Below are 1,106,734 nucleotides of genomic sequence, written 5' to 3'. Positions count from 1 at the left end.
AGAACAGCTGAGGCTGCAATGGGTGAGAGGGTAAGAAAACCTTGGGACAACGAGGGGCAGTTTACTGGTTCTTTAATGGTAGTGGTGATAAAGTAGCTCTGCAAGAATATGACAGTAATATGGAAACAGTGGTAAACCACTTCATCTCAATTTAAAAAACGTAAAAAATAGATGTCATAAAATCAGAAGACTTGTCACCCTTTGATCTGTGCGAAAGCCAAGATCGTAATCTACAGATGACTGGTCGTTACAACCATGCCTGGACAGTACGCATCCTGGGACCAACAACAAAGCTCTAGCTGAGGTTTTGGTCTACGATCTGTACAACAAAAAAGATCTCTAATGCCAGAGATCTGACTGAGACAATCTCAACTGAATGGGTCTTCTGGAAACATAACAAAAGACTATATTCCTGGCTCCATCCTAGGAGCAGTGCAATGACCATGACCACCAACTACAGAAGACGGATTAAAATGACACAGAAGGAACAGAACTCCTAGAACCACAAAGAAAAGCTTCATCATAAGCTCCACTCCTTGACCTGTGCAGCTACCAAGATCTCTAGATAAAGAGCTCTGATTTTATCGCCCATGACGAAGCAGAAATCTTCCATACACCAGAAAAGCACCGAGAGAAGAGTAAATGAACAGACAAGGAGTCTATAGTTAATCTCATGACTATTCTTCAAGGGTGGAAAGACTCTGTATCTCCTAGACCAAGGGAATTCCCTCTCCAATGTCCCCAATTTTTACTATGCCTATGCAGGAAAACAAACAAACAAACAAACAAAAAACCGGGGGGGGGGCACAAAATAGTTTTTCTATCTATTTATCTATTTATTTATTTATATATTTTGACTTCTTTGTTTTGGTATAAGTATTATAGTTGATGGCTCCAATCTTATTTTATGTTATTTTATCTTCCTCTTTCTTTTTGCGCTCTGGCATGGTTTTATTTCAGGACCGAGACTATTAAGTGGTGCTTGCCTTTAGTGCTGTAGTGCTCACTGGATATTTTATTCGATATTTCTTTTTGTGTTGTTCTGGTATTTCAATTCCTTTTTTCCTGTCCTCTCTCAAACTGAGGTTGAGAGCCTCTAGAAGGACTACACCCATTTTCCACTTATTTGATTTTACCCCACTTTATTGCTTTTTCTTTCTTCAAACAAAACCACATAACTTGAACTATCTAGTTCTGCCTCTCAAATAGAGGGGGAAATAAAGGTGTGTACCAGGACCAACCAGATATATGATCACTAAGTAGTAAGCTAGACAAGAGGGGACTACTTATTCTAGGAACCCCGGGGGGGGGGGGTGAGGCTGGAGGATATAGGATGCAGGATAGGAACGAAGGTGGAGGGAGGGCAAAGTTGGTGATGGGAATTCCCCTGATTTAATGTTAATATGTACCTAAAATACTACTGTGAAAGATATGTAAGCCAATATGGTCCAAATAAAAATTATAAAAAATTAAAAAAAAATAAATGTCATACTCTTGGGCAGAGATCCTTGTTCTAAGGGGCCTGCTTAATTGTCCTTGGCTGAGGACTGCACTTGGAATAACATTACTTTAGTTGATTGCTTATAAGAATGAAAAAGGAGCTTGAGCTGGATATCATGAGTTCAGTACACTGTACCAACTGAAGGATATGTTCTTCTACAGGAGAGCTCAGTGGAGATGTGGTCTTCATCAATGTCTTTCCAGAGGTTTGTTACAAAAATCCAGAAATACTAGCAAAGTTTAACCAATTGCTTATGAATATGTACATAATTCTTCACCTTTGGTTTGATACAAACACATAAAACTTTCTAGGAAGATTGAGGGGATAAACATCCATGACAGTGTTGATTTTGGCTTTAGTCTGCTAGTAACTAAAAATAGATAGGCATATGTTACCCTTCCCCCAACTTCCTGCCTATCTCACCAGAAAAGGGAGACCCTCCCACACCTGGGAGGAATCTGTGGTTAGTAATTCGAGTGGTCTGGGGGAGGGGTGAAAGAAAAACATCAGGAAGAAAGAAGCAGGTAGAGAGAGATGAGAGACAGCATGTATGCAGAGGAGCAAGAAACTGGTTAGCTTAGAAGCCATGTGAAATATGCACATGGCGGGTAGGGCCTTTATAAAGCTGGATATCTCCTAAAACTTCATCTGACCTGCTGTAGATAATTTCTTCACTGCTATCCCGAACCTACAGACACTCCAGGCCAGTAGAGGCTGCAGGCGAAGGCCGGGAGTGAAAGGTGTCACCATCCATCCACCATGCACTCCTAGAATTAAATAAGTAATATTTAATACAACAGTCATATATAATTAATATATTATATATAGATCAAAAACATTTGTAACATACTTGTAGTAGTGGCCGAGTGGTTAAGGCGATGGACTAGAAAACATTTGTAACATGCATGACTATGGCTAAACTGCATGTATTAACTTTTGCAGCAAATTATATCACTAATGTTGCGTTAACACTGCCTGAAGAAGAGCCAGAGAGATTGTGTATCTATTCAGGTGCTTGCCTTGTGTGCTTGTGTCATACCTTGCATGACCTGGGTTCAAAAGGCACCACACTTATTTTCTCCAAACATTACCAGTGATCACTACCAGTGAGCACCCCCAAGGGACTCCCTACCACCCCACCCCCACACACACACACTAACTGTGAAGGAGAGATGGAGACTACTTGGGCCATAAGAGAGGGAAGGAAGAATAAATATGTCATTAAAGAACTTGAGTAACAAAGGATAGAAAGTAGAACTCAGGGTTTCATGGCATGAAAACAGGAGAGAAAAAAAATGCAATGAATAGAACGGTCTGAAATCTAATGACTTTATAGTGGAATAATTAGAATTGTCTTGAAACCTCATCCCTGAATATTATGTTAGATTATGGAAGGAGGGGACTAAAGGAGTGATACATAGAAGAAGTGGTAATTTTTGATAGTTTCTTTGATTATTGTTATAAATCAGGTAGGACAAATCCACACTTATATGAGGATATTCCCATAGATATATAGTAGTATGTGTATTTGTAACAGAGTACTCCATGGCACTCATCAAATATCAAATCCAAAAATATCATCAGTCTTTCTTCCCATTCCCGAGGGTTTCTATCTTCTAGCACCAAAAAACTAGTAACTAGTTCTCTAAACTCGAAAATCACTAGAGTGTCATGGCTGGGAATCTAAATGTAAGATGACGAAAGGAAATCCTTTCTAGAAAAGCACATGGGCAAAGCAGGGAACATTTTGTTTTGATTGCAGTTCAAACAAATCCCATCGTCAAAGTCATGAATAATGAATGTCAAGAAGGCGGAATCTTGGGTCACTGAATTGTAAAGTCCATATGTTTTAAATGTATTGATTAGTCATTTTTCTGCTTTCAGTGAATGTGAATGTGAAAAGTTCCCCTCTATAATCTCTCTTACCACTATTTATTATATTGTCCTGTATTAAAAAGGGGGAAATAAAAAGGAGAGAGGAAGAAAAGGAAGAAAGAAAACAGAAAGTGCACAAAAATGTAAACTCTCACTACTATCTACTGATAGATCAGTAGAAAAGTACATCACTGAAACACTCAGGACTACCTTGGCAGAAAGACCAGCTGGGTCCAGAGAGTTGACAATCTGTCTTACCCTATATAATAATTTGGAAAGGAAGGATAAAAATAAATTCAGACATGAAGACAATAATTACTAGAAACTGGGACATTATTTTTACACGCTCATTTCTAGAATTTCCCTTTTTTTTTAGTCAGGAAACTCTCAATTATTTTTTTGCTCATCACTTGGGAAAAGATAATTGCATAAGTCTACCCAGTGAAATAACAATGTAAGTTCACCCACTTTAGCAATTACCCAGGAGGTCACAGATTATCTTCATATTCCACCAGAAAGGCAAAAGAGGTTTTGAGAATTCATTTAAGAATGGGGTAGGAATAAATGTAAAACCCTTCACTTCTTTTTTATATTTTCTCCTTTCCATACAAAAGGTGCTTAAATAATCCAAACGGCCTGTTGATTAAATAGCACATCTTATCCAAAACTCATCTAAAAGTAAAACTTATATTCAATTCATTCATGAAAATCTCTACCTATTTATTTGACCCCAATGGCAATATTATGACTGTAAGAACATCTAGTTTTGAGGCAATAATTAAATTTAATGATTCTCTAGCTCTACTCTTCTTTCTTTCTCCTATCTACCCTAATTACAAAGTCTATTCTCTGAACAGAAATGAGATGATTGACAGCTACTATAAAGATTATCAAAATTCTGAGTTGATGACTGTTGACATATATTATGCATATAACATAAATAAGCCTGCTGTTCAATGTTTACATTTTTGTGTGTCAAACTAAATAACAAAAAATTAAAATATAATAATTAAAATCAACATAAATAAAAACATGCAGTGAAATAAACAAATAATGAGTTAACTTTCTATAGTTAGAGAGATAGTTCTTTCAGATAAAGCTTGATTAGTTAAATAAAATAAAGATAAAAAATCTGAAAAGGATCATAAAAGAAGATCAAAGAGAGCAGTCAGAGCCCCGTTCTCATTATCAGTGAAATAAATATTCTTTTTTGCATTCTGTGAAGCTGAAACTGCTGCTGAAATGTCCTCATATATTCTGTCAATGTCAGGATGCAAACATCACTAAACAAACCTTGTGTCAGAATGTCACATGGTGATTATTTATGCTTCTTGACAACACCAATGAATGACAGGACTGCCTCTATGACTGCAAAAGTTTGCATACCAATTGTTAAAGGTAATAGAGATGACAGAAAATATAGTCACCAGAGTACATTTAAACTGGGCCACTTATTAGGCAAGTTATTAATATAGCTGATGCTTATATTACTATGTTTCCCTAAAAACGACAAATATGGACTAAAATTTAATGAAACAGTTAATAAATAGCATTCAATCAATGATTTTGATAGTCAAACTGGTAGAGTAGTGACATTTCTTTATCTTGTTCAGAGGAGACTACAATTAATAAGAAAGTTTTGATAACACAGAACAAACCCAAATGACATAAGTATAAAATTCTTGAGAAAAATGTACTAGTGGGTACAAAAACATGTATAATAAAGATGTTTTCTTAAACATATCAATACGATTTATAAGGTAAGAACAGATCTATTAGTATCTTAAATAATAATGATTATGAGGTAGCATTTTATTGAGATAATATTAAAAATTATTTTAGTACAGATAATATTCCACCAGCATTCTAAGCTATTTATATTATTTGTACATTTGATCTTTAGACACAGTTCAAGGTTACCTAAATTACTATGGCTTTTATATTTTGACTAAGATCTCTAATGCTGTCTCTGATTTGATTTGCATTTCCAGACTGTGTAAGTTAAAAACTTCTCTGTGGTTGAATTTTTCATTGTTAAGGAAGGAATAAGAGAGTCCATCTCTGAGAGGTAGTTTGATGTGAGAATTAAATGAGAAAATCTACAAAAAGCCTAGAACCTAATGGCTGGCACTAAATATGTTCAAGGTCAATTAGAAACGAATGCAATAAAAAGTTAATGAAGAACAAAATTTACATTTTCTATTAAAATTTTAATTTGCTGTTAGCCTATAGGTGATTCTATAGTCACAGAAGTGAACTAAAATTAAAGGAGCCTCTAAATTCAGAAGATTTCTATATTTATATTTCCTTGAAACATAGGTTCATAATTCTGTTTCGCAATTCTACAGAAATTTGTTTTCTTTTATTCTCTTTATGCTCTCATTTTCCTGTTACTCTGTCAACTTGATACAAATTAATTGATATCAGATGTCAGTACTCACAAAATAAGGGATGCCCTACTGCCTGCTTTATGTCATGATACTAACCTAAGTAAGACTGCACTTAAGGAAAATATAATACTAATGGCATTTATTTGACTCAGTTTAATAGTATAACACACTCTAGAAAATAACCTCTACTAATCTTGCAAGGTAATCACTCATCTCACAGTGAAATAGGAAACCTCCATTTTCCCTTACCATCTGACTATAGCAGATATATATATCTCCATATAGCAAACTCCATTTTAATTTTTTGTTTTTGTTTTGGGGCCACACCAGCAATTACTCTTGGTTTTGAACTTAATATTGACTCCTAGTGGACTCAGAGAACAATTCATGGGATCAATACTGGGTCAGGTGGGTACAAGGCCAGTGCCCTCCTTATTATGCCCTCCTGTACTATTATTCTGGCCCTTAAAGCTCCACTTGAGCTTTTTTGATTCCATATTTTTAATAATCTTGCAAATTCCTGGGCTCTCTCTAAGAATGGGAAGTTAATAATTTTCCAAGATTACAGATTCTCCCCTAGACATTCTGCTCATCAGAGATGAAGAGATAATGAGCAATACTTAGGCAAATGGTCAGGTAGAGAACCTAAAAGGTCCCAAACTAACCTGGCCACTGTAATATCCTCTCATTCTCTGTGACATTCATGTTTCTTGATAAGTAACACAAAAAAGTTTTTTTATTATAAAGGGGAGGGGTTCACACCTTATTCTATACTAAGTTTCTCTCCTTTTGATGATTTTCTTACTTTCCAAAAGAGCATTTACATTTTTTCTGCTCTGAGTCTGATCTTTATTACTCAATATTTTCATCTTAGAAAATATTTAATAATCTGAATACAATGAATGAGCACAGAGGCTTGCCTTCACCCTTCTGCATTAGTAGCCATTGTTGGTCTACTTGTCTCTCTATGAAGTCAATCTTGCCAAAATCACTCAAGAAGAGACTTCCACTGCTTGTAAAATACCATAACTCCTCAAATCCATGAATTATTTTTCCTTGATTAAAAAAACATTAAAAGGGGCCGGGCGGTGGCACTAGAGGTAAGGTGCCTGCCTTGCCTGTGCTAGCCTTGGATGGACCGTGGTTCGATCCCCCAGCATCCCATATGGTCCCCCAAGCCAGGAGCGACTTCTGAGTGCATAGCCAGGAGTAACCCCTGAGCGTCACCGGGTGTGGCCCAAAAACAAAAACAAAAACAAAAAAAAAACATTAAACTTGTATTCATCATTTGATTGCTGCGTATCTGAAGTTACTTTACATTGGCTCTGCTATTTGTGATCAAACAGGAACTTTGTGAAACAAATGGGAAAATGGGGGAGAAACCAGTTATTGTACCACCAATCTATCTTCTACCATCACACTCCAAATTACTTGTCATTTCATAAATAAACTGCTGTTAATTGGCTTCTAAACGGCCCAACATAAATGATTTCTGACTCAAACCTTATGGGAAAGAGTATAGTCATTTCTCAATAAAATAAGAATTAAGTTGCCACATAACCCAACAAGTTCACTTTGAAATACCTACACTCAGGTCACAAAAACCTTAATTCAAAAGGATATAAGCATACCATGATTTGCTGCAGCTCTTAGTACAATAAATAAGATACGAAATTAACCTAGGTGTCCAAGGATAGAAGTCAATTATGGAGATGTAGAATAACATGAAATACTATAGAATACTATGGAATACAATGAAATACTATGCAGTGGCAAGAAGTCATGAAATCAAACAATTCACTGCAACTTGGATGGATCTGGCGGATATCATTAAATGAAGTGACAAAAGAAGGACAAATACAGGATGTCTATATACCACTTTTATGTATAAGGGAATACAAAGAGATAAAGGGGAATACTCCTTTTATCCTTGATACCTGAGTACAGGAAAGAAGTACAAGAAAGAGAAATCTAGGAGGGGTGTAAGAGGCAGTTTTCAAGGGCTTCAGAGATTATGGGTGGTATAGAGTGATGGTATAGCTATATATCCAACAACAGAGACAATAGCACTGACAACAGAAAATCTACAACAAACAAACTTAAAACTTTAAAATGTGCCTGTCAAGGGGGCAGGCTTAGTTTTACACAGTGGCAATATCATAGTCTATAGCCAACAATGTTTATTCAAGGAGTGATTTTATTGAGTGGAGGATGAGAGGGAACCTTGGAATACTGATGGAGGGGTTTTGACACTGTTAGGATCTATATAAAAACACCTTACACCTAAAACTCAACTATGAATAACTTTGTAAATAATGGTGACTTAATAAAATAAATGTTTAAATTGTTTTTTCAGCAGGTCAACAAAAAGAGAGCCTTACCCATTCTCAAAAGCAACAAAACAAACACTAGGAAAAGCAAGACCTCCCTGAAGTTTTTCCTGCTGTAAAATGGCATAAGGTTTCTCCACAAGTTCTTAGAAAATGAAAGGTACTTCTGAAACTTAAAATATGGACTGCTCCAAGGCGAGACACCAAGAATTACCTATTGGGGGAGGAAAAGCACAGCTAAAACAGGAGAATCACTTGTTAGTCCTGAAACAAAGAGAAAGGATGTAAGAGCTGTTGGTACTTATATGTCAGAGTTGTGCGTCTGAGAGAAGAACCCAAGCTAGGACAGTTGTCAAAAACTCTGAATGTTCATTAGATTTTTTGGTTGGTTTTGAATTCAAACTTTGAAGTGTCCAGATAATATAAAAATACTCGCACTCAGATGGATGTGAAGCATACTTATAGAAATATACTTCTAATCTCATATGAAATGAAAAAACAAAGAGACACAGGAAAAAATACCCCTAACAAAAGGAAAATTTGTTAAGAGTTTCTAACCTAGAATCAGTTGCTTTGGATAAGGCCATAGTATTCAAATAAATATGGAATAGTGCTGTATGAGTCTAATATTCCAGTCCTTACTTTATATACTCATTTTATTTATTTAAAATATTTAAGAATATTTTTATTTTTATAAAAATATTTTATTTTTATTAAATTTTTAAAAATTTATTTAAAAACATTTCCCTAAAGCAAGAGGGTTAAGGCTGCTATACTACATTAACATTCATTTCATAGTGCTTTATATGGGCTATGAAAAATAATGGAAAAAGAACAGTTTGAAATTTAGAGATAAGGGTGGGCCAGGTTACTAAAATCACTGTGCAAATTAACAATTCAGAAACACTTGCAGAGAATTTCAAACAATGACTTAGAAACTGAACCCACCTATCATAATAATGCACATTTAAATCAGTGTTATTTAAAGGCAAAAATAGCTGCACTCTAAAAAGTGTCACTGATACCTCAATTCTATATGTCTTTCAAACAGTATGAAAAGCTATAACTTCAGGTAAGCCTCAAATAAAAGAAAAAAATTGCAGTAGTGACAAAAAATATATACATGCAATCTCCTGAGAAACATCTTTCTATACACAGCCTAGTGTAAGTGAATTTCATTTTCTAAAGCATATACACTTATAGGTAATATATTTTTTCCATGCAACCATTGTAATGAAAGTATGAGAATAAAACATTTTGTACTTAAATTGCTTTTTCCAGAATCACATGATTGACTGGACTAACATCAGTTCAGTGTTCCTGTAACCCATATCCATAAACATGTTTTAGAGCTATTAGTGAATAATAATAATGTATTATTATATTGAATAGTAATAATATATGAGCCAATCTGAGTTCTATCCCCAGCAACCCATTTGTCCCCTGAGCCCTCATACCAAAAATAAATGAAAAAAAAAATGGCAATGCAAGAGAATATAAAAGAAGAGATAAAAATAGAACTAACCTCTTGAAGATGACTTGTGGTATAGAAACTTGTCACAGACTGATTAGTCCTGACACTAAAGAATCTTCTAGGGTCTCTTGTAATGGACAGAATTTGGCTGTGGGAGACAGAGGCCAAGGAGTCAAGTTCGGTTCAAACTCTGTTCCATTTACTCAAAGCAAAAAATTAAATATGTATACTCAATTTCTTGACAAGTAATAATTTTCAGACAAAACTAATTTACCAAAAAGGCACAGGGGAAAGTTGTTCAAGGCATATTCTGATACAGGGCAGTTTTGCTTTTGATGCCACTTTCTGCTATCTTAGGTCCCTAGGCAGCAAGGTCGGTTAATATAGTTTTATTCTTATTCCAGCTTATGCATTTTGAACTGGGGCTTGAAATATTAACCCTTGATATGACTGTATGTAGCCTAACAACAAAGCAGATTTGAGAGTAATATTCTGTAAGACTAAATAGAAAATATTTGAAACTATGCAAATGTTCTTAAGAAGGTGTGTTTATAAACCTGATTAATCTTTGAGAGGGACTCTAAGAAAAGTGAGTAATGATTACTCTGTAAGACTAGATAAAGAATATTTGAATCCAATCAAATGTTATATCCGAGTAATTTTTAAAATGTCAGCTGAAGTTATGTCTCAATTAATATTTATACTACATTCCTTTTTTTCCAGAATGACTCATGGATAGGCAACCATAGTTTTTCAGGAACCTAATGCCTGAGTTATAGGTTATTCTCCAAGCCTTCATTCTTACAGGTGCTACTTTTCACCCGCCCATTCTGCAAGTACAGGCAGCTTTGAAAAAGTTTCTGCAATAGTTGAGAGCTTTTGAACCCCCCCCCTTTTTTAGGTAGTTAAGGTCTTTTCAAATTTGGTGCCTTCCTGGCCTCAGGTAGAATTTTCTTCTCTTTATTATACAGAATTTCTATTACGCAAGGTGGAAGTAATGAAGGGAAAAGAAAAATAAACCAATGTTATTTGAACAACTTGAGATTTACACATCAACAATAAGTACTGATTAAACAATAAATAATAAACAACTGAATACCATAGGTTTCCTCTCAAAATGAGTGTAGAAGTTGCTTTAATTGAAAGAGAAAGTATGGGAAAAGAGATTAAGAATATACAATAGAATTATGCCATGCTTACTTTTGAAGTTTTAAGAAAATAACTGCCTACTCCTATGGATATACACAAGTATATACCAAATCAAAATCATGATACAAAATTGGCTAATGCACACCTATATTCACTGCAGCGCTATTTACAATAGCCAGAATCTGGAAATAACAAAGATGCCCAACAACAGATGAGTAGCTAAAAAGTTGTGGCACATATGCAGCCATCAGGAAAATGAAGTCATGAAATTTTCCTATACATGGATATGGAAATATTATGCTGAGTTAAATAAGTCAGAGGGAGAGAAATAGACACAGAATAGTGTCAATCAACTGTAAGATTTAAGAAAAATAAAAGACATTATTGTAATAATACCCAGAGACAACAGAGAATAGGGCTGGAAGGACCGGCCCACAATTTACAATATGAAGCTTACCACAATGAGTGGTGAGTGAAGTTAGAGAAATAACTACACTAATAACTATAATGACAATGATAGTTAGTGAAATAGAATGCCTGTCTTGAATACAGGCAGGGGAAAGGGGAAAAAGAGGATGAGAGCATTGGTGTTGGGAATATTGCACTGGTGAAGGTTTTTTTTTTAATAACTAAAACCCAACTACAAACATGTTTGTAATCATCATGCTTAAATAAAGATATTATTATTAAAATTATAAATAAAATACAAAAGTGTATACAAAACAAAAATAGCTAAATTTCATAGCTAGCCATAAACTTCTTGTATTAAAATTTTCTTCTTTCTCTACTTACTCTCAAAAAAAAAAACACTTGGCAATAACCCTAGACTCAATAATGCATAGGTTGATAATTTCCAGCTCTATTGTATCAACACTAATTTTTACTATTTTTGCTTTCAATAGGGTATGTTAGTGTAGTACCTTTAACAATTATGTTAAGATTTTTGTACAGTTATATCAGACCATGGGTTCAAACCTGAAAATGATACCAACTTTTCCAAGAGTGCTACTTTTTCTCCAACAGATTATTTTGGAAACTAAATATTAAACTTATACTTTTTTGTTCTTCTATTCATCCTCATATTCAATTTATTAAATTCACTTATTTTTCTTTCCTTTTAAAAAATTATTTAAGCACCATGGTTGCAAGCATGTACGTAATTGGGTTTCAGTCATAAAATGTACACCCCCTTCACCAGTGCAACTTTTCCACTATCAATGTCCCTCAATTATTTTCCTCTTATCATTTTTTCTCAGAGTATCTATCAATTCTAGCTTGTCTTATCAAGTTATACAGCAAATGTTTAAGTTCATAAATTCAAAATCACTCATCATATTTTACTATCTTTCCATCTGGTCTTTCTCTCACCTTTATCTTTTTGCTATAATTTTTTCTTCAGTCAGAAGTCGCTCCTGGCAGGCTCGGAGAACCAGAGGGGACATCGGGATTCGAATCGCGATCTGTCTTGGGTCAACTTCCTGCAAGGCAGCCACCATTCCTAGTAACCTATTTCCACTCTAAATTTTTTCACCATATTTTTTTCAGGTGACTTCTGAAAAATTTTCTTGATTTTAATTAATTTATTAATATTTTATTTATGGCATACACCCAGATGTACTCAGAGTTTGCTCCTAACTCTATGCTCAGAAATCACTGTTGGCCAGCTTGAAAAACATATGGCATGCCAGGGATTGAACCGAGGTCAACTCTGAGCAAAGCAAGCAATCTTGTGTATAATAGTAGACAAGTACCATAGTATAGTATTATAGACACTCTACTATAGTAATAGTCCTATATAGTTTTTTAAAAACAAAAAATTCAAGGGCTGGAGAGATGGCACAGTGGTAGGGCATTTGCCTTGCAAGCAGCTGATCCAGGATGGATGGTGGTTCAAATCCTGGCATCCCATATGGCTCCCTTGCCTTCCTCTGAGCACAGAGCCTGGAGTTACCTCTGAGCACCGCCTGATGTGACCCAAAACTAAAACAAGACAAAGCAAAATAAATTAAATTTAGAATATACTGCAACTAGGTGAAAACAAGTTAAGGCAATTTTACGTTTTCAATGCCATTCCAAATGAGTAGTGTGGGTGATGGCTTATTGCGCACAGCAAAAATAACAATAAGTTAAAAGATTGCTCTATTCTTGTTTGGATTTTATCCCTAACCTTTATGAGACTGTTGGAACAAGGCACTGTTAGGTATCAGAGCAATGATAATTAAAAAGATATATGGATCATCATTTTACATGTGTTAAATAAAGTCCAAGAAAATAATAATGGTGATTATATTATTATTACATCATAAAAGTTAATATCTCAAATTTTATAGATTTAGTAAAAGACCACTTTTTATATTTCCATGATAAAAGAGAAGTTTTATTGTGACTAATATATATAAATGACCAAAAAATTTCTTTCATACAAGTTTTTTTTATAATTGTGTAAAAATCATCCCAAAATTGTTTTATTGTTTTTGAACTTCACCAGGCAGTACTCAAGACTGACTTCTAGCTCAGCACTCAAAGACCAAACATGGTGGCTTGGGGGATTATAGGTAGCACCAGAGATTGAAGCCCTGTCAGCTGAATACTTTATTTCTGCAGAATTTAAGTAACACACATTAGACTCATAATAAACTCACATTAAAGCAGCTTGGCTATTCAATCTGCACTGTGATAATATTAACTTAATCATAGCTCCTGTAGCCTTTCCCACAAAATATACATAGGTAACTGTGTTACTCAGAAACCATAGAAAGGTTTCTATAGTCTTCTATACTAAGAAACCATAAAAACGTTTCTAAAGGACAACTGGAGTCATAGACATTTATGAACTATTATATTAATAACTTTCCTGAAATTATTAAGCATGTAAGTACACTTGAAGTGGGAGTGGCCAAATATACCAAAAAGGAACCTGCCACTGATGCCTGCTGCACTCCTGATCCTAGTTCTCCCAACTGGTTTTCCCAAATAGGTGTTTTCATCCTCCCAATTCGCATTTAGAGAGCTAGCCTCTAGAAAGATGAATTTGATACCAAATCATTTATAATTTCACCAAGAAAGATTTTAAATAACAGAAGTGGACCTGATAGCGGAGCCTGAATATACATTGCCTGAAGAGCAGAGGCCTTCCCCACTGAGCAGAGCGCAGCACCTCAACAGAGGTGAGTGAACTTGCCCTGAATGGTGGAACCAAGGAGCCTACTTCTTCTAGTCAATGAACCCAGCACAACACATAGAAAACACCACACTACAAGTGTGACAATGGGAAATAATGCAGGCCTCCAGCATGATTACAGAAAGAAGATGGCAGCTCTGAATCTGTGAAAAGTACCAACCACCTATTTAGACTATCAGAGAAGAACTCTAGAGAAGAAATATGGAATATCCTCATAGAACTCAAAGAAAGCATGGAACAAACTGATGAAACAAAAAATAAGAATTAAGAAGGAGCCTACCTAATGACACAGCTTATAAAATTAAAAAATGATTAACAAAATGGGACTATCTTAAACTGAGAAGCTTCTGCTCTTCAAAGGAAATAGTAACTAGGGTACAAGGTCACCCACAGAAAGGGAGAAACTATTTACCCCATACCTATAAGATAAGGGGCTAATATCTTATACAAAGTACTGACAAAACTTAACAAGACAAAACATCTAACCCAATTAAAAAATGGGAAGAAGAAATACAGATGGCTAATAGGCACATAAAAAATGCTCCCTACTTTTATAATTATCACAATAATCAGAGATGTAAATCAAAACAACAGTGAGATATCATCTCATGCCACACTAATGGCACACATTACAAAGACCAAGAACAACCAGTGCTGGTGGGGATGCGGGGGAAAAGGAACTCTCATTCACTACTGGTGGAAATGCTGTCTAGCCCAAACTTTCTGGAAAACATTATGGGTATTCCTCAAAAAACTGAAAATTAGGGGCCAGAGAGATAGCACAGTGGTAAGGCATTTGCCTCATATGTGGCCAACACAGTACGGACACCGATTTAAAATCCGGCATCCCATATGGTCCCCTGAGCCTGCCAGGAGCGATTTCTGAGCACAGAGCAAGGATTAACCCCTGAGCACTGTCAGGTGTGATCCCAAAACCAAAATAAATAAATACATAAGTAAATGAAAATAAAATAAATAAAAAGCATGTAAACTAATAAAAGAAATTAAAAGCTCTCTACACTCAAAACTTAAAAGGTAACATAAGCCAAAACAAAGACATCCTTTGCTTATGAGTTGAAACAGTAAATGTTACTAAAGTACCCATCTTTCCTAAAGTAGTTTAAATATTTAACACAATATTTTAAAAATATTAATAGAATTAAGGAAACAATAAAATATTCTAAAATTCTCTTGGAACCACAGAAGACTAAACAGTCAAAGAAATCCTGAAAAAATATAAGTATAAATATGGAAGCATCATTATCCTAGAATTATAATAATACAGGCATAATTAAAGTATGGTTATAAAAAACATACACAGAGATTAATGAAATAGAATAAAAGTTTCAGAAATAAATATACATACATATGAACATCAAATTTTTGCTTAAGGAACCAAGATCATACAGTGGAGAAAAAAAAAATGTCTCCCAAACAAATGGTTAGGGAAATATGATTAGGTAATGGATAGATCTATTAGCAATTAAGATATTTGTCTTGTATGTGGCCTAACTCTATTTGATACCCAGAACTGCAAAGGGATGTGCCAGAAATGATCCTTAAGCACAGAGCCAGGAGTAAATCCTGAGCAGTGCCAGGTATAACTCCAAATATCAAGTAAACAAAAAAGACAAAAAGTGAAGGAAAGAAGTACTGGTCATATGCAAAACAAAACAAACAAACAACCCAAAACCTAGATCAGCATTGGGTTTGAAAAATTAAAAGGAATTTAAGGTAATTCCTTTGCATATATAGCTGACTTTGGTTCAATTCCCACTACCTTACACGTTTTCTCCAGTAACTGTTAGGAGTGATCTCTAAGAACAGAGTAAAGAGTAAGACATGAATAGAGGTGAGTATAAAAAAACAAAAAGTGGGGCTGGAGCCTTGGCGCATACGATAGGATCCCCCCGGAGTCCCAGATGGTCCCCCAAGCCAGGAGCGATTTCTGGGCACATAGCCAGGAGTGACCCCTGAGCATCACCGGGTGTAGCCCCAAAACAAAAACAAACAAAAAAACAAACAAAATACAACAAAGAAAGAAAAAATCAAACAGACAAAAATGCAAAGAAGCTGCAGGTACTCAATGGAATACTAATCTACTATTAAAAAAAAAAACTGGTGCTGTTGGAGACAAAATGAATAGATCTTAATATTTTTACTCCAAGTAAAATAAAAACTTAAAAACTTGATACACTTATTAATACATGGGATATGAATAACTGAAAAAATAAAACAACCCCCTTGCTAATTCCCAGTCTCAGTGAAACCTATGACAATTACTAAAAAGAAAAAAGGTCATGAACGAGAGGAAAGAAGTCTTTTGGTATTGGTTGTTGGTATTGAAATTTTGGAGGATGTTAAGGAATTACACACATCATAGAAATATAAAACATTATTAAACTAATTATCTGTATCTTTAAAAGCAAACTACACTTAAATACTTGTAGAAAATATCTAACAAAATTTTTCTAGAATTTACCAATAGTCCATCTCTAAAAATAATTTTAGTTTCTGAACAAAGTGGACTTTTTATTTAATAGCTTTGCAATTCTTATGTCTGTGATGGCAAATTGTAAATGCAAAATACACCTGATGAAAGATAGTCTGATATAAGGTCCTTTTTTTTTCCAAATAAAATTTGACCGATTTTTGATATAGAAATAATATAAACAAAAAGAAACAATATTAGTATTATTTCAAAAAATATTTCTAATCATAAGAACCATATATATATATTTCAAGGTCAAATGTGTAAGTATGTTTGGTGTAAATCATTGTCAATTAACAAAAGAGCAATTTATATTTAATATAATAAAAAAGTCAGTCAAGAGACAAGAGAAATCTGCCTTAGAAATAACAAATGTTTAGCATGCATTTTTACCACTTGAGTTACATCTTTGAAAATAACAAAATAATAGATAATAACTTTGCTTAGAGCCCAGGAATTCACTATAACTACTCCAGGATTCCCTGTGGAGAGACCTAATCAGGCTGTCATTCAGCCAAGACTCACAGGTTATTAGCTCACAGGGATATTAGCTGACAGCTCATCTCCTTGGCTGGAAGCATAGTGGCTGCCAGAAGTCTATGACATAGCAGTTGTTCAACATTTTTAGTATCCCTCCTGGACCTACCAAAAGACATTACTGGCTAAAATCAGAAAGAATAGTTATGCCTTATCAAAGAGATATGGTTAATCCAAAATGATACACAGTATGAAAGCATTTCTGTTTGCCTTTGAAAGTATTTTTGGACTAACATTTGAATGTGTGTCTGATGTACTGAGAAATTACTTCAAAGAGATTAATGAAGCCATACTGTGAGGACCTGACACAGGAGAACTGGGAAATTATCCAACTTTCTCTTCATTCCACTTCCTTGCTGAACTCCTCTTTGAGACCATCTTTTGGTTACCATAAGGAAAAGCTAAAATGTCTTTTGGAATATATTTCATACTTATACAATGAGAGTTTGAATATCAGATTCTTCTTACAGTAGTAAATGTATATTAAAATATCTATATATGTCAATTACATCTTGATAGTTCATTTTTCTTTCATTATTTTTATGTAGTGTCCTCTTTACTTTCAGGAAAATTGACTCCCCCAAGCTATGTTATTATCTGGTCAATCTCCAAGCTGAAGGCTTGGGGAAGGTGACCTTAATTCACCACATCAAGTCCTTTTATAATAGTCACAGGGTTCAAACCTGAATATTTATTCAAAGCTGTCAAGTAACAGTAAACCTCAGAATGTCATAATGTGATTATTTCCTATAAAAGATTTCACAAATTGATGTAAGGCTTCCATGTGATACATCCATTTTAATAGTCATCATGATCAAAACTTAATATGTGAAGATGGACAATTGAAAGATACATAGCTGCATCCATTATCGATATCTAAAAATTAAATCTGAATTTTTCCCTTCCCCTTCCAATAATACATATAATTAAATAATTTTTTACTGAGGCTTTGTGATATTTTTAATTTAAATTCTTTCTAATTAAAACTATAAGTCAGCGAAGAGGCTATTAAGCTTATTAAGAACTGTCAATTATATTACAATATAAATATTATATTACATATATTTATATAATTATATATTATAAAAGTATATTTATATTACAATATATTATAAATGTATTACAATATAAATATTGTAACTTGATATCGAAGATAATTCTACCATGACATTAACAAGTTAATACACAGACACGTCTCTTCTTTTTCTCTTGCACACACACAACCACTTTACTTCTCATTACCACCTGTACCAATCTATATTAATTGATATACTTTAATTCAGTTGAACTGTATGTTTTCAAAGAAAATATAACAAAAATTAATGATAGTATTATCAAATAAGTTAAGTTTTACTTGATCCTGGTAGTGAGAAAATAAGACTATAAAGTATAGTGGGTGGTTAGCTTAAAGAATAGATTAAGGTTTTGTATTTATAGAAATGGAGAGTCTGAAAAGAACTAAACAGCACAAGAGAAAACTATGGAATAAATTCAAGAATAATTAGGAATTTTTGGAACAGAGTTCTTGAAGAATAGGAAACTAATTTCAATGAGAAAACATAAGTAATCACAGATAATAATTTTCTAGAGCTGAGTACAGGTACCCAGATTCAAGAAATTCAAAGGGTTCCAGCAAAAATTAAACCCAAATAGTAAAACTTCAAGACACATTATAATCAGAATGACAAAATTCAATGACATAATATTGAAAGCAGCAAGATTACAAAATAAACTTACATAAAAAGAAACCTCAGTGAGATTTCTAGTAAAAGATACCTTACAAGCCAAAAGATAAGGTAAGATGTAGTAAAGATAAACAAAATAAAAAATAAGAAATTCAACAAAATGAACACCTCACCAAGAATATCCAGCAAGATTTCATTCAGAGTTGAATGAATGATGCAAAGTTTCTGTAGAGGTAACAGATGAGGGAGTTCATAGCCTTGAAATCAATTTTCAAGAAATCTTATAGAAGGATCTTTCAAAATCAAAACAAAGTTCTCAGAACTTTGCTGTTGAGTTTGGCATTTGCTCACAGTGCAAATGGCTGGACTCTACTAAATTAAGAAAAGTTTGTTTATTTCTTAAAATTTCTTTTAAATTTTAAAATGACAATGAATTAAGTTTTTATTTATATTGAATGTTCTCTGCTTATTTGAACATTTTTATATTTATAAAAATTTTATTATAATATTTTAATTACTAATGTAAATACTTAAGCATTATCTATAATAAAATATTTTCTAACCTAAGGCCAGTTTTATACTTTGTGGATGAGACACACTTTGAAAAATATAAATTACTTGATTTAAAAACTGTTTCACATAGTTGACATAGTTGATCATAATATATATTTGTTTCCAGGTATATGGAAGAGAAATTATGTACAAAGAAAAATAGAGAAAAAAGGAGAAAACAATGAGAATTCAGCACTAAAACATGTGTGAAAGTTATTGTATTTCCAATAAGGTCAATAAGTCATTGTCAGAAGATTTATTTGCTTCTTGATCATTTTGTTATTTCTTTTGTTTCTGAATATTAAGTTACCAGATTCACATTGGCCTCTAAATTGGTGTGTTGCTACAGAGATGTTTTAAAAAAATTGGAGTTGTCACGTGGCCTAGAAATCTCAACCACTATTGCTTGTACTGTGAAATTTGAAGCATGTTTTTGGCTGCCAGGGCTTCCTGAAGTATGATAAAATGGAGTGAAAATGCTTGGAACTCACTCCACAAAAGTCCTTGTGACATCAGCCCAAAACAGCCATACCTGTTTTGCTTAGATTGGTGTCTCTTCAGAGAGCCATTGATGAATGGTGAAGCAGACCCATTGATGAAGCAGTGGTGTGAGTGCTGGATGAAGCAGATGTGGCTTCAGCAGGGCAGGAACTTATCCCAAGATTGCCAGCTTTTAACTGTGTTGTTAGTGTACCTATAATTTTACACGACTTGATTTACATCTCTTTTGAGAAAAGAGTGAGGATATAGAGCTAACCAAATGCAAACATGATGATTGCCGACATACCATTTTACTGTATAGGCAAATTCACATTTTATTTTAAAATTTTAAACACTTTTTACTCTTGCTAAATTGTATATTAATTGTATATATTTTATATAAAATATTTAATGTATAGGCATATAATTGTTCATACCATTAATCTAAAAATATATATGCCCATAAAAGGAAAACATCATTTTTAAAAATTATGTTCAATATTATTTGTTTATAATCTTGTGGAATTTTAGGGATTTAGCTTTATTCATCTATATTTGTGTAGGCATTACTGTCTCTGCAATTAAAAAATTGTTCTCATATAAAGATATAAATAAACATAGTAAGGAAGCAACAGAGTCAAAAGCATATGAAATGAAGGGGTAGACCCCTCCTACATATTATCCCTCCTCCCCCTGTGAGAAATCCTTCTGTCCTCTCATACCCCAACCCTGACCTCAAATTCAACAAGACATTATGTGTGACAAAAAAGTCCCCTGCATTACACCCCCACAAGAAAATCTCAAACGACTTTCCTTTATGTGTTTAAAATCTCTATAACATTTTTCTTTAATTCTTTTTTAAATTTAATTTTATTTATGTATTTCTTCTATTATATGCATACATATAATTTACTTTTTCTTTTTTATATATTTCTTCTTTTTTTTTTTCCCTTCTCTTCAACTTAGCCAGATTTGGTTCTGCTAGGTACAAAAACCTACAAGAAAAAGTCTTGCCTGGGATAAAAGCTCACGTCAAAACCAAGGCACAGAGAAGGTGCTGACTGTCATTCTTACCTTCACTTCCACTAGCAATATAATATGGTACCATCTCCTTTTTGCATAGGCACTCTAAATAAGGGGAAATCTTATACACAGAAACAAACTCTTATCAACTAGGGATAAGAACCCATAGATTTTATAATACAGGGAGGCCTCCCACCTTGAGCATATGCTATGTAGACCCAACTTATTCTCCATGTGATTGGACAGCGACTGTCCAACCCAGAACCCCAGGTCCCAGCAACAGAATCAGGGACCAAATTCCTCTCTAGGAAATTTTCAATACCACTCTGGCACCAACTTGTAATAGTTATGATATGCCACCCTGACATGAGGAAATGACAACAACTTGAACTGAGGACCCTATCTCATCACATACAGGTCTGATGCAATCAGGAGACATGAAAACCTTTGCACTATGCAAAAACCAAAATCTCTAACTACAGAAGACTGACCTTGACAAACATAGTCTGGGCAGATCCTATCAAGGGACAAATGAGAAAGATCCTAGCTGAATATTTGTACAAAAATCAAGATCTCTAACTCCAAAGGTCTGACTTTGACAACCACAACTGAGCATAACTTCAGCAACCATACTACCATACTAAAAGACTATTATAGGCTCTGTTCTAGGATCTAAGCAAAAACCAAGACCACTGAATATGGAAGACTGATTACAACAACAGGGATGAAATAGAACTTCTAGAACCATAAAAAATAAATAAATAAATAAATAAATAAATAAATAAATAAATAAATAAATAAATAAATAAATAAATAAATAAATAAATAAATAAATAAATAAAGCTCTCTCCTAGCCTTCATCCTATGATCTATGCAAATAACAAGATTTCTAGCTATAGAGGCGTGATGTCATCATCCACAACTGACCGGAAAGTTCTCTGGCACCACAGAAAGAAATTGGGGTGTGGAAATGAGAGGGTATGGAGTCTTTAGTTATTCCCACGGCAGTATGCTTTAAAGGTGGAGAAACCCTGTATCACTTAGGCCAAGGGAATTCCCTTTCTAATTTCCCCAATAATTACTGTGCTTATGCAAAAAAAAAAAAAAAAGGAAGAAGAAGAAACACAAACTTTTTTTTAGCTGGTTTGGGTTTTTTTTCCTTTCTTCCAACTGTTTTTATTTTATTTATTTTTATTTGTTTTGTTTTGTTTTGTTCTGTTCTGTTTTTTGTTGTTGTTGTTCTTTTATTTGTTGCTGTTCTTTTTGAACTTTTGTTATTATTGCCTTATTGTTTTGTGTTTTTGTTTATTTTTTATTTTTATTTTGTTTGCTTTGCTTTGTTTTGTTACCCTTCTGTTTTCTTTTTTCCTTTCTCCTTCTAAAGGGAAATTTATAATACCTAGATGGACTCCCCCTAGTTCCTTTTTTATTACTGTTTCTCTTTCTCTATTTTCTTTTGTTTTTGTTTTCTTCTCCTTTATCTTTCCGTATATCTCCAACAGAACCACTTTACTGGAATTATCTTGTTCAGCCTCATAATATGAGGGGGGAAAATGGATGTACCTTGGCCAGACAGTCGGATGAACATTTAGTGGAAATAAAAAATGATCAAACTTGAACACCAAACCCATAGTCAAAGACAACAGAAACGGTACCCAATTTACAACAAGCTGTACAAGTTGGAAACAAATACTCTAGCATTATGGGGAATAAAGTAGGGAGTAATGGGATGTATGCTGAGAACAGTGGTGGAGGAAAGACAACACTAGTGGTAGGAATGCCTCTTATTCATTGTCACTATGTGCCTTGAATATTTCTGTGAAATAATTTTAATTCACTTTGACCACAATAAAAGAAAAAGAAAACAAGAAACAGCAAGCAAAAAAGAAAGAAAGAAAAAGAAAGGAAGGAAGAAAAGAAAGAAAGGAAGGAAGGAAGGAAGGAAGGAAGGAAGGAAGGAAGGAAGGAAGGAAGGAAGAAAGAAAGAAAGAAAGAAAGAAAGAAAGAAAGAAAGAAAGAAAGAAAGAAAGAGAGAGAGAGAGAGAGAGAGAGAGAGAGAGAAAGAAAGAAAGGAAGGAAGGAAGGAAGGGAAGGAAGGAAGGAAGGAAGGAAGGAAGGAAGGAGGAAGGAAGGAAGAAAGAAGGAAGGAAGAAGAGAAAGAAAGAAAGAGAAAGAAAGAAAGAAAGAAAGAAAGAAAGAAAGAAAGAAAAAAGAAAAAAGAAAGAAAGAAAAAAGAAAGAAAAAGAAAGAAAGAAAGAAAGAAGAAAGAAAAAAGAAAGAAAAAGAAAGAAAGAAAGAAAGAAAAAAGAAAGAAAGAAAGAAAGAAAGAAAGAAAGAAAGAAAGAAAGAAAGAAAGAAAGAAAGAAAGAAAGAAAGAAAGAGAAAGAAAAGAAACAAAGGGGCTAGACAACAGTGCATCAGGTAAGTCATTATAAGGACCCCAGGTGTTTGCCTAAAATTATCAGGAGTTATCCCTGAAAGCAGAACAAGAAGTAAGCCCTGAGCACTTGTGGATGTGGACCCCAAACAAAACAAAACAATAAAAGCATGGGATATGAATATCTTTTTCTACAGAACTGACCTTACCTTGGGGTGTAGTGTGGCTAGAAAGTGTTCTTGGAACACTGATGGAAGGAATGGGCACTTTGGTGACTGGTGTAGTATTGGAACAATGTAAGCAAGAAGGGTATATGATTAATAGTATTGAAATTGGTGACTTAATACAATTGTTAAAAATAAATATTAAAGAATAAGTAAAATTAAATGTTTTAGATACAATAACTATATATTTTTATTAAAAGAAAGAATTAGTATTCACACAAAAAGATTATTAAAAGTAGTACCTCAAGTATGAACTTTGTGTGTGTTTATATAGGTCTAATCCAGGGCTTCAACTATGCAAGACAAGTAAGTACTCTAGCACTGAGCTACATCCATATGCCAGATGCTAAAAACTAAGATTTAAACATTTAGATATATCTCACATCGGTGAGAATGGTACATATCAAAAATAGTAAAAAATATCTGTGCTGTTGGGGATGTGGTGTAAAAGCAACTGTGATCCACTGCTGGAGGGAATTTTATCTGACTCAACCCCTCTGGAAAATAGTATGGAGAGTCCTCAATAAACTTATAATTGAGCTCCATATGACCCAACAATTACATTTTTGTTTATCTATTTCAAGGACTTAAAAATATTTACTCAATAAGATGCATGCAAATCATTATTTATTGCTGCAATGAGTTCAATAGAGAAGATGAATCAACCTACGTTTATAATGATAGATGAGAGGATTATGAAGATGTGATACATATACACATGCTATGCAGCTGCAAAGAGTGATAAAATAATGCAATTTTCTGCAACTTGGTTGGAACTGGAAGTTATGTTGAGTGAAGTACGCCAGAAAAAGAGAAACACAGGATGGTTTGACTTATATGTCTGTGATATATAAAATAATTGAACAAGGAAATGTAATATATTAAAGAGGAGGTGCCAAGATCACACCTGACCCCAGAGCCAAGGGAGGAAAAGGACATACATGAAATTAAGGCAGAAAGAAAAAAGAGGGGATTGGGAAGTAATGGAGGAAATAGGAGTCTAGTCTTTGTTATATTGGGGATGTGGGAGGTTAGTATAGCTATATATCCAAAGCACAGACTTATAAAAAAAGACTCAACTGAAAACATTAGATCTAAACTGAAGCTATAGAATTTTAATGTACCTGTCAAGGTGCAAGCAGAATTTGGGGGAGTTAGGTTTGGGGGGTGTAGGGTGACTGAATATGGGGAGCATTGCTGATGATAGTTGTCACTAGTGGTTGGTTTGCCATTGAAATATTATATGCCCAAAACTTCACTATTAATAACTTTATAAACAACTGTTCTTTAATTAAATATTTTTGTTGCACCCCACACCATTATTTGGCCTAGGCCTGGTTTATTTCACAGCAAAGCACTACTTTGTCTGCCACTTCAGGCTCTGTTCCCAGTGCATACTTTGGAAGAAGGTCAGCAAGCAGCTCAATGACAGAATGAGGGCTGTCAGCTGGATGTGCTAGCTGGTAGACCATTAAACCACAGAAAAACATGTTTGTTAATTCCAAGCCCCTTTCCCCTCTTGTTCACTTCCTTCTTTTACCCTGTATAATCTATGAGCCTGCTCAATAAAGTTGGAACTGCTCTGACAGAACCCCCTGGCCATATCTGAGTGCTTGTTGGCACTGTGACAAGACTTCTCTCCTCCCCTCAACCCTATGCAGGATTCTCACCTGTGAAGGTAGTTTGCTAAGGAGGCTTTGGTCCCCTGAGGTTAAGTGGTACCTGCTGGATGGCCCACTCAGTCCACTACCAGGAACCCAGGAAGACCTGATAATTTTTAACAAAACTAAGATTCATAGTCATAACCATGATATCTAATTTAATATTTTGAAATATTCTGAAGAGATATGTTCTTTATAAAAATTGTGTTATCTCATATAGAAAAATGACAATGTTTTTATTATAGATAAAACCAAAGGCAAAAATATAAGAGGAATTAGTAGACAACAAAGTTAATAAAGCTTTGTAATTGTTTATAATATTATAGTAACTATAAATACATAGTGTCTTTCTTCATTAATTTTGTTACAACAGGTTTTATGTTTTTACATTCAGAAGTTGCATAAAATAAAATTTACTGAGAAAAATATTTTCAATATCATTGACTATCTGCTGAGAAGTACTTAGGCATCAGTAAAGACAGTGTCATGATCAAAAGTTGTGTTGGTCTTGTCAATTTTATGACTAGGACATAAGTTTATCTAAGAATCTTGAAAGTGCTTCATTAGTCTTGAACTGTAGTTAGAGCAAGTGTAGAAAAGTTATCTCAAAAAGTATTCATTGTACATACTGTGGCTGAATAAAGGCTTTTGTTGGCACTGTGCTTTCTGCTAAGTTATCTGGAACCAACTAGCAGTCATAGCAGCTACTGGGAAACAGGAACTAAGACACAGTGAAAAGAAAGTAATTTCAGCCACAGCAGGTAGAATGAAAGATATAAAAAATATTTTTAGGAAAAACCACTAACAAATCAAAAGTTGGTATTTGGTATGAAACTTTCTAAAGGGAAAAGTTGCAAATGCCCTTTAACAGAATAAAGGAAAAAAAATGGTATTCTAGTACAGTCCTAATTCCTTTAACTGAACAAAAAAATTTGATGCCATATTTTATCTATTGCATACTTATTTACTATTTGAATATATATTGCAATAAAAAGAACAATATTTATGGTGAGTTTTTGGGGTTTTTTTGGTTTGTTTTGTTTTGGTTTTGTTTTTGGGCTACACCCAGTGGTGCTCAGGGGTTACTCCTGGCTGTCTGCTCAGAAATAGCTCCTGGCAGGCACTGGGGACCATATGGGACACCGGGATTCGAACCAACCACCTTTGGTCCTGGATCGGCTGCTTGCAAGGCAAACGCCACTGTGCTCTCTCTCCGGGCGCAGGTTTTTTTTTTTTAAATGATATACTTTGTAGTGCTCAGGTCTTACTCCTTGCTCTGCACTGAGAGATCACTCTTGGCAGGAATGTAGGGGGAGGTAGGAAACATGATAATCATCTGGGGTCTGCCAGAGATAAAACTTTAGCCGGCTATATGCAAAGAAAAATTTTACTTGCTTTATTATCCGTTAGATACTAGTGAATTTTTTTAAGTATGAGGAAACAAGTGAAAAGTTACTTTTCATAATTCTAGTCATAAACTTATAATAAAGAAATAAAGTGAGCTAGAGACATATAGTACAAGGGACAAGGAGCTTTCCTTGCACCAGGTCTACTTGGACTTGATCTCCCACAACCCATATGGTCCTCAGAGCAAACCTTGGATACCTCCAGGTGTGGCATAAAATAAATAAATAAAAACCACTAGATGTTTGCTGAAATAAATAATCACACTATATTAATAGACTAAACTATGAACATAACATCTCATAATGATTCTTCAAATCTGTTAAACATTTGAAGTCAGAATTAAACAAATTTGTTCAAGTTATTTATTCACTTATTTAGCTATATTTTAGAGCATTTACTTTGTGTCCAGTGTAATGATAAGTCCTTGACCTCAATATTAACTGAAGCATAATCTCAACATGTTTTTAGTTAGCATTACAGATACTATTATAACATTCAGATAAAACAGATATGGTAACCTGATAACACATAGAGCTTTGCTCATACAAGTGGAGTGGGTGATGGATGATCCCATGTTGCATATTGATAATGAATCTTCGTAAAATTTATTAAGCCCTTACAATGTACCAAATAATGGCTTCTTTTTGGCTATTTTTATCAGTAAGCAATCCAAGAGAATATCTATAATTACAAAAATGTGTGTTTTCTAGCATTAATTGAAATATTATAGATAATTACACACAACCCAGTCTCAAGGGGAATAGGGAAGCGGGTTTGGAAACGGCTGCTGCAGGAAATAATCCAAACCAAGATGGAGAAGGAAATAAGTTTGGAGATCCTTCCACCATTTTGGGAAAGCAAGATCCACAGGAACTGCAGTCTTTATTAGGAAGAATGGGACTACCCCATGGAAGGAGAACAGGTTGGAATAGAGACACAATTCAGAGGTTCTTCCTACCCAGGTAAGATAAATATATGTAAAGAAGCCATTTTTGATTAGGGTGAAGGCCAGTTAGTCCAACAAATTATTTTTTATATTTTATTTACACACCTTGATTACATACATGATTGTGTTTGGGTTTTAGTCATGTAAAGAACACCACCCATCACCAGTGCAACATTCCCATCACCAATGTCCCAAGTCCCCTCCTCCCCACCAAACCCCTGCCTGTACTCTAGACAGGCTTTCTATTTCCCTCATATATTCTCACTATTAGGATAGTTCAAAATGCAGTTATTTCTCTAACAAACATCCCTGTTTGTGGTGAGCTTCATGAGGTGAGCGTGACATACAGACTTAAACTACAGAGGATACTCATCGAACACACTCAAGCAAACTCACATTCCCTTGCTATTCTCTCCTCTCTTCTCACTACTTTCTCTTTTTATCATTTCTTCTCCAGTCTTCTCTCTACTTTTTTTTCTTTCCTCTTTTCCCTTCCTTTCCAATGTATTTTCTCGTTTCTCCCTTCCTACCCCTACCATATACCTTCCCCTTTCCCCCGTTTGGAAATCCAAATACCCACTCATCCCTCATTCCCATCCATACTTCCCACTGTATTAACACTCTTCACCCTCAGTCCTTAATCTATTTAAAAAAAAAAAAGAATGTCTTTCATTTTTCTTAAAACCCATAGATGAGTGAGACCATTCTGCATTTTTCTCCCTCTCTCTGACTTATTTCACTCAGCATAATAGATTCCATGTACATCCATGTATAGGAAAATTTCATGACTTCATCTCTCCTGACAGCTGCATACTATTACATTGTGTATATGTACCACAGTTTCTTTAGCCATTCATCTGTTGAAGGGCATCTTGGTTGTTTCCAGAGTCTTGCTATGGTAAAAAGTACTGCAATGAATATAGGTGTAAGGAAGGGATTTTTCTATTGTTGTTTTTTTTTTGTGTGTGTGTTCCTAGGGTATATTCCTAGGAGTGGTATAGCTGGGTCATATGGGAGCGCAATTTCCGGTTTTTGGAGGAATCTCCATATCGCTTTCCATAAAGGTTGAACTAGACGGCATTCCTACCAGCAGTGGGTAAGAGATCCTTTTCTCCACATCCCCGCCAACACTGTTTGGTCTCATTCTTTGTGATGTGTGCCAATCTCTGTGGTGTGAGGTGGTACCTCATAGTTGTTTTGATTTACATCTCCCTGATGATTAGTGATGTGGAGCATTTTCTCATGTGTCTTTTGGCCATTAGTATTTCTTCTTTGTCAAAGTGTTCGTCCATTACTTCTCCCCATTTTTTGATGGGATTAGATGTTTTTTTCTTGTAAAGTTCTGTCAGTGCCTTGGATATTTTTGAGACTAGCCTCTTTTCTGATGGGTATTGGGTGAATAGTTTCTCCCACTCAGTGGTGTCTCTTGTATTCTGGGCGCTATTTCCTTTGAGGTGCAGAAGCTTCTCAGCTTAATATATTCCCATCTGTTAATCTCTGCTTTCACTTGCTTGGAGAGTGCAGTTTCCTCCTTGAAGATGCCTGTAGTCTCAATGTCCTGGAGTGTTTTGCCTATGTGTTCTATATATCTTATGGTTTTGGGTCTGATATCGAGGTCTTTAATCCATTTGGATTTTACCTTCATTCATGACTTTAGCTGGGGGTCTAAGTTCAATTTTTTGCAAGTGGCTATCCAGTTGTGCCAACACCACTTGTTGAAGAGGCTTTCTTTGCTCCAGTTAGGATTTCTTGCTCCTTTATCAAAAATTAGGTGACTGTATGTCTGGGGAACATTCTCTGAGAATTCAAGTCTATTCCATTGATCTGAGGGCCTGTCTTTATTCCAATTCCATGCTGTTTTAATAACTATTGCTTTGTAGTACAGTTTAAAATTGGGGAAAGTAATTCCTTCCATATTCCTTTTCCCAATGATTGCTTTAGTTATTCTAGGGTGCTTATTATTCCAAATGAAGTTCAAAAGTGCCTGAACAACTTTGAAGAATGTCATGGGTATCTTTAGTGGAATCACATTAAATCTATACAATGCTTTGGGGAGTATTGTCATTTTGAGGATGTTAATCCTGCCAATCCATGAGCAGGGTATGTGCTTCCATTTTCGTGTGTCCTCTCTTATTTCTTGGAGCAGAGTTTTATAGTTTTCTTTGTATAGATCCTTCACGTTTTTATTCAAGTTGATTCCAAGATATTTGAGTTTGTGTGGCACTATTGTGAATGGGTTTGCTTTCTTAATGCCCATTTCTTCCTTATTACTATTGGTGTCTAGAAAGGCCATTGATTTTTGTGTGTTAATTTTGTAGCCTACCACCTTGCAATATGAGTCTATTGTTTCTAGAAGCTTTTTGGTAGAGTCTTTAGGGTTTTCTAAGCAGAGTATCATGTCATCTGCAAAGAGCAAGAGCTTGACTTCTTCCTTTCCTATCTGGATTCCCTTGATACCTTTTTCACCTAATCACTATAGCGAGTACTTCCAGTGCTATGTTGAATAGGAGTGGTGAGAGAGGACAGCCTTGTCTTGTGCCAGAATTTAGAGGAAAGGCTTTCAGTTTTCTCCATTGAGAATAATATTTGCCACTGGCTTGTGGTAGATAGCCTTAACTATATTAAGCAAGGTTCCTTTCATTCCCATCTTGCTGAGAGTTTTGATCAAGAATGGGTGTTGAATCTTATCAAATGCTTTCTCTGTATCTATTGATATGATCATGTGGATTTTATTTTTCTTGTTGTTGATTTTGTGTATTATGTTGATAGATTACGGATGTTAAACCATTCTTGCATTTCTGGGGTGAAACCTACTTGATCATAGTGGATGATCTTCTTAATGAGGCATTGAATCCTATTTGCCAGGATGTTGTTGAGGATCTTTGCATCTGTGTTCATCAGTGATATTGGTCTGTATTTTTCTTTTATTCATAGCAACTCTTTCTGTTTGGGGTATCAAGGTGATGTTGGCTACATAAAAGCTATTTGAAAGTGTTCCTTTTTTTTAGATTTCATGAAAGAGTCTTGCCAGGATTGGTAGTAGTTCCTCTTGGAACGTTTAAAAGAAATCATTAGTGAATCCATCTGGGCCTGCGCTTTTGTTTTTGAGCAGGTATTTGATCACCGTTTTAATTTCATCAATAGTGATGGGGTGTTTAGATATGCTAATCCTCTTCATTCAACCATGGAAGACGATAAGACCCCAAGAATTTATCCATTTCCTCCAGGTTCTCATTTTTAGTGGCATAGAGTTTCTCAAAGTAGTTTCTGGTTACCCTTTGAATCTCTGCCATATCAGTAGTGATCTCTCCTTTTCCATTCCTAATAGGAGTTATCAAGTTTCTCTCTAACTTTCTTTGTTAGTTTTGTCAGTGGTCTATCAATCTTGTTTATTTTTTTGAAGAACCAACTTCTGCTTTCGTTGATCTTTCAGATTGTTTTTTGGGTTTCCACTTCATTGATTTCTGCTCTCAGCTTTGTTATTTTCTTCTGTCTCCTTATTTTTGGGTCCTTTTGTTGAGCACTTTCTAATTCTATGAGCTGCATCATTAAGGTATTCAGGTAAGCCACTTTTCCTTCCTGATGTGTGCTTGCAAAGCTATCAATTTTTCTCTCAGTACTGCTTTTGCTGTGTCCCATAAGTTCTGATAGTTTGTGTCTTTATTCTCATTTGTTTCCAGGAAAGTTTTTATTTCCTCTTTGATTTCATCTCAGACCCACTGGTTATTCAGTATGAGGCTGTTTAACTTCCAGGTGTTAAAGTTTTTCTTCTGTGTCCCTTTGGAATTCACATATAATTTCAGGGCCTTATGGTCAGCGAAGGTAGCCTGCAAAATTTCTATCTTCCTGATATTATGGAGGTATGTTTTATGTGCCAGCATGTAGTCTATCCTGGAGAATGTCCCATGTACATTGGAGAAGAATGTGTATCCAGGTTTCTGAGGATGGAGTGTTTTATATATATATATATATATATATATATATATATACTGGGCCTTTTTCTTTCATTTCTCTTATCAGGTCTAGTTTATTTCTTCATACTGTACATACCCCTTTATTAATACAAAATGTCCATCTTTGTCCCTTACAACTTTCCTGAGTATAAAGTTTGCATCATCTGATATCCAACCTTTTTATGGTGTTGTTTGCTTGGATAATTTTCCTCCAGCCTTTTATTTTGAGTGTATGTTTGTTCTGACTATTCAGGTGCATTTCTTGTAGGCAGCTTTGATCACCCAAACCTGCTTGTAAGGACAGGGGTCACCAGTTATTCGTGGGTCATGAAGAGGACTTAACCTGTAAAAGAATTGGGGAGGGGAACAGACAGGAATCAAGACAAGATTCTGATCAAGAGCCGTTTATTGCAAAGTTCACAGAGCTTATATAGTAACAAGCCACAAAGAGGCAGGGGGGTGGGCCTGTGGAATGAAATGTGTACATGCCAGATAACATGAAGGCATTTACCATTAAAATATTTACAATTACCCAATGTTCTTACTAAACATAAAGTTAAACCTAGATCTTAACTCATGCTTGAAAGGTCAACAGGAACAAGGCTGGCAACATAGTTTAGCAAACCTCCTCAGGCATCCTGTTTGGTAGCACAATTTGTGCTAACTTAGTCTTGTGGTTTACTCATTTCCTAAGTCCCGGGCAGGGGGCCTCTAGGGCAGGTATACCAGGAAGTTGTGCAAAGCAGCAGCAGAAGCAGACCAAGGGTGTGGGGCTGTCAGGTCCCTGACAGTTCCCCCTCTACTCTAGACTGCAAAAGAGAAAAAGGGTGGCAAAGCCTGTCTTTGGTTGTTGCTGCAGACAGAGAGCAAACTTATTCATCATTGGCAGAACCACAGCCTGGGTCTTTCTGAGAGGCCCGTGCAGGCAAATCTCTGGAAGCCCTCTATTTGCAGCTCAGTTTCATCAATTTGGTCCTGCTCTGAAGAATTCAGCTTAGAATAGTGCACAGTCACTTGCTTGGCACTGATAGAATCAACCTGCTGCTTAATAAAGTTGGTCAGCTTACGAAACGCCCATGGGCCAGAGAAAATTAGCAAAAGAAGGCCAATTACAGGTCCCAAAATACTGGGCAACAAGGTGGAGAGCCATGGGGAGGTTGCAAACCAGTTTTTGTACAAGGCTTACTCTTTGCCTAAACCTCTTTTTGTCTCTTCCAAGCTCTTTAGTACTCTGCGTATGCTGTTTTTTACCAGACCCAGTTTATCTTTAAAAATACAACATTTCTTATGGAGGGCAGCACACAATCCCCCTTCTTTCAAAAACAATAGATCCAAACCCCGCCTATTTTGCAACACAACTTCAGCAAGAGAGCCCACAGTTTGTTGGATATAGTCAAGTCCCATTTTCAACTCTTCTACATCCCAAACAACCATTTGTGTTAAGGCAGATATTTGGCCCTGAGTATGCACTAGGGAGTAGATTCCAGTTCCGGTGCCGGCAGCAGAAAGCCCAAGAAGAACTGCAAGGGTGACGGCTGTTAGGGGCTCTCTTTTTTGCCTGGAATAATCATAAGGGTTAAGGGCAGCCTGAAAAACAGATTCTGTATAAACTTGCAGATTTGGTAAAAGCATAACCAAAGCACAGTAATCGCGGGATTCAAGAAAAAGGTCAGTAATAATATGAGTGGAAAGACCAGTAGAGTAAGCAAAAAAGGTTGAATCAGGAGACTGTAAAAAGAGAGAGGTTTGTGTAACCACAATAGTATCATTACAAATAGGTTCAAGGGGGAGTGGGGGGAGCATATGAGGACCAAGAAAGCATGTTCCCAATCCCACCACCTGTCCCACAGTAATCTTGTGTGAATCAAGATCGTCTTGCCATCGTAGGTCTTCTAATTTGTTGGTGGTTGTGGGCACACTGAAGGTGGAAATGCCTTCATAGTTGGGCGGTTGGAAGGAATAGCATATCCAGCAGTTTTCATAGTCAGGGTCAGTTATAGTGGCAGCAGAAGCATTCATCATGTCCAAAATAAGCTGTGCTGTGGACGCAGGTCCAGCAGGTATAACCGGTCTAAAATATGTTGTGGGAGTAATTCTGTGGGTGGGGCTGGTGTAGGAGGAGGAAAAGGTGCCGGGGGAAGGGTAAAAGGCAGTCCATTTGGACGGTGCAAAATGAGATTGGGTCCCAGAACTGCTCCTGCAGGAGATGGCGGCTGCTTAACAAGTTGTAAAGAAAAAAGCATGCTGGGGTCTGTGCCAGAAATATACAATAGAAGTCCCATTCCAGGACAGATGTTCAGTGATGGGCTTTACCCTTTTTAGTCAATGTAATAATAATATGGTTGCACCATTGCTCTCTTTGCCAAGTGCTACACAACCCGTCTCTGGCTCCTTTTCTGACTTTGATAAAGTCAGTGGAGGAGGAGGGATTCCAATAGGAATCCCCCGTGGATTCACAGCCCTAGGTGGCACAAAAATAGGAGTCCCTTCCACCACATATGTGGTTGTACTCACGGGCACAGTGGGTGCTGGGACAAACATAAAAATTATTTTTTTGAAGTCTATTGAGGGCATTGCCACATCTTGCCCACTTAGAAGGAATAACAGGGCGTCCCTGGGATCCTGCAGTGTATCTGCCTTTACTGTAGCCATTGGCAAGGGTTTGAGGCAGCTTAGATGGGGGCCAATAAGTGTCTGGCATCTGCCAATCTTTGGAGGCTCCGAGGGCCAGGTGGCAAAGATCTGTAAGCAAAATCAAATCCGTGGGAGGCTTGTGGGAGATTCTGGTTTGGGTGGCTACAACATCTCCAGCCTGGTTTTTTAATAGCCATGTATAATTAAAAAGTTGGTAAAAGCCAGACACGTGGGCAGTAATAAAAAAAGAGGAGCCCAAAAGGGGGCTTAAAATTCAAAAAGAGAAGGAAAAGAGTTATTATCAGCACAGTCTTCAAGCAGCTTTGCATTTTCATGGTCAGCATCTGAAAGAGAAAGAACATCGCTCTCAGGGATATCTTCCCTGGGTGGGTTATAAAGCTTAACTAGTCTTTCTGGCAACCATTGGGACTCATTTGTTGAGCGAATGTGGACACAGGCATGTTCTTTTCCCCAAATTAGCACAGGATCAGGACCACACCATTTGCCTGTGGCCACATCCTTCCAGAGAACGAATTAGAAGTCATTTTGCGTGAATGGGTGCCAGAGTCGGTGGACTGTGGACCGGCCTTGCAATCCAATGTTAAAAAAATTAAGAACAAAAAGGGCATGACTTTAAAGCAGCCAAGGACGGCCGCAGCGAGTGAACGCAAGTTCTTCTGCCAAACTTAATTTTTTGAGCATATTTTTAAGTATTTGATTGGCTCTTTCCACAATACCCTGCCCTTGTGGAATTCTGTTTTATGGATGATATTTATTTTTGAGCAGAAATTAGAAAACTTTTTACTGGTGTATCCGGGGCCATTGTCTGTTTTTAGAATGGCAGGAATGGGGAGAACTGAAAAGCTTGCAAGCATGTGGGCAATAACATCTTTAGAAGCCTCTCCAGTTTGTAATGAGACCTGATTTAACTGGGTCATTGTTAGCATCAGAAATAATGTTGCTTAAGAGACCCCAATAAGAAAAGATGATTTTTTGCTGTGCCTCACTACCATATTTGTCAAAGTATGCAGACAATTCCCTACCCAATTTGTCCCAAGTACTCACATTTTTTGGGGACGTGTTAAGATAAACTAGGGACACACGTCCTTAATAAAAACAAAAAATCTAGCTAAATCCTTTTTCTTAATTCTGATATGTCTGTCCTGTAATGTTGTCTTGACTTCTTTTAAGAAAGTCACCTTCTTAGAAAATTGGGCCCCCATTCTGGAAGGCTATGGGATGGCAGATTTAAGTCGACTTATTAGGCTAACCTCTCTGCACCATAGTCTTCAAAATAAAGACTGACCTGATGTCTGCCGAGCAGGCTCTCGAGACGCGCTCTGTGTCAATGCCGTCCAGTTAAAATCCATGCTTCGAGCCCCACATTGGGCGCCACCTGCAACCACCCAAACCTGCCAGCAGGGATGGGAATCGCCAGTTATTCATGGGTCATGAAGAGGACTTAACCTGTAAAAGAATTGGGGAGGGGAACAGACAGGAATCAAGACAAGATTCTGATCAAGAGCCCTTTATTGCAAAGTTCACAGAGCTTATATAGTAACAAGCCACAAAGAGGCAGGGGGGTGGGCCTGTGGAAAGAAATGTGTACGTGCCAGATAACATGAAGGCATTTACCATTAAAACATTTACAATTACCCAATGTTCTTACTAAATATAAAGTTAAACCTAGATCTTAACTCATGCTTGAAAGGTCAACAGGAACAAGGCTGGCAACACAGTTTAGCAAACCTCCTCAGGCATCCTGTTTGGTAGCACAATTTGTACTAACTTAGTCTTGTGGTTTACTCATTTCCTAAGTCCCAGGCAGGGGGCCTCTAGGGCAGGTATACCAGGAAGTTGTGCAAAGCAGCAGCAGAAGCAGACCAAGGGTGTGGGGCTGTCAGGTCCCTGAGAGGCAGCAGAAGGTTGGATTGAGTTTTTTGATCCATTTAGCGCCTCTGTATCTCTTAACTGGTGCATTTAGTCCATTGACATTTAGAGAAAGAATTGTCCTGGGATTTAATGCCATCTTTATATCGAAATTTGGTGTGCCTTTTGGTCAGTCTTGTCTTAAATTAGGTCTTTCAGTTTTTCTCTTAAGACTGGTTTTGAGTCTGTAAAGTTTCTGAGCTATTGTTTGTCTGTGAAACCATGTATTTTTCTGTCAAACCTGAAAGTGAGTTTTGCTGGGTACAGTATTCTAGGCGAAGCATTCATTTTATTGAGTTTTGTCACTATGTCCCACCACTGCTTCTGGCCTTGAGTGTTTCTGGTGAAAGGTTTGCTGTAAATCTCAAGGATGTTAACCTTGAATGTAATTTCTTTTGTTGATCTTGCTGCTTTCAGAATTCTGTCTCTATCTGCGGGATTCGTCATTGTGACTAGGATGTGTCTTGGGGTATTTTTTCTGGGGTCTCTTTTAGTTGGTACTCTTCGGGCATGCAGGATTTGATCACATATATTCTTTAGCTCTGGAAGTTTCTCTTTAATGACCGTTGATTGACCATTGATTCTTCCTGGAAATTTTCTTCCTGGGTCTCTCGGACTTCAATGATTCTTAAGTGTTTCTTTTAAGTTTATCATAGATTTCTATTTTCATATGTTCCCATTCTTTGACTAATTTTTCCATTGTTTGTTTATTTGCTTTAAGTTTTTTTTTTCCAATCTCTCCCGCTGTTTTATTTATTTATCTCATCTTCCACAGCACCAATTCTATTCTCAGCTTCTGTTACCCCATTGGAGAGCTTATCCATTTTGTCATTCAATTCATTTACTGAGTTTTTCAGGCCTGTTATTTGACCTGTTATTTCGATTTGGATTTTTGTGATTTCTGTCTTCATATTTTCTTGGTTCTTGTAAGTGTTCTGTTCAACTTGATCCATGGTTTCTTTGAGTTCGTTGAGTATCTTCCATATTGCTAGTCTAAAGTCCATATCTGAGAGGTTGATTAGTTGGTTGGTCATTATCTGGTCATCAGAATTGTCATCTTCATTCTCTATGTCTGATGCTGGCCTGTGTTGTTTCCCCATTGTCACACTTGTATTGTGGGTTTTTCTATGTGTTGTGGTAGTATTCATTGGCTAAATGATGTGCTCAGCCACGGTTCTCTGGCTCTGCCCTTTCTGGGTGGGTTGACTTGCCTCCAAGGAAGGGGAGCTCTCTGTGGATGAAGCCTCACACAGGATCAAATCTTAGGCCCGAGCACGCAGCAAAGAAGACAGTCCGGGGAGAAATGCTGGGCTTCAGTGGTCCAGTTCAGTTCTTAGTGTGATTTTTTTCTTTTTGTTGCAGTGGCGTTCTTTCCTTAGAAAGAGTGCACAGCTGCATAGTGAAGCAGAGCCCACTCTCAAGAGGTTTAGGATACAGGACAGGAGACAAACACACAGGCAGCACTCACAGTTTCTCACAGTTGGGTCCCACTTTGCCGGTGTAGATTTTCCCAGCCTGATGTCACAAAACAGGGAACCTGCCTTCTGTGAAGTACTGCTTATAGCCAGTTTTCACTTTAGAAAGCAGTTCCTTGGCACTTCAGCCCCTTGAATGAGCCTCTGGGAGAGCGAATTTTCTGGGCCCTTTTCGGCCCACTTCCAAGAGCGTCAGGAGACAAGAGAGGAGAAAAACACACACAGGTAGCACTCACAGTTTCTCAGTCCAACAAATTATAATTAACAACATATTTTGGACATATGTAAATTTAAACTATACAATGTGATCACTTGATATGTATATGTGTGTATCAAATATAATCACAATAATGAGTTATATAACACATCTATTTTTTCACATAATTATAATTTATTTCTGTAGTGAGAACATTTAGGAACTACTGTCTTAGCAACTCATATATATTTTAAGTTTCAACGCAGAATATTTGATGGAGGTTTTTAAGTTGTTTTCTTGGATCTTTTTGTTGGTCAGAGGAATACTATAAAATAGTGTTAAGGGCCGGAGAGATAGCATGGAGGTAAGGCGTTTGCCTTTCATGCAGAAGGTCATCAGTTCGAATCCCGGTGTCCCATATGGTCCCCCGTGCCTGCCAGGAGTAATTTCTGAGCATGGAGCCAGGAGTATCCCCTGAGCACTGCCGGGTGTGACCCAAAAACCACACACCCTAAAAAAATAGTGTTAAAATAGCATTATTGTCACTGCACATAACATGGATGTCTCCATTTTCAAGGGAGGCACACTCTAGATGTGGCTTTTGGCTTTCCTGGTGCAGTGCCTTATTTTCCTCCCAAGAAATATTTCAGCCAGAAGGCCCGTTGGAGAAGTCAATCATAACCCCTGCATGGATTACTGGCTATATTTCTGACATGGCTGTGACATTATAATTCTCTTTTCCTTTTATTTGATTTTGTCTCCTTTGCTAACTACAGAAATTTGTCCTTAGTTATCCTGCAGTCATAAAGAAATTCCAGTACCAAAGAAAACTGCTAGAAGTTCTCTACTGGCTAAGTATATTTGCATCTCAAAGCCAAGCCAGATACCTCTCTTTCTGTCAGCCTATTTGCTTCCTAAGGCCAAGTCAAAACATATCATCTTCAAGAGAATGGTCCTCTCTCCCTGTCTTTGAGCACCACAGCAAAATGATTTGCCTCAGGTACTTTCCCTGTCACTTTGAATACCTGCTTACAAACAGGTTTGGCCAGTGTAGAATAAGGCTATTTTACTAGGTTTAATTCTGTACTCCTTTCTTTAGTTTATCTCTTTCTATTACCAGATCATAGGAATCTAGCTAGAATACTATTTCCCTCAGATTAAGGATATCTGTTATCAGGAGAAAACCTGGATTTCCTGCTATCCCTTAATTTACATCAGTAATGACTCCTAGGCCCAGGAACTACTTTGATATGTAAGAAATTAGCCTTCTTTTTATCCTCTGCCCTTTGTTTCCCTGAAAATACCTTGCATACCACAGTTGTGCTTAAAATGTCATCAGCTGAAAAGTAAAGTTTGTCTCTGATCTCATAGACATGGGTCCCCATACAATGCATTTTGTGTGGTCTCAATTATTTCATATTTCATATTTGTCCGCTCGTGTACCCGATTTCTTCTCATGAAGGTTTTCTGACCCCACTAAGGTTTTGCTTAGAGACACAAGACATCTGCAGCACATTAGCATTAGGACAAAGAAAACTTACTGTAAAATATTAAATAACAGTATTAATGAATGCAAAAAGTGAACTTATTTTTAGAGAAATAAAGTTAAATACTTTTATTTTTAACAACTAGTTGAAATATTAGAAAACAACTTAACAAAAAAAACAAGTAAATTAAACTTTGTGAGAACCTAAAACTTGAATGAAGTATTGGATGAAGAATAATTTTTTAAAGCTTCGAGTATATTTCACTCTTTTGCATGAAATATTACAACAAAATTACTGATGAACTGAACATTGGCTACCTGGAGGAAAATGTAAGCTTTGACAACCAAATCAGCTGGTTGTAAAAAAAAAAACAAAACATTTTTTTTTGCAAGTGCCCTACACTTTGTACTATCTCCTCAGCCCCAGGCTTTTTTTTCTTTCATATGGCCTTTGCTTTCTTCTCTGAACCATAGCCAAGAACTTCTGCAAAGTTGAAATTATTTTCTTAATCATGTTTGTGTATCTAGATAGGTAGTTCTGTATTGAGTTTTTAAAACATACAAAATTTATTCTTGCTATTGATCATATTACCAAGAAAAATATGGATATACTAGAGAGTAGGGGGCTGGAGCGGTAGTACAGTGGTGCGACGTTTGCCTTGCACACAGCTGATTCAGTACAGATCTGGGTTCAATCCTCAGCATTCTATATAGTCCCCCGAACCTGAGTATAGAACTAGGAGTAATCAACCCCTGAGCACCACCTGGTGTGGCCCAAAAACAAACAAAAAAGAGAGAATAGAATCATACTATATTTTTTGCTCTCATATTACATTTTTTTCTTAGAGAAAAGGACAGAAAAAGTAATACCCAATGAAACCAAAAATAGCATTGATTACAATTTTTTTAGGATTTAGGTATCCAGGCCAATTATATATATATTAAAATAGAATAGTAACTACTATTTTGAACAATTTACATAATTATTAGTTAAATAAATTAATGTTTATTACATCTTTAATTAAAATTTCTAAAAGAGTATAGAAAGAGGGTTTTTATTCTATTTCTTTTTTTCTTTATTATTTTTTCAATAATTTTTATTATGGCCAAAGTGAATTACGAATCTTTCACAGTAATATTTAAGGTACATAGTGACAATAAATCAGGGCCATTCTCATCACCAGTGTTGTCCTCCCTCCACCCCTGTTCCCAGCATGCATCTCATATCTCTCTCCTTTGCCCCCCAGAATGCTAGTGTAACTAGTCCCATCTTATGCAGCTTTTTATAGATTGGGTATTGATTCTGTTGTTGTTACCTTTGGGTTTGGTATTGAGTCTGATAAGTTTTATTTTAAACAGAAACAAAAAACAACCCTCCAACTAGGTGAATAGTCATATTTGGAGATTTATAAACCAGGAAAGTAGAAGTCATGAAGAACCAAAATTTTAGACTTCCATTATTATTTTGTTTTCGGTACATTTTCTTTAGCTCAAAGCATCCCCGTTTCCTGCAGGTTAAATGTTTGTCTTCATGCACATTTTGCATATTAGAGTTACAGGGGTTTTTTTTTTTTTTGGATCAATATAGATTCTTTCCAGTCCACCTCAGTTCTACAGTTGAAGTAGACACTGACACTACCAGTGGTAAACCATCAAACAAACAAAAATAAAAACCAGCTATCTCCAGTAAAATATCCATAGATAAGTAGTAATGAAGTTCACTTAAAAAAAAAAAAAACTACAAAAACCCTCTTTAGGTCTACTGTGGTGTTGTACAAATGTCTCTGTGAAGTTGATCCTGAACCGCATGGCAGAAGGAACTCTATAAAGCTATTTGATCCTGGAGATCCTGTAGAGCAATTATTTGGGGATTTTACTTGAGCCTGAAAGCTTCAGAGACACCACTACAACAGAGGTGGCTAAGGACAGCAAAAAGAGAGGTACCATATCCCCCTCCCGTGATTAGTGACCGCTTAATCACACTTGACTCTGAGCCCTCACTGAGTGCTCAGGTTAAAGGAGATAATTCCTATCAATACTGTGTTGCTCTTTGGGCACTCCTAAACCCAACTCCTAAATCCAGTGTCTATCCTATTCCCCAACTCCTTTACTGTTAACCCCTTCAGATATCCAAGTTCCTCTTTTGTTCCTATATAAGCATTGTTGGAAAGGAATAAACTGTCTCTGGTCATCAGCCTGGGTCCAGTGCTATCCCTGTCATAAACTGGGAGGAACATCCTCAGTTCCAGAACACACTGCAAGGAGAAAGTTGACCCTTGTTGGGCCAACAGGGTCAGTACACTGTGTAGACTTGAAATTTCACATTGAATGATTTATCTATTATGTCACATTCTGGTCTACTTTGTTGTTCTGTTTTTTTTTTTCTTTCTTTTGGTTTTGGCTTTTACAATAGTATTACATTAGCAGAGTAGACTTCAATGTTTTTTTTTTCCTTCCCTTTTCTTTTGTATTGTTGTTTGTTTTAGGACCACAGCAGCAGTATTTGGTAACTATACTCAGCTCTTGGAAGTCACAACTTGCAGTGCTGTGAGGACCAGGTGTTGTCAAGGATTGATCTCTGGTTGATTCCCTCAACTCCTTCCAACAGCACAACAATCACTATGTCATAGGAAAAAGAGAAAATGTGTGGAAATAGAATTTTCAACCTATTCTGATTAAAGCAGAGTCAGAAATCCATAAAACTTAACTATCCTAGCAAAATTGGTATCAGTTTCTTATAGAATGTCATGATTCCAGTGAAAGTTTAGCATTTTATTTTCTGAAAAAACCACAAAACTAGGCAATATAACTTAATTAGGGGCAACAGAGTAAGGTGTCTTTTGAAGCTAGCACTAATTGGTCTTTTCTGAATCTTTTTCTGTGGATGTTAATCCCCCCCCACTCCTAAGTGGCTCAACTGTAGCTACAGAAAATATAATTTACTTATTTCCCCAGCAGTCTGCTTTTCCTATAATCATTTTATCAAAAATCTCAGTTGTGCACCAAAACATATGGTTGCCTATCTCCAAAAATTTCCAAGTCCATTTTTCATCTATAGATTTATGTGGAATTACATAATATATCTTGAACAAATAAATGTTTCAAAAGAGCCTAGTTATTTTTAAATGCCTAGGTAGTACTAGAGTACTAAGAAATTAGTAGCTACCAATTCACTGACTGATTTGAAAATTACCTACTTCATTATAAGTCATTTCCAGATGTTCATTAGTTGTTGCTTATTCAAAGAATAGTCTATATAGGTTTTGGTATATTTTTAGGATTACTAGTTTAAACTTATACTGTAATTAGGAGATGCAGATGAGCAACCATCTGCAGTTATTTCTCCTCCTCTCAAGGACTTTTAGATCAAACTGAGTCATAATTCACTGATGAGTTTTCCCTGGGTTAAAGCTTTCCAGCACTGTAGATGACAATAATTATGGTGCTGAAAATATATTTCTTTGGACTGGAAACTGCCCTTTTTGTTCTTTCGTGCTTCCAAAATAAATATCTTGGGTGATATTAACAAGCCCTTTAGGTCAACGTTATTAGTTATATTATAAATGGACTCATTGATAAATAATTTACATTTAGATCACAATTGGAGATTAAAATAAAAAAACTCAAGTATCTCATAACTCTAAAAGATATATATATATATATATATATTTATCTAAAAGGAACCTCATCACACATTTTTATTTTTCAATACAAGGAGCAATCCTAGCTTAGTTGTGGTATATTTGATTTATGATTGTATTGAGAAAATATTTTAATATAATGTTCTATAGCAAAGAGATCTTCTGGAAGTTCTCCAGATATTACTGCTTTTGACTAGCATCACAAATAGAACATTGAAATTCTGTCTGTGAATGTTACTAATAAAAATGCAATTTTGAGATTTTTTTTTAAACAAGGGAATTTCTGGTAATTGAGAGGGGGAGGATACTTGTAGCAGTACTGGCCAGAAACCACTCTAGTGAAGCTTAGGCCAGAAGTATGGCCTGGTTAGTTCAGGGCTCTATCCACCTATGCTCAGGAATCACCAAGATCATACCCGACTGTTATTGGGAAACCATATCATACCAGGGATCAAACTCAGGACCTCACATTTGCTAGGAATGTGATCTAGAACTCAAGCCATCTTCTAAATCTAGGCCCACAGGGAAGTTGTTTTTTAAACTGTTTTCTGCTGTTCTTATATATTATGCATCCATAAATATATGACTATAATATTTGTTATTAAAATAAATTTTGTTTGGGAATTTTTCTTTGGAGGTAGTGGGACACAACTAATAGTGCTCAAGGAAACATACTGTGCTGTCCTACTGCATGCAAAACTTGTGTTCCAACCTTTGATATATCACCCTGGTACTTAGGATGGTTTTTGACAAAGAACAAATTAACAAGCTTTTGGATATTTATTCATAGACTATGAAACTGACATATACAGTTTTAAAGCTACATAACTCAGCACACATTTTATTGTATGTCTAAAATGGAAAGGCATCTGGGTATTCATTATAGAATCACCAGCATCCCAACTTAGGGTGTGTAATTCCTTTCTTTGACTTCATAGCATTCTCTCCTCCCTCTGAAAAAACTGTGTTATGCCACTTGAGCTCATTTACTTTCCTCTTCCTTTTAAGAAATTCTCTCTGTGACCAAAAATAATAAACTAGCCAGAGATTTAGTGAGTATGTTTAGAGTCTAGGAAAAATTATGCAACATGGCTTTTAAAGCTCTGAATTTTAACTAGAGTAAGTGAAAAGCCATAAAAATGTTCCACTCTGCTAAGCAGAATTAAAGCTAGTGCCCAGATACAGTTTAAAGCAATGTTTTGGGAAGAATATTAATAGAAAAAAATTTGATGGAGATTTATCATCCTCTCTTCTCTCAAGCATTTTCCATGTTTTCTCATTTTTTTTCATCTTAAAATCAATAATTTTTTTTAATTTTGATCATAGTGGCTTACATGTTGTTGACAATGATATTTTAGGTACATATTTACATAAAATCAGGGGAGATTCCCATCACCAAATTGTCCTCCCTACACCTCCGTTTTTGTCCTACCACCCATATCCTCTTCCCTCACCCCCAGGGTAGCTGGGATATGTGGTATCCTCTGTATCTAGCCTACTGCATAGTAGTCTTGCACCTGTTTGGTCCTGGTGTCTCCCTTGTTTCCCCCTCTAATTGGGGAGGCAGGACTAGCTAGTTCAAGTTACGTGGTTTTGTTTGAAGGAGAGAAAAGTAATAAACTGGGGTAAAAGTCTAATACGCCGAAAATAAGCGGAATTCTTCCAGAGGCTCTCAACATCGGTTTGAGAAATGAAGGAGAGAAAAAAGGTGAAATATTCCACCAGTACAAAAAGAAGTGTCAAATATCCCGTGAGGACTCCAACAATAAACACAAGCACCAAAAAAAAAAAAAAAAAAAAAAAACACAAAAACAAACACAAAACAAAACAAGCAAACAAACAAACAAAAAAATGCCATGGTCTTGATATAGGAAACATGGCATAGCATACAAAGGAAGTACAGAAAGGAAGAGAAAGAATAAGTATAACTGGGGACAACTTCAATTATCACACCCAAACAGAGAAATTGACCAAAAATAGATAGGTAAATAAAAATAATAATAATAAATGAAAATAAAATAATATATATAAAAAAATAATAATGTTTTGTGCTTTTTGTTTTTTTCCCTCCTGCCCAGGCACAGTAAATATTGGGGTCATTCAAAAAGGAATTCACTTGGCCTAAGAGATATGGGGTTTCTCTGCCCTTGGAGTGTATTGTCATGGGATCAACTATAGACTCTGTTCAGGATCATTTACTCTCCCGGTGGTGCTTTTGTGGTGTTTGTAAGATCTCTGCTCTGTCCTGGGTGATACTATCAGGCCTCTGTGTCTAGGGATCTCAGTATCTGCACAGATCCTGCGGTGGGAGTTATGATGAAGTCAGTCTTTGTGGTTCTAGAAGTTCTGTTCCATCAGTGTCATTTTAATTCATCTTCTGTGGTTGGTGATCTTGGTCTTTGCACTGAAGCTAGGATGGCACCTAGGACATTGTCTTTCTTTGTGCTTCCAGAAGCCCCATTCCATTACAATGGTCTCTGCCAGACCTTTGAAACTGGGGATCATGTTCATTGTGCAGATCGTAGTTCAAACCCTAGGTTAGGGCTTTTTTTATTGGTCCCAGGCTGTATACAGACTGGTCATGGTTCTAGCAGCAGTCATCTGTAACTTGAAATCTTGGCTTTTGGGCCTTCCAAAGGGTGACAAGTCTTCTGATTTTGTCTTGTCGTTAGCTAGAAAGGTAGGATAACCTTCACTTAGGTCAAGTTGTTCCCATTTTCTTCGTTGTCAGCATATCATATTAGAGCTGGCATTTGTTGGTGACCTCGCAGTATTGCTGCTGTCCCGGATGGGATTTGTTTCCTGTAGCAGTTGTGAAGAACTGTGCCGTTCCTGTGTCTGGGATCCAGGGTTCAAGGCTGGATTGATGGTATCTAAACACCTGAGGTCTAAGTTAATTCCACATGACATATTTTCAAGGTAGGAGATATCCCTCTATTGTAAACAACTATGAGTTCCTATCTCTAATAGATAAGAGCTCTCTTTTTTTAATATATATATATATATATATATATATATATATATATATATATATATTTATGTAAGAATTCCCCTTTATTTTAGTGTGCCTTTGCAGGGGGAAATGGTGCTACCTTATATTGTTGGTGCATTTGGGGGTGGTCAAAAGGGGAAAACAGAAACAGGTTACATACCCAAAAAAAGATGAAAAAATAATAAATAGAAAAAAATAGGTATCAAAAATGTATATGCTTACATATGTATATGTAGGCCAGATTTTTTTTTAAATGAAGTAGCAAAGTATTTAAAGGGCCAAAGTGATGCATATGACTATCTTACATTTGGGGAAAAGCAGGTAAAGAGGTGGTGTGATACAGTTCTTATGCTTGTGTTGGAAATACAGGTTTTCCCATTGTCTTTTGGGTTTTTCTTGAGGTGTGTAGGTCCCCAGGCATTTTTCCATCCCATCCCCAGATCTTCTTCAGAGTGGCAAAAGATTTGTGGCAGGGAGGTCCTGGAAGGGTTCTTGCATTGAGGATACTTTTAGACCTAAGTCCGGTTTCAGGTAACAGTCCACGTTAGGGGGAGTTGGTGGGGAGGGCCGCGCAGCATGGATCCGCAGGGGAGTTGGCTACCTTTTCATGCAGGAGACGAGGTGTGGGTTTGACTGGGTGTCCTCTCGACTGGGTGCTGGGTAGTGGTTCGTTGGGGTAGGAGGTCAATCTTGATGCCTAATAGATTAAGGACTGAGGGTGGAGAGTTTTAATATGGCGGGAGGTCTGTATGGGATTGAGGGGTGAAGGGATAGTTGGATTTCCAAAGGGGGAAAAGGGGTAGGTATATGGAAGGGGTAGGAAGGGAGAAAAGAGAAAATACTTTAGAAAGAAAGGGAGAAGAGAAAAGGAAAAAAGTAAAGAGAAGAGTAGAAAAGAGAGAGAAAAAGAAAAAAAAGAAGAGAAAAAAAAAGAAGATAAAAAATAAAAAAGAAAGTAGTGAGAAGAGAGGAGAGAATAGCAGAGGAATGCTAGTTTGCTTGAATGTGTTCACAGAATAGAGCATGTAGTTTAAGTCTGTACGTCTCAGTTACTGCTTCGGTGGTCTGACTGGTCACGTGCTTCAGTTCCTAAAAGAAGGTGTAACCTAGAGATAAAGTGTATGTTAAAGAGTTTTCTCGGGGCCATCTCATAGTGCAAGCTAGGTATGGTATCTCGTGTGGTATCCCGCCCGCGCTGCCATCTTAGTTTATCCGCCATTTGTATTCAAGGATGCCTGTGGATATAAAAGCTGAGAGGTTATTTTAAATATTATAAGATAAAGACATTAAAATGTAGTGTTATGGGATGATTCCATTGCAGACAGTGATTTCCCGTGGTGTTCTTTACCTGTGTTCCTGAATACTATCTCTAAGTTATTGTTGTGGGCCTTTGTCGTGGAAGGTTGATTACATACCTGTTCTCTCTACGGTGCAGTTTTTGGTGTTGCTGCTTTCTTTGTGGAATAATGTGCAGTCAAGAGTTTGCGTTGTTCCTTTTTCAAGTACTTTGGGGACTGCTCCTGAGTATATGTTGAGTATTGCAGTGTTTAGAGTTTCTACCCTGTTAAACCGTGTTATTTGATTGTTGAGTATCAGTTGTGTATAAGATGTGTGTTCTGGGTGCTTCAGAATAGTGCTACCATTCTGTGTTTCTCTTTTGTCTTCTGACTTACTTTGTTTAATATAATATGATCTAGGTCCATCCATGTTGCTGCAAAGTCTGTGATTGTATCATTTCTGACTGCCATGTAATATTCCATTGTGTATATATACCACATCTTAATGATCCATTCATCTGTTGTTGGACATCGAGGTTGGTTCCAAGACTTGGCTATTACACTGAGTGCTGCGATAAATAGTGGGGTGCACATATATTTTGGAATGAATGTCCTTCCCACTTGGGGGTATATACCTAGGAGAGCAATTGCTGGGTCAAATGGCAGCTCAATTCTGAGTTCTTTGAGTACTCTCCAGACTGTTCTCCATAGGTGTTGGACAAGGGGGCATTCCCACCAGCAGTGTATGAGAGTTCCTTTCATACCGCATCCCCGCCAACAGAGATTGTTCCCATTATTTTTGATGTGAGCCATCCTCACTGGTGTGAGGTGGTATCTCATTGTTGTCTTGATTTGGATTTCTCTGATGATGAGTGAAGGTGAGCATGTTTTCATGTGTTTGGTGGCCATCCTTTTGTCTTCCTCAGAGAAGTGTCTATTCATTTCATCTCCACATTTTTTTATGGCTTTATTTGGTTTTGGGGGGCTCAGCTTTCTGAGTGCTTTGTATGTTCTAGATATTAGCCCTTTATCTGATATGTCGAGTGAAAAGATTTTTTCCCATTCTGTTAACTGTCTTCTTGCGTTAAGTAGGGTTTCTTTCGCCATGCAGAAGCTTTTTAGTTTGATGTAGTCCCATTTGTTTATGTTTGTTGCTAAAGTTCTTGCCAATGGTGCTCCATTCTCGAAGACCTTTTTGATATATAGGTCTTCGAGTGTTCTGCCTATTTTATTCTCAATAAACTTTATAGATTCGGGTTTGATTTCAAGGTCTTTGATCCATTTTGAGTTGACTTTTGTATAAGGGGTGAGGTATGGGTTGATCTTCACTTTTGTACATGTGGTTTTCCAGTTGTACCAACACCATTTCTTGAATAGACTTTCTTTGTTCCATTTCAGGTTCTTGCCTCTTTTATCAAATATTAGTTGGCTGTATATCTGGGGGTTTATGTCAGGGAATTCTGTTCTGACCCACTGGTCTGAGGTCCTGTCTCTGTTCCAGTACCATGCTGTTTTGATTACTATGGCTTTATAGTATAGTTTCAAGTTAGGTAAGGAGATGCCACCCAGCTTCTTGTTTTTCAGTATTTGTTTGGCTATCCTGGGTCTTTTGTGGTTCCAGATGAATTTTGTGATTGATTGTTCTATTTCTTTAAAGAATGGTGTCTGAATTTGGATAGGGATTGCATTAAATCTATATAGAAGTTTGGGTAGGATAGTCATTTTGACTATGTTAATTCTACCTATCCATGAGCATGGGATGTTCTTCCATTTCTTTAGATCTTCTTCAATTTCTTTCTGAAGTGTTTTGAAGTTTTCCTGGTATAGGTCTTTCACTTCCCTTGTAAGGTTGATTCCTAGGTACCTGATATTTTTTGATACTATTTTAAATGGAATTGTATTTTTAATCTCTCTCTCCTTGACTTCGTGATTTGTATATAGAAACGCTACTGTCTTCTGTGTGTTGACTTTGTATCCAGCCACTTTGCTGTATTGGTTAATTGTTTCTAGGAGTTTTACTGTGGACTGTTTAGGGTTTTTAATGTAAATCATCATATCGTCTGCAAATAGAGATAGTTTGTGTTCCTCTTTCCCAATTTGGAGTCCTTTGATTCCCTTCTCTTGTCGGATTGCTATTGCTAGGACTTCTAAGGTTATATTGAATAAGAGTGGAGAGAGTGGACAGCCTTGCCTAGTTCCTGACCTTAGTGGGAATGCTTCTAGTTTCTCACCATTAAGTATAATGTTGGCTGTTGGCTTTTCATAGATAGCTGTAACTATCTTGAAGAAGGTTCCTTCTAAGCCTATTTTAATGAGTGTCTTTAACATGAAAGGGTGTTGGATTTTGTCAAATGCCTTCTCTGCATTGATTGATACGATCATGTGGTTTTTATCTTTCTTGTTGTTGATGTGATGTATAATGTTGATTGATTTGCGTATGTTGAACCAACCTTGCATTCCTGGTATAAATCCCACCTGGTCATGATGTATTATCTTTTTGATAAAGTGCTGGATTCGGTTTGCTAAGATTTTGTTGAGTATCTTTGCGTCTATGTTCATTAGTGAGATTGGTCTGTAGTTTTCTTTCTTGGTGATGTCTTTGCCATCTTTGGGAATGAGTGTGATATTTGACTCTTAGAAGGAGTTAGGGAGGATTCCTGTTTTTTCTATGGTTTGGAAGAGCCTATGGAAAAGTGGTAGTAAGTCTTCTTGGAAAGCTTGATAGAATTCACCTGTAAATCCATCTGGACCTGGGCTTTTGTTCTTAGGGAGTTTTTTAATTACATCTTCAATTTCCTCTGAGGTGATTGGTCTGTTTAGGCTTTCTAGATCTTCTGTTTCCAGTCTTGGAAGAGGGTTTTTTCCCAAGAATCTGTCGATTTCTTCTGGGTTCTCTAGCCTAGTGGAGTATAGTTGTTCATAATATGATCTCATGATATGTTGTATTTCTTGGGGTTCTGTTGTAATCTCTCCCCTTTCATTAGTGATCCTATTGATTTGGGTGTTTTCCCTTTTTTTTTTTTTGGTGAGTTTTGCCAGCGGTTTGTCTATCTTGTTTATTTTTTCAAAAAACCAACTTCTGGTCTCATTGATTTTTTGTATTGTTTTCTTGGTTTCTATGTTGTTTATTTCTGCTCTGGTTTTTATTATTTCTTGCCGTCTGGTTGTGGTTGGATTTCTCTGTTGCTGTTGTTCCAATTCTTTGAGGTGATCTTTTAAGCTGTTGGTTTTGTTATTTTCCTGTTTCTTGACATAGGCCTGTATTGCTATGAGTTTCCCCCTTATTACTGCTTTTGCTGTGTCCCACAGATTTTGACATGTTGTCTCTTCGTTGTCATTTGTCTCAAGGAATCTTTTTATTTCTTCCTTGAGTTGTTCTTTGATCCAGCTGTTGTTGAGCAGCATGTTGTTTAATTTTCCAGGTATTAGTTTTTCTCCATTGCTTCTTCTTGACGTCAATTTTGAGTTCTGTTGCATAGTGATCTGAAAGGGTACTTCTAATGATCCTTACCTTTGTGGTCTTATATAGGTTGGCTTTATATCCTAACACATGGTCTATTCTGGAGAAGGTTCCATGTGGGCTTGAGAAGAATGTGTATTCTGCTTTCTGGGGATGTAGGGCTCTATATAAGTCTATTAGCCCCAAGTCTTCTAATTTTTCATTTAGAGCTCTTATTTCTTTGCTATTTTCCTGTTTGGTGTATCTGTCCAGTGGTGATAGTGGAGTATTGAGGTCCCCTACTACTATCACATTTCCCTTCATGTGTTTCTCCAGGTTTACGAGCAGTTGCCTCACATATGTTGCTGACTCTACATTAGGTGCATAGATATTGACCAGGGTTAGTGTTTCTTGATCTAATGTTCCCCTGATCAGTAAGTAGTGGCCCTCTTTGTCTCTGATCACTTTCTTGATGTTGAATGCAATTTGGTCTGATATAAGAATGGCTGTCCCTACTCTTTTTTGTTTTCTATTGGCCTGAATAATTACTTTCCATCCTTTTATTCTAAGCCTGTGCTTATCCTGTAGTTGTAGGTGTGTTTCTTGCAGACAGCAGAAGTCTGGTTTATTTTTCCTAATCCAGTTCTCTACTATGTGTCTTTTAATTGGGGAGTTTAGTCCATTAACATTTAGGGAGATTATTGAGAGAGATGACTGTTGTGCAGTTGTGTTGTGTAGGGTGGTTTTTGTTACAATCGGGGGTTTGGATTGTGTAATTCATCTCTGAGCAGGTCATTTAGGATTGGTTTAGTTTGCACAAATAGTTCAAGCTCGTTCTTGTTTGAGAATGGTTTTAGTCTATCCTCCCATATGAATGATAATTTTGCTGGGTATTGGACCCTAGGTTGGAAGTTTCTTTCATTCAGTCATTTAAATATGTCATTCCACTGTCGTCTTGCTTGAATTATTTCGAATGGGAGATCTGGTTTGATTCTTATGTCCCTACCTTTGTACTTGAGATTTTTTTTCTCTCTTATTGCTTTAAGGAGTTCCTCTTTCTCTTTATTTTTTGCCATTTGGATTACTATATGTCTTGGAGTTCTTTTATTAGGGTCTATTTTATTAGGGACTCTTTTCACTTCCTGGATTGGCATTGAGGTTTCTTTCCAGAGGGAGGGGAAGTTCTCCGCTATTATCTCTCTGACTACTTGTTCTTCCCCTTTCCCTATTTCCTCGCCTTCTGGTATACCCACAATTCTTAGATTGTTTCTTTTGTCCTTGTTCATTAGATACTGGACTTTTCCTTCCAGTGCTTTGCCTTTTATTTCTTTGTTGGTTTCTTGATCATTTTTTGTTTGCAGTTTTTCTTCGAGTTCTTCAATGTGTCTCTCCAACTCTGTGTTTCTGCTTGTAAGGCTTGTTACTTTGTCTTTTAATTCCTTCATTTCTTTTTGTATGAACTCTCTCATGTTCTTTAACATTTCTTCTTCAATTTGGCTGATTCGTTCCTCCATAGATTTCTTATACTCGGTAGCTAAGGTTTCTTTCATTTGTTGTATTAATTCTTGCATTTCCTTCCTCATTGCTGCTTTTAGGTCACCTTCCCATGGATCTGTGCGTTTTGGCGGACTTGGAAACTTGATAGGGTCTGTCTCTGTATTTTCAGATGTTAGGGTTCTCTTTGATTTACCCATATTTCTTTGCGTCTATTGGTATGCTTTGGAGTACACCCACGTGGAATGGTCCTAGGGGAATGCACTCTTTCTGGGCACTGGTGCGGGGGGTCGTGGATGCGGGGATCCCTATGCCCCAGGTGGAGTGGCCTCTGGGCGCTGCACTCACTTTAGGGAGAAGCACGCAGACTGTGGGGCACAGAGGTCTCTGAATGCCCACCTTTTTATTTTTTTCCCAATTTTATGGGTTCTTGATTATTTAAGAAATTTTGGTGTTAGGTCTGAACTGGCTATACCTATAAGTTGTGTTAAGCTATATTCGCGCGAACGCTATCGGGCTGCGTCTTTGGACGGTGTCTCCCTAGCTGGGGAGAGCTTCAGGAAGTCGCCGGGGGCGGGGCCGAGCTGCTCGCGCAGGCAGCGTGTTTGGGCGGGGTCTCCCTACCTGAGGAATACTGAAGGATGTCCCCAGGGGCAGAGCCAAACTGCTCGTGTGGGCTGAGTCTTTGGACGGTGTCTCCCTAGCTGGGGAGAGCTTCAGGAAGTCGCCGGGGGCGGGGCCGAGCTGCTCGCGCAGGCAGCGTGTTTGGGCGGGGTCTCCCTACCTGAGGAATACTGAAGGATGTCCCCAGGGGCAGAGCCAGACTGCTCGCGCGGGCTGCGTCTTTGGACCTCTCATTTCTTTTTTATAGTCTTTTTTTTTTTTTTTTTTTTTGATTACACCCTGCAGCGCTCATGAGCTACTCCTGGCTCTATGCTCAGAAATTGCTCCTGGCAAGCTCAGGGAACCATATGGGATGCCGGGATTCAAACCACTGACCTCTTGCATGTCAGGCAAACATTTTACCTCCATGCTATCTCTCCGGCCCCTTTATAGTCTTTTGTATTATCTTATGGATTAGGGGTAGTATGTTAGACTATTAGACTATTATTATTAATAATAATACTATCATTAGACTATTAAACTCTTATAGAAGTATAAAGGGTTGCCTTGATCTTAAAGTTAGAAGGATAACAAAGAAAAAACTACTAAACAAACCTATGGAAACGTGAATTAGAATAAAAACATGTGAATAAAGAAAAAAATCATATGTTATGGGAAAGGTGTGAAAAACACTGGTAAAGTATAAGTAAGTTAAGGGAAATTTACGCATTTTTGGGAAATGTGCTGAATCAACTTTACTCACTAAATGCACATTAGTGCATAAATAACTAAAAATATCTAAGAATGTAACAAATATTTATTTGCTCAATTTTTGTTAAACAGGTGATCACTTTTATATCTTGACAGAAAATTTAAAAGCATTACTTGGAATTAATATATATTTTCTAGGACATATACATATGTATGTAACTACAAATAAATTATATGACTAAAATAATTTCCCCAGGTTGGATACCTGATTTGATCCCAGTCATGGTATAAACACCCAAGTACCGCTGGGTATATGCCAAAAACCAATCAATCAATAAATAAAACATACGAATCATAGATTCTTGACAAGCATGGGTTACTAGACACCAGGAAGATAGTCCAGTGGTTGGAGCACAACACTGCTTGGTCCCTAAGCATTGCTGCATAGAGCTTTAGTTACTCCTGGAACCACTGAACCCACTAGACCAGAACATTGAATGTCTAGCCCACAGCTGGAACCAACATCACCTGAGTGAGTTAGGAGTTCCTGAACACCAATTAGAATGACCTCTTCCTCTCCCAAACAGTGAGTTGTAAATTAAAATATTCTTTTTCTGCCAGAAAAAAATATGCTCTACTACTGCAACCACTATATTTTCTAGAATAAGTACTTTAAGTTCAAATAATAGTATGTTTTTACTATGTTTAAAAATAAACACTAGGTAAAAGATGAAAAAATATTGTGGGAAAATGCTTCAGCTACCTTTATGCCCACCATTTGTAACTCAGTAATCTTTGGATATGTGTATAATAGTGTTTTCAAAAGAAACTTGCCAGCAAGATAACTATGATTAGTAAACTGTTTTCTACAGCTCAGAGCTTTCCAAAAGTTCTCCTGCTGGGATAACATTTGCAAGGTTAGTGTACCAAAAGGCACTTTATCTTTCAAAAACCCAGAAAATAATATACATTTACTTTCACAAGTTCAAAAATAGAAATGATCGTGAATATTAGAAGCTAATAACATATATCTCTAAATGAATAATATAGTTAATGAATAATAAAAATGTATTTAAAAACGTCACTCTGAACCGACAGCTATAGTAGAGTGGGTAGGGCATTTGTCTTGTAAGCAGCAGATCTGAGTTTGATCTCCTGCATCCCCTGTGATCTCCAAAGCAGGCCAAAAGTTAATTTCTGAACTCAGAGCCAGGAGTAATTTCTGAGCATTGCCAGGTGTGGCCCAGAAGCTAAGAACTAAAAACAAACAAATAAAAATACTTTAGAAATAATTTAAAAACAAGGTAAGACTAGACTTTTTTTGTATGTTTTGTTTTTGTTTTGTTGTTGGACCATACTTATTTGATGCTCAGGGTTTACTCCTGGCAGTGCGCTCAGAAACCACCCCTGGCTTGGGGGGACCATATGAAACGCCAGGATGCCACGGAACCGTGGTCTGTCTGAGGTTACTGCTTGCAAGGCAGATGCCTTACCTCTAGCACCATCTCTCCACCCCCAAGACTAGACTTTTAAATAAAAAATATGAAACAATAATAATACTGTTAGAAAAATTTTATAACAAATGTTATGATTGGAAATGGGTACATAAATATTTTACTATCTAATAAAGTTGCTTCAAGAATGACGCTATTTCCCTTTATTCTGTTGTAAAAATGAGAGACAATTTTATCTACTTTTTAAAAAATGATGATAATATTATTGTATTAATGAAGCTTGATCATAAATGTGATTGACTACATCATTATATTACATTATAGTTTATTATAGGTCATGTACTAATGGTAGCATTTTAGGGTGATTACCTTATTTAATTCTTTTAACCCATTTATAGGTAGGGTCATTTAGTCAAGAATAGTTTAAAAAATGCTAATATATAGGTAGAAGATTCCCTAGATTTTCACACAATATTTTTTGAAAATATTCAAAACTTAATATAGGGTTATAAGGAAAATTACAAATATTTATTAGGAGGGACAATGAATTTCTGATATTATCTATGGTTTATTTACTATTTAAACTATCTTAAGAAGTTGAAATAAAAACTTTCATGTATGGCTTTCTGGTTATTAAAAAGAACTTGGTGATAATCTGAATTTATTTTTAAGACTTTCCAATCTAACATTTAAAAAATAGTTACTTTGGTTTTTCTAGAAATGTTTGCAGGACTAGCTTTGAAACAAGTTAGTAGAATAAGGTATGATTCTTTGCTGCAAGAGTAAGTATTTTTAAAAGGATAAGAGGTACTAGATTAAGTTCTTCAAGTGGTAACAATTGTAGGTTGATTTGTGTTTTTACTATGGCCTTAAAAATGACTAAGACAAAAATCTCTTCAGCTGCTTCATTGTAATAATATTCTAGAATTTGCAAGAGAGTCAACATTGACTTCACTATAATTAAAAGATATTATGGAGATTATAACATTATTTTCTTTTGATTTCATTAGAATATACTGAAAAGTCTAAACACCAAAACTATTGAACTATTGCAATTCTTTCTAGTTAGTTGGTTAATTAAAGATTATGAAAGAATCTGAAGTCAAATAAGTTCCTTCTAGCAATAGACCTTGAGAAAGGTAGTTATGTAAACATGTTTTAGGAAATATGAGTTCAGAAAATTGTTTTTAAAAATTGGAGAGAAGGCCACCCCCAAATCCACCAGCAATATAATATAGCACCACTTCTTCCTACAAAAACATATTAAACAAAGGGGAAATTTTATGTGTAAAAACTAGCTCTTATCTACTAGGGATAAGAACTCATACTTGTTTACAACACAGGAACATCTCCCACCCTGAACGTATGTCATGTGGAATCAACCTAGACTCCAGGGAACTAGACACCGACCATTCAGCCTTGACTCCTGGACCCCAGACATAGAAACGACAGAGTTCTACACAATAGCTCCAGGAGCCCAAGTCTCTCCAGGGCATGCATAATGCTGCTCTGACATCAATATGTGCCAGTGCTAAATTGATAACCTGACAACGAGGAAATGGGAACAACTTAATCTAAGAGCAAGTTGTCCTTCCTCATCAGCCAACGATAAGACAAAATCAGAAAACGTGTCACCCTTTGATCTGTGCAAAAGCCAAGATTGCTATATACAGATGACTGGATGTTACAACCAGGACTGGACAGTACACATCCAGGGACCAACAACAACAACAACAGCATCAAAAAGCTCTAGCCTAGCTTTTGGTCTACAACTTGTTCAACAAACAAGAGCTCCAATTCCAGAGGTCTGACTGAGACAACTGCAATTGAACGCATCTTCCGGAAACATAACGAAAGACTTTATCCCAGGCTCCATCCTAGGAGCAACATAATGACCAAGACCACCAACTACAGAAGATGGATTAAAACGACACTGAAGAAGCAGAACTCCTACAATCACAAAGAAAGACTTCATCATAAGCTCCATTCCTTGAGCTGCACAGTCACCAAGATCTCTAGATATGGAGGTCTGATTTTACCATCCACGACGAAGCAGAGGTCTTCCATACACCAGGAAAACACTGAGGGGAGAGTAAATGATCATGCAAGGAGTCTATAGTTAATCCCATGACAGTACACTTCAGGGGGAGGAAAAATGCTGTATCTCCTAGGCCAAGGGAATTCCCTCTATAATAACCCCAATAGTTACTGTGCCTATGCAGGGGGGAAAGGAAAAAAAAGCACAAAACAATCATTTTCGCACATATTTACTTATCGATTGATTAATTTTTTTGACGTCTTTATATTAGTGTAGAGATTGAAGTTGATGTCTCCAATATTATTTTATTTTATTTTATCTTTCTCTTTCTTTTTGCACTCTGGCATGAGCTGATTTCAGAACCGAAACTGTTGTGCGGTGCTTGTCTTTATTGCTGTGGAGCTCACTGGATATTTAATTTGATATTTCTTTCTGTATTGTGGTGGTGTTTCAATTGCATTTTTCACATCCTCTCAACATATTTGACTTCTTTTTTTCCCCTCTTATTTTGTACCCCAATCTATTGCTTTTCTTTCCTTCAAACAAAGCCACATAACTCGATTTATCTAGCTTCGCTTCTTAAATAGAGGGGGAGACAGGGGAGGGTACCAGGACCAAACAGATATATGATCACTAATAATGAGCCGGACAAAGAGGGGACCACCTACTCTAGCAGTCCGGGGGTGATTGTGGGGTATATGGGTTGCAGAAGGGGAACTGGGATGGGGGGAGGACAAATTTAGTGATGGGTATTCCCCTGATTCAATGTTGATATGTACCTAAAATACTACTGTGAAAGATATGTAAGCCATTATGATCAAAATAAAAATTAAAAAAAATTTGGAGAGAAGGGAGGAGAAAAAAAACTAATAAACTGCATGACTGAGTCAATGATCTCTGAGAACAACTGAAGTTCAAGCCTCTTAGAGAAATTTAATCCTTGAAAACATTAGGCAGTTGATCTAAAAATAAATATATGTGACTAAGTTCAGGTGCTTCCAGAAACTCTAGGCAGCAAACATTTTAAGATTTAGCATACGTATAATCACTGATATTAACATTATTGATAATTAGTAATAACAAATTGATTTTTACTTAACAATCTTACTTTATTTAAAATAATTAGCTGGAAGTAATTATTGTTAACTTCTGGAAATTGGTAATTAGTTTGAATTGCAGAGCATCAGCATGAGAGTGCAAGTTAGAAATGAAATGAACAAAGTTCAATAAATCATTTAATAAATGTAAATGATTCTGTCAAGCTGAAGGTAAATGAATTGTTTCTGTACTCCAACTGAATTAAAAAAGAACAACCAATGTGTAGTTCAATAATATTCACTCTATTACACCAATTTTCATGCTATTACTTGTTTTCTTACTCCTTTTCTAATTTGAAACACAAAAATTTTATTAAATACTTTTTAAAATAAAGCTTAAAATAAAACTTTAAGAAGTACAACAATTTCAAAGAAATATATAATGAAGCATCCCAATGTATCAATGAAATGTCAATGCTATGGAGAGATTTTCCTATGGAGGTAATTTAATAATCACTTATAAATGGGAAATTTCAGAAATAAACATGTATGCTAGCATGTGATATGATTATTTTATAAATAATGGTGCTAGTATATGTAGCTATTGACCTATCTTCATGAAAATATAAAAGAAATAGTCAACTTGTGTCACTTCTGAAGTATATTTAGTACACATACTTTGACTAAACAATTCAATATCTAGGAATTTACCAAAAAAAAATTTAGATAAAGCCAAAAGGAGGAGCCAGAGTGATAGCACAGATATAGGGTGTTTGCCTTGCACTCTGCCTACCCAGGATGGACCCAGGAATGATCCCGGGCATCCCACATGGTCTCCCAAGCCTGTATCTGAGGGTAAAGCCAGGAATAATCCCTGAGAACCACCGGATGTGGCCCAAAAACCAAAAACCAAAAACCAAAAAATTGCCAATAGACATAGGAGGTCCAGCACAAAGTAGCAAGCTCACCAGAGAGCAGTGAGTGTAGCTAGAGTAGAAAAAGGTCTACTACGACAATAATAGATGGAACTGGTCATTCTGGGCAAGAACTCAGGACTGAAAGTTGGAGAAACTAACAGACAAGGCACTTATTCACTAACAATTGTGCAAACCATTGTTAAATAGGAGAACAAGAGAAACAGAGAGAGACATTAGTTATGGGAAGGGTGCACTGGTAAAGGATGCTGTACATTGTATGACTAAAACTCAACAATGGATAATTTTGTAACCACAGTGCTTAAATAAAGCAATTAATTTATATATAATTTATATTCAAATTATATATGTCAATATACTTACATGTACATATAATCTCACATACAAAGTGTCATAAATGCAACAACACTGATGCATGTTGTATAACACTTAAATGTAGGATGATAAATTCTATAGCACTAAGATAATAGAAATAGCATTAATTTGTTAAACAGTGTAATAATAAATGAATTTCTAAGCAACAATTAAACAACGTAATGTAAGGAAACTTATTTCTAGTATATAACAGTATTTATACTTGATATATATAAATACATATGCAAAATATATGTTTTTATTACTCCCATCACACTGGGGAGAAAGTAGAAGCTTATTAAGAATAAGAAACATGTTCAAAGAAATTAAATAACTGGTGGGAGTTGGAGTTAAACTTTATTTTTGGCCTTCTCTGGAAATATTTTTGCCACTAGAGTCTCAGTTTGACTCTATATTAATTAGCACTCGCTCTTCTTTTTATATCAAATGATCTTAAATTTGCATGATAAATTTATGGCAAAACTATACACAACAGTGCCTTGGGAATCTTTTCCTGAGAGACGAGACATGATGGGGAAATGTACTCTGTAGCTACTTAGTACTGATTTTTACTTTAATAACCCAAATTTTTCTCATTATGCTTTTCCTAACACTGAAATTAGATATTCATTGCTCACTATTATACTTCAGTAACTATCAATTTATTTTGATCTTCCAGAGAACTATTTAAATTTTTCATGTTTTCCAATATTGATGACTTTAGCTCAATATCAATACTTTTATGTATATTTAAAATCCACTTCCAAAAATTAATACTTACCTTAGTTTCTGTTTTCTACTTGGCACACTAAAAATAACTTATGAACGTGCATAACTCATGAGCATGTTGTAATACTGACTCCACTTGACTTTCAGATAATAGTAAGCTCTCTAGAATTGCTATCTTTTAATACATACATTACCGTTATTTTAAAGGTTATTGAAGGCTGCAACAGTAGTATAGTGGGTGGAGCCCTTGCCTTACTGAAAACTTGGGTTCAATCCCTGGCATCCCATATGGTTCTTCAAGCCCTGTCAAGAAAAATCTTTGAGCTTAGTCAGGTGTAAGCCCTGAGTATTGCCAGGTGTATCATGCCCAGAAAATAAACTAAAACATTATTAAATTAGTGGTATTGTTATTATTATGAAATTATAAATCATATAAACTATACCTTATAAACATAGTATGTGATACTATGAATATAAACATTAGGTTAGATAGCTAATATGAACTGAGATCATTTTAAGACTAAATGATGAGTATTGTGAAGTTGGCTCAAATATATCATCTCTTGACTTTGATACAATGATATATGTGTTTTACTAGTATATCAAAAACTAATTACTAAAATACTGCATTTGTCATACTTTTGTATGAAGTTAGTTTTTATAATAACTATATAAAATTATTTATTTTAAGTCGCTTCCTTTAATCAAGTTATGCTTATAAATCAAATTGCATGGTACTCAATTCTCTTCTGCATTTGAACAACACATTTGATTTATTTCCTTGTCATCTTTGCATTTCTAACTTCTATTCTTATTTTTCTTCTGTTCCTTCCCCTTGTGTGGTTCTGTGATGTTTCTGTAATGACTGAAAATCATACACAATTGGTTATAATACTCACACATTTGGATATGTTGCTATAGACCACACTGTTTGTCTGCTTATTTTTGTGTTTTTGGCCACACTAGACTTTGCTCAGAATTTATTTCTGGCTCTGTGCTCAAGGATCACTACTGGAGGAGTTCTGGGAACTCTATGTGGTGTAAGGTATCAAACTCAGTTCAGCTCTATGCAAAGTAAGAGTTATAGCAATTGTACCATGTTCCAGGTCCCTTGTCACATATTTTCTTTGTAACCCCAAAGATCCCAAACACCAAAGCCTAAATTTGTGATACAGAGCTGGGGATCAAATTTACCACCTCAATCACCTCATGCTTGCAAAGCAGATACTTACTACTTGCAATCCCATAGCTCTTCTAACCTTACATTTCATCTATATTATGTCTTTTGGTAAAACAAAACAAAACAAAATTAAAAAAAAATTCCATAGAAACAAACAAAAACTGATGATCTGTTATGTGATAAAATGATAGGATTTTCCAACTTTCTATTATTAAAATTTCAACTATAAAATAATTATGCTTATAGTATACACCCAGATTCCCAAAAAGTAGCTTGTAAAGCTGCAAGCAAGATAAATTAATAACTTTGATTATGTGACATTTCTTACAGGTTTAATAAAAGTGACAAACATGTGGTAGAACAAATTTTAACTAGGATATAAAAATGAGGCCAGAGGAGAATATTGAGAGTTCAAGTGGTAGAGTTTATACTAGTACTTTGAGGTCTTGGGTTTGTTTGATCCATCACTACCAGGTTCCTCTCCTCTCGAAAAATGGAAGGTTTTAGACCACAAAATTAATGTGTCACAAAATTAATGGAATAAAGGTCAAATATTTAAAATACATGTAGCAATATATGTTAGTTCTTTTACATTTATTTGGGCAACATATTTGTGTTCAACTTATTGAGTAAAGCATTTGCTAATTTTTGAACCACCCCTTATTTAATGGGTAAATGAAATAAAAAAAGTATTAAAAGAATTACATTTCAGATAATGACTTGGCTCAAAAGATAGGAATATAAATCAAGTGCAATCAATTACCTAAACAATGTCCCTATTTTATAAACAATTTCTCTAAAATATTTCACAAAAATTGGTTTTGTCACAGGCATCATAATCACAGACATTTCTTTGTATACTAAGTTCTCTAAAGCAGTGCTTCTCAAATAGTGGGGCACGCATGAGGCTCCCTAAAGGGAGGCACGTTTGACCTCGTCAAACACTGTCATAACAAGCTAAGCCCCATGTTTATGTCTCTGTATGTCTCTGGAGTTGAGAGTTGCTGTGTCCTGCTTCAAACCCCACTTCAAAAAGCTATGCATTGCAAAACATGCTCATTGTAACCATTGATCCAGATATCATCTCTGATTAAAAAAATCAGCTCAAATTATTTTATATAAGACTGTTTTGCAGGCTAAAGGTTATTTTTAATAAAAATACTATTTACAGTCACTCAGGGGGGGCACAAAAATGTTTTCTTCTTCTTCCTAGGGGGGCATGACAGAAAATAATTGAGAAGCACTGCTCTAAACTCAATTACATTAGTTCAAACTGACAGAATGAAAACGGTAAGTCTTGCAAGGGTTAAAAATCAGGCAGTCCTTATCTTCACAAGGAGAAGGACCTGTCATGATTGAGGATACCAGATAAGGGTTGGAGTTTGAAAACAAAAACAGGACATACCATAAGTCATAGCAGGATATCTGCCCATACCATAAGTCATAAGGACTGACCAACAACCTGTTTGCAGGATTAATAGAGAATTTACAACCTAACTAAGAACACATCAGCACATGCCCTTTACAGCCCCTATACTCTTTCCCACCATTTGCAGCTGTATAATGATCTGTGGAAACTGTCAGAACTTGCTTGGGAGTGTTCTCCCCAACCCCAATAAAAACCTCTGTTGGTCAAATATGTCTCTGTCTCTGACTCTTCTATTCCACCATCTTTCAAAAATATCTAAGTTTTTTGGAAAATATCTTTTTTTTCTCTTTTTTTCTATAGGTAAGTTCAAGATTTCTGGTTTGCTTTGGCTTTAACAATACTATATATACAGTTTTTCAGCAGTACCAGCTAGACCAAATTTATATTGTTTATGTTGCAGATAGGAGATGTGATTTCATCATGGAAGGAACAGAGTTCCTTGGGTGGCCTATATGAAGTGGAGAGAGAGAGAGAGAGAGAGAGAGAGAGAGAGAGAGAGAGAGAGAGAGAGAGAGAGAGAGAGAGAGAGAGAGAGAGAGAGAGAGAGAGAGAGAGAGAGGTAGTAGCCTTGAGAAAATACTCTGTCTCTCTGTCTCTCTTTTCATCTTGGTCACCCTACTTAGTGAATGGTGCATGGGGAAATCTAGGACTGATGAGAGTTCACCTGTCTCACCCCACCTGAGAAATGATCAGAAAATATGATTTGATGGGAAGCCTTGGACTCAGGCTGGACCAAGGAGGAAAGTATCTGTACGATCCTGTAGGAAAGTTCTCTGTAGGAGAGGAAAATCTGTCCTAAATCTTAGCCAGGCTTGTTGAGGCTACGCCTTTCCTTACAGAAAATAATTTCAGGGGGAAACAGAGAAATAAAGGGAGGGAAGGGGAGTATTAGATATAAAGCTACATGGTATGTGGAGAACACAGGGTTTTCTAAAGTGAAAAACATCTAAATGCATCCCAGCAAAGGTGTATTTAAAAAGTCCACATCTCATGCATTTAGGCAAAGAGGAACCTTTTCCTTTGCTCAGTTGGTTTATATACTTTCCCCAAATTGCCCTGCCCCCACCCCATCTGTTGTTAGGGTAGCTGCCAAAGGGAACAGTTTGGAGCAGTTGATGATCTTCTTTTAATATTCTTTGGAAGACATTTGCTTTCAAGGTAGAGCCTTTCCTCTAGCCAACTCTTCTGAGGAGACTTATCAGGCCTGGAATTCTACAATTCATTGGTTTTCTAGGCTACTGAAGTGGTACTTTTGTCTCAAAGACAATCATGCCTTAAGGCTGGTTTAGGTCTCAAACAAAGTTTTCTGCAACATATTATCCAAAATCCTCCACTACCTTCCTTTCATTTTCTCTGCAGTGATAAACTTTAATACCTGCAATTTTGTTTTAAGCCTCTGGAGCAGTAGAATTGAGAAAGATACATGTGAATCAAGGCCATTTTTATTGTCAAATATCTCAGGCATTTTTATTGTCATATATGTCAGATATCCTCTGAGTTTGGTGTGTCCCCCAACAAAAAATAAAATGAATATGGTCCTAAAGAAAGGGAATCATGAGTGTGGTATGTCACAAACTTGGCCTAGTTGGATTACCTGGATTACCTAGGATCTATCAGATAATCTGGGTGATGAAGACCAGAAGATAATAATCTTCAGCATCCTTTGGTGGCCCACATTCTTGAAGCAAAATTATAAATATGCTCAAACCCTTCTTGTTAAAAAAAAGGCATAAAAGGAGAATAACTTCTACCTTTCTCTGGAATCCCTCTTTAGGAGATCTCTCCCATAGTCTGGGAACTTCCTTGCTTTCCTTTTCCTTTCCTTGTTAGGAGTTAAGATTTAGAATTAACTCTACCTACCATACTTTCCGGCTTATAAGACAACTTTTGAAATGGAAAAAAGTCAACTGAAAATCAGGGGTAGTCTTATCCGCCGAGAATACCCCCGAAAAACGTTTTAATATGCCGCTAAACAAAAATATATGGATATTGCCACAAAACGAATTTTCCAACTTGATCCTGCACCAATCACTGCAAGGCTGCTTGGACTGCCTCTCTAACTCAGCCAATCCAAGCAGAGTTTTTATGCATGCAAATTAGACAATGTTCTGTAAAAAGCCTGCTCAGATTGGCCAGAGTCAGAGAGGAAGTCTATTACAGTATAATTTTGAACTTTGCTTGCTGTGATTGGCTCATTGTGGTACATACAGTTGCAGCACAGGAACGTTCTATCATATACAGCAAATATAGGCCTAAACCTATGTTTTAACTGTAAAATTAGGGGGTCGTCTTATACGCCAGAAAATACAGTAAATGTTGAAGTTAGAAAATGCAGATATTTGGAGATAACACTGCTTTGGCTTCTGTACTCTGCTTGCTTGAGGAAGTTAACTACTGTAATCTTGGCTTTGCTGTTAACATAAGTACTGAAGTTTTAGGGTATAAAGACTAGGTATGAAAAGAAATACATTCATATAAGGTTAAACAGCAGTTGACAAATGGCCAGATGACAACTGCATCCTGAGTCTGCAGCAATGGATGAGATGCCTAATCACTCTTCACTGAGCTGACAGCCCACCGTAACCATTTATCTGATGCTACATTTGAACTACAACCAATCCTAGTCCAGTCTTGTACTAAGGACCAATAATTTTAAAGATCAACTTCTCAGAGACAAGAATCTCCAACCTAGACTGAGCCCTAAGTATCCTTTAAATTTGGCCGGGGTGCTTCCTTACATGCAGAAGGATGGTAGTTCGAATCCCAGCATCCTATTTGGTTTCCTGAGCCTGCCAAGAACCTCAGCCTCCCCAAACACTGCCAGGCATGACCAAAAAAAAAAAAAAAACCACAAAAACAAACAAAACAAACAAAACAAACAAACAAACAAACAAACAAAAATTTGGCCCGTGAACCATTCTCGGGTCCTCATCCTTAGGAGATGTTGGATCCCAGATTACTAGAATAAATTCCCTCGTATTTACATTATTGACTGTTTCTCTGATGGTCTTTTGGGTGGCGGATCCTGAGGTCAGAATTTAATACTTTACCTTAAAATCTTTTCTGAATTAAGCCACTCAATCTTCAGTCTCTTGCTTTCAATCTTGACTGCTTGAGAATAAGAACCTGAGTATCAATGTCTGATACACCAGTTTGGAATTTGTCCTTATAATTTACTTACTTAAACACGATATCCTCCAGTTCCATCCAAGTGTTGGTGAGTTGCATGATTTTTATCACCCCTTGCAGTTAGTTGTACACCTTTATTATTTATGCCTCTGTCTTGGACTTCTGGGTTGTTTTCATATTCTAACAGTTATGCTAAGGGATGCAATAAGTGAAAGCATACATATATCCTTTTTGACACATAAATATTTATAACTGGATCTTGAACCATGGAAACAGTTTAGGCTTGGTAATCACAATGTCTTTTGAAAAAAAATTAAGTTTGGGAACAGAGAAGTATCAAAGAATTTGTCTAAAGGCAACTGAGTTACAATTTAGGAAACAGCATGGGACTCAGCTAGAAGCTTTTAAGATATTAAATTCAAAATCAGAACTACATCAACAGGAAATCCTAATTTTGCAGGCAGAGATATAGGGAGCCCTCTAGTAATAAGTATTGGGAAAAATACTGTCTGGAATCTAAATTTGCCCAAAGGCTAGAATGCTTTGAGATACAAAGACCCCTCTGAGGAACCAGAAAACCTTTTCCTGGCTCAGGGCAAGGCTGAACTCCCTTAGGGAGAAGCTCTACCTCTGTAACAAAAGCCAAGCTAAGAATAGAAAAAAAGGACCTTCAATAGCTCAAAGCTCATTCCCATGGCAACGATGCTAGCAACAGACTTTGGGGGCAGTTTACTGAAAGTGTCTATAAACTAACTTGTTGAAGAAAAGGTTTTTTCCCAAATCTCTGCCTAAGATGTGTATACTTCAGGCTGAATAAACCCATTCTGGTGAAGTGGCTTGGCTGTGATGTGAGTACTTTGTTACTTTGGGTTGTTTTTCTCCACACCAAAAAAGCTCGTATTATCTCTTTAGCTGAAACCTTTAAGTTCGAGAACATAAGGCAGCCATCCTAAATAATTTCATTTTGTTTATTTTTAAACTTTAAATGCATGCTTTTCGTTTTTCTTATTTTGGTAGTGAAGCAGGCAAGTAGGCCCATAGGGAAGGGCTCCCCCAAACAATGAGTTATTGAGATGCAATAAATCCAAGAGAAAGGAATTGGAGAAATTATTTCATCATTGATAACAGTTTTACCTGGTATCAGTACAGACCCAAAGAATACTAGACTTCCTACAAGGAGACCAAAGATGGAAAGGAATATCAAAGTAGAGCATCAACTACCCCAACCCTTCCTTTGAAAACCATCCTATCAATAGGACTCTTACCTTTGGTAGAAAGCCCTACATGGGGCAGGATGGGGGAAACATTATAAAATTCAACTTAAAACAAAGGAGGTGCACACATGTGGACATAGTACTCAAGAACATTTCACCTGCATCTCTCCTCTTGAGATGTAGACTTTCCTACTTCTATGCTGGGCCTCTGGAGAGGCTGAAATTCTCGCTTCAATGAGTTTCTTGTTACTCTCTTTATCCTTTTCCTCTCCTTCCTCATTACCTCCAAATAAAAGTTTTTGCTTCACTGCTTGTCTCTTCCTAAAATTCTTTTCTATGAGGAAAGGTAATGAACCCAAAAGACTTGGGCATGGTCTAGGATTGACTTTGCTTCCCTTGCCAGAGCAAGGCCAACAGTCCTAGATCCCCCCAGTCACTTTCCCAGAGTGGAGAAGGGTAGAGGGGAAGCTGTAGATTCCCTTCTTGAGGCTGCTGCCCTATTCTTCCCACTGCACATAAATAGCCCTGGGGTCCTCCACCGGCATTGTTTTACAGCAGGGGTCTCAAACTAGCACCCCGGGGGCTATTTGCGGCCCTCCGTACAACATTTTGTGGCCTGCCGCTGGCCTTCAAATATCTCAGTATTTGCGATTATTCGCTTACTGAATAATAGCAATAAAAATCGCATTAGTGCCACTATAATCAAAATAAAAATTATATTAAAAAATCGCATTAGTAAGAAAAAATCACATTAAACATTTGCATACCCCAAGCAGTTCTGTTCGAGGTATGCAAATGTTTAATGCGATTTTTTTCTTACTAATGCAATTTTTTATTGTGAATATTTGGTAAGTGAATAATCACGAATACTTTGCGCCTAGTGCAGACATCATTTCCGCTGCTCCTGCCCGCTGTCCCTTGCATTATCGAGGCCTAAGTGAGAGAAGGGAGAGAAGTTTATTACAGAATTAGATTTTGGTCATACCTTCATCATGACTTCATCAAAGCCTGCAGTGAAGAGAAAGATTGGTGACGAGCACAGACAATTTCAGGAAAAGTGGGAGATGCAGTATTTCTTTGTTGAGCACAGGGGCATCCTTACATGTCTTGTTTTCTCAGAGAAAGTTGCAGTGCACAAGGAATACAACTTGAAACACCATTATTCAACTAAACATGCTGAGGAATGTGCAAAATATCAAGGAAATGAGAGAGCCAAGTGGGCTGCCAGTCTTAAAGCATGTCTAATGAGGCAACAAGATTTCTTCAAGAAAGCAACCAAAGAGAATGTTGCATCAGTTGAAGCTAGTACCATGGTTAGTATGATGATTGCTAAGGCAGGGAAACCATTCACAGAAGGAGAGTTTGTTTAAAAAAGAATGCATGTTATAGGCTGCAAGTATTATCTGTCCAGAAAAGAAAGGTCAGTTTAGCAAAATCAGCTTTTTTGCCAACACTGTGGCAGAGCACATTTCTGACATGTCAAGTGATATTTATCATCAATTGTGTGAGAAAGCCAATGTTTTGATGCATACTCAGTTGCTCTTGACGAGGGCACAGATAAAACAGACACTGCGCAGTTCACAATTTATGTCTGTGGTGTTGATTGCAATTTTGAATTGAGAGGGGAGCAGTTCACAATAATTCCAATGCATGGCCAGACCATTGCTAATGAGATATTTTGGCATCTGTATGATGCCATTGAGAATGCAGGTTTGCCATGGAAGAGGTTTGATGGAATAATAACCAATGGAGCGCCATCAATGATAGGGAGGAAAAATGAACTGGTGGCACTTGTTCAAAAAAAAAAACTTGAAGAGGAGGGTGTAGAGAAAGCCATTGCTCTTCACTGCATTATCCATCAGCAAGCCCTTTGCAGTAAATGCCTGCCTTGTGACAATGTGATGTCTGTTGTTGTGAAATGCATCAACCAAATCAGATCCAGGGGCTTATAGCATAGGAGGTCCCGTGCTCTTTTAGAGGAAATGGAATCAGAATATGGAGATGTGCCCTATTTCACTGAGGTACGTTGGCTCAGCAGGGGAAATGTCCTGAAAACATTTTTGAGTTGAGAGAAGAAGTGAAAGCCTTCATGGAGAAGGTTGGGAATGCTGTTTCTGAGTTGAGTGATCAAAATGGCTCATGGACTTAGCTTTTCTTGTTGACATCACACATAAGCTGAATGTATTAAATAAGATGTTACAAGGTCAGGGGCAGCTTATCAGTGCTGCCTATGACAACGTGAGAGCATTCTCCACAAAACTTGTGTTATAGAAATCCCAGCTCTCTCAAACAAACCTTTGCCATTTCCCAGCATGCAAGGAACTTGTGGATGCAGGCATACCATTCAGTGGGGAGAAATATACTGATGCTATTTTTAAGCTAGAGAAGGAATTTGATCACAGATTTGCAGACTTCAAATAGCACAGAGCCACTTTCCACATTTTTGTGGACCCCTTTTCCTTTGTTGTACAAGATGCCCCTCCTGTGCTTCAAATGGAGCTCATTGACCTGCAATGCAACTCTGATCTCAAAGCCAAGTTCAGGGATATTAGTGGAAAAGTAGACATGCATGGGGAATTTTTGAGAGAATTGCTCCCCAGCTTCCCTGAGCTTTCTTGAATTTCAAGCACACCATGTGCCTTTTTGGGAGCACATATTTGTGTGGAAAGTTATTCTCCACATTGAACTTGTCAAAGTACAGGTCTACACTTAATGATGATCATCTTCAAGCCATACTGAGGGTCTCAACTGCTTCCTCTCTAAAGCCACATGTGGTTCAGATTTGTGAGAAGAAGCGCTGTCAAGTCTCTGGCAGCAAGGAATAGGCAAAAGATACCATGTTCAGAAGAACTGTTCATGATCTTCACTCAATGTTCTATTCATGTTCAGAAGAAATAATTAAAACTGTTAATAATGACATTTGAGGACATTTTTTGTGAAATCCCTTATGCAGCCCTGCCTCACCCTGACTTTGTCTCCTGCGGCCCCTAGGTAAATTGAGTTTGAGATCTCTGTTTTTTTTTAATATAATTTTTATTTTGATCATAGTGGCTTACATATTGTTGACAATAATATTTTAGGTACATATTTACATAAAATCAGGGGGGGATTCCCATCACCAATATGTCCTCCCTACACCTCCATTTTCATCCTACCTCCCATATCCTCTTTCCTCACCCCCGGGGCTGCTAGAATATGTGGTCCCCTCTGTACCTAGCCTACTACTTAGTAGTCTTGCACCTGTTTGGTCTAGGTGCCTCCCATATTTTCCCCTCTAACTGGGAGGCAGGACAAGCTAGTTCAAGTTACGTGGTTTTGTTTAAAGAAGAGAAAAGTAATAAACTGGGGTAAAATTCTAATACGCCAATAATGGGCGGAATTCTTCTAGAGGCTCTCATCATCGGTTTGAGAGATGAAAGAGAAAAAGAAGGTGAAACACTCCACCAGTACACAAAGAAGTGTCAAATATCCAGTGAGGACTCCAACAATAACGATAAGCACCACAAAAAAAAAAAAAAGAGCCATGGTCTTGAGATAAGAAACATGGCAGAGCACATAAAGAAAGAAAAAAAGAGAAAAAATAAGTATAAACTTCAATAACCAGACCAAAACAAAGAAATCGACCAAAAATAGATAGGTAAATAATAATAATAATAATAATAATAATAATAATAAATGAAGATAAAAAATAATATATAAAAATAAACAATGTTTTGTGCTTTTTGCTTTTTTTCCCTCCTGTCCTGGCACAGTAAATATTGGGGTCATTCGAAAAGGAATTCACTTGGCCTAAGAGATATGGGGTTTCTCCACCCTTGGAGTATATTGTCATGGGATTAACTGTAGACTCTGTTCAGGATCATTTACTCTCCCGGTGGTGCTTTCATCGTGTTTGGAAGACTTCTGCTTCGTCCTGGGTGATAATATTAGACCTCTGTATCTAGAGATCTCAGTATCTGCACAGATCCAGGAGTGGGACTTATGATAAAGTCTTTCTTTGGGTTCTAGAGTTCTGTTCCCTCAATGTCATTTCAATCCATCTTCTGTGGTTGGTGGTCTTGGTCTTTGCACTGAACCTAGGATGGCACCTAGGATAGCGTCTTTCTTTGTGTTTCCAGAAGCCCCATTCCCAGGGTTTGAACTACGACCTGCACAACAACCATGATCCCCAGTTCCAAAGGTCTGGCAGAGACCTCTGTTTTACAGAGTTACTCATGAAGTTGTTTCGGCATTGAGTGTTCCAGCATTACCACCTCGCACTACTGTCCGCAATGCCTCTCCCTAAGACTGCTGCTCCCTTAGAAGGAGCAGGTAAAAAGAAGGTAAAAAATATTTTACTTGATATTGCTTGTTACAATACATATCTATAAAAGTGTTACTAAAGTAATTGCCTGAAGATTTACTGAACATATTCTTGCTATTTGAGCCATTTTTGTTACATTTACACTCATTGAGCTTAGTGGGTTTCTACACAATTTTCGCATCTGATTTTTCTTCTTTTACACTGGTTATCAGCTCTGAGAAGTTTGGAGTTGTGTGGCCTTGAAATTCAGGAGCTTTGGAGAGATGGGAGCTGGGTGTGGCTTAAATAATTTCATTCCTCAGCAAGCCAGCTAAAGAAGCAGGAAGCAGGATTAAGAACATTTTTTCCCCACTGGTTTGTTAGAGAAGGACCAGGTGACTGTTGGGGAAGTGGTTTGGTGTCAGATTCATGGAAGAAGGGCTTCCCCCGCTTTCCCTCCTCAGTGAGGACATTACCTCTGAGTCCACATTCCACATTCTTATTGATTCCTGCCACAAAACCTGGGGCTTCCACATCTAAGCATTGACTTCTGCCCTTTAAGTCCCAACTTCCTTATCTATGTAGATTTTGTGAAGCCTGAAGTAGAAGAGTCTCCATTTTGTCAACACAAAGTTAAGTTTTTATTTAAGACTAATAAGGCTAAGTTTCCATTTAAGGGCGAAGTTTCTATCCCAACAATAATGATGCAGAAAGAGTAATTTTATTTTTCTTTCTCCTCCTTCTCTCTTTTTCTTACAAGCAGACAACTTCATTTGTTTCTAGCAATCAGTTGGTGTAGTAGAAACAGCATGAGTAGAATAAAGCTGAAAATTTTTGTGACCAGAATTGTGAAAAAATTATAATTTTAGAGAATATATCTTCTTATTAAACTAATTTAAATCAGATTTTTTGTTTACTGCATCTGAGATGCTCACATACAAAATCTTTTCTGATATTTTTTCTTTTTATTCTAACTGTTGAAAAACTCAGGTCAGAACAGATCATTCTGATGACAGTCATCTTGTTTCTCTTGATCTACCTGCCTCCTTGGTGAATTTCATCCATTTCCATGGCTCTAATGACTATGTGTTGATAAACTCAAATCAGACATCACAATTGAATACCAAAGCCTTATTTCCAAATGTCATTAGTCATCCATTTATGAGTCACCCCAAAATTTCTAATTAGCACTGCATTGTTAAAATTTTTATTTATGATAGTACATCCTTGTCTTTCGATTATTTATTCAATAAATAAATAATTATTTATTATTTGCTTACATAGAGATATCAAGGTTTCATTCCTAATTTATCTCCTAGTTGTTATCTAGTCAGCTATATGTTTTTGTGTTTTCTATTTTCTATATCCTTGAATTTATTTTCTTCTTTTCACTCATGTAACTCTGTAGGCCAAATTCTTATCATCTCACATATGGAGTACTGTAAGCTCCTCTTGTTTGAACTCCAGCCATGAATTTCTCCCCCTTCCATCTTTCTCAAGATACAAATGTCAGTTATCTTTCCTGATTTACTCTTTTACCTAACTGGAAAATCAAACTTCTCAGCACTATAACCACAGCTCTTTAAGAAAAGACCCAACCCATCTCTCTGGGTTTATTGTTTTCTGCTCTTGACGTTTTCACACATTTCTAGGCTCCTTTCAATTATTATTATTATTATTTTGCTTTTCTCCAAACAGCCAATGTGTTTTTTCTTGAATCTTTGTAGTTATATAAATTTCCTCTGTTTCAAATACTATGGTCCTATTTCTCAGCTCTGTAACTTCTTTCAAAATGAATCTTAGTAGTGCTTTCAGCTCTCAAAAAGATTTTTGTCTTTCCTTGTTTTATATTCAAATCATGTATTATACATAAATGTTCATATTGCATTGAGAACATGGTGTTATATAGCTTTCTGTAATTTATAGTTTTTTTTGGGGGGGCACACCTAGTGATGCTCAGGGGTTACTCCTGGCTATTCGCTCAGAAATTGTTCCTAGCTTGGAGACCATATGGGATGCTGGGGGATTGAACTGCAGTCTGTCCAAGGTTAGCGTGTGTAAAGCAAACACTCTACCACTTGTGACACTGCTTCACACTTGTAATTTATAGTTTTATACTCTAGATCTATTCTCCATTGGCTCTTTTTATTTTATTTTATTTGTTTGTTTTTGAGCTACAACTGATGATGTTCCAGTTAATTCTGACTTGTACTCAGGAATCATTCCTGGCAATGCTACAGGAATCACATGAGATGCTGAGGGTTGGCTGCATGCAAAGCAAATGACCTACCAGCATACTATCTCTCTGGACCCTGAACTGGTAATTTTTGGGAGGTGCTCAAGACTTACTCATGACTCACTTCTCAGAGATCACACCTGGCAATGCTCAAGAGACCATACTGGGTGCCAAGTATTGAACCAAGGTGGGCTGCATGCAAAACACTCTCATTACTACATTATTGTTCCAGTCTTGACTATTGATTGTTCTTTTATAAAGAAAGAGAACATGATTTCTCTGAGAAAATATCAGGCTGGGTGATCACGATGTGAACCTTTCAATAGTCAATAGAAGGAAAAAGCTGCAGGATCTCACAGAGATCAACACTGTAAAATGTGGTTTTGTATTAATTGAAGTTTATGCTAATTGAACTCACAGTATCTTCGCTCTCTCACCTAAAAATTCCACTTCATCTTCTATGACAAATAATTTAGCAAATCTACTCCCAGTTTAAAAAAAATACATAAGGCCTTCCAATGCTTACCACACACAGGCTGTGTTCTTTACACTGACTATATAGAAAGAGGAGGTACAAGTAAATGCACCCCATATACACCTCAACCCAGGCCCTTTGCCTGGTCTGTATTGTGAATGGGGGGACAAAATAATTGCAAATTGAGCTCCTATATGACTCATCTATACCACTCCTAGGAATATATCCCAGGAACACACACACACACACACACACACACACACACACACACATCCCTTCCTCACACCTATATTCATTCCAGTACTATTTACAATACCTAGAATCTGGAAACACAAAGATGTCCTTCAACTGATGAATGACTAAAGAAACTGTTACATATACACAGTGGAATTTTATGCAGTTGTCAGAAGAGATGAAGTCATAAAATTTTCCTGTACACACACAATTTTTTTTCCTATACGTGACTGGACATGGAAACTATTATGCTGAGAGAAATAAGTCAGAGGGAGAGAAGTAGATGCAGAATGCCTCACTCATCCATGGGTTTTAAGAAAAATAAAAGATGTTGTAATAATGCCCAGAGACAATAGAGATGAGGGCTGGAAGGACTTGCCCATAATACGAAGCTCACCACTAAGAGTGGTGAGTGCATTTAGAGAAATAACTGCACTGACAACTATCATAACAATGTCAATGCATGAGAGAAGTATAATGCCTGTCTCAAATACAGGCATCGGGGGTGGGGGTGGGGTGGGGATGTGGCACATTGGTGACAGGAATGCAGCACTGGTAAAGGAGAGTGTTCTCTTTATGATTGAAACCCAACTACAATCTTGTTTGTAATCATGGTGCTTAAATAAAGATATTTAAAAAAACGTTCAGAATAAACACAGGAAAAAATACATAGTTATATCTAGAATTCTCTTATTTTACTGAATAGTCATCACTGATTTTCAAGTGTTTTTTTTTAAATTGGGGTGCAGAAGCTGGAGAAATAGTATAGTGGATAGGGTACTTGGCTTTTCTAGGTTCAATACCTAGGTTCAATGACTTAAGTTTCATATATGGTCCTTAAAGCTAATAATTATGTGAAATTTTATTACTATTGCTTTAAAACAGAGCAATGATCAGATGAAATACAGTAATGAGAAAGTAAAGATGGAGTTGAAGAATTAATACAGTAGCTAAGGTGTTTAGCTTGCACACAGCCTACCAAGGCTTGAACCATATCACCTCATGGTCCTCATGTACCCAATAAATATGATCTCACTGCAGAGTCAAGAGTAAGTTCTGGGATCCAAATATGACTCTAAAACTAAAAATAAATATAATTCTAATTTTATTTTTAAATAAATAATACACATAGGATACAAACTTTAGAAGTGAAAAATTTATTATTGTCATAACTATAGAATTTGATATGCTTTAGGGTCTGAGTGATAATACAGTGGGTAGGAAATTTGCCTTGTATGCTGCTGATCTGGGGTTAGTCTCTCACACCCTGTATGGTTTCCCAAGCACCATCAGGAATGATCTCTGAGTAGAGAGCCAGGAGTTAGCCTGAACATCAATGGGTAAGACTCAAAGCCAAAGAAATAAGTAAAATAAAATATAATATGATGTAGAACAAGAGACATGAAATGATATAATGTCTTTATCTTTCACTACTGATAGCTATATTTGAAAGCTTATTGTTGCTGTTGTGTTCTTTGTGCATAGCAAAATCATTTTAATGTAAAAAGGACTGTTTTGCCAGAGCAGGATATTTGAAGCCAAACTTATCTTGACCCAAACACAGATCACCCCTCAGAAACCTTTATAAAGAGCAGTTTACCATATGGGCTCTAAAACCTGTGGGAACCAATGATATTCAACTTCTAAGCTTGCTAATAGAGTGTCTGGTCTTCAGCCAAATATTACATGCTGCATTTCTAAGTAGCTTTACAATGGTGCTAAATTTGTTATGTAGCTGTGCCCTTTCTTTCATTAAGGTCTTGGTACATGAAACAGGAAGCATTGTATATGGCTTCTGAGAATGTAATTTCTGAATTTCATGAAGACATGACACATTCATGAATATGTCAAATTTAAATGGAAATGAAACCCAAATTGTTTTTATAGCACATTAGTGAATAAAAGAGATATTCCCAATAAATATACACTGGGATAAAATGAAAGATTGCCATCATTTTTCTGTTTTATATAGATGTTGCTACTGGAAGATGTGACAGACACCAATGAAGAAGTAGGAGTCCCCAGAGGGTTTATATGATGTGGGGAGAGGAGAAAATGGAGCAGTCTAGAAAAGGACACCTACTGCTCCCCTCTCTATCCACCCTCTGTCAGCTGGGGAAGTGCCAAGGAAATCTAGAACTGGTGAGAATATCAGATGAGCTTCTGCATAGTAAAGTCCTTAGATCTAACCAGCCCTACAAGGCTGTCTTCAAACCACACTTAGTTTCCACTTGTTCCGCACTGAATGAAAAATGATATTTCTGTGATCTCTTTGTCCAAAGCCATGAAACCCAGGCTGGAATGAATAATTATTTTTATAGGAAGGAAAGTTAGTCCTAAATCTTATTCAGACTTTTTAGGACAGTAAGTTTTCCTTACAAAAGAGAATTTGAGGAAGAAATGAGTAGTGAAGATAGGTTTATTTGGAAATTAAAGGGAAGGAATGAGAAAAGTAGATATAAAGATAGTTGATCTTCCAATGGGCTTTTCCAGAGTGAAAAAAGTCAAGTACATTTCCCAAGCAGGAAACTGTAGGTTATTTCTTCATTTTGGGAAAATGTGTCCTTAAAGTAAGAAAGTCCAAATCACAGGTAGATGTGGAAAAAGGTAATGCTTCCTCTGCCAAGTTAGTTTATGTACATTTTTGCTAAAGTAAACTAATCTCTAAGGCTCCCCCTCTCCACTGCTTTTGATGTTCTTTGCATGACCTTTGTTCCAGAGGTGGAATTTATAGGGGATCAGTATCCTTTCCTCTCATGAGACATCTCTGGATCTGGTCTCAAATACTGCATCTCAGTGATTTTCCAAGTTTCTAAGAAAGGTATTTTTAGTGGAGGTTCTATTGAAAGTACTGTGAAGTACTATGGGAAGCATGTCTATCACTCTGTGGATCAGGTTTGATCCCTGGCACCCCATGATTCCCTTAGCTCCCACCCCAACATGAGCAATCACTTAGTACTGTGAGTGTGACCCTAAAACATAAACAAAATGGCCTTTTTTTGAGTCTTTTTGTTCATAAGCCTTCATGCCTTCAGGCTGGTTTAAATTTCAGACATTTTTTTTTTTAACATAGACTACCAGACCTCTATCTTTGGAAAAGCCACATATTAAACTTGTTTAGTAGATAGTTGGGAAAATCTAAACAAGATAGTTTGGGGCTTTTAATAATATCTTTAATAATAATAATAGTAATAATAATTTCTTGAAAATACTGTGCCAAGTACAAATTATGTGCATTGATTCATTAATGATCTTAATCATCACAAGTTATATTGGGGGGGGGGTCACACCTGGCCGCGCTAAGATATTACTCCTGGTTCTATGTTCAGAAGTCGCTCCTGGCAGGCTCAGGGGACCATAAGGGATTCAGGGATTCAAACCACCAACCTTCTGCATGCAAAGCAAATGCTTTACCTCCATGCTATCTCTCTGGCCCCCATCACAAGTTATCTTTTGAAGTAAGATCTTGTCAGTAGACCATAGGTCAGTTATAGTGTAAATATAAAACTTATTTTGGCCTTTTATATTGCCATTTGCAAGGTCCATTATCAAATCCTGAATACTAGGAATCATTTACGTGTAAATTATCTTTATCTAACTTCTGTTAATTGAACAGAATTAAATAACAGAATTGTGTATTTTTTTTTGTTTTTTTTGGGGGGGGGCCACACCCGGCGGTGCTCAGGGGCTACTCCTGGCTGTCTGCTCAGAAATAGCTCCTGGCAGGCACGGGGGACCATATGGGACACCGGGATTCGAACCAACCACCTTTGGTTCTGGATCGGCTGCTTGCAAGGCAAACACCGCTGTACTATCTCTCCGGGCCCAGAATTGTGTATTTTAAAACAAGGCAGATTATACACACACACACACACACACACACACACACACACACACACACACACACACACACACACACACACAAAGGAGGGAAGGCCTGGATGTTTTAAGCAGTTCATTTGAATACATCTAAGAAATAGGAAGCTTATTCAAAGCTATTTTGAAGTCCAATAGAAATTCAACTCACAGAGTAAGTCTGGGTCAAGTGGAGATAGACTCACTTTATGAATATGATAGCAAATAGCAGCTCTTAGAGAAGAGAGATGAAGGAACTTCAGTCACCAGAAAGTGAGTCTGCAATCACTTAAGGACCAATAAATTGCCTATTAATAATTATAATAAACAGATTTTAAAGACTAATCTTGTATAATATGTGTATCTATATGTGTATATAGTATAATATATTTGTTGGGGGGGCACATCTAGCAATGCTCAAGTCTTATTTCTGAGTCTGCACTCAGAGGGTACTCTTGGTGGTTCTTGGGGAACATATGGGATGCCAGGGATAGAACACTGGTCAACTGTGTGCAAGGCAAGCCCCTTACCTGCTGTATTATCTCTCTAGCCCCTTAAATAATATTTTATTCATGTTGACTGGTGAACAAACTCTGAAAAAAGAATTCAAGAATTCAATTCAGCTTAGGCATGAAGAGTTACTGTTTTAGTCACTTGACTTTGAAGACATCTTTCTTAGGCCTTAGGTCGTAATAAATAATACATTACTGGTATTGAAACCAGTAGTTTAAACATTATTAACATGGGTTAAAAAGAAATAAAATGGTAGATTATTGCTTGATGTCCTCAAAATCAATAAAAAGGACAAGGCTGCCATAGCTTTTGGCCTACAAACATGATGGCTGAATACCAGCAGGACTGCTATGGTGCAGGCTTAGCCTGAAAAGGGGGTGCAGTCCTGGCAGCCACTGTTGAGAAAAGGCCAGTTGTGCCCTAGGTTAGCACTTGGCAGGATAGCAACAATAATCTTATTAAACATTAATGCATAATGAGAACTAGCAATGCCAAGTACATAAAAAAATTGTGTGTCTTTGCCCCATGCAAAAAAACAAGAATTGCTGGCACACACCCTACTTACCCTAAACTGTTGGAAGAATTTATAATAATATTTTTCCAAACTGGTAGAATCAACAATAATATTTTAAGTCAGTTACTAAGTAATGTGTAGGCTATGAAGACATTTAGTTTTATTCATCTCTGCCCTGTTTTTACAATAGTTTTTATTAATAGTTTTTAATTAATGTTTTTACAATAGTTTCTTATTATTAATGCTTAGCATTAATAGGCAATGGGCTTGTATTTTGTTGATTAATACTTGACTAGCAAGAATCATATTCAAGAGGAAAGAGTAAGCATTTTTCTTATTTCTGTTTATGGTAAATAAAATTGATGAAAAGAATTTATAAAATACATACAATGTTTTAGATGGCTGTTTAATGATACATAATGTTGATCATAATTCTTTGGCTGGAAACCATGTTACACTTGATCTACCCAACTTTCTACTATTGATCACTATTTGCTTAAATATGTAGCAGAACTCCCAGCAAATTGGGCTCACTTCTGACTACTCTTGAGTTGTCTAGTTTCTGAGTACCCACTCTTCACTGACTCCTCTCTTCCACGGTTCTAACGAATAATCTGAAGCCTTTCTCAGTGCTGCCCTATTCAGCTAGCCTGCGACAGAGGGCCTTAATATTTATAAGTGGTAGATAAAAAGATGAGAGTAGAAGGGCAAAAAATATAAGGTAAGGATGAGAGTGAGAATGAAAAAAAAATCAAAACACAGGGGCAGAATAAAATTTACATTACAAAAGTAGAATAGGACTGGAGTTATAATACCATGGGTGGAGTTTGACAAAACCCCCATAGGTGTGATACCTGAGCATATAGCCAAGAGTTAGCTCTGAGCACAGCTGAATTCTTGACAGAGAATATAAAAGACATGGAATTTTGAGAAGTGAGAAGTAAATTAAATGATATTTGCTTCCAAGTGATTCATAAAAGAAGGGAACTTTGTAACAGTATATGACATAAAATAGAAAAAATCTGGCAATAAGAAAAGGACAAAATATTTTATAATAATTACTATCAACTGATAGTAATTATCATTTGACTGGACATATTATGATAATTTAATATATCTTAATTTCAAAAGTAGAAAACAAAATCCACAAAACATATAGGTTCAAAGTACATGTCATCACTTCGGAAATGAGTATCATCGAAATGAATGTTTATTCAGAGATTGCTATATGCAAAGTAACAGTTATCACTATTACGTTATTCTTTTTCACTTGGTGCTCTGTTCACACATGAGTTTTTATTGTTATATTAATTTTTTGTGAGAGTCTCATTTCTATATAGTATTCTAGTGAAGCCCCTAAAACCTAAATTAATGAAAAGGGGGTATAGCAAACAATATTTAGGAATTGTTTCACTAATACTTTAGAAATAATTTTAAAACAGTTTCTCAAAGAAAATGACAAATATTTTTCTCTTTACCTCAGCTTTGCCAGATATTTCCCCTTTGAAGTTTAACATTTTGAAATACCTTTATATTCTGTCATCTTTTTAATATCTAGAACACATTAAAACAAATTATGAACAGATATAAAAAAATAATAATTATATCAATTGAAATCATATACCATTTGAGAGCATAAAATATAACATCAGGAACATGTGTAACATAAAAATGAGGAAAATCTATAGATCCAGTTTAAAAGACATTTATATTTTTGCTATGTTTAAATTTTTACTTAGGTAAGTTATCAGACATGGAAAGTTTTGTGTTTTTTTTATTTACTTTGCTTTTATAATTTTGTTACTGTAGATTTTAAATATAATTCCTTGACTTGGAGAAGAAAAAGTTATTTATTTATTTATTTATTTTTAATTATTTTTTGGGGGCACACATGTTGATGTTCAGAGGTTATTTCTGGCTATATCCTCAGAAATTGTTCCTGGCTTGGGGTACCATATGGAAGGTGCCACCACTCTGGCCCTGTTTATTTTTTTAAGAGAAATCTTTTAATTTTCTTTACTACGTTTTAGGACTAAGTAGTCAATTACATTTAGGAAAATATATTATTTGTAATACACTAAAATTATCTATAGCCAAAAATTTTATCATTATACAAAGTAATTCTTACAAAAGAGAATAAAGAAAGGAAGAAAAGAAAAGCAAAAAAAGAAAATAGAAGATAGAAGGGAGCACATTACTTGACCTTAAATTATACTCTAAAGTTATAGTCAAAGTAGTCTGATACTTTGACTCTCAAAACAATGGAATAGAGGGGCATAGAGTGATAGCACAGCAGTAGGGTGTTTGCCTTGCAGGTTGCCAATCTGGTATGGACCTGGGTTCGATCCTAGGCATCCCATATAGTCTCCTGAGCCTGCCAGGAATGATTTCTGAATGCAGAGCTAGGAGTAACACCTGAGCCCCATTGGTGTGTCCCCTAAACAAAAACAAACGAAAAGAACAATGGAATAGAATTGCAAGACCTGTGCTTAAAACTTCAGATAAATGAACAGTATAAACGAACAATTTATGATAAGAGAACTAGGTGCATGAAATGAGCAAGAAAACCTCTTCCACAAATTGTGTAGGTAAATATAATTAGGCACATGCAAAAATATTAAACTAGAATGCTATCTCAGACCATAAATAGGTTGATTTAAAATAGTTTCAAACTTTAATATTACAACCGAACTGATAAAATACATAAGTGTATTTTATACAAAAACGTAGACAAAATTTACTATGCTAACTGAGTTTAAAATAGCTTACAATAGTTTGCAATGAAAATAAACAAAGCAAACAAAAATAAAAGCAAAAATAAACAAATGGTGACATATAAATTAAAGTTTCACACTACTTGTTTGGTTAAAATTTGTAGCGTCTCATGTCTAATCTAAAGTATACTTATTTTACCCAGAAGGTTTTGCTCACTTTTTTTTTTTGGATGATTTCCCACAAATCAGTAAAAATTGCAATTAATTTTACTTAGTAATACTGCTCATTGAATTACTCATTAATTGCAAATGTCAAAAATGGGAGATTAATAATTTTAATATCAAATCTTGTTCTGTTTTGAAATTCAAATTTAATGGAGAATATAAAATTGTGGATCAAATCAGATATTAATGCATTATTCAAAACTTGTCTGAGATAGGAAAAAATTCTATACATAAAATCTTATGTCCTAAGTATATTTTATGTTACTTGAGGTTGCTCATAAGGAACATGACATAAAAGATTTGTGAGAATGGTAGCTTTTATCAAAACCTTTGTACTCCAGAATCCATTTCATCATCAATTTACATGGTTATGGGTTTTATTTATTTTTTTTTGTTGTTGTTGTTGTTTTGTTTTTTGGCTCACTCTTGGCTGATTTTGGGGGTTACTCCTGGTTCTGTGCTCAGAAATCACTGCTGACTGGGGGACCATAAAGGATACTGGAGATCAAAACCGGGTCCATCCTGGGTCAGTTGAGTGCAAGGCAAATGCTCTACTGCTGTGCTACCATTCCGGCCTTAGTACATGGCTATGTTTTACTTATCAGTTCTATTGTGCTCAATGGATGTAAATTTGGAGAACATTAAATATGTAAATATTTATATTTAAGAAATACTTAAAGAAAGATAACACTTTAAAACTGATTCTCTTATAAAATAAGCATATGTTAACTCAATAAAAATGTTAGTTTAGTGCTATTTTTTTCCCAAAATTAACAAAAAGATCTTATATAAGAGAAGAGAAAGGGAAAAGGGCAGAAAGTCTATAATAGTATGAAAGAGGATCTCCTAGCAGGATTCCTAGGTTTTAAACTGTTGGTTTTTTTTTTAATTTATAAAGAAGAAAAGACTATAAAAATAAAAGGTATAACTAGATGATTCAATAAATTTTAATACTACTAATAAATTATTATCAAATTGACATTTTTAGATTTATTTGAAAAAATGCTTAGCAAAATTCTGCATTTTGAAAGTGGCAAATGGGTAGGTATTTTTACCACACATAACAGAACATGACATTAAATTTTAATATTTACTGAAAAATGTTGTTGAGCATTCTCATGAATTAATTGTCTTGGCTCATTTTTATGTGATGAAAATTACAGTGCTTGTAATAAAGCAAAATATTTTCACTCATCTTGTTGGCCTGAGGAATAAAAACGGTGGGGGATACTAAAGAGAATAAAAGAGAGTGACAAATAGATCAGTGACGTTTAATTCACTGTAACACTCAAGCTACTTCACATCAAACTAGAAAAAAAACACAACATTTTCATAAATAAAGTGGACTGAAAGTTTAGCTTGTTTTTTTTTTTGTGGACAGCAATCTGCTATTTCCCCTAATAAGATTTCTTATAAAACTCTGACAAAATATAACTTTCATCTGAACCCTTTGATATATGGAATCTATATTATGTGTATACTTTTATTATATAGAATTTATAGTATATGTAATAAATTCAGTTTGTTGAAATATGCAACTATGACTAAGAAGTAAAGTTTCTCATATAAATTACTTCACATTTTTCTAGTCTCCACTCCCTTAATGACATTCCAAGTGAACAATTTGAGGAACATTGCCACTGTAGTACAGAAGCTATTCTCGTTTTTAAATACTATATTTAATAGCTTGATATGATAATGAATCAAATGGGCATAGTTTCTTTATAGTGCTTACCATATATATGACTAATAAATAGATATGTCAGATATATAAGACAAACAAAATATTTAGAACATTTACAAAAGTGTTTTAGTAAAAATACTAGATTGATGTAGCAAGGAGTTTGAAAGGACTCACACCTGTTTAGTATTCCTGAAGTCACATCAGGTCACAACACTAGTAGAAATAAGATGACACAGAGCAAATAACCTGTACAGAGGAAGGTAATATTAAAAAATACTTCAAACCCATGAAAATATTATATATCTAAAATATATCATATAATATATAACATTATATATCTGAAAGAATATCTGATATTCTGTATGTCTTTATTGAAAAGAAAGAAAAGGGAAAGAAACTGTACTATCACTCTGGCCCTAATAATGGAAACTATCGACACTGTAACTAACCTACTCACTCAGAGATGACATATGACCTGTTCATCAAATGTCATAATACTCACTGTGCATCTATAAAAAATGAGGGGAGCTAGATACCAACAGACACTGACATCTTGTTGTTAATATGTCCTGATCCATGACTGTTGGGAGCTGTTTCTCAGACTCCACAAGACCATGTCGCAGGCTGAAGCTGTGCTCTAGATTTTGTCACCCTCCCCCACTACTTCAAAAGACTTAAAGAGGATATCTATATTCCTTTGTATATTCTTTTAGATATATTTCCTTAATAGGTAGACTTCTTGTTTATTTCCTTATGTAGATGTAGTTTTTCCTATCCCTTTTTGGGATTTGTTTAGTAGTAAATTCTAGTAGATAGGTTTCTTTTGGGTTCTAAGTTCATGTTAGAACCAGTCATAGGGATTGTTTCGCTTGTTATTTTTACCCAATATGAAACAGTAGTATCATGTGATATTGTTCCTTTTTGCATAGGCACAATAAAATAAGGGGATATTATGAATATCTGTCTTATCTAAAATCGTGTTAAATCTTATCCAATATGGATAGGAACTCATAATTTTTTAAATTTATTTTTGTTTTTTGGGCCACACACGCAGTGCTCTTGGGTTACTCCTGGCTCTATGTTCAAATGTCACACCTGCAGACTCAGGGGAACATATGGGATGCTGGGAATTAAATTGGGGTCCACCCAGGGTTGGCTGTGTGCAAGGCAAAGGCCCTACAGTTGTGCTATTGCTCCTGCCCTGTAGCTCATAAATTTTAAAATGCGGGGTGGGTGGGCTTTCACCCTAAACATTTGTCACAGTGACTTGACTAAAGCTTTAGTCAATTGGATATTGACTGTTCACCCCTGAACCTTGGATCCCATATTTGGAACCAGAATGGTTTTCTGCACCAACATCAGGAATCAAACTTCTACCAGGGAAATCCCTAATTCTGAACTGGCACTGACTTACTCCGGAGAGGGTTCATATGGCACCTTGATGACTTATAAACAGCAAAAACTTGCTTTCAGGGCAGGTTTCCCTGCATAGCCACCTAACAATGAGATGAAACCTGAAAATGCTCTGTGATACCCTGACTTAGATATAGGATCTGTGAAAAAAAACAAGATCTCTAATTACAGAAACCTTATTTGACAACCATGATTGAAAACTTTTACTGGGATCATAAAGAAAGACTTTGAGGTTAGACAACTTAGTTACTCGAAGCCTGTGGTTGGTTTTATAGCTGGATGCTTTATGGTTAGGGTCTCCCCATTTTTAGCCCAAAGGTTTTTCCTTTCTACTTTCCCCAACTTTTGCTATGCCTATACAAAATGCTAACCCCCTTTTCTGTTTCTTTTTATTATATTTTTATCTTTTAAAAGGCACTGACCACCTGCCTTTTACATAGAACCTTGGAATACAGATTACTTTGATTTACCTCATATTTCTGCATTTTTCTATAAAATTAAGAAGAAAGGAAAAAAAGAACAGATGGGAGTCAGGGGCCAAGAGGTCTTATATTTATTGGTGGAGAATAAAAGAACAGAACTAAATATCCAAGCTAAAGTAACAGCAATAGAATCAAGAGACCTAAACTTTAACAATATAAACTTAAATAGGTCTGTTATACTGGCAGGGTAGGGGGCAAATGATGGTTTAGGATGTACTCTGGGATCATTGGTAGAGGGAGGTTGACACTGGTGGTGGAAATGGCCCTGATCCACTGTATGCCTGAAATCCAACTATGAAGGACATTGTAGATCAAAATGGTTTAAATAAAATAAATAAATAAATTAAAAACCATATCTGCATTGGAATATATAAGCAACAACTTAGGAAATAGAGTTGAGTGGTTACACAATGATATTTTCAAACATTTAAAAAACCTATTAAGCATAATTTTATTGACTACTCATTCCTAATATTGTTATATCAATTGATGGAAAAATAAATTCAAGGACTCAAATAACCAGCTCAAATGTCATATAAATGACCTGAATGCTTTTATGTATGCAACATCTTCTACTGTTATAGGACTTAGATCACTAAATATTAAATGCAGACTTTCATGCTAAGCCTGAGTTACAGTGCAAGTTAAACTTTCATAATGTCAGGATACCTACTTTTTGTTTTTTTGTCTCTTTCTTTGTCTCTTTTTATATCCAGTGGTGCTCAGGTCTTCTGGGTCTATAATTAGGTGATATCTTCTAGTTTAGCTCAGGTACTAGCAGAGATCAAAGCCTGTCACTCCCATACAAGACAAGAGCTGTATTATCTTACAGGCCCATGTGTCTAGATTTTGTTGTTGTTGTTGTTGTTTGTTTGTTTGGGGGCTAAACCAAACACTGCTCAGGGGTTTCTTCTGAAACTACATGTAAAAATTACTCCTGGTGGTGTCATGAGATCATATGGTATGCTGGAGTTCAAATTCAGTTTGACTACATGCAGGGCTAATACCCCTACCCCTAGACTATTGATTCAGATTCTCATGTGTCTATTTTTGGTGGTAGGTGACACACCAAGTTGTGTTCACAGCTTACTCCTGACTTTTGAATGTAGAGATCAATCTTAGGGGCTCATGGGACCATATAGAATGCCAGAGATTGAACCCAGGTGAGATACATGCAAAGTAAGTACCCTACCAAGTGTACAAGCTCTCTGACCCCATGTGTCTACTTTAAGGTGCTGGCTTGATTGAAAAAGAATGTGAACTTCAATTTGGAAAAGGAATATGCAAAGAAAAAAAAACACACCCTCTGGTGTAACTAGGACCAATGAGCTTCTAGTTTTTTTTTATTATTATTTTGGGGGAGCCAAGACCGGTTCAGTGTATATTTCTGACTGAATTCAGACTGAATCCATATGTGATTGGGCTGAGGGAACCAAATGAAGTGCTGGGGATGGATCTGTGCAGATCTGTGCAAAGGAAATGTCTTTCAACACTCTCTGTGGAAGTGGCTCTTGCAGAGACAATGGTGAACTGAAATGCTTGTAGTAGGAGGGATTCTGAGCAGCATACTTGGTTTTTTATTAACCTTAGCTGGAGAAATTATGATATACTTAATGTACTCATGGATTGGATCAGTGATTTATCTGAATAGTCACACACTTGGAAATAAGGTGATTGGATATTTGTATCAAGTAAATTTGGGCAAAAGATATGAAATGTGTGTGTTCCATATCAATGCTCATAAAATTATAGTAACTTTATCAAAGGAAGAGTTCAATAATCAAAAACAAAGGATCCTAGTCTGTAGATATGCTGTGAATATTAGTCAGTTTTTTTCCCCAGTCACAGCATCATCAACCAATGGTTGGCAGGGAATGAAGTTATATTTGAACATAGCAACATAAACTTTCATTCACTAGAACAGTCTGGCTATGACCACTGCTGAGTGCCCAAGTGTCAGTAGAAGAGACCAAAAGTGAATTATTGAATGAAACCATTCCCCAGATGATCAGCCAAGTACTGGGTGGCAGGTTGATTACATTGGACCACTTTCATCACAGAAGGAATAGAATTTTGTTCTTAGTAGATTCGGTTCTTACTCTGAACACATATTTTCCTTTCTTCATGTAATGTTTTTGACAAAACTGGTATTATATACAGTATTACATACTGTATTATATACAGTGGTCTCTATTTATTATCATAATATAGTGCATGATCAATAACTAACTTGACAGAAAAAAATAGGGTCAATGTGTCTATTTGGGAATTTAGTGATCTTTTGATAGTATAGTAAAATGGTTGTTTCAAGGCTAGCAGACAGTACTTCACAAAACAGGGGTTTTATCTGAACTGACTAAGCACATAAAATATTGTTCTGTTTCTCCCATGAATAAAATTTATTATTGTAGGGATCAAGAGGTAGAATGGAAAAAGCACTACTCACTATCACTTAGCATGTCACTCACTACCACAATTTTTGCTTCCTCTTCCCAGGACTTTATGCTCTGCTAGGCTAGATATTTTAGTGCCAGAGGGATAAATGTTTTTATCAGAAGATAAAAAATGACTCAATTGAACTAGAAGCTAAGAAGATATGACTGTCATCCTAAGCCACTTTGGATTTTTTAGTACTCTCAAATAACAAGTGAAAAAAAGGTGTAGTGTTAACAATAGTGACTGGGCTAATTGATCCTGACTACCTACAGAAAAATATACTACTTCTCCACAGTGCAGTTAAAAAAGAGAAGATAACACCAGTAATTTCTAGAGCATCTTTTAGTATTTTCACATGCCTTTGAATTAAGGTCAGCAGAAAATTGTTTCAACCCAATCAAGATAAGATTAGTAATTACCGGGGTGGAGAGGTGGCACTAGAGGTAAGGTGTCTGCCTTACAAGCGCTAGCCAAGGAAGGACCCCGGTTCGACACCCCCCCCCCTCCGGCATCCCATATGGTACCCCCAAGCCAGGGACAATTTCTGAGTGCTTAGACAGGAGTAACCCCTGAACATCAAAAGGGTGTGGCCCAAAACAAACAAAAACAAACAAACAAACAAACAAAAAAAGATTAGTTACCCACACCACTTCAAGATCTGAAGGCTTGGTATGCCCATAACAAACCGTGATGAGCAGAGAGCCTTCTTAAAGACAAAGAAAAAACTTACTAAAAGCAAACTTTATAAAAGTCATACTAGATAATAAAAACTACTTATACACATCTGGTTTACAACTGCATTATCAGTTACAAACTTGCAATTACCATGAGTATGTTTTTATTATATTTTTATGACTATATTTGTGTGTATCTCTGTTTAATTTAGTATACAGAGTAAGGTATGTTACAGGATTTATGATACAGGATACAAAAAGAGTAATATTACTGAATGACTAACTTTTTCAGATGATATAGAAGTTACTTAGTACATATTTTTATTGTATTTGAAATGTTTATGTGATTGAAGGTAGACTTATTACTTGATAATGTTTTCATTTGAAATAAAGGGTAGTAAGGAGATATGCATGGATTGCAAATGAACAGCTTTCAATGATCAAGTTACTACATTACTGGTTGCCCAGTAATAATAATATAATAATAACTATATATATTATATACAGATCATTTTCCACTGCACTGTGCCAGTCTCAACCCCACCCATATAAAAAGTTTTGTGATTGGAGCAGCTCTTGTGAATATAATAATTGAAGGGTGTCCATAAGAAATAATCAGGAAAATTTTAGTGTGGATGTTTATTGCTCAAAGGTCTAAGAGAGCATTTAGCACACTAGGGTCACATAATGAGGTCAGATGTAGGAGATGGGAGCCTTTAGGCGTACATTGAATAAGTCAATTTAAAGCAAAAGAATGAGGATTTATATTATGTGAGGAAAAAACAGGCAACACTACTGGTGAGTTATTAAAATTATTCTAGATTTACAAAGCAAAATAAACTGGGGATGAGAGGGCGAACAGAGTATAGGTATTTATTTTATTGAGGCTTGTGTTCATTTGAGATAGCCAGTTAAATTTTTTTTTATTGAAATCATCGTGAATTACAAGTCCCTCATAATTGTATTTAGGCATATAGTCACCATAAATTAGGGCCATTCCCATGACCAGTGTTGACCTCCCTCCACTAGAGTTCCCAGAATACAACCCATACTCCCACACTTAGCCCCCTGTTTGAGTAGTGTAACAGATCTATTTTATCCTTAGCTTGTTATAGTTTGGGTCTCTTGATTCAATTTTATTGACTCTGGCTTGGGTATTTAGCTCTGACCTGAGACCACTTGACTCATGGGTCTTTGAAATAGTCATTTTTAAAATGACTGTTGTGAAATAAAATTCCTTATTTTGTAATTTACATTACAAAAGGAAAAGGAACTGTGAAGGCTTGTCCTTCAACCAGGTACATGACATCATTCCACCTAGGTGGAATTTGCACGACCAACTCATTTATTTTGAAACTAACTCTCCTAGTATCTAGCATGGGCATAACACATTGTGGGATTTTTCAGGTCTTCATTATCTCTGAGCCAATGCTTTAGCTTGGTGCTTTTGTTTCTCTTATGCACACTTACTGAAATACCATAAATTCCAAATATAGCAACTGTGTGATCATACTATTGATGACTTTGTAAGAAAGTGGTAAATTAGAATTGATTAATTTAAACAAATAAATTAATTTACAAGTTTTTTCTACTGGAAGCCATAATTAACACTAAACTCACAGAAAGAACTGAGAAAATAAAGTTTGAAAAGTAACTATATATTAAAATAAAGCCTTTAAGCTTTTTGGGTCCAGAGTGATATCATAGTGGATAGGGCATTTGCTTTACATGTGACCTTCCTGGTTTTGATCCCTGATGTTGAATATGGTCCCGTTAGCCTGCCATGAGTAATTTCTAAATTTACAATTAGGAATAACCCCTGAGCACTGCCAGGTGTGGCCCAAAATCAATCAAACAAACAACCTTTAAAATTTTGCTTTGAAGAATAAAATTATTTTAAAGCAAATATAGCAGATAGGGCCATAATATTTTGACATTAGGATTTGTAAAATATTACTTGATGATACAAACTGCAGTACTACATTGTTATAGTAATTGCAATTGCAAGTTTATACAAACTCAAATAAATAACAAATTGATGCATAATTAAATATTCATATATGCCATATACAATTAATCTATCTCAAAAAGTGAAATAAATATTAACATAAATTTTATTTAATATCATTAATATATATTTGATATCATTTTTCTCTATAAACCTAAGGTAATGTTTATGAAATTTAAATATTGTGGGACATATAAAACTTGTCTTGCTTAATTTTTCCCAAGGAAAAAAAGTAAGTATTTAACTCAACAAATAATTTTTAGTTACTTTTAATAAACCAAACATATGTTGAAGTATCTAAAAATAATTAAATCATATTAAGACCTCATGAATTTTCAGGTTAGATAGTCTACAGTTAATGCCAATAAAAACCTTTTTCCAAAATGTAGGTTTGGAAAGACAAGAGAGAAATAACCAAGACAAATAAACTGTGAGGAAGAGGCATTTAAATATTTCCTTCTGAAATACAAAACTTAATATGAACAAACTGTATGACATTAAGTTAGAGAATCTGGAATAAATGGCTAAATTCTTAGACTCATACAGCTTCCCAAATTTGAATCAAGAGGAAGTAGGAAACCTGAACAAACCAAGGCAATTAAAATGACACTTTAAAATATATACTTGATGTAGAAACAGTAAGATGTAAGGAATTTGCCTAGAATGTTGCTGATCCTAATTCAAATCCTGAGCACCACATATGATTCCCCAAGAGCCATGAGGGCAACTTCTAAGTACAGATTGAAGAGTAACCCCTGAGTACTGCTGGCTATGACACCAATTTCCCTCCTCCCCGATAAATTAAAAATAGATCAATGTCATCTTTAAATAAAAGAGTCCTAAAGAACAAAAGCCCAAATCCAGACAAGTTCACAAATGAACTCTACTAAACTTTCAAATATGTACTTTCCATAGGCCTGTCAGAGTTCTTCAATTCTTACACAGTATTATATAACTTGTATGAAGCCAATGCCAGTCTACAACCAAAAGCTGGTCTGCACCAGCTTATTATGTAAAAAGAAAATTATCCTCTGAAGAACATTGATACAAATTTTAACAAACCTTAGCAAACTGAGATGCCCACAGCCACATCCATGCCATATTCATTCATGGGCTAACTAGACCTATTTTATTCTTAAAAGAGATTTTTATTTATTTCAAGGTATCTAGGTATATAGAGAAAAGAATGTGCACCAAGTTTTGGCAATTAGTTTGATTTAGCTCTGATTTTTGCTGTAAATGGTCTTTCATTTTAAGATATATTATTTTGTTGAATAATTTGATCATAAATGGACCATACATCTTGTCAAAGTGTTTTCTAAACAAATTTATATGATCAGATTAATATTCTCTTTTATTTTTATATAGTGTATTACATTAATTGATGCATTAGAACCTACCCTTGAATCATTGAAATGAAATCCATACATATATATGGCATATATATATATATAAAGAGAGAGAGAGAGAAAGAGAGAGAGAGAGAAAGAGAGAGAGAGAGAGTACAGGCCTAACAACTGAAAAGTGAAGTAATCTCAGAAGGAGGAGCAGGTCAAATTATTACCATGCAGAAGCTTTGGCAACTGCACCCAGAATCATCAGTCACCACTTTGCTAAAGGCCTAACTTCACCACTTTACGACTGATCAGTCATCTAACTGATAAAACTAGGTATGGTGGTTTTTAGACTGACATCACCAGGACTTCATCAAAGTGAGTAGGGTACCTCCCAGCCTTTCTGTTCTTCTGGAAGTTCAGGCAGTGGTGCTCATAATCCACAGTCACTGTAATATTAGTCACTGTAATATTAGCCACAGATCCTGGAACTCCTTGAGAATATATAGTTGCACATGCAGCATGCAGCATGATACACTTCAAAATTTTTCAGTACTGTCACTCTAAAAGGAACACACCAAATTACATGTCAAAGTAGCATAAAAATATCACCTAAGATCAACAAACAAAACCAATAATAAAATGATCATCTAATAACAAATAGCTTACAAAAACCTTCAGACAATGACTTAAGAATCCCATTGTTAGATATAATTTCACAAATTTTCTTTTGATGTCATTTAAAAAATAACTTAAATACCACTTAGCTGTATAGAAATCAATATAATGTAGATTATTTCATGCCTGCCAAGGAGGCAGGCTTGGAGGTAGATAGAAATTTAGGGACAGTGGTAGAGGGAAATTTACATTGGTGGTAGGATAGGTATTGAAATATGGAGTAGCAAAAAAAATGTATTATGAGCAAATATGTAAAACACAATGTTTAAATAAAATATTTTAAAAATTATTAGTAAATTGAATATATCCAAAGCTATCAAACACCATAATCAAGTGGGTTTCATTTCAGGAATGCAAGGGTGGTTCTAATGCATCAATTAATGTAATATACTGTATCAAAATTAAAGAGAGAATTAATGTAATTTTATAAATTTATTTAGAGAAAACTTTTGACAAAATGCATGATCCATTCATGATCAAATTAATCAACAAAAAATACACTTTAAAATAGTAATGACCATTTACAACTAAATAATACAACAGAAATAATGGCAAAACTTTGTGGGCCTTATTTTCTCTGAGATCAGATACAAAACAAGCAATCTCTTTATTTCACCATTATTCAATATAATATTAAAGGTCCTTAGCATAGCAATCAAGCAAGAGAAACAATCAAAGGAACAAATTGAAAATAAGTTAAAGTATTGCAATTTGAGATAATATTATATTATACATAAAAGACTCAAATATTCCACAAAATGCACTGAGAAACAGTGAATACATTAAAGTCTTATCCTACAAAGTCAATACACAGAAATGTTGCATTTCTATATAAAAACAGCTAACTAGAAAAATAATTTAAAAACATTCCCATTTAAATACATCAACTGCGATGCTTTTAAAATTCCATTAACTGGGAATAAGCTTAACAAAGAATGTTTAAGGTTTATAAATTAGAAACTGTCAACTTTGAAAATAATAGCAGAGAATAGCAGGAATATGAAACATATTTCAACTTTCACAAATTATAAGATTTGTCATTATCAAAATGGCCAACCTAACCCATATAGTATTATTTAGTAGAAATTATTGAAATTATTATTTAACTTTCCTTCAAAATTTTAAGATATTATCCAATAATTTGAAAAAAATTCTAGTTTGTATGGCATCATAAAATTATCTCAATAGAATATATATATTATGTATCTGTATACATATACATTTAAAAAATAACCTGAGGTTCTACATTTATCTTACTTTGAATTATATAGCAAATCTATAGTAACTGAAGTTGCATGGAATTGGAATGAAGATTGACTTGTGGCTAATAAAAAAGAATTGAGAGCTCAGAGACAAATCATCAGATGTAAAGATCTATGAATCGATGCTTGTACTTAATGCTTGCACTAAAGTTTATTCATAGTAAAGAAAAGACTGTGAGGGAACTGGAATCCATAAAGTATACTGGAGAAAATATGGGCAGAATTTTCAATGCTGTTTTCAATGATTCAACTATTTTGACAAAGATAAGAAAAAGCAAAGTAAACAGACAGAACTACATTAAAATAAAAGTTTCTACATGGCAAAAGAAACAGGTTAAAATGAAGGACGCTCTATGGGATGCAATATTATTTTTACCCCATCAAGAACACAACGACAGCAAACAATAATATCAAAAAATGTGGGGGTAATGTAAACAAACACATTCCTGAAAAATGGCATATAATGGTCAGCAAATAAAATGTTGATTGTCAGCATCATCAGAAAATGCAAACTGAAATAACAATGCGATATTACCTCATACAATTGAAAATGGCATAAAAAAGACTGATAGAATTTTAGTGAAAATAAAACCCTTCCCCTTGTTGAGAATGTACACATTATAACCTTTATCAAAATCAGTTTGAAAATTTATCCCTTTTTGCTACACCCTGCAGTGGTCATCACTTACTCCTAGTTTTGCTCTCAGGAATCACACTTAGTGGACTTGGGAGTCATCTTGAAATTCAACTTGGGTTTACTACATGCAAATCAAGTGACTTACCTGCTATACTATTGTTCTGGTCCTGGAAATTTCTCTAAAAAAGAAAATAAGCTTTCATGTAATGCAGTGATTCATAACCCCAAAACACAAAAATATTAGTTCAAAAAATAAATGAACACCTATTTTCTTTGCATTACTTAAGTGTAGTATTACATTTATCTACAATGTGGATGGACCTGAATGCTATCATGTTAGTATAAGGAGAAAGACAAATGCCAGGTGATCTCACTCATCTATTGTATACAGAAAAACAAAACAAAGGACCAGGTGTACTGTATGATGAAAATATCTTTGAATTACAAAACAGAATATCAAGGTGGAGAGGAGTTGAGGTGGATAGGAAGAAGAGACAAAGGTGAGGTAACATGAGAACAGCTTGTAGAGTTTTGAGCACTCTGGTGGTATTGAGATGCAGGAAAAATAGTTGTATATATTAAAACTATAAATATTAGTACCATTATAATAATAAAATATGAACTCCTGAAAGTAGCATGTAAATTCTTAGTGTGATCTGCTATTTCTTTGGATGAGGAGGAGAGTGTGCATGTGTTTTAGTTTGTGTATGTAAATATATATCCCCATATGCAAGGCTTGTGAGAGTGAGAATATTCTTTCATGAATCTAAAGTATAAAGAAAAGATAAAACTGTAGACTAGACTTTACTATCAATATTTCCCATTTCTTGATACACTCCTGAGAGTCACCTTTACAAATTACAGCATTTGCATAATGCAAAGAATTCATGAAGCTCTGGGGCTTGACAGATTCATCTAAAAGAGGAACCAATTCACCTTTTATAGCTGAGAGTTTTGTTTCACAAAGAGTAATTCAGAGGAGAAAAAGACAGTATGAGCTAATAGTTATTAAAAACTAAAAAGAAGAAAGCTCATACTCATAATTATTGTATTCATATTATACTCATAATAGCACATACTCAGAAAGACACCTGAAAACAATGTATGCAGATGCCACTTTGCAGTGTGCTCTAAGAGGAAAGGGAAGAAGATAGAAGTGCTTTTCCAAAGCCATGGTTAAAATGAATACAAAGATGAATAACTCTAATAATATTTGTAAATGAGGAACTCAATAAAAGAATATTCTTATACTCTAGAGTTCTGATGTTTTCTTAAATTTTAAATATAAATTTAGCTAAATTTCTTCTATTAAAAGTTACTCCATCTGCTAGAATCCTTTTTTAAATATACAGCAGTGAATAGCTTGAAAGCTTCTTCACAGAAATGAATAATTCTATAGCAACAACATCCCTTTGACATGCATACATGTGTTTGGAGGATGAGGTCATAAATAAAATAAAATGCAGTGGACAGGTGAAATGCATGTCATATAGTTGATTTTCAGGGATGAATGTCATATGAAAAATGGAGAGAAGAAAAAGAAGAGACTGTGGAACATGAAGATTTTAATATTGGTCATCTCGGATCACATAGATTTCTGAATATGCCTTCTGAAAGTCTAACAGAGTGATGTTGATCTGAAAGATAAGCAAGAGAAATGAATGCAGTGATGATTCCTTTAGTAGAAGTGAGGAAATAAATTATGTTCCACTGCAGGCTTATAATCAAAGAGAGCCAAAGCAAAACTACATTAAAAAGAAAACCCAGTCTACCTTGACTGCCTACCTTTGATGTCATTTTATATGTTTAATAAATAAAGAAAATGGGACTGGGGCTTGAGAGATAGTACAATGGGTAGAGCACTTGCATGCAGCCAACCCAAATTTCATTCCCAGCACCCTATATGGAGCCCCAAGCCTGCCAGGAATGATCCCAGAATGCACAGCAATGAGCAAGTTCTGAGCACTGCTGAGTGTTGCACAGAAACAAAAAGAAAAGAAAAGAAAATTTAACTTGAACAAAATTCTGCATTAAGTTATTGTATTTCTTCTAACACTTAGATTCTAGTGGAAGAAAAATTGTTTACTTAAATGTAGAGGTCAGTGCTTGAGTTTGGTTTAGCTCAGTGGTAGAGCGCATGTTTTTTATATCCTTGGGGTTCTATCCCTGGAACTGCAAAAATGTCAATATTTTATTTAAAGTTTATTCCTATGCTTTTTTTGATAAGTTCTTCACCTTTACATTTTAATTCTCTGCTACTTAATATTGGTTAACATGCTGGGTGGCCTCCAAAATTAAATACCTCTTATTTCATCTTCCTGTGTAACTCTCTTTACTTTTTTATTTACACCAACTTCAAAGATTGCTAAACACCAAAGACACCAATGCTTTTCCTCAGAGTCATGGTAAATACTTTCAAGCACTCAATAAATGTGAATTTTTATTAAGATACTACTGACTTTTAAAAAATAGAAATCTGGGGCTGGAGCAGTGGCAAGGAGCGGTAGCCTAGGACGAACCACACACTGTTCAATCTCCCAGCTTCCCATATGGTCCCTCAAACCAGGAGCAATTTCTGAGTGCCGAACCAAGGGTAACCCCTGAGGGTCACCGGGTGTTCCCCCCCACAAAGTAATCCCTTCATAGGCATTAGCTGATTTAATACTGAACAAATATACAATCTAGTAAATGTTATAGTTCTATTTTTTAAGGTGAGAAATATGGGTATTTTTATTGGAAAGCTAGTATGTGGTGTTAAGGAACCTGCCATGCTTGGAGCAGACCCCAGTTTTAATCCTCATTACCCTCTGATTCTTCGAGCAATACCAGGAGTAGTTCTGGAGCACTGCCAGGTGTGGATCAAATGTCCTCTTCCTCCTTAAAAAAAATAAAGAAATAAAAGTGTTAAAGATAAAACCAGTTGTATAATGCCACACAGCTAATATAAAACAGTGAAGAATAGAGTTTGACTCAAGTAGAGTGTGATCTCAGTCTTTATGCTCTTAGTCTTCATATACACTACTTGCTGCTCTCTAGCCCACATAATGATGTCTATGGGCTATGATGATACAGTGGCTTTATTATTTTGTAAAAATGTTTATTTTTCCAGAAGAATCTTTAATACTTGAGTAAAGAGAATTGATCATGAAAAGATTTCTGATTCAGATAAATTTTCCAAGTTTCTTAAATTCTTTCCCCCAAAAAATAACTATCTTTTTGATTTTTTACAAGCATTTTTGTTTGAGCTTCTGATCTGTTTTTGACAGGCATAACATCCTGTTGAAGCCGGATCTTCTATTACTTTACAGAGACCAATATTCAGGTATCTAGGTTATTGAGGATTTTCGAGGTGACACTTTACTCCCTCTGCTGGACTGTGAAGGATACAGAGACAGCATCTTCAATACTAAAGTCTGACATAAAATTTAACTCTGTTTATAATTATTGGTACAACAAGATACTTAACTTTTGTAATTATTGATAGGCAAGGAGAGAAAAATAATTACAAAGAACTGAAAGATATAAAACTATGATGATCTATCATAAGTGAGCATAATAAAGGTTTCCAAAAAGATCTACCCCTGATACAGATGTCCCTTCTATGGCTAGGGTTTGGGCCCCTTAGCCCAAAAACTGTTATTGTAATTAGGCCCACTTGTGCTTAGGGTACCAGGGGAACCAGGGTTTTGCTCAAGGTGGTGGGTTTTGCTCAAGGTGGTGCTCATGTGATTCATGCAGTGCTTGGAATCAAATTCGGGACCTTGTTCCTGCCAAACATACAGTCTTCTCATTTGAGCCATATCTTTGACCCTGTGATTTAGGTCAAGTAAGCATCCCTAACTTAAATTTCTGCTCTGTATGAACCACTCTTAGTGACACATACTTTATTGTTCTGGAAGCCTTTTTGTAATTTAGGAACATATGTATGTGAAAAACATACACAAATAATATCTGACAGTGAGGAATAGAGCTTAACTCAATTTGAGTGTGACCTCAAGTTTTAAGTGGAGGCAATTTACAGCCAAGAATTTAAGTTTACTATAATTTTAATTTTACTATCATTAGAGATAATTCTGAATTGTGCTTAGTATAAAATATTGTAATTTTAGCTGTTGATTTACTTCAAACCTTAAAGACAAGTTAGGCTTACATCAATCTAAATAACAGGGCAAGAGAGTTTCTGGTTGTTAATCTTACTCAGTTACTCATTTATTCTTTCCTTAGATAATTATACAGTTCTGATGATGTGAGAGACTCCAAGTGTGTACAGTGTTGATTATTTTTTAAATTTTATTATTATTTTAAATTGTATTGTTCCCAAATAAATCTTGAGACAAGAGAGTTAGAATGTAAGAAGTTTTGTTGGAGAATGATTTTAGCAAGTACCCATACATTTATAGAAGTGAAATGGGGAGGGCCAGAAAGATAGCATGGAGGTAAGGCATTTGCCTTGCATGCAGAAGGATGATGGTTCGAATCCCAGCACCCCATATGGTCCCCCAAGCCTGCCAGGAGCAATTTCTGAGCATAGAGCCAGGAATAACCCCTGAGCACTGCCGGGTGTGACCCAAAAACAAACAAACAAACAAACAAAAAGAAGTGAAACAGGGAAGGGCTGGAGTATGTTATTGTATATTGTCAAATCAGCTAGTGCTGTGGTTAGCTAGAAATTCACAGTGTTGGTGAATTTTTAAGAGTAGTGTAGAGAATGTGTCTTTTAATTATTCCAGCTGTAACAATTTGGAAATGCTATATTCTTTGTTTACATGTTTTTAAATCATCAGTGCAGGGTTGAATCAGTCAATGGAGTCAGTGGAGAGGAGTAATCAATCACTTCTATGTGAAATGCAGGTGAGCACAGCAGCACTCCTTCCAGGGTACTTGCAGACGAAGAGATGTAAAGATTATTATACTAAAAGAGGATGCAAGCCAAGCTAGTTATATTTTTGACAAAGACAACGAATATTCCAAATGTCTAGCACAGAATAAGGGACCTTGGAGAATTAAAAGTCTGTTGAAAGATAACCCCTACTATGGGATTGGTCAGATTGTCCCTAATTAAATGGAAAAGGAAGAAATGCTCTGCATCATGAGAAAATGAGATAAAGATAGTTGAGATAGATGTTTGTCATTAGAATTGTAAATATTTAAATAAATAAATAGCACAGGCCTTATATAATGACATATTTTAAGGCAATTAATCCTTAGGAGTAGGAAGAGTGTTCATGAGATATGTTCTGAGAATTGGAAAGAGAGATAATTAAGGACATTATTTTTTTTTTAAATTTTATCTCCTGGTAAAGAAAGGGCACAGAAAAAATTATTATAAAAATTAATTAACTAGCAAGCATAATATGGGAAATATATTGGAACATATGTGTAGAAACAGTTATTTACAGAAGAGAAAATAATGGATGAACTTCTTCAATTCCTTAATACATCAATGTTGTCACTTGTTCAGATGGTTTGTACAGTAAGATTTTGCCATAAATCAGCACTGAGACCAGTAACATATCAATCCACATCAGATCACCCTCCCTTAAGTTTACAATTATGAAAGTAACATTTATGAATCTCCGTTTAAGCAAATTTTTTTTCATCCTCCATGCAATACTATATTTTCTTACTTTGATATAATTCTTAGCTGAGAACCAGAAAGTAATATATTGGGAGACATTTTTTTTTGTTTCTTTTAAGATAACTTACTGAGTATCCTATACTCATTTTTTCTTTATATATTTAAGATATGAGTCATCGTAAATTTACTTCTATATTTGTAAAGAGACTTTATCACTGATGATACTGTCTATGGTAATCTTCAATGTTCATTCTGAACTCACATAAAATTTTATTTATTTATTTATTTATTTATTTATTTTTGGTCATGTCGACAGTGCCCAGGGTAACTCTTTTCTCTGCACTCTGGAATTATTTATGGTGCTCAGGGGACCATATGGAATGCCTGGGATCAAACTCAGGTCAGCGCATGCAAGACAAGTGCTTTATTCACTGTACTATGGCTCCAGCCCCCATAAAAATTCTTATTCAACTAAATATGTGAAATGAATTTTTCTTGTATAACAAAATTCTGTAAATTGTTTTTATCAATATTATTCTGGCTAAAAGAATTTTGGAGCTGTAGCTGGAACGATAGGTAGAGCATTTGTCTATGAGGCCAACCCAGATTTTGAGCCCAGGCATCCCATATAGTCCTCCAAGTCCTATCAGGACTGATCCCTGAGCACAAAGCCAGGAATAAGCCTAGCTTATTTACATTCTATTTTATACAAATAGGAGTTTGTATGGACTTAGATGTTCTTTCTACAAAAACACTCTATTATTACTCTTATCTTCTAAATATGTAAAATAATATGCAAAGATAGAAGGAGACATGATTTATTAACATATGAATTTATGCCTAGTAACTATAACAATATGCCAGTTCTCATTATAAAAGTTCTAATGTAGACCATTACTTCTTTCATATCATTAACCATATTTGTAATGTAATATGACATCTCATTCTTATGTACTTTTAAACAATAGTTTCCATGTCTGGACATGACAAGTGTTTTTGTAAAGATAAAGTTATATAAATATATATATACATATATATATATATATATATATATATATATATATATATATATATATATATATATATATATATATATATATATATATATATATATATATATATATATATATATATATATAAAACACCTCTCCAGGGACAATATTACAAACCACAGTGCTAGAAAGAAAAATGGAAGAGAGGCAGCCTCTTAATGGATTCCAGTGCCATCCCTGATTACCTACCCTTTTGGGCTATCCAGGTTTGTGCTTGGAAAACTATAGGGATCCTCACATCTTAATTTCTTCCTCAAATGCAAATGGGACTGCCTTGATTGGTCTTTTCTCAGCCCCCCTCTGAGTCCCAGGGCTGCCATTGCTAATCTTTTGTCCTGTGGGGACAGTTAGGCCTGTGTCTGGGAGGGAACAAGGAATTACCATCCTAATCCACTCCACCAAGTGTGAATGGGGACTCCTTTCCAGTTCTCCCTCAACCTCCTTCTGGGTTCTAGTGCCATTACTAAAACTCCTCTCCAGTTTCCATCAACCCTTTTTTCCCCAAAATGTACGGACACTATTGTGACTGAAGTCATTTCAAATTATATCAGGATATAACTCAAGCCATATTTCATACAAACAATTCAATATATCATTTTCTTAAACACCTGATACTGCAGTATTCCAAACCACTAAACACAAAGATCAATGGGGAAGCTTAGGGAGACACCTACATTGGGGATATGGAGAGAAATCCTGGCAAATCTCCAACTCCACCCAAAATCCTGAACCTTATATTCGAGGACCTAAACTCAACACTTAATGGTTTAGTAATGGAAATCAAGGAGTAACTAGCCTGAAAAATTAAAATAATCTATAGATGAACAATTAAAACAACTCAAAGTATTCTTTCAGAATATGAGAGGATCCATATAAATGGAGCTGAGGAACTACTAAAAAAGCACATGTTAGCAAGCCATGATAGTAGAATTACACAGGTGGAGAATAGCATAGACAAACTTGAAGACAAATTACAACCCAACAGCGATAAAGAAGTCAAAAAAAAAAAAGGAGAAACAAAACACTAGAACAAAATGTAAAATACATAATGAACAAAGACAAGAGAAATAATCTCTATATTATAGGAATACTGAAGGTGAATAATATGGAAAGGGGAAGAACAAGTAGTGAGGGAGATAATAACAAAGAACTTCCCCACCCTTGGGAAAGAGGTTTCTCTACAAATACAAGAAGCAACAAGAGTGCCAAACAAAATATAACCTAACAGAACAACACCAAGACATTTAGTAATCCACATGGCAAAAAATAAAGAGTGAGATGATGCTTTAAAGCAGCAAGAAAGAAGAAAAACCTCGATTATAAAGGAAAAATCATAAGAATCAAACCAGATCTTCCATTTTAAACAATCTAGGCAAAAAAAAAAAAAAAAGAGTGGAATGACATATTCAAACTATTGAATGAAAGAAACATTCAACCTAGAGTACACTACCTAGCAAAACTCTAATTTACAATGATGATTGGTCAAGAAGATGAAAGGTTTTCCATCTTGCCAGCTTTATATTGTTTTAAGCTTTCTGACCCATTCTATCTGGGTCAGCTTTTCAACTAAAACCCATGGTTCAGTCCTCAGTGTTTGTCAATGTGTGTGCTTGAGGGCGTGTGTTGTCCATCTCAATGTTTGGTATAATATCTGTCTAAATATACATAATGTCTGTCTATGTTGTATATTGTCCTTCACCCTATTATATATAACCCCTTCTCCCCCCTCCACTTACCAGCTTACAAATCATTTTCTATCCCTTCACTCTCACCTCATATCTGTGTTCTCCTCCCCCCCAACCATTTAACTCTTGTTACTCTCAATTCTTACCTCCTTGGGAACTGGAACATACCCCCCACCACAGCCAGCTGCCAACTACCTCCAAAGTGGAAATACAGATTCTCAGACCACTTTGCCTCAGCCCGAGAAGAAGCTGCCACTGCTGCTGCTGATTTGCTCTTGGCAGCCCCTTCCCGCTCCTTTCCCTTCACTACCAGATTTGGCTTCTGAGAACCCCCAGCTTAAGGATATTTCCTGATACATGACTGCTAAGAGTCATTTTCAGACTCCTTAACACCATGTCATAGGCTGAAGCTGTACTCCACATTTTATTCTCCCAAGACTACATAAAAAAAACTTAAAGGGACATGTATATTTCCTTCAAATATTTCTTTAGATGAATTTCCTTAATAAGTATAATTCTTATTGTCTATCTTCTTATGTAGCAATAGTTTTCCCCATTCCTTTTTTGGATCTATTTAGTAGGAAATTCTAGTAGATAAGTTCTCTTCTGCTCCGAGTTCATGTTAGAACCAGGATATTGGGATTGTTTCACTTGTTATTTTTCCTCCATATGCACCAGTAGTACCATGTGGTATTGTTCTTTTTGCATAGACACATTAAAATGGAAAAATCTTACGTGTGGAAACAAGCTCATATATAATAGGCATAGGAACACATAAATTTTATACTGCAGTGGGGCCTTACATCCTGAACATTTGTCATAGTGATTAGGTTTAGTTTTCAGATGATCAGACATTGGCAATTCACCCCTGAACCTTGGATCCATCTATGAAATTAGCACAATTTTCTACACCAGCACCAAGAATCAGTCTTCTACCAGGGTTAGCCCTAATGCTGCACTGAAATCTACTTATTCCGTAGTGGCTTCATATGATACCCTGATGACTTAGTAATAGCATTAACTTGCTTTCAGGCCAGGGCACCCAGCATTGCCACCTAATGGTGAGATTAAACCAGAAGATCTCAGGTGATCCTGTCTTTGACATAGGATCCGTACAAATACCAGGACCTCTAATTATAGAAATCTGACCATGACAGCAGTGAATATGAAGAACTTTTACTGGGATCACAGATAAAGTCTTTGGGCTTAGACAACTTAGTATGCCTGGAGCCTGCAATTGGTCTTATGCCAGGATTTTTCATGAGTAAGATCTTCCTGTTTTTAGGCCAAATATTTTTCCTCTCTATTTCCCTCATATTTTGCTGTGCCTAAGCAACAACAACAAAACCTGCCACACACACTTTTTTTAATTGGATTTTTAAATTTTCTTTTAAAAAATCTTTTAAATTATGGCTCCTGCCTTTTTCATAGAACCTTGGGACACAGATTATTTTACAACATATTCCTGTATTTTTCTATTAAACTAAGAAGAAAGGATCAAAGAAATGCTGAGGGCCAGGGGATAAGTAGTCTTGGATGCATTGGCAGGGAAATAAATAAATAAATAAAAACAAAACTAAATATCCAAGACAAAGTCAACCATAATAGAATCAAGGAACCTAAATTTTAACAATCTAAACTTAAAGGGGCCTGTTATACTGGCAGGCCAGTGGGCAAAGTCTGGTGGTATAGGATGCACTCTGGGGCCATTGGTAGATGGAGGTTGACACTGATGATGGGAAGGGCCCTGACTCATTGTTTATCTCAAATTCAACTATGAAGAATTCTGTTGATCACAATTGTTTCAATAAAATAAAATTTAAAAAAATTCAAGAGAGGGAAAGAGAAGAAAAATGTCTGCCATGGAGGCAGGCAGGGGAAGGACAGAAAACAAACTGGGGATATTGGTGGTGGCAAATATTCACTGGTGAAGGATTGGGTGTTGGATATTGTATAACAAAGATGATGAACAACTCTGCAATTGTATCTCACAAATATTAAATTATATTTATTTAAAAGTGCATTTATTCTTTGTGACTTTTTTGTAAAACAATATTGTTTTACACATTGGTGTTTCTATTTTGTGCATCTGTTGTAACTGAACCATGCATTGTCATTCTTGCTGAAAATATAATATAATTACCGAAGTAAGGTTTCTTCAAAGAGAAAAATACCGGTAGCTACATGTAATAATTTTCTCCTTTCCAGGCTAACTTGAGTTTTTTCCATCTTTTCACTGACAATAATAGCAATTTCACAGGTCATAGGTAGCCCAAAGAAGCATCCATTAAGGTACTTGCAGTCATAATTGGGCAAAGATGCCCGAGGAGAATGCTACCTGCTATTACAGTCAAAATCCTGTTAACAAGGTAGACTCATCCTGAGAGTAAGGCTACAGTGAAAGCGACATCTCAGTATGGGTCGCCCACCTAATTACAATTACCACTCACACTGAAAAGTCTAAGGACATATCTAACATGGATTCTTTACATGATAGTAGTTGTTCAACAGCATGATTTTGAGCTTCCATACCAGAATCTCTAAGAATAGTTTTAAAGTCTAACAAGAAGAAATTTTGTATGTGACAATCAGAAATCTGCCTCTATCAGCAAGCAGCTTAAGCATATTAATAATGAAATTGATGACTACTTACTCTAGTTATATCAATATATTCTGGGGCTAATATGGGAAAATGACTTTTACTTACTTCTCAAGTAAAATTCTCACAGTAAATAAAGATTGTACATAATAAATGCTTATTGCTCATGGCAAATAGTCATAATTATGAAAAATTTTAAAGCCCAGATCTCATATCATAAGTTAATTCTTTCTGTGTTTGAAACATAAGACTTTAAAAGGTTCTATAAATATTGTACTTATAATGACTCTGTTAAAATATAATCAATATTTTAAAAGTATGACCAAACTTCTATATTCTTTAAGTTAGAGCTAGTATTTTAACAAGTGATCAAGCTGCCCTTTACACCAAAAAATATTATGGAAATTTTGGTAACTGATTTATCAGAAAGCTAGCCAGAAAATTCTGCTAACCTGATTAACATAGTTATGAATAAACATATCCTTTATTTGTGAGTTCCTGGATGACTAATCCTGTCATTTGCTATTTATAAAGACATGTAAAAGGAAAATGACCAGGTTTTATTTAACCTCATTTTCTTATGAGATTGTGAATCATATATGGTCAAACCAGACTAAAACCAGACTAAAAACCAGGCTGCAGGTATAATAGGAGATAGAAATTCATAAATAATTGGGGGATAAAATCCAAAAAAAGAGATATTTAAAAAACATAGTGGTCTCAAACTCCTGCAATCATGTTAAGAGTAAATTATTTTATTACTAAATATTTTAAGTTAGACTGGAATAAGTTTTGATTCAGTAGAGCTGAACAAAAATTTTAATCATTTTCTCAGCCAAGAGCTATGAATTATGATTTAAATTTTTGAAAGAACGTGAGAAAGAAAATTAATTAAATTTATTGATCAAATTTAGTAAACTTTTTAATATTTTGCAACTAAATCAATTTTAGGTCTTCATAATTTTTCTCAAATAACCACTTACCAATGTCAGATTTAACATGTCAAATTGCATAGGTTTGAAATATCAGTTTCAGAATATATATGTTATTACATAACTTTTCTCAAGAAATTATACAAATGAAATGCAACAAATAATTTTTATTTATTTATTTTTTTGGTTTTTGGGCCACATCCAGTGATCCTCAGAGGTTACTCCTGGCTCTGTGCTCAGAAATCACTCCTAGCTTGATATGCAATGCCAGGGATCAAACCACAGTCCATCCTAGGTCAGCCCCATGCAAGGCAAATGTCCTACTATTGTGCTATTGCTCTGGCCCCAATAAATAACATTTGAAAATATTTATTGTTTAAATAATACACATTCATTGATTTTTTTATCTATGTCCAGTATCTAAAACATTGTTATTTTCTAGAGACAATCAGTGATTTTAGGAAACATTTACTTGATTATCTCATTTAAATTAATTTGTATTTACATTTGGAAGACTAATATTTAAATCTAAATTTTTATATTTGCATAATGCTTAGAAATATTCGTTCATATACTGTTTGTTGTTGGTTTTTAGGCCACACTCAATGACACTCAGGGGTTACTCCTAGCTCTGTGTTCAGAAATTACTCCTGGTAGGCCAGAGGACCAGATGGAATGCTGGGGGTTCAAACCCAGGCCAACTGTGTGCAAAGCAAATACCCTACCTGATGTGTTATTACTCTGGCCCCTCATTTACAGTTTTTATATAATCAAAACTTAAATGTTTATGAGATTGTCTAGAGTTACAAAGCAAGCCCTAGTATAGGTGGTTCAAACTGTTTAAAGACCATGTGCTTAATGGAGAGTAACGTTGATACAATACTAGCTACTATTAAAAGTTAAGAATACACTTATAGATAAATATATAATATTCTGTTGTGCACTTTTGGTCTTAGCCTATTTTTATTAAACTAATGGATGGTGTGAGTTCTTTATTTTTATTTTTATTTTTTGGATTTTGGGTCATACCCGGCAACGCTCAGGGGTTACTCTTGGCTCTATGCTCAGAAATCGCCCCTGGCAGGCACAGGGGACCATATAAGATGCCGGGATTCAAACCACCACCCTTCTGCATGAAAGGCAAACGCCTTATCTCCATGCTATTTCTCCGACCCCTCTAGCCTATTTTTAAATCTGGAAAAATTACAGAACTCTTACAAAAGCTTTCTACAAATGACATTATGGTCTGCATAGACAATTTTTAAAAGCTCTCCACTGTCTTACTTATGGTTCCCAGAGAACAAATTACATCTTTATCCTTTCTCTATAATACATTTCATTTATGAATATAGAAATGAATAATAAGTACAGAAATGACAGACACTATGGAATTCCAGAACTAAAAGTTGATAGGTTTTGTGATGATTATTCTGAATAATTTTTAAGTTAAAGTAACTAAAATGTTCTGAGAAATTAAATAATTTGTCTTTGTACATTTACTATGCAATGGTCATTAGTCAATTTCCTTTTGCTTCATAGCACTTTAATTTTATATTGATAAAATATGCTGCTTTTTTGGTCATCTTGGAAGAATGAATATCTGACATCATGAATATAGGAAAAGTCACATCTTCCTTCTGCTGGACCAACTACCTCTGAGTCCCACAAGTCATAATTCGTATCAATTTTATTTGAGGAACTGAGTACTGTACATCTGAGGTCAAATTGTATTAGAAGGTAATTTATTCCAAAGACATAAAAATGCAAGAAGTATATTACTATGTCTTGTGTTTTATATCTGCAGCTGTACCAGCTTTGAATCAATTTATGTTGTCTTTCTAGTCCTTGAGAACTACCATTGGTTTCATTCGATTCTCCATAGTCTCCTATCCCGAAATTTCTTCTAATTGGCAAAAATGTGCTTCTTTTACTTACAGTTGTGAATCCTGGCATGTGTATTTTGTTAATCCCAATATTTCTAATCAACAAGGAATTTTAGTAAGCCCAGATCTCAATTTTTAAATTCTGTATGTACCCTTTTCACTACAGATTACCGCTTGCCCAATCAAAACCACCTAAACTCTTACAGACTAAACTTTTGATGTCCAATGTCCCAGAAATGAATAATTTGTGATATGTTTCTACCCAGATTTTTATCAAAGCAGTAATTATTCTAAAAATAATATATAAATTCATATATAAAGGATACATTTTGGAGAATATTCTTTTTCTACTTTGTTTACATTGGGTGAGGAATAATCAGTAACCAAAATCAATTTTGGGAGATTTTTGGATCATGCCCAGAAATGCTCAGGAGTTATTCCTGGCCTTTGCACTCAGGTATTACTCCTGGGTTCTCAGAGTACCATATGGGATACTAGATAGAGCCTATGTCAGCAGGGTGCAAGGCAAGTGCTCTATTCATTTCTCTGGACACCAAAAACAATTTTTGTAGGAAAAATAATTTTTATTGATTCAGAACACAATAGTCATATTAAAGATGGCTTAAAAAATGGATTAGAGAGGCCGGAGTGATGGAGCAGCAGTAGGGCTTTTGCCTTGCACAGGATGGACCTCAGTTTGATCTCCAGCGTCCCTTATGGTACCCCAAGCCAGAAGTGCATAACCAGGAGTAACTCCTAAGCATCACCAGGTGTGGCTCAAAATCCCCCTTCCCCCCCAAAAATGGGGGGGATATCCTTTTAAATACTTAACCATAAAAATTGGAATTCTCCATTTTTTTTTATCTAAGACCAAGGGTTAGTTTTTGTTCTTTATTATTTTCTTTTGCTTCTCTATATTCCACAGGAGATAGAGTCAAATAGCCAGTTTCTTGAAAAATATATAATATCACGGGCAAGAGAGAGAGAATACAACAGATAATGAGTTGCACTTGCCTTGCACCTGGTTTTATTTGCCATGCATATGGCTGACCGACAGTAGTTAAATCTCTGGCACCCATACAGTAACTGAGCACTACCGTGAGTGATTCCTGAGTTAAGAATCCGGTATACCACTTGCGCACAGTGGGTTTGGGCCTCCTGCTGCTAAATAATAAAAAATATATACAGTAATGTCTAATAAACAACACTTATAATCTCTATAATATGTAATTTTATAAAAATATTAAATTATTTTTCCTATAAGCCACTCTTTAATCATTAGGAGAATTGCAAATAAAATGAACACTTTGGTTGTTTGTATTTAAGAAATATATTAGACATTTAATTTTCTATAGAAATAAGATAGAAAATAATAAGTCTATTGGAAACTATTATACAAATAACAGTTTATTTACCTGAAAAAGACCATATATTTATAAATAAAGCATATTTATATATTAATAATAAATATTCATAATTATACATATATAATGGAAGATTTGTATATTTATAAATGAGAAAATAGAGGATCAGACTGATGAAATAGCTTGCATGGATGATAGAACTTGTTAGAGTTTTCTTGTGACTCTAGAGTTAATGTTGGCACTATCACACTATATATGATTGACAAGGAAAAAAACTTTTGTCTTTCATCATTAAACTGTTTATTCCTCAAGCAATATGTATCCAACTTTATACAATCATCTAATTCACAATTATGTGTTGTTATATATTCAAATGCTATTTATTTGGTTCATACTTTCAGATACTTAGGACTTAGAAATGTGTTAGCCTATTGAACAGCAAAGTTAGGTTACAAAATGTAGCATGGACATGTGTGTCAGTAAGAAAAAGTAGCATGTTTAAAAAGCAATGCTGAAGTAAAGTAAAATAGAAAAACACTCCACAAAAAATAAAAACATATTAGACAAGTATAAGAGAGAATAATGTGGGTTTTTATTTGACAGGTAGAGGAAATGCTCAATGAGAAGCATTAAAAGAGAAATGATATGAATCCTTCACTCTAGTTTTTATAAAAACAAATGCCACTTTTGTTCAGACCAAAGAAGCAGGCTTCTTTGTGGGGAAGAGGGCAGGAGGTCAAACTAAAATTGTGAAAAATAAAACGGTGTGGAAGAACTTTTGATACCTCTGCTAGGTTTTAATAACAAATCATTTGTCAAGGTCCTGTAAAGTAACTATTCTTTCTGGGCCAGAATAATAGTACAGCAGGTAGAGTGCTAGCCTTTCATAGAGTAGAACTGGGTTTGATCCTTAACATCTCCTATGGTCCCCTGAACTCCTTCAGGAATGGTCCCTCATGACAGAATTGAGTAGTTTTTCATTATTTCTAGGGCTGCATCTGTGAGATGAAGCGCATGACTGTCCCATCCCTCCCTCCCTTCTTCCTTTCCTTCCCTCCTTCTTTCCTTCCTTCCTTCCTCCTCCCTTCCTCCCTCCCTCCTTACATCTCTCCCTTCCTCCCTTCCACTCTCCCTCCTTCCCTTCTCCTTTCTTCCCTCTCCCTCCTTCCCTTCTCCTTCCTTCCTTCCTTCCCTCCTTCCTTTCTGACTTCCCTCCTTCCTTCCCTCCTTCCCTCCTTCCTTCCTTCCTTCCTTCCTTCCTTCCTTCCTTCCTTCCTTCCTTCCTTCCTTCCTTCCTTCCTTCCTTCCTTCCTATTATTCCATGGATGCCTATGATTGTAACAGAAATCTGACCAAGAACCATAAATCATGGATAGATTAGAGGGAGATTCAAGTTTATTTATACATGTAGACTCCTCAAATGGGTGAGAACCAAATGCAGTCACATAGATATTATATAGATTAGATACAGGATAAAGTGTTTCTATGGAAACAATTTTTCATCAAATATACACAGCAGTTTCTAACATACCAATGCTTTGTACAATCAATGATGAATACATTTGGTTTCAAGTTCTATAAGGACATTTACTAATTTCTTCTGTGACTCCATCCTGCTGCTACTCTAGCAACCATATACATCAGGTTCTTCGTTTTGGTTATAGATATTTTTATTAGATAACTATGAGATACAAAGTTAAAAAGTTGTTGATAGTTGAGTTTCAGTCACATAATATTCATCATCCTTCCCTTCTCCAGGGTTCATTTCCTGCCACCAATCTCCCCAGTTACCTTTCTGTTTCTCACTGCCTACCTCCAGCCTGACTTTCTGGAAGACACTTGTCTTCTCTGTCCCCAACTTCCCCCACTCTTTTTCCCTTTTAGGCACCATGGTTTGCAATACTGTTACTGAAGGCAAATAATACATACCGTTTTATCACTCATTTCTTTTAGTTCCCAGTTCTTGTGCAAAGTGTAAGTTCAACTATTATTATAATAATGATCCATTCTCTGACCTAGCTGCATATAAGTCTATGATTTATAGCCTATTAATCTTTTCCTATATTCTACAATGGATTATTCAGAGAATTTGCCTCCGATTCTCTGGGTCTGCTCCTAATTTTCACACTATGTGATCATGAGCTCAAATTTTCAGTGCCTCACATGCCAAGATTATGGTGTCAGCTCTGCTATTAGAACCTGACAGCAATGCTGTCTGCAATCTGGGGTCTTGCAAGTGATTTCTTACTACACTTTAGTCAGTTGTGTGAAAGCCCCATAACTGTGTGTGATTGACAGCAAGCACTGGAACTAAAAGTTAACCAAGTGCTAAGACCAAAAATATGATCCCTGGTGTAAATGTGGGTGTATACTGCAAATCTCCACACACCCAATTTAATACTACAACCATCTATTTGAGAATCTCAGAAATGCCAACCCAGGTAAGAGTACCACAGCTAAAGGAAAGAAACATTGTTGTGTACCACAGCCAAGCAGGCAAGACCCATGACTTGATGTGGATTTACACACATTTACCAGTAAACAGTAAAGGTAGAAATGTGCAAGGACCATAGCCAGAAGTGGGGATAACATTTGATCATAACAACAGTCATAGAAGTGATAAACTCAGAATCATTTTTTAAAGATATAAACTTCCTGATGTCAAGAAGATGTTTACATGTCTTGTCTCAGCATTCTTGTCCAAGTGAAGGACATAGTATATACCAGAAACAGTCATGAATTTACCTTTCCAAACAATTCCCAGAATTTGAAGCATCCTAATTGAGAGCTGCATAGTTATGAAGGAAATAGATTTTACCTTATAGTTCTTGATAAAATTATGACTACTCTTAAGTTCTTTAAAGTAGTATTTATTTAGGAGCTAAATTATAGTACAGTGAGTAAGGTGCTTGCCTTGCATGTTGCCAACCGAGGTTCTATTCTGGTACCCACAAACACCAAACACCTTCAGAAGAGACTTTGGTCAAGCAAGCATCTTTACAAGAAACTCCTGAGCTCAGAGTCCGTAGTAGTCCTGAGTACAGCAGGGAATGCAGAGCCAGGAGTAATCTCTCAGCACTTCTGAATGTGGACCCTCAAACCAGCAAAATAAAACTAATTATATTTAATTTTGGTATCTTAACAAAAGCTCTGTCAAGACCAATGTTATCTCCAAAATGGATTTTTAGTGGGTATGGTAAATTATGAGTACCTTGTCTTAAATACTTTTTACCTTTAATGTGGAAATAATATAAACATAAAAATGTAAAAATAAGTACATTAATTTTGTTAATTTTTTCAGAGAAAATGGAAGCCATTAGGACTGGAGTGATAGTATAGTAGGTAGGGTGCTTGCTTTGCACAGAACCTACATGGGTTCATTTCCCAACATTCCATATAGGACCTCAAGCCCTCCAGGACTGGTCCTTGAAAGCAGTGCCCTGAGCTCTGCAGTATTTGGTCCAAACACACACAGCCCTCAAAAGAAAACGGAACCCATAAATAAGTCTTTTTTATACTGTTATTCCTTTAGCTGTTGTCATAAATATCCATCTAATGAGTTCCCTCCCAGACAAGCCTAATTTAAACAGTAGACAACTTTTCAAATTATGTCTTTACAGTAAGGAAGAATTTCTGGCAGGAAGTTATGCAAGTGAGTTCTCCCCAAGATCTCCATATTTTACAATAGTTTCATGTATCTCATTAAGGCATGCTGAATGATAACAATTAAACAATATCCTTAATTTTCCATAATGTAATGGACTCGAATCAAAGGTAAAAGGTTAAAAAAATCATAGTTTAAACTAAAAATTAAAAAAAATCACTATTACTTTTCTTTTTAAAGATGTTAATTTATATTGTAAGAACATAATTAGGTTGCTAAATTACTTGAATAAAGCCTTTGTTGCTGTGTCTTGTGGAAAGCAGATGTATATCAGCAGTTTTAAATTGGCTATGTTTTATTTTTTTTTTTAGAAAGAGGAGGATAGCTATTATTGGAGATAATTTAAATGAAAACACAAAGGAGAGCTTGCCGTTGGGATAGCAGGTACTTCAAGGAAGGTGCATAAAGTTCCAGGGCCAAGACTTGAGCAAGAAAGTAAGCTTCAGGGGACCAAAGTGACATGTTGAGGAATTAAGTATTTTTTCTATGAAATCAAGTAAATTTTATTTATTGCATAAGAGTCATTTGGATATACTGCACACTTATTTTTACATCATGCTGCTTAATAAGGATAACAGAATAAATGTTTTGGGTCACATACATTTTTCAGGGTGAACATGGGAGTTTTAAAGAAAAAGCAAATAGAAGGGCAGGAGGGATAGCACAGGAGATAGGGAATTTGCCTTGCACAAGACTTACTCAGGATCAATCCCTGGCAAACCTATATGGTGCCTCAAGCATGCTAGGAGTAATTTCTAAACATGGACCAGGACTAACCTGCTAGTGCCGCTGGGTGTGCCCCACAATAAAATAAGCAAATAGGATGGAAATTTTTTGCCACAGTAATGATATTTGACTATCATGACAAATAAAGGTAATAAAAGATAAAATTCACTTGAAAGTATAGTCAACTTCATTATTTACAGTAAATCAATTCAACTAAGAAGCCTCTCTGTTGCTTTTAATGCTTTGGGATGGGGGGGGTGGTCAATGGGTGCAAACTGAAATTCTGCCTTAAAAGCCCAAGTCTAAGAGAATAAACTAAGGCTAACTAATTGCCAACAACTAAGTAGACCTTGACAAATAAAATAAAGCAAACTTTTAAGCTCCTGTCAACTTAATTATTTCCTTGCTTCTGTTTTGTTTTTGCTTTTACACCATAAAAGTCTTTGCTATAGTTCTTTAGTTGAGAGCTCCTAATCACCAGTTAACTCTGCTATGCTGAATAAAAATTTTTAAATAAATTTCTTTTTCATATGCCTCAGTTGATCTCTTCACTAGTTAAATTTTCAAAAAATTATAGAATTCTAATATTCTTGGAGTTGATAAAGGAAAATGGCAACTTAACAATTTTAAGGTATGTAAAGCAAATCATTATTAATAACTAATTAAATTTGAGAGAATTAAATAAAAAACTTAAAAAATAATTACAAACAATATTCTTAACAAATTTGTGCTATAGTAAAACTGAAGGACTATGATAGTAATATTTGGTCAAATTTTTTCATTTTTAATTGGGTTTATTATAGAGAATAAGTTGATAAAAATAAATAAGTCAGCTTTTTAATTCAGTAAATATAAAATAGATAATTTACAAAAACAGGTGGCTTACAAAGCAGGTTAAAAAAGTCACTTATTTTTATTTGTTTGTTTGTTTGTTTAGGGGTCACACCAGGCAGTACTCAGGGCATATTACTGGTTCTGTACATAGGTATCACTCTTAGTCAGGCCAGGGGTACCATACTGGGTGCTGGGGATCAAACTCATGTTGACTTTGTGCAAGTGAAGCACTCTACCCATTAAACTATCTCTTTAGCCCTTTTACCCCTTAATTTTATTTTGACTTAAGCTTTATAATTTTTCTAGATTTGTCAGTTGACCATTTATGGGAATAGAGTTGCTCTTTTCTGACTCACATTAACAAGTGAGGTGGCAGTAAAACTCTTCATGAGAGCTATTTATGCAAGTTCTACACATAGGAGAAGTTAGATAGCATGAGTCTCCACCTACTCAATGAATGTGGTATGTTGTTCATAGAAAACTATCAAGACTTCAGGAAGTCTGACTAAAAGTAATCTCTTTTCAAACGGAATGAAAATTTTAAAACTTGACCATTCCAATCTAGTCTTGTCATAATTTACAGTGATATCTATGTTATTATCTACAAATGAGTGTTCAATAAAAATAATCAAAGAGATAAATGTTCAATAAAAATAGCCAAGACACCTTTGTGAATAAAAATATAGTTTTCTGATTATTATGATTCCCATCAATATACCTACAATATACATATTTTATATCTAGTTCTAAATAGTATGCTTAGTGGAGACTTAATATTGAGGAAAGAGAAAAACGAATGAAAATGTGAGTGAACAATCAGGTGTTTGAAAGTCATTGTCTTTTGTCATAAAAACAGAATTATTTTAGCTTTAAGTAGTCACTAAAAATGATGTCTAATGTAAATTAGCAATTAGCTTAGCTATATCACAACATGCTTTCCAAGTCAGTGTCGTTTTCCTGTTGTTACTAATATTATCTTTGACCTAATATTCCATTCCTGCAATTTGCATGTCTACAATTTTTTCTTACTTTTTTCCTTAGATAAAAATTGCTTAAGAAATTAGTCTCCTTCTTAGTATGGTAATATCCTATGTATCACAGCATGATAAATTTTAGAATTGCAATATGCTCACAAAGGAAATTGTGCTATTGAAATTCACTTCAATTTAAACTAGCTTAGTTAAATATCAAATTTTCAGTCAATGGAGAAAAATGACTATCTATGGGTAATGATCATTTCTTTAATGCTTTAGGAAAGATACCAAATCACTGTTCAAACATACTAACAAATTTCATATTGACAGTTATATAATAAAAATAGTTTTATTAGGCTTTTACCATTTGCAGTATTTACTTAATTATATTATATCTCAGTAAATCTTCTGCACCTGCTAAATTCTCAATAGTTAGCATGTGTTTGCATATGTATTTATTTAATTTGCAGGGGATTACTAAAAAAATCTAACATCATTTGCATGCTGGATTTCAGGAAACAATTCACTGAAAAAATGGAAATGGACTTCAAGTAGACTAGCATTAGTTTTTCTAGAAATATAAGGGTTCTTTATGAAAATCAAGAGGTAAATATGAAAGCATGTTATAGCCCACCCCCCCACTTAAAAGTGAGTGAGCAAAACAGAGTATTAATTAATGCATTGCCTGGGTTTTTTGATTGCAAGTCTGCACCTATATAAGCAGCCACAAAATAAATGGATATAGCATGCAGAAACAGACGTTATTTTATTTTATTACTAATTTTATATTGTTTTTGTTTTATGCTGTACTCAGGTCATTTTTCTGGCTCTGTACTCAAATACCACTTCTGGTTGGGACTTGGGAATCATAATTAGTCCGAGGGATCAATGCTGAGTTGACCAGATGCAAGGCATGCACCCTACTCACTGAACTATTACTCTTGTTCCTATTATCAAGAATTTTAATACTTCCTTCTTTATTATTAAAGACATTCTTTGTTCCACTTAATTAAAATCACTGTGAATTTTATTACTGATGCTATCCATATATTTTTCTCATTTCTCACTTCTTTGAATGCAGATGTCATTCAAAGCAACCAGGAAGAAGTGAATATATTTGTAAGGATGAAATATACTTTTCTTCTACTCTTCTAACTTTACAGTGGAGTCTCTTGTAATAAAATACAGATTAAAAAACCTTGCACACATTTAATAAAAATTTTATGTGACATAGGCACTTTTACAAAGAAGTAAAAACTCAAAGAGATGATTGAAACCTGTGTTCTTATGCTCAGCTCTCTAACACCAGGAAATCACTAAACGATATCACACACACACACACACACACACACACACACACACACACACACACACACACATCATAAAAAAGTAGTAAGCCCAGGAAATTTAACAAAGCTATTCACTCATCTTGGTCTCTGAATGTCTTTGTCTTATAAAATAGGAATGGTCCTTTACTCTGGGCAATTGCTAGACAACACTCATTTGATACTGATTTTTTTCTTTCATTTTTTATTGAGTTATTATAAGTTAAAATATTTAAAATGTCACCTTCTACACCTCTGTTTGTGTATAGCTGCACTGCTATACCACCAAAGAAACATCCAGTGCCTCTAGACATTCTAAATAAACCCCATCTCAAGCGGCTTTCCCTCTAATAATGATCATGTTCTGACAGACTAAAGAACACCCCACTTTTTTACTTGATTAGTGATTTATATTCACATTCAAGTAAAACTATGACACTTGCCTTTTAATTCTTGACATTGTACATAACATAAACAACTCAAGTTCCATCCATGTCATCCCAAATGGTACAATTTTAAATTTCTTAATGGCGACGTGGTATTCTACTAAGCATATGTTCCAACACTTTTTTATTCAGTTATTTGATGAAAATTTAGATTGACTCTATAGTTTGGTCATTATAAATAATACTATAAATATAGGAGTGAAAATATGTTTTAGGATAAGTGCTTCCATATTCCTCATATTAAAGTTTATGAGTTGCATTGCTAGACCAAATGGTGTTTTCTTTTTTTTTTAATAAAAGAAATTTCTGTACAGTTTTCTATAGAAGGTGTACCAAATTACATTCAGCTCTTCCAGTATAGAGGAGTTTCTTTTTGTTGCATACATTTTTGTTTTCATAGCATTTGTTATCTTCAAGCTCTTACTTTTGAGGGTTATTTATTTATTTATTTTTGGTTTGTTCATTCTGCTTTTCTTCTTTCTTTCTTTCTTTCTTTCTTTCTTTCTTTCTTTCTTTCTTTCTTTCTTTCTTTCTCTCTCTCTCTTTCTTTCCTTCCTTCCTTCCTTCCATCCTTCCTTCCTTCCTTCCTTCCTTCCTTCCTTCCTTCCTTCCTTCCTTCCTTCCTTCCTTCCTTCATTCATTCTTACTTTCTTTCTTACTTACATTCTTACTATCTTTCTTTCTTGCTGTCTTTCTTTCATTGTTTATTTTTCGTTCCTTCCTTCCTTCCTTCTTTCTCTTTCTTTCTTTCTTTCTTTCTTTCTTTCTTTCTTTCTTTCTTTCTTTCTTTCTTTCTTTCTTTCTTTCTTTCTTTCTTTCTTTCTTTCTTTCTTTCTTTCTTTCTTTCTTTCTTTCTTTCTTTCTTCCTTCCTTCCTTCCTTCCTTCTTTCTCTTTCTTTCTTTCTTTCTTTCTTTCTTTCTTTCTTTCTTTCTTTCTTTCTTTCTTTCTTTCCTTCTTTCCTTCCTTCCTTCTTCCTTCCTTCCTTCCTTCCTTCTCTTCTTTCTTTCTTTCTTTCTTTCTTTCTTTCTTTCTTTCTTTCTTTCTTTCTTTCTTTCTTTTCTTTCTTTCTTTCTTTCTCTCTCTCTTTCTTTCTTTCTTTCTTTCTTTCTCTCTCTCTTTCTTTCTTTCTTTCTTTCCTTCTTTAGTTCGTTCCTTCCTTCTTTCTTTCTTTCTTTCTTTCTTTTCTTTCTTTCTTTATTTCTCTCTCTCTTTCTTTCTTTCTTTCCTTCTTTACTTCCTTCCTTCCTTCCTTCCTTCCTTCCTTCTTTCTCTTTCTTTCTTTCTTTCTTTCTTTCTTTCTTTCCTTCTTTCCTTCCTTCCTTCCTTCCTTCCTTCCTTCCGTCCTTCCTTCCTTCCTTCCTTCCTTCCTTCCTTCCTTTCTTTCTTTCTTTCTTTCTTTCTTTCTTTCTTTCTTTCTTTCTTTCTTTCTTTCTTTCTTTCTTTCTTCTTTCTTTCTTTCTTTCTTTCTTCTTTCTTTCTTTCTTTCTTTCTTTCTTTCTTTCTTTCTTTCTTTCTTTCTTTCTTTCTTTCTTTCTTTCTTTCTTTCTTTCTTTCTTTCTTCTTTCCTTTCTTTTCTTTTCTTTCTTTTTTTTTGCCACACACGGTGGTGCTCACATGACTCTGAGTACATGATCACTTCTGACTGGACTCGGGAGACTATATGGGATACAAGGGTTCAACCTGGGTTGGCAAGGAGGAGGAGAAGGGCAAAGTGCTCTACTATTTCTTCAGCTCACAGACAATCTCTGATTATTCTAAGACTCTCATTTCTGTGAACTGGGACTCCATTGGAGTTTTAATTTGACTGCCCTATTAAAAAACAATGTTTTATCATCTTTTTTATGTCTCTGGGGTTATCTGTATGTTTTATTTGGACAAATGTCTATTCAGGTTTCATCTATTTTTTATAGTATTACTTGCTTTTATCTTAAGTTACATTGAGATATTTTCAACATAATTTAGGTAATAGCCTGAATTGTATAACGTGTTTTATAGGAATATCAAAAGTTCATTTTGCATATTTCATCTCTTAATCCTTCTAAAAATATTCAGTAGGCCAAGATATTATATTTGGGGGTAGAATGTTCTGAACCGCAGTCCATAAACTATTTTTTTGCATTAAGAATTAAGTAAAAGGGGGCTGGGATGAGTGATCCTACAATAGGCAGGGTATGTTTTATATTTAGCACCTATATATGTCCCCTAATCCCCATCAGGAGTGATCTCAGAGCAGAGCCAGGAGCAAGCCTTGAGCACCATCAAGTGTGGTTCAAACCACACCTCCAATCTCCCCTGTTTCAGAGGAATAATAATTAAGTAAAGACTGGAAGAGATAGCTTAAATGGCTGAAGTATGGAGGCTTGGGTTCAATCCCTAGTATGATATAGTCCCCCAACCATTACATGAACTCTCTCCTGAGAATTAAACTAGGAGTAGCTCTCAATATCACTAGGTATAAAATTTTCTTCTCTTATAAAATAAAGTGTTATGTTGGAGGTTCAGACATCTGTGGAGGATCCCTGCATGTGACGACATCATGACACCCCAGATCCTAAACTTCCTGTCCTGTCTCATGTATGTAGTAGGATTGGGCTGTGGTCATACCTGAGGCAGGAAGATGGTAGCTGTAGAGAATTCAAAAAAGTAGCTGGAGGCCATTAATTTATGACTCTAGCTCTTTATGAAAAGCTGCTAGTACATGCTGGGTTACAAGTAGATGCTTAGGATGGTCCAACAAAACCAGACATCTTCATCATCATCTGCCTGGAGTTAAGAAAATCTGAAATTAATCACTACTATACCATGTTAGCCAAGACCAGTATCCAGCACTTTAGTGACAATAACACTGAATTGGACATGATCTGAGAAATTAGACTAGGGAATGAACACTGATTATGGGTCCCCGTGATTCTGTTATTGGAAATGTGCCAGAACACACTGGTGTGAAGTAAATCACACAATTTTCTGTAATAAAATCAAAGCTTATTAACAAAAAAAAAAAAAAAAGAAACCCCAAAATACCCAAAAGAATAAAACACCACAACTAAAAAAAGATACAAAAAAGACTCAGACATGTAGTCTGGAGTTGGAATGACATAGGGAGATAAACAATAATCATCCAAGGCTAAACTTGCTGACGGTAATCTCACATCATTCTAATTTATAAGGAGATGATGGAGAAAACCAACTGACACTGAGAAAGAGGTAATCTTGCTACCATGGTTTATTCCTTTCTATTCTAAGAAGCCTATTCTCCTAAAATTTAGCCCTAGAGAATTTGCAGACCAGAGGGTTTCCAAAATTCTTGGGCAAATTTTCACCAAAAGTTTTACTCTCAATCTTGGTCTCTTCAGTGACCAAATAGGGGGAAATGTGTGGGCCAGTAAACCTATAAAATGAATTGTTTCACTTTGATGGCAAGACTGTGATTTTCCCTCTGCCAGTTAATTATGTCATTCAAGCAAATAGGCTTTAGTTTCAGTGTTCTCATAATGATTTCGCTCTCTTGTATTTTAATGCCTTGTGCAAACTTGGAAGAATTGGAGGTTAAACTCAGGAATGCTCAAAGAGAGTTGTATTTTGCTTTTAGGAGAAGGTACAGAATCAAGCTCTTAGAAAGTAATGAAAAGAGAGGTAAGAATAATCTTAGGTAAAGATTCCAGTGAAATTTATGTCTCCATATTTCTCTCACTGATAATTCTAGAAGATTAGCTATCTGATCATAGGGAAAGCTATATCATTCAGAGAAGTCCTGTGCCAATTCCGTAAAATAATTCATCTAAAGCATGGCAAATATTACAGGTTAACTATGTGCAATTTTTTCCTTCACTTCCAGATATACAAAATTCCCTTAATATTTTGCTTTATTTTCTAAACTTCAAATTCTAATTATTAATTTAGAAAGAACAAATGGATCTCATTGGCTTTTTATCACATAAGATCTTACACTATTAGTCATATAAGTTCTTCAGGTTAAAATATGTATTTGATATATTTAATAGCCACCTTTAAGATTATTAAAATTAATAAATACCATAAGAATACATCTCTATATTTTGAAACAGATTTTATTTTACTTATGAGGACAGATGGAATTTGTACTTGAAAGACATCGTATTATTTTTTATTTTCAGTAGCAAACTGCTAATTAATTTTAACAACCCTGAGGAATTTAATAAACTTAAATTAATTAAAGTACATAGTGATTCTGATTACTAATGAAATAAAATTTATAAGAAGGCTTGTTTTACACAATTTTTAATAAAGGGGACATGCAAACTGGTGCCTTTTGTTTCTCAGTTTCTTGAAAATCTGTTTAGCTTATTCCCATGTATTGCAAGAGCAAAAAAACCAATTACAATTTTCTAAAACATACAACAAAACAAAAAGAAGTACCAAGAACTATATCTTTAGAAATATTCCATTGAATGAAGAGTAATTGTAAAAGTCTTTAAGAAATAGTTCAAATCACCATATGTACACTTAAATATGGGGGATAAGAACTCAGACATTTTACAATAAAGGGCACCTCCCACCTTGAACAAAGAACTGATGGCTATCCCTGGTCTTTTGTAATTCCACGTGAACTTTATAATTAATTGTTTAAGTCCTTAAAGAGTGATGTCTGAATTTGATTAAGGATTGCATTGAATCTATATAGAAGTTAGCTAAGATGGTCATTCTGGTGATATTGATTCTTCCAACCTATGACCATAGGATATGCCTCCAATTCCTTAGGCACTCTTCAGTTTCTTTCAGAGGTGTTTAGAAGTTTTTGTAATATAGGTCTTTCACCTCTCTTGTTAGGTTGATCCCTAGGTAGTTTATACTTCTAGATACTACTTTAATCAGGATGGTATTTGATCTATTTCTCCTCTTATTCATTATTTGTATAAAAATGCTACTATCTTTTGTGTATTGACATTGCTGATGGCCAATTTGCTATATTGGTTCATTCTTTCTAGAAGCTTTTTTATGGACTCTAGAGGTTTTGATCTATATCATCATATCACCTGAAAACAGAGATAGTTTGATTTTCTGTCTCCCTATTTGAATTCTTTAATACCCTTCTTTTGTCCAATTGCTATTGGTAGGACTTATAATAGTATGTTGAATAAAAGTGAAGACATGCACAGCCTTTCCTAGTGCCTGACCTTAGTGGAAATGCTTTCAGTTTTTCTCCATTAACTATAATGTTGTCGTTTGACTTTGTATAAATTTCTGTAACTAACTTGAGAGAGATATTTTTCACCCCTATTTTTCTGAGTGCTTTCATCATGAATGGGTCTTGGATTTTTTTCAAATACCTTTTCTGCATCAATATGATCATGTGGTTTTTGTCTTTCTTTTTGTTGATGCGATATATAATCTTGATTGATTTCCATATGATGAACCATCTTACATTCCTGGGATGAAACCCACTTGGTCATGATGCATCTTCTTCTTGATGTGTTATTGGATTCCGTTTGCTAAATTTTGTTAAGGATTTTTGAACCCATTATTTAGTGAGATTGGTCTGTAGTTTTCTTTCTTGGTGGTACCTTTGTCAGTTTTAGGAATTAGGGTGATATTACCTTCATGAAAGAAATTAGGGAGGATTCCTGTTTCTTCAATGCTTTTGGTAGCTTCTAAGGATCAATAGTTGTAATTTTTATCTGAATGTTTTATAGAATACACTTGTAAAACCATCTGGTCCTGGACTTCTATTCTTGATGAGTTTCTTAATTATTGTTTCATTTCCCTTAGATGTTATTGGCCTGTAAACAGGCTTTCTATTTTCTCTTTATTAATTATCGGGAGATGATTTTTTTCCCATGAATCTGTCTATTTCTGCTTGGTTCTCTAACTTAAGTTAACACAGTTGTTCTTATTAAGCCCTCATGTTGTCTTGGATTTATTGAGGTTCTGTTATGATCTCTCCCCTTTCATTGTGATCCATTTTATTTGAGTGTTTTTCCTTTTATTCTTGTGAATCTTGTTCACTGTTAGTCAATTTTGTTTATTCTTTCCAAAAAAAAAAAAACCTGGTCCCATTGATTCTTTGTATTATTTTCTTTGTTCTATATTTTTTCATTTCTGCTATATATTTTATTATTTCTTTTCTTCTGCTTGTGTTTGGGTCCCTTTGCTGCTGGTTTTCCAGGTGTTTGAGGTGTGTTGAATTTGTCATTTTCTTCTTTCTTAATGTAGGCCTGTATAGTTATGATTTCTCCATAATTGCTATTTTTGCTGTGTCCCATAGATTTTTGCAATTTGTTTCTTCATTATCATTGTCATTCATCTCGGGAATCTTTTTATTTCTTTCCTGTTTTCCTCTTAAATTTAGCTGTTGTTGAGCAACATGTTGTTTAGTCTCCAGGTGTTAGATTTTCTCCACATCTTCTTTTAGTCAATATTGATCTCTGCTGTGTTGTGGTCTGATAGGTGCTTGGTATAAATCTTATATTTGTGACTTCATGTAATATATATATATATATATATATATATATATATATATATATGTGTGTGTGTGTGTGTCTTATTGCATGATCCAGCCTAGAGAAGATTCCATGAGCACTTGAGAACAATGTGTATTCCACTTTCTGATCATGGACAGCCCTGTATAAGTCAATTAGTCCTAGTTCCTCTAGTTTCTAATTTAGGGTTCTTATAGCTTTGCTAGTGTTCTGCCCAGTGTATCTGTCTAGTGGTGATAATGGTAAATTGAAATCTCCCACCAGTATTACATTTTCCTTCCATATCTTCCTCTAGGTTTGCTTGCAAAAGCCTTACATATTTTTCTGGCTTTACATTTGGTGCATAAATGTTTATCAGAGTTAGTACTTCTTGGTCTAATATTCCCCTGACCAATAAGTAGTGTCCCTTTTTGTCTTTGCTTACTTTCTTGAGGTTGAATGCAATTTGATCTGATGTAAGTCTAGCTGTACCAGCTTCCCCCCACAGTGGCTTGTATAACTTTTTTCTGTCCTTTTATTCCAAGCTTGTGTCTATCTTGAGCTTTCAAGCTACCTGTGTTACCTGCAGGCAGCAGATATCCAGGTTTTGTTTTTTGTTTTTACCTGATCCAACTTCTACTTTGTGCTTTTTAATAAGAGAGTATAGTCCATTGACATTTAAGGAAATTATTGACAGAGAGGGTTATTGTAACATATTGTGTAGTGTTACAATTGGGTGTTTGGTTTGTGTGATTAATCTCTGAGTAGTTCATTTAGAGTCAGTTTGATTAGTGTATATATTGAGAGTTCTTTTTGTCTGAGGATATTTTTTATCCTCCTTCTTTTGTAAATGAGAGTTTGCTAGTAGTGGACTCTAGGTTGGAAGTTTGTTTCATTCAGTAGTTTAAATATGTTATTCCATTTTATTCTTACCTCGATTGTTTCAAATGAAAGATCTGGTTTGATTCTTATGTTCCTTTCTTTGGACTTGAGGTTTATTTTGCTCCCTTATTGCTTTTAAGAGGTCATCTCACTCTTTGCTTTTTTGTCATTTGGATTATGATAAGTCTTGTTGTTCTGTTTAGCTCTATTTTGTTTAGTTCTCTTTTTGCCTCTTGGATTTGTACAGCAGTCTCTTTCCAGAGTGTGGAAAATTTCTCTGCTATTATTTCCTTTACTAGTTGTTCTTTCCCTTTCACTTTTTGGACTTTTATGTTGTAGGTGGCTTGCATTTTGTCTTTGAATTCATCTATATGATTCTTGATGTGTGTAATTCTGTTACTATGGCTTGCTAGCATGTTTTTTTTAGTTACCTTAGTTCCATTTGTAGGGATTCTCTCTCCTGATGGAGTTCTTCTTTGAATTGGTTGAATTATCTATCGAGTTCTTAATTTTTTAGGCAGTGATTCCTTGAATTCCATTGCTAAGATATTAAATGCTGATTTTTAGGTCCTCGTCATAAGGCTCATTCGCTTTGGAGGACTTGGAATTTTTGCTAGGATTTCTCTCCATATCCTCACCTGCTGGTGTCTTCTTTAGTTTCCCCATTGTTCTTTGCATTGTTTGACTGGAGGGCCCAAGTCTCAGGGTGTTTAAAAAAAGTGGTTTGTTTAATTGTATAGAGGTGGTTGGAAGTATGTCTGTTTTGGGGTTTATTTATTCTAGGTAGGCGAGGTTACCCAAGCAGGATAGAAATATTGTAAACTCTTTTGTTGGGTTGTTCGTCTATTTTGGGGTCTGTATATTTTCTAAGAGAAAGAAACATTAGGCCCAATCTGACTAGAACCATTTGGTATAAGGTGAAGTGTCTGTGAGGTTTGTGGGTCATCGGGACTATGTGCTATTCCCACAAACCTTTCCTGTGCAGAAAAGGGGCTTTGGTGTCAGCTGCTTGGAAGTAAGAAGGTGGAAGATTGGAGGACAGGCTATTTTAACTGCAGTCCTAACTTGGAGGTCCCTGTGCCCCACAAACAAGCTAGGGACTGTGAGGTTAGTTTGTGGGGGGATTTGGGCTGTTCCCACAGACCTTTCTTTCATGTGCAGGCACAGGGCTTTGGAATGGGCTGCTGGGAGGAAATGTCTTGTTCTTTGATTGATCTTTTTTATAAAACAATTAATTTCTAAAATGGGTGTTATTAACACACTTGTTAACCTTCCTCTTTTGCTATGGTATTTCTAAAATCTCTGCTCCTCAAAAATTATTTGGATTATAACAATGTCAGACATGTAAAATATATTTTAGCAGATGTGTTTTCTTTCATTGTGCCAGGAAAAAAAGGTCACTTGGTATCTGCTAATCTCACTATAATCAAAGTTATCACTGGGTAAATAGATTTTTTTTTATTTTCCATGAGGAGTTTGGCTACAGTTTGGCTTTATAAGCTTAGAATATAAAGTGAGTGTTCAAATACCAATTCAAGGTCACTTGGTATTATAACCAATCTTCCAGAAAAAGAAAATAAAATTAAAAGAAACTTAAAAATAACTCAGAATATTTTACAGTTGCCCTCAGTACCCTCAAAATTTTTCTTTCCACAGCTTATAATATTACTTTTTGTTTTCTTCACTTTCAATATTTATATGAAGGAAAAGGTAGAGTAAATGATTAAGAGAGATTAAAATCTTTACTTCAACAAAGCAAAACTATGTAAATTTTTGTATAGAAATGTAAAATGTATTTAAATACATTCTAATAATAACAAAGTGAGAAAGCTAAATTTTTAGTTTATTTTATATATCCAAATATGCTTAACCCATGGATTAATTTTTTAGTTCATATGTAGTTGGACGTGTGTGTATATATATTGGTCATATCTTCATAGATTAATATTATTATGGCTTATTTATTTATTTCTTTTTTAAGGTTTTTTTAGGGGGTCATATCTGGAGGTGCTCAGGGGTTACTCCTACCTCTGTGCTCAGAAATAGCTCCTGGTAGGCTCAGGGGACCATATGGGAAGCCGAGAATTGAACCACTGTCAAACATAAGTTGGCTGCATGCATGGCAAACAGGATAGTAATGTTGTCTCTCAGGCCTCATACTTTTTTTCTTTTTAACAAGTTTTTTGAGTCTTATTTCTCTGTGTTTACTCCTGGTTCTGTGCTCATGTACCATTCCACGTGGGGCTTGCAGGAATATTTAGGAAGTCTGGATTAAACCAGATGGGCTATATACCCCAAGATTTATTTATTGTTTATTTAAACTTGTAAGTGAAAAGGTATATGCCTTTTGAGGATTCAGTACTCAAGTTGATGAATATTCTGCCATCTTGAACATCTTGTCCTTTAAATTCCACTTGGAAATCAATACCCAACCATTGAATAGAGCAAGAAAGCATATCAGATCAAATGAATGCTTTTTATAGTCACACAAAGACACAAAGACATTACTTACATTCCCATTACTGATTAAAAGTCATTCATATACCACATTTGGCATATCCCAGAAAGTCATTCAAGGAGAAAACAAAGAACAGGATGATAATTTTAGTCATTGGTTTGCCAGCTTGTTTTCTAAATAGCTATTTCAATTCTTTTATATCCCCTAGATAATATTATAATTTAAATGTGCTCATTTATTATTTAGGGGAGATGGTTTGGACCATACCAGGCTATGTGCTCAGGCACAACTCCTGCCTTAATCAAGGGATTATAAATTGTTCCTGTAATTAAATAAGTTTACTACAAAAATGTCAGAACTTTTACTCCTTTCATATATTTCATGGTTTAAAGTTCTTATTTTCAACTCTTTTCAAGTTCTGTACCCTGTTGAACTGCGTGATTTACCTCTGAAGTATGTTACAGATTTCCTCAAAACATCCTACTCACTGCTTCCATTTGTATTAGGAGCTTTATTGGTCATATGTAAGGTATCTTATTAATCCTCTCATAAGTCCTCTCATAAGTTCTCTCATAAGGATTTGCTTCAGCTAAATATTAAGTTGACTTATTTCATAAATAAGAGTTTATGTAAGTATAAATAAATAAGTTATAAATAAGTGAGATTATTAAAATAAATTAGTCATATTTGTAGATAAAATATACAGTATATATTATAATCCACATACTAATGTAAAAGTTTTTGAACTAAAAGGTATATATTGTGGCCAGAGAGATAATACAAGGGTTAAGTTTCTTGTATGTGTCTGACCCCAGTTTGATCCATGAAATAATACCACATGCACCACCAGGAGTGACCCCTAAACACAGGGTAGGAGTGAACACAGAACACTGTTCCCAAAAAATAGCAAAAGAAAACTATTCACCTTAATTTGAAAGCAGTTCTTATTTATGGCAGTAGGGACATATCCATTCAAATTATATCCAAAACCATTTCTCCATTACCTTGTTGTGACATAAAAAAAATCTACCTCACCAAGCTTCTTATTTGTTACAAAGGAATACATATATGAATATTTCATATAATGGAAATTTAAGGACATGGAATGAGGTTTGGGAAGATGCATTTCATATATATGTACGTGTGTAGAGATATATGTATATATGTATTTTAACTCACATTTCCAACTTGAACAATATAACTTCTAATTTCTCCTATTCACAGATACCTCTTTTTAACAATTTTTAGCACCCTGTATATCCAAACCTACAATCATGTAAAATAATTCATTGTTCCTTAAATCACTCACATAATCACGATTAGATGATGCATGATTAGTCATTGTTATAGGGAAGGAAAATATATCTAAATAAATATTTATAAGTGATAGTCAAGATGTAATCCTTCTGATGAAATTCATTTTTTACAAAACATTATAAAATAATTATTTTAGTGTTGATAATCTCTTTTGGATATAACACAATTAAAAGTATTGAACTATAAATATTATAATTCATTCATCTGTGTTCTTAAGTTATTATGTTTCTATATAAAATACTTTATTTTCAGATGCCTTAAGGGATAAAACATAACAATCTTTCATATGTATGGTATTATTTAACTGTAATAAAAGTCCCTTAAAGTACATATATAATTGTCATATAAAAGATGAAAAATCTAGGTCTGGAATGATAGTATAATTAGTAAGGTGTGATTGCCTTTCACATGGCCAAACCAAACTACCAGGCCTCATATGATTCTCCAATCCCTCCAAGGATGTTCCTCACACTCAGAGTTAGGAGTATGCCCTGAGCACGGCTGGGTTTGCTTAACATATCCATTTCTAATATCTCAACATTGCATCAAAAAAATCCAAAATCCAAATCAACAAACAACAAAGGCAAACCAAAAAAAGATGAGGAATCTAAAACTTAGAAAGCATAGTGATTTTATATATGTTTTGCTGTGCTTATGAATGAAAACTAAATTTTGCCCCTAAAGTCTCTGAATTTAATTTCTTCTTTACCTTTTATATTGGGTGACTTCGTGCTAGTTACAAAAATCATCTTAGTTTCCTCATCTATAATATGTTGTGCTGAAAATAATGATTTGAACCTTTCTTTTCTTTTTGTTTTTGGGCCACACCCAATGACGCTCAGGTGTTACTCCTGACTGTGTGTTCAAAAATCGCTCCTGACTTGGAGGACCATATGGGACACCAGGGGATTGAATTGAGGACCGTTCTAGGTGAGCCTCTCTGGCCTCTCAAACATTTCTTAAAAGTTTATTATAGGGGGTGGAGTGATAACACAATGGTAGGGATGTATGCCTTGCATACAGTTGACAAGGACGGACCTGGGTTCAATCCCAGGCATCCCATATGGTCTCCTGAAACTGTAGGAAGCGATTTCTGAGCACAAAGCCAGGAGAAACCCCTGAGTGCCGCCGGATGTGCCCCCCACAAATGTTTATTATGACAAAAAATGAGCTTAAGTGTTTGCAGAGTTCTTGGTATATAGAATATACAATATAAATGTTGAATATTATTATTACAAAATATATAAGTGAGGCTTTTAAACTTAAATATAAGCCCTTTATGCCAAATTTAGATTATGGAAAAAAATGCCTAGATTCCATTTCTGCTTCCACCATGTAGAAACTGTATGAATTGAAAAAATTAAATCTGCCCCGATAAGAAAAAGAAAGTGTAATAGTAATGTCAGGTGAATATTTTCCTTTATAGGTAGAAAAATACATGTATATACTACAGATTGTGATATTTAATCAATATTATACAGTAACTATATATAAAAACAGTATAGTAGATGATAGTTATATTTCAGCTTTTGTACAAGAATTTTTATGTCTTGAAAACCTAATTCACACAGTCATTGCTGTCTCATTTATTTCTTAAAGCAATCCATAAGGCATCATCTTCATTTTACAGATGAGGAACCAAGGCAGATAAAGGTTAGACATTTTACCCAAATTTATAAATCTAAGTGATGTCAGAATGAGAATCTGGACAATTTGGTACCAGACATAGTACATTCTGCTGCCTGTGAACATTTCCACATTTAGAGGCAGAATGAAGCAGTTCTTAAAGTAATTACTTACGAAAAGAAAAAAAAAAAAGAACATACATCTTGTATCTATTCTAGTAACCTAGAAATTAAGATTGCCTACAAATGTTTCCTCCTACTCAAAATATCAGAATCAATATACCAAATATTCCCCAAATTGAGCAAGATTCATAGTATCTAAAAATTCCAGGGGAACAGAAACAAGTGTTAATTGCTATGGGTATGCAAATCTTCATAATTGAAATACTTGTGATATAGGAATACCATAAAAGGAAACAAGTCCAAGTGAGAGGAGGAGTAAGAGGATGAGCTAGCATGCCCCAACAAAACATTTCATCCTCAAAATATGGAACTAGAAATATTTACTGGTCTGAAAAGACAATAGTTTAGTAATACTTTTCTACTGCCAAATGCTTAAGATAGAAAAAATGTCTCTCAAATTTATTATCACTGTACTGACAGTCTGTGGTTTGTAATTTTCCCATTTAAAATTTATAACATATAGTAAAAGAAACCCCTAAGCAAAATGATGATTCGAATAATTATGACTTTAGCATTTTAAGGCACTTGGTAGAAGTAAACATAAATCAGGGCCTGAGTGGTGGTGCAAGCGGTAGGGCATCTGCTTTACATGTGCTAACCTAGGATGAACCTTGGTTTGACCCCCCAGCGTCCCTTATGGTCCCCCAAGCCAGAAGTGATTTCTGAGCCTATAGCCAGGAGTAACTCCTGAGTTATTAGATGTGGCCCAAAAAACAAAACAAAAAAAATGTAAACATAAATCATGCCTTTAAAAAATTTACCCACAATATAGAACTCATTATTTTTATGGTGCTAAACCATGTTAAGGTACTTTCACACACACAGACAAAATTACAAAATAAGTACCAAGTGAACATTGTTAACAACAATATGTAGCAAAAACAATGCACAAAATTAACATAGAATTCTGTACACTTTTAAATAGTAAATTGTACAAAATAAGAATATTAAAAAGAAAGGTTGAGAGCCTATTAAGCAAATTAAACTGATGATACATATTAATTAATAAGAAAAATAAAAACGTGGTCAAGTAACCTGATACAATTTAAAAAATATAGGTATATTTGGAGGAATATTAAATAGAGATTCAAGAAATAAAAGCAATCATTAAAGCCAAAATCAAACATTTGTAAAAACAAAACATCTAGTGAAATATAACTAAAATAATATTGCTGTGTGTTTTTAAGAAACTTGCATTGTCATACCAATATATTTACTACTTAAGAATAAATGGTTTATTTAAAGTCCATTTCAAGTTGACGCATAAAGCAAGCATTCTCTGTTAGTTTATGATAACTCTAACTTTTTACTAATTTATTTTTCAAGTTGACCCAAAACTGTAGCTTATTTTAGCATTACAAGTGATCAATTTGATTTCTATGCTATTAGAATTAGAATTTGCATACTTTTGAAGACTATTAATAAAAATCATACTTTATGAGTAAAATATAAGAATATTTTATTCACTGTTTTACATATAGTAGAATATTACTGTTCTAAATGTATATTTTTAAAAATTAGATCAATAAGAAATATATGTCTAAAGATAACACGCATGTCACTTCAAAATAGTATCTTGTCAACAAATAAAAAATAATTATTGTGCAAACTATTTATTTATGAAAAACATAAAGAAGTAATTGGTAAAGTATATAACACAAACCAAAATGTGACACATTGTGACCAGGAAATTTTCTTTCCTGAAATTTTATATTACAAAAGAGAAAATATAAAGATTTAAAATCAAGTTTCAACGTAAGATATTGGATAATAAAAGAATGCTTAAAGTATAAACTAAGAAAGACAAGCCAAATAAGTAGAAATTTGTTTTAAATCTCAAGATAAATGAAAAGCAGATCCAAAATTGTCATATAAACAGGTAACAACCTTAGCAATTGAAAAGGAAATATTTTGTGCTAAAACAAAGATGAAGAAGAAAGTTTCCTTCCAAAATTAGCAGAACTGATAAAGAATTATAGAAGACCTTAACATATTTATAAATATATATCAGTAAATAATCTCCATTTCCATTCACTAACCCACCCTACCACCACCCCCAATTCAGAACCTTCCCACAAAATATGACTTCACTAACATTCAAAGAGTAAGCAAATTCATCTTAATTAAGCTCTTTCAGAAAATAGACTTCTAAAATTCTCTAAAAAGATTCAAATTCAGGGGGGAAAATGGCAATAATGACTCAAGTTCAATATTATGAAAATAGTAAGATAAGAAACCTAAGGAAGGGGCCAGACTGATAGCAAAGTGGTAGGGCGTTTGCCTTGCACGTGGCTGATCCAGGATGGACCTGGGTTTGATCATTCAATATTTCTGAGGGGACTTGAGAAAAAAAAAGCTAAAAGTGAAGGTTTATGTTGGATTCCTTTTTTGTTTTGTTTTTGTTTGTTCTGAGTACATAGCCAGGAGTAACCCCTGAGCATCAATGGGTGTGGCTCAAAAACTAAAAAAAAAAGAAAAAAAGAAAAGAAAGAGAGAAACTTAGGGATAAAAGCAATGGCATAGAGGGCCTTGTAGTACATGGCCAATCCTGCTTCGATCCCTGACTTTCTATACTGTCTCCTGAGCACAGCTATGAGTGATCTCTGCTCTCATAGCCAAGAGTAAGCCCTGACCATCACTGGGGTAGTTTAAAAACTAAACCAAAAAAACAAACAACAGCAAAATCCTAAGCAGGTTCATGGATAATTTGTATTTTTAGCACTAATGCCAAGACTACTTAACAGGGAAGCTTTGATTATGAATTAATCACATTGATATAATAAAAAAACAAATAGAAATTGCAGAAATAACTTTATAAAAGAAAGCATTCATTCAAAATAAATATAATTAGTAGACTAGTAACCAACACAGGATAAGAAGATTTTTATTTGCTTGTTTTGCGGACAATGCTCAGGGCTTTCTCTTGGCTCTGAGTTTAGAGATTACTCCTAGTGGACTCAGGAGACTATATAGGTTCCTTGAGGTTGAACCAGAAGTAGGCCACATGCAAGGCAAATGCCACTGTACTATTGCTTCAGCCCCAGAGGCATTTTTTAATAAGGAATATTTCTGACAGAGTTCTATGCACATGGCCAGCAGAGCTTGGGAATCACTGGGGCCTCAGTGGCTTAGGGGCTGTGAAGGCTATACCGAACACTGCTTTGGGGCTTGCAGTACTGGGGCCTGAATTCATGACCTTATATGCCAGGCATCTGCTCTGTCACTTGAATTACTTCCTTGGCCCTATAAAAATGCATTTTAATTTTATTTCTTAAAATATTTTTATGAAATAGCAAGCTCTTCAAACTCTCCTCTTTACCCTACATTTTTTAGATTCTTGAGCATTCCAGAGCCAATTGACTACCAATGTTTAATGAATTCTGAGTTGTGTTTTTAAAATAATTTTATTCTGACAAAAGTGAATTACAAATCTTTCACAGTAATATTTGAGGTACATAGTGACATTGAATCAGGGGCATTCCCACCATCAGTGTTGTCCTCCCTTCATCCCTGTTCTCAGCATGCATCTCATATCCCCCTCCTTAGCCCCCTGGGCTGTTAGAATAAGTGGTCCCCTCTGTGTCTAGCTTGTTGTGGATTGCGTATCGATTCTGTTGTTGTTGGCCTTGGATTTGGTGTTAAAGTTTGATCATTTTTAACTTTTTACTCAATGTTCACATGCCTGCTTAGTCTTGGTACCATCCATTATTTCCCCCTCAATTTATGAGGCAGATCAAGATGATTCATGTTATTTGGGGTTTTTTTTTGAAGGATAGAAGAGGGGGGCAAAAATCAAACAAACAAAAAACCCAGAGGAGTCCATCTAGAGGTTATGAATATTTATTTAAGAGAAAAGGGGGAAAAAGGAAGAAAACATAACAACCCCTCCAAAAACAGGCAGACAAGAAAACAAAAACACAATAACAACAAAAGAAAAAACAAGCAACAACAACAAAATAAACATTAAAAAACAAACAACAACAACAACAAAAAAAAAAGCACCACAGCAATAAAGACAACAACCAAACAATAATCACAATCCCAAAATAAAAACAAACTAAAAAAAAAATTGTAGGGCCTAGATAGCACAGCGGCGTTTGCCTTGCAAGCAGCCGATCCAGGACCAAAGGTGGTTGGTTCGAATCCCGGTGTCCCATATGGTCCCCCGTGCCTGCCAGGAGCTATTTCTGAGCAGACAGCCAGGAGTAACCCCTGAACAACGCTGGGTGTGGCCCCCCCCAAAAAATTGTGCTTTAGTTTTCTTTCACTGACTTGGTAAAAGATGTGACACATTCTAAAGACACTCAAATCTTTGAGGCATTTAATAGATCTGCAGTAGAATTTATGTCAAGCAAAAACCAAATGGTTAATATGTTATTTATTAGTGCATCATTATTATTACAATATATGATTAGTACACATAATAATCATAATAATAGTGTTTACATTTGTAATCAATAACCAATAACATATTATTATGTATTATAATACATGATTATATATTACATACTACATATAGCAATGTGATACACATATTGCATGTAATAATTTATCTACATGTAACAATCATAATGATCTATGGTTGTTGCATGTATTACATGTAATATATGATTATATTACCTTATCATCTATAATATATGTAAGGCTTTCACAGCCAGAATTCATAATAAGCTACTTTTTTGTTTGTTTATTTGTTTGTTTTGGGCCACACTTGGTGACACTCAGGGGTTACTCCTGGCTATGTACTCAGAAATCTCTCCTGGCTTGGGGGATCATATGGGACACTGAGGGATCAAACTGTGGTCTATCCTAGGCTAGGGCTGGCAAGACAGATGCCTTACCCCTCTGCTCCACCACTCCGACCCCATAATAATCTACTTCTAACTCAAAAGGAAACTACACTACACTATCCATTGACAAATTAATAGGAAAATGACAATAACAAATATAACAGAGGTATAAATAGAAAACTTTTCTGAGTATGAATTAATCACACAAAAATGACATTCAAATATTTAGAGGCAAAGAACAATGAAAATGCAATTTAGTGCAACATGATGGACTTGGAAGTTACCAAGTCTAGTGAAAGACAGACTAACACAGAAGGTCTCCTTTATTTTATTTGTGGTATATAGAAAAACTGAATGAGGAGTGCAATGTAGTAAAGGGAGAAGGTCTATATCATCCTTGAATCCAAAGTTCAGGGAGGAGGAGTACAGACAAGGAAATAAATCAAAGGGAGAAGTAAGAAGATAAGAAAGGAAAGTAAAGGGGAGTAGGAGATATCAAGGGTCTGGGGTAGATTAGTAATGAGGTGAGTGGTACAGCTATATGTTAAAACAACAGAGTTAACAATGCTGAAAACAAGAAATTCCAAATTATAACTAAAAAATTTTAAATGAACCTATCAAGGTGTTGGGGGATAGAAGGAAGTTTGGGAACATGGGTGGGAGGAAGTTGACACTAGTGGTAGAATTGGTGGCAGAACATTAATGTTTAAAATTTAACTACTAATAATTTTGTAAATAACATTTTGTTAATACAATTTTAAAAGAAAGGTATTCAACCTCAAGACTAAATGTAAATATACAAAATGAAACCATAAGTACTTATAATCTTATGTCTATCTGTCTGATAATGTCAATGGTGGCAAGAAGGTGGGGCAACAGGAACTCATAAATGACTGATTGACTCAGCCACTTCAAAGAGCAATCTGAAAATAGTTCACAAAATTGAAAGAGCCTATAACTGCCTCTTAAGCTCAAGTACTATGTCTGCTATGAGCCCTTTCCTGACTCTCCAACCAGCCTCAGGCAAATCTCTTATATTTATTTTAAATTATATAACTTTCTGGAGAGTTAACTTTCTAACTTTAAGTATTATTAAAGTAGCAGTAGACATTATTTTCCTCAGGCTTTCCAGAATCCTAGCATACTTTTCCTTTTGGGGAAATACAAAAAGTTTGCCAGAGGTTTTCTTATCTGGGGAAATAGCTGCTTTACTTTCTTACAAATTTGCTAGGGGCGAAGGCAATTAACTTTTCATACCTGTGTGCTCAACATATACTAGAAATTCTAGTTCAAAGTTCACACTCAAAAGGAATGGTTTAATTTTAAATTATTGAGTGGTTCAGGGAAAAATTTATGCTGCTGGCCAGAGTGATAGTATGCAAGTAGCACATTTGACTTGTATGTAGCCAAACCCACGTTCTATCCCAGACATCCCAAATGGTCCTCCAAACACCACCAGGAGTAATTCCTCAAGTTAGAGCCAGGAATACCTGGTGTCCTTTAGCACTGCCAGCTGTGACCCAAAACAAATATTTTTCATTCTATTGTAAGAAGTTCATTAAAACATTACTTAATATGGTGGATATTCCTTATTATTTTTTTTAGTTTTAAGGACACCCTACTGGCCACAAGTAGTGGAGGGCATCAAATCCAGTCTCATGCATGTGAAGCATAGCCTTTTCAGTGATCTCACCAACCACTGGGTCTGTTCTTTGGGGAGGGCATTTTTAAAAGCAGAAATTGGGCCAGGAACAATAGCGCAGTGGTAGGGTGTTTGACTTGCATGTGGCTGACCCAGGATGGACCTCGGTTCTATCCCCAATGTCCCATATGGTACCCTAAGCCAGGAAGAATGTCTGAGTGCCCAACAGTAGTGGCCCAAACCCCCCCCCCCAAATAAATAAAAGCAGAACTTATTCAATGTGGAAGATTCAGCCTATTTAATACACCTTGCGATTTCTTCTTAATGTATATGTAAGTTTTTAAGAATTTTTTGTAACAAAAACATATTGAGGAAGTCAAGGTAACTAGTAGGCACTATTGCTACTTAGATCTCACAAAAATACATTTAATTCAGAAATGAAACTTGGAAACAATGCAAAAATCCCCTTATAAATACTGTTTTTCCATTTTATAAACATTTATGATCTAGGGTTTCTGTGTTCAAATACCTATCGAACTTCTGAGTGAAGTAAGAACTGATAACTCTTTGAATTGGAAGTCATAATGGTTTTATGAAACCAGGGAACTTTACTTTATGTATGCATGCATGCATACATGTATTATTCTATTTTTGCAGAAAGTACTTTATTATGCATTCAGGGAGTTCAATATAGTTTCACCTTTTATGTAGCTGGGTAAGACATTGATGATGACATGTTCTTATGAGTTTTAACTTTTTTAATTTTAAATTTTGCTTAGTGTGTGTGTGTGTGTGTGTGTGTGTGTGTGTGTGTGTGTGTGTGTGTGTGTGTGCACGTGCGTGCATGCATATGTTGGGGGAGAGGAAGTTCTTCAGAAATGGTGCTCAAGAGACCCAGGGGCATAATGAGCAAATATTGACCAACTGGGTAGGCAGTTTAATGAAAGAGTTTAAAGTTCTGCTCAACCTCTACAGAGCCTGCTCAGCCTGCAGGACAATACCACCTGCTGCTTAGGAGCCTCAAGGGTCACACATGGAAGTGTTAGGTGCATCATGTAGTGCTGGAGCTCAAACTGGGATTAGAAACAGCATGTGCCTTAACCCCTCCAGGTTTTTAATCAAATATGCTTCTGGAGATTAACCAAAACAGATCAAAACGACTTGTTTTTAATTTCCTGTGGGGACAACTTGCTGGCATGGGCAATGCTGAATTGCCATCTTGCTTCTTTCTCATCTTTTTGAGTTTGTCCCTTTGAGCCACACTGCATTTGCTGCTAGATATGCAATTAGGCTTCTCTGCCTGCCTCCCCTTCAATCTTTCTCTCCTTATTAAGCTAGTAGAAAAAATGTTAAGCCCCTAGGCATCTGCATCTATTAATAGGAAGGGAAGATTAACTGTCACCATTGCATAGATTCATGATTAGTAGATGTTAGCTGAGTTCTCTTTTACTTCTTTTAAGTAACAAGAAAGCTATGGGCATCATTACAACATCATAAAATGGCTCTGCAGTAGGTGCTCCGTCTGGTCTCTGATGGGAGATTGTTGTTGGCACACAATATTGGATTGTCCATCCACAGGATTAGAACATAGAAATCAATCAGACTCAGTTCAAGACTTTCATTTTACAGAAAAAATAATAAAGGTCTCTTGGCCTGTCAGAATGTTTGCAAGTAATTAATGACAAGGCAAAGCTAGTAGATTATCTAGGCCTCCTCTTCTAATGCATCACACTGAAAGTGTAATATTGCTTATTATTTCAGACCTAAAACTTAACATTTTATATAAGTCAAATATTTAAAAAGTCAGTTTTCAACTGAAATCAGGATATATGAATTTATGAATTTAATATGAATTCATATTTGTTAGATGTAGAAAGTTTTTCTTATAATGTATATTAATCTGTTTATCTTTCATTTTAACCTGCTATTGTATTTTTGCATTAAAGCTTGTTTATAATTCTTTATCCTTTTGTAAGTTTACTTTTCCATAAAAAATAACATTTTTTGTGCAGAAATAAATAAATAAAAAGTCATTTTTTTCTTGGATACTAGAAAAATTTAGACAAAACTAAAGATTTCTAGAAAATCCATTGTAAAATCATGACTTGTATGTCTGAAAAGAGGCAATCCAAGACACTACACTTTTGATGTTGAAGTTGTTCAGAGCAGTCCTCTCCAAGATTCTCAAATCTGAACAGAACTACTGAGAGTTTCTCTTCTCTGGCATGCAGAGTTCTCTGAGCTGAAGTCAATTGTATACAGGATACTAAAATTTTTTTCTAAAAACTTCTGCCCTTGCTTTGTTTGAAGAAGTGATTCTCATTTCCATAATTATTTAGAAGAATGAAAGTGGGTATTTCAAGGGGCAGAGCCATAGTACAGCAGATATGGACTTGCCTTACATTTGATCTCTGGTTTTATTTCCAGTGCTCCATATAGTCCTCCAAGGCCTCTGGGATTGATTCCCTAGCACTGAACCAGGAGTAAACCCTAAGCACCACTGGACAATTTTTTTTGTTTGTTTGTTTTGCGGCCACATCTGGCAGTGCTCAGAAGTTACTTCTGGATCAGTGCTCAGAAGTCACTCTTAGCAGGCTTGAAGACGATATGGATTGGTTGTTGGGGATGGAACCTTGGTCAGACAACAAGGCATACTATTACTATTACCATAGTAAGCCAATACAAAGTTACCTCTGTCTAAACGCCGTGGTTCAAAATTTAACATTTTTTTGAGGGAGGGGGGAATTTGTGTCATCCTTAGAGTAAAATGTTGCTTTTTAAAATAAATTCGGCTTAGCTAGAGATAGCATTCAACACATAGAGGATAATTTAGTAAATAGACAAAAAGATATAGAGCAGAGTGAGAGCTGGTACAAAAATTGGTTTTCTACCACTCCATGGATAACAACAGTGCTCCCAGCCGTTTTGGGGCCCTTCATTGGCTTTATGTTGCTAGTTTCCGTTGGTCCTTGGGCTTTTCGCAAACTCACCACCTTCGTAAAGAATCAAGTGGATGAAGCAACCAGAAAGGACTCAAAGGTTCTATACCAACAACTATGCACCTCAGAAGACCAGCTGACACCTGACATCTCCCCTCCTGCCAACTCTCCGCCACTTAAGTTTGAAGTTATGGAGGAGCTGGTGCATAGACCTCAATATGTGCCTTGCCAAGCTTTGGAAACGACTGAATCAAGGGTAGCAGATGCGGTGACTGGAAGCCCCACACCTCTTCACCCAGTGTGGCCAGTCCACCGAGGCACGTCTGTCCCTTCTATATTGTATACTAAACAGGGGGAGATGTGGGAGATCGAGCACCCCACATATCAAAGGAACTCTGAATGAATTTTCCACCGCCTGTCTGATTCAAGCCACAAAAGTTTGCATAGCCCCGAACCAACAGAAAACTCTGCAAATAAATTTAGCTCAGCACAAAGAATCTGGCTTAACCAGATGCCTTAACCTTTCCATGGAACCTGTTTTTGTAACTGCTCTCAAGCATGTAGTTATAGATATGTTTTTGTAAAGTTTAAATTATGATCCTTATTGCTTGCACAAAAGATAGATCTAAATGGAAAATAGGCTAAACAAATAATTGTATTTGCGTAAATATCAATTAGCTATTTGTTTAAGAATTTGCTTCCCCTCCCCCCATCCTGCCAGGTTCCTCTTTATCCTTCCAGCCATCAAAATGTGTTTATGCTCCCATTGGTTAAAATTGTTGTACTTGTACAAATCTGATTGGTTTATGTTTCAATCCTATGTTACTAAAATAGGCCCTGGATTGAGCTATTATGAAAGGGGCCCTTGGGCTACTGTGAAGGTAAGAAGTGCTCAGGCCATGGGGGTATTGTTGGAAAGATGTGTGCAGAAATAATGTTAACCGTATATTAACTTCTGATCCTCAATAAAAATAAGCTATTATAAAATTTTAAAAAAAAAGGAAAAAAAAAAAAAACAAAGTTACCTCTGTCACAGTTCACTTTACACACTCAACCCTATTTATTTCTTATTCCCACCTTGATCAGGTAACCTCAGCTCTGGTGTCAGAAGCCAAAGTTTCATTTTCATTTAACTTTGTGCCTTTGCTTTGGTTATCTCTCACATTACTGAAATCACCTGATATTTGTATTTTTTATTCTGACTTATGTAGTATGACCCTTAAAGTTTCAGCAAATTGTCAAGTTTCATTTTTTACTTTAATTTAATTTAGTTTAGTTTAATTTAAAGTTGTGTTCTCTCTCTATCTCACTCACTCACTCATGTGTCTATACCTCTATATCACACATCCTCTTCATGTCCTTAGGCTTTTATATTCTTTTCATATCTTAGTTTCTGTAAATAAAACTGCAATAAACATAGGTGTCCATATAACTTTTCTGATTAGTGTTTTCTGATTAGTGTTTAGTTCAGCAGAGAGATTCAAGTAGTAGAATTACTGGACCATATGGTACATCTACTTTTGACATTTTGACACACCACCATAATGTTTTCCATGGAGGTAAAACCATTTTTGCTACCCCAATCAACACTGTTTTATGGGGCCAGATACAGGGCATTTGACTTGCACACAGCCAGCCCGGGTTCTATCCTGGCATCCCACATGGTCCCATGAACCCACCAGGAGTTATTTCTAAATGCAGAGCCAGGAGTAGCCAGGGATAAGCCCTGAGAACCTTCCGGCATTGCCCCCAAAAAACAAAACAAAACAAAACAAAAAGCTCTGAATGTTTCTATTACTTTGCACTCTTGTCAGTAATTGTAGTATCTGATCCTCTTGATAAAAACCATATTCAGGTCAGAAGTAATACAGAAAAAACACTTATCTTGCTCACAGCCAACCTGGGTTTGATCTCTGACACCCTTAGTAATCACCCAATAGTGATTTCTAAGTGCAGAGCCATGAATGAACCCTAAGCACCACTGGGAATGGTCCTCAAATAAAAAGACCATTCTCATAGATGTGAAGTGATTATCAGTGTCCTCTTGGTTTTTCATTTACTTGATAATAAGTTGCAAGAAGTTTCTTTCTCATAATGCTACTGACTTTATGGATATTTTCTCTGATAAAGTATCTATATTCAACTATTCTCTGCATTTTTTGGATGGGTTTATTTTCTTGTTGCTGAGTCTCGTGAGTTCCTTAGATATTTACCCTCTGTAAGACGGTTCTATAGATATTTACCCTCTGTAAGATATGGGATGTATGATTGTTTTCTGTCAGTCAGGAGAATGTCTTTTAATTTTAAATGTAGTTTCTTTTCTCAATACAGAAGCTTTATAGTTGGTATATTTGATGTTAACCCACTTTTTGCTTTTGCTTTTCTTTTATATTTTTATTTAAGCACCTTGATTACAGACATGATTGCAGTTGGGTTTCAGTCATATAAAGAACGTCTCCCTTTACCAGCACAACATTACCATCACCAATGCTCCCATTTTTCTCCTCCCACTCGCCTGTATTTGAGACAGGCATTCTACTTCCCTCATTCATTCACATTATTATGATAGTTGTCAGTGTAGTGATTTCTCTAACTTCACTCACCACTCTTTGTGGTGAGCCTCATCTCTATTATCTCTGGGCATTATTATAAAATTGTTTTTTATTTTTCTTAAAACCCATTGATGAGTGAGACTATTCTGTGTCTATCTCTCTCCCTATGACTTATTTCACTCAAAATAATAGATTCCATGTACATCCATGTATAGGAAAATTTCATAACTTCATCTCTCCTGACAGCTGCATAATATTCCATTGTGTATATGTACCATAGTTTCTTTAGCCATTCATCTGTTGAAGGGCATCTTGGTTGTTTCCAGAGTTTGGGTATTGTAAATAGTGCTGCAATGAATATAGGTGTTAGGAAGGGATTTTTGTATTGTATTTTTGTGTTCCTAGATATATTCCTAGGAATAGTATAGCTGGATCATATGGGAGTTTAATTTCCAGGTTTTTTTTTTTTTTTTTTAGGAATCTCCATATTGTTTTGCATAAAGGCTGGACTAGACAACATTCCCACAAGCAGTGAATGAGATTTCCTTTCTCTCCACATCCCGGCCAGCACAGTTTCTTCTTGTTCTTTGTGATGTGTGCCAGTCTCTGTGGCATGATATGGTCCCTCATTGCTGTACTTATGTTTTTGTTTCCCTTGCCATTTGTGTCAAATCCTCAAAGATGTCACTTAAGTCAATATTGAGAGGTGGCTAGCCTTTCTTTTCATTTATATATTGTATAGGTTAAGATCTAATATCCAAGGCTTAATCAATTTTGAGTTGGATTTTGTACATAATGTACAGTAATGATCACATTGGTTTTTGCATGTGAGCTGTCTATTTTTCTCTGCCATTAGTTGAATAGATTCTCCTTTCTCTATTTTATGCTCTTGGCTTTTTGCTGTAAATTAATCACTTTACTGTAACTTTGAGTACATATATTATGGCTTATTTCTGAGTACTTAATTCTATTTTCATAGAATACTGTTATTAAAATTTTTAAATTAAAAGTGCTAGAGTCTAATTAGAAAACAGCTCTCAGCTCATTTAAATGCTAAAGGTAACTAAAAGTTACACTAAATGGAAAGATAGATTCATTTTGTTTTACAAAATGTATATGTATATATAGTTTTACATATGTATATATATATTGCTCTTGAGCTTTATAAGTATTCTCTATACCTTGAATATTAGTCCTTTTTTTACATGTAAGGCATACACATATTTTTGCTCATTCAATGGTTACCTTTTATGTCAATTATATTTCTTTTTCAGGGAATAAACTTAATTTTATTTAGAGTTTTACTTTGTTATGATTTCTTTGACAATGAAGAAAATTTAGTGAAGACATTTCTGAGACTAATATTATGGAAATTTCTGCCTTAGTATTCTATAAATCTGATGGAGTCAGGACTAATCTTAAGGTATTTAATACCTTTTTGAATTAATTTTTATATATAGTGTAAGATAGCAGTAAAGCTTAAAAATTTTTTTGCTTGTAGCAGTCTAGTTTTTATAACATTATTTGTTGAATAAAATGTCTTTCTCTACTTGATACTATTTCTTTGTTGCTTTATAAGAAAGTTTAATGTCATAAAATGCGATGTCTCATGATTTTATTTCTTTTTCCAAGTGCTGCTTTGCTTATTTGTAGAGTTTTATGGTTTCATAAAAATTTAACATTATTTATTCTAAATTCTTAAAGACAGTCACTGGACCTTTAATAGGATTGTGCCTGTTCTGATTCTGAATAATATTTTGAAAAGGTTGGTTATTGACAATGTTAATTTTCTCAATTCATGAATATAAAATATTTTACTATTTCCTGGTGTTTTGCTTCTATTTTTTAAAAATAATGATGTAACTTTTTGATATATGACTTTTCATCCTTTGGAAAGTGAAAGATTAGCTATTTTACATTTTAGGAAACTATTATAAAAGGAGGGCTTTTAAATTTTTTTTCCATTTATTGTTTGCATATAGTAAGGCATTGTAACCCATTTTCTGTGTATTGATTTTGTAACCTGGTACTTTACTATTTTGGTTTACTGTTTATAATATGTTTTGGTGAGTTCTTAGAATCTTCTAAATATATTATCATGTTATTATGAAATAGTTATAGTTTAACTTCTCTTTCTAGTAGAATGCCTCATGAAATATTTTAGCTACTTTTAACCACATTTAGCAAGGGAATAATAATTTCTCTTGTTTAATAAACCATTCCATCCTTTTCTTTTGGAAACCTTATAGCAATGCTCTTTGTTCTTCTCTTTTAGCATATTTTAGCTTAATATAAATATTCCATGGATGGATTATAAGTCATTCCAAATGAATAGTAATTAAGGTGGTCCTCCTAGCTGTGGCATCCACGTAGCTATTTTCCTCATTTACCTCATATCTTCTTTTTGATGACCCCTGCAGTATGTAAATATTTAATTTTTTCTCCATTCTTTATTGGATAATATTTTCTTTTCTTCCATCTATTTCCATGAGCATATAAGACTGACAAAGCATATTTACAATCAATATGATGTTTTTCTAAAAGTTAGCTCTCTTTAAACCAATTTATAGACTTGAGTGAGAGCAACTATTTTCATCTTTTGAGTTTAAGTTCTCCACTGACCAAGCTATGACTTCTATATGTGATTCACCTTCAATAAAAATAGTAATAATTTCATATTTTACATCAGATTTACACAGACTTGACCAATGTTATGAAATTAGCTTAGTGAAGTGGTAAGTTGGCTCTCTACTTTTCCATAAAACATAGAACAAACAGGAGTCTATGTCTTTCCTTTTTTTTCCCCTAGGACTTTTTTTTTTTTTTTTGATGCTGAGAGCAGAACCCAGGGTGTGGTCAAAGAAATGTACATGTTTTATTCTCTATCGCAGTACTTGTTAATAACTTTTCTGCAAATGATTCTGAACAAAATATTAGCATAATTCCATAACAGGAAAAGGCACTAAAATACACACAAGGAAATGGATTGCACATAATACATTAGACAGGAAAGTTCACTCCACATTGTGAACTAATTAGAACATTTGGATCTTGAACAGTTTTATCCTTAGAATTCTATTTACTAGAAAACAGAATACAAATGGTCAAAAGGCACATGAAAAAAATGCTTTATATTTCTTTCTTCTGTACCACTCAGGCATTCCAAGGTAGTATGACATAATACCCAGCTCAAACACTGATGCATACTGACTTAGGTTTTAGAGCCATGATTCTGCAAAAATCACTGTCATTGTCACTGGGTCTTGGAGACAAAAGGGTTCTATCTTGCTGGCTAGCTGACTGTATCTCTTTTCATTGGACTTAGATGCATGTTTATTTTGCTTAAAGATAAGCCTGCGTTTTTGGCTTCAGATCTCTCTTAAAAATCTGTCAAAAACGTACTGGAATGGTGGAGATATTAAAAGAAAACTCACTAGTAGTGAAATTTTCTCAGAGGAGCCTAGGTTACCTGCACAGCAGATTCTCCTGGCTTGTCTCTTTTCTCATAAAAACCTTTGCTGCTCTTCTGTCTAACTTGCCACTTTTGTTTCTGGTGGCAGACTTCACTCCCTATGGAAGTACAGTTTCCTCAGTTGTTTTTGTGAAATGGGAAAGAGAGAAGCAGCAGACTCTAAAAAGGAAGCTACCACTTCCCTCTCTACCCACCTTGTTTACCAAAGGAAATGCCTAAAGAAAACTAGGATTGACAAGTCTGTAATAAGCACTTGTATAGTACAGAGCTGAAGTAAGACTCAAGAGAACCATAATGCGTCATCAAATTGCTTCTACTTGTTCTACCACTTGGATTTCTAGAGTCTACTTCTTTTGCCCAGTGTGGAAAATGACCCCCACCATCTGATTTCTCAAGGAGCAAGATAACCAAGGCTATAAGGAGAAATTGCTTTTGCAGGAAAGGAAAATGACTCTTAAATTTTATTCAGGCTTTAAACTCTCCTCAAAGAACAAAATTTCAGTGGCTAGAGAGAATATAGCAGGCAAAGCATTTACCTTTCATGTGGTCAATGCATGTTAAATTCCTGGCACCCCATATGATTCACCAGAGTGATTTTTGAGAGCAGAACCAGGAGTAAATCCTGAACATTGCTGAGAGAAGACCCCCCTGAAAAAAAACCCAAAAATTTTGGAAAAGATGAAGCAAAATAAGTTTATTTGGGAAATAAAGTGAGGTGTGTGTGCAGAGAAGAGAAAGAGGACCATAAAGAGAAAAATGTATGAGAGAGAGAGAGTGAGATAGAAAAAGAGAGAGATCACATGGGTTTCAGTTTCTTCAGACTGGAAAAAGCAAGTACACATTCTAAGTGATGATATTTGTGATTTTTTTTGTCATTTATAAAATTTAAATATTGGGATATGTTACCTTATACCCAATTTTTAAATTTGTTTTTAATATCCAATGCTGAATATCATCAAATACTTTCTCTATATCTATTAGTTGATTTCAAGTTTCACTTTTGTTGATATTAACTGATTTGTATTTTTAATATATTCCCATCCCTGGAATAAATACCACTTTTCATGAAATATTACCCTAACAATGAATTATTGGGTTGTTTTCTCCTACTATTTTATTAAGAATTTTTCTGTGTTCCTCAAGGGTGTTTGTAGTTTCATTATTTTGTTCTATGTCTATGTCTCTGCTTTAAGTAGCAGTATCATGTTAAACTCATAAAAAGTGTGAAGGTTTTTCTTCAGGTTGTTGAAAAGCATAGCCAAAGTTTGTAATAAAAATTAATAAATAATAAATAATCAATGAAGGAATTTCTAAAGCTATACTCTTCAATAATTTTTCAGTAAGTATAAAATACTATTTATTTTGTGCCACTCCCAATGGTGCTCAGAATTTACTCCTGGCTTTGCCCTCAGAAATTACTCCTGGCTAGGGGCTGGAGAGGTGGCACAGGTGGTAGGGCATTTGCTTGCATATGCTAGCCTAGGATGGACCTTGGTTCGATCCCCTGGCATCCCATATGGTCCCCCAAGTCAGGGGTGATTTTTGAGTGTATAGCCATGAGTAACCCTTGAGTATCACCAGGTGTGTCCAAAAACCAAAATAAATAAATAAATAAATAAATAAATAAATAAATAAATAAGACAAGAAATTACTCCTGGCAAGCTCTGGATGCTGACTTTGGATGCGTGCAACAAATGCATTACCAGCTATGTTCTCTCCAGCCCGTTGATACTCTTGATACTTGGTGCCTTGGTAATATTATAATGTTATATAATATATTTAATATAGTAATAATAAATTTAATAATATATTTATATAATAATTACATATATCCACTCCAGCTCTTGAAACCTTTTAGTTTTTAAAATCTATTTGATCTGATATGTATATGATATTCTTTTTCTTTTATATGATGATTTTCCAATAATTTGTTTTAAGTCTATACTTTCATTACAGTCAAATAGGTCGTCTCTTAGATATTTTTTTTTTCTGATTCATCCTGCTACACTGTTTTTTGACTGATTGGTGAGTACACACCATGACATTAAGTTAATTACTGTTGGAACTCTGATGGAACGCTGAAGCCTGGCACATCTCTCTGGACTATCTGTCTTCTATGCGGCATCTGTGGGCCTGATTTCCTGTGTGTGTGGCTTCATCTGTGGATAGCTAACCTTCCTGGAGCAGAGTTTTTCCGCCCAAAGAGGGAGGAGCGCGGCTGCGCAGCGAAAGCCAATGAATACAACCACAACACGTAAAAAAAAAACCCACAATACAAGTGTGACAATGGGGGAACAACGCAGGACAGTGTCAGACATAGAGAATAAAGATGGCAACTCTGATGACCGGAACATACTCAACCAACTAGTCAGTCTCTCAGATAAAGAGTTTAGAGTCGCGATATGGAAGATGTTCACAGAACTCAAAGAAAGTATAGAAGAGAGCACTAATAAGAATCTTGTCTAATGTACATGGGACATTCTCCAGGATAGACTACATGCTAGCACATAAAACATACCTCCATAATATCAAGAGGATAGAAATTTTGCAGGCTGCCTTTGCTGACAACAAGGCCCTGAAAAATTATGTGAACTACAAAGGGACACAGAAGAAAAACTTTAATACCTGAAAGTTAAACAGCCTAATACTGAATAATCAGTGGGTCCGAGATGAAATAAAAGAGGAAATCAAAACCTTCCTAGAAACAAATGACTATGGAGACACAAACTATCAGAACCTATAGGACACAGCAAAAGTGGCACTGAGAGGAAAATGTGTCGCTTTACAAGCACACATCAGGAAAGAAGAAGGGGCATAGTTGAATAGCTTAATGATGCAGCTCATAGAATTAGAAAGTGCTGAACAAAAGGACCCAAAAATAGGGTGACAGAAGGAAATAACAAAGCTGAGAGCAGAAATCAATGAAGTGGAAACACAAAAACAACCCGAAAGATCAACGAAAGCAGAAATTGGTTCTTTGAAAAAATAAACAAGATTGATAGACCACTGGCAAACCTAACAAAGAAAGAGAGAGAAACTTGATAACTCGTATTAGGAATGAAAAAGGAGAGATAACTACTGATATGACAAAGATTCAAAGGGTAATCAGAAACTACTTTGAGAAACTCTATGCCACTAAAAATGAGAACCTGGAAGAAATGGATAAATTCTTGGCCTCTTATAATCTTCCACGGTTGAAGGAAGAGGATGTAGCATATCTAAACACACCCATCACTATTGAGAAAATTAAGACAGTAATTAAATGTCTGCCCAAAACAAAAGCCAGGCCCAGATGCATTCACTAATAAATTCTTTCAAACCTTTCAAGAGGAACTACTACCAATCCTGGCAAGAGTTTCATGAAATCGAAAAAACAGAAACACTTCCAAATAGTTTTTAGGAAGCCAATATCACCTTGATACCTAACCAGACAGAGATGCTACAAAAAAAGAAAATTACAGACCAATATCGTTGATGATCACAGATGCAAAATTCCTCAACAAAATCATGGCAAATAGGATTCAATGCCTCATTAAGAAGATCATCCACTACGATCAAGAAAGTTTCATCCCAGGAATGCAAGGCTGGTTTAACCTCCATAAATCTATCAACATAATACACAACATCAACAACAAGAAAAATAGAAATCACATGATCATATCAATAGATGCAGAGAAAGCATTTGATAAGTTCCAACACCCAATCTTGATCAAAACTCTCAGCAAGATGGGAATGGAAGGAACCTCTCTCAATATAGTTAAGGCCATCTACCACAAGCAGAGGCAAATACTGTCCTCAATGGAGAAAAACTGAAAGCCTTTCCTCTAAATTCTGGCACAAGACAAGACTGTCCTCTCTCACCACTCCTATTCAACATAGCACTGGAAGTACTTGCTATAGCGATTAGGCAAGAAAAAGATATCAAGGAAATCCAGATAGGAAAGGAAGAAGTCAAGCTCTCACTGTTTGAAGATGACATGATACTCTACCTAGAAAACTCTAAAGTCTCTACAAAAAGGCTTCAAGAAACAATAGACTCATATAGCAAGGTGGCAGGCCACAAAATTAACACACAAATATCAATGGCCTTTCTATACACCAATAGTAATAAGTAAGAAATGGACATTAAGAAAACAACCCGATTCACAATAGTGCCACACAAACTCAAATATCTTGGAATCAACTTGACTAAAAATGTGAAGGAACTATACAAAGAAAACTATAAAACTCTGCTCCAAGAAATAAGAGAGGACACACAGAAATGGAAGCACATACCCTGCTCATGGATTGGCAGGATTAACATCATTAAAATGGCAATACTCCCCAAAGCATTGTACAGATTTAATGTGATCCCTATACCCAAGACATTCTTCAAAGAAATGGATCAGGCACTTTTGAAATTCATATGGAACAATAAACACCCTAGAATAGCTAAAGCAATCATTGGAAAAAAGAATATGGGAGGAATTACTTTCCCCAACGTTAAGCAATAGTTATCAAAAAAGCATGGTATTGGAATAAAGACAGGCCCTCAGATTAGTGGAATAAGCTTGAATACTCAGAGAATGTTCCCCAGACATACAATCACCTAGTTTTTGATAAAGGAGCAAGAAGTTCTAAATGGAACAAAGAAAGGTTCTTCAACAAGTGGTGTTGGCACAACTGGCTAGCCACTTGCAAAATATTGAACTTAGACCCCTAGTTAACATCATGTATGAAGGTAAAATCTAAATAGATGAAAGGCCACGATATCAGACCCAAAACTATAAGATATATAGAACAACACATAGGCAAAAGACTCCAGGACATTGAGACTACAGACATCTTCAAGGAGGAAACTGCACTCTCTAAGCAAATGAAAGCAGAGATTAACAGATGGGAATATATAAAGCTGAGAAGCTTCTGCACATCAAAGGAAATAGCGCACAGGATACAAAAGCCACCCACTGAGTGGGAGAAACTATTCAACTAATACTCATCAGAAAAGGGGTTAATCTCCAAAATATACAAGGCACGGACAGAACTTTATAGGAAAAAAACATCTAATCCCATCCAAAAATGGGGAGAAGAAATGGACAGTCACTTTGAGAAAGAAAATGGCCAAAAGACAGATGAAATAATGCTCCACATCACTAATCATCAGAGAGATACAAATCAAAACAACTATGAGGTACCACCTCACACCCCAGAGATTGGCACACATCACAAAGAATGAGAACAAGCAGTGTTGGCAGGGATGTGGAGAGAAAGAAACTCTTTATCCACTGCTGGTGGGAATGCCATCTAGTTCAACCTTTATGGAAAGTGATATGGGGATTCCTCCAATAACCGGAAATCAAGCTCTCATATGATCCAGTATACCACTTCTAGGAATATACCCTAGAAACATAAAAATACAATACAAAAATCCCTTCCTTACACCTATATTCATTGCAGCACTATATACCATAGCAAGACTCTGGAAACAACCAAGATACCCTTCAACAGATGAATGGCTAAAGAATCTGTGGTACATATACACACTGGAATATTATGCAGCTTTCACGAGAGATGAAGTTATGAAATTTTCCTATACATGGATGTACATGGAATCTATTATGCTGAGGAAATATGTCAGAGAGACAGAAAAAAAAACACAGAATGGTCTCACTCATCTATGGGTTTTAAGAAAAATGAAAGATATTCTTGCAATAATTATTTTTAGACACAAAAGAGAGAAGGGCTGGAAATTACAGTTCACCTCATGAAGCTCACCACAAAGAGTGATGATTTTAGTTAGTGAAATAAGTACATTTTGAACTATCCTAATAATAAGAATGTATGAGGGAAATAGAAAGCCTGTCTAAAGTAGAGGTGGGGGTTGGGTGGGGAGGAGGGAGATCTGGGACACTGGTGATGGGAATGTTGCGTTGGTGATGGTGGTTTTCTTTACATGACTGAAACCCAAACACAATCATGTAGGTAATCAATGTTTTTAAATAAAAAATATATAAAAAGGTAATTACTGTAATAAAAGTACTTTTAGAAATTTTATGTCGATTCTGATCATTGAATTTTTTCTGATCAGTTTTTTCTTACTCTCTAATATTATACTTTGACATCTACCATTGGTATAATTATGGGGTTGCAGTTTTCTCTTTGTATTTGCTTCTTCTTTGCATTTGTTCCATATTCCCATTTGCTTTATTTAGGCTTTACAAGAGGTTTACTTCTAAGGTTTTAAGCTTCTATTGTTCAATTTAAGTTAAAAGCATTCATCTTGGAATTTGTTCTAAATGTCTCAATATTAATTCTTTCTGTCATTTTCTTTTGTTTGGATAATGCCACTACAAAAAGTATATTTTATTTGTTTGTTTGTTTTAATGAAGATTCTTTATCCCCTCTTGCAAGGCCAGGTTTAGTGGTGTTGAATACTTTTAACTGTTGCTTTCCTGAAAAAAAAGTTATTAAGACTGCAAATTATGCTTTTATTTGGCATTTTTTGTATTTAGCATATTGAATATATCAACTCATCTCTGCTAACCTTAAGGATTTCTGTAAATAAATTTTATAGGTGCATGGACATTACTTATGTATAATATGTTCGTATTTGTCTTCATAATTTTAAGATTCTTGTCTTTGATATTTTCTATTTAAAATCGTAATGTGTGGCTATGTATTCATATGGATTTACTTTTTATGGATGTCATTGAACTTCCTAAATTTGATATTTGTTTCTTCCTCCTATTTGGAGGAAATACTCAGCCTTTATTTCTTCATATAAATTGTGGATTTTTTCCTCTTTAATCTCTCTCGTCTCTTTCTACAAGCCCTAACATGAATATTAAGAAATGTCTCTTATATTATGCTAAATTTTCAACAAATGTATGATGCCGATCTTTTCACAGGCTTTCTACTTCTAGCTGATATATTGTTCATGAGCCTTTGTTCTATATTTTATCTTTTGGTTACTGTCTTCATAATCTGTACAATATATTAAGTTCTTCTGTATTTTAGTTGATTTTTTATAAATTAATCTAAAGTTTTGTATACTGCACATGTTTGCGTGTGTGTGTATGTGTAAAATCAGAGAGAGAGAGATATTACAGCAGTACAGGCTCCATTGTTCTGCCATCTTGAATTTGTGCTATTTTACTTCTTGGTTCAGCTTTAGAAGAGTAAGATTTTCCTTCTGTTTGATGGCTCTATTTTCAATGCTCTATTTTTATTTTTTTTAATTAAGTGTTTTTAAGATTAGTACTGAGATTGTATTTTTCTTACAAAAAGATATATTTTAAAACAGATTTATGAAACTAAAAGTTTGTGTTTTAATAAACAGTTTAGGTTTTTAGGTAGAGACCTCTGATGAAACGATAGGGAATCTGATCAATGTGGAACTATATGCAAGGAGAAGAATAATTAGGAAAGCAATCCTGAGAAGTTGGTGCACATCAGATCTAATTTAGCAAGGGAAAATTTGAAACATGGTGTAAAATGTTTCATCTTTGCTTCAGAGGTAAAATTCTGTACTCTGGAGAAACCTGTTTATGAGACCCCTTTCATACTATGAGAAAATTTCCTGACCTTTCCCCTTCTTTCTATGTTCTTAAATAAAATCTTTGCTGAATTTAAACAGAAGGGGATGCTGCACTTTGGCAAACTGAAGGATGAGAGGTAGAAAAAGAGGGTCTTGATATTGCAGGTTACAGAATTCAGTGCCAATGAGTCTCTTCATTATCAAGGAATAGTGAAACCATCCATCCATAAACCCAGTCCCAGAAGCAGACTAAGATGGCATTGTGAAACCCTCCTCTGGCTGATCGCCACCTGTTCTCCATTAATTATTATTGATCAAGTCAGATTTTTTATCTTCCTTTTTCTACCTGTTGTAATCACAGGAACAAGGGGATCCAACACTAAAGACTTAGTGCCACCTGCAGGCAAATAAGAGAAGCTAAATCACAGGTATAATAAAAAAAATTCCTGTCAATCTCAAAGATAAGATGGCATTCCCCTCTCCCAATCTTTTCTATTTTCCAACAACTCTCAAGTCTTCAGAGGAGAAACTTCTTAAAGTTTCTGAATTGGAAGCTGCAACAAAGGAAGAGTATTTATAACAAAATATAATGACTTTAGAAATCTTTATTTGTTTGTTGTTTGAAAGGAGATTCTTGGAGATATGTGCTCAGTGCTTATTTCTCAGGGTCATTCCTGGTGGTGCTCATGGAACTGCATAAAGTGCTAGAGTCTGAGTCTGGGTTGTTTATATAATAAAAATGTCTTAATATATGTACTAATTATCCAAATGTAGGGATTTTTAACCAAACAAAATAAGAAGTGTTCATCAAAGGCATTGAAAAAATTAAATCATTGCAAACAATGATTCTGAGTATGAAAAATAGACTGAATAAAATTCAGTAAAACTTGAAATCAAGTAGAATCAACCTCATAATATAAAGAGTATCAGAAAAGGCCAGAGAGATAGCACAGTGGTAGGGTATTTGCCTTGCATGCAGCAGATCCAGGATGGATGGTGGTTTGAATCCCGGCATCCCATTTGGTCCCCCGAGCCTACTAGGAGAGATTTTTGAGTACAGAGCAGGAGTAACTCCTGAGCGCTGCCGGTGTGGCCCCAAAACCAAAAAACTAAAATATAAAATAGAGTATCAGAAATCAAATATAAATTTCATCAATGAAAACTATAAACATATATTGAAATAAATGAAGAACATATATGGCAAATATTTGACTCCATTGGAAAGATAAACACAGTATAAGATGTACTAGAAGGCTGCCTCAAACTTATTAGGTGAATAAGGACAAAGATTAGGAGGAGCTATATAAAAAAATGAGATGTGTCAAGACAATATGCATTATTTGGCTTATGTGCAGCAAATAGAAATATTGACTAAAATAATGTATTTGATCATCTTTTTATTGAATTTTATTGCTTTACTTAAACATCATGTGATCCTATTTAATTTATATATTTTTTGTGATTTTTTGGGTCACATCCGGCAGTGCTCAGGAGTTACTCCTGGCTCCATGCTCAGAAATTGCTCCTGGCAGGCACAGGGGACCATATGGGACATCGGGATTCAAACTGATGACCTTCTGCATGAACGGCAAACGCCTTACCTCCATGCTATCTCTCAGGCCCCTAAATTTATATTTTGAATAGCTTTACTTTTGTGATGCAATTTTTTCCCATTTGTGACCATTCCGATTCTGGAGATTGCAGTTAATAGCCAGCAAATCAGTTATTTGTTGATTCCACATGTACTGAAATTCTCCATTCTAAGATATTTCTTTCTATTTAAACAGGATTATGGAAGTAATTATTATTTTCTCTTCCCTCATTTGTTCTCTTATTTAGGGTTTGGTTATGATAATAATCTTGTAGATGTCTAGATTGAGTGGTTAACATCTCATTCAAAATTTAGTTCTGATATTAAGATTGATGCCTTCCAATATATAAGATGGGTGTTGTAAGAGAATTATTACTCTTTGATGGAGGCTTTTTGAGGGGAGTAGGGTAACACCCCATGTGTTCAAGTGACTTGAAAGAGCAGGTGAGAAAACTGGCACGGCTTGTATGTTTCTTAGGACTTGGCCTTGGGTGAGGCTTATGAAATTTGAGCTTCCTGCTAAAACCAAAAGAGGTAGCACACAATTTTCCTCCCAGATTTGCCTAACAGCTATAAGCTTTCAATATAAACAAAATGAAGATAACTCCTTATCTGCTACCCTTCTCAAGGAGGCCTTCTCTGATCCTTATTTCTTCACCAAATTTTTATTTAGGGACTAAAATCTGAATTTAAAGGCTAAAATGGCCTCACTTTCAAGCATCAGGACACAAGTTGAGTTTCTATTATCACCTAAATACACCATGAACATCTAAGACTCCTGTTGTTTGAAAAATACCCTACCCCATTCAAGATATCACAACAGAGTGTGTCATATCTGAAGTGTTTATGGCCACAACTAAGATAGATGGTAACCCCTGGTCAGTATATGTGTGATCACCATGACAACCTTCCATGAGCACTGAAACTAGAACATCTGCCAGCGCCACAGGAAACATATTTTCAACCACTCGCAAGCATGTGTTAAGGCACCACAATTATATATTCAATATAAAAAACATTGAAAGAGTCAATGATATAAAGCAAGTAATTAAAGAGATATTCTCAAAAGACTTCTATCATATTTCTTTTTTTGTTTGTTTGTTTTTTGTTTTGGGGCCACACCCGTTTGACGCTCAGGGGTTACTCCTGGCTATGCGCTCAGAAATCGCTCCTGGCTTGGGGGACCATATGGGATGCTGGGAGGTCAAACCTCGGTCCGTCCTACACTAGCACTTGCAAGGCAGACACCTTACCTCTAGCACCACCTTCCCAGCCCCATCATATTTCTCAGCAGAAACTCTATAGGCCAAGAGATAATAAAATGACATTGAAAAGACTCAAAACTAAACCTACCATCTAAAGATACTACATCATTTAAGACGCTCTACTGGTTAGAAGGAAGAAGTAAAGGCGTTCCCAAACAAAAGCTGAAAAAATTTATCAACACTAGGCTCCCCACCATAAGAAATATTGAGAAAATGCTATTTGAATTTAAAAGTATGCAAAATAATTTAAGAAGAATTTAAATGGAAGAAGAAAAGTAAAATAACTAACAGTAGCAAAAATTCACACATATATAAAAACCCTTGATTCAATTCAATTCAATTCACCCAATTCAAAAGGCTGAGGTCAAAGGATTAAAAAAATAAAAACTAAACTACATGCTGCTTGAAGATGTTCACTTAAGCTAAAAGACAAATAATGGATTTAATGAAAGGATGAAAACTGGTACTCAAAACAAATAAATAATTTTTTAAAAAGGCAGTGGATACGATTTCAGGGAGGGACTTCAGAGCATAAAAACCGGCTAACCTTTGCAAAAGCTGGCTCCCTGTGTGTGACACCAGGCGGGGAAAATCCGCGAAAGTACACCGGCCCAGTGGGGATCAGCTGTGAAAGACTGTGAGTGTGACCTGTCTATGTCTGTCTACTGTCCTCTTGCGTGAAACTCTTGCGAGTGGGGCAAAAAGAGGCTCAGAGGAGCACGGCCGCTCCGCTTCGCTACGCGGCCGTGCACTCTTTCTAAGGAAAGAACTCCATTGCAACAAGAAGGAAAAATCACACTAAGAACGGCGCTATATCACAGAAGCAAACATTTCTCTCTGGACTGTCTTCTCTGTTGCATGCTCGGGCCTAAGATTTGACCCAGTGTGAGGCTTCATCCACGGAGGACTCCCCTCCCTTAGAGGCAAGTCAGCCCATCCAGAAAGGGAGGAGCCAGAGGAGTGTGCTGCCTACATCATATAGACAATGAATACCACCACAACACGTAGAAAAACCCACAATACAAGTGTGACAATGGGGAAACAACGCAGGCCAGCATCAGACATAGAGAATGAAGATGACAATTCTGAGGACCAGATAATGACTGAACAACTAATCAACCTCTCAGATAAGGACTTTAGACTAGCAATATGGAAGGTGCTCAACAGACTCCAAGAAACCATGGATCGAGTTGAACAGAACACTAATAAGAACCAAGAAAATATGAAGGCAGAAATGACAAAACTCCAAACTGAAATAACATGTTAACTAACAGGACTGAAAAAGTCAGTAAACGAAGTGAATGACAAAATGGATAAGCTCTGGGACAGGGTATCAGAAGCTGAGAATAGACTTGGTGCTGTGGAAGATGAGATACATAACAATTCCATACAGCAGGAGAGATTGGACAAAAAACTTAAAGCAAATGAGCAGACAATGGAAAAATTAGTCAAAGAATGGGAACAGACGAAAATAGAAGTCTATGATAAGATCAACAGAAACAACTTAAGAATCATTGGAGTCCCAGAGACCCAGGAAGAAAATTTCCAGGAAGAATCAATGGTCAAGAACATCATTAAAGAGAAACTTCCAGAGCTAAAGAATATATGTGATCAAATCCTGCATGCCCGAAGAGTACCAACCAAAAGAGACCCCAGAAAAACCACCCCAAGACACATCCTAGTCACAATGACAAATCCCACAGATAGAGACAGAATTCTGAAAACAGCAAGATCAAAAGGGGAAATCACGTTCAAGCAAGCTTCCCTGAGATTTACAGCAGACCTGTCACCAGAAACGCTCAATGCCAGAAAGCAGTGGTGGGATATTGTGACAAGACTGAATGAAATGAATGCTTCACCCAGAATACTATACCCAGCAAAACTCACTTTCCGGTTTGATGGAATAATACATGGTTTCACAGACAAAAAACAGCTCAGAAACTTCACAGACACAAAACCAGTCTTAAGAGAAAAACTGAAAGACCTAATCTAAGACAAGACTACCCAAAAGACACACCAAATTTTGAAATAAAGATGGCGTTAAATCCCAGGACAATTCTTTCTCTCAACGTCAATGGACTAAATGCACCAGTTAAGAGACACAGAGTGGCTAAATAGATCAAAAAACTCAATTCAACCTTCTGCTGCCTACAAGAAACGCACCTGAATAGTCAGAACAAACATAGACTCAAAATAAAAGGCTGGAGAAAAGTTATCCAAGCAAACAACACCCATAAAAAAGCTGGAGTGGCCATACTAATATCAGATAATGCAAACTTTATACTCAGGAAGGTTGTAAGGGACAAAGACGGACATTTCATATTAATCAAGGGGTACGTAGAGCAGGAAGAATTCACTCTCCTAAACATATATGCACCGAATGAGGGGCCAGCAAAATATTTAATACAACTGTTGACAAATCTGAAAAATAATATCAACAACAACACAATAATTGTGGGGGACCTTAACACGGCTTTGTCAACACTGGACAGGTCAACCAGACTGAAACCCAACAAGAATATACTAGACCTGAGGAGAGAAATGGAAGAAAGAGGCCTAGTGGATATATATAGGACACTCCATCCCCAGAAACCTGGATACACATTCTTCTCCAATGTACATGGGACATTCTCCAGGATAGACTACATGCTGGCACATAAAACATACCTCCATAAGATCAAGAGGATAGAAATTTTGCAGACTACCTTCGCTGACCACAAGGCTCTGAAATTATTTGTGAACTCCAAAGGGACTCAGAAGAAACACTTTAACACCTGGAAGTTAAACAGCCTCATGCTCAATAACCAGTGGGTCCGAGATGAAATCAAGGAGGAAATAAAAAGGTTCCTGGAAACAAATGACAATAAAGACACAAACTCTCAGAACTTATGGGACACTGCAAAAGCAGTACTGAGAGGAAAATTTATAGCTTTGCAAGCACACATCAGGAAGGAAGAAGGAGCTTACCTGAGTAGCTTAATGACACAGCTAATAGAACTAGAAAATGCTCAACAAAAGGACCCAAGAATAGGAAGACAGAAGGAAATAACAAAGCTGAGAGCAGAAATCAACGAAGTGGAAACTCAAAAAACAATCCGAAAGATCAACGAAAGCAGAAGTTGGTTCTTTGAAAAAATAAACAAGATTGATAGACCACTGGCAAACCTAACAAAGAAAGAGAGAGAGAGAAACTTGATAACTCGTATCAGGAATGAAAAAGGAGAGATCACTACTGATATGACAGAGATTCAAAGGGTAATCAGAAACTACTTTGAAAAACTCTACGCCACTAAAAATGAGAACCTGGAAGAAATGGATAAATTCTTGGACTCTTATAATCTTCCACGGTTGAAGGAAGAGGATGTAGCATATCTAAACACCCCCATCACCATTGATGAAATTAAAACAGTAATCAAATGTCTGCCGAAAAACAAAAGCCCAGGTCCAGATGGATTCACTAATGAATTCTATCAAACTTTCCAAGAGGAACTACTGCCAATCTTGGCAAGACTCTTTCATGAAATTGAACAAACAGAAACACTTCCAAATAGCTTTTATGAAGCCAACATCACCTTGATACCTAAACCAGACAGAGACGCTACCAAAAAAGAAAATTACAGACCAATATCACTGATGAATGCAGATGCAAAGATCCTCAACAAAATCCTGGCAAATAGGATTCAATGCCTCGTTAAGAAGATCATCCACTACGATCAAGTAGGTTTCATCCCAGGAATGCAAGGCTGGTTTAACATCCGTAAATCTATCAACATAATACACAACATCAATAACAAGAAAAATAAAAACCACATGATCATATCAATAGATGCAGAGAAAGCATTTGATAAGGTCCAACACCCATTCTTGATCAAAACTCTCAGCAAGATGGGAATGGAGGGAAACTTTCTCAATATAGTGAAGGCCATCTACCACAAGCCAGTGGCAAATATTATCCTCAATGGAGAAAAACTGAAAGCCTTCCCTCTAAATTCTGGCACAAGACAAGGCTGTCCTCTCTCACCACTCCTATTCAACATAGCACTGGAAGTACTTGCTATAGCGATTAGGCAAGAAAAGGATATCAAGGGAATCCAGATAGGAAAGGAAGAAGTCAAGCTCTCACTGTTTGCAGATGACATGATACTCTACTTAGAAAACCCTAAAGACTCTATCAAAAAGCTTCTAGAAACAATAGACTCATATAGCAAGGTGGCAGGCTACAAAATTAACACACAAAAATCAATGGCCTTTCTATATACCAATAGTAATAAGGTTGAAATGGACATTAAGAAAACAACCCCATTCACAATAGTACCACACAAACTCAAATATCTTGGAATCAACTTGACTAAATATGTGAAGGACCTATACAAAGAAAACTATAAAACTCTGCTCCAAGAAATAAGAGAGGACACACGGAAATGGAAACACATACCCTGCTCATGGATTGGCAGGATTAACATCATCAAAATGTCAATACTCCCCAAGGCATTATACAGATTTAATGCCATCCCTCTAAAGATACCCATGACATTCTTCAAAGAAGTGGATCAGACACTTTTGAAATTCATTTGGAACAATAAACACCCTCGAATAGCTAAAGCAATCATTGGGAAAAAGAATATGGGAGGAATTACTTTTCCCAACTTTAAACTGTACTACAAAGCAACAGTTATCAAAACAGCATGGTATTAGAATAAGGATAGGTCCTCAGATCAGTGGAATAGGCTTGAATACTCAGAAAATGTTCCCCAGAGATACAACCATCTAATTTTTGATAAAGGAGCAGGAAATCCTAAATGGAGCAGGGAAAGCCTCTTCAACAAGTGGTGTTGGCACAATTGGATAGCCACTTGCAAAAAATTAAACTTAGACCCCCAGCTAACATCATGTACAAAGGTAAAATCCAAATGGATTAAAGACCTCGATATCAGCCCCAAAACCATAAGATATATAGAACAGCACATAGGCAAAACACTACAGGACATTACAGGCATCTTCAAGGAGGAAACTGCACTCTCCAAGCAAGTGAAAGCAGAGATTAACAGATGGGAATATATTAAGCTGAGAAGCTTCTGCACCTCAAAGGAAATAGTGCCCAGGATACAAGAGCCACCCACTGAGTGGGAGAAACTATTCACCCAATACCCATCAGATAAGGGGCTAATCTCCAAAATATACAAGGCACTGACAGAACTTTACAAGAAAAAAACATCTAACCCCATCAAAAAATGGGGAGAAGAAATGAACAGACACTTTGACAAAGAAGAAATACAAATGGCCAAAAGACACATGAAAAAATGTTCCACATCACTAATCATCAGGGAGATGCAAATCAAAACAACGATGAGATACCACCTCACACCCCAGAGAATGGCACACATCACAAAGAATGAGAATAAACAGTGTTGGCGGGGATGTGGAGAGAAAGGAACTCTTATCCACTGCTGGTGGGAATGCTGTCTAGTTCAACCTTTATGGAAAGCGATATGGAGATTCCTCCAAAAACTGGAAATCGAGCTCCCATACGATCCAGCTATACCACTCCTAGGAATATACCCTAGGAACACAAAAATACAATACAAAAACCCCTTCCTTACACCTATATTCATTGCAGCTCTATTTACCATAGCAAGACTCTGGAAACAACCAAGATGCCCTTCAACAGACAAATGGCTAAAGAAACTGTGGTACATATACACAATGGAATATTATGCAGCTGTCAGGAGAGATGAAGTCATGAAATTTTCCTATACATGGATGTACATGGAATCTATTATGCTGAGTGAAATAAGTCAGAGAGAGAGAGAAAAACGCAGAATGGTCTCACTCATCTATGGGTTTTAAGAAAAATGAAAGACACCCTTGTAATAATAATTTTCAGACACAAAAGAGAAAAGAGCTGGAAGTTCCAGCTCACCTCAGGAAGCTCACCACAAAGAGTGATGAGTTTAGTTAGAGAAATAACTACATTTTGAACTGTCCTAATATTGAGAATGTATGAGGGAAATGTAGAGCCTGTTTAGGGTACAGGCGGGGGTTGGGTGGGGAGGAGGGGGATTTGGGACTTGGGTGATGGGAATGTTGCACTGGTGATGGGTGGTGTTCCTTTTATGACTGAAACCCAAACACAATCATGTATGTAATCAAGGTGTTTAAATAAAAAAAAAATAAAGTCAGATTTACGTACAAAAAAAAATAAATAAAAAAATATAAAATTCAGCTAACTGAAAAAAAAAAAAAAGGCAGTGGATACTAAACTTAGATACAAAAAATTTAAACTTTGATACAAGAGATTTTAGGCATAAATTATAGCAGTAGAAAGGATGATAAACAAAAGTAGTATGATGATTTAACATACATAATATATTATTAAGATATTGTGCCTAGCAGAGTTGCTCCAAAGTATACCAAAAACCTAACATTCCACTTAGTACAATGGACAGATCATCCAAATAAGAAGCCATCAAGAAAAAAGTCCTTACATGACAAACTAAGTGATATGAACTTAATATTTATGAAGAATGCAATCTAAAGCACTGGAATGCATATAGTTTTCATATACTTGTGAATCATTCTCAATAACTGACCAAAAACTGGGACACAAATGAGTCTCAATAAATTTATAAAAACTGAAATAAGAATATTTTTAGTTATGGGCCAAGAAATAAACCAAAGAAATAATAGAGGATAAAAACATGCTGCTGAACATTGGGTAAATGAAAAAATCAGAGTGGTTCAATTACTTTTGTAGAACTAGATTCTTATTTCTACAAAAAAGACATGTTACCAAAACATAGTTTTCTTTCCATTTTTACTTTATCAAAGGACTTACTTTAATAAATGTGGAAGTAATCTTGCATAAACAAAATAGATTTTTTTTTAAATTTGAGATATCCTATTTTTTTATTTCTTGGTTTTTGGGTCACACACAGAAGTGCTTAGGGGTTACTCCCGGCTCTACGCTCAGAAATTGCTTCTGGCAGGCTTGGGGGACCATGTGGGATGCTGGGATTCAAACTACCGCCCTTCTGCATGTAAGGTGAATGTCCTACCTCCATGCTATCTCTCGGACCTCGAGATATCCTATTATTAACTGAAAAGTTCTGGAGATTGGCTAAGAAAAAATCAGGTAACTTTAAAAAAGATAAAAGGGCTAGAGAGATAATACAGCAGATAGGGCAATTCCCTTAAATGCAGCCTATCTGGATTCAATCCCTGGCATCCTGGGACTTCTAAATCACAGCAGGAGTGATCTCTGAATGTAGAGCCAAGAGTAAGCCCTGAGAACTTATGTGCAAAACAACCAACCAAACAAACAAAAAACCCAAGAGGCCAGAGCACTAGCACAGCAGGTAGGAATTTGCCTTGCAAATAGCTGAATGGGATTTGACACCCCAGCATCCAAATATGGTTCCCCAAGCCTGCCAGGAGTGATTTCTGAGCAAAAAGCCAGGAGTAACCACTGTCACTGGGTGTGATCCAAAAACTAACCAACCAAACAAACAAATAAATAAAACCCATCAATCCTAGAGAGTGATGGAAACAAAAATAATAATCAAATATTTAAGGACAGAGAAAAAGCAAGACGAGAAGATTTATAGGAATACCGCCTTTAAGCAAATAAGAAGTATTACTCATAAAAATTATTTTTCTTATCCTAAAGAAATTATAAAGCAAGTAAGATAGCAGTCAGTAGATGTAGGAAAATAATAATAAAGCAAAAAATAACAAAATTAAGATTAAAACACATTATAATCAAAAGAAAGAATGCAATAACAGCTACATGGAAACATAAAATGTCATAGGAGAGTACTATCAACAATTAATACATGGCAACAAATTGGACAACCCAACATAAATGGAGACATTCATAGAAACATAACATTCCAAAACTGAAATAGAATAAGACTGAAATAGAAAACTCAAAGAGAGTCATCACAAGTACAGAAATCAAAACAGTAATCAAGTTTCCAAAAACAAAAAACCTAGGACCAGATGGCTTCACTAGCAAATTCTACCAAACTTTCAAATAAACTTTTATTTTATAAATTAAAAATGCGGTAAAACGTCTACATTCTATAAAGTCAACACTATCCTGATTCTGAAATCAGTTAAGAACACCATAAAATTAGAACAAATTAGGCCCTTCTCCCACTGCCATTATCAGAAGCCCCCTCCCCTCTGGAAGGGTAAACTGGGCATGACCACATGCAAACGACACCTCCCCCAATCAGCCTCCAGCTGCTGCCAGTCAGAAACCCCCTCCCTCTGGCAAGAGCAAGCCTAGCACAACCCCCATAAGCCCTGGTGACCCCAACTTTGCAGACCCTATTTTTTAGTGGGACTGGGATGCAGGGACCCAAAAGCCGGACAGAGTGTAAACGGCCCCTTACCCCACTCAGCCTCCAGCCGCCTGTCAGAAGCCTATCTTCCTGATTTGGAAGAGATCCAAGGATCTGTATCTACACACTCTGAACATAGTCCTGCTGCACCACAAACCCTGCTGAAATGTCAGCTATACCAGATAATCCTAGGCAGACCAGGCCCAACTTCTTTCTCCCTTAGAAAATATATAGCCCCAAAACAAAGGGAAAAAGCCAACACACTACCATATTTGGGTAACCTTGAGTACCTAGATTAAATAAGCCCTAAAACAGATCCAACCACATCCTGCTGAATTAAACAGACCTTTTTTAAAAAAAAAAAAATTCACCTTGAAACTCCAGCACCCAAACCCAACTATGCAAAGAACAATGTGGAAACTAAGGAAGACACCAGAAGCTGAAGACATGGAAAGAAATCCTAGCAGATTTCCAAGTCCTCCAAAAAGCACAAACTTCATAGATGAGGACCTAAAATTAGCATTTAATGTCTTAGCAATGGATTTCAAAGAATCACTAAAGAAATTAAGGAATAAATAGATGAATAATTTATCCAACTCAAAGAAGAACTCTATCAGAATATGAGAAAGTCCATACACATAAAAATAAGGGAACTAAAAACTATGCTAGCAAGCCACAGTAGCAGAACTACACATATAAAGAATCACATAGATGAACTTGAAGACAAGATGGAAGCCAGCAACAACAAAGAAGTCAATTAAAAAAAAATGAGAGACAAAAAAACATTAGAAGAAAATGTAAGGTACTGAAAGATAAAAAAAATAATAACTTATGACGTATAAGAATACCAGGAGGGGAGGAACAAGGGAAGAACAAGTAGTGAGGGAAATAATAGAGAATTTCCCCACTCTCTGGAGACACCAGTACAACTGCAAGAGAAGAAAAGAGTTCTGAATTAAATAGACCCTAACATATCAACACCAAGACATAGAGTAATACAAATGGCAAAAACAATGAGAAAGATACATTCTTCAAAGTTATAAGGAAGAAAAAAAACTTCAAGTACAATGAAAAGAACATAAGAATCAAACCAAATCTTCTATTTGAAGCAATTCATGCAAGAAAAGAGTCGAATGACATATTTAAATTACTGAATGGAAGAAACTTCCAATCTAGAGTCCACTACCTGGCAAAACTCTCATTTACATGGGAGGGAGGACTAAAATCATTCACAGACAAAAAGAACTTACAATATTTATGCTAACCAAACTGACTCTAAATGAACTACTCAGATTAATTACACAACCCAAACACCCAATTGTAACAACAGCAACAATATAGCAGCACAATAACCCTCTCTGTCAATAAACCCCTTAAATGTCAATGAACTAAATTCCTCCACTAAAAGACACAGAGTAGAGAGTTGAATCAGAAAACAAACACCAGATATCTGCTGCCTGTAAGAAATACACCTAAAAATGGGGCCTGCGCGGTGGCGCTAAAAGTAACGTGTCTGCTTTGCCAGCTCTAGCCTAGAACGGACCGCGGTTTGATCCCCCGGCATCCCATATGGTCCCCCAAGCCAGGAGTGACATCTGATCGCATAGCCAGGAGTAACCCCTGAGCGTCACCGGGTGTGGCCCAAAAACAAAACAAAACAAAACAAAAGCAAACAAACATAAAAAAAAGAAATGCACCTAAAAGATCAAGATAGACAAAGGTTTAGAATAAAAAAAATTAATTATTCAAGAACTGGAAAAAAATCTGGGACAACCATACTTATATCAGACCAAATTGCATTCAACATCAAAAAAGTGCTCATAGAAAAATATGGTCACTACTTTTAAATCAGGGGAACAATAGATCAAGAAGTACTAACTCAGGGCTGGAGCTGTAGTGCAACAATAGGGCATTTGCCTTACACAAGAATGACCCAGGACAGACCTCAGTTAGCCCCCTAAATCAGGAGCAATTTCTGAGCGCATAGCCAAGGAGTAACCCCTGAGCATCACCAGGTGTAGCTCAAACACCAAAAAAAAAGTACTAACTTTTATCAATATTTATGCACCAAATGTAGAGCAAGCAAATAATGTAAGGCTTTTGATTAAAAAAAAAAAAGCAACCTGTAAAAACATATGGACAGAAATGTGATAGTACTTGGAAATTTCAACTAACCATTATCTCCACTAGACAGATCCCCTAGGCAGAACATTAGCAAACATAAGAGCCCTAAAAGAAATACTAGAAGAACTAGGAGAAAGGAATTTATACAGGAACCTCCATCCTCAGAAAGTAGAACACACATTATTCTTAAGTGCATGTGGAACCTTTTCTTGAATAGACCCCTTCTTAGGACTCAAATGTAACTTACATAAAATCACAAATATAAGAATTATACCAAGCCACACTATCAGATCACAAGCAACAGAGCTCAAGATTGACCGTAAAAAGAAGATATGGAGAAAATCTAACACCTGGAGACTAAACAACATACTGTTAAACTGGATCAGAGAGAAAATCAAAAAAGAAATAAAAAAATGTCTTAAGAGGAATGACAATGAAGAAAAATTGGCAAAATCAAAGGGACACAATAAAAACATTAATTAGGGAGAAACTCATAGCAATACAGGCCTCTATTAGGACATAGGAAATTATAAAATCAACAGCTTAAAGGAACACCATAAATATCTGGAAAACCAGCAGCAAACAAACCCAGAGAAGAAATAAATAACACAGAAACAAAGGAAATAAATCAAAGAATCAATGAGACAAGGATCTGGTTTTTCAAAAGAAACAAAATAGACAAACCACTGGAAAGAATCACAGAGAAAAAAAAAAAAAAGGGAAAACACCCAAATAAATCAGAGCACAAATGAAAGGAGAGAGATTACAACAGAACCTCAACAAATCCAAGACATCATGAGAGCTTATTTTGAATAATTGTGCTAAGTTAAGTTAGAGAACCCAGAAGAAATGGACAGATTACTGAAAAAAATATCATTTCCTGAGACATAATAAGGAGTAGTGGAAAGCCTAAACAGGCCAATCACATCTAAGGAAACTGAAACAGTAATTAAGAAACTCCCCAAGAATAAAATACCAGGACCAGATGGTTTTACAGTTGAATTCTACCAAACATTCAGAAAAGATTTACTACCATTGATCCTCAGGCTCTTCCAAAACATTGCAAAAACGGAAACAGCTGTTTAGATTGAACAGGTGTTCGGTCAACCTCTCACTACAAAGGCCTATACTAATGTTCTAATGTTTTTATCCACAGAATCAGATGCAAAATATGATTAGATGCCAAGGACTTCTGCTGCAATGCTTACTATCAGTATGGTGTGGTCCTCAAACTATGGCCTGCGGGCCACATATTGTATTTGTATCTGTTTTGTTTCTTCATTGTAAAATAAGATATATGCAGTGTGCATAAGAATTTGTTCATAAGTTTTGTTTTTACTATAATCAGACCCTCCAATGGTCTGAGGGACAGTGAACTGGCCCCTGTTTATATTGTTTAGTACTCTAGACATAAAAATTATGTTTAGCCTAAAATGCTCCATGCACAAGTTAAGCCCAAATGCTTCATTTAGCAAAGTTCACTCATGCCATTGATAAAGTGCCTAGAAATTAGAAAACTTTTCCCCTCTGATATGCTAGCCAATTTATTTATTTATTTTTCTTTACCTTTTTCCTCTTAATTTTAAATATCTACCTATTTTTTTCAATATTTCTTACATGCTCTGACCCATCCCATAAGGGTCAGGCCTCCAACTACAATCTGTGAATAGATCTCTAATGTCTTTCTATAAGTGGGCATGAGTTTGTATGCAGTGGAATCCTCTATGTTTGCTTAAACCACATTGCAAATAATTCATGCCTATATTTTATATATCCTCTGTTATATATTATCCCTCCTCTTCCCACCTGTTATGAACTCTTTCTATCCTCTCATCCTCTCAATCTTGATCAGTTATCTCTCCCTATTTAACTCTCTTTCCACGCAGTTCTTAACTCATTGGGAACTAAGGCCATCTCCCCAGCACCCGGCTCCCAAAGCAAAAAGACACCCTGCCAGGCTTCCATCTCTCACCCTGGCAAGAAGCTTCAACCACCACTCTTGTAACTCATTTTTTGCAGCTCTTTTCTTCCCACCTCCCCATACTATCAAATTCTGCTCCAGAGGGACTCCCAACTTGAGGACACTACCTGATCCTTTATTGCTGCAAACCATTTCCAGACTCAATAAGACCATGGTGTAGGATGAAAATGTACCCTGGATCTCAATCCACTAAGACTATCATGACAGTATGCTTCAAGGGTGGAGAAACCTCGTATCACCTAGGCCAAGGGAATTTCCTTTCTAATTTCCTCAATACTTACTGTGCCTATGCAAAACAAAACAAAAAGCCTTGCCACATCAGCCCCCACTTCTTTTCTTCTTTTAAATTTATATTTATAGCTTCTAGACCGGGGTTCCAGCCCACTTTCGTTTTGTTTTTAACAGAACCATAGATAATGAATCATCTTCTTCTGCATCATATTTCTTTGTCTTCCTAAAATTGGAAAAAAAAGAAAGGTGAATGGTACCAGGGGCAAAGCAGTCTCATGAGCACTGAGTAGAAATAAAAAATGACCAGACCTAAATACCTAACTCAAAGTTAATGACAATAGAATCAGAGACCCAAATTACAACAAGCCATACACGAAAGGAACCTGTTACAATAGCAGTCCAGGGGGCTAAGGGTGGAGGTATGGAATGCATGCTGGGAACTATGGAGGAGGGAGGTAAACACTGGTGGTGGGAATTGCCCTAATTCACTGTCACTATGTACCTTAAATATAACTGTGAAAGACTTGTAATTCACACCATTCTCAATAAAAATTATAAAACAAAGAAAAAAATAGAAAAATTTAAAATGGTATTTCTTCACAAATTTGGGTGTCATTCTTGTGCAGGGGCCATGCTAATCTTCTCTGTATCGTTCCAATTTTAGTATATGTGCTACCAAAGCGAGCACGAAAAATTTAAAATGGTATTTCTGATGAGCACAAATACAAAAATATTCAAAATACTAAGAGAATCATATTCCAATCAAATGATTTGTTTCATAAATATAAGGATTCATCTTATGTAATTTAAATCAATGAATGTGATATAACCTTTTAATAAAAAGGAAAAACTTAAGTGATTATTTTAATAGACATATAGCAAGCATTTAGCAAAATGATAAAGAATGTTAGCGATTATACAACTCCTAGACTAGATATTGAGATAATGTATCTCAACTTCTGAAGCTATATATATCAAAATTATATTCAATATAATAACTAATGGCAAGAAATAAGAACAAACAAGAGAAAAAGCAAACAATCCAGACTTTTCCTTTAAAATTAGGAACAAGGGCTCTAGAGAAAGTGTAGTGGGCAGTGTGCTTGCCTTGCTTGTGGCAAGTTGGAACCCTGGCAGTCCATATGGTCCTTTAAATCTAATAAGGAGTGATCCCTAATCACAAGACCTGGAGTAAATACTGAGCACCACTTAGTATAGCCTCAAAACAAACAACAAATAATCCATTAAAAATAAAATAAAATTAGGAATAAGACAAGGATGTGCAAACATGCTTTGAAAATATTTCTTTTTTTATTTTTATTTTGACCAAAGTGGATTACACATCTTTCACAGTAATATTTTAGGTACATAGTGACATTAAATCAGGGGCATTCCCACCACAATGTTGTCCTCCCTTCACCCGTGCTCCCAGCATACATTCCATAGTCCCCTCTTTTACTCCCCGGGCTGCTACTATAAGTGGTCCCCTCTGTGTCTAGCGTGTTATAAATTGGGTATAGATTCTGTTGTTGTGGGCTCTGGATTTGTTGTCTAAGTCTGATCAATTTTTTTTATTTCTACTCAATGTTCATATGACTGCTTGGTCTTGATACCCTCCATTATTTCCCCCTCCATTTGAAATTCTGACAAGAAAAGAACCTAAATGATCTTCAAATTGGAAAGGAAGAAGTTAAACTATAACTATATGCAGATGCCATAATAAAAACAGAAATGTCAAGAACTGCAGTAAATGTTTATTATAAACAATAATTAATAGGGGAACTAAAAAATATTTTCAAAATCGCTCTAGTATCAAAATAATCAGAAAAACTGGAAATTAGGAAATTCATTTGTGATAGAATCCAAAACATTAAAGTGAGCTATCAACACAGAATGGTTTCTCTTATATATGGAATAGGAAGAAACATAGTAGAGAATAGTGAATTTTCAAAGGCAACAGAAATTGATAATCTGTACATTAATAAGAATTTTACTTAGAGGAAGAGGAAAGCAACAGAGAACTGGAATATAATCGAGGTACTGTGGCAATGGTGAAAGGAAGCAGATACTTCTGGTGAAGGTTGAGGTACTGGTATGTTTTACGTGGGGAACGCTAACATTAACAGTTTTGTAAACCATGGTTCCTAAAATAAAATTAAATTTAGAGATTAAAACCAAAGAAATCAGAAAGATAGATAGTACAATGGGTAGGACACTTGTCATGTATAGGGCTGACCCAGGTTCTATCCCTGATGCTCCATCTGGTCCTCTGATCACTGCCAGGTGTCATCCTTCAGTGTAGAGCCAGGAATTAGCTTTGAGCACAACTGAGAGTAATTTAAATATGTACATATACATACATACATACAAACAGATTTGAATAGGCATGTGGGCAAATGTTCATGTCTTTTTATTAAGAAATATGAAGCAAAACAACAATGAAATATTACCTCACACTTGTGATAAGAGTATTATTCAAAATATAAGAAACTGATTTAGAGAAGATGTGAAAAGAATCTTTACATTTACTCTAATTAAGAGCCTTTATGGAAAATAGTATGGAGATTTCTCAAATAAAAATTTAAAAATATCTATAAAATATAAAGTTCTAGCTTTTGGGTATTTACCAAAATTAAAGACACAAATTATTAGAGACATATTTATGTCAATATTAATTACACTATTATTTACAGAACTCAAGACATGGAAAGAACCCAAGTGTTCAAAGACAGATAAATGCACAAATAATAGATAGTATATGTAAGGATCCGAAGATCAATTAATACAGAGAATCTTTCAATGGAGACCCAATGTTTGGGAAATGCTAAGACCAACACCCTGTACCTTTAATCTCTTTTTACATATAAAGTATATTTTATTATATTCTATATTTATATATATTTATAATTATATTTATATCATAAATATATAATAGATTATAAATGCAATCATTAGTTCCCTGATTATAGCTACATCTTACTGCCATATTGTTAACATCTTAGATATACATTTACATAATTAGAGAACTAACACTGATATATAAATTATTGTTATTTGTTTTTGTTTTTTGGGGGGGCCCATACAAGCTGTGCTCAAGACTTATTTTTGGGCTTTATGTTAAGAAATTACTCCTAGCAGACTTTGGGGATTATATTAGATACTGAGGATCAAACCCAGGTTCTTTTTAGCAAGCACTATACCCACTGTACTATTGCTCTAGCTTCTGATATACATTAACTAAAGTTCACACTTTATTTAAATTTACTTAACTTTTACCTAATATCCTTTTTTTAGTTCCATATTTTCACAGTACTACATAAAATTTTGTCATGTAGCATCTTTAGGGTTTTTTGTTTTGTGAACATTTTATCAGTCTCTTTGTCTTTTGATCACTGAATATTTTGAAGACTATTGACCAGATATTTTTGTTTAATTGTCTCTCAATTATAATTTATCTAAATTTTGTTAATGATTAATTTGAGAACATAATTTTGGAGAAGAAAGATGAAAATGTCACTAACATGATATCAAAGGTACAAACTATGAAGAATTTTTAAGATGTAATTTTCATCAAAGTTGAGCAAATTTTTCTTTATTCCTAATTTGTGGATATTAATTATAAAAATAGATTTTGAAATTTATCTATTTTTTGACTCAGTTGACATGATCACACAATTTCCCTCCATTTTCTGTTGATCTAAGATTATAATAATACCTGATATTAAAATGATTAACCAGTCTTACACTGGTCATATATAACATATAGAATATAGTTTACCTCATACTTTGCTGGAATTTACTTCTTAATTTTTTTCTAGTACTGTTGATGATCTTTTTCCACCTGTGTTCTTAAAATGTAGTTAGTTGCTTTGGTTTGTTTTTTAAGTTTCAGCAATATTTGAAGAAAGTAAGTTTAAAGTTAGGCTCTCCAGTGTTCAAGCAGTGAAGTGGTAAAATAATTTTCTATGACAGTGAGACTATTTAAGTGAGAGTAAAGTGAGTTTATTAAAAGTGATCCACTGTTCATACTGATGCTGTTGAGAGATTTCCTAATCATAGTCTTGAAGAATATTTTATTTCATGTCTCTAGCTTGCTTTGGAGGGAACTCTTTGCTTCTTATAAATTAGTTAATTCTGGGAAATGAATGAGTAAGATATCTATTCTAGAAAGTTGTGAGTTGTATGTAAAATGTTCTGAGTCAATCAAGTGAAGAGAGTGAGATGCATATAAATTAACTTGAGCCTATTCCTAAGAATAAAGTGGCTAGGCCAATTCCAGCAGAACTGTCCTGGACATAGAGCACTATGTTAGCCAGGACAGCACAATTGACTGTGCCAGCATTATTAAGCACTTAGATATAAAAAAAAGTTAAGCACTTTTTCAGGTTGCTTAAGCAAAATAACTTCAATGTTTTTGCCTAGTTTGGGTAATAGGGGAATTCACTTAGTCAATTAAGATGTTTTCTCTGCTTTTGTTTTCTGGAAGAGATTTCAAATTGGTATCATTTATTCCTTAAATGAATGATAGAATTCATCAGTGAAACTATAAGGTCTTACTGTTTTCTGGTTGAAAAAATTATAAGAGCTTAATAAAAGTAGTTGGGTTGTGGATTCTATATGAGTTGGTGTTTTCATATAAAGAGAAAGATTACTGCCAAATGTCTTATGATTTCGAGGACATGGTGAACATTGACAGGGTCAGTTCCTGCAAAGTGAGAACGTTCTCAGCTCTGTCAACATATCACAAGACAGAAATAAGAGGCATAATTAATACATGACTTCAGAATCTGGCTTCACATGCCCAAACGATCATCTGTGTCTCCAGATTTCAGGGTGGCAGCTTTCCTGTGACCATAGTTAGCTAATGGAGCCAAGAAAAGTTACTGATTATCATTTTGTTCAAGGAAAAGAAGCTTTGTGTTGCAAGGAAAGAAGCAACGACTTCTAAGATCATTATATGTCTTCAGAAGTGAAATCTGAAGTAGCCAATCTATTTTTAATAGTTCTAGATTTAGTCTTCTGACAAGTTTAAAATACTTGCAGTAGCTTCCAGATTGAATGGAATTACCCCGAAAGTTTTGCTTTATGAAAATTTGTATTCATTCTAGGAGTAGGATGGCAGACAGTTCATTCATACAGTAGTCATGTACTTTCATTTTTATTTAAATTCAATATAGAACAGATATAACTTGTTGACTCAAGATTTGTTGATAATTTCCAGAACAATATTTTAAAATATTAAAATTTTAAATATTAAATTTAAAAATAATATTTTAAAATAAACTAGTTTTTATTTATTTTAATTATCTGAGAATAACTCACAAAACTATAGTTTCATGTCATTTATTGACAAAAACACTGAATCTGGGAATTAAAAGATTTGTTATTGAGTTTTATTGTTAATTTTTTGTTAAATATCTTTGTCATTGAGACATTTTAGTTACTCATAAATGTTAGGCTTCTGAAGTAGGATGATACCACACAACTAGAATAAAGCATAATACTTTAATCTGTCTGCCAACAAGACGCCCCCAACCTAGCCAGTCAGGGTCATCCCTGGAAGATGAGCCCCACCCAAGGTCATAAAGAAGATTATATAGAGAAAGGATATAGGGAGGTTCCAGCTTTCTGATGATCCTTAAAATGAATAAAAATTATTAATTAATAAAAAAAAGCTTTTAAAGCACACACACACACACACACACACACACACACACACAAAATGATTGGCTCTTGTCTAGGCCCTGATAGGTTAACTGATATAGCAAAGTAGTTTGGGGTGGGGTCTATGGAAATAGGTTTGTGAAGACCAAACATGTGGCTTAGATAATGTAGTTTTTACAAAATGGCATCTCTCTATGCATCCCTCCTTGTTCAGAATTCAGGTACCAACAATGAACATCCTTAAGAAAAGTTAATTCTCAATTTTTTTGCTATGTGAATTTGTATATTATTATGTATCTTTCCAAACCGCATTGTAATTAGAAACATGAAATAATATGTTAAACTTTTAAATTTAGGTCACAAAGCATTTTAGTATGTTTAAAAATTACTATAAAATGTAGAAAAGTACAATTGAAAAATAATTCATGTACATACCCCAAAATGTAGGGTTTATAATAGTAGGTACAGAACCTATTATTCTGGCATAAAGAAATTGAAGCCTCAGATTATGTATATTTTAAACATATACTAATGGGCTGAACAAGTAGAAGACTGATGGAAATGAGACATAGCTTCTGTAGTGAGGAATACTTCTTTGCCTTAGCTCAATGACAAACTCGTCAAGACTTATTAGAGACAATGAGATTAAATGAAGATACATGATCAAATGGAGGATGGCAAAATTAACGAAAGTGAAGGGTGTGTGTGTGTGTGGTGTGTGTGTGTGTGTGTGTGTGTGTGTGTGTGTGTGTGTGTGTGTGTGTGTGGTATTTCATTTTAGCAAGATAGAGTCTAAACAGTCACTGTGTTACAGTTTGCTCTGACTGGTGACTAGTGAGGTCAAATATGATACCCAGAACATATTATGATCTGCTGGTTAGACCAATAGTGAACTTACACAGCTACTCAACAATAAACTTTTTCTTTGGCAGTAAATTCAATCCAAATAAGACTACAGAGAGCTATGAGTATTGGCCATGCTTTGGGAAGTAAGAGTGGCAGGGAAACATTAATGTCCAATAAAACCTGTATTTCAAGTATAAAATAAAGTATAGATATTACAGCAAAAAAAATTTCTAAATTGTCTTTCTCTTACCCCACACAACTTTGTTTCTATTTTTAAACATTAGAGTAGCAAAGATTTATCTTACTCATCATTTGTATCTAAGTTTTATGGAAACACAGACATATTTTGCTAAGAGAAGAATGATATGACTTTCTTGGGTCTATATATCTTAGGGAAGTATGAACAGAATTTTTTTGAACATCTGTATGTCGAATATTGTGTACTAATATATATTACAAGGAAGTAGATTTGTCAGACTAATTTGGATTTGGAATTTTGGTTCCATAAGCTGTGTGACTTTAGTCATATGTTTATATTTGCAGTACCTCAATATTTTCCTCTTATTGTTATAAGTTAGGAAGAACAAAACAATAAACTTTAAAGAGCTTTAGATCTTTGGTCCAAATTAAAAAAGGACTGTAGCTACTCTTATAAATGTTTATAAAGGCAAAGTATTGATAATGTTTAAATATTTGCATGTCAGAAGTTCCTAGAACTATGCCAATTAATTTCCTCAACCATTTTACAGAAAACAAAAATGAAATGGAGAAGAATGAATATGTCCAAGTAACAAATTATTTTATATTTGAGGTAGATGTTTGTGGTTTTAAGTTCCTTCCACTGTATTATAATATAAAATACTAATATATCAGAAATCTTTTATGACATATTATATAATTCATGTCATACATATTTTTATTTTCATTTTTATTTATCCTAAAATATTAAGTTTATTTCTGTTTTAAAGCCCAGAATTTTCAATTTGAAGTAAAGTGATGATTCAACTCTCAATCACATTTTTCTCATTGTGATAAAAGTTCAGATGAATTTTATATTGTGAGAAACAGTAAAAAGGTTAGCAATTTCTAGTTTGGTTTAATATTCAGGCCTTCTGTAGACTAATTACTATGTAAACTAAAAGATAATTATACACAAATTTGCAAATAGCAAATCAATAGTTTGATATAACATAAGTATTATAAATACATTTTTTAAATAATAATTTTCATAAAATGCTAAAACTATTAAATGTGTGATTCTTTTATCTTACTGTTGCAGTAAATATCATGAAGAATTATGAAAATCAATGAAAACTATAAGGAAAATATGGATTTGGTAAATAAAATTCACTAGAAAAATCATCTACATTCTAAGTTCAATGGAAAACTAGAAAATGAAAGTATTAAAAAATAATCATTATATCTAGGTCCTTGTCCTTGGAGAAAGAAGTTGATTTTTTAATGAACTAATTTCAACATTTTTTTTGAAATGTCCTTTTTTTTTTTTTTTTTTTTTTTTTGCGGTTTTTGGGTCACACCCAGCAGTGCTCAGGGGTTATTCCTGGCTCCATGCTCAGAAATTGCTCCTGGCAGGCACGGGGGACCATATGGGACGCTGGGATTCGAACCGATGACCTTCTGCATGAAAGGCAAGCGCCTTACCTCCATGCTATCTCTCCAGCCCCTTGAAATGTCCTTTTATTTGAAGATATAACTTGCATTTGAGGTCCAAATGTGTTCTGCTATAGGCTATGGCTTGCTAGCAGACAGATATGGCAGCCGACAAGCCCATTTTTCTGACAGGCATAAGCAGTCTTGACAACTTTCTCTCTGTCCCCAGAATGCTCAGTTCTTTGCTACAAGACTTTGAAGTTCTCTTGACGGATTAACTCTCCCCAGGTCTGTTGCTATGGTCCATCTATTCTGTTAATTACTAGGCTGTGAAGTTGGTCTGCTAAAGACTCTGACCTATGTTTGCACCCTAAAGTTTCTTTTCTCCCAACACCAAATTATAAGTACAGGACTGAAAATTTGAATACACACTGGTTTCCTGGTAATATTCTTTTTTTTTTTTTTAAGCTTTCTTTATTGAGTTGATAAAGCTCTCCAAAAATTAGGCATGTGCACCAGCCCTGAGCATCCCCTGGGAATATTCTAAGCGAAAGAAGTTTCATTTCTTTTCTACTTAGCTTCTTTCAACCAAGTAGGTCTCTGTTTTTGTCCATCTGGGTGCTTTCCTTTAAACCTTGTGGCAGAGGCTTTGCTCATTCAGGTTTCAGGTATGTATCTTTACAAATTGTTCCATTTTGTCCTTGATCTTCCCTAATTTCCCCCTTTTAAGCAAAACTTACCATTTGAGTTGTTAGTTTTTAGTCTGAATTTAATGTTCATCTAGTATTGATCTCACTTTCAATACTTTTTTTGTTTTGTTTTTGTTTTTGTTTTTTGGGCCACACCCGGTAACGCTCAGGGGTTACTCCTGGCTATGCGCTCAGAAGTCGCTCCTGGCTTGGGGGACCATATGGGACACCGGGGATCGAACCATGGTCCGTCCAAGGCTAGCGCAGGCAAGGCAGGCACCTTACCTTTAGCGCCACCGCCCGGCCCCATGTTTTAAATGTTCTTTGGAGGGCCAGAGTGATAATGCAACAGGGAAGGCTCTTGAGTTGCGTGCAGCAGTCCCAGGTTTTTTTTTTTGTTTTTTTGTTTTGGTTTTTGGGCCACACCCGTTTGACGCTCCAATGCTTTTTTTAATTTAAACACCTTGATTACATACATGATTGTGTTTGGGTTTCAGTCATATAAAGAACACCACCCATCACCAGTGCAACATTCTCATCACCAATGTCCCAAATCTCCCTCCTCCCCACCCGACCCCCGCCTGTACTCTAAACAGGCTCTCCATTTCCCTCATACATTCTCATTATTAGGACAGTTCAAAATGTAGTTATTTCTCTAACAAAACTCATCCCTCTTTGTGGTGAGCTTCCTGAGGTGAGCTGGAACTTCCAGCTCTTTTCTCTTTTGTGTCTGAAAATTATTATTGCAAGAATGTCTTTCATTTTTCTTAAAACCTATAGATGAGTGAGACCATTCTGTGTTTTTCTCTCTCTCTGACTTATTTCACTCAGCATAATAGATTCCATGTACATCCATGTATAGGAAAAATTCATGAGTTCATCTCTCTTGACAGCTGCATAATATTTCATTGTGTATATGTACCACAGTTTCTTTAGCCATTCGTCTGTTGAAGGGCATCTGGGTTGTTTCCAGAGTCTTGCTATGGTAAATAGTGCTGCAATGAATATAGGTGTAAGGAAGGGGTTTTTGTATTGTATTTTTGTGTTCCTAGGGTATATTCCTAGGAGTGGTATAGCTGGATCGTATGGGAGCTCGATTTCCAGTTTTTCGAGGAATCTCCATATCGCTTTCCATAAAGGTTGAACTAGACGGCATTCCCACCAGCAGTGGATAAGAGTTCCTTTCTCTCCACATCCCCGCTAACACTGTTTATTCTCATTCTTTGAGATGTGTGCCATTCTCTGTGGTGTGAGGTGGTACCTCATTGTTGTTTTGATTTGCATCTCCCTGATGATTAGTGATGTGGAGCATTTTTTCATGTGTATTTTGGTCATTTGTATTTCTTCTTTGTCAAAGTGTCTGTTCATTTCTTCTCCCCATTTTTTGATGGGATTAGATGCTTTTACAGAGACTGGGTAAATTTTCAACATTCATTATTCTGAATTTTTATTTTTGTCTCCAAATATTTTTCACTTTTTTTTTTTTTTTGCTTTTTTAGGCCACAGCTGGTGATGCTCAGGGGTTACCCATGGCTATGCGCCCAGAAATTGCCCCTTTTCAATTACCATGGGACACTGGTAATTGAACCATGGTGCACCCTAGGTTAGCGCATGCAAGGCAAACGCAGTACCGCTTGCACCACTGCTCCAGCTCCTATTTTTCACATTTTCATCAGTGTTTCAATTCACCCTGATAATATTCTCATTATTAAATGCACATGTATGAGTAATTACCTGTTTTAAGCTGTTCAGTTATTTTTCACAATTGAACTCTTATTACTCTGATCAGGAGGTAGTTGCATTCATTAAAATTTAAGTATTAAAATCATCTACAAAAGTCTTATTGATTACTTATCATGTTTCTGAGATTATAGTAGTTGAACATTGTGTAATGTCACTGAATTCTCATGACCTACAAAACTTCTGATTATTGAACTCAGCACATATTGCTCTTGACACTCATGAGTTTACTTGGTGCTGCCACCAAATATCCAAGGCTTCATCACTTCCAGATCCTTTTGAACTTGGCAAACAGATGCCCCAGAGAAATCATGCATAGATCTAACTGGTTGTTACTTAGTTCTACTCTATGCTGGTGTCCCTAAACACTTGCAACAGCATCCTGGTCTTATTCAACCTTCTGTACACTTTGATAAATGTCAGATGTCACACAGTTAACGAAGTTATTTGCTGTTTCCTGAGTGTATGCTCAGCTGCCAGCTAGAGACGTGGTCTCAGCTTATCCTAAGTCCCATTTCAACATGGGTAACTCAGTGACTGGTCATGTCTGCATGATAATGACTTTTATATATTCATTAATTTTGGGTCACACCCAGCCACAATCAGGGGTTACTCCTGGCTTTGTGCTCAGAAGTATTTCCTGGCAGGCATGGGGGACCATATGGGATGGCAGGATTCAAAATATCTTCCATCCTGGATCGCTGCTTGCAAGGCAAATGCCCTACAGCTGTGCTATCTCTCTGGCCCTGCATGATAATGAGTTTAAGCAGCAGACAGATACACATATCTATGAATAATCTGTTACTTTTGATCACTGTCTTTTTAAACTGTACTACAAGTAGATCACTATCAGTGCAGTATGGCATTAAAGTTAAAACAGGCACACCAAATAGTGAAAAAGCATTCAAAATCCAGAATTAAATTCTTACATATATGGACAATTAAGTCATGATAAAGAAGTTTTACCTTGCATAAAATGGAGCAAGGAATGTTTTTATCAATGGATTTTGTTGGGAAAAAGAATGAAATAACTATCTCATAAAGAACATAAAAATTAACTCAAAAAGACAAAAGACTTTGATTTGATACTTAAAGATTGTAAAATACCATCATGAAAAAAAAAAATTCCCATGATATTGTGTTCTGTAATGATGGGAGGTTTAACTCCAATGGAAAAAGAAATAAAACTAAAAATAAACAAATTGATTATGCCAAATTAAAGTATTCTTTTAAGAGAAATAATTCGACTGAAATGAAAGACATCCTGTTGAATGGGAAAAAACATTCTCATGCCGTATATCTGACAAGTGACTTATCCAGGAATTCACAAATATGAACAACAACAACAAAAAAACAAAGAGCCTTTTAAAAATGGACAGAAGAGTTGAGCAGACACTTAATCAAAGAAAACATAAAGATAGCCAACATAGCTATTTTGTCTCATGTTCTAAGCAAAGAGGCTAAAATTGCTGCTCAGAACTGTTTTAACTCAACCTATTTCACCCTCTTCTTTTTTCTTTTTTTTGGGGGTGGGGGGTTGGGTTGGTGGGGCAGGGGCATACTGGCATTACTCTCTGCTAACTTCTGGCTCTGTACTCAATAACTCTTGGTGGTGTTCAGAGGACCATGTAGTGTTTTGGATAAAACTTATGTTGGCTGCTTGCCATTCAAGCACCTTATTGCTCTGTACAATCTCTTCAACCCTTATTTTCTGTAATTCTCTTATGTCTTTAAGTTCTATTGTGTTTCACAATGTATTCATTTAGGCTGAGAAACAGAAATGTGCTTCAGGTATTTCAGAAAGTGTAGTTAATAGAGGAATTGGTTATACACGTGTCAGAGAGGTTAGAGAGTGAAAGAGATAGTAATTTTATTCAGAGCCCATCTTTCAGGCCCATCACAATAAATGAGCAGGCAGCTAAGAGGTCACATGCTGATACTATAGAAGCCTCAAACCTTCTTTGTCTAAAGTGCTGACCCTTACAAGTACAGCTCTAGTCCATAGTCATTGCCTTCAGCAATTTGCTCATTGAGAGTATAGTTATAAAATGGAATCCTATTTATTTTATTATTGCAAGTGTCTCACTTCAACAGAATCTAATTAGCAAACAGATGTCAGTTCACAATATATAATTTTAGGTTTCTATCCCATAGGCAGAGTGATGAGATTAAACTTAAATACTTGACATATTTACATATGGAGAAATAAACAATTACATTAGAATATTTAGTCGTATTAACATCTATACACATATTAAATAATATTGAAAGGGTGACATGGTCATCAGAAGTGCTGAGTCATCAGGCACTGAGCAATGTTCTGATGCATACTCCTAGAAATGTGTTGCTGTAGATGAACTCCTAGTTGCTTTCATGATCTTTTATTTTACATTAAAATAATTTTAGTTATTAATACCAGCAAACAAACCATGAACAAATGTGTCTCCAATAGCACTCATTCAACAGATGAGATACTTTATCACTGTTAGATATGGAGCTGCTCCAGGCACAAATAGAACCTGTAATACAAGCTACTCTGGTTAATTCTATTTAAGTCTTCAGTTAGAACACATTAATTGGAAATTGCATTTTGAACCAAGAGCATGCATTTTTAAGACACAGACAAGTTCTAAAGAACATCAATACTTGTTTATTGTGCACTTATATCTCAAATTTATGTATATACAAATAGACCAATTAAAGAAATCTTTAAAGTATATGGATTATTTGGGTGAAGGAGTATCCAGTGTGCATATATTATGTGCAATTAATAAATATATACACATATGTTAAAATATGTAATAAATTATAGATGTATGTATATATGTATACATTCATAGTAAACAAACAAACATACATTCTTATCTAACTACTTAAAGTTTTCAATTCAAGGGTGTATAATGATAGTTACATTTTCTGCATTTCCTTGGCGTTCTGGAATAACTTGGACCTTCAGATATTTTTTCTAAGTTTGATTAAATTTTTTTAAGAATTTTCATTGGTTTGCAATATTATGGAATTTTCTGGCTTAGTTTCATAGGTTATGTACTATTCACCATAAACAACATAAACATTAATAAATCTAAAGTGCCATTTCAACCTAAAACCGCTCTACTCACTCAATCGTCCCACAACTAATGCCCCATCTCCCTGCTCCCCTACTCCCTGCCTGTATTCAAAACAGGCATTCTATTTCTCTCACTCATTACCATTGTTTTGACACTTGATAGTGTAATAATTTCTCTAACTTCACTCACAATTTTTTGCAGTAAGATTCATATCGTGGTCCAGTCCTTTCAGTCCCCATCTCTTTTGTCTCTGGATATTATTACATACTGTCTTTTATTTTTCTTAAATCCTGTAGATGAGTGAGACTATTCTGGTCTATCTCTCCTCTCTGACTTATTTCATAATAGTTTCCATGTCCATCCATTGTTACAGGCTAACTTTGGTCCACCAGATCTTGTGGACTGGCTCTTGGGACCCAAATACATTAGAAGGTTTCTTTTGATTCTTCTTTGAGGAGAGTGAATATACGATGATGTAATATGAAGAAAATGAGACTATACAGTAAATGTATGGGGAAACATGTTCTGACAAGCATGCTATACATTTAATTTTCAAGCTAGGAGTATTTGAGGGGTAAAAGCCTGTCATAGGTATTAGAAGGATGTTTACAATTACAAAGCAGAGCTTAACAATAAAACAATACATCAGGCTATGGGTGTAAGCAGTCAGTTATGAGTTACATAAGAAAAGGCCACAACTCAAGGCAACTCTTTGCAAACTAACTTCATATGCAAAATAAGGGATTAGTGAGAAGTAAAAAAAAAATCTAGGAGTTCTATCTTCACTGGGATGGGGTTCTATTATTTTAGAGGTCAAGGGAAAAAAAGAACTAAATCCACTAAGGTGAAGTTCTCATTTTCTGGGAAAAGTCAATAGCCCAGAATCTGCATTCTGGCTATGCTCTTGCATCCCAGAAGCTGAGGCTGCAAGGGCATTTTGAAGAAAGAGAAAAAAAATTGTCTTTGATTTGGTGATAATTGTTATCCAGGTAAAGGGGTTTTAATCAAGGCTATATTTACCTGTGAATATCCGAAGAAGGGAGAATTAATTTTAAGGCCAAATAAAATAAGGAAATATAATGTCAGTACCATGACATGAATTTTAGAAATATCTCTCTGAAATTTCCTCAACTCTCTACGCAGAGATAAAGTTTCTGCAGCTGGCCTTTTGATGGAATTTCATGGGGTTATCAAGTTATCTGTGCCAGGAAAATTCATCTGGCAGGGCTACTGAATTACCCCTTTAATTGGAGATAAGAAATTATTATCAATGGCATAGTCAATCCCTGTATAGAAAAATTGCATGACTTCATTTTTCCTGACGTCTACATAGTATTCCATTGTATATATGTACCAAGTTTCTTTAGCCACTCATCTGTTGTAAGACATCTGGATTGTTTCCAGATTCTGGCTATTGTAAATTGTGATGCAATGAACATAGAAGTACAGAGGGAAATTTTGTATTGTGTTTTTATGTTTTTAGGATAGGTCTGTAGGAGTGGTATAGCTGTATCGTATGGATGCACAATTTCCAGATTTTTGAGGTTCTCCATATTGTTTTCCATAAAGGTTAGACTAAAAGGCATTACCACCAGCCATAAAGGAAAGTGTCTTTCTCTCCACATCTCCACTATGCTGATTGTTCTTGTTTTGTTTTTGTTTTTGCCTCTTTTTTTTTTTGGTGATGATACCAGTTACTGTGGCATGAGATGGTACCACATTGTTGTTTTGATTTGCATCTTCCTGATGATTAGTGATGTAGAGCATTTTTATGTGCCTTTTTTCCATTTGTATTTCTCTTTAAGGAAGTGTCTGTTCATTTCTTCTCCCCATTTTTGATGGGGTTAGATTTTTTTGTTATGTTCTGTCAGTACCTTGTATATGTAAGATATTATAATGCCCCTTATCAGATGAATATTGGGTGAATAGTTTCTCCCATTCCGTGGGTGGCCTTTGTAACCTAGTGACTATTTGCTTTGAGGTTCAAACACTTTTCATCTTAATATACTCCCATATGTTCATCTCTACTTCCACTTGTTTAGACAGTGATGTTTTCTCCTTGAAGATGCCTTTAGTCTCAGTGTCAGGGAGTGCTTTACCTACATGTTCTTAAAAATACGTAGTGGTTCTGGGTCTGATAGCTATTCCTATCTGTGGGATTCGTCATTGTGATAAGGACGTGTCATTGTGTCTAGGATAATTTTCTTTGGATATTTTTTAGTTGGTATTTTTTGGGCCTGCAAGATTTGGTTGCATGCAGTCTTTAGCCCTAGGAGTTTCTCGGTAATAATGTCCTTCACTCTTGCTGTTTTCATTTTTAAAGGTACATCTTTATGCATAAACTTGGAAAGCATTCAATAGCATATGTGAATAAAAATAACTCTCATTACCTATGAATAAATGTATTTTTAAATCTACATACAAATGTAGACATTAAGTAAGATATGACTAGATGAGTTAATATTGTAGTGATTCACAGAAAGAGATGTTAGTGACATTACATATGGGAAGCAAATGAGAATAAATAAGTAAAGTAGAAGAAAGAAACCATTTTAAGCCAACAAAGTACATTTTAAAGAATAAATGTAACAAAGAAGTGAAATAAAACAGAAAAACAGAGGTAAGTGCTTACTGAGAACTTTGATGTCATCTGCAAATTGCCTGCTTCCTGTGTCCATATCATAGAAAACAACGTAATTTGCTTGTATTTCTGGGTAAATCAGGCACTTTGGCCTGATATCTCTGGAAATGCACTAGAGGAACTCCATTTAAACCAATTAAAGTGCCTGCTAGAGAAAATTTATCCAATCTTTTTCAAATAAATGGGAAGATAGCAGCTGCATCTACTTTACTCTTTACTTAAAATATATACTGTAAAGAGGGACCAGAGTGATAGTAAAGTAGTAGGATATTTGTGTTGCTGTAGTTGTATCTCCAGCACCACTTATCATTCCTCAAGCCCCTCCAGGAGTGATCCCTGAGTGGAGAGACAGAAGAAAGCCTTGAGAACACCAAGTGTGAGCAGAAAATCATATATATATATATAATAATGTATGTTAAATAATGTGTGTATCTATGTATAAGAATCGTATTTTTTATGAGTGTGGCCCACACTAGGTTCAATCCTAGGACAGATAAAAATAACAGTCCCCTTTAATCATTTCCTTGTGAAATATAAAATATCAGAACTTTATCTCTGCCTATTAAATATAAAGCATTGTCAAATGCCCCTCTCCCTTCCTTCTGTTGAGGAGAACTGGTTACTATAACAACCACTGCAGCAGTATTATTCACACACAAACAAAACCTATGATTTCAAACTGACAAATGTTTCTGTGCTCTCAGTATTATCAGATACTTTAGAAGTGGACAGAAAGGTAGTAAGGAGAGAAAATGAAAAGGATTTAAAATTAGGCATTAATCCAGAAAAGCTAGTGTAAACAAAAGAGAAGACAGGTAACCTAACTGCTAGAGCAGCATCTATTATTGCTTAAGGCCAAACTGTTCTCTTAGCCGGGGATGGCTGCATGACAGTTATTCAGAGCTAACAACTTCAGCCACAACTCTCCAACTAATTTGGAGGCTGTGTGTGAAAAGGCATAGCCAACTACTGGTACGAAATAGAGTGATACAAATTTGTTTTCAGGGGCCGGGCGGTGGCGCTAAAGGTAAGGTGCGCCTGCCTTGCCTGCGCTAGCCTTGGACAGACCGCGGTTCGATCCCCCGGTGTCCCATATGGTCCCCCAAGCCAGGAGCAACTTCTGAGCGCATAGCCAGGAGTAACCCCTGAGCGTTACCGGGTGTGGCCCCAAAACAGAAACAAAACAAAACAAAACAAATTTGTTTTCATAAATGCCCCCTAACACCACAATAATGACCACCAGGAGAGGTTAGGACTATGAATCAAAAAAGATATAAAAATCAATTCTTTTTTTTTTTTTTGGTTTTTGGGACACACCCGGCAGCGCCCAGGGGTTACTCCTGGCTTCATGCTCAGAAATCGCTCCTGGCAGGCTCGGGGGACCATATGGGACGCCGGGATTCGAACCAATGACCTTCTGCATGAAAGGCAAACGCCTTACCCTCCATGCTATCTCTCCGGCCCCCAATTCTTAATCATAAATTTAAATGACCACCTGTCTATGATTTGCTAATAAGCATTTTTTTATTGTTTTCTAATGCTGTCCTTTCTTTGAAAACAACAAATTTTACATCTGAGGCTGAACAATATCCTTTTAACATGTTTCAATAAACATATGTGAATAAAAATCTGAGTAAGTATTGGGATCCAGAGGAAGAGTGCTGTAATTTCTTCTACATATGCAGAGCGTGATCCCATCAGTTTTGTTCTCTGTGCTTTCTGTGAATTCTGGTCCAGAAAGCAATTTGCAAATGTTCCATAGCTAAGTGTGTGTGTGTGTGTGTGTGTGTGTGTGTGTGTGTGTGTGTGTGTGTGTGTGTGTGTGTGTGTGTGTGTGTGTGTGTGAGGACCATCCAAAATGCTGAAATCCCCAGGTAGCTCTGCTGCAAAAGTTGAGGGAACATTATAACTAGGATGTGTGATCCAACCCCCTTTCTGACCATAACGTTTTATGTGAGTAGCAAACTAAAGAAATACAAACCTTGACTGGATGTAACAACCTGATGTGGAAGCCCAGGTGAGCTTCACAATTAAAATGGGGCAATAACCAAAGCAAGTTTTGTTTGGCTATTATAACTGCAATGAAATGAGGGGAAAAATGGGAAAAGTAGGGTTATTTTTTTAAAAGATTAAAACATTTATCCCAATATAGATAACCTATTCTAGTTCTGTTTTATTTTTTTTCCAGTGTGGGAGAGTTTGAGTCATACCCAGTGGTTCTCAAGGGTTGCTCCTGACCCTTGCACTCAGGAATTAGGTGGTACTGTGGAGTCCATCTGAGATGCCAGAGATTGAAACAATGTCAACTGCTTGCAAAGCAAAGTCCTACCCTATGTATCACTGGTGCTCCAGTTGACCTTTGTCAAAAGAATTTTGACATTGTAAGAAATACATCTCTAAACCCCAAAATAAATTATTTTGTTTAAACTATATTGTAATATGAATTCCATTTAAATGTCAATTTCATCTTATGCTACTAAATATATTTCCTTCTGCATAAGTGTGTAGTAACCTAAAACAGTTTAAATCTATTTAATGGAGCTTTTTTTTATAACTATGAGAAAGTAAGTATAAAAATGACAATCTCTTATTTTAGACTGACTTATCAAAAGTAATCAACATAACTTGTTTAAAAATGCTTGTTAAACTGTTAAAGAGAAATAAAGTTCTATGAACACCTTATCTTGACGGGTAGTATATATTTAGTTTTAAACTGTGATTGTATTTGTAAAGATAACTTAGCTATCTCCAGATATTTGCACAAGGAAACCATAGTAAGTACTAACTAAAGAGATTATGTTCTTGTAAACACTTTAGAGACTAAAACTCCTAAATGACTGTTCTATTTGATAAAATCTATAATACCAGAAAATTATGATAGAACATCATAGATATAGTTCAGTAGAATTAGGAGTACAGTTTGCTTTTGTTTGATCAAATAATACTTATGGTTAGTTTATAAATCACCTACTACATTAACAAAGACAGAGACTATAGAAAACTGGAAAGATTTGTATGACTACCCTATAGAGCATCAGTTTCAACATCAAAAAAACAGATTATTCTGTCACTGTAGAAATAAATGTTTGTAATTATGGTGCTTAAATAAAGATTTTATTAAAGAAAAATATTCACCAATAAGGTAATTTTATATATGCAAAAAAATTCTAAACTAACTGAATATAGAGAATTTGTATTTTCACATCAAAATCCAGTCCAAATTAGAGTCATCCTCACAGTCCCCAGCTCTACCACATGAACAATGAAAGTTCCCATATGGATTGTAAACAGTGGGACACCCTCAAGAAAAGAGAACCCCTTAGCAAAGCAACAAGCTCTGACAAGAGATTTCAAATTATTAGAACTTTACTCTGATTAAAAAAAAAGGGAAATTAAACCAAATATCCAGTATCCCAATTCTACAATCTTATATTTAGAAGTTTGAAATAGGAAACAAAACCATAGGATAATACAAGGGAAATGGGCATCATCTTGATAACCTCTTAGAACCCCCCCAAAATGCATCTTCTAAAACAAATGTTGCCTGGAGCTAAAACCTGAGTGAAGGGGAGGAAAGATTCTAAAAACTATATGCCTCTTATGGTCAGGTGCATTTTATATAGTGAAAAATATGGTAGCTCGAATAAACTATAAGTATTTCAGTTAGTTTAGTGATTTATTTCACACAATTATATACAAAAATTTCAATCAGTATATGTTAAAATAAATTAAAATTTGGAATAAGAAAGAAAAATAGTTCTATGGTTTTCGGGGGGATGAGCAATATTATAGCAGGTAGAGAACTTGCCTTGCATACAGAGCTGACCCGAGTTTAATCACCAGAATCTTTATGACTCGCTGAGCACTACTAGTAGTGATTCTTGAGTGCAAAGTTAGTAGTAAGCCTTGAACATTGCTGAGTGTGGTTATAAAAAACATATACGCATGGCACCCATTAAAATCACTGTGCAAACCACAGTGTCAGAGAGAGAGAAAGAGAAAAGTAAAATGGCTGCCTCAGAAGCAGGTGAGGGAGGGTATATGGGAGTGAAGAAGGCATCAGGGAGAGTGAGAGGAAACTGGAGACATTGGTGGTGGGAAATACACACTGGTATACTTTGTTGTATATTGTATGACTGTAACTCAATCATGAACAACTTTATCTGTGGAAAAAACTGTATTATGAACAACCTTGTAATTAAAACTAGGCCCAGAGCAGTGTTGAACGTGACACAATGAACCCCTCAAATATATATTTATGCAAATTTCCTAATCCTTTAGTAGACCATGAAAAATATAAACTAAATTCACATTCAAATTGCCCTAATACTTATCTCTGTCCATTTATTAAAATTTTATTTTCTATTATTTTTGAACATATGACTCCAATAATTAAGTTTATAGTTACTCTTCAAACTTATTTGATTTTCTCTCTGCTCATTTAATTCTTGCTGAATACTCTTCCATTATTAACACCCAATTGATGCTCAAAGACTAGCTGAAATTCTTTTTCTGTATGAGTTAGCCTTAATCATTTACCTCTTAATCAAATCTTTATATCAAATTTTTTGTTATACTTTGACTTATATTACAGATTACTATATAGTGCTTGAAACATCTATGAATGTGTCTCCTTTCTTTGAGCAATTACATTAAAGCAATAGAGAATTGAATAAAATTACATAACTTTGGTAATTCTACGTTAGTAGTTCTACTATAAAATCTAGAAGATGCATATTTTCTTGAATACAATAATAATCAATATATGCATGGAACATCAAATTATTTTTTATAGAAAATTATATGTAGACATAGTTAAGTCTAAGCTGTATCACCTATTAATTTTAGAGCTCAATATATACACTCATATAAGTATACATATATTATTATTTTATATATATAAATTTTTATAAATTAAATTTTATACATTATTTTTATAGAAAATTATATATAGACATAGTTAAGTCTAAGCTGTATCACCTATTAACTTTAGAGCTTAATATATATATATATATATATATATATATATATATATATATATATATATATATATATATATACTTATATATGTATCCATATATGTGTGTGTTCTGGAGCACACTTAGCTGTGCTCAGGGCTTAGACCTGGCTGTGAACTCAGGAACCACTCACTTCTGATTGTGCTCAGGGGACCATATGAATACAAGAGATTGAAACTGGGTCAACTGCATGGTAGGCAAGCACCTTGTATGCTGTACTATCCTCAGCTCACTAAAATATAAGATTTTTAGGACAGTTGAATAAAGATATTACAAAGGTTAATTTTGCATCAGAATCCTAGTATTGGTTCAATATTATTGTTTAAAAAAGTGAAGACTAGAAATGTAGTGAAGAACAAATAGTAAATAGAGGGGCAAGGATATTTCTGCTTATGAACTATACCTCTGGCTTTATCAACAAATAAGTATAAATATGTAAGGAAACACTGTTTGGTATTTACACTTTGATCTTTCACTACGAGACAAATGAAATTTGGTTTATTTGAGAACTGACAAGGGTTCCTTACAAATATCAAAACACAGCAGGAACATAAACTCAAATAATTTTATATTTAATAGTCACCAACAGTTGTAATTATTAAAGCAGCATTTCCCAACAATATTTATAGCACACCCAGTGGACTCTCAGGATATTCAAATGGAGGCAAGAGTAAGGGGCAAACTATTATGAGAAATGGGCCCCAGGAAGAAAACAAGGATACCAAGTCATGTTTGATATATAATAGGAAATTTTATTACAAAAGGTGGAGAAACAGTGTATTACAGGAAAACACTGTATTCTATTTGTTTTACTAATAGTAAAGCTAAAAGCTCTCCTACTTTCTGAGATACTGGTAGACTGATGTTGACTGGTTAAATCAAACTTCCTTAGATAAAGACAGACATGGCCAAAGGAGGTGTAATAGTTACAAGGGTTATAAGCACAAGCTTATTGTCTTCAATGTAACTGAGCATTTCAAGTTGAAACTTGTTACCAATTAACCATGCAGAATTAAGCAGAATATATAAAAGAACAGAAAAAATTTTAGGCACTTTTTCTTTTTAATAGGCCTGATCTTTTAAAGGTTGAATACTGTGACAGGCTGTGCCACCAGGCAATCTGAAAGAAATAGAAGAGCAAAATCTAAAAATATAAAGTACAATTTGTAATGTAAAAAGAGAGTAAGACATAATTTGACTTATAAGATCCTAAATACAAATGCCTCTCAATAACCTTTAATCTCTAATCCTTGCCAAAAAAAAAAAATCCTCTTCAATCATCTGTTCCCTCCCTACCATTTTGCACTCTTCATGCTTGCATTGAATCATTTTGTCATGATTTAACCACATTAGTCTCATTTTAAGGAAAAGCAAATACTCACTTCCAAGTATTTTATATAACTTGCTATCTCATTTTCATGAAAGTCCATGATAATGATGAATTAACATACTGCAGAGGCTAACTCAGAATTAAAAAGACCTTTATATCTTTTCTTTCTTCTTTTTTTGTTTTTTGCTTTTTTTGACCACCCAACCATGCTCAGGGGTAACTTCTGGGTTTGTTCTTAGGAATCCTTCCTGGTGGTGTTCAGGGGGCTATATAAAATGCTGGGGATTGAACAGCAGTCAGTCAGCCGTGGTTAAGACAAACACACCCTACCAGCTGTACTATCTCCAGTACCAGATCTTTAAATCTTACTGTTCTGTTGAAAATCAGTTGTAAAATTTTGCTCAAATGACTATTTATTTATTTATTGAAACAACAATTGGTAGTGCTCAGGAGCTCTCTTTGCTCTGTGCTCTGAGGCACTTCTAGAAACCATCTGAGGTGCAAGGAATCAAACTGGGTGGTCACATGCAAGACAAGTGCCTTAACCTCCTGTACTACCTTTACAGCTCCTAAATCATAACTATATGTTATGGGAATCATATGTGGGATGGAACAGGATAGGGCACATATAAGTTAAATGCCTTACTTTCCCTGCTGTATTATCTCCTTGGCTCCTTTTTCAGAACCTTGGGGTCATCAAGACTGCTTCTTTTAAAACCTCAACAAGTTAATTCACAGCCAAATATATTTATTCTTCCCATTCCCTGAAATATTTGAAACCAGCTCCATAAATATTATGCAATGACAGAACTGAGGCCACCCACACTAAGATAACATGCCTTAGATAATTGTTCAAAAAAGAATTTGACAAAAAACATAAGGTGATATAACATAACCCAGGGGGAAAAACACCAATAGACAGTTTCAGAATTAGATAAAATGCCAGAAACAAACTGATTTGTTCCTGATATGTGTGAGATGAGACTAACAGACCCAAACAACAGCATTTCCACAACTTCCTTTTTTCCCTTTTTCCTTTTTTTTTTTTTTGTTTAAGATTCTACTTTATCTTTATAAGGGTGATATTATGGGTTTAAGTAAAAGCAAAATGAGTGTTGGAAAGAATGTGGAAAGGTTTGAACCCTTATTCTTTTTTGGGGGGAGGGAGAAATTTTTATTTTTATTTTTACCACAGTGTATTAAAAATCTTTTAAAGTAATATTTTAGGTACATAGTGACATTGAAACAGGGGCATTTCCACCACCAATATTGTCCTCCTTCCAATCCTGTTCCCAGCATGCATCCTATATTCCCCTTCTTTGCTCTCCAGGCTGCTAGTATAAGGGGTTCCCTCTGTGTCTAGTTTGTTGTAGATTGGGTATTGATTCTGTTGCCATTGGCTTTGGATTTGGTGTTTAAGTCTGATCATTTTTTATTTCTACTTGATTTTCATATGACTGTTTGGATGCAAAAGTCCTCTTGGATTACAGGACCTTCCCCCACTCTTGTGGATTTAGTGCTGGATAATAAAGAGATAACAGTTCTCCCTTGCAGGGGTGGGGGCACAAAGAGTGCACATGGCAGAGAGAGAGGCCATGAAGCAAAAAGGCAGGCTGACTTTTATCCTAAATGCTTGGAGTATTATTTCTTTCTTAGATATAAGGGATTTCCTAACGGGTTAGAAACATAGCTTATGGGGTGATCTCACACTCATGTATTTTTATCTCATAACCTTTGGATTTTTATTTTACAATTGGTGTTCGAACAGCGACACAGGATCCAGGGACTTGAGAAGACCACAATGATGGTGAGTGACCTGACTTTCTGGTGGATAATCACCCTGACAGCCCCCTCGAGCTGGATTGAATGAGCAGTGCCTTTCATTGGAACATTGGTACACATGGCTCCTGTTCTGAATAGCTTCGTGTTGCTTTGGTCCATCTACCTGTTTTTCTCACTTTGGACTTTATGTGCCAGGCTCCCTAGAGATTCTCCTGCACACACGCCACAAAAAGGGAAGGGTGCCTATCCAGTGGTGGCGAACTCTCAATCTAAAAGCCTTCTCGGGGCTGATAATTTATAGTTTATAACTGACACTAAACCAGAGCGACAACCATATCCAACCAAGGATGCTGAGCCAGCTACTGTCTCTGCAGACTCAGTCTAAAAATGGCTCAACCAGGGATACACCTGGTCCCCAAGAATTGAGTCAGGTGGACAACCCAATTTCTGGGAATTATTTAATGTCAGAATGGTTATAGATTTATCAACAGAAATGATACCAAACAAGATGTCTCTGTCCACTGGACAGCTATTAAAAGAAGCATTCCCAGGAAGCTTTTGTGTAGCATTAGAGATATGGAATTTGATGTCGTGAAAAGAGAGGGGTCCAAGAGCTGCTAATGTATGTGGACCTGGAGGAATGCCAGTGAAAGGGAGCAGATATAGTTCCAATTATCATAGGTTCTACAGATGCATTCCCCAGCCTCATTCAGGTACCCCACCACTTATGGTGGCAGAGGTCCCCTCAGGTGGGACAGAAGTAGGCAGTGAAAGGGAGACAGCTGAAGACTCTGGGCAACATCTCAGATGTCAACGTCTACTGTCTTTCCTCTACCCTCCTATTTTGCCAGAACCACGGCTTCCCTACCTGCATCAGCTTTTCGAGGAGACCCCATCAGCCACCACAGAAGATGGAGAAGATGAAGGATCTAAGCCAGCTGAAGCCCAGCAGAGGAGAATTTACTTTCAGAACCTCTTGTAACTTTCTCTTAGGTTAATCCCTTGTTGCTATTTTCATTGGTCACTATATTGTTGATTAAATTGTGTTTTATCTGCATGGAACTTTTTTGTTTTGTTTTATGCCCCACTGCAAACAGAAAATTTTGTATCCAATTTTAGTGCTTTAATACTAGTTTGCACATTTCCGGGGAAATGCATTATGTTATTAGAGTTTTAAAAGTTCTCAGATATCCCAGGGAATGCTTTATTTTACATATATAAAGTTTTAAGATATGGTAAGGACATATTGTCTATGACTGCCATGTTTTATTTCTAATCTACTTTTTCCATCATTGGCAGAAAAAATTAATTCTTTCTCTTTTTCTTCTTTCTTCACTCCCTCTATTCTTCCTCTGTCTTTCTCTTCCTGCCTGACTTCCTTTTCCTTTCATCATTTTTATATTAAATTTCTCTCTCTCTTTTCAGTTCTGAGGATAAAAACCAGGACCTCATATGTACATGTCACAAACTCTATTATTGAGCCACAAGCCATATCAGACAACCTCTTACATGAAATTATTTCTTAAAATCTTTTAAAATGTACACATGCCAGAGTGCCATTTTGAAAAAGGGAACTTTTTTGAAAGGAGGCCACATCCAGCTGTGCTCAATGACTATACCCATTTCAGGTTCAGGATCACTTCTGTAATTATTTCAAATTAAATCTGGCTCCGGTAATGTACCCTTCATGCAAACCATGCATGCCAGTACATTGTCTATCTTACTGATTCCTCTACCCCAGGAATTTTTAAACTTGTAGCCTTCACTTTTAATATTAATGTTTGAGATTTTGACATTGACCATCCTAGCTTCATTCTTTATTAGGATTTTAAGTATTATCCTGTAGTTGTTTTGACATATATTTGAGCCTTTTACTTCTTTTGTAACATTTAATTTCACATTCAATCATAAACCTCTATTTTAATTTTATTATAAGGTAGTTATTGATAACATGGTCTTTGCTCCTTTGCTCCTTATTTTTCAAGAATATTTTCAGGAATGTAATTTTGATCAATTAATTAAAATCACCCCTTTCACCAAGAATTTTTAAATTTTTACTCTATTCTTTTCCTTTGACTTTAGTATATTTTAATTGGCATCCTGACTTTAGTATTTATTTCTTCTCCTTTGTAGAATGAATTGACCTCATCAAACATTTCATCTTTTCCTTTATATTCTTCAGCCTCTTTGCAATTAGGGTAGGGTCACATGACTAATTCTGGCTAATGGACTGTGATATAAATGGTATGTGTCATTTCTGAGCAAATGCATAGAATATTTGGGACTGAATTCTCCAGTACTTTTTCTTGATAGAAGACTACACATGTTACTGCAGGTGTAGCTACAAAATTGTGAACTCCCTTTGCCTTGTACCACAAACAGTGCAATAGGACACATCTCTAAAATGGCTGAACATACAGTGAGAAAAAAATAAATATTTATGTAGTAACTCACATAGATCCTCTAGTTTGAACATGAAAACTACAATCTTCAAGGCTTGTCAAATGATTCTTAGTAAGGGACTAAATTTTTCAACAGGACTGATGATTTTATTCTTTTTTTTTTTTAATTTTTTATTTAAACAAATTTCCGCGTGTCCTATCTTATTTCTTGGAGCAGAGTTTTATAGTTTTCTTTGTATATGTCCTTCACATTTTTAGTCAAGTTGATTCCAAGATATTTGAGTTTGTGTGGCACTATTGTGAATGGGGTTGTTTTCTTAATGTCCATTTCTTCCTTATTACTATTGGTGTATAGAAAGGCCATTGATTTTTGTGTGTTAATTTTTGTAGCCTGCCACCTTGCTATATGAGTCTATTGTTTCTAGAAGCTTTTTCGTAGAGACTTTAGGGTTTTCTAGGTAGAGTATCATGTCATCTGCAAACAGCGAGAGCTTGACTTCTTCTTTTCCTCTCTGGATTCCCTTGATATCTTTTTCTTGCCTAATCACTATAGTGTGAACTTCCAGTGCTATGTTGAATAGGAGTGGTGAGAGAGGACAGCCTTGTCTTGTGCCAGAATTTAGAGGAAAGGCTTTCAGTTTTTCTCCATTGAGGACAATATTTGCTTCTGGCTTGTGGTCCAACACCCATTCTTGATCAAAATTCTCAGCAAGATGGGGATGATTCTATTCTTAATAAATGTGTAGATTTGTATATATGCTGTAATAAGTAAACATTTTTAAATATAGCAATTATTGTATTTACATTTTCCTAACTTAATTGGTTACAAAAATTGTAATGGAGTAAAAATAAAATATTATGTTTCAAAAGTATGTAATCTAACAACGAGATTTCTAAAGGAGAAGTAAATGTGTTCTATTAACAGTAGCAGTAAAAACTAAAAATAAGATGTAAATTAAATTTAATTTAATTAGATGTAAATTAAACTAAAATTGGTAAAAAGATTTCTAATTTGAAAACCATAAGACATTCATGAAGAAAATACAAATAAATAGAATATAAATTAGAAAAGTTAATCTTGCTAATTTTTGTAGTACCAAAAATTATATTTAAATTTAATAAAATTCCTATCAAGATTTCAATAGCATTTTTTTTACAGAGCTAGAAAATGAATTCCTAAAACTTATATAATACAGCAAAAGATTTCCAATTTACAAAGAAATCCTGAGGAAGTACAAATGGTGCATTTTCCATACTTTCTAATTTCAAGCTATGTTATAAAGCTGTATTAATCATAATAGCATGGTGCCAGCAATAGAACAGACCAATAAAACAGTAAAGAGATAAAAGAAATAAGTGTAATTGTATATAGTCACTTAATATTTCACAAAGGAGCCATGTAGACTTACTGTAGAAAAGACAATATATTTAATAAACAGTGCTGGGAAAGCTGGATATTTGCATATAAAAGAACAAACTTGACCACTTGTCCTATACCTCTCAAAAATAACCTAACTCAAATAGAATACTTAAATAGAATTCTTTTAGCATTGAAGTTGTTTCCAATCCTGGGTCACATCTAAAGTCACGTTTTCCTCTAGCTGCTCTGAGACAGTGAGCATTATAGTATGCGTGTTAATACAGACTTATGAGATTACTGTGAGTGAACCCAGAATTATTTAACTTAGAACTTTGGAGGATTTCTTATCAGCCTGACAGAATTAGTCTCAGAACATTTCTACGACTCTGAAATTTCTTCTTCCCAACGTTCCTCTCTTTTTTTTCCATCACAGATGACAATATTCTCAGTTTCCCCTTGTATATTCTTTAGTCATTTCTCCAGCAACACATCTTGTAATTCTAATCCTATCTTGGTTATCTGCCTCTTTTAAGATATAACTTAATGTGAGCAGTTTGTTGATCAGAAGAAACTGAAACACAGTTGATCACTTTGTATTTACTTTAGACCTCAGATCATGCAATTAGATCCTATTAAAAACATATTATAAAATGTTCAATTATTCATAACAATTTTGAGCATTTAAAAAACATAGGAGAAAAATACCTTTAGTCAGACTCGACTCTCTTTTCTTTAATAAAAAAGCTTACTTTGAAACAAAATACCACATTTTAATAAAAATGGAAAGATTCACCTGAGTACAATGAACAATTAACACTCCTTTGAAAGCCTGTAGTTTGATAGTAAAATAACCCTTAAAAAACAAATTAATATGACAATGATTGTATCTTTTAAGACATCTTTATTTTATCATGGAGAAAATGAACATGAAAATATAATGAATAATATTTAGAGGTTAACTTCAGATTTGACTATTCTCTTCTTCATCTCTTCATTACTAGTAATACATCTGCCAGGAATTAGTCCTGAAAATATTTAGCATTATCTAGGTTTGTAGAAAAGTGGCATGTGGGAATAACAAAGATGCTGCAAAGAAGAAAAAAAAAAGTTAAAGATCTAATTATAGACTCAGTGAGAATTAGAATAGTTCCTGGAAAGGAAAAAGGGAAATTTAATGTGAGCCAGGCTTTTCACACTGGCAATCTAATTTTATTCTTTAAAAAAAGAAAAAAAAAAAAGAAAAAGTCAGCAAAATAGGGAACTCTTTCCTAATATAACTTGATGCTTAGAGAGCTTGAGAATTTGGAGCACCTAGTTTCTGTATAAGGCAGACCAAGAATTCTATATCACATCTGTCTAATTGGTTTAAACATGATAACTTACTGGAATTCAGGAATGAGAAATAAAATGTGAAGCCAGAGACTAGGAAAAAAGAAAAATAGTCAGCAAGTAGAAGGTCCACTGAAACCTTCTAGATTGTAAATGCATTGAGTAGGAAATCTCATTTGCAAGTATATGAAGCTACAATAAAACCTTTACAAACACTTTGGAATTCAAACAAAAATAACCTTTCTTTTCTATTTATTTTCTAATTTTGGCTTGTGATAAGTAAAAATAATTTTTTGATTCACCCAAATAGAATTAAATAAGCCAATGAGCAAAATAGAATATATAATTTGGTAATAGTAATTGTATTATTGATTGAGTGGTATTATGCCAGTAAATGCTATGTAAATTAAATTTTAGCTAGAGAATGTAGAGTAGATACCAGTGCACAATTCCTGCCACCAAAGTCTCCAGGTTTCATCCCACCAACTCTTGCCTGCCTCTACAGAAGTCATTCTCTCTCTCTTTCTCTCTCTCTTTCCTCTCATTTCTCTTCTCTCCTCTCTCTTTTTTTCTCTTTTTTAAAAACAAGCTAGGATTACTAAGAAATCTTCCAAGGTTTAGAACACAGGTTATATGAGGTTATAATCCAAAGGTGGGAATAGAGAATAGAAGTGATACTGGTACTTAGATTTATTTTATAAATAAATGCTTAGCTAAATGCTTAGCTAGATTTCTGAGTATGGATTTGAAAAAATAAGAAGCACATAATTAAAGTAAATTCTCAGTTTTGTTTATGACTAACATTAGTGAATGGTGACAGAAAATGGAAATTATTTTCTATTGCACGATGAATTAAATTTTGATAAACATGGATTTATAATCTCATTTCTCTTAGGTATTTTTATAACCTTATCTTCCAACTCAAAAATTCCTTTTTGAAAATACTGTCCTTCAAAGCTGTTAACAATGGTCTATATTTAGTATCATCTGCAGATTAATTAATGTATATCTAGCTTCTTTGGGGGATGATATGTGTGAAAGATGTTAATTTTGAGGTCTCACACAGATTTCTTTAGGAATCCTCTTGATAGCTCCCTTTATTCATGGAGAATAATCATTACAGTCTAACTTTTTATCTCTGTTAGCTTTTAATCCATAGATCTGTTTCAAAGGAATATTGACAGGCCTTTTCTGAGAGAAAATGAGACTGTTTAATTTCTTAGTAACTATTTTGCAATAACCTCTTTAAAATGCATTAAATAGATGACACTAATACCCCAGACACAGTGAATATTTTTATGTCACGTTTTTAACGTTGTCCTTATGTTCAATAACTGTACTTTAATTGCAATTTCAATTCTCTTCTGATAGAAAAGACAAGGATTCCAAGATTGTTGTGAAAGTACAGAATAAACAGAAGTCTGCAAACAGGCATTGCCCTTTAACTCTTTCTTATAATGCTACACTAGATCCTGAGGAGATAGATTTGTCTTTGTGTAACACCAATATTGAATATTTCAAAGCATCACATTTTCACTGAGCTGAGTTTGTTGAGAGTAATAATACATGATAGATTGCCACTTAGTTTTGAGCAATGATACTGGCATTACCTACGGAAAGAAGACTTTTGAGAACGAATGTAATTAGTGATGCTCTTTATTAAATATTTATATGTCTTAGTGTTATCTTCTGTAAATAAGTAGTTTTTCCAGAATGAAAATAAATTAAAAAAAATAATTACATTATTAAGGTCAAAGATTAGTTTTACATCCCAAACTCATTAAAAATACAAAATCATACAGTAGTTGTTTTTCCTTTAAAACCAAATACCAAGGACCAAGAGTTGGGACAGTGGCTAAGGACCTTACCTTGTATTTATGACCTCAGTTTGAATCAAACACTGCATATATGTATATTGATGAGTACTGTACTGTAGGAAAGACTCCAAAATACAATGCTAGGAGTAATCTCTAATTACTACTGAGTGTACCTTGCAAGTACCTTTCCCAAAATAACTAAAAATAAAGTACAATCAAGTATGTATCTTTAAAATTTTTGCAATTTATGTCATACTTATATTTTCAGTTTTTTTCGTAGACTGTTAAACATAAAAAGTCCTCTGCACATTTCTTAAATTTTTTTCTAGTGTTCTTTATTCTTCTAAGATATTCCATTGTAAATCATGGGGATATTAATGCCACTGCAGCGGATTCTAATTTTTGATATACAAATCTTTAATTTTTTATTAAACTAATACCTAAGTATTACTTTTACAAGGTGACTATAAATAATTTTGTCATCTTTATTTTATTTAATTGCTATTAATTTATTTATATTTTATGTAATTATTTCTTATTTACTTCTGTAAACCTCTCAGTCATGGCTTTTTTAATGTCACCTATGATATGATTGCTTGTGTCTTTATTTTTACAGGGTTTTTATGTTTTACAGGATTATTTTTAAGCCCCTTTGTTTTCCTTGGGAACCTAATTGTGTTTTTTTTTAGTTACATTTTTTTTTGATATGGTTAATATAATTTCAGCGTTCCTTTTATGGTTGATTTCTAAAGTTTTACAGAATTGTGATCTGAAAAGGTACTCATATGATCAACCTTTACAGATTTACTGACAAATTTTTAGTGCTCCAATTTATGGTATATCCTTGAGAATGTTCCACAAATATCTAAAAGAATATATATTCAACTTTTGGAGGGATAAAGATACCTGGAAATGTTTTCTACGACCAAATACTTTAATTTCTCAGTTAAGGTTGATGTTTTTTGGTTAATATTTTCCTGTTGATCTGTCGTTTTGTGGGCATTGGTAATGAAAATGTTGCACTGGTGAAGGAGGATGGTGTTCTTTTTATGATTGAAACCCAACTACAAACATGTTTGTAGTCATGGTGATTAAAGAAAGATACTATTAAAAAATAAAATAAAGATCACTTCTAAAAAAATGAGCTTTAATATCCTTTACTACTATTGTGTTGCTATTGCTAACTTCTCTTTAGGTCTATTATCATTTCTTTACATAACTTAATGTTTCTTTGCATCATGCATATTAGCAATAAATATTAAGTCCTGTTGATGAATTGGTACCATTCTACCATATCAATATATCTGTATTGTCTGTTAAAGACTACCATTTGCCATTATGAATCATTTTCCATCTTTTCCTTTGAACCTGCTTAATATTGAAACTCCAGTGGGTCTTCTCTAAAGAGAAGAAAATAGGCTTTTATTTTCTAATCCAACATGTAGTTCTATAATTTTATGGTTGATGGGTTTGGGCCATAATAATTTTTTCAGGGGGAAAACTTTTGGAACATAGTTTGTAGTGCTCAGAGCTTACTCAGGGATCACTCCTAAAGATCTCAGTGGATCCTGAGTTGCAATCCAACCAATATGTGGTTCTGAGATAGCTGTACCCAGATTAACTGAGTACAAAGCAGGTATCCCTACTAATTGTACTATCACATTGTCACTAGGCCACAAAATTTAGTGATTTGAGATTAATTAAATTGTCATTATTTTCTATGTAATTTCTGGTTATTTCAATTTGTTATTTGCTTCTCTTATTCTTTCTCTTTGTACTTTGAAATATGCCTTTCATGCAGTAACTGAAATCCATTTGCCTCTGTTTTTGGATAATTTTTATTGTAAGTGCTTTTGTTTGGAGTTTCTATCTAGGCTTGTTAGCTATTTTAAATTAACTCAAGTTAATCTTGAGTTTTTCCTAAGTTCCTTTTTTTTTTTTTTTGGTTTTTAGTTTTTGTTTTTTGGGTCACACTCGGCAGCGCTCAGGGGTTGTTACTCCTGGCTCCATGCTCAAAAATTGCTCCTGGCAGGCTCAGGGGACCATATGGGATGCCGGGATTTGAGCCAGTGACCTTCTGCATGAAAGGCATGCTATCTCTCTGGTCTCTAATTTTTCCTAAGTCCCTTTTTAAGTGTTCCTAATTACTTTACTTCTTTCCTACATTTTACATTGTTCGACATCTTGTTACTTCCCAGTGGGGATTCTTTTTATTTTATAGGTATCTCTTGAATGTTTTTTTGCTTGTCTTTTTTTTCTTATTATAGATCCAAGTAACTAGCACACGTGAGAGACCTATTCTATACCACTAAGGCACATCCTGACCCTCCTCAAGGTTCTTGTTGTTATTGTCCACTTATTAAGATAATACACTCATTGCTTACTCAAACATTTGAGTAGGAACAAAATAAATATGTTTATAATAAGCCAATAAACTCTGAAACATTTATTATTTATGTTGATAGATATTCCAAAGAGTATAAATGATGGGTAAGAGAATGCCTCCATATCAGTATTTAGCATGAGATTGCTAATCAGATTGAAAAAAATTTCAAGATTTTGTTACATAAATAATTGTTATATTTATAGTGATTAACTTTAAAATTAATTTTAGACAGATATAAAACATCTATAGATACTCACTGACAAGTTCATTTTCATTTATCATTTACTTTAGTTTCACAGGTTTAAATGCATCAGATGAAATTAAGGCTTTATTCTAAAGCTGTTTAATACCAGTTCAGATCAATGCTAGTAAAATATCCAAGCATGATAATCTTAGAAAATTGAATAACAAATAAAGTGTGGTATGTAGTAAAAGTATTGGATTATCTAAACTTCAAAGATATATAAGGCTTGGGGCCAGAGTGATAGCGCAGTGGTAGGATGTTTGCCTTTCACGGGCTGATCCAGGACGGACCTTGGTTTGATCCCTGGTGTCCCAAGCCAGGAACAATTTTGAGTGTATAGCCAGGAGTAATCTCTGAGCATCACTGAAGTGCCGTCCCCAAAGAAAGCTACAAGGCTCTCAAGCTTTCTATTGTAGACAAAACTCGATTTGTAATTAAATAATAATGCTAAATCGAAAGTCACATGACTGTAACAAAGACCACTTGAGTACCCTTAAAGCATTGAATGCCTCCTGCACAATTTTAAATAATTTTAAGCTGTGGGAACAAAATTTGGTATTAAAATGCCTTGCAGCTATGTTAAATAGCTAGAGTAACAGTTGACAGTTTCTGAAGGCTATCGCCTGGAAGGTTGATGAGTCTTCAACCCATCCTGAATTCTAAGTAGTTATTTTTAGCTTCAATATTATCACACAGTAATGTCCTCAAAGGGAAAGTGTTCCAAACTGATGTGATGTTTCTATTGCTGAACTGAGAGAGATTAAAGTGCACTCAGCAATTTCACATGATTCTTTAGAGTAGAATACATTGATAAGGAATGGCAATCAAAGTTAAATTAAATTTAAAAGTCATGCTAGTGAGCTTTTCTATGAATAACAGATCATTGAAGCAAGGAAAAAACTTTCGAGGTTTATAAGTTTCTAAACCTTATAATTAAATTGATAATTAGATATTTTGTAGATACAAAGAGCAATTTGAGATCTCTTGACTTTATTTGTGTGTGTTTAATCTATTATTAATAGATTAATATATTAATTTATTTAATCCTTAAAAGAAACCCTTTTACATCCATGGAAAATTTTTTTCTATTGACCTCATATTTAATATGCTCAATTCAATACTTACTGGGTATGATTCCAAAGTATTAAATTAGGATTGACAAAAACAAAACAAAACAATTAGAAGATCTTCATCACTCTCCAGTGGATCACAGACCAACAGATTGAAGAAACACTTGCACACACATATTATTTTCAAACAAGAGAAATCTCTGACAAGCATCACTTTAAACTATTACATGTGGTAAAACATAAATTATGGTTGTGTACAAAATTCTAAAATGAGTTATTTCTTCTTGATAACTTCTACAAGCAGTTCATAAAACTTGGTTTAAGGGGGTTGTTTGATTCAATTTTTTTTTGGGGGGGGAACACATATGATGATACTCAGGGTCTAATCCTAGCTCTATGCTCAAGAGTCAGTGGCAGCAATTCTGTGAACAAATACAGTGCTGGGGATCAAACCTGGAGTTTCCATCATGTAAAGCATGCTCTCAACACATTGAGCTTTCTCTTCAGCTTAAGCATAATAACTGAAATACACATTTAACTGAAATACATATTAGTTAACCAATTGTGAATTAGAAAGAAAATTAAATATGGGTCATAGAGATATTACAGCAGTTGAAGTGCTTGCTCTGCTTGGGACCTGGTTTAAATTCAATCCTCACCACCTTTCTTAGAGCATAGAAGGGATGTTCACAAGAATCTCTGAGCACTGAGCCATCATTATGACCTAAGCACTGACAAAAAAGTGAGTGGGATCTAAAAAGGAGGGGGAGAAAAAAGAAAAGATAAAAGAAGAGGAAGGAAGGAAGGAAGGGAGGGAGGGAGGGAGAATTGAAGGAAGGGAGGGAAGAAGTGAAAAGAGAAGATGGGAGGGAGGAATGGAGAGAGGGAAGAAGGAAATGGAGGGGGAGGAGGAAGGAAGGTAGGAAGGAAGGGAGGGATGAAGGGAGAAAAGGAGAAAGGAAGGGTGGGAGGGAGGGAAGGAAGAAAGAAGGGAGGGAGAAAAGTGGAAAGGGAAGGAAGGAGGAAGGAAGGGAGGAAGAGGGGGGTAGGAAAATGATAGAAACCGAAAGAAAGTAAGAATAAAGGGGCAATAGTTCATAATATTTCTTTTTATGAGAAAAATAAATACAATAGTATCCCAAGACATTTTGCTTACATGTTATTTTCCAATATTGGGCATGTCTTTGTCTAAAGGTGGAAACACTTGTTTCACACATTTTTAATTAGTCATAGTTTATTTCATAAGTCTGTGGAGGACCTGCTTTTTTCTGAATATGTAACTGCTCAAATAAAACTAAGGATAGAAAGTAGAAAAAAAGAGTAAAGCCATTAGTCAACATTTTCTGTCATGCATGTTCATGGAAGTAAAGACTCACATAATTAATACCATCTTCAAAATGGAATTATTACAACACCATGAAGTCTATAACATCCTTTCCATTTACATAAATATTGCAGGGTCAGGGAAGGTAAAATTTTAGATGGTAGGGGCCGGGCGGTGGCGCTAAAGGTAAGGTGCCTGCCTTGCCTGCGCTAGCCTTGGACGGACCGCGGTTCGATCCCCCGGTGTCATATGGTCCCCCAAGCCAGGAGCAACTTCTGAGCACATAGCCAGGAGTAACCCCTGAGCATTACCGGGTGTGGCCCAAAAACCAAAAAAAAAAAAAAAATTTTAGATGGTAAGGAATATCCTTATGACTTAGTCAGGTTTTAGAAAGTGATATCATGGAAGAATACCCACAATATATAAATCTTCGTTACCTCAGTATTTGTTAATTGACGTCCACTTTAAAAATCTAATTTAAGTGGAATAGTTACGGTTATTTTCTTCAATTTCTCTTTTTCAAATATAATGTTTCTAAGATTAATTTATTGTATAGGATATGACAGGATTGCATTCTCTTTTAATAAAAATATTAATTTTATTTTTATACATTTTCTAATAAGTTTGATTTTTGGTCAGGCAAAATGAGTTCTAAAGATCATGCACTATTGTTTCTAAAATAGTGACATATTATCACTTAAAATTTGTTAAGATTATTTATTTTGGTTTTTGGTCCACACCCTGGCTTGGGGGACCATTTGGGACTCTGGGAGATCAAACCATGGTCCATTCTAGGTTAGCCACATGCAAGGCAAATGCCCTACCACTTGTGCCTTTGCTCCAGCCCCTGTTAAGACTGTTAAGATTATTTTTATGCTATGTCTTTGACATCATCTTTGTGTATAGAGTTGCATTGTTCTTTTGTCTATTTGTTATACATTCAGAAAATAATTTTACTTCATATGGATTGCTACTTATAACCAATTTAGTTTCTACTATAATTTTAAGATTATAAAATAGCTACAGAGACTGAATGGAGTGTTAGAGAAATGAGATGTAACTATAGTCTGGGATTAATCTTTTACTCCAACAAAAAAAAAACATTCATGGAGACTTGCCATCTTGTTAATTATAGTTCTCTCTCTAAACTGCCTTTCTTTGTCTGATTGTATAATCTAATTATTTCTGTGGTTATCTCCTGTTCCATCCTGTAAGCTTCCTATTGAGATAGGTAGGCAAGTGTGGAATGGAAAGGCCTAGCAGGATTTTCATGAGGCCATAAGACTCAGACATAACAAAGTGATATCCACAATATGAATTCAGTAACATAACAGTACTGAGGCCCACAGTGCCTTGAAGGAAAAAGGAAAGGGGGGAAGCATTTGCCTTTAACACTGTTGATACAAATCCCATATGGTCCCTGAGCCTGAGCACTGCCAGGAGGAATATCTTAGTGCAGAGGTAGGAGAAATCCCTGATCATCCCCATGTGTGTCCTCAAAAACAAAACAAAAAGAAAAAACCCAGAAAAAGTAAAAAAGGCAAAAGTGCTGGCATAGAGGCTGGCCAGAACATTGAAGTAAAATTGAAGATATTAGTAGATGGAAGGGGATGTTGGTAAAGGGGACATTGGTATTCTGAAGCTCAACAATGAATAACTTTGTAAAATAATAACTCATTTTGATTATATAAATAGAATTAATTTTTTAGAAGGAGATGATTTGAGTTTGTGTTACTTTATTATTCCAAATATATGAAGGACAAACATTAGATTCTTTTTAGTCTTGCTTCCTGAGACCTGAAAATGATGCAAATAATCAGATCTGATCAATGATTCTGATGATGTGAATCCAGACATAGAGTCTAGACCCCTTCTATGACAGAACTTATAAATCAGAAAAGATAAATGCTATGAAAGAGGATTAGCAAAGCTTGAAAATCACTTCCCTTGGCAACACCAATGACTCTTTACTGCAGCAAGTCAAAGCACATTGAGGGAACAACTGTATCCAACCTTTTCCCCAAATAATTCGTAAGTGGGCTCTCAGATACATTACTATTTCCTATTCCTTTACAAATCAAATTTATGTTTCTGTATTTTTCTTTACTTGAAATTCTATTCTGTGAAAACAGACAACTAACCTATGCTGGGCAGGGGCCAACTTTAAAGTTTCCTTTTCTGTGAAGAGAGAACCTTCACTTTTTATCTGAGAATCTTGCTCTCCAGAAAATTTGAGTCAGATAAATCAGCTTCTATGCCATCAAGTAGGTCTCAGGTGCAGCTTGACGACCGACATCTTATGGCTGAAAGACTTTAATGTCCATGCTTTACAGGAGCTCATGAAGATTTTTTTGAATACTGATTTCCCTGATATTTCACTAATAAGGACAGTGTGGACCAAGTAAGAAGGTGCAGTCCTATTATTATTATTGTGACCAGCTCCTTCTGTACTGTGGCTCTCATATATACCTCATTAACAACACTATAATTTATTAATGTTGAACTCTTCTTTTCCTCTTCATTTTTTATTCTCTTTTCTTAAATTAAATTAAATTTATTTCTATCATTTAAAGCATGTTCTCAACACATTGAGCTTTCTCTTCAGCTTAAGCATAATGCTTTCAACTGCAATACATTTTAGTTAACCAATTGTGAATTAGATAGAAAATGAAATATGCATGATAGAAATAGTACAGAAGTTGAAGTGCTTGCTCTGCTTGGGACCTGGTTTAAATTCAAAATTGTTATTTCACTCCATGGTGTTACTTTTAATACTTTGTCCAGTAATGGAGTTGTGAGTATGAGAGATATGATGAATATAGTCTTCATGTGACCACATAGGTAGTCCCATAATTTAGGAGATCTGGAACCAAATCTGCTGAGATGGTGGAAGTCAGGTGTGGAGGTGTGGGGACATAGCTAGAAGGAATTGGAATCTGCTTTCAGTCCCAAAACAGCCCCAGGGACATTAGTTGAAAGGTTAACTGCATCTGGAAAGTTGAAGAAGAAAGAGTCTGAGATGTGGAGATGTTGAGTACTAGTTTTCATTTTTTCAGGAATCTTCATAGAAATTTCTAGAGTGTGGCCATTTCTCTTCCCATCAATAGTGAATGAGTGAGAATTTTCCTTTTATCCACATTACGCATCAACAAGCCTGGCAGGTTTGGGGTACCATATGAGATGCAAGAACCAAGCCAGGGTCTGTCCAGGTGCCATGTACAGGGCAAATGACCTACCACTGTGCTATCTCTATGGTGCCCTTAACTTGAGATTCAGTTTTTTTTTTGTTTGTTTGTTTGTCTTTTTGGTTTTGGGGCCACACCCAGAGGCTCTCTGGTTGTTCTTGAATATGCTCTTAGAAATCACTCCTGGAGAGACTTCCAGCGAGTGCAGACAGTAGGGGACCTTCCCTCACCTCCGCCCCTCACCTATTGCGTCCCTGAGGCTTCTGGAGCGTGCAGACGGTAGGGAACGTTCCCCCACCTCCGTCCCTCCCCCGATCACGTCCCTGATCGCAACTCGAGGCTTTTGATGGCTGCTGATGTAGGGGATTTTCCGCAGCCTCCACCCCTCCCCTGATCAGAACTCAGGCTTCTGGCACATGCTGGCATAGGGGACCTTCGCCCACTTCCGCCCCTCCCCCATCACGTCCGTTAAGGCTTCCGGAACCTGCTGACGTAGGGAACCTTCCCCCCTCTCCACCCTTACCCCATCACATCCCTGAGGCTTCCGGGGCTGGCAGTCAGTAGGGGACCTTCCTCTATCTCCGCTCCTGCCCCACTGCGTGTAGGCACCCCTAGGAGGGATAGAGTCTACAGACGGGAGGGGTTTCCATCAGAGGCCTGGAGGGGGTGGAGTTCCACTGACTAGAGGAACAGTGGATTTACTGTAAATTTACTAGAGTAAAAATTACTAGAGTAAATCTCTAGGAGGACTAGAGAGCCAGGCTCAACAGCACCCTCCATCATTGTAGCCAGGAGTGGTACTGCACTGGCTGGCAACAAGAGGGGGCAACTAATCAGGCTCTGCAAGAGGGCACTCTAGAGGCCAAATCTCAACCAGCCCACCCAACAATCCCACCCAGAGCTGCAATCCAGAGAAGGGACCCAACCCCACACCACAGGGAGCAAAAGCAGGCAGAAATCAGAAGGCATGTTCTCCAAGCCACACTAATAAATGCAAAAATACATGGGTAGACTGAGCAGGACCCTAACAACTGGAGTTACTGAGAGAAGCCCTAGTAAGTTCCCAAGTCCACCGAAATGCACAGATCCAAGAGATGAAGATTTAAAAGCAGCCACTAGAAAGGAAATGCAAGCCATGGTAAAGTAAATGAGAGAATCACTAGCCACCGAGTACAAGAAATCCATAGAGGAGCAAATTAGCCAAATTAAAGAAGATCTGATACAAAACATGAGAGACTCCATACAAAAGGAATTAAAGGAATTAAAAGACAAAGTTAAAAGCTATACGAGCAGAATCACAGAGTTGGAGAAGCACATAGAAGTACTGGAAGGAAAAGTGCAAACCAAAAACGACCAGGAAACCTGCAAGGAAATAAGAGGCAAAGTACTGGAAGGAAAAGTCCAGTACTTAATGAACAAAGACAGAAGAAATAATCTAAGAATTGTAGGTATACCACAAGGGGAGGAAACAGGGAATGGGAAGAACAAGTAGATAGGGAAATAATAACAGAAAACTTCCCCACCCTTTGGAAAAAGGACTCCATGCAAATCCAGGAAGTGAAAAAAGTCCCCAAGAAAATAGACCCTAATAAACCAAAACCAAGACATATAGTAATCCAAATGGAAAGAGAGAGAGAGAGAGAGAGAGAGAGAGAGAGAGAGAGAGAGAGAGAAAGAGAGATGAACTTACAGTAATAAAGGAAAAGAAAACCCTCAAGTACAAAGGAAGGGACATAAGAATTAAGCCAGATCTCCCATTTGAAACAATTCAAGCAAGAAGACAGTGGAATGAAATATTTAAACAACTGAATGAAAGAAATTTTCAGCGTAGGGTACAATACCTAGCAAAACTATTATTTATATGGGATGGTAGCCTAAAAACATTCTCAAACAAAAATTATCTTTCAGTATTTGTGTAAACAAAACCGATTCTAAATGACCTACTCAGAGACTAACTATAAAATCCAAACCCCCGATTGTAACAACAACCACCCTACACAACACAACTGCACAATAGCCCACTCTGTCAATAATCTCCCTAAATGTTAATGGACTAAACTCTCTCATTAAAAGACATATAGTAGAGAACTGGATTATAAAACATAAACTGGACTTCTGCTGCCTGCAAGAAACACACCTACAAGTACAGGACAGGCATAGGCTTAGAATAAAAGGATGGAAATCAATCTATCAGGTCAATGGAAAACAAAAAAGAGCAGGGACAGCCATTCTTATATCAGACCAAATTTTATTCAAGCTCAAGATAGTGATCAGAGACAAAGAGGGTCATTACATACTAATCAGGGTAATACTAGATCAAGAGTTACTAACCCTGATCAATATTTATGCACCTAATGTAGAGTCAGCAAAATATGTGAGGCAGTTGCTCACATACCTGGAGAAACACATGAAGGGAAATGTGATAATAGCAGGAGATCTCAATACTCCACTGTCACCACTGGAAAGATCCAGCAGACAGAAAAATAGCAAAGAAATAAGAGCCACAAATGAAAAATTAGAAGATCTAGGGTTAATAGACTTATATAGGGCCCTCCACCCCCAGAAAACAAGAATACACATTCTTCTCAAGCCCTCATGGAACCTTCTGCAGAATAGACCATGTCTTAGGATACAAATTTAACCTATGTAAGACTACAAGTGTAAGGAATATTAGAAGCACCCTATCAGATCACTATGCAACTGAGGTCAAAATTGACTGCAAGAAGAAGCAATGGAGAAGAACTAGTAGCTGAAGATTAAACAACATGCTGCTCAATGACAGCTGGATCAAAGAGCAACTCAAGGAAGAAATAAAAAGATTCCTTGAGACAAATAATAATGAAGAGACAACTTGTCAAAATTTGTGGGGCACAGCAAAAGCAGTAATTAGGGGGAAACTCAAAGCAATACAGGCCTATATCAAGAAAGAGGAAAATGACCAAATCAACTGTTTAAAGGATCATCTCAAGGAATTGGAACAACAGCAGCAAAGAAATCCAACCACAACCAGAAGGCAAGAAATAATAAAAACCAGAGCAAAAATAAACAACATAGAAACTAAGAAAACAATACAAAAAAAACAATGAGACCAGGAGTTGATTTTTCAAAAAAATAAACAAGATAGACAAACCACTGGCAAAACTCACCAAAAAAAAGGAGGGAAAACACCCAAATTAGTAGGATCACAAATGAAAGGGGAGGGATTACAACAGAACCCCAAGAAATACAACATATCATATGATCATATTATGAACAACTATACTCAGTTAGAATGGAGAACCCAGTAGAAATCGACAGAATCCTGGAAAAATACCATCTTCCAAGACTTGAAAAGTAAGATCTAGAAAGCCTAAAGAGACCAATCACTTCAGAGGAATATGAAGATGTAACTAAGAAACTCCCTAAGAATAAAAGTCCAGGCCCAGATGGATTTACAGGTGAATTCTATCAAACATTCCAAGAAGACTTACTACCACATTTTCACAGGCTCTTCCAAACCATTGAAAAAAACAGGAATCCTTCCCAACTCCTTTTATGAGGCTAATTTCACACTCATTCCCAAAGATGGCAAAGACACCACCAAGAAAGAAAACTACAGACCAAATCACTAATGAACATAGATGCAAAGATACTCAACAAAATCTTAGCAAACCAAATTCAGCACTTCATCAAAAAGATCATACACCATGACCAAGTGGGTTTTATCCCAGGAATGCAAGGTTGGTTCAATATACACAAATCAATCAACATCATACATCCATCAACAACAAGAAAGACAAAAACCACATGGTCATATCAATCGATACACAGAAGGCATTTGAAAAAATCCAACACCCTTTCATGTTGCAGACACTCAGTAAAATAGAATTAGAAAGAAACTTCCTCAAGATAGTTACAGCTATCTATGAAAAGCCCACAGCCAACATTATCCTTAATGGCGAAAAACTAGAAGCATTTCCATTAAGGTCAGGAACTAGGCAATTCTGTCCACTCTCCACACTCTTATTCAATATAATCTTAGAAGTCCTAGCAAGAGCAATCCGGCAAGAGAAGGGAATCAAAGGAATCCAAATTGGGAAAGAGGAACTCAAACTATCTCTTTTTTCAGATGATATGATGATATACATTGAAAACCCTAAAGAGTCCACAGTAAAACTCCTAGAAACAATTAACCAATACAGCAAAGTGGCTGGCTACAAAGTCAATACACAAAAGACAGTAGCGTTTCTCTATACAAATAACATATTAGAAAGAGAGAGTTTAGACAGACAATTCCATTTAAAATAGTATCAAAAAATAATAGGTACCTAGGAATCAACATTACAAGGGAAGTGAAGGACATATACCAGTGAAACTTCAAAACACTTTAGAAATAAATTGAAGAGGATCTAAGGAAATGGAAGAACATCCCATGCTCATGAGTAGGTAAAATCAACAAAGACAAAATGACTATCCTACCCAAAATACTATATAGATTTAATGCAATCCCTATCCAAATTGAGACATCATTCTTTAAAGAATTAGAGCAATCAATCACAAAATTCATCTGGAACCACAAAAGACTCAGGATAGCCAAAGAATTTTGAAAAACAAGAAGCTGGTGGCATCTCTTTACCTAACCTGAAACTATACTATAAAGCCATAATGATCAAAACAGCATGGTACTGGAACAAAGACAGGACCTCAGAACAATGGGTCAGAATAGAAATTCCTGACATAAACCCCCAGTAATATAGCCAACTAATATTTGACAAAAGAGCCAAGAACTTGAAATGGAACAAAGAAAGTCTCTTCAACAAATGGTGTTGGTACAACTGGAAAACCACATGTAAGAAACTGAAAAGTGATGCATATCTCACTCCTTATACAAAAGTCAACTCAAAATGGATCCGAACCCTTGAATTCAGACCTGAATCTATAAAGTTTCTTGAGAATAAAATAGGCAGAACACTCGAAGACCTATATATCAAAAAGGTCTTCGAGGATGGAGCACCAATGGCAAGAATTTTAGCATCAAAATAAACAAATGGAACTACATCAAACTAAAAAGCTTCTGCATGGCAAAAGAAACCCTACTTAACAAAAGAAGACAGTTAACTGAATGGGAAAAATCTTTGTACTTAACATGTTAGATAAAGTGCTGATACCTAGGATATACAAAGCACTCAGAAAGCTTAGCCATTGTGAGTACTGCCTGTGTGTGTCTGTCTCCTGTCCTATCTCGTGAAACTCTTGGGAGTGGGCTGAAAAGAAGCTCCACAAAACTCGCTCTCCCAGAAGCTCATTCTAGGGCGGGAACGCCAAGGAACTGCTTCATAATGTGAAAACCGGCTATAAGCAGTACTTTGCAGAAGCCAGGTCCCCTGTTTGTGACGTCAGGCTGGGAAAATCTATGAAACTACCCCTGGCCAGTGGGGCCCGACTCTGAAAAATTGTGAGTGCTGCCTGTGTGTGTCTGTCTCCTGTCCTGTCACGTGAAACTCTTTGGAGTGGGCCGAAAAGAGGCTCTAGCAGAGCACTTTGGCTCCGCATCGCTACATGGCTGTGCACTCTATCTAAGGAAAGAACACCATCACAACAAGAAGAAAAAATCACACTAAGAACTGTGCTGGATCATTGAAGCCCAGCATTTCTCTACGGACTGTCCTCTCTGCTGCATGCTCAAGCCTAAGATTTGAACCTGTGAGAGGCTTCATCCATGGAGGACTCCCCTCTCTTGGAGGCAAGTCGACCCACCCAGAAACGGTGGAGCCAGAAGAGTGTGGCTGCCTACATCATTTAGACAATAAATACCACCACAACACATAGAAAAACCCACAATACAAGTGTGACAATGGGGAAACAACACAGGACAGCATCAGATATAGAGAATGAAGATGACAATTCTGATGAACAGATAATGACCAACCAACTAATCAACCTCTCAGATAAGGACTTTAGACAAGCAATATGGAAGATGCTCAAAGAACTCAACGAAATCAAGGATTGAGTTGACAGAACACTAACAAGAACCAAAAAAATATGAAGAAAGAAATCACAAAACTCCAAACTGAAATAACATGTCAACTAACAGGCCTGAAAAACTCAGTAAATGAAGTGAATGACAAAATGGATAAGCTCTGGGACAGGGTATCAGAAGCTGAGAATAGACTTGGTGCTGTGAAAGATGAGATAAATAACAATTCCATACAGCGGAAGAGATTGGGAAAAAAACTTAAAGCAAATGAACAGACAATGGAAAAATTAGTCAAAGAATGGGAACAGATGAAAATAGAAGGGATAAGAACTTATACTTTTACAACACAGGGACATCTCCCACCCTGAATGTATATCATGTGGAACCAACTTAGACTCCAGGGAAATAGGCACCGACCGTCCAGCCTTGACTCTTGGATCCCAGACATAGAAACGACAGAGTTCTCCACAACAGCTCTAGGAACCAAATCCCCTCCAGGGCATTCATAATGCTGCTCTGACACCAACATACGCCAGTTCTAAATTGATAACCTGACAACGAGGAAATGGGAACAACTAGACCTAAGAGCAAGTTATCCTTCCTCACCAACCAACAATAAGACAAAATCAGAAGACATGTCAACTTTGATTTGTGCAAAAACCAAGATTGTTATATTCAGATGACTGGTTGTTACAACCAGGACTAGACAGTACTCATCCTGGGACCAACAACAACAACAACAACAACAAAAAGCTCTAATCTAGCTTTTGGTCTACAATCTGTTCAACAAACAAGATCTCCAATTCCAGATGTCTGACTGAGACAACCACAAGTGAACGGGTCTTCCAGAAACATAACAAAAGACTCTATCACAGACTCCATCCTAGAAACAACATAATGACCAAGAAAACCAACTACAGAAGATGAATTAAAATGACACTGAAGAAGCAGAACTGCTAGAACCACAAAGAAAGCCTTCATCATAAGATTCATTCCTTAAGCTGCACAATCACCAAGATCTCTAGATACAGAGGCCTGATTTTACCATCCATGACAAAGCAGAAGTCTTCCATATACCACGAAAGCACCGAGGGGAGAGTAAGTGATCATGCACGGAGTCTATAGTTAATCCCATGATAGTATACTTCAGGGATGGAGAAACTCTGATTCTCCTAGGACAAGGGAATTCCCTCTATAATATCCCCAATAGTTACTGTGCCTATGCAGGGGGGGGGGGGAAAGAAAAAAAAAGAAAAAGCACAAAATAATCATTTTTCCACATATATATTTATTGATTGTTTTTTTTTGACGTCCTTATTTTGGTGTAGATATTGAAGTTGATGTCTCCCTTTTATTTTATATTATTTTATTTTATTTTATTTCTCTTTCTTTTTGCACTCAGGCATGATTTAATTTCAGAACTGAAACTATTGTGTAGTGCTTCTTTTTATTACTCTAGGGCTCACTGGATATTTAATTTGACATTTATTTTTGTATTGTTATGGTATTTCAATTACCTTTTTCATGTCCTCTCTCTGAGGTTGATAGCCACTAGAAGGACTCTGCCCATTTTCAGCATATTTTAATTTTTTAAAATTTTTTTCTTATTCTTTACCCCATTCTATTGCTTTTCTTTCCCTCAAACAAATCCACATAACTCTATTTATCTAGCTTAGTCTCTCAAATAGAGGGAGAAACAAGGGAGGGCACCAGGACCAAACAGATGTATGATCACTGATAGTAAGCTAGACAAAGAGGGGACCACCTACTCCAGCAGCCCGGGGGGGTGATGGTGGGAGATATGGGTTGCAGAAAGGGAACGGGGAAGGGGGAAGGACAAATTTGGTAATGGGTATTACCCTGATTCAATGTTAGTATGTACCTAAAATACTAATGTGAAAGATATGTAAGCCACTATGATCAAAATAAAAAAAAAAAGAAATCACTCCTGGTAGGCTTGGGGGACCATATGAGATACTATAGATGGAACCTGGGTTGCAAGGCAAATGCCCTAAACCCCTTCCCCCTTGCTATTGCTCTGGACCTAAACTGAGATGTTTGTTATGCAAAACCTCTATAATTTAATGGTTTGATTTAGTCCCATTGGTTTATTTTTGTTTTTATTGTCTTTGAAGTCAATCATTATAAACACCTTGGATATCAATTTCCCAAAGAGTTCTGTTTATGTTTCCCTCAATGTATTTAGTGGATTTTGGTCTAATCTCAAATTCATTATTCACTTTGAGTTCACATTTTTTCATTTCATTTTTTTTTAAGATTTAGGGAGTATATTTTTGTGATCAGAGCTTAATCTGGCTCTGTAACCAGGTATCATTCTTGGTTGGTTCAGGGGACTACATGACATGTCAGGGAATAAATCCAAATAAGTCATGTGCAAGGCAAGCTCCCTAGCACCTGTACTGTTGCTCTGGCCTCATTAGTTCACTTTTATGAATAGTATGAAATGTGGTTCCAGTTTTATGTTTTCAGATATGGTTATACAATTTTCTCAGCATCATTTGTTAAAGAGATTTCTCTGTTCCATGTCACGTAACCAGCTCTGTTGGTTTAGATTAATTGTCCATAAATCTATGGGTTTATCTATGGAATTTTAATTCTCTTCCATCTGAAAAGTATATTTACTCCAGTTCTTCAGATTTGATTACTAGCTTTGTGTTGTTTCTTAATGACATACTAAACCAGGGCTTACTCCTGTCTCTTTATTCAGAGATCATTCCTGACAGGTCTCAGGAGGATTATAAAGGTAGTGGGAATCGAACCCAAGTAACCTTTTGTAAGGCAGCACCCTGCCATCTATCTCTGAAACTGTCTAGATTTATAGTAAAATAATAGTTATGAAATTCAGTACCACTCATTTTTCTTTCATTTGATCTATTCTTCCTTCCTTTCCTCCCTTCCTTTCTTCCTTCCATCCTTCCTTTCTTCTTTAGCCATTAGGGAAATTTTACAATTCTATACAAGTTTTAGTTGTTTGTTCTAAGTCTTTGAAAAAAATTGAAATTTTGAAGGGGATTCTATTGACTCTATATGATGCTTTGCACAGAGTGGACATGTTGACAATGTTAATTCTTCCAATTCATGAATAAGGAATATTTTTTTCTATTTTGTGGTGTTCTTTTCTATGTTCTTTATAATAACTTAAGTTTTCATTTTATGTCTTTAATAGCATTTAAAAAAATTGATTCCTAGATATCAGGTGCTGTTGGATACTATTTTGAATAGGGTTGCCTTATAAAAATTTCTTCTTCTATATCATTATTTGCAAACAGATACTAGAGAATTGTGTATTTGTATTATCTCTTGCTACCTACTGTATTGATTTTGTTTCTAAGAGTTTTTTTTGTGTGTGTGGCATCTTTAGGGTTTTCTATGTATATTATGTCATCAGCAAATAGTAATAGTTTAACTTATTTTCCAGTTTCAATTACTTTGATTTCTTTATTTTGCGCTGATTTCTGTAGCAGGTCTTTGAGAAATACATTAAATTACAGTGGGAAACTGAACAACCTGTGTCTATGTCTGATCTCTGTGGAAACCACGCTGTTGTCTTTCTCCATTCGATTTGATATTGACTATCTATTAGCTATAGATTGTCATCACTATAACTGAATATGTGCCTATCTACTTTCTAATTTTGATGTGTTTAATAATGAATCTGACATTAAATTTTGTCAAAAGCCATTTTATATCAATTAATATAATCATATGATATTTATCTTTTATTTTTTGAATATGATGGATTATACAAAGTGAGTTACATATATTGAATCATTCTTGCATCCCTGGGATTAAATCCATATGATATTTATATTATTGAATTCTGGTCATTAAGATTTTGTTGAGGCCTGTAATTTCTCTTTTGGTAATATCTCTACATAATTTTTTAGGATAATGTTGATATGACAGAAGTGATTAAGAATAATTCCCACTTCTCTGATATTTTGGAAGAGCTTTAGAATTATGCATACTAGCTCTTTGAAGTTTTTATAGAAATCATTAGCAAATTGCTAGTTTACACAGGGGATTTTTGTTTGGGGTGAGATTTTTAACTATAGACTCAGACTCCTTACTCAGGACTTACCTTTTCAGATGTTCTACTTCTTCCTGACACCATTTGGGAGACTATGCTCCAAAGGACTCATTCAATTTTTTTTTAAGATTATGTAGCTTAGTCACCATTATTAAAAGCAACCATTTATGATCTTTTGTATTTCTAAGATGCCTGTTTCAATTTTCCTCTTTCATCTCTGATCTCATTTGAGTTTTTTCTTGATCTCATTTATTTAGGATTTCTCTCTTTTTCTTCATGAAACTAACTCAGGGTTTACAAAACATGCATGAAGCACACAGAGCTTTTCTCTCCTCAGCAAAAGTGTGCAGGCTTTTGAGTCAATTTAAGGGAACTCACCAACTTTAAATGGTTCTGTGAATGGTTGAATGTCAGGCATGCTTGAGCCCTTGTTCCCCTTGGCAGTCAGACACAGACTACTGAGCTAAACCTAGGCACTCTTAAGTCTTTAACTTAATGTTAAAGTTTCATTGAATCCCACTAAGTCTTCATAACCATATGTCTCATATAGAAAAAGTTGTGCTCTGGTCATTTTACTGAACTTTTCCTTCAGTATCTACTTTGTATTTGCCACGAGACAAAGAAACCTCAAATGGAGAAATGAACAGAAACTTTGATAAAAAAAGAAATGCAAATGGCCAAAAGGCACAAGAAAAAATGCTCCTCATCACTAATCATCAAGGAGATGCAAATCAAAACAACAATGAGATACTATCTCACACCACAGAGATTGGCACACATCACAAAGAATGAGAACAAGCACTGCTGGCGGGGATGTGGAGAGAAAGGAACTCTTATCCACTGCTGATGGAAATGCTGTCTAGTCCAACTTTTATGTAAAGCAATATGGAGATTCTTCCAAAAACTGGAAAATGAGCTCCTATTTGACCCATCTATACCACTCCTAGGGCTATACCCTAGAAACACAAGAATACAATACAAAAACCCCTTCCTCACTATTGCAGCACTATTCACAATAGCCAGACTCTGGAAACAACCAAGATGCCCTTCAACAGATGAATGGCTAAAGTTATAGAAATAACTACACTGAGAACTACCATAACTTGTAAATGAACGAGGGAACTGGAAAGCCTGTCTAGAGTACAGGTGGGGGTGGGGTGGGATGGAGGGAGATTTGGGACATTGGTGGTGGAAATGTTACATTGGTGAAGGGAGGTGTTCATTACATGACTGAAACCTAATCACAATCATATTTGTAATCAAGATTTTCAAATAAAGATATTATAAAAAAGAAAACTCTGAGGAAGTTATTGGAGGACAGATAACAAGGAATTATACAAATAAACAAGTGAGGGTTAGGGTTGGAGAGATAGCATGAAGGTAAGGCATTTGCCCTTCATGCAGAAGGTTGCTGGTTCGAATTCCAGCATCCCATATGGTCCCCTGAACCTGCCAGGAGCGATTTCTGAGTATAGAGCCAGGAGTAACCCCTGAGCACAGCCAGGTGTGACCCACCCCCCCAAAAAAAAAAAACAAAAAATAAGTGAGGATTAATTATCAGAATCTTCTTGTTTTAAATTACACCTGGTAGGGAGTAGGACTTACTCCTGGCTCTGTACTCAAAGATTACTCCTGTTAGATATCAGGGGACCATGTGGGATGACAGAGATGAAACCTAGGTCAACTATGTGCAAGGCAAGTTTCCTATTCACTGTATATCTTTCTGGCCCCTAGGGTAATAATAATTGTGATTAAGCACAGTTGAATCCTAAAAGTTTTAAACAAAGAACTCTGGCAAGAGATGTACTTCCACCATTAGTCACAGTTGAATCTTGGTAATCACATGTAATGTGAAATATCAGACTTATAATAATAATAAGAAATAGATAGCATAATCTTAGGAAATTTGTTTATTACCAAAGCCAACAAAAAGCACATTATATGTTTTTCTTTTCCTCTACTTAAGTCTATCAGTTACTCACACTTGTCACTTTTTTGCATATTGCTTCTAAACTGTTCGAAGTGATTTCTCAAAGAATATATATTACTATTACTCATTTATTATCTGGTCAAGATAGATAATAACTTGCAAGTAAAATTTAAAATTTTAGACTTAGTTTTATTAATATTTTAAATATGTCATTGTCAATTAGAGACAACACAAATAGAAAAGATGGAGATATAACTTTGGAGATTTAATTGGTAAAGTTTTTTTTCCTTCATTTGTGTGACTATTTTACTCTGTGATTCTCAGTCTACTAAATATTTCCAGTGATATTGACAGAGGATTATGTTAATACTTGCTCTTTTCCTAGCTTTAAGAATAGAATAAATTAATATTGAATACTTTGAGTCAATAAATTTTTTTAAGGGAGAGGGTAGGTTATACAGACTGAAGCTTGAGGGCTTCTAGTTTTCTGTTTTGGGAATTAGCAGTCTGGGATTAAATCAGAGTTTGTAACTTGCAGGTGAATTAATACTTGCATAATATCTCCAGTATCTGATAACAATAACAAAACTTTTTATATTCTATTTTTTACTTTTTGAAAAGTGGTCATATCCATTGGTGTCCAGAAGACACTTCCAATACTACTTTTTTGTCTATGCAATGCCAGAAATTAAACTTAGGGTTCAAGTATGCAACATATATTCTTCAAATCTTTGAGCCATCTCATCAAGCCCCCTTTCCTGCTACATTCACCTATAATTGATTTGTGTGGCATGAATCTTGATGATAAGGAGATTAGCACCACCAATAGAAGTTTATATAGCATTTATTGCAACCTTTCTCAATGAAGCACATACTTAGACACAGTTACACTGAATAGAAAAGGATTTTGAACATGTGATTGGAATTGAACTGCTCTAGAGACAGAGTGATTAGGATTGCAAGTAGAATTTTTTTTTGTATATTCCCTATTTTTTCTTTATTTTCCTTTTCAGCCCTATTTTCTTGGCTCCCACATAGCCACTTATATAATAGCCTTACTGTCACAATGATACATGCAAAAACAGGCTAGAGCCAAAGTGGAGCCTAGCAAGGAAGGCACTTACCAAGCATAGGTTTGGTCCCTGAGCACAAAGCCAGGAGTAATTAATAAACAGTACCAGGTGTGTCTCCCCCCCCCCCACCAAAAAAAAAAATCCCAAAACCTAAATATCTAAGGCTTGAAAAACTGACTTGTCGAGGTACATCTAATATTCAATGTATATTTTATCCTGAATGCCTTTTTAATCACAAATGTGTAACTATATATTGAAGCCTTAAAATTAATATAATGTATTACAAAGTAAATTTTCAGTGCTTTCTCTATTTTAAACTGTTTACAGACTAAGTGATTTACACCAGAAAACTTCATGGGCAATATTTTTCAGTGCCATTACTTTCTCAGATATCATGGAGAAATTTAAATAAGACAGCAATATTCCTACAACATGGCAACCAGGTTGGCTTAGCAACTCCCTAAAGTTATTCATATCATTCTTCAATCAGAATAGCTTCACTGTCTCCCAAGATAGTCAATACACAACTGCCTTTAAACAAGGAGAAAATTAATTAATAGCATCATCTTTTCTAACACCTCTTTGTGTGAAACCATAGACAATTTCTAGAAAGAAATAGAAATAGACCAAAGCCATCTCCCTGATTGTTTAAAATTTTACTCAAGGGCCTTTGAAATAAGCTTCAACTTGTTTGGAGGAAAATGAATAATCCCCTGGAACATTCAGCTTTTGGGATTGCAATTTCTTCATTTTTCTTTTAAAAAGACTATTTCTCATTCTTGTGCACATTGAAAATTTCGGTTTTAAAATATAAAACACCAAACACAAAGTTGTTTTAAAGAAAAATACTTTTCTAATTTGACTTTAAACAATTCACTGCACTTATTAAAATGTGAAGAATTTATTATAAGATAATATACTTTAACTTTCTTCAGTTAACATGAAATTAGAGAATAAAATTAGTCATTTAATTAAACATATCAAATCAGGAAGCAGTGTAGTGGTAGCATTTTGATGGTTTATGTTGGTTTATAAACCAATAAATTTGTGTATTAAATGTGATACACTTCCACCAGCAAACTTATGTGATACAGCTAATGTAATAGTTGTCTATGCTGACTGCTTTAAGGAAGTGCTTTTACTTATTGTACACTATCCTCTACTATGGGTTTTCAGGGTAAAAAGTAAAACATATATGGTGCTTTGCATGCTGGCGTTCCAGGTTTAATTTGCAGCACCCGTGATCCTTGCAAATACCAAAAAGAGTGCACAGATCCTGGAGGCACTTCTGAGCATCTGCATGTTTCCACTCCCCTCAATAACACCCACAAACAAAAATGGCACAAAAATGATATGAATTCTGTGTCTATCTCTCTCCCTCTGACTTATTTCATTCAGCATAATAGATTCCATGTACATCCATGTATAGGAAAATTTCATGACTTCATCTTTCCTGATGGTTGCATAATATTCCACTGTGTATATGTACCACAGTTTCTTTAGCCATTCCTTTGTTGAAGGGCATTTTGGTTGTTTCCAGAGACTGGCTATTGTAAATAGCACAGCAATGAATATAGGTGTTTGGAATGGATTTTTGTATTGTACTTTTTTTGTTCCTAGGGTATATCCGTAGGAGTGGTATAGCTGGATCATATGGGAACTCAATTTCCAGATTTTGGAGGAATCTCTATATCGCTTTCCATAAAGGTTTGACTAGACTGCATTCCCACCAGCAATGAATAAGAGTTCCTTTCTCTGCACATTTCCGCCAGCACTGCTTGTTCTTATTCTTTGTAATGTGCGCCAATCTCTGTGGCATGAGATGGTACCTCATACTTGTTTTGATTTGCATCTCCCTGATGAGCACAGAATAGTCTCACTCATCTATGGGTTTTAAGAAAAATAAAAGACATTTTTGCAATAGTCCTGAGAGACAAAGAGAGGAGGGCTGGAGGGTCCAGCTTACGACATGAAGCTCACCACAAAGAGTGATGAGTTCAGTTAGAGAAATAACTACACTGAGAACTATCATAACAATGTGAATGAGTGACAGAAGTAGAAAACCTGTCTAGAGTACAGGTAGGGGTGGGGTGGGGAGGAGGGAGATTTGGGACATTGGTCACGGTAATGTAGCACTGGTGAAGGGGGGTGTTCTTTACAGGACTGAAACCCAACTTCAATCATCTTTGTAATCAAGGTGTTTAAATAAAGATATTAATAATAATATAAAGGAAAGTGCTGTGCCATATGCTTTCTCTCAGCTCTTTTGTCCTTTGTAATGGTATCTTTTGCAGTCAGAAAGGTTTACGTTTTTATTTTTTGTTGTTTTGTATACTATCTAAAATATTTGCCTATGCTTAAGATCACAAAGATTTTATCCTGTGTTTTAGTGTAAGGGGCCAAGTTATTTTTATTTTAACAATGTTTTATTTTGTTTTAAACATGTGGTTGTCCCATTTCTCTACCTTTGTATAAAATTGTAATTGGCAATGGGGGAGGGAAGTGAACATTGGTGGAAGGTGTGGTTTTGGAATGCTTTTTGCATGAAATCCTATTATTGACTATTGTGAATCATGATAATTTAAATTTAAAAATGTTAATAAAACAAAAATTTTGTAAAAAAATGACATGAATTTTTCAAATCTCATTTACATTTCTTGCAGTTTTTGTGATATTGAACAAGTCAACAGTCAGTACACTTAATAGTCAACCTGTCTGAATTTCATTTGAACGTCTATAATAGAAAGGCAAATATTATATTACTTATTGTAACATTAGATAATGTGTCTCACAGGACGAGGACCCTTACTATGCATTTACTTGTATCTGTTACAATACTTAAACACAATAATTTTTTTCTCAAAATGATCAGTAGTATTTCTAATCATTCATTATTAGTGTCATCCCAAAGCAATGTCAATTGACACAATTGGCACATATTCCATCTACATATTAACCATATAAACATCATCATCCAATAGCTTTTATTTATAAGGTTTACACATATTTTAATTTTATCCAAGATGTGTGAAATATCAGATACTTTATCTTTGATACTTTCCTTTCTCAATTTAGTGGTCTGCGAATTACAGTAAGTTGCTCCATTCACTCTGTATCTGCCCAGGAAAAGGTTTTCTATATCACTAAATTTCAAATAGTTATTATTGCATTTTGATGGGTGTACTTCTGAACTGTCTAACTGAAAATTAATCAATAATTTATTCAACAAAAATTGAGATGATTATTAAATTTCATTATACTTGTAAGGAATCTACATAGATGTTTGTTTTCCAAAACAAAGGCAAAACTGGAATTCACAATCTAAGCAAAGGAGTAAAATACAGGTGTGGAACTTTAAAGAAAAAGGATGCAGTTTCTATAAAATAAGTAGATTGAAACTATTATCAAAATGATTAGATGTTTTGTTATTAAATATTACTGTGTCACATATATCATTTTTGATAGGTTATTTCTGGTCATCATCTTAATTCAAGGGTAAGACTCCAAATTTGTTTTTGGTAGTTAGAGAAATGAAAAAGATTCTCCTGAGATTACATGACCTCAAATGACCTCAGTTTAAAATAATCCTGCATGCCAAAGAACCATATCTAGGTGTCTTTTCTGAACATCTTGGGAAGATGTAACCTTCAAGGATTTACTCAGTATATTGATCAAATCACAGAGAGTAAATCCACTATGAAAGCCTTAAGAAAGACTCATTTTACAAAGATTAAGGGATCAACCTCAATGATCCATTGTAAAAAAAAAACTTCTGCAATTATTAAGGGCTAATAGTAGTCAGAAACTGCAGATGATCGCCACTTTTTAAAAATTATTATACACTGTCTTTCAAAGACACATTTAAAAATGAGTCTTCTAAATCAACAAGCTTTATTTAAAATATTAATTACATGAATTTTTAGAACATGGAAATATTATTAATCCAACAATTTTAATCTACTCTAATGTACTAATATGAACAACATCTATTTTGTGATAAAAATAATGCAGAAGATTCAATAATATGTATCTAGATGTAAATATTTTTATTTCTATTTTTAATTAAGAGATAAACAAGGCTAAGGAAATAAGAGAAATAAAACTATTGCAAAGTTTGTTGCTGTTGCTTTAAATCAGGAAAATTCATTTTTCCATCAACTTTTGATTTAACACTGAGGGAAAAAGACTTTAATATAGCATTCCATGTTCTACAAGATCTTACTGTCTATTAATCTTGTTGACACACTTAGTTAATATGGTAGAAGTTTCTTATAGCAGGTGTATAATAGATTTTAAAAAATTCTCTAAATCTTTTTCATTGTCAGTTCAGTGATAAACAAGAAGAAAAAATGGTTAAGATGTTCTTTTGATAGTTAAACAAAGAACTGTTAATTCTACGCTTGATTTTTTCCCATAATGAAATATCTCAAGAAGTAAATGTCTTTAGAAAAACACTTTAGATTTACCTTTATGTAATATTGGAAGATGGGATTCTTTGTCCTCTATGGTTTCCAGACATCAATACATTGATATATATTGATATACATATTGATATATAGGAATATGTTATATATAGTATACATCAGGGATATATAATATAGTGCACAGTATATTCATGTATGCTATATATTATGTATCCCTGATATATACTATGTATTATATAATATAATAAATATATTATCTGTATTTCAAAACAATAAATAAATAAATAAAATGTTTCCCTTTGTCCACTCATCATATATTCTATTTAAGAGGATGTTAAACAAAAGTTTAAATCTAACATATACATGAGCTTGAAATTCTGAGATTGTTTTTCAATTGATAATTAAAATCTAATTTTGTTTTCTGTACATCTCCCTTTCTTTTCTTTTTCCATGGGTAACAAGCAAAATGTGTGTAATATATTTACTAGACTCACAAATTTCACTTGCATAGATATTATCTTATATTCCATTAACAAAACAAATGAATTAAAATTCTATCAGTAATATTTTCTTTTTTCTTTTACTTTATTTTATGTGGAGGTATTGTAGGGACCACACTGGGCAATATTTAGGGGCTACTCCTGGTTCTGTGCTCAAGGAGTCCAATGTAGTGTTGATAAACTTTATACAAAGCAAGCACTTTATCCTCTGTGCTATCTCTCAGATACCAATGTTATTTATTTCTTATTTGGTTGGAACATACTCTGTAAGTTTGAAATTATTAATAAAAATATTAAAAATTATGTCCATAATCCTTAAGTACATAACCTTTAATGACATAATTAGCATAATTATCAGATCTTTCAGAAAATAATTGACCAAGAACACTGTTTCCAGAATCAGAGGACCTATAATAAACTTTAAACTATCATATTTATTGACTGCTTGGTTTTTATAAATTAACTAGAATCTCAATGTTTTGCTTTCATCATTATAATAGTTTCCTCATAGAGTTGTAAACAGCTTTAAAAGGATCATCTATAATAATAACTTTACAACAGTGTCTGGTTTATATTAAATTGTTACCTATATTTATTCCATATTGCATTTGTTACTGAATCAAAGGATTAGTTTCTCCCTACTTAAAAGGTAATATCTCAACAATACCCCCTAAAGAAACCCCCAAAATAAACATCCAACAATCTAGGGCCAGAGGGATACTTGCTTTGCATGTGACCAACCCCGATTCAAACCCCAGTACTGCATATAGTTCCCTGCGGACTGCCAGAAATAATCATTGAGCACAAAGACAGGAGTAAATCCTGAGCAAAGCCAGGTGAAACCCAAACCATACCCAACACACCCTACCTCCCACAAAACCAAAACAAACCTCCTAACTCATAGATGGAGGGTAGGGGGTTATGTAGTGTTAAATGGGAATTTTTTAATAAAAATATGAATAGTTGTCAACAGGGAGAGAACTGTTCTAGTAGTGTAGCCATCTGGCTGACATTAATGGTTGAATGGGCTAATAGTGGTCTATTTTATGTAAAAATATAATAAAAGCATATTAAAAATAATTTATTTCCAGAGAACTACATCAGCCTTCAAGACTCACTAAAGGGCCTGATGTTTGTTTTATCTCAGAAATTTGTTACTAGACCTAGTTAACATTAAAGATAAAATGTGTGAGAATATTCCTTAGTATTAAAGACAGGGAAAACGTCAAGGGTGAATGAAAAGTTTTAAGAAGCATATATGTCTTTAATGATCACTGGCATACTTACAGACCAAGACCTCTGATGTCATAAAAAGTTTTACTTTCAGAAATGTTATAATGTACTACAGTCTGGGGACTTGTGGACAAAGTAATTGTACATGGGTTCTTTTTTTATTTTTCTTAATGTTCTTTGACTGTAAGTTCAAAATTTAGGCATCAGCAAGGGGATTTCTTCTGAGAACTCTGTTTATGGGTGATTGTCCTTCCACTGTAACTTTACCTTGTCCTCTTTCTTTGCATCATTGTTCTCATAATTAAAAATAAAAAAAAAGTTTTAATTGCATATAGGTGAATAAGAAGTTGTTGTGGGAAAAATCCAGATCCACCCCCAAATTAATTGCACACACTTGACCTAAATCTACCTGCCCTAACTTTTTCTTTCCCCCTTTTCTTGTGCATTTAAAAATGAATAAAATAAAAAGAGAACAGGAAGCAATACAAATCAAAAAGGAAAGGAATGATCCATTGAATACTCTCCCCACATTAAAAGCAATTATGTGTACTATAAAAGAGAGTGTCATTGCCTGACATTTTACTGCTTTACTACATTCAAATTTGAAAATAAGAGTAATTTCTACTGTCAATTATGACTTAAACAACTTTTTATGTTTGTTTTATTTTTGGGTCACACCTGGCAGTGTTCAAAGATTACTCCTTACTCTGCACTCAGGAATCATTCCTGGCATTGTTTGGGGGTCTAAATGTGGTGTCAGCGATTGAACCTGTTTCGTTGCATACAAGACTGTACTGTCTTTCCAGCTGCGACATAAACTATCATAGGTAAAAATTTCCAGCTCTCTGGTCCCTATGTTTTTAGGGGAAAAAAAAGTAAGGTTGAAGGAAATTATCTCAATTATTTCATTTTTCTCTATTTCATTCCTTTCTATTACTATTACTATTCCTTACTATGTTGCCTCTTTAGTACATTCCTTAGAATATATTAGTATTGGTGAGAGACTTGGAGGTCAGAGAGGCAGCAGCCTCAAAAGAGAGTTGGTATTACCCTTTCACTTGACCCAATTCATCTGATAATCAGGGAATTTCCTGGGAGAAAGGACAGTTTGGGACTGGTAAACAATTAGCCATGAGCACATACCTGATATTGTGTCTAAGATCCCGTAAACCCAAAAGGTAGCCATCATACTGCAGGTAAGGCCCACGAGATCTGCATGCACCATGGAAACTGGTTCCTCCACCCAAGTGTTCTGGGAGCTCTGGCATTGGTAAAGGACAAGTGCCAGCTCTTCAGAAGAAAAGAAGAGAAAATTAAGACCTGACCACCGAATTTCAAAAACGGCTTTTATAGATTAAAATTTCAGGAGTAGACAAATAATAAAATGAAGACAATTTTCTTAAAAGATAAAAAATAAAATGTGTTCAAGAGAAAAAAAGCCCTCTCTAGAGAAAGAGAATCCCAACAGATTTTTAGAAAGGGTTTTATATATAGATTTTCACCAAATTGCTCAGACCTGGAGACTTCTACAGAGAGAAATGTGTAAGAGTGTAGTCAAAGGAGAAATATTTTGAACTTTTTAATGGTTTGCTTACATACTTATATAAGACCGTTTATCCCTGATGAAGTTTCCTTATACTGAATGAGTTCAGCCTTCTTTGAGCTAGTGCTGGCAACTTTCAAAGACTTTTCTTAGATCTCAGTCACTGCATCCAGGGACACTAGCACCTTCTTTTTATTGAGTGCCTTCTTATTGAGAAGGTACCTTTTTATATTGCATACCTTCTTTTATTGCGATTGTCGTGGATGCTTTGTTGAAGTTAGAGATGAGGAAGGTCGCCTCTAGAAAACAGTGCATCTATGTCAGCTCAAATCACCTCAGCCCCCCAGCGAAAAGCCTAGTGTGGTTCGAAACTGGTAAATTCCGCTCTGAGAACCTATGTATCAGGGATGTTCACATCTCACATCTCTCCAGTCCCACAGTGCTGAAGTCAAGCATTTGCTGAAATCCATTGTTTCTGCATGGAACAGGCACTGGTTCTAAACTCCCTTGTTCTCAAGGAGGGTAAACTCAGTCTAGAGCCGGGAACTGCAGTTTGCTGGAAAGGTAAAGACAGTTCTAACTTTGGCAAAAAATTGGAGTTTTAGGAATATATAATCTTCCCTTGCAGAAAACAGTTTCAAGAGGAAGTGAAATAAAGAAGCAAGGTAGTTTTTATTAAAAGAAACTTAGAGAGATGTGAGGGAGCAAACATGGGCTACTAGTGTGGAAATGTCAGAGAACAGCTTTTGGGAGGTTATATTCTATTTTCATAAATAATTGGCTTGGACTTCTCTGAATACATGAAAGTTAATCTGAGTTTTGTCATAGAAAAAGCTTTGCATTCTTGATACATTTTTGTAAGACAATCTTTAGATTCTGCTGTAGCTTCTCCATTTTGTGGTGATTACTCTTCTTAGAAAGGTGTTGAATATTTCTCCATCTTTGAAAAGCTAAAAATTTGCATTTTAAAAGAATGTGGCTTTCAACTTTTGGACTACCTCACTCTTCATCAATTTCTTCTAAAGCTTTATTTTTTCCCCAAAGCTCATTACAAGAACCCCCACTATTTGTTCTAACTAGATCTTACCTTTGGTTTTATTACTTCCTAAACTTCATTGCCAAAGTGCTTTTATACAGCTACCTGTCTGCTTATTACTTTGCAGTGATTATTCTTAGTGCACAATTTACTAAGCAAAAAAAACTTGTTTTTGTCAATAATCAAACCTTATCAGTAAGTTTTGTCATAAAGTACAAACATTAAATATTACCAACTATCTTGCTCACTACTAAATAGCCATCCTTAGGAGATGAAAACATAGTAAATTGAACTATTATGGTTATTTTAATTAACAGCATCTTTATTATTGTTTTGGGGTAAAGGGCTGCCACAAGTGTTCAGGAGACTGGGGGCCATTCTTAGTAATTTTTAATCAACTCAACTGACTATTAAATGCTAGGGCCCAAAGACAGTGTACTGCTCTAGCCCTGATATTCAAGGAATTGCCTGGCTTACCATAAAATTGCTTAAAAGTTTCCAGGGCTACACTTGGTAATGCTCATTTGACCCTGTGGTGCTGGGGACGAATGACGTAGGGGTTAGCCACATGTAAAACTTGTGCTTTATTCTCTATAATTTTGAAAAACATTGCTTATAAAGAACTTGTACAAGGAATATAATGGTTAAATGGAAATTGCCTAGAACACTCTTGGCCCCAGATATAGTGAGAAGGAAATAGAGTGGAAATGGAGAAAGATAGATGTAAAATAAAGAACAGGGGTCTGTATATTCAGATACATTGATGATGTTAAAGAAAAACAACTAAATATCCAAACCATAAATTCAAAATCACTAAAATCATGAAACCGAATTTTTTTGGGGGGGGTCACACCTGGCAGTGCTCAGGGGTTACTCCTGGCTCTATGCTCAGAAATCACCCGTGGCAGGCATGGGGGATCATATGGGATGCCGGGGTTCTAACCACCGTCCTTCTTTATGAAACAAATTTTTTTGGGGGGGTCACACCTGGCAGTGCTCAGGGGTTACTCCTGGCTCTATGCTCAGAAATCACCCATGGCAGGCATGGGGGATCATATGGGATGCCGGGGTTCTAACCACCGTCCTTCTTTATGAAACGCAAACGCCTTATCTCCATTCTATCTCTCTGGCCCTGGAAACCCAAATTTTAACTTAAAAATGTGCCTGTTAATTTGGCAGGCTGACAGGGAGAGAAGTGGGATGGGTTCTGGGAAGACTGGTAGAGGAAGGTTGACAGTGGATTGGTGCTGAAACAATGTATATCTAAAACTCAACTATGAATAGCTTTGTAAATCACATACTTAAAAATCTTTAAAATATGTTATTGTGATTAATTAGGGATGGTGAGAGTGACCACACTCATGATCAAATCAACATTGGGGAATTCTACATTGTTTCTGTAAAATTTTTGCACTTCTACATTTTTTGTAATTCTTCCTAAATTTTCTTTAAGATATTTTGCTCACAACAGATTTGCTCGGGGGTGGGCGGCAGTGGAGTGATAGTGCATTTTAAAAGAATTTGCATTTTAGTGCAGTGACAGAATGTTTGCCTTGCATGTGCCTGATCCAGGACAGGCCTAGGTTCAATCCCCAGCTTCCCATATGGTCCCCTGATTCTGCCAAAAGCAAGCACAACCACAAAGCCAGGAGTAACCCCTGAGCACCACCAGGGGTGTCCCCCTCCAAAATAATCTAAACAAAACTAAAAAAGATTTGCTCAGGGATTTTTCCTGTCTCTGCAGTTAGGAAGTACTCCTGTCACTGTTCAGGGTGCCAGGGATTGAACCAGGGTTGGGGTGTTTGCAAGGCATATTGTACTATTAACTGTACTACTACAGATTTAGGCTTTCTTCTTAATTATTATTTATGTAGGGCATGAATTGTTATATTTGTAGAAATATGCAAAACATTTTGGGGTAAGTGTTTAGAGAATGTCAGCATGCATTCTAGTGAACACTGTCACTTTCAGATATGTTGTTTCCTTCTGGAAGGAAAACATCTCTGCAGAAAATGAGCTCTGTCTTAATGTTACATACCTGAAGCTTTATTGTGTTTTTTACCTATCAGTTTGAAATAAAGTGTCATAACATTTCTCATTATTCTCTTAGTTTTAAAAAGATTCAAAATGACCTTTAGAATAATTTTGAAAAATATTCCCCGGATGCAATCTTTAGGGAAAAAAATAAAGCCCTGAGCATTCAGGCAGAGTATGTTACTGTTTACCAGTCATTAATATACCCTGTGTATCTACAACAGGAAGTGAAAACTTAGAAGATCCATTTGCCAAACGTCTTCATGGTAAAAACTGAATTCCACTGGTGGATATATTTGTTGCCTAAGATAACATCCCCTGACAGCTCTAATGCAGCTCTCTAGTTTTGCAGCAGCTCTCTTCCTCCTGTGAGTTGCTGGACCTCTTAGGGCTTGTTTAGAAATTCTAATTTCTAGCTTCTAGAATCATTCATCCCAGAACTACTGCCAAGCCATTAAGAACAATGTTTTCAGATGGGCAGAACAAAGAAGGCAAGTTTTAAATACAAGTTATACTAATAAAGGAAAACATCAGAACTTTTTTTGAGGGGGGACCTGTCAATGCTCAGGGGTTACTCCTGGCTCTACACTTAAGGGTTACTTATTGTATTTCTGGAGGGACCATGTGGAATACTGGATCAAACCTGAGTTAGCCACTTGCAAGGTAAATATCCTACTCATTGTATTCTTGCACTTGCCCCAGCAGGATGCTTTTGAAGAAGGTAGTCAGTAAGGCTGCTTGGCAAGGAATTTTGGAAAGAAAAAAGAAAGCAGAAACCATAAAATCCATATATGATCTGAAAAGGAATTTTCTTGCCCTGCTCTAGTTCTAAACTCAACTGCCAAATGACTCAGACCCAGAATGAAAACCAGCCTAAGAAACTAACTTAAAATCATCCCAGCCCAACCTAAACTCAATGGCAATACCGGCTACTTCCTTTGAAGAGAGAAAATTAATCAGAAAATAAGAACTGGTAAGACTCATTTTTTTCAATTTTTATTTTGATCATAGTGGCTTACATATCTTTCACAGTAGTATTTTAGGTACATATTAACTGGTAAGACTCTTAATGCAAGTCACCATAACTAAAATCTCCTTATCCTTGAAAACAGTCCCCTAGCAACAGTAATCAATTCAAGCTGAAGCAATTTAAGTGGAAAGCCTAGATATGTTTCCCAAAACATCTCAGGACACTCCACTCTGTATGTGCTTCTTCTAGATGTTTCTTATGGCTTATTTAAGGCAGCTTGCAGGATCTCATTATCAGTGCTCAAAAAATTTTACCAGTCCCAATCTCCTGAGGCTCGTTTCACTATTTTCTTTTGAGAAAAATAGATTTGCCAAGAACCTGTGCTGATCTTGACTCTTGAAAATTTGACTTAAGTCATCACTTATCAAGGAAATTGGAAACTTTAAATTGTAGTTAAATGTTTCTCTAATGCATTGAACCTTGCAATTATGCACAGTTTTAAACCTGCAATTCTAAACTCATGAGATGAAAGTTACTCATTTATTTACAATGACAGAGATATACACACTAATCAATGAAAGGCAAGAAGAAGTGTTTAAAAGAAGAAATTAGAGCTATAATCCCACCCCAAAACACAGCCACTATGTTGGAACTGGGCCAGCTGCATAAACCTAGTCTTTTCTCAAATGAGATGTAAGCCAAGCTGTGAACGATCATGGGTACACCAGCCCACACAGCAGAAAGCTGCTAATCTCTGGATCTCCCACCCTCCCAAAGCCACACCTGCAGCTTCCAGCCCACACAATCATAGTTTTCCTGATGGCCCTGTCTCATCACAGACCCTCTCTGGTTCCCTTTAGGGACACCAATCTAATCAAACTTTAGGTATACCATTTATTTTGGCTGATATCACCCAGGCTTTTTTTGGAGCGAGTATGGGACCCTCCCTTCATATTTTCCTTCTTCCAGGAGGACTGGCAGCTGAGTACATGCCCCTATAAATCATAATATCAGTATTATTTCTTTGAATCTTTGGTTATCTTCGGTTGTTTAATGTATCATCCCCATAAAACACACCAACTTAACAGAATGAAAAGCTACCAAGAGCTTACTAAATCTTCTGCCATTGTATTAATGACTTCATTGGAGATAACAATCCTTTCCACAAATGTTCCTGCTATTCTACTTTTTCTTTGTTCATGTTTTTGTTTTTTAAATTTCTTTCTTCTCTTTTTTAATTTTGTCCCAATAACTTTGATTTCTCTTATCTGGAAACAAATGTATTATGTCAACTATGTGATGCATTTTATTTAAATAAATTGAAAACATTTTTAATATATTTTTATTTAAACACCTTGATCACATACATGATTGTGTTGTTTGGGTTTCAGTCATGTAAAGAACACCACCCATCACCAGTGCAATATTCCCATCACCAATGTCCCAAGTCTCGCTGCTCTCCAGCCAACTCCCGCCTGTACTCTAGACAGGCTTTCTAACTATCCTAATAATGAGAATGTATGAAGGAAATTAAATAAATTTAAAACATTCTTAAAAAAGAAAAATATCAAAATCTGAACAGAGGGCCTTCAAAAAAAGAATAAAAATTATGCACTTGAAAAATTAAGAAAGTTTACTAATAGGGTTTTGTACTGTTTAGTTTTTGAAAAGAAAAAGAGAAAAATTTTTTTTTTATCTGTAGTAAAGAGGAGAAAAATTCTGCCTCAATTTTGATAAACAGTTGTTGTAATGGTAGGAACTTTAATATGAATCAATAGGGAAAAGATGGAGGTGTGACCTTTTCTCCTAGAAGCAAAAAGTCCATTTGTCATACACATTTCTGCTTGGCCAATCCTGAGGCAGGTGATAAAGGAAGATAAGATATTGAGAACTTTAGGAATTTTTGTGTCCCAGAATTTAGCAATCTTTCCTGTCAATTGTGTTGTAAAATATTTAATTATAGACATTATATTTGGTTGTTAAATTAAGTATGCCAAGATTCATCAATAATTTCTCCCCCCCCCGCCCTCATCAATAATTTCTAAGATGTCATCCATATCTTAAATCTCTATCAAATTTACCTCTGAAGTTAACCTTAAAAATATCAGTATATATATATATATATATATTAAGGTAGAAATATTTTAATTAGATATAAGTAAATTGTGACATTTCAATATTAACATTCTTCTAGAACTTAGCTTTTAAAAAAACCAAGATCTTTAGTAGCAATTTGGTGATGACTCTAAAAGTTCACTGAATAAAGTAGAATCTATATTTTATTCCTTCTCATTATTGATTCTAATTAATTGTTGACTTGCAAATTCCTTAACAGACCAACAGTTTATACTGTTTTGTTGTTTGTTTTACTTTTATTTTAAGAACCAAATTTTAATTAATGTTAGAGTTTCTGTTCAGTGCAGCTATTATTTTTTTTTATAGTCAAGACATTTTGCCAATGCCAGTGGTTCTTTCCTTTATGTGATGGATTTCTTCTTTTTATGCACAACAGTTTATTTAAGGTTAAATCAGAATAATTTTTGCCTTAGCCTTTCAGTGAGATATTTATGTAAAGAAACTAGGTTTACTTCACTGAAAATTAAATTTACACATGATAGTATGAATGATTTTTGCTTTGAGAAATGTATTGCATGCAGAGATGAGAAATATGGTTTTAGAAAAACAAATTATAAATTATTTTGAATATTAAAGTTGTACCAAATAAAAAAAACTTTGCTAAACTTTTGTTTTATATCGCTACATTGACTGTATTATTAACTAAATAGCATAAGTTGTTTTACAACTCTACAGTATTTGAAGTTGTGCATAGATAAAAAGTAAAAACAAAACCTGACCTCCAAATGACCCAGAGCTCAAGGGGGATCAAATTCAACCATCTGTGTTACCAAGAAGCTAGTAACTTGATTCTGAAGCTAATCAGCAGAGCCTGTTCCAAATTGAGAGACCTATAGCAAAAATGATCTGTCACTCACAAAACTCATCCGTTTTATCCACATCAGTCACTCTTAACCTCCAGTTCCAAGAAAGGGATGGCCGATTTGAGTATTCCTTGCTGTGTCCTTGTCATTGAACTTGAAATAAAGTCTTTACTTTTTTTAAAAACTAATGTCATAAAACTGGCTTCTATCTTTATTAGAGAGTTAATCATTGCCTAGTAACAATATTTGCCATTCACATTAAAATATTTTAATGACTTGAGTTTTAAATTTGTATGTTTTATTTTTCTAAAAGTTTAGAAACAAGAGAACTTATATTTGCTTTATCTTACAAAAACATATCTATGTAACAATACCATGTAGTATTTTTCCGTTCTTTAAACAAGGAATGTTCATTATTTTATTACTTCTAAAATATATTCCTTTAAAAAATTAAGAATGTAATGACAGATTATTTCTGCTAATACTATAAATAGCCAGTAAATCTCTAAGTATCAATATAATTTTTCTCATCTTGAGCACATAGTGTTTATATTAAATTATCAACACTATTTGACTTTATTGTATAAAAATAGTAAGTTTTTTTTCACAGTGTTGATTTTGTCACTCTTTCCATCCACAATAGTTGGATAGAGTAACTCATAATAAATTTTATGACACCACCTTGTATTCTGGGCTTCTTGGCTGGCATTAGAATTAGTAGTATTCCAAGATTATCTCCTTTGTGAATAGTCCTTTTGGGAGGACCAGGAAAAGGAAGGTAGCCTTTTTGTTAATCATTCTGATATGTGAAATTTTTATTCATATTACCATCTGGCCTCATGCTTTTGACATTTATCAAATATCTGGAGATGAGTTAGAGAGTTCTTTTTAAGCCATGGGTACAATGAACACCAATAAGTCTGTCTTTATCTTTATTTGAAGATAACATTTGAGGAATAGCAACTTTTAAATCTTCTGGTTTATAATAAAGCTAAGTATGGCAAGTCAATAATAAGTCCAAAATTCTATTATTGGAACTTGTTAAAAAGATCTAAATAAAAAACATTCTTATGGAGCAAGTTTCTCTTCAATACTCTTTTTCAAAGGAAATTTGAAAGCAATGAAGCAAGTACTAGGCATACTCTGTCCATCTAGGAGCTTTTGGATGAAAAATGATTTATCTGCCTCTTACCCAAGGAACAAGGACCAGAATCTCACTATGCAGCACACTGGTTACTTTCAGTACCATATAGTTTATAAAATAACTACCCAGTATTATTTAAAGTGAACCTTATAATAGCTACTTCTAATTAATTTTTAGTTATTATTGTCCCATCAATATTATGTGTAACCTATATATGAATGCATTCATTTTTTTTCATTTTGGGACACTATTTTATTTGTTTGTTTTTAAATTAGTTCTTATTTTAATTTATGAATAGAGTTGACATGATTTCAAAGCTAAAAATACAAACCAAAATACTTTTAGTTTCCAACTTCATATTCTATTCTTCTTAGTGTTCCTTTTCCCCCCAAGTTAATTGTTTTCATTTTTAATATATTATTCTACTTTTTTCTGCAAAATGGTAGCAATCTTTTCCTGAATCTTTTAGGATTTGATCAGGAAAAACCTCAGGCTCCAAAACCAGAACCTGAAGACATGTGGATCTGAAAGCAAACATCAATGCAGGAAATAGTCCAAACAGTGAAAGGGGTAAAAACAGGTTCAGGAATTCCAACACACAAGTCTTCTGCTCCTAAGAAGGAAGGTATCTTATTTGAGGAAGACTGGATAATGAGTGCACTGTCTTACCGAGACCTGGGATTTAAATTAGCAAGGACCAGTCCACATCCTAGGTTGGAGTAGGAAGGGACCCAGTAATCCAACACCAGATCACTCCCTGAGGTGAAGAACAAATACTGAATAGGGAGGGACCCAGTAATCTAAGAATAGATCACTCCCTGGGGTGGACAATGAATGCTGAGTAATGTAGGACCCAGTAGTTCAACATATAACTACCTTTTGGGGAAGGAATTGTAAATTATAAAGCCAGGAGAGCTAGTTAAGCTATGCAATCTAGTACCCCAAATATGCACTGAGCTAGATGTTTTAGGATCAGCAGTTGGGAAGAAATGACAGAAGAAAGCATATTCAAACCAAAAACTGTATAAATCACTTGAACCATATGTCTCTCATCTGAAGTTGCAATGATAATTTCAAAATGCCAAACTTCTTACTTTGATGATTTGAATAAACCATAATAAATCTGGAAGACTTTCTGCAATTATAAAATTCTACATGACCATAGAAGAATTAAAGAGGAACTCCAAGATTTAGAGTGTTGCCTAAAGAGTAGGTTAACTATGCAGATCTACCACAAGTATAACATAAGTTCATTTCCCAACCTCACACCAACGTGATTGCAACAAAAAACTCAATTAAAAATCCTATGCAAATTTTGCGTATGGTCAGCCCTATAGTGAAATTATGCAAGGAAGAGAATACTGGATGTATTGCCAACTGTGTTATGTAATACAAAGGTACATTGTTCATCCTTTGCCAACATTTCATTATAAAAAATATGTATATTTAATTTCTGAAATTTGCTTTATTTTTTTAATTATAAGTCTTTCACAGTTATATTTTAGATACATAGTGACAGTGAATTAGAGAAATTCCTGTACCAGTGTTGACCTCCCGCTGCCACTGTTCACAGTATTCATCCCATACATCCATTCTTAGCCCCCTGGACTGCTAGTGTAACAGGTCCTCTTTGTGTATAACTTGTTGTAGTTTGGGTCTCTTGATTTTATCGTCATTGACTTTGAATTGGAATTGGATATTTAGGTCTGATCAGTTTTTATTTCCACTCAATGCTCATGAGACTGCTTTGCCTCTGGTACTATCCATTTTTTTCTCAATTTGTAGGAAGACATAGAAATATGATGCAGAACAAGATGATTCGTGGCCTATTATGTTGCTGTTAAAAAACAAAAAGCAAAAAAAAAAAAAGCAGGTGGGATCCCTTGTCTAGAAGCTATGAATATTAATTTAAAAGTAGAAAAAAAAGAAAAAGAGAAGACAATATGGGGGACTGTGTGGCAAGTTTTATAGTTGTTGTTTCTGTTTGTTTGTTTTTTGCATAAGCACAGTAAGTATTGGGGAAATTAGAAAGGAAATTCCCTTGACCTAAGAGATACAGAGTATCTCCACTGTTGAAGCATACTGTAATTAAACCAACTACAAGCTCCAGGGTATAGCAAAGAGAAGTGATCAAATCAAGAAGAGAAGAAAAACAAAGCCTTTACTGTCTTTTATACTACAAAGAAATCTTCAACAACAGAAATACCTATTTAGATCAAACAGATGTTCAATCAACCTCTCACTACAAAGGCATATCTATAATAATGTCTTAATGTTTTTATCCACAGAATCAGGTGCAGAATATGGGTGTCAGGTATCCAGCTGCAGTGCTCACTTTCAGTGTTTTAGTGCCTTAATTTTTTATGTATAAAATAATTCTTCAACTTTTTTGTTTATAGAGGTTCTTGGAGATATGGTTTGGACACCCTAATTTCGCAATTCGGTGTTCTAACATATTAGACTCCATATCATTATGACAATGTCTTGATAAAATACTCCAATTTACCCATTTCTTTCTTTCTTTCTTTCTTCTTCTTTCTTCTTTTCTTTCTTTTTCTTTCTTTCTTCTTTTCTTTCTTTCTTTCTTTCTTTTTCTTCTTTCTTTCTTTCTTTCTTTCTTTCTTTCTTTCTTTCTTTCTTTTTCTTCTTTCTTTCTTCTTTCTTTCTTTCTTTCTTTCTTTTCTTCTTTCTTCTTTCTTTCTTTCTTCTTTCTTTCTTCTTTCTTTCTTTCTTCTTTCTTTCTTTCTTTCTTTCTTCTCTTTCTTTCTTTCTTTCTTTCTTCTTCTCTTCTCTCTTTCTTTCTTTCTTTCTTTTTTTTGTTTTTGGTTTTTGGGTCACATCAGGCAGCACTCAGGGGTTACTCTTGGCTCTACACTTAGAAATTGCTCCTGGCAGGCTTGAGGGACCATATGAGATGCCGGGATTCAAACCAATGTCTTTCTGTGTGCTTCTGTGTCCTTACCTCCATGCTATCTCTCTGGCCCCTACCCATATTCTTTTGAGTATATCTTCTACTATGACCTAAAGCTTCTGACCATAGAGACCACTGAAATAGGCAACTGTGCACCATAGACTTATGTTACAGGTCCTATTCATTGAGTATGTTTTTGCAAATTACTATTACTCCCTTCTCTTTTTTTATTTGTTTCTTTTCTCCCTTTTTCTGCTTTTTCAATTCAAACTATATTACTATTATATCATAATATATATATATATATATATATATATATAATCACAAATAACACCTTCAAAATACAATAAGGAAAGCTTACTTTCATCTATTAGTCCATGATTCTTAGTAACATTCTTTGAAAGAGGCTTAGGTATTATTTTTGGAAAAGAGTCCTTCTAATAAAAACTTCAAGATTGGGACAGTCCCCTGAGTAAAACAAGTTTAATTTAGTTAAAACAATGACTGCTGTTAAAGCATATTCTGAAGTAGTATATTTTCTGCTGCAATGGAATAGATTGCTGACTCTGATGCTAATCATTAAAGATGCTAGTAAGCTGGAGTGACAGATTAGTGTGTAGAATACTTGCCTTGCATACTGTTGACCTTAGTTCAGTCCCTAACAACCCATATGGTTGCCTGAGCCCATCATGAGTGATCCTTTAGAGTGGAGCAAAGAGAGACTTTTAAGTATCACTGGGTGTAGCCCTAAAATAAAAATAAGCAGAAGGTATTTTCTGATAGTTTATCAATCCATACCCACAACTATTAAACCATTTATAACATAGCACTACTAGAAGCATAAAGTTACTTCTTCCACTCTATTTATGGAGGTGATAAAAGTCTTCCAAATGTTAGAGTTAGTAGTATAAATATATAATAAACTTCATAAAATAATTGTAGCAGTATTATAATGACCTTTTTAGGTATTGGAGAAAAAACACTTTGCACAATTCCTAAAAAATGAAACTGTTATTTTCTAAAGCTGATTCTTTACTCTTTCAATAAGAATTTTTTTTTTTATTTGTTTGTTTGTTTGTTTTGGGTTTTGGACCACAACCGGTGACACTCAGGAGTTACTCCTGGCTATGCACTCCAAAATCACTCCTGGTGTGGGGGCCAATATGGGACACCGGGGGATTGAACCGAGGTCCGTCCTAGGCTTTTAAGGGCAAGGCAGACTCCTTACCGCTTGCATCACTGCTCAGGGTCCATTTTTCTTTATTTTGTTTTTTTTTTCCTTCTCCCTCTCCTCCCTTAGGCCCCATTTTTCAATAAGGTTATTTTAATCTCAATTATCTGTGGTATAAAGAATAACTGAATAAAAAAATGTAATGTTCTAAAGAGGAAATGTCAAGATAAACTTTGACCTCAGAGCCTAAGGAGAAGGACAGAGAAGAGAAAAAAAAAATCAAGGTGGGAAGGAAGAAGACGAGAAAGGGAAGTAATATTATATTGGTGCTATATATCCAAAGCACAGATGTAACAATGCTTAAAATATAAGATTTAAGCTGCAACCACCAAACTTTGTAATGTGCTTGAAAGGCAGCTGGTGGGAAGGTAGGAGTGAGAGGTGGTGATGATATATGGAGTATGGGAACACTATTGATGGGAGTTGGCACTGGTGGTTCATTAGCAAGGTACTTGCCTTGCATGAAGCTGACCTTCATTTGATCTTTGACACTCCATGTTTCTCATATGCCCGCAGCTGTGACTCCAGAGCAAGGACTGAGAGCAGCTCGTAAGCACCTCCACTTTAGGCCCATTAGTCCTTCCCACACCATAGAAAAGAAACAATCCTTTCCCATACATTAACACATTTTGGTATTTTATATTATAACAACTATTTTTTTCACTTAAAAATAAAATAGAAAGGAAGTTATTTTCCACCCACTAGATAAATAGTGCATCTAATATTACTCAATGATTTAAAGCACCTAATGTTAACATTTTCCAAACTTGACATTCCATGCTAGATCTCTTTTATGAAGTATATTATAAACATACAGACACACAGAATAGACTAAGCACATACATGGTTATCTGGTTTGGGGGTTAATATGTTTCATAAATTCAGCTGTCTAAGATTATAACCTCTTCCTTATTGTTGTCCAGTTTGATAAATAGAATCAAAATTTGTTTTATGATGGAATGTTTGTAATTGTCTTTTGGTTCCTTTTTTTAAAGTGTTAATATTTCATGGCACAGATACATATAAATACTATTTATAAGGTACACGAGTCAAGGTAGGAGTCTGTATGGATATTTTAGCAGCAAAAGGTATCTTTATTTTAAACACTAAATGATATCAATATCTTAGCATAACTTTAATTCAGCATACACTTTTAAAAATCTAGGAGACTTAGAGGTCGGAGCAATGGTGCAGAGGTAGGGTGTTTGCCTTGCACATGTCTGACCCAGGATGGACCTGGGTTCTATCCCCAGAGTCCCATATGGTCCCCCACTGCCAGGAGCGATTTCTGAGAGCATAGCCAAGAGTAACCTCTGAGTGTCACCAGGTGTGACTCAAAATTAAAAAAATAAAATCTAGGAGATTTAAAGTACATGATAACAAGGTGGAGAAAGGAGCTTTGAAAACTCCTATCAATCAAATAAAAACTTTAATTAGAACTCTCATCTTAAAAAAACATTATTCATCATTATTACATTTTTTATAATTAAGGTACGAGTTCTTATTTTATGCCATTTATCAATATCTTTTCCTTTTATTGTTTTATTTTTGGGCCTTGCCTGGTCATGCCCAAGGTTTTACTTCTGGCTTTATGCTAAAGTATTACTGGATTATACTAGGCAATATTTATAGAGCCATATGTGGTGCTGGGGATTAAATTGGGTTCAGGCATATTTGAGGCAAGTGCCTTGATTTCTGTACCTTTTCTCTCTGGTCTTTCTTTTATTTTATGCTTTATTTAAGTAATATATCAATATAATGAAAACTTAAAGAGACACCTCTCTTCATATAATCACATTCTTAGAGAGATTTTCATACTGCAATGCTATTGCAGTGTTTCTTATTCAGCTTGACTGGCGGATAAGTAAAATCCTGTTCATGTGAAAGTTCTCACCAGAAATCAGAATCAGCAGGGGGAACAATGACCAAAATATCATTATGCATTTTTAAAATTTTCTTGCAAGAAGTTCTGATTCATATAAGAGCCAGTACATGAATTAGGGTATACACGCCTTGGATGTAGCGATCCCATTTCCACTCCTGTCACCACATGATCTCACAGCAGTCATTGAGTACCTGACTGTCTCTCTAGCATTACTAAAGTAGTTGCAGGGACTGAGTGTCACCACATCCTTTGACCCATGCTCAACCGTTGGCCTTGTAGGACAAGAATCACTGAAATCACCACCAGGTCTCCTGAGCACCACTTGGAAGACCCCTAAAGTAAAATATAAAGTAGTTCTATTTTATGATCACCATCAGTATTTATAGAAAGAAAGAAACTAAAAGATAATGTGGCAGAGAAAATATTTGAATAAAAAATAATTTGAGTCAAATTTATGGTTTTGGGAGATACGAGAATTTGAAGTTACAGGCATAAATAATATATCATAAATAAAATGTAAAAAGAAAAGAAATAAAATGACCAATATCTCAAGAATCTCTGGATTTTTAATTTTTGTGAGTTGTCTTCAAAGGAAACCCCAAAGCTTTACTTGGGTTTACTGTCAAAAGAATGTGTTGAAACCTCCACTATCTCAGAATGTGACCTTATTTGCATTCATTTTTTCAGGTGTGGTAGTATAGTTATAATAATGTCATTAATGTATGCCCCAAACCTATATATAAAAAACCAACTCAAATAAAAACAAGATAAAAGAAACTTGCATGCAGATAGGCAAGGTTATACAGAAGGAAATGTAAACATCGAAAGTAGTCATGTGACTGGAATGATGCAGCTGTATAAATCAGAGATCACTAGGATTGCTTGCAAACACAAGAATCTGGCAGATGCAGAGAATTTTCTCACAGAACCTTTGCTTGGACCCTTCAAACACCTGACTTTTGATTTATAATTTCCAGCACTGTGAATGAATACATTTCTATTTTCTAAACCATCCACCTTTAGGTACTTTGTTACAATTAGCCCCATGACTCCAGTACAAAAATATAGTTAAGACAGCTTGAGGTATAATGTAGATCTTAGAAAAGAAAGGGGTGGATTAACTCCAAGAGGAAATATTTATAGCAAGCACCACTGTTCTCACTTTTGTCCTACTCAGAGAAAAATGGGAAAACTCCTTGAAGCCTTATTTTCTGAATAAAATTTAGGAGAATTCTATTCATATACTCAAATCAAAGCTCCAAACCTTTTCTATGAAACTGAAGGGGGCATAATAGCAAAACAATTTTTTTTTAGATGCTGGTTCGTTTTTATTTTTCAAATGAGAATAGGGTACAAACACATGTAAACACTCAAGAAAGGATTTTATTCAATATAAGTGTTCAGTTATAATTATGACATTTAGGTCTACCAATAGTTTTATAACAATAAGAAGCTTGACTTTAAATCCTTAGAGGGAAAATGAGTCATAGAAATGTGCATATGAAAGATTCTCTTTGATATTGTTATTACCAGAAATGACTTTCATTAGGTCATTGAAATATCCATTCAAAAGAGACAGTTGTCAGAGAATGGGGAATACAAATTAAATAAATGGAAGGGTAAGCTATTGACAATGTCAACATCTAAGGGGGACAAAAGCAGGGTCTCAGGTAGAGGGGAGTAAAAGGCCACTGAAGAAGAAAGTTAATAAACTAAAAAGTAAGAGAGATCAGCTTCTTTACTGTATGGTCTCTAATTGCTGCTATAAAATTTTACCACAATCTAATGAGAAAATGTATAAATAAAACTAATGCAGTATCAGGTGTTTTTCCATGAATACTTAAATATTACATTACTACAATATTGCATATACTCCATTATGCTAAAAATTACAGTTAACCAATTTGCAGAGTGCACAAGAAAAAAGGGCAAAAAAGATGGTGATGATTCATTTTCAAAAGACCATCTTAATTTATAGAAAATATAATAGAAACAAATATTGAATCACCATTTGTATATATAAAACCAATAATATGTTATATGTCATTTTGATATCAATGAAATTATTTTGATTTTCATAAAAATATTTGCTCAATATTTAATAATTCTCAAATATAAATTTTATTTTAACTCTTCTAATTATATATGTTGTCAGTCATTATTTTAACTTATTAGTAGCTATATCCTTCATTTTATTCATTTTACTTTCCTATTGTATATTCTACTTTAGAGAATCTATTTCATGAGAGGCAATAATATAGTATGTTCCATAGTCAAGGAATAAGAGAGTAAGGCCTTGGCTATGAATAGATGAAATTACAATATAATTACTGTATCTTATACACGATTTAATACTTTCTATTTCAATCAATTACTTATTGAAAACTTATAATTTAATTCATGTTATATAACTGAAAATATATCTATATTGTGGGGGACAGATTGGTAGCTTAGGGACAGTAATGCATATTTTGCTTGCAATAAGCCCAGGTATGATTCAGGCATCATATGGTCTCCAGAGAACTGATAGGATATATTCCACAAATGGATAGAAAAAACTAATTACTGTTGTGAAGGCTTTTAACATATATAACTAGCGTTTCAAACATACTATTATTTTAAAAGAATCACGTGTTGTTCATTTTTTACTTATATTTTATAATGAAACAGGTTTGCCTAGGTCATATAATAGATTAGCCAGTATAATTTTATTTGCATATGCTTCAAACCCAACCCAACTAGTTTAACTAAGATAGAAATTTATTGATGTATTAGACAAAAAAGGAAAAGGTGAAGTTAGGACTGAACTTATTGATACTTAGGTCTAGAAGCCTAAATTGTGTAACTATCATTATCATTTTTTGTTTTTGTTTTAGTTTTTGTTTTTGTTTGTTTGTTTTTGGGTCACACCAGACATCGCTCAGTTACTCCTGGTTCTATGCTCAGAAATCGCCCCTGGCAGGCACATGGGACCATATGGGATGCCGGGATTCGAACCACCGTCCTTCTGTAGGGAAAGCAAACACCTTACCTCCATGCTATCTCTCCGGCCCATCATTATCATTTTCTAATTGTTTTTGATTTCCTTTACTCCTCCCTCCCTCCCTCCTTCCTTCCTTCCTTCCTTCTCCTCCCTTCCTTCCTCCCTACCTCCTTTCCTTTCTTCTACCCTCTCTCCCTCCCTCCCTCCCTCCCTTCCTCTCTTCCTTCCTTCCTTCCTTCCTTCCTTCCTTCCTTCCTTCCTTCCTTCCTTCCTTCCTTCCTTCCTTCCTTCCTTCCTTCCTTCCTTCCTTCCTTTCTCCCTTTTTTTCTTCCTTTCCTTTTTTTCCCTTGTTTTTGTGGGCAATCAGGGTTTACTCTTGGGTCTTCACTTAAGAACCATTCATTCCTGGCAGGGCTTGGGAAATAATATGTGGCGAGAGGCCACGTATAAGGCAAGTACTCTAACCATTGTACTATTGCTCTAGCTCTAGAAAATTTAAGCTTTCCTTTTGTTGATCCTAGTTGAAATGAAAATATTTGCTACCAGCTCCATCTAGAACATTTGTATAAGCATGATCATATTAAAATGCATACATAGCTGACCTACTGTTATCACAGTTCTGTCTGGAAGAATCACTCAGGTCAGTGATTCATTCTAGATTATGTCCTCATTTCTATCGTGTGGTTTTGGAACTTTTTTCTTTTTTCTGTTTGTTTTTGGGCCATACCTGTTGGCTCTTGGGGTTACTCTTGGCTCTGCTCTTAGAAATGACTCCTAGCAGGTTTGAGGGACCATATGGATGCCAGGAATTGAACCCAGGTTGGCCACATGCAAGGTAAATGCCCTGCCCACTGTATAAATGCTCTGGTACCTGGAGTTAGAATTTCTAGACAGAAGGAGGTAAGGATGAGTGGATGTTATATTGCCATGAAAGTAATACCAGAAAACCAGAAATACCAGAAAATTGTTTTTAATTTTTTATTATGGGGTTACATCTGGTTGATGCTCAGGAGTTACTCCCAGCTGTGCACTCAGGAATTATTCCCTGTGATTCTTAGGAGACTATGTCTTCTGGGGATCAAATCCAGTCCAGCTGCATGCCAGGCAAGTGCCCTACCTGCTGTGCTATCACTACAGCCTCCCAATATGGCACTTCTTAATATCACAATTGTTAGTTGGTTAATGTCTTTAAATTTCATTGCTATTTTTCTCATATTCTAAATTATTTAAAAACAAATTTATTATAACTATAAAGTTTAAAATTAAAATTAAATTAAATTCTGCTCTGGGGAAAAATTATGTACATTTTCCACTGATTATGCAGCTATGACATAGAAGAAAGATTTCTTATATTGGAACAGTACTACTGTATGACTTCTAGTTAAAATAGACAGAAAGCCATAAGTATTTGTCTATATGATAGTTAATTTAGGAATCTAGTTAAGCATCTTTTCTCCATCTTTAGGAAATAATCTAGTTACAAAGCATTAGTCAGATGTTAATTTTATCTTGTGTATTGTGTCTCAATATTTGTAATTTTAAAATTATTTAACCAAAAAATATGAACATATAACACATATGTATTAATGATAATGCATCAAATTTACATTCTGTGCTCTCAGATTAGCTGATTACAATCTTTAGTAAATTTAAGGTCTGAATCTGTCCAGAACAGACGAAAGAAAAAATGACAGAGTAGAGAGCTGACACTACTGATTCTAAGGCCCAAAATAATAGAATAACACCTCTTTATTCTAAATCAGGGGTCTCAAACTCGTGGCCTGTGGGCCGTTTGCGGCCCTCCATACAAAATTTGGTGGCCCTGCCCTAGAGGAATATTTTTTTGTTTTGTTTTGTTTTAGTTGTTTGGGTCACACCCCCCAATGTTCAAGGCTTACTACTGACTTTGCCTCCTGCGGCCCCCAGGAAAATTGAGTTTGAGACCCCTGTTCTAAATGATCACCCTAAACAATGCACACTCTCATTTTTAAATTAAATTAAAATTTTAATTTAAAAATTTGTAATTTCTAAGTTTATTTTACATTGAAGTACTGTTTCTATATCCTTAGGAATGAGTAAGTAGAATGAACAGTTTTCTGAAATAGACCTTGCATCTAAATAGCAACAAATTACTTTAAATATAGTTAGCATATGTTAGAAAGTATTATTTTATGATTCAAGCAAAAATAGTGAATTGCATCTATGACTGCCTTATTATAACACTGCTTTATCCTATTAAAATATTATGCTTCTATTAAAGAAGAGATGCTCATTTAAGTAATATCTCACTTAATTCTTTTAATGCTTTCTATTTGTGGATTTGTCTTGAGCACAAAAGCATCCATTTCCTTAAAATGGTCAGTAATTTTTCAATGAAGAAAGACAGTACAATCCTTTAAGTAAGAGAGCATTTAAAAGCAAATAAGAGGTTAAAATGTACCTACAAAACCAGAAAGATATTAAGTCTTTTACCTCTACCTTCTCTAATTCCAAGGATAAAATAGGATACATCAGTAGAGGGGAAAATGATGGAAATGTTATTGTCTTTTTTTTTTGGGGGGGGTCACACCCAGAGGCGATCAAAGGTTACTCCTGGCTCTCACTCCTGGCAGGCACGGGGACCATATGGGATGCCGGGATTCGAACCTACATCTTCTGCATGCAAGACAAACTCCCTACTTCTATGCTATCTCTCCGGCCCCCAGATAGTCTTTATGCATGACCACAGTGGTGGATTTTCTCACTCTTTCATATCTATGTCCAAGGGCTGGGGGACTGGCAGAGATGGAGGGAGGAAAGAAAGAGGCAATAATTGAAACAAGCATTACACCCCCAAAACCATATAATATAATATATTTACAGAAAATGAATGCTATGGAGCACAAGGAGAACAGAATTATGAATTGTTATATTTGGAGGAAAGATACAAGGAATACTAGTGTTAAAAGGTGTAGAAGATTTTATTGAAAATGTGCATGTAACAAAGGTAAAATGATTAGCTTGTGGCAATAGAATGTGTAAACCAAAATCATTCATGATTTATTTAAAGAAATAGGAAGAAAATTAAGATGAAGCAAACAAGGGGCCACACCGGAGGGAAGAAATTTGGAAAGTTAACAGAACCCTTGTAAGGACATAGCTTTTTACTCCACAAAAATAGAAAGTTATTTTTGGAGGGGTTTGAGCAGTGGAGAGATATATCTAGGTTACACTTTATAAATTCATTCTGCTTCTCTGTTGAAAATAGACTCTGGAGAAGGCAAGAAATTCCCTTATAAGATACTGTGGTAGTTCACTTAGTAGCTCAGACAGCTAGATGTTCCAAGGTGCTCAAATTCAGGCAATTATGCAGAGAGGAAATAAACTTATATCAATTTCCTAGACAATTAAACAAAGATGCTTAGTGAGCAGTTAGATCTCAAAGATGCATGACATTGGGCAAGTTATTTGATGTGAACAGCATCATCTAAGAGGCACTAACAATCATGGTTCTGGAGTCATCAAGGAATCAGAATAAATATCGATGACTGAAGATTGCACAAAGAAGTCTCCAATATTAGAAGATGAGATAAATATGGAAAGTCTTTAACATGGAAAACTGGGGGAGAAACAAAGTAGATTAGAAGAAGGAAGACATTTCCCTTTTAAAGATTCTTTGTTTGAATTCTAATACTACAAACTTATTTTCAAAAGCTACTATTTGAGAAAAATGAATTCACAAATCATTTTGACCTGTATAATTGGAGAACTTTGAGGCACTTTTATATATGTTAGTAAATGCCTCATTATACTGTAAAGGTCAAAATCTTGTTCACTGTTCACAGAGATCAAACTGTGCCCTCAAGATGCTCATAAAAGCATGAGTGCTATCAGTATTTGTGAGGGTTTATTTTGACCTTAATGTCTTAGGCAGATTTAGTCTCTTCCTTATATCCATTTGCACATAGTAAATGAATGGTGCTTGCTATACCAAGTTCATGGGTCCTGGTAATAGAGAAAATGGCAAAACAGATGTTTTCATGTTTCTTTTACTTTTCACTGCACAAAACTGGTGAAGAGATTATCCAGCATAAATTAAATCAACTCTATAAGGGCAAATCTTTCTGATGGAAACTGAGATTAGTAATTAATATATTCCCTCATGTGAAAAAATGACCATGATGTCAGAAAAGAGTGAATTATCAGAAAAGGCCAGCAAAAAGTTCTTCAGCTGGGGAGTAGGTAAGAATTGAGTTTACATTTTGCTTCTCCCAGGTGTGGAAGAGTAGCAAAACATGAACAAATTTAAGTCTCCCCAAACATGATATAGGGGAAAGTTGCTTTTCTAAGTTAAACATAGTGCTTGCTTGGCATCTGAAGTGCAAAACTGTACTCCTAGATAGCAGTTATGGAAAATAAACTTTAAGAAAGCAGGTGGGAAGGGCCGGAGCGGTGGCTCAAGTGGTAGGGCACCTGCCTTGCATGTGCTAGCCTAGGAGAGACCACAGTTTGATCCCCTGGTGTCCCTTATGGACCCCCAAGCCAGGAGTTATTTCTGAGTGCATAGCCAGGAGTAACCCCTGAGTATCACTGGATGTGTCCCTAAAACAAAAAAAAAAAAAAAAAAGAAAAAGAAAGGTAGGAAATGAAACTTACCTGATTGTAAGAAATCAAAGGACATAGGACATGTTAGAAACAAAATATAGTCAATATTTATTTTACTGGTAGTCATAGACAAAGTTTGGGAAAACCAGGGTGGTATTTGTGAGGCTTACAAATCAATAAATCTATAAATCATTTAATTATTTTAGATGAGTTTGTTTTAGAATAAAATGAAGAAAATAGATATTAGAATCCTTTCTTTTTTTCCTCTCTGCTTTCTTTTTCCTTCCCCCACCTTTGGTTTTGTACAACATTGGCTTACTCCTTTCTCTGCACTGAGAGATCACTTTTGATGCTGTAGATTACATCGGTTACTTGTATCAGCCATGAGTAAGGCAATTACCCTGCTCACTAGACTATGCTTCCACCTCACTTTCTTCTTTATTTTAACACAGGGAATAAGATTCCTTTTTATTTTCTTCTAATTTTGATTTTAGTTGGGATTACTGCTCATTTGGTTCTTAGAATCAGTGAACCACAGACAGGCTGTTGCCTTGTTCACCCATTCATCCTATTCACGACAGATTGAGATAACCTGCTGCAGAATCCAAGGCATGAATCAGAGTTTGTTGAAACTAATTTTTGTCGTGTAATAAGAAATTTTTAACTCTTATATTTCAGTATATTTGTATAAAATAGTAAGATTTATATCTTAAACTGTTCTAGAAAAGCATGCATTAGATTATTTAAAAATTTACTTTAATGTTGCTTTCTTTTGTATGTTGGTATCAAAATGCTTGGATGATTTTATTTTATTGTTGCTAAAGATTTTCATAGGCACTTAATTTACTTAAGTAATTTAAAAAATGTAATGAAAGCACATAGTGCTGAAATTGTTTTTGTGAAATACAATTTTTTTTTTGTATTTTGGGTCACGCCCAGCAGTGCTCAGGGGTTACTCCTTGGTCTATGGTCAGAAATTGCTCCTGGCAGGCTCATGGGACTAGATGGGATGCCGGAATTCAAACACTATCCTTCTGCATTCAAGGTAAATGTCCTACCTCCATGTCCTACCTCCATATATAAGAGGAAAAATAATGGCATACTTCAATTTTACAAAAATGTATAAATAAATTTTATAGCAAAAACTGATACCATTTGGTAATGCTTACAATGTAAGAAAATGTAAGATTCTTAATGAAAAAAGACAAGAGAAATAATCTCCTAATTTTAGAAATACCAGAAGGGGAAGAATATGGGAAATAGAAAGAAAACAAGTAGTGGGGAAATAATAAAAGAGAATTCCCCCACCCTTGGGAAAGTGGTTTCACTACAAATCTAAGAGTGACAAACAAAATATACCAAATAACAAAAATGATAAAATAAAATAAAGAGATGTACTCTTTAAAGCAGTAAGGGAGAAGAAAATCCTCAAGTATAATGGAAAAAATAGCATAAGAATTAAACCAGATCTTCCATTTGAAACAATTCAGGAAAGAAAAGAATAGAATGACATACTGATAATACTGAATGACAGAAACTTTCAACTTAGAGTCCAATACCCAGCAAGACTCTAATTTAGATGGGAGAGAGGATTAAAAACATTCTTGGACAAAAAAGAACCACAATATTTCCTTTAACAAACCAACCCTAAATGAATTACTCAAAGAGAAATTACAGAAACCAAATCCCCAATTGTAAATGGAACAACAGTTTTCTGTCAACAGTTTTCTTAAATGTTAATGCTCTAAACTCTCCCCTAAAATAACACAGAGTAGTGGACTGGATCAGGAAACAAAACCCAGACATCTGCTGCCTGCAAGAAACACACTTAAAAGTTCAGTCTGACTCATTTTATTTCTTTTTTTTTTCCTTAAATTTATTTATTTTTTTTAAATGTTGGTCCTATATATACAATTGCGAGCACATACATTTTTATTTATTCCTTTTTTTTTTTATCATTTTTGGGTATGTGACCTGTGTCTGTTATCCCCTCTGTCCACCCCCAACTACACCGACAATACAATGTAGCATCACTTCCCCCTGCAAAGACACACTAAATAAAGGGGAAATCTTACATATAAAAAAAGAGCTCTTTTCACTTTTGTGTCTGGAAATTATTATTGCAAGAATGTCTTTCATTTCTCTTAAAACCCATAGATGAGTGAGACCATTCTGCGTTTTTCTCTCTCTCTCTGACTTATTTCACTCAGCATAATAGATTCCGTATACATCCATGTATAGGAAAATTTCATGACTTCATCTCTCCTGACAGCTGCTGGATGTTCCAGCTCACCATAGGAAGCTCACCACAAAGAGTGATGAGTTTAGTTAGAGAAATAACTACATTTTGAATTTTCCTTATAATGAGAATGTATGAGGGAAATGGAGAGCCTGTTTAGAGTACAGGCGGGGGTTGGGTGGGTAGGAGGGAGACTTGGACATTGGTGATGGGAATGTTGCACTGGTGATGGGTGGTGTTCTTTACATGACTGAAACCCAAAAACAATCATGTATGTAATCAAGGTGTTTAAATAAAAAAATAAAAATTAAAAAAAAAAAGAGCTCTTATCTACTAGAGATAGGAACTCATAGTTGTTTACAATACAGGGATATCTACTACCTTGAAAATATGTCATGTGGAATCAACTTAGACCTCAGATGATTAGATACCATTCATCCAGCCTTGAACCCTGGATCCCAGACATAGAATCGGCACAGCTCTTCACAACAGCTGCAGGAAACAAACTCCATCCGGGACAGCCTTAATACTGCGGGGTCAACAACAAGGGCCAGCTCTAACATGATATCCTGACAACGAGGAAAATGTGAACAACTTGACCTTAGAGCAGATTAGCCTACCTTACCAGCTAACGACAAGACAAAACCAGAAGACTCGGCACCCTTTGGTAGGTCCAAAAGCCAAGATCGTGACTTACAGATGACTGGCTACTAGAACCACGACCAGACAGTATACATCTTGGGACCAATAAAAAAGCCCTAGTTTAGGGTTTGAACTATGACTTGCACAATAATCATGATCCCCAGTCCCAAAGGTCTGACAGAGACAACTGCAACAGAATGGGGCTTCTGGAAGCACAAAGAAAGACGCTATCCTAGGTGCCATACTAGGTTCAGTGCAAAAACGAAGGTCACCAACCACAGAAGATGAATTAAAACGACACTGAGGTAACAGAACCTCTAGAACCACAAAGACTGACTTCATCATAAGTCCCACCTCAGGATCTGTGCAGATACTGAGATCTCTAAACACAGAGCTCTGAGTGTATCACCTTGGACAGAGCAGAAGTCTTCCACACACCAAAAAACACCACCGGGAGAATAAATGATCCTGAGCAAAGTCTAGAGCTGATCCCATGACAGTATACCCCAAGGACGGAGAAACCCCATATTTCTTAGGCCAAGTGAATTCCTTTTCGAATGACCCCAATATTTACTGTGCCAGGGCAGGAGGGGAAAAAACAAAAATACAAAAAGCATAAATCCTTGGTTATTTCATATATATATATATATATATATATATATATATATATATGTATATACATATATATATTTTTTACCTTCATTTATTATTGTTATTATTATTTTTATTTACCTATTTTGGTCGACTTCTCTGTTTGGGTGTGATTATTGAAATCGTTGTCCCCAATTATACTTATTTTTTTCTCTTCTTTTCTTTTCTTTCGTTATGTGCTATGCCATGTTTCTTATTTCAAGACCATGCGTGTTTTTGGTTTGTTTGTTTGTTTGTTTGTTTTGCTTTGTTTTTCGTCTGTATTTTGTGGTGCTTATCTATATAGCTGGAGTCCTCACTGGATAATTGACACTTTTTTTGGTACTGGTGGAGTGTTTCACCTTCTTTTTCTCCTTCATCTCCCAAATCGATGATGAGAGCCTCTAGAAGGATTCCACCCATTTTTGGAGTATTAGACTCTTACCCCAGTTTATTTATCTTCTCTTTTTCAGGCAAAACCACGCAACTTGAACTAGCTAGTCCTGCCTACAGTTAGAGGGGGAGATAAGGGAGGCATCAAGACCAAACAGGTGCAAGACTACTAAGTAGTGGGTTGGATACAGATGGGACCACATATTCTAGCCGCCCTGGGGGTGAGGGAAGAGGAAATGGGAGGTAGGACAAAAAACGGAGGTGTAGGGAGGACAATTTGGTGATGGGAATCCCCCCCTGATTTTCTGTAAATATGTACCTAAAATGTTATTGTCAACAATATGTAAGACACTATGAGCAAAATAAAAATTATATAAAAAAAAAGAAAGAAAAAAAAGTTCAGTCTGAGAGTAAAAGAATAAAAACAATTATACAAGCCACTGGAAAACAAAAAAATCTGGGACAGACCAAACTGCATTCAACCTCAAGAAAGTACTCAGAGACAAAGATGGACACTACTTATTGATCAGGAGAATTTTAGACCAAGAAGTATTAAAGCTGATTAACATCTATGCACCAAATGTAGAGCCAGAAAAATATGTAAGGCTTTTGCTCACAAACTTAGAAAAACATATGGACAGAAATGTAATAGTAGTGGGTGCTGCAGACGTCTCACATCCCTAAGCAAAAATCTTAGTGGGGTCATAAAACTTCACGGAAGAAAGCGGGTACCTGATGCGGATGAATATGAAATATGAAAATAATTGAGACCACACAAAATGCATTGTATGGGGACCCACATCTACGAGACGAGAGACAAATTTTACTGTTCAACTGATGACATTTTAAGCACAACTCTGGTATGCAAGGTGTCTTCAGGTAAAACAAAGGACAGAGGATCGTTAGGAGGGACAACACAATGGTACTGGACCCTAGAATCTACATATCAAATAACTACCCATGTAGGTGAGAGAGCCCTGCTAGAGGTAAGGGGAAACATGAGCTGAAGATGGTAAGCAAAAAACAGGTCTTTCAAGAAACAGGAGGAAATAGACAGGTTTTGGAAGAAATGTATTTGCAGTGGCTGGAAAATGGATTTTTGGGTGGACAGAAATAATTGTTTACCATCATGGAAATAGACTCAGAAAAACAAGTTGCTGGCGCCAGGTTATACTCGAAGTAAGAGTTACAAATAAACTAGTCAGCGGGGAACTTTTGGCGGGCTTTGGTACTGAAATTTCTTTGTGACTGCAGGATAGCTAAAGCTGAATTTCTGTAGTAGAAAATGAGACAAAAATCAAATTAAAGGAAAAAGAGAAAATGTAATGTCACAGCCATGTCAGAAATATAGCCAGTAATCCTCACAAGGGTCAATGATTGACTTTTCCAACAGCTCTTCTGGCAGATATCTCTTGGGAGGAAAAATTAGGCACTGCACCAGGAAAGCCAAAAGCCACATCTGGTGCGTGCTTCTCTAATAAATAGAGTCATGCATGCTGCATGCCTCTACAAGTGGGAGATTTCAGTACCCCATTATCACCACTAGACAGATTTACTAGGAACACTAACAAAGACATAAGAGGTAAATGCGAAGCAAGAAGAATTAGGACTAATGGATGTATACAGGGCATTTTATCCTCAAAAGGCAAAAAATAAAAAACATTTTTTCTCGAGCACACATGAAACTTTCTCCAGAATAGACCACATTCTATGATACAAGTCTAACCACATAAAGTCACAAGTATAAAAATTATACCAGACTACAATGCCACAGAGATCAAAATTGACTGTAAAAAGAAGATGATGTAGAAAAAAGCTAACAGCTGGAGACTAAAAAATATGCTGCTCAACAACAGCTGGATCAAGAGAAATAAAAGAAGAAATAAAATGATTCTTTGAAACCAATGACAATGAAAAAACAAATTGCCAATATCATCGAGACACAGTAAAAACAGTAATTACAGGGAAACTCATAGCAATCCAAGCCTACATTCAGAAAGAAGAAAATGACAAAATCAACAATCTAAAAGGGGCCCTAAATACCTTAAACATCTGGAAACCCAATAGCAAAATAACCCTTATACAAGCACAAATAATAACAATGAGAGCAGAAATTAACACTATAGAAACAAAGAAAACAATAAAAAGAATTAATGAGACCAGAAACTGGTTTTTTGAAAGAATAAACAAAATATACAAAGCACTAGAAAAACTCGCAAGGAAAAAAAGGAAAAACACTCAAATTAATAGAATCAGAAATGAAAGGTGAGCGATTACAACAGAACCCAAAGAAATCCCAAGATATTATAGGAGCTTATTATGAACAACTGTATCCAGTTAAGCTAGAGAACCTAGAAGAAATCGACAGATTTCTGGAAAAATATCATCTCCTGATACTTAATGAGAAGAGAATAGAAAGCTTATACAGGCCAATCACAAGAAAGAAAATTAAAAGAGTTATTAGGAAACTTCTCAAGAACAAAAGCCCCGGTCCAGATGAATTTACAGGTGATATTTTATTAAGCAATCAGAGAAGAGTTACTACCATTGATCTTTAGACTTCCAAAATATTGAAAAGATGGGAATCCTCCCTAAAACCATCTATGAAGCTAATATCATGCTCATTCCCAAAGCTATATATATATATATATATATATATATATATATATACACATATATATACATATATATATATAAAGATACCACTAAGAAAGAAAAGTACAGACCAATCTTACTAAAAAACATGAATGCAAAAATCCTTACAAAATATTATCAAACAGAATCCAAAAACACATAAAAAATATTATTCACCATGACCAAGAGGGAATCATCACAGGGATGCAATGATGGCTCAATATATGCAAATAATCAATATAATATGTCACATCAATAAAGGAAGAAAAACACATAATTATATCAATTGATGCAGAAAAAGATTTTGACAAAATTCAACATACATTCATGATGAAAGCCCTTAACAAAATAGGTATAAATGGAAACTTCTTCAAGATAGTAATGGCTATCTATAAAAATCTCACAGTCAACATTATTATTAATGGTGAAAATAAAAGTATTTCCACTAAGATGGCATGACGCAAGGATATCCACTATCTTCACTCTTATTCAACATAGCTTCAGTGTCCTAGCAATAGCATCAGATAAGAGAAGAAAAATCAAAGGGATTCAAATTGGAAAAGAGGAAGTCAAAATATATCTATTTGCAAATAGAAGACAATATACATTGAGTCCACAGAAAAGTTTCTAGAAATAATAAACCAATACAGTAGCCAGCTACAAAGTTAATACACAAAAGACAGTTGCATACAATTACATAAATAATGAGTCAGAAGAGAAAGTGATCAAAGAGACCATCCCATTTAAAATAGGGTCCAAAACTATCAAGTACCTAAGAATCAACCTAAAAAGAGAGGTGAGAGAACTATATAAAGAAAACTTCAGAGAGCATAAAAACCGGCTATCCTTTGCAAAAGCTGGCTCCCTGTGTGTGACACCAGGCGGGGAAAATCCGCGAAAGTACACCGGCCCAGTGGGGCTCAGCTGTGAAAGACTGTGAGTGTGACCTGTCTATGTCTGTCTACTGTCCTCTTGCGTGAAACTCTTGCGAGTGGGGCAAAAAGAGCCTCCAGAAACCTCGCTCGCCCAGACGCCATTTTCAGGGAGGGACTTCAGAGCATAAAAGCCGGCTATCCTTTGCAAAAGCTGGCTCCCTGTGTGTGACACCAGGCGGGGAAAATCCGCGAAAGTACACCGGCCCAGTGGGGCTCAGCTGTGAAAGACTGTGAGTGTGACCTGTCTATGTCTGTCTACTGTCCTCTTGCGTGAAACTCTTGCGAGTGGGGCAAAAAGAGCCTCCAGAAACCTCGCTCGCCCAGACGCCATTTTCAGGGAGGGACTTCAGAGCATAAAAGCCGGCTATCCTTTGCAAAAGCTGGCTCCCTGTGTGTGACACCAGGCGGGGAAAATCCGCGAAAGTACACCGGCCCAGTGGGGCTCAGCTGTGAAAGACTGTGAGTGTGACCTGTCTATGTCTGTCTACTGTCCTCTTGCGTGAAACTCTTGCGAGTGGGGCAAAAAAGAGGCTCAGAGGAGCACGGCCGCTCCGCTTCGCTACGCGGCCGTGCACTCTTTCTAAGGAAAGAACTCCATTGCAACAAGAAGGAAAAAATCACACTAAGAACGGCGCTATATCACAGAAGCAAACATTTCTCTCTGGACTGTCTTCTCTGTTACATGCTCGGGCCTAAGATTTGACCCAGTGTGAGGCTTCATCCACGGAGGACTCCCCTCCCTTAGAGGCAAGTCAGCCCATCCAGAAAGGGAGGAGCCAGAGGAGTGTGCTGCCTACATCATATAGACAATGAATACCACTACAACACGTAGAAAAACCCACAATACAAATGTGACAATGGGGAAACAGCGCAGGCCAGCATCAGACATAGAGAATGAAGATGACAATTCTGAGGACCAGATAATGACTGAACAACTAATCAACCTCTCAGATAAGGACTTTAGACTAGCAATATGGAAGGTGCTCAACAGACTCCAAGAAACCATGGATCGAGTTGAACAGAACACTAATAAGAACCAAGAAAATATGAAGGCAGAAATGACAAAACTCCAAACTGAAATAACATGTCAACTAACAGGCCTGAAAAACTCAGTAAACGAAGTGAATGACAAAATGGATAAGCTCTGGGACAGGGTATCAGAAGCTGAGAATAGACTTGGTGCTGTGGAAGATGAGATACATAACAATTCCATACAGCAGGAGAGATTGGACAAAAAACTTAAAGCAAATGAGCAGACAATGGAAAAATTATTCAAAGAATGGGAACAGACGAAAATAGAAGTCTATGATAAGATCAACAGAAACAACTTAAGAATCATTGGAGTCCCAGAGACCCAGGAAGAAAATTTCCAGGAAGAATCAATGGTCAAGAACATCATTAAAGAGAAACTCCCAGAGCTAAAGAATATATGTGATCAAATCCTGCATGCCCGAAGAGTACCAACAAAAGAGACCCCAGAAAAACCACCCCAAGACACATCCTAGTCACAATGACAAATCCCACAGATAGAGACAGAATTCTGAAAACAGCAAGATCAAAAGGGGAAATCATGTTCAAGCAAGCTTCCCTGAGATTTACAGCAGACCTGTCACCAGAAACGCTCAATGCCAGAAAGCAGTGGTGGGATATTGTGACAAGATTGAATGAAATGAATGCTTCACCCAGAATACTATACCCAGCAAACTCACTTTCCGGTTTGATGGAAGAATACATGGTTTCACAGACAAAAAACAGCTCAGAAACTTCACAGACACAAAACCAGTCTTAAGAGAAAACTGAAAGACCTAATCTAAGACAAGACTACCCAAAAGACACACCAAATTTTGAAATAAAGATGGCGTTAAATCCCAGGACAATTCTTTCTCTCAACGTCAATGGACTAAATGCACCAGTTAAGAGACACAGAGTGGCTAAATGGATCAAAAAACTCAATCCAACCTTCTGCTGCCTACAAGAAACGCACCTGAATAGTCAGAACAAACATAGACTCAAAATAAAAGGCTGGAGAAAAGTTATCCAAGCAAACAACACCCATAAAAAAGCTGGAGTGGCCATACTAATATCAGATAATGCAAACTTTATACTCAGGAAGGTTGTAAGGGACAAGACGGACATTTTATATTAATCAAGGGGTACGTAGAGCAGGAAGAATTCACTCTCCTAAACATATATGCACCGAATGAGGGGCCAGCAAAATATTTAATACAACTGCTGACAAATCTGAAAAATAATATCAACAACAACACAATAATTGTGGGGGACCTAAACACGGCTTTGTCAACACTGGACAGGTCAACCAGACTGAAACCCAACAAGAATATACTAGACCTGAGGAGAGAAATGGAAGAAAGAGGCCTAGTGGATATATATAGGACACTCCATCCCCGAAACCTGGATACACATTCTTCTCCAATGTACATGGGACATTCTCCAGGATAGACTACATGCTGGCACATAAAACATACCTCCATAAGATCAAGAGGATAGAAATTTGCAGACTACCTTCGCTGACCACAAGGCTCTGAAATTATTTGTGAACTCCAAAAGGGACTCAGAAGAAACACTTTAACACCTGGAAGTTAAACAGCCTCATGCTCAATAACCAGTGGGTCCGAGATGAAATCAAGGAGGAAATCAAAAGGTTCCTGGAAACAAATGACAATAAAGACACAAACTCTCAGAACTTATGGGACACAGCAAAAGCAGTACTGAGAGGAAAATTTATAGCTTTGCAAGCACACATCAGGAAGGAAGAAGGAGCTTACCTGAGTAGCTTAATGACACAGCTAATAGAACTAGAAAATGCTCAACAAAAGGACCCAAGAACAGGAAGACAGAAGGAAATAACAAAGCTGAGAGCAGAAATCAACGAAGTGGAAACTCAAAAAACAATCCGAAAGATCAACGAAAGCAGAAGTTGGTTCTTTGAAAAAATAAACAAGATTGATAGACCACTGGCAAACCTAACAAAGAAAGAGAGAGAGAGAAACTTGATAACTCGTCTCAGGAATGAAAAAGGAGAGATCACTACTGATATGACAGAGATTCAAAGGGTAATCAGAAACTACTTTGAAAAACTCTACGCCACTAAAAATGAGAACCTGGAAGAAATGGATAAATTCTTGGACTCTTATAATCTTCCACGGTTGAAGGAAGAGGATGTAGCATATCTAAACACCCCCATCACCATTGATGAAATTAAAACAGTAATCAAATGTCTGCCGAAAAACAAAAGCCCAGGTCCAGATGGATTCACTAATGAATTCTATCAAACTTTCCAAGAGGAACTACTGCCAATCTTGGCAAGACTCTTTCATGAAATTGAACAAACAGAAACACTTCCAAATAGCTTTTATGAAGCCAACATCACCTTGATACCTAAACCAGACAGAGACGCTACCAAAAAAGAAAATTACAGACCAATATCACTGATGAATGCAGATGCAAAGATCCTCAACAAAATCCTGGCAAATAGGATTCAATGCCTCATTAAGAAGATCATCCACTACGATCAAGTAGGTTTCATCCCAGGAATGCAAGGCTGGTTTAACATCCGTAAATCTATCAACATAATACACAACATCATTAACAAGAAAAATAAAAAACCACATGATCATATCAATAGATGCAGAGAAGCATTTGATAAGGTCCAACACCCATTCTTGATCAAACTCTCAGCAAGATGGGAATGGAGGGAACCTTTCTCAATATAGTGAAGGCCATCTACCACAAGCCAGTGGCAAATATTATCCTCAATGGAGAAAAACTGAAAGCCTTCCCTCTAAATTCTGGCACAAGACAAGGCTGTCCTCTCTCACCACTCCTATTCAACATAGCACTGTAAGTACTTGCTATAGCGATTAGGCAAGAAAAGGATATCAAGGGAATCCAGATAGGAAAGGAAGAAGTCAAGCTCTCACGGTTTGCAGATGACATGATACTCTACTTAGAAAACCCTAAAGACTCTATCAAAAAGCTTCTAGAAACAATAGACTCATATAGCAAGGTGGCAGGCTACAAAATTAACACACAAAAATCAATGGCCTTTCTATACACCAACAGTAATAAAGAAGTAATGGACATTAAGAAAACAACCCCATTCACAATAGTACCACACAAACTCAAATATCTTGGAATCAACTTGACTAAATATGTGAAGGACCTATACAAAGAAAACTATAAAACTCTGCTCCAAGAAATAAGAGAGGACACACGGAAATGGAAACACATACCCTGCTCATGGATTGGCAGGATTAACATCATCAAAATGTCAATACTCCCCAAGGCATTATACAGATTTAATGCCATCCCTCTAAAGATACCCATGACATTCTTCAAAGAAGTGGATCAGACACTTTTGAAATTCATTTGGAACAATAAACACCCTCGAATAGCTAAAGCAATCATTGGGAAAAAAAATATGGGAGGAATTACTTTTCCCAACTTTAAACTGTACTACAAAGCAACAGTTATCAAAACAGCATGGTATTGGAATAAGGATAGGTCCTCAGATCAGTGGAATAGGCTTGAATACTCAGAAAATGTTCCCCAGAGATACAACCATCTAATTTTTGATAAAGGAGCAGGAAATCCTAAATGGAGCAGGGAAAGCCTCTTCAACAAGTGGTGTTGGCACAATTGGATAGCCACTTGCAAAAAATTAAACTTAGACCCCCAGCTAACATCATGTACAAAGGTAAAATCCAATGGATTAAAGACCTCGATATCAGCCCCAAAACCATAAGATATATAGAACAGCACATAGGCAAAACACTACAGGACATTACAGGCATCTTCAAGGAGGAAACTGCACTCTCCAAGCAAGTGAAAAGCAGAGATTAACAGATGGGAATATATTAAGCTGAGAAGCTTCTGCACCTCAAAGGAAATAGTGCCCAGGATACAAGAGCCACCCACTGAGTGGGAGAAACTATTCACCCAATACCCATCAGATAAGGGGCTAATCTCCAAAATATACAAGGCACTGACAGAACTTTACAAGAAAAAAACATCTAACCCCATCAAAAAATGGGGAGAAGAAATGAACAGACACTTTGACAAAGAAGAAATACGCATGGCCAAAAGACACATGAAAAAATGTTCCACATCACTAATCATCAGGGAGATGCAAATCAAAACAACGATGAGATACCACCTCACACCCCAGAGAATGGCACACATCACAAAGAATGAGAATAAACAGTGTTGGCGGGGATGTGGAGAGAAAGGAACTCTTATCCACTGCTGGTGGGAATGCTGTCTAGTTCAACCTTTATGGAAAGCGATATGGAGATTCCTCCAAAAACTGGAAATCGAGCTCCCATACGATCCAGCTATACCACTCCTAGGAATATACCCTAGGAACACAAAATACAATACAAAAAACCCTTCCTTACACCTATATTCATTGCAGCTCTATTTACCATAGCAAGACTCTGGAAACAACCAAGATGCCCTTCAACAGATGAATGGCTAAAGAAACTGTGGTACATATACACAATGGAATATTATGCAGCTGTCAGGAGAGATGAAGTCATGAAATTTTCCTATACATGGATGTACATGGAATCTATTATGCTGAGTGAAATAAGTCAGAGAGAGAGAGAAAAACGCAGAATGGTCTCACTCATCTATGGGTTTTAAGAAAAATGAAAGACACCCTTGTAATAATAATTTTCAGACACAAAAGAGAAAAGAGCTGGAAGTTCCAGCTCACCTCAGGAAGCTCACCACAAAGAGTGATGAGTTTAGTTAGAGAAATAACTACATTTTGAACTGTCCTAATATTGAGAATGTATGAGGGAAATGTAGAGCCTGTTTAGGGTACAGGCGGGGGTTGGGTGGGGAGGAGGGTGATTTGGGACTTGGGTGATGGGAATGTTGCACTGGTGATGGGTGGTGTTCCTTTTATGACTGAAACCCAAACACAATCATGTATGTAATCAAGGTGTTTAAATAAAAAAAAAATTAAAAAAAAAAAAAAAAAAAGAAAAGGTAACAGATGAGTAATAAATGAATGAATGCTGGAAAAAAAAAAAAAAAAAAAGAATACTTCAAAACTCTCAGTATGAAATTGAAGAAAATGAAAGAATATTCCATACTCATGAAATGGAAGAGTAAATATCATAAAAATTACCATTTTACCTAAACTGCTATGCAGATTCAATGCAATCCCTATTCAAATTCAGACAGCCTTCATCAAGGACTTGGAACAATCAATTGTAAAATTCATGTGGAAACATAAAAGACCTAGGGTAGCCAAATAAATACAGACAAACAAGAAACTGGAAGGTATTGCAAGTCAGCCCCTGAAGATGTTAACTGATGGAGGGATGATAAGGTCTTTCCCCTCCAGCTCGGCATCTGCCACCCTGTCCAGCCGACGGTTCTGAGGTGAAACGGCGGATAAACAGCTCACAGACAGTCAGGCTTGTGGAAATATTAGCTTTATTCTGTGGACAAGACTGAAGTCCAAAGACTCTTGCCTTCCACAGACCCTTGTTTTTATCCCCCAGAATCAGGTACCACCCAATGGTGGGATCAGATACCAACCAATGGTGGAAGCAGAATCAGGTACCATCCTAGGGTGGGGACAGAACGCCAGGTGACACCCTAGGGTAGGGCACAATCACCAATCAGGGTAAGGTCAGTAACATAATAATCCCCTAAAATACTTACATACACAACAGAAGGCATCTCGTTACCTAATTTGAAGCTTTACTACAAAGACATAGTGATCAAAACAGCATGATTTTGGAACAAAGACAGATTTTTAGACCAATATGTCAGAGTAGAATATCCTGTGACAAACCCCCAAGTATATGGTGAACTCTTTGAAAAAAGGTAACCAAGAATTTGAAATGTATCAAAGACAGTCTCTTTAACAAACAGTATTGGAAAAATTGGATAACTGTGTATAATAAATTAAAGACATATTTATATCTTCCACCTTGCACAAAAGTCAATTCAAAGTAGATTGAAGATCTTGAGATTAGAACCAATTCCATAAAGTTCATTGAGAAAACCTTAGACAGAACACGCCAAGACTTGGACTACAAAAAATAATCTTTGATGATAGATTGCCAATTGCAAGAGTTATATCATAAAACTTAAATAAATAAATGGGACTACATCAAACTAAAAAGTTTCTGTATGTCAAAAGAAACATGAGAAGGCAACTAATTTGAAGGTCATTTTTGCATTCAACACATCAGAGAAAGGGTTGATTTCTAGAATATACAAAGTGCTCACAAATTTTAACTCCACAAAACTCAAAATTGGAGAGAATATGAACAGGCACTTCTCTGAGGAAGACCAACAGATGGCCAACAGACACATGAAAAAATGTTCATCATCCCATATCCTTAGGGAAGACCAATTCAAGACAATTATGAGATATCATCTTATATCAGTGAGGATGGCACATATCAAAAATACTGGGAACAATCTCTGTTGGCGAGGATGTGGTGAGAAAGAAACTCTCCTCCATTGCTGGTGGGAATGCTGGGAATGCTGCTTGGTCCAATCCCTATGAAAACCAGTATGGAAGGTTCTCACTAAAATTGAGCAATCCATTTTTTTGGTATCTATCCCCATGCCAAGAAAACCTTTGATTCAAAATAATGTAGGCAAGCCATTATTAACTGCAGCACTCAGTACAATAACTAAGACTTGGAATCAAACTAGATGCCCCAAGACAAGAGGATCATGAAGATGTGGTACATATATACAATGAAATACTATATAGCTGGAAGGAATGATATCATCATGCAATTTGCATCAACCTGAATGGAACTTGAAGATAATATGATAAATGAAGTAAGCTAGAAAAAGAATAAATACAGAATAATATCACTTATAATTGGTATTTAGAATAGCTGCATGAAGCAACACAGTGGTTTAATTGGTAGCTGTCCTGAACACCATTAGTCCCAGGGTATAGTGAGGAGAAGAGAAGCAACTGAGTGGAAGAGAAGAAACACAAAAGCTAGTAATCTCTTCTATATTTCAAAGAGACCTTCCGCAATGGAGAAAATGATCTAGCTTGAGTAGTGTCCAATCAACTGCTCTTTATAGATATCTATAATAATGTTCTAATTATTATTATTATTATTTTTTGGTTTTTGGGCCACACCCTGTAATGCTCAGGGGTTACTCCTGACTATGCACTCAGAAGTTGCTCCTGGCTTGGGGGACCATATGGGACACCGGGGGATCGAACCGCGGTCCGTCCAAGGCTAGCGCAGGCAAGGCAGGAACCTTACCTCTTGCACCACCGCCCAGCCCCTGTTCTAATTATTTTATCCATAGAAACAAGTGCAGAATGCATTTGGAAGCCATGGACTCACACTACAATACATGCTACAAGAAGTTTAATGTTTTAATTTTATTACGTCTTTAATAATTCCTTTTGTCTACAGTGGTATTTGGAAATATAGGTTGATGGCCTAGTTCCACATTGCAATGCTATACTATATTCAACTCAGAAAACAGTGCACATTAAGATAATGTTTTGATAAAACTTCTAATATATTTGTTTTCTACTTGATTATGCATGCTAATATAATCTAATGTTTATGTCCACAGATAGCAATGAAATATGCAACAGCATGCCATAAACTTCTGCTACAGCTGATTCATTGAGTATGCTATTGTAATTGATTTTTAATTTCAGGTAGTTTACCATTATACCATAAGGTTCATGATTTGTTAGCTTCTAAGAAATAAACTTGGATGCTCAAGACTCTCTAGATGATTAAATTTCTCTTAGAGTGTTCATTGCCTTATCTCTTAGTTTTCTAGGCTTGAAAATTTTTATTGTTTTTAAGAATGCTCTATACACAATCTTAACCCATGAAGTATTTCTTCAGTAAAGTTTACCCTCACCAATGATGATTGGCCTAAAAAATGAAAAACCTTTACTTGCCGGCTTTATATGGCTTTATATTTTTTTAAGCATTCTTACCCTTTCACCTGAGTCAACTTTGCAATTATAACCCTGGATTGATCCCCAGTGTCTATGTGTGTGCTTTAGTGTATGTGTTGGCCACCTCTAAGTTTATCTGTAATATGTCTGTGTATGTTGTATATTGTGTTTTCTCCTGTTATACGTAAACCCCTCCCCTCACTTACCACCTTACAATTCCCTTTCCCATAACTCTCTCACCCCCAACTAGTTATTTCCTCCCATTTAACACTTCCCCGCCCCCTTAGTTCTTAACTCCTCAGAAAGTGGAACATTGTCCCCACTCAGTCAGCTATCAACCAGCTCCCAAAGCGAAAAGGCAGATTCCCATCCAGTCTTGCCTCAACCTGAGGAGAAGCAGCCACAGATACTGCTGCTAATTTGATCTTAGAGACCCCTTTTCCTCCACCTCCCTTCACTAAACTATTCAGATTTGGTTTTTGAGAATTTCCCAGCTTGAGGACATTTCCTGATATGTGGCTGCTGGGAGCCATTTTTCAGATCCGCAAGTTCTATCACAGACTGAAGCTGTGCTCTGGATTTTACCCCCACTCCCCAGACTATTTCAAAAGACTTAGAGAGGACATGTATAGTGTATATCTTCTAGATGTGTTTCCTTAATAGCTATAACTCTTTTATCTCCTTATGTATTGCAGTTTTCCTCATACCTTTTTTTTTTGGATCTCTGTAATATTAAATTCTAGTAGGTAAGTTTTTCTAGTATACTGAGTTCAAGTTAGAACCAGGTTTTAGAAATTGTTTAGCTTGTTATTTTTACCCCCATATGTAGTAGTACCATGTGGCATCGTCCCTTTTTCCTTTGTGTGTGATTTCTTTTATTTTATTTGGGTCACACAGGGTGATGCTCAGGGGTTACTCTTGGCTATGTGCTCAGAAATCTCTCCTGACTTGGGGGACTATATGGGTTTCCAGGGTATCGAACCATGGTCCCTCCTAGGTTAGTGCCTGCAAAGCAAATGCCCTATCACTTGCTCTACCACTCCAGCCCCACCAGCACAGTTTTCTACACCAGCACGAGAAATCGGACTTCTACCAGGGAAGGCCCTAATGTTTTTCTGGCATCAACTTGCTCTAGATTAGGTTCATATGCCACTCTGAAGACTTGGTAATAGAAACAACCTGCTTTCAGGTCAGCATTCTTTGCCTTATCACCTAATAGTGAGATAAAACCATAAGATGCTACATGCTACCCTGAATTTGACATGCTGTTATTGATATTATTTTTCAGATTTTTTCAAGGATTGTATTAAAAAAAAAGGCAATATGAATCCACAGAGAACAGAGATTTCTTAACTATTTACCAAATAGGGAGGATGGTTTATTCTTGACATTATCTCCAAAGAGTCCATTTATGAGCTCCATTTAGGACTTCAAACAAGCAAGTTGGCAGAGCTCTAAAAACCAAAGCATTTCACTGATAGCAATGGAACAAATGAGACATTGGAAAAGGAAAATTATCAGGTGTTGAGAAGTTACTAATGCCCTAGATCAAAAACCCAAGACCAGTGAGAGCAAAAGCTCAGGATCTGCTTAAAAACTAAGATCTGTTACTACAGAAACCTGACCACAATAACCGTGATTGTGAAGGGCTTTTACTGGGACCACAGAAAAAGACTTTGGGGTTAGACAACTTAGTATGCCTGGAGCCTGTAGTTGCTCTTATGCCAGGATGCTTCTTTGGTAAGGTCTCCCTGTTTTTAGACCAAAGGTTTTTCCCATCTATTTTCCCCATATTTTGCTGTGCCTGTGCATCATCATCATCATCATCATCATCATCAACAACAACAACAACAAAATTCCCTGCTACATGCACACATTTTTATTGTAATTTTTATTTAATTTTTTATGTGGGGCTCTTACCTCTTTCATAGAACCTTGGGACATGGATTACTTTACTTTGCCACATATTCCGCATTTTTCTATAAAACTAAGAGGAAAGGATCAAAGAATATCTGAGGGCTAGGGCCCTTAGATCTTAATCCTAGTGGTCTTGGATGCATTGGAGGGGAAATAAATCAGGACAGAACTAAATACCCAAGCCAAAGACAATGGTAATAGAATTGAGGGACCTAAACTTTTTTTTAATATATCTTTTTTATATATTTTATTTAAACACCTTGATTACATACATGATTGTGTTTGGGTTTCAGTCATGTAAAGAACACCACCCATCACCAGTGATTCCCATCACCAATGTCCCAAATCTCCTTCCTCCCCACTCAACCCCCGCTTGTACTCTGGACAGGCTTTCTATAGCCCTCATATGTTCTCATTATTAGGATAGTTCAAAATGTAGTTATTTCTCTAACTAAACTCATCCCTGTTTGTGGTGAGCTTCATGAGGTGAGCTGTAACTTCCAGCCCTTCTCTCTTTTGTGTCTGAAAATTATTATTGCAAGAATGTCTTTCATTTTTCTTAAAACCCATAGATGAGTGAGACCATTCTGCGTTTTTCTCACTCTCTGACTTATTTCATTCAGCATAATAGATTCCATGTACATCCATGTATAGGAAAATTTTATGACTTCATCTTTCCTGACAGCTGCATAATATTCCATTGTGTATATGTACCACAGTTTCTTTAGCCATTCGTCTGTTGAAGGGCATCTCGGTTGTTTCCAGAGTCTTGCTATGGTAAATAGTGCTGCAATGAGTATAGGTGTAAGGAAGGGGTTTTTGTATTGTGTTTTTGTGTTCCTAGGGTATATTCCTAGGAATGGTAGAGCTGAATCGTATGGGAGCTCAATTTCCAGTTTTTGGAGGAATCTCCATATTGCTTTCCATAAAGGTTGAACTAGACAGTATTCCCACCAACAGTAGATAAGAGTTCCTTTCTCTCCATATCCCCACCAACACTGTTTATTCTCATTCTTTGTGATGTGTGCCAATCTCTGGGATGTGAGGTGGTACCTCATAGTTGTTTTGATTTGCATCTCCCTGATGATTAGTGATGTGGAGCATTTTTTCATGTGTATTTTGGCCATTTGTATTTCTTCTTTGTCAAAGTGTCTGTCCATTTCTTCTCCCCATTTTTTGATGGGATTAGATTTTTTTTTCCTTGTAAAGTTCTGTCAGTGCCTTGTATATTTTGGAGATTAGCCCCTTATCTGATGAGTATTGGGTGAATAGTTTCTCCCACTCAGTGGGTGGCTCTTGTATCCTGGGCACTATTTCCTTTGAGGTGCAGAAGCTTCTCAGTTTAATATATTCCCATCTGTTAATCTCTGCATTCACTTGCTTGGAGAGTGCAGTTTCCTCCTTGAAGATGCCTGTAGTCTCAATGTCCTGGAGTGTTTTGCCTATGTGTTGTTCTATATATCTTATGGTTTTGGGTCTGATAGCGAGGTCTTTAATCCATTTGGATTTTACCTTCATACATGATGTTAACTGGGGGTCTAAGTTCAATTTTTTTTTTAACATTCTCTAAGTATTCAAGTCTATTCCACTAATCTGAGGGCCTGTCTTTATTCCAATACCATGCTGTTTTGATAACTATTGCTTTATAGTAAAGTTTGAAGTTGGGGAAAGTAATGGGACCTAAACTTTAACAATATAAACTTCCTGTTATCCTGGAAGGCAAGGGGAAATTTGTGGTGGTATAGGATGCACTCTGGGTCCAATGGTGGATGGAGATTGTAAATGGTGGTGGGAAGTAACCTGACTTATTGTATATCTGAAATTGAACTATTAAGGATTCTAGATCACAATTATTTCAATAAAATAAAATTTATAAAATAAAAAAGTGAACAATAAAATCATTATATAGAGAGAACTTTAATAATCTGATAGCTCCTTGAAGATGCCTTTACTCTCAATGTCATATAGTATTTTACCTATCGTTTTCTATATACCTTATAGTTTCAGGCCTGATATCAAGGTCTTTAATCCATTTTGATTTGATTTTTAAGCATGGTGTTAGATGGGGGTCTGAGTTCTCTTTTTTGCAAGTGGCTAACTAGTTGTGCCAACACCACTTGTTGAAGAAGCTTTCCTTTCTCAATTTTGGATTTCTTACCCCTTTATCAAAGATTAGTTGATTGCATGTCTGGAGAATATACTTTGAATACTCAAGTCTATTCCACTGACTGAGGATCTGTCTTTATTCCAATACTATGCTTTTTGATAACTATTGCTTTGTAATACAGTTTAAAATTGGGAAAAAGCAATGCCTCCCATATTCCTTTTTCCAAGGATTGCTTTAGCTATTCATGGGTATTTATTGTTTCAAGTGATTTTCAGGAGTGTTTGATTCATTTCTTTTAAAAATGTCATGGGTATCTTTAGAAGGATTGCATTAAATCTGTACAATGCGTTGGGGAGTTTTGCTATTTTAATGATATTAATCCTGCCAATCCATGAGCAGTGTATGTGTCTCCATTTTCTTCTGTCCTCTCTTATTTCCTGAAGCAGGCTTTTGTAGTTTGCTTTGTATACGTCCTTCACGTCTTTAGTTAAGTGACCCCAAGATATTTGTGTTTGTGGTGCACTAATGTGAATGGGATTGTTTTCTTAATGTTCATTTCTTCTCTATCATTATTAGTGTATAGGAAGACCATTGACTTTTGCGTGTTAATTTTGCAGCCTGCCACTTTGCTATATGAATCTAAGTTTCTAGAAGCTTTTTGACAGAGTCCTTAAGGTTTTCTAAATATATTATCATGTCATCTGCAGTGAGAGCTTGACTTCTTTCTTTCGTATCTGGATAGACTATTATGGAATATTATGCAGTCGTCAGAAGAGATGAAGTCATGAAATTTTCCTATACGTGGATGTACATGGAATCTATTATGTTGAGTGAAATAAGTCAGAGGAAGAGAGATAGACACAAAATAGTCTCACTCATCTATGGGTTTTAAGAAAAATTAAAGGCATTACTGTAATAAGGCCCAGAGACAATATTAACCCTGGAAGGGCTGGAAGGACCAGCTCACAATTTGAAGCTCACCACAAGGAGTTGTGAACTCTGTTAGGGAAATAACTACACTAACAATTATCATGACAATGTTAAAGAATGAGAGAAGTAGAATGACTGTTGAGAACACAGGCAGGGGTGGGGAAGGAGGGGGGACATTGGTGGTGAGAATGCTGCACTGGTGCAGGGGGGTATTCTGTTTATAACTGAAACCCAACTACAAACATGCTTGTAATCATGGTGCTTAAATAAAGATCTATATCAAAAATAATCTGATAGCTCATCCTCATTTTATTCTTCTTCATTATAAACAGAATATTAGGTATTTTTTCTACCTTGCTAAAGACAAATTAAAATGTAACAAGATAGCGATGATATAAATATTATAGAAATGGTCTTTATCTTAAAAGACAGTTAACGAAAAAGTTGCCTTGGGGTGGAGCGATAGCACAGTGATAGGGTGTTTGCCTTGCACATGGCTGACCCAAGACGGACCTGGGTTTGATTCTCATATCCTATATAGACCCCATAGCCAGGAGTGATTTCTGAGAGCATTGCCAGAAGTAACCCCTGAGCATCATCAGTCATCAGTGTGACCCCAAAACAAAAGCAACAAACAAAAAAGAGTTGCCTTATCTGACTAGTATTTCAGAGGAATTCATGTAAACAAATATAAATAAAACTGTCTTTAGAATTTATTGAACAAAACAAAACAAAAATCGGACAAAAATTTACATGAACTACTAAAACACATTGCTGGTTTTCTTTCAATATCTTAAATTCATACATTGTCTAGTATTCTGGAGTAGGTTAAATATGATGTAATAACACCAGATGTGATCATGTGCTGAACAGAGAACATATGATATAATTGGGAAAGTGGGGTGGGAAATAAAAAGCAACAAAAGATTGAATTAAGAAACACAAACTACCTTTAACACTTAATTAAATTTTTTAAATAAACTGGACATTTATTTAAGTTACAGAGATATTGCACTATAGAAATAGCTTGTAGATACATGAAAATCTGTTAAAATCTTTTATAAGATTCTGCATATTTTTTAAAATTAGCATTATATGACTTCAGGATGCATATGTGTCACCTCTACTGAGACTAGACTTACCATTTATTTATAAATAAATTACCAGTAAAATGGTTGTGTTAAAATAAAAAATCATTTTTTGATTGATAGATACAATCAATGTTGAGGATTCGAGTTGTTGAGACTTGCTAAATTAATTTTTACTATGCTTATAAATATCTCCCTCAAAATATAAACAAATAAAGGGTAAAAACTTTATTGTTATTTTACGGTTGTAGTTTTCTCTATTTCACATTTTCTCTTTACTTTTTTTGTTTTATTTGTTAGGTTGCTTCTAAATACAATGTAAAATTGAAATTATATGATAACCAGGTGAAGTTATTATTTCATCTCTGTTGATTACCGCAGAACTCTCTGAATCTACAAAGTCTAATACCTACCTAATTTTCATAGTTTTAGATGGCCTGATGTGCTCTGCCAGCTGTAGGTCATGGTGCTTTTATTTTTATTTCTGTTTAGTAGGGGGAGAAGGTTGGGGACCACAACTGGTGGTATTCAGGGGTCATTAGTAGTTCTGTATTCATGGCTACCTCATGTAGTGCTTGAAAATTATATGTGGTACTGGGGAGACAAATCAGGATCTTCAGGATGCCAGGCATGTGCCTTAACCCCTATACTATCTCACTGGTCCAATGGGGCTTTAACTTAACCATAATTTAAAGCAAAGGGAAGTGAAGAAGTGCTCTGTTAGATATTGCTGAAGAGGCTTTATTTTCCAAAAATGTATTTGCCTCACAATGCTGGGGTATTCTGTAATCATTTCATTGTATTAATTTCTTTATTTTTGCTGCCAGGTATTTACTTATTATCTATGGTGTTATTTTATAGAACTAATCTTATTTAATTCTAAAAATATTAATAAGTCATATTTCTAAAAATAAATGTACTTGTCACAAAATAGTTATGATTTTTCAAATTATTGTACACTTTTTATATTTTTTGTGTTTTCTAATTGAATATAATATTAAGATATGTTAACAGTGAAGAGTCCTGACACTATGTTTACATTGATATGCTATCTGGGCAAGTCACATCACATATATGGAATTCTTTCTTTACAATAACTACAACACAAATCATCTGTTCAGTTCTTTCAATGTTTCTATAATTATGTTTTACTTACAGGCTTCTACTTAGAAAATAAATTTAGAAATAACTTATAAAAACATAAAAATAGAAATGCTTTTAGAGAATGATGTCTCACATTTAGAAGTAAAAATCTTATATCTCTGGGTGGCAATCAAATAAACCTTTAGCACTGCTAGGGAGGGGATTATTATACAGTATCAATTTACTGTGTTATATCTTTTACATATTTTACTTATTACACAAAATAAACATTTGAAGTTCAGAAACATTTGAACAACAGAAAATAGGATTTCAAAAAATAAATCTTAAGTGATTTTATCTTGAGTAGAATCTCTGAAACTGTTATCAAACCTGCCAGGATTATTCCATCATGAGCCATTTGTCTTTTGGTGTTGATAGCATTTAATTATTATGGACTTAACAATTAATGTGTGTTCTGGGGATGGAGCTAAACATTAGTGTCAAGTCTCTTATTAACCATTACTTGGGAATAAAATTATATTACTATTTTAGAGTTGAGATATTATTAAATATGCTAAATATTAAGATGTTTAATTTGAACTGTGGTCACTATGAATACTTACGTGCTCTCAAACTGTCAGCCATAAAGTAAGAATCGGGTTTAACTAAAAAAAAATAATTTGTATCTTCTTGAACTAAATTATATAATGAAGCAGCATGCTCATAAAGTGAAATATTTCATTTCCATAAAGTAGGATATTTTACTATAAAGGAAAAAAATATAGTTCATACTTTAGAATGAAGACTATTAGAAGGAAAATAATCATTTAAAGATAGTTCTATGACTCCTGACTAAATATATTACTAAGCTTTATTTTAAATTTTAAAGCACTATGAAAAAAAGATATGGTACAGAAGCACTGAGCAAATGTAGCACACGTTTTTCCAGTTCTTTAAGATACATTTAAAGACAATTTACTATTTGCCAAGAACTATCCAAGATACTGGGGATACCACAGTGAACAAAACCGGCCATGTTCTGGCCTCATGAGGCTTATAGACGAGGGTATGAAGTGGAAAAGGTGACAGATGGTAAATGGAAGGGCAGACAAAAAATAATTAGTAAATTCATAGTTTGTCAGAGCATGTACAGGAAATGGCGAGATTGGCTTACCTGAATGATGATGTAAGTGAAGATAAAAGAGTGAGAGGATTCTGTGGCGCAGAAGAAAGTAAACATTCAGGCAGAAACTTTCTAAGTACCCATAGTAGAGGAAGTGTGGAACTATTGTGGTAATTAAGAGATGCAGTCAGAAACACACATGAGTATAAGAGTGCCTGTGAGGGTGTGAATCTGGGTGTCTCTTGGTGTACTGACCTGTGCAGAGGGTGTCATTCATGAGGATTAATCTAAGAATATAACTGCGCCAGTAAGTTTGATTAGGGAGACATGGAAGTTATTGGAGTTATGAGAATTGGCATAACTACATTTATATTTATGTAATCACTCTTACAGTATACTTTTGCTATGTCAAGAAATTCCAAATATTTAAAATACTTCTGGGAAGGGGGCTGGAGCAATAGTACAGTGGTAAGATGTTTGCCTTGCACACAGCTGACCACAGATGAATCCACGTTCGATTCCCAACATCCCATACAGTCCCCCCAGCTTTCCAGGAGTGATTTCTGAGTGCAGAGCCAGGAGTAACCCATGAGCGCTGCTGGGTGAGGCCCCAAAACAAACAAAGTAAAAAATACTATTGAAAATAATAGACTTTCAGGGGTCATTTATATAGTTTTTTAAAATATTGCTGAAATTCAGCTTTGATGAAGTGGTTGTATTTTGAAAAAATTATCATTGATTAGATTCTATATAACATGCATTTTGATGAACTAGTTCACAATAGTAAGAATGATTTCATATTTAAGTTTTTGTATTTAAAGAAGGGTGACTTGTAAGGACATTTTTTCCTGTTTAAATCAGGGCAAGAAGTGGGCAGACAGATAGTAAATGTAAGATTGGTAAGTAGGGTCCCATGAGGACACTAGCAATTCAAGGCAGTGGCTTAATGGTTTTGGGAAGTCATACTTCCTTCAAAGTTTTCTCTGATTATGAATTCTTTCCTGAGAAATAATAAATGAACTTACAGTAAATATTTTGCCTATAATTTTAAGAGTTAATGGGTTACTAGAGATTTCAAGGAGAGAATATCTTAACAAACCTTTAAATGCTTCAAACACTACATAATTTTCTTTCAAGATGCATTTGAAGAAGCCAAATGGTTTTTCTGGGAAAAAAATTTACAAGTTTTTTTGACGTTCATAAAGTATTCTTCTTTTAATTTTTGAGAAGTCTCTGTGTATCTGTGTCCATGCCAGTGTTTCTGTGTGATTGTGCACACATACTGATACAACTGAGAGTAAAGAAATGAAAAGAGAACAAGAAAGAAAAAGAAAGAAGCAGATGCAGACTCACAGGTGATCACACTGATCATCACATTATTTTCTATTAGAATATTTATCATGAGAGATAAGGACCAAACACTTGGCATCTTAGGTTACAGGAAATGCTATTTTTCTCTCTTTCTCCTCAAATTTACCCTAGTTTCTAAGTGTACTTTTAATAAATAATTATACATTTGGAGCAATTTATTGTCATTGAAATGGTGTCAAATTCTGAAATTTTTTTTATCACAAATCTCACCGATAGATTTTTCTTCTGTTTCTGACTTTGTTACTGTGAATCAAACACACGAGTTTTAAACTGAAATTAGTTGAAATACAATGTGTGTTTCTTAGAACTATAACTTGGTGCAAGTGGTATCATATTGTTTAGTAAAAATATAAGTTAAGTGAATTGAGAAGGTTCCGAGTTATGAAAACTTCAGGTATTATAGTATATCAATGAATACATGGTAGTATTGGAATATTTTTCAAAAATAAAATTGAATATGCAAAAATAACCTAAATAAAATCTTTGAATGCAAAAGCATTACAATTAAGTTAATAATTCATCTTTTACCTAAAATTCTCTGCAACTTCTGTGACAAGTCATTTTCTAGAATGAAAAAAGGACTTTCTAGTTTATGTGAGACAAAAGGTTAAAGACTGAATTTTGTATATCAATTCTAGGACTAAGGTAACCATTGACCTGTACTAACAGTGACTGAGACTCAAACATGACATCTGTTAAAGTGATTAACTGTAGCAATTTTATTTTTATCTTGCTATCCTCAATGCCTAGCAAGTTTTTTTTAGGTTTAAAGTATACATAATTTAATTTTCAAAATACTCCTCTTCTTTCTTTATTCAAGTATGATGCTTTTATAAGGAGAAGTCAGTATCAAATTTAATTTTTTTCTTGTATAAAACTGAGAACTTATTTTTGATGACAAATTCACTGCTAAGGCATAGTTCAATATGTGGCCCTAATGATACAAAAATCCAATATGTTACTATGAAGTTTCAATAGAAAGAGTAAGCTTATAAAGCAGTCATAATATTTAATAATGAAGACATTTTATAAGGCATTACATTGTCCTTATTTGAATTACTATAAGAAAAATGAAAATAAAACACAACTATACCTATGAGATGAGGACAATAGAGTTTTTAAGCAAATATTTTTTTTCAAATTGTCCTGATATTAAATAATAGTTTGCTGTTATTTATCTTTTATGTGCTTCTTTGATCAGACAAATTTGGAAGGGAAATAAGCAAATATTTTTGAAAACTAATTATAAATATCTGTTTTTTAGAATTCTAAAAGGATTTTAAACATTTCTTTCTTAAATTTAGCAAAATTAATGCTTCCCCCTAATTGAAATAATGAAAAAAAACAGAAGTGTAGAAATTTCCTTGACCAAAGAGAAATGGTCTTCAGGCCCCCAAAGTCATGTTCCTTAGCAGCCATTGTTGTGATCTGTTTCCACTACAGTCCTGCATAGTAGGCACCATTTTGTCTTCTTCAGAGGGTTCATCAAGACACTGGTTACTGTTCACATGCCTCAAGGTGAGTCTCTATAAAAGATAGCCAAGAGTTAGTGAAACCTGTTTCAGCTATGTCTTCAGTAACATGTCCAAAATCACTTTACAATCAATATTTTTCTTTTTAGTATAAACACTGTGCTCTCTAAGAGATTACAGAATTGATTATGAAACAATTTTCACTATTTTATGTTTGGAGCATTGTCTAGCATTTTTTATTTGCAGATGGTTAAAGAAATTGGCTGACATTCATTGTACATTGCCAAGATTTTAGGTTCTTTTGTAAAGAAAAAAGGCCATTTTTGAACTATGAGTTCATTTGAGGGATACAAATATTAGCAATCTCTGACAAAAGCTTGCTTTTCTCAGGCATATGTTATCCAGTAACCGTTTAGTAAACATGCAAAGAGATGTCACAGCTGTGACCCAAATGAACAAAACTGTTCCTATGCTTAAAAAAAATAAAGGAAAAGCAAAAGTGGTAGCAATATATGAGTTCATGAAAATTTCACCACAGAATTCATTTTCATAGAAAAAAATTTATCTTACTTCAACATGCTTGCCTTTAGTGGTCTGAGTTTAAAAACTTAAAAATATATTAATTTAGATAAAATATAATGAATAAAAACAGAAATCTTGTTTCCAGGCATGGCATCTATAGTTTAGTCTCTTCATAATAGCAATATTCATTAACAATCATCCTCTTAATACCTAAATGCCTAAATAAAATCTCAATCATTGCATCCTATTAACTAGTCATTTTATGCTTTCTTTCTCTGAATTCATATTTAAGTCTTCATACTTTATTCAGTTTAATTTATGCACACTTATTGAATATATACATGTACATGTACACAAATACTATTTTGATAGATTTATGGGAAATACCTAAGGCCGTACTTGATAAAACACTCTTCAAACTGAAATACTAAAATGTATGGGAGGTGATTTGTTTCTATATTTTGACAGAAAAAAGAGAAACATACTATACATTTTTTGTTGTAAATAAACTGAAGTTAAAGACAAACATTTATTTGGTTTCCAAAACTACATTAAAAGTTGGATGTAAAACTTTTGGTTGGGGGGCATCAACAGACATGATCGAGATGTACTGCTTGAAAAATTATTTGGATAAGGAATGCAAACACCCTGGCCTGCATCATTTTGAGAAAAGATGGAAGATGCATAAATAGACAACAAACAAGCAGGATATTAACAACAAGAGCAAAGCTATTAGATATTCTAGTCATGTTGAGATTAAAGTCTTTTTCATTATTAAAGTCTTCTTAAAAAACAAATGGAACCAACAATAAGATAGAGAAGGGAAGAAATTGCCAAAGAAAGGCAAGAAAAGGGCTAATGTTCATAAATGATGCTAGAAATTATGTTGTTGGCTATAAACAATAACCAAAATTTAAAAACAAATATAAAACAAAACCAAAAAGGTGCTAGAAGAGAGATGCTAGGTTAAAACCAATTTTTGTTTCATAATTTAAATCTTTTCTGTATATACATTCTTTTTGAGTGAGATGGGTAGGGAATTCGCCATCAGAACTCAGGGCCACTTCCTGCAGTGTTACTTCAGTATCACTTAGTGATACTAAGCCCATTGTTTACTGTTGTGATTCTTGAGCCCAATAGTGGGTGCTGGAGGTCTCAAAAGCTGCATTAGAATATGTTGGGTGGTGGATATAGTTTGAAGATATCTGTTAAACATTGTAAAAAGGATGTATATGTATTTATATCACTTTGAATATGGATTATAAACAAAATCATTTAAAATATTAGTAATTAAAAAATCTTCCTTCCATTTTCAACAGTGATCAGGGTCTATTGCCAGCTCCGTGCTCAATGCTACTTGAGGAATCACGTGGTGGTGAATGTTGTTCTCCTACATGAAAAATATGTGTTCAGCTCATACTTTTGTCTCTCTGATCCTTCATATATATTTCCCTTGAAGCATTTAGTAACAGTCTGAAGTAACTGCTTTAAGAATAAAAACCAAACGCCAAGCCCTCCATTTAAAATGTGATGCAGTAGAAATACTAAAAGACTTATATGTATATGAGTTACTGCTCCTCTACTTACAACAGTGAAGACTTGTTCAAACTGTCAACTCATTCTGCTAAATTAGATTCATTCTCAGAGCTTACTTCTCACTTCCCTTTGCTGTTGCTATTTCGGCTGTGATGATTGGGTCTCTGACAATCCCATGTGTTTGCTCTGCTTGTACTCTTCATTGAGCTGTTGGCTGGGGACTGCACACTTTGGTTGTGGGAGTTGCATGTGGCCCCACTGGTATTCTCACTCTTTAATTTGATGCTCAGACACATTCTGGTTGTAGGGGCCACAGAGGGTCACACATTTAATTTCTGATACTCATGTGCTTAAGAGTCACATATAGAAGATCACATAATTGACCTGAGTGCTCAATGCTCAGACATATTTTAGTCAAGTACTCGCTGGAAGCCTGATGATTTAGTTATGGTACTTGTACACACATGTTCGTGATGCCCTAATCACCAAAAACTATTGTAGCACTGAGGGTCTTGAGAATCTGAGATGCCAGGAAGGACTTTGATGATCATATGTGAGTAGCACGATGGATAAATTCTTAACTTCATACTTGTAAAGCAGGCAGTCTGGCACTGAGTCATTCCCAAAACTCTCATTGTCAGATATTTTTAAACATTGAGAAGATATTCACAAATTATCCAAGAGTTAAAGAAAAGGTATAATTGAAATAAGTATTTCTTATAATAATCATGCCACTTAACCAACCATGAAGAAATTCTTAGAACTAATTTGCTTCGTAAACTTACTAAAAATTACATTTTGGTAAACACTTTTAAATACATATGCATGAAAGTTTTAGGTTTCATTAATAAATATGGCAAATATATAAATATCCACATAAAATATCTAAATGAATGCTAACAAATTGAATAATTTAAAAAGTTCCAAAATAATCATATCTTGTCTATATTTTTTTATAGCAAAGTAAAAATTTATTTAATTTTGAGCTCTAAAGCAAAATCTATTGTCATATAGAAATAACTATAGTTAGCTTAATAAGGGTTCATGTCATAATATTTTTCAAAATATTTCTCTACGTAAATATCTGAAATAAAGATAAAACTGGAAACTTCCTAATAACAATAATCTAAAAACTATTTCATCTCTGTGTATTCTAATCATTGAGCTAAGAAATAAAACAAATTTTTTGAGAAAATAGTAGTTTTTTAACTCTGTTTTCAAGAAGTAGTTCACATATCTAAACAGCATAGCAAAGACATTAAAATAAATTTAATAAAAATCTGTACCACAAGCCTTCAAAATAATTAAAGAATATAATCAGTAGAATTTTCAAAAACACTTCAAAAATTTCCATTTATGTATAGTTTCTTAGTAGCCATATTTGCAAAAGGCCATCATTGCATGTTTCCACTGAGGGATGTTGAAAGACATCAGCAACTTTGCTTCCTGAGAAACAGGACTGGGTGATTATATGGGTCTGTTTGACAAAAAAAATAATGAATAATGACAAAATTAAGTACAAAAGCAGTAATCAATCAATCATTCTTGGCAACATACTATTTCTACTGGATAAGAATAAAAGGCTCAAGTCACAATAATTGTATCCAAGGAGCTGTGAGCTGCGTCTTTTTTTTACTGACTTTTACATCTATATTTTGTAGAAGTAAATGAAGATAAAACTGAGAATACAAAATATGTGATTGAAATCAAATGATGATGTATTTTGGGAAAATTATTTTGATGATAAAGATGTAGTTCAATATTCATTATATTAATACAACTATTTTAGTGCTGAATGAGTTATTTAGCAAATGGGTATTCAAAATAGTTTCTCAAGTCAATAACTTAAATTGAAAACAGGAGTTTTCATTGCTTTTGTTACTTCAATTATATGCCATACATTTTTGTTGTTGGGCCATGCACAGTGGGGTACTCAGGTAACCTCTAGGGATCAAACCCAAGTCAATTTTGTGCAAAGACAGTGCCCTACCCAATTTCTCTGGCCCTAGGCTTTAAATTCCACTGAGAACCAGGAACCATTTCAGAATAAATTAATACATGGAAAAATTTCCAAACATTATTTTTAATTAATTTAATTTTCTTCTATTTCTTTTTAATGTTTTGTTTCTTATCCCCTCAGGACTTAAATTTCTGGGACTGTGGCCACCATAATGCTTAATACCAGATTACTAAAGGCACCTTATAATTTTATTGATTCATACTTTTAGTGAAAGTGCAATGAGGAAAACAAATTTGGACAATATTAAATGACATTTCTTGTCAGCTTAATGGATACAAACCACTGGAATTACCTTTTCAAAGACATATTTTCTACAATAAATTGGGATAAGAAAATAACACAAAATTTTCTTTTTAAAATGCATCGACTTCTTATATAGTTTGATTTATTAAGGAAATTTTAAAAACTGTTTCAGTGTGTACGCATGTATGTGTGTGTTGCTAAGGAATAAATATATAAGTGATCTATCATTAGATTATAACCTAGCTCTGTTTTTCATACATTTTAAACCAAAGCTAAATTTTCCATCTGTATTCTAAAGTTTTAGGTTCACTAAGCCTCTATCCTTCATAATTCTTTATCTTCAGCTATTTTCTTTTTTAAAGATTATTCAGTTAATGTCACATTAACTATTATTATTATAACCTATCATTATCACAATAGTCCAAGTGCTTTAGAATTTTACATGATGTAAAAAAGAAAAAAACTGATTTTCTTTGCTCTCTAACCAAAAACATAACTCAATTCCACTAATTCTTAAGAGATGTAATTCCAGAACATAATCCATTTTTTCTTTAAAAATACCTTGTCTTGGGGGATAGAATGAGAGCGCAGTGGGTAAGTATTTGCCTTGCACATGCCCAACCCTGGTTCTATCTCTGTCATCCCATATGGTTCCCTGAGCACCACCAGGAAGAATTCCTGAGTGCAGAGTCAGAAATAATACCTGAGCAGTGTCAGGTGTAATCCCAGAAACAAAAGCATAGCAAAACAGAGCAAACAAAAAATACCTTGTCATATTTTCCTCTGAAGTATGATCACAAAAAAGGCAACACATTTTTATTCTAGAGATTTCTAAAAATTCAGAAACCAGGTAAATATTATAAGTCATATAACCTTGTTGAAATAAAAAGGGTTTTATTAAAATACTAAAAAAAGTTTGCAATTTTATTTGCTTAAATGTTTTTGCTAACTATATTCCTTACATGTTATTCATTCATGATTTGCATATTTCATATTAGCTGTACATTATTTTTCTTTCTAGTATTCTTTGTTAATCATATCTGACCATTTACTTTTAGCTTGGATAATATTATACAAAGCTGTCTTGCAGCCTACTTCTAAATATCTTTCTTAGAATTTTATTAACCTGTGAATAAGAAATGGTGTTACTTGGATCCTAATCTATTATTAGTTTTATTTCTAATATGGTAATGAGTAATTGCCAAATTCTGACAGTATTTTCTAAGATTTGTAAAAATTATATAGAATAAGGGGTCAGAGAGATAGCATGGAGGTAAGGCATTTGCCTTTCATGCAGGAGGTCATTGGTTCGAATCCCGGAGTCCCATATGGTCCCCCGTGCCTGCCAGGAGCAATTTCTGAGCATGGAGCTAGGAATAACCCCTGAGCACTGCCGGGTGTGAGCCAAAAACCACAAAAAAATAATATAGAATGAAATATAATCATTTAAATATATATACAATATCAATGGTTTTATTAGGAATGCTACACAGATAAATGACTATCTTGCCTGTTACTTATTACTTACCTTGAAATTATATTCCAATTTACCTGTCTCTCATAAAAGTAAATAAAAAAGGTGGGATTAAGTAAAGTCTAAATAGAAACTTCTGTGATTTCTTTAAATACCTTTCAACATATTTACCTGTTAAAAAGAATACCTTATTTTGTGGCTCGAGGGAATATTTGATACAGATGGTTATCAACTTTAGAACAAGTATTATCTTAGTCAACTTGCTCAGTCACATGAAAAACAAGATATATTTTTAGCATTTTATTCCTTCTTTGTGTTTCAAAGTGTTTGTTAAGCATAAGTGATCTGATCTAAAATTAGATATTCACACTGTATGCAGCTGTCTGCATTTTAAAAAAGAAATGTGATTATGTATACTTATTACAAGAAAAATCTAAATTTTCAATTGATTGGAACACAATTATAATATCCAAATAGAGTATAGAATCCATGATTCAAATAGAATATAGATGCTAATTTTCATAAAAAAGTTAAGGTAAAAATCACTTTTTTAATTTATTTTTATTTTTCATTTTATAAAATTTTATTGAAACATTGTGATATACAAAGTCCTTTGTAGTTGGGTTTTAGACACTCAATGAATCAGGGCCAATCCCACCACCAGTGTCTACTTCTCTCTACCAATGTTCCCCAAGGGCATCTGGATCATATGGGAGCTCAATTTCAGTTCTGCCTTTTTATTAATATCTTTATTTAAACACCTTGATTACAAATATGATTGTAGTTGGGTTTCAGTCACTGGTGAAGGGGGGCTGTTCTTTAAATGACTGAAAGTTCTGTCCTTTTTTAACACTACCAATGCAACTGAGACAGCTTGGCCCCTGCCCCCATCCTTGCATTTTTCCTCTTCCACTCAGTTTCTTTCTTTCTCCTCTCTATATACTCTGGGGCCAAGGGTAATTGAGACAACTTCACACAGTTAGACCACTTCACTTCTTCATGCAGTTATTCTAAATACCACACATAAATACCAGATATCAGTCTGTATTTATTCTTCTTCTTGCTTTCTTCATTTAACATACTATCTTCCAATTCTATCCATGTAGCTGCAAATTGCATGATTGCATCATTCCTTATAACTATGTAATATGTGGTACATATATACAATGAAATACTATATAGCTGTATTTTTTAAAAACATAGTGTTGAAACTGCATATTTTCCCTCTTGTTGAACTCAGTTGCAATGGACTTTTATAAAACTAACATCATCAATAAAATTCAAGATAATGTAGACCTGGTAGATATGTTATTGTCTTGCTAAGGTGCCCAGGTTATCTCTATGTTAAGCTTATTATATTATACTCTGAAAAAATTACTTTTATTTAAATTAAAAAGCTTTAGATGAAACATATGATATGTACATAATATAAGACTAATAACTCTTTGATATAGAAATAAGAACAAACCAAGCTTAATAATATATGAAAATGGTCAAGCTTAAAAGTCAACAACACTAATTTGAAAATAATGAATCACATTACAAACTGTTACAAGCCAACTACATGGTTATATTATTTATTTATTGCCCATATTTTATTTGCTTGGTTGGTTGAATTTTGGCCACATTCAGCAGAGCTTAGGGATTGACAGTGTACTCAGAAATTACTCTTGGTAGGCTTGGGAACTATACGGATGCTGGAAGTGTTTGGGCCATGCACAAGGCAAATGCCCTACCCACTGTGCAATTGCTCTGGCCTATCAATGTGATTAACTTCACTCAAATAAGAGGAGAAACAATTGGTAAAAATTTTAATTAGAATTTGTATATCTAAAGATCATAATGAAAGTTTTTTTTTATAATGAAAGTTTTTTATTACCACCTGCTTATCTAGATAATATTTATTACAGGGTAACTTTATTACAAAATACTATTTGCTAAGAAAAATGTTTATGTGAATAAAATTACATTAATATAATTTACATAATCATACCAATATTTAATAATATTAAGTATTAAATATTAATATTTAATAATTTATTTCATGTATAAGACTATAAATTTAATATTTCAGATCATCATAATTGTAATCATAAAATTGTATCTAAATTTTAATTACTTCAACTGGTAGGAAGTTTGTAGTAGAAAGATTGCTTTAGTTACAGAAACCTGGATTCTGATTATGGAAGCATTTATAAACTCTTGAATTTTCATTTCCTAATGTAGAGACTACATATGAAAATCCTATTATCTATGGGACTGTTGAAAAAAATCTCATGATAAAATGGGTACAACTATGGAAACTTAAAATTTTATTCTCTTCTCTCTTTCACTTACCTAACAAACAAACCAAAATATATGTATATACTCCATGTTAGCAGTTTCATGTTTCTTTTTTTTTTTTTTTTTTTTTTTTTTTTTTGGTTTTTGGGCCACACCCGTTTGACGCTCAGGGGTTACTCCTGGCTATGTGCTCAGAAATCGCCCCTGGCTTGGGGGGACCATATGGGACGCCGGGGGATCGAACCGCGGTCCTTCCTTGGCTAGCGCTTGCAAGGCAGACACCTTACCTCCAGCGCCACCTACCCGGCCCCAGCAGTTTCATGTTTTCTCTGGAGATTTCAACTATCCTGCTCTATATATAGTTTGCTTGTTTAAGACTGTAAAGACTTTGAGAGAGAAGGTGATGGAATATATCATCTATTCACATTGTGAGAAACACAATAAAAGTGATAACTAGCTTTCTTTGATTACTTTATTAGACCCTTAATCCTGCCTCTGCCACTGGCTTAGTTTCCACTTGATGGAGGTTGAAAGAAGAGCACTGAAAGGAACATTCAGCTCGGTAATTCTGTGAACTCCACCAAATTTATTTTGCTTTGAAACTGCAGCACCTCAGAGATTTCTTAGACAAGAATAATTTTGCCCTTGTTACCAAAAGCGCAGAATTTGAAATGTGTGTGTGTGAGAGAGAGAGAGAGAAGAGAGAAACACACACAGAGAAAGAGAAACAAACACACACACAATGAGAGAGAGAGTGACAGAGAGAGAGAGCGACAGAGAGAGAGAGAGAGAGAGAGAGAGAGAGAGAGAGAGAGAGAGAGAGAGAGAGAGAGAGAGAGAGAGAGAATATATTTAATTGAAGCAGCAGCTAGCAGCACTTGCCTGCCTTCCACAGGTTAGACTATGAGAATAGAGTCACCTAGGAATTAATTAGCTGTCTATGCCATTGCAGCATTTTCCCCTTGGGCTCTCTTTCCCTCCCATACTTCTACTTCTACTAGAATCTTGTCTTTTGCCAAAGTATATTTTTATGCATTTCCAAAAATAAAGATATTTTTCAAGAGTGTATAAAAAGAATAAGGGCGATAAGTGGATATTTAGACGTATCTTTTTCAAACTTTGATGTGATATAAAGGACTAGGAAATTTACTGAACTGTGGAATAATTTATTTTGTCTGGAATGGTATGCTCATTCCTTTTTATTTTCTGTTTTAGGGCCATACCCAGAATTTCTCAGGCTTTATGAATGGGGGTTTCTTTCGATGTTGCTCTGGATTGTTCTGGACAACACTGGGGATCGAACCTAAACTTTCTACATGTAAAGCTTGAGTTCAACTCATTGGGTTCTCTCTCCAAGCCTCTATTCCTAATTTCTAACAATTTTCTAGGTATTATTACTAACCTTACACTTTGGGTAGCACTGATTGGAGCTGTCTACAAACTATTTGGCCAATTCCCAAAATTAATTCTCTATTTAAAGGCTAAACTATTCAGAGTAAATTCTTTTTTTTTGTTTGTTTTTGTTTTTGCTTTTTAGGCCACACCTGGTAACTCTCAGGGGTTACTCCTGGCTCTTCGCTCAGAAATCGCTTCTGATTTGGGGTACCATTTAAGTTGCTGGGGGATCAAACCGAGGTCCGTCCTAGATTAGCACACTCAAGGCAGATGCCTTACCACTTGCACCACCACTCCAGTCCCTATTCAGCCAATTCTTATAAAAAATATGATTAAAACAAAACAAAACAAAAAAATAAAGTATAATTATTACATAAAATACAAATAATTATTTTATTTATTTTTTCTATGATTCATACATTGTTTTAGTTTGGAAAATTCTACACACGGATTTAAAAATGTTAAAATTAGACAAGTTGAACAAAATGATTTATTTTTAAAACTATAAACATATTAAATAACAATAAATTACAGTGGTCTAAATATAAACAATAATGTTTTATTAAAATTTTTTAATATTATAGGATATCACAAACTTTGTTTTAGAAATACACGCAAAACACAAAATTTCACAATACTCTAAAATAGTGTCAATAAAACTATTTGTCATTCAAAATAGCAACTTTACAGAACCATATTTTTGTCTTAGATGACTCTACACACTTTCATTCTTTTCAGAATCCTTTAATATTTAATAATGGTGCCCTCTGGTAAAAATTTAAATGCAAAGATATACCTAATTACCAACACTGGTGAATGGATTAAATGATTAACATAGAAATTTTTGTCCCCTAAAATCTTTAGGTTAGTGTAGAAGTTAAAGTGGCATTTATAATTCAACATTCATCTTGTTTTGTTTGTTTTGGGGCTTTATATTTGATAAACATTAACAGTGCTCAGGACTTGCTTTGGGCTCTGCACTCAGAGATCACTTCTTGGGGCACAGGAAATAGGTAGGCTGAGGGGGATAAACCCTGGTTGCCCACATATAAGGCATTGTGGCCTATCTGATTCACCTTCATATAAAAATAATATATTTTTATTATTTATTGGTAAATATATGCTCTTTTATTATTTATAAAACAAGTGCAGTAACATTTGAGAACCACCAGGTGTGGCCAGAAAACAAAACAAACAAAAAGAATTTAACGCCTAGTCAGGTTATAATCCTTATATCACACCTAAAAAACTAAAACATAAAAATTAGCATTAATAATTTACATAGTAATACATATTAATCATTTACCAACTTTTTCTAAAAAAGGAGCCTAGTAAATTATTTATAGTTTTAAAAATGATACATTCTTTGCTCATTATTTGAAATTAATTTATCACTAGTGTTATGAATTTGGTAAGAATTAAATTTACATCATTACTTTATCTTATTAAGTCACCAACCATTTAATAATGTGGAAAATGGAACCAGGATGACCAATCCTTATGCTAAGCAAAGAGAACTGAAAGAAATAAAGCTATTTCAAGGCAAATTTTCTACAGCAGAGAAAATATTTCATTTTTATTAGCTCCACCTGATGGTTGGTCTATTTCTTACACACTAACTGGCTATAAATCCCTGTTAGAAATTATATTGTTTTCTTTTCCTTTTTCTCTATGAGATAGAAGTGCAATACAGTAAAAATTGCTACACTGACTGTATGTGCAATTTGTTCATTTAATTTGTAAAACATTTTTAAGAGATCATTCATGCAGATCTTGTCAGCTTTTTTCCTTTAAGTTGAAATGCATCAATTCCACAAAATACAATGTACGTTTTTAGAATTTAAAAACATTGTGCAATTTTTGTTTGGATATCTTCAAACATACATACCTCTTAAATAAATTACATTGTCCCTTGACAAATGGTATTGAGCACATGCCTAGTGATCCTAAATTGTAAGCACAAAAATTGATTTTTATTATCCTTGAACTTGTTTTATACTAATGTAATAATAATGTCTAGTAACACATTTTACTCCATTAAATATCAGTGTAAATGACATCCTACTCTGCTATCAAGAGATAAGTACATGAGTGCATGACAATACACTTTTTAAATTAAGGAAAAAGAACAACTAAGAATTTCAGTGTTTGAAAAAATTAACTGAGATTAAGTAGTAAAGATCAGTAATTTAAGCAAAATACTATACCTCAGCATCATATTCCCATAACTGATTTCCTCTCATATGGTGGCATTTCAACATGATTACAGGTCCATTGAGTCTAGAAACATCCAAGCACAAGTCATCTGTTCGAATTTCTTTGTCAGCAGTATATGAAAATACCTGAAAACATTAAAAATAGAAAATATAGAAAAATACTTATCTGTGGGAATTTTTTTTGTTGTGGGGCTAAACCCATTGCTGCTCTGGAATTATTCCTGACTCAGAGCTCAGAAATTCCTCCTGGAAGGATTTGGGGACCATATAAAATGCCAGGGATGTAACCTGGGTCAACTGCATGCAAAGCGAATACCCTACCCACTGTTATATCACTTCAGCCCCAGAAATTTTTATATTTGATAAATTTGTGCTTTTTACTGATCGTTGCTCTTCTGTGACTCCATCTCTCTGAAAGCCTTTTCTCAGCTGCAGGATCAACTCGGAGTCATCTACTTCATAGCATTTTGGTGAAAACTCAGTTTAACAAATTAAGTTGTTATTATTTGTCTTTACTACACCTGCCCTATACTTATTTTGTAAAGCTCCTAACAGGTTTGAACTAATTAAATTCATAAACTGCATGAGACACAGTAAAGAACAGTCCTTATTACTATTGCATTGTAATCCAACTCCCAGTTATAAAATGATATTTTTCATAAACATTTTATATTTTCCTTACTACAAGCACACCACACAAAGTTAATTAAATAAGAGTGGCTTTTAAGGACTGTAGATATTACCTTCTCTCAAGATCTTATTAAATAAAGGTAGGCTTTTTAATATATTCTTTTAATTCTCAACAGGTTCATTAATTCCAAGTGTTATTTAATAGTCTCCCTTTTTTGTTACTTCTGTGAATAATTGAACTATAAAACTTATTATTAAAATTTTAGTAGCATTATCAAGTGAATAATTATAAAAATCTTTATTATCTGTTAGTTATGATAGTCCAATGGCTATTTTCCCCTTGCAGAAGAAATTTCAGTGTCATTTCCCTCCCCAAAATAGTCTAGTGGAAGCTGAGGTAGTAATTTTTACAAGTCAATTATACACTTAAAATAATACTCTGAAAATAGAACAAGTCAATCTTGAAATGTGTTGTCTTTATAGTACTTCTACATGTGATGTCTAAGAAAATTACAGGAAGTCGTTAGGAGTAAGTTGCAAAGACAATGATAGGATTTATGTACCCTCTTAAGTTATTATCTTAAAAGAAAATTCTTCTCAAAGTCATAATATATTCTATTCAATAATATAAAAACCTCAAGAGGCCGAAGAGATAGCACAGCGGCGTTTGCCTTGCAAGCAGCCAACCCAGGACCTAAGGTGGTTGGTTCGAATTTCGGCGTCCCACACGGTCCCCAGTGCCTGCCAGGAGCTATTTCTGAGCAGTTAGCCAGGAGTAACCCCTGAGCGCCGCCAGGTGTGGCCCAAAAACAAAAACAAAAATAATATAAAAACCTCAGGGTGTATAAAGATCATTTCATTGAACTATAGGAAGTACAAGTATAGATTTTATATGCAGAATTCAGAAAAACATTTAACACTTTTAATTAAAAAGAAAAATAACCAAAAGAATAAATGAAATACCAATACATGTATTTGTATTTTTCATAAACAATGTTAATATTTCTTAATAATTACCAACACACTTACTCATATATAAAAACATAATGCTTATCTCAGTATGCTGCACAAGGCACTCTCAGCTTGGTAATTGGGATACCTAGAAAATACCCGCTGAACCTGATGTGAAATCTTTAGAAACTGTGTCTTAAGATAAAATACTTGAGGCACCGGAGCAATAACACCATTGTAGTGTGTTTGCCTTGCACACGACTGACACAGAATTGATCTTTGGCGTCCCTGAGCTGGGAACCATTTCTGAGCTCATAGCCAGGAGTAACTCCTGAGTGTCACTGGGTGTGCCCCTCCCAAAAAGATAAAAATACTTGAATACATAAATCATGTATACAAATAAAACATTTTACTTATACCATTCTATATGTGACTGTATAAAATAGATTCCTATATTAGAGAAGTCTGTGTTTGAGGATGCATGTTATCTTCTTTACCCTTATCCTCTGCTTCTCCTGCACCTGCTTTTTCTTTAGTTAGCATCATTTGCCACTGCTGCTCCTTTACCAGAAAGCAAGAGGTGGATGGAGTAGGGAGGATGCAGATGGGTAAGACACTCGAAAACTTTTTTTTAAAAAAGTAGTATTTTAATTTTTTATTATTTTTTATAAATTGTATTATAACATCATGATTTACCAAGTGGTTGACAGTATAATCATTTCAGGCATTAAATGTACACAGAACTGTTTTGACTGTGGGAACTACCTGTGGAAAGCACATAGAAAACAGAAGAAACTTGGGCAAAAGTTATTTCTAGTTGCTCTCAGAGGTATGTGTGTATCTAAGATCAACAAGAAAAAGTCAGATGGACCTATAGAAAACCAGAAGGCTTAGTTTCTTTTCATTGTATTTAATTTTATTGTTATGGCAAAATGGCCTCCAAAGCTATATTCATCGGGTCCAAAATGCCCTATAGCAATACTAGGCCAACCAGGCTCAGCAGTTCAATGTTAGAATCAGAATATGAACAGTTACTTTGACCACATAGTGTTGGGTCTAGATCCAGACTTGAAGGCCTCAAGTCTCCACCCAGGCTTGGGGAACCAGGGCAAACTGCATGTAAGAAACACCGCTTAGCTCCTTAATTCTTCTCTGACACCGACCTCTACTTAAAACCTGAAGGCCAAGGTCATGTAGTTTCAGTGTTAAATCACAGATTCAGTCATTATACTCCTTAGTATATATCCCCTAAACACTACATGTACACTTATGCTAATTGTAACATTATTCACAATGGTGAAGAACTGGTAGCAGAGGCCTAAGAACATATAGCTAGATAAAGAAATTGTGGTACTTATACTCAGTATTACTTGGTTATTAAAAATATGAACCTTCGGGGGCTGGAGAAATAACATGGAGGTATTGCATTTGCCTTGCATGCAAAGGACAGTGGTTTGATCCCGGCATCCCATATGGTCCCCTGAGCCTGCCAGGAGTGATTTCTGAGGGTAGAGCCAGGAGTAACCGTAACCCCTGAGTGCTGCCGGGTGTGACCCAAATCAAAACAACAACAAAAATATGAATCTTGCATTTTGCTACAACTTAGATGGAACAAAAAAGGTATCATGTGAAGTAAAATAAGTCAAAAGGAGAAGTAGCAAAATAAGTCACGAGGACAAATAGCAAATGTTCTCATTCATATATGAAATATAAAAGTAACTAAGGAATGGGACTGGAGTGGTGGCGCAAGTAGTAAGGCAGTCTGCCTTACCTAGCTTAGGACGGACTATGGTTTGATCTCCCGATGTCCCCCAAGCCAGGAGTGGTTTCTGAGTGCAGAGCCAAAAGTAACCCCTGAGAGTCACCAGGTGTTGCCCCAAAACCAAAAAAACAAAAAACCAAAACAAAACAAAACAAAAAAAAACAAAAGAAATAAACATTAGTCAATGAAAACAAACCCTTAGACTTTTTCTACATAACTACTTTTGTACAGTAGAGTTGGGATTGCAGGGTGGTGGGAATAAGAGGATTGGTGAGAAGGAACTTAGGGATAGTGGTAGAGAAATACTGCCATTTTGGTGGTAGTCAAACTCTAACTACTAACTCTATACTAACTAAATTCATCCTAATAATGAGAATGTATGAGGGAAATAGAAAGCCTGTCTAGAGTACAAGCGGGGGTTGGGTGGGGAGGAGGGAGATTTGGGACATTGGTGATGGCAATGTTGCACCGGTGATGGGTGGAGTTCTTCACATGACTGAAACCCAAACACAATCATGTATGTAATCAAGGTGTTTAAATAATATATATATATATATACATATAAATTGTATCATGTCTAAAATCTTAATGATGGATAGTAATTTAAAACCTAAACTCATTTGAAAACTGAAAGCAATGTTTTCTCAGATCTGTAGTGCTAGCAACGATATAAGAACTTAGATTAATCACTGCAAATTGAAAAGCAAGAAAACCCCTATTTTGTCACTGAAACCAGGCTGTGCCTTCTCCAGCAAAGAACTCACCGGGTACCAGGCGCCCTCTGCTGGCAGTCTTGCCACAAGGCTTCTCTATTTAAAAATACGTTTGATTCAGCTATGATCTACACAGTTCTAATTACACACCAAAGTCATGCATTGGATTTAACAACCCCCAACTGTTTCAAAAGACATAAACTGGACACATATGTCTTTTGAATACTTTATGTGTATTTTTTTTGACAGTTATAACTCTTTCTAAATATTCTTTTACCGTGACTATTCTACCCACTTTTTATCTTGTCTTCTCTTTGTGAGCTGTTCAATAAGGAATTTCGGTGGAAGAATCCCTCAATTTAATGCTTATGATTGAACCATGTCATGGGGATTGTTGGACTTGTTCTTATGGCCCCCATATGCGCCAATAACGCCACGTGGCACTGTTCCTTATTTGCATAGGCACATTAAAATGGGAAAATACTATACATACAAATAAATTCTTATCTAATAGAGATTGGAACACACAAATCTCGTAGTGCAATGGGACCTTACACCCTGAACATGGATATAATGACCTGGCACAGGCTTCAGAAGAATGGGCATCCTCCATTCACCCCTGAACCAGGGAAGCTATCTACGAAATATCCAAGGTTTTTCATAACAACACCTGGAAGCAATCCTCTACCAGGGAAGACCCTACCACTGCTCTGACATCGACCTGCTCAAAAGAGACTTTCTTTAACACTAAGAAGACTTGACAACAACAACGACCTGCTTACAGGACAGGGCTCTCTGCATTGCCCTTTAATTGTGAGGTGAAATGAGAGGACACTCCACACCATCCTGACTGCAATGTAGGATATGCAAATTCCAAGATCTTTAATACAGAAACATGATACCAACAACAGAGACTGTGTGAAAAATAAAAGTGTAATGGCACTACAGACAATGACTTGGATTGAACAAACTAGTTTGCCTGGAGCCTAGAGTTGGTCTTATGCCAGGAAACTTCAGGGGTAGGGTCTCCTTGTATTTAGGCCAAGACATTTCCTTTCCATGTCCCTCATATTTTGGTGGGCCTATGCAAACAATAATTGCCACTCTAACACCGTTTTTACTGTACTCCTTTGACTCTAATCCTAAAGAAAAACAATCCACTTAAACTTTTGAGGTTAACTTAAAGTAATATGCATGTGCATGGAAATGTAAAAAAGTACTTTGCCTTCAATGTTTAAGGAGTTACATAAGTTTTATGACTTTAGATTGCTTTGTGTGCTGCTAAGAAATATTACGTACTACAATCTGTGGACTTGAGGGACAAAGTAATTGTACATGAGTTCTGTTTTATTTTTCTTAATGTTCTTTGGCTGAAAGTTCAAAGTTAAGATATCAGCAATGGGACTACTGAGAATTCTATTTATGGGTAATTGTCCTTCCACTGTAACTTTACCTTGTCCTCAGTCTTTGCATCTTTGTTCTCATAATTAAAGATAAAAAAATAATAAAAAATACGTTTGATTCAGTTATGACATATATTGGAAATTCTCTAAATTTCTATTTTAATTTATAAAATAATTTCTAGGCTCATTTCGATTAGAAAATAATTTCTATAAAAGTTCATATTTGAAAGGACTCTATAGTAGGTTCATTTTATGCCAGTTGCTTCATTTTTCAGGCTATCTGAAGAGATAGAAGGCAACTAAGTTATGAGATTAATCCAATTTGCATTCTTCCATTTGACAGTTCTGCATCTTATACCCTCATTTCAGTAATTTTGGCGCTTTGCTCAGTCTAGGAACTATTTTAAGTATTTGAAATTAAGCAAATTTGAAAAATCTATAACAACGGATCATTTAGAAGGATATAGTATAGAAAAATCATAACGTTTCCTCTTTGATATGTTTAAATAGTTAAGTATATTAGTTCTTAAATAACAAAAAATTGTTTGGTACAAAAAATTACATCTTTAGTAATGAAATTTTTTATTAAAAAATGTCCTTACTGTCACAGCATTCTAAGTTAGTTTAAGAAAAAAAAGATAGACTTGAATTCACCAGTGGAATTGTTAAGCAAAGAAACATTTGCTCCAAGAATTGATTTTTTTTATTAATTTATTTTAGGCTTCATTTATATCCTGCCGACTTAGAGATTTAAATAAAGTAAGGTAAGGAGATATAGGTAGCTGTGTATTCATAAGTGTTACATGTTATATGATACCATACCTTTTATAATTTAATTTTCTAACATCTATTATTAAAAGAAGGAAGTGGGCATGTGCAGCAGAACTCTGGATAATTCTTTAATTCATTGATAATTCATTGATAGGGCCATAGTGATAGTGCAGCGGGAGGGTATTTGCCTTGCACATGTTCAATCCAGGACGAACTTTGTTCGATCCCCCCAGTGTCCCATATGGTCCCCCAAGCCATATAGCCAGAGTAACCCCTGAATGTCACCAGGTGTGGCCCCCCAAAAACAAAAACAAAAACAAAAACATCAACAACTTCTCAATACAAAGGCCTATAATAAGGTTCTAATATTTTTATCCACAGAATCAGATGCAGAATGTGATTGGAAGCCAGAGACTCACACTACAGTGCTCACTACCAGTATGTTTTAGTGCTTTTAGTTTCATTATGTATAAAATAACTCTTCAAGTTTTTGTCCACATAAGTTCTTGGAGATATAGGTTGGACACCCAAACTTTGCAATTCAGTGCTCTATCATATTAACTACAAATACAGTGCTCAGTATAGCAATATCTTGACAAAATACTGCAATTTAACCATTTACTTTTGATTATGTCTGCTACCATGATCTAATGCTTATGTCCATAGAGACCACTAAAATAGGAAACTGCACACTATTGACTTTTACAGGCTATGTTCAGTGAGTATGTTTTTCCCAATTTACATTATCTTTTTTTTTTTACTCTTTATGTCTCCTTTTTTCTTTTTTTTCAATTCAAGCTATGTTACTATTATATCATAATGCCACTCTGTTGGTTTCCTATTAGGAAAGGAATCTAGATGCATAAGACATGGTTGATGATAGTATATAGGGTATACTCCGCTTACAGTTCTCACTACATATTGCTTAGTACTCTAGATGTGGAAATTATGTTTATCCTAAAATTCTCCATGCACAAGCCAACCCCGAAAGTTTTATTCAGCAAAGTCATCCCCACCATTGATGAAGTGCCTAGAAATTAGAAAACCTTTTTCCTCTGAGGTACCTACCCATTTATTTACATTATTATTATTATTACTATTACTATTATTATTATTTAAGCTCTCTGACCCATCCCATAAGGGTCAGGCCTCCAACTACAACCTATGAATAGATCTCTAATGTTTGTTTATAAGTGGGTGTGAGTGTATATGTAGACTCCTCTACATTTGCCTAATCTGTATTGTAAATAATTCCTGCCTATATTGTATATAACCCCAGTATATATTATCCTTGCTCCTCCCTCCCCATTCACCACTTTCCAAAACTCTTTCTATCCTCTCACCCCACTCAATCTTGGTCTGTTATCTCTCCTAATTTAGCACTCCTTTCTCTCAGTTCTTTACTCCTCAGGAACCGGGACCTGCCCACTGCCCCAGTAAGATGCCACCCAACTCCAAAAGTGAAAGGACACCCTCTCAGAACCCCATCTCTCACCCTGGCAAGAAGCTGTAGGCACCGCTCCTGCTGACTCATTTTATGTGGCCCTTTTTCTCCCCCCCCCAATATAGATTGTTGATTGTTAACGGATTCGGCTCCAGTGGGATCCCAGCTCGAGGACACTATCTGATCCTTCACTGCTGAAAACCGTTTCTCAGACTCAATAAGACCACGGTGTGGGAGAGAAATTAATCTTCACTTGTCCAAATCACAGACCAAAGTGGTGTCTCGGAAACAACACCCTCCCTCTTGACTATTTCTAAAACATAAAAGGGATGCATCTATCTCCTTTGTATATCTCACATGTATTCCCTTAACATCTATAACTCTTTTCGAACATCCTCATATAGTGACAATTTTGCCCACTGGCTTTGTTATTTGATTGTTTTATTTTCCCCCTTTGAGATCTGTTTTATAAGCAATACTGGTAGAAGAGTATCTCTGTATAGATTTCATGCTTGAACCAAGTTACGGGGAATGTTGGACTTCATTCGTCAGCCCCCAGATGCACCAACAATATCTTGTGGCATTGCTTCTCTTTTGCATAGGCACATTAAAATGGGTAAATAATACATATGCAAACAAGTTCTTATCTAATAGAGATGGGAACACAAATTTGGTAATGTAATTAGGCCTTTTACCCTGAACATTGGCATAATGATTTGGCTTAGGCCTCAGAAGAATGGGCATCATTCACATACACCTGAAAACAATGGATACCATCTATGGAAACAACCACAATTGTCTATAACATTACCAGGATCCAAGCCTCTACCAGGGAAGACCTACCACTGCTTTGGCATTGACTTACTCCAAAGAGTGCTCCCAACACCCAGACGACTCAGCAACAGTCTGCATGCAAGGCAGATCGCTCCGCATTTGATAGTATGCTGAAACTAGAGGATGCTCCACATCAGCCTGACATTGATGAAAGAAATGCACAGAATCCAGAGTCTTTAAATATAAGAATCTAATACCAACAATAGCTAAAGTGTGAAAAAGCTTCACCGGGACCACAGAAATGACTCGGGTTGGACAGACTCGTATGTCTGGTACCCAGAGTCGGTCTTATGCCAATAAACTTCTGGGGTGAGGCCTTTTTGTAATCAGGTCAAGGATTTTTTTCCATTTTCCCCATTTTTCTGGACCTATGCAAACAACGGCGATTGCCACTATCACACCTTTACTATATTTTTTTACTCTTATTCTTTAAGGAAAAAGAATACAATTTACTGAACTTAAATAACTGTAGTAGAATGTCTGTCTTGAATACAGGCAGGGCATGGGAAGGGTGCAGGGGGTAATGTTACATTGGTGAAGGGGGGGTGTTCTGTTTATGACTGTAACCCAACTATGATCGTGTTACTTAAATAAAAAATATATCAAAAATAAACCCTTGATCTTATTCCCCCAAGACTATCTCAATTGACTTAATGTGGATATCTATATAGACTATCTCAATAGACTGTAGTAAAAGGCAAAATATTTATGCGAACTATCTCATTAGACTTAATGTGGATATCTATATTTTCTTTGTATGTTATACATCTTACTGCATTTATTTCCAAATGTAAAGGTAGCAGTCTTCATCACTTTTTTTTATTTTAACTTTTGCTTGTTTAGGTTCTGCTTAGTAAGAAATTCTAGTAGAAAAGTTTTGCTTGGGATAAGAAATCATCAGGTCAAAACCAGGGCACAGAGAATGTATACTTCTTATTTTTACCCCCAAATGAACTAATAATATAATAAGGCTTATTTCCTTTTTACATAGGCACACTAAATGGGGAAACCTTTTGTACTGAAAGAAGTTCTTATCTAATAAGGATAAAAACCCATACATTTTATAATGCAGGGGCACCTGCAACCCTGAACATTTGTCATGAGAACTTGACTCAGACCACACATCGACTGTCCAACTCCGAATCCTGATTTCAACCTTAGAACTGGCACAGTTCCCTGCACCAGCACCAGAAATCAACCCGACCCCCTTTGGGAAAGCCCTAATACAGCTCTGACACCAACTTTCATCAGGGTAGCTTCATATGACACTCAGACAATGAGGAAACAGCAACAACTTGATCTAAGGGTAGGATGTTCTACTTCATCACCTAACAGTGAGATGAAATCAGCAGCCCCTCTGTCTTGGGATCTATGCAAATGCTAATATCACTAATTATAAAAGACTGACTACAACAGCAGTGACTGAGCAAAACTTTTTATGGGACTATAAAGAAAGACTCTATTCTAAGCTTTGTCCCAGGATCTGTGCAAAAACCAAGATCTCTTATTGCAGAGGACTGACTTTGACAATTGAAACTGAGCAGAACTTTTCCTGGCACCATAAAGAAAGACCTTGCAGTTTAATAACTAATATGTCCAGAGCCTATAGTCAGTCTCATGACAGTATGCTTCAAGGGTAGAGACACCCTGTATCTCTTAGACCAAGGTAATTTTCTTTCCTATTTCCCCAATGTTTACTGCACCTATGCAAATAAAACAAGACAAAATAAAAACAAACTTGCCACATCTACCTCTCTATTTTTTCAATTTCTTTCTTTTCTCTTAATTTTATTTATATTTATAGCTTCTAAATAGGGACTCCTTCCTTTATTTTTTTTTTACAGAACCATAGAACATGAATCATCTTGTTCTGCCTCATATTTTTCCCCACCCCCTTCTGCCTCATATTTTTTATGTGTTTCTACAAATTGAGAAAAAAAGGGTGGATGGAACTAAGGGGTCAAGTGGTCTCAGGAGAATTGAATGAAAATAAAAATGGTCAGAACTAAATACCTAAACCAAAGTCAAAGACAATAGAATCAAGAGACCCAAACTATAACATGCTATACACAAAAGGACCTGTTACAGTAGCAGTCAAGTAACTAAGGGTGGAGGTATAAGATGCATGCTGGGAACTAGGGTAGAGAGCAATCAACACTGGTGGTGGGAATGGCCCTAATTCACTGTCACTATGTACCTGAAATACATCTGTGGAAGACTTGTAATTCACATTGGTCTCAATAAAAATAAAAACAAAACATTGGTGCAAGACAAAATATAGTCTCTCTAGGACTCTGTGGATTTTCTAAGAGTTCTATTACTGGGTTCTATGTACCTGTGTCTTATTGTTACTCCAATATTGCAAAGACATGAACAGAAAGTTTAATGGGAGTATTTCAACTCTCTCTATTTAAGTGAGGGTGGGTATGTATTGACATGGAAGGATGTCCTGTTAAAGGTTTGTTCACATGTCATCTGAGATTCTGGAAAAGTCACCCCTAATCTCTGAACTGAAATAACCTGATTTGGAAACAAATGATAATTTTGTTTTGTTTTGTTTTGGGGCCATACTCAGTGATGCTCAGGAGTTACTCCTGGCTATGCACTCAGAAATTGCTCCTGGCTTGGGGGACCATATGAGACGCCAGGAGGATCGAACCTTGGTCCGTCCTAGGTTAGTGCATGCAAGGAAAATTCCCTACTGCTTGCACCACCGCTTTGGCCCCAATAATGATTATTTTATATCAAAGATTATTTGGTATTTATGTGGAAGTTTGTAATTTTTTGTGACCAGAAATATTCCACTGGAGATCATTCTTGTTTGTATCAATTAGCTCATAATAAATGGGTCTTGCTTTACATCAGTTTACTTAGTTATAGCTTCCAAGTACCTAATGAAGAAATTGCATTGCATATTCAATATTCCTAGTCTGTCTTATTATATCACATATTCAATATTCCTATCTTGTCAAATTCTATGAAGCCTTAACTCTATCTCCTTTTGCTGCAAAATGTAACTAAATCATACCCCTCAGCAGCCTCCCTGTCTGCTCATTGGCCAAATCCTCAGCCTAATTTTATTCTCAAAAGAAATACAAATCAAACTATGAAATATCATAGGTAAATTTGCCTCAAAGATGAAACTCAGGATTCTTGAGAGGAAGAGTAGGCCAAGTCTTTACACTGTAGAAGCTCTGCAGTTGCACCCACAATATACAATTACTAATTACCTGTCTCTGGCCAAACTTCACCACTTTAGCAAAACTCCAGGTTTGCCAATATTTGGGCTTAGGTCTCCAGGACTTTGTCAGAGTGAGTATGGTCAGCCTCCTACTACTTTTCCAGATTTCCTGGCACCTGTAACCATGCCCCACAGCCACTGCCATGTCAATTACAGAATTTGGTATTCCCACACTGTGTGATCATGTATGATGCTCACAACACCACAATATTTTTTTGGAAACTGACACCCTAGTAAGAAATCACCAAATTAAATGTCAAATTAGCATAGAAACTACTCAAGGTTACCAAACAAAACCAATGGCAAGTAGGTCAATGAGTCACAAACAGATTAGTATATCTTCAGATAATGATTTATTGACCCCTTGAGAAATATAGTAATTTTCACAAAGTTTATTTTGTTGTAGGTTTCCCATAATTTCATTGCTATTTATGTGTAAAAAAGCAATGTAAAGCAAATTATTCCATGTCTGCCAATGGGGTAGGTTTGGGGTAGGTGGTAATCCTGGGACAACTGTGGATGATATATTACACTGGTGGTGAGATTGGTATTGGAATGTGGTATGGAAGAAACAAATGTATTATGAGCAACTATGTAAATCACAATATTTAAATAATGTAACAAAATTTAAAAAATACTTGAAGTTTTGTCAAAAATCTTGCCTTTTTGGACCCGGAGAGATAGCACAGCGGCGTTTGCCTTGCAAGCAGCCAATCCAGGACCAAAGGTGGTTGGTTCGAATCCCGCTGTCCCATATGGTCCCCCGTGCCTGCCAGGAGCTATTTCTGAGCAGACAGCCAGGAGTAATCCCTGAGCAACGCCGGGTGTGGCCCAAAAACAAAAAAAAAAAAAACAAAAAAACAAAAAAAAAAAACTTGCCTTTTTTATCTGGAAAATGTGTTCCTAGCTTCCTGGTCTATTTCAGAACTCTATTTTATATAAAATCCAAACACAATGCTGCTGCAAGTAAAAATTCAGGATTATTATCTTTGTATGACCATGAATATTTTACATTTAAATATATTTATTTACATTTAATAAATACATATATGCTTGTTTTACATTATTTAGAAAAAATTTTCTGCCTCAATTATGACCCTATAAATCTATCTTAAACACTATGAACAATTTCAGGATAAGAGTACGTGTCCAATAATTACTTATTGAACTGCAATAGAAACAATTTATCTTCCTAGTTCCCTGGTCCACTTAGTGGAAACAGAGCAAGAAAATAAGATAATGTAATGAGAATATTCTAAAGTAATAACAAAATATGAGTAATATTTTATTTACTTTTGTTTTTGTTTTTGTTTCTTTGGGTCACACCCAGCAGCGCTCAGGGGATTCCTGGCTCTAAGCTCAAAAATCGCTCCTGTCAGGCTTGGGGGACCATATGGGATACCAGGATTTGAATCAATGATCTTCTGCATGAAAGGCAAATGGCTTACCTCCATGCTATCTCTCCGGCCCCATTTCATTTACTTTTTACTACTTTGTTAATCCTTTCTATTTTAAACCTAATGTTAACATTTATGTACATTTAATACTTAATTCTATCTAAAGCATATTAAAGAAAATCTAAAACATAAAACATAAAAATATATAAATATTTATAATACATTTACATATATATAATACATCACTATTTCATTTATAAAAAAAACAAATAAAAAAGTCAAGCCCATTGGAAGACAATACACATTGAATAGCTTCAATGTGTAGATGTTGGGGCTGGAGAGATAGCAAAGCAGCAGGGCATTTGCCTTGTAAGCAGCTAACCCAGGACTGATGGTAGTTCGAATCTTGGCATCCCATATGGTCCCCCAAGCTACGCAGGAGCATCCCCTGAGGGACACCGGATGTGACCCAAAAACAGAAAAAAGAAGAAAAAGAAAGAAAGAAAAGGAAAGGAAGGAAGGAAGGAAGGAAGGAAGGAAGGAAGGAAGGAAGGAAGGAAGGAAGGAAGGAAGGAAGGAAGGAAGGAAGGAAGGAAGGAAGGAAGGAAGGAAGGAAGGAAGGAAGATAGAAGGGAAAGAAGAAGGGAAGAGAGGAGGAAGGGAGGGAGGGAGGGAAGGAGGGAAGGAAGGAAGGAGAAAGATGTATAGATGTTGCCTTTTATGTTGCTGTGAGAGAATAATTTGATTGACGCAAGATTTCTGACCCCATCTAAATTCCTTTGGTGCGAATGAGACAGGGAAGTCATCTGATATTTCCATTATGTCACATATGGACTAGACTTAGCAGACAGGTAAAGAAACTCTACTGGCCTTGATGAAATAAACTTCCTTGTTTTAGAAAGGTTCACAATGCAGGAAACTGAGGGAAGCCCCAGCTGCTGAAAGCAAACTTTGACAGAGGCAGAAAAATCATTAAGAAAAAACAAAAACAGAATCTAAGTTCTTCAAAAGCAAAATACCCAATTCTGTCGCTAATAAGAAGCTTAAAAAAGGACCCTCAAACTGCGGTAAAACTAAAGCTCTTGTCAATACCTTGATTTCGATCTGCTAAGGCCCTAAGCAGAGAAGCTAGACATAATGAGCTTATATTTTGATCTATGCAAATGTGTGGTAATAAGAAATCATTTTGTAGTAAGTCACTAAATGTGTAGCAATTATACAACAACAACAACAAAAATAAAAACAATGCAGTAACTACTAGAATAAAATAAAGCATGCAAAAACTAGTATTTTTAGAATGTGAAATAATTATATTTCAGGTTCTCTATCACTTATTCGTTCACTCAACTATTTTTTCAATGATATTTTTGAGAATGTTGAGTGTTTTAGGCTTTATGCAAACTATAAACATCCTTGTTTATAAACAAGGTTTATAAACCTTTGAATCTAATTAAAAACATCCAACTAAATGCCTACATTTCTGTAAGAGTTTCCTCCATTTTTCTAACCTACTTGGATTCTTCTTTAGTGTAATATGTAAAAAAGTTAACTTTCTTGCTATGTTTTTCATTTCTACCTTTCCTGTTATATCATTCTCTAAAAATTCAGCCTTTAAAGAATTTGACTTCACAAATAGAAGTTACAAAAGAAAAAAAGTTAATTCTTAAATTGTTAATTATGAACAATACAGTGTAACTTTCCCTTTACTGCTCTCTCATTGGTTGGTACCACCAGTTAGAAGGATATCTGATCTCTAAACTATGAACGTAAGAAAATTACAGTGCAGTGATATATAAAAATCACCTATTATTTAAATAATGTATTTTATTTAGAGTTTATTACCTACAAATTAACAGTAAAAATTCTGTTTCATTCTAGATAAAATATATATAGATGTCAAATATGACCTTTAAATTTGATATACAAACATATAACTAGATAACTAGTTATATGTAACTAGATGCTTACATTTCCCCACTTTTTTTATTTCTACGTTTTTGGCTTTGTGGTCTGGGATAATATTCTATTTCTATTTTTTGTGATTTTGTAGATGTCCAAGTTGTGTCCCAGCATGTATTTTATCCTGGAAAATATCTCTTTTGCAGTGGAGTAAATGCATATTCATTTCATAGGTGATAAAGGGGCCTAATTATGTCTATTAGATCTAGTTCTGCTCCGGGATAGCCCTTGTTGGGGCTCCTGGGCCCTTGTGGGGTGCCAGGTATGAAATACAATGTGTAATGCAAGTGCCTTACCTATCCAGCTATCACTCAGTTATCACTCCAGCTACTGACTCCTCCCTTTGAAAGGTTTGAATATGTGGAACTTCAGAAGGAGATAAAAAAAAAAAACAAAGCTTAAAGGACTAAAGATCTATAAATCATTCACAAAAGTAAACATTAAAAGAACTCCAACATGGGGCCTAAGAGGTAGCACAGCAGTAGGGCGTTTGCCTTACACGCAGCTGACCCAGGACGGACCTCAGTTCGATCCCCAGGCATCCCATATGGTCGCCTGAGTCAGTAGCTATTTCTGAGCGCATAGCCAGGAGTAAGCCCTAAGAGTCACCACGTGTGGCCCCAAAACTAAAACTAAAACAAACAAATAAAGCCCACAACACCTCCCACAACCACCACCTTCCAAACCAAAAAAAAAAAAAAAAAAACACAACCAAAAAACTCCAACAATCTCATTCAAAATTGAGGGGAGGAGATGAACAGACATGTCCATAAAGAAGGTGTTCTTTTAAGTTTAAGCTTTTTTATTCTTCTATAGAAAGATTGTATAGTCATTTTTTGAGAGGAGGGCTGTAAAGAGAAGTGATTCTCTTTCCACACTGAGTTAAAGGATGCACAACTATACTCATCGTAGAATCTGCCAAACTTCTCCATTATAAAGTCGTTGCGACTTTTTCTATACTCTTAAAATTACACAATGATCATAGATTGTAAGATGACACCCAGCTATTAATCCAAAACAAAAGCATTCTCCCTGGATTTTATTTTATAACAGATCAAACTGCAAGGAACATGTGGGGAGAGCTAAATTTATTTTCTGAAATGAGGAATTATGAAATCATAATTTTACTGTATAGAAGATCTCAGAATCATGTCTCTAGAAACTTGCTTAAAATTAGGGTCAAGCCTTCATGTTAGATTTGTATGTAGCACATAAAAATTTCTATGTGAAAATAAATCTAACACAGCCATTTATTTTGCTCGCTAAATGAAGAAAAATTCTAGATCTCTTTAGTAAGGTGAATTGTAATGTGACTAATTCTGTCACCTACGAGTGAGTAGTATTTTTGTCTACAATGTGTAAACTATGACTTGAACACTGAGAATCATGAACCATAGCATGCTTTTGATTATTGCATGGTGTTACAACAATCATAAAATATACCTATGATTTTGTTAGGTATGGCTTTGTTGTTGAATAATAAAAATTGGGCTTTATAAAGTTTTTTTCATAACCAAGCCAGGTACATACATCTTACTTCTTTTAAATAAATAAAAGTCCCTAAATCCATTTAGATATTAACAACTCAGCCTGGGATATAAAGATATTTTTTTGTTGGGGCTGAAAGATAGCACAGTGGGCAGGGTGCTTGTGTTTCATTTGGCTAACCATGATTCAACATCCCATATGGTTTCCCAAATCCCCATAGGATTAATTTTTGAGCACAGACAGGCTAGAACACCCCACAAAGAAAAGTAGACCAACTTATATCAGACTGTTTCCATAGTAACCCACTGAATCTTTTTTGTATTTTCATGGAAAGGAAGTAGCTTCTTGCTCTGTATTGTCAACTCCTTTGATAAGAGAATAAAAGAAGTTAAATGACAAAAATATTCCAATGATCTATGGTCTCTTTCTGATTTTGCTTAACTTATATTTGTGGACTAAAGAACAAAAATAAAAAGCCTTTTTAATTTTAGATATATTTGCTATGCCATTAATTTTTTCAGAGGGGTCACATTCAGTGGTTTAAAGGGGTTCCTCCCAGCTCTGTGCTGTCAGTCCCACTAGTTCTCTGAAAACCATATTTAAACATGTGCTCAGCCCTTTGAGCATTCTCTTTGGCTCCTGCCTTAACATTTTTAATTACAAAGGGGCATGACCAAGAATTTTCTTGATTGTGCCAGAATTATAAGTGAGTTATAAACTATCTTTTGACAACCTTTTGCAGTCTGAAATAACTTTTTCCTATTCTCTCATTTGCTTAACATTTGTACTATATATTTAATCTTAGCTTTCTACTAATTAAACTTAACTGTTTTAATGTTGTATATGAAAATATTTCCATAAGATTATTCTTTGCCTCTTGTCTCACCAGTCTTGTCTTCCAGTTGGGGGCTCTGTTGAGAGCCAAATAAATAGTTTGGGAGCGAAGTGTTCAGGGTCTTTTGGCTGGCTGGCTCACGGTGTGTTTTGAAGCTAACAGCAGGCTAACAAAGGACTCTCTTCGCCCACCCTTTTACCCCTTAACCCTCCTGTCTGTGTGGATTATTTGCTGCGGATAAATATTACCAAGATATCCCCCCAAAAGGGGACAACGGGATGGGAATCAATTTCTCATTCTGGGAGCTCTTTGCGGATACACAAACAACCAACAAAGGAGTAAATGGGACCCAACAAATGGGACATTCTTTTTTATTTGGGAGATTATCCCCAATGTACTTGCATATCCAATAACTAAAAAGCGACAACTTTATGAAGTCCTTCAAACTGACTCTTGTCCTGATCTGGCCCTTTTCAAGTAATGACTCATATATGGCAGCACAAACTATTTTTGTCTCAAGATTGATTTATAATCTCATTCAATTTGAGTACAACCACTGTGTCAATTTATTTTGATTTCATTTGTTAACAGTAGAAGCAGATTTCAACAACTATAAATGTATTTATCTAATAGAGATAAATAAGAAACATAGTGATAAATAATAGAAAAAGATCTATATAAACAATGATATAATAATAAAAATAGAAAAATAAGACCCATTTAAATATGTGCCAATGGCATTTTATTACTTTTTCTCTGTATAGATAGACATTTTTGTCTTAATGCTTTTCATTTTGTCTAACTACTTTTATTTTTAATTTTCTGTTGTTTGGGGGCCACTTAAGGTTGGTTCTCAGTGGTTGCTCTGAGGATGGTGTTCAGGGGTTGCTCCAGAGAATTTTTAACCTATGTGGTGGTGCCAGGGATTAAACCTGCAGGGTACATGGAAAATAGGGTTCCTTTAAAGCGTTTTCCTAAAAAAATGAAATAAAATAAAGTAAAATAAAGAGGTAGCAGTGAAGCAATACTAGAGCAGTTTCCTTACATAGTCCGTAACCCTGCCAGAGTGACCCCTCAGCACAGAGCCAGGTGTAAGCCCTGAGCACCACTGGTTTGTGGGTCACAAACAAACCAAAAAAAAAAAATGAAGAAAAGATAAAAAGAGAGAGAGAAAGGGAGTCAAGTTTCAAATTAGTTTTTCAATAGTGCTTAAAAATAGGATAAGCCTGTAAAAACTTTATGGAACTAGAATACTATTAACTTTCTACTTTGATAAAATGTGTGCTCCTTTCCTTTATAATTGAATTAAAAATATTGGATATTGGATCACATTAATAAATTATGAAATTTTATGTAAATTTTACTAAGGAGTTTAGAATATCACCTAAAATTTAAGTCTAATAAGAAATTTATATCTTGAGAAAATAGGTTAATATAATGATATACTTTAGTTAACCTATTAGTCAAGAAAGTGGATATATCATTTCCATGGGCAGAACTGACATACATTGATAGTGTCATCACTTTCCAAGATGCCTTTATAGAGGCAGTTTTAACCCTTCAAGTTCTGTCTTTGTCAGATTTGTTGCTTCTACAGAATTTTCATATACTTAAATTTCTTCATTCCTTCTCTTCCTTTGTTTTTTAATTTGAGACTTCATTTCTTCTTTCCTTTCAAAAATATTTAATAATAGTTTGGTTAACATGGTGACACTATTGTTAAAGTTAATGGTATTATGTGCAAAGTTATTGCATCTCACTACCAGCATATTGGCCATGAACCTCCACCACTATTCTATGCCACTTCTGGTCCAAGTGACACCCCACTCTATTCTTCACTATTCATTAATAAGTTTTGTTATACATGACCAAGGGTGTGATTGTTTGATACAGAATATTCCTTTGCTATCACATATCAGAAATATAGATGTGTACCATCTCTAAACATAGTATGACTGAAGCTTTATTGCTAATTTATTTTCATATTGATAACATAATAAATCATATAATCAATTTGACCATATGAGTAGAAAATTTAAAAACTGTAGCACACTTAAGTTAGTACAGATTTCTGAAAAGTAATTTTCAATGCTTTAGGTTACAAGTTTAATGCTTTCTGATACAGTTTAACATAAAATATTTAAAATTAGAAGTGCTTTCTAGGGCCGGGCGGTGGCGCTGGAGGTAAGGTGCCTGCCTTGCCTGCGCTAGCTTAGGACGAACCGCGGTTCGATCCCCCGGCGTCCCATATGGTCCCCCAAGAAGCCAGGAGCAACTTCTGAGCGCATAGCCAGGAGTAACCCCTGAGAGTCACAGGGTGTGGCCCAAAAACCAAAAAAAAAAAAAAAAAAAAAAGAAGTGCTTTCTAGGTTGACTACTAGAGATAATTTTCCCCCTAGCTTTTGGAAAAAATGTCATAGCAATGATGTGCATGACTATAATTATGCATGAATATATCCCATCATAATATACAATACAGAAAAACAAATCTAAGAAACATGTAATACTGTTGCTTACTTTAAGTAACTGTAAAATAATAATCTCAACTCCAAATAACTTCTGACAGGGAAATGAAAGAATTGAGCACAGTAGATTTGCCTTTTGTTTTTCATGCCAAAAAATGTTTTGGCTAGAGAAAGTGGCAGAATCTAATATTAAATTTAAATGTCTTTAAGGACTCCTCTATGGATATAGAATGAATACATATAGAATGGATATTTATTCATTGAAATGGTCAATATACTTAATAGTTTAAGAACTCACATTTATATTATATTTTGAATATTTAATTAATATAGTATATCGTTTGTCAATAATATGATTGGCCTCAATGAGACTAAATTAGCAAAAAGAATATGCACATAATATAAAATCACGTCCCTCAAACCAAAATATTTCTATGATTAAAACATTGTCTATAGGAGCCAGAGTCATAGCACAATGGTAGGGCATCTGCCTTGCATATGTGACTGACTCAGGACAGATGCAGGTTAGATCCTTGGCATCCCATATGGTCCACTGAGCCAGTAGCAATTTCTGAGCAGAGTCATGAGAAACCCCTGATCACTGAGGGTGTGCCCCCCAATAAAACAAACATTGTGTACATATCACTTCATTTCTTGAAGTAGCAAGATGAAAAACATAATTCTAACTCTGAGAAAGGTTTGATATCTTCCACTCCCTGTGGATGCTGAAACAAATTACCTCAAACTTGATTGTTTCAAATAACATAAATTCATAATTGTCTCACAGTTAAAAAACATAACTTTATTATTCACTCTCAGTGGTAGTGGCCTGGCCATAAATTCGAAATTAATTTCGTAGTATTAAAATCAAGGTACCAGCAAGGTGGCCTTTTTTTGGAGGTCTTCGAAGAACATCAGTTCCTTGACTTTTCTTGCTTCTGGGAACTGTCTGTTGCTTTTATTTGTAGACATGTTTCTCCTATTGCTACCTGCACAACCACATGGTTTCTGTTCCATCTGTCTAATCTCTTTTCCTCATTTTAAGGGGATGTTTTTTTCTTTATGGCCACCTAACTGTGTTCAGACTACTCCTGGGTCTATGTTTAGATATCATTCCTGACTTTGCTTGGAGACCAAAACTATGTGCCAGGAATCGAACCCTGGTCTGCTTCATATAAGGCAAGAGCCCTACACATTAAGCTATCTTTCTAGTCCTCTTTTTTCTCTTTTATGGTGTAGTTAAAATTAGGAACAATTGTCTAGGATTATATTACTTTTCAATGTCCTCAATCAAGCCCATCTGCAAAGTTGCAAAATTCTGATTTTCACTTTCACAGGTTCCAGGCACTCTTCTCTTCCTTACCCTCTCAGCCTACTACTACAGACCTAATTTAGCGTTTCCCTAAAATAAAATACTATCTGCAGAAGTTTTTCTTTATGTTCTTTATCCAAAATATTTAAATTATTTATATTTTAAGAAAGATTCTGAAGAATTTTGAAACATTTGCCTGGATTTGTTGTATGCTCATTGTTTTCTTTAGTACTGATTGCTGTGGGGAATGGAAAAACAGAATTGATAAATCATTTCCTTTCAATAGAGACTTAGAATTTTTTTCTAATAAATGTGACAAGTAAATAGTTTAAGTTGAATACCATTGTAGTGGCATGAATAAGAGATATTGAGAGATAATATATGTGTAATTTTAGACAGAGAAAAATATAACATGATAAATATAAACTATGAACTTATATTAATTTACAAAATATAAATGTGTCGAAATCAAAGCAAGTGACTATAAGAAATGGCAAAGTTGGGTCCAGAGTGGTGGCACAGCAGTAGGGCATTTGCCTAACACAGTGGGTAGGGTATTTGCCTTGCACAAAACCGATCCAGGTTTTATCCCAAGCATCCCATATACTTCTCTGAGCCTGCCAGGAGTAATTTCTGGGTGCAAGCCAGTAACCCCTGAAGGCTGCTAGGTGTGGTCCTGAAACCCCCAACTGCCCCCCTCAAAAAAAAAACAAGGAAAGGGGCTAGAATATGTAGGTCTTTAATTAGTACAGGATATTACTTTGTCTTATAATAATGGGGGACTCTTTCCATTTGTTTCCATTTCCAGCTGACTTTTGAAGAAATGGTCATTTATTACTGAATGAGGATGGAGTGAGAGTAAGGACAGGCTGAACTATTGGGACACTAAATTAAAAAAAGAAGATGGTAGTTGAACTGTAGTGATAGCACAGCGGGAGGTTGCCTTGCATGCTGCTGCCAAGGACGAACCCGGGTTTGAATCCCAGTAGCACAATTGGTCCTTTTAAGCCTGCTAGGAGCGATTTCTGAGTGCAGAGCCAGGAGTAATCCCTGAGCACCTATGGGTATGGTTCCCCCCCGCCCCCCCAAAAAAACCCTCACAAAACCCATCAGCAATAACAAATATAAAACCATGGTAGCTAATCAAATGTAAAGCAAATAAAACCCAATAGTGGAAAGTATAATTCTTAGTGGAGAAAAAAAATAGATAAAAAAAAATAAAAATAATTCACAGGATTTAGTGCCAGTTTGGGGAGAGAGTAGTTTAAAAAAAAGAGAGAAGAGAATGTAATAAATGAATAAAAGTTAGAAGGAAAAAAAGGCTTTGCATGGAAGACACTCTTATTTTGAGATTATATTTGGTCATTAAAATATAGAAATGAGTATACATCTTTGAAATTTCCTTATAGATAAATTCTAAGAAATTAATATATTAGGGAAATTTTATGCAAAGACCTATAAAACTTAAACTTATACTCAAGAATATTTTATGGACTTGGAAGATGTCACATTAGCTGAAAGCAACTAGTTAAAATTGGAGATGAGATTTTAATCCCAGTGCGACGGCATTTTCTAGGGGAATCCAGTGATCCCCAGTAAGGTAAAAAAATAAGAAAAAAATGAGGGGGAGATAAAGGAGGCATCAAGACCAAACAGGTGCAAGACTACTAGGTAGTGGGTTGGATACAGAGGGAACCACATATTCTAGCCGCCCTGGGGGTGAGGGAAAAGGAAATGGGAGGTAGGACAAAAATGGAGGTGTAGGGAGGACAATTTGGTGATGGGAATCCCCCCTGATTTTATGTGAATATGTACCTAAAATGTTATTGTCAACAATATGTAAGACACTATGATCAAAATAAAAATTATATTAAAAATAATAAAAAAATGAATAACATGGGAAAAAATGACTCATTGACTTATACATGTTTCTAGTTGCTAAGAGACAGGTCCTGTGATAGTATCTCCTGCTTAGTTTTACTTTATAGAAAATTATCTCTTGAGCTCATGGAATTGATGAACTTCATCATCCTTTCAGGAAATTGACCAATGTAAAATGTTTGTCTTCTATAGGCATTTTCTCCTATTAGCATCATATACTAATATTGGAGTATATATATGTATACTAGACGAAAATGAATGTTTGAGCAAGGTTACAAACCTAAATGCATTTTAATCTTTTTGATAGTTCTCCTAGTCATGCATAATGAGATTGAAAGACCCTTAAAATGATTCCTATTTTTATAAAAGTTATAATAACTGTTCTGTTTAGCTTGCATGCATTCAAGTCATTTAAACATTTAATGAATGGTACATATTCTTTCTTTCCTCATAGACGATTTCATTTCACTTGCAAATTTACTTTGTGAAATCCCTGGTGAATTTAATTTCATTGTGCAAGCTACTAAATGGGGAGCAAATTAGTGTAGAAGTGGCTTCTAAGTAATTATTACACTTATAAAAATGCAAACTTTAAGATTAAAATATATTTGTTGAATGAATATATTCATTACAATCTGTGAGTACATTAGCATACATACTAAAATAATTAAGTTTTCTCTAGGGGCAGTATAATGAGAAGAAAAAGTAGTTGTTTTCTCTCAAAATATATAACACACCTGTCATAATATTGGATTCTTCATAAGAATAAATAATCACATTTTAGAGAATTAAGGGATATTTATATGAAATTGTATAAGAGCTATTACCAATACTTTTTTATCTTGCCAAGGCCAGAGTCTTAACTTTCCTAAAAGCTTACATCCTTGAAAAATGGCTCTGAATCATTTATAACAAAAAAATTACAAGAATATTTTCATGTGGCATCTAGTTCTTTTAAAATGAGTGGCCCAGGGATAAAGAAAATTACAAATACATTTGCTAAAATATCAGCATTTTCCCATAATTTTATTTGTTGTCTATAGAGGTCAGAATAACGTATGGGGGCCATAATCCCAATTTTTGGACTAAAGATATATTTCAATTCAAAAGGAATTAAATACTATTCAATTTTTAATTATGATGATAGTATCAAAGAAAATTATATATTATAATTTGTATACAATTATACTGTGTATGAATTTATAAAATTAATGTCAGTTTAGGAAAATATGCCCAATCAAATTAATATTAATTATTGGTGCTGAATAGTACAGTAGGTAATGTACTTGAGATGCATGTAGCTAAACTGAATTCAATTGACACCACATGTGATTTATCATGCCTCACCAGGAATGATCCCTGAGTACAAAGCTAGGAAAAACTTATTACAGCTGATGTGGCCTACCATATCGTTATTAATTTTGATATTGGCTTCTTTAAAATATATCATTTGAAAGTATGCTATTAAAATAATATTGTTTTTCTAAATCTAAAAGAAAAAATGACAGTCACTGATTTAAATACGAAAACTAAAAATCTGTGTTAAAACACATGGCAAAAATGATCAAGTCAGAAGTTTCTTTGCAATATGTGTAACAATATAATCTTTATATAAAAAGTATTTTTATATTCAAGAGAAAGAAAACTTTTCTAAATTCCAGAAAATATTACAAGAAGAAATATGGCTAGGAGTTACTAAATATTGATGAAACTTTACAAAATACTTAAGTGTAATATGAAAATACTTTACATTAGATTAGTTGTAGTTTTCATACTAAGCAAAAAATGAGAAGCAAACAAAATAGTCAGGACTGGCCTCTGCAACCTTGATTCCTAGAGGGGTATAGTGAAGGAATAAATATAAATGCAATGAATATAAGCTTGGTGTGCAGTCATCAATTTTACTAACTAGATAAAAACTTTATACATTCACTGATTTTATTCATCTCTCAAGGTTGCCATTAAATTTAGGAGTAAAATTATATTGTAACACTGTGGGATTTATAGACTATTGTGATACTCAAGGAAAATAATACATATTACATTTCAGTGCTTCTTTCCTATTTAACTATCAGTCCTATTTGAGTATTTAAAAGGGCAATTAATCATCATATATTAAATGTTATAATGTTGTATAATCTTTGATCTGGCAAATTGAATTCTAGATATCTTTTCTAAAGATATAAATATAGATGCTCACCAGTTTATAACTACAATGGTATTCATGAGCTTAAACTAACAATGAAAAATGTAGATGATACTGCAATTAAACAAAAGAATATGATTGAATTTTAGTTTATCTGTTGAAATGTGCTCAGAATAACAACTTCAGAACAAGTTGTCAGCCAATAGTATAAAAGATGCTAAATTATTTAAGTTTTAAAATGGTAAGTCTTAAGTTGTGAATGGAGTAGTGTGTGTTCAATTGAACTTTAGAGACATGGAAATACAGCATAGCAAGCATAAAATGGAAAATTATAAAATTGTCCATAGTATAAGGGACTCTGGCTCACCAAATGAAACTAAACTGGAAATCCAGATGGGGTTAAATTATGGGGACTTTATACATAATATTAATAGACTTTGAACTTAATTTATTGGGCTGTAGAGTATTGTAGAGGATTTTTATCTAATACAACATGAACAATGTAGTCATAGAAACAGGTTTTATTTGAATGAAGTTAAAAGAAGATATAAGCTAAGACATAGATTGAGTACCTGGTTATAAGAACCCTTAGGGTAGATGTTAACAAACATTTTTAAAATAGACAATGAAATTTGTCACTAATAGCATGGAGGTAGGGTGTTTGCCTTGCATGCTGAAGGACGGTGGTTCGAATTTCGGCATCCCATATAATCCCCTGAGCCTACCAGGAGTGTTGAGCCAGGAGTAACCCCTGAGCTCTGCCAGGTATGACCCAAAAACAAACAAAAAAAAATTCAAATGTATGTTTCAAATCTGGATGACGGAATGAAAGGGAAAAGACAACTGATATGAATACAAATGAGTTGGTATACTTGTAGAAATTGACAATAGTTAACCATTGACAATAATTCACAACAAATTCAATGCTCAGGAAAGAGCTAGGGAATGAATATATATTTATATATATATTTAAATTTGAGTAATTGTTTTACAGGGGACTTTGAGATGCTTCCAAAAATTACTCACCTGTTTGGAAGTATAGAAAAGACAATAACTTTTCATAATGTACTAAATCTCCTTCTTCAATTTGTAAATTTGGGGGTGTTTGGGCCACACCCAGTGCTGCTCCGGGGTTACTCCTGGCTATGAGCTCAGAAATCGCTCCTGGCTTGGGGGACCATATGAGACACCAGGGGTTGAACCGTGGTCTGTCCAAGGCTAGCACAGGCAAAGCAGACGCCTTACCGATTGTGCCACCGCTCCAGCCCCTAATTTGTAAAATTTTTATATTAAAATTCTAATCAAATTATTTAATATTCTTTCTTTAGGAGATATTCAGTGATTAACTTGATAATACTAATGAAATGAAAGCATTTCAGACTGAATTATAAATAAACTCTATATTTGTCATTTTAAGATAGAAAACTTTGCTACTGAAGTTTTTTAGAAAAAACACTTCAAGATAATTAAATGTTGAATTAAAAAATTATTCACTACAAATCAAAACAATTATGAGGTACCATCTCAACCACAGAGATTGGCGCACAGACAAAGAATGAGAACAAGCTGTGTTGGTGGAGATGTGGAGAGAAAGGAACTCTTATTTACTGCTGGTGGGAATGCCATCTAGTTCAACCCTGAAAGCGATATGGAGATTCCTCCAGAAATTGGAAAATAAGCTCCATACATTCCAGCTATACCACTCCTAGGAATATACCCTAGGAACACAGAAATACAATACAAAACTTCATTCTTTATACCTATATTCATTGCAGCACTATTTACCATAGCCAGACTCTGGAAACAACCAAGATGCCCTTCAACAGATAAATGGCTAAAGAAATTGTGGTATATATACACAATGGAATATTATTCAGCTGTCAGGAGAGATGAAGTCACAACATTTTCTATACATAGATGTACATGTTTTAAAAAAATAAAAGAGATTTTTGCAATAATTCTCATAGACAAAAGAGAGGAGGGCTGGAAGGTTCAGCTCATAACATGAAGTTCACCACAGAGTGATGAGTGCAGTTAGAGAAATAACTACATTGAGAACTATAACAAAGTGAATGAATTAGGGAAGTAAAAAGTATGTTTAGAGTGCATGCAGGGATGGGATGGGGAAGAGGGAGATTTGGGACATTTGTTGATGGGAATGTTGCACTGGTGAAGGAAGGTGTTCTTTACATGACTAAAACCCAAGTACAATCATATTTGTAATCAAGATGTTTAAATAAATATATAAATAAAAAAGAAAGTATCTGCATGTATTTTTACCTACAAAAATTGTTTGTATATAGAACCACATAAGTTGAATAATTTTGCTCTGTCCCATAAATTAAAGGGGAAATAATGGAGGGTACCAAGACCAAACAGTTATAGAAATAAAAAAAAAATGACCAGATTTAAACACCAAATCCAAAGCCAATGACAACAGAATTAATACCCAATCTACAATAAGCTAGACTCAGAGGGGACCATTTATAATAGCAGCCTGGGGGTCAATGGATGGGTTATGGGATGCATGTTGAGAACAGGGATAAAGGTAGGACAACATTGGTGGTGGGAATGCCTGTAACTTAATGACACTGTGTACCTAAAATATTACTGTGAAAAATTTGTAATCCACGTTTGTCAAAAGTAAAATTATTTAAAAAAATATTCACTAGCTGTAATATTTTTAGAGTTTTTTGTTTGCTTGTTTGGAATACATTTCATGGAGCTCATGGCTAACTCCTGGCTCTATGCTCAGGGGTAAGTCTTGGTGCTCAAGGTTCTATAGAGAATGCTGGAAGTTAAACCTGTGTTGGCAAGGCAAGATCCCTACCTGTTATACTATCATTCTGGCCCTTATTTTTACAGTATTCTTATCACAAAAACATTCCATCTATTTTTTCATCTATTTACTTGACTAGTGCATAGCATGTACCTACCATATCTCAATGACCGTGTCTGGTACTAGATAAAAAGAGAAAATATATACTGGGCACTTGAGTGCTTAAAAAATATACTTTCGAGAGTCACTGCCAGCATGGGTTCAGCAGGCCTCTGCCATGCCAAAGGCCTTCTTAACCAGGCCTGGGGGGGCAGGACTTGGGTGACCCCAGCACCCCTCTACCGCCTTGCTCTGGATCTCCAGGGCTTCCCCTGGGCCACATGCCTGGGCAAGCCAGCAAGGAGGGTCCCTTGGAGGAGCTTAAAGGTTACACTTGGCTTTCCCCCATTCCCCACTCATCTACTTAGGAAGGGTTGGGGTGGGGACTTTGAACTTCCAGCCTGCCAGCTCTTGAAGGTCTCTCTTCTTCCTGGGAGCCAGGAGTCTCTGCCAGCATGAGGTTAGGCATGCCTTTGCCATGCCAAAGGCCTTCAAAACCAACCTAGGGGAAGTGTGGGACTTGGGTGACCCCAGCACCCCTCTACTGCCTTGCTCCTGACCTCCAGGGCTTCCCCTGGGCCATATGCTTGGGAAAGCCAGTGAGGTGGGTCCCTTGGAGGAGCTTGAGGGTTATCCTAGGCTCTCCCCCATTCCCCACCCAGCTACATAGGGAGGGTTGGAGGGGGGAATTTGAACTTCCAGCCTCCCAGCTCTTGAAGGTCTCTATTCTTCCTGGGAGCCAGTAGTCTCTTTCAGCATGGGGTTTGGCAGGCCTCTGCCATGCCAAAGGCCTTCTTAACCAGGCCTGGGGGGGATGCGAGACCTGGGTGACCCTACACCCCTCTACCGCCTTGCTCGGATCTCTAGGGTTTCCCCTGGGCCACATGCCTGGGCAAGCCAGCGAGGTGAGTCCCTTGGAGGAGCTTAAAAGTTACCCTAGGCTTTTCCCCATTCCCCACCCGGCTCCTTAGGGAGGGTTGGGGTGGGGACTTTGAATTTCCAGCCTGCCAGCTCTTGAAGGTCTCTCTCCTTCCTGGGAGCTGGGAGTCTCTGCCAGCATGGGGTTTGGCAGGCCTCTGCCATGCCAAAGGCCTTCTTAACCAGGCCTAGGGTGGGTGCGGGACTTGGGTGACCCCAGCACCCCTCTACTGCTTTGCTCCAGATCTCCAGGGCTTCCCCTGGCCACATGCCTGGGCAAGCCAGTGAGGTGGGTCCCTTTGAGGAGCTTGAAGGTTACCCTAGGCTTAACTTGTGGGTGCTGAGAGTTGCTCGGTTGCACTAAAGTAGTCACTGGTAATTTCTTACCAGTCTATATGTTCAGAACCGCGCCCCCACGTGCTTCAAGGTACATTAATAGTACTCCCTATCCTTGATTTATGTTTTTGTGTATGAGGAATGTCCATTTTCTACTCTGCCTGTTCATACACCCTTACAAAATCTCATTTTTCTCTTTAACTCTCTCACCCCCTATCATCATTACTTCACATTTACCTTTTTTAACTTCAGTACTGCAGAGTTCTAAGTCACAGACCAAAGTGGTGCACTGGAGTTACACCCCCCCGAACTATTTCAAAAGGAATAAAATGGACACGTTTGTCTTTTCAACATTTTATGTGTGTTTTCTTTTACAGCTATAGCTCTCGCTGAATATTTTCTTATACAGTGACGATTTTCCCCATTTTTTAAAATCTTTTCTCTCTTTGTGAACTGTTCAATAGAGAATTTGGTGAAAGAGTCCCTGAGTTTAATTCTTATGTTTGAACCAAGTCACGGGTATTTTTGGACGTGTTCTTACACCGATAACGCCACATGGCTTTATTTCTTGTTTGCATAGGCACTTTAAAACAGGAAAATACTATACATACAAATAAGTTCTTATCTAATAGAGATGTAAACACACAAATCTTGTAGTGCAATGGGACCTTACACCCTGAACATTGACATAATGACCTGGCACAGGCCTCAGAAAAACGGGCATTCTCCATTCACCCCTGATCTAGGGAAGCCATCTATGAAACATCCAAGGTTGTCTATAACATCACCTGGAAGCAATCCTCTACCAGAGAAGACCCTACCGCTGCTCTGACATTGATATACTCAAAAGAGACTTCCCTTAACACTGAGAAGACTTAACAACAACAACGACCTGCTTACTGGACAGGGCTTACTGCATTGCCCTTTAATTGTGAGGTGAAACAAGAGGATGCTCCACACCAGCCTGACTTTAATGTAGGACATGTAGATTCCAGGATCATTAATACAGAAACCTGATGCCAACAATAGAGACTGCATGACAAATAAAGCTGTATTGGCACTACAGACAATGACTTGGATTGAACAAACTAGTTTGCCTGGAGCCTAGAGTTGGTCTTATGCCAGAAAACTTCAGGGGTAGGGTCTCCTTGTATTTAGGCCTAGGCTTTTCCTTTTCCCCCATATTTTGGTGGGCCTATGCAAACAATACTTGCCACTCTAACACCGTTTTTACTGTGCTCCTTTGACTCTAAACCTTAAAAAAAAACGCTGAAACTTTTGATGTTAACTTAAACTAATATGCATGTGCATGAAAATGTAAAAAAATACAATGCCTTCAATGTTTAAGGAGTCATATAAATTTCATGGCCTTATATTGCTTTGTGTACTACTAAGAAAAGTTTTAATGTACTAAAATCTGGGGACCTTGGACAAATAATTGTACATGAGTTTTTTTTTTTTATTTTTCTTAATGTTCTTTGACTGTAAGTTTAAAATTTAGCCGTCAGCAAGGTGATTTCTTCTGAGAACTCTGTTTATGGGTGATTGTCCTCCCACTGTAACTTTACCTTGTCCTCTTTCTTTGCATCATTGTTCTCATAATTAAAAATAAAAATTAAAAAATATATATACTTTCAGGGGCCAGAGTGATAGCACAGCAATAGGGTAGGAAAAGATCAGCTTCTTTCTGATATTTCTTAGAACTTAAATCAGAAATAAAGCCTACCAATATCTTATGCAAAGATAAATATTTAAGATATAAATGTCCACAAATAAAAAGAAATTTCTTTGAGATAATTTAAAACAATATTAGTATTATTATGATTTTTTTTGAAAAGCAAAGGAGCTAAATTAGAGCATTGGTTATTTAAAAAAATTAGAAACTAATTAACCATAAAAATAGATTCAGTTTCTATGGAAACAAGAAAGAATGCATTAAAAACAGTGAAGGTAGCTTCAAAAATAAAATTCTAAAATAATTATTTTTGAAAATAATTATAAATTTAACATTTTCCTAATGTTAATTATTCTAAAAGTAATAAAAGAATAAATTATAATAAGATTCAATGTGGTAATTTAATTTTTATAAAATATTTCTTTGAAAACAAGAGAACATATTTTATTAATGATTTTAACAATCATGGCAGTCTTATCTTGCTGCTGGTATTATTCAGTGAATGAACATTTTTTATTCTACTTTAGAAGAAAAATTATAAAAATTTGGATAATAAATGAATGAAATTAAATTATGGAGAATGATCAATGGCAATACAACAACATATACTATTGTATGCATATATTACTAAAAATAAGACTTGTTTTATACATTTTGTGAATATTGAGAAAATAAGGAAATATATCATTTTATAGATGATAAAATGACAAAGCTCAAAAAATTAAGCAACTTATTATATAAGTCACCCAATTAATTAAGTCAATTATGATATAAAATAATATTTTATTTTTAGTACTTCTAATTTTTCCACTTTATAATGGAGAAAGTTGCTTTTAAATCCATTCATAAGTAGTTGCATCATTTGGTTATTTTTATATCTTAGCTATTGTACTAAGTGTGACAATGAATATAGGTGTGCATAAACCTTTAAAAATTAATGTTTTGAGTTTAGTGTTATATGCCAAGAAAGTATATATCTGGGTCATATGGTAGTTCTATTCCTGTTTCTTTGAAAAATCTTCATATAACTTTTTCATTTCTTTAAATTATTTTTCAATTTTTTAATAATATATTTAAGCACAATGATTACAAACATGTTTGTAGTTGGGTTTCAGTCATAAAAAAGAACACCACCTTTTTTTGTTGTTCTTTTTTTTTAAACAAAGCCATATAACATGAACTATCTAATTCCACCTCTCAAATAGAGGGAGAAATAAGGGAGGATACCAGGACCAAACAGATATATGATCAATAAGTAGTAAACTGGACACAGAGAGGACCACCTGTTCTGGTGGCCGGGGGGGGGGGGGGAGGGTGTGTGTGTGAGGGTGGGGGATATGTGAGACAGGATGGGAATGGGGGTGGAAGGAAGACAAACTTGGTGATGGGAATTCCCCTGATTCAATGTTAATAAGTACCTAAAATATTATTGTGAAAGATATGTAAACCAATATGGTCAAAATTAAAATTATATATTAAAAAAAAGAACACTACTTTTCACCAATGCAACATTCCCACAGTCATTGCCTCCAACCCCCCTTCCCCATCCCCTGCCTTTCTTTGAGACATGCATTGTATTTCTCTATCATTGTCTTGGTAGTTGTTATTGTTGTTATTTCTCTAACTGAACTTACCACTCTTTGTGATAAGCTTCTTATCATGGGCTGGTTCTTCTTGTCTTCATCTCTATTGTTTCTGAGTTCTATTATTATTATACTGACTTCTATTTTTCTTAGACCCCATATATGAGTGAGATTATTCTATGTTTATCTCTCTCCCTTTGACTTATTTCTTGTAACATAATAGTTTCTTTATCCATCCATGTTAAGCAAATTTAGTAACTTCATTTTTTCTAACAGCTACATAGTATTCCATTATACCACAGTTTCTTTAGCTACTCACTCACTGTTGTTGGGTATTTGGTATGTTTCCAGATTCTGGCTATTATAAATAGTGCTGCTATAAGCATATAGGTGGAAAGGAAATTATTGTATTGTGTTTTTGTGGTCCTAGGATATAACTCTAGGAGTGGTATTGCTTAACCATGTGGGAGCTCAATGTCCAGTTTTTTAAGAAATATTCACATTATTTTTAAAAAAGACTAGACTGGATGGTATTTTCACCAGCAGTGAAAGAGTGTTCCTTTCTCACAACACCCATGTCAGCAATGGTTGTTCTTGTTCTTTGTGATGTGTACCTGTCTCTGTGGTGTGAGATGATATCTCATTGTTTTGATTTGCATCTCCCTGATGATTACTGCTATGGGAGCACGATAGAAATTCATATACCTGGGAGTCAACTTAACTAAAGTGAAGGAAATATACAAAGAAAACTATAAATCATTGCTTCAAGAAATATGAGGACATATTTATCTGATATATCAGATAAAGGGCTGATATCTAGAACATACAAAGCGCTCAGAAACCTGAGTCCTTCAAAACCAAACGAAGCCATAAAAAAATGGGGAGACGAAATGAATAGACATTTCTCTGAGGAAGAGAGAAGGATGGCCAACAAACACATGAAAACATGCTCACCTTCACTCATCATCAGGGAGATCCAAATCAAGACAACAATGAGATACCACCTCACACCAGTGAGGTTGGCTCACATCAAAAATAATGGGAACAACCTTTGTTGGAGAGGATGTGGTATGAAAGGAACTCTCATTCATTGCTGGTGGGAATGCCCCTTGGTCCAACATCTATGGAGAAAAGTCTGGAGAGTGCTCAAAGAACTCAGAATTGAGCTGCCATTTGACCCAGCAATTGCTCTCCTAGGCATATATCCCCAAGATGGAAGGACATTCATTCCAAAATACATATGCACCCCACTATTTATTGCAGCACTCAGTATAATAGCCAAATCTTGGAACCAACCTCGATGTCCAACAACAGATGAATGGATCATTAAGATGTGGTACATATATACAATGGAATATTACATGGCAGTTAGAAATGATACAATCACAGACTTTGCAGCAACGTGGATGGACCTAGATCATGTTATGTTAAACGAAGTAAGTCAGAAGACAAAAGAAAAACACAGAATGGTAGCACTATTCTGAAACACCTAGAATACATAAAAAACAAAAAAAGGACATTGAAGAAGCATAACTGCTAGAACCACAAAGAAAGACTCCATAAACTCCATTCCCTGATCTGCACAGCCACCAAGATCTCTAGAAACAGGTCTGATTTTACCATCCAAGATAAAGTAGAAGTCTTCCACATACCACGAAAGCAGCAAGAGGAGAATAAATGATCTATTTTTTTGACGTCTTTATTTTGGTGTGGAGATTACGGTTGATGTCTCCAATATTATTTTATTTTATTTTGTTTTGTCTTTCTCTTTCTTTTTTGCACTTGAGTATGATTTGGTTTCAGAACCGAGATTATTGTGTGGTGCCTGCTTTATTGTTGTGGTGCTTATCGGTTATTTAATTCGATATTTTTTTTTGTGTGTGTGTATTGTTGTGGTATTTTAATTACTTTTTTCACATCCTCTCTCAAACTGAGGTTGGAAGCCTCTAGACAGGACTCTGCCTATTTTCAGTATATTTGATTTTTGATTGAGAAGAGGACATATTAGGTGATGGGTATTCCCCTGATTTAATGTGAATATGTACCCAAAATACTACAGTGAAAGATATGTAAGCCATTATGGAAAAAAAATTGTGTTTTTAATCAGAAACTTTCTTTGACTTACATGTATTATTATATTAATTATATTATATGTTATGTTATGTCACTATATTATGTTATATTAGTTTACCTTATTAGGTTAATCAATTTTGTCCTTTAAATGAATTCTTACTTAAAAAAAAAAACAACTTTAGTTTGCCCTGAAGAAAAAAAAATAAATAAAAGATAAAATAAGGCCTCCCAATTCTTACCACAGGCTGTGTTCTTTACACTGGCTGTATAGAAAGAGGAGGTACAGTAAAGGCACCCCATATACACCTCAACACAGGCCCCTTGCCGGGTATGTATTGTGAATTGGGGGACAAAAAAAAAAAAAAAAAAAAAAAAAAAAAAAAAAGAAATATGAGGACACATGAACTGGTGAAATATAACCTGCTCATGGATTGGGAGGATCAACATTATTAAAATGTCAATACTCCCAAGGCCTTGTACAGATTTAATGCAATTTCTTTAAGGATACCCTTGATATTCTTAAAAGAAGTAGACCAAACATTTCTGAAATTCATTTGGAACAATACATAAATAGCTAGAACAACCCTTAGGATAAAGAAGATGGGAGGCATTACTTTCCCCAACATTACATTGTACTACAAAGCAATTATCATTAAAATAGCATGGTACTGGAATAAAGAGAAACCCAGAGACCACTGGAATACATTTGAGTATTCAGATAATGACCCTTAGACATAAAAATAATTAATATTTGACAAAGGGTCAGGAGACACAAAATGGAGCAAGGAAAGCCTCTTCAACAAGTGGTGTTTGACAACTGGTCTGCCATATGCAAAAAAAGTGAACACAGACACTTACCTAATACTATGCACAAAGGCCAAATCAAATGGATTAAAGACCTTCAGATCAGACATGAAATGATAAGTTATATAGTAGAAAATGTAGGCAAAACTTTCCATGACATTGAAACTAAAGGCATATTCTAGGAGGAAACATCACTGTCCAAACAAGTGGATGCAGAGATAAGTAAAATGGGATTACATTAAACTGAGATGCTTCTACACTTCAAAGGAAACAGTGACTAGGCTAAAAATATCATCCAAAATATGGGAGAAACTATTCACACAAACGCCCATCAGATAAGGGGCTAATATCTAATATATACAAGGTACTGACAAATTTAAGAAGAAAAAGATATCTAATCCCATCAAAAAATGTGAAGAATAAATGAACAGGCATTTCCTCAAAGGAGAATACAGATGGCTAAAAGTCACATTAAAAAATGCTCCATATATGGGGCTGGCGAGGTGGCGCTAGAGGTAAGGTAAAGTGTGTCTGCTTTGCAAGTGCTAGCCAAGGAAAGATCGACCGCGGTTTGATCCCCCGGCATCTCATATGGTCCCCCCAAGCCAGGGGCAATTTTTGAGTGCTTAGCCAGGAGTAACCCCTGAGCATCAAACGGGTGTGGCTCAAAAAAAAACAACAACAAAAAAATAAAATGCTCCACATATTACTTTTTATGGAGGTTGAACAGTTTCACCAACAGTGCATGAAATTTCCTTTTTCACCACAACCCCACCAAAAATGGCTATTTCCAGACATGTTAATACGTTAGATACAAGTTTTGTTGTTCTCAAAAGGGTAATTATAAATTCCTGGTTGAATACAGCACTGCCTGAATACAGACTCTCATGTTAGGACCTCACAAAACTCAATAACAACATACACATAATGGGCAAAAAAAAACCAAGTAGAAACTCCACAAAAAATAATGGATGTCATGAGAGATATGCCCATTATCCTAATTTTCAGAGAAATGTAAATAAAAATAATGATATATAAACACACTCTTATGAGACTATCCTATCAAAAAAGTCAGAAATAATAAGTCTGATGGCAGTTGAAGAATTATAAAACAATCATTGTTTATAATATTATAATTTTTCTAGCCTCTATGGACTAAAGTATGATTTCTTACAAATTAAAAAGATTTAAAAATTTAAAAAAATTTAAAAGATAGGGCACAACAGTAGGGTGTTTGTCTTGCCTGTGGCTGATTCAGGTCTGACTCCAGTTAGATCCCCTGCATCCATATGTGCCCCAGAGCCAGGAGTGATTTGGAATAAATTAATTAAACTACTTCTTAGATAAGATGCTTATAAATCATGTCAGATGTAGGATACATGCTTTCACAAAAATATCTACCCAAAATGAAGTTTTTTTAAAAAAGAAATTTACCTGATTTCCTCCCATGCCATGACAGTTGAATATACCCACTTTTTCATTTTCTTTACGGCCCATGTTGTCTAAACACTGATTGGCTTCAACATTTCTTATCTAAAGGAAGCAAATTTAAAAATAAATAGGACAGTCATATCAGTCAGAAAGTATTCAATATTAACAAATTATATATTGATAACAAAGTAATCCATGCAAAGTTCTCCAAGAACACATAGTTTTAAATATTTTTGTCGGGGCCGGAGAGATGGCATGGAGGTAAGGCGTTTACCTTTCATGCAGAAGGTCATCGGTTCGAATCCCGGCGTCCCATATGGTCCCCCGGGCCTGCCAGGAGCAGTTTCTGAGCACAGAGCCAGGAAAAACCCCTGAGCACAGCCGGGTGTGACCCAAAAATCACAAAAAAAAAAAAAAAAAAAATATTTTTGTCATAATTTAGGTTTGAATAATTTTTCTTTTTTTATAGAAGTAAATTTGAACAACGTTGGCATTAACACTAGCATCTAAGAAAAGATACTTGTTTATAGCATAGTACCAGGAAAGAAGAAACTACATGACAAAGGAAATCTTTCTCAAATTCTTTTAAACTTAAGATGGTTTCTTAATTCCATTCAAAATTCAATATATTTTGGAGATTCTATACTCCAATATGAAAAGGAATATAAGTAAACTGATTATTCAAAATTGATTTTTAGATTGCTTCATTACTATATTTCCAGTCAGTATATTGATACTAATAAATGACATTATTTATTTATGTAACTTAAACCATTTCATGCATGTTTATTCATTCAGAATGCCAAACTTAATGGAAAATGTTGACTCTAAGGCAAGTTATTATAAAGCTAATTGGTGATTTCACACTAAAATGCAATAAAAACACCATTAAATTGACAAATACAAAGATTTCTGGTTTATAATAAAACACTGTATCAGTACTTTTGTTTGTTTGTTTGTTTTGGGTTCTGTGCTCAGCAGTCACTTCTGGCAGGCTCGGGGGATCATATGAGATGTCAGGGATTGAACTGGGTCAATCCTGGGTTGTTGAGTGCAAGGCAAATGCCCTACCACTGTGATATCACTCCGGCCCAAACACTGCATCAGTCTTAATAAAGTTAATTCATATTTATAATGTATTATAAAAGACATTAATGGAGATTAAAGATGCTAAAATTACTAAATTGAGCATAAAAATATCTATTTAAACAAAGAAGAAAAGCCATTCTAAAGGATGAAGTATTTTATATATATTCCTTGTGTTAAGGTCCAAGTCAGCAATAGGGAATAGTGAGGACTAGAATCCATACTTTTTTTTTGATGTTTTACCATTTATTTATAAATTTTATCAGTATATAAACATCTATAATTAAGTCTTTATTTGCTCATTTGATCCACACATTAGAAGTAAAAATCCATTTTTTATTAAATATATTTTTTTATTTAAGTAACATGATCATATTTGGGTTACAGTCATAACCAGAACACCCCCGTTCACCAGTGCAACATTACCCCCTCTCCCCTTCCCATCCCCTACCTGTATTCGAGACAGGCATTCTACTACAGTAATTTCTTTTTAAGTTCAGTAAGTTGTATTCTTTTTCCTTAAAGAATAAGAGTAAAATAAATATAGTAAAGGTGTGATAGTGGCAATCGCCAATGTTTGCATAGGTCCAGAAAAATGGAGAAAATGGAAAAAAAAGTTCTTGACCTGATTACAAAAATGCCTCACCCCAGAAGTTTATTGGCATAAGACAGACTCTGGGTTCCAGGCATACCAGTCAATCCAAACCCAGTCATTCTCAAGGTCCCGGTGAAACTTTTGCACTTTAGCTATAGTTGGTATCAGACTCTTATATTTAAAGACTCTGGATTCTGTGCATTTCTTTCATCGATGTCAGGCTGATGTGGAGCATCCTCTAGTTTAAGCATATCATTAAATGAAGATGGGCCCCCCCATGCCAGGCGGGCTTTCATGGCTGGCCCTGGCAACTCGGGCCCTGGGGGGCGGGCGGAGGAGGGAAACTCCTCCCATTCAATTTTCAAACTGGAGAGGGAATTCATACTTTTTAAGAGTGGAAAAAACAAAAGAAAAAAAAAAGAGTGGGAAGAACTGAGCTAAGTGGTCAGTCTTGTTTTAATGGGTTGATACTTGCATCAAGGAATTTGAATAGGAAGACATTAGAAAGGACAAAACATACTAATATATGAGGAAAAGAAATGTTACAAATAGCACAATGATACACAATTCCATAGTCCTGTGTTTAGGGCTGAAATGTACTGGATTTAATTAGGTAGGTTGAGGGTCTAAAAGAGACTGAGTTTTATAGGTTTAGTCTATAGTTTTTATTTCTTTTTGTTTTAGATCTTATAGCTTAATAGGAAAGTGGTAGGCAGTAATTGACAAAGGACAATTACTGTTCGTTGCTCTTCTTACGGTAACAGACGAATCAATATAAACATAAATTGAAGTATTTTTACATATTTTTAAAAAACTTCACAAAGGCAGAAATTTTGAGAAACAATTCTTTAATTATTATTTGTCATTCTAAAAGTTTAGAATCACATAATACTATAATTATGTAATAATAATTAGTTATTTAAATTATAAACAATAATAAATACAAGAATAGTCTCTTGCAAAATGACTAAATTATTAGTTCATACAACCTCATTTAAAGGATTTCTTCAGGGTGAATTGTATGTAACTTGACATTAATTTATGATCACAAGGACAGAATCATGAGTAAGGTTTTTTCCTTTTACTTGACAACATTCAGTAACACTTATAAGGGACATAAGCTAGGTGCTTGTCTGTCATTCTGCTCTGGTTCATTAAGAACAGCCTTTAAGATAAATAGTTTACAAAATACCTTGTCCCCATTAACAGCATAATAGTTATTTCCCTTATAATATATGTATATATGTGTATATATGTATATGTATATGTGTACATGTACATATGGATGCACACTTTAGTTAATACATTCTGTAATAAATTTATTCATTCCTTTGTTCCTTCAACACATTACTGAGAATTAAACCTCAAGTATTATTTTAAGGTGTTAGAGACAAAGTGAACAAAGTAAACAACACTTTCCTCCTTTGAGCTTTTTTAATTGTTGATTTTTTTGGGTCACACTTGGTGGTCTCAGGGATTACTCTGACTGAGAAAAAAAAACAAACCTCAAAAATCACTCCTGGCAGGAGGTGACCATATGGAATGCCAGTGATAGAGCCTGGGGCAGTCCCAGTCACATGAAAGGCAATCATCTACCTCTGTCCTATCACTCTGGCCTAAGCTTAATTTTAGAAGTTAAAGATTCAATACAAAAATATATTTGTACTGAGTCAGAAGATATAGAATGGTGATGGAATTATTGACAATATTAGAGAAAAATATAAATAAAAACATTTATAAAGTACAGTAAGTGAAGAGAAAGTATGGAATGAGTAGGGTTTTATATCAAGGATTTAGAAAGGTCACTTTGAAGATACTTTATTAAAATAGGTAAACAGACATTTTCAACTATGGAAATGAATTCAAACAAGGTAAAAGCAAATGAATGCTCCCTGCAGCTGAGAAATAGAGAAAAATAATGGGCTAGTAAAGTTAACCAGGTCACAGGGAATTGGGTGGGGGGAGAGTAGATTACAGAAGTATCCAAGACTAAATAGTGCAACATAAAAATTGTAGCTTTCTGACTGCTGTGTGAAGACAGATTAAAAGTAGGAAAACAAGTAAAAAGTCTTTCATAATTATGTCAGAAAGACATGATGGATACTTGAATTAATAGGCAGTATAAAGGTCAAATTCAGATTGTTTTTAAAATAAAGCCAGTAAGCAATTGAATTGGATATTTAATATGATAATAAAAAGGAGATTAATAAGTAGTCCAAGGCTATAGACTGAGCAAATGGATAATGTTTCCATTTAATATGAATAAATTTCTGAGTTACTGAATTATCATTATAAATAATCATACTGATGTCTTTATACTTGTAATTTTGAAATTATTAGCTCACAATGTTTCCTTGAATATCTTTAAAATGTCACTTTGTTTACTTCAAGCACAACTCCTTTTTTAGAAATCTCTAACTGAAAACTATACTAATATATATTCCTATTCTTTCCAGTTCAATAGATAGATATTTTATCTGTATCATTTTCTAAGTATATGGTATTCTTTTACAATATGTTTCAAATATATTTTCAGGATATTTTCTTTTAATATTATCAGTGTATATTTTGTTTCATTTCATTAATTTTTATCATTAGAAAATACTATTTTGGATTCTACTGTTCCTTCTCCATACATCACTTTTTATGAAATAAGATTGTCTTTAATTTCAAGAATGTCTTTTCCCTTTAAAAATATTTTTTAGACATTTTTTCCTGGGATTATTGGTGTGTGTATTCTTTCAATTTTTGTTTTCCTTGATGAAATGTTTTTTTTTTTATTTCTTTTTGGCTTTGTGGCCATTCCCAAAGGTGCTTACTGCTTACTCATGCCTCTGTGCTCAAGGTTTACTCCTAAAGGTGTTGGGGGCCCATATATGGTGCTGGGGATTGAACTCAAGTAGCTGAGTTTAATTTCTCTGGCCCTAAAATGACTTAAACAGTTTTCTAATTCTCTTCTGTAGATCCAAAGATTTTCTGCTTTAGTTATATTGTTCTTTCTACAGTTCTATATTTTGTCACTATAGAAATTATTTCAGCTTGTTTTTAAATATTGGGTCATATTTTTTCTCTGCCTATATGAATCAACTTCTGAGATACATATAGTGCTTATATGGAGGTCATTCTACTCCCTATTCTGTTACATTATTAGAGTATTCATGACTATTTTCTTTTTGTTTTGAATAAAATAAATTTTCCTTGTCTTTGAAGTGGGAAGCTTTCATCAGAAAACACATTTCTTTCATCCCCCCTTCTCCCCACAACATGCTTGTTTTACCTATAATCTAGTAATTTTTATACCTGGTTGCCATGCTCAGGCTTTACCATTTAATTAATAGACAGTGTGATACAGATATGGTTTTAAAATCTTGCCAAATGACTAATATGTAGCAAAGTTTGGCAGCCATTCTTTAGAAAATTAGTATCTTTATGTTACTGATATTATAATTACTTTTATTTTGGATAATATTCTTTTCCATTCTGTTTGGCCTTGCCTTTCTTTGATTGCAAGTAGATGTGAGGTGGGGTGGAAATGTACTTTTGGGAAATAATTAGCCTGGAAGTAGCACAAAGATATGAAGATCACACTCCTTTGAAATGCAAATTCTGAACTCTTTGGAGAAGTAGAAGCTGAACCTCCATCTAGATACTTGCACTAGGCCCTACTCAAAGAAGGGTTGGGCCTCTCAGAAAAGAAGAATCTAAAGGTCTTCTTCTGAATAAAAAAACTATCAAGAGTCAAGAGTCCTAGGTTTACCCTCTGTCAATACCCACCTGGATCAATTTTTATGTTTGCTGTAAACTCCAGGCCAAGACAACGTGGAGAAATTGAATCTAACTTCCTCTCAGAAACCATTATCCACTTTTCCCTACTCTCGAAACTTCTGTTATCTTTTATTGGGTTACACCTTATTTTACTCTACAGCAATCCCTAGTTTCTTTGTATCTGTGTGGTTATAACTTGTTTTCATCCAAAACAAAGATTTTCTTATATGTATACCTGGACGGGACAAGCTCAGGATAGCTGCCCCACTTTGACGTGATCTCCATGCTCAATAAAAAAATGGTAGTTCTGGCAGGAGGCAGGCCCATAATAGGTAGAAGATGGCAAGACTACAAGTGATTCACCCTCAGCCTGGTTTGGATTATTTCTTGTGTGACCCTGATTCAGACTCGTTCACATGGATTTGGAGATACAGTGCATGGGGTGATTTTACATTCTTGTAAGCTCATATCTATTTTCCCTCATATCTCTCTACATTTCTTTTTCCTTTACAAATCTTTATTTAAGCAGCCTGATTACAAACATATTCGTAGTTGAGTTTCAGTCATAAACAGAATACCCCCCCCACCAGTGCAACCTTCCCACCACCAATACCCCCAACTCCCCATCCCTGCCTGCAGGTACTCTACTTCTCTTATTCTTTAACACTGACATTCTAGTTGTTAGCGTAGTTATTTCCCTAACAGCATTCATCATTCTTTGTGGTGAGCTTCAAATTGTGAGCCAGTCCTTCTGGCCCTCACAGCCCTTACCTCTATTGTCTCTGGGCCTTATTACAGTAATGTCTTTAATTTTTCTTAAAACCTCTAGATGAGTGATACTATTCTGTGTCTATCTCTCTCTGACACTCCCTCTGACTTAATTCACTCAGCATAACAGATTCCATGTACATCCATGTATAGAAAAACTTCATAACTTCATCTTTCCTGATGGCTGCATAATAATCCATTGTGTATATGTACCACAGTTTCTTTAGCCATTCTTCTGTTGAAGGGCATCCTGATTGTTTCCAGAGCCTGGCTATTGTAAATAGTCTGCATTGAATATAGGTGTGAGGAAGGGATTTTTGTATTCTATTTTTGTGTTCCTAGGGTATATTCCTAGGAGTGGTATAGCTGGATCTAATAGGAGCTCAATTTCCAGTTTTTGGAAATATCTCCATGTTGTTTTACATAATGACTGGATTAGACAGCATTTCCACCAGCAGTGAATAAAAGGTCCTTTCTCTCCACATTCCTGAAAGCACTGATTGTTCTTGTTCTTTGTGATGCATGCCAGTCTCTGTGGTGTGAGATGGTACCTCATTGTAGTTTTGATTTGCATCTCCCTGATGATTTGTGATGTGGAGCATTTTTTCATGTGTCTTTTAGCCATTTGCATTTATTCTTTGAGAAAATGTCTGTTCATTTCTTCTCCCCATTTTTGATGGGGTTATATTTTTTTTATTAATTTCTATCAGCATCTTGTATAATTTTTATATTAGTTCCTGTGTGTAGTTTCTCCCAGTCTGTGGGTTGTTCTTGTATTTTGGGCCCTATTTCCTTTGAGGTGTAGAAGCTTCTCAACTTAATATAGTCCCATCTGTTTATCTCTGCTTCCACTTGTTTGGAGAGCACTGTTTCTTCCTCGAAGATGCCTTTAGTCTTAATGTCAAGGAGTGTTTTACCTACGTGTTGTTCTACATATCTTGTGGTTTTAGGCCTGATATTAAGGTTTTTAATCTATCTGGATTTGATCTTTGTACATAATGTTAGATGGGGGTATGACTTCACTTTTTTGCAAGTGGCTAACCAGTTCTGCCACCAACACAGTTGTCTTCAACAACTTGTTGAAGAGGGTTTCCTTGCTCCATTTTGGATTTTTGCCTTTTTATCAAAGATTAGTTGATTGTATGTCTAGGGAACATTCTCTGAATACTCAAGTCTATTCCACTGGTCTGAGGATCTGTTTTTATTCCAATACTATGCTGTTTTGATAACTATTGCTTTGTAGTACAGTTTAAAATTGGGGAAAGTAATGCCTCCCATATTCTTTTTTCCAAGTATTTCTTTAGCTATTCGTGGGTGTTTATTGTTCCAAGTGAATATCAAAAGTGTTTGATCCACTTCTTTGAAAAAATGTCATAGATATATTTAGAGGCATTTAATTAAATCTGACATTGGTTTGGGGAATATTGCCATTTTAATGATATTAATTATGCCAATCTATGAGCAGGGGATGTGTATCCATTTCCTTCTTTCCTTTCTTATTTCTTTTTTTTTATTTCCTTTCTTATTTCTTGAAGTAGGCTTTTGTAGTTTTCTTTGTATAGGTCCTTTATCTCTTAAGTTGACCCCAAGATATTTGAGTTTGTGGGGCACTAGTGTGAATGAGATTGTTTTTTTATTGTCCATTTCTTCTCTATCATTATTAGTGTATAAGGAGGCCATTGACTTTTGCATGTTAATTTTGTAGCCTGCCACTTTGCTATATGAATCTATTGTTTCTAGAAGCTTTTTGGTAGAGAATCTAGGGTTTTCTAAATATATTATCATATCTACAAACACTGAGAGCTTGACTTCTTCCTTTCCTATTTGCATGACCTTGACATCTTTTTCTTGCCTAATCGCTATTTTATCCTGAAATTATTTTCTGTAAGGGAAGTTCAGAGATGTAGAAAGCCTGTGCTGAGATGAGGACTGACTTTCCATTTTCTACAAAAGCAAATAATTTCATGATTCAGCCTAAGTCCATAATTCCTGGAAACTCTGGTGACAGAACCAGGTGAACTTCTTGGCTAGACAGAGAACAAGTGGACTTCTGGAACAGATTGACAGTTGCCGAACAGGGCTGGTTGGATTTGGTCATGGATGCATAAAGCTGATTACAGCAAATTTGATTAGTCTTGACCCACATCAGGCATTTTCCCTGGTGGTTGAGGTGAGTCCAGCAGGGAGTTGAAAACACTTCTGGAGGCTACCTTCCTTACTCCACAATTTACCCAGCCACCAGCAACAATACATATAATTTGATATTTTCTGTGAAATACTTTTATTTACAGATTTTTTTATTCCTTGAAAATAGTTGTATGGACAAAGTTAAGTGTATCTTTTTCACTTAGCATTTTTATATCTGAAATCAATGAAACTTTTCTTAATGTTTTACTCATTCACAGCATTATTGCTAATGTTCTCACCAAGTATGTAGTTGGTTCATTAGTTCCCTCTACTGGTAAAATCAAGAAAGAATAAGAACTGCCGATTTTATTTATTTATTTATTTATTTACTAATTGTTTTTATCTTTTTATCTTTAAGTATAAAACATAGCAATTATAATTATTGAGTTTGAATCACATGTATTTATGAAATTTGAAATAATCTTTTTACAATTTTTTATTTTATTGATTTATCTTTTGTTGTTGTTAAATACCTTTAAGTACCATGATTACAAACAAGTTTGTGGTTGGGTTTTAGTGATAAACAAAGAACACTCCCTTCACCAGTGCAAGATTCCCAGCATCAATACCCAAAATCTCTCCTCCCTCCACCCCTTGCCTGTATTTGAGACAGGCATTCTATTTCTCTCACTCACTATCATTGTCATGATACTGCCAATTTTGAACCAAAACCAAAACCACTCTCCCAATGCTTCCCCGAAAAGTATGTTACAGCTCCTCAACACCTAACCATTATATTTTAAAACCAATATATAAAATTTATTCTAAAGTTGAGTCCAAACTTACACTAGTTTCTTTTTGTGACTTTATTCCAATCCTTAGCCTTCAATTGCATGTTAAATTATTCATCATCATTATTTTACATATGCCAGCTTCATTTGATTTCTCTTAACAGCATAAAGAAGGAAATAGGCACATATTCGATGAATATAAGAGTTTGAGTTTAATATTTAACTGCATTATGTTTTACCAATGTGTGAATAAATCAGATGAATAAGTGCAAAATTTTCATATCTAACAAACTCAATCTGATTTAGTTTTTGTATAGCAGTATTTAAAACACCTTTAATTGACAGTATAAGATTTACACGTTATTAGTATATGTTACTTTAGCTTGCTGCAAAATAGCTTGTCAAAGGAAAGAGACAAATACAAAGACAAAAAATGTACAAGAAATAATAAATTATTTAATGCTGGTGCTGGCTCAGTTCCATCTGAGTCTCCTGTAAAAGCTGAACAGCTGGTGCAAGTTTCAGAATTTTGGAGGACAGTGTGATAGTATAAGGGTTCAGAGTCAAAGGACGAGATCATGCAACTGAAATGAAGCACCGCAAAGCTTTACTTTGTCAACTAACAAGCTACAAATTGACCTGCCAGGGTCTCCTCTCTCAGGGGTGAGGGTCACAAACCAAGTTATATAGGGCTAGAAGCCGGAAGCCTTGACCTTTAAATTGATTGGCTATTGTCTAGAGTGTTTCTTCATGTCCTTTTATGGCTAGATATCTAGGGTGGTATATTGTGGCTTATAGGGCCTTGGGGTCTGCATTTTAGCCTTTAGGGGCCGAAGCGGTGGCACAAACGGTAGAGCGTTTGCCTTGCCTAGGATGGACCACGGTTTGATCCTCTGGTGTCCCATATGGGCCTCTAAGCCAGGAGCGATTTCTGAGTGAATAGCCAGGAGTAACCCTTGAGCGTCATTAGGTGTGGCCCAAAAAAACAGAACATAGAAAACAGCCTTTAAACAGAAACTTAGCATTGTTAGCCTTAAATGGAAACTTAGCATTATTTCGAAAATAATGAAGTCCCTTCTGCTCTAGTCTTCATAATAGTACAGCGGGGCTTTTGCCTTGCATGTGGCTGAAGCTGGTACTCCTATATGGTCTTCTAGCACTAACAAGAGTGATCCCTGAATTCAAAGCTAGGAGTAAGAGCTGAGCATCTCCCCTGTGCCCCCAATACAAACAAACAAACAAAAACAACCCAAATTAAACTAAAACAGAACAAAATGAAAATCAGGGTTCAGATAACATTTACAAAGTGTCCTTGCCCATGCTGGGAAATGGTCTGCATTAGGGACTTGCTACAGAGGACAGAATTATACATGACAAGGTGCTATACTATAAAACATGTCAACATGATATAGTACATAGATATGGTAATAGAAGAACCAGAAACAGGGCTCTAAAAGTTGTAATGAGCAAAAAAGCTGGGGACAAGGTGGGGGTAGAGCAGGGAGGGTGTTTACCTTGCACTTAAGAAACCCCAGTTCAATCCCTGGCATCTCTGAGCCTATCAGAAGTTATATCTGAGCACAGAGCCAGGATTAACTCTTGAGTTTTATTGATGCTGGCCTAAAAACAAGAAAACCAACCAAACAAACAAACATAAAAGGCAGAACAAGAACTAGACCTTTCTTAGCAGGAGTTAGACTTGCCATCATTAAAATGAGAAAAAGCTTTATAATTCAGGTGCTGCAATCAGGCTTCCCTTCACAAATGCTTTCTACAAAATGGTAAAGAACATAAAACCAAAAACACTTTATGTATTTGGAGAATTACAAATAATGAAATTCTGGTAGTGTTGTGTATGTAAATATTTTAGGGGACTATTATGTTACTGACCCTAACCTGATTGGTGATTGTGCCCTACCCTAGGGTGTGACCTGGCATTCTGCCCCCACCCTAGGGTAGTACCTGATTCTGCTTCCACCATTGGTTGGTATCTGATCCCACCATTGAGTGGTACCTGATTCTAGGGGATAAAAACAAGGGTCTGTGGAAGGCGAGAGGCTTTTTGCTAGAACTGAGGCTGAGTCTTTGGACTTCAGTCTTGTCCACCAAATAAAGCTAATATTTCCACAAGCCTGACTGTCTGCGAGCTGTTTACCCGCTGTTTCACCTCAGAACCATCGGCTAGACAGGGTGGCAGACACGTGCTCCGAGCTGAAGGGGAAAGACCTCATCTTCCATCCCTCCATCAGTCAACCTCTTCAGGGACTGACTTGCAACATGGTAGAATTCAGTAAATATCAAATTGGCATGTAGCTTGCTGCACTTACTTGTGTCAAAACCTACTTGTGTCTATTTGAGCAATAAAATTCAAGTTGATTCTTCTGGCAATTAGCAGCAGTGGAAGTAGTAATTTTTTAGGTAATAAAATTGCTAATTTTGTTTACAGGACAGCATGTTGAGTCTAGTATTCTTTTTTTTTTAGGTTTTTGGGCCACACCCAGCGATGCTCAGGGGTTACTCCTGGCTGTCTGCTCAGAAATAGCTCCTGGCAGGCACGGGGGACCATATGGGACACCGGGATTCGAACCAACCACCTTTGGTCCTGGATCGGCTGCTTGCAAGGCAAACTCCGCTGTGCTATCTCTTGGGGCCCGAGTCTAGTATTCTTAAAGGTTGCAAGGCATTTTGCAACTATGCTGCTTCTCCTTTTCCCTCGAAAACAGAGGAAGACTCTGGGCGTAGGAAAAACAAAATAGATGGACATGAAGCCTGGTCGTTTGGAAACTATGACAGTCTTACAGGGAAAACCCACTTCATTATATTCTTTGGGTGTTGATTGGGCCAAGACAGAACCTTTTGTATTTTTAAGTCCTCAAAATCCCATTTCAACACTACTATTCAGTAGAGATGGCTCAACAGAGCAGAGGACGTTTTTGTTTTTCTTTTTGTTTTTTTGATCTAGCCTTTTACCATCCTAAAATCACAACCTGAAGAACTTCCTCTTCCATGTTCTGTACCTTCCACAACTGCACCTATTTACCCTTATAACAATGGATGCATTTTCTTAAAAAAAAAAAAAAACTACTAGAATATGAATAGAATAAGTGGTTCCATTAACGCTACAGGACATAAAACCAAGTGCCCACTTACAATTTTCCAGGCTTGTTCTCCAGATGGTGCTAACTAGATGGTGCTAACTTCTCAACCATATTTTTCTGTCAATTTGGTTTTTGTTTTGGATCACACCATGCAGTGCTGGAGGGATAATAAGCCCTGAACCATATACAATGACAGAATTGGCTAATACAGGGCAAATGCCTTAATCCTGGACAATCTCTAATTTCAAGTTGATTTCACACCAATATTATGCTTCTCTTTGCTATTCAGATGTTCCTGTGCATTTTGCGAGGACAAATTTAACATCTGATAAAGTAACATTCTGTCTGTACATATGAAATTTTTTTTTACCTTAGGATGAAAATTGGCTATAATAGTCAAGAATTTTGGAAATAAAATTTACAGAGAGAATGCCGTTCCTTGTGCCAGTCATCTGAAATGAAAGTCTCTTATTAGTTATCTTATTCACAGTCAAGAAGGCTATGAAGCTAGAAATATACTTTCTGATTACTCACAGAAGAAAAACTGAGCATTTTAATTCTGCGTATATTTGAGCATTTTAATTTTACGTATATGCCCTGAAGCCTAAAAGCATTAAAGATGTCTGTTTTCAGTTGCTCACATTTCCACTTCAACAATATTTAAGAAATAAAATTCTAATATTTACAGAGACCTTAATTGACGACTAAGGTTAAAGAAGACAGCAAGGAAATGGAAGTGTTGTGATCAAGCAAACAATACCAACAGGCAATACAAAATGCATAGATATTAAAACATCTTCAAAGCAAGTATCAAAACTCAAGTTAAGTCATTGGGTTCCTAAAATCTGATTCTTTGTAATGCCCTCTGGTATTACTGTACTTGGTTCAATGGAACTCACAATACGCTTCCTTTCTCCTTTCCCCCTCCAGGCCCATGCCAGCACTGGCTTGTGATGGGCCAGTTTTGGGGATCATTATTATTGCAAAATGCAATTTAGCAATTTTATCATTGAATTAACCTTTATGTTCACAAAATCAATCCTTTCATGATAACTATATGCAAGCTAGAGGGCTAACTTGCATGAGAGAATTTAACCTTGTAAAGAGTTTGATTTCCTTATTCAATTATGATAGGCTTGCTGTGTTTAAAAGACATACGCTTCATTAAGCTACTTAAAGGTTTTAGTTCAAACCAATTACAGAGCTTTTAATTTCCCATTGAAAATTGTATATAATTCATGAACTGGGAAAAGTAATATTTTAATTACCTGAGTATGATATAAGCATAAGGTATAATTATCTGATATCAATGACTACAGATAATTATTTTGGTGATATGCATCAAAAGAGAAAGTGAATGCCACTTTTTATATTCCTTCATTTTCTAATAGTTATGAATATTATAAAAAGAAATTGATAGAGAAATGTTTATATGCAGTATTTACTACTGTGATAAACTAAAATATTAAAAAGATAGGCTTTGAATAAAGTGAAAGTTAAAGAAATTGTATTATTGAATTTACAGTTGAAATTTATTTATAATGGTAGCTTGGATATTAATACAACTTAGGTTCTAACTATTTGCAAGGTACATCCTATAAATATTAAATATTTTAAATCTTTTTAAAATAATGGCTAGCTAATAATAGGCAATAATAGAGAACCCTTGATAAATAAATACTGTCCACTAACAGTATATTCTAAACTCATCAAAGTGTCTTCATTTAATTTATGCATACCATACATGATTATTCAAAATTGAATTGGAAATATTGCTTGGTGAATTTGTCCTGTTTCTATGGAAACAGATGCTAGCTTACATCTTTTTAAGGTTTTAAAGTAGACAATCCTGGTACATTAATATCCCAGAAATTTTAAGATGATATAATCTTGGATTTTTAAATTGATAATGTTTTGTAATAGCAGTTCATACTCTGCCTTATGTAACCACCTTTTATTTCTTTTGTGTGTGTGTGTGTGTGTGTGTGTGTGTGTGTGTGTGTGTGTGTGTGTGGTTTTTGGGTCACACCTGGCAGTGCTCAGGGGTTATTCCTGACTCCATGTTCAAAAATTGCTCCTGGCAGGCACGAGGGACCATATGGGACACCGGGATTCGAACCGATGACCTTCTGCATGAAAGGCAAACGCCTTACCTCCATGCTATTGCTCCAGCCCAGACCACCTTTTATTTCTAATTAATTTCTTAGATCTTTGTTTTTTTCTCTTGCCATTCACTTGCCATTAAGAATAGGAGTTTTCTGGTTTTGCTTTTACTACTTCACATATAATATAGTCCCATCTCCTAATATAGCTCCAGCTCTTATGTACTAAAGACATTCTGAATAAATAAAACTAAATAAGCTATTTTATTCTTCTAGTTATAAAAAATGTGAGCTTTCCCGTGAGACTAACATACAATTTTAATCCTGAACTTAACAATGAGCAAGGTCAGAATATAAAATCAACCAGGTGGGAATTCAAAGATAGATATGTGTATAATTAAGGTATGATATATATTCACAGCAGAATATTGTAAAGCTGCAAGGAATAAAGAAAATATTCAATTTCCTATCATTTGGATAGAACTAGAGTATATTCAGCTAAGGTAAATAAGGCAGAAGAAGGATGAATACTGGATGATCTCAAGTATCTTTAGTATCTTACATGGAATAGAACAAAGGGGCACGGTATCAAAGCAGGAATATGTTTTTCTTTTCTTTTCTTGGGTCACACTCTATGGCTCTCAGGGGTTACTCCTGGCTATGAGCTCAGAAACTGCTCCTAGCTAGGGGGATCATCTGGGATGCCGGGAATCGAATCTGGGTTTGTTCCAGATAGTCTGGATGCAAGCAAACGCCCTACCTGTGCTATCACTCCAGCCCCCAATATCAGGGATGTGTTAACCTTAGTTTATAATAAATGAATAGGAAAATTTAGAAAATCAAAAAATTAGGAAAGAAATGAAGAAATTAGGGAAAATTGGGAAAAATTAGGAAATAAATCACTTGAGGAGCTGAGTAAGAAGAAATAAGTGAGAGGTAATAGAGAGGGTATCAGGATCATCAGGCACATTAGTGGTGGAGAGGTGAGTATATGTGTACATTCAAACCACAAGGCTAACAACACCAAGGTATGAAATTCAACATATAATAAACACATTTTTAAAATGTGCCTATTAAAATGTAGATTATGTATATGAAGGAACCTGGTGGTATTGTTGATGAAGTTGACATAGATAGTGAAACACTAAAGTGTTTTTCTAATAACTTTGTAAATTAAAGTGCATAACAAATATATATATAGCAACTCTATTACCCATAGTCAATCGTATAGATGCTCTACATAGTCATTTCTATGTGAAATTTTTGATAACTTGAAAATCAATGACTTATCTGAAGTTAAACATATACTTGTTATGGAATATTGTCCACATCTGATAAGAGTTAGAAATCAATAAATGGTAGCTATAATAATCAGAATAACTATAAATACTAATTACTTGCCAGGCATTGCCATGCCATGGTAAATGCTAAATAATAATATGTTTATTGTCTTATTGGTTTTGAAGCCATACCTGGTAGTACCTGATATGTATTCCTAGGTCTGTGCTCAGAATTCCTTGCTGGTGTTGTCAGGGATAAAACTGTACTTCTTGCATGCAAAGCATGAACTCAGCCTGTTGAGTTATCTCTGCAACTCTGCACTATATATATAGACACACATATGTATATACATGCATGTGTGTATACATATATGTACATATATTCATATATGTACATATATGTATATACACATATACAGAAACACATATATCTATATCTCTATATATGTATACATATATGTCTGTATATATGTATATACACATATATACATATATATATACAGACACACACATATATCTATATATATGTATAGCCATACTTGGTAGTGTTTAGGGTTTATTATTGGCTTTAAAGTCAAGGATCACTCCTGGAGGGATTGAGGTATTATATGAGATGCCAGGGATCAAATCCAGGTTAGTTGCCTGCAAAGCAAGCATCCTACCTACTGAACTATTGCTTCAGCCACATGTATTTTTAATTAATCACTATACCACAGCACTATGATTTTTTGTTGTTTTCAAGTAATAAAAGGATAGCTAGTGGTACTCAAGGTTACTGTTTAAACCTCCTCTTCTTGTCTCCAGGTCAGTGGATTTTTCATACAATATACCCTTTCTTCTGGGTATGAAAAAAGCAAAAAGGTTCTCCCTCAAATTTAAAAAGAATATATAAATTAATGTACAGTCATCTGACCATTACAGACCATATCTCACTTAAATTCAGAAGGTTATACAAAAGGAATTTTCACACACACACACTTGTCTGCTTTAATTTCTTCAAGAAATCATTTCTTCCTTGATCTTATATAGAAAACCCTAAACTTGGGTTTTTAATTGGAAGCAAATATCTTGGTCCTAAGTTTTTCTCAGAAGATACTTGGTGGCCTAAGAGAATTTGCAAAATTGTATGCATGGGGGCCAGAGAGATAGCACAGCAGTAGGGCATTTGCCTTGCATGCCGCTGACCTGGGACAGACTCAGGTTCAATTCCTGACAATCCATATGGTCCCTTGAGCCTGCCAGGAGGGATTTCTGAGTGCAGAGCCAGAAGTAACCCCCGAATACTGCTGGATGTGACCTTCCTTCCCCTTCCTTTCTTCCTTTCTCTTTCTTCTTTTCTCTCTTCTCTTTTTCTCATTCTCTCTTACCTTTTCTTGTTCTCTCTTTTCTCTTTCTTTCTTTCTTTCTTTCTTTCTTTCTTTCTTTCTTTCTTTCTTTCTTTCTTTCTTTCTTTCTTTCTTTCTTTCTTTCTTTCTTTCTTTCTTTCTTTCTTTTTCTTTCTTTCTTTCCTCCCCTTCTTTTCTTCCAACCATTATTTCTTCTTTCTCTCTCTTCTCTTTTTCTCTCTTTTCTGTCTTTCTTTCTTTTTCTTTCTTCTTTATCTCTCCTCTTTCTTTTCTTTCTTACCTTTCTTCTTTTTTTGCCTTTATTCTCTCTTTCTGGTCACTTGTAAAAAAAATTCCTCTTTAAAAAAAAAAACAGATTGACAGCTATCTCTTTGAAGTCACTACTGACTAGCTCTTCCTTGGAAGAAATGCTTTTTTCTCTGGGCTTTGGAGAGAGGTACTGGGGTGTTTTGGGTTCTGAGGAGGTGTCTTCTGTCTCTGCACATTCCTCGGGAAGAAACACTATTATTTTCTGAAGATGTTAGAATGCACAATCGCTCCTGAAATATTTTTTTCTTTGGGAGTTTTATTTCTGCTGTCTTCCTATAATCTCAATGGGTCATCCAGTCTTGCCTCTGGACATCAAGATTTTTACCTGGAATTTCTCCATTCTCACTTCAGGACAATTGCTCCTCAAAATGTTCTCTAAACCTTTACCCTAAAATACTTATGGACTCTTCAGAGAAGCAATGTTTTAACGAAGCAATACTTCAGTTCTTTGTCAGATAAGAGGGCCTTTTGGTCTTTCTCTTTGCTCGGCCAGTGGAGGTGGAATAGGAAAAGATGTCCATAGTTTGTTTTTTTTTGGGGGGGGCACACCCAGTGATGTTCAGGAGTTACTCCTGGCTATGTGCTCAGAAATTGCTCCTAGCTCAGGGGACCATACTGGATCCCAGGGATCAAACCCAGGTCTGTTCTGGATCAGCTGAGTACAAGGCAAAGAAAGACCTTACAGCTGTGCAACTGCTCTGACCCCACAGTTTTAAGGTGTGTTATTCCTCGTCTTCCAGGCTATGGGAACTTGGTTCCTTGGTAAATTGGTTTTTGATTCACAAACTTATTCCCTATTAAGTGTTATCGAATTGGAACAAAAAACTCTTAAAGGAATATATCTGAGCAACTAAACATGCATGCTTCTATGATTATGAGGGAGTCAATGTAGATTTCTAAAGATAATAAGTATTTTTTGAGAAGATAAAAAATTTTGTTGAAAAGTAGAGGATAAAGGCAAAGAAACTCCTTTCTAAAGATAATACGTATTTTTTGAGAGGTAGAAAAGTAGAGGATAAAGGCAAAGTAACTCCTTATGTTGGAGGAACTTAGCATTGGAATAAGTTAAATAATATTTTGCAAAGAATGACACTGATCAATGGGATTTTGTGAACCCATGGAGAATTTAGTAAAATTTTTATTTTCACCTTACATGAATATATAGGCCATTATACAGAGGCTGTTATGTGTGATATTATAATAGTCTGAATATAATATATAAAATATAGTCATTATTAAGCAGCCATTAATCAACTTTATACATTTAAATGAAGTTAATAATTCCATTTGCTTTACATTGGAAAATGTACATGAGAAACCACCATTAACTTTATTTAAAATAATAAAACCTTAAAAAATAAAAAATATTTACAAATTAAACATTTAGGGGCTGAAACGGTTGCTCAGCTGTAAGTCATTCGCCTTGAACACATCTGACCTAGGACAGATGAGTTTGATCCCATGGTGTCCCATATGGTCCCCAAGCCAAAGAAATTTTGGGGGTGGTTTGGGCCACACTTGGTGACACTCAGGGCTTACTCCTGGCTCTGTGCGCAGAAATTGCTCCTGGCTTGGGGGACCATATGGGATGCCAAGGGATCCTAGGTCAGCTGCATGCAAGGCAAAAGCCCTACCGCTGCGCCACCACTAGGAACAATTTCTGAGCGCATGGCCAGGAGTAACCCCTGAGCATAACAGGGTGTAATCAAAAACCAAAAAAAGAAGAAAAGAAAGAAAAGAAAAAGAAAAGTATTTTACTTGCATTAACATGCAATGGGTCACCACATTTTTAAAGATTATTTTTTAGGTCACATACCCCCTCAATGCTTAGTATCTGAGGCCACCCCAGAGATGTGGGCCCAACAATTGTGGGACTGACTATTGGGTGCTCATGTTGCATGCTGAGATCCAGGTACTTTGTGAATTTGTGATGAGGCCAAACTAAGGACCTCACTTATGCTAAACAATTTGCTTCTACTATTTGAGCCCGTATTGCTAGGCTCTGACATTTTTAATGAACAAACAGAAAAATGTTTTAACGCTCTCAGTTTTAGTTTCAATGCAGTATTAATAGTTATAACCCACATTTTAAAAAGTTCTGGGATTCAAGTTTCAGAACTGTGGATTGAAAATAAGAAATTCTATTTATTCAATCTTACTCCTGCCTTTTACTGTTATAAATCTCTATGATAAAGACTTTAATAGTCCTGGTAAAATATGAGAAGTCATTTAAAACAGATCTAGTTTAAAACCCTTAAAGCATTTTATTCAGAACATGAAAAATGTGGGCTCCTTGGAATTCGCTCCATTTGCAAAATATATTTATAACTTAGCTAAAATAAATAATTCATACCTCACCAAGTGAGTAATAACGCCTCGGGATCTGGGAGTCTGGATAGATGTTTTCTAGGTACCAAGAAAAGGGTTTACACTTCAGATTTTCTCTTAATGTTTTTCTGACTGATACATCTCCATAATCCACTTTGACAACACCTGAAATGTTTCACAGAAATACACAAATCAGTTTGCGCTACTTTAATTTTAATACATTTTCACTCTGCTTACTTTGCTATCAGTTTTTTTGGCCTATAATTAAATTTCCATAAAATTTAATTTCATATACAGCTGCCACTACACTGATTTTCTTCTTACTAGCATTCAATTAGTATATTAAATAGATTAAACAACAACAACAGACAGTTCCTCTACTGGGTATGCTTTTAAATGCAAATATTTACCATCAAATTCTTGTAATACCTAATTGAGTAATCAATCAATGAAGTATAAATGAATATTTGACATATAATCAAAGCTTGAGTGAGCTGTGGAGTAATGTGGCTTTTTAATAAAAAATTAATAACATTAATATTTCTGTGAATATAGTTTCCTTCTTTGTTATTTCAGACACCTGTAGATATAATAAAAAGTTAATACAAATAGGAGCCTCAATATACATAACAAATCTGTATTCTGACTTTCCTTTCTTCTTCTTATTCTTTCAGTTATAATAAATCAAATTTTTGGTAGTAGGGTGTTTGCCTTGCATGAGGCAGACCTAGGACGGACCTGGATTTGATTTCCAGCATTCTATATGGTCCCTAAGCCTGCCAGGAATAATTTTTGAGAGCAGAGCCAGGAGTAAACCTTGAGTGCTGATGGGTATGCACCCCCCAAAATCAACAAACAACAAAACAAAACAAAGATTAAAAAAATAAAAAATCTTTGAAGCCGGAGTGGTGGCACAAGCAGTAGGGCATTTGCCTTGCATGCATCTAACCTAGGACAGACGGGTTTGATGTACCAGCGTCCCATATGGTCCACCAAGCCAGGAGCAATTTCTGAGCTCATAGCCAGGAATAACCCCTGGGCATCACTAGGTATGGCCCCCAAATCCAAAACAAACAAACAAACAAACCCCACTTTTTGTGCCTGAGCAATAGATAGCACAGTAGTAGGGCATTTGTCTTGCACACAGACAACCTGGAACAGACCTGAGTTCAATCTCTGGTATCCCATATGCTCCCCCCAGCCTAGCCTCCCAGGAGTTATTTCTGAGCATAGAGCCAGGAGTAACTCCTGAGTGTTTTGGGTTGGCCCCAATACAAAACAAAACAACAACACAACAACAACAAAATCAGATATTTGTGTGGTGGAAGTGGTGATGGTGATGGCAATCAAACCCAGGACATTACACATGCAAGGTAACTGTTCTACTAAAGAGCTATATTTCTGGCCCAGGATATTTTGTAATTTATTTCTACTCCTCCCAATTTATGAGTTTGTAAAATTTCCCTAAATTAACTGCTATTCTTTGGGTATATGAGCTAATTAACTTATAAAATAAAATGGAAAAAATTCACATATATGTATTAAATTTGTTTAGTTTTATTTCTATAGTAAGAGATACAATTATAATATTTTATTCTGAACCATAGATCTATAACTACAGAAACCTGAAAGCAACCACTGTGATAATGAAGAGCTGTTTCTGGGACCACAGAGAATGACTAAGGGGATTGACAACAAAGTATGTCTGGAGCCTGAAGTTGGCCTTATGTCAAAATTCTTCAGGAGTAAGGTCTCCTGGTTTTAGAACCAAAGGGTTTTCCTTCCAATTTCTTCCATATTGTGCAGTACCTATGTAAACAACAATAACTGCCACAAACACATATCAGTTTTTTAGTGTATCTCATATCTTAAAAAAAAAATAAAAAGAGCATTCTGGGCTAGCATGGTGGCGCTAGAGGTAAGGTGTCTGCCTTGCCAGCGCTAGCCTAGGACTGACGGAGGTTCGATCCCCCCCGCCTCCCATATGGTCCCCCAAGCAAAGGAGCGACTTCTGAAAACATAGCCAGGAGTAACCCCTGAGTATTACCAGGTGTGGCCCAAAAACAAAACAAAAACAAAACAAAACAAAATAAAGAGCATTCAAAACCCTCTGTTAATGTATTAATGATTTTATTGGTGATACAACAATTTTCACGAATATGAACTCTCCTTTTTATCCAATTTCTTTTTTTTTAGATTTCCTAATTTCTTTCTTTTTTTAATAACTTCCTTTCTGTCATTCTGAAACAAATGTATTATGATCAGTTATGTCAACTATGTCTTGCATTTTCTTTCTTTTTTTATTAAGTTCAATTTTCTTTTTATTAATAATTTTTATTTTGACAAAAGTGGATTACAATTCATTCACAGTAGTATTTTAGGCACATAGTGACATTGAATCAGGGGCATTCTCACCACCAATATTGTCCTCACTCCACCCCTGTTCTGAGAATGCATTCCATATCATCCCTCCTTTGCCCTCTAGGCTGATACATTTTCTTTAAATAAATAAATTTATTATTAATAAAATGATTAATAATATACAAGGTGTTATGTTTTGATTTTGAGTTTTTACTCACCAGTATGAAAATATTTGAAATCATTTATTATTTCTTAAAAAACTATGAGTAATAGTAACACAACATAAAAAAGACATAACATTAAAAATTGACATAATACCATTAGATCCCGGCAATTCTGAAACAACTGAAGTAATATTATTTTATGGACTTTATGTTCTAAAATATACTATGACTATTGCACATGTACTTTCTTACTAGATCTACATACTTTGCTATTCACTGTTTGAAGGATAAAATAACTGACAGAAGACTGAATAATTAAGTGGCTACTAAAAAGCTTATATCAAAATATCAGGAAGAAAAATAGAAGTTATCATTCATCTACTAAAAGAGTCCATTTTGGGGGGGGTTCTTCTTTTTTTTTATTTAAACACCTTGATTACATACATGATAGTGTTTGGGTTTCAGTCATGTAAAGAACACCACCCATCACCAGTGCAACATTCCCATCACTAATGTCCCAAATCTCCCTCCTCCCCACCCCGACCCCTGCCTGTACTCTAGACAGGCTTTCCATTTCTCTCATACATTCTCATTATTAGGACAGTCTAACTAAACTCATCACTCTTTGTGGTGAGCTTCCTGAGGTGAGCTGTAACTTCCAGCTCCTTTCACTTTTGTGTCTGAAAATTTTAATTGCAAGAATATCTTTCATTTTTCTTAAAACCCATAGATGAGTGAGACCATTCTGCATTTTTCTCTCTCTCTCTGATTTATTTCACTCAGCATAATAGATTCCGTGTACATCCATGTATAGGAAAATTTCATGACTTCATCTCTCCTGACAGCTGCATAATATTCCAGTGTGTATATGTACCACAGTTTCTTTAGCCATTCGTCTGTTGAAGGGCATCTTGGTTGTTTCCAGAGTCTTGCTATGGTAAATAGTGCTGCAATGAGTATAGGTGTAAGGAAGGGGTTTTTGTATTGTATTTTTGTGTTCCTAGGGTATATTCCTAGGAGTGGTATAGCTGGATCATATGGGAGCTCGATTTCCAGTTTTTCGAGGAATCTCCATATCACTTTCCATAAAGGTTGAACCAGACGGCATTCCCACCAGCAGTGGATAAGAGTTCCTTTCTCTCCACATCCCCACCAACACTGTTTATTCTCATTCTTTGTGATGTGTGCCATTCTCTGTGGTGTGAGGTGGTATCTCATCGTTGTTTTGATTTGCATCTCCCTGATGATTAGTGATGTGGACCATTTTTCATGTGTCTTTTGGCCATTTGTATTTCTTCTTTGTCAAAGTGTCTGTTCATTTCTTCTCCCCATTTTTTGATGGGATTAGATGTTTTTTTCTTGTAAAGTTCTGTCAGAGCCTTGTATATTTTGGAGAGTAGCCCCTTATCTGATGGGTATTGGGTGAATAGTTTCTCCCACTCAGTGGTTGGCTCTTGTATCCTGGGCACTATTTCCTTTGAGGTGCAGAAGCTTCTCAGTTTAATATATTCCCATCTGTTAATCTCTGCTTTCACTTGCTTGGAGAGCGCAGTTTCCTCCTTGAAGATGCCTGTAGTCTCAATATCCTGGAGTGTTTTGCCTATGTGTTGTTCTATATTTCTTATGGTTTTGTGTCTGATAAAAGACTCCATTTTATAACAGACTCTCCTCGTTCATAAAACTAAATAAAATTTAAAAAAACCTAAAGAATTGACCCAGGTCACGGTGTGTGGTGTCTATTTCTCCCCAGGTAGTGCTACAAAGCACTGTATTTATCACTTCTTGAAACATGGCATCCACTTGGAAAGTTTCCCCAGTCCTGACAGCTTGATGTGACTCAAGATCTTGAACAAACATGATTTCAAAGAAATAATTCAATGGCATTGACATAATTGAGGCTTTTTTTTCCCTGATGCCAATGTATAATTGACGGAAATATTTTCAGAAAATGCTATACTACTTGTGTCCTACTCAAGCTTAATTCTGTAGGATATTAGGTTTAACTATTCAGTTCTCTGACAAATATCATCTTGAACTGTCTTTGAAATGTTGTTCAATGCAATCTTACTATTGCTATTGAAAAGAAGATAATTGTATTGTTTTTGCTCCTGCCTGAGAATGCAAAATTTGGCTTTTGTTTCTTTTGGTGATAACAAGCCAATTATACTTTTAATAATTAATAAACAGGCATCTAAATGAGTAATTTTAAAAAACACACCCTAATATTGTTTGAGAAACTCTCCTTTGTTTCTTTTAGCAAAATCAAGAAAGTACTCAGATGAATATTTGGAACTTGGAGGAAACTCTCAAGGATAATAATGTTGTAATGAAGTCTACAATATCAATCATATTGATAGCATTGAGCATGACTGTGGTTAGAAATAAACATATATGCCAGACCAGGTGCACTGAAAATCAATTCACAAGATTCTTTTTCCAACTCTAAAGAAGTTGCTTGATTCACTTAGTTAGCTATACTAAAAAATTATGTGTGTTATCTTAAAGAAGTTCCTTAAAAAGATCCAAAATTATTTTTTTGTTTGTTTTGGACCTCACTTGTCCATTTTCACAGGTTAATCCTGGTGGTAAGTGGGGTACCATATAGGGTGCTGGGGATAGAATCCATTTGACCAGATGCAAGACAAGTACAGTACCTGCTGTACTATCACTCTGGCCCCAACACAAATAATTTTAAGTAAGAAAAAACTAGAACATTATATTTTACTTGAAAACCAATTTTTAATTTATTTTTATTTTTTAATTTTTCAAAAATCAACAAATATTTTTATTTAAGCACCATGGTTACAAGGTTGTTTACAATACAGTTGTTTCCCCCAAAAGATAAAGTTCATGATTGAATTATTTTTATCAACATTTTTTTAAAAGTTAGACATCATGGTTCAAGATTGACCATAATACAGGTTTGGGTTTTTTTCCCCCTTCACATTAATTCTTATCAAGTTACTTGCCTTTGGGCATTCAAGAACTTGTGTTCAGTAATAGATTCACATCCCTGGCTTCTCAGAGTTATCTGCTTGGAGGCTTCTGTTTCCAGGGTGTGATAATTTGGTCAAAAGTTTGGGGCTTTAACTGCAGGTTTACCTAAGAATAAAATAATTAGGTCTCTTGGTCAATGAGGCAGAATGCAATCCAACCACATGTAATTCACCCTCAGCCTGGTTTGGATGATTTCCGGTGGCAACCCCTGCTCCAGATCCGCTTTTCCAAGGAGGGGTCATGGTGTGTGGTGTCTTTACACCTGGAGCCCAAGCAGGAATCTGAGAAGGACCTTGGCAATAATGGCAGTCCCACCAAAAACTTCTGGATTCCATTACACTACATCAAAAGCAGAATTCTTATAAATGAAGAAACCAAGCCACAGATTCCTGCTGAGCCAAATAAGGAACCATTCAAGCCAAAGTGTTCCTACTCTTCCCAGATATAACAAAGGCTATTCAAGAGGAATAAAAAGGAAAACAGTGGGAACATCAAAAGTAATCAAGATAGCAAGCCAACATGTCACCCTAAAGCGAGATTACAAGGTTTAGAAGTAATCAAATTAAAAATTTCAGTTCTGTTTTGGGGAAAACTGGTCCAGCTCTCTGGACTTCATAATTTAGGAAACACTTGTTACAAGAACTCGATATTACAGTGCTTATGTAACAGTCCATGTTTGCCTGATTATTCCTACTGAGATCATTACCAGGATGATATTAATAGGTCAAATCCATTGGGACATAAAGTTAAAGTGACAAAAGAATTTGGCCTAATTATCCAAGCCCTGTAGGATTTAAAATAGCAGTCCAAAAGACTTTAAGATAGCCATTGGGAAGATCAATGGCAACTTTCAGAACAGTCTTTAAGCCAACAAGATTCACATGAACTACTTCTATTTCTGATGAATGGTGTCCATGAAGACCTGAATAAAGCAAATAATCAGAAAAGACATAAAGAGGAAAATAATGATCATCTCAATGACTTGAAAGCTGCAGAGAATGCTTACTGGAGAACACAAGAGCTGAAATGAGTCTATTATAGTTATGCTTTTTCAGGGTCAGTACAAATCTACAGTCCAGTGCCTCACCTGTCACAAAAAAAGTCTTGGACATTTGAGACTTTTATGCATCTATCTTTACCAATGGCATCCACACGTAAATGTATATTACAGGATTGCTTCAGATTATTTACCAAAGAAGAAAAGTTGACAGATAATAACAGGCTTTATTTGGATCAGTGCAGAGCTCAGTGGGATTCTCTAAAAAGGATAAAAATTGGAAGTTATCACCTGAGCTTTTACTACCGCTGAAATGCTGAAATGCTTTTCTTATGAGGGCAGGCAGGAGCAAAAATTACAGACATATGTAGACTTCCCATTGACTTGTTACAGTCTGCTATTGATTTAAAGAACAATATAAAAAATGTAAGTTATGGGGCCGGGCGGTGGCGCTGGAGGTAAGGTGCCTGCCTTACCTGCGCTAGCCTAGGAGACGGACCGCGGTTCGATCCCCCGGCGTCCCATATGGTCCCCCAAGCCAGGAGCGACTTCTGAGCGCATAGCCAGGAGTAACCCCTGAGCGTTACCGGGTGTGGCCCAAAAACCAAAAAAAAAAAAAATGTAAGTTATTTTCTGTTTCGAAACAATATGGTGACTGAACAGAGGCCATTTTACTGCCTATTGTAAAAATGCAGCTATATAATGCTGGTTTGAGTTGGTTGATTATAAGTTTTAAATATTCCCACCTCTTCTGTGAAATTCTCAGATTTTTATCCTATTTTATATTTCAATATGATCAAGAGAAATGGATATAGCTGCATAAGTCAAATCAAGTTATCAACTAATTTCCTTTTAAAGATGTCTACCATAATATTCTAATGTTTATGTCCACAGAAATCTACGAAAAGTAATTTGAATACTACAGATTACAATTTCAGTGCTCATTATAAGAAAGCTTTTAGCAATATATTTTTAATTTAAACATGTCTGCAAAGATATTCTAATGCTTTTGTTTATTAAATTCCAGAGGAAAGGAACTTATATATTATGGACATGTGCTACAGTGCTCAGTGTTTTATCTTTTACATTTATTGAGATCAAAGTGAATTACAAGTCTTTCACAGGTACATAGTGACAGTGAAATAGGGCCATTCTCACCACCACTGTTGACTTCACTCTACCAGAGTTCCATCATGCATTCCATACTTCCACCTTAGCCCCCTGGACTGCTAGTGTAACAGTCTCTTTTTTTGTACTGCTTATTGTAGTTTGGTATTCTTGATTCTACTGTTGTTGACTTTGATTTGGTTATTTTTGTCTGACCTTTTTTTATTTCCACTCAATACTCCTGAGAACACTCGGCCTTTGGGTCCCATCCACCTTTTTGTCTTTTCTCGATTTGTAGGAAGACATAAGAATATGAGGCAGAACAAGATGATTTATGTTATATGGTTTTGTAAAAATGGCAAAAGCTCCTATATAGAAACTATAAATATAAATAAAATTAAAAAAGAAAATATATATAAGGGAGGGGTAGATGAGGCAATTATTTTTTCATAGGCACATTAAACATTGAAAAAATTAGAAAGGACATTCCCTTGGCTTAAGAGGTACAAGGTGTATCTACCTTGAAGCATACTGTCGTGAGACCTACTTCAGGTTCCAGACATATTAGTTGTGAAACCCCAAGGTCTTTCTTTATGGTCCCAGTAAAAATTCTACTCAGACGTGGTTGTCAAAGTCAATCTTCAGTAACTAGACAGCTTGGTTTTTGCACAGAGCCTAGGACAAACCTAGTAGAGAGTCTTTCTTTATGGTACCAAAAAAAGTTCTGTCAGTCATAGTTGTTGTAGTCAGTCTTCTGTAATTAGAGATCTTGATTTTTGCATAGATCCTAGGATGAAGGGTCTTCTGATTTCATCTCATTGTTAGGTAAAGAGGCATGGTAACCAGCCCTTAGATCAAGTTGTAACTGTTTCCTCATCGTCAGGGTTTTGGATGAACCTCCCCTGGAGCAATTTGGTGCCAAAATGGTACTAGGGCCTCCCCCAGAGGGGAGTTAAATTCCTGGTAGTAGTGCAGATAACTGTGCCAGATCTGAGATTAGACTATGAGTTCAGAGTTGAATGGTAGATGTTCGATCACATGAAGTCTAAGTCAAGTCCCCTGACAAATGTTCAGGGTAGATGGTGCCTCTACATAAAAAAATTATGGGTTCTTATCCCTGTTAAATAAGAACTTCTTTTTACACATAAGATTTCCCCCTTTTAGTGAGCCTATGCAAAAATATATTGATGCCATATTATATTATTGATGCATTTGGGGGCAAAAATATACAATATCTGTTCCCTGGTTTTGTTTGACCTGAGCTCTTATCACAACTAAGACTTTTCTGCTAGAATTTCTAACCAAGCAGAACCAAAACAGCAGAAAATAAAAAAAGTAAATAAATAAAATAAAAAAATAGGAGGGGTGGAGGCGGCTACCTTTACATATAAAAATAAGCACTAAGTTATAACTATTTTTTGGCAGCGCTCAGTGGTTACTCAGACTCTACACTCAGAAATCGCTCCTAGCAGGCTCAGGGGACCATATGGGATACCGGGATTAGAATCACCTTCCTTCTGCATGCAAGGCAAAAGCACTGTCTCCATGTTATCTCTCTGGCCCCTTAATAGTTATAACTATTAAGGAGATAAACATACAAAGAAAATCAGATATTCCCATTAAGACTTTTAAGATAGTCTGATGGGGGATAAGATCCAGGGCACATTATCATCCTGCACTATAATCTTGTGATGTATGAGAAATGGTTTACAGCACTCAGGGATCAGATAGTGTCCTTCAGCTGGGGTCCCTCTGGAGCTGAATCTGGTAGCAAGCAACAATCCACATTGAGGGGAGGTTGGAGAAAAGGGTCCACATAGTCAGCAGGAGAGATGGCTACAGCTTCTTGCTGGTGCTAGAAGTGAGGGGCTGAGAGGGTGTCCTTTCACTTTTCGAGCTAGATGGTAGTTTACTGGGGCAGGAGAAGGTTCCAGAGTTAAGAACTAAGAGTAAAGAGGGTTTAATAGGGAGACATAATTGATTAGGGTTGAAGGGCTGAAAGGATAAAAGGAGTTTTGTAGGGTGATGAAGAACGGGGAGGAGGAATAATATATAACAGGGGCTATAAAAAATACAGATACTCCTCACTTAACGACCAAGTTCTCTTTGGTCATTAAGCAAATTGGTCATTAAGTGAAGAACTGGATGTACTGTATACAGTAATACAGTATATGCATAGTACTGGACAATACAGTATTCTGAATAAGTAAAATAATGAGAAAGATCAAACTGAAAACTTCTACTTGTTTTAATTTGCATAGGTCGTGTAATTTACACACAGTACTGCAATGTATTACAGAACATAAAGTTAGTAAAGTAGGGACATTAAAGCACCAAAAACCACAGTGCTGTACTGTAGAGTGTACAAGATAAAAAAAGGATATTTAAAATAAAATAAAATCGTGGTGAAGAAATGGTCATAAGTGTGAGCAGTCACTAAACTGGTAGGTCGTTAAATAAAAAGTATCTGTATAGGCAGGGAGTATGTACAATACGAATTAGACAAACATAGAGGAGTTCTACATACACAATCAAACCCACTTATAGACATTAGAGATCTATTTGTAGGTTGTAGTTGAAGGCCTGACCCTTATGGGATGTCAGAGTGCTTAAAAATAATGGGGCCGGCATATCAGAGGGGAAGGTTTTCCAATTTCTAGGCTCTTCATCAATGGTGGGGGTGAACATTGCTAAATGAAGCTTTCTGGGTTAGCTTGTGCATAGAGCGTTTTATAATAAACATAAGTTTCAAGCCTACAATTCTAAGCAATTTGGTAGCGAGCACTTTAAAGGAGTCTACCCCCTATAGTATTGTTCACCGTGTCTTTTGCACTGAGTTGCTTTCCTGAAAGTAAACTGACAGCATAGGCATTATGATACAATAGTAAAGTAACTTGAATTGAGAAGAGGAAAAGAAAGAAAATAGTAATTTGCAAAAAACATACTCAATGATCAGGGCCTGTAACAGAAGTGTATGGTGTGCATTTACCTATTTCAGTGGTCTATATGGACATAAGCATTAAATCATAGTAGTAGACATAATTAAAAGGGAGATGGTTAAATTGGAGTATTTTGTCAAGACATTGTCATAATGAGCACTGTATTTGGAGTCTAATATGATAGAGCACTGAATTTGAAATTAGGTCATTCACCCTATAAATTACCATGATGGACAAAGAAGTTATAGAATTATTTTATACATAATACATAAGGCACTAAAACATACTGATAGTGAGCACTGCAGTGGGAGTGTTTGGCTTTCAATCATATTCTGCATCTGTTTCTGTGGTAAAAACGTTAGAACACTACCACAGAGGATCTTGAAGATATACATTGGACACTCTATTCAGTTCTCTGTCATATTAGACTCCAATAACAGGGCTCATTATGAGAATGTCTTGACAGAATACTTCAATTTACCTATTTCCTTTTGATTGTGTCTGCTATATTATGACCTAAAGCAGATGACCATAGAGACCACTGAAATAGGCAACTGTTCACCATAGACTATTGTTACAGGCCCAATTCATTGAGTATATTTTTTGTTTTTTTCTTTGTTTTTTTTTTTTTGTTTGTTTGTTTGTTTTTGGTTTTTGAGTCACACCTGGCGGAGCTCAGGGGTTACTCCTGGCTCTATGCTCAGAAATCAGTCCTGGCGTCTTTTGGCCATTTGTATTTCTTTTTTATCAAAGTGTCTGTTCATTTCTTCTCCCCATTTTTTGATGGGATTAGATTTTTTTTTTGTAAAGTTCTGTCAGTGCCCTGTATATTTTGGATATTAGCCCCTTATCTGAAGGATGTTGGGTGAATAGTTTCTCCCACTCAGTGGGTGACTCTTGTATCCTGGTCGTCACTAATCATCAGAGAGATGTAAATCAAAACAACGATGAGATACCACCTCACACCACAGAGATTGGCACACATCACAAAGAATGAGAACAATCAGTGCCGGCGGGGATGTGGAGAGAAAGGAACTCTTATCCACTGCTGGTGGGAATGCCGTCTAGTACAGCCTCTATGGAAAGCGATATGGAGGTTTCTTCAAAATCTGGAAATTGAGCTCCCATTCGACCCAGCTGTTCCACTCCTAGGGATATACCCTAGGAACACAAGAATACAATACAAAAACCCCTTCCTCACACCTATATTTATTGCAGCACTATTCACAATAGCCAGGCTCTGGAAACAACCAAGATGCCCTTCAACAGACGAATGGCTAAAGAAACTGTGGTACATATACACAATGGAATATTATGCAGCCGTCAGGAGAGATGAAGTCATGAAATTTTCCTATACATGGATGTACATGGAATCTATCATGCTCAGTGAAATAAGTCAGAGGGAGAGAGAGAGACGCAGAATAGTCTCACTCATCTATGGGTTTTAAGAAAAATAAAAGTCATTTTTGTAACAATTCTCAGAGACAATGAGAGGAGAGCTGGAACACCAGCTCACTCCATGAAGCTCACCACAAAGAGTAGTGAGCACAGTTATAGAAATAACTATACTGAGAACTCCCATAATCAAGTGAATGAATGAGGGAACTGGAAAGCCTGTCTGGAGTACAGGTGGGGGTGGGGTGGGATGGAGGGAGATTTGGGACTTTGGTGGCGGGAATGTTGCACTGGTGAAGAGGGGTGTTCTTTATATGACTGAAACCTTATCACAATCATTTATGTAATCAAGATATTCAAATAAAGAGAAAAAAAATGCTTTTAAACATTTTGAAAAAAAAAAAAAAAAAGAAATCAGTCCTGGCAGTCTCGGGGGACCATATGGATGCTGGGATTCAAACCACCGTCCTTCTGCACGCAAGGCAAATGCCCACCTCCATGCTATCTCTCCGGCCCCTCATGAGTATTATTTTTTTGCAAATTACTATTATACTTTCTTTTTCTTTTCTCTTTTTTTTCTTCTTTTTCAATTCAAGCTATGCTACTATTATATCATAATGCCCACACTGCCAATTTCCTTTCAGAAAAAAAACCTCAATGCACAAGACATGTTGAATGATACTATAGAGGGTAGACTCTTTTTATAGTGTTCACTACCATATTGCTTAGTACTCTAGATATGAAAATTATATTTAATATTAAATGTTCTATGCACTTTCCCCAAAAGTTTCCTTTAACAAAGTTCACCCACCACCACTGATGAAGTGCTTAGAAATTGTAAAACCTTTCCCCTCTGACATGCCTGCCTCATTTTAAATTTTTCCTATTTTTAATTTTACTTTTAATCAATTTTTATCTCTTTATTGTGTAAATTAATTTATTTTTCTTTTATTTTTTTTCTGGTTTTTGGGTCACACCCGGCAGCGCTCAGGGTTTACTCCTGGCTCTATGCTCAGATATTGCTCCTGGCAGGCTTGGGGGACCATATGGGATACAGGATTCAAACCACCATTGTTCTGCATCTAAGACAAATGCCTTACCGCTGTGCTAACTTTCCGGCCCCAATTAATTTATTTTTCAAGTGCTCTGAACCATCCAATAAAGGTTAGGCCTCCAACTATAATCTATGAATAGATCTCTATTGTCTTTTTATATGTGGGCATTAGTGTGCATGCAGTGGACTCCTCTATGTTTGCCTGATCTGTAATGTCTATATTGTGTATAGACCCTATCATATATTATCCCCTCTCACCCATTCACCACATTACAAAACTCCTTCCATCTGTCCTCTCACCACTCAATTCAGATCTGTTATCTCTCCCTATTTAATCCTCTTTATCCTCAGTTCTTAATTCTTTAGGAACCAATCGGTCTCCTTGCCTCAGTAAGCTGCCACCAGGCTCCCAAAACAAAAGGAAACCCTCTCAGCCTTCCCCCCCCCCCCCCCCCATTTCTTTCCCTGGCAAGAGCTACAGCCACCACACTTGCTGACTCATTCTATGCAGCTCTTTTCCTCCAACCCCCCTCAATGTTTACTGTTGCTTGATACCAGATTCAGCTCCAGAGTAACACCCAGCTAGAGGACACTACTTGATCCTTTACTGCTGAAAACCATTTCTATCACTCAATGAGATCCCAGTGTGGGAAGAAATAGTGCCCTGGGTCTTATCTGCCCTGGGTCTTATCTGCCCCCAAGACTATCTCAAAAGACTTAATGGGGATATCTATATTCTCTTTGTATGTTTGTTTCCTTAATAGTTATAACTCTTAGTGTTTTTATTACCAAATGTAGAGGTAACCTCCTCCTCTCTATTAATGTTTTTTTGCTTGTTTGGGTTTGCTTTGTAAGAACTTCTAGTAGAAAAGTCTTATTTAGGAATAAGAAAATAAAAAAGAAAAGTCTTATTTAGGCTAAAAGGTTAGGTTAAAATCAGGGCACAGAGATTGTATAATTTGTCATTTTTACCTCTAAATGCACAATAAAATAATATATTATTCATTTTTGTATAGACACACTAAAATGAGGAACTATTGTTATAGTGATGAAATATTTTGTATAGAAAGAAGTTCTTTTTTTTTGTTTGTTTGTTTGTTTTCTTTGTTTTTGTTTTTGTTTTTGGGTCACACCCAGCCATGCTCAGGGGTTACTCCTGGCTGTCTGCTCAGAAATAGCACCTGGCAGGCACGTGGGACCATATGGGACACCGGGATTCGAACCAACCACCTTTGGTCCTGGATTGGCTGCTTGCAAGGCAAACACCGCTGTGCTCTCTCCGGGCCCAGAAAGAAGTTCTTATCTAATAGGGATAAGAATCCATAAATTTGACAATGCAGGGGCGACTTCCACCCTGAACATTTGTCATGGGGACTCGACCTAGACTTTATGTAATCGAGCAACAACCTTCCAACCCCCAACCTTGGAACTGGCAGTTTCCTGCAGCAGCACTAGCAATCAAACTCCTCCTGGAGGAGTCCCTGACACTGCTCTGGCACCAACTTGCATCAGGGTAGGTTCATATAACACCATGATGATGAGGAAACAGCAACAACTTGATCTAAGAGCAGGTTGCAGTACCTTCTCACCTAACAGGTAAGATGAAACCAGAAGACCCTTCATCCTAGGATCTGTGTAACAACCAAGAATACTAATTACAGAAGACTGACTACAACAACCTCCACTGAGAAGACTTTTACTGGGACATAAGATTTTGTCCTAGGTTCTGTGCAAATACAAAGATCTCTAATTACAAAAGACCAACTTTGCCAACCACGACTGAGCAGAAGTTTTTTCTAGCACTATAAAGAAAGACTTTGGGGTTTGACAAATAACATGTCTGGAGCCTGTAGTCAGTCTCATGACAGTTTTGTTCAAGGGTGGAGACACCTTGTATTTCTTAGGCCAAGGGAATTTTTTTCTAATTTTACCAATACTTACTGTACCTATGAAAAACAAACAACAACCTTTGCAACATCAGTTGCCCCCTTTTTTCTTTTCTTTTTTCTTTTTCTAATTTATCTTTATAGCTTCTAGACAGGGGTTCACCCTGCTTTTTTTAAAAAAAAAAATAGAGCCATACAACATGAATCGTCTTGTTCTACTTCATATTTCTATGTCTTCCTACAAATTGAGAATAAAAAAAATGTAGATTGTGCCAGGGCAAAGCAGTCTCGTGAGCAGAGTGGAAATAAAAATGATCAGACCTAAATACTCAACCCAAAGTCAACAATAATAGAATCAAAAGACCCAAATTACAACAAGCTGTATACGAAAAGGACCTGTTACACTAGCAGTCAGGGGGCTAAGAATGGAGGTATGGGATACATGCTGGAACTCTGGTAGAGGAAGGGCAATACTGGTGGTGGGAACTGCCCTAAATTACTGTCATTATGTACCTTAAACATAACTGTGAAAGACTTGTAATTCACATTGGTCTCAATCAAAATTATTAAGAAACAAAACAATAAAAAAATTCCATTCAAAACATGTGAAAAAAACAAAACAAGATTAGCACAATATTATAGGCCTTTGTAGTGAGAGGTTGATTGGGTACCTGTTCAATCTCAAGAGCTGACTCTGTGTGTTTCTTTCACTTGATTTGTTTCATTCTCCTTGCTATACCTGGTCACCTGGTGTTCAGGGTATATCTACCATTTAGACCATGTGTGTCTTCATGGAGTTTTTTTAAATACCACATATAAGTGATATTATTCTGTATTTATCCTTCTTCTTATGGCTTACTTCATTTAACATATTTTCTAGTTCCATTCATGTTGCTGCACATTGCATGATTGTGATGATTGTGTCATTTCTTACTGCTATGTAGTATTCCATTGAGGATATGTACCACATCATGATCCACTCATCTGTTGTTGGACATCTAGATTGATTCCAAGTCTTAGCTATTATACTGAGTGTTGCAATAAATGGTAGTGTGTGTCTATCTCTCTCCCTCTGCCTTATTTCACTCAGCATGATAGATTCCATATACATCCATGTATAAAAAAATTTCATGACTTCATCTCTCCTGATGGTTGCATTGACGCAGAATACTCTCACTCATCTATAGGTTTTAAGAAAAATTAAAGACATTTTTGCAATAATTCTCAGAGACAAAAGAGAGGAGGGCTGGAAGGTCCAGCTCACGATATCAACCTCACCACAAAGAGTGATGAGTGCAGTTAGAGAAATAACTACACTGAGAACTATCATAAAAATGTGAATGTGGGGCCGGGCGGTGGCGCTAAAGGTAAGGTGCCTGCTTTGCCTGCGCTAGCGTTGGATGGGCCGCGGTTCGATCCCCCGGTGTCCCATATGGTCCCCCAAGCCAGGAGCAACTTCTGAGCGCATAGCCAGGAGTAACCCCTGAGCATTACCGGGTGTGGCCCAAAAACCAAAAAAAAAAAAAAAAGTGAATGAATGAAGTAGAAAGCCTGTCTGGAAAGTAGGTGGGAGTGGGGAGGAGAGGAGGAAAATTTGGGACATTGGTGGTGAGAATGTTGCACTGGTGAAGGGGGTGTTTTCTAATGATTATAACCCAACTATAGTCATATTTGTAATCAAGGTGTTTAAATAAAAATATTAATTAAAAATAGTACTGTGCATATGTACTTTTGGATGAATGCCTTTCTTTTCTGGGAATAGTTATCCAAGAGAGGTATTTCTGAGTCATATAGTAGCTTAAATTTGAGTTTACTGAGAACCCTCCATACTGTTTTCCATAGGGATTGAACCAGGCAGCATTACAACCAGCAGTGGATGAAAGTTCCTCTTACCACATGCCTGCCAACAGAAATTGTTCCCATTATTTTTGATATGTGCCATACTCACTTTTGTGGATGGTACCTCATTGTTATCTTGATTTGGATTTTCCTAATGATATATAATGATGAACAGGTTTTCATGGGTCTGTTGTCCATCTCTTGAACTTCCTCAGAGAATTGTCTGCTTATTTTGTCTCCAGATTTTTTGATTTGGAAACCAGTATTTTATGTGGCATATAACAAAACAATACTCTTTAAACTAATATAATCCGTGCATGTTTTTATTTGTTTGCTTTATTTTGCCACATCTGGAAGTACTCAGGGTTTACTCTTAGGTCTGTGCTCAAAGATTAGTTCTGCCAGGGCTCAGGAACTCTCTGAGGTACTTAGGATACCATGTCTCCCTCCCAGTTTGCCATCTTAACAGGTACCTTTTTAAGTTTGGTTGTTAAAGTTTGGGTTTATGATATTAGTGATTTTGACTCCATGATTAGGATATTTATTTTTGTTCTTCCTTAACACTACTCATGTACCTGAATCCCTGTGGCTCCATCCTCCCATTCTTCCTGTGTAACCTGAGCTCATCTATAAGACCCCGCCCATTTCAGGGAGGGATCTTGGAAAGGGTAGACAAGGCTTTGACCGGAGAGGATTAATTCTTTTGGTCTTTGCCAGCAAGGTCAGAGAGAAGATGGCTAAAAGGAGTTAAGATGCAGGGCAAGACGATTTCCAGCTGCCAGAGACTGGATTTCATCAGCATTCCTGCCGGTGATCATGCCTGCTTCAGAGCTGCCTGAGACTGGATTTCATCAGCGTTCCTGCCGGCCATCCTGCCTGCTTCAAGGGTGGGTCGGAACATACACACACTGATTCCTGCTGGTTTCTTCCAGGAGGCAGAAGGGTGCAGAAGCCATCTTGGGTCATGCTGTTTTCAGCTGACTGAGACTGGATTTCATCAGCATTCCTGCCAGTGATCCTGCCTGCTTCAGAGGTGAATGTTAATATTCTGGGTGACCCTGGAGACCACAGTGAAGGTTTTTGAGGCTTCAAGCTCTTTCAACTTTGTCAATAAGAAGATGGGAAGCCCCAACCATCTGAGGGGATTACCCATTTTAGACAAGGATTAAAGATCTAAAGGATTTCTGGGAACTCAGATGCCAGCACTCCTATCTGCTTGTCTTCTGTGTTGTGCTGCATTTTCGGCCTGATTTCATCCTGTGTGTGGTTCATCTGTGGACGGAGCCTTCCCTGGAGGTGAGTTTACATGCCCAGAAAGGGAGGAGCCAGAGGAGCGTGGCCGCTCTGTTTCGCTTGCCGGCTGTGCACATCATTTAGCCAATAAATACAACCACAACATGTAGAAAAACCTACAATACAAGTGTGACAATGGGGAATCAACGCAGGCCAGTGCCTGACATAGAGAATGACGATGGCAACTCTGATGACTTGAACATGACCAACCAACTAGTCAATCTCTCAGATAAGGAATTTAGAATAGCAATATGGAAGATGTTCAAAGAACTCAAAGAAAGTATAGAAGAGAACACTAATAAGAATCAAGAGACTATGAATATAGAAATCAGAAAACTCCAAACTGAAATTTCAAGTCAAATATCAGGTCTGAAAAACTCAGTAGATGAATTAAAGAAAAACATGATTGAGCTTTTCCATGGGTTAACAGCAGGTGAAGATAGAATTAGTACACTGGAAGATGAGATAAATAACAATTCCATACAGCAGAAGAAATTAGAAAAAAGCCTCAAAGCAAATGATCAAACAATGGAAAAATTACTCAAAGAATGGGAACAGATTAAAATAGAAGTCTGCGATAAGCTCAACAGAAACAACTTAAGAATCATTGGAGTCCCAGAGACCCAGAAGAAAATCTCCAGGAAGAATCAGAACATCATTAAAGAGAAACTACCAGAGCTAAAGAATACATGCGATCAAATTCTGCACGCCTGAAGAGTACCAACTAAAAGAGACCCCAGAAAAAACACCCCAAGACACATCCTAGTCACAATGACGAATCACACAGATAGAGACAGAATTCTGAAAGCAGTAAGGTCAAAAAGAGAAATTACATTCAAGGAACATCCTTGAGATTTACTGCAGACCTGTCACCAGAAACACTCAAGGCCAGAAGGCAGTGGTGGGACATAGTGAAAAAACACAATGAAATAAATGCTTCGACTAGAATACTGCACCCAGCAAAACTCACTTTCAGGTTTGAAGGAACAATACAGGGTTTCACAGACAAACAACAGCTTAGAAATTTTACAGACTCAAAATCATTCTTAAAAGAAAAACTGAAATGCCTATTTTAAGACAAGACTGTCCAACAAACACACCAAACTTCGATATAAAGATGGCACCAACTCCCAGGACAATTCTTTCTCTCAATATCAATGGACTAAATGCACCAGTTAAGAGACACAGAGTGGCTAAATGGATCAAAAAAACTCAATCCAACCTTCTGCTGTCTACAAGAAACGCACCTGAATAGTCAGAACAAAAATAGGCTCAAAATAAAAGGCTTGAGGAAAATCATCCAAGCAAACAACACCCATACAAAAGCTGGAGTGGCCATACTAATATCAGATGATGCAAACTTTATACTTAGGAAAGTTGTAAGGGACAAAGATGGACATTTTGTATTAACCAAGGAATATGTACAGCAGGAAGAAATCACTCTCCTAAACATATATGCACTGAATGAGGGGCCAGCAAAATATTTAATACAATTGTTGACAAATCTAAAAAATAATATTAATAACAACATAATAATTGTAGGAGACCTCAACATGGCATTGTAAACACTTGACAGGTCAAGCAGACTGAAACCCAACAAGAATATACTAGATATGAAAAGAAAAATGGAAGAAAGAGGCCTAGTAGATATATGCAGAACACTCCACCCCAAGAAGCCTGGATATACATTCTTCTCTAATGTACATGGGACATTCTCCAGGATAGACTACATGCTAGCACATAAAACATACCTCCATAATATCAAGAGGATAGAAATTTTGCAGGCTACCTTTGCTGACCAAAAGGCCCTGAAATTATATGTGAACTACAAAGGGACACAGAAGAAAAACTTTAATACCTGGAAGTTAAATAGCCTAATACTGAATAACCAGTGGGTTCAAGATGAAATCAAAAAGGAAAACAAAGGACAATGGAGACGCAAATTATCAAAACTTATGGGACAAAGCAAAAGTGGTACTGAGAGGAAAATTTATAGCTTTGCAAGCACACATCAGGAAAGAAGAAGGGGCATACCTGAATAGCTTAATGATGCAACTCATAGAATTAGAAAGTACTCAAGAAAGGGACCCAGAAATAGGGAGACAGAAGGAAATAACAAAGCTGAGAGCAGAAATAAATGAAGTGGAAACCGGAAAAACAATCCAAAGGATTAAGAAGTTGGTTCTTTGGAAAAAAAAAACAAGATTGATAGACCACTGGCAAAACTAACAAAGAAACAGAGAGAGAAACTTGATAATTCGTATTAGGATTGAAAAAGGAGAGATCACTACTGATATGCTAGAGATCCAAAGGGTAATCAGAAACTACTTTGAGAAACTCTATGCCACTAAAAATGAAAACCTGGAAGAAATGGATAAATTTTTGGACTCTTATAATCATCCACGGTTGAATGAAGAAGATGTAGCATATATAAATACACCCATCACTATTGAGGAAATTAAGACAGTAATCAAATATCTGCCCAAAAACAAAAGCCCAGGCCCAGATGAATTTACTAATGAATTCTTTCAAACCTTTCAAGAGGAACTACTACCAATCCTGGCAAGACTCTTTCATGAAATTGAAAAAACAGGAAAACTTCCAAATAGCTTTTATGAAGCCAACATCAACTTGATACCTAAACCAGACAGAGATACTACCAAAAAGGAGATTAAAGACCAATATCGCTGATGAATACAGATGCAAAGATCCTCAACAAAATCCTGCAAACAGGATTAAATGCCTCATTAAGAAGATCATCCACTACGATCAAGTAGGTTTCATTCCAGGAATGCAAAGCTGGTTTAACATCCGTAAATTTATCAACATAATACACAACATCAACAACAAGAAAAATAGAAATCACATGATCATATCAATAGATGCAGGGAAAGCATTTGATAAGGTCCAACACCCATTCTTGATCAAAACTCTACAGCAAGATGGGAATGAAAGGAACCTTTCTCAATATAGTTAAGGCCATCTACCACAAGCCATAGGAAATATTGTCCTCAATGGAGAAAAACTGAAAGCCTTTCCTCTAAATTCTGACACAAGACAGGGCTGTCCTTTCTCACCACTCCTATTCAACATAGCAGTGGAAGTACTTGTTATAGTGATTAGGCAAGAAAAAGATATCAAGGGAATCCAGATAGGAAAGGAAAAAGTTAGGCTCTCGCTGTTTGCAGATAACATAATACTCTACTTAGAAAACCCTAAAGTCTCTACAAAAAAGCTTCTAGAAACAATAGACTCATATAGCAAGTGGGCAGGCTACAAAATTAACACACAAAAATATATGGCCTTTCTATACACCAATAGTAATAAGGAAGAAATGGACATTAAGAAAACAACCCCATTCACAAGAGTGCCACACAAACTCAAATATTTTGAAATCAACTTGACTAAAAATGTGAAGGAACTATACAAAGAAAATTATAAAACTCTGCTCCAAGAAATAAGAGAGGACACGCAGAAATAAAAGCATATACCCTGCTCATGGATTGGCAGGATTAACATCATTAAAATGGCAATACTCCCCAAAGCATTGTACAGATTTAATGTGATCCCTCTAAAGATACCCATGACATTCTTCAAAGAAGTGTATCAGGTACTTTTGAAATTCATTTGGAACAATAAACACCCTAGAATAGCTAAAGATATCATTGGGAAAAAGAATATGAGAGGAATTACTTTCCCCAACTTTAAACTTTACTACAAAGCAATAGTTATCAAAACAGCATGGTATTGAAATAAAGACAGGCCCTCAGATCAGTGGAATAGGCTTGAATACTCAGAGAATGTTCCCCAGACATACAATCACCTACTTTTTGATAAAGGAGCAAGAAATCCTAAATGGAGCAAAGAAAGCCTCTTCAACAAGTGGTGTTGGCACAACTGGCTAGCCACTTGCAAAAAATTAAACTTAGACCCCCAGCTAACATCATGTACAAAGGTTAAATTCAAATGGATGAAAGACTTCAATATCAGTCCCAAAACCATAAGATATATAGAACAACACATAGGTAAAACACTCCAGAACATTGAAACTAAAGGCATCTTCAAGGAGGAAATTGCACTCTCCAAGCAAGTGAAAGCAGAGGTTAACAGATGGGAATATATTAAACTGAGAAGCTTCTGCACCTCAAAAGAAATAGCGCCCAGAATACAAGAGTTCCCCCACTGAGTGGGAGAAACTATTCACCCAATACCCATCAGAAAGGGGCTAATCTCCAAAATATACAAGGCACTGACAGAACTTTACAAGAAAAAAACATCTAATCCCATCAAAAAATGGGGAGAAGAAATGGACAGACACTTTGACAAAGAAGAAATACAAATGGCCAAAAGACACATGAAAAAAATGCTCCACATCACTAATCATCAGGGAGATGCAAATCAAAACAACTATGAGGTACCACCTCACACCCCAAAGAATGGCACACATCACAAAGAATGAGAATAAACAGTGTTGGCAGGGATGCGGAGAGAAAGGGACTCTTATCCACTGCTGGTGGAATACCATCTAGTTCAACCTTTATGGAAAGCAATATGGAGATTCCTTCAAAAACTGGAAATCGAGCTCCCATATGACCCAGCTATACCACTCCTAGAAATATACCCTAGGAACTCAAAAATACTATACAAAAATCCCTTCCTTACACCTATATTCATTGCAGCACTATTTACCATAGCAAGACTCTGGAAGCAGCCAAGATACCCTTCAACAGATGAATGGCTAAAGAAACTGTGGTACATATACACTATGGAATATTATGCAGCTGTCAGGAGAGATGAAGTCATGAAATTTTCCTATACATGGATGTACATGGAATCTACTATGCTGAGTGAAATAAGTCAGAGAGAGAGAGAAAGATGCAGAATGGTCTCACTCATCTATGGGTTTTAAGAAAAGTGAAAGACATTCTTGCAATAATAACTTTCAGACAGAAAAGAAAAAAAGAGGTGGAAGTTACAGCTCATCTCATGAAGCTCACCACAAACAGGGATGAGTTTAGTTAGAGAAATAACTACGTTTTGAACTATCCTAATAATGAGAATGTACGAAGGATATAGAAAGCCTGTCTAGAGTACAGGCGGGGGTTGGGTGGGGAGGAGGGAGATTTGGACATTGGTGATGGGAATGTTGCACTGGTGATGTTCTTTACATGACTAAAACCCAAACACAATCATGTATGTAATAAAGTTGTTTATATAAAAAAGTAAAAGATGCAGAGCAAGCAAAGAATGGAATGCATAAATGGTTGAGATTGACCACACGTGTTGTGGACAGGGTATTAATAAAACTGATACTTCCTGATGCCAGTTTGTGGATGAGTTTGATTCTGCCATTCACCTAAACCTGGGACCTGCCAACTGAATGGGGGTTGCGGAGCCACGTGGCCTGAAATGGCAGAGAAAGCTCCCTCCATTTGTCCCATCACTATTCACCTCCATCCATCTATCTTCCAGCTCCATCCTTAACTATTTAATTTAACAACTGATGCCCTTATGAGGATCTGAATCCTGGACCCAAGGAAAAAGCAAATATGGTGAGATTTCTGCTTTTCAGTTTGATTTTGGCTCTTTTTGAATGGACTGAGCCCAAAACCCTGGGCCACATGCAATGATTTTCAAAGATGGCCAACACCCCATCTGGGGGCTCAAAGGCCATTAAAACAAAAGTAATGGAAGCTTGCATCACCTCAATCCCAGGCCCAGGCTCAGGACTGAAACTTTGTTATAATAAACAAAAACCTAGGCCTCCTCAAAGACTGATTAAAAGCCTAGATTGGAAACGGAGGATGAAAAAGACTGTATTTAAAGTGGACTGGTTTTCTGAGAACAACCTTCGGCTTGAATTTGGATTTCGACTTTGAAAATTTCGGACTGGACTTTTAGTTTAAATCACTTAGAACTCTGAACATCCAAAAGCCCCCTGCAAAAAAGCTGTGGCCGATGTTTCCATTGGTATAATGTTTTACAATGTATTTTAATGTATTGAGCCTGTTTTTAAAATGTATGTTCTGCATCTTTTGCTGTAGTACTTGTGTTTAGGAAAGTTTATAGAAATGAAAATTTCCCCCAAGAAATAGTTTATAAAATCCCCTTGACCCCTCTTCCCCATTATATCACATCTGTCTTTTTCCACTTCCACAGTATTTCTTTCCTTGCATCAATATACTCTAGGACAATAGGCAATCCCCATTTAACCCATTGTATTCCTAATATAGTTATACTAAATATCATATACAAGTTATATCATGGTATATTTCAGTTTCTTTCATATATAAGTATATATATTATATATATATATATATATATATAGAAAGAGAGAGAAAAAGAGAGAGAGATAGAGTATATCTTCACAATACACTCATCTGTGGTTGGACATCTAGGTTAATCCTAACTTTAGCTACTGAGTGCTTCAATGAATAGTGGTGTCCATATATCTATTTGAATGAATGCTTTCTGTCTTGGGTACCCAAAAGTGGAATTGTTCAGTTATATGGTATTTTGATCTTGAATTGACTGAGAACTCTATATACAGTTTTTCATAGGGCTTGAACCAAACAACATTCTCACAAACAGTAGATGAGAGTTCCTTTTTCAATCACATCCCTGCTGTTACAGATTGTTTTTTATATGTGCTATTCTCACTGGTGTAAAATGTCACCTTGGTTTGGATTTTAAAAGAAGTAAAGTGAACTGGATGCTCTTACAACAGGACTTCTCAGGACTTTTTGTATCTATACTGCATTCTGAGAGCCAAAGGTTCAGAATTTTATTTCACATGTGTCTGGGTGTCAAACATAGAGTGCCCAAGTACTTCCTGGCTCTATGCTTGAGGTTATGCTTGGGAAGGACCATTGCAAAATGGGATTAGACTCATGAACTGAGTACCCACCATGAATGCATGGGGCTGCAGATTGTTTCCAATATCTTCCAACATTAGCACATGTGATCTCAGCTTGGGGCCTCAACAAGTGTGAGATTTCCACTTTATAGTGTTCAAATTTGTTACAGCACAATATCAAGAGTATGACCCACAAACAAGCACTACAGAAATTTATAACCATAAATGAGTACTGCCATCTAATTTCACTAAATTCTGGAGCCTGGTATGTGAAGTTAAACATCATCAACAGAACAAAGGAAAAGAAGAGAGGAAGGGAAGAGGCATGTTGTCTGTGTTTCTATATTTGTTTTATGTGTTAGAATTACTTTTTCTATTTTAGGTGTTTTAGACTTACTTAGAATATTTTTAGTCTTGATTAAGTATAATTTTATGTATTTATATATGAATATAAAAATTAATTAGTATAGATATGATGAATGTAAAAATTTCTCTAAAGCATTACTGAGTTTTATTAACAAAGGAATTATGAACAACATATTTTAATATTGATTAAAAGCATTTTTCTAGTCTGTATTTGGTCAGCACTTTTTATCTTCAAAGCCAATAAGGAAATTATAATTATGTTTTTGAATTATGAGTTATTAAGAAAACCTAATATAGTACAGGGATACTATTGTTAATTGGTTGTCATGCTTATTTATTTAGGTGATATCTAGCACATTAAGAAAAATTTGTTATAGGGCCCGGAGAGATAGCACAGCGGCGTTTGCCTTGCAAGCAGCCAATCCAGGACCAAAGGTGGTTGGTTCGAATCCCGGTGTCCCATATGGTCCCCCGTGCCTGCCAGGAGCTATTTCTGAGCAGACAGCCAGGAGTAACCCCTGAGCACCGCCGGGTGTGACCCAAAAACCAAAAAAAAAAAAAAAAGAAAGAAAAAAAAGAAAAATTTGTTATAGAAAAATATGTTATGGAAAAATTTTAATTCAAACAGGAAATACTAAGTATAAAGTCAACACTTGTTTATTTTTTTTACAAATAAGATGCAATTCTAGGATTGTATTTTTTCAATGGGAATGACACTTCTATTAAATACAAAAGATATTTTATTTAAATGGCAATGCTGTAGTTTGCTAAATATGTGTATATATGAATAACACTGATAAAATAGCGTTTTATTTAGACTAGTTCACACTGCCTGGTTTGAATCTGGATTATGATATTGGACAATATCATAAAATATTAAGCCTCAGTTTTGTATTAAATGAACATAAGATAATACCTTTATTAGTATTTATCTGAATATTAAAATAACCTATAAAACAATGTTCATGATGTGCAGTAAGTACTCACCATATATTAACTATAATATTTCTCTTTTTAGTGAAATATGGATTTCAAGAGACATATCAGTTTGCAGATCTGGAATAATATAGTCCCTCACTGAGACTGTTGCATATCTGTTGTATATTATATGAATGTAGTGGGAAATCAACAACTTAGTTTTGACCCAGATGTCCTTTAAGTGAGAAACACAGTATAGATAACTTTCAATATGTCCCAGAACTTGTTCTCTTATGAGTTTCTTTTAAGGTCTCAGTCCAAGCATTTTGAAACTCAAGGTGCTAATAAAATGAAGCTGAGGCTCCATACATATCTCCTCTTGACATACATACTCCACCGTTGTGCACTGAGATGTTTTGAACACATAGAGCATAGATAAAAAGCAAACATTCTGCAGTGATTACCTTTCCTTTAGAATTCATTACTAAGCATAGGTTTGTACATTAAAAAAACAAACAAAAAACCTGAGATATTAATTTCTGATTTTAATGAAAACAGGCAAAAATTTTTTTCACCAGTATTGTCAACCAGCTCCCCACTTTTGCCTGAACTATTATAAATAAATGATCTAAAAAAGCCTTTAATCACTCCTGGGACACTGCACAGCTTTCAATAAGACTGTTTGTTTATTGAGTAAGCTTTTGAAAATTATTGTTAGCTTTTCTTTCTCTTTTTTCTTTTCTTTCTCTTTCTCTTTTTCTTTCAATTCAAACTACGTTACTATTTTATCACAATATCCATGTTGTCACTTTACTTTCAGGAAAGAAACCTTGATGCACAAGACATGGTGTATGATACTACACTTATACTGCTCACTACCATAGTGCTTATTCTAGATGTGAAAATTATGACTATCCTAAAATGCTTCATGCATAATATAACCCTAAAAGCTCTATTTAGCAAAGTTCACTCCCACCATTGATTAAGTGCTTAGAAAATAGAAAATATTTCCCCTTGATGTGCAAACCCCATTCTTTAAAGCATTCTGACCCATCCTATAAAGGTCAGTTCTCCAACTACAACTTACAAGTAAGTTTCCAATATCTGTCTACAAGTAGGTGTGAGGGAGTGTGTGGTGGACTCTTCTACGTATGACTAATCTGCATTGTACATAATTCCTCCATATATCGTATATAGTCCCTGTTATTTATTGTCCCTTCCCCCCATTCATCACCTTACAAAACACCTTCTATCCTCTCACTCCCTCAACCCTAATATGATATCTCTCTCTAGTGAACTCTCGTTAGCTCAGTTCTTAAATCCTCGGGAACTGGGTCCTTCTCCCTCCCCAACAAGCTGCCACGTGGCTTCTCTGCTCCTCGTCTATTGCACCAGCAAGAAACTGCAGCTACAGACCCTACTGACACATTCTATGTGGTCCCTTTCTCCAACTTACCCTCAACTGTGGATTGTTTCTTGCTACCTGATTCAGCTCTAGAGGGATCCCCAGTTCAAGGACACTACCTGATCCCTGACTGCTACAAAGCATTTCTCAGATTCCACAAGACCATGGAATGGGATGAAAATGTGCTCTGTATTTTATCCCCCCATCAGACTATCTCAAAAGACTTAAAAGGGATCTATGCTTTCTTTGGATGTTTCTGTAGATGCATTTAATTAATACTTTTTTCTTTCTTTCTTTCTTTCTTTCTTTCTTTCTTTCTTTCTTTCTTTCTTTCTTTCTTTCTTTCTTTCTTTCTTTCTTTCTTTCTTTCTTTCTTTCCTTCTTTCTTTCTTTCTTTCTTTCTTTCTTTCTTTCTTTCTTCTTTCTTTCCTCTCTCTCTTCCTTCCTTCCTTCCTTTCTTCTTCCTTCCTTCCTTCCTTCCTTCCTTCCTTCCTTCCTTCCTTCCTTCCTTCCTTCCTTCCTTCTTTCTTTCTTTCTTTCTTTCTTTCTTTCTTTCTTTCTTTCTTTCTTTCTTTCTTTCTTTCTTTCTTTCTTACTTTCTTTCTTTTTTTGGTTTTTGGGTCACACCTCTGCAGTGCTCAGGGGTTGCTGAGAAATCACTCCTGGCAGGCTCGGGGAACCATATGAGATGTTGGGATTTGAACCATTGTCCTTCTGTATACAAGGCAAATGCCCTACCTCCATGCTCTCTCTGGCCCTTAATTAATACTTATTACTCTTAGTATCTATCTCCATATGTAGAAGTAGAAATAGCCTCTCTCATCCTCCCTTTTTAAATCTACTTAGTCATAAATTCATGTAGAAAACTCTTACTTGAGATATGTACTCAGGCCAAAACCATGGCATAGAGACTGAATAGCTTGTTATTTTTAACCCAAATGCACCAGTAATATAATATGGCATTGTTCCTTTTTGCATAGGCACACTAAAATAGGGGATCTTATATATAGAAGGAAGTTCTTACCTAATTAGAGATAAAAACTCATAAATATTATAGAGCAGAGGCACCTCCCATTTTGAACATTAGTCATGGGGACTATAGTTATGCTTCAATAAATCAGACATGAACAGTCCACCCAAACCCCAGATCCCAACATTAGAACTGGCACAGTTTCCTGCACTAGGACCAGGAATCAAATTCTCCTGGGGAAGCCCTAATACTACTCTGGCACCAACTTGCTCCAGGGTAGGTTCATATGATATCCTGAAGATGAGAAAGCAACAACTCGATCTAAGGGCAGGTTGCCCTACTTAATGTTGAAATGAAATTAGAAAATGCTCCATCATAAAATCTGCGCAAAAACTAAGATCTATAATTACAGAGACTATGACAACCACCACTGAGCAGAACTTTTCCTGGGACCGTAAAGAAGACTTTACCCTAGGCTTTATCCTAAGATCTGTGCAAAAACCAAAATTTCTAATTAGAGAAGACTAACTTTGACAAACACAACTGAACAGAACTTCTTCTCCTGGAACCATAAAGAAATACCTTGGGATAGGACAACCAACATGCCCAGAGCTTGTAGTCAGTCTTATGACAGTATGCTTCAGGGGTGGAATCACCCTATATCTCTAAGGTCAAGGAACTTTTCTTTCTAATTTTCCCAATGTTAAAAAGTCCATGTATAAAAATCTTGCTAAGCCTGCCCCCCATTTTTAAAAATTTAGATCTTCTAGGGACCGGGGCGGTGCCACTAGAGGTAAGGCATATGCCTTGCAGGTGCTAGCCTAGGATGGACTGCAGTTCGATCCTCCGGTGTCCCATATGGTTCCTCCAAGCCAGGAGCTATTTTTGAGTACATAGCCAGGAGTAACCCCTGAGCATCAATGGGTATAGCCCCAAAACAAAACAAAATAAAACAAAATTTATATCTTCTAGATAGGGCCTTCCACCTTTTTCATAGAACCTTAGAACTTGAATCATTATGTTCATCTCATATTTCTATCTCTTTCTACACATAGAGAAAAGAAAGAAAAAAAAGTGGATGGGATCCAGGGGCCCAGTGGTCTATAGAGCATTGAGTAAAACACAGAAAGGTCAGATCTAAATACCCAAGCCAAAGTCAACAAAATTAGAATCAAGAGACTCAAACTATTACAAGTTAAACATAAAATAGATCTGTTACATTATTAGTCCAAGCAGCTAAGGGTAGAGTTATGGGATGCATACTGGGAATTATGGTGGAGGGAGGTCGACACTGGTGTTGGTAATGGCCCTAATTCACTGTCATTATATGAAGTACATCTGTCAAAGACTGAAATTCTCAATGGTCTCAAAAAATTAAAAAAATATTTTTTAAACAGAATACACTTAAAAACATTTAAGATATTTCAAAGAATTTCTCACTTTTTTTCTGCATTATTTTCTATGGCAGATAAACTAAAGTGGCTCTAAAGTTTCCCCTTTTGTTAGTAGTTATAGACTTTTATCTCAGTGGGCAGAATTTGTGAGTACACTAACCAGTAAATATAAGGGAAGTAAGAATTTGTCACCAGTGTGATGTGATATAAAAGTATAAATTCATCTTGTTAGCATTTCTTAATAGACTCTTCCTTATTGCTTTTAGTTGCCATATTTTATTTATTTATTTTAAATAGTATCTTTATGTAAGCACCATGGTTACAAACATGTTTGTAGTTGGGTTTCAGTCATAAAAAAACACTGCCCCTTCACCAGTGCAACATTCCCACCACCAATAACATATTTCAAGTTGCCCTTATGTCTGACAGAGGGGTCCACTGGCAAGCGAGGAACTGGTTTTCAGTTTGACGATCTGAAGCGTAGTAAATTTTGACAATAATTTTACAAACTTTAGCTCATTCTACAAACTACTTGTGAAAACTAAAGAATAGAAATGAGTTTTAATTATTTTATAAAGTGATTATGAGGAAAAAGTGTATTCATGCACACAAAGTTATTGGCAGAGAGTTAGAGCTCAATGTTTTAATCTATTTTTATGCACAAATTAAAAATGCCTTGTATTTCATTGTAGGAGGTTGAATGTAAGTGCATTGTGTGAGAGAATTTTCTTCAGAGAACTGACACTTCTTTTTCTGAATAGGAAACTGAAAATGAAAGGTAAATGGATTTGAATTGGATTATCTAATTGAACTTAAGAGTAATCCATGATGAGACGCCACAAGAAGTATGTTTGGATAATAGCAGCTAAAAATGGGCTATATTTCCAGCTGGTGATCTGATTTCAGCCTCTTCTCCACAAGGTTTGACTGTTAAACCACTAATTTTTTTCATGATGACCTTCTTGGCTACTCTACTTAAAAAGACATGGTTACTTTACCCACTATCCTTTAATACTTGGCAAATGTTTAGCTGGCAATATAATTAAACCTTAGCACCAATTATTTATCTTTTCAAAATATGCTTATAAACCACAAGGTAAAGTCTTAAAATATGGATTTTCATCTACTTCATAATATTCTGTCAGTATTTCCTGAAATGACTGACACTATTTCATGGGAACACTAGAAAACTCTAGGATTGGCAGCAGCTTTGGGTACAGTGGGCAGTGTTTTTCTATTTAATGACTTAAAGAAGCTCCATTTCTAGGGGTTCTAAGTGATTTCTTTCCTGAAAAGGCCAAATTAATTTGGGAACCTCTGTTTTGAACCCTAGTCCTAGAAGAATGCTTAAAGGCACTTAGAAAATAATCAATGAATGATAATGTATGATTAATAAATGAGATATAAAGAATATTTGCCATCCTCCCACCAAATAGTGCTAAAACTTGCTTGCACAGACGGACAGTACAGGCTAGATAATTCCATAGTCAGCCTGCTATTCAAATTCAGTGGTGCTTGAGTCTCAAGTGTGTCCTTTAGTGAACTTAGTGTGCCCTTTAGATAGCCCTTTGGTCTTTTCAGGCCCCTTTAACCATCATTTTTGAGGCCAGATTAAATTTTATGTAAATTTTTATTCTTTTTGAAATAATTTAAGGTAAATTATTAAGACTAAAGTAATTCTAATTCTTCTTCTTTTTTTTTTTTGTTTTGGTTTTGGGGCCACACCTGGTGATGCTCAGTGGTTACTCCTGGCTATGTGCTCAGAAGTCGCCTCTGGCTTGGGGGACCATATGGGACGCTGGGGGATCGAACGACGGATGGTCCTAGACTAGCGCTGGCAAAGCAGACACCTTACCTCTAGCGCCACCATGCCGGCCCAAAACTAAAGTAATTCTTTTTGTTGTTTTTGGGCCACAGTTCCTGATGCTCAGAGCTTACTCTTGGCTCTTCACTCAGGATTTAATCTTGAGGAGTTCAGAGAACATATTGGATCACGGGTTCAAGCCTAGGTTGGCAGCATGTAAGGCAAATAACATATCTGTTATACCATAACTCCAGCACCCACAAAGTAATAGTTTTATTGCTAAATTCAAAGAATATAGATTTTTTTGTTAGTTGAGAAAGGGCAAAGAAAATATTAATTTCATTCTTATACTCTCCTTCCAAGAAAATTTCTAGTATAAAAATAAAATACAAATTTCCATTTGAATTGGCATACTTAATACATTTGTGAAAAATATTGCTCACAAGAAGAGACAATAAAAATACTCAAATTGAAAAATTATTTTTGTTTTGTTTTTGACGGGAGCACAAGTATATAAATAAGACAATATAGAAAATCCAATATAGAAATCCAGAGAGTTACAGTATTCTTATATTTATGTTTGAATTTGAATGATAAAAATTCATTACTTTTAAATATTTTATTATATTTGACAGATAATTTCCCAAATTATCTGTAGACAACACATACTGTCTTTTCTGGTATATTTTAATTTGCTATAAGAATATTTTAAGAATGATTTTGACATAAATTGTAAAAATCTAAACAGAGCTCAATGGAATACAGTCACCTAAAATTTATCTATATCCTATTAATTGACTTTAATAAAAGACTTAAAATATTTAGCTTTGTATTGTTTTCCTTTTGGTTTTATATACTTTCTTGTATGAAAGAGTTTTTTAATTTATTTTTAATATTTTACTGAGGCAGTGCTATTTATAAAGTTACTCATAGTTGAACTACAAGCATATAGTTTTGCCAAACACCAATCATATCACCAGTCTCACTTTTCTCCATCAATTTTCCTTTCCACCCTCCAGTCTGCTGTCTTGATGTAAAAGGCACATTTTAAATTTTATTGTAGCTTGGATCTTATACTTTTAGTTCTGGTGGTTCTGTGTTTCAAACAGACTAAACCTCAACTCTGTGCTGATTAAAATTTCTCGTTTACTTTTTACTGACTTGATGAAAGATTATTAAAAATATAATTATGATTTACTCAGCATATACTTAGTGTATGTATGTGTGATTTGTGTATATAGTATACACATCCAGCGTCATCTAAAATATAACTCCAAAGATCCCTATTATTATAAACAAAACTATAAAACATATATACAAACTATTAAAACATATAAAACTCAAAACAGGGCACTCTATTATTAGCAAAGTATGACACTCTGAGGAGTATTTACTCATGAACAGTAAGATGATTAAAAAGAAAAAAAAACCCAAGTACATAAAGAAGACAAAATCCTTTTTCAATTAACTATTTTGACATTCCTGTCAAGATTTTTTAAAACTTTTATTTACGTGGGTTTTTTAATGGGTGGTCATGCCTAGTGGTGCTTAGGGTTTACTCCCGAATCTTTGCTCAGAAATCACTCCTGGAGGTTCTCAGAGAACCATATATTATGGTACAGGGAATTGAACACATGGAAGTCACATGCAAGGCAATCACCTTATCCACTGTAGGCTATCTGCAGTGGAATAAATAAAATAATATAAAATAAATATAATGAAATAAAATAAAATAAATATATAAATAGTTAATATGTTGCATTTTTAGCAATTGAATGTTTTTGTTAAGCACCTAACTGATCCATCACTTTTCCAAGTGAATAGAAAGGCAAATTATATACACCTTTTGAATTACTATATGACATAATGATGACTTTATATTTTTGTAAACCCTAAGCAAATTATTTTCTCAACAATTGTTTATGACAAAACTACCAAAATAAAATGCAATTTATAAATCATGAAGCCTATGAGTGGAGCTGCCAGGTTATGCATTGCACCACTGAAAGAATAATAATGTGCATTTCCTTATTCTTTACTCCTGAAAAATCCAGTAGATGGAAACCTTTCCCTTTGAAAACTCAAACTGCTTCAAAAGCCTGCTGCTGGATTTGCTATTCCTGAAGAAAGCATAGCTGGAAATTGCAGGGGAGGGGGGGGACAATAAAACAAAACCCCTTGCTCTCCTAAAAGCATATCAGAAAGACCACAATTTACTTGCCTTGTGGTTTGAAAATTGCATTATCGAAGTCTAGTTGTTTTGACCCCCATGAGGTAAATGGGAAAGGGAAGAATAAATAAATTGATTGATTCCTGAAACTAGGCTCTTGGTGACTGCACCATTTTGTTTGTCTTCCTGCATTAATGTCCACATTTTTATTGCCCTTTCTCAGTGATCAATTCCCTAGGCTAATGGTTCCATCTATTTTCTTACATTACAGTTCTTAGGAGCAAGCTTCTCAGGAACAGAGAAAGACATTGCTGAGCCTGAGTTGAGCAAAGAGTTTCTCCCAAAGAATGACCTAGCTGTTCCTCTTCATTTTGTGCAGGCCTCTATCTTTTTATCTTGTTTGTTTTTGGGCCACACCATGCGGTGCTGTATTCCAGTGATCATGCAGCTCTGGAGAATGAACCTGGGTCTAATGCATGTAAAAGATAATCATCAACCCATTGAACTTTCTCACCATCCCTCTCTATCATCTTTAAAGCTACTTACATTTGCTTTCTTGCTTCAGTCCTGAATACTCTCAGAGAACTCCTAAGGTTTGTCACTATATTTAATTATTTAATAAAAAATTATTTCAGGCTGGATAGTTAAGATGAATTAGCTCAACATTAGTTTATTAATCTCTCTTACTCTTTGAAATATATAAAAGCCTAGAATGATAGTTAAAAAAAACATTCAAAATAAGAATACTTTATTTATGTATTTATTTATATTTATTTATTTTTGTTTTGGGGGACCAAACCCGGCAGCGCTCAGAGGTTATTCCTGGCTCTGTGCTAAGAAATCCTTCCTGGCAGGCAGGGGGACCATATGTGATGTCGGGATTCAAACCACCATTTGTCCTGGGTCAGCTGCTTGCAAGGCAAATATTTTACCGCTGTGCTATCTCTCCGGCCCTGAATAAGAACATTTTTTTTTATTTCTTTTCTTTTCTTTTCTTTTCTTTTCTTTTCTTTTCTTTTCTTTTCTTTTCTTTTCTCTTCTCTTCTCTTCTCTTCTCTTCTCCTCTCCCCTCCTCCCCTCCTCCCCTCCCCTCCCCTCCCCTCCCCTCCCCTCCCCTCCCCTCCCCTCCTCTCCTCTCCTATCTCTCTCTCTCTCTTTTATTTTGGGCCACACCCAGTGACGCTCAGGGGTTATGCCTGGCTATGTGCTCAGAAATCGTTCCTGGCTTGGGGGACCAAATGGGACAATAGGAGATTGAATTGAAGGAGCTGCAGTCTGTCCTAGCTCAGCTGCGTGCAAGGCAAACGCCTTACCGCTGTGCTACCGCACCTTCTTTTGTATATTTTTTAAAACACTGTGCTAACAAACAGGATTATAGTTTTGTTTCAGTCATACAAAGATCATGAACATTTTAATGTAACAGTGTAAAGTGAGTTTTTTTTCAGTTCCAATCTCAATATGAATAAAAAATTTTGGCCCAAACTTCTTAAATTCTCAAAGTGGTTGTCGATTTTTGCCCCTCAGATAATTATAATTTGAACTGAAAAGGCTATTACACACAGAGTAATATCTGTGTGTAACTAGGATACTTGATATCAATTGAAGTCATACAAGGTGTATAGCACTCCCAACTTTCCACTGAGTCATACTGAAATTTGCTCCCAAATTTCCACTCTTTTCTTGTAATTTCATTCTGAAATGTATAGTTAAATTTTAAGTTAGAGTCTTATCTCTGGTTCTAGCTCCTAACAGCTCTATGTTCTCATTAGTTTTCTTCATAATAAGCAAAAGTCATCAGCTCAGATTTCATTGAAAAGTTATTACACCAACTCTCATATGTGTTTAAAAATGAAAAAGGCAATATACTTAAGACTTAAAAAGCTACAGCTAAAAACACTTCTTTAGTTGAAAAGTATATAAGAATTATCTTTTCTTTACTGAGATATGGAGAAAATATTTTCTGAATATGGAATAACTACACATCTAATTAGATTAAAGCAATATGGTTAAATAATATCCCAATTTTCAAAAAAGAAAATTATCTCTCAGTCACAGTCCCGATTTTGAAATGGCTAAGAATTGATACTCTGTTATAGGGGGTGAAGTCTCTGGGCAGATCTGTCTCAAGGAAGAAGTCACAAAAACTTTCAAGAAGCGTTTATTCCACTCTGTAGAAGCCAGTGCTATTTTTCTTTTGAATTTCCCCTTTGTTTCTCTCTCTCGCTCTCTCTCTCTCTCTCTCTCTCTCTCTCTCTCTCTCTCTCTCTCTCTCTCTCTCTCATTCTCTCCCTCTCTCACACACACACAAACACACACACGTATCTCTAAGTACATTTATTAAATAAAAAGAGTTACTTAGCTAAACTAAGGCTGTAAAGTAATACCCATTTTTGAACCTAAATTCAAAAAGTCTCACAACACAATGTAAAATATGGCATTTAAATGCATAAAATCTGTCTCCGGTTATATTTATTATTCCTCACACTCCATTTAAATTTTTTTGAGGATCTTTTAAACAGTTCTGCTACACTTATAAACTACTGTTACAAGGCCAAGGCAAGACATACCTATGATAGAAAAGCTTTTGTCATCTTTCTGTGTTTTGTGCCTTGCTTCTTTTGTAAACTTCTGCTCTCTAAAAAATTATTTAGCCCCAGCCCTGTTGAAGCCACACCTACAGCTTCAGCCTCCATCACCCAGAATCAATGTTTCCCAATGGCCCTGCCTCATCACTCACCTTTATGATTCCCTTTGAGGACATCAATCTGACAAGAACTTAAGGTACAACAGTTTGGTGACTGATATCATCAGGGTGATTGTGACTTTCCCACAATTTTCTTTCTTCCATGAGGCCTGGCAGCTGAATACTGAGTACTGAGTACTGTCATAGTATCAGTAATAGTGCTTTGAATCTTCGGATAACTTCATTGGTTTAATCCTGTCATCCCTATACCAATTTAACAAAATAGACAGCTAACAAGAGCTTACTAAATCTACCATTGTATTAGTGATTCATTGGAAAAACAATAATATTACTAATGTGCTTGCTACTATATTTTTCTTTATTTTCTTCTTTGTAATTTTCTTTCTTCTCTTCTTTTTATTTTTTCTTTCTTTTTTTTCCAATAATAATTTTAAGTTATATAGAAACATGGGGACAGACGATGGTGCAAGCAGTAGGGTGTTTGCCTTGCAAGCTGCTGACCTGTGACGGACCTCGGTTTGATCCCCCGGCATCCCTTATGGTCTCCCCCAAGCCAGGAGCAATTTCTAAGCGCTTAGTCAGGAGTAACATCAGAGTATCACTGGGTATGGCCAAAAAAAAACCACAACAGAACAAAACAAAACAAAACAAAAGTTATATGGAAACATATGTATTATGATCACGATATCAACTATGTGATGCATTTTCTTTTCTTTTTTAGTTTGGTTTTTGGTCCACACCCGGCAATGCTCAGGGGTTAGTCCAGACTCTGCACTCAGAAATCACTCCTGGCTTGGAGGACTATATGGGATGCCAGGAATCTAACCTGTATCTGTCCTGGGTGCAAGGTAAACAATCTACTGCTGTGCTGCCACTCCAGCTCCATGTGATGCATTTTCTTTAAATAAATTAAAAATAAATAAATTAAAAGGTATTTTTTAATTTATGCTGTAGAATAATATGCAGTTATTTAAAAACAGTGAAACTTTTTTTGGGGGGGGCACACCCGGTGATGCTCAGGGGTTACTCCTGACTATGTGCTCAAAAATTGCCCCTGGCTTGGGGAACAATATGGGATGTCAGGGGATTGAACCATGGTCCATCTTAGGTCAGCCTGTGCAAGACAAACGTCCTACCACTTCCGCCGCTGCTCAGGCCCCAAGAGTAGAACTTTTTATATAAAATCTTAGAAAATAAAGAGGTTCATGGTTTTGTTTTTATTTGCTCTATTCTTTTTGCCTTTGTGATCTTTAACAAGCAATGTAAATTTACAAACACTGCTTTTCTTCTTAACCAGTTAGGGACCTGGATCACATGTTTATAAAGTTGCTGATCAGGAACATGGGCAGTCAGAATACAAATGAATGAAATAAAATTTGGTATTTTGAGATTCAAATATTAATTAAATTTCCTAGTATATATAACATATAAATTCAAGATTTTGGTAACATTCCTATTTTTATTTCGATTACTAAGACAGCTAAGTTCAATTTCTTTTCATTACTTTTAATTAGGCTTCTGCATATATTATGCTCCAGTAAGTGCTAAAGTCTTGTTATAAACTGAGGAATTATTTTTGCACATTATTAGTATTTCACTATGTTTCCATTGACTTTGCACTTAATTAGTAAAATGTTTTGACTTTTAAAAGCAACATTTAATTTGCACTTAACTTAGTTCTTAGAAGTAATGTATTTCAAATGCATATTATGAACGAAGTACTATATTTAACTTTTTTCTTTAGGGCCCACACCCAGTAATGTTCAGGAATCACTCTTGGAGTGCTCGGGAGACTAAAAGTGGAATCAGATATTGAACCAGGGTTGTCTGCATTCAAGAAAGTGCCTTATCTACTGCTCCATTTTATAGCCCCAATAACCTATTTTTTTTTTTATTTTTTTTATTTTTTTTGTGGTTTTTGGGTCACACCCGGCAGTGCTCAGGGGTTATTCCTGGCTCCAGGCTCAGAAATTGCTCCTGGCAGGCACGGGAGACCATATATGGGACGCCGGGATTCGAACCGATGACCTCCTGCATGAGAGGCAAACGCCTTACCTCCATGCTATCTCTCCGGCCCCCAATAACCTATTTTAGGCCCATATTGATGCTTAATGAAAGTCAAAGTACATCCTTCTCTTATTTCCATATACATTCTAAAGATATTAATGAAGTTTATAATATTTTTATCTCGAGATCACCTACAAAAAGTATGATTTGAAAATATATAGTTAGGGACCAGAGTGATAGTATAGAGGGATTTGCCTTATATATTTACCTTATACAAGACTGACACCAGGTTCTACCCTTAGCGTTCCATGTTTTGCCAAATATATATATGTAAATATATATTTATACATACATATATTTATATCTTATGTTGTTTAATGTTTACTATCTTTTCTATATACATAAAATTATAGTTTATAAATTAAAATATCAATGAAAGGTAAAGTTTAAAACATTAGCAAAAAGCAAAGTAAAATGATTCTCACTTTATTTTTCAGTAGCAGCATTCCCACAACTCAGACAAAATTAAATTTAATCACATATATTTTTCAATATTTTTAAATTTATTTTTAATTTTTGGGGAAGAAGTAAATGTGTGTGTGTGTGTGTGTGTGTGTGTGTGTGTGTGTGTGTGTGTGTGTGTGTGTGTGTGAGGGATATGTCCTCCAAAGAGACATGCCAGAGACCTAAGCTTCCTAAAGATAATTCTTGGCTAATTGGGCAAGAGGTCACTAGGACCTGAGATGGATGCATTCTTGCTCTGGATCTGGATTGCCTGGACCACTTTGGCAGTGCTCAGGATCCTCCAGGGATGCACTATGCAAGGTTCAGGTACCATGTGGTCCTAGTCATTGGACCGGGCTCACATAGTCCCTGTGAACACAAAACATTTGCCTTTACCCTTGTATTATCTCTCTGGCCTTCAGTATTTATCTTCTAGTATTTTTATCTAGCTAAAAAATGTAATTTTTAAATATTTTGCTAGACACTAATCTGATATTTTAAGCAATTCAGAATAAAATAATAAATATTTTAATAGATACATGGTAAAATATTTGATTCAACATTTTAAGAACCATTAGTTACTCAGTCCCCAGTTAGTGATTGTCAGATCTAATCCTTGTACAATATCATAAATGACACTGGGATAAATGTACTTGTGTAAAACTGTTTGCATGAATTTGATAATAACCTGTGAGACTCTTTCTTAACAGTAATCAAGGGACTAAACTTTTTTACTGCCTAGTTGCTAAGGAAAAATTACAAACAAACAAATAAATAAGCCATGCAGAGCGAATGTAAATTAATTTATACCTTAGCACCTTAAGGATCATTAATCCCAGAAATGTCTAATCTTCTTTCCAACTAGACATCTTCAAGTAAACATCACAATAAAATCTACCTCAATTTCATAACTTTTAGAATTTTGAATTAAACTATTTGCTATGTCAAAATGTAAGTAACTCTATAAGTTATATTACTTGTTTTTATAAAGACATTGAGCTTTCTAATATATGCAGTTGTCTGAACTATTCATTAATGAAAAAATTGTCCATGTTTTCCAATCTTGATGAAAGCATTTTACCTGACTAGCATTAATAATACATTATTGCGGGTCAGAGAAATAGCACAGTGGTAAGGCATTTGCCTTAGACACAAAAGGATAATGATTTGAATCCCAGCGTCCAATATGGTCCCCCGAGCTTGCCAGGAGCGATTTCTGAGCATAAAGCCAGGAGTAACCCCTGAGCACTGCAGGGTGTGACCCAAAAATTAAAAAAATATAATAATACATTATTGCTTATGATTTTAGGCAATACATTTACATTTACCCTTATGTTTTTGTCTCAGGTCCTTTTTTTTTTATTTGCAGCTTTTTATTTTTTATTTTATTTTTTTATCTTATAACATCTTTATTGAAGCATCATGATTACAAACATGTTTGTAGTTGGGTTTTTAGTTATAAAAAAAGAACACCCCCTTCAGCAGTGCAAAATTCTCACCACTAAGACCCCCCTCTCCCTCCTTCTCCACCCCCTATTTGTTGTACTTGTTTCTTAAAGTGCTTATTCAGCATTCCTACACTTTGAAAGACACTGTACCTATTTAAGTATAGCACTGGCGAATTAATCTGGTCATATTTGCCCAGGTTCATAATCATAATGATTTCAAAAGAGTAATGTTTTTATATGTTAGATTTAAATAATCTGTTCAGAATTTTATCAATATTAAATACATAAAATATAGATGCATTAAAATTGTTTTAGTAAGCACATTTTTAAATTTAAAAGACAATTTTCATTGCTGTACTCTGCTCAGGGTCAAACTTCAGACAAAATAAATTGAATTCTTTGAGCAGTGAAAAATAAAAAGTCCTTCCCTTGCTAACAGATCTAATACCTGAAATTATAGTTTCTTTTCCCTCTGATCTCTTCAATATCTTTCCACCAGCTACTTACCTTTCTCCTTAATCATTAATTTCTTTTTCTTATTTTCATAAGTACATGAAAAATAAGCTCTAACATTTTATATAAAACATAACCAAATTATAACATATGACAACAAAAATATTTTTCTTACATTGATACTTCTGTGATCTCATTCTCTTTCTCTCACACATACACAATTTTTGGAAGTATTTATCAATAAAAGTGATTATTAGTGCAGGCAATCCTTCATATGAGACAATTCCCAATGAAGAGTACTTACTGTCATTTTTATATTTCTTTCTCCTCTTAAATGGAATCTTGCCTGGATTAAGATGGGGAGAATCTATGGGTTTTATGAAAAATGAAAGACATTTTTGCAACAATCCTCAAAGAGTCAAAGAGAGGAGGGCTGTAACTTCCAACTCATTTCATGATGCTCACCACAAAGAGTGGTGAGTGCAGTTAGAGAAATAACTACACTGAGAACTATCATAACCATGTGAATTAATGAGGGAAATGGAAAGCCTGTCTAGAGTACAGGTGGGGGTAAAGTGGGGTGGAGGGAGATTTGGGACATTGGTGGTGGGAATGTTGCACTGGTGAAGGGGGGTGTTCTTTACATGACTGAAACCTAATCACAATCATGTTTGTAATCAAGGTGTTTAAATAAAGTTATTATTTAAAAAATGATGGGTAAAATGTGGGGCTGGAGAGATAGCATGGAGATAAGGCATTTGCCTTGCATGCAGAAGGTCAGGGGTTCGAATCTGGCATCCCATATGGTCTCCTGAGCTGGCCAGGAGCGATTTCTGAGCATAGATTCAGGAGTAACCCCTGAGCGCTGTCAGGTGTGGCTCAAAATCAACCAAACAAACAAACAAAAAAGATGGGGAGAATGCTCATTAGGTCAGATTGCTTAATATAATGACTAAAATTACTTCACGAGTTCAAAACACTAACAAGCTATTGTCCCTTCTCTGATCAGAGATACCAGTTTAATTTGAAATTAGACTGGTGTGAGATATGATATAATTTGTGGAGTTTCACAGGTTTTCTCAATGAGTCCAGTGCTACAAAGCATAGATCTAAGACCCTGTTTTCATTTCTCTACTTCCTGGTATATCTTTAGTGACTGTAAGCTGGCTCCCATCACGTCACTGTACTAAATCTTTCTAAGCTAGGCCATCATCATCATACTACCAGGTATAACCATCCTTATTTTTTTTTTTTACATTTTCAGAAGTATTTATTTCATTGGTTTTTTTTTTTTTTTTTCATCCCACTAAACCACCCACTAAACACCTGACTCACCTGGTTTTTCTTTCAATCTCAACAGGTATCCTAGATCCTCAAGATTCACCCTTTAATACTCACTTTCTAAAGACTATCATGATTTTGAGGTACTCCCCCACAAACACCCAGTCAAGTGACTTCTGTAAAAGGAAACAAATTCCATTATCTGAGGAATACTGAAAAGGGACTGCATAAGGATTGGCAAATATCTGTGAACATGCAACAATTAAACAAGGTTTCTTCTTTAGGAATCTGAGGAATACTGAAAAGGGACTGCATAAGGATTGGCAAATATCTGTGAACATGCAACAATTAAACAAGGTTTCTTCTTTAGGAATGGATCCCAAGCAGAGGCCAGCGTTTCCAGGAGTTACTTCCGGTGATATCAGACAACCAGCCTAGTAATTGATTTCTGCTCAGAGACTACTGTCCTAGGGAACTCCAGGGTAACCAAAGCAGAGATAGTGGGCCTTCAGGACTGCAGCAAAATATTTTAGAGAGACTAAGAGGTGTTTTACTAGAAACCAGATTTGATATATGCAAAGTATGTATAAATTTTAGTGATAATTTTATTTTCTTATGAAAACTGAAGTTCATAAAGTTTACATGTAAATGACAAAATTTTATTTCATTTCTATAAAATTGACTAATTTTGATAGTTTGATTTCAAACTTAGACTTGGCTTTGCAGTCTAACTATATTTTCCTTCTTTTCATTAACTAGATATATATTATATATCCTGGTCTCTATACATCTCAAGAGTAAATTCTTTCCAATATGCTCCCACTACAGATCAATTTCTTGGCAGATCTCCTTAATTTTACTTGATGACTTTCACACAATAACTATGTTCAAAAATCTTAATTTTGAATATGACATACTTAAAAATTAATGCTGGCTTGGGACAGATTGAATTTATTTAATCAATTCAACTTGCTGAGTTTTATATTTATTAGTTCAAAAGGCAGAAGAACTCAATTGATTTACCCAGTTTCCTACAAAGTTTTCATTGTTTTTATTGCATTCTTGTTTTTAGAAAACTTATCTAGCATGACTTATGTTTAAGTTTATGTATGTAGGACAGGCACAGTGCTGATGATTAAATTCTGTCACATAAATAATGTGAACTTTATAAATTTATGTGCATGTATATAATCCGTTGGCACACACATTTTTATATATATGGATTATAGTATGTGTCTATGTAATGTGATATTCTCTATATGTTTTAGTCAATTACAACATTTTGAGAATGTATTTTAAAAGAAAGTAAAACTTATTTTGGCTTAAGAAAGTATTAATTTAGTTTATCCTAGGTAACAGACATTGTTTTAAGTAGTAAGGAAGAATAAAAGTAAAGCATTGTAATATACTTGCACTATGCTATTAAATCTTTCCTAATGGTTTGATAGAAATCACTGTTAAATGATGCATGTACACCCAATTCAGAAAATATTTAATGTATTATTAATTATGATTAATTACAGGAACACATCAGACAACTTTAGTACTCATCAATGATTATTATTTCTTAAGTACCCTTGCTGAAAAGATAAAAGCATTGGTTTGTCAATAGCACGGACTTTACACTAATGGACATAGGGTTAGATCTCTTCACAAAGTTGAAACTAAGTTTATTTTTCTCAAGAGATATACTGACTGCTTTTTGTATGAAACCTTTTTAGAAGATTTGACAATAAAAAAGATTCACTTTCTAAAGAGATAGTTCCTTATGTGTAGTAAGACTGGCTAGCCAGTTAATTGATCTGATTTCATTTATTCGCATTTAACAGGAGAGAATGCAGACAATGTAATGCTAATCCTATGGCTGTTTCTACTCTGAAAAAAAAAATAAGAGAAACATTTCCTTGCTTTTGTCAAAATGTTCAGTACTAATCCATTTACAGGATGATCTTATCACCACACCTCACAATATTTTACTAACTAAATGTAGTTCTTCATAAGCTTGAGCTAAAATGTATCGAGCAAAATTACATTTAAGGAATATTTTACATATTAGATGTAACTATTATTATAATTCACATACTTAATATATATAACATTGGTTTTATGCATGCACTTATTAAAATGTAGAAATTGACAGGGGAGAAAAGAAATTGAAGGGCAAAGGAAGAAGATGAAGAGAAGTTATTGGGGATAAGGGGACAAGGACCTCAAGTGCATCAATAATGTATTGTAGTAGGGCTGGAGAGATGGTGCTGCAATGGACGTTTGCCTTGCATGTGGCCAACCTGGAGGGACCTGGTTCGATTCCTGGCATCCCATGTGGGCCTCCAGCCTGCCAGGATGATTTCTTAGTGCAGAGCCAGGAGTTACCTGAGTGTTGCTGGTTGTGGCCCAGAAACCAATCAATCAATCAATAAAACAAAGTAAAAAAAAATAATGTGGTGTAGTGGTATAGCTATTTAAATAATCAGCTACATAAAAATCAGTAACGGAAAATAGGAGATATAAACTACAACCAACAAACCTTATAAATGAGCTGTCAAAGTGGCAAGCTGGAGAGGAGGAAGGGAACTTAGGAACACTGGTGAACAAAAGTTCATACTAGTGGTGGGATTGGTGCTAGAACGTTCTTCTAAAATTCAACTATCAATAACTTTATAAATAAGTTACTTGATAAATTAAAAATTAAAGACATAATAATGGAAATATAATTAAGATTTTATATTATATATTTTAAAAAACTTTTCTATGACTACTTTTAAAAACATAAAGTTGAGATAGCTTTGTTGTAATATAAATGGCATGTTTGAATATGTTTTTTTGTTTGTTTTTGTTTTTGTTTTATTTTGTTTTTTTGGGCCACACCCGTTTGATGCTCAGGGGTTACTCCTGGTTAAGTGCTCAGAAATTACCCTGGCTTGGGGGGACCATATGGGACGCCGGGGGATCGAACTGCAGTCCTTCCTTGGTTAGCGCTCGCAAGGCAGACACCATACCTCTAGCGCCACCTCGCCGGCCCCTTGAACATATGTTGAAATGTTCTTATTTTTGTTTTTTTTTACTATCAGGAATTTATAAACAGAACAACTCACTTAATTTTTCTTTTTTCTTTTTTGATAGTCATAGTTACTGTTTTTAAATTGAAGTTATAATTGGTAATGTTTTATATAAAACTATTTTTAAACACAAAATTATTAGTCTAAGGTAAGAAAAGTTTATTCTTATATATCCATTCAGTTTAAGATTCTATAGAGTTTGGATGATGGTGGTTAATGAATAGATTAATTAATAAATGAAGCCTAAATGAAATGAATGACTTAGTCTATTTAAAAATATAATCAGACCAGAGAGATAGCACTATAGGTAAGGCATTTGCCTTGCATGCGGCTGACCCAGGTTTGATCCCTGGCATGGTCCATGGACCATGGCAATGGTCCCCTGAGCATTGCCAGGAGAAATTCCTAAGTGCAGAGGCAGGAGTAATCCTTGAGCACCGCCAAGTATGGCCCCTCAAATATCAACACCCTCCCAAATAGCATGATAAAATAATTTGAAGGGAATTCTATTTCTTATGAGGCATTGAATTAATTATGTAGGAGGTACTAAACTAGCAGATAAATATTTTTAGAAAATAATGAAAACAAGAATTTACATAAGAGACATAACAAAATTTGTGACAGAAAAATAATTAAACATTAACTTATTCTAAAACACACAAAAAGCATTGCAATTTGTTACTATCTGATTTAATTGGGCCCAAAGTAGTCTTTCTAAAGAAATCATTTTGCAAACTTTCTAATTATTATCATGCTGTTCTCATTTCAGGATAATTTTTTCTAGAAATAATAAGTTCTTTGACTCTCTAAGACTACTCTTCCATAATCATAACATTTTGCTGATTTCCCACAGGACGAGTAATACAAAACAATAAGGTAAAATTTGTAAAGTTAGATTTATGGTCTTCATGCTAACACAGAGCCTGCATTGTTATGTGCCCCAAACTGAGGTCAACTAAAAATTAAGTTTCTAATTTAAATTCATGTGAAAAAAAAAACATAAGGATAAATTTTAAATTGATTTTTTAGTCCTCAGTGCAATATGACTTGTCTACAAATTATCTAGTGTGATTTGAATCCCATGAGGATAAAAACCAATTGCTATATATAATTTTCATTGTATAATTTTCAATATCTAATATGTGTGATTTTTAGCTTATATATTTGTAGCTCAAGGATGATACATTTAAATGCATTTTATATCTGAAAATAAATATTACAAGGCAAATGATATGAGACTGTTTTACTTTTTATTCCTCTCCTCAGTTAGTTTCATCTGATGACTATAAAGGGATTAAAACTTTATGCTGAGCCACAGAGCTCTTTTGAATTCTTTGTAGATGGGATAAAGATGAGATAAAGCACTTCGGTGAAATTTTCAGATGAATAAAGACATTGACTTAAAAAACACAATTACATAAGCATGATGTGAAAGGCACAGGTCTAGAGAGTCAATTTAACACAATATTTAACACAAGTCTTTGTCTTTAATATTTATTCTAAAAGAATTTTACATAAAAACTCCCTACAGACAGAATTTTCCCACATTTAAATTTCAGGCTATTGACATAACCATTTTATTTTATCAGGCTGCTCTTTGCTTTTTAAAATACTTGATAGTGTGGTTTCATTTTCTTTCATTACTATCATGGGTCAGAGGTTGTAGAAGAGTAATTGCAACAAAACAGAATATTTCAAGAAAAGGTCTAACAATTAGGAGATGGATTGATGGAGATAACTATGGTTGGCAGAATCCTTATTAGTTTTATAACAGAAAATCATAGAATAAATAATCAAAACATTTATTTGTCTAAAAGGATAAAACAAATAGCACAGATGAAATTCAAACCATCTCCCTGAAAAGGTGAGAGAGAAGTCTGATTAAATATAAGACATCACAGGCGGACAGGAATGATAAAACACTTATGCTTCAAACAGGGTGAACGGGTTGAATAGGAATGCTATTTGGTTTGCCAATCATTTTTTGCTTCTTTATTTTTGAAACAACTAAGGCATGATAGTACTAACTAGAGATACAAATAAAACAAAAGTACAAATTTGTTAGCAAATTCCAGAGATCAGCAGTATTCGAAAAAAAAAATACCTGCATTGATTTATACCTAGAAAAAAGTTACTGGGTCAAAATAAATCAGAGAGATAGACGCTGAAAAGTCTCCTTCATCTATGGGTTTTAAGAAAAATAAAAGAAAATTTTACAATAATTCCCAGAGACAAAAGAGAGGAGGGCTGGCAGGTCTAGCTTACAATATGAAGCTCACCACAAAGAGTGATGAGTGCAGTTAGAGAAATAACTACACTGAGAACTATCCTAACAATGAGAATGAATGAGGGAAGTAGAAAGCCTGTCTTGAGTACAGGCGGGGGTGGAGTGGGGAGGAGGGAGATTTGGGACATTGGTGATGGGAATATTGTACTGGTGAAGGGGGGTATTCTTTACATGACTGAAATCCAACCACAATTGTATTTGTAATCAAGGTGTTTACATATAGATATTAATTTAAAAATAATGAATAGTGGACAAGGACTCTTTAAAATCTGTGTAGTGACAATGGAATCTTATAAAAACTAAGAATTTTGTTATTTAAATTTGTTGTATTAAAAATTCAATGTATTTGATATTTTCAAGACATTAAAAGATGATCTAATTCAAGAAATTCAAAATTTGCTTATATTAAATCAAGATATATCCGACATTCATAAAAAAAATAAGGGAGGAAGGATGAAATATCTTCTTTGACAAATGACATAAAAGTCAATTGACAACTTGTAAAAGAAACATTAAAAGCAGTTCACAGGGGCCCGGAGAGATAGCAGAGCTGCGTTTGCCTTGCAAGCAACCGATCCAGGACCTAAGGTGGTTGGTTCGAATCCCGGTGTCCCATATGGTCCTCCCCGGGCCTGCCAGGAGCTATTTCTGAGCAGACAGCCAGGAGTGACCCCTGAGCACCGCCGGTTGTGGCCCCAAAACCAAAAACCAAAAACCAAAAATCAAAAGCAGTTCACAGGGGCTGGTGAGGTGGCGCCAGCTAGAGGTAAGGTGTCTGCCTTGCAAGCGCTAGCCAAGGAAGGATCGCGGTTGGATCCCCTGGTGTCCCATATGGTCCCCCCAAGCCAGGGGCAATTTCTGAGCGCTTAGCCAGGAGTAACCCCTGAGCATCAAACGGGCATGGCGCAAAAAAAAAAAATCAAAAAAAAAAAAAAAAGAAAAAGAAAAAAGCATTTCACACATAGGAACAGTTACCTTTTGTTCTAGAGAAATCACCTCAAACTTAGTGTCTAAAAGCAATTATTAGTTCTCAGCTTTGCAGATCAGCATTGTCACTGGATTTAATTTAAAAAAAATAATTTTGGCTCAACGTTGTTGTTGTTGTTGTTGTTGTTGTTGTTGTTTTAACATTTACTAAGTACTGCTAAGATACTAGGAACATCTAGTTTAAGATGGTTTTGATTGGGAGTGCTCGAAGGAAGTATAATACTTTTTCACATGATCTCTTACTCCACGAATGGCTAAAACCCTACACCTCTTCTTTGTACCCTGACCTACAAGATATACCCTGCCATTTCTGGAAGGGGTCTTGGAGAGGTTAGATAAGGCCATTGACGGGAAGGGCAGGAAAATTTACCTGGATGGAGGTCAGAGGAGAGATGGCTGAATGGAATCTAAGACGCAGGGCAAGCTAAGAATGGCATGTGCTTAAATAGGTTTATGATATAGGCCACACACATGATGGCCAGGGCAAATAAAGATGTTATCTCCCTGGAAGCCTGCCTATGAGTGAATTGCCTTCTTGCCGCCACCTGAACTTGAAGACCCGCCGGTTAATGGGGAATGGAGCCTCGTGACCGGTACCTGAGGACCAAGGCCTCCATCTCCGTCCCATTCAAAGGACCACTTTATTATTTTAATCAACAGGGACTAGTGTAAAAATTTGAATTTCTTGGACTTAAATGTATAAACAAGAATAAATAAGTTATTTGAGGTGTTTAGCCTGAGATACATACAGGCAAAAAAATCAAACTCAAGAGACCTCTCTCTTTATTCCTTATGAAAATAAGTTTACATAACCCACTTTCCCAAATTATGCACTATATTTCATTTATATTTATTTATTTATTGACTTTGGGTCACACCCAGTGATACTCAGGAGTTACTCCTGGTTCTGCACTCAGAAATCACTCTTGGCAGGCTTGAGGGACCATATGAGATGCTGGGAATCAAACCTGAGTTTGCCCTGGGTTGGCTGCATGTAAGGCAAATGCCTTCTGCTGTGCTATCTCTCCAGCCCCCATTTATCTTATCTTTTAAAATCCAATAGTCTTTCTGTATATTTTTGTGATACACCAATCTTCTAACATATGATCCAACTTATGTGCCAACTCAAAAGTCTCAAGCCCATTGAATAAATAAATACCTTATTTTATTCTTTGAATTTTTGGTGTACTGTAATTAAAAGCTTATGTAAGTTCTATATTACCTGATCATTTTTATGAATCCATCACGAAATATGAGTTTATTTAAAGCAGGAGCTCAATTTATGTTTAGCTAAGTTCCTAGTGAATGTATACTAATATATATAAAATATTATTATACTATAATATATATATTATATAATATATATATTATATAATATTATATATTATTATATATACTAATATATATAAAATATTATTTTTATTCCTGGCTAAGCTCTCAGAAATTGCCCCTGGCTTGGGGGAACCTTATGGGATGCCGGGGATTCAAACTGCTGTTCTTCCTTGGCTAACGCTTGCAAGGCAGACACCTTACCTCTAGCGCCACCTCACTGGCCCACAATATTATATATAATATATAAGTATGTATATTAGTAATATTTATATATAATAATACTAATATATTCTAAGTAACTAAATACATATATGTACTTGTTACATCGAACCAGTTTTTGAATAGTGGCATTTATAGAAATAGATATTTTGGGAGGATGTGTATCGATATGCAGGCATGATTTTACAAATCTGTGTCACTCTTAAAAAGAATGTCAGTGTTGAAACATAAGTACTAGCTATCTGATAAGCATTTACAATAGAAAATCAAAAAAGGTCATTGTAGAATGTGTTTCACTTTTCATCTAAGGCAGTACCTGCACTAGGACAAAATCTAACCTGCTCTGACACTTTTCTTTCATACAAGGCTTTCCTTAACTGCTAAGATCTAGAAGTTGGAAGTTTTTTCCTTAATATCCAAAAACAATTTTTGTCTAAAAGAAAATAAGTCTCAATAGAGAGTCAATGACTTAAATACAGGTGATCATTTTATTTACATGACATCAACAGCAATATATAAGGACATAAATGTTAATGATCTTCCCTAAACTAGAATCATCCAGTCAAAACTTATATTCAGAGTGTGTTATTATCAAAGAACCATAACATATGTATATATGAATATTTGCAAGAATATTGCAAGAGTGCTTCCTTTGAGGATACACTGATACAGTATTGTATAGCTTAAAGAAATAGGACCATTTTTATACTTTTTGCAACGTTTATTCCCCAGAATTCCTTGATATTTACTAAAATTTAACTTCATTTTCAGAGACAAAGTATGGTCCTTTCATGTGATATTCATATCAATTCTCATTAAATCACAAGTTTCCTTTGCAATGCTTATTGAGATCATGTCAGTCCACATCAACAGATTGCCATAGACAACATCCTATCATCTTAGATTTAAGGAAATGGCCATTCTAATTTATAATCTATTTTGCTGGGAAGCATCAATCTAATTCACATTGATTTTTAGTAAACCTTTGCATACCCATCTGCTCCATTTTAAACTGGGCCTGTATAAATCAATATATCCCTTGTATCAACATGTACCAATAGGTCAGAAAAATCATTATTTACTGCTCAGTAATTGTGTTTACAATTCAAAGAAAATATAATGGCATGTGTGAGGCTGTTTTAGAAGAACAAGAAGTGACTCACAAATTACAAGCTGATTGTCTTCTTTTATAGTCTTTCAAATGAGATAGAAAATCTAAAGATTTTATCAGGACAGTAAGGAGACGGTCATAAATGTCACTTCTATCTAGTTTTACGTATCAAGTCTGAGGGACTGACAGCACTTCCATCATATTTTAATCCTAGGACCACTCCAGGTAGAAAAGCACAGTTTCAGACAAAAGGACAATCTACTTTGCCCACTGAGCTTTAAGCCCTCACTTTAATTATCCCTCTTGTCTGGGCCTGTGTTGGAATATCTGTTCTTCCTACTATATTATCACTTGAACTTATCCCACTGATTCTCTGTTGTCATGATCACCCAACAAAGTCTAGTTGCAACTCCGTTGGAACTTTCATCTTCTGTACAACTAGCTACCTAGATATTATTTTAGCTCCACTTAGAGAGGCAGTCAAGCAGTGACAGAAATAGAGATAAAAGAAATACCATGTTGTTCTGATTCTTCGCATTTTAGCTGAAACCCTATGGGCAGCAGGGCAGATAAGCTTGCATTCCTGCTGCATAGTATCAATGAACAGATGGGATGCGATAAAATTGCCCATCAAAATTTGTTTTGTCCTATATTATTATAGTGATTCAGGCAAGGGATGTCAACTGAAATAAAGAATGACCAAAAATAGGTGTTTTTTAGTGAATTTCAGTGACAAAAAAATTCACACATTTCTTTCATTGGAGAGACTCTTGTAGATTAAAAAGATAAAGGAAACATTTTGAAAGTATCTAACTAGTGAATTTAATTGCATAAAATAGAAAGGATGCAAATACATTAAGGGCCATGTTCAAAGACCATGCACACCTATAAATAAAATCAACACCTCTCTCAATTTTGGGGGGAGGGGGCACACCTGGTGATGCTCAGGGGTTACTCCTGGCTCTGCACTCAGAAATCACTCCTGGCTTGGGGATCATAAGGGACACTAGGGGATAGAACCACACTGTGTGTCCTTGGTCAGCCCCATGCGAGGCAAATGCCCTACTGCTGCACCACCACTCCAACACCACATATCTCTCAATTTTTAATGATATTTTTTAATTCCTAGAAAATAAAAAAGAAAAGGAACCAGAACAGAACTGATTAAGATACTAACTTACAATGTTATGTAACTTTATCAGTGTTTACAATAATTAACTACATCATATGAAAACACTGAACCAAGTTGTTTGGAGCCTTATATTATCTTAATATATAAAGGCCTATAGAATTTTACCAAAAAGGATAAAGGTTTATGAATATGTTTCGAATTAGTTCAAATATGTGATATCCATTTGTTGATCTTTAGCAAAACAAAGCATATAGAGATATATATATACATACATACATATATATATATGTGATATAGGGCTAGATAGATATTATAGAAGTTTGGGAACTTGTCTTGCACATGGCCCACCCTGGTTTGATCACCAGCTCTGTATCATGCTCCAAACACCACCAAAAAATTCTCTAAGTGCAGATCTCTAAGTGCCTGGAGCATATTTGGATGTGTCTCCCAAACCAAATCAAAACAGATCAAACATTCAGTAAAACATAACCAACTCTGGGTTCACATAATGCATGAAAAAGAAGAGATTTAATTACCAAAATTCACTCAAACTAAAGTACACCTGAAAAAATGACAGCTTTTGGGGCCAGAGCCATAGTGGGTAGGATGTCTACCTTGCATGTGGCCAATTTAGGTTTGATCCCTGAATCCTTTATAGTCTCCTGTGCACTGCCAGAAGTAATTCCTGATTGCAGATCTAGATGTCATCCCTAAGCATGACCACATGTGGCCCCAAAGCAAATAAAAACAAAAAACAAACCCCCATCTTCCAAATCAGATGGCTTCTAAGATGAGTGATTTTTAAAAGAAATAAGATGAAAGAAAAATAATATCAAAGATATCTGGATTACTCTTTCATGGTAACAGAATATTCTCTTTGGAGAGCACATTTAAAGCAACATTTAATTTGTATTGGGGAAAAATAAATTAAAGTGAATTCAAGAATTCAAGCATAGCATAACAATGTAAAATATATATTAATTCTAAAAGAAAAAATTCTAAAGAAATATTAATGAGTAGGAAATAGTCTCTTAAAACAAACATTTGCTTATATAAGTTTATATATCAGTAGAGGATTCTCAGAACAATGACTATATTAAAGGAGAAAAATAATAATATTCATGATTTCATTTCTATTAATTTTGCATTATCTACTTATTAAATCTAGTATTTAGTAGAATAATTGATATATAAATAATATAACTTTCTAACACTGCTACATCCATATATCATATATGACAGAATTATAGGGCTGTTCAAGAGTATTATGAACAGCAATTTCTTGACTAAAACATTTTTTTAGCCACAATCATCTTCACTCTCCTGGAGTGCTCTGGGGACCATATAGAGTGCTGGGTACTGAACCTAAGTAGGTCCTATGCAAGGCAAATGCCCTCCCCTCTGAACTACTGCCCCCACCTTAATAAATTCTTCTAGGGCAATAATTTTGTTACAACTGAGAGCACAAAGGACAATGTTTTTAGTAGCTTGTTATTCTTTGAAAAATATTATGAAGATATGTTATGGAGAATATGGAAGTAAAGTCTATATCTATTGTCCAACAAGCATAACGTCTCTGATCACTTAGTACTAGTGACCAAACTTAGCTAAGAAGATTTTGTTTCTTAAATATCGACAATCATCTATTTCCTATATTGAACATGGAGCCACATAAAAAAATTAGGATTATACCTCATATCTAAAGGAAAATATTTCAGATCTTATTTCATTTTCCTAATATAATCAATGCATAAGTGTAAAAAATTTTAAATTTTTACTTAAATATATAAATACTCATGTAGCTAAGAACAGTTATTTTGAAAAGGTATTCATGCACATAAAAATTTTTGGGCCAGTTCCTACTGTGTTAATTGGTTGAATTTTAATATTGTCTTTTTGTCATAAGATTATATAATCACCTATTCTATAATTAATATATTTCAAATCTAAGTTTTTACACGTTATATAGAAGATTGTTTTAAAATGCTTTTTCATAAACATTAACTGCACCTTGATTCATATTTCAAGAAAACACAAATGACTACAAACTAAATATGTATCAATTAATTAGACAATTGATAAATATTAATGTATGAAATATTCAGGTAAATCTAATATAGATAAAATAAATATATGTATGTATGTATATATATATATATATATAAAACATTCCAGAACCACATACCCCCAACAAAACAAATACCTCCCAGAACCCTGTTCTCAATGCAAAATTATTTGGGGAAACTGACAGATTAAAAAAAGTGAATTTTTTTGTTGTGAATATAATGTATTATATGTTTTAAAGTGCCTTGAATTACATAATAGTGAATCAGGTGAAAAATTCCTAGAATGTAAAGGTATTTTAGATATTATACATTAATTTTACCTCAAAATGATTCAAATACTGATTTTTGTTGGCTCTATTTAAGTATTTAGTGCATTTTAAGTATTAAATACATAAGAGTATTTTTTTTTTTTTTGGTTTTTGGGCCACACCTGGCGGTACTCAGGGGTTACTCCTGGCAGGCACGGGGGACCATATGGGACACCGGGATTCGAACCAACCACCTTAGGTCCTGGATCGGCTGATTGCAAGTCAAATGCCACTGTGCTATCTCTCCAGGCCCAAGAGTATTTTTTTAAAGTTTAATCATATATGGAAAATATACTGATATGTACAATTTGATTTAAAATTTGTTCAAAGATGATTAGTAAATAAAAGAGTTTGGAAGAACTTTTTGTAGATCCATTGAGTCTCCTAGAGATTAAATTCTATAATATTCCTTTCATTTTATACTCCAGATATTTCACTTTATATTCCAGATATTTGTGGGGATTAATCCTGATTTGCCCACCTTTCTCACCCCATTCCCACACCACTTTGCCCTGAGTAGTTTGGAAGGAATTTTTAGGGCTCTAGTGTGCTCCAGAGAATTTGTGTACCTCAAACCTCAAACTATCACTATTCCAGTAAAATTATAAAGAGAAACCTAGACATGCCAAAGGATCATTCAGGATCTTACACCCTACACACTCCTATACATTCAGCAGCAACCTAAAGAATACCATCTGAACTAAACTAATCTAGCCTGATCCTTTTTAATGGTGAACATAACATTCAAGACAATGGGAAACCAAAAGAACACAAGAGAGGTCAAGAGAGGAAAACAAAAATCCAGTGATGACTAGTGACATCAGACCTCTGTAAACTGCCTGAAGAAACCTTTATGATAACAATCACAATCAATGTTCACTGATCTTAAAATGAAAAGAATCAATAAACTTGAAGAGACCTTGATGAAAATAAATGAAATAATTTGAACAGAAACTTCAGAACTTAAGAAAGTAGTAGTAAGTCTTATAAGCAATATAGATGAAGCCGAACATCGAACAGTGAATACTTAAAGTAGTCAACTAATCCCGAAAGTGAGAAGAAAAAACAAGAAGTGAATGAGACAAAATAAAGAGAAGATAAGGGAAATTACTGACAATTCCACAAAGTCTCATTGAAATATAAATCAATACTGTATGTCAGGCTACAGAATTTATATATAAATATCTATGGAATTCCTGTACACATAATAAACTAGCAAAATAATAAACCAGAAGAAAATATTAAAAATACTATATCTTTCAAAATAGCCATCAATGATTAGGAATAAATCTAATATGAAGGTGAAATACATACAATAAAAACTATAACTACTAAAAGAAATAGAAGAGAACACCAGGAAATCAAAAGATATTTCTTCTCCATAGATTGGAAAAATCAACATTATCAATTTGACCATGGAAATCAGATAGATTCAAAAAATATCCATTAATATTCTGATTATTTTTTTCAAAGACTTGGAACAAACTTTACTAAAATCATTATGGAAGGTTAAAACTCCATGAATAAAAAAAGTTAAAAAAAACTTTCTGAATAGCCAAAATAATGTTATTGGAAAAAAGTAAGATAGAATGAAATACATTTTCTAACTGAACTATAATGCACAACTATCTATAATAATGAAAAATGAATGTTATTGGAATAGAGCTATAACTGCAGCCCATTGGAACAGAAGTGAGAGTCCTGAGTTAAGGTCTTAGATTTTTCCATTACAAAGAATATATATATATATATATATATATATATATATATATATATATATATATATAAAGTATTGCAAAGAAAGTTTCTTCAACAAGTGGTTTTGGGAAAATTATACAATATTTAATAAATATATTTGAACTTTACCCCACATCATTCACAAAAGTAAACTCAAAGTGAATTAAAGACCTTGAGATTAAATCAGAATCCACAAAATATATTAAAGAAAATATTATCTGAACTTTCCAGGAAATAGATCAGAGTTATCTTCAATAAGTTGGCCATAGAGACAATGACAGCAAAAACAAATATAAACAATGGGACTGCATAAAATTTAACTTTTTTTACAGCAAAAAAACACTCAAGCTATAATAAAGACACCTCACACATGTAAAAAAAATTTGCACATAATACATCAGATAAAGGCTAAATCATTCACAAAACTCAACCACAAAAATGTCCAATAAAAACATCCAAAAATGGAGCAAGGCTATGAACACTTTCTACAAGAAGACATATAGATGGGATACAGACATATAAAAATACTCATTGTCATTCCCTGTTCTCATAGGGAAATGAAAACCAGTCAAAATTGAGATACCTTATGTCAGTGAGAATGACACATAACAAAAAAAATCTGAAAATATAGGACAGAGAGAATAGAGTGGGTAGGACAGTTGCCTTACACATTGCTGTCCTGGGTTCAATCCCAAACACCCTATATGGTCCCTGTGACCCACCAAGAGTAATCCATGAGTACAAAACTAAGTGGCTCTGAACACAGCTGGCCATGACCTCCAAAAAAGTTAAATTAAATTAAGTTAAATTAAAAGCCTAGAAACATACAGTATTGACTGGATTTTCACGGAAAATAGAAATCCTTATCTATTCTTGGTGGGAATGTTCTGTTTCAGTTTCTATGGAAAGCCATATGGAGATGTCTCCCAAAACTAGGAATAGAACTGAAATACTGCCCAGCAATACCACTTCTTGGCATCTATCCTCCAAGCAAAATATTAATTCAAAATCACTTAGCCTGGATATGGAAACAATAGCCAAGACATGGAAATAATTCAAATGTTCAGTCATAAATGAATTGATGAAGAAGTTGCGCATATACACAATGGAATAATATACAGCTCAAGAAGAAGCATAATTGTGAAATTTGCTGTATATTTATGTAACTAGATGATATCATGTTAAGTGAAGTCAATTAGAAGAAAAGGGATAAATATATAATGTTCTGACAAACAGGAAATAAAGATTCTAAGACAAGGTAACAACAGAGGGCCAAAGGCAAAACAGTGAGAGAATAGATTCTCACAACTGAGTTAGGGGGTGGGGGGACTACAAAGTACTTGGGTGAGGTGAATAACACGGGTAATGGGTGTTTTTGGAACTAAGTAGGAATTCATCATTAACAATATCATTAACAATATTGCAAATCTCAGAACTTCAATCAACAAGAAAAAATGATAATAATGTGAATAATTGTGCTACAATAAAATTTTAGTGACTAAAGTAATTATATAATTGTCCTCTGTAATGTTCTTACAACTTGACTAAATGTTTAAGAATTTAAACAAATTTGGGCCCGGAGAGATAGCACAGTGCCGTTTGCCTTGCAAGCAGCCAATCTAAGACCAAAGGTGGTTGGTTCAAATCCCGGTGTCCCATATGGTCCCCTGTGCCTGCCAGGAGCTATTTCTGAGCAGACAGCCAGGAGTAACCCCTGAGCAACACCGGGTGTGCTCCCCCCCCCAAAAAAAAAAGAATTTAAACAAATTTATAAGAAACATATCAGTTTACATAATGATAGAATAATTGATGGCATTACTGTGAAAATATTAAAATATATAGACAATATGTTCCCACAAAATAAAGTGTTTTACAGACAAAATGATTTTGGCGCAGACTCATTAGACTAGGGTTGTTTATGATGCAGATTAAAAACTTATTTTTTTTTTTAAACAGCCTATACCCCAATAGATATCACTTGAATTATGTTTTTCCCTCAAAAGTCTTAGATTAAGGGCCAGAGATATGGTGGAGTGGTTATGGCATTTGCCTTAAATTCATTGGCAACCCAAGTTTGCTCCTTGCCACCATGGTCCTTAACCCTGTCAGGAAAGATCCCTTAGCATCAGAAGAAAAAGCTAAGCATGTGTAGACAAAGACAAAAGTGGTCTAGCAGGAATCACCTAATGGGTTTTACAAAATATAGTTGATCAGTATTTTTATATGAATCTTTGTTTTATATGTATTTATTATTTTTCCATTCATCTTTCATGAGAACTTCAGTGAAAGGATGTTCAAACAATAATTATCTTTTTATTTTATTTTAAATGCATTGAACTTAATTAAAACATAATTTCAAGATACTGTGTACTTAGAAAAAATGAATCTTTTGAGACACATAAGAATTTTTAAGTGGTTCAAGAAATATTCATAAAACATATTTTTAAATATTAAAAGTCTTGTAAGTGCCCAAGGCACAATGTCTTATTAATATACTTGTTTTATCTATTTTCAGAAGATTAATATTCTAGATAATGCGATTTAGCTAGTTTCATATAAGAGGATAGCTCAGAATGAATTTCAGAAATCTTTTCATTAGAATTCTTATTTTAAAAAAGAAAAGGTTTAAAACTAATTTATATAATAAAAGATTTGCAAAAAAAACCTTTTATTAAATAGTACCTATTTAGTAATTTAATTAATATAATTTTTTACCAATTAAATCAATAAAAATTTAATAAGTAGCTACTAGTTGCCAGGAACTTTATTCAGAGAAATAAAATGGTTAATATTATTTTATATTTGCACCAAAAAATAACAGACCTTCTCATACTGAACACATGACAGAAGCACAATAAATGGAAGTAAGGTTATATAAATTATTTAATTTTTCCCCTAGTGATTGGATAATTTTATTGTGGAAAGTCATGGAAAGACAATGTGAGTTAGCCCAGTTTTTAAGTTATAAATGGCTTTCCAAGTATGTTCAGGAATTTAGCTTTTTGAATTTTACAAGAGAAGACATGAGCGAACTGAAGTGATTTTCGTGTTTTGTCAGTCAATTCTGTACTGTGTACCAAAAGATAAAATTCAAAGATGAGGCATCATAGCAATAAAACATTGGGTAGGGCACTTGCCTTGCACACAGCTCATCTGGGTTCAATCACCAGCATCCTAAATAGTCCCCAGAGATTTACAGGAGTAATTTCTGAGAGCAGAGGCAGGAGTAATGCCTAAGAACAGTTGGGTGTGATCCCCAAATTAAACTAAAGTAAACCAACGAAACAAAACCCAAAATCCTCAATGATGACTTTTCTTGCTACAGTGTGGAACACATGCTGATGCACTTTAAGAAGTAATACATTTTGGGGCCCAAGAGATAGCACAGCGGCTTTTGCCTTGCAAGCAGCCGACCCAGGACCTAAGGTGGTTGGTTGAATCCCAGTGTTCCATATGGTCTACCGTGCCTGCCAGGAGCTATTTCTGAGCAGACAACCAGGAGTAACCCCTGAGCACTGCCGGGTGTGGCCCAAAAACAAAAACAAAATAAGAAGATGTAATATATTTTAATGTAGGAAATAGAACTCATATATAGGGTCAGAGAGATAGCATAGAAGTCAAGGTGCTTTATTGCACATAACGCCTTCTCCTGTTCAATCCAAGGCATGGCAAATGGTCCCTGAATAATCCCAGGTGTGATTCCTGAGCAGAGTCAGGAGGAAGCCCTGCACACTGCTGTTTATCACCCAATTCTTACTTCCCAAATGAACTCATATTAAAATTAAGGAATTAAATTGAATCAAAATAAATCATTGTTTGTACAGATGATTGATCAGTAATTTTATAATGCTTGAATTATTTTCTTTTGAATTTAATCCTTTCTGTGTCATTTCTTCAACTAACTTGCTTCAAGAATCAAAAGAGGTAGCAATACTTAGTACACTCTAAATATATGTTTTTTTTCTAACTGACTTCCATTACTACAGATAATAAAATTTGAATTTGAGAGAGGCAACCCATAAAGATGGATGAGGTTATCTCATTTCTTGAGCAGTGAATGGGACCAAATCATGAAAGCTTTAAATTCAAATCACAGAAGATATAAAATTCAACTAAACTACTTTCTTTGGCAAATATAATGGAAGAGATTCAGGCAAAAATTGGTATTATTCAAAAAGTGGATGTCCCATGGATAGAAATACTATTGCTAAAGAAGTGGAATTTAGTCATAAAAAGGTATGTAACACTTGATAGAGAATTGATGTATAGAAATAGGGTTTAAAATTATAACAATAAGATGGGTTTACTCAATGTTAATTATCTAGTAGATATTATGCTAATATCATTTATCTTCATTATCTAAATTGATTGATAATAAGGTTAAAGGCATTTTATACTCTTCACTATAGTGATTATAAATGAAACTTTAAGAGTTTTAAGTCACTTTCAGAAAACTGTACAAAGAGTAAATGGCTGACTTAAAAGATGAAGTCATGAAATTTTCCTATACATGGATGTACATGGAATCTAGCATGCTGAGTGAAATAAGTCAGAGGGAAAGAGAGAGACACAGAATAGTCTCACTCATCTATGGGTTTTAAGAAAAATAAAAGTCATTTTTGCAACAATCCTCAGAGACAATGAGAGGAGATCTGGAACTTCCAGCTCACTTCATGAAGCTCACAACAAAGAGTGGTGAGTGCAGTTATAGAAATAACTACATAGAGAACTATCATAATCATGTGAATGAATGAATGAGGGAACTGGAAAGCCTGTCTGGAGTACAGGTGGAGGTGGGGTGGGATGGAGGGAGATTTGGGACATTGGTGGTGGGAATGTTGCACTGGTGAAGGGGGTATTCTTTACATGACTGAAACCTAATCACAATCATATATGTAATCAAGATGTTTAAATAAAGAAAAAAAAAGGGCTAACTTGCGTTTTCTTTCAATGACTTTCTACAATAAAATTATCCAATTACCAGAGGAAAAAAGCCAGTGTTTCATTCCTGGCAATTATAATTCACTTACATTTCTCATTTCTAAAGAGTAACATAATTAGAAAGATTCAAGCAGAAAGACAACTTGACATAAGATTCTATACTCATCTTATTAAGTTCTAAATGCCCTGATAAATTATTTTTCACTGGAGAATGAGTGGAGACACTGAGTAGAAATACAAATGAGGAAAATAAATAGGTAGTAATGAGTATCTTTTGTGGGGAGGTGCACACCTGGCAACGCTCAGGCGATAACTCCTGGCTCTATATTCAGAAACCACTACTACACATTAGGGGACTATATAGGATTATTAGGATCAAACCTGTGTAGGCTCTGTGCAAGGCAAGCACCTTACTGCAATACTATTTCTTGATTCTTAAAGTGGGTATCATTTCTAAAATAGTCATATGTGTATGTGAGTGCTGGAGAACATATATTAACAAAGCGATGAGACACTTGATTTTTGTTTTGTTTGGCCAAACCAGGTCCTCAGGTGTTACTTCTGGCTCTGCGCTCAGAAATTGCTCCTGGCAGGTTAGGGAGACAGTCTGGAATGCCAGGGATCAACCCAGGTTGGCCTCCTGCAAGGGAAACACTCTATTCACTGTGCTATTGCTCTGGCTTCATCATTTGGGAACCATTCAAACTTCGTACTTCCATTACCATGTGGAAATCTACGAGAAGTGCTTTCACTTCACTGAGCTTCAATCTTCTCATTTGTAAATTGCAAAAAATATAGCTACACATCCTGGCTAATGATCCTTAAATGACATAATGCATGAAGAGTACATAGCTGCTGCAATGTCAAGTCCTTTATTTTATTAGCTCTAAAAGCACAGGCAAGCAAGCTGTTTTCGAGATACAGGGTAAATATCTGCACTTTCTTGTCTTGCAACTTATTCATTAAAAGAACAGTGATATTTCATGATATCATGTAAAGTACATTACTTAGATTGAAGGAATATGTAGAGTGAGAAAAAATTACCTGTAGAACTGAAATATAGAAATATTGAAATAGTCTACAGGAGATGTCATTGAATTTCCTTTTAAATTCTTTTCTCCAAATAAGTATTTAAAATTAACTTTTTAACTTGCACAATTCTTTTATTATCTGTTATATGCATATATAAAGTGATGTGCTTTATTGACAAAATGTTTAGAGCCTATATTTTTGAGATAGAAATGTATGAACCAATGTGATCCTATAAGAGATTTATTTATATAATAGTTACTGAGTGAACTCATAAAACAGAGCTCTGGTGTTTATTGAATTTTTTTTCCAATTCAACTCTAGACGCTCATAAGAGGCAAACTTTTATAAGCTGCAAGAAGATTATAATGCTAACTCATGTTTCCAAATGAAATTCTTTCAGGTTTATTGAATTTGATATCTTTAAAAAATAATGAAATTGTTTAATGGCATTATTTTCAAAAGATATTCCATAATCTTGCCAATAAAACTTAGATTAAATCAGAACTAAACTGTGCTCTCATTCCTGTGACTAAAACCCTTTAATGCCTTTGTTCATGACAAACACTAGAGCTCATTGTATACATACAGGAATCTCCAGGAAGCTGTAAACTTTCCCTTATCAATTTTTTGATAGTTTTGGGGGTAACAGCAAATAGTGCTCAGAGCTACTTACAGGCTCTTTTCATCCAGCATTGCCATATTCTGCCTTGCTGTGCATGAGTCACAGTTACACTGCATCCATTGTACAGTGCCTATGGGACCGATGGCTAACTATTGCTAATATTTATAGAGTAAATATTAGGTATATTTGCTAGATTGGACATCAGCTTGTGGTAATGCCCATTTTTATTTCTCCTGACTTAGCTTTCTGTACCAAGTCATCAAAGATCTTAGATTTATGAGTTACTATGTCATTACAATGTGAATACTTCACAGTAAATTATGTCCTGGTCAGTCACACCTTATAACATGACATGCAAAAGATTTAAAGTCAGATCTAAAAGCATTATTTTTCCTAAATAATTTGATTTTATGCAAAGAACATTTTCATTTATTTAACCTTCTAAGAAATGTTTTGGATCAAAATTTCATCATATTCATCTATATTTTGGCAAATAAAGAGATAAACCTGAAAATCATTTCCTGTTGTTTCAAAATGACCAAAAATTGTTAGTATGATACTTAGGCATAGATTATCCTTGCAAGCTTTTTTATAAGCAAGATAATATCATTGTCTTTTATCCATATTTCATAGAAAGAAACTCTAACAAGATGAGAAACACTGACAAAAATCTTTCATTTTGCTCCGAATTCTTCATGATGATAGCGATCTTTTGATGCCTACTTTGTCTTTCTTCTTGGATTACTTAAGTTTACTCACTGATGATTACTCATGTAAACAATCTTTATGATACTTTTAGTATCCTCTATAATTATATTTGAGTAATTGAACAAATATAAGTTGCTTAATTTGATATTATGGAATTTATGATAATTTAGTATTTAAAATATTTTAATAGGGTTAGAGTGATAGAACAGAGTGTAAGGAGCGTGCCTTGTATGCAGCCTAGTCAACATGGGTTTGAACACTAGTATCCTCTTCCCCTGGCAACCACCCTAGGTACAGGGTTAGCTTGGTAGAAAATCCTATCTTGGAAGAAAGCCTATACCAGAGCACATCTCACCTGCATGCCCCTCTTGAGATGTGGACTTTGCTATTTTCATGCTGGGTTGTATACTGGGTTCCTCTCCATCTTTGGAGAAGCCTCTACTGGCCCTTGAGCACTTTCTCTTTCTCTTTCTTATCCTCTCCCTTCCCTTGCTCAGAATTTCCAAATAAAAACCAGTTTGTACTTTTTTTTTTAAGAATCTAGTTATGTAACAGATTCTTAGCTCTCTAATCTATTTTCAGGCAAAGGGAAGAAAAGCAGAGGGTCATCAACCATGTGCATATGGTCATGACCAGGTACTATTGAAAGGCCAAGGGGACAAGGAATCACTAGAAAGTCCTAGAGAGGTTCAGAGACAGGTTAAAAAGCAGCAATCCCCTGTAACACTACAGGTGACAGGGTTATAGTTGTAGATTTCAGATTAGAAAAGTATACTATGGACAGAAAACAGGAACAAAGCAATGATCTGGACGAGGAATCAAGGAATAGGACTAATGTCTCCATACACAGGTAAAAGAAGCCTGGACATTTGGGTGCAGGAGATCCCGATCATTTATTTAAACTTACAATAAATGTGAACCTTTAAGCATCTGGAATTTATGTGTAAGGTGAACCCTTCCCCCTAACTTCCTTTTTTACCTAACCCTTCCTTTTGATATGTAAACACCCACTAGGATTATTAGGACCTTCTCCCATCCTGGTGGGTGGGGTTCTGGATAATAAAGAAAGGAGTTTGCCTGGGAGCTAAGGACGGGGCTCCTCAGGAGAAGAGATGAGATTAGGCAGACAGGGAGAAAGAGCTCAGCAAAAATGAACACATGGCAGAGAGTCTCATGGCAGAAAAAAAGACGTGAGAAATAAATCAAGCTGACTCCAAGGAATATCTTTTCTGACTGCTTGGTGTATTATTTCTTCGCTTTTATCCTGCATCTTCAGACCCATTGGCCAAAGGGGCTAGAGGCGCCATGCTGAGGAGCACTCACCGACATGAGTACTGTATATTTATATTTTTATTCTATGGTATGTAAATATTTATTATGATTATCAAGATCCAACAAACTCAAGAACAAAACCATTTTCATACAAAGTTTTTGATTTTAAATAAAATAACTGGATGAATCATTTGAGCTTCCAGAAAGATGAGTCAGTATGCTGACTGCAAGCTTTGCTTATGGCAGGCTGAATTCAATCCCTGGTACCTCATACTTCTGATTCTCTACAAGAGTGAACCCTGAGCACGGAGCTAGGAGACATTCTTCAGCATTGACAGGTATGCACTGAAACGAAACAAAATAGAACAAACAAAAAATACTCTATTTGATACTATTTTCTTTCTTCTCAGTGCTTGCACATGAATAATGTGTTAACTCCTGATATCCAAGTGAATTTCTAAGACCCTGAGAATAAAGTTGTCGGAATACTTTCTGAAGGTTTTCTGAAGAGAATGGTATTGGGACTTCATCAAATAGACCTCCTTGCAGAGACACACAGTTGGGAAGCACGTCACACCACATCAGTGACAGGCCAGGCACAACTATAAAACAGATGCCATGGCTTTGTACAAAAATCAGAGATTCAGAGTCAAAGCTCCTTTCAGCAGAAAATATTTTTCCAAAGAAGGTTGAGAACATTAGGGAATACTTTGGGGGCATTTTTCCTTCACTCTCAATTCTATACACTAGAAAACATACACAAAAACAAAATACCAAAAGCGTATCTTAGCACATTAATTCTAGTAAGCACTGCAAACACTATTAATGTGACAGTGGCCATATTGAGAACCTAATAAGAATTTTTTATAAGAAAAAACGTATTCTAGTGGTAATTCTTTTAAGGTCTTATAATTGGTGTTTCAGTGGTCCAGTGACCATTCCTTGGCTCTGCATTCAGGCCTCACTCCTGGTGGGTCATGTGGGACTATATAGGGTTAGGAGGATCAAGCCTGGCTTAGCTGGGTGCAAGGCAAAAAATTCTGGCCATTGTACTTCATTTTTCCAGCACCTCCTCCACAAGTTATTTTAGAAAATTTTGACAATATAGTGTCCATTATGGATATATGATATTAGGGATGCAATTTGATATTTGAAAAGATGGAGAAAGTCTAGAAAAGACAGATGATTGACAATGTAATTATAACTTGGGATATTTTTCTAGCATTTTATTCATTTACATTTGGAACAGTATTTGTCACATAGATTTTTCACATTTAACACTTCAACAATAGCTACTTATCACTCTCATTGTGACTGAAAGAGGTTAAGGGTATCCTTCTCCGTGTTCAGTAGGTCAGTAAAGTTTGTCACTAAGTTCTCAATCTGGATTTCCTTACAAAACCTGCTATACTGCCATTGTGTCAAAGTACTGAGAAACAAAAATTCACAGTAGTGTGTTACTGGGATAAAGAAGTATTTATGGACAAAAATAACAGAGTATAGATGGTGAACAGATTTATAAACAATTTCTGGATCTTCTTCTGTTTTGAGAACAAAGGGTAAGAAGTCCTCTGGATTGCTTAAGGAACATGAATGTGAACTCTCTGATGTCAGGAAATGTTAAGTGAAAATATTTACTCTGCACAATGCAGGAAATGTACCTGATGTCATGTTAGCAGTTACCAGTTACCTCTGAAAAACTTTTTATTTAGTGAACATGGAAGAAAGGACTGAGCTTCTATAATTATTAGAAATTTGTATCACTCTGCATTCTTTTTTTTAGGGGAGCATACCCATTGATGCTCAAGGGTTACCCCTGGGTATGCATTCAGAAATCACTCCTGGCTTGGAGGGACCATATGGGATGCAGGGGGATTGAACCAAGGTCCATCCTAAGCTAGTGCTTGCAAGGCAAATGCCTTACCTCTAGCTCTACCACTCCGGCCCCCTAATATTTTTTTTTTAGTAACTCTCAAAAGACATTTATTTGTAGAGCTCTGCTTTGGGTCAAGCATCATTTTCACTGTATTCTAGAGCTATACTGTATACAAAATTAAATTTAAACTAATTCAAATTAAGCAAAATTAAAAAAAATCATCTCTAACAATTTTAGGGTACATAGTCCATAGCTACTGTATTAAATAGAATTATAAAAAATAATTTTATCATACTAGGAAATATTCATTCCATTGAACAAATAATATTCTTACTTTTTGTGAAGAAAAAACTCTCGACTGAGAAAAATAAAAAGTAGCTCAATAATGTATGGACTTTTATTCTTTCTGTGGGATAATTCATAAAATTGGGGATACTAACCTCACATTCCATGTATGGAGCATAGAAAATGTGTGTGCTTATATTTATTTTGACTCCAGAAATAAATACAAATGTGAGAAATAAGGAATCACTAAAATATTATAAATAAATATCAATAAATAGTACTCTTTGTAATTAAGTATAATACATATCTAAGGACTCTTGGAAAAGTCCAATCTAAAGTGACAAATAAAATGTTTGTCTATTTGTCTATGAGTCATCTTTGTTGACTTATATTTCCAATATGTTGCAAAGTTGTAAAACACTCAGGGTTTGTATTGGCAAAAATACTATATTACAAATCTCTGTTTTTTCACATTTTTAAGCTTAGTATTGTTAAAGCTCTGAAATTATAATCTCTTAGTCTCAAATTATTGCTTTATCCTAGCTCAAGCTCTTTCTAAACTCAAAATTTGTCCTACATCATTGATCTTCCATCTTCCAACAAAATAAATATTTCTGGAATTCTGTTCTTGACAGTTAACTAAATTAACAAATGTTTAAGATAATGATGAGAACACATTACAAAAGAGAGTACTGTTGTTTTCTATATTTGCTTGTGGCTTGAGTAAAAGTTTTGCAGACATACTATTCAAAAACTAAAAAAGGAAATTAAGACCAGGGTTTCATTCTTCCTCTGCTAGTTATTGATTATGTGATTACTGGGATAACATTCAACTGTTTTGAGCAGGAACCTAATTGATAAAATAGAGGATAGATAATACCTAGGATATACAATTTTCAGAAGATTAAATAGGATAATGCATTGAGTATAAGCTCACTCAAATATGTTCCTCATAAATTCAAGCTAATGCCTTTGCCAATTTTATTTTATTTCTGTATAAAAACACTGATGTTAGCTCAGGACTGTTTTATGCAGAAAAAATTCTGATATCTTTTAACATTGTCTGAATATTATTGGTTAGTTAAAAGATTAAAGGATAACAACATACTTTTGTGTTAAATATTTTTGTCAAGCCAGTAAACAAATAACTTTTGTAAGCAATGTAGTATGATTTAATTTGTTTTAAATATTGAAAATTTACATCACACAATCATGCAACAATTTTTGTGTTCAAAAAGCAGTGAATTTCAAATCTGAAATTATTGCCACTGACTCTTATATAACTTGAAAAGACTAAAGAGACAGAATGCATATAATATTTCTTTAGAAACAGAAGTGCATTCGATCAACATATTTCAATAGGCTATGTGATTTAAAAAGGCGAGAGAAAACAGTGTATATTTGGAGTTGTATTCAATTTCCAAACCACCAAGGTGCCACTCAAAATACTGAAATATGCTGTCTATAAATAGACAAGAGACAGAATCACATGTCTCCTCAAAATGCAAATGTTCTTCTCTGAGGTTCAATTATGCCTCATAGAAAGAATTAAAAGCAGTTACCTTTCAAAGCTTAAATAACTCAAAGTGTTTTTCAAAATAATTTAATAATCTCTTGTTTCATGCAAACAAAATCCTAGAGATGCCTCTTGTCTATTTCTAATTATAATAGTAATTATGAGTGAATGTATTTCAATGCACTCCTTGAAGCCATCCATGATTTGGTATAGAATATTAGGGATATGTAAAGATTTCCATAACTTCATCAAATGCAAGATTCACTGAAGTCAAAAAGACATTGAGACTATGAGCAATACTTATGGAAGAGCATGGCCTCAGGTTTTTTTTATTTCTTGATATAATTATTAATGGAATGAATCCTTTTTTTAATAGAGGGACCACATTGGCCAGAAAATTTGTTATGCTAGGAGTTAAATTTGAGCATACAAAACTGAAGACATATGCTTTACCATATATTTTATTTAAAAACAATAAAAAAATTTAATGTGGAAAACTAGTCATAAAATTTTCTTATATATGAATAGTTATTTATAACACTATGCTGAGTGAAATGAGTTAAAGGTAGAGGGATTGAATAATCACACTCATTTGTGGTATATAAAAATAAAAGATAATATGGTAATAATATTCAGAGAAAATAAAGATGAGAGTTAGGAGGATCACTCTATGATGGGAAGCTTGCCACAAAAAGCCAGGAGTCTAGTTAGAGTGGCAAAGGGTCTATTATAACAATGATAGTTGGAACTAATCACTCTGGACAAGAACTAAGTGATATGCATGGTATTAAAAATAGTTTAAACCATAGTATTAAAAAGGAATAAAAGGAAGAGAAACAGAGAGAGAGAGAGAGAGAGAGAGAGAGAGAGAGAGAGAGAGAGAGAGAGAGAGAGAAGTAAAATTTTTGCTCAAGAGGCAAGTGGGAGGGAAGTGGGAGGGAACCTGGGTAAAACAGTGGCAGGAAAGGTGCATTGGTGAAGGGTGGTTTACATTCAATGACTGAAAGTCAACCATGTACAATTTTGTAAGCACAGCGCCAAAAAAAAATTAAAAATAAAATCAATGCATTCTTAATAAAACTTAAATAATAAAATATTTTACTTTTTAATAATTCAGTCCTATGAGATTGTATACTATTTGTACTACCTAACAGAACTCTCTGCTTCTTTATCTAAGTTTATGGAGTGGACTATTACTTTTTTCCCCCTACTAACCCCTAAATAATACCTAGTAAAATATATCAAAGTTATTATCTTACTTATCTTGAATAAGTAAACATCTGTATTATTCAATTTCCTACACAACAGAAATGTTTTAGTAGTCTAATGAAAGTCTTTTAGTCACATTTATTAAATATTATTACATTAACTTTTCTAAATCTTGTATTATTAATATCTCTGGAATCTTTATGAGGGCCTACCTGAGCTGCATACAGTTTATCAGGTATGATGGGCCATAACTGATAGAGTGTGTTCTTGCAATAAAGGATCCAAACTTAAAGTCTTGGCATCCCAAATTGGCATTCTATTGATAGAATAAAAAAGAATAAACCAAAAACCAAAATCATCAGCTACCATTCTTCAACAGAGAAACAAACAAACAAACAAACAAACAAACAAAACACCCAGACCAGCAACTTCTTAAAAAAGGGTTGTGTTTGTTCTTCTTCCTTTTTTTTTTTTTTTTTTTTTTTGCATAGGCATGGTAAATATTGGAGAAATTAAAACGGGATTTTCCTTGGCCTAAGACATACAGGGTTTCTCTGTCCTTGAAGCATACTGTCATGGAAAGAACTACAGGCTCCTTACACACTCCTTTTAACAACTCAAGGTCTTTTTATGGTGCCAGGAAACTTTCCTCTCAGAAGTAAGTGATGAGAACCCGCCTCTGTAGCTGGAGATCCTGTTATTTGCGTAGGTCATAAGGCGAAGGCTAGGAGAGAGTTTTTCTTTACAGTTCTAGAAGTTCTGTTCTATTACTGTTGTTGTAATCCGTCTTCTGTAATTAGTGGTCTTGGTTTTTGCACAGATCCTAGGACAAAGCCTAGGATATAGTCATTCAGCGTGGTTCCAGAAGTTCTGCTCAGTCGCAGTTGTCAAATTCAGACCTTTGGGATTATAGATCTCACCAGGAGCTATTTTCGAGTGCAGAGTTAGAAGTAATCCTAAGAGGTTCTTTAGGGCCACAGTGAGTGGCCCAAAAAAACAAAAGAAAATAAATATCCCAGGTTTATATCTTAAATATGAACTTTAATGTGAATTTTTCAGTAATCATAAACATATCTTAAGAACTGAATTCACATCTCCACTTGGATGAATAGTTCATTCAAACATAACATGTCCAAAGCTCTTCTCATGACCTTCTCATAGTCTTTCAGGAAGGGGAAGACTACTTCTGTTCTCCTCAAAGTTTTTTTACATTATGAGTTTTTTCTTATTATTATATATATATCTTATTAAAAAAAGTAAGCTCACTTTTGTTCTTTATCTTAAAACAGACAGCTGCAGATACTATTTGCTTTATCTTCTAAATTTCTTGGAATTCTAATCACCTTACATAATCACTACTCTAACAATTATTATATTATCTCACCCGAATTATTGAAAGGTTTTTCCAATTTTTCCCACTAATATGCGATATAATTCCAATCAAACATGGAATGATCTGCAGTAATAATTTAAGTTAGATCTTGTCACTTATATACTCAAAAACTTCTGATGATCATAGTCTTTGTGTGTCCTACTTGTTCCCCTTTTAATCTTCTCTCCTTACAACATATTTGGCCTCATCTTTTAAACTTCGATGTTGGTCACTTTTCTGTAGTTACTTTGTTATTCTTGTTATATTTTAAGTATGATGTTCACAACTCTGTGTGGAATAGAAAATCCGGTAATATAGGTTTTCTTTCAAATATTAATTTCATAATGAAGCAGGCCATTATTACTGATAGATTTCACACGAACTATCCTACATCTCTATTCCTAGCATTTTTCTGTTTTACTTTACTCCCTAGCACTGCTACCATTCAACATGTACTGACATTATATTTAAATCACTGCCATAGAATGTAATCTCTACAGGAATACAGAATTTTATGTTTCTTTCACTGGGGTTTCCCTAGTAGAGTTGAATAATACTTGTATAAAAATAATTCAAGTTTATTTGTTGAATATTTGAATTGTCAGTGTAGGTGGAAATTGTGAAAAAAAAATCTCCATTGTATGCTATAGTGCCAATTAAAAAGGAAAAGTGATTTTCAGAAATTTTCTTTTTATTTTACTCATTTTTCTTTTTTCCCTTGTTTTTCTTTATTTTTTAATTATTTTGCTCTCACTTACCTCAAAACAAATGTATTATGATAAATTATATAATACTTGGTCTTTAAATAAAGCAATATATAAAGAGAAAATATAGAGCATGAATGTTCTTTAGATTAAGAAATACAAATATATTCTTGATCATACGTAAAATGGATGTGCGACACTACATTCATGTAAACATGATTAGATTCAAAATTTTAACTTGATTATTTATCTTTATAAATAAAATTTAGATAAGATGCATAGAAATATGTATATAAACATATGTAGTTAAATATATTACATACTTTTAACTTAATTTTAAGAATAAAATAAAAATATTTTTGAAAATGTTTTATAAACATTTAAATATGTGTAACAGCTTAATGTTTTAACTGTTTAAAACTTAATGTTTTGGGACAGAGTGCTAGTAAAGCCGTAGGATGTTTGCCTTACATGCTGCCAACCTGGGATGGAAACGGGTTCAATCCCTGGCATCTCATATGGTCCCCCGTCTGCCAGGAGAAATTTCTATGTACAGAACCAGGAGTAACCCCTGAGTACAACCAGGTGTGGCCCCAAAACAAAACAAAACAAAAACCTAATGTTTTAAAAGTTTTAACTGTTTGATGATCATTATAAAGGACCATTATTGCAATTTTTTTTACCAATATTTTAGGATAAACAATAGCCTTAGTTATATTTATTTTTGCACAATATACAAATTAGAATTTAATAAAAAACTGGTTTTGGATATAATTTCAGATTGATTGCCAATTTAGTAATTTTTATTTAGTTATAGAAAAAGAGGAATATTGTCAAAGAATCAAGTTTATCATCAATATTAATGTTGCACTTTAGGTGACACAAGGAATGATACAAAAGAAATAAATCGAAATTTTTTTCAATGAAGTCATTAATGAAACAGTACAAAAAAGGCAAGAAAAACTAAATGCTATGTACACTGCCTTTGATAAATACATGTGTATAATACAGATTAGAAGTAAACCCAAAGGCTTAAAGCTGAATGTGTACAGAAGCATCAGAAAATTGGAAGTAGAACATGAGATGAAGGAGCCTTGATCTCCTAGACAGGCTAGAGATTTGCGGCATTGAGATCTGCTAAAGATGTCTGACAAGCAATAGGAAAAAAAAAAACACTCTGCTTGAATGGCTTTTAAAAGGTACCACAAGTTTTGTAACTCCAAAGTCGCATATATCTTCCCAAATTTTTTGATGTCTATAATTTGAAGACAAAAGGTGACTTTTAAAATGTGTTGTATGACATCATCAAATATTCTGGTAATTATTCCTGTCACATATGATAAATACATGTTTATAAGACTGTATTAGAACAAAGTACATTTTTCTATCATACCTATAGTAGTTGAGGCTGGAGTGACATTATAGTGGATTGGGTGCTTGTCTTGCACATGGCTAACCTGCCTTTAATCTCTGGCATCTTATATGATGCCTTGAGCATTGCCAGTAGTAATTCCTGAGTGCAGAGTCAGGAGTAAACACTGAACATAACTGGGTGGGTGAACTCCCAAAAAAGCCAAATAAATAAATGTAAAGTGGATTGAACACAAAAATCACTATTTTTTATACTGATGGGTTTATATAGTAAGCTTTATTTTTCTTAAAATATAAAATATATTTTTAAGGGGCCAGAGTGATAGCTCAGCAGATAGGCCACCATTCCCGGCATCCTACATGGTCCCCTGGAGCGTGCCAGAAGTAATTTCTAAGCATACAAAAATCACTTTTACACATTGAGAAATAAGTCAGTTATCCAAGAACTTATAATATGCATAGGAGGAGAAATCTCAGCTATCAAAGATTTTAGAACCAAACAGCTAAATCAGGCATCCTCAAACTATGGCCCAAAGGCCACATGTGGCCCATCAAGGATATTTATGCAGCCTGCTGGGTGTTTTGCCCTTGTTGTCTGTCCTTCTTAGCAACCAACTCATCCTGGCCAGCAGTATGTATATATGAGATGTGTGTCACCCTCTCAACTCCCATCCTTCTCTTTGTCTCTCTACCTCTCCTCTCAGTCTCAGTCAGGGGTCCTCAAACTACAGCATGCCCAGCTCATAGTTCTCACTGAAATATTGGTGAGTTTGTTGATTTAACTTATTTTCATTTTAAATATTGTATTCATTCCCATTTGATTTATTTACTTAAAATTAAAATATGTGCAGTGTGCATAGGAATGTTCATAGCTTTTATTAAAAAATATAGTCGAGCCCTCTAATGGTGGGGCAGTGAACTGGCCCTCTGTTTAAAAAGTTTGAGGACCCCTGGATTAAATCATCCCTCCTAAATAAGGATTTTTAGTAGTAAATAGTAAAATCTACTCATTGCCTCTAAAGTGGAAATCAACTTCTATGTGTGAAATAAACAAAATTCGAGGCAAATGTCATTTCAAGATATCACAGCATATGTAAATCTTTAAATTCATTTTAATACTTTAAATCAAGTATATCTCTATAAGAACACCTATAATACCTATAATGATGAATAATAATAGAGAATCTTTTTTTTTTTTTTTTTTTGGTTTTTGGGCCACACCTGGCAGCACTCAGAGGTTATTCCTGGCTATCTGCTCAGAAATAGCTCCTGGTAGGCATGGGGGACCATATGGGATGCCGAGATTCGAACCAACCACCTTAGGTCCTGGATCGGCTGCTTGCAAGGCAAACACCGCTGTGCTATCTCTCAGGCCCCATAATATAGAATCTTACTCCAAAAATGATATATTAAATATATTTGGTTACATATCTTAATGAGTACATAACAAAATTTGAACTCTAGCCTAAAATTTACATTTTAAATAAAGTATTACAAAAATGTTGATTAGAAAATTACGTAAAAGTATTGTCTCTAATAAAGATCAGGTAAACTTAAAAATCTGGAGCTTATGGGAATGTCAACTGCTTCAATCTTTCTGAAAAATAATATAGACACTTCATAACATAAACCTAACAACTGAGTGCTCATATGAACCAGCAATCTCACTTCTTGGCATCTATCTAAGGGCCCAAAGACAATTTTTAGAAAAAGACATTTGCACTCCTAAATACAGTACAATAGCCAAAATATAGAAATTACCCATATATTAGAAAACAGATGGCTAAACATATATTTATATACTACTTCTTTTATCCAATTATATATAAATATATATTTATTTTATATGTTTATATATATTGAATTACTATTTAACTATAAGAAAAGACTAATTTCAAGTAATTTGCTCGTTGGTGGATAGATTTGAAGAGGATCCTGTTGCATGATTAGAAGGAATGGAATGAATACAGAATGATTTTCCCTATATGTGGGATCTGAAGACACATTAAGAAAAGTGGAATACAGGCAGAAGTTGTAGCACAGTGGTAGGGCTTTTGCCTTGCATGGAGCTAACCCAGGACAAACACAGGTTCAATCCCCAGCATCCCCTATGGTTCTCTTGAGTGCAGAGCCAGGAGTAACCTCTGAACCCACCAGATGTGACTCCCCCCCAAAAAAAGAAAAGAAAAGTGGGATACAGCCAAAGCAAGGGAAGCTGAGAATCTTTCTATAGAAGTATGTTTACCACTATGTGAAGACTGGAGAAGGTAGATTGAGGTAGGTTGAGGGTGAAGTGGACATTTTGGGGGAATATTTGGAACTGGGACATAAAATTGTAAATAATTCTGTATAAAATGACTAGTTCACATTTTTTAAAGAGAAAATCTGGTTCAGCATCTTGTTATGTCCTTGATTGATGGACATGACTATTATATACTTAGAATATAGTAGATAGATACTCATCCATCAATAGATGAGTGAATAATTTTTATGCTTAAAACTTAAAATATCTTGGTCTAAATTTTCTATTCTTCAAGTGCATTATGCATTAATGCTCATTATTAAAAAACAACCTACATAACCCATGTGTTTTATTTCTTGTATTCTGAAACTAACATCTGGAGTCTTTTTGGCTGTAGATTTATTATAATTTCCAATGTTTAGCATCCAATTGACTAACTAGAGAGTGTGCCTGTCAACATAAATCAAACAATACAAAGTTTTGCCTACTTTCAACTTGCCCTAACTACTACAGGACCACGTACCAGACAACTGGCCTTTATATAACAGAGGTGCTCAGATGACTTGAATAGCTAGTTCAAGCTTGTTCTTTTTCACAGTAACCATAGTAGAGACTTCTGTCCTCATTTCATCAATTTCATTGCCTTGTGATTGACCTGTGGGCTATTTCTATGGCTCTCTGTGCCATAACACCTTTCTTGAGATTGATGGATAAGATTCTTCTGGGACCTTTATTTTCTTTTTTTTTTTAACTAATTTAAAGAAATTGTTCACATAGTTGAATTAACTCATCAAAATACATTTGTTTCTATATGACAGAAAGCAAAGTTATTAAAAATAGAAAATAGAAAGAAAAACAAAAGAAATGGAAAAGAAAAGAAAGAAAAAGTTCAGTAGCAAGTATATTTGTGAAAATTATTGTATCACCAATGAACTCATTAAAACAATAGCAGAAAGTTTAGGGGCCGAAGAGACAGCACAGTGATAGAACATTTGCCTTACATGTAGAAGGACGGTGGTTCGAATTCCAGCATCTCAAATGGTCCCCTGAGCCTGCCAGGAATGATTTCTGAGCATATAGCCAGGAGTAGCACCTGAGTGCTGCCGGGTATGACCCAAACCCCCCCAAAAATAAAAAAATAAAAAAAATAAAAGAAAGTTTAGTAAACTCTTTTTTGTTGTTTTTTTTTCTTTTAAAAATAAGATAAAAAAAGGTAAAAAAAAAAAAAGTGTGTGTGTGGCAGCTGTTGTTTACATAGGCCCAGCAAAATATGAAAGAATTAGAAAGTAAAAGCCTTTGATCTAAATACAGAGGAACCTTACCCCTGAAGTATTTTGGCATAAGACACTAAAATTTTATAAACTAAAGAAGATATGTACCAACAATCTGAGAGCAAAAATTGTCAAATGCTTACCATATTTAATTAAGATGTAATTTTTTAAATTTAATATTTTGTTTGTGTATCTCACTGTAGTGCTTTGACAATTAAATGACATATGTATACCAGAGCATACATACATCAACAACAAGATGTAACTCTTCATTACAAACATACTAGAATAATATTTAGCTTTTTGGAGAACACAGAAGCATGTTAGATGACCACACCAAATAATTTTCTGGCTTTTTTTTTTTTTTTTTTTTAGAAACAGTAATACTTTATCAAGCTCACTGTTCAAATTCAAACATTTAAACTGTAAATTAGGTGAGCGAAGAGATCTATGCTCTGGAGGCAGAATCAACTGTAACAGCTAGAATAATCTCATACAGACCAATAAAGAACTGTTGTCATAATTAAGGACTAGTTACTGTTGTTAGTTGCACAATGATAAATGATAAAGTTCTTTTGAAAATATTAGTTAGACCACTAATATATGAAAAATGCCTCTCCACTAATGCAGAAGAAAAATTTTCAGAAATTATTTTTGGCCTTGCTATGGCAAAAGTCAAATGTACAAAGATCTATATGTCAAACCTAAAATTACAATTTTAAAAGTTTATTAAAAACAAAAATGTAAAAAAAACAAAAATGTCATGCAATTTTTATATCAGTTATGCAGAGCCTTTAAAACTGTTGCAAGGTGCTATAGTATATTTTAGCTTTTATACTGCTAATGCACAACTAAAAACAAACTTGATTAGATTAGCAGAAATCTGTCTTAATCACACATAGCAAAAGAAGCATTAAATACAGTAAAGATTTAATAAGACTAGTTATTAAAGGACATAAAATAGGGGAAACAGTAAATAAAACCAAAACCAGGAGGAAAAATAGGATAACCACTGATCTCCCCCTAGTTAAAGTGCAATTTTGGGGGAGATGTCTTTCCATTCATATAATACCTAGCACTGTACATAAGATTTTAAAGCCATAGAAAAATTTGGTTCTTATATGTAATTCTTTAAATTCTTAATAAAATTTTCAAAGTAGACATTACTATGAGTTAAAACAGCCAACAAATGGGCACCTATAGGTTTTAACACTGAAGATTTACAGAAACTTTAAAAGTTATAATAATCTTTTTTGTCTTTTTTTCCCCTCAGCTTCAAATCTATTGACTATATCACTATCCCTTCTCTGTTTCCTGTTGCTGTGGACGTTAAACCTCTGGCTCATTTGGGGTAATAGATCCAGTTGTGGAACTGGGGGAATGCAAGGAGTCTTAGTGCAAATTGTACACTAGATGTGATGATGTCTTCGCCCTTCTGGCCAGTCATTGTTGCCAAGATATCAAAGGGATCCTTTTGGCAGGAATCCAGAAGTCCAGGACTACCATTAAGAACCTACAACAAGGGGCCGGCGAGGTGGCGCTAGAGATAAGGTGTCTGCCTTGCAAGCGCTAGCCAAGGAAGGAGCGGGTTTGATCTCCAGATGTCCCATATGGTCCCCCCCTAGCCAGGGGCAATTTCTGAGTGCTTAGCCAGGAGTAACCCTTGAGCATCAAATGGGTGTGGCCCGAAAAACAAATAAACAAACAAACAAAAAGAATCTACAACAAGCTGTACAAAGGGGGAACAGTTGCACTAGCATTATGGGGATAAAGGAGGGAGATGTGGGATGCACGCTGGGAACAGGGGTGGAGGGAGGACAGCACTGGTGATGGTAATGCCCCTCTCTCATTGTCACTATGTGCCTCAAATATTACTGTGAGAGAATTGTAATTCACTTCTACCACAATAAAATAAAAAGAAGAAGAAGAATTCTTGAAATAATGTACTTGAAAACTCTTCTTAATGCATCTCCAGGGCTCTGAGTACTAGAAGCACTACTAACTAACTACTTTTTCTACTAGTAATTCCATAGCCCAGCTTGGGAAATCAGACCAAGTAGGAACTCACTGACAGAGGTCCCAAAGAATACTTAACAATAATCACACAGGACTGCAAACCATTAGCTCTAGCCTGGAACCACTTAACGTGATGTAGAGCAGCCAGAGTGTCAAGGCATTTTTTACTGGCCAAGACGTCTGGTGGGTCTTTCACCATACCTGAGGTTACATTCCTTCCTCATGTTCTCTTCTTGAATAATTGGAGATGTCAAGGTGATAGTTTCTTGCATTTTGGGTTCCACACATGCATTCAAATTTATTGCAGCTTCAGACATGGCACATTTTATGTCATACTTCTCAGGACTTATAACAGCAAGCTGTTTGGGTAGGTTTTCTGCAATTCGGTTTAATAATGTCTTTGAAGGTTTCTCTGAACAGAGCAAAACAAGACTGACATTTCTATCCCCTCGGAAAAGTAATCCTTTTGCCAATACTCCTACTTGCAAAACTTTTGCAAAAGCTCTGTCTTTACCTCCCTCTTTCTTGTCATCTCCCTCTTTGTTCTTGCTTTACTCATGTTCAGACAAACTGTCTGAAACAAGTTTTAATGCACGGTCAGTGATAGAAACAATTTTTTTGAACTGCTTGCAATTCTTCCTCAATTGCTTGACCATTATGTAACCATTATAAGATTAATCAGGATGACATAAAGGTGCAGAATCTGTGACTGAGGAGGTATCCAGGTTGAACTCCCAGAAGGCCTGACGGGCCTGGAGGACCATAGGGAATGCCTTTCTCTGGCATTGGGTGATGGTCATCTCAATGATGCTGACTTTATCCTATTCTTCTTCAGCACATTTCCTCTTTGTAGGACCTCAGTTCCATTCTCCAGTATTCTTCTTCTCATTTTTGCCAATACTACTCTTTACATTTGCTTCTCTTATTTTCTCTTTTTGAATCTTCCTTGCTCTAATACTGAGTTTCACTTCAACTATAAATCTGGATTGACGTTATTTCTTATACTGAAGTCTGTGTCTTCACCCTTTTAAGTACATCTCCTTAGCATTGCAATCATTAAAACTACACTCACATAATTTACAATGGAACCAAATTACTTTTCCTTCATCACTTCATACTTCTTCCACATAATCATGGCCCTGTATTATAAAATGTAAGGGTTCCCTTTTTTTTTGATATATTTTTAAAAAAATTTTTTTACAAGTTTTAACAGTTATGTTTTAGTGACAGTGGCAGTGAATGAGGGCATTCCCATCACCCGTATTGACCTTCCTTCACCATAGTTCTCAGCATGCATCCCATACCTCCACCCTTAGCCTCCTTTACTACTCTAACAGGTCCATTTTGTGTTTAGCTGGTTATAGTTTAGGCATCTTGATTCTATTGTTGTTGAATTTGGTTTGGGCATTTAAATCTGACCATTTATTTATTTCCACTCAATGCTCTTAATACCACTTGGCCCCTGGGCTACATCCACTTATTTTTCCTTTTTTCAATTTGTAGAAGGACATAGAAATATGATGTAGAACAAGATGATTTATGTTTGATGGTTCTGTAAAAAAAATGTGGGAGCCCCCCATCAAGAAGCTATAAGTAAAATTAAAAGAAGAAAAATGGGGGCAGATGTGGCTTTTGTTTTGTTTTAATTTGATTTTTCCAGGAGCAGTAAACATAGGGAAAATCAGAAAGAGATATAAGAGACATAAGGTGTATAAATATATAGCCTAAGATATATAGGGTGTTTCTACCCATGAAGTCATAAGATTGACTCCAGGCTCCAGGCATGGTATTGTCCAACCTCAAGGTCTTTCTTTATGGCCCCAGGAAAAGTTCTGCTAGGTCACAGTTGTCCAAGTCAGTCTTCTGTAAATAGAAATCTTGGTTTTTGCACAGATCCTAGGGGGAAGCCTAGGATAAAGACTCTCTTTATGGTCCCAGAAAAAGTTCTGCTTAGTGGCAGTTGTAGTCAGTTTTCTGTAATTAGAGATCTTGGTTTTTGCACAGATCCTAGGATGGAGTGTCTTCTGATTTCATCTTACCATTAAATGGTGAGGTAGAGCAACCTGCCCTTAAATCAAATTGTTACTGTTTCCTCATCTTTAGGGTGTCATATGAACTTACCCTGGAGCAAGTTGGTGCCAGAGAGTAGTATAAGCATAGTTTTATCAAGTAGTATTATCAAATCTCTCAGGGGAGTTTGATTCCTGGTGCTGGTGCAGGGAACTGTGTCAGTTCTACGGTTGGGATCTGGGTTTGGAGTTAGATTATTTATGTCTGATCAATTAGGTCTAAGTCAAATCTCCATGACAAATGTTCAGGGTGGAAGGCACCCCTGCATAATAAAATTTATGGTTCTTATCTATATTAGATTAAAATCTTCTTTCTATACATAAGATTTCCATGGTTTAGTGTGCCTCTGCAAAAAGAAAAATACCATATTATATTACTTTTGTTTTTGTGGATAAAAATAATATACTATAAAACCTCTGTGTCCTGTTTTGACCTGAGGTCTTATCCCAAGCAAGACTTTTCTATTAAAATGTCCTACTAAGTAGAACCAAAGCAAGGGGAAAAGGATGATTTTCCATATTTCATATCCATATGAAAATGAACAGAGTTATAATTATTAAATAAATTCTTCTATAGAAGCATACAAAGACAATATAGATATCCTCCTTAATATTTTGAGATAGTCTGAGGGGAGGATAAGATCTGGGGCACATTTTCATCCCACACCATCATCTTGTGGAATCTGAGAAATGGTTTACATCAGTCAGGGATCAGGTAGTGTCCTCCAGTCGAGGGGTCCTCTGGGGTGCAATTTACATTTTAAATGTAGCTATTCCACTTAAACCTTGGCTTTAACTTGGAATGCTAATTATATATGGTCTAGGACTCCAGAGGCTAACAAATGTTTTGGGTGTTTTTTACCAAATAAAGAACTTTATAATTATTAAAATTATATAATCACTTTTCTAATAATTAGAACTGGTATACCTACAAAGTTTTTCTGCATATGTTATTTTTTTTGCTTGAGTGTTATTTAGGATACTAAACCAAAAGTCTAATATATTGGATTAATTATGACTTTCGCCCCAGGGATTTTTCCAGTTAGGAATACGAAAGGCACTTATATCAAGAAGGAGAGGGTTCATTTGAATAGGAGTAATTTCACGGTAGCTTCCTTCACTAATAAATATCAGGAAATTAAGAATTTTAACAGCTGATTGCCAAGTAATAGTTATTAATAAAAGTATTTTAATTAAAAAATTGACCATCCTCAAATTAATGTTATACTTATAATGAAATAGACTCTAATTTTATTAAATTTTCTGAGCAAAAGAAATTGATGATTTCTGAATTCAAAACTGAATTCTTAATGTACTCTTTGGAATATGACCACACTAAATGTTTCATTTAAGAAATAACTTGACATTTTATAGAATAGATTCCATAAGTAAAATAAAGCCAATTGATAATATGGAATTTGAATTAATCCCTGTTGTCTTACATATGAGTTAGGAGCTCAAAATATCATATATGTCAATTATGACATATCAAAAATTATCAAAAATTATCAAAAATATGGTCATTTTTGCCTTGGTAGGGAAAACTTTCTGGTTTTGCTTCTGTTTGTTGGGTTGGCAAGGACCCACTTTTACTATTTATTTTTACTTTTTGATCATTCTCTGCAGTGTTTAGAGTCTGGGGAAGCTGGGGGACACAGTTGAAACTTAGGCCACTAGGAATACTCTAGGTAATGATTGGGGCCCTGAAGTGATAACCAATAAAGTATAATCTTGATTTATAAATGAGAAAATGTTCACAATATATGTTAATTACTTTTTTATCAATTATATACAAAAATGGTTATAGCTGATTTTCATAAATAATACAATATGTTGACTCATTTCCTTTATAAAGCATCTTTTAATTTTCTTTTGCATATAGTATAAAGTAGTTATAAAATATATAATTATATATTGTGTATAATGTTATATATCATATAATTATGTATATTTTATAATAATAGAAACATGAATTTTTATTAAATATAGTGGTTAATAATAAAAGGTAGCTTTTAGTTGATTGCTCTAGATCTTTATTGAAATCATCTTTTAATCTTGAAAATTTTAGCCCTTGAAAGTAATGTAATCAAATAATCAACTAATAGTTCAAGTTCCCCCTAACCAGCAAATAAAAAATATCTTAAAAGAACTGTAAGGGAGTAAGAAAGTAGACAGTCATCAATTCTGAGACTTGTAGTTTATAAAATGTGACTCTCTCTCTCTCTCTCTCTCTCTCTCTCTCTCTCTTTCTCTCTCTCTCTCTCTCTCTCTCTCTCTCTCTCTCTCTCTCTCTCTCACCCCCTCCAAGTAGGTGTCATATTCTTTTGGCTTTGACTGGGCCTAGAAAAAACCTAAATATACTTTATTTTTTATTGAAAAGGATCTTGGGTTCCTGCTGGGCAGTAAGAGCCAGTGAAACTGTATAAAGGAGCTCTCCTCATTTACAGTCACTTCCTTCTCATTACCACAATAAGAAATGTTTATGATTTTCACAATGTTTCTTTGCCACATTTTGTAATATGATGTATTATTATATATGTTCATTATATTTTCCTCAATTTTGCATGCCTATCCTCATAAATATGCATTACTTTTTTGCAAAATTATTCAATATTTATAGACCATTATATTGTCCTAATCCTACTGGGCTTAAAACCAGTTCCTCACTTTTCTTTGAAGCTTGTTTTGAAGTGGATAGAAATGCTTCTCAACTAAAGTCAGTTTCTTGCCAATAAAGTTCTAATTTTATAATCAGTTGTTCTCATGATTCTTTAAAACAGTAACAAACTCAATTGTATTATCAGGTTCATAAATTGATGGTTGGCATTTGCCATATGTTGAATAAAGTTTTTGAAAAGAAGGACATTTTTATCTTTGAAATATTAAAGATATATATTCTTCTATAACTTTGAGCAGTTATTTTAAAATATGTTAATTTTAAATTCATTTAAGTATTAATGAATTTTTATATCTGTGTTTAACTATAATACATGTCAAATGTGTCAAAAATCAATACTGAGTAATGGTTAATAATAGTTTTAAACTAATAGCTTCTACTTTGTAAGATAATCAGTAGCTTATCTTTTGGCCCAGAAAAAAATAATGAATAGTTCTTCCTGCTAAAGGAAAAAGTGAATTATTCTTAAACTAAATTTCAAGTAGCAGCTGAGGCTTTGTTTCAAATTAGCCTTTTGTTTTAAGAAAAATTATAAACTAATCTAATGTCTCTGCTTGGATTCTAATCATGGAAGATAATATCACAGAAATCTTTACCCACAATTGTACATTTCATAGACAGCTGAGTTCATTATGTTGGAGCTGCCATTCACATCTCTAGTCATTTTATAGCTTTTGAACTCTCATTTTTATGCTTCATCATGGGCATTTCTTTTTTGTTCTCTCTCATAGACTATTATAATGTTTCATTCGATCTCCTAACAAATGACACTGTAGAAGATTCTCAAAACTTTGTCACTTGTTATACAGGAAAAAATGGTAATTTTTTCTTATTTTATTATTGATCAAGGCTTGTTTCTTCAAAGTTTTCTTAAAATTAATGAAATGATTTGAGTGGAAAGCATATTGGGCTACACCTAGTTGTTTGTGGGTCATTCATCATTGAGTGATCAAAGGTCACTCCTGATTATTCTTGAAGAATAGTTGGTACCAGAGATTGAACTCTAGGTTCCTGTGAGCAAAACATGTGCTCCAGCTTATTGAATTAACTACCTAATCCCATTTTAACATTTATCTTGGACTCTTGTTTTCCACATTGATATTAGATCAACATATACCAAGCATTTTACAAACAAATTCTTTATGGGTCCACATAACATCTACCACCAAGATAATGCATCTATATTATGAATTGAACGGTATTTGGCTGCATTCAAAGCAAGAGTCCTATATACTATACTGCTCTCTAGCCCTCAAGTACATAAAAGAATAGGTTTAGAGACAAATCTTCCTTAAACTCTTTCCACTCAAAAAACAAACAAACAAACTCTTTCCACTCCAGGCTCTTTTTGGCTGTAGAGATTTTTATGGAACCTCAGGTATATAGATAAATTTAAAAGTATGAAAAATTAAATGTTTCTTGATAAAAATCTGAAAAAACTCACAGGAAAACAACATTTTAAACAATTTTATGGTAGCTCACATTCATTATGTAATCTCATATGGGATCACATCCCACGTTTTTTGAGGCTAAAACATTAATTCTTACAGCCTCTAACCACTTCACTCAAATGTTACAGTGGGGCGGTACTAGAGGAACATCAGCTCATCCATCTAGTAAAGAAATTTGGTACTTTTAATTCTTGCTTAACACAGCTGGTTAGGAAATTAGGGAAAGAGTAAAATGGTGGGGTAACCAAGTTTGAAAGGGAAATAAGCCAGAAACGTCCTCTTTGACCCTTTACCTCTGCCCTGGCAAATGATAGTAATGCAGTAGTTCTTACCCATGCATGGCAAGAGATCTGAGAACAAAGATAGCCAAAAAAAAAAACCCAAAAAACCAAAAACCAAAAACCAAACAAACACAAACCTAGGGGTCGGAGAGATAGCATGGAGGTAGGGCGTTTGCCTTGCATACAGAAGGATGGTGGTTCAAATCCCAGCATCCCATATGATCCCTCGAGCATGCCAGGAGCAATTTCTGAGCATAGAGTCAGGAATAATCCCTGAGCGTTGCCGGGTGTTGAACCCCCCAAAAAAACACTAATAGTCATTGAGCTACAGACTTTGAGAGGGAACACAGAGCTCCACTGACAGACATCGAGCATCAGCAATAGATCTAGATGCAACTTCATTAATTAGAACTAAAGAGATATCAGTGTGTACTTCAAGGGATAGAACCAGCAAGGTACGAGTGTGAAACAAGGACAGAAAACACAGAAGCCAACTAGGAACAAGCCAAAGGGCTTAAAATAGAACATTTGGGGTTCTACAACTTCTTAAATATTCTAACAATCACTAGGAGTTCTGCATGTTAATTTTATAAACAATATTGAAGGATCCACTCAAGAACTAAAACTAGTTTTACAGTAAGACCACCATATAATAGCCAAAGTGCTATCCAAAATAAATTCAATTCACATTCCACTTATGTTCTTTAGTGGAACCCAATTGCTCTCTAAGAAAAATTCTATGCTATTGCTTAACTCTATGAACCATAGCAGATTTCTCACTTTCAGTATCTGGAAAACATCATGCTGTTTCTTTATTTTCTGTAGTGGCAAACTTTGATCTTTCTGTCAGAAAAACTTCATTTCCCATCGATGTTCTTTCCTATTGCTAACTTCTCATTTACTCTCAGTTTAAGAGTCACGGTACGCAGAAATTTCTCTGGCTTTCCACAACTATTTTCAGGAACTTTTCTATATATTGTACATTTCTTCAGCCTACTTTTTATTGGCTTCTTAATTGCTTTTTATCTTGCCTTCATTCATTTTATCTATCTTTATGTGCTACTATTAATGAGGATTGGAAGTACTTCAATATCTTCAATATTTATTTAAAAATGATTTAAGATTTAATAGCAGAAATTTTATAAATGCTTCATTATCATTCAAATTCATGGTCAACCTAATAGAACCATTATTTATTTCCCTTCAGAGCTTTAAAATCCTTAGCATATCCCAAATGTCCAATATAATTTTGCCATTCAAATAACAATTTTTATATTGCTCCATTTATTTTCTTTATTTTAAGGGAGTGAGGTTCTATTTTTTTGTACAAATAAAAAGCATTCTTTTTGCTGAAATTCGTTTCATGTTTATGTTAAGAATATTCTTAAATTGTGTCTCTATGATATCAAAACACTGAGAATTAAATAGTATTAATTAATTTTTTTTTTTTTGTGGTTTTTGGGTCACACCCGGCAGTGCTCAGGGGTTATTCCTGGCTCCAGGCTCAGAAATTGCTCCTGGCAGGCACGGGAGGACCATATATGGGACGCCGGGATTCGAACCGATGACCTCCTGCATGAGAGGCAAACGCCTTACCTCCATGCTATCTCTCCGGCCCCGTATTAATTAATTTTTAATTTATCTTTTTGTGTTTGACCATACCTGGTGGTGCTAAGAGCTTACTTGTGGCTCTATGTTAAGCAATCATTCCTGACAGGGCTCAGGAAACATAAGCAGTACTGGGATCAGCCTGGAGTGGCACCACACAAGGAAAGAGATATATGTTTAATTTATTTGGGGGCCAAGCCTGGCAGTACTCAGGGAATACTCTCAGCTTATTTTCCAAGAGTTTATTCTGGTTGATGGTCAGGATTCTGGAGATCAAACCAAGCCTCTTGCATATAAAAGCATGTGCTCTAGCTCATTGAGGTTTTTTGTTAGCCCCAGAGGAACATATTTAAAAGCATATTTCTAAGAGACTTTCTCACGAAATTCTTTTGTTGTATTATGTTTTCTTTGCCTTTCCCAAAAACATACTGATGAGAAGGAGAAAAAGTGGAAGATACAATTAGATGAGTACTAAGCTGAACCAGCTTAAAAACCTACCACGATTGATAAGGCTTCTAAAAAGATCATGAAAATTTTTCTTAGCACCTACATCTTCTTCCACATAATCAAATTCTTTCTCATCTTTGCTTCTTTCATTATACACCTAATACAAAGAGATTTGGTAGAAAAACTTAAAATCCATTATTTTTCAAGAGCTTGTATTGGGGACTCATTCAGAAGTCTCAGATGTGGAGATAATAACACAAAGGGAAACAATAGGCATCCTCAAAAAACTTCTTTGTAAGGAGTGAGGCAGAGGAAATTAAGCCTCTTCAAAATATGCCACTGAGTATAGTGATTGTTTTCAAATCAATAATTGAACAGTTGTTTCAAGAAAAGATCCATCGACTCTCTTATTTGTCCTCAAATCAAATATTGAAATCTCTAAGGGAAACTGATCTTCCTAGAATAACAGTAAAAGATAACCTCCCAAACACAGATAAGGAATTTAAAGCTAGCCTGCTTTTGAAATTTGTTAGTTCTTCACAAATCTATTATCCCAAGCCCAAAGCTCTTGTCTTATAAGCTCTTCACAAATTCATCGTTTCTTTGTCCAAGGGAATAAAAATTGCTGTTTTTGGCTCATAACTTGGGGTAACATATCTTTTGGAAGTTCGCTGTATAAAGTACGCTTTTTCTCTTTTTATTATCTTACTGTCAATTTGATTATTATACTGGCCAAAGAATCTAAAGGGGAGAAGCAAAGTCCACAGAGGAAAGCTGATTCAAACAGAGCATTCCAATATAAGGCAAAATTTAAAAGGCAAATTTAAAAACTGAGCAAATTATTAGAATAGAAAGTGTTTTATAAATTCTGCCTATGTGTAACTCCTGACTGTGCTTAAAGATCACTCCTGGGATTGCTTGGGGGAGAGGGGCATAAGAAGAACTGGGATCAAACCCGGGTCAACAGCATGAAAGTCATGTTCCCTGTACACTGTACATGACTCTTTGGTCTTGAGGTTGCATTTTACTCCTTTTTTTCCTGTTGATATGAAGATTAATAATAGATTATGGCTTAAATTGTAGTGCATATTCAAATTCTGTGAATCCCTGGTTCAATCACTGGTGATTTACACTACCTCTCTTTAAGTACAACCATCCTAAGCACCACCAGGGGTGCTTGATAGTTAACCTTCCAAAAATAAGTTTTGGCATATTTTTAGAATTTCATTAATATAATTTCATGGTTCTGTTACTTTGTGTGTAGAGGGATATGGTATCATGTAAACTAATGAACCCAACTCTTATTTTAAAACTCAACTGTTTGGTGAAATCAGTAAAACATAATGAAAATAACTAAGGGCACAAACAGTACATAAAAAGGATCAGATCATAGATAATTTCCTCCATGAACTCATGCCTGTTCCCTGGACAGATGGGCAGAAAAATTGGCAGTTTTCACAGAGAACGAAGAAAAACCAGTAGGACAAATGGCAGCCAGCACCAGCAAGCAGAGGCAGATCATAAAACATTTAGACATCAAGTGCATAACACTGTAAGTGTTGTGGGACAAGTCTAGTATGGAAAAGACATAAGATATTGTACAAGGGGAAGAGATACACCTGGACTTAGTAAGGGGCAAGTATGGGTTTGGGGTAAAATTTTTTTGCAATTTAGGTAGTTCATTTTACCTCAATCATTTCTTTATTTTACAATTTAGGTAGTTCAAGAAATGATAACACCAAAATATATGGGTTTCTGTGAATTAATTTACATATGGATTTCATAAGAGCCCACTTAGGGAGTTAAAATAATTTGTTATCACTTGAAATGCCATAATCACTAATCTACCTCTAAAGATGAACAAGTTTAAAGAAAGAAAAACCAGAGACACAGGTGACATTCATAGATCTGCTGCTGTGTCAGTGACTGTAAGAGGGAGGGACTTTTGGAAGATGCTTTGAATCTTTTCCTCAAAGATTTTGAGACTTTGGGGTAGAGCGGTGGTATAGCAATAGGGTGTTTGCCCTGCATGTTGCTAACTTAGGACAGATTGTGTTTCCATCCCCTGGCGTCCCATATGGTCCCCTAGACCAGGAGCCATTTCTGAGTACATAGCCAGGAGTAACCCTTGAATGTCCTCAGGTATGGCCCCCAAAATCCAAAACCCAAAAACCAAAAACCAATAAAAGAGCTTGAGATTTCTATTTGGTATAGAGATTATAAGAACATTCATTCATGGATTTCTTATTTATGTCTACAAAAAAAAAAAAAAAACAACCAACAACAGTCTCCTATTCCCTGTTACAAATGACTGACAATACACAGGGAGACAACACAGTATGTCTAGAAAAACATTTCTTCTGATTTCTGTAGAAAATAAAAACAACCCAAATAAAAGCATCAATCACCCTCAATTTTTTTTACCTGACTTAATTCAACCATGTCCCTGTTTTTTTCTTTTAAAACTCACCCCACATTTTTCATCATATAGAAATACATCTCACTGGGTAGAAGATATTTACACATTGTCTGACCACCAAAAGTCTTCTGTCCAAAACTGAACTGTCCAAACCAAGAACTGGAAAAAATCAAGACTGTATAAACAAACTATAAAAATGAGCAGTTTTGAATTGACATTTCTTTGGAGACTTACTGATGGGTGATACACAAAACAAATACTTATCATTTCTTATTATTAATTGTAAAATTCAAATCAAAATGACCTTGAAATGTTTTTTTACAATTGTGCAACTGACTATGATCTAGAAGACAAGAAACAATAATTATTTGAGATAATCGGATCTTTGGAGATAGAAATATATTGTTGATTTAAATATATTTTTGTGTTCTATGGAATGATATATATTTATATAGTTTTTTTCAACAAATTAAAAATAGAAATTCCTTACAGTTAGTGATCTCACTTATAGTTATTTACCTTTACTCCCAAATAAATACTAAGTCAAAAAAATATATATATTTATATATACTTCATGTAGATAATGTAGTAGTTACAGTAGAAAAAAGATGAAAGCAATCAAATAACATGCTTTCAAAATGACAAGAGAATAGAGATATGGTATTATATACAGAATGGAATACTTTTCAACTGTAAAATACATGAAATCCTGCCATTTGCAACAGCATGGATGGAACTAGATGATATTAGGCTTAGTGAAATAAGTCAGGCAGAGAAAGATAACCACTAGAAGATTTCACCCGTATGTGAAATATGAAGAAAACAAACAGATGACTGAGCTAAAACAAAAATCAACTTTAAACTATAGAAAGAAACTTTAAACTATAGGGCAGAAAGAATGTAGGTGAATGCCAGGGCATACCTAAACTTTTAGGGGGGCTCAGCCCACCAGATGTATCCTCAGATTTTACTGGTGGGGAGAATTAAATTAACCTCCATGGGGTTCCTTAAAATGCCCGCTGTGGACGCTTTTTTCCCCTGCATGGATGATTGAGGAATTTCCAAAGAGATGCTTGGCATTACATTTTCAGTCAGTATTTGGCTGCTCTCCTTAATAAGTATCAGGCAAAATTATGGCCTCTATCAAATAATTTGGTTCAGAAATTCCAGCACCAAAGATTATTTGAGAACCCCTTTTCTGGATAATATTTAGAACCTATAAATTAAGACAATGTTTTTTTGTTTTTTTCAAATATGTCCTTGCAGCTGCAGTTTCTGGTGTTCAAGGGCAAAACCAGAGAGCAGACCCCTGGGCTATCAGCTCCTTCCTTTACTTGACCCCTAAAACAATAGAGTCCAGACCAGGAAGATCAAGTTTCTAGATATTTCCTACTTCCTCCTAATCCTGATTTTGCATTTGAAGTAAGATTGCAAAGAGTTGCCTTGAGTTGTGACCTTCTCCTTTTTACCTTAGAATTTTTACAGGCACACCCATAGCTTAGGTATAGTAACTGTTGTATTTTGCTTTGTGATTATAATTATTCACCTGTGACTAGCTTACACCTATAAAACCCTCTGTTTGGAAAATAAACTTGTCACACTCCTGCCAGAAAAACATGTTGACCCCACATTCTCTGTGAGTGGTTTTATTATTTTATATTTCATATTTCGCCGTCCCTGCAACCCACTCTCCCTAAAGTGGATTCACCGAAATCTCACTAATGGCTGTAGGACAGAAGCCACCTACAGCAGGTGAATCTAGGTAAAAGCCTAAACAAAAGTCATTTTCCCTAACTTTCTTTTTCACTAACCTATTCCTATGAGATGTAAAAACTCACTGGATAGTTGCATTTGAATTAATCCCCCAACCCTGGGATTGGGGGTTGGTTTGAAATAGAGAGGAATGAATTTGTGGGAGTGAGAATTGAGCACATGGCATAGGCAGCACATAGCAGTGAGAGCACACTGAAGATAGAAAAAGTACATGGCAGAGAAAGGCCATGAGGAATAAAGTGAGCTGACTCCAATGAATATCTTTTCTGACTGTGGTGTATTATTTCTCCACGTTATCCTGCTTCATCAGACCCATTCTTCTGAGGGGTTAGAAATATGGTGCCTGGGACAGCCTTACCTAACTAGTGGATAATTTTATATTTTTATATTTTCTTTTTATTCTACAGAGGAGAATAAATCAGGACAAAGGGACATGCAAATTATTAATTTACAATGATGCACACCTAAAAATTGGAACATTATAATATCAGTGGGAAAATTTCACAGCTGATGGGTTCTTACATGAAAAAGAATTCCATGACCAAGCTGGTCTTTGAAGGGTGTTTTTTGTTTGATTGTTTGGTTGGTTGGTTTTGTATTTTTTCTCCCAGCTATATAGTATATAAATGTTTGAACAGAATAAATATAGAAAATGGTTGGCTCAGATGACAGGGCAAGTTTCATTGTATTTTTCTAGCTTTCCTCAGTTTATCCAAGTGGTGTCACAAGACTTTGAGCTGTGACTTGGTCCTATAGAATGAGCTGGAGTGGACAAACTGAACTGTTGAGATTAAAAAATAATGTCCCCAGTCAATTATGCTACTTTGGAAGAACAAGGGTAGAGATGTGGCTGGGATTTAAAGTTCTTTACATTGTCTTCTCATCTGTGGCTATAAAGCATTCAGACACTGCAGTGGTAAAAACATTTTGTGTCCAAAACAGTAGAGTAAACAATTGGACCTAAAAAAGTATGGGTAATTGTAACATAAATAACACAATGTAAAATAATCAAAAAATTTCTAAAGCAAACATAAAAAATTGGGGCCGGAATGATTGCACAGCTCTAGGGTATTTGCATTGCATGCTGCTGACCCTGGATGAGCTCAGGTTAGATCTCAGGCATCCCATATGGTTCTCCGAGGCTGCCAGGAGCTATTTCTTAGTATAGAGCCAGGAGTAACCTGCGTGCTGTCACTTATGACCCAAAATCTGAAAACAAAGCAAAAAAAAAAAATTACTACACTATGCTCAGTCCTTAGGAGACTTAACCTTGGTTGTGGACCCAGAACATAAATCCAAATCTTGATTACATTACAGTCTTATCATTTAAGTCAATCAATGGGAATCTTGGTTTGTCAGTTTGAATTCTTAGCATATAGAAATCTAAATTCAGTCATGCATATGACTTTATAAAAAGTTTATAATTTTATAAGCCATGAACTACAGCTTTAGTTATTTACTGGGATGAGGTTTGGGCTGTGCTCAGGGCTTATTCCTGGCTGCATGGGTGGTGAACAGGTGGACCATATGTGGAACAGGGGAACAAACCAGAGGTCAACTGCATACAAGAAAATACCTTAATCAGATACTGTCTCTCCAGCCCTTGAAATAAGGTTTTAATGGCCATATATTCCTTAGTCTAATATTTTACTTTATTACATACTAAGACTTTTGTGGAATATCTAACATAAAATTTATTATCTCCCTTTTACAGATGAATTACTGAGACTTAATCAAATAACAGTTTACCAGAATTAAACAAGACAGACTCTTAAGCCATTTGGCTACAAAGACAAGGTTCATGATTCTTATTTTTAGCATTGGTATAGGTAAAAAACAAAACAAAACAGTAGTTCTGGACCAGAGAGTTAGTACAGTATATGCCTTTGCAACAGACAGTATTCTCAGCACTACATAAAATTCTTGAGATATCTCTGAGCACAAATCCAGCAGTAAACCCTTGAACACTGCTTCTCAAAATGGGAAGCCAGTCCCCAGTCCAAATTTGGTAGATTCAAGTTTCTGGTATTTTGCCCCTGATTACTGGATCCTTCTCAGGATGGGGCTGACCCAGACTGCAGTTTTGGAGGAGTCAGGATTCCATCACCACATCAGCTTCTGCTTGAGTTTCACTTGCCTGACCCCAGGACCCATTTGGATAGAAAATGATTTTGTGCAAAAATTGGTAGTTCTGAGAAGCCATGGTACTGAATCACTCTAGCAATATCTCATGGGAGCCCGCTGTGGCCCATGATATCTCCAAAATTCACAGAACAAACATAGAAAATTAAATAACAATGTTTTATAGAAACCAACAACTGTTATTACCAAAAACAATAGCGCCAAAGTCCCAACTAAAACCTAACAGCTCAGCAAATTCTCAGACAACTTCATTAATACATTATGATTGATATATATGTATGTTGTAACAAACAACCAATATAAGTATATTATTTTGTTCTTGCTAAGGGAGTGGATGAATAACGTGGCAAATTGGTGGATGGAAGATCACACTGGTTGGTGGTAGAGGGTCATTGAAAAATATACTTGAAATAACTGTATTATGATCAACTTGGAAATTCATGGTGTTTACAAAAGTTTCAAATGGGAGAGAATAACAATCCTAATGTGACTAAGTTAAAAATATTAATATATAAACCTAGCTCATGCCAATGATTAGCACAAACTAATGAGCTAGTATGTGTGTGAATACTCAATTAAAACTTACTCAATTAAAACAAACAAAAACTCAAACTACCCTAGCATTCCACTGTTAGACAACATACATATACAAATTCAGTAATCATATTTGTATATAATTAGTAACAACTTCAGATTTTTCTGCTTTTTTTTCTTTCTTTTTTCTTTTCATTTATCTCATGGCTAAAGCAATTTATCATGATATACACTAAGACAATTAGACACAAATTATAAAGTCATAGTGTTCAAGTGTTGTTGAATGAATAAACACTTAATGATTCATTCATTTTTTTACCACTTGCCCATTCTCCTATGCACTTGTATCTGATATTGGAAAAGATATGTGAAAAAATCAAAGCCCCTTTTCTTGAGGAATTTCCAGCCGAACTAAACATGTAAATAGAAACACATAATTAAAAACACCATGTATCATGTGTAAAGACTCAGACAGTTAAACTATAGCTCAGTATAGAAGGAAACTTTTTCAGGTGGAAAAATATAAGAAATTCCTGAATAAAATAGGAGCATGAGGAAGGAGAGGCTGAATGTATCTAGACTGCTAATTAAAGGTTAAAGGCTGGAATTTTTAAATTATGATTCCAAAATATATGTTAAGTATTTTCCAGAAGATAAATTAAATTATGCACCTACAGAAACTGATTCAAACTCAAAATAGATGACAGAGAAAACATGTTGCTGGTATTCAAATTGCTCAAACCATTCAAATAAATTTCTTCCTTAATTAAGATAATCCCATCAAAAAATGGGGAGAAGAAATGAACAGACACTTTGACAAAGAAGAAATACAAATGGCCAAAAGATACACGAAAAAATGCTCCACATCACTAATCATCAAAACAACTATGAGGTACCACCACACACCACAGAGATTGGCACACATCACAAAGAATGAGAGCAAGCAGTGTTGGCGGGGATGTGTAGAGAAAGGAACTCTTATCCACTGCTGGTGGGAATGCCATCTAGTTCAACCTTTATAAAAGCAATTTGGAGATTCCTCCAAAAACTGGAAATCGAGCTCCCATACAACCCACCTATACCACTCCTAGGAATATACCCTAGGAACACAAAAATACAATACAAAAATCCCTTCCTTACACCTATATTCATTGCAGCACTATTTACGATAGCAAGACTCTGGAAACAGCCAAGATGCCCTTCAACAGATGAATGGCTAAAGAAACTGTGGTACATATACACAATGGAATATTATGCAGCTGTCAGGAGAGATGAAGTCATGAAATTTTCCTATACATGGATATAAATGTATATACTATTATGCTGAGTGAAATAAGTCAGAGAGAGAGAGAGAGAGAAAGACGCAGAATGGTCTCACTCATCTATGGGTTTTAAGAAAAATGAAAGACATTCTTGCAATAATAACTTTCAGACACAAAAGAGAAAAGAGCTGGAAGTTACAGCTCACCTCATGAAGTTCACCACAAACAGGGATGAGTTTAGTTAGAGAAATAACTACGTTTTGAACTATCCTAATAATGAGAATGTACAAGGGAAATAGAAAGCCTGTCTAGAAGAGGGAGATTTGGGACATTGGTGATGGGAATGTTGCACTGGTGATGGGTGGTGTTCTTTACATGATTGAAACCCAAACACAATCATGTATGTAATAAAGTTGTTTAAATAAAAAAAAAAAGATTTCCTTAAGAGTTTGCCTACTTTGCTCTTGTTTCTTTTACAAACAACATGTTTCCCCTCTATTTTTATAACAAGAAGTAGTCATTAACTTATTTTAACAGCTAGATGTTTATGATTTGGGAAAAATTAAAATATTTCAATAATACTACAAAGACAGATTGTCTTTTTTTTTTGAAAAAAACCTTTTGCTGTTGCTGTTTTTTTTTGTTTTGTTTTGTTTTGTTTTTTTAATTTTTATTTTGATCATAGTGGTTTACATAGTGTTGACAGATTGTCTTTATATGAGATTTGGCCAAATATAAAGAAAGGCAGTATTAGGATTATGTACATTAGACAAAACATTATTTTGTAAAAAAATCATATGATCATTTTGTTCTGTACGTTTAAAAATATTTTTTCATTAAAATTTTAGGTGTAGGCAATAATTTTAAGAATATTTTCTATAAATATATTAAAATTTAAGTAATAATTAACATCACTTAAAATTTTTATTATAGAGGGGCCGGGCGGTGGCGCTAAAAGTAAGGAGTCTGCCTTGCCAGCACTAGCCTAGGACGGACCGCGGTTCGATCCCCCGGTGTCCCATATGGTCCCCCAAGCCAGGAGCGACTTCTGAGCGCATAGCCAGGAGTAACCCCTGAGCGTCAAACGGGTGTGACCCAAAAACCAAAAAAAAAAAAAAAAAAAAAATTTTTATTATAGAATATTTCAACATATAAACTTAAAACATTGTAATGTATTTCCCCCAGTTTCAAAAGTTTCAACATTTTACATATTTAACCAAAGCAAAGATTAGTTTTATTCTACATTATATTTTAATGATAAAAAATAGTGTTCTGAAGAAAAACATGATCAACTCTTTTTTTCTTTAAATCTTCTAAATGCTTATGATGGCAAGAAATAATATAGTCAGGCATATTAATTACCTCAATTCTGCTTTAGTCATAATTCTTTTTTATTCTTTTTCTTTTTAAGCTAAGGCAAAGAAAATAATAAATTGTTAAATAAATTATTTGTACAGTAGTTCTGAATTTCTATTATGGCAAGAAAGGAATTTTTAAAAGTTGCTTAGCAAAGGAATAGGCTATATTATTTAAATTTATCTATTATAATTTTTTCTTAAGCCTTACTATGCCATGGATTTTAACATCTTAATGAAATATATTTCAGAAAGGCCTAAACTAATATCAGGATATTAAGATATGTAGAGAAATACTGCTGATTAGGATTTTTGTAATAACACAAACAACTTTTTTTGACCATATACTCCATTAGATTAACAGAAAAATTGGAAAATAAATGTTGGAGGACTATTTCCCCATATGTTGGGGAATTGGAAAATTAATGCCTTTAATGCTTTTAAAGGAAAATTAATTTCTTTTATTTATATAACTTTGAGCAACAGGCAGGAAAGCTCAAAGATTTTATGTTATTTTTAATCATTTTCTTTATTTTGTTTTGTAGCTACAATCAGGGTGCTCAGAGCTTACTCCTGGCTCTGAGCACAGGGATATTTTCTGCTTTTGCTCAGTAACTTAAACATGGTTGGCCACATGCAAGGCAAATAAATACCCTACCTACTGTACTATCACTCTTGCTCCATATCTTTCATCATTTTTGAGGTACTCTCTCTACAGATGTGGAATAGGCTCAGCCCTACCTTTCTAGGGTCCCACAAAAATGAAACTGGAGTAAGACAGATGTAAGTCTCTGTTTCATTGTGATCAACAAATATATGCTGGTCATTTCACTGTACTTAAAATAAAAAATTTTTATGTGTATGTTTTGATTTCTTCTAGAATTACTCAGTAAAATAGCTTTTCCTTGCTTGCTTCTAATATGTCTTATTTTAGTAAGTTATCTTTATGCTACTACTTTTTACTTTTGTTTGTAAATTTTTTGAAGGAAGCTATTTGGTTAGGTTGTGAAAGAAGTGGTAAATCCAAATACAAGAGTTGCTTTGATTTGTGGTTGAGCAGGATAAACTTTCTTATATTACTGAAATTAAAAAGTACTCATTTAAATAAAAAACTTAAATTAAATTTAATCACTTAAATAAATAAAATTGATTAATCTCCACAGAAATTGTGTCTTAAGACCACCAGTATGAGATTTTTTTAGAAAAATATTAGTTTCCCTGTGATATCAAATCTGAATTATTCTGCAAGTGCTTAATATGGATTATAGAAAGAGCTATTTTAATCTAAAAAAATTATGACCCAAATAAAATTAAATGTTTCTAGTTATTTTCCAAAACAAGAGGAAACTTTAGGAGTGACACAGCAAGAAACAATATTAAATTTTAAACAACAGGGAATACTGATGAGAAACTCAGAAAGACTTAGATACAGAATGTGCCCTGGGCACATTTAAAGATTTAACCTACTGAAGCAAATAAGTTAATAGAGATTTTTGAATGTTAGGGAATATATACAAAAGCAGAATTTGCTCTTTCCTGATTTAAGACCATCATTTTGATAAATCTTAAATACAAAGCTAGTTCCAGTTTAAGAAAGTAAGTCTAAAGAATTGGGTTTCTGTTTCTGTATTTTCTAAAAGGAATAAAAAATGGTTATATTAAAAATATTGGATATTTTAGAAAATATTTTTCTGATTCTGGTAAAACTGATTAATTTTATGAGAAAATTTGACTTTTGAGCTATATGTAGTTTCCAAGTGTAGCCAATAAAAATACACATTGTCTAATTAAATGTGAATTTCAAGTGAACGATTTCTTATAAGTATTGCACAGTTTTAAGGTACTATATCCCATGCAAAAATATTATTGTTGCTCTGACATTGATATTTAACAGTGAGTTTTGTATTGAGGAAAAGAACAGAACTATAAAACTTTGAGTAATTTCATTGTAAATATATGTGATTTTCTTTTAGAAAAAAATCAAGAAAAATATATGTATCTTTTCACATGCATGTTATAGGGATGGAATTAAATGGGAACTAGCAGAGAAATAAACTGAATCAGAATAATAATTATTAGAACAATATCTACATTTCTGAATTTTTCTAGAGTTTTTACAGATTTTGCATGCATAAATATTGCCACAGATCCTGTTGATTCTGCAGAGTTTTTGGAGTTTAGCTATTCATAAAATTCTGGTAAGTAGAATTAAATTTCATAGATTGAGGGTATAAACATCTGTTTTGTTTTGGATTTGTTTATTTTATTTTCATCTACATTGTGAAAACTGGAAGATCAATTTCAGGAGACAAGCATGTTTGAGTTGTGGTGAAATTTCTCTTCTCTATTCTAGATTTCAATTTTTTTCATATTCATAATGCCGGAAAGAAAAAAGACTGTGGGTTCCTATTTTATGGACTCCAATCTTATTTATGAAAATCAACTTTATTATTTCTCAAAAGGTCCCATATATATCTCACATTGCATCTTGATTTAAAAATTTTGGATGATGCAAACATTTAGTCTCATAAACAGCAGATTCAACCTGTACTCTGAAGTCATGCATAATAAATAAACCAGAAGAAAAATATATGCTTTGGTCAGTATCACTCCTTGCAATATATTCTAGGAGTCCAAAATACTATACAAAAAAAGCACTCTGCATTATTCACAGTAGCCAGCATCTGGAACCAACCCCATACCAGAGAACAGATGAGCAAATAAAGAAACTATTGTACATTTACACAATGGAATACCATGCAGTTGTTAGAAATAATTATCTCATGAAATTTGCTTATACATGAATGGATACAAAGAGTATTATATTGGGCAAAATGAGTCAGAGGGAGAGTGGTAGACCTAGAATGAGCACACTTATTTGTGAGATATAAAAATAAAAAAGGTAGTACGATAATAATCCCCATGATGATAGAGATGGATGCAAGTCTATGGTAGAAAGCTTGCCACAAATATTGGGGAGTGTAGTTAGGGCATAGAAGGGACCATTATGAGAAGGATAGTTGGAAATGATCACTGTGGACAAGAACTGAGTATTAAAAGAAAAAGGGATATTTAGTAATTATGTAAAAATGGGGACATTGGTAACAGGAAATGTTCATTGGTGAATGAATGGGCTGGATACTATATGACTGAAACTCAATCATGAACAACTTTATGACTGTGTATCTCATGGTGATTCAATTACATAGACTCATATTTTTTAATAGGAAGCACTGTGAATTTCCTCACACAGCCATTTCTATAAGAAGTTAGGACAACTCAGGATATGGCCTCATGAAAAGGGTGGAGTGAAGGTAATGATTTTACTAAAAATGCTACTGGGATCAGCATTGAAAAAGAATGGTGAGTGAAATAAGTCATAGGAAGAAAGATAGACACAGAATAGTTTCCCTTATCTATGGGTTTTAAGAAAAATTAAGGACATTATTGTAATAATCACCAGAGAAAATAGAGATGAGAACCAGAAGGACCGGTCACAATATAAAGCTCACCACAAAGAGTAGTGTTGCAGTTAGTTATTAATAAAAATTCATTATAATTGACATAACTGATCATAATACATTTGTTTCAGGATGACAGGAAGCAAAGTTATAAAAATATAAATAAAATAGAACTAAAAAATAAAGAATTGAAAAAAAAGTTTATTAGCAGATATTTTAGCGACAATTATATCGTATCACCAATAAAGTCGTTAATACAATAGCTTTAGTATGCTCTATTTTTTCAGGTAATAGATGGACTAGAAGAAAAGAAAGATGTGTGTTGTGGCAGTTGTTGTTGTTTGCATAGCAAACTATTGAAGAAATTGGAAGGAGAAACCTTTGGCCTAAAAACAGGGAAACCTCACCCCTGAAATGTTTTGGCATAAGACTGACTCCATGCTTCAGGCCTACTAGGTTGACCAACCCTTTTAACATTCTCTGTGGTCCAAGAAACAGTTCTTCGCCAACACAGTTATTGATGTCGGGTTTCAGTAGTTATAGATTCTGGTTTCTGTACAGGTCCTATGTTGAAGGCTGTGTGGTGTTTGGCATCTTCTGGTTTTGTCTCACTGTTAGGTAGCATTGCAGAGAATCCTGCCCTAAAAGCAGACTACTGATGTTCCTAGGTTGTCATGGTGTCACAAGTGCTATCTTTGGAGTAAGTCAGAGCTATGATGGTGGTGGAGCCTTCCTTGTGAAGAGTTCTTATTACTGGCGATGGTTTAGGAAATCATGTTCGTTTCTGCAGACAATCTTAATGAGTGAGAGAAGTAAAATGCCTGTCTCAAATACATGGGGCAGGGCATTGGTGGTGGGAATGATGCACTGGTGAAGGGGGTGTTCTGTTTATGACTAAAACCCAACTATAATCATGCTTATAATTATGGTGCTTAAATATTTTACATAAAAACAAACAAACAAACAAAAACAATGAAATCACAAGAATCAAACTTTAAAACCAAACTTAAGAAGGTGCCTATTATGATAGTAGGTGCTGAAACTGGTGGTGCTAAACAAAAAAAAAAGGAAAGAAAAAGAAATGAAAGAAAGGAAGGAAGGAAGGAAGGAAGGAAGGAAGGAAGGAAGGAAGGAAGGAAGGAAGGAAGGAAGGAAGGAAGGAAGGAAGGAAGAAAGAAAGAAAGAAAGAAAGAAAGAAAGAAAGAAAGAAAGAAAGAAAGAAAGAAAGAAAGAAAGAAAGAAAGAAAGAAAGGAAGAAAGGAAGAAAGAAAGGAGAAAAGAAGGAAAGAAAGAAAGGAGAAAAGAAGGAAAGAAGGAAAGAAAGAAAGAAAAAGAAAAGAAGGAAAGAAAGAGAAAAAGAAAGAGAAAGAAAGAAAGAAAAAGAAAGAAAGAAAGAAAGAAAGAAAAAGAAAGAAAGAAAGACAGAAAGAAAGAAAGAAAGAAAGAAAGAAAGAAAGAAAGAAAGAAAGAAAAACGAAAGAAAGAAGAAAAAAGAAATGAAAGAAAGAGAAAAAGAAAGAAAGAAAGAAAGAAAGAAAAGAATGATGACTGGGATGCCTATAAAAAGACAAATTAAAATGATGGAACACTTAAAAAAATCTCAAATAAGCTGTCACCCTTCATTGGAAATCACTTAGTACTTCCTTCAGTGCTCCAGAGTATGGTCTGAGATACAAATTTCCAATTTACTGCTAGTCCCAGTTACCACACTATTGCTGGGAGCAAGGAATCCAAGAAACCATGTTAAACAGTTGACATTCTCATCTTATCTATGTATAAGAATCATTGTATCCCTTCCCACTTTTTTGGAGACAAGGTCAAAAGCGATCTTACAAGTTCTCCTTATCTCTTCAACCTACTTTCTGTCTTTGCCACCAGAGTTTAAACTCTTAAATATGGGACTTGGAAGAGCATCAAGAACAAGGCGGCCCTAGATGCAAATCAATCTACTTTATCTCAACAGATCAGAGTTACATAAAAGATTCATTTGCCAAATGTATTTGCAAAAGCTTCTCAAAAATGCGTCATTTCTATAACAATGTAAAAAAAAACAACCTTCATGCATTTTTTTATGATTTCCAAGGACATAGATTAGATCCTATTTAAAAAAAATTAGCAAACAAAATTGTGCCTCTTGCATATGACTTAAAGTTTATAAGACTAATATGTTAAAGATAATATTAAATTAATATTAAACCAATAAATTAAATTATAATTTAATCAATTTATAGTAATTAGTTTAATGTTAATAACTAAATAATAATTTAAATATATATCAGTTTATAATATACTGATACATATTAAAGATAAGATATTAAAGATAGTATAAAACAGCAATAGAAAATAAAAATAGACATTATGAAGATGAAGACCTTTTAATACAAAATATTTAAAACTCTTTGAAAGTGTAAAACAAAAGTCAGAAATTTTATAAATGAAATTCAAGTAGGTTTTTTTTTTTTTTGTGCAGGGCCACACTTCGTGATACTCATTGATTATTCCTAGACTCAGCACTCAGGGATCACTTAGAACAGTGATTAACATACAATAAATGATATTTTTTGTAGAAGAAATAAATAAGTAATAATGGAAGTGAGTGTGAGTTGCTTCTGGTCACTAATAGAGAGTGGTAATCAAATACAGTAGATTCCACTATTGAGTATTTTTTAGCATTCAAAATAAATGTACATTTATTTTTTTTTATTTTGGAGGATTTTTGAAGATATTGGGCACACCTGTACTGCTCTGGTTTTATTGCTGATTTTGTAATCAGAAATCACTTTAGTGAGTGCTTTGTGTACCTATTCAAACCTGGATTAGTTGTATTTAAGGCAAGTGCCTTATCTCCTATACTATCTTGCAGAGCCCCATAGTTAAATATTTAGAAACTATAAATGTTTTTAAAAACTGCAATGCTATAAAAAGGGTTATAAAAAAGAAAATAGTAAGATATATAACTAAATAATATTCATGTTAATAAAAATATGTTAATCCTGGGGCTGGAGCTATAGAACAGCTGGTAGGGCATTTGCCTTGTATGCAGCCAACTAAGGTTCAATCCTGGGTATCCCATAAGGTCCCTGAGCCTGCCAGGAGTGATTTCTGAGTGCAGATCAAGGAGTAACCCAGGTTTGCCCCAAATACCAAAAAACAAAAAAAGTTAATCCTAAACTACAGTTTAAAAAAGACATAAAATGTAGTTATTAAAATAAATTAAGATGGTTCCTTGTGATAGTGATAAAGAAATAAAGGAAAATAAATTAGAGAAAGCATAACATAATTTCAATAGCAATAAGCAAAAATATAATTAACTAGAATGTTTATCAAGTACAGAGGAAGAAAGATGCTATTTAATAATATTTTTATATTAGTCAAACAAATATTTTTTTACTCCTTCCTCAGAGACATAGAATGTAAAATATCTCTCCTTGATCCTGTTTGCTTCAATGATTGATTAAGAAAGTAAATATGGCTGACATGATCTTCTGGAATTCCCAGACCATCTTATAAAAATCTTTACAGTTTTGCCCATTTTTCCTAGAGGTAGCTGAATTCACTGAAAACTATTTAGTATCCAGAGTTGAGCTAGAGATTGCAGGTAAGATTTTTAGCTGGCCATTATATATGATGGCTGACACAAGCCATCATAGCAAGGTCTTCAAAGTAAGTTTTCTGAGGCTTTTCAAATTAGGTATGTACCAGATGATTGCCACTGAATCACTAGTCAATATAATAGGTAGGTTCCTACAGAACTCTGCCAAAACTCCATTAGAACTCCAGACCTACACACTTATAAGCTACTAGACATGTTCTTGTTATAGTTACTGTTGGGTGATTACTTTTTTCTGCACTGACACAGACTTAGAACCATAATAAACAATAACACATTCTGACTACTCACTTTGAAAAATACTTGAGTAAAAGACAATAGTGAACAAAATAGCAATTTATAAATGATTTTTATCTATTTTATTTAAGTAATATTTCTCCACCACCAAGAATAATTGTGCAGCTTCTTTCATGGATGCATAACAGCTATACTCCAAAAGCATCATTAAAACATAGGAGCTAAGCACTCCTTTAATGAGAGGAAAGTTGTAGGATTTTCCAGATACCTGCTCACTCCCAGTACAAACCCAAAGAATATCAACTGGACACAAAAGCATCAGTCTGACCCTCATTAATGGGGATTGTAACATCTATGAAAATGAAAAATTTAAAGAACAGATGTAGCTCAGATGTAATATATATTATAATATTATATTATATAATATATAATATATAAGCACACTCCTTGTTTTAACACCCAGAGCACACACCCTGCTTTCCCTAATCCTTTTACCCTCTTTCCTAAACACAGAAGCACACACCCTGTTTTAATCCCCTCTCTCATCCTACCCATTTGGCTGATACAGAGTCCACATCTTACTCCTCCTTAATATAAATATTCATTTCCCACCTACAATAAACAGAATTACTTTTCTGAAATAACTGGTCCATGCAATTTTGTGAGTGCTCTATTCACCTGAGATCCGACCTCACCAGCGACTCTGACCTCACCAGTGAATTCTACATCTTGGGATCTGAACTTATGCCTCATATACAGATGCCTACAGAAGAAATTAAAAATCAAGGAGAATCACCGCTGACATCAGACCTCTTTACTCTACTTAAGGGAGCTTTCAGGACAACAATTATTTCACTTTTCCATAATCTAAAAATGATGTTACAGCAAAGAATCAGTAAAGTTAAAGAGAGCTAGATGGGAAAAAAAATTAGCAAAATCAAAATAGATGTAATATAATGTATGAACATAGTAGGTATGCCTTAGAAGCTGAAGAGAATTAGTATACTTGAAAATACACTAAAAAATACAGCAAGAAAAGGAAATAAAAAAGAAAATGAGAAAAAAATGAAAAGAGTATAGAACAAATTATTGACAATGCCTAAAAGAATAATTTCAGAAGCACAGAAATTCCAGGAGAGAAAAAAGATAAAGAAAATGAAGAAGACTCATTGATGAAATTATTGGAGAAAATTTCTTCAACCTGCAGAGCAAGATGGGAGCATATATACAGGAAGCTCAAATGTAAACCAGATAAAACCCAAAGAAAGCTACACCTAGACATTTTACAGTCAAATTGGCAAGATCTAAAGGCAGAGACAGATGCCTTGCAGTTCCAAGACATAAACAAAATATCATACACATTAAAAACAGCATCAGATTCATAGATATTTCTGCAGGGAAACTCAGCAGTCCAGAAAAGAATAAAATGCCATAAACAAAATATTGAATGAAAAAAGCTTCCAACCAAGAATTCTCTATACAGACTCAGTCAGAATTAAAAACAGAATTTTAAAAATCTGTCAAACAGTAGTTGTGGAACTATTTGGAATCTAACTCAGCCCTGGCAAGGACACTGAAAAGTCACACAAAAAGAAAACGTCAAATATTATAAGCATTCATTCCACATATAAAAAGTCCTTAGATATATGGAAATTCTATTTATTATAAAAGAGGGAAGACCATAAAGTAGAAAAAAAAGGCTCTTTTACCAATTAATTAGGCACATTCTTTTGTAGTCACATACTAAATAATCAGATTGGACCACTGTCTCATATAATGATCAAAAGCTAACTTGAAATGAATAAAAAAAATCAAATAAAATTTAGGCAGAAATAGTTTTACTTCCTACTATTAATTTCAGAATTGTATTCTGGTATTTGACTCCAACAATTTGAAAGCAGAAGCAAAAATAATTAAATTAAAAAGCTCTGGGAATTATATCAAATTGAAAAACTTTTCACTATGAAGGTAAGTATTATAGAATGAGAGAAAATACTTGTATTTCATATATTTTCTAAGAGGCTAATATTCAAAATCTATAATGAATTCAGAAAGCTTAACAAAAATACCCATCAATAAAAGAAGAGCTGAACAGGCAAGGCACTTTTCCAAGGAAGATATACAGATGGTTAAGAGGTTTAGCATCATTTATTATAAGTGAAGTGCAAATCAAAACATCAATGAGAGATCACCTTGCACGAGTGAAAATGGCATATATCAAAAGAGATGCATGTGATGGGGATGTGGAGAAAAGGGATCTTTCATTCACTGGTAAAAAGAATATAAATTTGCTTTGCCTCTACAAAAAAACATTATGCAGAATTCTCCTAGGTGTCTATTCCTAGAATATAATAATACTGATGCATGAAGATAAATGTGCACCTATGTTTCATTGGAACATTATTTTTAAGTGCTAAGATCTGTAAGTAACCCAAGTTTAGAAGTGAGGGGATAAGCTCTCTTAAACAAAGAAATGTTACTCAATTAAAAAAAAACATGAAGTATTTCATTGGTACTACATGGATGGAAGTGATGGATATCAATCACAGCAAGAAATATGACAGAGTAAGTGACTTTCAGATATATGTAGTATGAGAAACAAATCAAGGGAATAGATAATGTCCAATAAAAGCAAACAGATTTTAAGGGGAGTAGCCAGAGAGATTATTCATGGGTTCAGTTCTTAAAATCTCATTTTTCCTAAATACCACTAGGAGTGAACACTGAGAACAGGGCCAGAATATTCACTGCACTAGTTATGTACCAAATGATCCCCAACCCTCCAATTCTAAAAATAATTACGAAGGTAGAACTGAGTTTACTAAGAGAAACCTGAGCAAAATGAAAGGGCCCTCTGAAGAATAGTGGAGTATGGTGCAGTAATAGTGTTCTACTAAATAATATGAACATTTACACCTTCATCAACGTTACTGACATAGGTGGGGAGGAGGGAAATCTGGGACATTGGTGATGGGAATATTGCACTGGTGAAGGGGGGTGTTCTTTGTATGACGGAAACACAACTACAATCATGTTTATAATCAAGCTGAATAAATATTTACAAATATATATAAAAATTAAAGGGAAAAAAAACAGAAGTAGGAAACATTTCAGAATGTGAGACTTGATTGAATATGAACTGTAAAAGATGCCATGGATTTAATTGGCAGGAGAGAGGAAGGTCATGGTTATCTGCTATAGGTAATATATAGATGGATCTTTGCAACAGATTATGTGTATTTCTGATATTTTATAAGTACTTTTAGACTTTTATTAGATACATACTAAGAAATAAAACTATTAAGGGCTTTTTTCTTTGTTCACCAAACTTGTAGACAAAAATACTGTGATTATATATTAATTCTACTGTACTTATTGATTTTTTATTTTTTATTTTTTATTTTTTGACACAAAAAGACATATATTTAGTGGAAAACCAATCATGGGCCACAGACTAATGAAGGAACTGAAAATAAAGGTTAATAAAGATAGAAATTCAACAATTTCATTTTTTACATTATATTTATTTATATTTATTTGAAACACCAAAAGTTTATAGTACTGTTAGTGATAGGGTTGCACGTCTACAATACCACATTCTTCACCTGAGTATCAGCTTCCCTCCATCAATGTCTCAGGGAGTCCTACCTGTCTCCTCCATCCCTCCTTCTGTTAGCCCAATTCTGTAAATAAGATGAGAGATTCTCTTGTCTTTACCAGAAAATGAGAATTTTTCCTAGAGATAAAGTGTAGCACGTAAGGCAATTAGTTTTACACACAACTATGCTAGTTTGATCCAAGTACCCCTTATGGTTTTAGAGCCTCTGCAGGAGTAATCCCTGAGCACAGTCAAAAGCAAGCCCTGAACATGACCAGGTGTGGTCCTTAAAACTAAAGAAAAAGAAAAGAAATAAAAAAATGAAAGTTTTATATGAGTTTTTCTACAAACATATTTAAGAGAAAAATTTAGTATTTCTGTAAGCTATATTTAAAAATCAAGTTACTAAAGTAGTATCTCTTAATTGTGAATCTGAAAAACATACAATTCAGATAGGTATATATTTAGACCCCCCACAACTCAGAGAATTGGGGCCTTTTCAGTGATACTTGGTTAATCAGGTGAGTAGTTTATAGGTAGGATCTGAGGATGTGGTGCTCATTGGATTTTATGTTCAGCTACTACCATGACAACTCCTAGGTATATAGGGTCCTCCAGGGCTACACCCAAATACTTGCAAGTTTATATGCTCCTAGAATTCTAATAAAAATTCAACACATATCATGTTTTATTTTATTTTATTGTGGGACCACACCCAATGATGTTCAGGAATTATTCATAGTTCTGTTTTAAGGAATTACTCCTGGTGTTGCTTGGGGGGCAATATAGGATGCTGAGGATTGAAACCAGGTCAACTTCATGTAAATCCTACCAGATGTATTATCAGAGTGTACCCCATGGACACATATCTTGCCTAACTCTTTTACAATCTCCTCCCAAAGAAATATTTTTGTCTTATGTGTAATAAATATATATACTTATTTTTATTTTAATATAATAGAGCTATAAGGAGCCTTAAATAAATAACATTTTACTTAGTATTTCTAGAGTTTTTCTTTTAGGCCCTGTATAGTCAAGAAATTGAAAATTTTATACTTTATTTTAGAAAGTTTAAGTTTTTACTATATATAAAAATAATGTACAAGTAACTTACTATAGCTAAATTTCCAGTTCAATAAATCCTATTGAAAATAATGTTTAGTTTAACTGATATTTGTAGAATAAATTTTTTGTTTTTGTTTTTGTTTTTGTTTTTGGGCCACACCCAGCGGTGATCAGGGGTTACTCCTGGCTGTCTGCTCAGAAATAGCTCCTGGCAGGCACGGGGGACCATATGGGACACCGGGATTCGAACCAACCACCTTTGATCCTGGGTCGGCTGCTTGCAAGGCAAACGCCGCTGTGCTATCTCTCCGGGCCCTGTAGAATAAATATTTTTAAAAGAAATTTTAGTTAAAATTAAAGCCCTTGTTTAGGAAGATCACCTTGAACAACAAAACATAGTTTTTCTAGTAGCATTCAAATAGGGTTTTTTAGTGATAGTATTGTTACTGGTATAAATTTTGTACTATTATTCATTTTCTTTTTTTTTATTTAAACACATTGATTACATACATGATTGTGTTTGGGTTTCAGTCATGTAAAGAACACCACCCATCACCAGTGCAACATTCCCATCACCAATGTCCCAAGTCTCCCTCCTCCCCACCCGACCCCCGCCTGTACTCTAAACAGGCTTTCCATTTCCCTCATACATTTTCATTATTAGGAAAGTTCAAAATGTAGTTATTTCTCTAACTAAACTCATCACTCTTTGTGGTGAGCTTCCTGTGGTGAGCTGGAACTTTCAGCTCTTTTCTCTTTTGTGTCTGAAAATTATTATTGCAAGAATGTCTTTCATTTTTCTTAAAACCCATAGATGAGTGAGACCATTCTGCGTTTTTCTCTCTCTCTGACTTATTTCACTCAGCATAATAGATTTCATGTACATCCATGTATAGGAAAATTTCATGACTTCATCTCTCCTGACAGCTGCATAATATTCCATTGTGTATATGTACCACAGTTTCTTTAGCCATTCATCTGTTGAAGGGCATCTTGGTTGTTTCCAGAGTCTTGCTATGGTAAATAGAGCTGCAATGAATATAGGTGTAAGGAAGGGTTTTTTGTATTGTATTTTTGTGTTCCTAGGGTATATTCCTAGGAGTGGTATAGCTGGATCGTATGGGAGCTCGATTTCCAGTTTTTGGAGGAATCTCCATATCGCTTTCCATAAAGGTTGAACTAGACAGCATTCCCACCAGCAGTGGATAAGAGTTCCTTTCTCTCCACATCCCCGCCAACACTGTTTATTCTCATTCTTTGTGATGTGTGCCATTCTCTGGGGTGTGAGGTGGTATCTCATCGTTGTTTTGATTTGCATCTCCCTGATGATTAGTGATGTGGAACATTTTTTCATGTGTCTTTTGGCCATGTGTATTTCTTCTTTGTCAAAGTGTCTGTTCATTTCTTCTCCCCATTTTTTGATGGGATTAGATGTTTTTTTCTTGTAAAGTTCTGTCAGTGCCTTGTATATTTTGGAGATTAGCCCCTTATCTGATGGGTCTTGGGTGAATAGTTTCTCCCACTCAGTGGGTGGCTCTTGTATCCTGGGCACTATTTCCTTTGAGGTGCAGAAGCTTCTCAGCTTAATATATTCCCATCTGTTAATCTCTAAAAATGAGAACCTGGAAGAAATGGATAAATTCTTGGACTCTTATAATCTTCCACGCTTGAAGGAAGAGGATGTAGCATATCTAAACACCCCCATCACCATTGATGACATTAAAACGGTAATCAAAGGTCTGCCCAAAAACAAAAGCCCAGGCCCAGATGGATTCACTAATGAATTCTTTCAAACTTTCCAAGAGGAACTACTACCAATCCTGGCAAGACTCTTTCATGAAATTGAACAAACAGAAACACTTCCAAATAGCTTTTATGAAGCCAACATCACCTTGATACCTAAACCAGACAGAGATGCTACAAAAAAAGAAAATTACAGACCAATATCGCTGATGAATGCAGATGCAAAGATCCTCAACAAAATCCTGGCAAATAGGATTCAATGCCTCATTAAGAAGATCATCCACTACGATCAAGTAGGTTTCATCCCAGGAATGCAAGGCTGGTTTAACATCCATAAATCTATCGACATCATACACAACATCAATAACAAGAAAAATAAAAACCACATGATCATATCAATAGATGCAGAGAAAGCATTTGATAAGGTCCAACACCCATTCTTGATCAAACTCTCAGCAAGATGGGAATGGAAGGAACCTTTCTCAATCTAGTTGAAGCCATCTACCACAAGCCAATGGCAAATATTATCCTCAATGGAGAAAAACTAAAAGCCTTTCCTCTAAATTCTGGTACAAGACAAGGCTGTCCTCTCTCACTACTCCTATTCAACATAGCACTGGAAGTACTTGCTATAGCGATTAGGCAAGAAAAAGATATCAAGGGAATCCAGATAGGAAAGGAAGAAGTCAAGCTCTCACTGTTTGTAGATGACATGATACTCTACTTAGAAAACCCTAAAGACTCTACCAAAAAGCTTCTAGAAACAATTGACTCATATAGCAAGGTGGCAGGCTACAAAATTAACACACAAAAATCAATGGCCTTTCTATACACCAATAGTAATAAGGAAGAAATGGACATTAAGAAAACAACCCCATTCACAATAGTGCCACACAAACTCAAATATCTTGGAATCAACTTGACTAAAAATGTGAAGGACCTATACAAAGAAAACTATAAAACTCTGCTCCAAGAAATAAGAGAGGACACACGGAAATGGAAACGCATACCCTGCTCGTGGATTGGCAGGATTAACATCATCAAAATGGCAATACTCCCCAAGGCATTATACAGATTTAATGCTATTATTCATTTTCTTATATTTTCAAATGAAAAAAAATGCATTTACTACACTTGATCTTAGCCAAAAGGCCGAGAAGCGATAAAAAAATGCATTTACTGTTCAAATATTTTCTTAGATATATTTATATATTTCTGACTTCTTAAGTTTACATAATTCCTCTTTGTTAATCCCCATACATTACATATGTAAATTTAAATATCATACATTTAAATACACAATTTTGCATATTCTAACATATATTTGAAGCATAGACATATGGAGCATTTTTAAACATTTTGTGACTCCTGAAATCTGAATTCACCAGTCTTGGAATTTTATCAATTATTTTTCAGATCTTATTTTAATTGAGTAACTTCCAGTCTTTTGAATTTACCACATATTATGGCTAAATATAAAATTGCTAACCCACTACTTCCTTCTTGCGAAATAACTACTGACTAAATTGTAATGTAATATTCATTAAGTATGAAAAGTTGAAAAGGGAAAATATTTAAATTAAGTATTAAAAATTGAAAAGAAGAAATGTAGAAATGTTTGGAGATATTGTGAAACAAAAAATTAAGAAATTTAGAACTTTTATTATCATTATTATAAAGTTGAGAATGTTATGTATTACATAATATTATCATTATTATAATGGTGGCAATTTTCAGTCACAATCTAAGATGATGAAATGAAACAGAAGTTAATTATCTTTGTAGATAGAATTTTAAGAAAGAAACTATGTTTGGTGTCTTATTCATTAAATAAGAGACATTATTTGATTGTACATCACTTGCAAGTTATAGAGTTCTTTAGCATAAGACTGACTACTTGAACAGAAGTCTATTTCCCATGAAGTGCCAGGATAATTGCTATCTCTGTTAGTTTACTTTGCTCCTAGTAGCACTCAATTCAAGTACAACATACACAATACTTAAATCAGGATAGTACTATGAGTAAAAGGATATGCTATTAAGACTTTTCTCCACGTAATAAGCATAAACCATTATTGTCTGGATCAAACAAGTGCTCTTTGTTCCACGAGTGAGAAAATGCTTAGAAATTTTCTTATGTTGAGCTGAAATTTATTGCATTTAAATTTTAACCCAAAGGCTACCAGGATAAATATATTTTTACTCATTGAATTCTTGTTAAGATTATACATTTTGATCAGTTTGGCAAGAAATCAGATCCACAATGATTCAATCATCATTAAAGAATCGCTAAAGACATACTTCTACTGTCTGAATACTTGTAAAGTCAAGAAGTTCATTGCACTGTAAATAAATACATATTAACTCTGTAATGCTCTCTTATATAGAACTTATTGTTTTTGAGTAATTTATTATCTTTCATATCTGTACAGACATTCATGCTTTCCTTTAATCCTATTTAGTAGAAATACTGAGTCTTCTTTTAACTTTCCCATAGCCCCTCTCTCTTCTATGATTATATATTAATGGCCATATATATGTATATATAGTTATACTTTTTTTTGGGGGGGGTACACCTGGCAGGGCTCAGGGGTTACTCCTGGTTTTATGCTCAGAAATTTCTCCTGGCAGGGATGAGGGACAATATGGGATGCCAGGATTCAAACCACCGGCCTTCTGCATGCAAGGTAAACACCTTACCACCATGCTATCTCTCCGGCTCCTATATAGTTATACTTAATTACATAAATATAGTTGACTATTAATTAGTCAACAATTAATTAAACAAATTTATATAATAATATATTCGATTATTAATATTGCTTTATTTATAATACTTACTAATAATTTGTTTTCTATGTTCCTTATGAAATTATTTGTTGAAAATACAATTAAATTATGACATACTATTTCCTAATTACTGTTAAATAGATTTGCAAGTTGATCCCATTTTTCATACTTTAAATTCATGTTGTCCTATAATATTATCAAAAAAGCTAAAAATATTAAATGATGTCATATAGGAATTTACTTAGTACTGACAGTTACTAAATGAATAAAAAAATTTCAGTAATCACAAAACCATTACCATAATTTTGTTTATCTTATTCTCTATCAGATAAATTAGGTTTAACTGGTTAGTGCATTTTATCAGAGTTTAGAATAAACTTTAAGTTTTCAAAGTAACATCCTATATAGTTTAAAATGTATTTGCTGCACCAAATTCATCAGAAAAGAATAAGTTTTATTTTGGGTCTTTTAAAAAATATAATAACTTAATTTTAGTTACCACAATTAGAGAGGGAAATTTCTAGGCAATTAATATAGAATTAATATCTCACTCACATGGTGTTAATGTGTATGTGTATACATGGTCTACGGTAGAGCTTTTCCATTAACAGACTCAGACCCAATATTCAATTATAAGGCCATCTTCTTTTTGGCATTATCAATTTCCTATTAGTAATTACTCCTTCCTTATGCTGCTTCTAATAAAATAGGAAGCAAAGTTTATGTGTAAAACATGAAGTTTACCTTTTAATGATATTTCTGTTGCAGTTTTGTTTATTTGTTTTAGGATCACATCAGGCAATGTTCACAGCATATTCCTAGCTCTGTATTAAGAGATCAATCATGGTGGAGCTTAGGTATCAAGCACACAATCCCATAAAGCTTGACTGCAGACGAGCCAAGTGCCCTACCCAGTCTTTCTTATGGCAAAGCCTTTACCTTTTCTGCTTCATGTACCTATTTATCTTGGTCTATATTAATTATTCAGCTTTTTTCATAATAAATTCTTGCTCAAAAGCTATCTATGTTCAGTGCATGGACTCTACAAAATAAAGATGATTAGTACATAAAAAAGAATTTTATTTTTTCTGGAAAATTATATTAATAGGATAAAGAAACTACTTACATGAGACTCTGACTTGTTAAGAACCTAAATATTCTATTATGAGTTTAATATCTGGGCTGAAGATATATCTCAAAGTAATACAGCACATACCTTTTACATGTGAGTTCCTAAGTTTGATCCCCCAAGTGAAATGACCTAAGGATCCTCAAACATTGTCACCATATGTGGTCCACACAACAAAAAGATTGAAAGATTATATGTCATAGGGAACTGTGTGGTGAAATGCTTATTTTTTTTATTTAGTTTTGTTTGCAAAGGATTATGTAAAATCCTCAAATTTGCACATTTGGTAAGGTTAGTGCATTTGTATCTAGAAAAGACCACATTTTTTAATGTCTGTAAAAAGATATCCTTGATTATGTTCTTTGCTAAAAAAAATCTGTATATATAATTTCATAATTAAACTCAATTAATTTCATATTCATTAAAATAGCTCTTTAAAATAATAAAAAAAATAAATATAATAGAAATATAGGCAAAAAAAGAGTCACAAGAACACAAAGTTCTGGAGATTTATCTTGAAAGTACTCAAAGTCAGAAATGGGATATTTTTACTTTTACATTGGCCACCAATGACTATGTAAATTATTGTATAGTGGTCCATTCATTTTAGTTCAGGATTAGTGGTGTTTTTTAAAAAAATAGTGGAGCAAGGTAGTTTTAATTACATAAAACTTGATTAGAAAGGAATGAGGGGGAGATAAAAGAGGAAGTTTGTGATAAAAAGAGCCTTTTCCAAAATGGAAATAGGCAAGTACAGAAAAAGTAGAAATAGAGAAAAGCAAATGAGATACATGGTATAGGAAAACCTGGGTTTGGAGAGAAAGTCAAGATTTAGGGTTTAAAACTAATGTAAATGGATACATAATCTAAGGCTTTTCAGTTTTCGGTATGCTAAAGTCATATAATGAAATTGTGGTACTTTGAAGAATATGTGACAAGTTTATAGCTGGCATGTCAAAAAGTCTCTGTGTGCTTCAGTCATGACTGATTAACATTTAATACTATTTCAGCTAACAGAAACTCTGTCATTCCCTAATTATAAAAAAAAAAAAAAACCGCACTTACAAAAGTGTTCTTTCTAAATAGCACTAATCAGATTTTGAAATTTCTAATTTTAATAGTTTGACAATTTTAGTGAAAAAAATCATGACAAGATAAACTTCCCTTTAACAATTAGTTAAATGTATTTATAAATATTTATTTGTGAGAAAAGTCCTGCAATGTATACTTAAGACAAAAGTCAATTATCAGAATATAAAATACTACAAAAAATCATAACAAAGGACACAAAAATTCTGATAGTAAACTGTACAAAAGATATTAATGAAAACAATAGATTCAAATAATAAAAACTTCATAACATGTTAATAACCATAGAATGTTAGAAACATGACATTGTATATTCATATATTCATATATGGAAATATACAGAGGAACAAAATATAGAATAAAATGTAGCATGCTCACAGTATATATAAATGCTGAAATACTATTTTGGTGGAATATTGGCTCAATGGAAGAGCACTTGCCCGCGATGTAAGAAGTCCTGGGTTCAATACAAAAACAAATTAAAAACAAATATTTTTGGTGGGAGTGATAGTGATTAATGCCTAGTTAGGTGTATGTTTTAATAATATGAACCAGAAAACATGTCTTTACTGATCAAATAAATCTATTTCTATGAGTATGCTTGCCTAATAGCAAAGAAATTTTATAAAAATGAAATATTTGATACCTGCAGACATTGTTTCAAATACTATAATTTTTAGTTGAATTTCTAAAATTTATGTCTAAGTCATTTTTATAATTATATTTAATATTTTTCAGTAAGAAAACCAAGGACAGAATGGTTTAAGACTCAAAGGTAAATGAATACAGGGTCAACCTTAATTCTGGCAATCTGCAACCAATATTTTATTTATTTATATTGATAAATTGATTTTATTGTATTTTTAAATTTTAAACAAGTTTTACTGTCATATTTTGATTTACAACCTTGTAAAATATTATAAAATTTCCGGATTTATAACTTCAACAAATTCTCTTACTACAATTTTCAGAAAGATTCATTCAGGTTTATAAAATAGCTATTATAAGAATATTTCTAAAATTTTTTATAAAATGAAACCTGATAAATGCATGTCAAAAATCAAACAAATTTGGATACATCTAAACACAAAAATATTTAATTGAAAAATGTAATGGTGTAATCCTATGGAAATTACAATTAAAACACTGCAGGACCTGTCAAAATAATACCTACTGTATATTCTATATCTATGTATATTGTATGTCAATAAACAGGAAAAGATCTGAAGGACTCATGTTCATGTCTATATCACAGGGTAAACATTTAGGTAAAAAGAACTACATTAACTGGTGATGGGGAGGTGTTCTTTACATGACTGAAACCCAACTACAATTATGTTTGTAATCAAGGTGTTTAAATAAAATATTTTAAAAATTATAAATTATAAAACAAAACAAAACAAAAAAGCACAGTGATTCACAAGATACCCAATCTACAAGTTATATACAAAAGGGACCTATGACACTAGCAGTCCAGGGGGCAAAGGAGGGAGGCATGGGATGCATGCTGGAAACAGGGGCAAAGGGAGGACAATGAGAATGGCCTTAATTCACTCTCATTATGTACCTTAAATATAACTATGAAAGACTTGGAATTCACATTGGTCACAATGAAAATTTAAAAAAAAGGGCTACGTTAGTGGTAATTGAAACATATCAGTTGCCTCTGCCACATGTAATAATATGGAAATAAAAAAAACATATTTGAGTCTGTAAATTATACTAGCTAACTAAACAAAAAAGAAAATAAAAAAAAGAAAATGTAATAATATGTAAAAATTGAAGTGTAATCATATGTAAAATAGTATGTAAAATTAAATATAACAATATGTAAAAATAATATGTAAAAATAAATGTAATAACTTATCTGAGTCTGTAAATTAAAATAACTAACTAAACAAAGAAGAAAAGAAAAAAAGAAAAGAAATATTTTACACAGTTCAGTAGAAGGAAATTATTTTTTAAAAATTAAATTTTTAATAAAGTACCATAGTTATAGACATGTTTCAGTCATAAAATGTACAATCCTTCTTCACCAGTGCAATTTTGCTGCTACTAATGTCCCTCATTTTCCTCCTCCCCCACCTGCCTTTTAGATAGGCATTCTATTTCTCTCCCTCATTATCATTGTCATAGTAATTGTTAGCGTAGTTATTTCCCTGACTACACTCACCATTCTTTATGGTAAACTTCATATCATGGACTTTATAAAATATTTAAAAACATTGTATCAGGGACAGAACCCAGATCTTTTCTGTTCAAATTAAACTTTTTTCCACTACTATATTTCTGGCCCTCTCTTTCTGTTCTTAGTAGTCTGTACTTTACATGCTATGGACATTTTGTTTGTTTGTTTGTTTGTTTGTTTTGGTAGATTTGTATTTAATTACATTATCATGGCTGATTAGTTCTAAAATAGGAAACTAAAATTATTTTTATCTTCCATTTAAACTACTGAAATGTGATAATGTAGATTTAACTTATTAAAGGCAAATACAGCCAATTTTTGCTTTTCTTAGTTTTAAAATTTCAGTTAAGGCAACATGCTTATAATAGATTGAAGGTTAGGCTTAATTGCTCTTCCACTGCCCGTGTTGTCAGTTTTAATTTGAAAGACAGCATCTTCTCTCTTCTCTGTGTTGAAGTAGTACAGATACAGAAAAATAACTACATGTATAATAAAGCCAGTAGAAAGGTTGACGAGTAGAGAAGTGTGCAAATAAATGTTCATAAATAACACTAAAAATACCAATAATAAAAAATGACCTGATGTCTCAAATAAAAGAATTAAAATTTTTTTTGATTGACCATTGCAAAGTAGCTACCTGTCCACTGCAACAATGATACTAACTATAGTTCATATTTATTCCATATTTCAACATTTAGCATTTCAAGGTGTTGCATAGATAAATTATAAGTTATTATAATAGAATTAAAAATGATTTAGATTTTCTTTTCCATAATCATGGCTGTGCTTCTAAAGTATTTATTAAATAATAAATTCAAAATTCACTAATACAAATGTAGTTTGCTTTCAGAAATGCTGTTCTCTTTTCAGATGAGTTCATGTTAATCCAACCAAAAGCTGATATTTCTGGATTATTAAAAAAATGCATGCTGTACATTTTACAAGAAACATCAAAAGCTTATAAAATCAGCCTGGAACCACATTTTTATGACTTACAGCATAAATTAAGCCCCACACTCAAAAGTCTGGTTATTAAATTTGTATCTAAAAATAAGTATGCTAAAATATTTGTATTATACAGATAAAAATGTAAAAATGAATATAGACCTTATTTTTCCAAATATGTAGCTAATAAAGGTTACCTTTGATGAGCTGATTTTTCTAAAGCATTTTAAAAAGGTCAAGACTCTGTCAACAAATAGAGTTAACCTTCAAACATAAGTTCAAGGATCTTTCTCTAAATGATTTCTATTTAGATGGAATACAGATCAGAATAAAATAGTGCCAAAGCGAAATCTACTGTCTCCTGTTTCAGATAAATACCATGAAAGGTAGATTTGGGGAGTCTTTAAACTTTATTATCAATTTGTTTCTGCTCAAAATCAAGCTGTCCATTAAGAAGAAGAAAAAGCACTGGAGGTTATACAAGGACAGCTGTTCAAATCACCTTGTCAATTGACACACAGAAATCTACCTCCCCAAAGAAAGAAAATCAATGTTCATAGAATGGCCAGAATTTCAAATATCTGGTTAGTATTACGCCTATACTCTATCTTAGAGTTTTTTTTTAAGCTTTTTCCTGTGGCCAAAAGGGGGGAAATGTTGCTTTTATAATGGGGTGTTCTGTGAACAGTGATTTCTGCTTACATCACTTCATTTCAAAGGAGTTTCTAGGTCAATCAAATGGGCTCAAACTGAAACAGCCCAATTACCAGCGAAAACTGCCTCAGGTTTAAAGAGCCAAGAGGGCTTTAAAAATCGATGATGCTATAGTATTTGCATTCTTTAAAAGACAGTACTAAAAGTGAACTAAACAAGTGTTGAAAATCATCAGTATTTCTTCAAAGTATTACAAGTCCTCACTCATAAACTCATTTAAAAACATGTATTGTATTTAGCAACTCATCAATATGGCTAATGGCTTCTGTGCAAAGGTCAAATCAATTAAGACATATAGTAAATACTATGAAAGAAACAAAAGAATTGGTGCTTATAATTTTAAATTTATATTAGTGGGTCATAATGAAAATTAAAATCAACAGATGCAAAATAATTTTACTTGATTTTGGAGGCTCCTATTTTAAAATTAAAGAATTTTCTTTAATATAATACTTATATTCTTAATACAATTCTTTAGCATAATTAATGAATATTGTCTACTTAAATGTTCATGTTCAACCTTTTTATCTTTTTTATTTCTAATTTATTTTTCCTTTTTTAAATTTTAATCAAAGTAGATTACAAATCTTTCACAGTAATATTTTAGGTACATAGTGATATTGAATCAGGGGCATTCTCACCACCAATGTTTTCCTCCCTCCACCCCGTTCCCAGCATGCATCCTATATCTCCCTCTTTTACTCTCCAGGCTGCTAGTATAAGTGGTCCCCTCTGTGTCTAGTATGTCATAAATTGGGTATCGATTCTGTTGTCGTTGGCTTTGGATTTGGTATTTAAGTCTGATAATTTTTTTTCTACTAATGTTTATACTATTGTTTAGTCTTGGTACTCTCCATTATTTCATCCTCTACTAGTCCTAGATAGTATGAACATATGAATACAGGAAAGCAAATGATACCATTTTTCCCCATAAAAACTCAGAAGAAAGATATTTCATCTATATAAAGAGGATCATTCACCTCTTAAATGTCAGTGTTTTTAACTAGTTCTTAAGTAGTGATTGATTCAGAGAACTGAACAAGAACTTTCATAGTGTTGCCAACTTTTTTTTTTAACCACATTGACAATGCTCAGGGATAATTCCTGGCTCTGCACTCAAGAATCACTTCTGATAGTGCCAAGGGGGCCATAAGGAATTGAACCTGGCACCATGGTGTACAAGGCAAGGCCATTGTATTATCACTCCACTGTGTACACCAAAATCACTTCTGGTAGTGCAAAGAGGTCATTGGATTGAATCTGGCACTACTGTGTATACGGCAAGGCCACTGTATAATCTCTTCAGAATTTTTTTTTTGTGTAGATTAGACATTCCATTCAGTAGAAACCAAGAAACAAAGTAAACTCCTGAAAATATTCATTCAATTTATTTATTATATTTAAGAATTATATATTTTTTCAAGAACTACAAAGTTACAGGAAAGTTTCTGAGTACTAAAATTCAAGTTCTTGAAAATACTTGGGAAATACAATACAATTAAATCAAAATAGCATGTAGTAAAAATGGATTGGCCATGCTATCAAAATGGCAAGGGGGTAAAATACTGATACATAATAGCCAGCTAATTCAAACCAAATAATAGAGAAGGTAAAAAGTATGTAGTAAAGCATATTGGAAGGAAGCAAAGTGGTCAAAATTTACTTTATAAATGCTAATTACTTAGCATATTTTTGGATTTACTACATGAGTGGGAAATAGTAGATTTGGTAATAAATGCTGTGGACCAAAATAGAAAATTTGCCTCATAAATTATCTTAAATGAGCATATATGCAGGAATTTGTAGATATAATGATGATGACAATAATCTTTGTTGAAATTAAAACAATTTATAAAGAATTAAAAGTTTAGAGTTTTTGTAATTATGTATTTGTATCCATTATAGTAAAAGATTAAAAGTGTAAATGTGTACGAAAACATCCCTAAAGCCTCAGCTCCACAGCTCACAGTAATTTCCCTTTTTACATCTTTTTCATCACCCAAAGAAAATGTACAATAGAAACTCAATAATTCTAGGTAACAAAAAATACAAATTTGACTTTAATCATAATTGACAATACCATTGTCTATTGATTAAAACACAACTGTTAATTAAAAATAGTTCTTCAATGTAAAATTAAAGACTCTAAGCATAGAAGCATCAGAACCCATAACTACCTCAATACTTTATATGTTCTGGTTATTTTATTTTTAGGCATAAATCTCTAGTTTCTAACTTACTTTCCTACTTTCTAGACCACTGGGAAGCAATTTCGTTTTTTGTTGTTTTTTTTGTTTTTGTTTTTGTTTTTTTTGAATTTTCTTTTTTTTCCACTACAGGCAGGTGGGTCTCAGCAATACTATTTTACTAATACATAAGTAAAAAGGTTCCCTAGAAAGTTCTGACGTATTTTCAGCATATCCCTATTTTTTCCCTCTCTCCAAAATATACCTGTGGATTTAAATTAGACTATTTTAAAAGAACAACATTCCACATAAATTTATTTTAATATCAGAAAACATTTCCCAGTATATATTAACAGTTCTTTTGAGTAAAATCATTATTAGTTCCAGGTAGCAATTATTTTTATTTTTATTCTCTAGTCCAAAGCTTGTCATTCATTATAGCTTGAAAAATGTTTTACCATTTCCCTGTCTTCAATATATATTATACTAAAGAGTAGCACATAACATTTTAAAAATAGTATTCATCAAAAGTAAATTGGTTAATTCTGGTTATAATTATTTTCAATTACTTACATTCTTGGATTGTGTTGTTATATATTATCATAAGTAACACCTTTGCTAACCAATGATTCTTTTCTTCCTATTTGAAATCCTATATTTCTACACTAATTATTTGAATTCAAGAAGAATGATCAAAAGAAAATGAAAAGGTTATATAAATGTCACTGCCTTTCTGTGAATTTTACATGCTCATGCTGAACTGAACTCTATGAACATCTGGACTGGATCATCACTGAAGAGGGAAATACATCTGTGCATGAAATAGTGTTCCTAGTAAAAGCTTTTGACATAGAAGACACTTAAAAATGTGTGAAAAAGTTATTTTCCTAACCACACAATTAAACATGTCATACTCATTTTACTCTAAAGGATAATGCCGAAAATTGCAAGAAAAGTCATATCACTTATTTCTTCTGTTAATATTTTAGATTTTCACACACACACACATTCAGATATTAGAATAAATCAGTTAGAACCTAATCCTATTTTTGAAAAAAATCTGTTAGATATTTTATGGAAGAGATAATGTAGTTATGGGTTGTTGTTGTCATGGTGCATATGTTTAATCACGTTGATGACCATTTACATATTGATATTGTACATAAACTACAAAAATAGACACAGACTTCCAATAGAATGTTATAAATTATTTTATCAGAATAACTAATTACTGTTTTAATAAGCTTATATTTTAATATATTTGTCTAAATTTGAGATCTTTAAAACAATCCCTATCTCCTCTTCTTGTTTCCTCAAAATGTCTCATTTAATTCAATTATTAATATCTCACTCAAAAAACTAGAACTTGAGACTCCATAAACCCAGCAATATCGCTCCAGAGAATATTGTCTAAGGGCACATAAACACAAGGCTGAAAGGGCATATGTTCTATAGTAATTACAGCACTATTTACAAAAACTGGAATCTAAAAACAACCAAGGGGCAGACAATAGATGAGTGGAAAAAGAAACTGGTACATCTACACAGTGGGATACTACACAGTTGTAAGGAAAAATGAAGTCATGAACTTTATTCATATATAGAGCACATGGAGAGTATCATGTGAAGTAAAATGAATTAGGACAGACAGAATAATCATACTCATTTGTGGGATATTTAAAAAATAAGAATGTGATAATCATAAACAAAGCAATAAAAACAAGGTCCAGGAGGACTGGTCCACAGTAGGAAGCTTGCCCCAAAGGAGAAGGGTTGCTGTTAGGAAAGAGATGAAGCCACTATGACAATGATAGATGATAGTTGGAAATGATCACTTTGGATAAGAACTGCAAGCTGAAAGAAGGCAAATTGATATGCATGATATACTTTCAGTAATAGTACTGAAGACCATAATGCCTAAAAGGAGACAGGGGTGAGAAAGAGAGAGGAAAAAGAGACAGAGAGAGACAGAATGACAGAGACAGAGAGGAAAGAGAAAGAGATAGGAGAGGCAGAGACCGGGGAGAGAGTCTCAGAGAGGGGAGATAGAGAGAAGAGAGAGACAAACGCAGAAGAGAGAGACAGAGAGATATGTCTGTCATAGAAGCAGATTGGTGGGGGTGGGATAGGAGGAAAACACAGGTATTGGTGACAGAAAATGTGTACTGATGAAGGATAGAGACATTGTATGACACAAACTCAATCATGAATGACTTTGTAACTGTATCTTACATTGACTCAATTAAAAACCTTTTTAAAACCTCCAAAGTTTTTGGAAATAAGCAATATGCCTGCTGCAACAATTCAGAAAACCATTTAAATTTATATCAACTAATATAATGTTTTATCTTATATCTTTATTTTCAAAATTGCAATATTTTATTAAGATTTACTTAAGCCAATTAAGGCCATTAAATATTATTTCAACAAGAATACTGGAACCATGGAAAGGTATAAGTAAATATCAAAACTGCTTCTAATTTCACCATCTAATGATAATTTGTATTAACCTCTACTTCTGTATCTATCCCCTTAACTAAAGAAAGCTATTTATTTTTTCATAGTATGCTTTTTAGCATAGTTTTCAGTAAGGTATTTAGTATTTAATTAGTCTTTATTTCCATAGCATCCAGAATATATTTGTAGTTATGCATTCTTTTTCATTTAGAGATATTTATAAAAATTAAGCAGTAGAAACATCTCTTTAAATATAAAAATATTTCTTAGGTCAGGATGATATATATAAATAAATTAAAACTGAATATCTGTGTATACCACTTGTTTCTTTTTCTAGTATAGTGTTTGTGCCCCCCCAAAGGGAATATTAGGCACTAAAGTCATATAATCTTTTACTTTTAAGTCCAAAACTGACTTCACAGAAAAGCTTTCTCAAATTCTGCTTTCTGCAATTTTTGCAATCTGTAGCTAAATGCACAGAACACACAGCCTGCTCTCTCATAGTCCCCTAACTACAGAGTTTACTCCCTACTTATTTCTAATATGTTTGGTAGAGGCTCATTATAAATATTCCACTCACACCTAAAATAAATCTAGTTATCTCCCTGCAGTTGCTCATGAATGCTCTGAATCTGTAAGTACTCTACTTGCTCAGGATCGTATATATCTTATAGTAATCAACATTTTATTTCAATTAGTAAAGCTGCAGAAATAATAAAAGGCATTTTCATTATATTTACATTTTTATTTCCTTCTACAGAAGAAGAAAATTTCAGATTTATTTACCTGGAGAGATGATGTAGAAGAAATCTTTAAATTCATCCATCCAAACTTCTGCCAATCTTCTATTGTTCTTATTGATGACATGACCAGTGCCACCCGGGAAAGTATAAGGAGTTGCCTTCCGAAAAACATGACCAACATGTGAACAGGTCACAATCTCCAATGAGCCTCCACATTGCCAAATCTGGGGATTAGAGTAGGTGCAATAAAACATTTGTCATAAAAATACTCTACAGTAATATTTTATGAGAAGCATGTGAATCAAAATTGTTAGATCTCATATGGTTCAATCAAAACATCTGATGAACAGTGTAATTCAGTACTAGAATGCTAATATTTGGAAAAAGATACTAATTAGGAAGAGTTTGGTATATTTGGTACTGAAGCATTAGAATAAGATAAAATTACTTCATGTAGCATTATTGAAGTGTTTTTTTTATACCAAAGTAACTGTTGTTTAATGGATATCTGGTATTAAATATTGGTTATAAGTGGGTGAATTTATGCAAGTACATCCCCTGATCTATAACTAAAATTCTTTGTAGAAAAGAATCTACCATATTATATATTTATCCATAATTTTAAATTATCAATTCTTTTCTGTTGCCCATATTTCCTGAAATTTAGACTCTGGGAAAGTCCAGGAAGCTACTTCCAGCTATACATGACATGTATGAGTAGGCCTATAGGTTCTTCAATGCTGGGATGACAGATAAAGTGATCTGTTAATTACTAGCAAGGCCAGGGTCCCTAACAGTGCCCAAGGACCAGGGGTATCAATGTTTATTTATAGGAGGTGGCACCTATTAAATAAATAAGGGCTCCTTTGTATCAGCTTAGCATATATGACTTCTTCAAAGTAAAGGGAAATTTGTTTTTGTAGGAAGCTCTGTGGAAGAATCAGTTTTGTGTCATTTTTATATTTTAAACATTATGAAGATATAATAATTCTACATTGTAAGCAGTCATTTCACCAGGTCTTTTTAAAAGTATCAGCTCTTGGAAAACATATATATTTTTGGCTACCTATTTCATGTGCATTTAGGATCTGTATACATGTGTTTGCCTAAGTGTATCTCAGTCTAGATCCTCTGGGACCCAGACTTGATTTTCCAGATATCTATGTGACATCTCCTTTTCAATGTCTTAAAGACTGTCAAAATTAGAATAATGTCTCAGACAGATTGCTGCTTTGATTTTTCCAGACACATTTAGAAAAAAATTTTAGACACATGCTACCAACACTCTTCACACAGGTTTTCATTTCAAACACCACTACCACCGCAACTTAAATCCAGAACTTATCATTATTTTTTTCTTTTATCATTTACATTCATTCCATTAATAAGACATTGACATTCATTTTCTATAATAATTTTCAGCATATCTGTCTCCAACATCTATTTGTCAGTTGCAAATAGATGGAAATTCTAGTCTTTTTAATTTTATTTGTCTTCTTAAATACTTAAATGTTTTTTGATTGTGAATATAACACAATTGGAAAAACCTTAGCTGATTCTCTCTCCATGTCAATAAATAGTCATATTGTTTCTCTGTCATTTGTTAGAAATTGTAAAATTCTGTATTGTGAAAATTTTCAAAGAACTGACTCAGCAGACACTTTTCTTTTACATAGAATAAAATTCTATCAGTCCTTCACCTGACTGCTTCTTTTCCATACTTTCAATCCAGGTAAAAGGATCATACCAAAGACATCTCTCCAAATGAGCATATTCAAAGTGCCTCAAACCAGGTATTTTGACCCATTTAATTCTATTTTTAATTAAGTTTAGATAGGCATCGCTATTTACAAAGTTATGATAGTTATTCAAGTTTTAGACATATGATATGATGTTTCAGCACCAATCCTACCACAAGTGTCAACTTCCCTCCAGCAGTGATCCCAGAGTCATCCCATACTGCCTACCCCCACAACCTGCCATCATCCTGGGCAGTGTTTTAAGTTTGGTAGTTTGGGTATCATTGATTTAATTTTCTTTTACTCCTTTTGGGTATTTAGTTCTGTCCTTCCTTAACACTACCAATGCAACTGAGTTCTCTTGGTCAGTCTCCCCATTATAACAGATTTGTCTTTCTCCTACTCTATTCTATTTTTTTTCTTCTCACTGTAATCTGGCCAAGTATGTTCTAGACAAATCTCACTTAAACCATTTCATTACCAGTGCCAGATGATAGCACAGCAAGAAGTGCATTTTCTTTATGTGCTGCAGACCTGGATATAATCTGGCATTCTATATGGTCCACCAAGCCAGTCAAGGGTAATTTCTGACCAAGGAAGCCATTAGTAAAACCTGGGCACTGCCAGGTGTGGCCCAAAATTCCTAAAAAAAACCCCACACATTTCATTCCCTCATGCAGTTATTCTAAGTGTTATCAAACTGTTTTTGTCCTTCTTTGCAAACCTGGTATTTTACCCTCTAACACTATATTTATTTTTGTAGTATGTGTAGCAATATGAAGTTTGGAATAATATATTTTCCTCCAAATAAATGTATGCACTTGGGGCCAGAGAGATAGCATAGCAGTAGGGCATTTGCCTTGCACGCAGCCAATCCAGGAGGGACAGTGGTTTGAATCCCGGCATCCCATATGGTCCCCCATGCCTGCCAGGAGAGATTTCTGAGCACAGAGCTAGTATTCCCTGAAGAATGCCAGGTGTGAACACACCTGACCCCCCAGTGTATGCACTAAAGGAGAAAAGGAAGTGCCTTGTTTGATTTCTAGATCCAAATCTAGCACCTTGTACAACGTAAACTAAAAATATGCTAGTTGAAGGTCTAATGAACAGGAGAGCAAGACATATACCTAAAAATCACCAATACCAGCCCTGGACTCCCTTGAACACTTCTGAGTGTGCTATTGAAAGCATCTATGACTTCCATGGCTCTACAGGGTACAAGCAGTAATGCATCCTGTAGTCCTTGCCTTGAATCCCTGGCCCTGTTGACTTTGAATTCCTTTAGTGTACCTTCAACATATGAAATGAGGGACAATTGTGGTGGAAAAGTTGCACTGGTGAAGGTGTGTGTGTGTACATTTTATGGCTGAAACCTAATTACGAACATACTTGTAACTATTGTGCTTAAATAAAAATTATTAAAAAAATGGGACCCGGAGAGATAGCACAGCGGTGTTTGCCTTGCAAGCAGCCGATCCAGGACCAAAGGTGGTTGGTTCGAATCCTGGTGTCCCATATGGTCCCCCGTGCCTGCCAGGAGTTATTTCTGAGCAGACAGCCAGGAGTAACCCCTGAGCACTGCCGGGTGTGACCCAAAAACTAAAAAAAAAAAAAAAATTATTAAAAAATTAAAAATAAAACAACTTGAATTTAAACAAAAATTTCATTTTTTTCAGTGGCTTACACACTTACTATATTTGTATAATTATGATTTTTAATGGGACACCATGTAAGAAAGCTGAACTTATGTTTTGCCCACGAAAACTCTGATTCTGATCTACAGATCCACGTGGTCTCCTGAACACAGCCAGGAATGGTCCAAAAATCAAAAATAAAAATTATTTAAATTTTTAATGCCTTCATTTGTCCATTGGAAAAAGAGAATAATAATAACTACTTTCTAAGAGGATCTTAAAAAAATAGCTAACTAATCTCCAATTAGAATACTATGTTTCTTTTTTCTAAAATTGCAGAATTAAAAAATAATTAAGTCAGAATAAAACATGATGTTTCATTCACATAGCAAAATTGCTGTACCAATAGCTGTGTCTTGATATTTTCTTGATTTCCAACAACTAATTATTTTCAACCTGTCAGTTTGACTATGTAAAACTAAAACTGTCCTTTGATTCATAGAGAATAGAAGCTAGCAAGTAATTTATCTTTGTTTTCAGCTATTTTTATGAGTTTTTTGATGATGCAAATGTTACTAATCACAAAATAAATAGCCATTGCTCATTTGATTATCTATTTGATTTTCTTCTCTTCAACTAGAAGACAAATAATATATATTTCCTTTCCATAAATTTTTGACACATGCATCCATGAATTTTAATTAAGGTTCATAAGTTTTATGAATCTCAACCTTGCAAATATCAGGTTATACTACTACTATTTCTAATTTATAGCTATTATGCCAAATTCATGTTGCTGCCTTTTTGACACACATTTTTATCCCTTGAACCCATACATATACATTTATGGCACAATTTCCAAATTTAATGCGGCCTAAAAAAACAATAATATCCCATGGAAACTATGTAGCATATCTTTTGTGAATGCAGGCACTTGACTATGAGGTCAGATCCTAGCTCTGCTTATGCTTAGCAAGTTAACTGCTACTCGTTTTAGTTACACTTTAGGTTATATGGTATGAGACTAGACAAATCTACCAAAGATTTTTTTCATATGACTGAAGGCAAATTAGCACATATAGTCATAGCCTTAAAGTGAAGTAACAAATTAAACTAAAGGAGATATTTTAAGAGGTTTAATAAATAATCTAAGATATAGGTGATAATGACTTGGACCAGAGAAATGATAAAGAGTTTAGACATGAATATAATTATTGATATACTTTGAAACATTCAAATAAAGAGTTAATATTTGTACTTTATCTTATCAATAATGACTTACCAATTAAGTCCAACTTGGAATTTTTCCAGATATGGTATTTTTTATTAGTGACCAACAGCATTTATTCTCTATCTCAATATGACTTAATATTATTTAACTCAATTCAATAATATCTATCTTGCTGATGTTTATATGTGTGCTTATGGACAAATAGTATATATACACATTTATATATGTACATAAGCATATATAATTGGAATATTAAAGCTAAGTCATGAAATTATATTATAATGGTTGAGCAAAAAGTATAAGCTAAATAACCATGGTATAAATTGAAAAAAATTTTAAAAATAAAGTTAATTCTATTAATAAGACATATCTAAAGGTTATATTTTTCTTCCCACAAATTAAACATATTTTATTATCTTTTGTATATAAATCTCAAAAACAAATGATCTTTTAAATTTTATGAAAAGGAGGTATAATTTGTACATTGTATTTACATAATTTGTATACTATATTTAAGTGACACACTTAAATATACTATTAAGACAGTATTTATAGTTTAAAGATGGTTATTGCTCTCTTATTGTTGGTCAAAACATACTAAAGTGTAGTGGAGTATTTGCTAAATTATATAAATACAAAAAATGTATTTGCCATAAAATGAAATTAAGAACAAAGAATAGTGTTTTTAAGTCTGGCAAAACTAAAACAAGATACTTAAGATTCAGTTTTCAAAATATTTTATTTAATATTCATTGTTTATTTAAAATAATCCCTGTCAGCACTTCAACACCCCACTTTATACATACTAAAGTAGGCTGATGACAAATCCTCTTAATTGTTACAATTAAAACAAGATCTAAACAAGTTGTCATTGAAATCCTGAAGGCTCTATCACTGCCAAATTGCTGCGAATTCAAGAGGCATTGAAGTCCATTTTCTAAAGGGAAGATATAAGGAGGTCTGGAGAAATAGTACAGTCAAAAGGCAATTTTCATCCACATGGCAGACCCAGATTTACTATCCAGCATTCCATATTAGCCCCTAAGTCTAGCAGGAGAGATTCCTGAGTAGAGCCAAGAATAACACTTGGCTAGAAGCACCCCTTCCTGCCCCTCCAAAAAAAGAGAATGAAAAATAAAAAAGGCTGGTATGAGGGATTCAGTGACAAAATCTATTTATTCCTGATATTAAAACTAGTCAGTTATTCCTTATGGTCCTGTTGACAGGGAGAATGCCTTCTTTCTTGATTGATTTGACTTTTTGTTTAATATTTTTTTGTCTGTCTGTTTTTTGTTTTGTTTTGTGTTGCCACAGCATTCTGCTTGCTCAGTGTTTATCCTAACTCTGTGATATGTAATCAGGAGAGATTCTTGGGGTTTCAGGAATAGAAAAAAAATCACCTTACTATTTTATGCTATAGTGAAGTCTTCTTGGTTTAATTTTCACATAACTAAGCTTTCAAAATTTATATGATTTGTATGAAATCTTGATAGCTGGAATAATAACTTCTTGATATAATAGAATCTCAATGTGAAGATTCTTGAATATCAACCTGATGTGGTCTTATTCTTCTCACCTGCATGAGTTGATCACAGACCTCAATATGACTGAGAAATATAAACAGTACATATTTGAGGTTTATAAAACAGTGTTGTTATTTACATTTTAAAAGAACAAAGGAAAGTTGAATTTGGCCTTGAAAGTAATAAAAAATTGAAGAACAAGTCACTTGTTCTAGAATATTCATATATTCAAAAGAAGAGAAAGTGGAGAAGTTTTTAAATAGGAATTAAAACATTCAAAATTATAAATTTTCAACTTTGGAGTGCTTACTTTATGCTAACTTTGTTAAAAGTAAGTGACAAAATTAGTTATTTATTAGTTGAATAAGAGAAAGCATAGAGTATAAGATAGATGTACTATTTGGAAAACCAATAAACATATTTTACTCTCCATCAGTTTTCCCTCAAACTTAGAAAAGTGGGTAATAGTCACAAATTCTTCATGCCATCTTAGAAAGGCTGATGAGAACAGCCCAACACCCTCCAAACATTATCCTCATGGAACCTAGCTCAGCAGGGGTGGTCGGCAGAGACCCCTGGACCACCCCATAATTCAAAAATAGCCCCTCCCCACTCTTCCACTTCTGGAATCTCAACCACCATCACAAAAGCACCAAGCCCTCTCTGAACAGAAAGACAAATATACCTCCAACCACCTCTTACACAATTAAATAGACCACTTTTTTAAAACATCCTGAAACTCCAGCACTCCAACCAATCCAATGTAAAGAACCATTGGGAAACAATGGAAGACACCAGCATCTGGGGATATGGAGAGAATTCCAAGCAAATTTCTAAGTCCTCCAAAGTGTTCAAACTCTATAGAAGAGGACCCAAAATTAGCATTTAATGTCTTAGCAATGGAATTCAAGAATAGATAACTAAAGGAATTAATAAATATATAGATGAACAATTCAACCAACTCAAAGAAAAACTATATCAGAAGTTGAAAGAATACAAATGGAACTAAAAGAACAAAAAAACATACTAGCAAATCATAATAGCAGAATTACACACATAGAGAATCATGTGAATGACCTTGAAGAAAAATTACAAGCCAACAATAACAAAGAAGTCAATAAAAAATTGAAAGAAAATGTAAGGTACCTAATGAACAAAGACAAAAGAAATAACCTATGACTAATAGGAATACCAGAAGGAGAGGTAAAAGGAAAGAAAAAGTTTCAGAGAAATTTCCCACCCTCTGGAAAGTGACAGCTGTACAAATTAAGAGAAAAAAAAGAATACCAAACAAAATAGACCTTAACAGATCAATCCCAAGACATATAGAAACCCAAATCAAAAAAAAAAGGGGGGGGGAATTAATCCTTCAAAGTAATAGGGGAGAAAAAAACTCAAGTACAAAGGGATGAACATAAAAATCAGACCAGATTTTCCATTTGAAACAATTCAGACAAGAAGACAGTGGAATGACATACTTAAAGTACTAAATGAAAGAAAATTCCAACCTGGATTCCACTACCCAGCAAAACTCTCATTTATATGGGTGGGTGGGAGGATTAAGAACATTCGTAGGCAAAAAAGAACTTGCAATATTTGCGCAAACCAAACAAACTCTAAATGAACTACTCAGAGATCAATTACACAAATCCCTATACAATATAATTGCACAACAACCTTCCTTTTTATAACTTCCATAAATGTCAATGGACTAAACTCACCCATTAAAAGGCACGAAAGAGGGTTGTATCAGGATACAAAACCAGATATCTGCTGCCTGCAGGAAACGCACCTAAAAGATCAGGATAGACACAGGCTGAGAGTAAAAGGATGGAAATCAATTATACAAACCACTGGAAAACAACAAAAAAAGTTGAGACACTCATACTCATGTCAGATCAAATTAAATTCAACCTCCAGAAAGTACTTAGAGACAAAGGTGGACAATTATTGATCAGGGTAACATTAGACCAAGATGTACTAACTCTGATCAATGTTTATGCACCAAATGTAGAGCCAGAAAAATATGTAAGGTTTTTGCTCATAATCATGGAGAAACATATGGATGGAATTGTGATAGTACTGGTAGATCTCAACATACCATTATCACCACTAGACATATCCACTAGGCAGAAAACTAGCAAAGACATAAGAGCCCTAAATGAGAAAATAGAAGAACTAGGACTAATGGACTTATACAGGATCCTCCATCCTCAAAAAATAGAATACACATTCATATCAAGTGCACGTGGAAACTTTTCTAGAATTAAACCATGTCTTAGGACTCAAATCTAAAATCTATCTCTCTCTCTATATATACATATAGAGAGAGATTTGTATATATAATCTGTGGGTTAACACTAGCATATTTTATTACCTCTGAAGCTATGTGCCATATTTTATTGTTTACTAATTATCCAGAAGTTGCTTTAGAGTTACATTAAATTGAATTGACAAAATACTAATAACATTTTCCAACATCATCACTTAGTTTTTCAATTGTCAGCATATTTAATTAACTTGATATATTTTTCAAGTTAATGCCCTAATGTTCTACTATTATAATCTAAGCTACTTTATGTATGATAATAACTTTTTTGAGTATCAAGTAGCATGTATCTTAGCTTGTTAAACCATGGGTCAGAAGCTTATATGGAGTCATACAACTATCTGAGTGTGGGAGTCATGAAGCATTTAAATAAAAGGTTTCGAACATAAAAAAAAAAGAAAAAGAAAAATAGAAAACAAGAGTGGAACAGTGAGTAGGGTACTTGCCTTACATGTGGAAAACCTGGCTTCAATATCTAGCATTGCACATTCCTGAGAACCACCAGAAATGAACCCTGAGCAGATAAAGGAGTAAGTTAAACCAACTCCCTCACCTAGCTAAGAACCTTAAAAAAGTACTTTTGGTTTTTAAGAGTAAAAACAGGCATATATTAGATTTATTTGAAAATTTATTTTCATTGTAAATGAATGAGAAAATTCTGAAATTAATTCATACTATTTCTAAATTATCAATTAGCTTCTAAAGTACTATTGATTTTACTTTCCCTTATATACTATTTTTCAAATTTTCATTTACAAATGAACCTGAAAAATTAAACCTCAAGAAGACCATTTTAAAAATAAAAATTTGGACCACATCTGGCAGTGATCTAGGCTTACTTAGATCCTGTAGATCCTCAGAATTCACTCCTGAAGGTGCTCAGTGACAGGAATTGAACCAGAGCTGTTTACATGCAAAGCAGATGACATATTTTCTGTACTCTCTGACTTCTCATAAAGAACATTTTTATATCTACTTATGTCTGAAAGCAAATACATTAATCCTGAAATAAATTCCTTTAAAAAGACAATTAAAATTTTCTTTTGTCAATGAATGACATAGCAAGGTGCCCTTGGGAGTATTTAGAAGATGGATACAAAGAAAAAAGAAACAGAATGGAAGCACAGAAAAGTGCACTTTAGAGGCTAGAGAGATAGCAGAGCAGTAAGGTCTTGCACGGGGCCAACCCAGGACAGATGGTGGCTCGAATCTAGCATCCCATATGGCCCCTAGAGCCTGCCAGGGGCGATTACTGAGCGCAGAGCCAAGAGTAACCCCTGATGTGACCCAAAAACCAACACCCCCCCAAAATAGTGCAGTATACTGAAGATATACTGAATATTGCCTGAAGATGAGACCCTGAGATGCTATGCACACAGAACGATGTATATCAGAGGTATGGTGAAGAGGTTGCAGATACAGATAGAATCGTAATATTGTTGTCTATTTCTTCCCAACAAAAACACCTATTTCTAGTCTTTGAAATACATAATGAAGATACCCTTAGAATATATTCAAGTCAAAGTTTTCAATGTACAGTCTATAATCATTTTATGTCATTCATCAATATATTGCTTTGTGATCTTCAGACACTATGACTACTGCACTATTCTTACTATTTCACATCTTTTTAGGATCACTTATACATGGAAAGTCTCAGTTTTTCTTTGGATCAATAGAGCAACATATGCACACATACCTGTCTGTATTGTGCTTAGTCTTCCATATTTTGCTTAAATGGCATGTAAACAAGAGTAAGCAAGAAATGAAGATAGTAAAGCAGTTTGACATTTAAAATGCTATTAAATACAGATATATCTTCTTATGAAAATTATTGTGCAGAGCTTTTTATATTTATGAAAAGAATTGCTTTTCTCTAGATTGTTGCAAGTAGCTTAGTATATTAACAAAATAACAAGAAATAATATATGATACAATTGCATATGTCCATATTCTCAGAGCAGAAATTTTAAAAAATGATGTTATATAGGTCTTGTAAATATTTTAGTGTATATAAGGGGAATACTATGACAAAAACAGAATGACTGAAATTTGTAGTTTTCTTATTTGAATAATTAATCCCAGAAATAAATGGTGACTGTAAAATCATTTGTAGATGAGATTTCTGGGAACAGTTTTTGATTTATCAAATGATATTTGGGCCAGATGTCTTGCAATTATATTGGTGTCCTCCCATGTCTGATGTGATGACCGCCTGTTCGATAGTTCTAACATCTACAGCTTCTAGTCACAGAGCAGCTCAGAATATCTGTGTGTTGTTGCCCTAGAATTCATGCCAGAACAATCCCTTTAGAATATTAGTAGACTGCCTGGGTTCCCAGCTGCAGCGAATGACTCCTCCTGCACAATTTGCAAGCCAAAAGGACTTGAAAAATAACATAGATGGGTGAGGGGAAGAAAATATGGTACCTCAATAAAATTTGTTCATCAATTTATTCAATTTCTTCATCTGTAAACTGGCTATCACAGTTGATTGCATTTTAGTTTAAATGAAATCGACTCACCAACTTAAAAGTGGTCAAGCACATTTCAAATGTAAGCTCCTGTGATAAATTTGAGAAGCGACAAGTGCCTCTCTCCTTTTAAGCAATTTCCCTCCAGATCTAGATGGCCTCTGGCCAACAAATCTCTTAGTCACTGACTTTTTGTCAAGCACCATTCTAGTCTCTGGGACACAGACAAAGAGAAACAAAACATGAATCTCTCTTCCAGTAGCTTTTAGGTCAATTTAGTTATGAGTGTTAGAACTATGTGCATTGACAGTTTAAAAGCAGTATTTCATATCTTTGAGACATGAATTGTTTAAATGGCTATTCACTCCAAGTATATTCTTTATCATGGACAGACTTTTCTTTTGATGCTATATCTATGCAGTCCCACACTTGTAAGGAAAGTGCTCTACCTCCAAGACACAATTCTAGACCTTCTTTTCCTAGTTTTTAATCAGCGAGAGACATTTTATTTCCTGTCAGAAATCTCAGACATTTTTATAGGAAAATGTAAGTTTTGCTTCAGATAAACACTTTTTCCTAAGGAATACAAATGAAACTCAAATGCCAACCATAGAAAACTCTGATGCCTTTCTACAAATCATCTTAGAGGTGCATGCTGTGTAGTGCATTGTTTAGTGAGGGAATAGTAAAACAAATAAATCTATATTGATGACATCTTAAAATTTTACTCATTACAAATATCCACAAACCTAACTTGAATAAATGTATTACTTTACTTTGGTGGTATTTTTTCAAAAAAATTAATTTATAGTACTTGTCATTGTAAGTTACATTACACTTTAGGAGAATATTGAATACATAATCATAAAACAGCAACATCTAGAACGTTTCTCACTTGAGTCAGAAATAAGGAGAATGCAGCACAAAGTTTACTTCTCCAGAAAATTTTCTCATATTTCTTTACGATTACAAGATATTATTCTTATGTCATTTAAAGTGTATTTCATAGAGAGTTTCAATGTTTGCTCATATTCTTGCAGAATTTAATCCAAAACTTTCTCCTATCAAGTTTTAGTATCAATTCCATCTTCTCTACAGATAATCCTTTGACTTTCTTTTTTCTAGATCTCATAAAGGCTGGCTTGACACTATTGAAATATTTGAGATAGTGTTAGGTTTTCTCTTTTCATTTTAAAACAGTCACTTCTTTTCTTCCCTGGACTCTGGAACTAAGAATAAAGTAGTGGGAAAAAAGCACTTGGTTTGGGCTCTGACATTTTCTAGCAGTACGACAATTTCTTTGAAAATCAAAACCATCAGTAATATGTGATAATAACAAATAACAGAGTTGCAATAAAAAATAAGTGTAATATTGAGTTGTAAACTTAAAAAATGTGCCAATGTACTTTATTGGTTAAAATTAAGATTATAGTTGGGTTTCAGTCATGTGGAGAACACCCCCCTTCACCAGTGCAACATTCTCATCACCAATGTCCTAAATTTCTCTCCTCCCCATCCCCTCTGTACTCTAGACAGGCCTTCTACTTCCCTCATTCATTCACATTGTTATGATAGTTCTCAATGTAATTATTTCTCTAACTGCACTCACCACTCTTTTTGGTGAGCTTCATATCATGAGCTGGACCTTCCAGCCCTGGTCACTTTTGTTTCTGAAAATTATTGCAACAATGTCTTTTATTTTTCTTAAAACCCATAGATAAGTGCTACTATTCTGCATCTTTCTCTCTCTCTGACTTATTTTACTCAGCATACTAGATTCTATGTACATCCATGTATGATTTCATCTCTTCTGAAAGCTGCATAATATTTCATTGTTTATATGTACCACAATTTCTTTAGCCATTCATCTGTTGAAGGGCATCTTGATTGTTTCCAGAGTCTGGCTATTGTAAATAGTGCAGCAATGAATATAGATGTAAGAAAAGGATTTTTGTATTTTTGTGTTCTTAGGGCATATCCCTAACAGTGGTATAGCTGGATTGTATGGGATCTCAATTTCCAATTTTTGGAGGAATCTCAATATCACTTTTCATAAAGGTTGGATTAGATGGAATTCCCATCAGCAGTGAATAAGAGTTCCTTTCTCCCAACATCCCCACCAGCACTGCTTGTTTTAATTCTTTGCGATGTGCACCAATCTCTATGGTGTAAGATGGTATCTCATAGATGTTTTTATTTGCATCTCCCTGATGATTAGTGATGTGGAACTTTTTTGCATGTGTCTTTTGGCCATTTCTCTTTCTTCTTGAAGGAAATGTCTGTTCATTTTTCTCCCTTTTATTGATGGGGTTATATGTTTTTTTTCTTATTAAGTTCAGTCAGCAGCTCATATATTTTGATATTAGTCACTTGTCTGATGGTTATTGGGTGAATAGTTTCTCCCACTCAGTGGGTGGCACTTCTATCCTGGGCACTCTTTCCTTTGAGGTGCAGAAGCTTCTCAGCTTAATATATTTACATCTGTTTATCTCTGCTTTCACTTGTTTGGAGAGTGCTGTTTCTGCCTTAAAGATGACTTTAGTCTCAATGTCTTGGAGTGCTTTATATACGTGTTGTTCTATATACCTTATGGTATCAGGTCTGATATCAAGGTATTTAATCCATTTGGATTTCACCTTTATACATGGTGTTAGCTGGGTGTCTGAGTTCACTTTTTTGCAAGTGGCTAACTAGTTGTGCCAGCACCACTTGTTGAAGAGGCTTTTCTTGCTCCATTTAGGATTTCTTGCTCCTTTATCAAAAATTAGTTGATTGTATTTCTGGGGGGCATTCTCTTGAGTACTCAAACCTATTTCACTGATCTGAGGATTTTTTTTTTATTCCAATACCATGCTGTTTTGATGACTATTGCTTTGCAATGCAGGTTAAAATTGGGAAAAGTAATGCCTACCATATTCCTTTTACCAAGGATTGCTTTAGCTATTCAAGGTTGTTTTTGTTCCAAATAAATTTCAGAAGTGTTTGATCCACTTCTTTGAAGAATGTCATGGGTATCTTTAGAGGATTCACATTAAATCTGTACAATGCTTTTGGGAGTATTGTCATTTTAATGATGTTAATCCTGCCAGTCAATGTGCAGGGTGTTTCCATTTTCACGTGTCCTCTCTTATTTCTTGGAGCAGAGTTTTATAGTTTTCTTTATATATGTCCTTCACATTTTTAGGCAAGTTGACTCCAAGATATTTGAGTTTGTGTGACACTAATGTGAATGATGTTGCTTTCTCAAAGTCCATTTCTTCCCTATTTTTATTGGTGCATAAAAAGGCCATTGATTTTTGTGTGTTAATTTTGTAGGCTGCCACATTGCTATATGAATCTACTGTTTCTAGAAGCTTTTTGTTAGTCTTTAGGGTTTTCGAAGTATAATATCATGTCACCTGCAAACTGTGAGAGCTTGACTTCTTTCCTATCTGGATTCCTTCTATATCTTCTTCTTGCCTAATCTCTATAGCAAGTACTTCCAGTACTATGTTGAATAGGAGTGGTGAGAAAGGACAGCTTTGTTTTGTTCCAGAATTCAAAGGAAAGACTTTTAGTTTTTCTCTATTGAGGATAATATTTGCCATTGGCTTGTGGTAGATTGCCTTAACTATATTGAGAAAGGTTCCTTTCATCTCATTTTGCTGAGAGTTTTGATCAAGAATGGGTGTTGGATATTATCAAATGCTTTCTCTGCATCTATTGATATGATCATGTGATTTTAATTTTTCTTGTTGTTGATGTTGTGTATTATGTTGATAGATTTACAGACATTAAACCATCTTTGCATTCCTGGGATGAAACCTACTTGATCGTGGTGAATGATCTTCTTGATGAGGCATTGTATCCTATTTGCCAGGATTGTTGAGGATATTTGCATCTGTGTTCATCAGGGATATTGGTTTGTAATTTTCTTTTTTGGTAGCATCTGTCTGGTTTAGGTATCAAGGTGATGTTGGCTTCATAAAAGCTATTTGGTAGTGTTCCCGTTTTTTCGATTTCATGAAAGAGTCTTGCCAGGATTGGTAGTAGTTCCTCTTGAAAGGTTTGAAAGAATTCATTAGTGAATCCATTTGGGCCTGGCCTTTTGTTTTTGGACAGACATTTGATTACTGTTTTAATTTCCTCAATAGTGATGGGGGTGTTTAGATATGCTACATCTTCCTTATTAAATTGGGGAAGGTTATAAGAGTCCAAGACTTTATCCATTTCTTCCAGGTTCTCATGTTTGGTGGCATAGAGTTTCTCAAAGTAGTCTCTGATTACCCTTTGAATCTCTGTAGTATCTGTAGTGATCTCCCCCTTTTCATTTCTAACATGGGTTATCAAGTTTCTCTCTCTTTGTGAGTTTTGCCAATGGTCTATCAATCTTATTTATTTTTCAAAGAACCAACTTCTGCTTTTGTTGATCTTTTGGATTGTTTTTTTCAGTATCCACCTCATTGATTTCCTCTCTAAGCTTTGTTATTTTCTATAATCAGATGTGTAATCCAGGTATTAAATAAAATATTAAAAATTAAGATTATAATTTAAATTATTGAAAATTATCAACAGAATCCTGTATGTATTCATAATAACAATCACAGTCTTCCCTTTGCTTTTTAGTATACCAGATTTGAGGGTGAAGGTGTGTGTTATTCTAGGCACAAAACTGTGTTGCTCAAGCCTCATTCCTGGTTTTGTTCTCAAAGTACCATATCTGGTGCCAGGAATGGAATGAGGTCAGCTGAATATTAAGGAAAGATTCTTAGTTTCTGTATTATTTCTCTACCCCTATCTAGCTTTTGAATCTTTTCTATCAGCAAACATCTAATTTTCTCCTGTTATAAAATGAGTTAAGAACAAATAAAAAATAGTTGATTTCATCATATCTCCCATTAAATAGCTGTGCCTTTTCTGTCTTACTTGTAAGGATATATCTTAAAATATTTTTTCCTTCATAAATCTTGATACTACAATTTGTTTCTTTTGTTTGGGTTCACACCTAATAGTGTTTGGGCCTTACTACTGTTTCATGACTCAGAGAGCACTCAGTAGACTCAGTGGACCAGATGGGGTACCAGGGATTAAATGAGGGTCAACCATGTGCAAGATAAGCATCGTATCCACAGTATTATCTCAGTATACCTCACTGCACAATTTTTAAAATATTGTATACACTACTATCTTGTTTTTCACATCTAAAACTCTTCAATAAGCTTATTGTGAGCTTTGGAAGTAAGTATAACTTTGTGAGCTTTGTAAGTAGAGCTTTGAAGTAAGTATAACTTCTTTCATAAACAGCCATTATAACTTAATAAATTTGTCTAATATATATTTATTCTTTTCCTTGACAGCTTTAGTTTAGAATTCATGATTTTATTCCATTTATAATGTGAATGGCTCTAAGGACATTCCATATTTTTCTGTTCTCTCTCTCTCTCTCTCTCTCTCTCTCTCTCTCTCTCTCTTGTTTGTTTTTTGACGCTCAGGGGTTACTCCTAGCTATGCAGGAGTAACTATGCTATGATTTCTGACTAGAAATCACTCCTGGCTTGGGGGACCATATGGAATGCCAGGGGATCGAACTGTGGTCTATCTTAGGTTAGAGAGGGCAAGGCAAATGCCTTACTGCTTGTGCCACCGCTCCAGCCCCTGCTCTCCTTATTTTTATCTTGACAAATTAAAAATTTCTAATTTTCTCACTAATTATAAATTCTGGAAAGACTTTTTTTAAATATATCATTTGCCATAATTTTGCAATGACTATGCAGTAAATTTAAAACCTCCTTGAATTCTTTCCACTACCAAAAGCATTCGGTTTTCAGTCCACCACCCCTTAAAAAAATTGTACAGATATAACATCTTACAGTGCCAGAAAATGTTCAAAGACTATTTTATAATCAGGTATAATTAATATCCAAATAAATTATCATAAGATTTCTGTAGCATGTGTGACATTCAAACAATTTATAATTCTATAAATAGATTTTTAATCTGTAATTATGGAAGTTATGATCAATGATCAAAGACAAATAACTTTAACAAGTTAAAATAAACTATAAATTTATTACCAATTTAATATAGCATTATAAGTGTAATAATTAATTAACCAATTAGAGTATGAAAAGATGATAAAAAGATTATACACAGTAGCATTACCAAGTAATAAAATAAACAAAAAACTGTAGATTTCTTTGATAACATAGTAGTGCATACAAATATATATATACTAACAAGCACTTTTTAATATGCACTGACAATAAGGAAGTGCTAATAATTTAATGCTAAAATTTTTATTTTATCTTAAGCAATTTTGTAGTGTAATTACTGGTGTGACAAATATTGAAAGAAATTATTGTTCATCATATTTGAATTTACATAGGTGAACTGAAATTTCATTAGATTTATTAATATGTAAAATTTACAAAAATTATGAAAAGTTTTAATTTATTAAGCAAACATTGGATGTGACTAAAAATGCAGTTAAACTGATATTTAAGTCTCAAATTCTGAACTACTAGAACAAAATCTTCAACATTTTCTCACACCCTTCAAATATTCATTTCTAGTACTAGAATATATTATTCTCTAAGTAATTCAGTTTTATCTATATAAATCCCATAGTTAGTTTATTTTTTAAACTACTATTCTGGTGACCAGAAAGAACTACAATAAAGAAATTGTAGCCAAATGCTTAAGATAGACATCACTAAACGTGAAAATAAAATCATAGCTTGAAATGCAGCAAATTCACTGTGGTAGTTACCTTAGAGATTAAAATTTGGCTCTTTAATTTAAAAAAAGTACATGAACTTCATTTGAATGAATTTATTTTGACTAGCAAGGTTCCCTGGATTTCCTAACTGAATGCATATTCAGTAGCAAGGTTAGTTTGAAAATTTGGTCCAGAAATATTTAAGGAATCAAATATGGCAATATACAAAATAAGTCTTGATTTATTGAATTGAGATACTTTATTGAATCTGTAACATGAATCCTAGTTCTGCAGAATGCATTTTTAATGATTACAATATATTATTCATGTAATTTTCTAGAATGAAACTAATGGGTTGGAATCAGATATTCTAGCTTATATTTAGGTTTGACCTAACTTACCAAAGACATGAGAGTTTAGATTGTAAATTCAGAATCTTCCAGTTGCAGCCTTTCCATCTCTCCTCTAGTGCTACCTATACAACTCAACTATTTTGTATATAGTATAGTATTATTCCTATAAATATTAAAACAGATTAAGTAAAGGAGCAAATTCTTTAAACACATATAAATAGATGGCAAAGGTTTTAAAAAGGATAATAAACACAAAACACGAGGAGGCTAGTTAGTTCTGAAAGAGGTGGAAGGACTGAATTCTGGGGATTTTTCTGGGACATATAAAATGTTTAAAAGTATTGACTATATTTCTTGGCATCTCTGGAAAGTTGTGTAATAAGAAATTGAACATGAATATAAGAAAAAAAGGAATGAAATTCATTCTTTTGAGGAAGTAATGAAGACAATAATGTGATTTGTAACAGTAGAAATACAATTTTTCGACATTTTTATTTGGTTTTAAGTTTTCTTTTTCCATAAAGAGCATTTTAATTTTAATTTCATTTTTAGTGAAGTAATATAGTTTTATTTAAAGAAATTTACTAGAGCAAGATGAAGAGAGAGTGAGATAGATTTTCAAAAGAGAGTACAAGGAAATCGAGTACTTAAAAAATTGTTCAATGCATGTTTCCTTTAATAATTTAGATATTTACATAAGTTAATTTTATAAATAATATAATATATAATTATGGTTTTAGGTTATGTCTTTGAGTGCCTACTTCTACTGTATTATTTTTAATACATTTTGAAGGACATGCATGTTAAATTTCCTCCATTTAAATTTTAGAACTAAAAATTTATTTTACTTTTTTAAGTGAGTGAATAAAACAAAATTTTATTTAGACACCCTGCTATTACCCAAAACAAAGACATTCCCAAATTTTTCTGTTTCCTTTTCACTATACCTTTGATTTGTAAAAGTCATCTTGGATCTCACTGGTCCCTCCCTCTGTCAGTTGAATTTGTACTGAGAATAGAAAGGTCACACTAGACACACTGAAAGATCATGAGGCTAGAAGCAAACTAACTCCATGATTCTCTCTTGATTGACTTGGTTTATTAATACTTTGCAGCTCCTCTTGGTCAGACCCTTTCACAAGGGGTTGGAAATATGGTATGTAGGGTGATTTTATAGACTTACATACTCATAAATCTAAATACAGGTAGGATAAATATATAGACAAAATGGAGAGCAGAAAGAACAGGTTAGAAATTACATGAATGTGTCTATAGTTGAAGGATAGGCTATATTTTTTATAGAACCATTTATTTGCTAAGTGTTTGTGAATCATTAAAAATGAGCAATAATATTTCCTAAAGGCATAAGTAATGAATATAATAAAACCCATAAAATAATACTGAGTAACAGAGCATGAAAACCGGCTAAGCTTTGCAAAAGCTGGCTCCCTGTGTGTGACACCAGGCGGGGAAAATCCGTGAAAGTACACCGGCCCAGTGGGGCCCAACTGTGAAAAACTGTGAGTGTGACCTGTCTATGTCTGTCTACTGTCCTCTTGCGTGAAACTCTTGCGAGTGGGGCAAAAAGAGGCTCCAGAAACCTCACTCGCCCAGACGCCATTTTCAGGGAGGGACTACAGAGCATGAAAACCGGCTAAGCTTTGCAAAAGCCGGCTCCCTGTGTATGACACCAGGCGGGGAAAATCCGCGAAAGTACACCGGCCAATTGGGGCTCAACTGTGAAAAACTGTGAGTGTGACCTATCTATGTCTGTCTACTGTCCTCTTGCGTGAAACTCTTGTGAGTGGGGCAAAAAGAAGCTCCAGCGGAGCACGGCCGCTCCGCTTCACTATGCGGCCATACACTCTTTCTAAGGAAAGAACTCCATTGTAACAAGAAGAAAATATCACACTAAGAACGGCTCTATATCACAGAAGCAAACATTTCTCTCCGGACTGTCTTCTCTGTTGCATGCTCGGGCCTAAGATTTGACCCAGTGTGAGGCTTCATCCACGGAGGACTTCCCTCCCTTAGAGGCAAGTCAGCCCATCCAGAAAGGGAGGAGCCAGAGGAGTGTGCTGCCTGCATCATATAGACAATGAATACCACCACAACACGTAGAAAAACCTACAATACAAGTGTGACAATGGGGAAACAACGCAGGCCAGCATCAGACATAGAGAATGAAGATGACAATTCTGAGGACCAGATAATGACCAACCAACTAATCAAACTCTCAGATAAGGACTTTAGACTAGCAATATGGAAGATGCTCAATGGACTCCAAGAAACCATGGATCGAGTTGAACAGAACACTAATAAGAACCAAGAAAATATGAAGACAGAAATCACAAAACTCCAAACTGAAATAACATGTCAACTAACAGGACTGAAAAAGTCAGTAAACGAAGTGAATGACAAAATGGATAAGCTCTGGGACAGGGTATCAGAAGCTGAGAATAGACTTGGTGCTGTGGAAGATGACATATTTATCAATTCCATACAGCAGGAGAGATTGGACAAAAAACTTAAAGCAAATGAGCAGACAATGGAAAAAATTAGTCAAAGAATGGGAACAGATGAAAATAGAAGTCTATGATAAGATCAACAGAAACAACTTAAGAATCACTGGAGTCCCAGAGACCCAGGAAGAAAATTTCCAGGAAGAATCAACGGTCAAGAACATCATTAAAGAGAAACTTCCAGAGCTAAAGAATATATGTGATCAAATCCTGCATGCCCGAAGAGTACCAACCAAAAGAGACCCCAGAAAAACCACCCCAAGACACATCCTAGTCACAATGACAAATCCCACAGATAGAGACAGAATTCTGAAAACAGCAAGATCAAAAGGGGAAAGCACGTTCAAGCAAGCTTCCCTGAGATTTACAGCAGACCTGTCACCAGAAACACTCAATGCTAGAAAGCAGTGGTGGGATATTGTGACAAGACTGAATGAAATGAATGCTTCACCCAGAATACTATACCCAGCAAAACTCACTTTCCGGTTTGACGGAAGAATACATGGTTTCACAGACAAAAAACAGCTCAGAAACTTCACAGACACAAAACCAGTCTTAAGAGAAAAACTGAAAGACCTAATCTAAGACAAGACTACCCAAAAGACACACCAAATTTTGAAATAAAGATGGCGTTAAATCCCAGGACAATTCTTTCTCTCAACGTCAATGGACTAAATGCACCAGTTAAGAGACACAGAGTGGCTAAATGGATCAAAAAACTCAATCCAACCTTCTGCTGCCTACAAGAAACGCACCTGAATAGTCAGAACAAACATAGACTCAAAATAAAAGGCTGGAGAAAAATTATCCAAGCAAACAACACCCATAAAAAAGCTGGAGTGGCCATACTAATATCAGATACTGCAAACTTTATACTCAGGAAGGTTGTAAGGGACAAAGACGGACATTTTATATTAATCAAGGGGTACGTAGAGCAGGAAGAATTCACTCTCCGAAACATATATGCACCGAATGAGGGGCCAGCAAAATATTTAATACAACTGTTGACAAATCTGAAAAATAATATCAACAACAACACAATAATTGTGGGGGACCTTAACACGGCTTTGTCAACACTGGATAGGTCAACCAGACTGAAACCCAACAAGAATATACTAGACCTGAGGAGAGAAATGGAAGAAAGAGTCCTAGTGGATATATATAGGACACTCCATCCCCAGAAACATGGATACACATTCTTCTCCAATGTACATGGGACATTCTCCAGGATAGACTACATGCTGGCACATAAAACATACCTCCATAATATCAAGAGGATAGAAATTTTGCAGACTACCTTCACTGACCACAAGGCTCTGAAATTATTTGTGAACACCAAAGGGACTCAGAAGAAACACTTTAACACCTGGAAGTTAAACAGCCTCATGCTCAATAACCAGTGGGTCCGAGATGAAATCAAGGAGGAAATAAAAAGGTTCCTGGAAACAAATGACAATAAAGACACAAACTATCAGAACTTATGGGACACAGCAAAAGCAGTACTGAGAGGAAAATTTATAGCTTTGCAAGCACACATCAGGAAGGAAGAAGGAGCTTACCTGAGTAGCTTAATGACACAGCTAATAGAACTAGAAAATGCTCAACAAACGGACCCAAGAATAGGAAGACAGAAGGAAATAACAAAGCTGAGAGCAGAAATCAACGAACTGGAAACTCAAAAAACAATCCGAAAGATCAACGAAAGCAGAAGTTGGTTCTTTGAAAAAATAAACAAGATTGATAGACCACTGGCAAACCTAGCAAAGAAAGAGAGAGAGAGAAACTTGATAACTCGTATCAGGAATGAAAAAGGAGAGATCACTACTGATATGACAGAGATTCAAAGGGTAATCAGAAACTACTTTGAAAAACTCTACGCCACTAAAAATGAGAACCTGGAAGAAATGGATAAATTCTTGGTCTCTTATAATCTTCCACGGTTGAAGGAAGAGGATGTAGCATATGTAAACACCCCCATCACCATTGATGAAATTAAAACAGTAATCAAATGTCTGCCAAAAAACAAAAGCCCAGGTCCAGATGGATTCACTAATGAATTCTATCAAACTTTCCAAGAGGAACTACTGCCAATCTTGGCAAGACTCTTTCATGAAATTGAACAAACAGAAACACTTCCAAATAGCTTTTATAAAGCCAACATCACCTTGATACCTAAACCAGACAGAGACGCTACCAAAAACGAAAATTACAGACCAATATCACTGATGAATGCAGATGCAAAGATCCTCAACAAAATCCTGGCAAATAGGATTCAATGCCTCGTTAAAAAGATCATCCACTACGATCAACTAGGTTTCATCCCAGGAATGCAAGGCTGGTTTAACATCCGTAAATCTATCAACATAATACACAACATCAATAACAAGAAAAATAAAAACCACATGATCATATCAATAGATGCAGAGAAAGCATTTGATAAGGTCCAACACCCATTCTTGATCAAAACTCTCAGCAAGATGTGAATGGAGGGAACCTTTCTCAATATAGTGAAGGCCATCTACCACAAGCCAGTGGCAAATATTATCCTCAATGGAGAAAAACTGAAAGCCTTCCCTCTAAATTCTGGCACAAGACAAGGCTGTCCTCTCTCACCACTCCTATTCAACATAGCACTGGAAGTACTTGCTATAGCGATTAGGCAAGAAAAGGATATCAAGGGAATCCAGATAGGAAAGGAAGAAGTCAAGCTCTCACTGTTTGCAGATGACATGATACTCTACTTAGAAAACCCCAAAGACTCTACCAAAAAGCTTCTAGAAACAATAGACTCATATAACAAGGTGGCAGGCTACAAAATTAACACACAAAAATCAATGGCCTTTCTATACACCAATAGTAATAAGGATGAAATGGACATTAAGAAAACAACCCCATTCACAATAGTGCCACACAAACTCAAATATCTTGGAATCAACTTGACTAAATATGTGAAGGACCTATACAAAGAAAACTATAAAACTCTGCTCCAAGAAATAAGAGAGAACACACGGAAATGGAAACGCATACCCTGCTCTTGGATTGGCAGGATTAACATAATCAAAATGGCAATACTCCCCAAGGCATTATACAGATTTAATGCCATCCCTCTAAAGATACCCATGACATTCTTCAAAGAAGTGGATCAGACACTTTTGAAATTCATTTGGAACAATAAACACCCTCGAATAGCTAAAGCAATCATTGGGAAAAAGAATATGGGAGGAATTACTTTCCCCAACTTTAAACTGTACTACAAAGCAACAGTTATCAAAACAGCATGGTATTGGAATAAGGATAGGTCCTCAGATCAGTGGAATAGGCTTGAATACTCAGAAAATGTTCCCCAGACATACAACCACCTAATTTTTGATAAAGGAGCAGGAAATCCTAAATGGAGCAGGGAAAGCCTCTTCAACAAGTGGTGTTGGCACAATTGGATAGCCACTTGCAAAAAATTGAACTTAGACCCCCAGCTAACATCATATACGAAGGTAAATTACAAGTGGATTAAAGACCTCGATATCAGTCCCAAAACCATAAGATATATAGAACAGCACATAGGCAAAACACTCCAGGACATTACAGGCATCTTCACGGAGGAAACTGCACTCTCCATGCAAGTGAAAGCAGAGATTAACAGATGGGAATATATTAAGCTGAGAAGCTTCTGCACCTCAAAGGAAATAGTGCCCAGGATACTAGAGCCCCCCACTGAGTGGGAGAAACTATTCACCCAATACCCATCAGATAAGGGGCTCATCTCCAAAATATACAAGGCACTGACAGAACTTTACAAGAAAAAAATCTAACCCCATCAAAAAATGGGGAGAAGAAATGAACAGACACTTTGACAAAGAAGAAATACACATGGCCAAAAGACACATGAAAAAATGTTCCACATCACTAATCATCAGGGAGATGCAAATCAAAACAACGATGAGATACCACCTCACACCCCAGAGAATGGCACACATCACAAAGAATGAGAATAAACAGTGTTGGCAGGGATGTGGAGAGAAAGGAACTTTTATCCACTGCTGGTGGGAATGCCGTCTAGTTCAACCTTTATGGAAAGCGATATGGAGATTCCTCCAAAAAATGGAAATCGAGCTCCCATACGATCCAGCTATACCACTCCTAGGAATATACCCTAGGAACACAAAAATACAATACAAAAACCCCTTCCTTACACCTATATTCATTGCAGCACTATTTACCATAGCAAGACTCTGGAAACAACCAAGATGCCCTTCAACAGACGAATGGCTAAAGAAACTGTGGTACATATACACAATGGAATATTATGCAGCTGTCAGGAGAGATGAAGTCATGAAATGTTCCTATACATGGATGTACACGGAATCTATTATGCTGAGTGAAATAAGTCAGAGAGAGAGAGAAAAACGCAGAATGGTCTCACTCATCTATGGGTTTTTAAGAAAAATGAAAGACACCCTTGTAATAATAATTTTCAGACCCAAAAGAGAAAAGAGCTGGAAGTTCCAGCTCACCTCAGGAAGCTCACCACAAAGAGTGATGAGTTTAGTTAGGGAAATAACTACATTTTGAACTGTCCTAATAATGAGAATGCATGAGGAAAATGGAGAGCCTGTCTAGAGTACAGGCGGGGGTCGGGTGGGGCAAAGGGAGACTTGGGACATTGGTGATGGGAATGTTGCACTGGTGATTGGTGGTGTTCTTTATATGACTGAAACCCAAACACAATCATGTATGTAATTAAGGTGTTTAAATAAATTAAAAAAATTAAAAAAAAAGAAGTTGAATAAAAAAGAAAAAAGAAAAAAAATAATACTGAGTAGTAGAGTGACAACTATTTCTACAATGCTTTTTGTTTATAAAAGATATGTGTGTCTCCATATAGTGTAAGGTGATGACTCATATCATCACCTATTCAATAAAAATATGTTGCTATATTCTAGTTTGGTGTATGAGAAAGTTTAATAAATAGAAATAGGCAACACAATGACAAAGTCTCAAGTTATTATTTTATCATTGTATTATATTTTGTTATATATAGTATTTTAATTTATATTGTTAACATTTTATATTATTTATTATCTTAAGAATAAAAACACTTTCTTTTAATGTTTGCTAATGATCTAAAGATATATTAATGCATGATTTATTTGTTCAATTCTTTATATTTTAAAGGACTTTGTTTGTTTTTTATTTTTACCCCATGGTCCCCCTGTTTTTGTTCTTTTGAGAAGGAAGGCTCACACCTGACAATGATCAAGGGTTATTCTGACTCTGTCCCAGGAATGACTTCGGTGGTTTTGAGGATCATATGGTATACCAGGGATAAAACCTGGGTTATCTGCATGTAAAACAGATGCTTTTCCCACTACACTATTACTCTGTCCCCTAGTTTTCTATTTTTTAATGAAGTAATTTGTTTTCAAGAGTATAAAGATATTTATATTTTAAGGGTACAATGAAATGATATCACACCATCTGTACCATCAATAACTCTCTTTGGGGCTGAAGCAGTAGCACAGGCGGTAGGGCATTTGCTAACCTAGGACTGTGGTTCGATCCCCCGGCATCCCAGATGTCCCCCAAGCGAGGGGCGATTTCTAAGCGCATAGCCAGGAGTAACCCCTGAGTGTAATTGGAGGTGGCCCAAAAACCAAAACAAAAAAAAAAACCCAAAAAACCCCTTTCTTCATTATTTTTACTATGGCATCTTATGCATTGGGAGTAAGGCACTTACTCCCTAATGCTTATGGCTAACCATAGTTCCTTCCCTGGCATTGTTCATAATCACTAAGCACTGACAGAGCAATCTCAGAGCACAGAACCAGGAGAAAACCCTGAGTAAAGCTGGAAGTGGTCCCAAGCAAATAGATATAAAATTCTTACTTATTTTTAGGCAAACCATCAATGCTCAAGAATACTTGAACCTCTGTACTTAAGAATCACACTTGGATGTTTGGGGCGTTAGGGTTTGAACCAGGGTTAACTGCATGGAAGGCAAGTGCCTTAACCACTACACTATAATTCCAGCCCAGTTATTAATTTTTAAAGTGCTAATCTGTATGAACAGATCATAGATTATTCAAAGTTTATAGTACTTTTTCAATTTGTTCCTACTTGTTGCTAATAAAAGCCTCTTTATAAAATAATATAAACTTTTTGTATAGCTTTATACTTTGGTTTCCTTTGAGTAAATACCTAAAATTATTTAAGATGTAGTAAAATTGTTTTCCAGAGTGAATGTACTGTTTTAGTTTATCATAATCAACATGTTCCTTTTAAATTTTTGCCACATAATTTATATAATATGATCTCATTATCATACTATTTTAAATTTTAAAAACATATACTGTTACTTTTTCATATCATGTGCCTTTTCAATGTTTTCCTTAGAGAAGTCTGTTCATCAGATAAAACAATTTTTAGTTATTTTTAAACTGGATTATTTTCTTGTTTTGAAGGTTTTGATGTTGATGTTGTTTGAATACAAGATAATTATAAAATTTATCATTTTCTAACAACTTCTTCCTGTCAGTAATTTGCTTTTCTAATCACTTAATAGTAGTTTCATCAATTTGATGAAGTCTAATTTTTCACATAATACGTTTATCTACTGCCTAATAAAATAGAAAAATACATTTTTCTTCTTTTATTTTTTAATTTTGTTTTATAACTTTTTGGTTTTTTTCAAGTAATTTTATTCAGAATTTGTGTTTATTTTCTAAATTAATAATTACTCTAAAAAGTTATGTAAAAATGACCTCCATTCTCATTTCCTTTTGCTCCCACACCTAAAGACAACCCCCCGAGCCATCAGACTCAGGGGTTCTTCCTTTAGAATTCTTCTAGCAAACTAGGTTGAGTAGCATTATTATAATTCTTTGCTCATTTTACAAAGGAATTTGATTAAAGGCAGGAGACTTTGGGGTTTGCAGGTTGACTAGGTTATGGACACATAATAGTCTTTTATGAGGATGGCACCTCAAAAATGTGTTTTTTTATTTTTCTTTTGCCTCAAAAGATTAAAGAAAAAAAAGAAAAAATATGAAAATGTCTATCTCTTGTCTCCCTTCTCTCCCCTCCTCCTGATCTTCTTAAGCCATCCAAGGAAAAAACTCTGGCCATAAATATGTAAGGGTCAGTCCTCTCAGCTGAGGTCCTCAATCTTGAGAGGTATCTCCTCAGTGAAGGTACTATAGAAAGTCTTGCTATTACAAAGAATTTCCTTGTCTTCTTCTGTCACTAGGTAAACAGCCAAAAGTTTACACCCAAACTATCAACTATGACCTATTCTGTGAATATAGTTTTCACTGTTAGATAGAAGGTCATAGTTGGTAACTAAACAAACCAACTATACAGATATGCCTGTGGCTAACAGGTCAGTGGTATTCTGGTTCTACTAGAACCGGAGAGGAAATCTCTCATGTTTACTTCTTGTTCCTATCGCCCCATATCTCCATGCATGGTAGACATCTAGCATGTGTATCTTCTCAGAAACCCAATATACTCATCCATCTGTATCTTGATGAAGATGATTGCCTGGATGATGGTCAAAGTTTCATATAAGTTACAGAATGTGTATCAGAACAAAATCTTGTTTCATGCTTAGGTCTATTTTTAGGTCTACATATTAGGATTTAATGTGAACTGGAGAAGACTTGACCTTTTGTATTGGAAAAAGTCTTTAAGAACAATAACTCTGACTATACATATTAACACTGTTATTAGAGGTGTGTTATGTGTTATAGTAGGCTTAATTCTATTAGAAAAAAATAAGATCACTTGGGGCCAGAGAGATAGCACAGTGGTAGAACATTTGTCTTGCACACAGCTGATACAGGATGGATGGTGGTTCGAATCCCAGCATCGCAAATGGTCCCCTTGCCTGCCAGAGTGATTTCTGAGCACAGAGCCAGAAGTAACATCTGAACACCACCGGAAAAATAAGATCACTTGATGATTTCTCATCACTAGTAGAGACCATCTCTTATTTGTGGAGTATTATCACATGTAAATATTAACTTCCTCTTTTTTCCTGAATAATTAACAAGACACTAAAGTTGCCATTCTCAGAATATGAACTTCAGTTCTCACTCTTTACTTGATATCTACAAAATGTTCAAATATTCTGTAAATATATTACAAGAATTGTTATTATAAATATATATATATTCAATGGACTCTTCAGCCCTTTAAAATAAAATTTATTGTAATAAAAAGATTAAGAGCATTATTCTTGGGCCGGGCGGTGGCGCTAAAGGTAAGGTGCCTGCCTTGCCTGCGCTAACCTTGGACGGACCGCGATTCGATCCCCCGGTGTCCCATATGGTCCCCCAAGCCAGGAGCAACTTCTGAGCACATAGCCAGGAGTAACCCCTGAGCATTATCGGGTGTGGCCCAAAAAACAAAAAAAAAAAAAAAAAAAAAAAAGAGCATTATTCTTAGGAAGTCTATATGTTTTATCTATTTAAAATATGCTATATTTATAGTACTTATTATGAGAAAATTATTGTTATAAATATAGAAATATCTTTGGAATGGTTTAAATCCCCATAGACTTGTCAGAATACTACTATTTCATTATAATTTTCTATTTATATGAACATCATAACCTAGACTTACAAAACTACAATTTCACTATTATTACAATCACCTTTCACAGTTGAAGTAAATTGATAAGCCCATATATGACTGAAACAAGGAAAGCTCATACATAAAATTTTTAAAAGAAATGACCATATCTCAAGGCCACCAGTATCCAAATAATTCTCTTATATAAATGTGGTTTTCTTGTAGCCTTAGTATATGGGAGGTCCTAAAACATATATATATATTACATTTTAATATATGGTTGCATATAATATTTTAGATTAATGTCTTTATTATCTTAATATATAAGATGAGTAGTCATAGATTTACAATATTCTTTTCTCTTTCTATTTATTTGTTTACTGGTTTGACTATACCTGGAGATCTATGAGAATAACCTGGGCTCTGCACTCAGGGAACATCATAGCAGGTTCCAGAGACCATATGCAATGCTGCAGATTAAATCCTTATTGATTGTAATTGTATGCAAGGTACGTATCCAACCCATCACATTATCACTATGGAAACAAATTTTCTGTTCTATCATATTTTTCATGCTTATTTTCTCTCTCGGATAAGGCACTGATTACTAATAAAATGTTTCTACACTTGTTCTGGAAATCAAGTGAGACATATAAAAGAATTAAATAGAGTTTGGACTAAATAAAGCACCTGTTTGAATTGAGGTGTGTGAGCCCAGTGGGAGTGGCTGGGTGCTGTGAGCCAAGTCTGGACTAAAAAATAGTGTGGAGCCCAACCAAGTATGTGACTGCTCCGCTTTACTCCCACAACACATAAAAAACAGCACCACACTACAAAGTTACAATAGTAGAACAACATGGAACTTCACCACATTTTGTGACTGAAGATGCTAGTTCTGAAATATCAACTAATATCAACGAACTACATAATCTCTCAGATAAGGACTTTAAAAAAATGTTAAGATTATTCAAAGAAGGGGCCAGAGAGATAGCACAGACACAACATTTGCCTTGCATGCAGAAGGAGGGTGGTTCGAATCCCGGCATCCCATTTTGTCCCCCGAGCCTGCTGGGGGCAATTTCTGAGTATAGAGCCAGAAGTAAACCCTGAGTGCTGCTGGGGGGGGGCAAAAATGAAAAACAAACAAAAAGACTATAAAAAGAATAAACAACAAAGTAAAAATGAGAAAACTTCAAACAGAAATATCAGGCTGAAAAATATGGTAGGTGAAATGAGAACCTCACAGGAAAGCCTTACCAGCAGAGTAATAGCTGCTGTGAACAGAATTGGTGAGCTGAAAGATGAGATGCATAACAACTTCATTTAATAGAAAAGTTTGGAAAGGAATCTTAAAATAAATGTTCAGAAGATGAAAATAAAATTCTCAAAGAAAGTGAACAATAGAATTGAAGATACACTCAGTAGAAAAAAATAAGAATTTTTGGAGTCCCAGAGACCCAGTAAGAAACATCCCATGAAGAATCAATAGTTAATGGCATCATTGCTGAGATCCTAGATGCCTGAAGCGTACCAGCTAAAAGATATCCAAAGGAAAGGCACATCCTAGTCACAATGATAAAAATAACAGATAGGGATATAATACTGAAATCAGCAGGATTAAAAGAGGACATTTCATAACAAGAAACATCCTTAAGTTTTACAGCATATCTATCACAAGCAACTATCAAGGCCCAAAGAGACAAAAATAAAAAATGAATTATATATATATATGTTATATATATATATTGCTATTCATCCTCAGAAAGCTGGATACACATTATTCTCCAAGGTACATGGTGCATATTCCAAGATAGACCACATTCTTCCAGAATATCAAGAGGCTAGAAATTCTTTCAACTATCTTCCAGTTCATGATGCACTTCAATGAAAGTGAATTACAAATAGACACACACACACACACACACACACACACACACACACACAAATATTTAACACCTTGAAATTAAATAGTTTAAAAATGAACAGCCTGTGGGTCAGTGACAGATTCAAAAATGAAAGCAAAGGATTCCTGGAAACAAATGAGAATGAAGGTATGAATTGTCAGAATTTGTGGGACACAGCAAATGTGACATCAACCATAAATAATTTATAGTTACTAGTAATTAAACAGAAATGTAATAGTAAATAATTTAACTTTAAAGCAGTCATCAGGTCAGGAGAAAGAGCCTACATAATTAACTTAACCGTAGCTTAAAAAATGAAAAATAATTAACAAAACAAACCAAAAGAAGGCAGATGGAAGGATATAATGCTTAGAACAGAAATTAATGAACAGGAACCCCCCCCCCCAAAAAAAAGATCCAAAGAAAGCAAGAGCTGGTTCTCTGAAAGAATAAACAATACTGACTAACAACACTTAGAACAAAGAAAGAGAGATAAACTTAATTAGAAATAAAAAGGGGGGGTGGAGAAATAGCCCAGCGGCATTTGCCTTGCAAGCAGCCGATCCAGGACCAAAGGTGGTTTGAATCCCGGTGTCCCATATGATCTCCCGTGCCTGCCAGAAGCTATTTCTGAGCAGACAGCCAGGAGTAACCCCTGAGCAACGCCGGGTGTGATCCAAAACTCAAAAAAAAAAATAAATAAATAAAAAGGGGGAGATTACTACAGATACCACAGAAATTTACATGGTACTCACAAATTACTTTGAGAATTTTTATGCCATAAAACAAGAGAACTTGGGAGAAATGAATAAATTCTTGGACTCTTAGAACTTCCCAAGGTTGAACCTAGATGATCTCAAATATCTGAACAGACCTATCACTATTGAGGAAATTTAAATGGTAATCAAAAAGCCTCCCAAATCATAACCCAGACCCAGATGGATTCTCTAGTGAATTCTTTCAAATCTTTCAAGAGAACTTGCTGTCAATCCTTTTCAGGCTCTTCCAGTAAATTGAAGAGACAGAAAAACTCTCAAATAATTTTTATGAAGCCCAAAAATCTCATGAAAAAGCAGACAAAGATACCATGACAAAATGAGAACTACAGGCCACTATCCTTGTACAAAGATGCAAAAAATCCCCAACTAAATACTAGCAAATAGGATACCATGGCTAATCAAGGAAATCATATACCATGACCAAGTAGAATTCATCCCAGAGATGCAAGGATGGTTTAACATATGCAAATCAGCCAATGTAATACACCATATCAACAACAAAAAATAAAAATCTATGATTATAGTTGCAGAGAAAGCATTTGACTTGATTCTATGCCCATTTATTATAAAAACTCACAAAAAGATGAGACTAGAAAAAAATTTTCTCAATATAGCCAACAAGGCCATTTACTACAACCTCAAGGCAAATATTATACTAAATGGGAAAAATTAAATCCCTTTCCTCTAACATCTGGCACAAGAGAAGTTTGCCATGTCTCTCCATTTCTATTCAACATTAAGTATCTTTATGTCCCCAAATTGTGCAAAGATGGATTGTGTGGTCAAATGGCAAGAGAAAGTTATAGAATATGGACTTGAATCTTATGGTACAATGAACAAAGCTTGAAATATATATACAAATGTGAGGAAAGTTAGAATACATTAAATTATCTCAGATATCTGGTTATTAGAAAAATTATAGGCAAACATTAAACATGGACATCCTAGTACTTAATTAAATAACTCACATTATTCAATATCCTTTACATGATACAATGAAATTAGCACATTTTTTGAAATCATAAACTTTTATTGTTATAAGAACAATTTTTGAGATAATAATATTTTGCACACTGTATGTGTCAGGGGCATGAATTCACACTTCTTTGAAATATATGTTATTGTATCACAATAACTACTAAAGCACCAATATTTTTTCATCACAACCAATGGACCATTTCCTCTTCTCATGTCTCTTTTCCCATTCTAGTCACTTCAGCTCTGTTGTCTGTATCCTTGGGTTATTTTCAGTAGGGTTTCTCTATTCCCTTGCTTCTCAATATCTCACGAGTGACATTTTCTTATACATCACATATATTTTGTACCTTGTTAGAGAAAAGCAAACTTTACTTTCCAAATGAGAAGTTAAGAATCATATTAACTTCTTGAACATCATAGATAAACTATTAATTTTTTTTAAAAAAGAACTAGTCATATTAGTGTATACAATTTTTGGAAAATAGTGAAGTGCTAAATTTTTAAGTGCAGTGTTGGTAAGAAAATGTTGAGATTAATTTTGTTTGTTTTTGTACCACACCTGGCATTACTCAGGGGTTACCCCTGATGCTGCACTCAGGAATCACATTCCTGTGGGCTCAGAAGATCATATGGGATACTGGAGATCGAGCCCAGGTTGGCTGTGTGTATACAAATGCCCTAGCTGCTGTACTATCACTCCATACCCAACTTCAGGTTATTAAATGAACATTAATACATGTAGCTTTTATTAAAAACTGTATATTATGATTCTTTAGTTCTTCTTTGTGGATAGGGGACCTTTGGGGTCCAGCTCTATCCTAAGATTAATTTCTATAAGTGCTTGAGGAACATATACAGTGTTAATATCTAAAACAAGGCAGCCTGAGAATTTATTTTTTAGAATTTAGCACCTTTATGCATATTTGTGCTAACTATTAAGATTATGCATATGCTTTCTAGTATCAAATTTTGAGAAATTCTTAACATTTATATACATGGAAGGCCAAATAAGGGATCTTGCTTATTCAAATGGATTTATCAAATGATAATATCTATTTTGTTGAAAGACTTCCTGAATTATTCAAAATTTCCTTTGAACAGATTATTCTTAAAAGTTATTTGAAAATAACCTCAGGCAGCATCCACAAATTCATATAACAGAAATACTTCCAAGTTTCATTTCAAAAGCAACAAATCTTTATAGGATTTAATATTTATTAAAATATAAAGCTCTGTTAAAAATGAAAGCTCTAATGTTTTATACCTTAAAATTATTTTTGTAAACTTCAAAAAGCAATAATTTCCCATTTAACATTAAATATTGCATGCAAATGACTCTAGTAAAACTTTTAAATAAATATTAAAATGAACAATAATTTGCATCTCTTCACAAAATGTTTGATAATATATCATGGGGTCTATCTGTGCATGCTATAACATAGTATGTTCAGCATCAAAAAAATAAAGTAAAATGGAATTACCCTAAAAGACATTTCAAGATTCTCTCCACCCCAGATATCCATTCCTGCATCGTAAGTTCCTATCTCTTCAAAGTAGTTTCTGTCAATAGAAAATAGGCCACCAGCCATAGTAGGGGTCCTAGTTGAAAAGAACAAAAACAAAAGAATATCTTTTGAAAACAATGTGTGAACTTTAATAAAACTGCAGCAGAATTTTGAGGCATTTAAAATAAAAAAAAATCATTGCTCAAAAAATCTGGAACTGGAAACCACAAAGTCAACGTGTAAGAAGTTTTAAAATTATTAAATAGCATTTTAATTTCACATATTCTGTAAAGCTATATTTATGTTGTTTTTATTTTTCCTATAGGTGATCCAACATATAATGGAAAGAATACTGGACACATAAATAGGGATTTCACTGAAAGGAATAGTGAAGAGATGTTAGCATTCTAATCACTGCCCTGAAAAAGAGTAATTGGTCAGTACCTATGAGAACAATACATTATCATTACAATTTGTTATAATTTATAAACTAGTTATATATATTAATTTTAATTGTAGAAATATTGATGCATATTATATTACATGCTTTATTCTATTAAAAGTTCCAGAAACTAAATAGAAGCTATTAAATGCACTAAATGTTCAAAGGTTTAAAGGCATTTTGGCACCAATTCTTCATGGAATAAATGCCTTTTTGGTTCACACATTCAAAATTATCCCTAAGGACAAATTATGATATAAGCTTCAAAATAATTAATAATTAATTTGTAAAAGATGAAAAGGCAATGGTTACTGTATAAATTACACATCTTTCCAAATAAAAAGTATAGATTAAAACTGAAAAAGAAAAAAACTGGAGTAATATAGCTGGTATTGATATACCTTGTGATATAGGTAGTGATATAGTTTGCTTGCATGTAGCCCAATCTTGGTTCAATTCAGGGGTCCCAAATGGTCTCCTGAGCCAAGAATAATCCCTAAGCATAGAGCCAGGAGTCACTCCTGAGCACTTCTATATGTGGTCCCATAACAAAGACAAACCAAAAAAATAAAGAAAAAAAGAAAAAAGACAAACCAAAAAATGCTAGTAGTTCAAATATGGCTCTATTATCTACACTGGCAGTAATCGTTTTTTATTGTTAGTTGAAGTTTAGTGATTCTCAATCTTTGAAACACAAAAGTATATCTTAAGGGTATCTGAATAAAATCTTGTTTCATGCTTGGGTTCTATTCTCCACAGATTAGGATTTAATATGAACTGGAGAATAGCCCTGACCTTTGGTATAGGTTAAAGTTCCCAGATGAGTCTAATATGCTACTTTTAAAGATGGAAAAGCCTGAACTAAGAACTTAAATTTGGAATGCCTAAGTAGTCTGAGACTATTCAAAAATGTTCTGCCTTTCCTAAAATTACATCCTCTTCTGCCATAGGGTATACTCATGTATTCTAATTGAAAAGTACATTTCACTAAAAAGCCACCCAGTAATATATACTTAGATAACTACCATACTGTAAAGTTCTCAATTTCTCCCAGCGCTCTCTTAGATAATTAACTGTCCATCACTTAGAGCAGCATAGTCTCACTTGGTCTCTAAGCTGTTTTATTACTTCTACCCTTTCTGAGCTCCTGTCATGTACAGTATAATTGACCTTCTCAGTTATAATGAGAAATACTAACAAAGCTAAACAGATGGTAATTATGGAATGGCCATGACCCTTACCTGATTGGGCTTTTGTTACTCTGTGGCAATAACTCTACAAGGCATTAAAGTGTTAGATATCTATTAAATGAAATGAGGAACAAAAATTGATGCAATTATCATATCACAATGCAACCAAGTGCTTAAGAATGTTAAGTGATGCATTTTTAATGATCAGTTCAGAGTGTCTATTCACTTACCTATTTACTAATAAAATAATAAAGATTTTAATATATATTTAATACATCAAAAATCTAGTTTAGAAATTATCATAACTCCTATAAATGCACTGAACTATATAATAAATGAACTACATAATATAAGCATAATAATGTTTTATATGTATTTAATTCATACATAAAAAGTAACAAATATGACAAGAATAAATTTTTATTTAAAAATATTGAAGGCCAGAGTGATACTACAGTGGGTAGGGCATTTGCATTGTACGCAGGTTCCTTGATCTAGTTTTTTTCTCAAACATCCCAAATGGTCACCTGAGCTCACTAGGAGTGATCTCAAAGAACAGAGCCAGGTGTGGCCAAAAAGCAAACAAAAAAATTGAATACTTTATTTTCTGAAAAAGATGCTCTTAGACTCTCTCTCTCTCTCTCTCTCTCTCTCTCTCTCTCTCTCTCTCTCTCTCTCTCTCTCTCTCTCTCTCTCTGTGTGTGTGTGTGTGTGTGTGTGTTTGCAGTATCAGTAATTTCTCTCAGCTATTCAGGAGACTGTATCTTAAGGAAGATCTAAAGGAACTGGAGTGATAGTACAATGACTAGGGTATTTTCCTTGTAAGGGGTTTGACCACCAGTATCCCGTATGGTCTCCAGCAGACTACCAGAATTAATTTGTGACAGTAAAGTCTCATTGAACATTGTCAGGTGCTACCACACAACAAAAAAGAGATAAAACAAAATATAAACACAAAAAGAAATATCTAGCATGCTGGATCATAGCTGTCAGAGTTCTTTCCTTACATGAGTTGACCTGATTGGTTGACCTTTCCTTACCCAGGCTGAGCAGGGTTCAATCTTGGGCACCACATATGGTTTTCTGAGTCATGGCAGGAGAGATCCCTGAGTACAGACTCTGGAAGGAGTAAGCCCTGAACATCATTTGTGTGGCTCAAAAATAAAAGCAACAGCAACAAAAATTCAATAGTGAGTGCTAGGAACATCTCCTAAGTTTTGAGTAATCTCACTAATAAATATATGTAAATGTTCTGTAATGCCCCTAATTAACTGTTTAAATGTTTTTTGAAGACCTTAAATGTTTAGGGTGGTTAAAAATAAAAAGCCTTTACTAAATTTGAATTGAATAACATTATTAATTTTTGGTGTAAATTTTTTTTTTGTTTTGGGGTCACATCCAGAGGTGCTCAGGGTTTATATCTAGCTCTATGCTCAGAAATGACACCTGGCAGGCTGAGGAACCATATGGGATGCTGGGATTAAACCTGGGTTGGCTATTTGGAAGACAAACATTGTACCCACTCTTCTATCCTTTTTATTTGGTTTTTAGGTTCGACTTTTACAATGTCAAATGAGCAAAACAATTCAATTTGTAGGGAGAAAACGTGGCTGTGAACTTGCTCATGGTTTTGTAAGTAGTGGAATGAAAGACTAAAAGAATACAGTACTCTGGAATACTAGCAATTTATTCATATAAAATAATATAATTATTAACATAAATTTAATTACTTATGTAGTTAATATATAAAGTATTGAATATTATATGAATTTTGATATACTATTACCTATCATAATATTAACTATTCAAGTTCAAATAATATCTCTGCATTGCCGTTGCTGATGTTAATCATTCTCTTACAAGTCTTGCTTAATTTTAGTTTTTCAGATACATAGAATCATTGGATTCAGTTATTTGAATTTACCCCCTTGGTATAGTGTTTAGGATTTGGAACTTTCACCTCCATAACAAAGGTTTGATTCCTGGCCACAAAAGCTTCTTCTAATCTTTGGGCCAGAGAGACTAGTACAATGGATAGGACACTTGCCTTGCACATGACTGACCTGACTTTAATGCCAGGCATCCTATATGAACCCCAAGCCTACTAGAAGTGATCTTTCATGCAGAGTCAGAAGTAAACCTTGAACATAGCTGGCTGTGTCCCTTCTCATAGAGAACATAATGAAAAAAAAATTGAGAACACTTCATATTTGAAGTATTGGATTCTCTGCAATCTTCCTTTCTGTGAACAAATTTCTATTTCATGGTAATTCTTATTTCAACCCAACGGATAATATGAATTACTTTTTACCCTCCACTGGTTATTAGGTGTCTTGTTACTCTTACATAACAAACCTCTTTTTTCTGTTTTCTTATACAAAAAAATAACCCACTTGGCACCTTAGATTCACTTTTCATTATTGACTTCATTCACTTTTGTTTGTTTGTTTTTGGGCCACACAAAAGACACTCAGGGGTTACTCCTGGCTATGCTCTCAGAAATCGCTCCTGGCTTGGGGGACTATATGGGACGCTGGGGGATGAAACCAAGGTCCCTACTACACATGCAAGGCAAATATTCTACTGCTGTGCTATCGCTCAAGGCCCTGACTTATTCCCTTTTTATAAAATAATTCCCTAAATTTCCTAGGTGAGGTAATTCATTTCACAAGATCATTGAAAACTTAGTAAGAATCAGTTAACTGATAATATTGAATGTTCCCAACACTATTTAATTTACACACAGCTAACATATTTTTTCACCTAAATTGATGTGTTCTCTTATTTTAATTTAAACTAAGTATTTTCCAAGTCTTGAGTTTCTCTCAAGATTAAGGTAATGTGTAAATTTAAATTTTTGGGCCAAAATGAAAGCACACTGGTGCATGTGGCTGACCCTGGAAAGACCTGGATTCGATTCTGGTATCCCATATGGTCCCCCAAACCAGGAGCATTTACTGAGCGCATAGCCAGGAGTAACCCCTGAGCGTCACCGGGTGTGGCTTTAAAACAAAACAAAACAAAACAAAAAAATTCTCTTACTTATAAAATCTAAATCGCTTAATCTTTACTTTATTGTGAGAATGAATCTTCTTCAAGGCCTCTTCTCCCTTCCGAGGAAAGAATTCCTCTCAGATTGGACTAAGCAATCACTCATTTTCTTCCAGCCAACTCCTTCACTACTCTTTCAGTCATTTATTCATTGTCTGTTACATTTATGATTTATGAATTTAATTTTTAATTTTTTTTTTTGGTTTTTGGGCCACACCCGGTGACGCTCAGGGGTTACTCCTGGCTATGTGCTCAAAAGTTGCTCCTGGCTTGGGGGACCATATGGGAAACCGGGGGATCGAACCGCGGTCCATCCAAGGTTAGCGCAGGCAAGGCAGGCACCTTACCTTTAGCGCCACCGCCCGGCCCCAATTTTTAATTTTAACTCTTGTGCATGTAAATTGCTCAATTAAATATTACCCTAAACAAAACAAAACTATATCTTTACTCTATTCCACTACTCATTAAAAATAGGAACACATATCTTCCTATTCCTTTATCTAGTAATTTTTATTATAGGACAAATTTGTTCCTCAACTTCTCTTCACTTTCTCTCTAGTTATATTCTGCTTTCTTCTGCTCTACCTCTAAATAGCTTCCTTTTTTGAAAGTATCTCATTGATCCAGAAACTCAACAGCAGTTTCTCAACATCTCTTTAAACAAAATAAAACACAAAATAAAACAGGATTAGAGAGATAGTTCCAGGGTTTGGGAGCTTTCATTCTGTGTAGGTGACCCTGGAATGACTGATCTCAAAACCACTATGATCCCAGAATACAGAAATGCTGTGGAGTAAGCCCTGACTCCTAATTGATGTGCCCCATCATATGTCTTCATTCTCCTTGCTTAAAATTTTTTTGACCTGTTTCCCATTATATTGCTTCAGAGTTGTCTAACTTGACTATACATTTTCATGAATAATTTTGACTATTAATTTGATGATGGGTAGTCCCCTGGTTCAATGTTAATATGTACCTAAAATACTACTGTGAAAGATATGTAAGCCACTATGGTCAAAATAAAAATTAAAAAAAAAAGAAATAAACAAAGTTTGGCAGACTGAACAAATCACCAAGATTTATCAATATGATACCTATAAGAAGCTCACTTTGATACACAATTGATAATTAATACCACTTTGTTTTTCAAACTCATACATTATAACTCTGCATTTGTTTATACTTAAATTCTTTTTAAGCAAAACTTTATAATATTTAATATATCATCTTTCACTTCCTTGTTATATTATCTCCAAGTATTTTGTATTTCTGATGTTATAAATAATACTGTGTTTCAAATTTAAAGTCTATTTCTTTGTTGTTAGGATACAGAAATACATTTGACTATATTAATTGTGTATCCTCAACATTGATAAGCTTATTATTTGATCTAGTAGCTTTGTAGCTTCTGTAGGATAATCTACAAATACAGTTTTACATTTTCTTTAAAACTTGAAAAAATATTTAAGTTTTTATGGCTGCACTTGATTGATCATTTTATAGGTTTCAAAACAAAAGTCAATTTAGATATTGAGTTTGAGTCCTTTTATTAATTTGTTCACATAGTCAACATAGAGAACAGAAAAAATAAAAGAAGAAAAAGCATAAATACAGTTTTACTAAATATGTAAATAATAAAATGTGTTTAAGAGTGCGCAGAGAAAAATATTAAAGTTTAGTGTTTAGTGTTATATTGTACACCATGAAACTCAACTTAGTTGGTTAAAACATGCATCTTTCTATTCAGAAGAGCCTGGTATTTTAAACATTTATGCTAATTTGAGGTCTAAGTTAGAAAGTTTACTCAAGTTCCATGGACTACATTAGATCAAAGTCTAAGAATTACAACAGTTTCAACATTATTTTTGAGGGATCCGAAGAAATAAATGTTGCAATTAGTATGAGAAAATAGCTTTGTTTCTTTGAGAAGAACATGTCTAACCAATATGTGTTGGAATTAAGCATCTTAAGGTATGCTTAAAGTCCTATATTTCAGTAAAAGGAAGTTATTTTTCCCTTATCTATCACCCCACCCCATAATGGTCATAACTTTATAAAACCTTAAGTTTCCAGGCAGATGGTTCAAAGAAATACAAGAGGGGACTTCAGGTTTTTGTTGTTTGGGGTCCACACCCAGCTGTGCTCTGTGCTCAGGATGACTCCTGGAGGTCTTTGGGGGATCATGTAGAGTATTAGAAATCCAACAAAAGTCAGCCAAATGTAGGGCAAGCACTATTCCCACTGTGCTATCTTTCCCCAGAGAAGGTCCTGGTTTAACTCTCCATATTGCACAGTCACTCTCAAGTACCTCTGAGAGTAACCCTTGAGTTTTGAACCTAAGCACTACTGGTTGTGCTTTAGCGCCTGAGCACTGTTGGTTGTGCTCCTACCCAATCAACAATATCCCGCAAAGCTTCAGGTGCAGGTATCTCTAAAATGTAATCTTTCTGTTTACATTCATCTCATATTTAAAAAAAAAAAAACAGAAAAAACTTTGGGGTCAGCTGGAATCAGATGCTTGAAAAAGCTTAGTTAATGTATAAAAAAATAGTTCAGGATAGAAATGTGACATTCAATGAATCATACTTTCTGTCTTACCACCAACATAACTACCATTCCAGCACATTATTCTTTAAAGCAATATAATGTAATGTAAACATTCTATCATTTCCAAAAACCAGTAGATTCCTAGGCTCTATCTGACAAGAGATTTTTTTCTTTTCTCACACAATCAAGATGCAGAAGATCTTAACATTCCAAAGTTCGGTTCTTTCTTTTTTTTAATATTTTTATTTAAACACCATGATTACAAATATGATTGCAGTTGGGTTTCAGTCATATGAAGAACACACACCTTCACCAGTGCAATATTCCCATTTCCAATGTCCCAAATCTGTTCTTTATTTTAAAGTGGCCCAGGAAATAGTTCCAAGATTCTTGGTGAACTGCACCCTAGAAAGCAGTGCTGCCCTGGCTGAGAATGCTGAGGATCTTGGCAGCCATCCTATCAATGTTTAAAAACTCCAGGATCACACTGAATGGTTCTCAGGAACTTCTAAAACTGCACCTGGCAATGCACAGGGGCCAATTTGGCTCTAGAGATTAGAGGTAAGACATGCATGACATAAACTATAATGTTAATACTATCTCTCTGCCCTCAGAATAAAATGTAAGTGATTTAAATTATAAAAATAGATAACTAAGCAATTGAAATATTAGTTTCATTGAACACTTTATTTGTAATACAGGGGATAGAAAAAACTCAACTTTGAACTTTTAATACAGAAATGCATCTAGAATGAAATATAGCATAGGGCAAAGAGTTGGTACATTTGTGTTCTGTTTCTGTGTTTTTTTTTTTCTTTCGGGCCACACCCATTTGATGCTCAGAGGTTACTCCTAGCTAAGAGCTCAGAAATTGCCCCTGGCTTGGGGGGGGGGCATGTGGGACACGGGGGGGGGGGGGGGTCGAACCGCGGTCCTTCCTTGGTTAGTGCTTGCAAGGCGGACACCTTACCTCTAGCGCCACCTGGCTGGCCCCTGGTGTTCTGTTTCTTTACATTTTTTAAATATTTTTCATATTATTTGACAATGCATATATATTACCAACATTGTCAGGAACAATATAAAATATCTTCTCTTAAAATTATTTGCTCATTTAATATTTTATAGCACTTTATAAGTTAATCAAAACAGTGATATAATTTTTGCATTTTATAAATAATATTCTAATTATAAAGCCTTGAAATAAAAAATATTTTGCCATATCAGTTTGTTTCTTTTAAAATATTTTACAAGTAGGACACACTAAAATATACATAAAATTTTCATGAGTTCTTAATAAATACAGAATCCTTATAATTCATATTATGCTATTATTTAATAAATTTGATAATTTTATAAAAATAGTAATGAGTGAGGACAAAATAAATGTATATACCAGACAGACATTGATAAAAAAGGAATAACAAAGTAAGCAAAATGAGTCATAAATAAAAACCTACAATTACATCTATGTTAAAATTATTATAATAATATCAGAAGAAAACATGACTCTTTAGTTTACAATAGATAGATACTGAAAATGACACTTCAAGGACAAAATCATTTATCTTAAAAGTAATGTCTAAGGAGTTGGAATGATAGAACAGTGGATTGGAGATTCCCTTGATGTGGCCAATCTGGGTTCAATACCCAGTATCCCATATGGCCCCCTGTACACCACCAAGAATGACCCTTGTGTTCAGAGCCAGGAGTAATCCCTAAGTACCAACTCAATGTGGCCCCAAAACAAAACAAAGAAAACAAAAAGAATAATGGCTACATGCAAATGAGTTCATGCATTAAAACTAAAAGGCAAAACTAAAAAAAATTAAGTAAACATATAAGCAATTAAAGTTGCAATTTATAGTAAAGAATCTAACTTATAGTGAAAATTTAAAACAGAAACAAATATTTTTTTGTAATTTTGGGGTGTTATTTACAATGAATAATTTAGAGAAAAATAATTAAGATTAAAGACAAGTATTTTTCTCCACAGAAATTGCTAACACTAGAATTTTTTTTTTATTTAGATTTTTGGACCACTACTGATAGTACTCGGGGACGATCTCTATATCAGATTTTAGGAGTGATCAGTGGAGGCAAGAGAGACCATATCCATGTTGAAGGTCAGATCAGGGCTGGGTACCTGCAAAGCATGCTATATACCTCTTCAGTACTGTCTCTCCTTGAAATAACCATTTATTTATTTATTTGTTTGTTTGTTTGTTTATATTTTTGTTTTTTTGGCCACATCTGGTGATGCTCAGGGGTTACTCCTGGCTCTGAAATCTCTCCTGGCTAAAGGGGCCATATGGGACGCTGGGGGATCAAACTGTGGTCTGCCCTAGGTTAGTGTGTGCAAAGCAAACACCCTACTACTTGTGCCACTGCTCTGATCCCAGCACTAACACTTTTTTTTTTAGCACTAACACTTTTAACTCTGGTACATTTACACATTAGGCATTCAATAGTGGCTTCTATTTTTTGTCCAACATAAATATGAGCAAACAGTAGTAACCTTAGATAAGAGTATATTTTATTTGATTTTGTCTGTGCAGAAAATAACAGTGCTCATTTATTGAATATTTATGAATTACTTGATTAATGCACATAAAATTGAGATACTCCAAAGAGTTATAAAATTTTACCATCAAAATATCAAGAAAATTTGCTGATTAGAAGATACTAAATATTGTGGATTGTGTGTATGATGTTTTTCATATTTCTAACTTAACAAATATAAAGAATTTCACACATTCACTTATTATAAAAATATCAAGTAAAAGTCCTGAAGTTGAAACAGTCTAATAAATATAACCATTATAAACTTTAAATATGGCTTATTACAGTTAGCCAATTAGAGTCACTAGAAAGTTTTGTCTTACCTGACATTTAAAATCAAGCTTAAGGGCAAGGAAACAGAAATTTCAACCTGATTTTAATTACTTTGGCTATTCAGAATCCAGTTAATCAAGTAAAAAAAAAATGTTTTCAACACCTAGAATGATTTATCTGTTTGTAGGAATATGAGAAAAATGATCACCTTCTAGTAATAGATTACAAGTACAAAGAAAGTCACATTATAGCTCTGCTGATGAAAATTACCTACAGGCTATTACAATACAGCCAGTGAATTAATTAACCTTTGCCAAAAGAATCTAGAAACTTTAGCAAAGACTGAGGTTTCTTTTGCTCTATTTCCATCAACATTTTATGAAGTATAATACTGAACAATTATTAAAAGAAACAATGTTTGTCATTAGCTTTCATATTACTACAATAAAACAACACAAAAAAGTGATAAAATAAAATGCATTAGAAGCATGAATGTAACTCAGGAATAGAACACTTGCCTTTATGCATGAAGCCCTATGTTTAAAATAAAAGTGTTTTGAGCAAATTGGAAATTTAATTTTTTGCTTTAGTGGAAGATGAAATATAAATTCAATTTCAACTTACATTTTATATTTATGAATGAGATAAGAAATATACTACTATAAAAGTTGGCTTCATATTAATTACCATCTGACTCAGTGAGAAAATAAATTTAAATTCAACATATCTTTTGCCAATATTGCTGAACATAAATTCAAAGACATTCTTTTACACATTTTCAAATGAATAAACATTATCTTTATTAGTGTTTATTTAGTAAGTATTTAGAGATTTTTGCTTGTTAGATGGAGCTTTAAAATTAGAAACTTAAAATAAAATTAAGATAACTTCAGTTGTTCTAAGCAACTGTCAAGAAAAACATTTTATTTTACTCCTTATAATGTATTCTTAAGAGAGTTAAAATCTTATTTTCAAATGTTCAGTAACAATCACAAAGTTGTTGATAATTAACCAATTAGTAGCTTAACCAATTAATCCAATACAAAATTAGGTTTGAAAACAGTTATTAATTCATTCAGTTAGGAAAAATGCTAGAAAAATTTTTGTATAGATTATGTAGTTATATATGTTGTTTTAGAATATTAGGGTATTGGACACAAATGAGATCAGAGTAGTCAGAGGCTCATGCCTTGCCTGAACAGATACCCTAGTTCCATTTAAAGGGCAGGTACCATATGCCCCCTTCCACCTTGGAAAGCCAGAGAGATAGTACAGGAGCTAGGTACTTGTCTTTCATATGGCTTACTTCGGTTTGATTCTTGGCATCTCTTATAGTTCCTCAAGCACAAACTGTATAGTTTCCAGAGTAGAGAGCCAGGAGTAATCCCTGAGCATTACCAGATGTGGCCCAGAAAGAAGCAAACAAACAAACCACAGTCCATCTGCTCCAGAATCACTGAGTTTTATTAGAAGGAAGGCCTAAGCAACACCCAGGCACATCACAGTCAACCAGCACTACATCTGTGACTCTAAGCAGTGAACCTCTAAATTGGCTGGGTCCTGTAGGGAATAGCCTCAAGAGCACAAAGCCCTGATAGGGAGACTACTCTTTTCCCCCCCCCCCCCCCGCAAATAAAAGGTTAAAATCGTTATTCTTACAAATGATGATTTAAATTTATTTTTAAAGAGCTAAACAGCTGAAAAATAGTACAGGGCTTAAGAATTTTTCAAGATATCATGGTTTGCTAGCCAATAAAATGTATATAAAAAGTTACTAAAATAAAGAGGTAATTTTTCCTTCTTTGGCCCCAGGAGTAGAAAAAAAACAGGTATTCACACATGTAACACATATGCTCTGTCATGTAATATGTTTTATAAGAAATTAAGCAAACACAAATTATTTCACAATTATTCATATATTTAATTTTTTGGGGTTTTGGGCCACACCCAGCGGTGCTCAGGGGTTACTCCTGGCTGTCTGCTCAGAAATAGCTCCTGGCAGGCACGGGGGACCATATGGGACACCGGGATTCGAACCAACCACCTTTGGTCCTGGATCGGCTGCTTACAAGGCAAACGCCGCTGTGCTATCTCTCAGGGCCCTTATTCATATATTTAAATCTTACAAATGGATTTTTCTTGTTACTTTTTAAGGGATATACTTATTTGATAACTGTGATTTTAGAATATTTTACTGAAACTCTTTGGTTATTTTAATTTATTAATGTATCTACTATAAATTAAAATTTAGCTAATTATTTTCTTGAAATATCAAAACTAGAATATATAGGTTACACAGAAATTTTCAAATTTGGGCCTAGATAAATATTATGGTAAGTAGGGTGTTTCCCTTACACATGGCAAACCAAGGCCAACATGGGTTTGATCCCCATCATCCTGCATGGTGGTCAGTCCCTTTGAGCCTGAAAGAGTGGTTCCTAGATACAGAGCCAGAAGTAAACCCTGAGCACTGCCAGGTAGAGTCAAAATAATTTTTTAAATAAATGTATTTTGAATACCAGAATATACCAAACTTCAAAACAACTTTGCTGTTCTGCCAATGTTTAAATTTGCCTCTACAAAATCAGAATAGCTTTAGATTTGTCATTGGCTCTTAGAAAGTCAAGTTAAATGTATTCTATGTGTATAATAAAATGTATAAGACTTTAAAAGATTTATAAGTGGAAAAACAACTTAAAATTATCTCCTTAATTATTATATAATTATAAATGTTATCTTTCATAAGATAAGATACACATACCTGACAGGTAATGTTCTGTCTCCTTTCCGTCTATCCATTTCTCTTTGGGGAACAGGATACCAACGGAAGTTCAGTTTCCAATTAAAACCCCCATAAGTCATGTCTGACCCAGCCATATATTCAAAGGTATCATCACTAATTACATCAATGATGGGACAAACAACTGTTTTCCTGCAGGAAAATTTATAAACAGTTCTTATTAATGTTTTTACTTCCATTCATCTTTTTTTTCTATAAAATTATTTACTTTTACATCTTTCTTCCCTTTTTATTCTCTCAGGCATAATCTAATCAAACACACTAATTGATCTTTAAGCTTATTTCCCAATGCATTCTAAGAATTAACTCAGCAGGATGAGATTGGTCTATTTTTCATAAAAATTCCATCACAGTTGGGGCCGGAGAGATAGCATGGAGGTAAGGCGTTTACCTTTCATGCAGAAGGTCATCGGTTCGAATCCCGGCGTCCCATATGGTTCCCCGTGCCTGCCAGGAGCGATTTCTGAGCACAGAGCCAGGAAAAACCCCTGAGCACTGCCGGGTGTGACCCAAAAACCACAAAAAAAAAAAAAAAAAATTCCATCACAGCATGATTAGTAGATAGAATTTGAGATTATGCATCACTCACTTTAACTAGAGTCCACTGCAAAGCAACAGAATGTAGGAAGTAGAAAATGAAAAATAGAAAATTAGGTTGGTAGTTAGTATCTCAATTTTAAACTCTTTTAATTTAAAGAGACAGTTATAAAAATCTCCAAAGAGAAAATCACCTACCAGAGAAGCAAATAAAAGCCATGCTTATCAGAGTAGGCCTAATATTTCTGTGAAAGAGAGTTTATTCATAATAATTTTTACACAAACTGTTAAAGACTCAAGCAGCTATTTACAGTAAAAAGTGCATATTTCAAATAAGATCAACAACTTTAAATTTTAGAGTTTTATAACATTATCCATTTTTCTAAAGTAGGTAGAAGAAGGAAGAGAACTGTAAATCTTGATGGGTCTTTGGAGTACATGGAAGATCATTAGGTACTTTTTATTTATTTTTATAAGGAAATTGCTTATTTTAGTTAATTAAAATAAGCCAAATGGATATAGGCACTACATCAATTTCTCATATGTGGAAGATATAAAAAAAAACTAACAAAAACAAAATCATTTGAAGACAGTGGCTTCTAGAAGGGAAGGAGGTAAGATGATGAATGCACTGGAGAAAGAAAGTCAATTATAGAGCAGTGAAGAAAAGTACTTTAGACTTTTCCTGAGGATCACAATGATGTATATACAAATGTGGAAGTATGATTAACTACATTTTTTTAAGCCATGTTGTTCTTTTTCCAGTTTCTCCTCCTACTGTTTTATGTATTTTATTGTGAGATTAACCTTCTGTTTTCTCCAAAGAAAATATTCATATATATCCAAATTTGCATTTATTGTAGCTAATTTAAAGATCAAAGTTCATATTTCATATTTGGTACAGGTAAATATAAAAATATTAAGTTGAGGGCCGGGCGGTGGCGCTAAAGGTAAGGTGCCTGCCTTGCCTGCGCTAGCATTGGATGGACCGCGGTTCGATCCCCCGGTGTCCCATATGGTCCCCCAAGCCAGGAGCAACTTCTGAGCGCATAGCCAGGAGTAACCCCTGAGCGTTACTGGGTATGGCCCAAAAACCAAAAAAAAAAAAAATTAAGTTGAATAATCTACAGATAAGACCATTTCAACTGTTTATCTGCAACTGATTTTAACATTCAGTATAATGTAAACCCTGGTTGGATTTTTTCTTTTTTCTTAATCTATATTCATTACTTGAACATTGATTTCCCAAATGTACTTCAAAAAAGCATCCCTTCTGAATACCTTAAAAGGATTGTATAGGGACTTGGGAAGATAGCATAGAGATCAGGGGTACAAATGGACTCAAAGCATTGCCATAGTGGACCCAATGGTCCACAGCACCACAGGGATGAAACAACACTGGATTCGTGGGCTCTAGCTTTAAACAATCCAGTTTAATGTGCTGAATACGGTAGGGAATGGCCCTGTGATTCTGGACTCTCTGAGCACTGCTTGAGAGACATCCTCATTCAAATGACTAAAGATAATTATTTCAAATAAACACAATGTCAACTATAGGACTAAATAATGAGCCTTATCCAAAGTATGTCACCTAAATGACTGTCCTTTATTTTAGAGTTCTTCATTGTTTTCAATTATTAATCATTTGAACCACTTAAGCTTTTCACTTCCTATGCTTTAATTTCATTTTCTTTAATTTTAAATTCATTAATATAGTTAGGATGAAAATTAAGTTGTGCTAGCTATTGCCTAAGTCTTGCAAGTGATAAAGTGCTTTCTCTTCAAGTTTCCTCATGAATATTGCTGAAGTACATCTTGGAATCCTAGTAAGCACCATGAGGACTGCATAAAACTTACACCAAACCAAGTTTTCTCTGATCTGATTAGGGTTTTCTAACTGAAGTAGGTACAGGTAAGGTGTTGTTTGGCAATGAATTTAAGAAATTAATAAAAGGAAACATGATCTAGAAAGAAATTACTGGCTCTTGTACTTCTGCTGACCTCAAGATAATAAAAACTGTACCTCCTTTGTTTTGGAGGGATAAAGCCCTGCTAAGACTGAAAGGCACCAGACCCAAACAGGGAGAATGGATTTCTAAGAAGTGAAATTTCAGGAATTCAAGATTCTGATCAGACAAAAAAAAAAGTCACTCAAAGTTCAAAACCAATTCTTGCCAAGGCCCTAGAAAAATTCTTGTCTATGAAGTCCCCAAGCTGGTTTGGTAGTTTTGGTAGAACTTTATGATTCCAACTTTTCAAAACAACTATTGGTCTCCCACATCCCAACTTTAAATGTATAATTTTTTTGCCTTTATTTCCTGGGATTCTCTTCTCTTTCTGGAGAGCATCTTGAATGCTTTTTTCCCCTACTAATTTTTTTGTTTTGTTTTGTTTTTGTTTTGGCACCACACCCGGTGACGGTCGGGTTATGCACTCAGAAATCGCTTCTGGCTTGGGGAGACCATATGGGACACGGGGGATCGAACAACCGCGGTCCGTCCTAGGCTAGCGCTTGCAAGGCAGATGCCTTAACTCTAGTGCCACCGCTCTGGCACCTTTTTTCCCCTACTATCAATAAAATTTCTGTACTTAATGATTTGTCCTTTCCTGATATTGTTTTCCATAAAAATAGACAATGAATAAACCTGGGAGATTTGGGTGGAGCTCAGGGCTTAATATATATATGTCCTGAGTTCCACCCAAATTATATATATGTATAATTAGTGGATGTGAAGAACAAAATCTTTGCTCCAAACTGAGAATATCTATCTTTCAGGTGGTTGGGGTTAATTTTCAACCATTGCAAATAAGCTGCAGTGGATAACTGCTTCTTAGGGTATAGAATCTACACCCTCAAGCTACTTATGCAAACTCTTACCAGTACAACATCTTGGGGCATTTGCTCTGAGGACAAGAGAGGTCAACTGAGGCCAAACAGAAGGAGGTAGCAGCACTCTCCTGACTGGATTCTGCTTCCTGCTCCTTGCTGTCTGCTCCCCACAAGCAAATACCCTTACATAAGCTTATTGGTGGCTCTGTTCCCAACAAAATCAACATATTCATTTAATTTAATGATTTAATTTGCTGGGGAATGAAATTAGATCTAATTACTCTGAAGCAGATTTTATTGTCTAGTTTGGGCAAGTTTAGAACTTATAACCAGGACAAGACATTACAGCTTTTTATGTTACAAACACAATATAAGTATATTTTTAAGGAATAAATCATTTATACATGTCCATATTAAAAAATGTTATATTTAAACACTCTGTTATATGATATAAATCTATTCAAATACACAATATAATGTATACAAAATGTCACAAAATACGTTGAAGATACCTAATATTTATTTTGTGCCAATTTACCTTCCTATGGAACATTTTACAAAATAGAAAAATGTTTTAGCCGTCTACTACACTCAGTTGACTAAAAGATTCCTCCTGTTTTCTTCACCTGCTATGGTTCATTTTACTGACAGCTTCCATCCATCTTCTTGGCAAGTACTAAATTCTGCCACTTATTTGACAGAGTTCAACTAGCTCACTCTAAGCAGTCCTTGTCATGGATGCTTAATTAAAAACTTGAATACTAAAAACCCATTTTAGTGTAAGTGAAAAGACGATGCAGGAAAGCTGCTATGTAATGTTATTTTATCAGACAACATTCAAATCTAGCTGTCTTCATTAGGTGCTCAGAATTTACAGTTATTTATGGACTATGCTTATGAGTTTCAGCAAAATAGCTGCTTATTTCATAACACCAGCACTATCATTATAAAACTGCATATATCCATAAAAGCTACTTATTTTTCCAGATATCACTATTTGTAATGTAGCAACACTATTTAAATAATTGAACAGTCATGGAACTATGCTATGAGTTTTTAGATTATGATCATTTCAGTGGGTTTTGTGAGTGTGTGTTTATTTTTAGGATCACAATTCACTGGACTCATACAAAGAACAGTATTGTGGGCACGGGAGAACTGATTTGCTTCCATCACTTCTAATAACCGAGTCAAATTATTCATTTTCCCCTCCAATTAGTAGTTATTGTTCAGAATATCTGCATTACCCATCACACAGGGTGATAGTGAGAATGCAAGTAAATAAGCAGATGGATTGAATAGGCATACTATAAAATATTTATTTCTTCATATCTCTTTCAACTCCAAGCAAATATTCAACATTTTCTACAATCCTTCCTTCCTGCAATTTTTTTTGGTCATAATAATTATCTGGCAGTCCTCAGGGCTTGCTCCTAGCTCTTCTCTCAGAGTTTATTCCTGGTGGGGCACATGGGAATATAAGGGGTGCCAGGGATCAACCCAGGTTGGCTGCAAATAAGGCAAGCACCCTAACTGCTATACTCTTTCCAGTCACTTCTCCTGTATTTGTTAGTCAATATTTATGATCCAAACAAAGAAACCAAGGTCATTTTAAAGTAAGAGTGAAAGAATGAGATTATTTTATTTCTTTTTTAAATCAAGAAATATGCTTCTTGAAAAGAACAGCCTGGAGAGAACGTTTGATGGAAAATTGGGAATGGGTATAAGAGGGCTCAGTCATAACCTATGTAGACAAAGCATATAAATTCTTACCTGTCTTCCTTTATTCTAGCTAGCAAGGGCTCCAGCCATCCTAATGTGCATTCACAGTGTGCATCCAGAAAAGTGATGACCTGCCCTTTTGAAGCAGCTGCTCCTCGAAGGCGGGCACGTATTAACCCAGAGCGTTCTTCCATTCTAATGATTTTCACTGGCACTTCTAGATTTTTCACATAATTCTCTAATGTCAACTTAAGAAAATCTGTAAGATGCAATAGGGATTTATAAGGAAGTGTTTCAACTGTTTTAAAACCTATTAGCAGTATATCGACCCAGATAGAAATTCAATAAACAGTAATAAATTCCTAAGAATATTTTTCTATTTTCGCATTTGATAAAAAAATAAAATAACAGGAATTTCATCCATTAGTAAATTATAGGATATTACGACTACTACAGACAAGGATGAAGATACAAACAATAAGAATAAATTGGACATGTATTAGGCCCTAATTTAGATACTGGATCACAGAGATAAATGCAGGCTCCTTAATTATAAGCTAATTTACCATTATCTGAATCATAGGGAGGGGGGAAGACAAGTATTCATAAAGCCAAAACAACTTCTCATCATAAGATGTACTGAATTGATTGAAAAGATATTTTTGAAGATCATTTCAGTAAGTTTTTTCTTTGGTTTGATTAGTAAAAAAAAGATAAATGGTACCAAAAATCTCAGTATAATGCACAGGGTGTTTTCTTTGTCTGCAGCTTATTTGTGGCACCCCATATAGTTTATTAAGAATCTTTGAGTTAAAATCCGAGATCAGTGCAGAACCAGGAGTAAGCTCTGAGTATACTGGGTCTGCTCACAAACCAAAACTAACACAAACAAACATCAAAGAATCGGTTTCCTTTTTCTAAAGTTGGCATTGACTATATATATTAATGATAATTATTTTAGGTAGTTTCTGATACAGTTTAAAGAATACTACAAAACACTGTCCAGGTATGATTTTGACTATGATAATTAAAAATAGGGACAAGTAGGACTAGAGAAAACGGCCTTATATATGCAGACACCAGTTTGAATCTAGGTATATACGTCATATGATTCTACTGCACTGCCAAAACTGATTTCTGAGCTAGGAGTAAGCCTTTAACAATGCTAGGTTTAGCTCAAACTCTCCTACTCCTAACACAAACACAGCCATGCACATGCACACATGCAGGAGCGCAAAAAATACGTAAATATGTATACCTCTTTCACTAGCATCATCTACCAAAATGACCTCTGAGAGTAGATAGTGTGGGGAGCGATTTATAACACTGTAAACAGTTCTAAGAAGAGTGCTCCAAGCTTCATTATGAAATACAATGACTACACTTGTGTTAGGAAGTTCATCAGGGTAAACCTTAGTCTTGCAGCTGGAGAGGAGAGGAAAAGAAAGAAGACGAATGAATGAATTTACATTTTATAATTATATCTTTAAGAAATGTATTTATACTACAACTTATTTATAATAATACTACTACCTTAGATCTGAAAGTTCTATTCTAAGGAAACATTTTATGTATATCTAAAATAGCTTTCTATTTTATAAATACTGTAAGTAACCACGCGGCATTTTGAAAATTAAATATGTTTAATTACTAATATTTAATTTTAATTCCTGCAGGGAACAAAGAAATATCATTCTCCCAAGTTGTAAAAACTGAAATAACATTCAAAGACTGCCAGTTGATGAAGACTGGCTATAACAGGCATAGATGAATTAATTTAATGCATATAAATTCTTCTCTTTTATAGAAAAAAATCATTGTATTTTTTTCTCAGAAATGTATAAAAATACACCCACATGTTCAAGGGGGGGGTTAAAGCATGCAAAGCTGAGATAATATTCCTGTTCTAAAATCGAGTCATGTATGCATTCCATTCTGTTTGAGAATGCTACGAATTGTGTCCACTTTGAAGGGAAGGTGTAGGAGGTCACAATTTTGCAGTCTCAATGGTATGATATAATCAAAATCAGAGTTCAGGATAGGGAACAGGATCCCAGAGCTCCTCAAACTTTAAAATGTACCCAAGAATTGCTTAGAGATTTATTAAAATACAGGGTATCTGCAACTATAGTGTACAGCTTGAGTATCTTTATTAAAAAAAAAAAATCTTTCGGGCCCCGAGAGATAGCACCGCAGCATTTGCCTTGCAAGTAGCTGATCCAGGACCAAAGGTGGTTGGTTCGAATCCCGGTGTCCCATATGGTCCCCCGTGCCTGCCAGGAGCTATTTCTGAGCAGACAGCCAGGAGTAACCCCTGAGCATAGCCGGGTGTGGCCCAAAACCAAAACAAACAAACAACAAACAAACAAAAATCTCTCCTGTAACACATTTGCTTGTTTCCTTGAATATGCTGATTGATGAGGGTTTATATCTTAACTGTAATTTCTTTTAAAGAACTGGTTTTCAGAAATACTCTTCACTTTATTTATAGATCCAACGAATCTAGCTTTAATTTGCAAGCAATCGATCAAAACCAAAACTTTTAGGGAATTAATTTGCATATTACTCTAGGTATTTATTCCACGTTTGCCATACAGTCAACTAGGCAAAGTATGATTTTTTTTGGTCATGTAATTTAAATCACTATAATTGTCAAAAATAAAAACTTTCAATTGAGAATAGGAATAAAGTTTATTAGGTTATTTTTCATATAAAATAATCTGAACTATGAGAAACAAAAATGATTCCTTAATAGAAAATCAGATATTTTTGCTGTTCATAAACAATATACTACACATCATAAATTTAGCACTTTTAAAATAATTTTCACCCTCCCTCAGTGTGAGTAAAATGTTTCAAACTATTTTGGGTGATAAAAGCATATACTTATAAAAATAAGTACTATTATTTATAATGAAAATAATGCCTATGGGGGCCGGGGAGGTTGCGCTAGAGGTAAGGTGTCTGGTGTCTGCCTTGCAAGCGCTAGCCAAGGAAGGACCAAGGTTCGAACCCCCCGGCGTCCCATATGGTCCCCCCAAGCCAGGGGCAATTTCTGAGCACTTAGCCAGGAGTAACCCCTGAGCATCAAACGGGTGTGGCCCAAAAACAAAAAAAACAACAGAAAAAACAAACAAAGAAAATAATGCCTATGGTCATTTTAGTCATCCACTGACAAATTAATATAAATAGACTTAAACCTCAACATAGTCAGCATAGATTAATTTGAAAAATATTCACTAAGCATTACCTATGTAAAATATGTATATATAAGAAGAACAAAATATATAAAAGTAAAAGTAATTTGTTCAGTCATACATCCCATTCTGTTTGTGAGATTCAAATAATATTTTTTATTCTTGCTTTTTGGCCCACACCCTGTGATGCTCAGGGGTTACTCCTCGCTATGTGCTCAGATATCGCTCCTGGCTCAGGGGACCGCATGGGATGCTGGGGGATGGAGCCAAGGTCCACCCTAGATCGGCCGCCTTCAAGGCAAACTCCCTACCGCTGTTCTATCACTTTGGCCAGAGATTCAAATAATTTTTTATGTGCTTCATCATCAGTTCACTTGTAAAATTAAGCAGGTCAACAATATATAAAGTTAAAACCTTCAGTTCTATCAAATAAAAACACGCTTTTCTTTCAGCATGGTGAGCACAAAAGTATGGTAACAATAAACATCATCAATAAAGATATAAAACTGGAAAAACAAGTTAAATCTGCTGAAAAATCATCAACTTACTGGTTTAGCTAAAAAAATATTTATGTACAAAGGTTATTTAGTCTTTTAAAAAAGAGTAAATGATCATATTTTTAAAATTTAATTTATTTTTGTTTGGGGGAAACACCCAATGGTGTTTAGGGCTATATGGCTTAAGTAGGGCACCACACTTAGGGACCATTCATGGTGGGGTTCCAGAGGAATAGAACCTGGATCAGTAATTCAAGTGTCTTACAAGCTATACTATATCTCTGGACTCAATAGTCATTAATTTAAAAAATCACGTTACACTAAATGCTAACAAATAAGAATAGATGAGATTTTAATTTAGATAATTAAAATGTAAAGATAAAAGCATATATTTAGCTAGATTCTTAAATTTTTCTTTTGTGTTTTATATTTATGGCTAAAATAAAAGCATATATTTAGCTAGATTCTTAAATTTTTCTTTTGTGTTTTATATTTATGGCTAAAATAATCCATTCACAAATATTTACTTTGTAATCTTTGTATGTTACAAAGAAATATTTAAATAATTTAATATTAACATAGTTAATATGTTCACATAGAGAAAATTTTGTGACTCAAAAATGTACAGTGATGCAGCAAAACTACAGTGGTAAAAACACTTGCGTTCGCACATATATGTTCAACCTGGATTCCATCCCTGGCACTCTATATGTTCCCTGAGCTCCTCAGGAGTATTAGCAGAACACAGAGCCAGGAATAAGTCTAGAGTACAGTGGGAATGTAGCACAAAGTAAAACAAAAGTAAAGTAAAACAAAACAAATGTTACCAAGAATTACTCTTCTTCATATGTAAATTATTATGTAGTTAGAAAACTATGCATTAATAAATAAGAAGCCTTTTCTGGGTAAAAGGGAGGTGGGACTTGCCAGAAGAGCTTCTGGACCATCTGTGAGATAGACATTGAAATATCTCCCTGAATATGAAAAAGTCTTAATTCTATGAATTAGTAATTTCCAAAATGTCACTTCACCCAGTTATTTCTATCTGTACAAGGTTACGATATTCATCGTTTCTGATGGCTTTATGTACCTGAGCTTGTATTATTGCCTGTATTTCATCAAGGCCAATGTTTCATTGATGATTTATATGATGCTGAAAAGGCAAAACATGCTGTTAAAATAAGCATAATTAATGTATTATCACTGGAATCTTTTTTTAGTAATTATTAAAGCTTATTAAAATGTTTTAAAATTAATTTAAATATAGATTTTTATCATATTATCTTTTCTTAGGAGTCAGTCACACCACTTTATTGTTGCTGTGAAGATTATTTATCAATTCTAAGAGACTTCCTCCAGCTTAAATCATATTACTTAGCATATGCAAACTAAAGATTTAGAAGATAATCAGTAAGAAAAATATAAAATAGCTCTATCTTTTTATTGTATTTAGCTTAATACTGATAATTTTCATTCTCCAAACTTAAAGATGTAAAAGAATTTTATAGAGATTGTGATGTAATTCCAGTTATGCTTCAGTAAATATGGGATGAGATGGGCCTATAATTCTAAACAAATCCCTGCTGATGTTCAAACAATCGAGTTGTAGTTGACATGATAAAAAACTAATACATATATATGTGTATGTATATATATATATATGTGTGTGTGTGTATATATATAGAGCTATTCTTAAGGAAGAAAACAGTACTGTAGTAATAGCTTCAACAGGTAAGTACTTGCTTTAGCATTTAGGATGTAATTCTTATCACTGTTTTTTCATTTTCTTTTGCAGCTAATGAGTTTTTGTTTAAATGTTGAATCATAAAGTGATATTTCTGAGGAAAAATTAAATGAGAAATTCTTCTTTTATAATCATTGACTATAACTTGCTTAAAACAATGACCATGTTCAAAACAAAAATATATTTGTCCAATCTCAATGAAGAGTTCTAATAAGACAGCTCACAACTTGTTGACACTGTAACCATTGAAGGTAAAATTCACTTGATTTTATATATAAAGAGACAGTACAGGCAGTAAAGTACTTATAATGGACTGCTTGGTCTGGACACAGAGGGAATTCTTGGAGTCCCTGCTTGAGAAGGTGTGTGCATGAATTCGGCAAAAATGAAATCAGAAATTCAGACACTCAGAAGTAAAGTTCCATCTTATGTCTTTATTCTAGACTGCCTTCTCTGGGCCAGAGCAAAACATTTATAAAAAATTTTTGGCAAGGCATATTTTCAGACAAACCTATTCTACCAAGCAAAAAGCACAGGGGTAAATTGTTCAGGACATTTTGTATGTTTATAATATTCTGACCTAGAGCAGTTTCACACTCCTGGGCCACTTTTGCTAGCTGAAATTTTATCTAGTGGGGTCAGTTCCCAGAGATTGTTATTATTTATTGATTCGACTATATTTCAGTTCAAGCATTTTGAACTGAAATATTAACCTTTGATCTGACTGCACAGAAGCTAACAGCAAAGCTAGAGTTGAGAGTGGTAATTATTCTGTAAGACTAAATAAAAAGTACTTGAATATACACAAATGTTCCTAATAAAGTGTGTTTCTATAAATCTGAGTAAACTTTAATGAGGCCCTAAGAAAAGTTTTTAGAATGTTAGGTAAACTTATGCCACAAATAATATTTATGTTACATCCCCTTTTTTTCTGAGTGCTTCATGGACAGGCGATCAAGATTTTTCAGGACCTCAATGCCCGTGAGTACAGGTTATTCTTCAAATGTCTTCCCCTGCAGGTGCTGCTCTTCAAACAACCTTCGGGAGTGTACTGGCAGCTTTGAAAAGATCCTCAATAGTACAAACAGCTTTGAAAAGACCTTCCCTCAGGTAGTTAGGGCCTTTTCAAACTTGGAGCCTTCCTAGGTCTCAGGGTGAGTTTACTTGTATATGATGTAGCATTTTTTTTCTTTTTTTTTTAATTAATGATACATTCATGTGTATAAACACTTATACTTTTAATGACAGACAATATTAGTAAGCCAGTATAATGTCAATCACTAAAATAAAAAGTCTAATTCCAGAAATTGCAAACCAATGAAACCAATTAAAGAATATGTTTTAACATCTGACCATAAATCTGCAACCAATTAATCAATCCCTACAATATCTAATTTAGATTTGATTAAAATAGCTGTCTCTTGCTATAAGGTTTTTATGTTTAAAGACATATCATTGTGTTGCCATATACCAGCAAATGGGTCTTTACCTTATCCCAAGGCTGAGATTTATTATATGGAAAAGGGGTGACATAAGCATATTTATATTCTGCATGGCAACTAGTGGACATCTGAAATTTGAGGTTCTGTGCTTCATTTCCAAGCCAAATGACTGTGTCTTCTAAAACATCAATTTTGGCATCTAATTTTCTATCCATTATCTCTTATTCAACCACAGCAAGGGAAACATTTCTAAATATATCATTAACATGGAATGCTGTATGTAACTCCTTAACCAATTCTGTAGTTGAAAAACCATAGATGCAAACATGCAGATTAAAGCTGTGAGCCCTAGGATAAGGCTGGTAACAAATCACTTAGATCTCATTAAAGCGTGCAGTTTCTTCAAAACTAAAATGACAGAATCATCCTACCAATAACCCTGGATTTCCACAGGAAGCATAACATAAGTAGGTTATTAGAGAATTAGAAATACAGAATAATCTTTGGTTATGATCAGATTAATACAATTGGATAATACACAATTTGTAAAGAAATCTTATAAGAGGTATGGAATGTAGTAAGTTGTATATCTGATGACTTAGCCATGTGGTCAGCAGGTTAGGGCAGATTAAGACATGCTTCAATATTAATAGCTTGAGATTGGGGCTTTACTTTGGATATTAATAATATTGAGCTGGTGGCTGCTAATAGACTAAACAAGCTTAGGAAAAGATTTGAAGAGTTGTGATGGAGGGAAATGCTGATTAAAATGGGACTGACCTAACCAGAGGAAAAAATGCTGTAGACAAAGAGTGAAGCCCAGAGTTTAAAAGGAATGTGAAGAGGATTACTCAGATATCTATAAACTGTAAACTGACCCTGAGACCTAGGAGAGCACCAAGTTTTAAAAGGCTCTAGTTACCTGAGAGAGGGTCTTTTCAAAGCTGTTTGTACTCATAGAGAGGGCATTTGAAAAACAGCCCCTGCAAGGGAGGCATTTGAAGAGTAAGCTGTACTCACAGGCATTAGAGCCCTGAAAAACCTTGGTCGCTTGTCCATGAGGTACTCAGGAAAAAAGGGGATGTAGCAGGCACTCATCTTGCATTGAATTCTTTAGATATTCTCTGGCATTAGATGTGGTTACCCCAGCACTGCCAGAATTAATGCTGAACATGACTGGGAGGCTCAAAAAACAAACAAACAAACAAACAAACAAAAATCAAGGGTCTGGAGTGGTGGCACAGAAGTAGGGTATTTGCCTTACATGCAACTGAGCTAGGAAGGACCCTGGTTCAATCCACAGGCTTCCCATATGGTCGCCCAAGCCAGGAGTGATTTCTGAGTGCATAGCCAGGAGTAACTAACCCCTGAGCGTCACTGGGTTTGATCCAGAAACAAGAACAAGAACAACAAAAAACACACATATATACACAAAAAATCAAGACAAAACACACACACAAAATTAACATAAGATGTTAATCTCAAAGCAGTTGATATATTACATTTTACTTAAAGCAAAATTCTTAAATTGTTATTTGGGGTTTACTATTTTGGTTTCTTTTGGGGATTTTTCAGTCTATTAAAACAAACCTTTAATTATCTAAACAGGCAGATATTTTAACTTACTGATTTTTTTCAGCTATAATTAAAACAAGCAAAACAGGGAATCTACATGCTTGTTTTTTCCAAGCCACTGTTTTTTCTTTCTCTTTCAATCTCTTCCATGATTTCTCTTTCTCTCTGTTTTATTTTTTCCTTTCTGGAGAGGCCCATGTTATCACTTTAACACATCTGTCTGTCTGTCTGTCTGTCTGTCTGTCTGTCTGTATCTCTCCATCTCTCCAAAATTCTTTCCGTATGAGACCAGAGAGAATACAGCAGGTAGGAAAGTTGCCTTGCACACAGCTGGCCTGGCCTTTATCCCAGGCATCCCATATGGTCCCTCAAAACCCACCAGGAATAATTTCTCGGTTCAGAGCCAGGGCTAACAACTGAGCACCTTGGGTATTATCCAAAAACAAAACCAAAAATTATTTGCTTTACTATTTCATCTTTTCCTGAAATTCTTTTCTGTGAGGGAAGGTGAAAGATCTATGCTGAGGCGCTAAGTGCCTTTCCTTCCCTGCAAAGAGCAATTCCTGCTCTGGCCTGAGTCCACAGCTCCCTGAGAACTTAGGTGGTGGAGACTAGTTAGTTCCTTTCTAAGAATAACAAGTTGAATTACAACTGCGCAGTTACTTCATGGGGCTGGTGGGACATGAGCATCAATGCTATGTTGGTGATCAGAGAAGACTTTATTAGTTCTGATCCACACCAGATATTACGCTGGGTGTCCAAAGAGAGTCAAGAAGATATGTGGAAATAATTGTTTTCTTTTGTAGTGTATTGTCTTTTGTATTTATTAATAGGAAATCTCCCTTCCCAGGCAAATATAAAACATCTTTTCCCAAAACTTTCCCTCATTTAAGTAAGCAATAGTAGATTTCTAAGATGTTACTGAGGTCAGAACACAGACATCATACTAGAACCTAAACAAAGGCAGCATAATCTAGTGAGCGGAAATAAATGCACTCAGTACCATCTTGCTAGAACAGATGCAGCTATTGCATCTGATGCATTGCATCACAGCAATAATTTCTCCCTTGACCCAGTGACAGAGCTTTTATTAAGCCAGAACTCAAAGAGATATGTTTATTGTACACAGAGTGATCATGCTGGGAGAAAACTAGGTCACACCGCCAGGCGCTGGTGTGGGGTCACCTCTTACAAGGGTTTCCCATGCCACAGTATTGGGTTAGCATCTTCCCTTGAAACTTAGGAATTCCTTTAGCAAGAGTATGGAGAATATCTCCTTTAACAAATGTTACAGCCATCACTAAGAACTTCAGTTATAAGGCACTAAGGTATCTGTTGAGAGAAGAAAAAATAAAGACTAACTTCGGAACAAGAATATCAAGAACATCCTGCTCTTGAATTCTCACCTCATAGGTTACTCCAGTAAGGATGCAAAAGCACGGAAAACTAGGGAACAGTTCCAAAATACTCTAAGAGTGAATTCTTGGGAGAGATAAGGATTGGTCTAACGTCCCTCAGGTTGAAGGCATACTTGGAGAGATAAACTTTAACTCCAGCTCTCCCTTCTCACAGCAGAGGAAACAGCTCAGGAGACTTAGGGCTTGTTTGCTAATGAAGCTGCTGAAATAGATCACTTTAAAATACAATGGCTAGAAGGTGAGAATTGATTTCAGTGTTTTCTGAAAAAAGAATTGGGGAGAAAACTGTAAAATAATCACTTTTTTCAGACTACACTGTTATTTAGGTTGCCTAGTATTTGGAAATATATATGTTATTATTAAATAACTTTGTTTGTACTAGTTTTGTCACCTGGTCTTAGTTTCAAGAAAATAAAATTTACTCTGTAAATGTAAAATTTTTGCTTGTTTCATGGTAATCTCTATATTTTAAATATTTGTAACCTGAGGTCCCATTCCACCTCTCCATGACCTTGAAAGGGAAATGTAAAAAAAAATTGTTTTAATGATTAACAATTACAAAAATTAGTTTTTGTCTTTTTATTTGCTGAATTGAATAGGAATTTCCTCATTTGTTGATTCTAAATTTAGAGTTGAAATAAACATTATTTTTTAAATATTAAAAATAAAAACACTTGTAAATCTTGCCCCTAATGGCCAAATTTATGGAAGCAGTATGTTATAATCACAAATTTTGTTTTGTCATATAGTATATTCTGAATTGAAAACTATATTTGTGGAATTCTCTGGATAACCTATGTTTTCAGTACTAAAGTACATATAAATTTACATGAACATTTAATGACAAAGCTTTTATGGCTTTCAGCATTATGAACCTGCAGCAAATTCATTAATGACATTATGTAGCAAACAATAAAATATATGCCATGCAGAATTCCAGAAAAATGAATTTAAGGTCCTTAAAAGCATACTAATCTTCTATTATTTGCCTATAAAAATAAAATAGGGAAAAATGTGAAAACTAAGCAGAGAAATACAGCTTTCACTGAGACATGCCAATTGCTCTTTTAGTAATTTTTAAAGGTATTATTTTTTATGCTAAAACCAAAGGTGTTTGACAAAAGCTGTCATTTGTCACAGGAATATAATATATAAAATTGTTCATGAGAGTGTATTAGTTAACTTTGAGAGTGAAAGTGGCACTCTGCGCAATTTTCAGCATTATTTGGGAAATGATTTGTTGCCCATCAAAATTAAGCTCCTTAAATAAAATAGTCCAATAAAATCCTGCATTTTATCACATCTTTAGCATAGCACTTATTAATTCTACTGCCATGACAGCTAAGTCCTATAGTATTCGAAAAATTAATTTTGATCTATAATAATTAATTATAAATTTTAATCTTAGATGCACATTTGAAATTATCTCATGAGATTAAAAAATCACTGGTACGGGACCGGAGAGATAGCACAGTGGTGTTTGCCTTGCAAGCAGCTGATCCAGGACCTAAGGTGGTTGGTTCGAATCCCGGTGTCCCTTATGGTCCCCCATGCCTGCCAGGAGCTATTTCTGAGCAGAGAGCCAGGAGTAACCCCTGAGCAATGCCGGGTGTAGCCCAAAAACCAAAAAAAAAAAAAAATCACTGGTACACAAACTTTAACAATGAAACTTAAAAAGGTACCAGTTATGATGGCAGGTTGCAATAAGTAATGGTGGCAATGGGATGGGCTCTGGGGAAATTGGCAAAGGGAGATTGACACTGGTGGTGGGCCTAGTACTGAAACATCTAAAACTTAACTATGAATAACTTTGTAAATACAATTCTTTAAATAAAAATTTAAAAATTACTGGTTTTAATCAGAGATTCTGACTTAGAATTTGAGACCATGGGGTTCTAGGTGGGAGTTATAGCTCAGTGGATATGGCTTTTGCCTTACAAATGCCTCCCCCAGGTTTAATCCCTTGAATCCCATATGATCCCTCAAGTCATATTATCAGGAGTAATTTCTGGTTGCAGACCCAGGAGCAACCTCTGAGTTTGCCTTGTGTGATAGAGAAATTAAAAGTAAAATATCTAAAACAAGCATTTTAAGTATGCATGCATCTGAAGGTGAAAATAGTTACATTATTTTAGAGAAGCACAAATTTTTATCTGTGTTAAGAACTTCTTTTGCATGTACCAATACTTTAAAATAACTTGCACACTGCTATATTCCTTTGTGTTTACATCAAGCTAAATTGGTAACTAAAACAATCCCCTGTCCTTGTAAATACTGGAATCAGCAAGTGTTTTCCACTTATTTTCCAAGCTCATCTATATTATGAATGTATAATAATGTTGGTCCAGTTTTCAGTGTATCAGCTGTGCATTTACAAATATATGAGAAATAATCCCAGCTGTCTATTCTGGACAATTTGGAGAGAATATGAAAGTAGAATCATGCTTTTAGGGTCTGGACCAGAAAACATGGTGAGGCAGTGTATTATTTACAACTTTTCTTTTGGCTATGCACATATTATTGGAACATAGACTGTAACAATTTGATTTTATCCTTTCAAAGCCACATTGATGTTTTCAGATAAGCTAGACACATCAAAGAGAGAAAATATGACTCTAAGATGAGAATGTAAAATCACAAAGGATTCATAATTACACACAGGTTTAGACACAATCTACTTAAGGCTTAGCCAAAAAAAAAAAAAAAACAAAAAAAACAAAAAACAAAACTGTCAACACTGAAGTGCATATGTCTAACCGGATTACTGCTTACTGAGTCATTGGTTACCTCTGACTGCCTCAATCAACGAAGATTAATCACAGTAATTAAAAGTAACACTTAAATACAAATCTTACACATATTTCTTATTTTTAAGAGCTATGGGAATTGCACTGAACTAGTCTAATTATCTGTTGTTTCTCTTTCCAAATCATCAATATTCATTTCTACAGAGAGAGATTTCATGATTTACTAATAAATCCATGCAAAAAATAATCTTGGCCAATAAAAAGAGGTTCTTTCTTAATAATATAGAGCTTAAAACCTAATGAAAAATGAGACAATTTTAATTGGTTTCTATGTAATGGTTTATATTTAAATTGTATTAAACTACCCTAAAATTTCTAATAACCATATTTAAGACATACAAATTTTTTTTATTTTGTAGTTTTAGGGCCACACCCTGACTTCAGGAGCATTGAGTGTAAATAAATAAAATGGTCAGACCTAAATACCCAAACTAAAGAGTCCCAAAATATAACAAGCTATACACTAGCAGTCCAGAGGACTAAGGGTGGAGGTATGGGATGCATGCTGAGAACTCTAGTGGAGGAAGGTTAACACTGGGGGTGGGAACATCCCTAATTCACTGTCACTATGTACCTTAAATACAACTGTGAAAGACTTGTAATTCATACTCATCTCAATAACATACACACACACACACACACACACAAACACACACACACACAACCCTCTATAATTTCTTGGTTTGATCCAGCTACTGAATAGATCTTGACAATTGCCTTGGTCTAATAATCTGTCTTTTGTATTTAGTTTCGGTGGTCAAGTTTCCACTGAATTTACCACTACCTATATAGTTTTGATAATAGGTCCAATATCTAGACCATCCTGGCTTGAGAACTGATTAATAATTGTTCAATTGCTGTTTGGAATGAGAAACCTCTCTGTCCTTTTAAGTTCTAAATCACTTATTCCCTAATTGGAAATTCCTCTGGCTGTAGCTCCCAGCCAATACATCTTATTTACTTTCCTTCACCTTTCCTTATTGTTTACTGGCAGACGATGGTCACGTCTGCCTGCTGAAATCTCTGCTTTATCCCTGTTCCAGAATACACGTGGGCTAACCTATCAGACAAATTGTGCTAGGTCAGGTAATTGTCAAATAATGAAATCAAACTAATTCAAAGTAAGTCAAACTAATGTGTCAGGTAATTCCAAATTATGAATTTATCAGTCAAGGTTAGAGCATTTCCTGTATCAGTCCAATGTTGAATAACAAAACATTGCAATATTGTAATATGTCAACTAACAAGAAATGATTATATGAAGTGTCACGCTCTCTGGGAGATTGGTTAAGGTTTGATTCCCACCAAGCTCTCATGGACTGTAGCTCAGTGGAAGAAGACCTAAGAAAGAGCCCCTGCCTTCCTCAGACCCCTTGCTTTTATTGAAAAGAATCAAGTCCCACCCCAGAGTGGGAGCAGAATACCAAGCAGGGAATAATCCAATATACTATCACCAGGTCACACCCTAGGTTGAAGTACAATTATTGATTAGGGTAGGATCAGTAATCCAACAATTATATACACATAAATAGCATCATTGAATGTTGCAAGAGGTTCCACAAAATAAATGTATTCAACAACAAATTGTTTAAAACCATGTCTAAAAATAATTTGGTCATCTAAGATATCTTCTTTATTCTTAATATAATTGATATTTCAATGAGAAAATAGCTTTATTAATTAGCCTCAAAACCTCCTTTCTAATTTTTTTCCTTTCTAAATTTTTTACTAAAATTTATCATATATATTGTAGATACTATTAAAATTCCTGACTTTAACCACCTAGGCCTTATACACCATGGTTATAATCATCCCTCTTGATCTGCATATTTCTTAGATTACCAAGATTGACACTCAAGGTAGAGCTTATTCTAATATTTGTATGGCCTCAGCGGTGGAAGGACCTTGTCATATTCCTCATGAACTAGGTAAATATTATGAAATTTGACAAATATAAAATGAATACTCAAGTCAGTAGAGCACCTTGTCTGTAAGTGATGGAACCAGTTTTTAAAACCTGGATATTTGACTTTAAAAGTTATTATGTAGGTTATCATGTTATCCTTCTTCTTTTTTTTTTTTTTTTTTACTGGGGACCATATGGGATGCCGGGATTTGAACCAACCACCTTTGGTCCTGGGACAGCTGCTTGCAAAGCAAATGCCACTGTGCTGTCTCTCCGGCCCCCTATGTTATCCTTCTTAAAAATTCTTTTAGGAATAATATATAATGGAGAGCTGGAGCAGTGGCACAAGCGGTAGGCATTTGCACTCATTAACCTAGGACAGACTGTGTTTCGATCTCCCAGCATCCCACATGGTCCCCTAAACCAGGAGCAATTTCTGAGCACATAACAAGGAGTAACCCCTGAACGTCACCAAGTGTGTACCCTTCAACCAAAAAAACAAAACAAAACAAAACAATATATAGTGGAACACTATTTCAAGAAACATACAGAGAGACAGGGCAACAGTAGGGTACCCTTTGTGACTCACAAGTGCCATTTTCACATCGAGTGCATGCTGAGAAAAAGAGAAGTACCAGAACAAGGGGAGAAATTTTTCAGCCACCCCAAATTAGCCGTGCCCAAAAACAGTACCAAGGCTCTGAGGCAGACAAAGACAGCCATCATTTAATTTTCTTTGGAACTCAGAAGCACCATTTTTACACCCACTTCAGTGTGACTGGAGAATTTCTCAATCTGCAGTCACACATTTCTTCCAGTTAATAACCCAAAAGATAAAACATAATTAATAGCTCCAAGCTTCAACCAAATTGCAATAGTAAAGCAAAGTAACACCATGCTAACTAGTAAAGATGGTAGCTCTGAACACCCAACCAGTTTCTGGCAGCTATATAATCACATGAGTAAGGGCTTTAGGGAGGAAATGTGGAGGGTATTCAAGAAACTCAAAGAAACCAGGGAGAGTAGAGCCAAAATAAGATATCTCAAGAATATATGAAATCAGAAATGAGAAAAACTCAAAGAGAAATGACAGAACTGAAAAATTGGAGGGTAAAAATAGCCTCATTGGTGAGGAACTCACCAGCAGAGTAACAGTGGCTGAGGATAGAATCAATAAATTCAAAGATGAGGTGTATAATTACTCCCAACAACAGTACAAGATGGAAAAGAGTCTTAATCAAACAGCTTACAAAGTAACATTGGGATGAATTCAAGAGGAAAAAACTAAGAGTCATCAGCATTACAAAGATCTAAGAATACAAATCCCTTGAAGAAGCAAGCAACAAAGACATTATTACTGAGAAGTTTTCTGAGAATACAAGTACCATAACTTGGATGCCTAAAAGGCACCAGTTAAAAGAGGTCCAAATAAAAATACTGCAAGATACATCTTACTTAGAAAGAAGAAAATAATTGATAGACTGCTAAAAGCAGCAAGATCAAAAAAAGAAATAACATACATAGAAAAGTTCTTAAGATTTACAGCAAGTTTATTAAAGCAAAATCTCTAGGCCTGAAGGGAGTGGTGGAATATATATATTCTACAAATTATATGATCATTCTATGAGTATATCTCCCTTAGACTATTACAATACTTTCAGCACAATATTCTCCATACTCTTCAGCATATCAGCTAATTTTATGACTTCATTTTTTTTCTAGCAGCTCCTTCATCTTCCAATGTGTAGATGTAGTAGAGCTTCTTTATCTACTCATCTGACTTCAGTCACTTGGGTTTTTTTTTTTTTTTTTCAGATTCTGATTATTGTGAATAGTGCTGCAATGAATGTAAGAGTGTGGAGGGCTTTTCTGTATTGTACTTTTGCACCCTTAGACTATATTACCAGGAATAGTGCGCAGAATCCAATGAAAACTCAGATTCTTTTTTTTTTTTTTTGTATCCTGTTTTTGTGTTCCTAGGGTATATCCTTTAAGTGGTATAGCTGGATCATATGGGAGCTCAATTTCCAGTTTTTTGAGGAATTCCAGATTGTTTTCTATAAAGGCTAGACTAGATGACATTCCCACCATCGTGAACGAGAGTTCCTTTTCCCTACATCCCCTGATTGTTCATGTTTATTTATTTATATATTTATGATGTGTACCCAAACAAGTAGAAGGAGAGATAAACAAATAGGACTACATTAAGCTAAGAAGCTTCTGAACCACAAGGGAAATAGTGACTTTGGATATAAAGATCACCACAGAATGGAAGAAACTATTCACCCAATGTCCACCAGATGAAGGGCTAATATCTAAGATATACAAGGTACTTACAGAACTTAACAAGAAAAAAAAATCTAACCCCATCAAAAAATGGGGAGAAGAAATGAACAAACACTTTCTCAAAGAAAAAATACAAATGGCCAAAAGGCATATGAAAAAAATGCTCCACATCACTAATCATCAGAGAGAGGCAAATCAAAACTGGCACACATTAAAATAATGTTTTTTTTTCAAGAGATAATAATAAGCAGTACATAAAAATACAACCCTTTTTTGTTTGTGAGCAACACTTTTGAATTTTGGAAAGAAGTAATATTCGGCACTGCAGTGAAAGTAAAAGAATACCATTTATATACATGCTGTGGCTTTCTTGCTTTGAAAAATGAATTTAATGTATTATTCCCTTTATGTTGACCCCTGAATATAACTTCTTTCATGTTACTGAAAGTACTTAACAATGAATTGTCTCAAACAAATGTGAATGTTGAATGTAATAACTATAATTAAAGTGACTTTTCAACAAAATAAGTCACTACTGCCACTTGTAAGTTTACGTTCCTATATTTTATGTGAAAACAACACTGAGTTTTATATCTATAGTTCTGGAATCTTGACCAGGCTTAGCTACTGATCTGATTTATGGCTTCAGTAAAGGGACATGCCTCAAGGTTTTGTTCTTTGTTTTTTATATCTAGAGACAATGAAATCACCATGAACTAGGTTCAAGACCATAAACTGTCACACTGGCATCAAGATGGTGATACTGACATATGACTCACTAACTCACAATGATTTCTCTCTCCCTTTTTTTTCTTGTTTTCCACCCTTCTCCATCAATTATCATCTATCTATAAATTGCTGAATGGGATATGTTACTGTGCCTTGGGAGTTGTATTTGAAGACTGAAAATAGCCTATTCAGATTCTATAGTCTTTCTTTAATGAAATAATTTTGAAATTTCTCCATTGCCTAATTCTAACATCCAAAGGCAGTTCTATATATGGCACTTCTGTTACCTTCTCACAAGGCATTTAATATATCAGTCATATTCAATGTTTCAAAGTTCCTCAGGAAACAAAGCTCTCTTTCACCTTTACCTCTGTCTCTCAAAATTAATGTTACTTTCTCCATGATATTCTTGATTTATTAATGACTTTTAGAACTTGCCATTGCCTATGATCTCACATAGGAAAACACTCACACTCTCCTACTTACCTTGAAGGGAAAATTGGCAAGAGAACAAGACTAGCCTTATGCCAATAAGCTGGTAGCCCAATAGTCAAATAACTTTTCCATGAAAGAAAATGATTTCCCTGACCTTGCATATAATTGTGATTTCAAATCTCAAAGCAGATTGCTATGTTAAGTTCATTATCACTTGCTTCATTGTAGAGATGAATAGAAGAATCAATAACCTGACTGAGAATAATAAACTAGATGAGATTATTCAAATTCTCAGAAAATATTAACCCTTATTTAATATAGATTTATCAAAGCCTTTAAAATTTACCAAGCTAAATTCAGATTCTGTTGAGAGTCATGCTTTATTGGCAATGTAGTTTATTGGAGAATCTACACTGGGTATCAAGTGAAAATTATAAAAGTAGATCAGGACCCACAAACATATCTGATGGTCATCCTAGAGAGAGCCTTCAAAGGCATTTAAAAAAAGTAAACTTATCAAACTCAAAGGGTAGTAAGAGCATTAGATAATTGGCAGTGTCCCACAGACCCATGCACTCAGTGAGGACTCCAATACCCATACCAAATAGTGTCTGGAAACTACAAATATTGGGTATTCCTGAACTAGTCTGAGAATGCCTGTGGAGTTTGACCTTATAATGCCAAACTAAAATTGATAGAACATTTTCTTTACTTTTAGTGTTTGTTTGGAATGAAGCATTGTAAAAAGACTGAAGGAATATATACATCTATGGAAAATGTAAGAGAAGAACAAAACGATAACATTTTGGGTTTCTTTGGATAGATAATGAAGGATAAAGGATATCGTTTTAAAAAGAAGAAAAACCAAATAATTTGACAAATAATAAAATAAAGGAAAGAACTTGATTAGTAGAGGAGATATGTATAGAAGAAAGAAGGTTTGTGATGGCTAATCTTTAAGAATCTCTAAACATAATCTTGTGACTCTCTTCAAACCTTCACTACTTTTTACTCTCACAAAACTATGGGATATATACACAGGGTAGGTTAGCAACTTGATATTTAACCAATGTAAGGAGTTTAATCCCCCAACCTTGGTTTTTGTAGACTCTATTATAGAATTAATAGAAAACTTTCCAATATATATGGAAAAATATCTAAAGCAGCTATTACCAAAAATAAAATAATAACTAGACTAAGATTACTGTGATCTTCACAATCAAATGCTGAGTCAAACTTTTGTCTCCAAAATCAAACAAAACTTGTTTTCTTCCATCTTCTCTCACAACTGCTTTCCTCCCTCCCTCTCTCCCTCCCTCTCTCCCTCCCTCCTTCCCTCCCTCCCTCCCTCCCTCCCTCCCTCCCTCCCTCCCTCCCTCCCTCCTTCCTTCCTTCCTTCCTTCCTTCCTTCCTTCCTTCCTTCCTTCCTTCCTTCCTTCCTTCCATCCTTCCTTCCTTCCTCCCTTCCTCTCTCCTTCCCTCCCTCCCTCCCTCCCTCCCTCTATTCATTTCTTTCAAGTACAGTTTGGTGTTAGCAAGAGCACTGTAACTGGGAAAATAGCAACAAGATAATAGAATTTAAAAAAAAAGAGGCATTGGTGATATTTTGTAGGACCCAGTATTAGGCAAGAGGGACAAAATCCAGGGATTATATAAATCTTTAATAGATTACTACACATTTACTGAAAAATTAAGAGGAAGAAAATAATTCAGCCTTGATAACACTGACGTTCTATTGTATTGCATGAAATATATTGATCCAAAATACGAAGATATACAAGAAACCAGACCCACACTACTGTGCTCCCCATCCCACCCCCAAAAACACTACTAGAAATGGCCTCATTCCCTGAAAACTGCTGGATAGGGCCAAAAAAAAAAAAAAAAAAAAAAAGAAAAAAACAGAGAAAGTAATTCTTTTTTCTGGAAACACCAATCCCCTCATCATGATGCATCCATTCTCTCTCCTGTCTTTCCTCAGAACATATATTAGATGTCTATAATAAGAGATTCGAAACCCAGAAATGATTTTCACCTTAAAATTTAACTATCAGGACTACAAGGGAAAGTTCTTTCAGCCTCCAATTATGCTATTATCTTTGGATTCAGAACTGGGGAGAGAATGGATAATGGGACAAGAAACTTAGAGTAATGCAGTTTATTTGAATAGAGTCAGGATATAGTATAGACTTTTTGCATATAAAATCAAGTATTCGGCTTTTGTAAAAACTAGCTTGTCTATCATTTTAGACTCAAAACATTTATTTGCAGCTTTTAAAACTCTTAAACTATGTAAACTAAATATCTACATTATATAACTATTTGTGCTATATTTACCTATATTAACATATAAATTAAACCTGTGATAATCTATTAAATTACTGTAATTCATTTCTTACACTAAAGATATAATCTATTTTTATTATTAAAAATACAACTTTTTGTTCCCTTAACATATAAATTAAGAGATAACTATTATATACTTAAAGTATTTTATTTTATTTTATTTTATTTTTTTTTTACTCCTGGCTATGTGCTCAGAAGTTGCTCCTGGCCTGGGGGACCATATGGGACACCGGGGGATCGAACCGCGGTCCATCCAAGGCTAGCGCAGGCAAGGCAGGCACCTTACCTTTAGCGCCACCGCCCGGCCCGGGAATTCCCTTTCTTTTTTTTTTTTTTTTTCTTTTCACTGTCCCTCAGACCATTGGAGGACCAGTCTAAAGTTTAAAAATAACACTATGAAAAAATTCCTAACCACATTGCACTTATCTTATTTTATTTTTTTTTCTTTTTTTTTTTAATTTTTTTTTTATTTAAACACCTTGATTACATACATGATTGTGTTTGGGTTTCAGTCATAAAAGGAACACCACCCATCACCAGTGCAACATTCCCATCACCCAAGTCCCAAATCTCCCTCCTCCCCACCCAACCCCCGCCTGTACCCTAAACAGGCTCTACATTTCCCTCATACATTCTCAATATTAGGACAGTTCAAAATGTAGTTATTTCTCTAACTAAACTCATCACTCTTTGTAGTGAGCTTCCTGAGGTGAGCTGGAACTTCCAGCTCTTTTCTCTTTTGTGTCTGAAAATTATTATTACAAGGGTGTCTTTCATTTTTCTTAAAACCCATAGATGAGTGAGACCATTCTGCGTTTTTCTCTCTCTCTCTGACTTATTTCACTCAGCATAATAGATTCCATGTACATCCATGTATAGGAAAATTTCATGACTTCATCTCTCCTGACAGCTGCATAATATTCCATTGTGTATATGTACCACAGTTTCTTTAGCCATTCGTCTGTTGAAGGGCATCTTGGTTGTTTCCAGAGTCTTGCTATGGTAAATAGAGCTGCAATGAATATAGGTGTAAGGAAGGGGTTTTTGTATTGTATTTTTGTGTTCCTAGGGTATATTCCTAGGAGTGGTATAGCAGGATCGTATGGGAGCTCGATTTCCAGTTTTTGGAGGAATCTCCATATCGCTTTCCATAAAGGTTGAACTAGACAGCATTCCCACCAGCAGTGGATAAGAGTTCCTTTCTCTCCACATCCCCGCCAACACTGTTTATTCTCATTCTTTGTGATGTGTGCCATTCTCTGGGGTGTGAGGTGGTATCTCATCGTTGTTTTGATTTGCATCTCCCTGATGATTAGTGATGTGGAACATTTTTTCATGTGTCTTTTGGCCATGCGTATTTCTTCTTTGTCAAAGTGTCTGTTCATTTCTTCTCCCCATTTTTTGATGGGGTTAGATGTTTTTTTCTTGTAAAGTTCTGTCAGTGCCTTGTATATTTTGGAGATTAGCCCCTTATCTGATGGGTATTGGGTGAATAGTTTCTCCCACTCAGTGGGTGGCTCTTGTATCCTGGGCACTATTTCCTTTGAGGTGCAGAAGCTTCTCAGCTTAATATATTCCCATCTGTTAATCTCTGCTTTCACTTGCTTGGAGAGTGCAGTTTCCTCCTTGAAGATGCCTGTAATGTCCTGGAGTGTTTTGCCTATGTGCTGTTCTATATATCTTATGGTTTTGGGGCTGATATCGAGGTCTTTAATCCATTTGGATTTTACCTTTGTACATGATGTTAGCTGGGGGTCTAAGTTTAATTTTTTGCAAGTGGCTATCCAATTGTGCCAACACCACTTGTTGAAGAGGCTTTCCCTGCTCCATTTAGGATTTCCTGCTCCTTTATCAAAAATTAGATGGTTGTATCTCTGGGGAACATTTTCTGAGTATTCAAGCCTATTCCACTGATCTGAGGACCTATCCTTATTCCAATACCATGCTGTTTTGATAACTGTTGCTTTGTAGTACAGTTTAAAGTTGGGAAAAGTAATTCCTCCCATATTCTTTTTCCCAATGATTGCTTTAGCTATTCGAGGGTGTTTATTGTTCCAAATGAATTTCAAAAGTGTCTGATCCACTTCTTTGAAGAATGTCATGGGTATCTTTAGAGGGATGGCATTAAATCTGTATAATGCCTTGGGGAGTATTGACATTTTGATGATGTTAATCTTGCCAATCCATGAGCAGGGTATGTGTTTCCATTTCCGTGTGTCCTCTCTTATTTCTTGGAGCGAAGTTTTATAGTTTTCTTTGTATAGGTCCTTCACATATTTAGTCAAGTTGATTCCAAGATATTTGAGTTTGTGTGGTACTATTGTGAATGGGGTTGTTTTCTTAATGTCCATTTCATCCTTATTACTATTGGTATATAGAAAGGCCATTGATTTTTGTGTGTTAATTTTGTAGCCTGCCACCTTGCTATATGAGTCTATTGTTTCTAGAAGCTTTTTGATAGAGTCTTTGGGGTTTTCTAAGTAGAGTATCATGTCATCTGCAAACAGTGAGAGTTTGACTTCTTCCTTTCCTATCTGGATTCCCTTGATATCCTTTTCTTGCCTAATCGCTATAGCAAGTACTTCCAGTGCTATGTTGAATAGGAGTGGTGAGAGAGGACAGCCTTGTCTTGTGCCAGAATTTAGAGGGAAGGCTTTCAGTTTTTCTCCATTGAGGATAATATTTGCCACTGGCTTGTGGTAGATGGCCTTCACTATATTGAGAAAGGTTCCCTCCATTCCCATCTTGCTGAGAGTTTTGATCAAGAATGGGTGTTGGACCTTATCAAATGCTTTCTCTGCATCTATTGATATGATCATGTGGTTTTTATTTTTCTTGTTATTGATGTTGTGTATTATGTTGATAGATTTACGGATGTTAAACCAGCCTTGCATTCCTGGGATGAAACCTACTTGATCGTAGTGAATGATCTTCTTAACGAGGCATTGAATCCTATTTGCCAGGATTTTGTTGAGGATCTTTGCATCTGCATTCATCAGTGATATTGGTCTGTAATTTTCTTTTTTGGTAGCGTCTCTGTCTGGTTTAGGTATCAAGGTGATGTTGGCTTCATAAAAGCTATTTGGAAGTGTTTCTGTTTGTTCAATTTCATGAAAGATTCTTGCCAAGATTGGTAGTAGTTCCTCTTGGAAAGTTTGATAGAATTCATTAGTGAATCCATCTGGACCTGGGCTTTTGTTTTTCGGCAGACATTTGATTACTGTTTTAATTTCATCAATGGTGATGGGGGTGTTTAGATATGCTACATCCTCTTCCTTCAACCGTGGAAGATTATAAGAGTCCAAGAATTTATCCATTTCTTCCAGGTTCTCATTTTTAGTGGCGTAGAGTTTTTCAAAGTAGTTTCTGATTACCCTTTGAATCTCTGTCATATCAGTAGTGATCTCTCCTTTTTCATTCCTGATACGAGTTATCAAGTTTCTCTCTCTCTCTTTCTTTGTTAGGTTTGCCAGTGGTCTATCAATCTTGTTTATTTTTTCAAAGAACCAACTTCTGCTTTCGTTGATCTTTCGGATTGTTTTTTGAGTTTCCACTTCGTTGATTTCTGCTCTCAGCTTTGTTATTTCCTTCTGTCTTCCTATTCTTGGGTCCTTTTGTTGAGCATTTTCTAGTTCTATTAGCTGTGTCATTAAGCTACTCAGGTAAGCTCCTTCTTCCTTCCTGATGTGTGCTTGCAAAGCTATAAATTTTCCTCTCAGTACTGCTTTTGCTGTGTCCCATAAGTTCTGAGAGTTTGTGTCTTTATTGTCATTTGTTTCCAGGAACCTTTTTATTTCCTCCTTGATTTCATCTCGGACCCACTGGTTATTGAGCATGAGGCTGTTTAACTTCCAGGTGTTAAAGTGTTTCTTCTGAGTCCCTTTGGAGTTCACAAATAATTTCAGAGCCTTGTGGTCAGCGAAGGTAGTCTGCAAAATTTCTATCCTCTTGATCTTATGGAGGTATGTTTTATGTGCCAGCATGTAGTCTATCCTGGAGAATGTCCCATGTACATTGGAGAAGAATGTGTATCCAGGTTTCTGGGGATGGAATGTCCTATATATATCCACTAGGCCTCTTTCTTCCATTTCTCTCCTCAGGTCTAGTATATTCTTGTTGGGTTTCAGTCTGGTTGACCTGTCCAGTGTTGACAAAGCCGTGTTAAGGTCCCCCACAATTATTGTGTTGTTGTTGATATTATTTTTCAGATTTGTCAACAGTTGTATTAAATATTTTGCTGGCCCCTCATTCGGTGCATATATGTTTAGGAGAGTGAATTCTTCCTGCTCTACGTACCCCTTGATTAATATAAAATGTCCGTCTTTGTCCCTTACAACCTTCCTGAGTATAAAGTTTGCATTATCTGATATTAGTATGGCCACTCCAGCTTTTTTATGGGTGTTGTTTGCTTGGATAACTTTTCTCCAGCCTTTTATTTTGAGTCTATGTTTGTTCTGACTATTCAGGTGCGTTTCTTGTAGGCAGCAGAAGGTTGGATTGAGTTTTTTGATCCATTTAGCCACTCTGTGTCTCTTAACTGGTGCATTTAGTCCATTGACGTTGAGAGAAAGAATTGTCCTGGGATTTAACGCCATCTTTATTTCAAAATTTGGTGTGTCTTTTGGGTAGTCTTGTCTTAGATTAGGTCTTTCAGTTTTTCTCTTAAGACTGGTTTTGTGTCTGTGAAGTTTCTGAGCTGTTTTTTGTCTGTGAAACCATGTATTCTTCCGTCAAACCGGAAAGTGAGTTTTGCTGGGTATAGTATTCTGGGTGAAGCATTCATTTCATTCAGTCTTGTCACAATATCCCACCACTGCTTTCTGGCATTGAGCGTTTCTGGTGACAGGTCTGCTGTAAATCTCAGGGAAGCTTGCTTGAACATGATTTCCCCTTTTGATCTTGCTGTTTTCAGAATTCTGTCTCTATCTGTGGGATTTGTCATTGTGACTAGGATGTGTCTTGGGGTGGTTTTTCTGGGGTCTCTTTGGTTGGTACTCTTCGGGCATGCAGGATTTGATCACATATATTCTTTAGCTCTGGAAGTTTCTCTTTAATGATGTTCTTGACCATTGATTCTTCCTGGAAATTTTCATCCTGGGTCTCTGGGACTCCAATGATTCTTAAGTTGTTTCTGTTGATCTTATCATAGACTTCTATTTTCGTCTGTTCCCATTCTTTGACTAATTTTTCCATTGTCTGCTCATTTGCTTTAAGTATTTTGTCCAATCTCTCCTGCTGTATGGAATTGTTATGTATCTCATCTTCCACAGCACCAAGTCTATTCTCAGCTTCTGATACCCTGTCCCAGAGCTTATCCATTTTGTCATTCACTTCGTTTACTGACTTTTTCAGTCCTGTTAGTTGACATGTTATTTCAGTTTGGAGTTTTGTCATTTCTGCCTTCATATTTTCTTGGTTCTTATTAGTGTTCTGTTCAACTCGATCCATGGTTTCTTGGAGTCTGTTGAGCACCTTCCATATTGCTAGTCTAAAGTCCTTATCTGAGAGGTTGATTAGTTGTTCAGTCATTATCTGGTCCTCAGAATTGTCATCTTCATTCTCTATGTCTGATGCTGGCCTGCGTTGTTTCCCCATTGTCACACTTGTATTGTGGGTTTTTCTACGTGTTGTGGTGGTATTCATTGTCTATATGATGTAGGCAGCACACTCCTCTGGCTCCTCCCTTTCTGGATGGGCTGACTTGCCTCTAAGGGAGGGGAGTCCTCCGTGGATGAAGCCTCACACTGGGTCAAATCTTAGGCCCGAGCATGCAACAGAGAAGACAGTCCAGAGAGAAATGTTTGCTTCTGTGATATAGCGCCGTTCTTAGTGTGATTTTTCCTTCTTGTTGCAATGGAGTTCTCCGCTTCGCTACGCGGCCGTGCTCCTCTGAGCCTCTTTTTGCCCCACTCGCAAGAGTTTCACGCAAGAGGACAGTAGACAGACATAGACAGGTCACACTCACAGTCTTTCACAGCTGAGCCCCACTGGGCCGGTGTACTTTCGCGGATTTTCCCCGCCTGGTGTCACACACAGGGAGCCAGCTTTTGCAAAGGTTAGCCGGTTTTTATGCTCTGAAGTCCCTCCCTGAAAATGGCGTCTGGGCGAGCGAGGTTTCTGGAGGCTCTTTTTGCCCCACTCGCAAGAGTTTCACGCAAGAGGACAGTAGACAGACATAGACAGGTCACACTCACAGTCTTTCACAGCTGAGCCCCCTACTTAAAGTATTTTAAACCCACAAATGTGAACAAAAGAAAGACTAAAATCCTATGTTTGAAAAAGGAATAAATTAAAACATAAAACCATATTGTGTTTTTTACTTAAATGTAATTGAAAAAATTAAGTTGTAATTAATTTCAAGGAATAATTGGGGCTAGATGTCAATTAAAATGATAGATCAACATCTCTTGCTTTATTTTTCTCTACAGAATTTTACATGAAGATTTCCTTTTTTAATTTATTTTTTTCTTCTTCATTATATATTTATTTAGGCACCATAATTACAAACATGTTTGTAGTTGGGTTTCAGTCAAAAAAAAAAACAAAACTTTTCACTAGTGCAATCATTCCCACCACCAATTTTCCCATCTCTCTCCTCTCCTGTCTGTAAGATAGGCATTCTCTTTCACTCACTACCATTGCTATAGGAGTTTGTGAAGTTATTTCTCTAACTTTAGTCACCACTCTCTGTGGTAAGCTTCATATCATGGGCTGGTCCTTCCTCATCTATATTGCCTCTGGATATTATTAACATACTATCTTTTATTTTTGTTAAGTCCTATAAATGAGTGAGACTATTCTGTGCTCAATTTCTATTTTATCTTTTTAAGAATTTCAGACAGTTTCATAAAGGCTGGAAGACAGCATTCCCACCAGCAGTGAATAAGAGTTATTTTCTTCCAACAGACCTCATTGTTATTTTTTGTGTGTGTGTGATGTGTGCCATCACTTTGGCTTAAAATGGAGATTCATTGTTTTAATTTTAATCTTCATGATGATTAGTGACATGGAGCATTTTTTCATATGCCTTTTGTCCATTTGCATTTTTCTTTGAAGAAATGTCTGTTCATTTCATCTCCCGATTTTTGATAAGTTAGATGTTTTTTTAAGTTCTGTCAGTACCTTGTGTATCTTAGATATTAGTCCCTTATCTGATGATATTGGGTAAATAGTTTCTGCCATTCTGTGGGTGGACTTTGTAACCTAGTCCCTATTTCCTTTGAGGTATAGAAGCTTCTCAGTTTTACATAGTCCCATTTGTTTATCTCTGCTTCCACTTGTTTGGACATGGTGTTTCCATCTTGAAGATGCCTTTAGTCTCAATGTCATAAAGTGTTTTATCTATGTGTTGTTTATGGTTCTATATTCCTTATAGTTTTAGGCTTGATATCAAGGTCTTTAATTCATTTGTATTTGACCTTTGTTCATGGTGTTTGATGGGAAGCTGAAGCTGAGTTAGCTTTATTGCAAGTGGTTAACCAGTTGTGCCAACACCACTTGTTAAAGAAGCTTTCCTTGTTCCATTTTGGTTTTCTTGCCCCTTTTATCAAAGATTAATTGATTGTAAGTCTGGGGAACATTCTCTGAATACTCAAGTCTATTCCATTGATCTGAGGTTCTGTCTTTATTCAAATACCATGCTGTTTTAATGTCTATTGCTTTGTAGAACAATTTAATATTGAGGAAAGTGTTACCTCTCATCTTCTTTTTCCAAAAGGTTGCTTTGGCTATTTGTAGGTGTTTATTATTCCAAATTAATTTTAGGAGTGTTTGATACAATTCTTTGAATTCTGTCATGGGTATCCTTAGAAGAATTGCATTAAATTTGCACAGTGCTTTGGGGAGTATTACCAGTTTAATGATGTTAATCTTCCCATATCATGAACAGGATATGTGTCTCCATTTCCATGTGTCCTCTTTTTTTTTTTTTTTTTTTTTTTTGGTTTTTAGATATGGGGATCTAACTGAGGTTCGTCCTGGGCCACCCGTGTGCAAGTCAAACACCTACTGCTGTGCTATGGCTCTGGCCCCTCTTTTATTTCTTGAAGTAGTGTTAGATAGTTTTTTTTTTTGTATACTTCCTTCACTTCTTTAGTTAAATTGACTCCAATGTATTTGAGTTTGTGTGGCACTAATCTGAATGAGATTTTTTTATTGTCCATTTCTTCTGTATCATTATTTGTGTATAAAAAGACCATTGATTTTTGTATGTTAATTTTGTAACCTGCCACTTTGCTATATGACTTTTTTGTTTGTTTTTGTTTTTGTTTTTGGGTCACACACCTGGCAGCCAGGGGTTACTCCTGGCTCTACGCTTAGAAATCACTCCTAGCAGGCTCGAGGGACCATATGGGATGCTGGGACTCAAACCATCATCCTTCTGCATGCAAGACAAACACCCTACCTTGATGCTATCTCTTCGGACCCAACTCTATATTTTTTAAGAAGCTTTTTGGTAGAGTCGTTAGGTTTTTCTAAATATAGTTTCATGTCATCTGCAAACAGTGAATGCTTGACTTCTTTCTCCAGATGCCCTTGATATCTTTTTTCTTGCCTAATTGATATGGCAAGAACTTCCAGCACTGTGTTGAGTAGGATTGGTGAGAGGGGGCAGCTTTTTATTGACTAGCAGATGTGGGTGGCCATGCAGTGAATCTGAGCCACCAGCCTCCTCTCTCTCCCTTTTGTGACCTGGGCCAGCTCACCTCCATTTATGTGACTTCTGCAGGCTCTTCTGGGTGGGGTTGTTCACAAAACCAGTAGCCACAGGTCTTGGAAAGCTGTTTTGTTGGAAAGTGTGGACAGGATCAAGCTCTGTCTCTTGTGGAAGAAAGCTTTTCTTACCACATTATTTCCCAGCAGATACATAGTATAACAATGATAATTACAGTAATATAATTTGAGGGTATGGAATATTTTTCTTCTGTTTCTATATTAGAGCTGGATAATTAGGTGTGTGTGTGTGTGTGTGTGAAAGTGACTAATACAACTGAAATGATGCTGTGTTCTCTGTGTATTCAAAAAGGGTCACATGATGACAGTTTGTAGTTTTATTATCAACATTCATCACTTTAATAAGAGTTGTGTTAACCAGATTTCTTCACTACATAGTATTGTCCCCATTGGGATTTACAACTTTTTATTTTATCAAAATTCTCTGTCAGATCATCTATTAATTATCTTTGCTTTGTATGTGTTGTATCTGTGTTGTTTGTATGCATGTTTTGCAGGAGTATTATCAGGGAATAAATTTAAAAGTGGAAATACTGATAAGCAATTTGTACTCATACTTCTATTATACACACACACACACACACACACACACACATATATTTGGTTTGGGGACCATACCTGGTGACGCTCAGGGTTTACTCCTGACCATGTGCTCAGAAATTGCTCCTGGCTTGGGGGACCATATGCGATGCTGGGGGATCCTAGGTCAACGTGTGCAAGGTGCCTGACCACCTGCACCACTGCGCCAGCCCCACTTTTATTATATATTGACTATTCTCACACCATAGTGATTATAGCAATTTGCTTTCCAATCATTATTGTCTGAGTTTGCAAATTTTCAAACTTGCAAATTTAATACCAAGACTTTAGATTTTATCATTTTATAGGTAAGTAAAGATATTTCAAAATAGTTTTAAATTACATTTTTCTATTTTTAAATAAAGTGACATATATTATAGTGTTTAATATGTTAGTCACCTTTATGTCTCTGTGTCTATGTGTCTCATATTTAAAAATTTCATCTCTTCTACCCCAGTTTATTACTTTTCTCCTCTTCAAACAAAACCACATAACTTGAACTACCTACTCCTGCCTCCCAATTAGAGGGGGAAATAAGGGAGGCATCAGGACCAAACAGGTGCAAGACTACTAAGTAATAGGATAGGTCCAGAGGGGACCACATATTCTAGCAGCCCTGGGGGTGAGGGAAGAGAATATGGGAGGTAGGACAAAAACGGAGGAATAGGGAGGACAAACCGGTGATGGCAATCCCCCCTAATTTTATGTAAATATGTACCTAAAATATTATTGTCAACAATATGTAAGCCACTATGATCAAAATAAAAATTATGTTAATATAAAAAATTTCATCTCCATATTAGGTGTTTTTCTTTTTCTTTTCTACTTGTTCATTTTATGCTGTTCCTCAATTTTTCAAAGATCAGTTTTTTATATGTTAAAACACTATTTGTAAAATATTATTTGTCAATATTTTATATAAGTTTAATATTTGTCTTGATTGATATTTTACCATATTGAATATGCAATTCAAATACATTCTGTTATGTTATTCTCTATATTATACTTATTAATAAAAATCTCCTTTCTTGGGTGACAGAGAAATTCAGTATTTTTAAATTATATTGTGGTTTAATGCAGTACTTTTTCTTGTGAATGTTCTGAGAAATGTAATTATATCTTTTTCAAATAATTAATTAGTTTAATTAGTTTCCCAGTATCACTTTCTAGCACTAGGAGCATGACTTCAGAGTCATACTTTTATTTGATACTCTATTCTTCTTATATTTATTTCTACACTTTTGTTCATTCCACTTGTTTATTACCTATGATCTACAATGACACTCTTAAATATTGAGCTTCATACTACATATTTTTCATTGTAAAAGATCACCAAAATAAATCAATGTTTTTTGTATAAATATATATCTGATGGGCCCGAGTGGTAGCACAGCTTTAGGGTATTTGCCTTGCATGCTGCAGATCAAGGACGGACTTAGGTTTGATCTTGGGTGTCCTCCAAGCCAGGAGTGATTTCTGAGCACATAACCAAGACTAACCTCTGAAAGTCTCAGGGTGTGGCACAAAAAAAGCAAAAATGAACATAATTAAATATATTTATGAATTTAGTTTTGTTGTCATTAGAAATTTTTGTTTTGTTTCTGGGCTAAGCACCTCAGTGCTCAAGGTTACTCCTAGTATTATGCTCATAAATTACTCCTAGAAGTGTTTGGATAAACATATTGGGTGCATTCAAAGCAATGCCCACTGTATTATGGCCCCTATAATGAGAGTTTCTTCCCAAAGTTCCAGGTACATTGATTTCTTTTTATAAAAACAAAAGGTGCTTTGTTTATAAAACTTAATGATAGGGTTTCATGCATAAATGATTTTTCATCACATCCTTCCAAAGAATATCTACTTCACTTCAAGTTTCCCAGGGTCTCCTTCTCACCTCAGTCCCTACCTAACCTCTACTGGGAAATTTTACTACTAAAGTCTAATTCTCAGGTTTTTTTGCCTTTGGGTATTTTTTATATGACTCTTTTGTTTCTTTTCACCACGCATATAAGAGGTATCATTCCTTGTCTGTCTTTCTCCTAATTTCACTTTGCATGATATGTTCTAGAACTTATACATTGGAGAAACTCTCATGATTTTGTGATGACAATATTTAAGATATCTAAGCAACTTAAAAGTATAAAGTGCATTTTTTGCTATAATTAACATTCTGGAAATTATATTCCCATGACACATATTTTATAACTGGAGTTCTAACTTATGATTCTTGTTACCCATATGCCGTGTTTTAATGTCTAGAATGACTATTGTTCTTTGTTAGACTTTTTTTCCCTCTTTATTTTCCTGTTGGTTCTGGTTTTTTCTCTATTTGAGACAATTTATGTTAATTTTGGAGTTCAAAGTATTAGTCTACCTGCCCCCTTCATTTTAACCTTGCAGCAAGCTTATTACTGGAAATGTATTCTTAATATTTGTATATTGAATGAAAAATTTAAATAGAATTAAACATACAATTTTAAGCATTAATTTCTTAAACTGTAACGACTACTTGCAACAGAGTAACCTAAACTGTTAAGATATGAAACATTATGATAATTGCAGAACATTTTTTCACAAGCAATTATCTGCCCTCAAAGAAACCACTTATCTGCTTTTAAAATAGAGATTTGCCAAGTCAAATAATTTATAGAATGTTGTATAAGATATTCCTCTCTTTCCTCTCTGACACACAATCTAAAATATAAACTTTCCAGCTAAAATCTTAATAACTATCAATTACTAAGTGTTTTTTAACTAAGTATTCTCTTAATTGTAGTGAATAACTGAAGTCAAAGTCATTGTCATAAAAAAAATCTCCATTTTCAACTACTACCTCTCCTTAATTAACACAGTATAAATGCTCTGAGTCTTAATTGTTAATGCCAAAATAGCACAAAGTATTATACCTCAATGATTGATAGTGATAAATAAAAATGTCTCAAAAACCAATTCTTAATTTCAATGTAATGTTTATTATGAGCAGCCATTATCACTGAAGTCTGAGAATCCTAGATGACAATTTTACCTGTCATAAGATAATTTTGAAATACTTTATTAAAAAACAAAGTAATGAAGACTAGCAAAATAGAAAATGTATTAACCTATATACTTAAATAAAATAGGGAATAGTTATTTAAAATAGATTTATTAATTGTCACACAGTCTTTGTCTATTCCTAGTAACTATTTGCTGAGCTGTCCATGGTGTTCTTAATATCAATACTTAAATTTTTCAGGCTAATTATTTAAAATAGATACAGTAAAATCATTAGATATAAGTACAATATGTTTCTCATTAAAACTACATTTAATATTAAATACCTAATGGTAGATTTTACTATATTTCTATAAACTAATGGCATTCTAAAACCAGAAAATATACACTAAAACTAATTAGTGCATTATCTTATATGTAAATTTGATGGGACCAATAAAATCTTTTGATATACTTTACATTCATTTGTAACAACACAAGAAAAATAAAAGGCCTTTCCCTTTTTTTCACACCTTGAGTTTCCACCAATTTAATGATGCTGCCTTGCTAATCCACCCACTCCCTGCACTCATTTTCAGAATTGGTAAAGTGACTTGCTATTTCTCTTCATGAAATATAAGCAAATTAGGTAGATTTAGTTTCTATTTGCTCATTGCAAGCCATTTCATTAGTTTCCAGATGGCTTAGACTTCTGGTGCCAGTACTGGAATTTACACCATGGGACTGTTAACCTAATTTCTTTTCTGGATAAGCATGGTCATGAAAACAGGAAACACCAGGTCATGGAGTGGAGTGGTCAAAGTTAGCAAAATTGGAAGCAGAAAGAACTTTTATAGGATCTGGGTCAAATTAATGAGTTAGGAACCTTTAGAAAACAAATATGAACATAGTTGAAAAATAACAAATGCCCAAATTCTATAGATATGAAGAGTAAGAAAACTGGTTCTCAGTATGAAGCTTGGAGAGTGGGGAAAGAGTATATCTCTCAGGGAGAAGCAATATGACAATGATGAAGGTTAGTGGTCACCCTGGAGAATGGAAGCCTGAGAGAGAGAGAGAGAGAGAGAGAGAGAGAGAGAGAGAGAGAGAGAGAGAGAGAGAGAGAGAGAGAGAGAGAGAGAGAGAGAGAGAGAGAGAGAGGAGAGAGAGAGAGAGAGAGAGAGAGAGAGAGAGAGAGAGAGAGAGAGAGAGAGAGAGAGAGAGAGAGAGAGAGGAGAGAGAGAGAGAGAGAATAAAAGGAAGGAAAAGTACCTGCAGTACCTGCAACAGCGGCAGGCTTAGTAACAGGAGAAAAATTCAGGATATTGTTGGAAAGAAGTGGCACTGGTGAAAGAATTTGTGTTGGAACATTGCATGGCTGATACTCAATCATTAATGATGTCATCTTTCAACAAATATATAGTAAAAGTCATAGAATACAAATAATAAAGATGCATCATAAACTACCTAATATGCTTTAATTAATAAATATGAACCCAGATAAGATCAACTGATGAAGCTTCCTCTAAAGTCTTTAACAAGAATCTAGGTTTTTAAATTTTGTGAACAGTGACCTTAAGTATATCCAGGAGCTACTATATAAAGGAGCTTTATGTTTCTACATAAAACATTTTATACTTCATTTCCTTTGAAATGCATTACTACAGCTTACAAACAAAGTAGGTCAGGCAAAAGTTCATTTAATCTAAAGTATGCTCTTTTATTCTTAAATATAATCTATAATAACCTGGGATTTTTCGCATTAAACATTCCTAACAAGATGATAAAATACCATTTCCTTGAAACAACATAATAATGATGGATAGTCATAAAGTATTTTAAATTCCTAGTTAATTCTTCTTTAGGAAGAAAGGGATAAAGCTATAAACTATAAAAAAAATACTAAGCAGGAATAAAATGATGTTATGTAGAGAATACAGGGTGAAAAGAATAAAATAAAAAATAAAAAATAATACATTTCCTTGAATGCCAATAAATGGCACTTTAAGTTTATCCCAATATAAAAATAAAACAAAGCTTAGTTGAAACAAATACAGAAAAATTATAAACTCCCATGAAACACATTTTGGAAATTTAAACTCTTGGAAAGTCCAGTCATTTTGCAAAAAAAGACAAGGATGCTTTATGCCTTCCGAAGTCAAAAGTTGTTAAAAGTGAAACAATGATTTCATCCATCTGTGGAATGAACAGTAGCAATCAATAAAACAAACAATCACACTAGAATTAAGATCTGGGAGTTCCAGTTTTGTATGAATGGTTGAAAAGAATTAGGTTGAATGGAGTTGACATAGGGATGGGGGGAGAAATGAGTATTTCCACAATAGTACATATAGTAACTTTGTGTATGAATACCAGGGATCTGAACAATATTTAACCTGATATTATATATAACTTTATATTATATAATATATAATATTATAATCCTATAATAAAATATTTTAATTTTAAAATGATATTGTATCATTAATGAAAGAAGATAGTTTAGTGATTGGAGTAGTAGCACAGCTGTAGGGCGGGTCAGCCGCAGGTTCAAACACGGGTTCAATTCCCGGCATCCCATATAGTCACCTTGAACTGGGAGCGATTTCGGAGCTTAGAGCCAAGGGTAACCCTTGAGCTCTGGCGCTTGTGGTCCCCCCCACGAACCTCCCAAAAAGAAAAAGTTTATTATTATTTTCTTTTTTCCCATTAAAGACAATAATAAATAACATTTTATTTCAGTCACTGTGAACTACTAATTACAATATTCTAGTTCACACACATTACCACTCCACTCCCACAGAGTGTCAGCTCCCAAACCCCATTATCTCAGGTTGTTCCCAACCCACAATTCCTCATACAGGTAGCTACCATTATAAACTCCATTCTGTGGACCAGTTCTTAGATTCTGTTGTTTTGGGCATCTGTTATTCCCTTCAATATACCTCATATGTGAGAGAGATCATTTTAGTGTTAATTTCATACCTAAAAAAGGAAAGTTTCTACATAATAAGAAAGGTTTCAATGCTATTTACTATATAAATTCTAGTTAATTTCCCCTACATACCATAGAAAGAATGCTGGAATCTATAACTATAAAGCTTGATGTAGAACCGACTTTCATACTTAAAGGAGAAATAACTCCAGTTACAATTGTTAAGTTTTTGTTTAGTCTGGATAATTTCTCTGTGAAATCTTAAATGCTGTATATAGTATTTAAACCATATTTCAGAAGTAAACAAATCTTAAACTAATAGTCAAAACCTATTAGCTTAATAGTAAACCCTACCAATAACTAAATCCTAAACAAAACACAATTCAGGTAAGTGAAGTTCTAAATAAAGGAGTGAGTTAAGAATTCATAATTACTGATTTAAAACAGTATGAATATGATTAACTCCTGTCTGCTAAGATTATGATTTGCTTTATTATTGCAAAGAATACAAAATTAATATATTTATAATAGAAATATAATGTTAGATTTGTGTATTTATGTATTTATTCCCTGTACCATACTCAACAATTCTCAGGACTTACCTCTGGTCTCTGCTCAGAGATTACTCTTGAAGGAATTCTGGGGACCATATGGAATCCTGAGGATAGAAATCAAAGTCCAGCACCTTGAAATAAGCACTCTCCCCAGTGTGTATCTTTCTGGTCCCAATTGTAGGTTTAAAAAGTAATTTTATAAAAATATCATTATTTACAAAATCATCATTAGTGAGTTCTAAATATACAAAGCTATAGCATCAGTCCTATCACAAACGTCAAGCACCAGTGTTCCCAAGTTCTCTCTCATTACCCTCGCTGCTACCTTGACAGGCACATTTTAAATTTTAGTCATCCTACATTTGCTCTCATGCCTTTCTTCAGTATTGTTGACCCTGTAGTTTAGATATATAGCAATATCACTAGAAATTAATAATATAAATAAACAAGTTAAACTAACATTTAATCTTTCAGAAATTTATGCATGTGTGTTTGCCATATTCATAAATACGTATTTGCACACAAAGTTTTCAAGAATCAGAGAAGAATGGACAGAAAGGAAAATAACTTAAGTATAAGTTATAAAAAATAACTTAAGTATAAGTTATAAAATAACTTGAGATTTAGAGCAAAATCATTTTCCAAAATTTCTTAGAATGCCAAAAGTGGATATTCCTTTTCAGTATGTCACTGACTACTCCCCCCACAGTTATTTTGTTTCAATATACTTGACATTTTAATATTTATTTTCAGTTATTTATTATAAATTATAATATTTATCAACAGATGAAGTACCATTTTCTACTATATATTAAAAGTTTTCATTTTTGATTCATGGATAAAAGTTTGCTCACAAGATTTGGAAACATTCAACTATGTTCCTTTTCACATACGCGAACATTTATGCAACTGTTGAGTCAACATGATTCTGGTAGCTAATGAAGTAAATGATGCAAATGTATCATAAAGCGAATGCAGCTCAAGTATCAGACCATTTAGTTTATTGTAAAGCACATATAAAATGTCTAATTTTGTTATCATAATTGCTCTCTCTTTTCTATTAAGGCAACACTTCATTATAATATGCAAGTTTCCTGAATCTGGAATTTTATCCAAAGGTATTATGATATCCTAAATTAAAACTTAAATATCTAATAATCTAATATTATTTCCTAGTTAAAATCCTTTATTTTAGTAGATAATTTTGTTCCCACCTAGCAATAACACTATGTCTGTTTTATAATACATTTATGATTAATAACAATTTTGGATATTGTAAACTATGTTCAACGCAATTTAAGTGTATATAAATTCTTTGCATTATCTCTTTTAAAAATAAGTCTAGAAATACCTTTTCTAAATTCAATTTTTATAAATGCCCTATTTAAAGAATTTAACACACTATATTTCTTTTTTTTTTTTTTTTTTTTTTTTTTGATTTTGGGCCACACGGCAGTGCTCAAGGGTTACTCCTGGCTGTCTACTCATAAATAGCTCATGGCAGGCACAGGGGACCATATGGGACACTGGGATTCGAACCAACCACCTATGGTCCTGGATCAGCTGCTTGCAAGGCAAACATCGCTGTGCTTTTCTCTGGGCCCACACTATATTTTTTATTTCAAACTTTAAAACTTGTTTATCCTATGATATGTTTTTCCTTTTAGAATAAAAATATAAATCCTAACATTCAATTATCTTTCTATTATTGTTACACTAATCCCTCAGCAGGTATCTTTGTTTGTTTTGTTTTGGTTTGGTTTGGTTTGGGGCCACACCTGGTGTCACTCATAGAGCTCTGGCTCTATGCTCAGAAATCACCCCTGGCAGGATCAAGGGACAATTTAGGATGCCAGGGATTGAACCCGGGTTGGCTATATGTAAGGTGAATGCCCTACCCACTGTGCTATTGCTCCAGCCCAGGGAATAGTTTTGAAGATTTGGACATATTTATGTATCAAATGAAAACATATCACTGTTTATAAAATTTATGAGTTGCCAGACCACATGTTTAATAACATTACATGTTACTTAAATCAAGAGTCATATGAATTAGGATTTAAATAAAATCTAAAATGTTGATGATAATATTTATTGCTACTAATTTAAACAATTATATCTGCTCTTCAATACATTAGGTTGATTTCCAAATCATAATCAGATGTAATAATTCTAGAAATAGATCTTTGTTAAATTTTATTGTTAAAGTAAGAAGTTAGATGTAAGTAACATTAAATTATGAGAATTTTATTGGAAGATGAAGTTTAGGTTGTATTTATTATTCATTATGTACTGCAGTAATGGTATTCCCAACAGGTAAGGAAAACATTAAGGGACCTTTGAAAACATCTAATAATTTACAATACGCAAGAAGACAGGTGACAAATATATGTGAACAACTTAAATATGTAAAGTGATAGGAATTAATGGAAGTTATTTAATATAGATTCCACTATAAAATATTTTAAACAGGAATGCAATCATACTTTTCTTTTACCTCTATAAAATTATTCAAGAAATTGATAAAAATGGTTCTCATAAGTATTAGCTAGACAAATTGCAAAGAAATAAACACAAAATAAGTACAACCTGATTGAACATTTTGGGCAATCTAGGTTTATAGGTAATATAGTAGGATTTTAAAACTTAATAAATTTCTATTTCAAAGTCATAATTTATTACAGTAAATACTCATGAAACAATAAAAAGTGCTTCATATACAGGAAATACAATTTATAAACTAATCTTCAGAAAATTTCTTCTTAATTTTTAATGATTTTTAACCCAACATATCATAAATATTACAATGATATATTTATTATTAAAATAGAGTAAATTGACTTAGTATATAGTTTTGAATATACAAGTTTCAAAATCAGTATTTTTAGAATGACTTGCATTATGATTAGCCACATTTTAAGTTTTACATGTGTACAGTGGCTCTATTATATTCCTAAATTCTTGAATTTTATGAACGCATATGTTCACAAAGTTTTTAAAAAATTCTGACTTTGAAAACACATAAGAAAAATGGCTCCAAGATGAACCATATAAATAAAGGATTTTGCCTTTAAGAATAAAGACCCTTCAGTCATATTCAGTAGCCACTATTAAAAATGATGACATACTTTCATTCTAGTCTTGGATAACAAATTGTAAAAAAATTTTTCTTTACTTAATATTCTTTACTTAATATTCAACTATACTTTGTTTCTTCTGATCAGCAAAAGTAGGATACTTTATTTTTCACATGACATGCAATTTTGGAAAACAGCCTGGTATTATATAATTTAACCCAAATTCTGACACTATCTAACTAAAGTTTGTGCAGATAGAGGTTTCCAATTTCACAAGATTGTCTGCACACCATCCCACTTCAGATGTTAAATTGAAAGTTTCTTATAGAAGATTATAGCTAGATAGAAGAATAGAAAATGTGAAACTAAGGGGGTAGGGAGAGAAACTTTCCTATTCTATATAGGTCTGCCCACATTTGTATGACTCCATGTGTTAATGGTAAAAGAAATTCTTTGTAAATCACCTTTTACATTATTATTGAGTCTTCAGTAAACAGCCCATTAGTATATAAACTCAATCCACCCCTCTTCCTTGCATGAATGTTGACTGGTGGGAGTCAAAGATGTCCCATCTCTCCTTAGTCTTGGTTGAATTTTCCCATTAACTTATCTCTTTGCAGGTGTTTTCAGAATTAGCCACCAGAAATTTTTGGTAATATAGTCTATCCATTCAGCAGTGTATCTAATAAATATGACATTTGCCTAAACATACCAAATTAAAGCTGCGATTTCATAACCATCTTTAATCGTGTGCCGCTTCTCAATCCAAGACTGTAGATAGGGCAATAGGCTGCTTTTATGGTATAACAATCACAAGCTCTGTCATCAGGTTAGAAATTTAGCAATTTTCTTTCAATCACATAAACTGAGAAAAGATGGTCCCTCCAACTGTAAACTAGAATAATGTTATTTAAATAAGGTAGGAGAGACGATGAAAACAATAACACAATAAGTAAGGTTACATGTTGAATAATATATAAAATAAACAATGGGAAATCATGTAATACAATTAATATAGAGAAAATTATGTCTGTATTCAAAACAAGGTTCAGACACTGAGAATGCAGTGGAATGAAAGAGAAAGGTCTTAGTGAATAAAATGAATATTAGAACCACTCATTAAGGAAAATTCCACCTGTAGATTAATAGATTAAAAAGTTTAAAAATGGGGCCGGGTGGTGGCGCTGGAGGTAAGGTGCCTGCCTTGCCTGCGCTAGCCTAGGACGGACCGCGGTTCGATCCCCCGGCGTCCCATATGGTCCCCCAAGAAGCCAGGAGCAACTTCTGAGTGCATAGCCAGGAGTAACCCCTGAGCGTCACAGGGTGTGGCCCAAAAACCAAAAAAAAAAAAAAGTTTAAAAATACATTATGCAATGATATCAGAATAGTATAATATGCAGGTTAAACTCTAAAAAAGAGAATTTGACAAGTGGTAGTTAAGTTATTGAAGTAAAGAGAAAATGAAGAACTATTTGTACATTTAAAGGAGAAAAGTGAGGAATGAAAGAGATGGGAAGAAAGTTCATTAAATATTATTCTAACTCAATGAACTAAGTATTAGTACATGTGAAGAATTTTTCATAAATATGAAATAAATATAGTAAAATTTTGTCTTACTGATATCATTATCCAAAGACTATGTGTTTTACTATGAAAGTTTTAAAAATTATTTTATTTCATTTTAATCACATTAGTTTATTATTTTGTTAATGATAAAGTCTTATGCTTAAAACATTCTAGCACAACTAGAACATTCACTTTCCTCCTTCACTTTCTCCGTATCTCTTATTCCTGCCCTCCAATTTTACCCTTCCAATCCTACGCTATAAATTGAAGAACATGACATTGAACGACGTTCTTTCGTGAAAAAAATTTCTGATGTTAAGTTTAAGCCACAAGCACCCAAGGGAGCATATAGACATCTATATTTTCATTGTCTTCCTTGGGTCTATTTTGATTTCCCTCTCCATCATGCAAATTTCTCTTATCCTCAACTTTTCATTTCCTATGTCAATCCAAATATTACTTTTTATTTTTCCATTCTGATCTGCCAGATAACTATCTTAATAATTTGACTCTAACATAATGTATGGAATTTGTACATGTATCCACACGCCTACATATATATATATACAACCTGCTTTCTGTTTTACTGACATATATATTCAATAACAGTTTGCTTGACCAAATAACTCTAAAATATTTCCTTCTTTTCAAATACTTCATGCATTTTTGGAGACAAATGTTTGTAAAAAAAAAAAGAGGTATAGCTATCTATACTTGCTGTCTATATATCTTAGTTTCTCATTTTCTATTCAATTCAATATATATAGTTTATAGTATTATCAATAATACTATTTTTTTGAAATTGGAAGAATACATTTCAATATTCGCCTTAATATAACTTTCATTATTATAATTCTTTTCCTTCAGCTTTCTTAAGCACTTTGTCTAGATTATCTGGTTTTCTCTCACCATGTGATTATCTCTCACCATGTGGTTTTCTCTACAATTAATTTTTTGATTTATCTTTCTAAATATCTTCAAGATTATTTTTGAATCCTCTTATTTCCTTTTACATACCTTTAAAATTATCATCCAGAACCATGACTTCAATGCTATATATAATGATGACACATATATTTTTATACCAAGTCCCAATTTTTCCTCTAGGCTATCAACTTGGTATTTCTACATATATGTTTTACAGCAATCTGAAAATCAAACATATCCAAAATGGAACTATCAAACCTGCTATCTTCTAGCTTTTAACATGTCTACAAATGATACATCAGTCAATATATTTAAACCTGATCCTAGAAATCATTTCAAATATTGTCTCTACCTTCAATCTATTTTACATACTATTATATATTAATCCCATCTACTATTTATTCTCACTATCTTGGTCAAGTAATCACAATTATCTGAATAAAATAAGAAAAAAAGCTTTCAAATGACTTACCTGTCAACATATTTGTCCAATTGTCCACTAACAAATTATTAACAATGAAACAGACTATACCCACATAATACCCATGTATTAAATAGTTAAATCATCAAATGGTTCTTATTATATGTGAATGAAATACAAACTTTACACAGACCTTCAAAGTTCTGCTTAATATGAACCAGGCATAACACTAAAACCACACACACATATGTATTATATATATGTATATATATACACATATAAAAACACTGATCTTCATCCAGTTATTTAATAGCAAGTACCTTTTATTTTGTAGAGGATTTCCTAAGGAATATAACAGACAACAGTCACTCTCATAGGACAGGTCTATTAATTAAATGTTCAGGCCAGTCATAATCCGAGTGGTTATAGCAATCAAATGTGAAGTCTTTCAAATGTAAGGCATGTACTATCTCCCTCTGAATGATCATCCTGGACCCCTGTGTCAAGATATTTTGTTTCTAATATTCTTCTTAGAGAGGATTTTATCCTTCATATTTAACATGCCATATTCTAGACATGTTTCTGTTATCAACCAAAATGTAACTATAATGGTAAATCCGTAAAAATTTATACCCCATTACAGTCATTCTAACTTATAGTATACTGTGATTTTCTCCACTTATCACAAATTATAATCAGAAGTCCTTTGTGTGTAGCTATTTTTTGTAATCCTATTTTCTTCTTCTAAACTGTAAGCATTACTGACTTAGAGTCATCTCAAAATTAATGGCAATATATTACATGTATCTTCCAAGTGTTCGCAACATGTTAGCAATATATATGTATAGAGTGTTATCTCTTTAAAAGCTGCTCACGTATCATCAAATTTTTGGTGTTATTTTTCAATATGAACAATCATAAAATCTTTGAAAAATATGAAAACAGGAGAAAACTATGAACAGTTATTGATATCTATGGTAATTATGCTAACCTATAAATATGTTCAACTATAAACATATATCCCAAATATTTTAGAAATTCCAATGGCCTATTTGTCGTGTCAGAGATTGAAATATAAAATATTTATCTAATTCTAATATAAAAATTATGAGTGTATACAACATAATCTCCATGTATTTATATTTATATAAATATACGCATCTCCAGTAAATAAGCATGATAATTTTATATCTGCCCTTTTCCCTCTGGCTCATTTTGCTCAGCATAATGCTCTCAGGTCTAACCATGTTTAAGCAAATTTCATAATTTCATTTTTCTTAACAGCTACATTGCAATCGTGCTTGCTGCATTGAACATAGGAGTACAAATGAAATCATCATCAGTTCATCTAGTCATTCATCATATATATGCAATTACGAAAATATACTGATCCCTGTTTGTTCTTAGCAAGAACAGTACACACATCAATAAATTATGTGTTGTAATAAACATTAAAATGGAAATGTGGTAAAGCCACATTTGGAGGGAAAGAAAGAATTGACAAGATGAATTTCTATGAGACTAACAAAGTAGCACTGGCAAAGACAATGCTAATTTCATATGATTAAATAGTGGGTTTTAAAAGGGGAAAATATGTCAAAATGAAGATATAAGGATGGAATCTAAACAAAATGCCTTTATGTCTTAGACAGTTTTAAGATTCCATCACCTTATTGGTTTAAATTTTTCACTGGGGCAACTTTATGAAAAATTGATTACAGTTGGGGAAAGTAATGCCTCCCATTTTTCCTTTCCCTAGGAGTGCTTTAGCTATTCGAGGGTGTTTGTTGTTCCAGATGAACTTCATAAGTGTTTGATCCACTTCTTTGAAGAATGTCATGGGTATTTTTAAGGGGATCGCAATAAATCTGTATAATGCTTTGGGGAGTATTGCCATTTTAATGATGTTAATCCTGCCAATCCATGAGCACGGTATGTGTTTCCATTTCCGTGTGTCCTGTCTTATTTCTTAGAGCAGGGATTTATAGTTTTCTTTGTGTAGGTCCTTCACATCTTTGACCAAGTTGACTCCAAGTTGAGTTTGTGTGGCACTATTGTGAATGGAATTGCCTTCTTGACGTCCATCTCTTCCCTATCATTATTGGTGTATAAAAAGGCCATTGATTTCTGTAGGTTGATTTTGTAACCTGCCACCTTGCTATATGAATCTATTGTTTCTAGAAGCTTTTTGGTAGAGTCTTTAGGGTTTTTTAAGGAGAGTATCATGTCATCTGCAAATAATGAGAGCTGTACTACAAAGCAATAGTTATCAAAACAGCATGGTATTGGAATAAAGACAGACCCTCAGATCAATGGAATAGGTTTGAGTTTTCAGACATTGTCTCCCAGACATACAATTACCTAAATTTTGACAAAGAAGCATGAAATCCTAAGGGGAGCAGGCAAAATATCTTCAACAAGTGGTGCTGGCAGAACTGGTTAGCCACTTGCAAAAAAGCGAACATAGACCCCCAGTTAACATCATGTACGAAGGTAAAATCCAAATGGATTAAAGACCTTAATATCAGACCTGATACCATAAGGTATATAGAACAACACGATGGTAAAACACTCCATGACATTGAGACTAAAGGCATCTTCAAGGAAGAAACTGCACTTTACAAACAAGTGGAAGCAGAGATAAACAGATGGGAATACATTAAACGGAGAAGCTTCTGAACCTCAAAAGAAATAGTGCCCAGGATACAAGAGTCACCCACCGAGTGAGAGAAACTATTCACCCAACACCCATCAGATAAGGGGCTAATATCCAAAATATACAGGGCACTGACAGAACTTTACAAGAAAAAAAATCTAATCCCATCAAAAAATGGGGAGGAGAAATGAAAAGACACTTTGATAAATAAAGAAATACAAATGGCCAAAAGGCACATGAAAAAAGGTTCCTCGTCACTAATCATCAGGGAGATGCAAATCAAAACAACGATGACATACCACCTCACACCACAGAGATTGGCGCACATCACAAAGAATGAGAACAATCAGTGCTGGTGGGGATGTGGAGAGAAAGGAACTCTTATCCACTGCTGGTGGGAATGCTGTCTAGTCCAACCTCTATGGAAAGCGATATGGAGATTCCTCCAAAATCTGAAAATTGAGCTCCCATTCGACCCAGCTATTCCACTCCTAGGGATATACCCTAAGAATACAAGAATACAATACAAAAACCCCTTCCTCACATCTATATTTATTGCAGCACTATTCACAATAGCCAGGCTCTGGAAAAATTGATTACAGTGAAATCTAAAGAGAATAGAAAAAATTTAGAATATTCTAATTTGGATTTTGAAAAAAATAAAATATATTTAACTCACTCATCCTGAAATTATTTTAATGGAAGAATATTATATAAAGAGTTCCTGGAGAAACTGTATATCGGGTATGGTGCTAGCTTTGCATGTGGCCAAACCAGGCACAATCCCCTGCTCCCCATATGGGTCTCAGAGCTCCACCAGTGTGATCTGTGAGAACAAAGCCACGAGTGAGACTTGAGCATCACTGGGTATGGTTTCCAAACAAAAACAAAAAGCAAATCAATCAAAGAACTAATGTTATTATGCATCTAATGTTATCATGCATTGAAAGGAGCAATTTATTTATTCAAGGAACACTTATTATGTCTCATAAGATATAAGGCACTTTTCAGGGTGTTAAATCTGATGATTAACATAATTACTACCATGATAGACTAAATCATAGTTCTGATACAATAACTTTTGAGTATGTAAATTGAGTAAATAAATGTACAATTAAAAAGTATATTTTCATAATAAAATTGGATAAAATTCTAAAGGGCAAAATGACTTTTTGAAGATGGACCGTCTGGTGTATTTGATAATTAAACACAATCAATGAGAATCAGTTAGGCCTAAGTGACTCAGAGGTGAAAAAAGATTTAGAGAGTAAAGCTTGAATGTCTAAAGGACAGAATAAAAGCCATCATTTTATATAATGCTTGGATTATAGTGTTCATAAGAGAAAGGAACCAAAATTGAAAGGTAAACATTATGGATAATTAGCTATTAGTAAAAAAAAGAAGTTACTAGAGTCGGACCAAAATGTTTCATGTCAATGTGACATTATTTGTGGCTCAAAAGGTGAACAAAATCTTTCTTCTAGAGCTAAGGCAAATTCATTTTTCCCTTCACAATAATCTGAACATATTGGAAAGTCACTACCAAGGTGGTGAAAGCATCAAATTTAGTTTTTTTTGTGATGGCAGTAATGGAAATACAGGTAATGACAGTGATGTAGGAGACAAACAAATTGGTTCAAGATGCATTACAGAGCTGATGGTTGTTGATTTTTTTAGAAAACTGAAACTTAGGGTGAAGTAAAAAGGTAAAAGAAATAGACATTCTTTTTTTAAAAGTAAAAAAAGTTTAATTTTTATTGCTTTATTTAAATAATGTGAGTGACAATTGTTCATAATAGAGATGGAATTTTTTTTTTACAGTAACTAAGTTGCTCATGATTGGGTTTTTGGTCAAACAAGGTACAACTTTCATAGGTGCACATTTCATGCCATCAATGCACAAAATCCTCAGTTTCCCTCTCACTCTTCTTCTCCATCTGAGGCAAACATTTCTCTTCCCCCTCTCTCTTCTCCCGGTTTTAGACATTGTGGTTTGTAATATATTACTGAAACAATATCATCCACCTCACTATCATCATTTCAGTTCTTGTCTAGAAGTGATCATTTCAAACTATCATTGTCAGAAAGGCACTTCTCTGTCTTAATTGCATACCCCTCTACTTGTGATAATCCTCCTACCATAGTCTGTTCTTCCTGGTCCTCATCTCTATTGTCTCTGAATATTATACAATCTTTTTTTTCATATCCAACCAATGAATGTGATTATCTATTTTCTACCCCTCTCCCTCTGACTCATTTCACTCAGCGAATATTCTCCATACCATCCAGACTTAAGAAAATTTCATGACTTCATTTTTTCCTAACAACTGTGTCATAATCCTTTGTGTAGATGTGCCACAATTTCTTCATCCCACATCTGTTGTCAGGTATTTGGTGGTGTCCAGATTCTGGCTATTGGGAACAGTGCTGTAATGAACATAGGCATGAGAAAGACTTCTGCATTGTGTTTTTGAGCTCCTAGGACATATTTCTAGGAGTACTATTGCTGGACCATATTGCTAAGTTCCTACTTTTTTGAGGATTTTATTTAGAGATGCTGAAAAGGGGAGGGAAACAACAAGAAAGAGAAAGTAACAAGTAAGGTGCTCAGTAGAAAGCATAGGCTTCTCCAAAGGCAAAGAGAGCAGGGCACATAAGCCAGTATAAAAGTAGGAAAGCACATCTCAAGAAGTAAGATGTGGATGAGATGTGTGTGGGCACCATGTACCCAGGCAGGAAATGTGCACCTCAAGGAGCTTTCTTGAAAACACTAAGTAATATATGTCACTGACTGATGCCAGGAAGACCTCAAAAGAAGCAAATTAAGAGGTTACTCTAGAAATTACAAGCAAATGTAAAACTCCAGTCTTATGGGATGAATGATTTTAAGGCAAATTAGGAGGAGAGTTTGAAAAGATGGGAAAATTGCTTTTATATTTATATATTAACTACATGCACATATATAGATATAACATGAGACAACCATGGAAGAGGCAATTACAAGTGAAATGACAATCATGACAGCTTGACAGTAAATCTTTCAATCTTGGCAATTTGAGAGCTTCCTATTTCAGAATATTGATAAGTTATTAATAATCCAGATGTATAACACAAAATGGAATTAGACATATACAAAGAGAAATATAAAACACTCACAAATAATAGACTAGTATTGAGTACATAAATGAGTATCAATGTTAAGTGCCAACACATTCCAGATTGAGTTTAAATAAGTTTAAATACTTTTGCTTAATGATAAATCAAAGACATGAAGAGCCATAGCACATATATAACATATATATAACATATATTTCCAATAACTGGTATTCAAAATATAGATCAGTGTCTTCCAGGCATCATTTAATGACTTAATCACAATCACCTGTATAACAGAATAAAAGTTCTATTTTATTGTTCTTCCCAATACACACTGCAATGAAGTACAGTATGTTAGCCTCAGAGTTGGCATTTTTATTAGTGCCTCTATCTGTCTGTCTATCTATCTATCTATCTATCTATCTATCTATAAACACACGATTTATATACATTATATGTACACACCATTCAGTTGAATGCATTGATGATAGTAAATTATTGCTATCGTCAAATCTCTTGATGTGCTAAGAAACATGATATTAGCTTTACTTAAAATATAAAAGGAACCTGATTCTAAGTAAAAGCAATAAATATAAATATTGTTAATATGGGACCAGAGAGATAGCATGGATGTAAAGCGTTTGTCTTGTATGCAGAAGGTTGGTGGCTCAAATCCCGGCATCCCATATGGTCCTCTGAGCCTGCCAGGAGCGATTTCTGAGCATAGAACCAGGAGTGAGTCCTGAGTGCTGTCAGGTGTAATCCAAAAGATAAATAAATAGATAAATAAATAAATAAATTGTTAATATAATTTAGTAGGATATCATGGATGTGAAAATTAGAATATATATAGGGTGACTAATAAGTATTTAAGTTTATAATATCTTTATAGTGGTAAAAATATAGGCCTTAGTATTGCAATCATGTAATCAATAAAACTCAAAAATTTTTTCTAAAAATCATTTATTTTATTTTTTAGATGTTGGTTTTATTTTGTTTGCCTTTTTGGAGTATTAGATGCTCAGGGATTATTCTTGCATCTGAACTCAGGGATCATATTATATGGAACTTAGATGACCACATGGTATGCTATGAATTGAATCTGGTCTGGTTTGACAACATACAAAGCAAATGTTCTATCCACTGTATTTCTCCAGCCCCTGTTTCAAATTATTCTAGATCTAGACTCTTTGTATCATTGTTAAAAGAAAAAAGTATTCTGAGAGTCATAACTTTAATCTGTAAAGAGTGTACCTTAAAATATATATATATATATATATATATATATATATATATATATATAAAGTTTTAAGTATATATATTATATAAGTATATAAGTTTTAAAAATGCTCTTTTTAGTCTTGTTCCATGATGGCCTCCAAATCCATATTTCCTCTGATGAAACGTGGTCTGGAGCAAGGGCTGCCACAGGAAATAAACAAAACAAAGCTGAAAACAAAGAACAAAACTTGTGTCTGTGCGTGTGTGAGTGCACAAGAGAGACAGAGAAAGAGACACACAGAGAGAGAAAGATAGAATTTTATTAAGTACAGAGACCACTCTGGGCAGAGTAAGGACAGAAGGCCTATCTTGAGCCAGTCCCATCCAGGTTTGCTTTGCCTGCTAAGTAAGAAAACCTCTGTTTTGAGTAAAACAGTGTTGTAAACAAATGGTTACAAAGAAGCCAGGTATGATCTTTGTTTTGGGTGAAACCAAGTTGACCATTGTAAACCTAAAATGACTACAAATACAAGAGCATAATTGTGTTTTTCAAGGGCATGCAGAGAAATATTGTTCTTAAAGGAGACCACAAAATATGGTATACTTACAATATAGCATTAACAAACATTTCAGTTACCTTATTACAATTTTCTTTATTAACCTATCTTTAAGTCATAAACAGCAAGCCATGAAAATTTCCTAATAATAATAATAATCAAGGGATATGTACAACAGGAAGAAATCACACTAAACATAAATGCATCCAACGAGGGATCAGAAAAATATTTAAAATGATTGAAACTCTTGAAGTAAGATATCAATTAATTACAACAAAAATAATAGTCGGAGACTTCAACACTGCCTTGTCAACACATGCTATGTCAGCCAAAATGAAACCTAACAAGAATAAACAAGCACTGGCAGGAGCAATGAAAAAAAAATGGCCTAGTAGATATAAATATAGGGTTCTCCACTCTCAGAAAATTGGATATACATTCTTCTCTAATGTACTTGGTTTACTCTCCAAAATATATCACATTCTAGAACATAAAACATACCTACATAAGAAAAAGACAATAGAAATTGTACAAACTACCTTCTCAGACCATGATGCACTGAAATTAGAAGTGAATAACAAATAGACACAGAAAAAACAATTTAACACCTTGAAATTGAACAGCTTACTACTGAACAGTGGGCCAGAGATGAAATCAAAAAGGAAATCAAAAGATTCCTGCAAACAAACAAAAATAAAGACACAAATCATCAGAATCTGTGTGACACAGCAAAAGCTGTTCTAAGAGGAAAATTAACAGTGTTGCAAGCATTTATCAGGAAACAAGAAGGGCCTACATAACTTAATGTCACAGCTTACAAAACTGGAAAGGGAACAACAAATGAACCTAAAATAGGGAGACAGAAGGAAATAATAAAGCTTAGAGCAGAAATCAATAAATGGGAAATCCAAAAGACAATTTGAAAGATCAGTGAAAACAAGAGTTGGTTCTTTTGGAAAAAAAAAAACAAGATTGATAAAACATTTGCAAAGCTCATAAAGAAATGAAGAGTGAGAAATTTAATAGACCAAAGCAAAATGAAAAGGGGCAAATTACTACATATACTATAGAAATTCAAAGGGTAAATGAAACTATTTTGAGAAACTTTATGCCACAAAACATGAGAACCTGGAAGAAATAAATAAATAAATTTTTTGACTCTTATAACCTCCAAAGGTTGTACCATGATGATCTAACATGTCTCCACAGTCTCACCACTATTGAGGAAATTTAAATGGTAATTAATAATATTACCAATCACAAAAGCCCAAGCCCAGATGGATTCAGTGATGAATTCTTTCAAAACCTTCAAGTAGATCTACTGCCTATAATTTAAGACTTTTCCAGGAAATTGAAGAAACTGAAAAACTCACAAGTAGTTTTTATGAAGCTAACATCACCTTGATTCTAATACCAGACAGAGATGTCACCAAAAAAGAGAATTCCAGACAAATATCACTAATGAACATGAATGCAATGATCCTTAATAAAATTCTACAAAATAGGATCCAATTCCTCTTCAATAAAGTCATTACCATGACCATGTAAGATTCATTCTAGAGATGCAAGGATGGTTCAACCTATGCAAGTCAATCAACATAATATACCACATCAAGAAAAGGAAAATTAAAAACATATGATCATGTCATAGATGCAGAGAAATCATTTGATAAGGACCAACACTCATTCATGATAAAACTTTAACAAAATAAAATGGAAGGAACTTTTCTCAATGTAGTCAAGTCCATTAATCACAAACCCATGGCAAATATTACACTTACTGAAAAAACTGAAAGCCTTTTCCCTAAGATCTAGTACAACGCAAGGCTGCAACCTCTCCACACACCTATTTAATATAGTACTAGAAGTACTTTAACAGCAACTAGGCAAGAAAAGGATAACAAGGACATCCAGATAAAAAAGAAAGAAGTCAAGCTCTCACTGTTTGCAGATAATATGCTACTATACTTAGAAAATCCTAAAGACTCTATCCAAAAGATCCTAGAAAAAATAGATTCATATAGAAAAATGATGGGCTACAAAATTAATGCACAAAAATAAATGCCTTCTTATATAAAATAAAGAAGAAAATAAATGAACATAAAAATCTCATTCACAATAATAGCACATAAATTTAAATACCTTGGAATCAACTTAACTAAAGAAGTGAAGAATCTATACAAAGAAAACGATAAAATATTGTTTCAAGAAATAAAAAGAGGACAAAAAGAAATTTAGAGATACCCTGTTCATGGATTGGAAAGATTAATATTATTAATGGAAATCCTCCCCAAAGCATTGTACAAATTTAATTTAATTTAATTCAATCCTTCTAAGGATACCCATGACATTCTTCAAAAAAGTGGATCAAACACTCCTGTAATTGATTTGAAACCCACGAATAGCTAAAGCAATTCTTGAGAAAAGGAATATGGGAGGCATTACTTTCCCCAATGTTGAATTCTATTATGAAGCAATAGCTATCAAAAAAGCATGGTATTAAAATAAATATAGCTCCTCAGATATCTAAGAATAGCTAAAGCAAATTGAGGAAAAGGACTATGGGGGTGCACCACTTTCTCAAATATAAATTTCACTACAAAACAATGATCATTAAAACAGTGTGGCACTGGAATAAAAAAAGACCAATTAAATAGACATGAATATTCAAAGAATGACCCTCAGAGTTGCAATCAATGAATCTTTGACAAAGGAGCAAGAAACTCAAAATGAAGTAAGAAAAACCTTATCAACAAGTGTGTTGGGATAACTGGTAAGCTATCTGCAAAAAGGCAAACTTGGACCTCTAACACCATGTACCAGGATCAAATTAAAGACCTTGATGTCAGACTCGAAATTATAAGGTTTATAGAAGAAAACATAGGTAAAACACTCCATGACACTGAAGAGAAAGGCATCATTAAGGAGGGAAAATCATTGTTCAAACAAGCAGAAGCAGAGATAAAGAAATGGGATTACATCAAACTGAGAAGCTTCTGCAATTCAAAGGAAACAGTGACTAAGGTAAAAGGTCACCCACGGAATGAAAGAAACTATTCTCACAACCAGTCTTATAAGGGGCTAATATCTCAGATATACAAGGTACTGACAGAACTTAGCAAGAAAAAAAATCTAACTCCATCAGAAATGAACAGACATTTCTTCAAAGAAAAAATACAAATGCCAAAAGGCACATAAAAATGCTCCACATTTTTTTTCATCAGGGAGATGCAAATTAAAAGAACAATAAGGAACCATCTCATACCACAGAGACTGGCACATATCACAAAGAACTAGAAAGATACTGCTAGCATGGATATGGGGAGAAAGTAACTCTCATTTAATGCTGGTGGAAATGCCACCTAGGCCAGCCTTTATGGAAAACAATATGGATATCCCTTAAAAAATTAGATATTGAACGCCAGAGCAATAGCGCAGTGGTAGGGCATTTGCCTTGCATGTAGCTGATCCAGAATGGACTTCAGTTCGATCTCCAGCATCGCATACCAAGCCAGGAGCGATATCTGAACACATAGAAAGATGTAACCGAGTGCGGCCCAAACCCCTCCCCCCCAAATTGAACTTTCAGCTCCCATATGACCTAGCAATACCATTCCTAGTGATATACCCTAGGAACACAAAATCACAATAAAAAACTATGTTCATAGCAACACTATTTACAATAGCCAGAATCTGGAAAAAAAATTCCTAAAAATAAATGAGTGGTTAAAGTAACCGTGGTACATCTATACAATGGGATACTATGCAGCTGTTAAAACAAATGAAGTCATTAAATTTGCTTATAAATGGTTGCATTTGAAGACTATTATGTTGAGTGAAATAAGTCAGAGGGAAAGAGATAAGCACAGAATTGTGTCACTCATCTGTGGGATTTAAGAAAAATATAAGAGTATAATATTAACACCAGACACAACAGAGATGAGGACTGAAAGGATCAGCCCATGATAACAAGCTTATCACAAGAGTGGTAAGTGCTGTTAGAAAAATAACTACACTAACAGCTACCATGACAACAATAGGAGAAAAATACAATGCCTGACAAGAAACACAAATGAAGATTAAATAACCATGCAAAAAGAGCAGATAATAAGAGATGATTTTCTTTTTTAAAGTGTCTAGAGAACAGTTTATGGTCTGTAATTTTGTCTCAGAGTATCTATGTGGCAAATAATCTAAAACCAGTTGAAAAAGTGATGTCAAGAAATCATCCCACGGTAATATAAATAAAGTTAGAAGGTGATAATATACACGTGTGCAATCATCAGTAACATCTTTTTATCCTGATTGCTAATACACATGAGATGGTTTTCAATACTATGCTTCACAAAGCAGGTAACAAATGAATTCGTTTCAGGGCTTACTTCCTAAACTGAATAACTGTCAAGAAAACAATAGCAGCAAATGGGACAAAGCTTCTGTGGCATGCCAGAATTTCAAAGTACACCTAGAGAGAATCATTTTTCCATATTGCTATAAACATACCTTCAATCAAGATATTCCATTGTCTTTATTAACTATTGGCACTATGATTTCATCACCATGCATTCATTCAGATTACATTATTAATATCCATGACAACTCTTCTTTTTATGATAACTATGATTCCTTCACTTAACCAACAAAAGTTAAAGCAGCTCTTAAATACATATTATAACACCAGATATGAGATACATAAATCCTATTCACATATATAAAATGTCATCAAAATTTTTAATGTTTATTTTAATGTTTTCTTTTTCTTTTTTTCTTTTTGGGCACACCCGTTTGATGCTCAGGGGTTATTCCTGGCTAAGAGCTCAGAAATGCCTCTGGCTTGGGGGACCATATGGGACCCCGGGAGATCGAACCGTGGTCCTTCCTTGGCTAGCGCTTGCAAGGCAGACATCTTACCTCTAGCGCCACCACTCTGGCCACAAATGTATCTTTTTTAAATAATATATTTAGTTATACAAAAGTAAAATACAGAGGATGTTAATACATTAGCTAGGCCAGATTCTAATCACCTTGATTATTCTATTAAATACTTTAAGGCAAATAGCAGTTTCTGAGATCTTAACTTCAAAGGATTCCTGTAGAATATGAATGAACTCATTGGTTAAAATGAAAGAAGTCATGTAAAAATAAATGAGACTACATCAAATAAATAAAAAAATATAAACTCTCTTAATTTGAAAGAATTAAGATCTAAAGTAAATACACACTAATGATTGGGCAAAACTATTTTCACAGAAGTTCCTTCCAGTAAAAGTTTTTCTTGTGCTTAATAGTATTCAAGCTTTATAATCTAAATGTAGTGATTTCAAGTAAGGAGGTATAGTTCAGACCAAATATAAACCAGGAGGAAGACAGAGATGTCAAGGTAAGACTACTTCTGTTTTCTGAAAGATTGAAATCTTATCAATAGATGTGATGCAAGTACTGGAGATGAAGGAGGGGCAAAACAGAGCAGTGTTTAAAGAAATTGGCTCTGTAGTTGATGCTTAAAAGTAAAAAATGCTTAATATCCTGGAGATATCACTAATAAATTGTGCGGCTTTAGGCAAGTTGCTTGACTCTTTCTTGACATTTATTTTATAGGCAAATGGTGACAGTAATAGTCTCAGTTCATTGCTTTGCTGAAATACTAGCAGGCAAAACCCATAGAAGTGTTTGACACTCAGAGGCCCTTTAATAAATTTTAGTTAACAGTAATATACATTATAACTTGAAGAGCTTTTCTTGAAGGAATATTTTAGCACTTTAAAAAAGCAATGGCATGTTTAGGCAGAAATTAAAGTACAAAGTTTTCAGGTGTACCATTTGGCTAAAATACCCAAAGTATCTACAGCAATTCCATAGAAAATGACTGTGTACTCTAAGGAAACTTAATAGACAGTTCAATTTATCTTTGGATCTATTTCTATTTTTATAAGTAAATTTTGACTTTTTATGGTCATCTTTTCTATTCAAATTTTTCAATGCTAGGTTTATGAATTATGGCTATAAATTTAAAAATTCATCTTAGCCCTTTTGTGATATTTTTGATATCAGTCTTCTACGAATACTGGAATTAAGTACTGTACAGATTAACACAACACCCTCCAATTTCAATCAGTTTGCAGTAAAATGCAAAATTTTATCATTTCTTACAAATGAATAGTATTCCATGTAGTATATATAGCATAATTATTTTATCTGCTCATCTGGAAACAAGGTTATTTCCTAATTTTGGTTATTATAAGCAATATTATTTTGAATTCAGATGTACATAGATCTTTTGAAACACTTTTCTTAAATTATTTGCCCAGATTTTTTGTTTGTTTGTTTGTTGTTTTGGGGTCACACCCAGCAGTTCTCAGGGTTACACCAAACTCTGTGCTCAGAAATTGCTCCTGGAAGGCACGGGGGACCATATGGGATGCCGGAATTCAAACCATCGTTCATCCTGGATCAGCGTTGGCAAGGCAAACGCCCTACCACTGTGCTATCTCTCTGGCTCCTGGCCCAGATATTTTTGGAAAGGAAAAGATGAATTATATAATTGATCTATTATAAATTTTTGCTAAACCTCCATACTATCTCTCAAGAGGCCAATCTGTTTAAATTTCTATCAACTGTGAAAGATAATTTATTTTCCTCCATATCCCAACTCAACACTGATTATTTCCTACCTTAAAAATAGAGGCCGTTTTCATTTGATAAAATGTGATATCTCATTGTGGTCCTAATTTGTGTTTTACCTAATAATTAGTGAACACAAGTAGTTTTTTCCTTGGAAAAAAAAGTCTGTTCAATTTTTTAGCCCCTCTTTTTTAATGCACAGGCTTTATTTCTTTGCCATTATTCAGATGTAAAGGATGTGAATATTTTGCCTGTATTAAATTGTTGTGCTTGCTTGTTTTTGTTTGTTTGTTTGTTTTGGGAGCCACAACCAGAAGCAATTAGAGATACTACTGGTGTTATGTTCAGAGGTCAACTCCTGGCACTGCTTAGGGTTTTAGTGCTGTGCCAGTGATAGATCTAGAATCAACAGTGTATAAGGAAAGAATCGTAAACCATGTACCATCTCTTTGACCAAAATATAAACACAGGTAATGTTGCTGATGTTGTTATTTGTTGTTTGTTGTTATATGTTGTTATCATATGATAATACTAGTCATATGATACTAATTATCATATCTTTGGTGTAATGTCTGGACTTAGATCTAATATCTAAGTCTTCAATCCAGCTTGGTTAACTTTATAATGCATTTATTTAATTATAAAAGAAAAGCCTTATTAAAGTTTTATTTCCTATCTCCATTTTCTATTATTTGTTAATTTATCATATCTTAACTCTCCATATATCTTTCTTTCCAAGGTTTTAATTAATAAAATTAATTTAAGCTCAGGTATCCTGCTCTTTAAATTTTCTGATATGTATTATAGAGCTATGACTATAAGAACATACTATTTCTAATACTATTAATGATAATTGTTAACTATCAAGTGTCAGGCACTATTAACATAATTTATATGAGCTGCTTATAGTAGCTAACTACTTAGAGTAGCTAACTTGCCATTGCTGCAAAACTGGTAGGAGACTAAATCTGGATTGAACTCAGATTATCTTTCCAGGGATTAAAGCAAACTTTGACATTTGTTTCCAAGTAGTAAACAGAGATAAATTAATGAAGAAACAAAATCTGGTTGAAAAATATTAGTAGTTTAGTGGTGGATTTTGTAGTAACATTTTTGAAGAGGTTTAAAAATTTTCTTCTTAAATGTATACAGACTTCTTGAATGCGATTATGAATAATTCTTCAATAAAAAGGAAATAAATATTTAAAAAATAAAAAGTGGTTTCTAGCTTATAACATGTAAAAATCATAAAATTCTTTACCGAAACTTTTTTTCTTGAACAAAAAAATTGAGCAGGTATATAAGAGTGAATGTTATATTTTTCCTAAAGGACTCTACAAACCCCAAAGTACAGAATGTTTTAAGATATTATAACTGATAGATTTCTTCTGTCTCAGGAGAGGAGTGTATAGCCTCTAATTATCCAAAATCTTGTTACTCTGCATGGAGATATATATTGTAAATGTAAATATATTCCAACTTTCAAAAATAAAAAGATCTATGTTGGAATTAAATTCAACTGTTTCTTTTTAACTTTTTAGAATTAAATCATATGATAAATTATATCTTGATCTAATTAGAATACAACTAGACATTGTTGTGGACTACTACTCTTTTCAGACTCAGGAGGTAACACTAAACAACAATAGTACTTAGGGTGTGTAATAAAATGAACAGAGAAAAAAACAAATCCATTATTTCCTTCATAGCAGATAATCAGAGATAATACAAAGTAGAAAGTTGCCCCCTTGTAGCATTTAAAGCTCAATTTCTATTAAAAGTAACTTGCTTGGGGCCAGCAAGGTGGCGCTAGAGGTAAGGTGTCTGCCTTGCAAGCGCTAGCCAAGGAAAGGATCACGATTAGATCCCTGGCGTCCCATATGGTCCCCCAAGCCAGGGGCAATTTCTGAGTGCGTAGCCAGGAATAAGCCCTGAGTATCAAACGGGTGTGGCCCCCCCAAAAAAAAAGTAACTTGCTTATATTTCAAGAAAACATTTTTAGTCTATTTTAAAAATGTGTTTCAGTTTTATGTTGTGTTGTAATCATATCAAGTTCTTTTAAATTAGACTACCATGTTAATCACATACTGCTGAGATTCTAAGAAATGCCAAGTACCTATTTTCACATTTAAGCCATCTGAAAAGACATTTTTTCTTCAGTGGGGCAAACACAAATGCTTAACTCTGATTCTAGCAATAATTAGTTGGATCAACAGCTGTACTCACCATAGACATCAGGTTTTTGAGCCCTGACTTGCCAAGCAAAGGGGATTGCTCTACAGGAGGAAGTAATTTCATGCTTGAATAATCCTGCACTATTAAATCAGAAAATTGAGTTACAGTTCTCTGACATCATAGAACCTTGCTGCAAGCAAGCCTGCCTCTGAGGAACATCTGAGGAAATGTCATTGGGCACAAGCACAACATGAGAAGCACACACAAGAGGAAATACAAATAAGGTATCTTCTATCATTAGACACATTAGTTCAAAATTTGCTATTGTCACATATTTTCACAGATTAAATTTAATGATAGAATATTTCACACAGGCATAGAAATAAAACTGAGAATGTTTATATTTTTCTGCAAGGTGAAGTAATTTTTATCTATGTTCTACCAATTTTACTTATCCCAAAAAGCATCCTCCTTGAATTCCACCTTGCTTGGAATGTCAGAATAAAATGTGATTAATAATATAGAAGCTATTGTAATGGAAGTTGACATCATTTTTCTGTAGCTATTCAACTCAATTTACTTATAAATCAATTCAGAATTTCTCCCCCACATTTTAGATTTTTAACTTTCAAACCTAAAAATGTCTCAATTCTTCATATTGTACTGACTGCAAGTTCAAAAATATGTCTAATTATATAAGACAAATACTTCATCATACAACTTTATGTTTTCTTTGTATTACCTCATTAAATTTTTGAATCCTATAATATACAATATTTTAATATAATATACAATTTTTATATCTATTTTGGAGGAGGAAACGGAGGAACACTAAGTTCAAATATATATAATAGTAAGATTGAGAAACAGACTCAAAGTTTTTTAATGTATAAAAAACTAAAGGCCATTTTTTGAGTATATGATAATGCTTTTGTGTCTTGAGAATAAGAGGCTAGAAAAATAGTATAGGAAATAACATACTTGCTTTGCACGTGGCTGCATTGTCCAATGGTTCCATTTCATGGCAGCACAAATGATCCCGAGTGCAAAGCTAGTAAAAGCCTTTGTGTTCTGTACCTCATCATTATAAAAAAAAATAAAATATATACTTGGTTTTCCATGATGATATTTGTTTACAGCATAACAGCATACAAAAAAGTCATGACTTATTCAATTTGTTATAAACAAGCACAAATGAAATAGTCACTGATTTAATTTAAGAATAGACTGATGTTTATCAAATATTCTTTGCACTTAGGAGATTAATATGCTTATCTTCCTCTGCCTTAACATTAATAAATACTAATTAAGTTACAAGCAAAGCTTCACTTGGGCTCATAATGATAACATTTTTTTATTTTGTTTTCCCAAGCTGGCAGTCAGTCTAGTAATGAGTTATTTTTATTCGTCGTGGGTATACTTTATAATTGTAATTTATAATGAATTTTAACTGACTTATCTTTTTAAAATCTTTTAACAGTGAATTTCTACATTACAGTTCCTGTCTAGTAGTCACTCCATTCTTGAGAGAAGATAGTGCCTCTTCATTTGGGGGCATTACCATACAATACACAATTCATATAATATAAATGAGGACTAAATATTTCTTGGTTCTTGGTTATATCCAAAATTGTCCTGCTATACCAAGAAATCAGTTTCTGTGATTTCTGGTCCTTTGACCAATAGAGTTGTTATTATGAGAATTAAAAAGTCCATTTTTCTACCATTTCAAAAAATTTGCACAAATTTTTCAGATAGAATGCTAATACAAGAGAAAAACAGAATAGAATGACAGAAAGATGCTGATGACACAGTTATTTTTAAAGATAATAAGGGAAATAAGTAGAAAATAACTACAAATAATATTTCCTTCTTTAGTGAACTATGCATATATTTAATAAGTCTTAGTCAAAGAACTTAATAATAATGCCATAGGAGTGGGCAATAACTCTTATTTTTAATTTTAAAATAGACATAACGCTTTTTTAATATCTGTAATAAATAAATATATAAAGCTAAGTGAACTTTTTCAAGCCTTAGTCATAAATTTCTAAATATGATCTCAGGGATCCACCATTTCAATCCCAATTTTCATTTCCTAGTAGTATCATTTATTATAATAATTATAAAGGAGCAATAACTTAAATTCCAATATTTCTAAATGTAGCATTGGATATACTAATCTAAAATCACTTACTCAAAATAGGAAGACGCTAAAGTAACCAAGATGCCTAGGTCTCTCAGAGTTCATTCCATCAGAGATTTTAAAATGCTTTCCCTTCTATATGCATCTTTATTCATTCATATATTTTATATCACCACTAACACATTTCCAGTGTACAAATTTACTTTGGAAGCTGGAGAGACAGCTCAATGGGTTGTCTACATGCTATAAATTGGGCAGTCCAAGGTTTCATCCTACTACTTTTGGTCATCAGTGAAGCACTGCTTCTGACCCTAAATATAAACACAAAGATTGAAATAGCCCTTGACCAAACCAAAGTCAAACCAAACATGCAAAAACATAGGGGATTTTATATATTTTTCACAAAACATTAGGCTCAAAGAGCTTTATGCAATTTTTATTAAGTAAGTTAAATGGGAAATTTGACTTTCTCGATAAGCATGGAATCATGAGAGTGTTCTGGAATACTATTAGTCAACCTATTCAAAGTATTGGAAGACAGATTACTAAAAATATCAAAAATAACTTAGATGAAATTTATTCTCTTACTAAACTAGGTCTCTTTCCTTTTAACAACTAGATTAATGATGGTGGTTATAAAGAAAGATAACCTCCCAATTTATAGTTTATTATCATAAAGTTATGTGAAGAGATGTTAAAACACTTTAATAGTTGTCTTTCTAAAAATGTTCTCTAGTCTGACGACAAAGTGATCATTAGCAATAAAACCCATTATTCTCAATTTGATCCTTTATGTACACAGGGTCAAAGTTGTGGTTTTCATTAAAACATTTATTTAAACTGTGTAAAAAATTTATAACTTTAGCTCAGTAGGTGAACAACTCAAAGAATCAAAGAAATGTAAATGAATTCTTTCAGTGCTTCTAAAATAGTTTGCAAAAATAAAACTAATTTGTATGTTCTTTAGCTTCAGAACTGACATTTGTACTGAAGATATAAAATCAATGTTGGGTAAATTGCTGGCCCCTTAGCTTTAATCAGAGTGTCAGCATCAAAGTGTATTAGAATAAAAAGCAACAAAAGCACATTTATATTTAAAAAAAACATGCACTCAATACCAAATGCCTTTTAAATATTCTATATGCAACATAGAAAAATAATGGCTGTAATGGTTAAATTTATGTGTCAGGGGACAGAGTTGGGACCCTAATATCCTACAGTACACTGCCAGTTTACAGAAAAATGGAGGCAAAAGCAAAGTGATAAAAGTAAAGTCTCATTGACAAATACTGTTGAGAAAGTTTGCTAGGAATATACAAATAATGAAACTGAATGTGTTCGCACTAAAAATAAAAAATAATTCAATTTTATTTAAACAACCTTTCTATTAGATTCTAATTCATAAAATAAATTAAGACAACCATAAGCAATAGTCTTTATAATATTAACTTCACAGGTTTTTGAATAACTCAAATGCTACTCACAAAGAAAACAGAACAAAAAGTTGAAATAGCAATGTGAACAGCTTTTGCACTGCAAAAGAAAATACCACTAAAACAAATCAAGACTCTAAAGAATGAGAGAAAATATTTGTAGTCTGTATATTTGACAAAGGAGAAAAAATATGCATACATATATCTGAAAAAGGGCAAATATCGTATATAAAACAATGAATAGCAAAGAGACAAACAATTTAACAAATACTGGGGAAGCTACAGAGAGTTCAAGGAGGACATACTGGTGGCCATGATCAGAGGAAAAATGTTGATCATCACTAGTTATTAGAAAAATGAACATCAAAACACAATGAAATACCACAAATATGCAGTGAGAATGGCATATAACAAAAAGTTCAGTCCATATTGGTATGGATGTAGTGAAAAGTTCATCTGTCATTGCTGGTAGGACTATTTACTGGTTCAGCCTCTACTGAAAGACATGCTGATGACACTATTATTATATAGCAACACTATTATTGTAAATCATGTTATCTCAATAAAAATAAAATTAAAATAAAAAACTGAAAACACTTGAAACACATTCAGAGCTGCATACCAAACAACTTACTTGCTACACTAGATGCCACTGAAACTAAAAGAAAAAATTGCCTACCAAACTCATTTAAAATTTAACTAACTCATTTATCATTTATCAACTGAGAATTTGACATTTTCTTCAAAATTAACTCAAATGACTGTGTCACTTTAGGGAAGACAACTGACAACAGTAACTTTTTGCCAGAGATAAACTGTTAAAATTTAAAACAAAATGCCCAAATTTGAAAACTTGTACCCTTCAGCTGAGCTTGGAGTTTTCATAGAGTTTGATAGCTATGTTAAATTCTCATATAATATTGATAGTAATGGTAAATTCTGTGAATGTTGGGGGGGAATAAAGCAAATTTGTCAAATTATATGCTAATGAATATATGAAACATAAAAAAGCAAAAAGCAAAATAGTGATCAAATGTTTGCTAAATGAACAATAAATGATATTACTAAGCCTTCCATGAGAAAAAAATAGAAAACAATAAAAAGTTCACAAACACTTTAAGATTCTTCATGGAACTTAAACTTCAAGAATATATCACGGAGTCTGGGACAAAGTACTTGCCGGGATTTTCTAAGCTCTTGGATCAATCCCTAAGCCCTTAAAACAAACAAATAAAACGATTTGAAATAAAGTGCAAGCTGAATTTTGATAGAGCATAAAATGAAACTACCATTAACTATATAAAGGGTGATTATAGTATATATCTCCCCAAAATGCATCTCTAAGAAGTGTATATACTTTATATAATAAAACAAAAATATCTTTAATAGAGAGGATGCACAAGTGGGTTTGAGACTTCATGAATTTTCAAAGAAAAAACAAATTTAACACTATGTCAGTCACTAAATTTATAAATGTAGCTTTATGAGCTGGGAATATGGCTTTGAATGGAGACCATGCCTTGAAGGTTTAGTAAGATTTTATATAAACATAAACACGGTACCTTTTTACTGTGCTTATTTTTGTATATACATATGTGTATACATAATTAACTATATGTGAATATATAATTATTTACATTTTAAATGACTCATAAACATATTTAATTTTATGTTTTAATTTCTAATGTAATGATTATCATTTGTTAAGATATATAACTTCTATAATTTGGGCTTCCCTCGGTGATTTTTAAGATTAAATATAGAAATGGTTTGTTTACTGCTTCACAATGAAATTTCAAAGAAGGAAACTTTGAACTGAAAATTGAATTCATGTTGCTGTATATGAAAGGTAGCCTTTGAAGGCTTTGAATAGTTTTAATCATAGTAAATAGAATATGTTGGAAACTTTCTTTTTTTGTTTGTTTCTGGGCCACACCCAGTGACTCTCAGAGGTTACACCTGGCTATGCCCTCAGATATCGCTCCTGGCTAAGGGGATCAGGTGGGACTTGGGGGATCAAACTGCTTTCTGTCCTAGGTTAGGGTGTGGAAGGCAGACACCCTACAGATTGTGCCACTGCTCCAGACCCCCAAACATTTTTAATGTTTTCTCCATATTCATATACAAAATAGTACTCAGTGCTACAGCATTTTATGCAAGTAGAGAGGTGTATAGAAAAGAACATTTTCTTGGAATTCATTCAATCATTCAATGTTCGCACAGATTTGAGGGTTAGATTGTCTAGGCTTACAGCTCTGTTTCTCAATTTATTTGCTTTCTCTGCCTGGACAATTTAACAGACTTTATAATGAATCTCTATTTTGTTTTGCTTTAATATAGATTTGGGGATTGGGGATTGAGGCACAACCAGAGGTGCTCAGGGGTTACTCCTGGTTCTGTGTTCAGAAATTGCTCCTGGCAAGCTTGGAGGATCATATGTGATGCCGAGTATCTAACCCAGATGTGTCCCAGGTTGGCTGCAAGCAAGGCAAATGCTCTACCTCTGTGCTATCACTCCAGGTGCTTTTTCTTTATAATTTTAATATAAGTAAAGACTATTTGGTGTTGGATAACTGAATACCTGAAATAACTGAACTATGAACCACAGTGCTTTGTAAATCAGAGTGCTTAAATGAAGTTAAAAATAAAAAATAAGTTTAAAGCAACATGAATATTACTAAGCTCAATACCTTCTAAGTAGGTTAATGGACAATGCATATATTGTTAACATTCTATTTTATAGTCAACAAGAATTCTCTAACTGGCCAGTAGTATTTCAACCAGCATCACTATTAATATTATTCTTAATAGGTTAACAGGCTAAAAGAACTCCCTAATTAGGTACTTGTAATTCACCTTTAAAAAATCATTGTTGAAATATTCAGTAGATATTTATAAGTACTAACAATTGTTTTAAATCAAATAACAAAATTAATTCAATCTTTACATTAGAAATCCAATACAGTAAAACAATATAATATGCTTTATAGTTAAAACTATATAAAACATTGTAAAACTTTACCAAATTCTTTAACTTATTAATTTTATGCTGATGATGGAGATGTCAGAAGCAGTATGTGTTGTGTTGTCTAGGACTCTCACATTTCTTAGTTATCCATAGCTTAGTTGTCCTAATTGCAAAAATGAATAATGGTACACTTATGTCCTTTTTAATGAGTGTTTTTACGTCCTGGGGTGGATAGCAAAAACTTCTATTGCTGGGTCATATGAACCAGAAAACATTCCAACAACAATGGATGAGAATTCATTTTCACTACATTCCACCAGCAGTTTGTTCCTATTGTTTTTGATCTGTGCCATTTTCATTGTTGTGTGATGATATCTCAGTGTTGTCCTGATTTAGATTTCCCTAATAATGAATGATGCTGAGCACTTTTTCATGCATCTACTGGTAATTATCTTAACCTCCTCAAAGAAGTGTCTGCTTTCCTTTCTCCATTTTCGATAGGCTTTTGAATTTTTTGGTTAATATCTGTGTGTACTTTATATATCCTCAATATCAAGCTTTTATCTGGTGTGTTGAATGAGAATACTTATTCCCATTCAGTTAGCTGTATTTTAGCCTTTATTTTTTTCACGAAAAAACGCTTTAGATTTTTGTAATACTATTTGTGTATCTTCTTATTTTGTTGACTATGCCCATGTAATCAGATAATTAAAGATGATTTTGAGATCCAAGCATTCTGCCTATATTTTTCTCAGTTTCCTTATAGCTTCCAGTCATATCTCAAAGTTCTTGATTCACTCTGAATTGACTATTGTATAAGGTGTGAGATAAGGTTCAAGCTTTAATTTCTTATTCTTATTTATCATTTTCCTCAGCACTAGCTATAAAATTGACTACCATTATTCTATTTAATGTTCACAATTCTTTTATCAAAAATTAACTGCATAAATATGGGGTTTTATCCTTGGGTATTCAAGTCTGACCCATCGATCAGAGAACCTATCTTTATTCCAGTAACATGATTTTTTGATTACTTTAACTTTATAAAATAGCTCAAATTAGGTAATGAAATAACTCCTTATTTCTTATTTTCAATTTGTCTTTGGCTTTTCATATTTACTTCTGATTCCAAACAAATATTATTATCGACTTTTCTAGGTTCTTAAAGAATGTTGTCTGAATTTGGATGCACTAAATCTAAAAGTTTATGAAAGATAGTCATTTTAACAATATTGATTCTTCCAATCTATAACCATGCAATATTTTTATATTTTTAGGATTTATTTTTTTTGAAAATAAGCCGTGTGTGTGTGTGTGTGTGTGTGTGTGTGTGTGTGTGTGTGTGTGTGTGTGTTGCTTTTTGGGCCACACTCGGTGAAGCTCAAGGGTTACTATTAGCTATGGGCTCAGAAATCACCCCAGACTTGGGGAACCTTATGGGACGCCGGGGAATTGAACTGCAGTCCTAGGTTAGTGCATGCAAGGCAAGCGTCCTACCACTTGCCCCACCACTCCGGCCTGAAAATAAGTCTTTTTTTTTTTTTCACTCGAAGTGCTTCAATACCAGTATATTACTTGGCCAGGTTATATGGGCCAGAAGGTATATGATGATGATACCACTTGACCTGGTAGTGCTGAGGACCTCTAGGTGCTTTACATACTCCTTTGAGCTATTTTCCAGGCCATAAAAAATGGTCTCAGGGATGCACCAAACTGTGTTTAAAGCTTGTTTACTTCTTTTTTTTGCTTGTTTACTTCTGTCTTCTGTATGTAAGTAAACAGTTTTCCATCTTTCTGGGTTAGTTTTCTGTTTCCAAGCAAAATTATAACTGTTCTGATATTTACATTCTTTATCAAAGTTACTTTTTGGAATATTTCTCTAAAGCATTATATATATGTACATATGAGCAAAATTTTTGTTTTAATAAATATAGAAATAAGTACTTTTATTAAAATTCAAATAAAAATATCAGCAATATTTAGACTGAGCTTTTAAATAAATGGCTTTGGAAACTGAATGAGAAAAGAGAGTTACAAAAGATCATGAAAAGAAAATGAAAATAAAAACCTACTTAACATTTCCATTATATTAAAGTAATAGAAGATTAAAGATCCATGATTACATACAATTGTTTTGTTATTATTTTTAATGCTTAGGAAAGCAATTTTCATATTCCTATGAGTATTTTGAAATAACTTAAAATAGTACAAAACAAAAGCATAATACCCACATTGATAAGGCTACAGATATCACAGATTATTTTTCAGGCACTGATGCTTCCAGTGCCATCTGTATTATGTGTGTTTGGGTTGTATTAAACAACTTGATGACACCTTCATAAATTGATATTCATGCTGAGTATGTAAATTGAACTACATAATAAGTAACATATTTCTGCAATTTTTGCTGTGAAATTTGTTTTCAAATCAAGCACATAATAAAATACACTCTAAGTCAGCTATAGAAAAACATGTGTGCAAAAGCATCTGCTTCCTAAAGTATCTAACTAGATATGTAGTCAAGTAACAAATAGAATTATGTCAGTTAGCTAAAGAAAAACAAACAAAAATCTCCCAGATTTCTATTATAAAAGACAAACACTGACATTTTAAGGTCCTTTACTAGATAACTGCTTTACCTTCATAAGAAAATGTAATTAAAGTCTACTAACTATAAATGTTTAAGGAAAAATGCTTAAAAATAGCATATAGTATAACTTCATTGTCTAAGAAATTTTAAAAATTGGAGCTGGAACGATGGCACAGCAGTAGGGCATTTTCCTTGCCTGCAGCTGACCCAGGACAGACCACAGTTTGATACCCTAATATCCCATATATGGTCCCACCAAGCCAGGAGTGATTTCTGAGCATAAAGCCAGGAATAACCCCTGAGTGTCACTGGGAGTTGTCCAAAATAAAATTTTGTTTTAAATCCCAGACCTTTTAATATACAATATAAAAATCCTTTGACAACCAGTTTTAGAAAAACTCATTTTTGTAGGTTTTTTTACTGTAAGAATTTATTCAAGAGACAAAATTAACATATTGAGGTAAACTGGCATAACATAATATAGTAACATAACATGTAAGTCAAAGAACATTTCAAATAAAACACAGTTTTTTTTTTTATCATAATGACTTACATATCTTTCACATATCTTTAGGTACATATTAACATTGAATCAGGGGAAGATCCATTACCCCCAGTGTTTTCCTCCCTTCATCCCTGTTCCCTTTCTTCCTCCTTTGTCCCCAGAATGTTAGTTTAACTAAAAGCATATATGTTATTTATTTTGCAGTTCCAGATATTTTTACTAGTAGTTTCTTAAAGGTTTAGAGTCAAAGGAGCACTGTATAAACAATGTTAGAGTGGCAATTATCGTCTGCATGGGCCCACCAAAGTACAAGGAGACCTTACCCCTGAAGTTTCCTGACATAAGACCATTTCTAGGCTCCAGGCAAACTAGTTTGTCCAATCCTGATCATTGTCTGTAGTGCCCATAGAGTTATATCTTTCACAGTTTCTATTGTTGGTATCCTGTTTCTGTATTGAAGGTCCTGGAAACTGTATATCCTACATTGAAGTCAGGATGGTGCGGAGCGGCATCTAATTTCAACTCAGAATTAAAGGGCAATGAAGAAAGCCTTGTCCAGTACGCAGGTCATTGTTGTTGTTTAAATCTTCTCAGTGTTAAGGGAAGACTCTTATGAATAAATCGATGTCAGAGCAGCAGTAGGGACTTCCCTGGTAGAGAATTGCTTCCAGGTGATGACGTAGACAACTTTGGATGATTCATAGATGGCTTCCCTGGTTCAGGGGGTGACTGAAAAATGCGCAAACCTCTGAGGCCTGTGCCAGGTCATCACATCAATGTTCAGGGTGTAAGGTTCCATTGCACCAATAGATTTGTTTGTGTGTTCCTATCTCTATTAGATATGAACTTATTTGTATGTATAGTATTTTCCATTTTAATGCGCCCATGCAAACAAGGAATAATGCCACCTGGCGTTATCAGCACATAAGGAGGCTGCAGGAACAAGACCAACAATCCCTGTGACCTGGTTCAAACATAAGCATTAAACTGAGGGACTCTTTCACCAACATTCCTTATTGAACAGTTCACGAAGAGAAAAAAAGATAAAAAGTGGGGAAAATAAACAATCTAACTTAAGACAGTGGACACAATTGTCACCGTTTAAGAAAATTTGTGTGTCCCCATCTCTATAAGAACATATTTGTATATAATTTCACATTTTAATGTGCCTATGCAAAGAAAGAACAGTATCACATGGCAAGATTGGTGCCTATGGGGATGCTAGAACAAGTCCAACAATCCAATTGACTTGGTTCTTATATAAACATTAAATGGAGGGACACTTCTACAGACTTCCTTATTTAACAGATAACAAAGGGAAGGAAAGATGGAGAGGGACTCTTTCACCAAAATACCTTATTGAACAGTTCACAAAGAGGAGAAAAGATAAAAGAGTGGGGAAAATAAACAATCTAGCTTAAGACAGTAGACTCAATTGTCACAGTTTAGGAACTAATTAGAAACCTGGTATGGTAGCAACCACAGTTACACAATAAAAGAAGGAAGAGGCCAAGAGGCCGTTGAGAGTAAACAAGTAGGTAAAGAGTACTAGTCTCTTCCCATCCTGAGAGTCCATCCTCTCATTTTTATTTTGAAAATATATGGTACCCCCACCCAAAATGGTCTCTTCCCAAACTAAAAGTTCATCCTCCCATTTTATTTTAAATATATATGGTACGCATGGGGGCATTATCCCCCGTGCAGTTTTTGAAATGGAGACCAATAAGAAAAAAAAAAAAAAAAAAAAACACCAGTGAATGTCAGGATGTAATGTCCCGACATACACCAGTGCTGCATCGGCCCGCCATCCACCCCAGATGTCCCCCACTTAGTGTCGGGAGAGAAAGGGGGAAAGCCTGAGGATCACGATAGAGTCCACCTGGGCCAGCAACCAGGGAAGGCCCGGAGTAGGGGAGGAAATAGGGGAATGGCTGGAGGCCTGCCAAGCCTCCCAGCACCCCCCAAGCTAGGGAGAATGCCTGTGGTCTGGGGTGTCCCCTAGCCCCATACCTGGGAAGAGCTGGCCTCCAGGATCAAAGCACCAGAAGCCAACTATCTGCCCAGCCCCTCCCTCTGCTCCTCTCCCTAGAGTAGGGGGGAGGGGAAGCCTGGAGACTCCTAATAGAATCCACCTGGAACCCACAGCAGGCCACCCGACGTGGCACTCAGGCGGGGCAGAAAACCCATTTTAAAAAATAATTTGCCCGGAGAGATAGCACAGAGGTGTTTGCCTTGCAAGCAGCCGATCCAGGACCAAAGGTGGTTGGTTCGAATCCCGGTGTCCCATAGGGTCCCCCGTGCCTGCCAGGAGCTATTTCTGAGCAGACAGCCAGGAGTAACCCCTGAGCGCAGCCGGGTGTGACCCAAAAACCAAAAAAAAAAAAAAAAAAAAAATTGTCCCTGCCCAGAATTTTAGAAAACTTTAGGCACTATTATAATATTTTCAAAATTTTAATAAACTTGGGTAATTTATAAAGTTCTTAAAGTGTTCTTACAGAGTTTTAAGTATACAATTTATGTCATACTGTTATTCATACAGTTTTAGACATAGTGTTTCAGCACCAATCCTACCAGTGCCAATTTTCCTCTACTAAAATTCTCAGGTAGTTTCCATACTTCTTACGACCTGACCCCCAATTAGACATATTGACTGGATTCTTTTTAAGTTTAGTTATTAGTCTGGGTTTCAAGAATTCAGTGTGATTAACTGTGTTTTTTAGCTCTATCACTCCTTAATACCACTTACTTAGCTGAATTCTCTTTTGACTTACCCGGGGTTGTTTTCCATCTGTCTCTTTTCCTCCCCTCTAACTTACATCTTTCCTTCTCCTCTCCATTGAAAAGAGGTCAAATGTGATCTAAATATACCCCCTTTATTTAAAAATATTAATAAAGCTCAGTAATATATAGTATTTAAACAGTATCGACAGGATCAAGGGTGATCTGTAATAAACCTTTATTTAAAAGACATTAATAAACCACTGTGAGATATAGAATTTAAAAGTTGTTGATAGGGGATCAAAGGTGATCTAGATATGTCCCCTTTATTTAAAAATATTAATAAACCATCATGATATAGTTTAAAAGTTGTTGATAGTTGAGATTAAGTCACACCTTGTTCCAATACCCATCCCTTACAAATATTCATTTAGTGCCACCACTTTCCTCAGTTTACCTCCTTTCCCCAGACTACCTCTATGACAGACCATTTTACTCTATTTCTCTCTCACACACACATACCCTCTTTCATTTTAGGTACTGTGGTTTGGAATACTGTTGCTGACGGGATATCATGTATATCATTTTATTCCCTGGTATACAATCAATTAATCTTTGATAAAGAGGCAGGATGTAAAAAGTGAAACATGAAATGCTTTTTCAACAAGTGGTGTTGGAAAAACGGATCAAATACCAATAAAATGAACTTAGACCTCTCTTTAACACTACGCACAAAGTTTGTGCAAAATGGATTAAAAACCTTGGGGTCGGAGCAGTGGTGCAAACAATAGGGCATCTGACTTGCCATGTTAACATAGGACAGACCATGGTTTGATCCTCCAGTGTCCCATATGGTCCTTCAAGCCAGGAGCAATTTCTAAGCATGTAGCCAGGAGGAGTAACCATGAGTGTCACCGGGTGTGGCCCAAAACTAAAAAAAAAAAAGGATTAAAAAGCATATTTTCAGATGTGAAACCATAGATACATGGAGAAAAACATAGGCAGTACAGTTACACTTCATGATACTGAAGCTAAAGGCATCAATAAAAATTAAAAGACTACTATCCAAGCAAGCAGAAGCAGAGATAAAAATTAAAACACTTGTTTTTTAATTTAATTTAATTTTTTTTAATTTTTTTAGTTTTTCATTTAATTTTGTAAATGGGATTACACTAAACTGAGCAGCTTCTGCATTTCAAAAGAAACAGTGACTAGGATACAAAGGCTACTCATAAATTTAAATTGGGACAAACTATTTACTCTATACTCATCTGAAAAATAATATCTAAGATATACAAGGTACTGAAATAACTAAGCAAGAAATAAAACATCTATCTCCATCCAAAAAAATGGGGATAAGAAATGAACACTTTTCCTCAAAGAGGAAATACAGAAATACAAGGAAGAAATACAGTTGTCCAAAAGCACATGGAGGTGCAAATGAAAACAACAATAAAATATCACCTCACATTACAGAAACTGGCACATATCACAAAGGAAAAAAATGACCAGTGCTGTTGTGGATTCAGGGGAAAAATGATTTTCATTCACTACTGCTGCTGGGAATGCCAACCAGAGCAGCATTTTTGGAAACCAATATGAATATTCCAAAAAAATTAGCTTTCATATTATCCAGCAACATCACTCCTAGGACTAACCCTAGGAATAAAAAAATACCACGCAGAAAAGTCCTCTGTTTTTATATATGTTGCAGTACTATTTACAATAGTCAGAATGGGAAACAAAACCCTAGTCTCTGAGGACAGATTAGTAGCTAAAGAAGCTGTGGTACATCTACAAAATTGAATAGTATGCAACTTTTAGGAAAAATCAAAGTCATGAAATTTCATTATATATGGATGATATGGATATTATTATGCTTGGTGAAATGAGTCATAAGGAGAGTATGGACATAGAATAATTGCACTTATTAGTGGAATATAAGATAAATAAAAGACAGTATGGTAATAATATTCAGAGACAACGTAGAGGTAGATCTGGAGAACCAATTAATGGTAGGAAGGTTACCCAAAAGAATGTTGACTGCAGTTATAGTAGAAAAGGGTCCATTATGGCAATGATAGTTGGAACTGATCACCCTGGACAAGAATTGAGTGTTGAAAGTGGATAAAATTATATGCATGGAACCCCTTGATTTACAATAGTGCAAGATACAATGTCAAAAAAGAGAGGCAAAATTTCTATTTCAGAGACATGTAGCAGATAGGGTATGGGAGGGAAAAGAGGGACATTGTGGTGGAAAGTGCACTGATGAAGAGTAGTGTACAGTCTATGACTGGAACTCAATTATGAACAATTTTATAACCACGGCACTTAAATAAATGAAATAAAATCAACTGCATAAAATTAGCACCTTATACATGCAGATATATTCATGCATTTATTAATCTACTGACTTGCTCAATGAACATTCACTAAATGATTGCAGTAACCTTCAAAAAGAGAATTAAAGAATATACAGTTGCTGATTTGTATGCTAGAGTTGAGAGATGTGTGAATAAGTAATAAACTATGTAATAATTGCTTTGAGAGGTATAAAAAAATTTCCTCTAGTGTGAGTACTTTGTAATCATACCTAGAGCAGAAAATTATGTAGAAGTTTGAAAATTTTTCATAACAAAGAAATATTTTATTGAATTATGAAGGCTGCCTGAGGACTTTGGTAGTCAACTTAGAGGGCAGGAAGTTTTATATAGAAAATAATAAAAACTATGTAAGTAAAAAAAAAAGTTTGTCTGAAAAACTCAAATGATACATGTTTTAAATTTTATTGCTGGGTTTTAAAGGCCCATTGGGACTATGGTTATATACGAACTAATAAATGTTCTGAGGCGAAATTTTAATTAATATCAAAGCATTTAGGCTAGGATGTCAATGAAAGAAGTTAAAAGGGAACCATATAATCATATTTGCTTTTAGAGTATCATTCTGAAGGATTTGTGTAAGAAGTCAGTGTTGAATAAATGGGGAAAAGAGAGAACCTCAAAGGTGATGGCAGGAGGATGAAATGAGAAGCTCCTACAAACCCTTAGGAAACATGATGAAAATAGTGTCATTTGAAGACAGGAGAGTGGCTGATGACATAATTCATGGGAAGAAGGTAGAAGCATTATTTGTATATGGATGATGATGATGATGATGATGAAAAAACATGAAACAGTTGGAGCTATGTTTTCACATAGAAATCCCCATTTTCCCAAAATTCCATTTTCTCTTTATTTTGTATTCAATACCAATTTGAAATTTTATTTTTTATATACCCCAAATGCAAAAGTGAGGAGACATATTTTGCTATTGCTGGTAATTTTGAGTTACAGTTGCAAACTTTGGAAGTAATTAAACAAATACAAAAAGGGCTACCCATTTTTTCAACATTTGTTAAGAACAAAGTTATTTTAATATTTTAGTATCTATATCATAGAGTGAAACAAAAAGTGAATGAAATAGAATTTTAGGTACTTCACATGATATTTGAAAGCCTTTTGGAGAAATGAGCACAGTTCAAATAGATATCAATGTCCGAGGAGCTTTTTCATCAAAAGATCTCAAGAATAAAGGTCTCAAGGTTCTCAATGAGTTTAAGAACAAAATTCTCTTTAAAACATAACTTAGATGATCTGGACTTTGAGTTCCATACTACAAACATTGAGACAATCTCGTATGACCTTCAAAAGATACTATCTACTATTCAGCAGTATACACTGCACTAAAAGTTGAGTCTGTATTTTTTTTACAACTATTTAGTGCTATTGATGTCTCCTCAATTGGTAGTTATTTTAAATTTTGCTAGATACCATTTATTGCATATATGTTCAAGAATTTTATTTCTTTCTGATGTATAAATCCCTTAGATATTAATAAATGACACTCTGTCTCCTATAATCTTTTTGAGTCTGAAGTCTATGTCATATTATATTACTCTGAACACTTCAGTCTTTTATTCTATATTTTATTTAAACACCTTGATTACATACATGATTGTGTTTGGGTTTCAGTCATGTAAAGAACACCACCCATCACCAGTGCAACATTCCCATCACCAATGTCCCAAAGCTCCCTCCTCCCCACCCGACCCCCGCCTATACTCTAGACAGGCTTTCTATTTCCCTTATACGTTCTCATTATTAGGACAGTTCAAAATGTAGTTATTTCTATAGCTAAACTCATCACTCTTTTGGTGAGCTTCATGAGGTGAGCTGTAACTTCCAGCCCTTCTCTCTTTTGTGTCTGAAAATTATTATGCAAGAATGTCTTTCATTTTTCTTAAAACCCATAGATGAGTGAAACCTTTCTGCGTTTTTCTCTCTCTCTGACTTATTTCACACAGCATAATAGATTCCATGTACATCCATGTATAGGAAAATATCATGACTTCACTCTCCTGACAGCTGCAGAATATTCCATTGTGTATATGTACCACAGTTTCTTTAGCCATTCGTCTGTTGAAGGGCATCTTGGTTGTTTCCAGAGTCTTGCTATGGTAAATAGTGCTGCAATGAATATAGGTGTAAGGAAGGAATTTTTTTGTTGTATTTTTGTGTTCCTAGGGTATATTCCTAGGAGTGGTATAGATGGATTATATGGGAGCTCGATTTCCAGTTTTTGGAGGAATCTCCATATCGCTTTCCATAAAGGTTGAACTTTTGAGGGGAACCAAGAGGGATATAGAATTTTGTAGATACACTTAAGAGACTTAATTTTGTTGTTGCTTTGTGGGAGGAGGCGCATAACCAGCAGCACCCAAAGGTAACTCCTGGCTCTGCTCAGAAATCACTTCTGGGGACTGGAGCGGAGGCGCAAGGGGTGAGGCGTCGTCTGCCTTGCCTGTGCTAGCCTAGGACTGACTGCGGTTCCATCCCCTGGTGGGATGGATTTGGTCCCCCAAATCAGGAGTGATTTCTGAGCGCATATCCAGGAATAACTCCTGAGCGTCACGGGGTATGGCCCGAAGACCAAAAAAAAATCACTTCTGGTAGGCTCTGGGGACCATATGGGATGCGAGAATTCAGAGACATTATTTTTAGAGATATTTAAGATCTATAGAAAAGAACAGAAAATAAAGTTCCTTTATGTATTCCCTTCATTATACCACTTACACTGGAAGTTGATTCTATTATTATCATTTTGAATTAGTGTTGTACATTTGTATTGTATATAAGTCACTATATAAAAATAATTATTTATATAATTATTACCTAAGATCTAATGTTTCCATTAACATTTACTCTGTATTGAAAAATTTATGAACTTAACAGAATATATAATGAATGTAAAATTATTTTGTGCAGAGTAGTTTCAATACCATAAAATTTACTGTGTTCCACTGATTTATCCATAATCCCTGACTCCTATCTTCTGGCAGTCATTTATTTCTCACTGTCTCCTACTCTTGCCTTTTCAAAATGCAAAGTAGTTGGAATGATATAGCAAGTTTTTTGTTGAACTCCTTTATTTCACGAACAATAAATAAGTATTGACTATTCCTCTATGTCTTTTTCATAGCTTGGAGTTCTTTTATTGCTAAGCAATTCTCTATTGCCACAGAAGATTGATTTTAAAAAAAATGATATTTTAAAAAATATATAATATTTAAAGTATATATATATATATATATATATATAAAGTATATATAAAATTTAAAGTTTTTTTGGTTTTGGTCCCACACCCTGCAGTGTTCAGGGTTTATTCCTGGATCAGAATTCAGGAATCATTATGGCAATACTAGGGATGGAAGGATGGATGGATATGTGGAAGGGATACCATATGGGGTGCTGAGGATTAAATCTGCAAGCACCCTGTCCACTATACTATCTCATCAGTTACTACAATTTTAATTATATCAATCATTCAGTGTCAAAAATATTGATAACAGATTTAGGTTGTTATTATTGTTTTATGTTGTGCCAGTTAGAATGTTTGATCTCTTAACCTTACAGACACAAATTGTGTGACTAAAAAGATCAGATAAGGGCTCATGTTTGAATATCTAACAGATTGTAGGGCAATGTACTTATTGCTGTTCTCTCTCTTAACAATTTGAGTGACACTGGTCAATATATTAAAATTTTAAAAATTTCATATTTTGGAGTTGCTAGGTATTTAATTCAAGGTCTACCACAAGCAAGGCAAATGCCATTCTGCTGAATTACATCGCCAGTCAAACAAAAATTATTTATAGTCACATGAAGCAGTGCTTCTGGGGTTACTTCTGGCTCTACTGACAGATCATTCTCAGTAGTACTTGGGGACAATATAGTACTAGGAGTTAAACCCTGAACTTGGCAAGTATAACTTTCACCCAATTCCTAATATAATGTATATTTTAAAAATATTTTAGATGTTGGGACCAGAGCAATAGCACAGCAGGCGGGCATTTGCCTTGCACATGGCTGATCCAGAAAAGACCCAGGTTCTATTCTCGGTGTCCCATAATTGCCCAAGCTAGGAGCAATTTCTGAGCACATAGCCAGGAATAACCCCTGAGCCCGGCCCACCCACCCCCAAATCTTAGGTGATATATATATGTGATATATATAATCCATAGCAGACACCATACAAAATAAAGGAGCATATTCAACATGATTTTCCTTTTTTGTTTTAAATAACAGGTATCTATTTCATTAATTATAGAAGACTTTTACCATAAATCAAAATACACTGCTTTTAGGCTTTATATAGCAGTCTCTTCAATGAGAAATTTTATATTATTTAAGTTATATAAGTAGCATTTATTATATCTACTATTAAAAATCACATATCCTCCTAATAAAACTTGAACAACATACTTTGCATTATAAAAACTTCAAAATGACATTAAGAAGTCCAAAAGTTCTAAAGAAAATAATAAATATGCATTTCCCACCTCCATGTATGTAATATAATTTCTACATTTCAAAACTATACTCAATTTTAACTTTAAGGTAAGAATTTTATCCTACTTTCTGATAGTTCAAAGGTGTCCATAGATAAAAATAAAGGATTCGTGAGCTTAGATATGGAAAATACATATATCATTCATGTGTAAATAAGAATGTTATCTTAATTATACATATATAATACATCATGCATTCTTATGATACAGACACCATTAGTAATCATAGATATTATATAAGTTAAGTATGGTTGTAGATATATGGGATCATCATATACACATCACTAGTATGAATGTTTTTTTTAACTCTGAAATTGAACTTATATAATTTTTTATTAAATATATGTGATAAATACTTTAAAGTTAAAATAAAGAGAAATTTTATATAAAATGTAAAATATAAAAAGGGACAAATATATAAAATATGTTTAATTTTTACATGTAAATAAACTAGAAAAGAGAATACAAGAAAATAATGTCATCTACAACTGCATACAAAATCAGATAAAAACTATTGTATATTAAAACTAAGTCATTAATATATATATATATAGAAAACCAAAAAAAAAATAAAGATACTTAATGCTTATGAATTAAAAATAAAGTTGCTAACAGATTCTTGGGAGTTGGATTGACAGTACAGTAGGTAGGACATTGCCTTGCGCAAAACTGTCCCAAGTTAGATAATTAGCACCCAATAGAGTTCCCCAATCACTGCCACCTAAGTATGATTTGGTATGGCCATCAAACAGAAATAAAACATAGAAAAGATTATCCTGAGGTCAGGAAGCAAGACCAATGGATACTCATTCCATATAAAAGGCACCTGATTACTCTCTTATCACAACTTTGTGTGGCCCTGTGGTAACCATAACCATTGTCCTTATGTAGCACCATGTAAGTTGGCCAACACCAAAATGCTGAGTATTTCAATGAGTGATCTCTAAGACTCTGACTATCCCTGGGAGTACCTAAAATATATATTATAAAGGCATTTTAATAGGGTAATACAATTCCTGACAAATTTTAATTGTATTTTCATTAATGTAAGTATAACTAAAATTCATAAATAATTACAAAAGATCACAAATAGCTAAAGAAATCCTTTGGGGAGAAAAAAGCCGAGATAGAAAGGATCACATTTATTGACTTTAAACTGTGCCAGAAACCACTCAGTGTAGTACTAGGATCAATTCATATACTTAGAATACTTATAATGGAATACTATTAAGACTAGAAATAAAACACTATCTATAAATTGACAAATGCATAAAATAAAGAAAGTGAAGATTTTTCAACAAATCTTGATGGGGAAACTGGTTAGCCAAGGTGTAAATGAATAAATTTTTACCCCTATGAAAAAAGAACTTACCTTTGGATGGATTAAAGATAGATAGAAACCAGTTACAATCATATTTGTAATCAAGGTATTTAAGTAAAGATATTAATAAAAACATAGATGTTAAACCTGAAACCATAAATTATATTATAGAAGAAAACTTAGGCAAAAATCCTTATGATATTGGCTTCATTGTGGTGATATCATTCTAATCACAAGAAAAATAAAAAAATTAATTAGATCAAAACTCTTCTATACATAGAAACGCAAAATAATTACTTAGCAGAGAAAATTGACTAACATTCAATAAATGTAAAGCACACATGAAACTAAATAGATAGATTTGTCTTAAAAAGGGGAGAAGAGCTGGAGAGACACTTTACCAAAGAAGAGAGAAATGACCAAGAAGCAAAAGAAAAATATTGTATTTTCACTTATCAGGAAAATTATTATCAATCAAAGGGAGATTGAAATAACACACAAATAAAAATTATATATTTCAATAAAACTAAAAGTAAATATCAGCAGCAAGGTTGATATCAGAAAAATCTTCATTTTTCTATATCTTACCTGGCTTTATTCTCTCTGGGTTACTTTAATAAAATGTCAGAGGCTGTCATATAAACAGCATAAATTAATTTCTCACAGTTCTGGAGATAATAATTAAAGATCAAGAAGTTAGTATTATTGGTTTTCCCTAAGATCTCTCTGCACTCACATGGAAATTTTTGGGAAATAGAACACTGTATTTCTTTTCCTAGGACATTCATATATTCAATACCCAAGATAAATTTTAGATGACAATTTTCATTTTGTTAGTACTGTGTTCAAAGAGAAAAATGTTATCAAGAATAAAATAAACTTTTTTTGTTTTGTTTTGTTTTGTTGTTTGTTTGTTTTGGGGTCATACTCGGAGGTGCTCAGGAATTACTCCTGGCTCTGCACTCAGAAGTCGTTCTTGGCAGGCTTGGGGACCATATGGGATGCCGGGATTTGAACCAGGTTCCGTCCTGTGTTGGCCACGTGCAAGGCAAACGCCTTACCGCTGTGCTCTAGCTCTGGCCCTTAAAATAAACCTTTAAATTTTTTTTTAGTATAATTTTTATTTTGATCATAGTGGCTTACATATTGTTGACAATAATATTTTAGGTACATATTTACATAAAATCAGGGGGGATTCCCATCCCTAAATTGTCCTCCTTACACCTCCGTTTTTGTCCTACCTCCCATTTCCTCTTCCCTCACCCCCAGGGCGGCTAGAATATGTGGCCCCCTCTGTATCTAACCTACTACTTAGTAGTCTTGCATCAGTTTGGTCTTGATGCCTCCCTTGTTTCCCCCTCTAAGTGGGGGCAGGGCTAGTTAGTTCAAGTTGTGTGGTTTTGTCTGAAAAAGAGAAAATAAATAAACTGGTGTAAGAGTCTAATACCCCGAAAATGGGCAGAATCCTTCTAGAGGTTCTCATCATCGATTTGGGAAATGAATGAGAAAAAGAAGGTGAAACACTCCACCAGTACCAAAAGAAGTGTCAAATATCCAGTGAGGACTCCAGCTATATCGATAAGCACCACAAATAACAGATTAAAAACAAACAAACAAACAAACAAACAAAAAAACACGCCGTGGTCTTGAAATAAGAAACATGGCGTAGCACAAAACGAAAGAAGAGAAAGGAAGAGAGAAAAAAAATAAGAATAATTGGGGACAACAATTTCAATAATCACATCCAAACAGAGAAATCGACCAAAATAGCTAGGTAAATAAAAATAATAATAACAATAATAAATGAAGGTAAGATATATATATAAAATATCCAAGGTTTTGTGTTTTTTGTATTTTTGTTTTTTTCCCTCCTGCCCTGGCACAGTAAATATTGGGGTCATTCGAAAAGAAATTCACTTGCCCTATGCAATATGGGGTTTCTCTGTCCTTGGAGTATATTGTCATGGGATCAGCTCTAGTCTTTGTTCAGGATCATTACTCTCCCGGTGGTGTTTTTTTTTTTTTTTTTTTGTTGTTGTTTTGTTTTGTTTTGGTGTGTGGAAGACTTCTGCTCTGTCCAGGGTGATACAATCAGAGCTCTGTGTTTAGAGGTCTCAGTATCTGTACAGATCCTGAGGTGGGACTTATGGTGAAGTCAGTCTTTGTGAATCTTATTTGAGTGGTTAGAGATAGTCTAGAAATTAACGCAATTGTCTTGCTTCTTCAGATCCTGTTTGGTTTCTTATACAGTCCAAATACAGTCCCCAAAGCACCTCTGGTAGAACACCTCAATAAAGAAGTGAAAGCCCTGAGTACCAGCACCAATTCTTATTGATAATGTTAATAAAAGTATAAAATCCTTAGTATTACAGGATTTTTCCTATATTTTATTTGATGTTAAAACTCGAGATAAAATTAAAGCCAAATAAAACAGGGGCCTGAGGGATAGGACAGTGGGAAGGGTATTTGCCTTGCATGTGGTCTACCTGGATTTGATCCCTGGCATCCCATATAGTCCCCAGAGCGATTTTTGAGTGCAGATTTTTGAGTAGCCTCAGATCAAAGCAACAAAAATAAATAAATAAACTGTATGTATTGTCCCACATTCTTTTATTGGACACAAATGCATTGTGAAGCCTACAGCATAAGGAAACCATTTTGTCTGCCCAGTGTTAAGGGTTCCATTTCCTGGTTCTAGGTTTAGTATCCATTTGCAAAAATCTCATGGCTTTCTCAAGGCCATTAGAAACCATAAACACTGCCTCAGGACCCTGGCCATTGAAGATATATCTTGTTAAAGATAGCAGGAACTGTGAAAAGCCTCCCTAGACACTAGCCTATCAAAGTAAACAGATCTTCCACATACCTTACATAACCTGGCTTGTGACACATGGGGCTGGGACACATATCTTGCCTCCTCCAAGATGTGTCCTTACTGGTCAGTACAGGAGCTTGCTGGTGGATGGAATAAAGTCCTGCTTTGTTTTATTATTTGTGTGGTCTAGTGTTTTGACTCTGGACCTTGAGTATTTACTAAACAACAAAGTAACAGTTGGAACATGAGTACAAAGAATTAAGAATAAATTCACAGTAGTTATAGCCCGCTATTTACCACTATTTACACAAATGGGTCATATCATTAGCAACTCTCAGCAGGACAGAAATATAAAACTCTCAAGTGGAATAATCTTGAAATAGCTGATAAAAGTTGTGAAGCTGAGAAACAGTTTAGCAATCAAAGTGTACTTACTTTGCTGGTGCTTGGCTTAATCAGAAATTCAGGATACTATTTTTTATTTTTATTTATTTTTATAATATATTTATTTAAGCACTATGATTATAAACATATTTGAAGTAGGGTTTCAGTCATAAAAAGAAACCCCCCTTCAATAGTGCAGCGTTCCCATAATCAATTGACATATCTCCCTCCTTTCCACCCCCTACCTATATTTGAGACATGCATTCTCTTTTTTTCACTCACTTTCATTGTCATGATAGTTGTTAGTGTAGTTATTTCTCTAACTGCACTCAACATTCCTAGTAGTAGGTTTCATCTCGTGAGCCAGTCCTTCCAACTCTCCCCTCTAATGTCTCTGGATATTATTATAATAATGTCTTTTATTTTTCTTAAATCCCACAGATGAGTGAGACTATTCTGCGTCTATCTCTCTCCCTCTGGCTTATTTCACTCAGCATAATATTTTCCATGTCCATTCATGTATAGGAAAATTTCATGACTTCATCTCTCCTGACGGCTTCATAGGAGTGGTATAGTTGAATCATATGGGAGCTCAATTTCCAGTTTTTTTTTACTAAACAACAAAGTAACAGTTGGAACATATTGTTTTCTATAAAGCAGATGGACAAGATGGCATTCCCACCAACAGTAAATGAGAGTTCTTTTCTCTTCACATTCCATTCTTGTTCTTTGTTATGTGTGTCATCTCTGTGGTGTGAGACAGTACCTCATTGTTGCTTTGATTTGCATCTACCTGATGATTAGTGATATGGAGCATTTTTACATGTGCCTTTTGGCCATTTGTATTTCTTTTTGCAGAAGTTTGTTCATTTTTCTCCCTATGTTTTGATGGTGTTAAACGTTTTTCTCTTGTTAAGTTCTGTCCATACGTTGTATATTTTAGATATTAGCCCCTTATCTGATGGGTATTGGGTGAATAGTGGTGAGTAGTGGTGAATTCTGTGGGTGGCCTTTGTATCCTAGCCACTATTTACTTTGAGGTGCAGAAGCTTCTCAGCAAATATAGTCCCATCTGTTTATATTCTCTTCCACTTGTTTGGAGAGTGAAGCCTTTCCTCTAAAATTTGGTACAAGACAGGGCTGCCCCTAGTTTTTGCCATAGCAATTAGGCAAGAAAAATATATCAAGGGCATCCAGATAGGAAAGGAAGAAGTCAAGCTCTCACTGTTTGCAGATGACATGTTATTATATTGAGAAAACTCTAAAGACTCTATCAAAATGGTTCTAGAAACAATAAATTCATATAGCAAAGTGGCAGGCTATAAAATTATCACATAAAAATAAATGGCCTTCTCAAGCACAAATAATGATAGAGAAGAAATGGACATTGAAAAAAACAATCCCATTCAGATTAGTGCCACACAAATTCAAATACTTTGGAGTCAACTAAAGAAGTGAAGGACCTATACAAAATAAATTATAAAACACTGCTTCAAGAAAGAAAAGAGGGGCCAAACTGGTAGTACAGTGGTATAGTATTTGCTTTGCACACTGCTGACCTAGGACATGTGGATTCAATACCCAGCATTTCATAAGGTCCCCCTGAGCCCAGAACGAGTTCTGAGTGTAGAGCAAGGAGTAACCCCTGAGCACCATGGAGTGTGGCTCTAAAAACCAAAAAGAAATAAAAGAGGACACAAGGAAATGGATACACATACCCTGATCCCTGTTTGTGGATTGGGAGGATTAAAATAGCAATACTCCCCAAAGCATTGTACAGATTTAAAACAATTCATCTAAGAATACACATGGCATTTTTCAAAAAAGGGCATCAAACATTCCTGAAATTTATTTAAAACAATAAACACTCATGAATAGCTAAATCAACCCTAAAAAAAAAAATAAGATGGAAGGCATCACTTTTCCCAACTTTAAATTGTATTACAAAGCAGTAGTCATTAAATTAGTATGATATTGGAATAAAGATCCCCCCTCATGTCAATGGAATAGACTTGAGCATTCAGAGAATGTTTCCAGGACATACAATCAATTAATCTTTGTTAAAGGAATAAGAAACGCAAAATGAAAAAGGAAAGCCTCTTCAATAAGTTGTGTTGGGACAATTGGTCAGACATGCAAAGAAGTGAACTCAGGCCACTATCTAACACCATACACAAATGTCAAATACCTTGATAGCAGGCCTGAAACCATAAGGTTTTTAGAACAGCATGTAGATAAAACATTCCAAGACATTGAGCAGAAGCCATGTCAAGGATTTCAGAGTGTCCAAATCAGACAGACAATTTGGAGCCAAGACTAGTTAGTATGTGAGTATCCTACATGACTCTTCCAATTATTAAATGCATTATATAGGTCAAGCCAATTAACCTCTCAGAATTATATATTTTCTTTGTGTAAAATGGGATAATTGCCTGACTTTCCAACTTGAAATATATAGGAGACCATTTTATTGATGACAATACTCATGAATACAATTTAATTTAACATATTATACTTTAACAAGAAAAGAGACTAAGTGGTCAAGAAGTAGAATTGAGGGCAAGTTCCCAGAGTAGAAGGTAGTGTTAATCCTTATCACAGGATAGTGTGAATGAGAACTAAATAACATGATAAAGACTAGATCAGAATTTAAAACTCTTATCATGAGAAAATTTAGTTAGATAATTACTCCCAAATCCTCCTAGTCATTGTTCATTCACAAAAACATTTTTAACCCGTTGGTTTTTTCAACCAAACAAACTAAATGTTAAGTGTTTAGGCCAAGCAGATACTTTGTAGATATGGTTTCAATTATTTAAAAGAGGGCAACATAGAAAAGGAAGGCTAAAAATATAAATAAATTATTTTAAATATAACTACTGCTTATTGGATTTTAGAACTGCCTTCAGCCTTCTGAATCCAAAGCATTTCCATCAAACATTGAAATTGGCTCCAGAGGGTTCATTTGTTAAAGCAAACTTTTCTTCCTTTCATCGCCAGGTCTGTGTATTTTCATATCGGAATGATATTGTAGGTTCACTTCATCATTTTAGTATTTATTACATTGAAGGAAATATAAAATGACTTCTCAAGAAAAATGTAATAGTATATACATTAGAAATCTGTGACAAAAATCACTCTATACTGCTTTCTAGAAGAAGCAATATATTTAGGATAAAATGTGATTTTTAGTGGGATCTTAACATTGATCATTATACAAGGAAGCAAGTGTGAATAAACCAGATGAACAGATTTATGTCTGAAGAACAAAGCTAATATTAGTTCAGGATCCAGTCTCTTACCTTTCTGCATTGACTATTGTAATCTGCTGCCTAAAAGTTAAAAATGCATTCTTTTTACGGTTATAATTGTTTTGTGGTTAAGATTTAGATATATTGATTCTTGTGACTCACAAAAGAATTGACAGCCCATTCCCTAGATCTCTGGGCATGACTAGCTATTAGGAAAACAAGCATTTACTTCCTTTCCCTTGCACATGTCTTACATATATAGAGATCAATTGATTTTTTTGTTTGCTCATTTGATTGTCATTCTTTATACAAAGTAGTAGATTGGTACAAAAATGATTCAACAAGACTGCTTATGTATCATGAAAAAATTCAGCAGTTTCATAAATAAATTTGAGAAGTTTTCAATATGTAATAAATTTGTATGTGACCTAGACAGAGCACTTTGAATTTTGGATTTGCCTTGGCAGAGTTGGCATATTTATTTTTACTTATGGCTAATTTAACAAACATTATGATTTAGTAAGTGCAAACACATTTCTTTGTAATTATAAAAATTATAAACTAAAAATAAATTTCACAAGACTAGTGTCAAGGCATAGTCAGGCTCATTCTTTTCTCAAGCTCTGAGTAGAGAATTTATTTCCTTGCCTTTACTAGAACAGAGAAACTACTACAATTTTGTAGTTTCTTCTTTTGTCATTCTACTTACATTGTTCAAATCTGCTTTCATTGTCACATGGCATTTCTGATTTTTACTCCATCTGACCTTTCTAATAAGAACTCTGTGATTACACTTCTCCATACTTAATTTCCCCAAATAATTAAACTTTAATGAATAGAACTGAACTTTGCAAAATAAAGTAGTTCCAGATAATGGGGATAAGAATATAGATGCATAAGGGCTAGAGAAATATCTCAGCAAGTAGTGCACTTGTCTTGCATGTGGCTGACTAATGGCCAACTTGGCATTCCATGGTTTTGAACATATAGTAAAAAGTTAACACCTGAGCATTGCCAAGTGTGGTATCCATAAAAAGAAAAATATATATGTATAATGTGTGTGGGGAATGACATTATTCAGTTTATCAAAGTTAACATTTTAATGTTTATGGAGAATATCCACAGGAAAAGACGAGTAGGAAGAAGATACCCCAAAATAGGGGAAAGGCACATTTTAATACTTCAAATGCTACTATATCTATTAAAAGGAATCAGATTTTGGGGGTCAGGGCAGAACAATTATATAGCAAGTAGGCCACTAACCTTGTATGAGGCTGACCTGGGCTTAATCCCTGAAACATATAATGGCCACCTAACCTCATGATATCTTAATTTTCTACAATAATCATGCTATGGAAACAATTGAAATGTCCAAGGACAGAATGCTGAATAAAATAATTATGGTATAAATACACAGTGGAAAACTATGCAACTATAAAAATGGTAAAACCTTACAGTTTTTTGCAATGTGGATAAAACTTGAGGACTTATGGGCTTCATTTTAAGTAAAATAAGTTAGAAAATAATGATTAGTACCAGAAGATTTAAACAAGAAAACAATATTATAAAACAATGGCAAACACTTATTTCAAACTAATCCCTATAGGCAACCAGAAGTCATAAACTTGGAGGGCTGCTGTGTATGTCCCCCAAACAAACAAACAAAAATCAAAATCTTAGATTTATAAAATATGTAAAATGTTCATAATCCTTTTATCAAGAATTTGAAAACATGTTTTTTGTAATTATGTACTTAATTACCATTTAGTAATATAGGATAACAGTGTCTATGGAATAGGTTGAGAAATTTACTGAATCCTACCACAGCCAAAATGCCAGCATGGAGAGTTCCCACTATTATTTCTATGATACTTTAAGTTTTCCTATTTATTCCCCACCCTATACCCACCATTACTTGGTAATCTGTTTTGTAATGTGTTAATGGCCCATCAATCCTCAAATTTTATCCATATTGCATAAATCTGGAGGTTTAATTTTTCTACAATTGCTTAGTTTCCCACTGTGTATATATAGCACAATTGTTTTATTCAGCACACTGTCCTTAGACATTTCAATTGTTTCCATAGCATGGATATCATAGACTAAGATTTTTTAAACCTAACTCATTGACCTCATGATATGGTGTAAGCAAATGGATTCAAAGTTAGGAAAAGAAGAGTTTCTCTAAAATGTAGAATATATCCCAACATACACAGTAAGTATGCATTTGATTTATTGTTTTGGTTTGATTTGGTTACTGGGCTACATTCAACTGCAATCAGGAGTAATCTTGCCATGCACTCAGAAATAACTTCTGGCAGATTTGGGTTACTATATGGATGCCAGAGATTGAACTGGGCTGGCTGAATGCAAGGCAAACGCCAACCCATTGAGCTATAACTCTAACCCCTCACTTTATTTCTTGATATGTTTTAGAAACTAGGACTTTTAGAGAAGCAAAATGACATTAAAAGCAATTCTGAGTAATATTGTTTAGCTCAACACTTTCAATATATTATTATTTTTAATCCATGTCCCAAAGTTCTATAAAAAAAGGCATGAGTCCCAATTAAAAGATGAGATTAAAAGTATACAATAAAATAAAAACTGTGTGTGTAGGTGTGTGTGTGGGGTGGGAAGTTTTCCCCCCAGGCTTTCTTGCCTCAGCCCCAAAAACTCTATCACTGGGAAAGCTGCTGATTTGCTCTCAGCAGGCCCTTCCCCAACCTCCATCACTGTGGACTGTTGCTTGCTACTATATTCAGTTTCTAAGTTTTGAGAAGTCTCCAGCTCTAGCTCATTTCCTGATATGTGACTGCTGGGAGCCATTTTTTCACACTCTTCAAGATCATGTGGCAGGCTGAAGCTATTCTCTGGATTTTATTCCCTCCTCAGATTATTTCAGAAGACCTAAATGTGACATGTATATCCCCCTTGAATATTTCTTTCAATGTATTTCCTTAATAGGTATGACTCATTATATATTTTCTTATTTAGTGATAGTTTACCTCATTCATTTTTTGGATATATTTGATTTAGTAGGAAATTCTAGTAGATATGTTTCTCTTGTGTTCCAAATTCATTTTAAAACCTAATTATCTGAATTGTTTAGCTTGTTATTTTTACTCCTATATGCACCGGTAGTACCATGCAGCATTGTTCCTTTTTGCATAGTCACATTTAAATGGGGAAGGGTCCGGAGCAGTGGCACAAGTGGTAAGGCGTCTGCCTTGCCAGCCTAGCCTATGACGAACTGCGGTTCAGTCCCCCAGCATCCTGTATGGTCCCCCAAGCCAAGAGCGATTTCTGAGCACACAGCCAAGAGCAGTGGTCGGTAAGCCACGGAGAGCCACATGTGGCTATTTAAACTTCTTAACGCGGCTCTTCTGCGTGCCCGGCGGCTGCTCCAGTAGTCAGGACTCTGCTCCTAGCCTCTGTCAGTGCTCGCCCTGTGTGCAGCCCCGGTGGCTGGCTCCAAACAGCTCTGATTAGAACCAAGGTCAATGTTCACATTAGTGTTTGTGACTTTGTCAATCATTGTCAGGATGTAATTTTCTCTACACTGTAAGGCAAATTTTATGGAATTTAATGTTATCGATAAATAATATCCTTCTAAAGTTTTTGTTTTATTAGTTTGTGTTATGTGTATCCTCCTGACCTATGTGAATACTTGCATGCAGAATATTCTCAATTAAAACTTAATGAAACTAAAAACAGTTTACCAATCTATGTATTTTTGGTTTTAAAAATGTGGCTCTCAAAATAAATTTCAATTGTGGTTGTGGCGAGATTTGGCTCAGTTGGAAAAAAAAAGGTTGCCCACCACTGGCCAAGAGTAACCCCTGAGTGTCATCAGGTGTGGCCCCCAAAACAAAAAAAATGTGGAAAGCTTATGTGGGTGGGGTCTTACACCCTGAACCTTTGTCATCATAATTCGAACATTGGCCATTCACCCCTGAACATCATCCAAGGAATCATACTTCTACCAGGGAAGGCACTAATGCTGCCCTAGTATCAATTTGCTGCAGAGTGGGCTCATATGACACTCTGATAACCTAGTAATGGCAACAACCTGCTTTCAGGGCAGGGTTCTTTGCATAGCTACATAATGGTGAGATCAAACTAGAAGACGCTCCTTGTCGATATGACTTCAACATAAGATCTGTACAAAAACAAGGATCTCTAATTACAGAAACCTGACCATGACAACTGGGATTGTGAAGAGCTTTTACTGGGACTGCAGAGAAAGACTTTGGGATTAGACAATTTAGTTTATCTGGAGCCTGTAGTTGGTTTTATGCCAGGATGCTTCAAAGTTAGGGTCTCTCTGTTTTTAGGCCAGTTTTTTTTCTATTTTCCCAATATTTTACTGTGCCTATATAAAAGAAAAAAAGTTACACACATACTTTTTATTGTACTTTTTATTTATTATATTATAAATTGGCATACTCAACTTTTTTTAAAATAACCTTGGGACATGGATTAATTTCTTTTACCACATATTTTCATTTTTTTTTTTATAAAACTTAGAAGAGAGAAAAAAAAGTGCTGGGAGCCAGGAGCCAAGTGATCTTGAGTGCACTGGCAGGGAAATAAGTAAGAACAGGACAAAATATCCAAGCCAAAGTCAACAATAACAGAATCAAGGAACCTGTACTTTTACCATATAAAGGGGCCTGTTATACCGGTAGGCCAGGGAGCAAAGGGTGGTGGTATAGGAGGCACTCTAGGTCCATTGGTGGAGGGAGTTTGATACTGGTGGTGAAAAGGGTCCTGACTAATTGTATATTTGAAATTCAACTATGAAGGACTCTGTAGATCATAATTGTTTCAATAAAATAAATTTTTTTAAAAAGATAAGATTAGAAAAAGATATTTATCAAACATATGTACATATATCATTTGCCTTTATTAACAAAATAAAACAAATCTTTTAGCTAGTACTCTTCGGGCATGCAGGATTTAAAATAAAACAAATCTAGCTTTCCTTGAGAATGGTAAAATGCTGATTTGAGTGTTTGTAACTACTTGAAACTTGAGGGGCCTGAGAGAGACCCCAAGTGGTTGGATCATACACCTTGCATGAATTAGACCTCGGTTCAACCTGCATCACCATAGAAGTGGCCCCTCAACATACAATTATTTATAGTTCCTATCCACTGTCAGATGTAACCTCACTGAACAATCAGATCAAGAAATTTAACTTAGAGGACTAAGAATACTGAATAGCTATTGAAATATTCATTAATGGTATTTACATTTACTTTTATTATTATTAAGAATCATATGAATATAAAAAGTTATAATACAATAACGTGTTACATAGGGTTTGAAAACCTTACAATGAAAGAAACTAAGGTATATTTTGTACCATTCTGGTTTTTAGACATTAAAAAATATGCTACCAACACTGTAAGCACCAATTATAGCTTTTGGTGAGAGAAAATAATATTAAAGCAAGATCTTGGCTTCAAGTTAAGACCATGTTAAAAATATTCCTGAATCAAACTCATAGGTGACAGATTTTCAATTGACTATGAATTTAAGACAATGGCAGAGAGACATATGGCAAGGGAGCTCTAGGCACAAAGCCATCTTTATTTAAAACTGAAAGGTTTGCATGTCATGCATGACCTAAGTCACCATGCGGTCACTTTCTCCAAAAGCTTCACAAGCCTTAACCAAATAGCTTTCTACTTGTTCCAAAAGACTGGTCTAGAGGATCATAATTAACCCATTCACTAAATAAGTGTTGCTAGAGCCTACCAAATGCTAGGAATTGTGCCAAGTGCTGTGATTAGAAATATGAATTAAACATGGCTCTTATGTTTATGGGATTTGCACTCTAGTCAGAGAAAGTGAAAACGAGAAACAATTTATATACTAAAAAAGTTAGAATGATCAGTTGATTTTTCTTTCTCATTCTTCCACTTCATAGTACACGGAGCTTATAAAGCTGGTAAAGACATTTTTGTTCTCAATTAAATTTTAGTAATTTAGAAATTTCCCAAAAATTAGTTTACAAGATAGAAGAATAAAAAGGACCAATTGATCTTTTCTATAAATGGACTTTTGGAGCTAATCACAATAGCAAACTTTTACTTTGCTTTGAAAAATAAAGCAAAAGTATTTTTTTCTTTGTTGCTTTATTTTCTTTCCCATTTCTTTCCTATTCTCTATACTGCTTAAAAATTTCCCCTTAAATATCACTAGGTATAGTTAAACATAGGTGGAGGAATATCAGTCTATTAGAGATTTGGGTTTTAAGTACTTGTAACTAAGTCATCACTTTGGATGATCCAATGCATCCTGGCTTATAAAAAGGTTGACTACATGTACCTCTAATCCAAAGCAAGGAGCAGATATAGTTCATCCAGAAAAGTAGCCTTATATGAATTATTATTAGAGTTTCCACTTGTGTAGGATGAGAACTAATGGGAGTTGGACTAGCCTAGCCTGTTAGAATCTAAACAGCATGGATAAGGCACCTTTAAAGGATGATTTTAAGAGACTGGGTGAATTATAAAGATTTCTGGGGTGTGGGGGTGGATTTAGAGGGGGAGGCAGCAGCTAGCTTTTGATTTCAAAACCAAATAAGGTGCATAGGGTATTAGCACCTGTGAAGCATTTTGCATGAGAAACAGAAAACATAGAGATGTATTTGTATTTGGGTACTGACCCAGGGCAGGAAAGGAAGAAACACCGCTAGCTATCAAGTTAGTCAGTATCTGCATCCAGAGAATATGTAGATTGAAAAAGATTAATCACAAAGGAGTGGAGTTGTGACATATGCCAAGTGTAAGAGGTCATTTTAGTGGGAAGAAAGATAACAGGAGATGGATTCCAACAGTCATACAGTGGGAATAATAAAAAGTTCAGTCTTACTGTGAGAAAACAGATTAAAAGCACAGAAAAGGAAAATTACACCCTATGGCACTGGAATAAAATTGAGGATATCAGTGTTAATTTCTGGATTTCGATACAGAAGCAGAAGGTAATACTCAATTTAAAACACAAACTGTGCATGTTCATGCATATTTGTGTATATATTTAAAACCATTCATATTCCTACACTTACCTAGTAAGAGGACAAGAAAACAAAGTTGTCCCAGTATAGCAGCATACTGAGAACTTTAATCTTCAATATCTCAAATAAAACCAAAAACAGCTTTTTGAGAAATAGCTAATTGCTGATAGGGGATAGGAAAATTATAAAGTGAACTTCAGTTTTCCTTGTAAAGGAGAGCACTGAGAATTTTAAAGGCAAAAGAGAGCAAAGGAATTTGAATACCACATTTGGGAAAATTATCACCAAATTAATAATTATTTTAATAAATTGTAACATATTAAGTATTTTATGAGTTATGAGTATATGCATGTATAGACTTTACAAAAAGCAGTGGGATATTTAAATAGTTTCAAAGGAAAAGGATTCATGCATGAAAATATATATAATACCAGGATAAAATAGATGACAATGTTTGAACAAATGATAAACATTAAAATGAATCAAAGCCTTACACCTACTTTCTTATTCTTAGATAATTCAAAGGGAAATAACATAAACCCAATAATGAAGAATATAGGCAAATATAAATTTCTACTATAGTAAATTAAAATACAATACCAATACAATTTTTCCTTTCTCCCCTATCCTCTTACCTCAATAATCCAATAGTAAGAATGTAGTTTTTCATGCTTTTTTTTTCTCATGCTTTGCATCTCTGTATTTCAATATAAGGGAGATTATCAGTCTCTGTCTATCTTTCTGACAAATTTCACTTAGCATGACTGTGGTTACAACCAGATATTTTTTCCACAGAAAACAGACTTTTAATTATTGGTTGGGAAGGCAAAAACCACCAAAGAAAAATAGCAAAAATTTCATAGATATTTGATATAATATTTTTATTGATTTCCCTTCATAGTACGATTAATATAAAAGAAGAAAAAGAAGTATCCTGCTTTGTTCATTTGTTTTCCTTCTTTGATTCTCTGGTACTTGAGTGAGTAGACATAATTTTCATTACAGTGTAGAGTTGCAGCCCTTATGATGGAGCTGGATGGAGGTGGAGGTCTTTGTCCTTAGGCCCCGGCCACGTGGCTCCATCCCCCGTTAACCAGCACTTCAGCAACTTCTGGTGGTTGCAGCAGGTAGAAAACTCACTCACAAGCAGGCTTCCAGAGAGATAACATCTTTATTGGCCCTGGCCCATGTGTGTGGCCTATAGCATAACCATTTATGCTGTATATTTATTCAGCCATGCATTGTACTTGTATCTCAGTCATCTCAGCTTCTGCTACCTCTCCATGCTGGCAAAATCCCTAATCCAGGTAAATGCAAATCGCCCCCCACTCTGTGGCTCTGAGGCCACACCTTTATAATCTCCCCAAGATCCCGCCCATTCCTGGGAGGGCCATGCAGGTAATGATTCACATAATATCCGCCCAAGACGCCTCCCAGAAATGGGTGGGTCTTGCAGGTAGTTACACGTAAATCCGGGGTGGAGTAACAATTCAGTATGCAATATATACTTAGTTCTTTTTATTTAAGCAGTGCAGTTAGCAATTTATTCAACATATATTAATAAGTCAGAGATATTTATTTTTCTAGAAATTTAAATGGAATTAAAATAACAATTAAAATTATTCTAAAATTAATTTATTATTTTATTAATAAATTAATTATTTTAAATAAAATTAAAATGAACGGTATATGTCTTATTTAAGCCTACAACTCATAATAAGTTATATTTTAATGCTAGTAGTTTGGTAGCAGTTTTAATTTTGATGGTTAAAGTTTATGGAATATTTTATTTACTTAATTCTAAATTTGAATGAATTTTCTATGTTTGCATTTGATATGTTTATTTGTGTATCACACTTTTATACTATACTCAATTCTAAATTTAAAGTATGAGTTCGATATATTGTGAACTTTATTGTATTTTTATTAATTTATCAATGTTGAAATTATATAAACAGTTTATGCAATAAAAAGGAGTAAATAAATTGATAACAGAGAGATGAAGTGAAAGTTTTTATTAAAGATAACACTTTGATTTAGCTATAAATGTTTTACTACTGAACTCCAAGCCAAATACATTAATTTCTAAATGACAGCTTTAGGCTTTGTGATATTTTAATGAATTAAGAATGAATCAATCTTGTGATTGGCAAGTACCTCATGCCTGACTCTCTTAGATTTTCTTTTAAAAAACTTTTAGTTGATAAATTAATCATTTGCATAGTTAAGCTATAACTACAAATCTCAAATGTAATCAATATAGCACAAAATGGAATGCTATATAGTTCTATGAATATTTCAGTTATTTTGAGCCATCAATCACCTAAATGAATCTCTGAGCAATTTTTATGGTAATTTACCAATATGACCAGATTTGTTTTTAAAATATAATACATTTATGGATTCTTAGATTTTCCTGTTCCAATATATAAACTCTAAAGAATTTTTTCCTGCTGTGTGTATTCATGTAGTAGAATAATTCTACATAATACATATACTGTATGCTTTACCGCCTAATAAAAGGCTTCTATAAACACCTTAGCATTTGTAATTCAGAGCCATGTAAAGGCTTTGCATTACAATGTAAGTCAAACTGTTCTAATGATTTTCCTTAGACAGAAACTGTAGTTGTACATATTAACAAAGTACCATTTCAAGGAGGAATCTTCCAGCTAAGAGTAATCTTAGATGACATGATGATAAGTATTTTATTTCATAAAGACAAACTATGACCTTGAGAATAATGTTAACTATGGTGCCTTAATGAGCTTACTCTACAAGAAAAGAATTAATCTATAAAGACCAGATATAGGTAAAGTAGTTAACCACATACTAACATATATACAAGATTCTGAGTTTGATTACTTGCAATTCATGGCTTCCTGAGAACCACCAAATATTGCTTTACCTGCCCCTGACTATAGTCAGGCCAGTCCTGTGGCAATGGTGACTCTCTGTGTACCACTGATACAAGAGCTTCATTTCTTTTCCAGGCTTAATTTTATCAAAGGCCTGAAAGGTCCCCTATAAAAATGAATATCGGCCAATGCTGGTTAAGTTTCAAACAAGTATGACTATGTGGTTCTCATAACTCTATAATTTCTAATAATTTCTCATGGTCTTTGTCTCAAGATACTTATATTTACTTTTTATTTGTGTTTTTATAATCCCTACATGACTAATATTGTGTACACATAACAAAACATTAGAATATGCCAACAAAAAACTACACATTTACTTAAACATCTTTATTGATGATTGACAAAACTTACAGAAAATCAATAGGTTCATGGATAAACTCTAGTGAATTGAACAATAGAAAATTATTCCATGCTAAAAAGAATGGAGCTATCAATGCACAACATCACTTATGCTTATGTTAAATACATATGTTTATGTTTAAGAAACTTATCTATACAGGTAACATAGAATATATTGCAATTATATAATAACCTAGAATACTAAGCTATGGAGACAACTAAAGGATCAGTTGTTAAGAGATTGTAAGGTTGAAGAAAGAGGATTAAAAAGGCAGAGACCAGACTATGTGCAAGACAGAGAAAATTATACTTGATATTATAATATAGGATACACAATATTATAATATTGGTTTACATGTATACCTATATATATTTATTTATTTTGGGCCACACTGGGTGACGCTCAGGGGTTACTCCTGGCTATGTGCTCAGTAATTGCTCCTGGTTAGGGGAACCATAAGGGACGCCAGGGAATTGAACCGTGGTACATCCTGGTTCAGTGGCATGCAAGATAAATGCACTATTTCTGCATCATCACTCTGGCCCCATATACCAATAGAATTCATAGATTTCAGAGTGAATCTAAAATAAATAATGGACTTTGATTAATTTCAGTATATTAATGGCTGTTCATTAACTGTAACACATGTACCAATGAATGATGAATGTTGAAGACTGAATGTTTGGGACTAGTACTTCTTTGTAATTTTTCTCTAAAACTATAGATTTGCTTTTTTCTTTTTCTTTCTTTTTTTTTAAAATATGGAACACCACGAATTTGCATATCGTCCTTGCGAAGGGGCCATGATAATCTTCTCTGTATCATTTTTATTTTAGTATATGTGCTGCTGAAGCAAGCACTTTTCTTTAAAAATTTTTTAAAATAATATTATATAGATGAGAAAAAATAATATTACCATCAAATGAGCAAGCATCCTAGTAAATAACAAAGCAAAATTGCACCAAAGAATAATCCATTCCAAATATTATCTATAAAATAACATCCTTATGTGATAATCTATATTATATGAATATCAAATGGAAAACAATTAAATGAATATAGGAACACTTATTTAATTAAAAAGTGAGGTGTGTTGGGGCCAGAGCGATAGCACAGGGGTAAGGCGTTTGCCTTGCGCAAAGCCAACCCAGGAAGGACCCTTGTTCGTTTCTCAGCATCCCATATGGTATCCTGAGTCTACCTGGAGCTATTTCTACATGCAGGGCCAGGAGTAAACCCTGAGTACTACCTAGTATGAACCCCTCAAAAATAAAAAAAAAAGTATGGGTTGTGGGCCAAGAGATAGTACAGCAGTAGGGCATTTGCTTTGCAAGCAGCTGATCCCAGGATGGACCTGGGTTGGATTCCTGGCATCCAATATAATACCCATGCCTTCAAGGAACGATTTCTGAACTTGGAGCCAGGAGTAACCCCTAAGTGCCGCCAGGTGTGACCCATACCCAAAATGTGGTTTGAGACAGAATTTTATCATTTTTAAAAATTATTTTTAAATACAGCATCACAATAAGTGTTATCAATGATAATAAATTACTTGACATTTTACATATTGAAATAATAAAGGGACTGAGTGAAAAATGCCATAGTAAAAGTGATAATAATTGTATATAAGAATCATATGTACACAATTCCATATCACAAGTATAATGTAAAATCTGTTCACATATTTAAAGATGGCACCAAACCACAGGTTAATATAATTTTTTTTTTTTGGTTTTTTGGGCCACACCCGTTTGACGCTCAGGGGTTACTCCTGGCTATGTGCTCAGAAGTCGCCCCTGGCTTGGGGGGACCATATGGGACGCCGGGGGATCGAACCACGGTCCTTCCTTGGCTAGCGCTTGCAAGGCAGACACCTTACCTCCAGCGCCACCTACCCGGCCCCAGGTTAATATAATTTTTGAAGGTGAAATTAGTTTGTGTCTGAAAGGTATGTCAGAAATATTTTAGTTGTCATTTAAAAAATGAAAATTTATCCATAAATGAGATTCTGGACATTTTTCTCTTTTGTCTTTAACAATGTTCTCTGTAAGACTTAAATTTTAAATTTATATTAAAACTAAATATTTTTATATTAAACTCCTTACACTCTCTGGTACATATTCATAAAAATAAATATGAAATATAAAAAAAACAAGTTGTGTTGTCTCTGTCGATTTCTTCCATAAAGCATCAATACTAGCTACCTATTACTGAAACCTAGGCCTTCATGTATCTACCTCATGTCTTTCAGGCTAGTTTTCAGGATGACTGCACTTTTGTGTCACAGTCTATTAAATATACAGTTAAAGCAATTTACTTTGGTTAACATCACTCACAGCTGAGCTGATTCTCAGATGACCAAACTGGTATATGAAAGGCACTAAATGTCTTTTTAAGAGTTATTATGTTATTTTGGAATTGTACATGACACAAAATTCAACAGCTAAACTGATGAATGTTGATGGTTCTTCTACAAATAAACCATTTTTATTGCTTGAAATCCAAGTATATAACAGTTTTTCTCCCCTCCACAATTTTTGTTTGGTCCTGATATATGTGTAGATATGTGGATGAAAACCACAGCACTTACTTTTCTATTTTTTCCAGAAGAAAAAATGCATGCACTTCATTCTGATATGTTGCTTACCCTTACTTTTTTGTGTGTAACATAATATTCTCAATTGCAATAAAAAATAAAAAAATTTTTACAGTTTCTTCAAGTTATATTAACTGTATGCCTTTGTTGTCGAAGTTAAGCAGTGTTTGAAATTGTATCAAAGCCAATATACCCTGAATATTAAAATATGATTATCCTTTTTTATTTACTCTCCAAGATACTTTCATCATTATTTACTTATCAGTATATTGATATTAATCCCAGTGTATCTGGTTTGGCCACCCACTATATTTACTTTAAGACACCTACTATATTTGTTTAAACACACTCTATTTGTTTAGTACCACCCACTTAACCATTCCTGTTGTCCCATCACAATAAGTACTGTACTTCTAATATAACACACTGTAGGAGTCATATCTATGTTTCTCTTTATTCAGAGTCTACTTTCATCTTCTGTGCATGCTTTGAATTTAACATGAAATTTTAGATTATTTATATTCATAAATATTAAATCTAGTTGATACTCAGTAAGAGTATATATTTATAGAAACCCATGTATATGTTCATTGAACAAGGTAAACTTCAACATTTTAAAAGAGCAGCAAAGCTTATAAAGCAACTATTAAGATACATAAAATAACATCGGTAGCAAAATTTGTCACTGGACAATTCAATTAGACAGAACTAGAAACCTTCAGAGGAATTGAAAAAAAAACTTGGGTTAATAAAAAACACACAGCATAATTCATTTTCAAAGAGAAAAATATACATTCTTTTTCAAGGCACATACAACATTTACCAAGATTGATATCAGGCTTGGGTACGATCTAATTCTCTATAATGCCACAAAAATAGAAATTATATCAAGGGGCGATTCAACCACAATGCCATGATGGTAGAAATCAACTTAAAATGGAATAAAGTCGATTCAAAATGTGTTTAAGATCCTGATATCAAAATTGAATTCAAAATAATATTGATAAAACTATAGGCGGATGATTTCTTGACAAGAATCTGAAGACATCTCTGCAGAATAAAGACCACAAGGATGACTTCAATGTTTATACTTTATTGGCAATAAAAAGTAATAAAGATCATCTAAAATTAAAAATGTTTTCAAGATAAAATGGAAATAGTGAGAGGGAATAAATATTTGCACATCATACCTGAGATAAAGGTCTAACAGTCAAGATGAATAAATCACAAAGATCAACAACAAAATACAACAATCTTTGGGAGAAAGAGATAGTATTTTGGTTAGGGTGTCCACCTTGCACATAGCTGGGCATTTTATTTGCAGAAATCTATATTCTCTAAGTGTTCCCTGAGTATAGAGTTAGGAATAAGTTAGGGGTAATTGCTGAATACTGACAGATGTGGTCTCCAAAGCTAAATAAATAAATAATAATAAAACAATAACCTCCTCAAAATGAAGGGTGAACAAACACATCCACCAAAGAGTTACTGATTTACATGAAAATTTTCAAATTTCATCATCAAATTATTATAATACAAAATAAAATATTTGGAAAAACTAAAAAAACAACTACTGCTGGTAGAATGTTATGAAAATCGATCTCTCATTCACTACCAGTGAGAATATTGTATTTCACCCTCTATAGAATGTAGTATAAATATCTCAAAATGTAATAAAAATGTAATAAAAGAGCTCCAATGTGTCTTGATTCTGCTTTGGCACCTGTACTAAGAGTCATAACTAAAAAATACATATGCATAAATATTTTATATCAATGCCAAAATACATTAGCCAGGCTATGAACAAAAATGTGCAGTAGTTCAATGGACAAATAAGTTATATATGTATATGACATATACACATGCAATAAAATAGTATGTAGTTAACAATAAATTATGAGATCTTGGGCCAGAAAGATAGAAAAGGACATAAGTCATCTGCCTTGCATATTGCTGACCTGGGAATTAACCTCCAGTGACATATAGGGTCATCTAAGCACCATTAGGAGTGAACCCTGAGTATACAGCCTTGAGTTAGCATTGATAATTGCTCTCTATGGCACAAAAAATATGTGTGATAGAGAGCTAGAGAGAAAGAGAAAGAGTGAATATGAAATCATGAAATCTGCAGCAACTTATATCACAGTGGCATTATATTAAGTAAAGTAATTTAGAAGAAGAACAAATACTAGATTCTCTAACTCATTTGTGGTAATGAAGAAACACAACTAATGAATGATGTAATGAATTATGAATGATGACAGAACCTTGCCCTTTAATTTCAGAACTGAATTTACCAAATAGTGGAAGAGGTATGAAGAAAGAGAAAACATAATAAGTAAAATAAGGAGAATGGTGGTGGGTATTTGCGTGTTCAGGTAGTGGTGAAAGTGTAATATCATTGTACAACCAAATCATAAAACATTATGCTATCGTAATTGTTTTCTTAAAACGACAAAAGAAAGAAAAGAAAGAACTTATGAAATTTAACTTAATTTAACTTAATTTCTTGGTGACTGAAAAATAAAAAGGAAGCATTCTGGAAATTCAAAAGGGATGGGAGAGGAAAATAAAGCTAACTGAATAATTACATTTTTATATTTATATTTAACTATGATCATAAGCTTCTATGTGTGAGGCAACATGATAACTGATAGCTGGAATCATAAAACTCTAATTCTAATTCTGCTTTCAAGTATTGTTTATTGAGGCAAAAAATACCATGGCAGTGATTTAGGCTAGTAGGCAACTTTAAGCAGGAACAGTGGAGAGAAAGAGAATGAAGTCATTTGGTCTAAACTGTAATTGTTCAGTGAAGTAATTTCTATAATACTTTCACTTCAGAGGAAAACCTGAGTGGCTGCCACAGTGCATTGAATGACTGCCAGACAGTATTTGCCAAAAACTGGACTGGACTGTTGCCTATTTGAAAATGAAACTTTTCTACCAGGTTAAAAAAAGGTCAGAAAATTGTAGATAAGTCAATCAAATTCTGGGAAGGTATCTATGGAAGCAAGTTTATGAGAAATTATGGAAAAAAGACATCTCAAGTAATTCTGCCCAAAGAAATTGCCTCTTCTCAGTGTCTTTAATTGTAAATTTGGAAAAGTGCCATTTTTTAAAGTCTTATTTAAATATTGGAGTGAAGCATTAAAGACTGCAAATTTGTTAGCACCTAGTATGGTGAACTGCACTCTATGGTTTTTTAGTTTCAGAACCTAAAAGAAAAGATCAAACCCTGGATTCAAATTTAAATAATTATCATTTCTCTCTTATTTATCATTAAGATCTATATGCTTCAATTTTGTTTTGCTATTTTATAAAGAATACTTAAGTAATTCCTAATTTTCAAATTTCATTTTTATTTTTTCTGTTTCAGATTAAACTGTCCTGCTGGAAAACAAAACAGATAAAAGGGGCAAATATGCTACCTTACTTCAACTGCTAACTTCAAGAACTCTGCTTACAGGGTAGAAACTATCCTTCTGAAAATAGATAATATTCTGAAATTATAGCTCTTTTGTTAACAAAATAAAATTCTAGATTTTCTTCCTCTTGTATATGTCAAAAATAGATATACTGTCATAATATGGATAGCAATAATTTATCAGTTCATTAAAACATTTATTAGGTGATCACTATATAATACTTTTATTGGTGGTTGTTTTTGGTATACCAGTTGTGTTCACATCTTAATCCTGGCTCTGTGCCCTACAGAATGTCAAGAATCCATCTTAGGTCAGTCTTGTGCAAGGCAAGTAATTTACCCTCTTGCACTATTGTTTTCTCCTCTGATATTTTTTTCTTTTTTTTGTTTGTTTTGTTTTGTTTTGTTTTGTTTGGGGTCATACCCAGTTACGCTCAGGGGTTACTCCTGGCTATGTGATCAGAAATTGCCCCTGGCTTAGGGGACCATATGGGATGCCAGGGAAAGAACCGAGGTCTGTCCAAGGTAAGCCACATGCAAGGCAAACGCCTTACCGCTGTGCTATTTCTCAGGCACCACCTCTAATACTTTATCTAATATAATGAAAAGATTCCAATAATCCATATCCACATTGCTTGAACACAAGTTGGGATATATCCCTGGAACCTCTATGGTCCCTTAAACACAGAGTCATGAATACCTGAGAACTGAGTACATTATATTAAGTAAATTAAAAGATCTTTCTCCATAACAGAAATAACCAAACAAAACCAAAAAAAAGGTAACAATTCTTAGAGCTAAGGATAAGACAATGAAGAAAACATTATAATGATATGCATTCAGATGTTTCACTGAGGAAATGTGATAATAAAGATAAATAAGAAAGTAATCATATATTTAATAATAAAAATAAAAATGGAGGCCAGAGGAATAGTACAGAGAGTTAGACATTTGTCTTGCAGAATGCTGACCTAAGTTCAATCCTGGCACCCTATCATGATACCCTGGAGTCCCACCGGGAATGATTTCTGTGGTCAGAGCCAGAAGTAAGTCATATTGTCAGATACAACAAATAAATAAATAAAATTATAAAGAAAAAAAGTGATGAAGAGAAAATACAAAGAGTGTGTCATAAAGGTATCTGTTAATTTATATGATACGGAAATTTATTCTTCAAAGGAAATTTAAGAGAAAGTGACATAAGAGTAAACAAAGCAAAATAATCTGGATATAGCAAGAGCAAAAATCTCAAGCAGGAAGAAGTGCAAAATTATCAATATTTTAGTGTGTTCCAGTATGACCTACACTTGAAATCGAGAAAGGAGGCAAGCACTAATAAAGAATATTGGGAAGGTAATGAAAAGACAGATCAAGTAGAAGGTAATGAAAAGACAGATCAAGTAGATCTTGGTATAGCGTTGAAAACAGTTCCAAACTACTAGAGTGATTTCAACACAAACTGACATTCTAACAGAGTCATCCTGCCTGCAGTATTGATTAGAGAGCAGAATACCAAATGAAAAGATAAAAAGAAGCAAAACAAAGCAAAATAGCTAGACATTACTGTGATATTTCAGATGAAAATATTGGTAGCTTTAATTAATATTGCAGTGGTTAAACTGATAGAAAAACTGATGCTTTTAATATCAACTGTTGTTAGATATGAATTGCACACATCAGCTGAAACTCCAAGAGAAACTGAAAGAACAGAGTGTCTATTTTCTGAGATGATAAATTTATGGAAAGAGGGTGTATTATAGAAACTGATTTTCAGTTTGGGACATGTTACATTTCAGAAAAGTGTTAGACATTAAAGTGAAGCGATAAAAAATACTGTCAGAATCAATACTAAATATCCAGAGACAAAGTCTCAATTAGATTAATATAAGGAAACAAATAATATTCAAATAAGTGAATGCAGACACAAAACAGACTAAGTACCAATACTGTGAATTAAATATATATGTATGTATGTATGGTATGTATATGTTTTATAGATTTAAATTAGATTAGTGAGAAGAAACAACAAAAATAATAAAAGAAAAGGAATTGGAAATATGTTTGCTTTTGGGAGCACAGTATATTCAAAGATAAGTAAAACATTTCAGTAAAAATTAAATCATATTGTAAAATATGATACTAATAGTTCAATACATCTGGTGACTGACTATTTACTATAAAATTAACAAGATGAAGATCAAATAATGACTGAAGTAAGAGATGTTCTGCTGGTATGGGGATGTTAAGAGCGAGAAGGGAATGTAAATTTTGAATTAACTGCTTGTTTTTGCTCCTGTAACCCTGGATTTGTTTTAGCCATAAAATCTGCCATGGCATGCCTCAGATATGTGGCAGAAGGGACTACAACAGAACAATCAGTTCCAGGAACTGAGTAGGCACTTACCAAAACAGTTAGATAAACTAGCCTGTGAGTAGACAAGGTCTCCAATGCCCACTGGGCACCCCTCCTCTACTACTTCAACTGACACAGATTACAAAGCTCTATAAACCACAATATTCCACTCTAGATATCTAATCATAAAATGAAACACTCTATACTTACAGTCTATCAACTTAAAGTGATGGTTTGAAACTTCTGTGATCCTGTAAAAGTATTTGAAAATTTGCCTGGGGTGGTTGCCTAATTTGGGGCAACCCTAGCATGTTGATGAATAAACTCCCATGCCTTATTGTAGTGCTGAACCTTGGTGGTTTTTGTGGTATGAATCTCTAATTTGTAACTAGCAGGGGGGGGGAGATCAAGTAAAAGCAACTTTAAGACAAAAAAGGAAGGAAGCAGATCAACATAAACTGCAGCCAACTTCTCAGGTGAGGCACAAAAGATGCCATTCACACCACTGATACTCAATAAAGTATAAGGAGACCTTACTACAATAGTTAGATAAGACATATATATATATATATATTAAGATTGGAAAATAGATCAAACTATAACTAGTTGACATGATACTATACTTAGGAAACCCTAAAAGCTCTCCTCCTAAAATTATTAGAAACAATAAACATGCATATTAAAAAAGTAGTCTACAAAATCAACATTCAAAATCCATGGCCTTTCAATATGTAAATAGTGAAATAAAAATTTGTTGCTACATGGATGGATACAGAGGGCCTGATGCTAATTGAACTCAGAAAGTGCAGGCCAGATACAGAATAATTATCCTAATTTATGGCTCTAAAGAAGAGAATAATAAATGAACAAAGACAAAATAACCTGAGAATTGGTCTACAAAGTTGAGCTTATCACTGTCTATGATGGAAAATAGCTAGAAGAAGATCATTTTATTGAGATTCCATGAGTCAGTGTAGATAAAATACTTAATATATTTCCAGGTACATATTCGAAGTTGAAAAATTGTTAATTATCACTTATATTAACTGGGGTTTATTGATTAATATATCTTAAAATTAGTTCATGGGGGAAATGCCCTAATTATGTTATTTATATAAGTGAATTGAGGGGGAAATAATAGATGGCACCAAGACCAAATAGGCATTGAGTAAAAATTAAAAAAATGATCAGACTTAAATACCAAATCCAAAACCAACGACAACAGAATTGATAACCAATCTACAACAAGTTAGACTCAGAGGGGACCACTTATTCTAGCAATCCTAGGGAGGATATGGGATACATGCTGAGAACAGAGATGGATGGAGAACAACACTGGTGGTGAGAATGCCCCAGGTTTAATGTCACTATGTATGTAAAATATTAATGTGAAAATTTGTAATTCACTTTGGTCAAAATAAAAATTATTTAAAATAAATAAATTAATAACATTAAAGAAAATGAATTTTATAAAGTCAAATTGTAAAATTCAATGTTTTACATAATAAATGATAATGTAATAACTAATTTTATGACTTTATATTTAATTTTCTTACTAAAATTTTAGAAAATTAACTCCCATTAAATGTAATCAAATATGTTCTTTTCTATGTTCTTTTAGTTATATTCTAATGTACTTCACAGGAGAAAAATACATAAAAGGAGCAAAATAAAATGCCTTTTCAGAAGAAAATTAATGCAAGATTATACAATCCTAAGAATAAATGTTATACTAATAGTTACAAATTTATATGTACCATATAGATTTATCTGCAATATGTAAGCGAAAATAAACGTATTCAGTACAAAATATACTTAAATATATTTTAAGTTATATAAAAAATATATATTTTTCTGAAAATTCATCTTAAAGATGTCCTATATATTTTAGCTTGAAAATGCATATACACATTAAAATTAACTTATTTTCACTATTGTATTTAATGTTTTAATCTAAATAAAGCATATAGTGATATTATATATTAAAATTAAAAACTCGGTGCCGGAGAGATAGCATGGAAGTAAGGTGTTTGCTTTGCATGAGAAGGACAGTGGTTCGAATCCTGGCATCCCATATGGTTCCCCGAGCCTACCAGGAGCGATTTCTGAGCCTAGACTAGGAGTAACCCCTGAACACTGCCGGGCATGACCCAAAAACAAAAACAAAAAAAAATTAAAAACTTATAATTTTCTTATTAATGCTGCAATTAACATTGAGAAAATGTAAACACTTCCAAAAAGTAACTTTATATTTCCATGTGAATAGTAATTATAATAAAAATGAGAAATTTTAGACATGTCATATCATCTACAAATTAAGTATAAAAACAAAATTTTCTCCACAAAGTAACATTACAAATTGGGGCTAAAAGATTTAGATTCCTAATTAAATATTCATTTGTGCACATGTTATGATTCTCCTAGGGAAAATATAGGGAAAACTGTATTCCCTTTATAATTAGGTATTTTTAAATAGATACAACTTTTTCAGTTTTAAAGAGACTTTCTTCACTTTTAAAAGATTTCCCTCCTTTGATGAGTTATAAAACACCCCATAATTTTAACAATAAGGCAAGATTGCAAGACCCAATTTTAGAATTATCATAGTGTCATAATTTTATGAATAATGTACAAGAATTTGAGGTTCTTGTCTTGCATACTGCAACCCTAGCTGAATCCTTCACACTGCGAGGTCCCCTGAGTAGTCATTAGAGCAAGCTTCTAAACACAGAATCTAGATTATGTGGCCTAAACCTCCCCAACCAAATTTTAATTCATTTTTTCCAATTTTGCTAATCTTATAAAAATAAATGTAAATAGATCCCAAAAAATAGAACATATGTATATTAACTGGATTTTCTATATCCATTACATCTTTTTTTATTTTGCTTTTAGAAGTATTATGTTTATGCAAATGTTTTGCCTATGAAAACAGCAATGACATTTCTATAATACTATGGAGCCCATGAAAGAAAATTATTCTAATAACTGGATTAAAGTTAGTATTTACATATGTGTGTATTTGTAATTAGTAATACTACTATTTTTTATATATCCCACATATTTTGGGGGAAAACGGGTTTGGTTGCCCTTGCCAATACTCAGGATTTAATTCTGGCTCTGTTCAGGGTATGAGGGATCATATGCAGTCCTAAGGATCAAATCAAGGCTCAAACTGGGGCCAAATGCCTGCAAGCAAGCACTTTAACCCATACACTATCTCCATCTGCATCACCTAGGTTTAAACCATTAGCCATCATTTTACTACTATGTTTACTTCATTAGCTACCAATTCTGAAGTTCCATTTCAAAAAATATCTTGGATAACCTCTAGTTTACCTCCTGCCTATTAGTTCTTTCAGATTTATAAAACAAATAGATGCACACTAATTAATATATATACATATATATGAAAGTGCAATTACATGCTTATTTATTCTGAAACTACCTTGAATTTGGTGTTATCTTTTTCCTTAAATTTTAAGTTATGATTATGTGTTGCTTTATGTTTCTATGGATACTATCCTAAACAAGTTCCTTGCTTGGGCCCTGATAAAAATGTGGTAAAAATATTATATCTACTTGGGAGAATTAACATCATTAAAATGGCAATACTTCCCAAAGCATTGTACAAATTTAATGCAATCCTCTAAAGATACCCATGACATTCTTAAAGAAGTGGATAAAACACTTCTAAAATTCATTTGAAACAACAAACACCCACAAATAGCTAAAGAAATCTTTGAGAAAAAATCATGGGAGGCATTACTTTCCCCAATGTTAAACTCTATTACAAAGAAATAGTTATCAAAACAGCATGGTATTGGAATACAGACAGATCCTCAGATCAGTGGAATAGTCTTGAGTACTCAGAGAATGTTACCCAGATATGTAATCAACTAATCTTTGATAAAGGGGCAAGAAATCCAAAATAGAGCAAGGAAAGTCTCTTTAACAAGTAGTGTTGGTTCAACAGGTTAGCCACTTGCAAAAAAGCAATTCAGACCCTCATCTAACATCACGCACAAAGATCAAATCCAAATGAATTAAAGACCTGAATATCAGGCCTGAAACCATAAATTATATAGAACAATATGTAGGTAAAATGCTCCACGACACTAAGACTAAATGCATCTTCAAGGAGGAAACAGTACTCTCCAAACAAGTGGAAAAAGAGATAAACAGATGTGACTATATTAAGCTGAGAAGCTTCTGCACCTCAAAGAAAATAATGCCTAGGATACAAAAGCCACCCACAGAATCGGATAAACTATTTGCCTAATACCCATCAGACAAGGGGCTAATATCCAAAATATACAAGGTACTGATAGAACTTAACAAGAAAAAAACATATAGCCCCATCAAAATAAGGAGAAGAAATGAAGAGACACTCAAAGAAGAAATACAAAATAGTCAAAAGACACATGAAAAAATGCTCCACATCACTAATCATCATGGCGATGCAAATCAAAAGAACAATGAGGTACCATCTCACACCACAGAAACTGGCACACTTCACAAAGAACAAGAACAATAAGTGCTAGCAGGGATGTGGAGAGAAAGGAACTCTTATTCACTGCTGGTGGGAATGCCATCTAGTCCATCCATTATGGAAAACAATATGGATATTCCTCAAAAAACTGGAAATTGAGATCCTATAAGTTTCAGTCAAAGCAATCCTAGAATTATACCCTACATAAAAAAAATTCAAAAATCCATTCCTCACACTATTGAAGGGCTATTTACAATAGCCAGACTCTGGAAACAACAAAAGTGCCTTTCAACAGATGAATGGCTAATGAAACTGTATTACATATACACAATGGAATATTATGTAGCAGTCAGGAGAGATGAAGTCATGAAATTTTCCTATATGTGGATGTATATGGAATCTATTATGCTGAGTGAAATAAGTCAGAGGGAGAAAGACACTGAATAGTCTTACTCATCTATGGGGTTTAAGAAAAAATAAAAGACATTGTAATACGGCCCATTGATAATACAGTTAAGGGTTGGAAGGGTAGGAAGGACCAACTCACAATTTGAAGCTCACCACAAAGAATGGTGAATGCTGTTAGGGAAATAACTACACTAAAAACTAGCATGACAATGTTAAAGAATGAAAGAAGTAGAATGCCTGTCTTGAATACAGGAAGGGGTGGGATAGGAGGGGGCATTGATGGCGGGACTGTGGCACTGTTGAAGAGGGGTATTCTGTTTTGACTGAAACCCAACTATAATCATGCTTGTAACCATGGTGCTTAGATAAAGATTTTTATATAAAAAAGAAAACATAGGAAGAATCCTCACCAAAGGAATATTCAATAATATGATATGACTATGCTCAAAGAAATAAAAAGGCAGAAATAAGCAAATAGTACAGTATAAAACTATAAAAAGCACCGTAAAAACAAATGAGGCCTAAAATAAAATGACACTCCACTGAATGGGAAAAAAATCACATATCATTCATCAGACAATAGGCTATTATCTAAGATATATAAAACACTTTCAATGCTCAACAGAAAAATACTCAGCCATAATAAAAAATATGATAGGAAGAGTCAGACATAGAGAGAAAGAAAGGGAGAGAGAGAGGGAGAGAGTGAGAGTGTGTGTGCTTGGGGTAATATTCATGCCTTGTATATGAATTTGATTCATGGCATCAATGGTTCCCCCCACAAGTATCTCTAGGGGTGACTCCTGAATTGCCAAAAGGAAGCCCAAAGCATCACTATTGTGCACGCTGACCCCCCTAATAGTAAGATAAACAGATACTTCCTCAAGAGATAATGATGACACCAGGCATATGATAGAGTTTTATCACCAATTATTAGAGAAAATGCAAATCAAGACTATAATGCTGCAAATAATGGTGTGATGAACCTACATGATTATGTTCTTTAAAATTAATATTTTGGGGCTGGAGAGACAGCATGGAGGTAAGGCATTTGTCTTGCCTGCAGAAGGTCAGTGGTTCGAATCCCAGCACCCCATATGATCCCCTGAGCCTGCCAGGAGCGATTCCTGAGCATAGAGACAGGAGTAACTCCTGAGCGCAGCCGGGTGTGATCCAAAAATTAAAAAAAAAATTAATATTTCCTTATTCTTGGAGTAGAAGCCTAAGAATGGGATTGCTGATCATAAGGAAGTGGTACTTAGGATTTTTGAAGAAGAATCCAAGTTGCTTTTTAAAGCTGAACTTGACAACAGTTTAATCAACCATTAAAAAATAAGTTATGTCAGCACATTTCATTATAGTCTGCAAACAGTGTGCCCCCAAACAGATAAGTGGATAATGATATTGTGTTACAAACACCATGGAATACCTAAAAAAATTGACATTTTCCACTATGTTACAAATAGGATAGTAATGAAGGGTGTTTCATGGTATATGATAAATAAATCAGTGATTAAGGAAACAAGGAACTTAGTATTCATATAGCAAGTAGGGCACTTGCCTTACATATAGCAGACCAAACATTAAATAAACAAAAAAGGATAATCTTAGTCATATGTAAAGTAAAGGATTTAGCCATCCTCAGCATGAACATATCTCAGTTAAAGTCTACAGATGCAACTTGAGGTTGCTTGGGCTAAAGGTAGAAGGGTCTCAAACTCTGGTGGAGACATTATTATAGCAGCATTGCAATAATTCAATACTATTTAAATATTTAGTATTGATTCATTTTAATAATATTTAAAAATAACTTTTTCAATATTTCTAGAAATCATGTTACCTTATAAAAACTAATTTGAAAACAAAAATGTTCCAGTGTCAAGGTTGGGAGACTTACATTTTCTAATTTCAAAATTTATTACAAAATTAAAGCACGAAAATATATCATCAATGATGTTAATAGACACATACAGAAAGGAAATATATGGAGGACACAAAATAAATATAAAATAAAAATATAATAATAAAATTAAATATTTTAGGTTAGGATCTAACATATAGTCAAATTATTTTCAGCAAAAGTACTGAACTATAGAAACATTTAAAAAATTAAAGTGCTTTATAAAACTGTTGGTTGGGAGATAATTCAGGAGATAGGGTACTTGCTTTTGCATGCAGCCAACCTGGATTGGGTAATTGGTACCCATATGGAGCCTTGAACATCACCAGAGTGAGCACTAGTTAGGAGTGATATCTGAGTGTGCTCAGTAGTGACCTCAAAACAAAAAATAAGAAAACTATATAGTAAAATTATCCATTTTTAAAAATTATCCAATTTTTTACATATAAGAGCTGAAACTATAAAATGTTTAGAAGAAATACCATGATTTGGTATTTGACAATAATTTCTTAAACAGAACATTAAAAGTTATTAACAAACAAATAAAAAATAGAGGGGCCCAGAGAGATAGCACAGCGGCGTTTGCCTTGCAAGCAGCCGTCCCAGGACTAAAGGTGGTTGGTTCAATTCCCGGTGTCCCATATGGTCCCCCGTGCCTGCCAGGAGCTATTTCTGAGCAGACAGCCAGGAGTAACCCCTGAGCACCGCCGGGTGTGGCCCAAAAACCAAAACCAAAACAAAAAAAAATTTAAAAATAGAAGAGCTAGCTAGACTATGTAAAATTTTTGTTTGTTTCATTTGGGGCCTCATTCTGTGGCACTCAGGGATTACTCCAGGTTTTTTACTTAGGGATCACTCTGGCAAATTTAAAGGCCATATTGGTGTCAAAAATCAGACCCTGGTCGGCCATATGCAAGGCAAATGCCCTACACAATGTACTATTATACCAGCTCCTAGAAATTCAAATTTTCTCTTTTTAACCAAAGGGTGAAATAAAGAACAAAAAGAAAACTGACAGAATAAGACATATTTTAGTATACATATTTGATAGGTGGATATGACCTGCTTTACAACAATTATTGCTCTTACAACAATACAAGCTTATTCAAAGATGGCCAAGGAATTTGAATACAAATTTGCCCAAACAAATATACAAATAACCCAAAATTTAGGAAAATATTTGTTCAACATCAAATAAAATTAAAATAAGCCTAGAATTTTAAATAGTACAGCCACTATGAAAAACAATGTTGTGATTCCTCAAATAACTAAAAGAATTATTGTGTGATTGTTTCTTAGTTTAATCCAGAAGAGTTGAAAACAGAAACTCAAGGAGATATTGCTACATCCCTATTCATACTAATTGTTCCTAGCATTACAAAAGTAAGAAAAAATAAAATATTTATAGATTAATGTCTATAAAATGAAAATACATTTCTTGGAATATAATTTAAAATTAAATACTTTAACATTAACTTTATTTTTTACCTAGTACTGTTAGGGAATAGAATCAAGAGAAAAGTTAAATAAATTTTACTTGATGCCAATATTTCCAGAGTGTGTGTTTTTTTTTTTTTAAAAAAAACTATTTGGTTTAACTATTTTAAAATTGACCTAAGGACTTAGCCAAATAATTGATTAATTTTTAAAACAATTTTAACCAAGTGATATATTGTGAACTCACAGACCAAATGAAAAGCATTTTGGCTTCTAAGGATGGTCTATTTGAAGGGTAAAGCATATTTCATGGAAACAAATGACAGGACGGTTATTTTGATAGATTGAATTTATGCAAGTATCTATGCACAGTCTCCATCTCTAATGATAAAGTCTCTTTTCAAGTTCAAGACAATTGAAAATTTATAATTACTTTTAGACTAAAGGAAGGGAAAAAGGTATTTTTGTTTCTGGTTCTTCTCTATTGCCTTTAGTTCAAGAGAAATGTTATTCTCAAATGTATAATTTGGTGGTAGTATATTCTAATACAATTTTATATATAAAATATAACTATGAAATGGTATACTTGGACATAAAGAGTATGGTGATTTTATGTTAGGTATCTTTATCAAATATTTTTATTTAAACCATTGTGATTTTCAAAATTATTCATAGTTGAGTTTTAGACATATAATGTTTCAGGATGATCCCACCACCAGTATCAACCTCCCTCCACCATTGTTCCCAGAGACCTTCCCATGCCACCACCACTTTGCACCAGACTGCCATCATAATAGGCCTGTTATCATAAATATTTAAACCTGAAAGTAATAATGCCAGAACATTAAGATAAAATCATTTAATATTAAAAGTTCAAGTATCAATAGCAGTTAATTTTTGCCTGCACAAGTATACAAATTTATCCCTGAGAATATTCTCTAAAAACATTATATATATATATATATATATTAAAAAGTTATGAGGTAACAGTATTGCTATACTATACTAAATAGAATAATTCCACCCAGATCCACCTTCTTTTAATATACATACATTTATATGCATGCACAAATACATATGCATATTCATATCTACCACTTTTGAGTGGAGAAATTAATTTTACACATGAGCATATTACATAAATCAAAGGATAAGAATTATTAAAATCTTCATAGGTAAATTTTTTTTCAGCATATGAAAGTTGTGTCAATTCACAAATTAGAAATAAAAGATGTGGAACAGAGATCAAAAATCCAATTAATATTCTCATTTGCTATTTCTCCATTGTAAATGTAGTGCTACATTTATCAAATTTTAACTCATGAAAAAGGCAATCTATATAACTGGACAGGTATACTGATGTAATTAAGCACAGAAAAATTCTGTTTATTTTAATATATGTAGTATTGTGCATTTGTAAACAACTTTTCAGAATTTGTATTCTACATTTCTTTTACTAACAATGCAAGACTATCATATTTTTTAATCAGTTTGCTAGTGTGTATATATAAGAATCACTTATTTGATACTAGATAAAGATGGCAGAAGAAAATTTCCATTTCTTTGCTTTTCCTGATAAAATATAAATGCTATCATAACAGTTAACCTTCAAAAAGCTCAGTATGAGAAGTTGCAGGGTTATTAAAGGTTTGAATTCAATGGTATGCATTTTGTTTTAATGTTCATAATGTTTGTATAAACACATATCTAGTAATTGTTGTTAATTTTTTATTAGAAAAGAATTACAGATTCCTGGGAGAAGCTAATTACTTTAACAATGTCTTCAAGTGGTTCAATAATAGAAAAGAAAAGAAAAATATTCTGGGAATAGGATTCCAAGGGATATTAATTATAGTGAATAAAAATTGTTGCTAGAGACTTGGGTTTAATTATTTGCTTTGTCAATTTTACAAAATATAGGTGAATACTTCCAGTTATATTCATTTGTTGTCACTGTTCTTAAAACTATAACTCATGTAAACACATAACCGAAATGGCTGTTTGACAGTTTTGTTGATTTAATCAGTCAAAGAAAATTGGCATTTAGAAATTCAATGACTTATTCAAGCTCTAAAATCATTTGAGTAAAATCCTAAAAGCCACATATTGTGGCTCTATATTTTTTCCCAAATTGCTTCAAAAAGAACTCTCCATAACTGGTTGATAATTTCCCCTGTTTGTTTTGCAGAGAATAAATAGAGATGCATACATATTTTATTGATTATGATTATAGTCAATTTTCTTTTAAATATTTCCAGAAACTTCTACAGATATAAGATTAAATTGAACAGATGTCTTTATAAACCAAATGTGATTGTTGCTATTTCATGGAAATATAATTCAAATAGCATTTCAAAATAATCAAACACACTCAAATATTCACTCATGCATTTGCTTTTCCACAGAGTTAGGATATTTATGAAATTTAATACATAAAGAGATATTTTTATTTTTAGTACTATGTGTTCCAGGAAACTTAAAATATAGTATTTATGCATATCTGTATATTAATAAAACTGAAAAATACAGTTATAAGGTCCATTGATTCAAAAAGGCCTCCCCCTCTACTCTTAATTTTAGACATGATACTTAATGTTTTCCTAATTTGATATATAATAATGTATGTAATACATTATCATCACTTCCAAATGTCTGATTTCCACCAATATTTATACAACTGACACTATTGACCTACTTTATCCACCTCTAATAGCTTTCTTTTTCCTTCAGGCAACTACCATTGTGTGTTTGTGAATGTGTGTGTGTGTGTGTGTGTGTGTGTGTGTGTGGTGCAATAAAAAGTACAATGTTGTTTTTTATGAGTATCATTTGCATAACTATCTTCCATCTATGAATAAAGTAATATGTTATTTCCCTTATCTATCTTAATTCTTTAAGTGAACACAAATCCACAATTCTTTTATCTATAATTAGAGGTAAGAATTAATATTTTTATAACAGAGAAGTTTTGTATCAATTTGAATCCTTTATATTTTTAAATGTTGGATATTTCCCTTAGCATACAGCCTAATTATTCAAGCATTTATTGTTCTACATGATTCTTAAAAGATACTCTTAGCCATAAACACCTTAAGTCACTGTTCAATTAGCTTACTTTATATTTTTATTTTAGAAATAGATTAGTACTGAACTATTGCTTATTACTTATCCATTATATGACCAAAATTTAGTCTATGTTCATATAATTAAAACTCAAGATTGAAAAATATCTGAAATACTGTTTATATTACATTTGAGCACATAGTATAACATAGCCTCACCTTATTAAAACATGGCATATATAAAATACATTAGCAAATTAATAATTTAAAATTAACAGTATCTAAAACAACTAAAATTCTTTAGAACAGTGTGCTTTTTTATATATTCAGAATGCCAGTGTGTATTTCATGGATAAAGAAATACTTACATATAATGAGATAGTCTTATGCAACAAGTATTTAGTGTTTGGAATGTATAAATATAGTATTGAGAATTTTAGCCCATCGTTGGAGACAAAAAATGTTCAAAACATAATTATTGAAGCCATTTTCAAAATCTTACAAGGTATAAAAAACAAGTGACTAAACTTTCTAATGAACCTTCTGGCAACTAAATCCCACTTTTCAACAACAGTTTGATTTCTCTATATTAGACTTAGTTGTTGTATGTCAGAAGGAAAAATCAGATTTTGTAAATGTAATGTTATACACTGCATTTCTAAAATAGTATAATGTTATTGGCATGATTTTATTTCCATAAATATAGTTTTATTAGATTTAGAGAAAATTTTTTCCTGTCTGAAAAATGTATTACTTGCAAAGTGAATTTTGAGCATATCTATAATCTTGAAATTTTCTAAAAAAAAAAAAAGACATATCTTTATACAATTAAGAGGTTTTTCTGTAAGTATTTTACACTATGGTGACAATGCTGCACATAAACTATTTTTATTATATCAATATAAAATATGTTAAAGCATTGAGAAGATAGCTTACACTTAATGATATATAAGTTGAATTTTCAACATCACTTCCCATGTTTATCATTTTCAAGTGATTGTATCTTCTATCACTGATAAGTGTGCATCCAAGTTATACAGAACAGGATAAACTGCTTGAATATATTATAAGTAATTTAAAAGATAAAAGAATCATTCAGACAACTGTATTTTAAATCTAGAATACTTAAGCATGCAGTTTCATAAAGCAAAATATAAACATTTCTATGCACAGAAAATAATCTGTAAAAGAACATGTTTACATTGTATTTGGCAGGATAAAGCAAAATATGACCAAAAAATCTCATAAAGGAAAAATTGTTTGAATTTTTAATTCTACAAATTCTTTGCAAGGACCATCTTTTGTTCTGCCAGAGAAGAAATTAGTTAACATTTTTCATCACATGAATACACTGTAAATTTCTTATATAGTAAAATTATTCTGAACTCTATAATTCTAAAACTAAAATAATTTGATTTAACTATAATGCAGAAGCATTGTGATTAGATATTATTATGGATATTAATATATAAAGTTATATAATACATTTTAACTCACCCTTCTAATCTAACATCCGGCAGACTTCTGTTTAGGGCAATCAAATCACTGGCCATCAGATTAAACTGATTAATTTTAAATAGTTCTTTCATTTTTTCTTGGTCATCTTTAGGTATCAGGACAGCCTTTCCCATTTCTCCAGGACCCTCTTGATTTCGAGAAATGACAGCTGTAATACAGACAAATACACACATATATACAAACACACATATAAAATAAATATGACAGATCAGATTAGTGTATTAATACTGAATTTATTTATTTTTATACTTTTTATTACAAATCATAAATAGAAGAATAAATAAGTTTATTATTTTTGTTTCTTATTCTTTCTGGATTGTGCTTTTTGTGATACATGCAGTACTGCTCAGGGGTTACTCCTGGCTCTGCACGTAGATCACTCCTCTAGGGTTCAGGATGCTGGATAGATGCCGGATCCACCACATCCAAAACATGTACACTATATACACTGTACTATCACTCTGCCCATGAAAAAAATTCAATTTATTACTAGTTCAATACTAATGTTCACTTTTTAGTCTAGACATATATGATTCTACAAATTATTCAATAAATAAGCAGTCAAAACACTTAAATTTAAAACTGTCATGTTTATAAGTACAATTTTAATAGATGCAGTTGAGCAAAAGCAAATCAAGTTGTCTTAAAGAGCTTTTGCAAATAAACCAAGATAAAATTATTTTTTCTTCCAATTTAATGCTTATTTCACATATCTATCATTATTACATTTTTATAAAATCCAGCCATTGTATAATGCTTATCCATTTCACAATTTGATTCTTTTGTCAAAGCACTTTCAAATAAGTTAAAAGAACATTCAAAGTTCTTTCAATGTATTTTTTAACGTAGTGATATGTAATTTCAAATGCCATGTGGAGTTAGCTGCTATTAGGGAATTATTTTAACATCCTTCAATGCCTGACTGATTAATAAAAGGCCAGAGAGGTGGAGCAAGTGGTAGTGTGTTTGCCTTGCACCCGCTAACCTAGTACAGACAACTGTTCAATCCCCTGTCGCCTCATTTGGTCCCCCAAGCCAGGAGAGATTTCTAAGTGCAGAACCAGGAGTAACTCCTGAGCATCACTGGGTGTGCCCCCACCAAAAAAAAGGCTAAAAAATAATAAGAGAACAGCTTTTCAATATACAGGTTAATGTTCTGCATTTCCTCCAAATTTTTATTATATTAAGTCCCCCTCTTTAGTTATGAATGTGTGTTTATATCTGAATATACCTATATATTTATGTTAAATAAAATTAGATGATTACTTTTAATAAGCCTTAACACGATCATCATAATGATAGTCAGGTTCAAGTGAAAGGAATGTGAAAGGAATTAACATTTCAAATGGTTTACTATAATATAATTTCCACAGTAGTCATCTTACTGAACTAAGTTTCTAATACTTTAAAGAACAAATATTTAGGTACAGAATACTGTAAAATATTAAGAAACAATGAATATAAAATAATTTCTTAAATATAACATTTATAAAAATATGTTTAAAACTAAAAACACATTAAGAATTTGAAATTACCCTTCAACATTATAGCACATCAAGTCTAATATTATAATTGTATATACAACTGGTAATTTAGTTGATTATTCTTATTGAAAGATTGGGGCCAGAGAGGTGGCGCTAGAGGTAAGGTGTCAGCCTTGCAAGCGCTAGCCAAGAAAGAACCGAGGTCCCATCCCCTGGCGTCCCATGTGGTTCCCCCAAGCCAGGGACAATTTCTGAGCACTTAGCCAGGAGTAACCCCTGAGTATCAAACAGGTGTGGCCCCCCCCCCAAAAAAAGTAAGATTACCCAGACTTTTGTATCCAACAGAAGATAATAGACACCTTCAGGTATAGGAGATAAAATAGGTAGGGAAGTAGTTAATCTGAAAATATTTTGATATGCAAAAATTATTAGGAAAACTACATAAAATACGTAAGTATACAATATGAAAACGGTTTAAACATTTTTTATCCAAAACAAGTTTATGAATTTTCATTCATTTTAACTATTCAAAACAGTATTCACTACAGAAATTTTATTCTAAAAGCAAATAGTAACAGTAGTATGTTACATTAGGAGTTTGGAAGCAAAGTGTCCCATAAAATTGGAAGCAGCTGATGAATATGATTTTGGGTAAAACTTTGTGTAATTGTTAAGTCGTTGTAATTAGACATTAAAGTACCTTATATTCCTATAAATTTCTTTTCAGTTTTGATTCTACAGAAATTATTAAAAGTTAATTTCTACAGTGCCTCCAGGAGTCCTTCTATTTCTGAAATAAGGAAAATCATGAAATCATATGATTCCTTCTCTTCACTGGAGAATTTACAAATTATTTTTTCATATATATAATTAATTAAATATTAGACTTTAAACTATAGAAAATTTGATTTTTATTGAAAGTTTGAGCATGGTGTTAAAGAGAGGTCTGAGTTGACAATTTTGCGTGTAGTTGACCAGTTTTCCTGACATCAGTAACTAAAGAGGCTTTCCTTGCTCTACTTTGTATTTCTTGCTTCTTTATCAAAGATTAATTGGTTACATATTGAGGGTAAGTCTCAGAAAAATCAAGTCTAGAGGCGCAGCTGTAGAGTATTTGCCTTGCAAGCGGCTGACCTAGGATGGACGGAGGTTTGATCCCCCAATGTCCTATATAGTCCTCTAAGCCAGGAGCGATTTCTGAGCTCATAGCCAGGAGTAACCTCTGAGCATTACCACGTGTGGCCAAAAACAAAACAAAATAAAACAAAGTCAAATCTATTTCATTGATCTGAGGGTAATTCTTGTTCCCAAACCATGCTCTTTTAATAGCTATTGCTTTATAATACATGTTAAAGTTGATGAAAGTGATGCCTCCAATCTCCAACCCCCTCAAGGATTGTTTTAGCTAAATTCAGGAGTGTGTGGTGCACTTCTTGGAAATATGGCATGGGTATCTTTAAAGGAACTGCATTAAATCTGTCCCATGCTTTGGGAAGTATTGCCATTTTAATTATGTTAATTCTCTCAATTCATAGAGGGGTAAGTTTCCATTTCCTGGTTCCTCTTCTATTTCTTGAAGCAGTATTTTATATTTTTCTTTGTAGAGATCTTTCACCTCTTTAGTTAAGTTGACTCAGGTATTTAATTTTCTGAGACATAATTGTGAACGGGAGAACTGTATTGTTTTTGTAATGTCTCTTTCTTAGCTTTCATTATTTGTATATAAAAACACCATGGATTTCTGCATGTTAATTTTGTAACCTGCCACTTTACTATAAAAACCTATTGTTTCTAGAAGCTTTTGGTAGAGTCCTTAGGATTTTCTAAATATACTATTATGCTATCTGCATACAGTGAGAACTTAACATCTTTCTTTTCTATCTGGATGCCCTTGATATATTTTTCTTTCCTGACTGATATGGCATGTACTTACAGTACTATGTTTAATGGAAGTGGTGAAAGAGGGCAACCTTATCTAGTGCCAGATCTTAGAGGAGAGACTTGTAGGATTTTTTTTTCCCCAGTGAGTATAATATTTGCCATGTAACTGTGGTAAATGACCTTGAGAAAAGTTCCTTCAAAGATCAAATCACAGTGGATTAAAGACTTTGATATCAGACCATAAGGTGCATAAGGTACATTAGGCACATAGAGGAAAATGTAGGCAGAACAATCCATGACATTGAAACTGAAGGCATCTTCAAAGAGGACACCACTGTCCAAGAAAGTGGAAACAGATAAGAAAATGGGACTACATTAAACTGAGAAGCTTCTGTTCTTCAATGGTAATAGTGACTAGGATACAAAGGCTACCACAAAATTGGAGAAGCTATTCATCCAATACCCATCTAATAAATGGTTAATATCTATTAAGATTATATAAGGTGCTGACAGAACTTAACAAAAAAAATCATCTATCCACATATAAAAATGGGTTTAAGAAATCAATAGACTGGGCTGAAGTGGTGGTGCGAGCAGTAGGGCACTTGCCCTACATGCACTAACCTGAAAAGGACCAGGGTTTCATCCCCAGGCGTCCCCTACGGTCCCCCAAGCCAGGAGCAATTTTGAGTGCATAGCTAGGAGTCACCCCTGAAAATCACTGGGTGTGGCCTAAAAAGCCATAAATAAATAAATAAAAAGAAAAAATAGAAAAGAAAAGAAATAGAGATTTCCTCAAAGAAGAAATACAGATGGCCAATAGAATATGAAAAAATGCTCACATCACTCATCATAAGCAAGATACAAATCAAAACAATAAGGTATCATTTCACAACACAGAGAATAGTACACATCACAATGAACAAAAACAACCAGTTTGGGCATGGATATGGGGAGAAAGCAAGTTAAATTATTGCTGGTAAGAACGCTATCTAGTTCAACCTTTTAAAAAACAATATGGATATTCCTAAAAAAAATCTGAAAATCAACAATATCAATCCTAGGCATATACAATAGGAACACAAAACCAAAATACAAATATACCCTCTGGAATCCTATATTCCAATCACAGTATTATTTACAATAGCCAGAGTCTCGGAGCAACCCAGGTGCTCAAACAACAGATGAGTCATTAATAAAATTGTGATACAATTACACAATGAAAAATGAACGCATGTAATTTACTTATATATGTGTGTTCATGGAGATTACTGTTGAGTGAAATTAATCAGAGGGAGAGGCATAAACATAGAATAATCTCATTCATCTGTGGGATGAATAAGGAAAGTAAATGAATAAGGAAAATAAAGAACAGTGTGGGGATGAAATCCAGAGATAATAGAGATAAGGATTAGGAGGTAATCCTAATGGTAGCTCATGGTAGGAAGCTTGCTACAAAGAGAATAGAGTGCACTTAAGAATAGAGAAGGGGGGCCGGAGAGATAGCATGGAGGTAAGGAGTTTGCCTTTCACGCAGAAGGTCACTGATTTGAATCCCGGCATCCCATATGGTACCCTGAGCCTGCCAGGAGCGATCTGAGCATAGAGCCAGGAGTAACCCCTGAGCGCTGCTAGGTGTAACCCCCCCCAAAAAATTGAGAAGGGCCTACTATGAAAATGACATGCATAGCACCACTTCCTAATATGTTATTTTCACTGTGTGTAACCCACATTGTAATAAAAGAGAATCTGAGAGAAAGAAAAATAAAGTGCCAGTCCAAGAAACAGGTGGAGTGCGGGTGGGAGGGAAGAGAGCATCAGTGAGAATGAGAGGGTATTTGTTGACACTGGTGACCAGAAATGTTTACTGGTGAAGCTTACCTATAACTCAATTATGAACAACTTTATCTATGGAAAAAGAAACTGTAGATGAACAACCATGTAATCATGTTGTTTAAATACAACAAACAACTATGGTGATGAGAGTGCTTAAACGGCTGAAAAGCATACCATGCATTCACTAGGCCCTGAGTTTGATACCTAGCACAACATGGCCAGAATATCACCAGAGGTGACACTAGTGACCCCAAATACCTCTGGATTTAACTAAGCACTGAACCATCAGACCCACATAAACTGGCGTTTATCCTGAGAAGTAGCTCTAGGTAATCCTAATACTGTTGGGATTCCCCCCCACCATCCATAAAAGTTATTCAAAAATCTCTAGAATTCCCATGAAAGCTTGAAAAGCAAACAGGAGGAAATAAGATCAAGTAACAGAAGTACAAATCAAAAGTCAGCAACAAATAGGAACTTCCTAAAAAAACAAAGTTTGTTTGACAATTTTATGTTTTAGAAGCATTATAGAATATGTAAAAGCAAGCATTTTCAAAGATATTTTACAAATTAATAATGCATTCATCATTCACAGTTCATTAAAATGTCACTTACAAGTACTGATAAAAATACATTACACTGCAGAAAAAGAGCACTAGCATGAACAAAGACAAAAAAAGACAAAAAAAGGTGGTTTTGTTCTTTATATGGAAACGACCTGGGATGTAAGTGTTATAATAATGTATGAAGGTAGATGTAACCATACAATTGTATATCATTTTGTAGTATGTCCAAAGGCATAATTATGGCCTTTTCTTAGCATTTAAGAAATAGTTTGGCAGAAGTAATGAATAAATCATATTACTATTATTCCACTATAAACAAAAATAAAATCAGCAGAAATAGTTTTGTTTAGTTTGGGGGGTCACATCTAGTGAAGTGCTTACTTCACTACAGGGGCTTAATATAGGTTCTAAGCTCAGTACTCATTCCAAGAGGTACTTATAAATCCATATCTGATGTTGAGGATTAAACCCTGATTAGCTTCATTCAAAATAAATAGCCTGCAGTGCTATCTCTGAAAACCAATAAATGGTCTTATTGTACTAGAACTAGCTTATAAACTTAGCCATATTAAATTCCCCTTGATTATTCTAGTTTTGTTTTTTTTGTTTTAATTTTATTGAAGAATAAATCATATAATGTATATCAGGGTTAAGTGTCTCATCCCCAAAGCTAAATACAATTATCTCTAATAGTCTGTGATGAGTACATATTTGACATTTCATTAGAAGTTTTTCTTGTTCTGAATAAACATTCTGGTATTTCATTTTTCTTTAGTAAAAATAAGTATGCAAAGTAATTAAAATATAGAAATTGGTCTATGTTTTCCTGAATTTTACCTGGCAGACTGCTTTACTTCAAAGAATGTAAAAATGAGGATATGAAGCATTTTACTACTTGATTCATTACTGTAGAAAACATAACTAATTTCACGTTCACACATGTTAATATCTCTCCTCTGTATAGAATTTTTAATAAATACTCACACTAAAGGAAATACACTAAATAATAATAAATAATAAATACTCACACTAAATATTTTCCAACAGTCAAATTTAAAAAAACTATCAAACACATATTTGTGTTACTTTTCTGATTTATAAGGCAAATATAATAAGAAGGTAAGTGCAATATTATTCGGTTAATTATTGGTTACATTATTATTTATTTATTAAAATAAGAATATAAATGTTCTAATTCCATAACTAGTTTGTATTGCAAAGTTGTTTTCTTCTTAGTTATACTGTAAAATCAAAGGAATAATGAAAAGATTCAAAAATGACAAAATACCTAAAGCAATATAAAATTAGGAGCTAGAAAGATGGTAGTTGGTAATGCATTCCTTGCATGTAGCCATCCTGGTTTGATACAAGGCACTCCATATGGTGTCCTGAGTTCTGACAGGAGTAATTCCTGAGCACAGTGAAAGTAGTAAGTCCTGAGTACTACCAGGTGTCACCCCAAATACAAAACACTAAAATAAATAAAATAAGAACCATTTTATTTTTATGTATCACACTATAAGAATTTAAATATTACACTATAAGAATTTAAAAGATTAATTATATTAAAAGTTTTATGAAGAAATTCTTCCAAAATACAAATGAGTCCATCTACCAAGAATATCACAGATTCATTTAAAAATGTATGTATACTAATTTAATAACATTTCATTGCAATATTTAACATATATTGCATTACAAATATTTTCATGATCTGCAAAATATCTATGAGCAAAGAGAATTGTATATCGTTTAAAGTAAGGATTTGAAATAAGATATGAAACAAGTCATATTTAGATAAAAGCTGAAAAAATATTTAAGTTGAACGTATAAGTAATAATTTTATTTTACTAAGGATAAAATACTGTCATATGCATCTTGTTTTTAAAAATTAAATCCAACCTATATATACTCAGAACTACTCTAAAATTTTATATCTTTATTTTATTTTTTAATTGTTAAATTATCTTGATTTAAACACTGTGATTACAAACATGATTGCAGTTGTATGATTACAGCCATGTAAAGAACACCCCCCTTCACCAGTGCAAGATTCCCACCACCAATTTCCCAGATATCACTCCTCCCCACCCCACTCACACCTGTTCTGGTGACAGGCTTTCTACTTCCCTCATTCATTCACATTGTTAGGATAGTTCTCATTGTAATTATTCTCTAACTGCACCCATCACTCTATTTTTAGCAGTATCTCAGAGAAAAGAGAGATGAGGGTTAGTAGGTGCAGCTCATGACATGAAGCTCACCACATAAGAGTGAAATTTTAGATCTCTAGATCTAAATTAAATTTTTAATTCTAAGGATTCTTTAAATCTTCTTTACATTAACATTGTTGCTCTTCTTTCATTTTTAATAGACTTTTCAAAATACAATAAATAAACGTTTTTTCTTATCATCTTTGAACATTTATGATTCATTGCTTATAAACCTATTTGACTCAGGATATGTCTTAATATTGTCAAACATATTCTAATTGTAATTGAGAACAAAGGTAAATAAGCCATGTCAACTTCTAAGTTACTTATATACACACAAACTTTTTGCCATCTTCTCATTAACATTTGATAATCTAAGAGTATATTAAGAGTAGTTCTTATTTAAATAAAGGAGTATAGTATATACTTGTATTGACCTATTTCACTTTCAACCAATAAAAGTCTTCAAATATCAAAACAATGGTGTCAAGATTCTAATAGTTTGTTATATATTGAACAATTCAACTTTCTGTATTTTTATTTATTTATTTATTTATTTATTTATTTATTTATTTATTTTTGCATTTTGGGCCACACCTGGACGCTCAGGGGTTACTCCTGGCTATGCGCTCAGAAATAGCTCCTGGCTAGGAAAACTATATGGCAGGCTGGGGGATTGAACCATGTTGGCCCCTCTACTTATTGTATTTTAAGCAAATTTATATTTCAATGAAAAAGTATGACAACCTATTGCTAAATCACCTAGCAATAAGCATTTAGTGTCCTTTATTAAAGGAGATTAGGAACTTCACACTCAGCAATACTAAAGACATACACCTTATTCTGTGCTCAGGTATATCTCCTGGAATAGCTTGCAAGTCTGTGAGTAGTGTCAGGGATTAAACCCTGTTCTGCTCTTTGTAATCCCTTCAGGCTGACAATAACTTTTGTTCTTTTTTATCATTGTCACTCTTGAAAGTTTTGATATCTGATCATTCAATTTCAGTAACTAGATCTTTATTTGTCAAAAAAATTTTAGGGGCCAGAGCAGTGGCGCAAGCAAGAGACTCAGTTTGTTTCCCTGGAGTCCCATATGGTCCCCATTTCTGAGCACAAAGCCAGGAGTAACCCCTGATATCACTGAGTGTGGCCCAAAACCAAAAAAGAAAAGAAAAGAAGGAAGGAAGGAAGGAAGGAAGGAAGGAAGGAAGGAAGGAAGGAAGGAAGGAAGGAAGGAAGGAAGGAAGGAAGGAAGGAAGGAAGGAAAGGAAGGAAGGAAGGAAGAGAAAGAAAGAGAGAAAGAAAGAGAGAAAGAAAGAGAGAAAGAAAGAGAGAAAGAGAGAGAGAAAGAAAGAGAGAAAGAAAGAAAGAAAGAAAGAAAGAAAGAAAGAAAGAAAGAAAGAAAGAAAGAAAGAAAGAAAGAAAGAAAGGAAGGAAGGAAGGAAGGAAGGAAGGAAGGAAGGAAGGAAGGAAGGAAGGAAGGAAAGAAAGAAAGAGAAAGAAAGGAAGGAAGAAAGAAACAAGAAAGAGAAAAAGAGAAAGAGAAAATAAGAAAGAAAGAAAGAAAGGAAAGAAAGAAAGAAAGAAAGAAAGAAAGAAAGAAAGAAAGAAAGAAAGAAAGAAAGAAAGAAAGAAAGAAAGAAAGAAAGAAAGAAAGAAAGAAAGAAAGAAAGAAAGAAAGAAAGAAAAAGAAAAGTTTTAAGCAGCAAGTGCCAATTATGTAAGTCCAGCAGACATTGACTACTGTTTTCCAGGAAGGTGCCTTCCGTTAGGAATCAATAAAATTGGAAGCTATTTCTGCCAGTTAGCTAAGTGAAAAATCATCTATGGAACCAAGGAACAACTAATTTCTAAAACTGTTTTTGATGTTTAAATGCTTGATTTTTAATATATTCTCTATGTTTAACAAAGTTTCTCTTATATAGGCTAAATTTTACTCCATTAAATATTACCAATCCTGTTCTCATTATCCAAAAATAAATTCAGACTTTCTTGTGACTAATAAGAGAGAATAGTTTTACAAGGTCATGTATTATTAAATTAATCTTCTTAGTATATTATATGCAGTATTTTAATATTTAATATGTATTTTTAAATCCCACTAAGAATAATAATTCAATCTTGATCATGCATACATCTCTCAAATTTTGTCTTAAAAAACGAAAAAAAAATTTAAAGTAATGTAAGTCTAATAGTAAAACTAACAGGCTTTGTAGCTTATTCACATTATTAAAATGCTTTTTTTCTCATTTGGTGTTCTGCATAATATTCATGTGACTATGAACTACTCTTATCAATATAATCCTTGACTGGCAACTTAAAAATCTATAGTCAATGTTTTCTCCTCTACAATTTCATATTTTTATTTTATTGTATTGGTGTTTTGCACTAAAGCTTCTTGAACTTTTTCTAGTTATGAACACTTTTTCATCTGCATTTTTATAAACTGCCCCAAAATATGGTAAAGTAGGTATACAAATGAAGCATTTACTGAAAATAAATCACAAATTTATTTCAAAATTATTTATTAAATTGGCCCATTAAGGTGTCATGATCCACAGTTTAGACTGGGATTTCAGGGCTATTATACCTCAAAGTTTTTTTTTATGCCCTAATATTCACTCTATACCCAATCACACTCCAGTCTGTGAAGATTCATCACTAGATACTAACTAAATTTAGACTCAGTTCAGTACATAAACTGAAAACAACTAAAGGCAACTCTGAATTAATTCAATACTTCTATTTAAAAGAATCCTGAAGCTAGGACTGGAGGAATAGCACATTGGGTAGAGAATTTGCCTTGCACATGGTCCACCGGGATTGAATTCCTGGCATCCAGTGTGGTGCACTGAGCACAGCAATGAGCAATTGTTAATGACAGCGACAGAAGTAACCCTTGTGGGCCTGGGAGATAGCATAGCAGTAGGGCATATGCCTTGCATGCAGCCAATTCAGGACCGATGGGTGTGACCCAAAAACATAAAAAATGGAAGTAACCTTTGAGTATTACCCAGTATGGCCACCCAAAAAAAATTAATTAAATTTGAAAATAATGTAATTTCTACATAAAAACTATAAAAAAGGTATAAAATAATACATTTTCTACATAAAAACTGATGTGAAAGGTATAAAGAAATAAGAATTCTCTTATTATTAGAGAAATGCAAATCAAGACAATCATATATCACCTCATGCCAGTAAGACTGGCACACATCCTAAATAACAAAGTCTAGTGTTGGTGGAGATGTGGTAAAAGTACCTTGGTCTGATGCTGGTGAGAATGTCAAATAGTACAACCATTATGGAAAACAAAATGAATATGTCTCAAATCTATTAGGAATTAAGGGGCCAAGTGACAGTCCAGCCGATATGGTTCTTACCCTGCTTGTGCCATATCTGTGTTTGACCTCTAGCATCTCATTTGGCTCCTAAGTCTGCCAGGATCCCTGAATGCAGAGCTAGGCTTAAGTCCTGAGCACCACTGGGTGTGGCCCAAAATATAAACTAAACACAATTAGGAATTGAGCATCCACATGACTCAGCAATTCTACTTCTTTGCATCTACTCCAAATGCCAAAAACTATACAGAAAAAAATAATTACACTCCTATATTCACTGAGACTCTACTGATAATAGTCCAGATCTGGAACCAACTCAAGTATTCAATAACAGATGAGTAGATAAAGAAACTATGGTACAAGTACACAATAAAATACTACTCAGCTGTAAGAGAATACTAAATTATGTAATTTTCTGTTACATAGATAAACTAAGAACATATTAAACTAAGTTATTCAAAAGAAGATAGACTAATATAAAACCATCTCTCTTGAATGTGGAATAAAAAGAACATAATAAGGAAATAACAAATGCCTAAAAGCAACAGAAACTGAGAACTGAGCTTCAGTAGGAAGTTTGCCAATGGAGTGGGGAAGAGATAAGATTTAGGAAGGACACTGGGACAATGGTAAAGATGCTTAAAATTAACAGTTGTAAGCATTTTATAAAAGTAAAGTCTCTACACTGTACTTATATTAAACATAGTCATTGGGAACAGTTAATATTTGAGTTCAGAAAAATATATCCATGCATTAATATTATATGTATTCCACATACACAAAATTTTCTACTGATAATGGCATACAATTAAATATTTGGAGAATATTGCCTCTGGGGTTTTAACTACATCACAGATCAGATCCTAAGCAGATAGCTGAAAGAATCCACCATTTCAACAAAGCAAGCAGGTGACTAATGTATTTCGATCCCCAATGAGAACTTTTAATAAAGATAATTGCTACTATAACTATGACAAATGATTCTCAATAATAATTTTATGTAAAAATTGAATGCTTTAATATCAGCAGCTATCAGCTTTATAACCAGAGGCCAACACTCTCTTTTTGTCCATATTTTTATTCTATTAAGTAAAAAATGAACCAGTGTTATTTGTTTAGTATGTTATTTACCAAAAAAACATAAGTATTATGGTGAATGCCCAAATAACACTTTCATAAAATATACTATACAATGAACAAAGGAAATAAATCATGACTCTTTAAAAATATTCCAAGCATCACTAGATGTGATCCCTCAGCAGAGCCAGGAGTAATCACCAAGCATAACATGATATAAATCAAAATCCAAAATATATAAATAAAAATAGTCTAAGTATATATAATTTTTAGATACATCCTAAAATTTTACCTATATATAACTAAGAATTGTCATTTTATATGCAAAAATGTTATTTATCTCACACATACATATATTTATATATAGAAACACATATTTTATATAGTAAGTCTAAGTAATAATATCATTAAAATTATGCTGTACAAAATATTTAATGATCTGAAATATATCTATATTTTACTTACATGTACAAGAGCATCATTATTTACATTAAAACAATATTAAACTGCATAAATATAATATTTTTAAATGTACACCAAAGAAAATTCACAGAAATTTGTTAAAGACTGTGCTCTTTCTTAAGCATTATCTGTACCTTTTTTAATCAGTTCAAATAATGTAAATCAGTTATATATTAATTATAAATTTGTGTTCAATAAAAGAACATTATAAAATGACTTCATTGTAGAAGTAAAAGTGAAGCCAGGAAATGCTGAGCGGTATTACTGAAAAAAATATCATATTAATTAATATAAAATTTATGACAATCAGCAGAAGAGTGACCATTAAAGAATTAGCATTTGTTTTCAGAACTTCTCCTCCAGGGAATGTGACACAATTTAAAGATATAGAAAACACTTTGTATTTCAATATAACAAGGAAAAAATTTTTGATAATTTTTAAGTGTAAAAAATATATTGTAATATTATACTTTTTAATATATTCCCCTTATTTTATTTTATTTTATTTTTTTTGCAGAATGGTGTTTGGGACCACATGCAGCTGTGCTCAGGGTGTACTCTAAGCTCTAAATTACCCATGGTGAGGCTAGGGAGACCATACGTAGTGCCAGAGACTAAACCTGGGTTGGTCACATGTAAAACAAGTATGTCACTTACTCTACTATGGCTCCAGCTTTATTTATTATTGAGTTTAAGATGAACTGAAGAGGATCCTATAATCCTACTCTGACCAGATCTGGAGTTAAGGATATTAGAAATAGCAGAGGTAGAACTGCTTTCAGCATTGGCTGGAGTGATAATATTGTGATTAGATTATTTGCTTCGTTTGTGGCCTACCCAGTTCAATCCTGGACACTTTATATTTCATACGGAGAACCAACAGGAGTAATTCCTAAGTTCAGAACCAAGAGTAAAATACAGGCACTACCAAGTATGGTCTAAAAACAAAAAATAATTCAAAACAAAAACAAAACAACATTGACCAACCCTGCTGTCAGTTTTTCTTATTAAGTATTTCATTCTACCGCTTATAATCACCCAGAAAATGGGACATTGGTCGGGTTTGGGTTTTATTTATTTATTTTTTTTGTTTTAGCCTGGTGAACACAATTTGCCCCCTGGTGCTTGCTTCTGCTTAGAATGGTGGAATTCACCCAAGTGTGCCTCCTGTTCTAGAAGAGTTCAATTTGCAGGGACTTCTGATTTCATGGACATCTTGCCAGCTTTATATAATGTCTCCAATTCAGATTGTTTTAAACTTGGGTGGTAATTTTTGACTCCCCTGTGCCTTTCTTCAGCAAAGTTCTGAACTTTCAGTCTCTGGTTCATCGACCACATCCTTCACTGAGACCTTACTTATTAGCTGTGAAATGCTGCGTCTCTGTAATACCACAAAGAAGCTCCTACAGAACCAGTCTGGGTTCTCCAGTGGTATGTTTTCCTCTATGTGGCACCATGTGTGATTCTGAGTTTCTCTCTAGTTTGAAATTTCCTGTGTGTTAATGTCATGGAAGATCTATTTTTTCCCCCAGTAATATTGGCCTTGATCCTAGTCCATGATATTCTTACATAGAATGAAAGGTTGTTTGGCACATGCCACAGCCATAAATGTGTCAGAAGCAAGTGGCACAAGTTTTAAAGTGGTCTCTAAGGTAATTAAATAATACTGAAATGTGCTCTTATTTCCTTTTGCATTTAGAATATCTCCTCATTAAAGTTATTTAAATGGTTAGTAATACCATAGCATTACAGCTTTATACTGCCTCTACTTATATCAACAAAACTAAAATATCAAATAAAAAATATAAATTACTTTGGAACAAAAGCACTGATTTTGGATGGTAGAATAATCTGATAAGCATTTTGTAAGAAAATACCAAGAGGAACAGAGCCACTTTAATAAACCCCCAAAAATAGGCCAAAAATAGGTCTTAAAATACCTAATTTTTGGCATTTGATATATTATCATGCACACGATTCATCAAGATTGCAACATTACACCCACATTGAAAAATGAACTAGTTCACTCATCTAATTGAGAAATAAGATAAATAATTTTAAAATGGTTTCTGGGGGCTGGAGAGATAGCATGGAGATAAGGCATTTGCCTTCCATGCAGAAGGACAGTGGTTCAAATCCCGGCATCCCATATGGTCCCCCTGAGCCTGCCAGGAGCAATTTCTGAGCATACAGCCTGAGTGCTACCAGGTGTAACCCAAAATCCAAAAAAATAAAAATAAAAATAAATAAATAAAATGGTTTCTGAACATGAAATTGTATCTAGTAAGGTGTATAAAATGCCTAATCAACTCTTGAAATTTATTAACTTTTGGGGTTTTTTTGTTTTTGCTTTTTTGATTTTGTTTTGTTTTAGGGCCACACCCGGGGGAACTCAGAAATTACTCATGGCTCTGAGCTCATAAATTGTTCCTGGCAGGTTCGAAGGACCATATAAGATATTGGGAATAAAACCTTGGTCCATCTGGGCTTGGTCATGTGCAAGGCAAATGTCCTACTGCTGTGCTATCACTATGTCCCAACTTTTGTTTATTAACATTAGTCACAGAAACATGAGACCCAATATTATTACAGAGGCTGTTTTGCGTCCATATCTAAAGTAGAGATTTTTAAAAAAAAGATATGCAGAGCATTCAACTGGTTGAGCAGAAGGATTTCAGCTTCTCAATTCCCAACTTCACAGTTTTCCCCAACATCACTGGGATATTCTCCCAAACACAGAAGTCAGAAACAACTCCTAATCACTCTAGGTGTAGACTAAAAACTAAAAAACTGAAAAAATAAGTATACAAATGGCCAAAAGGCACATGAAAAAATGTTCCACAACACTAATCATCAGGGAAATGCTAATCAAAACAACAATGAGGTACTATCTCACACCACAGAGACTGGCACACATCACAAAGAACAAGAAAAATCATCGATGTCAGGCTGGTGTTTCACTAGGACCTTGAGAATGACTTGAGTTGGACAGACTGGTATGCCTAGAACCCAGAGTCGGTCTTATGCCAATAAACTTCTGTGGTGAGGCCTTTTTGTAATCAGGTCAAGGATTTTTTTCCATTTTCCCCATTTTTCTGGACCTATGCAAACAACGGCGATTGCCACAGTCACACCCTTACTACATTTTTTTACTCTTATCCTTTAAAAAAATACAACTTACTGAACTTAAAAACAAATAACTGTAGTAGAATGCCTGTCTCGAATACAGGCAGGGGATGGGAAGGGGGAGGGGGTAATGTTACACTGGTGAAGGGGGGGGTGTTCTGGTTATGACTGTAACCCAACTATGATCATGTTACTTAAATCAAAAATGTATTAAAAAAAGAAAAATCAGTGTTGGCAGGATGTCGAAGGAAATGAACTCTCATTCACTGCTGGTGGGAATGCCATCTAGTCCAGCCTTTATGGAAAACAATATGGAGATTCCTCAAAAAACTGAGAATTGAGCTCCCATATTACCCAGCTATACCACTTCTAGGGATATACCCTAGGAACACAAAAACACAATACAAAAATGCCTTCTGCACACCTATATTCATTGCAGCACTATTTACAAAAGTGAGAATCCTGGTTCACAATCTGGAAACAATCCAGGAGCCCAACAACAGATGAATGGCTAAAGAAATTGTTGGTACACATACACAATGAAATACTTGCAGCCATCCGGATTAAAAAAGTCATGAAATTTTCTTATATGTAAGTGGACATGGAAACTATCATGTTGAGTGAAAGAAGTCAGAGTGAGATATAGACACAGAACAGTCTCACTCATCTATGGGATTTAAGAAAAGTAAAAGACATTAATGTTATAATACAAAGAGACAATAGAGATGAGGGCTGGAAGGACCAGCCCACAAAATGAAGCTTATCACAGAGTGTTAAGTGTAATTAGAGAAATAACTACATTAAAAACAGTCATGACAATGGTAATAACTGAGAGAAATTGAATGCCATTCTCAAATAAAGGCAGGGGGTGGATGAGGAGGGAGATGGGGGGGCATTGATGGTGGGAAGGTTGCACTGGTGAAGAGGGGTATTCTTTTTTATAACTGAAACTCAACTACAAGCAATTTTTTAATCATGGTGCTTAAAGATATTATCAAAAAAAGAAATAAAGTTTTGCTTGCGAGATAGAGCAGTAGTAGGGTGTTTGCCTTGCACGAGGCTGATCCAGGATGGTCCTGGGTTCTATCCCCAGCGCTCCCATGCCAGGAGCGATTTCTGAGCACATAACCAGGAGTAACCTCTGAGTGTCACTGGGTGTACCCCCCCCCAAAAAAAAAGTAAAATTAAATAAGAATCTTTAAATAAATAATTTACAATTAAATTTTTAGAAATAATAAAATATATGTGAGCAGAGAAATGGATTATTAAACTATGTTAAAATACTTTGTGTCATAAAATCTAATCAGTGATTTATTTAAGAACTTTTCACAATGGTTATGTTGATTATCTTGCTTGATCTATCAATGCATCATTCTGTTCCATTTTTAACATATGTTCTTTTTTTTTGGAGGGTTTTGGTTTGGGTCAAACCCTGTAGCGCTGAGGAGTTATTCCTGGCTCTACACTCAGAAATCACTCCTGGCAGGTTCGGGGGACTATATGGGATGCTGGGATTTAAATTACCATCCTTCTGCACGCATGGCAAATGCCCTACATCCATACTATCTCTCCAGCCCCCTGTCTTAGGTTCTGATATCTAAGTTCACATCCAGAAGGTTCCCCTGCTCTTATACTTCCAGTTTGGAAAAGTAAATGAAAAAAAAGGACACAAAAATTATTGGTTTTTTTGAGATATTTATTTCTAAGCTCTTCTTTCTTTAGGATTACTTAAGGTGGATGCTTATTAACCACTGTAATTTCATGGAGAGGTTATTACAAAAGATTATTGAAGAAATAAGTAGTAAAAGCCTAGATGTCAATGTGCTGATGGGCACACTTCTGTCTAAAATGTAATACCTTGATAATTATTTTTTCATGGAGAAAATTCCTGATCAAGAAAACAAGCTAAGCTTCTGCCCAAAATCAAAGCTAATCTCAAAGATCACATATTGTCAATAATTGCCTTGTATGTTTGTTTTCAGTATTCCAGCAATTTATTGGCCATCTGTATAAACTAGCTGCTGATATTTGTATTTACTCACAGTAATTATAAGTCTTATTGCTTTTCATTAATTATATTAGGTTTTGGTTTTTCATTTCCTTTGGACTTTTATTTTTATTAATAAAAAGCAACTAGGATACTGATATCCTACAATAAAATTCTATTTAACAATCAAAATAATTACATTGAAAGTTCTGGCTTAATAATAAAAATATCATTAAAGTTTCAGAAATCTGACTTTTACTATACTCTTGACACTTTTCAGATATCTAAATATTTCAGGAATTCAGCCATTCAAAATGCATAGGCATGACAGAGTAAGGTGCTTTCCTTGCATGGTGGTAGACCTGAATTTGATCCCTGGAACCCCGTATATTCTCTGGAGCCTGCCAGGAGTAATCTCTGAACAGAGAAATGAGGGTAAGCCCTGAGCAACACTGGGTATTCCCCCAAAAATATTTTTTAACTTTCAAAATGTGGAGGCCTAAATTCACACTTATATTTAAGCATGTGTCCTAAATAAGTAGAGAAACTTTAAAACTTAGGAATTTTACAAAAACACTATGGGACTACCAATGAGATACAAGTTTAACTAAATACTTCGTAAAAGATAATCAAATCTTTATGAAATGTCAATAATTTTACTTTGGCTGTTATTATCTAAACCTATTTTACCTAATTGGCTGTCATTCTTTAAAGAGGAAAATGGCATATTTTGCCATGGTGCTTACTCGCTAGACAAGCTACAGATTAAATGGACAAACAAAAAATTATTTAAGCATATGAATAGAAATACACTATTATTTCTTGCTAGTTTCTTTTTAAAATCCCAGTATTCTACCTGACTATATGTAACAAGCATATTGGAGTTTGAGAGTGATTCATCCATTTTAGTCCTCTACACCACAAATAGCTACTAATTACCACCAGAGGTCACTTCTAAGAGTCAGAACTAATCCTTGAACATTGCCAAGTATGCCCCAAAACTCAACACCTTTCATGAAACCCCAAATACTTAATATATAGATAGAATCATTTAGCTATTTGCTATATAAGTATACTCAAATTTTATAAGAAGAGATAATTTAATTGACATTTTTCTCTATAATGACCATTTTATTTTTAGTTTTACAACTATGCATCGTGCTTTATTTAAATTTTTTTTTGTTGTTGTTTGGGACATACTACAGGGTGATCAGGCCTTTCTACTGTGTTCTGTGTTAGTCGGCACTGTTTTTCACTGAACTATCGCTCTAGACTCCTACAGTCTATTTTTTTTTTTTTTAACGAAAATTATTATCCCAGTCATGGTTGCTTTTTGCCGCATCCCGACCGACCCCGCTGCCACGTTTCCCTCACATCCTCAGCCCGGAGTAGCTCCTCCTCCATCCTACTGTCTTAATTTTGGTAATTTTACATACCTAGATTTAATTTATAATGTAAATAAAATTTATTGTTGAAGAGACTGGAGAAATGAGTAATGGGTATGGTGCTTTCCTTGTAAGTGGGCAACACAGGCTGTATTTCCAAAACTACATATTATCCACTAAACACTAGAAGAGTAACCATTGAGCACAAAGCCAGAAGTTGAGTACTACTGAGTAGAGCCTCTTAAATAACTATACTCACTAAAAATAAATAGATAAATAAACAGGTATGGTATAAGTTTTATTCAGGTTCTGGGGTCTGTTCAAAACCCATTATATATACACATCTATATGCTTTTTTATATATTATGCAACAATCGGGAGAGATGAGGTCTTGAAATTTTCCTAGACATGGAACTATTATGCTGAGTGAAATAAGTCAGAGGGAGAGAGACACAGAATAATCTCACTTGTCTATGGGTTTTAAGAAAAATAAAAGACATTATTGTAATATGTCCAGAGTTGAGGGCCGGAAGGACTGGCTCACGGCATGAAGCTCACCTCAAGGAGGGGTGTGTAAGAGAAATGATACACCAATAACTACCATGACTATGTTAATGAGTGAGAGAAGTAGAATGCCTGTCTCGAATACAGGCAGGGGGTGTGGGTGGAGGGAGATAGATGCATTGGTGGTGGGAATGTTGCACTGGTGAAGGGTGGTGTTCTTTTTGTGACTGAAACCCAACTATAGCCATGCTTGTAATCACGCAGTTTAAATAATGATATAAAAATTAAAAAAAGAAATTAAACTGAATTTATTCTGAAAGATTATACTACACTCCTGGGGCTGGAGTGATAGGACAGCAAAATAAAATAAAATAAAATAAAATATAAAATAAAATAAAATAAAATAATAAAATAAAATACGTTATGAATTTAGAATTCTAGAAATAAATCTCATTTTAATTACAATGTAAAAATAATTAGTAGAATCAAATTAAAAGAGTATAATTAAATATGAATATCACAAAAGACTACATATCAGAGATAAATATAGGGAATAAGAAAAAATAAAAAAGAAACGGAAAATTATACAGAGAAAAATAATAATGATTACCTTGATTTAATAACTGCTAGATTTTATCAGCCTAAACTTTCAATCAATAGGCAGAAAATGAATGCATGGATTATAAAATAAATACTAACTTATTGCTGCCCTTAAGGACTCTTGAACTTAATTATAAACAGACTTTTAAAAAAAGGCTGGGAAAATACCAAATACTAGAATATTGAATACTAAATACTAAAATTCCATGCCAGGACTGATTCCTAAGCAGAGTCAGGTGACAAAATTGAACAAACCAAGTATAGACCAAAGATAAAGAAAAACATTGTTATACTTCCATCAAGTATATTTTTACAATGCTATAAACTATATTAATGAAAATTAAAATTGTAAAAAGCCAGGTATGTGGAAACTAAACAAGTTATATTATTGCTAAAGAAATGAAGAAATCAATGAAGCATTTCTTATTAAAAACACCTGGAACCAAATAATGAAGACATGAATATCCAAAGATTTGATATACAGCAGCCACAATACCAATAGGGAAAAAACAATACATGCTACATCAGAGAACCAAAAACAAACAAACAAAAACCTCTCAAACTAAAGTAATGTAAAAAAAAAAACTAGGTAAAGAACAAGTGATATAAAAGTTTATTTGAAGAGAGAAAATAATGAACAGAAATAAAATGGGAATCACATTGATCAACAAAATCAAAGAACTGGCCCTTTAAGCATGTAACCACCACCAGCAAATCTTTAGCCATATGAAAGAATGAGAGAAAACTATCAAATAGAATGAGAAAAAAAAAGAGTTTTTAAAGAAGTTACTGGAATAAAGTAACCAAGTAAGATTACAATGTAGGTCTATATGCAAACCGAATAACCAAGAAATAAAAGAAAAAAAATTTTTGGAATTGTAAGATCTTCTAAAACTGAAACAAAAGAGCACAGAAAACCCTGAAAGGTGCAATTATACATGCATAAATTGAAACAATCAAAAATTCCCATAAATAAAAAAGTTTAGGATAAAATGCTTTAATTTATGAGAACTACTAAAATATGAATGATGACCTGCTACTCAACTCCCATATTTATTTTTATAGAAAAAGGATTTCTGGCAAGAACACTTATGAGGTTGATATTTACAAACATCAAATCACACATGATCCACACAAAAAAAATGTTTTATAAACCAATATACCTAAATGTTTAAAGAAGCAAAACTCCTCATGAAATCTAAGCACATGATATTCAAAATTCCATATAAAATAAATATACATAATGATTAGATAATTTATTCTAGGAATATAAGAATGTAAACATGCACAAATCAACTAATCTAATATGGTACAACAATAAAGGATAAAATGGCAAATTATATTAAAATGTGTATAGAAAGTACTTGATAAAGTTCAGCATAGGATGAAAAAGGTCAGTAAAATGGAAAAGAAGGAACTGATTTCATTGTATTAAAGGTGATATATATATAAAGCTCACATTAAATAATATTCAATGAAATATTAGGTATTTTATTAAGATCAAGCACAAATTTTAAAAGCCCACTATCTCCACTATTACGCATCATATTATTAGAAATCCTACACCAAAAAATAAGGCAAAAAAAAAAAAGAAAGAAAAGAAAGATCCAAATTAAAAAAACTGAAATACGGGACTGGAGCGATTGCACAGAAGTAAGGCATTTGCCTTGCATGCCACCAACAAAGGACAGACCCATATGGTCTCCCAATCCTGCCAGGAGAGGCTTCTGAGCACTAAAACAGGAGTTACCTCTGAGCGAAGCCAGGTGTGACCTAGAAACCAAAAGAAAAAAGATGGATGAAAGGAAGGAAGGAAGGAAGGGAGGGAGGGAGGGAGGGAGGGAGGGAGGAAGAAAAGAAAAAGAAAGAAAGTAAGAAAGAACTAAAGAAAGAGGAAGGAAGGAAGGAAGGAAGGAAGGAAGGAAGGAAGGAAGGAAGGAAGGGAGGAAGGAAGGAAGGGAGGGAGGGAGGGAGGGAGGGAGGGAGGGAGGGAGGGAGGGAGGGAGGGAGGGAGGGAGGGAGGGAGGAAGAGAGAGAGAGAGAGAGAGAGAGAGAGAGAGAGAGAGAGAGAGAGAGAGAGAGAGAGAGAGAGAGAGAGAAAACATGAAATGAAGGGTCCAGAGACATAGCACAGTGGTAAAACATTGCCTTTCATACAGCTGACCTAGGACAGACTGTGGTTTGATTCCCAGCATTCCATATGGACCCCCTGAGCCTGCCAGGAGCAATTTCTGAGTGCAGAGCCAGTAGTAACCCTTGAATTCCGCTGGGTGTGTCCCAGAAAAAAGTTGTAAAAAAAGTGAAACAGAAGTATGACTATATATAAATCAAGAAATATAGCAAGATTAGCTATATTATGTTCAGAAAAATTAAATTTCAGAAAAAAAAACTTAAGAGTAGGGTTGCTACCAAAGAACATCATTTTCAAATTTCTAAGAACAATACGATTCTTCAGTATAGTTTCAGTTAACAGACAACATCAAAGCAAATTAAATCTGACTGACTTATAAAGAAAGACAAATCCAAGATATGACTGGACATTTCAACTCTCAATAATGATGAACCAAGAAAGTAATTATAAAACTTTACCCTATTGTTGATTAAAAATCAAAATCAAAATGTCTTCTTTAGTAAAGTGTCTTCCCATTTTGTAATTTTATTTATTTTAGTTGTAAGTTTTACAATTTCTTTCAAAATAATGGATATTAACCCTTTGTCAAAAGAGATATGGAAAAGTATTTCTCCATGTACATGGGATGTTCTTAATTCTAGTTTAATTTCTTTAGTGGTGCAAAATATTCTAAATTTGATTTAGTCCCATTTGTTTTGCATCTATTTGTTCGGTTAATAGCAGTGAGTCATTGAATATGCTCCAGGTTTAATATCATGAAGGGACCTGCTTATGTTTTCCTCAATTTAATATATGCATTCAGGTCTAGTAACAAGCTCTTTAATCCTTTTATAAATGACTTTTGTGCACAGTGTGCAATGGGCTCTCAGTTCCTTTTTTTTCACATATGAATGGTCAGTTTCCCCAGCAACATGTATGGAATAGGCTTTGCTTGTTCTTTGTATTATTTGGTATTTTGTCAAAGATTAGCTGTTCATCGGCCAATGGCCGTAAGTATATGGCAAAATGATAATCATCATTTATTACTAGAAAAATAAAAATAAAACAACATAGATTTCACCTCATACCAGCAATACTGGAATATATGAAAAGGGATAAAAACAATGTGGTTGGCAAGGCTATAAAGGGATAATGACTATATTCACCAGAATGTAAAATTATTCATCCTCTTTGTTAGATAATATCATCATTTTGAGAACTCAAAAACCCAAGAATTTAGCTCCCAGGTGAACTAGAACAGCATAATTTCTTAGCATATTCCCTAAGGACCAAAATAGACAAGATCTGGGAGCAAATTTAATGTCAAAGAGTAGGTAACTATATAAAGAAAATGTGACATATACACACAATAAAATGCTACCCAGCTATAAGAGAAAAAAAACACACAATACACCTCTAGGTGGATAAAACCAATGTGATGCTGAGTGAAATCAGTAAAGGAAAAGAACAGATACAGAATGATATGTCTCATAAGTGGTATATAATATAGTATGGTAACAAGTGGTCAAGTACAGATCCAGGGAACTGATCTACAGAAATTAACTAAGTAAAGTAGGCAGGAGCTGCATGTGAAGACATATGGTGGAAAGAAACAATGGTGGAAAGAAGTGGGCACTATAAAGTGGTTGTGTTATTAGAAGGTAGTATGCAGGTGACCCAATCATTAAGAATATTGTAAGTCTTACCATTGTATTTAGTGTTAAAGAGAGGTCTGAGTTCACATTTTTTCATGTAGTTGACCAGTAATCTCAACACCATTTGTTAAAGAAGCTTTCCTTGTCTACTTTGTATTTAGTGCCACTTTATCAAAAAATCATTGATTGTATATCTGATGGTCAGTCTCAAAATTCTAAAGTCTATTCCATTGATCTGAGGGCCTGTTTTTATTCCAATACCATGATGTTTTAATGACTCCTACTTTATAGTATTGTTTAAGTTTGGTGAAAGTTGTATCACCCATCTGCTCTTTCCAAAGGATTGCTTTAGCAGCTCAAGTACGTTTACTCTTCCAATGATAATAGTCAGCTATTATGAAAAATAAAGTTATGAAATGCTTATAAATGGTTGGATATGAGATTATTATTCTGAGTGAGATGAGTCAGAGAAAGAGGGATAATCATAGAATAATCTTAATACCTTGTGGGATATATGCAACAAAAAAAAAGGCAGTGTAGTAATAATGTCTAGAGACAATAGAAAGGTGTTCAATAGGACAAGTTTATGGCAGGAAGCATGCTATAGAGAGCAGTGAGGGCTCTAAGAATATAAAGAGGTCCACTATAACAATGACAGCTGTAACTGATCGTTCTGAACAAGAAATGAGTCCAGAAAAGGGATAACGTGATCAACACCTGTTGATCAACAATAATACAGACCATAATGTCGGGGGGGGGGTGAGAGAAAAGAAAAATATTTACCAAAGAGGCAGGCAGGGTAGAGGGCAGAAAGGGAAACATGGTACACTTGTGGCTGGAAATGTGCATTTGTGAAAGGTGTCATTGCTTTACTGAAACTCAATCAAGTCCTTTATAACTGTAAAAGAACACAACTGGGAGTGGTATAGCTGGATCGTATGGAAGCTCAATTTCCAGTTTGTCAAGGAATCTCCATATCGCTTTCCATAAAGGTTGCACTAGACGGCATTCCCACCAGCAGTGAAAAAGAGTTCCTTTCTCTCCACATCCCCGTCAGCACTGCTTGTTTTCCTTTTTTGTGATGTGTGCCAATCTCAGTGGCGTGAGGTGGTACCTCATAGTAGTTTTGATTTGCATCTCCCTGACGATTAGTGATGTTGAACATCTTTTCATGTGCCTTTTGGCCATTTGCCTTTCTTCTTTTTCAAAGTGTCTGTTCATTTCTTCTCCCCATTTTTTGAGGGGGTTAGTTGTTTTTTTCTTGTATAGTTCTGTCAGTACCTTGTAAATTTGGGATATTAGCCCTTTATCTGATGAGTATTGGGTGAATACTTTCACCCACTCAGTGGGTGGCCTTTGTATTCTGGGCACTATTTCCTTTGAGATGCAGAAGCTTCTCAGCTTAATATAGTCCCATCTGTTTATCTCTGCTTCCACTTGCTTGGAAAGTGCTGTCTCCTTCTTAAAGATGCCTTTAGTCTCAATGTCCTGGAGTGTTTCACCTACATGTTGTTCTATATACCTTATAGTTTCAGTTCTGATATCAAGGTCTTTAATCCATTTGGATTTTACCTTTGTACATGGTGTTAGCTGTGGATCTGAGTTCGCTTTTTTGCAAGTGGCTAACCAGTTGTGCCAACACCACTGGAAATTGAGCTTCCATACGATCCAGCTATACCACTCCTAGGAATATACCCAAGAAACACAAAAATACAATACAAAAATCCATTCCTTACTCCTATATTCATTGCAGCACTAATTACAATAGCCAGACTCTGGAAACAACCAAGATGCCCTTCAACAGATGAGTGGCTGAAGAAACTGTGGTACATATACACAATGGAATACTATGCAGCCATCAGGAGAGATGAAGTCATGAAATTTTCCTATACATGGATGTACATGGAATCTATTATGCTGAGTGAAGTAAGTCAGAGGGAGAGAGAAAGACGCAGAATGGTTTCACTCATCTATGGGCTTTAAGAAAAATGAAGGACATTTTTAACAGTATCTCAGAGACAAGAGAGATGAGGGCTGGTAGGTGCAGCTCAGGACATGCAGCTCCTCACATAGAGTGATGAGTGCAGTTGCAGAGATGACTACACTGAAAACTATCATAACAATGTGAATGAATGAGGGAAGTAGAAAGCCTGTCTCGAGTACAGGTGTAGGGGGGGTGGGGAGGAGGGAGATCTGGGAAATTGGTGGTGGGAATGTTGCACTGGTGAAGGGGGGTGCTCTTTACATGACTGTAATCATACAACTATAATCATGTTTGTAATCACGGTGTTTAAATAAAGATAAAGAAAAAAAATGTAAGAGCAAAAAATAGAACCCTCAAAGTTTAACAGTATATATTTAATAAAACTAGACTTTGGAGTGCCAACAAAAAAGAAAAAGAAAAAAAGAAAAAAGAAAAAAAAGAACACAACTGAATTATGAACAACTTTGTAAACCAGAGTATTTAAATAAAATACTTTTAAAAATGAAAATTACAGTTTTTAAAAATAAGATTTTAAAAATATTCTGTATGTCTTGGTGTTTTTCTATTTTTAATGTCTATTTTGTTTTGCATCATTTGCCTCTTGCATTTTGTACAGCAGTCTCCTTCTAGAGAATGGGGAAATTCTCTCCCACTACTCCTTCCCCTTTCCCTTTTTCCTCCCCTCTGGTATTCCTATAATTTAGAGATTATTTCTGTCTATGTTCATTAAGTGCCTTACACTTTCTTCTGTTGTTTTGTTTCATCTTTATCATTAGAGTTTTTAATCACAGCTGGCTTGTAAATTGTCTTCAAATTTGTCTATATGGTTCTCCATCTGTTTAATTTTACAACTATGGCCTGCTAACACGTTCTTATTAAGTTCCTTCAATGCCATCTGTATGCATTATCTCATCTTCTTAAAAAGTTCTTCTTTGACTCCCAATTAGAGGGGGAAATAAAGGAGGCATCAGGACCAAACAGGTGTAAGACTACGAAGTAATAGGATAGGTACAGAGGGGACCACATATTCTAGCAGCCCTGGGGGTGAGGGAAGAGGATATGGGAGGTAGGACAAAAACGGAGGAGTAGAGAAGACAAACCGGTGATGGGAATCCCCCCTGATTTTATGTAAATATGTACCTAAAATATTATTGTCAACAATATGTAAGCCACTATGATCAAAATAAAAATTATGTTAAAAACAAAACAAAACAAAAAACAAAAACAAACAAACAAACAAAAGTTCTTCTTTGAGTTGGTTGAATTGTTCATCTTAAGTTCTTAATTTTACTGGCTGCTGCCTCCTTGATTTCTGTTGGTAAAACATGAAATGTTAATTTGAGGTTCTCATTTACAATACTGAGGCATTATGATGGACTTGAAAATTTTCCTAGATTTCTCTCCGTGTACCCAGTTGCAGATGCCCTCTGTATTCTCCAGCGTTCTTTGCATTTAGTAGGTTGAAATGATGGAGTTTCAGGTTCCCCATTATTTAAGAAAGTTATATATTGATTGATTATACAAAAGGTGGTTGCAAATATATCAACATTAAGGGTTATTTTTCTAAATATGCAAGGTTATCTAAGTATGACTGGAAAATTTGCCAACTAATTAATTGGTTTTAGGCTGTATATTGTCTAGAGAGGAAATGTGATAGCCTATATGTCTGGAAATAGTAAATATAAATTGTGAAGCATCTGCAAGTTTTGGGGAGAAGAGGGCAGAGGTATCATCTTACATCAGTGAAGATGGCACATATCAAAATTATTAGAAAAATTTTGTGTTGGCAGGATTGGGGGAAAAGGAACTCAACACTATTCCAACCCCTATGGAATACAGTATGAGGCATTCTTAGTAAACAGAAAGTTGAGCCACCATATAACACAGAATTACCAATTTGGGGTATCTATCTCACAGACATTAAAACATTTATCCAAAAGGATGCCTGTACATTGATATTAAGTGCAGCACTCAGTAAAATAGCTAAGAGTTGGAATCAATATAGATGTCCAACAACAGACAAGTGGAACATATAGATTTGTTACATATATACAGTGGAATACTACATATATGTAAAGAATGATGCCGTCATGCAATTTGCTGCTACATGCATGCAATTAGAGATGTTATATTAAATAAAGTAAGCCTGAAGGATAAGTATAGAATGATGTCACATAGGTGATATTTGGAAAAATTGCATAAAGAAATGCAATTATCTAAATTGGAGTTTTCTCAAATATCTGTCGCTCCAGAGTATAGTGAGGGAAAGGAAACAATGGAGGAGTCGAACACACAAGTATAAAAGATGAGGGCCAGAGGCCAAGTATTCTCAGGTTCAATAGTAGTGTTTAAAAAGGAAAGAAGTAAATATTCAAGTTAAAGTTACCAACAATAAAATCAAGAGACTCAAACTTTAATAATCAAAACCTAAAATGGGCCTGTTTTACTGGCAGCCTAGGTGAGAGTGGGTGGCTCATGGGCTGCACTCTGGGAACATTGGTGGAAGTAGGTTGAACCTGGTGGTGTGAGAGGCTATATGTCTGAAACCCAACTATGAAGAACTTTGTAAATAGTTTCAATGATATAAAATATATTATAGCAACAACAACTTATAAAAATATATTTTAAAATATTAATCATTTATGTTTTGTTTTAAATTTCACTTTATTTACAATACTATTTTAGTTCTACAATTGAGATTCTTTTTAGGGATAAGTAGAACTGTACCATTTTCATATTTTTGTTTTTTTTTGGGGGTGGAGGGCACACCTGGTGACTCTCAGAGGTTACTCCTGGCTATGCACTCAGAAATCTCTCCTGATTTGGGGGACCATATGGGACACCTGGGGATTGAACCACTGTCTGTCCTAGGCTATCGCGGGCAAAGCAGATGCCTTTACTCTAGCGCCACCACTCTGGCCACCATTTTTATTTTTATTTATAGAAACTTTTTTTTGAGCTTTTAAACGAAAATACTTCAAATTTTATTTTACCTTTTCTATTAAAGTTGATGTGTTGAGCATTCTGTATTTTTTTGATCAGGAGTAGGATATAAAACAAATATATTGTGGTAGGATGTATAACTTTAATATTTTCTAAACTTATATTCCTGTCTAGATTCCACCCAGTTTCCTTTACTTATCATCTGTCTCTTATCAATCATATGTGCTGATTGAGCTGATGCTACAACAGTCACCATTGTTAGTGTTGATTATGTAATAAATAATCCTTCTGTATAATCACAATTTCTTATTTTTCATAACACTACCTAGTCACTGAGTTTTTCTGAGGCACTCTAAAAATAACTTCTGATTCCAGCAAGAGTTAATTATACATTTCAAGTACTTGGCTATGCTGAGTACAATTTCAACAGTTGACAGTATTCAGTTAATGAAGTTAATTGGCCATATATTTTCATCATTCCAGGAGATATAGTCAACCTGGAGCATGCATTTCAAATAGGACAGCTGCTTTTAAATTCCAAAAGATTTCTCATATAACCAATGTTTTGCATATCTCATTTAGTCTAGCAAACACCTTCACAGAAACGACAGAGCTTTCTAATGCATACAAAATGTCAAACATTTGACTCAGATCTTCTGCTTAATAATTTTAATTACTTCTTATTTTAGAACCAAATTAGTTTTAAAGAGAGCAGAGTAAAGTAATCCCTAGCAATATAAATGAGATCTGTCAAAAATGACTGCATTAACTTGACTAGGAGTTTAGAAATTTTCACAAGAGGGACTGAGCCCGAGGAACTGGAATTTACAATATAAAAGAAGCAATTCTAAACCATCTTAACAATCATACACAACAAAACTATACCTTCTCTCTTTATTTTTAATCAGACATGAAGCACAAAATTCCTTCACTGGAACCAAGTTTTTCACTTTGCAACAGGGTATCAGAAAGGTCTGCTCTCCCTATATTTGATAATAAATATTCAGACCACCATAAAATATCTGATTACTTCAAATTCTAAATAAATCTAAATTCTAAATAAATCATTCAGCTAAGGATAACAGTGCCTTTTGCTAGTCATTTGATATATTTTAATCAGATTTTTACATATCAATAATTATTTAAAAATAATCATAACATGGGGCTGGAGTGATGGTGCAGCAGTAGAGCATTTGCCTTATAAGAAGCTGACCTAGGATGGACCTGGGTTCAATCCCCAGAGTACCATATGGTCCCCAAGCCAGGAACGATTCCTGAGTGAATAGCCAGTAACTGCAAAGCATCACTGAATGTGACCCAAAAACCAAAATAAGCAAACAAACAAAAATAATCATAACAAAAATTAAAAATATAAACATTTTCAGATCAGGGGCAGAGCTTAGCACATAAGGCTTTTGCTAAACCTGGTTCCATCCCTCAGCAAACCATATCGTCCCAGAGCTACACCAGTAGTGACTTCTGAGTCAGAGCTAAGATAAGTCCTTAGAACTGCTTGGTTTTGTCACAAAACCAAACAAATATATTAAATGTTAATTAAATTCATATATAAATATTAAAGTCATTAAAGTCATAGATAGATATAATAAATAAAAGTAAATTTCATATTTCAATAAAAGTAAGATTCATATGATTAAAATAACACTCTATAGTATATTAGGTATATCATAAGTATATAATTACATATTATAAGTATATATTATGTATAGTAGAAGTATATTTTGCATTTTCTCTATCTAAAATTGAGGTAACTTTCAACATAAGTTTTAAGAAAGATATTTATCTAGAAGAATATACTTCAAATTCTGGCTTAGCATTAAAACAAGAAATACATTGCATATAAATGAGAAAAGGTCTGTGCTGAGAGGTATATCAAGCAACAAGAAATGACTATAAGGTGCCAGAGTGATAGTATTCGCAGAAGGTGCTTGCCTTAGCAAGTGACTAATCCAGGTAGGATCTTTGGCAACCAATATTGTTCCCTGAGCTATGTAAGGAGTGATTCCTGAGCACAGGAGTAAGCTATGAGCAATAACTGGCAAGGCCAAAAACAAAACAAACAAAATTAAGTAACTATCCATGCCTGACATTCAGTTTGAAGGAAGTAGACCACTGCCCCAGTCCTAGCTACAGAACAGTGAGTCACAGAGATTTTGTCAAGGGAAGAGTTAGGACCAAAGAAAAGATATCGCTGATTCTCACTAAATAAATAGTGTTGGAATAAAATGGGGGAAAATATTGTCTTATTCCTTTACAACTATGGAAATGTTGAAAGTGACTATTAAAATGAGACTGAGAGTTCTTTATAAACAGCACGTTAAAAGAAAACTAGGTAAAAAGACAATCAAGGAGAATTCTCCTGGGTTCAGAATACTCCTCAATATCATCCATGCAAAGTTATTGAGTTTAATTAAGTCAGATTGGAGCAATTTATGTTCTGAGGCATGTTGAAAAACAATAGTGCAATCAGTTGGTAATTGGTTTGAAGAATATAAACAGTTCTGACATCCGTTCTCAAAAATGCCATATAGTCCAAAGCCCAGGCCTATATATGTACCTCCTGTGCACCAGGCCTGCACAGGAGAGAGGTGGGTGGAAAGAGGTCAAGAACACACACACACCGCATTCCTACCTTATGGACCCTAGCTCAACGGGGATGAGGTGTAGGGTAGAACAACCAACAATTCCCGGAGCTTGAGGTCAGTCTTATGACAGTATGCTTCATTGATGGAGACATCCTGTATCTCATAGACCAATGAAATTTACTTCTAAGTTCCCCAATGTTTACTATGCCTATGCAAAAAAAATCTTTCCACACCTGCCCCCATTTTTTAAAATTTATTAATATCTTCTAGATAGGGGCGCCCGCCTATTACATAGAACCTTAGAACTTTTTTGTTCTGCCTCATATTTCTACATCTTCCTACAAATAGAAAAAAGAAAGAGAAAAAAGAGTGGATGGAACTCAGGGCAAAGTGGTCTCTGGAGCATTGAGTAAAAATAAAAAGATCTAAATACCCAAGCCATAGTCAATGACAATAGAATCAAGTGATCCAAACTATAATAGGTTAAACACAAAAAGGACTTGCTACATTAGTAGTCCAGGGGGATAGGGGATAAGTATGGGATGAATGCTGAGAAGTATGGTGGAGGGAGGTCAACATTGGTGGTGAAAATGTCCCTAATTCACTGTCACTATATGCCTGAAATACAAATGTGAAAGAGTATAATTCACAATGGCATCAATAAAATTTTTAAAAAATGCCATCCATATTCATTATATTTTATATTAAAGCAGTTATTTCTTATTTAAAAACTATATATAGAAATAGTTAAGTGTATAAAGAACACTTTTCAGAAAGTATGTACAAAGAGATAATCAACAAACTATGGAAAGTTTAAATTGGAGTAATGTATAAAATGAAACAGTTTCTATTGGGTTTTACACCATACCCAGTGATTGTCAGGGTTTATTCAAGACTCTGTTAATCAGTCCTGTATGGATCAGGGGGCCATACATTTGGCTTCTATGACAGAAGTTTATCATTGATTTTGTAACTTATTTATAGTATGTGTTCTAAAGAAATGATTTTGTTTGTGGGTATATAGTTTAAACAGATATTCATCCTCTATGCATGTAAGGTAAACTTCCTGTTCCATCCAAACTATATTATGGCTGATTTTACAAAACTCCCTGGAGCCATAGTGATATCATGATGTGCATGCACTCCGTAAAGTACTTGCTATATTCAACTTAGTTCAGTGTAATCATAGTACACTACTTATCTTATGGTATCTTTGCTGTACTGTACAAAGTCCTTGATGTATTTGATGTACAGTGTATGTGCACCCCACAGCAAGTAACTATTTTATATTAAGTATGAATCAGAAATATGGCTTTTGCTAAAATGCCCTATAAATAGCAAGTGAAACCACTACTTAGGATATCACCCAGACAGTTTTCTATCTGGACTCAACCCACAGTGAATAAACCTCTTGATCTTTTCCATGGATTATCTTGGTGTGATTTATTAATGAAATAGCCATTACAAAAGTGCCAACTTCAAAACAGGTTGGCCAATATATATATATATTGGTTTTTGGGCCACACCCGTTTGATGAGCTCAGAAATCACCACTGGCTTGGGAGGACCTTATGGGACTCCGGGGGATCGAACCGCGGTCCGTCCTATGCTAGCGCTTGCAAGGCAGACAACTTACCTCTAGTGTCACCTTCCCAGCCCCACAAGTTGGCCAATATTAAGAGCCTTGGCATTTGTACTAAACTGCCAGACTGAAAACAGTTTCTGAATCGAGTTAAAAGTAAGGTATGGAACACTTTTTCCTCATATCTACTAAAGAGAAAGCAAGAAAAATAAATAGAATACAAAGTAGAGAAAAATGTCATGACTACTTCTGCAAAATAGTTTGAAATTTTTAATGCAATTTTGAAGAATTAGAGTTTATGAGACACAGTCTTCAGTTACTTCTTTTTAACACATTCTTACTTATATAAAGCTCTTAATATTGCTTTATAGTTATTTGCTTATCAGTATCACTGACTTAATTTTACCCAAAATTATGTAGCATAAAGAAGCATACACAAAATCCTCTGATTAATTTTCTGTGAGATTAGAATGAAGCCTTGCAAGTGACCAACTAAATACCATATTCAAAACAAATGTAGTTTCCTAATGTAGTCAGAAATAATCCCTGAACATAGAGCAAGGAGAAAACCTTGAGCACTGCCAGCATTTGCCCCCAAACTAAGAAAAAATCTCTAATATTAGACTCAATTATAAAACACAGCTATAAATTCAGTTCTGATTCATTTTTTACAGAGTTAAAATAATAAATAACTACATTTCCAAATTTTCATTCTACAAAAATTATACTAGCACCAAGAATTTGCTAGCCCTCATACTGGGAATTTTGAGAAATGACAGAAAAATATGAACCAAATATATAATGGCATTCTACAATAAATTTATTAAATAGAAAAATATCAATTTTAACATTTATTTATAAAATTTATTATTTTTATTTATAAAATTTATATAATTTATATAAAATTTATTTATAAATTTTAAAATTGTTTTAAATACATAAAAGTTCATTTGAATAATAAGACAGATAGTCATATAGGGGAACTCTGAACAGAAAATTTTAGGGAACTATTAAGGCTAAGAAATAACTGGAGAGAAATAAAGATATAACACTGAAAAATCAAATGTTAGAAGAGATAAAATATTCTGAGAGGGTGTAATAATACTGTCAATTTAGAATGAAGGCAAAACCCTATTTAGAAATCATTCACAAAGAGGTATGATGTCTTGATAATACAGAGAATGAATTTATCTCTAGAGCTACTTTAACATCTTCTGGATGAGTCCTTCCCTTATCCCAAGTTGAGGCATGTTGGGGGAAAAATTTTCTCTGTAATAAACATTTCTAAGTAGTTCAGAGAAATCCACTCTAGAACTATCTGTAATCCTATTTGGGTATTCAAACTCTTTGTTTTACTTTATAGCATGCCATTCTGGAAACTTTCCCCCCTCATTGTTTCTTTTATTTAGTAGGGGCTCCCATCTCCCTAGCCAAGCACACATTCTACTTGAATTAGTATTCTCTCTTTGTCTAAATATTGTGCTTCACTTTTTCTTCCTGAAAATATTTTCTGTGACAAAAAGAATCTTAAACTAAGAGAGTATGGAATTGACTTGTCAATTTCTTGCAAACACAATAACCTTCCTTTTCCATGAAAACAATGACTGTTTTCCAAAATCTAGGAAGCTATAAGCAGCTCTAAAATCATGTAGATCAAGTAGGTCTCAGTTGGAACCTGATAATTCAATTATTAGACTGAAAACTTTCCAGTGTTCATGTCAGCCAAGGCTCATGTCCTGATCTTCTGGGTACTTACACACTACACAAAATAATCAAACATTAGAGAAACAAAAATCTTTGAGCTGAGACTATACAGATAATATGGGAGGTATAGACTTATAAATGGACCACTTACCATTCAATTGCTGTTACCACATGTTTCCAGAATAATGCCACAATAATTCATGAACAGAGTGATACCCTGAGCACCAATGAGAGTAGCCAAAAATGTGTAGTTTTTATATGCTAAGGATCAAAAAGTGATTCTCAATAGATACGCATCAAAACCTAGATAAGTCAATTAAAATAAATAATTATAGCTTCTAATTATAGTCTTATTTAAATAAAACTGGTTTTAAAAAAACTTCAAGAGGCATTCATAACAGTTAAAAACAAAAAGGTCTCTGAGTAATAGGAGATAAGGTGCCTATGAAACTTAAGTGTAAATTTCTTTAGTTAATATATAAAGTATTTTAAGTTTTATATAGTATAGATAAAATAATTGCCAAAGTGTTTAAACTTACAATATTAATGTAAAATGTTACAGCATATCACCTCCACTAAATTGACTATGATTCTCCAGTTTTCTCCATAGTATCTAAGTGATTGTCAAGCAAAATTCATGAGACACAGCTGCAAAATAATACTTTAGCTGTTATCTGACATGTCAAAATGTATAAATAGCCTGAAGATTTAGCCAGCAAGCAGGAAAACAGTATAACTACCTATGCTATAAATGTGTTTTGGGAGGACTTGGTTCCTCAGTGGTATAAATATGTATAATATAAATCATTTCTACCTCCTTTCAAAAAATAAAATTCATCATTTTACTTTATTTATTAAACTCAAAAATTCAAATATTTAAAATAAATAAATAATTTCTCTTAAAAACAGGTAATAATGATTTAATGCTTTTACTAAATTCAGTCTAGTCACAAGATAGATTTGTTGTGTTTCTTTTAATTCAAAAAGATGACTCAACACAAGTAAAATTAATGTTATCTAACTCTAAGAAAGTTACTTTCTGGATATCATAAATCTGTTATTTCATTTTATATTTATAAAATTAAAATATGAATGAGAGTTAGAGTTTTTAAAAGGTAAATTGCTTGCCTTGCATGGAGCTGATCTTGTGTCAATCCTTGAAACCATCTATGGTCCCATGAGCTCTACCAGAAATGAGCCCCGAGAAAATCATTGTTGGGTGTGACTCACCTGGCACAGATCCAAGAGAGTTTTGCATACTTTGGGGAGTGCCTAATTCAATCAATGGTTTTTTAAACAAATGTTTTCAAAACAAACAAGCTAACAACAACCAACAAAAAAACCCCAGCAAAATAAGGGTAAATTTCCTGTATACAGAAAGTAACAAATATTGGATGAAAAATCAGCATTCTGAATAAAGATGCAAACAATCAAAAAGATATGTGAATGACTTGATCAGTGCTGAACTACTCTTATATTAAAACATAAATGTCAAGTAAGAAATGGCTGACTGTGGGGATTTCCAGGTGGAGTGCTGATTGCTCTACCTGCGAAGTCTCAGCCCTGCTGTGCTTCATCTGAGGAAACTGAGGACCTGAAGGGAGCCCTGTCCTATGCTTCTCTATCTTTTCTGAATCCTTGAAGCTCTCCTCAGATCCCTGGGGAAGCAAACCCACAAAAGACTGCATTCTGAAGCTATCCAGCAAGTGAGTGAGTGAGTAAGAAATGGCTGACTGTGGGAATTGACAAGTGGAGTGCTGATTGCTCTACCTGTAGAGTCTCCGCCCTCCTGTGCTTCTTCTGAGGAAACAGAGGACCTGAAGGGAGCCCTGTCCTGTGCTTCTCTGTGTTTTCTGAATCCTTGAAGCTCTCCTCAGAGCCCTAGGAAGCAAACCCCCCCCCCAAACTGCATTCTGAAGCTACTCAGTGAGGGAGTGAGTGAGTAAGAAATGGCTGACTTTACAAGCCCAAAAAGGGGAAGCAAATGAACTCTGATGAACTCAGATGCCAGCACCCCTATCTGCCTGTCTTCAATGCTGTGCTCCACTTTTGGCCTGATTTCATCCTGTGTGTGGTTCATCTGCCACGGCTCACCTTCCCTGGAATCTTCCCCTGGAGGTGAGCTTACACACCAAACAAAGGGAAACCACTGAACTCTGCTGGAACTCAGATGCCAGCACCCCTATCTGCCTGTCTTCTATGCTGTGCTCCATTTTCGGCCTGATTTCATCCTGTTTGTGGCTCATCTATGGAAGGCTTGCCTTCCCTGAAACCTTCCCCTATAGGTGAGTTTACAAGCCCAGAAAGGAGAAGCCGCTGAACTCTGCTGGAACTCAGATGCCAACACCCATATCTACCTGCCTTCTGTGCTGTGCTCCATTTTTGGCCTGATTTCATCCTGTGTGTGGCTCATCTGCAGACGGCTCGCCTTCCATGGAGCCTTCCCTGGAGGTGAGCTTACACTCCCAGAAAGGGGAAGCTGCTGAACTCTGCTGGAACTCAGATGCCAGCACCCCTATCTGCCTGTCTTCTGTGCTGTACTCCATTTTTGGCCTGATTTCATCCTATGTGTGGCTCATCTGAGGATGGCTCGCCTACCCAGGAGCCTTCCCTGGAGGTGAGTTTACAAGCCCAGAAAGGATGGAGCCAGAGGAGCACGGCCTCTCCGCTTCGTTTCCTGGCCGTGCACATTATTTAGCCAATGAATACAACCACAACACGTAGAAAAACCCACAATACAAGTGTGACAATGGGGAAACAATGCAGGCCAGCACCAGACATAGAGAATGATGATGGCAACTCTGATGACTTGAACATGGCCAACCAACTAGTCAGTCACTCAGATAAGGAGTTTAGAGTCGCAATATGGAAGATGATCAAAGAACTCAAAGAAAGTATAGAAGATAACACTAATAAGAATCAAGAGAATATGAAGATAGGAATCTGAAAACTCAAAACTAAAATTCCAGGTCAAATAACAGGTATGAAAAACTCAGTAGATGAGTTGAAAAAAAACATGGTTGAGTTTTCCCATGGGTTAAAAGCAGCTGAGGATAGAATGAGTGCACTGGAAGATGAGATGAATAACAACTCCATACAGCAGAAGAAATTGGAAAAAAAGCTTTAAAGCAAATGATCAAACAATGGAAAAATTATTCAAAGAATGGGAACAGATGAAAATAGAAGTCTATGATAAGCTCAACAGAAACAACTTAAAAATCATTGGCGTCCCAGAGACCCAGGAAGAAAATCTCCAGGAAGAATCAATGGTCAAGAACATCATTAAAGAGAAACTACCAGAGCTAATGAATACATGCGATCAAAACCTGCATGCCCAAAGAGTACCAACAAAAAGAGACACCAGAAAAAACACCCCAAGACAAATCCCACAGATAGAGACAAAATTCTGAAAACAGCAAGATCGTAAAGAGAAATTACATTCAAGGGAACATCCTTGAGATTTACTGCAGACCTGTCACTGGAAATACTCAAGGCCAGAAGGCAGTGGTGGGACATAGTGACAAAACTCAATGAAATACATGCTTCTCCTAGAATACTGCACCCAGCAAAACTCACTTTCAGGTTTGAAGGAACAATACATGGTTTCACAGACAAACAACAGCTCAGAAACTTTATAGACTCAAAACCATTTTTAAAAGAAAAACTGAATGGCCTACTTTAAGATAAGACTGACCAACAGACACACCAAACTTCGATATAAAGATGGCACTAACTCCCAGGACGATTCTTTCTCTCAATATCAATGGACTAAATGCACCAGTTAAGAGACACAGAGTGGCTAAATGGATCAAAAAACTCAATCCAACCTTCTGCTGCCTACAAGAAACGCACCTGAATAGTCAGAACAAACATAGACTCAAAATAAAAGGCTGGAGAAAAATCATCCAAGGAAACAACACCCATAAAAAATCTGGAGTGGCCATACTAATATCAGATGATGCAAACTTTACACTTAGGAAAGTTGGAAGGGACAAAGATGGACATTTTTTATTAATCAAGGGATACGAAAAGCAGGAAGAAATCACTCTCCTAAACATATACGCACCGAATGAGGGGCCAGCAAAATATTTAATAAAATTGTTGACAAATCTGAAAAATAATATCAATAACAACACAATAATTGTGGGAGACCTCAACACGGCATTGTCAACACTTGATAGGTCAAACAGACTGAAACCCAACAAGAATATACTAGACATGAAAAGAGAAATGGAATAAAGAGGCCTAGTAGATATATACAGGATACTCCACCTCCAGAAGCCTGGATATACATTCTTCTCTAATGTACATGGGACATTCTCCAGGATAGACTACATGCTAGCACATAAAACATACCTCCATAATATCAAGAGGATAGAAATTTTGCAGGCTACCTTCGCTGACCACAAGGCCCTGAAATTATATGTGAAGTACAAAGGGACACAAAAGAAAAACTTTAATACCTGGAAGTTAAACAGACTAATACTGAATAAACAGTGGGTCCGAGATAAAATCAAACAGGAAATCAAAACCTTCCTAGAAACAAATGACAATGGAGACACAAACTATCAAAACCTATGGGACACAGCAAAAACGGTACTGGGAGGAAAATGTATAGCTTTGCAAGCACACATCAGGAAAGAAGAAGGGGCATACCTGAATACCTTAATGATGCAGTTCTTAGAATTAGAAAGTATTCAACAAAAGGACACAAAAATAGAGATACAGAAGGAAATAACGAAGTTGAGAGCAGAAAACAATGAAGAGAAAACCCGAAAAACAATCCAAAGGATCAACAAAAGCAGAAGTTGGCTCTTTGAAAAACTAAACAAGATTGATAGACCACTGGTAAACCTAACAAAGAGAGAGAGAGAGAGAGAGAGAGAGAGAGAGAGAGAGAGAGAGAGAGAGAGAGAGAGAAACTTGATAACTTGTATTAGGAATGAAAAAGGAGAGATTACTACTGATATAGTAGAGATCCAAAGGGTAATCAGAAACTACTTTGAGAAACACTATGCCACTAAAAATGAAAACCTGGAAGAAATGGATAAATTTTTGGACTCTTATAATCTTCCACGTTTGAAGGAAGAGGATGTAGCATATCTAAAGACACCCATCACTATTGATGAAATTAAGACAGTAATCAAATATCTACCTAAAAACAAAAATCCAGGCCCAGATGGATTTACTAATGATTTCTTTCAAACCTTTCAAGACGAATTTCTACCAATAATGGCAAGACTCTTTCATAAAATCAAAAAAACAGGGAACTTCCAAATAGCTTTTATGAAGCCAACATCACCTTGATACCTAAACCAGACAGAGATGCTACCAAAAAAGAAAATTACAGACCAATATTGCTGATGAATACAGATGCAAAGATCCTCAACAAAATTCTGGCAAATAGGATTCAATGCCTCATTAAGAAGATCATCCACTACGATCAAATAAGTTTTATCCCAGGAATGCCAGGCTGATTTAACATAATAAACAACATCAACAACAAGAAAAATAAAAATCATACAATCATATCAATAGACACAGAGAAAGCATTTGATAAGGTCCAACACCCATTCTTGATCAAAACTCTCAGGAAGATGGGAATGAAAGGAACTTTTCTCAATATAGTTAAGGCCATCTACCACAAGCCAGAGGAAAATATTGTCCTCAATGGAAAAAAACTGAAAGACTTTACTCTAAATTCTGGCACAAGAAAAGGCTGTCCTCTCTCACGACTCCTATTCAACATAGCACTGGAAGTACTTGCTATAGTGATTAGGCAAGAAAAAGATATCAAGGGAATCCAGATAGGAAAGGAAGAAGTCAAGCTCTTGCTGTTTGTAGATGACATGATACTCTACCTAGAAAACCTTACAGTCTCTACAAAAAAGCTTCTAGAAACAATAGACTCATATAGCAAGGTGGCAGGCTACAAAATTAATCCACAAATATCAATGGCCTTTCTATACACCAATAGTAATAAGTAAGAAATGGACATTAAGAAAACAACCCGATTCACAATAGTGCCACACAAACTCAAATATCTTGGAATCAACTTGACTAAAAATGTGAAGGACCTATACAAAGAAAACTATAAAACTCTGCTCCAAGAAATAAGAAAGGACATGCGGAAATGGAAGCACATAACCTGCTCATAGATTGGCAGGATAAACATCATTAAAATGGCAATACTCTCTAAAGCATTGTACAGATTTACTGCTTTCCCTCTAAAGATACACATGACATTCTTCAAAAAAGTGGATCAGGCACTTTTGAAATTCATTTGGAACAATAAACACCCTAGAATAGCTAAAGAAATCATTGGGAAAGAATATGGAAGGAATTACTTTCCCCAACTTTAAACTGTACTACAAAGCAATAGTTATCAAAACAGCATGGTATTGAAATAAAGACAGGCCCTCAGATCAGTGGAACAGACTTGAATACTCAGAGAATGTTCCCAAGACATACAATCACCTAATTTTTGATAAAGGAGTAAGAAATCCTAAATGGATCCAAGAAAGCCTCTTCAACAAGTGGTGTTAGCACAACTGGCTAGCCACTTGCAAAAAATTGGACTTAGACCCCCAGCTAACATTATGTACGAAGGTTAAATCCAAATGGATGAAAGACCTCAATATCAGACCTGAAACCTTAAGATATATAGAACCACATGTAGGTAAACACTCTAGGCCATTGAGACCAAAGGCATCTTCAAAGAGGAAACTGTACTCTCCAATCAAGTGAAAGCAGAGATTAACAGATAGGAATATATTAAACTGAGAAGCTTCTGCACCTCAAAAGTTTTAGCGCCCAGGATACAAGAGCCCCCCACTAAGTGGGAGAAACTATTCAGCCATTACCCATCAGACAAGGGGCTAATCTCCAAAATATACAAGGCACTGACAGAAACTTACAAGAAAAAAACATCTAATCCCATCAATAATTGGGGAGAAAAATGGATAGACACTTTGACAAAGAAGAAATACAAATGGCCAAAAGACACATGAAAAAATGCTCCACATCACTAATAATCAGGGAGATGTAAATCAAAACAACAATGAGGTACCACCTCACACCCCAGAGATTGGCACACATCACAAAGAATGAGAGCAAGCAGTGTTGGCGGGGATGTGGAGAGAAAGGAACTCTTATCTACTGCTGGTGGGAATGCCGTCCAGTTCAACCTTTATGGAAAGCAATATGGAGATTCCTCCAAAAACTGGAAATCGAGCTTCCATACGACCCAGCTATACCACTCCAAGGAATATACCCTAGGAACACAAAAATACAATACAAAAATCCCTTCCTTACACCTATATTCATTGCAGCACTATTTACCATAGCAAGACTCTGGAAACAACCAAGATGCCCTTCAACAGACGAATGGCTAAAGAAACTGTGGTACGTATACACAATGGAATATTATGTAGCTGTCAGGAGAGATGAAGTCATGAAATTTTCCTATACATGGATGTACACGGAATCTATTATGCTGAGTGAAATAAGTCAGAGAGAGAAAGACACAGAATGATCTCACTCATCTATGGTTTTCAAGAAAAATGAAAGACATTCTTGCAATAATAACTTTCAGACAGGAAAGAGAAAAGAGCTAGAAGTTACAGCTCACCTCATGAAGCTCACTGCTTCATCTTCATCTTCAGGGATGAGTTTAGTTAGAGAAATAACTATGTTTTGAACTATCCTAATAATGAGAATGTACGAGAGAAATAGAAAGCCTGTCTAGAGTACAGGCGGGAGTTTGGTGGGGAGGAGGGAGATTTGAGACATTGGTGGTAGGAATGTTGCACTGGTGATGGGTGGTGTTCTTTACTTGACTGAAACACAAACACAACCATGTATGTAATAAAGCTGTTTAAATATAAAACATAAATGTCAAAATATGATTTCATAATAAAAGTTTGCAGGCCTGTGAGCAATAAAATTTCTTTCTTATAATAATTATTTATATAGTAAAATAGAAACTTACTAAGAAATACTCATAATAATTTACAAATATATGTGTGAAGAATATATATATATATGCTATGCCTATGAGTATATAGACATATATGTATAAATTCCAATGTATGTATGTATACATACACACATATAAAGCACCAAAAAGGAGGAAAGACATAGATGTTTACTGTTAATGAGCAGCAATCTCAGTTTAATTTTGGAATGTATATTAATAGCACTAAAAACTTAAGTCAAATTATAATTCTTTAAGGAAATTAATTTTAATCAATTGTTTTTTGTTGAATCAAAACTAAAGAGTAAGAAATGAATTATATTTATTCCTAAAGCTTCAAATTCACTATAACATTAACGCTCATGAATTATCTTGTGACAATCAGGAATGCAAAGCTCACAGATTAGGTAACCTGCCTGAAATCTCTTATCAATTAAATAATTAAAAAAGTGTGAGACTCAAATATCTGGATATCTTTTAGTAGGAGAATCATGAACATGAACACACACTCTGCTTTACACCCTCTTCTAGCTCCTAAAGGCATTTATTTTATAAGGAGCTTCCAGCAGTGTTTTATTTAATTTGTGCATTATATTCAAAACTAGCTTTTGTGAAACCAAGCTGAACCTGAAAACAATAGTCTGCACTACAGAAAAGTCACTTGCACATCATTACATAATAATAATTGTATTTGGTTTATATCAGCAATTGGTGATAATTCAAAATTTTAGTTGACGAAACTTACTAAGCAGAAATAAATGACATCTTTATTCCTTAAAAATAACCTAGATTGACAGTTTTTTCACCCAGAGTATTTTTATCTGTTGAAAATTAGTCCTGCCAAATTTTTCTACTCCATAGGCAAGGGAGTGAAAAGAAGGGGAACTAACAGCTCAGCAGGAATATAAATATAGATCAATTGTGTGGAATTGGGTTTTCTGGCATTTTCATTATAGAAAATCTTCTGAAGGAATAGGCACAGAACCTATAACTAAGCATGAGTTTGAAATTACTTGAAAGCAATTAGATTACTTTAACAAAAACTTTGACAGAGAATACCTGAGCTTCATTGTTAAAAACATCTAAAGGGGCCTGGGAGATAGCATGGAGGTAAGGCGTTTTCCTTTCATGCAGGAGGTCATCTGTTCAAATCCCAGCGCCCCATATGGTCCCCTGTGCCTGCCAGGAGCAATTTCTGAGCCTGGATCCAGGAATAACCCCTGAGCACTGCCAGGTGTGACCAAAAACAAACAAACAAACAAAAAAATCTGCATTTTGGGGCCGGGAAGGTGGCACTAGAGGTAAGGTATCTACCTTGCAAGTGCTAGCGTAGGACGGACCGCGGTTTGATCCCCCAGCGTCCCATATGGTCCCCCCAAGCCAGGGGCGATTTCTGAGCTCATAGCCAGGAGTAACCCTGAGCGTCAAATGGGTGTGGCCCAAAAACAAAAAACCAAAAAAAAAAAAAATCTGAAAAAACAGATGTTTATAGTAGATTGTACAAAAAGTAAGAAAGGTTTATAAAATATATCAAATACAGTTTTCTTTTTTTTTTATAATTTTTTATTATGAATTATGACAACAAAAGATGCAAAGAAAGAGGATAAGGTAAAGTTACAGTGGAAGGACAATCACCCATAACATAATTATCAGAAGTCCCCTTGCTGATATCTTAACTTTGAATTTTCACCAAAGAAAGTTAAGATAAATAAAACAGAATCCATGTGCAATTACTTTTTCCCTCAAGTCCCCAGATTGTAGCACATTATAATATTTCTTAACAGCACACAAGGCAATCTAAAGCCATCAAACTTACGTAACTCCTTAAACATTAGAGGCATAGTATTTTTTACATTTCCATGTACATGCATATTAGCTTAAGTTAACCTCGAATTTTAAGTGGGTGTGTTTTAAGGATTAGAGTCAAAGGAGCACAGTAAAAACGGTGTTAGAGTGGCAATTGTTGTTTGCATAGGCCCACCAAAATATGAGAGGCATGGAAAGGAATAGCCTTGGCCTAAATACAAAGAGATCCTACCCCTGAAGTTTCCTGGCATAAGACCAGCTCTAGGCCTCAGGAAAGTTATCATTCGATCCAAGACATTGTCCGTAGCGCCAACACACTTATCACACAGTCTCTGTTGTTGGTCTCATGTTTCTGTATTAAAGATTCTGGAATCTGCATGTCCTACATTGAAGTCATGATGTGGAGTGCCTTTTCGTTTCACCTTACCATGAAAGGGGAATGCAGGAAGCCCTGTCCTGTAAGCAGGTTGTTGTTGTTAAGTCTTCTCAGTGTTAAGGGAAGTCTCTTTTGAGCAGGACGATGTCTGAGCAGTGGTAGGGTCTTCCGTGGTAGAGGATTGCTTCCAGGTGATGTTATAGACAAACCTCACCATAAAGGGGCAATACAGCAAGCCCTGTCCAGTAAACAGGTCATTGTTCTTGTTGTCTTCTCAGTGTTAAGGGATGTCTCTTTTGAGTAGATCGATGTCTGAGCAGCTGTAGGGTCGTCCCTGGTACAGGAATGCCTCCGGGTGATGTTATATACAACCTTGGATGTTTTGTAAATGTCTTCTGTAGATCAAGGGGTAAATGGAGAATGCCCATTCTTCTGAGGCCTGTGCCAGGTCTTTATGTCAATGTTCAGGGTGTAAGGTCTCATTGCACTACAAGATTTGTGAGTTCCCATTTCTATTAGATAAGAACTTATTGGTATGTATAGTATTTTCCTATGTTATTGTGCCTACGCAAACAAGATATAAAGCGACGTGGTGCTATCAGATATATGGGGGCATAAGAACATTTCCAACAAGACCCATGACTTGGTTCAAACATAAGTATTAAACTGAGGGATTCTTTCACACCAAATTCCACATTGAGCAGTTCATAAAGAGAAGATAAAAAACATGGGGGGGGATCATCACTGTATAAGAAAGTATTTAGCAAAAGTTATAGCCGTCAAAGAAAACACCCATAAAATGTTGAAAAGATATGTGTCCTTTTTATGCCTTTTAAAATAGTTGGGTGGGTGTTAACTCTAGGGCACCACTTTGGTCTGTGAATTAGGACTCAACAGTACTTAAGTTAGAAAGGGTAAAAAAGGAGTAATGATGATAGGAGTTAAAGAAGTTAGAGAAATATGAACTTATGAAGGGGTATGCAAAAGGGCAGAGTACAAAATGGACATTCTGCATACATAAAAACATAATTCAATGATAGTGAGTACTATTAATGTTTCTTGTGAGAGTACTATTAATGTTTCTTGTGCGCCCCCGCACTTTCTTCTATCGCCCCCGCGCGATTTTGAAAATGTAGACTGGACAGAGATTACCAGTGCCAGCCAAACCTCCTCCTGCTAGACTCCCGGCTCCCAGGAAGGAGAGATCCTTCAAGAAGCTGGGAGAACAGAAGTTCAGAGCCCCACCCAGACCCTCCCTAAGGAGCCGCATGGATAGTGGGGGAAGGCCTAGGGTACCTTCAAACTCCACCAAGGGACTCAACTCACCGGCTTGCCCAGGGCTGTGGCCCCGGGAAGCCCTGGAGATCTGGAGCAAGGCGGCAGAGGGGTGCTGGGGTTACCCAAATCCCGCACCCCCCCCTAGGCCTGGCCAAGCAGGCCTCCGGCATGGCGTGGGCCTGCCAAACCTCTTCCTGCTAGACTCCCCCAAATACAGTTTTCTAATGCTACCAATAAGATGGGGTCTTATAATGCTACTAATAGACATTAAAAATAGTCTAATATTGAGGTGTAAAAATAATCCTGTAATCTTGTCATGCATGAAATTTTACTTTAGTAGTACTGATGAATTTTTGTTTGTTTGTTTATTTTCGTCACACACAGCAGTGCTAAGGGCCTACTACTCAGTCTGTTCAAGGAGCAGTCCTAGTGTAGTTTAGAGGAACATACAGTGTCCAGGATGGTACTGTGGTTGGCTAGGCTTAAGGCAAACACCTTACTCACTACTAGGTCTCTACTGATGAAATTTCTAAATGTAAGTAATAAATCTCTTTTTAGCTAATGTAAATACTAGTGTTACATTAATCATAAAAGACTACTTTTTAATATATAAAATATATAAATAATATATATATATTTTTAATATATAAATTTTTAATTTATATAATATATAAATCTTTTTAATATATAAATCTTTTTATATATAATATATAAATCTTTTTAATATAATAAATATATATATATTTAATATAAAATTATTTTTTAATATATAAATATTTTTAATATATAAATCTTTCAACATTTGTGATGGAGACAAGTTAAATAGTAGATGTGAACAATTTTGAATGACAAGAATTACAGCACACTTAAAATCATTTTTATTAATATCTTTATTTATTTAAACACCTTGATTACATATATAATTGTAGTTGGGTTTTGGTCATGTAAAAAATACTCCCCCCTTCACCAGTGCAACATTCCCATCACCAATGTTTCAAATCTCTCACCTCCCCACAACATCCCTGCCTGTAATCTAGACAGGCTTTCTACTTCCCTCATTTATTCACATTGTTATGATAATTCTCAGTGTAGTTATTTCTCTAAATGCACTCATCACTCTTTATGGTGAGCTTCATTTCGTGAGCTGAACCTTCCAGTCCTCTTCTCTTTTGTCTCTGAGAATTATTACAAAAATGTCTTTTATTTTTCTTAAAACACATAGATCAGTGAGACTATTCTGTGTCTATCTCTCTCCCTCTGACATTTCACTCAGCATAATAGATTCCATGTACATCCATGTATAGAAAAATTTCATGACTTCATCTCTCCTGATGGCTGCATAATATTTCATTGTGTATATGTACCACAGTTTCTTTAGCCATTCATCTGTTGAAGGGCATCTTGGTTGTTTCCAGAGTCTGGTTATTGTAAATAGTGCTGCAAAGAATATAGGTGTGAAGAAAGGATTTTTGTATTGTATTTTTTGTGTTCCTCGGGTATATCCCTAGGAGTGGTATAGCTGTATCGTGTGGGAACTCAATTTCCAGTTTGGAGGAATCTTTATAACGCTTTCCATAAAGGTTGGACTAGATGGCATTCCCACCAACAGTGAATAAGAGTTCCTTTCTCTCCACATCCCTGCCAACACTGCTTGTTCTCATTCTTTGTGATGTGCGCCAAACTCTATTGTGTTTCTCACCTAGGTTGCAGGATGATTTGTTTTCACAGTCCTTTTGTCCTTCTTGGGGAAGAGGGAGCACCTGGTGTTGCTCAGAGATTATTCATAGCACTGTACTCAGAAATTACTTCTAGCAGGCTCAGGATAACGTAAGAGATGTCAAGGATCAAAATTGGATCTAATACATGCAAGGCAAATGCCTTATCCACTGTGCTGTCCTTAAGGCCCTGAATTAGCTGTCCATTTTATATTCAAGATAATCAATCTAATTTTTTATTAAAAAAAAAGAGGTTGAGTAGATAGTACAGATAGTACAGTGGGTAGGGCAACTGCTTTACACACAGTTAACCTGGCTTCAATCTCTGGTACCCTGAGCACTGACAGGAGTGATGCTTCAGTGCAACACCAGGTGTAACTTCTAAGTATGAGCAGGTATGGCCTAAAACCGAAAATTAAATCAGGTTTGTATTCATAAGGCAGAGACTAAATACACCGAGAATCACCTAACCAGGTTAGCCACAAATTCCATATTATACATGTATAATTAATTTACTCAAGACAAAATATGGAAGATGATACACTACAAAACAAAATTATTTTCTAACATTCTAAGTATATACAATAAAATGGTGATGTACATATGAAACCTTACTTTGTAATGTTCAGTGCTTAAGACACTAAAATTCAAAACATACAGCATTATTAGGCCACACCGGGTGATGCTCAGGGGTTACTCCTGCTATGCACTCAGAAGTCACTCCTCGCTTGGAGGACCATATGGGGGGAACGAAAAGTGGTCCATCAGAGGCTAGCATTTGCAAGACAGATGTCTTACTACTTGCGCCACAGCTCCAGCCCCAGTGTTATACATTTTTGTTAAAAAGATGATTTTTACTATTTTTTAGTATATGCAGTGTGAGTTTTCAAACTATTCTATCCACTCCTATCAAATGAAAATATTGAAAAATCTTCTCCTTCAGAGCTTATAATCAAAATCACTAATTATTCTCAAAGTAGGTGAAAATTAAAGAGTGTGTGTTGTGGAGCAAACTATAGGAAGGGACTAAAAAAGGGAGAGGGAAAGATTCACTCTGGAGGGAGTGTGCAATACCGTATGCATAACCTTGCTACAGATTAAAATTATACACACTGGTGAGCTATTTCTCTTCCTACTGTCTATGGAAACATTAACATAGAATTTTCTTCATGATACTTACTTGCCAAGATTTCTAAAGATATGCAGCTGCATATTAATCTTGATATTAAACCCTGACATAGTCACAAGTATGCCCAGATCAATACTTCTGCTATCTCCTTCACTTTGGCAGAGACCGAACTATACAGAGTTATTGCTAATGTCATGTGAAGGGAAACAGCAGACAGATGTATTAGCAGATGAAAGCAGATGCCAGGTACATAAATCAGCAATAGACTCTACATCTTACATGTGTGGAGGTTTCAATTCAAGCACTTCAAAAATATTTAAATAAAATGAGAGGGCACAGAGGCACAGCTCAATTATCAGTGATACAAGTCATCATAGGTAGAGAGGTCTTAAGCAGAGAGACTCAATACTCATCTTTCAAGTTCTCTTTCAAAGTCACTTCCACAAGAGAGTATGTTCAATCTCTAGTTTACAGAGTTCAACAGCAATGACATTTAGTTCCTGAATCAGCCACTTGATATTTATCATGTACATCTTGGAGGCGTGAAACTTTTGTTAATGTCATTATAATCATCATAATAACATGACATTTGTTAAAGGTATGCTCTCAGCACTAGCATCCCAACTAATTCAGAAGAAATTTTAGTTTCAACAGTAATCATAGCATAGTATTGTGATATGCTTTTTTCCTCTTTATTCTCATCTGTGGTTTTAATGAAAACCTGAATATTAAGAAAAATCCTTTAGTATTAGATACATAATACAGCAGTTAAAGTTTTCACATTGCACAGGGCTAACCCTGGTTCAAATTCTCGTATTTTCTATGTTTTGTTTCCATGAGTGTTGTCTTTTAGTCAAAGGAATCTATTTGGACAGACAAATAGTAGGCTAGTATATATTTTTACTTAAAAGCTAAGTGCTAAGAAGCTATGCTATTTTGGGAGAAACAAGACATAGTAATATATAATACTTAAATCTGCTTATGGGACGGAGCGATAGCACAGCAGTAGGGCATTTGCCTTGCACGAGGACACAGGGCGGGCCTGAGTTTGATTCCTGTTTGTCCCATATGGTCCTCCAAACCAGCGATTTCTGAGCGCATAGCCAGAAGTAACACCAGAGAGTACTGGCTGTAGCCCAAAAACAAAAAATAAAAATTAAAAAAAAAAGACTATTATGGTTGTATGAACAGAAAGTTTCTTAGAGTCTAGAGCCTGAAAACCCATGGCTCACATATACCACTGGATTGTGGTTCAAACACCAGTGTCAATTATAGGTTGACTACTTCTTAATGTTAAGCACCAGGTATTTAATCAAAACAATAATAAGATAAATCAATGATCATTTGACTAAGGATTTGCTTCAAAGGAAAACATTAGATCATTAATAACATTCACACTTATGAGAATTGATTAAGGAGACTGAGAAAAATGAAAATATAAAACAGTGGGCATAAACTATGCATGAAATACTATTAGAAAGTATTTGATTACTGTCAGGGTCCATGATTGCTAGGTAAGTTTCTCCAAAGGTTTCAGGAATAGTGCTGAAGACCAAGTGTATGGTCCCCAAACCATACATAGACTTCCAAAAATTACTTAATATAGGTGGGAGATAATAAAAGCATGTAAGGTGCTTAGCTTGCACAGAACTATGCAGGTTTAAACCCCAGAACAGCATAAAAAACTCCATAATTTCACCAGGAATGATCCCTGACCTCAGGGTCAAGAATAAGCCCTGGTTATGTTGTCCAACTCCCCAAATTTTCCAATTTTTTGTTCATTGCAAACACTTTAAAATTGTCTCATGAGTCACTTAGAAAGATAGACTATATCTTATACAACTTTTCATTAACTCAGTTATTTGGTACTAGAAATATTACTGGACTGTACTACAAAATAGTAGATATGAAAATATGAAATTTTCAAAGAATAAATTACACAATATTAATGTTTTACAAAGTCTTCCTCTATTAGTTACTGTCCAAAGTTACATTAACATACAATTTTATTAGCACCATATATAGTCTTTTTATCATACCATCACCGTTATTAAATATAATATTTTAATTTTTGTCCATATAAATAATATAGAATAGTTTTTTGTTGGCTTGATCTTATATACTTTTAGTGATTTTCCTGCCTATTTCAGATCCTATGAAAATTTTTCTATGTGGGATTTCTTTCACTTTTAAGTTTATCCAATTTCAAATGTTAGATACAAACTAATGGGAATCTTGTAAACAAAAGTCATACCAGGGCAATTAATGAGTCTGGGAAATCTATAAAAGCTTACAAAGCAAACTTCCCCTAAAGGTTTTAGTAACATGAATAAGAAATGTTAAAATTAATGAGGTTTTGTAGTTTGTATACTCAGCTGCATTTATAAATTTCTTCACTAAGCATACAGAACAATAATCACAGAATCTCATAAGAAATTTTTCTCCTTTTCATGGTCACACTAATCAATTTTTCCCTGTAAGTTCTAATAACAATTTTAATATAGCTATGGAAACTTTAGAACTACTTTTTGGCACCCCATATATCAATTATTTCAAATGGCACTTAAAAGTAACTAAATCGAAAATATTTTAGAGACCATCTTGGGAAACACTACAAGCATTAATAATGGTCACTTATACAGCAAAGAGGCAAAAATCAACTTAGAAATTTACTATGCCTTGGAGGCATTGCTTCATGTATTTTGCAGCCAAGCCTCTTTAAAGTGTTTACATGATTAGTATTCTGCACACAAAATACTTGACTATTTATAGTCAATAAAAAAGTTAAAGAAAATTTGCCTCAAGGTGAACCACTTCTCTTGGTTTCTTTGTGATAGCCCCAAGTTACAACTAATCCATGCATCTCAGATGGCTTTAGCATTCATCAGAGAGAAAAAGAATCTAGATGAACAATGAATTTGAAACCTCAAACTTTGAAAATATTAAAAGGAGAAGTGGCTCAAAGGGATAAAATTCCATAGGCAAAACCTTCTGCAGGTTATGGGGACCACATATGATACCAGAGTAATGGTAGCACAGTGGTAGGGTGTTTGCCTTGCAAGCAGCTGACCTAATGTCATTAGAATTGTAAAACAATTGTAGCAAAGGAAGTAATTCTTTTCCATACATTTCCAAAAGCTTATAAATGGGCAAAAAAAACCTCTAGATCTTGTATTGCACGCTGTTAATGGGTCTGGATCTCTAGCACCCTATATGGTCTCAGTAGTCCCCATAAAAAGAGTAAGAGCTGAGAATAGACCACTATGACAATGACATTTGCACTTGATTACTCTGGAGAACTGGGTACTGAAATGAGGTAAAATGAAAAACACAATTACCCTTTAATAACAAAATTGCAAACAGCAATGTCTAAAGGAAAGGAAAAAAGGTTGAGAGTGAAAGAGATGGAGAAGAAAAATGTAAATAGAGGCAGGCAGGGGAGAGGGCATGGGGGAAGGATAAGAATGAAACTGAGGACATTGATAGTGGAAAATATGCTGGTAAAGGGATTTTGTGTTGTATATTGTATATTAGAAACTCAGTCATGAACAACTTTGCAACTATATTTTACAGTAATTCATTAAGAATTTATTTTAAAATTTTGCTAAATCAAAGTATTATTTTAAAATGATGTAAAGTCAGTGAGAAAATGAAACATCATAATTACAAATTAAGGATCTAAATTAAAGATTGAAAATGCATGTGAGAAACATAACAAATGTATAACTTGTATCCATTGAAAGAAACAAAAAATAAATTAACTTCTCAATAATTACAGCTATAATAAAATAAACATTCCAAAACTAATACAAGTATGATTCTGTTTCAAATTGCCTAGAACAATAAACTGGAAAAATAATAACAAAAGCTAGCTTTTATAGCAAAGTTAAAAAAAATTCAATGTTGGGGCCAGAGCAATAGTGCAGCTGTAGGGCGTTTGCCTTGCAAGTAGCTGTCCCAGGATAAGCTTGGATTGGGAGAGATTTCTGAACGCATAGCCAGGAGTGACCCCTGAGGGTCACTGGATGTGGTCCAATAAACAAACAAACAAACAAAATTCAATATTTACATTTAGAATTGAAAAACATGAGAAGTTTGGGTCAGAGTAACATTACAGTGGATAGAGTGCTTGCCTTGCATGTGATTGACCCAGGCTCTATTCCCGGCATCCATTATGGTCGGTCACCTGAGTCCACAAGGAGTGAGTTCTAAGTGTAGAGGCAGGAGTTACACCTGAGCACAGTCAAGTGAGAACAAAAAGAAATCATGGGTAGAACAATAATATGCATGAAATTTAGTCTGTGACAAACATTCAACAGTCTGGCTCTTGTCAATAGCAATTTTCAACTTTTCAAGTCTAATCATAGGTAATTAAAAAACGTTAACCTGACATGTTTGAGTGGGAGAAACAGATACTCCCAAAGAAGACTTGGTTCATTCCTAAGATTGTTTGAGGTCAAAAATTCAGGGAGATCTTGTTGGTCAACCATACTATTTTGAATTAAATAATATAAAATATAGTATAGAAAAATATATAAATGAAAGGTAAAGCAACTGAGATAAAGTATTTAACAAATATAAATCTGTTTTAGGGATATATGGATCACTTTTGTAATCTTTTGCAATTCTGTGAGTTTGAAAGTATTTTCCAATACAAATTCAAAATAAAATTAAATTTAGAAAAAACATATATGCAGAATGGATATACCTGTCAGAACAAACAGAAATACTGGCTTACCACATTTTATATCTCTGTGAAATTCAATATAAATCAGTTAGTTCCTTAAAAAAATGGCTATATTTTTCTCTCTGTTCCTCTAAATTTGAACTTTGTCTCTCCAGAGATTTTAAAGTCTCCCTAGAGGCTGACTTTTATGGATTGCATTAAGTGGCTTCCGTTTTCTAAAATAATCTCTTGTGTTTAGCCAATGAAAACTGTAAGCAGGATCAGCAAATTTGAGATACTCATATCAACTTGATTTGTTTTAGACTTTTACTACCAAAATTTGCCTTTTCTTCTGAGTGCCCTCATTTTCAAGCAAACTCAGCATTCAAGCTACTGCTTTTATTACAGGTATTCCCAAATTTCTTTCTCTCATTGCTTAAGGAATGCAACAGCAATCTTGAATTTCTAAACATACCCCGGCAGCTTTAATATTCCTAATTAAGTTTTCTTTAATGTTGCCCACTGCCTTGCAAAAATTTCCTTTATTAATTTCTCATTAAATTTTCAAAAAATTGTAAAAGAATATACTCTAGTACAACATGCTAAAGCATATAAAAACAAATTATTAAAAGCATGAAATGTTTCAAAATACAAAATATTTTGGAAATAGTGCATTGCAAGAATGCAACTACTACTGAAGAATATAAAGTAGTATATAAAATTTAATATTTAAAATTCTACGTGAATTGTTTCACAGATGAAAACTTTTAAAATCAAATGTTAAGTAAAGATCACAGTGCGGCTGAAGTGATAATACAGTAGGTAGAGAACTTGCCTTGTCCATGGTTGTCTGGGTTCAGTTCAAACACTCCTTATACCTCCTTCTCCTGGCTGTGCGAGGAGTGAGCACAGAACCAGAAGTAAGGCAGAACACTACTGGTGTAACTTATTTCCCACCACTTACAACATGTAGTATCACAGAAAGAGTGAGAGAGGGTTAAGGCACTTGTGCCTTGCATACAATTAATGCCAGCTTCATCCCCAGCACCACATAACACCACATGTGCTCCCCTATGCAATGTCAGGATTGATCTTTCAGCACAGAGCTCAAGCAAGCATCCATATATGATAGCTGTCCTAAAACTTTTTCAGACAGATTGCAAAATTCTGATGTCAATGGAGATTCCCCTAGACTTTTGTTGTCCTCTGTTGACACTTCTGACTTCTTTAAGTTTCTCATTGTAATAGGTACTATATTGTCCAGTGTCTGGGATTGGCCTAGGTTGGTGCTTAATATACATAAAATCATAAAAATTAGAAATCAGGTGCAGGAACAAGGCAAAATAAGCAGGGCTCTTGCCTACACAGGGCTTGCCTGTATTTGATCCTCACTACTTGATACCGTCCCCTGAGTCCTAACAGGATTAATCTGGGAGTGCAAAGTCATGAGTGTGCCTTGAACACCATTGGTTGTGGTAAAAAAAATAAATAAAAGGCAATATTGAAACCATACCAAGTATCTTTTCAGAACACAAAGCTTCATAGAAGAAATCAATCAAAAAAGTGCTGTGAGCTAGAACAAAATTACAATGAGCAGGATATTTTCTTTGCATGCAACTAACCCAGATTTGATTCCCAACATCCCATATGGTCACCCATACAATAGGAGTAATTTGTAAGTGCAAAGCCAGGATTAATACCTGCGCTTGCCAGGTGTGGTCCCCAAAGGAAAAAAAAATATATGCATAAATATACATATATATATATATCAATCAGTGAATATAAAAATTAGTGAAAACCAACAATACAGAAATTGATGCAAAGGGTCAATAAAAAAAGATGTGTTTTAAAAGAAAAACAACTTTTCCTGGGAGCCGGGAGTCTAGCAGGAGGAGGCTTGGCAGGCCCACGCCATGCCGGAGGCCTGCTTGGCCAGGCCTAGGGGGGGGTGCGGGATTTGGGTAACCCCAGCACCCCTCTGCCGCCTTGCTCCAGATCTCCAGGGCTTCCCGGGGCCACAGCCCTGGGCAAGCCGGTGAGTTGGGTCCCTTGGTGGAGTTTGAAGGTACCCTAGGCCTTCCCCCACTATCCATGCGGCTCCTTAGGGAGGGTCTGGGTGGGGCTCTGAACTTCTGTTCTCCCAGCTTCTTGAAGGATCTCTCCTTCCTGGGAGCCGGGAGTCTAGCAGGAGGAGGCTTGGCAGGCCCACGCCATGCCAGAGGCCTGCTTGGCCAGGCCTAGGGGGGGGTGCGGGATTTGGGTAACCCCAGCACCCCTCTGCCGCCTTGCTCCAGATCTCCAGGGCTTCCCCGGGCCACAGCCCTGGGCAAGCCGGTGAGTTGGGTCCCTTGGTGGAGTTTGAAGGTACCCTAGGCCTTCCCCCACTATCCATGCGGCTCCTTAGGGAGGGTCTGGGTGGGGCTCTGAACTTCTGTTCTCCCAGCTTCTTGAAGGATCTCTCCTTCCTGGGAGCCGGGAGTCTAGCAGGAGGAGGCTTGGCTGGCACTGGTAATCTCTGTCCAGTCTATATTTTCAAAATCGCGCGGGGGCGATAGAAGAAAGTGCGGGGGCGCACAAGAAACATTAATAGTACTCTCACAAGAAACATTAATAGTACTCACTATCATTGAATTATGTTTTTATGTATGCAGAATGTCCATTTTGTACTCTGCCCTTTTGCATACCCCTTCATAAGTTCATATTTCTCTAACTTCTTTAACTCCTATCATCATTACTCCTTTTTTACCCTTTCTAACTTAAGTACTGTTGAGTCCTAATTCACAGACCAAAGTGGTGCCCTAGAGTTAACACCCACCCAACTATTTTAAAAGGCATAAAAAGGACACATATCTTTTCAACATTTTATGGGTGTTTTCTTTGACGGCTATAACTTTTGCTAAATACTTTCTTATACAGTGATGATCCCCCCCCCCATGTTTTTTATCTTCTCTTTATGAACTGCTCAATATGGAATTTGGTGTGAAAGAATCCCTCAGTTTAATACTTATGTTTGAACCAAGTCATGGGTCTTGTTGGAAATGTTCTTATGCCCCCATATATCTGATAGCACCACGTCGCTTTATATCTTGTTTGCGTAGGCACACTAACATAGGAAAATACTATACATACCAATAAGTTCTTATCTAATAGAAATGGGAACTCACAAATCTTGTAGTGCAATGAGACCTTACACCCTGAACATTGACATAAAGACCTGGCACAGGCCTCAGAAGAATGGGCATTCTCCATTTACCCCTTGATCTACAGAAGACATTTACAAAACATCCAAGGTTGTATATAACATCACCTGGAGGCATTCCTGTACCAGGGACGACCCTACAGCTGCTCTGACATCGATCTACTCAAAAGAGACATCCCTTAACACTGAGAAGACAACAAGAACAATGACCTGTTTACTGGACAGGGCTTGCTGTATTGCCCCTTTATGGTGAGGTTTGTCTATAACATCACCTGGAAGCAATCCTCTACCACGGAAGACCCTACCACTGCTCAGACATCGTCCTGCTCAAAAGAGACTTCCCTTAACACTGAGAAGACTTAACAACAACAACCTGCTTACAGGACAGGGCTTCCTGCATTCCCCTTTCATGGTGAGGTGAAACGAAAAGGCACTCCACATCATGACTTCAATGTAGGACATGCAGATTCCAGAATCTTTAATACAGAAACATGAGACCAACAACAGAGACTGTGTGATAAGTGTGTTGGCGCTACGGACAATGTCTTGGAGCGAACGATAACTTTCCTGAGGCCTAGAGCTGGTCTTATGCCAGGAAACTTCAGGGGTAGGATCTCTTTGTATTTAGGCCAAGGCTATTCCTTTCCATGCCTCTCATATTTTGGTGGGCCTATGCAAACAACAATTGCCACTCTAACACCGTTTTTACTGTGCTCCTTTGACTCTAATCCTTAAAACACACCCACTTAAAATTCGAGGTTAACTTAAGCTAATATGCATGTACATGGAAATGTAAAAAATACTATGCCTCTAATGTTTAAGGAGTTACGTAAGTTTGATGGCTTTAGATTGCCTTGTGTGCTGTTAAGAAATATTATAATGTGCTACAATCTGGGGACTTGAGGGAAAAAGTAATTGCACATGGATTCTGTTTTATTTATCTTAACTTTCTTTGGTGAAAATTCAAAGTTAAGATATCAGCAAGGGGACTTCTTCTGATAATTATGTTATGGGTGATTGTCCTTCCACTGTAACTTTACCTTATCCTCTTTCTTTGCATCTTTTGTTCTCATAATTCATAATAAAAAATTATTAAAAAAAAAAAAAAAGAAAAACAACTGACTTTGCTAGACTCAGAAAAAAAAGAACAAGAGAAACAGATTAAAACCCAAATAAATTTCATCACTGATGAAAGGAAAGAAATTATACTAGCTTAAGAATCTAAAAATGTGGATCAATTCTAGAACCATACAAACTCACAAGATTTAACCAAAAGGAAATACAAAATCTTACAGGACCAATAATGAGTAAGAAAAGTAAAGCAGTGAAATAATGATTATAATGTCCCTATAAACTGGACCAGATCACTAGTAAATTCTACCAAAATGTCAAAGAAGACAATGCATTTACCAACAAGGTTTTTGAAATGTTAACTAAATTGGAATTCTCGATAGTTACTTAAATAAAACCAAAATTACTATAGTATCAATAGCAGAATGAAACACTATTTAAAAAATTCACGAACCAATATCTCTAATGAATCACTGATGCCAACATCCTCAAAATATTTTAGCAAACCAATATATATACATATAAGTATATATACATACATATTATAAAATATACAACCATGATCAAGTGTATTTTATCCTAAGGATTCAAAAATAGTTTAATATATGCAAATAAGTTAATGTAATTACTATATCACCAAAAGTAAAGATGAAGTTCATGAGGCTAAATCAATAACATTCAAAAAACTTTAGAGAATATCTAACTTAAAGCCATCATTTTTACAAAGCCCATATAAAATGGATAAAGACTGGTGAGCTAGTACAATAGGTAAAGTGCTTGCCTTCCATTGGACTGACCCAAGTTTAATCCTTGACATCCCACATGTCAACAAGTACAGTTAGGAGTGCAGAGCCAATAGTAACCTGAGTGGAGAGGAATAGTAACCCCTAAGCATGGCTGAGTATGACAACCACCACCATACAAAAAAAAAAAAAAGATAATTTAGAAACTTTACAGACACAAAACCAGCCTGAAAGGATGTACTGAAAGATCTTAAGACCGATGACAAGACATGCCAAACCCTACCAAAAGATGACACTAAATCCCATGACAATCATCCCTCTCAATGTCAATGCATTTGCACCTGTTAAGAGACACAGAGTGTCTGAATATCCAGAATAAACACAGACTCAAATGCAAAGACAACCATTCAAGTGAATGACTCCCTTAAAAAGACTGGACTGCATTTCTGTATGAATATGAAGAAAATAAAAAGAAACCCCCTTCAAAGTAGTATCACAAAGCATCACATTCTTAGACATCAATTTATCAAAGGAAAGAAAAAGACTATACAGTAGACTTTAAATCACTTCTTAAAGAAATAGAAGAGACCAAGAAATGTGAAAATATTCTCCATTTATATATTGGGATAATCAATTTTGTCAAATAAATCTTTTTTTTTGGGGGGGTTACACCCCGCAGTGCTCTTGCCAGGCAGTACCTTCTAAATTTTATGTATTTCCATTGGTTTATTTTTGCTTATGCTTTTATTTTCTCAATGGAATCATAGAACTGAAAACACTTTGAGGTTCAGATCTTGGAATTATGTGAACTATAATTAAATTTATATAATGTATTTTATGTATATGGTCTAATCTCAAGGACTTTGACTACTTTTCAATAAACTTTAAAGTAAGATAGAAGATACAAATACATTTTCTTTTTTTTTTACATGTGCCTATTAAATTTTCCTAAAACCATTTGCTGAAAAGGCTATTCTTACTCTACTTCTTGTAGTCAGATCCTACTACTGCAATATATGTAATATATTTTATTTAAATAAAAATAATATATGTGTAAATAAAATGTGAGTTTATCATTGGGTTCTCAACTTAAACCCCTGGTTTGAGAGAATCTACCATTATTGCACTATTACATTGCTTCTATTACCATATGTTTTGCTTGATTTGTTGTTATTGTTATTTGGGGGCCACACCAAGCAGTGCTCAAGGCTTACTCCTAGATCTATGCTCAGAAACATTCTTGGCAGTTCTTGGGCTATATGGAGTACCAGAGATCAAACTCACATCACATGCATGGAAGGCATTGCCTATTGTAGTATCTCTCTGGATTCAATTACTATACTTCTAACAAATTTTGTCCTATATAGTATTTATCAATAGTTAAGCACTGTACATTTTATAATGTCCACTGAAATAATACAGAATATTTTAATGTGTACTCATAACTTCTTGCATATTTTATCATGTTATAATTATTATTTCATAAAATTTCTAGTCAATAAGATTCAAATTAATTTTTTCCCTTCTTTAAAAAAGTTATTCTGTTGGCTCTTAGCCTGCTTTGTGATGTTCTTGTCTTTCAAGCAGAGACACAGTAAAGAATGCTAAATCAATTTTACAACTATTTGGACATTAAAAAGAGAACTTCTGTGGTACTATTCATATGTTTGTAACATGGTTTCTGCCTTATTTTAATTAAGAGAAGCATTTCCCTATTTCACCTAGCTTTATAAAGTAAAATGCAAAATATTTTATGAATAAATCTTTCAAATACTAGATTAATCAATTGGCAGTAATTTCTGTGGTAAAATTTATAATCATTTTTTATATTCCTTTTTCATTCTTACATCTTTGTTCCTCAAATAGATGATGATAACAGAGGCTGTCACTTCAGAGCATGGAGATAAAAGTGGATTCTTTGATATTCAAAACATTCTTGTTCAAAAATATTTTGAAAAAAGTAGCACAGAAATTATGCAGGACAGGGAGGGGCATATGTTATAAACAAGGAAATCAAGAAGCTTCTCAACAAGAGAAGAAACCTTCACATTTCCTTCTTCTGCTTGCTCCCTCACCTTTTCTGGTGAGATTACTCCCCCGGCATAAATATCTGTTATCTTTATAAAACCAAATGCATAGTCCTCTCCTTTCTTTTATTCTTTTTTCTTAATTTTTATTGTGGTCAAAGTGAATTACAAATCTTTCACAGTAATATTTAAAGCACACGGTGACAACAAATGTGGGGCATTCCCACCACCAGTATCGTCCTACCTTCACTCCTGTTCTCAGCATGCATATCACGTCTCCCTCCTATACCCCGCAAAAATGCTAGTGCAACTGTTCCCTTTTGAACAGTTTGGTGTAGACTTGGTATCAATTCTTTTGTCATTGACTTTGGATTTGGTATTCAAGTCTGATCATTTTTTATTTCCACCAAATGAACATACAACTGTCTGGTCTTGGTACCATCCATTTTTCCCCCTCTAATTATGAGGCTGATCAAGGTGATTGCCGTAATGTGGCTCTATTGGAGATAGAAGAAAAGATATGGGAGAATAAAAGAGAAAAAAAGAAAGAAAAGGAAACAAAAAAGAGAAAACTAGGAGGAGTCTGTCTAGGTGTTATAAATATCCATTTAGAAGAAGAAAGGGAAAAAAGAAGAAAAAGGTAACAAAACAAGACAAGACAAAAGAAAAGAAAAAAAATAAGGGAATAATAACGAAGTAGAAAAAGATTAAGTCCTCTCCTTTCTAGCTAGGTTTTGGCAGTCTTTGCACCTGATCTTTGCTGTATCAATGGGTCCTGCTCCACATTTCTTGATCCTCTGCTTACAACCTCCCCTTCATATGCATGTAAGATTAATCTCCCAGTGGATGATTTCAGGGTTTTTTAGTCAGTAGAGGCAGAATCTGCTCCTGTCTGGTTAGGTTCCAGCAGCCTCTATGCCAGACATACATGTACACATCAAATGTCACACTGCTCACAGTTATACTTACTGTGTGAAGATGGGCAGGGAAATAAAAGAGATCCTCCTATCCTAGTACTTCAGAGACCCCCAGTATGAATAACTACATAGATCCACTAAGGGCACAGCAAGAACACAGCAGACCCAATGGTCTAATTCCATAAAGTTCAATGTGTGAAAAATAACACAGATGTCTCAACCAGCACTAACTAGCTCTGCAAATACTTAAGAGAGTGACCTTATTGAGACCTTGGTGAGGATGCCTAATGTTATTCAAAGAACTAATGCCATTAGTGGTCAGTAAAGCACAAAAATGTATGAGAGTTGAAATGAGAAAAAACTACAATCAGAAATGATAGAAATGAAAAGTATTGTAGGCAATACAGAAAACTCAGTAGGAGATTGAGCAGTAGAGTAAAAGCAGCTGAGTAAAAGATCAAGGAACTCCAAAATGAGATAAATGATATGTCTAGGAAATAACCGAAGCTGGAGAGAAGTCTGAAGAGAAATATAGAATAACAGAGAAGTATTGGATGAATTCAATAGAAACAGTGTAAGAATCATCAAAGCCTCTGAAAATAGGTGAGAAAATTTAATGAAGAGCCAATAATAGTTGAAAAACATTATTTGTAAGAATTTTCCAGAGTTGAAGAATGACTACAAGGTACAAGAGGTAAGAAGGGTCCTAACAAAAGGGACGCAAATGGAAAAAATACCAAGACACATTACAATCAAAACTTCAGAATGATGAAAGCAGCAATATCAAAAATAGAATGTCTTATAAAAGAAATCCCTTCAGAATCACTTCATAAGAATTATATGAAGTAAGACTTTAGGAACCATTACGAGAATGAAAGGATATAGTTTTTTTCTTTTTTCTTCCGTTTTTCTATTTTTCTCTCTCTTCTTTTTTTTGGGGTAGTTGTTACCAAATTTTTTTCTCCCTTTTTTCTTATCCTTTTTATCTCCAATGATGGTGGAATGGATGTTCAATCTACAACAAGCTGTAAAGTGGAGACCAGTTGCACTAGCATTCTGGAGGGTAAAGGAGGGAGATACGGGATACATGCTGGGAACAGGGGTGGTGGGAGACAGCACTGGTGGTGGGAATGTCCCTCATTCATTGTCACTATGTACCATAAATGATGCAGTGAAAGATTTGTAATGTGCTTTGGTTACAATAAAAATTTAAAAAAAACTTAATAAAATTAACACCTCAATAAGAGTATTCTGTCTAAATCATCATTTATACTTGAAGGAATATAGAACTTCAGCAATAGGCAATATCTTAAGAGATTCATTAACATCGGTTTTATGAAAATCAATTTTGGTTTGGCTTTGCCTTTTTAGCCACACTCTACAATGCTCAGGAGTTAGTCTTGTCTCTGCATTTAGGATTCACTTCCAGGATTGCTTAGAAGATAATAATTAATAGCAGGAATAGAACCTGTGGTGGCTCTGCACAAGGCAAGAGCCCTAGATGCTGTGCTGTCCTCTGGCTCCATAAGAAACATTTAAGGAGTTTCTTTAGTAGGCAAGACAAACTGCTTTATACTTAGTCCTGAGTATGGTATTAACTCATAGCTCTTAAGGTTGCTCTCTTTATAAGACTAGAAAATATTTATTTACTCCTGGATTGCTAAAGGATTTAATATATTTTCATCATTTAATATGAATTAAATGTTTTATGCCTGAATGGTGCTTTTATATATACATTGTAATATTTTTATAATATTTTACTTATTAACTCTGATATCTAAGCAGTATCTATAAAATAATATTTTCCAACATAAAATCAATATTCTCTTTATTAGGATCAAAAACACTTTTATACTTTTATAGACCTATTCATATTTCTCCCTTCAAGTTTCCTTATTTTGTTCACTCCACTGAACTTTATATTTGTAAGATTATCTATTTCATACAAATTTTAAAATACATTAGCACAAAATTATTAAGCAAATTTTTAAAGAATTGTATTAAATAAAAACACTGTTTTTAAAAATATTTTATTAACTTAGAATTCACTTACAATTTGTGGGATTCAAAGAGTTAAGCTTTTACTTATCTGTATGTGTGTGGTGATGTCCATAAACATAATTTTCATTCCATATGTGTTATAAAAAAGAAAAATATGAAGGGATTGATAAGAACTTAGTTAACATGGGATGAAGACTGAGAGGGGTCCTTGGGACATTAGTAGAGTGCATTGTAATTTCTGATATTGAATTCTGTGTGGGAATAATGTACAGAAAAATTTACATATGACATAGGCATGAAAATTAGTCATAAAGGGAGAGACACAGAATTATCTTCCATATCTAGGCTATAAATAAACAAAGATATAGTAATGTGATAATGAATGTCCAAAGGAAGCAAAACTGAACTGATCTGCAGTAAGAACTTTACTGGGGGTATGAAGATGAATAGGGAAAGGAAAAAGATGTGGGACAGAAGGTGTAAAAGTATGAGCAGTAAACTCTGGCACAATAGTATAATTTAGACACATAGGTGAAAGATATGGGATTGAAATGTTTTGCTCATGAAACCCTACTATTAACAGTATTGGAATTCATGGAGCCTAAAATAAAATTATTTTTTAAAAAGGAATAAATGGAGATTATTAAACTGAGTGACTTGAATCAGAGGGAGAGGCTTAAACAAAATAATCTCACTCATCTGTGGAATCAAGGGGAAAAAAGACATTGAGAGGATGATATCCAGACAATAGAGATGAGGATTAGAAGAACCAGTTCATGGTGGGAAGTTAGCCACAAAGAGTGGAGAGCGTAGTTTGAATAGAGAAGGGTGTACTGCGAAAGGGACATGCATGGCACCCTTCATTAACAGTTAGTGCAAACCAGTGTCAGAAACAAGAGAAAGGGGTACCAGAGTGAAAAGACAGCAGTAGGGCATTTTCATTGCACAAGACTGGCCTGGGACTGACCAGGGATCAACTTGGCTTCGATCTCCAGCATCCCATATGGGCCCTAGCCTGCCGTGAGCAATTTCTGAGTGCAGAGAATTCCTGAACGCCATTGGGTATAGCTCAGACCTCCGCTCCCTCCAAAATAATAAAATAAATAATAATAATAAATAATAAAATAAATAAAGAGATAAAGAAAGAGAAGTAAAATGCCTGTCCCAGAAGCAGCCAGGGGAGGATGGGTGGGAGGAAAAAGGGAACAAAGGACTGTGAGAGGATGTTGACATTGTTAGCTGGAAATAAACACTAGTGAAAGTTGCATACTGTATGACTGAAAGTTATAAACAACTTTATTTGTAATATATATATACACACACTATGAACATTCTTGTAACCAGTTTTCAAATAAAAAATTAAAATGTATAAAAATAATTTAGAAAGTAATTGAATAAAACAGTTTCCTCAACTGGAAAAAAGTAAAGAATAGAAACATTATACACAAAAAGTTGTTTAAGATTAAATAGTAAAGTAGTCAATATACTTATTATAATAAAAATAAATGCAAAAAATGAGTAGTGTTTGTATGCATATTCAGAGAGTAAAAGCAAAAAGTATATGTGTTTACAAATATAGATTATATGACTACGTCCAAGTCCCTCAAGCAAAAAGGTGAGAAATGAAGAAAGAGATGACAAAAATTAGTGATTATTTGTAGGTACAGTAATAGGAAAGTCTATTCCATTATATGTGTTTATCATCACTAAAAATACAGTGGGAGAGAAATGCTCTCAGTTTTTGTAGAAAGGACATACAGAAAGAAAAACATGCAGGGCTATTTACTTATCAAGATCTACTTGTCTTTACGATACTTTTTTTTTTCTTTTAACACAGAACTTCTATCCATTGTCAGTTCAGATTCAGAGGACAGTGTTTTCTTCAATGTTGTTTCTGTCTTGATTGTTTTGTTTTGTTTTGTGGCCATATCTTTCAGTGCCCTGGGGCTATCTAACTATTCCTAGCAGTTTTTTTTAGCTCAGGGATCCTTGTAAACAAAGCTGTTTAGAAAGCTTTGTAATCAAGCTCCTTCTTTAAGTTATCTCGGGCCTTTGGTGTTACCTCTTGAAAACCAAAGGTATCAAGCCACAAATTACCTAAATTATTTTATCAATATTCTAATCTTTACAAATACCCACTTCACTCCTTGACAAAGGATCTAAACATCCACTATAATAAATGAATACAACTGGATACAGTATCTCAATAAGAAAAGTAGGATAGAGTTTAGAAGGATAACTTAATTTAAGTAAAAATAAGCTGAATTCAGGGATGAAGAGATATAGTATAGGTATTAAGATTTTGCCTGGAATCAGCCTGGCAATGATTTGGTTCCTGGCAGTGCACATGTTTCCCTAGTATAACAAGAAGGATCTCTGAACATAGAACCCTGATATACCCCAAAACAAAAAAACAAGCTAAAGCAAAACAGGCTAAACTTAGGAGTATTTATAAGCCAAAACAATGCTGTTACCTTTTATTTTTGGGGGGAGCTCACCTAGTGGCACTCAAAAATTACTCCTGGCAGGCTTGGGAGCCATCTAGGATGCCTGGAATTGAACCCTGGTCAGCTGTGTGCAAGGCAAATGACCTACCTGCTGTGCCATTGTTTTACTTATCAGTAGTACTCTCTATCAATTGCTAAGAATTGCATATGTGGATGTGCATTCTTATTTATCCACTCACCACTCTAACATTTTAATTAGCCTGGGTAAATAACTAGCAATGGGACTGCTGGGGGTTATAATAATTGTATGGTTGCCTTATCCTAAGCACCCCTTGATATGAGACAGAGGAAAATAAATTTAAAAGAAAATGTCATTTTCCTTAATGGTCTATACTATTTCATGTTCCCACATACAATGATAGGTTTTTTCAGAGTGCCCGAGTTGCTTTACATGATTACCAACACATGTTAATTTTAATTTTGTAATTGTTAAGAATGTTAATAGGTGCATAGCACTGATTATGGTTTAATTTGTATTCCGTTAATGACCAACGATGTGAGCATATTTGCATGTACTTATTGGATATGTATCTTCCTTGTTAAATTTCTAGTCGAGTATTTTGTTCCTTTATAATCGGTTCTTTTAATTGAGTAGTGAAAATTCTATACAATCCAGATAAGTAATTGTGTCAGGTATATATGGTTTGGAATTACGTTCAATTTGTTTCTACAAGTCAGGTAACTCTATTTTTATTCTCTTGACAGGATCCTTTGAAAAGTGGATGGTTTATTTTGTTGAAGGTGAATGTGGTATTGTTTTATGAGCTATGTGGGAAGTGATATGTAAGAAAATGCTTAAAATAGTAAAATATTTTTGTTTACAAATGCTTTCTTCTGTCATTTCTATAGGTTAAGGTTTTATTTATATGTCTGGACCTGGTTCTGAGTTGATATTTGCATAAAATAAAAAATGAGTCTGTTTATTTTTATATGTACAAAATTTAATAATCCTAATTTAAAATTTCAATTAGAATTTAATAATTCTAGTATTTTAAAAGATAATGATTTTTCCACTGAACTATCTTGCTTTTTTATATCCCTTTAATCAATTGACTATGTTTGCCTTATCTATATAAACAATTCATTCTGAAGTAGATTTAATATTGTCATGAAAATAATATTTATAACTAAATATGTTAATACTGTTTCTCAGAAAAATTGTCTGTAGTTCTTCCTGGGAGCATAAAGTACTCATTTTGTTATAAATCTTATGCTTGCAATAAAGCAAATAATGCATCTCCCAGATTTTCATATGTGAATCTAAAGGCACCAAAGTAAACGGCTGAAAATATTTTTTTGAAATCCAACTTATAGCTGTTTATTTGGTCAAAATGCTAATATATGTACATACTATAATATTAAACATTATAATATATTTTAACATATATAACATATTAAAACTTAAAATTATCACTTATTATGAAGGCTTTCTAATGACAATCATGTGAATCAATTAACACAATGTATGATTTACAAATATATTTGTATACCAGTACTAATCTAAGCACTATATTTTATATTTTACCTAAGAAATTTACTCTAGAGAGATAGTACAGCCTTGCATATAGCCTACCCAGGTACAATCTCCAGTACTCTATATTTGAGACTCATTAGGAATATTCCCTGAGCACAAAGCCAGCAGTAAGCCCTGACACAGCTGTTTAAGGCCCAAGCAAACCCCAAAGTAAATTAACTATACTTTGTTTGTTTTTTTGTTTTGTTTTTGCTGGTGCTAAGGAATCACTCCTGGAAGGCTTAGAGGACCATACTGAATCCTGCTGATCAATCTCAGATTAGCTACATGCAAAATACAAAGCAAGCACCTTACCCACCATACTATTGTTGATCAGGCCCCTAAACTAACTCTTTAGAGACAAGGAGATAATGCAGTATGTAAGGCATATGCCTAATATGTTGTCTACCTGGATTAGAATTTCAGCATCGTCTGTTTCAATGGTATTTGGCTGTTGTAGCCTTGGTGTCCCCGCCCAAAATTGCAAGTCAGATCACTGGAGGCCCCCTACACTGCCAGGTTGCCCTATGGGGTCCCAGCCTAGAAAGTTTGAGGCAGCATCACATTTATAGGCCCCTACATGACCTTTCAGGCTGACAATGAATCACTAGTCTCAGGGACTTTTGAGTATGCTTCAGAATCTCCCTCATCCCACCCAAATAAATTTATTCTATTCAAAGAGAAGAGGGATAAAAGAAAAAGAGATAATGACTAGAAAATTATATTAAATTAATGAGGTACAGAATGAGAATACATTTAAATTGGTGGGTTTTCATGTCATAGGAAAATTGGAGCAAATAGATATGACAGAAAGGCATTTAGAGATAAGAAGTCCAGGGGCTGGAGCAGTGGCACAGCGGTAGGGCATTTGCCTTGCACACATATGACCTAAGACAGACCACAGTTCGATCCCCTGGTGTCTCATATGGTCCCCTAAGCCACAAGCAATTTCTGAGCAAATAACCAGGAGTGACCTCTGAGTGTCAGCAGGCGTGGCCAACAACAGAAAAAAAAAAAAAAAAGAAAGATGAGAAGTCCACAAAGAGCATGGAGAAGATGGGGTTGGTAATATATAATATAAAATCAATCAACTAAGGCAGAATATGAATATATAAGTTATGGTAAATAACTGACAGAGACTAAAGTTATAATTTAGAATATCTCTAAGACGTTGAGTCCTTTAGGAATATTTATTCATTACCTACCATCAGACAAACATATTAGCAAGTGTCGATAATAATAGACAGACAAGATATTTAAGATATATTCCTTCATGAAGATTAAAAATCTAAAGCAGTGGTTTTCTTTATCATTTTTTGGGGAAGTGAAGGGGTTTATATCAATCAAACTGTTACATGTGAAACCTGAACTCAACCATTGAGCCACATTTTTGGTCATATGGCAGTGGTTTTTTAACCCTTTTGTCTGACTGTGGTCTAGAAGTGGGACCAGTTGACCAGGGATTGAAAACCACTCTCTAGACTAGAGGATCAATAAGCCACTGCTACTAATCAAGATTTTACAAGCAGTAAATCTAACTCTAAGTCAGTATAGTGGTAGAGAAGTAGTAACATAACAATAGAAACAAGTAAAACCACTGTATTCAAACTAATTGCATCCTAATTGATTTTGCTAAAAAGTGTGAGCACTAAGAAATGAAATTTTTATAGTTGAACATGATTTTTAGACTTCTGACAGTTTACAATTTGGATAGATGTTCTAACAAATTGAGCCATTTTCCTAATTAAGAGAATGACATGATTTATATAAAAATAAGCAACAAATAGTTCACAAGTTGAAGTGCATATTTATTTAACTAGAAAGATATCTTCAAACCACATTTTAAGAAGTGCTCCCACTTAATACTAGCCAAATAATTTGTATACTCTTTTTGTAAAAAAAAAAAAAAAAGCTACATGAAACTGAACTTTTAATTGATTCAAACACTAATTAAAAATTAACTGTTAAAGGCGTTAAATCCAAGAAAGAATAGGATAATTTTCACCACCTACTCCTTTCAGTAATTGAGCTTAAACAAGAGTGAAATTTAACAAGTTTTCGTCTGCAGAACATTATGCACATCTGATGTCCTTGGTATTATCTTCTCATTTCCACCTAGACAATGACTGATTCATGAGATGATAGGACAGATATTGTTACTGAGGGATAGAAATACTTCTGTCTCGTATTTGAGAACCACCTCTAAGTCTGACACAATGCTCTGAAGTTTCCAAGATGACATTCTACTCCCATGTCTGTAATGTCTTAAGTGTGGGGCTATGTGGGAGCTGCCGAAGACTGTGTCTGCACTATAAAAACAGACATAAAATACAGCTTTCCACACTGAAACAAACCACAAATTATTTGTTTTCTAATATATTCAAGTGTTTTTCTCATAGACTATGGCATCACTGCAAGCATTCCTAAATTAAAATTCATTTATTTTGAAAAATCATAAATATATAGAAAAAGAAATTAAAAATATAATGTCATAAAATATTTGTTTGCTTTCATGAAAGTCTCATTTTTCTGTTATAACTTTCTCTGTATCATACATAGTTTATAATATAGATGGTGATATTATTAGTCTCAAACAAAAAGCAGCTATATACTTATATACCTTATCTTTGGGCACTTCTTTATGTCTGATACTTATCTGTTTTATACATTAATAACATTTTCCTTCTAATGTGGTAGCTCTTTCATCATCAAAAGGAGAATTCCTCGAGGTTTTATAAAATGAAAGAACAAAAGCTCTGAGCAGCAATTGGTGTTTATTAATCTCTGAAATCTTTAGCTTTCACTATCATCAGCTTTCGCAGTCTGTAGCTTTCACAGTCTGTCAAGAGACTCTACCACTAGGAATCAATACATCGCAATAAGAAACCCCATGTCCATTTCCTCAATTAGGAAAAGAAGATAAGTTTACTCAGCAGTCACAGTACTGGAACAAAGAACACTGGTGCTAGATCCAGAGACCATATTACTGATTAAATATTGCTGCCACTTACTGCTCCTCTTGCCAATTCCTTCTTCACACACAGGTTCACTTTTCACCACCTTAAGTAGTTCATCTGTGTTATTCTATTATTTAAACTATTTAAAAAAAGAAAAGTTACACAGATGTTTAATCTCTTGTTTCTTTTTCTCCATAATCTGTTTTTTGTTTGTTTGTTTGTTTGTTTGTTTTTTATTTTTGGGTTTTGGGTCACACCCGGCGGCGCTCAGGAGTTAATCCTGGTACTACACTCAGAAATCGCTCCTGGCAGGCTCCAGAGACCATACGGGATGCCGGAATTCAAACCACCGTTCGGCTGCATACAAGGCAAAGGCCCTACTGCTGTGCTATCTCTCCTGCCCCTTTCTCCATAATCTTAACTTAAATGTAGACTCCATATGATAAATATAATAAAAAGGAAAGGAAGTGGAACTATCAATTCTGAACAATTTATTTTAGAAGGTATATTTATAACACCATTTACAAAAATGAACTAAACCAATAATAAAAATGTAATGTAGTCAAGGGAAGAAAATGATAAATTATATTTATTGTTTTTATACTGAAAAAAATTAGAAAAATATTTTAACTGTCCCAAAATTATAAAAAGTGTCTGTTACCAGACAGTGAAACCAACATAACTATTTCTCCCTAAAGACTGAACAACCAATAAGAAAGTAACCAAGCTGGCTACTTTTTCAATAAAGGCTATAAAAAATTTAGCATGAAAATACTGTATAATAATGACCAAGTATATGACTAAATGAGATTTGTATTATTACTAATATTTGAATGAAATATAATCATATTTTATTATATATAGTAAATCCTGAAATGTGAATCTCTTTTCTAGCAATTCCTTTGATTTTAACAGTGTTCTATGAAACACATATACTTATGTATAAATCAAATAAAACATAAAAACGCATGTACATATGTTTTAAATTTGTACATATTTTATACTTTCTAAGACTTTTATGCCAATCCAATAACGACGCATTACACCTGCAAGCAGCAAAATAATAGATGGCAACTGATAGATACTAATAATTTTGAATGATTCCAAAGGGAAAGCTGACAGAATAATTACAATACAATTAATCCTTGGGATTCATGTGTATATGCAGGACCTCTGTGCAAATTGTTTCTGTTTGTCCTTCTTTGGGGATCATACCATATGATGTGCAGTTGCTATTCCCAATTCTGTTCACTGAGGTCTCATCTAGTATCATCCAGGAACAATGTAGTTCCTGGCATGGAACCCAAGATTCAAACATGCAGGGTATATGCTCCAGCCTTTGAATCATCTCCATACCCTGTGAATTCTAAAATCACAAATCTATACTTGTTCCATAATATAGAATGTATATATAAATATTTTAAACAGAATACTATAATTCTACTAAAACCATGTTTCTGTACTTTTAACCATGAAATGTTTTAAGAAAGGTTGAAAAATATTAAAATTACCTCTTTATCTTCAATTCTATATTAGCAAAAATGTTATGAGGGAGAAATATCATATAAAAGACTTCATATCTGGTATTATCTGATCTCACTCTAATATATATATATATACATATATACATAAGTGAAAATGGTCTCATCCATAAAATGCACTTGGATAAATTTTGCCAAGAATAGGTTTCAAAAATTAGCTACAAAATGATTAAGAATTATTAGAGGAGGGGACCGCGAGGTGGCGCTAGAGGTAAGGTGTCTGCCTTGCAAGCGCTAGCCAAGGAAGGACCGAGGTTCGATCCCCTGGGGTCCCATATGGTCCCCCCAAGCCAGGGGCAATTTCTGAGCACTTAGCCAGGAGTAACCCCTGGACATCAAACAGGTGTGGCTCAAAAAACCAAAAAAAAAAAATTATTAGAGGAAAGAAGCACACCAGATATTTTGATCTTATGTGACAATAAAATAGACCATATATGGGCCCGGAGAGATAGCACAGCGGCGTTTGCCTTGCAAGCAGCCGATCCAGGACCAAAGGTGGTTGGTTCGAATCCCGGTGTCCCATATGGTTCCCCGTGCCTGCCAGGAGCTATTTCTAAGCAGACATCCAGGAGTAACTCTGAGCACTGCCGGGTGTGGCCCAAAAACCAAAAAAAAAAAAAAAAAAGAAAAAAGAAAAACATAGACCATATATTGCATGCGTTCTCCAAGTGAGCATTAATTTCTCTTTCCTCAGTTTTTGGAAATTCTTAGTTATTTGTTTAATTTCATTTCAGTTTTGCTTTTCATTTCTTTCCTTTCTTCTCTTGGAATATTTTATGACACAAACATTATTCTGTATCAAGTCCTATAAATCTCCACTTTTTATATCATATTTTATAACAAAAACTCTAAATCAGGGGTCTCAAAGTCAGTTTACTTGGGGACCGCAGGAGGCAAAGTCGGGGTAATCCTTGAGTGCAAAGTCAGTAGTAAGCCTTGAACGTTGGGGAGGGGGTGTGACCCAAAGAACTAAAACAAAACAAAACAAAAAAAATTTCTCTAGGGCAGGGCCACAAAATGTTATACTGAGGGCTGCAAACGGCCTGCGGGCTCGAGTTTGAGAGAATCTAAATGGTGCTAAGAAATCTTGGCACCATTTCAATGACATAAATTTGGGTCAGTTTCATGGTTTAGTGTTTTGGTCAGCTGGTACAATGTTACTAAGATCTGATGGCATCTAAGGACCTGGGATCAGACTTAGGCCTTGAACAACAAATGCATGAGATATGTATGTTTCTTGCATTCTTTATTAATTTTCACCTCTTTTCTGTTCTTTAAAAATTAACTATAATTAGGGCAATACTGTTATAATAGCAATTATCTATCTACAGAATACTCCCAAGATGTTCACTCTGTTAAATATTTAAGGGATACAAGTGTGAAGTTTGCCTTCTATAACTACTTTCTGATGGTAAAGAGGATGGAGCTGTTTGTATAAGGGAGTAAATATAATGCTAAGATGATATTAATGGAGTCCAAGCAATGGTTTATTAGTTTTCAGAGCTATCAGTCTGAAAGAGAAATCAAATATATTAAACAATATTTAAAATATTAAATTCTGAAAGAATTTTCATATTCATAAATTATCTATTTCACCTGTCCTAAATTAATAATATACCTAGTTAATTTTTAACTCTCAGAGTCTAATAAGATACATTTTATTTAAAAAGAACTACTACATTTTCATGATCTACTCAGGTCATTGGACGTCTAGGCTGATGCCAAATTTGAGCTTCTGTACTGAGTATGACAATGAATAATGGTGTGCCTACATGCTTTTGAATGAATGTTTTCATGTCCTGCTCAAAAGTGGAATTAATATGTTATATGGCAGTTCATCTGAGTTCCCTCAATACTGTTTTCCATAGGAGTTGGAGCAGACAGCTCTAAGGAATGATGAAATCATGCAATCTGAACAACATTGATAGAACCGTATACATCATATTAAATGAAATTAGCCAGTAAAGAAAGTATAAATAAAAGATAATATCACTAATGTATGGTATCTTGATGAAGGAATGCAATGCTTTAAAGGGAATGGATAGATTATCCTTGGCCCTAGAGTATATAACTATAAAAAATGAAATAGAGAGGAGAAAAGAAATAGAGGGGATTAAAGATGAGAAGTAAAAGGGGAAAGGGAACAAGGGGTTTCAGACACATCAGTGGTATTAAGGAATGAACTAGCTAGATATCATACCACAGAGTCAATGATACTATAACTTTAAGACCTATAAGACCCAAAATTTTAAAAGCTAAACTTAAAAAGGATGCCCGACAAATGACAAACTGGGGTGGGGTGTAATGGTAGAGAACCTGGGAACACTAGTAGGAGGAAGTTGACACTTGTGGTGGAATCAGTGCTGGAACATTCTATATTTGAAACTCTTGTGAATAATATTGCATATCACAGTGCTTTAGTTCGTAAAAGTTGGGTTTTCTTTTGTGTGTGTGTGTTGTTCTTTTTTGTTTTAAAAGTTACTATCTTACAGTACCTTCAAGGGACTATGAAGTTTTAAGAATTATGCTCATGGACTGGAGTGGTAGCAGAGCAGTAGGTAGTTTGCTTTGCATGTGGCCAAGCCGTAATGGGCCCCAGTTCGACCCCGTATGGTCCATTGAGCTTTCAGGAGGGATTTTTGAGTACAAAGCCAAGAGTAATCCCTGATGTCTGCTGGGTGTGGCTTTGAAACCAAAAAAATAATAATAATAAACAAAAAAAAAAACCAATTATACTCTTGGGACCAGAGCTATAAAACTGATTTGCACAAGGCACAAGACTGCACAAGGTAGACTTGTTTTCAATTCTCTAGTATCTTATATGGTCCTCTGCATCCCACCAGGAGTCAGTGATTTCTTAATTCAGAACCAGGAATAATTTCTGAGCACTTGGGTGTGGTCCAAAAGCTATGCCTCCTACAAAAAAAAATGTTATACTCTCTCTGATACAAGCTTTATATAGGCAAAACCTTTAGTTTTTGTTTGTTTGGTTGGTTATTTTTTGGGCCACACCCGGTGACGTTCAGGGGTTACTCCTGACTATGTGTTCAAAAATCGCTCCTGGCTTGGGAACCATATGGGACACCTGGGGATCAAATCTAGCCACTGTCCTAGGTTAGCGCATGTAGGCAAATGTCCTACTGCTGCACCACTGCTCCAGCCCCAAGACCTTTAGTTTTGTTGATATAAGTAGTCAAGTATACATTTTAGGATGTGGTTAAATTTGTCAATATTTCATGAAGATTGGGAATATCAGACAGTAAGGTGCTAATTTTAAAGCAGAGACTAAATCTATGTGGCTACAAAAGTGAAATTCCATCATCCTTCTACATAAATTTGGTTAGTCAAAACTAGAAATTATTTCCTTAAGTAAAACTTTAGAAATTTGTTTGGATTTCTGAGTGTGGGTGGAGAAAGTTTATACCCACTCAATGAAGGTGTCTACAAAGAATCAACTAATATTTGTACTCTGAGAAGTAGAGGATTTGTGTGAAGTCAAGCTGTCAATCCTTCCCTAAATAGGTTTCCTTCCGTGTCCAATAATTTTAAAATTTCCTTCTCATGCTTTATTAGACTATTTCCAACTACTAAATTTTTTAACTAATTTCAATGGTTAAGCATCCCATTTTCTTTCTTATTCTGGCAAGTATATGAGAAATAGCATGACATGAATACTACAAAAATGTATTTAGGATCAGTTTAAACTAATTAGATTTTTTTGAACTGAAGTTCCCCCAATCAATGTCTGATATCCATTGTCCTGGTCAGTCTCAAAATAGCATATGCAACTTTTTGAGACCCTTCATTAAATAGTCTATTGTTATCTATAAACTCAGTGTTATTGGAATTATTCATGGAATATCTTTTTTAAAAATTTCTATCTTTAAGCACCATGATTACACACATTTTTGTAGTTAGTTTTCAGTTATAAAAAAGAATAATGCCTTCAGCAGTGCAATATTCCCACCAACAATGCCCCCATCTCCATCTTTCCCCACTCCTGCCTGTATTCAAGGCTCTTCCAAAAACTGAAAATTTTGCTCCCATATAATCCAGCTATAACACTCCTAGGAATATACTCTAGGAATACAAAAGCACATCACCAAAATGCCTTCTGCACACCTATTTTCATTGCAGTGTATATACAATAGTCAGAATCTGGAAACAACCCAGATGCCTGACTACAGATGAATGGCTAAAGAAATGTGGAACATTTATACAATGGAACACTATGCAGCTATTAGAAAAAAATGAAGTTATGAAATTTTACTATACAAGGATGGACATGGAAAATATTATGCTGAGTGAAATAAGTCAGAAAAAGAGAAATAGACACAGAATAGTCTCACTCATTTATGGGTAGTAAGAAAAATAAAAGACATTATGTAATAATGCCCAGAGACAATAAAAAAAGAAGGCTGGAAGGACTGGCCCATGATATGAAGCTTAGCACAAAGAGTGGTGAGTTCAGTTACAGAAATAACTATACTGACAATTATCAGGACAGTGGTAGTAAGTGAGAGAAATAGAATGCCTATCCAGAATACAGGCATGGGATGGGGAAGGAAAGAAATTAGGAGAATTGATATTAGATCAGGAAGCATCAGGTATATAGAAGAACACATAGGTAAAACACACCATGACATTGAGACCAAAGGCATCTTCAAAGAAGAAACAGCTCTCTCCAAAAAAGTGGAAGTGGAGATAAACAAATGGAACTATATTAATCTGAGAAGCTTCTACATCTCAAAGGAAGTGATGACTAGGATAGAAAGGCCACCCGCAGAATGGGAGAAACTATTCACCCAATACCCATCAAATAAGGGGTTAATATCTAAGATAATACAAGGTACGAACAGAATTTAGCAAGAAAAAATTCTAACCCCGTCAAAAAATGAAGAGGAGAATTGAACAGACAAATCCTCAAAGAAGAACTTCAAATGGCCAAAAGACACATGAAAAAATGCTCCACATCATTAATCATCAGGAGATGCAAATCAAAACAACAATGAGGTACCATCTCATGCTACAGAGTCTAGCGCATATCACAAAGAACAAGAACAATCTGCTGTCTAGAATGAGGGGAGAAAGGAACTTCATTTACTGCTTGTGAGAATGTCGTCTAGTCCAGCCTTTATGGGATATCTTTTAAATGACCCTACTGGAATATACTTATTTAGTCACTTCTATATACATGTGATATTTACTTTCTTGTGAAAAATTTTAAAGACTTAGACCAAATAATGTTGAAATTTATATAGAATAATGCTGTTCTACCAAATAATGCTGTCAAAACAATAAGAAAAAAATGGAAAGCTTTTCTTTAACAAATTTAAATGCTAAATTTAAATCAGTAATCATTTAGCATGGTACTTGAATAATGACAAACCCTGAGACCAATGTAACAGAATTTTGAATCCATATGTAAATCCTCAGATATTCAGACAGTAAATATTGCATAAGGGAACTAAGAAGAAGTTAGGCTCCTCAGGAAATGGCATGTGAAAACTGATAAATCACATACAAAAAAAGGAAATCAGACCAAAACCTCATACAGTGGACAAAAGTCAATTCAAAATTCATGAAGATCCTCAAGAGTACGTCTAATTTGTAAATACTGTTAAAGAGAAGAGTGAAGAACAGTGAATCTAGAAGCATCTTTAATGATTCACATCACTGTCTTTGGCTTAACCAATGGAAGCAAAAGTAAACTAAGTATAAAAAGCAACAAACTTAAAAATTAAGAAACTATCACAAATGAATGAATAACCAGAATAAAAGAGACAACTCAACAACTGGGAACAATATTTAACCACCATTCAACTGACAAAGGGTTTATTCCCAAAACATATGAAGCATGGTAAAATTCAACAAGAAAAAAATAAATTTCATCAAATAATTGGAAGATATGAATAAAAGTTTTCTCAAAAGATATTCAGATGGTAAATAGGTATACAAAAATTAACCCAAATCACTGATAATCAGGAAAATGCAAATTTTAAAATATGATTATAATCTCACACCAGTGAGACTGACATATATCTAAAACAATCAAAATAATCAGTGTTGACATGGATGCATGAAAAAGAAACCTCAGCCCCTGCTGGTGGAAAAGTCATTCAAGGTTTTTAGGAAATATGGACACTTCTGAAAACAACAAAGAATTAAAATTCCATATGACCCAGCAATTTCAATTTTAGGCCTCTGAACTAGGACACAGAAACTCTATTCAGAAAGGATATTTTTCTTCTTAAGTTCATAGTAGCACTATTCATAATAGACAAAATCTGAAAACAGCAAAGTGTCCAAGAACAGATGACTGGATAAAGAATCCATTATACACTCACATACACAGCTAAATACACACTGGAATACTGCTAGGATATAAGAAAAGACAACATTATGCAATTTGCTGCTATATGGAGTGAAGGAGATAGATACAGCATAATTTCTCTTATATATGTGGTATAAATAAATATGAGAATAATACATGGACAAAGCAACATAATCTACGAACTGTTCTCCATAACAGTTTACTCTGCCATACATACTGTGTATGTGGGTGGTTAAAGTGGGGGGGGGGATAACTGTGGAAGGAAAGGCGCACTTTTGAGGGGCTTGAGGTTTAGAATGCTGCATAAATAAAATCCTCTCAGTTTTAGTATTATAAAATTGTAAAACATGACTACTGAAATAAAAATTTTAAATAAAAATAAAACACAAAGCAGTGAAAATATAGCTTCTGTTTATGCCAGGAATGAAATAAGCATGGTTAAAATGACCAACTGACCTAAGAATTTACAGTCCTATCCTATCAAAATTCCAATGCATCTTTCAAGGAAATATAACAATTACCTCTTGTATGGATAGAAGTCACTTCTCAGAAACAAAGTGATTATAAGGAGAAAAGAACAAAATTATAGATATCACTCTACCAATCCTCACAATATAATAATACAAAGTGATAAAATAATATATTGTATTTGAATAAAAGAAGACAGAATAAAGGGAATAAACTTACACATATATGGACAGAGAAAGTTTAACATACAAGACAAGACCATACAATATAGAAAATAAACCTCATCAATCAATGGGGTTTGCAAAACCTTAAAACCAAGTTTGAGGGGTCAGAGTGATAGCACAACAAAGGGACAGACCCGGGTTCAATCACCAATCGCATATGATCCCCGAGCCTGTCAGGAGTGATTTCAAAGTACAGAGCTAGGAGTAATTCCTGAGTGCCACCAGGTGTGGCCCAGAAATCAAAACAAACAAACAAACAAACAACAGGTTTGAAAAACTAAAAATAAGATCAATAATTTAAAACATACTCAAAATTGAGATGGAGTGAAAGTACAGTGGGCAGGGTGTTTGCCTTTCATGTCGTCAACCTGGTTTTGATCCCCAGATTCCCATATGGTCACCCAATCCTGCCAGGAGCAATCAGGAGTAATTTCTGAGTGCAGAGCCAGGGGTAACTTCATGTGTCCCTCCAAAAATATTAATAAATATAATGTCTGAATAGGTGGGCTGGAGTGATAACACAGAAATCAGACCTTCCTCATGAATAACTGGTTCAATCCCTGGCATCACATCTAGTCCCTGAGCCTCCAGGTATTGAGGTGCAGAGCCAGAAGTAACCTCTGAGCACCTCTAGTTGTATCCCCCAACAAAAAAAGATAAATAAATAAATAAATGTGGATTAAACTGATAAATAAATAAATTTGGATTAAACTGAAGTGTAAGGATTAAACATACCTGTAAAAGTAAATTTTACAGGAGAAAACATGGCTATTTATACACTTTTCAATATTTTAATAATATTTTATTTAAGCACCATAACTACAAGCATGTACATAATTGGGTTTTAGCCATAAAATGCACACATTTCCTTCAATTTGCAACTTTCCCAACCCCAATACATTCCTTCTTCCTCCCCCCATTTCCGGCCTGACTTCCAGACAAGAGTTGTTTCCTCTATCATTGTTAGTGTAGTTATTTCTCTAACTTAATTACCAATCTATGCTTCATATCATGTTGGTTCTTCCTGTGCTCATCTCTATGGTCTCTGGGTATTATTATAGTACAGTCTTTTATTTTTCTTAAATCTCACATGAGTGAGAATATTCTGTGTTTATCTGATTTCCTCTGACTTCTTTCACTCAGCATAATACTCCCATATCCATCCATGTATAGGTACATTTTGTGATTTTATTTTTTCTAACAGCTGCATAGTATTACATTGTAGATGTACCAAATGTTAAATTATACTACAAAATAATAGTCATTAAAACAGTATGGCACTGGCATAAAGAAAGATACCAAATCAATTAATATGCTTGAGTATTCAGAGATTGAGTACTAGTCATACAATCAATTAATCTTTGATATAGGGATAAAATTGCAAAATGGAGTAAGGAAAGCCTCTTTAACAAGTGGTGCTGGAACAACTGGTCAGCCACATGCAAAAAAAAACCAAAAAAACAAATTCGGATCTATATCTGACACCATGCACAAAGGTCAAATCAAAATAGATTAAGGATCTTGATATAAAACCTGAAACTATTATGTATATAGAATAAACATAGTAAAAATACTCTATGACATTTAAGCTAAAGGCACTTCATTTTTTAATATAATTTTTATTTCAATCATAGTGGCCTACATATCATTGACAATAATATTTTAGGTACATATTAACATAAAATCAGGGGAATTCCCATCACCGTATTGTCCTCCCTCCACCTCTGTTCCTGTCCTATCTCCCATATCCTCCTCCCTCACCCCTGGGGCTGCCAGAATAAGTGGTCCCCTCTGTGCCTAGCTAACTACTTAGTGGTCCTACACCTGTTTGGTCTTGATACCTCCCTTATTTCCCGCTCTAGTTGGGAGGCGGGACTAGATAGTTCAAGTTATGTGGTTTTGTTTGAAGAAGAGAAAAGTAATAAACTAGGGAAAAAATCAAATATGCTGAAAATGGGCGAAGTCCTTCTGGAAACTCTCATCCTAGTTTTGAGAGACGAAGGGGAAAAAGGAGGTGGAACACCACAACAGTACAAAAAGAAGTGTCCAATAAAACATCCAGTGAACACTCCAACAATAAAGATAAGCACCACATAAAGGCCATGGTCTTGAGATAAAAAACATGACAAAGCACATAAAGAAAGAAAAGAAAAGAAGAAAAAAATAAATATGAACGGAGACAACAACTTCAATAACCACACCAAAACAAATCGGTGAAAACTACATAAATAAATTTAAAAAAAATTGTACTTATTTCCTTTTTTTTTCCTTTTTTCTTCCCTCCTGCCTAGGCACAGTAAATATTGGCGTCATTCAAAAAGGAATTCCCTTGGCCTAAGAGAAAAAGGGTTTCTCCACCCTTGAAGTATACTGTCATGGGGTTAACTATAGACTCCTTTCAGGTTCATTTACTCTCCCGTAGGCGCTTTTGTGGTGAATGGAAGACTTCTGCTCTGTCCTGGATGATAAAATTAGACCTCTGTATCTAGAGATCTCGGTATCTGCACAGGTCAGGGAGTGGAACTTATGATGAAGTCTTTCTTTGTGGTTCTAGAAGTTCTGTTCCCTCAGTGTCATTTTAATCCATTTTCTGTGGTTGGTGGCCTTGGTCTTTGCACTGATCCGAGCAAAATCAAAGGGGGCGTGCCAAACCAAAATGCTTATGATCTGAAAAATAAATTACTGTGGCAAAAATAACAACAAAAAAAATCAATGCACTCATTGATTTGAGAAAATGTCATGCTTAATGCTTAAGAAACAGCAACTGATACAGATATTGTCCAATCAAAATTTTGTCAAATAGGGGCCTGAGTGGTTGCGCAAGCCATAAGGCCTCTGTCTGCCTTGCTCGAGCTAGCCTAGGATGGACCTGGTTCGATCCCCCGGTGTCTCGTATGGTCCCCCAATCCAGAAGTGATTTCTGAGAGAATAGCCAGGAGTAACCCCTGAGCGTCACCAGGTGTGGTGAACAAAACAAAACTGAAACCTTTTTTTTTTTTTGTCAAATACATTCAATAGTAACATGTTTCCCTCTAAGAAGATAATTTGGCGTTGTTTGGGTTATTCTTTGTTGCCATAAATAAAAACATGAGATAAGCTAATGGTATGTAAGAACCAAGACCATAGAATGCTAAATATTCAGCAAAAACAGGACAGATCTCACAACAAATAACTATCTGTAATGTATATAGAGTGAATTATGTTTGAATTAATATTACAATAAATAATCAATGTAAACAAGACTAATTCAAAATGTTTTTGACCAGTAAGCAATATGATTAAGGAATATAGTAATACAATCTTAGATGATTAATATTCATTGTGAGCTAGGTGTTGTTATTAATTTATTAAGTGGTATTGCAGCATTAAAAGCAGGGCACCACTATTAATATTCCTACTGTTAACTTGAGAAAATAGAATTTTAAATATAATTAATTATCTTTCTTAATATTATCCAGGTTCCAAGAAGGAGAGCAAGGATTTAAACCACAATATACTAATTCCAGGTGTTATTATCTTGACTATATCATTATATCATTATTTATATTGTTCAGATAATGTACTTTTTGATAAATTATTTTATTTTATTTTTTCAAACTTTATTGATTGATTAATTGATTGATTGCTTTCTGGGTCACACTCAGAAGCACTCAGGGGTTACTCCTGGCTTTTCACTCAGAAATCACCCCTATCAGACTTGGGGACCACATGGGATGCTGAGAATTGAACCAGGTTCTTCTGGGTCAGCTGCATGCAAGGCAAAAGACCCACCACTGTGCTATCTCTCAGGCTCTTAATACATAATTTCAAATTGTAGTATATTTAATAAAATATATATATATAACACTACTTTATTACTTTCTAAATAATTATTCAACAGATTTCATCACATCATTATTTGTTCATTTGTTGAGTTTCCTATTTCAATTTTAGCAAACACACAAAATGTTTAGATAATTAAAAATGTAACTAAGTGAAATGTATCAGACTAACAAGAAACAGAGATCAGAAATCACTTAGCTGTAGTTTAATGTTACAAATGTAAAAGCAAATTAAAAGAAAAAGGTTCATTGAAGCATTAAAGATCTGCTTGCTATCTTCAGTAGGCTATAGTCATGAAACTCTCACTCAGAAACTACAAACTTACTAACTGGGCTTTCTGTTGTATGCATCCACACATACTGTCAGAACAAAATAACCACAGGCTGTATAAAGAATTTATTTTCTCATAGTGTTGGAAAGTAGAAATCCAATTTCAATGTTTTGGCAGGTGTGGTTTCTCCTGAGGCTTATATCCCTGGCTTGCAAATAGCCTCTACTGACTGACCTCTCTATGGATATCTTCTATTGTCTTCTAATTTAGAAATCAAGCATATTGAAGTGTGGTCTGACCTTAATATTCCCATTTTTTTAGGTACCACAATGGTAGCACCCAGAAATTACTCCACATCTATGCTAATAAAGCACTCCTGGGAGACATACAAAATGCCAGGGATAAAGCCTGGATTGACCAAGTTCAATGAAAATAACCTACCTGCTGTATGATCTTTCTGGCCATAATACTCTCATTTTAATTTAATAGCCTCTTTAAAGTTCTTTTTTGGGGGGTTGGGTTTTTGGGTCACACCCGGTGGTGCTCAGAGGTTACTCCTAGCTCTGTGCTCAGAAATCGCTCCTGGCAGGCTCAGGGTTATGGGATCCCATATTCCATATGGATGCCAGGAATTGAAACAGGGTCCATTCTAGGTTGGCTAAGTACATGGCCAGTGCTCTATCACTGTGCTATCACTCTGGTTCCTAAAGTTTTAATTTCCAAATATAATAAATAATAAGGTATATTGAGTTGGGTAATAAAAGCATTAACATTTGCAGATAAATATGTAATACTGGCAACAAGTGGCAAAGACAGTTTATAAACAGACATGAGATCTAACCTACACAGAATATTTTTCTTAAGTGATACAGTAGAGGTGGGAAGGAAGAGAGGTAGGTGAAGTGACATTTAAAAACTGACATTTAAGCACTCATCTAACAAGCTGTCACAAAGAGCTGTGAGTGCAGTTAGTGCAGAAAACGGTCTACTATGATAATGATAGTTGGAATTGATCACTCTAGAGAAGAAAGAGGATAAGGTGGAATGCATGGTACCCCTTCATTATCAATAGTGCAAACAACAGTGTCAAAAGAGGAAAGAGAGATAAGAGAGAAGCAATTTCCCTGCCCCAGACATAGGCTGGGGTAGTGGGTGGTAGGAAAAAGGGAGACACTGATGTCAGGAAAGGTGCACTGTTGAAGGGTGAAGTACATTCTATAAGTGAAATCCAATTATAAACAATTCTGTAATTAAAGTTCTTAAATAAAGAAATTAGAGGGGCTGACCCAGAATGGACACATGCTCAATTCTCAACATCCAACACAGTTTCATGAGCCACAAGTAATTTCTTTTTTGTTTTGTTTTGTTTTGTTTTGTTTTGTTTTGTTTTGTTTTGGGTCACACCCTGCAGCTCAGGGGTTACTCCTGGCTCTATGCTCAGAAATCGCTCCTGCAGGCTCGGGGAACCATGTGGGATGCCTAGATTCAAACCACTGTCCTTCTGCATGCAAGGCAAACACTTTTACCTCCATGCTATCTCTCCGACCCCTCGCAAGTAATTTCTGACAGCAGAGCTAGGAGTAAACCAAGTGCTGCAGGTGTGCCCCCCCAAAATAAAGCAATTATAATAAAAATAAAAACTCACCTACTTCAAAGGTATTCAATCAAAATATAAAATGGGATGGCTAGAGGTGGAAGATATCAGATAGAAGGATGCTCTTGGTAAAGAAATCTAATTTGTCCCTTTTACTTATGCCCACTCAGATGGAAAGACATTCACCTATAGAATGTCCATGGTGAGAGTCAGAGTAGTGCTGGCAGACATGGGGCACTCTGGGTCAGTCCTACAGACATGTTACAGAACAGCAAGCCCAAGCATATTAGTAAAGCTGTGTAACAGGTCCACAGTGCAGATTTTAGACTTAGGAACAAGTACACTGGTTAGAAAAAGACCCAGGGACAATTCCAGGTCATCTTTCACTGGTGGCAAACAGATGACAAGGGATGTTAATTAAGACATCATACAGAGGACTGGACATTGGGGCATGAAACAAGCAACTTCAGACTGTAGTTCACTGCTAAGATCCTAATTTTGCAGCAAATAATTCATCTAATTCTCAAGAACCATGAGTTCAATAGTAAACCCACTTTCACACTAACAGTAGACTAAAAGAACAGTCAGATGTTAGGTAACATTTATAAAATACTTATGGAAATAAATTTCATAATTTTATCATGTTTCATCCTCAAATGATAACATGGGAATTTGTTTATCAGAAAGAGAAAAAGGTAAGTAAACTCTGGAGTTTCTCAACTTTTTGTTGTTGCTTTCTTATTTTTTTTGTACCATAAACTTAAAGGAGGAGCTGAAGTACTACTTAGAATCTAAGGCAATTTTCACTAGAAATAAATGATGTTCTCTATGCCTGCCAAGAAAGCAAGATAATAACTGCAGGATATTTTTTTTTCTCCTCTACACTTGAAACAACACAAGCTGCCTTAAAGGCTGTCTGTCTACTCAGAAAGCCAACAAAAAGTGATGGGAGTTAGGTAACATACCAGGAAATGATCAAATAAAAAGTCAGCTGGAGTAAGGTTTACAGAATATATTAAAAAAAAAATAGAGCTGGAAGCAAGGTGAGGAGAATACTGGTAGCAATAAAGACCAGTGTAACATTGGTGGTGGGAATGCCCCTGATTCAATGTCACTATATACCTGAAAGACTATGAATGATTTGTAATCCACTTTGGTCAAAATAAAAATTATTAATATAAAAAAGAAAGACCAGTGTAAGAAAATAACAATACAATTATTTAAGTATAAGTTTTCATTTGATTTCTTTTCTTATGTTTATATATAATAGTTTCTAGATTGCTTTGCTATTTCTTTATATATTTTGGGGTCATAGCTGATGGCATTAATGACCATTGGCAATGTCTGGGATAGAGGAACCTTTTAAACTTTGTATTTTATCTGCAGTTCTTCCTATCACTTTTAACTACAACAGTCAAAGCTTAAAAGTTCTCAAAGTTAACAAATTGATGACAAATAGATATAAGAAAATGTGTGCAACCTGGTTTATCATAAGGAAACTGAAAACCAAAACAATAATGAGTTATCACCTAATACTAGAGACTGGGGCATATCACAAAGAGTTGAAACAAGCACTAATGTAGAGAAAAAATAATCTTCATTCAATGTTGGTAAGAATTATTTCTGGGCAAAACTCTAGGAAAGACTCTATGGAGTCTCCTGACAAAAGATATGGATTGAACACCTGGAAACAGGAAAGCCTTCCCTGGGTGGGGATAGACAAGACTCCAGATCGAAGGCCCTCAATTGGGGCCATGTGGCAGCTTCTCCACTCCAGCCCATTGGGGCCAGACAGGTGGATCCCAGAGTGGGAAGGAGTTAACACTAGTCAGTAACCCCTCCCACCAAACAGAAATGTGGCTTTCCAAGTAGCCTTTCCAAACAGCTTTCCTTCCTTCCCATCAGTCCTCATCTTCCAAACTGTAGGTAGTTTACCATGATACCATAATGTCCATAATTTTGGATTACTTCAAGTAAAGGAACGGTATGCTCAGGACCCACTTGATAATATTCCACAGTGTATTCTCCTTATACAGTGCACAATATCATATCACATAATTTTCTAGAATGCTCTATACACAACCTAATACATAAAGCCTTTCTTGTACAAAGTTCCCAATTGCACTGAGCCATAAAGATGAAATCACATTTAAAAAATATATTTTATAAAACTGGTTTCTCTAAAATAAAGTTATAAATCTATATAATAAAGGTTCTTTATTATAGAACTAGATATCCTTTGTGGGTTGGGATGGGATGGGGTGAGGTGGGGTGGGGTGGGATGAGATGGGATGGGATGAGATGGGATGGGATGGGATGGGATGGGATGGGATGGGATGGGATGGGATGGGATGGGATGGGATGGGATGGGATGGGATAGGATAGGATAGGATAGGATATAATTGTATGCTATAAATAATGAACAGCTAAAGCAAAATCAGGGTCATGTTTTACCTGCAGGCCTAAACTTCCTATATGAATTTGATACATTTTCTACCAATAATGTTTCACAGCAGCTCTTTCTACAAAAACAGATGCTCTCAATAAAATTACCATAGGGTAGTAATATAAAACTCTGTGTCATATGAATAATAATGAATATAATTGAGCCAAAAGGCAGGAAAATAAGACAAAAAGCATTGATATGTTATTCTAAATTATTTTAATTAGCTAACTTTTACCTAAAATTTGATGAAGTTATATTTCTTTCCAGTTGAATAATTAATTGTATCTACCTTAAGAAAAACATATTTCCATGGGGCCAGAGCAATAGCACAGTGGTAGGGCATTTGCTTTGCATGCAGCCGATCCAAGACAGACAGTAGTTTGAATCCTGGTGACCCATATGGTCCCCAAAGCCAGGAGTGATTTCTGAATCCACAGCCAGGAGTACTCCCTGAGCATCTCCGGGTATTGCCCAAAATACAATGTGTGTATATATACACACACACACACACACATATATATATACATATATGTTTATATATATTTCAATAAACAATTTGATGCACAGAAAAAATAATTCTCCTGAAAAAGCAAAAGCATAAATATATTGTAATTGTAAATCTCTTGAAACAGTACTTCTTCCTACAATACTTTAGGTGATGTTAACCTGACTGACATTCCAGGGCCTTTATGGAACTAGAACTGATTCCCCTTCCTTCCAGCCAGGTCCAGGCAAGTCTCACACAGATCTTTTGCTATCCCAGCAGGTGAACCTCCAAAACTCTTGTCATTAGATCTTACACATTCACATTTACATGTTATCACTGGAGGAAAAAAGGGTAAGAGCTCAGTGAGCAAAAGTAATAACATGAAAAGCTTTTCCAGTACCAATCAAATCTGTGAACTCTCAGAGACTGATTGGTTTTAGGGACACCGTGTTAAGGATATTTAATGAACTCAAAGAAACAAAGGGACAGAGTGTATGAAATAAAAAATAAGAAAACTATAGTCAGAAATGACAGAAATAAAACATGGTAGGTAATATAAGAAGCTTAATAGAAAGGAAATATTGAGGAACTCAAAGATGAAATGCAAAAAGTTCTAAAAACAACCGAAAATAGAAAAATATTTAAAATTAAATGAATAATACATAGGGGATGAGGTCAAAAGGAATTATACATTAATCACTGGGTTGCTGAACTAGGAAAGCAAATTAAATGAAGAATGAGTAGTAAAGAGATCAGATAAGAATTTCTCAATGTTCAGGCATGCAAGCATTTAAATACATAAGGCCAGAAAGGTCACAGTGAAAACAGGCTCAGATAGAAAAACTCCAAGACATATATTAATCACAACAACAAAAGCTAAGAACACAGAATAGTGAAAGCAGCAAGATCAAATATAGAACTTATGTCAAAGGAAAGCCCATAAAATTTACAGCAAATCTAGCAAATGAGATTCTTAAAATAATGATGGGCAATAGGTAAAAGGGAAAACAAAGGGAAAAAAAGCTCAATGAAATGAACACCACACAAAGAATACCTATCCACTGAATAACAAACACAGAGCTTCATGGACAGATAACTTATTAGGAATTCATAGCCCTGAAACCAGTTTTGCAAGGAACATTAAAAGAACTTTCCTTGATGCTTAGCTCTCCTTTATTAAAAAAGGTAAGATGGTACTTTGTCATTAAGTATTGCATTCACTCAGTGCTTATAGTTATTGTTTCCTAGATTAAGAATATGTTTATTCAAAGTTTGCTAAAGGATTTTATACTTATTAAATAATAAAGTAATTTTTCATTCATGTAGAAGGTTTTATATCTATATCTATCTATATTCAGGTGACTTAATACATATACGGAGATTTTGAATTTTGTTTTTGTTTGTTTTGGGACCACAACATGCTGTGTTCAGGGTTCATTTTTGTCACTTCCTTCAGGAATCACTCTTAGCAGGCCTCAGGTGACTAGAGGAGTACTAGGGATCATAGCCCTACCTACTCTATGATCACTTAAGTTGCAAAATGTAAAGGAATGTAAAGAAAATGTTAGTATTATAAGTATTTTACTTATTGATGTAGATATTTAAGCATCATCTATCTACTAATATTTTATAACATAAACCATATTACCTTTATAGGATAAAACACACCTCTCTACTATAGGCTTATTCAAAATTTCCTAAATTCTTAAGAAAATATATTAATTTATTTGCTACAATGTATATGGTAGTAGTTATCTTTCTTATGTTAATTTTAAAATGCATTAACATATAATCCAGATGAAGAAGTAGTTCCTGTGCCCTGCAAAGTCTGACCCAATGTGCCCACCTCCAAATAAAGATTAAACCTTATGAAAAAGTGTATGTATACATATCACACACAAATACAGAAAAAATGTTCACTGAGTCTATATTTAATACTGCTTATTTTCTTGACATTATTTTTGTACATCAAATAAAGCATTAATAAATCAAATCAAGTGTGTGCATGGAGAGCAAAGTAGGAAATGTATAAAGGGCTTGTGGTGAAACAATTATTCACTGAGAATCTTTTGTCAGGATTCTATAAATTTTGCATAAATGCAATAGTATTTTCTATGATGGTATCTACAATGCAAAAATCTATGGTTCACAGATCTAGACAATCAGAATATATCAAGCATATCAAGGGATAAATTTTTCTATTTTCAAAACAGATAAATTTAAACAAAGGGGCTATAATATAAAATTGTTTTGCTTTTTGATTAAAGGGAGGCTCCAGGGAAGTTATTGTTGCTATGGTAGTAGTTCTAAAGTTGGACACTAATTTCTTCGTAACTTCAAATTATATTTATACATATAGGTGTTTATATAAATATTTAAATATACACGTATATAATATGAAGCAAAATAAGCAATCAGCTCATACTGCAATAATAAAATAAATAATAAATCATTACAAAGTCAGCATGAAGTTGAAACCCAAGTTTATAAGCCTATATGTAGAAAATACTTATTAACTAGAATATTCAGCATGGATATAGATCTTTGTTTTTAAAAAACACACTTATTCTTAATTCCTCCCTCTTCCATCTCTGACTAAAGAATAAATTAATAATAAATTAATATAGGTAGTATCATCACAAAAACATCCTGCAACAAGTAATTTTTTGTTGTTTTGGGGGGCCACACCTGTTGACGCTCAGGAGTTATTCCTGACTATGCGCTCAGAAATCATTCCTGGCTTGGAAGACCATATAGGACGCCGGGGATCTAACCGCGGTCCAACCAAGGCTAGCGCATGCAAGGCAGACACCTTACGCCCTGCGCCACAGCTTCAGCCCTTATATTTAGTTATTATTTGTTATAGTTGAAATGTATTTTTAAAAGCCTCTCAAAAAGTATGTACATGATATTTACAATGTCTCAACTATTATTTAGACCTTAACAAACATTTTTTAAATATGTTTCTAAGTTTCTAACATAATGTTTTACTAAATATTTCCCAAATATTTTTCTAATTAAGAAAAATTACTATTTAATCATAGAATATTAGACAATTGCTAATTTGTTGTTCATGCTTGAGTTTTAGTCATACATGTGCAACACCCTACCCCTTTTCCAGTGCACATTTCCTGCTACCAGTTTCTTTCCCACCTTCCCCTACCCTCCACTTTGCCTGCATTTATGGCAGGCATTATCAATTTAATTCTCTTTATCTGTCTGTCTGTCTCTTTCTCCATCCCTCCCTCTCTCAATCACTATCTATTTAGCTTCCTTTTTTGCTATTAGACCCGGTTGCAATACTGTTATTAAAGGGATATCATGTATATCAGTTGACCTTCTTTCAGCACACAATTCTTGTCATTTCCAACAATCATTGCAATACTGGTTTATTCTCTGTCCTAACTGAACTCCCCTACTCTTTGTGACAAGATACCATGGATTAGTCTTCCTAGCCCTCACTCTATTGTCTTTGGATATTATGACCATACTCCCTTTTTTCCTAGCCCTCACTCTATTGTCTCCGGATATTATAACCATACTCCCTTTTTTATGCATATATCCCACAAATTAACATGATCATTCTATGTCTATCCTTCCTTGTGACTAATTTTACTCAGCATAATACTCTCCAGAGCTATCCATGTATAAATAAATTTAATGACATCAAATATTCTAATAGCTACATAATATTTCATTGTCTAGATGTAGCATAGTTTCATTTACCCACACATCTGTTTTTTGACATTTGGGTTGTTTCCAAATTCTAGCTATAACGAATAGTGCTGCAATGAACTTTGGTGTGAAGATACTTTTTCTGGAGGTGGTTTTGTGGTTCCTAGGATATATTCCCAAGTGTGCTATTTCTGGATCAATGGGAGTTCAATGTCTAGTTTTTTTTTTGAATAATAACCATATTGCTTTCCAAAAAGGCAGAACCAGTCTATATTCTGGCCAGCAGTAAATTAAAATCCCTTTATCTCTACATCCAATGCCAACACCAGTTGGTTATTTATTTTGATAATGTGTGCCAGTCTATATAGTGTAAAATAACATCTAATTTTCATTTAGATTTTCATCTCCTTGTTGATTAATGATGTGGAGAATTTTTTCATATGCCTTTTGAAATCTATATCATCTATAAATCAATTAATCTTTAATACAAAATAAAAAATACAGTATATATCAAGTAAAGTCAGTTCAACATGTATTGTTGGGACAACTGGTCACCTGCAAGCCAAAAAATGAATTTGGACTACTTTAATAATGTGCACAAAATTCATACCAAAATAGATTTAAAATGTTGTTATTAGACCTGAAACCATAAGGAAAACACAGAGGATACATAGGCAAAGCTCTTATTAACATGAAGTTAATGACATCTTCAAAGACAAAACACCATCACCATGTTCAAACCTGACCAGCCCCACAGATTTACTCTTTTCTCGAATAAAATGTAAACTGAACTATGAAATATTAAAGCTACACCAGCCCATACAACACAAAACTGGTCTTCTCAGGAGGAGAGAATAGGCCAAAGTCCATCCAGCTGAAGTCATGCTTGCTGCCTCCATCATCCAGAATGAACTTTTACCTGATGGCTTTGCCTCATCACTGAACCATTATCATTCTCCGTGGGGACACCAATCATAACTTAATTTACTAGTGCTGTCACACTCACTTTTATTTTTGGTATGAGTCCATGAAATTTTCAAATCAAGTAGTTTTTTCACTCTTCATTTTACACCAAAACAAGCCATATTCTACTGTCATATTACCTGCTGAAAATGCAAATTAACTACAAATAAACATTTTGGTTTATTAATTTTTCATAGAATAGCCAAATAAAGCATCACCCACCAAGATCAGAGTACTGCATGCATTTTAATAGCCTTTGTTGATTCACATGTATTCTCCCTTCAATCACATTTTCATTTCTTCAAGACCCTATTTTTTCCCTACCAGAACATTTTAATGATATCAATCCTAACTCTAAGAATTAATTACACAAATCACATCAGCCCCTTCATATCTAATCCCCTTCAAAGTGAGTTGATGTATATTATTGATTAGTTGTATCAAAGTATTTGTCACAGTGTATATTGAATAAAAATTTCTTGAATAAAAGAGGAAAAATGTTCAAAACATAACTAAGATTTCATTTATATTATGTAAGTTAAAAATCAGAATAATCATAAATATAAAATGAATTAAATATCTTGGCAAAATAAAATTACCTGAAAAGCACTTTGTTAAATAAAAGTAGCAAAACGTAAACTGTTACATACTGTTTGTCATAATTCAAAAATAATCAGTGCTTACATATGCAGGATTATAATAAAATATACCAAAATATTAGCAGATGCTACTTCCAGATGGTAGGGTAAAGGGTAACTTTTACTTTATTTTTGTTAAATATGTGTGCATTTTCTAAATGGCAATAAAGTCATTCCTATCACAAAATAAAATATTGAATACAGTTAAATACTTAATATAAATAATTTGGTATTTAAAACATGAGATCAGTAAAGATTTGTTTTTATCTTAATCATGGTTCGAAGGGTTCAAATACCAAAACAGGATAAATGAAACATACAGATGAGTCTCCATAATACAGAGAACAAGAACACTCAAAATTACAAGTGGATCAGAAATATGAACATGTCTGTCTGTGACTTGCATCTTAAATTACCCATGATGTCAAAAGCTGAGAGTGGGAACCACAGAGACTGCACAGTTAGTTGTTCAGTTCAGTTGTTTTTATTAAATGACTCAGGTCTTATTCCCAACTCCCCATGTGGTTGCCCCAAGCCCTGCCAGAAGTGATCTCTGAACAAGAGTTTGGGGCGCATAAAACTAAGCAAATGCAAAGCTGGAACAATACTATAGAAGGTAAGGCATCTGCATCTCATATGGTCCCTGAAGTCCACCAGGAGTGATTCTTTAAGCTCAGAGCCAGCAGTAGCCCTTGAGCATTGCTGGATGTGGCCAAAAGAAGAAAAAAAAAAAGTATAATCAAATATTATGAAAAGAGCAAACAAAGATCCTTACTTTCTCTTGTGCTAAAAATAAAACTATTACCCACATCATCCTGGCTTTGATGTAGAACAGTGGTCGGCAACCTGCGGCTCATGAGTCATATGTGGCTCTTGACACTTGTAATTTGGCTCTTCTGTGTGCTCCAGGAGTCAGGACTCTGCTCCTAGCTTCTGTCAGTGCGCGCCCTGTGTGGCTCTCAAAATAAATTTCAATCGTGGTTTTGGCGAGATTTGGCTCAGTTGAAAATAAAAGGTTGCCGACAGAAACCAGGATCTCTACCTACAGAAACCTGACACCAACAATAATAATTGCCATTCTCACACCTTTTATGCTGTATTTCTTTAACTCTTATTCTTAAAAAAATGAAGAGCTTACTAAACCTTCTGCTATTGCTTTAATGTGTTCATTAGTGATACAATAATTTTCACAAATGTACTTGCTATGAATGTTTTCTTCTTTCTTTTATTTTCCTTTTTTTTAGTTTTTCTTTTATTTCTATTTTCTTTTTTTTAAATAACCTTGCTTTTGGTCATCTTGAAACAAATAATTATGATCAGTTATGTCAACTATGTGAGGCATTTTCATTAAATAAATGTATTAAAATAAATAAAAAATAAAATAATTCAGTATGTCATAACGTCAGTTCATTTCTGAACTTCAGAAGGCATATTTTACCAAAACAAAACAAAACAAAACAAAAAAAACACAGTTTCATGCCAAGTAGTAGTAGGAAATTACGAATAAAATGAGTTTTAGAAATAAGAGACATGTATTATTTAAATTTGGCTTTATATTCTCTACATGGATGGCTTTGATAATAACTGGCACAAAAATCTCAATTCTTGACAATTAAATTAATCATTGCAATCTTTGTAATTTACATGAAAATTAAATTTTCAAGTTTTACTGCTATAAACTTCTTAGTAGTTAATATAAAACAAAACTTTAAGTAAAAATTTTAGCATCTTATAATTGTCCAAAGATAACATTCTTTAATTTATCTTGTAATAACATAGCAACCAGATAAGAAAAGAACTTATTAAAATGAGCATCTTTGGCTCCAAAACTAGCAAAATATTTGCTTCTTATACACATTAATTCAGAGCAAATTTATATACGATTTTACTCTATAGTTAGATTTTATTATTAAAAATTATTCTAACATTCATATATATTACAATTAAAAGTGAAAAAAAAGCAAACTTTCAGGCAAAAGATAGAGAAATAGCACAAAGAAATGAGGCACATGGTTTGCATGCAATAAAATCAGGTTAATTCCTCTCACCACATGGTCTCTGGAGCAAAGCTCTAGAATTAGTCACTCAGCTCTACGAGGAGTGGCACAACACAAAATCAAAAAGCTAAACCAAAGAAACCTATTCACAAAAGTCATATTAATCAAAATAAGTGGATCAATTCTTGCATTTTATTAATATAAAAGTTATTATCTGATATTTTGGGTCTAGATTTATTTGTTGTGATACCACACTCCTATGGATATGGATATGGGTTCTGTGTTCTTTTCAAGATCAAAAATACCCCACCACTATTCTGCTAGCTATGTGATAATCCTACCAAAAGGAACATATTTTTGTTCCCTGTTTATTGCACTCTTCCATGTTTTTTGCTTATACTTTCCTATATAATAGTGAAGAGTATCTTGAATTCTAAAGTCTTTCTTCTTGAATTCTAGCACTTAGTAACAGAATTTAGTCCCGGACCAATAATTACTATTTTCTTCTAATAAGGATATTCTACTTTAGCAATTCTTTAGCATTCAATTATTAACTTGTTATCTGGCTCAAAGGCACAAATTATTTAAAGTTAATGTTCAAATTTTTCATGTAAGTCAATTAAATTCCATTAGTGGGGGAATCTCCCATTGCCAAAGGGTTCTTGCTTGTGCTGTGAAAAGAGTTATATGACAAAGGTAAACTTAAAAGCTCATGCTATTTCTCTAAACCCTGAGAATTGTCCAACTAGAGGTTAGTCCCAGAAATAATGCAAGGTCTTTGTCTTGGCCTCTTTTCCTAAGTGGTGAGTTGGTGGTGGTAAAAGAGACCTTTATCCAAAATGTCCAGCATGTAGTTTCTAATACAATTCATATTAATCTCTCAATAATTTTCCCAGGATAGGGCACAATAATGTGTACTATGTTGTGTGTTTCTGTACATAAATGTGTATATTTTAAGGTAAAGAACAATTAATTTGCTAAGATGTGTGCTACTAAAACTAAAAACTGATTAGTCTAAATTTGGCTAGCATGTAAACTACAACCTTCACAATATCTTTTCTGCTTTTATTTTTATTTTTTAGACTATATCTGGCTTTGCTAGGACTTACTCTTGTTTCTGCACTTAGGAATCCTGACTGGTAAGGCTCAGGGAACAACATGGGCTGCCAGAGGTAGAAATCGGGAATGTGCAAAGCAAGCTCTCTACCCACATTACCTTTTGAGCCTGAAATTTTACGTTTTTTACATTAGTATTCAAATGGAGAGTTAATTGTTCTCTCTTATGAAAATATTTAGGGAATAATAAAGTTTCTTTAAATGAAAAAAAATAAGATTTCTTTCTGTTTGTTTGTTTTTTGTTTTTGGGTCAAGCCCAGCAGTGCTCAGGGGTTACTCCTGGCTCTGTGCTCAGAAATCACTCCTGGCAGGCACAGGGGACCATATGGGATACCGGGATTCGAACCACCATTCATTTTGGATCTGCTGCATGCAAGGCAAGTGACCTACCACTGTGCTATCTCTCTGGCCCCTTACAACTTCTTTTATTCTATTCTTCAGGTAAATACAAAACCATTGTTCTTACCAGCTAAATCGTTAAAAAAAAAAAAAGCTGATATCAAGTAAGAAAATTCAAAACATTTCAACTAAAATTCCTGTTGGATGTTATTATAGTTGAATTTTTTTCATTTCCTCAGAGTTATAGGGTAGCTATTGTAGAAGGCAATGAGAAACATGTTTTCAAATATAAATGAAAAATATTTAAATCCTGAATTATGTATGAAAAGTCATTCACTAAAAGCATTTATTCCTCTTTGAAGAAGACTAGAAACAAGGTATTGCTCTAGAGAAGAGAAAAGAGGAATAACACATATATTTTATTAAAATAATTTTAGAATCTTATCTATTGAATGAAAAACCACTGCCAGCTAAGATATTTTCTGGAAAATTCATTAATGATGTCAATCCTTAGGTCTAATCCAGAATAAAGATGTAACTAGTTTTATGATCTTTTTGTACAATATATGCTTAGCTCACAATTCAAAAACTGATTATTCTGCCAAAACAGTTTCTTTCTGAAAACACCAATATATATATATATATATATATTTTAAATTATATGGTAAATTTTAGACGAGCACAAGACTGAAAAACATTAAACTGATTTTTAAAATGTAGTATCAGTTCCATTCTTTATTTTTGTCAGTATCTAAGTTTCTTGTAAATTTGTTTAATTATAAGCAATATATATACATTTTTCTGTAGAATTCATGATCAACTTTCTTTTTATTTTCATGTTTTACTAATAAACAAAAAATAAATATTGTTTACTATTTAGAATCATCAAGTTGACCAAAAAGCAAAGTTTCAGTGAAAACAAACAGAAAATTGGCCCCAAACAGAGATAAATTATTTACACAAATTAAAATATACTAAGACAGGAAAATTACATAAATATTAATGTTTCAATATTATGGATAATACCAGTATTATTAAAGAGAATTAAAGGCTGAATATGCTGCCCTTGTGACAAAAAGGGCCTTGGATAATTCTACCAACTAAAGATAGATTCTAATAAAACATGACGACGTTTCTTGCAAGCTAAGGTTGGATTATCTAGAGACCAAAATATTATAATCATGTACCAAGGGAGGGTGGGTATGGAATGAGGAACATACGGGTTCTAACTTTTTACTAAGTACAGATTAATAGTGAAGCCATCCTGGGTATAGACTCTAGTAGTAAATTTCATTGCTAATACCCCATGCCACCAAACATTATCAAATGTTATTGTATATACAAAATATGAGAAATATCTACTAATAAGCCTCATTGTAGTTAAACTATTTAACTATAAATTCATGACCTGATTTCATAAGATAGAGTTAAACATAATAAACCATATAAGAGAATTGTTTCTGACAGAACATAGAGCTTAAAATTAGTGTGTGTCAACTTCCTTAAAATTATTATCTGATAACCTCTCAGTTATTTTTCTTGTAGCTAGACTAAAACAAGGTTAACAAAAAGGTTGGAAACAGTGTTGAAAGGGTCCTATAGATCTCCATTCATGCACAAGAATATTTCATTTGCTTGTTACATCAAAAAGACAAATATCATTATCAGAATATAGATCAATACAGGTGAATTTGAAATGATTGTTATATCTTTCAGTTATTTACTAAAATGGTGATATTACTAAAATCAGGATACATAATAAAGTTGGTCTAGATGAGCCTTCTATGTGACTTCTTAGGCTTGTCAAGGTTGGGAGGTTACTAGTAACCTATCACATTTCATATAATATGATTTGACTGACATTACTATTAGATATTATTTCTGGTAATACAAAATAGATAAATTTTGCTTTTCAGAAATTACTGAGTGACCCTAGGTTTCTAGAATACAGTACCTAATCAGGGCATTGGTTCTCACACTAATTCCAACTTGGTTCATTCACACATTTTCAATAAAATATATAAAAATGAATAATTCAATTTTTAATTACCTCGTTCTATTCCTTTTTTTATTCTAGATATGTTTCCATAAAGTAAAGTAGGTTCCAACATGCATTCTAAATAGCATAATAAACAATCCTGACATTTCTTTTCATTTCATCAAACCACAGCCCGTGCCTAAAATTTTCCCATAGAAATAAGTCAAGTGAACAAATACATATTTTCTTAGCACACTAATTAGAAACTTACAGATGAGATATTAAAATACACTGAATTACCACTTCATTTTTAGTCCCTTTACTTCATGGTATTCAAATATTTGAATAAACACAAGGGTTGAATATCTTTAATTATTTAGATGTCCTGGATTGAAAGTATGGTATAAAAATAAAACAATGGGTGGAGCAAGAGGCATGATACAGCAATGCCTCCTTTGTCTGTGGCTGACCTGGGTTCAATCCCCAGTATCACATATGATCAACTGAGCATGACCAGGAGAGATTTTTTTGTTTTGTTTGTTTGTTTCTTTTAGGCCACACCTGATGACGCTCAGGGCTTACTCCTGGCTCTGAGCTCAGAAATAGCTCCTGGCTTGGGGGACCATCTGGGATGCCAGGGGATCGAACTGCGATAGGTCCTAGGCAAGTGTGTACAAGGCAGATGCCTTACTGCTTGTGCCACTGCTCTGGCCCCAACCAGGAGAAATTTTTAAGTGCAGAGACAGAAGTGATCCCTGAGCAATGCTGGGTTTGCACCCCAAGAAAGGGTAAATAAAAAAATTAAAAAATGGTATGTCATTCATTTTGTAAGTTCCAGGAAAACATATGCAGATGTTATTATTTAATTTTGTTTTGTTTTTGTTGTTGTTGTTTGGGTGACATCCTTTGACACTCCAGAGTTATTCCTGGCTCTGCACTCAGGAGCCACTCCTGTCAGGCTTAGGGAAGAGGGAACTTATGAGATTCCAACGATTGAATCAAGGTCGTCTGTATGTAAGACAAGCTCCCTACAAGCTGTGCTAGCCCTCTGGCCCCAAAACACTGGCTTTATAACAAGTAACACATTATCTCCTTTTTATGGAGATGAGAATGAAAATTTAAACAGTTAATAAGCTCCCATGGTTAACACTGCTAAGAATGGCAGAAATATAAATCAGATATAAGGGGCCAGAGCGGTGGCGCTACCTGTAAGAGGTCTGCCTTGCAAGCACTAGTCTAGGATGGACTGCGGTTCGATCGCCCGGTGTCCGGTATGGTCCCCCAAGCCAGGAGTAACCCCTGAATGTCAACGGGTGTGTCCCCCCCCAAAAAAAAGATATAAGTGAATTTCATACCTTCCATTTCGGCATAATATCATCTCTAACACATAAATGGTAACTATTTGTTTTTCAGTCTAAATCCATCACTCTTTTATAAGTCCTTCAATAGCATGAACTACTCAAAATGTATTTATTTGCTTTAATGATAGTTCACTAAAGAATCAAAGTCAAGACAGAAGTTTAATTCTTCCTATGTTCCCTTGTCCATTGATTCTTCCTTGATTTGGATTTCTTCTTGGAATATTCTGCTTAAGTGCTACTTCAAATCTGTCTGATATGCATTGGTCCTCAAAACATTGACTTTATCTCTGCCTATTCTAGCTTAATATCAGTACTCTCCACCCAAGACTTACTATATTCTGTTTAGAGTTCTTTATTCAGTCCATGATAAGGCTTTCTTGAAACAAATTATGCAATATACCCAATATTACTCCTTTCCAGTTAGACTTCACTTTTTAAAATGATTTGTTCTAGTGCACTATCTTAGAAATATCCTCTTTAAGTTAAACAGCCAGAGTGGTTTTATATAAGATGTCCTGCTTCTCTCTGCTCTACTTCCCAAATGTCAATGGGACATATAGTCACACAGATTTGAAAGTTACCACAAGCAAATTTAGTTAGAACTCTGGGCATTCATCCCAAATAGAAGTAAATTTGCTAGCTTCAGATGTTTTCCTCTTCCTACAAAGTACTTAGCTTTAGACTAAAAGTCAGTATTGTTCTTAGGCCTCTCAACCAATGTCAAGAAAATAGACATCACCATTTGTACACCAATTTTACAAAATGTTAGTATAAAATTTGTATCAAAGTTTGAGGGTTTTTAGTTTGATTTTCTAAGTTGTATACTAAAAATGTGCACTTTAGGTCATTCATTTGGATTTATATCTATTGGAGATATTATAATTTCAAAATCTCAAACATTTTCTTTTGTATTTTTCTAAAGCAATAGAAACAGTACAATGTATATTGATTATTATAATGAATTTTAAATATTAGTTTCAGCAAATTGCCTCATAACAAGTGTCTTTAAATACTTTTTACTACACCCCAGGTAGCTAACATTTATTTTCTTTCAATAACTCATTTTTTTCTTCTATATTATTTCAGGAAAGGCTTTATCTTAAGGAAATAAAAATCTATATTAGTCGCTCATTTATTTCTTACAAGAATATTCTACTGAACAGAGATTTAGGTTTCTATCACTGACTATACACACAATAAAGTGAAAAAGGAGTTTTACATATAAATTTTGAAACAAAAACCGTACTGTTGATAAATATATATTTTTTCACTACTGTGAGAACTTAACATCTTTCTTACATCTTTTTTTTCGTCTTGTTTGTTTTATTTTTGGGCCACACCAGGTGACATTCAGGGGTTACTCCTAGCTATGCGCTCGGAAATAGCTCCTGGCTTGGGGGACCATATGAGATGCCTGGGATCGAACCGAGGTCTGTCCTGAGTCAGTTGTATGCAAGGCAAATGCCCTACTGCTGCGTTATTGCTCTGGCCCCTCTCTTACATCTTTTACACTTCTCCTTTTTCTAAAAAAAAAAAAAAAAAGAATTCTGCCTTAGAATTCCAATTTTATCATTTACTACCTGAGTAATCTTGAATACTTTAATGTCTGTGTGCCTTATTATTTTATATATATATTATATAAACGAAAATCAGGAGGTGAAATATACTGATCTATAGATTAAATAAGCAATACCTGTGATATATCAAATTATTAATTGTAAACCTTCAATAAATATTTTAACATTCTTTTAATAGTATCTCCTCGAGACCAAGCAAGGCTTATCTTATGATGTATTGCTCTATTTGTGAGAATATTTTAATATATTATTGATTTTTCCAATATAGGCAGGCAAATACCATCTTTCTTATACTTGAACTAATATCATTGTCTCCTGACAAGTTAATTTATCTCAAGACCTTTTTTGTCCAAAACCTTATGCATTCTCTGATTATATAACTATTCCTTGAAATACTATTTCTACCCAAAATTACTTATTACCCACTATTTAAGTTTCTAAGAGTTCTGATGAAAGGAAAGGGCATATATATGTCTTTTGATTGCTACAGTACTTTGTAGTCCTAATAGATATGTAAAGTGTTCAATGCATATTTCTCTCTGATATTCAGACTGTAAAATTGCCCCAGGCTTTGCCATACATCTCCCTTCACAAAATTCACCTTGCCAATAATAACTTCCTTCATCTTTACACAAACCCACCTATTACTCTGATTTAAAGTGAGGTCTGCTTGTTATACATACTTATATGCATACTACCCCAAGGAGAAAATTAAATGTATCAGCTTGTTATAATAATTGGGTCACATTTGTTTAATAATTTATGTCTTAAAGAAAGTCATATAAATAATCAGGGGGAACTCAAGCACTCTGCAAGTTCTGCTTTTTCCCATCTCAGCCCCAAAGGATGTGGCTTTTTCAAGCAATGGTAGGGTATCTTTTGATATAAGTCTATCATAGGAGTTTAAAATATACAATTCAGACCTATTATTATATCTCAATATCAGTCTAAATTAAAGCTTTTTAAATGATCAAAGATAACTGTAGATTACTTGATATTTCATTTAATTTTAATTCTAGTAGAGTATTAATCTGCTACATTTTGAATCATTATATATTGTTTCCTCATAAAATTCTTTGCAAATTTTATCGCTAGAGGATAAGGTATTCCCGGTGCAATAGTCAAGATGTCAACATATCTCACTATTAACCAATCTTAATAACTCTATATTATGTGTAACATTTTAAATATATATTTTAAAATGTTCTAAGTTTAAATTCTGAAATAAATTTTCGTATCTTTTAAGAGTCAATTAATTCCAACCGTGATTTTTAGTTAAAACACTTGCCAGGTTCTAGCTCTGGTACTAAATATATATGTTCATGAAAACTTCCAGGAATGATCCTGGAGCACAGAGCCAAAAATAAATCCTAGGTCCACTTAACATGACTCCAACTTCCCAATACAAATAATTTTTTAAATTTTTTAAAAATACATGTTAGTTAACATTTTAATTCCTCAACCTCCTAACAAATTGCAATTTCATTAAGGAAGAGCATATAAATATACTACTCATATCATTACTTCTTTATTTTTCTTTTTGGGCCATACCTGGTGACACTCAGGGGTTTCTCCTGGCTATGCACTCAGAAATTGCTCCTGGCTTGGGACACCAGGGGATCTAACCATCGCCAGTCCTAAGTTAAAGCATGCAAGGCAAATGTCTTACCGCTGGCTCTACCACTCCAGCCCCATATCATTACTTCTTATAATCACATTTTTCCATTTTCCAGCTGATGTGGAAATCATTCTCAGTTATTTATTTTAATTTTTTTGTATATTTTAAACTCCTGGTTCAAGATACTTCTTCAGACAATGTTTTTTTTTTTTTTTTTTTTTTTCTGTTCTTGGTTTTTTGTTTTTGGGCCACACCTGGTGGTGCTCAGGGGTTACTCCTGGCTATCTGCTCAGAAATAGCTCCTGACAGGCATGGGGGGCCATTTGGGACTCTGAGATTCGAACCAACCACCTTAGGTCCTGGATCGGCTGCTTACAAGGCAAACACCGCTGTGCTATCTCTCCAGCCCCCCAGACAATGTTCTTAAGGTGTGTAACAATGACTGTATGGGCTTCTGAAAAGCTATTATCAGATATCATTTTGTTTCATAAATTTTTCCACATAATTTAAAAGCAAACTATACAAGAGTTTGTTTTTAAAAATCATATAAATTTCCAAGCAAAAATAATTATTACCTTTGGTTTGAATCTGAATCAGATATCAAGAAAATCAGGGGAATTTAAGTTCACCTACTAGTATGACCAGGGAATAGGATTGAAAATAGCATTCCCATGTGAGTCTATGAAGCAGTGTTTTGGAGGTCAACTTTTTGCACCATTGTGGGATTTTCAAATGTGTGAGAACTACATCTTGGAACTTGTAATTGAGATTTGTCATATTATTATAATCCGAGTAGCTAATGACCTATATTAATGAGATAGGTCATTGATTTAGTTATAGACCTAGGATATATTGACCTATGTTAGTTACTAGCTAACTAAAACTAGAGCATTTTTATTCACAGCAGTAAAATCTTTCATTTGTGTTTTAATATATATGTATATATATATATATATATATATCAAATACCTTCTTGGATTTGGGAGTCCAAAATCATAGAAGTGCCATTGAAAGTGTTACTTTCCCACAATAAAATATCTTCAATATTAATGAATGCAGTCTTTAATATTTAGAGCCAACTATTTACTATAAAGAAATAAATATCAATTAATGATTTGACAAAGAAGCACTGAGACAGTTGCTATTTTATTGACAGAATCAAATAGTTGAAGAATGCTAGCTCCAAAGGACTCTTGCTAAGTATTTCAGTAACTTTTTATTGGAAAGATTATATAAAACTTCACATTGCTTATAGAAAATGCTTGATAATCTATAAGATGGTCAGTTTTTAGAATTACCACAAAAGTACAAAATTTTTCTGATGTGGACAATTGTGCTGAGATCATATAATAACCTATGCTCACAAAACTAAATACAGTTAAAGATTTCCAATACAAATTGAACATTGCAATTCATCACCAAATTCAGCATCCTAAATACCATTTTAATAAATAATGAAACAAGAAAATGTGCCAAGCACACAGCATAGATGAACAGAGACAATCAGTCAGAATATGCTTTTTATGTTATTGTTTTCAATCTCTGGAGTTAGCTAAGAAGGTAGGACTTTATGGAGAAGCAATATAGTCCATTAGAATTGCTAGAATGAAAATGATACATGTGAAAATAAATGCTTTTTCAAATATTTTATTAATATGCATATTACCCTAAATATTAAATTATTACTATGCTTCAGTGGATGTTTTTGTGCCAAAAATATAGATTACGTGCATACCTATTTCCTCTAGGAGCTCCTAGTCTAAAGTAAGTAATTCATTAATAAACCTGTTTAATGTAAATATTATATGAAATAGGAGTGCCAAGTAAACATAAAAGGGATTTTCAAATAAGTCAAATAATCGAGAAAGAATAAAGAGAGGAGTCTGGAAGATAGTGTAAAAATAACATAAAGCAAATGTACATTTAAGTTTATTCTGAGAATAAAAGTTTACAAGGAATAAATAAGCCTTTTCTCTAGGAACTTGATCCTCTTGACTAATAAATATAAATAATGAACACATTTTATTATCTAAGAATTGGCATAAATTGGGGCTGGAGCGGTGGTGCAAGCGGTAAGGCATCTGCCTTGTGTGCACTAGCCTAGGATGGACTGGGGTTCGAACCCCCAGTGTCCCATATGCTCCCCCAAACCAGGAGCTATTTCTGAGTGCATAGCCAGGAGTAACCCCTGAGCATCACAGGTGTGGCCCAAAAACCAAAAAAACCAAAAACCAAAATGAATTAGCATAAATAATGAACAGTAACAAAAATATTAGTATTCATTTATAGCTTAAAATTTAACCAGTCAGGGCAAATACACAGATAATCTCATTTAATGTATGAGATACATAAACCTATTTTTCCATTTCAAAGAAATGCCAAACTCAATAGATAAAAAAAAGAATTGGATTTTAAATTGTCTTTTGAAAAAGTATTAATATTTATTACAGAAGTTCTCATAGAATTGCAAACTAATGGAAAAAATGACATAGACATCGCATTAGATTTAATTATGCACCAAAATATCACTTCTCAGTATTAAAATATATAGTATATCAATTAAGAGAAACAGCAAGTAAGCTACATGCCTTGCATTCTGTCATGCCTACACTCCATCAAGAGTGATCCTTGAACATAGAATCCCAACTCCACACCAACACTAGATACTTGACCATAGATCATTGAACAGTGTACAAAGCACAGTCAGATGTAGCTCACCTCCTACCTTCTGAAATATAGATAAAAAAAAATTTGGAAAATAAAATAACTGGATATTTCAGTGCATACATATCTGTGTAGAAAGTTATTGATATAAGCCTATGCAGGTAAAAACTCTTTGTCTCTATCAGGTAAGTGGTTCTGTAAAAACCAAATTAAGCTAGAATTGGTTTAATAATTTATCAGTTTGAGGGGTTGAATCGTAATGTCACTACAAAAACAGGGGCTGACAGTTCACCTCCAAAGTCTGGTCTCAAAGAACATCTTAGTATTAGCATTTTTCCTTCATTTCCTCGGCATATTACCAGGCATGAGAGAACTCTCCTGAGCTTGATGATAACCAAAAAATATATATTCTTTGCAGAGGAAATATGACATAGTATTTTGTATTTCTTTTTCTGACCGAGCAAAACAAAATTCAGTGATGTATTAGATAATAAAACAAGACTTATAAAAATTTATTTTCGGGGCTTAGATTGAAGCATACGAATAATGCTCATGCAGTATAAACAATTTTTATTTTATTATACTGCATACTTAAAAGTGATAAATGATGGGGACAAAGCAATAGTACAGCAGGAAAGGTGACTACATTGGGCAAGATCAATCCAGGCTTGATCCCTGGTACATTCTATGTATGCTGAGCCCACCGTAGTCATTCCAGAGCAAGAAATCAGAAATAAGCCCTAAGTACATCTAGGTACAGCCCTCCAAAATAAATAAAATTTATTTTATAAAAAATAAATTAAAAAATTGGGGTCGGAGCGGTGGCACTAGAGGTAAGGCATCTGCCTTGCAAGCGCTAGCCTAGGACGGACTGCAGTTTGATCTCCCGGTGCCCCAGATGGTCCCCCCAAGCCAGGAGTGATTTCTGAGCACATGGCCAGGAGTAACCCCTGAGCGTCAATGGGTATGGCCAAACAAACAAAAAATAAATAAAAATAAAAATGCTATTGTTTATAAACTTCACTTCATTAAACTGACCAAAGTAAACAACTGAGTGATGATTAACTCAAAATGAGATGATCGTGGTATAGATCTAAGAAATCATGGTGTAAATATGACCTGGTATAGGTATGAAAAAAATGTAGACGTTACATAATTCAAATAAGAGATGTATACTATTGAAATTAATTGAAATATAATTTCTCATAATTTCAATTTATGATATTTGTGAATATTAACTTCTCTGTATGCCTTTCATATGTCAAATTTTGTTGAAGCAAATGCAATGTCTAACCTGTAATATTGTAAGAGTGTTTTTACATATCTAAAAAGAGACATGCTAATTGTTGCAAGTAATTGAACTATGAAAATAATGTTTTTATAAACTGTGCTTCAATGTTTATTTCTCCCAAAATCCTATCACATAAGTACTGCAAAACAATCATTATGGTTATTGGAAATCATCCCTGACTACAAAACAATGTGAGTGTTTGATACTTCATTAAACTTTTATTAGAATTTCTATAAAGAAAAAAAAATAACACACAAACCTCTCAATGTAAGGCCACAGAAATAACTCAAAAGACTGAAGTGCAGGTTTTGCATAGGCAAGTTTAATCTCTAAAAGCACTAGTAGGTTTAAGTTTAGGTTGGCCTCTGGGCTCAAGCACTAACAACACATTAATAAAATTGAGAGACAAAAGATCCAACCTATTTTGCCAACTTGTACCAAAACTGACCTTCAAAAGGAAGCATTTTGTTATTATAAAATCAAAACTTTAAAATTAAAAATGTTGCCAAAAGAGTTCCTCAGTATTACATATGATTCTCCTAGTACCATCAGGAGTGACTCCTGAGAAGAGACAGTGATAAACCTTGAACCTAGTCAGGTGGGTCCAAAATACCAATATATATATATGTATATTATAAATAAATAAAAGTTAGTCAAAATAAATTTATAAAAATAAAATTAAAAGAGAATACATACTCAGACACAATTAGATCTTTTCATAACATAACTAAAATGTATAGCAGTTTTGTGAGACCATTAAACATTTATTCTCAAGTAATTCTTCTTTTGCTTTAGGAAGAAGTGCAATATTTTTTTAAAGAGACCAAAGTAATACTAACATTCTTGAAATGTCAATATGTCAATAAGAGACATAGAATAAAGGTTGATCATTTCATTTAGACCATCCAAATATTCACATGCTAAAGTACTAAGAATTTAATGCAATACCAAGAACAAAAAGTGTTGTTTAAAAAAATATGTATCACACTACAATTCTTAAGGCTTTTTCATTAAACAAATAAAATCTCAATTTACTCTGTATAAGTCAGTTAGAGAGAATGTATAAAGATTCCATTGCCTTAAACTGAATCCATTTATTAAATACTTCAGTATATAGTCAATTAGCAATGTTATCCAATTAACCTCAATAAACCCAAAGTTCAATAAAACAAAGTATGAAAAAAATTGAATATAAATTGTATTTAAGTGCAAACTATAAGTCATGATTTCTAATACTTAAACGCATATTAAAATTGACATTAGTTTTATTAAGACTTAAATAATTTTAAAGAAAAATCATATTTAAAATTATATTAATTATAGCTAAGATATTTTGAAGCCATATATAATTCTGCATTTCCAAGCTTTAATGACCTTTTAGACTTCTTTTAGGCATTCTATAAAATTTAAGATTTGGGAAAGATTAATTAGCATTTCTAAGGGTTTTGAAAAATTAATGAAAATAAAAGAAATTAGCAATTTTTACTATATAACAAATTATACTTCCTTACAAGAAAATTTGACAACTTATAAGTAGAATTTATTTACATCAAAACTGCTTTTCATATTTCTGACAAGTTGACTTTATAAAGACATCTTAATTCTGCAATTATTCCCAGATAAAAACAGTTCTCTATAATGAAATCTATCTTCCTTTTTTTCTCTTCAAAAACTAACAAAATCTCCTAGAACCCAAAGTATACCGAATGTGAGATATTATAAGTACTCTGATAAAAAATACTTCCCCAAATATTACTGAATAATCTTAATTAATTAATACTTTTAATCAACATTTTAGCATGAACTTCATGTATGCTTTCTTGGTTTGTTTTTGTTTTAGTTTGATTTGGGGCCATACCCAACCATGTTCAAGGCTTACTCCTAAGTCTGTGCTCAGAAATGCCTCCTAGAAGCTCTTGGGAGACCATATGGAGGGCAGGGGTTCTGAACCAGGCCAGTTGCATGCAAGGTCAGTTGCCCTACCGATTGTACTATCTCTCCATCCCCAATATAACCTATTTTATTACTTTTAATTGCTTTATTTAAGCACCGTGGTTACAAAATTGTTCATTGCTGGGTTTAAGTAATAGAATGTACACCATCCTTTAAAAATACACCTTTCCCATCACGGTCACCTGTTTCAGATTTCCCTCTCATATCCCAGCCCCCCAGCCCCAATCCTGCCTTGCTTTAGGGCAGGCAACTATCTCTGTCTCTGTCTGTCTGTTTGGCTGACTTTCTGTCTATCTGTCTCCCTCTCTCCCTCCTTTTTGACGCTGTAGTTTGCACTATTGTCAATGGAGCGGTCTATTTTTATCCCTTTTCAGTGCCAAGTTCTTGTCCAGAGCTATCAGTTCCATCTATCATTGTCCTATTAGATCCTTCTCTACTTTAGCCACACTCACCACTCTTTGTGGTAAGCTTTCTACCTGGGTTGAACCTCTTGACCTTATTTTTTAATTAGTGGATATGTTCTCAGAAGAAATTGGATTAAGGAGAATCACATTGGTAGTGGTGACCAAAATATATAATGTTGATGTTGTGTTGATATTGTGTAGAGAACCCTACTCACTTAACTATTTATGGACACAGAATGTTATTTTAAAAAATAGCAATGTGATTGTGTGATCATCTACAAATCATTTAAAAAATGAACTGCAACATGACACTAGATTAAGATCATCAATTTATGTCTGAAAGTCAAGGACAAACTTGCAACTCCATGCTGCCATTTAAAGAAGAAAGTGAATTATTATATGCTAAAAGTAGTTAATCTTTTCACATGTAAAATAAAGTTGCAGGGCCAGGGCTGTGGCACAGTGGTAGGGCCTTTGCTTTGCATGTGCTAACCTAGAACAGACTTTGGTTTGATCCCCTTGTGTCCTATATGGTCCCCCCATCCAGGAGCGATTTCTAAGCACACAGGCAGAAGTAACCTCTGAGTGCTACTGGGTGTGCACTCCATCCAAAATAAATAGATAAATAAATGAAGTTGCTATGTTCAATGACAGATGCATGCAACAATTACTATATGCCTGTCATCATTTTCTTGTACAAACACTGACTTCAGCAATATGAATTTGATTATTAATGCTGGTTACAAATTATAACAGAACTTGCAGTTACCAACAAACCTATTTAAAGATTTGGAAGATAGCATGTAGAATTTGTATCACAGAGAAAAATGTTTTTCATATTTATAACCTATATGTTCTAAAATTTATTTAATCCTCACACTAAAAAGATCAATATTTAAATAAAGTTAGTAGTATTTACTAAGTCATGTATGTTTCATTCCAGTAAATAAATCATAAAATGTAACTTTTCTCTGAGTCTATCATTTGATTCCTAACATTTACTGGCCCCAAATGATCAATGTTTAAAACTACTTTTTCTTGTAGATTGTTGTGAAATAAAAGGAAAACTAAATTTCTCTTAGCAGACATTCATGAGAATTTCTGAAAAAAAATTTTTGAAAAAAAATCAGAAAGTTAAAATTATACCTTTTCAGTTCTTAAGTACAGAGATAACCTGTGAGTGGTAGTAACTATTTGTTCTTCATAGGAAGAGAAAGGGCAAGGCTAATCAAGTAAAATTATAGTAATAGACATGATCAATATCGAATAAATTATAACTATGAAAATAAACAAACAAAATATGTTTCTAAAGTTATTCTATCTCAGAGACTCTAATGTAGACTGTATTCTATCTCAGAGACTCTAATGTAGACTGTATTCCATAAATCCTGACAAATATTCAAACTTGAAGGAAATAATCTGTTTCAATGAATTTCTGATTTCAGATGATAAGAAAAAATGTGTGTTGTTTACCACAAATAAGCAACACTTTGACTATTGCTCTCTTTAAAAATTTCCTTCAATATATCAAGAACAAAAATCATTTCACATGAGACTAAATGAATAGCCCTTTCAATCCAATATTTAGTTTCTGGAGAGATAATCTGGGAAATAAATTTATATTATGCCTGTCCTGACTTCATCCACACTGTTGATGTTTGATTTAAGATCACTCAGTGTGCTCTGAGGCAGCTTCACAATACTACAGTCTCTAAGAAGCAACACAACCAAACTACTACATCTATCTGAATCATTTGGAGGTCTACTTCTGACTCCTATTCAGATTTATACATAAAGAAAGGTGATATTATGTATATGTATATATCCTCTTATTTCCCTTAGTTTTATATTTTTCTAAAATTATATTTATATTTTGGATTATATATTTAAGTTAGAGAAGAACATTTACAAAATTATTAGTGATGTTTTCAGGCATATGATGACAAACCACTAATTTCTTGCCTCCTTAACAGGCAAATTTACAGTTACTGAAAGAGTTTTAATTAAAACTCTAAGTTTCAGAAACATAAATCAAATGACCTATGCAAGACTTTTACAAGAATATTTTAACAGGGATATTTCAAGGGCAACTCTAACTGCAACATACTCAGAACTAAACTCCTTTATTTAGCAAAACTCCCTATCACCTGTGCAACAGTTCAAAGAAGTAACCTGAAATCATCTTGTTCATTGCCCATCTTCTCATCTTCAAAAAAATTCCAATTAGGAACATACTATACATGAAACCTTATTATTACTAGTACTGTAAGCCACAGTGCCTAAAATGTTTATTAATTTTTCAATTTTAAATAATGCCTATTCTTCCTTCTAAACCTTTCTTTCTCAACTTCACCTATTTTTATTTTTCATTGCTATTACTGCTAAAATGGTTCATTATTCCTTCTTCCAATCACTGCAATCACTGACTACCAAGTCTTTCAACTCACCCACTTCAGAGGCTTTCACACCTCTCTATTTTTTTTTTTTTTGGTTTTTGGGCCACACCCGTTTGATGCTCAGGGGTTACTCCTGGCTATGCGTTCAGAAGTCGCTCCTGGCTTGGGGGGACCATATGGGATGCCGGGGGATCGAACCGCAGTCCATCCTATAGCTAGCTCTTGCAAGGCAGACACCTTACCTCTAGCGCCACCTTCCCGGCCCCGCACACCTCTCTATTTTTAAACAACATTGAGTTATGACTTTAGAGATTTCTACTTAAAATCCTATATTAATAGCAAACTTCTTTAGACTTAAAATCAAACTTTTGAAAGTAGCATACAATACATAAATTGCTCTTCTGGTCTCTCCCATACAACAATATTTGCCTTCTCCCAGTCACTAACTTTCTTCCTTGCACAGATGATATCAGAACATCCACGAACGTGCTGTCTTATACAGTAAAGAAGCATTTATCATAATTATATGACACAACATCAATTCTGTTTTACATTGGTTTTACTGTTAGGCTTACACTTCTATACCTTTTCTGACCTTATTATCTGGGACAAAATAAAGATTCATGAACCTCTAGCAGTTGAATTAGTAAATAATAATAGGGGATTAGGAAAGATTATAAAGTATCTTTCATTTGATTCTTGTAGACTTTTGACCAGATTTAAAACTTTATTTTTTTTTAGTTTCTTCTCAAGAAGCAAATAAATTTTAGATGCTGATACCACTCTTTTTCAGTGTTGGTGTAGCATTTAAAGAATGTTAAGAATCTTACATGTAGATGCTTTATTTGCACATATTATTTATGTACAAGGATTCTACTAGAACATGATAATGATTTGTACATAAACTTTAAAAGCTATTAATTATTGAGTGTGGCTTTTCAATATCTTTTTAATCATGTAAGCATAGCTATACCATATCATACATTAGGGAAAGGATGGATGGAGGAAGAGGACTATAATGCAGATCACTAACTTTTGGCAGAGACTATAATTTTGATTCCTATCTTCATCCAACAATAGTAAATCTATTTTTAATTCATTCCTGGATTTTAGTTGTAAGTGCCTCTGATTCACTTAAGGATATTGATCTATTCAAAATCAAGGGAGCCTTTATTACCACATTAAGTTTGATCCTCAGTTTCTCAGCACATGGCATATTTTTAAATAAGTGTGGCCAGGTCAATTACAGACAAATTCATGTAATGGCCACAACTAAATTTCAACACGATTGATTTTGGTTATGGTTATTCATTAAAGTAAACAAAATAAATTAATCTTAAATGTTATATAAATTCTCCTTAGCCACATGAAAGTAGCATAAACTTTAAGTATTGGATAAATACAGATTAAAATAACAGTTATCTCAAAAGCTTCATTACAGTCTAAAAATAAAGTATATGACATTATACTGATGGTAACCCTATAAAGTAGACAGTATGCATATTATCAGGTCCTTGCTTAATAGGTGAGGAAATTGACACAGAAGCTAAGAATTTTGCTTAAGATCACAAAAAGCAAGATGATAAAACAGGAATTAAAACCCAGGTTTCCCTATTGCCACTGATTCAAGCATACTGTTTTATGTTCTTGGCCGTAATAAAAATGTAGGTAGCTCTTCAGCTTTCTGCTCCTTCATTACTATCTGACTCAGAGATGATAGAAAGCTGTGAATAAGCAATAGATTAGCAAGTTTATAGACAACACTCTCTCTCTTGCAACTTCATATTAATTTAGTGCACATTAAAACTAACACACCAGGGACCAATGAGATAGTACAGCAGGTAAAGTGCTTCCATTGCATAGAACTGACCCAGGTTTAATACCTGGAACCCCCCTTCCAAATATTTCTGTGAAAAATACAAGCAATATCTGAGTGCAGAGCCAATAAGTTGACCCAAACAGTACTGAGTTTGGCCCAAAACAAAAAGAAAAATTTAACAAACTATTTGCCTTGTGCAGGGAAACATCACTTCTATTTACTGGCACAAACTTTTGAAAAATCGCACAAATCCATTTTTAAGGGATTTTAGAAAGTATCTCAATGGGGCTGGAGAGATAGCATGGAGAAAAAGTGTTTGCCTTGCATGCAGAAGGTCGGTGGTTTGAATCTTGACATCCCATATGGTCCCCTGAGTGATTTCTGAGCATAGAGCCAGGAGTAACCCCTGAGCACTGCTTGATGTGACCCAACCCCCCCCCAAAAAAGTATCATCAAGGAGGAAAAGCATATATAAAAGACAATGGCATCATTATAAAAAACACAGTATTGTGAATATGAGAAGATTTTATTTCCACAGAATTAAGGAATATTCAATAGGTAAATGTATGAGTGGAGTTTTGAACAAATAGTAAATTTAAAAAGATTGTTCCCTGTTTCAAAAATGTTAACATCCATCTGAGTAAACTGGAATACTTATATTAAAATGAAGATTTTGATTTAGTTAAAGTGCTGCATAAATTCTGCTTTCTAGCATGCTTTTGGTTGATATTGATGTGGATGGTGATGGGTCAAGGACAAAGGAGTAGCAGAGTAGATGTAGACATAAGAAATAGGATGAGTAAGTTTCAGACTCATACTCATAAATCACTGGGCAAGAAAAAATTGATTATATGTTTAGAGCAACCAGTATTACTCTTTTGTTTTAGAAAAACAATAGATTGAAAGTTTAGGACATTTATAGGCTTTGAATAACAGTTTACTATTTAATAATTTATTTCAAGTACAACCATTATTTTCAAATTTTGTTGACATAAAATAGTTCCCTAAACTGGCAAAGACATGTATTTAGAAGACTTCAATGATTTATTAATCTAATTGAGGTTATCATAACCTCTAGTCTCAGAGGAAGTGGGATTCATGCCTTCAAATGAGTATTTAGAAAAAAATAAGTTCACTGAGTCATTTTGTTCTGCCTCATAATTCTAGATCTTTCTACAAATAGAGAAAATAAAGAAATAAAAAAAGTGGATGGGACCACAGGGTCAAGTGGTCTCGGAGCATTAAGTTCCAAAATATAAGTCAGATCTAAATACCCAAGCATAGTTAATGACAATAAAATCAAGAGACCGAAACTATAACAAGCTAAAAATAAAAGGGAATGTTACACTAGTAGACAGGGGGCTCAGGATGGAGCCCTGAGCATGGGCTGCATGCTGGGAACTATGGTGGAGGGAGGTCAACACTAATGGTGGGAATGTCCCTAATTCAATGTCACTAAATGACTGAAATACAACTGTAAAATACTTGTAGTTCACAATGGTCTCAATAAAATTCTTGGAAAAAAAGGAAGAAAATATAAGTTCAATATTTTGTTCTAATCTTTTTTTTTGTTTGGGGGGGGTCACAAGAATTCACATAGTATACAAATATACAGCTAGAGTGAAAAACAAAATAAACAACTGCTAATAGACTTGAAGTAAGATATTGATAGCAACACAACAGGAGTAGGAAACTTCAATGCTGTTCTTCTATCACCTCTTCATATATCTATCACACTAAAGTTCAGTGAGGAAATACTTTTCTTAAAGAAAAAATTAGAAAAGAGAAACATATATATATATTCATTCTGCAAAGCAAAATATTCATCATCCTCTAAAGCATATGGGATATTTTCCAAAATAGAACATATGCTATGATGCAAAACATACATCCACAAAACACAAAGTAAAGAGTATGGAAATCATAGCAACTCCTGTTAGGCATTGGATGTCATGGCCATCTTTGTCCGGACACTTCGACAAATTCTCGGGGTTCCCAGGAAAATGGGTGCAGGATACAGTGAATGACAAAACCACACTCAATTGTGAGGCTAAATCTGAATTGTGTTTATTGAATGCTCCAGTGATGTATTTAAATATGAATTTTATGTGTGAGAGACCACTTATATCTGCTTTTCTGAAAGGTTAAAAATTGTACTTTCTGATAGGCAAAAATATTAAGTGTACATACTGTTTGATCTATAAGTTTATTCACAACAAACAATTCACAGGCCTTTATTGTGGGTTACAAATCTTCTGAATGATAAGTTCCTAATAAAGTACAGACTCATAAGGGCAATTTTTAACATCTCAATTTTTTTTACTCCCAGAATGGACCCTGGGTATAAATATAGATATAAATTAAAAGAATACCAAATTTGGGGCCGGGCGGTGGCGCTAGAGGTAAGGTGCCTGCCTTGCCTGCGCTAGCCTTGGATGGACTGCGGTTTGATCCCCTGGCGTCCCATATGGTCCCCCAAGCCAGGAGCGACTTCTGAGCACATAGCCAGGAGTAACCCCTGAGCGTCACCAGGTGTGGCCCAAAAACCAAAAAAAAAAAAAAAAAAAAAAAGAAGAATACCAAATTTGACAGGTGATACTACGAAGAGTTCCAGCTATACCACTTCTAGGGATATACCCTAGGAACACAAAAATACAATACAAAAATCCCTTCCTTACACCTGTATTCATTGCAGCACTATTTATAATAGCCAGACTATGAAAACAACCAAGATGACCTTCAACAGATGAATGGCTACAGAAACTGTGGTGCATATACATAGGGGAATATTATGCAGTCAGGAGAGATGAAGTCATGAAATTTTCTTATACATGGATGTACATGGAATCTATTATGATGGGTGAAATAAGTCAGAGGGAGAGAGATAGATGCAGAATAGTCTCCCTCATCTATGGGTTTTGAGAAAATTAAAAGACATTTTTGAAATATTTCTCAGAGACAAAGGGATGAGGGCTAGAAGGTCCAGCTCATGAGAAGCTCACCACAAAGAGTGGTTAGTGCAGTTAGAGAAATAACTACACTGAGAACTATTATAACAATGTGAGTGAATGAGGTAAGTGAAAGCTTATCTCAAGTTCAGGCAGGGGTGAGGGTGAAGAGGAGGGATATTTGGGCATTAGTGATGAAAATGTTGCACTGATGAAGGGAAGTGTTCTTTACATGACTGAAACCCAACTACAATCATATTTGTAAACAAGGTGTTTAAATAAAGATATTTAAAAATAAATCTAAAATAAAGAAGAAATACAGAGAGAAATATATGGAAAAATGTTCTTTAGTACTTATAGAATAAATGTGAATCAAAAAAAGAGTTCCTTTCATCTGAGTGAACAGATTGCTTAAAGATACAGAATATCTTTTAAAAGACTAACTTCTTTTTGAGGAATTCAAGATTATTTTTAAATTTCCCTTGGTGCTGATTTTCCCAGGTAAAGTGAATTTAATCAAGACCATATTTGAGTGTACTAATTCTGTAATCTGGAGGTAAGAGCTCAAATACATATATTTGAGTTCAATACACACACACACAGACGTGTGTGTGTGTGTGTGTGTGTGTGTGTGTGTGTGTGTGTGTGTACCTAGCACAGAAGAATAAAATTTCTTATAAGGTCAAATAAATGTTTGCAACTATTACTGGACTAAGCTTGAGAAATACCACCCTCACTAATCAAAGAAGTGACCTCTCTTTGTGGTTTTTACTCAGCAATTCACAGCAGGCCTTCTGATTTTTACTATCCTTAGACTAAGGCACATAAATAAAATAAAACAAAAACATTGAAAATAGATGTTAACAACAAAAAGAAATAACAAAAAAAAAAAAAAAACCCTGAAAACTAAATAGCGCATTACTGAACAACAGGTCATATAGGATATCTAAAGATTCCTGGAACAAATGAGAATGAGAATAGAAGCTACAAAAATTTGTGAAACAAAACAAAAGCACTAGTTATATAAAATTTCATAGGTATGCATGCATATCAGAAAGAAAGGAAGGAAGGAAGGAAGGAAGGAAGGAAGGAAGGAAGGAAGGAAGGAAGGAAGGAAGGAAGGAAGGAAGGAAGGAAGGAAGGAAGGAAGGAAGAAGTCAGCCTACATAAAGAACTCAACTGCACAACTTATGAATATAGAAAATAATAAAAAAGGACTAAAAGTTAGGCATAACTAAGGAAATAATAAAAATAGAGCATATATTAATCAACTTGAAACCCTCAAAAAATCCAATGGATTAATGAAACCAAGTCTGAAAGATCAAAAATCCACTAGCAAGACAAAAAAAGGGGGGGTGGAAACCCTAATACAGTGGTCCTCAAACTATGGCCCGCGGGCCACATATTGTATTTGTATCTGTTTTGTTTCTTCATTGCAAAATAAGATATATGCAGTGTGCATAAGAATTCGTTCATAAGTTTTGTTTTTACTAGTCAGTCCCTCCAATGGTCTGAGGGACAGTGAACTGGCCCCCTGTTTAAAAAGTTTGAGGACCCCTGCCCTAATAAGTCAAATAAGAAATGAAAAGGGGATATCACAACAGACACCACAGAGATTCAAAGATCATCAGATATTAAATAGAGAACAAATACCACTATATGAGCAAACTAAAAACTAGAGGTAAACTTTTGGTCTCCTATAGCCTTCCAAGGCTGGAACAATTTGTTACAGAATACCTGAACAGAACTATCACTAGAGAGGATATTGAAATAATCAAATCTTTCCATAAACAAAAAGTTCAGACCCAGATGAATTCCTTTAACCTTTAAGATTTTCCCAGAAATTGAAAGTTAAGAAACAGAAACACTTCCAAATAGATTCCATGAAACTATCATCACTCTGATACCAAAGGCAGAATACCAGCAGAAGAGATTTAAGTCCAAAATCTCGATGAATACAAATGCAAATATTCTTAACAAAATACTAGCTAATAATATCCAGCAATGCAACAAGCAAGGCATACTATAATCACAAAGCCAGTAGTTATTCCTAAGCACAGAGTCCCTAAGCACATAAAAACAAAACAAAACAAAACAAAACAAAACTTGGGGTGATAAGTTGAGCAAATACTTCTTTAAATATAACAGAGGACATAAACAGTAGTATGATGAAAAAGGCATTTCCCTTTCATTCAGCCAACCCAGATTTAATCCCAGTTTCCCATTTGGTCTCCAGAACCTGGAAGGGAATAATTCCAGAAATGGGAGAAACTCCTGAACACTACTAGATGTGCCTTCAAAAACATATAATACATATAAACAGACATAGAAAAGTAACTGTTTATCTCTATTTAATATCATGAAAATGACAGTGAAATACCATGTTACATAGCAAGAATCAAGTATATCAAACAGACGGAAACAATGCTGGCATGGATTTGAAGCAAAAGGAACTCTCACTGTTGTTTAGACTGTTGTATAGTTCAATCAACATGAAAAACAGTGTATATGTATATATGTGTATATATATATATATATATAACTGCATGATTCACTTCTTGGTACTTAGCTAAAGCAAAAAATCAAAAATATTTATTCACAGCTATCTTCATTGAAATATGATTATAACAGTGATTCCTAGAAAGAATACAAATGCCAAAAAAGATGTTGAAAAACATGTGCATATTATTATGCACATAAAATACGTTCAACTATAATAAAAAATAAAATCTTGCATATTGGGGCCAGAGTGGTGACGCTAGAGGTAAGGTTTCTGCCTTGCAAGCACTAGCCTAGGACAGACTGAGGTTTGATCCCCCAGTGTCCCATATAGTACCCCCCCAAGCCAGGAGTGATTTCTGAGCGCATAATCAGGAGTAACACCTGAGCGTCAACATGTGTGGTCCCAAAACAAACAAACAAAAATTTTGCATATCATGTTAAAATGAAACAAGTCAGAGGGAAAGTAACAAATGCTATGTACATGGTATACATAAAAACAAATAAAGAATAGACAGTAGTTAAATAAAAATATACTTTGTGCTCTAAGATCAGAGATGAGTATCCAGGTGAAAAATGGAGGTAGATACTGTAAAGATATGGTGACTAGAAAGAGTGGCTAGAAGTGATATTAGGACAGTGGTAGAAATTTTTTGTTTCTTTGATGGTGGTAGAGGTACAGTAACTTTGTGCACTGAAAGCACAAGAATTAACACTACTCAAAACATATTAGTTCTATAACATAAAGTTAAAATTAAGCTTTACAGAATAAATATTGATAGGAAGGTTAATGAATGAATGTTATTAAAAGTCAGATGAAAAGATCCTAAGATAGCAGAGCTTGCATAATGGGGAATGAAATATCTTTGAGCCAAGAAAGGAAATGAATGGAGAGAATGGTAAATGAGTTGAGAAGAGATATAATTGAATTACTGAAACCAATCATTCTTAGGTCATATCACACAAAAAAATCAATTAATAAATTTATAAAACATAATATTATAAATTTCATAGAGATAAAATATATTTGTCAGCAAAGAGGAAAATATTTATTCAAAAAGAATCCTGGTGGGGGAAGAATTTGGAGTGATAGTACATCAGGAGGAACTCTTGATTGTTTGCCTGGCGAGTGAGCCAGGTTTGATTCACTGGACCCCATCTGGTCCCGGAGTCCCTCCACAGGTGATTACTATTCTCATAACCAAGAATAAATTTTGAACACTGGTAGTAGTTACCCAAACAAAATACAAAATGAAAACATTATTTCCAAGACCTCCATAGAATCTAATTTGCATTCTGTGTTAAGAAACCATGATACAAAGACTTAGAAACACAGTTAAAAATAAAAGAAAAATTGTGCTTACTTTGGCAGCACATATACTAAAATTGGAATGATACAAAGATTAGCATGACCCCTGCACAAGGATGACACACAAATTCGTGAAGCATTCCATATTTAAACAAAAATAAAAATAAAGAAAAATTGTGTTAACTATACTATCATGGAATTCTAGAGTTATAATAGGAGAAAGCCTTGGAACTTTAAATTGGTTTGAATTAAGATCATAAGAAATACCCTCATAAAATTTTATATGTATTTGTACTTTTGTATATTAACTTTTACATTTATAATATCAAAATGTAAAAAGTAAGGTATTTAAGAAATATAAATATAAAAATAAGGAACTCAGCTATCAAATGGCATAAATACTTAATTTTAATGTTATGAATCATACAAATAATTCCAAATTTTTCAATCACTGTGTATAAAAAAGTGATACTAATTTCCCTTCACATACAGTAGACTATTTTATGTTATTAAGACCTAGCAAGATTAAAACCAATTTCTTTTTCTTGCACATCAATCCAAGTCTGTAGGACCATCTGACAGAACACATTAATAAGAAGCCTAAATAGTTTTGTCTCTGAATTATGTATTCTGCTAGATGTATGATTTTTTAAAAAGCAAGGCAATAAGCATACTTTGGTTGTCAAAAAACTCATTTACATCCTTTCTCTCCAGTGATACAACCTCCATCTATACCAACTTCTTTTTTCATAGAATATCATTGTGAATATAACTTTTAAGCTAGTTATTCATGTATTCTTATTATTATTGATTCTCCCTAGCAAGTACTCTAAACAATAATTTGGGCTATTTTGTTGATAGTTGTATTGCTCTATTGTAGTATGTGGTAAACATTTAATTTGCTTTTTGTTGAGGGTAGAGACAAAACTAAATGTAATCATCGTGTTTTCTGAATGAAGCATCTTGGGCTCACAATGGCAAATGAACTGCATAAGAACACATGTTTACGAATTGACAAGGCTTAAAATGCAGACATTTATCACAAAAAATTATACATTAATCACTATATAGTACACATGTAGTAAAGAATTTATGAGATTGAAGAGACAGTACAACAGATAAAGCACTTTCTTTGCATTTGGTTCATCTGGGTTTGATCACCAGCACATCATATAATTATTCTATTCTCACTGGAGTGATTTCTCAGCACAGGGACAGGAGTAACACTTGAACACTGCCAGATGTGCCCCCCCCAAACAAGACAAAACCAACAAAATAAAACAATTTAAGAATGTTGTGTTATGATCTACCTGTAGACATAGCCTAGTGTGCCAGACTAAAGAGTAATGACCTTGAGTCACCATTAATTGGAAGTTACTGAAGGACACTGAGCAGGCAAGAATCAAAGCAGTATTTCAGGAAGATTTATCTTCCATCAGTGTGAAGAATAGACTGAAAGGGGCAGAACACCAAGGCAGCAAAAGAGCTCCAAGGGAAAAAAAAAGAAACACAATGTCAAAATAATCTTAGAAACCAGTCAAAGTAAAAGTGTATAAATCATTGGTATAATCAAATTACTTTTCACCTTTCAGATGTGGACCTTTTACAAATGTTCATACAAGTATTTACTGAGGGTATGTAGTGTAAAGAACAGACATCAACAGACTCCACCAAATAATTTATATCAAATGACAAGATCATCTATATGAGGACATACTTCTTCCATTATACTTGGTGGATAAAAGAACGGAACTGAAAGCATTTCCATTTTTTCTTTACAAATATCATCAGAGAACAATATAAAGTGAAAGGACAAGGGTTATTCAAACTAGGTCTAAGATTATTCATCTACTAAATGTTGGCACTGTACCTACTATATGAAACTATTTCTGGAACACTAATTTTAGAATACAAAGTGCCCTTAGTAAGATAAAAAATTCTGTACATAAATAACAAAAATTAAGAATATTATGATGTAAGGAGTATACATAGATAACATACAGAGTGAGAAGAAAAATAATTACTTTAAACATGAGATTGAAAATGTATATTCAGTGAATTGATAAATAACTGGACTTTAAAAGGATATTCTAAAAAGTATTATTTGGTAAAGTAGTAGTACATTTGAGGTAAAACATTAACAGATATTAATAATAAATAGAAAATGTATAAAATAAAGGATAGACACATAAAACTCATAAGGCCAAAAGAGGGTTACACATTGTACAAGCTTATACAAAGTGTACAAACCCATTGGTGGCCAATAATAACTTCTATAAAGGCAACTTTAAGGCTATTATATAGATTATATTAGTATCTACCACGTATTTAATTAAGTAATTAATTTAATTAAGTAATTAAGTAATAACTGTTGCACTCCAGAGACTCTCAATTAACCTATTGGCAAAAATAAAAAAGGATCACTAATTTATTTATATATAATATATTGGCATTTTCACTATATTTACATGAGATGCTGTTTGTAAAAAATGTACCTATCACATTGAGAATTGTGAGAAACTCAAAAATAGTTAAATTAATGCTTTCTAAGATAGCCTTTGCCAGAAGTAAACTCAACAGTTGTCATATTTCTATATCCTCAGAATCATATAGGTACCACTTTATAGAAAACCCTGAATGGCCCATACTAGTAAATTTTATTTTTCTTACTACTATTATGACAGGCACAAATTATAACATAGCTCCTAACTCAGCAAGCTTTCCTTCTGAGAAATTAAAATTCTAAAATCATATGGGGGCCAGAGTGATAACACATCTGTAGGGTGTTTGCTTGGCATGCAGCTGATCCATGACAGACCCAAGTTTGATCCCTGGCATCCCATATGGTGCCCCGAGCCTGCCAGCAGTGATTTCTGAGTGCAGAGCCAGAAGTAACCCCTGAGAAAAACCAATTGTGACCTAAAAACCAAAAAAGAAATCATAAAAAAATCAATATAATTTCAAAATTCCATGGTTTGAAAGCCATACTACCTATATTTGAAAAAAAAATCCAAGAAAAAAAAAAAAAAGAAAAAGGACAAGATAAGACTTTAAGAAAATTCTGGAAAAAGAACATAATAAATAGAATAACATAATGTGAAAGGTCCTATTATTTGATTCCTGACATATTTCAAAATAGCAAAAGAGAAAAGTATGAATGGAGTAGACTTAATAAAATCAGATTAACAGGGATTGAAGTTAGAGCTGATTGCACTAAATAATGTACAGAAATTGAACAAGTGACTTAAAAATGTTAGCTATTACTCCCGCTATAGCCAACCAATCTGAACAAAGGAAGGACTTAGATCTAGCTTAGAACCATCTAGAAATTCAACAGAGAGCTCACTATACAAGTGTGCATGCAATGCACGCACAACCCCAAAGTGAATCGTTAGCAACCACAGACCACAGCCTTCAGCACAGCTATATTGGTTGTTTGTACCAGCACTGCTGGGCCTCAGTAACTAGCTCATCAAATCAATTGGCACAGTTGGCTAAATACTTCTTGAGAATGACCCCCAAAGAGTTGCTTAAACACTTGGAGGTCTCTCTCAGTGCAGTAAATAAATAAATAATAAATAAATAATGATTCTAACTGCTTTATTTAGAATGATTATAGGCTAAATAAAAGTAGAAATGGAGAAGTCAGTGAACTGAAAATGTTTGAATTATTTTTTAAAACAAATTCAATTATATTTTGAAGGAGGAATAAATAAACTCCACTACATGAAATTTTAAAGAAAAAGTTAAAAGGGGCTATTTTCATTGAAGAGAGTTTCACAAAAAAAAAAAATTAAAAAATGACTGAATTGTTGGCTCAAATGACTAGAGTGCAAAAGCTCATAAAATGAATTTAGAGAAAACTGCTTGTAGCAAAGTTTTTGATGGGAGATCAGGAGTTCTAATTTAAACATAGTATGTATAAGATGATTTGGATCCAAGAGAATATATCAAGTTTTCTCATAAATAAAATACTATATTATATACTATTGAAGATAGTATAAATATATTATTAGTAGTTATAAAATTGTACGCTGGAAAATATGAGATCATGAGATCATGAGATTATGAGATCAATGAAGGAGGTTGTATAGATATTCACCATTATGAGTAAAAATCAAGATAATTATGCATTCAACCAAAATTATTAACTAGAATGAGTCAGGAGCTATTTGAGATAGTAAGGATACAAATAGACAAAAATCAATAAATATTATACTTGTCATTGTCTCTGCTGCAAAAGAGCCTTTTTGTAGTAATACATGCCAGTGATAAGATGAGATTTTGTTATTCCAATAATATTGGTGAACTATTTTGGCAAACATTTTTGTCTGCCACTGTTCAAGTTTTTAAATCACTGAAAATCAAGTTTTCCCCTCCAAAAAAGAAAATCACTTTGTATTGTATATAATAATTCCTCATAAGAGAACAATAGATATTTTATTCACATTCTTCTACATTCCTCTTTTCTCTTCTAAAAATGAATTTTTTATTTTCTATCCCCAGCTCTAATCCAAATCAAGAATTTTAATATGTGTTTATATACTTGTCTGGAATTATTAAATTTAAAGTGCAGCATTTGATAATATTATTTTGCATTTCAACAGTTTTATTGAGATATAACTGTAAAAAAGAGATTGTTATATAAACTCATGAGTATTTATACTAACAAATTTAATAATTTGTTTTCAATATACATTTTATGACATTTGCTGTATTCATTTGTTGTAAAACAGTTGTAAAACCAAAATATAATTATTTTTATTTTTTATTTTTAATAATATTTTCATTGTGTCCAAAGAGTGAATAACAAACTTTTCACAGTAATATTTACAGTACATGTTGACAATGAATCAGGGCCTTTCCACAACCAGGGTTGTCCTCCACTCCACCCCCATTCCCAGCATGTGTCCCATATCTCCCCTTTGTTCCCCAGAGCTCTTGTGAAACTGTTCCCCTCTGTGCATAGTTTGTTGTAGATAGGGTATTGATTCTGTTGTTGACTTTAGGTTTGGTGTTTAAGTTGGATCATTTTTTAATTCCACTCAATGTTCCTATGGCTGTTTGGTTCTGGTACTGTTCATTTTTATTTTCTTCCTCAATTAATGAGGCAGAACAAAATGATTCAAGTTGTGTGGTTCTGCTAGAAGACAAAGAAAAAAGAACAAAACAAAACAAACAAAAAAATTAAAATTTGATAGCAACTACCAAAAAATAAAAATACACTCAGCAGCTAAAAAAAACAAAAAAATCACCAAATAATAACTACAAGAGTGAAAAAGAAATAAAAAGAAGAAAAAAGAGGAAAGGGAAAATAAAGAAATAAGAGAAAAAAGAAAAAAAGAAATAAAAGGAGTGCTGATGTGGCAAGGTTTTGTGCCCACCCTTTTTTTTGCATAGGCACAGTAATTATTGGGGTAGTAAGAAAGGAAATTCTCTTGGCCTAAGAGATTAAGGGTTTCTCCACGATTGAAGCATAATATCATGAGTACAACTACTGGCTCCGTACATGCTCATTACCACACTGCAAGGTCTTTTTTGCCAAAAAACTTTCCTCTCATCTGTGGATGGTAAAATCAGGCCACTGTAACTTGAGATCTTGGTATATGCACAGGTCATAGGACAAGGTCTAGGATAGAGTCTTTATGGTTCTACAAGTTATGTTCCATCATAATTGTTGTAGTCAGTCTTCTGTAATAAATGGTCTTGGATTTTGCTTAGATCCTAGTCTAAAGCCTAGGATAGTCTTCATTATGGTTCCAAAAGTTCTACTCAGTCTCTGTTGTAAATTCGAGCCTCTGTAATTAGAGATCTTGATTTTTGTACAAGTCCTAGGCTACAGCCTAAGGTAGGGTTTTTCTTATTGATCCCAAGATATTTCTGCCCAGTCATGTTTTTCAAAGTCAGTTTTCTGTAGTTAGCGCTCTTGGTTTTTGCAAAGATCAAAGGATGACAAGTCTTCTGATTTCCTCTTACTGTTATGTGAAGAGATAGAACAACCTGCTCTAAGATCGAGTTCTCGTTTCCTCATTGTCGGGATGTCATATCAGAACTGGTGCAAGATGGTACCAGAGCAGTTAGAAATTTCCCAGCAGAGAAGGGTGCAGAAGCCATTTGGGTCATGCTGTTTTCAGCTGCCTGAGACTGGATTTCATCAGCATTCCTGCCATTGATCCTGCCTGCTTCAAAGGTGGGTCGGGTCATACACACACTGATTCCTGCTGGTTTCTGCTGGGTGTCAGAAGGACACAGAAGCTATCTTAGGCCATGGTGTTTCCAGCCACCGGAGACTGGATTTAATCAGGGTTCCTGCCTGCGATCCTCCCTGCTACAGAGAGTTCTTGGCTGGATCCGCCCTCCTGCTGTGGCTTGGATGACACTGAGGACTTGAAGGGAACCTTTTGCTTTGCTTTGTCTGTCTTTCCTGAATACTTGAAGCTCTCTTCAGAAGCCTAAGAAGTGCACCCTCAAAAAAACTGTCATCTAGAGGCGCAGAAGAGCGCGGTCACTCTGCTTCACTTCGTGGCCACGCATTCTTTCTAACCAATGAACCCCACCACAACACACAGAAAAAAATCACACTACAAGTGTAACAATGGGAAAACCTCGCAGGCAAACACCATGCACAGAGAATGAAGACAATAGGTCAGACGACCCAAAAAATTCCAACCATCTGATTAACCTTTGATAAGGAGTTTAAAATAGAAATATGGAACATGTTCATATAACTCAAAAAAAGCATAGATCGATTTGAACAGAACACAAAGACAGAAATCAGAAAACTCCAAACTGAAATAACAGATCTGAAAAAAACAGTAGCTGAACTGAAAAACTCAGTGGGTGGCCTCGACAGCAGGCTAACAGCAGCTGAGGACAGAATCAATGTGCTGGAAGATGAGATGCAAAAAAACTCAACACAACAAAAGAAATTGGAAAAAAACCTTAAGACAAATGATCAGGCAATGAAAAAATTACTCAAGGAATGCGAACAGATGAAAATAGAAATCTTTGATAAACTCAACAGAAACAACGTAAGAATCAGTGGAGTTCCAGAGGCCCAGGTAGGAGATCCCCAGGAAGAATCAACTGTCAAAGACATCATCAAAGAGATACTCCCAGAGTTAATAACTATATGCAATCAAATCCTGCATCCTGAAGAGTACCAGCTAAAAGAGACCCAAAGAAACACCCCAAGACACATCCTCATTCCAATGACAAATCCCACAGATAGAGATAGAATACTGAAAGCAGCAAGATCAAAAAGAAAAATTACATTCAAAGGAGTATCATTAAGACAACAGATAACAGATGGGAATATATTAAGCTGAGAAGCTTCTGCACCTCAAAGGAAATAGTGCCCAGGATACAAGAGCCACCCACTGAGTGGAAGAAACTATTCACCCAATACCCATCAAATAAGGGGCTAATCTCCAAAATATACAAGGCACTGACAGAACTTTACAAAAAAAATCATCTAATCCCATCAAAAAATGGGGAGAAGAAATGAACAGACACTTTGACAAAGAAGAAATACACATGGCCAAAAGACACATGAAAAAATGTTCCACATCACTAATCATCAGGGAGATGCAAATCAAAACAATGATGAGATACCACCTCACACCACAGAGAATGGCACACATCACAAAGAATGAGAATAAACAGTGTTGGCAGGGATGTGGAGAGAAAGGGACTCTTATCCACTGCTGGTGGGAATGCCATCTAGTTCAACCTTTATGGAAAGCGATATGGAGATTCCTCCAAAAACTGGAAATCGAGCTCCCATATGATCCAGCTATACCACTCCTAGGAATATACCCTAGGAACACAAAAATACAATACAAAAACCCCTTCCTTACACCTATATTCATTGCAGCACTATTTACCATAGCAAGACTCTGGAAACAACCAAGATGCCCTTCAACAGACGAATGGCTAAAGAAACTGTGGTACATATACACAATGGAATATTATGCAGCTGTCAGGAGAAATGAAGTCATGAAATTTTCCTATACATGGATGTACACGGAATCTATTATGCTGAGTGAAATAAGTCAGAGAGAGAGAGAAAAACGCAGAATGGTCTCACTCATCTATGGGTTTTAAGAAAAATGAAAGACACCCTTGTAATAATAATTTTCAGACACAAAAGAGAAAAGAGCTGGAAGTTCCAGCTCACCTCAGGAAGCTCACCACAAAGAGTGATGAGTTTAGTTAGGGAAATAACTACATTTTGAACTGTCCTAATAATGAGAATGTATGAGGAAAATGGAGAGCCTGTCTAGAGTACAGGCGGGGGTCGGGTGGGGAGGAGGGAGACTTGGGACATTGGTGATGGGAATGTTGCACTGGTGATGGGTGGTGTTCTTTACATGACTGAAACCCAAACACAATCATGTATGTAATTAAGGTGTTTAAATTAATTTTAAAAAAATGATATACAGAACTTAAAAAAAAAGAAACTTATGCAAATGATGTACAGATTCCATAAAAGTTTGCCTTGCATACACTTTCCAATAAGCAATTTGGATGGAATATTTTTAGTAAGTTCTTTCAACTATTGTGAATATGTAGAATTAACCAATTAACTATGGTAAATTTAAATAAAATATCTCACCAAATTCTGAAAAAAAAAAAAAAAGACTTACAAGAGACATGTCACAAGAAACTCTCAAGGCCAGAAGACAGTGGTGGGATATTGTGACAAGACTGAATGAAATGAATGCCTCACCGAGAATACTGCAGCCAGCCTGACTCACGTTCAGGTTTGAAGGAAGGATACATAGCTTCATGGATAAACAACAGCTCAGAAACTTCACAGATAAAAAACCATCCTTAAAGGAAAAACTGACAGGTCTAATTTAAGACAAGAGAGACCAACAAACACAGCAAACTTATCTACAAAGATAACATTAAATCCTATGACAATCATCTCCCTCAATGTCAATGGACTAAATTCACCAAATAAAAGACACAGAGTGGCAAAATGGGTCAAAAAGATTAATCCAACCTTCTGCTGCCTACAAAAAACACACCTAAATAATCAGAAAAAACATAAACTCAAAATCAAAGGCTGGAGGAAAATCATCCAAGCAAACATCACCCTTAAAAAAGCTGGGGTGGCCATATTAATATCTGATGACACCAACTTTATACTCACAAAAGTGGTAAGGGACAAAGATGGACACTTCGTACTAATCAAGGATATGTGCAACAGGAAGAAATCAGACTATTAAACATATATGCACCCAATGAGAAACCAGCAAATTATCTAATACAATTATTGACAAATCTCAAAGATGCCATCAATAATAACACAATAATTGTGGGAGACCTCAACACGGCCCTTTCAACACTTGATAGGTCAACCAGTCTGAAACCCAACAAAAACATACTATCCCTGAAAGGAGAAATAAAAGAAAAAGGACTAGTAGACATATATATTATATTCACCCCAAAAAACATGGATATACATTTTTCTCCAATGTACATGGGTCATTCTCCAGGATAGACCACATACTGACACATAAAACATGCCTTCATAAAATCAAGAGGATAGAAATCTTGCAGGCTACCTTTGCTGACCACAACGCTCTGAAATTATATCTGAACTACAAAGGGACACAGAAGAAAAACTTTCACAATTGGAAATTAAACAGCCTATTACTGAACAACCAGTGGGTCTGAGATGAAATCAAAGGGGAAATAAAAAGGTTCCTGGAAATAAATGATAATGAAGACACACACTGCCAGAATCTATGGGACACAGCAAAGGGGTCCTAAAAGGAAAATTTATAGCTTTGCAAGCACACATCTGTGTTGTGTATGTAAATATTTTAGGAGATTATTATGTCACTGACCGTATCCTGATCAGTGATGTGCCCTACCCTAGGGTGTGACCTGGCATTCTGCCCCTACCCTATCAGGTGGTACCTGATTCCGCTTCCACCATTGGGTGGTATCTGATCCCACCATTGGGTGGTACCTGATTCTGGGGGATAAAAACAAGGGTCTGTGGAAGGCGAGAGGCTTTTGGCTGAACTTATGCTGAGTCTTTGGACTTCAGTCTTATCCACTGAATAAAGCTAATATTTCCACAAGCCTGACTGTCTGTGAGCTGTTTTCCCTCGTTTCACCTCAGAACTATCGGCTAGACAAGGTGGCATACGCATGCTCTGAGCTGGAGTAGAAAGACCTCGTCCTCCATCCCTCCATCAGTCAACCTCTTCAGGGGCTGACTTGCAACACATCAGGAAGGAAGAAGGGGCATACCTGAATAACTTAATGAGGCAGCTCACAAAATTAGGAAATGATCAACAAAAGGAACCAAAAATAGGGAGAATGAAGAAAATAAAAAAGCTGAAAGCAGAAATCAATGAAGTGGAAACCCAAAAAACAATCTGAAAGATCAACAAAAGCAGAAGTTTGTTCTTAGAAAAAATAAACAAGATTGATAGACCATTGGAAAAATTCACAAATATATATATAGAGAAACCTGATAACCCATAATAGAAATAAAAAGGGGGAGATCATGACAGATATTGCAGAGATCCAAAGGGTAATCAGAGACTACTTTGAGAAACTTTACGCTACTAAACATGAGAACCTAGAAAAAATGGATAAATTCCTGGAAACTTATAACCTTCTACGGTTAAGTAAGGAGGATGTAGCATATCTAAACACCCCCATCACTATGGAAGAAATTGAAACTCTAATCAAACAGATGCCCCCCTCCCCACAAAAAAAGCTCGGGCCCAGATGGATTTACTAATGAATTCTTTGAAACCTTTCAAGAGGAGCTACTACCAATCCTAGCCAGGCTTTTCCATTAAATTGAATAAAAGAGAACACTCCCAAACAGCTTTTATGAAGCCAACATCACCTTGATACCAATACCAGACAGTGATGCTGCCAAAAAAAGAAAATTACAGACCAATATCCTTGATGTATGCAGATGCAAAGATCTTCAACAAAATCCTGGCAAATAGGATCCAATGCATGATCAAGAAGATCATACACTATGACCAAGTAGGTTTAATTCCAGGAATGCAAGGATGGTTTAGCATCTGTAAGTCTATCAACATAATACACAACATCAACAACAAAAAAATAAAAATCACACAATAATATCAATAGACGCAGAAAAATCATTTGATAAGCTCCAACACCCATTCTTGATCAAATTTCTCAGCAAGATGGGAATGAAAGGAACCTGTATCAATCTAGTTGAAGCCATATACCACAAGTCAATGGCAAATATTATCCTCAATGGAGAAAGACAAAAAGCCTTTCCTCTAAATTCTGGTACAAGACAAGGCTGTCTGCTCTCACCACTCCTCTTCAAAATAGTACTGGAAGTACTTGCTAAAGCGATCAGGCAAGAAAAAGATATAAAGGGCATCTAGATAGGAAAGGAAGAAGTCAAGCTCTCACTGTTTGTAGGTGACATGATACTCTACTTAGAAAACCCTAAAGACTCTACCAAAAAGCTTCTAGAAACAATAGATGCATATAGCAAGGTGGCAGGCTACAAAATTAACACACAGAAATTAATGGTCTTTTTATACACCAATAATGATAGGGAACAGATGGACGTTAAGAAGGCAATCCCATTCACATTAGTGCCACACTTGACCATAGACGTGAAGGACCTATACAAAGAAAACTATTAAGCCCTGCTCCAAGAAATAAGAGAGGACACACGGAAATGAAAACACATACCCTGCTCATGGATTGGCAGGATTAACATAATTAAAATGGCAATACTCCCCAAAGCCTTATACAAATTTAATGCGATCCCCTTAAAAATACCCATGACATTCTTCAAAGAAGTGGATCAAACACTTATGAAGTTCATCTGGAACAATAAACACCCTCGAATAGCTAAAGCACTCCTAGGGAAAAGGAGTATGGGAGGCATTACTTCCCCCAACTTTAAACTGTACTACAAAGCAGTAGTTATCAAAACAGCATGGGATTGGAATAAAGACAGACCCTCAGATCAGTGGATTAGGCTTGAGTTCTCAGAGAAAGTTTCCCAGATATACAAACACCTAATTTTTGACAAAGGAGCAAGAAATCGTAAGTGTAGCAGGGAAAACCTCTTCAACAAGTGGTGCTGGCAGAACAGGTTAGTCACTTGCAAAAAAAAGCGAACATAGACCGCCAGTTAACACCATGTACAAAGGTAAAATCCAAATGTATTAAAGACCTTAATATCAGACCTGATACCATAATGTATATAGAACAACATGTTGGTAAAACACTCCATGACATTGAGACTAAAGGCATCTTCAAGGAAGAAACTGCACTTTCCAAACAAGTGGAAGCAGAGATCAACAGATGGGAATACATTAAGCTGAGAAGCTTCTGCACCTCAAAAGAAATAGTGCCCAGGATACAAGAGCCACCAACTGAGTGGGAGAAACTATTCACCCAATTCCCATCAGATAAGGGGCTAATCTCCAAAATATACAGGGCACTGACAGAACTTTACAAGAAAAAAACATCTAATCCCATAAAATAATGGGGAGAAGAAATGAACAGACACTTTGATAAAAAAAAGAAATACAAATGGCCAAAGGCACATGAAAAGATGCTCCTTGTCACTAATCATCAGAGAGATACAAATCAAAACAACGATGAGATACCATCTCACACCACAGAGATTGGCAAACATCACAAAGAATGAGAACAATCAGTGCTGGCGGGGATGTGGAGAGAAAGAAACTCTTATCCACTGCTGTTGGGAATGCCATCTAGTCCAACCTCTATGGAAAGTGATATGGAGATTCCTCCAAAATCTGGAAATTGAGCTCCCATTCGACCCAGCTATTCCACTCCTAGGGATATACCCTAGAAACACAAGAATAAAATACAAAAACCTCTTCCTCACATCTATATTTATTGCAGCACTATTCACAATAGCCAGGCTCTGGAAACAACCAAGATGCCCTTCAACAGAGGAATGGCTAAAGAAACAGTGGTACATATACACAATGAAATATTATGCAGCCATCAGGAGAGACGAAGTCGTGAAATTTTCATATACATGAATGTACATGGAATCTATCATGCTGAATGAAATAAGTCAGAGGGAGAGAAAGAGATGCAGAATAGTCTCACTCATCTATGGGTTTTAAGAAAAATAAAAGTCAGTTTTGCAACAATTTTGCAAACCACCACAAAGAGTGGTGAGTGCAGTTATAGAAATCACTACACTGAGAACTACATGTGAATTAATGAGGGAACTGGAAAGCCTTTCCAGAGTACAGGTGGGGGTGGGGTGGGATGGAGGGAGATTTGGGACATTGGTGCTGGGAATGTTGCACTGATGAAGGGGGGTGTTCTTTACATGACTGAAACCTAATCACAATCATATTTGTAATCAAGATGCTTAAATAAATATATTATAAATTAAAATAATAAAAAAGAAATTTCCCAGCAGAGTTTGGTTCTGGTGTTGTTTCAGGGAACTATATATGTTCTACATCTGGGATCTTGGGTTCAGGGTTGGACAAACACTGTCCAATCTCACGGAGACTGAGTTTTCTCCAAATAGCACATATTCAGAGTGGGAGGCGCTCCTGTGTTATTAAAAGTGTGAGTTCTTATCCTTAGAAGATGGAGATTCAGGACATTGGTGATGGGAATGCTGCACCTGTGAAGGGGGAGGGTGTTTTTTACATGTCTGAAATCCAAGTACAATCATATTTGTAATCAAGGTGTTTAAATAAAATTATTAATAAAAAAGGATTTTGTTTCTGTGTTTATGGTTTCCCTATTTTTAATTGTGTCTATACAAAAGTGTTTGGTGTCATATTGCACTGCTGGTGCTATTTTGGGTAGGAATGACAAGCTACACAGTCTCTATGCTCTGGTTTTGACCTGAGCTTATATCCCAAAAAAGACTTTTTTCTCAGTTTTCATACCAAGTAGAACCAAAACTGGTGAGGATAACGAAAACATATATGTGTATATGTGTGTGTATATACATATATATATCTATATCTATATCTATATCTATATCTATATATGAACAAATAGATAAAACTGAATTAAATAAAAGAAAGTAATTGAAGAAAAAAGTGATGGAGGAGGCTACCTTTATATATATTTGGGGATAAACATCCTAAGATGCATTATTATAAATATGTTAAACATACAAAGGCAATATAGGCCTCCCAATTAAGTCTTTTGAGATATTCTTGTGGGGGTTGAAATCCAAGGCACTTTTTTCTTTATCACGCAACTTGGTCTTGAGTTTGAGACATGATTTGTAGCAATATGGGATCAGGTAGTGTCCTTGAGGTGTGGGTCTTTCTGAAACTGAATCCGGTACCATGCAACAGTCCACATTTTGAGGGGGTGATAAGGGCAGAAGTTGTAGTTTCTTTTCTTTTTCTTTTTTTATTATTATTTTTTAATTATCTTTATTTAAACACCGTGATTACAAATATAATTGTAGTTTTATGATTAGAGTCATGTAAAGAACACCCCCCTTCACCCGTGCAGGATTCAACCACCAATTTCCCAGATCTACCTACTCCCCACCCCACCCACACCTGTACTTGAGACAGGCTTTCTTTTTCCCTCATTCATTCACATTGTTATGATAGTTTTCAGTGTAGTTATTTCTCTAACTGCACTTATCATTCTATGTGGTGAGCTTCATGTCATTAGCTGCACCTACATGGGAGGATGGGGGGAAGTAAGGGTTGGGACTGAGGCAGTAAAATATTAGAAATGAGCTTTGTAGGGCAGTATCAAGGTCCCAATACAGGATGGATATTATGGATATATAGAATATATGCACACAATACTATCAATATGAAAACAAAGAGAAAAAATTTCCACTGACTGTCCCAATTTAAACCAGTGCTAGAACAGCCTGCCCTCCTCCCAGAGCTCATTACTATTAGTGTAGGAAGAGATAGGGGGAAAGCCTGTTGACCCCTATAGAGTCCACTTATACTGGTGCCCAGGGAAAGACTGAAGTCAAGGGGAAAAAAACCCTATACCTGGCAAGAGCTGGTCTTCAGAATCAAAGACAAAATCGGAAGCCAGATGTCTGCCTGCCCTCCTCCCCATGCAACTTCCCCCTGGAGTACAGAGGGAGGGGGGAACCTGAGGACCACTAAGAGTCCACATGAACCCACTTCTGGCCATCTGAGCTGGCACCCAGGAAAGGCCTGAAGTCAGGGGAAAAAGACAAGGATGGCTGGGGGCCTGCCAAGCCTCCCAGCACTCCCCAGGCTAGGAAGAAAGGCTCTGGTATGGGGCCTCCCCAAACCCCATACCTGGCAAGAGCTGGTCTCCAGAATCAAAGATGAAACAGGAAGCCAGATGTCTGCCCGCCCTCCTCCCCATACACCTCCCCCTTGGAGTATGGAGGGAAGGGGGAACCTGAGGACCACTAAGAGTCCACCTGAACCCACTTCTATCCATCTGAGCTGGAACCCAGGGAAGGCCTGGAGTCAGGAGAAAAAGACAAGGATGGCTGGGGGGCCTGCCAAGCCTCCCAGCACTCCCCAGGCTAGGGAGAAAGGCTCTGGTATGGGGCCTCCCCAAACCCCATACCTGCCAAGAGCTGGTCTCCAGAATCAGAGAGGAAACTGGAAGCCAGATGTCTGCCCGCCCTCCTCCCCATGCACCTCCCCCCTGGAGTACGGAGGGAGGGGGGAACATGAGGACCTCTAAGAGTCCACCTGAACCCACTTCTGGCCATCTGAGCTGGCACCCAGGGAAGGCCTGGAGTCAGGGGAAAAAGACAAGGATGGCTGGGGGCCTGCTAAGCCTCCCAGCACTCCTCAGGCTAGGAATAAGGGTCCTGGTAAGCTCAGTTTTTCTGATCTGTTAGTTCAGTGTGAAAATTTCTAATTTCAGTTGACAAATCTTGATGCTTAATTTTGCTCCAGTCAAGTTTATCGATGTTTTGTTTTTTTTTTGAGCTCTCTGAACATTTTCCATAATTCTACTCTAAACTTCTTGAGAGGATACCTATTTTTTTCCTACTTTTTAGATTATTAGAGAAGCCATCTTGATTTCTGTAAATATGGGGGTGTACTGCAAAATTACTCCATTGGCAAGGCTGTAGATTGCTTCTTAAAATGTGCAGAAATGGAATTCAGGGGTTACAAGATAAGCGCGCCCGGGTGTGGGTCCTGGAGAGATTATAGTCCTTGGATGTAGCCAGGCTCAGCAGAGAAAAGGTAGAGAGCAAGGCCGCTGTGGTTTATAAGTCTCTGGGTACTCAATCACGGCAGGATTTGGCCCCACATTCATTGGGTGGGGACATCTTACCAGGTGTGGGTCCTGAAGAGGTTATAGTCCTTGGATTTAGGCAGGCTCAGCAGAGAAAAAGCAGTTGTAGTTTCTTGCTGGGGCACAAGATGTGGGACTGAGAGGGTGTCTTTTAGTTTTGGAGCTGGGTGGTGGTTTGTTGGGGCAAGACATTGGTTTCGGTGAGTAATGAGTTAAGAACTGAGGGTAAAGAGGGTAAAATAAGGAGGGTTAATGGATCAGGATTGGGGGATGAGAGGATAGAAGGGATTCTAAAATGTGGAGAGGGGTAATATATAAGAGAGAATATATACACTATAGACATAAATAGTTTACAGTTTAGGTTTAGTAATCAGAGAGAAGAACACTGTATAGAAACTCCCACCCACATATAGATTGACTTCATAGATCTATTTGAGTATTATTCTCCAGATCTTGGGCATTCCATTTCCTTTCCAAGGAACAATCTAAAATTATGAGCATTATTTAATAATGGTTAAAAAGGTATAGCTTTTAAAAATGAGGACTAGTGAGAAAGGACATCCCTGCAAGGGTGTCCACTGTATAGCCCTATTTATGGGCATGGAAGGGTCTGGTTTCGCTCCCCCACCCCAGAGACCCAGCTGCTTGTCCTTACCCTGAAGACCTGGTCTGGCATGGGTGGTCCCATTCCCCTGCAGTAGTGTTCAGTACAGGGGGCCTGTCGGCGAGCTCCCCTGCTCAGTGACACCCACTTACCAGTTGGAAGAGGAACGTTGAAATCCTGGCATGCCCAAAATCTAATTATTTAGTATTTATCATCCTAAGAAACTCTTTCATAAGCTGCCATTCCTATTCCCAACAATATCATATCACCAAAACTGTAAATATCATATGTATACATATAAAACTATAGGAGATATTTTAAATAAATTACATTATTAGCAAAGTCAAAGCTAATTATTGAATGACAAAGATAAAACATAAAAGCAATGGTGATGTTTCATAGTTGTTTTAGTTTGCTTAGGTAACTCTAAAAGATAAAATTATGTATTGAGGAGTAGCAATACAAAAAATTGCAAACAACAATGCATTTGGATTTGGGGGGGCACATCTGTTTGATGCTCAGGGGTTATTCCTAGCTATGTGCTCAGAAATCGTTCCTGGCGTTAGGGGACCATATGGGATACCAGGGATTGAACCAAGGTTCTTCCTGCTCTAGAACTTGCAAGGCAGCGCACTTCCAAGGCAGACACCTTACCTGCAGCACCACCACACCGGCCCCTTGGTTTTTTAATAAAAATCAAAAAACTATCCCTCTGTATCACTTACATTTTATCTCTTTCTTTGTCTCAATTTTTTGGAGCACTTTGGCTATCCATATGATGAAACCATTTTGTGTTTAAAGAAAATATGAACTATTATTTATTCATGCATTTATTTGTTTTCTTTCCTTCAATTTTTACATTCAAGCATCCAATGTTACAATTTAATTGAGTCAGTAAAAGCATATATCAAGAAATTAAAAGGTTAATTTGTAATATTAGTTTCAGGTAAAGAGTGTTAAGAATTCTAGCCATTTCTCTATTTTTCTGGAGCCATATGGTGTCTTAGTTATTTCTCTCCAAACAGCTTGTTTATGATTTTTAAAATTTGAACCAACATGATTTTATGCACACGTCAAAGATATTCATTGTGGGGGCCGGGCGGTGGCGCTGGAGGTAAGGTGCCTGCCTTACCTGCGCTAGCCTAGGAGACGGACCGCGGTTCGATCCCCCGGCGTCCCATATGGTCCCCCAAGCCAGGAGCGACTTCTGAGCGCATAGCCAGGAGTAACCCCTGAGCGTTACCGGGTGTGGCCCAAAAACCAAAAAAAAAAAAAAAAAAAAAAAAAAAGATATTCATTGTGTCTGCATCATTCCATTATTGTCAGAGTCCCCTCCTAACCAACAACCCAGCACCTGCTTGGACAACCTCAGTTCATTGAACCAGTTTGCAGGTTTAGTTGTCTTGCTATTTCTTTAAATCCCATATATGAGAGAGATCATCCTGCATCTGTCAGTCTCTGCTTGGATAATGTCATGTAGCTGCATCTAAGTAGCCTTAAATTGTATTATGTAATTTTTTGTTTCTAACCACAGTGTTCTGTTTTATATAGGTGTGTGAATATATGTGTGATGTATGCATATATATCACTTTCTTTACCCATAAAGTTTTTATATGAAAACATTTAACTTTTTTATCTTATGCTAGTCTCTGTAGATGATTTATATCACATTACCACACAAATTTTATTTTTGGCTCTTACATTTTAAATAAATCCCTCCACAGTATTTCTTTTAGTTTTGCTATTGAAATATTTAGCTGTATGATTTCTGTTTGGACTTGATTCATATTTTTTCATGTACTTTATACCTTTTTAAAATTCTTTTTTACTTTTTTTCAGTTTTGGTTTTGGGTCACACCCAGAAGTTTTCAGAGTTTACTCCTGCTGTACACTAAGAAATCACTCCTGGTAGGCTCAGGGGACCATGTGAGATGCATGGATTCAAACCATCGTCTGTCCTCGGACGGCTGTATGCAAGGCAAATGCCCTACCACTCTGCTATCTCTCTGGCCACATTTTTTAAAAATTTTTATAAAAGATGATCTCCATCACTTGCCAAGGCAAAAATTAAACTCAATGGGGAAAACAAACAAAAAAAACTTTCTCCTTAGATCTGTATAAGACAAGGCAATTCTCTCTTGCTAACTCTAGTCAATGTAGTACTCAATGACTTGACATATAATAAAGCAAGGAAAATATATCAAAGACATCCAGATGGTAAAAAGAGGTCACTCTCACTATGTGTGGATGATATAATACTTTAGGATTTAGAAAATCCTAAAAGTCTATGATAAAGCTTCAAGAAACAATGGACGTAGATAGTCAAGAAGTAGTCACCAAATTTAACATGCATTTAACATGGCTTTATATATGCAAATAAAAAAGGGAGAAGAAAGAGATATTTTAAAAAATTCCATTCACAGTTGTGCCTCAGAAAATCAAATTCCTTGGAATCTATATAACTAAAGAGGTAAAAGAAATATATGAGGAAAACTATAAAAGTCAACTTCAAGAAATGAAAGAATACACGAGGAAATGAAAACACATACCCTGTTCATGGATTGTGAGGATTAACATCTTTAAAATGGCAATACCCCAAAATAATTGTATAAATTAATTGTTCTTCTTATAAAGATACCTATGTTTTTCAAATAAATAGATTAATACTTTCTAAAATTCATATGGAACAATTGATCTCCAAAAGAGTTAAATATAATCCTTGGAGAAAAGAAGATGGTAGGTATTACTTTACCCAACATCAACATCTACTACACAGTGGTAAGAAATAAAATGCATGCTATTGGAATGAAGACCTACCATCAGATTAGTGGTATAGAATTCAATATCCTAAGACAGTAAGTAGGTTATTGATAAGTTAATCTTCAATAATTGAGTGAAAAATTGAGGAAGGAAAACCTCTTCAACAAGTGGTAAGGAAAAAACTGTTCAACTTCAAGCACAAAAATAAACTCAAACCTGTCTCTAACATGCACAGAAATAAACTCAAACCTGAAATAAAGTAATGTGATATTTATGATGTCCCTACAGTAACAATATTGCAAATCATGGATAAAATGAACAATAGGAAAACAGGAGGAGAGAGAAATGGCTGCAATAGACACAGGCTGAGTGGTGAAGGTTGGTGGGAGAAGATAGAAAAACTGAAGAAAATAGTGAAGGATGGGTATTGGAATATTGTATGACTCAAAATAAACTATCAACATTTTAATTCTGTATCTCACGGTGATATAATAAATATATAAGCTCAATTTTTAAACAAGACTTTTTTCTTATAAATTATTTTGCAAAGTGAAGAATATAACTCATTTGATGTTCAATTTATTTGCCCTTTAACTATTATGCTTCTAATTAGCATGTAAAATTTCAATATTATAACATTTAAATAAAGACATTCTTACTGTTATTAAGTACTATTATTAAGCATCACTACTTTGCCCTTTTTGCATTATGGCATTGTTATTATATTTTTCTTAAATTCAGTATAAATACTATATAATCCAGAAATTTTATTTATAAAAATACTTTCAAGTAACAAAATCACTATAATTATATTTCCTAAAAGCAATTTGGACAACTGATGTCAGGAACCATCATAATTTTAGTTTAATAGCAGAGATAATGAGCCTGCCAACCAGCTTTCTTCTCTCTTACACATCTTAAAGTATTGGAAATATAATTGAACTTTTAGGTCACGCTATATAAATGAAGAAATCAGGTCCTACCCTCAGTAATACCTTAAGAATGGAGGCATCAGTGTTATACCTCTTCAGTACACATGTCTCTTCATTTATAACCCCCTGAGATTGATCTGTAGTTCAGTAATAACATGCACTGAAAGGGTGGAAATTAATTGCTTTAATTAATTTTTAAAAATGAACATAGAGCCATAAGAACAATAACACTAACAATTGTTCATTACCATAATTCATTGTTACTGTGTTATTACTGACATCTCTATGTGCAAGTGAAGATGGCAAAGAGATAATAGAGAACTGGAGAAAAAAAGTAAGAACCATTAAAGAAAATAAAGCATATTAATTTCTGAAAACTATTTTAAAAAGATTAGAAATTTGAAGATATTAGCAAGCCTAGTATTATAGCATAATACTATCGGGGTATAGGACTATACCCAAAAGACATAAACAGTACTCTAAAAACAGTACCTCAATAAAAATGTAATTAAATTAAGAAATTTATCTAAGAATTTAACAAGTTTAACTATTTTGTTGTCCCTCCTTTGTGTATGACTATAATATCATGAACTGAATGTTCTAGTAGTCATTATAATTTATTCAGGGCAACTGCAGTACTAACCATGTATTTTAGTAAATCACTCTCTTCAATCTGTCTGAAAAGATAAAACAACCATATTTTTTAAAAACAAACCAAAAAAATCTTAGTATTTGCACTTCAACTCAATAGTTTCAATTTCTGTTTTAATTGAGGTGAATTATTTACAACACTATTAACTGATAAGTTTCATACAAAGATCCAACATCACACAATCCACTAGAGCTACCCCTTAAACACTGTCCCAATCCCAGCCTCCCCAAACTCTCCACCATTTTTCTAGCATGATGAATTAAGTCACCTTTCACACCTACACACACAGATTCTCCCCTGGAAGACCAAAGATTCATCCAACAAAATGAACAAACATATACTACATAATAATGAGTACATTGTTACTGTGTTCACATTATAAAGATTATGCTTTCAAAAAATTTAAGAATTAAAAGAGTTGACACAAGAGCCAACTGTTAAGAATTTAAGAGTGCTTAGTCTATCTTTGTTCCCAGATTTATAGGTTAAGCACCAATTATTTCCCAAGTCAGGACCAAGGGAAATGTGAAGAGATCAATTTAAGATTACTGGTCAGCAATTCTCTTCATTTTCTTTCTATCTCCTAATTTAGAGAAACAGTGAGAAGATTTTGAGAGACACAATTGTGTAAGTCTAACTTTATAAAATCTTATTAAGTTGCCACATAAAATGACAGTTTTATAAATAGTATGAAACATAATAAATCACTAGGAAATATATTTTAGCTGAATATCTATAGACAACCAACCAGGAAAAGATATGACAGGTAGGGGTGTCCCTGAAAGTGAGGACATTTAAATATTAAGTCCAAGTTTTCCATATATATCTCCTTATATGAATTTGAATATATTCACTGTACTTAATTCCAATGTAAATTGGAATATACTGATGATAATTTTTATAAACTTATAACCAAATTATTTTCTTTGGTTGCTGTGATAAAATTCTGTATTTCTCTTTATCCTGAAGATGAAAATATCTGAATGTATTATTAATTAACAGGCTTGAGTATATCAGATATGATTACATACATAATATTTTATGTTCATATCTGGTCAGGAGACAAAATTATATACCAAAGACTTGGGGAATAAGAAGGATGAAGAATACATAAAGATAGGAGAGCATGAGATTCAATTTAAAGTGAAATGATACATAGCTCAAGAAATTCAAGTATCTTAACTGTCAAATGCAGAAAGTTCTAATGAATTCACTCAGATTTCTCTTTGAAGGTCAGAGAATTTCTGATACTAAACTTTAAAAGTACTGGGAATAGAGGAAATGGTATGACTGAAATATACTAGGATCAAATTGTGTGATTCAAGAGTTTATATTTTTATGGGTTTTTGTCAATCCTATTTTTGTTTTGTAATGTAGTGTTTAACATCATATTTAATAAACACGTTAAAATCTTAGATTTTCAATTTTATTTTTTATTATAATTTGTGTTTATTATCCTCTTTTTTGGTGACCAAACCTTATCACCTTCATATTGTCTTCTCCTTTTTAAAAATTATATGTGATACAGAGAGGCCACCTTTCCCCAGCACTGTTGATTTTTATTCATGTGATAAATATTATCGCCCAACCCAAGTGTCCATATGACTTTCTCATTGTTCCTTAATGTCTAACATGTGACCACATACATCCTGAAATATGATTTTCTGAGGGAGAAGGAAATTTTTCACAACTTAACTGTGGAAAAATGACCTTTCTTGTAGTTAAATTTTAGATCTCAACTTTTAAGTGTTGCTGGTAGGATATTTAGCTCTACCATTCCTTAATGTCTTCATTCCTGTATTCCCTGAATAGTTTTCTCAATAGTCTCTTCTATCTTCATAAACCTCCCCCTCTATTTCTTTACTTCTTTGTATATTATGGAACCAAGAATAATCTAAATATCTCTCTTTTAAAACATTGTAATCCCTCACCCAGTTAGATATGAGTGAATTATATGAGTGAATTGTCCTGTGATTATCCTTTTGTTTACTTCATTTGACATAGCTTCCAATTGCATCCACATTACAGAAAATTGCAAAATATAAGGAATGATTCCATAATTTCTTACATATGTGTAGTATACCATTGTGTGTACATATGCACATATATATGAACACACACATATACACACACCACATCTTAATGATCCACTCAACTGTATCTAGTTTGATCCCAAATCTTAGTTACTATACAGTAAATAATGATGTGTATAAATCATTTTAAATAACTTTTTTCCTGAGCAAAGATACTCAAAAGTCAAATTGCTGGTTCATAAAGTAGATCATTCTGAGCTTACTGAGATCCTCTCTATTTTCCATAGGGTTTGGACCAGACAACATCCAGCAGCAGCAGATAGAAATTCCTTTTTAGGCATTTGCCTTGCTTGCGGCTAACCGAGGATGGAGCGAGGTTCGATCCCTCGGCTTCCCATATGGTCCCCCAAGCCTGGAGCGATTTCTAAGTGTATTGCCAGGAGTAACCCCTGAGAGTCACCGGGTGTGGCCAAAAAGAAAAAAAAAAGAATTCCTTTTTCACTATATGCCCACCAACATTTATTTTCCCAGTATTTTGGGGGAAGGGTTTGGGTCACACCCGGCAGCGCGCAGGGGTGACTTTTGGCTCCACGCTCAGAAATTGCTTCTGGCAGGCTTAAGGGACCATATGGGATGCCGGGATTCGAACCAATGACCTTTTGCATGAAAGGTAAATGCCTTACCTCCATGCTTTCTATCTGCCTCCCCCCCAGTATTTTAAAATGTGCCATTCTCACTGCTGTGAGATGTATCTCATTATCATCTTGACATAGATTTTTGCCTGTGTCTGTTTTCTTCTCTCTCCACCCCCAAAAATCCACCAGCAATATAATGTAGCACCACTTCTTCCTGCAAAGACACATTAAACAAAGGGGAAATTTTACGTGTAAAAACAAGCTCTTATCTACTAGGGATAAGAACTCATACTTCTTTACAACACAGGGACATCTCCCACCCGAACGTATGTCATGTGGAAACAACCTAGACTCCAGGGAGCTAGACACCGACTGTCCAGCCTTGACTCCTGGATCCCAGACATAGAAATGACAGAGTTCTCCACAACAGCTCCAGGAACCAAATCCCCTACAGGGCATTCATAATGTTGCTCTGATGCCAACATGCACCAGTTCTAAATTTATAACCTGACAACGAGGAAATGGGAACAACTTGATCTAAGAGTAAGTTGTCCTTCCTCATCAGCCAAGGATAAGACAAAATCAGAAAACATGTCACCCTTTAACCTGAGCAAAAGCCAAGATCGCTATGTAGAGATGAATGGTTGTTACAACCAGGACTCGACAGTACACATCCCGGGACCAATAACAACAACAACAGCAACAAAAAGCTCTAGCCTAGCTTTTGGTCTACAATCTGTTCAACAAACAAGATCTCCAACTCCAGAGGTCTGACTGAGACAAACGCAACTGAACAGGTCTTCCGGAAACATAACTTTATCCCAGGCTCCATCCTAGGAGCAACATAATGACCAAGACCACCAATTACAGAAGATGGATTTAAACGACACTGAAGAAGTAGAACTCCTAGAACCACAAAGAAAGACTCCATCATAAGCTCCATTCCTTGAGCTGCACAGTCACCAAGACCTCTAGATACAGAGGTCTGATTTTACCATCCACGACAAAGCAGAAGTCTTCCATACACCACAAAAGCACCGAGGGTAGAGTAAATGATCATGCAAGGAGTCTACAGTTAATCCCATGACAGTTATGTACAACACAAATACACTGACCACTGTAGCTCTATGCAATCACTCTGCCAACTGGATATTAAAGTCTTATATTGAGCTATTAAATTCATTTTCAATTGACTTTTGTCTATAGTGTAAGAATAGAGTCTGAGTTCCACTTTTTACACATGATTGACCAGTTTTTCCAAGACCATTTACTGGAGATATTATCCTTTCTTCAGTTCATACTCTTAGCTTTTTTGTCAAAACTTAGATGGATGTATATATTACAGCCAATCTGCAAGCTCTGAATTCTATGCCCTTGTTCTGAGAGTCCATCCTTTTAATAGTGCCATACTGTCTTAGTTACTATAAATTTACATTACTCATTTATTTACATTATACAAAATAAAAAAGCTTCCCATTTACTTTTTCCTAAAATAATTTTGAAAATATTGGAAAGTTTATTACTCCAATTAATTTCTTCTGCATCTGATCTATAACTTTTAAGAATGCTATGAGTATTTTTATAAAATTTGTATTGAATCCAAAATTTGGGTAGCATTGTGATTTTTACAATGTTAATATTTTCATTTCATGAACAATAGATATATGTTCATCTCATGTCATCTCTTATTTCTTTTATCAGTAAAATATAGTTTACTGTATAGAAATTTTTCACTCTTTTGTTAAGCTGATTCCCTGGTACTTGACTTTTTGAGTTACGGTTATGAAAGGAATTGGTTCTTTTATTTTTCTCTCTCTTCATTTCACTCTTTGTATATAAAAAGGTTATGGGGCCGGAGAGATAGCATGGAGGTAAAGCGTTTGCCTTTCATGCAGGAGGTCATCGGTTCAAATCCCGGCGTCCCATATGGTCCCCCGTGCCTGCCAGGAGCAATTTCTGAGCCTGGAGCCAGGAATAACCCCTGAGCACTGCCTGGTGTGACCCAAAAACCAAAAAAAAAAAAAAAAAAAAGGTTATATATTCCTATGTGCAATTTTGTAGTCTGCCACATTATTGTACAAGGTTTTGATTATAAAAGTTTTGGTAAAGTTTTTAGGATCTTCACAGTATAGTCTCATGTCATCTCCAACTATTAATAATTTCAATTATTTTCCAATCTGGGTGTCCCTAATATCTCTTTCTTGCCTAACTGCTCTGAAGATTTCGACTACTATATTAAATAATTGTAGTGAGTTATTTCCAGATATCAAAGGAAAAGCTTTCAATTTCTTATCATTGAATATAGTATTAGTATAGTGATAGTTTTTATCTTTTGTTTTGTTGAGGTATGTTCCTTCTATCCTTATTTCCTTTAGTTCTTAATCATAATGGGTATTAAATTTTAATAAATACATAGCAGTACATTTAATTTAGCAAGTACTCTTCTGAGAACGCTTGAATATTTATTCATTAATGACACTAGATTGTAATTATCTTTCTCTCTAATTTTATAATAAAAACTCAAAATAGTTAATACCTTGTTGTTATTAGTTAATATATTTAGTTTATATATAAGCAACTTACTTTAAATAGTTTCCCTTTTATTAAGAAAGTGAACATTTTAACTGATTTGTTACATTTGTAAAATGTGTTCAAATTAAGGACAGGTACATCCCTTTTCTTCCTGAATATCAAAAAAATGTCAAAACTTATATATTTTCAGTACACAGTGACAATGAAAAGTTTTATATGAGACTTCTAAGTGAATCTCTTTCTATAATGTCACTTTGATATCTCTACTTCTCAGAACATAACCTATAGATTGTCAAAAAATAGGTTCTAAAACATTTCACTTTCCATAGTTTCACTGAAAAATAAGTTAAAAATTAATGTATTCATTCTTGAAACCTAACATGATACTTGAATCACAATCCATTTGTTTCTTTTTACATATGAAAACAAATATCCAGAGAAATTAATATGTCTGAGAATATAAGCTTGTAATAGAAGAGAACACCAAGCTAGATTCAATCCTGGCACCCTATTTGATCCTCCAATCCCCACCAGGAGTGATTGATAAGCAGAGTCAGGAGTAAATCCTGAGTACAGCTCAGTGTGTCACCCCAAAACACACAAAAATTGGTATGCTTTTTTAGAATGTACTTATAATAACAAAAACAAATCTTTACAAAACCAGGTAGAGAAATGATTTGATATTAAATGTTGGGTTAATAGCAATATAATATCAAAAAGGATCAACATATGTTCATACAGTTACTAAAATCATCTTCTGAAGCATCATTTAACAATTAGTGTGCAATATTTTAATGCAAACTCAATAGAAAAGATCAGCTAACTCTCATATGATCAATTATAAGAGAGAAAAATGTGTCAGAAAAAATACCGAAAAGCTGATAGTTAAATCTTTGTTTAACAATTTAACCATAATAATGTAACTCATGGTAGTGAGTGGGAGAAATAAAATACTTATCTTGAATGTAGGCAGGGATGGGAGAAGAGGGAAATGGGGGGGCACTGGTGGTAGGAAGGTGGCAATGTTGAAAGGGAATTTTCATTTTTATAACAGAAACCCAACTACAAGCATGTTTGTAATAAATAAAGATATTTTAAAAAGTAAAAAAATAATTAGTAAAAAGTAAAAAAAAATAGATGAATTCAACCCTTTTTCTAATGCTATGAGCAAAAGTTAAATCAAAATCAACTGAAGATATGGATATCAGAACGCAATCCTATAAGCAGCAGTACTGTAACAGCAATAATAGTAACAATAATAGTAATAATAACAATGCAACCATCTTACTTCTAAGCAATTTTATTTAATCGCCTAACACATGTCTCAAACACAAAAGTAAAAAATTAATAGTAATGTCCACCATCATATAATTTCTATATTTCTTCTCCTTAAGGAAAGTGGATAAAATAATGCCTTGTAAAAAAGAAAAACAACAAACCAATACTTTTTTGATTATAACAACCAATTTAGCCAACCATCCAGCTCTTCATTCCTTTAACTCAAATGTCTCAAGATCATTACTTCTCTCATATGTATCTCATATGTATCTACTCTGAATTATTAAGGTATTACTTTCTGCTTCAAATGTATGAAATGCTGGAACAGCTCACAAAGAGAATAGTTCCTATACAATGAATTTTACACAAGAACTTTGAGTATTCTTTCTCCACACAAAGGTGGTCATGCCTATGTATTTAAAATCTATTCGGGCATCCCAGTTTTTATATCCATGTAGTGGTTCTTAGTCATTCATATTTATATTAAATATAATAATCAAACCCTCACCCAAAACTTATATAGAACATTCAAAATTCTCCCTTTCATTCAAGGTATTTAATTCCCTCCCACTCACCTCATAAAAAACTAAATCCTATGGTCAAATTTAGCCTATATGACCTAATATAAAGTCTTTTTGCATTTTTATATATACCAAATGTGTATATTTTTAAACATTTACTTGGTTTGATTCTTTCAAACTATCATAAACTTTATTGTTTTGAAAGACATCATAGTATTGTCAAGGTTCATTCATATTGGTAAAAAAACTAGTTAACAAGCCTTAAAATTTAAGTGTAGGATCAAGAGCAATAGTACAGCATATAGCATGATTATGACCAATGTAGTTTCAATACTTAGCAAACCATATGGCTTCCCTGAGCACCCCCAGGAGTAGTACCTGAGTAAAAACCATAGTAAGCCCTGAGCAGCACTGCTAAAGATGTGGCCATAAAACTAAAATAATCATAATTAGTTGAAAATATATAAAAAGCATTATTAAATTTTAAAGTTACATAGAAGAGAAAATGACTAGTTTTGCCATTACATTTCAAAATTTAAGACAATGTACTGAAAATTTAAATAAAAAACATGTATTTGTTTCTTATTTACATAAAAGATTATCATAGTTTTGCTGAATCAGATTGCAAATTTTTTAGATCAATCTAGATGTCTCCATTCAAAAAAATTAGAAAGCAATTAGTCCAAACTGATGTGGTCTATTAAAATATAATTTTACTTTTGGCCAAGCAACCGCTCTAGCAATTCTCACAATGAAGTAGGCAAAGCCAACTTTTGTCTGAGATTTTAACCGAAGATCAGCAAATTAATCTCCAAGTTCATTTATCAAAAATTGATAGACTCATAAAGGTGTTGTCAGAATAATTCTAGTATAAAAACAAAATACATATACAGACTACATAAAATATTTAGCTTCAATCACCTTCAAACTTTACTAGTCATACACTATAATACGTACTTAGATACATTTTATAAAGAGGAAGATAACTGAACCACAATTGAACTGCAATCTATTGCAAACATAAGATGTCTAAAATGTTATTTTAACAATTACTATTGAAAATATTCTTTCACATTTCACTGAACCTCTTACACTAAAGGATTTCAATAACATTCTATTCATGTGCAAACTTTAAGAAATGACATCAAAATCATTTATAACATTAAAAGCATCTAAGTACAAATCTAAGCACAATAATTTATATTTAATTAAAAGCTAACCATTTGTCATATTTCTTTTTGTTTTGTTTTTGGAGAATACACCCAACAATGCTCAGGTTTATTTCTAGCTCTGCACTCAGAAATCATTCAAGAAAAGGGTTGAAGGGCTGGAGCTATAGCACAGTGGTATGGCATTTGCCTTGCAAGCAGCTGCCAGGACAGACCTAGGTTCAATACCCGATGGCCCATATGATACCCTGAGCCAGGAGAAAACTCTGAGCTCATAGCCAGAAAAACACCCTGAATGTCACCGGGTGTGGCCAAAAATGGGGTTGGGGGGGAGAAGAAGAAAAAGGAAAAGAAAATGTTGAGAGAATTATGGGATATCTGAGATGGAACATAGAACAACTACGTTCTAAGCAAGCACCCTGTCCACATTACTATTTATTGCTCCTCTTTGCACTTTTTCATAGTAATAAATAAAAAAATTTACAATTTTAAGGATTAATATTAACTTCATTTCTAGAAAAATTTCAATTCCAATAAATAAGAATAATTTTATTTGAAGCAATATTTATTTAAAATAATTTATAAATATGTGTATAGATATAGAAAAATAAAAAGCTTAGATTAACAATTAGGAAAAAATTAAAAATCATTATATAATAGACTGCCATTATACAGCTCATTATTTTTCTTTAGAAGTTACTCTTTTCTAGTCATTGATACTGGTATATAAATAAACCAGTAGTTTAAAATGAGTGTAGGTTGATGATGTAGAACAATGTTAAAACCTATGTCTAATATGGGACAGTTCTGGGTTCAGTCTGGCATCATATAATAAGTGAATATTAAAATTTTAAAATTGTATTTTTTGTCATTCACACACTATAGGTCCACAGTTGGAACTGGCGATTAATGTGTGCTTTTTGTCAAGCCACTGGGACAGCCATACTTATATCTGAGCAAATTGATTTAATATCAAGAAAGAAAGAGCTCAGAGACAAACATAGACACTACGTATTGATCAGGGGGATGTTAGACCAAGAGGTACTAACTCTGATTAACATTTATGCACCAAATGCAGAGCCAGCAAAATATGTAAGGCTTTTGTTCACAAAGCTAGAGAAACATGTGCTTTTATTAATTGTTTTGAGAAAATCTTTAGAGGTCTCAAGTATAATTATATTGTTGTTTAATAGCCATCTTAGTTTAGCATTCCCTATTTTATTTCTTGTCTCTAGTGGCTTTTGTTTCTTAATGCCTAAATTTAAAATTTTGTCCAATAAGAATATTCACTAAATTATCCTTTCTGAGGCTGGAGAGATAGCATAGTGGTAGGGCATTTGCCTTCAACTCTGAAGGATGCTGGTTCGAATCCCGGCATTCTATATGGTCCCCCGAGCCTGCCAGGAGCTATTTCTGAGTGTAGAGCTAGGAGTAATCCCTGAGTGCTGTTGGGTGTGACCCAAAAAACAAAATAAAATAAAATAAAATAAAATAAATTGTCCTTTCTAAACACTTCCAAAACAGTAGAATTATTAAAATTGGAAGAAACCTTAAAGATTCACTCTTTTTCTTCCAACAATACCTCTGAAGCCAAAATAAAGTAACATCTTAAAGTTTAAAAGCATATAAAGTATATGGAAAAGTTATTTTTCTAACCTGTAAAGTTAAACAGATAGATATTGGTATCTTCTTCTTCTTTTTTTTTTTTTTACCAAAAGTCGACTCCATACTCAATTTTATGAAAACAATAATTGTTTTGTAAGCACTTACCTCTGAGTGCAGGTAGCAGAGATCTCTCCTTCTTGTCATCACATTTGTTACATTCACTGAAGTACAGGAGTAAGAAGACATCAACGAGAACCCACATCAGTGAAGTGGCTAAAACCACCTTGCAATAGACAAATCTCCTCATGTCTTTTCTTGATGTCTTGTTAGAGATCAAAGATGGATGCTACTATGATAAATCCAAGCCACAGGGGTGAACTCCAGGTTCAAAACAGGATACATCCCACTGTATTTAAAAAGAAAAAAATCCATATTGAACAAAACTTTTATGTTTTGTTTTTGCCTACTGGAGATACAGCATGAAACTACAAGAGGTATTTAATGGTCAATATATAAAAAATAATGGTGCCATCAATGATATGTAGGCCACTATGATTAAAATAAAAATTATATTTAAAAAATAATGGTGCCATATGTAAAAATTTAACTTCCAGTTAAAATTTTTAATGCATAGTAAGTGAAGTTGTTAAAATTCTGTCAACCTAGCCTCGATCTTCCAAGTGATAGTAGATGCAGCCTATTTACCTTAACATTGGCAACTATTTGATTTCTTCGAATTTTGTTGTCTTTTATGTAAAATGGCACCTGTTTTCACAATACCAGGTTGTGAAATAATGCAAGGATTATTTTATCCCATTGAAATAACTAAATGCTAAAATAGAAATCTCTACAATATATTGTAGTGAAAAAGAGATACTTTTATTTATTAATGGGCCTGGATCCATTCACCACCATTCTATGTCAGTTCTTAAATCCTATATCCTATGGGATTAGTGGCCCTGCCACTGTGCAAATCCTAGATTTTTATACCTTTCAAAAGAGAATAACAATTTCAAACCTAAAGATTTGCAATGAGGACAAAATGTTACTTGTAAAGAACCTTGCAGAACACATAGTTATCAAATCTAACCATAAATAAATTAATAAATCAATAATAAATTTGGTATAAAGTAGTAATTATACCAAATAAATTACCACATATGTCTTTTTAAAAACCATTTTAGGAACTGTATATTTAGTATTTTAGGTAAGGCATTTGTCTTGCAAAGTCTGGACTCAGGTTCAATCACCAACATACCATATGGTCCTCACTTTAACACAATAGCTGGAACAGAAGTGATCCTTGAATGCTGACCAGAATGAGCACTGATAGCATAGATGTGAGCCCAAAAAAATTAAAAAATAATTAAAACCATCTAGGTAAGTGGATATATAGGATAATAGGGAAGGTGCTTGCTTTAAGCTCTGAACACAAATAGGTGTAGCCCTTCCCACAAAATAAACAAATAACAAAACAACAACATCTGGAACCTGAAAGATGATTAATTATATGCAAGAAACCTAGAATTTCATCCTGGGCATGAAAATGATCCCTTGAGTAATGATAGGAATAGTTTCTAAATACTGAGCTAAAAGTGATCCTCTGAGCAATACCAGGTATGGCCCTCAAATTTAAAAAAATGTGCTTACATATAAACTGCACATAGTTTCTGTATATTTTACAATGAACAGTATACATATAAAAATAATTAAATGAGACTTAGGCAGCTGCTAATACTTTGATAAACTTCTTTGTGCCTGTGCTTTGACACCATTCAGCCATAGGGACTGTGGCCAACCACAATTCAATTTAAATCTAATCAAGAAGTGCACTGAGGCTCCTGCTATTTCAGTTTGTCCCACTGCAGGGAGACTTAGCCCAAGCCTTGTGGTTAGAAGGAAACCCAGAATCCCCTAGACATTCTTCCAAATGCTGTATTCCAACTACCCTACACAAAAAGGAGGTAGATGAAGTACATAGTCCTAATTCAGTATCAGAATGCCCCACAACAGCCCTGTTAACTAAATGAAAGGAATTTGTTGTACACATGAAAGTTCCAATGAAATATTTTTACATGGTAATGAAATAGAGTAACACCGGCATAAGCAGTATCAAATTAGTGTAAAATAACATATCAGATAAATGGCCAAATAACAAGAATCAAAATCTCAAATGTCAGCACACACAAAATTATAAGAACAATGGGGAAACAGACACATTCAGCTTCACTGACAGAAAGAGACAAGAATTCAGACAAGTACTGAATTCATCAAAATTCTCAAGACTGGTCAAGTATAACCTCAAATCGACCTTATGCAATGACAATGGAAAGTAAGCAATCACTGGAAGAGAAATGCAATCAACTCAGAGAAGAATTGATTCAGAGTGTGAAAGATTCCATACAAATAGAATTGAAGAAGCTAGAGAATATAATAGCAAGCCATAGCAATAGAATACTGAATACTAAGAGTATTATCAGAGAACTTGAAGACAAAATAAGCACTATCAACAATAGTAAAGAAGCAAAAAATAGAGAAGTAAAAAACAAATAAAGGAAGAGAATGTAACTACAGAAAAAGAAAAGAAAGGAAAAAAAAAAACGCTGGGAGCAATTTGGGCACATAGAGATAGTATACCTGGTAATGTGCTAGCCTTGTAAAGTACTCAACCTGAATTCAGTTCCCAGAAAACATATTGTATACAAAGCCCTTCTAAGACTTTGAGTGATCCTTGAGTGTAGAGATAGAAGTAAGCCCTGTGAACCATTGGATGCTATCCAAAAATAATAGTTCCAAACAAAAACTGGAAACAATCTGTTTTCAAGGATGTGGTACAAAGTAAATTCTCATCTACTGGTGGGAATGTTATCTCTTTGACCCCTTATAGAAAACAGTATGGAGCTTTTCAAAATCTTAATAACTGTTCTGCTACTATATGGACCAGAAATTCTACTACTAACCCAAAATACATTCATTCAAGAGACATATGCACACCATTATTCATTGTAGCATTCACTTAGCACAATAGCTAATATATAAAATCAACCAAGGTGTCCAAGGACAGATAAATGAATAATGAATCTATACTATATGTACACAATAGAATGCTATTCAGGTGCAAAGAATGATGAAATTATGTGATTGGCTGCACCCTGATGGAACTGGAGAATACTATTTTAAGTGATGTAAGTCAGAAAAAGGACTAAATACTGGTTCATCTCACTTATCTATGGTGTATAAAATATCAGGATAAGGGAATGCAAGCTAGCAAACTGAGGAACTCCTAGATTACTCTTGACTCTAAATTATTAAACCGAGAAGGACTGGAAAGAAAGAAATCAAAAAGGGAATTAAAAAAGGTGTTTGGGGGGCCGGGCGGTGGCGCTAAAGGTAAGGTGCCTGCCTTGCCTGCCCTAGCCTTGGACGGACCGCGGTTCGATCCCCCGGTGTCCCATATGGTCCCCCAAGCCAGGAGCAACTTATGAGCACATAGCCAGGAGTAACCCCTGAGCATTACCGGGTGTGGCCCAAAAACCAAAAAAAAAAAAAAAAGGTGTTTGGTAAGTAACAGTGGTAACTGTCAGGTTTTTGGACATATAGGTGGTATATAAGTATGGCATGAATATATAAACCACAGAGTTAGCTCTAAACTATAACACCAAAGTTAAGCATGTGTAGTCATTAAGCCAGCTTGCAGGCTGGGGAATAATGGGTCTGTTAAGTAAAAAGAAAGTGACACCTGTAGTGAAACTGGTGCTGGATGTTATATGCTTGAAACTTAACTACGAATAACTTTAATAACTGGTGCCTTAATAAAAATTAAATTAAATTAAAAGAATCACATTATATTTTCGATCTGTGCAAAAGCCAGGATCACTATATACAGATGACTGGTTGTTGCAACCAGGACCGGACAGTATGCACCAATAACAACAAAAAGCACTAGCCTAGCTTTTGGTCTACGATCTCTTCAACAAACAAGATCTCCAATTCCAGAAGTCTGACTGAGACAATCACAACTGAACGGGTCTTCTGAAAGCATAACGAAATACTCTATCCCAAGCTCCGTCATAGGAGCAATGTAATGATCAAGACCACCAACTACAGAAGATGGATTAAAACAATACCGAAGAAGCAGAACTGCTAGAAACACAAAGAAAGATTTCATCATAAGCTCCATTCTTTGAGCTATACAGAAACCAAGATCTCTGGATATAGAGGTCCGATTTTACCATCCATGACAAAGCACAAGTCTTCTATACACCAAAAAAGCACAGAGGGAAGAGTAAATGATCATGCAAGGAGTCTATAGTTAATCCCATGACAGTATACTTCAGGGGTGGAGAAACCCTGTATCTCTAGGCCAAGAGAATTCCCTCTATAATATCCCCAATAGTTACTGTGCCTATGCAGGGAGAAAAAGAAAAAAAAAGCACAAAATAATCATTTTTCCACATGTAAATTAATTGATTGATCAATTTTTATTGACGTCTTTATTTTGTTGTAGATATTGAAGTTGATGTCTCCAATTTTATTTTATTTTATTTTATTTTATTTTATCTTTCTCTCTATTTTTATATTCCGGCATGGTTTGATTCAGAACTGAAACTATTGCTTGTCTTTATTGCTGTAGTGCTCACTGGATATTTAATTTGATATTTCTTTCTGTACTGACGTGGTGTTTCAATTACCTTTTTCATGTCCTCGCTCAAACTGAGGTTGAAGGACTCCGCCATGTTCAGCTTATTTGATTTATTTTATTTTATTTTTTAATATATTTTTTATTTTGAACATAGTGGCTTACATATTGTTGACAATAATATTTTAGGTACATATTAACATAAAATCAGGGGGATTCCCATCTCTGATTTGTCCTCCCTACACCTCTGCTTTCGTCCTACCTCCCATATCCTCCTCCCTCGCTCGGGGCTGCTAGAAAATGTGGTCCCCTCTGTACCTAGTTTACTACTTAGTAGTCTTGCACCTGTTTGGTCTTGGTGCCTCTCTTATTTCTCCCTCTAACTGGGAGACAGGACTAGATAGTTTAAGTTATGTGGTTTTGTTTGAAGAAGAGAAAAGTAATAAACTGGAGTAAAAATCTAATAGCCGAAAATGAGCGAAATCCTTCTAGAGGCTCTCATCATCAGTTTGAGAGACAAAGGAGAAAAATAAGGTGAAAAACCCCAACAGTACAAAAAGAAGTGTCAAATATCCAATGAGCACTCCAACAATAACAACGATAAGCACCACAAAAAAGCCATGGTCTTGAGATAAAGAAAGAAAAGAAAGAAAAAAAAAAGAAGGAAAAACATAAATATATATGGGGACAACAACTTCAATACCTCATCAAAATAAGGAAATTGACAAGAAGCAGATAGGTAAATAAAAATAAAAAAATAATAAAATATGTATATAAAAATAATATATAAAAATGTTTTGTGTTTTTTGCTTTTTTTCCCTCCTGCACTGGCACAGTAAATATTGGGGTTATCTCTTAGGCCAAGTGAATGACCCCATTATTTTATTTTATTTTTATTTATTTTTTCTTATTTTTTACCCCATTTTACTGCTTTTCTTTCCTTCAAACAAAACCACATAATTCGAATTATCGAGCTCCACCTCTCAAATAGATAAGGAAACAAGGGAGGGTACCAGGATCAAACAGATATATGATCACTAATAGTAAGCTAGAAAAAGAGGGAGCCGGGGGAGTGATGGGGGGCGGGTGGCATATGGTTGCAGGAAGGGAAAGGGGATGAAGGGAGGACAAATTTGGTGATGGGTATTCCTCTGATTCAATGTTAATATGTACCTAAAATACTACTGTGAAAGATATGTAAGACAATATGATCAAAATAAAAATTAAAAAAAGAAAATGCAAAAAAAGAATTACATTATCAAATGAGATACCATAAATAAACAGAATAAAAATTATAAAAAGAATAAGATATACAATAATTGAAAAATGCTCAAAATAAGTTTAATATTAAAACAATTTATATTTATATAACATTATCTATAATAATAAATATATCTATTTATGTGTGTAAATTATTCATTTGAGACTGCATAAAAATAACTGCCTAGTTAATTTACTTCTAACAATACATTTCATATATCAAATCAAAATACGATATAATTTGTTACAATGAAGAAAGTACCAACTGAAGTGTGAAATTATTGATTTGTATAAGATAAGTAAAAAAGTCCTTTCAGCTACTTTGGGAAAGCAGCTTCAAATACAAAATACTTGGGACTACTTCATAAACATTTGTCTCAGAATTAAAACATATGGTTCAATTCACTGAGGCAAAACTTTTTAAAATTAATGACAGCTGACTTAGCATCATGAAGCAACACAAATACTGCTGCCTATTATAACCTATCTAGACTTCCAAACACATATTAACATATGTAACACTTAAAAATTCTACAACAAAGTAAGATCTACTCATTCTTCAACATCCACTTAAATTTTACATTTATTCAAAATATTTTTTAAAATTAAAGGCAAAAACTATAAAAAATATACATGAGGAATACACATGTTGGTTTTGATTTGTTTCCTATAAAAATAGTGTGCTAATTCTATATTAAATTTTATTTTTACTCATTTTCTCTTAAACTTATAATTTAATATTGAAACTGTTAATATGCCTGGTAACAAAAAGCAGCCTACATATTAATATTTTTCTTACTTTGTGTATACCTTACTAGATGTAGGACAAGAGGCAATTAAGCTACCAATCTTTCAAAGTGATCAAGCTAACAAGTTTTGTAGTTTAACTTTGATACCATATAAAGTGAGTTCATTCAGTTTGTTATAGAAAAAGTGCACCCCTACAAAAATATATACAACACCAATTTTTATATATGACTATTTGTAAGAAGAAATACCTAAAGTTAAAATATCATATACAATAAATTCATGTATCATGAATTCAACTTATTATGCAATATCTTACTATAAATATCATTTATAAAATAACCAAATGCACCATTTATAAAATAATCAAAACCACTTTTTATAGCTGTGATTAAAAACAGTAAGTTGAGGCAGATATTTTACATCTTTGTGTATAGTTTTTTTTTTTTTGGTTTTTGGGTCACACCTGGCAGCACTCAGGAGTTACTCCTGGCTCTATGCTCAGAAATCGCTCCTGGCAGGCTCAGGGGGCCATATGGAATGTTGGGATTTGAACGACTGACATTCTGCATGAAAGGCAAATGCATTACCTCCATGCTATCTCTCTGGCCCCTGTGTATAGTTTTCTTAATAAAAATTTCTCCCCTATCCACTTCAGAAGAAATATTGTGGCCTAAGCAAAATAATGAAAGCTGTTTTAAATGGAAATAAGATTATGAAAATAGAAAATATAAATCTACTTAATATGAAATATAAAAATGTTTACAATAGGGCCGGAGTGATAGCACAGTGGTAAGGCATTTGCCTTGCACACGGCTGACCCAGGACAGACCGGTTCGACCCCTGGCATTTCATATGGTCCCCCAAGCCAAGAGCAATTTCTGAGTGCATAGCCAGGAATAACCCATGAGCATCACTGGATGTGGCCCCAAAAACCAAAAACCAAAAACCAAAAAAGTCTCCAATAACCCTATTTTACTAAAGAGCCTAATAGTTGAGGTTACTGTGAATTTTGCTTTATAAATCAGTGACATCACTTCAAGAATTATTCAAATTATCCTACACTTATAGTAATATATTTATATAAACACAATAGTATTGAGAAAAGAGTAAACTTACTATCATTGGTGATAGTTTGTTGCTTCTGAACTTTTGTCTATTTGAGCTTTCCTTAAATATTTTTCTATTATATCTCTTTCATATAAAGAACACATGGGAAACAAGGCTAAATTTTTTTCATTAATGAGAATCTTATTGGTTTGATCTTATAAACTACTGATGTCATATATTGTGTTACAAAATTTACTTTTAAAAAATGTATTGGTTAAAGAGCTGTGATAATACTATTAATAATGGTTTCCTGCACAATTCTTAATAGAAGAACAAATCAGAAAAAAATAAAACCACACTAATCAACATAACCACACTTGGTGGCCTAACTTTTCCTTAGATAATCAGCATTTGTATTCCATTTTTATTCCACTAAGTTCCAATTTATTTACAAACATATGTCTGTTTCTCAGGCCAAACCCAAGTTCTACAGCATCACTTACATGCCAAGCTCACGTAGAATTTTTCAATTTTTCAGTAAGTACAATCTCTCTCAGAAAATATGAACATGATATTTCTCTAATCTTTTTTTAATATATTTTCCTCTATAAATATGTTTATAGAGAAATCCTGGAAGAGCCAAAAAGTAATATATCAAGTACAATAGAACCTATTAGGTTACTTTTTTTATTCTTGTATACTCAATAATAACTATTACTGACAGCAAAATTATGGATATTTTTATAAAAGTATAAACTACTTTTACTCTCTACCATAACTTGATTTCAAAGTTACAAAAATAAAATCTAAATAAAGGATAAGTGTTTGGTAACTTTTTGGGAAATAGAAACTAGTTTTTTTCTCCAGGAAAGTCTAGTTCAGCTACTATATACATTTTTATCTGTACCTCTGTATTTTCTTTTGTAGAAAATTGTATAGTTGGTGCAAATTTATTCTATCTATTTTATCAGGCTATACTTGAAGTTGCCAAAGAATCCTAGTAATTAGTTTAACACTGCTTGCAGTGTTCCCAATACAGTTTGTATTTTAAATCGTTATAAAGAAGATTCTGTGAGCTGATAAATGAAAAGTTTTGCAGTGATATTATGTATATATATATTCCTAGTCAGTAAAAAAAAAATGAAAAAATAGGAGCCGGGCAGATAGCACAGTGGTAGGGCATTTGCCTTGCAAGCAGCAGACCCAGACCAAGATTGGTTTGAATTCTAGCAACCTATATGGTCTCCTGGGCTCCTGGGCCTGCCAGGAGTGATTTCTGAGCAAAGAGCCAGAAATAACCCCTGAGCACCACCAGGTGTGGCCCTAAAACCAAAAACCAAAAAAAAAAAAAAAGTGAAAAAATACTCTGAATTAGTTAAACTTCTGATTAATAGGAAGATGTTGTTTGTATAAAGACCAGGTAGACTAGGGAAATAGAAATACTTGAACCCAAAAGTTCATTCTAAAAGTCATACCATGTACAAGAATACCCCCAAAGACAATGAGGATGCCTATATTTTCTTTATAAGTTTAAGACCTCCAGAATACTACCTCTTAACCTATTTATATCCAAATGTAAGGTAGTCTCTGCAGCACTTTGTTCCCTTAATTACTTTTCTTTTAAACTCATTATTTTTCAAGCCTGATCATTTTTATTTTTTTAAACTCATTTTTATTTATATTTTTCTTTTTTTATATACATATATGTGTGCGTGTATGTGTGTGTGTGTTTGTCCTGTTTTTGTTTTCTTCTCTTCCTTAACTCCACTTGTTTTGGTTCTGCTTGGTACAAAAACCTACAAGAAAAAGTCTTGCCTGGGATAAAAGCTCAGGTCAGAACCAGGGCACAGAGATGATGGTGCCTGACACTCTCACACCCAAATGCACCAAAAAATATAACATAGCACAAATTCTTTTTGTACAGGCATACTAAAAAGGGGAAAATTTTATGTATAGAAACAAGTTCTTATCTATTAGGGATAAGAACTCATACATTTACAATACAGGGGTACCTTCCACCTTGAATATATGTCATGTGGTTCTAACTTAGACTCCATGTGATTAGACAGTGGCCTTCCAAACCTGAACCCTAGATCTCAGACATAGAACTGACATAGTTCTCCGCAACAGCTCCAGGAACCAAACTCCATCTGGGACATTCTTAATACTGCTCTAACACCAACACAAGCAAGATTTTATATGACACCCTGACAATAAGGAAATGGCAACAACTTGATCTAAGAACAGGTTGTCTTACCTTACCATCATAGAGTAAAACCAGAAGACATGTCATCCTTTAATCTGTGCAAAAGCCAAGATCACTAACTACAGAAGACTGACTGTGACAAACATGACTGGGCAGAACTTATTCTGGGACCAATAAAAAAGTCCCTAGTCTATGCTTTGGCCTATGATCTGTACAACAACCAAGATCTCTGATGCCAGAAGTCTGACTGTGACAACTGCAATCGAGCAGAACTTCTGGAAACATAATGAAAGACTCCATCCTAGGCTACAACCTAGAATCCGTGCAAAAACAAAGACCACCAACTACAGAAGACTGATGAAAACAACAGTGATGGGACAGAACTTTTTGAACCTTAAAGAAGGACTCTATCCTAGGCTCCATCCTATAACCTGTGTAAATACCAAGATCTATAGTAACAGAGGCCTGATCTCATCATCCATGACTGAGCAGATAGTTTCCAGATACCACAAAAGGACGTAGGGGAGAGTAAACAAACAGGTACAAACCTGGAGTTATGCACATGACAGTATACTTCAAGGGTGGAGAAACCCTGTATATCTTAGGCCAAGACAATTCCCCCACTTTTTTTAATTATGAAAACAATGATGCAAAGGAAGAGGACAAGGTAAAGTTACCATGGAAGGACAATCAGCAATAAACAGAGTTCTCAAAAGAAATCCTGTTGCTGACACCTTAATTTAGAACATACAGTCAAGGAACATTAAGAAGAAATAAAACAGAACCCATGTACAATTACTTTGTCCCTCAAGTCTCCAGATGTACATTATAACATTTCTTAGTGGTACACAAAGCAATTTAAAGCCATGATATTTGTGTAACTCCTTAAACATTGAAGGTATAGTATTTTTTACATTTCCATGCATATTAGTTTATGTTAACCTCAAAAGTTTAAGTAGGTTTTTTTTAACGTTTAGAGTCAAAGAAGCAAAGTAAAAACAGTGTTAGAGTGGCAATTATTGTTTGCATAGGCCCACCAAAATATGGGCGGCATGAAAAGGAAAAGCCTTGGCCTGAATACACCACAAACTAATGTTTTTATTATTGTTGTTGTTTTTTTTTGTTCTGTCTTTGTTTTGTTTTGTCTTTTATAATTTATATTTTGAGCTCTGTTTTGTTTTTATTTCAAGACAGTGGTTATTGTTTGATTGTTGTATTTGTTGCTGTGGTACTTTTCAGGTTTTTAGTTTGATTCTTTTATTTTTTTCCTTTTTCTTTCTTTTGTTTTTAGTACTGTTGCTATGTTTTTCTTCATTTTTCCCTTTCTTCTCTTAAACAGATATTTATAGCCTCAAGAAGGACTCCTCCCATTTTTTGCTTGTTTGATTTTGCCCCTGCCCTTTTTCTTTCCTTTTTTTCCTTCTTTCCTTCAAACAGAACCACATAACTTGAATCATTTTATTCTGCCTCTCAAACTGAGGGGGTAATAATGAAAGTTACCAAGACCAAACAGTTGTATGAACATTGAATAGAAATAAAAAATGATCAGACTTAGGTACTAAATCCAAAGCCAACTACAACAGGATAGTTACCCAATCTACAACAAGCTAGACACAGAGGGAACCACTTACATTAGCAGCCCGGGGAGCAAAGGAGGAGGATATGGGATGCATGCTGGGAACGAGGGAGAAGAGAGAGGACAACATTGGTGGTGAGAATGCCCCTGATTCAATATCACTATATACCTAAAATTTCACTGTGAGTGATTTGTAATCCACTTTGGTCAAAATAATAATATTTATTTAAAAAAAATCCATGCCATACCAACAAATACATTGAGACAATTAAATATTATAATAAAAGCCTTATGTTAAAAGATTATAGAAAATGTTTTTTTTTAATAATAATAAGGTTCGCTCTGCCCAAGTCCCGCGCCTGAACACAGGGACCCCCAACCCGGCTGCAGGCAGGGTGAGTGTGCCTGCCATTTGGCCACCTCCCCACATGGGCGCTGGACCCCCACGCTCCACCCAAGTCCGTACCTGAACCCAGGGACCCCTGACCCGGCTGCAGGCAGGATGAGTGTGCATGCCACTTGGCCACCTCCCCACGTGGGTACCAGACCCCAGCTCCGCCCAAGTCCCGTGCCTGAACCCAGGGACCCCCGACCCAGCTGCAGGCAGGGTGACTATGCCTGCCACTCGGCCACCTTCCCACGTGGGTGCCAGACCCCAGTCCCGAGTCTGAACCCAAAGACCCCAACCCGGCTGCAGTCAGCGTGAGTGTGCCCACCACTCAGCCACCTCCCTTTGTGGGAGCCAGACCCCTGCGTTCTGCAGCAGCCCCGCGTCTGAATTCAGGGACCCCTGACCCGACTGCAGGCAGGACAAGTACGCCACCCAACCAACTCCCCACGTGGGCACCCAGAGAACCCTGCGCCTGACCCACTGTTGCTGCTGGGAAGGGCTAGAGCTTATAGACTAGGTAAGCTTTGGTCTACTCCCCGGACCTTGGAGGATCCTAGAGCAGCCTTCCCCCTGTGCCCCTGAGTGGACCTGGGACCCCAGGGGTGAAGAGAGAACGCCAGGTGGGTTTGGCTGCAACAATTTCCTCAACTGAGGCTCGGAGGTGGTGAAGCTCCGCTGATTCACAGGGAAAGGAGGGAGGACAGGGAGCTAGGCTCAACAGTGCCCTCCAAAATTGTGACCAGGAGCTATACTGCACTAGCTGCCAACAAAAGGAAAAAACAGACCAGACCCTACTAGAGAACATAGGAGGAGCCAAATCTCGGTGAGCACACACAACAGACCCATCTAGAACCATGCTCAGGGAGGGGACCATCCCCATGCCACAGGGGGCAAAAGCAGGCTGAATTCGGAAGGCACTGAACTCCAAGCCACACCAATAAATGCAAAGAAATATGGATAAATTAAAGAGAACCCTAACATCTGGAGATATGTAGAGAAACCCTAACAAGTTTCCAAGTCCACCAAAATGCACAGATCCATTGGAAGGAGACTTGAAAGCAACTATGAAGAATGAAATGGAAGCCTTGATTAAGAAAATGAAGGAAACGTTAGCCACTGAATATAAGAAATCCATGAAGGAACAAATCAGCCAAATTAAAGAACTATCAAAGAATAAAGAATGGAAATTAATTATTCAGGCTAATAGAAAACAAAAAAGAGCAGGGACAACCATTCTTATATCAGACCAAATTCCATTCAACCTCAAAAATGTGATCAGGGACAAAGAGGGACACTACTTATTGATCAGGGGAACGCTAGATCAAGAAGTACTAACCTTGGTCAATATTCATGCACCTAATGTAGAGCCAGCAAAATATGTGAGGCAACTGCTTGCAAACCTGGAGAAACACATGAAGGGAAATGTGATAATTGTACGAGATCTCAATACTCCACTACCACCACTGGACAGATCCACCAAACAGAAAAACAGCAAAGAAATAAGAGCTATAAATAAAAAATTAGAAGATCTAGGGCTAATAGACTTTAATAGGACCCTCCATCCCCAGAAAACAGAACACACATTCTTCTCAAGCCCACATGGAACCAGAATAGACCATGTCTTAGTATACAAATCAAACCTATATAAGATCACAAATGTAAGGATCATTATAATCACCCTATCAGATCACTATGCAACAGAGGTCAAAATTGACTACAAGAAGAAGCAATGGAGAAAAACTAATAACTGTAGATTAAACAACATGCTGCTCAACAACAGCTGGATCCAACAGCTGGATCAATCAGCAAATTAAGGAAGGAAAATAAAGGTTCCTTAAGACAAATGACAATGAAGATAAAACCTGTCAAAATCTGTGGGACACAGCAAAAGCAGTAATTAGGGAAAACTCATAGCAATACAGGCCTATGTCAAGGAACAGGAAAATGACAAAACCAACAGTTGAAAGGATCACCTCAAGAAACTGGAACAACAGCAGCAAAGAAATCCAACCTTAAACAGAAGGCAAGAAATAATAAAAAGCAGAGCAGAAATAAACAACATAGAAACTAAGAAAACAATAAAAAAAAATCAATGAGACAAAGAGTTGGTTTTTTGAAAAAATAAAGAAGATAGACAAACCATTGGCAAAACTCACCAAAAAAAGAGGGGAAACACCCAAATAATTAGGATCACAAATGAAAGGGGAGAGATTACAACAGAACCCCGAGAAATACAACATATCATGAGATCATATTATGAACAACTATACTCAGTTAGGATAGAGAACCCAGTAGAAATCGACAGATTCCTGGAAAAATACCATCTTATGAGACTGTATAAGGAAGACCTAGAAAGCCTAAACAGACCAATCACTTCAGAGGAAATTGAAGATGTAATTAAGAAACTCCCTAGGAACAAAAGTCCAGGTCTAGATGGATTTACAGGCAAATTCTATTGAACATTCTAAGAAGACTTACTACCACTTTTCCACAGGCTCTTCCAAGCCATTGAAGAAACAGGAATCCTCCCCAACTCCTGTTATGAGGCTAATATCACATTCATTCCCAAAGATGGCAAAGTCACCACCAAGAAAGAAAACTACAGATCAGTATCTCTAATGAACATAGATGCAAAAATTCTAAACAAAATTTTAGCAAACCGAATCCAGCAATTTATCAAAAAGATTATACATCATGATCAAGTGGGTTTCATCCCAGGAATGCAAGGTTGGTTCAACATATGCAAATCAATCAACATCATACATCACATCAAAACAAAAAAGACAAAAACCACATGATCATATCAGTCAATGCAGAGAAGGCGTTTGACAAAATCCAACACCCTTTCATGTTGAAAACACTCAGCAAAATAGGGTTAGAGGGAACCTTCCTCAAGATAGTTACAGCTATCTATGAAGAGCCCACAGCCAACATTATCCTTAATGACAAAAAATAGAAGCATTTCCACTAAACTCAAGAACTAGTCAAGGCTGTCACTGTCCACTCTCTCCATTCTTATTCAATATAATCTTAGAAGTCCTAGCAAGAGCAATCCGACAAGAGACAGGAATCAAAGGAATCCAAAGTGGGAAAGAGGAACTCAAACTATCTCTTTTTGCAGATGACATGATGATATACATCGAAAACCTGAAAGAGTCCACAGTAAAACTCCTAGAAACAATTAACCAATACAGTGCAGAAGCTGGATTCCCTGCTTGGGACATCAGGCGGGGAAAAGACACGAATCTAAACCTGCGCAGAGGGGCCCAACTGTGAGTGTGAACTGTAAATATCTGTCTACTGTCCTCTTGTGTGAAACTCTTGGGAGTGGAGCAAAAGAGGCTCCAGAAATCTGCTCTCCCTATCCCGGAGGCCATTTCCAGGGTGGGATTCAGAACATAAAAACCGGCCGGCAGACTGCTGCAGAAGCTGGATTCCCTGCGTGGGACATCAGGCGGGGAAAAGACACGAATCTAAGCCTGCGCAGAGGGGCCCAACTGTGAGTGTGAACTGTAAATATCTGTCTACTGTCCTCTTGTGTGAAACTCTTGGGATTGGAGCAAAAGAGGCTCCATCAGAGCACGGCCGCTCCGCTTCGCTACGCGGCCGTGCGCTCCTTCTAAGAAAAGAACACCATTGCAACAATAAGAAAAAATCACAATAAGAACTGTGCTATATCAGAGAAGCAAGCATTTCTCTCTGGACTGTCTTCTCTGTTGCATGCTCGGGCCTAAGATTTGACCCAGTGTGAGGCTTCATCCACGGAGGACTCCCCTCCCTTAGAGGCAAGCCAGCCCATCCAGAAAGGGAGGAGCCAGAGGAGTGTGCTGCCTACATCATATAGACAATGAATACCACCACAACACGTAGAAAAACCCACAATACAAGTGTGACAATGGGGAAACAACGCAGGCCAGCATCAGACATAGAGAATGAAGATGACAATTCTGAGGACCAGATAATGACTGAACAACTAATCAACCTCTCAGATAAGGACTTTAGACTAGCAATATGGAAGGTGCTCAACAGACTCCAAGAAACCATGGATCGAGTTGAACAGAACACTAATAAGAACCAAGAAAATATGAAGGCAGAAATGACAAAACTCCAAACTGAAATAACATGTCAACTAACAGGACTGAAAAAGTCAGTAAACGAAGTGAATGACAAAATGGATAAGCTCTGGGACAGGGTATCAGAAGCTGAGAATAGACTTGGTGCTGTGGAAGATGAGATACATAACAATTCCATACAGCAGGAGAGATTGGACAAAAAACTTAAAGCAAATGAGCAGACAACGGAAAAATTAGTCAAAGAATGGGAACAGATGAAAATAGAAGTCTATGATAAGATCAACAGAAACAACTTAAGAATCATTGGCGTCCCAGAGACCCAGGAAGAAAATTCCCAGGAAGAATCAATGGTCAAGAACATCATTAAAGAGAAACTTCCAGAGCTAAAGAATATAGGTGATCAAATCCTGCATGCTCGAAGAGTACCAACCAAAAGAGACCCCACAAAAACCACCCCAAGACACATCCTAGTCACAATGACAAATCCCACAGATAGAGACAGAATTCTGAAAACAGCAAGATCAAAAGGGGAAATTACATTCAAGCAAGCATCCTTGAGATTTACAGCAGACCTGTCACCAGAAACACTCAATGCCAGAAAGCAGTGGTGGGATATTGTGACAAGACTGAATGAAATGAATGCTTCACCCAGAATACTATACCCAGCAAAACTCACTTTCCGGTTTGACGGAAGAATACATGGTTTCACTGACAAAAAGCAGCTCAGAAACTTTACAGACACAAAACCAGTCTTAAGAGAAAAACTGAAAGACCTAATTTAAGACAAGACTAACCAAAAGACACCAAAATTCGATATAAAGATGGCATTAAATCCCAGGACAATTCTTTCTCTCAACGTCAATGGTCTAAATGCACCAGTCAAGAGACACAGAGTGGCTAAATGGATCAAAAAACTCAATCCAACCTTCTGCTGCCTACAAGAAACACACCTGAATAGTCAGAACAAACATAGACTCAAAATAGAAGGCTGGAGAAAAATCATCCAAGCAAACAACACCCATAAAAAAGCTGGAGTGGCCATACTAATATCAGATAATGCAAACTTTATACTCAGGAAGGTTGTAAGGGACAAAGATGGACATTTTATATTAATCAAGGGGTATATAGAGCAGGAAGAATTCACTCTCCTAAACATATATGCACCAAATGAGGGGCCAGCAAAATATTTAATACAACTGTTGACAAATCTGAAAAATAATATCAATAACAACACAATAATTGTGGGGGACCTTAACACGGCTTTGTCAACACTGGATAGGTCAACCAGACTGAAACCCAACAAGAATATACTAGACCTGAGGAGAGAAATGGAAGAAAGAGGCCTAGAGGATATATATAGGACACTCCACCCCCAGAAACCTGGATACACATTCTTCTCCAATGTACATGGGACATTCTCCAGGATAGACTACATGCTGGCACATAAAACATATCTCCATAATATCAAGAGGATAGAAATTTTGCAGACTACCTTTGCTGACCACAAGGCTCTGAAATTATTTGTGAATTCCAAAGGGACTCAGAAGAAAAACATTAACACCTGAAGTTAAACAGCCTCATACTCAATATCCAGTGGTTCCGAGATGAAATCAAGGAGGAAATAAAAAGGTTCCTGGAAACAAATGACAATAAAGACACAAACTCTCAGAACTTATGGGACACAGCAAAAGCAGTACTGAGAGGAAAATTTATAGCTTTGCAAGCACACATCAGGAAGGAAGAAGGAGCTTACCTGAGTAGCTTAATGACACAGCTAATAGAACTAGAAAGTGCTCAACAAAAGGACCCAAAAATAGGAAGACAGAAGGAAATAACAAAGCTGAGAGCAGAAATCAATGAAGTGGAAACCCAAAAAACAATCCGAAAGATCAACGAAAGCAGAAGTTGGTTCTTTGAAAAAATAAACAAGATTGATAGACCACTGGCAAACCTAACAAAGAAAGAGAGAGAGAGAAACTTGATAACTCGTATTAGGAATGAAAAAGGAGAGATCACTACTGATATGACAGAGATTCAAAGGGTAATCAGAAACTACTTTGAGAAACTCTATGCCACTAAAAATGAGAACCTGGAAGAAATGGATAAATTCTTGGACTCTTATAATCTTCCACGGTTGAAGGAAGAGGATGTAGCATATCTAAACACCCCCATCACCATTGATGAAATCAAAACAGTAATCAAAGGTCTGCCGAAAAACAAAAGCCCAGGCCCAGATGGATTCACTAATGAATTCTTTCAAACTTTCCAAGAGGAACTACTACCAATCCTGGCAAGACTCTTTCATGAAATTGAACAAACGGAAACACTTCCAAATAGCTTTTATGAAGCCAACATCACCTTGATACCTAAACCAGACAGAGATGCTACAAAAAAAGAAAATTACAGACCAATATCGCTGATGAATGCCGATGCAAAGATCTTCAACAAAATCCTGGCAAATAGGATTCAATGCCTCATTAAGAAGATCATCCACTACGATCAAGTAGGTTTCATCCCAGGAATGCAAGGCTGGTTTAACATCCGTAAATCCATCAACATCATACACAACATCAATAACAAGAAAAATAAAAACCACATGATCATATCAATAGATGCAGAGAAAGCATTTGATAAGGTCCAACACCCATTCTTGATCAAAACTCTCAGCAAGATGGGAATGGAAGGAACCTTTCTCAATCTAGTTGAAGCCATCTACCACAAGCCAATGGCAAATATTATCCTCAACGGAGAAAAACTAAAAGCCTTCCCTCTAAATTCTGGTACAAGACAAGGCTGTCCTCTCTCACCACTCCTATTCAACATAGCACTGGAAGTACTTGCTATAGCGATTAGGCAAGAAAAAGATATCAAGGGAATTCAGATAGGAAAGGAAGAAGTCAAGCTCTCACTGTTTGCAGATGACATGATACTCTACTTAGAAAACCCTAAAGACTCCACCAAAAAGCTTCTAGAAACAATAGACTCATATAGCAAGGTGGCAGGCTACAAAATTAACACACAAAAATCAATGGCCTTTCTATACACCAATAGCAATAAGGAAGAAATGGACATTAAGAAAACAATCCCATTCACAATAGTGCCACACAAACTCAAATATCTTGGAATCAACTTGACTAAAAATGTGAAGGACCTATACAAAGAAAACTATAAAACTCTGCTCCAAGAAATAAGAGAGGACACGCGGAAATGGAAACGCATACCCTGCTCGTGGATTGGCAGGATTAACATCATCAAAATGGCAATACTCCCCAAGGCATTATACAGATTTAATGCTATCCCTCTAAAGATACCCATGACATTCTTCAAAGAAGTGGATCAGGCACTTTTGAAATTCATTTGGAACAATAAACACCCTCGAATAGCTAAAGCAATCATTGGGAAAAAGAATATGGGAGGAATTACTTTCCCCAACTTTAAACTGTACTACAAAGCAATAGTTATCAAAACAGCATGGTATTGGAATAAGGACAGGCCCTCAGACCAGTGGAATAGACTTGAATACTCAGAAAATGTTCCCCAGACATACAACCACCTAATTTTCGATAAAGGAGCAGGAAACCCTAAATGGAGCAGGGAAAGCCTCTTCAACAAGTGGTGTTGGCACAATTGGATAGCCGCTTGCAAAAAATTGAACGTAGACCCCCAGCTATCATCATGCACGAAGGTAAAATCCAAATGGATTAAAGACCTCGATATCAGCCCCAAAACCATAATATATATAGAACAGCACATAGGCAAGACACTCCAGGACATTACAGGCATCTTCAAGGAGGAAACTGCACTCTCCAAGCAAGTGAAAGCAGAGATTAACAGATGGGAATATATTAAGCTGAGAAGTTTCTGCACCTCAAAGGAAATAGTGCCCAGGATACAAGAGCCACCCACTGAGTGGGAGAAACTATTCACCCAATACCCATCAGATAAGGGGCTAATCTCCAAAATATACAAGGCACTGACAGAACTTTACAAGAAAAAAACATCTAATCCCATCAAAAAATGGGGAGAAGAAATGAACAGACACTTTGACAAAGAAGAAATACAAATGGCCAAGAGACACATGAAAAAATGCTCCACATCACTAATCATCAGGGAGATGCAAATCAAAACAATGATGAGATACCACCTCACACCCCAGAGAATGGCACACATCACAAAGAATGAGAACAAACAGTGTTGGCGGGGATGTGGAGAGAAAGGAACTCTTATCCACTGCTGGTGGGAATGCCGTCTAGTTCAACCTTTATGGAAAGCGATATGGAGATTCCTTCAAAAACTGGAAATCGAGCTCCCATAAGATCCAGCTATACCACTCCTAGGAATATACCCTAGGAACACAAAAATACAGTACAAAAACCCCTTCCTTACACCTATATTCATTGCAGCACTATTTACCATAGCAAGACTCTGGAAACAACCAAGATGCCCTTCAACAGATGAATGGCTAAAGAAACTGTGGTACATATACACAATGGAATATTATGCAGCTGTCAGGAGAGATGAAGTCATGAAATTTTCCTATACATGGATGTATACGGAATCTATTATGCTGAGTGAAATAAGTCAGAGAGAGAGAGAAAAACGCAGAATGGTCTCACTCATCTATGGGTTTTAAGAGAAATGAAAGACATTCTTGCAATAATAATTTCCAGACACAAAAGTGAAAAGAGCTGGATGTTCCAGCTCACCATAGGAAGCTCACCACAAAGAGTGATGAGTTTAGTTAGAGAAATAACTACATTTTGAATTTTCCTTATAATGAGAATGTATGAGGGAAATGGAGAGCCTGTTTAGAGTACAGGTGGGGGTTGGGTGGGTAGGAGGGAGACTTGGCCATTGGTGATGGGAATGTTGCACTGGTGATGGGTGGTGTTCTTTACATGACTGAAACCCAAAAACAATCATGTATGTAATCAAGATGTTTAAATAAAAAAATAAAAATTAAAAAAAAAAACAATTAACCAATACAGCAAAGTGGCTGGCTACAATGTCAATAGACAAAAGACAGTAGAGTTTCTATACACAAATAATGAAGTTGAGAAGAGAGAGATCAAAAATATATCTCCATTTAAAATAGTATCAAAAAATATAAGGTACCTAGGAATCAACCTTACAAGGGAAGTGAAGGACGTATACCAGGGAAACTTCAAAATACTCCAGAAAGAAATTGAAGAGGATCTAAGGAAATGGAAGAACATCCCAAGCTCATGGGTAGGTAGAATCAACATAGTCAAAATGACTATCCTACCAAAACTACTATATAGATTCAATGCAATCCCAATACAAATTCAGACATCATTCTTTAAAGAATTAAAACAATCAATCATAAAATTCATCTGGAACCACAAAAGACCCAGGATAGCCAAACACATACTAAAAAACAAGAAGCTGGGTGGCATCTCACTACCTAACCTGAAGCTATACTATAAAGCCATAGTGATCAAAACAGCATGGTACTGGTACAAGGACAGAGCCCCAGACCAGTGGGTTAGAACAGAATTTCTCAACATAAACCCCCAGATATACAGTTAATTAATATTTGACCAAAAAGCCAAGAACTTGAAATGGAACAAATAAAGTCTTTTCAACAAATGGTGTTGGTACAACTGGAAAACCACATATAAGAAATTCAAAATTGACCCATAACGCACTCCTTATACAAATATCAACTCAAAATGGAACAAAGACCTCGAAATTAAACCCAAATCTATAAAATTTATAGAGGATAAAATTGGTAGAACACTCGAAGACTTATATATCAAAAAGGTCTTCGAGGATGGAGCACCAATGGCAAAAACTTTAGCATCAAACATAAACAAATGGGACTACATCAAACTAAAAAGCTTCTGGCAAAAGAAACCCTACATAAAGCAAAAAGACAGTTAACTGACTGGGAAAAAAATCTTTTCACCCAACATATCTGATAAAGGGCTGATATCCAGAATATACAAAACACTCAGAAAGACAATGGGGAAACCTATAGTTCCATCATAAGTATAAGACCTGTATTGCACTACCTCTTTGCCTGCTATTCCCCAAATGTAAGATAGTCTCTTGCACCATTTTGTTCCTTTAATTACTTTGTTATTTCATTCTTTTAAATCTTTGTTCCTTTTATATATATCTGTGTGTGAGCACATATATTTTTATTTATATTTTTTTCTTCTTTGTGTGTGTGACCTGTTTCCGTTTTCTTCTTTTTCCACCCCCAAATGCACTGGCAATATAATGTAGCATCATTTCCCCCTGCAAAGACACACTAAAAGAAGGGGAAATCTTACATATAAAAACGAGCTCTTATCTACTAAGGATAAGAAATCATACTTGTTTACAATACAGGGACATCTCCCACCTTGAAAATATGTCACGTGGAACCAACTTAGGCCCCAGGTGATTAGACACCATCCGTCCAGCCTTAAACCTTGGATGCCAGACACAGAAATGACACAGTTCTTCAGGACAGCTACAGGAAACAAATCCCATCTGGGACATCCTCAATACTGCTCAGACACCAACAAGTGCCAGCTCTAATACAATATCCTGACAATGAGGAAAATGGGAACAACTTGACCTAAGAGCAGGTTATCCTACCCCTCCAGCTGACGATAAGACAAAATCAGAAGACTTGTCACCCTTTTGTCAGTCCAAAAGCCAAGAGCATGATTTACAGATGACTGGCTGATAGAACCATGACCGGACTAAATGTATCCTGGGACCAATAAAAAGCCCTAGTGTAGGGTTTGAGCTACGACCTGCACAACAACCATGATCTTCAGTTCCAAAGGTCCGTCTGAGATAATTGCAATGGACTGGGTCTTTTGGAAACACAACGAAAGACGCTATCATAGGCTCCATCCTAAAATCAGTGCAAAGACCGAGACCACCAAACACAGAAGACGAATTAAAATGACACTGAGGGAACAGAACTTCTAGAACCACAAAGAAAAGCATCATAAGTTCCACCACTTGACCTGTGCAGATACCGAGATCTCTAGATACAGAGATCTGATTTTATCACCCAGGATGAAGCAGAAGTCTTTCAAACACCACGAAAGCACCAAGGGGAGATAAATAAACCTGAACGGAGTCTATAGTTAATCCCATGACAATATACTCCAAGGGTGGAGATACCCTGTATCTCTTAGGCCAAGGGAATTCCTTTTCAAATGACCCCAATATTTACTGTGACTGTGCAGGAGGGAAAAGAAAAAAAAGCAGAAAACAATTTTTTATATCTATCTAGATGTTGTCGATTTCTTCGTTTTGGTATAGTTACTTAAGCTGTTGTCTCCATTTATATTTATTTTATTTTATTTTTCTTTAGGTGCTATACCATGTTTTTTATCTCAAGACCATGGATTTTATGTGGTGCTTATCTTTATTGTTGGAGTGCTCACTAGATATTTTATTTGACACTTCTTTTTGTACCATTGAGGTGTTTCACCTTCTTTTTCCCCTTCGTCTCTCAAACCAATGATGACAGCTTCTAGAAGGACTCTGCCCATTTTTGACATATTTGATTTTTACCCCAGTTTATCACTTTTCTCTTCTTCAAACAAAACCACATAACTGGAACTATCTAGTACTGCCTCCCAGTTAGAGGACGAAACAAGGGAGGTACCAAGACCAAAACAGGTGTAGGACCACTAAGGAGTATGGTAGGCATTACTTTCCCCAACTTTAAACTGTACTACAAAGCAATAGTTATCAAAACAGCATGGTATTGGAATAAAGACAGACCCTCAGATCAGTGGAATAGGCTTGAGTTCTCAGACATTGTCCCCCAGTCATACAATTACCTAATTTTTGACAAAGGAGCAAGAAATCCTAAGTGGAGCAGGGTAAACCTTTTCAATAAGTGGTGCTGGCAGAACTGGTTAGACACTTTGCAAAAAAGCGAACATAGACCCCCAGTTAACACCATGTACAAAGGTTAAATCCAAATGTATTAAAGACCTTGATATCAGGCCTGATACCATAAGGCATATAGAAAAACATGTCGGTAAAACACTCCATGACATTGAGACTAAAGGCATCTTCAAGGAGGAAACTGCACTTTCCAAAAAAGTGGAAGCAGAGACAAACAGATGGGAATACATTAAGATGAGAAGCTTCTGCACCTCAAAAGAAATAGTGCCCAGGACACAAGAGCCACCCACTGAGTGAGAGAAACTATTCACCCAAATCCCATCACACAAGGAGCTAATCTCCAAAATATACAGGGCACTGACAGAACTTTACAAGAAAAAAACATCTAATCCCATCAAAAAATGGGGAGAAGAAATGAACAAACACTTTGTTAAAAAAGAAATACAAATGGCCAAAAGGCACATAAAAATGCTCCTGGTCACTAATCATCAGGGAGATGCAAATCAAAACAACGATGAGTTATCATCTCACACCACAGAGATTGGCACACATCACAAAGAACGAGAACAATCAGTGCTGGTGGGGATGTGGAGAGAAAGGAACTCTTATCCACTTCTGGTGGGAATGCCATCTAGTCCAACCTCTATGGAAAGTGATATGGAGATTCCTCCAAAAACTGGAAATTGAGCTCCCATTCGACCCAGCTATTCCACACAAGAATAAAATACAAAAACCCCTTCCTCACACCTATATTTATTGCAGTACTATTCACAATAGCCAGGCTCTGGAAACAACCAATATGCTCTTCAACAGATGAATGGCTAAAGAAACTTGGTACATATACACATGGAATATTATGCAGCCATCAGGAGAGATGAAGTCATGAAATTTTCCTATACATGGATGTACATGGAATCTATCATGCTGAGTGAAATAAGTCAGAGGGAGAGAGATGCAGAATAGTCTCACTCATCTATGGTTTTTAAGAAAAATAAGTCATTTTTGCAACAATCCTGAGACAGTGAGAGGATGGCTGGAACTTCCAGCTCACTTCATGAAGCTCACCACAAAGGGTGGTGATTGCAGTTATAGAAATAACTACACTGAGAACTTCCATAACCATGTGAATGAATGAGGGAACTGGAAAGCCTGTCTAGAGTACAGTTGGGGGTGGGTGGGATGGAGGGAGATTTGGGACATTGGTGTTGGGAATGTTGTACTGGTGAAGGGGATTGTTCTTTACATGACTGATACCTAATCACAATCATATTTGTAATCAAGATGCTTAAATAAAGATATTATAAATAAAAAAGCACTCTGAAGCAGGCCAATGACAGGGCAGCATTAGCGCCTTCCCTGATAGATTGATTCCTGGTACTCGCGTAGAAAACTATGCTAGTTCTATAGATGAGATCCATGGTTTAGAGGTGAATGGGCAATATCTGATCTTCTGGAGCCTAACAAACCTAGTAACTATGACAAATATTCAGAGTGTAAGGCCCCACTGTAATATAAAATTTTTGTTTTCCTATCCCTAGTAGATAAGGACTTGTTTCCATATGTAAGATTTCCTCATTTTTATGTGCCTTTTAAAAAGTATTTAAAGGGGGAATGGCAGAGAGCTAGCACAGCAGTAGGGCATTTGCCTTGCATGCAGTTGATCCAAAATGGACCTTTGTTAGATTCCCAGTATCCCATATGGTTCGTCAAGCCTGCCAGAAGTGATTTCTGAGCACAGAGTCAGGAGTAACCCTTGACCACTGGTGTGGCCCATATTTCTAAAAGTATTTTTGTTTGTTTGTTTTTGGATCACACCGAACAGTGTCAAGGGTTACTCCTTGCTCTATGCTCAGAAATAGCTCCTGGCAGACTTGGGGGACCATAGGGGATACCGGGATTTGAACCACCATCCTTCTGCATGCAAGGCAAATGCGCTACCTCCATGCTATCTCTCCAGCCCAATATAAAAGTATTTTAAAAATTATTAATAAAATGCCTTATAGATATAGTCTTTAAAGAGGAAATTAATGAAAAATGAGCTCATGCAGTTTCATCCAATTTGACTAGAAACTCTATTAAGAAGAAATTTTTAATATAAAAACACACAGAAGAAAGACCATATGCAAGAAGAGTAGATGGCCATCTAATATACTATGGAGAAATGCCTTATAAAAATAGTGTTTGGAATTCCTAGACTGCAAGGCCATATTTGTGGCCATGAGACAACTCCAATGTTTTTCATACTGTCATCCTATAGGAGCATAACAATGTAAATGCCACTGTGTATCTGAAGCCACCTAATGTTCAGGTCCAAAATAACTAAAGGAATGATCAGCTAGCTATAAGAGCTTACTTACTATTCCTTCTGACAATGACTTAAAGACCTCATTGTTAGATACAATAATTTTTCACATGTTTTTTTGTTGCTTCAATTATTTTCCTCTTTTTTTTTATTCTTTTTAATAATGTTTTCACACTTACCTGGAAACAGATGTATTATGATAGACTATGCCAACTATATGATAAATTGTCTTTAAATGAGGTATTATTGCTTCACTTTGCACAATTGCTGCCTATTGTCAAATTCGATTTATGGACTCAACAATACAAATGAATTTCACTGCTCTCAGCAGTCTTTCAATAGTTTCCAGTCAAATCACTCACTAGTCATAGTTTTTTGCAGGCTCCTCAGACTGTCATCTCCATATTTATTCCCTATGTGGAAAAATATAAACAATTGAAAGGGGAAATGAACTTGACTTATTACATGTTGTTACTACCACTCCTACATCTACATACCTGAATGATACAAGAAAGAAACTGTCCTGGGGTTAAACACCTTCCACTATCATATTCTAGTATTCAGTAATGCACTTGTCCTGCCTCTATTTCTTCTCCAATATCAGATATCAGTACAAAAATGATATATGAATAGGCACTTTAAAGTTTACTTTGAGCATCAGCTATCAGTCTACTCATTGTTAATGCAAATGTATAGAAAGAAATATATTAATTTTCTATACATTGCTTTTCATATTCATCTCATTGGGGGAATTACAAAAAAAGTGTTCCGGAAGTTCAGAGGTCCCACACAAGTGATTAAGTTCCAGGGCCCAAGGATGTAATGCTTGTAATACTTGTAAGGCCCTCTGGTACCATGAAAATCTGGGTTACCCCAGTGATGCTTGGAGGCCTTCATGGAAATAACAAAAGATGCTCAGGGGACTATGTGGTGCCAAAAATCATACATTGGTTTGGCACAAGCTAGGAACCCTAACCACTATACTATCTACTGACCTCCCTAATCAACAAATTCTTTCCTTTAGCCATAAGGTTTTAGAAATTACCATTATAGGAAAAAGTTTCGGCATGATAATATCACACCTTTGAAACAGGTTTTGATACAGTCATGCCAAGTCCAATTCATAATTATTATTTTGCTATCTTATTGGCAGTATTTAAGCAAACTTGAACCAAAAAATACTGTGCTATTTTCTGTGAAAAAAAATCTTCATTTACATCCATTACTTGAAATTGCCAAACTCCATAATCTCTATCTTTAGAACTAACCTACCTCTCATCATATTCTAAACCAAGCCCAGCATCACTACCTTGAAATACAGTGCAAGACAAAACACAAGTCATAGACATACATGATAAATGCAATACCCGAAATTAGTTCACCAGTATTGCACAGCCCCATAGTATGACTAATGCCACTTTCTGTGACCCAGTAGCCCCTAAGCTCAATTGGCACAAGAACCAAACTATCTGACTCACATAAATAGTCAAACCAGAATACTCTGTCCTCCAAACCCTGAGTATCAATATACATTAGGTCTGTACCAAGAAATTATGTGTTGAATTCATTAAAATACATCAATTTTGTTGATATATAATTATTTACTATACCATTCATACCTTTAATTTTATTTATAATATCTTTATTTAAGCACCATGGTTACAGATATGTTCATAATTGGGTTTCAGCCATAAAATGAACACCCCTTTCACCAGTGCTACTTTCCTACCACTATTTTCCCCCCATTCCCTTCCTACCCCCACCCCTGCCTGTCTTCAAGACAGGCATTGTATTTCTCTTTATGGTTGTCATGGTAGTTGTTAGAGTCATTATTTCAAACTGCAATTACCATTTCTTTTTTTTTTTTTTTTTTTTTGGTTTTTGGGCCACACCCGGCGGTGTCAGGGGTTACTCCTGGCTGTCTGCTCAGAAATAGCTCCTGGCAGGCACGGGGGACCATATGGGACACCGGGATTCGAACCAACCACCTTCGGTCCTAGATCTGCTGCTTGCAAGGCAAACGCCGCTGTGCTATCTCTCCGGGCCCACAATTACCATTCTTTATGATAAGCTTGTTATCATATGTTGGTCCTTCCAGCCTTCAACTCTATCATCTCTGGGTATTATTATTATACTCTCTTATTTTTCTTAATTTCAGAGATCAGTAAAACTATTCTGTGCTCTCTCCCTCTGACTTATTTCACTTAATATAATAGTCTCCAAATCCATTCACGAATAAGCAAATTTTTTGACTTCATTTTTTTCTAACAACTGCATAGTATTCCATTATATTGATGTACCACAGTTATTTTTGTTTTGTTTTGTTTTTTTAGTTTTGGGGACACACCCAGTGAAGCTCAGGGGTTACTCCTGGCTATGCACTCAGAAATCACTCCTGGCTTGGGAGACCATATGGGACTTCGAGGGATCGAACCACAGTCTGCCGTAGGCTAGCGAGGGCAAGGCAGATAGATACCTTACCACTTGTACCACCACTCTGGCCCCATGATGTACCACAGTTTTTTAGCTGATCATCTAGGTTGTTTCCAGATTCTGCCTATTGTAAATTATGCTGCTATGAACATGTGAGTGCAGAGGGTATTACTGTATTGTGTTTTAGTGATCCTAAGGAATATCCCTAGGAGTGGTATTGCAAGATCATATGGGAGCTAAATGTCCAGTTTTTTAAGGAATAATCATATTGTTTTCACAAAAGGCTGTATTAGACAGCATTCCCACCACCAGTGAATGAGTGTTCCTTCTTTCAAAATCCTTGCCAACAGTGGTTGTTCTTGTTTTTTTTTTTTGATGTGTCCCAATCTCTGTGATGTGAGATGGTACCTCATTTTTGTTTTGAATTGCATCTCCCTGATGAATAGAGAAGCATTTTTTCATGGCCTTTTGGCCATCTGTATTTCTTCTTTGAGGAAATGACAACTAGTGTTGCGACAACTGGTCAGTCATATGAAAAGTCAACCTCAGACCGCTATCTTAACACCATGCACAAAGGTCAAGTCAAAATAGATTAAAGACCATGATATCAGATTCAAAACTATAAAATATATAGAAGAAAACCTAAGCAAAACACTCCATGACATTGAAACTAAAGGCATCTTCAAGGAGAAAACACTATTGTCCAAACTAGTGGAAGCAGATATAAACAAATGGGATTACATTGAACTGAGAAGGTGTTGTATTTCAAAGGAAACAGTGACTGGAGTAAAAAGGTAAAACCCAATACCCATCAGAGAAGGGGTTAATATCTAAGATATACAAGGTACTGACAGAACTTAACAAGAAAAAAAATTTAACCCTGTCAAAAAATGAAAATAAGAAATGAACAAACATTTCCCCATTCATCCTTTTAAGAAGTACAATACAGAACCAGAGCTACAGTACAAAGGTTAAGAGTCTTACTCTACACATTATCAACCCTGGTTGGCACCACATATGGTTCCCCCACCATGACCCTGAGCCCAGAATCAGGAGTAAGATTTAACTAATGGTAGCAGTAACCCCCAAATTCAAAAATAAAATTAGGTGTAAAATACAGTGAGTGATAGAATATTAACATAATTTTATTTCTTAAGGCCACAATATTTTATGGTAGAAAAAAATGTTGGTTGTTTTTTTTTTTTAAATTAGCCAGCCAGACTCAAATTCAAATTATCACAATTGTGCTAGAAACATCCAGGGCATAATAACCATGACACAGCCAAGCATATGCCTTTTTTGTCTTTGTCAGGTCTTATGGAGGTTTGACTTTAGTCCCCTCTGTGTCATGAAGCTTCTGCAGAACTTGCTTAATTTGGTGCTTGATGGCCTTAGAATCCAACATGAACACTGCTGACAGTGTTCAGAAAAAAGTTGATGATGACACAGCAATGAAACTCACTTCTCCTGAGAGAGTTTTCTGAAGAGATACAGGCTGCCTTCAGAGTTGATATCTGGAACCACTGAAAGGTGGGTGAAGTGTAGAAATTCTATTTTCTGTTTATTTCTTTCTTTTTGGCTGTGGATATATTTCAATTTTTTTTTAATTTAAAAATGTTTGCTTTGGTTTCAGCTCGAGAGCAAAAGAGGTTTCCTTCACTTTTTATTCAGCACCATATTCAAGAAATGTTTTCCAAAAGTTATTTTTAATATTTTTTAAGAAGTTTGTAGTAGTAGTAGTAGTAGTAGTAGTAGTAGTAGTAGTAGTATAGTCTGGGTTAGATACTATATTAGTGCTAAAGTATATGGAACTTTTGTGCACCATTTAACCTCCTAAAATGCCCCTGAACCTGGAGCACTGTCCCTATGTCACCTCTCGTCCAGACACTGTTCTCTTCCATTCCAGCTCCCAGTATGGTGATCTGTATTATTATCCAAAATCAGGGGCCGGAGAGATAACACAGTGGTAGGGCATTTGCCTTGCATGCAGCCAATCGAGGATGGGCGATGCTTCTAATCCCGGCCTGAACCTTATAGTTCCCTGAACCTGCCAGGAATGATTTCTGAGGGCAGAGCCAGGAGTCGCCCCTGAGAGCCACCAGGTATGGCCCCAAAACTTAAATAAATAAATAAATAAATAAATAAATAAATAAATAAATAAAATCCAAAGTCAAATATTTTCCATTGATTGATATTATATTTTCTTGATATATATTTATGTTTTGTTTTATGACATCCCACAGATGACTGAGACCACCCAGTGTTTGTCCTTATCCCTTTAACTTTTCTCAGAAAACTTTCCAGTTCCATCTATGCTGCAGTACATCGTATAGTCATTGAAAATTTTAAAGATATCTATTATGAAAGAAGAAAAAAATACAATGGATTGTCTTTGTGTTTACTTCCCAATTGTCTCACTAATTCTAGGTAATTTGAAATTTTAATTTTTTTAATATCTAGATATTTGCCCATTCTGAACGTTTCATATTAATGAAACAAACAGAAAATGGTTCATTATATCTCTTACAATTATAATATCATTAGAATTGACATAGCATATAAATTATGCATATGTCAATTATCCATATATCATTACTAGGTTCTCCTTTCCAAATAATATGCCATTGCACATATATATATATATATATATGGTTCATCAATTTATCATACAATCTGAACTGTGTTGTTTCCAGACTTTGTTACCATGACTAATGTAGATATGAGCATTTATGTACAAGGTTTTGTATGAATATAAGTATTCATTTATCTTATTTACATACTTCAGTGTAAGATTCCTCAATCATATGCTGTTATTGTTTTTCATAACTGTTCTTCTATAATATACTCTCTATACTCATAAAACCAATCCTGTTAAAACTGAAATGCAATCATAACTCTTCCCTATCTACTCATTATTCTTACCACATTTAAAGTAAATTCCAAATTCTTGCCTTCACTGACAAATACCTAGACAAATCTAACTCTCTAGTTCTCTGTACATTATATGATCCCTAATATTAATCATTAATTCATCTAAACCTGACGTTAACTCTGGAATATAATTCTACTAAATAGTACAATTGTATCCTATACTACTGGTCTGATCTCTGCTCAAATAACTCAGAGGGGGATTTTTTTGAACTAACATATAAAATAATGTCCATATCTATGCCAAATAGATACTTTATTCATCTTGCATTTAATTAGTACATGCTAATTTGTTATTATATACTCCCCCATAAGATTGCCTTCTAGACTAATTGTTGTCCTTTTTTAGGTGCACATGGTACATATACCATGTGGTATTCAAGGTCTGCTCCCTATTCAGTGTTTAGGATCACCCCTGGGATCAAACTCAGGCCTCCTACTTTTAAAGTATAATCTCTAAAGATTTATCAACCTTCTACGTGCAAGCCATAAAACATAAAAATGTTTAAGTGATAAAATAGCTGCTCTATATAAAGCAAGTTCTATTTTTTAAAAAAAATGATATGAAAAGGAGACTTAAGAGACTTTATAAAAATTTAAGTAGGATTAAGCAAACATTAAAATAATTGAAAATATTTAAAATTTTAAATACTAATTTACCAATTAGTTAGTGGCCACTATATTAAAATTAAATAAAAATGTATTTATTGTAATAAAGTCACCCCCTTTTATGATCTCTGATACATTTAAACCCCTCTATTCTAGTCTCAACTGCTTTACAATGATAAAAGTGATACTGAGGTTTCCTTCCATCAGAAAAAAATGAAAGCCACATGTAACCATTTATTGATGGTTCAAAAGTTAAAGAGGAAATTATGGGAGTAACCCTCCCCCCATCTAAAGCTTAGTTTCTCTATGCCTCTGTTTTATATAGGTACCCAGTTAGCATCCTACATGATCTCTCAGGTCAGTGCTACTACTATAGTCCAATCAATCATTTCTGAACTCACCACCATGGCTCCCAAAACTAAACTGAATCATATCTGTGATTTTCTGGTTATCTACAGTTGAACAATGGTGGTCCTCTGCCGTCCAATAATGGGATAATTAATAGTCAAGGTTTTACATCAATTTCCATGATTCTCGCTAATTAGTTTTTAATTTAATGTTGGACTAAAAATTAGCTAAAATTTCACTTCAAAAGCTATCAGACCAGTCTTCAAGAACTTTTTGGTCTTTACATGCATATGGTAATTGGATCCCTGAATCTGGCCTTATTCTCTTCCAAAATTCTAATCTCTTGGCTACATATTATGAAATTATTAATATGAAATACATGAAAATTGTACAACTATGTTGAAAAGACTGGATTCTATCTTCTTCATTCTTGTATATAGTACCTTCCTTTGCTTAATAAACAACTGTCAGATTAGCTCAAGGTAGTCGAGTCAAAAGTTTATCATCTTTTAATTTGAAGTATTTAAATGTAGTGTTCTATTGCAGTACTATGACGCCTCTATTGTTTTAGAATGACAAAGTTATAGACCATTGAAGATAATCAACTCTTGGGTATACACTTCTAATTGAGTCCCAATATGAACTAATATAAAAATATCTATAAATATTGTAAAATGTCCCTATCATATTATATATAGTACTTCCATATGAAAGGTCTCTATCAGAGAAAAATGTGATTGATAAAAATAGGTAAATATGTTGGAGTTCCAGGTTCAAAAACTAGAACCTCATGATCTCCCAAACACCACTAGAGTAGATTGAAAATGCTGTGAAGCCATTGTGTCTTAGAAAAGTGATAGACAAAGGGAAATCTATGTTCTCTTTGTAAACTAGCTGCAGCACCAGAGCCTGGCAAACTATTATTATTATTAACTACCTGACTAAAGCAGCTTCTGTAACTGGCAGCCTCGATAGACCTACTGTTTCCTATATCACTTCATCCAAGTGATATCAAACAAAAGTTAATGTGAGCATGTGGGCAGTTCAAAACTAAACAAAACTATTCCAGAGTGCCTGAAAACCTTAAATGTGGGAGCAATATGCCCTTGGACTATGTTCTCAATAAGAACTAGGATACTGCAGTGGCAAAAAATCATAAAGTTTGTCTAATCTCACTTGTATTTATACTAGTAACACTAGATAATGTAATTGTCTTACATAGCATATTTTCTCCAGAAAATTTGGCTCGTGGGATTTATTTACAGTAACTGAGTGCAGGAACCTGTTTAAAATGATTGAAAACATTTCTGTATGTTTACCTATTTTAGTATATGTGCTGCAGAAGCGAGCACCTGTATGTTTACCTAATCCTTTTACTATAGGTTCCATTCATAATAACCTTAAACATATAAGTACATAAAATGATTTTGGGTTCCTTGTTAGATTTATTAATATTTATAAATAGTTATTAAGATTTATAAATTAATTATATGTAAATTAATTATGTATAAATTTATTAGGCATAATCTGAAAGTTTGCCAAAAGCCAAAATGATGGAAAGTCAAAGAATCATATTGTTGAAAGATACCTCTTATCTGTCTCTCAAATAAATAGTGGAGCATTTTTCCATGTGCCTTTTGGCCATCTGTATTTCTTAGTTAAACTTTAGAAAGATACTTTCTGAGTATAACTAAATAGAAAACTCAAATCCCTTTTTACACAAGCCAACTCTCAGGGCTAGATTTTTAGTGAGTAAGTAAAGAATGAGTTAAGACATTTATGACATACAGCAACTTTTCAAACTTTGCTATAAGATGGGGAAAAGGGGATTCCAAATGTTATTATTCTTTTGTTTTGCAACCTATTATGGGTTTATACTCACTTTGCTTCCATGAGACTTGTGGAGCAATAGAATGAATACAAATATGGGACCTCAATGCTATTTTCTGTGCCATGAATAAAAATTTTCTTTTTCTCTAGGACAGGAAGCTATTTTGCCAACTGATTAACTTTTAAATAGTATAAAATAAAATTCAAAAATCTTCAAAACCTGAGATGAATGCATGGAAAAATCAGAATATATCTATGTTCATTTTCAGATATGAACATTTCTCTGGCTAATTGAGATTCTTGGAGAACTAACAATACTGTCAAGTATTGAATTTTAAATATAAGCATGCATTATTTTCAGAATAAAACTATTACTATAATCATAAGGTATTCCTTCCACCTGCCTTCAAATATAACTGTGTCTACATAGATGTCACCACTATAGCAGATATTATAAACATTGAAGTTATAAATCATAAAATACAGTCCTTTCCTTTTGATTTAGCATGCAGATATACAACAGCATCAAAAAAGAAAGGCAAGTGAAACATTTCAAATGATTTCAAGACAAGGAATACTTTTTAACAGGAAGTTATTATCAGTAATATGTTTTATTGACATAAAAAGCAAAAAAGCATAAAGAGATTGAAAAGATGAAGCTGTTAGAAAATGCAGTGTTGTTTATAGTGTGTGTGTGTGTGTGTGTGTGTGTGTGTGTGTAGATTTTGGGACACCCAAAAGTACTCACATTTTACTCCTGGCTCTGTCTCAAGGATCACTTTTCACAGAGCATAAGGAACTCTATAGACTGAACCAGGATTAGATATGTTCAAAGCAAGTGCCCTGCCCACTATACTACTTCTCTAGCCTCTGCCTCTGCAGTCACCATGTGTTCAGGAAATTTGTTCCATGTTCTAAAATAATCATTTTCTGATATAGTAATATGTGTGAGTATTAAAAGTTAAAATAAATATTAATTATTGAACATAAGAAACATATAAACTAAATGCTAATGAAACAGGTTCTTTATAAAGAACTCTTTAAAAAGACTATATGACCTTCAAAAAAACTAATAAAATTAAGTAGTCTCAAAGCTGTATTTCTCCAGATGGCCAGAAAGCAAATGAAAAATGCTCCACATCACGAATCATTAAGGAGCTGCAAATCAAAACAACAATGAGGTATCATATCACACCACAGAGACTGGCATATATTACAAAGAACAAGAACAACCAGTAATGGTGTAGATGCAAGGAGAAAGAGACTCTCATTCACTGCTGGTAGAAATGCCAACTAGTCCAGTCTTTTTGGAAAACAATATTAATATTCCTCAAAAAATAAAAATCATCTCCCTTAAGATCCAGCAATAACACTCGTAGGGATATACCCTAGGAACACAAAAGCATAATACAGAAAAAACCCTCTACATGCCTTTGTTCACCACAGCACTATTTATAATAGCCAGAGCCTGGAAACAACCCAAGTGTCCTTGACCAGATGAGTGCATACACCTATACAATGTAATACTGTTAGAAAAAATAAAGGCATAAAATCTGCTTATACATGGAAGGATATTGAGAGTATCATTCTGAGTAAAATGAACCAGAGGTAGAGGGATAAACAGAATAATATCACTCATTTTCAGGAAATAAGAAATAGTATGGTAATAATATCCAGAGACAATAGAGATGAGGGCCACGAGGACCGATCCATAATAAAAAGTTTGCACGAAAAGCAGAGTGGAGAAGTTCGGGTAGAGAAGGACCACTATGACAATGATAGTTGGAACTGATCACTCTAGGACTAATTGGATGATGAAGGAAGATAAATTGATATGCATGCTACCTATTCACGAACAGCAATGCAATGTAACTGTTTAAGAGGGAAAGATAAAGAAAGAAGGAGAAAAAAGTGAGAGAAAGAAGAGCAAAATGTTTGCCCTCTATGCAGATGTGGGAGGGGAGAGAAAACTAAAGACATTGGTGGTGGGAAATGTTTATGAGTAAAGGGTGTTGTATACTGTAAGACTGAGACTCAGGAACCACGTAATCACGTTGCTTAAATTAAAGGAGGAAAATCTAAAGCTGTTTGTTATCATTTATTTCTGGTATATAAAGACTGCTGAGCACTAATCTTATAAAATAGCACATCAGTGGTTTCAGCTTATTAAGAGATAAAAACAAAGCCTAAATGTATAAATGAACATAAAAAAACCAAGAAATTTAAGACAACTATAAAATATTTTCCAACAGACAACGACTAACAGGCTGGCCATCTTTTGGCATAAATCACAGGATTAAGAAAATAAATGTTTCCAATGAGATATCAAACAACTAGAAAATCTTAACCTCAGTTTACTGATTGACCTTCAGGCTTAAGAATTACTCATGAAAAAAAATGTGAGGAATGAATTACAAGTGTTCTTTCATTGAAAATAGAAGGTAATGTGGTTATTTTTCTAAACTTCTTTCCAAAACAGGGATAATATTTTTAATAGATGGTAATGAGGAGTAATATTAAATTACCATGTAAAATTATATCAGACTAACTCTGCTCAAGCTGTCAATTAGAGGAGACAAATCCAAAGTAAATAGATCCAAAGAAAACTGAAGAACTCTAGGACACACCAAAGCTCCAAGAAACATAGAGTAGATGTCATACAAAGGGCTTGGACACAGGAAACTCTAGAAACTAAATAAGCCACTGAGTCAAAAAATCCATCCTGAAATTTTAACTTAAAATCACACAATCATAAATAGAACTACTTTTGTTAAATACATGTACATAATTTAGTTACTGAAAATCACTGACAATACTTGACAAAACTTTAGTTAGTACAATTTCACACCTCTTCAAAATATATGATACACATCACAGCTACCAGTCAATGTAGTGATACTACAGGTCATTTGACCTCCTCCCACTGCAATTTCCCTCTTTCTGTTCCTTCTAAAACCTCAGCTCTGGAATTTGTATAATAGTATATCAGATAAGGTGAATACCTTACATATAACAAACGTGTATCCAATCTCCAGCACTGCATATGGTCTCCAATTCCCCGAGGAGTGATCCCTGAGCACAGACCCAGGGATAATACTTAAACACTGAGATTTAGCTCTAATATACATATATTTAATAACTTTAAAAATAAATGAAATCTTTTTTTTTTTTTTTTTTTTGGTTTTTGGGCCACACCCGGTAACGCTCAGGGGTTACTCCTGGCTATGCGCTCAGAAGTTGCTCCTGGCTTGGGGGACCATATGGGACGCCGGGGGATCGAACCGCGGTCCGTCCAAGGCTAGCGCAGCCAAGGCAGGCACCTTACCTCTTGCGCCACTGCCCGGCCCCAAATGAAATCTTAATTTCTGAGGCAAAAGCGATAATAATACAATGGGAAAGGTCAACCCTAATTCAATCTCAAGCATATCATATAATTTCCATAACCTGCCAGAAGTGAATTCCTGAGTACACATCCAAGAATAAGCCTGACTACTGCAGGATGTGGTCAAAAAAAGAAAAAAAAAAAAAAAAAGAAAGAAAGAAGCACACAAAAAAATCTGTTTGTCAAAGTTTGTGTCTTTTTTCCTCTGGACTCAGTCTGTCTCATTGTTGTGATTCTTTATATTCTATAGAAGAGTAAGTAGTTTTTGTCTTTCTCCTTCTGACATAAATAGCATCCCAGGTTAGAAAAAAATGAAATAGTTCATCTTTTATAAACAGCTATGCAGCATTCTATTGTGTGTGCATATCACAATTTTCTTATCAGCTTATCTGCTATTTCCAGTTACTTGGACTGTTTTTATACCACAGTTATTGGAAATAATACAACAATAAACATAGGTGTTCATATATATTTTCAAATTAGAGTACTGGTTTCTTCTAAAAGAACCTTAGAATAGAACTGCTAACATAGTTAGAAATCTTCATACTGTTTTTATAAATGCTGAACCAATTTACAGACCTATAGAGTATAGAAGTTTATTTTCATTCATATCTCCACCAACATTTGATGTTTTTGGATTTATTTTATCTAGGATAGTCTAGTAGTTGTTTTCATTTGTATTTTCCTGGTGATAAATGACAATAAGCAGGAATTCCATGTGCACATTGTTGATCTTTATATTTTGGTGTTAAAATATTCCATTTTTTATAACTGATACATAATAAATACATGTTTTTATTAAAACTAGCTTTTAAAGGATTAACATGTTTAATATTCTATTTCCTCCTCTCATTTAAAACATTTTATATAAATGTTATAAACTTGTTTTTAGGGCCCGGAGAGATAGCACAGCGGTGTTTGCCTTGCAAGCAGCCGATCCAGAACCAAAGGTGGTTGGTTCGAATCCCGGTGTCCCATATGGTCCCCCCGTGCCTACCAGGAGCTATTTCTGAGCAAACAGCCAGGAGTAACCCCTGAGCACTGCCGGGTGTGGCCCCCCAAAAAAATAAAAAAATAAACTTGTTTTTAGATAGATTTATAAGTTTCAGTTTTCTTCCTGAAGCACTTCGTTAAGTTTACTAATCATAAGGTAAGTGCCTTAAGAGACAAGACTTATAGGAAAGAAGTAAATAATTATAAATTAGAATATTAAATAATTAGTTCAAAATTTATGGTAAATTCCCATTATTTTAGCTTTAAGAATTAAAATTCCATTATTGGCAAAATGTTATATGAAACTGGCATAGACTGCACATTGTTAATCAATACAAAATAATATCTAATACAATGGAGTTTAACTCCAACAATAGAAAACAAAAAAATATTACTAAAGAAATATGCTAAAATACATAAAAATAGAAATAGTAATGTCATTTTTCAATGTTTATTTACTGAACTGATAATAAAGCCTGTGAATGGATTTGTATTGGAATTGTCTATGCCTGAACAGTTAAAAAATACCTTTCTAAGTTTGTAAACCATTGTGATTCAATAAAAATATTGAACATACATTGCCATTGCATATACATCATATAAATAGACAAATAGGAAATCAGGGCAACATTTTCCCTATCATTGGAGAAAACTGCTAATTAAATAAGAGATAACTTAAGAACTGTAAATAAAGTTACACAGTTTTGACTTCATATTTTTAGCAAAGATGAGATGAAATGTATCATTTTTTATTTTAAGAGTAAAATATATATCTGTATAAACATTGTTGAAAAGAAATATAGTAAATATAAACTCTGTCCCATGTTTTTCTTCCCTTTTTATTTAGGCACATTATTTGCAATAATTGTCATAGAGCTTAAGGTAGACAAGCAATGGCCACTCACAAAATAATGTCTTTGCACCAATGTCAAGGTCCCTTCCTACCCCAGCAGCACCACACTTTAGTAGACTCATTTCCATAAAGCATCTCTCAAATCTGTGACCACTAGCCACTTGTTATTCCCTTACTCGGTCCTTTATATTTTATATAACAGCAAGATCATTCTGTATTTATCCATTCACTTACTCTGGTCCTTTATATTTTATATAAGAGCAAGATCATCCTGTATTTATCCATTTCCCTCTGACTGAGTTTAACATTAATCTAATTTCATTCATGAAATTGCATGATCTCACCTTTTTCCATAGCTTAGAAGTATTCTTTTACATATAGAGATAATAATTCCTTCATGCATATTTTGGGCAAATAAATTACCCCCATATCTTGGCTATTATGACCACCACTGAAACGGACAGAAGACTCCAAATATGGAGCTGGAAATGTAGCTCAGTGGGCAAAAGGCAACTGCCTTCAGGGTTTTTATTTATTTATTTGATTTTTGTTTATATGGGGGTGTCAAAATGTACTCGGTCATACACCTGACTCTCTGTTCAGGGATCACTCCTAGTAGACTCATGGAACTATATGGGGTGCCAGGGATCAAACACATGAGGGCTACATACAAGGCAAGCATTTTACCCACTGTGTTAATATCCACTATTAACAAGAGCCACAACCTAGAAGTTATTGAGTATAGAAGAATGAATAAAGACAATGGGGTACATATATACAATGGAATACTATGCAGTTTTTAAGAAGAAATGAATTCATGGAATTTGCTCCAGCCCTAGGCAGTTGCCTTAATCCTCAGGCCGTGCCATAAGTAATCCCTCAATACAGAGCCAAAGTACACTGTACATGTGGTTGATTGGCTGCTTATTGTGCAACCATTAAAAACATAAATTTCTAATTATTGAGCAATATTCATATTAGTTTCCAAAAAGGCTGGACCAGTCAACATTCCCTCCTGCCAGTGGTGTATGTGAGTTTTTTTCTCCCTTCGACCCAGGATAGCACTGGTTGCTCTTGTTCTCTGTGATGTGTGTAAGTCTCTGTGCTGTGAGATGATATCTCATTGATTTGCATCTCCCTGGTGTTTAATGATGTGGAGCATTTTTTTCATATACCTCTTGGTCATCTGTAGTCTTGAGGAAATATATATTTATTCTTAGCATTTTTGAATAGGATTAGAGTTTCTTTTTTCATATTAAGCTCTACCAGTGCCGTATATATCTTAGATATTAACCTTTTATCAGAATGGTATTAGGTGAACAGTTTCTCCCATTTTGTGGGTAGTGTTTGCATCCTAGTCATCACTTCATTTGAGGTGCCCGAACTTCTTAATTTAATGTATTCACATTTGTTTAACTTTCTTTGCTTTCACTTGCTTTGTCAATGATGTCTCACTCTTGAAGATGCCTTTAGCTTCAATGTCACAAAGTATTCTGCCTAGGTTTTCTTCTATGTGCCTTATGATTCCAGTTCTGATATCAAGGTCTTTAATCCATTTTGATTTGTCATTTATGCAAAGCATGAACAAGATGTCCAAGTTTACTCTTTTTGCATTTCACTGACCAGTTATCCCAACAGCCGTTATTGAAGAGGCTTTAGTTGTTCCTAGGAATATACCTAAGGAGGTCAAAAGCACAATGCAGAAAAGCTGTCTGCATCCCTATTCCTATGTACATTGCAGTACTATTAACAATAGCCAGAACCTGGAAGTTCCTGAGAATAGATGAATGGTAGAAGAAACTAGTGTATATCTACACAATGGAATATTATGCAGCTGTTAAGAAATGTGAATTCATGGAATTTGCTTATATGTGAATAGATATGAAAGTATTATGCTCTTCAAAATGAAAGAGAGGGAGAGGGATAGACATAGAATAGTTGTACACATTGTGGGATATAAAAGACAATATGGTAAAATATAAAAGGAAAACATGGTCCATAAAAGAAAAAATAGAGAGAGATAATATAGATGAGGGCCAGGAGGAACATTTCATGGTAGAAAATGTGCCACAAATAGTGTGGGAGTGCAGTTAGAACAGAGATGGAACCACGATGACAATGATGGTTGGAAATGATCACTCAGGACAAGAACTGGAAAAGAAGTAACATGCATAATACACCGTCAGTAACAATATTGTGAACCACAGTGTCTAAAAAACTATGGAGAGGAGAGAGCAATCAAAACTGTTAGCCACACAAGCAGGCAGGAGGAGAGGAGGAAAACTGGGGGCACTGGAGGTAGGAAATGTACACTGGTGAAGGGACGGGTACTGTTTATTGTATGACAGAAACTCAATCATGAAAAATTTTGTAACTGTAAAAATAAAAAACAGAACTCTATTATGAACAATTCTGTAATCACACTATATAAATACAATAATTTTTGAAAAAATTAAAAAATAAAATCTAAATAACCTGACAAAAACGTGTATGTTAATATACAATTAAACAAATTGAGAGTCACTTCTAAACTATTATAACTTTTTGAAATAAAATAGTTGTATTTATAGAAATGTAAGAAATCAAGGAGAGAGAAAATACATGTTTCAAACAGTGATGTGACACCAAAAAATGTGCCTATGTTTACACTCTGGGAGGAACAAGGTCGGGCCATCTCAGGCTGTTATCAGTGCTTACTCCTAGATCTGCATTCAAGTATCGTTCCTGATTAACTCAGGGGCACATCGAAAATGCCAAGTATTAAATCCATGTCAATCATGTGCAATATAAGTTCCTTATCCTTACATGCTGTACTATCACTGGCTTTGTCAATTTTAGTTTATTCATAGGGCACTTGCCCCGTATTGCTGGATGGGTTTGAGACCACTCCTGACAGCCTTTCTTTTTGAATCTCACTCATATAAAAGTACTAGAATAAATGCATGGGAATATGTGGATCTCTTTTTGTTTTATAATAAATATTTAAGCGCTGTGATTACAAGTATGATTATAGATGGGTTTCAGTCATATACAGAACTCCCCCCTTCACCAGTGCAACATTCCCACCAACAATGTTCTCCACCTCCCCACCCCTGTCTGTATTTGTGGAATATGCAAATTGTGTGTGTGTGTGTGTGTGTGTGTGTGTGTGTGACACCCTGCAGCTTTCAGGGGTTATTACTGGCCCTATACTCAGAAATTGCTCCTGGCAGGCTCAGGGAACCATAAGGGATGCAGAACCATACTTCTGCATGCAAGGCAAACGTCTTACCTCCATACTATCTCTCCAGCTACTAGAATATGTGAATTTTATATGCAATCCTATTACTATTTTTGTTAACTTCCATTTCATCTATAATTTGCATATATTAATGGATGTTGGTAAAAGCAGATGCTTTATTTTAAAAGAAATAGGGAAGTCATCAAAATATGAATAAAGTATAAAATTCTAAGACAAGTGATATCTTTACATGTGCCAAAGTAAATTATATGGGCATGCTAATAGGTACAGTGGTGTTGCAAGTCAGCCCCTGAAGAGGTTGACTGATGGAGGGATGGAGGATAAGGTCTTTTCCCTCCAGCTCGGAGCACAAGTCTGCCACCCCCTGTTCAGCCGGCGGTTCTGAAGTGAAGCGGCGGGTAAACAGCTCGAAGACAGTCAGGCTTATGGAAATATTAGCTTTATTCAGTGGACCAGACTGAAGTCCAAAGCCTCAGCATCAGTTCCAGCCAAAAGCCCCTCGCCTTCCACAGACCCTTGTTTTTATCCCCCAGAATCAGGTACCACACAATAGTGGGATCAGGTACCACCCAATGGTGGGAGCAGAATCAGGTACCACCCTACGGTGGGGGCAGAATGCCAGGTCACACCCTAGGGTAGGGCACAATCACTGATCAGGGTAGGGTCAGTAACATAATAATCCCATAAAATGTTTACATACACAACACAGTGGCATCAGACAAATACAAAGTAACAAGCCAAAAGAACTGCCAGAAATTATACATAGAATAAATGAGTATTTACACTGTTCCAAATTTCCCTATTTTACTAGTCCCAATATTACAGAACTTGCAACTGAGTTTGGAAAGATAAAATTTTTTCTTCTATGTCAAAATCAGTTAAAATTCCATGGTTCTTTTAATAATGTTTTTCACTTTCCAAGCCTGGAGTCTCACATAGGATTCAGGAATTTTCTTTTCTCTGATCGTATTTGTCACTCTTTTCCAACTAAATTCCTCTTTAAAACCATTGAACTCAACATGTAATAGTTTAATAAAACTAGTAAGGACTTGCCAGAGAGATAGCTCAGCGGTAGGGCATTTGCTTTGCATGCAGCCAAATCAAGAGGGACCCAGTTCAATTCCTGACATTCCATATGGGCCTCCAACCTGCCAGGGTGATTTCTGAGTGCAGAGCCAGGAGTAACTCCTGAGCGCCACCGGGTATGACCCCAAAACTAATTAATCAATCAATAAATAAAGTTTTTTTTAAAAATAACTAGTAAAGATGTTGAATAACTCTCATCATCAAATACAACTATCTTTTTAGAAAATAAACAATAAAAATAAATTTAAATATGGAAATTTTAATATTTTGAGTATGTACTTACACTCCAAAATGTCCCACCCTCTGATATTATTGGGATTAAAATGGCATGTGAATTGAAATACCTGAAAACTACCATGGCTACTATTGCAGGAAATCCTGGTCTCCATTAATAGTCTATACTATTTTTAAAAAATTAATATTGCAATGAAAAAATTATTGAAACTCTTTCCAAAGCAAAAACTCTAGTATTTGTTTTATACAAAGACCAAAAATAATTAGTATAGGGCAGAACAAATGTCACCATATTGGTTTTATTAAGATGCCTAACCTAACAGTGTCCAGAAGCCTGGAGACCTATCCCGGCTTTGAGGATGATACTTATCAGCTATGCTGGGAAGTTCAGTACTAGGATCCCAAACATTGCTTTAGGCTATGATGATATGTAATCTATCAGGACCATATCACTATTGCTTGGAAGACTAAATGAATATACCTGTTATGACTGGATCCTGATATACTGGAGTGGAGGTATATATGTTGCCAGGGGCCAGTCTATGGGTGCTGGATGATAAGTTAGATAGGTGTGTATATTGATAACTTTATACTAGTCACAGATATATCAATTACTTGAAACAATTTATTTAGTATTTGTCACCAGAATTAGCAGTGGGAAGTATAACAGAAGTATTCAGGGGGTAAAAAGCAGGATGCAAAGGTTATCAACTTGTTCAATGTACCAACTGTTCAATTTTTCTTTCTAGAAATTACATTTCTATATATTCATCGTGAGAAAATAAAGGTTTTAGAGTTATTAGTCAACTCTTCTTCTTACAGGTATTTTTGAGTCAAGGTTCAAATTCTGAAAGCAAACAATTCATAAATTTTCTGCAAAGTATTAGTTTTATAGCTCAAACAGAAAAAGTATAAAGCATTAAATCAATAATATCTGTTTAGTGTGATGGAAAGATCCACTATTTATGTGGATGAATGGTAATAATATATTCTTTTTCTTTAGATAAGCTAGGTAAATATATTCTAGCCACTGATTGTCATCAGAACAAATCACTAGGCATGCTTTATTCCAAAATCTCTTATCTATTAATTTCTTCGGAATGAAAAATGTTCAGACTGAGAAAAAAATGATGGTATAATCATCTAGTTCAAAACATCCAAAACATAAATAGCATAAAATTTCTTAAATATCATATCTTTATCTGTTCAACTCAAGTCCAGTAGGACACGAATACACAGTTTATTTTTATAGTTAATTTTTCAGGCAAAACAAATGCACAAAATCAATAACAAGAGTCAATAAAATACATCAATTGACACATTTTTCTGTATGTATTTTTAATTATTTTATATTCCAAACCCTTACTTTTTAAACAATTAGCTTCCTTTACATATTTCTTATATTCTTTTAAAATTCATCTCATTTTCTTTCCATATTTCCTCTTTTATAAATACATGAAAACCACTGAATCTGAATTTTTTTCACTTCAATTTGCAATTGTTTTGAAAATATTTTTTTACTTTTCCATTATGTGAAGTATTTCTAAATACATTTTGATTCCTCTATGGAGAAAAAAAATACATATACATAGATTATTCCAATATTTATTTCTAACCTTAGGTGGCTTATTACTAGGTCAGAACTTGGAGATAAATCCTGATTGTTTCAGAAATCCAGGAATATTAGGAGTCAACATATGGAATGTTGGAACATATGGATATATTAAACATATGGAATATTGTGGTCTTATCTGGATAAGCAGCATTAAGGTAAACACTGTATATCCTAAGTATCACTCTGGTCCCTGATCATTTCAAAATAACTTTTTAGTTTCTAGATTTTAGCAAATAATGCTTTTCACTATGAACACATAATATGTTCTCCCCTCATCTCAACCTAAAGCAAAAATGAGAATTGAGGAAAGATTGTTGGTACTCATAAACCAGTACTGAGACATTAAAGAGGTTAAGTAATAGCAATAATATCAAAACAATGAAATTTTGTGGTTAAGAGTCAAAAGTATAGAAAATATTACATTTTCTAAATAATGTCAGAAAATATATAGTGGTGAGACTTGACCCTGTATTATAAAATGTAAAGGCTCTTATCCCTAATAGATAAGAATTTGTTTCTATACATAATACTTTTCCCTCTTTTTAGTGTGCATATGCAAAAGGGATTGATGCCATATTACATTGTTGGTGCATTTGGGGGTAACAATGACAGGCTATACAGTCTCTGTGCCCTGTTTTTGACTTGAACTTTTATGTCAAACAGGACTTTTTTCTTCTAGAATTTTATACCAAGCAGAAACAAACCGGATGAAATTAACAAATATATATATAAATGAAAAAGTAATAATAATTAAATTAATATTACTAATTTATAAACAATGTTAATAATTTTAAATAATGATTAAAAAGGATGGAGGAGGTTACTTGTTCCTTTAAAAATAAAAAAAGAGGTATAACAATTACGGTATTAAACATACAAGGAAAATATAGACATCGCCATTGAGTCTTTTTAGATATTCTTGCAGCAGAGTGGTCAGGGCACATTTTCACCCCACACTGTAGTCTTGTTGAGTTTGAGATTTGATGTCCAGGAGTAAGGGATCAGGTAGTGCCCTTGGACTGGGGTTCCTTTTGGGGCTGAATCTGGTAGCATGTATCAATTCACATTTGGGGGTGGGTGAGAAGGGCCACAGTGGTTGTAGCTTCTTGCCATGGCACGAGATTTGGGACCAAGAGGGTGTCCTTTTGCTTTGGGAGCTGGGTGGTGGTTTATTGGGGCAGTACCTACTTGGTCCCTATTGAGTTAAGAGCTGAGAGTAAAGAGGGTTAAATAGGGAAGGATAATTTAATTCAATTTTTAACAAATAAGAGTATTGAAGCATTAATGGATAACATACATTTGTGCAGATAGTGGATAATATCTATGGGTAGGAACATTACTCTGTAGCTAAAACCATTACTATATAACAATGTAGACTAAAAGTAAATAATCTATTAAGATACATTTTAGCTTTTAAAAGTAAAAAAACTGTTTAATGGTAATGGGTAGAATCATGAGAAAAGCAGAAAGATGAAGGTACAGAACAGAAAAATATTCATTTGAATTGAGATTCTTAGAACATATGTAAGTTTAAATTAGTATCTGAAGACATTTAATGATAGAGGAGAATACAAAAGAATAGAATGAAATAATTTATGGGCTAATTCTTTAAATGAGCAGTGTGGGTTCCATATTCTATTTTCTCTGTAAATCATTTTTAAGAAGAAAGAATAAAAAGATTGTGTCAGAACTACAATGTACAAGATAGTACATTGGAAAGGACATGTGCCTTGAACACACAGCTGGCCCAGGTTCAAAACTCCAGTATCTCATGTGATTCCCTGAGCACTGTAAATACAGAAGAAACCACTAAGTATTGCCAAGTGGGTGGCTCCAAAAAACACTAAAAAAAAGAGAAAAGAAGAAAGAAAGGAAGAAGGAAGGAAATAAGGAAGAAAAGGAGGGAGGGAGGAAAGGGAAGGGAGAGTGGGAGGGAGGGAGAGAGAAAGAGAGAGAATAAAAGGAAGAAAGAGAAAAGCAAGAGAAAGAAAAAGAAAGAGAAAGAAAGAAAAGGAGAAAGAGAGAAGGAAGAAAGAAAGAAAGAAAGAAAGAAAGAAAGAAAGAAAGAAAGAAAGAAAGAAAGAAAGAAAGAAGGAAGGAAAGAAAGAAAGAAAGAAAGAAAGGAAGGAAGAAAGGAAGAAAGAAAGGAAGGAAGAAAGGAAGAAAGGAAGAAAGAAGAGAAGGAAGAAAGAAGAGAAGGAAGAAAGAAGAGAAGAGAAGGAAGAAAGAACGAATGAAGTACAGAGAGCATCAGGATATAGAGCATAAGGCAATAAAAAGAAATTTATACAAAACTGCAAATAATAGAATCTTTCTCTTGAGAAAAATACATATCAAGTAGCATATCAAATTAGAGCTCTCAACTGAAGTAATCATTCCAGATTCTCTTGGTGAATATATACACTTTATATATTATTTTCTGGGAGGTCCTCCTGTAAGGAATAAAGACACTTCCATATCTCTGTCTTTCTGCCTTCCAAGAAAGGGTTGATATGAGGAATTTTATTTCTTTGTTTCCATTATGATATTATTTTATTAGATTATTTACTACACTTGATGACTCCCAATGGTATCGGAAGACTTTAAAATGGCAGGGATTCACTGTCTCCATTCAATTCAACATAGTATTAGAAGTCCTATGGGACCGGAGAGATAGCATAGAGGTAGGGCGTTTGCCTTTCATGCAGAAGGTCGTTGGTTCAAATCCCGGCATCCCATATGGTCCCCCGAGCATTTCTGAACATGGAGCCAGGAGTAACCATTGAGCACTGCTGGGTGTGACCCAAAAACAAAATAAATAAATAAATAAATAAATAAATAAATAAGTCCTAGCAATAGCAATCAGACAAAAAAAAATAAATCAAAGGAATTCAAATAGGTAAAGAGGAAATAAAACTACCTCTATTTTCAAATGATATCATCATATACATAAAAAACCCTAAAGAGTCCACAGAAAAGCTCTTGGAAACAATAAACCAATACAGCAAGTGAACCAGCTATAAAGTCAATACAAAAAAAGACAGTTGTATTCTTTTATGCAAACAAGACAGAGGAGGAAAATATAAAAGTCCAACCCATTTAAAATAGTATCTAAAATATCATGAAAACTTCAAAATACTTCAGAAAGAAATTGAAGAGGACTTAAGTAATTGGAAGAACATCCCATGACCATGAATAAGAATAATCAATATCATCAAAATGACCACCTTACCTAAACTACTATATAGACTGAATACAATCCTATCCAGATTCAGACATCATTTTTTCAGGACTTAGAAAAATCTATTATAAAGTTCAAGTGAAATAACAAAAGATTGATGGGTTAGCCAAATCAATATTGATTTACGACAAATCCATAGTGAACCAAAAAATCATGGTATTGGAAAAAAAAGAGTCTCAGGCCAATGGATCAGAAGAAAACATCCAGTGACATATCCCCCAAATATATGGTGAGCTAATATTTGACAACGGAGCCAAGAACTTGGAATGGAACAGACAGTGTCTTCAACAAATGGTGTTGAAACAACCAATAACTATCTGTAAGAAATTAAAGATTGACCCATACATCATACCTTACAAAGAAGTCAACTCAAAATGGATTAAAGAAATCAGACCTGAAACTATAAAGTTAATTGAGGAAAACATAAGCATAACACTCCATGACTTACAAATCAAAAGTGTCTAATGATAGAATGCCCATAGCAAGAGCTATAGCATCAAACCTAAATAAAAGGGACTACATCAAACTAAAAAGTTTCTGTATGGCAAAAGAAACACAGACTAAAACTAGAAGATAGCTAACAGATTGGGGGGGGGGGGAAATTGCACTCAACACATCAAATAAAGGTTTGATATATAGGATATACAAAGTATTCACAAAGGTTAGCTTCACAAAACCTAAAGTAATGCAAAAAATGGGGAGAAGAAATGAACGATTTTCTGAAAAAGACCAGAAGATGGCCAAATGGCACATGAAAGCATGTTCATCATCACTTATTAGAAAATCCAAATCAAGACAACAAGGGTGTACCATCTTACACCAGTGAGGATGGCAAATATCAAAAATAACTCTGTTGGTGCAGATGTGGTAAGAAAGAAACTCTCATCAACTCCTAGTGAGAATACTGCCGCTTCAACTCCTATGGAAAAGGGTATGGAGGATTCTCAGTAACTCAAATTTGAGCTGCCATATGACCCAGCAAACATCTCTTAGGTATCTATCCCCAGGATAAAAAGACATTCATACAAAAGTTTATATGCACACCACTATTCATTGCATCACTCAGTTCAATAGATAAGAGTTGGAATCAACCTGATGTCCAACAACAGATGGTGGATCATTAAGATGTGATACATATACACAATGGAATACTGCATAACAGTAGAAAATGATACAATCATGCAATTTACAGTAACATGAATGGAACTAGAAAATATTATGTAAAATGAAGTAAGCCAGAAGAAGGAAAAATACAGAATGATATCACTTATATGTGGTATTAATAATAACTCCACAAAACTCCGAACACCAGAGGTGTGAGGGTATAATGAGAAGAAGCTATCAAATCAAGTGGAAGAGGAGAAACACAAAGCCTTGACTCACTTTTATAAGAAAAAGAAACCTGCAACAACAGAATCAGCTGTTTACTTTTAACAGGTGTACAATCAACTTTTCACTACAAAGGCCTATAATTATGATCTAATGTTTTAATGCACAGAAACAGGTGCAGAATATGTTTGGAAGACAAGCTTCCACTGCAGCGCTTACTATCAGTACTTCTTAATGCCTTAATTTGTTATGTTTAAAATAACTTCAACTTCTGTGACCACAGTAGTTCTTGGAAATATAGTTTGGAAACCCTAATTTTACAATTCATTACTCTATCATATTAGACTCTAAATACAGTGCTCAGTATGACAATGTCTTGACAAAATTTTCCAGTTTATCCATTTTCCTTTAGATTACATCTGCTATTATGATCTAATGTTTAGATCCATAGAAACCACTGAAATTGGCAAATGCACAACATAGACTTTTTATTAGAGACCCGTTCATTGAGTATGTTTTTGAAAATTACTATGATCTTTTTTTTCTTTTGTGTCTTCTTTCTCAATTCAAGCTGTTATTATTATATCATAATGCCCACAGGGGCAGTTTCCTTTCAGGAAAGGAACCTCGATGCACAGTACTTGGTGAATGATACTACATGGGTAGACCCCAATTATAGTGCTATGTATCATATTGCTTAGTACTCTAGACGCAACTATTAGGTTTATCTTAAATGCTCCATGCACAATCTAATCCCAAAAGCTTCAGTTATCAAACTTCACCCACACCATAGAAAAATGGACTAGAAATGGGAAAACTTTTCCCCTCCAATGTGCCAGCCTTATTTTTTTAAAGTGCTCAGACCCATCACATAGGGGTCAGACCTCCAACTACAACTAATGAATAATTTCTAATGCCTATATATGTCATTGTGAGTGTGGATGTGGATGTTTGTCTAATCTGGATTGTACAGAATCCCTGCCTATATTGTATATAGCGTCTGTTATATAGTAGCCTCTCATTCCCCCACCCCCAGTTCATCCCCCTACAAAATTCCTATCCTCTCACCCCTTATCCATTACTTATCCCTATTTAACTCTCTTTCCCTCCAGTTTTTAACTCCTCAGGAACTGGGATCTTCCTCCTACCCCAGCAAGCTGTCACCAGTCTCCCAAAGTAAAAGGACATCCTCTCTAGTCCCCTTCTCTCACTATAGCAAGAAGCTGCAACCACCACTCTTGCTAACCCTTCCTTCCTTCCTTCCTTCCTTCCTTCCTTCCTTCCTTCCTTCCTTCCTTCCTTCCTTCCTTCCTTCCTTCCTTCCTTCCTTCCTTCCTTCTTTTTGGTTTTTGGGCCACACCCAGTGGCACTCAGCAGTTAGTCCTGATTCTGTATGGAGAAATCACTCCTGGCAGGCTGGCTCGGGAGACCATATAGATGCTGGAAATCAAACCTGCTTCCTTTTCTGTCGACCAGGTACAAGGCAAACGCCATACCACTGTGCTATCACTCCAGCCCCTGATTATTCTATGCAGCCTTCTTTCTCCTACCTCTCCTCAATGTGGACTAAGCTTGCTACTGGATTCATCTCTGGAGGAACCACCAACTTGAGGACCCTGAGTGCAGCAAACCATTTTTCAGACTCCACTAGACCACTGTGTGAGTTGAAAATGTGCCCTGGATCTTAACCCCCCTCAGACTACCTCATAAGACTTAATGGAGATAACTATATTTTCTTTGTATGTTTACTTCCTTAATAGCTCCCCCAACCCACCCCTTTTTTTTCTTTTCTTTTCTTTTTTTTTTTGGAGGGGGACCTGTTTTGGTGTGCTTAGCAGAAAATTCTAGTAGAAATTCTTGCTTGGATTAAGAATTTAGGTCAAAACCAGACCACAAGGATTGTATTTTTACCCTCAAATACACCAATAATATAATGCTCCAATAATATATGACATAATCTGGCATCATTTTTTTTGCATAGGCACACTGAAATGGGGGAAATTTTATGTAAAAAAAGAAGTTCTTATCTAATAGGGATAAGAACCCCAAAATTTAAGAATGCAGGGACACCTTCAACCCTGAACAATCATCATAGGGACTTCATTTAGACCTAATGTGATTGGACATCATCCATCCAACCCGAATTCTCAGATCCCAACCTTAGAATTGGCACAGTTCTTTGCACCAGCACCAGAAATCAAACTTTACTGGGGAAGGCCTTAATACTGCTCAGACACCAACTTGTACCAGGGTAGATTCATATGATACCCTGATGACAAGGAAGAAGCAACATCTTGATCTAAGGGCAGGTTGCCCTACCTCACTACCTAACAGTGAGATGAAATAAGAAGACCCCCAACCAAAGGAGCTGTGCAAAAACCAAAATCATTAATTAAAGAAGACTGACTACTACAACCTCGATTGAGCAGAATTTTTCCTGCGATTACAAAGAAAGACTTTATACTAGACCTCACCCTAGGATCTGTGCAAAAACCAAGATATCTAATTATAGAAGACTGACTTTGACAACTGCGACTGAGCAGGACTTTTTCTTGGACCACAAAGAAAATCCTTGGTGTCTGAAAACTAACATGCCAGGAGCCTATTGTTGGTCTCATGACAATATCCTTCAAGGGTAGAGACACTCTATATCTCTTATGCCAAGGAAATTTTCCTTCTAATTTCCTCAACATTTACTGTGCGCCTTTTCAAAAAAAATAAAAAGAAAAGAAAAACCAAACCACCACCAACAACCAAAAAACTACTTGCCACACCAGCTCCTTCTTTTCTTAATTTTATATTTATAGCTTCGAGATAGAGCCCCCAGGCTTTTTTTTTTTTTTACATAACCATAGAACATGAATCATCTGGTTCTACCCCCCATTTATATGCCTTCCTACAAACAGAGAAAAGACAAAATAAGTGAATGGGATCCAGGGGCAAAATGGTATCAGAAACATAGAGTGGAAATAAAAACCGATTAGTTCTAAATACCCAAATTAATGTCAATGACAGTTGAATCAAAAGACCCAAATATAACAAGCTAAACCCAAAATGGACCTGCTACACTAGAAGTCTAGGTAGCTAAGTGTGGAAGTATGGGATGCATGCTGGGAAATATGATCGAGGTACATCAACACTGGTAGTGGGAACGGCTCTATTTCACTATAACTATGTAGATGAAATATAACTGTGAATGACTTGTAATTCACATTGGTCTCAATAAAAAAGGGGGAATTAAACAACGTTGGGCTGGAGAGACAGTACAGTAGGTAAGGTGCTTCCCTGCACAATGCTAGTCCATGTTCAATCCCCAGCATCCCATATGATACCCCAAGCACTGCAAAGAATAATTGCTACATACAGAGCATTAATCACTCTTGACATTGCCGAGTTGTCCCAACAACAAAACAAAACAAAATATTATTGATGATATATATTTCCAAACCCTTGTCTTCATCTTCACACCTGCAGACACAGTGAAGGAAGAAAACATAAAGAAGCAGAAAATCAAAGAATTTTCCCCCTAAGCTAGTTGCAGAATGCTAGGGAAAAAATGCTTTGTTGTCATGACTAACACGGTAATTGCTCAAGTGTTATACATTTTTCATTCTTGCTCTTTCCTCTTCTTGCTCCTCACCTACTTTCAATTGGACCCTCTGTTTCCAAGACACCTTCTAGTTTGACTCTATGCTGCTCAATTGGGTGTCTCTGATACTAACTGGGGTTGCCAGGCAACATGACCAATAGAGCACTCACCAGCCTGTGTGGCGGCTCTATTTTTTGGTTTGCAGGTGGAAGATTTGGACAGAATTTCATTAGATTTCCACAGTGAAATTCTGTTTTGTTGCAGTGCATAATGAACTTTATTATATATACATATAATTTTAATGTTACCATTATTCAATATTATTTAGGTTTTACATTTCACAATTATTAATATTTCCAGAAAATTCTGGAGAATAGAATTTCCCTTCAAAATATTTCCTAGCAGTTTAAAAATTCATTATTATAAAAATGGTTTAATATAAAAATGCTAACAGGAGAGAGGTGCAAAAGTAATTTCTTGGGGTGGGAAAGTTATAATTATTTTGAGTATAAAACGATGTAAAATGCTATATACTTAGAGCATTTTTATATGTATGTGTATATAACATAGTTCATGTACTTTTAAAAGATGGTAACAACATTAATAAATGTGCATACAGTTATCTAAGTGAAAGATATGTATGTGTGATGTATATTAGTTTGGAAATAAAAATAATCTCCATGTTTTATAAAAGTATAACATGTTCTTAAAGACTGGGCAATGCTATTGCACCAAATCATTTTAACAATGAAGACTATTTTACCATATGGCCACCATGCATTTACTAATAACTTGCTATTTATAGAGAAAGAGTCTTAGCCATCTATTCAAATGAGAGCATATAAAAATGCAGACAGCACTAAAAGCCACACACTAAAAATGGTTTGCTATCTCTTTCAGCCTCACCAGTTCACACACTGAGATGCAGAGAAAAATCACCACTAGGTATTTACCTCAGAAAGGCATAGAGACACTAGGCTAGTCTATGCTAGTCTAACCTCAGTGACATGTATCTAGACCCATACTTGCCAAAATTTCCTACAGAATAACATAGAAGAAAGGTTACTAAAATCTGGTACAAACTTTGAAGCAGAAGTTTTTGGTAATTTTATGTGAATTTTATTTTTATATATAATGTGTTTTATTTATAAAACTTTATTGTAAAATCCACTTGAGAGTGGGGGAATATTTTACAATTTATCTCCTGGTCCTTCTAAGGAAATTAGCACTGAAAAGGTCTAGTTTTTAGGAATACATATATGCTATTCTTACTGATATGACATTAATATATAATGCCTCTTTTATAAATGTCACCTAAGGCTTTAAGGTTTTAGAACTGATTGACCAAAGTATTATGTGTTGTCAAACCGTTCAATCTTTACAGCATGAATTTGAAGTCTTGTTTCTTAACATACACCATGTTGTTCAAACTAAGCTGGTTAAACCCCTTAATAAATTCAGTTCTTGTAAACATCCAAAGTAGCTTTAACTAAATAAGGTTTAGCCACTTAACCATCTGTTCTTTAAGATAGGTTCTTTTGATGAGAGTATCTTTTTCTAAAGCAGATAGAGATGCATAGAATGAGCTGTTTTAAAGCTTTTAAAAATATAAGTGGTAATGTCCAATTTCTCCTAACTTAGTTGTCAGATGATGAAATGTAAGTCCAAAAGATAATGACTATGAAAAATTTCAAAAAGTCTAGTGATATGATTCCAGCTGGTATTCACCATTCCTTAGTTTGACATTACATAATGTTCTACTGTGATAAAGCTAAATTTTAAGAAAATATTCCAGTATAGCTCAAGTATAAAAAACAACATGCTTAAAGGGCAGCAACTGAGACTCACAATCCTATATAAATATAAATAATTGCCCAAGAGGAAAAATGTAGCTTGCCTTTCCTCCTGTATAAATCAGCAGTAAGCGTGGACAGGTTATGTTCTTTCTTAAATAACTTAACTGTTATCTAATAGAGTTTAAGTAAATTATAATCCTTTTCCATATGATAAATGCTTTGCATACAATATCACATTAGACCTCACCAAAATTTTTCAAACAGATACTATTATGCTATTTTAAAGCTGAGAAAAATAAGAGAAATGGAGAGATAGTACAGGAGGTAAGGTGTTCACCTTGCATGTAAACAGCCCAAGCTGACTAGCAAGGCACCAAGCACAGGTCCAGAGAAAGCTCAGAGTATTGCTGGATGTAACAAAAAACTCAAGACCACTCCCTCTCAAAAAAATCTGACAAAATCAAAGCAAATAAGCTAAAATTTTAGTTCAAAGTCACAAAGCAAGCAATTTACAGGACTGAGATCAGAGCTGTTTGTAAAAAAAGGCTATACATTTTAGTCAACATACTCTTATCAAAAAGGTATTTTCATTTATTAATTGTGAATGAGATACTAAAAGCTTACCCAATTCCCTTCATCTCCTTTCTTATTTAGAACATATGCAAAAACTGTAGCTAAACACTATGAACAATAGTTTCAACTGAATGATGATATTCTGGTAGAAATATTGAGAACTGTTTCCAGAATTTCCTATTTAAGGTATTCTATGAGAGTTGGTTGAATGTCTATTTCTCTTCTTTATTGAAAAAAATAGGATTCCTGTGTAACAGGTTTTATTTCATAGCAATGGATAACTCCTGTCAGGATAATGTCATATAATAAAAGCGGCAAGCAGAACTACATAAAAATTAAGTTTCCAGGGACCAGAACCATAGCTCAAAGGTAGGCATTTGCCTTGCAGGTATCCCACATGGTCCCCCAAGCCAGGAGCAACTTATGAGCACATAGATAGGAGTAACCCCTGAGCATCACCAAAGTTAAACTGATAACAACAGCTCATTTTTCTGTGAAGTATTAAAATATAATCAATTCCAAATTTTGACTCTGATAAATAAAATAAAAGATATTTAAGAGCTAAAAAATACTCTCCCTTTTTTAAATTTATTTTTACAGAGAAACAGCACAGCAAATTTGGTGCTTGCCTTTCACTTGGCTAAAAATAATCTCCCCAATGCTGACACCTTGTAAGATCTCTCAAACCAGCCAGGAAGTGATCCCTGAGCACAATGCCAGGAATAAATCCTAAGTTCTGCCTGGCGTGGCCCAAAGTCAAAACAAACAAATAAACACAAACACACATACACAAAAGAAACTCATAAAAAATATTATTGAGAGAAGCTGGAGAGGTGGCACTAGAGGTAAGGCATCTGCCTTTCAAGCACTAGCCTAGGATGCACCACGGTTTGATCCCCCAGTGTCCCATATGGTCCCCTCCAAGCCAGGGATGATTTCTGAGCGCATAGCCAAAAGTAACACTTGAGCGCCAAATGGGTACACCCCCCAAAAAAAAATAAAAAAATAAAAATAAAAATATATCCTTGAGAGAAATGAAAAGATCTAAATATAAGAAATATATCCAGAGTCAATATTGTACATATGCCAATTTTAAACTCAATTGACAATAGATTGAATGCAATTACAACCAAAATCCCAACACCTGTGTGTCAAACAAATTAATCTAAAATTTACATAAGATAAACCAAGTCAAAATACCATAAATAGACTTTGTAGGAGAGCTTTCTTTAAAAGCAAAATATAATTTTAAAGCTCACACAATTTATTTTAAGTAGTATTATGAGACTAACAATCAGACAATTCAAAAGAGTGTGTCCCCAAATAGAAAATGCATAGACATTTAATTTATGATAAAGGCGGTGTTTAGAAGTAGTGTACAAAGGAGAACCTGACAGCATGGTTCTGTCACAACCTAATATCCATTTGGATGAAAAATAGAACTTGGCTTCTGCTTCGAGCCATTCAAAATATAACAATTGCAAATGAATGTTCCAAGTGCAGAGTGACAAAAATATTAAAAAATTAAAATTAAAAATTCTTTCCCTATCAAATCTTCATTAAAGGAAAATTACAAATGTACAAAAAATACACTTGAGATATTTAATTAAATTAAAAATGTCTAATTCCAAATATAACTAAATCTTTCACATTGACAATAAAGAAATCAACATCAAAGAAAAAAAGGGTCGGAGCATCAGTACAGTAGTACAGTGCTTGTCTTGCAAGCTACTGACCTCAGTTCAATCACTCATACCCCACATGATCCTGGAACTTACGATGATTATCCCTGAGCACAGAGCTAGGAGTAAGCCAATAGATGCCACCACCAAAAAGAAAAAGAAAAAGAAAAAACCACCAACAAAAGAAAGAACAAATTTAAAATATAGATAGGCTTACTCTTCAAGCCTGTGTTCTCCCTAGAATATGTATCTCAATTGCTCATAGAAATGAGCTCCCCTGCTTGCTTTTTCTTTTAAGGATGTGCTCATTCTTAAACACATATTTCTTCCTTCTCTCCACCCCAAACATATGCATATTTCTAGTTTTGTTCAATTAAAAGCTATGTATATTGACTGAAAAAATGGAAAAATATACATGGTGGCTAAAAATGGCAATCTAGAAAACAGTACTATGCAACAATTAAAACATACAGCACAATGATATGTGTATATTTAAACTGCACGTGTATTAGAATGGCTAAAATTCAAAGGGCTAACTGTATTCAGTAAGAAGGGATAAGCATGAATGGAGCATAATCCCGGTTAAACTAATGTGGAAAAGTCTGTCAGATCTAGTTAAAGTGAATGTTTGAGTAGATTATACCTGAGCTTTTCAAATTTTTAGGGGCTTAAGGGTCACAAATTTGAGTGTTCAAGACTTACTCCTGGTTTGATACTCATGAATCAATCTTAGCAGTGCTTTGAGAATTTTTATGTGGTTCTAGGATCAAATCGAAATCAGTTGCATACAATGCAAGTACATTACCTGCTATAATATTTCTCTAAACCTCTTGATTGGAGACTCTAAAAAATATTTATTTCTTGCAGACAGCAGAAGTCCGGTTTATTTTTCCTAACCCAGTTCTCTACTATGTGTCTTTTAATTGGAGAGTTTAGTCCATTAACATTTAGGGAAATTATTGATAAAGAGGACTGTTGTGCAGTTGTATTGTGTGGCGTGGTTGTTGTTACAATCGGGGGTTTGGATTGTGTAATTCGTCTCTGAGTAAGTCACTTAGGATCGGCTTAGTTTGCACAAATAGTTCAAGTTCGTTCATATTTGTGAATGTTTTTAGTCTGCCCTCCCATATGAATGATAGTTTTGCTGGGTATTGGACCCTGGGTTGGAAATTTCTTTCACTCAGTCGTTTAAATACGTCATTCCACTGTCTTCTTGCTTGAATTATTTCAAATGGGAGATCTGGTTTGATTCTTATGTCCTTTCCTTTGTACTTGAGGTTTTTTTTCTCCCTTATTGCTTTCAGGAGTTCCTCTTTCTCTTTGTTTTTCGCCATTTGGATTATTATGTGTCTTGGTGTGAGTTTATTAGGGTCTATTTTATTAGGGACTCTCTTGACTTCTTGGATTTGTCCTAAATTGTCTTTCCAGAGGGTGGGAAAGTTCTCTGTTATTATCTCCCTGACTACTTGTTCTTCCTCCTTCCCTATTTCTTCCCCTTCTGGTATACCCACAATTCTTAGATTGTTTCTTTTGTCCTTGTTCATTAGATATTGGATTTTTCCTTCCAGTGCTTTGCCTTTTATTTCTTTGTTGGTTTCTTGATCATTTTTATATTGCAGTTTTCCTTCGAGTTCATCGATGTGCTTCTCCAACTCTGTGGTTCTACTCGTAAGGCTTGTTATTTTGTCTTTTAAATCCTTCACTTCTTTTTGTATGGAATCTCTCATGTTCTTTAACATTTCTTCTTTAATTTGGCTGAGTCGTTCGTCCATGAAATTCTTATACTCGGTTGCTAGGTTTTCTTTCATTTGTTTTAGTAATTCTTGCATTTCCTTCCTCATGACCGCTTTTAGGTCTTCTTCCCCTGGATCTGTGCGTTTTGGTGGACTTGGAAACTTGATAGGGCTTGTCATGATGTCTTCAGTTATAAGAGATCTCCTTGATTTACGCATAATTCTTTGTATTTAATGGTGTGTTTTGGAGTGCTGTGGCTTCTAATTTCGGCCTGCTTTGGTCTCCTTCCTAAAGGTTTTTCTAGAGGAGCTCACGCCTCCCCAGCCGGCACTCAGGAGTCTCTGGGAGGAGTGGCAGGCCCAAACGCCAAGCAAAAGGAGAGAAGCTCACTCACGCCTCCCCAGCCGGCACTCAGAAGTCTCTGGGGGGAGTGGCAGGCCCAAACGCCAAGCAAAAGGAGAGAAGCTCACTCACGCCCCCCCAGCCGGCACTCAGGAGTCTCTGGGAGGAGTGGCAGGCCCAAACGCCAAGCAAAAGGAAAGAAACTCACTCACGCCTCCCCAGCCGGCACTCAGGAGTCTCTGGGGGGAGGGGCAGGCCCAAACGCCAAGCAAAAGGAGAGAAGCTCACTCACGCCCCCCCAGCCGGCACTCAGGAGTCTCTGGGAGGAGTGGCAGGCCCAAACGCCAAGCAAAAGGAGAGAAGCTCACTCACGCCCCCCCAGCCGGCAATCAGGAGTCTCTGGGAGGAGTGGCAGGCCCAAACGCCAAGCAAAAGGAAAGAAACTCACTCACGCCTCCCCAGCCGGCACTCAGGAGTCTCTGGGGGGAGGGGCAGGCCCAAACGCCAAGCAAAAGGAGAGAAGCTCACTCACGCCCCCCCAGCCGGCAATCAGGAGTCTCTGGGAGGAGTGGCAGGCCCAAACGCCAAGCAAAAGGAAAGAAACTCACTCACGCCTCCCCAGCCAGCACTCAGGAGTCTCTGGGGGGAGGGGCAGGCCCAAACGCCAAGCAAAAGGAGAGAAGCTCACTCACGCCTCCCCAGCCGGCACTCAGAAGTCTCTGGGAGGAGTGGCAGGCCCAAACGCCAAGCAAAAGGAAAGAAACTCACTCACGCCTCCCCAGCCGGCACTCAGGAGTCTCTGAGGGGAGTGGCAGGCCCAAATGCCAAGCAAAAGGAGGGAAACTCACTCAAGCCTCCCCAGCCGGCACTCAGGAGTCTCTGGGGGGAGGGGCAGGCCCAAACGCCAAGCAAAAGGAGAGAAACTAACTCACGCCTCCCCAGCCGGCACTCAGGAGTCTCTGTCTGCTGTCTGCAAGAAACACACCTACAGTTACAGGATAAGCACAGGCTTAGAATTAAAGGATGGAAAGTAATTATTCAGGCCAATGGAAAACAAAAAAGAGCAGGGACAGCCATTCTTATATCAGACCAAATTGTATTCAACCTCAAGAAAGTGATCAGAGACAAAGAGGGGCACTACTTACTGATCAGGGGAACATTAGATCAAGAAGTGCTAACCCTGGTCAATATCTATGCACCTAATGTAAAATCACCAAAATATGTGAGGCAACTACTGACAAACCTGGAGAAACACATGAAGGGAATTGTGATAATAGTAGGGGACCTCAATACTCCACTATCACCACTGGACAGATCCTCCAAACAGAAAAATAGTAAAGAAATAAGAGCTCTAAATGAAAAATTAGAAGAATTAGGGCTAATAGACTTATATAGAGCCCTCCATCCCCAGAAAGTAGAATACACATTCTTCTCAAACCCACATGGAACCTTCTCCAGAATAGATCATGTCTTAGGATACAAAGCCAACCTATATAAGACCACAAAGGTAAGGATCATTAGAAGTACCCTTTCAGATCACTATGCAACAGAGCTTATAATTGATGTCAAGAAGAAGCAATGGAGGAAAACTAATACCTGGAGATTGAATAACATACTGCTTAACAACAGCTGGATCAAAGAACAACTCAAGGAGGAAATAAAAAGATTCCTTGAGACGAATGACAATGAAGAGACAACATGTCAGAATTTATGGGATACAGCAAAAGCAGTACTTAGGGGGAAACTCATAGCATTACAGGCCTATGTTAAGAAACAGGAAAATAACAAAACCAACAGTTTAAAAGATCACCTCAAAGAATTGGAACAACAGCAACAGAGAAATCCAACCACAACCAGAAGGCAAGAAATCATAAAAACCAGAGCAGAAATAAACAACATAGAGACTAAGAAAACAATACAAAAAATCAATGAGACCAGGAGTTGGTTTTTCGAAAAAATAAATAAGATAGACAAACCATTGGCAAAACTTACCAAAAAAAAAGAGGGAAAACACCCAAATCACTAGGATCACGAATGAAAGGGGAGAGATTACAACAGAACCCCAAGAAATACAACATATCATGAGATCATATTATGAACAACTATATTCAACTAGGCTAGAGAACCCACCAGAAATCGACAGATTCTTGGACAAACACCCTCTTCCAAGACTGGAAAAGGAAGACCTAGAAACTCTAAACAGTCCAATCACTTCAGAGGAAATTGAAGATGTAATTAAAAGACTCCCTAAGAACAAATGCCCAGGCCCAGATGGATTTACAGGTGAATTCTATCAAACATTTCAAGAAGACTTATTACCACTGTTCCATAGGCTTTTCAAAACCATAGAAAAAACAGGAATCCTCCCCAACTCCTTTTATGAGGCTAATATCACACTCATTCCTAAAGAAGGCAAAGACACCACCAAAAAAGAAAACTACAGACCAATCTCACTAATGAACATTGATGCAAAGATACTTAACAAAATCTTAGCAAACCGAATCCAACACCTCATCAAAAAGATCATACATCACGATCAAGTGGGATTCATACCAGGAATGCAAGGTTGGTTCAACATACGCAAATCAATAAACATTATACACCACATCAACAACATGAAGGACAAAAACCACATGATCATATCAATCGATGCAGAGAAGGCGTTTGACAAAATCCAACATCCGTTCATGTTAAAGACACTCAGCAAAATAGGGTTAGAAGGCACCTTCCTTAAGATAGTTACAGCTATTTATGAAAAGCCTACAGCCAACATTATACTTAATGGCGAGAAGCTAGAAGCATTCCCACTAAGGTCAGGAACTAGGCAAGGCTGTCCACTCTCTCCACTCTTATTCAATATAACCTTAGAAGTCCTAGCAATAGCAATCCGACAAGAGAAGGGAATCAAAGGAATTCAAGTAGGGAAAGAGGAACACAAGCTAGCTCTATTTGCTGATGATATGATGATATACATCAAAAACCCTAAAGAATCCACAGAAAAACTCCTAGAAACAATCAACCAATACAGTAAAGTGGCTGGATACAAAGTCAATACACAAAAGACAGTAGCGTTTTTATATACAAACAATGAAGTTGAGGAGAGAGAGATTAAAAATACAATTCCATTTAAGATAGTATCAAAAAATATCAAATACCTAGGAATCAACCTTACAAGAGAAGTGAAAGATCTATACCAGGGAAACTTCAAAACACTTCAGAAAGAAATTGAAGACGATCTAAAGAAATGGAAGAACATCCCATCCTCATGGATAGGTAGAATTAACATAGTCAAAATGACTATTTTACCCAAACTGCTATATAGATTTAATGCAATCCCTATCCAAATCCAGACACAATTCTTTAAAGAAATAGAACAATCAATTATAAAATTCATTTGGAACCATAAAAGACCCAGGATAGCTAAACACATTCTGAAAAATGAGAAGTTGGGAGGTATCTCCTTACCTAACTTGAAACTATACTATAAAGCCATAGTAATAAAAACAGCATGGTACTGGAACAGAGACAGGACCTCAGACCAGTGGATTAGAACAGAATTCCCAGACATAAACCCCCAGATATATAGCCAACTAATATTTGATAAAAGAGGCAAGAATATGAAATGGAACAAAGAAAGCCTATTCAACAAATGGTGTTGGTACAACTGGAAACTCATATGCACGAAAGTGAAAATCGACCCATATCTCACTCCTTATACAAAAGTCAACTCAAAATGGATCAAAGATCTGGAAATCAGACCTGAATCTATAAAGTTTATCGAGAATAAAATAGGCAGAACACTCAAAGACCTTTATATCAAAAGGGTCTTTGACAATGGAGCACCAATGGCAAAAACGTTAGCATCAACTATAAACAAATGGGACTATATCAAACTAAAAAGCTTCTGCATGGCAAAAGAAACCCTACTTAATGCAAGAAGACAGCTAACAGAATGGGAAAAAATCTTTTCACTTGATATATCAGATAAAGGGCTGATATCTAGAACATACAAAGCGCTCAGAAACCTGAGCCCTTCAAAACCAAACGAAGCCATAAAAAAATGGGGAGACGAAATGAATAGACATTTCTCTGAGGAAGAGAGAAGGATGGCCAACAAACACATGAAAACATGCTCACCTTCGCTCATCATCAGGGAGATCCAAATCAAGACAACAATGAGATACCACCTCACACCAGTGAGGTTGGCTCACATCAAAAATAATGGAAACAACCTTTGTTGGCGAGGATGCGGTATGAAAGGAACTCTCATCCACTGCTGGTGGGAATGCCCCCTAGTCCAACATCTATGGAGAAAAGTCTGGAGAGTGCTCAAAGAACTCATAATTGAGCTGCCATTTGACCCAGCAATTGCTCTCCTAGGCATATACCCCCAAGATGGAAGGACATTCATTCCAAAATACGTATGCACCCCACTATTTATTGCAGCACTCAGTATAATAGCCAAATCTTGGAACCAACCTCGATGTCCAACAACAGATGAATGGATCATTAAGATGTGGTACATATATACAATGGAATATTACATGGCAGTTAGAAATGATACAATCACAGACTTTGCAGCAACGTGGATGGACCTAGATCATGTTATGTTAAACGAAGTAAGTCAGAAGACAAAAGAAAAACACAGAATGGTAGCACTATTCTGAAACACCTAGAACACATAAAAAACAAAAAAATGACATTGAAGAAGCATAACTGCTTGAACCACAAAGAAAGACTTCATAAACTCCATTCCCTGATCTGCACAGCCACCAAGATCTTTAGAAACAGGTCTGATTTTACCATCCAAGATAAAGTAGAAGTCTTCCACATACCACGAAAGCAGCAAGAGGAGAATAAATGATCTATTTTTTTGACGTCTTTATTTTGGTGTGGAGATTACGGTTGATGTCTCCAATATTATTTTATTTTGTTTGTTTTGTTTTTCTCTTTCTTTTTTGCACTTGAGTATGATTTGATTTCAGAACCGAGATTATTGTGTGGTGCCTGTCTTTATTGCTGTGGTGCTTATCGGTTATTTAATTCGATATTTTTTTTGTATTGTGGTATTTTAATTACTTTTTTCACATCCTCTCTCAAACTGAGGTTGGAAGCCTCTAGACAGGACTCTGCCTATTTTCAGCATATTTGATTTTTGATTGAGAAGAGGACATATTAAGTGATGGGTATTCCCCTGATTCAATGTGAATATGTACCCAAAATACTACAGTGAAAGATATGTAAGCCATTATGAAAAAAAAAATTGTGTTTTTAATCAGAAATTTTCTTTGACTTACATGTATTATTATTATATCAATTATATTATATGTTATGTTATGTCACTATATTATGTTATATTAGTTTACCTCATTATGTTAATCAATTTTGTCCTTTAAATGAATTCTTACTTTAAAAAAACAAACAAACAAACAAAAACAACTTTAGTTTGCTCTGAAGAAAAAAAAATAAAATAAATAAAAGATAAGATAAGGCCTCCCAAATCTTACCACAGGCTGTGTTCTTTACACTGGCTGTATAGAAAGAGGAGGTACAGTAAAGGCACCCCATATACACCTCAACACAGGCCCCTTGCCGGGTATGTATTGTGAATTGGGGGACAAAAAAAAATATTTATTTCTCTAAACCTCTTGATTTGGAGACTCATAAAAAACATTGATACTATCATTTAAAACTAAAATCTCTATTGTTTCACATATAATTGGATTTCTGTTGGGTATGTGTCTAGCAATAAAATGGCTCATGTATAAGAAGACATAAATCCAAGGACTTAAGTAAAGATTTTTATCAGGAGACATTAGTTCAGTCCTTTGAAATATATGGTATACTTGGCAATGCTAAGAGTGACCCTTGAGTTAAGAATTGTCTGTAGGTCCTAAGCAACTCTACATATGATCACATATGTTGAAAAATACAATGCACATGTCTTTTACATTCTGTTATAAGTGGATTTCTAATGGTTTTGTGTTTTGTGGGTTTTGTTTGATTGTTTTTTTGTTTTGTTTTGTTTTTTGAGCCACTTTTCAGTGATGCTTAGGGGTTACTCCTAGCACTCAGGTATCACTCCTGGCAGTACTCAGAGGATGTTTTTGTATTATCTGAATCAAATCCTAATTAGCCATATATAAGGCAAGATCCCTACTTACTGTGCTCTCTTTCTGGGCATCATGTTTTATTTCTTGAACACTATTTTAAGTAGGTTTGTGTCTTTATTTCATTCTCTTCCAATTCAGTATTGCATAGAGAAAAACAAATGATTTGTTCTTGGTTTTGTAGAACCTAAGTTTCTGTATTGGTGGCTTACGATCTTTAATATCATCTTCTATGTATCTATATTGTCATTTTATCTGTAATAATTACAGACAATATATTTTTCTATTTTCATATTCCTGTTTTATTTTTCCTTTTTTGACTAATGGGTAACTTTTTCTTGTGTCTGAGCTCAGAGGAAAGGCTTTCTGCTTTTTTGTTGTTGAATATGTTGTTTACTGGTGTTGTACATGGTCATTACTACTTTGAGGTATTTCTAGTCCTACTTTATTAAAGAATTTTAACATAAAAGAATTTGAATCTTGTCTAAAGCTTTCTCTGCATCTATTGGTATTACAATACAATTTTCTCCGTTCCTTTGTTGATTTGCAATTAGGGATTACATTTATTGATTTGTGTATATTTAAACATTCTTGCATGCCTATAATAAACCCCATTTGACCATGGTGTTTGAGCTTTCTGATATACTGGAGAACTTGGTTTAAAAATATGTTGAGGACCTTAGTGTTTTTGTTATTCCAAGGAATTAATCTATAACTTCTTTTTAGTGACAGCTGTCAATTTCTGATATTAGGGTAACAGAGATGTCATAAAATATATACTAGGATGAATTCCTGTTTTATTTTCAATATTTTGAAAGTACTTTATCAAAAATTTTAAGGCATTATTGAGAGAAGTAGTAGAAATGAGACAAAGAAATAAAAAAGCAACCCATTTTCATGGACTAGAAGACTCATCATTGTCAAAATAACCATCATACCCAATACAGGTTCAACACAATTCCCCAAAAAATTCTGATGACATTCTTCAATGATTTTAAGAAAACTGCACTAAAATTTGCATATACCTATATACTTAAGTATAAGCTGACCCAACTATAAGCTGACCCCCCTAATTTTACCCTAAAAACTGGGAAACTTAGTGTCTTGAGTATAAACCAAGGTGGAAAATGTAGCAGCCACTGGTAAATTTCAAATATAAAAATATATACCCAAAACAATTACAATAATTGAGGAATCAGTAGGTTAATTTTTTTCAATATTTATTGCTAAAGAAAAACTGTAAATTAGAGACAATAGCTTTAAAACTTTAAAGTGCAGAAAACAAAACAGTAGCTTAATAGGTAATCAAGCTAAATCACAAAGGTTAAAATCCTTCAAAACTAGATTCCTATTTATCATATGTATGTCCAAACAGAGGTTCAGCTGTATCTGATTTGAGGGTATCAGCATAGATTTTGTCATCATCCCTGAGTTCGCAGATATCATCATCACCACTGTTGTTCTCATACAAAGTGCATTATATTGTGGGCTACATAGTTCAGTGGCATACAGTTCATTTCAGCAGCCTCCCTCTTCAGCTCAGCCCTGACTGTGGACTGAGCTGAAGCACTGCCCCCTCCAACAGACGGCAGAAGACGACTGGAGACTACATGCATTTAATTAGGTGCTTGCGCACCGAATTATATAGCCCGTATGACCCGAGTATAAGTTGAGTTCTGTTTTTTTGGCACAAATTTTGTGCTGCAAAAAACTCGTCTAATACTCGAGTACATATGGTAATTACAAAACTCTCTAGATAAACAAAGCCATTCTGACAAAAAGGAAAAGTATTGTATTTTCTAAATTTAGAAGTTCTGCATTGGAGCCAGAGAGATAGTACAGCCGTAGGGCATTTGCCTTGAACCCAGGTGATCCAGGACTATAGGAGGTTCGAATCCCAGCATCCCATATGGTTCCTTGTGTCTGCCAGAGTGATTTCTGAGTGCAAAGCCAGAAGTAGTCCTGAGTGCTACTTTTTTTTGGGTGTGACCCAAAACCCAAAATAATAAATATAAGTTCTGCAATTTAAAGTAATCAAAACTGGCTGATAAAGATAGAATCTATACCTATGGACATTGAATTAAGACTCCAGCAACATGCCCTCAGATTTATGGACAATAAATCTTTGATAAAAGAGTTTGATGTGTGACATGGAACAAAGGAAGTTTCTTCAACAAATGATTCTAGGAAACCTAGTGCACATATGTGCAAGCACACACACACACACACACACACAGAAAGAAATTAGCTCCATATCTTCGCCATATACAAAATTTAATTCAAAAGGAACTGAAGATCACGTTAGACCAACATTTGTAAAATACATTTAGAAAAACATAGGTAGAACTTTCAAGTATAAAACATCCTCGGAGATATTTTCAATGATTGTATTCAACTGGTGCGGAGAACAAAAACAAAAATAATCAAAAGGGACTACATTAACCAAGCCTGGTTTTACATGTCAAAAGAAAATCAGACTAAAATAAAGATATGCCCTAAATTAAGAAAATGCTTTCACTCAGTACATACAATAAGGGGTTAGTTAACATCCAAGATATATAAAGCATGCACATAACTCAAATTTTTTGAAAACTGGAACTTGAGCCATAGCATAATGGGTAGAAAGTTTGCCTTGTATGCTGCAACCCGGTTTCAATCCTCCACATTCTATATGGTCCCCTGAGCTTGCTAGGAGTGATTTTGAGCACAGAGCCTAAAATAATCCCACAGCACTGCCAGAAGTGGGCCAAAAATCAAAAAAATAAATAATAAATTTTGTAAAGCATGACATAACCACACAAAATGAAGAAAAAAATATGAAAAGACACTTCTCTGAAGGAAACATATGAACAGATGATAGGCATGTGAAAATGTGTTTATTACTTATTATTAAGGAAATCCTAATCAAAACAATGATAAGGTGTCATCTCACACCATTTATAATGGCATATATCAAAAAGATTCCTCAGAAAACAGTGCTAGCAAGAACGTGACAAACAGCATGGAGATTTCTCAAATTAAGAATTGAGCTTCCATATGACCACATTTTTTTAGGCATCTATACCCCAACCCAAAAATGTTAATTCAAAAAAATACACACCTATGATCACTGTAGCACTTAGTATAATAGACAGGATTTTGAAGCAAACTATATGTCCAATGACAGATGAATGGATAAAGATGGCATGTATCCATGAAAGAATGCAATGCAGCTTAAAAGAAAAATTAAATCATTCAATTATCTATAACTTTAATGGGAAAGAAGCATATGTCATATTTGGCAAAAAGTAAGTCAGAAGACATATATGGATGACCTAATTCTTCTGTGGTATATTGAAAAAGAAAACATTTGATACACATCACTAAATGACAGTAAGCCATCGGTCTCAGATAACTCTCAAAAGAGAGTTGAGGGGAAAGATGAGGAAAATTAGAAACAATACTGAGTCACTGGTAGAAAGTCATGGTACTTAGGTGGCAAGGTGTGATAACTATTTATATCAAGATAATAAATGTTAATACTACTGTGATCATGTCATTTAAACTATAATAGTAAAACAATCAAAAATGCAATAGGAAATACTCTGAATTATTTTTGAAAAGTGTAAATTTACAACACTGCAATAAAAATTAAGGAATCACAAAAATGTTCATGAAAATTGCTAAAATTTTGTTCATAAAAGGAGGCCAATCACAAAAGAGTGCATGTTGAATAATTAATGTATATATGAATTGAAATATCAAGATAAGGGGCCGGAGTGGTGGCACAGGGATAAGGTGTTTGCCTTCCATACGGCGACCTAGGACTGACCGCGGTTGTATCACCCAGCGTCCCATATGGTCCCCCAAGCCAGGAGCAATTTCTGAGCACATAGCCAGGAGTAACCCCTGAGCATCACCAGGTGTGGCCCAAAAACAAACAAACAAACAACCAGAAAACAAAATCAAGATAAATCCATTATGTCTAATAATACACAATTAAATGTTAATCTCTAATCACAGGGCCAGAGTAATAGTACAGAGGTTAGGGTGCTTGCCTTGCATTTAGTTAATTCATGTTTGATTCTTGTAGTTCATAAGACACAAACAAGTCACCCAAGCTAGCTAGGATTGGCTCCTAAGGAGAGCCAGGAGTCAGCCCTTGGGCCCTACCAGGTGTGGCCCAAAAACAAAATCAAAATATTCTTTTTGTTTAAATCTCTAATTAAAATCAAGAACTGATTATTATATAAACCATAATAAGGTTGTTATATCAGGGAACAGAGAAGAAAGCAATATTGGAAATCAAAAAGCAGTCTGAATTAAATAAAATATGCTTCCATATGATGGCTACATAATGTTTGCTGAGAAAAAATTGATTTATGTTCTAAATCATTAAAGATCGTAATTAAAAGCTTAAAAGGCATTACTTTTTTAAATTTCATATATTAAACCTCTGATGTTAGATAAAGTTCAATGAACATAACTAATATCTATAAAGAACTTATTATGTTAGGAACCACTCTGTTTTATCTCATTGAACCTTTATATCATCCAGAACACAAAGTACTATCACTTTTACTCTGAAGAGAACAGAACTTAGAGAACTGAAATAAACTTACATAGCAAACATCTCATTGTGGAGTCTGAACCATAGTGCGGTATGGTTCTGGAGACCATTACCTAAAATAGTACATCAAACTATTTCTCCAATATAGATAGTCCCTCTAGCTCATATTACATTTTGCACTTGTCAAAATTATTGTTTAGTAGAAAAGAGAAACTAAGTCTAAAATATCGTTCTTTCATGGACTCAAGGTATTAAATCTTCAACTTAACACTCTATCCTACTTTCATTTTAAGCACAAATGAGAAGACAAATTGCGTAAGATGACATATTTACTATTTTAATTTATAATTGAACAATATCATGAATTATAGTGCTCTCGTTCCCAGCATACAGAGTGAACAGAGACAAGAAATTCATCACTGTAAACTCTCCTTAAAATTCAAAAAATAATTTTTCCTACTTCTTGAATTCCTGTAAAGTAAAAGACAATATCTTAACTAAGGTTATTAGTAATTTATCTATCTTAACTCACCTTTACTCCAGTGAAATTATTTTTAGTTCAAGACAAGATACTTATTCTGTTGTCTAATAAATTGAATGTGAAGGGTTCCTCTTTACGTTTAAATTTTGCTATTCCATTTAACTGATTTCTCTGTGAGCATTTTCCACTTGCATCCAAATGTAGACTAAAATTAATGCCCATGAAAAAATCTTGAATAATGAATTTCAACATCTCCTTTCTTCCATTTTATCCCCACTTATACATACCCACCTTTTGTTTTTCTTAGAATATTTAGAGGTTTTATTAATTTAATCAATTTATTTCAATGAATTATGTCTTTTTCCAAGTGTGTACCCCTCTCTTTTTTTCTTTCTCTCTTTTCTCTCTTTCTCCCTCTTTCTTTGTCTCTCTCTTTCATTTATGACACTGGTTTACACTATATTGATGAAAGTGTGCCATGCATGTCACTTTATCACCTTTCAGCAAGCATCCAGTTCTTGTTCTGAATGATCAGTTCCAAATATCATTGTCATAGTAGACACTTCTCTACTTTAACTGCACTCACTGCTCTTTCTGGCAAGCTTCCTATCATGCACTAGTTCTCCTAGTACTCAGCTCTACTGTTTCTGGATATTATTACTATACTGCATTTTATTTTTTCTTATAACCCACAGATTAGTGAAATTATTCTTTATCTACCCCTCTCACTCTCAAAGTCATTTTTTCCTTCCCACTTTTCTAGAAGTCAATGAAACTTGTGTCATTCAAATTAAAGAAGGAAATGATTAGTGTTTATTAAATTAAGTTGCCGTTATTACTAAAAATAATTACTAGATTCCTCTTACAAAGGTCATATTTTAAAGTGAAAAACAGAATTGTCAAGTTCTTATTGTCAAAATCAAGAGTATTTTTGCAAATAATTTTTATTTTGATCAAAGTGGATTACAAATCTTTCACAGTAATATTTTAGGTACATAGTGATATTGAATCAGGAGCATCCCCACCACCAATGTTGTCCTCCCTCCACCCCTGTTTCAGCATGCATCTCATATTCCCCTAATATGTCCCCCAGGCTGCTAGTGTAAGTAGTTCCTTCTGTGTCTAGCTTGTTGTAGATTGGGTATCGATTCTGTTTGATCTGTGCAAAAGCCAATATCGCTAACTACAGAAGACTGACTGTAACCACCATGACTGGGCAGAATGTATTCTTGTACCAATAATAAAAAAAAAGATCTTAATCTAGGCTTTGGCCTATGATCTGTACAACAACCAAGATCTCTAATTTCAGAAGTCTGACTGAAACAACTGCAACTGAGCAGAACTTCTGGAAACATAAACAAAGACTTTATCCTAGGCTTCATCCTAGGATTGGTGCAAAAACCAAAATCAAGAGTATATTAATACTCTTGAGAACACAAAATATCTCAATTACAAAGTATATTTGAAATAACAGTAAGTTTGAAAGCTTCTCTCAGCAAAATTCCAATGATAGTTTGTTTCAATAAGCAAGAAGGGATTAAGATTGATCAATTACTAGAGTGACAGAAGATAAAATTTACTTAAGTGTGAAACACTTAAAAAGGAAACACAGTACTGTAGCTAGTATGGTAAAAAATAGACTAAGGGCTTCAGATCTAGACACAATAAATAGAAAGCTAAATGATGAGGTCAAGTTGAACTTCTATTCCACACTTCTCATCACATAAATTAGCTGAAGAACTATAAAATAAAGAACTTATCAGTCGCTTTAAATTCCGAATAATAATAAAATATACATTATTGCTTGTTTTTTATACTTTTTAGGTTTTCTTGACTCAAAATTTTAAGAGGATTATGTTTGTATTTCTGAGTGGTTCTAGGAATAGCCAATATAAAGTGATTATCATTAATTCTGGTTGAAATCAACTATTTATTTACTGAAGAATTCAAAAGTAAGAGCCAAGGTATTTGAAGTGCTTTTATGCAAATAAAAGAAAGTTAGATGATCCACAGAATTTAAATATTTAGCACCTGGAATAAGAGAGCACAGAAGCCTTAGAAATAGGTAAGTCTCAGATGTCATTTCCATAAATGATAGACTTAATGTTCTCTGCTGCATTTTTTTTCCTAAAGAAAAATGGAGTGACATATCTATGAAAGAGAATTGTGCAGAAGAACTGACATGTTAGATGTAAAGTGCATGGAATGAAGTATTTAATATGCTAATAAATATTGACATATACAATGCTTATGTTTGATATTGTTTTCCATTAGATGATTTTTAAATATTCATAAAATATTTAACAAACATTGGATGAGATTGTTATACCAAATTAATTGTCAGAAAATTCAACTATTTGCTTTGTATCTAAAGCTTTTCAGAATTCATAAGTATTCAATAATTGCTCCTTCCCCCAACAAAATGCATAAGAACACACTTTCAGCCTATGTTTAGGAGTCATACATTTTGTATTGATTATTTTGTATTGATTACACATAGTATAAAACAAAATGCTTTGTTTATACACTAAAAGTTCAAAGTAAAATTCTACTAAAAGCATCTTGTTCTATTTATAAATAAGGCTAGAGTTGTTTCTTTTCTAAAAATCAAAGGTATTACTGAGTGCCTTCATGATATGCATTATATGTTATTATATAAAATGATGCTGCTCAGTAACAAATACATTCTGTTAATAAGTGAGAGAAGTAGAGCGCCTGTTTCGCATATAGGCAGAGTATGAGGGTGGAGGGAGAGAGGGGGCATTGGTGATGGGAATATTGCACTGGCGAAGGGGAGTGTTCTTGTTATGACTGAAACCCAACTACAAACATGTTTGTAATCATGATGCTTAAATAAAAATATTATAAATGTTAAAAGAAATTCACTGAGTGCACAAAACTGTTACTATGCATGCACTACCTGCCAATTTACACAGAAGAGTTAGTTATAAATACATTTTATAAAATTATTAATTAATTTGTTCAATCAAATAGATAATAAGCAATGATACTATGATTTAAAACCAAGTAGTCTCAATTCATAGTTCAAATTCATAAACCTCTACTTTGTACTGTCCCTTTTTTTGAAGAAAGTATACACTAGGAGCCAATATACAAATATAGTAGATATATAATATACATTTGCCAGTACTTTTTTAAGCAATTATATTTTAAAATTGTCTTTTAGATTATTTCACTTCAATAATCAAGTAATCTTAACAAGAAAATGTTAGTTCTCTAGATTCTATGGTTTCTTCCAATTAAAAAAAAACATATGGTAGCATTTTTATTTATATTTAATAAATGAAAGACTTGGAGAACCTCATCAACTCTGTCTAAACAGTTTTCATAAAAGAATATTTTAGATAAATTATAAACTTTAAAAATCTGCATTACCAGCTATTTTTTTTACAAATTTAAATGAATACAGGGGCTGGAGCAATAGCACAGTGGGTAGGACATTTGCCTTTCACATGGAGGGTTTAAACCAACGACATCCCATATGGTCCCTTGAACCTCCCTGGAGTAATTTCTGATCACAGATCCATGAGTAACTCCTGAGTACCACTGGATTTGGACCAAAAACAACAACAACAACAAAATAAACTAGTACAAGGTAGAAACTGGAAAATATCATTTGAAATAAAAGCAATAATATGACAGACAATACAAAAAAATTATCTACCATATGTTCAGCTTAATGATTAAGTAAAGCAAAAACTGAAATAAATTATTAGAACATGCTTAACTCTTATGTATTCAAAATTAGAAAAAATATATTCATTAAGTTTATTGGAGACAATATTTCCCATAAAGTCTTCATTCTAAAATCCAGATTTGTCTCTGAAAGAGACATTAAAACTAACTGGTTCCTATTCAAAATACTTTAGAGAAAATGAAGAGAAACACATACAGATTGCCTAAAGCATTAAAAATGTCAAGTTTCAGTAAACCTTAATACTTCAATATTCCTTTTAAAAACATCCAATAAAAGTTATAAAAAACTTATTTACAACTCAAAACTTATAATAATCAGAAAAATCTCACCTATATAATTAACATGAAAAATTATAATATACCAATCTCTGTCATTAAACTCTAAAATCATGCAACTTTATTCACACTAGAAAATCGCACATAAACTTTGTATCTTTTATATTCATTTTCATCAGTATTCACAAACAAACCCTTCACATAAAAATTTGACATCTTTCAAAATCATTTATTATAACTTCAATTGAGTGTGAATATAAAAATTTATAATACTTACTGTATGTTGTGCTTGGCAGTATCAAAACAATTTGCAAACATTCATCTCAAAATACTCCTACAAAATTTACCTGTAAAAAAAATTCCAAAGTAAGGAATTTGCCAATGTCACAGAAAAAGTAACCCATAATAATACACATCTACATAATACACACCTAAACTATAAATACTTTAACATAAAAAGTAAAATCTGCAATAAATAGATATTACATTTAACAAAGAAAAATTTTATGACCAATGTACATAAATATTTCTTTTTTATTGTTTCTTTTTTTTCAAACATCTTTTTTTAAGTTTTCTTCTTTTTTAATTTATTTTTTTTATTTAACCAACTTTATTACATACATGATTGTGTTTGGGTTTCAGTCATGTAAAGAACACCACCCATCACCAGTGCAACGTTCCCATCACCAATGTCCCCAATCTCCCTCCTCCCATCCAACCTCCGCCTGTACTCTTGACAGGCTTTCTATTTCCCTCGTACATTCTCATTATTAGGATAGTTCATATTTAAACATCTTGATTACATAAATGATTGTGATTAGGTTTCAGTCATGTAAAGAACACCCCCCCCCTTCACCAGTGCAAAATTCCTACCACCAATGTCCAAAATCTCCCTCCATCCTACCCCACCCCCACCTGTACTTCAGACAGGCTTTCCAGTTCCCTCATTCATTCACATGATTATGGTAGTTCTCTGTGTAGTTATTTCTATAGCTGCACTCACCACTCTTTGTGGTGAGCTTCATGAAATGAGCTGGAAGTTCCAGCCCTCCTCTCATTGTCTCTGAGGATTGTTGCAAAAATGACTTTTATTTTTCTTAAAACCCATAGATGAGAAATGTACATAAATATTTCTAACTTTGTGCAAATAATATAACGTAAGTCAAGGAAAGCAATCAATAAGAGATAAAGTCTGCAGAGTGACCAAAAATGTTAGAAATATGAGATAGATAACTAAATAGATTTCATTGAATATTTGAGGTCAGTAGCTAAAATATTCAAGTTGTTAAAATGTTATTTTGTTGATTTATGATGATCACTGAGTGAGAAAGAAAATTTCTTATGTTGTTGTAATTGTTAATGTTGTTTGGAGGTTCACCCCAAGTGTGCTGGGGTTATTTCTAACTCTGCACCAAGGAATCACTCATAGAAGTACCCAGAAACAATATGAAAAGTTGGGGATCAAACCTGGGTTGGCAATGTGCAAGAAAAATACCCTAACTACTTTACTGTCTTCCAGCTCCAATAGAATTTCTTTATTTATCTAGATAACAGCAATAATTCACTTTGTAATCAAATTCAACTCTAATTTAAATAAAACCAAGCACTGAGAAAAATGCAGAAATACCTCCTGTATACCTTACAGAACAACAAACATAATTTTCAGAAATTAAAAATAAAGTTTTTAAGGTTTTTTTCGGGGAAGAGGGTTACACTCAGCAACACTCAGGGACTACTCCTGGCTCTGTGCTCAGAAATTACTCCTGGCAGGCTCAGGGGACCATATGGGATGCTGGGGATTGAACCAGAGTTGGCTACATGCAAAGCAAATGCCCTACACACTGTGCTATTGCTCCAGGTCCTAAAAATGGATTTTAAGAAAAAATTATTGCATTAGATTTTATTCATTATTTTAGTGCAGGTTTTAGTAAGAGTTCCTTAATTTCACAAGTCAAACTATTTCCATTTAAATAAACTGTATACTATTGGGTACACTGCTTTAGATAAGAGCTGTTCAGAAGACACAAGAAAAAATAGCCTAAATATTAATATAATAATCCTTGAAAATGCAAAGTTTTATTTCAGACAAATAAAACACACTGTAGACAGTACAAATCAAAATTCCACCAAGGAATCTGCATCTCTAGCAGAATAGTAATTCTCAGCAACCAAGAGAACTTGTGCCCAGACAAATCTGGTTCTTCATAATACTAAGCAGAAATACCATTTACTAATAAAAGAGGTGTGCTTTTGTGTCCACCAAAATCAATTGCAGTAAAATTAACAGTTCAACAAGCAAAACAAGCATTTTGAGTTGACAATATAATTTATCTTACTCTAGTTTGTGAGAGACAATAGGATGGCCTCTACCAGACACAGGAATGATTCTTCTAGTGTTTAACATGAAGCCTCTCGTATTCACACAAGAGGAAACTAGATGCGATTAGCAAGCTTGCAATTAAATGTTAATACTAAATCAAGAAAATTTCATGAAGCTCAATTTTTATGAATTTGATTTCCCTACATTTAAAACAAAGATCTCAATAGAAGAAGCAAATGTATATTCTTATATACTATCAACAGATTACAAGTTATAAAAATTAAATTCCTTTATACTTTAATATAGCCATGCAAAAACAAAGCGATAATACAGGGGGGTGGGGTGGACATTTGCCTCACAAATGACTAACCCAGGTTTAATCCCCTGCATCCCATAAGGTTCCCTAGCTGAGCATCGAACCATAGAGTAATCCTTGAGCACTGCCTTTACTGGCTCAAAAAGCAAACAAACAAAAAGTCATATTAAGACAAATAACAAGATGACAGGATAGGAACATCGATGAAGGGAGTTGACACTGGTGGTAGGATGGGTGTCTTGAAATATAATATGCTCAATTATCAGTAATGTTTAAATAAATGTTCTTTAATCAAATATGAAAAAAAGATCAGAAGATTTGTTCAATTTGAAATAGCTAATAAGAGATAATCCCAGGCTCAGAGGTTTTCTGTCCTGTGTCTGTCCTATATCTCACTATAACATGTGCTAGTGCCTACATTGTTTGCTGAGGAGAGAAGGCAAGCTGGGGCTTGATCAACAAATCTGGCCTACTGACATGTTTTGTTTATTTCACACCATAGAAATTAAACTACTCAAAACCTGGAAATTTCTCATAATAATACTCATAATCTGTAATTCATGAAAGAGTGAAGGCTTTGTAAGGCTGGGCTCACAGCCAACAGAACAGAGAAATATTTGGTCTTCTAGTTTTCTTCACTCTCCAGCTCTCTATATTTGCAAACTGTCTTCCACTCTGCCATTCTAAGCACTGGTAGATTTTTGTTTATACCCCATTCATGCATCAGACATCTTCACTGTAAAATTATAGGAAGGACTTTCCTGAATTATATTCAAACATTATTTCATCAGTTGCATGCTTATAATCACATTTTCTTGGATTGTTACAGTAATATTACTTGTTAATTACCTTCTTTAAACCAATGACCATCTGTCTTTAAAATTAAATTATATAATGGCTTGATTTTTGTTTATTTAAATATATTTGAAAAATTATTTTTCTTCTTTATTCTGTTTGTTGTTCATGTACCTTCTTGGAGTAGTGTGACTAAAGGTCTCACTTTCTAGATCTGGTGCTGCCAGAACTTAGTAAAGCTCACCAAGGCTTCACTTGTGGTATTCACAGACCTGGATGTGGTATAGTCAGAAATCACTTGTGGCAGCAGAGATTATAGCAAAACTGCACAGCTGAAACAACAGAGCTGCCAGAATTATGTTTGCTGCATATGCCAGTAACTGGAATTAGACTTGTAGTGTTACACTGGCAAATCAGAGATTCTGTGCAATTCTACTGGGCCCTACATTTGATCATTTTGAAAACAATGGGGTAATTTCTAACCACAAATTGGCATACTGTCAGGAAAAAAATTATCACAATTAATAACTTTATATCTTCCATGTACTGAATTTTCAGTTACTTCTGGCACACACTACTTCACACACAGATCATGGTGATAGTATATTTCATACCAGTATACTTTATAGAATTTTTTTTAAATAACAGACCTTGGAATTCTGAGTAGCTATGGTAATAAATAGAAACCACATATCTCAAGATCTTCATACCCTGTCTGAAAGATATAGTCAAAACTAAAAATTAAAACACATAATACCAGACTTTAGTGATAATAAAAAGTTAAGAAATATAATAACAGAAAAGTAGTCGAAAACAAAAATTTAAGCATCAATTTATATACATCAACTTCTGCATTCCAGAGATCTAGAATAGCTATGAGGAATAGAGAAGAAAAGGATTTTAGAAATGACACAAAAATAAATCTCAAGAAGTCATTGAATATGGAAATCTACAAAAATAAGCATGAATTATTAAAACATAGACACAAAGAGGTTAGCTAAATGTGCTTATTGACACCAAGGTGACATTTAAGGTAAAAAAGAATGACTCATTTAAACATGATAGAGATAGGCTTTCTGAAAGAAGTGGCTTCTTGTTTCAAGAAACACTTATAATTATGATTTTAGGATAATTGGAAAATCAAAGTAAATAATTATAATAAACAGTTAAAATTTAGAGGCTATGTATATGATGCAGCTATAAAGTGCCCGTCTTGTTTGTATGATGCCCAGAATGTGATTCCAGTCACTGCTGGGTGCAGTAACTCCTGCCATAACAATGTGACCACTTCTGCATCAAACCCAAGTCTACAAAACAGGATACTGGAAAAATAGTAAGAATTAAAAAAATTAAAATGTGTTACAAAAATAAAATGTATGAAGAAAATATATAGGGAGATGGGAAAATACTTATTTTGCATATAATCCCACAAAACAAATACACACAGATTGAGAGAGTTTGAAAATCACAATTCAGCAAACATACATAATGTAGTCATGAAGGCCCAAGTGGAGAAGCATTTGCACATGAAAACATGGCAATAACAAGATATCCCATATATTTGTGGTGCTAAGGATAGAACCAAGCACCTCACACATACAAGAGTGTTTTACCATTCAGCTATTTCCCTGCCCCCCAAATTTCCATAACATGTCCAAAAAAGTTCCATAATCTCAAAGCAACTTCCCATATATCACTTAACAGATACAATAGAAAAGCTACTAACTTCTATAAGTATTGATCTCTTTAAATAAATGCTCAATGATGTTATTATCAATAATGCAAATAATCCGGAGGACATGTCTCCAAAGTTTACACACTTAAAACATGCACATCACTTTTGTGGAATATCTGCCGTAATTGCATAATCCAAACAATCAGAGGCTAACATCAGGCAACCAAAACAGGCAAGTCTGAAAGCTCATTAGAAAAAATCTATATTATGAATGCGGCCAGGTGTGACCCAGAAACCAAAAATAGAAAAAAAAAAGAAAAATATCCATATTAAGCATATTTGTAAAAATGTAACAATTAAAAAAGTGAATTATATAATAGTATTTTGTTAGTATTTTTATTTTTCTGAACTATGTTGTGATTATAGAAGACAAAGCATTCTTAGGAAAGAGGTTGTAAAGTTCTACAAGTAAATAAGCATGATGATATCATATAATTCTCTCTCTCTTTCTCTCTCTCTCTCTCTCTCTCTCTCTCTCTCTTTTTCTTTTTGGTTTTTGGATCACATCCAGCAGTGCTCAGGGGTTACTCCTCATTCAGAAATCATTCCTGGCAGGCTCAGGGGACCATATGGGATGCCAGGATTCTAATCACTTCCTTCTGCATGCAAGGCAAACACTTTACCTCCATGCTATCTCTCCGGCCCCTAATATATAATTCTCAAATGACTCAGTAAAGTATATTGGCATACAATTAATAATACATAGTTATGTTAGCACACATCTAGAGTGAGAAATAGAGTAAGATAGCACATGTGTTAAAACTTTACACACAACTGACTCAGGTTTCATCCCTAGCACCACATATGCTCCCCTCCAGTACCAAAAAGAAATGATCCCTCAACACAGAACCAAGTGTTGGCACTAAGTACTGACAAGCCTGACTCAAAAAAAAAGCAAATAATATATATATATAATATATATATACAATTTTTAGAAAGAGCAAGCAGAAGTAACAAAACAAAAGAGGAAAATGTAAATAAATAATGAATCAAAAAGAATTCAGGTTTTTGCAAGTTTTCTATATTTTTGAAACTGAAACAAATTAAATTTCGCTTGTGATACTTAAAGATTAGTACACAGCATTGCACTAAAGAATTTTCTAGACTATAAAACAAAATTACTAATGATTATTAAAAAGGCTTTCCCCCATTTCCTATTCCCCTGAACATTCCAAAAGCCTACATAAGAAAAGTCTCATTTATTTTTATTTTTAAATTTTTATTGTGACCAAAGTGCATTACAAATCTTTCACTGCATCATTTATGGTACATAGTGACAATGAATGAGGGGCATTCCCACCACCAGTGCTGTTCTCCCTCCGCCCCTGTTCCCAGTATGCATCCCATATCTCCCTCCTCTACCCCCTAGAATGCTAGTGCAACTGGTCTCCACTTTACAGCTTGTTGTAGATTGAGCATCTATTCTACCGTCATTGGAGATAAAAAGGATAAGAAAAAAGGGAGAAAAAATTTGGTGACAACTACCAAAAAAAGAAAGAAGAGAGAGAAAAAAAGAAAAGAAAAATGGAAGAAAAAAGAGAAAAATGGACCTGGCAAATAAATATAAAAATAAATCTCTAAATAATAACCACAAGAGTGAAAAAGAAAGAGAAAAGTGGAAGAAAAAAAGAGAAGAAAAATAAAGTAAAAAACTAACAAATCAAAACAAAACAAGAAAAAGTATGGATGCTGGAGTGTTAGGGTTTGGCGTTCCCCCCACTTTTTTTTTTTTTATTTTGCATAGGCACAGTAAGCATTGGGGAAGAAAGGGAATTCCCGTGGCCTAAGATTCAGGGTTTCTCCATCTTGAAGCATACCATCATGGGATCCATCCCTGGCTCCATATATACACATTACCCCATCCCAAAGGCTTTTTTGTGATGCCAAAAGCCCAAAGGCTTTTTTGTGTGTGAGATAATCAAGCCACTGTAGCTAGCGATCTTGATATTTGCGCAGGTTATATAGGTCAGGGGCTAGGATAGAGTATCTAGGTTCTAGACTAGAGGTTGCTATCCATCGTTGTTGTGTTCAGTCTTCAGAATATACCAGATATTATATGTGAGTGTACTTGCTACACCACTCAAGATTTTATTGCACTAGCTAATATTCCTTTTTTTTGGGGGGTGGGCAAACACGATGATGCTCAGGGGTTACTCCTGGCTATTCACTCAGAAATCGCTCCTGGCTTGAGGGACCATATGGGACGCCAGGGGAACGAACCAAACCGCAGTACATCCTAGCCTAGTGTGCACAAGGCAGATACCCTATGGCTCACGACACCGCTCCGACCCCTAGCTAATGTTCCTAACTAGCATTTTAAAATTAGTTATTTTTATAAATTTTAGATTAATTTACCTTTTAGTTACTTTATTAATTCTGGATTTTTGCTTGCTTTATTATGTTTTGTCTTGGAACTACACTTGATGGGCTCAGTGGTTACTCGTGGTTCTGCATTCAGAAATTACTCAGGGGACCATAAGGATGCTAAGGACAGAACCCGACTGATAGAGTGCAAGGCAAATGCCCTAACCACTGTGTAATTGCTCTGGCCCCTCATTTTGGATTTAAAAAAATTTTACCACACTTTCCTCATTTGTAAATTCCTTTTTAAATAAATGCTATTAATACAAATATGGAGTATAAACAGCAATAAACTCTGCTAAACTTTCACTTGTTTTCCCATAACAATGACATATTCAATGACAAATAAGTTACCTCTCAGTTTCACCAGAAAACATTGTATTTATTAGCTGATTAGAATGTCATGTAGTACTAAAACTAAACTTGAATTTAGTGAAAATACATGAACTGTATGCTTGACCTCATATTTCAATTGTTACTCTGTCAGATCATGAAGTTAGATTAACTCAGAGATTCAGTCTTATGTTTTTTGGTTGCTACCCAATTTGTTTCTACTCAGATGTTTAAGAAAATCAACAGTCTTTTTATATACTCCTCTATTTTCCTAGATATCAAAGCAGGCTAGTGATCTATAACCACTAACGTCACCACTAATAACCCATTCTCTCCCTCCCTCTCTCTTCTCTCAATCCTCTTCCCATTCCATCTTCCTTCTCTCTCCTACTTTATTCTCTCTCTCACATCTCCCTCTCCCTTCCCCTCCTATTTCTCTAGTTTTCCCACACCAGGCATTTATAAAACATTAATCTCAATGTACTGTAAGTACTTGATCATACAATTATATAATTCTAAAATATAAAACCATGGAAAAAATCACGGTCTCCTGTACACTGTACATTATTTCATTAGCAACTTACATCCTATAATTCTATGTCCAGTCTATATACATCATGGTAGCATGCCTGGGTGATGCCTTACCTAAGATCCTGGATACTTTTGTCTTTGTTTATTCACAGTATGCATGCCTTGTGGCACTCCATATTGAAAACTTTTATACCCACCATCTCCATATATCTACAAGAGAGCAGCTGAGATCTATTTCTTAATTTATACTGGTACTAGGTTTATTTTGTTTTTATTTTAATTTTTTAGTAAAATACATTAAAAATAAAATGTGTTCTAAACATTTATCAGTCTCTTTTTGTAAAGTTGGTGAGGGTCCAAAACAAAATAAAATCTCAGAGAGTAAAAGTAACAAGTGAAGGGGCCGGAGAGATAGTATGGAGGTAAGGTGTTTACCTTGCATGCAAAAGAACAGTGGTTCGAATCCTGGCATCCCATATAGTCCCCCTGAGTCTGCCAGAAGCAATTTCTGAACATACAGCCAGGAGTAACCCCTGACTGCTACTGGGTGTGACCCAAAACAAACAAACAAACAAAAGTAACAAGTGAAGACTTAGTATACATGCTGCTTTGCTTGTAGGAGCACTGGTTTTAATCCCTGGAATGCACAATCCCTTGAGCAATGTTAGAAGTGAACCAAAGTATGGTTAGGTATGATCAAAAACAAAAAATAAGACCCCAAAATAAAAAAAATTCTAATCTTAAAGGATCAGCTATATAGCTCAATGGACTGAGCACAGACTACACAAATAAGAGATCCAGGATTAGTTCCTAGCAGTGAATTATCCCCCAAGTACTATGTAATCAACAGCAAAGGAGTAAGGGTGGCACAACCCAAGGCATTCAGGATTAATATTAGTTAAAATGGTAGTCAAAATTCTGCAAAATAATATATATGAAATGTATAATAATTAATGGCATGGAATGTCATAATCATATTAATAAACATATTTTCTTATGCATTGCAATTGGACTTGCTAATTGCCTCCCTAATATCTCTCTCACCCAAATTCCTTAAGCATTTTTTGTCATTTCCTGCTGAAAATATAGTCAATAGTGGCTCTGACTTTATTTTAAATCTTTGACTCTTAGGAGAGCTACAAGAATCCAAGGTTCCTAATAGCCTTACAGATGTGTATTGTCAAATTTATATTAACAATGTGAAACTTCATATTCTGGTAGATAAAAACACTCATCTCATTAGATGTATACACTAAATATTATTTATAATGATTATATGGTTAATACACATTATTAGATGGATAGACAATAAAATATATAAACCACATATTAGAATGCAGTCAAATCATACTTAAATATTTTAAATGTGAAAAACTTTAGAATAAAGAATTAATATTTGGGAAATAAACATTAAAAATTACTCAAGTAGAGAAAGATATGTAGCATTTTAATTATATTTAGTGTGTAAAAGATTATTTTTTAATTTAAATTTAATTTATAAAATTTTTAAAAGTACATCTTAAATATTAATTTCTAAAAACTAAAGACCAGGGCTGGAGCAATAGCACAGCAGGAGGGAGTTTGCCTTGCACGCGGCAGACCCAGGAAGGACCTAGGTTCGATCCTCAGCATCCTAAATGGTCCCCCGAGCCAGGAGTGATTTCTGAGCACATAGCCATGAGTAACCCCTGAGTGTCATTGGATGTTTCCCAAAAACAAACAAACATACAAAAAACTAAAGACCATATAGTTATTTAAAACAAAATTCAGTTATTTAAAAATTAGAAGCAAAAAATTAAAAACAAAAATATTTTTAAAAATCGTTATTTAAAACAAAATTTTACTAGTCATTAAATTTATAACAAGGCCTTTTCTCCCTTGGTGGGCTGGAATTGATCACACCAATAATGCTCCAAAGCTACTTCTGAGCTCTACACCTGGATCAACCTCAGAGTTTTCAGGGTACTATGTGGTACCCAGAATAAATTCCCATGTCTCCCACATTCAAAACTTGTACTACTCCAGGCTTTAAGCTATCTCCTGAAACTTAAAACTTTCAAATACTAAAATTAAAATTAGAAATATGCTGTTAGCATGTGATTAAATTTACATAGAGTATGTGAATTAAGTTTCAAGCTTTTTTGTGTGTGTGTGTGGTTTTTTTTGGCCACACCTGTTAACGCTCAGGGGTTACTCCTGGCTATGCACTCAGAAGTCGCTCCTGGCTTGGGGGACCATATGGGACGCTGGGGGATCGAACTGCGGTCCGTCCTAGGCTAGCACTGGCAAGGCAGAGACACCTTACCTCTAGCGCCACCTCACGGGCCCCAAATCTTTTTTTAACTTTTTTTTGGGGGGGTGGTGGTTTTTGGGTCACACCCGGCAACACTCGGGGGTTACTCCTGACTCTATGCTCAGAAATCGCTCCTGGCATGCTCAGGGGACCATATGGAATGCCGGGATTCGAACCACCAACCTTTTGCATAAATGCCTTACCTCCATGCTATCTCTCTGGCCCAAGTTTCAAGCTTTATGTCACTCTTTATGCAATCTTAATATCATTGCCAATTTAAACTTACCATATTGAATTTATTTTCTCTGATAATAAATTAAACTTGATTAAAATGTATTCGTCCCTATACTAACCAAATATACAGTGTGGCAGGCTGATTCCAAAGAGGGTCATCACATCACCCAGCATGCTCTTATGCACTCAATTATGACATCCCCATCAAGAGATCAAACTATTTTACTTTCTATAATCTGAGAAAACTATATACTACGACTGAAAGGATGAAGTCAAAGCTGTACAAAACCTGTAGTACTTAATATGGCCTAGAAAAGCTCAATATGAAAATATAATGCATAAATGAGTCATCAACATTCATTGATATATATTTATATAATTACTTATTTGAGCATGTATTACATATCATACTGTGAATGGCTTATATAATAAACACAGTTCTTAAGTCTGACTCTACCTCTATGAAAGTTAATTCTAAGTCTAGTTGCTGATAGGTGTGCTAACACACTAGCATGCATGTATGTGTTTGTGTGAGTGGACCAGTCATTCTATGAAATAAAGTATATAGTAAAAGTCTGAATGTTATTTGTGTGAAGAACTGACAAAATGGCAGAGTTAATTTATTTTTATGCTCCTACAAAGCAGTACACAAAGACAAATTGATATCAACAAAAAAAAGTTAAAGAAAATCAAATTTATAAGCTTGTTACAATGAAAGCCTTCTTATTGTGAATATTTTAAAATAAAAATAAATAAATAAACTCTCTTAGCAGCCTAAGGAACAGTTCAAAGTAGATTAGATAGATACATATACTACACTTATATATCATCAATGTATCCAAGAACCCTTACCCTTGTTCCTCTGTCACCTTCCACTCATCTCTTCTTACTCCCTCCTCCATTTCTATACTTCCCTGGATTATATAAAATGTTGGATCAATGGTGTTCCTACCTTTGATAGTTTGCATTCCCTTGTCATGATATTCTATATACTACTGGGGAGTGGAATGGAACCTGGGTTCACTTGTGGAGACACATAGACACTGGTGTTGAAATTAGTGATGAAAACTGTATCTGAAACTCTGTTATGGACACCTTTGTAAACCAGAAGTGCCTAAATTTAAATGTCTATGAAAATAAGATGTAGCATGTCCATTCTCCACAAATGCATTAGATAGCTGATGGAGTTGGTTTTAAACACTCTCTTGAACATAGTATTTTTGATAAATTGGGTTATCCTTGAAATGCATTATGTGATATTAATATTTTTATAACCACATCACATTCTACAAAAAGATACCAGTAGTCATATAATGGATCATTCAATACATAATTAAGTCCATAGACTTTTATCCTACTGAATCAATAACAATTTTTCGAGACATTTATTGAATGAACAGTTATGTTAGAGATTTTGGGGGTCCCCTGGAGAACAATGAGAAATGTGACGCCTCCACTGTGAAAAAGCTTATACTAGAGACAGATGAAAATACAGTTAGCTATGCTAATGTAAGTTAACAACCAATAACTTGGGACAAAAATAATAGAATAATTTTCCCTTGGAGGTAAGAGAAATCATTTAAGGAGATGCATCATTAAGGAGATATTTGAAACAAGAAGAGAGCAGTTGAATATTATCAAGCAGCATAAACAAAGAAACTTTGACGGGCATCTATGATATGTCAAGCAACAGAGAAGTAATAATTTAGTGAATTTGAAAATTCTATTAGAAGGGAGGTTAAGATGAGATATAAAACTGTAAACGTCATTTGGGACACATTTATACAGTCCTAGTTAGAAACCAATTAAATTGAAATTCAATTTCTAGAATTTTCATAGAAGTCATATCTGTACACCAGAAAGTTATAAACTCAAACTGTATTTAAAGATATTCCTCTATTTCCAAAGTGGAGTAAGTACATAATGGACTACAGGATGGGGGTGTAGGTAAATTAATTTAAAAAATAAAAGCATGTCATGCTTGGGTTTAGAGTAGCCATAAGGTACTCTTTAACTTTAACTGCAAGAATTACAAGTTTTCTTTCATTTTTAAACTGTGTCTTACAACTCTTGAAACGAGCCTAAGTTCCAAATTTTTATAAATGGGGGGCGGACCTATTGAGTCACTCAGGAAGAAAGAGCATATAATTATAGTTCAAATATCAATGAGTTTAATAAGAAATATAAATATAAACATTGTCCAATCTTGGACTAGCAATGAATTTTAAGGGAAAAAATCACAGGAAGACATTATGATGTGGAAAGGCATTTTGAAATATACCAACAATAACAATAACAAAGATAAAAAAAATTGTCTGATTTAAATCCTTTCAAACTGCATCATTTTCCAAAGTAGTGTCTTACAGCTCTGGAAAGCCCATGGGACCTATCTGTACATGTAAAATCAAATTAAATGCATGTAGTAAGGATTTAATTATGTAAGACATTTTGCTAGGTACAGCACAAAAGAACACTGTTGGACTGACTTTTTGGATTAGATAAACTATGAAAGCAGTTAAAGATTTATACATATCTACAATTAAGGCAAAGAAAAAACAGGGCATTCAGCTCATTGAATTATTAAAACTTTTTACTTTTGAATTGATGCTACATGAACATCTATAAGAGAAATGACTCCTTGTTTAGTTCCATTTCAAAGAAAAATATAATTGTAGGGTCAGAGACCAAATGCCAGAAACCAAATCTCACACCTGAGACCCAATGCAAAAGAAAAAGAAAGCTCTATCCTCCTCTTCAGCTTTAACAGCACTAATATCCAAGGTCAGTAAAGCAGTCCAAGAATCAGCATGACTCAGAAATGCAGGTGCTTAAAAAGAGAAGAAATAGACTAACCACAACATATCACCGATCTAGGAATACAATATTCCTTTGTTTCCTGTCCTTTTGATGTTGTTGGTGTTGGGTTACTCTGACAAACATACTTGTCCTTGCAAAAGAATATCTAGATCTATGTCAGCAAGAGTTAGAAATTAATTGTTTTTAATAAATACAAAAAAGTAAATCTGGGTTGTAAAAGTAATCTGTAGGAACTGTCCAATTGGTATGCAGTGTTAATTTCATTCCTTAGTATAAGTATGTTGATGCGATGTAAGATTTCTTAGGTCCTTTGAGCGACAACCAGCCAAGCATGTCATCACATCAAAATTCTACCTGCTAAGGAATCTCAGTGTCCTTGAAGTCTTGAAGCCATTACAACATTGGTAAATGAGAAAATAGGGCACATGTTTTCCTATAAACACAGCAATAAACAGCACAGCATTTTTCTTTTTTCTGATCACATAAAAAATTAAATCGTCTAACACAACCATTTATACTAATATATTCATCACTCACAAGATTGTCATATTGTTAATATAAGATTAGATATAAGTGTTCATAGTATAAGATCTATTTTAACATAAAAGCATGGCTTTAAGAAAATATGTAGCTCTGTTTATAGATGTTCAACTCTGAGTAAGAAAATAATTTTCAGAAGATGAGACAAATCATCTTTTTGATAGTAAGACAGAGACTTGACAGAAAGCACAAAACATGGTGGGGGGGGAATTGATTTTGTCAAGTGAACCTTACGGTTTCATCTTTGCAACCACATTCAATAATAACATATAGTGAACTAGAACCGACGGTTGAAAATTGTACACGTTTCTGCCTCTTAATGAACTTTGTGAAGCAACTGATTCTCAGTAAAATAGTGCCTTAAACAAAGTTGATCCCAAAACTACTGCCTAGCCTAACTGATTATGTATATAGACTTCTTAAGCATGATTAATGTCATATGACAATGAAATGCACTTTATATAAAATGAGATTTTACTGGTAAATAATTACACATAAACTTTGAGGGATGTAGCTCTTTGGCTAATTTAAAGCACATGGAATACTAAATACAGACTCACACAATACAACTTGATTAATATTACAAAATAATTATTTTCTGGGGCCAGGGAGATAGCAAAACAGTAGGGCACTGGCCTTGCATGCAACCGATTCAGGACGAACTGAGGTTCGAATCTATGCATCCCATTTGGTACCCCGAGCCTGGCAGGAGCGATACCTTCGCTCAAAGCAAGGAGTAACCCCTGAGCACTGCCGGATGTGACCCAAAAATCAAATAATTATTACTAATATTTTCTGTGGTAAATAATAAATATGTACGTAAAAACAATAAAAAAAATTGGTCAGAAAAGAAAGGTAGTACATAAATTGGGGATAATATGATGTGCTGGATTCATATTTACCCCAAGCCATATTAACTCCCTAGGACAGGTACCCAGTACTACAGGTCCTCACAAGCAGTATTGTATTTTTCAGCTCTGGCACTGAATCTTCTGGCCTACTTGGCTAATTATGACTGAGTGACACTGGGACCTCTGTGCACTATTTAGGGCACATACATAAAAAAACACATTAAATTAATAATAAAAATATGGGAATAGAAAAATTAGCTGAAGTATAACTAATATATGAGACCCTGGGTATACACTCTGAAAATACACACACACATATATCTGATATGCACACACACATATATCTGATATACAGAAATAACATCATTTCAAAAATTACTATGTGTGGGGATTTTAGTGTGCTTTAAAGAATGGTGAGATAGCATAAGTGAAAGGATTTGTTAAAGGCTATATTTAAGGCAGGCTAAAATTCAAAACTCCTGATTTAAACCTAATAGAAAGGTATATTAAAATAATTTTAAATATAGCTAGAGTGAGAGTACAATGCGTAGGGTACTTTCTATACACACAATCTTCCCTGATTCGATCCTCAGGATGGTCCTACAGGCACTACCAAGAGTAATTAATGAGTCCAGAGTCAGGAGTAACCCCTGAGCATCACAAAGAACAATTAAATTTAAAGGTTTAAGATAGGAACGTAAACAAAAAAGAGAGAAAATCCAAATTTGGTCTAAAAAATTAAAGAAAAAGTCAAGAATATATTTTAAATTACTGACATGTTTATTTTAGTGACATCTATGCACAAGAGTGTGAAGATCCATATTTTAAAAGATCCAAGGATTAGGTCCAGAGAGCTAGTCAGTAAGTTAGGATGCTTGCCTTATATATGTCCCACCTGGATATGGATATTCAGTCCCCCAAACCTATCAGGAGTGATCCCTGAACACAAACTTGTAGTAAGACCTTAAAACTGCTGAATATGGCATAAAACAACATACTCACAGATCCAAATGTATACTCAAATGCAAATATGGAGATAACAGTTATCAGCCGTTTCTTACAAATCAAGAAATACTTATGATTTAAAGTTAGTCAAAAATACATGCAAAATCAATCATATTGTTAAATATTTCTAAAGCTTGTTTTAATATTTATAATTATGAAGAATATATTTTGTAAATTACTATCTTCCAATGTTCTTGTTAAATATGTGAAAACTGTTCAAATAGTAGGTGTAAAGGAAAATATAAGCATATTTATCACTATAAAATTACTACATGTAATATAATACAGTAGCAGACAAGTGCAAAAATAAAAAAAATGGTTAAACCAATGCAAAATTCTGAAATTATCAGTAGGTTATTTTTAAATTTATTATATCGAAATATTTTACAAGATAATAAAAATTTCCTTGTAATCACTTCCAGATAGAATCAGATGACACACAAATCTTCAAGATGGGAAGTAGTAGGAATATTAATCAACTAAGTTAAGAATCTATCATTGTATTATTTTCTTCTATAATTTTGTGATGCCAATGATTAAACTCAAGGTCTCAGGAACCAAAAGCATGTGCTTTACCAATGTGCAACATTCCTGACCTTCAGTGCTACACTTAAATGGAGTAGAGTATTTTAATCACAATTGGGAAGGAAGAAAAGGTTATTACACTATTCTCATTAATATGAAAGCATTTCTGTAATCTGCATATATAAAAACTGCATATATAATCTTCATATGCATATATGATATGCATGTGTATTTTTATTAAATGGATCTTTTATTTAATTATTGAGGTAATTCAATGTAAACCAGTGCTAATGTTTATAGATTGTTGTACAAAATTATGGCAGCTTCATCAACACCACTAACATGCCAACAATCTTCCATCAGTGTTCATATATCAGTCTTAAGCCACCCCGCATTCCCAGTGTAATGGGTTCCCTTCTCTGTCCTTAGTAATCTCAGTTCTATTGATAAGAGACTAGGGTTTATTTTCATAGCCCATTCTTTCTTTTTTTTTTTTGTGATCACCCAATTTTTGTTCTTCTTCTAATTTCCATCACACAACACCCTCCCATCCGTCCAAGTTGTAGCAAAAGGCAATTTCATCTGTTGTCACAATTGAACAGTATTCACACTGAAGATATACCACAGTGTTTTACTCTATATATCTATTATTGGCATTTGGATCTTGACAATAATAAGTAGGGCTATTATGAACACAAATATTGTATTCCTTGCATACATAGTTTTAAATTAGTACCTTTGTATTCTTAGGAAAATAAAAAATTAGAATTACTGGATCATATGGAAGCTATACTTATTTATTAAGAATTTTTCACATTATTTTCCACAGAGTTCAAATATCTTAATGCATAGCTATCACTCCTTACTCTGCACTCAGAGATCATGTCCGATGGTACCAGGGAATCATACTGGGTATTGAATTTACTTCAGCCATGAGCAAGTGCCCTACTCACTACCACAACATTGCTCCAAAAACTAATTTATTTTCTTAAAAATAGATAAGTAAATTTTTATTTTGTTTTTGGGACACACCCAGTGATGCTCAGAAGTTACTCCTAGCTATGTGCTCGAAATCGCTCTTGGTGTGAGGACCATATGGGATGTAGGGGGATTAAACCGTGGTCTGTCCTAAGTAAGCGAGTGCAAGGAAGATGCACTACTGCCTGTGCCACAGCTCCAGCCCCATGTACATATATTTTTAAAAACCTATATCTCATACCTTACTCAACAAACGTGGTTTTATAATGTAAAAGATTATTCTATTAATGAACACATTTTAGTGTTGAGGAAGTCATAGTTTATAACTAACAGCTAATCTTGGTACACTTCAACAGTCTGCAAATGATTCAGAAATAAATAAAAAGCAGCATGATATATCATTAGATTCCCACCAGTAGATTATTAATTGATGTGCTATAATTATTTGTGCCAATTGTTATGAAAGAAATACGATATCAGTGTTCAAAACAATGTATTTTACTCATTTGATAGGAAAAGATAATTGGAATATATACATTTCTAAACGAGAAAAAATTAAATCTATTATTTCCAATAAAATGTTCTGAATAAAGATATAAAAACTTCAATTAAGTATTTGTAAAAGTTAATTAAAAGACACATCACATACTATAAATAAGTCTATGTCTTTAAGGAACAAAATAATGTTTCCTTTTTTATTCAGGAAATAAGGCAAGAATGATAATATACTGGCTATCTTTACTACTTCCAAATCTATACATGCTAGACAGCATTCATCTTTCAATGTATTTAATGATCATCCACAATAAAAATATAACCAAAGCTGATCAAAACACTAAGGGGAAAACAAAGTATGACTGTTCAACTTAACTAAAGAAGCCAAATAAAACCCTCACTGACACTATAATTTGACAAATAAAGATAAAGGAACAGAAAATGCTTACCACCCTTTTTCTAACTCGAATGCACTTTTCAGCATTAAGCTCTATCAACAATTGGTACAATACTACTAAATTTCTATTATTTTGGTAATAGTTTTATTGCTTATCTTTATCACAGCTTTAATCATATCATATTTTTATTTAATTATTTATCATACCCTGGAACCAATTTTACAGTTACTACTCTAATTCTCCAAATCTGTTCATTTATCCAGGAAATAAATTAAGCAGATTTATTAGGCACATATCATACTAAATGTTAATAGAGGATCTGGAAGAGATCTAGTCATCACAGAAACCATTCGTTGAACATCACTAAGTACAAAACACAATAACAAATACAGTACTTACACTTTCACTTCAAATGTCAAGAAACTATATTTAACATTTACTAGGTGGATGAAAATAAATACCGATATCTTAGTACTATGAGAACCACAAAATTTAATATATAAGCTCTTAAAAGAGTACCTTATGGCATTTAGGACTTGTGTTGTATATCGGTGTTAAAACAACTTTTAAATTAAACCCCATTTTAAAGATGAGAAAAAGAAATAATCCAGGGACGCAATGTAACTATCCTTTGTAATTCTGATCGGAATTGGATGAGTCAGAATATTGACCTGCATTTATGCAGGCATTTTATTCTAAAATTGGTGTCTTCAAAAATCGCATGCCCCATTTCTTCTTCCAAACTTAAATTTCCACATTTTCTTTATCTTAGAATCGTAAGAGTAATTCAACTAGTAAAGATTCTATAACTGTCAGGAACTTCATATTTCAATAAAATTAACAAAAACTTAATGGAAAAGTGATTTATCAAACCAGTCGAGGTACTAAGCAAAAGAAGATCTGACTGTCATGAATTCACTGTCAAAAAACTGGAGTACACAGCAAAGAGAAAAAAAAGTGACCCAAATGAATAAGTGTATACTAGTCACAATTTTAAAGAACCCTCATTGTTAATTAGTTTTTTGTTATTTCAGAATACCCTATTCTTCCATGTCACAAAAGCACAGTTTTTTTTATCATATCATCTAATTCAAAAAGTGATTCAGTGATTCAATATTCTGCATTTTTGTTGCACATATCCTCAACTATGAGGAGAATGTGTAAGATCTGATTCTTTTCTCTGTCTCTCATATCTATCTCATCATTATCACCTATCTAGAGAAACTTGTAACTTTCTAGTTAGCTGAGCTGATATTAATATTTTTTAAAAGCTCAGGCAAAAGGAATAGAATTCTAACAACCAGCAGATTTTTCAAATCTGAGAGATTCGAATGTGTGCTTACATTCATTAGAAACTTTAAAAATGCCTATTTATGATTAGTTATAATAAAGTTCAAAGTTTCAGTCCAAATAATGAGCAGTAAGGACTTCACTGGAAGCTGCAAATCTAAGATGATAATATCTTTACACCTTTGTTAAATCAAAATGTTCTTCCTTTATAGGCTGTTCTGTGACTTTGCAGATACATCAAATAATTACATAAGAAGTATAATTTAATAAAATATATTTAGAAAAATAATAATCATAGCCTTAAAACCATTAATTAAAAGTTACTTTATATTTTAATTCAGTGCCATATAAATATATAGGATAACAGAAGGGAATGGCAATATGATCTTTCAAAGAAGCATCTGCTAATATGCGTGCTAATATGCATTGCATTTTTTCTTAGACAAATCTATTTTAATTTCAAGAAAATAAGGGTAAGAATAATGAAAAAATTACATCCAAACAACTGATTAGGTAAGTGATTATTCCATATTAAATAAAACTAAAGAGGCATGATTGTGATTTGAGTGGTCAGTTTAATTAAATACAAGGAAAAGCAAGAATCTGAAGGAAACACAGGACCCTTGTTATAAAATCAATTAACACCTTTGCTGTATAAAACTAGGAAACAAAGACTTTCTACTGCAAGAAAAAAAGAGTCCATTTATTCTTAAAGTAAAATTGATATTGGAAGTTTAAAATCAGCAGTGTTACTTATATTTAATTAATATAAAATATTGTTAATCTTCCTGCTAATCAATGTTCTATAATTCTTTGAATATTTTTCCTAAGTTTTATACTTTTGGCTTTTTTTACCATTTTTATTCATATTATCAAATATTTCTTGAGCATTAAATGTTCTATAATATCCCATTTATGTTCCACAGCATGCCAGCAGCTAAAGTCCTCCATATTTTATATTAATGCCAGATCAAAGCAATATGAATCACTTGCCTTCATAATTACATGGTATTTTTCTATATCTCACCATTATACTTAGCTGTGGTTCTACTTCAGGAAATTTTCAAAGATATTTCTACATATGAGGAAATTACCTTTAGTTTTATATATGTCTTTATTCCATCCTTTGATTTGATTGATATTAAAAGGATATGAAATTTTCTATGCAAGAAATTTTCTTTCATAAGTATAATTATTATGCTGTTAATTACTTAATATGTCAGTGACACTTGGAGAAACTTGCTGCAACTCATAATGCGCCATTTTCTCTCGGTTAAAGTATTGAAATTTTTTTATATTTAAAAGAATACATTTGGGCCCAGAGAGATAGCACAGCGGCGTTTGCCTTGCAAGCAGCTGATCCAGGACCAAAAGGTGGTTGGTTCGAATCCCAGTATCCCATATGGTCCCCCGTGTCTGCCAGGAGCTATTTCTGAACAGACAGCCAGGAGTAACCCCTGAGCACCGCCGGGTGTGACCCCCCAAAAAAAATCCAAAAATAAAATAAATAAAAGAATAAATTTATCTTAAACTATTTGAAATGGCTAGAGAAATAATAGAGCAGTAAGTGCTCAGTAGTATTGCAAGTAGTCAATCTAGTTTATCAGGAGTGATTCCAATATCCAATATCATTCCTAGAGTATCTCCAGGAGTGATTTCTGCATGCAGAGCCAAGAATAAGCCCTGAGCATTGCCAAGTGTGACCCCCAACCCCATTAAGAGTGATCCCCTGATAGCCAGAAGAAAACCCTGAGCACTGCTGTAGCCCCAAAACAAAAAATTAAATGAATTAAAATAATAATAATCAATTTGAAAATCTTTCTAGAAATTGTTCCTGTTTACTTTTTCCATATAACTTACCTTTTTGTAATTATTTTCTTTTTTGGGGAGAGGGGTCACACCCGGCAGCACTCAGGGGTTGTAATTATTTTCATCAGGAAATCTCATATTTATTTTTATAATGTTGCCTCCATTGCCATTTTATTAGTAGTAGTTTAATTTATTTTGGTCCCTCTTTTTCACATTACAAACTTTCCCTCTTACATTTTTTTTTAAATTTGGTTATTCTTGGCTATTGTTTTAGACTTGAGAATTAAAGCATAAAATGCTGGGTCCTCTATGACTAGGTTCAAATGAATAGGGTAAGCAAGGCTTAAAGACTTAAGTACCAAATTAAAATGGATTTTTATATACTGTTTAAGATATATTTCTAGTTGTTCTTATTATCCCACAATAGTTCAAGTAATTTCATTAGTAAGTGTTAGGACATATGGTTTGAAGAGGAAATGGTCTAGGCATATTTACAAAGGAAACCAAATTTGGGAATAAAAGGCTGTCTATTGCATCTAGATATGTTGATTCTATTTCCCAATCCATCCCATGTCTTAATTTTATTTTATTTTTTTGTTTTTTGGGGCTATACCAGTGATGTTCATAGGTTATTTCTGGCTATGAGCTCAGAAATCGCTCCTGGTTTGGGGACCATATGAGACGCCAGGGGATCTCTCCTAGGCTAGCCTTACTGCTTGTGCCATCTCTCCAGTCTCCATGTCTAATTTTTGCTCTTCATTTTTCTTGACATTATTGAATCTCATGTCTTCAGGGTATTAATCAGGGCATTGTGTTACCCTTTCTATTTCAAGACCAATTTCAATTATATGATTCACTCCATATAATTTATACTAGTTTGATTTACCTTGATTCCTTATTTACCTAATTGATGAAGTCTAAGGAAGAAGTTAAGTGGAAAAAACGAACTTCTTTCTTCACAAATAAATGACTACTTGTTTAAAAGAAACCACCCTGATCTATAGAAGCTATCCTTGAAACATCCAATACAAGAAAAAAAAATAAAACTACATTGCTTTAAACTGCCCTCATCATGACTGCAAAAACTGCTATTACAACAAGTCAAAGAAGGTTGTCATCAAAATATATGCAAATTTCACACCTGTACAGACTAAAATACACAGGGTATTGTAATATTGATTTCTTAGTTCTGAAATTTCTTATACGTTTCTTTGAGAAATAAGCTAAAAATAAACATTCTCAAGAAAAAGTATCAAATGGTCCTGAGGGATAGTACACAGATTTAGGGTCTTACCTTGCATCCAGCTGACTCTGTTTAATCCCCAATTCCACAGATGGACCCCTAGTACCATCAAGAGAGGTCTCAACAAAGTCAGGAATAAACTCTGAGCATCACCACATGTGGCGTCAAAACAAAGTATCATGTTCAAGATTATTTAATGAGAGTGGTAAATATTTTATATTTACTTTGCTTTACAAAAGGAATGAAAATGAGGTATAGATGATTCAATGTTATCCCACTTGAACAGAAAACATGTATGTTCACATCGTAGAAACTAAATGCTCCTATTGTTGTCTGCAACCACAAATGAAGTAGCTCACAGCTAGTAATTCAATGTGTTAATTCAACAGCACAATCCAATTACCAAGGATTTATCTCAACTTAGTGCACAACAAAACAATAAAAAATCTGTGAGAAGATGTCTACTCTAATTTTACAGAAGTATAAATATTATCCTAAAGTCAGAGCAGGAAACAGAGAATATAAATTATTAAAGTTGTTCATTATAATCCATTAATTAATATCACAATGAATTTCTGACATGAAATCAACAGTCTAGAGTCAACGGTAAAATATACATTAGATGTGCTATAAGAAAAAATGATCAAATGAGAATTGTATGACAACTGAAACTGACATGACCTCAAATAATACAGTATTCCTTGGATGCATAAGTTTGCCAACTGACCACAAGGTCCAAGCACACAATTCTAAAAGTAGACAAAGGTAATGAGATGCAAATTTAGCATCCCCAGCCTTCTGCTAAATGACCCAGATGCAGAGCGAAAGCATCTGCCTCTTACCTCCTCTAAGACATATGATGAAATGAAATGCCTTTTTTAATTTACTTTTTCTGATACATATATAAACAAAGTCATTAAATATAGGCAGTTCAAAGAGAGCAACTTGACTATGTGAGGGAAGGAAGTAAAATCAAGAAGAAATAAATTTTGCATTGAGGAATAATGAACAGTAGTTACTTAAGAAGAAAATATAAAGGTACACTGAAAATCTATAATACATGAGTATTACCAAGAGACAACCTGCTTTATAGTATTTTTCATGAAAGTTTCACAGCATTACTTAAGAGAAAGCTATTAATAAAATCAACAAAATTTTGAGCCTTGAGGATTTAGAAAAAGAAGTATAATTTATTAATTTAAAAAAAAAAGAAAAAGAGAAGATGATTATAAGGGGTCAGAGTGATAATAAAGCAGGTAGGGCACTTGTCCCGGCATATGGCCCATCCTGGTTTGTTCCCTAGAGTCCTAAATGGCCCCCAAAATAGGGGTTAATTCCTGAGTACAGAACCAGGAGCATCAAAGTGTATGGCCCCAAAACAATAACAAACGAAGAAAAAAGACAAAGAAGGCTGCTCTGAGTTTTTAATTGGTAAGGAAAGACCAGAGCGATGAAGTTAGAAGACAAGGCTTTGCATGAGATTCATCCGGGTTCAATCTCTGGTATCCATAAGGTTTACGGAGCATACTGGAAGTAATCCCTGAGTACAGAACCAGGAACAAACCCTGAACACTTCCAGTACGGTCCCCAAACAAAACAAAACAAAACAAAACAAAAGTTATGAATTTAATTTAGTATGCAGTTGTAAGTTTGAATTTCTTCATTTTATCACCTGGTTCACAGTGGAGATCTGAACTTCAGTAATGACAACAATGAATCTACTTAAATAACGCTATTTTAATGTTTTCAAATTAGTTGTCTCAATTCATTTTCGTTTTTAATCTAGTGTTATGATTTCCATCTCTCTCCTCTTTCCCCTCTCTCCCCTCTCTCCCTCCTCCCTCCCTCCCTCCCTCTCCCTCCCTCCCTCCCTCCCTCCCTCCCTCCCTCCCTCCCTCCCTCCCTCCCTCCCTCTCTCTCTCTCTCTCTCTCTCTCTCTCTCTCTCTCTCTCCCCCCCCCCCCCACCCCTTGTGCTCAGAACTCACTCCTGGGCTCTGGGGCCAAGATGGGATGGCAGATATTGAACATTACATGCCCGCGTGCAAAACATGATTTTTGTCACCCCAAATTCAGGTCATTTTAAACATTTCAAAAAAATAACAGTTTTTGGGATGAAGAGGAATGACACTTGGGATATTGGTCAGGGGAATGTTGCACTGGTGGAGGATTTTATATATATATTATATATTTTATAGATACCTTTATATATATTAAAAAAATCAAAAAAAAAAGAGAAAATATAAGGCCTCCCAATTCTTACCACAGGCTGTGTTCTTTACACTGATTGTAGAGAAAGAGGAGGTACAGTAAATGCACCCCGTATACACCTCAACCCAGGCCCTTTGCCTGGTCTGTATTGTGAATTGGGGGACAAAAAAAATAACAGTTCAAAATCTTATGCTTTCACTTATATGTGATAGTTTCAAAAACTAAATAAAAGAAAAAGTCTGGGGCCAGAGCGATAGCATAGTGTTAAGGAATTTTGCCTTGCAAGTAGCTGACTCAGAACTTGGGTTCAATTCTTCCCACCCCACCCCCACACCCGCATCCCATAAGGTCCCCCAAGCTAGGAGCGATTTCTGAGTGCATAGCCAGGTGTAACCCCTGAGCGTCACCGGGTGTGACCCAAAAACAAAACAAAACAAACAAATAAAAAGTCAAAAAAGACGAATCTTACAGATTATTAAAAAAAATAAAAAACAGAAGGAAGAGGAATGCAAATTGGATAAAACAGGTAAATCAAGCAATTGCAAAGTAAGAGAAGGAAACCAGAATTTTGGAGGTAAACAGTGCAAGCCTCTACTGATATTAAGTTACAAGGCTGTGCACTAGAAACATCTATAATGTTAAAAACCAATTTCACTTCAATTAAACAAGACAGTGTAGCCTTAGCCCTTCTATTTACCAACACACTCTGAATAATTTAAGAGTGGGATTTTGAGAAAGCAAGTCCTCCTTTATACAATGAAGATAGCAAGATGGCTTAGTATTCACGATTATGAGAATAAAAAGTGGTTAAAACCTGTCAGATGTTTACTTACCTACAGCAGAAGTGCAAAGCAAACAACCATAAATGTTAGTTGCTTTTACAAGCTCTAACTCAATTTGCTATTTTAAGTAAACCCTCATAAATTGAAATGGCTCTATCTTCACACAATATTTGTTTCCTAGTGGTTTTTTCCCATCTTTTCATATTTAAGCTGACAGTATTGCATGTGTTTGATAACAACATAAATCCTACCCTTTCTCTGGAACTAATTATGCAATAAAAAATTTCAAGAAAAAAGTTTAGTCAATATTATATTTCTGATCTACAAGAAGATATATCATCTCTCAATATATCATCTCTCAATATATCATCTCCATATATCATCTCTCCATATATTAAAATACAGTTTAAATTTTAAAAAAGAAAGATATTTATCTTATCATAGCAAGGCAATGGCAATAAACATTAGATAAGAGACAAATTTGTAACAGAGTGGTGTAATTCAGGTGATTTTCAATATGCAGACTGACCTTTAAAGTCTTCTGATTATGTGGCTTATTATGGCAGCTCTACACCTAAGTTAACCAAGTGCCAACAAACAGTTTAATCAGTCTCTTCCAATATCTCTTACAAAAACCTAAATAAAATTATGGGCTGGAGCAGTGGCACAGTAGTAAGGCATTTGCCTTGCCCGTGCTAGCCTAGGCCGGACCGTGGTTTGATCTCTGGCGTCCCATATGGTCCCTAAGCCAGGAGTGATTTCTGAGTGCATAGCCAGTAACCCCTGAGCATCACCAGGTGTGCCCCCCCCCAAAAAAAGAAAAACAAAAACAAAAAAGCCTAAATAAAATGTAAGTGAAAACTTAATTCAGTTTAATATACCAAACAGAATTTTAATTAACTTCATATCAAATTAAAAATAAGATCTAATATTCCTAGGAAAGCTCCTATCTATCAAAACACTAAGCACTTCTTTAAAAAAATAGAATAAAAGGGAAATGCCGAGTAAGAAAAAAATCAACATAAGGCTGAATATTTAATGTTGATTGTTTAATTTTTTCATATATACTATGATAACAAATTTATTCAATTTTATGTAACACTAGGTTCTCTACATTGCTTTCATGTTATACATTTTGTTTGGATGAGTTGATTAACATTAATTTTAAATAACTTTAAACTACTGATACTTCTAATTTTACTTAAGGGCTGTTGTAAAAAATTATGGATTATAGTAGCATAGACATTAAGCGAGAACAAGACAGTTTAAAAATTGTAATTAACAGCTAACGTGTGTTTTTCTAGTCTAACTTAATTCAGTGTTAAACCCCAGCATTCTAAAAATCTATAGCAATTACTTTTGAAAATTAAGAATCACATCTTTAATAAGTTCAAAATATGCTAAGTAAACTCATGGCTGAACAATGAATTTAGCAAACATATTTACATGGGGATAATCATTAGAATATTTATTTATCACAGGATTATTTTTACACACTTGTCAACCTTTCTTGGTAATCAAACTAAAACAATCAGATATATAATTATAAATATATTAAAAAGAAAGATATATGCCTAAATCTAATTAAGAATAAAGGGTAATAGTCCAGCTCCATGACTGCATAATGGCTGGACCTTTTAGGTAAGATCAGACTATGGACTGAAAACTGGGGTATCGTTAGAATGGGGAGGCAAGTTCCTTATATGCTCTCCTCATCACCCAAAATCCCACCAGCTTCAGTACATAAACCCCATTTTCTTTCAGAATGACCCAGCTCCTCTACTAAACTCAAAAGAAAATAATGGCTGCCAACTCTACCCATGGTAATCAGTTTTGGGCTGATAACATAGAAGCCTTCTCAGAACTGGCAAGAAATATTCTCCTTTTTGCATGAAGACACAGAAGCTCAGCACCCTCACCAGACACTCTCCTACATAAGTAGCCCAGCTCTGCACAACTTAATCTTACCAAACTGCCAAGCCACCAAATCTGTTCCAGATCTATCAACCTGAACTACTTGCAGCTACTGACACCTCAAAATTTCACAGTAATTTCAGCCAACTAGGATCACAGAAAATCTGATAAGAAAGTTATAGAGAAGACCATCATGCTTCATGATGCTCAACTAGCAAAAACCTCAAAAAAAAAAAATGTTGTAAATCCTTAGACTTTAGTAATACCATTGAGAAATAACACTATTATTTCAAATTGGCCTCAACTGATCTAAGTTGTGTTTTGTTTTGTTTTAGGGTTTTTAGAGGTGCTCAGAGGTTACTCCTGGCTCTGCACTCAGAAGTTACTCCTGGCAGGCCTGGGGAACTACTATATGGGATGCCAGAGATCAAACTTGGGTTGGCCTCATGCAAGGCAAATGCCCTCTATGCTGTGCTATCACTCCAGCCAAGTACTAAGTTTTGATGTTCCATTTGCCTTTGTATTATAAAAAACAATATGAAATATTTTGTGCCTGCAAGGGGCTGACTTGGGTGGTGGGTGGGAAACTGGGAACATAAGTAGAGGGAAGGTCACACTGGTAAGGGGAATGATGTTGAAATATTTAATACTTAAAAAAAAGTCTGACGAAAAACAGGTAAGTCATAGTGTTATAATAAAAATTCAAAATTAGAAAAAATGTTAATAAAGATAATAAATAGGAACTAGAGGAGAGAGGAATCTTGCCTTGCATGGCATCCTTTGGTGCAGAGTCAGGAGACAGCTCTTAAGTACTACAGGTAGGACCTCTCCAAATCAAAGTTAATTAATTAAAAAAATTAGTCTTCAGGAGACATTGAATTTTAAGAGATTTTCTGCTATTTTATATTAATACAAATATAAATGCCATTCTCTACTAAAATTTAAAAAAATAAATGGTATTTCCTATGGTCCCCAAAGCTCCCCAAAGGAACAATCCCTTGAGTGAAGAACCAGAAATAAATACTGAGCACTGCGCCAGGTGTGGTCCAAAACCAAAACCAACACAAAATGAAAAGGTATAAAAATAATAATCTTTTAGATGTGCAATTTGTTTCCAAGTATATCTGCCTATAAAACCCCAAATGGAAAAACAACTATTACTGAATTAATGTGGCTATTTTCAAAAAAATTGTTTTGAGCCTCCTTTTCCCCACCTTCCATTCCACCTCAGCAATTCTTGGTTCAAGATACATGTGGTTCAATGAAATATCTGAGGATGCTGGACTGCCCAGGCTCTGCATTGCCAAGATTATCCCTCTCTGTCCCCAACCCCTAATTGAACGCTACTCCAGTGCTCAGAGAACCTCCAGGGTTGCATCTGGTGATGCTCATATAATCATGTAGCCAGTGATTGAACCCAAGTTAGATACAATGCTAGGCATACACTAACTACTTATGTCCTAACCCAGCTCCATTTCATGATTTTTTTAAAATTTTGTAAAGATTAAATTTTAGAAAGTTAATATATTTAATAAATAATTAAAATAAAATGCATGTCTAATATATAGTATTATACAATATATAGGACTAAATTAAAATAAAATGTAAAACGATTCATGCTTTTAACCAGACTGTTGTATCTTTAAGGGTGATTTATGTTTTCAAACATATGTCTAATGTGTATATGGAGTAGGAAGAAGGGTATTACTAAGAAATGCCATCAAAGAGAGTCAATTGGAATACTATGTACTTAAATCTTGATTTTATTTTTCATATGTTTTTATTCTATGATGACCATATGTAAGATTTTTTTAAAGAAAGCCCAATCACAATTCTCAGAACCCATCAGATTTAAGATGTCCCCACGTTGCTAGGAAAGAAAGCAACACAAACTGAAGGTTATATATTGAAAGTCACAGTCAAAAAATATTGTTTATTACAAGGGTTTTACAAGAGAATATGGGGACTAACAAGGCTTATTAATTTAAGAAAAAAATAACAGTAACTCTTCATATTTATAAGGCACAATGAACACTTCTAAGAGGCACGAAACTGTTATTTTACACAGTGAAAAATTCAGTCATACTTTATTCTTAATAATTCATTTTACTTTGCTTGTTATTCTGAAACACCAAAATTCTGTTCACTTGCTTAACCATAAAGAATAAAATTAGTCATGCATCACTTGCTCTCTCACCTTCTTCCTAAAATGCCAAAGTCTTTAAAAGCTGTTCTATTACCTGAAACTCTTAATACATCTATCACACCACAAAGTCAAGTGGGAAAATGGAAATACTGTATTTCACTCTAATATAATTACTTGACCTCATATCGATGCACATCAATCTAAAAAAGTTAAAAGTCTCAATATTTTATACGTAGAATATCAGAACATACTTCAATATTAAAATATCTTCATTTGATATATTTAGCTTTTTTTTTGTTTTTGGACCACACCCAGTGACCCTCAGAGGTTACTCCTGCCTATGTGTTCAGACTGTGGTACATATACACAATGGGATATTATGCAGCAGTCAGGAGAGGTGATTTCATGAAATTTTCCTATACATGGATGTACATGGAATCTATGAAACTGAGTGAAATGAGTTAGAGGGAGAGAGATAGACGCAGAATAGTCTCACTCATCTATGGGTTCTAAGAAAAATAAAAGACATTCTTGCAATCATTTCCAGAGATAAAATAGAGGAGGACTAGAAGCTCTAGCCCACCACATGAAGCTCACCACAAAGAGTGGTGAGTGCAGTTAGAGAAATAGCTACATTGATAACTATCATAACAATGTGAATGAATGAGGAAAGTAGAAAGCCTATCTAGAGTACAGGTGGTGGTGGCATGGGAAGGAAGGAGATTTGGAACATTGGTGGTGGGAATGTTGCACTGGTGAAGGAGGTGTTTGTAATCAAGGTGTTTAAATAAAGATATTAAAAAAATCGCTCCTGGCATGGGGGACTATATGAGATGCCAGGGATTGAACCCAGGTCCGTTCTGGGTCACTAAAGCAAATGCTCTTCCACTGTACTATCACTCCGACCCCAAATTTAGCTATTTTTAAATACAAATTTTGGGTTGAGTATCATATTAGTTTAAATATTCTTTTTAGTTTGGTTTTCATTTGGAAGCCAGAGATGCTCAGGTCTCGGTTCTAGTTTTGTAGTCAGGGATCAGTCCTGTTGGTGCTTTGGGAATCTAAGGATTCTAAGGTTACCAGAGATCAACACTCATCAGAATGCAGACAAACACCCTACTTGCTGTACTATCTCTCTGGCCAGATAAATTATATTCTTTAAAAAATATTGTCCTGAACATGACCAATGCACAACACTGAACCTAACTTTGGAAGATTATAAAATCCTGTAAATTGCTGTTTCTTTTTGTTTGGAGCCATAACCAACCGTTCTTGGAAATAACTCTTGGTGAAAGTTAGGGTTTATTCCTGGCTCTTCATTCAGAAATCGCTCCTGGCATGCTTTGGGTACCATATGGGATGCCGGGAATCTAACCCGGATCCATCCTGGGTGGGCCGCATGCAAGGAAAACACACCCTACCACTGTGCTATCACTCCGGCCCCAGTATATAATTTCAAAACAGCAACACTACAATCATAATAAATTCATATTGGTAGCTTAAATTAGCTACCACTACATTTCCAGAAATATTGGTAAAATCTCTTGTGCACCTCTTATATACATGCCTGAAGAAGTAAGGAAACCAAAATTATTCAACATGAGTGATTTGAACTGCAGACAAATTCTAGTACCTAATCTATCATTTGTATTAAATGTTTAATTTTAGTTGTTCTTTATATTAAAGAGATTTTTTTTCATTTACAAAAAGTCACATTAAAGTGTTCACTCAAAAATTATGGCATGTCTCAATTGACTTTCAAAGAGAAAGGTTGAGAGATGACATCTCATATATTAGAGCCGCTAAGACAGCTAAGTTATAAATTTACAAAGAGGGGCTATTCCGCAATAAATGGACTAAAAACAGTGCTAAGGAGGCATATTCTAAGATCCCCTTTACAAAATTTCAATTCCTATTCTCCAAAGTCTAAGTAAAACATGTATGGGGAAGAGGGAGACAACATTCATTTTTGTTGTTGTTGTTGTTGTTGTTGTTTCCGAGCTTATTAACAAAGCTGGAGTACTTCTAAATTTACATAATCAGTTACAAGTAAAGAACAATCTGCCTAAAAGTCTTCTAAGCATTTACTAGTTTTCCCACATGATGTGTCTAACACATCACTCTGGTCATAATCTAGATTCAAGGATCCAGAATTAATCTACAACAGCATTGCTGCGCTTTTTTTGAAACAGATTTCTTCCCCAAATCTAAGACAGAGTTTCTACTTAAACTGCCTAAATCCTGAAGTGAGATAACCATCAAAGAAATAGTAAATTAGTGGTATTTATTTAATCAAGTAGAAGCAATCAAGAAAAAATCTTAATGGGCTAGAAAGTGGGCAGACATATGGGCAAATCATGTGAAATCCAGATTTGAAGCAAATATAATAGAGAAATTCACATTTCCTATGTTCAATGTCTGCCTCTGGCTATGAATATTCTCCAAACCATTCCGTCTCTTAAATCACTCAAATACTATTTTAACATTATGATTCTAATTCTGCAGGGAAGGATTTTTGTAAAGATCCGGGGAAATAAAAAATAATTAGTAACAATGTGAAAGTCAAAAATAATTCTAAGAAAAGAAGAAGGAAGGTAAAGTCTATCTAGGAAGGTGAGTGGTTCTAAAGTAACTCACCACCTGGTTGACCTTACTTTTCAGTAATCTGATACCATCAGGTTTCTTCAACACTAGAGGGCATGGATGCAAACATACACAGTTTATATATATGCCCCAAGGGAACCTAAAATCCAGGTTTCATAAATGTCCAAGTATTTTAGCGCTGCAAATAAAAATCTCAATGCTGTGTTTCTAAGCAAAGTGACTGAGCTTACTCCCCAGATGAAAATGTTCATGGGCTGAGTGTTATGCCAATTTAAACCAGGCAGTCCCTAAGGACTCCTCCTATACTAGCAACACCTTCTTTGCTTCAGGAGAGCTCCAACCCTTCCCGGCTTAGTTTTCTTCCATCCCAAAGCTTCTGGTTCTTTGCACCCTAAAAACAGTACCTAATCTACTCCTCTGGAATTCTTCGTTTAGATTGGAGAACTACACCCCCCCACACACACACACATACACACATACACACACACACTTGAAAACTGAACCGATCGATTGATCACAAAGAACAGGGGGCGCTTGCATAGTGCCCAAGTATCCGTGCTTTCTGATTGCTGCAGCTCAGCGCCTAGGAGCCCACGGAAGGGAAATTGGCCTTTGAGAGCCTCTTCCAGCCCCGGGGTTCCAACACATCCCGGACAAGATCGAGCTATTTCCACCCTCCAGTTTCTACCCGGACTGAACTTGCGGGCGAGAGAGGGGTGTTGTTTGGAAGTCCTCAGAATATAAAATTGGCACCAGGGATTTGGGCAGGAGAGGCAGAGATGGAGAAAGGCAGTGGAATAAAAAAAAAGGGGGGGAGGCAGGAATGGTGCGAGAAGCTACGGTAAGAAGGGGAGCAGGGGCAAAGACAGAAGAGGGGAAAGGAGCAATCCATCCCAAGAAAGATCAGAGAAAGAGACGGAAAGACCAACAAATTAATTAATTAATTCCATTCAATAAAACCACGGGTTGGGTACCAGAGACAAAAACTGAGACAGAAATAAGAGGCACGACGTGAACAAGAGGCAAGGAGAGCCGGCAAAAAAAAAAAAAAAAAACGGGGGGGGGCAAAGAAGGCGCAATCGTCCACGACACCCCAAGTCTCAGAGCGTTCCCCCCCCCCCCAGCATCTGGTAGTAGAGACTGGTCCGCCTCGCCCTTCCCGGTGGGGGTTCGAGAGAAAGTTGCCGGGTCAAGAGGATGAACCGAACCAGCCAGCCCTCCACCAAGGAGTCAAAGTCAGCGACAGCCCAGCACCCCCCAAACACCGTGGGGCATCCCCTAGCTCAGCCAAGTGGCGGGGTGAACCGGCGGCAGAAAGTTCCGCGCCCCGCGATCCTCCCACTGCACCTGCAGCGTCGGGCGAGCGCGCGCCGAGCATCCCGGAGCAACCCGCACGCCCGCACGCCCGCATCCTTGCCCCAGCCCGGTCCCGTTATTCGCTGCAGGACTTTGCGGCGCCCAGTCGGGCGGTCCTTTGGAAAAGCGGCGCGGGATGGATTGCAAAGCAAAAACAGGAAAAAGAGAGAAAGAGAGAGAGAGAGAGACGGAGACCTGCTCCGGTGGCCAAGGATCCCGCGAAGAGGGCACGGCGTCCACGCACGCAAAAGCCGCCTCCGAGTCGAGCTCGCGCTCACCTGGAACCCGCGCCCACCCGCGAGCGCCGCTGCCACGCGCGCTTCAGTCCCTTCACTCTTGCCCGCGAGCCCTCCGAGCCAGCTCCGGCCTCTGCCAGCCCTTCATAGCGTGGCGGCGGGCTGCGGGCTTCCACGGGCGCGAGGGGGGAGAGAGAGACAGAGAGAGAGTGAGCGAGCGGGAGCCCAGGCCGAGCAGGAGCCGCGGGAGCCAGAGCAGGAGCAGGAGCGCGGGATCTAGCACATTGTCACCGGCGCGGTCACTTCGCCTCCGGCCTCCGCCCCCCACCCCGCTGCCCGCTCCGTCCCCGCCCCTCCGCCGCCTCCTCCCGGAGCCCCAGCCCCGAGGCCTCTCACTGGGCTGATACCATTTACGTAACCGCACCCCCGGCCCTCCTCCCTCCCGGCTCCCCGCTCCTCCCCGGGTTGGGGCGCAGCACCACCGAGCGCGCTCCACTAGCTTGCTCCTGGAGCTGCCTCTCCAGCAAGGCGCACAAGTCCCGCGATACTTGCCGGGCGCGGCCCCGGAGAGCCACCGGAGGGGTCCCCGGCTTTCCATACACCCCGCACACATGCACTAACACCCTCGCGAACCCCGGTCTCCGAGGGTTCCCATTGGGCGCTAGTTGGGGTTCGTCTCTCGCGTCTTAGCCAAGGGCCCACGGAGCCGCTAGCTGCGCGTCTGGGACTGCCCTCGGGGATCCGCTGGCGGTCCCACCCCCCGGGCCGTCCGCTCTATTGGGGAGACCTGGGGCTAGAGATTGCAGATTTAGCAAATTTAGGTTTCCGAAATCTGAAAGGACTGGCTGGAGTGAGCCTTAGTGTTTTATGAGGGTTCACACAAATGCAGCGAAAGCTGCATCTAGGGAATACACTAAGATAATTGGTTAGGCGGATAGGCAGAACACTGTAAGGTGATTGGGACTCTTGTGTTGGGTGGTGGTAGGAAAGAAAGTAGGAGGAATGTAGTTATTTAAGAATGGAAGGAGAGACACACACAGCGAGACAAAGACACTGGAGAGAGAGTGAGAGAGACTAAATGCTTTGCAGGCAAACTCAAGTTAATGGGCAGTTATTTCTAAGTGAGCTCCTGGCAGTGCAGAAGGTAGCAGTGCGAAGTGAATTAAAATATACTCACAACTTCAGAAATGTTTCACACAGAGACATAATAGTCCTCTTCATAACACCAGTAGATCTGGTATCCTTACCCAACCCCCATATGGAAGGGACTCTTCTATGAAATTGAAAAATGAGTTTCTATCCAACCTACCACTCACTCTACCTCACTTACAATTTATAAAGCATCCCAGAAATACATTTTGAAGGTACAAGTCTTACATCAGAAAGTCATGTGGTATTTCTAGTACTCTTTCTTATGAGCTCCAGTTCTGCCATGATAGCACTTACCTCTGGCATATTGAGAATAGCTATTGACTTAGCAAATAAATATTGTTGTTCAGTCCTCATCCTTACAGTTAGCATTTTCAACCTTAGTAATATTTAGCTAACAAGAATAATAAGTTTAATCAACATTATAGTGTGTGTGACAAGATATTTAAGTAGTCTCAAAAGTATCTCCCTGGGAATTGTTTGCTTCTGGTTTAGTAGCAAATCATCCCCAAACTTTGTGAACTGAAGTATTAAATATCTATAATGTCTCAAGGTTCTGTGTGTTGTCAGGATAGTTTTTTGATTCAGTTTGGAGTGATTGATCTAGAAGTTACATGTCTTCTAGTTGGCAAGCTGATTGGTGATGGAACTCTGCTAGGATAGTTCACCTTTCTTGAACCTAGTTTTAGCATTCACTAGTCGAACCCTTTCTTCTTTGATAGTGCAGGATTCCAAAAATAACAATGGAATGCAAACTTCAAAATATTGTACTTTTAAATGTTCTGCCAAGTACATATTATTCACACCTAGTTAGCCCAATGAAGTCACGTAAGCATGCCCACATATAAATAAGTGGGAAATATACCTCATACATTTATTTGGTTTTTGTACCACACCTGGCTTTGCTCAGGGCTTACTTTAGGCTTTATGCTCAAGGATCACTCCTAATCAGAATCAGGGGACCATATATGTTGTCAGGGATTAAATCTGGTTAGCTTTGTGCAAGGCAAATACACTACAGCTGTAATCACTGATCCCAATATTCCAAATATTTACTTGTGTCCAAATAGAAAAAAGAAAAAGTGTGTTATCTCTAGTGCCTGTCATTTAATTGGATATCATAAGAACAATTAAAACGCTAAGGTTTGGACATCACAACACAGGGACAGAGATAGTATTCCACTGTATATATGTACCACAGTTTCTTTAGTCACTCATCTGTTGTTGTGAATCTGGGTTGTTTCCAAATTCTGGCTATTGTAAATAGTGCTGCAATGAATATGGGTGTGCAAAAAAAAAAGGCATTTTTGTGTTGTTTTTGTGTTCTAAGAGTATATCCTTAGAAGTAGTATAGCTGGATCATTGGAAGCTCAATTCCAGTTTTTTGAGAAATCTCTATATTTTCCATAAAGACTGGACTAGACTGCATTCCCATCAGCAGTGAATGACAGTTCCTTTCTCCCACATCCCTGCCAGCACTGATTGTTCTTGTTCTTTGTGATGTGTGCCAGTCTCTGTGGCATGTGATAGCATTCTTGTTTTAATTTACATATCCCTGATGACTAGTGATTTGGAGCATTTTTTCATGTGCCTTTTGGACATTTGTATTTCTTCTTTGAGGAAGTGTCTGTTCATTTCTTCTCCCCATTTTTTGATAGGACTACATGATTTTTCTTATTAAGTTCTGTCAGAACCTTGTATATCTTAGATATTAGCCCCTTATTTGATAGGAATTGGGTAGTTTCTCCTATTCTGTGGTTGACCTCTGTATCTTATTCACTATTTCCTTTGAGGTGCAGAAGCTTCTCAGCTTAATATAGTCCTTTAGTTTATCTCTGCCCCACTTTTTTGGACAGTGGTGATTCCTCCTTGAAGATGGAGTGTTTTACCTACGTGTTCTTCTATATGCCTTATGGTTCTGGGTCTGATATCAAAATCTTTAATCCATTTGGATTTGACCTTTGTGCATTGTGTCAGATTGAGTTCTGAGCGAGTTCACCACTTTTGCATGTGGCTGACCAGTTGTCTCAGCACCACCTGTTGAAGAGGCTTTTCTTGATCCATTCTGCATTTCTTGCCCCTTTATCAAAGATTAATGGAGTGTATGTCTGGGGAACATTCTCTGAATACTCAAGTCTATTCCATTGATCTGAGAGTCTGTCTATATTCCAATACTATGCCGCTATTATGAATATCGCTTTGTATTACAATATAAAGTTGGGGAAAGTGATGCCTCCCATCTTTTTTTCCTAAGGGTTGCTTTAGTTATTCATGGGTGTTTATTGCTCCAAATGAATTTAAGGAGTGTTTGATCCAGTTCTTTGAAGAATGTCATGGATATCCTTAGAGGAATTGCATTAAATCTGTACAATGCTTTGAGGAGTATTGCCATTTTAATTATGTTAATCCTCTCAGTCCATGAGCAGGATGTATGTCTTTATTTCCTTGTGTCCTCTTTAACCTCTTGAAGCTGCATTTTGTAGTTTCTTTGTATAGGTCCTTCACCTCTTTAGTTGACTCCAAGGTATTTGAGTTTGTATGGCAGTAATGTGAAGTAAATTTTTTGATGTCCATTTCTTCTCTATCATTATTTATGTATAAGAAAGCCAATTATTTTGTGTGTTAATTTTCTAGCCTGCCACTTTGCCATACAAGTCTATTATTGTTTCTAGAAGCTTCATGTAGTGAGCTGGAACTTCCAGCCTTCCTCTCTTTTGTCTCTGAATATTATTGCAAGAATGTCTTTTATTTTTCTTGAAATCCATAGATGAGTGAAACTATTCTGTGTCTATCTCTTTCCCTCTGACTTACTTCAATCAATAATAGATTCCATGTACATCCTAATTGATTATAGTTTATAGGCATAAGATTTAGGAACCAAAATTTAAAGGGAGATATTTCTGAAACTGTCTCAGCACCTTAGACAATCTATTCTAACTTACAATTAAATCTATGAAAAGTTTATGTTCAATTGCAAACTAGTCTGTATCTTCAAACATTTCCTAGGAATCATCCCCACCTTGTTCTTCTATGTTAACATTTTTAGTAAAACTTTGAATTTTATCTTTTAAAACAAATATGTTATATCTTATGTCCTTAGAGTGACATATTTAAAGTATGTCCTTTTTTAAAAAAATTCAACAAATAACACAATATTGAAAAATATAATCATTATAAAAACACAATTATATTTATTCTCTATCAAAATATATCAACTTAATCTTTCAGTTTAAATACTGTTGAAACTTTGCCCACATTACCTCTTTTAGTAGTAAAAACTTTTGCAGTGTGACTCCATGTCTTTCCAATAGTTTGAAACTTTTGACTGTTAAAGGAATGGTTTTTAATAAAGTAACTGATATTCATTACCATGAAGCACATCTAACTTGGGTGACATTTTTGTGATTAAACTGATATATTCATTGCCACCACCTTAACTTTTGTGAGAAATTCAACATTTTCTCTCCATAATTGCTTCAGTACTGTCTGGTGGTGGTAGAGCACTATTATTATTGTTAATTTGTTTGGGCCACATTCAGTGGTTATTCTTGGCTCTGTGCTAAAGGATCACTCTTGGCATCACTCTTGACTGCAAGCTCCAGGAACCATATGTGATGCAGATGATCAGACCAAGTTGATAGCATGTAAGGCAAGTGCCTTCCTTGTTGCATTAACCCTCTGGCCACAAGGAATGATATTATTATGGTGGTTTCCAATTTTCCAGAAATTAAACATTTATGCTTATTTAAGAGGAGTTAACAGCTTTACAAACCAAATATCCTAACACAATATATTCAGAAGAGATATTAATTTAATACAGACATGCTGAGAATGATGGTAGGAAAACATTAAGTATTTATTTTCTGCAATGTGTTCATTCTGTAAGAGGAAAAAAACATTGTATGTACAGTAAAAGCACTGCCATTCATAATATTCAATAGTCTTGACTCTGAGCCTAGATGTTTTTGGCAGTTCATTGGTGTTGGGTGGTATGATGGTGTGTGCAGAGCAGAGTGCACATGTTGTGTTTTCACTACCACAGTTACAGTGAAGACAAGTGATACAACAAGTGCAAACACTGCCAGAAACACTTCCGCTTCATAACATACTTGCTTCGGGATTAATTTGTGGTCATTGCATATTGGAAAACCTCTTAAAAATGTTGATGATGTCCTCTCATTTGATGTAAATTAGGAAGTTTAGTATTTAGATGCAGTCTACTGACATGACTCATTAAACATTTTGAGGATTTATTTCAGATTCCAACAAATAGATCATGCAGTCAGTTTGAAGGAGGAGGAACAAGTAATTGGATAGGGGTAAGTAGGTTAACTAACAAGCAGGTTGAACTGAGATCACAGCTCCTATAATGACTCAAAGCTCTGACAATATTTCAAATAACTTTTGTATACTATTTTATATTATTTGCTATTTTTGTGGTAGTTGTATCAGCTATAGATTGGCTGTTCTAATAACATTAAGATTGTTTGTTTTTTGGGTCAAACCTGGCAGCACTCAGGGGTTACTCCTGGCTCTACACTCAGAAATCACTCCTGGCAGGCTCAGGGGGCCACATGGGATGCCAGGATTCGAACCACCAACCTTCTGCATGTTAGGCAAATGCCTTACCTCCATGCTATCTCTCCGGCCCCCAACATTAAGATTGTTTTCTAATTTAATCTTTATAATTGTTCAAATTTTATTGAAAATTAGAATACATTTAAAATTCATACTATTCAACCCAGCTGTTCTTGAAATAGAGAACTTATATATTTTGAATATAATTTTTAAATTATACTATTATATCAAGTAAATATGTGCTTATTTTTATAAAGACAATGTTGATCTACAGTACTATGTGTTTTAGGAATATATGCTTTAGAATACATGTTCAGAAGTTTTTAAATGTATACAATGCCACCATTAAAGTAAAAATTATCCTTTCCTGGGCTGGAACGGTGGCACAAGCGGTAAGTCATCTGCCTTACCCACACTAGCCTAGGACAGATTGCAGTTCGATCACCTGGCATCCCATATGATCCCCCAAGCCAGGAGTGCTTTCTGAGCACATAGCCAGGAGTAACCCCTGACCATCACCAGGTGTGGCCAAAAACCAAAATAATAAAATAAAAAATAAAATAATAAAAAATATAACAGCAAATAAGCAATATGAAATAAAGAAAGGAAAGCCTCTTCAACAAGTGGTGTTGGGAAAACTTTTCTACAACAGGCAGAGTAAATCTTCATTTTAAATGTCATGCTCAAGAAACATTATCTTTAAGTCTGGAGAGATATGCAACTCAGAATATTTCCTTGCAAAATGCTGACAGAGTTTTAATCTCAGAGCCCTTCCAGCACAGAGCCAGGTGTAAACCGTGAGCACTGCCATGTTTAGCCAAAAATCATAAATATATGAATACATAAATAAAATTACATTATTAAAATGCTAAAAATCAGTTTTTAAAGGTTATGTTTGGGCTGTGCAGTAAGTACAAGTAGATTGTACAATACTTGTCTTATACTCAGCAAAGCTAGGTTTGATCTTCGACATCCCATATGGTCCCCTAAGCTATGCAAGGAGTGATCCCTGAGAAAAGACTTAGGAGAGAGACCTGAACACAAAATCAAAATAAAAAATTAAATAGTTGAGTTCAGGGGCTGGAGCAGTGGTGCAGTGGTAGGGCATTTGCCTTGTACGGCCACTGACCTAGGACAAACCACAGTTTAATCCCCCAGTGTCCCATTAACAAACAATAAAAATAGTTGAGTTTATCTTAGTAAAAGACAGAGGGAGAGAGATAGACGCAGAATAGTCTCAATCATTTATGGGTTTTAAGAAAAATGAAAGATATTCTTGCAATAATTTTCAGAGACAAAAGAGAGGAGGACTGGAAGTTCCAGCTCACTACATAAAGCTCACCACAAAGAAGAATGAGTGCAGTTAGAGAAATAACTACACCGAGAACTATCATAAACATGTGAATGAATGAGGGAACTGGAAAGCCTATCTAGAGTACAGGTGGGGGTAAGGTGGGGTGGAGGGAGATTTGGGATATTGGTGATGGGAATGTTGCACTGGTGAAGGGGGGTGTTCTTTACATGACTAAAACCCAACTACAATCATGTTTGTAATCAAGGTGTTTAAATAAAGATATTAATAAAAACATTTAAATAGTTTATTTTGAAATCCAAGTACAATTCAGTAGATTGTCTCACTTAAATTTTTTCTAATAATTTAACAATGTAAAAAAAGCATTTTTCTAACAGATTCTACATTATCAAACTCATACTTTTTCTAGTTTATTTAACACACTGAAGAATCATATGTCCTTCTTAGCACCTCATTCAAATGATAATTCCTATTATTTGTTTTATTGGAATTAATTTCTGTATTCAACATAGAACAAGACATAACATGCAAAAATGTAAGCTCATAATATTCTAGTAATGTTAAAATGTGTTGTATGTTGTAACTTCATATCAAGCACATTATTTCAAGAATAATTTTTTGCTGGATCAATAAATTCATTAAGCATCGAGCCATGCCTCTCCCATAAACACTTTTCATTAATATTTTTCTTTCTCGATAGTATTTTTCTTTACTTGTTTTGAGTTTTGGCTTTGTTACTAATTGAATTTTTAAAGCAATAGGGAAAACAACTAAATTTCAACCCACAATCATGTGGGAGCTCAGCCTTAGAGAGTGATATACAAGCATTCCTGACTTTTGTGGTCACTTGTGCCTGACTGTGCTATTATTTAGCATAGCTGTTCAGGAATTAAAAAATGAGTATGTGGTAAGAATCTGAAAACCCTATATATATGCCTATAATTTAACTCATAAACAGATGACAGAAATAAGTAAATAGATAAGAAAAAGGACAAAAGTAAATGAAATTCGCTAAAAGGATGTGGTTTTGCTGTCACTTAACCTCTCTGTATTTCCATTAAACAAAAAGGCAAATATGAACTAGAATGTTAAGTGCCATCACAGATCAAAGCATAAAGCAATTACATAACAATAACCTCAAGAATTTTCAATCCCAAGTGCCATATAGATATAATAACCATTCTTAGATAGTAAATTCTTGGAAAGCAAGAACAGTATCAGTGCTTTCCATACTGAGTCCAGTGTATAGACATAATATACAGTCATTTATTAACCAAATACATATTATGTATCTGTATATATACATATATATTTATACATATATATGCTAAATTGACTCATTCTGTAAAAACAAATTAGTTTTTTTATTAAAACTCATGAATAAAAATTTCATTATTTTTAATATTAATTAGTGAAAAATCTTCTATATCTAAGTTTCTAATAATTTCTATTTTAATAAATGCTAATGCTTATTAAAAACTACAGATCCAGTAAACTGTATTTTAACATTAAAAGCCATATTTGAAACATAGCTCCCTTTAATGATGAACAGTCTAATGATGAACAAATAAAAAATATAATATTTAAATGTGTGAATTCATAATTCCAGTACACAATATGTAGCAACCACAGAATACTTTGGTCAACATAGATAAATCATATCTCCATATTCAAAAAACACACAAATATAAAAATGGTATAAAAATATATTATGGTGCTAGTGTAACTTGTAAAAAACAATAGCATATTTTAATTTTGTTTAATTGTTGTGTTTCCAGATTTTGAATCCAGCCATCTCACAATTACATGGCAAATGCTTTATTGCTTAGCTAAGACCCTGAAAGCTGCTACTTTATATAAAGTTTAACATTTAAAAGGAAAGCCCAAGAAATAGTATAGGATAAAGGCCATGATTTGCATGAGGCTGACCAAAGTTTTTTTCCCTAGGACTGAATGTGGTCTCCTGAGTATCACCACACGTGATTCCTAAGCACAAACCCAGGAATAAATTCACCTGACTTCAGTCTACAGTTGCTCAAATATACTCCAAAGTAAAGGAATAAAACTAAAAGATACCCCAGAATTGTATTAGGTTTACTTTCAGAATTATTAATTATTCTATTCAAAGAAAATTATTTTTCTCTTTAAGATGTATAGGACAAAAGTTATGGGTTCTGGAAGAAAAAATTTTAGATAAGAAAACTCATAAATTTTTAATATTTACCAGGGGATGAAAGATTAAAAAGTAGTAGGTTAAATGCCACAACTATTGAACTTTTATCTTGTCTGTGTATCTAGGAAAGAGAATTTTACTCTTGTGTTGCCAAATTGCTGTGAGGAGTCAGTTTTTTCAATATAAAATGAGAATAACATGACCATCATTTTGTAGGAAAAGGTAGCTATGATTGTGAATAATTTTTGAAACTTACATAATCAAATAAAGAAATATGTTTATTTTGAAAGAATAAATAGAAATATTATGCTTCATATTATATAGAAGAGTATATAATGTTATGTGGGTCTTTTATTATAAGATTTTAATAAAATTGCATGTTACTGGGGTCTTTTCTTATAAGCTTTTAATAAAAAATATATCATAAATATATCATGCATATATTGTGATATATAACTAAAAATTACCTAATATAAGAATAAGGCATATTGTAAATGTCAAGTATAATCAAAATAAATAGAAGTAAAGCCTCAGATGATTAAGATTGAAAAAATAATGAAACATTGAAATGATAGCCCTCATTATTCTTAAATTGAATATCAACCATATCTTGGTAGTATAGAATCTATCATAATTTCTTTGTTTGCATTTCCATAAGCATCTTTTTGGTGTGTTCTTCTGAGTGGTGTGGGTGTGATAGTTCACTGCTAGGGTGTGACAGTACTTAGGTTCATTAGGCCTACCATGGTGTTGCTCAGAGGGAGATGCAATTCTGGAAAACAAACTCAGAACTTCAAACATGTTAAAGATGTGCTGTCCCACTTGAGTGATATCCAGCCCAGCAATGTTTCAACATGTAATTTTATTTCTTTCTTTTCTATGGAGGGGGGAGTGGGTCACCACACCCGGTGACTCTCAGGGGTTACCCCTGGCTATACACTCAGAAATCGCTCCTGGCTCAGGGGACCTTATGGGACACCAGGGATCAAACCATGTCTGTCCTGAATCTGCCTCATGCAAGGCAAACGCCCTACCACTGTGCTATTGCTCAGGCCCCAGAAATGTCATTTTCTTAGGACAGACATTTGTATCAAGTATTTTAGGAATAAAGACCAAAATTCTACAATTCTCAATTTTTTCATAATCAGAATTCTAAGATTTTAATTACATAAACTGGCAAGGTAGCAGAGTTTAAATTATTTAAGTATTCTTAAAAAATGTAAAATGGCTAGTTCAACTGAGATGTTCATTGAGATGTTAATATTGGGAGATGCAAATTAAAATAACAGTGAGATACCACCTCATATCTGTGTGAATGGGTTGTCAGATTTATTTTTTGGAAAGTATGTTGGTAAGTATGTAGAAAAGAGAGCAGTTTTATACAGTTTGTATACTTATTATGGAAATTAGCAGAGCAATTCATCAAGCAATAATAAAATTTCATTTGATCTTCAAGTTCCACTCAAATTATTTATTTAAAGAACGCAAAGGTACTAATTTAAAGAAATGTGTAAACCCTCATATTAATCTAAAATATTCTCAACCTCCAATATTTAGAAATAATCTAAGTGCCCATTAATGGATGAGTGGAAAAAAGATGTATTCTATATTCTATTTGTGTCTGTCTTGTATGTATATAAATTTTAAAAATTCATTTTAATGACATAAATAACCAGACTGTCCAGGTGTCTAAATGATAAAAGATAATTGATATAAAATTTATCTTTAATTGGTTGACAGGAATTGTGAATTTTACCTTGATTTCAATGAACTTCCTTATAATCCACTTCTGATAAAGACCTAAAAATTAGTTTAGTAACACTTTGCCATCTTTTCAAGGCTAGATACCCTTTTTGTTTAGTTGTTTTGGTTTGGGGATACACACAGTGATGCTCAGTTACTCTTGGCTCTGCACTTAGAAATTACTCCTGGAGATAGTCAAGGGACCATAGGAGGTGTCAAGAATGTAATCCGGGAAGACTGTACACAAAACAAGCACCCTACACATTGTACTATATTGCTCTGGTCCCTAGATTTTAATTGATTTAAGAAAGAACCTGAAAAAACTTTATTATAGGACATTTTACCCACTACTGATAAAATCATTGAGATTATTCTATTCAATGTCCTACTGGTAACAAAATCTATATATAGACCCACCAGGTGAGTCCCACTCTGCACTATGCTTTTTTTTTTTTCATAGAACTTTCTTTGGCATTCCTCAGTTAATTTCTTGAGCAAACATATGCATTCATTTTCAGTTAAATCTTTAAAGAAATGTATTTCAGGTTTTTAAAGTTCTCATTGCAACTTTCCACTCTCTAGATCTAGCTTTGCTAATTCTGTAGCTTTGACCTTAATGAATTACTGGTACGTCTCTTCAACTCTTGACAGACAGCTGAGGTTCAGAGGAGTTATCTAACTGAATTCGGAAGGTCATAATCTAGATCCATTATAAGAATTAGCCTGTCTGTTTATACTTTTTCAGATATCACTCTCTTCAATTGCCAGAAGCCATTGTCAGAAAGCTGTTGTTTGATGTTTTTGCCAGAGGCAGAATTCTGATATTTTAATTTTTTACTCACTTTTCCTATTTCATTTATATAATATACAAGAATACAATATTGAATTCAGTTCATTATTGCATATGTGGTTAAGACCATATATTACTAGTTTTTGTTATCTAAGTGGAGGCCAGATATTTTACTTGCATGTGTAACTTTTCTTGTAGGAGTTTTTTTTATTCACTTTTTACTTTAACTTAAAGTATTTTCTTCTATTCCTATTTTATTATGAATGCATTTTAACTTTTCTCTAATGTGCTTTCTGAACTTTTTGAGATAGTAATACTATTGACCCTTGAACAACATGAGTTTGAACAGCATGGATCCAGTTATAATTAGCTTTTTCCCCTTTTCATGGGTTGTACATTTATGAATTCAATCACCAATTGAGCTGAAGGACAATTATAAGGTATTCATGGGGTTTTGACTGCATGGGAGTTTGACTCACCTTACCCTGTCATCACTGAAGGGTCAACTGCATAACTTTTATGGCTTTATTCTGTAGTTTGATGAATTACATTGTTGAATCTAAAGCAGTTTGACATTCCTAAAATATCTCTAACTTTATTTTTATGAAACATCCTATCATATTTATTGGTTTTTATTGCTTTTTCCATATTTAAATATTTAAAACTAAAATTAGTATGAGAGAATGACCTTTAATTTTCCTTTATTATAAAGTCCTGTGTCTCTTGCTGTAAATATGTTGCTAATGTTGTGAAATAAATTCTCTTATTCCCTGAGTCTCCTTTAATATGATATTTTTCTCCCACATATAGATTGTTGAATTTTTCAGTAAAATGTCAGGCTTGACATTTCTATGTGGAAAGATTTTCAAATAGTTTTTCAATTACTTTTTTTACTTATGAAACCTTCAGGTTTTCTTTCATTTGTTTCCATTTTAAGTAAATGTGTTTTTAATGTAAGAATGTATTTCTCTAAATTTTCATCTTTTGGGCTCATATAATTAACTATTCTCCTCTTTTCTTCTTGCTGTATCAACTTGAATTCACATCAAATGTTTGGTTATGGTTCAGACACTTTTGTGAAGCTAAAAACTTTGCAAAGTGGCTCAGCCCACTTTTGTACGAATCTTGGCTAGTACTTGGGTAAGTGATTCTGGGCTCAGGTCTATGGATTTGGGTCAGGGAAGGAAGCATGGCAGACTCTGAAGGTGGTGGTGCTCATGCACTAGATCACAGAATACACTTTCATTCCACAGTGTGTACTCGAATACATTCAAGTTGCTGTCCTTGCTTCTGGCTAAATTCCTGGAGTAATGTTGGGACATTTTGTAGTTATGTGCTAGAAGTATTTCAAAATTATTTTTAATATTTCATTTCTACTTCCTGTAAAATTTTTACTAGATACTGACTTTTTCTAAAATTCCTGACATGTTTCTTTGTATGTTTCTCAAATTTCTTAACAGATAATTTTTTACCAAATTAATATAATGTAATATGTTTTACCAACATAGACATAATTTATTGGCATACACTTCTACACTCATCTCATATGTATTATGTTCTTTCTGCATTCTTTGCATTTAACTAATTTTTATGATTTCTTTTCCAATGTAAAGATTTTTCTCTAGTTTAGTTCACATGGTTACAAAAGTGTTATAACACTTCTGATCTATACCTTTTCTCTACCTCAAAGTGCTCTTATATTATTTTAAGTGTATCTTTTTGTATTCTTCCCCATCTCTTCCCCACCATTCCTTCAAAATTTTGTAATCCAGGATCAAGTGTCTGTTATTGTTAGATTCGATCTAGCTCCTGTTTTCCTCTTCCAAAGATGAGTGAGATCATAAGCACTTATTCTTCCCTCAGACTTATTTTGCTTAAATGACACCCTCCTGTTCTGTACAAAATTCAGTGAACTGCCAAGTTTTATACTTTATTATGAGGGCCTTATATTACATTGTGCATATAAGGCACAATTATTTTTATTCATATTGTCATGAATGAGTTCTTAATATGGAATCTTAGAGATTGATTTTAGACTCAGACTATGTAGGGTATTAAATGAGGGTTATATGTCCCTCTGCTCCCCAGGATAATACAGTGAGGTCACAGATAAAAATGCCTACTTGGTATTCTACCATATGAATCTAGGGGCTAACCTGTATGATGATGGTTAGAAATGAAGGGAATAAGATCAATATGATTGGGACAGATTAAGAAACAAAGATCTAGGGGTCAGTGGTAAGGCGTTTGCTTTGCACATGGCCATTACAGGATGGACACCAGTTCGAATCCCAGGATCTCATATGGTCCCCTGAGCCTGCCAGGAGCGACTTCTGAGCACAGAGCCAGGAGTAACCCCTGAGTGTCTTTGGGTGTGACCCAAAAACAAACAAACAAACAAATAAAATAAAATGAAACAAAGATCTAGTTCACAACCTAAATGTCTTTTTTTAATTAGTAATTTTTATTGTGACCAAAGTGGATTACAAATATTTCACAGTAATATTTTAGGTACATAGTGGCATTAAACCCAGGGCATTCCCACCACAGTGTTGTCCTCCCTCCAACCCTGTTCCAAGCATGCTTCCCATATCCCCCTCTTTTGCTCCCCAGGCTGCTAGTTTAAGTGATTCCCTCTGTGTCTAGTAACTAGTTTGCTGTAGAATGGGAATAGATTCTATTGTCATTGGCTTTGGATTTGATGTTTAAAACTGATTATTTTTTTCTACTGTTCAGTCTTGGTACTATCCATTTTCCCCCCTCTATTTATGAGGCAGAGCAATATGATTCAAGTTATGTGGTTCTGTTTGAAGGGAAAGAAAAAGTAAAAGAATTACAAAAACAAAACAGATCTGTACAACAACCAAGAACTCTAATTCCAGAGAAAACTGGAATTAGACTGAGACAACTTCAACTGAGCAAAACTTCTGGAAACATAATGAAAGACTATCCTAGGTTTCATCCTAGGATCCATACAAACACCAAGACCACCAATTACACAAGACTGATTAAAACAACAGTGTTGGAACAGAACTTCTAAAACCATAAAGATAGACTATCCTAGGCTCCATCCTATGACCAGCACAAATACCAAGATCTCTAGTTACAGAGGCCTGGTTTTATCATCCATGACTGAACAGAAAGTTTCCAGACACCACAGAAAGACCTAGGGGAGAGTAAAAGAGCATATTCTGATTCCCATGACAGTATGATTCAAGAGTGGAGAAACTCTGTTTCTCTTAGGCCAAAAAAATTCCCTTTCTAATATCCTCAATATTTACTGTGCCTTTGCAAAAGAGGGGAGGGGGAAAGCACAAGTTTTGATTGTTTGGTTTTTTGGGGCAACATCCATTTGACACTCATGGGTTACTCCGGCTATGCACTCAGAAATCGCTCCTGGCTTGGGAGCACGATATGGATACCGTTGATTGGAATCGTGGTCGGCCAAGCCTTACCTCTAGCACCACTGCTCCAGCCCCTCATTTTCTTTTTCTTTTCCTTATTCTTTTTATTTCAGGCTCGTGATTATTGCTTGGTTGTTGTCTGTATTGCGGTGGTGCTTTTTGGATTTTTTTTTAATTGGAGTTTTTGGGATACTTTTGTTTGTTGGTTGGTTTGGTTTGGTTTTCTTGTTTGTTCTTTTTCTTAATATTTATTTTATTTATTTGTCTTTTTGTGATATTTTACTTCCTTATCCCCTCTTTTCTCTTAAATTGATATTTATTCACAACCTTGATGTCTTGCTAAAATTCTCTACCAAGGTCAGCTCACAAGCTCACAAAGCAGATTTCATGCTTTATAGATTAGAAATCTGTGTTTACATGCATGTTTCTAAAGCCTTAGTTGTGGTCTTTGAGGACTCACAAGCCCGAATCACTGGACTGAACACCTAAACAAACCATCTGCCAGAGTATCTACACACACACACACACACACACACACACACACACACACACACACACACTATCAACAATAAACAAAATTACTTCACATTACTACAAAAAAATAAAGCTAAAAAAAACTCCCTTAAATAATGATTACCCTGTAGATAGGGAAACTGATAAAGAGATCCATGTGTGTGGTCACATAGATTTCCCCAAATAACTTTTACTGAATACTTCTAAACCGTGTCCCAGAAAATGGTTCACTGCATTAACTCACAAGACTGATGTCATTTATACATTGCTATCACTTATCTCAAACAATTTTCTAGTTTCAATGATAATTATATTTAACTTCTGAATTATTTAGAATGTGCTGTTTAACAGATTTTGAATACCTTCAAATTTTATGTTATTTTATTATCTTATTTCTACTGAACAGAAGAAAATATTCCACATTATTTTAGTTTTGTAATTTGTTGAGATTTTTATTTATTTTATACTTTACTTTTAATTGGAATCAGAATACCATGTATTTTGTAAATATATACTCTTGAATACATATTTTCATTCATTGTGTTACTCAAATCTGTATTTTAATTGATGTAAAGTTTTTTATAAGAGTATATATACTTTAAGGATATAATTTTATATAATCCTTTCAAAATGGATGCTTCTATACAATGACAATCATCAATAAATAACTTGGAGGGGCCAGAGTAATAGTATAGTGAATAAGGTGCTTGCCTTGCACAGAGCCAACACAATTTCTTAGTGCAGAACTACAAAGCTTTAGAGCCAGGAGTAACCACTGAGCACTGCCATATGTGGCCCAATAACCCCAACCTTACCCCCCCAAAATAAATAACCTAAATTATTGACTTTTATATTTTAAAATTATAAATATATTAATTTAAATTATAACATTTTAAAGGATTAAAATTATATTAACATAAGATCACAATAATAAAGTTTTTAAAATAATTTTATTTATGATTTTATATAATATTTTATAATTTAGAAAGCAATAGTCTATGATACTATATGAGTTTTAGTAAGGAAATACTTTTATGCCTCTTCAAACTATATACTACAAGGATGGGAGATAGTACAGGGGTATTGTGCTTGCCTTGTATTTGTCTGATCTTGGCACCACTTATGACCTCCTGAGCACCACAAGGAGAGACCCTTGAGAACAGTAAGCCCTGAGTATCATTAATTGTAGTACTAAACTAAAACTACCACCAAAATATCAGTATTCAGTTACCATATTCCCTCACCCTTAGGTGTCCTCCCTTCTCCCACTCTGGTAACTTAAATAGTATTCACAGGTTTGTTTCTCTTGATTTTTCTGTTCCTTATCTTGCTTCTCTATTTGGCCACATATGCAAGATGAATTCCTCTGATTTTCTAATCATTTTCTCTTTTTATTACTTGTTATATTTCCATTATTTTCAAAGAAGGTAACAGTCTATCCTTTCAAACAGTTGAATAGTATTTCATTGTGCATATATAACATGGTTTCCTTCTTCAATAATCTGTCATTGGACACTTGGGTCCATATCCTGACCATAGAAAATAAAGCTGTCATAAAGATAGGTGTGTTCATATATGTAACATATGTCATGAATATAGAATGTGTTTCCACATCTACTAGAATTAGTATTTTTGTCTTCACTAGACAGAAAACTAGGAACAGAAACTCTGAATTGTATGATGGGTCCCTTTATAATACTTCGATAGGTCTTTATACTCTTTTCTCTTTTATATTTTTTTCTTCTTTATTTGAACATCTTGATTACATAAATGATTGTGATTAGGTTTCAGTCATGTAAAGAAAACCCCCTTCACCAGTGCATCATTCCCACCACCAATGTCCCAAATCTCCCTCCATCCCACCCCACCCCCACCTGTACTCCAGACAGGCTTTCCAGTTCCCTCATTCATTCACATGATTATGGTAGTTCTCTGTGTAGTTATTTCTATAGCTGTACTCACCACTCTTTGTGGTGAGATTCATGGAGTGTGCTGGTGTTTAAGCCCTCCTCTCATTGTCTCTGAGGATTGTTACAAAAATGACTTATTTTTCTTAAAACCCATAGATGAGTGAGACTATTCTGCATCTCTCTCTCCTTCTAACTTATTTCACTCAGCATGATAGGTTGCATGTACATCCATGTATAGGAAAATTTAATGACTTTATCTCTCCTGATGGCTGCATGATATTTCATTGTGTATATATACCACAGTTCCTTTAGCCATTCATCTGTTGAAGGGCATATTGGTTGTTTCCAGAGCCTGGCTATTGTGAATAGTGCTGCAATAAATATAGGTGTGAGGAAGAGGTTTTGTATTGTATTCTTGTATTCTTAGGATATATCCCTAGGACTGCAATAGCTGGGTTGAATGGGAGCTCAATTTCCAGATTTTGAAGGAATCTCCATATTGCTTTCCATAGAGGCTGTACTAGGCGGCATTCCCACCAGCAGTGGATAAGAGTTCCTTTCTCTCCACATTGCCGCCAGCACTGATTGTTCTCATTCTTTGTGATGTGCGCCAATCTCTGCAGTGTGAGGTGGTATCTCATCATTGTTTTGATTTTCATCTCCCTGATGATTAGTGACAAGGAGCATTTTTTCATGTGCCTTTTGGACATTTTTTTTTTTATCAAAGTGTCTGTTCATTTCTTCTCCCCATTTTTTTATGTGATTAGATGTTTTTTCTTGTAAAGTTCTGTCAGTGCCCTGTATATTTTGGAGATTAGCCCCTTATCTGAAGGGTGTAGGGTGAATAGTTTATCCCACTCGGTGGGTGACTCTTGTATCCTGGGCACTATTTCTTTTGAGGTGCAGAAGCTTCTCAGTTTAATGTATTCCAATCTGTTGGTCTCTGCTTCCACTTGTTTGGAAATTGCAGTTTCCTCCTTGAGGATGCCTTTAGACTCAATGTCATGGAGTGTTTTACGGATGTGTTGTTCTATATACCTTATGGTATTCAGTCTGATATAAAGATCTTTAATCCATTTGGATTTTACCTTTGTACATGATGTTAACTGGGGGTCTATGTTCGCTTTTTTGCAAGTGGCTAACCACTGCTGCCAGCACCACTTGTTGAAGAGATTTTCCCTGATCCACTTAGGATTTCTTGCTCTTTTGTCAAAAATTAGGTAATTGTATGTCTGGGGAATGTTCTCTGAGAACTCAAGCATATTCAACTGATCTGAGGGTCTGTCTTTATTCCAATACCATGCTGTTTTGATAACTATAGCTTTGTAGTACAGTTAAAAGTTGGGGAAAGTAATGCCTCCCATTTTCCTTTTCCCTAGGAGTGCTTTACCTATTCGAGGGTGTTTATTGTTCCAGATGAACTTCATAAGTGTTTGATCCACTTCTTTGAAGAATGTCGTGGGTATTTTTGAGGGGATCGCATTAAATCTGTATAATGCTTTGGGGAGTAGTGCCATTTTAATGATGCTAATCCTGCCAATCGATGAGCACGGTATGTGTTTCCATTTCCGTGTGTCCTCTCTTATTTCTTGAAGCAGGGCTTTATAGTTTTCTTTGTATAGGTCCTTCCCGTCTTTGGCCAAGTTGACTCCAAGATATTTGAGTTTGTGTGGCATTATTGTGAATGGGATTGCCTTCCTGACTTCCATCTCTTCCCTATCATTATTGGTGTATAAAAAGGCCATTGATTTCTGTAGGTTAATTTTGTAGCCTGCCACCTTGCTATATGAATCTATAGTTTCTAGAAGCTTTTTCATAGAGTTTTAGGGTTTTCTAAGTAGAGTATTATGTCATCTGCAAACAATGAGAGCTTGACTTCTTCCTTTCCTATCTGGATTCCCTTGATATCTTTTTCTTGCCTGATTGCTATAGCAAGAACTCCCAGTACTATGTTGAAAAGAAGTGGTGAGAGTGGACAGCCTTGTCTTGTACCAGAATTTAGAGGAAAGGCTTTTAGTTTTTCTCCATTGAGGATTAATATTTGCCATTGGCTTGTGGTAGATGGCTTCAACTAGATTGAGAAAGGTTCCTTTCATTCCCATATTGCTGCAAGATTTGATCAAGAATGGGTGTTGGACCTTATCAAATGCTTTCTCTGCATCTATTGATATGATCATGTAGTTTTTATTTTTCTTGTTGTTGATGTTGTGTATTATGTTGATAGATTTACAGATGTTAAACCATCCTTGCATTCCTGGGATGAAACCTACTTGGTCATAGTGTATGATCTTCTTGATGCATTGGATCCTATTTGCCAGGATTTTGTTGAAGATCTTTGCATCAGCATTCATCAGAGATATTGGTCTGTAATTTTCTTTTTTGGCAGCGTCTCTGTCTGGTTTTGGTATCAATTTGATATTGGCCTCATAAAAGCTGTTTGGGAGTGTTCCCCTTTTATTCAATTTCATGGAAGAGCTTGGCTAGGATTGGTAGTAGCTCCTTGAAAGATTTGAAAAAATTCATTAGGAAAACCATCTGGACCTGGGCTTTTCTTTTTGGGCAGATGTTTGATTACAGTTTCAATTTCCTCAGTAGTGATGGGGGTGTTTAGATATGCTACATCCTCCTTACTTTAATGTGGAAGGTTATGTGTCCAAGAATTTTTCCATTTCTTCTAGGTTCTCATGTTTAGTAGCATAAAGTTTCTCAAAGTAATCTCTGATGACCCTTTGGATCTCTGCAATTTCTGTTGTGATCTCCCCCTTTTCATTTCTAATACAGATTATCAGATTTCTCTCTCTCTCTTTCTTTGTGAGTTTTGCCAATGGTCTATCCTTCTTGTTTAATTTTTCAAAGAACCAGCTACTGCTTTCGTTGATCTTTCGGATTTTTTTTTTGTTTTTCACTTCATTGAGTTCTCCTTTCAGCTTTGCTATTTCCTTCTGTCTCCCTATTTTTGGTTCCTTTTGTTGCTCATTTTCTAATTTTTTGAGCTGCATCATTAAGTTATTCAGGTATGCTCCTTCTTCCTTCCTGATGTGTGCTTGTAGAGCTATAAATTTTCCTCTCAGGACCACTTTTGCTGTGTCCCATAGATTCTGGCACTTTGTGTCTTCATTATCATTTTTTCCAGGAAAGTTTTGATTTCCTTTTTTATTTCATCTCGGACCCATTGGTTTTTCAGTAGCAGAGTGCTTAATTTCCAATTGTTAAAGTTTTCTTCTGTGTGGCTTTGCATTTCACATCTAATTTCAGAGCCTTGTGGTCAGCAAAGGTAGCCTGCAAAATTACTATCCTCTTGATTTTATGGAGGTATATTTTCTGTGTCAGCATATAGTCTATTCTGGAGAATGACCCATGTACATTGGAAAAGAATGTGTATCCAGTTTTTTTGGGTTGGAGTGTCCTGTATATATCTACTATTCCTCTTTATTTCATAACTCTTTTCAGGGCAGTATGTTTTTGTTGGGTTTCAGTCTGGTTGACCTATCAAGTGTTGATAGGGCCATGTTGAGATCTCCCACATGATCGTGTTATTATTGATTTCTTCTTTCAGATTTGTCAGTAATTTTATTAGATAATTTGCTGGTCTCTCATTGGGTGCATATATGTTTAATAGTGTGATTTCTTCCTGTTGCACATATTTCTTGATTAGTACATAGTGTCCATCTTTGTCTCTTACCGCTTTTCTGAGTATAAAGTTGGTGTCATCAGAAATTTATATGGCCACCCTAGCTTTTTTGAGGGTGTTGTTTGCTTGGATGATTTTTCGCCAGCCTTTGATTTTGAGTCTGTGATTGTTCTGACTATTCAGATGTGTTTCTTGTAGGCATCAAAAAGTTGGATTCATCTTGAGTACTTTTTCCATTGCCTGTTCATTTGTCTTAAGGTTCTTTCCAATTTCTTCTGTTGTGTTGAGATTTTCTGCATCTCATCTTCCAGTACTCCGATTCTCTCCTCAGCTGCTGATACCCTGTTGGCAAGGCTATCCATTGAGGTTTTCAATTGAGCAACCATGTTTTTCAGATCTGTTATTTCAGTTTGGAGTTTTCTGATTTCTGTCTTTGTGTTCTTTTCAGATCAATCAATGCCTTTTTTGAGTTCTATGAACATATTCCATATTTCTATTCTGAACTCCTTATCTGAAAGGTTAATCAGGTGGTTGGAATTTATTAGGTCATCCGAGCTTTCATCTTCATTCTCTGTGGATGGTGTTTGCCTGCGAGGTTTCCCCATTGTCACACTTGTAGTGTGGTTTTTCCTGTGTGTTGTTGTGGGGTTCATTGGTTAGAAAGAATGTGCGGCCGGGAAGTGAACTCTTCTGCTGTCTCTAGTTAACAGTCCTCAGAGTGAACAAAGGCACAGCAGGGCAGAGCCTCCACAGGCCAGAGATATCAGCTTATTGGACAGCGACCCCTGCAGTCAGAATGTACTTACTCAGCAGTTTCAAAATGCAGTTTTTTTGGGGGTGCGCTCCCTAGGCCTCTGAGGGAACCTTCGTGGATTCAGAAGCACATGCAGACAGGCTTAGAAGAAGTTTCCCCTGAAGTCCTCAGAGTAAACAAAGGCACAGCAGGGTGGAGCCTCCACAGGCCAGAGACCTCAGCTTATTGGACAGTGACCCCCGCAGCCAAAATGTACTTACTCAGCAGCTTCAAAATGCAGTTTTTTTGGGGGTGCACTCCCTAGGCCTCTGAGGGAACCTTCATGGATTCAGAAGCACAGGCAGACAGGCTTAGAAGAAGTTTCCCCTGAAGTCCTCAGAGTGAACAAAGGTTCAGCAGGGCGGAGCCTCCATAGGCCAGGAACCTCAGCTTATTGGACAGCGACCCCCACAGCCAAAATGTACTTACTCAGCAGCTTCAAAATGCAGTTTTTTGGAGGTGTGCTCCCTAGGCCTCTATGGAAACTTTTGAGGATTCAGAAGCACAGGCAGACAGGCATAGAAGAGGTTTCCCCTGAAGTCCTCAGAGTCCTTTAAACTCTTTTCTATAGAACCTGGATTTATCCACATATCTAATAAATGCACTAAGGATACTGTTTCCCAATCATTCCAGTAACACTGTTCCTAAAACACACATTGTTTCTAACCTAACATAGGCCATTTCTACAAGTTCAAGGTAATATTTTATTGTAGATTTATTTGCATTTCTGTAAAGATAAACTGTAATAAGCATATTCTCACATGCCTGTTATCATATCTCTATGTCTTATGTGTCAAGTGTCTGATTTGTTCTTTCCCTCATTGTTTTTTAAAAATATGGAATGCTTCACAAATTTGCGTGTCATCCTTGCACAGGGTCCATGCTAATCTTCTCTGTATCATTCCAATTTTAGTATATGTGCTGCTGAAGGGAACACACTTTCCCTCATTTTCAATAGAGTTGTTTTTATTTTCTTGCTACATTTTTTTAATTTAATATCTTTATTTTTTTACAGAATTATTTATGGTACATAGTGTCGTTGAATGAGGGGCACTCCCACCCCCAGTGCTGTCCTCCCTCCACCCCCATTTCCAACATGCATCTCATATCTCCATCCTTTTTCCTCCAGAATACTAATGCAACTGGTCTCCACTTTAAGCTTGTTGTAGATTATCTATTCTGTTGTCATTTGTGATAAAAAGGATAAGAACAAAAAAAAGGAAGAAGAGAAAAAATAATTTGGCAGCAACTACCAAAAAAAGAAAGAAAAAAAAGGGGGGAAAGCACCCGGCTAATAAGAAAAAAGAAAAAGAAATATATAACCATAGGAGTGAAAAGGGAAGATTAAAGTAGAGGAAAGAAGAGAAGAAAAATAAAGTAAAAAACTAACAAATCAAAGCAAAACAAGAAAAAGAAGGGGTTCTGGAGTGGCAGGGTTTGGCATTCCCTTCACTTTATTTTTTTTCCCATAGGCACAGTAAGCATTGGGGGAGAATGGGAATTCCTGTGGCCGAAGAGATTCAGGGCCTCTCCATCCTTGAAGCATATCATCATGGAATCAACCTCTGGCTCCATAGATACTCATTATCTCATCCCAAGGGCTTTTTATGTGGTGCCAGGAAACTTTCCTCTAAGTTGTGGGTGAGAAAATGAGGCCACTGTAGCCAGTGGTCTTGGCAGTTGCTCAGGTCCTAGGATAGGGTCTAGGTTAGATTCTTTATGGTTCCTAAGGTTCTGTTCCATCATTGTTGTTGTGTTCAGGCTTCTGTAACAGATGCTCCCTGTTTTCATTCAGTCCCCAAGCTGAAATATAGGATATTATTATGGATCTAAGTGTTCAGCTCAGTCTCTGTTGTCCAAGTTGGGCCTCTGCAATAAGAAATCCTTTTTTTTTTTTTTAAATAAGAGTTCTGGTCTACAGTCTAGGGCAGGGTTTTCCTTATCGGTCCCATGGAAAGTTCTGCCAAGTCGCAGCTGTCAAAGTCAGTTTTCTGTACATGGTGCTCTTATTTTTCGCAGTTCAAAGGACAGTACATCTTCTGATTTCCATTCAGTGTTAGGTGAGGTGATAAGACAACTTGGTCTTGGGTCAAGTTGTCATTTCCTCGTTGTCATATCATAACTGGTACAAGTTGGTGCCAGAGCTGTGCTATAATTCTCCCAATGGAGTTGGTTCCTGGAATTGTTGCCCAGAGCTGTATCAGTTCTATATCTGGGATCTGGGGTTTGGGGTTGAACTAATACTGTCCAATCTCCTGGAGACTGGGTTGTATCCACATGACACATGTCCAGGATGGGAGGCACCCTTGTGTTATAAAAAGTGTGAGGTCTTATCCCTAGAAGATAAGATCTTATTTCTGTGTCTATGGTTTTCCCTTATTTACTGTGCCCATACAAAAACATATGGTTTCATATTGGATTGCTGGTGCTATTTTGGGTAAGGATGACAGGTTACACTCACAGTCTCTATGGTCTGTTTTTAATTTGCCCTTTTATCCCAGGCAAGGCTTTAGTACCCAGAAGCACCAAAAATGGTAAGGATAGCGAAAATATGTATACATTAAAATAGAACAGATAAATAAACCTGTGTTTAAAAAAAGAAAAGAAAAGAAAGGTATTTGAAGAAAACAAGTGATAGTTGATTTTGAGACATGTTTTGCAGCATTACGAAACTCTATATTGTCCTTGAACTAGGGGTTTTGCTGAAGCTGATTCCTGTATCATGCAACAGTCCACAGTTTGATGGGGGTGAGAGGGGCCATCAAGTATGAGTCAGTGGGCATGTTGGTTTTAGTTCTTTGTCGAGGGTGTCTTTCAATGAGGGTTGGGAGATGAGGGGGTAGGAGAGACACAGTGGTGGAGGAGAGGCAATACATGATAGAGACTATATACAATATATAGATGAACTGTTCATGGTTTAGTCTTAGAGTCAGTATGAAAAGTCACTTCCACAAAAAGACAAGACAATAAAGGTCTATTTGAATATTTTATCCAAATCTTGGGCATCCTGATTCCATTCCTAGGAACAGTCTAGGATAAAGAACGTTTTTGGATAATGCTTAAAAAGTATATTTGTCTTTTTTTTTTTTTTTAAGAGTTCTGGTCTACAGTCTAGGGCAGGGTTTTCCTTATTGGTTCCAAGGAAAGTTCTGTCCAGTTGCAGCTGTCAAAGTCAGTTTTCTGTACATGGTGCTCTTATTTTTCAAAGTTCACAGGACAGTACATCTTCTGATTTCCATCCAGTGTTAGGTGAGGTGATAAGACAACTTGGTCTTGGTCTTAGGCATTTGCGCCTGCGCAGTTTTGAAAATTAGTATTAGTAACAAATAATAAGGGGGTCCAGTATGTAGTTCAGGAGACTGAGATCCCCCAACGCCAGACTGGCCTTCAGGGCCAGCCTTGGCAACTCGGGCCCTGGGTGGGGGGAAGAAGGGAAACCCCTCTCCTTTGCATTTTCAAACTGGAGAGGGAGCCTGCAGTTGGACCCAGAAAATCGCACATGCCAGGAATGCTGTCCCTCTTTTTTCTGGTATGTCAGGCTCTCTGGGCAGACAGCTGGTCATAGGCCTCCTGGACTGAACACGTAGTCCAGGAGACTGAGATCCCTTCAGGGCTGGCCCTGGCAACTTGGGCCCTGGGGGCAGGGGGAGGAGGGAAACTTCTTGCTAAATTTTATGAATTTCTTATATTGTCTTCAATATTAGTGCTGTGTCAGATGTATTGCATGCAAATGTTTTTCCTGTTTATTAGGATACATTTTCACTGTATACTAAGTTTTAGTTTGTTGCAGTTACATTTGTCTACATTTTCTTGTGTGTATGTGTTGCAATCACAAATTCCCAGATTAATAAAAATTGACATCATGAGTTTTTTTTCCTGAATTTCTTTTACAATATTATTGTTCAGATAACCCAGTCTTTTTAATCAATTTTAAATTAACTTTTGTACAGTGATGCACTTTTATTTTTTGCCTGCAGGTATATGGTTTACCCAACACACAAATAATTGTCTATGGGAAAGAAAATATTAAATAGCAAGAGTTCTTTCTGTAGAATCTTCTTACAGAGTAGGATAATTGCCAATAGTAAATAAAAGAATCATATAACATAAAAGATAGCAACAATTGAAAGTAGTCATTTAAATATAAAATTTTAGGATATATTACTCTAGGTAATGTAAAACATTTCAAGTAAGGACATTATTGATTCTGAAGTAATTTTCAGGAAACTGTGACTGATAGGCTTGTAAAAAATTTGATTTAAAGGATTAAAACCTTTTCTGAAGGCTTTTTAAAGGCTTTTGTTGATTTTGCCCAACCTTCAGGATTAAAAGATTGGAAAGAAGTAGGAAAGAGAGTTCAGTTTATAACCTCCCTATACTTTCCCCTCCAGGTCAATTTGAGATGACTTTCCCTTTTTATTGTGTAAGGGTTTATTTTCGCTAAGCACTCGTGAAGTGCTAAAAGCTAACAAAATTATTTCACTCAGCATAATAGTTTTCTTTATTTGCAGCATCTCTGTATGGTTTTTGGTGATATTAACTTCATAAAAACTATTTGGGAGTGTTTCTGTTTCCTCAGTTTCCTGAAAGATCCTGAAAAGGAGTGGTAGTAGTTTCACTTGAAAGGTTTGAGAGAATTCATTAGTGAATCCATCTGGGCCTGGGCAGTTTTTTGGGGGAAGACTTTTGATTACCATTTTAATTTCCTCAATAGTGATGGATCTGTTTAGATATGCTAGATCATTCTGATTCAACCGTGGAAGATTATAAAAGTTCAAGAATTTATCTATGTCTTCCAGGTTCACATGTCTTGTGGCATAGAGTTTCTCAAAGTAGTCTCTGATTACCCTTTGAGTCTCTGTAATCTCTGCCTTTTCACTTCTAATCCATTTTATTAAGTTTCCCTTCCTTTCTTTGTGATTTTTTCTTTTTTTTTTTTTCGGGCCACACCCGTTTGATGCTCAGGGGTTACTCCTGGCTAAGTGCTCAGAAATTGCCGCTGGCTTGGTGGGACCATATGGGACACCGGGGGATCAAACTGCGGTCCTTCCTTGGCTAGTGCTTGCAAGGCAGACACCTTACCTCTAGCGCCACCTCACCAGCCCCTCTTTGTGAATTTTTCTAGTGTTTTATCAATCTTATTTTTTTCAAAGAACCAATTTTTGCTTTGTTGATCTTTTGGATAGTTTTATGGATTTCCACTTCATTTATTTCTGCTGTAAAATTTGTTATTTCCTTCTGTCTACCTATTTTTCATTCATTTTATTGATTTTTTATTATTTTATTTTTTGCTTTTTGGGCCACACCCTGTGACGTTCAGGAATTACTTCTGGCTATGCGCTCAGAATTCGCTCCTAGCTCGGGGGACCATATGGGACGTCAGGGGATCAACGAGGTCCATCCTAGATCAGCTGTATGCTAGGCAAGCGCCCTACTGCTGTGTAATCACTCAGGCCCCACGTTTTCTAACTTTTTTAAAACTGCATCACTAAACTATGTATGCCCCTTCTTCCTCCTGATGTGTGCTTGCAAAGCTATATATTTTCCTTTTAGCAGAAGCTTCTGCTGTGTCCCACAATTCTGATAATTTGTGTCTTCATTCACATTTGTCTCCAGGAATCTTTTGATTTCCTCTCTGATTTTATCTCTAACCCACTTATTATTCAGTAGTGAGCTGCTTAATATCCAGGTGTTAAAGATTTTCCTCTGTATCCCTTTGTAGTTCACTTTTAATTTGATTGTGCTTTGTGATCTGAGAAGGTATTCTGTGGCAGGGTTAAGGCGGGGTTTCTTTTTTATAACTGACTCAACTACAAACATGTTTGTAATCATGTTGCTTAAATCAAGATATTATAAAAATATAAAATAAATGCTAACAAACTTTGGTATTGTGTTTTCTCTTATGATTTACCTGTATTAGAATTTTATTATGTTTTCTCTATTATTGTCAATTTAAATGCATCATCGTATTTTTTATTTTTATTTTTTGGTTTTTGTGTCACACCCGGCAGTGCTCAGGGGTTACTCCTGGCTCTACGCTCAGAAATCGCTCCTGGCAGGCTCGGGGGACCATATGGAATGCCGGGATTCAAACTACTGTCCTTCTGCATGCAAGGCAAATGCCTTACTTCCATGTTATCTCTCTGGCCCCATAAATGCACCATTTTTTTTTCTTTTTCTTTTCCTGTTTGTAGCTGATGCATACAAAAGCCAAATGTTTAACTGTGAGTTTAAAATTTGTATTTCATTAGTCAGCATCTACTCTTAATATTATGATTTAAATGTTGATGCCTGGAAAGCTATTGATTTACTATGCAGATGATCTAGAATGACCTAATTCCCAAGTATGCTTATAAATACAATCATTCTTGCATAGTGCCATATAATTATATTGTGCTTCATATATGTGTGTTAATATATGTGTGTATACATATTGGGTTATTCCTATCTGTGTTTATATTTTAAATTTATAAGTAAATTTGCATGACTTCTCAGGGCAGTTTTCGAAAACTTGCCAACTAGAAATGAGAATCTAAGATGAAAACATTTAAAATTATTTTATATTAACCTAAGATCAATGAAAAAATCAATCTATATTGTTTAATTTTATTTATTGCATTACGGAAATTCAATGCTGTTGCTAAATTTATAATTCAGAACATGGCATAACTAAAATGAGATGAGCTACTTAGTACAGATTAATCTGATACTAAATCTTAGAGTAGCCAAATTGTCTCAAGTTATATGGAATAAGTGGCTTTATAACCGCATCAAAATCTAATAACTCATCTGCTACTTTCAATAAACTGAAAATTTGCTCTTGGAATGTATGTTAAAATATTTTAAGATGCATAAAATGATATTACTATTATAATCATGCAAATATATATGACAGATGAATAAACACTTTTGTTATGAAGTATAGACTTATGGAATTTATGTCTAAGGCATTTATATGTTCTGAAAGCAAGGTTCAAACTTATAAATTTGAATTTGAAATAATTATAGCATCTAATTAAATAAAAAAGCCCTTAAGATTTCAGTTACCAGAAACCGTGGTATTTTTCTTTTACTATAAAATCAAAACTCTTTTCATTGAATCACGTTTTTTAGAGCAACATATTTTTTCATTTCATTTTCTAATTACTTAAAGTCTTATTTATATTAAAGATTGCACCAGTCTTGATTAACAGGTAATCTCAATGATAATTTTATGTTTTTGTTGGGGGGGATAATGGTTGACGCTCAGGGGTTACTCCTGGCTATGCACTCAGAAATCGCTCCTGGCTTGGGGGACCATATGGGACTTCCGGAGATTCAACTGTGGTCCATCCTAGGCTAAGGCTTGCAAGGCCTGCCTCTAGTACCACCGCACCAGCCTCGATTATACTTTTAAATTAACAAAATTAAGTACCCCAATGAATGATGAATAACTTTTATGTTTAAGAATTATATATATATATATATCTTGCATATGGGTCTTCTTGGGGTTTAACCAATAGGATTAATAACCAAGACACTGTAGTCACTGATTTTACAACTAGTGATGCTCGATAATGTTATATTCTTCATTCCAATAATTTATTTTATTTATTACTTTGCTATTACTCTTAGTACATGTGACCACATCTAGTACTATTCAGAGGCCAGAACTTTCATTTGAAGGTGCTCAGAATACATGGTGCTATATATCAAACCTAAAGCTTTACACATGTAAGGCATGTGCTTTACCATTTCCTCTGCCTAGATGGTTTTACTTACAAAATAACAGAAATGAATGTTTAGCTTAAGGTGTGAAGTTTTTATTAGCTTATATATCACAAAGGTCTAGAACTGGAATGGAAATTCATGAAAAGAGGCTACTGAACATAGTTGTTCTCCCTTCTCTTTCCTGTACTAAATAATGTCCTTTTAGTTTCTATTTTAGTTTGCATGTCTTCTCTGCTCTACTTTCAATTAAATTCCTCGAATTTTGAGTTAACTCTGCTTAGCCATACTTTTATCACTCAAATATTTAAATTGAAGATTTGTTTATTCAATTTATTCAATTTGAAAAGCAATTATTTACTAGGCATGGATCATATTCTATGTACAGAAGAATTTATTTTGATATGGCTCCAAGATTTTCGTATTCTGATGACATCCTTCCTCTGAATATTCTTCTTGTATAAATAAGTCTATTACAATGTCTCTTTTTATTTTCAAGTTTTGGTTCTCGGAAAAATAATAATTTTCTACTACAGAACTCCATTTATCATTTTAAGTCTTCAGGTTTGTTTTGTTTTGTTTTTTAAAAGGTAGGCTGGGAATTGGTACACAGTCACCAGTACTCAGGGCTACCTTAGGCTTTTTTCTCCAGTGATCATCCCTGGAGAAGGTTTGGAGGCCATAGTAGGTGCATGGGATTAACTAGGGTAGACTAAGTGTCAGGCAAGAATAGAAGCTTTAAACCTTGTACTATCTCTCTGGTCCACTTTGTTTTTGTCTTAATCACATACAATGTTTAATTCTTGCAGGACTTGAAAATGTTGAATTAAAATACCCAATATTTTAAAATTCCAAAATTTGACTGTCCCCTCCAAATTATTATTTTATACATCATGGAACAAGTTAAGACTACACTGTGATTTTGTTGGTACTTGTTTGTCATCTGGTAGTGTTCAGGGATTACTACTGGTTCTGCAACTCAGGGATCATTCCTGGTGCAGCTTGAGTGAGCATATTTGTTCCTAAGGATTAAACTTTGGTCGGCTTCTTGCAAGGCAACACCCCTGACAACTTTACTGTTTCTCCTGCTGACCTCTGCTATTTATTATGTTTTATTTAACCATTACACCGAAATTGTTAATTATACTTCCCTAGAGTTTGTGATGTCCTGTTGCCACCTCAGTCACACTAACTTGAGATTCTTTTGTCTCCTATCTTTGCCCTTAGCATATTTTATAGGAGAACTTCTAAGCAGTAGAGTAAAAGTAGAAAGAAGTCTTACTGTTCTTGCTTTGGGAGCCTTTCAGTTTTCATATCTTGCTATATCTTATCTTAGTACACTAACTACATTGAAGCTCAGAGGTTAAGCTACGAGTAAGCATTCTTAAAATATGCAATATCGTCTGCTCCTGGGATAGAGGGTGAATTTAGAAAGGGAAAAATAGTTACAATTAAGAGAAGCTAAGTGGCTGTCATTTTTCTTACAAGAGTTTCAGTGTATTAACCATTTAATTGTATATAATAATAACAAAAACAAATTTTTAAATAAAGGTAATTTTCTATCACTTGCAAACACCACAGACAAGCATGTCCCTGGTCATCATATATTAGCAACAGAGAAAAAAAATGGAAAGAATAAAAACAATATAATAAAACACAAAATAAATCATAAAAACGGGGGACACTCAGCAGTGCACAGGACTTACTTCTGGCTCTGTATTCAGGGATCCCTCCCTCTTGGTGGGGTACTGAGACCTTATATGATATATGATACCTGGGATAAAACCCAGATCAGTCATGAGAAAGACAAGCATCCTTTCTACCCACTATACTATCACTCCAGGACTCATCATAAATTTTTTTCAAAAAAATATTTTAAATATTAAATAACTTTTCTGTTATTCTGATAAAATATCTTCTTTTTCCATTTCCTGAATGGAACCCAGGGCTTCAGACAATTAAGGAAAGAGCTCACATATTGAGCCTTACTCTTAGTCTTCCACAAGTTTTAGTTAGAACTCATCTTTTCAAATGCCTCAAACTTTTTAAACAGGGGACCAGTTCACTGTCCCTCAGACCATTGGAGGGTCTGACTATAGTGAAAACAAAACTTATGCACACTGCATATATCTTATTTTGCAATGAAGAAACAAAACAGATACAAATACAATATGTGGTCCATGGGCCATAGTTTGAGGACCACTGTGCTAACTGAAGTTTGAAGAATCAATTCAACAACAGTATACTCAAAAGGGATCACATGCAATAGGTATCTCAGAGCTACAAATCCTCAGAGCTCTTACCACATGTTGAGAGTTACCCAAACTCAATGTTTACAGCAGGTTTCCCCTTGGAAATTTAATTTTACAGACTCTAATTCTAATCTTCTGAAACAGGGGTTGGTATATGTTATCCCACTCGACACAAGTCAGGCCTGGACCAGTTTTGAACACAGCTATGCCCATTTGTTTACTATTATCTGTGACTAGGATTAAGTGTGACAAAGACTGCCTATCTCACAGAGATGAGAATATTTATCATTGATATTCGCGAAAGTGCTCCTGTCCTCAGAAAAGCCATAGGTAAGTACACAAATCATACTAAGAAGTAATTTATCCCAAAAAAGTTAACTTTGTATCTCATCTAAATTCTGCTGCAAATTAATTTAATTCCCTTATTTTGGTCTTGCTTATAATGAAAAAGTACAAGACAATATCATCAATAACTTTTAGTCACACTGAAATCAATTACCAAATAATGGACTGTTTTGCAACTAAAACTCCTCTTTTATTTTATGCTAATCACATTCTCCAGGTAAACATTTGAGACAAAATAAAGATCTTTCACAACTACATAACAAATTCTCTGAACAACTTGCAGTCCATAATAAACCCATTTGTTTTTAAATTGGTTTTGATCACAGTAAAATTGACCTATTGAGATTATCATACTGAAAAAATAATGTTGTATTCATGCATATCACCAATAATATTTATAATTCTCAATAATTAATATTTATCTAGGATATAATTTATCATGTATTAGGATATAACTTATATCCTAATATAGTTTTTAGACTAAAATCCTCTATCTTTCTGCCTCTATCTCTCTGTCTCTTTCTGTTTCTCACTCTTTTGGGGGAGGAATTATTTGGATGCTTCATCAACCTGTTTAGAATATTTAAATTTTTTATGAGTGCTCCCTTCCATGTTTAATTAGCAACAGAACATCATCCATTCCCAATACATAAATGTTGCTAAAAGGACTCTTTATTTTTTATTTTATTTATTTATTTTTTTTGCATGTGGTGCCTACATACAACAGGAACCTAGAAAACTATATATAGGGCTTTGTGCAAGGCCAATGCCCAGCTTACTGTATACTATTGAAGAGGATGCCTCACTTTCTTCTTGTCAACTGTTGTAAACAGCTTCATTTTATCAGCGCTCTTCCTACATTTTAAATATTCCTGAAAATTCCTGCACTGTTTCTGAGACTGGTGAAACTTTCCCAAGAGCAGAATTTCTACCTCACAGAAAACAAAGAAGTAGCAGAGTATTAATATCTGAGGATATAATGAAATATATAACCTAAGAGTTCTTAAATAGACAGTCCCCACCAGGCTGTGTTACCACTTAGCAAGATAATAAACTTAACAACACAACTGAATTATAAATTAGTGAGACATTTTTGGGAAACAATTGGGAATCTTCTGATACTTTGATAAATAGCACAAAAATCCAGTTTTCATAGAAAAAAAAGGTACACACAAAAATGAGCTAATCTGAACTTAGTCCTATATTAAGTTCCTCTCTTCTGCTTTTCAATAAATATTTCTATTTTCTAACTCTGTTTGAGCATATTAAAACATTGAAAATACCAAAAATATTTAAGAGCCTGGAAACCGTGGAACAAAAAGACACCCACAGCAACTCCAGTATGTCATCATTCTGGCCCAGGGATACTACTCTTTACTAGAATCTAAACCTCTTTTAAACAGTGAAGACTGCTATTTTACATAATGTTTAATCTTGCTCCAGAACTCAGTCTGTTTCCAATTTTTCTTTCAGAATTTCCTGAGACTCAATGTGTTGCTGCTTATTTTTTTTGTTTGTTTGTCTTAATATTGATACTGGATAGAACTCTGAAGCATAGAGAATATGATTTAAGCCTCTAGTCCAGGGATCTTAAACTCGTTTGCGGCCCTCCGTACAACATTTTGTGGCCCTGCCCTAGAGGAATCTTTTTGTTGTGTTTTGTTTTGTTTTGTTTTGTTTTAGTTGTTTGGGTCACACCCTCCAATGTTCAAGGCTTACTACTGACTTTGCACTCAAGGATCATCCGGATTTTGCCTCCTGCGGCAAATTGAATTTGAGACCCCTGCTCTAGTCTGATTATACCACAAAGACAGCTTACACAAAATTATCTTTCACTATAGGTTCTATGGGGAGCTTGCAACAATTTACGTAGCCTAATATATACCACGGGTCAGATATCTACTTTATTTTAAGGTTACTACATTTAAGTATGATATCATCAGTGACTACTACAGTTTTTACTGCATTTAACTTTAATGAATAGCGTGTAAATTATTTCACTGTCCTGTCTCACAAGGATTTCCATTCTTCCTTTCTTTGTTTCTTCTTTCTCTTCTTCCCTTACTTTCTTCCCCATACCCAGTCGTGAAGAACATTTTTCTGTTCCTATGCTCAGGGATCATTTCTGGTAGTTCTCAGAGTACCATATATAGTGTCTGGGATTGAACTTCCATCAACCTTAAGCAAGGTACGAGCCCTGACTGCCTTGCTGCTATACTCTTTCCAGCCAATCAAGGACTTTCTTATAACTTCTAGAATATATAACCTTTGATCTGTCTTTAGCCTTTTGCGAATTTCAGTGCTTCTAATCTGAATTCTGTGTCTACACATCTTCCTAGCAGTGAAATCTCTGTTCAAACAACCACCACCACCACAGTGTCAGAGAACACTTTTCTGCTTGCCAATAAACTAGTCATTTCTATTATTTAGTTCTCCTTACTTTGAATTACTTTTCACTTAAATCCCCTGTTTTATTCTTTATAGCCCTTATAAAATTAAATGTATTCATTTGCTTATTTATTTCCTCCATAGGAGTATAAGCTTTACAGAATTCTGAGATTCACCTGTCTAGCTCAGTAATGCATGCATTCCATGCCACCCACTTGCTGAATGAGTGAATTAATAAAACAGAAGGATTGTCATTTCATGAAGGTGATTTTATAGAAATAATAAAAAGTGTCATTTTAATGAAATGAGTGCATGTTTTGAGAGATTATAAATTTGGATGGATATAAAAAATTGAGGTGTGAAGAGTTTTTAATCAGAGACTTCTAAAAAGATGTATAGGGGGAGTTTTCATTTTAAAGGTCTGGCAGGCTGAGAGCCTCCTAGCTAAGCTGTGCCCAGGAGACTCTGGAGACCCTAGCATAGCTCCATTTTATGCCATGGATTTTAGAACTGGCCAAAGTATCTAAAATACTAGATTCTTGTGATCCACATGTGTCTCATAGCAGCTTAAGATTTTTAGCCATTGGTATATCTTGGAGATCGATTCCAAAATGGATCTGTCACTTTAAGAGAAAAGGGTCATCTCAATTAGAAACTCTCATGTCAAATTGAGACACAGTTGCCCTGGTGCAAAGGAGTCATAAGAACCTTTGCTGGAATACTATGGGGGTGGCAGAGTTGATGGAAGAGTTGGTGGTAGAGTTGGTGGAAAGTTGGTTGAAGAGTTATAGGTGGAGAAATTTTTAATATAATTTTTATTTTGACCATATTGGCTTATATATCTTTCACAATAATATTTTAGGTACATATTAACATTAAATCAGGGGAATTCTCATCACCAAATTTGTCCTCCCTCCCTCCACCCCCGTTCCCATCTTGCATCCCATATCCCACACCCTCACCCCATGGGCTGCTAGAATAAGTGGTCCCCTCTGTGTCTAACTTACTATTTAGTGATCGTACATCTGTTTGGTCCTGGTACCCTCCCTTTTTTCCCCCTCTATTTGAAAGGCAGAACTAAATAGTTCAAGTTATGTGATTTTGTTTGAAGAAAAGAAAAGCAATAAAATGGGGTAAAAATCAAATTAGCCAAAAATGGGTGGAGTCTTTCTAGAGGCTCTCAACCTCAGTTTGAGAGAGGAAAGGAAAAAAGGAATTGAAACACTACAACAATACAAAAAGAAATATCAAATAAAATATCCAGTGAGCACTACAGCAATAAAGACAAGCACCACATAATAGTCTCAGTCCTGAAATAAAAACATATCAGAGAGCAAAAAGAAAGAAAAAGACAAAATAAGATAAAATAAAATTGGAGACATCAACTTTAGTATCGACACCAAAACAAAGACGTCAAAAAATAAATAAATAAATAAATAAATAAATAAATAAAAGAGATTATTTTGTGTGTTTTTTTTCCTGCATAGGCATAGTAAATATTGGGGACATTAGAGAGGGAATTCCCTTGGCCTAAGAGATACAGGGTTTCTCCATCTTTGAAATATACTGTCATGGAATTAACTATAGACTCCTTGCATGTTCATTTACTCTCCCCTAATTAGTGAAGATAGAAGACAGAATAGTGGTGACCTCTACATGAAAACTAATGTGCCTAAAAAAAAAAAAAAATTGAAGATAAGTGTTAGAAATGTCTTGATCAGGGTTGCAGTTACAGGATATACGGATACACAAATAATTCTTAAATTATAATTAAGGCAATATGCTTTACATATTGTACTATATATTTACACATTATACCATATATACATTATATCTCAATTTAAAAAGAGATTCATTTAAAAAAATCAAGAGACTCCAGTACATGTGTTAGTTTCAGAGAGCTGTAGTGTGAGCCATTCAAAAGAAAGACTGTTGTCCCCCAGAACAGCTGAATCTTGCAAACAAACAGTCTTGTGTAAATGACAATTGGAAAAACCATTCTGCATATATTAAGACATCACAGAGAAAACCAATAGTAGTTTTAATTATGAGCCCTAAATAAAGACTCAAAGGGTAGAAGATCCAAATTGTAGCTTTGTCTTGTAATTTATCTACATCTGTGGGCAACTCTATAGTGCAATTTCCAGAAACAGAAGTAACAGAGATTTATGTGTTCAACAATGGTAACTCATAAGAAATTCAGAAGTACAGATAATAAGAAGATATACATTAAAAGTGATTACCAGGGAAGAAAAGACTACAAATAAGATATTAATAAAGGCATAGAGATAAAGGTAATAAACTAGATAATTACTATGATTGCACTTTAAATTTGATTTAGTTTCCCAGTAACCAGTGAACAGAGGTAAAGCTAATCAGTAAAAAATTTGACTATTCTCACTGTCAAAAAAAAAGTAAAATATAAGTCTCCCAATGGAATAAAAGTTAGCCTGGAATTGAACTCATGTTTAAAAACAGGCTGAAAAATATCCACTAAATCCAACAATATGAAAAATTAGAAGATTGAATCAAAATAAAAAAATGGATTATGATCAAGTAGTCATCACTTTTCAATCATGTGTTTCTCATACTTTATAAGCCTATTTCTCTATCTTCCAAATAACATTTATGGTAATATTACCAGATAACACAAATATTTTTACTATGCTCTTGGAATGAAATTCGTTCAACCCTCGCTATATTTATATTAATAAGGCTATCAATCTGTGATGATAAAATTTAGTCTCAGACATGTTGAAGATTGTTTTCAAATTGCACATGCAAAAAGCCTTATTTTCATAGTCTACTTTATCAAGTAATTGTATAAATCAGATGTGATATTTGATTAGTTTTTATAAAAGTTCAATTTGAAAAATAAAATTCACAAATAGTTATTCTACACTTATTTAGAACCAAAGAATTTTATAAGACAAAATGCTTTTTGCAAAAACATAAATGATATTCTGTTTTGCTAGTAAGAGGTTATGACTTTAAAGCTAATGGCAATGACGATATGACTGTCTATTCTTGAACCCATTCTTATACTTATCCTAGTGTCTTTTTAAAAATTTTTTTATTCCTTCCCACCCCGCCTCCCCAGCTTTCAGATTCTTTGCTCACTTCCAGCCTCTTTGGGGTCCTGACATTTCCCGGAGCCCGGTCGAGTCTGTGGAAGTGATTCTTTTTCCCTCTAGTGGGCAGTCGGTTATGACGGGATTAACTTTTACCTCGAAATGGAAACGCGAGTGTGTAATTTCAGTTTGTCTGATAACTTTTGCAGGTGATCGAATTACTCAGATATGAAGATTTTCTTCTAGGTTTTGTGTGAAAGGCCCCGGATATTTCAAGTGGCCATTTTGGAATTACAATGTTTTTGGATAATTTTGCCCCAGAAGTTTAAGATCGGCAGGAATCGTCTCGGAAGTGTCCTGATAGTAGTGAATGTTTCTACAAGCTGCTTAAAAAGAGTGACAGGCATCGCTTCAGTATTTCGGTTCAGACGAATTCTATAACATACCCAAGTATTGCAGCTGGTGGTATTTTTGCCTCCCTCACCCTCTCTGTTGGTGTTCTTCAGCCAGAACTCTAAGATATGTTTGATTTGTGTACTGAATAGTTCCGGCAGTTTCAAATTACTGTTTAAATATTTCTGAAGTCCCATGGCAGTTTATTTTTACCTTTATTAAAAATTTTAGGAATTGTTGACCTCAACCATTTTCAGATCACAATGGGACAAATTTTCTAAATGAAGACATTGAAAAACACAATCTTTTTCCTTCTATCTTTTATTTAAGTGGGATTTAAGATGTTGTCATTTCCCAGCAGCATGGTAGTATTGAGATAGCTATGTGTCTGTAGATGCTGAATGTTTAGGAATGCCCTTCAGATGTGAAGTTTCTTTTTGTTTTTGCTTTTGGGCTCATAACTTGGATATTTCATCTGGAGTGGATAAGTACAACTGTGACAAATACATGGAATAATTAAAGAAGACTATAGAATCTTAAATCCAAGGAACTTGGCTTATTCTGAAGATAGCCATATGAAAACTTTAAGACAGAAGTATGGGTAGCTGACTTGAAGTAGTAACTCTATGTCAAATAGTCGTAGGTTAAGTATCTTTAAAGAACTTGGATATTATTTCAGAGGATACAAAATTAAAAAAAAAACTGGAAAACATAAAGATTACAGAGAAAAACGCAACACCTTCCTGTGCAGTCCTATTGGAATTTGGACTTGCCATGAGGTGTTGAAGCCTATTTCATTGAGTTGGAGAGACTGGACCTAAATGGCGCAGCATGACTTTGCACCAGCCTGGCTTAATTTTCCTACTTCACCATCGTCAACAAAGTCGTCATTGAATTTTGAGAAGCATTCTGAAAATTTTTCATGGACAGAAAATCGGTATGATGTGAATCGTCGACGACATAACTCTTCAGATGGCTTTGATTCTGGTATTGGACGACCTAATGCAGGTAATTTTGGAAGGAAAGAAAAAAATGGATGGTGTACACATGGAAGAAATGGTACAGAAAACATAAATCATCGAGGGGGGTACCATGGTGGAAGTTCCCGTTCTTGTAGCAGTATTTTTCATCCTGGAAAAAGCCAAGGACTACACGAAAACAGCATACCTGACAATGAAACAGGGAGGAAAGATGATAGGAGAGAAGGTAAACAGTTTGAGGCTGAAGATTTTCCATCTTTAAATCCTGAGTATGAGAGAGAACCAAATCAGAATAAATCTTTAGCTGCAGGTGTATGGGGCCTACATGCCCAGACACACACATATCAAACCAAAATCTCCCAAGCTCCTCTCTTAGAATATCCTCCGAATCCTAAATCTAGAACCCCAAGGATGCTGGTTATTAAGAAAGGTAATGCAAAAGACTTACAGCTCTCTGGATTCCCAATTGTAGGAAATCTTCAGTCACAGCCAGTTAAGAATGGGACTGGCCCAAGTGTTTATAAAGGCTTAGTCCCTAAACCTGCTGCTCCACCTACAAAATGTAATCGCTCAAATTCCTCTTCACCTGTTGACAAACTTAATCTGCAGCCTCGGCTAACCAAACTGACCCGTATGCGTACTGATAAGAAGAGTGAATTTTTGAAAGCATTAAAGAGGGACAGAGTAGAAGAGGAACATGAAGATGAAAGCCATGCTGGTTCAGAGAAGGATGACGACTCGTTTAATTTGCATAACAGCAATAGTACTCGCCAAGAAAGGGACATAAACCGAAATTTTGATGAAAGTGAAGTTCCTCAAGAGAATGGCAATGCCTCAGTGATATCTCAACAGATCATTCGTTCTTCTACCTTCCCACAAACGGATGTTCTTTCAAGTTCACTTGAAGCAGAACACAGATTGTTAAAGGAGATGGGCTGGCAAGAAGACAGTGAAAATGATGAAACTTGTGCTCCTTTAACTGAAGATGAAATGAGAGAATTCCAAGTTATTAGTGAACAGTTACAGAAGAATGGCCTGTGGAAAAATGGTATTTCAAAAAATGGTCTGATCTGTGACTTCAAGTTTGGACCCTGGAAAAACAGCACTTTCAAACCCAATATTGAGAATGATGACACAGAAACAAGTAGCAGTGACACATCAGATGATAATGATGTGTGAAGGATTTCCTAACAGCTTTAGAAATTTTAGTGTGGTACATCTCATACAATTTGGGGTGAATTGTAAAAATGAATAACTATAATTTATGTAGTAAAAAAACCCATTAGAAGATGATTTTTGGGGGACTTCAATATGAAGAAAACCCAAGAATGTTGTGTTGGGCTGTGTTGAACTTTATTTCTTTGTAAATGAATGTTGTAGAAATGAGGACTTTGGTTGATCCAACATTGACCTTCTTCGTCACTGCAGCATTTCTCTGACTAGCAATGTGACGATGTAACAAATGAGATTTTTCTCATTTAATAATAAAAAATTGTGTAATGTTTTGCAAAAAAAATTTTTTATTCACATACCATGGTTACAAGGTTGTTCACACAGCAGTTATTTGTTTTTCACAGATAAATTTGTACATGATTGAGTAACAATCTTTCAATGTACAACAACCTTCACTGTGTACACTTCTGGTCAAAATGTCAACAGTTTCCTTCTCAACCTCCCTGATGCCCTCTTCCTTTCCATGGGAACTCCTCCACCCCACCTTCTTGTGGAGCAGGCAATTTACTTTGCTTTCATTTTCTTTGTCTTCTTTCCCTCTCTTTTCTCTTTTGACTCTGTGGATTAATGCTAATGAAGGGGGGCCATGCATGTCACTTTCATAGTAGACTCTTCTCTAGTCTAACTGCACTTTCCACTCTTTGTGACAAGCTTCCTACCATGGACTGGTCCTTCTATTTTACCTCAGCACTATTGTCACTGAATATCATCCCCACATGGCTTTCTACTTTTTTATATCCCACTAATGAGATTGTTCTGTTTATCCCTTTCCCTATGACCATTTGATTCAGCATAACAATCCTTGTATAAGTAAATTTCATGACTTCATTTTTCTTAACAACAGCATTGTTTTCTATTGTGTAGATGTATCTCCAGTGTTTTGTGGATCTTTTCTATGCCCTTTTATCATTTACTTAATATTTATTTTTTCCTTTTCCTTATTTTTCATTTTTTAAGTAAATGAAATACTAGAAACAACTGTAAAATGATAATATAATCAAATGGAATTTAGGAAAACATTCACAGGCCTTTTGAAGAACTAAAAAAATAATTATAAGAACTTCAATTATGTCAAAGTTATAACGATATATATATTCATAATTAAATCAATTAACAAGAAAAATAAAGTGAAGACAATGATCAATCACATTGCTTAAACAAGACATATTTTGATACTTGGGTCAAAAGGATAATTTTTTTGTTTTTTAGTTTTTGGGTCACACCCGGCAGGGTTTCTCCTGGCTCTGCTCTCAGAAATCGCTCCTGGCAGGCTCGGGGAACCATATGGGATGCCGGGATTTGAACCACCATCTGTCCTGGGTTGGCTGCATGCAAGACAAACACTCTACCACTGTGCTATCTCTCCGGCACCAAAAGGACAATTTTTAAGGTAAAAAATATTATAAAATATGTGGTTAGGTATAATTGTTTGGTAGGTAAAATTTTGTTAATGCGTAGGAATAGACTTTCAAAACTTTGAGTAAACAAAAAGAGATGAGATCTTGGGCATAGTTGAAGAGGTTGATTCAAGTGTAAAGGAGTAGCAGAAAATTTTAAAACTGCTGTTTTCTCCTATATCTTTTCTAACATAATCCAAATTGCGTTTAAAAATGGCCTACAATTGGTGAGTTAACAACTGTGACTAATCAAAAACAATATTTTCTTATTGATAACTAATTTAAATGTGGATATGTGACCCAAAATGCTAAAAAAATTAGAAGTTAATTCAATTTTTCCTCTTGATTAAAAGAGATTAAGAAGTTTTTGCCATCTATGTTTAAATAAGATAGGCCATGTTACTGGAGTTGTATAATTGTAATCAATAACATCTAAGAGAGTAATCTAAGTAAAATGATGCTCAGGGCTTCAGTATTTGTGTTCAGGTTTCACTTTGGTGGTGCTCAAGATAGATAGATGATAGATAGATGATAAATAGATGATAAATAGAAAGATAGATAGATAGATAGATAGATAGATAGATAGATCTTGTTTTGGGGTCCTACCCAGCTGAGATAAGGGATTACTTCTTGCTCTCTAAACTCTTGAATCATGACTAATGCTACTTGGGGAGGAAGGCATACGGGATGCTGGAGATTGAACCCAGGTTAACTGCATACAAGGCAAACTCTCTCTACCCATTATAATATCACTCCAGCCCCATTAATAATATTTCGAGCCTTATATTTAATTATACTTGAAAATACATATCTCTGTGGTTCTAATTTGTTTGCTTTTTTTGGTATGACATTAAATCACTCCCTCTTTGGGCTTTTGTTTCCTTTGGTTTGGAGTATTATTCCCAGCGGTTTTCAATGATCTGGAAGATCTCCCTAGTACATACAGACCTGAAGGCTAGATGCTGAAAGTGATGCTGAAAACTAACAGGGCCAAACACACTTGTGTTTGGAGGATGGAAGCACTACCAGTGTGTTAAGGCATGAGTTACACTCCTTTGACCTATGTCAAGACCCAAATCCTATTTTTAAAACTAATTTTATTTTATTAATTATCCTTAATCTTTGTTTATGGGATATACTGATCAGTATTCAGGGCTTACTTGTGACTCTATTCTGAGAAATCACCCCTGGCAGTGCTCCAGGAACCTAATGTAGTATTGAGTATCTAATTGGAGTCAGAAGCAGGCAAGGCAAGCACCTTAACATTTGTGCTATGTCTCAGGTCCTAAAACAAATTTTGCGCTATGTCTCAGGCCCTTCGGCCCAATGTTCCAGACCTTATGTTTCAGGTCTCCAAACTAAGTGCATCTTTTTGGTTATTGACAAAAGTGTATTACTTTTTATGCAAATGAAGGTTAAAACAGTATGATAAAAGGCAAGGCTTTCATTTCTGGTGCTGCCAATTATGAGTAAAGTAAAAATAGCTTTACTGTGAAGACAGTGATAGGATTTAAGATATTTGAGAGAACAAAATATGAAAGAGTCATCTTAATGATCTGGAAAACGTATTTTCTAGGGACATATAAAAAAACTGCTTAATACTCCTGAGTACTTTCTGAAGTCTGCAATAAGAATTTTAAAGTTTAAAATGTCAGTGTTGTTTTAGTTTTTTTCCTCTGGTGATATTCAGGTGCATTCACAGAGTAAGCAGAATGATGAGCTTAATCAGGTTTGGCTCATTTCCAGGAAAGTTTTGAAAGCACTAGAAACAAGCAAAGGAATTGAGAGGGGAGTGATTAAAGTGATTAATCAAGGAGGGAGCATGGGTAAAGAGAAAATTGAGACTAAGATAAGGTAGATGACAGTGAAGAATAGGTTGGGTCAATGAGTTGGATGTTTCGATGGAGAGAAAAAAATGGTTGTAGAGAAGAAACAAGTAAATCAGAAATAGAACATGTTAGTAGTGAGAGTAGAATGCATATATATATGTATACATATATGCTTTTTGAGAGTATCAGTATTATACACATCAACAAAATCACACTGAATAATGATAGAAATAAAGTTATGAGTTTGATAGAATGTGTTTGGTACTAATACATTTAATAACCTAGAGAATAATCTTGGAGATTGATGAGAAAGAGAGAGAGAGAGAAAGAGAAATAGAGAGTGCAAGAGAGACTTAATAGAGACAATCTGTTTAATGTCAGGAACTATAGATGACTGCCTTGAAGAAGGCAAAAGAAAAAAGAAATGGGTTCAAAATGGTAAAGGAAGAAAATAACAATAATGCCACCACCTCAAGGTTTTATAGTAGTCTTATGTGGCAAAACAGAATAGGCACAGATTGAGAATTCTGCGGAAGATAATTTAAAAAGAATCCATTTTGGGCCTAGAGCAATAGCAAAGTAGTAGGGCACTTGTCTTGCATGTGACTGTCCAGGACAGACCTCGGTTTGATCCCTGGCATCCCATATGATCCCTCAAGTCAAGAGCGATTTCTGAGTACAGAGCCAGGAGTAATCCCTGGGTGTCACGAGGTATGGCCCATCTCCCCCCCCAAAAGAATGTTGCTAATATTTTAAGTTTTTGAGTAGTACATGAATAAAAAGAGAATGTAAAAAGGATAAAAATGTGGCCAGTAGGGAATAAAAAGGACATAAAAATGCCAATAAAATATTTTATTTAATACTGTAATTTATTTGGGAAGGGGAATGTGACACCCAACTGTGCTCAGGGCTTATGCTCAGGGATCTTTGAGGAAGATGTCTGTTCTAGGATTATCTTATGTGGTTTCTGGAAATTGAACTGGGGTGAGCCCCATGCAAAGCAAATGACTTACTTTCCCTATGAATTCTCTGACTAAAAATATTATTTTTATTTATTTTTAGATTTATTTATTTATATTATTGTAGTTAAAAATAACATGTTTGTGGGTCACAGGAAAATATCTTATACACAATATTACTATCCTTAATATCATTTGTAAATATTTTATACATATACAACTCTTAATAAAAATTAAAAAAAATAATTTAAAGTAATTTTAAAATATTTGTAGTTGTAAAGAAGAGGAAAATATCTATTATTAATAGGAGAGATGCACTTCACCTTGGAATCATCACCTGCATCCTCCTCTATCTTAGCTCTGGCCGCATAGTTTCTCTTCCTTTACTTAGTAAAATTTTCTCTCCTTGCATTTCTAAAATAAAAATGATTTTTAAGAGAAAATTCATCTTAGGTATTTTTATTGAGAAAATGATGTCATGAAACACCATAAATATGCTGATTTTCATTAAAATAAAAATGTCAATATATTTATAATAATATTTATTTTATATAGAATTATATATAGTATATATTATGTATAATTGTTAAATTATTATTATTATAAAGTATAATTAAATATTACTATATAAACATAACTATATGATATAAATATAACTATATAAATGTTCTGTGATACTCATTTACTAAATATACAATGCACATAGAAATGTATATTTGCATATATGTACATCTATTTTGACTCATTTACATACATGTATTTATGCAATATGTTTTCTTTTCTTTTGGGGCCACAACCTATGATGCTCAGGGATTACTCCTAACTATGAGCTCAGAAATTTCTCTTGGCACGGGGACAATATTGGATGCTGGGGATTGAACCAAGGTACATCCTGGATCAGCTGCATGCAACGCAAATGCCCTACCACTGTGCTATCAGTCTGGCCCCTATGTTTTATCTATTTATAGATATGTTTTACTTATTCTTCTATTAATTATATCTATCTCATAAGTATAAAATTGTTAGAAAAACATCTAGGAAGAAATACACTAGTCTGTTCAAAGTAATAGCTTATATAAAGCAGATTATTTTTAAAAGAGAATTTTTACTTATTTTGGTACATTATTACAAAGGTTAAGTGTGTGATTACTACCGAGGCAAATGATTTTGCCAGCCTCCTAAGAAACCCTACTCATTTTCATTTCCAATTTATCTCCTCCCTTTCCACAACATACTTTATTCACTTTTGTGGGAGCCATTTCTCTAAGTTCTTATAATAACTTTTGTCTCCAAAGCATCTATTACTAGATATTATTGCTTTGCTCAACTCAAAAATTTTATTATATCACTCATATTTTGGTTCTCTATTTTAATTTGGTTTTGATCTATGACATCCATAGACACTCAGGGGTTACTCCTAGTTTTGCACTCACAAATCACTCTGGACACTGCTTGTGGGACCATATGGGATGCGGGGGATTGAGTACTGGTTGGCCACATGCAATGAAAGCACTTTTCTTCCCTGCTGTATGATAGCTCCAGTAAGGTTTCACTCTTCATTTCTTTAATATATTTTCTCATTCTATTATTTTTCCATTGTAACTTTTAACTGAATAATTTAAACCATTTGACTTATAGCATATATCACTTTAGAAGTTCTTAATTTTTATCCTAATTCAAAACATTTTGTACAAGTAGACAGGTAACTCCAGTGGTTTAGTCAAACTCAGATTTACTTTACTTAACAATGCTATAATAGTATAAATTAATCTTCTTAAAGTGATACATGATCTATGGTTGTTATTTGTTTGTTTTTGTTTTTGGGCCACACCCGGCGGTGCTCAGGGGTTACTCCTGGCTATCTGCTCAGAAATCGCTCCTTGCAGGCACGGGGGACCATATAGGATGCCGGGATTCAAACCAACCACCTTATGCCCTGGGTTGGCTGCCTGCAAGGCAAATGTCGCTGTGCTATCTCTCCGGCCCCTATGGTTGTTATTTGACTTGTAATCTTGACATCTGCAAAATTCTTAGATTCACTAATTCACTAGGAACTTAAATGGTTATAATCCAATTTAATTCTATATGTTTATTTTTAATTGCTATGTTATTTTTATTTTGAGGTTTACAAAAACAGTAGTCAGAGAGACTATAGTCACTTTTGGAATAACTTTATTGATCATATAAGCCAGACAATTTAATGATGGGAGGTTATCACAGTCATCCCAATGATGTTTTTAAGTCATATGGTGCCAGGAATTGAACTTGGGACCTCTGCTTGACAGAGATGTATACTGGCCATTTCAACTACTCCCTAGCCTGAAATATTATTTATAAAGATATTTTTCTCATTTATTATTCAGTTACTTAGTGATAGCAAATAAATGCTTGCAACTTTCTTCTTATTTATCTTGGTCAGCTAAAAGATACTTTAAGAGTAAATTCTGGATGTCTGCACCTGGCCAGCTCTATAGACTATTCTTGAAAGAAATGCAAACTAAGCCATGAAAAATCATGGGTACACTCTGTCATTCTGCTAAAAGCTAGCAATTTTTGTAGGAGAAGGAGGGCTAATTCCCCACTCTGAGTAAGCCACATCTGCCGCACTCATCAACCATATCACAACTTCACCAATAGCCCTCCTTTACTACTCTTCTATGGGTCTCTGCAGAGACAACAATCGACCAAAACTCCAGATATGTTGGTATTTGGACAGATATAACCAGGACAATTTTTTTTTTTTGAGTGAGTGAGGGTGCCCTCCTCTGGTCTTCTCTACTTTTTGGAGCCCTGGTAACCAAAATTATGCCCACAAATGCAAACATCACGTTTGCATTTGGCCTGCTCTATAGACCCCCTCTGTTCATGAAAGATATGTAAACAAAGCAGAGAAAAATCATTCATACACAAACCGCACATCTGAAAGCTGGCAATCTTGGGAGGAGAGGGTGGACTATATAGAACCTTGTCTGCTTCATCCATCACCCACAATTGCCACCTAACCAATGACCCTTCTTCATCACTCCTCTACAGCACTCCTCAGAGTCACCAATCTGACCAAAACTCCAGGTATTCTGGAATTGGACTGATATTACCGGGACATTTTTTGTAATGAGTGCAACCATCTTCCCCTGACCCCTGCCTTCTCATAGTTCTCAAAGACCTGGCAGCCAAAATCATGCCCCCCAAAAAGCTGCAGTATCATCAATAGTGCTTGTAATTCTTGGATGGCATAGACACATATGTGGCAGTGAGAAAACTGTATTTTTGATTAATGCTGTCATCCCCATAGAAACACACCAATTTAGGCTCTATTGTGTGTCTGAAGACACCTACTGTTTAGAAACAAAAGAAGTAACAGAATGGTCAAATAAAAATATCTTACTATTTTCTGACAATGACTTAATTAATTACCTCAATGGTGATACTAAAATGTTCCAAATTTGCTTTTTTACATTTATTTATTTATTTATTTGGTTTTTGGGCCACACCTGGTGACACTCAGGGGTTATTTCTGACTATGTGCTCAGAAATCGCTCCTGGCTTGGGAGACTATATGGGACACTGGGAGATCAAACCGTGATCCATCCTAGGTCAGCCTTTGTAAGGCAAACGTTCTACGGCCCCTCTTTCTTTTATTTATTTAAAATAATTTATCTCCCACTTACCTGGAAACAAATGTATTATGACCAACTATTTTATGTGATACATGCATAAAATCTGAATGCCAGAACTAAAAATTTCAAATGTTTTTGAGTTGCTTGCTGCTATAACTACTTCAGTGATAAAGCTAGAAATACATATTGTATAAACAAATATACATACATACATATATAGTTCCAATTGGCATATGTTACTTCAGGATCTAAAAAAATCACCCGTTTTAATGCATCAGAACTAAATTTCTTCCTCACAGTAAATCAGAATCCTTGCTTCAAAGAACATAATAAGTATTATTATAGTATTCTATAATTATCTACTTATATTTGTTTTGGCGCCATAACCAACAGTGCTCAGGGGTTACTCCTGGCTCTGCACTCAGAAATCACTCCTGGCTGGCTCGAGGGACCCTATGGATACCAGGAATCAAACCTGGATTCATCCTGGGATGGCAGCTTGCAAGGCAAATGCCCTGCTGCTGTGCTATTGCTCTGGCCCCTATCTATTTTTAATAATTTAAAAACACTAAATATTCAGAATAATATATGTCTCTACCTAAACATCATGTGTTTTATGCCATTTACTTTTGCAGTATGTGGAGAGCAACCATTATGTCAAGTTTTAACAAAGGTTATGTTGATAATTACTTAAAATAAGTTATGATAAAGCTGTCTAGTAAAGATTAAAATTCATGAAAAAACAAATCAATGCACATATAGTTTCATGAAAGTTTAGCAAATATGGAGATAAAAGTCAATCCATAGCATTTTTATAATGAGATGCATCGATTATCTGGAGCATTAAAATAAAAATATTTTCATATATTTGTAACATAGACTTTAAAGGTGAAATGTAGTAGATAATAGTTAGCCTGATAATTTCATTTTAGTTATAAGGATGACTCCTGGATCATTGAGGCTGCCTGAGATTAAAAACATTGACAAGGGTCCATAGTAAAAATGACTATTTCAAGTTGGCTTTTATGAATGTTGAAGTAATTTGTATCATTGATATTGAAAGTTAGAGAAGACCATGTTTCCACAACAAAGCAGGAACAGACAGAAGTTACTTTAAAAATGTGCTAGACCAGAATCAATACCATCATTCTCTCCCCATATGTTGTCATTATAAATCATGCTTTTGCTGTGGGTGGATAATAACCTTGAACTTGTATTTCTATTTGGACTGTATTTTATTCTGTAGTTTTTGAAATATTTTGAGAAAATTTGTTTCTAGATAGCTCCAAACAAATCAAATAGACATGACATATGTAGGAATACAAATTTGTAGATATTGAACGGATATGAAAGAATATTGAATCTATTTCTCCTCTATAGGATGAATACTCTGTTATAAAAATAACAAACGTTATAATATTCTTAGGGATATTTTAGAAAATGAGGTCTATCTACACTGATGTTTAATGAATTGTCAACCTAGGTGGTAGATATAAAGTTTGCATAAACTCATAAACAGCAAAGTGAACAGAGTTGAGATAATTTATGGAAGTCTTTTATTTTAAGTTTCAACAAAAGTTTTAAGAATGATAAATATAGTGGTATCATTTTACTGCAGTAATTAAGATGATAGTAGAACAAACTGAACAAAATACACAGAAACCCATGTGATGTCTCATTAATGGATATATTATGTTTAATAAAAAGCACAATAGAAATATAATTTTATATTTAATTTTATTATAGCTTATTATTACATCTGTATTTCTTTGCATAATTTTACAGCAATAATTAATTTATTCAAGTATTGAAACATTTTGAAAAATATTTTAAGACATAGGCTTTAATAACTTTATTATTTCCAAGAAAACCTATATGGTATTATTACAATATTACAAATTGCAAAATGATTGCAAAGTTGCAAAATGATCTAATAACATACCACAGCAAAGTAATCATTCATACCAATATAGCAATATAATTGTCATCAGATCACTGTTTAACTTACAGGATATAGGTATTATGTAGAAGAACAAGGATAAAATGAGTTTTGGTTTTGGAAATAGCAAATAATTGGTAGTAGGTGTGAGTAGTATAAGAAACATAGGAGACAAAAATAATTGAAATCAAATGGAAGAAGATGTGAATACATAAGCAGAAACAGTTAATTAGAAATAGAGTGGGGTCTGTGGGGTTTCCAGAGGCTGCACCAGGTGGGAGAACTTCCTTTGCCTCCACCCTTCCCCCCTTCATGGCTGTGAGGTTTCCCAGGGGGCATTCACCAGGGGACTTTCTGCTGCCACCGCCTGCCCCTGACCTCGTCTCCGAGATCTCTAGCGCCCTCAGCTGGGACAGGCTAGGAACCATAGACGAGAGGGTTTTCTGACAGAGGCCTAATCACCATATACTGGGGAGTAGAACCCAAAACAAAGGGGAGAGAAACAACACAAAGCCCGACTACACATCATATCATAAAGAAACCAGCAACAACAGAAAGAACAGCATAGAGAGAACATGTATATAATTATCGTTTTACTACAAAAGCCCATAATATCTTACTAGGGATCTTTACAGGATTACAGGTAAAGATTATGACAGGAAATCATTGAGTCCAAAGGAAACACTTCAAAACATTATATTTAAATGCCTTAACCTTACCACATTTAAAATAACCTCTTAGTTTTTCTGTCCATAGGGGTTTCTGGATACAAAGTGTGAACATCCTATGGTGGTACCTCAGTGCTCAGTCACACGAGGCACCATACTCTTCTTGAATCATGAAAATGGCCAGATAAAACTCTTTAACATACCCTTTATCTCTAGATTATGCCTTCTTTTAGGACCAGCCAGATCACCGAAGCAACAACGGAGACCTACAGATTTTTACCACAGGGCCTAAACAACGAACACGGTCAACCAAACTAACATACCCTTGCTCTTATACCCTCTATTCTCATTACTTCGTATTTTTGTTGTTGGTGGTGTTTGATTGTTGGTTTGTTTTGTTTTGCTTTGCCTTTCCTATTTTCTCTCCTTGTCTCCCTCTTCTTCCACCTTCTCCTCACTATCATCAATTCAATCTATGTCAAATAAAATCCACATGGTTACCTCCTCTATAGGAAAGGAAAGCTGACATATAGGGTGCTGTAACAAAACTGAAAAGGGTAAACACCTATATAGATAGACCTAACTAAGACAATGGTCAATACTCAAGACACAAAACCTATACATACCCAAAGTTGACCTATTAGTTTCCTTTCCTTACATGTACTATATTTAGTACTCAGCGCACCTCTTGCCCTCCACACCTCTCTACATTAATATACACCTAAGCTAACTTCTATAGGTTTATATGTGCGCAGGAGCACACAGAGATAGGAACCCTCTTTAAGGGACAAACCTAAACCACAAACAACCCATACCTATACCCTATATAACCCCTCCCATATACTATTCCCTCTCCCTCCTCCAGTAATCCGACTATTCCTTCACCCCTCAATCCCACCCCTGATATCCCCACCACACTATAACTCTTCACCGTCAGTTCTTAATCCAGTAGGCATCAAGACTGACTTTCTACCCCAATGAGCCAGTACCCACTACCCAAGTGAAGAGACACCCACTCAAAATCTCACCTCTCTCCCGGCAAGAAAATACAACAAATGCCCTGACTGATCCATGCAGTGTGGCCCTCCTAATCTCCTCTCCCTAATGTGGACTGTCGCTTGATATCGGAACTAGCTCCAAAGGACCCCGACTGCAAGAACTCTACCCAAGACCACCCTGAACTTATGTCATGGGGAAACAACTTAGGCTCCAGGGAACTAGACACCGACCATCCAGCTTTGACTCCTGGATTCCAGACATAGAAACGACTGAGTTCTCCACAACAGCTCTAGGAGTCAAACCTCCTCCAGGACATTCACAATGCTGCTCTGACGCCACCATGCGCTAGTTCTAAATTGATAACCTGACAATGAGGAAATGGGAATAAATTGATCTAAGAGCAAGTTGTCCTTCCTCATCAGTAACGATAAGACAAAATCAGAAAACATGTCACCCTTTGATCTGTGCAAAAGCCAAGATTGCTATATACAGACGTCTGGTTGTTACAACCAGGACTGGACAGTACGCATCCAAGGGCCAAGAACAACAACAGCAACAAAATACTCTAGCCTTTTGGTCTACGATTTGTTCAACAAACAAGATCTCCAATTCCAGAGGTCTGAGATAACCGCAACTGAACAGGTCTTCTGGAAACATAACGAAAGACCTTATCCCAGGCTCCATCTTAGGAGCAACATAATGACCAAGACCACCAACTACAGAAGATGGATTAAAACGACACTGAAGAAGCATAACTGCTAGAACCACAAAAAAGACTTCATCATAAGCTCCATTACTTGAGCTGCACAGTCACCAAGATCTCTAGATACAGAGGTCTGATGTTACCATCCAAGACGAAGCAGAAGTCTTCCCTACACCACGAAAGTACCAAGGGTACCAAATGACCATGCAAGGAGTCTATAGTTAATCCCATGACAGTATACTTCAGGGACAGAGAAACCCTGTATCTCCTAGGCCAAAGGAATTCCCTCTACAATATCCCCAATAGTTACTGGGCCTATGCAGGGGGGAAAAGAAAAGGGGAAAAAAAGCACAAAACAATCATTTTTCCACATATTTATTTATCGATCGATCGATTTTTTTCTGACGTCTTTATTTTGGTGTAGAGGTTGAAGTTGATGTCTCCAATATTATATTATTTTATTTTATCTTATCTTTCTCTTTCTTTTTGCACTCCAGCATGATTCGATTTCAGAACCGAGACTATTGAGTGGTGCTTGTCTTTATTGTGTAGTACTCACTGGATATTTAATTTCATATTTCTTTCTGTATTGTTGTGGTGTTTCAATGAACTTTTTCACATCTTCTCTCAAACTGAGGTTAAAAGCCTCTAGAAGGACTCCACCCATTTTCAGCGTATTTGACTTCTTTTTTTTCTTATTTTGTACCCCAATCTATTGCTTTTCTTCCTTCAAACATAACCACATAACTCGATTTATCTAGCTCCACCTCTAAAATAGAGGGGGAAACAAGGGAGGGTAACAGGACCAAACAGATATATGATCACTAATAGTAAGCTAGACTAAGAGGGGACCACCTACTCTAACAGCCCGGGGGGTGGGGGGGTTGATGGTGGCGGATATGGGCTGCAGAAAGAGAACTGGGATGGGGGAGGACATATTTGGTGATGGGTATTCCCCTGATTAAATGTTAATATGTACCTAAAATACTATTGTGAAAGATATGTAAGCCATTATGATTAAAAAATTTGTTTTAATCAGAAATGTTCTTTGACTTACATGTATTATTATATTATATTAATTATATTATGTTATGTTATGTTACTATATTATGTTATGCTAATTCACCTCAATATGTCAAGCAATTTTGTCTCTTGAATAAATTCTTAAAATAAAAATAAAAAAAAAAGAAATAGAGAGTGGGAATTCCCTTTCTTCCCCAATGCTCACTGTGCCTATGCAAAAAAAATAAATAAATAAGTGGGGGGAACACCAAACCCTGCCCTGCCACTCCAGCACCCATACTTTTTCTTGTTTTGTTTTGATTTGTTAGCTTTTTACTTTATTTTGCTTCTCTTTTTCTTCCATTTTTCTCTATTACTCTTGTGGTTATTATTTAGAGATTTATTATTATTTTTATTTGCCAGGTCCATTTTTTTCTTTCATTTTTTTTCTTTTTTTTCTCTCTCTTCTTTCTTTTTTTGGTAGTTGTCACCAAATTTTTTTCTCCCTTTTTTCTTATCCTTTTTATATCCAATGACAGTGGAATGGATGCTCAATCTACAACAAGCTGTAAAGTGGAGACCAGTTGCACTAGCATTCTGGGGGGTAGAGGAGGGAGATATGGGATGCATACTGGGAACAGGGGCGGAGAGAGGACAGCACTGGTGGTGGAAATGCCCCTCATTCATTGTCACTATGTACCATAAATGATGCAGTGAAATATTTGTAATGCACTTTGGTCACAATAAAAAAAAAGAAATAGAGAGTGGGAACATTAAGTGAGAAGAATTTAGTTGATAGTGACAGAGAATCCCTTATTACTTCATCTGTAATTCCAGGCAAGTTTTTACTACCACAGCAAACCAAATTTTCAATGTATAATGCAATAATTACTTATTTTCACTTCACATCATAGATGACACAGGTCGTGGGTCTTGTTGGTTATTTCATTTTTTTATGAGGAAGCAGGAAGCAGATTAAAAGATAAACCTCTACAAAGTACATGACACTCCTATGGCAAAAAGTAAAACAAAACAAAGAAAGTATTCACTCTGTAAAGTGTGTAAAAATTCTTGTTTGGAAAAATTATTTGTCATATTTTTGTCAGATTTCACTAGTCAAAGTAGATCATATATACAAACTTGGTATAGAACAAGTAAATAAAGTTTTGTTTGTTTTTTCAAAGAGTTGGGCAGAAATAATTTGGAGCTATAACATAGCAGACTAGCAGTGCGTTAATTAGGAAGAAATGAGTATCAACTTGGCAGTTTGTGTTTTTGAAAAGATTTTCTAAACTCTAGAAAATCTAGTCTCTAGGCTTGGCTTAATGATTGTTTTGATCTCAATCCCTAGCATTTCTCTCAATTTTATTATCCCGTAGAAATATTTTCTGAATACAGGTAAAGAGGACATTAATATGATATGTCAATTAAAATTATAGTTTATTTAAAATATTTTAAAACAATTTAGCACTATTTTCTATAACCAGTAAACCTTGCATACATATCAGGAGATGAATTCATATAAATATGCCAGAATGAATACTTGTATTAACACAAAGTGTTAGGGTCCCAATAGCGGTAGGACATTTGCCTTCACGTGATTAACCCAAGATGCACCTGGGTTAATTCCGGCATCCCATATAGTCTCCTGAGCCTGCCAGGAGCTAAGAGCAGCTTAGCTGTGCCCAGAGCCAAGAATAGCCCCTGAGTGCCGCTGGATGTGGCCCCAAAACAAACAACAACAAAAAACCCCACAGTGTTTATTTTCTGTCAGAGAACTATTCCAGAATCAGAGACATAATTTTTATTTAACTTTGTTCAAGCATTTAATTGGTAACAAAAATATGCTTAACATTATTAGATTGTTCCCTCATTAAATACTTTTATTTATCTCATAACATGCGAAAGAACAGCAAGGAAAAATAAGGAAATGCTAAATTATAAGGCCAAAAGAAGCTATTAGAAAGTACAGAGCACAATTGACATAAACCATAGAACAGAACAAAACACACAGAACAGAAATTACAAAATTACAGTATACATAATGAATATCTTTAAAAAATTAGATACTGGGATATGGTCAAGTAATGAAATGCAATTCTAGAATGTACAAAGTCTTGAGTTCATTCTTGGCTATTCTTGACTCTACCTCTACACACAGCAGGAATAGTCCTGGTAATCCCTGCACACACTCAACTATGCATGTGCAAAAACTAACTTAAAAATAATAGCAATAAAAAAATAAAATAGTAGCTACAGACTAAAAAGTTCTAAATTGTGATTCAAAAAGATCTATTAGTCAGGTGACAACATTTTTTAAACACCAAACACATCACCTTATTTTTTGTCGAATGTCTTATGAAAACATAGCTTAATTTTCCTAATAGTTATTTAATAGACTAATGACAGTGATTTGGTCATTTTTCTTCATTCATTTAAGTACTAGATGTTGTTATTGTTTAAAAATATTTCTATTCATAGTCCATTTAAAGAGTTTCCATCAGGTTCTTTGTTACTAACTTCTTTCCCCATCTGTTCATAGGTAAATATTAATTGTAGGTCAATTAGAAAGGAAAAACAGAAAAAGAAACTAGATTTCTTGTTAATACTCATAATTACATCATTAAATCTTACTTTGCTACCATAGATCAGACAAAAATAAAGCTTAAAACATTTATTTACTCTTCTTCAAAATATAAGACATTCTAGTCATATTTATTATAAATAAAATGTATAATATTAATAAAGTTTTTAAAAGATTGCACCCAATAGCAGAGAAATCATTTTTATCCTTGTTTACAGTTACTTGATGAAATTCTATAATATAGTTTTTCTTAACAGTGGAAAGACTCAAAAATTGAATAAACTGGATAAAATACGCTGACTATAATAGATTTTAACTTGTAAAATTATTTTAGATTGAATATTAAAAAGCAGGCCACTTTTACCTCAATGAGATTCTACACACATTTTTATTAATGTAATTTTGTTATATTAGAACAGAAAATATTTTGTCTAAAATATATCTTATAGCAACAGTTGTTATGTCTCTTTGAAAATATGCATTGAATTCCAAAAATCTAGAATGGTATGGATGTTTCTTTTTAGATTCAATACATTAAATACATAACATAATATTTTATATATAATTGATATTCTTCATTTCTCTAAAAGATTTTTTTGCCATGAAATTGATAACTTCTAGCTTCAGATGAACAATATCAACATGAACAATTTCAGTGTAACTTGGTGGTTGTATGTGAAATATAAGCAACCAAGTGTTGAGCTTTGATACACATGATATATTTTATTTATAACCAAAATTCAGAGGTCATAATAGCATAGTAAACTTTTTACTTTTTCAATCTCTATCACCTCAGCAGTACCAGGAAGAAAACTCTGGGTTTTGCACACTAAAGACTTATGCTCCACACCTGGGAAATAAATCTTTCCCAATTAACTTTTTACTTTCCTGTGTGATGCATTCATTGTATGAGGGGACAATTTTCCAATATTTTCTTCATTCTTCTCTATTTCATATTATTTGGCCCCACATTTTCTCAGTCTGTGACACTCCAGAAGTCTCATTCTCGGCAATGAACACTATAAATGCTATGCACTGTAATAGGTCTGTCCCTTCATGCTTTAAGTATTGCATCTATATAAATTCCCTTTCTCCATAAAGATATCATTGTTAAATAAGTGTGCTAGAAGGAAGATCAAAATGAGTGCTTGAATGCTCTGATCTAGACTACTAAGAATATTCGACAGCTATATGGGAGGACACTTCTTCCTGGCACTCTGGTACAATTGCTAGTGCCTGTCTATTAAAGGGTAAACAGTGTGTGTTTGAAAGAGAATTCTCTAACCTACATACCATATTATGGGGAATAAAATGTGCTATCAGATAAATTTAAATAAACTTTTAAATAAATTATATTGTAAATTGACTATATGCATAACTCTCTCAAACTTTAGAAAATCTTTAAATTTAAGAAAATGCTGAGATTCCTTTTACAATTGAACATAATAGACCTTATGGTAAAAAATTATATTTATAATAGTCCATATCTTTGATAAATTCTTTCTTGATAAATCAGTTATGTTAGGTTGGTTGGAATCTATAAGGAAATTAGGCAGAGTTTATGTAGAAGTTATGAAGCAAACTTTCAAAGTTTCTTGTTTCTAAAGATGCTATTGTCCAACAAAAGCCAGAAAAAAATAGTTAAAAGGAAGATAATATGGACTTTTTTCTTTGAATAAATCTAGAATTTGAAGATCAGAGACTATTAGATGATTCGTGGAATCATGAACAGAGGTTTAGGCAATTTAGGTCTCTGTTTCTTTCAATGAGAAGAATTCTTCAACTTTAATGTTTATTTAATGTTTATTTAATGTCAATAAACAAAGAACAAGTTTTCTGCTAGTAGAGTCCAGCAACATATTAACTAATATTCTATAACTTTAAAAAAAGTGAACACAAATTTTAGTCAATTTTCCAATAAAACTATTTTCCAACAAGGCAAATATTTAAACTATTTTAATTTCAAGACTGCATGGTGGAGAGGATCTAATATATTGTAGTAGAGAGATATTGGTACCTTGATGTCAGAGCTGGAATGTATATATACTTGAAACAATTTGAAACTACTGACAAAACATACAAGGGGCCCGAGGTAGGACGTTTGCTTTGCACGAGGCTGATCTGGGTAAGATTTTCAGCATCCTGTATGATCCCCTAAGCTCTACTAGGAATGATCCTTGAGCACAGAGCCAGGAGTAATTCCTGAGCACTGCCAGGTATGGCCCCTCAAACTAAACAAAATTAAACAAACAAAAAAACATATATAATATTATGAACTAACATTACCTAATTAAAAGTAATAAAACTAATAATATTGCAGGACCATCATTTTGTTTATACATGAACGGCAAATTAACAGTGAATTTTTATGAATGTAGCTTTCTTAAAAGGAATAGATTTGTTTTTGCTACGTTTTGTTTTGCTAGGTTTGTTTAGTCTTCTCTCAACTATGTATTTATGTTTTTGCTTACTTACTAATTATAGGGAAGTGCCAAAGGGTGCTAAAGATAATCTGGTGATTGTCAGACAACTTTGTCAAGGCTGTGTTATTCCAGCTATGCTTTGGCCCGGGCCTCCTAGTGGTGCTCAGGAATCCTCCGGTGTTAGGTTACACATTCTTTTACCTAAACAAAGAGCATTCCTAGTTCCTTTGTATGCTTGTTTACAACTTGGATTTACCCCAAAATAGAGATTGTCTTACTTGTAAACCTGGGTGGAACTGGCTCAGGATAGCCTAAACTATCTGTCCTTACTGCCCCACGCAGGTGTCATCTTGGGACTCAATAAAAGCAGCAATTCTGGCAGGCAGCTGGCACTCCACACGAGATAGAAGTTTGCCAGACTACACACGTTTCACTCTCAGCCCCCTTGAGCTGGATTGAATGTGCTGTGCCTTTTATTGGAACATCGGTGAACATGGCTCCTGTTCTGACCGGCTTCATGTTGCCCTGTCCCTTTACCTGTATTTCTCACTCTGGACTGTATGTGCCAGGCTCCCTAGAGATTCTTCTGCACACATGCCAAAGAGGGAAAAGGTACCTTCCCAGTCATGATGAGTTTCCCATCTAAATGTCTCCCAGGACTGATAATTTATCGTTTACTACTGGAACTATACCAGAGAAACCCCATCTCTCAAGAATGATGAGCCACCAACCATCTTTGCAGACTCGGAGTCTGAAAATGGCTCAGCTAGAGATACCCCATTTCCCAAGCACTGAGTCAGGTAGACAAGCGGTTGCTGGTAATACACGTCCTGGCCACTATCAAATGGTTCAGTGTCCTGAATGGTTAAGGATTTATCAACAGAAATGACACCAAAGTATATGTCTTTGTTCACTGGGCAGCTATTAAGAGAAACAATCCCAGGAAGTTTCTGTGTAGTACTGGCCACCTGCATTGATACTTCGGGGACAATGTTGTGCCATAGATTGAACTAGGGTTAACCTTATGCCTCTTGCAGCACTGTACTTTATCTCCACCCAATTTTTTTTTGTTTTTGTTTTTGGGTCACACCATTATTTTGTATGAGAAATAACAATGAAAACCGAACTCACCATTGTAAAACTTTGCGAATTATGAAAGAATCTCAATCAAACTAGATATTAGTTTAGAAATTTGATTCCAGAGTTGAAAAATATAACAAAAGAACAGTAGAAAATACAGAATTTGGCCATATATAACTTAAAAACTTAAGCACTCTACTGAGACTATAGAAATAGATCAATAGTCAGGGGTCACTATTGGATTCTTGGTTTTATTTGACCTATACCTATAACTGAACCTCTAAATTTGAGTATTTTTAATATTATATAAACATTTTAAGAATCATACCACATCTGTGCTTTTTTTTAATATTTGGGCCACATTCAGTGATGATCAGACACTGCACTCTGTAATCATTCCTGGTGATGGTTATATATGGGATGCTATCTACTGAATCTATGTTGGTTGCATGCAAGATAAATATCCTACTCACTGTACTATCTCTTTGGCCAACCACATCTATGCAGTTTTAAGGAAAAATAACATCTGGATTTATGTTTTTATAATAAATGTCAAAGCATAACTTAATACATTGTCTTAGTGCTATTGATTCAGTTTTTAATAGAAGCAGTTTAGTAAGCAGCAATATATTTTTATTTATTTATTTATTTTTATTTGGTTTTTGGGCCACACCTGGTGATGCTCAGGGATTACTCCTGGCTATGCACTCAGAAATCGCTCCTGGCTTGTGGGACCATATGGGATGCAGGGAAATCTAACCACAGTCGTTCCTAGGCTAGAATGGGCAAGGCAGATGCCTTACTGCTTGTGCCTCTGCTCTGGCCCCAGTAAACAGCAATTTAGCAAGTTCCTATCATCTCTTCAAAGATCCCGAAGTGCAGATTTTTATAAATACAGTAAGTAAACCTGTATTCTTCACTCAATGCCTAGAACTAGTTGAAGAGAAAACCAAGGGAAATGCATTGCACTAAATGTGTCTAATTGCTAAAGTTAATTTTGTTTTGTTTTGTTTTGGGGCCACACTCGGTGATGCTCAGTGATTACTTCTGGCTATGAGCTCAGAATCTCTCCTAGTTTGGGGTACCATAGGGATGCTGGGGATCAAATCATGGTCCGTCCTAGGCTAGCGTGCGCAAGGCGGATGACTTACCACTTGTGCCACCACTCCGGCCCCTATTGCAAAAGTTAATTTATTTAATACTTAATGCATTAGGCATTAAGATAAAAATTTAAATACATTATATAACCAGTGTAAAATAATATAATAAATTCCAAATTTGAGGGGGGAGTTTGGGTCACACCTGGCAGCACTCAGGGCTTTCTTCTGGCTCTACACTCAGAAATTGCTCCTGGCAGGCTCAGGGGACCATATGGGATGCCAGTATTCGAATCACCGTCCTTCTGAATGCAAGGCAAATTCCTTACCTCCATGCTATCTCTCTGGCCTCTTCATTCTAAATTTTTTTAATTAAATTGATGGTATAAAAGCACATAACTAGTCAATTTAGGTATAGAATTAAAATCTACATTAGTCGTGAATATTTTGTTTTCATCTTACTATACTTTATCTTCATTTTCTATGCCTAAATTTTTTAATTAAATTGATGGTATAAGAGCACATAACTAGTCAATTTAGGTATAGAATTGAAATCTACATTAGTCGTGAATATTTTGTTTTCATCTTACTATACTTTATCTTCATTTTCTATGCAAATTTTATTTTAGCATTCAAAAATAAATAAAAATTGAAGGGCGGGAGAGTTAGCACAGCAGTAGGGTATTTGCCTTGCACGGGATGGGTCCAGGATGGACCTGAGTTTTATTACCTGCATCTCATATGGTTCCCCTGAGCTTTCCAGGAGCAATTTCTGAATGCAGGAGAGCTCCTGAGAGCTGCAGGATGTGGCCCAAATACAAAAATAAAAATAAGAATAAAAATAATTGAATAACAAAGCTTACAATAGAAATTGAGAAAATGAAACAAGAGCAAAAATTAGGGGCTGGATCAATGGATCAGCAGTAGGGCATTTGCCTTGCATGTGGCTGACTCAGGACGAACTGTGGTTAGATCTTCTAGTGTCCAATATGGTTCCCTGAGCGAGAAGTGATTTCTGAGTGTTTAGCCAAGAGTAACCCCTAAGCATTACTGGGTGTGGCCCAAAAATCCTTCCCTCAAAAAAAGAGTAAAAATGAGTAAAGAATTATTATACCAGAGATTGAGCCCAGAATCTCCCATATGTAATGAATATGTTCTATCACTGTTTAATATCCTGGTCCCAAAAGTTTAAAGAATTTATTTCTATAAACATAAATTTATAATTTTAATTTAAATCTTATAAACATAAATTTTAATGTTTACAATAGTTATTGACATTTATAATGCATAATTTCTTATAAAGCTTTCTTCATAAATTACCACAGAACTCAGTAAGGTAGATAAAAGACCACTTTTGTTCCCTACGGCTTCAATTATCTTGGTAATTTTCCATTTGAGAAGGGAGACTTCTTGACTTTATTTGTCAGTGAAATATGAGTAGAAAGTAATCTGCCATCGTACTGTAAATTTACACAGTGAATTGTCTTTACTCAATTCTCCAATCTATTCTTCCCTGCCATTACTACGGAGAGAACTCATTTGAAACGCCATTTTTGTTATTAAGTTCCAGGCCTGTTTGCATTTTGCTGCCATAACAAAGCCTAATCTATCCCAACTGATGTATATTATTACCTCTAAACAGTCTATGCCATTTTTATATAGCCCTATTTCAAGGGTAGTAGGAATTTCCTATAATAAACGCATGTTAGATCAAAATATAAATCATATTTGGGTTCTACTATAGTAGATGTTATGAATTACTAATGAAACTTTATCTTTAAAATGCAAACACTTGGGCTGGAGAGATAGTACAGAGTTTAAGATGGTTTTTTTTTTGTACACCATTGACTTCATTTTGATCCCTAGCTCCACAAATGTTCCTATTAGCACTGACAGGAGTTACACCTGAGCAAAGCCAGGTGAGACCTCTCCAAATGAAATAAGTAAAACAAAATGCATTCGCATAGTGTTACAGTGATAGTTTAAAAGTATAGAGCACACATGTTTGAGACTCTAAGTTTGACCCTTGGATCCAACCTACAATTGATCACCAAAGGACCTCTTGGGCTAAGCAGCTATATCACATCATAGGCTTTGCACTGAAACTTCAGACCTCCCAAAGAAATGAGTATTGCTGAGAGTGAGTGGCCCCTTGGGCCTCTAGACACCACCCAAAAGGTCCCTATAAAAATGTAAATAATATTTCACTGTGAATCAATTACATTTTTATTAAAATATGCTTTGGGAAGAAGATACTTAAAAGTTTATCATTTGTTGTTTATTTAATGAGTGTCAGATAGTTTCTAGTTAACAGAAATTCCATGTAAATATTAGTATACATTTGGTTTAACTGCCTTGGCAACTCTGAGTTAGAATATGAACAATGAGAATCTTCAAAATGACAGCTATTAATCTAGAAAAGTGATCAATAGGATACGTTGAAAACTGTTATAGTTAATTTCAGCATATCCTAAGTAAATGCAGTCCTACAGATGAGATATTAGCAACTCCAAGTTTTAAAGACTTATACTTCAGAGAGTATGACTAAGGTGGAAGTTTTCATTTAATTTTCAAAATAACATTTTATTTGGTTTTGTCTAATGCATAAAATTATAACATATAAAAATACCCTACTTTTGCCCAAATACAGATAATCACTTTTCATAGAAAAAAATAATCACATTTGTTAAATTATTTGAATAGTTTATAAAACTACAAAATCAAAACACTTTTTGCACTGAAGTTAACTGTTGATACCACTTTTCATATATTTCCCCCAAATGCCTGTGATATAATGCATCACTTGTCTCAGTATTTTCTTATCCTTATTTACATGCTTATTCTTATATATAAATATTCACTTGGTTTATCAACATTTTAATATTACTACACAAATATAATTTATTATTAACTTCTCTCTTTTTTTGGCTTTGAGCCACACTTGGCACTGGTCCTGTCCTTGCTATCAGGGTTCTTTTTTGCTGTGCTTATGGTACCACATAGGGTACCCAGAATTAAACTATCACACTAGTCCTGATTGTTTTTCTTTTTCTTTTCCTTTCTTTCTTTCTTTTTTTTTTTTTTTTTTAAATAATGGGCACATTCAAGCTACTGCTGAATTCTTACCTTTGACTCAGGGCATAACTAAATTGACCGATTTCAGGTGAACGGTGCATTAGCAGTATAAAACTTGGGTCCATAGAACTGGTTTATCTTGGAATCGATTGTCTTCAGTATTCAATGAATTGCTCTACAATTTAAAAGGGCCCTAGACTAGGTCTAAGGCATCTTGGCATTCATTCCTTTTATATTCTATACTTTATCTCCTTCAAGGGTAAAAAAATGAAACAAGACTGCCTAAGACCATATACTTCCCCTGTGCTCTCCCCACTGCACAAGACTAGACCTACTGATCCTTAGTTCAGTGAATAACTGTTCAGTTTTCTGCCTATGGTCCTTTATTGCTCTCATAATGTGCGTAATTAAATCTCACTTAAGAGGGAGATCATTCTATATCTATTTCTTTTTTCTTGATAAATTTTACTTAGCATGAAACTCCTACTTTATCCATATTGCATCAAATTGCATTTTTCCTTTCTTAAAGATGCATAATATTCTATACCACAACTTCTTGATCCATTCATCTATTTATAGGGAAGATATATGTTGTCTTCATAACATATAAATTGTTCTAAGTAATGAACAGAGGAGTGCATATATCCTAATTGTCATTAGGATTTTAAAACTAAACCTGTTATAGTTACTTAACTATCTTAATTTCATTTTTTATTACTCTCAACTAGAAGACTAATATTGTATCTCTAGAAAAGAATATTAATTTATATTCAGCAATGTCCCTGAAATGCATAGTATCTGTATTCTCCCCTTCTGTCATCCCTTTCATATAGACAGCAATGCTGAAAAGTGTCTAGTGCATTGAATAAAGATAACTTGGATGACTTATTTTTTAATTTAATTTTAGCATATTTTCTTCTTAAATTTTTCTAATTCTTTTCAGGGTTTTATTACAACTTAAAATAATGTTGGTTTCCAGCAAAACTTATAAACTTATAAGCTACTAGCATTCATAAATATCTGCTACAAACATCTTTTTGTAGCTTTGTAGTTATTTAAAAATACCAATCAAGCTGTCTTTTGTTTTTATTTTTGTTTGTGGGCCATAACTGGACATACTCAGATTATTCTTGGCTATATATTCAGGAATTAAATCTTGAACTCAGAGGACAATATGGAATGTCAGGGATAAAACTTGGGTGGGCCAGAGACCTACTTGATGTTTTATTACTTTGGTCAGACTTACATATTTTTTAAAAATGAAACAAAAACCAAACAGACAAAAAAACCTCCAAGTAAATTTAGCTCACCCATAATGAACCTTATTGAATGGAAATAAAAAATGATCATATCTAAACACTAAACCCAAAGTCAACGACAACAGAGTAAAGATAACCCAATCTACATCAAGCTATACAGAGAGGGGACCTATTACACTAGCAGTGTAGGGGGCAAGAGAGGTGGTATATGATTCATGCTGGGAACAGGGGTGGAGGGAAGACAACACTGGTAGCGGGAATGACCCTATTTTACTGTCACTATGTACCTTAAATATAACTGTGAAAGACTGGTAATTCACATTGGTCACAATAAAAAATATTAAAAAAAAAAGAAAGAAAAGAAAGAAATCAGGGGATGATGAAACCACTTTTCACTGTGGGCACTACATTTTCACTGAGGAAAATTTGATTCAGACATGTTGACAGGCTAAAAGCAGTCTTGGCCAGGGCAGAGAACCTTAGTGCTTTAGTAATCAAAGTGGAGAACTTCTAAAATAAGGAGTGTAGGAAATGTTTCATTTAGGGAAGGCAGAGAGCCTGGCTGCACTAAGGTTGAAGCAATTACTGAAATGTCAGGACTACACAGAAAAAAGTAGCTACAAAGATTCTTATGGAGAGTAACAGACTTTTTTTTTCAAGTAGCATTCACTTTACAAATGTTTTCCGTAAATGTATGCTTCAGAGATAGTTAGCTCAGACATCTTTGGGACAGACAGCATGAGGAATGAAAGACATGAGCAATTGAAAAATTGAAAGAAGCTTCCTTGGATGGTAATGCTTTGCTGGAATTGACATTTGGGAGACACAAAAAGTCATTTAATAGCTATAGAGAAACGCCAAGGATGTTTTGTCCTTGGAGAAGGCTAACAGGGTTGTGTGGCTTTGTGGAGGAGAAAGGGAGGAAACCTAAAGCTTTCCTGTTCTTCAGTGTGTGGAGTATATTTCAAAGGAAATATTTATAGCCTCTCAGAACTGAATTAGTGAAGGATTCTAACCATGTGTGGTAATCATAATGCACAATGATCTGTGAAAAATTAAAATATAACAACTTTATTTTCTTGTACCTTGAGTTTTAAGATTTTTCTGGATGCAGACTTCAGAGGTATTTAATTCTCAGCCACATTCTTAGATAAAATGCACCTTGAGAAATAGCAACACTTACTATTTGTTTTTGTTTGAATTGTTCAATAATATTCACATTGATGTCAAAATGCTGTGATAAATAAAAAAATAATAGAACAGAATAGATTTGTCTTTTGGTAATAGTATACACACTAAAATTTTATTTTCTTCACTGCTCATTCATCATTATTTTTAGCTGGGACATCAATACCTCATTAGAATAGTGATTTCATAATATATTATTAGTAAATTTATTTAGTTCAATAGTAGTAGGAACTTATGAAAGCAGACAATCAGAAAAACTTGCATACTTTTTTTTATAAAAATATAAGACAGAACAAGAAAGAAAAATCTTAGACATTATAGGAGTATATTTAACATGGAAAAATTTTGTTAACTTCACATGACTTGATCATTCAATAATATTCAGTGCATTATGTAGTGTTTGAGAAGACTATATACATTATATGATTTCCTTTTCTTTATTTCTATTTTCTTTTTCTTTTTAAAAAATTTTTGTGCCACACCTGTTGATACTTAGGGTTTATTGTCTCTGTGACTGCAGGAGGTGTTTGAGGGACCACATGTGATGCTAGGAATCAAATATGAGTTAGATGCAAGCAAGGTAAGCATTCTGACCATTGTACTATCTCTTGGGCCCAGAATGATATGATTCCTATTATAACAAGTTGAGTACATGATAAAAATATTAGGCCAAGTTTCCTTTAACTTGAAATAAGATATTTTGAATCTTTTCGACTCATGTTAGACAAATGAATGAAGTAATTTTATGGGAAAAATGAATTATTATCTGAAAGTGAATAGTTTAAATAATAATACAAGTGTTTCTATTTATTTAGAATTTTACCCTTAGTATAAATTAGAAAAGTTAGTAGATTGTATCAACAAATGAATATGTAAATGTGTGGCTGTTACACAATATCTCTCAAATTAGACACTATATAAAAAGCTAACTTACAAACTGTCACAGTAAAATAATAAGTTTTTGCCTATATATAATAATTGCAAGCAAGTTAATATTTGACTTGATTTAGTTTATATTGATCTATCCAATTAGTGCCCTAAGTATGTCAGAATAATTAGCTTCATGATCTATTTTTTATAACTCAGCAAGACTTCATTTTTGTAACAAACTTGGAGATTTGGAGAACCGAAGTTCTTTTAGTCTCCTCTATTTGCTTACAAATATAGAAAAAAAGTGTTATTTGTATTACACCAAAGAAGACAATATTTCTCTTTATATAAATGCTTGAGCAAATTAGTTCTACTATAACAAAGGCATATAATTCATATGATTTCAACATTTTGAGACAATGCTTAACTTCTTTTAATAATATAATGATCTAAGCCACCATGATTGCAAACATGTTTATAGTTAGGTTTCAGCCATAAAAAAGAATATCCCACTTTACCAGTGCAATGTTCCCACCACCAATGTCCACAATCTCCCTATTTCCACACTGCCTGCATATATTTGAGACAGGCATTTTATTTCTCTCACTCACTACCATTGTCATGATAGTTATTGCTGTAGTTATTTCTATAACTGCACTCATGGCTCTTTGTGGGCTGGCCCTTCTAGCCTGCATTGTCTCAGGGTATCATTTCTATACTTTTTAAAAATTTTTTTAATCCCACAGGTGAGTGAGACTATTCTGTGCCTATCTTTCTCTAACTTATTTCACTCACCATAATATTTCCATGTCCACCCATGTATAGTAATATTTCATGATTTCATTTTCCCTGATAGACACATAATCACATAGTATTCCATTGTGTATATATACCATAGTTTCTTTAGCCACTCATCTGTTGTCAGCATCTGGGTGGTTTCCAGATTCTGGTTATTGCCACAGCATCATAAACCTTTAGGGGAATTCAGCCCACCAGAGGTATCCTTAGAATTTCCTGGTAGGGAGAACTGCAATATCCCCCACGGGGTTCCTCAAAAGGCCCTATGTGTGGATGGTTGAGGAATTTCCGAAGAGATGCTTGGCATTATCTCAGGCAAAATTGTGGCCTCTATCAAATAATTTGGCTCAGAAATTCCAGCAACAAAGATTACTAAAAATCACCCTTTTATGGATATATATAACCCTAAAAGTTCAGACCATGTTTTTCTCTTTTTCAAATATGTCCTTGCAGCTCAAGTTTCTGGTAAACAAGGGCGAAATTGACTCTGCACAGAAAATAGGAAAACACATATTGGGAGATTTGGTTTCTTCCTGTGCTTGACCTCATAAACAATAGACCCCAGCCCAGTGAAGAACAAGTTTCTAGATACTACCTACTTCCTCCTAACTTATGTTTTGCATTTGAGGTTGTTTGTTAAAAACTGCCCTGAGTGTTACCTTTCCTTTTGCCTTCTCTGCACCTGGGACTGGCTTACCCCTATAAAAACCCATTTGGAAAATAAACTTGTCGCACTCCTGCCAGAAGACGTGTTGACACTACATACTCTGTGTGGTTTCATTTATTTCTTATTTTATATTTTTCCGTAAGCGGCCCTGGCAACCCAATCTCCCTGAAGTGAATTCACCGAAATCCCACTGGCGCTGCAAGACAGAAGCCGCTTGCAGCAGGTTATTGTAAATAGCACTGCAATGAATATAGGTTTGCAGAAGGCATTTTTGTGTTGTATTTTTATGTTCTTAGAGCATATCACTAGAATTGGTAAAATTGGATCATATGGGAGCTCAATTTCCACTTTTTTGAGAAATCTCTATATTTTTTTCCATAAAGACTGGACTAGACTGCATTCCCACCAGCAGTGAATGAGAGTTCCTTTCTCCCACATCCCTCCCAACATTGACTTTTCTTGTTCTTTGTGAGGTGTGATAGTTTCTGTAATGTGACATGGTACTCCATTGTTTTAATTTCCATCTCCCTGATGCTTAGTGAAGTGGAGCATTTTTGGCCTATTGGCTATTTGTATTTCTTTTTTGAGGAAGTGTCTGTTCATTTCTTCACCCCACTTTTTGGTGAAGTTAATTTTTTTTCTTGTAAAGTTCTGTCAGTACCTTGTATATCTTAGATATTAGTCCCTTATCTGATGGAAATTTGGTGAATAGTTTCTCCCATTCTGTGAGTGGCCTTTGTATCCTAGTCACTATTTCTTTTGAGGTGCAGAAGCTTCTCAGCTTAATATAGTCGCATCTGTTTATCTCTGCTTCCACTTGTTTGGAGAGTGATGTTTCTTCCTTAAAGATGACTTTAGTCTCAATGTCATGGAGTGTTTTACCTACATGTTCTTCTATATACCTTATGGTTTCAGGTCTAATATCCAAGTATTTAATCCATTTTGATTTGACCTTTGTGCATGGTGTTAGATGGAGGTTCGAGTTCACTTTTTTGTATGTGGCTGACCAGTTGTCCAAAACCACTTGTTGAAAAAGCTTTCCTTGCTCTATTTTGCATTTCTTGCTCCCTTATGAAATATTAGTTGATTATATATTTAAGGAACATTCTCTGAATAATCATATCTATTTCATTGATAAGAGGGTCTATATTCTAGTATCATGCTGTTTTAATTGTTGCTTTACAGTACAATGTAAAGTTTGGGAAAGTGATGCCTCCCATCTTCTTTTACCTAAGGATTGCTTTATCTATCAGTGGATGTTTATTGTTACAAATGAATTTCAGTCGTGTTTGATCTACTTCTTAAAAGAAAGTCATGCTATCCTTATAGAAATTGCATTAAATATGCACAATGCTTTGGGAACTATTACCATTTTAATTATATTAATCCTCCCAATCCATGAACAGGCTATATGTCTTCATTTCTTTGTGTCCTCTTTTACTTGTTGAAGCAGTGTTTTGTAGTTTTCTTGGTATATATCCTTCAACTCCTTAGTTACTTTGGGTTTCCTTGAGTTTCCTTGGTATTATTGTGAATGGTATTGTTTTTTTAATGCCAATTTCTCTCTATTATCATTTGTGTATAAGAAGGCCATTGTTCTTTGCATGTTAATTTTGTAGCCTGCCACTTTGATATATGAATCTATTGTTTCTAGGAGCTTTTTAGTACAGTCTTTAGGATTTTCTAAATATAGTCTCATGTCATCTGCAAACAGAAAGAGTTAACTTCTTTCCTTACATGCCCTTGATATCTTTTTCTTGACTATTTGCTATGGCAAGTATTTTCAGTACCATGTTAGATAGGAGTGGTAACAGGGGTCAATTTTGTCTTGTACCAGATTTAGGGGAAAGGCTTTCAGTTTTTCCCAATTTAGAATAATATTTGCCATTTACTTGTGCTAGATGGCCTTGACTGTACTAAGAAAAGTCCTTCCATTTCCATCTGGTTGAGTTTTTAATCATGAATGGATATTGGACATTTATCAAATGCTTTTTCTGCATCTATTAATATGATCATATGGTTTTTATTATTCCTTTTGTTGATATCGTGTATTATGTTGATTGATTTGCATATGTTAAACAATCCTTGCATCTCTGGAATGAAACTTACTTGGTCATGTTGTATGACCTTCTTGAAGGCATTGCATCCTATTTGCTAGAATTTTGTTGATGATCTTTGAATCTGTGTTCATAAGGGATATTGGTCTGTAAGTTTCCTTTTATTTTTTTATAGCATCTCTGTTTTTGGTATCAGGGTGATGTTAGAATCTCTGTTTTTGGTATCAGGGTGATGTTATGTGCATAAAACTATTCTGTAGTGTTTCTGTTCCTTCAATTTCCTGAAAGAGCCTGAAAAATATTTGTAGTAGCTCCTCTTGAAACTTTTTTTGTTTTTGTTTTTGAGTCACACACGGTGATGCTCTGGAATTACTCCTGTTATATGTTCAGAAGTAATTCCTGGCAGGCTCGGAGATACATTCATGAACAGTTAAACCTTTGATAGTTAAACTTAATAGTAACATTGTATTCATAAAAATATAAACATAAAATAAAAAATAGAGCTATATTAAATACAAAACTTCTTGAATGTCAAAATAAACTAGATAAGATCAAAATAAATAAATTAGAATAAATTATATCATAATCTAATTTATTATGGTATAATAAATTAGAAATAATCTACTTTATTATATATAATAAATTAGAATATAGCTAAAGTCTCAAAGCACAGCAATAAAATAATAATGCTATTAAAACTGGGGTATTGATGAGTGGAGAGTACAGTGGGTAGAACATCTTCTTGTATTTGACCTATATGTACCCTTAATATCACCAGAACAAAAAATAAGCCTGAGTACCTACACTTGTCCCCCATCTGTCTCCCCAATAATGAATGTGGAGAGAAGATGAACAAAGTTCACTAAAGAAAATATCTGGATGGACAGTTGGCACATAAAAATGTATTCATGTCTGGGCCAGAGCGATAGCATGGTAGTAGGACATTTGCCTTGCACGCGGTTGACCCAGGAAAGTCCTGGGTTTGATCCCTGGCATTCTATATGGTACCCCAAGCCAGGAGCGATTTTGAGCACTTAGCCAAGAGTAACCCCTAAGCATTACCGACGTAGCCAAAATATGTATTTATGTCAATTATTTTTAGAAAACTACATATCAGAGTAGCAATGAAAAATTTCACATCACTAAGAATGGTATGTATGAAAAATAATGGAAACAACCTGTGTACGTGAGGATGTGGTAAAAAAAATTTATCCGCAGGTAAGGCCCGGTCCCCCGCGGCTGCCAGGCCGAGCTCCTTCCCCTGCGAACCCGGGAGGCGCGGAATCGGCCAGGTAAGGCCCGGTCCCCCGCGGCTCCCAGGCCGAGCCCCTTCCCCTGCGAACCCGGGAGGCGCGGAATCGGCCAGGTAAGGCCCGGTCCCCCGCGGCTCCCAGGCCGAGCCCCTTCCCCTGCGAACCCGGGAGGCGTGGAATCGGCCAGGTAAGGCCCGGTCCCCCGCGGCTGCCAGGCCGAGCTCCTTCCCCTGCGAACCCGGGAGGCGCGGAATCGGCCAGGTAAGGCCCGGTCTCCCGCGGCTGCCAGGCCTAGCCCCTTCCCTGCGAAACCGGGAGGCGCGGAAACGGCCTTGTAAGGTCCGTTCCCCCGCGGCTGCCAGGCCGAGCCCCTTCCCCTGCGAACCCGGGAGGCGCGGAATAGGCCAGGTAAGGCCCGGTCCCCCGCTGCTGCCAGGCCTAGCCCCTTCCCTGCGAACCCGGGAGGCGCGGAAACGGCCTTGTAAGGTCCGTTCCCCCGCGGCTGCCAGGCCGAGCCCCTTCCCCTGCGAACCCGGGAGGCGCGGAATCGGCCAGGTAAGGCCCGGTCCCCCGCGGCTGCCAGGCCGAGCCCCTTCCCCTGCGAACCCGGGAGGCGCGGGATCGGCCAGGTAAGGCCCGGTCCCCCTCGTCTGCCAGGCCGAGCCCCTTCCCTGCGACCCCGGGAGGCACGGAAACGGCCTTGTAAGGCCTGTTCCCCGCTGCTGCCAGGCCAAGCCCCTTCCCCAGGAACCACAAGCGCTGAGGAGAGTGGCTTGAGGGAAGCCCTTCCTCTGGGTGGGCACCTGGAAGGGCAACTTGAACAACCCGAATAGACAAGGGAGATAGGGCCAGTCGTCTGGCCCCTCAGGTGACCTAGAACAGTCCATCCCCTAGGGCCCTGGAATGGACCAGGGACTCCCCAAGGACGAGAGCTCTGGGTTGGGCGGAAGGAACTCCTTCAACGGAGGCTTGGAGGGGACGGAGCTCCATTGACTCTCGGAGAGAGGGGGGACAGAGAACTAGGCTCAACAGCGCCAGCAAACATTGTGGCCAGGAGCGGAACTGCACCGCTGACAGAACTAAGGAGCAGAAAAGGGACAGGACCCACAGGGAAGGCTGACCCCTATGCAGCAAAGGGGAGGAGAAAGAGCTAGGTTCAACAAGCTCACCCAACAGGCCCCTCTAGAACCACCTTCAGGAAGGGGAACAAGCAGGCCAAAAAAAGAAGCCACAGCACTCCAAAACACACCATTAAATACAAAGAACCATGCGCAAATCAAGGAAATCCCTAATAACTGGAGACACCATGACAAATCCTAGCAAGTTCCCAAGTCCACCAAATCGCACAGATCCAGGGGAAGAAGACTTAAAAACGGTAATGAGGAAGGAAATGCAGGAATTACTAACAGTAATGAAAGAAACCCTAGCTACCGAATATAAGAAAACCATGGAAGAACGAATCAGCCAAATTAAAGAAGAAATGTCAAAGAACATGAGAGAGACCATACAAAAAGAAGTGAAGGACTTAAGAGACAAAGTAACAAGCCTTACGAGCAGAAACACAGAGTTGGAGAAGCACATCGAAGAACTCGAAGGAAAACTACAATCAAAAAAAGATCAAGAAACCAACAAAGAAATAAAAGGCAAAGCACTGGAAGGAAAAATCCAATATCTAATGAAAAAAGACAAAAGGAACAATCTAAGAATTGTGGGTATACCAGAAGGGGAGGAAATAGGGAAGGGGGGAAGAACAGGTAGTCAGGGAGATAATAACAGAGAACTTCCCCACACTCTGGAAAGACACTTCAGGACAAATCCAGGAAATCAAGAGGGTTCCTAATAAAATAGACCCTAATAAGCCAACACCAAGACACATAATAATCCAAATGGCAAAAAACAAAGAGAAAGAGGAACTCCTGAAAGCAATAAGGGAGAAAAAAAACCTCAAGTACAAAGGAAAGGACATAAGAATCAAACCGGATCTCCCATTTGAAATAATTCAAGCAAGAAGACAGTGGAATGATATATTTACACGACTGAATGAAAGAAATTTCCAACCCAGGGTACAATACCCAGCAAAACTATCATTCATATGGGAGGGCAGAATAAAAACATTCTCAAACATGAACGAACTTGAACTATTTGTGCAAACCAAGCCGATCCTAAACGACTTACTCAGAGATGAATTACATAATCCAAACCCCCGATTGTAACAACAACCACTCCACACAATACAACGGCACAACAGTCCTCTCTATCAATAATTTCCCTAAATGTGAATGGACTGAACTCTCCAATTAAAAGACACATAGTAGAGAACTGGGTTAGAAAAAATAAACCGGACTTCTGCTGTCTGCAAGAAACACACCTACAGTTACAGGATAAGCACAGGCTTAGAATAAAAGGATGGAAAGTAATTATTCAGGCCAATGGAAAACAAAAAAGAGCAGGGACAGCCATTCTTATATCAGACCAAATTGTATTCAACCTCAAGAAAGTGATCAGAGACAAAGAGGGTCACTACTTACTGATCAGGGGAACATTAGATCAAGAAACACTAACCCTGGTCAATATCTATGCACCTAATGTAGAGTCAGCAAAATATGTGAGGCAACTACTAGCAAACCTGGAGAAACACATGAAGGGAAATGTGATAATAGTAGGGGACCTCAATACTCCACTATCACCATTGGACAGAACCACCAAACAGAAAAATAGCAAAGAAATAAGAGCTCTAAATGAAAAATTAGAAGATTTAGGGCTAATAGATTTATATAGAGCCCTCCATCCCCAGAAAGCAGAATACACATTCTTCGCAAACCCACATGGAACCTTCTCCAGAATAGATCATGTCTTAGGATACAAAGCCAACCTATATAAGACCACAAAGGTAAGGATCATAAGAAGTACCCTTTCAGATCACTATGCAACAGAGGTTAAAATTGATGTCAAGAAGAAGCAATGGAGAAAAACTAATACCTGGAGATTAAACAACATGCTGCTCAACAACAGCTGGATCAAAGAACAACTCAAGGAAGAAATAAAAAGATTCCTTGAGACAAATGACAATGAAGAGACAACATGTCAAAACTTATGGGACACAGCAAAAGCAGTAATTAGGGGGAAACTCATAGCAATACAGGCCTATGTCAAGAAACAGGAAAACAACAAAACCAACAGTTTAAAAGATCACCTCAAAGAACTGGAACAACAGCAACAGAGGAATCCAACCACAACCAGAAGGCAAGAAATAATAAAAACCAGAGCAGAAATAAACAACATCGAAACCAAGAAAACAATACAAAAAATCAATGAGACCAGGAGTTGGTTTTTTGAAAAAATAAACAAGATAGACAAACCATTGGCAAAACTCACCAAAAAAAAGAGGGAAAACACCCAAATCAGTAGGATCACAAATGAAAGGGGAGAGATTACAACAGAACCCCAAGAAATACAAAACATCATGAGATCATATTATGAACAACTATACTCAACTAGGTTAGAGAACCCAGTAGAAATCGACAGATTCTTGGACAAACACCCTATTCCAAGACTGGAAAAGGAGGATCTAGAAAGACTAACAGACCAATCACCTCAGAGGAAATTGAAGATGTAATTAAAAAAACTCCCTAAGAACAAAAGCCCAGGCCCAGATGGATTTACAGGTGAATTCTATCAAACATTTCAAGAAGACTTACTACCACTTTTCCATAGGCTTTTCCAAACCATAGAAAAAACAGGAATCCTCCCCAACTCCTTTTATGAGGCTAATATCACACTCATTCCCAAAGAAGGCAAAGACACCACCAAAAAAGAAAACTACAGACCAATCTCACTAATGAACATAGATGCAAAGATACTTAACAAAATCTTAGCAAACCGAATCCAACACTTCATCAAAAAGATCATACATCACGACCAAGTAGGATTCATACCAGGAATGCAAGGTTGGTTCAACATACGCAAATCAATCAATCTGATACACCACATCAACAACATGAAAGACAAAAACCACATGATCATATCAATCGATGCAGAGAAGGCGTTTGACAAAATCCAGCATCCTTTCATGTTAAAGACACTCAGCAAAATAGGGTTAGAAGGAACTTTCCTCAAGATAGTTACAGCTATATATGAAAAGCCTACAGCCAACATTATACTTAATGGCGAGAAACTAGAAGCATTCCCACTAAGTTCATGAACTAGACAAGGCTGTCCACTCTCTCCACTCTTATTCAATATAACCTTAGAAGTCCTAGCAATAGCAATCCGACAAGAGAAGGGAATCAAAGGAATTCAAATAGGGAAAGAGGAACACAAGCTATCTCTATTTGCCGACGATATGATGATATACATCGAAAACCCTAAAGAGTCCACAGTAAAACTCCTAGAAACAATCAACCAATACAGCAAAGTGGCTGGATACAAAGTCAATACACAAAAGACAGTTGCGTTTCTATATACAAACAATGAAGCTGAGGAGAGAGAGATTAAAAATACAATCCCATTTAAGATAGTATCAAAAAATATCAAGTATCTAGGAATCAACCTTACAAGAGAAGTGAAAGACCTATACCAGGGAAACTTCAAAACGCTTCAGAAGAAATTGAAGACGATCTAAAGAAATGGAAGAACATCCCATGCTCATGGATAGGTAGAATTAACATAGTCAAAATGACTATCCTACCCAAACTTCTATATAGATTTAATGCAATCCCTATCCAAATCCAGACACAATTCTTTAAAGAAATAGAACAATCAATCACAAAATTCATCTGGAACCACAAAAGAGCCAGGATAGCCAAACACATACTCAAAAACAAGAAGCTGGGTGGAATCTCCTTACCTAACTTGAAACTATACTATAAAGCCATAGTAATCAAAACAGCATGGTACTGGAACAGAGACAGGACCTCAGACCAGTGGGTTCGAAGAGATTTCCCAGACATAAACCCCCAGATATACAGCCAACTAATATTTGATAAAGAGGCAAGAATCTGAAATGGAACAAAGAAAGCCTAGTCAACAAATGGTGTTGGCACAACTGGAAAACCACATGTACGAAAGTGAAAATCAACCCATACCTCACTCCTTATACAAAAGTCAACTCAAAATGGATCAAAGACCTTGAAATCAGACCCGAATCTATAAAATTTATTGAGAATAAAATAGGGAGAACACTTGAAGACCTATATATCAAAAAGGTCTTCGAGAATGGAACACCAATGGCAAGAACCTTAGCAGCAAACATAAACAAATGGGACTACATCAAACTAAAAAGCTCTGCATGGCGAAAGAAACCTTACTTTATGCAAGAAGACAGTTAACAGAATGGGAAAAAATCTTTTCACTAGACATATCAGATAAAGGGCTGATATCTAGAACTTACAAAGCACTCAGAAAACTGAGCCCCTCAAAACCAAACAAAGCCATTAAAAAGTGGGGAGAAGAAATGAATAGACACTTCTCTGAGGAAGACAGAAGGATGGCTAACAAACACATGAAAACATGCTCACCTTCACTCATCATCAGAGAGATCCAAATCAAGACAACAATGAGATACCACCTTTCACCAGTAAGGATGGCTCACATCAAAAATACTGAGAACAATCTTTGTTGGCGGGGATGTGGTATGAAGGGAACCCTCATCCACTGCTGGTGGGAATGCCCCCTAGTCCAACATCTATGGAGAACAGTCTGGAGAGTGCTCAAAGAACTCAGAATTGAGCTCCATTTTGACCCAGCAATTGCACTTCTAGGTATATACCCCCAAGGTGGAAGAACATTCATCCCAAAATACGTGTGCACCCCACTATTTATCGCAGCACTCAGTATAATAGCCAAATCTTGGAACCAACCACGATGTCCAACAACAGATGAATGGATCATAAAGATGTGGTATCTATACACAATGGAATATTACATGGCAGTCAGAAACGATACAATCACAGATTTTGCAGCAACGTGGATGGACCTAGATCATGTTATGTTAAACGAAGTAAGTCAGAAGACAAAAGATAAACACAGAATGGTAGCACTATTCTGAAGCACACAGAACATACATCTTAATCACAACTAATACTTAACAATCAAATAACAGGGTCTAACAGGATAGAAACTCCAAACACTGTAATAGTCAACATATACCTGGGAACAGTGCCCAAAACACATGAAAAACTAACAACACAAACTTTCGACTACACATTATACCACGAAGAAAACAGCAACACCAGAACAGCAGCATAGAGAGAACAGGTACGTAATCAACCTTCTACAACAAGGACTCATAATAGTCCTGTAGAGATCGTATACAGGAACACAGGTAAAGAATACCAAGGCAAACCACTGACTCCAATGGAAACATCCCATAACACTACGTATTAATGCCTCTATCTTACTATATGTAAAATAACCTCTCAGCTTCTCTGTCCACAGGCGTTCTTGAATACAAAGGGCGGACAAGCTAAGATGGCAGCTCGGGATACCACACGGGATACCATTCCTAGTTTGCACTACGAGATGACCCCGAGAAAACTCTTTATTTTTTTATTTATTTATTTTTTTTTTGAGAAATCTCTTTAACATACACTTTATCTCTAGGTTTACCTTCTTTTAGGGTTTCAAGCACGTGACCAGTCAAACCACCAAAGCAGTAACAGCAACGAACAGACTCAAACTACATACTCTATTCACTGAACACATTCAAGCGAACTAGCATTCCCTTGTTATTCTCTCCTCTCTTCTCACCACTTGCTTTTTGATTTTTTTCTCTTCTATTCTTTTCTTTACTTTCTATCTTTTCTTTTCTCCCTTTCTTTCTAATGTATTTTTCTCTTTTCTCCCTCCCTACCCCTTCCATACACCTTACCCTTTCCCCCCTCTGGAAACCCAACTATCCCTCCACCCCTCAATCCCATCCAGACCTCCCTCTATATTAAAACACTTCACCCTCAGTTCCTAATCTATTAGGCAACAAGATCGACCTCCTACCCCAACGAACCAGTACCCAGCACCCAAGAGAAGGGACACCCAGTCAAACCCACACCTCGTCCCGGACAAGAAAAGACAGCCAACTCCCCTGCGGACTCATGCTGCGAGGCCCTCCCTACCTACTCCCCCTAATGTGGACTGTTACTTGAATCCGGACCTAGGTCCAAAAGTATCCCCAATGCAAGAACTCTTCCAAGACCTCCCTGCCGCAAATTTTTACCAACCTGAAGGTCAGGGGGTGGGATAGGAAGATGCCTGAGAACCCACACATTACAACAAAAACCCAAAAGACAATGGGAAAAACTGTACTTCCAACATAGGCATAGGACCTGTAATACACCACCTCGTTACCTGCTCTCCCCCAAATGTAAGGTAGTCTTTTGCACCACTTTGGCCCTTTAAAACCTTCGCGAACTCATTTTTCTTCTTTTCTTAAATTTATTTATTTTTTTTAAATGTTGGTCCTACATATACATTTGCGCGCACATACATTTTTATTTATTTCTTCTTTCTTTTTTTTTTTAATTTTAATTTTAATTTTTATTTTTATCATTTTTGGGTATGTGACCTGTGTCTGTTATACCCTCTGTCCACCCCCAGCTACACCGACAATATAATGTAGCACCACTTCCCCCTGCAAAGACACACTAAATAAAGGGGAAATCCTACATATATATATATATATATATATATATATATATATATATATATATATAAAACAAAAAGAGCTCTTATGTACTAGAGATAGGAACTCATAGTTGTTTACAATACAGGGATATCTCCTATCTTGAAAATATGTCATGTGGAATCAGCTTAGACCTCAGGTGATTAGATACCATTCATCCAGCCTTGAAATCTGGATCCCAGTCAAAGGATTGGCACAGCTCTTCACAACAGCTACAGGAAACAAACTCCATCTGAGCCAGCCTTAATACTGCGGGGTCAACAACAAGGGCCAGCTCTAACATGATATCCTGACAATGAGGAAAATGCGAACAACTTGTCCTGAGAGCAGATTAGCATACCTTACCAGCTAACGACAAGACAAAACCAGAAGACGCGGCACCATTCGGTAGGCCCAAAAGCCAAGATCGTGACTTACAGATGACTGGCTACTAGAACCACGACCAGACAGTATACACCTTGGGCCCAATATAAAAGCCCTAGTTCAGGGTTTGCACTATGACTTGCACAATAATCATGATCCCTAGTCCCAAAGGTCTGACAGAGACAACTGCAACAGAATGGGGCTTCTGGAAGCGCAAAGAAAGATGCTATCCTAGGAGCCATCCTAGGTTCAGTGCAAAGACCAAGATCACCAACCACAGAAGATGGATTAAAACGACACTGAGGCAACAGAACCTCTAGAACCACAAAGACTGACTTCATCATAAGTCCCACCTCAGGATCTGTGCAGATACGGAGACCTCTACACACAGAGCTCTGATTGTATCACCCTGGACAGAGCAGAAGTCTTCCACACACAAAAAAAAAAAAACACCACCGGGAGAATAAATGATCCTGAGCAAAGTCTAGAGCTGATCCCATGACAGTATACTCCAAGACGGAGAAACTCCATATTTCTTAGGCCAAGTGAATTCCTTTTAGAATGACCCCAATATTTACTGTGCCAGGGCAGGAGGGGAAAAAACAAAAATACAAAAACCACAAAACCTTGGTTATTTCATATATACATATATTTTTCCCTTCATTTATTATTGTTATTATTATTTTTATATACCTATCTATTTTGGTCGATTTCTCTGTTTGGGTGTGACTACTGAAATCGTGGTCCCCAATTATACTTATTTTTTTTCTCTCTTCTTTTCTCTTCTTTCGTTATGTGCTATGCCATGTTTCTTATTTCAAGACCATGGCGTGTTTTTGGTTTGTTTGTTTGGTTTGTTGTTTGTTTGTTTTGTTTTGTTTTGCTTTGTTTTTCATCTGTTTTTTTTTTTTTGTGGTGCTTACCGATATAGATGGAGTCCCCACTGGATAATTGACTCTTTTTTTTTGGTACTGGTGGAGTGTTCAACTTCTTTTTCTCCTTCATCTCCCAAATCGATGATGAGAGCCTCTAGAAGGATTCCATCCATTTTTGGAGTATCAGACTCTTACCCCAGTTTATTTATCTTCTCTTTTTCAGGCAAAATCATGCAACTTGAATTAGCTAGTCCTGCCTACAATTAGAGGGGGGAGATAAGGGAGGCATTAAGACCAAACAGGGGCAAGACTACTAAGTAGTGGGTTGGATACAGAGGGGACCACATATTCTAGCCGCCCTGGAGGTGAGGGAAGAGGAAATGGGAGGTAGGACAAAAACGGAGGTGTAGGGAGGACAAATTGGTGATGGGAATCCCCCCTGATTTTATGTAAATATGTACCTAAAATGTTATTGTCAACAATATGTAAGACACTATGATCAAAATAAAAATTATATATATTAAAAAAAAAATTTATCCACCCATTAGAGGTGGATGAGATGTCATCTGTCTCATTCACTATGGAAAAAACATAAAGATTTCTCATGAAATTTTCCTATACATGAAAGGACATGGTAACTTAGTGAAATAAGTTAGGGGAAGAGAGACAGACACAGAATTTTCTGTGGGGTTGAAGAAAAATAAAATACAGTATTGTAATAATACTCAGAGACAATAGAGACAAGGGCTGAATGGACTGGCCAGCGATATGAAGCTTACCACAAAGATTGGTGAGTTCAATTAGAGAAACAACTACAGTAACAACTATCATGACAATGGTAGTAAATGAGAGAAATAGAATGCCTGACTCAAATACAGGCCAGGGGTGGGGAGGAGGGAGATGGGGGCATTAGTGGTGGGAATGTTGCACTGGTCAATGGTGTGTTCTTTTTTTTTTTTTTTGTAACTGTAACCCAACGACAAACATTTTTGTAATCATGGTGCTTAAATAAAGATATTAAAAAAAGAAAATAAAAGAATAACTTTGGGTGGGAAAGGCACACTGGAAAAGAAATGATTTCTCAAATAAAATAAAGGAAGGAAGAAAGGGTAGGAAGCGAGGGAGGGAGAAAGAAAAAGAGGGAGAGAGAGAGGGAGGAAAACAAGAAGGGATAAAACAGTTATATATACATAATGAAATATGTATCCATAAGAAAAAATAAATCGTGCAATTCATTGGAATATGGATAGAAAGGGATGGCATATTAAGTGGAATGTCTGTGAGGGGAAAGATTATCTCATCCATCTGAGAAATAGAGACACAAGGAATTAGGCAGAATTGAATAAAAAAAGAAATTGATATTGTGCTACAAAACTGCTTAACAAACAACAGGGAGGGAATGGAAATTAGCTAGTGGTGACACAGGGACCTGGTGGAAGATTCTGGGCACTTAGTTGATAGTGGGGTGCAGTAATTAATCGCTCACATAATAATCATGAACTTTATTGTAATCAGGCTACCTATGCCAATCATGCAGCAAAAAAAGATATAAAAACAAGGAAACCATTCTTCATATTAAGAAATAAAGTGTCGGGGCCGGGTAGGTGGTGCTGGAGGTAAGGTGTCTGCCTTGCAAGCGCTAGCCAAGGAAGGACCGCGGTTCGATCCCCCGGCGTCCCATATGGTCCCCCCAAGCCAGGGGCGATTTCTGAGCACATAGCCAGGAGTAACCCCTGAGCGTCAAACGGGTGTGGCCCAAAAACAAAAACAAAACAAAACAAAAAAGACAAAAAAAAAAAAAGAAAGAAAGAAAGAAAGTGTCAAATGCCCAATACAAGTATAAATTAAAATAGATTTTAAAACAAGAATTATTACAAATACAAAAAAAAAAAAAAAAAAAAAAAAAAAAATAATAAAAAAAAAAAAATGTATGAATTATTTATAAAAAAAAATATTTTCAGTATGTTCAATATATAATTGAAAAAGAAAATTAAATGGAGTAGGTAACATGCAACACATTGATCTTGTTAAATAATACTATAAAGAGATAGTCTGTTTTTGAAATTATATGACTTAATGAAACTATATTCACATGGCTTTGTAAAACTATGAAATTTGACTTTATGAAATTATTGCAACCAAGTATATTATCTTTAAATGATTTACTTAACCAAGCAAAGCAGAGTATATTAGTACTTAAATTAGCATTTTTATTGTCACTGATTATAAAATATCTTTGTCATCAAGCTATTTTAATTTTTATTCTAAGTAGGCCAAATTTTATTTGGATAACTGGAGTTTTGAACATATCTATTAAAATGTTTCTAGTAAATTATTCATATAGGTCATATTTATTATTATCCTCATCAAATAATATATTTTACATAATATTTAAATACTATTAATTTATAATCAACTCTATAAGCTTTACTAATTCATTTATTTCTAGATTTTGAGCCTTACCTAGCAGTACTAAGGACTTACTCCTGGCTCTGTCCTCAGGGAACACTCCTGGCAGAGATTAGGGAACCATATAGGCACATGCAATGCAAGTGCCCTATCCACTTTACTACAATATAATTTCAGCCACCAACTCTATGATTTTTTAAAGAAGAAAAAAAATAGTTAGCAGATTTATCTAATTCTATTACGCTATCACATAAATTAGTTTTTTGAATCTTAGAGTGACATTTTTTCCAAAATTACATCACAGTATATTATAAGGCACTTATCCCTTTCTATTCCAAACAGCACATATTTAAAATACTGTCAAAAATTGCCCCAAGCATAAAACCAGAAGTAATTGCTGAGAACAGATAAGTGTTCAGAACAAAACAAATTAATTCAATTAAAGATACATGCTTTTCCTCCATCTTTGTGAACGAGATGTTTTCTGTTAGAATGTGGCATCGAATGACAGGGAATTACTTCTTGCTAAATTACTATGATATAGACATCATCTTAAATAATCACTTAAAGCTACAAAAACGTGCTAGTAACGCAGTAAAATAATTTAATGATTTCTGTTACTACATTTTGTAAATACTATTGAAGAAATAAATAAAATAATCTTTGATCACCAAACCTAAATGGTTAACCCTCCATGTAAGATATTCTAGGAAAAACCAACAAGCCAGTTTCTTGGGAAAAATTATGACTCTCATGTTTGATTTACAACCTTTCTTCTGAAAATAGCATGAAATAAAGAGCATGAACACGAAAATGAAACATTTATTCTGGCCTCCTAATATTTATTTCTTGTTTTGGAGGGCTACATCTGACTGTGCTCAGGGAATTCTCTCAGCTTTGTGCTCATGGATCACTGCCGGTAGTGCTTGGGGGAAATCATATGTAGTTGCCACAGGTAGAGTCAGGTTCAGCCACATACAAGGCAAGCATCTAACCCATGTAACATCTTTCTGGTTTTCATAATATAACTTAAGATACCTGTATCATTGGGGCCGGAGAGATGGCATGGAGGTAAGACACGTCTTGCATGCACAAGGACCGTGGTTCGAATCCCGGCATCCCATATGATCCCCCGAGCTTGCCAGGAGCGATTTCTGAGTGTAGAGCCAGAAGTAAGCCCTGAGCACTGCAGGGTGTAACTCAAAAACAAAACAAAAAAAAATTAGCTGTATCACAATTTAGATTTTTTAGTAACAAAGATGTATTGAGCAACTACCACATTATCTGAAATGAAAGAGTAAAATTAAAATGTTTTATCATAATTCAGAACAATAAAACATGAATTAATTCAGAAATAGATGAATTCAACATATTTTAAATACAGGGCCTTGAGTGACAGTATAGTAAGTAGGGTACTTTCCTTGCATGCAGCTGACTCAGGTTCAATCCTAGGCATCCTGTCTGGTCCCTCCCCTAAGCCCAACAAGAGTGATCCTTGAGTGCAAAGACAGAAATTAGCCTTGTACTTTGTAGTATCCTTGTAATAGGTTTCCTGAATAAAGTTTAATTATAAACTATCTTTAATTATACATAAGAAGCCACATACAGTGGTTCTGGAGAGGGCAAGACATGAATTGCCTTGCACGTGCTAGCATGTACTCTACCCACTTTAGATATTTCTTTACCCTAAATGAGGAATCTTAGGAAATTCTGTTGGAAGCTAGATGTTTAAAAAAAAATAGGGGATATTTGGAGACTTTAGTTAATCACTATTACACAATAGAATTGATCTGGATGTTTAATTCTAGTGTGCCAATTAAAAAGCTTTTTGTGACACCTGAAATCATCTGAGCACTGAAAGACAAGGTTAAAACATAGTAGAAAATTTAGTATTTCTGGTTTTAGGAGCATAAATAATGGAATGTTAAAGGGGAAATTTTTAAAAGAGAGACTTTTAAAAAGCTATGCTGTTTAAGAGGCTGTTATAAAAATCTATGCACAGGGGTCGGAGCAGTGGCACAGTGGTAAGGCATTTATTTGCCTTGCATGTGGCTAACCTAGGACGGACCTTGGTTCAATCCCCTGGTGTCCCATATGGTCCCCTAAGCCAGGAGCAATTTCTGAGCACATAGCCAGGAGTAATCCCTGAGTGTCAACAGTGTGGCCCAAAAACCAAAAGGAAAAAAAGATCTTGCACAAAGTCTCTGGTTGAACTTGAACCACACATATTTAAGATACAAGCAGCTCAAACAGAAACAAGTTGCTATTCAAAAAATAGTGGTTGCAATTTTAATTAAATAAAATGTCACATGACTATGTTTGATTTTTATAATTATACAGTACATTATGAATGGTATATTAAAATATCAACCAATATGAGAGCAATTGGGACAACAAACTAAGTGTTACTTGTATATTATTAAGAATTAAAAGGTATGAGTTGGAGCAGTGGTGCAGTGCTAGGGCGTTCGTCTTGCATGTGGCTGACCTGGACAGACTGTTGTTTGACCTCTCGGTGTCCCATAAGGTCCCGCGAGCCAGGAGTGATTTCTGAGCTCAGAGCTAGGAGTAACCCCTGAACATAACAGGTATGGCCCCAAAACAAAACAAAACAAAAGAATTAAAAGGTGGTTTGTGGCATATAGGTCAGTTGTAGCGTTTTTGCCATGTATGTATGAAGACCAGTATTTGTTACATGATACAACAAAAACAATATTATAATATGCAAAATATATCAAAATATAAGGATTTGTGCATATGTCTGTTTATTTTTATAACAGTATTTTTATTTCCATCTAAATTTATACTTTCTTTTCTTCTTTTTTTGTTCTTTTTTGTTTTCTTCTTAAATTTATACTTTCTAATATTTCTCTACTTATCCTTTCTTTCTACTTCAATCCTTTGTTCTTTTGTATTTTCATGAAAATAGTCATACATACCCCTCACAAACATACACACTATTTTAGAACACTGTACAGTTTGGTTCTGTTAATTCACTGTTACTTCTAAATTATTGTAAAATTGCTTCAGCCTGCATTTCATCAGCTTCTATTACTGATTTTCTTATGCACAAATCACTTATTAAAATCACATATTATTAAATGATTACTAACCAACTCAATCTAATTTATATTGGATTAAAATTTTAGATAAATATTTTAATTAAAATATTAACCAAGAAAAACCTGAAAATAAGACAATTAAAGGAGATAGAAAAATTATGAGGCTGGAGAGATAGCATGGAGGTAAGGCATTTGCCTTTCATGCAGAAGGTCATTGGTTCAAATCCCGGCATCCCATATGGTCCCCCGAGCCTGCCAGGAGTGATTTCTGAGTGTGGAGCCAGGAGGAACCCCTGAGCGCTGCTGGGTGTGACCCAAAAACCAAAAACCAAAAAAAAAATTAATATATAATAAACTTAAAGATAAAACTTATCTTTATATGTAGTATAATAATGATTAGTAATGATTAAAGAGGTTTGCTATATTTATAAAACATATAGCTAGCCCCATAAAGATATCATGTTTATTTTTGTGTAGCATGTAGAAAACAATAAGCAGATATAATTCTGAAAAGTTTACAGAAACTTGAATGCAAGTAAACTCATGAAGAAGTTATAAATATTATATATAGGTAACAGATAAATATCTGGCAATTTAGTCATACTGTAGGCAAATTGGACTCCTGTGAATTTAAAACAATCTGAAATTCTCATGGAGCTTTATGTTTTATATGTAAAACAGACTGTTTTGATAATTGAAATTCTATTTAAAAGTTTGATAGATCTTCTGTCTTTAAAACCTAACAAAGAAAATTATCAATACCATGAGTAAAATTTTGTATTTAATTATCATTATTATAAAATGAAAACAAACTTAATTATGTAAGAAATGTCAAAAATCTGACAATATGGTAGGACATCAAAAAGTCAACAAATTACAATATATTCAAGTAAACATACCGAAAATATGTTGGTTCTTGGGGCAGGGGCGGTGGCGTTAGAGGTAAGGTGTCTGCCTTGCCAGCGCTAGCGTAGGACGGACCACGGTTTGATCCCCGGGGTGTCCCATATGGTCCCCCAAGCCAGGAACGACTTCTGAGCGCACAGCCAGGAGTTACCACCCCCTGAGCGTCAATGGGTGTGGCACAAAAAAAATGTTGGTTCAGAGCACATTTAACAAAGAAATTAAGAATAAAACAGGGACGATAGTGCAGCGGTAAGACGTTTGCCTTGCGCGGGGCTGACCCAGGACAGACAACTATTGAATTCTCCTGCGTCTCATATGGTGCCCTCAGCCAGGAAGGATTTCTGAGTGCATAGCCAGGAGTAACCCCTGAGCATCACAAGGTGTGGCCCCAAAACAAAAACAAACAAACAAGAATAAAACAGGTAAGGGTCAGAGTTAATGCAGGAGTGAAAGACCATGTTTTGCAAGTGGCAAACTCCAGTTGATTCCTGTCTTCACAGGGTTTCACTGAATGTCGCTGGAGGCTCCCAAGCTGGGCCAAGTGTTCCCCCAATCCCCAGTATCCTCCAAGGTAATTTCCAGCACCACGGGGCCAAAGCAACATAACATCCTTAAACTCTTTCTTGAACTGCTGGTTTGATTAGCTGAGAATCCTTAGACTGGCTCCCAGATTTTCTGACACCACTTGGAAGACCCACGCAACAAAGTAAGAATACAAGCAAGTATGCAAGCAAGAATTAAAGAAAGCAAACAAATAAAAGCAAGTAGAACTGGCCAAAATAGAAATTTCCTAAAGTGAATGATTAAAAAATGTGAAAACAACCTCCTAATGTTTTCTTGAATCCTAACCTCCCTGATTTTAAAAATTCTGGTTTACTTGTTATACGTCTCCCTTCTTACTTTAGAGTCTTCCAGTTATACTTCTATTATCTTCTTAGAACCTTGAGTTAATGAATAGGTCAACTCTTTATTATGCAAGGAGAACCCTGCCTAGGATGGGATGCTGTTCCTCCTAATAAAAGACTATCTCCTTAAATTCACTTGCTTTTTTTGTTTGTTTTTTGTATTTAGTTTTTGAGTTATAGTTAGTGGCACGCAGGGGTTAATCCTGACTCTGCGCTCAAGAAGTCACTCCTGGCAGGCTCCCGGCCGGGCATCGAACTCATGTCCTTCCTGGATTGGCAGCATGCAAAGCAAACTACAGCTGCGCTATCACTCCGGCCCCTTCTTAAATTCACTTGGGATCTAGCATTCTGTGCCTATTATCTATATGGCTATAAGAGAAATCTGAAATGACTGTTTTCTTGAGAAGAAAGTGACATTAAAGATGAAAAAAGATGTCCCTGGGACAAAGGTAATAGCACAGGTAGGGCATTTGCCTTGCAGACAGCCGATCCAGGGATGAACCCGGTTTGATCTCAGGCAGTCCATTGTAATGTATATGGTGTCCGGAGCCTGCTAGAAGTACCTTTGAACACAGAGCCAGGAGTAAGTAACCCCTAAGCATTGCCGGGTGTGGCCCCCAAACCAATTAATTGATGAATTAATAATCAAAAAGATGCCCCTGAATTCAGAAATTTATAGTCAATTCTACTGATTAGTGAGTGAATATAGAATTTCTTAAGTCAGGGGTGAGCAGCACCTGGCTTTGGATCATTTAAGACCAATGAAATCTTGACTGATCCTGTGCCCCAATTAGCCTGTATTGCATGGCCTTGGAATAATGTTAAAAATATAAAAATGACCATTGGCAGGAAAAAGGATTCCTACCTCTATAATAAGGAAGTTTGCTACAAAAACCATGGATGGGCTACCCAGTTCATACTCTGTGTTACTCAGAATGACTTAATTTCTATTAAATCTTATTCCAAAGTTCCCTGCTATGAAATGAACACTATACCATTACATACCTGAAGTGGCTTTCACTTTAGGCCACCACATTATTCCCCACTGCCATTTGTTCAACAGCACAGCTGTAAATGCCTTATACAGAGAGGAACTAGTTTTTAAGACTTAATAACACTCATTCTAAGAATCTTCGCTGAAAGGGGAGGAATTGCAAAGTTACTAGAATTAGCTCTTATAAAGAGAACAAAATAGTTTCCTTGAAATGATGTGCAGCCCATAGTGTAACACAGTCACACAAATGTGCAGATGCATAGGCAAATGGGCATTGGATGTAGCAAAGGTTAATTAAGGAAAAAAAGAAGCTGGACCCAGTTTTTACTGTGGTTTGAAGAAAATTATCCAGCTTATTTTTGAAGCCAGTGTTGCCCCTTTAACACATTTCTTTGCTTGTTTTTTTTGTTTTGTTTTGTTTTTTCCATTTTAGAGAAACTTGTGTTCTCTCTTGGGCAGTTATTTTTTTTCTTGAATGAGTATTCTCTTAATCTCCTTCATGTCTAAGTAAGTTTCATTCAATTAAAAAATCTTTCTTTACTAAAAAAAGGAAATTTTCCTACAAATATTTTTAAGTCTTTTACTTCAAAGGAACCATGTTAAAATATAAATATGCACATAACATAACATACATGAAACAAAAACATATACACATAAACGTAAATGCTAACTATATAAAAATTAAAACATAACACTTTATGTTTAAAAAATTAATGAACAAAAAATGTCCTCTGTGGAACTCAGAAATGGAAAGGCAGGCAATTTAATCATTCAATGTCTTATATTGTGTAATGACAGATGAAGAAGATAGATTACGTACAACCCAACTATGCTTTGTAAAGAAAAATGCCTACAACAACACACATTTTTGTTTGTTTGTTTTGACTCTTGTGGTACAGTGATTAGTGCCCAGGGCTTATTCTTAGCTCTGTTCTTAGGAATTAATCCTGGCAGGAATCAGAACCCATAACAACACATTTTAACCAAACAAGTTAATATTTTTCCTCTCACTCTAAGAAATGCAGAGATAAATAGTAATTAATATTGGTTTATCTTTACAATAATTCAGTGTCCCATTATCTTTTTATCCTAATTTATTACTTTTAGACATCTAATTTTTATCCTTAGGCTCATAGCCTTAGGGTTTTAATATGGCTTTTGGAAAATCAAGCAATGTAACATCTTCAAAGAAAGAGCATGTGTGTAGCAACAGATAAGAAGAATTTATTAGTCTTAATGCTTTCATTAGAAAGCATAAGATTCAAGGAGTTTCAATTGGCTGAAAATCTCTTCAATTTGAATGACTGCTATTGGATCTTATGTTTATATCCAATTACAGACAAAATTGCCTTCTTGACATTTGAACCCTCAAATATAATTCCTAAAGTACAGAGACTTTTGATATTTAGGAGGAAATACTTCAATAATCAAATATATATATATATTAAATTTTAATTGTTCATTTTAGACTCTTCAGTTGTATAGCTATATTTTACATAAGTATGCTATTACTTATTTACAAATGTGTAGACATATATTAAATCTTAACTGATAATGTCTATGAAATAATAATATATAGCATAATGCTGTTTCTTTTATCTATATTATTTACTTTTTTTAGCCAAAACCAACTGTGCTCATAGCTTATTCCTGGCTCTGCACTTATATATCACTTCTTTTGCAGCTTGGAGATCATATTAAGTGCCATGAATTGAATTCTGGTTGGCTATGTGCAAGGCAAGTGCCTTATCTTCTGTGCTACTTCCCAAGCCTGTTAATTTTATTTTAGATTAATTAATATATATAGGTGCATGTTCACATGAGTTAGAAAATAGCCAACTCACATGAATTAGGTAAGTGATTCAAAACTAAGAGCATTAAATCAAAGGATCATGGATCAAGATAGAGTACAAAGGCATAGTACAGATATAGGACATACGGTATGATACTTGCCTTACATGTTGACAACCCTAGATTGTTCCTAGCACTATATATTTTTCAAAAGTATGGCAAGAAGTGATCCCTAAGCACAGAATTATGAGTAAGCACTGAATATCATCAGCAAAAACAAGCAAATGAAAAATATCCTGGAACAAAGTATTTTCTCCACCCTGTTATGTACATTTGTTTTATTTTTTTTAATTTAAGGTACTATAATTTAAAATACTATTAGTTGTTGTTTCATATATACATAAGTCCCACATCATACCCAACATTCCCATGGCCTCTCCTTTTAACATCACCCCAATCACTTTTATTGATCAATTTTCCCATATTGTGTTGCTTCCTTGCAGTGTATCTTTTAATACCACATATAAGATTATTCTGTGTGTATGCCTTTCTTTCTACCTGATTTAACTCAGCATAAAACTCTAATTCCATCCATGTCCATGGCCAATTTTATAATTTTTTTTCCTTAGGGCTGTGTAGTATTTCATGTGTACATATACCATACTTCTTGGTTCATACATTTATAATTGGACACTTGAATTATTTCGATATTTTATTATAAGATCAAGTGTTACCCCTCCCCAGGGCAAAATGCTGATCTTACCTGATGGTCAGACTGGTCCTCTGCTGGGAGAGATCTGTGGTTAGTACTTAAGGCCAAGGGGAGGGGAAAAGACAGAAGGAGCAGCAAGAAGATGCGGCAGAGAGGGAGAGATGATCAGAGACAGCATGGATGCAAGGGCTGTTTAGTTTAGAAGCCACACATGGTGGTTAGGGCCTTATAATAAAGCTGGATCACTCCTAAAACTTCATGACTGCTGTGGTTCATTTCTTTTCCGTTCTCCTGAACCTACAGACCTGCTGTAGGGACTGAACGGTCCATCCACCTCAAGGACTCTATAATTAATATTTAATTCAATAAACTGGCACTCGGACATGGACTTGAACTCTGGACCCTGGAGGACAGCAATGATGGTGTCATTACTGGTCTTGCGGTTAATCTTGGCTCTTTTAAGCTGATGTGAGACTGGAGAGTCCAAAAGTTTGGACCATGTGGTGTCTTATCTAAGCATGACAAACACTCTTCTGGCTGCAGAGTGGTAGGTGAAGTGGGGGAGATGAAAGCTTGGAGCACCCCATTAGAGGCCGAAGACTGTGACTTTTTTGCAAAAAGTGCTTTTTTCCAAGGATCTTGGCCTCCCAATTTGCAGAAACTTATAGAGGCCACTGATTGGAAAAAGACCAGAAAGAAAAGGCTTCATTGATGAGGGACTGACATCTGAATGATGACTAGATTCAGCTCCCAACAAGATTCTTACTTTGTTTAAAATGGACTTTCAGGCTCAAATTACCTGAACTGCTTTTTAAAATCCCAGATGCACAGCTGTAGTGACTGAGAGCTGCCTCCCTGCAGACAAGCACCATGCTCCAATACAAGCTGCCCAGAGGTGCAGATAGGCAGCTGTAGCAAAGGGGGGCATGCAAAGCAGGCAAGGGGCTGCGAGTGGAAACCTGCAAGGCCAGGTGTTTTGTGAAGTCAAAGCCCCCTGGCCAGCCTGCGCATCTTGGGTAGAAGCACACAACTTATGAGCAAATGGACAAACTTGGTGATGGTGGTGGGAACAAAGAAGAAAAGTAAATGGAGAATAGAAAGAAGGCCAGCAAAGCCCAACAAAAGCTGATTTTTAAAACCTCCTGCATTTGAACTGTTAAAGGTTATCTCTTAATTGTGTCATTGTCTTGCTGGTTTAAATGTGTTTTATAGTTTTTCCTAATTAATATTTTCCCAAATTGCATAATGTATATGGTATACCTTAATGAAGTAGCCTGTTTTCAAACTGTATGTTCTGCATAAATTTCTTGTAATTTTGTTATGGGAATATTAAAGGAACTAAGGATATTCCAGTAAAAAAGTGTTTGGTTAAAAAATAAATAAATAAGAAAAAAAGTGCCTGGTTAAATAGCATTAAGAATTTAAAACTACAGCTGTATTTTGCAGAAAAGTTCTGTTCATGGTAAAGGCTAATATTTTAATTTTACACTTTGGACTATGCTTTGGGAAATATTAGGTTCCCTCCTTTGGCTGGTGGAAGTCAGAAAAACAAAAGATAATCTTTTCTCTTTATATTTTTTTTTTCAAACACAGAATGGGGAGATGCTACACCTCCCCAGGGCAAAATGCTAATCTTACCTGATGGTTAGACCAGCCCACTACTGGGAGGAGTCTGTGGTTGATAATTAAGGCCTGGGGAAAAAGACAGATGGAGCAAGAAGAATACACAGCAAAGAGGGAGAGATCAGAGGCAACATGGATGCAGAGGCTGTTTAGCTTAGAAACTACACATGGTCGTTAGGGCCTTATACTAAAACTTCATGCCTCCTGAAATCTGACTGCTGTGGGTCATTTCTTTGCCATCACCATGATACCCTCAGACTTGCTTGCCTAAAGGGGCAGCAGGCACCAGGCCGATTCCGTGTACCACCGAGGACTCTATAATTAATATTTATTACAACAATCAAGTACTAAAATAAACAGAAGTATACATATAGTCTCAATTTAATTTTTATGTTTTTGAGGGCAGATGTCAAAAGTGGTATCACTAGGAATTATGAGTTTCATTCCTATTTTTTGAGAGATTTCTGTATTGCTTTCAATAGATATTAAGTCAGATAACATTTTTGTTTTTTTCCTCTTTGGGCCATACTCAGTGATGCTGAGGGGTTACTCCTGGCTATGCACTCAGAAATCGCTCCTAGCTTGGAGGACCATATGGAATGCCGGGGGATTGAATGAAGTCTGTCTTAGGTTAGTGCATGCAAGGCAAATTCCCTAGCACTTATGTCACTACTCCAGCCCCAAGATGACATTTTCACATTTGATAAGAGTTCCCTTTTTATCATAACCCCACCAACACTGGATATTTCCAGTCCTTTTGATATATATCATTCTCAGTTTTCTTAATTTTTATTTAAATAATTTTATTTTGACCAAAGTTGATTACAAATCTTTCACAGTAATATTTTAAGTACATAGTGACATTGAATCAGGGGCATTCCTACCACCAGTGTTTTCCTCCCTCCACCACTGTTCCCAGCATGCATCCTATATCCCCTCCTTTGATCCCTGGGCTGCTAGGATAAGTGGTCCCCTCTGTGTCTAGATTGTTGTAGATTGGGTTTCGATTCTGTTGATGTTGGCTTTCGATTTGGTGTTTTAAGTATGATCATTTTTTATTTCTACTCAATATTCATACATCTGTTTGGTCTTGGTACCCTCCATTATTTCCCCCTCAATTTGTGAGGCAGAACAAGATGGTTCAAGTTATGTGGTTCCGTTTGGAGGGAAGAAAAAAGAAAGAGAAAGAAAAACGGGGAGTAAAATCATACAAGACAGAAATGGAGGAGTCCTAGAGGCTATAAACACCAATTTAAGAGAAGAAAGGGAAAAAGGAAGAAAAACAAAAAAGCATACCACAAAAATCAAACAAAAGAACCCAAAAAGCACCACAGCAATAAAAACAATAACCAAACAATAGCACGGTCCTGAAATAAAAACAAAACAAAGCACACACAAAAAGAAAAATTAACAATAACAACAATAAAAAATTATTTGTGCTTTTCTTTTCTTTTTTTTGCATAGACACAGTAAATATTGGGGACATTGGAAAGGGAATCCCTTGGCCTAAAAGATAAAGGGTTTCTCCGCCATTGAAGCATACTGTCATGGGAATAACTATAGGCTCCGTACATTCTCTTTTTCTCTTTCGTAGGTCCTTTTGTGCTGTCTGGAAACTTTCCATTCAGTCCTGGATAATAAAATCAGGCCTCAGTAACTAGAGACTTTGGTATTTGCACAGGTCATAGAATGATGACTAGAGTGAAGTCTTTCTTTACATTTCTAGAAGTTCTGTTCCAACACAAAAATTTTAATTTGTCTTGGTTTTTGTACCAATCCTAGTCTGAAGCCTACGATAGACTCTTTCATTATGTTTCCAGAAGTTCTGCTCAGTTGCAATGGTTTCAGCTAGACCTCTGGAATTAGAGATCTTGGTTGTTGTACTAGTCTAGGCCAAAGCTTAAACTAGGATCTTTTTTATTGGTCCCAGGATAAGTTCTGTCCAGTCATGGTTGTCACAGTCCATCTTCTATAGTTAGAGATCTTGGCTTTTGCACAGATCAAAGGATGACATGTCTTCTGATTTCTTAATGTAGTTTTGATTTATATTAATTTAATATTAAACTTCCATATTCTATTAGCTAATTTTAATATCTTCATAGGGAATTTCTGTTTATTTCTTGTCCCCATTTTTTAGGTAGGGTAATTTAACTTATTGTTTAAGTTTGTGAGTGCTTTATCAATCTTGAATATTAGCCTTTTATTTGATGTATTGTATGCAAGCATTTTCTTCCATTTAGTATTTTTTTTTAATTATAGCTTGCTTTTCTTTTGTGTGATGTAGGTTTAATTTGAAACTTAATTAGAAATGGTTCCATTTCTTAATTTTTTTGTTATCTTTGTTTCTGTGCTTATTTTGTTGAAGATACCTGTGTGGCCAATTTCCTGGACATTTCTGCCAATATTTTCCTTCCATGTATTATGGATTCTGGTCTAATCTCTAGCCTTTAAACCGCTTGAGTTGACTTTTGTAAATGGTGTGGTATAAAGTTCTAATGATCTAATTTAGATATTTGTCCTGAAATCTCTATAATCAGTCAATTAATTTAACCTATATATCTAAAAGTGATATTCTCAACCCAAAAAATTCTCACAAGAATAAATTTTCTTGATTATCTATATCTAATTTGATTGCATCCATAGTGTGTTAGATAATTCAAAGATTCAAAATTAATATATTTAATTTTTGCTACGTGAGAAGAAATATTTTCTTCATTAAAAAGCAGCACATCACAATATCTCTATTAGCACAGAAAGTTTTTGAAGCTGCTTACACATATCATAATAAAATATATTACTTAAAATAAGTCAGAATAACACAAAATGGTTATATGCATTTCATTTGATCACTTCAATTTTATTTAGAGAATATTTTGGCATAATTTCTTCGAGTAGCTGCACTGTACAGTTGAAATAATGTCACCTATAAACTATTGTCTACCATTATTTCTTTGCTTTAAACCTTATTTCATTGTAACTGCTAGTATCTAAATATAAATTTAAAGGGTTGTTTCTCCTATTTTGGAGGGATTGAACCACACTTGGTGGTACTCAGTGTTCACTCCTAGTTCTGTGTTCAGGGATCTCTTTTGATAGCTCAGGGACCAAATAAGTTACCTGAGATGGAGATGAAACCCCCGTCAGCCTATATGCAAGTCAAGTGCTTTAACTGCTATACTACTGTTTTTTGAACTTTTCAATAATATATTTTTAATCCTGGTTTTTTTTTTTTATGCTGCATATAAGCTTCAGAAGTACCAGAATCTTTTGTGAGGCAGTGTAAACCTGGAAAATCATGGAGTTAATGTAGAAAATATTGAAATTACCGTATTTTTTGGCGTATAAGATGACTTTGGAAACAAAAAACGTCAACCGAAAATCGGGGCCGTCTTATATGCCGAGTATATCCAGAAAAATGTTTCAATATGCCGCTAAATGAAAATTGTCTGAATATTGCCACAAAACGAATTTTCCAACTTGATCCTGCACCAATCACTGCAAAGCTGCTTGGACCGCCTCTCTAACTCAGCCAATCAAAGCAGGCTTTTTATGCATGCAAATTAGACGATGTTCTGGACCCGAATCTACACGTCAAAAGCCTGCTCAGATCAGCCAGAGTCAGAGAGGAAATCTATGACAGTATAATCTTTGAACCTTTGCTTGTTGTGATTGGCTCACTGTGGTACATGAGCACGGGAACACATGCAGCACATGCAGCACAGGAACATTCTGTCTGATACAGCAAATATAGGCCTAAACCTATGTTTTAACTGCAAAATTAGGGAGTCGTCTTATACGCCCAGTCGTCTTATATGCCAGAAAATATGGTACATGCTGTTTCTTGGAAAATTCTTGCCTTAATGTGTTTCTGTCATGTTTATATATGAATAAACTAAGCTGCATGATGTGAAAGGAGGTGAACCATATATTGCTTTTCTTCATTTGATGAACAATATTTCCATTTTCTCCATATTTCATAAAACAATGTATATAAACATTCTGTTTAAAATATTTTCAACTTTTAGATTTGAAATAATATGTTCATAAATCATGTTGCAAACATATGTTTCAAATCATATATTCAGTTTTGATCTGTTGCATGGTTCAAGACAATTCTTTATAGTTTTCCTGCATTTTGGGAATACACTTTATAATAAATTGCTGTAGGGGGCCGGAGTGGTAGCACAGTGGTAGGGTATTGGCCTTGCACACAGCTGACCAAGGATGGATGTGAGTTTGATCATCGGAGATCCATATGGTTCCCTGAGCCTGCCAGGAGCAAATTCTGAGAGCAGAGCCAGGAGTGATCCCTAAGAGCCACTTGTGTGATTAAAAAAAAATCCAAAGTAAAAAAACAAATCAAGGTATATCTAAGTAAATTCTTTTTTTATTTTTTTATTTATAAACAGAAAAACCTTATTGTGTTCAAAGCTTACTTCTGGGTCTGTGCTCAGGAATAACACCTGGCAATGTTAGTGTACCACTATATGCAGTGCCAGCCTACATACTGTATCCATGGCTTAAATCTAGGCAAATTATTGTACCTAGATTGTAGCTTATTTGTCCATATATATGTAATACACAGACATTTTTAATTGCAAATTCACTGATATTAATTTATGTAACTGATTTGTACCATAGTAAATTATAGAAAATTAGCTTCAAGAAATAGTTGTGAGCTATTGTAACAAATGGAAACAAAAAAACAATCTTTTTACTTTGCATACAATTTATTTTAGAGGAATACAGATCTAGATATTAAAGGAACATAAAAGCTTTGTGAAGTTTTTTCAGCTCATAATTGCATTGGACTTGGCAAGTATTTCTAAAATATGATACAATTAATGATAAACTATAAATTTGTAAATAAAACTATTATTACTAAGACTGAGTTTATTAATAGCTAGAGAAAGTGTGAGTCAACCCACTTAGGGAGAAGATACAGTAATACAACTATCTAACAGAAATTATATTTAAAGTATTTAAAACTCAGAAATTAGTAAGGAGCAAACAGAGACAGATTTCCAGGCAGTCTATTTAAGAACTTGTCTATACAGAGAATAAAATATTGTTGGTTAAATAAAAGTTAGAACTGCGATGTACCATATCTACCAGATTGACTAAATATTTAAATACAGAAAATACTTATTGTTAGGTTAGAGAAAGCTATGACTCATATATTTTTGGCACAGAAGTAACTTATAAAATATATAGAATTAGTATATTAAGCTCAATATGTGCTTACATTATCAATCCAGAAACCTTGTATAACTCCAATGTTAATAGAAACATAGGACTTTTAATTTATAGAGTAATATTATTTGTAATAGCCAAGAGAAGCAAAGAGAGAGAGAGAAAAAGAGAGAAAGAGGTCTACCAGATAGCCATCAACTTTAGAATAAATAAATTTTGGCCTCTTTACCTAGTGAAATATTGTAAAATAATGTGAATGAACAAAACAATGGGTAAATATCACAAACTGTTAACCAAAAGAACTAATAAACAATATTATAGAATTGTATTTATGAAAATAATCTAAATTAATATAGCCAATCTATTCTGTAAAGAAATCAAAGTAATGATGGAACAAAATTTAAAAATACTTGAGAAATAAATGAAATCAGAATAGCCTTACTTCCTTTGCATTTTTTTATTTTTTAAATTTTGGGGGGGGGGTGTTGGGGCCACACCTGGCGGTGCTCAGGTTTGCTCCTAGCTCTGTGCTCAGAAATTGCTCCTGGCAGTCTCAGGGGACAATATGGGATTCTGGGGATTGAATCCGGGTCCGTCACAGGTCGTCTACATGCAAAGCAAATGCTCTACTGCTGTGCTATTGCTTTGGCCTCAGAATAGCCTTACTTCTTATTCATTTTTGTTACTTTCAACTCAGTGCTTTGAGGAAAGTACACTACAGAGTCAATATTAGGTCATGATAGTTATATAATGAGAGATACCATAAAGATCTCAATTTTACTATATCATGCCAAGTGTTATTTAAAAAAAAATTTAGAATGAGTTGATACCCAATTAGCTGCTGATGTTTACAGCAAGCAATTGTGCAGTGTTCATTCTTTTGGTTTTTGGGCCACACCCGTTTGACGCTCAGGGGTTACTCCTGGCTATGTGCTCAGAAATCGCCCCTGGCTTGGGGGGGACCATATGGGACGCCGGGGGGATCGAACCACGGTCCGTTCCTTGGCTAGCGCTTGTAAGGCAGACACCTTACCTCTAGCGCCACCTTCCCGGCCCTGAAGTGTTCATTCTTTAGCAAAGAAAATAAAGAGAAGTGAAATTTGCTAGCAAATTCTACTAATTATTGGTAATATCTTTGAAATAATTAAATCATAAGTATGTAAAATGGGGTAGTTACGCATATAGGAATTTGTTTACTAAAAGACATTTGTTTGGCCAATCAATATATAATGGAGGATACTATATCCGTAACACATATAATAAGCTTGAATATTATTGCATGGTAAAAGATGCTCTAAGATATATATTATATAACATTTATATTATTTAATTAGTCTATACATTTATATATCAAATACAATTTATTACATTTATACTTTTATTATTAATTTATATTAATTTGTTTATAAATACTATAGAATATATAGCTTGAGTTATCCTTTATCAAATTTGCCTTTCATACATTTTATTATACTTAATTAAGTCATATTTTAATAGAGTCAAAGTGTAAGATGGCTGGCAAAATTTTAACCTAATTAAAAATCCCCATAAAAAACTTCAGCTTAAAAAATCTACAGCATTTATATATATGAAACAGTAGATACATAATTGACTTGTTACTTAAACCAGTCTCTTTAACTGAATATTCCCAATAGCTCAAGAATATAACATAGAATAATTAATATATGGGATGATGCCATTCACTTTGATAATTTTTCCATATGTAATATGATTTCTTTTTTTTTGATTTTTTTTGATTTTTTTATTTTTTTTTTATTTAAACACCTTGATTACATACATGATTGTGTTTGGGTTTCAGTCATAAAAGGAACACCACCCATCACCAGTGCAACATTCCCATCACCCAAGTCCCAAATCTCCCTCCTCCCCACCCAACCCCCGCCTGTACCCTAAACAGGCTCTACATTTCCCTCATACATTCTCAATATTAGGACAGTTCAAAATGTAGTTATTTCTCTAACTAAACTCATCACTCTTTGTGGTGAGCTTCCTGAGGTGAGCTGGAACTTCCAGCTCTTTTCTCTTTTGTGTCTGAAAATTATTATTACAAGGGTGTCTTTCATTTTTCTTAAAACCCATAGATGAGTGAGACCATTCTGCGTTTTTCTCTCTCTCTCTGACTTATTTCACTCAGCATAATAGATTCCATATACATCCATGTATAGGAAAATTTCATGACTTCATCTCTCCTGACAGCTGCATAATATTCCATTGTGTATATGTACCACAGTTTCTTTAGCCATTCGTCTGTTGAAGGGCATCTTGGTTGTTTCCAGAGTCTTGCTATGGTAAATAGAGCTGCAATGAATATAGGTGTAAGGAAGGGGTTTTTGTATTGTATTTTTGTGTTCCTAGGGTATATTCCTAGGAGTGGTATAGCTGGATCGTATGGGAGCTCCATTTCCAGTTTTTGGAGGAATCTCCATATCGCTTTCCATAAAGGTTGAACTAGACAGCATTCCCACCAGCAGTGGATAAGAGTTCCTTTCTCTCCACATCCCCGCCAACACTGTTTATTCTCATTCTTTGTGATGTGTGCCATTCTCTGGGGTGTGAGGTGGTATCTCATCGTTGTTTTGATTTGCATCTCCCTGATGATTAGTGATGTGGAACATTTTTTTCATGTGTCTTTTGGCCATGCGTATTTCTTCTTTGTCAAAGTGTCTGTTCATTTCTTCTCCCCATTTTTTGATGGGGTTAGATGTTTTTTTCTTGTAAAGTTCTGTCAGTGCCTTGTATATTTTGGAGATTAGCCCCTTATCTGATGGGTATTGGGTGAATAGTTTCTCCCACTCAGTGGGTGGCTCTTGTATCCTGGGCACTATTTCCTTTGAGGTGCAGAAGCTTCTCAGCTTAATATATTCCCATCTGTTAATCTCTGCTTTCACTTGCTTGGAGAGTGCAGTTTCCTCCTTGAAGATGCCTGTAACGTCCTGTAGTGTTTTGCCTATGTGCTGTTCTATATATCTTATGGTTTTGGGGCTGATATCGAGGTCTTTAATCCATTTGGATTTTACCTTTGTACATGATGTTAGCTGGGGGTCTAAGTTTAATTTTTTGCAAGTGGCTATCCAATTGTGCCAACACCACTTGTTGAAGAGGCTTTCCCTGCTCCATTTAGGATTTCCTGCTCCTTTATCAAAAATTAGATGGTTGTATCTCTGGGGAACATTTTCTGAGTATTCAAGCCTATTCCACTGATCTGAGGACCTATCCTTATTCCAATACCATGCTGTTTTGATAACTGTTGCTTTGTAGTACAGTTTAAAGTTGGGAAAAGTAATTCCTCCCATTTCTTTTTCCCAATGATTGCTTTAGCTATTCGAGGGTGTTTATTGTTCCAAATGAATTTCAAAAGTGTCTGATCCACTTCTTTGAAAAAGCTTCTAGAAACAATAGACTCATATAGCAAGGTGGCAGGCTACAAAATTAACACACAAAAATCAATGGCCTTTCTATATACCAATAGTAATAAGGATGAAATGGACATTAAGAAAACAACCCCATTCACAATAGTACCACACAAACTCAAATATCTTGGAATCAACTTGACTAAATATGTGAAGGACCTATACAAAGAAAACTATAAAACTCTGCTCCAAGAAATAAGAGAGGACACACGGAAATGGAAACACATACCCTGCTCATGGATTGGCAGGATTAACATCATCAAAATGTCAATACTCCCCAAGGCATTATACAGATTTAATGCCATCCCTCTAAAGTAATATGATTTCTTAATAAAGATCTGCAAAAACATTTCATCAGAAGTCTTCATTATATTGGAATTAAAATAAACCTCAACAAAATAATAATTATATGTCAATAGTAAACATCATTATTATCATTCTTATAAAATTTTAAATTGAATATCTGTGACATACACAGTTGCAAATTTGTTAATAATTAAGTTTCAGTCATACAACATCTGACACCTATCCCTTCACCAGTGCAGATTTCCTGCCACTAATGTTCCCAGTTTTCCTTCCATATCCCCGTTTGCCTCTATGGCAGACATTTTTCTTCTCTCTCTTTCCTTTCCTTTCTTTTTTTTTTCATTTAGGCACAGTGGTTTACAATCTTGTTACTGATGGGCATAATACATATACTTTACCTCCTCTGAGCACCATTTCTTGTTCAGTGTAATAATTTCCAACTATTATAGTCATATAATACCTTCTTTCCCTAACTACACTCCCCCACTCTTTGTGACAAGTTTCCTACTATGGAACAGTCCTCCTGGCCTTCATCTCTATTGTCTTTGGGTATTATCCCATACTATCTTTTATATTGTTAATCAACCACTAAAGATTGTGGGTCTTCTATGTCCATCACTCTCCCTTTGACACATTTTATTCAACTTAATAGGCTCCATATATGTCCATGTAAAAGCAAATTTCATGACTTCATTTTCTCATGAAAGTTGCATGGTATTCCATTGTATAGATGTACCCCAGTTTCTTTTAATTTAATTTTTATTTTTACCATATTGGCTTACATATCTTTCACAGTAGCATTTTAGGTACATATTAACATTGAATCAGGGGAATACCTATCACCAAATTTATCTTCCCTTCACCCTCGTTCCCTTCCTGCAACCTATATCCCCAACCATCACCCCCCGGGTTGCTAGAGTAAGTAGTCCCCTCTGTGTCTAGCTAACTGCTAGTAATCATATATGTGTTTGATCCTGGTACCCTCCCTTGTTTCCCCCTCTATTTGAGAGGTGGAACTAAATAGTTTGAGTTATGTGGATTTGTTTGAAGGAAAGAAAAGAAATGGAATGGGGTAAAAAATCAAATAAGCTGAAAATGGGCGGAGTCCTTCCCGCTTTCAGTTTGAAAGGACAGGAAAAAGATCATTGAAAAACCACAACCATACAAAAAGAAATATCAAATAAAAATATCCAGTGAGCACTACAGCAATAAAGACAAGCACCACACAATAGTCTTGGTCCTGAAATTGAACCATGCCGAGTGCAAGAAAAAAGAGAAAGATAAAATAAAATAAAATAAAAAAATAAAATAAAATAAAATAAAATAAAATTGGAGACATCAACTTCAATATCTACACCAAAATAGAGAAGTAAAAAAAAATCAATCAATAAACACATATGTGGATAAAAGGATTATTATTCTTTTTTCCCCCTGCATAGGCACAGTAACTATTGGGGACATTAGAGAGGGAATTCCCTTGGCCTAAGAGATACAGGGTTTCTCCACCCTTGAAGTCATGGGATTAACTATAGACACCTTGCATGATCATTTATTCTCCCCTCGGTGCTTTTGTGGTGTATGGAAGACTTCTGCTTCGTCATGTATGGTAAAATCAGACCTCTGTATCTAGAGATCCTGGTGTCTGTACAGCTCAAGGAATGGAGCTTATGATGAAGTCTTTCTTTGTGGTTCTAGTAGCCCTACTTCTTCAATGTCGTTTTAATCCCTCTCCTGTAGTGGTGGTCTTGGTCATTATGTTGCTCCTAGGATGGAGCCTGACTGGGATAGAGTCTTTCGTTATGTTTCCGGAAGACAGTTCAGTTGCGATTGTCTCAGTCAAACCTCTGGAATTGGAGATCTTGTTTGTTGAACAGGTTGTAGACGAAAACATAGGCTAGAGCTTTTTTTGTTGTTATTGTTGGTCCTGGAACCCCAGTTTCTTTAGCCACTCATCTGTTGTATTCCTGGATCATATGAAAGCTCAATTTTAGTTTTTTTCAAGAATGTTTATGTTAGTAAATAACATTTTTATAGAAAAATGGTGACTGAATGCATTTTCTAGAAACAATTTTTAGCAAAAATTATTATTAATAAAGATTAAAACATACACTATCACAAGGACATTTTACAATTATTCCAAACAAGGAGGTAAAGGACCTTTCAAACATTTCATAATGTGAAATTTTTCAGGGTGGATAATCAAGAAATACACCTTTTAAAAAATAAAAATTAATTGGACAGCACATTAATAATGCCAATTAAAGTTTTAAATTATAATTCTGGAATCAAGTGCCAGTGTCAACTATCTTCCTTCAAAATATCATTAAACTGTCACAATGGGACCAGATTTGGAGTACTATGTTCTAAAAATATACGATTTTAATATTCTTCGTCTACCCTGAATTTCTGAACTTTGCTCAAACTAACCTTATTGATTTATTAGTCTAATATGTAAAACAACTTTTTATATTAAAATTAAATTTTAAGACACCACAATTTGCATATTTATTCATAGTTGAGTTTTAGGTATTATAACATTAAACACACCACCATGTCAACTTCTCTCCAACAATGTTTCCATATTCTCTTTCAGTTTCCCTATATGACCCCTTGAACGGCACATTTTTTTTTCTCACCACTCAGACTGCATCCTCTCCCTCTACCCTATTCAGAGGAAAGGGAGAATGATCATTAATGGCCAAAGGCAGCCGCAGAGGCACTTAGAGCCGCTCAGGAGAGGACGCTCTGGCTCCTCCTCATGGCTTCGGGTGCTCTACATGATCAGAGAAACTTTTCTAGTCACATACTATAGAAATGATCCCTGAAAATATAGTCTTGAACGGTACATTTTTAATTTTTGTTGCTATAATTTGGATCTCATACTTACAGTTTATATTTACTACATCACCAGTGTGCCCAAGGTTCTTGACACCTACCCCTGTTATGTCTTGTCCAAACTCACCAGAGAATGCTTTCTTGGAACTTAAAGGCAAAAGTAACCAATAAAGTTTTAAGATGAACTTTGAACAAATATAGATCGAGGCAAATACCTTCTCTTCAATTATAAATCAAAAGTTAACTTTCAGTCCATATCAACTCAAATCTCAGGAAAAAAGTCTTTGTGTAACTTAGCACCTTGAACTGAGAATGTGAACTGGAGGGAACTATAGTCACTTTCAATATGGCAGTGATTTAAATATTTTATAAAATCTATGATGTGTAATTTTATGTGATAGCATGACTGAGCTAAAAGATATCCAGAGAGCAGGAAAAATGGTATTCTTGGGATTGTCTATGAGGGTTCTTTCCAGAATGAAAAAGGTGGTGTTAACCTTAAAAATAGTTAGGCAAGGAATTTGCCTTGCATGTGCCTGACCAAAGTTCTGTTCCTGTCACCATGTATATTCCACCAAGCACTTTTAGGAATTATCTCTAAGAACAGCGCTAGGTGTAAGCACTGAGCATATATGAATATGGTTCCCAGAAAAAAGTCAAACAGAACAAACCAAAAATAGAAGGTGGTTCACTAGTTAAATAAAAACTACTTATAGAATATTAAAAATAATTTATACTTGAAAGAATATCATGTTCATAGAAAATATTTGTGATGATGCAAGATATAAATAGATAGATTAAATTTATAAAATTTGTCAAATTTATCAAATTTGTGATAAATCATGTTTATCAGTATAAGTGTGATATAAAACATATGCACATATCTATGTGTGAAGTTTTTTTAACTGTATATTAATACAAACCAATGCTAAACCAATTAAATGGATGATTATAAAACATACCAACCAATAAATAAATAAACCAAATAATAAATACAATGCTTGATACAATAAATAAAAACAAGTCTAATTTCCAATTTCATATAAGGTTGTATATGCATATTAACTTGCCTTCAGATTTTAAGGGATAATTCAATCAATTCAATTATACTATTAACTTTCTTTTTCTTCAACTTGCAAACATCATATGCAGAATTTCATAGGCTCATAATTAATTAAACCAATGCCTAAAATATGACACATATATGTATACCCATATATACTATATATATATTTTTTTTATGCATGGTATTTTGGTTTATTTTCTCAGAAGAACTTCCTTAGTCTTTTAGGCCACTTTTGATGATCTAGTTTTTATATTTAATTTTATATTATCAGCACTAAACACAAAGACAAAAAGCTAAGATTTTGGGTTCTTGATATCATTTAATCTCATCAGCAGAAATTCATTGTCATGGCTGTGCACAGCTGTCAAATCAAAATGGATTAAAGGCCTTTATATCAGACCTGAAACCATAAGGTACCTATAGGGAAATGTATGCAGAACACTCCATGACACTGAAGCTAAAGGAATCTATAAAGAAGAAATGCTGTGGCCAAGCAAGTGGACACAAAGATACACAAATGAGACTAAATTGAACTGACAAGCTTATGCATCTCAAAGTAAATGTTAGCTAAAATAAAAAAAAAACTAACATGGAGTGGGAGATACTATTCACCCAATACCATAAGGCAAAGTAATATCTAAGATATACAAGACACTGGTAGAACTCAACAAGAATAAAAGCACCTACTTCCACTCAAAAATGGGGAAAATAAATGAAAAGACATTTCTTCAAATACAAATGGCAAAGGGCACATGAAAAAATACTTAATTTCACTAATCATCATGGAAATGTACATAAGAACAACAATGAGATATCTCACAGTACACTGACTGGCACACACTTGAAAGAACAGGAACAACAGGAACAACCTATGCTGGTATTGATACAGGGAGATAGGGACTCTAATTCACTTCTTATGGGAGTGCTGACTTGTCCAACCCTTTTGGAAAACAATTTGGATAATCCTCAAAAGACTAGAAAATAAATACCATATTATCTAGCAACACCACTCCTAGTAGCCCAAAGATACAATTCAGAAAAACCATATTTACTCTTATGTTTATTGCAGCACTATTTACAACAGTGAGAATGTGGAAACAAATCAAGTACCTGAGAACAGATGAGTGACTAAAGAAATGGTGATACAGCTACACAATGGAATACTATACAGCTGTAATAAAAAATGAAGTCATGATATTTGTTACCAATGGATGGAAATGCTAAATGAAATGAGTCAAAGGCAGAGGGATAGAATAATTTCACTCATTATTGTGATATAAAAAATAAAGGTAGCATGGTGATAATATCCAGAGACTATAGAGCTGAGGGCCAAGAGGACCACTCCATCATAGATAGTTTGCCACAAATAGTGGAGCAGTGTAGTTAGGGTAAAGAAGGGCTTACTGTGATAATGATATTAGAACTGATCACTCTGGACAATAACTGGGTGTTAAACTGAGATTAATTATATTCACAGATATGCATGTACCCCTTCATTAAAAATAGTATCTACAAAAGAAAATGTCTAAAATAAAAATGTCTAAAAAAGAAAAAAAGGAGAGAGATGCAGAGTAATCTTCATGGCACATTTTTCTACGAAACATAAGCCTCTTAAGCTTAAAATATGCTTAGCATAGTTTAGACACAAATTTTAAATGCCATGTTCTGTAGCAGCACATTGTGCTTATATTGTACCTTTAAATGTTCATATTTTTTAAATTCTGAGTCTCTCAAATGTGTTAAATTAGAATGGAAACCATATTATTAGTAATATAAAGGCGAGGAAATAAGAAAAATATAAAAATGATGAATTAAGGTGAATTCATCAAATTAAAAATCTTCAGTTCAAAGGAAATAATTAGCTACATAAAGGATGGTCACCATATAGAAAAATATTTGCAAGTTACTATCTGATAAGTAGTTTATATTAAAAATAGAAAGAAAACATACAACTTAAAGGCAAAGAAAAAAAACTACCCATTCAGTTTAATGTTGTTTAAAATAAAACAGGACAGAATATCTATTTTTGCCAAGTAGGCATATAGATGGTAGAAAAGTGTATGAAAAGTGCTATTACTATGAGGAAAATGTGAATCAGAACACACACCAGATATTACCTCACATCAACCAGAATGACTGTTTGGGGAGGGAAGAGTTTGAGGTGTCTCACCTAGTGTTTTTCTGGAGTTAATACAGGTTCTTTGCTCAGTGACCACTTCTATAAGTGCTCAGAAGATATGGTGCCAGGGGTCAAATGAGCACTATCTACATGCAAGACAAGCATTTAAACTTTAATTCTCTGGTTATAAATTGACTGTTATTAAAAACTATAAGTAATAGACTGTAATAAAGATGTAAAATGAAACTTTACACATTAATTGAAGATATGTAAATTAGTGTGGTCATTAAATTATTTACTATGGGAATTATTAAAAATGAAAAGAGGACTGTCAATTGATACAACCAAAATATCTTTTCTACTCATGCTCATAACAAATTTACAGTGGTCTCGACATTGAAAATATCTGTATGCCTCAATTTTCTTTTACTCTCCATCTTATTTTCTTCTTTTCTTTTTCTCTTTGTTTCTTTTGTTTTTCTTTCTTTGCTTCTTTTTTCTTTCTTTTCTTTCCTTCTTCCTTGTAAATGTTTTCATTCATCTTGCAATAACATTGAGTTATACAAAAGAAGAAAACTTTACCATTAATGACAATTCGAATAAATATATATATTGTCATGTTTCGTGGGATAAAGTCAACAGTAAGACATATTGCATAATCTTGTATGGAAAATATACAAAATAGTTCATAAATAGAATAAAAAGACAGCTTCAGCCTATATATACATATATACATAATATATCAATTTATCATTTATATATAATTTATCCCAAATTGTGAAATAGTAAATTTACCTCAAACAATATTCATTTGGAAAGTCAGTGACCAGAGAAGTGAAACAATGATGCTCTTATTTATAACACAAAATGAAAACAAGTCTTCCCCTCAAGATATTATTTATTTAAATACTGTTTTTCCTGATTCCTGCTCTGTGCTTTCGAGCATGGCAGACATTGTGAACTGTCCTCTTCTGCTGTGTGTTGGTCTTTGAACGACCTCACCCAGAGCGTTTCCTGAGGGAACTTCTTCAGAGGTGAGCAATCCCTGCACAGAAACAGTGGAGCCAGAGGAGCATGGCCTCTCAGCTTTGCGGTTGCACAATTCTCCTAGTCAATAAACCACAGCACAACACCACACTACAAGCATGGCATTGAGGAAACAATGCTTGTCAATACCATGTATAGAAAATGAAGATGGCAGTTCGGATGACCTAAAAACTACCAACCACCTATTAGCCTCTTAGATAAGGACTTTAGGAAAGAAATATGGAGGATATTCAAAGAACTAAAAAAAAAATGATTAAGCTGAACAAACCACAAATAAGAATCAAGACAATATGAACAACAACAACAACAAAAACTCCAAACTGATATAACAGGACAGAAAAAACTCAGTAGACAAAATGGAAACCTTACTGGAAAGTCTCTCAAACAGAGTAAAAGCAGCTGAGGACTGAATCAGTGAGCTGGAAGTTGAGATGCATAACAACTCCATGCAACAAAAGAGAATGAAAAGAACCATAAAACAAATTATCAGACAAGAAAACAATTCACAGAGAATATAAAAATGAAAATATAAGTCTTGATAAACTCAACAGAAACAATATAACAATCATGAGAGTCCCATCGACCCAGAAAGATAATCCCCAGGAAGAATGTGAGTAGATATGAATAGAATATTCATATGATATGAATAGAATATTTACATTATATTAGATATAATAGATAATCAGATATAATGATTATATAATTAGATAATATAAATAATATAGTAAATACATTCTATCTATTCCACAGATATGAATAGAATACTGAAAGCAGCAAGACCACAAAGGGAAAGAGCATTTTTAAAATTTACAGCAAACCTGTAAGAAAAAATACCATCAAGGCGAGAAGGCAGTGGTGGAATATAGTGACAAACTCAGTGAAATGTATGATTCACCTAGAATACTGTACCGAGCCAGACTCACGTTCAGGTTTGAAGGAAGTATACAGAATTTCACAGATAAGCAAGAGCTCAGAAACTTTACTGACTCAAAATAACCTTAAAATTAAAAGTGAAAGGTCTACTTTCAGACAAGACAGACCAAGAGATGTACCAAACTCCTATATAAAAATGATATTAAATTCCATGACAATTATCTCTCTCAATATCAATGGACTAAATGCACCAGTTAAGAGACACAGAGTGGCAAAATGGATCAAGAAGCTGAACCTGGGGCCGGAGAGATAGCATGGAGGTAAGGCGATTGCCTTTCATGCAGGAGGTCATCAGTTCGAATCCCGGCGTCCCATATGGTCCCCCGTGCCTGCCAGGAGCAATTTCTGAGCATGGAGCCAGGAATAACACCCTGAGCACTGCCGGGTGTGACCCAAAAAAACCACAAAAAAAAAAAAAAAAAAAGAAGCTGAACCCAAGTTTTTGTTGCCTACAAGAACAGATCTGAATAGTCAGAACAAACATAGACTCAAAATCAAATGTTTGAGGAAAATTATACAAGCAAACAACTCCCTTAAAATAAATCTTGAATGGCCATATTATTATCAGATTGCAAAAGCTTTGGGCTTAGAAAAGTTATAAGGGATAAGGATGGATAGTTTTTAATAATCAAGGCAAATGAACAGCAGGAAGAAATTATATTCTAAACATATAGCACCATATGAGAGACCAGCAAAATATTTAATAAAATTGTTGGCAAGTATGAAAGAAGATAATTGTCATCAATAGCAACACAATAATAGTGGGAGACCTCAACACTACCCTGTCAACTCTTGATAGGATAATCAGCCTGAAGCCCAACAAGAGTATACTAGCTCTGAAAAGATAAATGAAAGAAAGTGGACTAGTGGGTATATATAGGCTCTCCATACCCAGAAAACTAGATAAACATTCCTTTAAAATGACATGGGTCATTCTCCAGAATAGATCACATGTTGGCCCATAAATATATATCTCTATAAAATCAAGAGGTTAGAAATCGTAAAGACTTTCTTCTCAGATCAAAAGGCACTGAAATAGAAGTGAAATACAAAGGGACACTGAAGAAAAACTTTAATACTTGGAAATTACACAGCTCATTACTGAACAACCAGTGGGTGAGAGATAAAATCAAGAGAAAATCAAAACATTTCAGAAAACAAATGCCAATAAAGATACAAATTATCAGAATTTATGGTATATAGCAAAAGTGTTAATAAGAGAAAAATTTATAGCTTTGCAAGCAGATATCGGGAAGGAAGAAGAGGCCTACATAAATACCTTAATAAACAGCTTATAAAATTAGAAAATAATAAACATAGAGAACCAAAATAGGTAGGCAGAAGGAAATAACAAAACAGTGCAGAAATTAATAAAGTGGAAATCAAAAACAATCTGAAAGATCAGCAAACACAAAGTGGTTCCTTGAAAAAAAGAACAAGATTGATAAACCACTAGCGAAACTTACAAGAAAAAGAGAGACACTTAATAAACCGAATAAGAAATGTAAAGGGGGAAATCACTACAGTTACTACAGAGATTCAAAGGGTAATCAAAGACATCTTTTAGAAACTCTCATGAAACATGAGAACCTGGAAGAAATGGATACGCTGCTAGACTCATAATCTTTGCGTGTAAACCAGGATGATCTAGCATACCTAAACAGACTTAACACTACTGAGGAACTTAAAATGATAATGAAAAGTCTTCCCAAAAACAAAAGCCCAGGACCAGTTGTATTCACTAATGAATTCTTTCAAACCTTTCAAGAGGCCCTATTACCAAACATTTTCAGGCTATTTCATGAAAATGAGGAAACAGGAACAGTCCCAAATGGTTTTTATGAAGCTAACAGCACCTTGGTACTAAAGCCAGGCAGAGATGCTTCAAAAAAAAAAAAAGAAAGAAAAGAAAAGAAAACAACAGATCAATATTACTGATGAACACAGATGCAAAGATCCTCAACAAAATCCTGGTAAATAGAATACAATACCTCATCAAGAAGGTCATATACCACATGATTGTATCAATAGATGTAGAGAAAGCATGTGATAAGGTCCAACTATTATTATTGATAAAAATTCTCATTATACTGGAAATGGAAGGAACTTTTCTCAGTATAATCATGGCTACCTACCACAAGCCAATGGCAAATATTATTCTCAATGGAGATAAACTAAAAGCCTTTACTCTAAAATCTAGTACAAGACAAGGCCGCCATCTCTCACAACTCCTATTCAACATAGTGTTATAATTTCTTGTCATAACAATAGGAAAGAAAACTATATCAATGGCTTTCTGATAGGAAAGAAAGATATGAAGCTCTCACTGTTAGCAGATGATATGATTCTATATTTATTTAGAAAACCCTAAAGACTCAACTAAAAGGATTCTAGAAATACTTTGGTGGCAGGCCACCAAATTAACAAGCAAATATTAATGGTCTTCTTACACACCAATAGTGATAGAGAAGAAATGGACATTAAAACAATATTATTCACATTAGTGTCACACAAATTCTACTACTTACGAGTCAACTTAACTAAAGAGGTGAAGGACCTATACAGAGGAAAATACAAAACACTGTTTCAAGAAGTAAAAGAAGACACAAGGAAATAGAGAAACATACCCTGTTCATGGTTTGGGAAGACTAATATCATTAAAATGGCAATAATCCCCAGAACATTGTACATATTTAATGCAATCCCTCTAAGGATACCCATGGCATTCTCAAATAAGTGGATTAAACACTCCTGAAATTCTTTTGGAATAATGAATACCCACAAATAGCAGTGCAACCCAAGAAAAGGATTATGAGTGGCATCACTTTCCCTAACTTTAAATTGTATAACAAATCAATAAAATAAATAGAAATTATATAACAATAAAGCAATAGAATAAAGACCGACCCTCAGATCAATGAAATAGAATTGAGTACTCAGAGAATGTTCCCAGACATATAATCAATTATTCTTTGATAAAGGGGCAACAAAAGCAAAATGGAGCAAGAAATGTCACTTCAACAAGTGGTGTTGAAACAACTGGTCAGCCACATGCAAAAAAAGCGAACTCAGATCTTCTTCTTACACCATGCACAAAGGTCAAATGCAAATGTATTAAAGACCTTGATATAAGACCTGAAACCATGAGGTATATAGAACAACACATATGTAAATTACTCCATAACATTGAGACTAAAGGCATCTTCAAGGAGGAAACAGCACTGTCAAACCAATGGAAAGCATAAACAAACAGATGGGACTATATTAAGTGGAGAAGCTTAAATAGGAAATAGTGACTAGGATACAAAAGCCACCCACAGAATGGGAAAAACTATTCACTCAATAGTTATCAGATTAGGGGCTAATATCTAGGAGATACAAGATACTGACATAGCTTAACAAGAAAAATATCTAACCCTATCAAAAAAATGGTAAGAAGAAATGAAAGACACTTTCTCAAAGAAGAAATACAAATGGCCAAAAGACACATGTAAAAAGTTCTCCACATTACTAATCATCAGGAAGAAGCAAATCAAAATAACAATGAGGTGGTATTGGTGGTGGAAATGTTGCACTGGTGAAGGGGGATGTTCTTTTTATTACAAAAATCCAACTAAAACATGTTTGTAATAATGGTACCCAAGTAAATATTATTAAAAAAAAAGAAAGAAGAAAACCTATTTTTCTATTTGGGGAACCTCTTTAATGGTGCTCAGTAAACCAAGGAACCTCTTTTTCAGCCAACTAGCAGGGTCCAATGATGAGGTGCTAGGGATTATTTAGGTAGCCTTAAAAGTACTTAATGATCAGGCAAACATAAGTGGTATTTACTATCGAATAAAGTTGAGCCACAGGCAAGACACACTTGTATTTTCTCTCTATCTCCCACCCATACATTGTTCTTTTGCTCAGCCCTCCATCATCTGACTATTTATGTTGTGGTGGTATAAGAATATGATGATAGCCTTGAAACATTCTTTGAAATGTTTGAAGGATATCTGAAAGTGCATCTCTATTATTCATCAAGTGTACCTCTATTGGGGCTGGAGAGATAGTACAGCGTTATGGTGTTTGCCTTGCACTTGGCCCAGGGTTTGATTCCTGACATCCCAATGGTCCCCTGAGCCTGCCAGGAGCGATTTCTGAGGGTAGAACCAGGAGTAACCCCTGAACACCACCAGGTCGGGTCCCAAAATAAAAAAAAAAAGTGCACTTCTATTACTTTAGTAAGCTTTAAACTCTATGTTAGAAATTTATTGTGGGACTTCAAAGCTTTCATTTAAAGGATAACTGGCAAAACTAAAAAAACAAAAAGCCTAACTGTAGTCTTTTACCAGAACACTTTTCTCAGGATGATAAATAATAGAAGAAACTGAAGGACACCCAAGAGAATTTTTATCTTACTTTGTGATTTGATATGGATACAGGAGTGGTGATGGAAAGTCTCTGCGGTTTTCATGGTTCCAAGGTTCCTCAATATTGTCATTCTTGACTCAGACTCAGAGTTAGATTGTAGAAAAGTTTATTGGAACCCAAAGAAAAAAAGGAACTCCCTATGTGGTGAGAAACTTAGTATAGGACTATGTTAAATACGGCTCATTTTGTGGGGTATTTTACATGAAAACTAAATATCTGTGCATGTATGAAATACTTTGCTTTCCTTGTCAATTGATAAAAATGCTACAAAGAATACAGGGATCCTATAGAGATGTCTGGCTGGTCTGAGTCCTTTAGGCTTAGCCATTTGTTTTAGGTAGGTACGATTGCATCTCTTTTTTTTTAGGTCATATATCATGACTGATGTTACTGAATCCTATGATGCGCCATGATTATGAGGTAGTTTATTGTGATTGTAACACCACAATGGACACTAATATGAGCCACCACTGTGACATCGTAATTGATTATTTTGATGTCACAATGGAAAATATGATGTGCACCACAATGAAGTTGTAATTCATGACTCTGACTTCACAATGTACATTATGAAGCATTCCACTATGAGGTCATATGTCACTGTTGTCACAATGAACATTAAGTTGTGTCAATACTGTGAATCATAATTCATCATTATTACATCACAATGTAATTAGATGCACACTGCTATGAGGTCATTATGTTTGTGACATAAAATGGATGTTTTGATGCATGTATCTATCAGGTCATAACTAATGGTTGTGATGTCACAGAATCTTTTATGATACACCACTATTGTAAGGTCATATGTCATGATTGTGATGTCACAATGGACATTGTGATGTACACAACTATGAGGTAATAATGTAAGTTTGTGTCGTCACAAGGGACATTATGAGGTGGGTCACTATGTAGTCATAAGTCCATGATTGTGACTTCACAATGGTCATTATGATATGTTACACTATGAGGTAACAATTAAGCATTGTGACATCACAATGAACTTTATGATTCACACCACGATGAGGACATAATTAATGGTTGTGGCATCACAATGGACATTTTGATACCTACCTCTATGGCTGTGTGTAAATCATGGTTGTGACATCATAGAATCCTTTATGGTGTGCCACCAGTGTAATGTCATATTTCCTGACTGTGAACTTAATGCATGCCTCTTTAAAGAATATGTCACCACATAACAACTATCATCATAGTATCAATATGCTTTCACCATAGTCCTATTCAGTTAGGATAAGACTCTAGACTTCAGACATTATGCAGTTTATCTACAAGTTAAAATACATTTTTTGACTTATAATTGGTTACAGTACTATAAAATGTTCAAACACAACGTTAACACCTTATATAAATAAACCTTATAAGCATAAATAAATATATAGCAATATATATGGCATCCCTAATAAAATTCTACAGCCCTTCTTTTTCAAAGTAACATACCATATATTTCTCCTGCCTTTTTTTCCTCTGTCACTCCAGTCACTAGCAGTTTTTCACCAGGTCTGAGAGTTTTGTTGCCTTTTGCCAATTCATTTGCTTTGGGTATCTATATTTTATTATTGAATGAAACTGGTAATTAAATTTCTTTCTGTACTACTTCACTTGGAATTTTCAGTCCATTGTATTATAAAAGTTATAATTGAATAATTTCATTAATAGAATGTGCAAGTATTTATACCATTGTCTATCCTGGCAATCATTGGTGGACTTTAGGTTGGTTCCATATTTAGCCTTTAAATTAAATAATGCTGTGTAATCATAGAGGCTCAATATTTTGTAGATAGTGTCTTTATGTACTTCAAATAATATTCCTAGCTATTTTAGTTGCATGTATTTTTGGTTTGCATATTCTGAAAATAGTAATTAATAGTAATAACAAATATCATGTATTTCAGTCTATCCTCAAATTATATCCCCCAAACATAGTTTTTAGTAAGTAAAAAAAAAATCAAATTTCATTGACATGTTTGGGAAAAAGAGGAGGTGAAAAGAAATCTTCAAATTTAAAACTGATTCTGAAGTATAGCAATGCTAAAGGAGATCATGAATAAACAACATTTTTACTAATTAGTTATTTTTTATTTGCTTCTTCCAGGTTTGATAATTTTCTAAGTCATAAGTAATTAGTGGACAAATGCAAAATGTTGAGAAACTTTTTACCTGATCCTTAAATAATAACCTGGGTGATAGCTATGTAATCTCTTCGATTGTTGATCAAAGCAAGCCAGAATAGTAACTGGTGACTGCTAATAGTAAGTTTTAACAGTCATCACAAAAACAGTGTGGTCTTTAAGTATTCACACGTTACTGAATACTAAACACTGGTGCTTCTTCTTCCTTTCTTGTTTCAAATTGTTACGCCAGTGCCAAAATATTTCAAATTTGCATGTGAAAATAATTGAAAATCTTCAAATATTCAATACATGCACTAATTATGTGAATGATGGATGGATAGAAGTAATTATTTGGGTTGTACTCTTTCTTTGCCTACCACCATGTTCGAGATTTTTTATCATTAAAAATAATACAAATAAAAAAGAAAAAAATAATACAAATAATTTAAAAACAATATCTGAGAAATCATTTTACCTAAAATATAAACAAGTATCCTTGGAGAATTAAGAAGTTATTTCTTTTAAATATGTTTAAATCTATGCTGAAAATTCCTTAGAAACAGCAAAGGCAGAAGGAGCAGCAGTAAAAGCAGCAACAGCAGTAAAAGCAAAAGCAGCCGAAGTCAGCTGGAGGAAAAGAAAAGTGGATGGAATCCCTGCAGGATGGAAGTGGAACTTGTTAATATGTGCTTTTATTTTCGTAAATGGCAACATTACTAGCAATTAGGAACAAAAAAATAGAGCAACAACAAAACCCAAACAAGCAAAACAATGTTTATTATTTTGAAAGGTTCACTGGGGAATGCTTTAAGAGGAAACTGCTTTTCCACCCAGTCAGGGAAACTTCACTGCTTACATTGTTCGCCACAAATATAGAACAAACATTTTAAAACTGTTGTTGTTGCTTAATTTTTATAGCTGTTTATTCAGAAAGGTGTATAAGGAGCATGCCAGGTGTGATGTAGGCAAACCGATGTTATTTGGACTCAGTGATTTCATTAGAAATGGGAATTCTTTTGGACTGACAGTCTCCTTATGAAAAATACTTCTGTTATTTCTATTTGCTGAGTGGGTACTTTTCCTCTTCGGTGTAAAAACTGAGGGGTTGAAAGGTAATTACTTATATTCTATTTGCATGAGTTTTGGAGCTTCCCAGAGATTTTAGCCATGCCCATTAAAATCTTCTGGACTGAGCTGCAGTTCAGTGCTAATACCTCAGCATAAAAGTGGTTGGTTTTGGGTTCTTATTGTTGTTGCCTTTGGCTACACTGGTGGTGCTCAGAGTTTACTCTACATTCAGGTTATCAGTCAAAGTATCATATATGAGCCTGTCGAGGCTCAGGGAACCCTCTGAGATGCCAAGAATCAAACTAGGGTCAATTGCTTTAAAAACAATTGCTCTTCCCTCTGTATAATTTCTCTGGCTCTGAAGGTACCTATATATTTTTTTTCTTTTTTTTTGGGGGGGGGGTCACACCGGCAGCGCTCAGGGGTTACTCCTGGCTCTACGCTCAGAAATCACTCCTGGCAGGCTCAGGGGACCATATGGGATGCCCGATTCGAACCACCATCCTTGTGCATGCAAAGCAAACGTCTTATCTCCATGCTATCTCTCCGGCCCCTTTTTAAGTTCACTTTTTATAGACTTTTATTTATATTTTTATATATTTTTAATATTTTTATTAAACACCTTAGTCATTTTTATCCTAAAATGAGCTGTATTCAAGACTCATTAGTGAGCCATTAAAAAGTCTCTCAATTCAGTCAGACCAAGTGGGGTCTTTAAGAAGAGCAGTAAGTGTCCAATAATGAAACACTTCACAAAAACATTTTAATATTAACTGGGTTCAACAGACTGTTTCCTACTCATAGATCTTTAACAAGATACATTATTTCTGAACTTTAGAATTAAATGTCATCACTGACTGCTTTAACTCTATGTGAACTGTCATTCCCCATTGAGTGAGATTTAGAGGATTAGAGATAAGATTCTCCACACAATAATGTTACATGTCATTTTCTCTTTGAATCCCACTTTCTCTTTTCCAAAATTGTTGGAAGTTCTGATGCAGGTGAGAAGGTGAATGATACTCAGTGTATTAAGAGTTTTGTCTGTGGAGAGTTATAAAATAGGCATCTTTTTCTTTCATATGAAATCCTGTAACAATGGTAAAATTATCATTGTGTTCAGGACTATAAGAACAAAAAATATTCAGTAACTGCAAAGTAATTTATCCAGAAAACTACTCTTTGAATATTTTCCCTGATTAACATAAATGAAAACATTAGCTTTAAATTTTGGTTCTTTTCAGCCTGAATATCAAGGCATGATTCAGATAAAAAATTAGACATAAGAAAGAGGAATAATAGTCTGGACATATCCAAAATGTGAATTTAGGGTTGAGGTTTTTAATGTAGGGTAAGAGCAATTGATGAATTAAAAACATTAGGTTTGGAACTTAACTGGGAAATGGTGGGAAGATGTTCTCTGATCTAAGCCAAATAAAATGGCTTTTATGAATTTTGAAAAGTTGACATGCAACACACATCAAACATTAGATATGGAATTATAGCCTTAATATATATGTTTTCCAAGTACATAATGTTTAAAGTAACACAGTATCCCAGAACCTGCTGGGAATTCTATAATGCTGCAAAGCCATTAGCACCTACCACTTAAAGCTGTTAAAAGGCAGTGCACTAGTCACAGCTGAGATAGCTGGTTATACACAGTGGAGGTACTGAAGCCAACTTAAACTCTCAGGAGCTCAGGAGACCAGTGGGCTGCAAAAAAATCAGTCACTGACTCTTAGACAGTGTATTTTCAATGACAGTTTATTCTGGATGTCATTCAATTCCCAGAAAAGACATTGGTATCAATTATACTTAGTAGATATTCAAAAATATCCTTTTATTACAATGAACCATAATTTATCATTTATAGTGAGTGGCCAAGTGAAATTAACAACAGGGTTTTATGAGCTGAATAAATATAATTTTAGGTGAAATCTATGTGTAAATCCTCTGAACTTCCCTTTTCCTTGAAAAATGGGCCATTTTCGTAGATTCTTGCTCTCAAAACCATGGCAGAGTCAAACACATTCCACAATGACATAAGAATAGTACACTACCTCAGGCATATATTTTATTTGGAAATAATCTGAAAAAAAATGAATGCTGTTTCTAGTTGAAAACTAGAATTTTAATTAGCTCTCAATTTACTGCTTATATTTATATGTTACCTCTATCTACTTGTTTATTTATTTATATTTATTGCTTATATTTTCTAACTGACATTTAAGAAAAAGTGGAATGAAAGGAGGAAATTTGGGTCAAGTAAGGAACTGGGGCCAAGACTATTGGTCTACTTCTTTTTGTGTGTATTCCAGTTGAAATATAATTAACATACAGTATTATTTTGGTGACAGCACACAACACAATGAGCTGGCTTTTCAGGGGAATCACTTGAATTTTCTATATTTAATCTGGTGGGGACTCTTAGGGAGATTGACTAGGTACATTGAAAACTTTTTTCAAGCATTTGATCATTGCCATTGTTCCTTAATTTTAACAGTTTAGACTTCATGGTTTAAGTGTTTTGCTATTTAAAGAAGTGTTCAATACTATGATCTATTTATTACCTTTTGAATACACTTTTGAAGCAGGCAGGCAGGCACATCAGGAAGGGACACCCCCAACATAATGAATTCTTGAGATGCAATAGAACTTAGAAATGGGATTTGATGGAGTTATTCTGTTTAAAGTTTAGTCAGAACTTTCCCTGGCACCACTGCAGGTCCACAGAAGACAGAACCCACTACTGGGAGAAGCTTCAGTAGGAATAAAGACCAGGAAAGAATAGCAAAGAAGACTACCCTCTAAAAAAAAATTAAAAAAAAAAAAGAAGACTACCCTCTGACAACTACCCTTATAACCTTGGTAGAAAGACCCATTTGGGGAAGGTAGAAAGAAACTGCATTTAGAAGTAAATTTACAATCATTGAGAACATACACTTGCTGCCTGTTTACATGGTGCCTAAGCACATGTTGCCCTCATCTCTTCTTTTAAGTTGTGTACTTTCCTGCTTTAATTCTGGGACATGCACCAGGTCTCTGCCTTTGGTAAAATCTGCACTCACTCTTGAGAGAATTACTTTCCTTCCCCTTCAGGTAAAAAAATATATAACTTCACTGCTCTTTGTCTCCTCCAAAAATTCTTTTCTCTAAGGAATGACCACAATCCTGAAAGGTCTGAGTAAGATCGAGGACTGACTTTCCTTTTCTTGTCAGAGTAAGGTCCATAGTTCTAGAATCTAGATCACCCCAGCCCATCCTAAGGTGATTAGAAGTGAAGAGAAAAAGTAGCAGGTTCCCTTTTGACATCTGCTGCCTCTCTCATTTCCACTTCATATAAGTCACCAGCATCAGTTTTTAGAGCACAGATTTGAATGTGATCGTCTACCAATCAATCAATGGGAAATTTAAACAATTCAAAAACAAACAAACAAACAAAAAAAAACCCTGTCATGGGCTGGAGAGATAGCATAGTGGTTAAAGCTCTTACCTTGCATGTGGCTGACCCTGGTTTGACTCCTTGTTTGAATGCCAGAAATTATCACTGAGCATAACCCTGAGCACTGCCAGATATGATCCAATTTATATGCTCCCCCAAGTGTATGGTGAAATAGCTAATTGCGGATGTTATATATAGATACTGTATTTTATTCAATTACATAATTTAAAACTTACTATGTGAACTGTTATGGAGTTTATTTGTTTTCATATGGAGACATCCCGGATAATGTAATAGTAGTTTTGGTAATAATAACTATGTTCCATCTCAGGGATATACTGATTTAAAATGAAAAAGTGTGTGTATATTGTGTGTGTGGGTTTGTGAGTATGCATGTGTTTAGTATGTTTATGAGAAATTAGCCTAGGGTTTTACACTATGATCTTGAGTTGCCCTTTGGACAAGCAAAGAGCTGTGAGAGAGAGAGGGGGGGGGAGAGAGAGGGGGGGGGAGAGAGAGGGGGAGAGAGAGAGAGAGAGAGAGAGAGAGAGAGAGAGAGAGAGAGAGAGAGAGAGAGAGAGAGAGAGAGAGAGAGAAGCCAAGAAGCCAGTGGAAAAGAAATTCTTTCAGTCAACTTATGGTATGAAAAATATCAGTGCCCAAAGATGCCAGAACTGTGGCGCAGAGGTTGGGCTTTTGACTTGCATGCCACTGACATAGTATGGATGGCAGTTCTATCCTCCTGCATCCCATATGGTTCCCCAAGCCAGGAGTGATTTCTGAGTGCATAGCCAGGAGTAACCCCTGAGCTTCACTGGGTATAGCCCCCAAAACAACAACAAAAATATCAGTGCATAGTGGAATATAAAACAAAAAGTAAAGGAATCTGAATCCAGATGTTTGTAGTCAAACATATTTCTGAGTGACTCAATAGCATGGGAATATCTGTTCAAATTGTGTTGGCTCTCAAGTCAGTATTGAACACTAAAGAAAAGTATTACTCATTTTCTATAATGCTGAATTAGAATATACAAAATATATAATACATGATAAAAATTGATAAAAAATAAACTAAGTATACATATATTGAGGGATTCTAAAATAATGATCGGAATAGGGGACCTGTCACTGCATTTGATAGTTAATTGGGTTGTCAGGGTCCAAGGATCAAGTGTTGCTCAGGGGTCATCTGAGACTATACCTGAGAATTTTAGAAGTTTTCAGGGCTACACCAAGCAATGCTTGGGAGGTCATATCGGGCTGATAGTCAAAGCTGAGTTAAGTGCATTCTAGATATGTACCCTAACCATTGTACAATCTTATGCCCCCCATAAGATAAATCTTATAATTAATCAAGGTAACAGAATATTTAATGCTGGTATATTTTATTTTTAAGAATTATATTATTAATGGCATAATTTTTTTAGGCTACTCCCTTGTTGATTGTTGGCTAATAGTATGGTTCAAGATATCAAACCTGGGGGCCGGCGAGGTGGTGCTAGAGGTAAGGTGTCTGCCTTGCAAGCACTAGCCAAGGAAGGACCGCGGTTCGATTCCCCGGTGACTTATATGGTCCCCCAATTCAGGGGCAATTTCTGAGAGCTTAGCCAGGAGTAACCCCTGAGCATCAAACGGGTGTGACCCGAAAAACCAAAAAAAAAAAAAAATGATATCAAACCTGGGAATCTTGTAAGCAAAGTATGTGCTCTAGCACTTTGAGTCATCTTACTGACTCCAACAATAATGTTATATAACCAATAAATCTTTAATATGTACTATTCTTTAATTTAAGTTCTGAATCTACCATAATTATATTCAATGTTATTAATGGTATAACTAAAGTTTCTTAAGCATATGTTGGCAGAAACGTATAGGCAGTTGGACAATAAGTTCTTACTGCACATTCTTCTTATTTTGGAGATTCCACCTTTTCTTTCTACAAAAGATCCATTTATTTAGCAATACCATATAGAGTATGGCCAAAACATTTTGACCTCCAGAGGGCAGAGGACTCTGCTTGGGCTGATTTTCCAATGTTAGCTTACATGATTAGATACCGATTACCTGTCACTGATAATGGTGTTTATAAGTGATGGTAGAAGAGATGGCCTTGGTAGGGAAGCAGTTTCTGTGCCACTTACAAGAGATCATTTCCATATAGTGCACCTCAAAGTTTCAGGTGAATGCATTCAGAAATAATTATGTGCTGGAATGGCAGACCTCTGCTTCCTCCTCACCTGTATGCATAAAAAAGAGATAGGCAAATAGCCAGGCAAAAAGCCCAAGAGTTTTCTATGATAGTACAATATCCTATTTATTTTCTTAAACCAATACTTTATTATGTAATAACAATTAATATATGATATAGCCATGAGATTTTCTTTTTGTGTATAAAAGAATTTCATCTTGTTATGGTAATAAAGACCTGGAGTAGACAAACAGTAGTGATTTTGATGAGGTTTTATAAGAAAGGTTATATGAAAAAGGATGAATGTGTTAAGTCTCAGTAAGTTTATCATTCTTTTAAGGACATCTATCTTCTATTAGAAGACAAGTCATAAATTATGAAAATGTTATATGCCAGAATTTAACTGACATGTAAAGTAAATAGAACTATTGCAATTCAAATTGTAGAGTATTTTTTACTTCACTAATAAGAGTTGGATATATAAGAATTGTCAATTATTTTCTATATATTTTATAATACTTTCGAATATTTTATTGTATTATTAAAAGTTCTAAGGAATACAATTTATAATATAAAACAACCAAGCAGTGTTTTAGTCTTTATTTTAAAAGAACTAATGTTTGTAGATAGTGGCTTTTTATGCAAAAAGGGGCATCGTGATTATGTTCTTCTCTCTTGAATATATATATATATATATATATATATATATATATATATATATATAAATATGAGAATTTTATAATCTCATCCCTTTGAATGGACATTTGCCTTGTCAAATAAAATGAACAGAAGTCTTTCACAGTCGGTTCACACTAGTCCATACAGCTTTTTCTTGATATGGTAAGTGGTAATAATCAAAAGGCTAAAATGAGTTAATTTGCAAATTTGCAAATCCAGGACAGTTTACTCATGATAAGCATGGGACCAGGTAGCAAAAATATCTTTGTCAAGTTGTATAACTCTGAATTGGGGTTTATTTGGTTTTTGTTCTGTTTTATGTTTTAGGGCCATCATTGGTCATCCTTTTTGTTGGGGGGTGGGGGTTTACACTTGGCGGCACTCGGGTTACTCCTGGATCTGAGCTTAGAAGTCACTCCTGGCTGGCTCAGGTGACCAAATGGGTGCCTGGATTCAAATCATGGTTTGTCCTGTGTTGGCCATGTGCAAGGCAAATGCCCTACTGCTGTGCTATCGCTCTGGCCCCCATTGATCATTCTTAATGGTTACTCCTGGTTCTTTCATTGTGAGTTTCTCTGAAAAGAGCTCTGGGAACCATGTGATGCTGGGACTAGGCCTTCTGCATACAAAGTATATACTGCAGACTACTGACTCATCTTTTTCACCCTGAACTGGGGTTAGGTTGTTCCTAACCCTTTTTAGCTAATATAGTTACTTTAAAGATTTGATGCTAAGAAAATTATAAAAAAAGAACAACATAACTTCATTATAAAAATTTAATCCAGTTATGTTCTTATTTGATTAGGTGATATTGCCATAATTCCCAACTTCTCTTAACTTTCATTGATTTTATTTTGTTTTGTTTTTGGGCCACACCCAGTGATGCTCAGGGGTTATTCCTGGTTACATGCTCAGAAATTGCTCCTGGCTTTGGGGATCATATGGGACACCAGGGAATCAAACCAAGGTCTGTTCTAGATCTGCCATGTGCAAGGCAAAGGCCCTAACACTCAGACCACCACTTAGGCCCCCCAACTTTCATTGAATTTTTAACTAAGAAATGAGTGTTATGACCAAAAGGAGTGGTTGCATCTTTGTCTTCATAAAACAAAAAGAAAAAAAAGAAAAGATAAAAAAGACTGGACATAATTTACTATATACAATTTTGAAAAACATAATACTGAGAGATTTAATTATGAATGTTGCTTTTTGTTTTAGTTTTTGTTTTGCTGAAGACATGTTACATTGCTAAGCAGAACCTTCATGGGGTCCGGGAACCTTTCACAGGTAGAGAAGCGGGAGCATGAGTGGACGAATATGAAATATGAAAATGAAATAAATGAGACCACACAAAATGCATTGTATGGGGGCCCTTATCCAAGGAACGAGAGACAAATTTACTTTTCAGCTGATGACATTTATAAGCACAAACTCTGGTATGCAAGGTGTCCACAAAGAGCAGGAGAACAGTACAATGGGGAACCAGGCCTTAAATTAACATATTAAAAGACCATTCTTCAGGTGAGAAAGAAAACTGCTGGAGGGCAGTGAAACCAGAGCTAGAGATGTTTTTGATTTAGCAAAAAGCAGGTTTTTCAAGAAACCAGGAGGAGAGAGACAGAGATATTTATGATGTTTATGTAGTGGCCGGAAAATAGATTTTAGGGAGGATGGAAATAATTGTTTACCATCATAGAGCTAGACTCAGAAAAACAAGCTGCTGGTGCCAGGTTATACGAACGAGTCAGCAGGGAACTTTTGGCGGACTTTTGGTACTGACATTTCTTTGTCTGAAGGAAAGCTGAGGCCTGATTTCTATAGTGGCCAAATAGAGAGAAAAATGTAATGTTACAGCCATGTTGGAATTACCACCAATAATCCACGCAAAGGGTCAAATGATTGACTTCGCTAAGCGGGCCTTTTGGCAAATAATTCTTTGGGAGGAAGGCACTGCCTCAGGAAGGCAAAAAGCCATGTCTGGTGTGTGCCCCCCTAAGTGGGGGGTAACAGTTACATCCAGTGGTGCTCAGTGGGCTCTCCTTGCTATGTGCTCAGGAATCATTCTGATGATGTTCAGGGGTCCATATAAAACGCCAGGGTTTAAACCCAGTTGGCAACATAAAATTCAAATATCTTGCCCACTCTATTATCACTCCATTATCACTTATGGCTGTTTCTTAAGAAAGATGGTAGTTGAAGTTATTTCAGGTTATTTATGATGATGTTGAAGCTATATTCAACCTCTAGGCTACGTTTTTAGTTAATATTTTCATTAACCAAGTACACTGTGAATAGAAAAAACTAAAGATTTAGACAAAATCATAATTAGTAATTTTTATATATTTATTTTATATTCATTTTAATTTTTATGTACTCATTTTAATTTTTAATAAATGAATAATAAAAAATATTTACTTTAGTAGTGACTGAAAATGGATGGTGATGATATGAGAGATAATTTTAGAGTTGAGTAATTATATGGCAAAAGTTCTATAGCTAAAATCAGAAGGGAAAAGCCTTAAAATGAATATTATTTTACTTTTTTTATTTTTTTTTGTTATACTCAGCAGTGTTCAGGGATTACTTCTGGTTTTATGCTCAAGAATAATTTCTGGCAAGGCTTGGGGACCAGATAGGTTTCTGAGGATCAGATTGAGTGATCCACATGCATGGCAAGCATCCTATGTTACCCACGATAATGTCACTTCAGCCCTACATGTTATTCTAAAAATGGATATTTTTAGGGGCTGGAGTCGTGGTGCAAGTGGTAGGGTGTTTGCCTTGCATGTACTAACCTAGGACCTGCCATGATTCAATCCCCCAGCACCCTATATAGGTCCTCCAAAACAGGAGCGATTTCTAAGCACATATCCAGGAGTAACCTCTGAGCATCACTGGGTATGGCCCAAAAAGTGAAAAAAAAAAAAAAGGGATATATTTAGTCATGATACAAGTGTATGTTATTTACTTTTCAATAAGGTAAAGTAAAATTTAGATTTTTTTGTTCTTAGCAGAACATTAAAAATTAATATAATTTGGTAAAGAGTGATGTCATAGTGGCATTAGTTTTGGAAATTTGTTTTATGGACACGAATTGATTCTTTTAAATAATCAGATTTACAATGATGAGAAATAAAGTAAAAGAACTGCTAACTGCATTGATATAATTATCGCTCTTAATACAGTTCCTGATGCTATGATAAACATGTATATTTTATGTTTGTAATATCAAATTATTAAAATATAAATGGAGTAAATGAACTAGTATTATAGGATTATACTATAGTTGGATATCTATTATTTATTGTTCAATAGAAACAAAGTAAACAATAAAGGTAGGATAAGTTAAATTATGATGTTTAAACTGAGATTTGTTATTTATAAAAACATATTTATAAGATCACCTAGATATGATCCATAGCTCTTATCCACTAATCTTAATAAACTAGCCAGGGAAGACAGAATCATAGTCTTATTTTATGGGGAAAAATATAAGCAGGGAAATCGAGCAGCTTGCTCCTGATCCGTCAGCACATAAACTGAGGAAAATTCAAACCAACTTGATATCCCAAATCAGTGCTGTTTGTCAATCCTATTCATCATCAATATGTATGCTAGATATATGATTCAACAACAAATTTCTGCACCAAATTAATTTCTGCTCCTAAATCTACACATACAGCAAAATATCTAATAAGTTTAATATCCTTGGTTGCTGTAAAGAATGCTGAGTTATCCAATTTTCAGTAGTTGATATGATCATTCCAAAATTAAGTCGATCAGTATAAATGAGATTATTGGACTTTCTCTATAATTCTAGTTTTACTGTACTGTTTATCATAGGACTTATGAGTGCATCCAAGAACTTATTTGTTGGTAGTCCTTTGGACTTTGTTTATTACATTTAAATATTTATTTTAGAAAGATAATGTTCCTTCCTCAAGCTACAATAAATCCCTTGTGGTGTTCATCTGTGTGAAAATATTTGGGTTTCTATTAACATAACTGCAAGACTTCAACCTATATCTGCTGTCTGGAAATAAGTTATTTTTTTCAAATGGCATTTATGTCTCAAAAAGTAAGCAATTGCTGTTAAGAAGAAAAATAAAGATATTATTCTTTCCAAAGCATTTTGCCAAAGTCACATGCACTTTAAAATAAAAGCCACTTTAACACTAAAGTTTGAAAGAATATTTTTTGCTACTTTATTGAAAATGAGGATTCATTTATACATTGAGAGAGATCTGCATTGCAGTGACAACATTAGAATTTTGGTGTGTATTGTGCACTAAAATAAGAATAAAATAAGAGTTTGTTTTATGAGGTATTTTAGGAAAATTTTGAATGATTCAAATAAGATAGCTGTACTAAGTGAATGACTTATTTTCCTTAATAACAATTTTAAAGGCAAAAAATACATTAATTGCTTTATAGATTGTTGAAATTTTAACATAGAGCTTTGTAAATGGATTTAAAATTATTTTCTGTGAGTCAAACCTTTTTGACTAATATTGATTAATATTGATTCGTATTTTTGTTGATTAATGACTTAATACAAATTTAAATATTACAATAGCTTATAAATAAAAGTCAGTTTAAAAACCATTCTAAAGAATGAAAAGAAAAGAAAGTCTGTCTAGAGTAGAGGCCTGTGTGGGGTGGGAGGAAGGACACTTGGAATATTGGTGATGGGAATGTTATTTATATATATACATATATATATAAATCAAAAAAAAGATAAGGCCTTCCAATGCTTACCACAGACTTTATTCTTTACACTGACTGTATAGAAACCGTAGTTCTTGTGAGATGAGTAGAGATTGCATTTCTTTTCTCTTGTGATACTCATCAGTAGCAAGCCATAGTTTAGTCAATCACATGATCGTGAGAGCCATTGATTTTTGCTGCAGTATCAGTTTTGCAATTATCAATAATCAGAGTCAATGTGTTTTCAGCTATATGTTAAATGATGAGGACACTGTCCTCTAATTTCAGTTCAAATAGTCAATAAATCACCTGATATATCCTATACATTAATATGTAAGTGCACTGAGCACATTTAGTTAGACTAGCTCATAGATTTCAATCTGCTTTTATGCCTATCAACCAGCAGCCATTCATGGACCAATAGTTGTAATATTTATAACCAAAGAACCCACTGCAGTCAAGAAATTGAGAGATATCAAGCATAAACCAAGAATGAATGAGATAAAATCTGATGACAATTTTAGAGAATAAAGATTGTGGAAACCTCTGCTAGACTAAAGTTCTCAAACTACCCATTAGGAACTGAGAAGAAAAGAACTTGCTAGTATACTATAGTAATCATTGAAAAGAATACCCTCTAAAATTAGAGATGACTAAAATTAAATAAGGCAATGGAGACAGGCTGCCTATAAAGTTAACAATTAGAATTCTGCAAACCCTGCAGCATCAGGAACCCACTCATACATGCACACAGAGCTTTGTTTTAGATTTTAGAAAAGTATTTCCAACTTGTGTCTGCTTCTCAATTCTTGGAGAGCAACTGCTCTGTAAAAAGGTATGAGAATTTAGATCACCAAGAAAGAAAGATTCTACAATTTTAGTTTTTCAAGAGAGGAAACATGAAATAAAAGACAAAAAGAAAATAGAGAGGCTGGAATGGTAGCATAGCTGTAGGGAACTTGATTTGACCAGGGTTCTATCTTTGGTATCCCACATATGTCCTCTGAGCCAAGAGCCAATTTTTGAGCAAAGAGCCAGAAATAACCCCTGAGTGCAGTTGAGTGTGCCCCCCCACCCCCCAAAAAAAAGGAAAGTAAAGAAAAGAAAAAGAAAATTAGAGAAAATAAAAGAAAGATAACGAAAGAAAAAAGACAAGAAAGAAAAAAGAACAGAAAAATAGCTACAGCAAAGTGATTAGTGATTCTGCCTACCATAATGCAAGTAATTCTTAAAAAATAAAAATGTTCTCACTAAATTTAAAGAGATAGTACAGAGATTAAGGCCTTTTATATGGTTGACTCCAGTTCAATCTTCTGGTTCCTAAACCATCACTAGCTGCAGCGTGCAGGCCTCGAGCAGCATCAAGAGTGAATATGAAGGTCCCTGAGCATATCTGGGATAATCTGATTATTGATAGCTACCACATCAGGGCCCTGAAATGTACTTACTTTCTCAGAAAGGAGATAATGTGTTTCATCATCTTTATGATGTTAATTTCTTTCTATATAGTTTTATCCCACATATTCAAAATCAGTTTCATTTATAAATTAAATCAATAATAACTATTAAAATGGTGGAAAGAGTACTTCCACTACAACTTTTCTTTTTTCTAAATTGAGATGATTCATAATTGGCTCTTTATCAAATGTAATAAAATATGTCAGCATTAGTTGGTGCTCTTATCCTTCTTCAGTGCATCTGATCTGGTATACTAAATCAAATCTCCCTTAAAGTACTAAATCCATTGTTGAAGACGTTCATATTTGACTACTATGTCACTATACAGAAGATTAAACTTTTCAAGACTAGAATTGCTACACTTACATAAACCCAAATATAAAATCAGTACATTAGTGTTTAGGAACTTGGTGAAAGGTGCCTGAATTTTCCTGATATGAACGACTCATTTAACTGAAAGAATGATACAGCTTTGGCTGAACACCTACTTTCTTTCTGGAAGTCTGAAATTTTGGTACATGCCTAGAAGGTACATAGCACATTATAAATGAAAAAAACCATTGAACTACCTACTAGACAGTATTTTATACCTTTTTTTTTTATAACTCATTGCTGGAGAAATTAAATAATTCTGTATGACTCCTTTCAGGGAGACTACTTGGGATCTTGCTTCTGGTTTTCCTAGAACTCCTTGCTTAAGGACTGTTCCATTTGGTGAAATTTCCCTTGTATTCTATTTCCCCTCCCCCAATTTTATATGCTAATCTTACCTGGATGGTCAGTCCTACCCACAGGGAGGAGGTCTTGTTTGGGATAGCAGTGGTCAGCAACCTGCGGCTCCCGAGCCACATGTGGCTATTTACACTTTTAATTTGGCTCTTCTGTGTGCCAGGCGGCCGCTCCAGGAGCCAGGTCTGTCAGTGCACGCCCTGTGTGGCTCTCAAAACAAATTTCAATCGTGGTTTGGGCGAGATTTGACTCAGTTGGAAAAAAAAAAAAAGGTTGCCGACCACTGGGATAGAGGATAATAGAGAGGCTAGGGGTGAAGGGTAGAGAGAGAGGCATATGCAGCTAAGATATGGAGAGCAGCAGGAACGAGGCTGTTTAGCTTAGAAGCCATGTGGCACATGGCGGTTAGGGCCTTGTAATAAAGCTGTATTTTTTCCTGAAACTTCATCTGACTGCTTTGTAAATTTCTCCACCGTCACCTGCAACCTACAGACTCACCAGGCAAAAGGGCTACAGGCGCCTGGCCAAGCCGAGAAAGGCCTCACCCTACCAACACTAGGACTCCTTATTTTATATTAAAACAACAGTATTCTTGTACTATTAAGGCATGCCTGTGAGTACAACTATATATTGTTTTAGATGTATCCTTAGAAATTATTTCTTTCTAACCCCTGAATTCTTTCATTTTTAAACTAAAAGTATGTTAATGCATATTTTACAATTGTATTTTACAAATATATTTTACAATACATATATAAAAAATATATATATATATCTTCCCTACATATGTGAATATTACAGTAGGGACTCTTCACTTTTATTTATAATCACTTGAAAACCACTTAAATATATAAAATCCAAATATTTAAGTCAACAACATTTGCAATATCTGTGAAACTCACCAAGATTAAGAGAACAAATATTTATACGTTAGAGAATTTCCTGTGCGAATACTATCCCAAAAGCAAATTATATTCTGATTTCTAATTCCATACATTAGGTTTTTTGTTTTGTTTTGTTTTGTTTTTTTGTTTTTGTTTTTGTTTTGGGGCCACACGCGGCATTGCTCAGGGGTTACTCCTGGCTGTCTGCTCAGAAATAACTCCTGGCAGGCATGGGGGACCATGTGGGACACGGGGATTCGAACCAACCTTGGTTTGCAAGGCAAACGCCGCTGTGCTATCTCTCCGGGCCCACATTAGTTTTTTAATCCTGTTTCCTCCTTTAGTTTTCTGTAAGAAACCATGATTTACAATGTTGTTAATGATAGATTCATGCACATAGAGCGCTAACACCATTTGCAATACCAATGACAGCTTCCCTCCACTAATGTCCCAGGGTCTCTTTCCTTCAATCCTCCCATCCACCTTAAAATCAGTTCTGTAAATTCTGTTTCTTTTGTCATTTGTTATTCTTCTACTAATTTATATCTGACAAAAGAGAAAATATTTTGTGATTTCTCTCTGATTCAAATGACTTTATTTTAACATAATACCCTCTAGTTCATACACATGGAGCAAATTGCATAATTTTCTTTTTTATAGCCTAGTACTATTACATGTTATATATCAACATACGTTCTTTTCTATTCTTTTTTGAAGTAGTACTAATTTTAGTGTTAAATATACCGTCTGCAGCATTTTATCTTGAAATAATATCTCAATGAACCTGGCCAATCATTCTCTAGAAGATTCCTGTGATAACAGTTCATAAATTCTGCACTCTCTTGCATAAACAGGCTTAAAAAGGCACAATGGAAACATGCTATTTTTAAACTAACTTCAATATAGAATACCATTCACCTGTCCTCAATATATGTGGAATGGCAAGTTGATTAAGGATACTAGATACTGGTGAAGAAAAAGAACCAGAGGCAATCAAGGTGTACTACAACTTTGCTAAATGAAAGTAAATTGCTTCTGGTGGCCTTTGGAAATCAATATAGAGAAAATAGCTTTGGTCAGATCAATAGCTATATATTAGGAGTCAGAGTCTGTGTTGATTTATTCTAACTTAGAAAACAATATCTTAAGTAGCAGCTACAGTTTAAATCAAGGCCATATTAAGTTTATGATAATGCATTGTCATTCTCAAAGAACATGCTTCTTTTTTGTACTAGTTATAAAGAATCTAAATTTGCAAGACTTTGAAGATGAACCCAATCTCTATGCTACCTCTAGTATATCATTATTATTTCCTTTAAAAATATTTATATATACATTACTAGAATAGCCCCAAAACCTATAATTTTGTAAAAAATATTTTGTTTTACCTTTTTTCAGTTTTTATTAGTACATTAAATTTATAATATCATTAATATTAATGTTTCTGGCTTATAGGTATTATTCCATAACCACCATTAGAGTAGCAACATCTATTCATTGTTGACTCTCTCCACCAGATTGATGGTCTCAGTTCATTGAGTAGTTTCTAGAGTTTGTACTGTAGTACTGTAATTCAGAAAATCCTGAATCATTACCAAAGCCAAAAGTAAGCATCCTATTTGCATCAAAAAGCATGAATCTTTTCCCCCATTTACATGGTTTATAAAAAACATACACTATACTTATACTCATATATTTTCTTTATATATAAATAATAATATATTAATATAAATATATCTCAAGATGTCTACTATAAAATATTTATATATTGCTTTGTATGTACATACATACATACATTATATGTAATTCTATTACACAAATATGCTGTACACTAGCTGGTTAATCAGGTTAGATGAATATTTTTGTTGTTTACAATTTGGGGATAGTTTAGTATTGCTATGAATATTCTAATACATGCCATTTGTAGGTTAACAGTGTGCATTTTTTTTGAGTATATATGGTTTTGTTTTTTGGTTTTGAGTTACACCCGGTGGCGCTCAGTGTTACTTCTGGCTCTGTGCTCAGAAATTGTCCCTAGAAGTCTCGGGGGACATATGCAATGCCAGGAACTGAACCACCATCTGTCCTGGGTTGGTTGCATACAAAACAAATGCCCTACCACTGTGCTATCTCTCTAGAGATAGCCCTGTATATGCATGTTTTATATTGTTTATGACTCATAATAAATCATGTGCATTTCATATTTTCTTGATATTATAAAGTATTTTCTCCAAAATAGTTTTGTTAATTTTTTTGTTTGTTTTTTCTTTCAGTTTGTTTTGGTTTGGTTTTGGGGTCACACCTTGCAGCGCTCAGGGATCACTCCTGGCTCTACACTCAGAAATCACTCCTGGCAGGCTCCGGGTACCATATGGGATGCCTGAATTCAAATCATCATCCTTCTGCATGCAAGGCAAGCACCTTACCTCCATGCTATCTCTCTGGCCCCTAGTTTTGCTAATTTTTACTGACATTAGTAGTATATGAGAATTCTAGTGCCTCTCTATAAACACTTCCACTTTTAGTTCTTCTTACTATTACACTGTAAAGTGGCACCATTGTGATTCTAATATAACTAAAAATAAAGGATATTTGTGATTATTAGTTCTTTGTTATAAAAAAGTATCTGTCAATGCTTTCCATTCATTTTTAATGATTGTCATATAAAATTTGATGGATATAAATTTAATATGTTCTAGACAATACATTTTATCAGATATAAAGGAGGAATATAACCTAATATTGTATGTCAATGAATTTGAAATATTTTTATTGATATGAAACACTCATAGTATCCTGATAAATTTTCAAAAGCTTAATACATTGTGAAAAACTACTTACCACTGCCTTTGAGTCTCTATCCTCTCTAAAACTAAACTTATTCTAATTTCAAAAGAACTTATGTTTGAGGCTGGAGAGATAGCATAAAGATAAGGCATTTGCCTTGCAAGCAGAAGGTCAGTGGTTTGAATCCCGGCATTCCATATGGTCCCCCAAGCCTGTTAGGAGTGATTTCTGAGTGTAGAGCCAGAATAACCCCTGAGGGCTGCTGGGTGTGACCCAAAAACCAAAACAACAAAAAAATGAACTTATACTTGTCTTTCTTATTTTATGTAATGAAAATTCCCATTAAATAATCTATTTCTGACTTCTCTGCCTCAACAATCACAATGAATGACTTCATTCAGAATTTTGATCATACTTTCAGATTAACTACATTACTATAGCATTCATTGTGTAATATACTTCAGGATTGGAGAACTTGTAAATTCAATTATATCATGTAGTATGTAAGATTTGGGATGTGCTGGAAGTGAAATAAGATACACTCTACTTCTGCCTTACCTCCTTCTACTCATGCATGATCCTCCTAGGTTTTGGATTGAAAATTATTAGATTTTTCTCTTTCCGTGGGTATGAAAAATTGCAGTAGTTCTCATTTTGCCCTTCATATGTTTTGATATCATCTTTAATAATACACAATTCTAAATTTTGGCAAAACATGGAGGGGTACCAAGAATGATTATTGTTTACTTACTTATTCTAGTATATTGTTGATTTCTAATCATACAATACCTGAAAGATCTGTCTCAATATATCAAATTAAAAATGAAACTACAAAGTATTGGTTTATATAAGGGTAACTGACATTAAAAATACCACTGATTGAGGCCGGAACAATGAACAAGTGGTAGGGCATTTGCCTTGCACATGCTGATCTAGGATGGACAAGCAGTTCCATCCCCCAGCGTCCCATATGGTCCTCCAAGCCAGGAGCCATTTCTAGGCTCATAGTCAGGAGTGACCCCTGAGTGTCACAGGGTATGTATGGTCCAAAAACCGAACACCCCCCAAAAATACCATGTATATTAATTAAACCACTCACCTTGGAAAACAGGAAATATATTCCAAAGCCACAAACACACACATATACACACATACAAAAGCATATGCCTGTGACTACTCAACACAATCTCACCAAATTCACCTAGAAAAGATGAATAATAATTAACAAAAATATTCCTAGTAACCACATAGAAATAACAATCCAAATATTTATCAATGGGATAACAAATAAGGTATACAATACTTATAAAGAGAGAATATTTATAAATAAAAAACAGAATACTTCAAGAAAATACAAAGTAAACAAATTTGCCAAATACAGCACAAACTTATAAAACAAACATTTAAAAAAATGTAAATCAGATACTAAAATGCACCAAAGATATATTTACTTTTAGGTAATGTTCAAAAGATCAAATAGGACCTGGGTATATAGTACAGGGGTATCTGTACTTTTTGAGTGTAGAGCCAGGAGTGATCCCTGAGCGCTGCAAGTATCTGCGTTAAACATTGAAGTGAATCATGAATCGTGCGCTGGATGTAGGGTTAAGGTTTGGTCATTCCACAGTTCCCAAAAGGGAAAGGAAAACCCATAGTCTCCTATCCAGAAAGGATAGGAGAAACTGTTTCAGTTATATTAGTCCATAATAAATAATCCACACAGATAAGAGAGTAAAAAGAGGCAAGAAAGTCGAACGTAAGCAGTTTACCAACAAGCCAGCTGCTCCAATCCAGGAGATTGCAGGCCTGCACCAAAAGCTTCCTCAGCTATCTGCTTCCTATTTATTTTGATCCTAACTGCACCCCTCCCCCAAAAGGGGGCAGAGGAAAAGCAGGTAGAGAGAACAGAGACAAAAGAGAAATAATACAAAGACCTCTAAATATCTCACAAAACATGACTGACCCTACTTGTTACTGTAAGTACTTTGCTTTTCACCTGTACAATATTTGTGAGTAATACTAGGCACCACATATGTTCCTCTGAGCACCACTTGAATTTATTCCTGTGCACAGTCAGTAGTAAACTCTAAACATTGGTGAGCATGACTCAGAAACCAAAAACTACAACCCACAGTTGAAATAATTGCATAGACAAACACCTTCCATGGAAATAATGTATCAAATAGATATGTTTGTGTGTGCATGTATTTGGCTGTGCAAGGAGAGGGAAGGAGCAAGAGAGGAGTACTCTATGGAAAGAGAATTTCATGAGGCTTTGCCTACAAGTGATAGTAAATAAAATAGGGCAAAATAAGTCTTACAGGGCAACAACATATTCACTGTTCTGGAGTCATGATAACATAGCCATATTAACTAGAAAACAGGTCAACCAGAAAAGCATTTTTACAAAGTGTGCACTTATATATATAGTAGAAACTTGGAAATTGAAAACTCTGCTAATTTGAACAAACATTTTCTAACAAAGAAAAAATAGTTCAAATATTTTTAATACAGATGTTTAATGTATCAAAACTTTAAAGATCTTTCTTTTTGTGTTGTGTTTTTCTTCCTTTTTCCCTTTCTTCTCCCAAATTAATATTCATAGCCTCTAACGAAGGACTCTGCCCATTTTTTGCTTTTTTGATTTTTGCCTCATTTTATTTTTTTCTTTTCTTCAAACAGAATCACAGAAGTTGAACCATCTTGTTCTGCCTCTTAAGTCGAGGGGGAAATAATGGAGGGTACCAAGACGAAAAAGTTGTATGAGCACTAAGTAGTAATAAAAATGATCAGGCTTTAACACCAAATCCAAAGCCAATGACAGCAGAATCGATACTCAATCTACAACAAGCTAGACACAGAAGGGACCACTTATACTAGCAGCCCTGGGGGTAAGGGAGGGGGATATGGGATGCATGCTAGAAACAGGGGTGGAGGGCAGACAACTTTGGTGGTGGGAATTTCCCTGATTAAATGTCAAATATATACCTAAAATATTACTGTGAAAGATATGTAATCCACTTTGGTCAAAATAAAAATTATTATTATAAAAAATTCTTTAAAATAAAAACTTGCAAATTAGTGTCTTGTTGCTAAGCACTTTTGTCAGCTTATTAAGTCTCCTCTGGCAAGTGAAGTTAGCATACATGTGAGCAACTAAGTTACTAGAAATTGTAAATTACTTGCTATATAATTGTCCAAGATTTAGGTTTTTAATTAATATTTTAGTAATTATTGACAAATTTGTGTGCATTTTGAAAAGTAAAGTATACCTTAACTCAGAATTAACTTGTGTTTTATACTATAACACAGTTAAAAACTGTTTCATTAAGCTATACATTAATGATGTGCACTTTCTAGATTTATATATATTTCAATAAAAGGTTTGCTGAAATTATATATATAATTTTTAGGTCACACCTGGCAGTGCTCAGGGGTTACTCCTAGATCTATGCTCAGAAATCACTCCTGACAGGCTTGGGGGACCATATGGGATGCTGGGATTCGAACCATTGTCCTTCTGCATGCAAGGCAAACACCTTACCTCCATGCTATCTCTCTGGACTCTGCTGAAACTATATTGTAAAATATTAAGAAGCCTTGAGCAATAGTACAATGGGTAGGGTGCTTGCTTCGAACATGGCTAACTTAATCCCTGGCACAACCCAAGATAAACTTTCCATGAATGATCCCTAATTGCTGATCCAGGATTAAGCACAGAGCACTACTGGGTGTGGTCCAATACATGAATATCAATCAATCAATTAATTAATAATATTAAGAGAGTAAAAGTATTTAGAGATATTGGAAATGCACCAAAGTATATGTAAGAGATTATGGTGACATTTAAATCCTTTTATGCTTAAATAATATTTTCACTTATTAAACGTTTCAAGTAGAAGAAGAAGAGTAATGTTTTTCTAAGGACCAGATAATAAATATTTTAGGTTCTGTAGGCTATATGGTCTCTTGCAACTGCTCAACTTTGGCACCATAGAATAACATTAATGAACAATATATAAATTATAAATGTGACTACTGGGGCTGGAGAGATAGCATGGAGGTAGGATATTTGCCTTGCATGCAGAGGAATGGTGGTTTGAATCCCAGCATCCCATATGGTCCCCCGAGCCTGCCAGGAGCAATATCTGAGCGTAGAGCTAGGAGGAACCCCTGAGTGCTGCTGGGTGTGACCCAAAAACCAATAAATAAATAAATAAATAAATAAATAAATAAATGTGACTACTTAACAATAAAACTATTTTCAAAAGTAGGCAGGAGGCCTAGTTCTGTGACCTACTATTTTAAATAAAAGTAGTAGTCATAAAAAGAGAACTGAAGACTTTTTTGAGACTAAAATCAAAAGCATTTTTCTTCCTACTAAACCTCTTAAAAACATTGAAACTTTAAGATGATGTTGATCTTGAACAATAAAACAAATTCACAGGAATAGAACTCTTAAGTTATGAAAATATACAAAATATTTGGGGGGAATCATTTTATTAACTTACAAAGATTCTTTTATATACACTAGATCATCATTTGTTTTTATTGGGCTTGATTTTCACTTGGATTCATTTTATTGAACTCTAGAATGAGAGAAGCTCCATCAAGATAGATAGTTTAGTTACTTACTTTAATTGGCATTCAAATGAAATAGTTTGTTGATGTGAGTAAATTTCAGGCTACATAGAAATATATTTAGGTAAAAAAATAAATAAAACAAATTTTGAAGAACTGAGCATTCTGACATAACAAGCAACTGAATAATAAACAAATAATTTTAGGAATTATTGAGGTAAAAAATAAATGATCCTAATGATGTTTCACACCACTTGTCACTTGTGGAAACATAGATGATTACTTAATGGAGCTCCCTGATACCTAAATCAAATATTTTTACATGCAATGTAATGTGATTCTCAAGCAGAAAAACATAGTTAATTGTTCCTTTTACAACATTCAAACTCTATAAAATATTGCTTTCACCTATGAAGCAATAAAGAGTCCATGCAATACAAAATATAAAATACAAAATACAGACCCAATAATGATGATAAAAGCTATGGGGAAAAATAACTAGAAACTGAAAAATGTAAAAACAAATTGAAAAAAAATTATACTAAAATCAAAAAACTAATTATCATAACATATTTATACTGCTGTTTCTAATAATCTCACTTGCTCCTATATATTTTTCTTGCCAAATTTTAATTTCTCTCAAAATATCTTTGAAACAGGTTAAAATTTTCAAGTGAGTACTATAACTATTGGCTTGAGATATCTTGATATTTTGCTCATTAAGGGGGAACTTTGTGAAAACAATAGACAAGAGTTGCTGATTTTACCAAAATTCCCACCAGTTATTTATTTATTTGCTTTTTGCGCCATACCCTGTGATGCTAATGGGTTACTCCTGGCTATGTGCTCAGAAATTGGTCCTGGCTCCGGGGACAAAATGGAACAATGGGGATTGAACCCAGGTTCGTCCTAGATCAGCCATGTGCAAGGCAAACGCCCTACTTCTGTGCTATCATTACAGCCCACCAGTTGATCTTTTTTGTTTGTTTGTTTGTTTTTTTGTTTGTTTTTGTTTTGTTTTTTGGGTCTCACCCGGCAGCACTCAGGAGTTACTCCTGGCTCTATGCTCAGAAATTGCTCCTGGCTGGCTAATATGAGATGTCAGGATTCGAACTACCGACCTTCTGCTTGCAAGGCATACGCACTACCTCCGTGCTATCTCTCCATCCCCACCAGTTGAGATTTAAATGTTGAATTTTACTTTCTGAATGGCAGTGTTATTTGGATATGATTGAGTGATTCTTCCTGTTTCATAATTTACTTATTCACTTCACTTTGTTTACTTATTTCTTATTCATTTGTTAACTTCATAGTATCATTCAATGTTGAAATAAAATAAAACCAAGGGGTCCAGATATACGTGGATGTACATGGATTCTATTATGCTGAATGAAATAAGCCAGAAGGAAAGAGATAGACATACACACATCTATGGAATTTAAGAAAAATTAAGGACAGTATTGTAATAATGCCCAGAGAGAATAGAGATGAGGGCTGGAAAAACCGGCTCACAATATGAAGCTCACCACAAAGAGTGGTGAGTGAAGTTAGGGAAATAACTACACTAACAACTATCATGACAATCTTAATGAGTGAGAGAAGTAGGATGCCTGTCTCGAATACAGTCAGGGGTTGGGAAAGAGGTGAGGGGGCATTGGTGGTGGAAATGTTGAACTGGTGAAGGGGGGTATTCTGTTTATGACTGAAATACAACTACTATCATTCTTGTAATCATGGTGCTTAAATAAATATTTAATTAAAAAAAGATAGGAAGGTAGGAAGGAAGGTAGGAAGGAAGGAACAAAGTTAGGAGGGAGGGAGGGAGGGAGGGAGGGAGGGAGGGAGGGAGGGAGGGAGGAAGGAAGGAAGGAAGGAAGGAAGGAAGGAAGGAAGGAAGGAAGGAAGGAAGGAAGGAAGGAAGGAAGGAAGGAAGGAAGGAAGGAAGGAAGAAAACTTAAAAAGAAAGAGAAAGAAAGAAAAGAAAGTGAAAGAAGAAAGAAAAAGAGAAAGAAGGAAAGAAAGAAACAAAGAATGAAAGAAAGAAAGGAAGTGTGCAAATGTATTGATCTTACTGATTTTAGTATTATTTTTCCCATCTAACATTTCAATAAGATGTTATTTAGGTAAATATGATATTAGACCATAAAGAATTATAAAAGATGTTAGTATTTACATGGTATATATAAATCACTAAACCTCTCAGAAACATTGAAAATTTGAGATAACCTTGATGTTGATCATCAAAGCAAATTTACAATATATATATACAATATACTTTTTTGGGGGTAGGTTATACCTGGTTGTTCTCAGGGATTACTGCTAGCTCTGCAATTAGGGATCACTACTAGTGGGGGTCAGGTACCATAGGAGGTGCTGGGTATTGAACCAAAGTCAACTGCTTACAAAGCAAGCACCCTTTCTGCTGTACTGACTCTGCTCCATACAAATTACTTTTTAATGAAAAAATTTAACTTTTTCTAATTCTCACGTACTGATAATTGTAATTATCTACCACATATTATATTATGCTCATTTATAGTTTTTATACTTGGAGAGATCTTCCATAAATGAGAAAAACTGTTATGAAAGCCAAGAACTGTGCATAGAACATTGCCAGTATGCCTCATTTTAATTTCAGCTATTTAAAGAAGTGTGGAAAGTAATGATGGGACAGTTTAATTGTTCAATGAATTTAACATCATTATGGAATGCCATGACCAAGATTTGAACTCAGATTGCTTGACATCAGAAATTAAGTATTACTTATTAGGCTTCACATTTTCCTGATATCATTAAAGCCTTTTAAGAATAGCATAGCCTCAAATTAATTTTATTCAATGTCATTCCCAGCCAATAGTATTGTCCCATTTAATTTTATTTGTTGTTCCCATGTCTGTGTGTGTTTTGTATGGGTACTTGGTCTTTTTTTTTTTAATTTTTATTGTGGCCAAAGAGAGTTACAAATCTTTCACAGTAATATTTAAGGTATATAGTGATAATGAATAAGGTGAATTCCCACCACCAGTGTTGTCCTCCCTCCATCCCTTTTCCCAGCATGCGTCCCACTTCACCCTCCTTTATCCCCCAGGATGCTAGTGTAACTGGTCCCCACTTGTACAGCTTTTTGTAGACTGGGCATTGATTCTGTTGCCGTTGACTTTGGGTTTAGTGTTCAAGTCTGATCATTTTTTATTTCCACTAAATATTCATATGATTGTCTAGTACTGGTACTGTCCATTTTTCCCCTTCAAATTATGAGGCTGAGCAAGATGATTTTAGTAATGTGTTTCTGTTGGAAGAATAAGAAGTGAAAAGAGGAAGAAAAAAACCTAGAAGGAATCTTCTAAGTGTTATAAATATGAATTTAGAAGAAGAAAAGGGAAAAGGAGGGGGGGAGGTAACAAAACAACACAAGAAAAAAAGAGAAAAAAAGAAAACCACCAAAGGCATAATAACAAAAAATACAAAAACTTAGCAAAGAAAGGACAAACATAAACCAAAACCAGCAACTATGAAAGACAAGCAAAAAAAAAAAAAAAGACAAAAAGAACAAGAAAAAAGAACTCAGACACCTATACATACAAAAAGAAAAAAATCAGCATCTACTTAAAAAGGTTTGTGTTTCTCTCTGTCTCTGTCTCTATCTGTCTCTGTCTCTCTCTCTGTCTCTCTCTCTCTCTCACACACACACACACACACAGACACACACACACAGACACACACACACAGACACACACACACACACACACACACACATACACACACACACACACACACAGAGGCACAGTAGGTATTGGGAAAATTGGAGAAGAAATTCCCTTAATTCCCTTGGCCTAAGAGCTACAGGGTTTCCCTGCCGTTGAAGCATACTGCCATGGGAACTACTACAAGCTCCATACACGTTCATTTCCACATCTTGACTTCTTTTTATGGTGCCAAGAAACTTTCTGCTCATTTGTGGATGATAACATCAGTCATCTGTAGCTAAGGATCTTAGTATTTGCGTAGGCTAGGAAAGAGATTTTCTTTATGGTTCTAGAGGTTCTATTGCATCATATTGTTGTAATCATTCTTATGCAAATAGTGGTCTTGTTTTTTGCTCAGATCTTTGGACAGAGCCTTGGACATCGTCTTTTTTTTTTTATTTTTTTTTATTTTTATTTTTTTTTATTTTTGGGCCACGCCCGGTAATGCTCAGGGGTTACTCCTGGCTATGTGCTCAGAAGTTGCTCCTGGCTTGGGGGACCATATGGGACACCGGGGGATCGAACCGCGGTCTGTCCAAGGCTAGCGCAGGCAAGGCAGGCACCTTACCTTTAGCGCCACCGCCCGGCCCCGGACATCGTCTTTCAGTGCGGTTCCAGAAGATCTGCTAAGCCGCAGTTGTCAAAGTCAAGCCTCTGGCATTAAGGATTTTGATTTTTGTAAGAATCCTAGATCGAGACCAAAACTAGGACCTTTGTCATTGGTCTCACTATAGGTTCTGGCCGGAATTTGTTTGTCTAAGTCAGACTCCTGGAGTTGGCGATTTTGGTTTTTGCATAGAGCAAAGGCTGACATGTCTTCTGGTTTCATTGTACTGTTAGGGGATGAGATATGGCAACCCTCTCATAGAACAAGTTGTTGCCGTTTCCTTATGTCAGGATGCCATATCATAACTGGTGCGGGTTGGTGCCAGGGTGGTATTAGGTGTTTCCCAGGAAGGAATTTGTTTCCTGGTGTTGTTTTTGGGACCTGTGTTGTTTCTGCTACTGGGGTCTGGGGTTGTAGGTTGGACTGTCGCTGTCCAATCACATAGATTCTAAGTTGGGACCACATGACACATGCTCAGGGAGGGAGGCGTCCCTGTATTACAAAATGTAAAGGCTCTTATCCCTAGTAGAGAAGAGCTTGTTTCTGTGCATAATATTTCCCTTATTAGAGTGCCTATGCAAAAGGGGATGGTGCCAAATTATATTGCTGATACATTTGGGGGTAAAAATGACAGGCTACACTTTCTCTGTGCCCTGATTTTGACCTGAGATTTTATCTCAGGCCAGAATTTTTCTAGTAGTCTTTCATAGCAAGCAGTAGTACCAAAATAGGTAAAGTTAAAAAGGGAAAAGAAAGACATCTATATATTTTATATAATAGAAGAAATAAATATAGATTTTAAAAGGGAATTAAAGAAAAAAAGCTGTTTAATAGGCTAATTTATGGGGCCGGAGATATAGCACAGTGGCAGGGTGTTTGTCCTGCAAGCAGCTGATCGAGGATGGACAATGGTTCAAATCCCAGCATCCCATATGCTCTCTTTCCCCAAAGCCTGCCAGGAGTGACCTCCAAGCGCAGATCCAAGAGTAATCCCAGAGCACTGCATTGTGTGACCCAAAAGAAATAAAGAAAGAAACAAAAACCCAAAACAAAACAAAGCAAATCAAAAAAAGGAGGCTAACTTACATTTAACTTACATTTGAGAATAAAGAGACTAGAAGGTACTATTGCGAAGGTATTAAACATGTAAAGAAAATATAGGCTTCCCCCTTAAGTCTTTTAAGATATTCCTGTGTGTTTGTGTGTGTGTGGGAGGTGAAATCCAGGTAATTTTCATCACACATCATGTCTTGTTGAGTTTGAGGAATGATTTGCAGCCATAAGGAAGCAAGTAGCGTCCTTGGGCTGGAGGTCCCTCTGGTTCTGAATAATTATCATGCAACAGTCCACAATTGGGAGGGTGAGACAAAGGGCCACAAAGCCTGAGTCTGCAGGAGTGACAGTTGTAATTTTCTGTTGAGGCACTAGATGTGGGACTGAGGGGGTTTCCTTACGGTTAGGGAGCAGGGTGGTGGTCTATTGGGGAGGGAGGTTGGTCTCAGTACCTATTGGGTTAAGAACTGGGGGTAGAGAGGATTAAATAAGGAAGGATAATGGAATAGGATTGGTGGGTGGAAGGATAGAAAGATTTCTGAAGGAAGAAGGAGAGATAATATATAAGTGAAGCTATATACACTTTATATACACGTTAGAATTGTTTACATTTTGGATTTGGCACTCAGAGAGGAGTCCACACATGCCCACATAAAGACAGAAATTAGTGGTCTATTCTTAAATTTATGATGGAGGTCTGACCCTCATAGGCTGGGTCTGAGCTCTTAAGAAATAATTGGGTTAAGAAAAGATAGATAATTGGCTAAGATATAGATTAGGAGAGAAAGAATGGGAAAACACAAGATAAGAGAAAAGAGAAAAGAATGAGTAAATACAGTAAAAATAAGTTAATAGAAGATTGGGTTGGTGGGTCAGTGTTGGAGGGTTTCAAGACTCCTCATCATTGCTGAGGGTGGGCTTTGCTAAATAAAGGTTTCAGCTTTATATAGTGAGTGGAGCTTTTTAGTATAAGAACAGTTTTCAAGTCTAGGGTACTAAGCAATATGGTAGTGGGGATTATAAAATATGGCTACCCTATGTAGTATCGTCCATCTTAGGTACAGAGGTATCTTTCCTATGGATCAACTGACAGCCAAGGCTTTAATTTTACATAGATTAAATTGATTAAAAAGAATTAAGAAGAGAGGGAAAGAAGAAGTAGAAGGAAAAAAGAGAAAGAAATGAAGGAAAATATGAAAAAAGAGAAAAAGAAAAAAAGAAAGTAGTAATTTGCAAAAACTTGTTCAATGAGTGGGATTTGTAACATAAGACTGGTGTACCATTGACTAGTCCAGTGTTCTGGCTGATCCTATGCTTTGGGTCCTAATAGAAGGCATACATAAAAGGGAGTTGTTAAATTGGGGTATTTTATTGAGACATTATCATAATGAGCACTGTATATGGTAACCAGTCTGACTGAGCACCGAGGTTTATAATTAGGGTGTCAACTTTTTGTTTCCAAGGCCTCTTGTGGACAAAGAAACTAAAGGGTCATTTTATACCCGGTAAAATTAAGGAATTAAAGCATATTGTTAGTAATTACTATAGCAGGAGTCTGGGCTTTCAATCATGTTTTGCACTTGGTTCTGTGACATTGTCATAGACCTTTAAAGTTATAGGTTGACTACATATCTGTTCACTATAAGCCACTGTTTCTTTCATTGTTGGTTTCTTTAGGTTATAATGGATATTCACGTCTTTGTGATGTACCCCCCCCTTCCACTTCGTTTGAACACTTCTCGTTATATGGTGGCACCTATAGTGTTTGGATATTCTACGCTTTTGGCCCTTGTATTTGTTGCTGGAGTACTAAATATAAATGTGGTATATATTCTAGATACCTCAAAGAAGTACTATCATTTTGTATTTATCCTTCTTCTGGCTTACTTTTTTAACATAATATTTTCAAGGTTTATCCATGTTGCTGCAAAATTCATGATTGTGTCATTTCTAACTGCTATGTAGTATTGCATTGTGTATAAATACCACATCTTCATGATCCACTCATTTGTTGTTGAGCGTCGAGGTTGGTTCCAAATCTTGGCTATTGTGCTGAGTGCTGTGGTAAACAGTGGAATGCATAAATATTTTGGTATGAATATTCTTCCATCTTGGGGGTAGATACCCAGGAGTCTGATTGCTGAGTCATATGGCAGCTCAATTCTCAGTTTACTAAGCACCCTCCATGCTGTTTTCCTTAGAGGTTGGACCAGGCAACATTCCCACCAGCAGTGGATGAGAGTTTCTTTCTTACCACGTCCCCACCAACAGAGATTGGTCCCATTAGTTTTGATGTGTGTCAAATATTAATTGACCACATATTTGGGGTATATCTCTGGATATTCTGTTCTAATCCATTGGTGCCACTGGTATAAGGTGGTACCTCATTGTTATCTTGATTTGGATTTCCCTAATGATGAGTGATGGTAAACATGTTTTCATGTGTCTCATGGCTATCTGTCAGTCTTCCTTGCAAAAGTGTCTATTCATTTCCATTCCCCATTTTTATGGCTTTATTAGAGTTTTGTGGAGCTCACCTTTCTGAGTGCTTTATATATCCTACTTATCAGCCCTTTATCTGATGTGTCGTATGAAGATTTTTTCCCCATTCTGTTAGCTGTCTTCTGGTTTTAGCCAGTGTTTCTCTTGCAACAGAAACTCTTTAGTTTGATATAATCCCATTTATTTAGGTTTGATGCTATTACTCTTGCCATTGGCATTCCATCATCAAAGACTTTTTTGAGGTACATGTCTTGAAGTGTTCTGCCTAATTTCTCCTTGATAAACTTTATAGATTTCAATGTCTTTAATTGATTTTGAGTTGATTTTTGTGTAGGGTGTGAGATATGGATCATTCTTTAGTTTCTTACAGGTGGTTATCCAGTTGTTCCAACACCATTTGTTGAAGATACTGTCTTTGTTCTATTTCAGGTTCTTGGATCCTTTGTAAAATATTAGTTGACCACATATTTGGGGTATATCTCTGGATATTCTGTTCTAATCTATTGGTCTAAGACTCTGTCTTTGTTCCAGTACTCTGGCTTCATACTAAAGCTTCAGGTTAGGTAAAGAAATGCCACTCAGTTTCTTGAATTTTTAGTATGGATTTGGCTAACTTAGGTCTTTTGTGGTTCCAGATGAACTTTATAATTGATTGTTCTAGTTCCTTAAAAAATGATGTCTGAATTTGGATAGGGATTGCATTGATCTATATAGTAATTTAAGTAAGATTGACATTTTGATTATGATGTTTGTTCCTACCCATGAGCAGGTAATATTCTTCCATTTTCTTAAGTCAGCTTCAATTTTTTTCTGAAGAGATTTGAAGTGTTCATGGTATAGGCTTTTCACTTCTCTTGTCAGGTTGATTCCCAGGTACTTGATATTTTAGATACTAGTTTAAATGGGATCAACTCCTTAATGTCTTTCCCTTCTGCTTCATTATTTGTATAGAGGAATGCTGTTATGTTTTGTGCACTGATTTTGTAGCCATCTACTTTGTGTCGATTGTAGTTTTCTTTCTTGTGGGGTCTTTGCTGTCTTTGGGAATGAGTGTGATGCTCACCCATAAAAAGCGTAGAAAGGATTCCTGTCTTGTCAATGTTTTGAAAGAACCTGAGGATCAGTCTTATCGGAATGTTTGATAGAATTTACCTGTAAAACCATCTGGACCTGTACTTTTGTTCTTGGGGAGTTTCTTAATTACTCAATTTCCTCAGATGTGATTGGCCTAATTAGGTTTTCCACATTCTTCTTTTCCAGTCTTGGAAGATATTTTTCCAAAATTTGTTGTTTCTTCTAGGTTCACTAACCTGAATATAGTTGTTCAAAATAAGTTCTCACGATGTGTTGGATTTCTTGGGGTTCTTTTGTAATCTCTCTCCTTTCATTTATGATTCTGCTTATTGGGTGATTTCTCTCTTTTGCTGGTGAGTCTTGCCAGCGGTTTGTCTATCTTCTTTATTCTTTCAAAAAACCAACTCCTTGTCTCATTGATTTTTTTATTGTTTTCCTAGTTTCTGTGTTGTTTATTTCTGCACTGGTTTTTATTATTTCTTGTCTTCTGGTTGTGTTTCTTTGTTGCTGTTTTTCCAGCTCATTAAGGTTTTCCTTTAAACTGTAGATTTTGTTATTTGCCTCTTTCCTGACATAGGCATGTATTGCTATGAGTTTCCTCCTAATTACTGCTTTTGCTGTGCCCCACAACTTTGACAGTTTGTCTCTTCATTATTGTATGTCTCAAAGAATCTTTTTATTTCTTCCTTGACTTCCTTTTTTTGGGGGGGGATTTGGATCACACCTGGAGGTGCTCAGGGGTTACATCTGGCTCTACTCTCAGAAATCGCTCCTGGTAGGCTCAGGGGACCATATGAGATGCCAGGATTTGAACCACACTCCTTCTGCATGCAAGGAAAATGCCCTACCTCCATGCCATTTCTCCAGCCCTGTGATTTCCTCATTGATCCAGCTTTTGTTGATTTTGTTGATGTTGATTAATCTCTAGGTGTTGAGTTTTCTCCAGGTTTCTTTTTATAGTCGATCATGATCTCTGTTGCATAGTGATCTGATAGGGTGCTTCTGATAATCCTTATGTTTGTGACTTTGTGTAAGTTAGATTTATATCCTAAGGAAATGTCTATCCCAGAGAAGGTTACATGTGCACTTGAGAAAAATATGTATTCTTCTTTCTTGGGGTGGAGAGCCACGTATAAGTCCACTATGCCCATTTCCTCTAGTTTCTCCTTTAGGGCTCACATCTTTGCTAGTTTTCTGACTAGTGGATCTCTCTAGTGGTGATAGTGGAGTATTAAAATCTCCTACTAAGATTACATTTCCTTTCATATGTTTCTCTAGGTTTGTAAGCAAATGACTTACATATTTTGCTGGCTCTACAGTCGGTGCATAGATATTGATTAGAGTTAGTACTGCTTGGTCTAAGGTTCCCCTGATCAGTAAGTAGTGACCCTCTTCTCTTGGTATCTGAAAACTTTCTTGAGGTTAGATGCAATTTGATCTGATATGAGAATGGCTGTCGCAAACAAGGAGATTTTTTTGATTTCCATTGGATTGAATAATTGATTTCTATCCTTTTATTCTAAGCCCGTGTCTATCCTTTTTTGTTCAGTGTGTTTCTTGCAGGCAGCAGAAATCTGTTTTTTGTTTGTTTGTTTGTTTGTTTTGTTTTCTGATCCAACCCTCTACTCTGTGTCTTTTAATGGGGTAATTAAGCCCATTGACATTTAAGGAGATTATTGAAAGAGCGAGTTGTTGTGCTATTGTACTGAGTAGAGTGGTTGTTGTTACAATTGGGGGTTTGGATTGTATAGTACATCTTTAAGTAGTTCATTTAGAGTTGGTTTGGTTAACTAATATAGTGTGATATCTTTCTTGTCTGAGAATATTTATAGTTCTTCCTCCCATATGAATGAGAGTTTTGCCTGGTAGTGGTCTCTAGGTTGGATGTTTCTTTCACTCAGTAGTTTGAATATGTCATTCCACTGTCTTCTTGCTTGAATTGTTTCAAATGGAAGTTCTGATTTGATTCTTATGTTCTTTCCTTTGTACTTGAGTTTTTTTTCTCTCTTATTGCTTTAAGGAATTTATCTTTCTCTTTGTTTTTGTGCCATTTGGATTACTATATGTCTTATTGTTGGTTTATTAGGATCTATTTTATTAGTGACTCTTTTTGCCTCGGTTTGAACTGGAGCCTCTTTCCAGAGAGTTGGATAGTTTTTTGCTATGATTTCCCTCACCACTTGTACTTCTCCTTTTTCTGTTTTCTACCCTTCTGGTATTTCTATAATCCATAGATTTTTTCTTTTATCTTTGTTCATTAAATACCTACATTTTCTTCCAATGCCTTACCTCTTACTTCCTTACTGGCTTCTTTGCCATTTTTGGTTTGTAGTTTTTCTTCAAGTTTTTCTATGTGCTTCTCCAACTGTGTTCTGCTATTATGGCTTGCTAAGACGTTTCTAATTTTTTTTAATTCCATTTGTATGGATTCTCTTTTTTGCTGTAAAAATTCATCTTTGAGTTGGTTGACTTGCTCATCTGTGGATTTCTTGAACGTACTGGCGAGTGATTCTTTGATTTATAGTGCCATGGCTTTCAATGCCACTTTTATGTCCAGATATACTGGTTTCATACATTTTGGTGGACTTGGAAACTTGCTAGAATTTCTCTCCATATCTCCAGCTGATAGTGTCTTCCTTGGCTTCCCCATATTTCTTTGCTTTTGGTGGTTCTGAGTGTTCTTCCCTTGTTCTCAGCCCTCCTACGTCACCTGTGGCATATGGCTGGGTCCCTCTTGGAGTGTGGCCCTATGCGGGGATGGTGAGGGTGGCCTCTGAGATTTGGCCCTGCCATCAGATCTCCTCATCCCCGATACCTGTGAAAGGGTGCAGTCCCCAAGCCTTTATAATGGCGACCTCTGATAGCCTCAACTCGGATCTACTCCCGGTACCTGAGAGAGAAGTAGGTCACCGCCCATCCAATTCCCCAGGCACCACTAATAGTGACCGGCAGCCTCCCCTGAGTACCTTCAAGAGAAGCAGATCACTGCCATCTGGGTCCCCAGGCAGCACTAATGGTGACCAGAGCTTCCCCTGAGATCTACCCCCAGTATCTGTGCGAGAGGCAGGTCCTATTTTGATCTTCTTCACATTTCATATGATCATATTTGTATTTCGATTATTCAGTAAGTGTGAGGTAGATCTGAGTGTGCCTATAATAGAAGGGAATCCTGATGAGGATTTGTTTCAACTCTGAGCTTTGAGATACTGTGATAGGCTTTGATCCTCAGTGACCCTAAAATACTGAGATTAGAGAAATGAATCAGAGAATAAATGCAAAGGATTTGTTTCAACTCTGAGCTTTGAGTTACTGTGATAGGCCTTGATCCTCTGTGACCCTAAAATACTGAGGTTAGAAAAATGAATCAGAGAATAAATGCAAAGGATAGTGAAATATTAGAATAGTGTTTGGAGATCTTGTTCAGAAGTTGATAATGTTTTTTGTGTCCATTATTTCAGTTAACTTAAGATAAAGTTGGTTATATTATACATAATTTTGCTTAAATGTCAATTTAAAAGAACATGCCAATGAAAGTCAATGAAAATTTATTATATCTGAAATCAATTAGTGGAGATTTTAAGTAGATTTATCTAGTTAAATATTTTTGTTTTTCTTCTTTATTAAAATATATTTAACTTCCATAATTCCCACTATTATTAATATGAATAATCTTTAAATATAGAAACCATAAGTCAATATAACAATCTAGATTTGCTGTAATCAAGTCAGCCCATTCTCAGATCATGCCCATTCTCAGATCACTTCATATATAATTAAATTAGACAGGTATATTGTTACTTAAGATGTACTATTCAATTAGTTTATATTTCTATGGTTCTGTGAGTTTGAGAACCATGAAGCAGGCTTAACCCTTTTTCTAAGTCCATTTCCTAATATCATACAAAAAGAAATTTTGACCTACTATAATTTGAAAATAAACTTTTGCTAATATGTAAAATTATGTCATGTTGTACGAATTTCACAATTATTTTCTGATCTCATTAAATCATTGATGTAAAAATGAGCATAAATATTTCAATTAAATTTTTACTTATTTTGTATATGTTTATGTGAAAGAGCATTTTGACTATCTTTAGATAGAATAGGATAGAATGTGTGTATAATTTTTATAGGCAATAAATCACTCTATGTGTAAATCAATAGACCATTATATATCTAAAATAGAATTTAGGAGTAAAGACTTTTGTAAGGTTCAGGAGTCTGTATAAACTTGATAAGTAAACTTACGATAATAAAGAAACCTAATATAAAATAGGAATTGTTAGCAGAATATTATAGAAGAAAGTAATCATAAGTAACAAGAGATATTTGGAAAAAATGTGAACAATCTAGGGAAGTGAATGGTATAACTGTCTGTGTCTTTGCATATTGTATGTGCCATGTTTGCATGTGCCCACTTGGATTGTATTTCCAGCTCCATATGCCCATCCAGCATTGCTGGTCTGACCCTAAAGAATTGTAGCACTGCTTATATGGCTCAGGTAATCTCTAGTACCCCAGGACTGAAGCAACATCACATCCTGTGATTTTTCATTGAGCCACTGCCCTAATTGGCCAAGAATTGCTGGTAAAGTCTGCTTCTCTCCGAATACCTCTTGAGAATCTATGAAACAAAAGGAAGTTGTTGAATAGAAAAAGTTCTATAAATGATTCTTTTTAATTTTAAAGGCTACACAGAATTATGTATACTCAAATTACCAAATACAGAGTGATGTTTTAAACATACTTCTCCAAAGAAAAAGTATACACAGTGTGTAAAATTTTAGTGTACTTTTCATGAGAGCATTCATGTTAGTTGCTAGATCAAGAATATTTAATAGTTTCACTCTAACATCAAAATTCTTGGGCATAGAAATAAAAGGTTGAAGAGTATGTAAATAATTATATACTAATATATATATATATATATAAATGTAAACTCTGGTAGCATTTTAAACACAGGTCTTTTTTTCTATAAAGAAAAACTTGACATCATACCTTTGGTGTGTATCACATAAAAATAAATTATTGGAAAAAAGGTCCATATCTCAGGACACAGCCACTAAATTTTACAGAGAAAATCATGTTGACTGACTTTATTTGTGTTGACAAAAATAAAAAACAAAGAGAGAAAGAAAACAGAGAAACAGAATGAAAATAGAGACTTAAAAAGTACTCTGAGGAAAAACATTGAAAGTGAAAGTGTGCTTTGAAGGTTAAAGTCCTGTTGTTACTTAAAAATTTTTGTCATATTTTAATAACAGAGAATGAGGATATGTAGTTGTAGATTTAAGAAATATAAAGATTAAACAAGAAAAGGATAATACCATTCCAGAATAAACCAAGAGTTGTAAAAATTTCACAAAGAATATTACTGTTGTTTATTTTTCCAATTATTTATAAGACAAATTACTACCACATAATCCAAAATATAATTTTGTCCTCTCACTTGTGTTGGCAGGGATTGAGAAGTTCTTAGTCAATCAGACTGGCAATTCAATGTGAGAGCCTGAAAATGAAAAGCTTCTAAGGACCCCTACAATGGAGATGCTGGGAATTACAGAGCTGCTTGAATACTGTATCTGGTAATGCTAAGAACCATGTGATTCTGTAGATTGAACAAGGACTGGCCACATGCAAGACAAACATTTGACCTCTGTACTTCCTTACTTTCTGTCTGGCCCCTCATATAGATATTCTTAGTATAGAATTCATTATGTTATTGGCTTGTTCTAACTCTTGAACAGTATCATTTATCAGGGTAATTTTACTCAAGTTTACTCATATATTGCAGATTCAACCTCTGCATAACTGTGGCTTGATTTGTACTTCCACTATCGTGCCTCCTAGTATATTACAGTATATCTCCTAGTTCACAAAGAATTGTTACATGGTGTATATCTTTAGGGAACTTGATAAAAGTGATGATCTTATTGGAGAACTTATCCTTACAAACATGTCTTAATAGGATCAGAGCAAGGATCTTTACGGAGGTCTTTGAAGATTAAAAAAAGAGAAAATATTTAATTCTATAAAGCTTTTAGGAAGATGAATATCTGTGGTTTATATAATCATTGTTTTAATTATCTAGATTATGGTTAAAAAAAAGAAAACGTTTTTGTAGATTGTAACCCTCTCATAGGATGGACAGATGGAAGTAATAAATAAAACATCCCATTAAGGGTCCAGAGCAGTGGCACAAGCAGTAGGGCATCTGCTTTGCATGTGCTAACCTAGGACAGACCATGGTTCGATCCCTTGATGGCGTCCCATATGGTCCCCCAAGCCAAGAGTGATCTGAGCGCATAGCCAGGAGTAATCCCTGGGCGTCAGTCACCAGGCCCCCTCCAAAAAACAAAACAAAACAAAACAAAACAAAACAGAAACAAAAAAAAATTCCCATTAAAAAATAGAAATTCCATGATCACTAATACTGATTTTGCAAATATCAGTCCAAAAGTAATTAATTTATACTTATGTACAGGAGTTCAATTTTAAAACAGCTTCAAAATTTTCTGTGGAATAGTAAAAATAGGAATATGTATTTTCTTCCTCTACAATTATATATGAAACAGCTGTTATCTTTCTATATCTCTTCTCTTCATTTATTTCACAGTTTGACAGTTTATCCATTTAATGTGTCCCACTCATTCCATTTTTAAATGTATTTTTCAACCAATCTTTCTTGTGTTTACTCAAAATAAATACAATATATATTTATTTGTGTAGAATCTTTTTGTTGAAAAATAAAGACTGGGGTCTATATGTTATCTTGTGGAATGAAACTAAGAGTTTAAATTACAAATATACAGATCAGTAGTAAAATAAGGAATATTGTGATAAGTTTAAACAAGTATAAGTGATGCTATGACAGTGAAAATAATAAATGAATGCTCACTCCATAATTATTTTAAAGGTATGGGAATTTATAAAGGAGCATTTAAAGAAGTGTTAGGAGGAAAAATTGAATTTAGACTAAGTGAAGAAAATATTATGAGGAAGGGAATGTACTAAGTAATATATGTGAGACCAATAAGTTCAAAGTATAAGATTATATTTAAAATTAAACTGAGATGCAAATTACTAGTAATATAGTGAAATCATTATTAGTCTTATATTTTAAAAGAAGTATTTGTGATAAGGCAGGTTTTAATGGGGACCATTTTTATCATAGTTCTCAGAATTACCAGTAATATTCAAGTAATCATGTGGTATGGAATATTAAGTCTGAAGCTCCTCCATAAAAAGCATGAACTCAAGACCATTGAGTGATCTTTTTGGCCCAAGAAAAGTAAATGCTTGAATTCATTTTAGAACATGATTTTTCTTAGGTCTAAGATGAAAAATCAGGGACAATTTTTTAGAAACTAACTGAATTTACACATTTTTTCATAACTGACAATTTTTACTATATGTGTATTATGCATAATGTGTACTTGTGCAACTATTACACATGGAGTAAATTTAATGTTCTTTTTCAAAATAATGAAACTGATTAAAAAAGGAAACTGGTAAAAAGATTTTCCAGAATGCAGCAAGTGGGTCAAAGAGGTAGGAAGGAGGGAAGGAATCAGACCAAAACATATGGGTTTTGTTTTGGGGCCACACTCAGAGATGAAAAGAAATATGGAATTCTTGACAAATTAGTTTGATATTGCACAGGAGCCATGCTGAGCTTCTTTATATCATCCCAATTTTAGTATATGTGCTGGTAAAATGAGCACAAGAACAGAACTTTCTTATCAAATAAACTTAATTTGTCACCACTTCTGAAAGTTGAGTTTAAAATGTCAACATACATAGAGAAAAGCAAGAAAAAGCTGAAGTCTGTGAAGAGAAAGAGGAGCAGTGAAAAACAAACTGATACATTGCTTCTCACAGCTTCCATATATGGTGATAGAGGTGCTATGAATGAAAAATCGTCTCTCTTCTTTCTACAAATTGTCTTGCACCTGGCCCAGATTATAAACTTAAGGTGGAAACACTAATATGCTATAATAACACAAATGTAAATCAGCAGATGCCAACAAACTGCATAGTTCTATCTGGACCTTGCAGAAGAAAGAAATGGTTTGAAGTTTGGTTCCCATTTAGCAAACCCAAGGTAATTTCTTTTGTAGACAACTAAGAAACAAAAAATAGTAATTTTGTTCATCTTAGTTTCAGTTTAGCTATGTTAACAAAATCCAAAATCATCAGTGTATAACTCTTGACAGTTTGGTACCTTTTTCGGACCAACACTACATCATGTTCTTTCAATCATATTTAAAACTTCACATATATGTACAATCTGAGAAACTGATGTTCAATTCCAGACCACTGCAATAGACAAAATATGATTGAGTCACAATCATATTTTGAGCTACTTTACACTATTTCATTTTATTGCGGGGAGGGGGGGTTTGCGGCCACACCCAGTGACGCTCAGGGGTTATTCCTGGCTATGTGCTCAGAAATTGCTCCTGGCTTGTGGAACCATATGGGACGCCAGGGAATCGAACTGTGTGTGGTTCGTCTTAGGCTACTGTGGGCAAGGCAGACGCCTTAACCTTTTGCACCACTGCTCTGATACACTATTTTAAGGTTAGGAAGTTTATAATAACTTTCCCTCTCAAATATATATGCAATAATTAAGAATACATTATTGCTAAAATATAAACCAGAAATAAGAGTCTTCAATAAGTTATTATAATTTTCTAGGTCATTGTCTTGCATTGATTTCTGATATTTGCTGGCTGATCAGGGTGCTGATGACTAAAGGTTGGGGTGATTATGAAAATTGCTTAAATATGGCAATTAAATTGGTTGCATGATTGACTTTCCCTTTATATCTTTATATCATCTTACACTAATGAGGATATCAAAAATAATGGGAACATTCTCTGTTGGCGGGGATGTGGTCTGGAAGACATTTTCATTCACTCATGGTGGGAATGCTGTCTGGTCCAACATTTATGAAAAAGTCAGAGGGAGAGAGATAGACACAGAATAGTATCACTCATCAATGGGTTTTAAGAAAATTAAAAGACATTTTTGTAATAATTCTCAGAGACAATAGAGATGAGGACTGGAAGTTCCAGCTCACCATATGAAGCTCAACAAAAAGAATAGTGAGTGCAGTTAGAGAAATAACTACACTGACAGCAAACATAACAATGTGAATGAATAAGTAGAAAATCTGTCTCACATTACAGGCAGGGGTGGGTAGGGAGGTGGAAGATTTGGGCCATTGGTGATGGGAATGTTCCACTGGTGAAGGGGGGGGGTGTTCCTTATATGACTGAAGCCCAACTACAATCATGTTTGTAATCAAATTGCATAAATAAAAATATTAAACATAAAATAAAATTAAGAATGTAAAAAATTTAGACATACACTAAAAGAAAATAAATGTTTTTTAATTTTAGTAAGTGTTGTCTTAATTTTTTATCTTCTATATAATGGGTGTGTGTATATATATAATGTAAGCCATAAGCTTTACATCAAAATAAAAAAAGAAAAGAAACAGTAGAAGAGAAGAAGTACAGATATGAAAGGAAGAATACCAGGGTCCAAGCAATTTTAGGTACATTGGTAGTGCTAAAGGACAGAACTAGCTATTCAAGCCAAAGGCAACAATCATAAAATCAAGAGAATCAAACTTTAACAATCTAAAAATAAAATGGGTCTGTTATACCTGAGGATTGGGGGTATGGGATGTGCTGGGGGAACAATGATGGAGGGAAGAGGACACTGGTGGTGGGATTGGCCCTGATTAATTATATGTCTGAAACGCAGCTATGAAGAACATTGTACATCACTATGGTTTCAATAAAATAAAATAAAATAAAATATGTCTTTATAGTATAAAATGTTGCCTTATAGCATTCTACTTCACAGAAAAACTTTTTTAGATACTTTCCAACCAGAACCTTGCCACAACTTTATCAGTTAAGTTTATGTAATGCGCTGTCTTTTGTTATCATTTAAGCAATGTTCACAACCTTAATACCAGGAATAAACTTTATTTCAAAAACAACATTCTTTGTTCATCCACGTATAAAAAATTTCTCAGTAATTCAAGTTTTATCAAAGACTGAACAATTCAATAATTTCTACTTACTCTACTTCTAATTATCTTGCTATTTTCAACACACCTACAGCTCAATTTTCCATTAAAGCCTTAAACTTCTTAATGCCATCCCTGAAGATTAAAACAAACTTTTCCTAAACTCCTGTTAATGGTGATATATTTTTACTTCTGATGAATTGAAAATATTCTCAATGGAATATAAATGATGAATTCTTTCTAAAAGTTCTTCAATTTACTTTCTTCAATTGTATTAGAAAAATCATTATATATAACATCTATAACTTATAAAACATATTACATTTTTTCTCTTTTTTTTGTATGCCTTGGACCTGTATATCTTTTGGGTTACTCCTGGGTATGCACTAAGAGATTTCTTCTGGTGGAGCTTGGAGGATTATATGGGATGCAAGGGATCAAATGTGGGTCATCTGTGTGCAAGGCAAGTACCCTGCTCACTATACTATTATTCAGGGCCCCATTAAATGTATTTCTTAAATAAGAACTTAAATTCAGTGTTTTTGATCTGTGGGCCACAAAATGGATGTTGGATTAGCAGGTAATAAAGAATAAAACTATCTTAGCTAGATCTGGAAATATATTTTCTTCATCATCAAAATTTGATTTTATGAATTGCAATCTTTGTCCTGATAGTTGCTTCTCTCCTTTAAACCTAATTGAAAAACCCACTATATTCAAACACTTTATGCCATTTCTTAGTCACTTAATCCTTCATAGAATTCAAGAGTTAGAGCTTTGCTCTACATTAGGCTTTAAGTGTAAAACAATATTTGTATTACTTTTCTCCATATCAACAACAAGGGTGTCCTTTTCATATAATTCACTTGTATATGGGAGTAGTACTTTTCATTTCTATCAAGAATATTTTGTTTCCATTCACAAAGTAGTTAACTTTTCATTATAAGAATCCTAGATAGGGCCTGGGGAGATAGCACAGCGGTGTTTGCCTTGCAAGCAGCCGATCCAGGACCAAAGGTGGTTGGTTCGAATCCCGGTGTCCCATATGGTCCCCCATGCCTGCCAGGAGCTATTTCTGAGCAGACAGCCAGGAGTAACCCCTGAGCACCGCTGGGTGTGGCCCAAAACCAAAAAAAAAAAAAAAAAGAATTCTAGATATTTTCCTACCTTGGTTTTTTACATGACTTTATAATCATGTTTAATTATCTTTAACTTTTTATTTAATATGATAGATGTGTAAATCTATGACTTTAATACTTAAATAACATTACATTACAGTTAATACTTAAAGCAATTCACTGGATACATTTCTTTTTTATTTTTGTTTATTTTTTGGGGGGGCACCCCTGGTGATGCTCAGGGGTTACTTTTGGCTATGCACTCAGAAATTGCTCCTGGCTTGGGGGGGACCATATGGGAAGCTGGGGGATTGAACAAGCAGTCTGTCCTAAGCTAGCTCCAGCAAGAGAGATGCCTTACTGCTCTGCACCATTGCTCTGGCCCCCCTGGATACATTTCAGTATAGTTTTGACCCAGTATACACACACAGTTGAGTTTACTATAGTATTTGGGCATAACTTGTATCCTTTCAAAACAACTACAACAGTGACAAAGATCACTGGTGACAAATTATCGTAGCATTATATATGATTATGAATAATACTTGTACATTATATGCATAATATACATGTATAATATGAGAATTGCATATTAGATAAATTTTTACTATATAATATATGGTAATCATGACACAAAATCTAAAATATTTTGAGATTTGTCAGGAAATTATAATAGATAAGTGAGCACAAGCTGTTTGAAAAATGTCACTGCTAAACTTGCTTGACTAAGGGTTGCTATAATTCGTTTTAGCATAGAAAGATGAAGTGCAGAAAAGAAATGAAATGTTATCTACTGAACAGCAATAGTCAAATTGTGCTTAGTTTTGATAAAACTATCCCAAAACAAAGCAAAAAAACCACCATCTAACCTTATAAAAGTACATCAATTCTCTTTATGCGGGGGAAATCTCTTGAGATACATCAACAATGCTTAGCATTTACCCCTGCCTCTGTGCTCTAGAATCAGTTCTAGCCGTGCTCTGGGAAACATGTAGTTCTGGGTATCAAACTAGGACAAACCATGTGCAAGGTAAGTGCCTTCACCTCGGTATCATCTAGTAGCCCTGAATAACAATACTTTATAGTGATATTTGAATGATATATACTTAGTTAAGTTATCAATTTTCATAATATTTCATACAGATATGTTGATGTAAAATAAGGAAGCAACGGTCATAACTATTTTATTTTTCTCTTTGGGCTAAACCTGGAATTTCTCAGGGCTTACTCTTGGCTCTGTGTTCAAAAAATACTTCTGATAGCGCATGGAATATGTCTTGAACAGGGATTGACAGGGATTGAACTTGGATCAGTCGCATATAAGACAAGTGTCCTAGTTGCTGACTATCATTTTGGCTCAAACATTTAAAGATTGTTTTTCTCTCTATCAGTGAATTCTGTGGTTTTCTTTCTCTGTTACTTATTTCACAATTCTTCTTTTAGTAAGCACTGCAGTAAGTTAAAGTTAAGAAAACAAAAATGTTTCAATTTTGGATAAATTACATTAACATATTGCTTTCATTAGATTATTGAATTTTTATTGCTATTGATTAAAAAAACTACATAAGAGATTATGCTTCATGATATTACACATGTCAGAAATACCTACCCTCACTTCTGTTGTATAAAGCATATGAGTTTTCCACGGAGGGTCAGGATCAATCAACATTTTTTTCTTGTTGAGGCACAGGCCTGAGAAGTCCAACCTAGCCAAATATCCAATATCACTAAGAGTCTGTTGAGTTGCCGGAGAGAAAGCATGGAGGTAAGGTGTTTGCCTTGCATGGAGAAGGCTGGTGGTTCAAATCCCGGCATCCTAAATGGTCCCCTGAGCCTGCCAGGAATGATTTCTGAGTGCAGAGCCAGGAGTAACCCCTGAGCGCTGCCAGGTGTGACTCAAAAACAAACAAACAAACAAACAAACAAAAAGATTCTGTTGAGTTACTACTACTTTTGCTGAAATGTTTGCTCTAAAATTTCAAGGTATAAAAAAGCAGCTCTTCTATTTTTCTAACAGTTTTTTTTTACCAGAACATTGGAAATAGTTCACTTAAGCAATTTCTCATTCTATGAAATAGCTGTTGGTATTATCATAATGGATTGGTTGTGGAAAAAAAATTAAAAATAAAACACAAAATTTTAGGGGTGGAATTTGATGCTGAAAGTTAAATGGATAATCTTCAGTCTTTTCAGTTCACTAGGCTCAGGTGGTCATATTTTTTATGCTTGTTGGCATCCACCAGAATGATCATTCAACGAGAAATAGGGTGTAATTGAATGGAAATGTATGATCTAGGTTCATATATAATTAATTCTTCTCTACCAGTCAACACAATCTTAAACCCACCTTGTTTCAATAAAAAATTTAACTCATAAATTGGGATGTCAAGAACTTGAAACCAACTCTTGAAACTATCTTAATGATCTATTTTTCTTCACATTATATATTCCACTTCCTGTACTCTTGGCAATCTTCCAATTACTTTGTGTTTTCTAGAAAATGAATAAAATTCTTATATTACTTTCTTCTTCAAGCCTCATTTCTTCACATAAAATCCCTTGTGTCCCTCCCCAAACTCACCTATACCCCAAATAAAGGACCAGAGTAATAGTATAAAAGGTAGAGCAGCTTGCCTTCTTCATGACCAGGAAGTGTTCACCAGCACCATAGGATTCCCTGAGCCTACCAAAAGTGATTCCTGAGTGTAGTAGCACAAGAAAGCTTTGAACGCTATAGGGTCTGAGCTTCTCAAACTACTTTTGGATTCAACTTATTTATAAATTAATTCACTCATTTAAAATTTTTATTAAGGTTATTTATATTACATAAAATATATCTAAATTTGGGACTAGAGATAGTACAGAGGGTAAGACACCTAATTAGGATACAGCTAACCTGATTACAATCACCACACATGGTTCCCTAAGCACTTCAGGAGTGATCCCTGAGCTCCAACCCAGGAGTAAATTCTGAACACTCCAAGTTACCCCCAAAACAAGAATAAATAAATAAGCTTAAAATATATCTACATATATCTTCTTGAATATATATTTTTCTTTGAACCATCAACTTATTTATCTCAAATTTTCCTCTTTATTGTCTTCGGTTGTAATGCCTATCCATACTATTTCCCCTCTATGTCAATCATATTATTTTTTTAAAAATAAAGTGAATGCAACTTACATTTAAATCCCTAAATGTATTCTTATTTGCTGAGAAGATGATATTGGTATGGCTGGCTTATAAGTTGGCTGGCTGGCTGAACAGATGGATAAATAGCTGTGTATTCTGACAGTTCATTAGCTGATGGAGGATTATAAATGACTCCACTTTTTAATTACCTTACTAGAAATTAATATTCTTCTTTTTAGGTGTGAATGTGTAGAATCATACAACATTTAGAAGTATTTTCCACTTAATGCTGCAATGTTTTAACCAATACTTAGATGAAATAGTTTTACCATCAACTCAGAGGTTATATTTCCATTGGCCCCTTCCATATTTCTTTCAAGAGCAGAATACAATAATCTAAAAAAACTAATCAAAAAATTAAAAGAAAATTTTAAGATAATTAAAGGTCCATTATAAGTGTATTTAAAAAATTTTAAGCTAAAGGAAAAAAAAGAAAAAAAAATAAAACAAGAAAAAAATTTTTAAGCTAAACTGACCTAGTTTACTATAATTACTAGATTGATTTTTTCACATTTATTTTTTTAACTAAAAGTATTTACTAATTGAAGGAATATCTTGTGACTGGTGTTTTAAAATGTTCATGTAGTTAAAATATACCTATTTTATTGAGGGCCTGTGCTAGCCGGCCTCCCATATGGTCCCCCAAGCCAGGAGTGATTTCTGAGCACATAGCCAGAGTAACTCAAGCATCACCAGGTGTGGCCCAAACAACCCCCTCAAAAAAAAAAACCATGAGCAAAAAACAAATACATACCTATATATAATAACTATACTTTTATATATTTTCTGATTTAAAAAATTTTAAAGCTCAGATTGAGATAATGTAATTATAAATAATCAGCTTCTAGAAAATGTTAATTAATCTAGTTATTAAGTATTAACTAGAACAAATCTATTGAAGAAAAGCAGTTTTTTTTTTTTTTTTTTGGTTTTTGGGCCACACCCGTTTGACGCTCAGGGGTTACTCCTGGCTATGTGCTCAGAAATCGCCCCTGGCTTGGGGGGACCATATGGGACGCCGGGGGATTGAACCGTGGTCCTTCCTTGGCTAGCGCTTGCAAGGCAGACACCTTACCTCCAGCGCCACCTACCCGGCCCCAAGAAAAGCAGTTTTTAAACCTCAAAATAAATTTGAAAATTTCTAAAGAATAATAACATTAAATGCATTATGATTTTTTCTTTTTTTTTTTGGTTTTTGGGGCCACACCCGTTTGATGCTCAGGGGTTACTCCTGGCTAAGAGCTCAGAAATTGCCCCTGGCTTGGGGGGACCATATGGAATGCCAGGGAATCGAACTGGGTCCTTCCTTGGCTAGCACTTGCAAGGCAGACACCTTACCTCTAGCGTCAACTTACCAACCCCAAATGCATTATGATTTTAAAAGACTATTTTACTAGCAGCAAACATCCAAAATATTCTAAATAGATTACTATCTTATTAAAGAATATAATTGTGTCACCTTACTTTAATGGGTATATTTTCAGATGCTAAGCATTACTTTTCATGACTGAATGAACCAGAGAACTGTTTGAACTGATTTTGAATGAATGAACTCATACATAAATTATTACAGAAATAAATAGCTGCAAGGTTGAAAGTATGTTTCTTTATGTATGCAATCTTGTTCTGTGATATTTTTGTGCTGCAACTTTTCTTAGGCATTCTTCCTTAAAATATATAATATTCTAATAGTCTGGTATGAATAAAGAATTATTCTAAAATAAGTCAATAGAAATTAATATAGACTTTCTATTCATCACTACCTTGTCTAATTTGAGTTCAAATAAAGGGCAATGACAGACCTTTGTTCTGTTTTTTTCATAGGAAGGCTACATACATATGGTAGTATCAATTACTCTTAACAATTGTGATATGTGGTCAAAAATAAAGATTTATGACCTTGGACAACATATCTTTCCATTCCCTAGAGTGACACTTCTCAAATATAACATAAAGCCCCAGCCTGGGAGAATATGAGTGATTTAGTAAGGCTATAAGACCTTCAGTTGTTTTAAACTATCACACCTAATTTAATGTAATTAAGCATGACTGACACTTCTTTTCAGAGAGGAATTAGAAGCAAGCTAGCAATGAGAAATGAGAAAGAATAACTTCCCCAACCCACAAATAGACATTTCTCCTGAGGGTGAACTTGAGCTCATTAGCAGGGCAGGATGTAGATGATAAAGGAGGAGCAGTGTATTGTCAACTACTGCCATCTACGTTATTATCTTAAGTGCAATGCTATTCTTTAGTATAGAGGTGCAGAAAATTGTTCTTTGGGGGGAAAGCTTTAATTGGATGAGGTATTTGGCAGCTACATTTTGAACTGACATTCAAAATGTCAATCAGCTACTTGCAGATAATGAAATTGATCTATTATATTTCTATGCAGCACACAGAACACTTTTAAAGCGATTTAAGTGTTTGCTTTTCACTATTTTCTCTGCCATGGCCAAAATTAAATAGTGATTTATTGTCAGTACAAGTGTCACCAACAAAATATAATCCTTCATTAGCCTCCTACCTACTTCAATGAAATCTTGAAATTTCTAGGTTTTTAAAAATAATTTTATTGAGACCAATGTGAATTACAAGTCTTTCCCAGTTATAGTTAAGGTACATAGTGACAGTAAAATAGGGTCATTCCTCCTTTCCCTCCCTTCTTCTGTTCTTCCCTTCTTCCTTCCTTCCCTCCTTTCTTCTCTCCTTCCTTTTCTTCTTCCTTCCTTCTTTCCTTTTAATAGGTTTTATTTATTTAGAGAGATGTGAAGAGAAAAAAAAGGGAGAGAGAGGGAGAAAGATTCTTGTCTATCATTTCCTTTCCTGAGGAGTTTAACAGTTTCTTTGGGTGGTAACTTGGTCTCTTGTAGTTCATCTATCTTCCCTCGGAGACAACTTGGGTTAGAGAGATTGCTTAATAACTTCTTAAACATTATTATCATCCATTTTGATTCTCCATAGACAATCCTAATTCCCACATTTATATTTAAACTTCCTGGTGCTTCATATCCCCCTACTTGACCTTTTTTCCCCCTGGCCCTGTCACCCTGCATGTATCCCAGGGTTTTTTTTTTTTTTTTTTTTTTTTTTTTTACCTACATAAGCACTATTAGATTGTAATATTGTGTCTCTGGTCATCAGAGTAGGACTCATTCTTTCCTTGTCATCAACTAGAGGGAAAGTCTTTGTTCCCAAATACACAGAGGGACATAATTTGACCATGGCTGGCCGACTGTGTCAATACAATAACTACCATTTTTATTCACTAAGCATGATGGACTTCTGTATTGTTTACCCATTGTGACCAGTATGGTGGGGTAGTGTTATTTTTTTAATTTGAAGCATTTTGTCGGGGGGAACACCTGGTGACTCTCAGGGGTTACTCCTGGATATGTGCTCAGAAATCACTCCTGGCTTGGGGGACCATATGGGACTCTAGGAATAGAACCAAGATCCATCCTGGGTTAGCCACATGCAAAGCAAATGCCATACCACTGTGCTATTACTCCCAGCCCAATTTAAAGCATTTTGATTTACAAAATTTATTCATATTTAAATTAAGTTTAGTGACGGGATTGGTACGGAAAAATTGTCCCAACATCCATATAAACCTAATTTTACAATTTTTACCAGAATATATCTTATACCACCATCACAACTCCTACTGTAACCTGCCATTATAAAAGGCACCTTTTAAAGTGTGATCTCATAATTTCATTGTTGTCGTGTCTGTGACTTGGATATTTAATTTTTCCTTTCTTAACACCAGTAATGCCCCTGAGCTCTGTTGGCCCTTACCTTCCATTATTTCATATCTGTTTTTCTTCTCCACTCAACTTCTTTCCTTCTCCTCACTATACCCTGAGACCAGGAATGTTCTAGGCAACTTTCAAACCACTGCATTCCTTCAGGAAGTTATTCTAAATAGCATATATAAGTGACTTTATCCTCTATTTATCCTTTTTCTTCTGACTTATTTTATTTAATATAGTATCTTACAGTTTCATCCATGTTGCAGTGAATTGCTTAATTGTCTTAGTCCTTACAGTTAGTTATGTAGCATTCCATCCCTGAAGATTTAATTTAGTTTATAGTTTTTTAGTACTCTTTATGCTGTTATTGAAATATACACATTATGAATTTTTCTGAATATCATTGATACAAGCTTTCTTCATAAGAATTTGGAATTTTCTTAGAAGAATATATTTTAGTTGAATTTCTAGAGCATTTTCATTATTTTCTTGCAATTAAATATTAACCTAAAATTTCAAGTTGCCTTTTTTTTTGCTTGACTAGTTAATCTCTTTTATCATTAAAATTTTATCTTAGTTTTTGTAAAAAAAGTTGATAAACAACTTAAACATTGGTATTTTAATTTTCAGCCAATTGTGCTATGACTTTATTTTTCTATTTTTATTTGTATGTGTATATATATGTTACTACTCACTTGACATATGTGTTTTCAATAAATGTGAGATGATAACCTGCTTTTATATTTGTGATGTAAAAGAAGGACACAAAGTGGGACGACCATTGTCATGAGTTTGCTATTCTATGATTCCACTGTTATTACTCCTCTGTGGGAATATAGGTCAGGGATTCAGAAATCAATTTATTATTGATATACTTTATAGCACAAGTTCTTATCTTGAGGTATTTATATGAGAATGGAGAATAGTGTGTCAAGAATGTGTTATTCCTTTGCTGATATAAAACTTGTGATGACTCAATTTTTCTGAATAGGGTTTCATGTGAGCCAAATATGGGAGCAACACATCATCTTTGTGTTCATCTCCCAGGTCTTTAATAGGGCTGTCAATTTGGCCAACTCTTTTTCCACAAACAACTCTCACCTATTATCATTTTTTCACTCACTTTTATTCACAATGATTTATGGATGTTCTTGGCACTCTTTCTGAATTAGTTTATGCTAATCTCTGTCTCACAGTGTACACACTTCAGCCTCATGACCCAGATGTTAGATTCTCTTACTGATATCCCCATTACTTGGATAATTATTAATAGTTCATTTGATGAGCAATTCAAAGAATATTCTCTGTTATCATTTGAGGGATAGCAAAAATATGAGAAGTTTACAATGGTAGGGGGATGAGGAAGAATAGGATGACAGGAAGACAATGGAACAGTGGTGGAGGCAAGTGGATACTCTGAGAATGGTGTAGTGCTGGGATATTTTATGCATAAACACTGAGCATTAGGTCTGTTGTAAATCTTGGTGACTAATAAAACAAAAAATGATAATTTCTGTATATGTTTACTTGAACATCTTTTATCTATATGAGAAATTGATGTTTATAATTATTTATTGATGATAGAATCACATGTATTAACCCCTTGCTATTTTACTAAAGCACTTCCCTTTGAGAGAACGGTGCCTCATACCATTGTCATCTTGGTCAGAACTTTTGTGTCATGAATTCATCAGTGGAAAGAACTGTGACTCTATTTCATATAGATAATTTTTTCAGGGAAAAAATCTATTTTTTCTGTACTTTTCTCAGTAGCTTGAAAATAGATCCTGATAGGATAGAGTGCTTTTACTCCAGACTATATATTAAAGACAAAGAACATATATTCAACAGTGAAACTGTAATTATTTAAAGGTTATAGATATTACAAATACTTTACAAACCACTTACACTTTTTTCATTTGTTGCCACAGTAAAGTTAACACACTTCATATCACTTATTCTCCCAACATTTTCTATCTCAATTATTTCTATGTAATTTTCATCTAAAAAGTCCACTTTAAGTCAAAGTGATCTTTTAAAACATAAATAACATAGTGTTAGCTTCTTGTTTAAATCATTTAATCACATTAAAAATGACTTCTTGTTCCACTTCCCATCCTGACCTCTCTCTTTCTCTTGCCCCATCTAAGTTCATCTACTGAAAGAGAGAATTTCTGGTCCCTCCTATCAAACACAGCCAGTGCCACCTCCAAATTTTTTCCCCAAACTGCTCTGCAAGCCACTGCTGGTCCTGACCTCCCTAGAGTCTCTTTCCCCATCTCAGATTAATCTGCCAACACTCTCTTTTACCTCCTATCAACTCTCCTCTACCCAAACCACACAGATGCACTAAAATCTAAGCAAAAACATTTCTAATTATATCAGATATTTCCAGACACTAGTACTTCTTTCTCTTATAAAATATACAACTCAAAATTAAGTTGTTTAAACCAATTAATTAGTTGGCAATATTTTTTCATACTCAGATAACTTTGTATGTTTAGGAAAATAACCTCTAAAGCAGATATAACTCTAGCCACTTCTCATACAATCAATTCAATAAATTACTATCTTAAACAACCTGAAACTCCAGCATTCCAACCTACAAATGTAAAGAACAATGAAAAAACTAAGAATTATAAATGCAATTGGGGACATGAAGAAAAACCCTGGCAAAATTTCCAAGCCCATCAAAATGCCCAAGTCTTATAGGTAAGGTCATAAAATCAAAAGCAGAAATTAAGGTCTTGCAAGCCTGTGAAATTAAGCAATCTCTAAATGAACAATTCAACTAACTCAAAGAATAACTCTTTTAGAAGATGAGAGAATTCATACAAATAGAACTGAAGGAACTAAAAACAAACGTTGTCAAGCTGTCATAGCAGAATTACACAGGTAGAGAACTGCATAGATGAACTTGAAGACAAATTACAAGATGGCATTGATAAATAAGTCAAAAAAAGAGAAAGAGAAAAAATGGAAGAAAATGTATGATACTTAATGAACAAAGACAAGAGAAGTATAGGAATATCAGAAGGGGTTGAAAACAGAAAAAGGGGAAGAACAAGTACTGAGGGAGAGAATAGAAAACTCTCTAACCCTCTGGAAAGAGGCTGCTGTACAAATCCAAGAGGCAAAAAATTGCTAAACAATATAGATCTAACAAAACAATACTATCTCCCATCTAAAGGCATAAAGTAGAGGGTTGGATCAGGAAAGAAAATTCAGCCATCTTCTTCCTACAGGATACACTTAAAATTTTAGGATAGACACAGTCTCAGAGAAAAAGAATAGAAAACAATTATACAGCTACAGTAATAATTATATTTAGAGCAAATAATATTCAACCTCAAGGAACTACTTAACAGCAAGGATGGCCACTGCTTATTGATCAGGGGAACAAGAGACCAAGAGGTACTAACTCTGATCAACATTTGCAGACAATATATAGTCAGCAAAGTCTGTAAGGCTTCTTTGCTCACAAACCTAGAGAAATATAGAGAAGGTAACATGATAGTAGTGGGTGATTTCAAAACACCATTGTAACCACTGGACAGATCCACTAGGCAGAACACTAGCAAATACATAAAAACCCTAAATGAGAAGCTAGAAGAATTAGGACTAATGTATTTATACAAGATTTTTCATGCTCAAAAAGCTGAATACACATTCTTCTAGAGGATAGACCACATTTTAAAACACAAGTGCAACCGACATAAATTCAAAATATAAGAATTATACCAATCACTCTATCAAATCACAGTAACACAGAGATCAAATTGATTGAAAAAAGATGTGGAGAAAAATCTAACACCTAGAGACTAAGCAACATGCTGCTCAACAACTCGATCAAAGAGGAAATCAAGGAAGAAATAGAGATTTCTTGAGACTAATTATAATAAAGAAACAAATTACCAAAATCTATGGGAAAAACTAAATAAATAGTGGGAAACTCATAGCAATGCAGACCTATATAAGAAAAGAAAAAATACATCAAAATCAACAGCCTAAAGGAACGCTTTAAATATCTAGAAAACCAACAGCAAAGGAAACCAAACACAAGCAGAAGAAAAGAAATAAATAAAAACCAAAGCAAAAATAAACAATATAAAATTAAAAACAATACAAAACATTGATGAAACCAGGAGCTATTTTTAATAGATAAACAAGATAGATACATCATTGGCAAGACTCACAAAAAAAAGAAAAGAAAAGAAAAGAAAATGCTCGAGTAAATCAAAACAGAAATGAAAGGGGAGAGATGAAAGAAGAACCCCAAGAAATAAAAGACATCATGAGAATTTATTATGAACAACTGTACTAATTTAATCCTGAAATTTAGAGAAAGTGGGCAGATTTTTTTTTCAGATTCTGAAAAAATATAATCTCCAAAAACTGAAGAAGGAGGAAGTAAAAAACCCTAACAGTCTAATCACAAGTAAAGGAATCTAGAACTGTAATTAAGAACTCAACTAGAATAAAAGTTCAGGATCAGATAGGATTAAGGATTTTATAAAACATTCAGAGAAGGTTTATTACCATTGATCCAAAATATAGAAGAGATGGGAATACTCCCTAATATCTTTTATGGTAAAATCACCTCATTCCTAAAGCTGACAGAGACAGAAGCAAGAAAGAAAACTACAGATCATTCTCACTGATGAACATTGATGAGAAAATTCTTAATAAAATCTTAGCAAACTGAATAGAACAACATATCAATATTATACATTATGACCAAGTGAATTTCATCCCAGGGATAAAAGGAGGGTTCAATATATGCAAATCGGTCAACATAATACACCACAGCATTAAAAGGAAGGATAAAAAACAAATGATCATTTCAACTGATGCAGAGAAAGCATTTGACAAAACCCAGCACCCATTTATGATTAAACCCTTAGCAAAATAATTGTGGAAGGAACTTCCCTAAAGATAGTAACAGCTATCTATAAACAGCTATTTCAGCCAACATTATTCTTATGGCAAAAAAAAAAAAAAAAAAAAACAACTGAATGCATTTTCACTAAGATCAGGTATTAGGTAAGGATGTTCGCTGTATCCACTCTTATTCAACATAGTATTAGAAGTCCTTAAACAAGAGAAGGAAATTAAAGGAATCCAAATGAGAAGAGAAAGTCAAACTATTTTTATTTGCAGAAACATAATGATATACATTGAGGACCCCCAAGATTTTACTGGAAAGCTCCTAGAAACAACAACAAAGTGGCCAACTACAAAGCCCGAACACAAAAGACAGTTGCATTCCTTTAAATAACAACTCAGAGGAGAAAGAAATCAAAGGGTCTATCCCATTTAAAACAGTGTCCCAAATTATCAAATATCTAGAATTAACCTAACAAGAGATATGACAGACCTATGCCATGAAAAATTTCAAACACTTAAGAAAGAATTAAAAAATACCTAAGAAAATGGAAAAACATTCCATGCTCATGGATTGGGAGAATCAATATAAACAAAATATACATCTTACTTATAGATTTAATGGAATCCCTATACAAATTCAAACATTCTACAAGCACTTATAAAAATAAATTATAAAGTTTGTGTGGAACCAAAAAAGATCTAGGATAGCCAAATCCATATTGAAAAACAAGAATCTAGGAGGCATCTCATAATCTAATTTGAAGTTCTACTACAAAGCCATAATGATCAAAATTGCATGATATTGGAACAAAGGCATACTTTCAGACTAATGATTCAGAATAACAAATTCAGTGACAAACCCCCAAGTATCTGGGCAACTAATCTTTAACAAAGAAGCCAGAATTTGAAATGGAATAAAAACAGTTTCTTCAACAAATGATGTTGGAACAATTGAATAATAAATTGCTATCCATAAAGAAGAAAACATGGGCAGAATTCTCCAAGACTTAGGACTTCAAATAAATCTTTGATATAGTATACCAATGGCAAGACCTATAGCAAGGCCTATAGTACCAAATCTGAATAAATGGTACCACATCAAAATAAAAAGTTTCTGTATGGCAAAAGAAATCAGGCTAAAATGAGAAGATGGCTTAATGAATGGGAGAAAAAAATTTTCACTCAACACATTAGCTAAAGGTTTGGTTTCTATAATATACAAAGTACTCACAGAGGTTAACTCCGCAATACCTGAAAACCCCAACAAAAAGTAAGGAGAGGAAATAAACAGACACTTCTCTGAAGAAGAGCAATAGATGGCCAACCGACACATGAAAAATGCTCACCATCACATATCATTATGGAAATATTAATTAAGATAACAATGAGATATCATTTTAAACCAGTGAGGATGGCATATATAAAAAATAATGGGAACAATCTCAGTTGGTGTGGATATGGCAAAAAAAGGAACTCTGCTCCTTTGCTGAAGGAAATGCTGCCTTAATCAAGCCCTGTGGAAAAAAGTATCTAGGGTTCTCAGTAAACTCAAAATTGAGCTGCCATACAACACAGCAATCCCTCTTTTGGGTATCTATCCCCAAGACAGAAAAGCATTCATACAAATGGTATACACACTGTTATTCATTACAATACAAATATGAAGGCATGGAATCCACCTAAATATTCAACAACAAATGAGTGAATCATAAAATGTGGTACATATATACAATTAAATATCACCTAGCTGTAAGGAATGATGCAGTAATGCAATTTGAAACAACATGGATGGAAATGGAAGATATTATGTTAGAGAAGGAAGCCAGAAGGATAAATACAAAATGTCTCTTATATGTGGTATTTAGAATATAAATATTGCATAAAGAAATGCAATAGTCTAAATGGGAGTTGTCTCAGTCACCTTTGGCCCCACTTTATATAATGAGGAGAAGGAAAGACACTGAGTGGAAGAGGAGAAACAGAAATATGAAAATGGGGCAGGGGCTAAGTGGTCTCAGGTTCAATGGTAGTGTTAAAAAAGAACAGAACTTCTGTCCTAGATATCTAAGCCAAAGGAAACAACAATGGAATCAAGAAACCTAAACTTTAAAATGGGGGGGGGGGGAACCTGGCTATGCACTCAGAAATAGCTGCTGGCTTGGGGGACCATTTGGGACACAGAGGGATAGAACCATGGTTCGTCCTAGGTCAGCTGAGTGCAAGGCAAATGTCCTACCACTACACCACCGTTCTGGTCTCAGGAGACCCAAACTTTAACAATCTAAACTTAAAATGGCCTGTTATTCAGGCAGAGGAGGTGGTAAGAGATGCACTTGGGGATCATTGGTTGAGGGAGATGGACACTGGTGGTGAGATTGACCCTGATTCATCATATGTCTGAACCCCAACATGAAGGACTTTATAAATTACAATGAGTACAATAAAATAAAATTAAAAAAGAATAAAATATGGCTTCTAAAAGTCTTTACATGTCAAGAAGAACCCATATGATTTCATTTTCTACTTCTCTTCCTCTCTTTTCCTCCTTACTGGACATTTCCCACTTGATGTCTTTCTATTCATTTGCTAGGCAAAGTTTGGACCCTCTAATTTTCTGACAGTATGGTATCTGACTAATTGTTTTTAATATATCTCAGCTCAAATACAATATCCTCAAAATAGTTTTCATGCCAACCTAAATATATTTATTTTACCTTTTAGAAGTGACTTTCTATTACATTGTTCTATTTTATTTTTATATATTAATAATGTTTCTACACTCAGATAACATTTTGGTATAGTAAACTTTAACAATTTACTATAGTACCTTTGGTACCAATTTGATTATTTGTCTTGCCCTTAATTATGCTCAAGAGAAGTTAGAAAGATTTGAGAGATTGTAAAATATATAAGTTAAATAATATTAATAAAGTATGGAATATGTAAAACATTTTACTCATTTTTATGCTCTCTTCAGCATCTTCTGTAGACAAATTTTTCCATAAAACAGACTTTTAATATATTAAATAAATTAGAATAAAACAGAAACAAGAACAGAGCAATTAATGCGCTTTCTTGGTTTCATAGAACTGTTTGACTTGGGCAGTTAAAAAAGCTTGACAAGTGATGTTAGTAATTAGACTACTATAAATTATGTAGCAATATATGTTTCAGATTGACATTTGAATTTCTCATAACTAGAGCATTTTTGTGTCTTAGAAATATTGTTCACAAAATACTGTTAGAAATATTTTTATAAAATGAAAATTTGTAACATTGTTTAGTACATTAAAAATTTTTTTTGGTTTTTGGCTTTTGGGCCACACCGGATGATGCTCAGGGGTTACTTCTGGCTATGTGCTCAGAAATCACTTCTGGCTTGAGGGACCATATGGTACTTTAGGGGATTAAACTGCAGTCCGTTTTAGGCTAGCATGAGTAAGGCAGACACCTTACCATTTGCACCACCACTCCAGCCCCAACATTTAAATATTTGTTATATTTTCTGTATGTAAGATTAGTATAGAGCAATATATTAGGTAACTATGATCATGCTTAATGGATAGTGCTTAAATATATTTAAAAGACTGATACAAAAGTTTTAAAATGCACAGACATATGGGCTAGTAAATGAACCAACAAATGTGTTTATTTTAGCCTGCATGGTGTTTCAACACTTGCTTCAACAAATATTCAACATTGAAAAAAATTTATTAGAAAGTAAAATTTCTTGGGTCTGGAGAGATAGCATGGAGGTAAGGTGTTTGCCTTGCATGCAGAAGGACTGTGGTTCAAATCCCAGCATCCCTATGGTCCCCTGTGCCTGCTAGGGAAGTTTTCTGAGCGCAGAGCCAGGAGTAACCCCTGAGAGTTGCCGGGTGTGACCCCCCCCCAAAAAAAAGAAAGTAAAACTTTCGAATTGTCTTTTAGAAATAAAAATTTCTGAAAGACTAATTATGAATCCCTATTATATAGAGTAGTGGTTTCTAAAGTATAAAATCTCCAAATGACTTGCTAAAGTATTTTTTATATAATTTCTCTATTTTGGACCCAACAACTATTTATAAAGTATTATATCTAATATATTATATCCAGTAACCATTTAAGAACTTCAAAATATATCAACAAAATAAAAGCCCTTCTCTGATGTTAATAGGTAAATATTATTGTGAGCATAAATGATAAATAAAAATTAATATTGAGACCTTTGACTATTATGTATATAAAATGTGTTTATTGTCATTCATTACCAGAGAAATACAAATGAAAAAGAAAACAATTAGATAACAACTCATGCTAGTGAGACTGGAAATATAAAACAAAACCATTGTTAATGGGAGTGTTGTGAAAAAATAGCCCTCATATAGTTTTGTGAAAATATCTTCTTGTTCAATTTTTCTGAAAAATATTATAATAACCAGGATATGAAGAAAACTCAACTGTCTAACAAATATAGGATAAAGAAAAATTGATACATACATACAGTTGAATATATAAAACTCTAAGCAGTGGTGAAATCTTATAGTTTTCTGCAACTTTCTCATAAATAAAATAATTTAAAGTGTATGATATCACTTACCTGTAGTATAAAGAGGCAAAACAAGGTAATATACAATGAACTAAGATAAATCTTGAAAAACTGAGGAAGTAGTAGGTTATTGAGGAAGGAATACATAAAATAGAAGTGGCATAAGGAGAGATATAGAGGTCTGGGACATTTGGGTGAAGGTTCAACACTTCTTTCATCAAAACATAAAAATTTATACTATTGTAATCAAGTTATTCAAACAGTAAAAATTGAGCACCTTCAACAGCAGCAGAAATACTAAGGTATAGGGGCCAGAGCGATAGCACAGTGAGAAGGCATTTGCCTTGCACATGGCTTGCCATGAATGGACCTGGGTTCAATCCCCAGCATCCTATAGGGTCACCGGGCCAGGAGCGATTTCTGAGCTCATAGCTAGGAGTAACCACTGAGTGTCACCAGATGTGATCAAAAACAAAAACAAACAAAAAGAAATAATGAGTTATTGTCCTAGCTATTGATAAGCATCCATAATGTTTTGAACTAATGTTAATTTTGTCACATAAAATTAGAATTCATCATATAAAGTGAACTTACTAGTAATGGCTACTTATTTTCATTTTTGACATGTCAGCGTGAAATATTTAGTAACATAGCTCTCTGAAAACATGGACCTGAAAATTTCATTTCAAAGCGATGCTGCAGAAGATAAACTTAAATATATTAACAGATCAGCTGGATTTTCTAAATCAGTTGAACTATATTGGCAGTAAATGAAATCAATACCCAAAGTCAGCCAGAGGTTATATCTGAGGCTCTAGAGGACATGCATTGAAGTAAAATAAAAATACAGGCTTATTACATTATAGTGATATCTGCCAAATTATTTCCAAACATATGTATAATTGATTCATTCTATAAGAAACAAATTGGTTATTTAAATAAATAAAAATTTAAAAACATGATTCATAGTTATTTAGTTTTAAATAGAATATAATTCCTGATGTAGAATGTTATATATAGTGGTAACATGACTTGGCAATTGAGGCCTTAGTTTTTATACTCAGACATTATTACTGACTATATTATCCCATCTTTTAGCAGATGGACCTTGTTTTTCAGTATCAACTGAACTGGTCAGGTAAAGAAGAAAAATCACTATATTCTTTAGAATATTATAGTGAGACTAAAATGGGAGGAAGTGTATATAAAATGTTTAGTGCTGTGTATAGTACATACCAAGGGTTATCATTTCTGTGATCCCTAGCTGTAGCTTACTACTTCTGCTACCTTAATTATTTATTATCTTCTGCTCATTCTGAGTATTGCTTACATAGTCAACCCAAATTCTACCCTAGTCTCCATTATATTTGATCCTCTGAGAACTGCAAGAGTGAATTTGAGTACAGAGCCAGAAAAAAGCCCTAAGGAGGGTCAGGTGTGGCTCCAAATAAAAATCTAAAATAAAACAAACAAACAAACAAAAACCTTTCTCTTCTTTACTTTAAACTTCTATCTAAAACTGACTTTGCTGTATATATTTCTAGAATTATTGCTTGAATGAAACTGAAGATTTTGCATACATTTTCTCAATATGTTATGTTTTCTATGGGAAAGCCAATAATAACCCCATGAAACCTATATATAGAATTACTACTGCCTGCAAGGCCAATGCAAAATTCATTCTTTCCTCTTCATCATTCCCTTCTGCATTCTTTTCGCCATATGCCAATTGGAGATTTGTTTGCTTGCCATCTTAACTTTTATTTCCTATTGTAGCAATTTACAAGCCCCTCTTTTTGGGGGGTTTTAATTTTCTGTGATTCAAATTATATTTTAATATACCAATATTATATTATTTTATATCTGCACTAATTCTATACTGTGCTAACCACTAGAGTGCCAGAATCTCTTCTCATTATCCTAATGTCAATTTCTTTTCCACTTCTATCCTCAGATCACAGTTTTAATGCCAATATCTCAGGCTTTTATCCATTAAAATTTCTAATTTTCTTTTTTTTTTATTACTCTGCATCTGACTAAAATTATATGGTATTTGTCTTGGTTTTCCTTGTTTTGTATGTGTATTTTTTAGTTTTTGAGTCACATCTGGTGATGCTTAGAGATTATTCCTGGCTCTGTGCTTAGGGATCACGTTTGGCAGGCTTGGAGGACCATAAGAGATGACAGGGAACCAACTCTGGTAGACCACGTACAAGGCAAATGCATTTTTTTTGTCAAACCCGGCAGATCTCAGGGGCTACTCCTGGTTCTACGCTGAGAAATTGCCCCCAGCAGGCTCGGGGGACCATATGGGATGCTGGGATTCGAACCACCGTCCTTCTCTGCTATCTCTGGTCACGGCAAATGCAGTTTTAACATCAGCACCTAACACAAACAAATAATATTCTCTATCATGGTGGATTTTCCCCCTGTGTTTATTTTTCCCTTATAAAAGTTTTAAAATTAGACAAATGACATTTAACAATAAATGTGATCAAACATATTGACTATGATATTAATGTATTGAGGTATATATTATATGTAATATATATAGAAAATTTTCACTATATTAACAAAATTTTATCATTCCTTTTCTATGTAAGAAAACATTGAGAGTGTACACCTGTCCAGATACAGTGTGGATTGCCAGAGAAATGGTTATCTGGTCTTTATCTTTATGCAGCACATGGCTTATTGTCTTATTTTCTGTCTTTCTGTTACAGCTTCCTTCCCATTTAATTACAAACATATAACTACAAGGAAATGAAAATTTCATAAATATGATGGCATTTTTCTTCTATGAAAAATTAAGATTTAGAAGGTGTCAATTTTTATTTTTTCTAGTTTCTATTAAAATTACATTTTAGTTTCCTCCTTGTCATAAGTACAAAAAATCTCTAGTAATAAATCTTTTTGGCACAATAGTATATCTGATTTTCTATGTTTTTGAGCCATTCTTCATGATTTTTTTTTTTTTTTTGGTTTTTGATTTCTGGGCCACATCCAGTGACACTCATGGGTTACTCTTGACTATGTGCTCAAAGTTGCTCCTGGCTTGGGGAACCATATAGGACTCTAGGGATCTAACCGAGGTTTGTCCTGGGTCAGCTACATGCAAGGCAAACGCCCTACTACTGCCCTATATCTCAGGCCCCTCTTCATGATTTTTAAGTTAGCAATTTTTCAATTCCATAAAATGGATTTGTATGAATGGATTTGCTTATGTAGTGTGTATTTGAAACACACAATTATGTTTATAATGTATACCTATTTATTGTTGTAAAATATTTTAAAGCATTTCAATATCATTTGGTATTAAAAGAAAACATATGTTATGACAAAGAATCAAAAGTTATTAAGGAATTCCAAAATTTAAAACCACTTTTTTATGGGCCAGAAAGACAGTGCTAGCAGTAAGGCTAATCTTATTCTGGCTAACTCTCGTTTTACCCCTCATACTATATAACATAGTCCCTTGGAACCATTGAGTATGGTTCAACAAACCCTTAAAAGAAAAAAAAAGGGGTAGAGGTGGATAGTATAGTGATTAAAGCTCTTGCCGTGCACTCAACTGACCATATAGCTTCCAAAGCACCACCAGAAATGATTGAGTATAGGGTGTGGTCCACCCCCCAAAAATACAAATTTATACAGGGAAAAGATAAGCATAAAGTATTTTTTAAGCAGTGAACAAATATGGAGGTGGATGAATTATATGTGATGATTTAACTATCCATAAGATATGTCAGTGTTAATCATCAAAAGGAATCATAAAATTTCTAACAACGGTTATGTTAAAAAGAAGTTTTTATATAATTACTCATATTATTAAGGATGATAATAATATTATTTAGTTTGTTCGTTTTTGAGCCACATCTAGTTGTGTTCAAGGCTTACATCAGGCTCTGTGCTCAGGGATCACTCCAAGAGGTGCTTGGGGAAGTATATGTGGTGTTGGGATTGAACCAGGATCAGCCATGTGAAAGGAAAGTGCATTACCTTTATACTATCTCTCAGGTCAAAAATATTGATATTTAAAAGTTATAATCTCATCAATTATATGTGCTTATACATTTATAAATCTTTTCAAGTATGCCTTTCCTAAGTGCTTTCTGAAGTAGTAGTATGCTAACTGATGGGAGTAGAATAATGAAATATACCTGACATCAAGAATTTATATCTAGTGTGAAGGAGGTAAAAATTCTGGCATTAGATACATTATGTTAAATTTTTCACAAAAATAGTCAGCAAGGTAACTTTAGATAGTATGCACTAAGCTTTTTTACGCATTTAAATATTACAGTGTTGCTCTGTAAAAGAAAGGGAGTTTAATAACAGTAAAGATTTTCTACTTAGAGAATTTCATGTAAAACAACTAATCCAAATAATCACATTTTGTAAATAATTATATATACATAAAAATTGCAAATGAATTTCCTCTATTGACTCATGATTGGTAAATATTGTTTAGCAAGTATAAAATGTTGCTCTCTTGTCTATGTTTTGAGGGCAAAATCATGCATAAAGTGAGATTGTCATTGCCAATAATTTAACATAGATATTTCTATGAGAATTATTTAAAAATTTTTTAAAAATAATGGGCCAAAGAGATAGCACAGCAGTAGGATACTTTCCTTGCATGTGGCCAACCCAGGATGGACCGGGTATGATTCCTGGCATTCCCTATGGTCCCCTGAGCTTGCCAGGAACTATTTCTGTGCACAGAGCCAGGAATAACCTCTGAATGCCATTGAGCATGACCCCAAAATCAAATAAAAATTAAAAAATAATATACAGATAATGTCTTAAATTAATATAAAATATATAACAAATCAATGATATATTATTATATATCTATGACTGGTAAAGGGAAACTGAATGAAATGAAATTCAACTCTAAGCTATAACTTACTTTAGTTTGTTCTTCCAATTATAAACTAGGCTTCAGCAGTTGATTTAGATCCCTTGCTGCTGTAGCATGTGGTTAGCAGGCAAGAGCACTGTCATTGACCAGCAGGTGGAATGATTTGGAAGTTGCTGCTTTAAGGTCTGTAACAGGACATGTACTTCTATTCACAAGGATAGCTTCACTGAGGCAGGACATATGTGTTTCTTGTCTTCCTGAGACTGCTTCATGATTTAGTACCATTACAAATGAAAAGTCGCCTTGCCAGGAAGAAGCCTATAACTCATCTTCAGAAAGTCATTTAAATTAACAAAGAATAACCTTACTTTGACCAGATCTTCTCAGTTAATCCTTAAAAATACTTGGTACTTCAATTTAAAAATGCCCATCTTCTGCTACTCCACTGTTACTATGGTATTAATGTGGTCTTCTACACCACTTACTCATAGCATAATAAATTTGTTAATATGCTTCAGTACACTTTCTTATTGATATGAATACCTCATAATTTGAAAATATTATCAAAAACAAATTATTAAAATAATTGTAAGCCACAATGAACTTGTCTGAAACAAGTTTTAAGTACATAAATTTGAGGGCCAGAGAGGTTGTACAGGAAGCAAGGCACTTTCTTGTGTGCAACCACTTTGTGTTGACCTTGATTCAATCTCTGGTGCTGCAAATACCCCTTTAAGCACAGTGAGGACTTAGGAATAGCACTGAACAATGCCAGGTGTGACTCAAATCTAATATCCTCTAAACAAATAGCCCAAACTTATATCCCCAAACAAACATAGATTTAAAATGATAAATCAATATAAAACAGTTTTCAATGTTTATATATTGTAAATTATAGATTGAGCTTTAGGAATCATAAAAACAATAGGATAAAAATTATATAAAGATATATATATGGATTGCGTGTTCCATAATAGAGCCTTTGCTCTTTGTATTCAAAGGGTATATATGTTTAAATTTAAGTAGCTAAATAAAATTTAAGGGTTTGCAAAAACTGTAAAAAAAGAGTTCTTCTAAAAAAAGCCAAATAAGCAATATGCATATTATGCCAAATTTTAATGTTTCAGATGACATGAAGGCCAAAACCAGTTTTAAAGTCCATTACTTACATAACTAAAATTGCAAAGCTAAGCAAAAAAACATTAATAAATGGAAATAAAATGTAAAATGAACAAAGTTATTAATTCACATCTAATGTTTAAGAAAATTCTCATAGACTTAGCAGTGTTCATTTCAAACATTGTGATTTCCTATTTTTACAAAAAATCTATTTTAGTAATCTTACCTTCATTCATGTAATTTAGGATGACAATTATTTGTGCTAAATTTTATCTCTTAATATTTTATTTATAATGTAATTTATGACATATTTAGCATGCTAGTTTAATAAAACTGTTTTCTTTGTAAATAGTTGAATATATAAAAATTTATCAAAATTTTCAGTAAGATAATGAAGTGATAAATTTTTACAAAATTATCATCCATAACTCAATTTTTTCCCAATCCCCAGAAAAGGACTAAATGAGACAGAATCTGAGTCCTGTTTACATCTGATTTTTATCTAGGAAGGTTGTTTATTTTTTTTTGACCAACAATTTAAAGTAGTAAATTAGTTAAAGATTCTAGTTTAGGTAACGTCATAACAACAACGACAACAACAAGAGAGTACCTAGCGACATAAAATCTAAATAATTAGTCAAAGTGTTCTTTTATGGGTCTGATCATCATAGAGATGGAGACCAAGAGCTACATGGTCCTTTTGCCACAAATAGTGGGGAAGGCATGTAGGATAGAAAAAGGGTTTGCCATGACACTGATAGTTGAACATGATCACTCTGGACAAGAAATGGGTCTGAAAAAAGATAAAGTGATATGCATGATACCCTTTCAGTAACAATATTGCAAATCATAATTTCTCACTGTGTGTAAAAGGAAAAAGAGGGGGCACAGAGGGAGATAGAGAGAGGAAAATGTCTGCAACAAATTTGGGCAGAGAAGAGTCAGGCAGAATAAAACTGGGGATATTGGTGGCAGTAAATGGAAATATGTACTGGTGAAGAAAAGGGTTTGTATATTGTATGACTGAAATTCAATTGAGTAACTTTATAAGTGTGTATCTCATGGTGATTCAATTAAAATTATTTATAAGTAAAATAAGACATCAAAGAAAAATGAGGATCTGTTCATTCCTAGCTTGCTAAGGGATTTTAAAGTTCTTTTTTCCTTTTTTGATTTTTGGGCCATACTGAGGAGGTATGCTCAGGGGTTATCCTGGCTATGCACTCAGAAATCGCTCCTGGCTCTGGGGACCATATGAGACACCAGGGATCAAACCAAGGTACGTCCTGGGTCAGACACATGTAAGGCAAACACCCTACCTCTGTACTATCCCTCTGGCCTCATGGATTTTATAGTTTCTAAATAATAAATTAATATTTATTTTACTTAATTTCTCTAAGTCTTTTCAAGTAATATTTACATCTATAGAGATTTTTATTGTAATATTTTACTACTAACATAGATGCCTAAGGATATTTTACTACATTACATAATATTTTCTTATATTATTCTTAAGAATATGTTCTAACACAAAGCTAATATTATATTTTTTATAATAAAACACACAATTTTATAAGTCTATTCGAATTTTCCCTCAATTTTTTCTTAGTTCTTTTATCCTCATTCTCTTTTATTTTTGCTTTGCCATGATTGCCTTTTTATTCAATTTTTCCAAGCTTCTTTAGAAACAAATGGAGATATAATTTACATACAACACTGCATAAGTTAAAAATTCACTTTTTATTATATCACTGTGAGTTACCAAGTTTTTCATATTATAGTTGTTTCAGGCATTTTAACATCAAATCTACTACCAGTGTGACCTTTCTCCACCAATGTTCCCTGATTTCTATCAACCACTCTAGCTTGCCACCTTGCAGGCACAAATTTACTTCATGATGTTTGTTACAAAGGTAACAAAGGTAAATTGAATAATTAAAACTTAGAAAAGTGTCAATTTGTAATAATCAATATATCTCTCAATGGTGCTAATAAAGTCATTGTAGGATTTACTATACTGTGGTTGGTGCTAATTAAGCTTTCCGTGATTTTATTTAGGCCCACTGATAGTCTTCTATGCAACTTTTCATCAGATTTGCTGTTATACTATTGAGCTGACACTACAATGCAAATCTGAGGCTCTGAATATCTGGACTACTTTGGTGGTACTACAATTTGATTAAGTTGCAATTGTGGAGCAGGGCTCTTTCTGTCAGAGTGTTTGGTACGTTTGCATCCTTTCTTCAATTAGAAAGGTGAATCTGCCCAGAGTGGTTCATCCTTGACCAGTCTACCTAGGCAGATTCAGAATTTTTTTGGAGATTAGTTGTCATAATTTCTCCACTCTTGTTAATTATATATTTGTGAAGTTTATCTATTTTATGTAAATTTTAAAGTGTTTATAACTAAAACCAGAATTGTACATAATCTCAACTTAGATGATAGTGGATAGAAACGAATCACCTCTTAAATGCTCGGTGTGAGTTTTGGTATAATATAGGTATGAATAACTTGATATTAATTGCTAAATGATAATGGTATTTTGGGGGGTCACATCCGGCAACGCTTGGGGGTTACTCCTGGCTCTAAGCTCAGAAATCGCTTCTGGCAGGCTTGGGGGACCATGAGGGATGCAGGGATTCAAACCACCATCCTTCTGCATGCAAGGCAAATGCCCTACCTCATGCTATCTCTCCAATCCCATGATAAGGGTATTTTAATATATCTTAAATCTTTCTGAAATCTGATACTTATAATCCACCAAGGAACATTAGCTTTTAAAAATTAGAAAGCAGCAGTGGCTTTAGGAAACATGATTTTGAAATACTAAAGCTGGAGAAGCCATAGTAATTCTCTGAGGAGTTTTGCAGACATTGTTTGTGAACAGACATGGAACAAAGCAAAGGAATGAATGCAATGGTTAAAATCTGCTGGGTTGTTTGCAAGAAAACTTGAGGTTACATTGAGAATGATTATAAAGAGTTGGTTATACTTGTTTGGAGGGCTGTGATATTCCTCTTGAAGCTACAATAGTAGCGTGAAGACTAAATGGTAAATGGAGAAGCAAGTATTTTCCTTTGCTGTGGCCTACCTAGCAATGTGCCTTTAACTATTTTTACATAGTCCTTCAAGGATGAAGTGGTGGGGAAAATATGGAGGTTGATGCTGCAACAGTTGATGCTGGATCTCCTGTGAAGCAGAAACTCTATTAGTGTTTCTGGGCTCCATCACTTCCATCACTGTATACTACTTCCTGTTAAAACTTTATATTTGAATATGGTGCTCAGATGTCTTGCACCACCTTCATATTTTCACTTCCAATATCAAACACTTCTATTAATACTTTCAGACCTGGAATCACGGCCAGAAATAACATTTCTTTTTTGAGGGAGGGGCGCCACACCAGGTGACGCTCAGGGGTTACTCTTGGCTATGCGCTCAGAAATCGCTCCTGGCTTGGGGGACCATATGGGATGCCTCCCGGGGAATCAAACTGCGCTCTGTCCTAGGCTAGTGCCAGCAAGGCAGACACCCTTCCTCTCTGAGCCACCGCTCCGGCCCTCAGAAACAACATTTCTAACCACTATCTGCTATAGCTTTCCAAGTCCAGAAGAATTTAGGGATGACTCATTGACATTTTATAACAGGGATCTGCTGGTCTACATTTCATATATACAGTTTGTACAGCATACTTATACGGTATATAGTCAAAGGGTCATGAAGAGAGATTAATAAAACCCCATATTTTGAAGAAGGCACCAAACTCAGATGAACAGTGAAAGTTATCTTGACTAAGGATTTTTATTTAATTTGGGAAAGCGGGTATTTTTGGTGAGCCATACCCATCAGTACTAGGGGATCATCCAGAGACCACTCATGATGGTTTTCAGAAGGTCATTTGTGATTTTGAGGATCTAACTGGACTTAATTGTATGTACAATAAGCACTTAATTTCTAAAATATCTCTATGACAAGATGAAGGGCTTCATGGAGTGCTACATATCAGATTTGAATGGGCTATTTGTTTTGTTGTTGTTGCTGTTGTTGTTGTTGTTGTTTTGGTTTTTGGTTTTTGGGTCACACCCGGCAGCGCTCAGAGGCTACTTTTGGCTCTATGCTCAGAAGTCTCTCCTGGCAGGCTCAGGGGACCGTATGGGATGCTGGGATTCTAACCACCGATCTTCTGCATGCAAGGCAAATGCTATCTCTCTGGCCAGACAATTTATTTTATTTTTTCCAAAGATTTTAACAATGTATTTAGATAGTGCATTATAGTTGGGTGGGAAATATGAGAGGCTATATCCATTTTGATAAATATGTTCTTTATCTTCATTGTAGCATTATTTGCAACGTCCAAGAGATGAAAATCGTTTAATGTTCATTTAATAAATAAACATTATAAATAAATAAGTAAATCAGTTAATGTTCAGTAACTATGAACAGATGATTGGTCAAAGATATTGTGAACAACTCAGTTATGTATAAGCCACTTGCTATGATTCATTTTGGTTGCAATTTATATCTTTACCTCTTAAAATATTCAAATATTTTAGTGTTTTCTACAAATAATTACTTCTGTTCATACATAGCACTATATTTATAATAACAAAGCAGTTTCATCTAAATTTATATCTTTCCCAGTTATGCACACATATGATAAATGAATGATAAAACTTCATAAAGATTCTGTCATTTGTTCCAATGACACATAAGGAACAATTATGTGTTAAACTCCATATTAATTTAAAATATAACTAAACCTAAATCAGTAAAGTGTTGCCAGAGATAGAAAACAGAAAAGACCAAACCAAGTTGTCTTTAAACTTTGATTATAGAACTAAAATTACCAAAGAGAGAACTTGAGAATGATTGAAGGAGGAGGTACAATGGATTGTGTTGTACTGATTTTGGACCTTTGGTAGTAGGCATGATAATGTAGCACATATGTAGAAGAGGGGTAAAATCTTCCTCCAAAGTATATACTGCCTTATAAATCAGTACTACCTAAAAAAAAAAGTTAAAAATAATTGTTTTACCTAAGGCAACGTAAGATAAAATGCAGTCTATAAAAACCCAATGGCATTTTTCTAACAGATCAAAATTACTAAAAATTTGTGTGGAAACAATTCATTATAAACAAAGAAATTCTGAGAAATAATAACTATAGAGATATGAAAAATTCAAAACCAAATAAGATATTGGTAAAATAATAGGCACAGAAATCTATGAAGGAGAAATGAGAATTCATAAACAAGCTCAAACATACATGGAAAGGTAGGCAAGAATATGCAGGTAAGAAAAATCTCTAGAAGAGACAGAAAGTACAGATGGTAAGTTGCCTTACACACAGCCAAACCTGGTTCATTTTCAGCACCATATATAGTTCCTCAAACATTTTTAGGAGTAATCCCTGAGCACAGAATTAAGAATAATTTTGATTATAGCTGAGAATAGTCCAAGTACAAAACATAAAATCAAGGGATCCATATAGGAAAGGAAGAAATGATGTTTTCATTGTTTGAAGATGACATGATATTGTATCTAAAAAATCCTAAAGCTTCTAGAAACAATAAACAAAACAGCTTCTAGAAGCAACAAACTTGTATAGTAAAGAGGCAGGCTACATGCAAAAATTCATGGATTTTCTATACACAAATAATAAAAGAGAGGAAAAATATATTAATAAAACAACCCCATTCACAATTGTGCCTCAGAAAAATAAAATATCTTGGAATCAACTTAACTAAAGAGGTAAAAGAAAACTACAATACTCTGCTTAAAGAAGTAAAAAAGCACATGAAATGGAAACATATACTCTGCTTATGGATTGGGAGGATTAACATAATCAAAATGTCAATATTTCTCAAAGCACTGTACAGAGTTAAAGCAATCTTATAAAAATTTCCGTGACATTTTTCAAAGAAATGGATCTGATATTCCTTAAACTCATATGGAGAAATTAACATGCACAAATAGCTAAAACAATCCTTGGCAAAAAAAAAAAAAAGGATGAAGCACCTTCACAACTTTAAACTGTATTATAAGCAGTAGTCATTAAAACTGCATATTATACACCAGGTGGGGAAAATCCGCGAAAGTACACCGGCCCAGTGGGGCCCAACTGTGAAAAACTGTGAGTGTGACCTGTCTATGTCTGTCTACTGTCCTCTTGCATGAAAATCTTGCGAGTGGGGCAAAAAGAGGCTCCAGCGGCCGCTTCGCTATGTGGCCGTGCACTCTTTCAAAGGAAAGAACACCATTGCAACAAGAAGGAAAAATCATACTAAGAAAAGCGCTATATCACAGAAGCAAACATTTCTCTATGGACTGTCTTCGCTGTTGCATACTCGGGCCTAAGATTTGACCCAGTGTGAGGCTTCATCCACAGAGGACTCCCCTCCCTTAGAGGCAAGTCAGCCCATCCAGAAAGGGAGGAGCTAGAGGAGTGTGCTGCCTGCATCATATAGACAATGAATACCACCACAACACGTAGAAAAACCCACAATACAAGTGTGACAATGGGGAAACAACGCAGGCCAGTGTCAGACATAGAGAATGAAGATGACAATTCTGAGGACCAGATAATGACCAACCAACTAATCAACCTCTCTGATAAGGATTTTAGACTAGCAATGTGGAAGATGCTCAAAGATCTCCAAGAAACCATGGATCGAGTTGAACAGAACACTAATAAGAACCAAGAAAATATGAAGACAGAAATCACAAAACTCCAAACTGAAATAACATGTCAACTAACAGGACTGAAAAAGTCAGTAAACGACGTGAATGACAAAATGGATAAGCTCTAGGACAGGGTATCAGAAGTTGAGAATAGACTTGGTGCTGTGGAAGATGAGATACTTATCAATTCCATACAGCAGGAGAGATTGGACAAAAAACTTAAAGCAAATGAACAGACAATGGAAAAAATTAGTCAAAGAATGGGAACAGATGAAAATAGAAGTCTATGATAAGATCAACAGAAACAACTTAAGAATCATTGGAGTCCCAGAGACCCAGGAAGAAAATTTCCAGGAAGAATCAACGGTCAAGAACATCATTAAAGAGAAACTTCCAGAGCTAAAGAATATATGTGATCAAATCCTGCATGCCCGAAGAGTACCAACCAAAAGAGACCCCAGAAAAACCACCCCAAGACACATCCTAGTCACAATGACAAATCCCACAGATAGAGACAGAATTCTGAAAACAGCAAGATCAAAAGGGGAAATCACGGTCAAGCAAGCTTCCCTGAGATTTACAGCAGACCTGTCACCAGAAACACTCAATGCCAGAAAGCAGTGGTGGGATATTGTGACAAGACTGAATGAAATGAATGCTTCACCCAGAATACTATACCCAGCAAAACTCACTTTCCGGTTTGACGGAAGAATACATGGTTTCACAGACAAAAAACAGCTCAGAAACTTCACAGACACAAAACCAGTCTTAAGAGAAAAACTGAAAGACCTAATCTAAGACAAGACTACCCAAAAGACACACCAAATTTTGAAATAAAGATGGCATTAAATCCCAGGACAATTCTTTCTCTCAACATCAATGGACTAAATGCACCAGTTAAGAGACACAGGGTGGCTAAATGGATCAAAAAACTCAATCCAACCTTCTGCTGCCTTCAAGAAACGCACATGAATAGTCAGAACAAACATAGACTCAAAATAAAAGGCTGGAGAAAAATTATCCAAGAAAACAACACCCATAAAAAAGCTGGAGTGGCCATACTAATATCAGATAATGCAAACTTTATACTCAGGAAGGTTGTAAGGGACAAAGAAGGACATTTTATATTAATCAAGGGGTATGTAGAGCAGGAAGAAATAACTCTCCTAAACATATATGCACCAAATGAGGGGCCAGCAAAATATTTAAAACAACTGTTGACAAATCTGAAAAACAATATCAATAACAACACAATAATTATGGGGGACCTCAACACTGCTTTGTCAACATTGGATAGGTCAACCAGACTGAAACCCAACAAGAATATACTAGACCTGAGGAGAGAAATGGAAGAAAGAGGCCTAGTGGATATATATAGGACACTCCATCCCCGGAAACCTGGATACACATTCTTCTCCAATGTACATGGGACATTCTCCAGGATAGACTACATGCTGGCACATAAACCATACCTCCATAAGACCAAGAGGATAGAAATTTTGCAGACTACCTTCGCTGACCACAAGGCTCTGAAATTATTTGTGAATTCCAAAGGGACTCAGAAGAAAAACTTTAACACCTGGAAGTTAAACAACCTCATACTCAATAACCAGTGGGTGCGAGATGAAATCAAGGAGGAAATCAAAAGGTTCCTGGAAAGAAATGACAATAAAGACACAAACTATCAGAACTTATGGGACACAGCAAAAGCAGTACTGAGAGGAAAATTTATAGCTTTTCAAGCACACATCAGGAAGGAAGAAGGAGCTTACCTGAGTAGCTTAATGACACAGCTAATAGAACTAGAAAATGCTCAACAAAAGGACCCAAGAATAGGAAGACAGAAGGAAATAACAAAGCTGAGAGCAGAAATCAACGAAGTGGAAACTCAAAAAACAATCCGAAAGATCAACGAAAGCAGAAGTTGGTTCTTTGAAAAAATAAACAAGATTGATAGACCACTGGAAAACCTAACAAAGAAAGAGAGAGAGAGAGAAACTTGATAACTCGCATCACGAATGAAAAAAGGACAGATCACTACTGATAGGACAGAGATTCAAAGGGTAATCAGAAACTACTTTGAAAAACTCTACGCCACTAAAAATGAGAACCTGGAAGAAATGGATAAATTCTTGGACTCTTATAATCTTCCACGGTTGAAGGAAGAGGATGTAGCATATCTAAACACCCCCATCACCATTGATGAAATTAAAACAGTAATCAAATGTCTGCCGAAAAACAAAAGCCCAGGTCCAGATGGATTCACTAATGAATTCTATCAAACTTTCCAAGAGGAACTACTGCCAATCTTGGCAAGACTCTTTCATGAAATTGAACAAACAGAAACACTTCCAAATAGCTTTTATGAAGCCAACATCACCTTGATACCTAAACCAGACAGAGATGCTACCAAAAAAGAAAATTACAGACCAATATCACTGATGAATGCAGATGCAAAGATCCTCAACAAAATCCTGGCAAATAGGATTCAATGCCTCGTTAAAAAGATCATCCACTACGATCAAGTAGGTTTCATCCCAGGAATGCAAGGCTGGTTTAACATCCGTAAATCTATCAACATAATACACAACATCAATAACAAGAAAAATAAAAACCACATGATCATATCAATAGATGCAGAGAAAGCATTTGATAAGGTCCAACACCCATTCTTGATCAAAACTCTCAGCAAGATGGGAATGGAGGGAACCTTTCTCAATATAGTGAAGGCCATCTACCACAAGCCAGTGGCAAATATTATCCTCAATGGAGAAAAACAAAAAGCCTTCCCTCTAAATTCTGGCACAAGACAAGGCTGTCCTCTCTCACCTCTCCTATTCAACATAGCACTGGAAGTACTTGCTATAGCGATTAGGCAAGAAAAGGATATCAAGGGAATCCAGATAGGAAATGAAGAAGTCAAGCTCTCACTGTTTGCAGATGACATGATACTCTACTTAGAAAACCCTAAAGACTCTATCAAAAAGCTTCTAGAAACAATAGACTCGTATAGCAAGGTGGCAGGCTACAAAATTAACACACAAAAATCAATGGCCTTTCTATACACCAATAGTAATAAGGATGAAATGGACATTAAGAAAACAACCCCATTTACAATAGTGCCACACAAACTCAAATATCTTGGAATCAACTTGACTAAATATGTGAAGGACCTATACAAGGAAAACTATAAAACTCTGCTCCAAGAAATAAGAGAGGACACACGGAAATGGAAACGCATACCCTGCTCATGGATTGGCAAGATTAACATCATCAAAATGGCAATACTCCCCAAGGCATTATACAGATTTAATGCCATCCCTCTAAAGATACCCATGACATTCTTCAAAGAAGTGGATCAGACACTTTTGAAATTCATTTGGAACAATAAACACCCTCGAATAGCTAAAGCAATCATTGGGAAAAAGAATATGGGAGGAATTACTTTCCCCAACTTTAAACTGTACTACAAAGCTATAGTTATCAAAACAGCATGATATTGGAATAAGGACAGGTCCTCAGATCAGTGGAATAGGCTTGAATACTCAGAAAATGTTCCCCAGACATACAACCACCTAATTTTTGATAAAGGAGCAGGAAATCCTAAATGGAGCAGGGAAAGCCTCTTCAACAAGTGGTGTTGGCACAATTGGATAGCCACTTGCAAAAAATTGAACTTAGACCCCCAGCTAACATCATGTACGAAGGTAAAATCCAAATGGATTAAAGACCTCGATATCAGACCCAAAACTATAAGATATATAGAACAACACATAGGCAAAACACTCCAGGACATTACAGGCATCTTCAAGGAGGAAATTGCACTCTCCAAGCAAGTGAAAGCAGAGATTAACAGATGGGAATATATTAAGCTAAGAAGCTTCTGCACCTCAAAGGAAATAGTGCCCAGGATACAAGAGCCACCCACTGAGTGGGAGAAACTATTTACCCAATACCCATCAGATAAGGGGCTAATCTCCAAAATATACAAGGCACTGACAGAACTTTACAAGAAAAAAACATCTAACCCCATCAAAAAATGGGGAGAAGAAATGAACAGACACTTTGACAAAGAAGAAATACGCATGGCCAAAAGACACATGAAAAAATGTTCCACATCACTAATCATCAGGGAGATGCAAATCAAAACAACGATGAGATACCACCTCACACCCCAGAGAATGGCACACATCACAAAGAATGAGAATAAACTGTGTTGGCGGGGATGTGGAGAGAAAGGAACTCTTATCCACTGCTGGTGGGAATGCCATCTAGTTCAACCTTTATGGAAAGCGATATGGAGATTCCTCCAAAAACTGGAAATCGAGCTCCCATACGATCCAGCTATACCACTCCTAGGAATATACCCTAGGAACACAAAAATACAAAACAAAAACCCCTTCCTTACACCTATATTCATTGCAGCACTATTTACCATAGCAAGACTCTGGAAACAACCAAGATGCCCTTCAACAGAAGAATGGCTAAAGAAACTGTGGTACATATACACAATGGAATATTATGCAGCTGTCAGGAGAGATGAAGTCATGAAATTTTCCTATACATGGATGTACACGGAATCTATTATGCTGAGTGAAATAAGTCAGAGAGAGAGAGAAAAACACAGAATGGTCTCACTCATCTATGGGTTTTAAGAAAAATGAAAGACACCCTTGTAATAATAATTTTCAGACACAAAAGAGAAAAGAGCTGGAAGTTCCAACTCACCTCAGGAAGCTCACCACAAAGAGTGATGAGTTTAGTTAGGGAAATAACTACATTTTGAACTGTCCTAATAACGAGAATGAATGAGGAAAATGGAGAGCCTGTCTAGAGTACAGGCAGGGGTCGGGTGGGGAGAAGGGAGACTTGGGACATTTGTGATGGGAATGTTGCACTGGTGATGGGTGGTGTTCTTTACATGACTGAAACCCAAACACAATCATGTATGTAATTAAGTTGTTTAAATAAATTAAAAAAAACTGCATATTATTGGAATAAAGGCAAACCTTCAAATCAATGAAATAGACTTGAATATTAAAACATGGACCCAAGGTTTACATACATTTAATTTTCTATAAAGGAGCAAGGAATACAAAGTGGAGTAAGGAAAGCCTCTTCAACAAAGGGTGCTGGGAAAATGGTCAACTACATGAAAAAATAATGATCACAGACCTGTCCTTAACACTATGCACAAAAGTCAAATCAAAAGGGATTGAAGTGCTTGATATCAGACTGGAAAACAAAAGGTACATAGAGTAAAATGTTGATGTTTTTGAGGTTTTTGACATTGAAGTTAAAGGCATCTTTAACAAGAAAATACCACTGGCCAAGCAAGTGGAAGAAAATATAACCAAATGGTATGACATTAAACTGAGAAGTTTCTTCTTCTCAGACTAAAAGGTAAGTAGGATACAAAGACTACCCATACAATGGGGCAAACTATTCACCCAATACCTACTTGATAAGGAGTTAATATATAAGATATACAAAGTACTGATAGAACTTTATAAGAAAAAAATCTAAGCCCATCAAAAATGGGGAGAAGAAATGAAGAGACATTTCCTCAAATGAGAAATGTACAAGGCCAAAAGACACATAAAATTATTCACATCACTAATCATCAGGGAGATACAAATAAAAGCAACAATGAAATATCATCCCATGCCACAGAGACAGATACACAGCATGCACGCACGTTCACACACACACACACACACACAAAGAGAAAAATAAAGGAACAACCAGTGTTGGCATGGATATGGACAAAAAGGAACTCTCATTTATTGCTGTTGGGAATGTGCTGATACAACCATTTTGGAAAATAATATGGACATTCCTCAAAAATCTAGAAATTTAGCTTTCATGATCTGGCAACACAACTCCTAGGAATATACCCTTGGGATATAAAAACACATATATAAAATATATAAAGCATACAATATATAAAAATACAATACATATAAATATATAAAACACATATATAAAACAATAAAAATACCTTCTTCAGGCCTACATTTATCTTAGCACTATTTATAATAGCCAGAATCTGTAAACAACTCAGGTGCCTGACAACAGTTGAGTGACTAAAGACATTCTGTTATATCTACACAATAGAATACTATGAAGCTGTGAGGAAAAATTAAGTCATGAAATTTACTTATACATGTTGTATATGGATATTACTAAAAGTGAGTGACTTTTAGTAACTCATTTGTAGTATATAAGAAAAACAAGAGAAAATATGGCATAATATCCATAAACTGTAGAGATAAGGGTATAATAAGAGATAATGTGATATAATAGCCATAGACCATAGAAATAAGAGTAAGGTAATCTAGCCCAGGATTTCAAGCTTGACAAAAAGAGGGGTGAGTGCAAGTAGAGTAGGGAATATTATACTATGACAATGATAGTTGGAACTGATCACTCTGAACAAGAACTTGACTCTAAAAGGTGAGAAAGTGACATGCAAGGCACCACACCTTGCACATTAACAATGTGCAAACCATAGTAACAAAAAAGAGAGACTGAGAGAGAAAGAAAGAAATTGTCTGCTCTAGAGATAGGCAGGAGTACTTGATGGAGGAGGGGAGGGCAACATGAGACAGACATCAATGACAAGAGAAGTGCACTGGTGAAGGATGGTGTACATTTTATGAATAAAAACGAACAATGAACAATTTTTAATCACACTGCTTAAAGTAAATAAGTAAATAAATAAAATAAAAAACAAACTATCTTCAATAAATACTATTCAAAAATGCAAGAAAATGAAGTGAGATCACTATCTCATAGCACACACCAAAAATTAACTCAAAGAAATTAAATACTTTAGTGTAAGACATTAAATTTTAAAATACATAGAAGAAACCAGGGGTAAACTCTTTAACATCAATATTACTAATATCTTTTTGATTATGTATCTAAAAGCAATGAAAAGCAAAGTATCATTTGTATCATTTATATATACATATATTTCCATTATTTGAAATTACAAAGCTATTGAAACCACTTAGGTCTCAATTAGCAATGAAGTATATGTAATGTTTCTATATAAATACAACTATCATGGCAATGGTAGTGAGAGAAGTAGTATGCCTGTCTCGAATATAGGCAGGGGGGAGTGCACTTAGCCTGGATTCAATCTTTGGTATCCACAATAGTCCCCAAAGCACTTTCAGAAGTAATTCCTGACTGTAGAGCTAGTAGAAAATTCTGAGAAGCACCGAGTATGATCTAAAACCAAAAAACCAAATATAAATTGGATTCTGGGAGAAGATAAAACTATCATCAAGTTCCAATGTACTGTAGTGGGAAATTACATCAATGGGAATAAAAACAATTTCTACTTGTCAGCATATTACATTTAAAACTTAATTAAATTTTAATGTAAAGAATTAACTATATAATTCAAGCTTTGGACAAAGCCACATAAGCTTCTTGCTCAGCACAATTGTGCTAGGCACATATTAGTCTTCAAATTCTTATAATGTGAAAAAGTTTCTTTGCAGTTAATTTTATGAATATTTTTAATTAATATCTTTATTTAAGCAGCATGATTATAAACATGTTTGTAGTTGGGTTTCAGTTATAAAAACGAGCACCTCCCCTTCACTAGTGCAATATTCCCATCACCAATGCCCCTCATCTTCCCCTCCCCCAGCTCTGCCTGTATTTGAAGCAGGCATTCTATTTTTCTCACTCACTAACATTGTCATGATAATTGTCTCTAACTAAATTCACCACTCTTTTTTTTTAAACTCACCACTCTTAATGCTAAGCTTCATACTGTGAGCTGGTCCTTTTAGACCTTATCTCTATTGTCTCTGTGTATTATTACAATAATGTCTTTTATTTTTCTTAAATCCCAGAGATAAGTGAGACTACTCTGTGTCTATCTTTCTCCTTGATTATTACAAATATTCATCTTTGTTTCTTATAACTTTTCGAAGTCTAAAGTTTGTACCATCTGATAATAAAAAAAGCTTATCCAGCTTTCTTAAGACAGTTGTTTGCTTGACTGATTTTCCTCCAACCTTTGATTGTGAGTCTGTTTGTTCTGACTATTCAGATTCTTGTAGGCAGCAGAATGTTGGATTCAGATTTTTGATCCATTTTGCCACTCTGTGTCTCTTCACTGGTGCATTTAATCCATTGACTTTGAGAGAGATCATTGTCATGGAATTTGGTGTCATCTTTGTGTAGGAGTATGGTATCTCTTTTGGTCTGTCTTGTCTTAAAGTACACCTTTTAGTTTTTCTATTAAGGCTGGTTTTGAGTCCGTAAAGTTTCTAAGCTGTTTATCCATGAAGCTATGTATACTTCCTTCAAACCTAGGCATGAGTCTGTCTGGGTGCTGTATTCTAGGTAAAGTATTTATTTCATTGAGTCTTGTCACTCACTATATCCCACCACTGCCTTCTGGCCTTCAGAGTTTCTTGTAATATGTCTGTTATAAATTTTAAGGATGCTCCTTTGAATGTTATTTCCCTTTTTGATATTGTTGCTTTCAGTTTTCTATCTCTATCTGTGAGGTTCATCATTGTGACTAGGAAGTGTCTTAAGTGCTTTTCTTTGGGTCTCTTATAGCTGGTAGTCTTCGAGCATGCAGGACTTGGTTAAATGCACTCTTTATCTCTGGAAATTTCTCTGCAATGACTTCCTTGACTGTTGATTCTTCCTAGGAATTCTCTGGTACTCTAATGAGTCTAATGTTCTTTCTGTCGAGTTTATCAAAAAATTTTATTTTCATCTTTTCACATTCTTTGAGGATTTTTTCATTGTTTAAAAATTTGTTTTAAGACTCTTTTCCAATATCTTTTGTTGTATGGAGCTGTTATGCATCTCATCTTCCAGCTCACTGATAGCAGTCCTCAGCTGCTATTACTCTGTTGGAGAGTCTTTTCAGTGAGGTTTTTATTTTGCCTACCAAGTTTTTCAATCCTGCTATTTCAGTTTGGATTTTGCTAATTTCCATTTTTATATCTCTTTGATTCTTGTTTGTGGTTTGTTCAGCTCAATCTAGGCTTTCTCTGATTTCTATGAACAACCTCCATATTTCTTCTCTAAATTACTTATCTGAGAGACTAAATAAGTAGTTGGAACTTTTTGAGTCATCAGAGCTGCCATCTTCATTCTCTATGCATGGTGTTGGCTGCATTGTTTCTCCATTGTTGTGCCTGAATTGATATTTTCTGCATGTTGTGCTAACGTTCATTGATTAGGATATGTGTGCAGATGCAAAGTAAAGCATAAGGGCCAAGATCCTCTGGCTATGATTATTTTTTAGGAAGAATGATTGTCAATATTGAGGATCTGGAAATTTGTCATATGATTTTACACTTATATAAATTGTAAAATTAGTTAATTTGTCAAATGTTTCACTTTTGGGTTTAAATAGTAAAAAGTAAAATATAAACACTGGCTAGAGAGATAGTACAGAATGCTGGATGCTTGCATAGCATGTGCTGACCTGGGCTCCATCCCCAGTATCCCATATGGCTCCCAAAGCACTGCCAGGAGTGATTCTTGAATGCAGAGCCAAGTTTAAATTCTGAGCATTGCTGGGTATAGCCGTCCCCCAAAAAATACCCCATAAAATCTAAGTACAGAAAGCAGATTTTACCCCATTGGAACAATGTTCTGGAAGCATAACAAATAAAGAGTATAAAAGTCGAAGAATTAAATAGTGACAGATTGGTATCATCTTAGATTTTGCTTCAACTATAATAAAGATTTTCTTTTTTTTTAAATTTTCATTGTGACCAAAGTGCATTACAAATCTTTCACTGCATCATTTATGGTACATAGTGACTATGAATGAGGGGCATTCCCTCCACCAGTGCTATCCTCCCTCCACCCCTGTTCCCAGCATGCATCCCATATCTCCTTCCATTACCCCCCAGAATGCTAGTGCAACTGGTCTCCACTTTACAGCTTGTTGTAGATTGAGCATCCATTCCACCGTCATTGGAGATAAAAAGGATAAGAAAAGAGGGAGAAAAAAATTTGGTAACAACTACCAAAAAAAGAAATAGAGGAAAAAAATGGAAGAAAAAAGAAAAAATGGACCCGGCAAATAAAAATAAAAATAAATAATCAAATAATAACCACAAGAGTGAAAAAGAAAGAGAAAAGTAGAACAAAAAAAGAGAAGGAAATAAAGTCAAAATATAACAAATCAAAATAAAACAAGAAAAAGTAGGGGTGCTGGAGTGGCAGGGTTTGGCTTTCCCATCATTAAGGAAGAAAGGGAATTCCCATGGCCTAACAGGGGTCCTCAAACTTTTTAAACAGGGGGCCAGTTCACTGTCCTTCAGACTGTTGGAGGGCCAGATTATAGTAAAAATAAAAATTATGAACAAATTTCTATGCACACTGCATATATCTTATTTAGAAGTGAAGAAACAAAATGGGAATAAATACAATATGTGGCCCGCGGGACGTAGTTTGAAGACCCCTGAAAGAAATTCAGGGTTTCTCCATCCTTGAAGCATACCATTATGGGATCAACCCCTGGCTCCATATATACTCATTACCCCATCCCAAAGGTTTTTTGGTGGTGCCAGGAAACTTTCCTCTCAGTGGTGTGTGAGAAAATCAAGCCACTGTAGCTAGCTATCTTGGTATTTGCGCAGGTTATAGGTCAGGGTCTAGGATAGAGTCTTTACGGTTCTAGAGGTTCCTATCCATCATTGTTGTTGTGTTCAGTCTTCTGTAATACTTATTCCCTGTTTTTGTTCAGACCCTAAGCTGAAGCCTAGGATATTATGGATCCAAAGGTTCTGCTCAGTCTCTGTTGTTCAAGTTGGACCTCTGCAATAAGACATCTTGTTGTTGTTGTTGCTGTTGTTGTTGTTGTTGGAGTCCTGGGCTACAGCCTCAGGTAGGGTTTTTCTTATTGGTCCCAAGGTTGGTTCTGTTCAGTCATGGTTGTCAAAGTCAGTTTTCTGTTGTTGGTGCTCTTATTTTTCGCAGTTCAAAGGACAATACCTCTTCTGATTTCCATTTAGTGTTAGGTAATGTGATAGGACAACCTGGTCTTAGGTCAAGTTGTCCTTTCCTCGTTGATAACTAAGATTTTCAGACACATCTTAATCTTGTAAAATATACTTATATACCATGTGAAATTCAGGATCCTTCTTTCTTTCTTTCTTTCTCTTTCTTTCTTTCTTTCTTTCTTTCTTTCTTTCTTTCTTTCTTTCTTTCTTTCTTTCTTTCTTTCTTTCTTTCTTTCTTTCTTTCTTTCTTCTTTCTTTCTTTCTTTCTTTCTTTCTTTCTTTTTTTCTTTCTTTCTTTCTTTCTTTCTTTCTTTCTTTCTTTCTTTCTTTCTTTCTTTCTTTCTTTCTTTCTTTCTTTCTTTCTTTCTTTCTTTCTTTCTTTCTCTCTCTCTCTCTCTCTCTCTCCCTCCCTCCCTCCCTCCCTCTCTCTCTCTCTCTCTCTCTCTCTCTTTCTTTCTTTCTTTCTTTCTTTCTTTCTTTCTTTCTTTCTTTCTTTCTTTCTTTCTTTCTTCTTTATTCTTTCTTTTCCTTCCTTCCTTCCCTCCTTCCTTCCTTCCTCCTTCCCTCCCTCCCTCCCTTCTTTCTTTCTTTCTTTCTTTCTTTCTTTCTTTCTTTCTTTCTTTCTTTCTTTCTTTCTTTCTTCCTTCCTTCCTTCCTTCCTTCCTTCCTTCCTTTCTTTCTTTCTTTCTTTCTTTCTTTCTTTCTTTCTTTCTTTCTTTCTTTCTTTCTTTCTTTCTTTCTTTCTTTCTTTTTTCTTTCCCTCTTTCTTCTTTCTTTCTTTCTTTCTTTCTTTCTTTCTTTCTTGTTTCTTTCTTTCTTTCTTTCTTTCTTTCTTTCTTTCTTTCTTTCTTTCTTTCTTTCTTTCTTTCTTTCTTTCTTTCTTTCTTTCTTTCTTTCTTTCTTTCTTTCTTTCTTTCTTTCTTTCTTTCTTTCTCTTTCTTTCTTTCTTTCTTTCTTTCTTTCTTTCTTTCTTTCTTTCTTTCTTTCTTTCTTTCTTTCTTTCTTTCTTTCTTTCTTTCTTTCTTTCTTTCTTTCTTTCTTTCTTTCTTTCTTTCTTTCTTTCTTTCTTTCTTTCTTTCTTTCTTTCTTTCTTTCTTTCTTTCTTTCTTTCTCTCCTTCCTTCCTTTCTTCCTTCCTTCCTTCCTTCCTTCCTTCCTTTCTTTCTTTCTTTCTTTCTTTCTTTCTTTCTTTCTTTCTTTCTTTCTTTCTTTCTTTCTTTCTTTCTTTCTTTCTTTCTTTCTTTCTTTCTTTCTTTCTTTCTTTCTTTCTTTCTTTCTTTCTTTCTTTCTTTCTTTCTTTCTCTTTCTTGTTTGCTTTCCTTTCTCTCTTTTTCACTGATTTACAAAGTTATATTTTATTGAATTTCAGGCATAATATATTTCAACTAGTCTTTTCTCCAGATACATAGGCTTTCTTCCATCAAAGTTCTCAGTTTCTCTCCCATCAGGCCCCCTTTTCTAGAAACATAGGCTTTGTTCCACCAAAGTCCCTAGTTTCTCTCTAACCAGAATAAATCCCTTTCTCTTTTCCCTCAGTAACTCCCCTTCCCAATACCTGCTTCTATGGAGCTTTTTCTTCTCTATTTTTTTTTCTTTTAGGCACTATAGTTTATAGTAATGTTACTGATAGGGCACCATGCATACCACTTTTCCTGCTTTCAGCATCACCCCTCCAAAACCACTTGCTTCCTCTCTTTGTCATAGTCTTCCCAATATCCAGTGGTAAGCTTCCTACTGAAGACTAGTTCTCCTTTGGACATTTGTTATTCACCTATTATGTTTCTTTACATCCTACAGATGAGTGAGAGCATTCTAAGTCTGTCTTTTTCCCTCTGATTAACATTACTCAGCATGGTACTCTTCAGATCTTCTACACAGCAGCATATATAACATAACTTCATCTTTTCTAAAAGCCTAATAGCATCTCTGGAGGCTTTAAGCCAAGAAGACAGGTTTGCTGTTGCTGATAGTGGTGATAGATTTGGGATGGACAGGTTAGTCAGTTCTATGGGTGTGGAGATCAGGACAAATATTATACTATGTACAGTGTCTTTTAGCCTATATATTAGCAACAACAGAAAAAATGTGTCTAGAAACACTCCTACCAAGTACCAAGTATTCTTCCATCTCCTTTCTGTATATCTTAGTCTAAATGATAATTGAACTTAAAAAGGTATTTAACCTATAGTGCTTCGGAGATGAGTGAAAGATTTTAATAAAATTAATTTGATCATTAATAAGACCAAAAATAAATGCATTCTCATTACTTTGAAAAAAAAAAAGGAATGGATCTCTCATCTAGAATATTTTATATTTTTGAATTTTATATATTACATAGGCAACTGTCATTAAAGAAATTATATTTCTTATTAGTAAATTTAGCTACTTATATAGTATTATATCCATATCAAAAGTGCCCCTCTAATTTAATATTTTTACATATTTTGGTTTTTTATTTAATTAATCATTTAATTTATAAGTAATAACAAGCTTGTTTTACCTTGTATATTATCCATGGTTAGTGTTATTTTGCTTATCTTTTCATGCTGTTTAACACTTCCAGAACAATTAGGAAACAAATTGATGAATAGACTCTCTTGACTTCTTCCTTATAAAAGCTTAATGTAAAACAAAAGTGCTAGAATATTTAATAGTTCAAGGTTTTATTATAATGTAAATTAAGTTAAAAGTCTATTAAATTAAAATTCATATCTCTCATAAAATTAAAATTTCATGGCCATTCTGTCCAAATATTTTATATTTAATGACTTTATAATTCCTTTTGTGTCTGTTGGGAAAATGTGATAGTTACATTAAGAACACTAAATAATTTTATAGTATCAAGGTATTGTTACATTAAGATAAACTAAATTTATTATATGGTGAGGAATGCTCTATTGCTACATTTGAACACAGCTTACTAATAATTCTAGTTGTTTTAAACTATACTTCTGAGTGAGTTTACAAAACATTTAATATTCCTTTTTTCGTAATGATTCTAAAACTGAGTTTGTATAAGTTAGCAAATATTTATAAATAATTTATAAGACAGAAGCAGATATTATCAACTAATACATGTAGGGTAAGAGTTATTCTTCTTATGGTACTTATATAATAATAGATCCTTACTTTTCCAGCAACACGGTAACTCATTATTAAGGCAAGTTTTAATTTAAATAATATTTTTAGTATATATTGCTAAGTTCAAAGTGAAAATTACTTGAATAAAGTCTGATATATTAAAAGATTGTTTGAGGAAATAATGCCCAAAAATTATTATTCCATACATTTTATTTTTCTTCTTATACTAGGAATACATAAAAGGATGCCATTCAGTCTCCAACAATGAGATTTTCTTCAATGTTTAGTGTATTATTAAAATTACAAAGCGCTGGGATGAAATACTATTTTATCTCTCTGTATATGACAATTTTTCAAACATAATTTGATTTGATATTTTTAATCTAACATTATTCTCCACTACTTTTGAATAACTGTCTTCCAGTGCAGAAAAGACCATTTCACATTTGATAAACCCACAGACATTCCATTGTGTATTTGATTATGGCCTCTGCATTGAATGGAACTGTCTTTTTACTACCTAAATATGTCAATATTTTGTTGGTTAGTGTTGCATAAATATACAATGAACTCTTTCTCAAAAACAGGTTAGAACATCATACTTCCTTAGATATTTCTCAAACCAGAATATTTCTCAAACCACCTCTTATCTCTTAAACATAAGAGTGGTTTTATCTTATAATTTGAGAACCTTAGTGTCCATAGAAAGGACAAAAGAGAGAAAAAATGGCGACCCCTAACTTTATGCAGATGGGCCTGAAGAAGCAGGACAGCAGTGAAAAAAGAATAAACCAAACCTGTTAGGAAAGAAACAGTCAGTGGCTTCTCCTGGTCTCCAGGACCAAAACCAAGCCAAAAAAACCTGACTTTTCTTTATTATTCCAGAACAAAATCCACCAGGTGAACTTTTACATATCAAAGGAAAAGGTTACAGGAAAGAGTAAGATGGGGAAAGCCTTTTTTGGGTGGAAGGGTTTAATTGCTGGGTATCATCTTATACTCCTGGACTCAGCTAGAGCAAGGCATTTCTTTGCAGAAAAAGGAAAGTCAGTCTTATAAATTCCCAGGCCATTTGGGTCTGTTACTTAGCCTCACAGAAAATAATTTCAGGAGGGGATGAGCAGTGAAGTTAAAAAAAGATTTTATTTGGAAGTAATGAGGAAAAGAGGTGGTGGTGGAAAGAATAAGAAAATAAAGCAGTCAAGAGAGAGCTCTGGTTTCACCAAAGGTGAAAGAACTCAGAATTTGAAAATTCACTTCTCAATAATGGAGAGTGGACAACATGTGAATGTAGATACCACATGCATGGGTTGGCGACACACACGTGCCCCTTCTTTTTCACACATTGACTTTTTTTAGGATTTCAACCTGCCTTTGTGGAGCTTTTTGCAGATAAGAGTCTTGTTGCTAAGTTGGTTGCCAAGGGAGGGTTGATAGTCTCCTTTGATATTCCTTTCTTGGCTTTTGTTCTTGAAGAAAAAAAAATACAAAGTTAGTCATAGACCTTCCCAGGTCTTTCAGGTCATTGCAGAAATTCGCAGTAAGAATTACAGGAGACAAGCAAAAGTAAAAATAGGTTTTATTCAGAGATACTGAGGAAGAAAAGGGAGAAGGTAAGTAAAAGAAAGTAATGTATGCAAGAGAGAGTACTAGCTTCTTCAAAGGAGACAGCCCTGTACATGTCCAAAGTTGAATTATGAAACTACATATCTAAAGTGAAAAGATGTGGTTGAAGTGTGCTGGGACAACATGTACTAAGACAGCATATGTGCGCACCCCTTTGTTCTAAGCTCAGGCAGGGTTACTCCTCACTATGCACTCAGAAATCACCTCTGGCTTGCGGGATCATATGGGACTTTGGGGATTGAGCCAGGTCTGTCCACGTGTAAGGCAAACGACCTACAGGTGTGCTATTGCTCTAGCCCCTAAGCTAACTTTTATAGGTTTTTCCCAACCTTCCCTACCTGTCCATTTATGATTCCAGTTGCCTGGGGATGGATTTTGGTAATTAATGGTATTCTTTGATATTCATTTTATACAATGCTATTCATAGTTAAATTTTTTAACTTAAAATTACTTTATTTAAACATATGGTTACAAGGTTATTCAAAATGCAGTGGCTTTTTAATTTTTTTTTTACAAATACAAGTTGTTCTTGATTGAGTTTCAGTCATTCAATGTACAACACCCTTCACCAGTGCACATTTCCCACCACCAATGACCCCAACCACCCTCCTTCCCTTCCCCTGTTTTCAAAGTTGAATTTTTGACATGCAATATTCTAGCACCATCTTATCACCAGTGTCAACTTCCATCTACCAGTATTCCCTGATTCCCTTCTATACTTCACCCTTAACCCCCAGCTTGTCATCCTAATATGCACCTTTTTAACTTCTATTGTTTAAGTTTGGGTCATATGATTATAGTTGTTGACTCTGTGGTTTGTATATTTAGCTCTATCATTCCTTAACACAGTCAAAGTAACTGAATCCTCCTGAGTCTATCAAAAAGGTTGGACAAAACTGGGGTAATTGGAGGAATGTGATACCTGATAGAGGAATTGGAGTTGGTCAAAGTATTAGTCTACAGATCTCTTTTACACTACAGCTATTGATGATGTCTGTTTGTCAATTTTTATAAATTATATATAAACAGATAGTTTCCAGACACTATGAATTTATTTCAGCCAAGATTTCTCTATTCCTCTCTTTTCCTTTCTCTCTCCCTTTTTCACACAAATTATCTTTCTGATCTTGATTTAAATGTATAAGTAAATGTTTCTTCAAAATTACTTATATGACTAATGTGATCTTAAACGTAAAATGTAAAAAAATATTTATAACTTCAACCAACTCTTGTACCATTATCTGAATCAAACTAGTACAAACCCTAACTTTCTATTCAATATTGTACAATTTGAAGCAATTCTGCATTTGATTATTAATCTCTCAATATATAGAAAGTCTACCAAAATTTTTGCATTTTGTAGTTTTAACTCATAATCTCATCCTGTTTCACCATTACTATTGCC

General features: G+C 34.8%; 2 protein-coding genes, 10 non-coding genes and 1 pseudogene across 13 annotated transcripts; 6 read left to right on the top strand and 7 right to left on the bottom strand.

The window, feature by feature from the left end:
* Positions 1-73,639: 73,639 nt before the first annotated feature.
* Positions 73,640-73,777, top strand: LOC126010116 (small nucleolar RNA SNORA51). The gene has a single exon (XR_007496253.1). It is a non-coding gene; the product is annotated as a small nucleolar RNA SNORA51 (small nucleolar RNA).
* A 95,482-nt stretch (positions 73,778-169,259) lies between these two features.
* LOC126010564 (U6 spliceosomal RNA) lies at positions 169,260-169,366 on the bottom strand. Its single transcript, XR_007496587.1, has one exon. It is a non-coding gene; the product is annotated as a U6 spliceosomal RNA (small nuclear RNA).
* Positions 169,367-277,839: 108,473 nt separating this feature from the next.
* GALNT13 (polypeptide N-acetylgalactosaminyltransferase 13) lies at positions 277,840-901,570 on the bottom strand. The gene is made up of 13 exons (XM_049773003.1): positions 901,255-901,570; positions 867,457-867,526; positions 792,264-792,504; positions 640,440-640,608; positions 524,742-524,908; positions 523,535-523,742; positions 518,356-518,526; positions 505,509-505,626; positions 471,340-471,520; positions 346,362-346,501; positions 326,745-326,843; positions 289,803-289,937; positions 277,840-278,176 (listed from the first exon to the last, which is right to left on the bottom strand). Exons 3-13 carry the CDS (start codon positions 792,403-792,405, stop codon positions 278,036-278,038), a joined length of 1,671 nt encoding a protein of 556 aa, XP_049628960.1. The 5' UTR covers positions 792,406-792,504; positions 867,457-867,526; positions 901,255-901,570; the 3' UTR covers positions 277,840-278,035.
* On the top strand, positions 324,729-324,861 carry LOC126010100 (small nucleolar RNA SNORA51). Its single transcript, XR_007496236.1, has one exon. It is a non-coding gene; the product is annotated as a small nucleolar RNA SNORA51 (small nucleolar RNA).
* On the bottom strand, positions 458,029-458,219 carry LOC126010360 (U2 spliceosomal RNA). The gene has a single exon (XR_007496416.1). It is a non-coding gene; the product is annotated as a U2 spliceosomal RNA (small nuclear RNA).
* On the bottom strand, positions 620,023-620,127 carry LOC126009783 (U6 spliceosomal RNA). Its single transcript, XR_007495987.1, has one exon. It is a non-coding gene; the product is annotated as a U6 spliceosomal RNA (small nuclear RNA).
* LOC126010701 (U6 spliceosomal RNA) lies at positions 761,162-761,265 on the top strand. Its single transcript, XR_007496715.1, has one exon. It is a non-coding gene; the product is annotated as a U6 spliceosomal RNA (small nuclear RNA).
* LOC126010123 (small nucleolar RNA SNORA51) lies at positions 857,537-857,669 on the top strand. Its single transcript, XR_007496259.1, has one exon. It is a non-coding gene; the product is annotated as a small nucleolar RNA SNORA51 (small nucleolar RNA).
* LOC126010041 (small nucleolar RNA SNORA51) lies at positions 892,293-892,425 on the top strand. The gene has a single exon (XR_007496181.1). It is a non-coding gene; the product is annotated as a small nucleolar RNA SNORA51 (small nucleolar RNA).
* Positions 901,571-924,121: 22,551 nt separating the features above from the next.
* LOC126010539 (U6 spliceosomal RNA) lies at positions 924,122-924,228 on the bottom strand. The gene has a single exon (XR_007496563.1). It is a non-coding gene; the product is annotated as a U6 spliceosomal RNA (small nuclear RNA).
* Positions 924,229-939,805: 15,577 nt separating this feature from the next.
* LOC126008768 (vasculin-like) lies at positions 939,806-941,606 on the top strand. 2 transcript variants are annotated; one of them, XM_049773013.1, is made up of 2 exons: positions 939,806-940,746; positions 940,804-941,606. In XM_049773013.1, the coding sequence occupies exons 1-2, from the start codon at positions 940,269-940,271 to the stop codon at positions 941,604-941,606; spliced, it is 1,281 nt and encodes a 426-aa protein (XP_049628970.1). In that variant the 5' UTR covers positions 939,806-940,268. The 2 variants fall into 2 exon arrangements, with proteins under 2 accessions (XP_049628970.1, XP_049628969.1); XM_049773012.1 differs by having other exon boundaries at positions 939,806-941,606.
* Positions 941,607-1,006,003: 64,397 nt separating this feature from the next.
* On the bottom strand, positions 1,006,004-1,006,206 carry LOC126010376 (uncharacterized; annotated as a pseudogene).
* A 50,841-nt stretch (positions 1,006,207-1,057,047) lies between these two features.
* On the bottom strand, positions 1,057,048-1,057,151 carry LOC126009893 (U6 spliceosomal RNA). The gene has a single exon (XR_007496067.1). It is a non-coding gene; the product is annotated as a U6 spliceosomal RNA (small nuclear RNA).
* Between the last annotated feature and the right edge of the window lie 49,583 nt (positions 1,057,152-1,106,734).

Source organism: Suncus etruscus, chromosome 5, assembly GCF_024139225.1.
Source record: "Suncus etruscus isolate mSunEtr1 chromosome 5, mSunEtr1.pri.cur, whole genome shotgun sequence".
NCBI classification, from domain to species: Eukaryota; Metazoa; Chordata; class Mammalia; order Eulipotyphla; family Soricidae; genus Suncus; species Suncus etruscus.
Note: the sequence above shows the minus strand (reverse complement) of the source record. Positions and strands in the feature narration are given on the sequence as shown.

Bases quoted from the DNA above. Each gene is read 5' to 3' on its own strand.
- GALNT13 (XM_049773003.1), bottom strand. From the start codon at position 792,405: ATGAGGAGATTTGTCTATTGCAAGGTGGTTTTAGCCACTTCACTGATG. The intron at 524,909-640,439 runs GTGAGTTAAAAT...TCTCCTCTCCAG, and splicing joins CCGGATGTTAGATTAGAAGG to CTGCAAGACTAAGGTTTACC. The intron at 289,938-326,744 runs GTAAATTTCTTT...TAATGTTTTCAG, and splicing joins ATGGCATGGGAGGAAATCAG to GTATTTTCATATACTGCTGA.
- LOC126008768 (XM_049773012.1), top strand. From the start codon at position 940,269: ATGGCGCAGCATGACTTTGCACCAGCCTGGCTTAATTTTCCTACTTCA.